The following is a 1,153,433-nucleotide window of genomic DNA, read 5'->3' on the forward strand; positions in this document are numbered from 1 at the left end:
ACCGCACTCCGTGTCGCTACTTCGGCAGAGATTTGGGGATGGGAGCTCGGAACTTGGAAATCTCTCGTTTAAATAATCAGGCCTCCTAAGTAAATGTAGCCTCCTTATCTACACGGCTGCATGCATGGTCCGTTCCCTTAATGAAAACTTTATGAGATATTGTTAACTGCGTTTTGAAATAATTATATATATGTAATTATATATACATGGAAAAATAACAACTAGTTATTCAGGAAGAAGCAAATGGTTTGAAACAAATTAGGAGAACTTTTTTACCTCCTGGCAAAAAAAAAAAACAAAACTGGCCAGTGACTTCACAGATTCCATGGCAGGTCAGAATTAGAATTGGCAAGATTTGTGCATTTCTAATGAGTATTCGCATACATAATGATCATTTTCCTGAGAATTACTCTCTTCTTATTAAATCTGTATGAGAATAAAGCTCGGTCATGGGCTTCCCTGGTGGCGCAGTGGTTGAGAGTCCGCCTGCCGATGCAGGGGACACGGGTTTATGCCCCGGTCCGGGAAGATCCCACATGCCGCAGAGCGGCTAGGCCCGTGAGCCATGGCCGTTGAGCCTGCACGTCCAGAGCCTGTGCTCCGCAACAGGAGAGGCCGCAGCAGTGAGAGGCCCGCGTACCGCAAAAAAAAAAAAAAAAACCTCGGTCATGAGGGTCCTGTTGTCAATCTACTTCCAAAGTTTATTGCATATATGGATAGTTTAAATTTTGTAGCCAATAGCAGAAACTATTTCCCTGACCACGTTAGCAGTAAGAATTGATTCAGTAGAAATACACAGCAATAAAAAATGTCTTATTTAATAATAGTTTGGAGTCATTCTGAGCCTAGTGGAAACCAGACCATCTGGACCGAAGTTTATAAAGGAACTAATACTTCAGAATTCAGCTTGTTGACTTCTTGTCCTTCCTTTCTCAAGGGCAAATTAATTAATAGTTTAAAATCATTTACAAGATTTTGTAATGGGTACATTTTATTAACACTCATAGATTGAGGGTTTTTTCCCTCTTTTCACAATTTTTTGCACCTACAGAAATGAAAAATGGAAGAAACCAGCATATCTCTTCCATTGGATTGAGAAATTTTCTCAATTTGCAATGTAGGATTTAAGGATGTCTTTAATTTTTTTCACTATTTTAATTGTCCTATAGATTTACCATACATTTCCATTGCCATATTCTACCCAAAATTTCATAGAATGAACTTGTATGTTTGGGGTCTAATTTTTTGTCTAAGGTAGCTATTAAGTCTGAAAGTCCTTGAGTCAGCAGCAGCCTTTTCAACTGCACTCTTATGGACCCAGGGCTAAAATAAGTTCAACTCAATTTTTTTTTTTTTTTTTTTTTTGCTGTACGCGGGCCTCTCACTGCTGTGGCCTCCCCCGTTGCGGAGCACAGGCTCCGGACACACAGGCTCCGCGGCCATGGCTCGCGGGCCCAGCCGCTCCGCGGCATGCGGGATCTTCCAGGACCGGGGCACGAACCCGTGTCCCCTGCATCGGCAGGCGGACTCTCAACCACTGCGCCACCAGGGAAGCCCTCAACTCAATTTTTTTTTTTTTTTTTTTTTTTTTTTTTGCAGTACGCGGGCCTCTCACTGTTGTGGCCTCTCCCGTTGCGGAGCACAGGCTCTGGACGCGCAGGCTCAGCGGCCGTGGCTCACAGGCCCAGCCGCTCCACGGCATGTGGGATCTTCCCGGGCCGGGGCACGAACCCGTATCCCCTGCATTGGCAGGCAGACTCTCAACCACTGCGCCACCAGGGAAGCCCAACTCAATTTTTAACACATAAATATTTACTGTCTAAAAAGTGGGAAGAGAGCTGGAGAGCCCAACATAGTATAACATATAGCATAATTGTTTTCGTGATGGTATCACAGTTTCTATTGAGTCTGTATAGATACAAGAATGCATAGAAGAATCAGCCCATTGAAGAGGGGCATACCGACGTCAGATTAGGCATGGTCAATTTCTGCAGACTTCTGCAGATCAGCAGTGCAAAGGAGTTGAGTGGAAATGTTGAAATTTTTCTTAAAATAAGCAAGATGTTTTAGGCAGACATCTTCAGTGCTGCAGCAGCCACGTTATTTTCATCTTCCTAGTTGTTGTCTTCAAAAACTTCTAAACATTGCTTTTCATAGAAATATTCAAAGACCTTTATACTACTATGCTTTTTTTGTTATGCTCACTAGTTTTATTTTTTAGATTCCACATATAAGTGATAACATATAGCATTTGTTATCACTATCTATTGTCAGATTTCTCTATCTGACTTAATTCACTAAGCATAATACCCTCCAAGTCCATCCACGTTCCTGCAAATGGCAAAATTTCATTCTTTTTTATGGCTGAGTAGTATTCCACTGTGTGTGTGTGTGTGTGTGTGTGTGTGCGTATCACGTCTTTATCCATTCATCTGTTAATGGCCACTTAGGTTGCTTCCATATCCTGGCAATTGTACATAGTGCTGCTTTGAACATTGGGGTGCATATATCTTGAATTAGTGTTTTTGTTTTCTTCAGATATATAACCAGTAGTGGGATTGCTGGATCATATGGTAATCCTACTTTTAGTTTGTTGAGGAACCTCCATACTCTTTTCCACAGTGGCTGCACCAATTTACATTCTCATGAACAGCCCTGTGATAGCTTATGTGTATTCACATGTCACGTTCTCTTCCAAATCCCCAGTACCTAGTAGAGTATCAAGTACATGATAGGCTCTCAAAAAGTACTTGACGAATGACTGAAATAAATGAGACTATGGTTCCCTCACTTTCTTCTACTCTGTCCTTAGGCAGGTTACTTAATTTTACTCATCTTTAAAGTGTGTGGAATGATATTCATAAATAAGTTCATTTATTAATTTATAATAAGCTATAATTATCAAAGAGACCAGTTCAGTAATCAATACTTAGCATATGTGATAGATGGCCTCTCATGCATTATAGCTTACCCTGGTAATGATCCCTGCCTCCTGGTTTATGCCCTTGCATAACCCCTTCCACTGACTGTGGGATGGTCTTATTGACTGGCTTTAACACGCAGAATACATCAGAAGCAATGAGATGTCTCTGACAAGATGAGGTTATAAAAAAGACTGGGGCTTCAGTCTTGGATTCTCTCTCTCATCTTCTTGGGTTGCTTACTCTGGGGGAAGCCAGCTAGCATGTCATCAGGCAGCCTTGTAAGTGATTTCAGAAGTGGATCCTCCCCAAGATGAGCTTTGAAATGACTGCAGCCACAGCCAACACTTTGATTGCAGCCTCTTGACAGACCCTGAACCAAAATCCAGCTAAACTGCTCCTGGATTCTTTACTCACAGAAACTATGAGATAATAAATGTTTCTTGTTTCCAACTGCAAAATACTGGTGTAATTTGTTGCACAGTAATAGATAAATAAAACAGCACAGTAATACCTAGAAGATAGCAAGTGCTCATTAATGGGAGCCCTTCCTGGGAATTCTCTGGTGGTCCAGTGGTTAGGAACCCATGCTTTCACTGCTGAGGACCTGGGTTCAATCCCTATTCGGGGAACTAAGATCCCACAAGCCATGTGGCATGGCCAAAAAAAAAAAAAAGGTAGGTCCTCCTTTATTGATTATATCTGGGTTCAGCATGTGATACTTAGCATCCTATAATGCCAAGTTAAATGACAGTGTTTACAGTTGCAGTCAGAGAAAGTATCCAGGAAAAGTGGAGAGACTAACTTGCCTGGTATGTTATTTGTAAACTATCTTTGCTTCAAGAGAATCATTAAAATGTATTTCATATGATGTCTAGGACTTGCTTCAGAATAATACAGTGGGAGCAGGAAGGTGAGTAGGGGTTTAGGTAAAATAAAATTGGACATATGTTGAAGCGGAATGTTTGGTACTTGAGGGTTCCTTATGTTGTTCTCTACTTTTTATGTCTTTTTGAAATTTTCCATATTAAAAAAGTTGTTTTAAGTATTCCATGAAATTGTAAGTTTAGAGTTAAGGGGAATCTTTAGAGATTATCTAGTCTAATTAATTCATTTAATAGATGGGGAAATTTAAGGCCCAGCAAAGTTTATTGACTTACCTAGAGTCTCCCAGTCTCAGTTTTGGTGATTTCATAATTGAGTATTGAGTAGAAACTACAGTTGACACTTGAACAACATGGGTTTGAACTGCGCAGGTCCACTTATACGTGCGTATTTTTCAATAAATGCATGCTACAGTACTACACCATCTGTAGTTGGTTGAATCGTTGGATGTGGAATTGTAGATATGGAGGGCTGACTATAAAGTTATATGCAGATTTTCGACTGCATGAGGGGATTTGCACCCCTAACCCATGTGTTGTTCAGGAGTCAACTGTACTAAATTCATGGCTCTTTATTTTCCCAAACAGAATAACTTGCTCCAGATTTCCTATAATCCACACCTTGTTGACTAACAAGTTACTGGTTCCAGCCCCTCATAATCAGTTTTCAAAAACATAGCCTTTGAAGGCCTGGTGCTTCATACCTGTAGGCACTCTTAGTTATTATTTTAGAAAGAGTTTTTAGTAAGAATGACATCAACAAACACTAGATCTGCTTTATTCATACGATATCTAAATGACTCAGTGTGTTCTGCTCTCCACAGGGAGCCCTAGCACACTCTTCTCTTTGTGCTGCATTCCAGTATCTTATCTGGCTGGGGACTCTGTCTCAACTTTATCAGAACAGGCTCATCTAGAGTCTTTCAGAGTTACTCAGCACATTCTTTATCCAGCTCTCTCCAAACATGGCTGGAGTAGGAGTGGGAAGGACTGACACAAGGCTCTTGGTCAGAGGAGAGTAAGTGTTCCCGAGAACAATGTCCCAACAGATCATAAAGAAGAGTTTAGAGAAACTAAACTCTTAGCAGGGAGAGAGAAACAGAGAAAGATAATGGGCAGAGAGGCTGAACAGGAAGGTAGTCTATATGAATATCTGAGTCAAAAAACCTGCTGCCCATGACTGGCTTTTATGAGCTCCCTACAGTATTTCAAATGGAGGAAATAGTCCTCCACCCTCACTCAGTTTTTCCCCACTGTTGGAAACCAGTGTCTGTGCTAACTTGAATACCACTTTAGCACCTACCAAGTCCAAATATGGCCATCTGCCCTAACTGGCACTGGTCCATATCCATCCATCCAGACATGTTCTTAGTTTCCCAAAGGCCACAGGACTGTCACTTATCCTGAGCTCAACCCTTGTCTATTTCCTCCAAACCCCTTTTTTTCTGGGCCTCAGTTATGATATTCCTCACAACATAGCAAATTGTCCTGAGCACCGATCAAAAAATAGTTATATTCTTTATTTCAAAGATTAATTTTTAAAAACGTTTTATTATAGAAAACAATAAAAACAATAAAATATAAACAAAAATAGCAGTATAATGAACTCTTCTGTATCCATCATCCAGGTTCAACTCATAGTTAATCTTGTTTCATGTGTGCCCTTCTGACTTCTTTCTTTGAGTATTTTGAAGCAAATACTCAACATCTCATTTCATCTGTAAGTATTTCAGCATGTATCTCTAAAAGATAGGACATTTAAAAAACCATACCCACAAGGCCATTCTTGCCATTAAAAATTTTTTAATCAACATTTTATTTTAGTAAATACTTTGTTAATTTTTTTAGTGACAAAGAACCTAGAAATATTGATATTGTGTCCTCTCTCACCCCTTCCCACTCCTTATGGATCTATTCCCTTGGATACAACTCCTGCCCAGAGGGTTTGAGTTTGCTGTACACCTCTTTGATTGGTGAACTAGTGACTAGAATGTTACTAGAATGTTACTGTCCCATTCCCAACTTTTTTCTAGTTTCCTCCATGCTTCAGGGAATATAGGGTAAGGATTCTTTCCTTTCAAGTTTCTTCCCCTAAAGATGGTTCATTAGTCAGTTCAAAAACTCCATAATACATAAGAATCAGAGACTGCCTAAAAATCTCAAAAGTGATACTCTATTTCCAATTTACATTTAATCTGAGTGCAATAGGCAAAATAATGCTTGACATGCCCTCACAAAAAAAAGAATTGGGATCTGATGCTGATACCCTTTAATACCTATTCAAATTTCCCCCTAGTTTTATAGTTCCTTTCACACAGAAAAGGAGAAAATGAACTAAAGTCAATTCTAGAAGCTGTCTCTTAAAGGGATCAATAGAAAACCATTATTTCAACCCCTTCTTGTTCCAGGTTTAAGCTCTTCTTCATCCTTAAGTGATCTCATTCAATTCAATGACATTAATATTATCCGTGTGTTGTTCACTCCCAAATTTACTGCTCTAGCTCTAGTTTTCCCTAAGCTATAGATTCAACCGTCAGACTACCTCCAATGTCTAAATGGCATCTCACACTTTACAGGTCAAAACACAACTCTTAGCTCCCTCCCTGTCTTGCATCTCCCCCCACAAAAAAACTATTCCTTTTTAAGCTACCTCATTTCATTACATGATACCATCATCTCCACTCTTAGCAAATGATGTCCTCCTCAATCACCAGATTCAAAGGTGGATCAGCTGAACTGAAGACATCATTTGGCAAGCTAGAGGAGAAGTGGAGCAGGGGTCAGCACTGGGAGAACTGTCCAGCAGGTTCAGGGCCAGCGCCAGGGAGCCACCCAAGGACCAGCATCTGTAGAGCATTGATTGCCATTCAGTGGTGCACAACATGCAGTCATGTGAAGTTGTTGCCTTAGCTGTGTGTTTGGTGGTTGAGTGGTGTGGTCCTTCCGTTGACAGCAGCCTGCACATAGCTGTGGTTCTTGACTAAGAGAGTGTAAGCCTGTGTCCTGAGACTTGAACCCCTAACCACATTGTCCATGTAAACAACTACCCCTTTTTACATTTTTAGGATACAGGCCAGGGTGACTTGACACCCGCAGGAACAGTGGTAGTACAGAAGGAAAAGCCTTAGCACTAACACTTGGGAGGGACTGGGCAAAGATGAAACTACCACCTCACAGAGAAAACGTGTTAGATAAGCTGTGTTCCGGCATGAGTTACAGTGCTGTTGACCATGTACAATGTTAATGAATCGATGATATTAAATATGGTGTCTTTAAGCAAAAACACACATAAAACAAGGTGATGTGTTGATTGGTTGACACAAATGTTGTGAACAGAGGCTCTCAGAAACCTAACCGTTATTTCCACTAGGAACAATGACTTAGTGTTTGCTAATTCAGTATTCTCTGCCTACCCTATTTAAAACAGCACTCACATTATATCATCTTGCCCTGTTTTCCCCATACTGGTCACTGACATTTATTGTCTGTTTATGTGTTTACTATCTCCCCTACCAGTATGTAAACTCCATAAGTATAGGAACTTTTATTTCATAAAACTTGTATTTTATTTTATTATCCTGGTACCTAGAACAATAGTAATACTCCGTAAATATGTGATGCTGAATCATTCGGATCATTAAGCAGCCCTTTTAGGAATCCGTTCTCTCCACCAATTTTCAGCCTTTATTATGTTTCTGTTCATTTTTCTGTCCTTAGGATTGCTGAAGCCCTAGCGCAGGTAAACCCCAACTGGTCTCACATCTCCAATCCTGCAGATATGCCTGAGCATATCTGAAATCTCTGGGACTCTTATTATCCATATTTCTTCCTTGTGCAATCTATGTAAGAAGGTTCTTTGAGTTGGGTCCAGAGCTTTCAATATGATTGTAAACAATTCTATGATAGCAATAACCATTAACTGACTAATGCCTAAAAGAGAAGAGCAAGTTACCAAATCCTGTCTTAACTGACTTGAATGACATGTTAATTCTCAACTAAATGGTTTTACTGATGACTGCTGTCTTCAAGAATTATTAGAAGGAATTCCCTGGCAATCCAATGGTTAGGACTCCACTGTTGTGGGCCCAGGTTTGATCCCTGTTGGGGGAACTAAGATCCCGCAAGCTGCGCAGTGTAGCCAAAATAATAATAATAATAATAATAATAATAATAGCATTTTGAGCATGTCAAAAGGAAAATTATATTGTGTTTACTTTAGTTGTAAGATTATTTGCTATTTTAATACTCTTTTGATGTGCTAATATCTCCTAACGAGGGTCATTAATTAAGAAAGTAAAAGGAGAAGGCAAGATTCTACAGAAAATTTATATCTATTCCCACTACTCCCCTAAACTTTAGATCCATATTTGCTAGGACTTACTAATCATTCCACATAGATTTCTACAGTCAAATCAAACTCAGTCAAAACTGCATTTGTTGGGAAAGAATAGAGCAGACAGTTAGGCTTTTGAATCCTAGTATTTTTTTAATTGAAGTATAGTTGATTTACAGTGTTTCAGGTGTATAGCAAAGTGATTCAGTTATATATATATATTCTTTTTCAGATTCTTTTACATTATGGGTTTTTACAAGATATTGAATATAGCTCCCTGTGCTATACAATAGGTCCTTGTTGTTTATATACTTTATGTATAGTAATGTGTATCTGTTAATCCCAAATCCTTAATTTATCCCTCCCCCACCTCACCCTCATCCCCGCCTTTGGTACCTTAAGTTTGTTTTCTATGTCTGTAAGTCTATTTCTTTCTTTCTTTCTTTCTTTCTTCTTTTTTTTTTCAGGAAGAAAGAGTCTGTTTAATGACACGGCTGGGTCTGGTTACAAACATCAGAAACTGCAAAAGGAAGACAGGCAGTTACATGGACGGCTGCATGAAGATAGCACAGGAGGGACACAGGTACAGTAGCCACAGCAGCAAAACATCCTTGAGGAAGATACACATGACCATGGGGCACACATGGCGGGTCCCCAGCAACATCGATCTAGATGGGTGGACAGGACCGACTGCCAGCCAGCAGCCAGGAGGGGAAGGGGAGGGAAGGCTCTGGGCGCTCAGAGCTCCAGGATGAGATGTCATCACTGCCCCACTGACAGCACCCTGGATCCCCCTCCCACCGGGGCTGTCTTAGCGGCAAAGGCAGAGCTGGCATTTGAAGTTCCTTGACCATGGCCGCTCCCCCAGTGCAGTCAGCCTGTCCAGAACTCCTGGCCCCCTCTCTCTGTCCTTGGCCATTTGGGGGCAAGTCAGGGAGGCACATTCTTTTGTTGGGGGTAGATGTAGGGAGAGCCAAAGCCTTTTTGCCTGAAGTGGGAAGCAGGAATGTGGGGAGCTGGTCAGAGAGAATGAGCTGGGCTTTGCTGGCAAGATGGGTCACCCCAACCCTGCCCATGCAGGTCCAGGTCCTCTCTGTGCTGATGTGGGACCCTTGTCATCTCTGCCAGAACACTGTTCTCTGCCTGGAAGCAACCAGGACCCCTCAGTGGGCAGAACCGAGGCTTCACACGTGCCTCTGGGCCCTCCGTGAGTCTATTCTTTTTTGTAAATAAGTTCCTAGTATTTTTACTTACTCCCTGGGCAAGTTATTTAATGTCTGTATTTCCTCATGCATAAAATATCCATCTTGCAGAGTCATTTAAGATTAATTATCATTTGCCACAACTATTTATCAAGCATCTACTATAGGCCAGTCACTATGCTAAGAACTTTCATTTGTCTACTACTCCAACCATACAGGTGAATTGTCATTGTGCTGTCTCATGAGATACTGTATGTAAAGCCTCTGTCATAGTGACTGGCGTATACTTGGACGGGGTTGGCAGACTGCAGCCCTTGGGCCAAATCCAGCCTGATGCCTATTTTTATAAGTTAAGTTTTGTTGGAACACAGCCATGCCCATTTGTTTACCCTTTTCTGTGGCTGCTTTTGCACTATAATGGCAGAACTGAAGAGTTGTGACAGAGACCATATGGCCGGCAAAGAGAATATATTTGCTATCTGATCCTTTACAGAAAAAATTCGCCAACTCTTATAGTAGGAGACCAACAAAAGTTACTTGGATGTACCTTTTTTTTGGCTATGCCTTGCAGCATGCGGGATCTTAGTTCCCTGACCAGGGATCAAACCCTGGCCCCCTGCAGTGGAAGCCTGGAGCCCTAACCACTGGACCACCAGGGAAGTCCCCAAGTTTGATGTACTTTTTATCCAAACAGGAGGCCAGAAAAATAAAGCACCCGAGCAGGGCTAGATAGTGGGTCACGAATGACTAGTTCCAAGGGTGAAAAGATTTTTACCAAAAATCTTTTTGGTAAAAAAAGAGTGAGCAGCCTCCAATACAGAGAGTGGCAAGCAACATGCTCACAGAAGAATTAGAATTCTCTGGAGAGAGCCAGGTAGCAAGTACTCAGTGAATAGGTTAAGGATGTAGAACAGAAATCTGTTTATCATGGAAAATCTCAGGAGGCAGAGTGGAAAGATTTGTAAAGGAAGAGCAAGAGCAGTGGTGGCTCTAGAATGTTTATAACAGAAGGAACTTAGGAGTGTCACTGGTTGAAAAAAGTGTCACTTATCCATACCAAAGAATGGGTGTAACTGAAGGAGATCCTAGGAAATCTGAAGCTGTTCCCTAACATCCCATAGGCACTCTCAACCTCTCCACTATTGGGAGGTTGGGAGTGGGAAAGGGAAGCAAAAGTGTGGGCAGCACAAAAAGCCATTACAAAAAGGACTTATATTTTGAAAAGTGACTGAAGATGATGACAGGAATGATAAACATGGTGGTATCATCTGGCTTCACGATTTTCAAAAGGATTCTTATTATACACTTGCTTTAGCTTGGGTGGAAGCTCAGATTGTAGGAGAATCAGTAGCCTGATGAAGACGATGGTCTGACCTGTACACTTTGTAGGCCAGAAGTGAACAAGCCTTACATTAGTCCTTTAACTATAGGTAGTCAGCAATGTTTACCAATCAAGTCGTTTTCATTCTTTAACCTGTTGGAATTACGGCAATCAGAACATCAGATTATAGAAAGGTAATTTGAAATATTTAAGTGGTTAAAAAGAAAAAAGAAAGTGAAACCATACTGTCAGAAGTTCTTAATCTTGTTTTTTAGTATGCTCTTGCTTTTTTTTCTCTTTTTTTTTAAATAGCACCATCTTTTAAAATGCTTTTTTAGTTTCAGAAAAGTGATGTAAAAGGATAATGATTTCTGGAAAGTGTAAAAAATAAACAAGGAACCACCTGCAGTGTTGTTTCAGGGGAGTTCTGACTCATTAATATGTGTTAGAACTATTTTTGCTTACATTTTGAGCCTGATGCATTTTTTAAAAAATATAAATTCTGATGAGTTCTAGAGATGGAAGCCATATAAGAGCTAAATTCCCATAGCTTTTGCTATTGCAGGTAAACTGATCACTGAATCCACCCTAGAATTTCTTTCCATTTGAGATATAGCACAGAGTCCTAGAAGGAAATGAGTCAAGAGTTTTGGGTTTTGAGTACCAGGCATGCCACTACCTACCTAGGCAACCGGAATCAGGTCCTCATCTGAGAAACTCTAAAGCGCCGTGATTCTTCTTCTTTTTAATCAATTCAAGTCATTAATTACATAAACCTAGATGAAATATAGCTTCCCTTTTTGTTTCAGGAAGTAAATATTCGTGGCTTAGATGATTAAACTGGGTTTTGTGTATGAATTAAACAGAATATGGATGTTATGACTGAGTTACATGACTCTTCGGTCTCCAGGAATGTTTTTCATTAGAAGCATGTATCAAATTCTTTGCGTATATTTATAATTTACATCCAAGTGGATTTTTAAGTGTAGAAAAGATTAATTTGCATAAGTTAATATCAATTTTGATTAAAATTTGAATAGCTTTAAAAAACTAGAACATTTATTTAAAATCAATTTAGGGAAACTGTATTTTTTGTTTTTTGACCACGGCATTATACATGAATAAGAACTTGGTAAATAATGATAATTAATTATAATAGCTGCCAGGCAGTTTGATAAGTGCGTTTTATACATTAACTCAGTTAAGACTTACAAGCACCCCATGAAGTAGGTACTGTTATCTCCTCCATTTTATAGATAAGAAATCTGGAATTCAGAGAGATTAAATAACTTGCTCAAGTCCTTGAGCCTAAATTTGATCCCAGGTCTATCTGACTCTGTCTGGCTCATTATCAGTATTGCTTTCCTAGGGAAGAACATTCTCATATGAGGTGGCTAAACACTGGCAGAAGAAATTGACAAGAGATTTGGGGAGAGTTTGGTGCATTTTGTGTGAAAGCAGGGACCTTGAGCAGATTACCTCAAGTGATTCCCATCTATCCCAAAGTTTGTACACCTGGAGCTGCCATTTCTTACTTAAATTTAAAATATTATTTGTTGTAATTTATGTAACAAATGAATATCCATTAATCCTGACATTTGTGTTTTTATTTGCAAGAGAATCCTTAGTATGTCCTTCTGATCTCAGAAGATCATTCAATACAAGCCTATTCAAATAGTACATGCAAACTGCTATCAAAAAAACTAAAACTCTACTTTATTGTAACATAGCTTTTTGCCTTTACAATATGGTCCAAGAATATTACGCCTAAAGCACTTTTGATAACAATATTCCAATCTATTTCATTTGGATTTATGTATCACTTAGTGTTTTTGTATATAAAGGTACTTATCTTTTCTCTTGCAAGTCATTATTAAATAGCAATTTGTTAGTTCCAGGTTACTGAACACAGAGAAAAATTCTAACATTGCATGAGATATACTATAATTTAAAAATTTTCACTGTTAGTTTCAATTAGTCTAAGAAGTGTTTTTTTACCCCCAATTAAATTTCAAGTAATATGCTGAATAGATTTCATTTAATAGTCACTCATGATTCAAAATTATAGTATGTTGGCCAGTATTAATTCATGTTCCCTCAACTTGGGCCTTTAAATAAAGATATGTTTTTAGACATTGACTACAGTATACAAAAGGAAATTGTCAATTAATATATCTGCTTTCTTGAGGTCAGTAGATCACATTAGTGTAATTTAGCCATGGAAACAAGTGTTATAAAAATAGTACAGTAAAATAAAGCAGCTCTATCATGAAACTGAGCCATGTTTGGCTTTTCCATAGAGTTCCAAATCAAGTAAGTCACAATGAGAGATTATTTCCACATAGAAGAGAATTCTCACAAAAGTATTGCATGAAAGAAGAGCTGTGTCTTAAGTGTCTAAGGTATAAGAATTCTGTAGGGAAGTAATTAGGGAAGTGGGTTGAAGGGCCAGGGAATAATTCATGTACAAATCATCAGCACAAAGCATTAACCCTGGACACGGTTTTTGGCCCAAGGCTGGCAGATTACCAAAATTGGTACAAGTGGACTGCAGGGAAGGGTTTGGGAGGAAACATGCCCTAGTGTCTGCTAGAAGCCATCTCGTGATAATAAGGGAAGCCAGTCTCTGATGACAGAGCCAAATTACGTGGGGGAAGAGGAGAGAAATTCACAAGGAAATGGAGCCAGAGTGTGACTGAACTGAACCTAGAGCCCTATCCACCTCTGGACTTCCATTTGTGTGAGTCAGTAAAATTCCTCCTTGCAGCTAAAGCATCTTAAAGGAATTCTTGACATGTTAGGGATCTTTACCACATTTTCATTATATGTGTTGTAAATATTTTCACTTCAGACCATAGATTATCTTTTGTTTACCTATCAGACATTAAAATCTATTTAAAGTTATGAAGATTCAAACAAGTGTGATATCAGTGTTCAACTAGGAAGATGGATCATTGAAACAGAATATTTAACTCAAGAGGGGCTTCACTGGTGGCGCAGTGGTTGAGAGTCCGCCTGCCGATGCAGGGGACACGGGTTCATGCCCCGGTCTGGGAGGATCCCACATGCCACGGAGCGGCTGGGCCTGTGAGCCATGGCCACTGAGCCTGCGCGTCCAGAGCCTGTGCTCCGCAACGGGAGAGGCCACAACAGTGAGAGGCCCGCGTACAGCACACACACACAAAAAAAGTAAAGCCATAAAAATGCTAAAATGAAAAATAAAATAACTTTATAATCCTGGCACAAGAAAGATCTTTCTAGGCCTGATGCAAAAGGTAAAAACCATACAGGAAAAGATATGATTACATTAAAATGTGTTCCATTTTTCTTATTTAACATTTTTGAATTGTGAAAGTAGTATACATTCATTGTGAATTCATTGTAAAACATAAAAACATCAAGCAATACAGAGTTGTATAAAATAAATAGGGTCTCCTTCTTTTCTTCAATCCCTCACTTCATATGTAACTATTTTTAATAATGTGGATTATGTATTTCCAGACCTTTATCAATACATATATACACATATAGTGTGTGTACCTAAATACATAACTTTTTCAAAACAAGAATCATTCTTAGTAATATTTTGCATCTAGTCTTTCTCCCTGAGCACTATATCATGGACATCTTTCTTTGTCAGCATATATAGAGCTACTTTACTGTTTTTAACATCTGCCTTGTATATTCCATTATATGAATGAATGATAATGTATTTAATCAACCACTTACTAATGTATATTTTGGATTTTTCTAGCTTGGGAAACTTCCTTACACAAAAGGTTGTAATAAATACATAAAGGTATACTATTATTAATATAACCAGTTTTTTCAAATCAATAATAAAAATATAAGCAGCACATTTATATAAGAAATAACGTAAAATATGATATTTATATGGGAAAAATGGACAAAAAATGCAGGACAATTCAGATGAATACAAACAGCAAATAAATATATACAAATATATGGCAAATAAATATTTGCATTTACCGGTAATAGGGAAAAACACAAATTAAAACAGTGAGATATTGCCTTTCATCCAGCAGATCAGCAAAGAGGAGTGGGGGGGAAAGGAATTAAAAAAGAGGAAGTAGTGGTGTTGGGAAAAGGGCACTTTTATAAACTAAAAGAGAAGTGTTAATTCGTAGTACTTTTAGCAGGGCAATTTGGCAGTGTTTATTAAATGGCTTAAAACTATGCATAACTTTTATCCAATGAGTCTATTTGCAGAAATTTTAACGAAAAAAGTAAGGCTACATCTTAGTTTTTAGTTAAGGTAATTACAGAATTGTTTAAATCCAATAGTTTAAAAATAATTTAAAATAGTAAATGTTCAACAACTTAATTGTAAAACATCTATGAGATGGACTCCTATGCATCATATTAAGAATCATGTTGAAAATATATTTTTATATGGAAAAGTGCAGGCTAAAAAATAGTATGCACAGATGATTGCTTTTTAAATTAGTGGGAATATCCATATGCATACACATATGCATAGAAAAACACTGCCACTGAGATTGGTGAGGTCATGGAGAATTTATTTTCTTTGATTTGCTTAACTGTATTTTCAATGACCACACATTATAATCATCTAACAAAAGCTTAAAATGTTTAAATGAAGGCTATGTTAAAATATAAGACAATCTATCAGAAGTAGACTGTGAAGGAAACAAAAGCAAACAGAGAACAGCAGGATTGCTATTGGTAAGAGAGGTTTGCTTACTTTTTAAGAGAACAGCAAATGACTCCCCGCCATATAAGGATGTGTTTTTGAGACTATTATCTCTTTATTCTCTTTGAGACTATCATCTCTTTTATACTTTATTCTCAAACCAAGTGAAAAGAGAACAAAGCAATAGGAAGAAACTGGTAAGGGCCTTTCACTGATCTGGACGGTAAGGGGTAGTAAGAAAATTAAACCTCAATTAACTCTTGAAGTAATTTTGTGTAGCAGGAGAATAGTATAGACTTCATTAAGCTGGAGAAAAACCTCATTGAGCTCTTGTTACCAGAGGAATTTTGAGACTAGTTTGGCCTGAAGTGTGGGGACCATCTTGGCAGGAGACCCTTTGTAAGACTTATATTCAGGGTCAATTAGAAAGAAGCCTTCCCACTTGGTCTGGGCGTAAACCAAAATATGATATATTTTGAAATGTGGTAAAAGTATTATATTTAGCTTATGTGTATGCTTTCAGTAAAATCTTGCCTGATAGGGGTATTATCTAAACAGAGTATTTAACAATAGCCCCTCTATGTTTCATATTAGAGAGAAGAGGGCTGTAAAAATATGTTAATCTACCTCTTGGTTAACCATCCCTTCTCGTGAAGTCCAGTTTTTGGATTGTGTGGCCCTAATCAACATAACACCAAACATTATTTATAGCCATGAAGCAAAGGAACAATGACCAGAATGCTGAATTTGAAACCTAAAGCTACATCAAACCCAGCAAAACTATTAAGCACATACATGACTAATGGGCAAGTGCCTTTTGCAAGTTGGGCTGTTATGTTTAGATTTTTGGCTATAGCTTGTTATAACATACAAATGGTAATTCTCTGTTTGATAAATCTATAAGTGATGACCTCTTTCAAGTGCGTCACGCAGTGTTTTCTACCTACAGACATCACAACTGAAAATTAATTCCCAGGACTTCCTCCTCCATATAATAATGTAAACAAATGTAAGGTCTACTAATTTATTTGCTTAACACTGTTTGCTAAATACCTATACTGGCTGATGTAATCCATAATATCCATAACATAGTCAGATGTCAAGGTTGGCTGCCAGATAGGAAACTTTGGCTTCATGAGAGATGAAGGGACCTCATCTCCCTCTAAACTTGCCAGATCCACTCACATAGGCAATTGTTTACATTTTTAACTCTCTTTAGAAAAATATACAGAAGCTTACTATTTGACACCAGTCTTCCTGTACTTTCTTTACAGTCTGAATCTTACTGTTGGCGTTTTTAGCCTTGGCACTGTGATTTATGACTTTAGCTTTGGATTCTGATTTTAGTTTATTTTGGAACCTACCTTTGTCATACTTTTTTCACTTTTGTTCCTTCCTGACCTGGTATCTTAATTCAAATTCCTGAACTTGACACCCTCCACAAGCTCCACCGACACACCTCTTAAACTGAGATATTATTTCCTAAGTCCTAGAGACTAAAACCACAGGGGAAATATTAGCTCAGCTAGAAAAGCATATTTCTTAGTCTCTAGATATCATCTCTTCTTAGGTGGAGGGTCCTCACATAAAAACCAAAATTTGGGGCTTCCCTGGTGGCGCAGTGGCTGGGAGTCTGCCTGCCAATGCAGGGGACGCGGGTTCGTGCCCTGGTCCTGTAAGATCGCGCATGCCGCAGAGCGGCTGGGCCTGTGAGCCATGGCTGCTGAGCCTGCGCGTCTGGAGCCTGTGCTCCGTGACGGGAGAGTACACAGCAGTGAGAGGCCCACGTACCACAAAAAAAAAAACAAACCAAAATTTGTTAATCCAAAAACATTGTGCAAGAATTATCTGTTTGTCCAGGCTTTTCCCCCAGGGGTCAAGAAGAACCTGCTAGACTAGTTGCCATTGCTCAATTAGAAAAGACATTTGGAATACGCACTTGAAACCTGTCTGTCGTTCATTCAACGCTCATCTCCTCATTTACTCTCCCGATACAGACACACTGGCCCGCACAGCTTGTCTGGTTCTCCGTTTATTCGAAGGAACTAAGGTTTCCTTGTACCTTGGCTCTGTTCTGGTGTCATTTCACTGTTAAAAGTCTTCTGATTTTATCACCACCCATCACTCCAGAGAAATTTATATCTGTGAACACGTGAATAATGAAGCATCAGGTACATGGTTACTTGGCATGAATTTGGCTGAATCACTCTTAGCTTATTGTGAGTATATGAATTTAATGCCAATTTGTTTGAATTACAATGTTAAATTATTAATACCCATAACATGGGCCTAGAGCTGTTTGGGTTACTTAATAACTGAATATCTGAGAGTATCACTATAATGCTATCATATTGTAAATGTAAATGTTTTCTTTGGTACAATTTGAGAAAACCTTAAGACCTTAAGTTTCCCACCAGCCTGTCACAAGGCATGAAATTCCACTGGAGGGACCCATTTCTTTAAGTCTTTGAAAGGAACTCAAGACACCTGATAAAATGTATTTGTGTGTGTATGTGTGTGTGCACGCCTGTGTATTTCAAAATTTTAACGATTATCTGGAGACAGTAGGATTATTATTGGTTATTTTTATTTTCATCATATGTTTCCCTATTTTCAAAAATTTCTATATTGAATATGTACACTTTTACTATCAGAAAAAAAAAGCTATAAAAATGCTTATACATCCAAGGATGGTAAAAATCTAAAGCTACTCTCAGCAGGTAGCACCTAATTGAATATGTATTTCTCAAACCTTCTACATTAATGCCAGGTAGCTAGAAACCAGACTCCTTCAGAAATTGGTATAAGATCCCAAAGGAAGTAAATCTTGATATTGATAATGTTCTTGTTTTTAAGTGGAACACATATTCTTATAACACATTCTTTGGTATGTATCAAATGTCACACTAAAATATTTTTAAGTTAAAAAAAATTCTGAAAGGGTCAAATATAAACTTATTTTCCCAGTATTGCCTAGGACTACCATGGCAGGATTCATGCAGACAGACTTCTTTATAGATAATGCTGCTATATAAGTAGCATTTATAAAAATACTTTAGAATGTGTAAGATAGACCCATATTAGGCTAAAGTTTACCCCATTTTATGGTAAAGTTTAAACAATTGAAATTCAACTTAAAGTTGTGATAATAAGCATCATATGATATTTACTCACATCAGATTAATGCTCCTTTTCAATGTCAGGTAAATTGATCCTTGATTTCATGGGAATCCAAGGATTACAGAAGGGGTAGGGCTTTCCTGGTGGCGCAGTGGTTGGGAGTCCGCCTGCCAATGCAGGGGACACGGGTTCGTGCCCCGATCCGGGAAGATCCCACATGCCATGGCCGCTGAGCCTGCGCATCCAGAGCCTGTGCTCCACAAAAAAGAAGGAGTAGTTTCCTCCAAGGGTAGCTAATTGTCTATTGCATTTTCATATATATTCATGGAAAATTTATTTGTCTTCCATTCACTTATTCATCCTTTCATTTACTCATGTATTTCCCACAATGTGCTAGGCATATGCTAAATTTGTGCTAGGGATATTGTGGTGAATAAACCAGACGTGGGCCCTGCCCTCATGGAGTTTATAGTCTGGTGTTTCTGGCATGCCACTCTTACCAATTGTATCTTGGGTTTTTTGTGGGGGTTTTTGAGATATAATTCACGTTTCATAAAATTTATCTTTAAAGTACTGATTGTGTCTTCATTCATTTATTCAACTATTTATTTAGTGCTAGTTACATGTAAGGCAGTGTGTTAGATAAGTGAAATAGATATAGACCCAACCCTCAAGAGTCTTACAGGGAAGATTTACTAGATAGTAAGAATGCTAGAATTCCACTTCTTTATTTACAGTGATTAATCTTTTACCCCCCAGTTTTACTGAGATACTGACATAAGTCACTGCATCAATTTAAGGTGTACAGCATAATGATTTGACTTGCATATACCGTGAAATGATAACCGCAGTAAGTCTAGTTAGCATCTATCATCTCGTATAGATACAATAAAAGGAGAAAGCAAAAAAAAAAAAAGAAAGAAGTTTTTGCTTATGATGAGAACTCTTAGGATTGGTTAATCATATATCATCTTTACCTATCACATACCAGGATTAATTAGAATTAATCTATGCTTATACTGACTTTCCCCAGAATTGATGGATGATTTTCGTCATTTTTGGTATGAAGTTTTCTGTTGTTTTTTTTTTTTTTTTAACTTTTAGCCTTTTCTTTCTTAAGATTGATGGAACTCAGATCCAATAGTTTGAGTGCTCCACAGCTTTCCCTGTCACTAGGTACAGCCAGTATGGTTGATGTCTTTGTGAAGCTAGTACTCCAGCTATACCCAAGCTTTAAGGCACAGTCACCAGGGATCTTATTAAAATTTAGATTGTGATTCAGTAGCTGTGGGTTGGACCTGAGATTCTGCATTTCTAGTAAGTGCACTGGTGCTGCCCACACTGCTCGTCCGTGGACCCCACTTTGAGTACCAAGGACTTAGACCACATTTCTAGGGCTAGATCTGCTGAGCCTCTTCCTCAGGTGTTTCTGTTTGAGGGCTGCCATGTTCCTCATTCAACACAGTCTCTCCCCATCTTGGCAGCACCTTAGCCCCACAATCCCTGCTCCATCTACCACCCCGACCCCACCCCTGCCAACTCCTCAACTGGTTTCTTGTTCTTAGGACTTCAAGTACTTACCTGTCCCACAGCTGTCTGACTAGAGGCCAGTTCCAAGTCTCAGTAGGAACCCCTTTGTTCTGCTTTTCCTTGAGGTGCTGCCACCTGGAAGAGAGGACTGTACCACCTCCCTCCTTTCCTTCCTTCTTCCTGGGAGACGCAGATCCTCTGTTTGTATTTATGGCCCATTAACTACCTTTACCTAAGAGATAAGAAAGATCAATGGAAACCAGCTGCCCTTTGTTCAGACTATATTTCACTGACTTTGATAGAAGCCTTTCCCCTGCTCTCTATTTTCATCCAAAGTTTGCTGTTTATTTTATAGGTTTGGGAAAGGTGGGTATAGCTCAAGCCTTGTTTTGATCTCCGTTGGAAATCCTTAAGCTCTTGAGTGATTGGTAAACATTTCAGAAGCCAATAGCTACTAGACTTTGTGTTAGTTGTTTTAGGGTCACATAAACTTTGAGAATAGGCAGGCGCTTTCAAGTTTTACTTCAACCCCTTCACGTGACAGATAGGAAACAGAAGCCCATGGAGTTTCTGTACCTTACCAAAGACTGGGATGCTGAATCCCCACAACATTTAAATTGTGCTCCGTGGTACTTAGACGTGGCTGTGCTGAGTTGCTTTTGGTTGGAGCAGTGGAGGCAAAGGCTTTCTTCCCTCCATACCTTAACTGAAGGAGCTCTATTTATGATACTTTCATCTGTTCCACATGCTAGACTTCCAGCTGATATCTTATTTGAAGAATGAGTTTTTGTTTTGTTTTTTTTGTTTTTGCGGTAAGCGGGCCTCTCACTGTTGTGGCCTCTCCCGTTGCGGAGCACAGGCTCTGGACCCGCAGGCTCATGGCTCACGGGCCCAGCCGCTCCGCGAAACGTGGGATCTTCCTGGACCGGGGCACGAACACGTGTCCCCTGCATCGGCAGGCGGACTCCCAACCACTGCGCCACGAGGGAAGCCCAAGAATGAGTTTTATATATAAAAAAATCTTAAACCATTTTATTTCACCATGCTGCCTGCAAATTTATCTTAATTCTCAGTCATATCTATTTTCATTTAATTGTAGAGTGTGAGCCAGATCTAAAATTCTACATCTGTAGAAAAGCTAAGGAAAGGAAATCTGACACTTAGAACATTTAAATATAATATTAAATACTCTTTAGTAGTGGAATTTTATGTTAGTCATCAACTCATGCTATGAAACTATAAAATTTACACTTAGAAAGACAGAACTTGCATTACCCCATTCAATCTCCATTATATTTTCATGATACTTTTCCAACCCTTACACTGGAAATTATACATAGCCATTGACTGATTTTCTCTTGAATCTTGTTAAATTTAACAGCTTTATTGAGCTATAATTCATTCACCATATGGTTAAACTTATGCATCAACTTGACTGGGATGAAGGATGCCTGGATAGCTGGCAAAACATTTCTGGGTGTGTCTGTGAGGGTGTTTCTGGAAGAGATTAGCACTGATTCAGTAGGATGAGGAACGTGGGTGGGCATCGCCCAAACCGTTGAGGGCCAGAATAAAACACAAAAGGAGGAAAGGATGAATTCCCTTTGTCTTGAGCTGGGATGTCCAGACTAGGACCTACACCACTGACTCCCCTGATTGTCAGGCCTTCAGACTCAGACTGAATTATACCACTGGCTTTCCTGTTTCTCCAGCTTGCAGACAGCAGATTATGGGACTTCTCAGCCCTTGTGAGCCAATTCCTATAATAAATTGCCTCTTATGTGTATCTTCATATATATCCTATTCTGTTTCTCTGGAAAATGCTGATTAATACACCATATAATTCACCAATACACTCCTTTTATAGGAGTTTAACAGGCAAAATCAACATCTTTTTGCTACTTCTACTACTAAATAATCTTCTCAACGTTTTTTGTCTCACTTCTTCCCACCACCTTATTGTTCTCTAACTACAAAGCACTCACCCAGGGGCTTCCCTGGGACTTCCCTGGTGGTGCAGTGGTTAACAATCCGCCTGCCAATGCAGGGGACACGGGTTTGATCCCTGCTCGGGGAAGATCCCACATGCCGCGGAGCAGCTAAGCCCGTGCGCCACAACTACTGAAGCCCACAAGCCTAGAGACCGTTCTCTGCAGCAAGAAAAGCCACCGCAATGAGAAGCCCGGGCACTGTAATGAAGAGTAGTCCCCACTCACTGCAAATAGACAAAAGCCCGAGTGCAGCAGTGAAGGCTCAACACAGCCAATAAATAAATAAATAAATAAATAAGAGAAAAAAAGCTCTATAAAAGAAAAAAAAAGCACTCACCCACCACCACACCGTTTATTGCATCAACAGACACTGGGTCAATGTCAGTACTTGATCACAGGTGGAAGGTAATCAGACTCACCTGACTGGTGAATTGAAACAATTGCATCTTAAAATCTCCCTCTGTAGACCTCAAATATTTAAGTTTCAGAGGAATGCAACTGGTTCTGAAGGAACAATTTATGGTGGAAAAACCTGTCTCACAACTTGGAATCCTAAGACTATAGAATTTTAGATGTGCACACCAGCCTGCGTTTCAGAAATTATCCAGCTCCTTACAGATGAAGTAATTGAAGCCTAGGAAGACAACATAGTAACTGTGTAACCTTGGGCAATTTACTTATTTTCTCTTGCCTTACTTTTCCGATATATTAAATCGATCTTAGGGTGTGGAGAAAAGGGAACCCTCCTACACTTTTGGTGGAAATATTAATTGATACAGCCACTATGGAGAACAGCATGGAGGTTCCTTAAAAAACTAAAAATAGAGTTGCCATGTGATCCAGCAATCCCACCTCTGGGTATATATCTGGAAAAGACAAAAACTCTAATTTGAAAAGATACACGCTCCCCAATGTTCATAGCAGCACTATTTACAATAGCCAAGACACGGAAGCAACGTAAATGTCCATCAACAGATGAATAGAGGACTTCCCTTGTGGTTCAGTGGTTAAGACTCTGACTTCCAGTGCAGGGGCTGCAGGTTTGATCCCTGGTCAGAGAGCAAAGATCCCACATGCCTGGCAGCCAAAACACCCAAAGCATAAAAAAGAAGCAATATTGTAATAAATTCAATAGAAGACTTTAAAAATGGTCCACATCAAAAAAAATCTTTAAAAAACCCAGATGAATGGATAAAGATGTGGTATATACATATACAATGGAGTATTACTCAGCCATAAAAAGGAATGAAATAATGCCATTTGTAGCAACATGGATGAACTTAGAGATTATGATACCGAGTGAAGTCAGACAGAGGAAGACAAATATATGATAGTACTTATATGTGGAATCTAAAAAAATGATACAAATGAACTTATTTACAAAACAGGAATTGACTCACAGAGATAGAAAACAAATTACAGTTACCAAAGGGAAAGGGGGAGAGGATAAATTAAAAGTATGGATTTAACAGATACACACCACTATGTATAAAAGAGAAACCACAAGGGTTTACTGTATAGCACAGGAAATTATATTCAATATCTTATAATAACCTATAATGGAAAAGAATCTGAAAAAGAATATGTGTGTGTGTGTGTATGTGTGTGTGTATATACCTGAAACATGGTGAATCAACTATACTTCAATTAAAATAAATAAATAAATAAGTAGATCTTAGCAGTACGTATACTGCAGAGGTTTATTGTAGGGAATAAATGAAATAATGCAAGTGAAGAATTTAAAGCAGTGCTTAGCCCAAATATAACATTCAATAAATGTTGTTATGATTATGGATAAAACAATGAACAAGGGGTCCTGAATCTGCTATTAATTGCAATGAACTCAGAAAGTTCCTGAGTTTTCCCCATCTGTGAAATGAGGTTGGACTAAGTCAGTGTTCAAGTTGTGCTGTAGAGGACTGCTAGGGTTTCCCTGAAGGACTGCAGGGGAGAGGATGGAGACCAGCTGGCAGACATTAACACTCACCCTCCTTCAACCAAAACTGCTTAGCTTTCATCTTACTTCTTATATTTTTGTTTTAATAAAAGAGTTCTGCTTAAAAAAATTAATAACTACTTAATGAGATCATCTTTAAGGTTCTTTCAGCTCAAGATTCTATGATTTGGCAACAATCGCATTGTGTTCCCCTGTCGTTCTGGTTTCAAAATAAAGACAAGGGTTTTAAAGTTTTGAGGATAAGATCAACTTATGACTATAGCACAGAGCCAGGACAGAACTCTAGGTTTCCTGACAGTAAGGAAGAGACATGATAATCTCTTGAGGTTAATGCGAAGGAGATACTCAAATGATTAATGCTCAGTAATAGTTATGGACATTCTTGTATCTTTCTTATGGGGAAACAAATTCTTCATTTTTCCTTCTTAGTTTCTTCTTGAATTGTTCAAGGGATACATATTCTTTTGAACAGTGCTGATGACTATCTACTGTTACCATGTTTATTACCCAATCCTTTTCTGGATAACTAAAGATTCAAGTTTGCTGAATTGAACTTTACTGAAGGGCTTCCCTGGTGGCACAGTGGTTAAAAATCTGCCTGCCAATGCAAGGGACATGGGTTCGAGCCCTGGTCTGGGAAGATCCCACATGCCACGGAGCACCTAAGCCTGTGCACCACAACTGCTGAGCCTGCGCTCTAGAGCCCGAGTGCCACAACTACTGAGCCCGCGTGCCACAACTTCTGAGCTCACATGCCACAAATACTGAAGCCCGAGCACCTAGAGCCTGTGCTCTGCAACAAGAGAAGCCACTGCAATGAGAAGCCCGCGCACCGCAATGAAGAGTAGACCCCGGTCGCCACAAGTAGAGAAAGCCAGCGTGCAGCAATGAAGACCCAAAGCAGCCAAAAATAAATAAATAAATAGATATTTTTTTTAAAAAATTAAAATAAAAACTTTACTGAAAAAGAGAAACTTAAGGAGAGATTTCACCATCTTTTTTTTATTTTAAATTTTTATTGGGGTATAGTTGATTTACAATGTTATGTTAGTTTCAGGTGTACAGCAAAGTGAATCTGTTATACATATACATATATCCACTCTTTTTTAGATTCTTTTCCCATACAGGCCATTACAGAGTATTGAGTAGAGCTCCCTGTACTACACAGTACGTTCTTATTAGTTATCTATTTTATATATAGTAGTGTGTATTCACCATCACTTCTATTCAGATTTATTTTTTTAAAAGCTTATTGAGTAGTTATTGCTATACTACTGAAACATCCAGGTGAGGATTTATACATTTCAGATGCAATTCTCTGATAGAGTTCTAACTTTCAAAGACCCTCACCCCAATTTCAAAAGTCTAAGCAAAAAAGAGGTTGTAGGTATATCAAAATATTAAATAAATGAAATTTGTTGGTGTACAATAAGCTTATGATATATTTTCTATTGGATTAATTATTACAATAGTCTTGTTTTCAGACTTTCTCCAGATAAAAAGTGTTTAGATTTACATGTACTAACTGTATCAGATTCTAGTATAAAAATTCCATACTGTTCTTTCTATTTTGCCTTTTCAAGTGTCTTTGAACTAATGTTTCCATTGTATAAAAAAGTTCAAGGGCATTGATTTTCATCAGATGAGAAATGTAACTCCACCCCAATGTTCATAGCAGCACTATTTACAATAATTGAGTGCCCATCAACCCAACTGCCCATCAACAGATTATTGGCTTAAGAAGATGTGGTGTATGTATATATATGTGTATATATATATATATATATATATATATATATATATATATAAAATGGAATATTAGTCATAAAAGAGTGAAATATTGCCATTTACAGCAACATGGACCTAGAGAATATTATGCTTAGTGAAATAAGTCAGACAGAAAAAGATAAATATTATATGGTATCACTTAAATGTGGAATCTAAAAAATAATACAAATGAATTTATTTACAAAACAGAAACAGGGGCTTCCCTGGTGGCGTAGTGGTTAAGAATCCGCCTGCCAATGCAGGGGACATGGGTTCGAGCCATGGTCCGGGAACATCCCACATGCCACGGAGCAACTAAGCCACAACTACTGAGCCTGCACTCCAGAGCCCGCAAGCCAGAACTCCTGAAGCCCAGGCGCCTAGAGCCCATGCTCCGCAACAAGAGAAGCCACCGCAATGAGAAGCCCGCGCACGGCAACGAAGGGTAGCCCCTGCTCACCGCAACTAGAGAAAGCCTGCGTGCAGCAACAAAGACCCAATGCAGCCAAAAATTAAAAAAATTAAATAAATTAAAGAAAAAAACCAAACAGAAACAGACCCACAGACACGGAAAACAAATTTATGGTTACCAAAGGGGAGGGGGGCAGATAAATTAGGAGTATGGGATTAACAGATATACACCACTATATATAAAATAGATAAACAATAGGACCTACTGTATAGCACAGGGAACTATATTCAATATCTTGTAATAACCTTTAAAGGAAAAGAATTTGAAAAAATGCATAACTGAATCACTTTGCTGTATACGTGAATCTAACACAATACTGTAAATCAACTGTACTTCAATTGAAAAAAAAAGAGAGAAAGAAATGTAACTCTAAAAGATATGCAGCTTTCTACTGTGTAATTTTTTTAAATTTTATTATTTATTTATTATTTTTTGGCTGCATTGCATGGCATGCGGGGATCTTAGTTCCCCAACCAGGGATCAAACCCGCATTCTCTGCATTGGAAGTGCGGAGTCTCAACGACTGGACCACCAGGGAAGTTCCTCTACTGTGTAATTTTAATTCTCATGTAGAACACACCGAGTTCAGACTCTGTTACAAGGCATTGCAGTCAACACAACAGATCTGAATGTAAATGAAATAACATGCTTCTGAATTTTCATGAAGATTTTATTAAAGCCTAAATTTCATACCAATATTCTTACATATGCATTATTTTCATATGATGGAAAGTACTGTATATACAATGAAAAGGAAATATTTTGCCTAGCCTTGACTCCTGTCTCTGGGTTCCCCTACCCAGAGATGACAACTAGTCCCAGTTTCTTATCTATCCTTTCAGAGATATTTAATGCATTTTTCTGCTATAAGAAAGCAAAACTTCAATACACATTATTTTATTTGATCCTTACAAAAATTCTGTAAGGTAGGTAGACAGAAGAGGTCTTCTTCCCAATCACAGGAATGAAAATGCAGGCTCAGAGAAGTAAATCAATTATTACAACTCTGTTCTACAACTAATAATTTGATCACATAGTCAGGCCTTTATTAAGCACCTCTTGCATCCAGGCACTGGGCTGAGGGATAGAGATAGGATGCCACGTTCAAATGCATTATACCTCGATGCTGTTTCTATTACTTGGAGTGGTTCTTGAATGCTTCAGTGCACAAGACTGAACGTTTTAAAATTTGGGGGAGGTTTTCATACAATGTAAGCATGATTAATAGAGAAATCTTAATTCATGAGTATAATATACCCAGCACTATTCTGCAAGAGCTGAGGCCAGAGGAAAGAGAAAAGTAAATGTTGGCTTTTCTAACTATAGTATTTGCCTGCCTAGGCATCTGGGTTTTCATTTTAAAGATTTCTTAGGAAACCCCAACTGTTACAAGGAAGTGTCGCTTTTGGTTTAATGTTTATCCTGCTAGTGCACTCCACCCTTAAATGATCTTAGTGACTAATAGGACTGGAACCAGTTCTCACTTACCAGATGCAAATTCCACTTACCAGCTTATTTTTTGTGCCTTCTGCTGATTTGCGGTCATAGGCAAAACTAGACTAAAGAACTTAAGATAAATGAGAATAGGCAACGATGCAGTTGCTCTTTAATTTTGAAATTGGCCTGGCACAGTGGCCTCACCTAAAAGTCATAGGGTCAGTCGGGTCTGTCGATTGGTCTTCTGTTCCCTGACAGAGGGTCCTCCCTGGCCACCCGCAGTGACTCAGAAGGCAGCTGCAGAGAACAGGAAGGCCTGAGACTCATGTGACAAACCATCGGCCTTCACCAGGGCCAACAAAGCAGGTGGGTGTCATCCACCCCCCCCCGGGCCCCCCCCCCACCCCTCAGCTTTATGTTGCATTTCTGGATTTTTTTTTTTTTTTCTGTCTCAAACAGCTCTGAATTTTCTCCTTGACCTAGTTTCATCTGTGGAAAAATTCTGTCCGAAAGGGACTGCTGAGATGTTGTCTGGGCCTGCATCCCCGAAGAAGGCCAACAATCTGTTTGCACACAAAGAATGGAAAAAATGTTTCCATGCTTTAAAGATTGCTGAACACACTCTTTCCAAAATGAATCAATTCCTTCCAGCAGGGATAATTTTCACTAATCGGGAAAACAAAGCTGTCAATATTCAGTAGCCAACCTCTTGATTTCAAAAGAGACCACATGTCCTGATAGTTTTTTGCAGTTTTTCTTGGCCAGGTTTAAGTCATTGTTTCCCAAAGTGTGGCCTGAGGGCCACCTACATTAGAATCATGAAGGTTAAGGAATCATGATTGCTAGAGAAGGATCCAGTAATCCATGATTTTTTAACAAGCACTACAACTCATTTTTATGCATGAAATTAACTCAGCTAAATCAGAGTTCACAAGCCTTCACTGGTAACATCAAATGAGACAGTCCTGGGGAAGAGGGTTGTTAATACTTCCCCTGTTCTTACCTCTCTAATTCCCCCGATCCCTGCCAAAATGCCATTTCTGATAATATTGCATGGTCATTATAGAAGGAAATAGAAGAAAGAAGAGCTAAGAAAGCAGCAGTATTCTCACTCGATTGTGCTGGTGTGAGAATATTTCTGTCGAATTAAGAAAAACCTCATAATCTAAAAGTTGTGAGTTAAATTTTATACCAGGACCTTACTGAGGACTATAGCCTGGGAGACAACCTCTCAGATAGCTCTCAGGAACTGCTCTGAAGTGGTAAGAGAGGAGCCAGGATATTTAGGAGGTTTTTTTTGCTGGGAAAAAAAAAAAACACATGTAGTTGAACATCAAAAGATTACTGCTAATCACAAAGAACAGACATCTCAAGTTAATGATTTTAGTGCTTTTCTATGAATCTATGTATGGGAAGATGCAAGGATCTGGGTTCATTGAAATTATTTCTTAGATATGCATCTTAACTAAGTCCAGTATCCAAAGTACAGAATGCTTCCTGTTTTTCTCTATCCTGAATTCCCCTCAGGGCGCACTGTCCTTGGTAGGTGGCTGAAGTGGCTGATGGCTTGATCCTTGTAGAGCTGGTATGGTAAGCAACATTTTGTGTTTACTGGAATGGCAGACAGCATTCCCTGTCCACAGTTCCCTGGCCTGTGCTGGGAATGTGAGAGGTCAGGCTCCCAAGGTGGCCAAACAGGAGAAAAAGAAGATAGGCAGTGCATCCAGCACTTTGTCTATGTTGTGCCTTTGGCAAGAAGAAGGGCTCCAATGCCAATTCAAGTCCTTTGTAATCCTGGTGTTCTCTAATAAAGCCCCTTAGTCCAGTCAAAGAAAAAGAATGATTTCACAAATGCTTTACAAATAGGCATTTCTAAAAGGACTAATTTTAGAAAGCAAAGGACCAGAATGCTTAAGAATTGTCCACAAAGCCTGTTAAAAATGCAAATCTCCCCTTCTCCCTATTCTAATTAAGTACACAAGGTGTGGGATCTGGGAACCTGCATTTACTAAAGCACCTAAAATGATTCTAATGCAAATTGATCTGGGGGCACATTAGGATATCCCTTGTTTAATTTCCTGGAGCAAAGATAGCCTGGAAAAGAAAGACATTTGCAGTGTCCACAGGAGATTTCATAGCTAGAAAAGCAGTTTTCAAAGTGTGGTCTCGGACCCATGGAGTCTCTGAGAATTTTCAGGAAGTTTGAAAGATCAAAAATGTTTTTATAATAATACAAAGATTTTATTTGCCTTTTTCCTGTGTTGACTTTTGCACCCAGTGTCCAAAATCAATGTTGGGTAAAACTGATGGCCTAGGTAACCTAGTGAATTTACTGATAGAAAACATAGGAAGAATAGCCTAAGGGGAAGGGAAGACTTTGATGTTGGATGTATTGATTTTGAGGTGCCTATTGGACATCCAGATGGAGTTGGTCTGTAGGCATTTATGGATCTGGAGCTCAGCAGAGAGTTCTGAACTAGACATATATGCAATGGATAGTAATTACACTTCTTCTTTACATACACCCTAAGTCTCCTGACTAGGTTAAGTCTCCATGACATTCTCTTTTTGTCCAAGGATACACAGCCAAGGATACACTTATCTGTCTCTGTAACCTTGGGCAAGTTAAAAAAACCTCTCTGTTTCTCAATTTTCTCATCTATAAAATGAGGATAAAGAACTTGTATTATAGGATTGCTGTGAGGATTAAAGAACTTAATAGTGTTAAATGCTAAGAATAGTGCATGGTACACTTGAAAATAAAATACTGAAAATGCAGACTTCTTTTTTCTATTTGGCCATTAGATGTCGCTCAATAACCATGAAGTGTAAGAAACCAGCTGTGCATTATTAAGTTCCTGCTTGGTCCTCCAGGGCCTGCCCCGTCTCACTGTCTGAATCTGCAGTTTGCTTAGTCATGTATTGGTATCTGTGCGTCAGTTGTCTTGCTGTATATAGCCAGAAATCCCCTCAACCATCCAGAAAATGTGTTCTGCAAATGTCCTAATTTTGCCAATTAGGTCAGCATACAATAGTTGAGCCTTTGGTTTATGACATACCAGGATGAAAGCACTCCATGGCAGAATTCCCATTCATCTTTCAAGGTCCTGCTCGAATGCCACCTCCTCTGTGGAGCCTTATCTGACCCTCTTCCTTAACCCAGAGCACTGCAGGAAAATCTCTGTCACGATACTTTTCTATTGTGTTTGTTTACAAATGTCTCCCCAAATTCTAGAAAAGATTCCAAATCTCCTTCTTAATAAAAGAAATGCACACTAAAACTACAAAGAAAAAGCCATTTTCACGTAGGAGATTGGCAGATATCCACAAATTTGATAATATATTTGGTTTAGGGTAACAGGCAATCCCATACATTCTTAGTGGAAGTGTACACTTGTTTATACTTTCTGGAAGACAGTTTGGCAATCTGTCAAAATTTTAAACACAGCAATTCTTTTTCTAGACATTTTTACTAAGGGTGTATAGTACTTGCACACATGCACAAATATCAGTGTAAGGAGATATTCACTGCACAATTGTTTGTGGTAGCAAAAGACTAGAAGTGACCTAAATGTCCATCAACAGGCACTGGTTAAACTGCACATCTTACAGTGAATTACCAAGCAGCTGTTAAAAGAAGGGAGTATGTTTATAGGAACTGATACAAAATTATCTGCAAGATATAGTATTAGAAAATTGCTAGGTGGGGAAAAGTGAAGAAGTTGTAACAGTTAACATTTATTGAGCACTTTATTTATTTGATTTTTTTTTGGCCATGCAGCATGCAGGATCTTAGTTCCCTGACCAGGGATCAAACCCGTGCCCCCTGCACTGGAAGTGCAGAATCTTAACCACTGGACCACCAAGGAAATCCCTGTTAAGCACTTTAAAATGGAGTTTCTCACTTAATCTTCATAGAAAACCTCAGAGGTTGGAACTTATCACCACGTTATAGGTGAGGAAACAGAGCAAAGTTAAATCCTTTGTCCAAATTCTAGCTATTGCTTGGAAGAATTGTTACTTAAACCCCAGCAGCCTGGATTTCAGGGCCCTTGCTCTTAATCAGTATACCACATTTATGTACGGGGGATATATATAGGTGCCATATTTTCTAAAGGCAGGGTGTGTGTATGCGCCACATGGATTCACAACAGCCTGTCAACAGTGACTGCATCTGGCAGGAGAACTGAGGGCCAATGAATCAAGAGTGGAAGGGAGGGCTTCCCTGGTGGCGCAATGGTTGAGAGCCTGCCTGCCGATGCAGGGGACACGGGTTCGTGCCCTGGTCCGGGAGGATCCCACATGCCGTGGAGTGGCTAGGCCCGTGAACCATGGCCGCTGAGCCTGCGCGTCCGGAGCCTGTGCTCCACAACGGGAGAGGCCACAACAGTGAGAAGCCCGCGTACCGCAAAAAAAAAAAAAAAAAAAAAAAGTGGAAGGGAGAGTTTATTCCCATTCTACACAAGTGGTTCTCAGCCTTGGTTGCATATTAAAATCACCTGGAGAACTTCTAAAAATACTGTTCCCTGTGCCCACTTTAGGTCAATTAAGTGAGAAACTGGAAGAAGGGCCCTGTCACTAGCATTGTTTTCAAAGCTTCCCAGGTGATTCTAATGTGAAGTTGGCATTAAGAACCACTTTCTAAACCCTCTTGTACCATTTGAATTTTGTTTAACAATCGCAATTGTTACTTTAAAAAGAACCTCAGGGCTACCCCGGTGGCGCAGTAGTTAAGAATCCGCCTGCCAATGCAGGGTACACGGGTTCAAGCCCTGGTCCAGGAAGATCCCACATGCCGCGGAGCAACTAAGCCCGTGTGCCACAAATACTGAGTCTGTGCTCTAGAGCCCGTAAGCCACAACTACTGAAGCCCGCGCTCCTAGAGCCTGTGCTCTGCAACAAGAGAAGCCACCGCAGTGAGAAGCCCTGGCACCGCAATGAAGAGTAGCCCCTGCTCGCTGCAACTAAAGAAAGCGTGCGCACAGCAAAAATAGACCCAACATAACCAAAAATAAATAAATAAATAAATAAATTTATAAAAACAATCTCACAAGGGAGCACTGTGTTTTATGACACAGATCTCAGGAGAACAGATCTCAGGTTGACACATTTCTTTATTGTGCTAAAAGTTCTCTCTCTAAAAGATGACATATGAGACTGGTTAATTTAGCAAAAACAAAACATGTAGTTTTTGGGAGTTCCCTAGTGGCCTAGTGGTTAGGATTCTGTGGTTTCACTGCTGTGGCCTGGATTCAATCCCTGGTCAGGGAACTGAGATCCCACAACCTACGTGACACAACCAAAAAAAAATTATATATAGTTTTTACCAAAAATCCTTAATATGTATACTTCAGTTGACAGATTAGCTATGACCTGATATAATCTTTGAGTGTATTCTGTTTCCTTATAATAATATGAAAAGCTTTCTGGCCTCATATGACCTTAATACATTGTAGATTTGTGAGCTATATCTGTTTCTTGCTAAAAGAGTGGCCAACGAAATTATTTAAATATATTTTATTTTTACGTTCCTAACATTTTCATTCCTCCCTCCTTCATCATATCACTTCACCACGAAAGCATCTTTGTGACGTCATAGTGCAAAAGAGCTGATATTCCATAACTCTGAGAAGTTAGCAATTTACACATAAAACACTTTCAGAAATGATTTAAGTTCATCACTAACAATTGCGGTCTCTGTTTTATTGACATACAACAGCTAAAGATGGGCTTTCCAGAAAACTCCAGTGAAAGCTTTACTAGGGGTAGAATAGAACACACATCCTGATACCCAGGAGAAGAAAAGTTCATGCCTGTCAATGATTAATAGGTTGTGGGTTAATAGACTGGTAAGACTTGGGATGAGGCGGAGTAACAGTGGCATATGATGCATTTTTGGCTGACTTGAGGAGGGGAAGGGAAACACTGGCCTGAGGGAGGAGGGGTGGTGCTGAGTATGACAGTTGGCAGGTAGGTGATCAAAGGCCCACTTACACTGCCCCAGACGCGTGGGTGTTTCCCCCCAAACCGCATGGTAGGTGACTTCTTGAGCATTGTATAGGCATCCTCTGTCATATTTCTTTCTCCCCTTGGGAAAAAAAAGTCCCAGCATTCACCACCCCCTGTTCCCATCTTTCTTGAGAAGTGCTTTATTTTCTTTTTTGGCTTCGTAGCACAGGTTTCGGGGATCTTAGTTCCCCACTAGGGATTGAACCTGGCCCCGGCAGCGAAAGCTGCCGAGTCCTAACCACCAGACCGCCAGGGAATTCCCAAGGAGTGCTTTAAAATCACTTTTAATTGGTTGTGTATTTCACAACCTGCACAGGGGAACTGAGGCACAGTTAAGAGACTTTCCCACGCCGTAAGTGTTCTGGCTTAGCACCACAGTTCAGTATAGAACGTTGAGTGTAATCCTGGTTTCATAGTGAACTTTGGTTTCGTCAGATGAAGACTGAATTTTATTTAGCCACAAGTGGATTACTTGACCCACTTAATATTTGTTCTCATTTTTACATATTAAAAAAGCCCTTCGGTAAAAGACTCTCATTTGCCTCTCACATGGTCATTGCCGGAAAATGAGAAACTCAATTACATCCTGAAATTCCTTGCTGACTCAACAATAGACCTAAAACAATAGCACGCTAAAATAAAAATAGAATTATGAAAAAAATGCAATGTGAATTTAGCACAGAATACTTATAACCAATTTATTTGTATACATTGCCAGAGCGGCTAGACACTTATTTAAGAAACAGTTATGGAATACCTGGCCTTTCCTTTTTTTTTGGCCACCCCTGGAGGCTTGAGGGATCTTAGTTCCCTGACCACCAGGGATCGAAGCCATGCTTCCTGCAGCAGAAGCACAGACCTCCACGGAATTCCCTCCTTTAATTTTCCTCTTGATTTATAGTTAATAAATATATTTGGATCCTATGCACCCTTTGTGCCAGGCACTATTGTAGGTGCTTATACATCACCTCATTTAAGCTTTCATTTAAGTGGCTTCCCACTTGGATTCCCCTCCTCCTGACTGCCTTTTTCCTTCCTGTAGCCCATGTTTTGCCTGACTCCCACTCCTTTTCTCTATTATTTACTCGGCTGCCATTATTCTTCTCCCTGTTATCCCACTCTGTCCTTGGAAAACCTGCTATTTTTTTCTGTGGCACTCCGATCTTTTTCCTTTTTGCCTGTCTTTCGTATATATTGCTCAATGTGAAGAGCATTCAGTGGAAACACACAAATAGGTTTCCTTAAAATACTTTAAAGTTCTAATTACCACTAACAATGTATGAATTTTTGGTGCTTCACATCCTCACCAGTAGCTATTCTGGTAGGTATGTGGTGGTATCGCATTTGGTTTTAGGTTGTATTTCCCCGATCACTAATGACGTTGAGCATCTTTTCCTGTGCTACTGGCCATTCACTTACCTTCTTTGGTGAAGTGTCCATTCAACTCTTTTGCCCATTATTTTTAAAAGAGTTGGGTTTTTGTTGTTGTTGTTGTTATTCAGTTGTAGGAATTCCTTATATACCGTAGATACCTGACCTTTATCTGATATATATTTTGTTAATATTTTCCCCCAGTGTGTGGCTTACCTCTTCATTTCCTTAAGGGTGACGTTTGACGACCAGAAGTTTTTAATTTTGATGAAGTCTACTTTATAAGGTTTTCTTTTGTGGTCATTGCTTTGTGTGCTTAATCTAAGAAATTTTGCCTAATCCCAAGTCATGAAGACATTTTCATGTTTTCCTCTAAAAGCTTTATGATTTTAGCTTTTACATTTAGGCTTGTGATCCATCTTAAGTTTTGCGTATGCTGCGACCTAAGGGTTAAGATTCATTTTTTTCTTTATGAATATTCAGTTATTTCAGCATAATATATTGAAATAACGTTACTCCTTGGATTGCTTTGGTGCCTTTCTTGAAAATCAAAGGCCATATAAGGATGGGTGACTTATATTTTTAAGTTATCTTTTTGTTATTGATTTTTCGTTTTATCATATTGTGATTTTTTTAATTAATTAATTTTATTTTATTTATTTTTGGCTGCATTGGGTCTTCGTTGCTGTGTGGGCTTCCTCTAGTTGCGGCGAACAAGGCTACTCTTCATTGCAGTGCACGGGCTTCTCATTGCGGTGGCTTCTCTTGTTGTGGAGCACGGGCTCTAGGCATGCAAGCTTCAGTAGTTGTGGCATGCAGGCTCAATAGTTGTGGCTCTCGGGCTCTAGAGCGCAGGCTCAGTAGTTGCGGTGCACGGGCTTAGTTGCTCCATGGCATGTGGGAACTTCCCGGACCAGGGCTTGGACCCATGTCCCCTGCATTGGCAGGTGGATTCTTAACCACTGCACCACCAGGGAAGCCCTTATATTGTGATTTGAGGATCTGGTTTATATAATATAGTAAGCCCCCTACATATGAACAAGTTCCGTTCTGAGAGTGCATTCTTAAGTCCAACAAAGTTAGCCTAGGTATCCACCTAACACAATTGGCTATATAGTACTGAACTGTAATAGGTTTATAATACTTTTCACACAAATAATACATTAAAAACAAACACAAAAAATATAGAAAACATTTTTAATCTTACAGTACAGTACCTTGAAAAGTACAGTAGTACCAGCTACATCACCACTGCTTTTATGCTTGCTCTGGACATCCTGGGCTTGAAATAAAGATACTGTACTACTGTACTCTATACAGTACTGTACAGTACACAAAAGCACAACCATTTGTAGAGGATGCACGCAGGTGACAGTGTACGCCAGACACATGACTAACTTACATTATTGGACATGCGAACACATGTTCGCTCGCATCTTCGAAAGCTCTAAACTTGAAGGCTCATATGTAGGGGACTTACTGTATTGATTTTTTATTTTTGGACACTGTCTTTGGCTTAGTACATTGTCAGTTTTATTAAATGATCCTCCTGTGCTTAAAAAATATAATTTTTCTCTCATTGTTGGTTGCAGAGTTTTATATCAATCGTTTGAATAAGTGTTTTTTGTTGTACAAATTTCACACTCCTGTGGGATGGCAAGAAGGCCAGTGTGTGGTTCAAACGGTAAGAAGAGTAGGAGTTAAGATCAAAGAGGCAGCGGGGTGAGATCATGTCTTAAAGTCTTGGGATTTTATTATAAGTGAGTTGAGTCTTTGAAGGGTTGTGAGCAGAGGATCACACTGATGCTGTGATGAGAATAGCCTAGGAGGGTGTGGAGATGGGGCTTCCATAAGGGACAGGTTAAGAGACTATTGTAGAAGGCTGGGCAAGATAAGCTGATGGGGCTTCCCTGGGGCTTCCCTGGTGGCGCAGTGGTTGAGAGTCCGCCTGCTGATGCAGGGGACGCGGGTTCGTGCCCCGGTCCGGGAAGATCCCACATGCCGCGGAGCGGCTGGCCCCGTGAGCCATGGCCGCTGAGCCTGCGCGTCCGGAGCCTGAAAAAAAAAAAAAAAAGATAAGCTGATGGCTTGGACCAGGGTAGTATGGAAGAAAGAGGTGACAAGGGTCTGGATTCTGGAAATATTTTGAAGATGATGCCAACAGATTTTGTTAATAGTTTAAACGTGGATTGTGAGAAAAAGAGAGGATCCAAGGATGACTCCAAGGGGACTTCCCTGATGGTCCAGTGGTTAAGACTCCACGTTCCCAATGCAGGGAGCCAAGGTGCGATCCCTGGTCAGGGAACTAGGTCCCACATGCTGCAACTAGGAGCCCACATGCTGCAACTAAAAGATCCCACACGTGGCAATGAAGATCCCTCGTGCCACAACTAAGACCAAGCGCAGCTAAATAAATAAATAAATATTTTTTTTTAAAAAAGGATGACTCCAAGATTTTTGGCCTGAACTGTTGGAAAAATAGAGTTACTGATTACTAAGGGGGGGGGGAGGGGAGTACATATATATATATATATATATATATATATATATATATATATATTTGAGCTCCTTACAGGCATAGCCAGGGTCTTCTGTTTCTTTGCCATCTCTCAATAGTGACTTCATGAGCAGAATCCCAACAAATATAATGTTAATAGCTAATATATACCTAGTACTTATGTGCCAGGCATGGTACCACTAAATGTAAATTTAATCATTTGATGTACATTTATAGTTAATCATTTAATCCTTATACAAACCTAGGTGATAGGATCTATTGTTATCCCCACTTATACACAGGGACATTGAGCTCTACAGAAGTTAAATAACTTGTTCAAGGTTGTATAACTAGTAAAAAGGAAAACTGGGATTCTTTTTTTTCCTTTTTGTAAGTTTTCTCCAAATATATATAGTGTCTTACTTTTTGTATACAAACCATTGTTTTAATTTTTGAACATGTGACAGAATCACATAGTTTGCAATTGAAAGAACAAGTTTCTCTTTCGACCTTTTTCTCAGCCATCCACTTCCCTTCCCATAGGCAATCAGTCTTATTAGTTTCTTGAACATTCTTCCAGAGACATTTTACTTCATAAACAAACAGATATAAAGTAGGAAGTATTTTCCTTGTTTTAGTTTTTTCACAAAAGGTACATATTTTATACACTGCTAAAATTTATATATTTTTCCACTTGGATAAGTTTCTACATGGTTATTACCATAATTTATTTAATTAGTCTCCTACTGGTGGACACTTAGTATATTTCTAGTCATTTGTTGTTATAAACAGTGCTGAAATGAATTGCCAGATTCATATGCCATTTGCAGAGGAAGAAATTGGCACTATAACTGAGGTCTATCTGACTTTAAAACTACTTCTACATTGATCTGCCTCCCCATGTCATTGATTGATTTGAGAAGATGATTCTCATTAAGCCCTCTCAATTTTATGAGAATACTTTAGGCCTTTGCCCCTGTGACTCTTGGCTCACAGCCCCAGGTGTAGCCACTCTTAACCTCCTAAGTTCATAAACACTCAATCTCCTCAGGGGATCTTCGCCAAGAACCTCATCTATACTCATATGACCCTGATTATAGACTCTAGAAAATGGGAATAATAAACTCAGAGCACTTGAGACATTTTTTTTCTTTGCTTGTTGGTTTAAGGTAAATGTACTTTGGGAAGTAACCCAGAGGGTAAAAGTGTCTAGGGCAAATGGAAAGCTTTTCTAAAGTGAGAGGATGATCTGACTCTTGCAAAGACTGATTGCATAGTCTATCTTGAGCAGTATATCAGCACATCCTGCGTGACACTTACCACTCATCATTTTTGCCTTGCACAACTTTTCATTGTGTACAGGACGAACTTTGCTCTAGATTTGAATCATTTCCTGTTGAGTGTCCACTACGTGGTGCTAAAAGTTTCACTGGTAGCATAAGATGAACGAAAACCTTAGCAACTCTATCTAGCTCTGAACTTTGGCCTAGTTTGTGTTGCAATAACACATATTCTTCTGTGAACTTTCACCTAGATATGTGATTCCCTGAAACTATTAACAGTACTGCAGTGAGCCTAATAATTTTTTAATATATTGATATTTGAGATCTCTAAATACATCAGAAATATTAGCACATACATTTAAAATTAAAACCGCTCTTCCATCTCAGCCATAGAAAACAGCACTTGCCTATCTTTTTCATCCTGTGGTAATAATGATAATATGTACTGAACCCTTACTACATGCTAGGTATTATTGTCAGCCCTTTAGGGTTACTCACAAGAGGTGGGTTCTATTATGATTATCTCCATTTTATAAAAGCAAGAAAACTGAAGCACAGAGAGGTTAAGTAATTTGCTTAAGGTAATACTGGAGGGCTATTTAATAGGGAAACTGGGATTTCGACCTCCTGCAGCCTGGCTTTGGAGCCCATACTGTTAACCACTATGCCATGAACTTGTTAGGACACAAAGCCCTCCATCTACAGTAAGTCCCCTACATATGAACATTCAAGTTGTGAGCTTTGAAAGATGGGAACGTGCGTTCCATCAACATCAGGCATGAGTGAAACTGCAGCTTGCCCTCCGTCTCCTATTGCTGATGATCCTTCAGCTCCACCATCTCCCACCTCCTCTCCCTCCAGTCAGCAACTCTTCTTGCCTGTTCACTCGATGTGCCCCTGTATGCCAGCTGTTGTACCGTACTACTGTACTTTTCAAGGTACCATACTGGAAGTTTAAAAATATTTTCTTTAGTTCTTGTTTGTTTTTTATGTATGATTTGTGTGAAAAGTATTATAAGCCTATTACAGTACAATACTATATAGCCGACTGTGTTAGTTGGGTACCTAGGCTAACTTTGTTGGACTTACAAACAAATTGGACTTAAGAATGCGCTCTCAGAACGGAACTCGTTCCTATGTAGGGGACTTACTGTATCGTACTACTACTACCATTTCCTACCTGCCCTTCTCGTCTTTCTGTCCTACTTATCACCATCCCTACCCTCCACTGTCTTAGCCAAACACTGGCAAAGCTGAGTTGGAGAACCAGCTGCTAGAACACAGTAACCCAATTTAATGACTGTTGGGCTGCACCCCATAGGCCTACAAGGCCTGTGCTTGCCCAGCTCAAGACTGAAGAAAGAGCCGAGAGTCAGCAACAGAGACATCAGTGGTTTAATGGATGAGGGAGCTTACACGTCTGAAACAAGGTCCTGGAGTGACACCCCACCTTGGGAGGCGCTGGGCAGGCAGGACATGGTGGCATGGTCTTCACTGGGGGTGCAGGATGGGGAATTACCAGTTACAGGGGAATTGACGTCAGGTGGGCTCATTAGTTACCAGGGAAACCAGTAGAGGGGCACGCCCCTCACCGCCCCTCTGATAAGCTATCACCAGCTGGGGCCAGCGATGACAATACGTAGGAAGGTGGGTCATGTGAGTAGGTGTGGGTGAAGCAGGCACTGGTCAGGCAGGCGATGTACAAGGAGCAAGAGAGCAGCCATCTTGACCACACACTCTACCCCTACATACCCTGCACAACCCTTACATCTTGCTCCTCCCCTCTTCTGCGGGGTCAGGTATGCAGGGGGCACTGCAACCAGATACCACAAATTCAGTACAGACAGCAGCAGCCAGAGTATCAAGAATAAGGTGCCTAGTATGTTCAGGACAGTCATTTGCCTGGATATGGGCAAATTTTGGAGTTTACCGAGTCAGTGGAATGGGAGTCAACAGCAGCAGTGCCCTGTCCACCTATAAGGAAGGTAAGGCCACCTCTGTTTTTCACAAACCCAGATCCACCCCCATGAGGTGGGGAAGACCTGGCTTTAAAAGAAATATTCTGGTGGCCTAGCTACCAGACTGACTGTGTTGGTCACAGGATTCTTTAATTTCTTACCCTGTTCAGCAGTATAATCTGACATTTATCAGGGACGTGTTATTGTCAAAAGGTTCTTCCTATGGATCTTCTTGAAGATGAAGCACTTATGCAAAAGCATCAGAGTACAACAATAACTGTCTATAGATGACAAGACTTAAAAGGCACGGTTAAGCACCTGATTACAATGTAATCAATAAAGAAACTTGGTTACAATAACTAGAATTAGGACTGATAATAATCATAACCCTTAAAATCCTTAATCTCTGGCAAAAACCAAGGAGCAAGTAACTGTGCATTTCCTAATTGGAAACTTATGCTTTAGTCTTCCTCTCCTAAGAAGGCTAGGGTAGGTAAACTCAGACCCGCCCAGCAATTAATGTTCCAGTATTTTATCCTATTTGAATTGACCCAGATAGTCGAATTCTCATTTAACTTTGTTTAGTTTCAAGTTACCAAAATCTGGAGAGACTATTTTACATAGACATTCCCCAAACATAATTTATTACATTCCCCAAACATAATTTATTTCTATAGAGTTTACCTAAAAGCTCTCTTTTCTCCTTTACTCTTAGAGATCACATAAGATTATAAAGTTCCAGGGACTTCCCTGGTGGCACAGTGGTTAAGAATCCACCTGCCAATGCGGGGCACATGGGTTTGAGCCCTGGTCTGGGAAGATCCCCCATGCCGTGGAGCAACTAAGCCCGTGCGCCACAACTACTGAGCCTGGGCTCTACAGCCTGAGAGCCACAACTCCAGAAGCCCACACACCTAGAGCCCGTGCTCCGCAACAAGAGAAGCCCACGCATCACAACGAAGAGTAGCCCCCGCTTGCCGCAACTAGAGGAAGCCGGCTTGCAGCGCAGTTCCAGAGAGCCCAGGTAGATCATTTACATCTCAAAGGCATAAGAGAAATACCAATTCCTTCTAGAAAGCCGGCTTAACCAATTACAAAAGGCTCACTTTGATACAATGGCGGAGCCATTAGAGACCATTGTTCTCCAGATCTCTTGGCAGCCCCCATTAAGCAAGGACAGCCACCACAAGGCCCCACAGACTAGTAGACAGCCACCCTGGGATTTCCCCATTAGTTCTGGGATCACCCCTGGAACTTTTGGGCACCACGTGTTAGTGGACGGCCACCCCAGGAATACCCTTGCAACTTTGGGGATTACACCCACCACTTTCGGGCCCCACGTGGCCAGTGGACAGCCACTGCAGGATCACCCCTGCAGCTTTTGGGCAACTTTCAATTCCCTTGCCTATATTTCCCAACATCTTGGTGCTCACGGGAGTTTCCTCAGTCTCCTGGCTGGCTCAACCAGTTGTTGGTCTGCGCCCCACAGGCCTATAAGGCCTATGCTTGCCCAGCTTCAGGACCGAAGAAAGGGCCTGGAGTCAGCAACAGAGACATCAGTGATTTAATGGATGGAGGAGCTTACACTTTTGAAGCCAGCTCCTAGAGCAACACCTTACCATGTGCAATGCAGGGCAGGCAGGACTTGCTGGCAGTCTTTGTTCCTGGGAGCAAATGGCAGATTACCAGTTATAGGGGAATTGATGTCTGGGCTCATTAGTTACCAGGGAAACCAGTAGAGGGGCATGCCCCTCACTGCCCCTTTGATAAGCTATTACTAGCTGGGGCCTGGGGCAAGTACAGGGGCCTGGTCCAGGAATTACCCTGACCCTCAATGTGAGGTAGGTATGAGACAGGAATGGGGCAGGGCACAAATTTTAAAAGAATGACATAGCCCGAGGACATAACATAAACTTGTTAAAACCAACTAGGTCCAAGATGATGGACAATTGACTTCTACTAGACCTTGAGCCTCAGGATATGCTCATTGTAACACATCAGCAGGCTAAATGACACACCCACAGGTACCATGATGGTTCCAAGGCAGACAATAAAAGGTCAAAAAGTGGGCGGTAGCCCAATTCCTAGAAATCCCCACCCCTTCCTCAAAATAGCTGGAATACTGCTCCCACTCATTAGCCTATGAAATTACCCACCCCTATAAAAACTGAAAACCCCATGCCCTCTTGCCTTTTGAGATGGCCCACACTTTGTCTGTGGGGTGAGTTTCTTTCTAAATAAATCCACTCCTTACTTCTCACTTTGTCTCTCACTGAATTCTTTCTGCAATGAGACATTAAGAACCTGAGCTTCATTAAGTTCTGCGACCAGGTGTGTGATCTTAATTAAAAGATGGTGGGTTCAAGTCCCAGTCTGGGTTCTGGTCAGATTCGAGTACTGGCCTGTGGGTTCAACTCCCAATCTGAGTTCTGTGGTTTCAGGTATAGACCAACTTTAGACCAAAGGGCACTTGTTTTCCCATCCCTGCCTTCCTAGAGATTTCATATTTCTTCAGGGTTTCCAAGGGAGCAGACAAAACCTGCTTTTCTTTTCAAAATAGCTATCCTTCATGAATATTTCTTGAATCCTCCATTGATATCTTGCCAATCCATCCTCCTCACTGCTGCCAGAAACCAGAAAATCCTGTTGTAAACTCCTCTTAAGGACTTCCCAACATCATTTTCAGAATAAAGTTTAAACTCCTGAGCTCATCACACTAAACCTTAATGATCTGGTCTCTGTCTCTTTGGCTGCCACTCCCTCACATATACCCTGCATTTCACTCCCTTCCACAACTGCAGTGATTCACCTTTGTTTTAGCTCAGCCCCTTAGCATGTTTTTCAAGGATCTTCCAGATTTCTCTCATTTCCCACCATCTTTCAACATACTCTCTGTCTCAGCCTCTCTAGGCTAAGCTTTCCCAAGTATATCATGCACTTCACTGATGTGGTTCCCTTCACCATCACTTGTTCTTTAAAATCCTGCTCCAATTCGATATTCTTTACTAGAGCTTACTTGCAGCCACCTCCCACCCCACTCCCAGTATGAATGAGCTGCTCCTCCACCTATGTCCTTGGGGCATGATTCTCCGTTAGATCACACTGTATCTTCAATGTCAGATCACACTGTATCTTCAATGTTGTACATTTAGTTGTTTACAATCTTGTCTCCTCCAGTAGGTTGTAGGCTCCTTGAGATTAGTAACTGACATTGTGTTTCATTTCTGTATCCCTTTGCAGGTTCTACTAAAGTACCTGGCACATATATAGTGTTCACTGGAAATGCCCTGAATGGTCTGTTTCTTATGAATAAAAGAAATGCCAGGCAACATTTGCTAAACCATTTGCTGATAAGGTAAGTCAAAGTAACATTTTAATAACTGAAGTGATATTATTCAGGTGTGGCTGTAAGATTCCAGAATGGCACCATCCAGTATGGTAACCATAGCCACATTTGGCTATTTAAATTTAATTAAAAGTAAATAAAATGGGGGCTTCCCTGGTGGCGCAGTGGTTGGGAATCCTCCTGCCAACGCAGGCGACATGGGTTTGAGCCCTGGTCTGGGAAGATCCCACATGCCACAGAGCAGCGAAGCCTGTGGGCCACAGCTGAGCCTGCTCTCTAGAGCCCATGAGCCACAACTACTGAGCCCATGCGCTACAACTACTGAAGCCCACGCGCCTAGAGCCCGTGCTCTGCAACAAGAGAAGCCACCAGAATGAGAAGCCCGCACACTGCAACGAAGACCCAACGCAGCCACAAATAAATAAATTTAAAAATAATAATAATAAATAAATAAAATGCAAACTTCCATTCTTTAGTCACATTATCCACATTTCAAGGGCTGGATAGCCTCATGTGGCTAGTGGCCACTGTATGGTTAGCACTGATATTAGAACATTTCTATCACTGCTAAAAGTTCTATTGGATAGCATTGACCTAGAAAGATCATTGGTACAGACTGATGGAGGTCAAATAAAGTTTATATACCATTAAGAAACTATTCTTGTGAGCATGTTAGAATAACACTGAAAACAACTTCATCTTGAATTATATCTGTTAATGATTTACCTTTGGAATGTTTAACATCTGGACAGTGACTCAGTGATAGTAGAGAAAGAAGAAGAAAGCTTTTAGTAAAACATGTATTAGAAAATTGTTTTGAGGAAGACCTCAGAAATCAGAATGCTGTATTTTAGAAAATTGCTTTGAGGAAGACCTCAGAAATCAGAATGCTGTATTTTTTTTTTTTTTTTTTTTTGCGGTATGCGGGCCTCTCACTGCCGCGGCCCCTCCCGTTGCGGAGCACAGGCTCCAGACGCGCAGGCTCAGCAGCCATGGCTCACGAGCCTAGCCGCTCCGCGGCATGTGGGATCTTCCCGGACCAGGGCACGAACCCGTGTCCCCTGCATCAGCAGGCGGACTCTCAACCACTGCACCACCAGGGAAGCCCGGAATGCTGTATCTTAAAAGCAACGACTGTTAAAAGCAGACCTCCCTAGGCCTTTTCTAAGATACACAGTGTAAAAAAAATAAATAAATAAAAATAAATGAAGATATACAGAGTAAAATATTTATTTATATGTTTATTCATTTAATTATTATTATTTTTTTAGGCCGAGCTGTGCGGCCTATGGGATCTTAGTTCTCTGACCAGGGATCGAATCTGTATTCCCTGCAGTGGGAGTGCGGAGTCTTAACCACTGGACCACCAGGGAAATCCCTTATTTATTTATTTTTAATCTTAGAAATCTGATCCCACCAAAGGCCAACACTTTTTTCGGTTCATCATCTTGACTCTTCAAAAAAGAAATCTCTCAATCAAGAGGTAAAGTAAGTCAATAAATACAATTTCAGACGTGTGCTCAGACAAAATTATTTCTTATAAACCAGTAGCACAGGCAACCCTGGACTTCCAATTCACTCTGAGCTTCTTCTCTCTGTCATGTACAGTGCCTGGAGGAGAAGGAGAAAAGAAAGTAAGAGATTGTCTGTAGATAAGGCATGTAAAAGCTGGGATGGTAAAAGAGTGCTCATTCATTGAGTTGAATGGAAATTTTCCTGTTATGTATGTCAAGTTTAAAAGTAGGATATGGGGACTTCCCTGGCGGTCCAGTGGTTAGGACTCTGCGCTTTCACTGCTGAGGGCCCGGGTTTGATCCCTGGTCGGGGAACTAAGATCCCACATGCCACACAGCGTGGCCAAAAAATGAAAAAGAAAAAAAAGGGGATATGCCTGGGAGTTCCCTGGTGGCCTAGTGGTTAGAATTCTGGGCTCTCACTGCGGTGGTCTGTGTTTAATCCCTGGTTGGGGAACTGAGATCCTGCAAACCACAGCAGGGCAGCCAAAAAAAAAGTTGAAAAAGATTATGCTTCCTATCTCTCAGGGTTTCCAAAAGGTAGAAATGGGACAAATTAGAACACAGTAGATATACCTACATAATATAAGCCTAGTCTGAACAGTCCCTCTCTGAGGGAATTTCTCTTAGAAGTGTTAGAAATTATTTTATAAGCATAAATATACATAAAATATCTCTGGAAGGATACACCAGGAAATAATAGCATTTCCTCCAGGGAAGGGGAACTTCGTGGCTAAAGGACAATAGTAGAAGGGTGACTTTTAGTAAATTATCTTTTGTTTGAATATCAGATTGTATATATGTATTACCTATTCAAAAGTAAATAAAAAACAAACATAGGGGCTTCCCTGGTGGTACAGTGGTTGAGAGTCCGCCTGCCGATGCAGGGGACACGGGATCGTGCCCCGGTCCGGGAGGATCCCGCATGCCACAGAGCGGCTGGGCCTGTGAGCCATGGCTGCTGAGCTTGGGCGTCCAGAGCCTGTGCTCCGCAACGGGAGGGGCCGCGGCAGTGAGAGGCCCACGTACCGCAAAAAAGCAAACAAACAAAACAAACAAACATAGAGCTCTTTGAGTCTAATAGCCTGCCTTTTTCCCAAGTAATAAGTGTAAAATTGCACAACTTGCCGTGCATGGCTCTTAGTTAGAAAAGTCAACGTCCAGCTCCATGAAGTGGGGTTGGACCAGTCCAACAGCAACCAGCCCGCTCAACTTGAGGACATTTTTAGCAATGAGCCAAAGGACCACATTTTCCATTTCTGCTTTCCAGATGGGGCTGAGCTCAGGAAGTAACTAGTTTGGGTAGCCAGAAGACTGAGGGTTTCAGAGGACCCCACAGTGCTGCAGGCTTGCATTAAGTGAGGCAGACATATAGGGAGTGAAGAATTACACCTCACGACAGGGGCATAGTCGTGTGTAAATATTAGTTTACATATTCCACACTTTACAAAGTGTTCATAACTGCCCTAGGAGGTGAGCGGGCATGGATTTTGTCCTATTTTACCTGAAGAGGAAACAAAGTATGGTGGCGGTAAGGTACACCACTCAGATATCTTTCCAACTGCAGGAAGTAATTGACTGAGGGTCCCTGCTGTGTCTGAAATCCATCCATGTATTTGAGCTGAGGCCATGCTTCCCATGGGCTGCTCCCAGCAGGTAATGAGTGCAGCAGTGATATTAAGGCCAGCTCATTCTTTGGGATTCCTCTGATGGCTTGAGGGGTCCCCAGCAGCCTTGCTGAAATTCCCTTAGCATACATTGCACTCTAACATGCTCAGGCCAGCCTTTCTTTCCTCTATTCTTCTCTCCTGGGGAGGCCTGCATCACAGGCTGATGGCTCTCCCAGCCTCTCCTGGCACTCCCATTTTCCCTTAGAGGCATTTCCTGTAAGTTTAAGTTTAATACTGTTTTGGCTTCAAACATATATCTAGGTGGGTGATTCCAGGCTGTGCTTTAAAATTTTTTTTTAATAATGTCTGTATAATCTTTTTATTTTATTAATTTACTTTTTTGTTTTGGCTGCAGCAGCATGTAGGATCTTAGTTCCCCACCCAGGGATCGAACCCATGCCCCCTGCAGTAGAAGTGCAGAGTCTTAACCACTGGGCCACTAGAGAAGTCTCTCCAGGCTGTGCTTCTAATCAATGCACTTTGTTGTCTTTCTTTTCTTTTTTTATTTCAACTTGAGTCATTAGATGGGCACATCCTTCTTCCTACCAGCTTGCTGTCATATTTAATACTTTATTATTAAAAATATTTATGTATATATGATTGCATAGGCTGTAAATGAAAATTATTTTATCATATGAAAAATATGATTGTACTTTATTAAATTATGTAAATTTATAAGATGCAGTTTCACAAAACTTTCTGATTGGTTTATATGCAGACTTTGAGGTTTCTTTAGTTGTTGTTGTCGTCTTTTTAAAATGATTTGTTGAGACTTCCCTGGTGGCGCAGTGGTTAAGAATCTGCCTGCCAATGCAGGGGACACAGGTTCGAGCCCTGGTCCAGGAATATCCCACATGCTGCAGAGCCAGTAAGCCCGTGTGCCACAACTACTGAGCCTGCGCTCTAGAGCCCCTGAGCCACAACTAGGGAGCCCACGTGCCACAACTACTGAAGCCCCCATGCCTAGAGCCCATGCTCCGCAACAAAAGAAGCCACCGCAATGAGAAGCCCGGGCACTGCAATGAAGAGTAGCCCGGGCACTGCAACAAAGAGTAGCCCCCGCTCGCCACAACTAGAGAAAGCCTGCACACAGCAAGGAAGACCCAACACAGCCTAAAATAAATACACTTAAATCTTAGGGAAAAAAAATGATTTGTCTTCTATCGTTCGCCATCTCCAGTATTCATTGCCCTTATTAATACTCTGGGGTTTATTTTACGCTGGCTAGCCTAGAGATTCTCGGAATTTACACAGGCCAGAAGAACTACCTACCATTTGCAGGATGCCCTTATGGTTTGGCAGGGAATATAATAAAACCACAGTTGCTAGTCTAAAGGGGAAGCTGTTTAAGTCTGTTGAAATGGTGTCACCAGGAGAATGGGGACATTGTAAGCTGTGAGCAGGAGCCCATTTAACATGGGGGGTGGGTGAGGAGGCAGAGAAATCAGCAGGCTCTTACTTGGTTCTTCCTGGAGTTGGCTGGCAGCAATCTGGCTGGCTGTTCGCACAAGTTTCCAGGACGCCATCAAGAGTTTATTCTGAATGCACAGAATGTTTCGTCAGAATAATCAGGGCTTCCTTCAGTGTGTGCTTGACTGGGAAAGAAAGCAGGAACCCCTTAGTGGCCAATATTCTGGGAGTGATTGACCCTGGAGTGATGCATGGAAGAAGGGCTACAAAGTAAGGATGGTGGAGAGGATTTTTTTTTTTTTTGGAACGTGGGCCTCTCACTGTTGTTGTGGCCTCTCCCGTTGCGGAGCACAGGCTCCGGATGTGCAGGCTCAGCGGCCATGGCTCACGGGCCCAGCCGCTCCGCGGCATGTGGGATCCTCCCAGACCGGGGCACGAACCCATGTCCCCTGCATCGGCAGGCAGACTCTCAACCACTGCGCCACCAGGGAAGCCCGGTGGAGAGGATTTTGAAGCAACTCGAAAGAATTGAGTCTTGTGGAAGCAACCCCCAGAGGCAGCAGACTGGTGCACTGTAATGCTCACCTCCTGCTCACGTGGCCCTATGGAGACAGGAAGTATGGCTGGAGAGTCGGAGGAGAACCAAAGCCAGAAAGGCCAAAAGAAAGTGAATACTTGAGCAGCAGTACTTGATTTGGTCAAGAAATGAAGAATGTTGTTAAGGAACTGTGTATGTATGTGAGCAGACTGGTGATTAGCAGGAATCAGTACCTTACGTGTGCAAGTGCATGCACAGAGTGAGAGAGAGAGAAGGAACGACACTACCTTGCCTCTTTCCAATAGTCAGAATCCTCAGATATTAACTATATTTAGGTCTCGTCGAGAGTAGGAGGCACGAATTTTCCTTCTGTTGCGTCTGTTACATGGCAGGGCCTCCTTGAATACAGCGTATTGTACTTTGGGCATCATGGAAAATGGGTTCTTGGCTTCCTGGCAGTATGCACTGCTAAGAGCACCCAGAGCTCTTAGCACAAGAGCATGAAAGTTCCTCACCTCACTTCCAGCATTGTTCACCCACACATTTTGAGAGCTCTACCTAACAGTCCAGTTCTAACACATCTTTGACTAAACATGAAGTTTGTTGTTGCCAAGAGTCTATTTAGATTAAACCCCTGTGACCATTAGCCATTTTCTGAGTAGCCTGGGGAATCAAATGTAAACAAAAGGTGGGGGATGAAGACTGGGGTGCAAGGACCTAAAGGGAAACTGCCCGTTCTGACAGGTGAAGACAGTGCCTGCAGACTCAAGAGAAGGAGTCACAGGAAGAGGAAGCCCAGGGGGCTTCTACTCTTTCCAAGATTTATATCTGCACAATTTCCTACCTAATCAGATGATTGGTAAGAAGCTGCCAAATCTTCTCACCGACTCCCACAGATGCTTGGAGATTATATTAGGGCTTCTCAGTGATAGGCAGGACTGTCACAAGAAAACATGAAGCTAGTGATGGTAATGTGTGATCCATCACTAAGGGATGTGCATGCTGCTTTTTGTATATTAACCTTGTATCTTGCAATAATCTGAGCTATAATCACTTATTAGTTCCAGGAATTCTTTTGTCAATTCTTTTAGATTTTCTACATAGACTATCATGTCATCTGTGAATAAAGATGGTTTTATTTCTTCGTTCCCAATCTGTATACCTTTTATCTCCTTTTCTTGTTTTACTGCATTGGTTAAAACTTCCAATACAATGTTGAGAAGGATTGGTGAGAGGGGACATCTTTGTCTTGTACCTGATCTTAGTGGGAAAGCTCAAGTTTCTCACACTACGTATGATGTTTTTGTTTTTAAATTTTCTCTGCTATGCTTTCTGCTTCCAAAGTTGGAACTACAGCTCATTAAACATTTTCAAATGTTGTAATAAATATATAATATGAAAATAGAAGTTTTTTACAATCTTTGCATGACTACCCCAAATTGCCATTGCCAATTATTTGATATGTCTCTCTCAAGATGACATACTTTGTGATTTTGAAGTAGATCATGTCTTTTCTTTTTTCTTTTTCTATGTTCTAGTTTCTGTAACAGTTCTTTTTTTCTTTTTGATTCAATAATTCATTTTTCATTTTTTATTGAAGTATAGTTGATGTACAATATTGTATAAGTTACAGGTGTACAATATAGTGATTCACAATTTTTAAAGGTTATACACCACTTATAGTTATTATAAAATATTGACTATATTCCTTGTGTTGTACAATATACCCTTAGAGTTTATTTTATTCATAATATAGTTTGTACCTCTTAATCCCCTACCCCTATATTGCTTCTCCCCTCTTCTCTCTCCCCACTAGTAATCACTAATTTGTTCTCTGTATCTGTGAGTCTGTTTCTTTTTTCTTTACATTCATTAGTTTGTTGTATTTTTTAGGTTCCACATATAAGTGATACCATACAGAATTTATCTTTCTCTGAAAGATTGTGTCTTAATACACAGTATCTCTGACCAAAAAAAAAAAAAATTGCACCCACTTCAAACTGACATTCCTTGACAGTTTGGGGTATACATAACCAGGCTGTGTGTATGTATGTAAAACAGAGAGACAGCCAGCCAGAATGTGATGAAATTGCCCCTGCTCCATTTCTGGGAAGTGCTCCTGATTTTTATCTTTTATAGGAAACTGTGTTATGAATTAGGTAGCCACATCATTTATTTAACATGAATATGTTAAAATTTAGTTCAGTCACAGAATGCCCTAATCAGAATTATCCCAATGAATAAATAAATGAATGAATAAATGGAATGGTTATGAGCTATGAGCCACATATGTGCTCACCTGTTGGAGAGCTGTCAAGAACATGGTGGCCGAGATGTGATTTCCACCCAAGGATCCCTGAAGTTCTTATGAGCACGTGAGGGAAGGGGCCATGTCTTAGATCCCTAGCAAGGATATCCTGGAGTGATGGCTTGAGGAGAAGTCCTTTTGTAAATGGTTGTTTGGGAACCCACAGTTTTAACTTAGACACCCTCATGGACATGAAACCATGGGCCTTTAGGGATGCACCACCCACCAAGCAGTTCCAGAGATTGGTGCTGGGCAGTTGGGGATACATGTTGCTTGGAAAAGGTAGGTGTAGAGGCCTAAGGGTCCTCTAGGAATGGGTCCTGTGATACTGTAGCTGCCTCTGCTCAGTCTATGCTCCCACATCCACACCCACACTTTTCTAGAACATTTGAGAGAATATGTCTTGGTTTATGAATTAGACTTGTAATTTTGAAACTCCCTAACTGGCCATCTCCAAGGAGCTGTGGGAGTTTCTGACTCAGCTATTGTGTGTAAATGCTCACAGTTGGATTTTCTAGAACAAGTAAGCTGTACTCAGTTACTGGCTTTCTGTAATCAAGTTGCTATGTAAAATTTAGCAATCATTGGTGACTCCTCTGGCTAATTGTTTTGTTTTTGAGCATTAAGTACAACCTAATAAAAAACTTATTTATGAAAAGACCTTTTCTGCCACAAATAATAGATATTCATTTTAGAGAATAGAGGTAAACACTAAAAAAAAATGAGCAGTAATCCTCCTACAAATGATAACTATAACATTTTGGCATATTTTCTTCTAAAATCTTCTTGCTTTAATAAGCTTTCAATAAATAGATATCATATAGTTGTATGAGAAATTTTTCCTTTCTCTTTTTATTTCAACTTAGGGATAACTATGATGTTTTTCTTTTTTCTTCACAGAAATGCTTTATCATCTGTATTTTTCAAAAACATTTGACCATGAATTATTTTTATTCAATCCTGGTGGCAAGCTTGAGGGTTTTAGATATCTGTAATCCTTATCTTCTGTATAAAGACACATAGAGCTGTGATGTTTCTTTATGAAGGTATGAAAATACATTCTGTTAATACAGATTGTGAAGGAGATAATAAATTAGTTTGCTTTGCTTATTTAAATACACATTCTGTCAAATGGTATTCTTTTTTACTTATATTTTTTGAGGAAATTTTTTTTTTTTTTTTTTTTCTTTCTGCGGTATGCGGGCCTCTCACTCTTGTGGCCTCTCCCGTTGCGGAGCACAGGCTCCGGATGCGCAGGCCCAGCGGCCATAGCTCACGGGCCCAGCCGCTCCGCGGCATATGGGATCCTCCCAGACCGGGGCACGAACCCGTATCCCCTGCATCGGCAGGCGGACTCTCAACCACTGCGCCACCAGGGAGGCCCAGGAAATTTGTTTTTAAAAAAGAGCTTTATATTGATCCACAGAGCAAAGTCCTTGGACCTTGATTAGCACTGCTTTAGTTTGATCCTCAAATGGGCTATGACATTTCTAGCCTCTGAATTTCAAACCAAGTTGTTTCTGTATTTCCTCCTTGAGTGTTTGTAAGTATTTTGTCTTCAGAGATATATCTAATCTAAGTCATGTTGCTTAGATTGGAGTCATGTGGGTGACTGGGTAAACAGCCACCCTGCACACACAATTGTAGAATATTTATTTATTTATTTTAGGCCACGCAGTATGTGGGATCTTAGTTCCCTGACAAGGGATCGAACCCATGCCCCCTGCAGTGGAAGCGCAGAAGAGTCTTAACCACTGGACTGCCAGGGAAGTCCCCAATTGCAGAATATTTAATGTTCATGATATATTTAGTGAAAAAAGTAAGCTACACAATAATATTAGTAATATAAACCCACTTTTATGAAAATGAAAGTTAGATAAATACACCTACATAGAAAAAATACAGATCTGTTAAAATAATATCGGGACTATTCCTATCAGTATGGTCTTAAATTTTAGAAGATCAATTCTGAATTCTTGATGAATTTTATAACATTTATAGTATGTGGCTGTGCACGTCTGCTGAACTTTGGATCCTGATGTAACCCTGTCTTTACTTAGTGAAGCTTTTTGGATTTTTCCTTAATGAAATATTAAATCAAATGTGGAACTTTGGTTAATTGGCTCAGAAAAAAGGAATGACTCATACTTGGATGACAAAATGTATCCTGACCTTGAGGGTTTCATTCTGCAGCTCAGAGAGTGGGAGGATTCTCGAAATGGCAGTGACCTTTGTTGGTAAAGTCATGTTTCCCACAATTTCCTCCTCAGTTTTTTGTTGAGTCATTAAGGACTGCTAATATTGGCTCTGTCAAAAGCCAACCTAGAAAAAGCATCTTTGCCAAATCTAATTCCAGAGCTAGAATGTGGAGGTTGACGGTGAATATAATAGCTGTCATTCGCAAAACTTTTGGCTCAGTCATCTTTCCAAAATTAACATACTTACGCAAGAAACAAAAATCACTCCTCTCCTACCCCTACTTCTCACCTTGCCCTCGACCAATAGAGAGCTCAGAGAAATGGAAGGATCAGGCATCTTTTCAAAGATGAAGCCAGGCTCAAAGGACCACTTTCCAAGGGTAGCTGGCCCACAGCTTTTGCCTCCAAGAAAACTGCTGGGGGCTTCCCTGGTGGCGCAGTGGTTGAGAGTCCGCCTGCCAATGCAGGGCACACGGGTTCGAGTCCTGGTCTGGGAAGATCCCACATGCCACGGAGCAGCTGGCCCCGTGAGCCACAATTACTGAGCCTGCGCGTCTGGAGCCTGTGCTCCGCAACAAGAGAGGCCGCAATAGTGAGAGGCCCGCGCACCGCGATGAGGAGTGGCCCCCACTTGCCACAACAAGAGAAAGCCCTCGCACAGAAATGAAGACCCAACACAGCCATAAATAGATAAAAATAAATAAATAAATAAATAATAATTTAAAAAAAAAAAAAAAAAAAAAAAAAGAAAACTGCTGAAGAAGCCATCCCAGGAGAAGGTGCTTGTTTGAAGATCTGTGCCCCAAACAATTTTCATCCACGAAGATGAACAGAAAGACCCACTGGATTAGATAATCAGTAGAATCTCTTCCTGCTCTAAAATTCTAGGGTTATCATCAGGGCTTGGTGGCCCAAAGTTAAAATGACCTATGATACTTAATTCCTGAGAAAGAGCAAAAAAGAAATAAACATTTTATCCACAGGCCTGATGTCTTTTGGGAACTGATCAAGCCTGGGGACTGACACACAGGTAGTGTATGGAAGGCAGTGTGCGCCTGTGTGTCTGCTTGGGGCAGGCTTTCGTAATTTCACAAAGCCTTCTTCCCCATCTACCAAGAACAATTAATTCCTTTCTAGTCCCCTGAGGAAATGCCCCTGATCTTTTTTTTTTTATCCTCTTCCTTTCTTACTACCTCATTCCCTCTTGCTGTTTATTTGAATATTCATTCAACAAACACTTATTGGGGACCTTTGACGTTTATTCTTCAGAGATAGCATGATACAGCTGAAAGGTTGTAGATAGGATCTTTGACTTAACTCTCCCGCTTACAAACCTAATAAGTGGTTTGGACAAGTGACTGAGTCAGAGCACAGAATAGGCATAGCATATCCTTCCTACCTCACAAGAGAATATATTTCATAAATTGTTAAAAACATAGATTTTTAGGGGCTTCCCTGGTGGCGCAGTGGTTGAGAATCTGCCTGCCAATGCAGGGGACACGGGTTCGAGTCCTGGTCTGGGAAGATCCCACATGCCGCGGAGCAACCGGGCCCGTGAGCCACAACTACTGAGCCTGCGTATCTGGAGCCTGTGCTCCGCAACAAGAGAGGCCATGACAGTGAGAGGCCCGCGCACCGCGATGAAGGGTGGGCCCCTGCTCGCCGCAACTAGAGAAAGCCCGCGCACAGCAACAAAGACCCAAAGCAGCCAAAAATAAATTTTTTTAAAAAAAGGACATTGTAAAGCTCTACACAAGGTAAGGTATTGTTATTTTTGGGGGTTAACATAATGCAGCTGGAAGGAACCCTAGATATCATCTAACTCCTTCATCTTACAGGCACTGAGGGTCAAGTGTATTTACTGCCTAAGAGCACACACCAAGTAATAATAAACAGTGTAGACTCTAGAGTCACACATACCTGGTTGCAGGCCCAGTCCTGCTACTCACTAGTGATCTTGGAGCCGAGGGCCTCACGGAAGTGAAGAGCTGAGTAGTACAGAGTTAGTAGAGTTTGCCAGTTGGGCAGGCACTCCAGGCAGAGGCAACAAGGGTTTGTCCAGAGAGAGAGGTCTGTGAGGGAGCGAGCACTGCATGCAGGCAGGGATACAGGAGGATGTAGCTGGAGCATACAGTGCTTTTGTGGAAGGGAAGAAAAAAGGATAAGGGCTGGGGAAGGAGGCAGTTGCCCTACCTCTGGAAGAGGAAACTTCAAGTCAGATTTTCTTTTTCTTGCTATTTTACTATTACTTTGTATCAATCATACACCCAGGTTGAGTTGCTACGAACTCTAAGAAATGTGTCTCTATCAACAGTCTCTCATACTTTGTAGTCCAGGAAGGAAGATCAGGTGGGACCTGGGATATGGCCCGTTCCCTGGAGCCGCTTCTGCTTCCCCTGTGAACAAGGCTCTCTTGGGCAAAAAGGCTCTGGATGTGGTTAGAAAACATTAATAATAGCTACCATTTCCTTGGGTCATTTGTAGAGACGTGGATGGACCTAGAGACTGTCATACAGAGTGAAGTAAATCAGAAAGAGAAAAACAAATATCGTATATTAACGCATATATGTGGAACCTAGAAAAATGGTACAGATGAACCTGTTTGCAGGGCAGAAATAGAGACACAGATGTAGAGAACAAATGTTTGGACACCACGGGGGGAAAGTGGCGGGGGTGGTGGTGGTGGTGGTGGGATGAGTTGGGAGATTGGGATTGACATGTATACACTGATGTGTATAAAATAGATAACTAATAAGAACCTGCTGTATAAAAAAATAAATTAAATAAAATTCAAAAGTTCAAAAAACCCCCAAATAATAGGTACCATTTCCATGTGCCTGGCATTATTCTGTTGAATGTATTGATTCATTTATTCCTCACAAAAACCTTATGAAGTAAGCACCACTATTTTTTTCTCTTCTCAACTTTTCAAAACTTTTAAAAAGAGAAGTATAGCATACATAAAGTGTACAGTTTAATGAACTTTCACAAGAAGAGCAGACACATGTAACTAGCACCCAGAACAAGAAAATTACTCCCACACAAAAGACCCCTTGTGGCCCCAACAAGTTACTAGCCCTCCCCACCCTCAAAAGCAACTACCAAGCCTTACTTCTGACAACAGAGCTTAGTTTGCTTGTTTTGTACAGTATTATTTGTATGCAGCGTCTTTCACTTACATAGCATGTAGTTATAGGTCTGTTCATTCTCTCTCATTGTTGGGTAGTATCCTCAACCTTTTATTATGAAACATTTAAAGCCCCAGAAAAGTTGAAAAACTAGTACATACAGTGAATAACCATATACCCTTTACCTAGAACATAAAGGACTCTTATTATTTCCAGTTTTTTTTTTTAATTTTTTTTTTAAACCCACATTTGTTTATTTATTTATTTTTGGCTATGTTGGTTCTTCACTTCTGTGCGAGGGCTTTCTCTAGTTGTGGCAAGCGGGGGGTCACTCTTCATCGCGGTGCGCGGGCCTCTCACTATCGATGCCTCTTTTGTTGCTGGAGCACAGGCTCCAGATGCGCAGGCTCAGTAGCTGTGGCTCACAGGCCCAGTTGTTCCGCGGCATGTGGGATCTTCCCAGACCAGGGCTCGAACCCGTGTCCCCTGCATTAGCAGGCAGATTCTCAACCACTGCGCCACCAGGGAAGCCCTATTTCCAGTTTTTAAATGAAGGAACTAAGGCAAAGAGCAACTAGGTAACTAGCTCAGGTTATGTCCCTGGGATCTAGTCTCACCTAGCTTGCTACTTAGTCATGACTGTGGGCAAAATCACCTAATGTCTCTGAGACTGTTTCTCATTATTAATATGGGAGTAATAATTCCTATTGCACTGAGTTCCCAGATTGTTGTGAGGCTCAAACAATGAGGAACATATGAAAGTGCTTTGTGAAGAGTAAAGTGGTGTTACTAAAGAAAGTATTTTTAAAAATGTAGGCTCCTGGGCCTCACCCCCTGTAGCTCCTAACTCAGTAGGGCTTGGGTAGGAGACAGAATGTTTAACAAGCACCCTAGGTGATTCTGATGCACTGATCCCGAAACCAACTATGAAAAATCACTTCTGTAAAACAGATTCTCAAACGTTAGAGACTAACAGAATCACCTGGAGGACTTGGGTGTTATTATTGCCACTAGCTCCATGCTGTCCCAGACTCATGAAGATGAAAGAAAAGCAGGTGCAGAATATGGTGTGCTTTATCCTCTGGGGACTTGGAGAGTCTAGACCCCAACATTAGTCTCTGGAGCCTTCTCCTTCTCAGGTATAGAAAAACAGAAGGAAGCTTGCTATCCTTAAAGAGGGCAAGTGACTCACAGGTTTAAAACAAGTAAAAGCATGGAGGCATTTAAGGTGAAAGGGCAAGAGCCTTCTGTTGCAAAATAAGAGACCAGAATAGTGAGAAGTTAAAAAAAAAAAACCCCTCACCATCATCACTCAAATTCCTGTTGTTTTAGATCAGGGTGGTGACATTAACAATAGGCACACTAAACATCTGCATAGAGCACCAACAAAGACAGAACAGCAAAAAGAAGAGAAAAAAATAATTTGATTGCTTAAAGCATTGAAGATGTCAACATAGGAGAAAAAAACCCATACATTTTTGCACTTCCTAACAGTTATTTTATGGTAGTACTGCATTTTGTTTTGAATGACCTGGTGTGTGTAGGGGGGGCGGTGGGAAGACACAGTATTTGGTTTTTCTTGCTGGGGGCCTCCAGATGTCTTCCGTCGTGTACATTTTTTTTTTTTTTTTTTTTAATTATTTATTTATTTATTTATGGCTGTGTTGGGTCTTCGTTTCTGCGCAAGGGCTTTCTCTAGTTGCAGCGAGTGGGGGCCACTCTTCATCGCGGTGCACGGGCCTCTCACTATCATGGCCTCTCTTGTTGCGGAGCACAGGCTCCAGACGTGCAGGCTCAGTAGTTATGGCTCACGGGCCTAGTTGCTCCGCGGCATATGGGATCTTCCCAGGGCTCGAACCCGTATCCCCTGAATTGGCAGGCAGATTCTCAACCACTGCGCCACCAGGGAAGCCCCTCGTGTACATTTTTTAATGGGTCGGTTTGGAGCTTTAAATATGCCCAGTATCTCTGTGCATGCAACATTAGTTACGTAATTAAGGTAAATGCCTTTGAGGGTTTCCCACAGTTCAAACTCTGTAGCTTGACAAAGCCCGCCGCCAGGCTCCTGCGTCCTCCCTACCTCCGCTTGCTCCCAATTCCGGAGGCCGAGGACCCGGCGCCAGTTCCCCCTCGCACCTCCCACCTGTCCTTTCTTGTTTACCTTCCCTGAGAGGGAGCAGGGAGGCCGAGGCCCTCGGCGATGTCATCAGATCCCAGGCCACTCACTCGGGGAGCGGTCCACGGAGCCCCTACCCGGGATGGGGCAGTTGCACAATTTGTTTGCTCACATAATCTGGTTCAAATCCTGAATTTTACACAAGAAGAAACTGGGACTCAGACGTTGATTTGTTTCTTTAAAAAAAAAAAAAAGCCATCTTGCATAGTAATCATAGGCAGCTATCATCCCGGAGTGATTTGGGTTTAAGTCTCGCTGAAACAAACCAACAAACAAAAAAACCAACAAACGGTATTCTCAAAAAAAATCCCTTTTTTTGGAAATTCCGATTCAACTTTAAATCAGACGGATGTTTGAGGAACTGACTGTAAAGTCAAAAGAGCAGCAAAACAGCCATCTCTACACGTCCGTCATCATTTAGAATTTCACAGAACTTTAGAAGTTGTTATAAATAACAGTCCAGACGCCACTGCTTCCATTTTTAAAGATAATTCTATTCTGAGAACTGGTGGAAATCAACAGGTTAGTTATTGTTCGTCTGTCCGAGCGACTTCTCCACTGCCTTTTGCAAAACTACAAACCCAGCATGGGCGCCGGCCATATTTTTGCCCGAGGAACCCCAGCACCCCTGACCCAGGCAGGGCCCCCCCCCGCCACGCCCACCCCGAAAGGGGCCCCCACCCCTGGAGGCGGCCCTGCGGTGGGGGAAGGTGGCGGGACTCGGCCCGCCCTCTGTGGGTAGGGTGTCCGGGAGCCCCCGGTCACGTGGCGCGGGGGCGGGGCGGGGCGTGGTATATAGCCCGGCGCCCGCGGGCCGGGCTTTGTGAACGCCGCGCGGACCCGCTGGACCCACGTCTCTGGGCTGCTGCCGGCTGGTAGGTACGCGCCACCTCTGAGGTCCCGGTCCCTCGCGGCTCGGCCCCCCGCGGGCTCCAGGCTGGACGCTGGCGGCCTCGTGGCGGTTTCCGGGCCCCGGCTGGGAAGGGGATGTCTCCTGGGCTTGCGCTTTCAAACCTCGCTTTTGTTCCTTGATTCAGGCTGCTTTTCTGCCCGCTGCCTTAGTGCGGTTGTAGCTTCTTGGCTTGGTTGCGGGTAACGGTTTCCAGTCGTCCCGAAAAGACATTATTTAAAAGGAAACGCGTGAGAAAATCGTCTTAAAACAGAATTTTGTGGGGTACGCAGTGACAGACGGGCTATTGATGCTGGCGTCTGATTTCCGCCTTTAGCGTGGTTTTAATTTCTTGTAAAAGTGGGACCCTTGGCCGGGGGGTGAACTGATTGGCTCCGAAGTCGTGGGTTTTTAACTTTCCAGTTCTGCTGCTTAGCAGTGAGGCTGTTTTGTGTGTCTGTGGGTCATTGGGGACACTAAATTAACATTTTAAAGCGTCCGGAAAAGTTTCTCATTTCCGCGGAGCACCTCCTTTCTCGTGTGTTTAGTGTCCCCTGAACTAGTTTCAGTTCTTTGACAAGGAAGGAGTAACCACCGCCCCCCACCAAAGTGCTCCATCTTGATCGTCCTGACTGTACAAGATGTCTCCTACTTGGAATATCTCTTTAGTTTGACCATGGATTTTAACTTGGTTAGCATTTTTGTGGACAGATATTTATCTTCAAAAGGCATCTCTAATGTTCTGGTGGGGAAAACATTGAACATTTTAAGTGGGTGACTTTTACACGTGAGCTTTAAAAACCTTCTTTCAGTTTGCCCAGAGGAGAGCTCTGAGAGCCAGAGGGTGGGAAGAAATGCAGACTAAACTTGATCTTGAATTTTGCTCTCCTTGAAATTAGCATTTGCTTCGGTTGGAGAATGAATCTGGGAGTCTTATTACAGTGTCCTGAACCAAGTTTCTCTTCTGCAGATTTCTTCTTTCTCCAGAAGAAAAATGGCATCTGTTGCAGTTGAACCACAGCTGGTATGATTTATAAATAGCAGTTTTTTGATTCCTTTCCCTCCCCAGTGTGTTTTGGAAGTTAAGCCCTCCCTCCTTTTTGGTTGCAGAGTGTGGTGACAAGGGTGGCCAACCTACCCTTGGTGAGCTCCACATATGACCTCGTTTCCTCGGCTTACATCAATACGAAGGATCAGTATCCCTGCTTGAAGTCTGTGTGTGAGATGGCAGAGAAGGGCGTGAAGACCATCACCTCGGTGGCCGTGACAAGTGCTCTGCCAATCATCCAAAAGCTAGAGCCACAAAGTGAGTTTTGATTTCCCCCTCAAAATTTAGCCCTATGTTCGCATCCGGAGTGAGCCCGAAGCTGGCTTGAATATGGTGAATGCCAGTGTTATGCCTTAAGCACGCATCAGGAATCCTCAGCCTTTCCTGAGACACATGCTGCCTTTCTCGAGAAACTGCCAGGTGACCCTCATTGTTACAGAAGGCCTGCTTCATAACAATGGCAGATGTTATGATATTACAAAAAAAATTCCCCCGGAGATGCTTCTCTGTTGGCAAGTGAGATCATATGGGGAAAGAGTGAGTGAACTGAAATAGCTGACTTCCTTGGGACTACACAGTATACGTGAACTGCTTTAAAAATAAATAAATAAATAACATCAGCATACAATTCAGTGGCTTTTAGTATATTCACAGAGTTGGGTAGGCATCACCATAATCAATTTTAGAACATTTTCATCACCCCGGAAAGAAACCTCATACCACTTTCTGTTTGGGGTGATGAAAAAGTCCTGAAAATGATAGTGGTAATGGTTGCACAATATTGTGAATGCACAGTATTGTGAATGCCAGTGAATTGTACACTTATACTCATGCACAGTCACTCCCCGTCCCCCTCCCCCCCACCTTAGGCAACTAGTCATCTACTTTCTGTCTTCATAGATTTGCATATCCTGGACGTGTAATGTAAATTGAATCATAAAATATGTGGTCTTTTGTGACTGGCTAGTTTTCACTTAGCATAATGTTTCCAAGGTTCATCCAAATTGTAGCATCATATCAGTATTTCATTCCTTTTTAATATGGAATAATTTAATATTCTATTGCATGGATATATCATATTCTATTCATCAGTTGATGTTTGGGTTGCTTCTACTTTATGCCTATTATGAATAATGAATGCTACTGTGAACACTTGTGCCCAAGTTTTTGTGTGCACGTATGTTCTGAATTCTCTCGGGTATATACCTAGGAGTGGAATTTTCAATTTCTCCACATTATGAACTACTTTTGAATAAGGGTTTAAATCATTCCCCCGAGTGGTTATGTCGTGGACTTTTAGGATTATAAGAAACCTTTTAGAGATCAGTTTTCCAACTCTGCTACTTCCCAAATGAGTATAGTACTAGTTCTAGGCTTGGTCGTTGTTGGGGGGTGGGGGGAGCTTGGACTAAAATCCGGGTCCTTTTAGGGAGATCCAGGGTGCTGTTAGCATACTGTTTCCTGGTGATAACCCAAAGTACACTGCCACCTACTGAATTAAGTGTAGGTGGGGATTAAACTAGCATGGAGGTGCTAATTTTGAGAGTTTTCGTAATACCTCGTTACCTGAATGAGGGTTCAGGTGAAGCCTGGCTTCTCTTGGCATTAACCTTAGGGGACAGTTGATGAGTAAGAGGCTTCTTGGCCAGCGTCCTACTTGGCCTGTCACTGCCTCTGCTTGCTGCTCACCCCCCTTCCCACACCCATATCCTTATTTCCCTGTCAGTAGAAGAAAGTTGCCAGAAACCTGGCAAGAATCTTCTTTCTGAACTAGAGAAACCAGGCAAAGTATTGCATGGTAAATTAAAATGAACATTTTTGCTGTTTTTTAATAGTAAGAATGAAGGCTCAAGATATATATTCACTCTTACCCAGACTGTTAACATTTTCATCATTTGTGATTCTTCTAGTTGCCGTTGCCAATACCTATGCCTGTAAGGGGCTAGACAGGATTGAGGAGAAACTGCCTATTCTGAATCAGCCAACAAACCAGGTGAGCTTGGGACAAGAGTGCTGAGGCTTGCCACCTGACATTTTTAAGTTTTATCTGTTTAACACAGGCTGTGCAGACCATAAACAGGTAATACTTGTTTGTTCCCTCAACCTTGGATAAATTTTTGAAAGAGTAATGATCACTCCGTTACCTCCTGAACTGTTGTCAGGTTGTCTTAAGAAGCAGAGGTGAACTATCCACCTTTGGGCTGGAATACCTTTAGTCTGATCTCTATTAAATTTGTGGCTTCATCTCTGTAGGTGAAATTGCTTTCTCAAATCACTGATTCCCATATGGTACTGGTTAAATGCAGAGGTGGTAAATAGAGCCTTTTCTCACTTGGTACCTGAGAGCACATCTAGTAGGATGGAGAACTGACACCTCTGCCTGTGTATTGGCTTGGGGCTGTGTGCATAGGGCCAGGTGTGCATGATACCTATACCTATACTTATAGACATGCATGAGGGACTCAGTATAAGCATGTCATTGTGGAAAATGCCATTTTCTCTAGAGTACTCCTTGTGCCTTAATTACTATAGGTTCATCTAGTGTAAAACAAAAATAAAAAAAACCTTGGGCTTCCCTGGTGGCACAGTGGTTAACAATCCACCTGCCAGTGCAGGGGACATGGGTTCAAGCCCTCGTCCGGGAAGATCCCACATGCTGTGGAGCAGCTAAGCCCGTGCGCCACAACTACTGAGCTCGTGTGCCACAACTACTGAAGCCCATGTGCCTAGAGCCCGTGCTCTGCAACAAGAGAAGCCACCGCAATGAGAAGCCCGTGTACTGCAATGAAGAGTAACCCCTGTTTGCCGCAACTAGAGAAAGCCCGCGTGCAGCAACGAAGACCCAATGCAGCCAAAAATAAAATAAATTTTAAAAATAAATTAATTAATTAAGAAAAAAAACTTGACAAATTGACAAATTTTTTATCTGTTTCCCTCATTTGGTCCTCCAACAACCCTTGAGTGGTGGCAAGTAGGGTACTTATACCTGATAAGGAAATTGAGGCTCATCAACTCTCAGTGACTTGTCTAAGACCTACAACTAGAAAGCAAAAGGGCCAGATTCATTCTTTAACTCTTCAACTATACTACCTTAGTTAAGAACTTCACTAGGTTTTTATGCTTCTCACCAGCCAAATGATCTGCCTTTTTCCCTGTAGGTTGTGGCCAATGCCAAAGGAGCTATGACTGGGGCAAAAGATGCTGTGACAACTACTGTGACTGGGGCCAAGGATTCTGTGGCCAGCACAATCACTGGGGTGGTGGACAAGACCAAAGGAACAGTGACTGGCAGTGTGGAGAAGACCAAATCCGTGGTCAGTGGCGGCATTAACATAGTCCTAGGAAGTCGGATGATGCAGCTGGTGAGCAGTGGAGTAGAAAATGCGCTCACCAAATCAGAGCTGCTGGTAGACCAGTACCTCCCTCTCACCAAGGATGAACTAGGTAATTGGATTTTTTTCTTGAAATAATGTTTTACTTTTTTTTTTTTGGTCTGTGCCATGCAGCTTGTGGGATCTCAGTTCCCCGACCAGGGATTGAGCCCGGGCCATGGCAGTAGAAGCCCAGAATCCTAACCACTAGGCCACCAGGGAACTCCCAATGTTGTATATCTTAAAGCAGTCTTTCTAAACAGCTTTACTGAGATATACTTTTATATACCAAAAAAATTCACCTTTTTTCATTCTAAATTTACAGTTACACAACCATCACAATCTAGTTATAGAATTTCTATCACCCCCAAAGATAAAAGATCCTTCATGCCTGTTGGCAGTCTCCATCCCCCCACCACCCCCACTGTCTGAGCAACCACTAACCTTTCTGTCCCTATAGTTTTCCTTCTTAAGGCACTCTTTTTTTTTAAAAAATTTCATTTATTTATTTATTTTTGGCTGTGTTGGGTCTTCGTTGTTGCACGCGGGCTTTATCTAGTTGCGGCGAGCGGGGGCTACTCTTCATTGCGGTGTGCAGGCTTCTCATTGCAGTGGCTTCTCATTGTGGAGCACGGGCTCTAGGCGCGCAGGCTTCAGTAGTTGCGGCACGCGGGCTCAGTCGTTGCGGCTCATGGGCTCTAGAGCACAGGCTCAGTAGTTGTGGCACACGAGCTTAGTTGCTCCGCGGCATGTGGGATCTTCCCGGACCAGGGCTTGAACCCGTGTCCCCTGCATTGGCAGGCGGACTCTCAACCACTGTGCCACCGGGGAAGCCATTAAGGCACTCTTAAGTTTCACACTGAGTTGTACGTAGTAAGTCTTGAAACTTCCGGATAAATTAGCCTAGAGAAATACTTTCTATAAATGGATTGTCCTTAATGGGCTGCTGTATAGAATCATTAAAGATTTAGTGCTCACTATGTGCCAGGTAAGAAGCTCTAGTGGGAAGAGACCTGTGTAGGTGACATGTGTCACATATAGGGATGTGTTCTGGGCTGCTAAGCCCAGCAGCAGACATAAGGCATCTTGGGAATAGGGGTCCATGATTGCTAGATGGGTGAGTGGAATCAACAAAGTCAAGATCCAGGTTAGAGTCCAAGCCTTGTCACTTAGAGCTGTGATCCTGGACTTTTTTTTTTTTTTTTTTTTTTGGTCACTTCTATGTAACTTCAGAAAAAGAAGCCAAAAAAGTGGAAGGATTTGATCCTGTTCAGAAGCCAAGTTATTATATCAGACTGGGATCCCTGTCCACCAAACTCCGCTCATGGGCCTACCAGCAGGCCCTCAGCAGGGTTAAAGAAGCTAAGCAAAGAAGCCAAGAGACCATTTCTCAGCTCCATTCCACTGTCAACCTGGTGAGTACAACTTCCTTTAAAGGTATCTGAAGTGAGTTCATTTATCTCGAGGACTGGGAGTAAACATATCATGAAATCCAAGAATTTTAATCTTACCTTATGAACAATCCAATAGAAAAATGGGCAAAGAGTATACAGAAAACTTGCAGAAAAAAGAAAGTATAAATAGCTGAAATATCAATATATGAAGTGGCGTTAATCTTACTCTGAGGGGTCAAATTACTGATTCTGGTTTTGTCCAATGGCACTGGCAAAGTTAGATGCAGTGGGCGAAGGTGTAGAGAAAGAGCAGTACTTGTTTTTGCACTTCCAGAGGATTCAAGGGGCTCTTATAGGAAAGTTACAGACACACCTATGCCTGGAGCAGCTTTCCTTCTAGAAACCTATCTTACAGATAAGTATATTTGTTCAGAGTTGCAAGAGAGTATAAATAATGCACATCAACTAATAGGGGACAGATTACATTGATACATCACAAAAGACCACTGTGTAGCCGTTAAGGATTGCCAAGTTACGGAACAGTATGTATTGTATGGCCTTTAGAAACCAGTTTATTCTTGGAAGGGGAAGTAGGTGGCTGGCAACAGGGAAGAGGAAGTTCGAGTTCCTTTCTCTTTTGTAATTTTATATTTTACACGTATTAAATTTCAGTTGCCTTGCCTGTGTTAAACTGGAGGTAAATGGGAGACAGTGGTTTAATAATTAAATAAGAGGCAATAAGTACTATGACTGCTTGGTTGACTTACACATATTGATAACAGATAACAATGCTATCAGGGATAGGTCTCCTTAAAAACCAAGAATTTCTGTAAGAGTTGATGTTGGCTGATTTACATCATGGATCTGAGAACAGGCTAACAAGAATGTCTGACTAGTTTGTTCCTTTGTCTTCTTTCAACGTGTTCTAGATTGAATTTGCCAGGAAGAATGTGCATAATGCCAACCAGAAAATTCAAGGTGCTCAGGATAAGCTCTATCTGTCCTGGCTGGAGTGGAAGAGAAGTGTCGGCTATGACGATACAGATGAATCCCACTGTGCTGAGGTGAGACAACTGGGACAGAGTCATCCACTACAGCTTCTGAAGAAGTTCTTACTATTAAGAACTTCTCATTAGAAACTTAGTAATAAGTTTCTTATTATTCCTCTTAGAATACTCTATCAAAAGTTTGAATAGGGCTTCCCTGGTGGCGCAGTGGTTGAGAGTCCGCCTGCCGATGCAGGGGACACAGGTTCGTGCCCCGGTCTGGGAAGATCCCACATGCCGCAGAGCGGCTGGGCCCATGAGCCATGGCCGCTGAGCCTGCGCTTCCGGAGCCTGTGCTCCTCAACGGGAAAGGCCACAACAGTGAGAGGCCCGCGTACCGCAAAAAAAAAAAAGTTTGAACAATACAGTGTACATAGGTTGCCTGTTATGTGACCGAAAAGCAAAAATGTGCAACTTTATCTAACAATTTACAGATAGGCATATTGTCCCTATCAGGGTACAACTAATTGAGAAACACGAGCATTGCCCTTACAATGGCTACAGACTAAGTGAATACAGGCATCTTTACTGTCATAGTGGTTTTTTGATAGCATAAATATAGTTGCTATGAGAATACTACATAGGAGGGGTACTAACTCAACCTTGGAGTGAGGATGGGTGAGTCAGATGGTTTGCTTTAAGAGATGAGTGGTAAGCTGAGACCTAAGGGGTGAATAAACTAGGTGAAAAGGCAATAAGGGGACGAATGTTCCAGACAGAAGAAATAGCATATTGTAGCCCTAGAACGTGGTCCTTTGCATTCCAAAAGCTAGTATGCATTTGCCCTTGAAATCAATATTAACTGTTTGTTCATATCATATCTCACTTGAGGAGAGAATATCTAAGTTGCCCTACTAATATGGAGTGTATTTTCCTTCTGTCCGGTCTCCCCTGTTAGGTTTCTTCAGCTTAAGACCATGAACTTTGAAGACTCAGGCACTAGTTCAAATCCACACTCCAGCTGTTAACTGGGGCATGTTATTTCAACTCTAAGCTTACGTTCATGTTTATGAAATGTGAAATAATACTGCTTCACTCAGGGTTGTTACGAGGATTTTAAAAAGTTAAAAGAATCCACATGTGTGGTGGATGTATAACCAGCTGACTGTAAGTGAACTAATTCATGCATAGGACTGTTGGATCCACTGCTAATTCTTAAACTTGTCTTACTTTCAGCACATAGAGTCACGTACTCTTGCTATTGCCCGAAACCTGACTCAGCAGCTCCAGACCACGTGCCACACCCTCCTGTCCAACATCCAAGGGTTACCACAGAACATCCAAGATCAGGCCAACCATTTGGGGGTGATGGCTGGTGACATCTACTCAGTGTTTCGCAACGTTGCCTCCTTTAAGGAAGTGTCTGACGGCCTCCTCGCTTCCAGCAAGGGGCAGCTGCAGAAAATGAAGGAGTCTTTAGATGATGTGATGGATTATCTTGTTAACAACACACCCCTCAACTGGCTGGTAGGTCCCTTTTATCCTCAGGTGGCTGAGTCTCAGCATGCTCAGGCCCAAGGTACAGCCAGGAGGCCCGGCAGCCTGAGCGCAAAACATATTAAACCTGTCCCTGTTAGCAATGCACAGGGCAGCCAGCCAGATGACACCTCCTCTTACGTTGAAACCTGCTAGACAACTCTGAAGTGGGGAAGCAGCTATCAGAAAAAAAGGTCCTCTATTGTAGTCATTGCCAACTGGATTAAGAGCTTTAAAGTTTCCACTTTAACGGATGAGTTATGTTGTTTACTTGGCTGGAAGGAAAAGAATGATAGACTGTTCAGAGCCTATCCAGAACTCACAAGATGTTCCAGTGCATTTATGGCCTCATTCTGTTGCCACTGTTGCTGTCTGTTTGTATTGAATAAAAACACCTTCATGTGGGCTGTTGTATGAACTGGTGTCTGCTCTGGTTTGGTCTGAGCAGGCCACAGTACTGGTTTGTCTCACAACGCATGCTTGTGCACCGAGTTTTTTATTTTTCATAAAGGAATGCCCCCTTTGAATTCAATAAAATTCACTGCAGAATAGATCAGTTTTATGCTGTGTGTTACATGTGCTTTTAGTGTGGCTTTCTTGGAACTGCTTTGCCTGCATGACAGGGTTATTTATTAATACACATGAATTCAAATGGGCTGTTGGGGAATTTGTAATAACATTGGAAGACTAATGTTAAAAATGGAATGTTTGATAACAGGTTTTAAACAAATTAAAATCTAATGTTCCTATAAGAATTTTTTTAGGTGGTGGTGGTTCCTTTCATTTGCCCATTTACTGGACCCCTGAGAACAGGTTTTTAAACTAGCAGAAGGAGCCACTTATGACTGACTGCCTTATTGAAAAGAAATCAGAGCTGAGAGGAAGCAGTGACTCTTTGCAGCAGTCTCATGTAAAGATAGCAGTATTTCTTGCCAAGGGGCCATCTAACGTGTAAGGAATGAGATTGTTCAGTGTCCAGTCTCAGCTGGACTTAAGGTACCATGTTGTCACATTGGGAGAAATCACTAACCTTAGTTGTGGGTGAGATGCCTTTAGAAGACCACATGAGAATAATTAGAAAAAAAAGACTTTGGGCCCCCTGTAGAAAAGGGTTCTTCCTACCTCCTACCTAGGGTGTCCAGACTTCTAATCCCCTCAGTGTGGGTTAATTATTTAGGAGATATGGATCTCCTCATGACAAAGCTGCAGTATGCCAAACCTTTTCAAAAAAGACAGTCTTAGAACTTGTGAAATAGAGCTACATGCTTCTGCCTGTCCTGCCCTTCAGCAGAACTGAAGTCTAAGTCAAATTTGTCTCCTCTTTCTACCCTGCTTCACCCCTGTCTCCCCATGAAAACAAGGAAGCAGCGTATAACTTTACAAGGACTTGTGTGAATAAACTTATCAAAGCTTACTAAGTTAGAGAACTAAATTTTTTCCCCTTGAGGTAACTCCAGGAATCAGTAAACATGTGAACTCAGTTGGAGGGACTCCCTGAGATACTTGAAGCTAAGGAACCTCTGGTTTCTGGGACAGTGGACTGTCACGATTTATGGGCTTCCAGGGTGGAACCAATCCATGCACTGGCCTGCCCATCCCTAGTGACTGGTTTTTCTAGAGACTATACCTCTTAAAAAAAATTTTTTTTTTTATTAGTCCAAATTGGATGTGATCCTGCTGTCATTTGCCTCAAAACTTCAAGACTGGTATTTTGTGGTTGATTCTAAATGGTTGGAAAATTTATATACTACAGCTGTACACAGACTTTCTTATACTGAACAGAAACCTTTGTGTTTCCCCTTCATAAGAGTTATAGTACCTACTGAATTGCTTATGAAAAAGAGACTGTTCTCAAGGCTGTTCTTCATGAGCAAGACAGAATATAAAGAGACTTCTCTTAGTTTCTAGAAGAATACCACTGCCCTTGGTTTTGTCTGTCTGACTTTGTGTTTTAAGTTTGTGCCTACACGCATTTCATTTTGTTGTCAACATGTCTCAAAATTTGTGGTGTCCTCGCTTTATTGTTGCATAAACTGGCCGTTTTAGTTTAACAAACTTTTTCCCAAAGAGGACAATTATTCAGAGGGGAAAAAAGCTGACTAAGCCTAGCACAGTCTATAATTATGGCAGGTTCTTGAATATTTGGCTACGTGAAGCCTGGCATAGTGTGCCTGAGTGTTCAAGCCTACTTCTTTCCTTTGCATGTAATTATAATGTGAACTTTCTAATTAGTTCTGGGCAAAAAAAGGAACATGGTATATTAGCCGTTAATGTCTTAGCCTTAGTTTTATCATCTGTAAAGTAAAATTAGTGATGTTTTTCAACAGATGGAAGTGAAGTGTTTGAGGATGGGGTGTCTTTCTATTTTGCACTAGTCATGAGGATACCTCCTGTGGGACAGTGACACTTAGTGTCTTTAACTGGCCAGTTTCAGAGTGAGTAGTGAGTATATAATATCAGATCATGATTGGGAAAATATATCTACTTTGATAAGGCATGATAGATATTGAAGGAATAATGAAGTGAAACAGGAAAAACTAAAATTTGGTTTACCTGAGATATCCCTTTTAGAGTATCGTTTAGCTCATGGAGTTGACTGGTGAGGGAAGGAGGAATAAGAAGGATAGATATTTGTGCACAAATCTAAGAAATGGCATCTAAATGATGCCTGGGGGAGCAGGTGGGGGATAGAAAGGAGGGCTCTTGCCAGCCTGACCTTCCTGGGCTCTCGTGGACTGGAGACTGGGCCAGCTGGGCCTCAGTCCTGATCCAGCTCCAGGAGTGATGTAGCACAGAGGCCTGCATGGGTGATGGTCTTGTGAGAGGTCCCTGCCTTATAAACCAAGGTATTTGTTGCTTGTATCTCAAAGGGCAATACATTCATGCTGTAAGTGTCCACCTTCCCAACAGGTATTCTATAATGTAGGATATCCTATCATATTTTCACAGTTGCTATTTAGTAAGGAAAAGATGCTGGATAATTCCACTGTTGGATGTCTAAGTTCCCGGGCTATCCTGTAGCAGCCTACTTCATCTGAAAAATGGAGAAACTGGAAAGGAAGTAGCATTGGACTATTCGCAGAGAAGGAGAAGAATAAGAAGTCATATCAGGCTTGAGGTCAACTTAGGCCAAAGAAAGATGTTTTATTGGTATCTTTCCTGTTCCCCTTGCTTACCTTTTGAGATTCTGATGCCATTCCCTGATGTTTGAGAAGTTACCGATTGCTAGAAGAAATTGTGTCAACTGGACCCTTACTGGGATAGGTTCAGGTCATATTTTTAGGGCTGGTGTGGTTGAGGCCTTCTTGTTCACTATCCAGGGGTTGCTGAGCAGAGGCCGGGTGCTCAAGTGGAAAAGGCAGACTAGGAATATCACACCCTCAATTGATGATAAGGTAGTAAGAGGCAGGCAGCCCATGGCCCTGTTGAATTTGACAGGTGAGATTGCTGATTAACACAACGCATCTTTAGTTAAGATTGTCAGGGGGTTTCCCTGGTGGCGCAGTGGTTGAGGGTCCGCCTGCCGATGCAGGGGACATGGGTTCGTGCCCCAGTCCGGGAAGATCCCACATGCCACGGAGCGGCTAGGCCCGTAAGCCATGGCCGCTGAGCCTGCACGTCCGGAGCCCGTGCTCCGCAACGGGAGAGGCCACAACAGTGACAGGCCCGCGTACCGCAAAAAAAAAAAAAAAAAAAAAAAAGATTGTGAGGAAGGTGGCTAAGTGAAATGATAGGGTGGCAGTGTGAAAGCACAATGTTTGGGGGAGGGGAGACAATTGCCTGGGATTTCTCCTCCATGCTTAACTTGCTTAAACTGGGCCTACAGATTAGAGAGACATGGGATATAATATAATGAAAGGTTTTAAGTCTCACAGAGGAGCCTCGTCTTGTTGTAGAATAGACCTAGTTTGTTTAGCTTGGTACAGATTTTATGAAAGTGCTGTTTGAGAGAGCCATATCATAATATCTATGTTTTTTGGCTAACACTGAAAAAAATGTTTTCTAGAATTTAAGAAAGTGAGGAAGGTAGTAGATAGAGTTGTTAATTGATATTTTACAAGAGTAATGAATAGTTTAAATGGTGCTTTTGTGTAAATGTCAGTGATGAAGAAATGGTTGCCATGTAAATTATCTTTTCATTTCTCTTGGGTATATACCTAGGAGTAGAATTACTAGTGGGTCATATGGTCACTCTATGTTTAATTGTTTGAGGAACTGCCAGACTGTTTTCCAAAGTGGCTGCACCATCTTACTTTCCCACCAGTAGTACATGAGGGTTTTGATTTCTCCATATCCTCACCTACACCTGTTATCTGACTTTTTGATTCTAGCCGACCATTTTTTTTCTTTATTTTTTTCTAGCCAACCATTTAAATTATAACTTAGCATTAATAGGAGTAGATGTTGAATAGTATGAATCAAGCACTTTTCCCTTTTCGTTGTCTACTCTACTCAGGTTAGAGCACAGGACAACTCAGTAAGGAGGTAGCTAATATATCTATCAGACTGACTCCCTTGTATGAAATGGCCCTAGTGAGCTCTCAGCATGGATAAAACCATGCCGTCTGTCAGTGAGCCTTCCTCTGCCCTCTTTGTCTATGCCAGGGCTTATCAACTGGGGACACTGATGAAATGCAGGTTCCTGGGTTCCACCCCTACAGAATCTGGTTGGTAGGTCTGGAGGTAGTACCAGGCATCTGCACTTTAAAAAAGCATCGCTTAAACAAACAAAAAAAAGACATCCTAGGTGATTCTAATGCAGGTGGTCCAACGACCATACTTTCAGAAATGAAGGAAACAGGAAACAAATGATTTTAATCTGAAACAAATATAGGGCTAGGGTTACCAACAGTCCTACTCTTTCCAAACAAGAAATCTGGTGTGGGCTCCATAAAATGTCTTACTTTAAAAAGAGCTGCACAACTTCCCTGGTGCCACAGTGGTTAAGACTCTGCACTCCCAAGGCAGGGGGCCTGGGTTTGATCCCTGGCCAGAGAACTAGATCCCACATGCACGCCACAACTCGCATGCCGCAACTAAGGATCCCACATGCTGCAACTAAGGAGCCCACGTGCTGCAACTAAGGAGCCCGCCTGCCACAACTAAGACCTGACGCAACCAAAATAAGTAAATTAATTAATAAATTAAAAAAAAGGAGCTACTCTTAATTTACTTTAATTAACAAGACCCTTGGGAATTCCCTGGTGGTCCAGTGGTTAGGACTCTGCACTTTCACTGCTGAGCCTGGTCGGGGAGCTAAGATCCCACAAACCATGCGATGTGGCCAAAAAATAATAATAATAAAAACAAAATTTAACAAGACCCTTGGTGTAGACTCCATAAAATGTCATTTTAGAAAGACCTACTCTAATTTAGCTTAATTTAAAAAATTTTGTATTGAAGTATAGTTTACAATATTAGTTTCAGGTGTACAACATAGTGATTCGATGTTTTTGTACATTACACACCATACAAAGTTATTATAAAACATTGACTATATTCCCTGTGATGTACATTATATCCCTGTGAGTTATTTATTTTATAACTGCTAGTTTGTACCTCTTAATCCCCTTCATCCCTCTCTCCTCTGGCAACCACTAGTTTGTTCTCTTTATCTGTGAGCCTGTTTCTGTTTTGTTACATTTGTTCATTTATTTTATAGATTCCACATATAGGTGATATCATACAGTATTTGTCTTTCTCTGTCTGACTTACTTCACTGAGCATAATACCCTCCAGGTCTATCCATGTTGTTGCAGATGGCAAGATTTCATACTTTTTTTTTATGGCTAATATTCCATTGTGTGAGTGTGTGTCTATCCATTCATCTGTTGATGGGCACTTAGGTCGCTTCCATATCTTGGCTATTGTAAATAATGCTGCTATGAACATTGGGGTGCATATATATTTTCATTTTATTCAGATAAATACCCAGAGGTGGAATTTCAGGATGTATGGTAGTTCAATTGTTAATTTAAAATATATATATATATTTATTTATTTGGCCATGTTGGGTCTTAGTTGCAGCAGGCGGGATCTTCCTTGCAGCATGTGGGATCTTTTTAGTTGTGGCATGTAGGATCTAGTTCCCTGACTAGGGATCGAACCTGGCCTGTGCATTGGGAGCAAGAAGTCTTAACCATTGCACCATGAGGAGAGTCACTAATTGTTAATTTTTTGAGTAACCTCCATACTGTTTTCCATAGTGGCTGCACCAGTTTATATTCTCTTCAACAGGGCATGAAGGGTCCCTTTTCTTCACATCCTTGCCAACACTTGTTATTTTTTGTCTTTTTGATGATAACCATTCTGACAGGTGTGAGGTGATACCTCATTGTGTTTTTTTTTTAATAAATTTATTTCTTTTTAATTTATTTTATTTTTGGCTGCACTGGGCCTTCGTTGCTGCCAGTGGGCTTTCTCTAATTGCAGCGAGAGGGGGCTACTCTTCCCCTTGTGGTGCGCAGGCTTCTCATTGTGGTGGCTTCTCTTGTTGCAGATCACAGGCTCTAGGCGTGCGGGCTTCAGTAGTTGTGGCACGCTGGCTCAGTAGTTGTGGTTCCTGGGCTCTAGAGCACAGGCTCAGTAGTTGTGGCGCACGGGCTTAGTTGCTCCGCGGCATGTGGGATCTTCCTGGACCAGGGTTCGAACCCGTGTCCCCTGCATTGACAGGCAGATTCTTAACCACTGCACCAGCAGGGAAGCCCTCTCATTGTGGTTTTGATTTGCATTTCTCTGATGGTTAATGATGTTGAGCACTTTTTCCTATGCCTGTTCGCCATCTGTATGTCTTTGGGAAAATGCCAATTCAGGGCCTCTGCCCATTTCTTAATTGGATTGTTTGGCTTTTTGATATTGAGTTACTGTATGAGTTTTTCCTATATTTTGGATATTAACCCCTTATGGGACATATCATTTGTAAGTATCTTCTCCCATTCAGCAGGTTGCCTTTTCATTTTGTTGAAGGTTTCCTTCACTGTGCAGAAGCTTTTTAGTTTGATTTGGTCCCATTTGTTTATTTTTGCTTTTGTTGTCCTTGCCTGAGGAGACAGATAAAAAATATATATATATTACTGAGACTAATGCCAAGGAGTGTGTATTGCCTATGTTTTCTTCTAGGAGTTTTATGCAAATTAGAAAATGGCACCTTATCCTCAACCCTTGTAGTGCCACCTTCTGGAATATTGTCATAATAAATACAGGAATCAGTGAAGTTTATGAATGAGTGGTGCCCCCTTATGGTTGTATGGTGAACAACCTGCAAAAATTATGCAACTCCCTGGAACCCTGGCATGGTCACTTGGTTTTCTTGAAAAGAATGTCCTTTCAGGGAGGGACTATGGTTATCTCAACAAGCATGTGATTCTGAGTTTGGCCTCAGAATGCCTGATGGGCATTCTCAGCAAGAGACTCCTTACACTCTTTCTTTGATGGTCCAAAGTATTGTTGTTTATGTCAATGGGAAAGGAATTTATCTTATAAATCTGTGAAGTGATTTCTCTTGTGCCACATTTCTAAAAACCCTATGAAGATGATCGGGCACAATCACTACATTTAAAATTAAACTCACCATGGAAACTTGATAGACTACTTGTGGCTACTTCTTAGCTGCTCCACTCTCCCCTATTTCCTTCCCAGCCCCCCAAATAGGTTTTGGTGATGGTCCCGAATAATGAAAATTATATACTCTGATTCATTCTGGATATATGGAAGATGAATTATTCATATGGCTCTCCTAAATCATCTCAAGGACTAGAGCTACTTTTTTTGGTGGTGGTGAGGCTTTTTTCCTAAATCCTAAGTGTGGAATCTCCAATCTTCTGCAAAGAACTCTACTTTAGGCCAGTAGTTACCTGATCTATAGGTGACTTTGGAGGTTTGTGTGTGTGAGAGGGTGGTATTTAAGAAACTGAAGAGAATGAAAGCTGCTATTTATTGAGCACCTTTTACAAGCTAGGCATATACTATCTTTACTCCTCACTTGCAGTGCAATCAATTTGGTATTTTCCTCACTTGACAGGTGAGGAAACTGAGGTTGAAAAGAGGTAAGTGGAAGAGTGGGGATTTAGTCCAATGTCTTACTGATGTCAAAGTGCTTATTTTTTCCATTCTAGCAATCTAGCCACTGATAGGAGAGAACTGCTGCTTGCTTCCTTATTTGGGGTCCAGAAAATCCCTCTCTCTATATCTTCTTGTGTTGTAGCTTCCCGTTCTATTTTACATTTATTAAAAACAGAGTGATAATGGATGTTAAAATACACATTTAATAAAAATAGATCAGAACAGAGAGCTAAGCAAGGTACATCTTTTAACTTAAAAAGACTAAAATTGCAATAATTGACTTGCCTGGCTAATGCCCTGAATCAATTTATATAAGCAATGTTGGCTTTTATGGATGTCAGATTGGGTGTGGATGTCAGATTGGGTATAATCTTTGAAAAGTGAACATTCATGAAGATCTAGAATGTAGTTTGATCTCCCCAAATAGAAAGCTCAGGAATTAATAGTGGAAGTTTTCACCTCAGACCAGACAGTCCTCTGAGCACCTGGGTTCTTATGGAAAAGTGCAATAATGGCCACAGGCAGGTAAGGGGCCCAATAAAAAGCAAGATTCTCACTTCAAGTTTTGTTTTGTTTTTTAACTATTTTTAAAAATTGTGGTAAAATATACATACCATCAAGTGTACCATTTTAGCCATTCTTAAGCATACAGTTCAGTGGCATTAAGTACATTTATAGTGTTGTGCAGCCACCACCACTATCTATTTCCAGAACTTTATTATCATCCCAAGCATAAACCCATTAGACAATAATTCCTCATTTTCCCTTCTATCTGTTTTTCGATGGATATTTTTTGTTGTTGTTACTGTTAATTTTTTTGCCCCTGTCAGGTAATTAGCTAATTTTTCCCTCTGCTATCAAGATTTAGCTTTTAATAACTTGTTATACCTTACTAATTTTCTGCTTCTAATCTTCTGTTGGTTAAGAAATATTACTTGGCTTATCAAAATTGTATGCAAAGTAACAGTTACTAGAACTTCTTATCCCTAAAAGCCTTTCCTATGCAGAGAAGAGCTAGGGCTTTGTGACGACTATTTCAACTATTCAAAGACCTTTCTGCTTCCTTAGTTCCTAGACACTTCCCAAAGGGCTTATAGGATTGGAAATCAAACTTATGGAAGAGAGGAGTATTATTGGTTTTAAGAGAATAATAGACAGACAGATGAATAACCAGAAATGCTTTATAGCTTGTATTTTCAAAAGCTTTCATTTAATTCGTTCTACCACTAGTTGGTTTCCTTTTAAAGAGAAGTTTCCTTAGTGCTTTTATAATATGAGTGAATTGTGGAAATAAGACAATAAACATATTGGAGACAGCATAGTTATGGACAAAGTAAGGTTCATGCACATGCAGTAATTTATGTTTCTAAGAGCTTACGTGGACTTGACAACTCACTTCATTAGTGTTTGTTTTAATATCCAAGATTCTTCTTTTACAGGTACTTGATTTCAGTATCACAGACTTGACATCTGAGGCTGATGAAATTCCAGATATTATAGCTTTGGAAGAGGAGGATGGACCAAGTCATTCACATGCCAATGGCCCTCAGCCTTCTCAGGGCAAAATGTTGAATAACTAATAAGAAAAATCTCCTTTTGCTGAATACACAGTCTATGTCACATTAAATTTCATGTTTGCTCATGTGTTTATTCCTGTGGCTTTGAGGCTTAATCTATTGGGAGTTAATCTCTTTTTTGGCTACTTGGTCTTAATTGCAATGAAACTTTGATTGACCCAAACATCTGTAAAAGAGTCTTGTTCTTCATCATATTTTATTTTATATAATTCTTCAAAGCTTAATCTTTGAAATGCCTATAATAAAAATGGGCTTATAATATTGAATCAGAGTGTTTTTTTAAAAAACTGATATAGTGGACTTTTTTTTTCCTCCCAGGGTTCATTCCTGTTTCTTCTGGTAACAGCATCTTTATGTTTTTTTGGAGGGGTGGTCTCAGTGCATCTGCTAGTCAAGGTCTTTTTGCTTTCCCCTGGCCTAGGGGGTAGGCATATGACTAAAAAATAGGTCACCTGGGAGGAAGCATATCATGATGGGTAAAGGCTCAGACTCTGGATTCTAATCTTGGCTCTTCTACTTTCTAGTTATGTCACTTTAAACAAATAACTTAGTTTCTCTGTACCTCAATTTCCTCATCTGTAAAATAGGATAATAGTAGGTTTGTTATGAAGAATAAATAAACATTTATAAAATCTTAGAGCAATGCCTGGCACAGAACAACATTAAATACATATTAGTTAAATAAATTGTAGAAACAATGGCCAAACCAGTACGGAGGAGCACCCCCAGTGTCCAGATTGTAATTCTTTTTCATTTGTCAGAAAAAGGTATTGTAATACCTTTTCCCACTAAAAGAAATCAGTGCTTCTTGGAGAAATGGCTGATTCCAGGTCTGAGGCAGGAAATGTACAAAATAAGCCTTGAACTTCTTGCTATTTCAGAGAGAAAAGAAGCTGATTTGAAGAGGTTCCCATTAACTAAAGATGGGACAATCTGAACTTCAATAAGGATTAATAATTGCAGTAGATTGAACCCCATCAAATATGAACCCCATCAAAATATAAATATATCTGTATCTATCTATCTATATAAACAACCTAATTGGTCACTTTCAGGGGATGATAGCAAACCAATTATTATCTTGAAAACTGGTAAATAAAATGAAAGAATCGGGACTTCCCTCGTGGTGCAGTGGTTAAGACTCTGCACTCCCAATGCAGGGGGCCCGTGTTCGTTCCTTGGTCCAGGAACTAGATCCCACATGCATGCCACAACTAAGATTTTGCATGCTGCAACTAAGGGTTCGCATGCCACAACTAAGGAGCCCTCGAGCCACAACTAAGGAGCCCACCTGCTGCAACTAAGACCTGATGCAACCAAATAAATAAATAAATAAACAAACAAATATATAAAAAAAGAAAAGATTGGGGCTGGAGGTACAGTTTAAAAAAAATAAAATGAAAGAATCAAGAATTTGTCCTTCTTGGGAATTCCCTGGTGGCCCAGTGGTTAGGACTCTGTACTTCCACTGCAGAGGGTGCAGGTTCCAGGAACTAGGATCCTGCAAGCCGCACGTGGTGTGGCAAAAAAAATTAAAAAAGAATTTATCCTTCTTTATGTCTTCATCACTAGGTAAACAAATAGTAAATGAGGGAAAACCTCTCTCATAAAAGTATTCCTTCTGACAAATGAAAAAGACATGATATCTTAGTCAGTTAGGACTGCTATAACCAATTACCTTAGACTGAGTGGTTTAAACAACAAACATTTATTTCTCACAGTTCTGGAGGCTGGAAATCTGAGATCAGGGTGCCGGCAGAGTCAGGTTTTGGTGAGGGCCCCCTTCTGGGTTGCAGACTTCTCTTTGTATCATCGCATGGTGAAAAGAGCAGAGAGAGGAAGCAAACCCTCTTGTGACTCTTACAGTTCTATGCATGAGGGCTTCACCCTTATTACTGCATCTAATTCTAATTACCTCCCAAAGACCCAACCTTCTAATACCATCACATTGAGCAATAGTGTTTCAACATATGAATTTGGCGGGGGGGACACAAACATTCAGCCCATAACAAATGATAAATGAGAATTTCAACATTTTGCAATCACCTGTGAATAATGGATCTAAGCACTTAGCATTATTGCTTGTCAATGGCATAAACAGAGATATTACATATTTCCTGATGAAAAAGCATATACCAACCATCATCTAATCTTGCCAAAGTGATCATACATGAGTCCAATCAATCCTCTGGATCCAGGTGCCAATTTGAACAAAGTACAGAGGACAGGGACAGTGGAACATGTTGAACTGTACCATGAGGATGCAGTCAGTAAAACCCAGACCAGGGGACATTATTCAGGTCAAATAGCCCTGGTTCTTCAACAGATTAATTGTAAGAAAAAGGGGAGGGGGAATGAGAAAAATGTGTAATTAAATTATATTATTAAAAGCAAACAAAAAGATACATGCACTCCAATGTTTATTGCAACACTATTTACAGTAGCCAGGATATGGAAGCAACCTAAATGTCCATCAACAGAGGAATGGATAAAGAAGATATGGTACATATATACAATGGAATATTACTCAGCCATAAAAAAAGAACAAAATAATGCCCTTTGCAGCAACATGGATGGACCTAGAGATTGTCATACTGAGTGAAGTAAGTCAGATACAGAAAGACAAATATAATATGATATTGCTTATATGTGGTATCTAAAAAGAAGGGTACAAATGCACTTATTTACAAAACAGAAGTAGAATCACGGATGTAGAAAACAAACTTATGGTTACCAGGGGTCGTGGGGAGGGATAAATTGGGGGATTGGGATTGACATATAGACACTACTATATGTAAAACAGATAACTAATAAGAACCCGTTGTACAGCACAGGGAACTCTACTCAATACTCTATAATGGCCTAAATGAGAAAAGAGTTAAAAAAAAGAGTGGCTATATGTATATGTATAACTGAATCACTTTGCTGTACACCTGAAACTAACACAACATTGTAAATCAACTATGCTCCAATAAAAACTTAAAACAAACAAACAAACAAACCCAGGAAAGACTGAAAAAAAAAAGAGGCAAGACCAAAAAAAACAAAAACAAAAGCAAGACTAAACTGTAGTGTCTAGGGAAGCATACTTGGGTGGTCAAACTACAAGACAATGCAAGGAAGTTGTTATTACCGTTTAAATATAAATTTATTTATTTATTTATTTTTGGCTGTGTTGGGTCTTCATTGCTGTGCATGGGCTTTCTCTAGCTGCGGTGAGTAGGGGCTACTCTTCATTGCAGTGTGCGGGCTTCTCATTGTGGTGGCTTCATTTGTTGCGGAGCACGAGCTCTAGGCGCGTGGGCTTCAGTAGTTGTGACGTGCAGGCTTCAGTAGTTGTGGCATACGGGCTCAGTAGTTGTGGCTTGCGGGCTCTAGAGCTCAGGCTCAGTAGTTATGGCGCACGGGCTTTGTTGCTCTGTGGCATGTGGGATCTTCCTGGACCAGGGATCAAACCCGTGTCCCCTTCATTGGCAGGCAGATTCTTAACCACTGCGCCACCAGGGAAGTCCCAGAGGTTATTATTATAAATGTGAGGATGGTGGTTATCTTTTGGGAAAAGAGAGGTTTCTGGAATGGATGGAGAACTTTTATTTCTTGTTCTGGGTGATAGTTATGATGATGTTCACTTATAATGATACATTAAGCTATTTTTAAAAAGTAAATTGGAGTGCCTGGGGTATAAATCTTGAGTGGAGTGGCACAGGGGTCTGCTGTTTCCTGAGCCTTATTATCTGGCCTTTCCGTTCCTTATTGATGCTATTCAGGACCATCCGATCAAACTCCTTCAGAGTCAGTTTTGCTGCTTGCAACCAAAGAACACTAATTGATTCAAGTGGCTTTGGAAAGTTACCACTCGCAGTAAGGTGGATATAGAAACTTTTTGGAGAAGTTTTGCTATGAAGAGAAATGGACTGATAGCTAGAAAAGCATTGGGGTCAAAGGATTTTTTTTTTTAATGATGGAAGATATTACATCATGTTTATATACTGATGGGAAGAACTGATGATGCTGCAGGAGAGAGTAGAGGACAAATGCTGGAGCAAACTCCTTGTGTGTGAGAAAGGGAATACAGTCCATCGAATGTGTGTGAGAGGACTGGTCTTAGGTAGGCACACCCTGATTCACCCGGATTAACGAAAGACAAGGAAGACTATATGGGCAAAGATATAAGCAGGTTGGTAAACTGTTGATGGAGGTTCTTTTTTGGAAGCATCTATCAATTAAGAACAAAGGACATCATTGAGAGTGAGGAGGAAGAAGGGGTATTGGAAGTTTAAAGGAGGGAAGAATATACATGTAACCGAATGGAGAGTGAGATTTGGGGGAAATAGTAGGGTGGAGAGGGCAGGCCTAAGAGTCTACTTCAGTTGTCATGAATTTTGGGTAATGCCAGGCATCATAATTGCATTTAGCTGCTAAGCTGCAGGTACGGAGTAGGCAGAGAATTGATATAATAGCCATTTGGATTCTGCCAGATAAATCTGGCAAAGACAGAAAGGGGCCAGGGTGCTGAGAAGAGTTCGAGGAACTGAGAGGTCAGGGCATTGGAAAGATTACCTACATGGATATTGAAATCATCAAAAATTATTCCAGGAGTAATGTTGGGAGAGACAGAGAATTAAAGGCTAAATCTCAGAATGAGGTCCAGCAACCTGGAGATCTTACACTTGACCTCCACAAGGAAAACTTGTGGGTGATAGCATACTTATCAAATGAGCTGGTGGTTTTAGTGAGGCAATAATTGCCTAAAGTGTTAATGAGAAATAAGTAGGCTATCCACCCCATTTCCAGGTTCTGCTGTATATGGCATGTGGAGGAGAAAGCAGTCATCAATTGACAGGGCTGCAGGGGAAAGATGTATGCGTGGGGGAGAGCCAGATTTCTCAGAGCAAGGAGATGAAAGGAATTCATCACTTGAGGGCAAACAAGATTTTACTAATAATAGATTCCAGGCTCAGAAGTTACGCGACTTGCTCAGGGTTACACATGTAGTGAGAACAGCTGAGGAAATCCAATGCTTTTTCTACTACAGTGAACAGCTTATGTTTTTTTTTTTTTTTTTTTGCTGTGTTGGGTCCTCGTTTCTGCGCGAGGGCTTTCTCTAGTTGTGGCAAGCGGGGGCCACTCTTCATCGCGGTGCGCGGGCCTCTCACTGTCGCGGCCTCTCCCGTTGCGGAGCACAGGCTCTGGACGCGCAGGCCCAGCGGCCATGGCTCACGGGCCCAGCCGCTCCGCGGCATGTGGGATCCTCCCGGACCGGGGCACGAACCCATGTCCCCTGCATCGGCAGGCAGACTCTCAATCACTGCGCCACCAGGGAAGCCCCAGCTTATGTTTTTTATCTGACGTAATAGGCATATACGAGAAAAGGAACCACAAAGATCAGAAAAAAAGGATCAGAAAACGCGAAGCCGCAGGACGCCAGCAAATCCCCGCAATCACGAGGAACTTCGCCAGCCCCGCAATGCCTTGTGGGTCTTGTATGTTCTCTGGGGGTCTTAACCGGAAAAGACCGAGGCAAGGGTGCATTGCATGGCGGGAGACACAGTCCTCTAAAGAAGCCCCTCCTCCACCGGAAGCCGGGCGGGGCCGGCGCAAACCGCTCTTCCGGAAGCGCGGGACGCTTGGTTTGTGGTGACTTCGCTTAGGCCGCTGTGTCGTACTACCGTTGGAGGCTCTGTTTCCCTGAGACTTTGGAGTCTCAGGCCATTTGAGGCATTTGAGGCCATTTGAGGCGAAATGTTTCCGGGCAAGAGAGGATCAGGCGGTGGCAATGGAGGGGCCGCCGCTATCTCGGGCTGCCCGTAGGGAAAAAGCCTGAGGGGCCCTCGCAGTCGTTGGAGCCTGCGCTTTCTCCCTTTGCCGGGCCCTGCCTACTGCGAAGATGAGTTCGGCCTGGTTCCCTTCTTTCGAGAAGGAGCATCTCTGGATGTATCTGCAGGCGCTCGGCTTCGAGCCGGGCTCGGCGACCGTAGCCGGTGGAAAGATCGTGTCGCACACGCACCTCGGAGTGTAAGGAGGCCGGGGCCGGCGGGGCGGGGGAGTCTGAGCTTGGCCGTGCTGGCGTGACCCGCCTTGTTGCGGACCTCGTAGGTTGATGAATTAAGTAGTCGGTTACTGGGGCCCGGCACTGGCTGCCAAGTTCCTACTTCCAGTGGCAGCCAGCCTGGTGGCAGGAGAGTGTCTGTTACGGGACCTTGCCGGGAGCGCTTTGTAGGGGAGTAGAGTTTGCAGTTGGGGCGAAACTGAAGGGGCGGCTTATTCCTGCTTTGGTAGTGAAGCTGGGTGGTCTGTGAAGTCGAGGTAGAGGTGGCGGTTTGGTAACGGAGGGACTCGGGAACGCCTTCCGTAAGGTGCAAACGCCTTTAGGACTCGAGGGAGACTTTCAAGGTAGTTGATCTTTGGTTTATAATTTTCACTAACTGAAATAGCAGGCTGAAGCCTGCCACAGTTAGCAAAAAACTAGTAGAGAGTGGTATTCAGATGAAAAGTAAAAAAAAAGCCCCTTCCTGCTTTGCTACAGATGTTACAGATCTCATCATAAAACTTAATGCTTGGGCTTCCCTGGTGGCGCAGTGGTTGAGAGTCCGCCTGCCGATGCAGGAGACACGGGTTCGTGCCCCTGTCCGGGAAGATCCCACATGCCGCGGAGCGGCTGGGCCCGAGAGCCATGGCCGCTGAGCCTACGCGTCCGGAGCCTGTGCTCCGCTACGGGAGAGGCCACAACAGTGAGAGGTCTGCGTACCGCAAAAAAACAAAACAAAACAAACCAAAAACCTTAATGCTTTGTTTATATTTCTATGTCTTATTAACTTTAGACAGTCTCTATTATCTTGCCCACTATAGGCCAAGGAAAATTTGGGATACATAGGCTATCTCCTGTGCTCAATCTTCTTGAATTTTGTAATTACGTTATTTCCGTTTTTCTTGTGGCAGTATTTAAATAATGTGCTTAGACCTCTGTTTCTTGATGTATCAATCTCAAAAGTATCTCTGGATTCCCCACGATGTAATTTTACAGTGAAGGCCGCTATTCTTTATACGATAATTAGCGCACCTACACTTACCTACCCTCTGCCTTCTCCCTCTTGACTTTTTTCAGCTGTATTAGAACTGTTTTACTGTCAAGGTTTAGAGCTGTAATTAAGTTTTGTTTGGTAACTGTTTGGAAGTTACTACTATTTACATGTAGAAAGATTTTGTCTAGAAGTCGTCTAAAAATTGACAACCAGTGGGTAGCATTTATCAGGTTATGATTATGTATTAATAAATGTGCCACCTATCTCACATGATTTGATGCCCCACCGTATGGCAGAGAAACTTAAAGCTTCTCCCAGGCCTCCACTGAGGTTGGTTCCCATTGCCACTGCATCCTCTCTATTGTTTTGGCAATCTTAGTTTTTCTCTGCTCTGGCTTATTCAATTGCAGTCTTCTATCTGCCTTTGAAAATTAAATAAAATCTGTCAAGTTCTGGTTCAGTGATGACAGTTTTTTTTTTTTTTAACATTGTTATAGATTCACCCCCCCATGTCTTTAGAGTTGTCTCAGTTGGTTAGTGGGAGGGATATACTAAAACATGTCCCCTTTAAAATGCTTTAAGCATGAATGTGGCATCAAATTTACTTCAAAATTTAAAAAATTTTTTGATTCACTTATGTTTACATATGTTAGAATTCATTCTTTTCGGTGTGCAGTTCTATGTGTTTCTAGTTTCTGTGAGCATGTAATTGTGTAGCCACTTTTCTTATAAAGTTAAATGTACATTTAACATATGATCCAGCAATTCCATTCCTAGGCATTTGCCCAAAAGATTTGCATTTTGGAAAAATCATTCTGGTTGCATTACAGAGAATGGATTAGAGGGGGAGTCAGGGCTTTGCAGTTAGGTAGACCTAAACTAAGGAGTCAGTGGGAATGGAAAGGAAAGGTGATTCATTTATTTGTGGGGTTTTTTTGTTTGTTTGTTTGTTTTTTGTTTTTTTTTTTTGCTTGGAAGGTGATTCGCTTTTATTTATTTTGCCAGTGAATGTGTAAGAGCAACAGTATACATACTTTTTGTCATCTATTTAGGAAAAATTTTTAAAGCTGAAGGATAATGTCAAGCCATATTCACTATGAGATATAAACCTAAACAAAATTTCTATTCCAAGGAAAAAAAAATCCAGTCTTCCCAAAGGAAAACTTTGTCTGCTTTCCTTACAGTGAAATGCAAGTATTGCTGAAAACCAGTTTTTAATCCTCCACTTGATACACAGCCTGAAGTGTAATTAGCTATGTTTACAAGAGGGGGTTATTTTGTTAGGGTCCAAGATGTGTCTTTATCACACAGCAATGTGTTTATTTATTTATTTGTTTTTGGCTGCGTTGGGTCTTTGTTGCTGCATGCAGGCTTTCTCTAGTTGCGGCGAGCGGGGGCTACTCTTCGTTGCGGTGTGCGGGCGTCTCATTGCAGTGGCCTCTCTGGTTGCAGAGCGTGGGCTCTAGGCACGCGGGCTTCAGTAGTTGTGGTGCATGGGCTCAGTAGTTGTGGCTCGTGGGCTCTAGAGCACAGGCTCAGTAGTTGTGATGCACAGGCTTAGTTGCTCCGCGGCATGTGGGATCTTCCTGGACCAGGGATCGAACCCGTGTCCCCTGCATTGGCAGGTGGATTCTTTTTTTTTTTTTAATTTATTTATTTATTTATTTTTGGCTGTGTTGGGTCTTCGTTTCTGTGCGAGGGCTTTCTCTAGTTGCGGCGAACGGGGGCCACTCTTCATCGCGGTGCCTGGGCCTCTCACTGTCGCGGCCTTTCTTGTTGCTGGAGCACAGGCTCCAGACGCGCAGGCTCAGTAGTTGTGGCTCACGGGCGTAGTTGCTCCGTGGCATGTGGGATCTTCCCAGACCAGGGCTCGAACCCGTGTCCCCTGCATTGGCAGGCAGATTCTCAACCACTGCGCCACCAGGGAAGCCCCGGCAGGTGGATTCTTAACCACTGTGCCACCAGGGAAGTCCCGCAGTGTGCTTTTTACAAGCAGACTTGTGGACCATGACTAAAGGACATGTACAGATTCCAGTTCAATACATGGCAAGGCATTTAAGGGGCTGCCAATAGAGCTGACTTTTTGATTATTCTAGAAAGTAGAGACTCATCAACGAACACAGTAATCCCACTCTGCAAAGCTGGAGGCTGGCTAAAAGGAGCATTCCCACCAGACTTTCTGTGCCATAGCAAAGGAGATGCACAGTCTGTGGCTGGGTACACTAAGACATTGTTTGACCTACTGTACAACTGTGCACTTCATAACAGGGTAAAATTACAGTAGTAAATTTTCTAACATTTTTCTGAGGTTATATTCCGTAAGCTTAAAATTCAGATGTACTTATTTAAAGCATTCAAAACATTGGGCTCTAAGAATGTTTATGCATAAGGTTAATATCTGCCCTATAGAGATTTATATATTTCTGCACAAATACCTCCAGTTTATCTGAACGCATCTGTTTTGGACCAGCAGCTCCTGGCAGTGGGAGAGGTGGGTTTCCAGAAATCAGCACAGGTGCATTTGGTAAAAGTTTGGCAGGGACCAGGCCCATCCCAGGATGAGGTAAGTAGGGATTAAAAGCCATGGCAGGATTAGCTGCCAGGGATGGAGTCACAGGAAAAGAAGTAAGTGATGACATTTGAGCATTTTGGAGCATAAACTGCATCTGCTGGGTGAACATGGCTGCAGCAGTCTTTTGTTGAATCAGATTGTTCCCTCCATTAATTTCCAGCTGCATTTTTAAATGTGGAGGAGGGTGAAGGTACTTGCAGTTCTCTCTAGCACACCGACCCTTAAGGTCATAAGCAGCACCCTCCATGGAATCAGCCCAGGCTCTACTAGGCCTTCAGTTGCCCGGAGCAAAGCAGAAGGCACTCTCAGCCCCCATTCATTTGTTTATTCAACAGATATTAATTGAACACAGTATTGGACCTGGGTATACAGTGGTGAACAGAGCAAACGTAAACTTTTCCCTTATAAAATTTCAGTCCAGTGGGTGAGCAAACCTTTAACAAATATCTTTTTAAAAATTAGAAGTGTTGAAGAGAACAGGATACTATATGAAAAAAACAGCAGGTTTGAGAGGTGATAAGGAGGTAGGAACTTCATTTGTATTTGTTGAGGAAACATTCCAAGGATAAAAGAGTTGTTTGACAAAAGGATAAGCAGGGGAATTTTTTTTTTTTTTTTTTTTTTTTTGCTGTACGTGGGCCTCTCACTGTTGTGGCCTCTCCCGTTGCGGAGCACAGGCTCCCGCTGCACAGGCTCAGCGGCCATGGCTCACGGGGCCAGCCGCTCCGCGGCATGTGGGATCTTCCCAGACCGGGGCACGAACCCGTGTCCCCTGCATCGGCAGGCGGACTCCCAACCACTGCGCCACCAGGGAAGCCCAAGCATGGGAATTTTAATGTTAACTCTTTTTTTTCCAACTCAAAGCTTATTTCAGGAAAATAGCTTTATGTGTTCATGGGAGTACTCAGATCTATTTGTCATGTCATCTGTATTATGAGGATAATCAAACTGCTTTCTCATGTTGTTGGGATTAGATAAAATACTTCATGTCAAAGCTGCAAGCACAGCTATTAACTTCATATGATTGTGGTGAAGATTAGATGAGGTGCTGCTTGTAAAAGGCTTAATTAAAATAATATCTGATAAATAATAAACTCAATAAATATTTAGCTGTTTTTATTGTCAGAAAATGTTGGTGGGTATCATCATTTTCACCATATCTGAGGCCATAGTTTTCTCTCTACCTAATTAGGCTTTCCTTTTCTTTTTGTAGAATGTTTTCATTGCAGTAAAGCCAAGTTCTACTAGTTTTCTTCTAATTGATCTATATTTTCAGAATGAAAACAAAAACTTGTATGTGTTTAATTGTTTATAAATATATACATGAATCAGAATAATTAATTTGCCTTGACCTCTTGAACAGAATGAAAAATATTAATGGGTCAGACTCTTACACAGCTTTTGATGATGCTTAGTTTTATTAACCTTTTTCTTTTTTTTTTTACTTCTGTTTCTTTTTAAACCATTAGGAACATGTTTGACAAGTTGAACCGTGATGCCTTTCAGATAGTTTCTTATTTTTTGTTTCAAACGCTTGACCAGTCTCTCACTAAAGAAGTTTTCAAGTGAGTAAAAGTTATTTCATTTTCTTTTTGTAGGGGATTTAAAAAGGGATTATGACTTTATATAAGCCAGAATTTCAACTTTGGACTTCAACTATTATTTTGAATGGATGTTATAGAAATTAGGCTTGAGTCTTACAAATATAGTACTTAACCTTTATAAATCTGAGTGATTTTTTTGGTAAAATTATTGTAAATTAAAATAAAAATATAAAAATGTGATTATTCACTAGCCTTGGTTCTAAGTTATTTTGCATGTGATTTGGGTTTCATCTATAAGAAAAAGTGTTCAAATTTGTTTTAATGTTTATATTGTGCCCTCATCCTCTTATATAGTAAGTCCATTGTTTAGGGCATTGTTTTTATTTGTGATAATTTATTTTTAATATTTGCCTTCAATTAAAGTTATGAATGATCAGGAGAACAAGTGTATTTGAAACATATTTTCGAAATCCCTATCATTAAGGTATAGGGCTTCCTCTGCTCAAATAAAAATAGATTTTTATATTTTTTTTCTAGATTATAAACAAAATACAGCTTACTTTAGCCAGTTCAGCAAATACAGAAAAAGTTAAAGAAGGAAGTAAAAATTATTCCTAAACCCAACTAGAGAATATCACTGTTGACATTCCAGCTTTTTTTCTTTGCATACTTAATTTTTTTCTATGAATATAGCATGTAAGTTATGATATAGAAATACAAAAAAAATGGGGCCCTAATCAAATAATTGCCTCAGAATAAAAATTTAGACAAAACATTATAAGGAGAAAGCAATAGGCAGATTTTAAAGTTCATTATTTTTGACTAAAACTGAATTTTTAATAATTTCATATCTTGTTTGTCCACAAAACAGTAGCACCCCTGACTGTAATATAGGTTATCTCTAGCGGTCATGATCCCTTATGCCATTCTTTCTGTGCTTTTCATGTGTAACCATGTGTTTTTCTCTTTTTCCCCAGGCATTATTATCCTAATTTATTTATACTATCTTTATGCATTAGTCCAGTGAATTCATTGGGAGTGTTGTCTTCTTTAGCTGATTTTCAGTAATTTTAATAGTGATTCATCCCTATATTTAACTTATATATTCATTGATTATTTGCACTAAACTGAATTCAACCCTATAGATATTCATAAAGAAAAAGACCTAATTTCTTACAGGTTGGTATTTCTCTTTAGTTGAAATTTATGAACGTTAGCCTTGATTTAGCATTAATATTTCTAGTATAGGAGATAAGTTTGATGTTTTAAAATTTTGCTGAGTTTGCTTTTTTATTCATAATTCTAATTTTTATTTTTGTTTTAAAGACTTTGTTGGCCTCCATTTGACCAAAAAAGTGATACTGAATTCCGAAAACATTGCTGTGAATGGTTAAAAAAGATTTCTGTAAGTATTTTCTTTCTGAAAGATGCAAATGTTTATTAAGAGGTAATTTTTTTTCAGGCTTTATTGAGGTACATTAATTTTTTTAGAGGTGAAATCTTTTTAATGCTTTTATGCTAACAGTATAAGCAAGAAATACTAATCAGGATAATACTTTCTGGTGGTTTTTGGTTGGGATTCTGTATATTTCTGGGAAGCCAGCTTTGTTGGCTAAGTGCATTAGAAATAGATTTTTGAGTTCCTGGGAATTTATATCACAGTTTTTGTTTAAAGAAAAAAATTTTTTTTTACCATAGATTATTTTAGCTTATGTCCCCAAATAGTATCAATAATTGTGGCTTTAAATTTTAATTGCTTTTTGTGACTGAGTCCACCAAGAGTTTAGAGGATTCAAAAATTCAACTTGTGGTTCAAATGGAATAATTCTGGTAAACCCTGTTAGGCTTCAGAACAGTATGATGTAAGTATAAAGGTTGTTGTTGTTAAGGTCTTCAAATCATCTTGTTTCTTTTTTCCATAGGCTGAATGTGGAAGTAGCTTCCCTCAAGTTGTTGGTTCACTATTTCTTTCTCCTGGTGGTCCTAAGTTTATTCATCTGATGTATCACTTTGCAAGATTTGTTGCAATAAATTATATAAAAACCCATTCTAAAAGTAAGTTAAGCTTACAGTAGGAGATTTTTTTGTTTTGATTCTTAAGTTTTTATTATTTTTTATAATTTGTAAATCATTAAGAGATTTTAATAAAGTAAGATAAAAATATTACTTAACCTCAAAAGGCAAATGGTTAATATTTTATTGGAACTGTAGTTTGAAATCCTCTTATAATGAACATAGGTAGCAATACAGATTATTTTCTTATGTTCTAATACAGAGGTTGGGAAACATTTTCTGTGTAAGGCCTGACAGTAAATATTTTATACTTTGTGTACCACATAAGAGTGTCTGTCACATATACCTGTTTGTGAGGTTTTTTTTTTTTTTTTTTTTTTTTGCGGTACGCGGGCCTCTCACTGTTGTGGCCTCTCCCGTTGCGGAGCACAGGCTCCGGACACGCAGGCTCAGCGGCCATGGCTCACGGGCCCAGCCTCTCCGCGGCATGTGGGATCTTCCCGGACCAGGGCACGAACCCGTGTCCCCTGCATCGGTAGGCGGACTCTCAACCACTGCGCCACCAGGGAAGCCCTGTGAGGTTTTTTTAATTTTTATTTTTTGTAATACAATCCCTTAAAAATGTAGAAAGCAGTCCTAGCTTTCTGACCTCAGAAAAAGAGCCAGTGGGCCAGGTTAGACCTGCAGGTTATAGTTTGCCTATAATTCATTGTATTAAATGTTGTGTTGAATTTGTTAGAGATTTATTTTGGCTACTGGCAATGTGTTGGAATACTTTGGTTCACAATCGCTGTTTTAAAGGGATTTGATCTATTTACTAAATTATAGAAACAAAATATTGGATTTTTCAGCTAAGACTTAAAAGAATGCTATTTGTAGCTTACTAAGTATGCTGCTCAGTTTAATTGAGTTATGCTCATAAAACATGGGAGGTAAAAGCTGGAAAAGTTGATGCAATAATATCCCATCTTCCAATTTCTAGAGACAACCATTGCTTACATTTTGGTTTGTTTTCTTTTAGGTGTTTTTGTTTGTTTGTTTTTAATGCACATATATGTTTTAATTATTTTGAATAAATGATAGATTCTCATGATTCAAAAATCAGAAAGTGAAAAGTCTGTCTTCCATCTCTACTTAGTTTCCCTTCCCAGAAGCAACCATTGTAATGAATAATACTAGCAAATGTGTATATATTCTTTTTTTTAAACCCTAAATGGTGACATACATCTGGTTTTGAATCTTGTGTTTTTTATGCAACAGTGTATATTGGAGATCATCCCATGTCAGTTCATAGATCTTCCTTACTCTGTCTCTCTCTTAAGAACTGCATATTTGAATGGATGTGTCATAGTGTATTTAATCACACATTTGTTCTGAAATCAGTTCTGCTGACAGACAGTTGGCTTTGTTCCTAATCTTTTGCTATAAAAATAATGCTACAGTGACAAACTTTATACGTATATCATTTTGTATATGTTCAAGTATATATTGTATGTGTGTGTGTGTATATATATATATATATATATATATGTATATATGCACCCAAACATATACCTTTTTTCCAGTTTATCTTCTGTGCATGATTTTTTAAAACATGTACATGTGATCTTGCTTTATAAGCATTTACATATTTTATTTAATTATTTTAATTAATTAATTAATTAATTAATTTTTTTGCGGTATGCGGGCCTCTCACTGTTGTGGCCTCTCCCGTTGTGGGGCACAGGCTCCGGACACGCAGGCTCAGCAGCTATAGCTCACGGGCCCAGCCGCTCCGCGGCATGTGGGATCTTCCTGGACCGGGGCACGAGCCCGTGTCCCCCGCATCGGCAGGCGGACTCTCAACCACTGCGCCACCAGGGAAGCCCTACATATTTTAAATTTAATGTAACATAAGCATTTTACCAGCTTTTCTGTTAGATGATTTATTCCAGTTACATGTAACCCAAACTATTTTATATGAATTATGTGTATTTGGATTTAGCAAGAGTTTATTGTACATAAGGCTTTTAAGCATGGGTTGTCATTTCTCATTTAAAGCTGTTTCATTCAACATATTCAGTCTCTAGGTGACTTCTACATCCAGCGAACTCATCCCCTGTTAAATATTCAGGAGTTTTGGTTATTTCTTTGCGGGTGATCTAGGACCTGGATTTACAATGTTAAGTATGGTGTGGGGTCACTATTTTCCAGAATATCCATCTTTATTGTATTGAGCCATCTTAAAGTAGGATTTATTACATTTTATTACAGGTGAAAACCTGGACTCTCAAATGTTTAGATGGATTGTTGTCAGGGTCTGCTTTGATCATTAGTAACACAGCCAAGAATTACTTGAGAAATAGAGATTGGTTTTATTTGGTTGTCTTGTCCTGTTGGTCTTACTAGGAAGAAAAGTACGCTGATGGCAGCAATGAAGGTGATGTGATCTCACCTCATCTCTTTTAATTGATTTTCTTCCTTTGTTGTTAAAAGATCAGTTGAGAAGGTGCTTATGTGTAATGATGTATTTGTTCACGGATGTATCACGCTGTGATAATAAGAATTACTTGGGGCACAAGGACTCTGAGAATTTTTAATTATGTAAAATAACTCAACTTCAGGTATCCTTTTTTATTGCCTCCTTTAAAAATAGGTCATCCTTGCTTTTGCTGAAATTAGTTGTATCTTTTTGTGTATGTGGCATGCCAGCTTTTAAGGAGTTGTTAGTTAAATGAGGTTGTTAATCTCTCAATAATCTCACATTTTTATATTTATTAGCTTGTAAGTCTAAGTTTTGTATATTTTATTTGTGTTCTGTGTAGATTCTTCTGTACATTTTACAGAGACATTTAACGTAAAGCCACAAGATTTGCACAAGTGCATTGCCAGATGCCATGTAGCACGTAACAGATTTTTACGAATTTTGCAAAGAGAAGATTGTGTTACCCGAAAATACCAGGAAAATGCACAGTAAGTAATACTTTGATAGTTAGAAAATGTAAATTCCTTTCTTTTTGCACAAATGTCATCAGTATCCCTTTTTTTTAACCCATTGGTGTATGCACTTTATTTTTTAAATTCCATCAGTATTTATTTATTTATTTAATTTATTTTTGACTGCGTTGGGTCTTCGTTGCTGTGCGTGGGCTTTCTCTAGTCGCGGTGAGTGGGGGCTACTCTTCGTTGTGGTATGCGGGCTTCTCATTGCGGTGGCTTTTCTTGTTGTGGAGCACGGGTTCTAGGCGCGCGGGCTTCAGTAGTTGTGGCATGTGGGCTCAGTAGCTGTGGCACACGGGCTTAGTTGCTCCGCGGCATGTGGGGTCATCCCGGACCAGGGCTCGAACCCGTGTCCCCTCCACTGGCAGGCAGATTCTTAACCATTGTGCCACCAGGGAAGTCCCTCATCGGTATTCTCTCAATGGCAATAATTCATGTCTACCTCAAAACCCCCTTGCTGTTATCTTTCCATTTTAAAGCCTGATAACTTCTGAATAAAATGTTTTAAAACTTTAGGCATACTGTAAATGAAAGTTTAGAGAAAAGGAAGATATCATTTTAGTTCAAAAACTCAGTTTCTTTAGGTGCTTTTTCTTTTTTTTTTTTTTTTCTTTTTGTGGTATGCGGGCCTCTCACTGCTGTGGCCTCTCCCGTTGCGGAGCACAGGCTCCGGACGCGCAGGCCCAGCGGCCATGGCTCACGGGCCCAGCCGCTCCGCGGCATATGGGATCCTCCCAGACCGGGGCACGAACCCGTATCCCCTGCATCGGCAGGCGGACTCTCAACCACTGCGCCACCAGGGAGGCCCAGGTGCTTTTTCTTTTAAACATGGAAATAAATTTTTAAGCTGTAATTATAGTGCTCATTCTATTTTGTATCCTTTTTTCTCTTAATATTTCATTCTATAAATTTTTCCATATTGCCATAATGTATTACTTTTAATTTCTACTTAGTGTCTTAGTTGAAGAGGTATTCCATAGTTTCTTTAGCCATTTTATACTGTCTTATATATACATTTATCTATTCAGCACTTTTCTTTTTTGAGTTACTTCTATGTGCTGGATATTGATTATACACTAGGCCTACAGCATTAAACAAGGCAAGCAAGGTTCTTACTCTCTAGACATAAATTGTGTCCAGTTTTTTACAATTATAAACAACTATAGTAAGATAACTTTTTAAATGCTGTTATCTATTCCCAAAGCTACAAAATCCTTTGAAATCTCCTTAAAACTACAATGTTGCCTGTTTTAGGTAACATTTAAAATTATCCCCTAGGTATGTGAGATAAGGATAAGAGAGCAGAGTAGTCTTAAATGACTTCCAACATTTTTGCTTGAAGTCAGAGAGTATATGAGCCAAGAAGTCCTGGTCCATTTCAATAGCCGCCTATATGTTAGACCACTCCTGTAACTCTTAAAGGGAGTCTAGAGTCCCTTTATGACTGGCTGCTGGGTATATTTGGAAGAGTAGTCCTCAGAGGCCTTGAGCAAAGATATGAAATGAGGGAAAATATCAAAGCGGGCTATACTAGTTAGTTGTAATAGATTTACAGTTGTCATTTTGTATGTTTTCTTGCAGATTATCAGTTAAACAAATACAAAGTTTGAGATCAGAATGTATAGGACAGCAAAACGAGATAAAAAAGTAAGTGACTTTTAGAGTTGAAAGTTCCTTGAGATACTAGTTGAGCCTCCTGCATGTTACCGGTAAGGAAACTGAGATTAGTTAAAATAACATATCAATAGCTAGTTGATAATAGGACAAGAACATAATTCTGATTCCTAGTCCAGTTCTTCTAATAAATTATGATAGCTTTGAGCTTGAATTTTATTTTTGCTTTTTTTTTTGTGGTATGCGGGCCTCTCACTGTTGTGGCCTCTCCTGTTGCGGAGCACAGGCTCCAGACACGCAGGCTTAGCGGCCATGGCTCACGGGCCCAGCCGCTCCGCGGCACGCGGGATCTTCCCGGATGGGGGCACGAACCCATGTCCTCTGCATTGGCAGGCGGACTCTCAACCACTGTGCCACCAGGGAAGCCCTATTTTTGCTTTTAATAGGTGGTTGTTAGCAGGTGGGTGTGCAGATTAATTAGCTCTTTGGATGGTATATTACCATATTTTTTTATTGACTAATGAGATTATTTAATTTTTAAATAGAATGGAACCCTATGATGACCAAAGTAATATACAAGAGAAAATTCAAAAGGTGAGACTTTTTTTTGAATTTTATTTTGTTTATTTTTTATACAGCAGGTTCTTATGTATTTTATACATATAGTGTATATATGTCAATCCCGATCTCCCAGTTCATCGCACCCCCCCCCCCATTCCCCCCTTGGTGTCCATATGTTTGTTCTCTACATCTGTGTCTCTATTTCTGCCTTGCATACTGGTTCGTGTGTACCATTTTTCTACATTCCACATATATGCGTTAATGTATGATATTTGTTTTTCTCTTTCTGGCTTACTTCACTCTGTATAAGACAGTCTCTAGGTCCTTCCATGTCTCTACAAATGACCCAATTTCGTTCCTTTTTATGGCTGAGTAATACTCCATTGTACATGTGCACCACATCTTCTTTATCCATTCATCTGTTGATGGGCGTTTAGTTGCTTCCATGACCTGGCTATTGGAAATAGTGCTACAGTGAACATTGGGGTGCATGTGTCTTTTTTTTTTAATTTTTTTTTATTAGTTTCTGCTTTATAACAAAGTGAATCAGTTATACATATACATCTGTTCCCATATCCCTTCCCTCTTGCGTCTCCCTCCCTCCCACCCTCCCTATCCCACCCCTCCAGGCGGTCACACAGCACCGAGCTGATCTCCCTGTGCTATGCGGCTGCTTCCCACTATCTATCTACCTTACGTTTGGTACTGTATATGTGTCCATGCCTCTCTCTCGCTTTGTCACAGCTTACCCTTCCCCCTCCCCATATCCTCAAGTCCATTCTCAAGTAGGTCTGTGTCTTTATTCCCGTTTTACCCCTAGGTTCTTCATGACATTTTTTTTCTTATATTCCATATATATGTGTTAGCATACGGTACTTGTCTTTCTCTTTCTGACTTCACTCTGTATGACAGACTCTAGGCCTATCCACCTCATTACAAATAGCTCAATTTCGTTTCTTTTTATGGCTGAGTAATATTCCATTGTATATAGGTGCCACATCTTCTTTATCCATTCATCCGATGATGGACACTTAGGTTGTTTCCATCTCCAGGCTATTGTGAATAGAGCTGCAATGAACATTTTGGTACATGTCTCTTTTTGAATTATGGTTTTCTCAGGGTATATGCCTAGTAGTGGGATTGCTGGGTCATATGGTAGTTCTATTTGTAGTTTTTTAAGGAACCTCCATACCGTTCTCCATAGTGGCTGTACCAATTCACATTCCCACCAGCAGTGCAAGAGTGTTCCCTTTTCTCCACACCCTCTCCAGCACTTATTGTTTATAGATTTTCTGATGATGCCCATTCTGACTGGTGTGAGATGATACTTCATTGTAGTTTTGATTTACATTTCTCTAATAATTAGTGGTATTGAGCAGCTTTTCATGTGCCTTTTGGCCATCGGTATGTCTTCTTTGGAGAGATGTCTATTTAGGTCTTCTGCCCGTTTTTTAATTGGGTTGTTTGTTTTTTTAATATTGAGCTGCATGAGCTGTATATATATTTTGGAGATTAATCCTTTGTCCATTAATTCGTTTGCAAATATTTTCTCCCATTCTGAGGGTTGTCTTTTCATCTTGTTTGTAGTTTCCTTTGCTGTGCAAAAGCTTTCAAGTTTCATTAGGCCCCATTTGTTTATTTTTGTTTTTATTTCCATTACTCTAGGAGTTGGGTCAGAAAAGATCTTGCTGTGGTTTATGTCAGAGTGTTCTTCCTGTTTTCCTCTAAGAGTTTTATAGTGTCTGGTCTTACATTTAGGTCTTTAATCCATTTTGAGTTTATTTTTGTGTATGGTATTAGGCAGTGTTCTAATTTCATTCTTTTATATGTAGCTGTCCAGTTTTCCCAGCACCGTTTATTGAAGAGACTGTCTTTTCTCCATTGTATATCCTTGCTTCCTTTGTCATAGATTAGTTGACCGTAGGTGAGTGGGTTTATCTATGGGCTTTCTATGCTGTTCCATTGATCGATATTTCTCTTTTTGTGCCAGTACCATATTGTCTTGATTACTGTAACTTTGTAGTATAGTCTGAAGTCAGGGAGCCTGATTCCTCCAGCTCCGTTTTTCGTTTCTCAAGATTGCTTTGGCTATTCGGGGTCTTTTGTGTTTCCATACAAATTGTGAAATTTTTTGTTCTAGTTCTGTGAAAATGCCAGTGGTAGTTTGATAGGGATTGCATTGAATCTGTAGATTGCTGTGGGTAGTAGAGTCATTTTCACAACGTTGATTCTTCCAATCCGAGAACATGGTGTATCTCTTCATCTGTTGGTATCATCTTTGATTTCTTTCATCAGTGTCTTAAAGTTCTCTGAGTACAGGTCTTCTACCTTCTTAGGTAGGTTTATTCCTTGGTATTTTATTCTTTTTGTTGCAGTGGTGAATGGGATTGTTTCCTTAATTTCTCTTTCTGAGAGACAATATTTTTTTTTTTTTTTTTTTTTTTTTTTGCGGTACGCAGGCCTCTCGCTGTTGTGGCCTCTCCCATTGTGGAGCACAGGCTCCGGACGTGCAGGCTTAGTGGCCATGGCTCATGGGCCTAGCTGCTCTGCGGCATGTGGGATCTTCCCGGACCGGGGCACGAACCCGTGTCCCCTGCATCGGCAGGCGGACTCTCAACCACTGTGCCACCAGGGAAGCCCTTAATATCTCTTTGTGATCTTTTGTTGTTAGTGTGTAGCAATGCAAGAGATTTCTGTGCATTAATTTTGTATCCTGCAACTTTACCAAATTCATTGATTAGCTCTAGTAGTTTTCTGGTAGCATCTTTAGGATTTTCTGTGTGTAGTAGTATCATGTCATCTGCAAACAGTGACAGTTTTACTTCTTCTTTTCCAATTTGTATTCTTTTTATTTCTTTTTCTTCTCTGATTGCCGTGGCTAGGATTTCCAAAACTGTGTTGAATAATAGTTGCGAGAGGGGACCTCCTTGTCTTGTTCCTGATCTTAGAGGAAGTGCTTTCAGTTTTTCACCATTGAGAAAGATGTTTGCTGTGGGTTTGTCATATATGGTCTTTATTATGTTGAGGTAGGTTGCCTCTATGCCCACTTCTGGAGAGTTTTTATCATAAATCGGTGTTGAATTTTGTCAAAAGCATTTCTGCATCTATTGAGATGGTCGTATGGTTTTTATTCTTCAATTTGTTAATATGGTGTATCACATTGATTTGTGTATATTGAAGAATCCTTGCATCCCTGGGATAAATCCCACTTGATGTTGGTGTATATGATCTTTTTAACGTGTTACTGGAGTCTGTTTGGTAGTATTTTGCTGAGGATTTTTACATCTGTATTCATCAGTGATATTGCTCAGTAATTTTCTTTTTTTGTAGTATCTCTGTCTGGTTTTGGTATCAGGGTGATGGTGGCTTTGTAGAATGAGTTGGGAGTGTTCTTTCCCTGCAGTTTTTTTGGAAGAGTTTGAGAAGGATGGGTGTTAGTTCTTCTCTAAATGTTTGGTAGAATTCACCTGTGAAGCCATCTGGTCCTGGACTTTTGTTGGAAGATTTTTTTTTTCCGTATGCGGGCCTCTCATTGTCGTGGCCTCTCCTGTTGCGGAGCACAGGCTCCGGATGCGCAGGCTCAGCAGCCATGGCTCACGGGCCCAGCCGCTCCGTGGGTTGTGGGATCTTCCCGGACCGGGGCATGAACCTGTGTCCCCTGCATCGGCAGGCGGATTCTCAACCACTGCGCCACCAGGGAAGCCCCCTGTTGTGTCATTTAAAGCTTGTGTTTCCTTGTTAATTTTCTGTCTGGATGATCTGTCCATTTTATAATTGTTAGCGGTTGCCTTAATGTATTGAGGTGCTTCTGTGTTGGGTGTATATATATATATATTTTTTTTTGTTTTGTTTTTTTTTTTTTTTTTTTTCTTGATTTTTTGCGGTATGTGGGCCTCTCACTGTTGTGGCCTCTCCCGTCGCGGAGCACAGGCTCTGGACGCGCAGGCTCAGCAGCCATGGCTCACGGGCCCAGCCGCTCCGCGGCATGTGGGATCTTCCCAGACCGGGGCACGAACCCGTGTCCCCTGCATCGGCAGGCGGACTCTCAACCACTGCGCCACCAGGGAAGCCCTATATTTTTAATTGTTATGTCTTCTTGGTTGATCCCTTGATCATTATGTGGTGTCCTTCCTTGTCTCTTGTAATATTCTTTATTTTAAAGTTTATTTTATCTGATAGGAGTATTGCTACTCCAGCTTTGTTTTGATTTCCATTTGCATGGAATATCTTGTTTTCATCCCCTCACTTTCAGTCTGTATGTGTCCCTAGGTCTGAAGTGGGTCTCTTGTAGACAGTGTATATATGGGTCTTGTGTTTGTATCCATTTAGCAAGCCTGTGTCTTTTGGTTGGAGCATTTAATCCATTCAAATTTAAGGTAATTATCGATATGTATGCTCCTATTACCATTTTCTTAATTGTTTTTTGTTTGTTTTTGTAGTTCCTTTTCTCCTCTTGTGTTTCCCATTTAGAGAAGTTCCTTTAGCATTTGTTGTAGAGCTGGTTTGGTGGTGCTGAATTCTCATAGCTTTTGCTTGTCTGTAAAGCTTTTGATTTCTTCTTTGAATCTGAGTGAGATCCTTGCTGGGTAGAGTAATGTTGGTTGTAGGTTCTTCTCTTTCATAACTTTAAATATATCGTGCCACTCCCTTCTGGTTTGTAGAGTTTCTGCTGAGAAGTCAGGTGTTAACCTTATGGGAGTTCCCTTGTATGTTATTTGTTGTTTTTCTCTTGTTGCTTTTAATAATTTTTGTTTGTCTTTAATTTTTGTTAATTTCATTACTGTGTGTCTCGGCATGTTTCTTCTTGGGTTTATCCCGCCTGGGACTCTGCGCTTCCTGGACTTAGGTGGCTATTTCCTTTCCCATGTTAGGGAAGTTTTCAACTATAATCTCCAAATATTTTCTCTGGTCCTTTCTCTCTCTCTTCTCCTTCTGGGACCCCTTTAATGTGAATGTTGCTGTGTTTAATGTTGTTCCAGAGGTCTCTTAGGCTGTCTATATTTCTTTTCATTCTTTTTTCTTTATTCTGTTCCACGGCAGTGATTTCCACCATTTTGTCCTCCAGGTCATTTATCCATTCTTCTGCCTCAGTTATTCTGCTATTGATTCCTTCTAGTATATTTTTCTTTTCACTTATTGTATTGTTCATCTCTGTTTGTTCTTTAATTCTTCTAGTTGTTTGCTCTTTAATTCTTCTAGGTCTTTGTTAAACATTTCTTGCATCTTCTTGATCTTTGCCTCCATTCTTTTTCCGAGGTCCTGGATCATCTTCACTGTCACTCTTCTGAATTCTTTTTCTGGAAGGTTGCCTATCTCCACTTCATTTAGTTGTTTTTCTGGGGTTTTATCTTGTTCCTTCATCTGTTCCATCCTCTGCCTTTTCATTTTGTCTGTCTTTCTGTGAATATGGTTTTTGTTTCACAGGCTGCAGGATTGTAGTTCTTTTTGCTTCTGCTGTCTGCCCTCTGGTGGATGAGGCTATCTAAGAGGCTTGTGGAAGCTTCCTGATGGGAGGGACTGGTCAAGACAACTTTTGAAGGGAGCAATTTAATCTTTCTTTTGTGTTATGCAGTGTTTACTTAATTGAACTCATATATCTCTCTTTGTAGCAGTGTTTTGTTTGTTTTTCTTTTTTTTACTCATTATAAGTGATATATGTATAAAAGTATTAACGGGGTGCCTTTAAAAGACTTGAATATAATGGAAAAATTAGCTTATAATCTGTCAGACTAAATATATACAAAAGTAGTTTTAAATTAACCAGTTTAAATTTGGTTAATTTAAAATCTTTCATGGGCTTCCCTGGTGGCGCAGTGGTTGAGAGTCCGCCTGCCGATGCAGGGGACACGGGTTCGTGCCCCTATCCCGGAAGATCCCACATGCCGCGGAGCGGCTGGGCCCGCGAGCCATGGCCGCGGAGCCTGTGTGTCCGGAGCCTGTGCTCCGCAACGGGAGAGGCCACAGCAGTGAGAGGCCCGCGTACAGCAAAAAAAAAAAATAAATAAAATCTTTCATGCCAGTAGGGAAAATTCAGCTTGATTCTAACTTAATCAGTAATATTTATCTAAATAAAATACATTACGTGAAGGCAGATGGTAAGTATGGAAGAACGATGAGAAGTCATGTTGAGGCTGACATGGCAGTAGAGAGGAATCTGGCAGATATAAATGATCTGAGGCTTTCAGAGGTTGGCTTTAACAAATGTGGGTAGGAGTGTTTTCTTAGACCTTTGTGTTTGGATGAAATCTCTCTGAAGCTCTTTGTTCTGATTCTATGGTCACCAAGCTGCTTTGGGATATTAATTTGGCTTTTTAGGCACTTTGTCACTGGAAAAGGTGCGTGCCCTCCTCAGGAAGTAATTATTCATTAATTCAGTGAATATTTATTGATCACCTGCCATTTGCTAGGCATTCTTCTAGATATTATGGACTAGAGCACTAAAGAAAACAGAGTCACTTCCTTTATGGAGCTTCCAGTTTAGTGAATATGAATATTCCTATTGCTGAATGTAGTATCTTTGATTGTAGGCTTAATAGGTTAGGTTGGTATGAAACCCGTTAAGAGTTTTCATAGCAGTCTGTCTTGAGTTTGGGTAATGTTCAGTTTTCCCTGAGTCCAGTCAACTTTGAGCCCTTGAGAAGGTAAACTTTCTAGATTTGAAAAATCTGAGCACCAGATCCTGGATCTTTGTATGTTCACCAAGGAAATGCCATCCTATGAGATCTTTAGGTGGCCAGCCAATGAGTCTTCCGTTGGGGAAACAAGTTTACTTTGTACTGTGAGAAGACCCAGACACTAACACAAATATAATTAGTGTATTTCCCCTCCTCTTTCCCACTTACGTAAATTCTTTTGAGGCATAACATACATATAAAAATGTGCAAAAATCATAAGTGTGAAGCTTGACAAAATTCACAAAGTGGACACATCCATGTAACCAGCATCCAGTTAAAGAAACAGAATGTTACCATCACCCCAGGAGCATTGAGCCCCCTTTCTTTCATGACCATTTCCTTCCAAGAGTAAACACTATCCTCACTTCTTTTTTTGTTTTTGTTTTGTTTTGTTTTTGCGGTACACGGGCCTCTCACTGTTGTGGCCTCTCCCGTTGCGGAGCACAGTCTCCGGACGTGCAGGCTCAGCGGCCATGGCTCACTGGCCCAGCCGCTCGCTCCACAGCATGTGGGATCTTCCCGGACCAGGGCACGAACCTGCGTCCCCTGCATCGGCAGGCAGACTCTCAACCACTGCATCACCAGGGAAGCCCTGTTTGTTTTTTTTTTTTTTTTTTTTTTTTTTTTTTTTTTTTTTTTTTTTTTTGCTGTACGCGGGCCTCTCACTGCTGTGGCCTCTCCCGTTGCGGAGCACAGGCTCCGGACACACAGGCTCCGCGGCCATGGCTCGCGGGCCCAGCCGCTGCGCGGCATGTGGGATCCTCCGGGATAGGGGCACGAACCCGTGTCCCCTGCATCGGCAGGCGGACTCTCAACCACTGCGCCACCAGGGAAGCCCTCTGTTTGTTTTTTAAAAATTAATTTATTTTATTTATTTTTGGCTATATTGGGTCCTCATTGCTGCATGCAGGTTTTCTCTAGTTGCGGCGAGCGGGGGCTACTCTTCGTTGTGATGCGTGGGTGTGGGCTTCTCATTGCGATGGGTTCTCTAGTTGCGGAGCATGGGCTCTAGACACACAGGCTTCAGTAGTTGTGGCATGTGGACTCAGTAGTTGTGGCTTGTGGCCTCCAGAGTGCAGGCTCAGTAGTTGTGGCGCATGGGCTTAGTTGCTCTGCGGCATGTGGCATCTTCCCGGACCAGGGATCGAACCTGTGTCCCCTGCAATGGCAGGCGGATTCTTAACCACTGCACCACCAGGGAAGCCCTATCCTCACTTCCTATGCTGAAGATTAGTTTTGCCCATTCTTGAACTTTGTGTAAATGGGGAGTGTTATAGAATACATTCTTTTGTGTTCGACTTCTTTCACTCATGCTGTTTTATCCATGCTGTTGTATGTGTTCATTCTCATTGCTGTATAATGTTCTATTTTATGATTAAAGGAAAGTATACTTTTTATTCAAGGTAGTTCTTCAGGTTGATTGCAGTTTTTGAGTATTACAAATAGGAGTGCTGTGAAATTCTTATATGTGAATTTAATAAACATAGGTTAATATATCGTTTTCAATATTTTAACTTTTTGAAACTTGAATGACTCTTAAAATTGATGTGTAATGTTTTCATTTTCTCCTGAAGATCTTTTATTTTCCCTGATGGCATCTCAGAATACAGGAAATGCTAATTGCATCTCTATAGTATAAGGTTTAGATATGTTTTGCAAATCATAGTGGGCTAGATTCTCCTGAGAAATTCTTTAGTTTTAAAGTGCCCTTGAAAGTAATATCAGTGCTTTTAGACTGTTAAAATAGTTAGTTTTCTTAACAGAAACCATTCCAGGAATACCTAATTTGTTCCTAGAAATGAGCATCTATTTGTATTTTACATATCTTTATGTATAGATTATATATAGACTTTAATAATTTGTTTGTCTCTGTTTTCGAAGGTTCGGTCTTTGTGGGCTTCAGTGAATGAAACACTCATGGTTTTGGAAAAAGAGAGAGAAGTTGTTAGTTCAGTCCTTAGTGTTGTTAACCAATATACTTTAGATGGAACTAATGTTGCTATCAATATTCCAAGGCTCTTACTTGACAAAATTGAGAAACAAATGTGTCAGGTAAGCATTCGATAATTAAGGGAGCTTTGAGAAAACTCCCTTCACATAATTTTTTTATATATTGTATATTGTTTTTCTCACAACGTTTTTCTGCTGTTTTCAGAATTTACCTTTGTGAATATATCTGGTAAATCTTTCATAAAGATGGGTACTGTTAAAGGTGTTTATATTCACATTTATCAACCTTTATTCATTGTCCATACGTTGTACGGTGCTACATCATATAGTGTAGAGAGTAGAAGGTACTTAGTAGGAAGGTGATATGATACTTAGTTTTTTATAAATTCTCAAAGAGAGCACCAGTGATCTCCTGAATGCTAAATTTCTTTTTAAAAACTCTTCTTTCGTTTTTCATTCATCTTGATGCTATTAAATGTTTTAAAGTGTTTTCTTCCTTTATTTTTTGTGACCTCAGTGTCTTTGCCTTCCTGTGGTGTTTCAGACTGCTGTCTCCAGTTTTCCACTGGTTCCTTTTCCTCTAACTTTTAAATGAACATGTTCCCCATGGTTCCATTAATGGCCCCTTTTCTTTCCCACATTATAAATCCATCTGTATTTTCTTACCCAATTCCATGGCTTCATCAGCCTCCTGTACAATAATATTACCAGATTGGTATTTCCAGTCTCTCCCCTTCAACCCAAACTACATCAAATTATTTCCACTTGCTTATGGGACATTTCCATCTGAATAGCCTACGTTTTTTTTTTCTTAGTAAACTTAAAATTTTTTGAGCATCTCCTATGTGCCAGGTATTATTATAGTGAAGGGGATGTAAAGATAAAATATTGTTGTGACCCTGAAGAGTTTTCACTTTAATAGGTAACATGTCAGGCACTTCAAATTCAGAGTACATAAAAATCAGGATCTGTAAACTCAGATTCCTACAGGGGCTAGGCAGGTAATACTATATAGATGAAGTATGCTAATTATGTGTAACAATAGAGGTAAAGTAGGAAATGATGAGATCTTTGGGGAACTAATTTTGTGTGAAATCTGTGATTTTAAAAATTAGCAGCTAATTCAGATGATTTTAAAACATTGGAACTGTGCAGGCCAAATAAACATGTCTAAGTTTGGAATCAACCTTTAGGGGTCCTTTAATTTGCAACTTTTGGTAAAACATGAATTCATGATCTTTCTTCAAACCTGATCTTTCTCCTCGGTCTTTATTTTGCTTTCCATTTATTTGCATTTCTTTTATTCTAGTTTCAGCTTTTTTGCATGATATAAAAATGTAGCGTGGCGTGTTAATTCTTCCACAGTAGTTTTCTTTGGGCCAGAATTATTTACATAGTTTTATTTTTGGGTAGACATTCGTTCTTTTTTTCCACTCTTTTTTAAGGTAACCTTTTTATATAATAGTGAAAAATGTAAATATATTTTTGTAGCATTTTATTATGTTAACAATCTATAGTTCACCACTTTTTTTTTTTCAGTTGCACATAGGAAATGTTTATGAGGCTGGAAAATTGAATCTCTTAACAGTTATTCAGTTATTAAATGAAGTCTTGAAAGTAATGAAATATGAACATTGTCAGGCTAACCAAGCAAGACTGACAATAGACCTTCACTTCCTTGAAAAAGAGACCAAAATTCAGAGAGAAAGATTGTCAGATCTGAAGCATATGAGGTACACTAGAAAGATCTTCTGTTATTTCTTTGGGGTAGGAGTAGGGTGGTTTTGATAATTTCTCAGCACAACTCTTGTTTAGTTAACAACTCAGTAGCTTTGGCAAACAAGTGTGAAAATTTTACTCGTACTCAAAAACCTTATGTCATCAACTTCTAGAGAGACACATGAAGTAGCAAGGAAAATTAATGTAGTTTTCTTTTGTCTGGAGTATATTATTTGCCCTGAGTGATAATTCTTTATCAAATAATTCTGACTCTTCTCTAGCTTTTCTTTTGTAGGGTCTACTAATAAAACCATGTTTTAGAAAAATTGTTTGTATTGAGCAGGGTGACTGGGAGGTATGGGTTCTCTTTAGAAATGGATAGAGAGTAGGAGTAGAATTTCAACTTGAGTTCAGAACGAGGAAAAAATTGTATGGGGTTGGCCAAAAAGTTCGTTTGCGTAACATCTTAGGGGAACACCCGAACGAACTTTTTGGCCAACCCAATATTTTTAAAGATAAATGGAGTATAGATGTATGATTGCTATTTGGTGTTAAAAGGAAAGAAGGTATTTTAGATTCTGAACTCTCAATGGGAGAGTTTATGCAATTTAGGTGTGCTGAATTGGTTGAACTTACAGTTATACTTTCTGCCCTTTCTCTATGAGCTATAGTATTCTTACTTCAGCACTTTTTCTCAGTGCTTCTTTTTATATATTCATGTTTTGAATGAAGTTCTTTTTTATGCCGTTACAGGTATAAAATAAAAGAAGATCTCACAACTATAAGACATTCTATTGTTGAAAAACAAGAAGAATGGCATAAAAATTGGAAAGAATTTCTCGGCCTGTCTCCTTTCAGTCTAATTAAAGGTTGGACTCCAGTAAGTAATATTGACTTGACTTTTGGAGAGTAGTTAAATCTCTTGCAAACTCTTGATTTATCATGTTACAAATGACCTGGAAATGCTATATGTGTGTATGCTTGTCATCTTTGCATCTGAGCCTAAAGTACAAATATTTTGGTTTCTGTGATTTTTCTAAATACATATTAGAATGTTCTTTAAGCTGCTGTTGTGATATAGTTAATATTTTTAGATTCAGTGAATTGTATTAAAAAGAAAATGAGATCAGGGAGAAGCTGGTGCTGAGGCTCAAGTCGCCTGTGGGGGCTGAGCCCGCTGTCTACCCGTGGCCGCTGCTGGTCTACGACAAACCCCACGATACTGCTCACGAAATCCTCGAGACCATCTGGCTCAAAGATTTGGAAAGAGATAGTTTAGCAGAAAAGGAACACGTGAAGGAGAAATGGAATCTCTTGCATGAATTTCTGGAGACAGAAATAAAGAATCAGTTATGTGACTTGGAAACCAAATTACATAAAGAAGAATTATCAGAGGAGGGCTACCTGGCTCAAGTCAAATCCCCCTTTTTTTTTTTTTGCGGTATGCGGGCCTCTCACTGTTGTGGCTTCTCCCGTTGCAGAGGATAGGCTCTGGACGCGCACGCTCAGCGGCCATGGCTCATGGGCCCAGTCGCTCTGCGGCATGTGGGATCTTCCCGGACTGGGGCAAGAACCTGCGTCCCCTGCATCAGCAGGCGGACTCTCAACCACTGCGCCACCAGGGAAGCCCCAAATCCCTTTTAAATAAAAATTTGTCCTTGGAGAATGGAGCTCATGCTTTCAGTCGGGAAGTGAATGGATGTCTAGAAAACGGGAGCCAGACAAATGGTGAGGACCGCAGAGTGGAAATAGCAGAGAAAAACAAGTCCCCCAGACGTGTTTCCAAACTTTGCATGCTCAGGAGAAGCAAGTCCGATGGAGAAACAAAATCTGAAGTCTCATGTAGCCCCAGGATTACAAGGCAAACTACTAGGCAGATCACCATCACATCTCATTTCACAAGGGGCCCTGCCAAACGGAAGCCTGAGGAAGACCCTGAAAAAGCAAAATCAGATGATTCTGTCGATGAAGAAGAAAAAGACCAGGAGGAAAAGCGACGTAGAGTTATATCCAGAGAACAAGTTGCTGGACCGTTCCCTGCAGAAGAACCGGGAAGAGTAAGACCAGGAACACACATGGAAGAAGAAGAAAGAGATGACAAAGTAAAGCCTGGTCACCTCCAGGAAAAAAATAGACTCAGAAGTCAAACCGAAGGACTAGCACCTAAACAGAAATCTAAGGAGGAGCCAGACAGATGCGAGGCCCGGAGGAGCTCAGGCTGAAATGAATGAAGGAGAAGACAAAGATGAAAAGAGGCACAAAAGTGAACCCAAAGATCTAGCTAGCAAACGGAAACCAGAAGAAAAAGAACCTGAAAGAGTAAAACCACAAGTTTCTGATGAGAAAGATGAGGATGAAAAGGTAACGAACACACATGGTAAACACAACAGCTCGACATGGTAAAGTTCCCCGTCAGAACAAAGGGACCTGGACCGTATCCTCTGGGGGTCTGTGCACGCCTGAAGATGCAGAACATGAAGAACACTCAGTCCCCTGTGCAATCTAACAGCTCTAGTCCACATGTCTCACCCCAAACCCAGGACACTAGACCTACTAGAGCAGGAAGCAAAAATATGGTAGGACTCCTCAGAATGGCTAAGGCTTTGACCAAAGACCAAGCCCCACAATCCCTATGAACACATTGAGAATTTAGTTTGTTGCAAAGCACTGCTCTGAGCTTCACAGCTATGGCGGGAGGCAGGGGGTGGGGTGGGGGGGAGTCTCCATGGGACACACCCCGGCTAGAAGTCCGAGTGGCATTTAATAAGTGACTCAAACAAGGACAATGTGCAGTCAGTCCCCTTTTAATACTCTGATCTCGGTGAAGAGCAAGTCTCACTTTGTTGCCAGTGCATCTCAAACCTTTCTGTGCAGTTGGTTCATCTTTCAACAAAGACAACAGGATTTAGGTCCAGAGTTTTTGGCCGGTAACAGTAAGGATTACATTAAAAAAAAAAAAAAGGAAATTGAGACATTCCGCTTTACTTTAAAGGTACTATTACATTTGAGGCAAAGTTGGAGGGCAAAGTAGCCCTCTTGTTCCTAATATCGTACTCCTTAGTTTATAAATAGTTACAGGATAATTTGTATGTTTTTTAATTCTTTCTTCGTTAGGGGAAAAAAAATCATCCATTCATAGATTTACTTAGTATTGTTACTGTAGTACTGAGTAAAGTGTGTATATTTCAAAATAAAAAATTCTGTGTTTTAAGGCTGTGGATCTTTTACCGCCTATGTCTCCCCTTTCGTTTGATCCTGCCTCAGAAGAAGCATATGCGAAGAGTATTCTTTTGCAGTACCCTGCTTCACTTCCAGGTTGGTTATTTATTTTTTTCTCTTTTAAACTTCCCTGTCATTAATATTTCTCACTATGATAACAGTTCTTTTATAAACTTTCATGTTTTTTCCCCCAGTTATTTACTGTGGTGAAATGCACAAAGCATTTCAGTCATATGAGCCTCAGTTAACATGAGGCTTTTTGTGTCTCCTTTCTTTCAGTTGCACAGCTTTTTAGTTTGCACAATGTTTTCAAGCTTTATCCAAGTTGTAGCATGTATCGATACTTCATTACTTTGTTTGAATACATTCTGTTGTATGATTGAATCGAATTTTGTTGATCTTTTCGTCCTTTGATGGACATTTGGGTTATTTCCGCCATTTGGCTATTATGAGTAATGCTGCTATAAATATTTGTTTACAAGTTTTGTGTAGAAACCCACAATTGTTTAACATGAAAGAATAGTACAGTAATTACCTGAATACTTAACTGTTGCTTGTTTCAACAGTTGAGATTTTTGCTTTAAATGTGTATGTTTGTTTGCTAAACCATGTAAGTCTGAGACCTTAACACTTCACTCTAAGTGTTTCAGCATGCATTCCCATGAAAATAAGGACTTTTTCCTCTTTAATTACCATACTGATATTACACCTAAAATTAATAATGATCTCATTCAGTTTCCTCAAATATCATACCATTATCACACCTAAAAAATTAATTTCTCTACAATATCTAATATCCATTTCATACTCAGTTTCACCAATTGCCTGGTACTTGTGTACAAGAAATTTTTATTGGGTTCAGTAAATGTAAGGTAGATAGGTGGATAAATGAATAAAAAATGTATGAATTATGTTGCCGATCTGGAGCAGGTAATAAGTATAGGTCACAGTTGAGTTTAGGCAGGCCATCGGTCATGGCAGCAGTTAGCGCAGGACTTAGGAAGAAAAAGGATGAACACAGCTAGGATAGGTGATTGGTTTGGGAGTCAGGTGTATGTGGGGAGGACACTAGTTGGGAAAGATCATAGACCAGAGAGCAAGGGTCAAGGATAGGCGCCAGCAGAAGAGTAGACACAAAAGACTGCATAGTTTGATGAATGAAAAAGATCTTCAGATACAGAGCATTGCTTACGATGATAGAATTACTTTGATAGTTCTTGGCATATTTGGTTGCCATTGTGTTCTCACTTCAGCTTGGAAAGGGCCTTTGTACTCTTGGCATACTTAGTTTAGGCCCTGTGAAACCATGAAATTGTTCTCACGTCCATTTGGAGATTTCTATGTCACCTTCAGAGTGAGGGAATATTTGTGTCTGTTTATGAAGTTTAGTTAGAAGTCCATATTTTAAAAGTGTTTGATAGGATCTTTGGGGGTAACCCTTTCCTTCAGACATTGCACAGTTTGTATTCTTGGGATTCCTTTTTTTTTTCTTCCTCTAGAGCCTTGGTCTGGGCTGGGGAACCTCAACATTATTTTATACTTTTTGTAGTAAACCACTTTACTTTGCTTAAAGTAAAAGCTTTTTCCCTCCTATACCTTACATATTACATCTTTCTGGAAGTGATCTTTCTTTTCAGTAGTTTTAAAAAATTATATTTCAGCATTATTAAGTACAGGAATATTATAAATACCTGTTTACTGAACACTTGTCAAATCTTTGCAGTATTTGCTTTAGATTTTTTTTAAAGTACTAGTGTAGTTAACCCTTGAGTATCCACCCTTCCTTGAGTATTCTTTTTTTTTTAATTGCAGTATAGTTGATTTACAATATTATTTTAGTTTCAGGTGTGTAGAGCATAGTGATTTTTTTTAAGATTATATTCCATTATAGGCTATTACATGATATTGGCTATAATTCCCTATGCTATACAATAAATCCTGTTGCTTATCTATGTTATGTATTAAAGTAGTTTGTTAATCTCATACTCCTTTGTCCCTTCCCCTGCTTCCTTCTCCCCTTTGGTAACTGTAAGTTTGCTTTCTGTGTCTGTGAGTCTGTTTCTGTTTCATATATAAATTCATTTGTATTATTTTTTAGGTTTCATATATAAGTGATATAGTATTTGTCTTTCTCTGTCTGACTTATTTCACTAAGCATAATATTCTCTAGGTCCATCCATGTTGCTGCAAATGGCAATATTTCATTCTTGTATGGCTGAGAAATATCCATTGTGTGTGTATGTGTGTATATATATGCCACATCTTCTTAAGCCAGTAATCTGTTGATGGCACTTGCATTGCTTCCATGTCTTGACTATTGTAAATAGTGCTGCCATGAACATTGGAGTGCATGTGATTTTTCAAATTAGAGTTTTCATTTTTTCCGCCCATATACCCAGGAGTGGAATTGCTGGATCATATGGTAGTTATATTTTTAGATTTTTAAGGAACCTCCATACTGTTCTCCATAGTGGCTGCACCAGTTTACATTCCCCCCAACAGTGCAGGAGGGTTCCCTTTTCTCCACATCCTCTCCAGCATTTATTATTTGTAGAATTTTTAATGAGAGCCGTTCTAACAAGTGTGAGGTTGATACCTCATTGTGGTTTTGATTTGCATTTCTCTAATAATTAGTGATGTTGAGCATCTTTTCATGTGCCTGTTGGCTATCTGTATGTCTTCTTTGGAGAAATGTCTATTTAGATCTTCTGCCCGTTTTTTTTTTTTTTTTTTGCGGTACGCGGGCCTCTCACTGTTGTGGCCTCTCCTGTTGCGGAGCACAGGCTCCGGATGCGCAGGCTCAGCGGCCACGGCTCACGGGCCCAGCCGCTCCGCGGCATATGGGATCCTCCCAGACCGGGGCACGAACCCGTATCCCCTGCATCGGCAGGCGGACTCTCAACCACTGAGCCACCAGGGAGGCCCTCTGCCCGTTTTTTTAAAAAATATTTTATTTATTTATTTGATTGCACCGGGTCTTAGTCGCGGCAGGCAGGCTGCTTAGTTGCAGCTCACCGGCTCCTTAGTTGTGGCACGTGTGCTCCTTAGTTGTGGCTGGTGGGGTCCTTAGTTGCAGCTGGTGGGCTCCTTAGTTAGGGCTTGCGGGCTCCTTAGTTGTGGCATGTGAACTTTTAGTTGCAGCATGCATTGATTGGGTTTGTTTTTGCGATATTGATATGTATGAGCTGTTTGTATATTTTGGGTATTAACCCCTTGGCCTTGACCGTTCATTCTACATTTGCAGAGGTAACCACTATCCTAAATCTTAAGTTTATTCTGATGTATGTTTATAAAAATAATTTTACTTTGGATCTAACCATATGTGTACTGTTCTGCCATTCTTAAGTTTATAAATAAAATTTCTCTTATCCCCCAACATGTTCTTAGTAAATTTTTTTTTTTTTTTTTTTTGCGGTACGCGGGCCTCTCACTGCTGTGGCCTCTCCCGTTGTGGAGCACAGGCTCCGGATGCGCAGGCTCAGCCGCCATAGCTCACAGGCCCAGCCGCTCCGCGGCATGTGGGATCTTCCCGAACCGGGGCACGAACCCGTGTCCCCTGCATCGGCAGGCAGACTCTCAACCACTGTGCCACCAGGGAAGCCCTGTAAATGTTTGTTTTTGAACCAGGATCCAAGGAGGGTTCACTCATTGTGTATGGTTGTTTTGTCCTCTTACTGACTTTTATTCTACGATAATGCCCTACCCCTTAAGAAAAAGAAATGACATTGATAGAAATTCTTTTTAACAATTATTGTGTGTGATTTACCAGTTCATTTACTGATTTTTTGGGCCAATATTACTTTTGTTCTATTCCTTCCTTTTGAGAGGTATATCTCGAAGTATATCTTTCACTTCTTTTAGTGACAGACCCTGAATAGTAAGATTTCTTAGTCTTTCTTTGAAAATGTCTTTATTTTTACTTATGAATGATAGTTTGGATTCAAGATCAACACTTTTCCTTGGGACTTTAATAATATGATCTCATTGCTTTCTGCCTTCTTTTGTTTTTGAAACATTTGCTCTTGGTCTAATTGTCGTTCATTTGTAGGTAATTTTTGATCTCTGGTTGCTTTTAAGACTTATTTATTTTTGTATTATGCAGGTTCATTGAGCTGTGTCTAGATGTAGATTTGTTTTTATTTAGCCTGTTTGGAACTTGTGTGTGCTTATTCAGTGTGAAGGCTCGTATCTTTCTTCAATTCTGGAAACTTATTCACTAATATTTCTTGTAATATTACCCCCCTCTCTCATTCTTTTGGTCCTTTTCTTTTATACCTCATATTATTGGGACTTCTAATTCTGTCCCCCATATCTCATAACTTCTCATTCATATTTATAACCTCTTTGTAGCTCTGGACCTGCATTCTGGGTATTTCTTTGTATCTCTCTATGGTTCACTAATTATCTCTTTATTTATGTTTAATCTCCTTTTTGACCTGTCCATTTTAGTATTTAGTTTTCATGAATGTATTTTTTATTTGCTTCTTTTTTCAAAACTGCCCATTCTTTTTCGTGGTGTCATCTTCTTTCATTATGGCCCCTGTTGTTTCTTTTTTGTTGATCATTTTAAATATACTGATTTTTATCTTTATCAATTTTCCCAGTATCTCTTCATTTCAGGTACTTCTCCTGTATGCTCTGCCTGCTGATGTTCTATTGAAATATTAATATTAAAATATTTGAATGAAATCTCAACTTCATTGGGTCCCCCACCTCTGGAGGAGTCCTGTGGGCCCAGGATTGCAGAAGGGTCTCTATAGAGTGGCCAGGAGTCCCAGGGATTTCTTTTGAACTAGACCAGTTAATGTCTTTGGTTTGGGATTCCTAAAACAAGTAGCCAGTATAATTATGGATTTCACACCTCCTTTTGAGTAGGCTAGGTTTTAGCTATCTTTCCTTCCTTTCTTCTATACTTTTTTTTCACCAAGGAGTCCAGGTAGACAGCAGGCTTTCCCTGTCCAGTTGGCAGAATTTTTATAATCCCTTTTCAGAGGCAGAGCAGTCTTTGCAGTGTCTTGTCTTACGGTGGGCTCTCAGATCCCAGCCTGAGAGGCCTGAGATGATGTTTCTTGTTACCATGTAGGCATTTAAATCTCCTGTGTTCAGCCCCTGGAGCCTGCCTCATTGAGCCCTTGTTTCTCAGTTTAAGTTTACCCTGCTTGTTGTGCTTTCCATCTTTGGTTCTGTCATGTGATGATTTTTATTCTTCTGGGCTTTCCTTTTTTCTTACATTTTATTTAGTAGTTGTAGTGTCTTTACGGTAGGAGTCAGTGTCTGCTTTAGTTTCGTTTGCTTTGTAGTGGTGAGTTTAGTTTGTTTTAACCTCCTAAATGCACTATTATGACTGTGCCCTCCTTTGCTATCTTTGCATCTTAAGTTTAGTTTTCATCATTTTTTGCATGTGATTGTGTTCTAACTAGCTACTCTGCCTCCAGTAGTCTATCTGTTCTATATTCCAAATGGCTATCAGTGATCTTCCTGTAATGTAAATATGATCCTTTTCATCTCTTGGTGTAATACCCACCAGTGGCTTTCTATCACCTATCACCTTTGGGAAAGAGAAAAAGGCTCTAGATGCTTTTTCACTTAGCAGCTTTTACCTTACAGACTTTCTTTCATACCAGAACAAATGTGCATGAACTCTGCCTACCACACCACCAGATGGTGTTTAAAGTTGTGCATCATCATTTTTATTTTTTAAAAATCTTTAAATTTAAAACATTTAAAAATTAAAGTATAGTTGATTTACAATGTTTCAGGTGTACAGCAAAGTGATTCAGTGATCTGAAACGGAACATATATATATATGTATACACACATATGTATATTCTTTTTCAATTCTTTAACATTATAGGTTATAACAAGATGTTGACTATATCATCATCATTTTAGTTAATGGTTGTCTACTAAGTTTGTGGTATAGTTGTATTTGTGCTTACTTTTGGAATGTTTTATAAATAACAGTAACTCCATCATAATTAGTAGGTTCAAAAGCATAGGGTATTGAGAATGTTATGAGGTGGCATTATGATGAATTAAAAGGAAAACTTTACATAGTATACACATTGGCTTCTTATACAGTAACACTTTGGACACATGTATAAATAGTGTTTCAGAAGCTAACATGTTGAAAAAAGAGGAGCTCCTGGAATATCAAATCCTTTGAAATACAGCCATGGCTTTTGTCATCAGTTTCATTGCCTATCATGCTTCCACTAGATACACCTTATGCTGTGACTCACGAAACATTCACCTTATTCTCTTAGTACTTTCATGGCTTCTTCATGTGTCCCACTCTGGGCTGGGTGCCTTTCTGCCTCCTTGCATTCTGTGCATACTTGTGTCATAATACTGTAGCAGTATACCATAATTCTGTATGTACTTGTTCATAGTCTTTCCTGTACTGACTCCTTGAAGACAGGTCTCCATTTTAAATTTCTTTTTCCCATTGTTAGTGCAGTAATGACACATAGTTATTAAATGGTATGTTGAAGAATAAATACATAGGTTGACTGATGGTCATAGATGCTGGGCTAAAATATGCTAAGTACTATAACATTTGGGCTGGTTTATGTGGTAATTGCATTATCTGTGTACTTAAACATGAAGCATGGCTATATAATACTTGAGAATTATGGATTGTCCCTTTTTGGGAAACTTTGTGTGAGCTGTCTTTCTAGAAAAGCCTATTGTACATATTCTCCATCACTGTCATGCATACTACTTTATACTTAATAATTGAATAATTGTCTTTTCCTATTAACATTTATTTTATTTTTCTGTTTTCTTCTGTTTAGAAGTTGTAGAACTTCAAGAGATCTCTGAATATTAGAATGTACAAACATAATTAAAGAGTAATTAATTTTTCTATTCCTTTAGATACACATAAGCAACATATCCAGGAAAATGATTGCAGAAGGGCAAGTGATATACTGGAAACTAAATGTGATCTAGCCAACAGGTAAAAGAAATTTGATTTTCATATTGATTTTTTTTCTCTTAATTAATTTTAGTCCCATCTTCAGCCAGCTTTCAAGCTTCTCCACTGTGAGATAGCTCATAACTTTCTTCTCTTAACCAGACAGTGTTTTTCTACTGCGGATGCACGTTTTCAGGAAAGATTCAACATTTCTGATGCAAGGGCATTTTTTTCCTCTATTCTTATCTAAATGTTGGGACTCATGGGGATTATGTAATTTTTGAAGAAAAAGACATATGTGAAAATTATCTAATGCAAGTTTGGGAATTTTTGCCTTTTTGTGTCTGTGAACGTCTTTGAAATCACTTGTGGCTGTTGACTAAATCCAAGAGTTTAGGGACTTCTGAGATGATCTAGTTGGTAGTCTAGTTGGTAGTTTTCAGTCTGTGTTCTGCAGCGCCCTCTGGTGCTGTGGATGAATCAGATTTAACCTGTGACTGTTCCAGCCTTTCCCACTTCAACCTAAGCAGCCTACTCTTTTATCTGTACTATATATAGGGGCTTTATATGCCATTTGATAAAAAGAGTTCTGTACTTAAAAAAAATTTTTTTGGGAAGACTTCTGATTCAATCTAATCCCCAAATTTAGCATATGAAAAAACTGAACCTAGCTAGTTCGTTGTAACTAGGAGTATTCTTTATTTATTGTCTTTTTTCCTCTTTTATCCTATTTATCCCTTAAATAAACTGATGCCAGATTATAAAAGCAGAAATCTCTAAACTAAATGTGAATGTGTTTGTCCCTTATTGAAACTAAACATTATTAAGTAGCAGTCAAACACAGATATGCTAAATAGATTCCTTTATTATTTTGCTTTTTCTGATTAACCTTTGATTTAAATAGTTGATTTTCATTCAGCTTCCCCATGTTAATGAGGCACAGATATGGAAACAAAATATTTAGGATAATTCTAAAAGAAAAATCTAAATTTTAAGTGACTTGAGGCTCCCTTCATTCTGTATACTCTTAATAAGTTATTAAGTTGAAATACCATAACTATTGTCAAAACTTAAATGTGAAATTATGCTATTGGCAGTTTCCTCTGCAAATTTTCTGGTTCATAGGAGGTCAGGACTACTTGTGGGAGAGTTTTATTTTTGTTCTTAGATCTGGGTGTGATGTTGATTTTCTGAGTACCTAAAGAAATAGAATGAAATCTGCAGTGAAGACCTTGTAAAGTGAAATTATAAAGTTATTGGGCTTGCTAATTTTACCCCCTTATCACAATTGTTCTTAAAGCATGCCTCTTAGAGGGAAATAGTTGGTGCTTCCTGATCTCAGTTATGTTTTTGGTCTGTCTTTCCTTGAGAGAGCAGATTAAATATTTTGATTTAAGGTCTCTTGCTGGACTAAAGATTGATGGAGTTAGTAGATTAATTTACAAATCTGATTTTATTTATGAACTCCATTCAACCTCAAGATTCTTTCTTGAAGTAGAATTTTGTACTAAGATGTACTATAAGAATTCTACAGGAGCCAGATGCTCAGCCCCTAAGAATTTAATTCAGATAGAATTCTCTTAATATAGGAAAAAGTTGTATTAAATAATTTGTTTGTTTGTTTGTTTGTTTGTTTTTGCGGTAGGCGGGCCTCTCACTGCTGTGGCCTCTCCCGTTGTGGAGCACAGGCTCCGTACACGCAGGCTCAGCAGCCATGGCTCGTGGGCCCAGCCGCTCCACGGCATGTGGGATCCTCCCAGACCAGGGCACGAACCCGTGTCCCCTGCATCGGCAGGTGGACTCTCAACCACTGCGCCACCAGGGAAGCCCCTGTATTAAATAATTTTGACTTCCACATTTATCCTTTTCTAAGCTCTTGGATCTTTTAACTATCTTTTCATGCTTTATTTTACTTATAGGTTGGGATATTGAAAGGAGGTAGAGGAAGGCTTTTGGTGATGAGGGATAAACGCTTAATGGGAAATGAAAGATTATTACTGCCTAATAGGAGAACAGAAGAGAGGTAAAGAGTTGAGTTACTGGGATATGGAAGTAAACATGTTGCTCAGAATTCTTTACTATAAAAGGTATTTTGTAATAAAATGTTTCATGTGTAATGTGGATAGACTGCACTTAAAGAAATACCCTTTTTTTGGCATGTAGTTCAGGTGTTACACTAAATATTTTATTTGTAGTGGCATCATCTTACATCAATATCAGTGTAGTTAATTGGGAAATTCATATGTGGATATGGTTAATATAATTATGTAGTTAAAAAGCATGAGATGAATTTAGTTTTTAGAGTAAGTGTGTTGTTTGCCTTTTCACATGTGGTTTTCATTCACAAGTACTAAAATATAAGTAGTCTTCTCCATAAATCTCCTGGCTTGGTTTTGATCAGAGTGAGCTCATGGAGGCTGCACCATACTTACAATCAGAATTCAGTGATTGATGATGCCTTTGCTGTACACTATGGGTACTACCTTTCTTTGCAGTGGTTTCTGGAAAGGAGGGTTCCATGATATTTCTAGTGGTGGTGATGCAGTTCGTCTAGACCTTTAACCTCTACAGTTTCTCCTTTACTACATTTCAGAGATAGGGCAGTATGATCTTGCATGCATTCCAAACAAACATCCTTAGTCTTAGAAATTGAATTCTAATCTCATTTTATTATTTCCTTTCTCTTTTTATTATTTCTCTGTTAACTGTAGACATATTATAACAATAACAACAAATGAAAATAAAAAATAATTAGCTACAATTTCGAATTTCCAATAAATCACTTGTCAGATTCTTTCCCAAGTTCTTTTTTAGACTTTATTTCCAATTCCAAAGTCTTGTATTCTAAAATACCAAAATTTCTCAACATTAACATAGCATAAATGCAGTTTTTTTAGTGTGTGTGTATATTTACTTAACATTATATTACCACTTAAAATAGCTTTTTAACGTTTCATTTATTTTTAGACTTTAGGTTTTCCTCAAAATTTTTGCTGCTATAAAAAGCATGTCTTTTTTCTTTTGGTAGTGCTTTTAGGGTTAATTTCCACAGTGGGATCAATACCCTTTTTATCTGGATTTCATGGGCCTCAGTTTTGGCCTGGCAAGTGGGTAGAGAGTATGGACTGAGCCAGGGCTGCTTTGAAGTTGACTTGAATTGAGATATTAACAAGGCTAATAGCATGTTGCCAATTCAGAAATGAGAGAGAGGAGGTATAGAATGTGGTTCCATTTTTCTCTATTATGAGACTCTGCAAGAATGATTCAGATAGAAAAATTTGGTGGCATCTATAGAACCTCATCTTCAAGTGACATTTATTGATCCATCGTGTGGCACTACCAAGCGCCAGGCACTGTGTTAGGACTTGGGAATAGCCTTTGGTAAGACATAGTCCTCATCCTCAAGGAGCTCACCAGTCTTTTGGTGGCATCTTAGTGGCATTGGTCCATAGTTGGCTGACCCTGCTTCAGAGGGCTTTCTGATCATTTTAACTTCAATTTTGGGGAAGAATGTGGATAAAATCACACTAGATAGTAATCATTAATCTTCTGCCTTAGATATCTAGATTATATCCTGTCGAGGCGAAGTTGAAACTTGAGCAATTTCAGTGATTTTGATTTATGTTTGGAAGGTAGATTTCAAGAAGGGCACATTTGAAAAAGTTTGAAAGGCATATTTGCTATTATATAAAATATTTGCAAAGTTGTTAATTTTGTACTTTTCTGTCTATGAACAGAAAGAACAACACTGGCATGCTTGATGTTGAAGGTGGTTTCTGTGGTAATCCTGCCATCATTTTACCTAGAATAGAAAAGCTTTTGGTCAGTGAGCAGACCCAATCCATGATTGAATTTGAAGGTACTTTCAAGATGAAGATAAATAAAGTTATCATTACTTTGAAGGCTTAAAAAATTTAATAACTAATTTTGTAATTATAGTGAAAAGATGCATAAAGTTTTCATGTTTACCAAAAGGGGCAAGAGAATCTAAGAGATTAAGGAATACTATGTGTGGAATGCCGCAAATTCAAATTGAATAACCTTATGACTTTACTGTAAGTGTAATGTATTTGCTATAGAAAATTCAGCATAAGAGAAATTGATTTTGGACCTGAAATACCAAAATAATCTTACAGTCTCGGCTACAGTGCTTCTGTGGTCTGAAGCCTGAGGACATTGTAATAATGTGATTCTAGTTAATTGAATTTGTTTCCTTATTTATTTTTATTTGTTTATTTTTGGCTGCATTGGATCTTCGTTGCTGCGCATGGGCTTTCTCTAGTTGCGGCGAGCGGAGGCTACTCTTTGTTGCGGTGTGCGGGCTTATTGCGGCAGCTTCTCTTGCTGCAGAGCATGGGCTCTAGGCGCAGGGGCTTCAGTAGTTGTGGCACTCGGGCTCAGTAGTTGTGGCTCACAGGCTCTAGAGCGCAGGCTGAGTAGTTGTGGCGCATGGGCTTGGTTGCTCTGCGGCATGTGGGATCTTCCCGGACCAGGGATCAAACCCGTGTCCCCTGCATTGGCAGACGGATTCTTAACCACTGCGCCACCAGGGAAGTCTCTAACTGAATTTGTTTTTACCTTGTACTCAAGTTTTGATTGTTCATCAAGTCATCCAACCCTTGTAAAAAATGCTGTTGACTTAAAATACATAGTGGGTAACGAAAATGTTTGTAATTTGGGAGGCTGATACACAAATTGGGCTGAAGTACTGCTCTAATTGTCACTATACTTCCCTAGAATAATAAACTGCCTTTTGATGACCGGGACGAATTGAGTGAAATCGTAACGGACAGATACGGGGCAGACAGTTTCCTTAGAATATTCAAATACATCAAGTGAATGGAATTCTTTCTTACTCATAACTTGGATTTATTACCTTTTTTTCCTTTTAGCCCTGCTGCTTTCCTGTTGCAGCCCACTTCACCATCAGATAGAAACAGTGTTACACTACTTGAAAAGGTACATTTTAAAACAATTTAAAATTAATTCTGACCATACTCACATATGATAAAATATTCTTTACTTTTGTTGATATCCCAGTTAAATTTCTATTTTCACATTTCCTAGTATGTGCACATTATGTAACATTCCTGTTTACACATTAGTTATTACTTCTAAATGGGAATACTGGAATTTTTTCACTGTGCCAGTGAACATTTAATTTTACAATAATGTTAACCTTTTATAGATTAACATTAACATTAATGAAGATCAGGTACAATTATTAACGTTTTAACATTACATGTCTGTCTTATTCAGGACACGAAGTTGACGACTCCTAGAGAGAAAAATGAAACAGTTTCTAAGAAAACACCAGAATTTGAAGTGGAAGACTCTTCATCATCAAATATTGCAAAGAGTAGTGCATTTGGAGGGTCTCTGCCAGCTAAAAAAAGTGATCCATTCCAAAAAGAGCAAGATCATCTGGTAGAAGAGGTTAGAAAAAGATTGTATTCAGTATACTGAAATGTCATTTTCTAAATGGTGTTGGGGTTATAAGTGAAGTACAGTTAATTATTGATTAGGTGTAATTTGGGAAAGAGGTCACAGACAATAAAAACCATGGTTAAAGCAGAATTGGTCCTCCCCAAAAGTAGAAATAGATATAAAATAAACTTATTTAGTTAAGATTATATCCATGGTTTAGAACCCATGTCCCATTCTATAACTATCCAAAAGTACAAAAATAATACATGTATAATATGTTTGGAATTAACCATTACATAAGTTGTTGGATAAATACACCCAATGATTATACTTATTAAAATACTCTGTGAATGTTATCTGTTGCTTAGCTGAGCTTCCTCTTTTTTTGAATTTTAGAACAAAGACTATACAATATATTATCACTGAGTGAAGGTTTTGCCCTTCTGCTTTTTAAATATTTCAAAAGTGAATAAATACATGATTGTTTATGATCTTGGTTTTCTTAACCAGCTCTGTTCCTTAATACTTTTCTCTGGCAAGTGACCACGTAATACGACTATTGCTGCGTATTACAGAACTCGGTTTATACAAATGAAATGGTCAGGCCATTCTTTTTTTTTTTTTTCTTTTTTTTTTGCGGTACGCGGGCCTCACACTGTTGTGGCCTCTCCGTTGCGGAGCACAGGCTCCGGACGCGCAGGCTCAGCGGCCATGGCTCACGGGCCCAGCCGCTCCGAGGCATGTGGGATCTTCCCGGACCGGGGCACGAACCCGTGTCCCCTGCATTGGCAGGCGGGCTCTCAACCACTGCGCCACCAGGGAAGCCCCAGGCCATTCTTTAATGTTATTTTTATTACATATTTCCCATTGTTTGAATTTGGATAAACAGCCAGAAAATAAATCAGCTGTTTTACATTCCTCAGAGACTGAAAGAAAAGTTTGGTTTAGTGCATATTGATTCAGGTATTGGAGTTCCCTCCTTTATCTTGATCCTGAAAAAATTAATAAATATTGTCCAAATAAGAGAGCTGGCTGTCAGTCATTTTTCTTGTTTGCAACTTGAAGAAGTTGGACCAGTTTCATGGTCTCTAAATATTTTTAAATCTCTAAAGGTCTGTTGTTTCTCTGTATTAGTTGATTGACTTTATACTAAAGAAAAGATGTTTAGTCATTCTTTTTTTTCTTTCCTGATATGGGAGGAAAGGCACATTTTCTGGTTAAAAGAATTTACAGTAGCAGTGGAATGAGATAGGATGGAAGAGGAGAGCCCTAAAATCTCATAAAACTGAAAGTAAAGTGAAATTAATTCTCTTTAATAGTGTTTATGACAAGGAATATTTAGTGTTAGAATTCTAAGAAGCCATCTATTTTCATGGAGGAGGGTGAATTGGAGTCAGTTTGATTATGGTTGTAGGCAGTTTCTTTTTTCAGGATTTCAGGGTGCAGAGATTTTAATTTGCTTGTTTTTTGCTTTCTGGTTTTATTAAAATGTTAATACAGAGTGCTATTTTCATATTGTACACTTTCTTTTCTCTATTTTAGAAATGTATCCCTATGTTTTCACTAATTTATGTCTGATGATGAGGTTTCTGGCAAAGAAGTTTGTTGTCAGAATGTACTCTGTTTATTAGTAGAGGTGTTACCGTGTGGTGGATTATAATTAAGAGGAACCTGCATGCTTTAGAACCAGTCATTTTAGCAGATATGGAATTGTGAAGCTCAAAAGTGTGGCAGATAGTAGTTCAGATCACTGCAGTCAGAACTATATCTAAATCTTTCCAAATGTAAAGATTTCTATCTTTTCTCTCCTGTGTAACAGGATATCTATTTAAGATAAGGGAGGAAACGGGTTTGGGGTTTGATTTCACCTTAATAGGATTTTGTGCCTGGAGAGTCTATATGGAGTGTCTGGGAGCTACATTGTTGAGTTTATTTTTGTGCTTATTGTTCTTATCAGGGCCTTTGTTGCATTCTACCAGTGGGCTTGGTAATTTTTGCTTTACTTTTTCTTTTCTGTTTTAGGTTGCAAGGGCAGTTTTATCTGATTCACCACAGCCTTCTAAAGGAAAAGAAGTAATATTAGAGGAACTAATTGACTCTCTAGTTTCCAACCCGTTCTTAACAAGGAATCAAATTCCCCGAACTCCAGAAAACTTGAGTAAGTTAATAATGTTTTTTGTCACTATTTTCTTTCTTAGACATTACTACTATTAGAACCATGGTCTGACAGATCTTTTGGAAACTCACTTTAAAACTTTTTTCTGTATCTTTCAATTTAGTGGCATTGGCTCTATTTGTTTTCATGTGGGGGACTTTTATTGAAATATCAGCTGTGGGCACTGTCACTTATATGGCATTCCTTCAGCAGTGTTATTTTGTCCTGGAACTATACAATTTTGTTTTTGTTGTTTTACTTGGCTTTTTCTTGGAAAATATTTTAGTTGATCACTTCAGAAATATCCTCCACATCTGATCTGTGATCAACATTTATAGAGTATGGAGGCTGTATTCTTCCAGTCAGCAACCAGCAGCATCAGCCAAAAACTCTGTACAATCTTACTTACCTCTCCCAAGCTAATCAGACTCTCCAGTACTTTGTTCTTACAACCTATATTGTGTGGGCAAAGTTCTGATATTCTTGTCCTCATGTAGGCACATCATCCTGGGTGAGTGATTAAATATAATTTCCATTATGCTACTAGAAATGACATATCCAAAGTTAAATGGATTCAGTTCAGGTTGAACCTAGCCACTGTATAGATTGGTGGTTGGCAAACTACATCTTGCAAACCAAATCAGGCCCACCCTATGTGTTTTTGTACATAAAGTTGCAGTGAACACAACCTTGTTCATTTGTCAGCATATCGTTTATGGCTACTTTCACATTACAGTGACAGAGCTGAGTAGTGACCACAGATAAGATGGCCTGCTAAACCTGAAGTATTACTATCTGGCCCTTTATAGAAAAAGTGTGTGTGTGTGTGTGTGTATGCTGTATATATATAAGTGTGTGTGTGTGTGTGTGTGTGTGTATATATATATATATATATATATATATATATAAATAAATAAGCATGCCAAACCCTGGCCTAGATGGGCAAGAAAATATCTTTTTTTCCATTTATTTATTTATTTGTTTATTTATTTATAAATAACATCTTTATTGGAGTATAATTGCTTTACAATGGTGTGTTAGTTTCTGCTTTATAACAGAGTGAATCAGCTATACATATACATGTATCCCCATATCTCCTCCGTCTTGCGTCTCCCTCCCACCCTCCCTATCCCACCCCTCTAGGTGGTCACAAAGCACCGAGCTGATCTCCCTGTTCTATGCGGCTGCTTCCCACTAGCTATCTATTTTACATTTTATAGTATATATAAGTCTATGCCACTCTCTAACTTCGTCCCAGCTTACGCTTCCCCCTTCCTGTGTCCTCAAGTCCATTCTCTACATCTGCATCTTTATTCCTGTGCTAGGTTTTTTTTTTTTTTTTTAGATTCCATATATATGTGTTAGCATATGGTATTTGATTTTCTCTTTCTGACTTACTTCACTCTGTATGACAGACTCTAGGTCCATCCATCTCACTACAGATAACTCAATTTCATTTCTTTTTATGGCTGAGTAATATTCCATTGCATATATGTGCCACATCTTCTTTATGCATTCATCTGTCGATGGACGCTTAGGTTGCTTCCATGTCCTGGCTATTGTAAATAGAGCTGCAGTGAACATTGTGGTACATGACTCTTTTTGAATTATGGTTAAGAAAATATCTCTTTAATACATGTGATTTGTATGTGCTGTGTGAAAGTATATGCACATTTCAGGAACACCTTTCGTTTTTTGTGTGTGGTCATTTGGAGATGGAATTCTTTCATGTTGTTGGGATTTGGTGTATTGTGGAGACTTGTCATCCAACTGGCATATCTATGAACATGTACTGAGTCAGCAGTTTTATCTTAAGCACTAGAAATGAAATGTTTAATTGCATGTTCTGTTTGGGAACTTATTAATAACTTGTGTTATTTCCCCCTTCATTTAATTAGTAAGTGAAATTAGGAGCTCATGGAGAAAAGCTGTTAAAATAGAAGATAACAGAAGTACAGAACCAATTCAAATGGATACTGAACATAGAGAAGTATTGCCAGAATCCTTACCTGTGGTGCATAATCAAAAAGAGCTTAACGTGGATAGTTTTTTCTCAGCAACCACTGTGTCCGATTCCAGCCTTTCTCCTTTGCCTGAAGAGAAAGTTGTTTCAGATTGCCTCAAGTGTGTGCTTCAGAAACCTGTGGTAACCAGTTGCATAGGTGAACCAACAACACAGAATCTGTCAGATTTGTTAAATAAGGACATAATTTGTAAGCAAGATTTGGAATGTACAGCTTTACAGAACAAGTTTTTAGAAACTAGCCAAATAGAGACATTCTCCCCTGCTGTAGGCAATAGGAGAGATGTGATAGGTAGCAGTGAAGAAGAGTATATTAAAACATCAGACCACTCGAAAGCTTCTTACAAAGATCTTTCCATGCATAAAAGTATGTTATGGAACTCTTTTCAGATATCAAGTGGAATTAGTTCCAGTTTTAAAGATAGTGATTTTGGCATATTATATGAAACTCTTCCAGAAGAAGTTGGTCACTTAAGTCTTAATAGCTCCAGTAGTACAGAGGCCAATTTTAAACTGGAACCAAATAGTCCTATGCACAGTGGCATTTCCCCAGAAGGTGCTGTGGGAGGAAGACAGAATACTCCAGAATCAGACTTTAATTTACAGGCTGCTTGCAGTGGATATGAGGCTCTGCAGAAATCTCTGCCCAAGCAAAGGGAAGAAATTTGCCTCTCTAATTCTGAAACACTTGAAAGACACAAACCAGAATTGAGCCTTACTTCCCAATACATGCAAACTGATGATATGCTTAACTTTTTGGGCACTCATGATTTGCACATTGACTGTACAAAACCATCTTCACGCATGTCCCTTGGTGAAAGAAAACGGTCTCTTTCACCACTAATTAAGTTTTCTCCAGTGGAACAAAGATGGAGGACCACAATACCATGTAGTCTTGGAGAACGTCTACCTAATTTAACAGGTAAGATTTAACTAGATAATGTGCATATTAACCTGCTGAAGTTTTCTCTCACCTTCTCCTAAAAATAGCATGCAGTGAATGTTACATGATCTTTATTGTTAATATGACAAAATATGCTCCTTTTTCCTTCAACTAGGATGAGAAGAGTGAACCCACCATTTTTACGGGTACTTTCAGAATGTCTAGTGATTTTTTTCTTTTTCTTTTTTTTTTTTGCTGTATGCGGGCCTCTCACTGGTTTGGCCTCTCCCGTTGTGGAGCGCAGGCTCCGGACGCGCAGGCTCAGCGGCCATGGCTCACGGGCCCAGCCGCTCTGCGGCATGTGGGATCCTCCCGGACCGGGGCACGAACCCGTGTCCCCTGCCTCGGCAGGCGGACTCTCAACCACTGCGCCACCAGAGAAGCCCCTCTAGTGATTTTTATATAGCTTACAATTGGTATGGGGCAGGGGTAGAAAACAAAACCAAAAACCTGAAACCTATTGCTTTTGTAATACAAACTACTGAAAGTAAACCTTGTCAAAATCTTTTTGGCTAATGGAAGGTGGTTCTAAAGTTGAGAAATGCTATGTTAAATATCATTATAATATAGTGGGACTTCCTGGTAGCACAGTGGTTGAGAATCTGCCTGCCAATGCAGGGGACACAGGTTCGTTCCCTGGTCCAGGAATATCCCACATGCCGCAGAGTAACTAAGCCCATGCACCACAACTACAGAGCCTGCGCTCTAGAGCCCACGAGCCACAGCTACTGAGCCCATGTGCCACAACTACTGAAGCCCATGCACCTAGAGCCTGTGCTCTGCAACAAGAGAAACCACTGCAGTGAGAAAGCCCACACATCGCAATAAGAGTAGCCCCTGCTCGACACAACTAGAGAGAGCCTGTGCGCAGCAACGAAGACCCCACACAGCCAAAAAATAAATAAATAAATAACTAAATTTAAATAAATAAATAAATAATATAGTATCTGTGGTTTCGTTTGAAGTAATTTGATGGGGGTGCAGTGACAAAACAAGGTAGGTCATTGTATTACTTTCCTAGGGCTGCCGTAACGATGTACCACAAACTGGGTGGCTTAAGACAACAGAAATTTTTTGTCTGGAGAAAACAAGTTCTGGAGGCTAGGATTCAGAATCAAGCTGTTGGCATGGCTGTGTTCCCTCTGAAGCCACTAGAGCAGCGGTCCCCAACCTTTTTGGCACCGGGGACCAGTTTCGTGGAAGGCAATTTTTCCATGGTGGGGGGTGGGGAGGTTCAGGTGGTTATGCGAGGGATAGGGAGTGGCAGATGAAGCTTCGCTCGCTCGCCTGCCACTCACCTGCTGTGCGGCCTGGTTCCTAACAGGCTGCGGACTGGTAGTGGTCCACGGCCGGGGGTTGGGGACCCCTGCACTAGAGGATGATCCTTATTGACTCTTCTAGCTTCTGATAACCCCCAGGTGTTCTTTGGCTTGTGGCAGCATAACACATTTCTACCTCCATCTTCACATGGCATTCTCCCCTTGTGTTCTGTGTACCTTCTTATAAGGACATCAGTCCTATAGATTAAGGGCCCATCCTACTCCCATCTTACTTTTTTTTTTTCTTTATTTTTGGCTGAGTTGGGTCTTTGTTGCTGCGCGCGGGCTTTCTCTGGTTGCGGCAAGTGGGGGCTACTTTTTGTTGTGGTGCACGGGCTTCTCGTTGTGGTGGCTTCTCTTGTTGCGGAGCACAGGCTCTATGCGTGCGGGCTTCAGTAGCTGTGGCTCGCGGGCTCTAGAGCGCAGGCTCAGTAGTTGTGGCGCATGGGCTTAGTTGCTCCGTGGCATGTGGGATGTTCCCGGACCAGGGCGCGAACCCATGTCCCCTGCATTGGCAGGCAGATTCTTAACCACTGTGCCACCAGGGAAGTCCGAGAATAATGGTAATTTTATTGCAGTTACATATTTGCATGTGAACTTTTTACTGAAATCTGCTACTACTTGGAATTTGTCCTATTTTTTCTTTATAATGTTTCCTTATCCTTTTTTCTTTTTGAAGTCAATTTTGCAGAAGAAGAAATCTTGAATAAGAGCCTTGATGCAAAAGAATCTCCATCCGATTTGAAAGATGAAGCAGTAGCCCAGTCAACTTAACTATGATCAACTTAAGTTGAAGCAATGTCACAGGATAAAAAATTTGTAATTTAAATACACATTGGAAGTGTAACTTTTTCAGGGTCTAAAAAAGTCCTAAATAATGCTTTTTAGCCTTCTCTACTGATTTTAAGTAAGGAGAGTGTGTTTGGATTTTCTCTCTCTGTATGGATATGGGGTTGAAATGTGAAGTATTTGGAAAGCAAACAAGTTATGAGAAGCCGTTTTGGCTTCTTGCATAATCTTGTAAGCATGAAGTAAATAGCATAGTATTAGGTTAACTAATTCATTATGTTCTAATTTCAGTTAATTAACATAAGGATGAGTAGTTTTTAATGTGTTTTATTAAGTGGTTAACTTAATAGCCATTGGATATACTGATCTTTCTTTCTAGGGAAACAACTTTTATTGTTTCTTTTTACAACATTCTGGTACTAAACAAAAGAAGTGAGGAAAGTAATGCTTTGGGGTATATAATCAAAATGACAAAGTTTAAGTTTGGGAAAGCTCTAAAGAGGCTTAATGATTATTCAGGTAGGTTGATCCTGAAAAATGATGTTTGATGGAATAAAGTGCATGTGATGATAGTGAAGACTGGAGCAGAATGAATTTAGAAAAAAGGAAAAAGGCGGAAAATGACTAGATACTTTTGAGGGACACTAACTATAAATCCATTCAGTGGGTTGTATAGCAGTTTTATATTTAGTCTAATTTAGACTTTGAGAATTTAATTCTAGTTTTTTATTTTAACAGAAAAAATGTAAATTAAAAAATTAGTCTGTTTTTTTTGGAGGGGCAGTGTTTTTGGGGAAGGGAGCTAATTTTTTTTTTAATTTTTAAATTAAAAAAATTTTTTTATTGGAGTATAATTGCTTTACAATGTTGTGTTAGTTTCTGCTGCACAGTGAAGTGAATCAGCTATACTCATACACACATCCCCTCCCTCTTGGACCTCCCCCCCACCCCCCATCCCACCCAACTAGGCCATCACAGAGCACCAAGCTGAGCTCTCTGTGCTATACAGCAGGTTAAGGGAGCTAATTTTGATTGTTACTTTCCTCCTCAAAAACCATCAGTTCCCCACTGCCTACAGAATAGCTTCAGATTAACTTGAGAAAATTGAATTTGTAGTTAAATAACTTGTTCAGTGTTAAACAGCTAGGTCAGTGGTGAAGCTAGGATTTGACCTTATTTTCCTTCCTTAATATACCAACAAGACCTCCTAGAAGTAACTAAAAGGCCAGGATGTAGGATATGGCTGCAGGAGTGGACCTTCTGGACTCTAAATGGGAGTCAGATGTGAGGCCTCTTGTACAGTGTCCTGCCTCATGTAGTTAGACCCCCTGGCCAAGAAAAGGGCTTGTCTTTAGCATCCAAGTGAATACATGCCATTGCCCTGTGTGAACCAGGAGGTTAAGCACACACTGGAAGGGTAATAGCACCTACAGCACCCCTGTGTCTAGCCTCAACTCTTAAGCATCACAGCCTTGTCCAATTTGCCAAGATACTGGCAAGAAGAGGAGAAAAGTTGAAGAGTTCTGGAAGTGGATGGGCTTAATACTTCGTCTTTCTTCACTCATTTTGGCTTACTTTCTCTGTGTTGCTTGTTTGATCCAAGTTTGAAGGCCAGCCTTTTTTTGTGAGAAAAGACAGAAGAAAAGCACAAATAACAACCTTCTTTGCAGTGGAAAAGAAAGAGGAAGAGAAAAGCTTCTCCTAAGGTGCCATATTCTTTTATTAGTTAACAGAACAAATAGGGGCTCTGTAACTGGGAAACTGTCCTCTAGTCTTAAGAAACCTAGTATTGGTAAATCCAAAATTAACATGCTAAGGAGAAGGTATTAGCATCTACAAAGGGCCAGAGCTATTCCTGGATACTTAATATATCATTTAATTCTTATACTTCTGTAAGATACTGATATTGTACCTATTTTACAGGTAATGATACCAAAGCTAGGGAGCTTAAATAAATGACTTGTCTAAGATGGACTTGAGGAATTACCTGGGATAATCTTTAAAAAAACATACTCTGTAGGTCTAAAGTGAGGATTAGAAATCCTCATTTTAAATAGCTTCCGTGGTAATTCTTAGGCTCAATAAAAAGCTTGAGAGCCACTGCTAGGGGATACAGATTCACATTTAGCCCTGGGGTATCTTAAGCTACGTGCACTATTACATTCTGCTTTAGAGATCTTAGCTCTCTGATAAGGAAGCTGAAGTTCACCAATAAGTGTGGGCCCTGAATTAATGGGAATCACAAGACCAAAATATCTTTGGATATTAATAGATTTACAAAAACCACATGGTTGTTGAGTCACACCTGTGATTAGGCTGAGTTTTTGGCATTCTTCCCTGTCCTTTGTATGCCAGTAGTATAAACAAAAGTATATTAAATCTGTGACTTTCACCTAAACCATTTTGATTATGACTCCTCTTCCTTATCCAATATTGCCTGCGTTACCTGCCTTTTGACCTTAAGGGACTGCTTTGACCGTATCACTTTGTTTAAAATTCCATTAATGGTTCATTGTTAATTCCAGAATTGAGTTCAAATTTAAAGGCATATAAGGTCTCCTCCATAGATTCCTCTTTTCCCCCTTCCACTATGATCTCCCCCCCCAGCCTTTCTTTTAACTGAAATGCTTTGGTGGGCATGTGTCTTTAAAAATCTTAATGCACAGTTCTGAAGCTGGAATCCTACCTTCACCTCCCAGCCTTTCAGAGTTATAGTTCGTCCTTTAGGGTTCAGGACAAATCTCACATTCACCTTGAAGTCTTAATCTCTTATCCATGGGACTGTCCCTTCTCTGAAATCTCCTATGGCTTATGTTAACTTTTATTCACTTAGTATTTTTCATGTATTGCTTTTATTGTATTTTTTCATGGTTGTATGTGATTTCTCCAGTTGTATTGATTACATACATACAGACATATACTTACGTAGATATGTGTGTGGGGTGTGTCCACACATACATATACTCCAAGGGCCATAGATCATCCTTAGCAGATACTGAAGTATTGGAAATGTTTTCTTTGCCTCTGTCTGATGGAATTAAAGTAATGGTAAAGAGGGAGGGCTACTTTATTGCTGTAAGAGTACTTTTTCTCATTACATTCACAGCAGAATGTATCTTGTTTTATTCACTATTCTAAGATGGTGTGTAAACTGACTTCTCTGTCAGTTTGAAACTTTAGATAATGCCCCTATGTCCTAATTGTCTTAAATGTTTAAAGACAACAAGCATATAATGTTGCTTAACATGAAAAATGTTATCAAGTGGAATAAAGACTATTTGTTGTTAAAGAAAATCAATTTGGGGGAATTTAATTGAAAACAAAAATACAAGTATTTTGAAACCATTCTTTACCATGTGTTTCTTAACCATGATCTATGGAGTCAATTTTATTTAAATTCTTCAGACCTGTATAAAAGGAAACCCTGTTTTTCCCCTACTCTGAGTATACTAAAATTAAAGAAGATAGGTTTAAGGACATTTTCCTTAATGTAAAGAAAGTATTTGCTAAAGTAAAGTTCTCTTTCACGTTAAGTTGCAGATACATAGTTGATATACCTTTTGCCGTATGCACTGTGAATGTTAAATCCACATGCTGAATTTAAAATATTTGTGAGTCCTCCATGGGACTATCTGTAAATGTTTTACATACTGGTCTTGAAGAAATGTTCAGTATTATACCATCTAGCTCTAGATTTATTAAATGTATTTTAAAATGATTTTTAAAAGTACATATATACCCTCAGAGTTCATTTGGAGTCTATACTAGCTTATTGCCAAAGGCCCTAATTAGACTAGTTTAATAACATATCTGAACAGCTTCTTGTTCTTCATGGGTAGGGATCTTGTCATCCACAGGTGCTGCTATAAAGGATTTAATAAATGTTAAATAACTTTATAAAGGTTTGGAAATTCCCTATCACTTATATTTAACGTCTGTAAATAGAGATGCCTCATTTGTAAAATGAGGTGAGAGGAGTTGATCAGAGGTGTTTTGGCTCTAAGATACTTAGATTTCATTTAAAACAATCTATGAGGCGGCTGAAATAGGGCACTTAGGTCTGTTTTTTGATTTCACTATACCACACTGCCAGTTCAAAATAGGAACCTTAGAATTCTTCCCCAAAAGTATGTAATCTAAGAATCTGATTCAAAATTATCCAATTTCCAGACAAATACAGATGGGAAAGTGATCTTGCCCAAAGCAAAACACTATTTGAGAGAAGCAATTTAACTCCCTGGCTTCAGTTTACTCAATCTATAAAATTGGGGAACTTATATGAAGGAATAATGTACAGCTAAAAAGCTAGGATTTTTATGAACTTTTCTGTCAGTGGAGTTAGTAGTGGCATGTAACGGTTAGGAGATGGGGAGGATCTGCAACTACACTGCCTAGGTTCAGCTGTATAACCTTGTAATAAGGTCATACCAGTTTTCTCATCTATTAACAGATAAATCTACCTCACAGGTTGTGAGGATTAAGTAAGAAAATGCACATCAAGTATTTAAGAATACCTGGGATTTAGTAAGGGCTTAAATACTTAGCTAGGCTTCACATCCAGTAATTTGGGAGTGGGGAGGAAGAATGGCTCAGTGGGTGGTATTGACAGCTGACACATTACTGAGTATGTGCCAGGTACCATTCTAAATGTTTTCCATGTTTTAATTTAATCTTAATCCAATGAAGTAGTGCTATCCTTATCCATATTTTACAAATGAGGAAACAAGCACAGTAAAATTAAGTACCTTGCCCAGTTCACAGAGCCAGTAAGTGAAGGGACTAGAATACTAACTCAGCTCAGGTGGTCTAGCTCCAGAGACCGTTCTCTTAACCACACTGCTACAGTTGCTATGAAACATCGTTAAGATGATGGGAGCCAAGATTACAAAATCAAACTTAGCAGTTAAGCAATACTTGTGGGCAGTCAGAATCTATAGCTTTAATATTAACCACCTTCAAATTATTTCAAATAAGACCATATTTTAAATTGCTAACAGCAAATGTTTATTCATGGTTGAAGCCAAAAAGAATTTATAAATGCATTTTAATACCTTGCTGATAAAATAACATTCCACCTTTGCAACCTTGTAAGGAATACAGGAAGATATTATAAAGGCTTTGACGTGTATATCTATTATAACCAGGTAATCAGAACACACATACACACATACACCACCACCTACTTTAGTGTTAACACCATACCAACTTTTCAGAAAGGCCATCTTGAAAGCTCTACTGGATAGCTGAGTAAATAGCGTCCAAGGCTTGAAGACTGGGGAGAAGGGAAGAAAGGGATGGAAGAAGTAAGCAGCACACATTTCAAAGCCCACTTTTAAGCACACGACATTATGAATATTAAAAGAAAAAGGGGGAAGGCAATTCAGCATTTTCAGAGCGCATTTTGGCAACATTCAACGCATAAGAAGGCTGTGCTTGGGACCATCCACTCTCTCCAGCTTCTCAAAGTGTTTCCTGGCATTGCGAATGTTGATCAGAGTAGCTGCAGAAGGGATCGACGGATCTGACATAACCACCATCACGTACGTGTTTGACGTGAAGATGTCGATGAACGCAGCGAAGTTAGAATTCCTAACTTCCATGCTCTGGAAAGAAGCGGCCAATTTACTGCAGCTCAGCTTGAACTGCTTAATAATGTTGCTGATCTTCTCGAATCGGTGGACGTCACGCTGCTCTTTGCACTGGTAATGGGAAATGACCAAGAACGTCGCCCTCTCGAATAGCAGAACTTCATCGGCCTCAATAATCTGGGCAAAATTCCTGAGGTTCATCTCCAGCTGCTGAACATTGGGAATCAGCTGATAGACAATACTGGACCAGGCTTTGTAGAGCGTTTCATCCCAGATGGATGTTCGAAAACAGGCACACTCCAGCGGGCGAGACAAACGCCTCAGGTCTTCCTCTCGCTCTTTAAAAATCAGGTCACGCTGATCCTCCTGAACCAGATCCATTTTGTGCACCAGGCAGAAGATTTTGGCATCAGGAGAGTTCTGGAGGATGGCTTCCAGACACGACTGGTAATAATGCATGTCCTTTTCCAGTTCGCGGCTCTCCACGTCGAACACGTAAATCAGAACCTCGACATTACGGAAGATGTTGTCTCGCTGGCTGGTGAAGTAATTTTCCATGAAGGTGTCCTGACCGCCACAGTCCCACAGATTCAGCACCAGGTTGCCCAGAAATCGGACGTGGGAGTGCTCCACATCAATGGTGGCACCCAGGCGCCGGGTGTCGCGAGCGATGTAATTGGCAAAGATAATGGACCTCATGCTGGTCTTCCCCGACCCGCTCTTCCCCATCAACAGCACCTTTTTCTTCATGGCTGTATTTGGCATCACCCGCCGGAGCTGCCGCGGACTGGGCCTCAGGGCGCGGCCTAACTGCAGCGCGGTCGGAGGGAGGGAGGGAGGGGCCGGGGCTTGCTGGGGCTCCAACGGCCGGGCCGTGCAGCTGTGCAGCCGGAGAAGCCGAAGGTGCGAGCTCGGGGCTGGGAAGGCGGCGACCGGTGAGCTCTTTCTCGGGGGAGAGCGCTCTAGGGCAGACGGCTGCAGCCGCTACAGCGAAACGCTCGCCTTCCGGAGAGGAGAGTCTCTGCGTCTCCGCTGCCACCCACTTCCGGCGGCGATCTCGCGAGAACCCGCGCTCTCGGCCGTCGCTGCACAACGAGCTTTGATAAACCGCTCTTTTAGCGAAACGCAGCAGGGCCCACCCGAAAGAGAAAATGGAAGGTGAACCCAGGACTCTGGTGTTCTGGTCTCCTATTTAAACGGGGCCTACGGTTGCAAATTGTACGTGTGTTGGCAGTTGGGAGAATGCTGCCATCTCGTGGCCGAAAAAACACCAGCACACCACTACGCGCTTTAAGAGCGCGGTGTGCTGTTGCGTGGTTTTAGGCCTGAGCAGCAGACAGGGAAAAGCCGAAGAAGGCTTAACTTCTCCGCCCAGTTAGGCCTCCTCAGATTCCCTGGTTTACTCAGTACAAGGACAGGGGAGCTAAAAACTGTACAGATGTTCAGAAGTAAGTGATTGCCCATTGCTACACAGCTGAATGGTAGTGAATCCCTCCCGGGAGATATCCTAACTCCCAGTTAGTGCTTTTTCCACTTGGAAGCAAGTTCCTTTCTTACACCTGCTTTCTCGGTAGTCTCAGACTTTGGGATTTATAATCAGAATTACAAAGCTTGAGGAAACTCTAATATAGAACATTGCTTACTACTCACAATAACACTGAATAAATAACCTCATTTTCAAGTGAGTAAATCGAAGCTTACAGGGGTTAGGTAACTCTACCAAGTTACACGTCTATTACATAATGAAATGCAATTTATTTTTAAAATATAAATTGTATATATTTAAGGTGTCCATCATGATTTGATATACACAGTGAAATGATTACGGTCAAGCTAACCTATCTTGTATAGTTACCATTTTTGTGTGTGTATGTGGTGAGAGCACATGAAATCTACTCTCTTAGTGAATTTCCAGTATTCAATACAGTGTTAACTATAGTCATCACGTTGTAGGTTAGATCCCTAGACTTACTTATCCTGCATAACTGCAACTTTGTATCCTTTGACCATTATCTCCCCATTACCCTCACTTTCCCCTACCTGGTAATAACTATTCTCTCTGCTACTATGTATTTGACTTTTTTTAGATTCTACAGATAAGTGAGATCATGCAAGGTTTTCCCTTTCTGTGTCTGGCTTATTTCACTCAGCCTGATGCCTTCCAGTTTCATCCTTGTTGTTGCAAATGGTAGGATCCCTCTTTTAAAGGCTGAATAATATTTCGTTGTATATATAAACCTCCATTTCTACTTTTTTTCTTTTTTTTTCTTTTTTTCTTTTTTTGCCGTACGCGGACCTCTCACTGTTGTGGCCTCTCCCATTGCGGAGCACAGGCTCCGGACGCGCAGGCTCAGCGGCCATGGCTCACGGGCCCAACTGCTCTGCGGCATGTGGGATCTTCCCAGACCGGGGCACGAACCCGCGTCCCCTGCATTGGCAGGTGGACTCTCAGTCACTGTGCCACCAGGGAAGCCCTCTACTTTTTTTAATGTAAAAAAATTTCTTTTGATTTTTTTGTTTAAAACTTAACACATCTTCAGTTTTCTGAGCCAGTAAGAATGTTCTCTAACACCATATTCTACAAGTGGATATTGACATAAATTTTAGCTAAAATATATCAACAGAAGAATTACTGCTATTCCTTAGAAAAGTTGAACATTTTTGGTTTTTATCATTCAGTTTATTTAAATTCTTCTAGTACTTATATTGGATTATGGTGATTTTTCCCCCCCTTTCCCCAGTGTTATTGAGATATACTTGACATATGATATTGTATTAGTTTTAGGTGTACAATGTAATAATTTGATATATGTATATATTGCCAAATGATTACCACAATAAGCTTAGTTAACACCCATCCCCTCACATAGTTACAAGTTTTTTCTTGTGATAATAACTTTTAAGATCTACTCTCTTAGCAAGTTTCAAATATACAATACCGTATTGTTAACTATAGTCACTGTGCTGTACATTACATGCCCAGAACTTATTTATCTTATGACTGGAAGTTTGTACCTTTTGACCACTTTCACCCATTTTTCCAACCTCCTCAAACCCCACCTCTGGCAACCACCAATATGCATCTATGAGTTTGTTTTCTTTAGATTCCACATATAGATGAGATCATATAGGATTTCTCTTTCTGTGTCTGACTTATTTCACTTAGCATAATGCCTTCAAGGTCCGTCCTTGTCGTTGCAAAAGGCAGGATTTCTTTCATTTTTATGGCTGAATTCCCTCTCCTCTCTCTCTGATATTTATTGATATATTGATATCAATCACATTTTCTTTATCCACTCATCCATCAGTGGACACTTGGGTTGATTCCACATCTTGGCTATTGTAAGGAATCCTGCAATGAACATGAGGGTGCAGATATCTTTTTGAGATAGTGATTTCCTTTCCTTTGAATACATACCTAGTAGTGGGATCTCTGGGTCATATGGCAATTCTATTTTCAATTTTTTTGAGGAAGCTCCATACTGTTTTCCATAGTGGCTGCACCTACATTCCCATCAACAGTGTACAAGTGTTCCCTTTTCTCCACATCCTCACCAACATTTGGTATTTGTGGGTTTTTTAAAAAATTTTTATTGGAGTATAGTTGCTTTACAATGTTGTATTAGTTTCTACTGTACAGCAAAGTGAATCAGCTATATGTATACATATATCCCCTCTTTTTTTGGATTTCCTTCCCATTTAGGTTATCTATTTGTGTTTTTTGTTTTTTGGCTGTGTTGGGTCTTAGTTGCTTAGTTGCAGCACGCAGGATCTTTGATGAGACATGAGGCATCTTTCATTGCGGCGTGCTGGTTTTCTCTTCTCTGGTTGTGGTGTGCGGGTTTTCTCTTCTCTAGTTGTGGCGTGTAGGTTTTTTCTCTCTCTAGTTGTGGCCCTCGGGCTCCAGAGCATGTGAGCTCTGTAGTTTGCGGCATGTGGGCTCTCTAGTTGAGGCGTACGGGCTCAGTAGTTGTGGCCCGTGGGCTTAGTTGCCCCGCGGCATGTGGGATCTTAGTTTCCTGACCAGGGATTGAACCCACATCCCCTGCATTGGAAGGCGGATTCTTTACCACTGGACCACCAGGGAAGTCCCTACTTGTTTGTTTGTTTGTTTTTTGATGATAGCCATTGTGAAGTGATATCTTACTGTGGTTTTACTATGCATTTTTCTGATGATTAACGATGTTGAGCATCTTTTCATGTGCCTGTTGGCCATCTGAATGTCTTCGCTGGAAAAATGTCTCTTCAGGTCTTCTGCCCATTTTTATTTTTTATTTTATTTTATTTTTTTTTTTGCGGTACGCGGGCCTCTCACTGTTGTGGCCTCTCTTGTTGTGGAGCACAGGCTCTGGATACGCAGGCTCAGCGGCCATGGCTCACGGGCCCAGCTGCTCCTCGGCATGTGGGATCCTCCTGGACCGGGGCACAAACCCGTGTCCCCTGCCTCAGCAGGCGGACTCTCAACCACTGCGCCACCAGGGAAGCCCATTCTTCCCATTTTTAAACTAGGTTGTTTGTTTTTTTGATGTTGAGTTGTATGAGCTGTTTATATATTTTGGATATTAACCCCTTATCTGTCATATCATTTGCAAATGTTTTCTCCCATTTAATAGGTTGTCTTTTTGTTTTGTTGATGGTTTCCTTTGCTGTGCCAAAGCTTTTGAGCATAATTAGTTTCCATTTGTTTATTTTTGCTTTTATTTCCTTTGCTTTAGGAGGTAGATCCAAAAAAATATTGCTGCAATTTATGTCAAAGAGTGTTCTGCCTATATTTTCTATCTTTTAAAAAATAAGTAAATAAATTTATTTATTTATTTATGCCTGTGTTAGGTCTTTGTTGCTGTGTGCGGGCTTTCTCTAGTTGCAGTGAGCGGGGGCTACTCTTCGCTGTGGTGCGCGGGCTTCTCATTGTCGTGGCTTCTCTTGTTGCAGAGCACAGGCTCTAGGAGCGCAGGCTTCAGTAGTTGTGGCACGTAGGCTCAGTAGTTGTGGCTTGTGGGCTCTAGAGCTCAGGCCCAGTAGTTGTGGTGCATGGGCTTAGTTGCTCCATGGCATGTGGGATCTTCTCAGGCCAGGGCTCAAACCTGTGTCCCTTGCATTGTCAGGCATATTCTTAACCACTGCGCCACCCGGGAAGACCCTGCCTATGTTTTCTTCTAGGAGTTTTATGGTTTCCAGTCTTGCATGTAGGTCTTTAGTCCAGTTTGAGTTTATTTTTGTATATTGTGTTAGAGAATGTTCTAATTTCATTCTTTTACAAGTAGCTGTCCAGTTTTCCTAGCACCACTTATTGAATAGACTATCCTTTCTCTATTGGATTGATATTAATTCTTCTTTTAGTGTTTGGTAGAATTCAGCCGTGAAGTCATCTGGTCCTGGATTTTTCTTTGTTTGGAGGTTTTTGATGACAACTTCAGCCTCCTTATATGTTACTGGTTTGTTCAAGCTTTCTACAATATTTCGTCTTGATTCAGTCTTGGTAGGTTGTATGTTTCTTGGAATTTATCCATTTTTTATAGTTTATCTAATTTGCACACACATAATTGTTCAAAATAGTCCCTTCTGATCCTTTTTATTTCTGAGACATCCATTGTAATGTCTCCTCTTTCATTTCTGATTTTATTTGAGTCTTCTCTCATTTTTCTTACTTGAGCTATGGGCTTGTTGGTTTTAGTTTTTCAAAAAACCCAACTCTTAGTTTTGTTGTTTTTTCCACCTATTCTCTATTTGATTGATTTCTTCTCTGATCTTTATTATTTCTTTTCTTCTGTTAATTTTGGGTTTAGTTTATTCTGCTTTTTTCTAGTTCCTTGAGGTGTAAAGTCTGGTTGTTTATTTGAGATCTTTTTAAAGGTAGGTTTTCATCACTTCGTCCTAAGTCCTCTTAGTCCTGCTTTTGCTGCAGCCCATAAGTTTTGGTACATTGTGTTTTTGCTTTTGTCTCAAGACATTTTTTGGATTCCCTTTTGGTTTCCTGTTTGACCTAGTGATTTATTCAAGAGTGTGTTGTTTAGTTTCCATGTATTTGTGAATGTCCCTGTTTTCTTACTTTATTGATTTCTAGTTTTTCCATTCTGATCAGAAAAGATTCTTGGTATGATTTTGATCTTAAGTTTCTTAAGACTTGTTTTGTGACCTAATGTGATTTATCCTGGAGAATGTTTCTGTGTGCACTTAAGAAGAATGTCTATTCCTCTGCTGTTTGGTGAAAAGTTCTGTATATATCTGTTTGGTTTATAGTGTTGTTCAAGTCCACTGTTTATTGATTTTCTGTCTGGATGTTCTGTCTATTATTGCAAGTGAGGTATTGAAGTCTCATATTATTATTGTATTGCTGTTAATTTCTCCTCTCAGATCTGTCAATTTTTTTTTTTTTTTTTTTTGAGGTACACGGACCTCTCACTGTTGTGGCCTCTCCCGATGCGGAGCACAGGCTCTGGACACGTAGGCTCAGCGGCCATGGCTCACGGGCCCAGCCGCTCCGCAGCATGTGGGATCTTCCTGGACCGGGGCACGAACCCGTGTCCCCTGCATCGGCAGGCGGACTCTCAACCACTGCGCCACCAGGGAAGCCCTGTCAATATTTTTAAAAAATATATTTAGTTGCTCTGATGTTGGATGTGCGTGCATTTATAATTGTTATATTTTCCTGTTGAGTTGACCCTTTCATCATTATGTAGTGACCTTCTTTGTCTCTAGGGACAGTTTTTTGTTTTTTTGGTTTTTTTGGACTGAAAGTCTACTTTGTCTGATAGATGTTTAGCCACTCCTGTTTGTTTTGTTTTGTTTGTTTTGGTTACCATTTTGATGGAATTCCTTTTTCCATCCCTTCACTTTTAGCCTATGTGTGTTCTTGAATTTAAAGTGAGTTTTTTATGTGCAGCATACAGTTGAATCTTGGTTTTCATATTCTTTTAGCTACTCTGTATCTATTTATTGGGGAGTTTAGTCTATTTATATTTAAAGTAATTATTGAGGGCTTCCCTGGTGGTGCAGTTGTTGAGAGTCCGCCTGCCGATGCAGGGGATGCGGGTTCGTGCCCCGGTCCGGGAAGATCCCACATGCCGCGGAGCGGCTGGGCCCATGAGCCGTGGCCGCTGAGCCTGTGCTTCTGGAGCCTGTGCTCCGCAACGGGAGAGGCCACAACAGTGAGAGGCCCGTGTACCGCAAAAAAAAAAAGAAAAAAAAGTAATTATTGATAGTGAAGGATTTACAGTTGCCATTATGTAACTATTTTCTCTTTGTCTTGTAGTTCTTTTGTCCTTCTTTTCTCTCTTGTTATCTTCCTTTGTGTTTTTTTTTGTAGTGTTTCGATTCTTTTCTCTTTTTCTTTTGTGTAACTTCGATAGGCATTAGCTTTGTGATTACAAAGGGCCTACATAAAATATCTTATAGTTTTAACAGTCTAAAATAGACTTAAAATAAGCTGATAAAAACTTAACTTCACTTACGTATAAGAACTCTCCATTTTTACCTCTTCTCCACATTTTATACTATTGATGACATAATTTACCTCAATTAATAGTATGTATCCATTAATATAATTTAGTTATAGTTGTTGAAATGGAAATTTGAACTCATATAGAATAACTGCAGGGTCTACTTGCCTAATAATAGGCCATACTACCCCCGTAAAAATATAACATTGTTCTGTCCTTGGTCTTTAAGTAGATGAATGAATTAGTGTTATTCAGTATCATTCATTCAGAATTTATCAGTGTTTTCAGGATACTGAAGCTTCCTAAGTTAGGATACTCCAGATCCACCATACAGCCCTTTTTAGTGTGCTATACTCTACAAATATAAGTATTCCCTTCTTCCATTCACTTATTCAAATGTCTCATCCTGTCCATATGATACACATCTGTAACTTGCCTTAATGGGGGAAGAAAAAGCCATTGTTTATCATCGTACTATCATTGAGGCAACAACTAGCACCTTGCTTTGTATTCTGGACTAAAACTCATTAAAAACAGTGCTGCTTTTCAGAAAAAAATAAAATAAAAATAAATATTTGAATATTGGGCTTCCCTGATGGCACAGTGGTTAAGAATCCACGTGCCAATGCAGCAGACATGGGTTCGAGCCCCGGTCCGGGAAGATCCCACATGCCGCAGAGTACCTGAGCCCGTGCGCCACAACTACTGAGCCTGTGCTCTAGAGCCTGCAAGCCACAACTACTGAAGCCTGTGCGCCTAGAGCCCATGCTCCACAACAAGAGAAGCCACTGCAATGAGAAGCCCGTGCACTGCAACGAAGAGTAGCCCCTGCTCGCTGCAACTAGAGAAAACATGTGCACAGAAACAAAGACCCAACGCAGCCAAAATTTTTAAAAATAAATAATAATTAAAAAAAAATACCTTGTAATTAAAAAATTTTTTTGAGTATCTAGTATGTGTAGGGCACTATGTTAACATGTGTGCAAGACAGGAAGTTAAAATATCCTCCTTTGCTCTAGTTTATGGAAATAAAACATACAGCAAAATGTCATAATACAAAATAGTGTATGGAAAATCTCATTATATTCAAACTCAATTTCATCTCCTTGGTGACTTCTGTTCTGGGATTCTCAGTGTCTCCTCTACAGGTGAACTGATCTCCTTTCACTATCATTCTGGGATTTCCTTCCCCTTTCTTTTTTTAATTTTTTTTATTTTTGCGGTACACCACGGGCCTCTCACTGTTGTGGCCTCTCCTGTTGCGGAGCACAGGCTCCGGACGCGCAGGCTCAGCAGCCATGGCTCATGGGCCCAGCCGCTCCGTGGCATGTGGGATCTTCCCGGACCGGGGCACAAACCCGTGTCCCCTGCATCGGCAGGCGGACTCTCAACCACTAGGCCACCAGGGAAGCCCTCCTTCACCTTTCTTAAGTACCCTTTTTCCTTGATCCTATCCGTTCCTCATTTTTTACCTTATTCACTCACTTGGTGGAACACATTCTCCAGTAGCTTCCTGATAAAAAGCATGAGAGCAATAAAAGTTTCAAGACATCGCCTTTCTGAAATTGTCTTTATTTTTACTTTGACATTTGGTTGGTTGGAAATAATATTCCCTCAAAGTCTTAGAGGCATTACTCCATTGTCTTTTAGCTTCTAGTAAGTCTGATGCCGTTAATTTGTGTTTGATCTATTTACTATTATTATTATTGATCTATTTTTTCTCTCTTAAAAACTTAGATTTTCTCATTATCTCTGGTGTTCTGAAACTTTGAGCCCCAGTTTGCTTTGTGCTGGGCCTTCTCATGTCCTTTAACTCTGGAAAATGTTCTGGACTTTTTTGATGATACATTTCTTCTGTATTCTCTGTTCTCTCTTATCAACACTCCAGTGATCTGGATATTGGATGTCATGAACTATCCTCTAATGCTTTTATATTCCCTTATTTTCTATTTGTCTTTTTGTTCTGTTTTCCAGGAGATTTTCATCATCTTAATCTTCCATCTCTTCTTTGGAGCTTTAAATTTTGGTATCATATTTTAAATTTCCATAGGCTATTTCTTTTTCTGATTGTTCCGTTACAAATATAAATCATTTTCTTGGACAAAACATCTTTTACTTCTTTGAGGATATTGGTAACATTAAAGAAAGTTTTCATCTCTGTTTAGTCTTGATTTCTTCCAAATTTCTTTTGTTGGTTTGTTTTGTTTTAGTCTGTCTTTTTCACGTTAGAAACTTTCCTCAATTGTCTAGTGATTTTTGGCTGTCTGCTCCTATTTAAATTCATTTAAAGCCTGTGGGTAGCACTGGCAGACTATGAGGTTCATTGGAAAGTCATCTGGCTGAGCCATTTCTTTGAGGAAACTTCTGTTGCCTGCATCTTTAGACTTGTTCTATTTGGCTGCTTTGATTCTTCCAAGATTCTTCTGCTGGGCTGGGATGAATATAAGCCTGATAAATAACACTCTGGTCATTCTAGGAGAAGAAATCCAGGGTCCTAATATTCAGTTTATAGGCAGACTTCACTTAATCCTCCTGTTTTCAGCATGGTACTCCATTCCTCAATGTCCTTGATGTTCCCCCAATTCAGAGACACTCTGGTTTACACTTTCAGGGAGTAAAAACTGATAGTGTTTGGGATTAGTGGGAGAGGAGCAGTTGCCTGGCTATCTGGAATTGGGGAGGGGATCTGTAGGTCTAATTGCTTCATTTTTTAAATTACTGAGGGATAACTGATGTACAATATTATATAAGTTTCAGGTAGACAACATAGTGATTCACAATGTTTAAAGGTTATATTCCATTTATAGTTATTATAAAATAATGGCTATATTCCCTGTGTTGTACCATATATCCTCTAACTGCTTCTTAAACAGGTCTTCAATCAGTCCTTCTGTTTCTAGTGTTTTACTGTCACTGATGCTGCTGAATCTTGAACATTTTGGAGGTTCTGTGGTAAAAATAATTCTTCTTCCCGACTTTCTCTGCTGTTGGCTAAGGATTCAGTTTTCTTGGGTCAGCTAAGTCAGGCACCATTCTTCCTTGTGCTTTTCTGCTTCGCCAAATTTGAAGCTATTATCTCTTATTCTATCTTTGTCCATACCCCGTCCTCCCATTACTCTCATTTTAGTGGGATTTTGGAGAGAGAAAGATAAATCTGTATGTTTAATCTACCACCTTGTTTGGAAATAAGACAAATCTTTACCTAGATTATTCAAAACTAAATAAAAATTTGATAATGACACTGAAGGGGTCTTTTTGCAAGTGATCTTTTTCCTTAAAAAAATCTTTCTTGACTGTACACCTGAAACTAACACATTGTAAATCAACTATACACCAGTGAAATTGAAATATTAAAAAAAACTTTATTGAGGTATAGTCTACCTACCATAATTCATTGTATATAAGGTACATTTCCATTACCACAGCTCATTTTTAGAATATTTCTATCACATCACCCCCCACCAAATTTCTCTTGCTTCTGTTTGTAGTCAGTCTCTACTCCCAACCTGAGACCCAGGAAACTACTGTTTTGCTTTCTGTCTCTATAGATTTTCTTTCTCTAGAAATTTTATGTAAGTGGAATCATATAGTTATTTTGTATCTTCTTTCTCTTAGCATAAGGTTTTTGAGGTTCATCCAAATTGTAACATGTTTCAGTATTCCCTTCATTTTTATTGCTAAATAGTGCCCCATTGTATGAATATATACTACTATAGTTTGTTCATTCACCAGTTGATGGAAATGGGGATTGTTTCCAGTTTTTATGCCATTATGAATAATGCTACCATAAACATTCATATTAAAGTTTTGTATGGACACATGTTTTCATATCTCGGGTAAATACCTATGGATAGAATTACAGTAAGTATATGTTTAACTTTTAAAGAAACTACCAAACTTTTTCATAAGTGGCTGACCCATTTTATACTCCTACCAGCAATGCATGAGAGTTCCACTTTTTTCAGATCCTTGGGAACAATGTTGGTTTATAGCCATTCTAATGGATGTGAGGTAGAGTCTTATTATGGTTATAATTTGCATATCCCTAATGATTATTGATGTCATACATTGTGTTGGGGGTCCTGAAGACCACCCCCCAGGTTCCATGATTTGTTAGGAGGACTCACAGGACTTAGCATGTTGTCATGCTCATGGCTATGATTTACTATAGTAAAAGAACTCATAACAAAAGTAGCAAAGAGAAAAGACACATGGAGGGGGCTTCCCTGGTGGCGCAGTGGTTGAGAGTCTGCCTGCCAATGCAGGGGACACGGGTACGTGCCCCGGTCCGGGAGGATCCCACATGCCGCGGAGCGGCTGGGCCCGTGAGCCATGGCCGCTGGGCCTGCGCGTCCGGAGCCTGTGCTCTGCAACGGGAGAGGCCACAACGGTGAGAGGCCCGCGTACCGCAAAAAAAAAAAAAAAAAAAAAGACACATGGAGTAAAGTCTGGAGGAAGTCAGGTACAGGCTTCTAAAAGTCATTTCCCAGTGGAGTCACACAAAATATACTTAATTCCTCCAGCAACGAGTTGTGACAACACGTGTGAAATGTTGTCTACCGTGAAATCTCATTGGGAACTAAGGGCCCAGGGTTTTTTATTGGGGGCCAGTCATTTAGGCACCATTTACCTACCATGAACCAAAATTTCAGGTTCCTAGAAGGAAAGTAGGTGTTCAGTGTAAACTACATTGTTTACAATTTAGGCACAGTGAGTTATTGTTACTAGGGAATGATGGGAACTCTCCTGAGATCCAAGTTCTTAGCCAAGGGCAATCCTTGCAAGTAGGACTTTCTAAGCATAGCAGTCTCAGGCTTGCTTTGTTAACTCTTTTCTGCACAAGTATATTTTCATGTGCTTATTAAGCATTCATATATTTTCTTAGGTGAAGTATCTCTTTAAATCTTTTGCCCTTTTAAAATTGGGTTGTGTTATTAAGAGTTGTAAGAGTTCTTTGCATATTATGGATATGGTCCTTTATCAGATAAATGATGTGCAAGTATTTCTCTCAGTCTGTACTTATCTTTTTTTATTTTCCTTTATCAACTATTCTTTATTTAATTTTTCACTAAATTATTTTCTTTCTGTTGGCCTTATCACTGACATCAGTTCCAAGTTGCTTCAGTGGTCACTTACATAGTAGCACATTTCTTTTCTTTTTAAAAATTTTATTGGAGGGATTTCCCTGGTGATGCAGTGGTTAAGAATCCACCTGCCAGTGCAGGGGACATGGGTTTGATCCCTCATCCGGGAAGATCCCACGTGCCGCAGAGCAACTAAGCCCGTGCGCCACAACTACTGAGCCTGCACTCTTGAGCTCGTGAGCCACAACTACTGAGCCCACATACCGTGACTACTGAAGCCTGCGTGCCTAGAGCCCGTGCTCTGCAACAAGAGAAGCCACCACAATGGGAAGCCCGTGCACTGCAATGAAGAGTAGCCCCTGCTCCCCGCAACTAGAGAAAGCCTGTGTGCAGCAATGCAGACCCAACACAGCCAAAAATAAATAAATAAACAAATTTATTAAAATAAATAAATAAATAAAATAAAATAAAATAAAAATTTATTGGAGTATAGTTTATTTACAATGTTGTGTTAGTTTCAGGTGTACAGCAAAGTGATTTAGTTATACATGTATATATATTCATTCCTTTTTAGATTCTTTTCTCATATAGGTTATCACAGAATACTGACAAGCATTCCCTATGCTATACAGTAGGTCCTTGTTGGTTATCTTCTTTTTTTTTTTAAGTAGGCACTATCATTTTTTCTTTAATATTTATTTATTTATTTATTATTTGGCTGTGCAGGGTCTTAGTTGTGGCAGGTGGGCTCCTTAGTTGCAGCAGACTCCTCAGTTGCGGCTTGCCAGCTCCTTAGTTGTGGCATGCAAACTCTTGGTTGCAGCATGCATGTGGGATCTAGTTCCCTGACCAGGGATTGAACTCTAGTCCCCTGCATTGGTAGTGCAGAGTCTTAACCACTGCACCACCAGGGAAGTCCTTTGTTATCTATCATATATAGCAGTGTGTGTGTGTGTTCATCCCAAGCTCCTGATTTATCCCTCCCTTCCCCTCCTCCTGCCATGTTTCCCCTTTGGTAACCATAAGTTTGTTTTCAATATCTGTAAATCTGTTTCTGTTCTGTAAACAAGTTCATTTGTTTCTTTTTTTTTTAAAATTAGGTTCCACATACAAGTGATATCATATGATATTTGTCTTTCTCTGTCTGACTTAGTATGATAATTTCTAGGTCCATCCATGTTGCTGCAAATGGCATTATTTCATTCTTTTTTATGGCTGAGTAATATTCCATTGTATATATGTACCACATCTTCCTTGTCCATTCTGCTGTCAATGGACATTTAGGTTGCTACCATGTCCTGGCTATTGTAAATAGTGCTGCAGTGAACATTGGGGTGCATGTATCCTTTAGGATTATGGTTTAGGATTATGCCAAGGAGTGGGATTGCAGGATCCTATGGTAGCTCTATTTTTAGTTTTTTAAGGAACCTCCATACTGTTCTCCATAGTGGTTGTACCTATTTACATTCCCACCAACAATGTAAGAGGGTTCCCTTTTTTCCACACCTTTCCAGCATTTACTGTTTATAGACTTTTTGATGATGGCCATTCTGACTGTTGTGAGGTGATACCTCATTGTAGTTTTGATTTGCATTTTTCTGATAATTAGTGATGTTGAGCATCTTTTCATGTGCTTTTTGGCCATCTGTATGTTTTCTTTGGAGAAATGTCTATTTAGGTCTTCTGCCTATTTTTTGATTGGGTTGTTTGTTTTTTGACATAGAGCTACATGAACTGTTTGTATATTTTGGAGATTAATCCTGTGTTGGTCACTTCATTTGCAAATATTTATTTCCCATTCTGAAGTTTGCCTTTTCATTTTGTTTATGGTTTCCTTTGCTGTGCAGAAGGTTTTAAGTTTAATTAGGTCTCATTTGTTATTTATTTATTTTACTTTCATTATTCTAGGAGGTGGATCAAAAAAGATATTACTGTGATTTATGTCAAAGAGTGTTCTGCTTAAGTTTTCCTCTAAGAGTTTTATAGTATCCAGCCTTACATTTAGGTCTTTGATCCATTTTGAGTTTATTTTTGTGTATGGTGTTAGAGAGTGTTCTGATTTCATTCTTTTACATATAGCTGTCCAGTTTTCCCAGCAACACTTATTGAAGACACTGTCTTCTCTCCATTGTTTATTTGTGTCTCCTTTGTCATAGATTAATTGACCATAGGTGCATGAGTTTCTTTCTGGGCTTTCTATCCTGTTGCATTGATCTATATTTCTGTTTTTGTGCCAATACCATACTGTTTTGATTTCTGTAGCTTTGTAGTATAGTCTGAAGTCAGGGAGTATGAGTCCTCCAGCTCCATTTTTCTTTCTCAGGATTGCTTGTACTTGTCTTTTCATTCTCTTGTCTTTTAAAAAAATTAATTAATTAATTAATTTTTGGCTGCATTGGGTCTTGCTGTGTGCAGGCTTTCTCTAGTTGCAGTGAGTGGGGGCTACTCTTCATTGCAGTGCACAGGCTTCTCATTGCGGTGGCTTCTCTTGTTGTGGAGGACGGGCTCTAGGTGCGCAGGCTTCAGTAGTTGTGGCATGCGGGCTTAGTAGTTTTGGCACACAGGTTTAGTTGCTCTGTGGCATGTGGGATCTTCCTGCATGAGGGATCGAACTCATGTCCCCTGCAATGGCAGGCAGATTCTTAACAACTGTGCCACCAGGGAAGTCCCTTAATAGTGTCTTTTGAAGAGTAAATTATTTTTATAAAGTCCAATATGTCAATTTTTAATTTTTATGGATCATGATTTTGGTGTATGTCTAAGATATCTTTGTCTAACAAAGGTTATAAAGATTTACTTATATGTTTTCTTCTAGAAGTTTTACAGTTTTAGGTTTTCCATTTAAGTTTATGGTGTATTTTGAGTTAATTTTTGTATGAGGTGGTGTGAGTGTTTAAGCTCTTTTTTAAATTTCCTGTATATGGATGTCCAATTATCCCAGTGTCATTTGTTGAAAAGACCATCCTTTCTGCATTGAATTGCCATGACACTTTTTTTGGCATCAATCGACCACAGATGTAAGAGTTTATTTATGGATTCTCCATTCTTTTCCTTGATCTGTATGTCTATCTTTAGCTAATATCATACTGTCTTGATTACTTTAGCTATAATTTTGATACTAAGTTTTGAAATTGGGTGGTTTAAGTTTTTTTTGTTGTTCTTTTTCAGAATTGTCTGGCTATTTTAGGTCCTTTGCCTTTTGTATACATTTTTAGGATCAGCACACCAATTTCTGTAACAGAAAGTTTGCTGGGATTTTGATAGGGATTGCACTGAATCTATAAATCAGTTAGGGGAGAATTGCCTTCTTAACAATATTGAATATTCTGATCCATGCATATGGTATATCTCTCCATTCATTTATATCTTATTTAATTTCTCTCAGAAAGGCTTTGTAGTTTTCACTGTAAAAGTCTTGCACTTAAGGGGTAAATTTATTCCTAGGTGTTGTATTCATTTTTATGCTATTGTGAATTGCATTGTTTTATTAATTTAACTTTTGAATTGTTTGTTGCTAGTATGTAGAAATTCAATCGATTTTGTAATTGATCTTGTCTCCTGCAGCTTTGTTTAACTTTCTTGTTTTTGGTAGTTCTGTGTGTGTGTGTGTGTGTGTGTGTGTGTGTAGAGTTCTTAGGATTTTCTACGTATAGGACCATGTCATCTGTAGATATAGTTTTATTTTTTCCTTCCCAATCTGGATGCCTTTAACTCTTTTTTCTTTTTTTTATTCCACTGGCAAGAACCTCCAGTAGGGTTTTGAATAGAAGTGGTGAGAACAGACATCTTGTTTTGTTTCTCACAGTGGCAGGGAATATTCAGTCTTACTGCTAAGCATGAAGGTAGCTGTAGCTTTTTTGTAAATGCCTTTTATCAGGTTGAGGAAGTTCCCTTCTTTTCCTAATTTCCTGAGGATTTTGTAAAAAAAAAAATCAAGAATGGTTATTGGATTTTGTCAAATGCCTTTCTGAATCATTGAGAAGATCAAGTAGTTTTGTCCTTTATTCTATTGATGTGGTATATTACATTAATTGAGTTTCCAGTGTTAAAACAACCTTGTATTTCTGGTATAAACTCCTCTTGGTCATGGCATACAATCCTTTATATACATTGCTGGTTCAGTTTGCTAATATTTTTTTTTTTTTTTTTGCAGTACGCGGGCCTCTCACTGCTGTGGCCTCTCCCATTGCGGAGCACAGGCACCGGACGCGCAGGCTCAGCGGCCATAGCTCACGGGTCCAGCCGCTCCGCGGCATGTGGGATCTTCCCGGACTGGGGCACGAACCCGTGTTCCCTGCATCGGCGGGCGGACTCTCAACCACTGCGCCACCAGGGAAGCCCAAGTTTGCTAATATTTTTAAAGGATTTTTACATTTATATTTACAAGAGATAGTGGTCTGTAGTTTTCGTGTGACAATTTTGTCTGGCTTTGGAATCAGGGTAATACTGGCCTTGTAGAATTAAGTGGGAAGTGTTCTTAAACTTTCTAAAAGATCATGTGTAGGATTGGTGTTACTTCTTTCTCAAATATTTGATAGAATTCACCAGGTCCCCCTATTTATCCTTCTTGATACTTAACATAGTTCATAATGATACACTTGGGCAATATTTTGGTTACCTGCTTCTCCTTCTATATTAAGTTTCCATGAGGTTCCTGTTCCTTGTCTCTGTCATTCAGCACAGTGTCTGATTCATCATAGGAGATCAATAAATGTTTGTGGAATGAATGGTAGATGCCCAATTTATGTGTCATGATGGGCTAGTCTTCATTTGTGCCAATGAAGTTTAGCAATTCCAAACAATTAAAGATGGTAAAAAAGGCAATGTTTGCTAAAGTGCTTTGTACTCAGAGGAGTAACTATAGATTTTTAACAGTGCTCTACAAAGAGTAGATTTTCTGATGGTATACAGCAGCGAGTTTGGGGGTTGGATGGGTTTTAAGGCCACAGGAAAGAAATTGTATAGCTTCACTGTCAATTTTACAAAAAGATTTTGGGGAAATATTAAAGATGGCCATATTAAGAAGTAAATATAAAATTTTAAGATAAAATACCATTTGCAGTGGTCCCTAAGATCTCCAGCTTACTTCATTCTTTTTCCTGGGAGGAAAAGTTTGGAAAGAAAGATCAAAGTGGGCCTGAATCTCAGCTCTAGCACTCATTAGCTGTGTGATCTTGAGTGAGTTTACCTCCTAGCTTCAGTGTTCTTGTTTGCAATATGGGTAAGACAGATTTATGTCAGTTTTTTTTTTTTTTTTTTTTGCTGTACGCGGGCCTCTCACTGCTGTGGCCTCTCCCGTTGCGGAGCACAGGCTCCGGACACACAGGCTCCGCGGCCATGGCTCGCGGGCCCCGCCGCTCCGCGGCATGTGGGATCTTCCGGGATAGGGGCACAAACCCGTGTCCCCTGCATCGGCAGGCGGACTCTCAACCACTGCGCCACCAGGGAAGCCCTTTATGTCAGTTTTAAGAGATGGACAAGAGAGCTTAAGGGAAAGTATGCAGAAGTGTTTAATGCATAGCAAGTGACAATAAATTCTTCATAGGCAAGGACATTTTGGAACAGGATTAGAGAGTTGTTTATATGAGTTAGGGTAGAGTTGTCTGGAACGAACAAAACATGGGCAGTAATTGTAACAAGGAGGGGGAGGAAAGGTTGTCTTGTCCAGCACCAGCTCTACAAAAGTACCAGTGTTGATGCTATTTTATCCATACCATCTTCATCTTTCAAGATCTCCACCCTCTGTTGAGAGTAGGGATGGGGGAAGTTGGGAGTACCATGGGTTGTTGACAAAGCTGCTATCCACAAGGGCAGTTTGAATGGGGGGGGTGCTTCTCATCCAAGTCTGGGGGCATGAGTGTGACATTTTTCTTCTGGAAGATTCATAGATAATGTTAAGACAGCTGTCAAGAGAAGGCTGGTGTTCATCACTGTAGTTCCTCTGTAAGGCCCATGTGATGTTCTCTGTCAATGGCAAGGGATGGCATGCAGGCTTTTCCTCGGCTTCCAATAGCTCCCCTGTCCATCCTGTCCCCTCAGGTTTCCATCTTCCTCTTTTAGGGCCCTGACCTCCTACTGAGAAGGCAAGGAGCAGCTTCACCCTCCCCTGTTCTTAAGCATGATCAATAAGCTTTGCTCCCCTCTGGATCTCCCTCTTTGACTTTTTAGAGCTGAGGTCAGCAAACTTTCTCTGTAAAATGTCATATAGTAAACATTTTAGCTTTTGTGGGCCAAGAGGCAAAATCAGGAATATTTCTACAAATTTTGTAGACACCGAAACTTGAATTTTATGTGTTTCATGGGTCATGTATTATTCTTTTAACTTTTTTCAACCATTTAAAAATGTAAAAAAAATTCTTAGCTTGCTGGCCATACAAAGACAGGTTGCTGGCTGAATTTGGCCTGTTGCCAATACTTTGCTGATCTCTATTCTAGAGCCTAACATGGAAGAAAAAAATCCAAAAAACTCTGAATATTAAGTGTTCTGCTGTCTAAAATGCCTCTGACTTACTGACTCACTCCTTCACAAAAACTAATGGGAAGAGTGAGGAAGTGTGGGAAAGAAAAACAAGCATAGGATTGTCAATACTTGAAGCTCCCATGTCCCACAATGGGGAAGTCATCATGTTTCATTCCAAACCACCCATCAGAGCAGTCTCCTGAGCTTGCTTTGTGATTCAAATCACCTGGCTTCTTGTTGAAACTAGGGTCCCAGATTGGAGATGTTGATGTCAGTGGTTTCTAGGATCTGTAGTGGTTCTCAGGGTCAGGTGAGCTGAAGAAACACTATAATAGGGGAAGGCTGTTTATAGAGAGGGCAAAATAATCTCCCAAACTGTGCTTCTTAAAGTGTGGCCCCTGGCCTAGCAGCATCGGAGTGGCTCAGAACTTGCTAGGCCCACTGAATCAGAAACTCGGGGGTGGGGTGTGGCAATCTGGCTTTTATCAAGCCAGGTGATTCTGATGCACGTGGAAACTTGAGAACCACTGCCCCGGCATCATTACTATCACCTGGGGCAGTGATTAAGCACCCACCTGAGCAGTCAAGGCCGAGGCGCCCTGAAACTGCTTTGTTCTCAGAGTGCGAGGTCTATGTGAAGAGCTGAAGGCATCGATTTCCACAAGGAAGATCTGGAAATGGATGCCTTTCTATACCAAGGGGCACCATGGATCCTAGAGATAGAAAATGCCACCCAGTGTGATGAGGGTGGGGTTTTCGGCCTTTTTGCCCAAGTGAGCAGGGCGTTTGCTGACTTGTGCACCCACGAGCTTTCCAAAGTCATCACAGTCTTCGCTTTTCCTGAGGTTTCAACAAGGCCCAATGGGGGACCTTTGTCCTGGGCCTGCCAGGCAAGCCGCTGCAAGCTGCCTGACCTCACAGGTGCACCCGTGGCCCCGGTGACGTCACAGAGACCCAGAGGGCCTGGGGCGGGCAGAGGCGGGGCCGGTGCGTGCAGGGGGAGGTCTCCCGGGCCCGCGTGGTCCACGCTCAGTTCTGCTCCCGCGCAAGGCCGGCTCAGGGAAGGAAACAGAAGAGCGGACTTTGAAAAAGCGTCACTTAAGTTTTCTCTGGAGTCAGTATTCAGGATATTTGCCAAGACCCAGGAGACTCGGCGCGCCCCCTGCGAGGCGGCCGGGGTCTAGGAGGCAGCGGCGCGGGATGCTCTGCGCCGGCCTCCAGGCCTCTGCATGGCTCGGGTGAAGAGGAAGTGCATCTGCGACCTGTGCTCCTGCGGGTAAGGCGGCCGCGCCCGCGCCTAGGGCCCAGGAACCTGGAATTTCAGACTCTGAAAGCTAGGCTGACCCTGAGCTTCTTGATCAGGCAGCACCACGGTGGATGCGTCCACTTGTCGGCCTCTTTTAGGCGGCTGCTAACTGTTGTTAGCAGTTAACGCGCGGCATTGAATCAGCCCCGATGAACGTGGCTGTTCTCAGGCCTTCTCTGTTTTCCTTCCCCCCAGAGCTGCGCGGACGTTGAAAATGGGCACAGACCCGCAGTTTGTGCTCCCCTCCCTGCAGCCTAGAGAGTGTCAGACAAAGATAGAAAACCCCCTGGCCAGGTTGGGCCAAGTCTTGCATCTTTTGCTGGTCTCCTTTTGGGGAAGAGGAATCCTTTCGTGTAACTGAGTTTCTCATTCAGAGAAATTCTTACTACTTAGGAGTGTAAGGTATTTCTAAAACTCATGTCCACACTGGTATAGAGTGGAACAAGAGTAAGGAAAGCAAATTATTTTTGCGCTCACTTGTCCTGGCCTTGCCAGGTGTCTCTCCTGGGCCTTGCCTTTATGAACCATGCTTGGGTGAAGCAGGTGGTTCCAGGGAGAAATCATGGGTTTTAGGCAAAGTTCTGCTGCTGACTCCTTTCCTGTATCTCACAATGCTTGAGGTGCTTCTTTCACCTCCTTCTTAGGACACCTAAGAATTGCTGGGCTTGAGGACAGCACAGGAGCAACAGAAAAGAGGGGCGGCTCTGGGGTCCGCCCTCGTGGGCTGTTGTTAATTGTGGGGTCTTGGGCAGGTAACTGAACTTCTCCAGGATTCTCTAAGTAGTTAATGAGATAATGTGTGTGAGACTCCTGCTAATGGGTTGTGCTTAAAATATGTTAGCATCTGGAAAGCTGCAAAAAACGCTTGCTAACTTTGTTACATCAATATTGAAAATGTCATCAGTAGTGGGGAGAATTAAAGGGAACTCTAATAACTGGGTGAGAAATCTTATACATCTCTGGCATCAGTGGGTGGTTCTCAACCTTGGCTGCCCGCTAGAGTCACCTGGGGAGCTTTAAAGTGATACTGGTTTCCCAGGCTGTTAAATCATCCTCTCTGAGGGTGGGCCCCACCAGCAGTCTTTCGGTGATTTCTCCATTTGCCAAGATTGGGAACCACTGAACTAGATCACGTAGAAGCATGGGTCCTGCTTTTTAAGGTTTGTTAGGAGGATCCAGAGCAGTGTTTTAATCTAGGGCTAATTTTCCACACTACTGAGGTAAAACCTCTATGGCTCACCCTCTGCTGGGGCCCTTTACATGCCCTCCTGCCTCTTCTTCTTTTTTTTTTTTTTTTTTTTTTGCGGTACGCGGGCCTCTCACTGCTGTGGCCTCTCCCGTTGCGGAGCACAGGCTTCGGAAGTGCAGGCTCAGCGGCCATGACTCACGGGCCCAGCCGCTCGGTGGCAGGTGGGATCCTCCCGGACCGGGGCACGAACCCGTGTCCCCTGCCTCGGCAGGCGGACTCTCAACCACTGCGCCACCAGGGAAGCCCTATTCTTGAGGTATTGAGTTATTCAGATAGGACTGGGGCTTAATTTGCTCTCTTGTGGACATTGGGATTGAAATATCTGATACAGTCTCCATCTTTGCCCAGTATGCATTCCAGTTAGGAAGCCAGGAATGCTCATTGAAGAGGTACAGAGGGTATGCAGTGAGAAGTCTCCGTCCTATCCCTGTAGTAGGGGACGTTCCTTCTCTGTTTCTCCTTCACCCCTGAAAATGGGCTGTTTCCCACTGGATGCAGAGTCTGTCCATGGGTCTCTTTCCTTCCTCCTCCTCCTGTACCTACCCCTCTACTCTGATTTCAGTCAGGGGTCTCTGGTTTGACTCTCACACCCTCCCTCAGCCCCTCTTCTCTTATTTCAGTCTCATTTCACTTTTCAAAGTGCTTGTTGGTCCATCTGGTTATCTCATCAACCTCAACTTCAACAACCTTCAGATAGTCACCATGTTCCCTTTCTCCAGTATCTGCCCCATTAGTGGTGCCGTCTATTGTCCATTTACCCTGGGTTTATTTATTTATTTATTTTAAAATGAATTTTTATTGGAGTATAGTTGATTTACAATGTGTGTTAGTTTCAGGTATACAGCAAAGTGAATCAGTTATGCATATATCCACTCTTTTTTAGATCCTATTCCCATATACGTCATTACAGAGTATTGAGTAGAGTTCCCTATACTATACAGTAGGTCCTTATTATTTATCTATTTTATATATAGCAGTGTGTATATATCAATCCCAATCTCCCAATTTATCCCTCCCCTTTCCCCCTTGGTAACCATAAGTTTGTTTTCTACATCTGTGACTCTATTTCTGTTTTGTAAACAAGTTCATTTGTACCATTATTTTTTAGATTCCACATATAAGTGATATCATATGATATTTATCTTTGTCTGACCTGCTTCATTCAGTATGACAATCTCTAGGTCCATCCATGTTGCTGCAAATGGCATTGTTTCATTCTTTTTTATGGCTGAGGAATATTCCATTGTATATATGTACCACATCTTCTTTATCCATTCATCTGTCTGTGGTTGCTTACATTTAGGTTGCTTCCATGTCCTGGTTTTTGTAAATAGTTCTGCAATGAACACTGGGGTGCATGTATCTTTTCGAATTATGGTTTTCTCTGGATATATGCCCAGGATTGGGATTGCTGGATCATATGGTAGCTCTATTTTTAGTTTTTTAAGGAACCTCCATACTGTTCTCCATAGTGGTTGTACCAATTTACATTCCCACCAACAGTGTAAGAGGGGTCCCTTTTTTCCACACCTTCTCTAGCATTTACTGTTTGTAGACTTTTTGATGATGGCCATCGTGACTGGTGTGAGGTGATACCTCATTGTAGTTTTAACATTTTTTTTTTTTTGGCTGCATTGGGTCCTTGTTGCTGCGCGCAGGCTTTCTCTAGTTGTGGCGAGTGGAGGCTACTCTTCATTGCGGTGTGCAGGCTTCTCATTGCGGTGGCTTCTTTTGTTGTGGAGCACGGGCTCTATGCACGTGGGCTTCAGTAGTTGCAGCACGTGGGCTCAATAATTGTGGCACATGGGCCCTAGAGCATGCAGGCTTCAGTAGTTGTGGCTTGCGGGCTCTAGAGCGCAGACTCAGTAGTTGTGGTGCATGGGCTTAGTTGCCCCGCGGCACGTGGGATCTTCCCAGACCAGGGATTGAACCCATGTCCCCTGCATTGGCAGGTGGATTCTTAAACACTGCGCCACCAGGGAAGTCCCCCTGATTGTAGTTTTGATTTGCATTTCTCTAATAATTACTGATGGTGAGCATCTTTTCATGTACTTTTTGGCCATCTGTATGTCTTCTTTGGAAAAATGCCTGTCTAGATCTTTTGCCAATTTTTTTCAGTGGTGGTTTGTTTTTTTGATGTTGAACTGCATGAGCTGTTTGTAAATTTTGGAGATTAATTCCTTGTCAGGATTAATTTGCAAATATTTTTTCTCATTCTGTGGGTTGTCTTTTTGTTTTGTTTATGGTTTCCTTTGCTGTGCAAAAGCTTTTGAGTTTAGTTAGGTCCCATTTGTTTATTTTTGTTTTTATTTTCATTACTCTAGGAGGTGGATCAGAAAAGATCTTGCCACGATTTATGTCACAGTGTGTTCTGCCTATGTTTTCCTCTAGGAGTTTTATGGCTTCCGGTCTTACATTTAGGTCTTTAATTCATTTTGAGTTTATTTTTGTATATCATGTTAGAGACTTCTAATTTCATTCTTTTACGTGTAGCTGTCCAGTTTTCCCAGCACCACTTATTGAAGAGACTGTCTTTCTCCGTTGTATATTCTTGCTTCCTTTGTCATAGACTAGGTTACCATAGGTGTGTGAGTTTATCTCTGGACTTTCTATCCTGTTCCATTGATCTATATTTGTTTTAGTGCCAGTACCATACTATCTTGATTACTGTAGCTTTGTAGTATAGTCTGAAGTCAGGGAGCCTGATTCTTCCAGGTCCATTTTTCTTTCTCAAGTTTGCTTTGGCTATTTGGAGTCTTTTGTGTTTCCATATAAAGTGTAAACTTTTTTATTCTAATTCTGTGAAAAATGCTATTGGTAATTTGATAAGGATTGCATTGAATTTGTCAATAACTTTGTGTAGTATAGTCATTTTGACAATATTGATTCTTCCAATCCAAGAACATGGTCTGTCTCTCCATCTGTTTGTGTCATCTTCAGTTTCTTTCATCAGTATCTTATAGTTTTCTGAGTACAGGTCTTTGCCTCCTTAGGTAGGTTTATTCCTAGCTATTTTATTCTTTTTGATGTGATGATAAATGGGGTTATTTCTTTAATTTCTCTTTCTGATCTTTCATTGTTAGTGTATAGGAATGTAAGGGAGTTCTGTGTATTAATTTTGTATCCTGCAACTTTACCAGATTCATTGATGAGCTCTAGTAGTTTTCTGGTAGCATCTTGAGGATTTTCTATGTATAGTATCATGTCATCTGCAAACAGTGACAGTTTTACTTCTTATTTTCCAATTTGAATTCCTTTTATTTCCTTTTCTTCTCTGGTTGCTATGGCTAGGACTTCCAAAACTATGTTGAATAAAAGTGGCTAGGGTGGACATCCTTGTCTTTTTATCCTGGGTTTAAAAATATGAATCATCTCTTATCCTCCACAATCCCCAGTATTCATATCATCTCTAAAGTCTCGAACCATCCTCCTTTGAAATCTATATTGGTTCCTTCCTTTTTATTCTCATTGTTCTCCCCTTGGGTCTCTAATTTTTATGTTTGGAAACTGGTCCTAATGTACTTTTCTAGTTCTCTCCATGACCCCCTTACATAAAACCACTCATACTGGATTGGGCTTCCTGGCATCCCCTAAGCAGAACTTGTGACCCTCCCCGTCTCTGTTCCCCTACCCTTACTGCCCCTTTTCTAAAATGCTTGTGTCCCCTCCTCCTGTTGCATGATCTTTTAAGGCCCCGCATCTGTTGCATGTCTCATTAATCGAGCCCCGTAGCTCCCTATTGGAGAGGGACCCCATTTCTGTTAATGGTTCTAGTTATCTGTCTGCATGCTTTCTCCCCTCTTTGTGTACTCTTGGAAAGCGGAGCCCATGTTTTCTATTTGTGTGTGTGTGCTGTATAATACTAACACACTGTTCTCCATAGAGCAGTGAAAACACATCCTTTTGAATAAATAGATGGATTTTGTTTGTCAAGGTGTTATATTGGAATGGATTAGGGAGGCAGGGTTTACAGCTGTGCTGTCCTGTAGGTTAGCCACTAGCAACATGTGGCAACTTCATCTAAATTGTTTGAAATTCAATAAAATGTACTCAGTCATGTGTGTAGCCACGTTCCAAACACTTAATAGCTACGCACGTGCAGTGACTACTCTATGGCACAGTGCAAATAGGGAGCATTTCCAGCATTGCAGAGTTACACTGGACAACCCTGACCTAGAGTCTCGTTATTTGGAAGGCTTCCTCCTCACCTCCAGTTAAATCTGCTCAGAAATGGGTTGGGAAGGAATGAGAGGAATTATATAGGTGTTCTCTAAGCTTTAGAAGTGGAAGATTTTTTACTTTGCCAGCCTGAGATTATGGGAAAAAGTGATGAGAGATCTGGAGGAAAAGCATGTGTGAAGATGAACACTACTGGTCAGAGGAGAGAGTCTTTCAGTGGGAGAGGGGAGCCTGGGGTTTCTGAGCGAGTCATTTAATCTCCCAGGGCTTCAGTTCCTCCAAGTTTTTAAAATCAGACTTATGGAGGCTCTTGGGACTGCCAGGGAGGGAAGGAAGCCCACATCTCTTTCTTCCTCTTCCACTGCATTTTCCTCCTGAGGCTTTGTTTGAGCAAATAGTTCTTTAATGTCCTTTCAAGTTTAATTTTTTAAAAAAATTATTTATTTTTGGCTGCATTGGGTCTTTGTTGCTGCACAGAGGCTTTCTCTAGTTGTGGCGAGCGGGGCTACTCTTCGTTGTGGTGCGTGGGCTTCTTGTTGCGGTGGCTTCTCTTGTTGCGGAGCACGGGCTCGAGGCACGCAGGCTCAGTAGTTGTGGCTCGCGGGCCCTAGAGCGCAGGCTCAGTAGTTGTGGTGCACGGGCTTAGTTGCTCCGTGGCATGTGGGATCTTCCCAGACCAGGGCTTGAACCCGTGTCCCCTGCATGGGCAGTCGGATTATTAACCACTGCGCCACCAGGGAAGTCCTCAACTTTAATTTTTGACGACTCTGTTCTTGTTACTGGGGAGGCTCAGGATGCACACGGAGAGCTGGATAGGTAGGCTTCCTCTGTGGGAGCAGCTGTCAGAGGCTCGAGGAATGGGCAGCGCTCTTGGAGCCAGTTCTTTCTTTTGGCCACAAGATGGCAGCCTTCTCCCAGCCAACTCTCACTGCCAGATCAGCCTAAAGGGAAAACAACACCGCGTTCTGGGTTTTTCTTCAGCTTAATTTTTTATAGATTTACCTTAAGTTTTATAGAATGAGCAATTAGAGTTTAGGGCCCAGCAGAGCTCAGGAAGTGGTATACCTTGAGAGTAGATCACAGATGACAAAGTGAAGGTGTTGCAAATATCTAAATCTGAAGATTCCAACCCCTCATAAAACTTTTTAATGAGCTTTGCAGGTTTTAAAAAACCAGGCGCATTTTCCTGAATTAAGCTCAAGGCTTTCCATCCACAGCAGCACTCCACTTGACAATCAAGATCTGGCGATCGGTATTATTACCATAAAGTGTTATAATCTCTTTTCAGTGCAATCAATGCCAAGTAAGCAAAAATATTCATGAGTTGTAGAGATACAGTAATGGAACAGTTTAAAAATTGTTTCTAACCATCCTACCACTTAATCATCTTGACACAACAGAGCTACATTGGGGGATTTGAGTGTTTGATTGTAGTCACCCTACTTGTGTATATGAGAAAACAAGATCATCTGAATGTCCCCAGTACTTCCTGTTACTGAAAAAAATGCCACCTTTCACAGTTTTCAGTATTATACTACCTTACATTTCTGTAGTGTTTCGAAAAATTTAAAAGCACTTTCTTATACATTATTATCTTTTGGGATTGGCGGGGGGTGGTCCCTCAACATGGGGAGCATTGCTTAGCTTGGATATTTGATTCCTTGATCTTAGCCTTCATTTTCCCTGGGGATGTTTTCTGTTTACTGAACTGTTCTTGTCCCAGATTACTAAATTTGCAACTGGGGGTGGGGAGGAGGAGGGTTCTGGGGAGGGCTGTAAATAAAATAAATTGCTAATTAGCTTTTTAAAAAATACATAAATTTATTTATTTATTTGGCTGTGTCAGGTCTTCGTTGCTGTGCACAGGCTTTCTCTAGTTGTGGCGAGCGTTGCGGTGCATGCGGGCTTCTCATTGCCGGGGCCACTCCCGTTGCGGAGCATGGGCTCCAGGCATGCAGGCCTTAGTAGTTGAGGCACGCGGGCTTCAGTAGTTGTGGAGCACAGGCTCAGTTGCTCCGCGGCAACGTGGGATCCTCCAGGACCAGGGCTCAAACCCGTCTCCCCTGCATTGGCAGGCGGATTCTCAACCACCGTGCCACCAGGGAAGTCCCGCCTATTAGCTTTTTAAATCTGAAAGGGAGCTTAGCAGTCTCTAGCTCTTATTTTACAGATAAGGAATTTGAAGCATTGAGGTTAATTTTAATATAAAAGAACACATTTTGTTAAGCTTTAGGCACAATTAGGTCAACAATTAAATTTTTTTCATCTTTTACTGTGTATCAGACTCTGCTAGATGGTACAGTTCAGTCTATGATCTGTTTTCAAGTCACACTGGGTAAATTTTGAACGTAGATTATAACGGAAAGGCTCCTGTCCATTTGAGAAATATTACCTGATGTAAAAAAAGAGGTGTAATTCTAAAAGCCTTTTAGTAAAGTAATATAAATAGCAAATCTCTCTCCTGAGATTAAGATGTAGTAACAGTACTTTTTCTGAAATTCTTGTAAAAAAAATTGTGGTTTATCAAGGGATTGATACAGCTTACTTTTATATCTGATTATTTTATGGCTTGCAGTGCACTGTTTTAAAGACTTTGTGCAGTCTTGCAGGAAATTCCAGGACTGGGTAATGTATCATGAAATATTTATGTAGCATTGGTAGTATGTGCAGCATTTCATAAAAAAGGTAGTCCCATAGAGGACTTGCAAATTGTTGAAAAGGATGTGGATTTGGCCTTTTCACAGACCTTGGGGAGGAAGGTGATCTCAGGGGCAGCCATGTATCTGCAACTTAAATCAGTTATGTTAACCAGGGAGGAACTTGTTATTTTAATTTTGGAAAATATTTTCTTCACATCGATGGAAATTTCCTTAACCTTAGATTTTATTTTCTTAGAGTTTCTGTTATAAATTAAGAGGAAGGAAAAAAAATCGAGGAGTTGGTTTGATATTACATGTTTCAAGAAGAATTCTTGTTTTTAATTTAAATAAAATTGACTTCATAAATTCTGATTAAGAAAAAAAGACAAAGAACAGCTTTTAATAGATGCTTGCTGGTGACTTTTTATCTTTAACAGAATCCAGATAGAGAAGCCAGGACAAAAAAAAGAACTTTCACTTTAACACTGAATTATTTTTATTGTAGAACTTATGCACTTGAATGTTATATGCTCATCAAAAATAATGGTATTTTTGTGATATCAGAATTAATATTTGTTTGTATATACCCTTAATCTTACAAAATGAGTATAAGTCAGTATATATAATTAGTCAAATTTCAGATATTAGGAAATTGCTGAGTACAGCTTAGTAGTAATTCAAATTAGTCGTTAAAATGATCTACTCAGTCTTAGAGTTTCTAAGTGGATGAGCTTAGAGAACCCCACTCCAATTCCATTCTGCCCTGGGTAGTTTTAAACACCCTTCCCACCATCGATATTAAAATATCTTAGACTGGCCTTAAGTTCATTTGAGGAGATGACATGTCCCACGGGGGGAAAACATAGCTAAGCTACAAATGAACGAGATGAATATAATAAGTGACGTAGGATTTCAGAGGTGGGACAGATCAGATCACTCTGGGAGGGGGTACCGTGCAAGCTATAGGAAGGGGAAATGATATGCTTGGGGTGGTCAGGAAAGTAAGCTCCAGGGTCAGGCTGCCTGGTTTTGAATCCTGGCTCTGCCGCTTTGTAACTGTGCAAGCTTGTGCAAGTTGAAAACAGGGGTAATAACCATACCTTAGCAGGCGGGGAAAGCTCTGAAGGAAAATGTTATGTTGGTGAGGGCTTGTCTCCACCATCTGCAGGGGCCTGGTGGACAGAGACATGGAGACATCACACCCACGTTGAGGGCTCGGGCCTGAAGCGGGGGATCATACCAGAAGCTCCACGGAGGCAGGTTGCAGGGAGGCCCGTCCGTGCCTCAGAATGTGAGCTCACACAGCAAAGAGAGCCACTGACGGGTTGGAGCAGGCGAACAACAGATAAAGCACTCTTCTCCCCAAAAGAAGTACTTAAAGAAGCAACATTTCCCTCTCTTCTCTTTTTTTCTGTTAAAATAGATGTCCAGTGTCTGAATCAGACCAACGTTAAGCCTGTTATTCAGTTAGATCTCCTGAATGGATTTGTAGTTCATTAATATTTTTTTTAAAAAATGTATAATCTCCACTCTATTCTTGGCATTTAGAAAAATTCAACAAATAATTTATTGGTGAATTTACTATGAGAGCCAGCTGAGTATAGGTGTTAGCACAGATTGTGAAGCCAGACCACCTGGGTTCAAATCCCAGCCTTTCCACTCGCCAGCTGTGTCTCGTTGACCCATCTTACAGCATAGTCTCCTGTGTGCCACAGGGTCCTCATCTGTAAAATGCAGATGACAGCAGAGCCTACTTCATAGGGTTGTTGTGAGGCTTCTGTCCTTATTAAGCAAACAGAACAACGCCTGGCGTCCATCGGAAGGCATAGATAAGTGTTACTATTTAAATATAAATAAGATGCCGGTCTGTGTTCTAGGTCATGAGGTTCTGGGAGGTGTGAACAAGATCTCTGCTCTCATGAAGAGCTTGCACTCTAGGGGAGAGTGTTAATTTTGTTTATTCACTGGTAGGTAGTGAAAAATGCTCTGCAGAGAATGAAAGCAGAGTGATGTGCTGAAGTGCTGGGGGACCTTGATTAAATGTGGAGGATAAGGATGGTCTGCAAAGATTGAATCTGCTCTTGACACAGCTGGGAGGCCCTCTGCCCTTGTAGGGCCATCTGCCCTTGAGTCCAGCAATGATTATACTTCTCAAGTTCCGACTGACATTAACAAACATTAAGGTTGAGTTTCTGTTCAGTTTAGAGCTTTCCAAGTCTTAAATACGATGACCCAAGGATTAAAGGCATCCTCACTGCATAGCATACTCTACCATTCTGTTCTGGAGTTTTCTTTGCGGGCTCGTTCAGAATAACTTTGAAGTATCTGTGATTGTTTCTCTAAAAGGAAACGACAGTGTTTCTAAATGGCTGTCAAGTTAACCACTTAGCCAAATATATCCATGTATTTTAGATATCCAGGATATCCAAAAGCCCCTCTGTTCTTATGTTAACAAATTGAGTTGTAAGGTAAGGAACAAGTTAAATTTCTGCCTGTGCTGGTCAGTTACTTAGTTTAGAAATGTTACCATTTACGTGATTATTTTTAAAAAATCAAAACTTTTCCTCTTAAAGTACCCATTTTCTCTTTCAAGTATATCTCAACTCTGTTCTCCAAATAAAGTCTACATAAATCTGTGAACAAGAGCTCAAGATGAAAAGCAAAGAATTGACTGAATCCCTTGTTTTGTATCCTGCTTCAAATGGGAGGGCAGTGGGTAGTGTTAAGGAAAGAATTTGGGACAGTGAGTCAGAATGTCTACATTCTAGTCCTGGTTTTGATTAATGATAAGGTTTGTGAAGTTGTTCAGGTCCTTTAACATCTTTGGGCTTCTAAAAATCAGTGATCATCAGTTTTGTTTTTTGATAATAGTGTTGTTAAAAAACAAATAGTATTTTTTTAAAAAATAAATTTATTTAATTTTATTTTTGGTTGCTTTGGGTCTTCGTTGCTGTGCACAGGCTTCCTCCAGTTGTGGTGAGCGGGGGCTACTCTTTGTTGTGGTGCATGGGCTTCTCATTGCGGTGGCTTCTCTTGTTGCGGAGCACAGGCTCTAGCTGCACAGGCTTCAGTAGTTGTGGCTCATGGGCTCTAGAGTGCAGCCTCAGTAGTTGTGGCGGACGGGCTTAGTTGCTCCGCAGCATGTGGGATCTTCCCGGACCAGGGCTCGAACCCATGTCCTCTGCATTGGCAGGTGGATTCTTAACCACTGTGCCACCAGGGAAGCCCAGTATTTGTATTTTAATAATAGGGGTATCTCATTGTGGCTCTGATTTGCATTTGCCTGATGTTTTGTGGTGTTGAACATTTTTTCCCATATATCTGTGTCTATTCAAGTCCTAGGCCCATTTTGAAATCAAGTTATTCTTTTTACTATTGAGTTATATGAGTTCCTTAGGTATTTTGGAAGTTACCCCTTATTGGATATATATTTTCTCCCATTCTGTAGGTTGCCTTTTCACACTGTTGGTGGGGAATGCAAAGTGGTGCGGCCATTATGGAAAACAGTATGGTGGGTTCCTCAAAAAAGCAAGAATAGAGCTACCATATGATCCAGCAGTCCCAGTTCTGGGTATTTGTACAAAAGAATTGGTATCAGGATCTTGAAGAGATCTTAGCACTCTCATGTTTTTTTGCAGCACTATTCACAATAGCCAAGATGTGGAAGCAACCTAAATGTCCACTGATGCATGAACGGATAAAGAAGATGTTGTATATATACACAATAAAATATTCTTTAATTTAAAAAAAACCAAGGAAGTGCTGTAATATGTGACAGCATGGATGAACCTCAAGGATGTTATGCTAAGTAAAATAAGCTAGTTACAGAAAGACAAATGTGATTCTACTCATCCTGTTGTCTAAAATAGTCAAATTCATAGAATTAAAGAGTGGAATGGTGGTTTCCAGGGATGAGGGGAGGGGGAAATGGGGAGTTTCTAATCAACACATATAGTTTCAGTTGTATAAGATGAATAAGTTTTAGAAATCTGCTGTACAGCATTGTACCTGTAGTCACCAGTACTGTACTGTGCACTGAAAATTTAGAGGATAGATCTCATGTTAAGTGCTCTTATCACAATAAAACTAAAATAAAAAATTAATGATCTTCAGACAGTGAGGTAGCCCCTATTTTTTTTTTTAAGTAATTAATTTATTTATTTTTGCTGTGCTGGGTCTTCGTTTCTGTGCGAGGGCCTTCTCCAGCTGGGGCAAGCGGGAGCCACTCTTCATCGCGGTGCGCGGGCCTCTCACCATCGCGGCCTCTCCTATTGCGGAGCACAGGCTCCAGACGCGCAGGCTCAGTAGTTGTGGCTCACGGGCCTAGTCGCTCCGCGGCATGTGGGATCCTCCCAGAGCAGGCCTCGAACCTGTGTCCCCTGCATTGGCAGGCAGACTCCCAACCACTGCGCCACCAGGGAAGCCCGTAGCCCCTATTTTTAAAAAATATATATTTATTTGGTTGCACTGGGTCTTAGTTGCGGCAGGCGGGCTCCTTAGTTGCGGCAGACGGGTTCCTTAGTTGCAGCATGAGAACTGTTAGTTGCGGCATGCATGTGGGATCTAGTTCCCTGACCGGGGATCGAACCTGGGCCCCCTGTATTGGGAGAGCGGAGTCTTATCCATTGCACCACCAGAGAAGTCCCAATGCAGTAGTCCCTATTGTCCATAACAGCTTTTTTTTTCTAGGCCCAGAGAATTTCCATCTCAGGGTTCTGAAGGTGTCTGCAGAGGTCTCCTGGGGCCTCTGTTGGTGATCTTGGAGAAGTGAGAGAAAAGTGGAGATGTGTCACAGAGCAGAAGATGGACAGATGTTCTCTTGAGTTTGCCAAAAATTACTCAGTAGCTGCTGAGAATGAATGTCTTTCTCAGGCCTCGTTGTGGCCTAGTGTGATCTTGGGGGCATGTCTTATCTGGCTTCCTCTCAGCACTCTGCACCTCGGCCATGTGTGGCTGCCCAGCCCTTGCTTTACACTGCTTACCATTTCAGGTAACCAAAGAGACTGACTAGCATTCAGTGTACTGTTTCCACATTTCAAGGGGAAGAGGGCCTGGTTGGATCAGCCTGTGTGACCTGGTTCCTCTGGCATCCGGGGTCCTTCCTCTTGGTCCAGTCAGCTGAGCTGTGGGAGTTACATGATAAAAACTGGGCAGTTTGGGGAGGGGGCTGTTTTGTATAAGAGGGAATGGGTAGGAAGAAGAATGATTAGGAGAAATGAATGGCCTCTTGAAGACTCTTGCTGAGATATCCTTGAAGATGAAGTTGGTGAAAGATGGATTGGATGATAGTATAATGAGGTGGATCCCTGGCTCATTGAACAAGCAGGCCCATTAGAGTGTTGACTGATGGCTTTTTGCCTACTTGGAACAATATCACTAGTACCATGCCATAGGACTCCATCGTTAGCTCTGTCAGTTCAACATTTTTATCAAAACTTGGATGAAGACATAGAAGTCATCCTTATCAAATGTGCCGAAAACACAAAATGAGAAGAAGATAGCAAGTGATAGACGACAGAGTCAAGATTCAAACTTATCTTGACAGGCTGGAATGCAGGGCCCAAAACCAAGCTGAGACTTAAACAAGAGTAAATATGAAGTTCTACATTTGGGATGAAAAATCAGTTCTACATATTCATAATGGGAGAGGTTTGTCTTGGCCATAGTTTGTGAAAAGGTCTTGAGGGTTTTACTTAACCACAAGTTTCATATGATCTTGATGGTATGATGTGACTGATAAGAAACATTAACTTCGTTTCATGCTAAATGACGATAAGGTGTCCAAGTCAGCAGATGTAATTACTTCGCTGGACTTGGGCTTGATCAGATTACAACTGAAGGTTGCTTTTCCATTCGGGCACTGTATTTTTAAAAGAATACCAGCAAGTGATCACGAAGGCCAGGTTGTGGGGAATGCATTCTGGAAGTGAGAGAACTTGAACTTGACGAGGTCAGTAGACGGATAGACAGTCAACTAGGCTATATTTTGCAGAGGAGGGCCTGTACTTGTTCTGGGTTGTTCAGAGGGTAGAACTAAGACCACTGAGTGGTCACTTCAGGCAAGCTTATCCGAGGTGAATACAAAGAAAGAAGAATTTTGTAGCAGTTAGAACTGTAGGGACTTGAAGGGGACTGCCTTTTGCCCTTGAGCTGGGCATGTGCCTGTTGGGATGCTGTGGAAAGGATTCCTGCTTGGACAGGAGCTTTGACGAAAGGATCTCTAGGGTCCCTTTCAGCACTGAAAACCCAGATTTCTGGAAGGGGAGCATACCATTTATTTTAATATGATGATTGAACTTGAAAGACTACTGCAGAGGAAAGAACTATGGGTACATGTGATATGAAGAATAAGCTGAGATCCATATGTGCCTGAAAAACCAAGGAAGTTAAGAGGGTTATTATGACGTTTATATTTAATGCATAAAGCACATGTGCAGACTTGAGCCTCCTGTCTCCATCCACTGCTCCTGTTCAACCTGCCTCATTACTTGGTGCCCCTTCTTTTCTGAGAGCCCTTTGATAACCTTCGGATAATGTATAAAGGAGCTTCATTTTTTTGCTTTCATAACTTTCCCTGATTATGTCTACATGTAGAAGTTCATATTTAGGAGGCTTTTGTGGGCTAGCCTGGGACTCTAGCCATCACATGAAGCAATACTTTTGTGGGAAATGTACTTTAAGTCCAACAAGCAGCGTATGGACTTTTGAAACGTATTGCATTGCAATGCTGGAGAGACCCATGCTTCTTTTGTCTTGTGACGATTCACTGCACACCACCTTGGGGCCTTTTCTAAGCTGGGCTGTGGGCTTGAAAGCCCCTCCTTGCTGCCAATGATGGCAGTTCCTGAAATTCTAACACTTCCATGAATCAAGCCTTCCTGTTTCTCTTCTACTGCTCTATTTAGAAATGGATTTTATTAAGGTGCTTTCTTCCCCAAAAGGAATTTGGGGAATCTTAAATAACGTCACATAATGCAGTACCATAGGAAAGAAAAACATGGTAACTAGGTCAAAGTCTTCCATCCTCATAGCGCACTTGGGTGCCTTCTCTGAGTCATTATAGTGTGTGGATTTAGGGTCTCTGTTTTGCTGTCCTTAGCTTCTCAAGCTTCTAGTCCCTGCATAAGGTGTAGGAACTTGGTGTGGCTATCTTTTAATGATGATGCTGGTACTAACGAGAGCTTTTAGGATGGTTATAGTATTCAGAATTCTTGGTTGAAGCAACTTAAATGGACACTGGCTGGTTTAAGCAGGTTTAAACAAATGAAAAGCTGTAGTGCAATGCACAGAATGTTTGGGAAGGGTGGAGAGCCGAGGATGGCAGATGGGAAGGTATAGAAGAGGCCAGAGCCATAGCCCAAGTCATTCTCCAGAGACCATCTGGTGAGGATGCTGCAGGTGTAGCTACTGCCCCTGGACATAGCCCTGGCCCTGCCGATGTCACTCCTCTAGAGCAAATTCTTCACTCTCACCCCACTTTTTATTTATTTATTTTTGCATCACTTGTTCTATATTAAGATTTCCAGGTGGGAGTTTCTGATTTGCTGTGCTTCAGTCATGTGCTCAGGCCTCACTGTGGACTTGGGTATTGGGAGGGGTGTTTTATGTTTTGGTTTCTGGAGGTGGGCACCGCCTCTCACAAGGTGAACATGGTTGGGAGTTCCTTAAAGGAAGGGTTTCGGATGTTAGGCAGTTAAAAAGAGAAATTGCTGAAAATTAATTTGTTTACATTTCTGTACCAACTTAGGAAAATAAAATTAGATCAGGGTTTCTCAGCTTTGGCACATTTTGGTATTTTTGATATGGAGGTCTGTCCCGTGCATGGTAGGATGTTTAGCAGCATTCCTGGCCTCTGGCCGCTAGATGTCGGTGGCAGCCACCCAGGTGTGACAATAAAAAATGCTTTCAGTTATCTCCACATGTTCCCTGGGGGGTAAAATCCGCCTGGTTGAGAATCACTGGGCTAGAGGCATTCTTAAACCACGGATTATGACTTGATAGCCTTGCAATGATGGCTGTATCACAGGAATGGATCTTATACTACTGTCCTTGGAGAGAGACAAAGCTTTCCCCACCTGGTGCCCTTCCCCTGCATGCGAATGTCTGAAATTTCAGTGTTCTTCAACTTAAGTGTACTTAAGATTCCGCTGGAGAGTTCTTTGAAAGACGTGAATTCCTGGGCCCTGACTCTGTATAGTTTGATTCTGTGGGCCTGAGGGTCCAGGAATCTGCAAGTTGTAACAATGAACCCTCGTGATTCCGATGCAGGTGGGCTACGGACCACACGTTAAGAAACACATAGCTCGGGCTTTCCTGGTGGCGCAGTGGTTGGGAGTCTCTCTGCCGATGCAGGGGACAGGGGTTCGAGCCCTGGCCTGGGAAGATCCCACATGCTGTGGAGCAACTAAGCCCGTGCATCACAACTACTAAGCCTGCGCTCTAGAGCCCGTGCTCCACAACAAGAGAAGCCATGACGATGAGAAGCGCGCACTGCAAAGAAGAGTAGCCCCCGCTCGCCGCAACTAGAGAAAGCCCATGTGCAGCAACGAAAGACCCAACACAGCCAAAAATAAAAAAAGAAATAAATAAATAAATTTACAAAAAAGAAACACATAGCTCCTTCGTGGAGTATTGGCCTCAAAAAATAAAAGGCATGTGTTTCTTTAAGGAGAAGAGACATGGTTTTGAGGCTTTCAGATCTTTTCAGTTGTTGATTAAAAAGAAGCAAGGTAAAGATGTAGTCTGTTCTTACAGGAGTTTCTGGCAAGGTTGTTTGGAAGCAGCCTTGACATGTGATGCGGGCACTCATCGCTCTCCATCACCATCAGCGAGAAGTGTCTTCTGTTTGGAGCTCTGACTTGCCTCTCAATCCCCCTTGGGAAAGGACCTTTCACTTTAACCGCCCCCCCCCGCCCCCCCATAAGTATTAGTCAAACCTCGCAGGGAGGTTTTTAATGCTTTCCAGTTCTCGCTGGCCTGTCTAGTGGTCTTGTTCACGGACGCCCTAACCTCCACAGGAGCAGAGTCAGCATCACTGGCTTCATTCCGCCTGTGGAGCCTCCACGGTGGGAGGTCCCCCATTCTAACTGTGGGTGGAGGAGACATCTGGTAATACCTGCGACAGAACTGTGGCCCTCCTGAGCCTCTGCGCTCTTCTCTCAGGAAGCCTTAAATCTGAGCAAGAAGATTCCACCCACAGACACAGCATCTTGCAGTTTTCTACCATGTTTGGGGGGCAGGGTGCTTACTTGAGCTCCTTGGTTCTCTTTTCACTTCCGCTCTGGCTGGGACTAGACACAATGCTATTGCCGACAGCATTTTTTCTAAAACTCAGATCACGTGGCTTTGGTTCAAAGCCTTTGGTAGTTGCCCGTTCAAAGAACCAACTCTCCATCATTCAAGACCCTACCCTGCCTTTCCAGCTATTCCCTACCATGCACCCTGTGTTCCAGGCTCCCCAAGCTGTGCTGACACCCTGTATACTCACTATACTCGGAATGCTAACTATTCTAACACCCTGTTTTCCAGGCTCATTAGACTATTCTATAGACTAGTGTGCAATACCCAGTTCACAAATGGGGAGCTTGCCAAATATTTTTCCTCCAAAAAGGAATTGGTTGCTAAAGTGTGGTATTTCCCAAGTTTTAAGAAGTCTGGACTTTGTTTCTCTTGAAAAAGTAAAAGATGTGACAGTTACCATTGCCCACGTTCCTAAGTGGTGACCATCTTGCTCTTGCCCCAAGCAGGGGCTTGTTCTCTCCATAGTGTCCTTGGATAAAGGGAAGGGGAAGAGCCGTGAAACTTTACCTTCCCATATCCCACAAGAGGGCAATATAATCTCTCAAAAAGTAAAAGTTGCAGAAGCTGCTAGCCTGGCCCTATCACCGTAGTGAAGTTATTTGGGCTCCCACCTGCGCTTTGCATGCTGAATGGGCTTGCAGCAGGCTGTGTGCTCTTCACACTTTCACAAACTCCTTTCCCCTGCAGATCTTAATCAGTTAATCTGAAAGCCAGTTTGAGCTAAGCGTGTGCAAGCAGGGCCTACAGTTAGCTTCGGGAGCTGCCTCTCAGCCTAGGTGGAGGTCGCGGAGGTCTGATGGAGGCTGATGAGGCAGGATTGTTTCTGGGAAAATGCCTGATTCGTGGAGACAGCCTAGCATTTTTCGGCAGTGTTTCTCACTGGCACAGAATCTTGCTTGTCAGCACCCCAAGAGCTGAGCCATCACCCCTGGGCGTGCCTTAACACTAACCAGGCCAATAGAGACCTATGTGTTAACCCAAATGTCTATTTCTCAATTTAGAATGAGATGTATCTGCCGAGGGGGCCTAGAAACTCACTTTTGCTGGTCAGAGTGTACTTTCCTTTTAGAAAAATTAAGAGTAGAAGCCAAAATATAGTTGCCAGGTTGCTTGTCTGCGTTCTGAGCAAGGGGAGTGCTCTGATTTGGTCATTTGGAGGTCCCATTGTGATGTTCTGATGCCCCCACCTGTAGTGAGGGGCTGGCTGCGTGCAGCATCTCTGCCAGGCTTCATTACGGGAGCAGTGCTATGGGTGCCTTCCCATGTTTGCCTCTGACTCAGTCTGCGCCCTGCCCCTATGGTCTGTGCCAGATGTACAAGTCAATAGATAATGCCATAAATTATTAAATTACATTTGCATGTGCCATTTTTTTTTTTTTTTTTTTTGGCGGTACGCGGGCCTCTCACTGTTGTGGCCCCTCCCGCCGCGGAGCACAGGCTCCGGACGCGCAGGCTCAGCGGCCATGGCTCACGGGCCCAGCCGCCCCGCGGCATGTGGGATCTTCCCGGACCGGGGCACAAACCCGTGTCCCCTGCATCTGCAGGCGGACTCCCAACCACTGCACCACCAGGGAAGCCCTGCATGTGCCATTTTTAACTTTAGGTCCTGTTTACATCTTAGCTATTACAGATGATTTTTTTCTTTTTTTGGCCATGCCCTGCGCCATGTGGGATCTTAGTTTCCCGACCAGGGATTGAACCTGCAACCCCGGCAGTGGAAGCGCGGAGTCTTAACCACTGGACCACTAGGGATGTCCCATATTACAAATGATTTTATTAATTTAGGCCTACGTATTTTGGGCGGTGTTAGGGTTGAGGCCCCTTAGCACATTTGAGTGTACCTGAAGATATCGCAAAGGTTTAAGAAAATAAAACTAGCTCTTAACCGTATATGGTGACTTAAGTACAGCTAAGTGAAAACAAAGGTTCCAAATCTTACTTTCTCTATTGGCTTTCTTCTCTTTGCTTGCCTTTGGTTAAAACAACAAAGTGGCTTATCTTTGCCTCATTGTTTCCTCTCATTTCTTTTTTATCCATCCTAAATGCTGGTAATATTTGCAATGGTTTAATAAGAATGTGGAAGTATGGAAAAGTGGGGGAAGAGAAAGAGCATATATGGAATAATTGGGTCTTGGGCTTTTAAAAAACTGGCTGTTAAACTTGTAAATTTTTTTCTGTGTCAGTTTGGGTTGAATAAATAGCCACATGACATTAGGTAAAGTTAATACTGAATTAAAGATATATATATACTAGCCTATGAATCCTATTTTTGCCTTCATTTTCCACTAATTTGCCTTCAGTCAGAAAGGATGTTGACCCAGCCTCGGGTCTTACAGTCTAAGACTTAGTTCTGGACAGGTGAGGGGTGTGAGTGCTGACTGGGAAACATTTCTGGTCATTTTCACTCCTGTGCTCAGTTTAGTTGAGGGGGAATCTCCATAGGCTCCAGGGTGTGTCTCCTTGGGTCCGTTTGTTGCTAAAATCACCCATGGTCCTTGCGCTGTCAATGCAAAGGGAGGAAGAGACACGTGTGTGTTGATGCTGTGACTGTGCCCATCCCTGCCTCCCTCATTAGAGAGGGGACCGTGGCTCGGATGCCTCCTTGGGTAGTTCTAGAGGATTTGCAGAAATAGGACTGTTAAAAAATGAGTTATTTGCTACTGAAGTCCAGTCGGCATGTATTTAAATGCCTTTTGATGCTCTGACCTTTGCTTGAGTTTCATGGCACTATGTAGATAAGTAGAAGATTTAATTCCTATTTCTATAGAGTTTAAAATTTATGCAGTTTCGTCATGTACATAAAACAATGAGAGGGCAATGCAGGATGGCATAGTGTAGTGACTAGGGTAGGGATTCTGGAGTTAGATAGACGTGCATTTATTTATTTATTTATTATAAATAATTAATTAATTAATTTATGTTTGGCTGTGTTGGGTTTTCGTTGCTGCGTGCGGGCTTTCTCTAGTTGCGGCGAGCGGGGGCTACTCTTCGTTGCGGTGCACAGGCTTCTCATTGCGGTGGCTTCTCTTGTTGTGGAGCACGGGCTCTAGGCACGTGAGCTTCAGTAGTTGTGGCACATGGGCTCAGTAGTTGTGAGTCATGGGCTCTGGAGCTCAGGCTCAGTAGCTGTGGCGCACGGGCTTAGTTGCTCCACGGCATGTGGGATCTTCCTGGACCAGGGCTTGAACCCGTGTCCCCTGCATTGGCAGGCGGATTCTTAACCACTGTGCCACCAGGGAAGCTCCCTGCATTTATTTTTAACCTTTCTGTGTCTTAGTTCCTTGATACGGTAAAAATTATATGACATAATGTATGTAGAGCATTTAGCTTAGAGCCTGACATGGTTAAAAGTTCAATATTTGGTAGATAATCATAGTAATTGGGTCTAATAAAATGTTTCTTTATGCCCTTTTATTGAGAAGGGAAGGGTTTTCCATGTTTACTGCTCAGGTAAATCACTTTGAAAGAAAATTTCCTAAAATACTATTATATACCATTTCTATTTCTTTAATAAACTTTTTTTCTGATGACAGAAATATGGACCCATTGATCCTCTCTTAAAAAGTGCCTTGGGCTTCCCTGGTGGTGCAGTGGTTGAGAGTCCGCCTGCTGATGCAGGGGACACGGGTTCGTGCCCCAGTCTGGGAAGTTCCCACATGCCGCGGAGTGGCTGGGCCCGTGAGCCATGGCCGCTGAGCCTGCACGTCCGGAGCCTGTGCTCCACAATGGGAGAGGCCACAACAGTGAGAGGCCCGTGTACTGCAAAAAAAAAAAAAAAAAAAAAAAAGAAAAGATAAAAAAGTGCCTTGTTTGAAGTCAGTGTGCCTGCCTGTAATTGTTTTTTTTTTTTTTTTAATCCCTGTGTTTTAATAAGCTGCTTCTGTTCTGGAGAATCAGCTAACCAAACAATGTATACAAAGGAGTCAAGTAAAGGGCCTGCAGGAGGCCTCATAAGTCAGCTCTGGGAGATCTTCAGTTTTGGGGGTACTCCAATCGCTCCCATCTTCTTGGCCGTGCTCTGAAAGATTGGGGTTTCTAGAAGTGTGGAATGTGGCTACATGGAGTGTTTGTATAGTAGGACCAGAAGTGTAAAGAAACAGTGAGTAACCCCTGCATCATCTTTATTTCCCATCTGAGGTGAGCATGATGGAAAGCCTGATTCATAAGCAGGCAGGAAATGGGGGTTCTAGCCCTCATACTGTCAGGGCTGCCTCTCCACAGAATGCGGCTTTAAATGCCCAAGGAGGTCTTCAGAGCTACTGAGGCACTTTAGACCCTCCTGGGAAGAGTAAGGTGCAGAATGAGTGAAAATGAACTTACTACGTCTCAACTTCATATAAGATTTTTTTTAGGTTAATAATGTTTATTTGTAAACCAACACCCCCCCGACCCCCAAAAACTTTAATGGACTTTGCTTCTTGAAAGAGTGAATATTCTCTTTTGAAGGTGATGGAAATTGCATGAGTAAAGGAAAATCTGACTGGCTTTGGTAATGAAAGAGTGTAAGAAAGTCAGGATTTCTCACAGCTGTTTTAGTAGGCAGAGTGCTTGCACTTGGGGAATAACACCACAAGAAATCTTGATTTTCCCTGATACTTGCTCCATTTTGTTCTGTGTACTCCTCTCCTCACAGATTTAAATACCAAATTGCTTCTCTTACTTCACAGTTTCCACCTGGGGGTCTCAGGAGTTTGCAGAGAGCCAAAAAAGCATCTGCTGTTTCCCCCACGTCTTAGAACTGGGGGCTTCTTTGTGAGCTGTTTATGTCATCATCGCTATATCTCTGGGTATTCCTAGTTGAGTTTTTAGTTTCAGCTGAAGCTGGAATCTCAGAAGTGGTGGGTCTCCTCTCCCCCTGCTTAAAAACCAACATCATCTTGGAGAGTTTTCTGCTGTGATGGTTTGGGGTGACTTAATTTTTGAAAATCCCTTTTGACCTTTCTCATCTCTGCTGGGATTTTTTTTTTCCTTTTCTTTTTTTTAAATTTGGAAGATCTTAAAAAATAAAGATTATTTTTTCCTCTGCAGATACAGAAAATAGCTTTAGTGTCACCTTGTCAGCATGTCTTTTATTCTCTGAACACAGAGAGGAAAAGGACGGGCAATAAAGATAAGATTCAGTTCTGTCTGCCAGAGCTGTGTGGCACTGATTAAAATGAAGCATCTTTGTTTATTTGAAGGTAAAATACGGATTTTTATTTGGAAATAAGTTTGCATGTATGAAATTTGGCCATTTTGACTAAACTGATCCATCAGTTAGCTGGATGATGAATTGCTTTTGATTTGGGGATTAATGAATTTTGGGTCTTGTCATCAGCATTCACCTAGCTGAGGGGCTAAGTTGCATGCGTGCTCAAAAGTGCTTCCAGAGAGCTGGCCTGTCCTTGAAAAGGTCCCCGCAATGGCTAGGGCACACTTCCCTCTCCGCAACTCCCCTTTTTAAACTATTATTGGAAAGATTTTTTTCTTTTTACAGTTTTTTCCCTAGCTTTATTGAAGTATAATTGACAAATAAAACTGAGATATTTAAAATATACATCATGATGGTTTGATATACACTGTGAAAGGATTCCTCCCATCTAGTTAATTAATGTATCCATCACCTCACATATTTATCTTTTTTTTGTAAGAACATTAAGTTCCACTCTTAGCAAATTTCAATTATACAATATAGTGTTATCAACTATAGTCATAATGTTATACATGAGCTCCTCAGACCTTATTCATCTTACAGCTGGAAGTTTGTAAGTTTGTACCTTTTACCAACCTCTCCCTATTTTTCCTACCTCCCGTCCCTGGCAACCACTTTTCTACACTGTTTCGATGAGTTTGACGTTTGACTTCGTTGTTCTACATATAAGTGTTATCACGTACTATTTATCTTTCTCTGCCTGGTGTACTTCCCTGAATATAATGCCTTCAAGGTCCATCCATGTTGTCACAAACGGCAGGGTTTCCTTCTTTCTCATGGCTGAGTAATATTCTACTGTGTATAGATACCACATTTTCTTTGTCCATTCATCGTTTGATGGACACTTAGGTTGTTTCAATGCCTTGGATATTGTGAATAGTGCTGCATTGAATGTGAGCGTGCAGATATCTCTGATATCCCGTTTTCATTTCCTTTGGATGTATAACCAGAAGTGAAATGCTGGATCATATGGTAGGTCTATTTTGAACTTTTTGAGGAACTTCCATGCAGTATTCCATAGCGACTGCACCAATTTACATTCCGTGCTCCCCAACTCCATTTGTCCCATTCTTCACCCTGTGACACCACAGGTGGGCTGAGTGCCATCACAGTAACAGCTTGCCAGGGGGTGAGAGGTCGGACATGAGACGTGGGAAAATGTCTTACAGGTCCCTGTGGTCCTTCTATCACATCCCCTTCCTAGCTCTCCACTGCCCCATCCTTCAGGAGTTCAGTGTCCTGTGGCTGTGCAAAGACCCCCAGTGAGACCCAGGGCTGCCTGCCCCACTGTGTCCCAGGCTCTACCATTACTTCTCCTTTCTTTCCTGACTTTGAAATGCCCTTTTGTTATTTGCAACTTGCATTTTACTTGTTTGATGACTGACTTATGGTTATATTTCCATAAGGACAGTGGCACATAGTAGTCAATGAGTATTTGCATGAATAAATGAATAATTAGTCTACTGATGGAAAGCAATCTGACTATACTAATCCGTCTTAAAATACAAATGACTGCCCCAAATCTTTCATCATTATTATTTCAAGCATTCTAGGGAATTTAGGCTTGAGTTTGCAGCATTTGTACTATTAATTTATTTTTCAGAAATTTAAGATTTAAGAAAAAAATTTTTAAAGGAAATACAGGTTCATGACTAAAAAGTTTAAATAGTCCCCCAGTTCCTTTTACCTAAGGCACCATTGTTTTTGGTTTCTTATGTATCTTTTCTGAGAGTTTCTATAACTATACAAGCATATGTACAAATTGCAGCCTACTTTTTAAATAATATGAGACATAATATGCCCATTTGTTATCCTCTGTTAATGTAAGGCCCTGACCAAATGGGTCACCTGACTCCTTCCCCTCAGCCATTCCCAAATAGGCCATATATTTGTCCTTAAAATTCATCTCATTCAGAATTGTGTTTTAGGGTTAACTTTACCTTTATTTCTTTTTTTAATGTATTTTTTATTCATTTCATTGTTTTTCACCTTACTGTTAATCAAGACTTGAAAAAAATTTTTTAATTAATTAATTATTTTATTTATGTTTGGCTGTGTTGGGTCTTTGTTGCTGTGCGCAGGCTTTCTCTAGTTGCGGCGAGCCGGGGCTACTCTTCGTTGCGGTGCCCGGGCTTCTCATTGCGGTGGCTTCTCTTGTTGCAGAGCACGGGCTCTAGGCGCACGGGCTTCAGTAGTTGTGGCGTGTGGGCTCAGCAGTTGTGGCACACAGGCTTAGTTGCTCCACAGCATGTGGGATCTTCCCGGACCAGAGTTTGAACCCATGTGCCCTGCATTGGCAGGCAGATTCTTAACCACTGCATCACCAGGGAAGTCCGTACCTTTATTTCTTTATACCACTGTAGTATTTAGGACAAGGTTTGACCACAGGTGTTAGAAAATGTGAAATGACAGTGGCTTACACAAGATAAAAGCTTGTTTTTCTTTCCCCTAAGAGAAATCTGGGGTTAATAGGGCAGCTCACAAGGTCAGGGACCCGGGATCTTTCTGTCTTCATGACTTGCCCATTCTAGTGCTTTGCCTCACAATCTAATATGGCTGTTTAACCTCCAGCCATTACATCCATATTCTAGGCAGCAGGAAAGGGTAGTCTCCCTTAACCCCCAAATCATGTACACTTCACAGAAGTGTCATACAAGTCTTTCTAGCTGGTGCAGCTAAAAATTGGGGATTCTGTTATCACAGAAGAAGGGGAATATAGATAATGAGATAGGTAGCTACTAGCATTTTCTGCCACAATCACTCAACTCTTCAAATATAGTGGTGACCATCCCCCCCCCCCAAATTTCTTATTCACCGTGGTCTTTAAAATAACTTGGTGCTTCTTTCAGAAATTTTGATTTGATTTGTGAAAGTAAAGGTCAGTTCAATCTGAAATGGCCATGTCAGATCTATTTAAAAAAAAATGACCAAGTGCTGCATTAGCTCAGTGGACAATTCAGTGTGGTTTTACATTGCAGTTTGGCCTTTTTCGAGTTGATCGTTTACATCAGGTATTGGCGAAGTTTTCCTGTAAAGGACCAGATAGTAAATATTTGGGGCTTTGCAGGCCATGTCCTCTGTGTTGCAACTACTCAATTCTGCCTTTGTAGTATGAAAGCAGCTGTGGACAGTACATAGAAGAATGAGCATGGCAGTGTTCCAGTGAAACTTTATTATTATCACACTGAAATTTAAATCACATATATTTTTCATGTGTCATGAAATATTTGTCTTAATTTATTCAGCTATTTTAAAATGTAAAAATCATTCTTAGCTTACATGCTGTACAAGAACAGGTGGTAAGCCAAATTTGGCCCCAGAGCTATAGTTTGCTGGTTCCTAATTTAGATGATGATTGTTAGAAGTAAGCTCTAAGAAAAGAAAGTAATGTTTTGTTATTCTAAATAGAAGTTGGTCAACTAGAGTGAGATTTAGGAATGGAGCAGAGGGAAGGAGAATCTAAAAATATTTAGAAGAATTGATGAAGTTTTGAGGCCACATATTCTAAAATGCTTAAAAATAGATCACCAGATTAGGAAAATAACCATATTTTAAAGAAATGCATTGTCTTCATTTTTTAGTATGATAAAATATAACAGAATTGACCATTTTAACCAGTTTTTAAATGTGCAATTCAATGACATTAAGTACATTCAAACATTACCACTATCTATATCTAGAAAATTTTCATCATCCCAAACAGAAACTCTGTACCTGTTAAATAATAACTTCCCATTATCCCATCTCCTTAGCCCTTCATAACTTCTATTGTATTTTCTGTTTCTGAGAATTTGCCTATTCTAGGTTCCATATAAGTGGAATCATACACTATTTGTCCTTTTTTATCTGGCTTATTTCACTTAGCATAATGTCCTCAAGGTTCATCCATGTTGTAGCGTGTATCACTATTTCATTCCTTTTAAGGCTGAATAATATTCTATTGTATGTATATGCCACGTTTTGTTTATCCATCTGTTGATGGATAAAGTGGTTGTTTCCACTTCTTGGCTATTGTGAATAATGCTGCTATGAACATTAGTGTGCAAGTATTGTTTGAGTTCCCGCTTTCAATTCCTTAGTGTATATGCCTGGAAGTGGAATTGCTAGATCAAATGGTAATTCTATGTTTACCTTTTTAAGGAGCCTCCATACTGTTTTCCACAGAGGCTGCATTCTTTTTACATTCCCATTAGTAATGCACAAAGGTTCCAATTTGTCCACATCCTCACCAACACTTGTTATTAAAAATTTTTTTTATAATAACCATCTTAATCCATGTGAAGTAGTATCTCATTGGGGTTTAGATTTGCATTTCCTAATGGCTGATGATACTGAGCATCTTTTGATGTGCTTATTGACCATTTGTATAAATCCTTTGCAAGACACCTGTTCAAGTCCTTTGCTGATTTTTTTTTTCTTTCTTTTTTTTTTTTTTTTTTGGCGGTAGGCGGGCCTCTCACTGTTGTGGCCTCTCCCGTTGCGGAGCACAGGCTCCGGACGCGCAGGCCCAGCGGCCGTGGCTCACGGGCCCAGCCGCTCCGCGGCATGTGGGATTTTCCCGGACCGGGGCACGAACCTGTATCCCCTGCATCGGCAGGCGGACTCTCAACCACTGCGCCACCAGGGAAGCCCCTTTGCTGATTTTTTAATTGTGCTTTTCTTTGTTGTTGTTGTAGTTGAGTTGTAGGAGTTCTTTTATATATTTTGGATTTTAATACCTTATCTGATTTTTGATTTGCAAATATTTTCTCTCATTCTGTGGGTTGTCTCTTCACTCTCTTGATAGTATATTTTGATGACAAAAGTTTCTAATTTTGATAAAGTCTAATTTATCTGTTTTTGTTGCTTGTGTTTTTGTGTCATAGCCAAGAAATCATTACTGAATCCAGTGTCACAAATCTTTCCCTCTATGTTTTCTTCTGAGAGTTTTATAGTTTTTATTTTTACAGTTAGGCCTTTATTCCCTTTTCTTTTCTTTTTCTTTCTTTCTTTTTTTTTTTTTTTTTTGCAGTATGCGGGCCTCTCACTGTTTTTGGCGGTAGGCGGGCCTCTCACTGTTGTGGCCTCTCCCGTTGCGGAGCACAGGCTCCAGACGTGCAGGCTCAGCGGCCATGGCTCACGGATCCGGCCGCTCCGTGGCATGTGGGATCTTCCCGGACCGGGGCATGAACCCATGTCCCCTGCAGCGGCAGGCGGACTCTCAACCACTGCGCCACCAGGGAAACCCTTATTCCCTTTTGAGTTAAGTTTTATATATGATGTAATGTAAGTGTCCAACTTCATTCTTTTGCATGTGGATGTCCAGTTTTCTGAGCACCATTTGTTGAAGACTCTATCAATAGTCCTGACACCCTCTGAAACTCATTTGGCTATATATGTGATGGTCTATTTCTGAGTGCTCTATTCTGTTCTGTTGGTCTATATATGTGTTCTTATTGCCAGTACCACACTCTTTTGATTACTGTTGTAGTTTTGTAGAAAGTTTAAAAATCAGGAAGTGTGAGTCTTCCCATTTTATTCTTCTTTTTCAAGATTATTTTGGCTGTTTGGAGTCCCTTGAGATTACATATGATTTTCAGGATGACTTTTTCTATTTTGGCAAAAAATGCCAGGGAATTTGATAGGGATTGCATTGAATCTGCAGATTACTTTTGGTAGTATTTCCATCTTAATAATATTAAAATCTTCCAATCAATGAACATGGAAATGGAAATGTCTTTCCATTTATTTGTGTTGTCTTTGATTTCTTTCAGACAGTTTAGTTTTTAGTGTACAAGTCTTTCACCACCTTTGTTAATTAAATTTATTCCTAAGTGTTTTACTCATTTTGGTGCGATTATAAATGGTAATGGCTTCTTAATTTCCTTTTTGGATTGTCCATTGTTAGTGTACAGAAATTCAACTGATTTTTGTGTTTTTATTTTTTTTTTACCCTGCAACTGTGCTGAATTTACTAGATCTAACAGTAAAAACAATTTTTAAAGTGTTTTTACATATGAGATTATATCATCTGTGAACAGAAATAATTTTACTTCTTTGCAAATTTGGGTACCTTTTATTTCTTTTTCTTGACTAATTCTCTGGCTAGGACTTCTAATACTATATTGAATAGAAGTGGTGAAAGTAGACATCCTGGTCTTTTTCCTGATCTTAGGGCAAAAGCTTTCAATCTTTCACCATTGAGTATCATCTGAGCTATGTGTTTTTAATATATGACCTTTATCATGTTGTGGAAGTTTCCTTCTGTTTCTGTTTTTTTTTTTTTTAAAATCAAGAAAGGATGTTGAATTTTGTGTAAAGCCTTTTCTGTAGACATGCATATTAAAGTATACAAGGGTAATTTCTGAGCTTTACTTTAAAATATTTCAGTAAAGAAAAAAAGGGGTTTGAAGTGTGGCAACATCTGTATAATTGTGGAGAATGGATGATGCTTTGGGAATTTATTAAATGATTATTTCTACTTTTGAGTATGTTTGGAAATTAAACTTTTATTAGGGCACTTATTTTATTGTTTTATATTATTGAATGCCCTTATTTATTAAAATTTCTATTTTAAATTCATTATTTTGATTACTTTTACTTTCTCCTCATTTTAAGGTTTACTGTGTTCTTTTGCAACATCCAGCTATATTATGCTTTTGCCTTTTCCCAAGATAGAAAAAGTATCTGTTTATGTTTTTTCTGTTTGTAAGAGTCTCACTCTTGCTTAAAGTGCTCTTCCTGCCTTTAGAAGTTGGTAAAGTTGATTCTCGTGATCTCTTGGGTATTATGAGTGTGCAGTTTCTAAACCTGAATGACTTGAGGGAGCTTTGAAAAAAGTGTAGATTCTGTAGGATGGATTCATCAGGCCTGGAGTGGGATTGAGTCCCCAGAAATGGTTGTGATGCAGCCAGGTTTGGGAATCATTAAATATGAACAAGACTTCAGGAAGGGCATGGGGGCAACATCCCTTTGTGTTCCCTCCTTCCAGCCTAGAGACTATCTTGCTTTAATGGGAAGAGAGCAGGACTTGGAATCAGAAGTTCCAGTCCAGGCCATAGACCTAGATGACTTTGGTTGAACAGGTAACTTCACTCTCAGAAAAATTAGGAGACTGAACCATGCCAGTGGTGAGCTCCCTGAATGAGTTATTTCATGATGAAACTTTGGCTGATGCCAGCTTCAGCCTGAGAGAGAGATGTTGACCACTAAAAATGAGAGGATTAATGTGGAATAATTCCATGTACCGAAGAAGATGTTTGTGTATTAGGTTGATTAAAGTTTAGACAAATAGCTCAAAAGAAAAACTACAGATTACCAAAGGATTTTTGTTTTTTTGGGTGGGGGGTTGGGGGAAGAAGCTTACTTTATTCATTTATTTTTATATTTACTTATTCATTTAAATCAGCATAAGCGGTAGAAACGTGGCATTCTATAGTTACTTTCTACATTTCAAAAAGAAAAACTCGATCTCTTCTTGGATGGTCTAGTGGAACCACAACCTTGACATATTTAATACATCATAATTAAGCATTATACAAAGAGCTTTTCTTTTGAAGCCTTTAAGAATGTTCAGATATGCCTTGTTAGCTTACTCAAGCCAAATTGGGAGGTCAAAAAGATGCTGGCAGCCTGTCAGATCCTGAGGCCCCCAGGCACTGAGATTAGCCCCAGATCACATCTGAGGGTTAGTGTGCAACTGCTAACAGATTCGTCTTCTAAAACTCCAGGATTCAGAGGGGAAGGGATCTGAGAGGCTTTTGGTACAGCCCTTCCTTTTACAGATGACAGAAATGAGACCTCCAAAGGGACGGCTTTGCTAGAGCCCCCTCATGCTGAGCCCAGTGTTTTCCATTTACTTGGTCTCTGTTAGGGTGGCAGCACCTTCAGAACATAGAACATACTTCCCTGCCGGAAGCCACATCTTTCAGTGGTGACACCCAGAGGTGGCCCCTGTAGTCTTTTGCTTGTTTTGGAGAGATGCAGCGTGACTGCTTTTGTTGTTACAGCACTGGGTGGTCTGCTGGTGAGCACGTAGTATAAATAACAACTAATAAATAATTTTACAGCAGAGGTCCTAAATCTTTCCAGATAGTGCACTGGTGTGTGGCTGTCAAACGCCAGACAGATCCTAAGAAGAGTAACTTTAACCCATCTGTCTTTTATGTACAGGGCACATTATTGTCATAAAATTTTCCTAAGGTTCTAGTGGCTTAAAGGAAAAAATGTACACGTAAAAACACACGTACACAAACACACCCACATATGCATAGGTACCCTAGCTTGCTACATGATCACTTCTCTTTTTAGAAATCACCAATTTTGTACCTTTCTGAATTTTTTTTCTACTTTGGCTACAGGAAATGATTTTATTTCATACTACAGGGGATTTGAGCAGACTTGGTATTTTTGAAATAAAATCCTTCTGATTTTGCATGCTGAACCATACTTTTGCTTTTGTTTTTAGTGTCAGAAATGATAAGTAGATGAATTGGCTTTACTCATTTTGTAGTTTTGTAGCTCTTGAGAACCAGCTCTGAGTCCTGTGCTGTGTAAGACCTTTGGGTTTCCAGATGAGTTGGAGGTTAGGATTCTCGCCTTATTCCCCTCCCTGAAATCTCCAGGCTTCAGCTTCTTCACCTGTAAATTGCGGAGAATACCCATTGCCTAGAGTTATTGTAGGGATTGAGGGTGGTAGCTTCCATGAGAGCCCTGCATCATAGGCCCTCCATCTAAAGCTCTCGACAGGTATTGGCTTTCTTTGCCTTCTAGATGTGTGTCTTACACCTTCTCATGTGGACACCTGCCCGTAGCAAAGCTTGCCCTCTCTTGAAGCCATCCCCAGTTGGAATGAAGTTGTGCTGCTCTGTATTTCCATAGTGCGCTGTACCTTCCGCCCCTCCCATGTGGTCTTGGACGTGATATCTTTCACTGTGGTGATCATGGAGGAGCTCTCTGTGTATCCCCCACCCCCAGCTGAGCCACTGAATGAAGGCTGTCTGAGGACAGAGGCTGAGGCTGACCAAACCCTGCATTTCCTACAGGACATTAATGCATGCTGCCCACTCAGCAGGTGTGATCTCCGATAAGCTCTCAGTGGATTCGTGGGGTGGTTTTTGAAACAAATCAGTAGAATAGTACACGCTCAAGAGGTGGTCCCTGTTTTCCTCGTCCCTGCTGCCTCCTGCTCCCCATATCTCTCTCCAGCCCTCTCGCTTGGAAGGCTCTACTCTGTCACCTGAGTGGGCTTGGCCTCCTCAAGGAGCTCAGGCTTATAGACGAGTGGTTAATCAGAGCCAGCCTGACTACTTAATAGCTGTGTGTTATTGGTAGAATTGTGTCCCCCCAAAGATGTCAGAGTCCTAGCCCCCAGTACCTCAGAATGTGACCTTCTTTGGAAATCAGGCCTTTGCAGAGGTAATCAAGGTCACGGGAGGTCATTAGGGTGGGCCCTAATCCAATATGACTGGTGTCCTTATTAAAAGGGGAAATTTGGACAGAGGCAGACACATACAGAGGGAAGATGATGTGAAGGCACAGAGAGAACATCTAGAAGGCAAGGAATGCTTGAGGCTGCCTGAAACTAGGAGAGAGGTGTGGGACAAACAGGTTCTGCCTCGCAGCCCTCAGAAGGAACCTACCCTGCCACCACCTTGAGTTTGGATTTCTAACCTCTAGAACTGTGGGACAATGCATTTCTGTTGTTTAAGCCACCCAGTGTGTGGTACTTTGTTATGGAGGAAACGAATATATTATGTGAAGCAGTCAAATTTATTAATATTTTCAGCCTTATTTCCTTATCTGTAGAATGGGATGGTGTGACAAATCACACCTATCTCATAGGGTTCTTCTGAGGATTAAATAGTGCCTGGCATTTTGAAAAGACCTTTATTGATGGTGCCCCTTTGCTGTTATTGCATAGATTCGCAGACTTCCTCAGCCCTGGGCCACTTTTGCATTTTTCAGTCCCTTGTTTGCACTTCTTCAGAAGCTGTTGAGCCAGGTCTGGTTTCTGTGGCCATAGATCTAGAAACCTTAATGTAAAGCAAATCATATTTTCCTACGGAAATCTAGTTTAATTAAGGGTTCTATGTCCAGACAATGTGCTCAGTGACAAACAGATAATCTGCAAAACCATCCCATCCTAATAGGTTAGTATGTGTTAATGGGCTGAGGACCCTCTCTGGTAACCATTTTAAGAGGGAGTCTTTGTTAGGTTATACAGTAACCTTTAAGTACCTATTGATTTCCTTACTTTTGCATGCCTGTCATTGTAGGTTATAGGAAGTAGGACCTGGATTATTTGGTGATAGAAGAAAAATTAAAATCTATGAATTAAAATTCTTCTCAGTGTTTGGGAAGCTTTTGGCCTCTGGAATCAGATGTGGGCTTCAGTCGGACACTTGTACCTGTGTGGCCTTGGGCCAGTTACTTTCTGAGCATCTGCTTTCTCTGTAAAACCAAGGTGATGCTACCTGCCCAAGTGGCTGTTTTAAGGTTTAAGGAAGATAACACAGGTAAAGAAACGCCTCTTCTATGTGGTACATCCTACTCACAAACAAAAAAGTTCCTCTCCTCCCCTCTTCCCCGTTCCTCAACTGTCAGTGGCTCAGGTGCTGGTCACTTCAGGCTTGATGTGGAGGTTGCTTTGGGATAGGCTAAGTGTTTATTGTGCCCCTTAAATTATACTCCGGAGAAAGCTACCCACCACCTACATGCTGAGAACCTTTGACTGACATAATTCAGATTCAAAACTTTATTTCAGCATGGTATGAAGTGAATTTGATATTCTTCTTATGGTTCTTTTGGTGATATAACTTTTGAGTTGTTTATTTTTAAAAAAAAGTCTGAAAGGACTAAACATTTGAAGAATGAGGTATCATGATTCAGGGGTGCGTGTGTGCCTGATGGCTAAAAAAGTAAAATTTTCTATAGCTAGTATTCTTTAATTATGAATTGGTCATCTCTAGAAATTAAATGTATATTTTTGAAGTTCTCTAAGATAAATCTGCATTAATAACTATGGCTATTTGAGCACTTGGGGCTCAGATAACATCAATAACCTAAAAATCTCTAAGCTCTTTATAAACATCAGTGCAGACTGTACTAATATCCATATAAAACAGGACTTCTGTTTAAGCTTAATTGAATTAGTCTTTTGGTATTGGATGAGGAGTCTACTCTCTAGTTTCACTTAAAAAGCAATGGGGTAAGGAAAGAAAGAGGCATAGAATGTTAGGTTTTGGCATCGTTTTGTTTTATTAATTTTCTAGTCTCAAAGCCATTCTCAGATGATTCCGTTAAAAGGAGGTGGGATATTTGCCATTTTCCAGGAAAGTAATGATAGATGATAGGAGAGAGAGATTATTCATGCCTTATTATAAACAATATAACTTCATTCTATAACTGCTTTTTGTGCACTTAAAGTCAAATGATCTTACTTCCTTTTAAAAATAAAAAACTTATAAATTCCATAGGGGAAAATTAAGAACAGAGGAAATTTCCAAAGGCTTTAATATCCTCTTTTTCTAATTATTTTCACAAACTATGTTCAGGTAGGACCCTGATATGTGTAGCTATATAATCTGGAAAGCAGTATAAAATGAATCATCATAAAGCAAATCATATTTTCCCACAGGACTCTAGATTGATTGATTGATAGATTGATTTTTGGCACGTGCTTCAGTAGCTGTGGCTCTAGAGCACAGGCTCAGTAGTGGCGCACAGGCTTAGTTGCTCTGCGGCATGTGGGATCTTCCCGGACCAGGTATTGAACCTGTGTCCCCTGCGTCGGCAGGCAGATTCTTAACCACTGCACCACCAGGGAAGTCCCTGAATCTAGCTTTAATTAGGGATTTTATTCCTGACAAAGTGCTCAGCATGGTATAAATCATATATATTGCCACTAATATGTTATAAAAATAAAGATGCAATGATAATACATCGTGTAATAATTTAAATAATATACTCCTAGTTACATACAATGGGCATGCATATAGTATATACACAGATTATCCAAAGGCCCAAGTGCTTTATAAAACATACATTCAGCATATAAAATGCACAGCTCTGCCGTGATTTCATGTATATGAAAGAACTTAACTATAGAGAGCTATACAGATGTAAGCTGACATTTTATTAGCGTTGTGCTTATAGCCTAACATAATACACGTGCAATAAGACATTCCTAAATGTCTAGTTAGGAATATTTTTCTTCTCCTTAGAATTTGGAAGGACATTTGGGGGTTTGGGTGACTCATGAACTAGGTTATATAGGGAAGTTTGAACGGATGCTTTTCTTCTTTTGTTAATATTTCTTACGCTTACATGCTTTGTTTCAAATGTTCTTTTTACGTGTGTTTTGTAGCCTCATTATCACCTTTTGAGAGAAGATACCATTAGCCCGATTTTGAAGAAGAGTGCAGTGATGATCAGAGATGAGTGACACTTTCAGAGTCACTCTGTCACTAGGAAGCTGTAAATCCCACACTAAAACCTGTTCTTTCTGATTCCTCATTCTGTGCCCTTTCAAACACACCATGAGGACCTGACATTTTTCCTTGGGATAAGCAGATGGCATCAAGATTATTTCAGGCATCCTAGAGCAGTGTTCAAACTTGGGGTCACTCTCAAAGGGAACTGTTAGTGTCTGAAAGCGTGGAGTCCTCAGAGAAGACTTCAGCTGTGAGGGTTCAGAGAGTAAGAGACTCTTGAGTCCTTGCTCTCCCTGCTCCCTCCCCCTTCCCCGTAGCATTACTGAATACAGGTGGTCACGGCAGGCTGGGCAGGTGGACAACCTGAGGAAAGTGCATGGAAAGGGGACGCAGGGCCCCATGTCTTTACCTTAGTGTATTAGTCAAGTAATACTAGTCAGTGCTGCAGAAACAAACCCTGTCATCTCATGAGTCGTGACAAAGGTTTATCAAAGTCAGAGGCTCTTTTTTGTGCAGTGACCAAAGGATCAGGGCTGCTGCCATCCTGCAGCTCAGCCATCTTGGAGTTCCTTGTTTCCAGGTTTGAGGGAGAGGAAACACGTGGCTGCCCCTGGATTAAGGGGTGTGGTGTGTGGTCTCAGCTCACGTGCTCTCTCTGTGCTGAGACGATTGCTTCTACAGCAATTGAATCATGATGCTGTCTTCAGTAACATCCTGGTCAATCACCTGAGCTGATTGTACCTGACACTGATGTTGGTGGCTTGTTTTAATAAACATTTAAGGAGTGCTATGTGCAAGGCACTGGGTTGGAAAGCTGACGCAAAGCAGCAGTTCATTCCAAAGAATCACTTGAATTGTGTCATCCAGAAATCATAACTTTTCCACCAGAGCCACTGTTAACCATATGAAGCCTTTGTGCAAATTAGAAACAGGCACCCCTTCCTCAATGTGTTTTACTTCCACCTGTCAGAAAATTGTCATGCTGGGTTTCAGAGCAATACCTTTCAGTAGTGTCTCCTGAAAAACTGTCTAAATTTATAAATTGACAATGTCTCTAAAGTGAACGGTGTCCTCTTAGATGTCACCCTGTCATCCTCGTGCAGTACATAACCTGTACAACTGTGTATAACAGCCTTTGTTCCCCTTGCCTCCTACTATTGAATCTTTTTGAAATTCTACAGATATTTCCAGATAAAAATCTTGAAAATCTTTGTAAACCTGGCGGGATATTATTTTTTGGAAGAAGATGATTTCAGTTCTGTTAGGCCACAGGAAGGCGAAGTCTCTTTGCCATCTTCTGAGACATACATATCCATCTTTAGTCTGATTTGTTATATTTAACTTCCTCAGTTGTTGGTTTCTCTGTTCTTTGACCACTTGCTGCATTTTGAAAATATGGAGTCACCCTGGTACAATAGTCTCTTTTTATTAAAAAAACCTTTTACTCAAATAACTTAGGATTTTAATGAAATATCCAAAGAGTGATAAAATTCTTGCCCGGGGGCTTAAAATTATTGACATCATTAGGAAAATAGATTTTTTGTTGCCTGCATTTGAAATAGACCAACCCAGCAGTCAATGCTATTATTCGTTAAATGAACAAATGAGTGGATACATTGTGAAGGACATTTAGTCTTAACTGTAAGCCATTTGCTTTTGTAAAAAACAAAACAAAACAAAAAAACCCCACAAAACCTGTTTTATGACTGTATATTATCACAGAAGGACCCAAACCTAGAAAAGCCCATTACTATTTCTCTGAGTTAAGGACCCTTGCTAAAAATGCAGGAGCAATCATGTGTGAAGAAAGGATAGTATGTTTAAAAAAATTCCAAGACTGCTCTAATTGCACTTTGATTACTCTCTCTAGGGAGTAATTCTTAGTCCTTTGTAGGAAACTGCACGCAAGTCTGACCATTTGGTTTTGTGAAAATAAACTTCGTTTAATTTATTGACACGTTATATGTACCTGCCAAATCTTCTCATGCTTTTTCCCTGACATGTGTCTTGCCTGATGGAGTCACTGTAAGGCAGTCCATGTATTTTTAAAGAAATTATGTTTTGCTAAGGAATGTATCGAAACTGTTAAACCATTTGCACCTTGTTCTCATTAGTCTTTGGAATGCAGCTGCCGGAACAGAAGGGGCAGGGGAGACAGAGACGGAGAGGTGGCCCCGAATACTCTCACCTCTTCTGGCAGGAGACCCTCTGGGCTCCATTCTGAGCTGCAGGAGCCCAGCTTCTTCCTTGGGCAGCCGTGCCAGGAGGTGCAGTCGGGGAGCCCCATAACCTAAGCCCAAGGCTGCTCTGTTTAGCTAACAAACCAAATAACAAAATGGACCTCACCTCTCTGTGCAGTCCAGCTCCCGTTGTCCCACTGTATGTACAACACTGTATGTAATGAAACTTCCAACATTCGGGTTTCCACTGAAAATACTCGCTAGAGCGAGGCCTGCATTGGTTCTTTAACAGCAGAGAACGCTGAAGAGTGTTCCAAGTCCTGACGATTCTACTTCCTAACATTTCTGCTCTGCACTACTGAGACCCCTGCCTGCTTCAGGATCCCATGAATCGTGTTTTTTTTTTTTTTTTTTTTAAATGCGGTACACGGGCCTCTCACTGCTGTGGCCTCTCCCATGGCGGAGCACAGGCTCCGGACGTGCAGGCTCAGCGGCCATGGCTCACGGGCCCAGCCGCTCCGCAGCATGTGGGATCTTCCCGGACCGGGGCATGAACCCATGTCCCCTGCATCGGCAGGCCGACTCCCAACCACTGCGCCACCAGGGAAGCCCCATGAATCGTGTTTGAACTGGTGCAGGAGCTTCCGAATAGGCCTCCCTGGGCTCTCCAATCCACCCTTTACGTTGTAACCAGAGAGATCTTTGAAAGACACGTGACTTTCTCTTCCCTGCTCAGGACTCATTTGGGGTCCCTGTCACCTCCAGCGTATAATGAAAACTTCTCTGAATGTTGTTCAACTTCTCTGCATGCCCTTCAGGGTGTGGCCTCCGCCGCCTTGTCCAGCCTAGTCTCCTGACCTTTCTCACCTGTCATTCTGTGCTCCAGGAATATAGGACTGATGGTGATTTTGGAAATTTACCTTGCTCTCTCTCACTTCGTACCTTTGCTCTTTCTTCCTTGGATGTCCTCCCTGCGAATGGTCGATCTGGCTAACTCTCCTTCGCCCCATACCACCTCATTTTGGAAGCCCTCCCTGATTTCCTCTCCTGATTTAGGCGCTCAGCATTCTGTGCTCCTTTTGAGCTTTATGTAAACACAGTCATCAAAGCAATTGCCTAGGAGCGTAAATACTTGTGGACTTGGAGCTCCTTGAGGTCAAGGATCATAGCTTTTAATTCATATCTCCATAAACTATCACAAACTGGGTATACAGAAGTTCCATGGATGAATTAAGGAGAGATTACCAAGGTCAGTTTTCAAACGCTGTTCTTTTCAAAGGCGGGTATCTCTAAATCCAGCAAGTTAACCTAGAATGGAATGGCTTTGGTGAAAAAGCTCAGGTATCTTGGTGAAAAATCAGCTGAACTGCCTTTTCATGTCTGTGCTTGTTGCTTTCCCTCCTATGTTATGTTACATACAAAGTGACCTGAAGGAAGGCACTGCTCAGGGTCACCCCCCACTGCGATGGTGACGCTTCTGAAGTCTGCCGATGACTCGGGGTGGTGCAGGACATGTCAGTTCATCGCGCTGCATTTTGTAGTGAAATTTTTTCTCGGTTTCACACTACAGGGCTTATATTTTCTCCAGATTTGGGGACAACTGTATCTTCACTGCTTGGGCATCTTAGTATTGTGGCCTGTGGCCAGTTTTGGCTGAATGGTTTGGTGAGGGCTCTGTCGCCCCATCCTTCAGGCCGCCCTCGGGAATGCAGCCCTGCCTGGCCACAGTGGGGACACAGGGTAACGTGTGAGAGGTCTGAGAGCCTCTGCTGGGATAAGGTTTTCCTCCTCCCGGGTGACAAGGTCCAGCTCCCCCAGCTTCCGGGAGCTGAATGCCTCGGAACTTCAAGAGTGTGGCAAAATGCAGAGCTGTGCAGAGCTGCATTTAGAATCCTGTTTCTGGAACTTACTGCAGGACTTTGGAGAAGTTGCGGAGCCCTTCTGTTTGGTTTTTTATACTTATAAAATAGGGCCCAGGCTCCTTGTGGGTTGCCGTGAGATGAAATGTGATGCGTATTAGGAGTGCAAAAGTTATTACCCCCGGGCTTCCCTGGTGGCGCAGTGGTTGAGAATCTGCCTGCCGATGCAGGGGACATGGGTTCGTGCCCCGGTCCGGGAAGATCCCACATGCTGCGGAGCGGCTGGGCCCGTGAGCCATGGCCGCTGGGCCTGCGCGTCCGGAGCCTGTGCTCCGCAATGGGAGAGGCCACAACAGTGAGAGGCCCGCATACCGCAAAAAAAAAAAAAAAAAAGTTATTACTCCCAGTTGTGCATATCTGTTCTTTCAGTACATTGGAGAAGTCTGTGGAGGCGCAGAAAGGGAGAGTGACTTGGTTCTGCACGCTGGACCAGTGAGATGGCTGTGATGACTAGTATCACACCGGCGCAGGGAGGGTTCCCCGCTGTGTGAGGAGCTTCCATCTGCTCCCTTCTCCAGGGGATCTGCTCGGGGGGCCCCTCTGGAAAGGGTGGAGGGGGCACATTGCCTGAGTTCTAGTTCTGGCTTTGCCCCCCAACCACCTGTATGACCTCTGGTGTGTCACTTGCCCTCCATTTGCCTCAGTTTCCAGACTCCTTTGGAAATCGGTGAGGACCAGCCTCCCTCACCTCCCAGGGTGTTTGTTGACATAAAAGCAAATAATGTAGATGTGCAAGTGTTGTTATGAGAACGCCATGGGGTATCTTATGACTGAGAGTGGGGTGAGTGGGGGGTGGCCTTGTCCTCTCTCTCTCCCTTCCTTCCATGAGCAAGCTATTTAATCATCATAGCCACAAAGAACTAAACTAAGCACGGGGGAGAGGCATTTCTGTTAAAGTGATTGCTCATCGATGTGGTCATATCCGTTTCCAGAGGTTCTGAGGAGAGACTTTGAAGTTGGTTTAACACTTGACACCTGTTCTGCTGTCAGGTGCTGGACTGGGGGCTGGTCAGATCTGAGTTTCACAAGTCCATGAGTCAGTTTATTCCTCAGCTCTTAGATAACGCTCTACAGGACAACCACATTTTAATGGTGAAAATCTCTTGACTGTGTTAAAAATGCAGGTGGAAAAGGCTGGAAGGTAATGTACCAAAACGTTGACTGATGGTTCATACTTGAATTCTCAGTGAGCTTTTCTTTTTTTCTTTCTACCCTTCTTCTGTACTTGGCAACCTTTCAAGAATGAGTTTTGTTGTTTGGAATACAAAAAATATATGCACCTCCTCATGCAAATTGAATGTAATGCTATTTCAGATTAGAAAAATAGGGATTTTGAAAGTTTGTGATCTGTCAGTATACTGAAGAGGCCTAGTGTATCTAGAAAATTCCCAAAGGCAAGCTGGGCCCACCCAGGTGGAGACTTCCCTTGAGCTCAGCACAGGCCCCCCCCTCCGTCCTCTCCCGCAGCTGCTCGGAGCCGGGCCAGTGGCCACAAGTCTCCCCTGCAGGTCAGGCCTTCCTTACAGAGCAGGAAGTTTGGTGAGCATCACATACCAGTTTCAGTGGGTCTGGAGGATTAATGAGCTGCTAAAACTCGCCTTCTTCATCTCCTGAAGCTTCCTTTCGAACGACAGATTCCAAATACAACCTACCACAGCCATGTTCCACCTCCCACTGTACTTCTGATTTGTTTGCTTAAACACACGCTCCCAAGCAGCGCCTCTGTTCCTACTATTGCTTCGGAGAGTTTAAGCCAAAAAAGGTGCCAGAAAACAGCTTTATGAAAGAGCTCGGCAACCTCAGAGCATGAAAATGACTCCAGAATGACCCTGTTTCCAGGTCTCCCTGTCAATTAAACTTTGAAATTAGTCTAAATTGTTAATCCTTACGTGTAAATGCTTGAATCAATCAGAATCAATCAGTTAAAAACCCTGAAATCCTTCCCTTTCTCAAGCAAAACTCCCTTTCTAACCACCTCATTTCAGACTGTTTCTCTGGTGGAGAATTTCCTTGCATTCCCCTAATACAGCCGTTTCTTAACTCCTTACTTTCTCGCTTCCACATTCGAGTTTAGGCCTCATCATGTCACCACCAGATGACTGTAATTGGTCTCCCTGCTTCTGGGCTCTTGTTTCTCTGTACATTTCCACCAGATCAATCCTGCTGGAAAATAGAGTTGATCGGGTCACTTCCAATCCACAGCCTTCATTGAGCTCCCATTGCCCTCACTGAATGGAGCAGGTTGGTGAGCCCTTCCCAGTGCAATTCGCAGCCTCCAGGCCACGCACTCCCGGCAGAGAGTGGCTGTGAACCATCATGCCAAGGGCCTTGTGCCTTCTCCCTGAGCCTTTGCTCAGACACCGCCCTTCACCTTTGCCCACTCATCCCTCACGGGCCACAGCCCGCTCGTTCTCAGCTTGGGTGCTATCTCCTCATGAATTCTGTATTTATTACATACCTTCCTCACTACCCCCATCCCCACCCCCGCCCCCATGAAAGTCAATTTGTTCTTATTTCCTTCCTCTGAGGCCCATTAGCATGCTAGGAAATTGTTCTTCTCTTGCTTTAGCAATGTATGAAACAGTTTGGGGATTCGTCTGCTCAGCTGATTGGAAGATCCATGGAGGGGCCACGGCTACCTCACTCTTTCGGGTTTCTCCACACTCTCTAGCTGAGTGCCTTGAGCCGCCTCTCTTTGTTGAATGTAACTGAATAATGGGATTCAAAAATGACTTTTAATGAGGCATCTAGAATAGATTTAAGAAATATGCTAATTGTTTCTTACCTTCTTTCGTGAAGAGTGGAAAACATTCAGTGCTATCCCATTTTAGTATCGATAGAGTGCTGTGAAATGATAGTTTTGCAGCTACTTAAGATGTTGAGGCCTGGGCATCTTTGCTACTTTCCAACTTGAGTAAACTTTCTCTAAAAAACAGAATAATTTTGGTTCCATGAGAAAATGGGGGCATGGAGGGATAGAGGTGTGTAAGGGTTTTGGCGTTGGCCCAACGTGGGGTCAGATCTTGGCTCTTGAGAAGTTATTGAATCTTTCTGATAGGACTTCAGGTTCTCCATTGGCAAAATGTTGATAATATCTGCCTAAGCTGTTGTGAGGATTGCAGGATGATGGATGGAAGCATCTAGGACAGTGCCTGGCACACAGGCATGCCCAAAGTGCAATAATGGGTTATTATTTTCCTAGCTATTACACATGGTTCAGTTGGAAATTGGGGCATCTGTTAAGTGCAGCTGCAGACTGCAAACCAACTTTACATATTTCAAGAGCTCACCTTGCACAATGGCTTTTATTAAAATGTGAGATTGTTCATAAAGCAGAGGATTACTTGACAGCCGACTCTGAAAATGGGGCTCGAGCTCACACAGAAGGGCCAGGTGTGCTGCTATGCCATGCTGGGCATTTCTTCCTCAGCAGGTGAGCTTTTCAGGCCAGAACAAGCAGATGTGTGGTTTTCTGGGATGAGAAGGCAGGATGGGGTCCTGTTTGCTCTTTTGCAGCGTGTGGCTTCGAAGGGCAGCAGAGTGAAAGGCTGGGCCCTGGAACTGTGCTAATGGAGCTCTCACATGTGCATGGCTTAAAAACAGAACGGTAAAAAATTCATCACTCTGATTGTGTCTCCATGGGGGAAAAGACTAAGAAAGGACCAGAGAAGAGAATGGGGTCAGTTAGATAACTGGTAGTTGAGTACTTATCATGTACTAGGCACTGCTTTTGGGTGCTGAGGGCAGTGAGGGGAGTGGTGGTGCAGAATATAAAGATGATAAGATATAGTCCCTCCTGAGTCTGGGCTTTTTAAAAAAAAATATTTTTTTGAGTCCTGGGCTCTTGAAAATATGGTAAAAGTTTTGGACTTTCTCCAAGGAAGATGTGTACATACACATACCATTTTACATACAATTCCAGGGGGCTCATGGATTCCTTGAAGTTCGTTTAAGGATTCTAAGTTAAGAACCCTTTATTTAGTAATTACAATCTAGTGAAACAACATGAACACGGACATTGGATTCAGAAACACCTGGTTCGAGTTTGGTTCCACCCCCTTGCCAGCTATGTGTCTCACTGAATGAATGATCTTGGATAACTTAACCTTTCTTTTTTTTTTTTTTTTTTTTTTTTTAGAACAAAACTTTATTTACAAAACTGTAACTTGGTCTGTTTTGGTATGACTATTGACAAAATGCCTTTGACTAAAATATTAGTTAAGGTGATACATTGATTTTTAGCTTTTCATAAAACAAGAATCCAAAACTATTCCAGTTTCTTATTTCTGTGTGGCTCTGAATGCAGATAAACAAAACAAAACAAAGCAAAACAAAATTAAAAAAACCTTCCTTATAATGTACAATGGCTTAAGCAAACCACTTCTTTAAATTTTTTCTATTTAAGGGTTAGGACTGAGACTACTCATCTAAAATTTGCTATTCACAGAGAAAGCCCTGGAGAATAGGAAAACTTAAAGATGGAGGTTATCTGGCTTTCATAATACAATATCCGTATGACTTTAGAAGAATGTAAATAAATAATATTAGTAAACAGTATATATTGATAATTTCCTGGCAAATTCATTTATCTAACATCATGCTGAGGAATCAAGAGGATTTCTCCATACATTCACAGTCTTGTTCCATATTAACAGTCATCACCAATATAACATACGATAACCAGTACCCATGGAAACCTAACAGCCTATTTTTACAAGGTCCCTGTTAAGCTTTAATTCCCAGCTGTGCTTCACACATATATACATGCTTATATGCATAGATTTATGCATGGATATAAGCATGGTGATATATGTGTGGATACTAATGCCCCTTATTCGAATGTAAAATTAATACCATCTGGCATCTAGTTGTACGAAAACCATTCCCAGATTGGGAGATAGTTGAGTGACACATGAAAGATTCTTCTACTATCTGAATTTAAGAGTACACCTATACTGGGAAGAGGGATGGAGAGAGGAAGGGTAGAAGTAGAAGCAGAAGTAGAAGAAAAGGACTACATTGGTTCAATAAACTCAGGTAATTAATTTGAGACAGAAAATAAATAAAGCAACAAATGCCCCATTTTTGTTTTCCAAAAAAATAAATCACTGGCAAATCCTTACTAACAATTTTTGAATTGGTCCATTAATATATTTTTTACATCGGAAAAAGTTTAAGTATTATATATATTATAATTCTATTCATCTAATACACTCCTCTGCTGAGATATCTGACATGTCTTCATCTGTACTCTCTTCTACCTCTGGCAAGTTGCCCCAGAGTAGGAAGTTTACACCATTTTAAACATGCGATGTCCTTCAGTTTACATTTGCAAATTTCAGTGAAATAGCATCTTCCAATGAAGTCCACTGCATTGGTAGGAGGGATGTCTGTAGAGAAAAGGTCTATTTCAGTGTCAGCCAGCAAAACAGCCTTCATTCCCCTAGAGCTGAGCACTTGTTTACAGAATTTGCAACACAGGATGGACACGCGCCGGTCATTGAAACTACAGTTGCTCGTAGACATGGCGTCCGGGGAAGGATGAGGTGTGGGATTTTGAAAATAGAGCAATACCCTCCCTAGTTTGATTCTCCCAGGCTAAAAATCAAATTGCGAGGCCTCGATCTTTTCTAAGCCCGAAAATTGAGAAGGAAATGAGTTCTTTTCTGTTTTCCCGTGGGAGGGTAAAAGTAGTATTTATTGAGTAGAAACCGGGGAGAAGCAGCAACCTTGGCTTTCTCTTTAACTTTCGGGGAAGGGAGAGGAGTCTGAAGTGGGGAGGAGGCAGGCTGCAAGGTGCCTCGGGAACTTCTCTAGTTTTCCCTTTCTCCAGTCTGAAGGATCCTCTACTCTTTAGCTCCTGCTCCTTTTGCAATTCCCTTAGCTTCTCCCGTACAGGCTCTTTTATCTAAAGCTTCCCCCTTGAGCCCCTCCCTCGGAGCGCTCCAATTCCTCTCTCGGATCACGGGCTAAGCGTCCCTACCCACGCGTCCTCTTTGGAAATCTTTCTCCTCTCCCCAGGATTCAGAAATCCCCTCAGCTTTTCCCACCGGGCAATCCCGGGTGTTCCTTAATCCTCCCGCGACCCTTCTCCGCTCTGCTCTTTCGCGGGCCGCACGCTTCACTTCTCTCCTGGCAGTTCCCAGCCCTCAGCGTGCGGGCTCTCGCGTCGTTCCTCTCGCGACTCCCTCCCCTCAGCTTTCCCTCGTGCCCCGCGCCGTCCCCTCAAGTCTTTCCCGAGCGGCCGCTCCAGAGCTCGCGGTGGTGCTGGTGGGTCGGGGCAGAGGTCGCTTTGGGGGCTCCGTCGGCGTTGGTGTCTCTGTCACTGAACACGTCGTTTTTTGCTCCCTCTTCCGTTCTCTGCCTTTCCAACCGGCTGTCCGATAACTTAACCTTTCTAAGCCTTAGACATCTCATGTAGATGAGAATAACAGCAGGATCTCATGGGGTTGTAGTGAAGATGAAATAATAAACAAAACGATTAGCACAGTGCCTGGCATGTGGCAAATGCTCAATAAATGTTAACACATAATTATTACTAGTGAGCCTGTTATTAGGGAGCCATGAAAGTACAGCAGGAGATTAATTCCTATTAGCATCTGGGAGGAGAATATGAACCACGGTTTTCAGTGGAGGTCCTTGTTATATGAAAGAAGGTGAAGAACAACATGGTGGGGTTTTTTTTTTTTTCTGTATAAACAACACATTTATGGTAACTGTCTTCTGCCCATTGGTAAAAAAGGGCCACCACAACAGCATTCCATAGGGGTGTTTCTGTGGTTATGTGCTCCATGAAAATGACCTCATTGGAGGGAATAAATCTCGCAATGACTGCTAAATGCAAACAGTGTTATAGTCCATCAGCAATAATGAAGAAAAAGAAGGATAAATGGTAACAGTTATGAGCTTCTGAGGGGTTACCATGAGCCAGGCATTGTGTTAAGTGCCTCACATTTGTGTGGCTTGCAGTGTCCTTTCTGATGAAGCTTGATCACTTAGAAGAGCCGAAGTCAAACATAAAGCACTTTCAGTGGGTGTAGCTGGAAGTCAGCAGGCTGTGTGTGTGTGTGAGTGTGTGTGTGTGCACGTGCACACACGCATGCAGGCTAGCTAAAACAGAGCTTCTTTTTATCAGCCTTCACTCATTTGACTGCTTTCTGAGCCACGAGTTCAAACATTTTGGAATGTGCCTTTTGAACATGAAGGTTTGTAAGATTACAACCACAAGACTCAGAAAGATCCTGAGCTTGGGGGAGAGTTACAATTAACCTCATAAAGAGCGCAGATGAAAGCCGTTCCCATAGTTACAATCAAAGACACTTTAGGCCACTCTTTCCCCAGAGGAAAAGTTGCTTTTTACGGCGTGTTTTAAAGTTTTATTTCAAAAACAGTCAGCATCTTTAAGCAGAATGTAGTATGCTTCCCAGGCTGTCCCTTGCAATGTGTTTCCAGTTTTCTCAATCGTATTACCAAGTTTCTGGATGTGCCATGAGTTGCTACCCTCATCAGATTCGCATTCAGGAGGATTTAGCCTGATGTTCTTGTGCTCGTAGCAAGAACGCTCTCCCAAACCTCCTTGCTCTTTTCATTCCGAGAGGAGAGTTCAGAGGCAGCATTATTATGTGTGAAGAGATTATCTTTATCGTTCTCTCACTTTTCAGTCAAGGAAACCGAGGCCCAGAGAAGAGATGAAAGCCAGTTCTACCCAGTACTCTTGACTACACCCAGCACCCACTGCTCCTAAAACTCAAGAAACCAGTTTCTCACCCACATCCTGGGTTGGAATGCTTCCTCATTGTGTCCTAGGTCTCTGTGCACACAGGGGTTTATCTGTGTGTGTGCATTTTAATTTAAGCGCTTAAACTTATTTACAAAACAGATAAAGAGGGCTTCCCTGGTGGCTCAGTGGTTGAGAGTCCGCCTGCTGATGCGGGGGGCGCGGGTTCGTACCCCGATCTGGGAGGATCCCACGTGCCGCGGAGCGGCTGGGCCCATGAGCCATGGCCGCTGAGCCTGTGCGTCCGGAGCCTGTGCTCCGCAACGGGAGAGGCCACAACAGTGAGAGGCCCACGTACCGCAAAAAAAAAAACAAACAAAAAAAACCAAATAAAGAGTCACAGATGTAGAAAACAAACTTATGGTTACCAAGGGGGGAAAAAGTGGGGGGAGGGATAAATTGGGAGATTGGGACTGACATGTACCCATTACTATCTATAAAATAGATAACTAATAAGAACCTACTGTATAGCACAGGGAACTCTACTCAGTACTCTGTAATGACCTGTATGGGAAAAGAATCTAAAAAAGAGTGGATATATGTATATGTATAACTGATTCACTTTGCTATACAGCAGAAACTAACACAACATTGTAAATCAACCACACTCCAATAAAAATTAAAGAGAAACAAAAAATATAAGTGCTTAAATATCATGTCTTTTTCTAAGATGTAGAAACTGTGACTAGTGCCTTTCAATAATATCCTTTAATTGAGCACCTCAGTGTTGCAGGGAATGACCAATAGTCTGATAGCACCTGATACCTGATAGGTGTTAAGGTACTGCTGTGGTCAGTTTGCAACTATGATTGCGTGGAATTTCAAGGTTAGTGAAACTTACATCTCTCTTGGTCTGCCTGCTTCACTCCTAGTGTAGTCTGTTTTCCTGGGTCTCACTGCCCCCTGAGCACAACCTTCAGCTTGCCTTGGATTTTGTTGTTTGAAGAGCACTTTATATGCTTTCTCCACCATAATATGCCTTCTGACACTGACTAGATGAAAGCTCGGAGTTTGACCAAATCCTGACTTTGTTTGGATGTGCACATTTCCCTTATACATCGCACAGGACTATTGTAGTGACCTTCTCACCTGTCACAGTGCCTGCAGTCTGTTTCTTATTTATTTATTTATTTATTTTGGCTGTGCCACGCAGCATATAGGAGCTTACTTCCATGACCGGGGATCGAACCTGCGACCCCCCGCATTGGAAGGCGGATTCTTTACCACTGGACCCCCAGGGAAGTTCCCTGCAGTCTGTTTCTTGACCAGTCTTTGCTGCTGTGCTGGTTGTGCTCTATTAAGAACAGAGCCAATCTTACCAGCCACCTGTTAAAAACCCTGTAAGTTTCCCCGTTGCCTAGAGCAGGGGCGGCAAACGATTTTATTTCAGATGTCAATTCCAGTTGTTTGGTAGTGGCTGTCTGAAGTGTGGGCTGCCTGAAGTGTCATAAAGTGCCATGATTTGTATTGTCTGACATGTAGGGAGAGGCGCTGATAGCAGACGTGCAGTGTCCTCCCTAGCCAAGAGGGCAAAGTGTCAACTTTGTAAAAAAATTTATTTTATTTATTTAGTTTTGGCTGCGTTGGGTCTTCGTTGCTGCATGCGGACTTTCTCTAGTTGCAGGGAAGGGGGGCTACTCTTCGTTGAGGTGCGCAGGCTTCTCATTGCCATGGCTTCTCTTGTTGCGGAGCACGGTCTCTAGGCGCACAGGCTTCAGTAGTTGTGGTGTGTGGGCTCTAGAGTGCAGGCTCAGTAGTTGTGGCACACGGGCTTAGTTGCTCCGCAGCATGTGGGATCTTCCTGGACCAGGGCTTGAACCCATGTCCCCTGCATTGGCAGGCGGATTCTTAACCACGGCGCCACCAGGTAAGCCCCAAAGTGTCAACTTCTAAACATGGCATGTCAGACACTTCCTGATCTGGTTTCTGCCCACCTATCACTTACCCCTCCCCAGCTGGCTTCCTTCCTCTGTGCACTGCTTCCCCAACACCCCTGCCACCGCACCAACATGACTTTGTATCTGCCGAACTTCTGCCTGAAATCCCTTGCCAGTTGCCTCCCCTTGCTTCTCCATTGCCTTCTCACCCTTCAACATCAACTAAGTATAATGTGGGATCTTCCCGGACCGGGGAACGAACCTGTGTCCCCTGCATCGGCAGGCGGACTCTCAACCACTGCGCCACCAGGGAAGCCCTGAGCCCTGCTTTTTTACTAAGGAGAGGACGTGTCATTTCTTTGAGTCTTAGGCTATTCATGTTGTAAACTGGGAATCATAATACTGTGCCAGGTTGTTGAGTGGTTTAGAAATAGGATTTCTAAAATGTGAGCATACAGTAGTAAGTCCTCAGTAAATGGTGACTATTATTGGTTATCTACTTTAATCTCAATTTTGTGAGGCACAGTAGGAATTAATTTTAAATGCTGTAACTGAAACTCAAATTATTTCCTTAGGGTCATAGATCAAATAAATTACCGAGTTAGAATTTAAACTCAGGTCCTAGTGGCATCAGGGCCTCTTTCTTATATCATGCGTTTTTATAAAAAATGGCAATGGTCTCAAACATACAAAAAAAAGGTAAAAACAGTACAAAGAATTCTGTATCTCCTCCACCTCACTCAGATTTTCCAGGTGTTCATATTTCATCTCCATTTCCACTCACCCTCTTTTTCTCTCTACACGTGCACGTGGCCACACATGACACACATCTTTTTTCTGACATGCTCATCACCACTAGTGTTGCCCCAAACAAGGACCTCTCCTCCTGCATTATCATTGTATAAGCATCCCAACCAGGAGATCAGCATTGATACAACAATACTCACTGTACAGTCTATAGACCCCATTCAGACTTATCCGAGCATTCCAACAATGTCCCCTTTTCCTTTCTGGTCCAGGATCCTATCTAGGAGCATGCATTCTATTTAGTTATCTTACCACATCAGTATCCTTTAACCTGGAAACATTCCTCCGTCTTTTCCCTGTGTCTCATGCCCTTGAAAGACCTTTCATTCTGTAGGACAACCTTTCACTTTGGTCTGTCCATTGGTTTCCTCATAATTAGACTCAGGCCATGCACTGAGATATTCCTGGTGTATCACGTCAAGAGACACATGATGATGACCTGTCTTATCACTGGTGATGTTAACCTTGATCATCTGGTCATGATGGGGTCTGCCAGGTGTCTCCACTGTACAGCTGCCATTTTCCCTTTGTATTTACTTACTATGGTATACGGTATTATACTAATATCCTGTTCCGCATCACAATATCACCCATCAACCTTATCATCCATGGTCGACTCCCACCTGCATGCACCACCACCGTGGTTGCTGAATAGAAATAATCTATTTCCACCATTTCTGCATTTATTACTTGGCTTTCTACTGTAAGAAAGAGGGTTCCCTTCTCCTCCATTTATACATGTATGTTCAGTATAGACTCATGGTTCTATTTTAACCAATGGGTTATAACCTGTTAACTATCATTTTAATCCTCAAATTGTTCCTGATTTGTTTCTTCAAGCTGGCTCTGTCCTCTTGACAGATGCCCATCATTTATTAAGCATTTCCTTATATTCTGACACAGATGTCCCAGGATCATCTTGTATTTTCTCTGCTCCAACTCTGAAATCAACTTTTCTTCAAATTGTTCTGATTCATTTTAGTGGAGGGTGATATTTAGAAACCAAAATTTGATTGCTCACTGTGCTCATTGCTTCTGTATGCACACACACAGTCGTGCATATAAATATGTATATATACACACACACAAATACAGAAAAAATAAATATTTTATCTATTTTTTATTTAAAAACCCATCACTTTACACCAGTACTTCTAATTCCAATCCAACACCTCAGAGGTCTTTCCAGCCTTCTTTCCATGTTCAGAAATCCCTTCTCAGAGTGAGAAACCTGACTCCTTTTATTCTCACTATATTTACTTATTTGTTCAGTGTAACTAATCTTCCTGACTATCTGGCTGCCTCTTCTGTCTGCCACCTCCGTATCTACAGCCTCTTACTGCCTGCTTTCTTGGCCCTTGGGGATGCTGCCACCAATGTCTTCGTAAGGCATAAGGCCTTCTTCTTTTGCCTCCCCCCATTTCTGAATGCTGAGTACCAATGTTAAGAAGTGGAGATAAGAAGTAATGGATATGTGCTTTTAGGCAGGGAATATGTGCTTTCTCTTTTCCCCACCCAACATGGTACATGATATAATAGGAACTTTATGAATGCTGTATGAATGAATGAATAAATGGATCAATGAACAAATGGAAGAGTAAACAAACTTGTACTACTATTGTGCATTGTTTATCTTGTGAATGTTATGTTGGGATTATCAGAGGATGAGAATAGAATAGGTAAGACCAAAGCATCTTCTCTATCCAGGAAGATTTTTGTCTCTTTTCACCCTTGTAAGCAACTTTGGAAGGCTACAGGGGAAAGGGGCAGATACGGGAATACCTGCTCAAGCAGCCAGAGAAGCTAAATGAAACTCTGGAGTCAGTTGACAGATGAGGCCACCAGCTTGTCTTTGTATCCAGCACAGCTCCAGGGGACCCTTTAACCAGGAGGTATAATGATATAATGATGGGAACAAGTGCAAGACACAGTCTGAGCTTTGGCTGCTTCATTTTGTTTGAGATTCGTGTGTGTGTGTGTGTGTGTTTTAGAGCTAATAGAAGGCAACACTCCAGAGTAAATAGTTCTTGTCCCCCTATGTGATTTCTGAGATTCTATTTGGCTTGCAGTATTTCATGACATTTTTGTCCAACTCCATTGGGATGTGCAACTTTACGGCAACCATGTTGACAGTTACTAGACAGTTGCTAGCGTAAAGGTGCTAGTGCTTTAGAATCCTCTCTAGTAGTGTGCAACTGGAAATAAATGTGCATATTAGTTTTGTGAATACTTAAAACCCATTACCATTCCATTAGAGTTTTCACCAATGCTTACATGGTACCTGCATGTACTACATGACAATACATAAAAATGCCTTATTTTGTTAGAATCACTTTGACAACAGATTCTGTTGGGTGACCACTCAAAGTATCCCCATCTGTCTTGCTGTTGCCCACTGTGGTGACCAAAGACACCTGATCCTTGACTTCGCGCTCCCCTTGCTGCTGGGTGTGGCTTATGACCTGATTCCAGTTAGTGAAAAGGTTTATGGGAAGTAGCTTTCACTTTTCCTTTGTCTGGTTGCAGAAGGTTGGGTTCCTGAGTATCTGAGGCTGCTGCCACTGTGTTCTCTCAATGGGCTTTCTCTCCCTGAGTGTTGTCTAGGTTGGGGATGGTCTCTGCCTTCAATCCTGAAGGACTCAAGGTTTAGAGTAGTGTGGGCACCAAGTGGAGAAAAAGAGCTAGGGGAAGAGCAAAGGGGAGAGGATGAGGAAAGGGATGGAGTCTGACGGAAGCTTGGGGGAGGCCCACCCTTGGCACCTCAGGCTTCTTAGAGGTTCAGAGATGGACACCCAGGTCCACTCCCTCGTTCATGCCCTTGTGTGCCTTTTGCACTGAGCTGGTCCTCTAACTGCCCTTTGCAGCCATGGGCTCTGTGCAGCGTGACTCACAACCTGAGGATTTGGGTCTTTTGTAAGCCTTTTGGTCTAAGGGCAGGTTGTTGTAAAGACTGAGATAATACAGATAAAGAGTTAAGAGCTGTGCCTTGTACATAGTCAGTGCTCAATAAATGTTGAGTATTCATATTGTTACCTTTGAAGGTGTACAAATCTACTGGTGTACAGATTTTCTACCTTTATGAAAAGCCAAAGGCCCCATGGAGAAGAGTTTTCATCCAGGTTAATGGAAACGTATGGTGTTTATTTCTTCAGTGGTTTGAGAAGGGAAAGAGGAGGTCACTTTGCAAAGGTGATAGTGAACCAAGAATTTTATTTTTGTGAATCTCATTTTTTTGGTAAAGGGCTGTCTTCTACCAGAAATCAAGAATGGAATTAATAGCCATCGTGTGTGTATATCTGCCTGTTCTCTCCTAACACCTCCTCATTCCCTAGAACTTTGCCAGCATCTGGGAGGTCCAGTAAGAAATGCTCTTTAAATCCTCTGCATTCTTCCAGAAGCCCAAGGGGTTTAACAAGTTCTGATTTTAGCTAAAACATATAAACCTAAAAAGAAAAAAGTACAATTTCTGTAACTTGGTTTTTTATGCCAGAAATCTTTGTGTGTTTGTCAGGTAACAAAGTAAAACTTGAATCTTTTGTTATTGGTTATTGGGCAGTTGATATAAAGCAGGATATTTGTTCAGTGATAAGAGTGGGTTGCCTTTAACATTTTATAAGGTCATGTTTTATCGAAGGAGTGGGTTTTACACTATCAGTATAAAGTTAATATCAGTAAATTTGAATTTCCAGAGCAAAGACTATATTGAAAAAGTACAGTTGGAAAGAGGTAATTTAAAAAATCTCCCTTTAAGCTAAACATCTGAGGAGAAGTAGAGAAAAATCATTAATGAAATCAGAGATCACTTGGATATGATGAATTATGAACACACAGCACAGTGAAGTAATTTCATTCCAGCTGCTCATCTGTGGTCATAATTAAACTGGAAATTCAGCCTCCTGCTTTTTTTGGGGGGGTGGTGATCTCGTAACAGTGACTTCAGTCCCTAAGAATCAAATGCTTGTTTAAAAATATTTCTGGTACTCAAAGGAATAAATTTAGCTCAATAAGGCTATTTTTCTAAAATCATTCCACTCATTGTTTAAATGATTTTTCTTTCACTTTAATGACATTATAGGAGATTTGGCTCAAATTTTGAAAAGCTCCTTAGAGGCAGAGAGAAAAAAAATGTAGATTAGCATTGGTAAATCTTTTTTGATGGAGGATATAACAGTAGTTGAAATTTTGGTATCAGTTGAAATTCCAAAGGTTTCTAGAATTGAAGCAAGCAGCAGTGGGGCACGGGGAATACTCAGTTTATGATGGTTAGGTCAGTAGCTTATGAGCAAGCAGTGGAGAGAATCCTCACAGCTGAAATTAGGCATTGGCTATTAGATTCCGATCTGTTCTGTCTGCGTGTCTTGCTTGGCCCCTTGCTGCTCTGAAGGACAAAAGTACTCCTTTCTGTGGCTGCTTAGGTGGGAAATGATATTGGGTAGGAGGGCTGGGGCTGGGGAGAGGTGATGGGAACCATTTCCTCATTACCCACAGCGTGAGACAGGTCCACATTTAGAGAAGGAAAGGTTCCCAGAAATCTTGACACAGCAAGACCTTGGCATTGAAAACCTAGCATGGAGGCTAAGGTACCTCAGCACCAAGTTTTGGAGCCCAAGGCAATGGAATATCAATAAATACAGTGAAGTGCCTCGTAAATCCTCAGTAATTCACAAGGCCCTCGACAGCTCCCAGGCTTGTCGGTAACTCCGTATAGGACATAAAAAGCATGCTTGTACCCTAGAGACGGGATGCTGGGCTGCTTTTCTGAAGGAGATGGAGCGCAGCTGTGCCTGGAGACCTGCTCTTTGGACCTTTGGCCCCTTGCAAGTTGTTGCCAGTTCACCTGCTGAAACTCAAAGCAGGAATCCTGGGCTGCATTTCATGTGTGTGTGGATGGCTTCAGGGAGGGCATGCACCTCAGCTGATGGCCAGTGTTTTATTTACAGATTCACCAGAACTTCCAGTTCTTTCCCCCAACTTGAAGCTAAGAGAAGAGGACGAGTTCTGTGTGAACTACTGCTTGGGGGTAATTTGACCTCCAAGATGACAGCTCAGGGTAATCCTAGCCAGCCCCTAATCCTTCCAAAGGGGCTATGAAAACAGCACTTGGTTGTTGTTTATGCAAAATAGGGAAGGGGCGTGTTTGGAGGGAGAAATTCTGCAACAGATTAATGCATGTGGAGCAGCTGATGTCAGCTGGCTGGTGGAGATTAACATGGTGTACAGCGCCCCTGTTGTCTTTTTACCTTAATTAATTAGATGAGACATTTAATATGTTGAAACATCAAGCCGAACATCTGGGGTTTTATGGGTAGTGGCGTTTATCCAGCTGTTTACTCTCCCTGCTTTCCGAGGAAGATCCATGCTCATTGGGTCCTGTTCACTCTTAAATTTAGTCAGTTCAGAGGTCACAGGATCTCTAACTCCAAGCCTTTTGATCGTGATTAGAGAAGTGTCTCATCTTCTGAGTGATCAACTTGAATTTTCCTCAGAAAGGAATTTGATATGATGAAAAGAACATCTCAAGGAGTTAGCAAAACTGGCCCTGGCCCAGGTTTTACCACTGATTGTTCTGTGAGATTGAGCGCATCTTGAATGCCCCCTTGGCCTTGTTTCCTTATCTGGGATATTGCGGGAAGGCGAATAATTTCTGCCCTGCTTAGCTCTTAGGGTGGCAGGAAGAAGGAGACCATATGGAAAAGCTCTGTAAACTGTGCGTGTTTTACAAATTGTTCACCCAGCCACCCAAAGCTATTTTAGGAAGCTTGTAGGTGTTCCAGGCATTGTGCTTAGCTGGTTATATAATAGTGAACAAGATTCCCCCCCACCCCCACTCCCCATACCAAGGAGCCCAGTCTGGGCAACAAACAAGCATTTTGTAATATTGTGGGATAAATGCTGTGATAAGAATAATTACAGTGTGCTCGGCAACAACGCAATCTTGGGTTAGGGGTGAGGTGGTGGGTCAAAGACAGTTATTATTTAAAAATAGGGATTAAAGAGGCTTTGGTTTTATTTTTTTTCTTTTTTTGGCAATGCCTGGAAGAGAGCCTTGGGAAGATTTGCTGAGCACAGCTGTTGGGTTTCATCTGAAATGCGCGGGGCACTCACTCGATTTCTTGAGAAGAGAGTGAAACTCTGGTTAAGTATGTGAGGTCGCTGTTTTTTGGCTGGAGGACCCTAAAAGGCCACATGGGAACAAGCCCGGTGCAGCTGACACAGACTTCAGAGTGTGAGAAGGAAAGCTTCCTTTGGTTGCTGGCTCTGCACTTATCATCGGCTTAAATCAAGATCCTGTTTTGTCCCAGGTGGTTGGATTAAAGCCGTGTTGGCCTCGGGGAAACTCTTGCTGAAGCAGATACATGTTTGTTTCATGTAAGCCCTGCCTCTTAGGGATTTGTTTTAACATTTCTTTAATTAAAAAAATTTAAATCTGCAAAAATGAGAATAGTGATGAACCCCCATCAATAATTATCTTCCAGCATCAATAATTATCAAGATTTTGTCACATTTGGTTCATCCATCAATTCCAGGCGTCATGTCATTTCACCCCTACGTACTTCACCGTGCTTCTCTAAATGTGTGGACACTATATTATGTAACCACAATGCCATGATCACATCTACAGAGGATTTTTTAGAAACTTGTTCTTTTTCCTCTCCAACATTTTATTATGAAAAATTTTGAGCAGACTTCCCTGGTGGCGCAGTGGTTAAGAGTCCGCCTGCCAATGCAGGGGACACGGGTTCAAGCCCTGGTCCGGGAAGATCCTACATGCCATCAAGCAACTAAGCCTGTGCACCACAACTACTGAGCCTGAGCTCTAGAGCCTGTGCGCCACAACTACTGAGCCTGTGTGCCACAACTACTGAAGCCCGTGTGCCTAGAGCCCGTGCTCCTCAACAAGAGAAGCCACTGCAGTGAGAAGCCTGTGCACTGCAACGAAGAGTAGCCCCCGCTCACCACAACTAGAGAAAGCCCACGCGCAGCAAAGAAGACCCAACACAGCCAAAAAAAAATAAAAAATAAAAATAAATTTTTTGAGCATATGACAAAGTTGAGAATTTGAAAGTGCATGGCTGTATATCCACTGCCTAGATGCTATCACCCACATCGACACACCTCTCCATCTACTCCTCTCATTATCCCTCCATCCATCTGTCAGTCCATCTCGTTTATGTATTTCAAAGTAAATCACATACATCAGTAAACTTCTCCCCTAAATAGTCTAGCATTCATGTCATTAACAGTTTAATATTGGTTTCCTTTTTCTTTTGAGATAAATTTACAATGACATGCACAGGTCTTGAGGTGTTGGCTGAATTTTGACAAATTCATGTGCCTGTGTAACTCCAATCCCTGTCAAGATGTAGAACCATACCTGCGCCCCAGAAAGTTCCTGCATACTCCTTCCCAATCATTCTCTTCTCTCTCTCTCCTTGTGGTAACCACTGAGCTGATTTTTTTTCTACTATAGGTTAGTTACTACTGTTCCAGAATTTCATATAAATGGAATCGTAAAGTATGCACTCTTGATATTGTTCACTCAACCAAAGTGTTCGTGGGATTCATCCGTGCTGTTATGTGTCTGCTGGTTTGTGGCTACAAGTAGTTTGCTTCTTTTTTTTTTTTTTTTTTTTTGCTGTACGCGGGCCTCTCACTGCTGTGGCCTCTCCCGTTGCGGAGCACAGGCTCCGGACACACAGGCTCCGTGGCCATGGCTCGCGGGCCCAGCCGCTGCGCGGCATGTGGGATCTTCCGGGATAGGGGCACGAACCCGTGTCCCCTGCATCGGCAGGCGGACTCTCAACCACTGCGCCACCAGGGAAGCCCCAGTTTGCTTCTTTTTATTGCTGATTAGTATTCCATTGAATGATGATACCACGATTTATCTATCCTCCCATTGATGGATGCCTGGGCTGTTTCTATTTTTTGGTTATATGAATTAGCTTCTTTGGATATTCTCGTCCAACTCCTTTTTGTGAATGTATGGCTTTTATTTCTTTGGATAAATTCCTAGGGATTGAATTGCTGGGCTGGGAGGTAGGCCAGCATGTAGAAACTGCCATAGCTTTTGCCAAATTGGTTTGGACCATTTTACATCCCTACCAACAGTGAATGACAGTGCTGGTACTCTACTTAGCCAACAGTAGGTTTTGTTAGTCTTTTTAATTTTAGCTGTTCTGGTATGTGTGTAGTGGTATCTCATTGTCATTTAAACTTGTCTTTCCCTGATGACTTATGATGTTAAGCGCTTTTGTATATGTTTATTGTCCATTTGTATATCTTTTTGTGTTTGTTCAGATTTTTGCTTATTTTTGTGTCTTTATTATTGAGTTATAAATGATTTTATATATCCTGGAGACCAGTCCTTTGTTAGGTATCTGTTTTGCAAATATTATTTCCAAATGTATGGCTTGCTTATTTTCTTAAATATATCTTTGATGAGCAGAAGCTTTGACTTTGTCTAACTTAACCAATTCCTTCTTTTATGGTTATTACTTTCTGTGACCTAAGAAATCTTTGCCTTCTACTCTTACAAAGGTCTTTGCCTGTGTTTTCCCCTAAAAACTTGATAATTCTAGCTTGCACATTAAGGTTTGTTGTGATCCAGCTCAAATTATGTATGTGTGTGATTTGAGATTGGGTCAAGGATTTGTTTTTTTAAAACCAATTTCTAAGCTGTGTTTACCTAGGAAGCGCCATGCCACAAGGGTAAACAAATATGAGTCTAGCTGCTGAGTTTTCTTTTTAAACAGTTTGTAGGTGTGCTGCTGGCTCAGGCCACAGTGGACACGACTTAGCCGCATGTGGTACTTGCCCCATTCTTCTTGCCTGCTTTCAGCAATCGAGTATTGAATGCCCACCATGTGCCAGGCTTTCAGCAATCAAGTATTGAATGCCCACCATGTGCCAGGCACGAAGGCAGTGGTACCCAAGACCCGCCTGCCAGGACGTCAGACTGAGCAGGGGGCTGCCAGCATGTGGTGTGAGAATGGGGGGATGAGCAGAGTGACCATGATCTGATGAGGGGTCTGGGAAGTCCTCCTGGCGGGAGGGATTTTTGAGCTGAAATCTGAAGGAGGTGATGGCGGTCAGGTAGGACTAGGGGTCTGGGTAGAGTGTTGTCAGGGCTGGTGGGGAGGAGACGTGCCAAGTTGGAACAGCCCAGGTGACACCTGCCTTCCCTCAGAGGGTTGGTTGTCTAAGAGGTGGAAAGAGAAGGTGCCTTGGGGACTGGCATGGTCCTTTCTGTGTGTCTCTCCAAGACTCAGTGGGGCCATTGCTAAAATGCCTGCCCTATGTCTCCTCAGGATGCCTTGAGCAGTTGCACCTTCTTGAAGAGGTTTCCTCAGTTCATCTATTTTTTTTTTCACCGAAGAAACTCTTCTTCCTTTTGACTGCCAAGGAGGAAGGGACAGGGAGAGCCCCTGGGGTGCTCTTCTGTGGCTCTGAACATACTCTCTGCTGCTCTCTCCAGGCTCTTGGCTTTTCAAAGGACCATTGGCTCTCACTGACTGCCCTCCTGCCCACTCGGCCTGATGGCTGTGCGCCCCCGCTAGAGCTCCTCTCATTGGTGCCTGCCATCCCACAAGGCCCTCGGCCTCACAGTCTGCTGAACCAGAGTATCTTCCCCCAGAGCTTCTGAGCATTGCCACACAAGGTCCTAGTTGGGCCCCTCTCCCTCGGCATCACTACTCCTTGGAAGCAAGTCTGCACTCTTTTCCAGCTGCCCCTTCAACACACTCGCTATAGAGTGCCCTGTGCATGCCTTGAACCTCTTCATTTCATCCGCTTTCTTTCTCTCCATGCTTTAGTGTCCTGCGTCAAGGCCGCCAGACTGGTGCTGCTCAGGTTCCCATCTCTCCTCTCAAATTGTCTCTTGAACCCCGCCCACCTTCCCGCCTTAATCATATCTCCTTTGTAGTCCAGGCTCTGGCTCCAGCAATTGTTTTTGCTCATCAAAGGATCCCTGTCTGCCACTCTGTTCCTCTACCTACAAAGATGATCTGATTTCACTTCTTTTACCCAATACCGCATGATGATAATCACATAGTTTACAATTCTTGTGTATGTCCTGGGTAATTTCTTGAACTCCTGTTGGACTTTTCTTGTTGGTTTTGTCACCAGATTTTTCAGCATGGTCTCTCTCCCCTCCTCCACTTCCTCAGCAGCATCCGTTCCTTGGATCCAGCACAGCCACTCTACTAAAGCTGCTTTCTAGTCACCATATGAGATTTTTCTGAGGCATTTAACTGTTGAACACTTAAAATATTTTATTTGATCTGTCACCGAATTTTCTTCTTTTTGTCAGTTTTTTCCTCCTGAGACTTCTTTATCCTTCTTCCTAAATGTGGTGTTCTTCAAGATTTTGGCCTTGTTTTTATTCCTTTTTTCTCATCTTGGCAACTTTATATTCTTATGGCTTTGTTGTTTCTAGATGTCTTCCAAATGTGTGATTCCTGTAAGTCACCATTTAGGACATTTCCACCAGAATTCCCTCTCTCCCTTTCCTTGCCTTTTGTTGATAGGTTCATTCATATATTTATCACCCATCCCCACTTCCCTAACCCAGCACCCTTGACAGGCATGGCTAATCAATCAAGATGGTCATCCTCACTAAACTTGGCTGTGACCTATGAATTTTTCAATGTGGCTCCCAGGCAGCCACTGCTAGTTGGTACATCAGTTGCATCTATCTGTCATATTTGTACCACATGGCCCTGCTTTCTGTTACCCAGAATCTGGTCCCCTGAAGGATTAATCACCACCAAAAGTTCAGTTTATAATCCCTGCCCGATTTCCTAGCAACGTGGGCAGGATATAAGCTGGAGTTATTCAGAGTTCTCACAATGCAACGTTTCTTTAAAGATCTAGGTAGAAGATGTAGGTAGGGGGAATGTGAGTCGTCTTGTCTTAAGATTGGTGTGAAATATATCTATGTATGTTCAACGGTGGTCTTATTTTGCAGTTCATAAAAGCATTCTCACTTACCCCTTCGCCTCTGGGTATATTCTAAATAGGACGGAACAAAGTTTAGTAAACATTTTAAAAGTTTATAAGCCACTGCAGGTAGATACACATGCACGTTGGGAAAAGCACTGGCTTTGTCCATCCTCAGAGGCTAATTGGGTTGGCTTTGTGAGCTGTTCAGGGAGAAGACCGTTCCAGAGATGTAGGTCCTCCTCTGAGAGGACCCTGCCTCTAGGATCTCAGAGTTCTTGTTACTCCAGACACCCTGAAATCGTTCTAAACCGTCGGCATAGAATGATGACTTTTTGACTTGAGGTTTGGTGATGGTTGGCACCTTCGCCTCTTCTAGACCAAGAATGCATTTTCTGCTCTAAGCGTTTTCCTCCCTCGCATGGCAGCTGTGACAGGTCACAGGCTCCCAACTACCGGACAAAAGGAAAACTGGGCTGCAAATCCTTTAAGAGTCTGCACTTGGAGTTTTAAGTCAGGTTGTAAATGGAAGTCAATTATGTGGGAGGTGGTGTGGGACCTGGGGTGGACGCTGCCGCTGACCAGCTGTGTGACCTTGGCTAGAAGCTTGACGTGCCTCCATCTCAGTGCCCTCACCTGCCTGTTGAAGCTGAAGGGTTGGCTGATCTTGAGGGTCCTTTGAGACCCAGCGTTCCATGTTCTTTGTTTTCCTGGTTGTTACTGTTATGACTTTATCTAATGAGACTGTCTTGTTTAGACAGTAAAGAAAGTTCTGTGGAATGATCAGCATTTTAAAAAGCACTTGGAATTGCATCTGTTTGTTGGTTTATATTAGAATGGTTTTGGGGTCCTCGGGAAAGAGGGGCACATCCTGTCCTGGAAGGCTGAGTGTAGCTAAGGGGACGGGGAAGGGGTAGGTCTAAGAACTGCCTATTAATTCACTGCCCTTAGGTTTAGCAGAGCAGCCAGGAAACAGAGGTGTTTGGTACAGGCTGGCATCCCATTAAGCCACACAGTATATGGCTGTGATTAAGAGCACAGGCTTTGGAACCAGGCAGAAGGCCTGGGGTTCTAGTCCTGACTTCATTACCATCTGGCTCTGTCACCTTGAATGAGATCACATCTCTTAAACCTCAGTCTTCATGTTTGTAAAATGAGGAAAATAAGAGTGCTTCCATCATAGTGTTGCTGTAAGGATTAGTTGGGATGAGATACAGAACTCCTAGCCCATGTGGTGTACAGTAATTGCTCAATAAACATAGCCTCTTAATCAGAGTGCTTGCCTTAGACTGGGCTAGGCATTTTTCCTCTGGTATCTGAGGAAAAAGTCACACAATCGTACTAAATGGTAGAAGTAGTTAGCCACAAATTACAGAGGAGGAAATCAAAGTTCAGAAGAGTTAAATAATGTTCTCCACATTACACAAGCAGTCAGTGACAGAGCTAGGATTGGAAACCACATCTTCCTGCCTCCAAAGTCTCCTTCTGCCATGCCCTCTGCTCCCTGGAGTGGAGAGCCCTCCTCACTGCCCACAGCAGGCTGGGCTCCACAGGGGATTCTAAAAGACCATGAGAGAGGCAAGGCGAGTCACCCATATCCACCGAAAGCTGTTCTGCTTACAAACAGGTTGGGTTCTAAAGAACTACTGGAAGTTCATTTGTTTGAAAAGTTCAAAGTTATATTCTAGTAGCTACTGTTCATGCTGCCTCTTGGTGGCAGGAAGAATTACCATGCTCTCCCCCTGAGGAACAGCTTTGTTTGCAACCATGAAAATTCTTAACCTGAAAATTTATAAGTAGAGGACCATGCAAGGCAGAGCAGAGCAGTAAAGGGTCCTAAAAGAGGTAGGGACACTACACCATGCACAACCAGAGGAGAGAGAGTCATGGCCAGTAACAGGGTACAGTGGGATCATCAGTAGCTTCCTGTGGTGGTGGTGATGGTGGTGATGGTGGTGGTGGAAGTAGCATTCAAGATGGGCCTTGAAGGAAGGGAAACATGTTGGAAAAGTGGAGGTGGCAGGAAAGAGAGCAGCTACAGGGTGCATTCCAGGTGCATAACACTGAAGCTGCGCTCTGGAGTGAGGAGATAATGAAAAAAATCCTCCAACTAATTTTTCATGTCTTTTAATGCCTTTGATTGTGTTACATGAAGGCAGGTCAGAGAGTCTAAGAGGCAAATACCCTCTTTGTCAACAAAAATATTTCTAAGCATCTTTGTCTTTCCTCCATCTGTAGGGGAGCTTCCAGCATCAGGGTGCTTACAGTTCTTTTGTCTGTACCTGCACTTCCCAGTAGGGAATCCACCGCCACATATGGCAGTTGAGCACTTGAAATGTGGTCGTCCTGACATGTGCTGTCAATGTGAGACACACACTGGATTTTGAAGACATAGTAAGAAAGTAAAATATCTCAATTTTTGGTATTGATTACATGTTGAAATGGTATTTTGGATAGATTGGATTAAAAGTAAAATATTAAAATTAAGTTCACCTGTTTTTTACCTTTTTAATGTGGCTACTAGAAAATTTAAAATGACATGTGTGGTTCTCATTCACGGCTTGCCTTCTGTTTCTATTGGATGGTGCTATTCTGGAGGGACTTGTTATATACTTAAAATTCTATCATCCATTCTAGGGTCATCTGAGTCCTAGATGGCTTTGAGCTGGGTGCACCTCAGGAAACATCCTTGGTCACCTCAGGAAACATCCTTGGTCATTCAGTTGTGATGGAGACCTAGGTTCTCTCTATGGCTAGGTTACATACATGGTTCTCTGAGCTTCAGATACTTTCACCTGTGTAGTGGGGACATTAGATCAGATATTTTCCATGGCCCCTTTCAATTAAAAAATTCTATGATTCTAGCTCGGTGTAACTGTTAACTTTTTCTGGGTTCCATTGAAAGGTCTCTACTGCTCCCTTTACTAAATGTCAGAAAAAGTCTGGATTATTTCCTCTTACTTGTGGTCCTTTAGTGATTCTTGGAGTGGAAAGACTTCAGAGTTCTGATAGATTAAGGAAACCTTCTTACTCTCCTTCTCTTCTCTCTGTCTGTTGGCCCATCTTGGCTTGTTTCAGTGTGCTCCTGAGCAAGGTGGCCCACCAGCTCCTTTAAAATGGTACAGGCATCAGAGAGCTGGGAGAAGAGGTCTCTCCTTTCTTTGGTTCATGACTGTTAAGACTGCTTTTGAATACCCCATGCATGGTGATCCCATAAACTTTATTTAGACACTGTCTAGGTCCATAAAAACTGAGAATCTGATCTGTATTTTCCCTTTTGGCTCTACTAATGTTAGAACAAATCAGTCATGTCTTTGTAAATATCTTTCTTTCAGCAGTTCATCCTCTTATACACTGTCCATCTGCTATTAAATAAAATATATCAGGTATTGGGCTAGTTTCCAGAACACAGAAATAGAAGACTTGGTCTTTATCCTTGAGGAACTCCTGGATAAAGGGGTTCCACCTTTAAACTTCACCAACAAGGTGAATACATGGTGCTTTCTGTCTTCAGAGGGACATTCACAGGTGAGGCACAGGTGAGGAAAGAGGGTGGCGCCATGAGCACACTAGGTGATGAAAAGTTGACTTTCAGTTGAGAGTTTTTGATGTTTCAAAGTGAGACAAGGTCTTAGTTAACTACCAACACGTCAAATAAATAAAATCTGCCCTATAAATATATATTATATATAATTCCATTTAATGGAACATCAATGTCTGGATGCAAGTGTGTTGCTATACTGAAATCCCCTCTTATAATACCAGTTGCAATGTAGTTTCTTGACATTTAATTTATTTTTCTTTTGGAATGAGCCTTTACAATATGTTACATTTTAAAAAAGTAACAATATAGAAAGGGGGTTATATAAAAGCAAAGTTTTACTGGCTTAAAAAAGGGCACTAGAGGGCTTCCCTGGTGGCGTAGTGGTTGAGAGTCCGCCTGCCGATGCAGGGGACACGGGTTCGTGCCCCGGTCTGGGAAGATCCCACATGCCGCTGAGCGGCTGGGTCCGTGAGCCATGGCTGCTGAGCCTGCGTGTCTGGAGCCTGTGCTCCGCAACGGGAGAGGCCACAACAGTGAGAGGCCCGTGTACCGCAAAAAAAAAAAAAAGGGCACTAGAGAGGGAAAATACTGTTAGGTCTGTGGAGTCCACTTTATTGAAAGTGCCTGAATCTAAGTTACCCTTAATAAAGTCTTGATTTCTCTCTCAGAGTATGGGTGAATAAAATATATCTGCAGAGGTATTTTTGAGTAACTAGCACTTCTTGGCTTTTGATTTGAGGTTTGTAGGAATCCTAATCTGATACACAAATCTACACATGATATGAAAATAGGGATAAACTTGTTCATATGCAGCTCTACCCATACGAACCATGCAGGTGTTGACCATTTTCCCTGGCGGGGGCAGGTGGCAGGGCGGTGGTTGGAGGTTGAAGAGAGGCACACGGTAATAACAGAGGTAGCAGCAATATTTATGTAGAGGGTTGAACTTATTAACAATGGGAGCAGCACACTAACTGTTGCCTAGAAACCAGCTTTTGATTGGAGCAGTGATGAGTTCTCTGTATGTCTGTTTTTTTCTCTTTTCTCTGATGTGCTGCCCCAGAATACTGTGTTCTTAGTTTCTGTAATCAGAATCAGTTTAGTGTAAAAAAATTTTTTTAAATTCTATGCCATTTCTGGATATAACTAAGTTGGAGATCACTAACGTGGAATTTTGTTGATGTGCTGGTGTCTGATGATTAGAGGTACCCTAGCTGGTTTGCAAGGATTGTATGTGGGTGTTTAAATAATTGATACACTACTTTGTTTTGGACAGCTCAAATAGCTGCCCTTTATTCACCTGTAAGTAGAATAATAAGGTCATTTATTACCATGCATGTAAAATGGAAAAACTCACTATAAATTATAACTTCAAATTATTATCTATCATCTCCCTGCATAATGAGGCATAAAGTTTATTTAATCATTCATTCATATGTTCAGTATTCGTTTAATAAATGTTTATTGAATGCCTACTCTGTGCCAGGCAGGATATGAGAGGTACTAGGGATGTAGCAGTGAACAAGATAGAAAATGGTTCTGAGCTTGATAGATGAGACAAATAATAAGCTCAGCAACCAATGTGCCAATTACAGATAAGAGTAAGTGATGGGAAAGGCATCCACGTGATGAGAGAAACTCTGTTCGAGAGGTGAGGGCACGGAGGGGTGTATTTTAGGTAAAGATGATCAGCGGAAGCCTAAGTGAATTGAGACCTGAAAGAATAAAGGAGCCAGACTTTCAGTGTAAAAATGGTTTCACATAGTCAATGGTGTTTAGTATACTCAGAACTGAGGTGATTCTGCTATGTGTGATGCCACTTGTGTGCGAGGGTGATATTCTGAATTGACCCAGGAACTAATGAGGAAAGACAGTAGCCTGGCCCTAGAGCACAGCCTTGGAGCCCCCATTAGGGCAGGTGTTAAGCCCTTAATTGCTGGGTGATTGGGAGGGAGGGTCTCAGGGGAGGGACTAGGTTGGCACTCAGATGCCTTGGGGGCCACGACCATTCACCTGTTATGGTATGGAAGTATTTCAGTATTTAAACAAGCAGCATGGCACGTGTGATGGCTGGTCATCAGCCATGCTTGTGTGTAATTTTATGGTTCAAGGAACTTTGACCATTAACCAATTGCAGTTACAGGTAATTTAAGAAATTCTGGCCACTTCACATAGTTCAGTAGAGAAAAGGAAGGGTTAAACTGCTGTTTTCAATGCCGGCAGTCATGATTTTGTACTCTGGGTCAGATTTTGAGGAGGTAGCAAACTGAATGTATTCTTCCCAAGAAGGTAACCAACCTAACATTCCTTTTTTTTTTTTTTTTTTTAAATTAGGCGACATCACTGTCCACACCTCCCTACCAAGATTTATGATAAAACAGAGAAACCATGTCTTTTCTCCGAATATACCAAGAACTACCCTCTCTATCACTCTTATCTGCCCAGAGAGTCCTTCAAGCCCAAGCTGGAGTACCAGAAAAGGTGCACGCCAATGGAAGGCCTGACCACATCGAGGTGAGGGCAATAGTGTGAACGTATAAATGCACACCACTAATGGAGTAATGTACAGCATTAACCTAACGTTCAAATTGCATTGACGTGCACTATCAATACATGCTATTAATGCCTGAACGTTAATTTACTGTATCTCTGAAAGAAAATCCTGCATTTATTAGCCTGTTTAGTTTTCCCTAGCCCTCTCTTAAAGAGAAAGGATTCTTGCTTGGGACTGGGGAAGGGGGAGCCGTGGGGTGGGAATTGTAAATTGATCTACATCTAAAGGGTGGGAGGTTAAGTTAAGTATGAAAGGAAAATAATAACTAGAAAGAGGGTGGCTGCTGCAGAAAAAGGAGCTTTGGGCTTCTGCAAAGAAGCTCCAGGTCACCTTGGGTGGTGGTAGTGATGTTGGTCGTGGTGAAAGAGAACTTGAGCTTTTTTGAAATTATGCTATAGAGTTTGAGTTGGGGTCCCCTTGAACATTCTTCAGGAATATGAACAAAGAATATTTCCTTTTACATTACCCTTGGCTTAGCAACTCCGATTCTTTTTTTTTTATTTACATCTTTATTGGAGTATAATTGCTTTGCAATGGTGTGTTAGTTTCTGCTTTATAACAAAGTGAATCAGTGCAACTCTGATTCTTGAGCTCCAGCTCTGTGAGGAGACTGAACCCCGTGGCTCAGCGTGTCAGGCCTGCAGAGGTATCTGTACTATGGGGGTGGGGACACATGATCAGAGGGTTGTTCCACATGTTGCAGGGCTCTAACAGAATCTGCTGTTGACAGCTCAGTTAGTGATCTCCAGGTGATGACCTGTGACTGGTGACCCAGAGGAGTAGAAACATCTTTGAGTCAGTTGGGCAGTGTTTCAGGTTGTAGAGCTTAGTCCCCACATGAGACCTGAGAGCTGGGCACCTTCTCTGCCTCCTAAGTTCCTCATCCCTCAGGGCAGGATTGCTGTGCGGTGGAGGTGAAATTGTTCTACCACGATGCCCGCACATTACAGGTTTGCAACACCTGGTAAAATTTCTTCCTATTGCTTCCCCCTTTGCCTCACAATTTTGTGCTTTTCTGTAAAGGTCCCAGGTGACCCTGGCTAAGGAGAACACCAGTTCATTCAGTTTCCCCCAGGATAGGCCTGGAAATGTCCTCTGTGGGCTGGAGGCATGAAGTATTCCTCCTAAAAGCTGCTGTCTTCTAGATCCAAAGGAAGAAGTCCATGTCTGGGTTATGGGGCAGAAAAGACCCACAATGTGGGCAATGAAGCTCAGGGATTCCTCGGCTTTGTGGGAACCCCTGGACAGGGGCAGCTTGAGAATGAGAGGGAGTCGAGGGTCTTATCTGACTCTTGACTTGAATCAGGTCACCTTTATGCTGAGTAGTTATATTAAATGATTTGAGGTCAGCACAAGGTTTCTGGGTCCTGATTCATGAAAAAAAATGTAATCTATGCAACCTGTGACTTACTAAACAATATAAACCTTAAATTTGCTGCTTCATTTTCCCAGGAAAACAGCGTTCTTTGTTTCTATGAGTCTAAAGACCACAACAAGAGAAGTGGATCATTCTGGAGCATTGCTTTTCATTTTAAGAAACCACAGTCAGTGCTCATGAAAGGAACTAGGCTTATGTATAAGAGACATGTAATTGGTAGGAAAGGATAAGAGCAGTGTTGAGGAATGGATTACAAACATCACGTTCGGTTTCTAGATGCTGGTCTTCACTTCTCTTTGTACCCAGTTTTCAGGAAGTCAAGAGTGCCTTGTGGAATACAGAGTACAGGCCAGCTTCAGATATTGTCCTGGAAATATTTGGATACTTGGAGGGTTGGATGTTGAGGGATGCTTTCTGTTTGTTGCCCACAAGCTCAGGAGAATGAGGACAAACCCTTTCTCTGGAGCAGGCGTCGTGTCCCATCCCCTAGCTCTGAGGCCCCCAGTGGAGCCCCACATGCCCTCCCTCTTCCTGATGGTGCTTTGCAAAACAAAAACTTGCCCTTTGACCTGTCCTAAATTATCCTTGCCTTGTGTCACTTACAACAATAAACATATCACCCAGAAAGTCTCTCTGTCCCTGCCAAGGCCAGAATAACAAAATCATTCATGTTGAGATATGGCCAAAGTGGAAGAATGAAGATACTGAAAGAATTTCCAAAACAACTTATTAATGATTGTAAGAGCCTTAAAAAGAAAAACTGGCAGGATCATGGTTACCATGGGAAGAAAAAAGAACAGAAGTTCTTCTCTCCTCTCTTTTACTTCCTTCCCCAGAAAGAGGACTAAGGGGCAGATGAGCAGAAGGCATCTCTTCTCTCCCCCGTCCCTCAATCTCCTCATTTCTCAGCCCCGTGCCTACCCTGCTGGGCACGTTTTCATAGGCTGAAAAAAAAAACCTGTGCCCCTGTCAGGATGCCTCCTTTTTTTTTTTTTGAGCTTCGGTGGGCTTTTATTGACATAAATTAACAAAAATCGAGATTTTACTAACCATCTTTTCTGAGCTTTATAAACTCAGCAGAGACTCTGGCCCATATCTGAATACATACAGTAAAACTATTCCCCATTGGGAAATGAAGAGTTGCTGTCATCTAGGTTCTCTGCCAGAGGATGCGGGGGAAAGGATGGGTCAGCCTTGTGTCTGCACACCTCTGTGTCTGTGCGGACTGTCATCCTTCTGCCCTTAGAACTCTGATTATTAGAATGTCCGACCCACTTACCTATCTAAAGGCTGACCTGGCTTAGTTTCTGAGTTTGGGGCTGCCACCTGCTGCATGAAAAAGTCATGTGGCCCGTGGCTTGGCTAGGTTTGGCGATTAAGCTCAGACACAAAAAACACCTGGTTTCTGGAAAGGTTATCATCCCAGCATGAGGCATGATTACAGCTGCACACAACTCTTACTGACTGTAAATCTTAGGGATTTACAGCAGGTGCCATGAGGTGAATGCTTGTGCTTTTCAGCCCTTCTTTTTTTTTTTTTTTTTTTTTTTGTGGTACCCGGGCCTCTCACTGTTGTGGCCTCTCCTGTTGCGGAGCACAGGCTCCGGATGCGCAGGCTCAGCGGCCATGGCTCACAGGCCCAGCCGCTCAGCGGCATGTGGGATCTTCCCGGACAGGAGCACGAACCCGTGTCCCCTGCATCGGCAGGCGGACTCTCAACCGCTGTGCCACCAGGGAAGCCCTTTTCAGCCCTTCTTAACGTTGAACTGTTTCTTGCCGCCCTTAGTAATTCTCTCACAGAGGATCTGCCTTTAGTTCGGGTAGACCTGAGATCAGTTTATGAATAAGAGGTTTGTACTTCAAGCCTCTTTTCTCCTTAGGCATGTCACCATGTAAAACAGTTGGGCCCCATTTTGGGACACTATTTTGTTAGCTAAGTGAGATCCCTAAAGATGGGCAAAATGGACAGCCTCAGAAAAAAGAGGTGAGTCTTCAAGATGGTGTTAGACCTTTATTCTTTTTTTTTTTTTTTTTTTTTTTGCGGTATGCGGGCCTCTCACTGTTGTGGCCTCTCCCGTTGCGGAGCACAGGCTCCGGACGCGCAGGCTCAGCGGCCATGGCTCACGGGCCCAGCCGCTCCGCGGCATATGGGATCCTCCCGGACCGGGGCACGAACCCGCATCCCATGCATCGGCAGGCGGACTCTCAACCACTGCGCCACCAGGGAGGCCCTAGACCTTTATTCTTAAAGGGAGAGGGGCTGAGGGTAGGATGAAATGGAGGTGCAGAGGGGGAGGATGGAATCGGGTTCACACTTGATGGGTTTGGCTGCAGGGAAGAGGGCAGAAAGTTGGTGGCACAGATTCCTTCATGTATTGACAAGACTCCTTGGTAAACAGGAGTGTAAGGGGGAAGAGCTAAAAGTGAAAGGGCTTTTGGAAAAGCCAGGAAAGAAGCAAGACGGTAGTAGGCTTGAGTCTTTTCCTACCTATTGAATATTATACATTTCCTGTTCAAATACATATTTCTCTACTCACAGCTATCCCAGTGGAGGTATACTTCCTCACCTCTATAGATTGGACCTGAGAATTAAGACATGCAGTAAAAGGTCGCGGCACTAGACTTGCTTGGGTAGTTTAAGAGCCTTTGATGTGCATCTTTGATTAATTTGGGGGACATTTTGGCCGTTCTTTCTTTAAGTATTTTTTCTGTACCCAAGGCTCTGTTCATTTCTTTCCCCCAATCTTTTTCTCTCTCTATCCTTCATATTGGAGAACTTCTTCTTCTTTTTTTTTTTTTACATCTTTATTGGAGTATAATTGCTTTACAATGGTGTGTTAGTTTCTGCTTTATAACAAAGTGAATCAGTTATACATATACATATGTTCCCATATCTCTTCCCTCTTGCGTCTCCCTCCCTCCCACCCTCCCTATCCCACCACTCTAGGTGGTCACCAAGCACTGAGCTGATCTCCCTGTGCTATGCGGCTGCTTCCCACTAGCTATCTATTTTACGTTTGGTGGTGTATATATGTCCATGCCACTCTCTCACTTTGTCACAGCTTACCCTTCCCCCTCCCCATATCCTCAAGTCCATTCTCTAGTAGGTCTGTGTCTTTATGGAGAGCTTCTGTTCAACCATTTTCAAGTTCGCTGAGCCTTTCTTTCTTCCTCTATTTCCATTCTGCTATTAAGCCCATCCAGTGAGTGTTTTATTTTACATGTTGTGTTTTTCAGTTTTAGAATTTACACGTGGTTCTTTTTATATATAGTTTCTCTTTCTCTTCTGTGATTCCCTGCCTTTTAATTCATTGTGACCTTATTTTCCATTTTGCAACTAAGCATAGTTAAAATAGCTGCTGTATAATCCTTGCCTGCTAGTTGCAACATCTGGGTCGGCTTGGGGTTGGTCTTCGTGATTAACTTTCTTTTCCCTTGAGAATGGGTCACATTTTCTCTGTGTATGTCAAGAAATTTGGATTGATCCTGTACATTGGTTTTTTTTTTGGATTGTGTTCTTTTATTTTTTTTAACAGCTTTATTGGAGTATAATTGCTTTACAATGTTGCGTTAGTTGCTACTGTATAACAAAGTGAATCAGCTATATGCATACATATATCCCCATATCCCCTCCCTCTTGCACCTCCTTCCCACCCTCCCTATCCCACCCCTCTAGGTGGTCACAAAGCACTGAGCTGATATCTCTGTGCTATGCAGCTGCTTCACACTAGCTATCTATTTGACATTTAGTAGTGTATATATGTCCATGCCACTCTTTCACTTTGTCCCAGCTTACCCTTCCCCCTCCCCATGTCCTTACGTCCATTCTCTATGTCTGCGTCTTTATTCCCTTCCTGCCCTTCGGTTCATTAGAACCATTGTTTTTTTTAGATTCCATATATGTATGTTAGCATATGGTGTTTGTTTTTCTCTTTCTGACTTACTTCACTCTGTATGACAGACTCTAGGTCCATCCACCTCACAACAAATAACTCAACTGCGTTTCCTTTTATGGCTGAGTAATATTCCATTGTATATTTGTGCCACATCTTCTTTATCCATTCATCTATGAATGGACACTTAGGTTGCTTCCATGTCCTGGCTACTGTAAATAGTGCTGCGATAAACATTGTGGTACGTATGTCTTTCTGAATTATGATTTTCTCTGGATATATGCCCAGTAGTGGGATTGCTGGGTCATATGGTAGTTTAATTTTTAGTTTTTTAAGGAACCTCCATACTGTTCTCCATAGTGGCTGCATCAATTTATATTCCCACCAGCAGTGCAAGAGGGTTCCCTTCTCTCCACACCCTCTCCAGCATTTATTGTTTGTAGAATTTTTGATGATGGCCATTCTGACCGGTATGAGGTGATACATCATTGTGGTTTTGATTTGCATTTCTCTAATGATTAGTGATGTTGAGCATCCTTTCATGTGTTTGTTGGCAATCTCTATATCTTCTTTGGAGAAATGTCTATTTAGGTCTTCTGCCCATTTTTGGATTGGGTTGTTTGTTTTTTTGATATTGAGCTGCATGAGCTGCTTGTATATTTTGGAGATTAATCCTTTGTCAGTTGCTTTGTTTGCAAATATTTTCTCCCATTCTGAGGGTTGTCTTTTCATCTTGTTTATGGTTTCCTTTGCTGTGCAAAAGCTTTTAAGTTTTATTAGATCCCATTTGTTTATTTTTGCTTCTATTTCCATTTCTCTAGGAGATGGGTCAAAAAGGAATTTGCTGTGATTTATGTCTTTTCTGCCTATGTTTTCCTCTAAGAGTGTTCTGCCTATGTTTTCCTCTAAGAGTTTTATAGTGTCTGGCCTTACATTTAGGTCTTTAATCCATTTTGAGCTTATTTTTGTGTATGGTGTTAGGAATTGTTCTAATTTCATTCTTTTACATGTAGCTGTCCAGTTTTCCCAGCACCACTTATTGAAGAGACTGTCTTTTCTCCATTGTATATTCTTGCCTCCTTTATCAAAGATAAGGTGACCATATGTGCATGGGTTTATCTCTGGGCTTTCTATCCTGTTCCATTGGTCTATATTTCTGTTTTTTGTCCCAGTACCATACTGTTCTGATGACTGTAACTTTGTAGTATAGTCCGAAGCCAGGGAGCCTGATTCCTCCAGCTCCGTTTCTCTTTCTCAAGATTGCTTTGGCTATTCAGGGTCTTTTGTGTTTCCATAAAAATTGTGAAATTTTTTGTTCTAGTTCTGTGAAAAATGCCATTCATAATTTGATAGTGATTACATTGAATCTGACAATTACTTTGGGTAGTAGAGTCATTTTCACAATGTTGATTCTTCCAATCCAAGAACATGGTATATCTCTCCATCTGTTTCTATCATCTTTAATTTATTTCATCAGGGTCTTATAGTTTTCTGCATACAGTTCTTTTGTCTCCTTAGGTAGGTTTATGCCTAGGTATTTAATTCTTTTTGTTGCAATGGTAAATGGGAGTGTTTCCTTAATTTCACATTAAGATTTTCGTTGTTAGTGTGTAAGAATGGAAGAGATTTCTGTGCATTAATTTTGTATCCTGCTACTTTACCAGATTCATTGATTAGCTCTAGTAGTTTTCTGGTAGCATCTTTAGGATTCTATAGGTATAGTATCATGTCATCTGCAAACATAGACAGTTTTACTTCTTTTCCAATTTGGATTTCTTTTATTTCTTTTTATTCTCTGATTGCCGTGGCTAAAACTTTTAAAACTATGTTGAATAATAGTGTTGAGAGTGGGCAACCTTGTCTTGTTCCTGATCTCAGAGGAAATGGTTTCAGTTTTTCACCATTGAGAATGATGTTAGCTGTGGGTTTGTCATATATGGCCTTTACTTTGTTGAGGTAGGTTCCCTCTGTTCTTACTTTCTGGAGAGTTTTTATCATAAATGGGTGTTGAATTTTGTCAAAAGCTTTTTCTGCATCTATTGAGAAGATCATGTGGTTTTTATCCTTCAGTATGCTAATATGGTAAATCACATTGATTGATTTGTGTATATTGAAGAATCCTTGCATTCCTGGGATAAACCCCACTTGATCATGGTGTATCATTCTTTTAATGTGCTGTTGGATTCTTTTTGCTAGTATTTTGTTGAAGATTTTTGCATCTATGTTCATCAGTGATATTGGCCTGTAGTTTTCTTTCTTTGTGACATCATGTCTGGTTTTGGTATCAGGATGATGGTGGCCTTGTAGAATGAGTTTGGGAGTGTTCCTCCCTCTGCTATATTTTGGAAGAGTTTGAGAAGGATAGGTGTTAGGTCTTCTCTAAATGTTTGATAGAATTCCCCTGTAAAGCCATCTGGTCCTGGGCTTTTGTTTGTTGGAAGATTTTTAATCACAGTCTCAATTTCAGTGCTTGTGATTGGTCTGTTTATATTTTCTATTTCTTCCTGGTTCAGTCTTGGAAGGTTGTGCTTCTCTAAGAATTTGTCCATTTCTTCCAGGTTGTCCATTCTATTGGCATATAGTTGCTTGTAGTAATCTCTCATGATCCTTTGTATTTCTGCAGTGTTAGTTGTTACTTCTCATTTTTCATTTCTAATTCTACTGATTTGAATCTTCTCCCTTTTTTTTTCCTGATAAGTCTGGCTAATGCTTTATCAATTTTGTTTATCTTCTCAAAGAACCAGCTTTTAGTTTTATTGATCTTTGCTATCGTTACCTTCATTTCTTTTTCATTTATTTCTGATCTGATCTTTATGATTTCTTTCCTTCTGCTAAGTTTGGGGGTTATTTTGTGCTTCTTTCTCTAATTGCTTTAGGTGTAAAGTTAGGTTGTTTATTTGAGATTTTTCTTGTTTACTTGAGATTTTCTTTTTTGAGGTAGGATTGTATTGCTGTAAACTTCCCTCTTAGAACTGCTCTTGCTGCATCCCACAGGTTTTGGGTTGCTGTGTTTTCATTGTCATTTGTTTCTAGGTATGTTTTGATTTCCTCTTTGATTTCTTCAGTGATCTCTTGGTTATTTAGTAGCATATTGTTTAGCCTCCATGTGGTTGTATTTTTTACAGTTTTTTCCTGTAACCGATATCTAGTCTCATAGTGTTGTGGTCAGAAAAGAGACTTGATAAGATTTCAATTTTCTTAAATTTACTGAGGTTTGATTTGTGACCCAAGATATGATCTATCGTAGAGAATGTTCCATGAGCACTTAAGAAGAAAGTGTATTCTGTTGGTTTTAGATGGAATGTCCTATAAATATCAATTAAGTCCATGTTGTCTAATGTGTCATTGAAAGCTTGTGTTTCCTTATTTATTTTCATTTTGGATGATCTGTCCATTGGTGAAAGTGGGTTGTTAAAGTCCCCTACTATGACTGTGTTACTGTCGATTTCTCCTTTTATGGCTGTTAGCATTTGCCTGTGTATTGAGGTGCTCCTATGTTGGGTGCATAAATATTTACAATTGTTATATCTTCTTTTTAGATTGATCCCTTGATCATTATGTAGTGTCCTTCTTTGTCTCTTCTCATAGTCTTTATTTTAAAGTCTATTTTGTCTGATATGAGAACTGCTACTTCATCTTTCTTTTGATTTCCATTTGCATGGAATATCTTTTTCCAACCCCTCATTTTCAGTCTGTATGTGTCCCTTGGTCTGAAGTGGGTCTCTTGTAGACAGCATATATATGGGTCTTGTTTTTGTATCTGTTCAGTGAGCCTGTGTCTTTTTGTTGGAGCATTTAATCCATTTACATTTAAGGTAATTATAGATATGTATGTTCGTGTTACCATTTTTTAAATTGTTTTGGGTTTGTTTTTATAGGTCTTTTCCTTCTCAGTGTTTCCTGCCTAGAGAAGTTCCTTTAGCATTTGTTGTAAAGCTGGTTTGGTGGTGCTGAACTCTCTTAACTTTTGCTTGTCTGTAAAGGTTTTAATTTCTCTGTCAATCTGAATGAGATCCTTGCTGGGTAGAGTAATCTTGGTTGTAGGTTTTTCCCTTTCATCACATTAAGTATGTCCTGCCTCTCTCTTTGGCTTGCCGAGTGTCTGCTGAACGATCAGCTGTTAACCTTATGGGGATTCCCTTGCGTGTTATTTGTTGCTTTTCCCTTGCTGATTTTGTTATTTTTTCTTTCTATTTAATTTTTGATAGTGTTTTAATATATGTCTTGGCACGTTTCTCCTTGGATTTATCCTGTATGGGATTCTCTGTGCTTACTGGACTTGATTGACTATTTCCTTTCCCATGTTAAGGAAGTTTTCAAGTGTAATCTCTTCAAATGTTTTCTCAGACCCTTTCTTTTTCTCTTCTTCTTCTGGGACCCCTATAATTTGAATGTTAGTGCATTCAGTGTTGTCCCAGAGGTCTCTGAGACTGTCCTCAATTCTTTTCATTCTTTTCTCTTTATTCTGCTCTGTGGCAGTATTTCCACTGTTTTATCTTCCAGGTCACTTATCTGTTCTTCTGCCTCAGTTATTCTGCTATTGATTCCTTCTAGAGAATTCTTAATTTCATTTATTGTGTTGTACATAATTGTTTGTTTGCTCTTTTCGTTCTTCTAGGTCCTTGTTAAACATTTCTTGTATTTTCTCCATTTCCAAGATTTGGACATCTTTCCTCTCATTACTCTGAGTTTTTTTCAGGTAGACTGCCTATTTCCTCTTCATTTGTTTGGTCTGGTAGGTGTTTACCTTGCTCCTTCATCTGCTTCATATTTCTCTGTCTTCTCATTTTGTTTAACTTACTGTGTTTGGGGTCTCCTTTTCTCAGGCTGCAGGTTCATAGTTCCTGTTGTTTTTGTTGGCTGTCCCCTGTGGGTGAGGTTGGTTCAGTGGCTTGTGTAGGCTTCCTGGTGGGGGGCACTGGTGCCTGTGTTCTGGTGAGTGGGGCTGGATCTTGTCTTTCTGGTGGGCAGGACCACTTCCGGTGGTGTGTTTTGGGGTGTCTGTGAACTTAGTATGATTTTAGGCAGCCTCTGTGCTAATGGGTGGGTTTGTGTTCCTGTCTTGCTAGTTGTTTGGCATGGGGAGTCCAGCACTGGAGCTTGCTGACCGCTGGGTGGAGCTGGGTCTTAGTGTTGAGACGGAGATCTCTGGGAGAGCTCTCGCCGATTGATATTACATGGGGCTGTGAGGTCTCTGGTGGTCCAGTGTCCTGGAGTCTGCTCTCCCACATTAGAGGCTCAGGCCTGACACCCGGCCAGAAAACCAAGACCCTGTCAGCCACACGGCTCAGAAGAAAAGGAAGAAACAAAAGGAAGAAAAAAGAAATTAAAAAAATATTAAAAAAAATAAAAGGAAAAAAAAATAGAAGAGAGCAACCAAACCAATAAACAAATCCACCAGTGATAACAAGCACTAAAAACTAAACTAAGATAAATATAAAAATCAGAAACAAATCAGTCGCAGACAGCAAACCCCAAGTCTACAGTTGCTCCCAAAGTCCACCACCTCAATTTTGGGACAATTCGTTGTGTATTAAGGTATTCCACAGATGCAGGGTACATCAAATTGATTGTGGATATTTAATCTGCTGCTCCTGAGGCTGCTGGGAGAAATTTCCCTGTCTCTTCTTTGTTTGCACAGCTCCTGGGGTTCAGCTTTGGTTTTGGCCCCGCCTCTGTGTGTCGGTCGCCCTCAGGCATCTGTTCCCCACCCAGACAGGAGGGGTTAAAGCAGCAGCCGATTAGGGCTCTCTTGCTTTCTCAGGCTGGGGGGAGGGAGGGGTACGGAATGCAGGGTGAGACTGCGGCGGCAGAGGCTGGTGTGACATTGCAACAACCTGAGGCGCACTGTGTGTTCTCCTGGGGAAGTTGTCCCTGGATCTCGGGACCCTGGCAGTGGCGTGCTGCACAGCAGCAGCAGCGTTAGCGTTTCATGCCCGTCTCTGGGGTCTGAGCTGATAGCCGTGGCTCACGACCATCTCTGGAGCTCACTTAGGCGGTGCTCTGCCTTCTGTGGGCGCACGGGGAAGGAATCCCCTCTCCTCACGCACTGCAAAACAGGCAGGTCCAGACTTTTTCCTGGACTCCCTCCCGGCTAGCCGTGGTGCACTAGCCTCCTTCAGACATGTCTTTACGCAGCCAACCCCAGTCCTCTCCCTGGGATATGAGCTCCAAAGCCCAAGCCTCAGCTCCCAGCCCCTGCCCGCCCCGGCGGGGGAGCAGAGAAGCCTCTCAGGCTGGTGAGTGCTGGTCGGCACCGATCCTCTGTGCGGGAATCTCTCCGCTTTGCCCTCTGCACCCCTGTTGCTGTGCTCTCCTCCGTGGCTCTGAAGCTTTCCCCCCTCCACCACCTGCAGTCTCCGCCCGCGAAGGGGCTTCATAGTGTGTGGAAACCTTTCCTCCTTCACAGCTCCCTCCCACTGGTGCAGGTCCCATCCCTATTCTCTTGTCTCTGTTTTTTCTTTTTTCTTTTGCCCTACCCAGGTACGTGGGGAGTTTCTTGCCTTTTGGGAGGTCTGAGTTCTTCTGCCAGTGTTCAGTAGGTGTTCTGTAGGAGTTGTTTCACACGTAGATGTATTTTTGATGTATTTGTGGAGAGGAAGGTGACCTCCATGTCCTCCGCCATCTTGAAGGTCCCCCCAGATTGTGTTTTTGTTGTTAAGTCTTGCATGGCAGTTGCTACATGTTGGCTACTCTGTTCCACAGGTCTTCTTATTCTGGGGTACCAGAGTCAAAGAGAAGCTCCTTTTGGGGACATGCTACTCTTGTGGCAGAAGGCAAACAGCAGAACCTTTTTTTTTCTTTTCCTTTGTGCATCACCTAGTTTCACTTGCTCATGGGGTGCCAAATGCAGAGGCCTCTTGCCAGACCCTTCAGAGTCCCTCCTGCCCTGTGCATTGTTATTGTTATGTTGTGGAGACTCTGGATTAAAAAAAATTTTTTTTATTGGAGTATAGTTGGTTTACAATGTTGTGTTAGTTTCTGCTGTACAGCAAAGTGAATCAGTTACACATATACATGTGTCCACTCTTTTTTAGATTCTTTTACCATAGAGGGCATTACAGAGTGTTGAATAGAGTTCCCTGTGCTATAAAGTAGGTCCTTATTAGTTATCTGTTTTATATATGGTAGCGTGTATATGTCAATCCCAATCTCCCAATTTATCCGTCGCCCCATTCCCCCTTGGTAACCATAAGATGGTTTTCTATGTCTGTGACTCTATTTCTGTTTTATAAATAAGTTCATTTGTACCATTTTTTTTAGATTCCACACATAAGCAATATCATATGATATTTGTCTTTCTCTGTCTGACTTTCTTCACTATAACAATTTCCTAAGTCCATCCATGTTACTTCAGATGGCATTATTTCATTTTTATGGCTGAGTAATATTCCATTGTATATATGTACCACATCTTCTTCATCCATTCCTCTGTTGGACATTTAGGTTGCTTCCATGTCCTGGCTATTATAAATAGTGCTGCAGTGAACACTGGGGTGCATGTAGAGTCTGGATTTTTTTTTACATTCCTCTGTAGATTGTGTTTTTTAAAGCAGGTAGTAAGTTGATTGGACTCAAAATGGAAACTTGGTGTTTTGGGTGCAATTCTAATCTCAGTTCAGTTCTTTATCTTTTTCACAATTGTTTGAAGTCTGTCCCATGCAAGTGAGGTCAGCCAGAGATTTGGGCCCAGTTTATAAACAGAATTTGAGCCTTCCTGTCTCTGGTCTCTCCTTTTCAGGATTCCTTTCTCACTTTCCAACATCTGTGGTTGCCTCAGACTTCATCCTCTGGTTCTTCAGTCAAGAAGGATGGAAGGTTTTCTATTCACATTTTAGCTGCCTTGCCTGGCACAGACTGGAGCCTGCCTTCAGACTGGAAGCACTGAAAAAAAAAAAAAAAAAAAGGAAGCTTAACACAGAGACTCACCCAGTACCATTCCCTTCTTCCACCTGTTGGTTCTGCTCCAGAATTTGCCTATCTTTGTTGCTCTTTAGTGCTCACAGGTAGTTGTTTTCATATTTTGTCCAGAGTTTATATGAAGCAATGACAGATTTTATCCTCAGCTTTAGTGGGGTTTGAGGAGATGAGAGAGTAGAGGAATAGACAGGTACAGTCATCCCTCCATATCTGTGGGTTCCACATCTGTGCATTGAAAATATTTTTTAAAATTCCGGAAAGTTCCCCAAGGCTCACGTTGAATTTTCCATGCCCTAGCAGCTATTTACGTAACATTTACATTGCACTGGGTATTGTAAGTAGAGATGATTTAAAGTATACAACAGGGTGTGCACAGGGTATATGCAAATACTACACCATTTTATGTAAGGGACTTGAGTATCCAGAGATTTTGGTATCTATGGGGGGTCCTGGAAGCAATCCTCCACGGATACTGGATACTGAGGGATGTCCATACTGGAGGTGTATTCTTGGAATCCATCCATCACAGAGAAGATTAGGAGGGCTCAGTGTGTCCTTACCAGGATAAGCGGCACGAATCAAGCCCTGTCAATCAGCCTAGGGATCTTTCTCAGTGTGTTGGAATGGCCTGCCCAACCTGCCTGCAATGACATAACGGTTTCCTTAGAGGGTTCCTGTACCCCGGGAGTTTCAGAATTACATGTGGAAGTAGTGAAATGAAATTAATGGAAAGACAAAGAGCAAAACCCCATAGAAGAGATTAAGAGGACAAATGACAAGGAAGAGTATCAAAGAAGTCAAGGGAGAGAGTATTACAAAAATGAGTTAGAGGATGGATGCCATGAAGATGTGCATAATGATAAAAACCTGGGGACCAGTGACTGGATTTGGAAATAAGGTGGTACTTTGGAGGGCTTGGCTGAAGCAAGGAGTGAGAAGGAGATTTGATAGATGGCGCATGAGTAGGGGGTGAGGAAGGCAAGCCTGTATCTAGACAGCCCTTTCTAGCGGAGAGAAGTGGAGGGGAGAGAACTGGAGGAGAGTGAACTCCAGTGAGGGTTGTTGTTGTTTCCTTTAAAAGTGGGAAAGACTGCAGCATGTTTAAATACTGATAGAGGGAATTCCCGCACTTTTACTACCAAGGGCCTGGGTTCATTCCTTGGTCGGGGAACTAAGATCCCACAAGCTGCATGGCTTGGCCAAAAAACAAACAACCCCCCCCCCCCAAAACGGACAGAAAGCAGCCAGTAGGAGGAAAAGGTGAAACCACTGACGGGCTCCACAGAAGGGGTCCTTGAGAAAGAGGGAGGAGATTTAAGGCAGGGGTGAAGGGATTGGCTTTGGACCAAGAGGAGGAACTCTTTTTTTTTTTTTTTTTAAATTGAAGTATAGTTAATGTACAATATTATATAGGTTACAGGTGTACAATATAGTGATTCACAATTTTTAAAGATTATACTCCATTTATAGTCATTATAAAATCTTAGCTGTATTCCCTGTATTATACAATATATACTTGTAGCTTAAAAAATTTTTTTATTAATTTTTATTGGAGTATAGTTGTTTTACAATGTTGTGTGAGTTTCTACTGTATATCCTTGTAGCTTTTTATGCATAATATTGATAGTTTATACCTCTTAATCCCCTACCGGTATATTGCCCCTCTCTCTTTCCCTCTCCCCACTGGTAACTGATGGTTTGTTCTCTATATCTGTGAGTCTGCTTCTTTTCTGTTGTATTCACTAGTTTGTTGTATTTTTTAGATTCTACTTCCACATGTAAGTGATATCATACAGTATGTCTTTCTCTGTCTTATTTCACTTAGAATAATAGCCTCCAAATCCATCCATGTTGTTGAAAATGACAAAATTTTATTCTTTTATATGTCTGAGTAGTATTCCATTGTGTGTGTGTGCATATATATATATATATATATATATATGCACACACACACACACCACATCTTCTTTATCCATTCATCTGTTAATGGACACTTAGGTTGCTTCCATATCTTGGCAATTGTAAATACTGCTGCTATGAACATTGATGTGCATGTATCTTTTCGAATTCGTGTTTTTATTTCTTTCAAATATATACCCAGGAGTGGAACTGCTAGGTCATATGGTAGTTCTATTTTTAGTTTTTTGAGAAACTTACATACTGTTTTCTACAGTGGCTGCACCAATTTACATTCCCACCAACAGTGTACAAGGGTTCCCTTTTTTCCAAATCCTCTCTGACATTTGTTACTTGTGTTCTTTTTGACGATAGTCATCCTGACAGGTGTGACGTGATATTTCATTGTGGTTTTGATTTGCATTTCCCTGATCATTAGCAGTTTTGAGCATCTCTTTGTGTGCCTGTTGGCCATCTGCATGTCTTCTTTGGAAAAATGTCTATTCAGGTCTCCTACCCATTTTTTAATCAGGCTTTTTGGTTTTTTTTTATGTTATATGAGCTGTTTATATATGTTGGATATTAACCCCCCTTACTGCTCATATCATTTGCAAATATTTTCTCCCATTTCATAGGTTATCTTTTTGTTTTGTTGGTGGTTTCCTTTGCTGTGTAAAAGCTTTTAAGTTTAATTAGGTCCCATGTGTTTATTTTTGTTTTTATTTCCTTTGCTTTAGGAGACAAATCCAAAAAAAATATTGCTACGATTTACATCAAAGAGTATTCTGCCTATGTTTTCTTCTAAGAGTTTTATGGTTTCTGGTCTTACATTTAGGTCTTTAATCCATTTTGAGTTTATTTTTGTATATGGTATTAGAGAATGTTCTAACTTCATTCTTTTACATGTAGCTGTCCAGTTTTCCCAGCACCACTTATTGAAGAGACTGTCTTTTCTTTATTGTATATCCTGGCCTCCTTTGTTGTAGATTAATTGATCATAAGTGCATGGGTTAATTTCCAGGCAGGAACCCTTCTTAAAATGGATTCCATTTAATATGATGAACTCTCTGGGCGTACTCACAAATTCTGAAGTTTGCATAGATAAACATTAAAAATAGATTTAAAAAAAAGTATTGCGTATCCTCTTTATCATGATGAAAATATCCTTTTCCCTCTTCCAGGCTCATGACCCTAGTTAGCTGTTACGTTACAGTTTCTTTCCTTTTGCCAGACTCTTGTCAAATGCCTTTCTTTAATTTTGCCTAATGATGGGAAGTCAAATTGTTATGGCTTCCCAGCAAGTTCTCTTTAACCTTTACTTAACTCAGAGTTTAACTCGGGGCTTTCCGTACTAGATAACTTTTATGGCTATGCACCTAAAAGAAACTTAACATCTTTGACCAATTTTTTTCTTGGTTCATAGTCAGAATGGGCACAGGGACTAGGAAATGTACCACAGGAAGAGAAGGGAGTGTTTTTAAACAAAAAAAAAGCTACTAAATTTGAGCAATTTCTGGGAAGGATAAAATATTTTTCTTTTACGTGAGCTTAAGGGCTATAAGATTATGTGAGGTTGGGGACCTGCAGTTATGTTGTGGTTAATGATAGGTTTCAGTGAATGTTCTGAACATAAAAACATAATGAGAAAACACATAAATTCTGATTAAATTCACCCTTAAGCCACAGTAAATAATTTTGGGTGGAAGAGAAATGAATTAAACTTTAAACTTCTTTCGTCTCTTCAGAGGTAGATCACTACCTCAGTAAATTCAACCCATAAATGTACTTTCATTACAATAACTTAAATTTTTTGTCAGAGAAGGAGATTCAGTTAACAATTTCATTCCCTGAACATGGTTAAGTAAGGATTTTGCTGCATCACATTTTGCTTTTGAGAAACCAGCTTCAGGAAAGTCCATGAATTGGTGAGTTTGGTTGTGGGCATTTATCTGTTCTTTTCTTGTAGCAACAGGAAATGGAGGCATTAAGCACATTTTAGTTGCCAGAGAGCTTGGCAGGCCTTGTAGGAAGGTTCTTGCAGTATCTCTGAGGGGAAGTTGGTTCCCTCAGTAGAAGTAACAGCAGAAGAGAATGTTGTGGCCTGTGTGCAGGGTTCCAGGGTGCGACAGGGCCATGACAGGAAAGCGCTCCTGGCTGCTCTGGGCTTAGGAGGGCTCCACGGGGCAGCTTGGGAATTCAGCTTTGTTTCTCAGTGCCTGCCCCTGGTATCCCCTGGTATCTCCTTTGTTGGAAGCAAAGAGGGCTGAACCCTTGGGTAACCATCAGTGAAGACAAGTTTGTATGGAGCTGTGTGGTCTCAGGCTGCTTTCAACCCCACTCCACCCCTTTGGGGAGTGAGGAGAGCCACCTCCCCTCAGGAGCCCTTCCCTGAGAACAGAGACTTTCTGACGAAAGCCACTTTGCAGTTAACTGGTTTTCAGCCAGGGTTTTCTGGGCATTTCCATTTCTCTCTGAAGCCTAGGGCCTGACGCTTCTAGTTCCCTGCTGCAGTTGGTTTAGCACTGAACAGACACCAGCGTGAGGTCCTTGCACACTAAGAAGGGTAGGAGCATGGAGTTGATTCTTGGGTTCTTGTTTAGCCCATTCCCTCCATCAACCCCGACTTACACAGTCAGCCTCCAGTCGCCTCGGGTCACTCGGCTTCCTCTTGCTGTTTGCCAACATGGGGCCCCCCGAGAAGGCAGCCCAGGCTGCAGGTCCGGGAACTGCTGCTGAGATGTATTTTTAAACCTACCCAGAGGGTATTACAGGGAGTTCAACTGAAGCATCTCCTATTTCCCCCTCTGAGCCCTAGAGAGACTAATTCTCCGGCTTCCTAACTCCCTCCTCCCATCCCAGCAAGCATTTTCAGGCCCCGGTTTGGGTTTATCGACAACCATGTGTATAATTCATGCAAGACAGGTTACAGTGGAGCGTGTTACCTCTGCTAGTCAAGCATGGCTCAGTAATGCTGCTCCACATTTTGTCCAGGAAGTAGGTTTTATTGGTGTTTGGGCCTGATGTCTTCCTGTCCGGAAGCCTTCCCCTTCCCTTGGTGAGGTTGTTTTGGCAAGCGCCATCAGGGAAAACCTACCTTCCTCTTGTCCAGTTGGATAAATGGGTTTCAGGCAAAAACAGGCCATTGTGTAAAGCAGAAGTTCTCGGAGGATGGGGGGGAATGTTTGCTGAAGAGAGTTTGCCCTGAGCGGTGGGAGGCTGAGACTGCCCCGGTAGGCAGTGGGTGCCCAAGCTGAGCCCTGGTGCTGCAGGGTGCTTTGTGGTGGTGGTGCAGTAGCATCTTGGCCTTTTTAGAACTGTGGGATGCTTTGGGAAGAGAGCGCTTCCTAAACTCTTCAGAAAAGGGTGTCTTGCTTTTCCTATCCCATTGTTTTCATATATCCTGAAATAATGGGGGTGCTGATGCCAGAGAGCTGAGAAGTGAAAGGTTCATTGCCTCCATTTATTGGCCTTTTCTACTGGGTTTTCTGTGAGATCGAATAGAGGCAGGAGGTAAGTCTCAGCAGGAGCTCTTGGGAACACAGAGAAGGAGGTGGTGGGACCTGAAAAACAGAAGTTAGCTCCACAGTGAACAGGTTGGGGGAGAGAGGTGGAGAGAGCAGGCACAGGGGAGACCTTCCCAGTGGTCCAGGGTGGCCGAAGTAGAATGTACTTGGGGCATGGGAGAGAGAGGGGGCAGCTGTGGCTGGGGAAGAGGCCGAGGCAGGTCCAGGAAGGCTTATGTACTAGGCTGGAAAGTTGGGTTTGATCTGGAAGATTTTTAAGCTGAGGAGTGAAAGGTGCGATTTTGGTTTTAGAGAGTTGATTTTGACCGCACTATGAGGATGGAAGTAGGAGTGGCGGGAATGATGCAGGAAGCCCAGGGGATGGGTTATCACATGACCCACATGAGAAATGGTCAGGGTCTAAACCGAGGGGGAAAGACGCACCGAGGAGCTGGTGAGGCGGTCACACTTGGGGAATGACTGGACCGTGAAGGTGTCTGACTTGAGAGAGGAGTGAATGGCGGTATCTCTCTCGAAAGTGAGAGAAACAGGAGGAAGAGTGGTTAAGGGATAGAGGAGAGGATGACTTCTCAGCAGGCATTTGTAGAACTGGGTTGAATGGAAACCATGAGCCTTATTCCAAGGCGAGGGCCCCCAAGGTGTGTGCTTCTCTTCCTTACAGGAGAGATTTTGGGCCTCACAGGGTGTTACCGGTGAAGATCCGCCAGCCCGACCCATTTGTCCCAAGCGAAGAGAATATGGATCTGCTCACGACGTATAAACAAGATTACAACCCGTACCCTGTCAGTCGAGTGGACCCCATCAGACCTCGGGACAGGAAATATCCACGTGGGGACAAGATGGAGTGTCTGCCTACTTATAAAGGTGGGAGAGTGCTTGAGGCGCAGGTTGGGGGAAGGATGGGCTGAGCCTGAGTGCTGGCCGGGAAATGGGTGTTATACACACACACCCTCAGTGGGGAGGTTGGGCAGAGTACTTTTTTTTTTTTACATCTTTATTGGAGTATAATTGCTTTACAGTGGTGTGTTAGTTTCTGCTATATGACAAAGTGAATCAGTTATACATATACATATGTCCCCATATCTCTTCCCTCTTGCATCTCCCTCCCTCCCACCCTCCCTATCCCACCACTCTAGGTGGTCACCAAGCACTGAGCTGATCTCCCTGTGCTATGCGGCTGCTTCCCACTAGCTATCTATTTTACGTTTGCTGGTGTATATATGTCCATGCCACTCTCTCACTTCATCCCAGCTTTCCCTTCCCCCTCCCCATGTCCTCAAGTCCATTCTCTACGTCTGTGTCTTTATTCCTGTCCTGCCCCTACATTCTTCAGAACCGTCTTTTTTTTTTTTAGATTCCATATACGTATGTTAGCATATGGTGTTTGTTTTTCTCTTTCTGACTTACTTCACTCTGTATGACAGACTCTAGGTCCATCCACCTCACTACAAATAACTCAATTTCGTTTCTTTTTATGGCTGAATAATATTCCATTGTATATATGTGCCACATCTTCTTTATCCATTCATCTGTCGATGGACACTTAGGTTGCTTCCATGTCCTGGCTATTGTAAATAGTGCTGGGCAGAGTACTTTCTGTGGCCAAATCTGGCCTGCAGCCTATTTCTGTGCAGCTAGAGAGCTAAAAATGCTTTTTAAATTTTTGAATGCTTAAAAAAAATGAGAAAAAGACTATTACTTTAGAACATGTGAATAGTAAGTGAAATTCAAAGTTCAGTGTCATGACTATGTTTTGCTGGAAAACGGCCACACCCATTTGGTTTCTCTGTTATCTATGGCTACATTTGTGCTACAGCAGCAAAGCTGAGGGGCTGAGACAGAGACCATATGACATGCGAGGTCTAACTCATTTAATATCTGGCCGCTTACAGAAAGTATCTGCCAACCCCTGCCTCAGCTTGCCGTTCCCATCCTATATGAGGGAAGCATTTCAAGTTGAAGCTTAGTTGGGTTCCACCACTGACTGATTGGTTCATTAAAAAAATTATGAAAACATAACATACAGAAAAAATGTACAAATACATAATGATACAGACCAGTGAATTTTGAGTAAATACACGTGGAAACAGGATGCAGATCAAGACATATAGCATTGATACTCCCTTCCAGTTACCATTTCCACCCAGGATAGAACGATTATGCTGACTTTTAACTTCATAAATTAGTTTTGCCAGTTTTTTTTTTTTTTTTTTGTGGTACGTGGGCCTCTCACTGTTGTGGCCTCTCCCGTTGCGGAGCACAGGCTCCGGACGTGCAGGCTCAGCGGTCATGGCACACGGGCTTAGTTGCTCCGCGGCATGTGGGATCTTCCCAGACCGGGGCACGAACCCGTGTCCCCTGCATTGGCAGGTGGACTCTCAACCACTGCGCCACCAGGGAAGCCCAGTTTTGCCAGTTTTGAACTTCATTTTAATGGGATGATCGCACTCTTCATTGAGCACCTCCTGCATTCCAGGCATGGTATTGGGAACTGTGAAGGAAGCATAACGACCTGCCCTTGACTTTATAGTCTAGTAGGAGAGAGAGGGTGTGGAGTGGCAGGTGTGGTAGCGCAGGCAGCGTGTTGCTCTCTCCGTGGAGCACGAGCTACAGGGCTGAGACCATGGGAATGGAGGCCCGCTTTGTGACCATTAACTTTGCTGCTTATGATGCACGTGGCTGCCTTAAGAGTATGTGCTAAACTGTTCCTGTCACATGTCTGTGGGTGTCTATGTGATTGTGACGATAATGGCTTTTACTTAGCCATGCCAAACACTTAGCCAAGGGGAGGTGGGGAGGCTTGAGGGGTTGTAGGAATCTTCCTGAAGCCCTTCCAGGAGCTCTAAATCTATTATTCTTTAATTTTTAAATCTATTATTCTTGAAGATTCTGCATTTGGCTGAGCTTCTCTGCTTTTTCTTTCTTCTTCTTTTTTTTTAATGTGTGTGTGTCCTTTTACTTTCTTACCTTCAGTGTCGTCCTCTTCCACTCTTCTGTAGCCGCCTTCTGCCAAGCCACATTCTGGATATTGTCATACCCCTACATGGCTCCACCTTCGTGCCCTCCACCATCAGGTCCTTCTGGCTTGCTCCCCTATTTACACCCACCTTGACAGTCCTTGGCCTCACTGGGATCTCCAGCCCACTGATGCCTCAACCTTCCTTCTCAGCATCAGCCCCGCCTGTGCCTGTCATCACACAGCCTATTCCACGTTATATCACTGCAGCCCGTCTCTTACTCCCTCTCTCTTCTGTCCTGCGGTTGGTTCCTCCTAGCAGCAACCGAACAGTGTCTTCTCCATATCTACACCTGGACATGTGCCTGAGCATCGCTCCGACCTTGTCAGCTCATCTCCATTATCCACAGAATGGAAGCAGAGAGGGCTTTTGCAGATGGCACTCTCACATGACCTCTGCCTAAAGCTCCTTAAGTACTTATTATGGTTCTTAGGATAAAATCCCACACCTTGACCAACTCCTCTGCTTCCTTGCAGGTTTGGTTCCTTCTCCCTGAGCCCCTCTGCTCCGGCCACAGGAACTTCTTTCAGTTCCTTTGCTCTCTTTCTTTTCTGTCTCAGGGCATTTTGCACTGCTCTTCCCTCTTTAGAGAGCAGTCCTCCTGTCTCCTGTCCAGCATCATCCTTCAGCGAGTGGCTTAAGGATCACACCTTCAGGGGGAGTCCCAGACCTTCCCCCATGCCAGACCAAACACACCCTGTTAGGTGCTCTAAGAGTGTCTTGTACTCCCTTGTTTTGTAATTCATCTTGTAATTTTGTTTAACATTGTCTCCTTGGCTAGACTGCAAGCTCCTGGAGGGCAGGGATCTTTTTCTTTGCCTGTTACCCTCAACAAAGCAGGCACCATAGCAGATGTTTTACTAAGGGGTCAGCACAACCAGACACATGGTGGGATGGCACTCAGGCCTCTGCAGGGCTCGTTTGGCTCCCTTTTCATCCAGCGTTTCCAGGAGGGCCAAAAATGGACACTGAGCACCAGGATAAAACAAAGCTGGAGTGAGTGCTTACCTTCACGGGGGAGGGGCAGGGACTTGGTAGGGCTCATCCAACTACCTCCTCTACTTTCCACGTCCTCCCTATGGGCTGCCTGGATTTACACATCTTGGAATAGTTAGAGATTCTTCAGAACAACTGCCTGCTCAGCTCAGTTTTCCTTTCCCGCCTTGAGGTACATGCAAGGAGAGGTCTAGGGGTGAGAAATGCTCCTTGCTTTCCTTAGGGGTTGGCAAGGATGGAGTAGCCTAGAGGTGTTATTTTAAGGAAAATCCCCCCACTTGCTCCCACAAAATACCCCTCAAAATCAACACACAGAAAAAAAAAACAATCTAATACTTAAGTTTTAATCTCTCCTACCTCCAGCTCTCCCATATTCCTCCCCTTCTCCAAACAGTTACATCTCAAATTGCCCTCTGCAAACCAGAGAATAGTATTCCGCTGCTAAAACTGAATCATGGCTGACTTTTCCCTACCGAGAAAGTTAAGATTGAGAAAACCCTATTTTCTTCTCTTTTATTTTTCTTAAACTTCTGGCACCTGTTAACTGCTATCTACTTACACATATTTAATGAATGAATACCAGTGAAGTAGCAACAGGACTCTTCTGAACCAGGCATGCCTAGACCCTTTGGTTTTTTATTTTTTTTTTAATTTATTTTTGTCTGTGTTGGGTCTTCGTTGCCGTGCGTGGGCTTTCTCTAGTTGCGGCGAGCGGGGGCTACTCTTCGCTGGGGTGCACAGGATTCTCATTGTGATGGTTTCTCTTGTGGCGGAGCACAGGCTCTAGGAGCTCGGGCTTCAGTAGTTGCAGCATGTGGGCTCAGTAGTTGTGGCACGCAGGCTCTGTAGTTGTGGTGCATGGGCTTAGTTGCTCTGCAGCATGTGGGATCTTCCTGGCCCAGGGATTGAACTCCTGTCCCCTTCATTGGCAGGCAGATTCTTTTTTTTTTTTTTTTTTTAAATTTTTGGCTGTGTTGGGTCTTTGTTGCTGCACATGGGCTTTCTCTAGTTGCAGTGAGTGCGGGCTACTCTTCGTTGCAGTGTGTGGGCTTCTCATTGCGGTGGCTTCTCTTGTTGTGGAGCACGGGCTCTAGGCGTGTGGGCTTCAGTAGTTGTGGCACACAGGCTTAGTTGCTGTGTGGCATGTGGGATCTTCCCTGACCAGGGATCGAACCCGTGTCCCCTGCATTGGCAGGCAGATTCTTAACCACGATACCACCAGGGAAGTTCCGACCCTTTGGTTTTATTCTGGCTACATATGTACTTGAGGGTGGATTTCATAGTTCTCTGAAATTCAGGTTTAAAAAGAAACAAATCAGTTTGTAGTCAAAGAGAACATATTTGTCATTAGAATTCACCTATAGGTGTCAGTTTGCGACCTATGTGTCTTACTAGTTTTTTGTTTTGTTTTGTTTTGTTTTTTGTTTTTTGAGGTACGCGGGCCTCTCACCGCTGTGGCCTCTCCCGTCGCGGAGCACAGGCTCCAGACGCCCAGGCTCAGCGGCCATGGCTCACGGGCCCAGCCGCTCCGCGGCACACAGGATCCTCCCGGACCGGGGCATGAACCCGCGTCCCCTGCATCGGCAGGCGGACTCTCAACCACTGTGCCACCAGGGAAGCCCTTACTAGTTTTTTGAATAATACTTGCCATATCATATAATCTCAGTGGTTTATTTTTTCCATTACTCCTCTATGATATAGTGGCTTCCAAAACTTGGCCTTGAATGCCAAACATGTACTTACAGTTTTTAGCACAGGAGATGCAGCAACAAAGATGTGTTTAGTGAGGGAATAAATGAACGAATGGTTCTGGATCACTGCTTACAAGGGCTCCAGGTGACACCGTTTGGCATTAGATTTGCACAAATCCCCATCAGGGCTGTTACTCTGTGGGTGCAGGCCAAGAGCAGGAGTGAAGATTAGAGAAGACCCATGACATTTACTCTGCCCTTTGGTTGGTCCTGCACAACCTCATGCATCTTTGAGGGTCCACATCCTTGCCTTATCTCTTGGTTTATCACTCATTTGATGACTTGTTTCTCTTGTGGAAATTTGCTTCCATAAGTCTTTTTTGTAGCAACCTTCATAGTTTTGTGGCCATACATTGATTCTCCTTACAAAGGAGGGGAAAAAAGAAATCAAAGACCAATTAAATATATTAAATATATGTATTTCAATGGGTACATATGTATTATGTCTATATGCTCTGCTTACTATGGTTCCATAGGAAAAGTTTTCAAAGTTTTCTCTTACTACTCTTATGGCCAGCACCTTTACTGGGCTCCAGAAAACCACCAGTAATATATGCTCCAGTAGCATTTGGTTGTAATTTTGGCATTTTCACAACGCTGTGCAATTGGAAAGATTGAGAGTGTAATTAGTTGATACTCAGCTTTAGGCTTAGGTAAGTTTTTTTTTTTTTAAACACATTATTGAATGGAATCTCTTTTAAAGAGGTTCTTGCCAATTATGCATATGACACTCTGGCCCTGAAGGGCTTTTACTGGTGGCTTTTCAGGCATGTGAATAGTTTGTCATGTGTAATTCTGAGGTTTTCAGGGTCCTGTGGAGGTTTTTTGTAATATATGCTGGGTGGAGGAAGTTAGGAGGTTAGATAATAATGTGGTTTCAACTGTATTGTTGGGTATCAGAAATCACATGAGGCAACTTCCAGTTTAGGAACCTGTTTTCTTAACACTTCATCCATCACAGAAGAGGGCCAGAAAACCCTGTCCTACCCACCCCCATGCACCTTGAGGCAGTATGTAGGCATCTACAGGTAGATGCCCCCATTTCAGTGAGGCTTAAAGTCTGAGGGGGAAACATGTGGTTTATATTCAGCGAGATGGTTCCCTCTAAGGCCCCGTAATGCTTTCAAGATGCTGATAGAGCCATTAATGGCTCTTGGAGAAAGATTAGATTTTCAATTAAAATGAAGCCAATTTAAAATAAATAGTTGGTAGTATTATTAGCCTAAAATAAGCTTAAGACTGTGCCTGGGGAGTGGGTATGTCAGGCCTTACAGAGTGGTAGAGTGAGGAGCCTGACAAATTCTCTTCCCAAAAAAGTAACAAAATAATAAAAACCAACCATTTTAGGACTCTGGAAATCAACCAAAGGCATACAACAAATTGAGAACCATTTATTCAAGAAAAACTAGTAAACCTTGTTATGAACAGTGGGGGTGTGTGGTGTTTTATCCTGGGGCTGTTTCCATCACCCGTCCCCCAAGTTCCATCTGTGTGGTAGGTTCTGCCTGGGCAGGCTGGGCTGTGAAAACCAGCAGCTCTGCCGCCCGTGGGGGCTGATTGGAGTAAAGTACATACCCAGGCATTCCAATAAAAAAATAGTGATATTAATGGCAAAATAACCAGGGAAGACAACTTCTGCAGTTAGTCTGAGGTTGCAGTACTACTTGAAGCAAGCAACAGTCCAGTAGAACAGTCAGAAATTTACCAAAGAGATCCAGAGAATGAGACAGACACAGAGTAGGCCTTGATAAACTCATACATATTCTTGGTGGTCTGGAAGAGTGTGCATATGGGCAAGACAGTGTGAAGGCTCAAGAGATCAGAGAATGGGTCTAGTTATTTACTCATCTTTCCTGGCTGAATATGATGCCTAGTGTATGTGCAGAGGAGACAAGAGACAGCCCAGCAGAAAATAAAAGCTGGGGAAGACTTGTTAACTGCCTGATCTTTGACTATATTCTCCAACACACACAGAGATCCATTAGCAAATGGTGAAAGCCTTAGTGGCTTAAGGTGATTAAGTATAAGTTCTGGTTAATCATAGGCTGATTGCTAAACTATGCTGATAGAGGGTGGCTCTTAGGAACCTAGGCTTAAAAATAAAATCAATTAAAAAGAAAAAACTCAGCAAAAACATCAGTGGCCACACATTGCAGGGGAGATAAGACTCTATAGAATTACTGCAGGCAGGTCACTAAACAAACAGCAAAAACTATTCCCAGTGGAAGATCAGAATCCAGGGTTGCTGAGGCATATTGTCCAAAGTGTTGAGTTTTTAACAAAAAAATGATGAGGCATCAAACAAAACAGGGAAGTGTGATCCAGGAAAAAAGCAGTTAATAGAAACTATCTTTGAAGAGGCCCAGATGTTAGACCTAGCAGACAAATATTTCAAAGTAGCTATTATAAATATGTTCAAAGAACAACAGGAAACCATGTTTAAAGAAATAAAGGGAAATATAACAACAATTTCTAATCAAATAGAGAATACTATAAAGGGAAATCCTAAAAATAATTGAATGAAAAGTCTGCAACTGGAAGGACAATAATCAAAATTTAAAAATTCATTAGAGGTGCTTAATAGCAGATTTGAGCCGACAGAAGAAAGAATCCATGAAAATGGAGATCTCAGTAGAGATTATCCAATCTGAAGAATGAGAAAAAATTGAGAAAAATGAACTCAGAGACTTGTGAGATACCATTAAGTGTACCAACAGACAGATAATGGGAGGCCCAGAAGAAGAAGGGGCAGAAAAATAGTTAATTGTCAAAACTGTTAAATTTAATGAAAAGTATTAATCTTCATGTCCAAGAAGCACAATCCAAAGAGAATAAATGCAAAGAGATCCACCCCTATTCACATAACAGTCAAACTGCTGAAAGCCAAAGATTTGGAAAAAAGCAAAAGAGAAACAACTCATCACATACAGGGAAATGACAACAATAACTAACTAACTTCTCATCAGAAACAGTGGTGTGACATACTCCAAGTACTGAAAGGAAAAAAAATCCTGTCAACCAAGAATTCTATAACTATTAAAGATTATGCTACAAAAATGATGGGAAACGAGGCGAGAAAGCGGCGTGGACATATAGACACCACCAAATGTAAAATAACTAGCTAGTGGGAAGCAGCTGCATAGCACAGGGAGATCAGATCAGTGCTTTGTGACCACCTAGAGGGGTGGGATAGGGAGGGCGGGAGGGAGACGCAAGAGGGAGGGGATATATGTATACACATAGCTAATTCACTTTGTTATACAGCAGAAACTAACACACCATTGTAAAGCAATTATAATCCAATAAAGATGTTAAAAAAAATGATGGGAAAATATATTCCCAGATAAACAAAGACTCGGTGAATTTGTAGCTCACTGACTTGTCTTACAAGAAATAATAAAGGAAGTCCTTCAGACTAAAAGAAAATAATACTGAATGTTAACACAAATCCATGCAAAGAATAAAGAGCCCTGATAAAACTACTTATATAGGTAAATATATACTTTTCTCTAAATTAAAAGACAATTACAGAACCAATAATTATAAAACTGTGGGGTTTATTCCAGGAGTGCAAGATTGGTTTAACATCAGTAAATCAATTAATGTAATATACTATATTAATAAAGTAAAAGACAAACCTACATGATTGAAAGCCACAGATAAAGCATTTGACAAGATCTGGTACCCATAAAAGCTCTCAAGAAACTAGAAATAGAAGGAAACTTCCTCAGCCTGATAAAGTGCTTCCACAAAAACCCCTATAGCTAACATCATACTTAATGTGGAAAGACTGAATGCTTTCAGCCTAAGATTGGGAACATCGCTAGGATAGCAGTTCTCACCTCTTTTATTCAACATTGTAGTGGAGGTTCTAGCCAGTGCAGTAATGTAAGAAAAACAAATAAATAAATGCATCTAGATTAGAAAGGAAGAAGTAAATCTGTCTTTATTCTCAGATAAGATAATCCTAAAGAATCCACAAAGTAGGGCTTCCCTGGTGGCGCAGTGGTTGAGAGTCCGCCTGCCGATGCAGGGGACACGGGTTCGTGCCCCAGTCCGGGAGGGTCCCACATGCCGCGGAGTGGCTGGGCCTGTGAGCCATGGCTGCTGAGCCTGCGTGTCCAGAGACTGTGCTCCACAACAGTGAGAGGCTCGCACACCGCAAAAAAAAAAAAAAAAAAAGAATCCACAAAAAAACTACTAGAATGAATTCATCAGTGTGTCAGTGTTGAAGAGCAATATATAAAAATTAGCATTGAAAAAATATATATTAGCATTGAAAATCTGAAAACAAAAGACAGTTTTCATTATAGCCTCAAAATGAATAAAATATTTGTAATAAGTTAAAAAAAATAAATGTAAGACTTGTACACTGAAAAGTACAAAATAGTGCTGAGAGAAATAATATGGAAACACGTAGCGAGAGTCCATGTTCATAGACTGGAAGATTCAATACAGTTAAGATACAGTTCCACCCAAATTTATTTATAGATTTAATGCTATTCCTATAAAAATTCCAGCAGGCTTGTTGTTCTTGTTGTTGCTGAAATTGGCAAAGTGATCCTAAATTTCATATGTGAAAATCAAACCAAAAGAGCTGAAAATTTGTCTTTTTGACAAATGGTGCTGACATATTAGATATCCACATGCAGAAAAGTGAGCTTAGACCTTACTTCACGCCATACTAAAAAATTAACTCAAAAAGTGTTAGAGACCTAAATGTAAAAGGTAAAATTTTAAATCTTTTAGGCTAAGACATAGGGAAAAAACGGAACTTTATGAAAATTCAAAACCTCTGTGTGCTTCAAGAGATACCAGCAAGAAAATGAAATGATAAGTGATAGACTGGGAAAAAATATTTACAAATCACATATCTGCTATTGGACTTGTATCTGGAATATGCAAATAACTCTTATAACTCAAAAATAAGACAAACAACTGTTTTAAAAAATGGGCAAAAGGTTTGAGTAGATATGTTACCAAAAAAAGACACATGAATGGCTAATAAGCACATATAGAGATACTCAACATTTTTAGTCATCAGGGAAATGTAAATTAAAATACACCCACTGCAGAATGTCTATAATTAAAAAACAAACCATAATAACAAGTGTTGAAGATGTGGAGAAATGAGAACCTTCATACATTGCTGGTAGGAAAGTAAACTGGCACACCCACTTTGGAAGAGTTTGCAGTATCCTGAAAAGTTAAACATAGGTTTAACATATAACCTATCAATTCTGCTTCTTGGTATCTATGTAAGAGAAATGAAAAGATATATCCACACAAATACTTGTCTATCAGTGTTCATAGCAGAAATTTTCATAATAGCCAAAAGGTGAAAACAACTCAAATGCCCATCAACTGATGAATGGATAAACAAAATTTGGTATATACATATACTCTAGTACTATTCAACAATAAAAAGGAGTGAACTGATATATGCTATGACAGGGATAAACCTCCATTACATGCTTAGTGAATGAAGCCAATGCAAAACACTACCTATTGTGCAATTCTATTTATAGGAAATGTCCAGAAAAAGGCACATTTATAGAGACCAAGAACTGATTAATGGTTGCCCAGGGATGGGAATGAAGATTGCAGATGGGCTTGATTGATCTTTTTTGGGTTGATGGAAATGTTTTACAAATAGATTTTTAAATTTTATTTTTTTATTGAAGTATAGTTGATTTACAATGTTGTGTTAATTTCTGCTGTACAGCAAGGTGACTCAGTATAACTAGATTTTGATTATAGATAGTTGCACAACTCTGTAGAAGTTATTGAATTGTATATGAAGAATGGTACATTTTATGTTACACAAATTATACCTCAATAAAGCTGTTTAAAGAAAGTGTGCCTGTGGATTCCACTGGTGTTGGCTATATACCTCAAAGACTCCTGGGGAAGCTGCTTTTGTTTTCTTTGTAAAGTTGTAGGCAAGAGAATTCCCTGTGGATTCAGAGTTGGCTAGCCAACACAGTGCCCTTATTCCCTTGGAGTGCCATGTTTGATTTGTGTGGATTATAGAGACTTAATGGCTGTCACTCCACAGATGACCAGGGAGGCCTGGTAGGTCTGGCTGGTGGCCCAGCAGTGGTGGGTTGTGAATCCCCTGTCTCACTGCCCTGCATGCACCTTCCCAGTCACTCTTTGCTGATTCACAGAGGCCACCTTCCCCTTAGAGGAGTGGAACTGTTCTTGGATCAGGGTAAACCAGCGGTTGGACTTCTCTGTTGGAATCGATTCCCTGGATCCTCCCATGGCTGTGGACCCTCTAAAATCCTTGCATGCAGCATTGTGGGTATGATGAGACTCCTATAAATTTGTCTCTTCCACACAGTAGCCCTCAAATACCACAAAGTTGGAACACCAAGCCCTTGGTTGAGGTGGTAGCAGGGATCTACTCTGTTCTTTGTCTCAGGGAACATCTCACTGGAGATTAGCTTGTGGCTTTGGGGCTTCTTGGAATACATGCAGGTTGAGTGACTGGATTTATGAGTGATTACCACTTCTGCCTTATTTTCAGCTGATTATTTACCCTGGAACCAACCAAAACGAGAACTGCTTCGTCTGCCACACAACTACCAGCCAGCGTCAACCAAGTTTGATAGCCGAACCACACACCAGGATGACTACTCCATGAAGGGCCTGGTGAACACCATGAGCTGTAAGCCTCCGGCCGTACTCAAGCTCTGTAACATCCCCCTGGAGGATATGACAAACTACAAGATGAGCTACGTGGCCCACCCCATGGAGAAACGCTATGTGTATGAGCCGGAGAAGTTCAGACCCTGTGAAATCCCCTTTGAAAGCCTTACCACTCACAACGAGTCATACCGGGGCCTGATGGGGGAGCCAGCCAAGAGCTTGAAACCTCCAGCCAGGCCTAGTGTGCTAGACACGCCGTTCTGTAACACCACTGAATTTCGAGATAAGTACCAAGCTTGGCCAACGCCCCAGATGTTCTCCAAAGCTCCCGCCACCTATGTCGCTCCTGAAAAAAAGATGGACCTTCTGACGACAGTGCAGGCCCACTACACGTACCCTAAGGGTGCCCCAGCTCAGTCCTACCGACCGGTGCTCTCGGTCAAGAAGGGTGGCCGCTTTGAAAGCTCCACCACGACCAAAGAGGACTATAAGCAGTGGGCCAGCATGCGGACCAAGCCAGTCAAGCCTATCCCCCAGCTGAACCTTCCCACCGAGCCCTTGGACTGCCTGACCACCACAAGAGCCCACTATGTGCCCTACCCTCCCATCACTACCAAAAGCTGTAAGCCCCCCTGGTCTCGCCCGCGAGGAAATATCCCTGTGGAGGGCCAGACCACATATACCATCAGCTTTACTCCTAAGGAAATGAGCAGGTGCCTGGCTTCATACCCGGAGCCTCCCGGCTACATCTTTGAGGAAACAGATGCTTTGGGGCACAGAATATACAGGCCAGTTTCCCAGACAGGCTCTCAGCGGAGCAGCCGTCTTTGTGTAGGTGATTCAGAAAATCCTAACCAGCAGGAGTTGACAGTGTCATCTTGATTTTTAAAGATTGTAATGTAGGAATTGCACACTACTTTTAAGAGCAGATGATCGAGTTATTCGTTGGACAAAAACAACAACAAAAAAGAATTCCCCAAAGTGAAAAAAAAGAAATCTTCACCATCGTTTCCAGCACACTTGAATAAAATGAGAATCACTTGACTCAAGGAAAATGACATTTAATCACTGGCTAATTAGTCCCCTTAACCCTCCTTCTGCCGTCTTCCCCTCTTGGGTCCTTTACCTTGTGCTCATGGAATCAAAGCTGGTCTCTGAGGGTTTTTTCCCATCCAGATGTATTTTATTAATTTAATCATTGTATTAATTGACATGATTAACCCTTGCCAAGTATGAAGTGCCAAAGAATATAAACTTTACTTTGGGGGGATTGAATCTGCAGGTCTGTGTGTTCACCCCACATGCTGTCTACACAGAGAGCAGGCTGTATTCTTTGCGACCTTCGGGGAGATTTCAGCCTAACTCTCTCATTGCCTCCGCATCCTGGTGGGAGTGCCTTGGGCCTGATCTGGAGTCTTGTTTTGGGTTCTCTCTGCCCAGGGCTGCTGCACAGGGCATCTTTCTACCTCTTCACATCATGGCATATGAGCATGAGCAGTGTTGTCTGAATGGGTGTGGGTCTGGTCATGGGAGTTGGAGGGGTAGAAAGAGGTTCTATGGCAGTCCCAGGAAAGCATGGACCTGCCAGACCTCTCTCACTCCCAAACCAGTGCAGACTCTGAGTCCAGGGAGAGGAGGGGGAAAAAGGGACCCTCGGCAACCAGGCAGTTGGCAGCTGGCCCTTGAGCTGTGAGCTCTTCTAAATGCTCAGAACCTGGAAAAAATGGCCTCAGCTTGGGCTGGTTCCTGGACCTGCTTGTCCTAAAATGACAGCTGTGATCAGAACTCTCACAAGGCTTGACACAGTGGTGAGCTGGATCCTGTCCTGGAGAAAGGGCTGGAGGTTCCTCTTTGGGGCCTAAGGTTTGATCCTAAGGCTAAGTAGTTTGGAGATTTTTTTTTTTTAATTCAGAAGAGTCAAGGAAGGACTTTGTTCAAGAGGGCCCAGGCCAGGATCAGATGGATTCAAGGTCTGGGTGAGCCTCATACAGAGGGATGAAGATTGACACCTGGGATACCCGTCTCTCTTTTGAGTCTGTGGAACCCTAAAATATACTCCATGGTCTCAGGGAACTGGAGAACAATGTGGAGGGGAGAGGGGAAATTCCAGCTCAGTGCCTGTTCATGGGCAAGAAACCTATGTCTCTTATCCAAGTCTGTCTGTCCATGGCTCTCACCTACCTGGCCCAGACATTCAGGTCCCCACCCTTTTCTCCTCACGAGGTTTGCTTCACTGGGTTGAGATCTATATTATTTAATCCTCTTAGTTATATCAGGTCTGGATGCCTGCCCTTATGCAGTAAAGAAGCTCAGAGAGATTATGCAGCTTGCTGAAAGCCACAGAACTTGGAGCACCAAGGCCAGGATTGGAACCCAGGTCTTCTGTTTCAAGATCCAGGGCTCTTCACCCAACACCAGGCACCCCCCATCTGCGGTGGCTCAGATCGCATGGCTCCACAAACCACATCAAACCGCACTGTCTCTGTTTGAACTCCTTTCTGGAGTCCATTAAGCTAAAGGAGACCACTTAGGAGGGTAAGTTTTATTATTTTTGTTTCATTTTCACAAATCCAATATTGGCACTTGATTTGAAAAACCAAATGGTGCTAAAATGCTTATAAAAATGTAGCAATCTCTTAAGTAGCTGCCCCTTGGCCTCTACTATGACTTCCCCAGAGAACAATTGTAAATTATTGGATCTGTTTCTGCTAATATTTTCCTTCAAATTCCTAAATAATATACATATACAGCTGTCTGTTGAATCATCAATTTTATTTTTTTAATTAAAAAAAAGTTTAAAAAATACTTTCTCACTATTTTTATTTATTTATTTTGGCTGCATTGGGTCTTCATGGCTGCATGCGGGCTTTCTCTAGTTGTGGTGAGTGGGCTTCTCATTGGGTGGCGTCTCTTTTTGCAGAGCACGGGGTCTAGGGCGCAGGCTTCAGTAGTTGTGGCTCATGGGCTCAGTAGTTGTGGCTCACGGGCTCTAGAGCACAGGCTTAGTAGTTGTGGTGCACGGGCTTAGTTGCTCTGCGGCACGTGGGATCTTCCCAGACCAGGGATCGAACCCATGTCTCCTTCATTGGCAGGTGGATTCTTAACCCCTGCACCATGAGGGAAGTCCCTGACTCATCCATTTTAGACATTGTCTGTTTTGGTAGATTAGGGATATTAATTCTTTTATATCCCTTCCTTCTCTCCCCTGTCTTCTTAGTATAGTTATATGATAGTGTGTGGTTATATCAAAACTAATAAGCTTTTCTAATGTGTCTGATGAGTAGGAAGGGAAGAAGCTGAAGAAGGATGTGCAGACCTGGCTGATGCAGGAGCACTGAGTCCCCTCGGGGTGAGAAATTTCCTCTGAGCCCTTCCTTTGGGACATTTGGGGTCACCTCCACGGTGACCCCAGGCTAGATGAGCCAGCCAGGGCATCCCTGCCTTGCCTGTCTCTTTAGGACTTAAGGAGTTGGCTCTCCCTCTACTACCTATCCTCCTCCTTATGAAAGTGGTTAATACAAGTAAAAAAAATTCATAAAACACATAAAGAAGGACACAAGTGGCTATTAGGGGTACTAGTGGAACACCATGACTAAGAGTGTGCAAGGCGTGTCCAGCAGACCTGGGCTTGCATCTTGGCCCTTGTCACCCACTAGCTATGGGACCTTGGTCAGATTCTTTAAAATGTGGATAATAGCAATACTGGTCTCATGGTTTTGTGGTTTGGATTGAATGATTGAGTATGTATCAGTCACTTAGGCCTGGCTCACCTTTAATTTATTAAACATAGGTGAGGAGGAGGACGGTGGTGGTGATGGCTGAATTCCGCCTGGCTGAATTTACCTGTGATTTTATTGGTCATTGTTCACAAGTGTGCAGGTAAGGATAACTGCTCATGTTTTAAACTTTGTATATTTTATAAAGTTAAAGTACCTCCTTTTTTTTCATATAGTTAAGTTTACTTTTTAGTTGTTCAGAGGCAGGGTTGCTAACTGTGCTCCCTGGAAATGTCGTTTTAGGAAGTTACTTGGGCCACGAGAAGGGAAAGAGGAAGGTGAGCTGAGCAGATGGGGCCTTGATTCCCCTCCCCTGCTTTGCCATGGCAGCTTCTTGTAATCAGTTCTGTGTATTGGGCCTTCCATATAAGAGTTTGTGGGAGCAAGATTCTTTAGCAGCTGTGAAAACACATGCACATGCGTGCACACACTGCTCTAATACCCCATAGCATCCTATTCAACAAACTCCAATGATGGAAGACTTCAAACACGTTGCCTTCTCTTGAAATACACATTTATAATTTATTTCATGTATTTTTCATTTGTGGGAATGATGTGGGAGCTTAATCACCCTCCAAAGCACAGGGTTTTCAAGGCTTTCACCATGTTATAAAAGAAAAATTTTTAGAGACCAGAAATCAAACACGAAGAAAAGTTATGGCCAAGCAGGGAACCTGCTCCAGTGCAGAATCCAGTATGCTCTGAGGATGAGGCTCTGGAGAAGAAAACAGGTGGAGCTTTTAAAGCTCAAAGATGGCAAACTCTATCCTGCTTAAGGAAGGCGGGGCCTCAGGGTGAGGCTGATTGGCTGGAGATAGTGGGACTAGTTGGTGTGGATACCCTGGGTGGGGTGGATGTGGTCTGCTGGTTTAGCATATGGTGCCCAGGGGCATCTGCTGGGATGTCCCACTCCTGACGATGGTGTCTTCTTGCCTGTGCTTTGTACGGGGCAGCCCTGTGTCAGCAGGCTAGGTGACCAGGGAATCCCTTATCCCCTGGTTCACCTTACAGTGGGGCCACCTGTGTGGATAAAGACCCTGGCACATCACTTGTATTTTTTGAAGATCAGGAACCGTCTTTCGACTTGACCTCCCAATTATGATATAAATACAGCATCAGGAATAGCTTGAAGGATCTCCGTTTTACTGCTTGCTGCATTTTCACAGGGGTCAAAGTCTTTGAAGATAGGCCCCCCTGTTTTGGGTTGGCTTTGAGATCTTATGCCAGGCAGTGTCTAGAGGCTGGGGAAGGTGGGGCCCATTGTCAGTGATTCTTTCAACAATCCCCATTTTTAGCACCGTTTGTCTCTCTGCTTTCTATGGTACCTGCTGTTTCAAATCCTGAGCCCCTACTGGGTTCTGCCTGGCAGACCCGCTCCCTATCAGCCCCAGCGTGCCTGCGGCATTTTTATTCTGGGCTTTGCTCTATGCTCATTCTGCCATCTACCTCCCATCTTCTTCCATTTTCTTGAAAACCCTTGTTCACTGCTGACCCTCCTCCCATCTTCTTCCCTGTGGTATTTCATAATTTCATTACTGCTTTATTACAGTTGAATGGTATGTGTGAGGTAGCGGGAAGGCACTTGCCTGGGCAGAGGGCCCGTTGAAGGTGTTGCCGCACTAATGGACTTCTGTGGGGTCTTCTCTGCTGGAAAGCACACCTGGAGGGTGACTTTTACCGCTGATGGGACTGCCAGGCAAACCTGGGCAGTCCGTGTAGAATAAGTGCCAGGCCAACCAGTGTATGCAGTGATGGGAGCCCTGGATCTTGGGCCACTACCCTCTGAGCCCCAGGCCATTCCCCAAGGCTGTGCAGACGGCATCAGACAGTGCTCTCCCACTCCGTCCTCGGCCCCAGTCACCCTCCTTCCTACCCCTTTCAGACATCACCAGCGATTTCATGGAGGAGGGTCTGGGGGCTCAGAGAGAGCCCTCCACTAAGCGGAAATCACAGCCCAGTTCTGACACCGGGAGCAGCTGTCCCGGCCAGGGCCTTGCTGGGGGTGGCGGGGGAGCAAGCACTCCCTGCTCTGTGTCCAGATGCCTTTTCGTTATAGTCACATGGCCCTGAAAGCGTTTGCAGTAATGTACACGGTTAGAGTAGCTGTCCTCCCCACCCCCTCCATGCTTCTGCCTCTAATGCGGGAGTGAAGCAAACGGCTCCAAGGCAATGGGATCGGCACAACAGAACCTTCCCAGAGGGGTGCACCTTTTTGGGATCTGGTCATTTAGGGCATGAAGATGAGCTGAGCAATCCGTTTCCTCCAGAAGTGCTCTTCAGCTGTGCGGTTGTCAAGAGGAAGTGGGCAGGGCGGGTGAGGGGTGTGTACCAGTCCTAATTGCGGCTTACATGGCCCCCTGGCTCCTGAGGTCTGCCCAGCCATCACCCAGGCCCGCATCTGGTCCTCAGGCCTTGAAGTGAAGTGGAGGACAGGGGCCCTTCTGAGCATAAACACCAGGGATGGGGACAGACAGGGGTGTTTACTTTGGCCGGGCAGGCTCAGAGTTTCCACATGGCTGGCTGAGCAGGTGCTTGGTTCCTCCCCACATTGGGGGTGCACTGGGGGAGCCTTTCAGAACATGTGCTCTGGATTCTGGAAAAGGCATCAGGGCAATGCTAAGCTGGGCTCCTCTTTAAGCTATATCTCTGGGTCACAGGGTTGGATGCCGACATGAGACGTACTGATGGCTTTTCCTTGTCAAGCCTCGAAGTGTGGCAGCAAACCCAGCTTGATGCTAACTGAAAGGATTCAGGAACTTTCCTTTCCTGTGGTTGAATCTAAAACACTGATTTTCTTGGGCTTTTAATGCCCAAGACCAGCCAGCCCGCCTGCACGCCTGCGACCTGCCTATCTCATCAGGACCAAGGCTGTTCTTTCAACGACAAGGGGGAAGCTTGGTTTCTTCCCTGGTGTCCCCAGTACCCCATCCATTTCATGTTATAGGACCATAAAACAGGGGAGCCCACAAATACTCCTTAAACAGGCAAGCAGCTACTTGAGAGTTATAGACAGACAAAATATGTGAAAAATGACTGATATTTGACATCTATGCCAGTGAATGACTTATAAACTAAGAAATGGAATTTTTTTGGACTATAGGCTCTCCTGGGCATAAAAAAAAAACAACAAAACTTTTTCATTTTGAAGTTTCTAAGCAGGGCGCAATGCTTACTATTGACTTGGAGGGGCTCTTTTCTTGGCTGAGCATTGTAACATCTCTTACATTTGGAGGTCAGTTATTTGGAAACTTCAGCTGTCCAAAACTGAGGCAAGAACCTGGAAATAAGCAGCTTTTAAGCTGCCAAAGTCATTGACATGCAATTCATGTATGGAAACTCAGGTACTTTATGCAGCGCTAACTCTCAGCATGTTGGCCCCTGTCCTCCACTTTTTTTTTTTTTTTACACACAAAGTTCCCAAAGAGCTTCTCCTACCTGGTTTACTAGCCCAGAGAAGAGTCAGAGACTCTGCTGCTAGAAGTAGACACATTTAGAACAGAAAGCAGTGACAGCTAATAGCTTGGCAGTGGGACTAGAGGCCAAAAAAACCCCAAAACACCCAATTAGAAAATGCAGAACTCAAAAGTATGGCAGCTCATGAATTATCCCAATATAACACACACACACACACACGTATGTGCATACATATTAAGTCTGGAAAATATACCATAGTTTGTGCTTATGACCCCAATTTAGTAAAAAGAATAAAAAATCATACACATTTTTAAAGTCTGGACAAATGCATCAGTAGTGTTGGATAAATGAATTCCCGTTTATCTCATTTATCCAGAATAATAAGGGAATGGGGATTTGGAGTATTTTAACTTGAGGTTAACCTACAGGTAATATGTATCAGCCAAAGGTCTTTTCTTTGGACTACCAGCCCTGTGATATGGTTATCAAAAATGTTCATTGGACATATAAGTTTGGGAAAGGCTGCATATTAGAGCCTCCTGTTGGAGATGCATGATGCGTATTAATCCTTTGAAAGCTCTGTGAAACACTATAGTAAAGGCACCTTGTTTAACTTTGTATAACCCAGGCTGTGACTCAGCATTCTTTTATTTATTTATTTATTTATTTTTATTTTATTTATTTATTTTTGGCTGCGTTTGGTCTTCGCTGCTGCGTGTGGGCTTTCTCTAGTTGCGGCGAGTGGGGGCCACCCTTCGTTGCGGTGAGCGGGCTTCCCACTGCGGTGGCTTCTCTTGCTGCGGAGCACGGGCCCTAGGCACGAGGACTCAGTAGTTGTGGCACGTGGGCTCAGTCTTTGTGTCTCGCTGGCTCTAGAGCACAGGCTCAGTAGTTGTGGCGCACGGGCCCAGTTGCTCCGTGGCATGTGGGATCCTCCCGGACCAGGGCTTGAACCCGTGTCCCTTGCACTGGCAGGCGGATTCCCAACCGCTGCGCCACCAGGGAAGTCCCGACTCAGCATTCTTGTAAGTGCTCAAATTACAAGTGCTCAAATCAAAAAGGGAATTTGTTGGTTCAGGCAGTTGAACAGCCTAGGGCTTTATCTGTGGGCTTTAGGCACAGCTGGATCCAGGGGCTTGAATGCTGTGATGGGGGCTTGGTCTTCGTTTTTTGGCTTTCTTTTCTTCTTCATTGCCCTCTTAGGCAGGCTCTTCCCATGTGGTAGTTTCCAGCAATTCTAACCTTACAGTATCCTTTTAGCTAAAGGGCTTCTTTCCAGTGGTTCCAGTAAAAATCCCTGAATTGAGTCTGTCTTGCCTGACTGTGTCTCATGCTGGTCCCTGAACTGATGGCCATGGCCAGGGAGATGGAAAATACTCATTGTCCAGGCCAGAATCGGGGTCCACCCCTGGACTGAGCAGTGTGTGTGTGTGGGGTCAATCCCATGTGAACTACACGAACTGTAGGAGGGCTGGGAGTGAGGGGGATGCCCCAAAGAAAACTGGGATATGGTTTCCAGGGAAGGGAGGGATAAATGCCGAGCAGGCAGAAGCAGTAGTTTCCAGCTCCAACAATAGAGTCCTTTTATTGTGCAAAACCTATTGGAACACACATGGAGAAATACTGCCAAGAGCTCATCATAGATTTTTTGTTTTTAAACATCTTTATTGGAGTATAATTGCTTTGCAATGGTGTGTTAGTTTCTGCTTTATAACAAAGTGATTCAGCTATACGTATATCCCCATATCTCCTTCCTCTTGCATCTCCCTCTCTTCATACATTTTTCTCAAAGAAGTTTAGAATGCAATAAAACACGTATGCATGCAAACATGCAATAAAACACATGCAATAAAACATGTACGCAATAAAACACGTACGCATGCAAAGAAAGAAAGGTTGGACCTTTCTTTGATGATGCAGAAACACAGTGGGTCCTGCCATGCCTCAGGGTCCTGCTCACCATCCGTTGAGACTGTTTGGCTTCTTGATAAATGGGAAGTTATGGCACAGCCGGAGTGCAGGGCACAGGGTGCCTGAGAAAGTTCATGCACGGGAGAGTGGACACAAGTGCGTATCTCCTGTGTCGTACTCTATCGAGTTCCCACAGCACCAGCACATACCACCTCACTTTATACATACACAAACCTCTCTGTGTTTGTTATTCTCCTGTCCAGGTGGGGAGTTGAGGCTCAGAGAGGTTAAGCAACTTGGTGAATTACTCACAGGCTTGCTCAGGGCATTGGATGAAAAGATGTATGTAAAACAAACCTTGTGAACAGTGAAGACATTTTTGAATGATGCCATGGATTTGGGGGAAGGGGAGCACTACTAGAGAGAGGCAGGAGGCTCTTGAAGTTGAGAGAAAAGAATGGAATTTGGAAAGCTTTTCAAAGGCTCTGTGGTTTGCAGGTGTGTGGCTTCAGAAATAATAAGGTTGAAAGAACTTTGGGAATGGTAATTGTATGTGTGAGTGATTCGCCACTGTACCTAGTACGGAGTTAGCATTCAGACCTAGTCACTAATTGCTTCTGGACACACACACACACACACACACACACAGAGATACAAAAATGTTGATTAAGTTGCAATAGGGCTTCTTTCCATGATACTTACTTACAAGTGTAATATATAATGAGGAATGATTACATTTAGAGATGAAGGTTATTTGCAGAGATTTTTACATTTTAAGCTTTTGCTCTAAAATAGTTAATCACTTTAGAAAAAGATCCCTTGGGATTTTCCAAGGAAAAAGTTATTTTCATCTTGTGATTTGGTAACATACAGTCACTTCTGCTGTGTATGTTTTATTATAAGCTCTCAAAGGGAGGCTGTGTCCCTGAGATCTGAAGATTGCTGTATCTCTTACCTCTGCTTGCCCGGCTGCCCCAGGGGTCGGTCTGACTTGAGGCTATCACAGTGTCTGTGCAGCCCTTTTCCCAGACTCCTGGGTCAGGCATAGTTCTCGCCATGCCCTTGCCCTGTGGGCACCTCCAGGGGACCCATCCAGATGGCCCTTAGGTGTTCTCCAGCGTCTCCATGGGCTTTCGTTTCCTCTACTCCATCCAATGAATTCCCTGTCTGATGGGTGGTTTCTCAGAAATCTTCCTTTCTCCCTCCACACATCCCATCATATGTGCCTCCGGCCCCTAGATGTGCCTCCCTGCCCCCCACAGTCCCACAGCTGCTGTCTCAGCTCCGTCACCAGGAGGGACAGCACGCCCCGTCTGTCATAGCGCTGACCACCCTCCCTTGTCCCCCTCCCAGCCACCTGTACACACATACATACATAGATTGGTTCATTCCTTCAGAAAGTATTTATTAGGTGCTTCGGGCTATATCAGTAAACAGAGCAGATGCAGATCCTACCCTTCGTGGGGCTTACAGTCTAGTGGGGGAGACAGACGCTCAGTAATAAATAGGTGTACTGTGCAATTCACTAATATATGACTGTATCTAATAGTGTGGGATATATAATAGAAATGCAGTAATACGCACATGATAAATAAAAAGCATCCTGTGTATTGTAAGTTAGAAGGTGATAAGAGCCATGGGAAAAGGAAAAGGTGATCAGGATTAAAGAGGGCCCGGGAGTTCTGGGAGGTGCAGGGTGTCTTGAAGGGAACAGTCGGGGTGGACCTCACTGAGAAGGGGGGACTTGAGAGTCTCAAAGGGAGAGGTGAGGATGTCAGGGAGCAGCTAGCGCAAAGGCCCCGAGGTGGGCACAGTTTGGTCTAGGGGTGTCCAGGGAGCAGTCAGGAGGCCAGTGAGGGCTGTAGAGACCATTGCCAGGAATTTGGCTTTTACTCTAAGGGGAGCCAACTGAGAAGTGCCCAGATCAGGTTTCTATTACAACTGTCACTGTGGTCACCTGACGGCTGCTGTGAGGGGCGGCAGTGGGTAAGGGTAGAGAATCAGGGCTTGGTAGGAGGTTTATTACATAGAGAATGATGCAGGTCCACACCTGGCTGGTAGAAATGGGGGCAATGAGTAGACTACACTGTGTTGCTGATTGGAGGTGGAGTGAGATGAACAGGGAATCAGCATCACTCCAGAACCTTTGGGCTGAGTGCCTGGAAGGATGGAGTTGCCCCCCACTGGGGTCGAGGAGGGCTGGGCTAGGGCATCTGAATGCAGGACCGCCATTCAAGTGGGAAGCGAGGTGCAGTGAGGCCTTTGAAGGGGCTCTGCAGCCCGACAGGCCTGGCACTTCCACTTACCGCTGTGGTCCCAGTGTGGTCCCTGGTAAGGGGTGACTGGAATACCCTAGAATTTCCAGACATGTTTCCTCTTTCTGCCTCTTCTTTCTCCACTACAGCTTTTAGGGAGAAAGGGGTCTTTCCTGAAGTACAGAAGGAAAGATCTTCTGAGTTACCAGGCACCGGGATGGGTCAGGTAATTGTAATTGTGTTGGGTGCTTTGAGGGAGGGGGAGGGCAAGGAGTCACCTTGAAGGGTGGTGATGGCTTCCTTGAGATTGTAAGTATGGTGCTGAGGTGGCACTCCCCTCCCCTCTCCCCTTCCCTCCTCTGTCTCCTCTCCCCCCCCCCCCCACCTCTCCAGCCACAGTTATCCCGATCTTGTCCTTTAGGATCTCTTCGTCCTTCTATCATGTCATGCCGTATAGTCTTCCGTTGGTCATTGTCTTCTTTTTTTTTTTTTTTTTTTTTTTTTTTAAGCGGGGCTGTCACTGTTGTGGCCTCTCCCGCTGCGGAGCACGGGCTCCGGACGCGCAGGCCCAGCGGCCACGGCTCACGGGCCCAGCCGCTCCGCGGCATGTGGGATCCTCCCGGACCGGGGCACGAACCCGTGTCCCCTGCCCCGGCAGGCGGGCTCTCAACCACTGCGCCACCAGGGAAGCCCCCATTGTCTTCTTTATTCCCACCCATCATTATCTTTTCAGCAAAACAAAAGATCGTTTTGGGGGATCCACTCTATTTACAAGAGGAGATGTGGTAAGTAAATCTTACAGCCTCCATATTTGTCCCACCCTGGGTGCCAAGGAAACTCCCAAGGGATGAGTAGGTGGTGGTGGGTATGGCGGTCAGTGTTCCATGGCTCATGGGAAGGTGACAAGGGGAAGGAGGGTGGACCCTGGAGCCTTCAAGGAACTGAGGCCAGTCACCCAGAGAAAGCAGCCAGAGATGAGGCTGGGCTTTTGTGGGGTGCCTCAGGACACCTTAAGGAGTCTGTCCCTTATCCTGACACCAGTAGGAAGGTGGAGAAGGCTTTAAAACAGAGGACTGGTATAACCCATACCGTCTTTTGAGAATATTTCTTTGTGAATGAATTTAAGCCGTTTTGGCTGACCAACACTTTCCAGGTTATCTTGGTAAAATGGGAGCTCCATTAAGAGAGGCTGGAGTTCTGTGTTTCCACCTACACAGCCTCACTCCCTAAGATGGTGTGTTTCAGTGGAAACAATCTCAGACCAAATTCTGGCACAGGCATAAATGCTTGCAAACCGGCCCAGTGCTGCCACATAACCTGCTCTGTGAACTTGAATAAATCCTATCGTTCCAACCCTAGGCACTCTGACAGTTACTCCAAGGTGGATGTTCTTGTGGTAAGATCAGCCAGAAACTTCTCTGGTCAGATCAAGCAAGAGTTGGGTGTGGGGAGTGGGGATACACAGGACCAAGGAGAGCTCTGGACTTGGAGCTGTAGGCTGCTGGGTTTGCTGGATACTTAGATGGTCTGTACAAGGGCAGTGGTGCTTGTGTACCCTTTCCAATCCTGTAATATAGCTAATTTCACTGATGTGTAATTAATGAACTTTGTGTAATTAACAAACCCTCTGGTGCAGATTTAGGTAACGATATTTGAAATGCTTGCAATGGTCACTTTTGGAGGGTAGGTTTATGAATAGGTAATTAAATGTTAGCTAGCTGCCCCCTAGGGTGTAGGTTTTTTTTAAAAAATATTTATTTATTTATTTGGTTGTGCTGGTCTTAGTTGCTGCAGGTGGGCTCCTTAGTTGTAGCTCGCCGGCTCCTTAGTTGCAGCACATGGACTCCTGAGTTGTGGCTCTTGGGCTCCTTAGTTGTGGCACGTGGGCTTCTTAGTTGTGGCATGCATGTGGGATATAGTTCCCTGACCAGGGATCGAACACAGTCCCCCTGCATTGGGAGCATGGAGTCTTATACATTGCATCACCAGGGAAGTCCCAGGGTGTAGGTTTAAGTTAATTTTACACGTATGCATCAGGTTACGTTGATGTATTTGCAGGCAGCGTAACAAGAGCGCTAGCTGCTATATGGGAAGTGGATTGGAGGAGACTGGAGTCCAGTCGGGATACCTCTGCAAAAGCCCCAGTGAGAGCGGATTAGGAATAAAAGGAGCAATCCCTCGCTTGCTGACTGGAAAGAACCAAATGAGGAAGAAAACTGGGCTGGAGATTCCCCCAAACTTGGAGGAGTAGGGCACATTGGCGTTTGTGGTGGGATGTGTCTGCTTTCTTGGTTGGACTCTGAGCTCCTTGGGGGCTCAAAGCAGAGACTAGACTTTCACCCTGTGTCCTCAGGGTCCAGCCTGGGCCTGGCACAGAGTTGGTGCTTAGTTAGAGTTGGTCAAACTCTGAGGGAAAAGAAAGGTATGTGATGGGAAAAGAAATCAGGGAGAAGGAGATAAGATCAGAAGAGACAGAGGACTGCCTGGTGGGGGCGAGTAGAGTGAGGTCCAGTAGGACCAGATGAAGAGGTTGGTGGTTTTCCATCCCAGCTGGGCCCAAGTTGCAAAGGCTAGACCTTCACAAGTGCAAAAAGAGGGGAGGATCTAGGTCATGGGGGTTTGCTCCCAGGTGGTTACCTTGAGTGTCTCCACTCCAGTAGTGGGGAGGTGTGCAGGTGAAGAAATCCAGCTCAGGAGTGGCTGGTCCATGAATCTGGCACCTGCTCTGTGCCCTGGCACTGTGACTTGCTGAGCTCCAGCTGTGGCACAGAGAGCTACCTGGGTGACTGGCGAACAACTTCATCATCCTTCAGCTGACCTCAGCTACGTCATTTCCTGGCCCTTTCATTGTTACTTAAAAAATGGTGGTGGGGATTGGGGGAATAAAACGAAGCCCATGACACACTTCATCACCACACTCCCTTCCTTGACCATTAAACCGTTCCTAGAGTTGCTCACCTGGTAACTAAGTTGTTCACAGCTTGTCTACTATCCTTCATGGGATTTGTAATGAGGTCAACCCTGGTATCACAAAGACCTGGAGGAAGGCTGTTTATGGCATCTTGGAGAGGGAGGGAGCAGGTTTCCCCGGCATGGTTTCTGGTCTGGATGCTGACTGTGCAATCTCTCAGGTCCTCCTAAGCATTCTGCTTAAGCAAACATTATTTATGTTCGGCAGGAGAACCATTCCCCACTGTCTGCTTTCTCTTCACTCACATAAAACTGCACATTTAATGTCTGTTTACACATATATAAACTATATCTTTAGGAGCAGCCTGGGAAATCCTTGGTTGAAGTTGGATTTTGCCTTTGGAAAACAGAGGTGAGTGACATCTGTATATTGTGTTATCAGAAGCGTGACACATGTGGTTGATGGAGACCAGGTGCTTCACAGAATCCATCTGAGTGAAGCTGTAAACCTCTTGTTGACAGAGAAGGTGACAGCTCAGTTCTTATTAGCAGACGCTTCATTAACAATACCTGCCTTCCAAGTTTAGGGGTGGCAACAAACAGTTGAAAACCTTGGGGTGCTGTGAGTAAGAAGCTGAGATTTGGTTGAAGATAACAATCTCTGATCAGCTCACATACAGTTGACCTGTGAAAGCATCTCCAAGTGGACAGGATGGGTGGGTGGGGGAAGATAATAATTTTAGATTAATCTTAAAGGATTGGTAGAATTCATTGGGTATTCACTTCTTTACTATTCACTTCAAGGCTTGCATCAACACTGATATTTTCCTGATTGGCAGTCTATGACATGGGTAGATAACCTTCCCTGATTTAACTCACATTCAGTGCATTCTGAGTCTGAATCCTGAAGTCCTTAAATCACAGTTGGTTCATCAAACAAAATGCGGGACAGGGAGAGAAAAAACCAAGGGGATGTCACCTTATTTTGTTTCCTAATTTATTCTCCCATGGGTTAGCTTGCTAGACAGGTCAGCTTTCATTGGGTTATTTCCCAAAAGCTTCATCCTTCTCTCTACCCCACGATTCCGTTGCTCCTTGTGGATGAATTTGCCTATTTTGGGGAGCCCTGCGGATAGATTATTGAGATCTAACTTGTCTCATTTAAGCTGAGAACCATTAATAAAAATTGGGTTGTTTCCTTTAGGTTTATTTGCAGGATGAGGTGAGAGGATAATACCATGCTGTTTATGAGAAAGCCTACCACTTGGTAAGTGAGATATCCTTCATTTTACCTTTTACTTTACTAGTGTATTTGCTCATGAATGACTATTTCTCCATCTTCTTTTTTTTTTTAAAGTAAATCAAAGGAAATGCGATTTATGTGTACATTTGGGTATTTTGAATTGAGACTATGTTGTACTTTGGGATTATAAAATAATATCTGTCTTGGGAAGTATTTCTGGAAGTTTGGCAGTATTTTGGTGAATGTTTGAGTTTGCTACGTGGATGAATCTGTTTTCTTCCAAGATACAGAGCTTGGTTCACTAATACCTCTCTTGTTTACGCCACTGTCTGGTACTGAACTTTTAAGGAATGACTGATGTGTTTCTCAATTGAAAATGGAAACATAGGTGAGGGTCTCTGAAAGCTGACAATGGGAAGTAACGTGACATAGCAAAGGTTCTGCCAGCCCTGCCCATCATCTCCCCATCTCTCTAAGGTAGCCTGGATGATGATAATAGCAATTAACACTCAGTGAATGTTTCAGTGACATGCCAGGCCCCCTTCTATTTCCTCGACAGGAATGAACCAATTCTTTACAACAGCCCTGTCCCATGAGGTATATCCTCTCTTCAAAGGTGAGGAAGCTGGGACATGAGTGAGCTCTGGTGATTGTTGATCATTCTGGTCTTGATGGGCCCACAGATTTTCTGAGCTCATCTTGTCAAAGTCCTGGAAACTTCTGAGGCCAAGCAGGGCACTCTCGCATGAGGTGTTACAATCCTAGGACTGGCTCATGGTTAAGATTCCAAACTTTTACACTGTGGTTGGTGGCATCTTGGTCAGAATCTCTCCTTTTCCCCTGCTGAGCTTTGTGATTTTGGCTGGAAGATTTTCCATACCTTCTGCCTGAGCCCTTCCCACCCTTTGAGCCTTCCTGGCTTTTCGCTCTGGCGTCTCTGACTCCTTCCCCCACCCCAACCCTCCACGGGGGGTCTCTGTGGAACATTGTTTGGTTGCTGGTATGTGAGTATTTATAGCACTCGCATCTGTCTTTTCTTTAAAGCAAACCCCACAACTCCTTAGAAAATAATTAGAATTTCAAGAAGAGCTTTCTGGCATATTTTTACGCTGTTCAGCAGAGTGTCACGTGCTGGGGTGAGTTGCTGAAAACAGGCTGGAGTTGGACTTTCAGGCTGGGGTCCCCTGGAGCGTATCTCACACAAAGGTCCCTGTGTGGACATCGTCCAGGTCTGGGGACATGCTGCCCTTTCACCAGAGTCTGTTTATAAAGAACTCTACAAGTATGCTTTTGTTTCCTTTGGCACTCTCTAGAGTAGCTTTATTAAATGCTTTAAAAGTAGGGGGAGCTAGGAGCCCTACAATGCTGTGAGAATTGATTTTAAGGGGTGAGAAAGCAACAACTCCATTAAAAGTCTCGCCATTGTCTTCTCCCAACCTCTGAGTGGTAGGAGAGAAAGGTGTCCGCGCCTGGGCGGCCACAGCTGCTCGGCTTGCGCACAGAGGAGCTGAGGCCAGCATAGCGGGTAAGAGCGAGGCTCTGGCTAAAAAGCCAGGCCGCTCAGGTTTGAATTCTGGGTGACCTTGGGCTTCTGTGGGTCTCTGTCTACCCACATGTCAATGGAGATGATCATAGGGTGCATGTGAGGATTGAATGTAGGAATGATCTATAGATAGGAGCCCCGACAAGGGCGCACACCCAGGATTTCAGCACGCAGCCACTGCATGCGGTGCATGCCCTCGGGGGCAGGAAGCCTGACCGGGAGTGAGACCCTTCCTGCTCCGAGTCTACACACCCCCCCCCCGAGATGCCTGCACTTGCTCTTCTTCCTGAAGGTGCCGTGGCTCCCTTCTTCCCACTACAGGCATATACCACGCTTCATTGCGCTTTGCTCTATTGTGGATCGCAGATACTGTGTGTGTTACAAATGGAACGTTTGTGGCAACCCCACCCTGAGCAGGTCTGTTGGCACCAGTTTTCAAACAGCATTTGCTCACTTTGTGTCTTTGTGTCACATTTTGTTAATTCTCACAATATTTCAAAATTTTCATCATTATTACATGCGTTATGGTGATCCGTGATCAGTGATCTTTGATGTTACTACTATGACTTGCTGAAGGCTCAGGTGATCTTTAGCATTTTCTAGCAAAAAAGTAATTTTACTTAAGGTATGTACATTGTTTTTAAAGACATAATGCTATTATACACTTAATAGATGACAGTACAGTGTAAACATAATTTTTATATGCACTGGGAAACCAAAAAATTCGTGGGAGTTCCTTTATTGTGATATTTGCTTTACTGCAGTGGTCTGGAACCAAATCCTCAGTATCTCTGAGGTCTGCTGACACATAGGGTCATAAATGAGATGATTGTCAAAGACAGCACTAAGCCTCAATTTGTGCACATCTAGCTCCTCTGGGAGCTTCCCAGCTTCCCATGCAAAGCTGAAAGCTGCGATTCTTCCATTTTAGCCAAACTCACATAAGTGACTGGGAACCAGCCTCACCCCCCTGCCCAAAACAAGATAGGAAGGCTGAGCTTAATAGAGACTCGGACGACAACATTTAAATAAATAAGCTGTATTATCTGTACAAAAAATATAAATAGAGTTTTGTGTTTTAGAGGAGGAAGTGCCTCCTTCCACATTCTTCAGCAGCCCTAATAATCTTCTGGTGCTGCTGAGTCACAATTCACAGAACAAACAGTAAATGTACATTCATCTCATGCAAGGAGCACGCTGCTGCCCACCCCGAACCTAGGTCCTCCAAGCTCGCTCTGAAACCCACCTCCACCTGCTACAACCCGACACGTGGTGGAGCTGGAGGACACCTGCTACTTAGGAAATGTAAATATTGGCCACTGGTTTTCCGTAGCTATTGAGCTAGATATTATCAACCACATTTGTAGTAGTATGGAATCTGTTTTCCACATTCCATGCATAACTATTGTGTCACAAACGAATCCCTTCTTATTGCCCTGTCATCCTGTGCTAGCTTTTACAATGTATTCTGTACACAGCGAATGGATCCAGAGTTAAACATCAGGTTCTATTAAAAATAGGAACAATACAATAATCACCACTGAGTTTACAGGAACACAACTGCAGGAAGTTAATAAAAAGTCCCCCAAATATTTTGTTTTTTTTTTCTGGAAGACAATGTACAATTATTAATATTGCACTTTTTTATACAGGAAATCCTAATAAATATTCACAAAAGATATACAGACATAGAAAAACATTCTCTTTTATTTTAAATAAACATTACACTGATTTGTAGGAACATGATTTCTTAGAGCCCATTATTGTGGTGAGGAAGAAAGAACTACCTTAACTGTCCATAGCTCACCTGGGGAGGACACAAAGCATAATGTCTCCCCCACTAATTTGTACTTCCAGGCTGGCTAGAAAAGGCAGCCCTGATGTCAGTGGTGGCCCCGGGGTGTGTGACGTTTTGCGAGTCTGTATGTGAGGGGGTGGTTTGGCTGAGGGGTGAGTGACTCCGGCCACCCTGCTCTGCCCCAGCTGCTACTAAATGGTGGCCACTGGGATTGGGGGGGCGCAGGCCAAAATCACTCGTCCCCAAACCACTCTGCTGAGTGAGCACTTTCATTGACAATGAGGCACGATGTCCCAAATTTTCAGTTTTGCCACTTGACTTTGCTGCAGCCATGTTACTGTAGCTGACGGGCATTACTGGAGTCTGTATGCTGCTTTGCCCACTGAGTTAGCAAAACCAATGTATATTAATTCTGGTAGGGTTCATAGTATTTCACTGTGTGGAGGGAATGGGTTGAAAAGCCTTTGAGGAGCTTCTGGGAAGCTTTAGTTATCCTTTGGCTTTGCCTCTGTGCCCCATCGCCCCGGCCTGTTGTCTGAATACAGGGCAGCCGTCACGGTGCCCCGGGGGGGGCTCACGCAAGCCTGCGGTTCCACCAGTGCCCCGGTCGCTCTCATCTGATGGACACTCTGGCAACTTGAATAGTGGGTTGGTTTTTGGCCAGCTGACCCTAGTCCTTGGCCCTCAAGTGGAGCAGTAAAAACCATATAGGCAGGAAACCCAGCCTACTCATGAGCGAAACACCCTGGCCTAGGTCAGCAGTTCGTTCCGGGCTGGGGGATGCTTGATTCGGAGACGCCAGGGGTGGCCTGACTGTGCAGCTAGGCCCCGCCGTCTCACCAGCTCTGCCGTGGGGCCACGGGCAGAGGTCCACTGAGCGGCTCGCTGGGGACCCCTCTCTGCCGCAGGGAGGGCACACCTCCCGCACGCGGCCCGGGCCCCAGGGCTGTGCCTTCCTGGGGGCAGCGGAGCTGAGCCCCGCAGCCTCCCCTGAGCCCCGCAGCCTCCCCTGAGCCTGCACCGGTACACCAGGCACTCGGGCTCGGGGTTCAGAGCCTCGTGTGGTGCCCGCTCGCTCCCCTGTCCCCTTCGCTCCCCCTCTCAGGAACTCGCACAGGCTTCTCCGTGCTTCCGTCCCTTCCTTCCCCACTTCGTTTTCTGCATCGCTGTGCGCTTTAGGCCTACTTGGATTGGCTCCCCTTTACCTCCACCGTGGTTTGAGTTCTCATGGCTCTGCGCCCCCCACTGGAAGAGCTGAGTCCTGGGCTGGGTTCTCAGCATGGATGGTGTCCTCCCTCCCCTGCCTTAACCATCTCCTGCCGGGAGAGATGCTGTTGGCTGTCCGGAGGCAGTACCGACGCTTCACAAACCCTCTGGCACCCTCCCCTTCGGCCTCTCTCTCCCGTCTGCCGTTGGCTCTGGCTCCCTGCTGGCCCCGGGGGGCTGCGCTGGCCTCTTCCCAGGTCTCCCTGGGACCCAGGTTGGGGAGGGAGCTGGCCCTTCCAGGGAGCTCTTCCTGTCTGGCCCGGTCTGCTCTGCAACCTCCGTTAGACCTCGGTCCTTGTCCTTGTCCTGTCCCCTCACTCTGTGCTCCAGCTGACTGAGAGAGAAGGCAACCTGGGGTCCTCGTGTCTGGGGAGGGGGAAGGGCAAGGGAGGAGGTTGATGAGGGTGTGCGTGGTGGAGGGTGGAGAGGGGGAAATAAATAAATAAAACGAAGAAAGCTTAAGTTCTGTCCAAGGGGGTCGCGTGCATCCTCCGTGCTGCCAGGGTAGCGTTCTCCCCGCGTCCTGTCTTCACGCTTTGCCGCAAGTCCCACAGCAGCGAGATTTGAACTGGCTGAGTTGGCAGAGTTTCAGCTGTTTCACCTTCTCACAGTACCTGGTGGTATCTCTGCACTCCACTGGGAAAGGGGACAGAAAGGAGAGGTGAAACGGAGGCTCGGTAACAGCCGTGGCCACCGGGTGCCTCCTGGGGTCTGCCTTGGGCACCAGACGCCCGTGCTGGAGGGGCCACCACTGCCCAGCACCTCTGGGCTGGCCTTGCTCCGGTGGAGCTTGGCCATTTGCTCCCCAGGCTGCCAACCATGGGGGCAGCTCAGGCTGCGGCTGGGGGCCGAATACCGGGGCTCTGCGGCCTTTCCGATAGACCCCTTCCTTCCTGAAGGCGCTCAGGACCGCCTCACCTCCTGGGCAAGGGGGCCTTTTCCCATGGCGTTTGAGTGTCTGACTGATGCTTTTCCTCCTTGAGCTGCTTCCCAGAAGGACTAAATTCTGCTCCACTTCGGGGTGGTGTGCGAGTGAGGACCTGCCTGGTGGCTTCGCCCCCTGTAACACGAGCCTTCCTTTCCCCCGTGAAGCTTCATTTGCTCGTCCTCTCTCCCGAGCCTCTCTACCCCTTCCCCTCGCCGTGCCTACCAGAGCGCCGTGGCGTCCTAGTTCAGTATTGGCACAGGCTGATGGGTCTTTAATACTGGCGTGGATTCGGGCTGTGGACACCTGTGGTTAATATAGTAAGTCTGAACTACTTTCGTGGAACGGTGGTCCTGAGCATGGGGGGCTGACAAAGATGGGTCAGCATCACACGAGAGGACATAGACAATCCCACCCCGTGTAGAAAAAGGACTGGCACTGTTTGCCTACATGGCATCTGCTTAGCGTGGGAAATCTGAGGCTCAGTGTGGCCCTGTTTGTGGGGGAAACTGCACAGCAACACTAAAAAATTCCCTTTTCTTTGCTTCATGCTTTGTCTCCTTCCCTGTGGAGAAGCACCTCCAATTTGTTTTGGGTCCAGAGGAAGAAAAAAATAGATCCTCACCCAATGGGGATACAAATGCTGGTGCTGGGCTAAGGAGGAGGGTCTAGACTTGAGGGAAGAGGGAGTGAATGAGTATCAGATCCCAGGTGTGGCTCTTGCACAGACAGGTGGGTGCCCACGGGGCTGCAAAGGAGGGCGGGGGTCAGCAGGTCCTTGTTCTGTGAGACGCAGAGCCGTGATGGGTGCAGGGTTGGCTGAGCGGGAGGTGCTCTGTGTGCTGCTTGGGTGCAAACAGTGCTTTCTCCCCAAGAGCCATTGTTTAGTTGTCCCCTCTGGGTACCAGCCAAACTACCATCGGTGAGCTGGAGGCTGATTTCACCTAGCACTTGGCCAAAAGCACCTGGCTGTCTCAGGGGCCAGGATGGAGCCCTTGGGCCACACCCAACCATTTCTTGTGGCCTGGACACATGCACGTATATCCTTGCATGCACCTATGCTCGCCTGCATGCACCCATGCACCCTCTGAAAATACACAACTCCAGCCCTAGCTCAGGATCCTTGGGAAAGCTGGTCCACTGCCCTACGCTCAGGCTCAGTTCCGGGGACTGCCTGCTGCACCTGACGCCTCGGGGGGAATCTGCAGAAGGCTCTGTGGGGTTGGAACGTACTGTTTTCACACGGGGTGATGTTGCAGCGCTGCCAGTTGGTGGGCCGGGGCCCCCAGGAGCACAGGTGCTCAGGCACTGCCTTGTTGGTGCGGGCGTGCACGCACTCCACGCGCCGGGACTGGAAGCCGTAGTTGCCGCAGGTCGCCGTGCACAGGGTCCACAGGCTGACCCTCCAGTGTACGCTGCAGGCTTCGGACCAGCAGTTCTGGGTGCTCACGGGCCTGTGGTAGGAGGGTGGCAGGATTAGGGTCTGCCTCTCTGGGGGCTGAATCAGGGGAGCAGATGTGAAAACAGTGCTGGAAACCCCCAAATCTCAGGTATCCCTGAGAACTCCCAGCGCTGCCAGCCCTGGGTTCTGATCTCTGCTCTGTTACTGAACGGCTGTAGGGTCTCAGAAGACCCCTTCCTCTAACTGGGCCTCTGTCTGCTCATGTCTACAATGTCCGTGTCACTGCATGACCTGAGAATGAGCTCTACCAGGGTGGGGGATGGCAGAGCCGCTCTCAGGGCGGGGACCTTAGCAAGGGGGGTGATGAGCCCTCTCCCCAAGGGAAGGAAGGATGACAGAGGCTGGGGGCTGGATAGGCTGAGACCTGGGGACAGGGGTCTCAGCATAGCTTCTACAGGGAGGTGGACAAGAGTGAGAGGCTGGTGGAGCCCTTGGGGTCTGGTGCCCACTTTGTGGACCTGACCTCCTGCCCACCCTGTAGCCAGCATGGGTCTCTTGTGCCATCAGGCCTCCTCAGAGGAACAGCATCCACTGCATTCTCTCTCCATCTCCGAAAGGGGAAAGCCCAGCCTGGCCCATTCAGTAAGCACGAGGCCACCACTGAGCCATCTACCTTTAGGAGGCCAGTGACCTGGGGAGAATGGAGGTGAAAGGGAAGAGTGTCTGACCGCTGGGACCATGGAAGGTTGGAGGGGAAACGTTTACTTACCACCGTCTTTCCGTGCTATTGACACAGGGCCTGGGAAAGGGCAGTCCATGGCTCTCTCTTACCTCGGAAGGGTGCTGCACTGCTCTGATGGTAAGGTGATGCCATCCCGCGTCTGGCAGAAGACCTGTCTGTGCTGCACGGCGAGGCGAGGCCCGACGCAAGGCCCGTTGCACTGGGAAGCAGAAACAGGTGACATACACGTTAGCCAAGTCACAGGACAGGCTGCAATGCCCAGGCTGCGTGGGGCAAAAGATCCTTGTGCAGGAGCTTGTTTGAGGCCCTGAGATCATTTATCTTGCCCCTCTTTACACCAACTTAAAGGATATCCACCAGCACATTTTTGCTTAGTCCACAGTGGGAGGGTTAGCCTTGCTGTGGTCTGAGTATTCTGCTAGCAAATGGCTAATGGCAGTATAGAGCCAGTCAGAGATGTCAGCCCCCTCCCAGAGTAACCATATGGAAGGTTAATCGTGGCATAATGGACTGGGAATGTGGTGGTAAGCTTTAGAGTTGAACACCTCTAAATAAGCCCCCCTTCCCTCCTTCAGTCCAGAGGGTAATTTGGTTTATTGTTTTCTTGCTAAATTCGTCCAAGTAACCAAGTCCATGATTTCTTTCCTTTCTTTGGTTTCATTTTCTCCAGGATAAACCAAGGGTGGCTGAACAAAAGTAGACTTCGGTGTGTATAGTTAGTCCATGCTCCTGGAGATGGTTAAGCTCTCCCCAGGGCTGGCAGAGCCAGACCATCGTGGCAGAAACCGCCACCAACAATGGTGTCTGTAAAATACGAAACATCTGCTATTTGAGTAGGGTAAAGGGACAAACATCCCTTGGAGGTCACTTTAGAACAAGGGCTCTGGAGATGGTTAAGCTCTCCCCAGGGCTGGCAGAGCCAGACCATCCTGGCAGAAACCGCCACCAACAATGGTGTCTGTAAAATACGAAACATCTGCTATTTGAGTAGGGTAAAGGGACAAACATCCCTTGGAGGTCACTTTAGAACAAGGGCTCTTAAACTTGGAAGTACCTGGACTCTTAGGGGTCCACAGGGGAGCTGTTGACCCTTAAAATTATAAGCAGAAATCCTGTTTTGTGTAACATTTTATTTTTTTAGTCTTTGAGCCCTTCACCCATTATTCCCACACCCCACCCCCACCTCTGGCAACACCAATCTGTTCTCTGTATCTATGAGCTTGCTTTTTAAAAAAAAAAAAAAAATTCCACATATAAGAGAGATCATATGGTATTTGTCTCTCTCTGTATGACTTATCTAACTTTGCATAAAGCCCTTGAGGTCCATTCATGTTGTCGCAAATGGCAATATTTCATTCTTTCTGACCGTATATATGTGGGATTATTTATGATCTCTTTGTGTTCATCTTATTTGGAACCCTATGGGCTTCCCTGAGCTGGGTGTCTAGTTCCTTCCCCAGGTTAGGGAATCTTTCAGTATTTCTTCAAACAGGATTTCTGTGCCTTTCTCACTTTCTTTTCCTTCTGGGACCTATATAATGCAAGCCCTTTAGTCTAGCATCACTTTTTTTCCTTCTCTGATTAGGTGAGTTCCACTGCCCTGACTTCTAATTCACTGAGCCCTTGTTTGCTTCATGTAGTCTGTTGTTGGACACCTTAACAATTTTCAGTTAATGTATTCTTCAGCTCTGTGACTTCTATTTGATACTTTTTAATATTTTCTATCATCACTTTGTTGAATTTCTCACTCTGTTCACCCATCTTAATTAATTCATCCATGCTGAATTTCTAAAAGCTCTCAGGTAATGCCAATGTTATTGGTCCATGGACCACACTTTAAAGAGTAGCAAGGCTTGAGGCATTACAAATTACAGGGAACTGCTTGATCTCAAAATCCTTTTAATATAATTTTTTATAAATTTATTTTATTTTTGGCTGCATTGGGTCTTCATTGCTGTGCGCAGGCTTTCTCTAGTTGCGGTGAGCTGGGGCTACTCTTCATTGTGGAGCATGGGCTCTAGGCAGGCGGACTCAGTAGTTGTGGCTTGTGGGCTCTAGAGCACAGGCTCATTAGTTGTGGCGCACAGGCTTAGCTGCTCCGCGGCATGTGGGATCTTCCCGGACCAGGGCTCAAACCTGTGTCCCCTGCATTGGCAGGCGGATTCTTAACCACTGCACCACCAGGTAAGCCCCCCTTTTACTATTTTTGCATTGGTGATATATTGTTGGGATGTGTGATTCAAACTATAGATGCCCACCAAACCTCTTTATTCCACTCCTGTAAGAATGAAAATGATAATAGTTTCTGACAAGAAAATCCTTTTGGAAGAGTGTCACTCAAAGATCTATTCCTTCCTCTTCCTACCTCTTTGAAGTCTTTGAAAACCATGCTGGCTTTAGTCTAAGTAGAACTAAGACCACCTTCTCAGTTCTAACAACCTGGCTTCATGTAATAATTCAACTTTCTTCTTTTAATCCAACATCCATTTATGAGGCACCTGTCTTGGGTAGGGAATGTGTTCCATAAAAGTGTATGTAAAAGAAGGATGGCAAGAACAGCCCTGGAATGTTTGCAGGAGAATTCTATGAGAGGTAGAATTATAAATGTGGCTGTAAAACATGTGCCAGATCATGAGAAATACTGTATGCTGTCTGAGGAGTTTGGATTTTCTTATGAATGCCACTTTGTTGGGGTGGGGGAGGGGAGGCACCTAGAAAGGTTTTTAAGTGGGAGTGTCACGATCAGAGTTACTCTTTAAAAAGATGATTCTGTCAGCAGCACAGTAATTGAATTGGAAAGTGAATAGACTGGAGAAAGTAATCCAGGTAACAAATTTTGCTGAGCAAAATGAACGCACTGGGCCATGGAAATGGAGAGGAGATTCTATGAAAGTATGATTCACATGGCTTCAGTGGTGCTTTGACAGGCATAAAAGACAGGGAGGGAGCTAAGATGAATCTCGGGTTTATGGACTGAACATAAAGGTAAGAATTTGTTTTGAAGATGTTTTGTATGAGATGTTTGTGAAATATCCAAATATATATGTTCATTAAGCAGGTGGATATATAGATCTGTGACTTAAAAGAGAGCTGTGCTAAACAGTATCCATTTGAAAGTCATCAGTAGACCAGTGGTGTCTAGGAGTCATAGGTGGTATAACCCAAGGGGAGGGAAAGCATGAGATGAAAAGGCTTAGGGCAGAACCCTGAGGGACACTGCAGGAAGAGGAGGGAAAAAAGGAATTAAACGGCAGGAAAGGAGAAAAAAAAGAACTTAGAAAATGTATGCACAGAGACCAACAAAGGAGTTTCCAGAAAGGAAAAAGGGTCAGTAGTATCAAAATGTGTCAAAAAGAACAAACAAGATAGAGTGAGAATTGGCAGTACCCAGTGGAACTTGACTTACAGGCTGCACTGGTGACCCTGGGAAGGGCAGTTTCAGTGTGGCAATTGGCACTGAAGTCAAACCAGCAATGAGTAGAGAAACAAATGAGAGTGGAAGAAATAGGCCTCCCGGAGACATATCCTTCCTTCAAGAATTCCCAATTGTGGTCAAAAGACATCAGCAAAATGGCAGACTAGGTAGCTCTAAGTCCTCGTTCACACACAGAAACATCAAAAAGCAACTGGAAACTGGCTGAACTAATCTTACAGGAATGCTGAAAAAGTCAAAGGTCTACAGCAACCTAGCAAGTGCCCAATCAAGAAAAATCTACCTTCAAAACAGTAGGAAAATTTGTGGTATTTTCCCTCATCCTTCCCCAGCATGGCAGTTTTTTTCCCCCCATCTTTATTGGAGTATAATTGCTTTACAATGTTGTGTTAGTTTCTGCTATACAGTAGAGTGAATCAGCCATATGCATACATATGTCCCCATATCCCCTCTCTCCCACCCTCCCTACCCCACCCCTCTAGGTCATCACAAAGCATCGAGCTGATCTTCCTGTGCTATGTAGCAGCTTCCCACTAGCTATCTGTTTTACATTTGTTAGTGTATATATGTCAATGCTATTCTCTCACTTTGTCCTAGCTTCACCTCCGCCCCCCCTCACCCACCCTGCCGTATCCTCAAGTCTGTTCTCTATGTCTGTGTCTTTATTCCTGCCCCTAGGTTCATCAGTACCATTTTTTTAGATTCCATATATATGCGTTGGCATACGGTATTTGTTTTTCTAACTTTGCATGACAGACTCTAGCTCCATCCACCTCACTACAAATAACTAACTCAATTTCGTTCTTTTTTATGGCTGAGTAATATTCCGTTGTATATATGTGCCACATCATCTTTATCCAGTCATCTGTTGATGGACATTTAGGTTGCTTCCATGTCCTGGCTATCATAAATAGTGCTGCAGTGAACACTGTGGTACATGTATGTTTTTGAATTATGGTTTTTCTCAGGGTATATAGCATGGCAGTTTTGGCCTAGAGGCAGCAGTAGCCCATTTTCCTCCCACCATCTGTAGGGAGCAGAGAAGATCCTATTTGCAGTGTGTAATGTTCCATCCTGTTGGTCAGAGGGCTACCTGAAGGACTGGTCTCTGTCTCATCTAACTCAGGTATCAAGTGGAAGCCACTACTTGTGAAAGCTGCAAGGGGACTACAGACACTTGGGGCAGGAGATTATAGATGGAGACATGCAATAGACCACCTAAGGCCCTGGGGACAACCTGGGGTGAGACCATCTTGGAAATTAAGACGTTCAAAAGCAGCCATATACAAAGGGGGATTCTGAAATTCACAAGCAGGCCCAGGCAAGACATATGCTCAGGAAAGATCTGAGAAGACCTTAAGCTTTCGTCTCAGGCTGATCCCGGGGTTCAGAGAACACCCAGTTAAGCAGTGAAGGTGTGCACAGGCACAGAGAAAGTATATTCAAAGACTGGGAGAGATGTCTGTTTTTTTCAGTGCCCAATTTCCAAGAATAAATCATAAGTACTTCAAAGAAACAGGAAATCATGGCCCACTCAAGGAAGAAAGTGAAGTGGCAGAACCAGCTCTAAAGAAGCAGGGCATCAAATGTAAAACAACCATCATAAACATGTTAAAAGATCTAAAGAAAAACATGAATAAAGAACTAAAGGAAATCAGAAAAAATGATATTAACAAAGAGTAATTATAAAAAGAAACTAAACAAATTTTGGAGCTAAAAAATACAATATCTGAGTTGAAAATTTCACTAGCAGAGTTCAACAGCAGGCTTGAGTACACAGAAGAAACAATTAGCAAACCTGAAAACAGGACAATTGAAATTATTGAGTCTAATGAGCTGAAAGAAAAGACATGAAGACAATGGGACAAACATATAGGCATGTAGGAGTCCCAGAAGAAGGAGGGAGAGAGAAAGGGGCAGCGAGATCATTTGAAGAAATAATTGCCAAACATTCCCCAAATTTGATGAAAGATACAAATCTAACAATCCAAAAAGCTCAATGAATTCCACATATAATAAACTCAAAGGGAACCACACTGAGGCACAATATAATGAAATTGTCTTACAAATAAACACAAAGAATCTTGAAATCAACAAGATGGACTCATCAGGTACAAGGGCTCCTCAGAAAGATTAGCAGATGATTTCTCAGCAGAACCCTTGCAGGCCAAAAGGTGGTAGTAGAATTATATCTTTAAAGTGCTGAAAAGAAAAAAACAAAAAAAACCCCTATGTACCTAGAATTCTATATCCAGTGAAACTGTCATTCAGAAATGAGGGTGAACATAAGATATTCGCAGATAAGATGAGAGGGAGTTTATTACCACTATACCTGACTATAAGAAACATGAGAGACCCTCAGGTTAAAATAAAAGGATGCAAGACAGTAACTCCAAGCCATATGAAGATATAAAGATTGCCAGCAAATGTAAATACATGAGCAAATATAAAAATTTGTATTATACTTTTGGTATGTAACTCCACTTTTTATTTTCTACAGGATTTAAATGACAAAATGCATTAAAAATAATTATATATCTGTAAGTGGATATGCAGTGTATAAAGATGTAACTTTTATATTATTAACATATAGGAAAGGGGACAGAGCTCTATAGGAATAGAGTTTGGGTGTGTGGTTGAAGTTAAGTTGCTATAAATTAAAACTAGATTGTTATACCTTTAGAATGTTATATGTAATTCCAAGAGCAACCACAAATTAAATACCTACAGACTATACTCAAAAAAAAAACCCCAAACCAAAACATCAGCTAAACACTAAAGAAGGCAGTAATGAAGGTAATGAGTGGGGGAAGCTATAAGACACCTAAGACAAATAACAGTGGGAAAAGTAAGTCCTTCCTAATCAGTAATTACTTTAAATGTAAATGGAAAAAACAAGCCTCTCCAATCAAAAGGCATAGATTGGCAATCTATCTACAAGAGACTCACTTTATTATTTTTAATGTATTTTAAAAATTGAAGTATACTTGACTTACAATGTTGTGTTTCTGGTATACAGCAAAGTGATTCATATATGTATATATATAATTTTTCATATTCTTTTCCATTATAGGTTATTACAAGATATTGAATATAGTTCCCTGTGCTATACGGTAGGCCCTTCTTGTTTATCTATTTTTAATTGTTTAATTAAAAAAATTTATTTTATATTGGAGTATAGTTGATTGATAATGTTGTGTTAGTTTCAGGTATAAAGAAAGTGATTCAGTTATACATATACCCATTCTTTTCCCATAGGTTATTACAGAATATTGAGTAGAGTTCCCTGTGCTATACAGAAGGTCCTTGTTGGTTATCTATTTTAAATATAGCAGTGTGTACATGTCAATCCCAAACTCCCAATCTATCCCTCCCCCACCCCACCCTTCCCCCCGGGTAACCATAGGTTCGTTTTCTAAGTCTGTGAGTCTATTTCTGTTTAGTAAATAAGTTCATTTGTATCATTTTTAAAGATTCCTCATATAATCAATATCGTATGATATTTGTCTTTCTCTGATTTACTTTACTTAGTATGATAATCTCCAGGTCCATCCATGTTGCTGCAAATGACATTATTTCTTTCTTTTTAATGTCTAAATAATATTCCATTGTAGGTATGTACCACGTCATCTTTATCCATTCCTCTGTTGATGGACATTTAGGTTGCTTCCATGTCTTGGCTATTTTAAGTAGTGCTGCAATGAATATTGGGGTGCATGTATGTTTTTCAGTTACAGTTTTCTCCAGATATATGCCCAGGAGTGGGATTGCAGGATAATATGGTAGTGCTATTTTTAGTTTTTTAAGAAACCCACATACTGTTCTCTATAGTGCTTGTACCAATTTACATTCCCACCAACAGTGTAGGAGGGTTCCCTTTTCTCCACACCCTCTCCAGCATTTATTGTTTCTATACTTTTTGATGATGGCCATTCTGCTGGTGTGAGGTGATATCTCATAGTAGTTTTGGTTTGCATTTCTCTAATAATTAGTGATGTTGAGCATCCTTTCATGTGCCTGTTGGCCATCTGTATGCCTTCTTTGGAGAAATGTCTAATTAGGTCTTCTGCCCATTGTTTGATTGGGTTGTTTGTCTTTTTAAAATATTGAGCCCCATGATCTGTTTGTGTGCTTTGGAGATTAATCCCTGTGGGTTGCATTGTTTGCAAATATTTTCTCCCATCCTGTGGGTTCTCTTTTCATTTTGTTTATGGTTTCCTTTGCTGTACAAAAGTTTTTGAGTTTAATTAGGTCCCATTTGTTTATTTTTGTTTTTATTTTGATTACTCTAGGAGACAGATAGAAAAAGATACTGCTGTGATTTATGTCAGACTGTTCTGCCTGTGTTTTCCTCTAAGGGTTTTATGGTGTCTGGTCTTACATTTAAGTCTTTCCGTTTATTTTTGCGTATAGTGTTAGAGAATCTTCTAATTTCATTCTTTTACATGTAGCTGTCCAGTTTTCCCAGCACAGCTTATTGAAGAGACTGTCTTTTCTACATCGTCTAGTCTTGCCTCCTTTGTCAGATTAATTGACCATAGATGCGTGGGTTTATTTCTGGGCTTTCTTTCCTGTTCCGTGATCTGTATTTCTGTTTTTGTGCCAGTACCATACTGTTTCAATGACTAACTTTCTGGTATGATCTGAAGACAGGAAGCCTGATTCCTCCAGCTCCGTTTTTCTTTCTGAAGATTGCTTTGCCTATTTGGGGTCTCCATACAAATTTTAAGATTTTTTGTTCTAGTTCTGTGAAAAATGCCATTGGTAATTTGATACGGATTGCACTGAATCTGTAGATTGCCTTGGGTAGTATAGTCATTTTGCCAATATTGATTCTTCCAATCCAAGAACGTGGTGTATCTTTCCACCTGTTTGTGTCATCTTTGATTTCCTTCATCAGCATCTTACAGTTTTCAGAGTACTGGTCTTTGGTCTCCTTAGGTAGGTTTATTCCTAAGTAAGTATTTTATTCTTTTTGATGAGATGGTAAATGGGATTGTTTCTTTATTTCTCATTCTGATCTTTCATTGTTAGTGTATAGGAATGCAAGAGATTTCTGTGTATGAATTTTGTATCCTGCAACTTTACCAAATTCATTGATGAGCTCCAATAGTTTTCTGGTAGCATCTTTAGAATTTCCTATATCTAGTATCATGTCATCTGCAAATAGGGACAGTTTTACTTCTTCTTTTCCCATTTGGATTCCTTTTATTTCTTTTTCTTCTCTGATTGCCATAACTAGGACTTCAAGATTATGTTGAATTAAAGTGGCAAGACAGGACATCCTCGTCTTCTTCCTGATCTTACAGGAAATGTTTTCAGTTTTTGACCATTGAGTATGGTGTTAGCTGTGGGTTTGTCATATGTGGTCTTTATTATGTTGAGGTAGGTTACCTCCATGCCCACTTTCTGGAGAGTTTTAATCATAAATAGGTGTTGAATTTTATCAAAAGCTTTTTCTGCATCTATTGAGATGATCATATGGTTTTTTTTATTTCTTCACTTTGTTGATGTGGTGTATCCACTGATTGATTCGCGGATAGTGAAAAAATCCTTGCATCCCTGGGATAAATGTCACTTGATTGCGGTGTACAATCCTTTATTGTTGGATTCAGATTGCTAGTATTTTGGTGAGGTTTTTTGCATCTCTGTTCATCAGTGATATCTGCCTGTAATTTTCTTTCTTTTGTGGTATCTTTGTCTCATTTTGGTATCCTGGTGATGGTGCCCTCATAGAATGAGTGTGGGAGTATTCCTTCCTCTGCAATTTTTTGGAATAGTTTCAGAAGGACAGGTGTTAACTCTTCTCTAAATGTTTGATAGAATTTGCCTGTGAAGCAGTCTGGTCTTGGACTTTTGTTTTGTGGAAGTTTTTAAATCACTGTTTCAATTTCAGCACTTGTGATTGGTCTGATCATCTTTTCTATTTCTTCTACATTGTACATTTTAATGGCATAGAGTTGCTTGTAGTACTCTCTTATGATCCTTTGGATTTCTGTGGTGTCCGTTGTAGCTTCTCCTTTTTCATTTCTAATTTTATTGATTTGAGCCATCTTCCTCTTTTTCTTGATGCATCTGGCTAAAAGTTTATCAATTTTATCTTCTCAAAGAACCAGCTTTTAGTTTCATTGGTCTTTTCTATTGTTTTGTCATCTCTATTTCATTTATTTCTGCTCTGATCTTTATGATTTCTTTCCTTCTACTAACTTTGGGTTTTGTTTGTTCTTCTTTCTCTAGTTGCTTTAGGTGTAAGGTTAGGTTGTTTATATGAGATTTTTCTTATTTCCTGAGGTAGGATTGTCTTGCTGTAAAATTCCCTCTTAGAACTGCTTTTGCCACATTTCATAGGTTTTGGATTGTTAGGGGTTTTTTTGTTTTCATTTGTCTCTAGGTATTTTTTGATTTCCTCTTTGATTTCTTGAGTGATCCATTGGTTGTTTAGTAGCATATCATTTAGCCTCCATGTGTTTGTGTTTTTTTTTTCCTGTAATTGATTTCTAATCTCATAGCATTGTTTCAAAAAAGATGCTTGATATGATTTAAATTTTCTTAAATTGATCACAAACATGATCAAGTTTATAGCAATACAACATACAAGGAAATAATGTCATTTGCAGCAATAATGTCATTTGGAGATTATCAGTCATACTAAGTGAAGTAAATCAGAGAAAGACAAATATCATATGATATTGATTATATGAGGAATCTTTAAAAATGATACAAATGAACTTATTTACTAAACAGAAACAGACTCACAGACTTAGAAAATGAACCTATGGTTATGGGGGGGGGAGGGATAGATTGGGAGTTTGGGATTGACATGTACACACTGCTATATTTAAAATAGATAACCAACAAGGACCTTCTGTATAGCACAGGGAACTCTACTCAATATTCTGTAATAGGGGCTTCCCTGGTGGTGCAGTGGTTGAGAGTCTGCCTGCCAATGCAGGGGACACAGGTTCGAGCCCTGGTCTGGGAGGATCCTGCATGCTGCGGAGCGACTGGCCCCGTGAGCCACAATTACTGAGCCTGTGCTCCACAACAAGAGAGGCCGCGATAGTGAGAGGCCCATGCACCGCGATGAGGAGTGGACCCCACTTGCCACAACTAGAGAAAGCCCTTGCACAGAAACGAAGACCCAACACAGCCATAAATAAATAAATAAAAATTAAAAAAGTATTCACAGCTTTAAAAAAAAAATTCTGTAATAACCTATGGGAAAAGAATGGGTATATGTATAACTGAATCACTTTCTGTATACCTGAAACTAACACATTGTAAATCAACTATACTCCAATATAAAATAAAAAATTAAAAAGAAAGATCTCAAAGTACCTAACTTCAGCCCTTAAGGAACTGAAATAAGAAGGGCAAACTAAACCCAAAGCTAGTAGAAGAAAGGAAATGATAGAGTGGAGATAAGGAATAGAGAAACAGTAGAGAAAATCAGGGAAACCCAAAATTGGTTCTTCCTAAAGATCTACAAAATAGACAACTTCAGCTACATTGACTATGAACAAAATAGAGCACTCAAATTATTAAAATCTGAAATGAAAGTGTCATTACTACTGATTTTATAAATTAAAAAAATATTAAATGAGAGTACTATGAACTGTACACCAATAAATTGGATAACCTAGATGTAATGGACAATTTTCTAGAAACATACAACCCACCAAGACTGAATCATGAAGAAATAAAAATATGACTAGACCTATGAGTGGTAAGGAGATTGAATCAGTAATCAAAGACCTCCCAACAAAGAAAAGCGCTGTACCAGAAAGCCTCACTGGTGAATTCTACCCAACATTAAAAACAATAATTTATACCAATTCTTCTCAAACTCTTCCTGAAATTTGAAGGGGAGGGAACACTAACACTCTCCCTAACTCATCCTGTGAGGCCCGCAGTACCGATACCAAAGCCAGACAAAGCTGCTATGAGAAATGAAAACTAAAGAATAATATCTCTTCTGATTATTGATGATGAAATCCTGAACAAAATACTAGTAAACCAAATTTAGCAGCATAATAAAAGGAATAAATACCAGGAAGAGGTAGGATTTATTTTTGGAATGTAAGGATGTTTCAACATTGAAAATTAATCACTGTAATATACCACATTAGCATAATGAAGGGAAAAAACACATGATCATCTCAACGGATGCAGAAAAAGCACTTGCAAAATTCAACACCCTTTCATGGTAAAAACACTAAAAAAAACTAGGAGTAGAAAGAAACTACTGCTACCTCAGAATAATAAAGACCACATATGAAAAACCCACAACTAACATCATCCTCATTAGTGAAGACTAAAAACTTCTCCCCTAAGATGAGGAACAAGAATGCAGTGTTCAGCATTCTTGGACATAGTATTAGAAGTTCAGAGCAATTAGCCAAGAAAAAAAGGAAAAAAGCCATCCAAGTTGGAAAGGAGAAGAAGCAAAATTATCATCATTCACAGAGATACATTAAAAACCCTTAAAATCCCAATGAATGAACTCGAAGGATACAAAATCAGCATATAAAAATCAGTTGCACTTCTATACATGAATGATGAACAATCTGAAAAGGAAATTAGGAAAACAATTCCATTTATGATAGCACTAAGAAGAATAAAATACCTAGGAATAAACCAAAGAGGCGAAAGACTTGTACATGGAAAACTATAAAAAGAAATTAAAGACACATAGCTGAAACAATCTTGAAAAAAAACCCCAACAAAGTTGGAGGTCTTAAACTTCATGATTTTAAAACTTACTATAAATTCAGAATAGTCAAAACAGTGTAGTTCTAGCATGCAGACAGATATGTGGACCAATGGAATAGAATACAAAGCCTAGAAACAAACTTGCATATATAGTCAGATGAAGTACGCCAAGATCTTTTAATGGGGAAAGGACAGTCTTTTTAACAAATGGTTCTGGCAAAACAATATCCACATGCAAAAGAATTAAGTTGGATCCTTACTTTACACCATATAAAAATTGTCTCAAAATGGATCAAAGATTTAAATGTAAGAGTTAAAAGTATAAAACTGTTTGAAGAAAACAGAGGGGAAGAGCTTCATGTTATCAGATTTGGCAATCATTTCTTGAATATGACACTAAAAGCACAGGCCACAACAAAAAATTAGATAAGCTGAACATCATCATAATTAAAAGCTCTTCTTCATCAATGGACACTACCAAAAGAGTGAAAAGGCAACCTACAGAATGGGAGAAAATATTGTGAATCATAAATCTGATAAAGGATTAGTATTCAGAATATATCAAGAAGTACAACTCAACAACAAACACAAAGCCTTGAATAGACATTTCTCTAAAGAAGATGTATGAATGGGCAATACACACATGAAAGTATGTTCAACATCACTAGTAATTAGGGAAATGCAAGTCAAAACCACAGTGAGATACCACTTCACATTCACTAGGATGTCTACTATCAAAAACCCAGAAAATAACAAGCATTGAAGATGTGGGAAAATTGGAACTTTGGTGCACTGCTGGTGAGAATGTAAAATGATAGAGCTGCTCTATAGAGAACAGTATGGCAGTTCCTCAAAAATTAAACATAGAATGACCATATGATTTAGCAATTCCACTTCTGGGTATATACTCAAAAGAATGAAAGCAGGAACTTGAACAGATACTTATACAAACATGTTCATACTAGCATTATTCATGATAGCCAAAAGATGGAAACAACCCACATGTCCAGTGACAGATGGATGCATAAACAAATGTGATATATACTTATACTGGAATATTATTCAGCCTTAAAAAGGAATGAAATTCTGATACATGCTACAACATGGATGAATCTTGAAAACATTAAAGTGACAGAAGCCAGATACAAAGGGACAAATACTGTATGATTCCACTTACCTAGTGTAGTCAAATTCATAGAAACAAAGTAGAATAGTGGTTACCAGGGACAGGGAGAAAGGGATAATGGGGAATTATTGTTTAATGGGTACAGAGTTTAGTTTGGGATGATGAAAAAGTTTTAAAGATGGATAGTGGTGATAGTACAACAATATGAATGTACTTAACGCCACTGAATTGTACACTTAAAATAGTTAAAATGTTAAATTGTTATGTATATTTTATCACAATAATAGTTTAAAGAAAAGGACTTCCAGTTGTTGGTGTCAAGGGGGCATTTTTACATTTTCCCTAGCCTTTGTGTGTTTGTGAACAACATTGTCACGCTGGATCCTTCAGAGCCTTACTCTTTTATCTTTTCAGTTCACACCTTCTAGAATCACCTGGTCAGACAAAAAGATGTGGTTGGCAAGACTTTGGTATACTTGGCCGTAGCAGGAGGAGCAGTCACTGGCTTTGGACATATTTGCCTGACCTAAGAGGACTGCTTTTACCTTAAATCCTTCTCCTTCAGTGCTTGGTAACCTTCCAGGTTCTTTAAGCATTTGATGAAACCTGGAGCCTCTTGGTAAAAAATGTCAATAAACACAAGATTTGGGATTCCAGTTTAAGATGGTGATACAGGAAAATCCTGAATTCACCTCCTCCCACAGATATGCTGAGTCTACATCTACATATGGAACAATTTCTTCTTAAAAAATCCTAAAGGCTGCCTGAGTGACAACTACACATTAGGCAAACAAGAAGAAAACCACATCAAAGCAAGTAGGAGGGACTGGGACATAAACCCTGCCCCCAGTGAGGTAACCAACAATTGGGAGAAAACTCAAAACCTGGAGCTTCTCCCCAAAGAGCAAAGGGTTCAGACTCCACATTGGGCACCTTAACTTTTGGGACCTGTATCTGAGAGATGAGCCCCCAAACATCTAACTTGGAAAACCAATGGGGCTCATAGCTTACGTCCCAGGACCCAGCTCAGAGACAGCTGATCATACCCAGACTTAAAGTAAAGGAGGCTCACCTGCTTATATTAAAGCCTGAGGGCAGATATCTAATTTAACACACAAATCTAGAAGCCTGCTGGAGCACTCTCCAGGACTGAGGCTTGTGGGCACCATCTTCACACTCTCCTTTTGCCATGTTCCAGAGCACCAGTATCTCCTGGAAGGGAGCTTTCACATGCATTTGGTGCCCCAATCTTTGTGGCTGCTGCCCAGGGAAGGCCTCTTGACTGCCTGGTTCTGGAGGCTAGGGGAGTTTGAATTCTTGGTCCCAAGGAGCTGTAATAATCAATGTCACCCCACAAGGAGCCCATACCCCTGTCTGCTGCCAGGGGACACCACTACATAGCCTGACTCTTGACAGCCAGTGGGGCTTATGCTTGTGGGTCCTACAGGGCTACAACCAATGGAGAAAAGTGTTCTTAAACAGCTATCACCCCTAGGGCTGAGCAAGAGGAAACAGAGCCAGAACCTTGGTATATCTGTGAAGGAGTCTTATTAGCCAGTTATCATGGCTGCAGTCTGAGAGGTAGACTTCTAATTAAACATGCATCTAGGGACTGACTGTAATCCTTTCTAGAGACCTCAGAGGGTAGGCACTAACTTTGCACTCTCTCTCTGCTGTGCTCCAGAGCACATGTTTCCTGGAGGGGAGCTTTACATGCAGCTGGTGCCCTGGTTTTTATGTCTGGTGTACTAGTTTTTGCAGCTGCCACTCCAGGGATGCCCCTTGATTGCCTGGCTCAGGTCATCAGGGGAGCTTGAATTCCCGTATCCCATGGGACTGTGGCAATCAGATAGCTGGTTCTTGGAAGGCTGCCACCCCTAGGGCACTGTGCAGACAGCAGACTGAGGAACATCCCCCAGCCTTTCTGTGGAGGAATCCTCTTTATTTGTACTGGAGCTATGGCCTGAGGGCCAGGCTTCAGGTTTGGCACACATCTATTGGACTACAAAATTACTCTCAAGGAATATAGGCTGTGGATGCTGTCTTTGCACTCTCCCTTGCTCCAGTATCTCTTAGGAAAGAGCTTATACACTCATCTAGACCCCTGATACGTGCAGCTGCCATCCAGGGAATACTACTGATCACTTGGTCAGTGTGAGCTATTAAAAATATAATAGGCTGCTGCAACAAGCACAAAGGTTTGAGAGATGACAAAGAGCTGGGACAGGGTTGAAAGACAATGTTCACCTCCTACATGAGGCCACTCCTTCAAGACTGGGAGAGGTGGTTGTTTCATCTACAGTATGGAAACCAACACAAAGTTAAGCAAAATGAAGAAACAGAAATATGTTCCAAATGAAAGAACAAGATAAAACCTCAGTGTGTGGTGGGGGGCAGGGGAGACCTCAATGAAATAGAGCTAAGGTATTTACCTGAAAAAGAGTTCAAGGTAATGGTCATAAAGATGCTCATAAAACTAGGGAGAAGAATGGATGAACACAATGAGAAATTCAACAAAGAGATAGAAAATATAAAAAAGTACCACAGAAGGCACAGAGCTGAAGAATACAATTACTGAACTGAAAAATACACTAGAGGGGTTCAACAGCAGACTAGATGAAGCAGAAGAAAGCATCAGTCAACTCAAAGACAAGGCAGTAGAACTCACCCAATTAGAGCAGCCCCCCAGCCAAAAAAAAAAAGAATAAAACCCAGTGAAGATAGCTTAAGGAGCTGTGGGACAACATCAAACTCGTTAATATTCAGATCATAGGGGTCACAGAAAAAGAAGATAGAAAGGAGCAGAAAACTTATTTCAAGAAACAATGGCTGAAAACTTCCCTACTCTGGGAAAGAATACAGACATCCAGTTCCAGGAAGCCCAGAGTGTTCCAAATAAAATAAACCCCAAAGAGATATTATAATTAAACACATAATTAAAACATCAAAAGTTAAAGACAAGGAGAGAATCTCAAAAGCAGCAAGAGAGAAACAACTTGTTAGGTATAAGGGAACGCCCATAAGACTACAGCAGATTTTTCAGCAGGATTGGTAGGCTAGAAGGGAGTGGCACAGTATCTTCAAAGTGCTGAAAGAAAAAAACTTCCAATCAAAAATACTCTACCCAGCAAAGTTATCGTTCAGAATTGGAGAGACAGAGAGTCATCGGCAGCATCTAAGCTGAGGTGCTGGCACAGTCGTTTTGCACTAGGAACTCTCATGTTAAGTGCCCGGTGCAGTACCTCCACATGTGGTACCCTATGAGCAAGTGAAACTAGACTAAGCACAAAGGATGAAAAAAGGATAGACTGGTGGTACTCAGCATAGGCCTGCATGATACAGTGCTTTGCAGCCAAGACAGGAAACATCTCCTGGAAATAAAAATACTTGGGGAGAGTATCTTTGTACTGACACTGTTTAAAGCATCACCAGAGGAAGGAACCAAGATGGCGGAGTAGAACGACATGTTCTCCCTCTTGTGAGAATGCCAGAGTCATGGCTAGCTGCTGGACAATCATCGACAGAAGGACACTGGAGCTCACTAGAAAGGGTACCCCTCATCCAAAGACAAAGGAGAAGCCACAATGAGACGGTAGGAGGGGTGCAATCACAGTAAGACCAAATCCCATAACTGCTGGTTCGGTGACTCACAGACTGGAGAACACAGAAGTCCACCCACTGGAGTGAAGGTTCTGAGCCCCACATCAGGCTTCCCAACCTGAGGGTCCGGCAATGGGAGGAGGAAATCCTAGAGAATCAGACTTTGAAGCCTAGTGGGATTTGATTGCAGGACTTTGACAGGACTGGGAGAAAGAGAGACTCCACTCTTGGAGGGCACACACAAAGTAGTGTGCACACTGGGACCCCGGGAAAGGAGCAGTGACCCCAGGGGAGGCTGAGCCAGACCTACCTGCTAGTGTTGGCGGGTCTTCTGCGGAGGCTGGGGGGTGGCTGGGGCTCACTGTGGGGACAAGGACACTGGCAGTGGAGGTTCTGGGGGTGCTCCTTGGTGTGAGCCCTCCCAGAGTCTGTCATTGGCCCCACCAAAGAGCCAGGTAGGCTCCAGTGTTGGGTTGCCTCAGGCCAAACAACCAACAGGGAGGAAACCCAGCCCCACCCATGAGCACTCAAGCAGATTAAAGTTTTACTGAGCTCTGCCCACCAGAGCAACAGTCAGATCTACCCACCGCCAGTCCCTCCCATCAGGAAACATACACAAGCCTCTTAGATAGCCTCATCCACCAGAGGGCAGACAGCAGAAGCAAGAAGAACTATAATCATGCAGCCTGTGGAACAAAAACCACATTCACAGAAAGACAGACAAAATGAAAAGGAAGAGGGCTATGTACCAGATGAAGGAACAAGATAAAACCCCAGAAAAAAACTGAAATGAAGTGGAGATAGGCAACCTTCCAGAAAAAGAATTCAGAATAATGATAGTGAAGATGATCCAGGACCTTGGAAAAAGAATGGAGGCAAAGATTGAGAAGATGCAAGAAATGTTTTACAAAGACTTAGAAGAATTAAATAACAGAGATGAACAATACAATAACTGAAATGAAAACTACACTAGAATGAATCAATAGTAGAATAACTGAGGCAGAAGAATAGATAAGTGACCTGGAAGACAGAATGGTGGAATTCACTGCTGCGGAACAGAATAAAGAAAAAAGAATGAAAAGAAATGAAGACAGCCTAAGAGACCTCTGGGACAACATTAAATGCAACAACATTTGCATTATAGGGGTCCCAGAAGGAGAAGAGAGACAGAAAGGACCAGAGAAAATATTTGAAGAGATTATAGTCAAAAACTTCCCTAACATGGGAAAGGAAATAGCCACCCAAGTCCAGGAAGCACAGCGAGTCCCATACAGGGTAAACCCAAGGAGAAACATGCCGAGACACATAGTAATCAAATTGGCAAAAATTAATGACAAAGAAAAATTATTGAAAGCAGCAAGGGAAAAATGACAAATAACATACAAGGGAACGCCAATAAGGTTAACAGCTGATTTCTCTCAGCAGAAACTCTACAAGCCAGAAGGGAGTGGCATGATATACTTAAAGTGATGAAAGGGAAGAACCTACAACCAAGATTACTCTACCCGGCAAGGATCTCATTCAGATTCGATGGAGAAATCAAAAGCTTTACAGACAAGCAAAAGCTAAGAGAATTCAGCACCACCGAACCAGCCCTACAACAAATGCTAAACGAACTTCTCTAAGTGGGAAACACAAGAGAAGAAAAGGACCTACAAAAACAAACCCGAAACAATTAAGAAAGTGGTCATAGGAACATACATATCGATAATTACCTTAAACGTGAATGGATTAAGTGCTCCAACCAAAAAACACAGGCTTGCTGAATGGATACAAAAACAAGACCCATATATATGCTGTCTACAAGAGACCCACTTCAGACCTAGGGACACATACAGACTGAAAGTGAGGGGATGGAAAAAGATATTCCATGTAAATGAAAATCAGAAGAAAGCTGGAGTAGCAATACACATATCAGATAAAATAGAGTTTAAAATAAAGAATGTAACGAGACAAGGAAGGCCACTACATAATGATCAAGGGATCAATCCAAGAAGAAGATATAACAATTATAAATATATATGCACCCAACATAGGAGCACCTTAATACATAAGGCAACTGCTAACAGCTCTAAAAGAGGAAATCGACAGTAACACAATAAGAGTGGGGGACTTTAACACCTCTCTTACACCAATGGACAGATCATCCAAAATGAAAATAAATATGGAAACAGAAGCTTTAAATGACACAATAGATCAGATAGATTGAATTGATATTTATAGGTCATTCCATCCCAAAACAGCAGATTACATTTTCTACTCAAGTGCACATGGAACATTCTCCAGGAGAGATCACATCTTGGGTTACAAATCAAGCCTTAGTAAATTTAAGAAAATTGAAATCACATCAAGCATCTTTTCAGACCACTACACTATGAGATTAGAAATGAATTACAGGGAAAAAAACCGTAAAAAACACAAACACATGGAGGCTAAACAATATGTTACTAAATAACCAAGAGATCACTGAAGAAATCAAAGAGGAAATCAAAAATTACCTAGAGACAAATGACAATGAAAACATGACAATCCAAAACCTATGGGATGCAGCAAAAGCACTTCTCAGAGGGAGATTATAGCTATACAAGCCTACCTCAAGAAACAAGAAAAATCTCAAATAAACAATCTAACCTTACACCTAAAGGAACTAAAGAAGAATAAACAAAACCCAAAGTTAGCAGAAGGGAAGAAATTATGAAGATCAGAGCAGAAATAAATGAAATAGAAACAAAGAAAACAATAGCAAAAATCAATAAAACTAAAAGCTGGTTCTTTGAGAAGATAAACAAAATTGATAAACCATTAGCCAGACTCATCAAGAAAAAGAGGGAGAGGACTCAAATCCATAAAATAGAAATGAAAAAGGAGAAGTTACAACAGACACTGCAGAAATACAAAGCATCCTAAGAGACTACTACAAGCAACTCTATGCCAATAAAATGGACAACCTGGAAGAAATGGACAAATTCATAGAAAGGTATAACCTTCCAAGACTGAACCAGGAAGAAATAGAAAATATGAACAGACCAATCAAATGTAATGAAATTGAAACTGATTAAATATCTTCCAACAACAAAAAAAAACGTTCAGGACGAGATGGCTTCATAGGTGAATTCTATCAAACATTTAAAGAAGAGCTAACACTCATCCTTCTCAAACTCTTCCAAAAAATTGCAGAGGAAGGAACACTCCCAAACTCATTCTATGAGGCCACCATCACCCTGATACCAAAACCAGACAAAGATACTACAAAAAAAGAAAATTACAGACCAATATCACTGATGAATATAGATGCAAAAATCCTCAACAAAATACTAGCAAACAGAATCCAACAACACATTAAAAGTATCATACACCATGATTAAGTGGAATTTATCCCAGGTGTGCAAGGATTCTTCAATATACACAAATCAATCAATGTGATACACCATATTAACAAATTGAAGAATAAAAACCATATGATCATCTCAACAGATGCAGAAATAGCATTTGATTTTGACAAAATTCAACACCCATTTATAATAAAAAGTCTCCAGAAAGTGGGCATAGAGGGGACCTACCTCAACATGTTAAAGGCCATATACGACAAACCACAGCAAACATCATTCTCAATGGTGAAAAACTGAAAGCATTTCCTCTAAGATCAGGAACGAGACAAGGATGTCCACTCTCACCACTATTATTCAACATAGTTTTGGAAGTCCTAGCCATGGCACTCAGAGAAGAAAAGGAAATAAAAGGAATAGAAATTGGAAAAGAAGAAGTAAAACTGTCACTGTTTGCAGATGACATGATACTGTACATAGAGAATCCTAAAAATGCCACCAGAAAACTACTAGAGCTAATCAATGAATTTGGCAAAGTTGCAGGATACAAAATTAATGCACAGAAATCTCTTGCATTCCTATACAATAAAGATGAAAATGTGAAAGAGAAATTAAGGAAATACTACCATTTACCACTGCAAGAAAAAGAATAAAATACCTATGAATAAACCTACCTAGGGAGACAAAAGACCTGTATGTAGAAAACTATAAGATACTGATGAAAAAAATTAAAGATGATACCAACAGATGGAGAGATATACCATGTTCTTGCAATGGAAGAATCAATATTGTGAAAATGAGTATACTACCCAAAGCAATCTACATATTCAATGCAATCCCTATCAAATTACCAATGGCATTTTTTACAGAACTAGAACAAAAAATCTTAAAATTTGTATGGAGACACAAAAGACCCCGAATAGCCAAAGCAGTCTTGAGCAGAAAAAATAGAGCTGGAGGAATCAGACTCCCTGACTTCAGACTATACTACAAAGCTACAGTAATCAAGACAATATCGTACTGGCACAAAAACAGAAACATAGATCAATGGAACAAGATAGAAAGCCCAGAGATAAACCCATGCACCTATGGTCAACTAATCTGACAAAGAAGGCAAGGATATACAGTGGAGAAAAGACAGTCTCTTCAATAAGTGGTGCTGGGAAAACTGGACAGCTACATGTAAAAGAATGAAATTAGAACACTCTCTAACACCAAACACAAAAATAAACTCAAAATGGATTAGAGACCTAAATGTAAGACCAGACACTATAAAATTCTTGGAGGAAAACATAGGAAGAACATTCTTTGACATAAACCACAGCAAGATCTTTTTTGATCCACCTCCTAGAGTAACGGAAATAAAAACAAAAATAAACAAATGGGACCTAATGAAACTTCAAAGCTTTTGCACAGCAAAGGAAACCATAAACAAGACGAAAAGACAACCCTCAGAATGGGAGAATATATTTGCAAATGAATCAATGGACAAAGCATTAATCTCCAAAATATATAAATAGCTCATGCAGCTCAATATTAAAGAAACAAACAACCCAACCCAAAAATGGGCAGAAGACCTAAATAGACATTTCTCCCAAGAAGACATACTGATGGCCAAGAAGCACATGAAAAGCTGCTCAACATCACTAATTATTAGAGAAATACAAATCAAAACTACAATGAGGTATCACCTCACACCAGTTAGAATGGGCATCATCAGAAAATGTACAAGCAACAAATGCTGGAGAGGGTGTGGAGAAAAGGCAACCCTCTTGCACTGTTGGTGGGAATGTAAACTGATACAGCCACTATGGAGAACAGTATGGAGGTTCCTTTAAAAACTACAAATAGAATTACCATATGATCCAGCAATCCCACTACTGGGCATATACCCAGAGAAAACCATAATTCAAAAAGATACATGCACCCCAATGTTCACTGCAGCAGTATTTACAATAGCCAGGTCATGGAAGCGACCTAAATGCCCATCGACAGACGAATGGTTAAAGGAGATGTGGTACATATATACAATGGAATATTAGCCATAAAAAGGAACGAAATTGGGTCATTTGTTGAGACGTGGATGGATCTAGAGACTGTCATACAGAGTGAAGTAAGTCAAAGAGTAAAACAAATATCATATATTAATGCATGTATGTGGAACCTGGAAAAATGGTACCGATGAACCAGTTTGCAGGGCAGAAATTGAGACACAGATGTAGAGAACAAACGTGTGCACACCAAGGGGGGAAAGCCATGGGGGTGTGGGGATGTTGGTGTGATGAATTGGGCAATTGGGATTGACATGTATACACTGATGTGTTTAAAATTGATGACTAATGAGAACCTACTGTGTAAAAAAGTAATAAATTAAAATTTAAACATTAAAAAATATATAAATAAAGCATCACCAGAAAAAAAAAAAAAACGAATTGGAGAGAGAAAGAGTTTTCCAGATAAGCAGAAGGCAAGGGAGTTATCACTACTGAACCAGCCTTACAAGAAATGTTAAAAGGACTTCTTTAAGCTGAATAGAAAGGGCAATAATTAGTAACAAGAAAAGATAAACCTCAATAGAAAGGTAAATATACAGGACATGTAGTGGATTAATCACTTATAAAGCTAGTATGAAGGTAAGAAGACAAATGTGGTAAAAATATCTATGATTACAATAATTCTTTAAGGATACACAAGATAAAAAAGATATAAAATGTGACATCAGACTCATAAAACATGAGGAAGGGGTAAGAGTAAAAATGTTAAGCTTTAGAATGGTTTAAGTTTACAACAAACTTAAGTTTTTATCAATTTAAAATAGACTGTTAGGGATATACTCTATAATATATAAGCCTCATGGTAACCACAAAGCAAAAATGTAATCACAAAAAATAAAGAAAAGGAATATAAGTATACCACTTAAGAAAGTTATCAAACCACAAAGGAAGAAAGCAGTAGCAGAAGAAAGGAAGAGAGAGGAGTACAAAACAGCCAGAAAGCATTAAGTACATACATACCAATATATCTTTAAAGGTAAATGGACTAAATTCTCAATTCAAAAGACAGAGTAGCTGAATGGATAGAAAAAAACAAGACCCATGTATATGCTGCTTACAAGAGACTCCCTTCAAACGTAAGAACACACAAACTGAAAATGAAGGGATAAAAGATATATAAAAAGATATTTCATGCAAATGGAGCCCAAAAGAAACTGGGGGTAGCTATACTTATGACAGTCTTTGTTTAAAAGTCTAATTTTTCTGGTATAAGAGACAAGGGAACTGCATAATGATAAAGGGGTCAATCCACAAGAGGATATAACATTTGTAAATATTTATGCTCCTGACATAGGAGCACCTAAATATATAAAGCCAAATATTAACAGACCTAAGAGGGAAAATAGACAGCAATATAAAAATAGCAGGGGGCTTTAATACCCCACTTATATCAATGGATAGATCATCCAGAGAATCAATAAAGAAACATCAGCTTTAAACAATATGTTAGACCAGATGAATTTAACAGATATATATAGAACATTCCATCCAACAGCAACAGAACACACAGTCTTCTCAAGTGCACATGGAACACTTCCTAGGATAGATCATATGACAGGCCAAAAAACAAACCTTAATAAATTTAAGATAGAAATGATATCAAGATTCATTTCTGACCTCAATAGTATGAAACTAGAAATTAACTTCAAGAAGAAAACTGGAAAATTTGCAAATATATGATTAAACAACATGCTACTGAACATTCAGTGGGTCAAAAGAGAAATAAAATATTTTGAGACAAATGAAAATGGGAATATTACATACCAAAACTTGTGGGGTACAGCAAAAACAGTTCTGAGAGGGAAGTTCACAGTGATTGATAAATGCCTACCTCAAGAAACAAAAGTCTCAAACAACCTAACTTTACACTTCAAGGAAATAGAAAAAGAAGAAAAAAATGAAGGTCAAAATTAGTAGAAGGGAGAACAATAACAAATTCTAGAGCAGAAATAGAGACTAAAAAGTCAATGGAAAAGATCAATGAAACAAAAAGCTGGTTCTTTGAAAAGAGAAACAAAATTTATAAGCCTTAGCTAGACTCACCAAGCAAAAGAGACAGAGGACTCAAATAAAATCAGAAATGAAAGAGGAACTATAACAACTGACACCACAGAAATACAAGTATCATAGAGACTACTCTGAACAATTATACGCCAACAAATTAGACAACCTAGGAGACATGGATAAATTCCTAGAAACATACAACCTACCCAGACTGAATCACGATGATACAGAAAATCTGAACAGACCAATACAAGTAAGGAGATTGAGTCAGTAATCAAAAACCACCCAACAAGCAAAAGTCCAGGACCAGAGAGCTTCACTTGTGAATTCTACCAAGCATTCAAAGAAGAATTAATATCAATTCTTCTCGAACTCCTCCAAAAAATACAAGAGGAGGGAACTCTTCCAAACTCAATTTATGAGGCAGCATTACCCTGAAACTAAAACCCAGACAAGGGTGATGCAAAAAAGAAAATTACAGGCCAATATCCTTGATGAACATAGATGCAAAAATCCTCAATAAAATATTAGCAAACCAAATTCAACAATATATTAAAAGGATTAAAGACCATGATAAAATGAGATTTGGTCCAGGAATGCAATGACGGTTCAGTATCCACAAAGCAATCAACATGTGATATACCACATTAACAAAATGAAGGATAAAAATCATTTGATCATCTCAATAGGTGGAGAAAAAGCATTTGACAAAATTCAACATCTGTTTATGATAAAAACTCTTAACAAAGTGTATGTAGACAGAATGTACCTTAACATAATAAAGGTCATATATGACAAGTCCACAACTAACATCATACTCAAAAGTGGAAAGCTGAAAGCTTTTCCCCTAAGATCAGGAACAAGACAAGGATGCCCACTCTTGCCACTTTTATTCAACATAGTATTGTCTTTGCAAGAGAAAATAGGCAAGGAAAAAAAAAAGGGCATCCAGACTGGAAGGGAAGAAGTAAAACTCTCACTATTTGCAGATGACATGATACTATTTATAGAAAATCCTAAAGACGCCACCAAAAAAACTGTTAGAACTAATAAATTCAGTAAAGTTGCTAAATACAAAATCAACATACAAAAATCAATTGCATTTCTATACATTAATAACAAACTCTCAGAAAGGGAAATTAAGAAAACAATCCCATTTAAAATTACACCAAAAAGAATAAAATACCCAGGAATAAATTTAATGAAGGAGATGAAAGACCTATACACTGAAGACATTAATGAAAGAAATTGAGGATGACAAAAGTAAATGGAAAGATATTCCATGCTCATAGATTAAAAGAATCAATATTGTTACAATGTCCATAGTACTCAAAGCAGTCTACCGATTCACTAAAATACCTATCAAAATTCCAATGGCATTTTTCACAGAAATAGAATAAACAATCCTAAAATTTGTATGGAATCACAAAAGCCCACAAATAGTCAAAGCAATCTTTAGAAAGGAAACACTGGAGGCATCACTGACTTCAAACTATACTAGTGATACAAAATTATAGTAATCACAGTATAGTTTTGCATAAAAACAGACACACATATATTGAACAGAGTAGCCCAGAAATAAACCCATGCATATATGGTCAATTAGTTTACAACAAAGGAGCCAAGAATATACAGTGGGGAAAGGACAGTCTCCTCAATAAATGTTGGGGAAATGTGACAGTCACATGCAAAAGAAAGAAACTGAACCACTACCTTATACCATACACAAAAATTAACTCAAAATGGATTAAAGACTTGACAGAAGACCTGAAACCAGAAAACTGCTAGAAGAAAACATAGGTGGTAAGCTCCTTGACATTGATTTTAGGGATGATTATTTTTAAAGCAAAAATAAAGAAGCGGAACTATATCAAACTAAAAGCCTTTTGCACAGCAAAGAAAACCTTCAATAAAATGAGAAGGCAACTTATGGAATGGGAGAAAATATTTGCAAATCATATATCTGATAAAGGTTTAATATCTAAAACATACAAAGAACTAATATAACTCAATAGAAAAAAAATCCAATTTAAAAAGGGGCAGAGGATCTGAATAGACATTTTTTTGAAGAAAACGTGCAAATCGCCAACAGGTACCTGAAAAAAATAAGGTACTCAACATCACTAATCATGAGGGAAATGCATATCAAAACCACAGTGAGATATCACCTCACACCTGTTAGGATGGCTATTATCAGAAAGCCAAGAAATAAGTGTTGGTGAGGATGTGGAGAAAAGGGAACCCCTGTGAACTGTTGGTGGGAATGTAAATAGATGCAGCCACTTTGGAAAACAGTATGGAGGGGCCTCAAAAATTAAAAATTAAAAATGAACCAGCAATTCCACTTCTGGGTATTTACCTGAAGAAAATAAAAACACTAATTTGAAAAGATATGTGCACCCCATGTTCATTACAGCATTATTTACAATAGCCAAGGTATGCAGCCAACCTAAGTGTCCATCAATGGATAAATTGATAAAGAAAATGTGATATGTGTATACATATATACACACACACACGTATATAAGTGACGTGTGTGTATATACACACACAGGAATATTAATCAGCAATAAAAATAAATAAAATCTTGCCATTTGTGGCAACACTAATGGACCTGAGGATATCATGCTAAGTAAAATACGCCAGAGAAAGACAGATACCATATGGTCTCATTTATATGTGGAGTCTAAACAAAACCAAAAAAATAGATACAGAGAACAGATTGGTGGTTGTCAGAGTCAGGGGGTAGGTAAAATAGTGAAGGGGATCAAAAGGTACAAGCTTCAAGTTATAAAATAAGTAAGTCATGGAGATGTAATATACAGCATGATGACTATAGTTAATAATACAATATTGCATAATTGGAAGTTAAATAGATCTTAAAAGTTCTCATCAGAAGAAAAAATGTTTTTAGTAACTGTATAGTGAAGGATATTAATTAGACTTATTGTGGTGATCATTTTGAAATATATACAAATATCAAATCATTGTGTTGTACTCCTAAAACTAATATAATGTTATGTGAATTATAAAAATAATTCAATTAAAAATTCAGCATCCAATAGAGGAATCAGGCTCCCTGACTTCAGACTATACTACAAAGCTACAGTAATCAAAACAGTATGGAAGTGGCAGAAAAACAAATATAGATCAATGGAACAGGATAGAAAGCCCAGAAATAAACCCACACACCTATGGTCAATTAATCTATGACAAAGGAGGCAAGACTATACAACGGAGAAAAGCAAGTCTCTTCAATAAGTTGTGCTGGGAAAACTGGACAGCTACATGTCAAAGAATGAAATTAGAACACTCTCTAACACCACACACACAAAATAAACTCAAAATGGATTAACGACTTAAATGTAAAACTGGATACTATAAAACTGCTAGAGGAAAACATAGGCAGAACACTCTTTGACATAAATCACAGCAATATCTTTTTGGATACACCACCTAGAGTAATGGGAATAAAAACAAAAACAAATGGGACTTAGTTAAACTTAAAAGCATTTGCATAGCAAAGGAAACCATAAACAGAATGAAAAGGCAACCTGCGGAATGGGAGAAAATATTTGCAAGTGATGCAACTGACAAGGGATTAATCTCCAAAATATACAAACAGCTCATACAGCTCAATATCAAAAAAAACAACCCAATCAAAAAATGGACAGAAGATCTAAATAGACATTTCTCCAAAGAAGATATACAGATGGCCAAAAGGCACATGAAAGGATGCTCAACATCACTAATTATTAGAGAAGTGCAAATCAAAACTACAATGAGGTATCACCTCACACTAGTCAGAAAGGCCATCATCAAAAAGTCTACAGATAATAAATACTGGAGAGAGTGGAGAAAGAAGAATCCTCCTACAACTGTCAGTGGGAATGTAAATTGATGCAGCCACTATGGAGAACAGTATGGAGGTTCCTTAAAAAACTAAAAATACAGCTACCATATGATCCTGCAATCCCACTCCTGGCCATATATCCGGAGAAAACCATAGTTGGAAAAGATACATGCACCCCAGTGTTCATTGCAGCACTATTTACAATAGCCAAGACCTAGAAGCAACCTAAATGTCTATTGACAGAGGAATGGATCAAGAAGATGTGGTATATTTATCAATGGAATACTACTTAGCCATAAAAAAGAAGGAAATAATGCCATTTGCAGCAACATGGAGGGACCCAGAGGTTGTCATACTGAGTGAAGTAAGCCAGACAGAGAACAACAAATACGATATTGCTTATATGTGGAATCTAAAAAAAATTATACAAATGAACTTATATACAAAACAGAAACAGACCCACAGACATAGAAAAGAAACTTATGGTTACCAAAGGGGAAAGGGGGGGCAGGGATAAATTAGGAGTTTGAGATGAACATAAACATATACTATATATAAAACAGAAAACCAACAAGGACCTACTGTATAGCATAGGGAACTATACTCAATATTTTGTAATAACCTATAAAGGAGAATAATCTGAAAAATATGTATAACTGAATCAGTTTGCTGTACACTTGAAACTAAGTCAACTATATTTCCATTAAAAAAAATTCAGCATCCAAAGCTCTATTCCAGACTTACTAGATGAGAATTTGCATTTGTAACAAGATCCATAGGTGATTCACATTAAAGCTTGAGACAAACTTGCCTAGAGGGTTCTAGAAGAAAGAAGGGGGTGAAGAGTGTTAGAGAGGAAGGAAGGGGGAAAGACCTATTTTTCTGTCTTTTAGGAAAAATTATCACTCAGCATGATCAGTGTGCACGTATATGCCCTTGAGTGACCTCAGTGATACAGTGCAGAAACATCTCCCATGTGTAGCCAGATCTGTTCCCAACTGTAATTTCACAAACTGCCAATAAGCCTTGAGGGCCTAGAAGCAAAGCTGCCTTGGGCGGAATGAGAGCTATCAGAAGTGGGCTTTTCCAGGTAAGAGAAAGATGATATCCCCCAGGCATGGGAGCAAGGGGGAGTTCATGCCTCTTTGATTAAGAAGCACATGTATTAGGTCACTGGAAATAAGGGGAGGGGGTTGGTAGAGGCCCCAAAAAGGAGCCTCTGGCTGAGCATATTGATTTGCCAGTGTTGAGCATTATTCCCAGGCTCACCTGGGACACAAATGGCTTATAAGTTGCAAATGAATTCTGTGGCCACATTTTCCCCAAATAACATTTCATCTTCATTAGAAATGACCACAGTGTATTAACTTAATAGGATGTTCCAAGTGATTGTTTTCCAAAGAACACACTTCAGGGTTGGGATGAGGGAACATGAATGCAGTAATGTGTAGATACCAGTTCTAATAAGTTCAAGTTGCTAACAGCCCCCAAGCATTCAGTCACACTATTTCATAGTTACACAAATAATTTGGAGCTGTGTGGTTGCTTTGGCATGTCCTTGCAGGCCAAGCTTAATGGTATGTTTCAGATACTGACCATTCGGAAATTATGCCTGACCAATCAAAACAGTTGTCCTACCAATTAGCACGGGCCTCTGACAAACCACAACAGTTGTTCCCACATAGTTGGTAGGTACCAGCTGATTATCAGTCCTGGCAGGCAGCTCTTAGATGCTCAGTAGGTCTCCAGTAAGTTTTGAACCCAGTCTTTAGGAAAAACAGAGTATATACAATTATATCATTTCCCTCAAGCACCACACCATATTTTTTTTTTTTTTTTTTTTTGGTGCCAACAACATTCTAAACCAGAGAAGGAGTCAGATGATGAATAGGACAACTATGCTTTGTCTAAATAGAGGCCCTATCTACCTGCACTGGGCAAAACCTAGGCCTCTAATTACAAATGGGAGTTCCTGACTTGTGCTCAGTCCCACCTGGCCCAGAAACAATGACCTGGCCCAGAAATTATGACATCACCACACACTGCACCCTCGGCTGCTTCTGTCATGTCCTGATGTGTGTCACTGCTCAGGTTCGCTCTTCCTAATGAAGAACCTTCAGTTTGTGTTGGTCTTTCTTTTCAGTTATAACTAAAACATAAAATTTCCTCTCCAAATGGAGAGTTACTGTGGTTCCTCCCTCCGTCCAGCTGAGTCCCCATTTCTTCTCTCTCTTGAGTTAACCTGGGACTTTTTTGGTTAACCTCCAACGGGGAATTGAGAAAGGAGTTGCTGGTAGCAGCTAAGCTTCATCTCTTCTTGGCCCGGAACAGTGTTTCTCTACCCTGACTGCACATTAGAATCACTTGGGTGGCTTCTAAAACATGCCCATGTTTAGATCCCTCTCCTGAGCAATTGATTTAGTCACTGGAGAAATTTCTTTAAAAGACCAATGTCTAGCAAAGACACCACCAAAAAGGAAAATTACAGGCCAATATCTTTGATGAATATAGATGCAAAAATTATCAACAAAATATTAGCAAACTGAATCCAGCAACACATGAAAAATATCGTAACACCATGACCGAGTGGGATTCATCCCAAGTTCACAAGGATGGTTCAGCATATGAAATCAATCAATGTGATAACACCACATAAACAAAAGACAAAAAACACATGATCATCTCAATAGATGCAGAAAAACATTTGACAAAATTCAACACCCATTCATGATAAAAAAAAAAAAACTCTTACCAAAGTGGGTATAGAGGGAACATATTTCCAGATAATAAAAGCTATTTATGACAAACCCACAGACAATATAATACTCAGTGGTGAAAAGCTGAAAGCCTTCCTGCTAAAATCTGGAACAAGACAAGGATGCCCACTCTCACTTCTTCTATTCAACATAGTATTGGAAGTCCTAGCCACAGCAATCAGACAAGACAAAGAAATAAAAGGTATCCAAACTGGGGGGGTCTTCCCTGGAAGTCCAGTGGTTAAGACTTCACCTTCCAACGCAGCGGGTGCAGGTTTGATCCCTGGTCAGGAAGCTAAGATCCCATGTGCCTCATGGCCAAAGAACCGAATCATAAAACAGAAGCAATATTGTAACAAAATTCAATAAAGACTTTAAAAGTGGTCCACATCAAAAAAATCTTAAAAATAAAAAGGTATCCAAATTGGAAGGGAAGAGCTAAAACTGTCATTATATGCAGATGATATGATACTATATATAGAAAACCCTAAAGACTCCACACAAAAACTACTAGAACTGATAAATTCAGCAAGGTAGCAGGATACAAGATTAACATACAGAAATCTGTTGCATTTCTTTACACCAACAACAAAATATCAAAGGGAATATAAAAAAAACAATACCTTTTAAAATCGCAACCCCCAAAAGAAAATACTTAGGAATAAACCTCACCAAGGAGGTGAAAGACTTATTCACTGAGACCTATAAAACATTAATAAAGGAAATTAAAGATGACTCAAAGAAATGGAAAGATATCCCATGCACTTGTACTGGAAGAATTAATATTGTTAAAATGGCCATACTACCCAAAGCCATCTACAGATTTAATGAGATCCATATCAAACTACTCATGACATGTTTCACAGAACTAGAACAAATAATACTAAAATTTACATGGTACCATAAAAGACCTAGAATTGCCAAGGCAATTCTGAAGATAAAGAACAAAGCAGGAGGCAAAACCCTCCCAGACTTCAGACAATACCACAAAGCTACAGTAATCAAAACAGCATGGTATTGGCACAAAAACAATGGATCAATGGAACAGCATAGAGAGCCCAGAAATAAGCCCACACACCTAAGGTCAATTAATCTTAGACAAAGGAGGCAAGAATATAGAATGGGAAAAAGACAGTCTCCTTCAGCAAGTGGTGCTGGGAAAGTTGGACAGCTGCATGTAAATGGATGGAGTTAAAACACACCCTCTCACCATACACAAAAACAAACTCAAAATGGCTTAAAGACTTAAAACATAAGACATGATACCATAAAACTCCTAGAAGAGAACATAGGCAAAACATTCTCTGACATAAATTGTACAAATGTTTTCTTAGTTCCGTCTCCCAAGGCAATAGAAGTAAATACAAAAATAAACAAATGGAACCTAATCAAACTCACAAGCCATTGCACAGCAAAGTAAACCATAAACAAGATGAAAAAAACCTACAGAATGGGAGAAAATATTCACAAACACTGTGACCAACAAGGGCTTAATTTCCAAATATACAAACAGCTCATACAACTCAACAACAAAAAACAAACAACCCAATCCAAAAAATGGGCAGAAGACCTAAATAGACCTCTCTCCAAAGAAGAAATATGGATGGCCAATAGGCACATGAAAAGATGCTCAACATCGCTAAATATTAGAGAAATGCAAATAAAAACTACAGTGAGGTACCACCTCACACCAGTCAGAATGGCCATCATTAAAAAGTCTACAAGTAACAAATGCTGGAGAGGGTGTGGAGAAAAGGGAACCCTCTTACACTGTTGGTGGGAATGTAAATTACTACAGCCACTATGGAGAACAGTCTGGAGGTTCCTAAAAAACTAAAAATAGAGCTACAATATGATCTAGCAATCCCAGTCCTGGGCACATATCCAGAGAAAACAATACATGCACCCCAATGTTCACTGCAGCACTATTTACAACAGCCAGGACATGGATGCAACCTAGATGTCCATCAATGGATGAATGGATAAAGAAGATGTGGTACATATATACAGTGGAATATTACTCAGCCATAAAAAAGAATGAAATAATGCCATTTGCAGCAACATGGACGGACCTAGAGATTGTCATACTGAGTGAAGTAAGACAGAGAAAGACAAGTATATGATATCGCTTATTTGTGGAATCTAAAAGAATGGTATAAATGAACTTGTATGCAGAACAGAAATGGAGTCACGGATGTGGAGAACAAACTTGTGGTTACCAGGAGGGAAGGAGGGGGAGGGATAGATTGGAAGATTGGGATTGACATATAGACGCTACTATATATAAAATAGATAACTAATAAGAACCTACTGTATAGCATAGGGAACTCTACTCAATACTATGTAATGAGCTATATGGGAAAAAATCTAAAAAAGAATGGATATATGTATATGTGTAGCTGATTCACTTTGCTGTATAGCAGAAACTGACAAAACATTGTAAATCAACTATACTCCAATAAAAATGAATTTAAAAAAACCCCAAAAGACACATGCACCCCAATGTTCATTGCAGCACTATTCACAATAGCCAAGACATGGAAACAACCCTAATGTCCATTGACAGATGAATGGATAAAGAAAATGTGGTGCATATATACAGTGGAATACTACTGAGCCATAAAAAAGAACGAAATAATGCCATTTGCAGCAACATGGATGCAGCTAGAGATTATCATACTAAGTGAAGTAAGTCAGAAGGAGACAAATATCATATGATATCGCTTATATATGGAATCTAAAAAAATGATAGAAATGAACTTATTTACAAAACAGAAACAGACTCACAGACTTGAAAAACAAACTTATGGCTACCAAAGGGTAAAGAAGGGGGAGGGATAAATTTGGAATTAACAGATACAGACTACTATATATATGAAAGATAAATGACAGGGACCTACTGTATAGCACAGGGAACTCAACTCAATATCTTATAGTAACCTATAATAGAAAAGAATCTGAAAAAGGATAAATATATATGCACAACTGAATCACTTTGCTGTACACCTGAAACATCATTGTAAATCAACTCTACTTCAATAAAACATAAAAATTAAAAAAAAAAGCCCTCTCACCTGGCCCCAGCTGGAGAAGGCCCACTCCACACACAGCTGTTGGTTACAGGCCTGGGTATCGACTGGCCGTTTGGCAAGCTGTGTGCACATGTCATTGGACACAGGAGTGGAGATCCCAGAGGCTTTCAGCTTCTGGCAGGTCACCCGGCGGGTCTGGACACCTCCCCCACAGCTCCGGGTACAGGCGGACCAGGAGGTCACCATCCACCTGGAAAGAGGAAGAAGAGTCAGGGCAAAGAGTCAAGCCTTGAGGAGAGGGACGATGCCATACACTCTCAGAAAAGGAGCCCCATGCACCTTCCTCTTCTCACCACACAGCAGCTAACTGCAGGGCCATGTCTCTTTTCACAGTATGTGCTTGGGGTGGTAGGCTGAAAATCCCCACCCCTCCCCGCCGAGATATCTATATCAAATCCCTGGAACTTATGAATGCGACCTTATTTGGACAAAGGGTGTTTACAGATATAGTTAAAGATTTTGAGATGAGATTGTCCTGCATTACCTGGGTAGGCATTAAATACTATCACTTACCCTTATAAGAGAAAGGCAGAGGGAGATTGGACATAGAAAAGGAGGAGACAGTGTGACCACAGAGGCAGAGGTTGGAGTGATGTGACCACAAGCCAAGGGACACCGGAAGCCACCAGAAGCTGCAAGGGCCGAGGAACTGATTCTCTCCCAGAGCTTTTGGAGGGGGTACAGCCCTGCTGACACCTTGATTTTGGACTTCTGGCCTCCACAACTGTAGGAGAATAGATTTCTCTTGTTTTAAGCAACGATGTTTGTGGTAATTTGCTGTGGCAGCCACAGGAAACAAATACCCTTTGGAAATTGACTAAAGGTGCAATGTGAAAGAGTTTTCTGAAGATCAGTTGCCTTTTCTTAACATTGGCCCCAAAAGCCGTGAGCTTGCACATGACACATTCTGGGAAGACAGTCCTTCAGCTGGTTACGCTGCATTGCAGTTCTGGTACTTCCTAATGGCATCCAAGTGTGGGGCAGAGAAGGGACAGTTTCCCAGGGAAGTCAGATCCAGATCTGGGTCGCTCCCTGACCCTGGAGGCGGTCTGGGTCTCAGTTAAGCCAAGTTCTGTCTGCTTGTACTCACTGTTTTTTCTACCTCGCCTTAACCCACGTCTCATTTGATTTTGTTTAATCCCTCAGAAACCTACGAAGTTCCTTCCAGCTTTCTGGAGCAATTCCCACGCCCATGAGTCACAGTCCATAGGTCTCACACCTCTTAGAGGGCTGTATACGTGGTGACAGTAGTTTTTCTCAGGATGTTAGCTTCCAACTGCAATTCGGGCCCTCAGAAGTGAGACTGACCAGGGCTGGGACAAATGGCTTTCCTCATAAAGCCGAGCTGTAAGCTGGGAAACACTGAAATCCTTGGTCTGTATACAAATGTGGAGGGGTTCTCTTTGGATGTCTGTACCCTGGGCTAATTCTCAAAGAAGAGGTGAAGGGGGTGCAGTTTGGGGAAAAGAATGAGAAAAAATTTGGTGCTTTCCAGCCATTTAATTCCATCTAGAGAAAACATTTTGTTTTACTGCCTGAGAAAAAAATTTATCTAAATGAAGTGGCTGAAACAGCTACCTGGGTCAAAGCAGGACTTCGCAGTGTTATTCAGAAAGCCTACGAGGGCCACACTTGTTTGTGTGCAGAGAAGGGGGCTGACGTGCCCAGGAAGCCTGGTGGGGAAACCAAGCAAAGGTGAGCCTGTGGCCACTTCCTAGTCCAGTGGCGCCACATCTGGCTTTCAGGAGAGGTAAGTAGCAGGGACAGGGAGCAAATTCCTCCTGAATCTGGATCTGTGACTTATTTAATTTGGTGGAACTCCCCTGCTCCGTTAGCCCTGGAGAGAGATGACTGCACAGAGTTCCATCTCGCAGGAGCACAGCCACTTAGGAAACAGGCGGACGGTGGGGGCACTGAAACCCAAGCAGACCCAGCCATTGTTTCATCTGCAGAAATAAATAAGGCTGATTGACTCTGACCATCACCACAGCAAATCAAAAAGTCCCCGGCACGTCCAAGACCTCTTCTTCATTTCACACAGCTTGGCAAGGGCCGTCTTCCAGCCTCTCGTATCCCTGGTGAATGTCAGGCCTGCCTTTCAATCAACTTTTATTTCCAAATATCCATTTCAGCAATTTTTCAGGAGTTGGGGTGGGGGCTTTGAGAAAAGAGAGGTACGGGCTATGTTACAGTTCAGGAAGAGTATAAAAGGACATTAATCATTCCCGTGGAAACCTTCCCGTCAGCAAGTCAAACTGCTGATATTAACAAGTGTGTTTCATATTTCATTGAGGCTCTCCTGGTTTCAGCTGCTTCTTATGACTCAGCTGGCAAAACACAAAGCAGTTGCCTAAGTAGTGGATGAACGTCCCACAGATAGGTAGTAAAGGGGCATTTCAGGACCCAGCCAAGTCTCCCTGGGCTCTGGGCGCCATGCTGGTGCCAACTCCAAGCCCATCCATTATCCCTTTAGCTGCTGCCTGACACTGGGTGGCAGGGGAAGGGTACTGCTCGGTACAGCTGCTCAAAGCTCAAGGCAGATGGAAGAGGCAGAGACTGTGGGTGTCATTCTGAGCTATATAAGGGACCCAAATGCAGAGAATGTATAGTTGGCCCTTGAACAACACGGGTATGAACTGCACAGATCCACTTATACTCGGATTTCTTTCACGAAATACCTACTACAGTACTACACCATTCGTTGCTGCGAAATTGCAGATATGGAGCGCCGACTATCAAGTTATAGGTGGATTTCAGACTGCTCGGGGTCGGCGCCCCTAACGTCTGCATTGTTCAAGGGTCAACTGTAAACCCAAAGTTGAAGCAACTATGGGAAATGGAAATTTATGTCAACTTTAGCAGGATGCAACCCTTTGTAGAAGAGAGGATAATATTTCCTTAACTAAATTGGAGTACTGATGAGCACAGGTATTTACAGCTAGAAGAAAGGGGAGGAGTTGGGGTATAGGCCAACAGTCACCTTCCCCTAAACACTTCAACTGCAAACATGTTTCTTTTCTTACAAACCAACCACAGAGCCAGCTTCTTACTGCAGTATGGGAGCTCTCTCTTGCCAGGGCCTGTGATGCTCCTGGCCCCTGAACAGACCCTGTCAGGCCCTTGGGAAGCCTGGGCAGCCTTTAGCCGGCTGAATAGTGAGGGAAGAAACAGCCAAGGGAGGAGGCTCATCCTGAGGGATGTTTTCTGTGCAGTGGAGAGGCTGGCGGCCCCGGGCCTTACAGGGAAGGACGTCAGGCCCCCTCACCTGCACTTAATATAGCTCTCTCAGTGCTAGACAAGGGCTGGCCATGAACTTGGCTAAAAGTCCAGGCCCATCCTTGGGAGTGGGCGGCCTGAGCCAGCATCTGGCGCACTCACCGGGAAGGGCAGTCTCTCCGGTTGCAGGCGATGGGCTGCACAGCAGGGCGCACCTTCCCTGCGCAGTGAGTGGGGTTGACCTCCGTGCTGTTCAGAAGACACCTCAGGCGGGGCTGCTGAACCCCCCTGTTACCACAGGAGGCTGAGCACGTCGCCAGTCTGTCCACAGACCACCAGTAATCTATCACAGAAGGAGGATCAGAGGTGAAAAGAAGATAGCATCAATGCCCATGTTATTCCTTCAGAGTGGTGGGGTGGGGTGTGGTAGGAATGAGATGCTGTCATGAATGAGGCCCTGCCCTGCGGTAGGCTCCATTCCCCACCAATCTAGGCATGTCACGTGGTCTCCAGGGGCCTCCGCTGGCTCATCCATAAAGTGAGTACAGTAGCCCTTATCTTGTCATGCTACTGTGAGGACTGGATATAAAGAAAGTACAGGGCCTAGCCCAGTGCCTGGCACATGGAACTTCATCAGTGGCTGGAGCTCTCGTATTTTTAAACCTATTTCCTAAAGTACTCTTTCCTTCCATTAGTTTACCAGAAAGTGACTTTATTTTTCAACAAAGAGATATAAAAATATCAGAGGTACTTAACAATCATATTTAAAAGTCTATACTGGAGTTGGACTTTGTATATGTTACAGAAAAACAGCCTGTCCAGAGAGGCTCACTTTTCATGATGACGTCGGTCAGAAAGGCCATTTCTTTGGATTTTCTACTTGGGGGTCTGGGACTGACTGGTAGGAAAGCTGTTAAAAATAACTGGGCTGGTAAATTTTGAGTGCTTATTTGTGCTCAAAAGATTTGTGTGCTACAAATCTTGCAGATAGGCACTGCCTTCTTGTTTTCAGCAGAGAGTGCCTGGCTGGCAAGAAAACGCAACGTTGACTTTCCTGCGTGGAAAGTGAGATGGCGGTGGAGGATGTTTCAGGGGAAAACCTACACACTCAGGAAAATCTCCCCCCTTATGTGCTATTCTGGGATGAACTCTGTCCCTTCCCACGGATACCTCCATTTTAGGGTACGTGCAGTAGAATTTTGCTTTCCCTACAAGTATCACACATAGGCCACAGGTAGAACCAGTCTATGGAAAACTCGAAAGTCTCACGTAGTTTCTATAACAAGGCCAGTTTAGGCTCCTTTCCCACTGTTTTGGGCTCATTCACAACCCTTTCTTGGGGCCGTGAATGCCAGGGCCCACCCAAGGGCTCTCTGACCTGCCCAGGTGCCTGGAAGGTGAACGCATGAGCCACAGAGACTCCTCAGTCTGCTCGTGGACAGGCCACAGGGAAGGTTCCAGGAAAGCACTTGGCATGTGACTGTAGCTGGAGACCCTTCTGGATGATCAGTGGTCCTGGCACCAGCCCTGGTTCTCCGAGGCAGGGGCAGTAACCACGTAGTTCACATCAAGAGGTAATTTTAAACCAGCTCAACAGAGAAAACTTGTATTTTCTTAGTAGGCAACTTTGCGAGTGTGTGTGTGCTCTTTACTAGTTAAACCAGCATAAAGGAAACACATTTGCTTTGCTATATGGCAATATCTCCTTGGTCCTGAGCAGCAGTAACATGATAAGCAGAAGGGCGCATCTATGAAAGCAGCACTGACTTTTCGGGGTTCTGCTGAGATGGGGGTGGTTGGCTTTTCTGAAGAGCCTCACCATATGGCAACATGGTTGGGCTTCCATTTTCATGTTCTAAGAACCACTGGAGATCAGAAATCACTTTGTTCTGCTGGAGAATTAGATTTCCAAGTAGACTCTCTTCTTCAAGAAACAAGCCTGGCACCCAACGCCTGAAGGGTTTCTTACCTTGGATCACTAAAGAGGCCTTCTGTACGAGCATTCCCGCCTCATTCTGAGCAAGGCAGCTGAATTCCCCTTGAGACCCGCCACTAAGATTTGCAACCTTGAGAATCCGTCCAGCTGCCAAGATATGATGCGTCAGTCCTGTGGTATTGGCAACTGGCTGGTCACCATGGAACCAGGTGATATTGGGAGTAGGGTGGCCTTTGATGGGGCAGCCTAGAAGGAGAGGTGAGGAGAAGTAAGCCATGGATAAAGCCAATAAGGACACATTGCTGATGAGCTGTTTGACTGTTTCCATGGGTTTTGAGGCGATACATTTGATGTGGCTTCCCCATGGCATTTTTCTTATGTTTCCCATTCCCAAGCAAATGGGAGATGTTTTTATTCTCTGGATGCTTGGAGGGTGACTGTTACTCATTCAATTAAAGTAAAAATTTCTGGGGAACACAAAGTACCTATTTTTGTCTATGTCCCTGTAATAACTTTAAAAAAATGAAGCAATTAAGATTTACTCATTGGACATTTTCTCAAGTTAATTAGTTCCTATGCCAGTTTTATACTGAAAGAAATCACTTCTTCAAATGCAATGAGTTGGGGGAAGAAACCCCATGTACTATATAGCAATAGTTAGGAATCAAACTTTAATTGGTAAATGTCTAACGTCTGCCTCCATTTTACTCTTTATGTGATTTTCAAGCCAAAAATTTTCAACAGACTAGGAGAACAATTTTAAACACTGATCTCATTTTTCTATAGGTCAAGAACCTTGGCCTTCTGACAGCTCTTCTGACAACCAAGCCTGCATTGGACATGTACAATGTTATACTTATTACATAGTCATTGAGCCTATTTTGATACATTAAAATTCCAAAATATTAAACTGAGATATGGTGTCTACTCAAGCCTTTGTAGCATAGAATTAGTAAAATAAACTGATTGCAACTGTGAGAGAAAACTCATTACCTCTAAATTCGTACTTGTTGAATTTGCTGTTGTGACCCCAGAAACTTAGCTTCCAGAGGAGATTTATTTGGAGGTTTAAAATGCAAGATGAGTCATTCAAAATTAAAGATAGTGGAGGTTTTCTCTCTTCAGTTCAGTTAAGAAATATCTATTTGGTGCCTAGTGTTCTGGGGACAGTAAATCTAGTTAAGACTATCTTCTCTCTTGCAAGGAGATCCCAGCTGGTATGGGATGCAAAAAAGCACACTAATAAAACTGAGATGTAAGGCAGAAGATGAGATCAGTGAGACACACAGATGGTCACCTGCATGGATGTGTGTGCCTATGGATCTGTACAGAGAATGGATTTTCTAACGTTGTTCTGTGTTCTGGGGGCAGCACTATTAGAATTTTTATAGAATGGCAGCGTTAACACAGGAAAGGTCTTTAAGAGATGATCTAGCTTACTGCCAGAGGAGAAAACTGAGGCCCAGAGATGTTAAGAGACCGTTCCAAGATCAAGGGGGGCAGATCCTCTATCTGTCTCACTGTCTTGTGTTCTTTCCCCCATACCTACTGCTTGTCTGGTTAGACACCAACAATTTACTTAGGCATCTTGATACCTCCTTCCTTTGTCTGCGTACTCCCTTCATTCCCTTGCCTTTTTACATTTTCACTGTGGTTGTGTAGGTTGAAGAGGTGGGAACAGACTACTTTGAAGAAGGGCCCTGGAAAAACAATGCTAAATTTGACCCTCAAAATTTCAGTATGGAATATCATGTTATAGGACCCAATTTTTCACTTCTCGCCGTGTGGACTCACTCTGCCATGTAACTTTACAGGGCCGTCCCATGATGGGTGGGCTTTACTTCCCCACCTCCTTACTTTAGGTTTGGCCATGTGACTACTCTGGCCACTAACAAACACTAACAATGAACAATCTGAAAAGGAAATTAAGAAAACAATTCCATTTACATGAGTATCAAAAAGAATAAAATACTTAAGAATAAACTAAACCAAGGAGGCAAAAGACTTGTACACTGAAAACTATAAAACTTTGCCAAAAAAAGAAATTAAAAACATAAATGAATGAAAAGATATCTCACGTTCATGGGTTGCAAGACAATTTTGTTAAGGTGTCAATACTCCCCAAAGCAAACCCAATTCAATCCCTCTCAAAATCCCAATGACTTAAAAAAGTTGTTTTTGCATAAGTAGAAAAATTCATCTTAAAATTCATATGGAATCTCAAGGGACTCTGAATAGCCAAAACAATCTTGAAAAAGAACAGCAAAGTTAGAGGTCTCATACTTCCTGGTTTCAAAACTTATTACAAAGTTACAGTAATCAAAACAGTGTGGAACTGGAATACAGACAGACATGTAGACCAATGGAATAGATAGAGAACCCAGAAATAAGCTCTTATGTATATGGTCAATTTTCAACATGGGTGCCAAGACCATTCAATGTGGAAAGGATAGTCTTTTCAACAGATGGTACTGGGAAAACTGGATTTCTACATGCAAAGAATGATGTTGGATCCTTACATTAAACCGTATACAAAAATTAACTCAAAATGGATTAAGGACCTAAACATAAGAGTTAAAAGAATAAAACTTTCAGAAGAAAACGCAGGGGAAAAGTTTCATAATATTGGATTTGGCAATGATTTCTTGGATATGACACTAAAAGCACAGGTAACAAAAGAAAAAAATTAGATATACTGACATCATCAAAATTAAAAGCTTTTGTGTATCACAGGACACTAACAACAGAGTGAAAAGGCAGCCCACACAATGGGAGAAAATATTTACAAATCATAGATCTGATAAGAGATTAATATCCAGAATATAGAAAAATTCCTACAACTCAACAACAAAAACCACCAACCAATTTAAAAATGAGCAAAACACTCGAATAGACATTTCTCAAAGATATGCAAATGATTAATAAGCACAGGAAAAGATGTCCCACATCACTAATTGTTAGAGAAATGCAAATCAGAACCAATGAGATATCACTTTATACCCATTAAGATGGCTATTATTAAAAGAAAAAAAAAAGAAATTAATGAGTTGGTGAGGATGTGGAAAAATTATAACACTTGTGTATTGTTGGTGGAAATGTAAAATGGTGCAGCAACTGTGGAAAACAATACTGAGGTCCCTAAAAGAAAATTAAACATTGGAATTACTGTATGATCCAGCAACTCTACTTCTGGCTATATACCCAAAAGATCTGAAAGCAGGACTTGAATAGATATTTGTACACCAATGTTTATGACAACATTATTCACGACAGCCAAAAGGTGGAAACAACCCAGAGTTCTATCAATAGATGAATGGATAAACGAAATGTGATAAATATATATGATGACTATTATTCAGCCTTAAAAAGGGAATAAAATTCTGATACATGTGACAACATGGATTAAACTTGAAAACATTAATTTAAGTGAAGGAAGCCAGACACAAAAGGACAAATATTGTATGATTCCCCTTATATGAGATATCTAGAATAGTCAAATTTGTAGAAGCAGAAAATGGAATAGTAATTACCAGGGGCTGGGGGAAGGAGGGAATGGAGTACTATTATTATTTAATGGTATGAGTTTCAGTTTGGGATGAAACATGGATATGTTCTGGACATGGATAGTGTGAAGTTGTACAACAATGAGAATGTAATTAATGCCACTGAACTGTACACTTAAAAATGGTTAAGATAGTAAGTTTCATGTTATGTATATTTTGCCATAATGAGAGAAATGAGGCAAAAGCTGCACTGGGTACCAATTTCAATCCTAGACCTCAAGAAATCTGGTGAGTTTTTGCTTGTGCTCTTATGCCTTTGCCATCACTGAAGAACATGCCTCGACTGGCCTGATGATCTCAAGGGGAGGATTAGAGAAATGTGGAGAACAGCCAAGCCATTCCAGCTAAACCCAGTTTAGATCAGCTGAACTAAGTAAGAGCAGTAAGAATAAATGATTGATGTTTTAGCCACTGAGTCTTGCATTTATTTTAATGCAGAACCTCTTTTTTTTTCAGGGGTGGGGTGAGGTAGCTAACTGATACATTTAGGGAGTAGGGGCTTCCAGAGCTCCTTGAGCCATGGATCCAAGGCTTCCAGTAGGGTGGAGTTTCTACCTGTGTACTAACCCAGCTCTCATCTGACCTGGATCTTCTCACTCAGGTACTCTGAAGGAGCAGGCTCCCCACATGCTTCTGGTGGCATCTAGGCATCTATATGCCATGAGGTCCATGGTGGTGTCACCGTACTCCCATTATGAAGTGGGTGTGAGAATGGCCTTGGGGAGAGGTGTACAGAAATCAGTCCACTGGGGACCTCCAGAGACCAGCAGCACCCACTCCCTCCAGCCCAAAAATGTTGCCTGGAGTCAGACGTGGGTTTCATTTTCTAATAAGAGGCAGGAAAGCTGTACGTTTGTTTAGGCAAATAGCATGATTTCAAAAGTGAAGGTTGAAACAAGTACAGCTTTTCAGACTTACTGAAACAGACAGATATATGTCTTCCTATCACATCTGCTTTAAAGAAAAAGAGGTGCCATATGCTGTTGAGATGCTGGCTCCACGAATCCTTTCATTTGGTCAGTGTGCATGGAGCGTGGTGAGGCTGACTAGATTCCAAATTGAAAAGTAAGAACCTTGCTATTCCCAAGGAAACAGGAGATACTTGGCCAGAGAATCTCTCATATTTAGCTCTAGTCTTTTTTTCCCAACTCCATTAGGGCTGATTTTCTGAGAGAATATTTAGGCAGGAAAAGGACTTGTAGCAGCCACAGGCTATTTTCTATGGCTGATAAAGTTACTTATCTAGGATCCAGAAATCTTAGTCAGCTAAATAAGCAGTACATTTACATAACAATTACATTCAAAATCCTTCCTCTTTCCTGGAATCAGAGGCCAGAGTGAACAGCCAGTATACCTCTCTTAGCCCATCTGGGTCTTGCATCTTGGATATATTTCCAGGGTCTTCTAGCTTGGTGATCCTAGTGAGGCGTGAGGGCTGCCATGGATGTGGAGTTCTTGAAACTCAATCTGAGAAAGACTCTTGAGTAGCAGTGACTAAGACTTTGAGTCTTTGAGAGGCTGCCTTCATAGTAATCCCTCTCACTCTGAAACCTATCGGGGTGAAGATCTGTTCTGTAGAAAGTTTTTAAAGGAAAAGCAGTTTTGTTACTTTCAAATGCAGTTGCACAGATACATGACTCTCAAGGAGAACTCTCGATTTTGATAGGGCTCTTTGGCTTCTGTTTTCTAATCTATAAATGAGAGCTTTAGATTTAATCAATACTTTTCAAATTGATGTTCCTTGGGGCCCTAAAGTTTTGCAGAGGTGTGGGGGAGGAGGGTGGGGAACCTTGATAGGGAATCTGCATAGATGGGGCTTTGGGGTCTCCATTCCCATTTCACTCATAGCAGAATTACATATCAGGCTTCTGCATAAGAAGATTCTTTTATTAGTAACCAGTGAATTAGATAATTTTTAAGGTGCTTTTGGGTTCCAAGGTTTCTTAGCATCATCTCAAATTCATCATTCTCACCCCTTTTCTTCCCAGATAGGGCAAAGTAGACTTAGTCAATCTATATTGTTTAGGTCAATATGTAGTGAAATTGAATTGTGCCAATGAAGGGCTCCTGGAAGAGAAGTTATATATGGAGGTTATTTAGGATTAAGATAAGCAGAGATAGTAGAAGAGGAGGGCAGTCTAGAAGATACAGTATGAACAAAGGTGAAAAGATGAAAAAACTGGTGATGTGTCTTTGAGAAATGACTGGTTGACTTGACTGGAACATGGAGGACATAGATGATTCTGGCATGGTGGGTGAGAGATACAATGGGGAGGATCTTGAAGGCCAGAATCTGGTCTTTTGGGAGCCCCTGCAGGTTTCTGAAGATGAGGGGGTGATCTAGGTTGGCTTTAGAAGAATCAGTAAGGTGGTTCTTTCCAAGATGCACTGGCTTGAGAGAAAGGAGAAGCTAGGATATCAGTTCAGAGGTGACAAGAAATGAGACATATTTGCAAAAGTAGCTCTGACAGGATATGAGGAGGATGGGGGTAGAGACAAAGAAGAGAAGCTAAAGAGACTGGAACACTAGTGGGATTGTTAACAGAAGTAGGTAAATCAGGAAGAGAAGCTATTCCTTATTTCTACCCCTAGAGATGAATAAGTTTAGTTTTAAGCATATTGACTTTAAAGGTTGTGACAGAACCAAAGGATGAAAAAATCCATTGAGATGATAAAGATAAAAATGGAAGTTAGTTAGTGGTAAGAACTGGAGACAGATTTTGGGAACCAGTGTCATAGATTTGTGAAAAGAGGTCAGGTCTCAGGACAAGACAGTGGGAGAATTCAGAATCACATTCAGTGATTGAAGAAGAAATAGGAGGTATTAAAGGGCTCTGTGGGATAGGAGAAAAATTGAGACCATGTGATGTCATGGGACTCCAGAAAGGAAAGGGATTAAACAAACAGGTTGTTAGCAAATAATTGATTTATATAAGAATTTGTGGAATGAATGAGTGGTTTCTTTTTCTTTTTTAATGAAAATAACTAACCAAACATATTCTTTCCACAACCACCCTCCACCCCCTGTGCCCAGGTAATATAAAGGTAAACTTCATTCCAACTCACGTTTGAATGATCAGAAATTTCAAGTTAGTGGAATTGGAAATAAAAGTGTTCTGTATAATCAGAATATACCATTCAATGCTATGTTCACATATTTCTTTATTTAAGAGAGAATTTACCTCTGGGTCTTGAATCTTTAGAATTGTACCAACAACTGTGTTATTAAGAAGATAAAGGATTAAAGAAGAGGGTGAATGAGAATGCTTTAAATGTTGCAAAACAGAAACAGAGTAGATCTTGGCCAGAAAACTCTCAAAACAACTTGACTAGGGATTCTAGCATCCAGTAATGGTGAATAATTAGGTTGGACTAGTCTTAAAATTTAAACAACAGCAACAACAACAACAAAATACACGAAACAACAACTCCTGGAAAGCACTGAAGAGTGACCAAAAGCAATGGCAGAAACAGAAGGGGAGTTGTCCTAGAAACCCAGGAACTGCAACAGGTGTGATTTGCTACCTAGTGGCTTTTTGCCTGAGGAAATTCCTCAATCCCCAGATGGCCCAGATTGCTGGAAAATGTATAGCTTCATTGTCTTGAGATGTCAGAGGACAGTGTCTGGGGGCTGTTAGAATAGCTGGAAAGTTAAGGGGGGGATATCCTTTAAGATAAACCTTAAAATCTATATAAGTCCTGTCCAAATTCTTTTTAGCAGACCCCAGAGGAACCCAGCAAAAGAGCAGCAGCTAGAAGCTGACAATAGAGTGGAGAATTCAGTCAGTGCCCACTGCAGGGAAGACAGAAGTTGGAATTTGAGTCCAGCCAAATTAACTGCCTTTTAGAACAAAACCAAACACTCTTCATAGGAACATAACAGAATCCAAAGTCTCTCTAGTATATCATCTATAATTTTCATTATACTGGGTTGGCCAAAATGTTCGATTGTGTTTTTCCCATTAGATGGCTCTAGTAGCACTTAGCTGTCTTTAACTTCATTCAAAACAAATTTGTTAGATTGTATGTGACAGCTGTCATATCAGCGTGCATTTAAAAAAAGTCTTATCAAAATTGGTGAATTTTTGTGTAGCCATTTTAATATTGAAGATAGAAGAAAAAAGCAACATTTTTGGTATATTTTGTTTTATTATTTCAAGAAAGGTAAAAATGCAACTGAAATGCAAGAAAAGATTTGTGCAGTATATGGAGAAGGTGCTGTGACTGATTGAACATGTCAAAAGTGGTTTGTGAAATTTCATGTTGGAGATTTCTCGCTGGACAATGCTCCACGGTTGGGTGGACCAGTTGAATTTGACAGCGATTAAATAGAGACATGAATAGAGAACAATCAGTGTTATACCATGAGGGAGATAGCCGACATGCTCAAAATATCCAAATCAAGCACTGAAAATCATTTGCACCAGCTTGGTTATGTTTTCGTTTTGATGTTTGGGTTCCACATAAGTTAAGCGGAAAAAAACCTTCTTGACCGTATTTCCGCATGCGATTCTCTGCTGAAATGTAATGAAAACGTTCTATTTTTAAAACAAATTGTGATGGGTGATGAAAAGTGGATGCTGTACAATAATATGGAATGGAAGAGATCATGGGGCAAGCAAAATGAACCACCACCAACCACACCTTCATCCAAAGAAGGTGATGTTGTGTATATGGTGGGATTGGAAGGGAGTCCTCTATTATGAGCTCCTTCTGGAAAACCAAACAATTAATTCCAACAAGTACTGCTCCCAGTTAGACCAAAAGCAGCACTCGATGAAAAGCGTCCAGAATTAGTCAACAGAAAACACACAGTCTTCCATCAGGATAATGCAAGACTGCATATTTTTTGCTGACCAGGCAAAACCTGTTACAGCTTGGCTGGGAAGTTCTGATTCATCCACCATATTCACCAGACATTGCACTTTCGGATTTCAATTTATTTAGGTCTTTACAAAATTCTCTTAATGGAAAAAAATTTCAATTCCCTGGAAGACTGTAAAAGGCACCTGGAACAGTTCTTTGCTCAAAAATATAAAAAGTTTTGGGAAGATGGAATTATGAAGTTGCTTGAAAAATGGCAGAAGGTAGTGGAACAGAAGGGTGAATATATTGTTCAATAAAGTTCTTGGTGAAAATGAAAAATGTGTCTTCTGTTTTTACTTAAAAACTGAAGGCACTTTGTTTGCCAACCCAATACAAGTAAGAAACACTAGATAAGAAAAAAATGTGATCCATACTTAATAGAAACAGCAATCAACAGAAACCAGTCCTGAGATGATGCAAGTGTTGTAATGAATGGACAGTGACTTTAAAGCAGCTATATAAATATGTTTAAGGAGTTAGAGGAAAGTCTACTCATAATAAATGAAAAGATGGAGTATCTCACTAGAGAAGTAGAAACTATGAAAACAAATTCTAGAGCTGAAATGTACAAAAAATGAAATGAAAAATTCACTAGATGGGCCTAACAGAAAATTGGAGATGACAGGAGACAGGGTCAGTGAACTTGAAGATAGTTCAGTAGAAATTATCCAGTGTGAAGAACAGAGGGAAAAAAGACTGAAGGAAAATAAATAGAGCTCCATGGACCTGTGGGAAAAAGTTTAATATATGTGTAATTGGAGCCCAATATGGAAAGAAGAAAATTAGACAGAAACATAGTAGAAGAAATAAAACTATCAAATCTCCCAAATTTTGAGAAAACCATAAAGTTTCAATAAGGTTAACAAACCACCTAGGAACATCATACTCAAAGTGATGAAATTAGCAGATTAAAAAAAAATCTTGAAAGCCATGATGGAGTAATAAGGACTGGGTTTACTCTCTTGCCTTAAATAAGTAGAAAACTGGACAGAAGTGTATGAAATGGCTGTTTTCAGACATTAGATAACAGACAGTAGAGGGCTGTTATTCCTGAAAGAAGAGAAATAGATTAGGTGAGCCTGGTGAATTCTCTGCCTTCCTGCCTGGAGGTACATTCTGAGCTGCAGAGTAGGGAGGATGTATTAGTTTCCTCGGTTGCCAGAACAAAGTACCACAGACTGGTTGACTTAAGTGACAAAAATTTATTGTCTCACAGTTCTGGAGTCTAGAAGTTTGAGATCAAAGTGTCAACAGTGTTAGCTCCTTCTCAGGGCTGTGAGGGACAGTCTGTTTTATCTATTCTAGCTTCTAGTGGTTTCCTGGCAATCATTGGTGTTCCTTGGCTTGTAGATGCATCACTCAAATCTCTGCTTTCATGTTCATATGGAGTTCTTCCTTGAGTGCATGCCTATCTCTGTGTCCAATTTTCTTCTTTTTATAATGACACCAGTAAATTAGATTAGGGACCATCCTAATGACCTCATCTTAACTTGATCATCTGCAAAGACTCTGTTTCCCAATAAGGTCACATTCACAGTTACTGAGGATGAGAGATTTCAGCAACCTTTTGGGGGGACACAATTCAACCCACATCAGAAGACTATCCCAAGCAGAGCATGACAGTCTGGACTAATTAATGAGACAAAGAACAGAGTTCAGTGAGGTTGAGGCAGCCAGAAGTTGAGCAGAATTCTGGAAATGAGGGTGTTATGTAGAAAAAGGGCCCCAGGAATATGCATAAATTCCTCTTGAGTCTTTGCCCAAATGAAGATGTACATGCATAGAGTGAAACTCTACAAGATTGACCAAAGATCAGTCAGGGAGCTGTGAGTTTACTATTTCCCAAAGCTCAAGTAGGGCTAGAAGGGCTTCAAGTTCTGACCAGCCAGAGTGCAACATCCTTGTTCATCATCAGAGGAACTCAGTAGAGACTCCCGAGGAGCCCTAGGGTAAAGGCCACTATAGACCTGCTCTAATCAAACTTAAGAACAAACTTCAAAAAGATCGAATTAAACTTTGAATAACTTAACTGCTTAAGAGAAGAAAATCCAACAATCACTAGAAGAAGACAACAAAATCCAAACACTTAATGATATAAAATTTACATTGTTTAGCTCTCAATCAAATATTACTTGTTAAGTCAAGAAGCAGGAAAATGTGACCCATAACAAAGACAAAAATTGGTCAGTGGAAACATATCTAGAAATGACAGGGATGGTGGAATTAGTAGACAAGGATATTAAAACAGGGTATTAAAAATAAGTTAAATATTTAAAGGAAAACATGTACATAGTAAGAAAGTGAAAGTTATAAAAAGAATCAAATGTACTTCTAAAAATGAAACATACTTTATGAAATGAAAAATTCACTAGATAGGATTAATAGAAGATTAAATACTATAGAAAAAAGATTTGTGATATTAAAGATGTAGTAAATAGAAATTAGCCAGAGTGAAGCAAAGAGAGAAAAAGACAGAAAAAAAAAATCAAGTGGTCAAACATGTTAGCCAAGGATGTGGTTACATGGGTATATCTGCCAAAATTGTCTGGCTAAAATTTGTGCTTTTAATAATTGTAAATTTTACCTAAAAGAGTAATTGAGCAGGTATGGGGGTGGGAAGTAGGTGGAAGTACAAATAAAATAGGAATGGCAGGAAGTTGTTTTTTGAAGCTGGGTGATGAGTGCATGGGGTTCTTTATGCTGCTCTGTTTACTTTGTATATATGTGAAATTACCCATAATAAAAAAGGGAAAAAACATGAAATTATTGATCATCAGAAATGACTCAGTGTCCAAAAAAATTTCTTTTCACATATTCTGTTTATTCAGCTTTATGCTTCTTCTTTAAAATTTTAACAAGTTTTAAAAAATTGCTGTTCCAGCCTGCTATTTGCAGATGTTTCCTCAAATATTTTATAACCTGCTCAACTTAAAAATTCCTGCTGGTAGAATCATTAAAGCAATCCTGAAGCAAAAGAACAAAGCAGGAGGCATAACCCTCCCAGACTTCAGACAATACTGCAAAGCTACAGTAATCAAAACAGCATGGTATTGGCACAAAAACAGACAGATGGATCAATGGAACAGAATAGAGAGCCCAGAAATATATGCACACACCTATGGTCGATTAGTCTCCAACAAAGGAGGCAAGAATATACAACAGGAAAAAAAAACAGTCTCTTTAGCAAGTGCTGTTGGGAAAGTTGGACAGCCACGTGTAAATCAATGAAGTTAGAACACACCCTCTCACCATACACAAAAATAAATTCAAAATGCCTTAAAGACTTAAACATAAGACATGACACCATAAAGCTCTTAGAAGAGAACATAGGCAAAACATTCTCTGACATAAATTGTGCAAATGTTTTCTTAGGTCAGTCTCCCAAGGCAGTAGAAATAAAAACAAAAGTAAACAAATGGTACCTAATCAAACTTACAATCTTTTGCACAGCAAAGGAAACCATAAACAAAATGAAAAGACAACCTACAGAATGGGAGAAAATATTTGCAAAAGATGTGTCCAACAAGGCCCTAATTTCCAAAATATATAAATAGCTCATACAACTCAACAACGAGAAAACAAACAACCCTATCCAAAAATGGTCAGAAGACTCAAATAGACATTTCAGATGGCCAATAGGCACATGAAAAGATGCTCAACAATGCTAACTATTAGAGAATGCAAATCAAAACTACAATGAGGTACCGCCTCACACTGGTCAGAATGGCCATTATTAAAAAGTCTACAAATAACAAATGCTGGAGAGGATGTGGAGAAAAGGGAACCCTCTTACACAGTTGGTGGGAATGTAAGTTGGTGCAGTCACTGTGGAAAACAGTATGGAGGTTCCTCAGAAAGCTAAAAATAGAATTACCACGTGATCTAGCAATCCCACTCCTGGCCATATATCCAGACAAAACTATAATTCAAAAAGATACAGGCACCCCTATGTTCATAGCAGCACTATTCACAATAGCCAAGACATGGAAACAACCTAAATATCCATCGACAGATGAATGGATAAAGAAGATGTGGTACATATATACAATGGAACACTATTCAGCCATGAAAAAGAATGAAATTGCCATTTGCAGCAACATGGATGCAACTAGAGATCACCATACTAAGTGAAGTCAGAAAGAGAAAGACAAATACCATATGATATCACTTATATGTGGAATCTAAAATATGACACAAATGAACCTAGCTATGAAACAGAAACAATCACAGATATAGAGAACAGGCTGGTGGTTGCCAAGGGAGAGGGGCTTGGGGGAGGGATGCAGTGGGAGGTTGGGGGTAGCAGATGTAAGCTTTTATATATGGAATGGATAAACAACAAGGTCCTACTGGATAGCACAGAGAACTATATTCAATATCCTATGATAAACCATAATGGAAAAGAATATTAAAAAAAGAATGTATATATATAGATATATAGATACAGATATAACTGAATCACTTTGCTGTACAGCAGTAATTAACACAACATTGTAAATCAACTATACTTCAATAAAAAAATTCATGCTGATAGGTTCACCTTCATTCATTTAGCTCTGTTGAAGTCAGAGATCACTTTCCCTTGTATTGATACTTGTGTCACCCTTGACTGCAACGACTTTAGTGTGGTTGCTTTGTATGGCAGAAACTGCTAGTTATCCCCTCATATCTGCCCTCTCCTTCTTAGTGTATATGAACCCCTGATTTTTACGTAGGTACATAGCTGCCTGGAATAGAGACATTTCCCATCACCCCTTGAAATAAGCTGTGGGCCATGTGATTCCATTCAGTGACATGAGAGGGAAAGTGATATGTATACCTCCTGGGACATGGCTTTCAAAGAAAAGAACTTGCCTTTCTTCCCCCTTCCTCCATCCTGCCATTGAGAATGTGTATGTGGAGCAAACCACCTGGCTTAAGTGGATGAGGGCAATACTCCAGGATGCAGAGCACTGGGAGTCTAAAACGTTTTCTGCCTGGGTCCCTAGGTGACATGGTAGCTTGCCACACCATGCCTGGAATGTCTTTTTCTGGACTTCTATAAGACAGGAATATATTCCTCTCTTGTTGACTGTTATTTTGGGTCTTTGCTGTAGGTTGCTGAATGTATATCCTAACTATGACAATCCTAAATATTCTTTCCTTACTGAGGCAGCCTCCATCTGCTAGATAGGTTACTGTATTTACCTTCACATCTGGACACTGACCACAGAGAATATATGTGACTACTCATCTTGGATTGAAAATGCTCTTAGGGGACTTCCCTGGAGGTGCAGTGGTTAAGAATCCTCCTGCCAGTGCAGGGGACACAGGTTTGATCCCTGGTCTGGGAAGATCCCACATGCTGAGGAGCAACTAAGCCCATTCACCACAACTAACGAGCCTGCACTCTAGAGCCCGTGAGCCACAACTACTGAGCCCATGAGCAACAACTACTGAGCCTGCATGCCACGACTACTGAGGCCCATGCACCTAGAGCCCGTGCTCCGCAACAAGAGGAGCCACTGTAATGAGAAGCCCGCGCACCGCAACGAAGAGTAGCCCCCGCTCGCTGTAACTAGAGAAAGCCCACGTGCAGCAACGAAGACCCAATGCAGCTAAAAAAAAAGAAAAAAGAAAATGCTCTTAGGAAAGTCTACTTTCAATAGGAAAGGGAAAGTAAAGACCAAAGTAAACTAATTATAACTAAAGTGAATGACCAAAATTGCAGGTCATCTGCCTTTTTCATCACAAATCTGTCTTTCAGTGCTTTTAACTGAACACATAACTTCTTAAAAACTTTCTTTGTACTCAGAATTGGTATCCCCTCAGCACACATGGAGTGCAGGCCCCTGTGCTTTTATGTACATATTTATGTGCATGTCTGTGTGTACACAGTGGCCTCTGAGGCTTGCCAGCAGCAAGAGTCAAAAGAAGGAATCTAACATGAATTCCCACTGTGTATGTTCCCAGTGAATAATTATCCATGTTTCGCTGCTAATGAGAAAACCTGGCTTGTCACAGGGGTTCCTTTCTGTCACGAACATTTCTCATTTGTTAAAGTAAGAGAAGTATCAATCATTCTTTGAAGGTGAGCAATCTCTCTGGGTGACATTTGCAAGGACACCAAAAACTGTGCAAACGCATTCCACACCTCTAGAGAGGCTCGATTATAAACCACACCTCTTCCCCTTTGCTTCCATGAACATATTAACAGTGTTTCCTGCAGGGGCTGGCATCTCTTTTTCTTTTTCCCTCCCAGCTACATGAACACAGACCATTTCCATCCTCCCAAACTCAACGGCCACCCCAGGAAATGGTCCATCACCAGGGAATGATGGTGCTCTCTCTCAGACCTCGGTTAGTACAGGTCTTGGGTTGGGTAGGTGGCTGAGGGGGAAGCAGTGCTTAGGAAGGCGGCTTAGATCATGAGGGTTCTGGCAGCAAAAAGCCCCTATCAACTTTTTTAAAGAATTTTGTTTTATTTATTTTAAATTATTTGTTTTGTTTTTTTCACTGCATTGGGTCTTCATTGTTGTGTGCAGGCTCTTCTCTAGTGGCAGCAAGCAGGGACTACTCTTCGTTGTGGTGCACAGGCTTCTCATTGGGGTGGCTTCTCTTGTTGCAGAGCACAGGCTCTAGGCGCATGGGCTCAGTAGTTGTGGCGCACGGGCTTAGCTGCTCCGCGGCATGTGGGATCTTCCCGGACCAGGGATCGAACCCGTGTCCCCTGCACTGGCAGGTGGATTCTTAACCACTGCGCCACCAGGGAAGTCCTATCAACCATTCTTAACCAGCAAAAGAAAATATTGCCTTTAGACCTCCATTCCTGGGTCCACTGTGGCTCCACAGTGAGCCAGAGCCAGGTGGGATTCACATATGTGTGAGGGTTTTCCTCCTAGTTTCACCTACTTTTTTTTTTTTTTTCAATCACATTAACTGGAGAGGGATAAAACTTTGGAATGGGGGAGATGTGTGCAATAAGAAATCAAATTATATACGAAATTATATATGCTGGGAGTCAGTTTAGCTGTCACCTGCCATGAGTTGACATCCCTGATTAAGTCGGATTGACCTCACTGACTTTCTTCCCCATTGTTTCCTATTTCACATGAGTTTCTGGCACTAAAATAGCCTTGCTCAGGGAAACAGCCTGAGTTCAACAGGTGAGGGAAATAGGGGGATGGAAAACCGGGAGGCCTGGTGGCCCTTGACCTCAACTTCCTTGCACCCTCCATGGAAGAGTTTAAAGGCGGTGGGATAGGGCTGCCTTTGAGTCTCCTGTCTAGAAAGAAGCTCTGAACTCATGATGGTCATTACTCACTGGATATTTCTGTGGAAGGGCCGAAAGTTAGCAGGAATTCTGGTCCTGCTAAAAGATAGGCAAGCAGCTTGATTTGTGGGCTTCTTTGTAGGACAGATCAAGCCAACCCAGGCCTTCACTAACTGCCTGTCACTTATGAGAGTCACACATCCGGAGTTTATTTTCATGAGTTCTTAGCCTTAATGAGCAGAAGGCAAGAGTTCAGACTTGCATATTCACCCTCCTCTTCTCCCTTCTCAGCCAAACAGCTCAGAAAAAGGCAGCTGAGCTTGAGACACTGATTCTGCAGAGCGGAAAATATAAATGGACTGAAATAGGTCCTCAAGGAAGGATGGTTGGAAAATGGGAATACACCACCTAAAAGAGGAGGAGGGAAAAGCAGTGCTCTAGGGATATTCACTTATTTAACTTCTATTTAAAGGAGAAGAAAGCTGTGGCAGATTAGGATGTGCTGTGTAAAAATATTAGAGACGTGGCATTATTACTTCACGAGCTGGCTCCAGGCCTGTCAGCATTTCCATTATAATCCTGTATTTTTTCGTAGAGTTAAAACTTACTATAAAAATGATGTGTGCTGGGATGAAACTTGGCACTTGGTGTAGTCAGTCTGGGAGTCCTTTCCTTAATTTAATTTTGCACAACTGGAAAACGCTCGCTCAGCCATTTAACATGGATGGCAGGATCTCCATGCTGCACGTGGTATAGGGTAGGTATGGCCTCACTCTAAGACAGGTTTGGTGTCCCCATTGGGTGATGGAGCTGGTCTCTCAAGCAGCACTGAATGACTGGGAGCTGGCACCGGGCAGCAGGCTGAGAGACATGATTAATTCATGTCTGAAAAAACTCTGTTCCTCACTCCCCATTTGTCAGCTGGACCCCAGAAGGCTGTGGGAGAAGACAAGTGACTTTAATTTTCACTCTGATTTCTGGGACCTCCCAATAAGCTGGTCAAATAACCAGACCAAGACTATTCCCATGTACATTTGCCCAAAAAAAACTAACATTAAAACATTCCTGGAAAAAAGGAAAAATACGAGCCCATTTTCCATTCCCCAAATGTCTTTTTTACCCCTAGGGCAAGCTTTGGGTTTCCATTGGCAGGGGGCATGCTAATGTCTCCATCTCCCTGGGCATCTGGTGGAAGAACTTGATATATTTCTCAGCATGAAAAGTAGCTCCATCCAGATTTATGACTTGATGAAGGCCTTGCCTTCTCCAAAATGCCTTGCTTATTGCTTGGTCACTGCCCTCATCCATAACTTTAGGACCTGGTTAACTCTCTTAGAGGTAACGGAGGTGAGGTGCCACTTAGGATGTGCATGTACATACAGTTTCATTGGCTGTGAAAATATGACTACGTGGTCTCAGTTAAGAGCCTGGCAGTGCTGAGCCATGTGCTTATCCAGGGTTGCTTGGGCCACCTTGCGGGGAGGGGGCTCTGGGAAACTGCTCCAATTTTGTTAAATTCACAGTACTGTTGATTGGGAATGAAGCTATCTCAAGTGGATAATACACAGAGTTCCCAGGTGTCCTTCTCTGCCAGCAGGCTCTGGGCATAAAACACACCTTTTAAGACACCTCAGCATTTTTAAAAAAAGTTTCAGATTTCTGGGTTTATAAGTCCCTGGTTGAATCTACCCTCAGGCTGCTGGCGGGTGCTACCTGGCCTGTAGGAGGGAAGACAGGGATGAGCAGAGGAGGCCTGGCTACAGGCTGCCTGGGGCTGGGAAGGAGTTTCAATCCACTGATGAGATGGCCTTTGAATGAACCCCAGAACATGGATCATACTTGGGCCATACCATACTTCTGAGGAGGGTTCTAAGTTAGAACTCCCCTCTCTGTGTATGTTTATTGATTATACCCACCAGCACGAGGTTTTGTAAGGAATGAGACTGACAGTTCACCTTTGGTCCAAAATGGCACAGAATTTCAGGACTTTGAAGAAGTGTTCTATATAATCAAGGTGCTACTGCTGTGAGAAGGACAGTTTCAGAGTAAAAGCCGTGGACTCTGTGAATATTCTCTTCCCTGAAGTAATATAACCGACTAACCCCCTCACTCCAGCCAATGGCGAGACAAGCTAGAAAATATCCAGATTAGGTCTGGGGGAAAAAAAACAAAAGCCAGCAGCAGCTCAGAGCCAACATGCTTTCATGAACTCAGCCTAGGTTTGGCTCTGTTTATGGGCCAGAGCCTTTGCAAAAGAAATAACCTGCCCCCCACCCACCAAAAAGAAAAAAAAGAGCCTTTGCTCATGGCCTTGTACACACCCTATTTCAGCTCTCTTCTGTTGAACCAAAGCCACAGAACAGCCGTGGATATGAAGAATGGCTAAGATTCATAGCAGGTATCCTGAGAGGCCTCACTGGGGCACGCCACAGAGTTCAGCGGCAAGTCACAGGAAGAAGCAACTGCTGACAAGGAATTCCAAGGCCTGCAGCCGCGGCTGGGCGAGCGTGGAGACCTCTCCTGAATTTATTATCCCTATATAAGTCTCCTGGGTGTGGAGGCTCCAGAAACTTCTCGACAAAGTAAAGAAAATAATAAACAGTGAAGTGAATAAGGGGGGCGCGGGGTGTGAAGCAGGCGAGCTGAAGTCGGGACACAAGCCATGGAGAGGGAGAGAGCAGCGTGAGGCGAGGTGTCGTTGCCGAGTGTTTGTGAAGGTGCCGCTGGCTAACTCTGCTGGGGTAATCGTATGTTCTGGCGCGCGACGTCTGGCCTCTGGCAGCGGAGCCTGAAGACTGTGTGGTTTGTCAAGGGCCCATAAATAGAGATGTCCTCTGAAAAAGAGGTCAGAAGCCTACCACCCCAAGGGGAAAGGCCACGGCAGCAACGTCACTTGCCTCTAAAAAACAGGGAGAGTAGCTGTCCAAATGCTTCCTCTTTGTCTTGCGGTATTTCTAGGATTGATTTGTTTTGGATCCTAATCCTCTTTGCATTTGGTTCCCAGATCTGCCTCGGTCGTCTATATCCAGAGGCTCCCTTGGAGCATTTAGTGGGCTCCCTGCAGGCTTTAGGGAGAGGTAGTATGGTCCAGACCCTTGGGGCCAATTTTGATCTTTGAAAGAATCATCTGGTTTTTCAGACCCTGAAAGCCAATGCGGTCTCCTTAGGAAACCCCAGGTTCAAGGCCATCTAGGCCCGAGGCAGAACATGTGGTGTTTTTGTTGGGAACAGATCATTTCTTTTTTTTTTTTCTTTTTTTTTTTTTTTTGCGGTACGCGGGCCTCTCACTGTTGTGGCCTCTCCCGTTGCGGAGCACAGGCTCCAGACGCGCAGGCTCAGCGGCCATGGCTCACGGGCCCAGCCGCTCCGCGGCATGTGGGATCTTCCTAGACCGGGGCACAAACCCGTGTCCCCTGCACCGGCAGGCGGACTCTCAACCACTGCGCCACCAGGGAAGCCCCAGATCATTTCTTGATCAAACTTATTCTTTATTGGGCTTCCCCATTCTCCGTATCATTTACACTGGGTAAAGGCAGAGGGTCTAGAAAGGAATACGCATTTTGAAACAGGGACATTTACCTAGTCCCTTGACAAATTACGGAAGTGAGAACTGATGTTCCCACGGAACTTCTCAAAGGCATCCCTAGGACCACAGAGAGATGAAAGCCTCGATGTCCAGGCTTGGGCAGAGCAAGGCCACTCAGTAGAGGGGTGGGGTTACGCAGGACAGACAGTAACCTCACTGGGCACCTCTACCCTGATTTACTCTGTGCAATTAGCATTCCGTGAGAGTTTTGCTCCCAGAGCTTTTTAAAGACTAATGCCGTGAATTTCCCGAAAATAGAGAAGGAGAGACCACTTTTTCCTAAACTAATAAGGTTTTTTCCCTCTAAAATGCATTTTTGGATTCTGGCTTTGAAGGATGTGGCAGGAAAGATAAGGCGCTCACACATTGCTACCTGACTCTTTCTCAAGTAACTTCTCAAAAACAAAGCAGTAGAAAGACTTTTGCCATTGCTGTCGGTAAGGAAGCCTAGAGCAGGAGTGGGCAAACTTTTTTAGTAAAAGGTCAGATAGTAAATATTTTAGACGTTGTGGGCTGTATGGTCTCTGTCACAACTACCCAACTGTGCCATTGTAACTTGAAAGCAGCCATAGACAATACATAAATGAAATGGGTGCGGCTGTGCACAGATAAAGCCTTATTTACAGACAGGTGGTGTCTAGACTTGGCCCAAGGGCCAACCCCTGGTCTAGGATATGAGATCATTAGCGTTTCTGTTCACTGAGAACACAGTGTAGTTAAATCACTAAATGCCTGTGCAAGACATATCTTTACCTCCAGAGACAACTGCCATTTTCATAAGAGAGATAAATCCAATACCTTCTTTGCCACGTAACAGGCTCAATTTGTCTTAAAAAATACCAATGCGTGTTCATTACAAATTAAAAGTCCAGAAAAATATAAAAATTAAAAAAAATCCTAACCACTATGAATGTTGTTCCTTCACATATGTACATATATCACTGGACAGATTGATAAATCTTGGCTAGTCTCATCAATGAATGGAGATATATTATCATCCTTTTAAATAGCTGTTTAAGATTCTGTACATGAAAGTACCAGAACTTTTATTTGGTCAATTCTCTATTTATAAATGATTACATTGTTTCAATTTTTCACCAATATAAACTATGGTATGGTGACTTTTTTTTTTAGTATATACATCTCTGTATCCAAATATCTCCTTAGGTTACATTACTGAAGTTGCATTACTGGGCTAATGAGCATCATTTTAAAATAATGGTACAAAATGTAAAATAGATAGCCAGTGGGAAGCTGCTGCACTGCACAGGGAGATCAGCTCCGTGCTTTGTGACCACCTAGAGGGGTGGGATAGGGAGGGTGGGAGGCTCAAGAGGGAGGGGATACGGGGATATATGTATGCATATAGCTGATTCACTTTGTTGTACAGCAGAAACTGACACAACATTGTAAAGCAATTATACTCTAATAAAGATTAAAAAATATTGGTACAAATAGCCAAGACATGGAAGCAATCTAAATGTCCACCAACAGAGGAATAGATAAAGAAGATGTGGTATATATATAGAATGGAATACTACTCAGCAATAAAAAAGAATGAAATAATGCCATTTACAGCAACATGGATGGACCTAGATATTATCATACTAAGTGAAATAAGTCAAAGACAAATATCATGTGATATCACTCATATGTGGAATCTAATTTTAAAAAAATGATACAAATGAACTTATTTACAAAACAGAAACAGACTGACAGACTTAGAAAACAAACTTATGGTTACCAAAGGGGAAATGTGAGGGGGAGGGATAAATCAGGTGCTTGGGATGAACATAAAGACACTACTATATATAAGACAGATAACCAACAAGGACCTACTGTATAGCACAGGGAACTCTACTCAATATTCTGTGATAACCTATATGAGAAAAGAATCTAAAAAATAATGAATGTATGTATATGTATAACTGAATCACTTTGCTGTACACCTGAAACTAACACAGCATTGTAAATCAACTATACTCCAATAGTTAAAATTAAAAATATAAATAAAAATATTGGTACATATTGCTAAGTTGCCCTCCAGAAATGTTATACTAATTTATGTTTTGGGTAACAATGCATAATAGTACATGTCAACCAATTCTTGGCTATTGTGGTTGGTAGGCAGAATAATGGCCCTTTAAAGATATCCACATCCTAATCCCTGAAACCCATGAATGTTTTACCTTACATGGCAAAAGAGACTTTTCAGATGTGATTAAAATGGATGGTGAAAGAGGTACATGAAAAGATGCTCAACATCGCTAATTATTAGAGAAATGCAAATCAAAACTACAATGAGATATCACCTCACACCAGTCAGAATGACCAACATTAAAAAATCTACCAACAATAAATGCTGGGACTTCCCTGGTGGTCCAGTGGTTAAGAATCTGCCTTCCAATGCAGGGGACACTGGTTCGATCCCTAGTCAGGGAACTAAGATCCCACACACTGCGGGGCAACTAAGCCTGTATACTCTAGAGCCCATGCACCACAACTAGAGAGCCTGCACGCCACAACTACCGAGCTTGCATGCTCTGGAGGCCATGTACCACAACTAGAGAGCCCATGCGCCACAACTACTGAGCCCATGTGCTCTGGAGCCCGCACGCTGCAACAAAGAGCCCGCATGCTGCAGTGAAGATCCTGCATGCTGCAACTAAGACCCAATTCAGCCAAATAAATAAATATTAAAAAAAAACAGTAAATGCCGAAGAGGGTGTGGAGAGAAGGGAACCCTCCTACACTGTTGGTAGAAACATAAATTGGTACAGTCACTGTGGAGAACAGTATGGAGGTTCCTTAAAAGACTAAAAATAGAGCTACCATATGATCCTGCAATCCCACTCCTGGGCATATACCCAGAGAAAAACATGGTCTGAAAGGATACATGCACCCCAATGTTCATTGCAGCACTGTTTACAGTAGCCAAGACATGGAGGCAACATAAATGTCCATTGACAGACAAATGGATAAAGAAGATGTGGTACATATATACAATGCAATATTACTCAGCCATTAAAAAGAATGAAATAATGCCATTTGCATCAACAATGGATGGACCTAGAGACTGTTATAAGTCAGAGAAAGAAAAATATATGATACCACCCATATGTGGAATCTAAAAAAATGATGCAAATGAACTTATTTACAAAACAGAAACAGACACACAGACTTAGAGAGTGAACTTATGGTTACCAGAGAGGAGAGGGATAGTTAGAGAGTTTGGGATTGATATCTACACAGTGCTGTATTTAAAATGGATAACCAACAAGGGCCTACTGTATAGTACAGGGACTCTGCTCAATATTATCTAACAACCTAAAAGGGAAAAGAATTTGAAAAGGAATAGATCCATGTATATGTATAACTGAATCACTTTGCTGTACACCTGAAACTAACACAACACTGTTAATCAACTATGCTCCAATGCAAAATAAAAGAAGATAGGCAACCATCTTCTGTCAAGCATAGTTTAGATGGGTGGGCTCCACATTTTAAAAAAAAGAAAAAAAAGAAAGGATGGTGAAATGGGAGATTATCCTTGATTGTCCAGGTAGGCCCAATATAATCACAAGGGTCCTAACAATTGGGAGAATAGAGGGTCAGAGTCAGAGAGAGATGTGAAGATACCAGCTGTTGGTCTTGAAGATAGAAGAAGGGCGAAAGGATGTAGGTGGCTCTGGAAGCTGGAAAAGGCAAGAAAATGGCTTTCCCCCTAGGGCTTCCAGAAGAAACACACTTGACTGACCTTAACTTTAGCCCAGTAAGACTCCTTTAGACTTCTGACCTCCAGAACTGTAAGAATAAATTTGTGGTGTTTTAAGCCACTAAATTTGTGGTACTTTGTTACAGCAGCAATAGGAAACTCATACAGATTTCATAAATATTTTTCTTTACTAATCTCATATTCAACAAATATCTCATTTTTATTTGCTTCGCTTATTAGTAAGATTGAATCTGTTTTTAACCTTTGATGTATAGCAAATAGTTAATGTTGCTTGGTCATGGATCTCTTTGAGAATCTCAAGAAAGCTGTGATTCTGTCATCAGACAAAAGCACACTTGCACATATACTGGGGGCTTACAGAGTCCCCAGAGCTCATGGACCCCAGGTTATGAACTCCTGAGCTAGAGAACAGGAGGGAAAAGGGTCCTAGTGATAGCACTCTCTCATTCAAAGTCAGAAACATGCAACATGGTAGCATTCTCTGGTAACCTAAGATCTGATGTTGTAAAAAGTGCCTGGCCTAGAGGGTAGCAATCAGGGATCTGGCCAAGCTAAGCCTTCCAGCAACACAGAGTATAAAGGTTGGGCACTGCCCAGCGTCCACTCTTCTTGCTCTCCACCTGTTTCGCTCTTTAGCTTCGGAGCCTAGAGCACTTTGGTTGCTGTTTAGAAATTCTCAAACCAGCACTCTGTGGGGTTAGAGGCAGTGGTGATAGGACATTGGTTATATAGAGATGGCTTGATTAAATAAGTAAATACATTAAGGAGAGTGGGCGCCAGAGAATTACAAATATGGAAAGGGTGAAAATTAGAATAAATACTGTGGTGTTGGAAAGAATTGTAGATACAGGGAAGGACTCACAGGTCCCAATGTATAGATAAATACAGAAATATAGTGTGTTAATGCATGTGTGTATGCATATACATACTTATACACATACATTCTTTACTTCTGTGCACTGAGAGGGCCCATGAGTAGTGACCCTCCAATAGCAATGAACAGACCTGACCTTGAGATCTTGGTTTCTAAATACTTTTCTCCAAGACTGGAACAGGGAAAGTTCAAGGTGGAATATCTTGTTGTGCCAGAAAGTAATGAAGTTCTCAAAGATATGGACATGTCACAGGGTACAGGAGTCATCTTAAAGGGGCTCTCGTTGGCTGAATCTGGGAAATATTTTTTACATCGAACTAATAAAAGGGTAGTAGTAGATTATAACCTATTGGATATGACAGGAATCCGTGAGTCCATGCAGATATAAATAAATAAATGAATACATTGTAAGTTCAGTGAGAAATGAGGTATTTACCATAGTCTCAAAGCACCTCTTCACAAAATACTCATTTCAAGGGAAAAAATAGTAACGTTATGATGGAAAAGCCTGCCAGATACCACCTTAATCAAGCAACTGGAATTAACATCAGCCATAGTGGTACAATGGCAGTCATGGTCATGTGATTGGGGCCAACGAGAAAACAGCATCACTTCTGTGCCGTTCCTGCCAAAGGTGCATAACTTGAATATAATTGTTGAGGAAACATGAGACAAATCCAAATTGAGGAACATGTTTTAAAATAATAGGCCCATAATCTTCAAAATGGTTAAGGTCGTGTAAGTCAAGGGTAGCCTGAGGAACTGTTCCAGACGGAAAAAGACTTAAGAGACATGACAACTAAGTGCAATGTGTAATTAGGGACTGGTTGCTTTTGCTATTAAAGACATTATTGGGACAACTGGCAAAACTTGAAGGAAATATACACTGCTGATGGGGTATCATGTCATCAACTCACTCCCAAATGGATCAGGTAGAAAAAGTTCTTTGTATTACACTTCCAACATTTTTTTTGTAAAGTTGAGATTATTTCAAAATAAAAGTATGGTAATGAAAAAAGAAATTCCTATACCAATCAAGAAATAAAACAACATGGGAAAGGAGTGAGAAAAACCTGCTTTATCCACCAAGATCTCAGGATCTGGAGGATTGGGAAACTGATAACTGTGAGTATTCAAAGCAGCAAAATGGTTGATGGCTCAGAAGATGGGGTTGTTAGAGTTTACATATGTTGAATCAGATTTTAATGAGTTATTTAAAGACTTGAGAAGAAATCGTCAGCATTTGACTAAAGTTATTATGTTACAGACTTTGAGTTGACTGTAGTATTTAATGGCTAGAGAGGACCCATTTTCAGAGGAGAAGCCAGGTGGAGAAAGGAGGGAAAATCCTTCAAAAGCCATGGAACAGAATGTGTTTGTTGGTTTTTTTTAAAAAGCTCATATTTATAGCCCTGTAAAGCCTACTTAACATGTTTTGTTTTACTTCATTTTACCTCTAATTTAACTTTGCATAATATTTTTTTTCACTGCAACACCATTTTAGGACCAATTTTAGTGTGCTTCAAAGAAAAATTTTCAGCACAATCTCTAGGCATTCTCCATCTCCCTGTTAGGCATTTCTGAACTCCCAGTGAGAGTCAGTCTCTGAACTGTGGCTTTCAGCAAAGATCCGAGATGCCGCGAAAATTCATTAAAGTTGAGAACAGCAGGATTACAAGGAGAAGAATTAAGAGGAGGTGCAGCGTTTATTGTGCAGATAGGAACACTGTGGTCATTTTCTTCTGTGCCTAAATTCTTTTTCTGGGCTCAGGAAGCTGGCAGGACAACAGACACACAGTCTCGTGCTGGCTTATCTCTCTCGATAGCATTTCAGAGAGTCACACGTTAGATACAAGGGTCCCTGCCATGTTCCAGAAAGGGCCTTGAATGAATTTTTGGTCTTATCTCCTTGGCAACAAAAGTTATAGGGAGCTCATTATTTCTGAGCAGGCACTGCCAACAGAGAAATGGAGAATTCCATAATCATAATGGATTTTCACATAAAAAGATACTTGACAGAATGATGTTTCTGGAATGAAACTTGTCTTTCTACATACCTCTCAGAGATAAAGTATTAAAGGTGAAGGATAAAAGAGAGTTTGAACTTTCAAACAGATATAGACATATTACTAGGTTATGTTTCTAGAATAAGAGTACAATTACTGTTATCATCATTTTTTCCTTTGGCCTAACCTACCTCTGGTCCAGTCTGCTTTCTAAGATGTGCTTTCATAGGCTAAAGTGGGTAGGGAACAGCAGATGGTCAACAGAATCCTTTTTAAGCTGTATACGTTTTCAAAGACAGTGCAAATCTTTTTCTATTTTCAGGAATGTTACCTGCATGGGGGGTGTCCTAGCTAATGTCCTAGCATGGGGGGTGTCCTGGCTAAGTCTGTCCCAGAATGCTCATGGAAACTTTGAAACAAAAACAAAACTCAGGATGGATAAACAGCAAGGTCATACTGTATAGCACAGGGAACTATATTCAATATTCTGTGACAAACCATAATGAAAAAGAATATGAAAAAGAATATATACACAATATGTGTGTATGTGTATGTATAACTGAGTCACTTTGCTGTACAGAAGAAATTAACACAACATTATAAATCAAATATACTTCACTAAAATTGAAAAACAAAACAAAAAACAAAACTCAGCTCTACCTGTGTGTTCCTTATTGTGATTTTTTTTTTTTTTTTTTTTTGGTACACGGTCCTCTCACTGTGGTGGCCTCTCCTGTTGCAGGCCACAGGCTCTGGACACGCAGGCTCAGCGGCCATAGCTCACGGGACCAGCCGCTCCGCGGCATGTGGTGTCTTCCCAGACCGGGGCACAAACCCGTGCGGACTCTCAACCACTGCACCACCAGGGAAGCCCCCTTGTTGTGATTTTAAGGGTGCTATAATGAGATTCTGGCTCCTTCCCTGGTGTTTTCCCAAGTGGTTAGTCCTATATTTCCATGAGATGAGAGACCCAGCCCAGAAGCTCTGTGATGGTCAAGAAATCATGGATTTCTTGGCACATAGTAGAGGCACTAGAAATATGTGTGGAATTGAACTAGTCTCCAATCTAGATTTTATTCATTTATTCTTGAATAGCTAATACATGACTCAAAATGTAAAGATAACAAAAGCAAATGATGTGAAATTCTCCCTCTCACCCCTCTACCCCAACTTCCTTGTTCCTCTCCTCACAGGCAACCAGCATTCCCAGTTTCTTATGTCTCTGGAAGGTACTTTTTTGACACGGAAAAAGATATTCAAACTGATACCCCGAAGAAAACCATACCTTGCTCTTGTTTTCTTTTCAAGAGCAAAGTACAATTAAATGGGCTGCTTTTTTAAAACTCTGGAGGCCTTAAGGTCTAAGGAAGTCCTAAAGTTAGACTATCAAGGCCAACACCCATGGGCAACAAGGAGAGGAAGTTAAGGGGTGTGTGTGGGTGTGAGAGAGACAGAGAGATGGGAATGACTTCAATACTTTTATCCAGAAGACCAAAAGGTACCGTAAGGCAGAAGCTGGGTAGAAATTCTCCTGCTTCACAAAAGGTAGAAGAAACTGAAGCTAATTATGGTAGGAAGTTAAACAAACTTGACCTCTACAGTATTTGCCAAACTCAACTTTTCCAATTGTTTTCTAAAGATACCAGGGTACAACACATGAAAAGGTGGAAGGCTGCAAACCCCTACAAGTGGCAACAGGTAACTGATTAGAGATGAGACCCTGCCTGAGTTTTGATTCCATTACAGTCATAAATTTGCACGAAAAACCAAGTGAGTCCAGGCATCTGGACTCCACAGGCCAAGCACTGGATATAGGACAGGTCCTTGTCTTCTGTGTTCCAGTGCTCCCTGCCTCCCATGGAGGGATGTCTAATTCACACCTGTGTTCCTTTCTTGGTCTGTCCAATCCCATCTCCTTCATGGTGTTGCCTAGGTCCCATTTCCCCATGAAGTCTACTCAGACGCTGTTTAGTTCTCTGTATTTTATGAGCAACACTCTCCAGGACAGTCAGCATCCTTTCTAAGATCCCTTAAAAAACAACAGTGAAATCTGTATTCCACTGGGTAGCCAAGAGGAGCAAGTAAGGAAACTGCTCTTGGCTAGAAGGGGGCTTCACAAGTGGTTCAGAATTTCCCCCCAAGCTTTGCCTTCTCCTTGGGGTCCCTAGAAATCTGACCTTTGCTGCCATCCTTGCTTCTAGCCCCAGAAATAAGAAAGAGACTAAATTTTATAGAGTGCTTTAGAGTTTACAGTATGTTTTCACACATTTAATCTCATGTGACTCTCAAATCAGTCCTAAGAGACAGGTTATCAACCCCTTTTGGTCATCAGAAAGGAAGATTCATAAAGGTCATATGACTTGACCAGGGTTCATCTCCTGTTCCAAAGTTCATGCTCTTTTCATCCTTTTGGTTCAGGAGTGGGCAAAAGCTCTTTCCTTCTTCTTGTTTATCTGAGATAGGCTGGAGTTGTCAAAGGGAACTTGACTTAAATATGTTAAATTAACTAGCAAATACACAAAGGAAATATAAATAGCATAAAATGGGTCAGTTAAGGAAAAGGTAGGTTGACTGAGGCCTGAATCTAGCTTCTTTATCCCTGCCTCCAGGACCTGGACCCCAAGGGCATTCTTTTTTTTTTTCTTTCTAGCTTTTATTGGGATATAGTCAACATATAACACTGTAGAAGTTTAAGGTGTACAAAGTATTGACTTAATACACTTATTTATTGCAAAATGATGACCACCATAGCGTTAGCTAACACCTCCATCACCTCACATAATTACCAGTTCTTTTTGGTGGTGAGAACATTTAAGATTTACTCTCTCAGTAACTTGCAAGTATATAATACAGTCTCCCAGGGCATTTTTCAGTTTCCTGGTTTCTCTACTTCAAGAAGGGGAGGGCTGGGGCAAGAGCATGTACTGCCAAGATGACGAAGGCTAACATTAACTGAACACTTACTGTGTGCCAAGGCGCTATTCTAAGTGCTTTACATATATTACCTCATTTACTCCTTTCAAAAACCCTGGGGGTATATGCAGTTATTACCTCCACTTTACACTCAAAGGCAGAGAGAACCTCGAGAACTTGCTCGAGGTCATGTAGCTTCTGGCACATGACAGAGCCAGGACTTCTGGCTCCAGAGCCTGTGCTCCCAACCACCATGCTATGCAAGCTCTAATGTGTATGTGCAAGACCCCAACAGACAGCATGGGACAGGTGGAGAGATGGGAATAGAACTTCTAGGAGAGGATGGAAACCTTGGTCCTTTATTATAAATCCACAAAGCTATTCTCCCACCTCATCTACCTCATACTGCTTTCTCACCATTCCGTCTGTGTTGATGTCTTCTAACTAGATAAAGAGTTCCTTGATGTCAGGGGACACACCTCATGCTTCTTTCCTCCTACCCAGAACCTGGCACTTAATGAACCCTTCAATAAGGTACCTGTCTCCTATGTGATTTTCACCCAGTAATTCATACAACAGCAACAAGTTCTGATCCTATAAGGAAGAACTTGTGGCAGATCATAGTGGAGAGGAGAATGGACTTCTTGGTTGGTAGATTCAACAGGGACGTAAGGGACAGAGGCAAGAAATGAACATATATTAGGATCCACTTTAGACCAAGCCCTAAACTGGGCAGGTTGCATACGAGATCTCATGTAACCCTTAGTATAATTCATTCTGTGAGATGGGCATTATTGCTACGGTCTGAATGTTGGTGTCCCCCCAAATTGATATGTTGAAATCTTAATGCCCAATGTGATGGTATTAGGAGGTGGGACCTTTGCTTAAGTCAGAAGGGTGGTGCTCTCATGAGTAGGTTAGTGTTCTTATAAGAAAGACCCCACAGAGATCCCTACCTAGCCCTTCCACCTCGTGAGGATGCAATGAAAACGTGCTGGCTATGAACCAGGAAGAGGGCCTTCACCAGAACGTGACCATGCTGGTACCACAATCCTGAACTTCCAGACTCCAGAAACGTGAGAAACAAATTTCTGCTGTTTATAAGCTACCCAGTCTGTGGCATTTGTTATTGCAGCCTGAACAGGCTAAGACAATTATTTATAAATGAGGAGGCAGATGCTAAGGATTTGAAAATGGGTCTTTAACTGAGGTACCCTCTACTCTGCTCTACAGAGTGCCCTGGGAACCAAGGCAGGAGGTCTTAGGCCCTGATCCTGCCTTCCTTTCTACCATGAGCCTGTGTGGCCTCTGGGCCCTGAGACTGCTGTAAAACGGCCTCTAGCACCACACAGACACAAGGAGGCACAGGACCAGCATGGATATTTTCAAGAGCCGGTTCAGGGTTGAGGAAGGATTTATTAGGGAAAGTATAGAGTTCCTCATTTTCCCACTGATGGACTTTCAGTACCTGTCTATTTCAGGGGCATCCAACTCTTTCACGTCACTCCTGTTAAACATGGTGAGGAGGGCAGATGGGCCTGAGAGTTGTTTCCTGGTGCCAGGAAAGGGCAGGGGCAAGTGTGAGTGAGTTTCTCAAGGTCCCCCGTTCCTGACTATTTGGAGTCTTAAAAGAAGCCTGCGCCTGAATGCTTGCTGTGGCTTGGAACAGTGGCTAGGCAGGGAGATTTACTGCCTTGCTTTTTGTGTCCAACTATTTTAAGGGTCACTTATGCTCTGTTGTCTTTTAAAATTTATGGATGTTCACCCCAGTCCAAAGAACCGCTATACTCCTTCCTGTGGCTTCCTCATAAATGCCCTCTGAAATACCGATTTAATTTTACACTATACGTGCTATAGAGCTTTCTGCCGTTCCCTTGGGGGCTCTATTCACTACTTTGGATTTTATTTAAAAAAAAAAGGACAAGAGTACATAAACATGTGCCATAAACAACCACAAAATGCTGACCCTTTTTCTCAATAGCAAAGCATATTCTCTTTGTGGACAAAGCTATAGGAAATCAAAAGCATTTTCCATGTGACATAAAACCTCAGGCTTCCAATATAAATGAGGAAACAGACGCCAACTCATGTCTCTTTGAAAAGGGTCAGGATAAGTTTTTCTTCTTTCCCTTTCGTCATCAAGTATGCTAGCCTTCTCCTGCATGGTTTTTTTGTTTTGTTTTGTTTTGGTCTTTCCTTGCTACACCTGCAATTTCTGATGGGGTGCCGTCCCCACTGTGGATTAATTTTTACTTAACCTTTGACCATCAGAACTTGCTCTTCCCACAACTCTCTTTAGAGAGGAAGTAGTGATGATCTTAGTCTTCTGAACTATCATGTGAAAAGTGGTTTCCCAACAGATGTGGCCTACAGTACTCATTGACTTTTGCCGTGTGAATTTCCTCCTAACTGGGTTCAGGAAGTGCCCAATCCAGTCTGTACCAGAAGAAGCAGGAAGTGTACAGGGTGGGGTGAGAGTGGAAGTATGTGGGACAGATGATAGAGCTACGATTATAATAGAAATGAGAGATGGAAATGACTCAAGAGAACTTCTAAGCCAAGGCTCTGCTACCTGAGCTCTGTTTCAAATTGCCTGAGAATATCTATGCAGCATCTGCTCTCCCCAGGACCTAGAATCTACCTGGGAGATATGACACAGGTGGGAAATATCTTTAATAATACACGGTATCATAGGTTAAGTGTCTCATCAGTGGTCTCCAGCAGGGGTCGACAAACCATGGCCTGAGTGCCAAGTCCAGCTCTATTTCTGTAAATAAAGTTTTACTGGCCCATGGGCACACCTGTTTGTTTACTTATTGTCTAAGGCTGCTGTACTCTACAAGGGCAGAGTTGAGTCGTTGCAACACATTATGGCCCTCGACGCCTAAAGAATTTCCTATCCATCCCTTTACCAAAAAAATTTGCCCAACCCTAGTCTAGAGCAGGTGCCTTAGGAGGTAGGCAGGGAGAGATCACTCAGGCTGGTTTGTTACAGGAAGGCTGCACAGAAGGGCTTGACTATGCCTTGAAGACTTCTAGGATTTAGTTAGAGAGGAAGGAATGGGAGATAGTATTCCAGGCCAGGAAGGCTCAAGACCATGGCAATTACTAGGGAAAACTTTGACTGGAATGGAGGGTATCTAGTCGGCCCTCTGTATCCACAGTGGAATGGTTCCAGGACCCCCTGCCTAAACTAAAGTCCACGATGCTCAAGTCCCTTATATAAAGGCATAGCATGGTCAGCCCTCCATGTCCTTGGGTTCCCCATCTGGGGATTCAACCAACTGTACATGGAAACTTCAATCTGTCATTGGTTGAATCTGTGGATGTGAAACCAGCAAATAGTGAGGACCACCTATATATTTTTTGAAATAAAAAAGCACATATAAGTGGATCCTGTGCAGTTCAAACCCGTGTTGTTCAAAGGTCAACTGTATTTGAGGCAGGAAAAAGATGGAAGGATGAATACAGAGGCTAAGTCTGGAGAGCACAGAGCCTTGAATGCCAGGCTAAAATATTCTAAATGATAAAACACATCATTTTCCCATACCAGCCTCTACACGGGTAGAAGAGTATAAGGAGGTGACTTTTAAATTCCATTCAAGTTCTGAGAATCAGTTTTAAAAGTAGATGCCTAGCTCCACCCCCAGAGATTCTGTCTGAATTAGTCTCAGGTGAAACATTGTTTTTTATACTTCCCAGGTGACTCTATTGTGCAGTTGGGAACCCCTCCCTAGATGAAGGAAATGGCTAGTGATGTGCCTTCAGAAGCCCAGCTCGGGGCCAGGTAGATGGAGCAGGTGCACAACATATGTGAGTCAAATTGAGCCAGCAATATTGGCTTGTAGCAGAGCCAGCCCGATAAGCCTGGGTTTAACTAGAGTCAGCGCTATAACCGTCAGCTGGCCACATGGTTGTCAATAAAAGAGATCACTTCTGCCAGCCCTTGCTTAAACCTGGAAAAGCCCCTGGTGCTCGATGCAATATTGAGTCTGTTTATATAGTTGGGCATCTACAGATTCTTCTCTCACTGTTATTTTAGCATGAGCACTCACAAGGCCTTACACAATCTTCTCTCAGCCTTGTTATCTCTGATCTTTTCTCTCCAAACACAACCCCAATGACTCTGCTCCCACCATCCCGCACCAGACTCCCTGTAGCTCCTGAACACACGAGGCACGTGCCCGCCTCAAGGACCCTATGCTCGCTTTTCCCCTGCCTGGGATGCTCCTGCCTTCTTTTCCTCCAGGCATACACGAGGCTTATAGCTCACATTCAAATCTCTGCTCCAGGATTACTGTCTCAGTGAGTCCTCACCCCAACATCTAATTGAAATTTGCATCCTCCGTCCCACAGACGCACTATCCATCCTTCGTCCCCTGCTTTATCCTTTCTCATAGCACTTAACACCTTCTAACATACTGTGCCATTTTACTTCACTCTGTTTATTTTCTCTTTTCCTGCTACAGTGTAAGCAGTATGAGAGGAGGGACTTTTATCTATTTTGTTCTCTGATACATCCCCAGAGGGCCTTCAATGGTCCCCAGAACATAGAAGGGACTCAGTAAGTACGTGTTTATTGCATGCTTTTACTCAACCTTTTACTCAACCTTCAGGATTGAGTTTGAAAAGTTTGAAAAGTTTGAAAAGTCCTCTATTAAACCTTTTCGATTTCCCCTGTCCCAAAGAAAGAGACCTCCCTCCTCTCTTCCCTCGGACTTCTGCAACTCTTTAGAGATTTTCTGTCTCTCCTCCTACTTCTGAGCTCCCCCAAGGCTGGGAGGGGGGGCACAGGACATAGCACTGGTGGTGGCTGAACAGGTGTATGTTAAGGGATTGAGCAACAGAAGCTTTGGACTATTCTTCTCCTTGTAGCTACACTTTCTGCAGTTGCACACCTATGTAGCTTTCCATTTTATTCTAACATCTTGACTTGAATGGACCACAATGTATCCTCACCACATAGGAGGTATGTGAATTGCAGTGAGAAAAGCCTAAACAATCAGATGCTTCTGAGAATCTACTGGTTGTGGATTATCTTTCCCTTCCCACATTAATCTATTTACCAAGTCCCGTCCATGTTACGTCCTACACATTCCTGAATTTATTCACTCTTTCTGTTCTCTCCAGCCCTCTAGTCTAAGCCATGGTTATCTCTTCCCTACAATACTGCAACCACTTCCTAAGTGGCGTGCTCCATCTTGTCTCTTCCCCTAGAATCCACCCTCTACATGGTGGTCAGAACAAGCTTTTCAAAACACAAATCAGGGGATGTCTCTCTCCTGCTTTTAAGCCATTCAGAGATTTCCCATCACACTTAGAGCAAAGCGTGAAAGTCTTACCGTGGCTTAGAGGTCGGCAATCTGCTCCCGCTGTCCTCTTTGGCCTCCTCTTAGGCCACTCTCCCCTTAGTTATTCCTGTGACAGTTTCTCAAATGCTTTCAGTTTTCTTGCTTCAAAACCTCTGCTGGTTCCTCTGCCTGGAATGCTCTGGAATTCCTCTGTCTGGAATGCCCTCTATTCACTCAGATAATTTCCACCCGCTCTCCTAACCTCAGCCCAAATATCCCCTCCTCAGAGAAACCTTGCCTAAAGCTCAGATCAGGGGTTCTGTTACAGGCCCCCAATGCCCCCAGTTCTTCCTCTTTTTATCAGAGTCCTCTTCACTTGAATTACTTTCCCCACCAGACTCAAGAGGCGCCAGCTAGAATTCAACTTGGCACATGATAGGCTCTCAACAAATATTTATTGAATAAGTCAATCTATCTGTGAGATTTTGCCTTCTTTAGGCCCCTTACCAAGGCTTTCAACTTTGAGCATTAATATTTATTCAAATGTTTTCTGATATACCCTCCTACCTTGAGGGGTTGACATGTGACCAATGACTGTAAGTTCCACCTTCAACTCCAGACCTGGGTCTCCTGTATTCCAGCCATAGCTGCCTTATCGGCATGATAGGATTTGTAGGCATGGCCTAGTCACAACCTCAGTGATGGGAGACAGGAATACTTTTTCACCTTTTAGCTTGAGATTCTGGTCAACAAGAGCACTGTTGCTCTTAGCAGACATCTGGAACTGCATGTCACCCTAGCCGGGCTCTGTGGTCCTCAGCCCTTCAAACGAGGAGAGGAGAAAATGCCAGAAGGAACCCACCACCACCCGACTGTGGGCCTCGGCCTCAAGGCCTGGCTTCTCTGGGGCTGGAAGGGCTCTGAGAGGCGGAGCTGTTCCCTGTACAGGGCCTGGGGGGAGCATACTGATGCTGTTGAGAGGCGGCTGTGTGTGTTGGCTGTGACCCTCGAGCCCCAGCTGGGGAGAGGGGCTAGGCACAATGACTTCTTTCATGGAAAAATTTTACTCTGCAAACTCAGGTTTGAATGCCTGAATCACTCTCCTCTTGGTAAATCACAAGACACGAGACAACGCTTGTGCAGTTTGGCTCTCTGTGGGGCTAGCATGACATGTCTTTCCAGCAGAGATGCCGCGGGGGGTCCCTCTGACTGGGCATCAGAGCTTACCTACTCACAGAGGACCAAACCTTATATACAGCCTGTAAGACATTCTCACAGGTTCTGGACCTAAAGAAGGTATGAGCAAAGGTACTGAACTGCTTTTCTTAAGCCACATATAATTATGTATTTTGTTACTGAAGACACCTAAGGTCATCTAATTCTGACAAAAATCCAGGGCCTTTATAATAAGATTTTCTCTTTCCTGGCCTTCCTGAGGAAGAAATCTACTCCTCCAAGTTATATTTGTTTTTTTCTTTCAAGCTCTTGTACTTTATGGAGAAAGCCTAACGCAGTGACAGGATAAAGGACAGAGTGACATAGAGTTTGGTCCTCCTCAGAAACAGGAGACGTGAGATCACCACCAGAGACCTTGGCATGCTTTCTACATAATGAGCTGCGTGGACTAGATCAGTGGTCAGCAAATGTTTCCTCTAAAGGGCTCAATAGGAAATATTTTAGGCTTGTGGGCCATATGGTTTCTGTAGCAAGCACTCAGCTCTGGCATTAGGGTATTAAAGCAGCCACAGACAGACAATTCCTAGGTAAATAAATGGCCATGGCTGCATGCCAATAAGACTTTATTTGCAAAAACAACTGGTGAACTAGATTTGGCCCATGGGCCATAGTCTGCCAACCCTAGGAGACATTATTTCTTAAAAGCATCTATGTAATAATCCTAGAACAAGATTATCAAATTTGAGTGTCAGCTTGGTCTAGGAAAATATTTAAAACATACATGTTATAGATATATGTATGTGTGTATATATGTGTATGTGTGTATATATATAGATACACTCATATATATATATACAAACATGTACACACATCTCCTGTGTGTGTGCATATGACATATATATAAGTGTGTTTCTGACCAAGATGGAGTAACTGAATTTTCCCTCCTGACCAAAACAATTAAAAGAAATGAAAAATATGAAGCAATGGTTTTCAAGACACTGGACACTAGGCAATGAAGGGCACTGATCCCTGAGAAATGGGAAATAAACCAAGGTGAGCCCATGTTGCCCTAGCTTAGTGCCTTGAGAGAGTTTCCAGGCTGCAGTATAGGGAAACCAAGTTGGACCTGGTGGATTCCCTCAGTTTAGGAGAAGGAGCTGAAAAGGAATAGATCCTGTTCCCATGAGCCAGCCTGAAAAACCTCATGATTTGTATGGCACTGGGTAGAATGCAGTCTAAAGTGACCAATACATCACTGAAACAGAATAGAGTCTAAAAATATATCCAGACATATAAGGACAACTGATTTTCCACAAAGGTGCAAAGGCAATTCAGTGGAGAAAGAATAATCTTTTCAACACATGGTAGTGGAACAAGTTGGGTATCTGTATGCATAAAATGAACTTCAATGTGTACCTCACATATATAACACCTAACTCAAAATAAATGATACACCTAACTATAAAACCTAAAACAATAAAACTTTTAGAAGAAAATACCTTGAGACCTTGGAGTAGGCAAAGATTTTTAAACACAACACCAAAGCAACCATCTATACAAGAAAAAAATTAATAAGTTGAACTTCATTAAAATTAAAATCTTCTGCTCTTTGAAAGACATTAGAAGACTGAAAAGACAGCCACTGACAGGCACATAATATTGGAATTCATATATCTGATAAAAGACTTGTATCCAATATATAAAAAGAACTCTCAACACTCAATAATAAGTAAACCAAAAACCCAATTAAAAAAAAAGCAGGGCAAAAACTGAACCGACATTTCACCAAAGAAGAAATCAGGGTGGCAAATATGCACATGAAAAGCTCAACACTATGAGTTGTTAGGAAAATACAAATTAAAACCACAACGAGAAACCACTACACACCTAGTAGAATGTCTAAAATTAAAAGGCCAACTATAGTGTGTGTAGGTGAGGATGTGGAGCAACTAGAAATATCAGACACTGCTGGTAGGACTGTAAAGTAGGCAACCACTTTAGAAAACAGTTTGGCTGTTTCTTAAAATGTTAAACATACACTGACCATACGATCCAGCCACTTTACTATCAAGTATTTAATCAAGAGAAATGAAAGCATGTGTCCATACAAAGACTAGCCCGTGAATATGTATAGCAGCTTCATCTGTAATACCAAGAAGTGGGAAATGACCATTCTGTCCTTCCACAGATGAGTGGTTGAACAAGCTGTAGTTTATCTGTACAATGGACACTAAGCAACAATAGAAGGAAATGTGCTATTGATGCAAGTACAATGGGGGTGAATGTCCAAATAATTATCCTGAGTGAAAGAAGCCAAATCTCCCAAAGGTATGATTCCTTTTTTATAACATTCTAGAAATCCAATCTAATCTATACAGACAGCAGATCAGTAGTTACCTGGGATGGGGCAGGGACGTGAAGGAACAATTACAAAGGGGCACAAGGTTACTCTTGGGAATGATGAATATGCTCATTATGTTGATTGTGGTGATGGTTTCATAGGTGCATCCATATATCAAAACATCAAATTTTAGACTTTAAATATGTATAATTTATTGTACATCAGTTATCTCAATAAGATTGTTAAAAAACATATGTCACACCCCAGTGTTCTTAGCAGCGGTATTTACAATAGCCAAGACATGGAAGCAACCTAAGTGTCCATCAACAGAAGAATGGATAAAGAAGATGTTGTATACCTATACAGTGGAATATTACTCAGCCACAAAGAAGAATGAATTTTTGCCATTTGCAACAACATGTATGGACCTGGAGGGCATTATGCTTAGTGAAATGAGTAACACAGAAAAAGACAAATACTGTATGTTATCACTTACAAATAGAACCTAAAAAATAAACAAACAAATGAATATAACAAAACAGAAACAGACTCACGGATATAAAGAACAAACTAGCGGTGACCAATGGGGAGGCAGAGGGGAGGGACAAGATAGGGGTAAGGGATTAAGAGGTACAAACTACTATGTACAGGAGACCTTCAAGATGGCGGAGGAGTAAGAAGTGGAGATCATCCTTCTCCCCACAAATACATCAGAAATACATCTACATGTGGAACAACTCCTACAGAACACCTACTGAATGTTGGCAGAACACCTCAGATTTCCCAAAAGGCAAGAAACTCCCCACGTACCTGGGTAGGGCAAAAGAAAAAAGAATACACAGAGACAAAAGAATAGGGACGGGACCTGCACCTCTGGAAGGGAGCTGTTAAGGAGGAAAGGTTTCCACACAGTAGGAAGCCCCTTCACTGGTGGAGACGGGAAAGCTTCGGAGCCACAGAGGAGAGCACAGAAACAGGGGTACAGAGGGAAAAGCGGAGAGATTCCCGCACAGAGGATCGGTGCCGACCAGCACTCACCAGCCCGAGAGGCTTGTCTGCTCGCCCGCCGGGGCAGGCGGGGGCTGGGAGCTGAGGCTTGGGCTTCGGTCGGAGCGCAGGGAGAGGACTGGGGTTGGCGGCGTGAACACAGCCTGAAGGGGGCTAGTGCGCCACAGCTAGCCGGGAGGGAGTCCGGGAAAATGTCTGGAGCTGCCAAAGAGGCAAGAGACTTTTTCTTCCCTCTTTGTTTCACGGTGCACGAAGAGAGGGGATTAAGAGCGCCGCTTAAAGGAGCTCCAGAGACGGGCGCGAGCCGCAGCTAACAGCGCGGACCCCAGGGACGGACATGAGACGCTAAGGCTGCTGATGCAACCACCAAGAAGCCTGTGAGCGAGCACAGGTCACTCTCCACACCTCCCCTCCTGGGAGCCTGTGCAGCCCGCCACTGCCAGGGTCCCATGATCCAGGGACAACTTCCCCAGGAGAACACATGGCACGCCTCGGGCTGGTGCCACGCCGGCCTCTGCCGCCAGAGGCTCGCCCCGCATCCATACCCCTCCCTCCACCCGGCCTGAGTGAGCCAGAGCCCCCTAATCAGCTGCTTCTTTAACCCCATCCTGTCTGAGCAAAGAACAGACCTACACACAGAGGCAGGGCCAAATCCAAAGCTGAACCCCAGGAGCTCTGCGAACAAAGAAGAGAAAGGGAAGTCTCTCCCAGCAGCCTCAGGAGCAGCGGATTAAGTCTCCACAATCAACTTGATGTGCCCTGCATCTCTGGAGTACCTAAACAGACAACGAATCATCCCAAATTGAGGCAGTGGACTTTGGGAGCAACGATATATATATATTTTTCGCTTTTTCTCTTTTTGTGAGTGTGTATGTGTATGCTTCTGTGTGTGATTTTGTCTGTATAGCTTTGCTTTTACCATTTGTCCTAGGGTTCTGTCTGTATTTTTTTTTTTTTAGTATAGTTTTTAGTGCTTGTTATCATTGGTGGATTTATTTTCTGGTTTGGTTGCTCTCTTCTTTCTTTCTTTCTTTCTTTCTTTTTATTACTACGAACACCCCACTTTCATCAATGGACAGATCATCCAAAATGAAAACAAATAAGGAAACACAAGCTTTAAATGACACATTAAACAAGATGGACTTAACTGATATTTATAGGACATTCCATCCAAAAACAGCAGATTACACTTTCTTCTCAAGTGCTCATGGAACATTCTCCAGGATAGATCATATCTTGGGTCACAAATCAAGCCTCAGTAAATTTAAGAAAATTGAGATCATATCAAGTATCTTTTTGACCAGAATGCTATGAGACTAGATATCAATTACAGGGAAAAAACTATAAAAAATACAAACACATGGAAGCTAAGCAATATGATACTAAATAACCAAGAGATCACTGACGAAATCAGAGGAAATCAAAAAATACATAGAAACAAATGACAATGAAAACACAATGACCCAAAACCAATGGGATGCAGCAAAAGCAGTTCTAAGAGGGAAGTTTATACCAATACAATCCTAACTCAAGAAACAAGAAAAATCTCAAATAAACAACCTAACCTTACACCTAAAGCGATTAGAGAAAGAAGAACAAAAAAACTCCAAAGTTAGCAGAAGGAAAGAAATCATAAAGATCAGATCAAAAGAAATGAAAAAGAAATGAAGGAAACAGTAGCAAAGATCAATAAAACTAAAAGCTGGTTCTTTGAGAAGATAAACAAAATTGATAAACCATTAGCCAGACTCATCAGGAAAAAAAGGAAGAAGACTCAAATCAACAGAATTAGAAATGAAAAAGGAGAAGTAACAACTGACACTGCAGAAATACAAAGGATCATGAGAGATTACTACAAGCAACCGTATGCCAATAAAATGGACAACCTGGAAGAAATGGACGAATTCTTAGAAAAGCACAACCTTCCAAGACTGAACCAGGAAGAAATAGAAAATATAAATACACCAATCACAAGCACTGAAATTGAGACTGTGATTAAAAATCTTCCAACAAACAAAAGCCCAGGACCGGATGGCTTCACAGGTGAATTCTGTCAAACATTTAGAGAAGAGCTAACACCTATCCTTCTCAAACTCTTCCAAAATATAGCAGAGGGAGGAATACTCCCAAACTCGCTCTACAAGGCCACCATCACCCTGATACCAAAACCAGACAAAGATGTCACAAATAAAGAAAACTACAGGCCAATATCACTGATGACCAGAGATGCAAAAATCTTCAACAAAATACTAGCAAACAGAATCCAACAGCACATTAAAAGGATCATACACCATGATCAAGTGGGGTTTATCCCAGGAATGCAAGGATTCTTCAATATATGCAAATCAATCAATGTGATACACCATATTAACAAATTGCAGGAGAAAAACCATATGATCATCTCAATAGATGCAGAAAAAGCTTTCAACAAAATTCAACACCCATTAATGATTAAAAACCCTCCAGGAATTAGGCATAAAGGGAACTTCCCTCAACATAATAAAGGCCATATATGACAAACACACCGCCAACATCGTTCTCAATGGTGAAAAACTGAAACCATTTCCACTAAGATCAGGAACAAGACAAGGTTGTCCACTCTCACCACTATTATTCAACATAGTTTTGGAAGTTTCAGTCATGGCAATCAGAGAAGAAAAAGAAATAAAAGGAATCCAAATTGGAAAAGAAGAAGTAAAGCTGTCATTGTTTGCAGATGACATGGTACTATACATAGAGAATCCTAAAGACGCTACCAGAAAACTACTAGAGCTAATCAATGAATTTGGTAAAGTAGCAGGATACAAAATTAATGCACAAAAATATCTTGCATTCCTATACACTAATGATGAAAAATATGAAAGAGAAATTAAGGAAATACTCCCATTTACCACTGCAACAAAAAGAATAAAATACCTAGGAATAAACTTACCCAAGGAGACAAAAGTCCTGTGTGCAGAAAACTATAAGACACTGATGAAAGAAATTAAAGATGATACAAACAGATAGAGAGATATACCATGCTCTTGGATTGGAAAAATCAACATTGTGAAAATGACTATACCACCCAAAGCAATCTACAGAATCAATGCCATCCCTATCAAACTACCAATGGCATTTTTCACAGACTAGGACAAAAAATTTTACAATTTGTATGGAAGCACAAAAGACCCCAAATAGCCAAAGCAATCTTGAGAAAGAAAAATGGAGCTGGAAGAATCAGGCTCCTTGACTTCAGACTATACTACAAAGCTACAGTAATCAAGACAGTATGGTACTGGAACAAAAAGAGAAATATAGATCAATGGAACAGTATAGAAAGCCCAGAGATAAACCCACGCACACATGGTCTCCTTATTTTTGATAAAGGAGGCAAGACTATACAATGGGAAAAAGACAGTCTCTTCAATAAGTGGTGCTGGGAAAACTGGACAGCTACATGTAAAAGAATGAAATTAGAACACTCCTAATACCATACACAAAAGTAAACTCAAATGGATTAAAGACCTAAATGTATGGCCAGACACTAAAAAGCTCTTAGAGGAAAACGTAGGCAGAACACTCTATGACATAAATCACAATAAGATCCTTCCTGACCCACCACCTAGAGAAATGGAAATAAAAACAAAAATAAACAAATGGGACCTAGTGAAACTTAAAAGCTTTTGCATAGCAAAAGAAACCATAAACAAAATGAAAAGACAACCCTTAGAATGGGAGAAAATATTTGCAAATGAAGCAACTGATAAAGGATTAATCTCCAAAATTTACAAGCAGTTCATGAAGCTCAATATCAAAAAAACAAACAACCCAATCCAAAAATGGACAGAAGACCTAAACAGACATGTCTCCAGCGAAGATATACAGATTGCCAACAAACACATGAAAGAATCCTCAACATCACTAATCATTAGAGAAATGCAAATCAAAACTACAATGAGGTATTACCTCACACCAGTCAGAATGGCCATCATCAAAAATTCTACAAACAATAAATGCTGGAGACGGTGTGGAGAAAACGGAACCCTCTTGCACTGTTGGTGGGAATGTAAACTGATACAGCCACTATGGAGAACAGTATGAAGCTCCCTTAAAAAACTAAACATATAAATACCATATGACCCAGCAATCCCACTACTGGGCATATACCCAGAGAAAACCATAATTCAAAAAGAGTCATGTACCAAAATGTTCACTGCAGCTCTATTTACAATAGCCAGGACATGGAAGCAACCTAAGTGCCCATCGACAGATGAATGGATAAAGAAGATAAGGCACATATATACAATGGAATATTACTCAGCCATAAAAAGAAATGAAATGGAGTTATTTGTAGTGAGGTGGATGGACCTAGAGTCTGTTATACAGAGTGAAGTAAGCCAGAAAGAGAAAAACAAATACCATATGCTAACACATATATATGGAATCAAAAAAAAAAGTACTGATGAACCTAGTGGCAGGGCAGGAATAAAGACGTAGACATAGAGAATGGACTTGAGGACTTGTCGGGGCACGGGATAGGGAGGGGGAAGCTGAGGTGAAGTGAGAGTGGCATGGACGCATATATACTACCAAATGTGAAATAGATAGCTATTGAGGACTTGAAGACATGCGGAGTGGGAAGGGGAATCTGGGACGAAGTGAGAGAGTGGTATGGAAATATATACACTACCAAATGTAAAATAGATAGCTAGTGGGAAGCAGCCACATAGCACAAGGAGATCAGCCTGGTGCTTTGTGACCACCTAGGGGGGTGGGATAGGGAGGGAGATGCAAGAGGGAGGACATATGGGGATGTATGTATATGTATGGCTGATTCACTTTGTTATAAAGCAGAAAGCAACACACCATTGTAAAGCAATTATACTCCAATAAAGATGTTAAACCCCCCCCAAAAACTATGTATAAAACAAATAAGCTACAAAGATATATTGTACAGCACAGAGAAAATAGCCATACAGAGAATATAGTTTATAATAATTTTAGATGGAATATAATCTATAAAAATTTAATCAATATGTTGTACACCTGAAACTAACATTGTAAATCAACTAAACTTCAATTTTAAAAAATTTCTGTCAAATAAATGCAAAAATACCTGAATATGTATTGTATCTTATCAATAAAATAGGATAAATACTTATAAAAAATTAACAAGGAACGTTTCCAGGCAACTCATAAATGAATATAAATGACTGATAAGCATTAAAAACAAAATGACTGAAAATCATCATCGAAGGAATAAAAATAAAAAATGATACCACTTTTTTGTATTATATTTTATCCTATTGTATATTCACCTATTAAAATGGTAAATATAGTAACACTTGGCCATACCTAGTATTGATAATATTTGCGGGAAATGGGAATTCTCATCTTGTGCTGATGGATACATACATGGGTAAAACTTTTTTGGAGGGCAATTTGACGACATACAGCAAAAACCAAAAATATACGAAATTTTGGACACAATAATTCCACTTCTAGAAATTGATTCTAAGTAAACAGGGATGTACACAAGGGTAGAGGAATAAGAATATTCCTCATATCTATGTTTTTATATTTTAAAATTAATTTTTATTGGAGTATAGTTGATTTACAATGTTGTGTTTGTTTCTGCTGTACAGCAAAGTGAATCAGTTATACATACACATATATCCACTCTTTTTTAGATTCTTTTCCCATATAGGTCATTACAGAGTATTGAGTATCTATGCTTTTATATTAGCAAGAGATTTCATGAATTTAAATGTTCGGCATTAGAGAATTGGTTAAATAAGATATGATACCTCCTACTAATGCAGGCATCAAAAATAAAACTGTAGAAAAATATTTAGAGACATGGAAAGATGACTCTTATGTACCATTAAGTGAAAAAAGTTACAAGCAGTACTTAGAGTATGATTTCATTTTAGATAGAAAAATATATAATGTATATATTAATGGCTAGGAAAAAGATATTTGTGCTGGTTACCTCTGGGCCAGGTAATTATAGATCATTTTCATTTCTTCTTTTTGCTTCTATTTTTAATTGCTCTTATAATAAAAACTCCAATAAAACTTATTTTTCAAAAAATATCAATGCTAATGCCCTATAAATGATGCTGTGAGAAATATCCATCTTGGGCCTTAGTGGCCAAAAGAATATTTGACAGAAGGCTGCAAATGGGTTTAGGTGCTGTGGGGAGGCCTGAGATGCTGCTGCTCTGAAAATGGAACCCTGCAGGGTACTGCTTGGCCTTGGAACACCAAAGGTGGTGGCATGGGTGCTGGCCTTGCCCTCCAGAGCAGATGGCGCAGTTTAGGCCTCCCTGCACAAAGAACAACTGGAAAACAAGGACAAAAAATTTAGCATCTGCCTTGCCTGGGACGAGGGATTCAGTTAGGCTGGGTCAACTCTGCATGGACGAGCCTCTACGGGGCATTTTCCATGTCTATGTCATACAGCAAAGAGTGTGAGAGCAGCAAGGGACTCACTTGTCCCAAGTCTTCATTTACAGTTATGGAAAGTGAGGCTCAGATGAGCCCATGCACGTGTCACTCAATGAACATTCCTTCTTGAAAGCTGTAACAGTGGCTTGAAGTGAAAACAATGCTAGACTGTCTGAAAACTAAAACAGCCATTTCTGGGTAGACTCACCTACTGGGACTCTCAACACTCAACCTTTATGGAGAAGAGTTGGTGCTGACATATGGCTTTAAAAACCCCAAATCTCCCTTCTCCCCTTCCTCCCATGAAAGCACGAGAATCAAGGCCCATGAGTTACTGTCCCTGTGCCACAGAACCGTGGAGCTCTTTGAATCTGTTGTGGCCAAGTAGCCTTGTAGATGGGAGAAATACATACACATGAATCTCAACATTTACTGGCTACAGTGGGGCTGGCAAATGGCTTTCATCCTATATATCAGTCGCCAACATGCTTGGTCAGAATGTTAAAATGAATTCCAGTAGCTCCTTGTTGGTTATCTATTTTTTATATAGTAGCGTATATATTTTTTTAATTTATTTTTTTATTGGGGTATAGTTGTTTTAGGGAACTATACTCAATATCTTGCAATAACCTATAATGGAAAAGAATGTAAAAAAATACATATATTTATATATATGTGTAACTGAATCACTTTGCTGTATACCTGAAACTAACACAACACTGTAAAGCAACTGTATTTCAATAAAATTTTTTAACACACACACACACACACACACACACACACACACACCACAAAAGGGTTAAAAAAAATGAATTTCAAGGCAGAGCCTGGGCTGAGTGTCATGATTGATTAGGGGTGTCTTGGCTGTGGAAGGGGTGATTAACAAATATCTTTGCCATATATTTCCATCCTGATCTAGAACATCTGTTACCCTCAGCACAGTGTTTCTTCAGTCAATCTCTCTCACTATTGATTACTCACTCTTATAGAATGTCAGATTAATTCTTTCAAATATTACTTTAACTACATCATCCTCCTACTTAAAAACCCTCTAAAGATACCCCCCATTTCCCACATAGCAAAGCTACCCCCATATCTAATAATCAAGGTCCTCCACAGTTTGATGCTGTTTACCATTCTGAGTTCTAAGCAACCCTCCACAGAATCTCCTCTCTGGCCTCTGGCTTATTTCTTGTACCCAGAGCGCATTCTCTGGTCTGAAAGGGCCACCAGCAGGAGCCAGGGATGGGAGCTGGTCCAAAGGGAGCAAATGGACTAACGGATCAGGATGAGTCACTAGCCAGGGAGGCCCAAGATGGCGGGAGGCTGTTAGAACGCTTCCGGTAAGGGTTGGAGTCACACCTGAGTGGACAAGCTCTGGCTGAGGCTTGCTCCTTGTGAAGGCCTAGTTTCTATCCCAGCTCAGTTGCCTGTCATCAGTTTTAAAGCAGTGGGGTCTTACAGCTGTTTCTGAACAGACACCTGATGCACATCTCACACGTTTTCATCTCCGGGCTCCTGGCATCTTCCTCACCTCGAGGGCCTGTTTCCTTTCCTTTGTGCCTATTTGAAACCCTACCCCCCATCCTTCAGTGCTCAGCATCAAAGCATAACAATGAGGCTCTGGTCTGTCTCCAGTGACCTACTTCTCAGAGTCCTGATACTTGACACCATTCCCTAATTCGTCTCCACGATTCCACATGGATCTCTCCTAGTTCAATGGTGTTGGCAAGACGCTGACATTCACCACTAGAGTCCATTTTGCCCATGCAGTTACATTCAGGGACTTTATGCATACTGCCTCCGTGGTCTACTCAGGTGGAGCGGTCTGGATGTGAACTAGGGCATTAAGGTGTCTCTGAACTGTTAGATTTAAATACCAGTCTAAGGTAACAAAGCACTATAAGCTAGGAATGGAATGCAGCAGCATAAAGCACAATAAATTCTTATTGCCCATGGCAAAAATAAGACAAAATATTATTCCAGAATAAGGGAGAAAGAAAGTAAAGCTATCATGGAAAATATGAGCAGGTCAACTTTTCCAGCACGCTGAATGGCACCTGAGTGACCCAAGAGTTATTGAACTTGAAAATAAACAACTGCTGCACACCCTGCTAGTGACTGGACAATGATAATAATTTATGACAATCTCTCATAGTGACGGGCCTAAAATAAAGTTTACAATGCACATGTTTAATTTGGAATAAATTTACCCTTTATCTGCCAAAACAAACAAAGAAAAAGAAGCAAGTTTAAACTTCTGTGAATTCTGATCAACATGACGTGGAAAAACTCAATGCCAAGTTTGTCACCAGAAACAGCGCTACTTGTTACTGTATCTGTGTTTTATTTTTACCCAGATCAGAAACAGAGAAATCAGAAGCTATTTCCATAGGCCTGTATGCATTCTATGCTAATTTCAGATGTTAACAAAAACTGAAGGTAATCTTTCTGTGCTATAACCCTAAAGATACCAAGCCCTGAGGCCGTATTGTTAAGTTATGACCAGTATGACTGAGAACCCATTGGCTTCCTGTCCCCTGCACGTGGGCGAGGAGAAGAGTAGAGGAAATTTCAACATTGAGCCAAGGACATAATTCTAGCTACTGTGACCAACATTTGGGGCCACATACAGTGAGCATGAAGATTTTCTCCATTTTGTAGGCCTGTTTTTCCCAGGCCTCTGAGGGCAGAGGACTTCTTCTCCACCTTGACCATCTCCAGAGGTCATGCTGGGAATGTAGAGGTTGCTCTGGCATCTCCACGATTCTGGTGTGAGGGGCCCAGGATGTGGATGCCCTTGAACAACTCTCTGCTACAAGAGGGTGCCAGTCACATGGGCAATAACTTGGTGGAGGTTACCAATGACACGACTCCTGGGAAGTTGTACCTGGTGGAGTTACTTAAACACTTGCCTTGAGGAGTCTCTCTGGGTTGGTTTTATGCCCCACCTACTGAAGGAGGTTTAAATAGATTGCCTGGCTTTTGGGAGGTACTGATATTGCAGTTTTCTCCTTGAAAGCTGGTTATAGCTCTAATTTAGGTAAGAAGAGGTAACGGAGGAGTACTGGGATACAGTTGGCAAGGGGTGAGGAGATATAGGAGCTGTTCTGCACTGCTGTATCTTTCTTCAAACTCAGCGCCATCAATCTGACTGAGAGAATCTGGACTGTGGCATCAGCCCAAGAGGATTTAGAAAGGAGCCCCATTAGACTCTGGACAAGCTCAGGTCCAGACTAAGAACTTCAGTCACCTCATATGGAAAGTCAGCCAAGTTTCCACTGGTGAGTCTGGATTCTGTAGGCAATTTAGTGATTTCCTGTTGGCCACCCCCGACTGCTGCTTCCCTCCCACCTGCAAGTAGTCACCCACCCATAAATCCTGTCCAGTCCTGGATCTCTGCCCAATGTTCCAGAGGGCTGGACTCACCAAGGAGAGCGGAATTCCCAGGATCCAGGCCCAGCTGTGTTCCCAGCGGAGACGTCAGCACCGAAGGAAGGTTCGGTCCAGTGGCTGAGAGCAGGGCCCTGATGTCGTCCAACTGCGTGGGGACGTGGGGGGGATCTGTGAGAAGGCAGATGGTGCATCAGGCAGGTTAAAGCATAAAGCCTGTGTTAAGGGGAGAGGGAGAGGCGGCCATGCATATAAGTGTGTCTGTGTGTAAGGCAGGCGTTACTATTGTTACCTTTAACATCATTTTTCCTATAGAGAAGGTGTCCCCATCAAGGTGAGTCTGAATTTCAAATATAATATTTGATGCCTGAAACTGTAAGGTCAGTAATAAGAATCAGGCATGTTGATTTCCGGAGTTCCTTACTGTATGCCACTCTATCCCACAGTACCACTGGGTACTCTATAAATGCATAGTTAAATGAAACTATATTATAAAGGCACTTTAAAAAAGCCAGTGCTTCTTCAGCATTTACTAGATGCCTGTGCTAGTCCTATGCTAAAATATTTTTCATTTAACTCTTATAACAACCTTTAGAGGGAGGTACTTTGTTATTGTCCCCACAGATTGGGATACACCACAGGAATTTCTTATTTCGAAGGATCCTGTGAGTGGCTTTTTTCTAGGAAGAAAAGGGTCCAATTGTGAGGCTGGGAATTTGCTTTGTGATCTGGATTTTTATGCCCAAGTAGGATCAGAGAAGCAGGATAGGGATGATTTATTATTCAAAATCTTATAAGGAGTCAGGGCTGACGTCATCAGGAATCACAGTTAACCAGAGGTAAAAGTGACAAAAAGGGAAGTATAGTGGCTTGCTTATTATTTCCACTGAACAAATAAAGAGGCAAGCACGTGCTGAACCTAGTGGTAGGATGATCCCAGATTCTCCTGGGAAAGAAGCAGAATTCTGTTCCCCTTGTTTCATCTCCTGTAGCACTGCTTCACACTCCAAGGCCAACTCCCACCTTTTTCTCTAGAGCACTTGTTGGAGTGGAAAGAGAAGCAGGAGGGTTGCCCTTGTAATTGATGGTCATTTCAACAGTGTTCAGTGAGGGCCTACTGTGTGCTTGTCACCTTGTTCAGTACTTTTTAGGGGTGGCAAATAAATAAGTCACAGTGGTGCCTGAATCTACTTCAGAAACATGCCTTCTGTCTACTGTGCCTTTGACTGCAAAAGACCATCACATACAGAAAATGGTGATGAGTTTATATATTTATATATATAAATTCAGAATTATAAAGACATTCTATATATATTCTATATAATTTAAAAATATTCTTTATACGGTATAGGGTAAAAACATCGTGATTGGATTCAGGAACTCAATTTGTGCTGTGGCTCTTTCATTCACTAACTTGGGCAAGTCACTTAATCCCTCTAAGCCTTAGTTTCTTCATCTATAAAATGATGAAAAACCTCATCATTTCCAAGGTCTCTTGCTACTCTGATATACCATCATTTTAGGAACTGATAGTGACAGTTTATTCAAACCTAGACTCTTTTCCTCCCATCCTTTTTAATATTCCCTCAAAAATATTGAAATTGAATATTGAGGGAAATGGAATTCCCTCAAGAGTACTGAAGTTGAATAGTCCTTCAAGAATATTAAAATTCAAGAAGTCTTTGCTTATTTATTAAGAGCCAAAAGGGGAGGTTATGTCCCATCTTTAAAACCATTGATCTTTCGGGGCCAAATGTCACACCCTCCTAATGTCCTTACAGCTTCTGTCATAATTTACTTCTTCAGGGCATGTCCAGCTGATCTTCTGAGGGAAACTGTAAATCCCCCAAGGACAGAGGTCACTGCTTGTATTTATCCTAAAGCTCTACATGGGACTCCGAGGCAACACTTAATGAACAGTTATCCCACTTAATGAATAGTTATATGAACACATGAGTGAAAGTCAGCCTCATGACACTTCAAGTCTCCACATTATAGGTTAAGTCACAGGCCTTGGCATGAAACCTCAGCTTTACACATGAAATCCCTCATTTAAAAATTAAGTCACATTTTGGGCTGATTAAAAAAAAGAGAAACACTACTCCTATGTCCACAAAGTACCTAAAGAAAGTAACAAACTTTGATGAATAAACCAAGACTTCTGATTGCAGAAAGCCTTAAAATTAAGAATCTAACTAGTGATTTTTTTTCCCATCCAGTTTGATTAAAATGGGAAGACGTCATGCTCTTCAAACTCCACGTTCACGGTCACACTGCATTAGCACTGGAATGCTGCAGATCTGGCTCCCAGACTGTACACACTTCACTGGTGGAGCTACGGTAGCAGCTACACGTCCTATGCTTTCAGCTCTGTTAGCAGAGGCGACAAGGAAGGGTTATTAGGGAGGAAAAGCCCATGGTAAGCTCCATAACTCAGTGTGGGGCAAGAGTCTCTGGGCCCCAGGCTCCATACGAGCAGCTCAGCCAGATGAAATCCAACACAAAACAAATCACATCCTTCATGGAGCTGATTTTCTGCGGCTTCCTAAGATAACTGGAGGTTTATGCAGCCACTGTTGAGATGAAAACCCATGTGGGCATCTCTGAAATCTGAGTGTGCAGGGGTAGACCCTATGCTTTGGTATATCATCAATCTGGGGTGTGAAAATATAAAGTTTACTTATTTTTCCCCGCAGAAGCCCATAATGTATGTATGTGTATGTATGCGTGGTGTGTAATTATTCATATTTCTCACATTTTCCTTTTTTTTTTTCCCTAAGAATGATGGCTTTCTCTTCCTGAGATAGCCAGCACACATGCTCTAATAATTGCCTTTTTAAAAAAGGAAGACAAAAACAAGCTTCTTTATCCTATCCCACCAATTCCCAGACTCTGTGGGGAAAAGAAGCAGACGGTCCTAATCCAGGGGACAAAAGGGTTGTAGCTTGCACGTGGCTGAGTCCAGCCCTGGGCATCGAGTGTTGATGGTGTCTCAGCAATTGTTGTTATTTATTTATTTGTTTGTTTGTTTGTTTGTTTGCGGTACGCGGGCCTCTCACTGTTGTGGCCTCTCCCGTTGCGGTGCATAGGCTCCGGATGCGCAGGCTCAGCGGCCATGGCTCACGGGCCCAGCCGCTCCACGGCATGTGGGATCTTCCCGGACCGGGGCACGAACCCGCGTCCCATGCATCGGCAGGCAGACTCTCAACCACTGCGCCACCAGGGAAGCCCTGTTGTTATTTTTAAATAACTACTTTATGCCAGGAACTGTCTTAGACTCTTTAATCAGATGTCCTGATGTTTGGGGGTGCTGTAGTCTGAATGTTTGCATCCCCCAAATTCATATGTTGAAATTCTAACTGCTTCAAGGTGATGATATTAGGAGGTAGGGACTTTGGGAGATGATTAGGTCATGACGGTGGAGCCCCCCTGATTGGGGTTAGTGTCCTCATAACAGAGACCCCTGAGAGCTCGCTCATCCCTTCAGCCATAGGAGGGCACAGTAAGAAGCCATTACTCTGCAGCCACATAGAGGGCCTTCACCAGAGCCTGACCATGAGGGCACCTGGATTCTGAACTTCCAGTCTCTAGAATTGTTAGAAACAATCTTCTGTTGCTTATAAGCCACCCAATCTGTGGCTATTTTGCTATAGCAGCCGGAACAGACAAAGACAGGGGGTGTACACGTGTGGACTTTAGGTGGACTAGACTATGAACTTCCTGAAATTTTACAAAAAATTTTGCATTTATGAATTTTTCTCGACAAGGTAATCTACAGTTTTCGTCTGATTCTCCAAGAAGTCCTTAACATAGAAGGAGTTCAAAGTGACTGCTGTACTTCTGTTACCTCTGTTTGCCAACCCCTACCCAAATATGGGCAATCTTCTTCCATAAGTTTCTACACAGAGACTAGCATCTACGGCTTAGCAAGGTTAAGTGACTTGCCCAAGGTTACACAGTGAGTCAGCAGTAGAGCTAGGGTTCTAACTGACGTCTGCTTGGCTTGCTTGGCCCCAAGGTCTGTGTTCTTTCTACTGGGAGGCCCTAAGGTGGGGAGAAGGGAAGGGATATTGATTTTAACTTTATGCACTTAATTGGATCAGGGACAGGAGGAGGTAGAGGGTGGGTCAGACAGTCACCCCCAGTGGGGTCCACAGGGGGCAGCCGGCCTCGAGGTGTTTACCTAGGATCAGTAGCTGGGTGTTCTCAGTCAGCTCCCCGTGCAGATTGGCCGCCCTGCAGGAGTACAGGCCCTGATCCGAGGAGGACACGGCTGTAAGCAGCAAAGAGCCCTCGTGCAGATGGTGAGGGGAGCCCAGTTTGCTTTTATTCCTGAACCAAGTGACTTCAGCTTCAGGCACACCTAGGAGGAAAAAAAATAAACTCATCAGCCAACACATTCAGGTGACCCTGGAGGCATTTATAGCCTCTTGCCAGGGGCCGCCCCAGGGCTGCTCTGCAGGAAGCATGTGCCTGGGCGTCTTCTACTCCCCTTCAGCCAAACTAAATAATGCCTCTGACCTCTCAGCTGTCTTGAGATCTTTTGCCTTTTAAACCTTACACTGATGAGGCAGGAAGAGAGAGGCCGGTTCAAAGAAGAGGAAGGAGGCAGCTGGGAAAAGGGCACTTGGCAGGGTGGAAGGAGTGAACCCAAATTCTTTGGAGAAAACACCTCAGAACTGAATGTGTACACCAGTGCAAATGAATGACTGACAACTACATGAAACAAACCTAACGTTAAATAAGAAAAGCCAGATGTGAAAGAGTACACACAGTACACAGTATGATGTTGTTTCTGAAAGCAGAAAACAAAAATTGGTAACATCAGTACTCTGTTGTCAGCAGTCAGAGTGGGAGGTTCCTCTGAGAGACTGGGATGGACTGGGAGGGGTTGTGACTGAGAGTGGGGACAGGGAACTTGGTTGCTAGTAATCCTCTGTTTTTTGACTTGGAGGCTGGTTTGGTGGGCTTGGGACCTTTATGATATGTGCACTTTTCTGTATAAATATTATATCTCAGTAGAAAGTTAAAAGCTACAAAATGTTGATATATCCATGAACCAGACAAATGAAAGCTGTTAGATCCTTACCAGAGTTGACACTCCATGTAGAAAACAAGCCTGTATTTTTTGAAGCCTAAGTATTTTCTTAGAACAAGAAAAGACTGAACGACCAGCATCACCACAGAAAAAGAAAGACAAAAAGAAAGTGTTCTGCTCTCTCCTCAATCTAAGTTATTGTTGTGAGAGAGAGTGGGGGAGAGTATGCACATCTGAATTGGGATGGGGTTCCTGTCTTTGGAAGTCAGGCTCTATCCTCTAGGAGTGTTATGGACTAAATGTTTGTATCCTTTGTAAATTCATATGTTGAAGTCCTAACCACCATCAGTGTGATGGCATTAGGAGGTGAGGCCTTTGGAGACTGTTAGGTTTAGATGAGATTGTGATGAGGGGGGTGGCCCTTGTGATGGGATTAGTGCCCTTATAAGAAGAGACCCTCTCTTTCTCTCTCTCTCTTTCTCTGTCTTCACCATGTGAGGACACAGCAAGAGATAGCTGTCTGCAAGCCAGGAAGAGAGTCCTGGTCAGGAACTGAACGGGCTGGCACCTTGATCTTGGAATTCCCAGCCTCCAGAACCATGAGAAATAAACTTCTGCTGTTGAAGTCACCCAATGTATGGCATTTTGTTACAGCAGCCTGAGTAGACTAAGACAAAAGAATGGCTTTAATTCCTGAGGAAGTTTCCCTGTGGGTCACATGCTGGTAAGCAGGCCCCAGTTTAGGACAAGCCTTCTGAGATGGTCTGCATAGGAGGCCAAGCTCTGAGTGAGGTGAGAGACAGAAAGTGTGTGGCATTAATTCACATGTCTCCAGGGAGTAGAAAGCTCCATACCTTGCACTGTCTAGCCTGCTGACTCAGCTCACAACGTTTGCTCATAAAACTCTTGGGCATGTATCCAGGGCAGGTTTAGAATGTCAGATCTAGGTAAATAGGGTCAAAGCCAGGAACAGTCAGAGCCAGAGCTTTAGTCCTGTGCTTTCCCTGAGTTGGGGATGGATTTTGCCCTTGGGGCAAGGGCAGTCTTACCCTTCACGGGCAGCCTATTGTTGAAAATGAAGACACCTTCAAGGAGTTACCTGTACCTGTTGCTTGTCCTTGATGAACAAACTTTACCCACAGTCTACTTTGTAACAGCCAGCTCATCAGCCCTCATTGTGACCCCTTGAGCACTTGCTGTTCCTGAACTCCCAGTGTCAGGAAGTGGGGTGGGACGGAAGGGGGGTCTCATATGTTCCCTCACTAACAATGAGCTACCTTGTGTGAATGCACTGGTGTCCTTGCTGGCCTGCTGCCTCAGGTGGAGTTTCCAGTGGTGGAATGGTGGCCGAAGGTGTGTGGCCCAAGTGTTTGGCCAGTCTGTAGGGCTTTTCTCCCTGTTAACGGGGAACAGGAGAGTGACTCTCTGGTCCTCTCTCTTTTGTTGTTGTTCAGATAACCCATAATTCAATGTGAATCACTAGGGACTGGCAGGCTGGCCGGAGAAAGGAGGCAAGGCTGCTGAAAGGGGTGGAGACTTGGATAGTGCAGCCCTGTCCCATCAGGGAGGGGCACACAGTGTGAAACTTAAGGCTCAGGTGCATGAGAGGGGCCAGGCTGGCACTATCTCTAAATACACCTGGAGAAAAGATGCAGGTGAGAGGCAGAAAAGCTGATTTTTCATTGCAGCACCACTAGGGAGAGCAAGAGCATCATGATGCCTAGCCATGCCAGCTTAGACTTTGGTCCCTGAGCTCCATTTTCATGTTGGGGGAAAAAAAAAATTCCATGGCATTCAGGAGAAAGCCTCTGAAAAGTAAGTTGAAGAAAACCCTTCCAGTCATTTCTCTCCTGAAAGTGCAAGGAAAAATGAGCTCCTACAAACCATCTTTTTCAAGTACTCACCCACTTTCCCTCACCATGAACTGATTACACATAGCACTTGTCACTGGCATGTTCCTTGGAGGAGGGCTGTGGGCAGTAAGCACACAATCCCTGATAGGAACTGAGCCTGTTCTAGAGCGAGGAGGCAGAGTAAGAGAACCAGAACCAGTCATCACGTAGCGTGATGACTACGTGAATGGTCGGGGGGCATGTTCTCTCTCCATGACAGTGTCCATGGGCTATGGCGTATATGTCTCCAGAGCCAACACTGTGTTTACAAGGTCAGCTCCTGCAGCAAGTCTTGCTGCTCCCCTATGTGTCATTCACTGGTCAGGGCTTATGTGACTGTAGGGCAGCCAGAGGGGAGACACGGCTGGTGAGAAAGAAGAGGAGGAGGGAGAGAGAGATGACCCAGGGATGGAGCCATTTCTCATGTCTCCAGGAAGTGGGTGTAAGCTTCTTCCTTCATCACTTCATCACTCTTGGCCTCATGCCCCTTTGAAAGCAAGTCTGTTTAACAGGACAAAACAGAGTCTTTGCTAAAAGGGCTGAATTCCTCAGTTGAGAGCAGGAGAGTTCATGGGAGAAATGGACATGTTCAGGATAACGAAGGGTGGAAGGAAGTGACGTCCAGCCTCTGTAAAGCTGGGACCACAGAAGTGACAGCAGTGCCGAGGGAAGCCCCATGATGTAGGAATCATTCTTTAGTACAGAGATTAGCAAACCTCTCTTAGACTCCCTCAAACAGGGCCTGCGTCGAGGATTTGCCAGTGGAGATGGAGTTGCTGGTGTCACATTTTGGGGGATTCCTGCCTGCGATCGTGCGCCTTCAGCAGAGAATGACACCAAAAGGTACTTTGGAATGACAGCCAGTCCTGCCATGACTGGTTCTGTCATATTACAAACAAAGTTGGAACAAGGGGAGAAGAAAAATAAACGATGCACCAGAGATCTCTTTTTTCTTTGTCTCTCAAGAGAGGACAATGATGCTTCAGAAAATATCACCAGCCAGAGTCCCTGGAAAAGGTACCAGATATATATACCTAACAATGATGTTTAGAATACCTAGACATTGGGAATTCACCAAGGTCAGGAGCTATACAAAAATATCCTGAACACATTAGATGGAGAAAGAACATTTACTGAGTATTTGCTATCAGCCAAACATTTAATAAACATATTCACTCATTTTTCACAAAGGTCCTGCGAAGCATTGTTACTAACTCCATTTTACTGATGAGGAAGGTGGACCTGAAGAGATTATGAAATCTGCCTAAAATGACATTAGTTTGGACTCCTGAATGATTACATGGGGACGGAGTCCCTGTACCTCCTCTCCACCTCATGGTCAATCAGTGACCTACAAAGGGCACGTGGGGATCCAAACTCAGATACATTTAACGCTAGGGATCCCCTTCCCAACAAGTACAGGACACCACCTGCCATTATACCAGGCTGCTTCCTTAGAAAAGGTCTGAATTGCAGCACTATTATTTCTGGTATCAAATCCTTAAATATTTCCTGCTTTTGGGATTAACCTTTCTGCTGTAATTGTAACACCAAGATTATTGTTAAGAGAGAACTTTCTAGAATCCATTTGTGCTGGCTTTGCTAGTGCTCCTTAGTCAGGTTGTGGAAGTTTTCTTTTTCCCCCCAAGCCTGTTTTCACGTGACAGCGCATTCTACAGATAGAAATGTCTGAAAAATGACAAAAAATATACTCCACACAGAACAAAGTCCAAAGCTATGCTGCTGACAAGTTAGTTGGATAGGCTCCACACTCTCCCTGGTATGATTTGTGTCCAAAAAAGGAAGGAAAAGGACCTGCATTTACTTTTCCCCCTTTGTGGCATATCTTATCAATAACACAGTGCTCTCCCTGCTGCTTGAAAGGATCAGTAAATGAGTGTAGTCATAATGGGATGTAACTTGATATGATTATGAGGATTAGTGTCTTTAATCTCCACTGAGCTGCCAGGTAGGGTGATGTATAATCATCTTTTTTAAAATCCCAGACAGGATATTCTTGTTAACTAGACCCCTTGTTACACTTGGAAGGCTGCTTGCACCATGGCGACTTGTCAACATCTTGAGGTGGGGCATCCACTGAAAGGTACACCTTGACATGATAAGTTCTAGAAGTTTCTTTGACGGCTTGGTGCAAGACAAGGAAAGGGTACAGTAACTTAAATGTCAGCCTTGGCAATTATTCTAAAGAACCATGTAAGTCTGGAAAGGCTTTCAGCCTTCCACATTTCTTCACACTGACTGTGGCAGACACTGATAGCTGTTTCTTCTTTTTCCTGGGTACCCAGCCTGGCTGTATTTCCCAAGAGCCCTTGTAGCTGTGAGTAGCCATGTGACTAAGAAGGAATGTGAGAAGTAGTAATGTCTGCTACTTCCAGATGTCACCCTTAAAATCTTCTCAACCATCGTCTACACTTTGTTTTTCCCCTCTTCTGGTTGACAGGATAGAGAGAACCTCTGGGGAGACCTTGGAAGGCATGTATTCAAGATAACATAGCCACCAGTGTTCTGTGACGCTGAAGGACTGTGGGGGGCAGATCCCCTCCAGCTGACCAGGACCACTCTTTGGACTCCTAGGTAGGCAGTAATAAACTTCTATTGTGTTTGAGTCATTACACATTTGGGAGTCTACTTGTTACCAGAGTCTAGCCTTCCCTAGCTAATACACTGCCTATCATTGACTCCTCAACTATTTATTTCTACATGACCAGTCCTTACAATTTTATATCCTAAGTCTGCAAAAGCTACCCTTGCTCCAAATTGTACCATAATCTAGGAAAGCATATAAGATCTAGCCCTTGCCTACTATTCCCCACCTCCCAGCCACATGTCACATTACTTTCTTCTCTGCTCTCCATCCTACAGACACACGGGCCACATTTCACTCCTTCAGATGCAACACACTCTTTCTACCTCAGGCACATCCTGTTCCCAATAACTGAAACACTCCCTCCTCCTCCAACCCTTTATCTCCTACTCAGTTTTCTGAATTTTCTTAAATAGAGAACAAGTTTGGGAGTGGTATTAAGGGATTGGATCACTTTTCAAGAAAAAACCTCATCATACTCATTGCTTAATGCTTTTTATGCTTAAGAGTTGGGAAGAATTTGTGAGGCTGAATTTTACATGTTGAAAGCACATGTATGCAAAATGTTATTTAATGAAAAACTGCTAACAACTCAAACATGTAAGGACATGAGTTATTCTAGGTAAATTATGTAATATTCTTAAAATACACTATTATATAGCCATTAAAATTATGTCACAAGAGAGCCATAAAAGCTACTTGTAGTATTAAAGTAAAACTAGTTTTTTCTGCCATTTAGCATTATAGCTGTCGGTATTTTGACTGGAGACTCAGCTCAAGAATGATTTCTTTGTCCAGTAAATTCACAGACCAACAGTTTAATCAAAAGCAGGCTCTTTCCCATCTACATTGAATAAAAATCTTACTTAACAAAAGGCATAATGGCAGAGACACACATTTTAGTTAACCATGATTAATACAAATGGCCCTATGAATAAACATAAAAGCAAAGAACGTAATGTACATGGCCAGGCAAAAACTGGACCTCACAACCTAGGATTTCACCATCAGGTTACCAAGAGTGAGTCTCTGGTTGAAGTCGGGAGACATGGCCTTAGGTGGCATGGAAGAGTTGACCAAAGCTGGTTTGACTGTCTTGGGTTCCCCATGATAAATACTTCTCCACCTGGATTCTGGTTCTCTCGGTCTCCCTCAAATGCCCAATTCCTTGCTTTGCTGCCCTTTGCTTCCCATTCTTTTAGTCCTACCAATCCCAGTGCTCAAGAGGAGACCCAACATGGTCCATCATATCTCCAGTTGGTGTTCCATCTCCAAGGCCCATGTTCCTAGTGATCACATGAGGGGTGATGGTCCTGCACAAAGGACCCTGCCTCTACCACCAGTCTGTGTATAGAGGGGAAACTCATTCATGGGAAGCCCTGTCAGAGATTTTGTCCTACTCCCAATTTCAGAGTATAGGGCCTGAAGGGATTTAGTTCCAGAAGCTTCCACTGATGAGGTTGGATGCACAGGCCAAGGGAAGCTTTACCAAGAAGAAGCTAATGCATGATGACAGAGAGAGATTTATATTTTTGGGTTCCTGGAGCTACCAGAACATTTCAGAGAAAAACCAGACCTGGCTGTTCTTTGGAAACAACATGCTCTAGATGAAGATTCTCCTCCTACTTCTTTTAAAATGGGCTCTCTCTGGCCTTATTAATCACAAGTGGAGGTAAATCTTCCAATGTTGGGGCTGAGATCTAAGATGAAGAAACCCCCAGAGCAGGGGGTGCCAATGCCTGTCCTTTTTGCAGGCAGGGTATGACTGGGGAACCGTGGTTTGGGTGCCACAGGAAGGTATATCTGATGAGGACAGCAATCAGGGGACTGTGGCTGAGCACAAGAGCCATCCATTTTTTCTTTGCACTGTGGGTGTGAAAACCCTTAGGGTAGACAGGCTAGCAGTTCACAGGAAGGGAGAATTGGTAGCTGAGCTTTGTTCCAGTCTCTGTGGGTGTTTTTTATTTTTTAATTGATGGTAGATGCCTTTATAAAGAGCATACTACAACCTGCTCTGGTCCACTACTCCTCCACTTCCCTGTGACTTTTTGGTCCCTTTAGGCCTCTGAGTTTGCAAGGCCTACCCAAGGGCAATGTCTATATCACACTCCTAATAGCATTGGCTGTTTTCATTAACGACTCCTACCCACTTCTGATGTGAGTAAGCTCCAGGTTCCTGTTGGTCTTACCCCTGCCATCCACTCCTGAGCTTTCCACCACCACTACCCTGAGTTCAGGTCCCAGCACCTCTGCTCTAAACTACTATGATGGCTTCTTTTTTTTTTTTTGGATATAAATTTATTTATTTACTTATTTTGGCTGTGTTGGGTCTTTGTTGCTGTGCACGGGTTTTATCTAGTTGCGGCGAGCAGGGGCTACTCTTTGTTGCAGTGCACGGGCTTCTCATTGCGGTGGCTTCTCTTGCTGCAGAGCACTGGCTCTAGGCGCACGGGCTTCAGTAGTTGTGGCACACGGGCTCAGTAGCTGTGGCGCACGGGCTTAGTTGCTCCGCGGCATGTGGGATCTTCCTGGACCGGGGCTCGAACCCGTGCCCCCTGCATTGGCAGGCGGACTCTTAACCACTGTGCCACCAGGGAAGCCCTACTATGATGGCTTCTTAACTGGACTCTCTGTCCCTGTATTTCTTTTCTTCAATCCATTTTATGCACTGCATGGCCCCTTAATGTCACTTTCAATCTGCCTTTGTCTGAACTCCTCATCCAAGCGTTCAAAGTCTCCCATGGCAGAGGTGCAACCCACATTACTAAAGTTTAAGCACCACCACCCTATGTATGTACTCTGGGCTCCGGCCAGACCAAAGCACACGCTGTTCCCCTGAAGTCCTGCAGCTTCCCTACTTCCATGAATTTTCTCACACTCTGTCATCACCCTGGAACACCCTCTGCCCCCATCTTTGCATGCTCACATTCTACCAGTATGCAAGATGGAGATAAAAACCACCTCTTCTCCCTTCATCTGTTCCAGTTTTCCTCCTCTCAACTTCCAGTAGCACTTTCCACTTTCAGAGTGACTGAGGTTCATGCTTGAGTTTTCCTACGAGCCCCAAATCCCTGAGAGTAGAATGTGTACTTATCTTTTCAGCCCCCAACCTAGCACAGGGCTCCATTAATATTTGAACAAATGAATTAACATATGAATGCATTTCTCACCTGCAACTTGGCAGTTAATAGTCACATTCACGCCTCCAACTGTTTTGACGGTGCCTCCTACATCAACGGCGATCGCGGGTTCCTCCGTGTTGATCACAGTCCCTCGGGATGTTTTCACTAGTGGCTTTCCTGAGGGTGAGAAGGAGCGTGACATTTTATTAGATGGTGGCTTTGGGTATTCCCTTGAAACACGAGATGACCAACAATGAACAAGGGACATACCCAGGCTTTTTCCACTGACTGTGTTTTCCTTTGAAAAAACTCTAACTGTATACTATAAAAACCATCCATCCACGCACCTACCTGTCTATAGCTACCATAGAATTGTCACAAAAAGAAACTGAGGAGAGAACATGGTATCCAACAAGTTGGGATGATTTGTGCATCTTATCATTAAACTAACAAATGATCCAATACATTCTGTTTTTATGGGCTTAATTAAATTTTTATTTTGAGATAGTTGTAGATTCACATGCAATTATAAGAAATAACACAGAGCAATCCTGCGTACTCTCTACCCAGTTTCCCCCAACAGTAATATCTTACAAAGCTAGAGTACAATGTCATGACTAGAACACTGACATTGATGATGTTAAGCTACAGAACAACATTTCCATCACTGCAAGGATCCCTTATGCTGCCCCCAGCCCTGCCTTAATCCTCTGGCAACCATTAATCTGTTCTCCATTTCTTATAATTTTGGCATTTCAAGAATGTTATATAAATGGAATCATATGGTATGTAACTTTTTTTGATGGACTTTTTTTCACTCAGAATAATTCTCTGGAGATTCTTCCAGGTTTCACATGGTACCATGGTGGCATGTATCAATAGTTTGCTCCCTTTTATTGCTGAGTAGTATTCGATGGTATGGATGTACCAAGTATGTTCAGCCATTCACATGTTGAAGGACATCTGGGTTGTTTCCACATTTTGGCTATTCAAATAAAGCATCTATATACATTCCTGTACAAGTTTTTGTGTGAACATTTGTCTTCATTTTCTCTGGGATAAATGCCCAGGAGTGTAATTGCTAGGTCATATAGTAGATTTTTAAGGAACTGCTGAACTGTTTTCCAGAATGGCTGTATCATTTTACATTCCCACTAGTAATGTATGAGTAAGTTAGTTTCTCTGCATCCTTGCTAGCATTTGACATTATCATTAGTTTTAATTTTAGCCTTTCTGATAGGTGTGTAGTGACATCTCATTGTGGTTTTTTAAAATTTGCATTTCCCCAATGGCTAATGATATTGAACATCTTTTCATGTGCTTATTTTTCATCTTTATATCTTTGATGAAATGTCTCTTCATGTCCTTTAGCATTTTATAATTGGATTATTTTTTACTATTGAGTTCTGAGAGCTCTTTACATTCTAGATGTAAGTCATTTGTCAGATATGTGGTTTGTAATAAATTTCTCCCAGTCTATAGATTTTTTCCCCTATCTTCTTTAAAAACATTAAAAAAAATTTATTTACTTTTGGCTGTATTGGGTCTTCGTTGCTGTGTGCAGGCTTTCTCTAGCTGTGGCGAGCGGGGGCTACTCTTCGTTGCGGTGCGTGGGCTTCTCATTGCGGTGGCTTCTCTTGTTGCAGAGCCCGGGCTCTAGGCACGCGAGCTTCAGTAGTTGTGGCGCACGGGCTTAGTTGCTCTGGGGCATGTGGGATCTTCCTGGACCAGGGATCGAACCTGTGTCCCCTGAATTGGCAGGCAGATTCTTATCCACTGTACCACCAAGGAAGCCTGTGCGCCACCACGGAAGCCCTCCCCTATCTTCTTAACAGGATCTTCCACAGAGCAAAAGTTTTTAACTTTGATGAAGTCCAATTTATTGAGTTTTCCTTTCGTGGATCATGCTTTTAATGTTAAGTGTAAGATTTACCTAGGCAAGATCCTAAAAATTTTTTCCCTAAAAGTTTCCTAGTTTTACATTTAAGTCTGTGATATATTTTGAGTTAATTTTCGTATAAGGTGTGAGACTTAGGTCAAAGTTTATTTGTTTTTTGCCTATGGATGTCCAATTGCTCCACCACCATTAATTGAACAAGCTATCTTTCTTCCATGGAATTGCTTTTGTGTTTGTCAGCATCAGCTGAGTATATTTTTGCAGCTCTACTTCTGTGTTCTTGTTTCTGTTCCACTGATTTATGTGTCTATCTCTCTACCAATACCACACAGTCTTAATTATTGTAGTTATATAATTAATCTTGAAATTTATTCTTGAGTCTGATTCTTCCCACTTTATTATTCTTTGCTATGCTAGTTTCTTTGCCTTTCTACATAAATGTTAGAATAGTCTTGTCTACAACTATAAAATTTTGCTGGGATTCAGATAGGAAATATACAAACACGTATATCAATTTAGAGAGAATTGACATCTTTACTGTGTTGAGTCTTCCAATCCATGAACATTGTATGTCTATTTATTTAGATCTCCTTTACTTTCTTTCATTAGAGTTTTGTAGTTTCCAGTGTACAAGTCCTGGACATAATTTGTTAGATTTATACCCAATTATTATTTTTTTAAGGGATGGTAAATGATATTGTATTTTCAATTTCAGTGTTCATGTGTTCATTGCTAGTACACAGAAACAGTTGTTTTGTATAGCGTGTTACCTTGCTAAACTTATATATTAGTTTTAGAACTTTGTTTTATAGATTCCTTGGTATTTTCTAAGTAGGTGATCATTTCTTCTGTGAACAGTTTTATTCCTTCCTTTTGATCTATATGCATTTTATTTCCTTTCCTTGGATTGTTTCACTGGATAGAACTTCCATCACTACATTGAACGAAAGTGTTAAAAGTAGGTTTTTAGTACGATGAGTGATTTTTCGGTTGAAACCTGGACATTTTCATATCATTTTATACAACTCTGGACCTTATTTAAATCTGTTTTAGCTGCTGTTCTCTGAAACCACTCAGGTCGGGGAGCAGAGAGATGCTACCTGGTTACTACTCAGTGGAAGTAGAAGTCCAGGTTCTCCACTTGGCTTCCTTTGTGACCCACGTGGGGGGCTCCTCTTAACTGCTGGGCCTGGGTGGAGTTTCTTTTACCCCCCCTGCTCTCCACTGACCCTGCCGTGGGAGAAGCCTTGTTACTGCTGGTGATGAGTGAAAGTCCTAACTCTCCAGGGGGCTTTCTCTACCACCACCCCAGCGGGAAGAGGAAGAGGGACACTCCAGGATGAGGGTAGAAGTCTAGGATCCCCATGTGGTCTCCACATTGTGCCCCTGTGGGGATAAAATCCATCTTCTCTGATGCCACGTCCATGGGGGTGTTGGGGAACCATGTTTCAGTCTGACGAGGAGTCCAGTCTTCCCATTCAGGCTCTGCTGGTGTGGGTGGTGTTTTGAGTAGAGCAGCATTTTCTAGTTTTCTGTCCTGCTAGGTTGCCCCTTTCCTGTTCCTTTGGGTAGAGGAAGCAGGCTTAAGCTGGGACATTTTTTTCTGTTTCTGTTGCATTTCCTGGCAGCCGCCTTCTTCAGCTCCAAGTTTGGGCTTTATGAGGCAGACAAACAAACAGCTCAGAAAACCCAATGAAGTCACAATTGTGTCATTCCTCGGTACCCAAGGTCCCTAGGCAGTCTGTTTTCTCCTCTCTCCTTTTCAGTCTTCTTATGTTTGTTTTATATACAATGTCTGGATTTTAGTTGCATGTACCAGGAGGAATAGGGAAAAAATACATCTATGGCATCTTCCCAGAAGTAGAAGTTCTGTGTACATTACACTTTAATAGACCTTTATCAGCTGGGGATAAAAATACAGCACTTCATGTACATGACCACAAAATACAATGAAAAGATTCATTTACTGAGCACCTTGGGGAAATAAGGGTCCACATGAGATCATTTTCATATACCCAAAGCTTAATTTTTTGTAGGCCAAATGGATTTAATTTAGTTTCAACCATTTTATAGGCAGGACAATCTACAATGGCATTCACACTTCTGTGCCTTCATTAACTGTGAAGAAAACCCTATACTTCAATAAAAATTAAAAAAAAAGAAAATTTCAGGTTGGAATTCTTATTTCAATGGTCAACTAAAAAACAAAACAAAAATAATTTAAGTTCACTTTAGATCACCTAGATAGTCACCTAGTGAGGTGAGTACTGCTGTGTGATGCCATGCCTATGTTTATGCTTCATTATAATCCCATTAGCTAGTATTATTTTAATTAAGGAAGTCAACTAAGAAGAAAAAAATAGAGATGCAGAGAGGGAGTTAAGTGATAAATTATGTATTTGTGCTAAGAGAATGCTAAAAAAGGTCATGGCATGCCTGACCAAAAAGCTTTTCACAATAGGCAAAACAAAAAAAAGAGAGGCTGAGCCATGATCACAGAGCCTCTGCAGTGTGGGCAGAGCCTCAGACATCAGGCCCATGTCCACCATGTCATCTCTGTGGGTCAGCATCAGCTAGCAGATTACATTCGTGTTGATTTCTGGAAATTGATATGGTTTACAGATTACTCTTTCATTGAATCTGTAAATTGGTGTTAGAGTCGCATGAGAGCTATACATCAAAGGAGATTATGCTTAGTTTTATATCTGCATATATATAAGAAGAACAAGGAAATAGAAACAAAGGCAAGCTTTTCAATTTATCAGGCCCAATATAAGGAATCAAGTCTCTTCAACAAAGTCAGACACAGGAAAGAAAGCATTAAGAGAATGACTTATTGTTCATTTCCTTTAGACCTCATCATACCCTTGAGCTTTTGGATTATGGCTCCTGTTCAAGTGATATGGAACAGGAGATCCAGAGCCTCAATGGTAAGCAAGGGGAGCCCTGGTACAAGGGTGAACCTAAGGTCCACTAACACTTTCATGTCAATATGCACTGATGTGGAGGAGTGCCATCTTGTGTTGCCTTTAGAGCAGAGGCCTTTGACCAAACAGGCATTGTCCTGACCTGGAAGGACCAGTAGCTGGAGAGACAGGCAGGGATAGATGAGCAGCCCTAGGAGCAAATCTTGGAAATACATTCCTGTGCACAGTCTGGGCTCTGGCTCACACCTCTTTCGCTCATGTGTGACTTTGGGTAAAATCAAAACCCAATGGGAAAAAATCTGAACGTATGTGCTTGAAAAATATCTTTGGCCCAGTATAAAGGAGATGGAGAGAGGAGCCAGAGGAGATGAAGACTTGTTTTTTGAGCGCAGCCAAGAACAGAGAGCATTGTAAGTAACTTTTTCTCAGGGCCGAAGTCTAGGCCTCTGCTAACAGCAAATTTGTTTTCAACAGCACAATGCCTTCCATTTTAGAAGGATGGCAGAGATGGATCTGCTACCAACCAAATACTTTTCTTCTTCTTCCTAGGCACACAGTCAGGTCATTTACCAGCCTCTCTGTAGTTAGGGATGGGCAAGACAGTGAATTGTAACAAATGAAATGGGAGCAGAAGTCAAGTGTACCACTTCTTGACCCAAACCACAAAAAACCTCTTGTGCAATCATTTGTTTTAGACATTAGGTGAGTGAGAAAAAATCTATAATATTTTAACCACCATATATTTATGGTTTTGTTTGTGAGATAGGCAAACAGAAAAAAGTGCCAAATTAGCAAGGATGCTAATTAATCCATGTTTAATTAACATTTATTGACTCACTGAATGAATGAATCAAACAGGTCTTCTTTCAACTCTTCTAACATTATGAGTCACAAATGGCATTTGAAAATGGTTCTCTGCGATTCTTAGCCATCAAAAATAACAAGAATCTACTGTATAGCATAGGGCACTATATTCAATATCTTGTAATAACTTATAATGGAAGAGAATCTGAAAAAGAATACATACCTATGTATATATGTATAACTGAATCACTTTGCAGTATACCGAAAATACTGCAAATCAACTACACTTCAATAAAAAAATAAAAATTGGAGGGGGGGATCAAGATGGCAGAGGAGGACATGGAACTCACTGACCCCAACAAGTACATCAAAAATACATCTACAAGTGGAACGACTCACACAGAACATCTACTGAACACTGGCAGAAGACCTCAGACTTCCGAAAGGGCAAGAAAACCTCCATGTAACCGGGTAGGACAAAAGAAAAAAGAAAAGGAATTGGGACGGGACTTGCACCCCAGGGAGGAAGCTGTGAAGGAAAAAAGGTTTCTGCTCCCTGGGAAGTCGCCTCACTAGTGGGAAGATCAGCCTGGATGGAGGGGGAGCTTTGGAGGCTCAGAGGACAGCGCAGCAACTGGTTTGAGTTAGGCAAAACAGTGACCTGCACAGATGGTCGGTAACACCGCCCTGTGCTCCCCAGTCTCAGACGCTTGTCCACTGGTGCAGGGGGTGCTGGATGCTGGAGCTTGGGCTTTGGAGGTCAGATTCAGGGAGAGGACTGGGGTTGGCTGCACCGAGACAGCCTGAAGAGGCTGGATTGTGGCAACTGAGGGCATACTTGGAAGAAGCCTTGGCCCACCAGAGAGGCAAGGCACCATTGTTGGGGGGGCACAGGAGGAAAGGGGTGGGACCACCATAGGAGCTTCTTTCTATGTGCACACTCTCAGGCAACAGGACACAGCCTACATTACCTCTGGGGGCAGGCATGAGATGCTGTTGCTATCTTGGGCTCCAGAGGCGGGCACGGGCCGCCACCACCGCTAAGAGTCCCAGGAGTGTGTGCACTGCTGCTGCTGCTACAAGACCCGCGAGCAGGTGCCAAGTTCTGCCTCTGCTGTCCCAGGAGTGTGCGGGGCACTGCTGCCACTACGAGACCCACAAGTAAGTGCCAAGTTGTGGCCCTGCTCTCCCAGGAGTGCATGAGCTGCAGCAGCCACTCTGACACCCACAAGCAGGTGCCAATCTCTGCCCATGCCATCCGGGAAGAGCACATGGGCTATGAGCAGATGGTAATCGCTGCCTCTGTTGCCACTGCCAAGAGACCTGGGAGCATGTGCCAGTAGCTACCCCAGCTGTCCCAGGGGTGTGCGGGCTGCCGGTGGCAGGAGACCCATGAGTGGGCACTGATTGCTGCCCCTACCATCTGAGCGTGCATAGGTGGCTGCACCTGTATGCCCCATATCAAGGGGATAACAGCCAGCACATGCTGAAGAAAGAGGCACCAAGCATCCAAACTAAAAGTGGCCCCTCAATTCTGGACAAGATGGCGGAGTAGAAGGAATTGAGCTCACCCTCTCTCACAAAAACACCAAAATCACAACTAACTGCTGAACAACCACTGACAAAAAAGACTGGAACCTACCAAAAAAGATATTTTACATCCAAAGACAAAGTTGAAGCCACAAAGAGATGGTAGGAGGGGCACTTATCATGATATAGTCAAATCCCATACACGTCAGGGTGCCGGAGGCAACCCACAAAGTGGAAAATAATTACATTGCAGAGGTTCTCCCACATGAGTGAGAGTTCTGAGCTCCACATCAAGCTCCCCAGCCTGAGGGTATGGCATCAGGAGGAAGAGCCCTAAAGCATCTGGCTTTGAAGGCCAGTGGGGCTTGACTGCAGTAGGTCCACAGGAGAGGGGGAAAGAGAGACTCCACTCTTGGAGGGTGCACATAAGATTTCACGTGCACTGGGACTCAGCATAAAGCAGTGACTCCATAGGAGCCTGGGTTAAATCTACCGGCAGTCTTGGAGGGTCATCTGGGGAGGCAGAGGTCGGCTGTGCCTCACTGTGGGGGCAAAGACACTGGTGGTGGAAGGCCCAGTGAATATTCATTGGTGTGAGCTCTCCTGGAGGTCGCCATTTTGGCACTGAGATCTGGCCCCACCCAACAGCCTGCAGGCTCCAGTGCTGGGACGCCTTAGGTCAAGCAACCAACAAGGTGGGAACACAGCCCCAACCATCAGCAGACAGGGTGCCTAAAGTTGTCCTGAGCCACAGCCACCTCTAAACACACCCCTTGATGCAACACTGCGCACCAGAGGGACAAGACCCAACTCCACCCACCAGTGGGTAGGCACCAGTCCCTCTCACCAGGAAGCCTGCATAAGCCCCTGGACAAATCTCACCTACTGGGGGCAGAAAACAGAAGCAAGAGGAACTACAACCCTGCAGCCTGCAAAAAGGAGACGACAAAAGCATAAAGTTAAACAAAATGAGATGGCAGAGAAATATGGTCTGGACGAAGGAACCAGATAAAAACCCAGAAGAACAACTAAGTGAAGTGGAGACAGGCAATCTATCTGAAAAAGCATTCAGAGTTATGATAGTAAAGATGATCCAAGATCTTGGGAAATGAATGGAGGCACAGACTGAGATGATACCAGATATGTTCAGCAAAGAGCTAGAAGACTTAAAGAATAAACAAACAGAGATGAACAATACAATAACTGAAATTAAAAGTACAATAGAAGGAATCAATAGCAGAATAAATGAGGCATAACAATTAAGTGACCTGGAAGACAGAGTGGTGGAAATCACTGCCATGGAACAGAATAAAGAAAATAGAATGAAAGAAATAAGGACAGTCTCAGGGACCACAGACACAACACTAAATGCAACAATGTTCACATTATAGGGGTCCCAAAAAATGAAGACAGAGAAAGGGCCTGAGAAAATATTTGAAGAGATTATAGTCAAAAACTTCCCTAACATGGGAAAGGAAACACTCAAGTCCAGGAAGCACAGAGAGTCCCATACAGGATAAACCCAAGGAGGAACATGCCAAGGCACATATTAACCAAACTAACAAAAATTAAAGACAGAGAAAATATTAAAAGCAACAAGGGAAAAGCAACAAATAACATACAAGGGAATCCCCAGAAGGACATTAGCTGATTTTTCAGTAGAAACTCTGCAGGCCAGAAAGGAGTGGCACCATATATTTAAAGTAATGAAAAGGGAGAACCTACAACCAAGAGTATTCTACCCTGCAAGGCTCTTATTCAGATTCGACGGAGAAATGAAATGCATTACAGACAAGCAAAAGCTAAGAGAACTCAGGACCACCAGAACAGCTTTACAACAAATGCTAAAGGAACTTCTCTAAGCAGAAAAGAAAAGGACACAACTAGAAACAAGAAAATTATGAATGGTAAAGCTCGCCAGTAAAGGCAAACATACAATAGAGGTAGGAAATTATTTACACACAAATATGATATCAGAACCAGCAACTGTGAGAAGAGGAAAGTATAAACACAGGATATTGGAAATGCATTTTAAATGAAGAGACCAGTAACTTAAAACAATCTTGTATAAATATAGACTGCTATATCAAAACCTCATGGTAAACACAAACCAAAAACCTACAATAGATACACAGAAAAAAAGAGAGAAACAATCCAAATAAAACACTAAAGATAGTCATCAAATCACAAGAGAAGAGAACCAAAGAGAAAGGAAAGAAAAAAGACCTGCAAAAACAAAATCAAAACAATTAACATAATGGCAATATGAACGTACATATTGATAATTACCTTAAGTGTAAATGGATTAAATGTTCCAACCAAAAGACATAGACTGGCTGAATGGTTACAAAAACAATATCCACATACATGTTTCTACAAGAGAGCCACTTCAGATCTAGGGACACATACTGACTGAAAGTGAGGGAATGGAAAAAGTTATTCCATGCAAATGGAAATCAAACGAAAGCAGGAGTAGCAATGCTCATAACAGGAAAAATAGACTATAAAATAAAGACTGTTATAAGAGACAAAAAAGGAGAGATGTCTATTTGGATTCACCTTCTAAAGTAATAAAAATAAGAGCAAAAATAAACAAATGGGACCTAATTAAACATAAAAGCTTTTTCAGAGCCAAGGAAACCATAAACAAAACGAAAAGACAACCCAGAATGGGAGAAAATATCAACATTGGCAAATGATGCAACCAACAAGTGATTAATCTCTAAAATATACAAAGAGCTCACACAGCTCTATATCCAAAAAAACCCCATCAAAAAATGGACAGAAGATATAAATAGACATTTTTCCAAAGAACACATACAAATGGCCCAAAAGCCTATGAAAAGATGCACAACATCACTAACTATCAGAAAAATTCAAATCAAAACTACAATGAGGTATCACCTCACACCAGTCAGAATGGTCATCATCAAAAAGTCTACAAACACTAAATGCTGGAGAGGGTGTGGAGAAAAGGAAAACTTCCTACAAGTTGGTGGGAACGTAAATTGGTATAGCCGCTACAGAGAACAATACGGAGGTTCCTATAAAACTAAAAACAGAACTACCATATGATCCAGCAATCCCACTCCTGGGCATGTATCAGGAGAAAACCATAATTTGAAAAGATACATGCACCCCAATGTTCACTGCAGCATTATTTACAATAGCCAAAACATGGAAGCAACCTAAATGTCCATCGACAGAGGAATGGATAAAGAAGACATGGTAGCTGGAGGAACCAAGATGGCGGAGTAGAAGGACATGCTCTCACTCCCCCTTGTGAGAACACCAGAATCACAACCAGCTGCTGGACAATCATTGACAGGAAGACACTGGAACTCACAAAAAAAGATACCCCACATCCAAAGACAAAGGAGAAGCCACAATGAGAGGGCAGGACGGGGGCAATTACAGTAAAATCAAATCCCATAACTGCTGGTTCGGTGACTCACAGACTGGAGAACACTTATACCACAGAAGTCCACCCACTGGAGTGAAGGTTATGAGCCCCACGTCAGGCTTCCCAACCTGGGGGTCCGGCAACACGAGGAGGAATTCCTAGAGAATCAGACTTTGAAGGCAAGTGGGATTTGATTGCAGGACTTCGACAGGACTGGGGGAAACAGAGAATCTACCCTTGGAGGGCACACACAAATTAGTGTGTGCATCGGGACCCAGGGGAAGGAGAAGTGACCCCAGGGGAGACAGAACCAGACCTACCTGCTAGTGTTGTAGGGTCTCCTACAGAGGCGGGGCGGTGGCTGTGACTCACCGTGGGGACAAGGACACTGGCAGCAGAAGTTCTGGGAAGTACTGACTGGCAGGAGCCCTCCTGGAGTCTGTCATTAGCCCCACCAAAGAGCCCAGGTAGGCTCCAGTGTTGGGGTGGCGCAGGCCAAACAACCAACAGGGAGGGTACCCAGCCCCAACCATCAGCAGTCAAGCAGATTAAACTTTTACTGAGCTCTGCCCACCAGAGCAACAGTCAGCTCTACCCACCACCAGTCCCTTCCATCAGGAAACTTGCACAAGCCTCTTAGATAGCCTCATCTATCAGAGAGCAGACAGCAGAAGCAAGAAGAACTACAATCCTGCAGCCTGTGGAAAAAAAACCACATTCACAGAAGGACAGACAAGATGAAAAGGCAGTGAGCTATGTACCAGAAGAAGGAACAAGATAAAACCCCAGAAAAAAAACTAAATGAAGTGGAGATAGGCAACCTTCCAGAAAAAGAATTCAGAATAATGATAATGAAGATGATCCAGGACCTCAGAAAAAGAATGGAGGCAAAGATCGAGAAGATGCAAGAAATGTTTAACAAAGACCTAGAAGAATTAAAGAACAAACAAACAGAGATGAACGAAACAATAACTGAAGTGAAAACTACACTAGAAGGAATCAATAGCAGAATAACTGAAGCAGAAGAACGGATAAGTGACCTGGAAGACAGAATGGTGGAATTCACTGCTGTGGAACAGAATAAAGAAAAAAGAATGAAAAGAAATGAAGACAGCCTAAGAGACCTCTGGGACAACATTAAACGCAGCAACATTCGCATTATAGGGGTCCCAGAAGGAGAAGAGAGAGAGAAAGGACCAGAGAAAATATTTGAAGAGATTATGGTTGAAAACTTCCCTAACATGGGAAAGGAAATAGCCACCCAAGTCCAGGAAGCACAGCGAGTCCCATACAGGGTAAACCCAAGGAGAAACACACTGAGACACATAGTAATCAAATTGGCAAAAATAAAAGACAAAGAAAAATTAGTGAAAGCAGCAAGGGAAAAAAGACAAATAACATACAAGGGAACTCCCATAAGGTTAACAGCTGATTTCTTAGCAGAAACTCTTCAATCCAGAGGGAGTGGCATGATATACTTAAAGTGATGAAAGGGAAGAACCTGCAACCAAGATTACTCTACCCGGCAAGGATCTCATTGAGATTCAATGGAGAAATCAAAAGCTTTACAGACAAGCAAAAGCTAAGAGAATTCAGCACCACCAAAGCAGCCCTACAACAAATGCTAAACGAACTTCTCTAAGTGGGAAACACAAGAGAAGAAAAGGACCTACAAAAACAAACCCGAAACAATTAAGAAAATGGTCATAGGAACATACATATCGATAATTACCTTAAACGTGAATGGATTAAATGCTCCAACCAAAAAACACAGGCTTGCTGAATGGATACAAAAACAAGACCCATCTATATGCTGTCTACAAGAGACCCACTTCAGACCTAGGGACACATACAGACTGAAAGTTAGGGGATGGAAAAAGATATTCCATGCAAATGGAAATCAAAAGAAAGCTGGAGTAACAATACTCATTTCAGATAAAATAGACTTTAAAATAAAGACTATTACAAGAGACAAAGAAGCACACTACATAATGATCAAGGGATCAATCCAAGAAGAAGATATAACAATTATAAATATATATGTACCCAACATAGGAGCACCTCAATACATAAGGCAACTGCTAACAGCTATAAAAGAGGAAATCAACAGTAACACAATAATAGTGGGGGACTTTAACACATCACTTACACCAATGGACAGATCATCCAAAATGAAAACAAATGAGGAAACAGAAGCTTTAAATGACACAATAGACCAGATAGATTTAATTGATATTTATAGTACATTCCATCCAAAAACAGCAGATTACACTTTCTTCTCAAGTGTGCACGGAACATTCTCCAGGATAGATCACATCCTGGGTCACAAATCAAGCCTCAGTAAATTTAGGAAAATTGAAATCATATCAAGCATCTTTTCTGACTACAATGCTAAGAGATTAGAAATGAATTACAGGGAAAAAAACGTAAGAAAAACACAAACACATGGAGGCTAAACAATACGTTACTAAATAACCAAGAGATCACTGAAGAAATCAAAGAGGAAATCAAAAAATACCTAGAGACAAATGACAATGAAAACATGACAATCCACAATCTATGGGTGATCCCGAGGATGGCGGAAGAGTAAGACGCGTAGATGACCTTCCTCACCACAGATACATCAGAAATACATCTACGTGTGTAACTGCTCCTATAGAACACCTACTGAACGCTGGCAGAAGACCTCAGACCTCCCAAAAGGCAAGAAACTCCCCACGTATCTGGGTAGGGCAAAAGAAAAAAGAAAAAACAGAGACAAAAGAATAGGGACAGGACCTGCACCAGTGAGAGGGAGCTGTGAAGGAGGAAAGGTGTCCACACACTAGGAAGGCCCTTCACGGGCAGAGACTGCAGGTGGCGGAGGGGGAAGCTTCTAGCCATGGAGGAGAGCACAGAAACAGGGGTGCGGAGGGCAAAGCGGAGAGATTCCTGCACAGAGGATCGGTGCCGGCCAGCACTCACCAGCCGGAGAGGCTTGTCTGCTCACCCGCCGGGGCGGGCAGGGGCTAGGAGCTGAGGCTCGGGCTTCGGAGGTCGGATCCCAGGGAGAGGACTGGGGTTGGCAGTGTGAACACAGCCTGAAGGGGCTAGTGCACCACAGCTAGCCGGGAGGGAGTCCGGGAAAAAGTCTGGAGCTGCCGAAGAGGCAAGAGACTCTTTCTTGCCTCTGTTTCCTGGTGTGCGAGGAGAGGGGATTAAGAGCGCCACTTAAAGGAGCCCCAGAGATGGGCACGAGCTGTGGCTATCAGCGCTGACCCCAGAGACGGGCATGGGACGCTAAGGCCACTGCTGCAACCACCAAGAAGCCTGTGTGCGAGCACAGGTCATTATCCACACCGCCCCGCCCTGGAGCCTGTGCAGCCCACCACTGCCAGGGTCATGTGATCCAGGGACAACTTCACCGGGAGAATGCATGGTGAGCCTCAGCCTGTACAACGTCACGATGGCCTCTGCCCCCACAGGCTCGCCCCGCATCCGCACCCCTCCTGCCCCCCGGCTTGAGTGAGGCAGAGTCCCCGAATTAGCTACTCCTTTAACCCCGTCCTGTCTGAGCGAAGAACAGATGCGCTCAGGTGATCTACATGCAGAGGCGGGTCCAAAACCAAAGCTGAACCCCGGGACTGTGCAAACAGGGAAGAGAAAGGGAAATTTCTCCCAGCAGCCTCAGGAGCAGTGGATTAAATCTCCACAATCAACTAGATGTACCCTGCATCTGTGGAAAACCTGAATAGACAACAAATCATCCCAAATTGAGGAGGTGGACGTTGGGAGCAAAGATATATATATTTGTTACCCGTTTTCTCTTTTTGTGAGTGTGTATGCTTCTGTGTGTGATTTTGTCTGTATAGCTTTCCTTTTACCATTTGTCCTAGGGTTCTGTGCATCCATTTTTTATTTTTTTTTTTACTTTTCAAAAATTTTTTCTTAATAATTTTTTAATTTAATAACTTTATCTTATTTTATTTTACTTTATTTTATCTTTTTTTCTTTCTCTCTTTCCTTCCTTCCTTCCTCCCTCCCTCCCGCTCTCCCTCTCCCTCTCTCTTTCTTTCTTTCTACTTCTCCCTTTTATTCTGAGCCGTGTGGATGAAAGGCTCTTGGTGCTCCAGCCAGGGGTCAGTGCTGTGCCTCTGAGGTGGGAGAGCCAACTTCAAGACACTAGTCCATAATAGACCTCTCAGCTCCATGTAATATCAAACAGCGAAAATCTCCCAGAGATCTCCATCACAACGCAAAGACCCAGCTTCACTCAACGACCAGCAAGCTACAGTGCTGGACACCCTATGCCAAACAACTAGAAAGACAGGAACACAACCCCATCCATTAGCAAAGAGGCTGCCTAAAATCATAATAAGGCCACAGACACCCCAAAACACACCATCAGAGGTGGATCTGCCCACCAGAAAGACAAGATCCAGCCTCATCCACCAGAACACAGGCACTAGTCCCCTCCACCAGAAAGCCTACACAACCACTGAACCAACCTTAAACACTAGGGACAGACAACAAAAACAACGGGAACTACGAACCTGCAGCCTGTGAAAAGGAGACACCAAACACAGTAAATTAAGCAAAATGAGAAGACAGAAAAACACACAGCAGATGAAAGAGCAAGGTAAAAACCCACCAGACCTAACAAATGAAGAGGAAACAGTCAGTCTACCTGAAAAAGAGTTCAGAATAATGATAGTAAAGATGATCCAAAATCCTGGAAATAGAATAGAGAAAATACAAGAAATGTTTAACAACCTAATAGAAGAACTAAAGAGCAAACAAACAATGATGAACAACACAATAAATGAAATTAAAAATTCTCTAGAAGGGATCAATAGCAGAATAACGGAGGCAGAAGATCGGACAAATGACTTGTAAGATAAAATAGTGGAAATAACTACTGCAGAACAGAATAAAGAAAAAAGAATGAAAAGAACCGAGGACAGTCTCAGAGACCTATGGGACAACATTAAATGCACCAACATTTGAATTATAGGGGCCCCAGAAGAAGAAGAGAAAAAGGAAGGGACTGAGAAAATATTTGAAGAGATTATAGTTGAAAACTTCCCTAATATGGGAAAGGAAATAGTTAATCAAGTCCAGGAAGCACAGAGAGTCCCATACTGGATAAATCCAAGGAGAAACATGTCAAGACACATATTAATCAAACTATCAAAAATTAAATACAAAGAAAACATATTAAAAGCAGCAAGGGAAAAACAACAAATAACACACAAGGGAATCCCCATCAGGTTAACAGCTGATCTCTCAGCAGAAACTCTACAAGCCAGAAGGGAGTGGCAGGACATATTTAAAGTGATGAAGGAGAAAAACCTCCAACCAAGATTACTCTACCCAGCAAGGATCTCATTCAGATTTGATGGAGAAATTAAAACCTTTACAGACAAGCAAAAGCTGAGAGAGTTCAGCACCACCAAACCAGCTTTACAACAAATGCTAAAGGAACTTCTCTAGGCAAGAAACACAACAGAAGGAAAATACCTACAATAACAAACCCAAAACAATTAAGAAAATGGGAATAGGAACATACATATCGATAATTACCTTAAATGTAAATGGACTAAATGCTCCAACCAAAAGACATAGACAGACTGAATGGATACAAAAACAAGACCCGTATATATGCTGTCTACAAGAGACCTGCTTCAGTCCTAGGGAAACATACAGACTGAAAGTGACGGGATAGAAAAAGATATTCCATGCAAATGGAAATCAAAAGAAAGCTGGAGTAGCAATTCCCATATCAGACAAATAGACTTTATAATAAAGACTATTACAGGAGACAAAGAAGGCCACTATATAATGATCAAGGGATCAATCCAAGAAGAAGATATAACAATTGTAAATATCTATGCACCCAACATAGGTGCACCTCAATACACAAGGTAAATACTAACAGCCATAAAAGGGAAAATCGATAGTAACACAATCGTAGTAGGGGACTTTAACACCCAACTTTCACCAATGGGCAGATCATCCAAAATGAAAATAAATAAGGAAACACAAGCTTTAAATGATACATTAAACAAGATGGACTTAATTGATATTTATAGGACATTCCATCCAAAAACAACAGAATACACTTTCTTCTCAAAGTGCTCATGGAACATTCTCCAGGACACATCATATCTTGGGTCACAAATCAAGCCTTGGTAAATTTAACAAAATTGAAATCATATCAAATATCTTTTCTAACCACAATGCTATGAGACTGGATATCAATTACAGGAAAAAGTCTGTAAAAAATACAAACACATGGAGGCTAAACAATACACTACTGAATAACCAAGAGATCACTGTAGAAATCAAAACAGAAATAAAAAAATACCTAGAAACAAATGACAATGAGAGCACGATGACCCAAAACCTATGGGATGCAGCAAAAGCAGTTCTAAGTGGGAAGTTTATAGAAATACAATCCTACCTTAAGAAACAAGAAATATCTCAAATGAACAACCTAACCTTACACCTAAAGCAATTAGAGAAAGAAGAACAAAAAAACTCCAGTTAGCAGGAGGAAACAAATCATAAAGATCAGACCAGAAATAAATGAAAAAGAAATGAAGGAAATAATAGCAAAGATCAATCAAACTAAAAGCTGGTTCTTTGAGAAGATAATAAATAAAGTTGATAAACCATTAGGCAGACTAATCAAGAAAAACAGAGAGAAGACTCAAATCAATAGAATTAGAAAAGAAAAAGGAGCAGTAACAACTGACACTGCAGAAATACAAAACATCATGAGAGATTACTACAAGCAACACTATGCCAATAAAATGGACAACCTGGAAGAAATGGACAAATTCTTAGAAATGCACAACTTTCCGAGACTGAACCAGGAAGAAATAGAAAATATGAACAGACCAATCAAAAGTACTGAAATTGAAACTGTGATTAAAAATCTTCCAACAGGGGCTTCCCTGGTGGCACAGTGGTTGAGAGTCCGCCTGCCGATGCAGGGGACACAGGTTCGTGCCCCGGTCTGGGAAGATCCCACATGCTGCAGAGCAGCTGGGCCAATAAGCCATGGCCGCTGAGCCTCCACGTCCGGAGCCTGTGCTCCACAATAGGAGAGGCCACAACCGTGAGACGCCCGTGTGATGCAAAAAAAAAAAAAAAAAAAAAATCTTCCAATAAACAAGAGCCCAGGACCAGATGGCTTCACAGGCGAATTCTATGAAATATTTACAGAAGAGCTAACACCTATCCTTCTCAAACTCTTCCAAAATATAGCAGAGGGAGGAACACTCCCAAACTCAATCTACAAGGCCACCATCACCCCGAAACCAAAACCAGACAAAGATATCACAAAGAAAGAAAACTACAGGCCAATATCACTGATGAATATAGATGCAAAAATCCTCAACAAAATACTAGCAAACAGAATCTAACAGCACATTAAAAGGATCATACACCATGATCAAGTGGGGATTATCCCAGGAATGCAAGGATTCTTCAATATACACAAATCAATGTGATACACCATATTAACAAATTGAAGGAGAAAAACCATATGATCATCTCAATCGATGCAGAGAAAGCTTTCGACAGAATTCAACACCAACTTATGATAAAAACCCTGCAGAAAGTAGGCATAGAGGGAACTTTCATCAACATAATAAAGGCCATATATGACAAACCCACAGCCAACATCATTCTCAATGGTGAAAAACTGAAACCATTTCCACTAAGATCAGGAACAAGACAAGGTTGCCCACTGACACAACTGTTAATCAACATAGTTTTGGAAGTTTTAGCCACAGCAATCAGAGAAGAAAAAGAAATAAAGGGAATCCAAATCGGAAAAGAAGAAGTAAAGCTGTCACTGTTTGCAGATGACATGATACTATACCTAGAGAATCCTAAAGATGCTACCAGAAAACTAGTAGAGCTAATGAATGAATTTGGTAAAGTAGCAGGATACAAAATTAATGCACAGAATTCTCTTGCATTCCTATACACTAATGATGAAAAATCTGAAAGTGAAATTAAGAAAACACTCCCATTTACCAATGCAACAAAAAGAATAAAATACCTAGGAATAAACCTACCTAAGGAGACAAAAGAGGTGTATGCAGAAAATTATAAGACACTGATGAAAGAAATTAAAGATGACACAAATAGATGGAGAGATATACCATGTTCTTGGGTTGGAAGAATCAACACTGTGAAAATGACTGTACTACCCAAAGCAATCTACAGATTCAATGCAATCCCTATCAAACTACCACTGGCATTTTTCACAGAACTAGAACAAAAAAGTTCACAATTTGTATGGAAAAACAAAAGACCCCAAATAGCCAAAGCAATCTTGAGAAAGAAAAACGGAGCTGGAGGAATCAGGCTCTCATTGACTTCAGACTACACTACAAAGCTACAGTAATCAAGACAGTATGGTATTGGCACAAAAATGGAAAGATAGATTAATGGAACAGGATAGAAAGCCCAGAGATAAACCCACGCACAAATGGTCACTTATCTTTGAAAAAGGAGGCAAGAATATACAGTGGAGAAAAGACAACCTCTTCAATAAGTGGTGCTGGGAAAACTGGACAGCTACATGTAAAAGAATGAAATTAGAACACTCCCTAACACCATACACAAAAATAAACTCAAAATGGATTAAAGACCTAAATGTAAGGCCAGAAACTATCAAACTCTTTGAGGAAAACATAGGCAGAACATTCTATGACATAAATCACAGCAAGATCCTTTTTGACCCACCTCCTAGAGAAATGGAAATAAAAACAAAGATAAACAAATGGGACCTAATGAAACTTCAAAGCTTTTGCACAGCAACGGAAACCATAAACAAGACCAAAAGACAACCCTCAGAATGGGAGAAAATATTTGCAAATGAAGCAACTGAAAAAGGATTATCCAAAATTTACAAGCAACTCATGCAGCTCAATATAAAAAAAACAAACAACCCAATCCAAAAATGGGCAGAAGACCTAAACAGACATTTGTCTAAAGAAGATATACAGATTGCCAAAAAAACACATGAAAGAATGCTCAACACCATTAATCATTAGAGAAATGCAAATCAAAAGTACAATGAGATATCATCTCATAATGGTCAGAATGGCCATCATCAAGAAATCTACGAACAATAAATGCTAGAGATGGTGTGGAGAAAAGGGAACCCTCTTGCACTGTTGGTGGGAACGTAAACTGATACAGCCACTATGGAGAACAGTATGGAGGTTCCTTAAAAATCTACAAATAGAACTACCATACGACCCAGCAATCCCACTACTGTGCATATACACTGAGAAAACCATAATTCAAAAAGAGTCATGTAGTAAAATGTTCATTGCAGCTCTATTATAATAGCCAGTACATGGAAGCAACCTAAGTGTCCATCAACAGATGAATGGATAAAGAAGATGTGGCACATACATACAATGGAATAAAAGCCATAAAAGGAAACGAAATGGAGTTATTTGTAGTGAGGTGGATGGACCTAGAATCTGTCATACAGAGTGAAGTAAGTCAGAAAGAGAAAGACAAATACCATATGCTAAGACATATATATGGAATCCAAGGGGGAAAAATGGTCATGAGGAATGTAGGAGCAAGATGGGAACAAAAACACAGACCTACTAGAGAGTGGACTGGAGGATATGGGGAGGGGGAAGGGTAAGCTGTGACAAAGTGGGAGAGTGGCATGGACATATACACACTACCAAACATAAAATAGATAGCTAGTGGGAAGCAGCTGCACAGCACAAGGAGATCAGCTCAGTGCTTTGTGATCACCTAGAGGGGTGGGATAGGGAGGGTGGGAGGGAGGGAGATGCTAGAAGGAAGAGATATGGGAACATACCTATATGTATAACTGATATACTTTGTTATAAAGCAGAAACTAAAATACCATTGTACAGCAATTATACTCCAATAAAGATGTTAAAAAAAACAAAACAAAACATCATTCTGGGACTTGGCTGGTGGTCCAGTGGCTAAGACTCCACCCTCCCCATACAGGGGGCCCAGGTTCGATCACTGGTCAGGGAATTAGATCCCACATGCTACAACTAAGAGTTTGCATGTTGCAACTAAGACCCAGCACAGCCAAATAAATAAATAATATTTTTTAAAAAAATCATTATTTTCACAAATTGGAAAGAAAAGGATGAATAACTTTCAAAATAATTGCCACTGACAGCCCTTCACACTCAAGAGACTCTGTTAGAAATATATCATGTGGCTCCAAGCATGCTGAAGTTGAAAGAATTGTTTTATTACTAACCTACCTTACTTATAGTCAAGCTCTACCTTGGTGGCTTTGTAATAGTTTCAAAGTCTTCAATATGTTTGTATAAGAAGAAAATGACTGTAAAGCAATTATACTCCAATAAAGATGTTAAAAAAACAACAACCAAAATCTATGGGATGCAGAAAAGCAGTTCTAAGAGGGAAGTTTATAGGTATACAAGCCTACCTCAAGAAACAAGAAAAATCTCAAATAAACAATCTAACATTACACTGAACGGAACTAGAGAAAGAAGAAGAAACAAAACCCAAAGTTAGCAGAAGGAAAGAAATCATAAAGATCAGAGCAGAAATAAATGAAATAGAAACAAAGAAAACAAAAGCAAAGATCAATAAAACTAAAAGCTGGTTCTTTGAGAAGATAAACAAAATTGATAAACCATTAATTAGCTAGACTAATGAAGAAAAAGAGGGAGAGGACTCAAATCAATAAAATTAGAAATGAAAAAGAAGTTACAACAGACACCAGAGAAATACAAAGCATCCTAAGAGACTACTACAAGCAACTCTATGCCAATAAAATGGACAATCTGGAAGAAGTGGACAAATTATTAGAAAGGTATAACCTTCCAAGTCTGAACAAGGGAGAAATAGAAAATGTGAACAGACCAATCATAAGCAATGAAATTGAAACTGTGATTAAAAATCTTCCAACAAACAAAAGTCCAGGACCAGATGGCTTCACAGGTGAATTCTATCAAACATTTAGAGAAGAGCTAACACCCATCCTTCTCAAACTCCTCCCAAAAATTGCAGAGGAAGGAACACTCCCAAACTCATTCTATGAGGCCACCATCACCCTGATACCAAAACTAGACAATGATACTACAAAAAAAGAAAATAACAGACCAATATCACTGATGAATATAGATGCAAAAATCCTCAACAAAACACTAGCAAACAGAATCCAACAACACATTAAAAGGATCATACACCATGATCAAGTGGGATTTATCCCAGGGATGAAAGGATTCTTCAATATATGCAAATCAATCAATGTGATACACCATATTAACAAATTGAAGAATAAAAACTATATGATTATCTCAATAGATGCAGAAAAAGCTTTTGACAAAATTCAACACCAATTTATGATAAAAACTCTCCAGAAAGTGGGCATAGAGGGAACCCACATAATAAAGGCCCTATATGACAAACCCACAGCAAACGTCATTCTCAATGGTGAAAAACTGAAACCATTTCCTCTAAGATCAGGAAAGAGACAAGGATACCCACTCTCACCACTATTATTCAACATAGTTTTGGAAGTCCTAGACATGGTAATCAGAGAAGCAAAAGAAATAAAAGGAATGCAAAGTGGAAAAGAAGAAGTAAAACTGTCACTGTTTGCAGATGACATGATACTATACATAGAGAATCCTAAAGATGCCACAAGAAAACTACTAGAGCTAATCAATGAATTTGGTAAAGTTGTAGGATACAAAATTAATGCACAGAAATCTCTTGCATTCCTATACAGTAATGATGAAAAATCTGAAAGTGAAATTAAGGAAACACTCCCATTTACCATTGCAACAAAAAGAATAAAATACCTAGGAATAAATCCACCTAGGGATACAAAAGGCCTGTATGCAGAAAACTAAGAGACTGATGAAGGGAATTAAAGATGATACCAACAGATGGAGAGATATACCATATTCCTGGATTGGAAGAATCAATATTGTGAAAATGACTCTACTACCCAAAGCAATCTACAGATTCAATGCAATCCCTATCAAATTACCAATGGCATTTTTACAGAACTAGAACAAAAAATCTTTAAATTTGTATGGAGACACAAAAGACTCCAAATAGCCAAAGCAGTCTTGAGGGAAAAAAACGAAGCTGGAGGAATCAGACTCCCTGACTTCAGACTATACTACAAAGCTACAGGAATCAAGACAATATAGTACTGGCACAAAAACAGAAACATGGATCAATGGAACAAAATAGAAAACCCAGAGATAAACCCACACACCTATGGTCAACTAATCTATGACAAAGGAGGCAGGGATATACAATGGAGAAAAGACAGTCTCTTCAATAAGTGGTGCTGGGAAAACTAGACAGTTACATGTAAAAGAATGAAATTAGAACACTCCCTAACACCATACACAAAAGTAAACTCAAAATGGATTTGAGACCTAAATGTAAGATCAGACACTATAAAACTTTTAGAGGAAAACATAGGAAGAACACTCTGTGACATAAATCACAGGAAGACCTTTTTTGATCCATCTCCTACAGTAATGGCAATAAAAACAAAAATAAACAAGTGGGACCTAATGAAACTTCAAAGCTTTTGCACAGCGAAGGAAACCATAAACAAGATGAAAAGACAACCTTCAGAAAGGGAGAACATATTTGCAAATGAATCAACGGACAAAGGATTACTCTCCAAAATATATAAACAGCTCATGCAGCTCAATATTAAAGAAACAAACAACCCCATCTAAAAATGGGCAGAAGACCTAAATAGACATTTGTCCAAAGAAGACATACTGATGGCCAAGAAGCACATGAAAAGCTGGTCAACATCACTAATTATTAGAGAAATGCAAATCAAAACTACAACGAGGTATCACCTCACACCAGTTAGAATGGGCATCATCAGAAAATACACAAACAACAAATGCTGCAGAGGGTGTGGAGAAAAGGGAACCCTCTTGCACTGTTGGTGGGAATGTAAATTGATACAGCCACTATGGAGAACAGTATGGAGGTTCCTTAAAAAACTAAAAATAGAACTGCCATACGACCCAGCAATCCCACTACCGGGCATATACCCAGAGAAAACCATAATTCAAAAAAACGCATGCACCCGAATGTTCATTGCAGCAGTATTTACAATAGCCAGGTCATGGAAGCAACCTAAATGCCCATCGACAGATGAATGGTTAAAGGAGATGTGGTACATATATACAATGGAATATTACTCAGCCATAAAAAGGAACGAAATTGGGCCATTAGTTGAGATGTGGATGGATCTAGAGACTGTCATACAGAGTGAAGTAAGTCAGAAAGAGAAAAACAAATATCATATATTAACACATGTATGTGGAACCTAGAAGAATGGTATAGATGAACCAGTTTTCAGGTCAGAAGTTGAGACACAGATGTAGAGAGCAAACTTATGGACACCAAGGGGGGGGAAGCCACGGGGGGATGGGGATGGTGGTGTGATGAATTGGGTGATTGGGATTGACATGTATACACTGATGTGTATAAAATTAATGAGTAATAAGAACCTGCTGTATAAAAAAATAAATAAAATAAAATCCAAAAATTAGAAAAAAAGAAGACATGGTACATATATACATATATACAATGGAATATTATTCAGCCATAAAAAACAGTGAAATAATGCCATTTACAGTATCATGATTGATCTAGAGATTATCATACTAAGTGAAGTAAGTCAGACAGAGAAAGACAAATATCATCATATGATATCAGTTGCATATGGAATCTTAAAAAAGAAAGATACAAATGAACTTACTTACAAAACAGAAACAGACTCACAGACTTCAAAAACAAACTTATGGTTATCAAAGGGGAAACATGAAGGGGGGAAGCATAAATTAGGTGTTTTGGATTAACATACACACACTATTATATATAAAATAGATAATCAACAAGGACCTATTATATATCACTGAGAACTCTGCTCAATATTCTGTAATAGAGGAGGAGCTTCAAGATGGCGGAAGAGTAAGACGCGGAGATCACCTTCTTCCCCACAGATGCATCAGAAATACATCTACATGTGGAACAGCTCCTACAGAGCACCTACTGAACGCTGGCAGAAGACCTCAGACCTCCCAAAAGGGTTTCATACATGTAGTGGAATATATACCATTGGCTCTCCAATTTCAAGCCTAAAACTACCATCAGCTTTCCTGGATCTCTACCTTGCAGATAGCAGATCATGGGTCTTCTAAGCCTCCATAATAAGTGCAACAAATGGGATGTCAAGAGCTGTGAGAGCAGAGAAGAGACAGGGAAATCTCTCTGTGCAGCCTCGGAGGCAGTGGATTAAAGCTCCATGGTCCGCTTGATGTGCCCTGCGTCTGTGGAGTGCATGAATGGACAGCGAATCATCCCAAATTGAGGAAGTGGACTTTGAGGACAAGATTTAAGATTTTTTCCCCTTTTCCTCTTTTTACAATGAATTATCCCAAATTAAGGAGGTGGACTTTGAGAGCAAGATTTCAGACTTTTTCCCCTTTTCCTCTTTTTACAACGAATTACCCCAAATTGAGGAGGTGGACTTTGAGAGCAAGATTTCCGATTTTTTTCCCCCTGTTCTCTTTTTGTGAATGTGTATGTGTATGCTTCTGTGTGAGATTTTCTCTGTATAGCTTTGCTTCCACCATAGGTCCCAGGGTTCTATCCGTCCGTTTTTTTTTTCTTTTTCAATAATTACTTTTTTATTTTTAATAACGCTACTATATTTTATACTTTATTCTATTTTACTTTATCTTCTCTCTTTCTTGTTTTCCTACCTTCCCTTCCTCCCTCCCTCCCTCCACCCCTTTCTTTCTTTCTTTCTTTCTTTCTTCCCTTCCTCCCTCCCTCCTGTCTTTCTTTCTTTCTTTCCTTCCTCCCTGCTTCCTTTCACTCCTTCTTTTTCTTTCCTTCCTTCCTCACTCCCTCCTTTCTTTCTTTCTTTCCGTCCTCCCTCCCTCCTTTCTTCCTTCCTTCCTTCCTTCCTTCCTTTCTTTCCTTCTTCCTTTCTTTCTCTCTCTCTTTCTTTCTTCTACTAATTCTTTCTTTCTACTTTTTCTCCCTTTTATTCTGAGCCGGGTAGATGAAAGGCTCTTGGTGCTGCAGCCAGGAGTCAGTGCTGTGCCCCTGAAGTGGGAGAGCCAACTTCAGCACACGGGTCCACAAGAGACCTCCCAGCTCCACATAATATCAAGTGGTAAAAATCTCCCAGAGATCTCCATCTCAACACCAGCACCCAGCTTCAGTCAATGACCAGCAAGCTACAGTGCTGGTCACCCTATGCCAAGCAACTAGCAAGGCAGGAACACAACCCCACCCATTAGCAGAGAGGCTGCCTAAAAACATAATAAGGCCACAGGCACCCCAAAACACACCACCAGACGTGGACCTGTCCACCAGAAAGACAAGATCGAGCCTCAACCACCAGATCACAGGCACTAGTCCCCGCCCCCCAGGAAGCCTACACAACCTACTGAAACAACCTTAGCCACAGGGGACAGACACCAAAAACAATGGGAACTACGAACCTTCAGCCTGCAAAAAGGAGACCGCAAACACAGTAAGACAAGCAAAATGAGAAGACAGAAAAACACACAGCAGGTGAAGGAGCAAGATAAAAACCTGCCAGACCCAACAAATGAAGAGGTAATAGGCAGTCTACCTGAAAAAGAAATCAGAATAATGATAGTAAAGATGATTCAATATTCTATTTCCAAGATCCAAAATCTTGGAAATAGAATAGACAACATGCAAGAAACAGTTAACAAGGACCTAGAAGAACTAAAGATGAATCAAGCATCGATTAAAAACACAATAAATGAAATGAAAAATACTCTAGATGGGATCAATAGCAGAATAACTGAGGCAGAAGAACGGATAAGTGAGGTGGAAGATAAAATAGTGGAAATAACTGATGCAGAGCAAAATAAAGAAAAAAGAATGAAAAGAACAGAGGACAGTCTCAGAGACCTCTGGGACAACATTAAATGCACCAACATTCGAATTATAGGGGTTCCAGAAGAAGAAGAGAAAAAGAAAGGGACTGAGAAAATATTTGAAGAGGTTATAGTTGAAAACTTCCCTAATAGGGGAAAGGAAATAGTTACTTAAGTCCAGGAGGCACAGAGAGTCCCATACAGAATAAATCCAAGGAGAAATACGCCAAGACACATATTAATCAAACTGTCAAAAATTAAACACAAAGAAATCATATTAAAAGCAGCAAGGGAAAAACAACAAATAACACACAAGGGAATCCCCATCAGGATAACAGCTGATCTCTCAGCAGAAACTCTACAAGCCAGAAGGGAGTGGCAGGACATAATTAAAGTGATGAAGGAGAAAAACCTGCAACCAAGATTACTCTACCCAGCAAGGATCTCATTCAGATTGGATGGAGAAATTAAAACCTTTACAGACAAGCAAAAGCTGAGAGAGTTCAGCACCACCAAACCAGCTTTACAACAAATGCTAAAGGAACTTCTCTAGGCAAGAAACACAACAGAAGGAAAATACCTACAATAACAAACCCAAAACAATTAAGGAAATGGGAATAGGAACATACATATCCATAATTACCTTAAATGTAAGTGGACTAAATGCTCCCACCAAAAGACACAGATTGGCTGAATGGATACAAAAACAAGACCCATATATATGCTGTCTACAAGAGACCCACTTCAGACCTAGAGACACATACAGATTGAAAGTAAGGGGATGGAAAAAGATATTCCATGCAAATGGAAATCAAAAGAAAGCTGGAGTAGCAATTCTTATATCAGACAAAATAGACTTTAAAATAAAGACTATTAGAAGAGACAAAGAAGGACACTACATAATGATAAAGGGATCGATCCAAGAAGAAGATATAACAGTTGTAAATATTTATGCACCCAACATAGGAGCACCTCAATACATAAGGCAAATACTAACAGCCATAAAAGGGGAAATCGACAGTAACACACTCATAGTAGGGGACTTTAACACCCCACTTTTACCAACGGACAGATCATCCAAAATGAAAATAAATAAGGAAACACAAGCTTTAAATGATACATTAAACAAGATGGACTTAACTGATATTTATAGGACATTCCATCCAAAAACAACAGAATACACATTTTTCTCAAGTGCTCATGGAACATTCTCCAGGATAGATCATATCTTGGGTCACAAATCAAGCCTTGGTAAATTTAAGAAAATTGAAATTGTATCAAGTATCTTTTCTGACCACATTGCTATGAGACTAGACATCAATTACAGGAAAAGATCTGTAAAAAATACAAACACATGGAGGCTAAACAATACACTACTCAATAACGAAGTGATCACTGAAGAAATCAAAGTGGAAATAAAAAAATACCTAGAAACACATGACAATGGAGACACGACGACCCAAAACCTATGGGACGCAGCAAAAGCAGTTCTAAGGGGGAAGTTTATACCAATACAATCCCACCTTAAGAAACAGGAAACATCTCGAGTAAACAACCTGACCCTGCATATAAAGCAATTAGAGAAAGAACAAAAACCCCCCAAAGTTAGCAGAAGGAAAGAAATCATAAAGATCAGATCAGAAATAAATGAAAAAGAAATGAAGGAAACGATAGCAAAGATCAATAAAACTAAAAGCTGGTTCTTTGAGAAGATAAACAAAATTGATAAACCATTAGCCAGACTCAAGAGAAAAACAAAAGGGAGAAGACTCAAATCCATAGAATTAGAAATGAAAAAGGAGAAGTAACAACTGACACTGCAGAAATACAAAAGATCATGAAAGATTACTACAAGAAACTCTATGCCAATAAAATGGACAACCTGGAAGAAATGGACAAATTCTTAGAAATGCACAACCTGCCAAGACTGAATCAGGAAGAAATAGAAAATATGAATAGACCAATCACAAGCACTGAAATTGAAACTGTGATTAAAAATCTTCCAACAAACAAAAGCCCAGGACCAGATGGCTTCGCAGGCGAATTCTATCAAACATTTAGAGAAGAGCTAACACCTATGCTTCTGAAACTCTTCCAAAATATAGCAGAGGGAGGAACACTCCCAAACTCATTCTATGAGGCCACCATCACCTTGATACCAAAACCAGGCAAGGATGTCACAAAGAAAGAAAACTACAGGCCAACATCACTGATGAACATCGATGCAAAAATCCTCAACAAAATACTAGCAAACAGAATCCAACAGCACATTAAAAGGATCATACACCATGATCAAGTGGGGTTTATTCCAGGAATGCAAGGATTCTTCAATATAGGCAAATCAATCAATGTGATACACCATATTAACAAATTGAAGAAGAAAAACCATATGATCATCTCAATAGATGCAGAGAAAGCTTTTGACAAAATTCAACACCCATTTATGATAAAAACCCTGCAGAAAGTAGGCATAGAGGGAACTTTCCTCAACAAAGGCCATATATGACAAACCCACAGCCAACATCGTCCTCAATGGTGAAAAACTGAAACCATTTCCACTAAGATCAGGAACAAGACAAGGTTGCCCACTCTCACCACTCTTATTCAACTTAGTTTTGGAAGTTTTAGCCACAGCAATCAGAGAAGAAAAGGAAATAAAAGGAATCCAAATTGGAAAAGAAGAAGTAAAGCTGTCACATTTGCAGATGACATGATACTATACATAGAGAATCCTAAAGATGCTACCAGAAAACTACTAGAGCTAATCAATGAATTTGGTAAAGTAGCAGGATACAAAATTAATGCACATAAATCTCTGGCATTCCTGTACACTAATGATGAAAAATCTGAAAGTGAAATCAAGAAAACACTCCCATTTACCATTGCAACAAAAAGAATAAAATATCTAGGAATAAACCTACCTAAGGAGACAAAAGAGGTGTATGCAGAAAATTATAAGACACTGATGAAAGAAATTAAAGATGATACAAATAGATAGAGAGATATACCATGCTCCTGGATTGGAAGAATCAATATTGTGAAAATGACTCTACTACCCAAAGCAATCTACAGATTCAATGCAATCCCTATCAAACTACCACTGGCATTTTTCACAGAACTAGAACAAAAACTTTCAAAATTTGTTCGGAAAAACAAAAGACCCCGAATAGCCAAAGCAATCTTGAGAACAAAAAACGGAGCTGGAGGAATCAGGCTCCCTGACTTCAGACTATACTACAAAGCTACAGTAACCAAGACAGTGTGGTACTGGCACAAAAACAGAAAGATAGATCAATGGAACAGGACAGAAAGCCCAGAGATAAACCGACGCACATATGGTCAACTTATCTTTGATAAAGGAGGCAGGAATGTACAGTGGAGAAAGGACAGCCTCTTCAATAAGTGGTGCTGGGAAAACTGGACAGGGATATGTAAAAGTATGAGATTAGATCATTCCCTAACACCATACACAAAAATAAGCTCAAAATGGATTAAAGACCTAAATGTAAGGCCAGAAACTATCAAACTCTTAGAGGAAAACATAGGCAGAACATTCTATGACATAAATCACAGCAAGATCCTTTTGGACCCACCTCCTAGAGAAATGGAAATAAAAACAAAGATAAACAAATGGGACCTAATGAAACTTCAAAGCTTTTGCACAGCAAAGGAAACCATAAACAAGACCAAAAGACAACCCTCAGAATGTGAGAAAATATTTGCCAATGAAGCAACTGACAAAGGATTAATCTTCAAAATTTATAAGCAGCTCATGCAGCTCAACAGCAAAAAAACAAACAAGGCAATCCAAAAATGGGCAGAAGACTTAAATAGGCATTTCTCCAAAGAAGATATACAGACTGCCAACAAACACATGAAAGAATGCTCAACATCATTAATCATTAGAGAAATGCAAATCAAAACTACAATGAGATATCATCTCACACCAGTCAGAATGGCCATCATCAAGAAATCTAGAAACAATAAATGCTGGAGAGGGTGTGGAGAAAAGGGAACACTCTTGCACTGCTGGTGGGAATGTAAACTGATAAAGCCACTATGGAGAACAGTTCGGAGGTTCCTTAAAAAACTACAAATAGAACTACCATATGACCCAGCAATCCCACTACTAGGCATATACCCTGAGAAAACCATAATTCAAAAAGAGACATGTACCAAAATGTTCATTGCAGCTCTATTCACAATAGCCCAGAGATGGAAACAACCTAAGTGTCCATCATCGGATGAATGGATAAAGAAGATGTGGCACATATATACAATGGAATATTACACAGCCATAAAAAGAAACGAAACTGAGCTATTTGTAACGAGGTGGACAGACCTAGAGTCTGTCATACAGAGTGAAGTAAGTCAGAAAGAGAAAGACAAATACCGTATGCTAACACATATATATGGAATTTAAGAAAAAAAATGTCATGAAGAACCTAGGGGTAAAACAGGAATAAAGACACAGACCTACTGAGAATGGACTTGAGGATATGGGGAGGGGGAAGGGTAAGCTGTGACAAAGCGAAAGAGAGGCATGGACATATATACACTACCAAACGTAAGGTAGATAGCTAGTGGGAAGCAGCCACATAGCACAGGGAGATCAGCTCGGTGCTTTGTGACCACCTGGAGGGGTGGGATAGGGAGGGTGGGAGGGAGGGAGACGCAAGAGGGAAGGGATATGGGATCAGATGTATATGTATGACTGATTCACTTTGTTATAAAGCAGAAACTAATAAAGGGAGGTGAAGCACTGAAAAAAAAAATTCTGTAATAACCTGCATGGGAAAAGAATTTGAAAAAGAATGGATATATTCAGTATAACTGAATCACTTTGCAGTACACCAGAAACTAACACAATATTGTAAATCAACTATACTCCAGTATAAAATAAATTAAATTAAAAAAATTGAAAAAAATAGAGAAAAAACTGGATTGTACTTCAAAGTCTTCAGAGGCTCCCTGTTGAGTGAGAGGCAGTCTATTCTAGGAAGTGTGCATGTGCATTCACTCCCAAGGAGAATGAGAAGACTTGTTGAAGGTGACGGGGAAACTGGACAATTTTGGAAACCACGACTGCAGGAGGCAGGTTTGGAGATGACCCAAGCACTCCTGAGAGGATGCAGAAATGGCAAATAGACCTGAGATTATGATTGCAGCTATTGTCAGAGTCTTCCTGGAGTACTGCTCAGGTATGGAATCTGGGTTACGTTCGGGAGGACTGAGCAGCAAAAGTGCATGATAAGTAATGATGCCTGCAGGGGGCATGGGCATGAGAAGCGGTGCCTCCATGGCAGGTGTTCAGACTCCATCCCTCAATAGCTGAGTGGCCTTAGGCAAGTTATTTGGTCTCTCTGTGCCTTGGTTTTCTACCTCTATGGTTGCTGAGAGCAATAAGCACATTAATGCTTGTACAACTGTATGAATGATTCCTTAGCTCAGCATGAAGTTTGAATAAATGTTAGCTATCATCAGCATTATCCTTGCTATGATATATGGAGAAAATGCTCTGAGGAGCAGCATTGGGAACTTCTGATAAACCAAGAAAACTCAAAGAAAGGACAAGTTTAAAGAAAGAAAGAGGAAAAAACAGGAAAGAGGAGAGAGAACAAATCTTTTAGTGAGAAGGAACTCAAGTGCTTCTATTTTGAAGAACTGTGAGGGTTTCAGGCTAAACAAAGAAAAAATTATTTAAATACTCCAGCTTCTCCTGAAACTGGTATCAGTCTCCGGACAGACAGAGCTTCAAGTCACACCAAGGTTGGTCTTGTTGGAGTCCCCAGAAAGTATCTACTTCCAGAGAAGTTGTGAAACAACACATGCCAGGCTGACTTGCTGGTGCCCCCATGACTCTGTTCAAGAAAACTGTAATGAGATCCACAGGAGACCCAAATCTTAATTCAAGAGAAAAGTGAGTAAGATAGTGACGCCCACTAATTAAAATATTTGCATATACAGCAATAAGGTGTTATAAATTTCACATACTTTCACCACCTAAAACTAAACAAATTGTATTTAATCCAGATTTAATCCATGGATAATGCCTTGTAATCAGTGAGAATATGAAAGCAACACCTTAAGAAATGCTAGGCTCTGCTTACACTGCAATTATCATAGGTCTCTCAGAAGGGCCACTGGAGTGAAATCTGTGAAAACTCCCTGAAATGAGAATTCCCAGCTGACAAACTGAAGAACTCATGAGTCAAATGAAGTTTAAGGAACCACAATCAGTATGAACCTATGAAAACTTGTCTTACGAACCTATGAAAACTTTTCTAAAAATACCAACAACATCTTGTACATTTGAAATCAGTAATGATGGATCCTGACTATTAATGGCCAGTTACTATCCCTTGCTGGCCAGAAACTTTTCAGGATGTGGCTACCTGGCAATTTCAACAAAAGTTGCTTTGTTACAGATGACAGTCATATTAAGATGCATGATATTTTCTTTAGCCTGGTTCTCCTTCCAAGTGCCTTTCATATGTTATAGCTCAGGAATTTTTAACTCCTTCCTGTCCTGCTGTCTCTCTTGCAAGGTCTCCTTCACTCCCACTTCCTGCCTCCTGAATCAGTGTTTGACCTTTTAGTCAACTCTACACCCTTTCTCCTCAACAGTCCTCTGATACCTTTCCCCATCATCTGTAATTTTTCCTAGATTTTATTGCAAAAGCTGTCCTTCTTTGCCATCTAGTCTTCTAGTCTCCCAAAGATAAAGGAAGTAAATGATAGAATTTGCAAATGTTAGAATTTCAAGTAAAGGGAGTTTAGAGCTGGTAGTGGTAGGTGGAGATTGCTGTACTTTATTTGTATGTAAGAGATTCATAGAACTTTTAGATCTAAAAAAAGACCCAAGTGTGCATCTATTTAAAACCCCTGTGTTTACAATAAGGACACAAGTTTATAGTTCTAAATCTGCTCTAAGTTTTGTAATGAGGCAAATACTTTCCCTAAAATCTTTCTTACCTATTCTATTGTTACAATAAGTTCCCTTTTTAGGAGTAGTCAAAAAATAAATATTTCTCTCCCATCCAAATCATTACATGGTTTTAGTGTAATCTAATAAAATAAATTATTACACTTTAGTAACACTCTTGACTATACTGGGAAATGAGGTGTAATATATGAGCAGAGAATATAGAAAATGGATGATTTAACCAGAGGGCACTGGTAGCCTCCAGGCTATGTGCAGACCACTGACATGTTTGGTCTGGAAAGAATTTTTTAAAAATTTGATTTAGTTGGGCTTAGTAAAAAAGTGGAGAGAGTAAAAACAAAAGGCATGTGTGTGTGCATGCATGCGTGCGTGCGTGCGTGTGTGTTTTGGTTTGGCTTATATGCAAAAATTGGAAGGTCTACCAACATTAGATTTGTGTTTTCCTTTGACATTAGTAAGATGAAAATGAGCTGTGCCCTTCAGACAGGGTGTGGTAAGCAGAATAATGCACCGCCCCCCCTCCCCCAAAAGCTGTCCACATTCTAATCCTTGGAATCTGTGACTATGTTATACTACATGACAAAAGGGAATTAAAGTTGCAATTCCCTGCAATTAAGGTTGCTAATGAACTGACCTTAAAATAGGGAGATTATCCTAGATGATTTAGGTGGGCCAGTCTAATCACTTGAGCTCTTAAAATTGAAAGAGGGAGACTGAAGAGTTTGTCAGAGAGAGGCAACATGAGAAAGACTCAACCCCCAACTGCTAGCTTTGAAGATGGAGGAAGAGGGCTAAGGAATGCAGCAGCCTCTAGAACCTGGGAATGACACTCAGTTAAAACAGGCACCATAGTCGTAGGTTGCAATGACCTAAATTCTGCCAACAATCCAAATGAACAGGGAAAGCATTTTCTCCTGGAGTTTACAGAAAGGAGTGTACCCTGTTGACACCTTGATTTTATCCTGGTGAGACTGTACTGGACTCTGACCTACAGAACTGTAAGATAACATATTTGTGTTGTTTTAGGACTCTAAGCTTGTGGTAATTTGTTAGGGCAGCAATAAAAAACTAATACACAGGCCATATGTACTGTCTTTATCACCAAAGTTACTATTCCAACAAAGAAGATATATAAACAACTAATAAGCATGTGAAAACATTGTTAGTCACTAGGGAAATGGAAATTAAAATCACAATGAATTATCACTTTACATCCATGAGGATGGCTGTAATTAAAAAAATAGACAGTAACAAGCATTGGTGAGGATGTGGAGAAACTGGAATCCTCATACACTGCTGATGGAAATATAAAATGGGGCAGGTACTTTGGAACATAGTTGACAGTTTCTTAAAAAGTTAAACATACATGTGCCACACATCCAGCAATTCTACTTTTAGGTAGATATACCCAAGAGAAATGAAAACATGTCCACACAAAAACTTGCACATGAATGGTCCCTGCAGCATTATTCATGACAGCCAAAACCTGGAAGCAACCCAAATGTCCATCAACTGACAAATGGAAGATGTGGTATATTCATACCATGGAATATTATTCCACCATGAAAAGGAATGCAGCATACGTGCCACAAAATGTGTGAATCCTGAACATATTATGCTAAGTCCGTAACAAAGGACCATGCATTACTCTATTTATTTGAAGTGTCTAGAATAGGCAGATCTATGAAGACAGAGCATATTAGTAGTTACCTAGGGCTGGAGGAAATGGGGGCATTGGGGAGTGATGGCTAAGAGGTATGGAGTTTATTTGGGGATAATGAAAATGTTCTAAAATTGACTGTGGTGATGGGTGCACATCTCTGAATGTACTAAAAGCCACTGAATTATATACTTTAAATGGTTGACTTGTATAGTATATGAATTATACCTCCATGGAGTTTTTAGCAAACAATAACCTTGGTTTGCTGTGATGGTTACACAACTTAAAAAATTTGCTAAAATATCACTGAATTGAACACTTACAATGGGTGAATACTATGGGGTGTAAATTATACCTCAATAAAGCTGATAAAACAGTTTTAACCAAATTTAACCTTTTCTTGATGAGTCAGTGTCCACAATGTGACTACTAATTAATTATCTTGCACGAAAAAATGAGAAGGACTTGGTATTTCTCCACCTTTGTGATTCTGTTTAGTTGGTGTGCCTTTGGTATCAATATTGCAGGGCCCTTAGGATCTAAGGAAGTTGGTAGGGCTTAGACTGCCCTTTCTTGCACATCCCCAGGCTGCATGGCTTCCTTCTCCTCCCTTGGTTCAATCACCATTCCCTAAAGATATTTTTGCCAACGCCAGCATGTCAGGTTACTCAGGTTACTGCCATTACCTCTTCTGATTATTCAATTGAAGTTGACAACTCCCCAGGACACTAAGGCAGCAAGTGGTGCTGACCTAACTTCTTTTGCATGTTCCACTGCAGAGTCCTAGACGAGGGACCCCATACCCAGTACAGCTGCATGATGTTGCAGCCTCTCCTAGAAACAACAAAGGATATGGTACCCACTACGTGTCCAACCACCCATCCCTCCTTCATTCCATTGGACAGATGTGGGAATTGCTTTTTCAGGATGTGCGATGGGTTAGCCTAGATCATTTGTACTTCCTTGTTTGTTTCCTCTAGTCTACTGGGGAGCAGGGTAAGTTGGATTTTCCTGCTATACTCTCATCCATTTTACCTGAATTCTCTAAAAGCTAGGCCTCTTTAGTGGGCATGCTACACATCTATACATACTGAGGAAAACTTAAGGAACTTGGTTACCTGGTATTGTATTAGACAATGAAGTCCCTTGATGGCAGCTTGAATCAGTCAGTGGCCATTACCCTGTTGCTCAGAGCACCACTAGGAAGACAGCCAAACTTGTGTGCCTTTCCCTCTGATCTAGTATACTGGGACAAACCTTCCTTTGTCGGTCTTTCCTCTTGGTGACAAACCCTTCTCTGAGCCTCTCTATGAAGCAAAATCCTCCTCTGCTTAACAATGGCTGGATGAAAAATTCAGAAATGCCAATTTGAAATGACTTACATTATGAAAAGCTTACACAACTGCTTGTCTTTTATTGCAGTTACTAAATCATGAGGAGGGGGCCGAGAAAGAAGAATTAAAAACAACAACAACTGCCTTTTATTTTTATTTTCCCAGTGAGGTTTCTGTGATCTCTTTATTAGACACAATATGTGTCAGCTATTCAACTCATAAAAACACAGAAAAACATGCCAGGAAGGGAGGAATATTTTCTGTCTCTCTTTTCCTGTGAAAACTTTGGATGAGCTCATCTGGGTTCTCTCCTTTCAATGAAAGATACACTCATCCCTCAGCCCCCATCTTCTTCTCATTTTCCATTGATGATGTCAAGCAGGCCTTACAGTATCTCTTTTGTGATCTTATAAAATCAATGACAACCGAAAACGTTTCCCTTATGGCTATGACCTCATCAATGGCTTACACCTGGACAAGCCTCATCTGCACTGGTGAGTAAAGCTCCCCTCCACTGATCCAGACTGAAGCAATTTACCAGGAAACTACTGCTTTCCTTCAAAACGCTGCCTACACCATTCAGATCTGGAAGCCTTCTGAGCAACTCTGGCTGAGTGCTGAATCTGACTAGTCAAGATGGCTCTCCAATCTTAGTGCCTGTCTTTGCACACACCAGAAACTCTTCTTTACCTGTGTTTATAACCGCACACAAAGTAATCAGTTCTTCAACATGTTAGGCATGTGACATTTTGGTGGCATTCTTATACTCCTCCCTAGCCCCTGCTACCCTCCCCTCTCATTTACCTTCTGAGCAGTGAAACAGGCATCCAATTAAGTCAGTTTAGGACAGAGGGGAATTTTGTGCCACTGGGTCTACATGGCTGTGAGTTTCCAGAACCAGGGAAACGTCAGCCATCTCCACGCTGAGACATACTCGCAAAGTACTCTCAAACCTTTGGGACTTAAAACATAAAATCAACACATACTGATGAGTCTGGAGAGAAGCAAAGGGCTCTAAAGGCAATATCTTAGGCTCAAACAGGGCAGAGCAAGGAAGGTTTGGTGTGTCTAAAACTAAATGGTGTTTATATGTTTAAGCAAAAACTGTGTAGAGAGTACCGATGGACCTACAATGAACCTCAGAAGCAGCACTGACAACACACTCAACTCAGAGGATGGGGCAACTCAACAGGAGAGGTCCACTTATGGGCCAGGGAGGGTTCACCAGACCTCCCTTCCTCTGGCTCATGTGAAATGTTCCTCGTGTAGCCACCTCCCTTGCTCTGGACCCAGGCACTCCAACCGCTTTTCAGATAGCTAATTCAGCTTCCCCCTTGACACTGAGATGCTGAGACATTAGAGTGAGGTGCTCTACAAAGGGTTTGTGAGAGTTCTGGTCTCGGAAAAGGAATTTCCCCTACTGTAAAAATAACCTGGCTTTTGTTTTATCCTCACAATAATAATAAGAGCTAACGAGTATTGAGTGCTTGCTACATGCTAGGCATACTTATAAGCATTTTACATGATGAAGGCATTTAATCTCCACAAGAACCTTCTGAGTCAAACACTATTATTATCACCATATGACAAATAAAGAAACTGAGTCAGAGAGTGTAAAGAAGCTGCTCAGGGTTATGTAGCTTGGATGTGAAAGAGTCAGGATTCAAATCCAGACCATGAGGCTCCAGAGCCTGCAGGCTTAACTGCCATGCTATGCCTGCTCTTGTGAATTACTATGAACAAATTTCCCTGCATCTGGTTGATTCAGGTGCGTAGGCAAGGCCAAAATCCACACATTTCTTATAAAATCATGGATACCTGAGTGCTTGAGCCTCAAGAAAACTCTTGTTTTTCCTTTTGGCCTACATTTATATTGAAGTCAAGGTAAAAAAAACCAAAAAAGAAAAAAAAAAACCAGAAAAAACTGTACAATGTCTTTAAAAGCACAGGAGCACTGAGATTTACCACGAGGTAAATCCTAAGTCCGTACTTGAAAATTTTCAGTGTGAAGACTTACAGTGGAAAATACGTGGAAGCAAAGTTGGGCTAATGTTTTACACATTTTAAAATTGTTTTCAGGATGCGTTTCATTTTAGGAGAGCTAGAGAAAGAAAAGGAAACATGTACTGAGTGTGAACTATGTGCCTGACATTGGGCTAAGGGCTTTTTCACACATGCAATCTTATTTAACCTCACAACAATCCTGTAAAATAGGGTTAATTTCACTCTTACAGCTGAGAACAAAGACTCTTGAGGTTATACACTTTGTTCGAGGCCACACGGTTAATGAACAGTATAACTGGTAATAAGATTTAGAAATGCGCCACATCTATCCCCTGCAAACCGCCGCCCCGCACCCATGTACGTTATATTTAGGTTGTATCTTATACGCCTATGCGGGGTACCTTGGAAGGAGACTGTAACTGTCTCTGCATTCGAGGTAGTCACGCATGCATCTGTTGCCTTCACTAGTCTGTAAGGGTCACGAATCACAAAACTCGGGTCTAACTTGCTGCTCTTCGTCAGTATTATTTGGCAGAGGGTGTGAGTCACGTAAAACGGTAAGTGCAGACGTCGACACCAGGCTAGACAATAATCCCAGGTAAAGACACGAATACAGTCTGAAAGCAGCGTATCCATTTTGGGCCTTACCTTTCAGAGGGACTGTTTGACACATCTGCTAGCAGGGCTGCACAAACCCCGCCCCTGAAGCCCACGGATGCGGCTTCCTGAGCCCTGGGTGTGGTGTGCGTGAACTACTTCATCACTCAGCTCCTTTTCTCCCTTTCCCCCGGTGCCTCTCTGGCTGCTCTCTTTCTTCCCTGGCTTTGAATGTGTTGGCAGCCTCCAATAGCTCCTCTTCAAAGAGCTGAAGACAAGCCTGATGTTACAATTGCTCTGCTTAATTCCAGACAGGTTTCCGTGAATCGTATTAAATTCAGGTGAACAAAGGGTATTTAGTCTGTGACAGAGCTGAACCGTATCTGGATAAATATAAACAAGAGAGTTAATCCTGTAAGAGCCCTACTTGCCAGCAGTTGGAAGGGTGTCAGCAGTGCCCTGGCCAAGGCAGATGGGAGGGGGTAAGGCACAAGAGAATTAACCAGACGGGTGCCGAGCATCTGGACTCTGTATAACAAAGAGGGGCATAAAGATTGTGACTGGAATACATTAGGAGCAAAGCAAATGTTCTATTCACACACACACACAAATAGGCATTAATATCAGTCTGTAATCCACCCCAGGGCCCCTTAGCTCGCCTTATTCTTTGTTGACTTTCATCCTCTCTGCAAAGCGTCCCGCTCAAGGTCCCTTCCCAGATCAGCCGTAGGTCATGGGGTAGATATACTGTTGCTAAACAGATATGCAAGGGAGTAGCATGTGTGACTGGAGAACAGTGTGACAACATAATCCCGGCGTGGACAGATGAGGTCAGTGTGGGGTGATGTCGGCTTTTCTAGCATCTACTGAATCATCTGATGGGAGCGGCAATGGAAAAGAATAAATACAAACACATGCAACACACCGCCACAAAGGCTGCACGGCCCAGATCTGAGGAAAGGGAGCCCGGGTTGGTAGCAGAAGTGGGGAGAAGGAGGAACAATGATCTGGGGGTCAGGAGACCTCAGTTCCCTTTTTCCCTGCCACCAGCTGAGCGGCTATGTGACCTCGGGTTGCCTGGCCTCTGAGAACTGAGGGCTCTGGTCTAGCTGGTATCTAAGGTCTCTTTCAGTTTCAAAGGCAAGGATCTGTCCTATGTAAGAGAGGTTTTATAAGGGTACCTTACTACAAGACCACAACCTTGGGAGACATGGTACTCTGAATCGCAATTTTCTGAAGTTGCTATGTGTAGAATGGTTTGCCTAACCTCTATGGATAAAGGTGAAGTGTAGGCAGGTGTATTAGACCAAGAGGTTGAAATAAACAGTCACAGAGAAGAACACCTGTGCTCCAACCCACAGCCACAGAATTCCAACTACCCAGGTCTTCAAGTCTTCTTTGCAACAGGTGGATGGAGGAGAAATGAAAAGATCATTCAATGATCTTAGGTCATGATTCATGTTCCCCAACAGGCTACTTACTTGTATACATCTCCTTTGCTCATGTTCACTCTGCCTGGAGTATTTCCTGCATCTCTGTTTATCAAAATTCTACTCCAAGTCTAAGACCTCTCAGGTAGAGTGAAACTGCACCCTCTTTGGTTATCAGCACTTATTTCATTCTATCTCATAGTACACTTTATCTCTATTTGATTACAATTACAGATTATAAACTTCCGGAGGCAGGGTATGGATCTCATTTATGTCTGTGTCCCTGGGCCTGCTTGGCACATTGTAGGCACCAGTCAACGGTTTCTGAATTGAACAGGGATTTCCACATTACCTGCTAATGTGACGGCAATGGAGACAGAGTCATATCCCAAGGCATTTGTGGCATTACAAGTGTAGAAACCCACATCAGCTTCCACGGGGGCCAGGATCTGTAAGGAATCATCTGGCTGTAGAAGAATCCTGGAGCAACAGAAAAGAAATGTAGGCCCGGTCAGGTCGGTTGACTCCTTTTTGGCATTGGATATTGGTAAAGCTGGAAGGAACCTCAGGGGTAGTCAGAACCCTGTTTTAACAACAGGCACAAACCAGCCACAGTGACACTCAGGAAACCAGCCTCTCTTGCCACTTTGATGGGTGTGATTCTGTTAGCAAGCCCAAATAAGGAGCTTTTGGATTGCTCATGCAATTTGTTGATTACTTGGACTAAATGCTAACAGTTGGAGCAGGCAGCATATGTGTGCTGAATACACGTAACAGACACAGCGGGGGTGAGAGGAGATGCTAGAACGAATGCTGCAGATGGATTTGGGGAAGGCTTCTTCAGGAAAAGCAAAGTTATAAAGGAGGAGTGGGGCTTGGCTGGATGGTGGAAAGTAGACAGAGCTTCCAGATACAGAGAAAGGCATCTGTTAAGGCTCGGAGGTGGGAGAGAAGCAGCCAAATTGAATACTAACGAGAGGATCTTGATGCACACGTTTGAAGGAAATTGTACGTGTAACTGTATCTCAATTCTATTGTCTTCATTAGTCTGTAAATATCATTGGGCACAGAAATTAGACCTTATTGTTTTATTTCCCACAATGCTTGGCAGAGGGCTCTTTGTAGTGAAGGTGCCAGCAGAATGAAGGTAAAGCCTGCCCTTCAGGGTCATGGTAGAGAAAATTCCAGAATAATCACCACATAGTTCAGATACTTTACCTGAAAAGAATTATAAGAATCAGATTGTGAGTACCTTCCATGAGACTCAGAATCCACTCCTCTCTCAGTCTACTATTTTTTCTTTTCTAGATTCATGCCATTTCTAAGAACTACCTGTGACATGATGGCAGTTAAGCGGATTAATGTCTAATGATGACTTGAAGCTGATGTCTTGATGAGGCTGATGATAACTGGAGTGTGTATGTGGAGGTGGGAATCTAGAAGGGTTGGGTGGAGGAATGGATGGGAACTTCAGAGATCCAGTGTCAGACCTGGCAGGGCCTTAGGTCAATAAATCATTCAATAGCACAGAAATGATTTAGCGGTGGCTTTGGGGTTCCTGTAGTCAGTCATTTCCATCTTTGTGATTATTTCCACCTCTCTGATTTCCAAAGGCTCCAAGAACTGTTCACCTAATATCATGTTAACATCCATCCAGAGGAAGAAAGAAGACAAGGGGTCATTTTTCAGGAAAGGGAAAAAAAATCATGAAAAGGTCAGGGAACTCACAAGACTTAGTGGTGAAATTAAGACTAGGAGTCACATCTCCTGTCCCAGCAGCAGTCTCCCAGCTCTGCTTTTGGCCGTGGACCTCTTGCTTTGCTTTTTCTTACCTCCTCTTGGAGGAAAGGCAGGAGAGAGAAAAAGCAAGGCTTACATCAATCATTCTTCAATTTGGCTATGTATGGGCAGTTCAGATAAAACTGAACTGCCCATACATAGCCATAGCCCATACATAGGGAAGGAAATAGAAAATCTCACCTAAAGGGAAGTTTCTGGATGGTTTGTGTTTGATTCAGTGCCATTCCAGACCATCACTGCTATTACAGGGACAGTCTAGCTTCTGTGGCATTGAACTAGAGCTGCAACTTTGTGGGGGATGACAGAGAGGCTACGAGACATTGTGATAGAACTCATCCACCCATTCATTCACTCATTCACCCATATTAGGTGTTTTCTCTCAAAGTCAACAATTACATACTAACTGCTTAGTTTATTTCAAAGAGCTAATAAGAGAAAGATGATTATATAATTTGCTTATCTTTAGTAAGCCATACAATATTTAAGTAATAATATCACTGTTGTTTTGTAGGAATCTTAATAGATGCATCATAGTATCATTGCTAAATCTTTTCAGGTGTTCAGGCTGTTTTAGATTAAAAAAATGAAACATTGACTTAATGATTTAAATCTTTATGATGTCCCAGGAACATGGATGCCTCCAAAAGAATTTCCAAACGGGAATATTGAAAGCAGGCTTAACCAAATTTCATTAGAACTGACAATTTATGATGACTGAACTTAGTGGATCATTAATCAGTTTTACCATCTTCAAAAGGCAGGGATTAAGAGTTGCTAAATTCCTAAGTCTGTTGGCATAGTTCCTTCCCTATCAGAGCCCTGTCAGAAGGGGTTCTTGAAGTGAACATTTAGAGCACAAGACTAGAAGACAGGTCTTCTGAACTTGATTTAGTTTCTAAGTTTTACCATTGGCAAATCCCTTCTTTTTTCTACATTTCAGCTTATCACGTTCTAAACCCCAGTTGAAGTATGTTTTCTTATCCAGCAGAAGGAACAGTTAAAATGAGGTATATAAGGAAGCTGCAGACCACCTTTTGGTATTTCCAATGACCCTTCTGTTGGTAATGTTGGACACCCTGAATGAAGAATTAAATGTGAGGAAGGACAGGGGATGAAAAGGTTGTGAGGAAGAAAGGGAGAGGGGCTCACGATATGGGCCAATATCCCCCCGCCAGACAATTTATTAGCTCTGTATATTCAGATCATTTTTTCTTCCCGTAGAACTACTGCACCTGCCTGATCTCATGCAGGGAGTTGTAAATCCCACTCCCACACTGGGCCCGACACATGTAACTTTTTTTAGGTGGTGGTTAGCTTTTATAGCTGCAACAGTTCCTCCAGGCACTGGTGCTACTGAGTGAGCCTTGATGCTTCCTGCCCGTACGAAGCCTGGAAAAGAATTCCCACAAAGTTGGTGAAGAGAAGGGGGAGCTCCATCACACTGGGCACAAAGCCATGAGGGTCTGAACTAAGATGGGAATAATGGGAATGGGAAAAAAAGGAATCTAGATCTCAAAATTTAGCATTCATATATTCTTCTATTCTGTAAAATGTATACAAAGATAAAGAAGCTAAAATATTTGCCTTCATAAATCAGTCTTAAATATTGTCTTAAGGTAAAATCTACATGGGACAAAATCTGAATTTCTCATTTATTGTGTATACTTAGAAATTGTTTCTAGTCATAAAACTGAACTCTTGGGGCTTCCCTGGTGGCGCAGTGGTTGAGAGTCCGCCTGCCGATGCAGGGGACACGGGTTCGTGCCCCGGCCCGGGAAGATCCCACATGCCGCGGAGTGGCTGGGCCCGTGAGCCATGGCCGCTGAGCCTGCGCGTCCGCAGCCTGTGCTCCGCAACGGGAGAGGCCACAACAGTGAGAGGCCTGCGTAACGCAAAAAAAAAAAAAAAAAAAAAAAAAAAAAAACTGAACTCTTTAGCTCAAGGAGGTACATAATTATTTGGTGTGCGAGTAGGGATTTGAAATAGGGTTTCTTGTTCCAGTACTTTTTTCCAATCTCTCAGGTCTTTAATATGTCCATAAAATTGGTAGATGGAGTTTGGAGGCTGCCACTAGGGGGAACAATACTTCTGGAGAGGCTTCCCATGCAGGACTCTCTAGGAAACATGACAAGGCAAAGGAAAGTGCTTGCTGGAGACTGAGGTTTGCTTTAGTCTCTCTATCTAGCCTGGCATATACGGAGAGAGATTCCTGGGGTAAAAATCATTTTTTTTTGTATTTCAGGCATCAACTCTATTAATTTAACTTAATTTGTTGGTAGCTGACTTCTGTCAGCTTGAATTTAGGTTTCAAATTTGACAGGCCTGTTTTAGAATGCACAGGCACAGAAACATACTGCTGCTTTCCAAACAAAACCAGAAAGATTTCTCGGGGTTGTTTTGGAATTTATGGAATTAGAGGATGAGGGGATGTGGATTGGGGCATAATTAAGACATACATAGCAAATAGTACTGTGGTCATATTAGGTATATTAATACTCTCTGCTTTTCTCCCATACCCACAATCCCTTTTGGTTTACTAGGCTAAAACTTACTGCTTTATTTCTTTGGTCATTATTTTTAGCTAGAAAATGAAAGCACAGTTTTGCTTTTCTCGTGGCCTTTACTTGTAAGCTTCTTTGTGACAGCTTGTCTTCTCAAGCATTCTACAAATTAAAGACAACTTGAGAGAATACAGATAATTGTTTTAGTTACACAAGTGAAGCCCTTGTTGTCCAAACGAGTAGGATATGGACAGAGTGCTCGTGGGCCAGTCCTACCAAGCACAAGCTCCTTGTGGTGGAATTCTCTCCTCTGCATTTGCAATGCATAGTCAGAAGGTACTCTCATTTGAAAAGGAGGCTGCTCTGGGTGTCTAGAGGAAAGGCTCTAGCAATCCTGTGTGTGGGGTGACATCATGATGCCTTCTAAATCCTTGGCTCCATGGTGACACCACTGTCTTGTACAGGCTCACCTCTCAAAGTCATGTCCACAACCAACCATGTGAAACTGTGGTAGAGGGGAAGGCTTCCTGACTTCAGTCAAGAGACATAGACTCACGTGGTGTTCCTGGGCAAGCCTTTCAGCTCTGCGAGCCTCTAACTTCCTTCTGCAAATTTTTTTTTTGCGGTACACGGGCCTCTCACTGCTGTGGCCTCTCCCGTTGCAGAGCACAGGCTTCGGACACGCAGGCTCAGCGACAATGGCCCACAGGCCCAGCCACTCCGCGGCATGTGGGATCCTCCCGGACCGGGGCACGAACCTGCGTCCCCTGCACCGGCAGGCAGACTCCCAACTACTGCGCCACCAGGGAAGCCCCCTTCTGCAAATTGAGGATAACACCTCAGAGAGTTCTTGTGAGGATCAAATAAAGGAGTGAGCTTACTGTTTCTGAGGACCTATTTCTAAGAAACAGTGTCTTACTGTTTTCTAAGTAAAAAAGTATCAGCTTAAGCATCAGATACATCTAGTAAATTAGTAATTTTTGATGGTACAGGTGTGGGTAACCTACATTACCATCTTGAAAGTCCTCCTTGGAATTTCCAGTTGTCAGAGGAACATTTCAAGCTCTGGACACAGAAATACCCATTTGTTACATCGGCCATGATGTACCATCTCAGGCCTCTCACCCTAACAAATCATTCTTAAACCCATTTTAGGTCTCACCACACGACTAGAACCTAGAAATTATAGGTACATCCTTTCTTTTTAGAACAGTGTCTTCCTCATCTTTTCAAACTTATCTGTCCCACATCCCAACACAAACTTGTCTTTCCATTCAAGATGGCCTCTTTGACTCTCCTTGTCATTAGTTTTGGACAGAGTTCATGTTCTTCCTCCTCCTGTTGGTCCTTCCAAATTCTCCCCGTCCCTTAAGAGTAAGTTCAAGTCCAACCTCCTGTTACCACAGTCCACAAGAATCCCTTCCCTTCCTGATCTTCCAGAGTGGTTTTAAATTGTACTACAAAGCCCTTTCCATTCTACAACATCTCGTTCCTTCAGTTAGATTGTAAATGAATACTTCAAGGGCTGGGACTTCTACTTCTTTCATAGTTCTCTCTTCAGTATTCAGTATAGTGCTGGCATGCTGAATAAATACTTAATAAAGACTTATTTAGTGACCTCCAAAGCAATGGAGCTGAAAATGATCATTTTGACAATATAGCACACTGGATAAGAGCACAGACTCCAGAGTCACGGTGACTGGATCCCAACCCCAGCTGTACCACACAGTAGCTTTGTAACCTTGGACTAGTAATTTACTTCTCAGTGACACAGTTTTCTCATCTATAGAATGAGGAGAATTACTGCACCAACCTAGGGTTGTTGTGAATATGCTACGTGAGTTCGGGTATTTCAAGAACATAGAAAAGTACTTGACATAGTAAATACTACAGAAGTGCAGGTTACTATTATTATTTGGTTGTTGTTGTCGACATCACCATTGCCATCATCATTCACTCTTCATGTCTGAACCTATGTATTCTGGACGTTGTGAGGAGCTGCTTTGACATGGGTAAATGACTGAGAAATGTAGCATTTTCAAGAAAAAAAACATAAGTCAGGGCCATGGCCAGGTGGTAAGGCATTTGCCCTGTGAGAGAGCGGGGCATGGGCCCCCGTGTGTTTACCTTGGTGGCAGCCCTGGGGATGGGAAAGAGGAGGAGAGGACTGAGGCCACATGGCACACTGGGTTGGCAGCTGCCTCAATTCCATTCTTGACTCAGGAATCTTGGAATAAGGACAACTAGTTGTTTCCATAACTGTTTTAACACTATGAACCAACTACTGAAATCTTAGAACACTTAAAAGAAAAAAAGCCAGAATTCTGCGATTGCAAAAAAGTATAGAAATAAGAGTAAAAGAATAAAAATTGGAAAAAAGTGCGCTTAGAAGCGAGTAAGTTAAGGGGTACTGTGCAAAGAACGTCAGCTCCCAACTCCTAGGGGGACATGTTGAGGTCTTTTCCTTACCCTGAAATGCAGATTTGTTTTTGTTTTTTTCTTTTTTCTGCTTAGGGATTCCTAAGATTAGGATAATCAAATCTACCACAAAGGGAGGGTGGGAACAGGTATCTAGTAGACAAGTGGACAAATTTTATACAGTTTTTTATTCTATCATGTTACTAGATTGATATTATCATCGCATTTTAGAGAGGATGCAAAAGCTCAGAGAAGTTAAGTAGCTCGCTCAGCTGGTGCAGGGAATCAGGAATGGGGAATGACCTTTGACCTTTTAAAAAAACTGACTCTATTCAAGCATCCACTGGGGCCTAATAGGAAGGCCTGTGGTTTGGCTTTATTTTGGGTTGGGGGTAAGTTGTGCGAAGATTTGTAGTTACTCAGGGAAATGGACAGTCACTAACAAGAACATTCTGGATTTTAAGCAGCTTGAAGCTGGAGGACAGAAAGAATGCTGTGAGAAGACGTCCTCCGCGAGCAAGCATTTTTTTCCAAAACTAAAAAATATAGTAGCCCAGAGACTTGCAAGGGAGAGCTTTGTCCTGTACAGATATTTTAGGGAACAGATTTGAAGTTCATGAAGAGTTCTGTATCACCATTTGGTGAGGGTAACTTTTTTTTTTAACCTTGGCTGTTTTTAATTTAACTGCAACTAAAAGTTATTTAATGCCGGAAGCTCCATGACTGCTCCAGGTGGAAGTATAGAAAATATTTTTGGAATGGGAAAGGTCACCTAACCACACACTCTTAACACTGCCCTAATACTTTCTGCCAAACCCTTCAGCTTCCTTCTCTTAAGAAAATCATAAAGTCTTGAATTTGCTAATATGAGTAGTTCTATCTGCCTGCTGGGTAATTCATTTCAAACTACAGACCTCTGCATGAAATGACTCTGACTGGATTCCCTGTTTACCTTGAATAGAGATCACCAAACTCCAGTCGGCTGCCACCTGCTTTTGTAAATAAAGTTTTATTGGCATGCGGCCACAGCAGATTAAGAACTTTCTATGGCTGCTTTTACTCTACGTTGGCAGAATTGAGTGGTTGAGGCAGAGACGGGATTGCCTGCAAAGCTAAAATGTTTACTATCCGGCCCTTTACAAGAAAAGTTTGCTGACCCTGACCTAGAACATGGAAGCACTTTCGTTTCTGGTTTGTTTCAGGATCTTCCTCATTTATACGAAAATGTTAACCACTTTTTCAGAACTGCTATTTGCTAGGACCACTTTTCTAGGAAGAATAAATTAACTGCTAGGGGGATCTTTTGAGACCCTCTAGCTCTTCAGAGAGTGGGCAGTGGCTGGTTGTCACTGATTGTCTCTGGTTGTCACTGATGTCCTCTAATGTTCTCTGCTGTCTGATTCATGCTAGTCATTTCTGTGACCTTGCATTGATCTTCTATACTTTTTTTTTTTGGCTAAGCTTATGTATTTACTGGGATGGCTCCTTTTTCTCTGACTTGCTATTCTTACACTTTTCAACAGGGAGAAACATTTGTCCTCCCCATTTCCTTTAGTTCTATAAAGGAAACAAGCCAAACCAAATTGAAACTGGTTTCTTCTTCCCTCCCTAACTGCCCAGCCTCCAGTTTTTATATTATCTACAAACTTGGAAACTGCATTTCATGTGCTTATGAACTTTTACATATAGCATTATTCACAACTGTGGTTCTGAAATTGACCCTGGAGGCATTTTCCATCTGATTCTCTCCTCCATTCTAAGAAGTTTCCATTTGTGGATACTCTGCATTGCCCAAGCTAAAGCCTTCCAAATACTCCTTAATTCATCTCCTACTCAACACCACTTTGGAACACTGTCCAGAGCTTTCTGGGAAGTATAAACACTTAGAACATACCGATTCTCTGTCCTACCAGATCAGAAATGTCAGCAAAAAACTGTCAGTAGAGTATAAGCATCCTCTCCTGTTGTCTGGATTTAGGCTGATAATTCTCAATCACACTGTGTTTTCCTAGACACCTTTCTAGTGCTATTCTTTGAACAACTGCCCAGGGGTTCCTCAAAATAAGAGTAAAACTCCTAATTTTGTGACATCCTGGAAGATGGTGTGTTACACTGGTCTCATCTCTAAGTGACAATTATACTGTCAAATGTGTATCCACTGTGTGCCAGGCACTTTACAGATAATATTTCTGTTCTTCACTCCACTTTTATGCAGGGTGGGTATGATCGTTTTAACTGATGAGAAGACCAAGGTTCAGAGAGGTTAGACTTATGTGGCTACTACGTGGTAGAACTAAGATGCTGTGATTCTAGCCTTCCTGTCCTCCACCACTGTCGACTGTCCCCAGGGTTAACTGATATACCATTAGGTTGCTCCTCTTGACCAAGGGGGTGGGGAAGTGAGGTGGGTGTACCCAGACACACAATAGAAGGAAGGCAGGGACCAGCTTAGGGATTAAAAGGCAGAAACTCCATGGCGTTAGCCTGTTCCCTAGGGTTCCATATAGATGGAATGGCACCTGTGAGCTGCTTCTCCATCCCTAAGAAGGAATCAGTATCTTCTTCCAAGTATCTAGTTTCATATTCTTTGTTATGTTCATCTGCATTCCTTTGAAAAAACCCATAACTTTTAGGAAAGCCTTGTTTAAATGCTTTAAGACTTCTACCAGCTGAGTTATGAGGAGTATGTGACTACCAGCTCACTCTTGGACCAAAGGTGTTGTGTAGCAAGCAGGGACTTCCCTGCCCTATTGTGGGGCTATCAGCAGTGTTTAGATCCTTCTCAGAGGATAGGATCAATCTTCATGCAGCTTTCCTTCCCAGTTTGGTAACCCAGCTCCCTGTGGCAATTTTGGAAAATCTGACTTTTCTGTAAAGAAGTTAGCAGTGTCCTTGCAGGTGTTGTTTCTGGAGTTTGGATTCCGATGTAGGAATACTGAACATATATATTTGTCCATAATGACATGAGCCTCCTGGTATTAGATGTGGGGAAGAGTTATTTACATAGATTCTTCAACTAGGGTTGCCCCCTCTCCAAATGCAAATTCAGCTTTTGCCTGAATCTCAGCTCAAAATGTGGTGAAGAGTAGAAGGGCCCAGGAAGTGTTCAGTATTTATCAGAGTGACCAAAAAGCAAGAAACAGTTCAGCTTCATCTTGTTTGTGGTTGAGCTATCTAAGCACACACATACACAGGCCATCAACAGTGTAAACATACATGGTTAGAGACACAAACACAGATGTGACATTTATAATGTTTATGAGTGCCTATTATGTGCCGAGCACTGTGCATCTTTACAGCTGGGGGTGTATATGTAAAGGCAGAGTGACCAAGAGAAGAAAAGGCTCTCCCTGAAACAGATGTGCCACAATAAAAACAAAAGTCTCACAAATTGGAAGCCAGCTGGCTAGAAGATAGCATGTTAATTTATGCTAGGTTTAGCTGACCCCAATGGCTTCTTTCTAAAATACTGGCAAGCCCATGTATTCAACTAAGGTTAAAATCAATAAAAAGAAACAGGGTCCCTGGAGCCAGACTGAATCTAACATCTCTGTGCTTCAATTTGTAAACACTTGTAAACTTGGGATAGTAACCTCAAGGGTTATTGTAAGAATAAATGGACACCTGTAAAATACTTAGAACAGCTTAGAGCTCAAAGCAAGGGCTCAATAAATGTTAGCGATGATGGTGATGATGAGGAGGATTTATCCCTTGGCCTGGATGTAACGGGAGACAGGATACCATAAGATATCTACTCTCGCACTTATTCACACTATAGCAGTACTTTGCAAATTGTACAGTCTTGTGCCACAGAACCTCGGGGTTCCTGAAACTTCTCAAGGGGAGAACACGTGGGCAAGGTAGAAATGTTAAGTTGGGAGTGGGTACCACTGTGGAACTCCACCATAACTGCACGTTAGAGACTGGAAGTCCAGATTATGCAAAACCATTCAGACTGCTGTCTCCAGCCATTAGGAAACCTCCCTCCTCATCACTGGCATCCACCATTCTTTTCTTCCTTCCTTCATTCATCAGTTCATCATCTGTCTAGTGTCTATTATGTTCTTGCAATTGTGGAGAAAATAAGATACATTCTTAAACATTGGCCTTTGAAGAAGAGTAACATAATCCAGAAGGCAATATAGAAAAACAAATAACTAATTCTAATATACATGGTAGGGCAGAGATAGAGTATTACGCACAGGGTACCATGTGAGTTGCAAAGGGGGCTATCTGACCCAGCCTTGCCGGGAAGGTTTCCAGTCAGGAAGGATAGTATTAGATAGACAAAGTGGGTTGGAAGTTCCCAGGCAAATTTGTAAACAGCAGGTGAGTGGGTACTTTGGAAGGGCAGAGCTCAGTGGGGTGAAGTGAGGGGATTTGGTAAGAGATGAAGCAAGAGAGGCAGGCAGATATCAGATGATAAAAGGCATTGTATATCATGCTAGGGCATTTGGAACTTATCCTCAAGTGCTAGCTGGACATGAAAATAATTTTAAGCCTGGGAGTACCATGGACAATTTTGAAAGAAAGATGCTCTGGCAGTAGCATGTCAAATGATCTGGGGCAGAAGTCACACACTTTTCCTGTAAAGGGACATATAACAAATACTTTAGGCTTTCAGGGCCACCTATGGTCTCTGTTGTATATTCTAGTTTTTATTTGTTTTAATAACCCTTTAAAAACGAAAAGCCAAAACTTGAAAGCTTCTTAGATAGCCTCACCCACCAGAGGGCAGAGAGCAGAAGCAAGAAGAACTACAATCCTGCAGCCTGTGGAACAAAAACCACTTTCACAGAAAGACAGACAAGTGAAAAGGCAGAGGGCTATACACCAGATGAAGGAACAAGATAAAACCCCAGAAAAAAAACTTAACAGAGATAGGCAACCTTCCAGAAAAAGAATTCAGAATAATGATAGTGAAGATGATCCAGGACCTTGGAAAAAGAATGGAGGCAAAGGTCTAGTAGATGCAAGAAATGTTTAGCAAAGACCTAGAAGAATTAAAGAACAAACAAACAGAGATGAACAGTACAATAAGTAAAATGAACACTACACTAGAAGGGAACAATAGCAGAATAACTGAGGCAGAAGAACGGATAAGTGACCTGGAAGACAAAATGGTGGAATTCACTGCTGTGGAACAGAATAAAGAAAAAAGAATGAAAAGAAATGAAGACAGCCTAATAGACCCCTGGGACAACATTAAACGCAACAACATTTGCATTATAGGGGTCCCAGAAGGAGAAGAGAGAGAGAAAGGACCCAAGAAAATATTTCAAGAGATTATAGTCGAAAACTTCCCTAACATGGTAAAGGAAATAGCCACCCAAGTCCAGGAAGCACAGCGAGTCCCATACAGGATAAACCGAAGGAGAAACATGCCGAGACACATAGTAATCAAATTGGCAAAAATTAAAGACAAAGAAAAATTATTGAAAGCAGCAAGGGAAAAACAACAAATAACATACAAGGGAACTCCCATAAGGTTAACAGCTGATTTCTCAGCAGAAACTCTACAGTCCAGAAGGGAGTGGCATGATATACTTAAAGTGATGAAAGGGAAGAACCTACATCCAAGGGCACTCTATCCGGCAAAGATCTCATTCAGATTCAATGGAGAAATCAAAAGCTTTACAGACAAGTGAAAGCTAAGAGAATTCAGCACCACCAAACCAGCTTTACAACAAATGCCAAACGAACTTCTCTAAGTGGAAAACACAAGGAAAGAAAAGGACCTACAAAAACAAACCCAAAACAATTAACAAAATGGTCATAGGAACATACATATCGATAATTACCTTAAACGTTAATGGATTAAATGCTCCAACCAAAAGACACATGCTTGCTGAATGGATACAAAAACAAGACCCATCTATATGCTGTCTACAAGAGACCCACTTCAGACCTAGGAACACATACAGACTGAAAGAGAGGGAATGGAAAAAGATATTCCATGCAAATGTAAATCAAAAGAAAGCTGGAGTAGCTATACTCATATCAGATAAAATAGACTTTAAAATAAAGAATGTTACAAGAGACAAGGACACTACATAATTATCAAGGGATCAATCCAAGAAGAAGATATAACAATTATGAATATATATGCACCCAACATAGGAGCACCTCAATACGTAAGGCAACTGCTAACAGCTATAAAAGAGGAAATCGACAGTAACACAGTAATAGTGGGGAATGTTAACACCTCACTTACACCAATGGACAGATCATCCAAAATGAAATAAATAAGGAAAGAGAAGCTTTAAATGACACAATAGACCAGATAGATTTAATTGATACTTATAGGACATTCCATCCAAAAACAGCAGATTACACTTTCTTCTCAAGTGCGCACGGAACATTCTCCAGGATAGTTCACATTTGGGTCACAAATCAAGCCTCAGTAAATTTAGGAAAATTGAAATCATATCAAGCATCTTTTCTGACCACAACGTTATGAGACTAGAAATGAATTACAGGGAAAAAAACACAAACACATGGAGGCTAAACAATATGTTACTAAATCACCAAGAGATCACTGAAGAAATAAAAAAATACCTAGAGACAAATGACAATGAAAACACGATGATCCCAACTGCTTTTGGGATACAGCAAAAGCAGTTCTAAGAGGGAAGTTTATAGCTATACAAGCCTACCTCAAGAAACAAGAAAAATCTCAAGTAAATGATCTAACCTTACACCTAAAGGAAATAGAGAAAGAAGAACAAACAAAACCCAAAGTTAGCAGAAGGAAGGAAATCATAAACATCAGAGCAGAAATAAATGAAATAGATAAAAGAAAACGATAGCAAAGATCAATAAAACTAAAGGCTGGTTCTTTGAGAAGATAAACAAAATTAATAAACCATTAGCCAGACTCATCAAGAAAAAGAGGGAGAGGACTCAACTCAATAAAATTAGAAATGAAAAAGAAGTTACAACAGACACTGCAGAAATACAAAGCATGCTAAGAGACTATTACAAGCAACTCTTTGCCAATATAATGGACAACCTGGAAGAAATGGACAAATTCTTAAAAGGGATAACCTTCCAAGACTGAACCAGGAAGAAATAGAAAATATGAACAGTCCAATCACAAGTAATGAAATTGAAACTGTGATTAAAAGTCTTCCAACAAACAAAAGTCCAGGACCAACTGGCTTCACATGTGAATTCTATCAAACATTTAGAGAAGAGCTAACACCCATCCTTCTCAAAAAGTTGCAGAGGAAGGAACAGTCCCAAACTCATTCTATGAGGCCACCATCACCCTGATACCAAAATGAGACAAATCTCCTACAAAAAAAGAAAATTACAGACCAATATCACTGATGAATACAGATGCAAAAATCCTCAATAAAATACTAGCAAAAAGAATCCAACAACACATTAAAAGAATCATACACTGTGATCAAGTGGGATTTATCCCAGGGATGCAAGGATTCTTCAATATACGCAAATCAATCAATGTGATACACTATATTAACAAATTGAAGAATAAAAACCATATGATCATCTCAATAGATGCAGAAAAAGTTTTTGATAACATTCAACACCAATTTATGATAAAAACTCTCCAGAAAGTGGGCATAGAGGGAACCTACCTCAACATAATAAAGGCCATATATGACAAACCCACAGTAAACATCATTTTCAATGGTGAAAAAGTGAAATAATTTCCTCTAAGATCAGGAACAAGACCAGGATGTCCACTCTCACTACTATTATTCAACATACTTTTGGAAGTCCTAGCCATGGCGATCAGTGAAGAAAAAGAAATAAAGGGAATCCAAATCAGAAAAGAAGAAGTAAAACTGTCACTGTTTGAAGATGACATGATACTATACATAGAGAATCCTAAAGATGCCACCAGAAAACTACTAGAGCTAATCAATGAATTGGGTAAAGTTGCAGGATACAAAATTAATGCACAGAAATCTCTTGCATTCCTATATCCTAATGATGAAAAATCTGAAAGAGAAATTAAGGAAACACTCCCATTTACCATTGCAACAAAAAGAAGAAAATACCTAGGAATAAACCTACCTAGGGAGACAAAAGACCTGTATGCAGAAAAGTATAAGACACTGATGAAAGAAATTAAAGATGACACCAACAGATGGAGAGATATACCATGTTCTTGGATTGGAAGAATCAATATTGTGAAAATGACTCTACTACCCAAAGCAATCTACAGATTCAATGCAATCCCTATCAAATTACCAAAGGCATCTTTTACAGAACTAGAACAAAAACTCTTAACATTTGTATGGAGACACAAAAGACCCCAAAGAGCCAAAGCAGTCTTGAGGGAAAAAAACGGAGCTGGAGGAATCAGACTCCCTGACTTCAGACTAAACTACAAAGCTACAGTAATCAAGAGAATACGGTACTGGCACAAAAACAGAAACATAGATCAATGGAACAAGATAGAAAGCCCAGAGATAAACCCACGCACCTATGGTCAACTAATCTATGACAAAGGAGGCAAGGATATACAATGGAGAAAAGACAGTCTGTTCAATAGGTGGTGCTGGGAAAACGGGACAGCTACGTGTAAAAGAATGAAACTAGAACACTCCCTAATACCATACACAAAAATAAACTCAAAATGGATTTGAGACCTAAATGTAAGACTGGACAGTATAAAACTCTTAGAAGAAAACATAGGAAGAACACTCTTTGGCATAAATCACAGCAAGATCTTTTTTGATCCACCTCCTAGAGTAATGGAAATAAAAACAAAAATAAACAAGTGGGACCTAATGAAACTTCAAAGCTTTTGCACAGCAAAGGAAACCATAAACAAGACGAAAAGACACCCTCTCAGAATGGGAGAAAATATTTGCAAACGAATTAACGGACAAAGGATTAACATCCAAAATATATAAACAGCTCATGCAGCTCGATATTAAAAAAACAAACAATGCAATGCAAAAATGGTAGGAGCCTAAATAGACATTTCTCCAAGGAAGTCATATGAATGACCAAGAAGCACATGAAAAGCTGCTCAACATCACTAATTATAAGAGAAATGCAAATCAAAACTACAATGAGTTATCACGTCACACCAGTTAGGATGGGCATCATCAGAAAATCTACAAACAACAAATGCTGGAGAGGGTGTGGAGAAAAGGGAACCCTCTTGCACTGTTGGTGGGAATGTAAATTGATACAGCCACTATGGAGAACAGTATGGAGATTCCTTAAAAAACTAAAAATAGAATTACCATATGACCCAGCAATCCCACTACTGGGCATATACCCAGAGAAAACCATAATTCAAAAAGACGCATGCAACCCAATATTCATTGCAGCACTATTTACAATAGCCAGGTCATGGAAGCAACCTAAATGCCCATTGACAGACGAATGGATAAAGAAAATGTGGTACATATATACAATGGAATATTACTCAGCCATAAAAAGAAACGAAATTGGGTCATTTGTACAAACGTGGATGGATCTAGAGATTGTCATACAGAGTGAAGTAAGTGAGAAAGGGAAAAACAAATACTGTATATTAACGCATATATGTGGAAGCTAGAAAAATGGTACAGATGAACCGGTTTGCAGGGCAGAAATTGAGACAGATGTAGAGAAGAAACGTATGGACACCAAGGGGGGAAAGCCGCGGTGGGGTGGTGGTGAGGTGGTGATGAATTGGGCGATTGGGATTGACATGTATACGCTGATGTGTATAAAATGGATGACTAATTAAAAAAATAAAATAAATAAAAAAATTTAGGTTCATCATAAAAAAAATGCAAAAGCCATTCCTTTAATAACACTTTAAATAACCTGGGCTCAAATCCTAGCTCCACCACTTATTAAGTGTGATCAAGTTAATCAAAGAGCTCTGGGATCAATTTCAATGGCTCTTTTAAAAATCCTTTAAAAGCCATTCTTAGTAAGCCCTTTAAAAAAATATAAAGCCACTGGCTGTAATTTGCCAACCCCTGGTCTCGAGAAGGCAAATACAGGGTTAGCAGGCTGCTGCAATCATGCAGAGCTGACAAAGGTAAACCAAGTACAGGCTGTGAGAACAGAGACCAGTGGAGGGTGAAAGAGCCACTGAAGAGCGAGAACAATCTAGAAATACAGGCAGACCTCGTTTTACTGTGCTTCGCTTTCTTGTGCTTTGCAGATACTACATTTTTTAATAAACTGAAGATCTGTGGCAACCCCACGTGGAGTAAGTCTATTGGCGCCATTTTTCCAATAGCATTTGCTTACTTCGTGTCTCTGTGTCACATTTTGGTAATTTTTGCAATGTTTCAAACTTTTTCCTCATTCTTATATTTGTTATGGTGATATATGATCAGTGATCTTTGATGTTACTACTGTGACTTGCTGAAGGCTCAGATGATGGTTAGCATTTTTAGCAAGAAAGTATTTTTAGATTAAAGTATATAGATTGGTTTTTAAGACACAGTGCTATCACATACTTAACAGTCTGACACAGTACAGAGTAAACATAACTTTTATAGGTACTGGGACACACAAAAAAATTGCCTTGCTTTATTGTAATACCTGCTTTATCATGGTGATCTGGAACTGAACCCACAATATCTCCAAGGTATGCCTGTAGTTTGGCTTGGAAAGTTGGATGGATGGGGGTACTCTTTACTGAGATAAGGATTCAGGAGTTTAGTTTTAAAGATATTGAGTTGACCTTTTTGCGGGGCATCTGGGTTAGGATGCCTAGTAGACAACGGTACATCTGAGTCAGAAGAGAGATGTGCTCTGTGCTAGATACAGGAGAATCATCAGCATACAGTGGAGTCCTGGAGCCACAGGATCACTAGTGTATACAGAGTGAGGCTCCTAAGGGGGGTCGCTAAGGGATGGGTAGAGGAAGAGGAATCCAGAGATGCTGAGAAAGAATAACCAGAGAAGTAAGAAGCAAGCCAAGTGTGTGTGGTTTCTAAAGCAGCAAGAAAGTGTTTTTCGGAAGAACGGCTCAGCCTGTGTAGAATGCTGCTGAGAGCTCAGATTAGATAAGGCATGGTTTGAGAGACAACTTTCTTCTTTTTGAACAAACAAGAAGTAACTTTTTTGGGGGGGTGGGGAGCGGGCTTTACCCAAGAGGAGTGTATGTTATATGTTACATGCGGTCTTCGAATGTGAGGTGGGCAAATAGAAGCAACTCCATAATGAACTGAGTGGACATATGAGACAGGATTTAAAAAACTCATAACTAACAACCTTGGAGGGGGGACCAAAAGTAGCCTTCTATACGTGAAATATTTCTAGGTTATAAATTGGCAGTAGAGGGCTACAAGAGTCATGTTTTCAAACCACTCAGGTGCCAGTAATGCACTAGGACCATGGAGTGAGGTCTTCTGGTGGCTTTTGCAGGCAGCAATATGGTGGAACCAGTCAATTACAGATCCACACGAACTACATGGACTCAGCAATGAAAGTAAAGGGAAAACAAGGCAGAGTTCTCTTGTTTTCTCAATCAACTGGCACACAGCCCTGAAAAGCACTGTCTAACTCACCCCTGATGGCTATGCTGCAAAGTCCAGTCCTGCTTCTTTGTTCTCTGGATGAACAAGGTTGCCGCACTTAGTTATCTTAACCTCTAGCCATCTAGAATTTTTCCAGAAAATTGGCAGATTTGGAGTCTGTTAGCTTCCACCATGTCTGCTCCCTCCACACATGGGCACTTGGTGGTCTCTCTCAAATCCCAGGCTCAGGGTGAACTAAATCTAGCCCACGTGCAAGTATGTGGGTTGGTGGGAATCTGGGAAGGAGGCATGGGGATGGGAGAGTGCTTGGAATTCCTAAGTGTTATTCAGGCATGGAGTTCTGTCTGTCTCTACCACATCTTTTAACAGAACAAATAGCAAGTGCCTAATTCGACTCTGAGGTTAAACTTCCCCCATTTTTCTCTCTCAGCTCTTCTAAAAGGTGGTCCTTGAACCACCAATCTCAGAACCACCTGTAGTGCTTGTTAAAATACAAATGACAGAAAGAAGATGTGGTGCATATATACAATGGAATATTACTCAGCCATTAAAAAGAATGAAATAATGCCATTGCAGCAACATGGATGGACCTGGAGATTATCATACTAAGTGAAGTAACTCAGAGAAAGAAATATCATATGATATCGTTTATATGCAGAATGTAAAAAAAAAGACACAAAGGAACTTATTTACAGAACAGAAACAGACTCATAGACTTAGAGAACGAACTTATGGTTACCAGAGGGGAAGGGTGGGGGGTAGGGATAGATTGGGAGTTTGGGATTGACATAAACACACTGATATATTTAAAATAGATAACCAACAAGGAACTACTGTATAGCACAGGGAACTCTGCTCAATAGTCTGTAATAACATAAATGGGAAAATAACTTGAAAAAGAGTAGATACATGTATAGGTATAACTGAATCATTTTGTGGTACACCTGAAACTAACACAACATTGTTAATCAACTATACTTCAATATAAAAAAAAATAAAAAACAACAACGAAAAAATAAAGTTGAGTTTGGATTTAGTGCAAAAAAATGCAAATGATGGGACCCTACTGTAGAAAGAGTTTCTGGGGTAGGGTAGGATGTGGGTGTCTGCATTTCTAACAAGTTCCTGGAAATTATTATGCACACTAAATTTGGGAACCCCTCCTCTATCCCCTTTTTATTTTTTATTATTATTTTTAAAAATTTATTTATTTATTTCTGGCTGCATTGGGTCTTCGTTACTGCGTACGGGCTTTCTCTAGTTGCGGTGAGCGGGGGCTACTCTTCGTTGTGGTGCACCATCTTCTCATTGTGGTGGCTTCTCTTGTTGCGGAGCATGGGCTCTAGGTGCACGGGTTTCAGTAGTTGTGGCTCGCAGGCTCTAGAGCGCAGGCTCAGTAGTTGTGGCGCATGGGGTTAGTTGCTCTGCGGCATGTGGGATCTTCCCAGACTAGGGCTCGAACCTGTGTTCCCTGCACTGGCAGGTGGATTCTTAACCACTGTGCCACCAGGGAATCCCATATCCCCTTTTTAAAGTTTATAAGTTTTAAGAGAAGTATTGTGTTGGAGTTTAAAAAAAACTTGAGGCTCAAGTTACTGTATCCTCTATTAGCCTTTCAGTGTATCTTAGTTTCTGAAGAGCAGGGACCTTTCCTTATTTATGATCTCACTTTCTGGCACCCATCACTGTACCTAATGCCCAACAGATACTTGGGGAGTTGAATGCAAAGGGGCCCTTACAGCCCCCCAGCTTCTACTCACGCTCCTCTGAAATACACTCACCGCAAAGTAGCCAGTGTGCGTCTATAAAAATGGAAATTAGATCATTTGACATTCCTGGTTAATACCCTCCAAAATCTCCCTGTGGTGCTCAGACTAAAACCTCAACTCCTCATCCTGGTCTCTGGTTGCCCCCATGGCCTCATCCCATATCACCTCTACCTTCAGCCTGCCACACTCCAGCCAAATGAGCTTCTTTTGGGTTCTTTCTACACAATAAACTCATTTTCACTTTAGGGGTTTTGCACCGTTTTTCCCTTGCCCAGGAATGCTCTTCCTTCTGATGTTATATTGCTGGACACTGGTCATCATTCAGCTTTTGGCTTCCAGGTCACCTCCTCAGAGTACCCATCTAATGTGGTCACCAGATCATTGCTTATCAAAGCTCTGTTTCATTTTCTGCCCAGCACTTATCACCATCTGATATTTTTGTGTCCATTTCTGTGTTTACTGTCTTGCTCCACACTCACTCATTAATTCATACACTGTTTATTTAGTACCTGTTTCGTGCCAGCTACTCTTTCCAGCACTAGGGACACAGCAGTAAAGAAAGCCTCTACCCTAATGGACAGGCAATCAACGCATAAATACATAATATGTCAGATGACAATAAAATTCTGTGAATAAACTAGAGTTGAAGGGTTAGAGAATGATGCAGAGTGCTCCTTTAGCTAGAATGATCAGGAAAGATCTTTCTGATGTGTGCCAGTTCAGCAGATATCTAAATGTACGCAAAGTGCAAGAGAACACGGACTTCTGTTTCATTCATCACAGTATCCTAGCAAGTAGGTGTATATCTGGCATATGATAGGTAGATTAATAAATATTTATGGAATGAATAAATATGCATACCCCTCTCTTAGCATTTAAACACTGCATTTACTTCTCTGGATTCCAAACTAGACTTTGAGTTGCACTGACAGGAAATGAGTCTCCTTTTCCAACATCCTTCATATCTAACATAGGGTCTGGCTCAGAGTAAGCATGGGAAGGTTTGTGAAATAAAGGAAGAAGTAGGGATTAAGAAGAACCAGTCTGTCATAATACACTTAGGGACATCTTATAAATGACTGCTTAAGAAGTTGACATGTGCTTCTAAGAATGATGTGAATTCATTTTAACTAGTAAGTTATATATCTGATGAGATGCAGTACTATCTGAATTGTTAGTGATTCTTTCTGAAAACCAATTTCTTTCAAATCAAGCTTTGGCATATTTAAAAGCCAAGAAGTAATAGACTTCAGTCATTTTCTTTCTACCTTGACCTATCTTGCTGGCTCAGGCTATTTAGAGTATACTTTAATATATCTGCAACGTCCTACAGACCAATAGCCAGCTGAAGCTTGCAGACTCTTTCAGAAAGATGGATTTGGGCACTAAACAAAAACAGACTAACTGAACTATAACACTGGGCATTTCAGCACTTCTCTGTTTGAAAATTAATAAGCATTTCGGAACCTCTACCAGATGCACTAATGATGACAAGCAATGAAACCCAACACAATAGAGGTCACCAACAACCATAGCAGAGTAGTCCCAATGGAAGTTCTGTGCCTTCTGTGTGCTCTGTACAGATGCATCCATTTTACTTTCTGAAACTCCACTTGGACAACTGCATAGAAAAGTAAGCTCCAGCCATACTTCTAACTGGCTAGCTAAGTAAAATGGAAAAATTATGATGTCAAGGATCAGAAACAGAAATCTCTTATTTTTCCCTACCACGTGCTGTTGACTTGCTTTAAAAAGCTCTGTTGAGGCTAGATCTGGAAGAGTGGCAAGAATTGTAATACTGTTTGCTCATGGCCCCCATGTGCTTTCCTTTTGAACGTTACCCTCCACTGCCACTCTCACCAATGTCCTGGTGACTCAAGACCTAGGATTTGCCCTCTGCTGTCCTAGGCCTACAACTTTTCATATCTTTAGCACCTGGCTGCTATGTTTCTTTTTTTAGCAAGATTCTGTTGAAACTTCTTCATCTTAAAGCCATTAGGCTCTCAATGCCCATTAAGGTGAAAATTAAAAGGCAAAAGTCGTATTTCTAAGCAGTATTTCAAGAATTATTGATATCCTTGAGATTACTAGGCCAAAAAATCGTTCACTGATCAAAGAAGTACTTGGAAAACACTGAATACTATATCATCCACTTGGAAAGTCACAACACATGTTGGACTGCTTAAAGGAGTTAAAACATGGAAAAACCAAAATCATTTTCACCTGGGGGTTAGTTGAATACATTCAAGAATAGTTATCAGCTGTTGAAAAAGGTGATACCCCTACATACTACTCTGAAATGTTTCCTAGACATGTTGTTGAATAAAAATCAAGTCAAACTTCTAACCATGAGTAATTTCCCATTAAAAACACAAATCCTATGTGTGTATGTGTTTTATATATAATACAATAAAATATATAAAAATTCCAAAAGGATGTATACCGAATTATTAAGACTGACAGCCTCTGGGGAATTGGACTGAGGGCATGAAGGAGACTTGCACTTTTACTATACATATGCAGGTATTATTTGAACTGTTTTATAGCCTCTTCATTACTTTTATAATAAAAAAAGAAAAAAATCAAATACTATATTAAAAAAATAGAAGTAAAGTCCAGCAGTAAATACCTCTGTTTAGCTTTAAGCGAGCATGTCTCAAACTCACGTGATTCATGAATCCCTGTTTTGTGGACCACTTGGAAACAACTTGTACGACAAATTTTGAAGTTACTGTGCTCAAGGCTCTCCCCACTCTCCACCAACATATGGGTTTTAACCTTCTGTGACCTTCTACAAATGAGTGAAGGGTGTAGATCAGAGATGGTCTGCTACAACCCCCCTCATTTTTAAAACGAAAGGATTAAGGCCATGGAAATAAAGGGCAAGACCAGCCCGAAGCCCTCAATTCTCATCCAACTCCCTCCACATCTTTCCTGTAGTCACCAGTGACCCATGGGCCCCGATCCTTGGATTTCATAATCTCCAGCACTCAAGGAAGTTGTCAGGACCCCTGAGGAAGCCATGGCCTCAATATTCTCCCTGCGGTTCCGGGCAGAGTCCTAATCATCCCCTCCCCCATCCCCAATGGCCTGTCTTGCTGTACAGCTTTTAGGAGGAAATAGTCACTATGCAAAGGAAGGGAACCTGGAAGAAGCTGGTAGAAAACAGCAGGGATCTTGAGATAACTTGGTATCCCTGGTGAAGTACAGGAAATACATGCAAACATGAACTGAGTCACTCAAAACAGCATGAGCTTGAGTTGGCAGAACTGGGTTTGAATCTGCTCTCTTGGTTCTGTCTTTTACTAGCTATTTAACATTGGTAACTTCCTTAATTATGGTGAGCCTTGGTTTCCTCATCTCTGAAATAGGGATATCAGTTCATATGTTACACCTTACAGTGGACATTAACAGAGATGATGGCTTTGGAAGTTGCTAGCATGGGGGCACAATATCTGGAGTTAGTCAAGAAATGTTAATTCCCATCTTTTCCCTCACACAGCCAGCTGCTACCCCCTTTGATCTCAATAACACCAATCTCGGGCAATAGGCCAGGGGATATGAATGCAACAGTATCTACACTTGAGAAACCGACTGGCTGGTGGAAGGCATGGCATGACTTGGGCACAACAAGTGTGACAGGTACAGTCACAGAGGTGAGTTCCAGAGCAGCATGCACCTGAGCACCAGGGTACCACTTTCAATCAGCGCCCATCATCCTGGGGGTCTGATGCCGGAGGTGTCTCTCTCCCCAGTGGCCTCAAGGGGATTTACTGCAACTTTGGCCCGACCCACAAATTCCTTACAAAGATTTCTGGAAAGAACTGCAGGGATCATAGCAGTTAAGCTGATCAAGGAAAGTATAAGCTGGGGAGGACCAAGAAGTAATCAAGAGGAGAGGTTACCACCATAGGCTCTCAAAACATAGTGCATTCAATCCTTGTCTCCAGTGCTTCTGTGTTGGTGCCTCAGCTTTTTAATTACTGATGTGGTAACAACAGTACTTACCCCGTAGGGTTTTTTTTTTTTTTTTAAAGATTAAACAAGATAATATTACCTTTAAAGCACCAAGCACAGTGTCAAAGAAAAAATACTTAGTATTGTTATTAAAACTATTTGATCTGTAAGTGCTCAGGCTGAGAGGCAATATTATTGACATTTCAAAAGCACAAAAGATGTGGGCAGGATGGACAAAGTCATGTTTGTTCATCAAGTCTCTGAAGAGTAGACAGAACTACTCTTTGGAATCAAATAAACTTGACATTGAGTCCTCAGTCTGGTCCTTACTAAAGTGTGACCTTGGGTGAGCAGCTGAACCTCAATTTTCTATGTGAAACTGGAGGATAATGTCAATCTTGTGGACTGACTGTCAGAAGAACAAATGCAGTAACATATAAATAAACCTGGCACCCTGCCTGGCACAATAAATCCTGCCATCTTTCCTTCCTCACTCAAAGCTACCAAGCCAGTGAAGAGGATTAGCTGAACAATAGTATTTCGAAGTAGATTTAATGAAAAGAGCATGCTCCATGGATTCAGAGAAGATAAAAAGTTAAAATGAGGACTCTGGGCCAGAGGACCTTAAAGGTTCCTCCCTCATCCATGGACTGTGATTCTTCTATTCGCTGCCCATCTTATTTTTGTCACACATTTTGGCTCTGCCACCTAATAAGTGTGATCTTTAGCAAGTTGCTAGACTGGTTTCCTCTTCTGTAAAGGGTGGATAAAGATTATACCTACTTCTTAGGGCTACTGTTAGAAGTCAGTAAGATAAAGCACATAAAGTGTTTACACTTGTCTGGAAGACAGTCACTACTCAATCAATGCCAACTATCTTTGTTGTCAGGGCCACTATAAAGATTAAAGAGGATGTCCATAGGAAGCATGGCATGCTGCTTGGCACATAGGTAGTGTTAAAAATATTGTTATTATTATTACCTCTTCTGTCACTATTGATTTTACATTATGAATGGCCATGGCCCAAAGAAACCAGTAAGTAATATATGCTGTCATCCCAGTAAAGCCACATCAAAACAGAGACACCAAGAGATATTAGAATAATTAATCACAGGTCCGACTGGGAATAAAAGCTTTCTGGAACAAACAGCCTTGTCCAGCCCAGACAGAGGATGGGCTCACCCACAAGGAGCAACAGGTGCTGGCTGCACTCTCTCCCCAGCCCTGGGGGACCACACACACAGAGACAGTATCCTGGTGTATGAGACTTTCAGCGGTTCATCTCACAAAATGGTAATGTAACAATGCCTTGGCCTGGAATGATATTTTTCTGCCAAAAGTTCAAAGCTATCCAGAGAGTATCTCATTAATCTTTGGGATCCTACGGGGATTCGGGTTGGTAGGCATTCTCACTATTACCTTATAAAGATGAGAACATACAGTTTAGAGAAATTAAATACCTAGTCTTTGCTTCAACAGTCTATCAGTGCCAAGAGAGGGTTGAAACCCAGGATGGGAGCAATCCCTGAGGCCCAGTGCTCTAAGCCCGACCCTTGGAAACACCTTAAAGGGAGACTGAATAGGGTGTCTCCCACACAGTGCGGCCCCTTACCCCTCCTTCCCAGACCGGGTAGCTGCAAAGCTCACCTGTCGCTGAACTGCACCTCGTCTCCGTTCCTGGCCCAGCTGATGGTAGGCCTTGGGTTGCCTATGGCTTCGCAGTGCAGAAGCACACTCAGTGTCCCGCTAGCCAGGGCCACAGTCTGCCCGAGGTGGGTGACCACCTCGGAGGCCGAGAGCTGCTGGGCGGCTGAGATTTTGCGCAAGATGATGGGCTTCCGGTGTGGCCGGCGAGAGCTGCCCCCACCCTCCCCAGTGGACGAGGTCCGGAGGGAGCTACTGAAGCCAGACACGTGTTTATGAGGCGGGATGGCCACTGGGGGGATCCCCCGCTCGGACGGCTTGAGGAGCGCGTCCTGGTGCGCGTCCTGGCGGCTGCGGAAGAGCTCCTGGGCCAGCTGGGCCACTAGGTGCTTGCTGTAGACGTCGCGGAGCTCCTCGGGCTGCTGGGAGAGGTTCCGGAGGATGTCGTCCAGGCGCTGCTGCTCGGCCACCATGGTGAAGGGCAGGTGCGGAAGGCCCTGCTCGGCGTTCTGGTCCTCTTCTGAGGATGTGTTCCTTTCTGTGGAGTCCTGGACCTCCCAGGAGGCGAGCAGCTCCCCTGGCCAGCCCCCCTGCTCCAGCAACCGAGAGACCAGGTCATCATAGCGGCTCCCGGCATCAGCAGGGAGGCCCCGCTTCTCGGCCTTGCTGCCATTGGAGAAGATCCCGTTCTGGTGTTTGTGCGTCTGCAGGGCCTCCTTCGGGCGGGCCTTCCTCACCGCAAGGGCGTCTTCCTCGCTCCGCAGGCTCAAGGGCCGGGCCACCAACTTCCGGTTGCCTCCAATGAGCTTAATCACAAACTGCTCCCGGGCCGGGCCGGCCGAGCAGGTGTAGATGCCCACATCAGAGGGCTTGAGGCGGTGGATCTTTAGGTACCCAAACGGGGCCACGGTGACGTGGGCGGAACTGATGAGGTGCTGGCCGTCTTTCTCCCAGGTGATGAGGGGCTTGCGGAAGCGCCGGGTGGGACAGCGTACCACCACTGCGGTCTTGGGGAGCAGGTAGGCGAATCCCCCCACGATGAAGTGCAGCTTCCTCTGCCGGCGGGTCTGGATGTATACCTTCCTTGCTGCTGCGATGTGAGGACTGTGCTTTGTGGATGGCCACCCGGGCCCTGGAATGAAAGAAACGAAAGGGAAGGCAGATGGATGGAGAAAGAGAAGCGGAGAGCGGAGAGAGAGAAGCGGAGAGCAGAGAAAAGGGACAGTGAGGTGCAGCGACAAGAGACAGTGAAAAGGAGAGGGCAAAGAGAAGAGAGACAGGGGGACAAAAGGGAGAAGAGGGAAAGAAAGCGCTTCAGTTTGCTTTGGGCAGGGCCTTCATTTACCACCTTCTGTTTTACGGGAGTAAATGGCTACCAGCTGTGGACCATCAAGCTGCTGCCGCAATGAAACATGGGAAAGCTAATTAGGTGCAGTGGGGCCACCTGCTATCACGCTGCTGGGGTTTTCTACCCCTAGAAGCTGAGATGCAGGGTTCTAGATGGAGGGCGATTCCAGGGGAAAGACAGTTCCTCTCATTAAAAGGACTTAAAAAAGAAAGAAAGAAAAAGAAATCAGCATCATAAAAAGAGGCAGAGGACAAAGAGAAGGAGAATGGATCCCTTTTGGGTCCCGCAGAGCACCAGGGTCCCCGTATACATGGGGAGGAGACCCCAGAAGTGTTACACCTCTAGGGATTAATATTAAACAAAACAAATCTGTTTAGTTTAAAACACCGGAGTGGGTAACATTAGGCTTCATTAGTAACATGCTGACTCCAGCTTCCAGATCTCCATATGCCAGCAAGTGAACTTTGCTCTACCTCCTGCAAACTGTTTTTTCCAGCAGAGAAGAGCATCCTGCCTGGCCACGTGTAATTAAGATTCCTCTCCCATCTCCAGCTGATGCCCTCAGCCTAATGCCCTCAGAGGGCTTTACTGCCAATCTGCCGCTGGTCTTGGGTTCAGGGAAAGCTACTGCTCTTGCCGTCCCCCCATCCCCAGAGCTCTGGCATACTCACTTGCACAGGTGGCCAGCATACAGGGCCTGATGGATGAAGAGAACGGCAGGGGCGGGCACAGGGAGGAATTGACAGTAGCTGAGACACCTGTTTTCAGCACCTTCCGGCAAACAGCACTTCGCGTCTGGGTGCCCTCCCCGCAGCTCGTGGAACACTGGTGGGGAAAAAAGGGCCCAAAGCATGTAAATTCATGTAACTAAAGGCTAATGGGTTTGTGTGGCCTCTGAAACTCACCAAAATAAGGAAGAAGTTGCTTGGAAAAGCAATAGCAACTAAGAGAGATAGAGAAATATTAATTATGTAACAATGTGGGAAGACACATCCATACTATAGGCATATTCTACTCTCAGATTTTCTAGTCTCAGGTCTCCTGTGGACCTTTCACCTATTTTTACTTTTTTATTCTAACATCTTTATTGGAGTATAATTGCATCACAATGCTGTGTTAGTTTCTGCTGTATAACAAAGTGAATCAGCTCTATGTATACATATATACCCCTATCCCCTCCCACTTGCGTATGCCACCCACTAGGTGGTCACAAAGCACCAGGCTGATCTCCCTCTGCTATGTGGCTGCTTCTCACTATCTATTTTACATTTGGTGGTGTATATATGTCAATACTACTCTTTCACTTTGTCCCAGCTTACCCTTCCCTCTCCCCGTGTCTTTAAGTCCATTTTCTATGTCTGCGTCTTTATTCCTGTCTTAACCCTAGGTTCATATACCTATTGTATATGCCCCTAGGAATATACAATATATTCCACTGTATATATGTGCCACATCTTCTTTATCCATTCATCTGTCGATGGACACTTAGGTTGCTTCCGTGTCCTGGCTATTGTAAACAGTGCTACAATGAACATTGTGGTATGTCTCATTTTGAATTATGATTTTCTCAGGGTATATGCCCAGTAGTGGGATTGCTGGGGCATATGTTAGTTCTATTTTTAGTTTTTTCTGAATCTATTGAGATTATCATATGGTTTTTATCCTTCAATATGTTAATATGGTACATCACATTGATTGATTTGCATATATTGAAGAATCCTTGCATTCCTGGGATAAACCCCACTTGATCATGGTGTATGATTCTTTTAATGTGCTGTTGGATTCTGTTTGCTAATATTTTGTTGAGGATTTTTGCATCTATGTTCATCTGTGATACTGGCCTGTAGTTTTCTTTCTTTGTGACATCTTTGTCTGGTTTTGGTTTCAGGGTGATGGTGGCCTCATAGAATGAGTTTGGGAGTGTTCCTCCCTCTGCTACATTTTGGAAGAGTTTGAGAAGGATACGTGTTAGCTCTTCTCTAAATGTTTGATAGAATTCGCCCGTGAAGCCATCTGGTCCTGGGGTCTTGTTTATTGGAACATTTTTAATCACAGTTTCAGTATCAGTGCTTGTGATTGGTCTGTTTATATTTTCTATTTCTTCCTGGTTCAGTCTTGGAAGGTCGTGCTTCTCTAAGAATTTGTCCATTTCTTCCAGGTTGTCCATTTTATTGGCATATAGCTGCTTGTAGTAATGTCTCATGATCCTTTATATTTCTGCATTGTCAGTTGTTACTTCTCCTTTTTCATTTCTAATTCTGTTGATTTCTGTCTTCTCCCTTTTGTTTTTTTCTTGATGAGTCTGGCTAATGGTTTATCAATTTTGTTTATCTTCTCAAAGAACCAGCTTTTAGTTTTATTGATCTTTGCTACTGTTTCCTTCATTTCTTTTTCATTTCTTTCTGATCTGATCTTTATGATTTCTTTCCTTCTGCTAACTTAGGGGTTTTTTTGTTCTTCTTTCTCGAATCGCTTTAGGTGTAAGGTTAGGTTGTTTATTTGAGATTTTTCTTGTTTCTTGAGTTAGGATTGTATAGCTATAAACTTCCCTCTTAGAACTGCTTTTGCTGCATCCCACTGGTTTTGGGTCGTTGTGTTTTTATTGTCACTTGTTTCTATGTATTTTTTGATTTCCTCTGATTTCTTCAGTGATCTCTTGGTTATTTAGTATCATATTGTTTAGCCTCCATGTGTTTGTATTTTTGATAGTTTTTTTCCTGTAATTGATATCTAGTCTCATAGCATTCTGGTTGAAAAGATACTTGATATGATTTCAATTTTCTTAAATTTACCAAGGCTTGACTTGTGACCCAAGATATGATCTATCCTGGAGAATGTTCCATGCGCACTTGAGAAGAAAGTGTATTCTGTTGTTTTTGGATGGAATATCCTATAAATATCAATTAAGTCCATCTTGTTTAATGTGTGATTTAAAGCTGCGTTTCCTTGTTTATTTTCATTTAGGATGATCTGTCCATTGGTGAAAGTGGGGTGTTAAAGTCCCCTACTATGATTGTGTTACTGTCGATTTTCCCTTTTATGGCTGTTAGCATTCGCCTTATATATTGGGGTCCTCCTGTGTTGGGTGCATAACTGTTTACAATTGTTATATGTTCTTCTTGGATTGATCCCTTGATCATTATGTCATGTCCTTCCTTGTATCTTGTAATAGTCTTTATTTTAAAGTCTATTTTTTTATGATATGAGTATTGCTACTCCAGCTTTCTTTTGATTTCCATTTGCATGGAATATCTTTTTCCATCCCCCCACTTTCAGTCTCTATGTGTCCCTAGGTCTGAAGTGGGTCTCTTGTAGACAGCATATATGCGGGTCTTGTTTTTGTATCCATTCAGCCAGTCCATGTCTTTTGGTTGGAGCATTTAATCAATTTACATTTAAGGTAATTATTGATGTGTAGGTTCCTATTACCATTTTCTTAATTGTTTTGGGTTTGTTTTTGTAGGTTTTTTCCTTCTCTTGTGTTTCCTGCCTAGAGAAGTTCCTTTAGCATTTGTTGTAAAGCTGGTTTGGTGGCCAGCTTAACTTTTGCTTGTTTGTAAAGGTTTTAATTTCTCTGTTGAATCTGTATGAGATCCTTGCTGGGTCGAGTAATCTTGGTTGTAGGTTTTTCCCTTTCATCACTTTAAATACGTCCTGCCACTCCCTTCTGGCTTGCAGAGCTTCTGCTGAAAGATCAGCTGTTAACCTTATGGGGATTCCCTTGTATGTTATTTGTTGCTTTTGTCTTGCTGCTTTTAATATTTTTTCTTTGTATTTAATTTTTGATAGTTTGACTAATATGTGTCTTGGAGTGTTTCTCCTTGGATTTATCCTGTATGGGACTCTCTGTGCTTCCTGGACTTGATTGGCAATTTCCTTTCCCATGTTATGGAAGTTTTCAACTATAATCTCTTCAAATATTTTCTCAGATGATTTCTTTTTCTCTTCCTCTTCTGGGACCCCTTTAATTTGAATGTTGGTGCATTTAATGTTGTCCCAGAGGTCTCTGAGACTGTCCTCAATTTTCATTCTTTTTTCTTTTTTCTGCTCTGCAGTAGGTATTTCCACTATTTTATCTTCCAGGTTACTTATCCATTCTTCTGCCTCAGTTATTCTGCTATTGATTCCTTCTAGAGAATTTTAAATTTCTTTTATTGTGTTGTTCATCATTGTTTGCTCTTTAGTTCTTCTAGGTCCTTGTTAAACATTTCTTGTATTTTCTCCATTCTATTTCCAAGATTTTGGATATCTTTACTATCATTACTCTGAATTGTTTTTCAGGTAGACTGCCTATTTCCTCTTCATTTGTTTGGTCTGGTGGGTTTTTACCTTGGTCCTTCATCTGCTTATTTCTGTCTTCTCATTTTGTTTAACTTACTGTATTTGGGGTCTCCTTTTCGCAGGCTGCATGTTCGTATTTCCCATTGTTTTTGGTGTCTCCCCCCAGTGGGTGAGGTTGGTTCAGTGGCTTGTGTAGGCTTCCTGGTGGAGGGGACTGGTGCCTGAGTTCTGGTGGGTGGAGCTGGATCTTGTCCTTCTGGTGGGCAGGGCCACGTCTGGTGGTGTGTTTTGGGGTGTCTGTGAATGTAGTATGATTTTAGGCAGCCTCTCTGCTAATGGGTGGGATTGTGTTCCTGTCTTGCTAGTTGTTTGGCATGGGGTGTCCAGCACTGAAGCTTGCTGGCCATTTGGTGGAGCTGGGTCTTAGTGTTGAGACAGAGATCTCTGGGAGAGCTCTCACCGATTGCTGTTACGTGGGCCTGGGAGGTCTCTGGTGGTCCAATGTCCTGTACTCGGCTCTCCCACCTTGGAGGCTCAGCCCTGACACCAGGCTGGAGCACCAAGACCCTGTCAGCCACATGGCTCTAACATGTTGACCTCCAAATGGCAAAATCCTTTCTTTGTTTGAATAAAGGTGGCCTTCGAGGTCCAGGTTTCAGGGAACTGGCCCAGGGTGGCCATCCCTGGTTTCACATCAACATGATCTCAGGCAGAAACCTCCTTGTTTTTCCATTTTGTCTTTAAGTTACTTGTTGAAACAACTGGCCCGTGGTCCCAAGGACAGTCGCAGCTTTGGCTGGTGGGGGCCCTCCCTCCCACTGGGCTCCCTGTTTTTACTTTTGTGGCCTGGGCTTTAGAGTTAGAGAGTCACAGAGTTCAACTCAGTATTTCACTAGTTGGCAAGTCTCTTAAACTCTCTGAGTCTGTTACCACTTCTTATACTTATTTTGCAAGGCTGGGAATTAAATGAGATAATATATTTTAAAATATCACACATAGAAATGACATTCAGTTAATGCTAATTCCTATCTCCTTCCTTTACAAATAAATTATAATACTTTAATGCCAAGTATCAGATAATTCTTATGCATTTACTTTGTTTGAGGTGGGGCGCTACATGCTATGGGACAAAATGTGCAAGATGGTTCCTAACCTCAAGGCGATGTCATCAAATAATGGGAAGAAATCCAAATGCATTGTTAAAATGAAATAGTATATTAGGGAACATAGAAATCAAAACCCCAATGAAATCCCACTTTATATTCACTAAAATTTCCATAATCCAAAAGACGGACAACAATAATTATTATTATTATAAGTGAGGATGTGGAAAAATTAGAGCCTTCCTGTATTGCTGGTGGGAATGTAAAATAGCACAGCCCTTTTAGAAAGCAAGTTTGATGGTTTTTAAAAAAGTTAAGCATACATTTATCATATGACCCAGCAATTTCAGTCCTAGGTATCTTACCCAATAGAAATGAAAACATACATCCATATAAAGACTTGTATGCTAAGGTTCATAGCAACATGATTCTTAATAGGCAAAAGTGGAAACAACTCAAATATCCCTGATTTGGTGAATGGATAAATGAAATGCGGTATATCTGTATCATGGAATATTTTATTCCACCCTAAGAAGGAATGTTCGATAATGTGCTACAAAATGGATAAACCTTGAAGACATTATGCTAAGTTGAATTTTATAGTATATAAATTATACCTCAATAAAGCTGTTTAAATAATTATATAGTAATAAAAGAATTTAGTAAAAATATAAAACTAAAAGTCAAGTGAAGTATTAAAATATTAATGCTAACAATTGGTGAATGCTTATGGTATACTAGTGATTTCCTGGCCTAATCTGGAAGATCACTGGAGTCTGGATGGGTGTAGAGAACCGGGGATAAGCATGGGAGGCAGGGAAATAACCAGAATCAAGGTAGAAGAGTTCAGTGCACAAGGCCAAGGCAGGCTTGTGGGCAGACCTAAACCAGTTTGACTGAACAGAGGGGCCAAGTGGAGAGTGTCAGGAGCTCAAGAGGTTGTTTGGGGCCAGATGTTGGAGACTTTTAATTTTGACAGAAGGTTTGGAATTGGTCCATAAGGCAATGAGGAGCCATTAAAGGGAAGAGTGAAATGATGAAAGAGGTATTTTGAGAAGGTTAATCTGGCAACAGTGTCTGGGAGGGATGGGAGTAGGAGATGAATGGCAGACAGGGATGTCAGTTAAGAAGGCTGCCATGGTAGTCCAGGCTTGAGATGATAACGGCCTGAACTAGGGTCATGGCAGCATGCCACGTTAACTTGAAGAATGACAGTAGAAACCAAAAAATATTATCTTATGTATCTAAGTTTTATATGCTAGCCCATGGAAATGAACTATTCTATGCAAGGCACTGTGATATCCACCACCCTGAAAGACATTTAAGACGCAAAAAACAGGGATGAGAATCAAGCCCGTTGCTTTTGTTACCTGATGATCATGGATTCCACGATCCCTTATTTTATTGTAAATGACAGCACCGAATCCAGGGATCAGGTGGGATGGGGGTAAAGAGCCTGGAAAGTTTAAAAGCCTGGTCATTTTAGTGCTGCCAAGTAGAAAAATGGAAAAATGGACTGTGTGTCAGAAGACGAGCTTAGGATTTGGGTCAAGTCTAGTTCTTTCTCTAAAATTCTCAATTTCTAAACTTCTCTCAATTTCCACATCTTTAAAACAGGGAAACTATACTCGAGCAGGGATTTTCAGACTGTGTTCTTTAATTATGTTGAACAAGTGATTTAGGGGCTTCTCAGGTGGTCTGGAGACCCAACCACTTGGAGATCCAGGACCCCTACCCAACCTACCCACTACTTCAACCAAAACAGCTCTGATTTGTTCTGTTTTAGATTTCTGGCTTCACAAAAACATTTCAATGGAAAAAAGGGTCTTGTGGCTTTAATTTTTAAAAGAACAACTAGGTTATAGGATCTCCTAAGTTCCTTCTAGCTCGAAAATTGAGTTTAATTTCTTTTATATTTTTGTGAGGGAGGAATTTCCGTAAAAATATGACTTAAAAAATAATGAATAGCCAACTCTTTCAAGAGATGCAAGTGTTTCTTTTAAAGAAAAGAAGTAAGGTCTTTTGAGAGGCCTTTCCTCAGAATAGGATCTGAAAGTAATTTTATTTGAAGTGTTTAAAACTTTGGCTTAATTCTGTCTCTGAGGGATTCTGTGCAGTAACCATGAGATTGCGCCCAGATAGCTGAGGATGAAAAACACCCATAGATCATCCAGGTCTTCCTTTCTCCAAGGGGAGTCATGTGGGGGTGTGTGGAATGCACGTCTCATCCCAGCCAGAGGGGCCAAGGGAAGGGTTGTTGGGATGATAGGGGCAACTGGAAACCCTGTGAACACCCCCAGGAGCACTTTTGTATGGCACCAGCTTGAGTTTAACCTCAGTGAATTGGGGTTAAAATCCCACCATTCCCAGCCCCTTCTCATTGTTTGGAATTTCCATTCATCAGCCCAGATAATGCAGAACCTAGTACCATTCCCTGGATAAGGGCTAACTCTACCTAGTTCCCCAAGTGTAACTTCCACCTCCTAGGAAGACCAGCAAAGCTTGTGGGAGGCCTTGGTCATGATCCTGGGTCCAGCCAGTCAAGTGCTTTCTTTTATTTCCTCTCCTTTTCCCGACAATGAGGAGGGATGGAAGAAAATCATAACAATAGTAAGGGTTAACTTTTACTAGACACAAAGTACTTTATGTGCATCATTTAATTTTTAAGCGTCCCAATAACCATGTTAGCGAACACCATTATCATCTCCAATATTTAGCTAAGCAAACTAAGGCCTAGAAGGGTTAAGTAACTAGCCCAGGTTATATAGCTAGTAAGTGGCGGAGTCAGGATTCAAACCTAAGTTTGCCTGTCTTTGAGTCTGAACTCTTAACTACACGTGATACTGTTCTAAAGGTCTCCTTTACTTAATGGGACCCATGGGATTGCAATGCAGCAGTCTCCTTTCCTTAGTGCCTAATCACAGGGTCCCTCCTTCAGATTTTCTCCATGTTCCATATGCTCAGAGGCCACAAACTCCAGGAAGTTGGGAGGACAGTTCTAATACACACAAGTCCCTTTCTCAGCATCCCACTCATGGAAGACTATCACCGACAGACTTAGAAGAGCAGCGCCTTTTACACGACGCCCCTGGGAGAAATCTTCATCTAGAGTCACTTACTTGGCAAATACATCAGTGCCCTCGTCTGCACTGCTAGTTTTGTTAATGATTTTTCATATATGATACCATACCCCAAATCAACAATCCATGGAAAAATTGTCACTGACATGTTCACACATGCACATACAGATACGCTCATTCCATACATTTAATCTTTTATCCTTCTGAAACAAAATTATTTCTAGAAGATGAAATAATAATCATTGCCCCTTCTGTTCTGAGCCATTTGCGGGGAGCTACCATCAGAAGGCAATTTTACTGCCAAATTACAAAATCTATGGTGATATCGGTTACCTCTCAATTTCAGTGCCCTTTGCAGGCACCGTCTGATGGACCTCTACACGGGTTGACAAAACACGGGGCAAGAATTCTCAGAATGTAGGTTGAAAGTCATGGCATCTTAATTTTCAGAGGCAGCTTTCCCCTCTGTGATGTATTTTAACCAGCAGCAGCTCTGTCCTGTGAGTTGGAAAGACTGCAAAGGAGGCAGTGAGATCACCAAGGCCAGTTCAGATGCCTCTATGCAAGAAAGGAGAGGGGCTCGAATCTGCCTGGGACACAGAGATGTTCACTTCAGGCCTTGTCATTCTGTTCTTGGCTGTATCTGCTTGCGAGGGAGATTTCTCTATGAAAGACACATAGGCCCATGAAGCTGGGGGAGTTGCAGGCAAGTCAAAGAAGGAGGAGAGGCTGAAAACAAGTTGAAGCTGGGTATCAATGAATTAGTTCATGCTAGTGCTCAAGTAGGAAGGATTTAGAGAAGTAGGTTAGTTGGGGGTCTATCACTAACTTACAAGGCAAGTCAGGAACGGTAATGCTGATGCAGCCATCTCCCCAGATGCAGGGCAACGGGGGAAATCAACTTCTCTTGCTGGGAAGCTGTTGATGTTTTGGAGCCAGAAAACTGACAGGAAAGAGGCAGGATTTCCTTGGCCTTCTTTTCCTAATAAATCATGTGCCTCATTCTCCAGTAACTTGGAAGAGAAAAACTAGAGAGGCTTTGCCTTTCCTGAGGAGAGACTAGAAACATCGGGGAGTATGAGATGCAGGGGGGTCAAGAAGGCGGGAGTGAAGGTAGAGGAAGAACCCGGTGTTCTGAGTAGAATCCTGGGCCTGAACAGTACGAAGGAATTAGGCCTGGTTTTGTCCCGCGAAGGGCCCGTTTACAATTCCCTGCTTCTGACTGTTGAGTGAGGGCTGGCTGCTTAACTCCCATCCCTGCAGCCTAGTTAAAATCTAGTTACACAATATGGTATCAGTGCTTACAGAAACTCTGTTCCATGAAGAACTGATTCACTTTGCTGTACACCTGAAACTAACACAAAAGTGTAAATCAACTATGCTCCGATAAAAATTAAAAAAACAAAACTCTGTTCCACAGTGTTAGGAGGATTATTTTGTTCTCCTCTTGCCTTCTGTATCTATAAGCTTGGGTGCCTTCTCCTCCTTATGTCTCTTTTGTTATCTCCTTCCGAGAAGCATACTTACCTCTGTCCAGTCAGAGAGCAGCCACTCGCTGGGACAGTCATCTTTCTTGCAGGCTTGCTGGGAGGCCAGTTTGGGGGCCGAACAGAAGGTCTCTGGAAGCTCCAAGAAGCTGCCATCAGCCATGCGCTGTTTGCAAAGAACCTCGCGCTTCTGGATGCCCCCTCCGCAGGTCCTGGAACACTGGGGAAGGAAGAGAAAGCAGACCCTGCATAGGACAGTAGCACATTTGACTGCTAATTCTTACCTTAGCCTTGGTTTGACTCAAGAGTGAAAAAAGAAAAAAAAATAAAAATAAAAATAGAAAATGAAGAATACCCAGGAACCGGCCCAAAGCATTTTGCTTCCTCTCCTTGAAATGAATTTTGTAGCAAGTTCTACACCCTCTGCTCTTAATCTCAGATATGTAGCTAGAGCACCCAGGAACTTCACGGGCCTTTAAATCTTAGAAAGTTGGTTCTACCTAGGGGCAGGACAGGAATAAAGACACAGATGTAGAAAATGGACTTGAGGACACAGAGAGGGGGAAGGGTAAGCTGGGATGAAGTGAGAGAGTGGCATGGACATATATACACTACCAAACGTAAAATAGATAGCTAGTGGGAAGCAGCCGCATAGCACAGGGAGATCAGCTCGGGGCTTTGTGACCGCCTGGAGGGGTGGGATAGGGAGGGTGGGAGGGAGATGCAAAAGGGAGGGGATATGGGGATATATGTATACGTATAGCTGATTCATTTTGTTATAAAGCAGAAACAAACACACCATTGTAGAGCAATTGTACTCCAATAAAGATGTTAAAAAAAAAAAAAAAGTTCGTTCTAAACTATGATTTGCAGCCACCCAAGACAACTGGTTTAAAAGGTTATATAATAGAAGATTAAACATATTTATGACCCAGTGAAAATAATCTGTGCTGCTTCCAGAATGAACAAGAGAGAGCTGCTGCCACCAGTGTAGATCTGGGAGAATTAACCTGCAGAGAAGGCGGCACGTCCTCTCTCTCTCTAAGTGTAAACATCCACTCTACCCCATTGGAGGGGCGGTAGATTTGAGGCTTGGTTTTCCGAAGGACTCCCTGGAACACGTTTCTTGTAGGACTGGTGTTTTCTTAGGGCGGTGGGAGCAAGACCCATGGAAATTTGGGATACAAGAAAAATCACCTCATTTTAGTGGTTTTCAGCAGGACCCCAAATCAAACACACCATTTACATGTAATTTAATAGTTATCATCCAGTTGCCCGAGGGGGGGCAGGAGGCTGTTATTCCAGGACTTTGTTCCTCCCTTGCAGTAGCAAAGCAGCCCTCCGTTTTTAGCTGGGCACAAGACCTTTTGGCATACAGACTATATTTGCTGACCTCCCTTGAAGGTGCCACGTGACTAAGTGCTGGGCAAAAGGATATAAGTAGAATGTTGTGTGCAGCTTCAAGGAAAAACCCACAAAAAGAAAATGTGGCATTTTCCCCTTCCCGCCTCGTCCTTGCTGGCTGGAATATGAACACGATGTCTAAAATTTAACCTTCCGCCTTGGATAGCGATAGGCAAAAGGAGGGAAGCAGCCTATCTTCCTGGGGGTGAAGCCGACATACCGGCCCTGGATGGCCTGTGTGTGTATAAGAGGAAAACACTTCTCTTTCTTATCTAAGCCACTATGCTTAGTGTCATTTTTAGTCCATCTAACTCTAGCTAGAAAGACAAATACTGTATGAAATCACTTACATGTGGAATCTAAAAAATACAACAAACTAGTGAATGTAACAATAAAGAAGCGGAATCACAGATATGGGGAACAAATGAGTGGTTGTCAGTTGAGGGGGGGAGGGGCAATATAGGGGTGAGGAAGTGGGAGATACAAACTACTGGATATAAGATGGGCTCAGGATGTATTGTACAACAAAGGGAATATAGCCAATGTTTTGTGATGACTAAATGGAAAGTAGCCTTTAAAAATTGTATAAAAATTTTTTTAAAAATGAAAAAAGGAGGCATAGGCACAAATGCTATGAAATAGGGAAAAGAAAAAAAAATCTAACCCTAGCTAATCTATCAACCATGACCACTCTGTTCTGGGGGTGGAAGGGTTTTATTTTAAAACTCTAAGGAGCGCTCTGCTTTCTTCAAGAAGAGTCCCTTTTCTTGAATCTGCTGCCCTTGTGCTTGTTGAGAAATTAGGCCTGGGTATACAGAGGCTGAGTGTTTGTGCTGTAGGAGCTTCTTGTGCTGCAGCAGTGGCCTCTCTGAACTCATGGGGGGTCTGTGCTCAGTTGGCTGGAGTCAGAACTGCAAGGGGGATGTGTACCCAGAGTCAAGGTGAGGATGGTGATATAGTGCTCCTGAGAAGAGTCAGAACGCTGCTGTGGCCCAGCTATCACCCTCTTATTCGGCGGTCCCAATCCTGATGCACTTTATTTATTTATTTCTAAAATTTTATTTAATTAATTATTTTTGGCTGTGTTGGGTCTTCGTTACTGCATGCGGGCTTTCTCTAGTTGCGGAGAGCGGGGGCTACTCTTTGTTGCTGTGGGTCGGCTTCTCCTTGCGGTGGCTTCTCTTGTTGTGGAGCATGGACTCTAGGCACGCAGGCTTCAGTAGTTGTGGCTCACGGGCTCTAGAGCGCAGGCTCAGTAGTTGTGGCACACGGGCTTAGTTGCTCCGCAAGTGGGATCCTCCCGGACCAGGGCTCAACCCGTGTCCTCTGCATTGGCAGGTGGATTCTTAACCACTGCGCCACCAGGGAAGCCCCTGCTGTACTTTAAAACCACCTGGGAGCTTTTAAAAAGTCCTGAGTCCTGGGCCCCATCTCAGATTCATTAAACTCTGGGATATATGTCCCAGACATTAATTTTTTTAATAAAAAAATTTTTTTTAAACCTCCCAGGTAATTCTATGCAAGATTGAGAACCATCTGTCCAAATGAATGCCCCTCCATCATTTCCAATGGGAGTAAAATAAACATGGAGGGGAAAACCTGGGACCCAGAGCAGCCTCTGTTAGAGCCAGTGGTTACGTGGAGTATCTTACAAGGTGTATGGGTGTCCATCCAATTTGAATAAATGCTCCCAATATAAACAGGTAGCTGAATAAGAACAGCATTCAGATTTAAGCATCTTACTGAATGTGGCAATAAGGTAAAATGCAGGTTAATTTTTTCTCTCTTTCAAATTAAGGAGCGGATGAAAATAATTGGTTTTATTTTAAGGGTGACGTTGTAATGTGCTACAGAGTGTGACCACTCACTTAAAATAACAGAGCTGAGTTGTCACTTTGCAGATAGGACCTGATTTAAGGGACAGACCCTCAGATGATTCCCCCCTACACTATGTGGAATTCTGTGCCAACTGTATGACAAAACAGCTGCAAGAAAAGTTAAAAAAAAATCAGCTTATTTTGAAGTTTGACCTACACAGAAAACTTGCAGGAAATTCTCAACACCCAAAGATAAAGTCAGACTCCTGAGAATGTCCTTCAAAGCCCTCACAGTCTGACCTGCATTGAGCTTCTCAGCCACGTTCCTTGCCGGCCTGCTGTGGGCTGGTGCTTTAGCTGCAGTGGACAATCTCCCTTCCCTGGGCCCACAGATGCCTCCTCTGCTCAGGCCTTTGATCACGTTGTTCACTCTGGGAGCAATGCCCTTCACCTCTCTGTCCATCCAGAAACTTCCAAGACATCCTTGAAGGCCCAGCTCACCGGCCACTTCTTCAGGAAAGCCTCTTTTAACCCTCTGCCTCATGGTGTATAAGTCACCTCCCACCCCACCTTGATCTGGAAGGGTACTGCACATCCCGTTAGGGCTGGTTGCTTATGCGCCCGCTATTTTCCTCCACCTCCCTGCATTCACATAGGATTATGTGACTTTTGAGGAAAGGGAACGCATTCATCTTTCTATTCCCCAGTGCCTAGTATAGCATCTGGCAAAGAGTGTACACTTCATAAATGTTTGTTGAACCGATGACTGGATGAACGAAAGAGCCAACAAGCCAGATGCTGAAAAGATGTAAAACAAACATCCAGCTGATGGGCTGAACATCCACCTTTTATCGGACGGTTTTATCATTAGCCAGAAGCCTCTTCTAAGTAAGTCAGCAGTGGGTTTCAGCCAGCTGCAGTGCGTGCTTTGCGGGGTGCTCTGATCCTCCAGGGATGGAGGATCCCTCTGGCTGGGTTAATGTCGTCAGGCATTTGGCTTTTAAACGCTTGTGTCAACTTCACTCAAAAAGTTTCCGTGGTGGTACACTGAGGAAAAGGTGGTTTTCAAAAATTTGTTTAAATTGTAGAAGATGAAATCTCAAATTAGTAAAGGTTCCAAAGTCTATGATGACTTTGTGAACTGGTCAAGGTTACGTGGTGAGGCTGATAGCTCTGACGTGAGAGGCAGAATGCAAAGGAGAAAAGATTTTAAAAGCAGCAGCAAGAGAAATTTAATTAAATGCAATGAAAAATATTTGCTTTATGAATCATCATTGAAAATAATATTGTGGTATGAAGATGTAGATCTCTGGTAATGGGTATTGTTTTAAAATATATTCCATAAACAGAATAAATAACCCCAAAGAGCATTTATATTGCTTAGCCTTGTTGCCATGCATTTTTCATGATATAAGGTCATGGGTTCATTAGTTTTATAAGAAAAGTAAAAACAATACAACATGAGGAACACGTAAAAGTTACGTTTCTATACAAAAATACAATGGCCTGAGTGTCCTGTATTTTTAAGGATTTCCCCATGATCAGCACATTCATAAATTCTGCCTCTTTTGACATTTTTGGTTTCATGCTGACAGTTCAATTCACTGAGAGCTGAGTTCACTTCCTTGGTACCTCGAGTCACACATTGAGCCCAACACAAAGTGATGTCTACATTCTGTTTCTAAGGTCAAGTTGCCAGTTTTAACATGATGTGCTCTGCTTAGCTTCTAACTCATTTCATTCCTTTCTTCATTCGCGCATTCATTCTTTCATCAAACATTTCCTGAGTACTTGCTGAGCGCCAGGCACTGTACTAGGTGCTGGGGACTTAAGACGACTTAAGATGGTGACTACGCCTCAGTCCAGTCACTGCACTTTACCCTAAGGTGTGCTGTGCTGGGGAATTAAGACGACTTAAGATGGTGACTACGCCTCAGTCCAGTCACTGCACTTTACCCTAAGGTGTGATCAGTTTTACAAAAGAGGGAATATAGACGAGAGTGCAACCAAGTCTTTACGGAAAAGATGGGGAAGGCTTTGAAGAAGAAGTGACACAGAAAGGGTTGGCCAAGGAGATAGGAGCGCTGGCAGAGTCAGACCACATGTGTACAGACGGAGAAACACGGCATGTTCACACACCTCCAAGGAGTCCTGAGAAGGCAGAGCTTAGGGTTCATGGGGACGTGTAATTGGGAAAGGTGACTGAGAAGGCGGATGAGTGGCAGACGGTGAAGGGCCTTGGACACAATTGGACATACTCTTAAGACCCTGGGGTGTCATTAAAGGTTTTAAAGTAGGAGGTAACATGATCCAATTTGCAGAAATGATTCAGGTGGCAAAGGAAAATGGGTTCCAAAGAGTACCGCCCTGTGAGATGTGAATAGATGTGCCAGGGAGAAAAGGTTTCATTGTCAAGTAAGTCTAAACGACAGTGCATGCCATACCCCTATTTGGGGGTTCTGAGCACATATTAATATTTTAAAGGCTTGACAGAGGGCCTGTAGTAAAGAACCACTGATACCAGGTTGGGAAACATCAGATCAGAGTTAGGTGAGACAGTACAGGGAGAGCAAGTAAAAGGCTGTTTGTAGCAGTTTGGTTAGTTGTGAACGCTGGAACCAAGGCAGTGGCAGAAGGATGAGAGAGGAAGAGAGCACTGGGGGGTTGGGAAGATACAGGAGGTGGAATCAACAGGACTTGGGTGTTGACTGAGTGCGAAGGACAAACGAGGCTGAGATGGCACCGGTTTCTCGCTGGAGAACAGGCTAGATGGTGGTGTTACCCACAGCACAAGGTCCACGAGGGAAGGCCAGGTCTGCGGGGGAAGGTGGCAGGTAGCTGTGTTATCGAGCTTGACGTTAGACCTGCAGAATTGGAGGTAACTTTGCAATATGTGAGGTTGAGAGGTTCAAAGGGTAACTAGAGAGTGTTTAGTATATAACAGTGGGAAAAACTAAGTCAAACTGAAGGAAGGCTCAGAAAAACAACAAAAAAACCATGAGGACTAGAATCTCACTTACTAAACAAAATTATCAAATAAGAACAGAATTTCTATATGGGCCACTTTGTGAATTAAAATTATCTTGTTAATCTAATATTGATTAAGCTTTCTTAACCCTGGAAGTACAAGGGGTGTACAGTATAGCTTCTGGGCTTAACATTCCTGTTACTTCGTGAAGCATGGGCTAGCATACCCACTAAAATTCAGAGCAATTGTTAAAAAGAATTTTCTGCTAATAAATAAAAACAAAAACACTTCACCTGTGAAATGTGAACTCTGATCTCTGTTTTGCTGACATTTATTTTTTAATTAATTAATTAATTAATTATTTTTTGGCTGCATTGGGTCTTTGTTGCGTGGGTTCCCTCTAGCTGCAGCGAGCGGGGGCTATTCTTTGTTGTGGTGTGCAGGCTTCTCACTGCCGTGGCTTCTGCTGTGGCAGAGCACGGGCTCTAGGCCTGCGGGCTTCAGTAGTTGTGGCACGTGGGCTCAGTAGTTGTGGCTTGAGGGCTCTAGAGCGCAGGCTCAGTAGTAGTGGCGCATGGGCTTAGTTGCTCTGCGGCATGTGGGATCTTCCCCGACCAGGGCTCAAACCTGTGTCCCCTGCATTGGCAGGCGTATTCTTAACCATTGTGCCACCAGGGAAGTCCGACATTTATTGTTGCTTCTAGAGGTAGGATCAAGCATCCATTTCTTTGTGAAATACACTACTAAAAACTAAGATAAATATCCCAATAGATTTTTTTTCCTCCCTGGATACAACATTTTAAATAAAGATGGTCTCTAACTCATGAGGATTTACATTTTAGTCACTGGTATATAACAAAACTGATAACTACATTGACTCTTCCTGCCAGAATTCAGCCCTCTAATCCAGATCAAAGTCATTCTTTTCTGTGTGGTGTGTTTAAATCTAAATGAAAAAATTTAATTCTCAAGTATTTACAGTTATTAAAATTCTCTTTTTTTTCCTAAATATTACCAGCAGGGACTCTTCTCTCATATATCTTTTTACATAGCTAAACTACAGGCATTCTGAATTGTAACCCTGAATAAAAAAAAAAAAAAAGAAAAAAAACGTTTACAGGTAAGTGGCCACATAATCACAGTTTCAAGCAAGGGGGGAAAACAGGGGCTGTGGTGATTGTTTCAGTCTCTATACAGATGTAAGCAATATGTATGTACCGCGGGTGGACACAAACCTGAACATAAAACACAGGCCATATAGAGAAATAGAAATGATGCTTCAGAGTGAACTCTCTCATTCATTTCAGTTTAATCTTTCTTGCATCTTTCTCTTTTTCTCTCATTTCTGTTTTAAAGCTTTTTTTTTTTTTAGAATAAAAACAAATAAGATTGATGCCTACAGAACTCATAAATAGTGGCAAGAGGAGTAGAAGGCAGACTTTTACTTTGTGCTAATGGAGACAAATAGGCTCATCAGCCCACAGTCTACCAGACTGGAGCAGGCTGAGTCATGACCCCAGAGATATCTATGTCCGTATCACTGGAACCTGTGAACATTTGACCTGACATGGTAAAAGGGACTTTGCAGAGGGGATTCAGTTAGACATCTTGAGATGTGGAGATTACCTGGGTTATCAAGGTGGGGCTGATGTAGTCACAATGGTCCTTGTAAGACGATGGCAGGAGGACTGGAGTCAGACAGAGAGGGTATAAAGACAGAATCTGAGGTTGCAGGGAAGTGCTTTGAAGCTGGAGGAAGGGGCCATGAGCCAAGGAAGCCAGAAGCCTCTAGAGGCTGGAAAAGGCAAACAGATCCTCCCCTAGAACTTCTAGAAGGAATGCAAACCTGCCAACACCTTGATTTTAGCCAAGCGAAACTGATTTCAGACTTCTGACCTCCTGAGCTATAAGATAATAAATTCATGTTCTTTTAAGCCACGAGTGTGTGGTATTTGTTATAGCAGCAAGAGGAAACATACACAGATTAACTACCCTGGATAATGCAACAAATACTGAGTTTTATGTAAACTGCTGATTTTTGAGCTGATATCAGATTTCCTCACAATTTAACACTTTAGGGCAAATTGTAAAGAGGTTTTGGGAATGCTGCGCTGCATAGTGGAAAAAAGAATGGATTTTGACTCAAACAGGTCCCTTTTCCATTTACTGGCTATGTGAGCTGGGACAAACACAGCCTCTCTGAGTCTTGTTTCCTCAAAGGATTGCCGTAGGGATTAAAAGATAAACGGAAGAGCAGTAGAATGAACTCTACTAAATAAAGTCTGAATTCATGCTAACCTCACAGTGCTTTAGTTTCCTCATCTGTAAACTGAGGATCAGAGTAGTAACTATCACATCAAGGATAGTGAGGATTAAATGAGTAAAAAATAAAAGTGAGGGCTTCCCTGGTGGCGCAGTGGTTGAGAGTCCGCCTGCCGATGCAGGGGACACGGGTTCGTGCCCCAGTCCGGGAGGATACCACATGCCGCGGAGCGGCTGGGCCCGTGAGCCATGGCCGCTGAGCCTGTGCATCCGGAGCCTGTGCTCCGCAACGGGAGAGGCCGCAACAGTGAGAGGCCCGCGTACCGTAAAAAAAAAAATAAATAAAAAAAATAAAAATAAAAATAAAAGTGAAGTTCCTATAGCTACAAAAGTGAGTCACAGATGAAGACAACAAACTTACTGTTCCCAGGGGATAAGGGGAGGGGGGAGGATAAATTGGGAGATTGGGACTGACATATACACATTACTGTATATGAAATAGATAGCTAATAAGAACTGGCTGTATAGCACAGGGAACTCTACTCAATACTCTGTAATGGCCTATATGGAAAAAGAATCTAAAAATAAAAAAGAGTGGATATATGTATAACTGAGTCACTTTGCTGTACACCTGAAACTAACACAACATTGTAAATCAACTATACTCCAATAAAGTTTTTTAAAAAGTGAGTTAATAAGTGTTACTGGAACCCTGCTATAGATATGAGCATATGTCTAACCTTAACTCCTTCCTTTGTGATCTTTTTAAAAATGATTTTAATCTACTTTTAGATTAGCATTAAAAATATCCTTTCTGGGCTTCCCTGGTGGCGCAGTGGTTAAGAATCTGCCTGCCAATGCAGGGGACACAGGTTCGAGCCCTGGTCCAGGAAGATCCCACATGCCGCGGAGCAGCTAAGCCCATGCGCCACAACTGCTGAGCCTACGCTCTAGAGCCCGCGAGCCACAACTACTGAGCCCACGTGCTACAACTATTGAAGCCCGCGCACCTAGAGCCCGTGCTCCGCAACAAGAGAAGCCACTGCAGTGAGAAGCCTGCACACCGCAACGAAGAGTAGCCCCTGCTCACCGCAACTAGAGAAAGCCCACGCACAGCAGCGAAGACCCAATGCAGCCAAAAATAAATAAATAAAATAGATATATTAAAAAAATCCTTTCTATTTCAAATACAGCAGTGTGTATAATAACCTAAATGGGAAAAGAACTTGAAAAAGAATAGATACATATATATATATAACTGAATCACTTTGCTGTACCCCTGAAACTGACACATTGTTAATCAACTATACTCCAATATAAAATAAAAATTTAAAAAAAGTTCCTAGAACTGCTCTGGATACATCGTAAGTGCTGCTCTTTTTAGAATAAGAAGAAGCTCCTGAAATGTATCAAGTGCTCCATAAATGAACAGGCACACTTGCCATGGACCTTTTCAGCACCATTCTCTATGCTTTACACACCTGCATGGGTGTGGTGGGTTCTCACTGAGACTGGGTTACTGCTGTTACTGACCTGATGGTCTAACTCAGGTGTCATGGGAAAGCAGCAGGTAAGGTGGTATGTGACTGTTAAATGAGCAGCACTGACCGTGAACGCCATGTGGCTGCAGAGCAGGAGGGTAGTAGAGGAGTCCTGGTGGGAGAGGTGGGACTCCTGCTGGCTTTGACAGGCAGAGGGGAGGGGAACTGAGGGTGGGCAGGGAGAAGCATGGGCAGAAGGAATGCACAAGCCGGGATGGGAGAACCACAGTTAAGAGATGGGCAGGGGCAGACGTGCAGAGGGATGAAGGCCTGACTAAGCCATTGGGCTTTATTATATGGCAGTGGAGAGTCACTGAAAAAAATCCTCCAGAAGACTCTCATGATCAAGGTGTCTCAGGCTGACTGATGCATCTATAACAGTGGTTCTCAATCATGGTGCTGTAACACACCAGTTGTGAAAATGATCTCTCGTGAGGTGTATAAAAAGTAATATAATAGATGGACCTAGAGATTATCATATTAAATGGAGGACCTCAGACAGAGAAAGACAAATATCATGTGATATCACTTATATGTGGCATCTAAAAAAGTGGTGCAAATGAACTTATTTACACAACAGAAATAGACTAACAAACATAGAAAACAAACTTATGGTTACTGAAGGGGATGGCAAGGTGGCGGGGGGAGATGAATTAGGAGTTTGAAATTAGCAGATACACACTACTGTATATAAAACAGATAAACAACAAGGACCTATTGTATAGCACAGAGAACTATATTCAATGTCTTGTAATAACCTATAATGGAAAAGAATCTGAAAAAAAAATAAAACTGAATTGTTTGGGCTTCCCTGGTGGCACAGTGGTTGAGAGTCTGCCTGCCGATGCGGGGGACACGGGTTCGTGCCCCGGTCCGGGAGGATCCCACATGCCGCGGAGCGGCTGGGCCCATGAGCCATGGCCGCTGAGCCTGCGCATCTGGAGCCTGTGCTCCGCAACGGGAGAGGCCACAACAGTGAGAGGCCCAAGTACCGCAAAAAAAAAAAAAAAAAAAGTGTAAATCTTGGCTACTTGTTACTTGTCAGGCAAATGCTCTACAAAGGAAAAAGGAGGTTGCATTCTTAGCTGGTAAATGACAATTTACATAATTTATGTTTTTTTCCCCAGAAAGCAAGGCATAGGTAATACGCATGAGGTCAGTGGTAGCCCAATATTCAAAAAGCAAGGAGGGGGAGTTTCTCTCCTCAGGCAGGCCAATGGCCATCAGGTTGTTATCTGTCTTCCTTTAAATGAAGCATTTGATCCACCCTCTTCTTTTCTTTCATGTGAAAAAAGAGCATAAACTGGCTGTTGAAGGATTAGAGACCTCAGCACTATCTCCTGGTACATCCAGGCAGCTAAATGGAAAAGACCATGTAAGTGCACTGCAGGTGCCCTCTCCCAGCAAGGACTGCCAAGGGACCAGAGGGCTGACCAGGCAAATGGATGGTCAACAGCTGATGTCTTGACTAAGTGGCATCCTAGGACAACAGCCAATTAGCTTGGAGACGCTTAAATTACTCCTGACTTATTCCATAAGCATAAACAATGACTTCCTCTCTCCTAATAAGTGGTCAGTAATAGCTGATTTTGCCTAAAAAACTTAACTAAAGAAGTAGGATTCTAGGAAATAATATAAGAAGAATAGTCTATTGTTTCCTCTAGGTTCAGAGAGATTCCTAAAAGTGACCAAGGATTCCTATGCACCAGATGTTTAACAGGGACTTTTCTCTGGAAGATAGAATCCCTGGTGGCTTTCATTTTCTATGTTCTTTATTTCTTATTATGTTTGAATATTTTTCACAATTATTATGCATGGGGTATGAAAAAGATCTTTATGCATTGGGTATGAAAAAGATCTTTTTAAAGGTCCTAATAAAGTATAGTCAGTGGTTCACTGGCTAAACTTCAAAGAGTTTTTACTATTACTTTCCTGATCTGAAAAATGGACTTAAATCCAACTCATCTCAAAGTCTTCTCCCTAATGGAAGGAAATAGAAAAAGTTTTCAAAATAAATTCATGTCTTAACAGGCCCAAGGGCAAAGGAAAGTGGAAGAGTAATTGACTCTTTAGAAATCAACTGTTTCAAACAGAGCCACTGGGCATGGGGTGGCAGTGTTGGCAACAGACCAGAAAAGGTCATGTATATGGATGTGTTGGTCACTGCCATTATTCAGCAGCATGTGTGGCTATTGAAAGAGGTTGGTGTTTCACTGACTTTCACGGTCAATATTATTACCTACAACTATGAAACAAACCTATCAGGAGGATACAAAGTAAAAAATTTCAGGGCTTGTGGGCAGTACTATTGACCTATTCATTCATTTTGTTATTCAATAAACATCTTACCCAGAACTTATTAGGTACTTAATGGCAACACAAACTAATACTACAGGGACTTAGTTTCAACAGTAGAGGTTGATTGGGCTGACCTCATCCTTTCTTAGTGTTATCAGGGGTTAGTGGTGCAGTATGAAGCTGAAGTATAGTTAAAGGTAAAAGTATAAATGCACCAGAAATCAGGAGACCTGGGTTCTGGACCAGGCTCTATGACCTTGGGCAAAACCATATCTAGGACACAGTTATATCATCTGTAACTAAAATGAAGACAATCAAATCTACTTTTCACTGGACTATTGTGAGGATTAACTTCAATTAGGTGTGTCACAATATATATTTCTTAACAGAACATGGTACATAGATGTTCAAAATATATAACATTCTCTTGACTTGCACAAACCATCACACAGTAGCATGGACTTTACAAACCTAGCCATATAGTACATTTAAGCTCAAAAAGGATATATATATATATATATATATATATATATATATATAGTCAAGGTCTGTTTCTAGATGCTTTATACGTTAGTGTGTTGCTCACTCATTACTGTTTGATTCTTTGAGCACTTTGCTAAATCACAGCCCCAAGAAGGGGAAGGGAGAAGGAAGGGGCTCTGCCCACTGGCTGTGAAGAAGCAGAGAGGACGCATGGAAATGGCAGCTCTTTGTCTCGGCACCAAGGCTGTCTTCCTCTCTCCTTCTCAGTTGGATGAACACATGATTTATCATTCTAAGTGGGACACTTCTGAGAGTGAAAAACTGTTTCAGTAAAAGAAGGATGTAAGTCCCCCTCACCTTTCAGGCTTACTTTTTGTGACCTTTGTTGTCACGTTAAAACTACGTCTGATATTCTAATAGGGAGGTAATTGTACAATAAGATTTTATCCAAGTAATCAATCTAAAATCCTGTATTTTTTAAAGACATGCAAAAAGGTTACTTAACTAAAGTTTGATAAATATATATTAATTTTAGAGAGGATCTGAGGATAAAGTAATTGTATTTTTATTATTATAATATATGCTTGAGAATGGGGTCAGCAAACTGTTCTATAAAGGGGCAGAGTAAATGGTTTAGGTTTTGTGGGCCATATGGTCTCTGTCACAACCAAGTGGTTCTGCCCTTATAATGCAGGAACGTCACAAAAAACAGTGGGTGTGGCTATCTTCCAATAAAAGTTTATTTACAATAATTGGTTGTGAACTGGATTTGGCTTTGGGCAACAGTTTGCCAACCCCTGCTTTAAACAATAGTTCCCCATGGATCAGGAAAATTTTAAAAGTCTGTAATTAACTTGACTTCTAACGTTCTATTTTGCTAAGGAATTATGTTTAAAAAAAAAGAAAAGCCATTGCCTGGTATCTTTATCTCTTTGAATTTTAAATAGCAAAAGCTAGAAAAAGCACACATTCAGAAAATGTAGCTTTATGGAAATGTACCCACCACACAGTCCTTATTAAAAAAATTTTTCCTTAGCTCAGTGAAAAGTTTGTCATGAATATCACTGGAGGCGGTACAGTAGAAAGAGCTTGGTAATCATAATGAAAAGATCTGGATTTGAATAAGGTTGGGGGAGTACTAAGCAAGGAGGTATGAGCAGATCTTGAACAGTCCTTTAATGGCACAACACTCTCACAGGGCACTTTCCCTGTCCCGAATCACTGCTGCAAACACAAACTCCAATACTGGGTAACCCCAGAACTCACCGGCTGCCACTGCGCAGGGTACCAGGCTGGGGGGCAGTTGAAGCGGTTACAAGCTTGCACCATGTTGGGCTTGGGCTGGTGACACAGCTCATCAGCCAGGATTACTGTTTCATTCATCTCTCTGGAAAGTAGGTGGGAGCAGGAAACATCTCTGGTCTGCAGGCCAACCCCACAGGTGAGACTACATGGACTCCACTTGCCAATTTCCCACCTGGGAAGAAATCAGAGCCAGAGAGGAAGAGGACACCCTGAGCACTTGTGTAGAGAACAGTTCCCATGACGTCAAATGTTACCTAATGGAGTAAAAACACCTACCTGGGTACTTGGGAAGTTCTAGCACAAGATTGGCTAGGAATTCTATCCCAAACCTAGAACCCATCCTTTCCCTTCATGCTCTAGAATTCATTCAGAATAAACAAAGAGGGTGATAAAATGGAACCTCCAATTTTTACCCACAAAATCACCAAGAATGGTCACAACCATGTCTCTTTTGATGAAACATATAAGCTTCATCAAAATAAGAGGGTATGTTAGATAAGATATAAGTTGAGCACATAGAGGCTTTGGTTACCACATACTGAATAGCGGGTCTAGAAGAAAGCTTTCTGCTAATCTCTCTAGCCCCCATTCTTAGCAAGACTGAAAAATCTGTGCTTGTTTTTCTTTGGCTTCAAAATGAAAGGTTGCCAGTTCCAACTTCCTTCAAGCTTCCATCATAGCATAGAAACGTCTCGGTCTTATGTATGAATATCATCACTGCCTGGGACTGGAGAATGTAACAAAAGTGAGAGTTGCTAAATAGATTACTCTTCTTGAGGAGGAATAAGTGGAGAGAACAGCTCATTACCTAGAAGAGGAAGTCAAACATACAGATGAGTTAAGTGCATGAACTGGCCATTCCAAATGGCCAAGTCTTGACAAGTACATTTAGAGTGACCTAAGGGCCTGTAAAAACAGTCTCACTGCATTTCCCTGTTGATGCAGCCTCCAAAGTGGGAATAATAAAGAAACACCTCAGTTGCTTGGGCTTGGAGTGAGAAGTGTTCTTTATGATCAGTTTTAGAAAGTTCTGTTTACAGCGTGAGACACAAAGATTCTACAAACAGGAGTTAGCCAAGAAAAGCATGGAAAGTAGATCCTTCAGTAGCTAGGCCTGCCTAGCTTTTGTAGCCAGCCCTGAAAATTGGTTTAAAAGTCTCTGGCTTTAATGTTTTTCATCAGGCTGTAAAAGTGAGTGTAGCTTTCTCAATCTTTTCAACTACTCTGATAGGTAATTACCTTTCCAACCCCTATTTCCACAACCTCCTTTCCTACCCTATATTTAAGCCATATCTGTAATGAAGTACTTTGTCATTCTCGATTCATGTCCCCTGGTTTTCTAGCTCTGGCTTTACTGAAGCTGTTACTCCTAATTTGGAATACTTTTGGTCTTTCCCTTGCCCCTCTAAATTTCTTCCATTTCTATATATCCAAATTTAACCCATACTTAAAGGATTGTATCCATATCTGCTCCAGACACTGAATATTTTCTCAGTTGTATTACAGTTATTCAGTCTCTCAAGGACCCTACTAGAATATACACCTCTTGAAGGCAAGGTCCGTGTCTGAGTCAGTTTTGTATCTCTTGCAGGGTTCTTCATAGCTAATGTATATGGTTAATGTCTATGGTTAATACTTTTTTTTAGATAGTTAATGTATATGTTTACTACTAGTTAATGTATATGGTTAATATTTTTTTAAAATAAATGAGCAAATGGAAGGGACCTACCATCATCATGAGCACCTTACACACATTATCTCATTTAATTACTTACAGAACACTGAGTTGGGCTCTACTGATTTTCCCTATTTTAAAGTTGAAGGAATCTGAAAATCCAAGAGGCTGCTTGCCCAAATACCCATAATTAGTAAGTAGTGAATCCAGGATTCAAACTTGGGTGTGTCTGGCTCCAAAGCCTTTGTACCTTCTATTATACAATATCATCTTATCTCCGGAAAATACCTTGAGAACTGTCCTACAAACATTCATAAAATTTTAAATGAATAAAAGAGGAGAGGCTGGGCTGAATATATTTCTTTTAGATCCTTGTATGAATATCTATAAACTTATTTTTAGATCCCTAGCTTGGATAAATTCCAAGCTTCAAAATGTTGTGGGCTATTGGTTTTAAAAATATGTCCACACCAATGAGGCAGAACGGATGCTATGTGACTTCCAAGGCTAGATCAGAAAAAGGATGTAGCTTCCACTTGGCTCTCTCTCTTTGATTGCTCACTGTAAGGGAGGGCAGCCACCATGTCATGAGGACCCTGAGACAATCTGGAGGAAAGTCCACATGCAAAGGAACTGGGGCTGCTCACCAACAGTCAGCACCAACTTGCCAGTGACATGGGTCACTGGCCCCTGCTACCTTGAAAGCAGCTCTGCTGGACCATGTCTGGCCTTCAGATGATTTCAACCTCATGAGACACCCTGAGCCAGAACTGCCTTTCCAAGTTGCTCCCAGATTTCTCACTCATTAAACTGTGAGAGGTAATAAATGTTTATTTTTGTTGTGAACTCCTAGGTGTTGGAGAAATTCCTTATGCAATAATAGACAACTAATACAAGTATATGTTCTCTCCCCCAAACTTGCATATGTTCATCAAAAGACATATATGAGAAGGTTCAAAGAAGCACTATTCCTAATAGCTCAGCTGGGGAACAACCTAAATGTCCATCAACAGTTGAACGGATAGATAATTATGATATATTCATACAAACCTTGACAGAAGAATGAAAATAAACTACTACAACAACAAGCAACATGGCTGAATCTCACAAACATGAAACTGAGTGAACAAAACCACAACTGCAAAATCCATAGTGTGATTTCATTTACATAACACTAAAAAACCAAAACGAATCTACAATGTTAGAAGTGAGGGTGGTGGTTACCCTCGGTGGGTAGTAACTAGAACTAGAGTACGGTGTGGGGAGGGGGAGGGTTTCTGGGATGTTATCTTGATCTGGGTGCTGGATCTGCATTCTCGGTGTGAAAAATCACCAGGCCATATGTGCAGAATTTGTGCACTTTTCTCTATATTTGTCATGCTTCAAAAAAGGATGTTTCCCTCCCTCCCCCCTCCCACTTTCAAGAGAAACACTAAAATATTGTGGGTGTAAGATAGGATCCAACAACTACACCCAATGCTGATGACCACTCTATGGATGTCTCATAAAGGAGCCGCTTGCACAGCGAGTGCTGGCCCGAGGCTGAAACTTGCCCTAATTTCGTCCCTACACCACTGCTGCCCCTACTCCTGCCCTCACCTCTGGCAGAAATTCAGTCACTGGGATCTTGAAGCAGAGGCATCTGGCAGCCATGAGGCCACTTCAGTGCTGCTGGAAAAACTCACAAAACAGACATATCTGCTTACTCATGATAAAGGTACATTGCTTTCTCAAGGGAAGGAGGGTAGCAGAAGCTATCTGTGTATTAAGCACTTTGCTGATTCTGGGTCAAAGTATTTTAATCAATTTAGGCCAAACGAGGGAAAACAGAGAGATGCCCCCGCTGCTCCTCTCCTGCATAGGGGCTTCGATTGTGAGGGCTGGGTCCTGCTGGCTGCCGACAGCCGCCTCCCTGTATTCTGTGCCTTTGGCTGTCGCTGACGGAGGGACTGTAGGCTGGTGGGACTCAGCCTGTGGGCAGGATTAGCTGTAGCTAGCAGCCTGGGAGACACTGACAGGCCTTCCCTGGGATTCTGGGTTCTGGCTTCTCATAAGCCCAGTGCTGAGGAGGACAGGGGCTCTGGACATCAGAGGGCGAGGCTGTTTGTGCTTCCTCCCCCACTTTGTCTGGTTGACTTTAACTCATCTTTTCATCTTCACTGAAAATGTTACTTCCTCAGGGAGGAAGCCCTCAACTGGGTAAAATTTTCCTCTATGATACGGTTCCACGAATACTCTCCATTTGGAAATTCTCAACACACTTGGTTTTTTCTTTTGTTATGTTGTGGTAAGAACACGTACCATGGGATCTACTCTCTTAACAAAATTTTAAGTGTGCAATACTATTGTTGTCTCTAGGTACAGTGTTGTACAGCAAATCTCTAACACTCATCTTGCTTAACTGAAATTTTATGCCTGTTGATTGTAACTCTCCATTTCCCCCTCTCCTGAGCTCCTGGCAACCACCATTCCACTCTTTGATTCTATCAATTTGACTATTTTAGATACCTCATGTAAGTGGTATCATAGTATTTGTCCTTCTGCGACTGGTTTATTTAACTTAGCATAAAGTCTTTAAGGTTCATCCATATTGTTACACATTGCAAAATTTCCTTCCTTTCTAAGGCTGAATAATATTCCATTGAAAGTATACATCACATCTTTATCTATTCATCTGTCCATGGGCATTTAAGCTGTTTCCACATCTTGGAAACAGCTACTGAGAACAGTGAGTGTTACAATGAATCTGAGAATGCTAGTATCCCTTCAAGGTCCTGATTTCAATTCTTTTGGATAAATATCGAGAAGTGGCATTGCAGGATCGTGTGATAGTTTTATTTTTCAATTTTGGAGGAACCACTATACTGTTTTCCACAGTGGCTGCACCATTTTGTACTTCCCCCAACACTGTGCAAGGGTTCCAATTTCTCTACATTCTTGCCAACACTTGCTGTCTTTGGTTTTTTGATGATAGCCATCCTGATGGGTCTGAGATGATATCTCATTGTAGTTTTCGTTTGCATTTCCCTGATGATTGGTGACACTGAGCATTTTTCGTATACTCGTTGGCCACTTGTATGTCTTCTTTAGAACGCACCTGTAATCTGAGTATCCTGCTCGACTATTACCTTGATGAGAGCATGAGGCTGTGCCTCTTTTGGTTTATCACTCGTTATGGGTTTAATTGTATCCCCCCAAAAGATATGTTGGAGTCCTAACCCCCAGTACCTCAGAATGTGACCTCATTTGGAAGTAGGGTCATGGTGGATGTAATCACTTAAGATGAGGTCATCCTAGAGTAGGGTGGGTCCTCAATCCAATATGACACGTACCTCATAAGAAGAGAGAGAGACACCCAGGGAGAATGCCATGTCATGACAGAGACAAAGATGACGGTGATGCATCTACAAGCCAAGGAATGTTGAGGATTGCCGGTAAACTCCAGAAGCTAGAAGAGGCAAGGAAGGATCCTCCCTCACACGTTTCAGGGACCATGGCTCTGCTGACATCATAATTTTGGACTTGATGTTTGCCTCCAGAACTTGGAGAGAATAAATTTCTGTTGTTTTAAGTCACCCCATTTGTAGTAAATACTTTGTTATGGCAGCCCTAGGAAACCAAACTGCAACCTCAGTGCCTAGCACAGTGCCTGGAACATAGCAGATGCTCGGGAAGGACGAGGGGACTCCAGCTGAGTGGAACCTCAGTGACCTGTGTGTGCCCCTTTGGATTCGTCACTTGCCTGGTCAACATCTCAGCTGTGTCCTCTGAACAACCGCCCACCCCAATTTCAAGGTCCCCAAAGCTCTGAACACCACTAGGTTTGCTTCAGTGTGGTGAAAACTATCCGGTAACAAAGCTGGACCTGGATTGACATGATGCCTTGACAGGTCACATCTCACTTGATGTAAATATTTATACATTTTACTGCAGTAATAGTAGCCTGTTGGATTATGGTGTTTTCCGCCCCCGAACTCACTACAGATGTTATACACTTAATGCCTTAGTAATCCTAACGTATTTCTAAAATGCCCCAAATTCTGGATTCCAAAACACATCTGCTCCAATGGTTTTGACTAAAGGATCTGGGTCCTGTATACAGAGAAGAGTAAACATGATCACTATGATTTCTTTTAGCTTCTAGGCTTCAGGTGTTGGCTTCATGGTTGGGCTCATGGCCAAAATGTTAGGGAGACTGGTTCCCCCTGAATTATCTTTCTATACTGTTTTCTTTCTGCTGAACCCTTCTTCTCCACATTCCTGTTTCTTTCTGCCAAAACCTGCTTGCAGGGAAGGCACTAGGAGTCGAGAGATCACAGTGATGCCCTGTAGCTTCAGGCTGGACCTTGCCAAGCTCCTGCAATTGACTCCTGACCAAGGGCAGGCAGGAGACAGGTTACCTCCCACCCTGCAAGGCTGGAATTAGGCTTCCTGCCCTCTGCCCAGCATCATGGGTCCTTGGGTTGGCCTGTCATTATAACTGGATTTTAGATTTTAGGCTTGGTTTCCTGATTTCCCCTTTGTTTTTCTGATGGTACTGGAGTTCTGCCCAAAGTCTGACTTATTGAAACGTGGTCTTGTCACCCTGCCTGTATCGGACCAGTTCTTGGCCTTGGGCATAGCAGAGAGACCCTTCGCCGTGAGCCATAAGCCATGATGTGACCACAACATATCCAGCTGACGTCACGTATTATGGCCAATAACAATAAGAATACTAACATTACCAGTGTTTACAATGAACCAGGTACTGTGCTAGTTGCTTTAAATGAGTTGCCTCCTTTAATCCTCTCCACAGCCCTGTGAGAGAGGTACTGTGATTATTTGCATTTTAACAACAAGGAGTTGAGGCCTGAAGAAGTTAAATGATTAATTAGTCATGGCCTAGAATGCCTCCTGCCAGGCCTCACACTGATGTCAACGCCACCTGCATCACATCAAAGTCCCCCATGACTTGGACATGGGGGTGCTGAGAATGGGGCTGCTCCCTGTGACAGAGGCCAGCAGTGCGGATTTTAGAATCCCCAGCTCTGCATTATCCCAGCAGGACTCAGGGCTAAGCTCCCCCAAGATAGGGGAGACATATCTGAACTTATGTATTACCTACATCGACTCTATGAAGACGGTATTATCAGTTCTCCCATTTTATAGGGCAATACAACAGAGGCTCTGACCAGCTGAGCAACTTGCCCAAACTCACACAGCTAGTAAAAAAAGGAATCAGGATTCAAACCCAGGCAGCCAGGCTACGGCTTCTGAGGGCCAGGATGATGAAGACAACAGTACAAACTAGATCTGAGATGCAAATTTTAGGATCCCTGGTGCTCACAACTTCAGAAAATGACAAATGACAAAATGACAGATCTATTCCTCAGTAATAGAAGCAACCACCACCGAGGCCGCCCAGGGTCATGAACAGTTGTTTTTCAGTGAAGCAGCAGTGGGACTTGGCAGCTGAAGGGCAAAGGCAGAGTGTGGTTCCCCCACGTGCATGTTTGTTTTTTGGGAAGGTGGCTGTCAGAGGTAATTTGGGCAATCAAGGACCCATGGTGGTTGCAGCTTCTTAGCCGCTGGTGTTTGTATTAGCTACACAAAAGGAGGAATTTTTGCCTTCCTTTAGACAAGGGCTCATTATGTGAGCTGCCAAGGGTTTGCTCCCCTACTCTTTCAGAGAGGCCTCCAGCAACTCACTGTTTGTTGCTGGTATAAATGCACATAATTTCTAACGGCAGACTCTCCCCACCGCAAGCTATTATCTGAAGAACCTCCTCTTACCCTGGCTTTTGCGGCAAAGTAGGGTTTGTTTCTCCACTCAAAATTTTAAAATGCAGTTTTTATTGGGAGGCAAAATACCATTATAAATTTCAGTTATTTGTTAGATGCCTTCTTTATACTTGTGTGTAATCCTCCAACTTGACATTTCTGCCCAACATTTCTACCTTGTGATTTTTTTTTAAGGTTCCCCCCAAAATATTTGTTTCCTTTACAATGCCTCTGAGGTCAGGAGGTAGATAGCAATCCGGCAATAATAAATCAGATATCATGGAGCGTGGCCAGCTCCAGAAATCCTAAGGTAGGGCCAAGAGAAACCTCCCTTCACCAGGGACATTATGACCCTGTCCCACTTTAAGGTTCTTGGACGATTATTAGTGGCTCCTCATTTATCTCCACATCTTCCAATCTATCCACAGCCTGAAGCTTCCAAAATGTCAGTCTACAATGTGAATCTGCTCACTTGACTTCCTCTGATTATAAACCTCCATTGGAGTCCGAGCTGGGCTTTCAGGGGAGGGGGTCCAGGGTGTCCAGGGCTCAGTTTTGGTCCAGTGCACCCAGTGGGGGCAAGGTGGTGCTGCCTGGCTGGAGCTGAACTTTTTTTTTTTTTTTACATCTTTATTGGAGTATAATTGCTTTACAATGGTGTGCTAGTTTCTGCTTTATAACAAAGTGAATCAGTTATACATATGCATATGTCCCCATATCTCTTCCCTCTTGCGTCTCCCTCCTACCCTCCCTATCCCACCCCTCTAGGTGGTCACAAAGCACTGAGCTGATCTCCTTGTGCTATGCGGCCGCTTCCCACTAGCTATCTATTTTACGTTTGGTAGTGTATATATGTCCATGCCACTCTCTTGCTTTGTCACAGCTTACCCTTCCCCCTCCCCATATCCTCAAGTCCATTCTCTAGTAGGTCTGTGTCTTTATTCCTGTCTTACGCCTAGGTTCTTTTTTTTTGTTTTTTTGCGGTACGCGGGCCTCTCAATGTTGTGGCCTCTCCTGTTGCGGAGCACAGGCTCTGGACGCGCAGACCCAGCGGCCATGGCCCACGGGCCCAGCCACTCCGCGGCACGTGGGATCCTCCCCTACTGGGGCACGAACCTGCGTCCCCTGCATCGGCAGGCGGACTCTCAACCACCGCGCCACCAGGGAAGCCCACGCCTAGGTTCTTTATGACATTTTTTTTTTCTTAAATTCCGTACATATGTGTTATGGAGCTGAACTTTCTAACTGGCTTTTCCTCCTTCCTTCCCTCTTCTGCTTTGTAGGACCGAACTTTAGCCTGAGGCTTGGTGGGGAGTGGTCCATTGGCATGTGACAGGGCTCACCACGGGCAATGATAACTGGGAACCGAACATTCAGGAAGGAGTGAACAAATACATAAGTACATGAAGGAGAATGGGAGCCAGACTTCTTAGTGTCAGAGAGGAGTTACAGATACAGAAAGTGGGAAGACTAGAATAAACCTGATAAAATTAGACTGGTATTGAAAACAGCGTGAACTCATGATATTTAATAGACAGATACCTAGATAGACAAAGATATATCAATAGCTATACATGAGTGTATACAAATATACAGATGTATATGTTTACAATATTTCCTAGCTCTCTCTGCGAACAGGTCTCGAAGTAATGACCTCTAGGTCTCCTAGTAGTATCAAGCATATCAAGTGCCCAGATCTTGGTTTCTACATATCATTCTTCACTAAGGAACCAGTTCCTGTAAAAAGGGCTCTGGGGCAGGGGCTGGGAAAATGAAAAGTGAGCCTGGAATATCTTATACCAGGAAACTGGGAAGTACTCAAAGAATGATGGGGTATAAATCAGAAGGACACAGGGGCCAGTTTGAAGGGGCTCTCACTGTCCACGTCTGAGACAATTTGACAGTAATGAATTTTAACTCTCTAAGTAGAATAGAAATTCATAAGTAAATAAATAAGAGAAATCTCTACCCAACAGTAGAATGCCTACTAATAAACTAGAAGGAATGATAGAGTTTAGAAAGTCACCATTTGTCAACAATAACAACAACAATGATAATAACACTTGATTCAGGCAAGAATCGTCAACGAATATTGACACTGGTGGGTGAAAGGTTGGTGAGGAATAGGGTATTCACTTAGCCTTAGATTATCTACATAAAATACTTGTTACTTGCTATAAATATGATCAACATACTTATTACTTTTATGGTGGAAAACCTGGCCAACATCATCTTAACCAAGTCATAAGAGTTGCCATCATCAGTAACGAATGGAATGGAACACCTTTCATCATCTCCTGACACAATGCACTAAGAAGTACACAGCATACTTCTGCAGTGCTTTTGTCAAATTTCAAAAATCACGAGGGACCATCAAACAAACCCAAACGGAGGGACATTTTACAAAGTAACTGGCCAGTACTCTTCACAAATGTCCAGGATATGAAAGACAAGAAGAGACTGTCCCAGATGGGAGAAATCTAAGAAGAAATGGAAGACCCTAGGTTGGATGTGGGGCCTATAAAGGGCATTGCTGGGACAACAGGCAACATGTGAATGGAGTCTGTGCATGAGATGGTGATACTGAATTCATGTCGTTTCTTGATGGATGGTAAGTTGCACCGTGGTTATTTATGACAACATTCTTGTTCTTAGGTAATAAACACTGAAGTGTTAAGATGCATGTGGGTATATGCATGTGGGTGTAAGATGCATTTAGGTATATGCATGCATATATCTAAAATTATTCCCAAATGGTCCCAAAATGTTAACAACTATAGAACTGAGGGTCCGAGTATAAGGGAGATCTGTGTACTATTTTGGAGACTTCTCTAAAAACTGAAGTTATTTCGAAATAAAGCTTATAAAAAAACATCCACTGGCTCCCTGTTACCCACAGGCCAATGGTCAAATCCTTGGTTCGCCTGCAATGTGCTTCCCAAAGAAGTTTGAGTATATCTTTCTGGTGTAATCTCTGGTCACCCCATACTCAGCTTTGCTGAGTACCCAGCAGAAGAGGACTGCTCTTCTCTGGCTGGCAGATGCCTCTCCCTCTCAGGTTGGATCCTGAACATCACCTTCCTCTCTGAACACTTTTCCGATGCCCCTCCCACAAGGCAGAGCTAGACCTTTCCCTCTCCAGCACGCTGCTGTGTCTTTCCTTCTAGTGGCATTCTTTTCTTCCCTCAGGCTCATCTTCACCACACTGTAGTTACTTGTCTACTTATTTATCTCTCTCACTAGACCCTAACAGCCCTGACTTACTCAACTTAACATCTCCAGGACCTACTCCAGTGTCGGCACAACAAGGATGCCCAGGGTGGCATCGTGGCCTAACGAAGGAGACCTTTGGCTCTGGAATTGGATTCTCTGTGAATGAACCGTGCCCTGCCACTCTCTAACTGCATAACCTTGGGCAAGTTACTAAACATATTTAAAATAGGAATAATAGCAATACTCCCTTCAAAGGGTTGTTAGGAGGTTTAAGTGAAAACATCTATGTACAGGGCATAAGCACAGTGCCTGGCACAGATTAAGGGCTCTGTAAACATTAGCTAATATGAACTGTTCTTACTGGTTGCTCAGTAAATATTTGTTAAATGTGTGGATGATGATTGTAAGGATAGAGTTTAATGAATAGAGTGAGAATTCTTCCCAGAGTGAGTCAGTCAAAGTACCATAGTTACAGAGACTGAGGGAAAGGACATTTGTGACCTGCCCACATTAACTGAGCATTTACACATACCCTGCTAATAAGCCCTGTGGCAGATACAGAAGTGGGGAATGTGCTCGCTACCTTCAACATGCTTTCAGCAAAGATGGGGAGAACTGACAAACACCCAGGAGACACAGCAAACAATGTTAGATAAGAGGAATGAGCTAATTGCTAAACTATTTGGCTGAAGCATGGACACTGCAGAATTTCAGAAGGCAGGCAGTGTGGTGCTCATACCACTTGCATTTACATGACTGATTGCAAATCACAAAGTCTGTCCATCAACATTATCTCACTTGATCCACCTAACTCAGAAGTAAAGCAAAGCCAGCATCACTACCTCCATCTTACAGATCAGCAAGCTGGGGCTCAGAGAAACCAGTGATTTCCCCAAAGTTGGGAAGGGAAGTCAGGTACCTCCTTCTACCCTGCTAAGTCACTAAGGGTGGAGGATGGAATCATGAAGGGTCCGAGAGGAAGAATAGACAAGTTTAGAAAAATCGTTACACTCCACAGCAGATGGATCTGCTACAAGCTCTGTGCTTTAGAAAGCTGCTTAAAGGGGCCTAGGTAAAATAAAAGATCAAAGGAAATGTTAGACAAATAGACAGTACAAATATATTTGAGGGCCAAAAATCAACCAAAAGCATATAGGATAAACAGCATCGAGAGAATCGGGGCTCTCTATAAAAGAGGAGCTTGCGTGGCTCAGGACACAGGAGATAGAGCCACGCTTCTCTTGGAAGTCAGCCTGCTTGGTACAAGGTTTTGCCTCTATAAAAATGCTTATAATCAAGATTACCAAACACCTGAGGTGGCAAAGCACTTATATCTACTGAAGAACAGTCTGGTGGAAGTGACAACTTCAGCCATGCCAGCTGGTCTCACCTTCTAAATAGTTTCTTTAAAAAAAAAAAAAAATCAAGGTTGCCAACATTGCAAATAACTCCTTGGTGGTTTTTTTGCTTTTTTAAAAAAGAGATTAATGAATAGCTCTTGAAAAAAGGAGCGCTTGCAGCAAGATATACATTTACTCTCTCATTACAAGCATGCCATTTGCTTTAAGCCTACTTCCTTCATAGAGCATGTCAAACAGCAGAAGGGCCTGGAAACTAGGCCCAGTGGTACAGAGCATCTCCAGCCTTCTCTCCCACACCCTCCAACACTTCTCTATGGCATCTGGTTGTCCAAGAAACACCACGTGTCTGCTTACCTACAGGCAGTTTGATTCAATTAAAACTTCTAAGTTCTCCCTCCTATTCTCTGATCGCCCTGTCTTCTGGGTGATAGTACATTAAAATGAGATAGAATTTCTGCTGGCTATTATGATTCAGACAGGATTCCTGAGACACAGGTTAGGAGGGTAGATGATCTGCCAAATCACTTGTGCCCTTTAGAGTTCAGTTGGCTTGCTTAGAATTCTAGGTGGAAATTTCCTATTAAAAATAGTCACAGGCTGGGAAAAACTGGCAGGACAGGTCTTCAGATAGTTAGATACTTTCAGGAGCTGATTTTATGAGCCCAATTCTTGTTATCTCCGCATATCTAGAAAAGCACTAAAATCCTTCATGGTGATGACTGCTCCTCGAGACTAGCAGAAAACTTCTGCAAAAAAAATATGTGCTTGATTGTATGTACTCCCCCTTCACAAAAATCACATATATACTGACCTTCCCCCCTACTTCTTTGGAGCAGTTTCTCAGAGCTATCTGAAATGCTGTCTCCCAGGCTATAGTCCTCATTTTGCCCCAAATAAAACTTGACTCCCCCCGCCCCCCCCCCAAAAAAAAACCATCACAGGGTTGTCCTGCTTGTGGTCAAGATCACAGAAGGAACTGCTTCAATCACAAACACAAGTGTCACCTGGCATTTTTCTTTTTCTCCCTCTAACACCCTCTTGTGGTTATTATTCCAGTTTTCTTTTTGATCTTAATCGATGAGCATCCTCACACTGAAGGTCTAGCACTAAACGAACTCCCTTCCTCTTCCAGAATTAAATCCCCCAAACAGAGATGAGCTTCTCCAGGCTTAACCGTTTGCTGGCTTCCCAACACACCATTTTTTTTTCACATCTGTGAATGTGCTTCCAACCTTTCCTTCCTGGAATGCTCTCCATATTCCCAGCTCCAGGTCTGACTCAAGTCCTTCCTCGGGGAGGGTCTCCCTCGCCATCCTAGCTCCTATCAACTGCATCCTCTTTACAATCCTAATAGATTTACTGTCATTTGGCCCTTGTTTAGATTCTATAACACTGACCATGTAGCTGTTCCAAGCCAAGGCTAGAGTATCTTAATTGACATAATTCTCTTTGCCTAAATGTTTTTCTCTAGTTATCATCCCAAGTAGAATATAAGGCTTTTAAGATTTAGGATCAAGTATTTTGGAGTTCAGAGCATTGTTTGGCATCCATCAAATCAGGCCATAAAGATTGCTATCTCTTTGTTGATTTGCAGGGGGCATTTCTCACTTAAACCCTACAAGCCTAAGAGTTTCTTCCTGTTATGGGTTGATAATGTCCTCCCCAAAAGATATGCTGAAGTCCGAACTCCCAGCACCTCAGAATATGACCATATTTGGAAATAGGGTCTTTTTAGAGATAATCAAGTTAAAATGAGGTCATTAGGGTGGGTCCTAATCCATTATGACTGGTGTCTTTAGAAAAAGGAGACAGACAGGGAAAGTGATCACGGGAAGATGGAGGGTTAGAGAGAGGCATCTACAAGCCAACGAACACCAAAGATTGTTGAAAAACCAGCTGAAACTAGGAAGAGGCAAGGAAGGATCCTTCCCCTACAGATTTCAGAGACAGCATGGCCCTGCTCAGATGATTTAAGACTTTTAGCCTCCAGAACTGTGAGAGAATAAATATCTGCTGTTCTAAGACACCCAGTTTATGGTACTTCATTATGGTAGCCCTAGCAAACCAATACACTCCCTCAAGTTAGTTCTCTTGAGAAGTTTTTAATCCATTTATTTATGTTGTAAATGGAAACCTTTCTGGACATTTATATTCATGGGCTTTCTCTCCAAGTGAAATGCCTGGGAAGTTCAGTCCTTTATGTCAGGATCCACAGATCTGCTTCTATTGATATAATCTCCTGCAAGATTCTGCCTCCTCTTTCCTTTCATCATAATGGCTTTCACAGTCTTGTAGACTAAATTTTTTCTTCCACCCATGTATTTGGCCATTCATATACATATGTGTGCCTATAGCCATGCATTCATTGGATAAAAACCAAGTGTTATGCTGAATGATGGGGATGCAGAGATTTTAAAAAAAAATTCTTGACCTTAAGGGCTTTAGGAGACAACTACAAGATACTGTAATAAGTGCTATTCATTTATTTATTCATTCAACTAGTGTTCATTGAGCCCGTTATGTGGCCAGGCTCTACATGAAGGGACAGAATGGTAAAGGAGAGAAAGACAGACCCTATTCCCATGGGGCTCACAATTTAGTCTATGAGACAGGTAAGCATGAGGTGTAGGGAAGCACAAAAATACAGACTGGGAGTCAAAAGGGAAGTGATAGTCATGGAAGGCTTCCTGGAGTCAGTGATGCCTGGGCTGAGTCTTGAAGGGTGAATAAGAGGTGGCCAGCAAAGGCAGAAGTAAAGAGAAAGTATTCCAGGCAGAGTGAGTTGTTAAGTTGCATTTGGGGAATTCCAGTTTATCTATTTCCATGCTCAGGGCTGGAAAGAATATTGAGTAGAAAGCCTAGTAAATACTTGGAAAATTCTGGTTCTCACTCCCCTCTGTTTTCCTCGATGTCATTATGGTGGGTAAGGGAGCCTGGAAAACAGAGGTGCTGTGGGCAGCCAAACCCCCAATGACCAAGATGACTTAAGCTTACTACAGTTCAAACCCACAGCCCCGAGGACAGTGCTGGGTAGCACACGTCCCATCAGCTGACAGCTGGATGCCCAGCACGATCCCTTTCTGTCCATCCCAAGGGGTACCGGGCTTTGGTGAGAATCCCAACAGGCCCATGGCACAGGGTGACATGGGGCTTTAAGCAGGCCCTCCGCCATGTTTAATCAGACCAGAAATTCATTTCAATCCTGGTTTAGCAGAGGAAAACAAAAGATAGAGCCATTTCCCCTGGAGAGATGTCTCTGTCTCAGTCTCCAGGGTTTGATACGTGAGGAGTCAGGAGAGGAAGCAGCTAACTATGGATGCTGGGTGTGATGAATTGCATCAGTGCTGGGACACACACACACACCCACGCACACACACACTGCTATAGGCAGCACCTGCTCTTTGCCAACCAAGAATGTTTCTATTCACACAGATGTTGTACCCACAGGACGCAGAGAGCAGCAGCCCATGTACTCTCTAGCCCTGAGGGGTGTCTTCTTGAGGAGAAAGAGGAAGGCCGTGCACAATGTTTTCATATTTGACCACATGAAAATGACCTAAAGTTATTTTTCAAGTGAGGTTCAAAGATCTCTTCAAGTAGAATGTACGTTTTACTCTTTGATGTTTTGTTATCTCAGGATTATTATCAGACTGAAGTCTGACTAAATTTAAACCCTCATATTAGGATTTATTTTAGCTTATTAAATCCCTCATTTGTTCTCAATTATCCATGATGCTCATTTATTGCTAGCACTTTTATCGCTGGAACGCTATGTTTAAGCACGCTTGCATCTGAATGGTGCTGATGAATTGCCCTGAATCCCTGAGCGGTGTTCATCAAGCAGGAGACGTGTGTAGGATGTCAGAGGGTCAGACTGACCCAGAACTTTGGATTCCAACAAATCAGGGATGGAATCTACTTCCACCTGTGCTTTCTAACTTTGGGCAAGTTGCCCACTTTGAATGTCAATTTCTTTATATGTAAAATGGGACAGCAACTGTGATAATAGCTTCCAGTAGTTACTGGATGCTTGTTATGTACAAGGTACTGTATAAGAACTTCACATGTACTTACTCATTAATCCTCATGGCAACCTAAGATAGATGGACTATGATTATGTCCTTTTATATATAGGTTAATGAAGTAATGTGACCAAGGTCACACAGCTAGTCAGTAGAGATCCAGGATTCAATCCTAAGTGGTCTCGAGAGTTTTGACTCTGTTCTTACTTTCTACCTTGCAAAGGTGCTGGGAGCAAAATACCACATGGTAGCTGTCATCATTATTACTGTTGTCACTGTTGTTATAATGTTATTTCTCTTGCACAAGAGAGGCCAATAGGAAGAATGGGTCTTCAGGATTCTTTCTTTTTTGGCCTATTTGTGGTTCCTTGAAATGACTGCTATTACTATACCTGAATCACAGCAACTATTTTGGTATTCACTTGTGCTTGCTTTATCCCACACTCACAATAAGTAACAGCTTGGTTTCATGCAGCTCAACGTTCCCCAGGCCACAGAAAACTTTCTAGCTGCCCTCTGATCCTCAGAACACATTGTATATTTTTCTAGTTAAAAAAATGGAAACAGTGGGGGCAACCTGGTAACTAAATTCTGAGTAAGAACAGTGGAATCCATATGACTTCCAAAAAATTGTGGAGAGGATTTCTATCCCATGCCACGTGGAGGTCAACTGAGTTCCTAATTCTGGACCATCATTCATTCATAAATTACTAGAAAAACCCTCATGTTCTATGAATTTTCTCTCTTTTCCTTTCATGTCCCACTTGACTCCATACCCTCTACTCTTCACTCTCAAAGAGTGAGGAATACTTTTCTCATGGATCGATATGCTATCTTTAGAGAGGATCAAAGATTTCTATCTGAGGTAACTGGTATCTTCTTAGCTGTACATAAACTACTCAATTCATTTCTATAGTGTGCATAAGGTAGAGAGAAAGAATAAAAAGTTCTTTCATAGTTTGGTGAGTAAATCCTTTCTTATCCTAGTAAAGAGTACGTTATGGCCACCTTCGACCATCTGGGTCCGCTACACTGTCACCTGATTCCACCTCTTAGTGCAGTTTTAGCACTGGAAAACTCTTATACAGGGCCTATAACCAAGCCCTCTAACAAGTGCCTTACATACATTCACTCATTAATGTGCTCAGAACCCCATTGAGGTAGGTATTATTTCATCCTTACCTTACGGACAAGGAACCAAGGACAGACAGGGGTTGAGTGACTCACTCAAGTACACATAACTGCTAAGTAGCAGAATCAGGATTTGAACTTAGGAAGTCTGGCTCTAGATCCTGCGTTCTGACTCCCTATACGAGTATCTGGAGTCCACCTGTTTACGATAAACACTGAGCTCGAAGTTGGGAAGCATTACTTTTCAGGCTTTTAGTTTGAGCTCTGCTAGCCATGGCTACTTGGGCAAGTCACCTTCGACCTGTCTTCCTTCGCAGATAAGATGAAGGAATATTACATTCTGGGATTCTACAACCCCAGTCACTGAGGGAGACTCATTTGTCAAATTGTTAGATTCTAGACAAGTCTGTCAGCCAAACTCCTCACCACTTTCTGGCGTTTTAGAGTGTAAAGAATGAAGCCCTGCCATCTTTTGGTACTGAAACTACTGATACAGCCGACTGGGAAGTGATGAGAATTTGATGGCCACCAAGCTCTTCATGTGACCATGATGCCTCAGTCCCTGGAAGCGAAAGAATCCAGCTTCCAGTAACTGGTTGGCAAAACTGTCTACAACAAACAAGGATTCCCAATGATTCTTGAGGACGATGCACTCACAGTAAAGTCTCTTGGTCCATCAGCATTATCTGCCATGGACCTGGGCACAGGAATTTGGACTGGAAACCCACCCTGTGCTTCACTGTTTAAACTGGCTTTTCAGGAAGAGAGAGTTCTTTATGAACAAATGGGTGCATTTGATGTTCAGAAAACCCATCCATTTCAGACACTGGTCTGTCCAGAGAGGAGGATTTGGGGCTCCCAAATGCAATAAATAGCAAACAATGAAACAATTATGGGACTGGCATAAATGTTGGTATAGGCTGACATTTAGAGTTTGCCTATGCTCAGAGAGACAATGGACAGGGAATTTTACACATCGGAGGATGAAAAGATGCAGCAAGATGTCATGACCAAGCATGTAAGATTTCAACGCACTACCTTTCTGTGTGTCAAGAGAAAGGAATACAATCCATGGGCCCACTTTCTAGACCTAAATATGCAGCTGCAGCAAGACCGTGTGTGGTGAAAAGTAGTCCACATCATGCCAACCCTGTTCTGCCCAGCAACCCTCCTGGAGAAGTTAAGCATGCAGGGGTGAGCTGGAAAACAGCACTTTTTTTTTCTAGATCAAGGGGAGGTCAATCCAGCGCACAGGTGGTTTCACTTCACTCCACCATGGGTCAGTTATATCGTCAACCTCCATTAAATGAAAGATGAAGTGTGTGACAGTGCCTATTTTCACAGAAGGTGTTTCTAGGTGTGCCTGGGATGGGCCTTCAGAAGGCCCGTGGAAGAGACTAGCAGGTAACGTAGGAGAAAAATGGAAGCTTTCCTGGCCCCCAAACTCTTATCTTACCGTCTGCCCCCGGTTGCAAACAAACAGCCTACCATGAGTGCCAAAAAGGAAAAGCCACAAAATCGAGCTTGACAGTGGGGAGAGTCTTGTGAGGAAGATCTGGCTCCGTTATCAGCTTCTCTCCCACACCATAATTCTGGCATCACTTTCCTCACAAAAAGAGCATTGATAAATGGTATCTGTCTAGTTGTGGTGGATTTTACATCAATAAATACCTTGCTTATAACAGTTTCCTTCTGTGATTTTCCATAGCTTGATGGAGCTAAAATTGTACAAGCTCTGGGCATTGCAGTCTTTGATTTTTGCCAGCTTGCTCATCTGCAGAAGGAGTTGAGGCAGTTGAAGTGTGGTCCTTGGGTGGGAGTGGAGGTGGGGGTGGGATGGGCCATAGACCACCCACAGAGGTTTTGTTAATGCCGTGAAATTTCCCAGTAAATGCGTCAGTGATGCATAAGCTTCATTTTCTATTATTGAGAACTTTAACTCAATTTCTCAAAGAGCATCCCGGATGTATTCAGCAATCTACAGAGTCCTCCCACATACACTTGAGTTGAAAAAAGGAGGAACCCGTGTCTGGCATGTGGGGTTTTGCCAAGGCCAGGGCATACATATCCTTTCTGTTTACTCCTTAAACCTCAAAACAGCTTGTGTGTCAGTTCCCAAACTGAGATTTCCCTGTGATGTTGCTGTTTCTGTGTGCTAAGCCAATCTTGCAATGACATCTGCACAATAAGCAAGTATCTGGAGGACTGATTAGATAGTGGAGCCCTGAAAACCAACCCCCTGGAGTATCTCACAGGGCAAGAGATGAAGAGGTGGCTTAAAAGATGAAATAAAGAGAGAGTAACAATTCAGTGTCTTGTATTTACATAACTCCAAGTTACACAGAACTCGGAGAACTTTGCAAAACTGTGTAATCTGAGAGCTCTTGACCCTGAGTTTGCAGCTGAAGGAGATGGAGGAGATATTAGTGATCCTTCTGTTTTTCAGAGTTTTCTACCATTGCCTGAAGATGCAACACAAATACATTGCCCTACGTTCTCGGTCCCTGTTTTGCATCTCTTGAGCCATCAGAACTCTCTGAGGGCAGCACGGTACCTTGGAGAGGACAGGGAAGTTACAGATAAATGATCGAGTTTCAAGTTCTTGTGTCACTCACAGGGACAGAGATCCAACAAAGCTGGTAGTAAATAACCTGACCTATTTTAAACAGTTGGTAGAGTGGTTATTGCATTACATCATTATGGGACATAAATATGTCAGCTTCCTGTTAATTAATTGAGAGCAACCAGAAATGCTCTTGTAATACAGGGGAATCAAGCACTTTTAGGCTCATCTGGAAGACTGACAGGTGACAGAAAGCAGGACACAAAGCTGTCCCAAGGGCTTCTGAAAAACCTGGATTGGGACTTTAGGGGCACTATCTAAGTAGTATATCAATAATATGTTTGATTAGAATTTTAGGAAAAAATACTTTGACATCTATAAGAACAAGAGACTCACTGAGCTCAGTGATCACCTTCTCTGGGTCACCCTCCCTGATTTGGATTAGGTGACTCATCTCAGTGTTCCCAGAAGACAGTCATCCACATCTCTGCTATGGCCATTGTGATTGTGCATTGTCATGATCTATTTGTGTACTGACCTCCCAATTAGCTGTTAGTGCCTGGCCCCAAGGTCTATGTCCCAGACTTGTTTGTTTCTTCAGGGCCTGCAACACAGCAAGAATTTAATAAATGTGTGCTGAATTGAGCTGGATTTTCCCTTAACCAGCAGAAAATGCTCCCTCTCCCTGGGGGCTAGAGCTTATTGAATGAGATATAGTCAAGGGCCAGGTATTCTTGGCTTAGACTGGACAGCCCCTTCCCTTTGTAACAGAGTTTCTCTCTCCTTCCTTAAGGAAAAATGTTGAGAGCCCCAGTTCCTTAAAGCACATACAAATCCACCCACATCCTCCAACCCAGGCACAACTTCTTACAGAGATATATATTTACGAAAACACACACAAATGACACAGCCAATACCTATTACTATTCACTGAGTGCTTCATGTGTGCTAGGTGCTATATCAAGCACTCAACATACATATCCGCACAACAATTATCCAAGAGTTAAAGACAGAGGATCTGAAGCTCTGAAAAGTTAAACCATCTACTCAAGGCCAGTGAGCGAGTAAAATCCCAGATCTGTACGATTCCCAAGCCCGTGCTCTTAAGGCTAGAATGAAGGCATGGGGATCAGTCACTCATACCTTAGTGTGAATTAGCTTAGGTAGTTCTGTTTTCCTAACTGTTAAGTTGAGCGGAACTGAATGAATTGGTGGCCGGGGTACGGGCAGGGAGAAAAAGCTGAAAGAATTGGGGTCCTGGCACAAGTGGTAGAGAAAGGTCATCTGGGAATTTGGATAGTAAGAGGGCAAGGTGATTAGGATTAAGTCTCTGGGGCAGAGAAGGAAGAGGTACTAGGAAAGAGGTTCTCAGAGAAGAGAGTGGCACGGAAAAGGAGGTAGGGAGCCAGGGTCGCATGGGGGACCCTGCGGAAAGAGAAGTGTGTGTGTGTGTGTGTGTGTGTGTGTAAGAGAGTAATGGTGTTGGTAATTTACAACACACACAGGCCATCAGCTAAGCATAAACTAAGCCAGTGGTTGTTAGCAGTGGCAGAGCAAAGATGCAAAGCTCCAAGGTAGCCACCAATGTCTTCCAGATTCATAAGCCCAGGCTGCATCTCTCTGGAGGACTTAGTATTTCTTTATAAAAATGTTTTCTTAGGAACTGAGTGCTTTACCTAATGACTCAGTGCTGGATTTTAAGAAATCCACTTTAGGTTTATTTGATTTTTCTTTTAGCATGGTTCATTTATTTCCTCTATATTTGGTTTTGCCCTGAGATGTGTATGTTCAAGAGAATTTTTCACTATCCCTTAAGAATTAGCTTTTACCAAGAGTCTAGTTCTACCTTTGGCAATTGAGGTATGAGATGAAAGCTAACTGCTGAAGATAAAGAAAGAAGAGCCTGTAAATTTACCTTTGTTATCTTCACTAGGCTATAAACGACTATGGGGTTAGGAGGACTGGTTCTTTTCACTGTGGTAATTCCCATACGTAGAGCATAGTGCCTAGAATAGGATAGGGGATGGGTGGATAAAGGGATGGGTGGAAGGAGGGAGGAAGGGATGGAGGGATTAGATGGAGAGAGGGATGGAGAAATGGAGGGAGATGATGAGGGAGGAATGGAAGATGTGCAAACATCATGAACAGAGGCAAAGAGTGAAGCATAAGCTCTTTAGTAACAACTTTGGAATTAAACATACTTTGTTCCAAATATGAACCTGCCGCTGGCTAGTTATACGATCCCTCTAAAGACCCAGTTTCCTCAGCTGTAAAGTTAGGACAGGAATAGTAAATCCTCATAAAGCTGTGGGGAAGATTAAACAAAATAATGTATGGGAAGAGATGAACACAGTGCCCGGCATACTGTAAACCCCCAATAAATGGAAGCTATTAGGGAAACCCTACCTTGCTCAGAGATGGCCCATGAAGATGTGTGAGGATGTAGGGGCAAGAGGCCCTTAACTTGTCTGTATCCTGGGCTGGATTTTACTTCATCTTTTCTTTCCTTCTCTCTCCCACAAGTATTTGAGGAGACAACTGGGTAGGAATCACACTATTTATGTAAGCTTTCTGATTTCTCCCTGACCTCTCACAGGCTTTTCCAACCATCAGGACACAGCTGCTCATTTCCAGGACTCATGTCTCACTTGCCCACGGGCCTTATTTCCTTCAATCATGTCACACAGGATATTAACTTTTTAGGAATATTTGGACTCTGACCCCTCTGCTCCCACTTCATTAGTTCATTCCTGTTTTTACAAAACACACCTTATTGGATTAGGTGTTAAAATAAAATCGAATATCCCAACAACTGCTACCTTCTGCAGGCGTGATGGAACCCACGAGCACCAGCTGCTCTGCTTTCTGTTCTAGAACTGCCCAAGAGATGGGGCAAAGGCTGTACAGAAAGCTGCCGTGAAGCTCAGTTCTATCCACGCCCTCCCCATTACTCGGCTCCCACACTAGCTGGTTAAGAAAATGAAGGAATAAACTGCAATGACTGTGAAATAAACATGAAGGTCTTTTTATATCATATGTTGTCCTGAATAGGGAACTAACAGGGATGGCAAACGCTTATATTTTTGAGCATCTGCTCTATGAGGTAGGAACTGGCTGAGTGTTTTTTGAATGTGACCATCCTCACAACCCCTCCTCCCCCTGGTTCAGACAATTATATCTGTTTTACAGTTGAGGACAACTGAGTCTTAGAGAGGTTAAAGGAGCCAATCCAATGCCACAAAGCAAGTAAAGGAGCCAAGATCTATCTGACCTCACGACCCACAATTTCTCCCTAATTCCGGGCCTTCTCCCGATTCCCAGTGGGGCATATTTAGCTCTGGCAATGCCAAGTCTCCTTTGGTTCTTATCCTGAAGTCACCCCAAGTATTGCCAAGATTCCTCTTAGGAAAAATATGGTGTCTGATTAAAAAAAAATCATGCTAAGATGATAATGAACTACCAGAGGCACACCATCAAAGCAAACCATGGCTTTGGTGTTTATCACCATTGCTAATAGTGGAAAAAGTGTCAAGTTCTATGCAACCTGGGGGGAGGGTCCTTTGTGGCTCTTTGAAAGACATGAATAGCGACCTCTGGCCAGCCGGAAAGGCGGCTGTGTCTATCCACTTGGGAACCAGAGTCGACAGCAGTATGTGACAGAGAATGTACCACCTTTCACGGTTCTAATGTAGAGCCAATCGCCTGTGTTTGTGTCTGTCTAGGTCCCTTGGATAGTCACTCCACCAGTAAAACTAGAAGCCCCGCTCAATACGCTATAATGGCCTATATGGGAAAAGAATCTAAAAAAAGTGTGGATATGTGTATATGTGTAACTGATTCACTCTGCTGTACACCTGAAACTAACACAACATGGTAAATCAACTATGCTCCAATAAATATTTTTAAAACAGAATACTTTCAAACTTCAAAAAAAAAAAAATACCCTAGGAGCCCCATGAAAAAGCAGTGAGCATCTGGTGGGTCTGGAAGCTGTGTTAATCCAGTGACAATCACTCTAGGCCTTTTTGTGTCACTAACACAAACACCAAACAAAATTCCTTGCATTCCTGGTAGAGATAATTAGGCACAAAGATGAAGGAAAAAAAAGAAATGGCAAAGACAAGAATAAAGGAAGAACACTGATTCACCACAGGAAAAAGTCCAGTAGTTAGCTGGACTCTGCTTTGTAACAGATCTTTCTGTAAGTGTGGCAGATAACCCAAGAACTTCCTGACCTTGGACTGGCGCCATGAAGGGAATAATATTTCCAGAACGATGAACTGTTTCTGAACAGTATTCCCCCCCCAGGTTACTGAGCTCAAATCAGAGCATTCTCTTTTGCACTCCCTCATTTTTATGTTGCCTAAACATCTCTTTGTCTCTATCTCTTTCTCCAGTCCTTTCCCTACTTCTTTGTTTTCCAAGTTTAAGAAACACAGCAGCAGAGCAGATTTCTAACTCTGAGGTCATAGAAAATCTCTTCATCTCAAATTGCGTGAGGCCTTCTTTCAAAATTTCCAAAGAAGGTATCGGGTACACTTAGGCAGCAATAATTCTCATTTCAAAGCTTTGGCTGAATCATTGCTTGCCTTTAAATCGTTACTTCAGTACGTTAGAAACACTGGATTATAGGGAAAGGCAAAAAAAAAAAAAATAGTAGACAAGATTTACTTTGGGAGTCTCCACTCTACTTCTGCTGATAGATTTGTAAGCTAGAAGGTTTGTGAACTGTAAAACTCCAATGTTTCATCACCATACCCATAGCAGAAAGCTATCTGGTGGTGATATTTCCATCCCCATGGTGCTTATGAGCAATGGGACTGATGACTGGTACAGATATGTCAGCTCTTAAAGCAGTGAAGAATGCAGGAGGTTGTTTAGTTTAATAACTATACTTAGGAGGGTAGTACCCAAGATTAAAAAAATGTAATGGCTTCTCCAGGACCATTCCCCAAACTCTGACTTTACTTGTTTCAGGGAACAAGGTGGACTTGTTCACCCCTGTATCCCCAGCACAATGCCCGGCACAAAGTAGTCGTTCAATAAATATTTGTTCAATGGAGGTTGAATGAAGACAAGTTGTAGTTATAAGGCATTACAGTAAAGAGCACTGTAAAATTCTAAATCCAGGGATGAAGAACATTTTGTATCCTTTTACATATGGACAAACAACATGAAGGGATTCTAAAAATGTTCATCATTTCAGTGTTTCACCATCCTTGCTGACTGAATGCTCTCACCTACACTTTTCTTGTGGAAATATAAGTCTTGTCCCCTGTAGACTTCTCACGGCTTCTTAATTTATAGTCAAAGCCAGTTCCTGTTTTGTGACTTATAGAGGTGCTTTGTCTTGGGGACTTAAATTTGACTCAAGGTATTTTCCTAATATAATTCACCTTTTCTTTCTTTCTTGAAAAGCTTCAGTTCTGTGGATAATTATCATAACCTTCAAGGAACCACAAAATGTCAGAACGGGAAGGGCCTCAGGGATCATCGAGCTGCACCTCTCATTCCTTCCTTTGTGATACCCTTCCTTGGAGCTCTATCCTCCTGCCAGGTGGATGGGCTGAGTCCACATCATACTGGGTTGAATGCGGAGGCATACAAAATGCTAACATACCTAGGACGAGAGGTCTTTATTAACTTCACTGAAAATAGAATGGTGTAGAATACACAGAGCACACTACTTATTTGAGACACTGCATGAGAAAAAGAGCAGATGCCTATAAGACAATAAAAGCTAGCCACTGTTACTACTTTAGCTCTGTTGGATGAGCAGCCAGAGTCATCTTTCTCCAAGCAAATCTGACTGTTCCACTCCCCTGTTTAACTCCCCCTTAATGGCTCTCCGTTGCCTATAGGACGTAAAGTCCAAACAACTTAACTTAGCGTACTGGGCTATCCTGGAGCTGGCCCCTGCCCCCCCTCTAACACTAGCTTCCATTTCTTGTCCTTTCCTTTGTGTCCATGTTTTTCTTTCTGCCTGTAACTTCTCTTCTCTCCCTTCTTCACCTGGGTCACTCCTGCTTATGTGTTATGATTCAGCACAGGCATCACCTCCACCAGGAAGCCTTCCCCTCAGCCTCACACTCCCCCAGAACCTTGTGCTTGCCTCACTCACAGAAGTTACTGTTTTGAAATCTTCCTCCTACAACTGGTAACTCCGTTAGAACAGGTTTTGTCTTCTAGTCATTTCTGAGGACCAAATACAAGCAGACTGCTGTGCATAAAGATGCCCAGTGCATTTTTATGTTTTACTGAATTGAGATGTAAAACACTTTCTGCCATATTTTTTGTTGTGCAGAAGGTTAATTTCAGTCAGTGGTTTGTATAATGACTTTGCCAGGGTCCAGGCAGAATTATGCGGTCTAAAAGGCTGTCCAACCACATCGATGTTAAGAAACAAGGAAAGCTTCCCTCATCAAGTGACATGATGAGAAGGTAGATCCAATCCCTTGATTTTTACCCCAGATTCATGCGACAGCTAAATCTATGCCTGTAACTTCTAATACCAGCAAAGCTCATTTCACAGAGGTCTGTGGTTGATATAACAGGTGATGTGTAACCATGGAGAGGGCTCTCATTAGGAGAAATGAAGATGTAAGCCCCAAGGCAAGCATACATGTGATGTTTACCCTTGTTGATGTCAAAATGCTGCTGGGGACAATTCTGATCACTAGGCCAGCACATTCCTGGGTAGAGAAATAGCAGAGGCTGCCACTGAGCCAATCAGGCCCAGCTGTTAAGGAACAGGTCTTGGCAGGTTCTTCTGTCCATCAGTGGAAGAAAAGAGAGACACAGTATAATTATGCATCTGGATTTACCAAAGAGGATGACAATAGTAGTAGTATTAGATTTCTAAGGACGTCTGAACATGGCCTCCAAATCTGGACTCAATTTCTGTGGACGTCAGTGAGCTTTGGTGTGCTTTTGCTTTGAGCACTTAAAAGTTAGCATGGACAGAGCCAAAAGGCAGCATATGGAAACTTTGGGAACCCAGCAAAAGATAAACCAATATTTAGAGAGCATGTTGAAACAGTAACCCTTAAGACAAGTTGTCAAAGGGGTCGGTTCCTGTAAAGCTTTGAAAGCTCCATCAAGTAAATTAAAACATGGTTGTGTAAAAGGGCAACACCTTCTGCTGTGGCCATTTTAGGCTAATATAAAAGAAAATTAGGAATTGGAAATCATTTGCTGCTAGTCCGCATGGATTTTGTTAGTGTACAATAAAATAGGCATTCTGCAGTTTGCTTTTAAAGCGGAGGCTCTGTGATCTTTAAGACGTTTTTCCTTAACTTTCGCATTTCAGTTGGGATCCTCGAACTTCTTTTATAGTTCTTGCTGGTCCTAGGAACCACCCTAGGTTGGAGAAAAGGGAATGGGATTGGGGTGGGGGACAGAAACCAAGTACTATTCCTGGAATTATGGGCTTCTTTCCCCCCCTTCACTGTTTATCTATTCTGCACCACTCAGCTGTTCTCTGTTGCAGAGAAATAAAAGTTTAGTTTAAAAAGTATGTTAGAACAAAGCTGCAGAAATTGCCTGGAATTTCCTTCATTTTCAGCCATCTGGCTTTCATTGCGTAGTTCTTTCCCCTCCTCCACGTACGTTTACCAAATCTTTTCAACACACGCTGGCCGAGCTATCAAATGTTTATAATTAATAACAGTCAGACTCCTTTTTTTTTTTCTTTTAAGGGAGCACTTTCTGGCTTTCCTTGGCTGCTCATGTCATAGCTATTATAAACCAGGGAGATGGTCAGTAAAGCTTAATTATTAAGACGTAGTTGAATAAAAGAGAAAATTGAATCAAATTTAAGTCCTGAATACAAACTAAAAATATTTCTCACCAAAAATGAAAGGGGAAGGAGAAGAGAATTAATTTTTCTAAGTGTCGACTATGATCCTATTTTAGAGATGAAGAATCTGAGGATCCGAAAAGGTGTATGAACTCTTGAAGGTCACCTAGCTAAATGTGACAGAGCAGGATTTGAACACAGGTCTTAACCTACCTGCGGGTTTTTATTTTGGTGGACTCAGGGATGGGGAAGATGTTTAGCGCATGTTATGAAGGGAAAAATCAAGTTGCCAAACAATATGCATAATCTGATCTCATTTACAAAGGGAAGAAAATCTTATACATTTGTATATGTTCATGTATGTATACAAATGTATGGAAAAAGGTCTGGAAAAGTACCGAACCATTAACAGTGATTTTCTGTGAGGAGAAGAAGGGTGTGGAGCTGTAGAGCGTGGTGGTGAAAGGGGAGAATGTGCCTTTCTTTCTTCACGACTTCTGCTGTGCTTGTGTGTCAAAGAATGAGAATATTCATGTATCACTTGTAGAACTCTAATGCTTAGTTTTTAAATGAGGAACAGGAGGCTGACCACTTTCCTAACGACTGACCTTAGCTCCTTTTTGAATATTTCTTCCCTTACTTGGATCTAACCCACCAGTGAAGGTGGGGAGGGTTGGGGGGCTTCTAGACACAGATTACTCAGAGGGTGGTAAAGGCACCTAAAATAATTTTTCTTCCGTGTACTGATACCTTCTTTGCTCTCAACTTGGATGCAAAATTCTCACAATTGTCAGCTCATAAGCAAAAATGGTCCTAATTTCTTCTGGCCAATGGTAGGCCAGGTTGTTAAGGGATTAATACCTGGCCTCGCTGTACTACCTTCCAATGCTCCCGACAATCAAACCCCTCCCTGGGTGTCCACTCTCCCCTCTGATAAAAGCTTGTCTTCATATTCTTTTTTTTTTTTTTTTTTTTGCGATACGCGGCCCTCTCACTGTTGCGGCCTCTCCCGTTGCGGAGCACAGGCTCCAGACGCGCAGGCTCAGCGGCCATGGCTCACAGGCCTAGTTGCTCCGTGGCATGTGGGATCTTCCCAGACCGGGGCACGAACTGTGTACCCTGCATTGGCAGGCGGACTCTCAACCACTGCGCCACCAGGGAAGCCCTTGTCTTCATATTCTTACTCCGAGGATACTTTGCCATACATGGCTGCTAACATAAAGGGTTATTTATCTTAAGGCTATTTATGTTTTAAATTGATATGTAAAGCCTTAAACATAAAGAAGAGACTCTAATAATAACATTTTCAGCACCATCTGTTGGGTGGGAGAGACAGGATAAGAATGATGGAGGGGAGAGAGCACACTTATTAGGGTCTAAGCATTGCCATGGAAAAAATTTGACCCTAGTCCTTATACTCATTTATTCAATAAGCACTTAATAAGCACCTACTTCGTGTCAGACAGTACGCTAGGTGCTAGGTGGATAGAGAGGAGGATTAAGACATAAAGCTGACAGCAAGGACTTTAAAATCTAGTCCTCTTCCATACAGATGGCCAACAGGCACATGAAAAGATGGTCAATATCACTCATTATAAAATGCAAACCAAAACTACAGTGAGGTACCACCTCACACTGGTCAGAGTGGCCACCATTATAAAGTCTACAAATAATAAATATTGGAGAGGGTGTGGAGAAAAGGGAACCCTCCTACACTGTTGGTGGGAATGTAAATTGGTGCAGCCAGTATGGAGAACAGTCTGGCGGTTCCTTAAAAAACTAAACATAGAGTTACCATATGATCCAGCAATCCCACTCCTGGGCATGTATCTGGAGGAAACTCTAATTCGAAAAGATAGATACACCCCAATGTTCATAGCAGGACTATTTATGATAGCCAAGACATGGAAACAACCTAAATGTCCACTGACAGATGAATGGATAAAGAAGATGTGGTACCTATATACAATGGAATGTTACTTGCCATATAAAAGAATGAAATGATGCTATTTGCAGCAACATGGGTGGACCTAGAGACTATCATACTAAATGAAGCAAGTCAGCCAAAAACAAATATCATATGATATCACCTGTGTGTGGAATCTAAAAAGCGATACAAACAAACTTATTTACAGAACAGAAATAGACTCACAGACATAGAAGACAAACTTATGGATACCAGAGGAGGAATGGGGGGTCGGGGATAAATTGGGAGTTTGGGATTAATATATACACACTACTATATAGAAAATAGAGATACACACTACTATATATAAAATAGATAAACAACAAGGACCTACTGTATAGCACAGGGAACTATACTCAAATCTTGTGATAACCTATAATGGAAAAGACTCTGGAAAAGAATATGTATATGTGTGTGTGTGTGTGTGTGTGTATAATATATATACATAAAACTGAATCATTTTGCTATACACTTGAAACTAACATAACATTGTAAATTGACTATACTTCAATAAAAAATTAAATCTACATTAAAAAAATCTAGTCCTCTCCAATAGACAACTACTTTTTTTTTTTACGTGTCCTAAAAAATGCAAGCAGTCCATGTGCACACACAAATTGGTACAATCAAAATACCTCCTGTTTGAGAACACGGCCTTCCTGCTGTGAACAGCCAGGCATGAGAATATATCTGCCTGAACCTGGTGAAAGTTGGACATGTGCTTCTGATACCAGCTCTGTCAGTCACACAGAGGAAATCAGAAGGTGAGTTTCATCTCAGAAAGATTGCCCAGATAGGACGTTCCCTCTCGCGTCTTTGGTATTCTCTGTGTGATCTGATATCACACACAAGAAGAAAAGCAGCTTCCTTTGGTGTTCAGTAAGACAAATAACTTCCTGGAAAAGCTACTTCTCTTAACCAGTGCCACCTCTTAGAGACATAAGCCCAGTGACCAAGACTCAGAACATCACTTCCGTATATCCCACAGAAAATGCTATGGTTTTTTTTTTTTTTTTTTTTTTTTGGAACACATGGATATCAGCACAAGCCAAGAAACTAAAAGATAGTATACAGAAACCGGCAGCCCATCAGGGAGTACAGGGGGCACTGTAAATGTGCAGGGAACACTGATCCACGAACAATAAGAATTGTGAATTAAAGATTTAAATTAGTCCCAAATGAATAGAAGGTGCTTGGGAAAACGACGCACTGCCATGCCCCTACTAATACATTTTCTCTTTCATACACATCTGACATCAACATTCCAAAGGAGGGATTTTCCCCGATGTCAGACTGGAATATTCCACAGGAGATGCACCTCTATACACTTCTCATTTTTAAGATGAAACTCTGTTTTGGCTCTTGGATGGGAGGTAAAGAGAGTGAGTCATATCAGGCCACTTTGGCCCCCTTTGTTGTTTCAATCAGCATCATTCTACAAACACTCAGCTATGTATAGTTGGCCCAAGAAAACCATGCCTGCGCCCAGTAAGATATCCAGCCTGTCAGTCTGACGGTTCGTTGGTGGACATTAAAGCACTGAGTTGACCTGGAGCAAATGCAATAACGTTAAGTCCAAAAGAGTCCTTGTCCTGGAGACAAGGTTGTAAAAGGTTGTAAATTAAGCTTATCTAATTTAACCGTAATCAGTACTTGGAGGGTGGGAAGTCATGTCTTGTGTCCTATTCCCTCTGCTGCCCTAGGAAGGGAGGGGTTTAGGGGTTTTAAGTCCCAGAAGATGTGCAGTTTGTCCCAGCTACTGACTCCTCGGCCATGCCCCAGCTCATCACAGCATTTGGATGTCATTACACCACTGGAATGTGGTTAGAAAGACCCTCATGCTTGTTTTTAAAGTGACGGTAAATAAGCAGAACAGAAATGGTATCAATCATCAGCACAAAGCAGCAGTAACAGCAGTCTAATGCTCCTGCCTACAGAGCCATGAAGAGTTATGGGATTACTGGAGCAGGACGTGGTGACCTCAGATTATCTCGTGCAGCTAATTTATTTTGCAGATATGGAAACAGAAGGGGCAGACATCTTGCCCAGTGCCACACAGCTGGTGGGTGGCCGAGCTAGGATGAGAGGCCGGGCTTCCTGACCTGCTAGCCAAGGCCCTTGCAGGCTGTCCCTGCTGTATGCCTTCTGCTTCTTCCTATTAAGGAGACTGAAGTCAAATGGAGGGGTTTGGATCCCTTGCCAATGCAGCAAGGTCTTAGACTCACTGATAAACAGTGAGGTCAGGACAGAGATGTGCACAGGGATAGAAAAAGAGGTTTCTCAGGATTCTATGCACTGGATCTAGGTTTTTCTTAGCCCAGCTCTTGACTCTGTTTTACTGGCTATTACTCCCATGGGTGGGGTAGTGCTCCAAGCAGTGGCTGACTGATTTTCTGGTTGCCTTGGAGAATATGGCACTAGTGGCCCTCGTCACTTCTGCATTTGAAGAGGGAAGCCAGGCCCGCCCTTCAGATCAATATACAGAATAACTCTGGTGATGAGCAGGAGAGTGTCACTGTGGGATGGCGCCCTGAGATGATCCCAGGAGGCCTGCAGTCTGTATCCTCTAAGTCCCCGAGAAAGGCATCTAGTTGGCTGAGAAGTAAGGCAAGCAGCATTAGCTTGGCCAGAAAACTATCGTTAATTCCTGTAGGCAACACATTGCTTCTTACATGATACCTTGCAGAAACAGAAGAAATATCCTTCAGAAATAGCAACCCCCTCTGTATGTAGGACATGATCCGGGAACATTCTTCAGCCCATCAGCAGACTTGAAAGTCTGGCTTTGGTTCCTTAAATGTCTCCCCTTTGAAACCAGAATCATAGATGAGATGGTTTAGCTTCTACAGAGACTTGCTCCAAACACGTATATGAAGGAAAGTCTCTCAAAACCCCATAACGTTGCGTAGGCTGAAGCAGTGATTGGATTGATGAACTAAGACTCAAGGTTAGATAATAATGAGACCCAGGCAGGGCTGAACAACGAAATGCTCTAATTGATTTTATGCATGTGGAATGACAGACGCACACCCCCGATCATGCTATAATGAATCCGCATGCTGTGTGCATACAGATTTCATGGTGGGTCAATTATACCACCCAGATCCTTCAGTTCCTGCAATCCACAAGCCAATCTGTTACCAGGGTGGGAGGGCTCGGGGCACAGGCTGAAAGGTGGCAGAGACCATAAAGCCTGTGGTCAGTTCACATTCCCTCCAGGAGAAAGCAGCAGTGGGGCCTGTGCACATACCAGCCACACCACGGGGCTTTGCCTCAGCGCACAGAACATGAGCTTCTGGACCCTGAGCATGACCGCTGGGCTGGAATTCCAAAGCCCTGGTTTCAATTAAATTCAAGTGGATTTGACTAAAAGTTTGAACTGATGCTAATTGGTTTTCAAACCACTGGGTAACAATAAGCGTTCTGGTCTTGCCCATGGACAGATGTACCCTGTTCTGAACATGCCCCTGGGCAGCAGAGCGGCCAGTGTGCCCCTTACCTTGCTGGGCAGGGATCCAAACTGCAGGATTTCAGGAGCTGGGGCGGCCGCTGGCTGGTCACGCACAGGTTCTCATCCGCGGGCTCCCGTGTCTGTTTGTTCAGGCAGATCACCACCGCCTCCTGGACACCTGTGTACAGATCACACTGTCAAGGCCAGAGTGGGCATGTGGGAGGTGAGCAAGTGTAGACAGGGCAGCTGGTGGGAGGTCTCTGCGACTGGGAGGACTCGCTGCGTGTCAGGCAGTTGAAAGTCCGGGGCTGCCCATCTCATCAGGCATCAATCCGTCTGGAGAAAGCACTCAGGAGTCTGTGCCCCTTAAGAAGGGCAACTGCGCCAAAGTGGGGAGGCTGCTCCCAGCACTGCTGAAACGCTTAAAAAGATGCCACCCGGCTATGCAGCCGCCAGTGCTGAAACAGGATAATTTAAAGCAGAAGGAGAGCAGGATGACCAAAGTAATGACCCCAAGACCTTCACCCATTGTATTCTAATCAACAGGAGATGAGGGTATTTGGAAGGCAGGCCCAGAGCTGCGTTTGAATGTCCAGCATTCTGTAAATTGCTGTGCTTCTGGGGCCTTGCATCTAGGGCTTTGCTGGTTTCCTTCTGATTCGGGTTCATTTCTTTAGTGACCTAGAGCAGCTTGGCAAGTTGGAACAAAGAAAGAGAACAAGATGCCTAATGACGAGTGACACCCATGGAAGACAATGTTCCCACTGCCACCCACATGACCCTAACTACAGACCTAGTAAAACAGGAGTTTGAGGAGTGAATGGCATACAGTTACTTGGCGGCTCTTCCAAGGTGGGGTGTAGGATCTCTCATGGAGACTTTCATGGGACAGGGACACATGGTTACATGTGTCCAGATATAATGGACATCCTTGTCTTGTTCCTGATCTTAGAGGAAAAGCTTTCAGTTTTTCACCGTTTTGTAGGATGTTAGCTGTGGGCTTGTCATATACGGCCTTTATTACGTTGAGGTACGTTCCCTCTATACTCACTTTGTTGAGAGTTTTTGTCATGAATGGATCCTTAATTTGGTCAAATGAATTGAATATCATTAAATTAAATTAAATTTAATGTAATATCCAGACATTTCATCCTGCTTCCCAGTCATAAAAGCAGTAGCAAAAATCCTCTGAACATTATTAGCCAAGTATTGAGGCTAGGATCCTGACATGCCCCATTCAATGCTCTCAACAACTCCATGAGGCAAGCACCGCTTTTATCCCCATTTTACAGATAAGGAAACTGAGGCTTAGAAGGGTGAAAAAACTTGCTAAGGTCATACAGTTGATAAATGGTGAAACTGTAGTGGCTGTGCCTTAGCACTGGAGCTTTAATGACTGACAACGTTCACATTCAAAAATACTAAGAGGATGTTATATCTGCTGGAGATCTTCAGGAATAAACTAGACGTTTGTCTGGAATCATCTCAGCAGAATTCAGTTTAAAGAAGAAGAGAGACAGGACATTCCTGATAATTTGCTTTCAGTCTTTCATAGCTATATATATAAAGATATGTACATCTAAAGGTACCTATGTGTTGTTAAATATTTGTATGCAGTTATAGCAGAGTATGTGACAATCCATATAATAGTTTTATATATAAATACACGTACATTTTCTTTTTAAAATTTTCTGCATTGCTTCATCAGATAGTACCTAATATAGTACGACAGACCTATCACTTCTCAGCCCTGTCACTTCCCTCCTCCTATCTACCCTGTGTTTCCCCAAGAAGTTATCACCCCAATCAACAGGCTAGTGTTTTCCGAGGTGATGTTACACTGACTTAGAGAGGTCACTCAGCAAGCCACCATTTAAAAAGTGACTTTTTTTTTTTTTGCGGTACACGGGCCTCTCACTGTTGTGGCCTCTCCCGTTGCGGAGCACAGGCTCCGGACGTGCAGGCTCAGCGGCCATGGCTCACGGGCCTAGCCGCTCCGCTGCATGTGGGATCTTCCCAGACCGGGGCACGAACCCGTGTCCCCTGAATCGGCAGGCGGACTCTCAACCACTGTGCCACCAGGGAAGCCCTAAAAAGTGACATTTTAAAGCCTGAATCAGAATCGCCTTTTTTCCTAGTAAGTCTGACAAATCAAACACTAAAAAAAAAAAAAAAAAAAAATCAGTCACAATATTTTCCCTGTCAGCTTTCTTTTTTCTAAGCCTTTTACGAGCTTCAAAAATTTAATTTAAATATATCACGGCCAGTTCAGGGTGGAGCATTTGAGATTTATGCTAGACATTCAAGATATTCCATCATATTCTGGAATGCTAAGTCCAGGGTGTCCTCCTGGTTTCAGCTGGAGTGATCCACTTGAAATTCATGGTATGATGATATAGGAAAACACTTCACAAGAAACTGTTGATATCTTCATTGATACTTCCCCCTGGAACAGTCTGGCATTATTAAGGTCATGATGACAAGGCGCTAGATGAGGTGAACTGTTCCATACAGAATCCAGAGCTGTGATTCTGTTTGAAATTAAGGTTTCAATTCATTTGCCTGCCTGGTAGTATTCCAGAGATTCTAAATGTTACTCTAAAATAAAATACATTTTGGCTTTAGTCAGCTATTGAAAAGCTTATGAATTCGAGTTGGCAATCCCTGAGGCAGGAAGTGACCACAGGGCTTTTGTCACCTGCCTTACTTGAAAAGGCTTGCTTGGGGCAGGGCATGTATTGGGGGTTTATGAGTAATGTGACCTGTTTCCACTTTGTGAAATCCTTGTTTAGAGAACTGAGGTCCTTTCAGGACTGCATGGAATGGGATTGCAAGGGTTAAAGTTTCTAAAATGACATCAGTAATCTTCTGAGACACATAGAACACATTTACATGACCCCAGCCAATAATCCTAGCTCAGGATAAAAGTCACCTTCGGGTTGGTTAAATGCTGAGATTAAGAAGCATTCTAGAGTTACTACCTTCTAATCTAACGTCTTCTAGAAGGATGCCCTCGGCCTCCGCAACACTGCATTCAGGGTCTGTTGTCATAGCATTCCTAGATGGGGGGCGTGCGGGAGGTTAAGGGCACAGCTCCGTTGTAATGAGGGAGGATCTGGGACCAGCCCTGTGGTCAACACACAAGAAATTTTTGTGGCATTAATGAATGAGATGCCTAAAGGGCAGGGCATTCCAAAGCAAAGCGTGCAATTTGGGCCAAGGGGCGGTGGGAAGGAATGGGGGCCTGGAGGAAGCAACGTGGTGTGAGGGAACAGCCCTGGCATGGGGGTGTGGGAAGCTGGAGAGGGAAGATGTGTGAAGACTTCACCTGTCAGTTCACAGTATACTTGGCTCAGGGCAGTCGGGCCCGGGATGTGAGAAGTTAGCTCATCAAGTCTGTGCTACTTCCCAAATGGGCTAATTTTTGCCCTGAGAAGGACATTTTAAACCAACACAGAACACACGTGTATGTACGGTCCTTTCTGATTCTAAGTTTTCCTTTCTTGACAGAAGCAAAAGGAGAGGACTCATAAGGAAAAGGGAGCAAGATGCACAGAATTTCACCTTTTATACTTGCTGAAATCAATTTCAAGTTTTCCTTCGGTTAGATTTTTTTTCCCCCCTGCGGTATGTGGGCCTCTCACTGTTGGGGCCTCTCCCATTGCGGAGCACAGGCTCTGGACGCACAGGCTCAGTGGCCATGGCTCACGGGCCCAGCCGCTCCGCGGCATGTGGGATCTTCCCGGACCGGGGCACGAACCCGTGTCCCCTGCGTCGGCAGGTGGACTCTCAACCACTGCGCCATCAGGGAAGCCCCTTCGGCTAGATTTTAACGTCGATTTTACCATCTAGGAGGTCAATAAAGCTGTTCAGGTTCAAATCTACTCTCCTTGACTACACCTATCCGTTCACATATGGAAAATTAAAATATAACCAGGAGATGTTAGTGAGACAACAGGACACAGATCTGAACAGGTTAGGCTCACTTTCAATCTTCCAGAAAATGGGATTTTCAGTGTTTATATCTCCCAGAATAGCAAAATTGTTACATGATATTTGATGACAGCTTGGGGAAACGCAGCCACCAACTACAGCCTAAATTACTAACTAGTTCCTTCTGGTTGCTACCTCTGTTAGGTGAAAGGTTACTTTTGTGTCTATCCAATTTCATCTCTTGAGGTTGCAAAAACAATAAAGTTAGCTAGACTGGTCTTATAACCCAAAATTGATTTAAAATCTATGTGTTAATCCTGCAGATTTTTGATTGGCTTCAGCAGGAATGATTAAAAATATCTTCAACCTTGTGGGTTATATTTTAGTGAAAGATCAAAGTTGGTAGTACCATAAAATGTTACTGCCAAACAATGACTTCAAAATATACATATCCCGTATACCAAAATAATTTTTTAGTGTGTCTGGGCATCATATGGACCATGTGACCCGAGCATATTTTCACCACTTTGGAATTTTCAACCTTTAACATTTTAGGCATAGATATATTACCTTGGCACAGTGACACAACTGTAGGTAAGTGTGCACAGTTGTTGACAGTTAAAGACCTAACTGGATGTAAATGATGTACACTTTATGTTATACAAAGATGCTCAGTTCCTACAAGCGGACATCATTTGTGTATGAAATATACAAATCTTATTTCCAGATCAACAGCTTCTGAAAACCTTTTAAATGAAAAACATTCCACATACTCTCTACGCTTTGAATTTTATACCCCTGGTTGATCAGCAGAATGGTTAGAATCTTAAAGATAAAGGTATCTGGTCATTTATATATTCCATTACAGCATCATTTTCCCCATCTGCTCATAAAGTTCAAGGCTTGACTTATAACTGAGAATCATAACTGAGAGATCATAAATAATCTTTTTCAAAGCACATTCATTTTAGACTAAAGATCATGATTGTTCAATTCAGGTGATCATGGAAATTGGGGATAAGATCATGGAAATTGGGGATAAACACACACCATCTGAACTCTAGAGTCATTGGCTATGTTGGAAAGAAGCAACTGTAGCCGCTGCCGTGTCCTTTCCACCTGGCCTCTGAGCTCCTGCTGGGGCTCAGAGATCACCAAAGCTTATTTAACACTTCTCCCTCATTAAGCATGGAAGAAAAGATGTCCTCATTGTGAGTGGAGGGCACCACAGAACATGGATTAGCGGAGTTCCAAGAAACTGTCTTCCAGAATCAGTTGGAAAATTCCAGGTTTTAAAATAATAGGCTCTCCAGGAAAACACTTAAGAACTCCATGGTTTAGAATTGGAAGACTTAGAAACAAAATGAGAACCCCAAGGTCAAGACTATTAAATGCTTACGAAGCGACCTAATGGAGAAAATTGATTTCTCTGCTCGTACTTGTTCCATTCCTTTTCAACTACGCATGAACAATTTGGGCACATGTATTCTGACATTCCCAGTAATGAGAAAAGATGCTTTTATAAAAGAGTTTCCAACATGTCATGGTTTAGAAAACAGTTTGGGGAAATAATTTTAATATAGATATTTTTATACCAATTAAGTAAGAAACGTTGCTGGCAATACAGATCCTTAATGTGACAACAGGGGTTACTGGTAGCCAGTGACAGGGATTTGATGGGAAATCAGCTAGCGTTTCCTCACCTATCAAAATCTCTCTTGGGAGTAGACATGGGAGACAGTGGTGACATGCATCGAATGTATTTTCTACAGTGGTACAAAAGATCGTAATCTTAAAGAATTAATTGTTGATTTAAAATGCCGCCTTCTCCCACTACAGTTCCATTACTAACACCTGAAATAGAAAAATCACTGAATTCATTATCACCATGAACTAGACCTAAGAGAACCAGGTCAATATACACGGAAACATTGAACATTATTTAAATAATATTCATTCAATGAGAAAGCTTCAGGAACTCTCTAAGGGCTTAAAGAAGTGAGGTACGATGGAAAGACCCTTGACAGAGAAATAAACAGCAGGCCTAGTCCCAAATGTCACTCACTAGCTGTGTGATCTTGAAAAAGTCACTCAGCTTCTCTGTATCTCAGTTTTCTCATCTATAAAATGGCAGTGGGGTCAGGATTTAATCTTTAAACTCTTTCCAGTTCTAGGCAACCACAGTGTTATAATCGCCCTTATACACCCTTTCCCTTTGTCAACAGACATTACTTTGGGAATCAGCTGAGTAAATCAGATGGGCTGTACCCTGTCCTTGGGAACAGCAGACCACTTGTCATCTTGGGTCTTGGTTCATACCACATGCACAGAGGCAAGGGCATAGATAAATAAAAGTAAATGTTGAGAGCATTGCCAGGTCAGTGTCAACTTTGTTTCTCAGTCAGATACGCTAAGATATAGTGCAAAATGTCAGAACGACAACTAAAAGTAAAAGCATTACTTGTGATGGCTACTCATAGCTGACAGTCTGAAAGCTGCTCAAGCCCAAAGAGAAATACATCTGTGTTTCATTCAGTCCGCTTTACATTTAGAATGGCTTCCTCCCCCTACTTATCATTCTTGGACTAGAGGCAATCACGTGACACAGCTGCACGCAGAGAGAGAAGTTACAGAAAAAGGACAAGACGGTGGCAAGGATCTGAGCCAGATCCCCCTTTCTTACCTCCTCCACATGACTCGGAGCACTTGGTGAAGCCCTCATACTCCCAGTCGTAGAGCTGGTCAAAATCCTGCAGGCCACCGAAGAGGCCACCTGTCTCTTCTGGGTTAAACTCAGGAACCTCCCCATTGCAGGGTCCTGCGTAGCAGGGGCGCTGCGATGCCGGCTTGGGCCCTTCACATTCGTCAACGGGCAGGTCGGCCACGGACTGAGAGAAAGACAGGAGCACCTGGCACCGGACTATTCGCACCTGGGTCCCCACACCACAGGTGACCGTGCAGGCCGACCAGGCCTCTGGGATGAACCTGCAGTCCGCAAGCAAACAAGAGGACAGGATGAGAAGCCCCAGGCAGGAGACCGCGAGTACTGGGAGGGTCCTCATCCCACCTGCCACCGTGGCCCAGTGCCGTCCCAGGATGTGCTCAGGGCTTAGCCACCCTGTCCTGTGCTGGGCGCTTCGGTGTAGTTCATGAGCTCATTTGCCACTGTTTCTGGATTGGTTTCTTCATGAGTGTCATATGAACCCCCAGCTGGAAGACATTCCACGGACCACCTGCTTTCTCCCTGCTTTGTACCCACAGTGGTAGCTCTTTGGAGCAGGGAATTGGTTTCTTCTCTATCAATCTAAATCCCAGCACTTGTGCCTCCTGCATATGCTAGCTATTCTTCCAGCAGACTAGTACTAAAAACTCTAACAAAATCAGCCCTTAGAAATGTTTAAGGAAGTATTTTTTTGTTTTGTTTTTATTCTGGATTTCAGGTTCTGTAACTTTCTTTGCTTTTCTGCTCAATGTGCTTCCCAAGATTTATTTATATACAGAAAGAGAAAGAGGTTTTTTTGGTTTGTTTTGTAAGTTTCCAAGAACGGAGCAGAGCCTTGTTCCTCACACATTCTTTGAAGTAGTCTGGACTGCAATCCTTTTTATATCCTAGAGAAGAGCCCTGCTACAAATTTAAATCCACAGGCAGGTCACAGTAAACAAGGGGCTCTGCATTCAGAGTTTGTTCAACAGCCTCCAGCGCCTCCCCACCGAGAAAAGCCAGGTTAGGGAGAACTTGGCTTTTCTCTGAGTTTCTCTAGAATGTAGGACAATATCCAAATTCCAGAAAGGCTTTTTTCCTCCCACTAATCAACAATGGCCGTATCTGCAATGACCTTGAGAAGTGCCTAGAGAAAAAAGCCCAGAGGGAACCACTAACATTTTCACGAAGTTAGTATAATAATCTGGAGAAAGGACTTTGGAATTTTTTAAAAAATTTACTTTTCCATGATCCTACTGCTTTTGAACAGGGAGTCATGCTGAGGAGGCATGCAAACCTGGCTCTTTAACCCTGACTTTGGCAGAAAAGGAAAGAAGTGATAAGAAGGTTATAGCATTAAATCCCAGCAAGTGAAAATAGTTCCTATCTAGTTTAGGGAAACTGAAATTCTAACAGGAAACCAATCCAAGTTTTCAAACTGGAAGAAACACAACAAAGATGTGGCCTGGGCCTGAGCCTGGTCTGTGTGCAGAGCAGGGGGATTGGCCCGGAGACCCAGACCCATGGTGTCTGACGCATGGAGGGAGTCCCTTTAAGAAAGGCCTGATGCTTGTTTCCTTTGAAGAGCCATCCCCTAGGGGTGAACGAAGGTCACATACAACCTTGTCAGGAAGGTGCACGAGGGAGGAAGCATCATCCAGAATTATTCCCAAGAAATTCTCATCACAGAGTCACCTCCCTCTTTCTTTTTTGAATTCCTGACCATCTCCTGGCACCTAGAGAACGTGGTAGGGAAAACAGTATCCTAAAAGATTAAAATGTCTTTCCCTCTTTAAATAACACTACCTGTAGCAGTCTTTTAGGAGTATAAAACCAAAATCTGCAATCGAAATAATTTTAACCCTCTTATTACACATTCACATCTATCTGCCTGAGTCCTGGAACAAGGATCATAACAAATACACAAGCACTGAATTTTACAACCCAGGTGTGGACAGAAAGGAAAATACATACCAAACTATTTTATATATAAGAGAAACCCAGAAGCAAATGATAAGTCTGCCAGCTTTGACAATAGTGATGACTAATGCTTGTTTAATAATGTGGTCCTGAATTTTGTTTTCAAATGAAGAAGATGACAAGATCTCAAAAAGAATGGCACCGTATTAGCTTTTCCCATACAGTAAGGATTAGTGTTCTGTCAGCTATAATAGCCCTCTTCAGTGACTATTCCAAGAGACCAAGGCTCAAATAGCTTTTTCGGTAAAGGGCCAGATAGGGAAGATTTTAGTCTTTGTGGGCCATGTTTGTGAATCTTTGTTGTTGCAATAACCTCTGTTTCCATCCTTTTCCTATATACATAAACTTATGACAAGTAGCTAAATTGATTCGTTTATGGATTATCTCCTAGATAAAAAGTGAGTCCCAGATGAAATCTAGAATATAAAGGCTGCACAAATGAAACCCTCAGCTCTCCTTGCCTATATCATGAATCACTTTGCATTTGTTCTCTCTCCAGGACTGGGAAGATACACCAAAAGCACACAAAGTAGAAAAGGGGTGCTACCGAAGCCCCATGAACTCATCGCAATGATTGAGACTTGTTTACTTTAAAGTAGCATCTAAATGAAAAAAGTAAAGAAATATGTGTGTGAGGGTGTGTGTGTGTATTTTTGACTGTCGGGATACTTAGGGTTAATCTACTTTATGTCTCCCAAGTGAGAACCTTATCAAGTGTCAAACAGCCTTACTGGCTTATCTCCCAACCCACTATCCTTAGGTCTTCATCAAGTTCACACCAATTAAGAACAATTTGGTCTTTAAGTGGTGCTGTCTTTTGGCAGCCATCCTAATATCTCTAGTGCATACACTGGATGATATACTATTCTCTCTCACTGAAGGCAGGAGATTGCATTTCAAAAGAAAAATATCTAATAGTGCAAACGGCCAAATGAATAATAACTGTTTTTCATGTGAAACCTTCCCCCATATCCCTAGATCTCCCAACTCTGTATTTACTATCTTGAGCTTTCTGGCCACAAGTGGGAGGAAGCAAGGTCAGTGAGAGGGCAGTCATATGAGCTAGGAGGTTTAACTGCAATGTTTAGAAGACGCATCTTGAGTAGTTCTTGCTGAGTTAGAACCTTTAAAGTGGGACCTTTAAAATCGAGTCAATGTGTCTTTTAAAAATCAGTATAGTGATCATTTTGATGTACAATGTATTACTGAAGTTTAATTTGGGTAATTTACAAATTCTTTTTGTTAGCAGCACTATCGCCAGATGAATGAAGAATGGCTTGGATAAGTGAGTTCTTTCAAAGGTGGGCTTGAGCTTCAGAAATGATTGATATGATTTCTGCATTTAGTTTTCCCATCTCCAGGATAAAACAAACAAACGAACAGAACCCTGGCAAATAAGTAATTTATGTTTCTCTCTGGTCTTCTGTTTGCAGGATTCATTGTTCATTTCACTACCAAAATACTTATCCTTTAATTAGAGGTATTACCACAGTCCCTATTAGGAAATAAAGAGTGATAAACAAATTCACTTGTAAAATCCCAAAGTGGTTTAGTTTATTAGTGGCTATTATGGAGTCAGAAGCATGGACTGAAATAATAAAAACTATTACTTTATTAATATGATGCTAAAGAGAAACAATTCAATCTTGGTTAGTCTCACATTACTGCAGATATCAGCCAGACTTAGCTCTAGTTTTATACACACATGGCCTGATATTTTTTTTCTTTTCTCCTCTTCCTTTCCTCTCTCCTCCTTTCATATGAGTGCTTGTTAAAAAAAAATCACTGGGATTATTCAAAATAAGAGTAGCACAATGTAGTAGCTCTATAGTTGTGTTATTTTGATGCTGTTAGGAGCCTCACCCCATTCTCTAGTTTCAAAATGCAAATTGAAACTTGCAGAAAATCACATTAGAAATACTTAATTTTCATTTAGTTTTCAATCTTATAACATTTGAGTTATAAGTTGATGGGGTTGTGGATTTCTTTTTCCTCTTTCTTTTGGTGATTTTAGGGTGAGGGGAGAGGAGGGAATGAACTGAATAGTGTAGAAAAAAAATTATAAAAACTTAAAAGGGACCCCAAAGATTACTGAATATTCTTTCAGTGCATTGTTCCTATATTATTATAAAATTTTAAAATCTTTCATTGACTGTGAGTTATTTTACAACTTTTAAACTGCAGGAAATTGATCATGAGATTCTTTCCCATAGAAATGAAGATTGTGTCTTGTGGAATGCAATTGGTTGTCCTGTGGATAGATCCATTTTGCATCTACTTATAAATTCATTTCAGTATTCTTATTTGCCTGAATATGTTTGGTTCTTTTAAACTTCCTTTGAGTTGGTTGTAACATATTCCTGGTTTCTTCATTAATTAATGAGGTAAATACAATCTTTTTTGTTTGTTTGTTTTGCGGTACACGGGCCTCTCACTGTTGTGGCCTCTCCCTCTGCGGAGCACAGGCTCCGGACGCGCAGGCTCAGCGGCCATGGCTCACAGGCCCAGCCGCTCCACGGCATGTGGGATCTTCCCGGACCGGGGCACGAACCCGTATCCCCGGCATCGGCAGGCGGACTCTCAACCACTGTGCCACCAGGGAAGCCCTAAATACAATCTTTGACAGATGTTTATTTTATATGCACGTGAGAATCATGATTATTCCCTTTCTAAAATTTTCTCACCTAACCAGTGGCCACAGAGGGATCTGGAGAAGAGTATACTGCAAAAATAAAATACTGTATAAGTAATTCTATACCAAATTAACCAGAAAGTCTTTTACATAAATGTCATTTGGGGACAAAAAAATCATCATACGTCATTGGTAAAAATGGTATTTCATATTACCTCATCTTATTTTTAGTTCAATCTTTCTCTATTCTTTTTCTTTAGTTTTGAAGAGTTGGTTCTTCTCCTGATTCTGGACAATCTTTGAGACAGTAAAATCTTTAGGAAAAGGTGCAGTTACTTAAACCTAGCTGGGCATTTGGGCATTTGGGCATTTGTATCGAAGAGGCATTTGGATCTATGAGAAAAAAATAGTTGCTGCTGGGTGGGAAAGGAACTAGGAGAGGGAAAGGGAAACACATTCTTTCACCTACTTAGTTATTTATTCAATGTCCCTCAATGAAATTAAAAGCAAAGATGTTTAAAAAAAAAATCCTCCAAACTAGTAAACAAACAAAAAACCTTTGGAATGTTACAAAGGGCAGGCAACTCTTTAACTGAATCACTCTAGGAGTTTTAAAGTGACTTACTTATAAAATCCATTATACTAAAAAAAAAAATCCATCATGCTAAGACAAACTTAAAATGATTATTTAAAAATATAGCTAGCTTTGCATTTCATGTTTGTATGAGAAGTAACCACTGGCTTTTCAACACAAAGCTAGACAATTTCATTAATGAATATATACAACTAATTCACTGACATTGGGTTTTTAAATCAAACTTATTTATGAATTCTCTTGTCATTGTAGCAACTAGGGGCTTGGTTTGTGGGAAAAGTGGTTATAAAGGGAGAGTAGGTGACAGTTTAGGGGGTTATATGAATCTATGTCCATGATGAAATTTCAAAGAACTATTAAAAAAATGAAGTACATGAAAAACTTGTGAAATACAAATAAATTCTATAGTTTTAAAAATATATATATATAGCTAAAGCATTAAAGTTTTGAGAGAACACTTATCCAAAATATGCCTCTACATTCACTTAGAACCACACCTAAATCATTCCAAATAAATGGGAATCTAACTTATTGTGAAAGCTCTTTAGTCAAGGATACTTGATCTGAATGTGGAATTATGAAAATATTTCTCAACTGCAGCTGTTAGCTTACAAGTCTCTGGAACTGCAAATAATTCATGCTGGTTATGAAATGCATATTGAAGTCTCCAAGCAAAATTTTGCAAAGGTGCCCAGGACATCAGTCTGCAAAACATCTAATAGCACCACTTTTTTTCATACGTTCCTCACATCCTTAAGTATCACGCCTGAGTTGTGAGGGTCTTCAGCACTGTAAGGTGCCTAGTAGTATAACCAAGAATAGAATGGTTCTAGAAATTAAGATGACAAAACAAATGACAATTTTGGTGCAGTCACCAATACAATTATTTGAAAAAAAAATTCAGTGACTGCCCCGTCTAGTGCTGGACCCAAGGACCCAATTCCATAACATTCTAAGGCAGTCCTGGGACAGCAATATTTAGTGGCATTTTCCAAGTAGTTGACTTCTTTTTCTCATGATAGTGTTGCCCTTTTGGGTTCTTTGAGAGGCAGCTGGCCTTGGCAAGAATGCCTCAGTGGCTTGCTTGCGGAAATGCTCAGTGCTGGAAGTGGGGGAAGAAAGGCTGACTGCATTAAAGAGCACATTTTCCTTTCAAAGAGACTCTGTACTAGAAGGAAATGCTGCAGGAGACCAGAGTTCTCTCCAAGTTCCAACGAGCCAGAGATGACTGGGCTCTTTCAAAGCCTAGGACCTCGTATGTTTGAGTACTCTGTTAAACTCATCTTGTAGGTCTGACCTGGCTTCCTCTAATATGGTTCCAGACAAGATATTAGAAGGATGGGATTTCCCGGGTAGTCCAGTGGTTAAGAATCCAACTAAGCCCGCGTGCTGCAACCACTGAGCCCGTGCACCACAACTAGAGAGCCCATGTGCTGCAACTAGAGAGCCCATGTGCTCTGGAGCCTGTGCACCACAACGAAGAGCCCACGTGCCACAACAAAAGATTCCACGTGCCACAACTAAGACTCAATGCAGCCAAATAAAGAAAGAAAGAAAGAAAGATATTAGAAGGAATCTTACTAAAGGAGGGACCCTCTTGACCATCAGGATGTTGTTCTTCTTTAACAATAAGAGAAAAGCCAGGAAAAAGACAGTTGATAATAAATGTTTGAGTATTGGTCCCACATTGTCTTCTCTTCCTGACAAATCCAGTGCTGAGTCATCTTGTTTCCGGTAGCATCCAGCACACCTGACTGTGCCTTTTTTCTTGAATTACGTTCTCCTTGACTTACATGATACCAAACTTTCCAGGTTTTTGTTTTTCTTTTCTGGTCACTTCCTTCTTGGGCTCCTTTTCTAGATCCTTCTCCTCTCCTCAAACTCTAAATATTGCAGGGCCTGAAGGCTCAGTTTGGTGCGGTCTTCTGATGTGCTCACCAATGATTCTTGGTTTCAAATACCACCAAAGTACAGGCAACTTCTAAGTATTTACCCTCCAGTCTAGACCTTTTTTCTGAGCTTCATATCGAAACTTTTTTTTAAAGTAAGATTTGGGGTAGCAAGCCATTTTACTCTTTGAAAGGAATAAACACTGATTTAACACAATCTATTTATCAAAAAATTATGCAGTGCTTCTTATGTGCCAGCCTCACTTCTAAGTGTTTTATAAATAAATGTTGTTAAATCCTAACAATAACCTGATGAGAAAAGAATTAGTGTTATCTCCATTTAATATACAGATGAGGAAACTGAGATATACGCCACACACCTAGTAAGGTTTCATGTTCTTAACCAGTACACATTGACATCTCTCCTGAGTGGCATTTTCACTTGGATATTTCAAAGGTATCTCCAACTTAAAGTGTCCAAAATGGAACTCTTGATTCCCTTTCTTAGCATCCAATTCCTCTTCCAACCTTCTCCGTCACAGCAAATGATTCAACTGGGTAGCTAATTGCTCACATGAAAAATTAGGAGTTATTCTTGACCCCTCATTTTCCCTAGTTCCTCACTTTGAAACGATTCCCAAATTCTATTAATTCTCCCTCAAAAATATATCTGAAATTCATTTACCTCTCTCCATCTCGACTACTTCCACCTTGATATAATAACAGCAACAACCACAACAATAATAGCTAACATTCACTGATATGTTTTAAGCATTTCTATATATTAGCTCATTATAACACTGTTAGGAGATGGGTACTGTCAGAAACATTGTGAAATGGACAAACAAGATTACTCTAGCAGACTTTCAGGGGCTGTCAAATTCTATGGAAGTGTGAGTCTTTGTCTTCAGCTAGTCTATTTTGCAATTCCATAGAGATGAAAGTTTCTTTGTAGAGAGCTAGTGATGATGTAGATGTTTCTCATTCATAGTGACGGAATTTATTTTTCTGTTCATGTCAATGCAAATAATTTTGTCTGATAGAAAATATAAACTTTTCTAAATCCAATTCACATTAGAACTAGTTTTAACATCTTATTGGTTCTGTCATAATTCATGAGTTAAAAAAAAGTTTGACATGTGCTCATTTTATATTTATAAATCATGATTTTACCTTTCTGAAAATTATATTTTAACAACTTATATATTTAACAAAAATAAATTATATTTTAACAATTATATTTTCATCCCAATTTCTAGATGATAAAATTGAGACACAGATATTCCCAAGGTCATACTGCTAAATAAATGGCAGAGTCAAGATTCAAATCATGGCCATTTACTATAGAATCCATGCTCTTTACCACCTCATTGTCCTGGCTCTAAGGCTGCCATGTAAGCCAGATCATTGATGCTAACATCTGCTCTCTCCTGGACTACCACAATAGCCACTGATCTGTTTTCTTCCTCTGTTAGCTCTTAATAATTCTTTCTTCATGCTGTAGCCAGGGGGCTCTTAAAATGTAAACCTTTTCATTGTTCCTGCTATACCCAGAAACAAAGCCAAACTCCTTACCCAGGTTTATATCATGCCATTTTCCATCTTCATCTCCTACAATTCTCCCCACCCCCAGCCCAGTCACTAGCTTCCAGACACACTAGTCTTCCTTCACTTGCTTAAATGTGTGTAATTCTTTCCTGACTCAGAGTTTTGGCATGTGTGGATCACTCCCTGGATGACCCTCCTCCCTTCTCTCAGCTTAGAATAACTTCCGTTCATCCTACAGGTCTCAGCTGACCTGTCCCTTCTCAAAGAAGACTTCCTTGACTCCCAGACCTTTTGGGGGCCCCTGTCAGACTCTCTGACAGAACCTCTTCATTTTCTTATAACAGCAATCAGTTTTTGATAATCAAGTGTGAATCTTTATGGAATAACTATCTCATTTATTAGACCAAACCTCCATGAAGGTAGAACTTCACGTAATAGGTGCTCAAAAATACATTTTTTTCAAATGAATAAGTGAATGGGTAAATAGGAGGGTAAGGGTTGATGTTATGAGTTGATATTGGGCTTAGTCTTGGCTCCAGAGGTTGAAACCAAGCTAGATAAAGAGGCAATAGCCTAAAACTTCAAAGAAATTAAATCATACTTTTAAGCTCCAGGCATTGGCATGGAAAATCTGAAACCATTTTCCTGTTTTAGAAGTTTCTTATGGTCTGTCAAAAGGTGATTGTGCCCAGATTTAGTAGCTATCATGGGCTTATTTATTTATATTTCTGATAGTTGCCTTTGGGCAGTATGTGCTGGCCTTGATTCATTTTGATGGGGTTTGGGTTGTCATGTAGCTTGAGACAAGTTTAAGTTCTGGGTCTCTCATACTTACGTTAAATCTCAATAAAAATGCTGCTTTATAGAATAAAAGGATTTGGGGCAGCTTTGAGACAGAGGATGCCTTCAGTAATTTATACATGACTCTGGTCTAACACTGCCTTATTATACAACCAGCCACCCAACAGTGAAGACTCTGGAGCATTATGGAATTGTTCCTAGTTTAGAGGAGCCCACTCTTTAAAACTCATTACACACAGAGATTTGGGAAAAAGAGAAGACAGACCCTTAACTGTATGAGCAGATACAAATGGAGCCAAATCACTCTCCATCAATGAAAAATGAGGCTACGACACTCGTTTCAAACCATCTTTCTCTCCGTTGCTTTTCTGACCTATGTGAACGGAACATGGTTTAAAAGTTTGGTTTTCCTTAAGGCTAGTCTGATGATTTAAAAAGCCATATCCCAGGAACTAAAATGCCATTATAGCTTACAATGCTATTAGTGCATTTGGAGTTCTTAGCTTAATAAAAGAATGTAGATTTTAATGCATATTATTTTCTCTGACTTGGATAAAAATCTAAAATATTGTAACCTCAGAATACTTGTCATGAACCATTTCTTCTTCACATGGAGTGGAATTAGTTTATCTTGCAATTTTGTAAAGGTTTCTTTCCCTTAATTCAACAAGTTTGGCAAAGCTTTCCAAAGAAAAGTTCAGTTCATTAAAAATGACCTTAATGGACTTAACATATATTGGTGGTGACAGGGTCCATGCTGTATTTTGGCACACAAGGATCCCATTAATTTGTCTTTGCCACTCTCTAGGGCTCAGCTGAGCAGTAGTTCAGATTTAGTTCTGAAAGTAGCTCCAGATTGAGCATTAAGTGGAGACAGTAGGAGGGGCTGACAAATTTAGAACTTCTTGGTTTGCAAGAAAGGCTTTTCTAATGACTACATAAAAATGGCTCTGTCTGCTCTCTTGAATTTGTTATTGATTTTTCTGTCTCAGTGCATGCTGGGAGCAAGCTTGGGGTATCAACTGGACGTAACTCAGAGTTGAGAGAGGATGCTTTTCCATCCGAGCATTTTCTAAACTTTCCTTATTAATTTTTGCCATTTGCTATAGATTTCTTTTGGTTCAAATAAAGGTAACTAACCCTTGTTCCTTAGGATAAATTCTCGGCTAAATTCAAAGTGTGCTGCTTACAAGTGAGTCTTCAAAGAGCCTCAGAAGTATAGAGGAGACACAGGAAGGTGGTGCTAGCTGGGGAACCACTAGTTGAATTTGGGGTTATTTGGGGTTACTTGTGGTTCTCTCACATGCCACGTGATACAACATGTATGAGGCAGAGATAAGACCTGCCTCCATTTCTCCATTTGTAAATGAGTAATTATTATACAATTTTACTTTCTTAAATATTCTCTAAGAAGATGAATGATGCTGGAAAAGGTCCAATCATAACCACAGTTAACACCTAAACAGAGTTTTCTGCATACCAGGTACTTTACACATAACTTAATCCTCTAAATAGCCTTGTGATATAGATACCATTATGTTCGGTTCTCAAATGAGGAAATTAAGGTCTCTGGGGTTAAATGATTTGTCAGGGTTCCCTGTTACTATTGGGGGATCCATGATTCACACCCAGGAGGTCCGTCCCTGGAGCCCACACTTTTCACCACTGTGCATGCTGCTACCATGAATGTAGATTTGATCAATAGTTAAAGTGCTTTTTACTTTGATTCCAGCGGGGCTATATTCTTGTTTGAGCACACAAATATACAGACTCACCCCCCCCTCACCAACTCACATAGTTGGCAGCCTGATGTACCTGAAAAAAATTTCATATTTTATGAAATTATGTGTGGTTTCAGTAGCATATTTTCAACACCTACCAAGGATCAGTGAGGTACATCTACTGATACAAAATATCTGATCATTTGCTATATAAAAAGATCCAATGATCTTTCCTCAAGTGCTAGTTTTGGAGTCAAAGTCAGATACACAGAAATTCTATCATAATCTGCGAACCCCCAGTTTACACTTATATCCCCCTCAAACCCCTTCAGTGTCTACTACATTCTTCTGTCACTCATTTCTCATATTTGTGCATTTTTACCATGTACTAGCTTAACTATCCTGATATTGTAGCTCAGAGGAACATTGGGTAGTAGAGAGAGTTCGGGAATTCAATAAATAATTCTCCTACACTCCTTGTGAAATCAATAACACAATCGTGCTGGGCGCACCCAAACACCAAATGGCATTTCTTCAAAATGGCTGGCTCCTTTGTTCAATCTGTGGATGACTGGCCAATACTTTGCTCACAATCTTATCATGCCTGTGGTAAGCATGCACTCAAGGTTTCTTGAGGGCAGGGATTATTGGGATACTTTTTACTGTACCTGCACTTGACACAAAGTCCGGCCCAGAGCAGGTGACTTAAGAGTGAATTCAGATTCTTTTATTAGGAGGTGCGAACAATTAGCAGGTCCAGTGTTATTTAAAATACATAATCAGCCAAAGAATTTATACTAAGCATTGTGCAGAGGATATAAGGGACAAGAACGATTTGGGTAGACAGGGAGACCAGAAAGGAAGGAGTTGGAAAGGAGAGAGGTCACGATCGTTATGGGGATAAGGGCTCATTCAGTCTGGCCAGTATGAGGCTTTCACTCTGCCATGTGCCAAATCAAAATTAAATGCTTTTGTGCTTTTTTATCCCGTAACTCTAATGCTATGTTCTGCTTGAACATCCTTTTTGAGGGTTTAATGATCTGCAAATAGTGTTTACATTTCTTGATCTTAGGTGACTCTTAATTCTTAAGAGATATATCTGTTTCTCTCTATATAGAAGATGTTTCTTTTTATGTTCTGTGGCCTGAGGTTCACAAAGAGAATGTACTTGAGGTAACTTGTATGGAGGATATGAACAGCAAAACTATCTGGGTCCATTACCAATGTTTGATTCCCTAAATATCTTTTGGGGGAAAATATAAAATCATGTGTCACACAATTAACAGTCCTAACCACCTTAAAAAAGTATGAATTCACATTCTTAACCACTGAGTTAAGCCATCCACATTCTCAGACAACTTACTGGATATAAATATGGACTAATATAAACATATAGCTTAAATATTATATAAATATTATATATTTAAATACTATTTTCACCAAGGTAAACAAACCATTTAATGACTATAGGATCACGAGACCCTTATTGGCTTTTCTTTCTGTATCTTAATTCCTTGTGGGTTCTGTTCACACAGATGCATGACAGGAATTTCCCTTTGCCTCTTATTGAATCAGCCCCATCACTAAGCTGATGCCATCTGGCATCCAGATATTACCTCTGCCTTCTGCCCACTTGCTTTCCTTCTTCTTCCTTTTTAATATGGCTCACACCAAGGTTATTTATGGTAATACATTTAAGGCTTGGGTGTTGTGTTGCAGCCCCAAGATGTTTTCCTAACCATGCAGTAAAGCTGTTCACGAAAAATCTAATAAGATACGTCAACATTTTTTTTTTTTTAAATTACCAGGTTAGCCTTTATTAATTAATTAATTTATTTTTGCTGTGTTGGATCTTAGTTTCTGTGCTAGAGCTTTCTCTAGTTGTGGCAAGCGGGGGCCACTCTTTATCGCAGTGCGCGGGCCTCTCACTATCGTGGCCTCTCTTGTTGCGGAGCACAGGCTCCAGACGCGCAGGCTCAGTCGTTGTGGCTCACGGGCCTAGTTGCTCCACGGCATGTGGGATCCTCCCAGCCCAGGGCTCGAACCCGTGTCCCCTGCATTAGCAGGCAGATTCTCAACCACTGCACCACCAGGGAAGCCCCAATACGTCAACATTTTTAAAGTGTAAGATCAAGGCACAGAGGACCACCCAATCCCACCTTTGGAAGGACAGCACCATTAGGGATCTCCACCTGGTGTATGCTGCGGTTTGATGGAGGGATGGCTAGTTAAAATGGCGGTGCTGGTCAAGTGTACCCAAGGGAATCACCTGTCTCCCGTCACTTGTTCTGAGCCATCCAAGCACTCCTGGCAACTGAAATCACTCTGGGGTGGACCTGACTTCCCTAGATGCCCAATTAGTCTGACCTTCCTCTCTCTGGGATGACTTGATTCAGAGAACAGAAAGTCTAGAAAGAGAAAGGCAGGACATTGAGAACCCACATGCCATCACCTTCTAGGGCACTGGGTGGCTTGTTAGTGGTTTGAAGGAGTTAAGAAAATGAAAAATTTTCTTCCTATTCCAAGTCAGATTAGGTTTTTCAAGGCCAGCTGATTAACTACAGTAGCAGTAGACAGCTGTCTTGACAGGTCCTAGGAGTCACCATAGTTTCATTTTTGCTCAAGAAATTAAGCTATCAAAGTGGCCATGCTGTGTACTTGGCTTGAAGTGGGCATGCTGTTCATGCATACATCCCAACAAAGACTGAAAGGAAGGTATAAAAGCAGGAGATGCGAAACCAAGTCAGTGATTTCTTCAGCTTCTATCTGATTAATGAGTATAATTGTATGACCACAATGTAGCTCTGATCCCTCACAAAAGTAAAATTTTGAGGGTTTAAAAAATACCTAGAAAGCTATTTCCATATATTTGTTAGTGGAAGCAACCAGCTGGCATTTCAATGATGTGTCCTAAATCTAATTACTCTCATCAGCTGGAGGCAAATTCAAAAACACATAGTTTGAATAACAGCAGAAGAGAATTCTGTCAGTCCCTCTCCCATTTCCCCCTTTCTAGTGGTAGAATGGCACTGCTCTTACCCTCAGAAAAATACAACTCTCCCAGAATCTTATTTTTTTGTACAAGTCTATCTCAAACCATAATTCTTTCCATGTTAATTATGTAGCAGGGATTTCTATGGATTTCTCAGCTGACATCCTTGGAAGCAAGTTCACTTTATTGCTTGAATTTATAAGGTTGCCTGTGCTTGATCAGCTTCACTAGATAAAGCCCCCCATCCCTTAGTCTCAGTTTGGGGCTGGATCTTGTTCACATTGCCCTGATCAATTAAGAGAGACAAAGCTGCTTAAAGATTCTTGACGTAGGTTGTCAGGAAAACCTGATAAAAACATGGGTGTGTATTAAGGCAAATTATGGCCACCAGTGAAAAGTCAGTTTAGAGAGCAGAACTCCCACAAGTGGGTTAAGAAATCATTTTCTGCAGATCAAGAAAATATATTCATCACAATATTCCTACCTTTGTACCATATGAATCAAATACACTGTAAATAAACCAGGTCTTTGCTGAGGAAAAAGCAATGTCTAAAAGCATTTATATATGAAGCTGCAGCTTCATAAGATGAAGCTCATCAATGGTAAGTTCATTACTATCATGTGACCCACTATTGATATTTATTTCAGCTATTCTATGAGACTAATAACTGTATTTGTATCTTCTGCATGGCATTTAGTTTAGCGGAATATGTAACATACTTCTGTTCTATAAAGTTTTAGTTATTTCTCGGCAGTTCAGTTTTCAGTATTTTACTATAGTTTTCTTCTACACATGTCTTAGAGTGGTTGCTTTCAAACATATTTTTGGCTACAGTGATAACCAAAATTTTTTTTCATTTTGGGGTTACCAAAAGAATCTGACATTCAATAATGGTATCTCCATATACTAAAGACTTTAAGCTACTGATTTTCCCATAGTATTTAATGAGACAGGCTGGTGATAATATTTTTATTCTACATAAGGGGAAGTAAATGCTATTTGCTGTTTTATTACAGAACTCTCCATGTTAACTGGAGCCAAAGCAAGAGATAATAGTCCTGGACCACTGTTCTTGCTTCTCTTTTCTGTATTAGTTCAGAAGTGACAACCACAGCTTCTAAACATTACTATTTAAGTTAAGCAATGTGGGTCTCTTTGGTGGGGGGAAGGAAAGACTTGCTGACAGTGTATCATTTTTTCATTATACTATGGAGAGTAATTATAGGTTGTTCCATACATTCAGAAACTAGTCTGTGTGGTTTAAAAAAAGAAAGAATTAAGACCCTGCAAAATTATGTTTTTAAAATTCAAAATCAATTAAAAAAAATAATGTGACACGTAGGACCTTTCCTAGGGTCCAGTGTGGTAAACAGTAAAGTGTATTAAAATGTGGAAACCACATACCTTTCATTACATTATTCTACAGCTGTCACTTATTTCATTTTTGTATAAAAGTAATTATTGTTCTGAGCATAACAGCATACATTTCCTTTACCCAGCACTAGCACTCCAATTACAATCTACTTCAATTGAGATTAATCATGCCAAGATGGCAATTCCATTACACCAAGAGTAAAATTTAATAATCTAATATATGGCTTTAGTTTCAATGGTTAAAACTATGTGTTTACTACTTCAGGGATTTTGTTAAGATTAAAGTTATGCATAATGCATCTTAATCAGAATTTTAGTGGAAAACACTCATCACAAAATATAGTTGAGTGTGGTCTATGTAATGCTTCTGCTGAAGCATTAAACTCTACTTACAGCTTTCATTTGAGAGGTATCTAATAAAGAGAAAGACTTTTAATTATTAGTATAAGGTGTTTTGATCTAATTTAAACTTTGTTATATTATTTAACAGCGGTCATAATGCAATATTACTCGCAGAATTACGCTTTAGACCAAATGACAAAATATAATGTACAGGAGAGCAGAGTTTATTTAGGTAAAATAATACCTATCTGGCTTTAAATGTATTTAATCTAGGAATACGTATAAGGAGTAACCAGCTCCAATTACATGGCATCTTTCCGTGTCTTAAATAGGACTCCTTAGCGGATTCAAGAGTTAATACCCCTCTAAAATGAACTGCTTCCTTCCTCTCCAGCAGCAAGAAGGTCTGTCAAGCCAGTTAATGGCAGGAGAGAAACAGAAAGTTTTAAGCCTTTATATAGTCACATAAAAGTTGCACCGTATCGGGCTTCCCTGGCGGTGCAGTGGTTGAGAGTCCGCCTGCCGATGCAGTGGACATGGGTTCGTGCCCCGGTCCGGGAAGATCCTACATTCCGTGGAGCGGCTGGGTCCGTGAGCCATGGCCGCTGAGCCTGCGCTCCGCAACGGGAAAGGCCACAACAGTGAGAGGCCCGCGTACCGCAAAAAAAAAAAAAAAAAAGAGTTGCACTCCAAAGTTCTGCAGTGGCTAGTTGCTTTTTCTTAAAGCCTTTTCTCAAAGAAGTTGCAAACAAAATGCTGTAGCAACTTTATGATACAGAAATAATCTGTTTTGCTTCTTATCCTTTTAAGTAAGAAATGTGTTACCTTATATATAAACCATTTTTCTGTGAAACCAAGTACCATTTTTTTACAAATGGACTTTGGTCATTTTACCAATCTGTATTTTGGATTTCTTTTTTAATCTCTTGATGTTTAGGGTGTGATTCAGAACACAATCTGTGTTCTGGCAAAACATATCAGATTTAGATTCAAACAGGATGACTCAGAAGAGGTTCTAAATTGCTTTTGAATATATAAATTATAATCTTAATTTATATATTATATTTAGTAAAATTTAAACTACAGGTTGAATTTGGAAACCATTTTGTATCCTGAATGCTATACTGTGAGCTCTTGGAGGGTGGGTAACATAACATGCCTTAGGTACCAATGCATAGCACTGAGCCTAGTACTTGTATTAAATAAATGAATCTAGAAAATCATCAGTCAGAGAAACTGCTTTGGTCATAGATGAAATTCATCAATAAAGTGCTTTCCTGTATTTTTAAAAATGATGTAGCGGAGAGGCCTATCAGTGTATTGCAGTAGAATCAATATACAGTTATTGGTCAATCAATCAACCTAGGTTTGTCTCTCTTCCTTGTTGCCTCTTTTGAAGTATCTGGAAAATCTGTGCCTAGTGGTCTTACAGATTTCATGGCCTTGATCAAACTGAGCCAGTGTGGGACCTTGATCAAGTGGGGCAAAGACCTGATATCCATCTGATACTGATCCCAGCAAGAAAGGGAAAAGAAAAGCTAATAAGCTTCCTTTGACCTCAGATATATTTCCCTTACTCTTTCATTTTTGTGAGGGGCTATACTGCAAAGCTGGGAGATAACGAGTATAAAAAGCTGCCTAGGCTTTCACATCAAATCTGCGCTACATCATCAGATGCAGCCTGGACCTTCTCACCTTTGGCCTCTTGGCAAAAGGAAACAGGAGGTCAGATTTTGGAGAAGAGGGTAGACACTACACTTTCATTTTCTTAGTTCATAACTGAAAAGATTTAGAGAGCAATCATGTTTTGAGAAACACTATGAAACTGATAAATCTCCAATTTGACAGCCCCAAAGCCTCATTCCACCCTTGGTAAGAGGAGTACACTTAGCTCAGAACCCATGAAAGCCACAATCAGCAAGACACTGCTTTCTTTAAACCAATCAGCTTCAAAAGCAGAACAACTCATGGCTGAAAACTTACGAGGGCTCTTCTGACACAGCAGCTCCTTCTTCAAGTTCTTGAGCTTGTTTGTACCATGGTAGCTTGGCCTCTACTGGAAGTTTTTCTGAGAATTAAGTGCATGCACACAAAAGAGAAGAGTTTAGAACCAATTTAGGATTTCAGGGAAATTTCATTTTCTCCTCCCCAGTTCTTGATTTTGTACTACCTAAAAGTTATGATGTCAATAACTGCAAATATGTTTTTAGGTAAATTTCTGCCTATGATGATAGTTATATGAAGAAAATGAAAATCAGATTTTAAAATGTTTAATAACACTAGTCTCTGTGTATATGTCCCCTTTATTATGTTGATTAGCAAAGGAAAGTCTTTTTATTATGAAAATCATAACTCTAGAGCTCAGTATGTGTATAAAGAGTCATTGAAGTATCTTTGATTCTATTTCCTGTTGAAAAGATAGAGCACTATTTACCTTGTAAAAGAAACACAAAGTACAATAGATTCTATTGTGATACTTTCATAAATTCTAACTTGTTTTTCTTTTGCCTTTTGGCTAAGTGTGGTCTGTTCCATACTGTGAAAAACAAACAAAATTGACACTCTGAAATTCACAAAATGTTGCCTTAGACATTTGACTCATTCAATACCAACCCAAGGCTCTATGACAACTGGAATATGATCAACTTAGGGTCCACAACTCGTAATTTGACTTGCTTCAACTATTTATCTAGCTTTGGCCAAACAATTCGGAACAAGCTTCCTAACTACTTCCTAGCAAAAAAATGTGGAGGAGAAAAAGAGAGAGAGAGGTAATAACTGCTCCTACAGAAGTAACTGCCAAGATTCCCATTCTGACATATTTATTAGGGTCATTTATAGGCATATTTGCCTTTACAGTATGAGCCAGTGAAGCTCTATCACCATTTTATAACAAATAATTGTAAAGATGAAAGAAATATGTCTATATACGTGTACACCATAGGATTATATGGCATTTTAATGATGTTTAGAGAGCCAGACTCTACTTAGTTGTGAAAATCCAGATTTTATTCTTTTTTTTTTTATGGACCATTTTTAAAGTCTTTATTGAATTTGTTACAATATTGCTTCTGTTTTATGTTTTGGGTTTTGGCCCCGAGGCATGTGGGATCTTAGTTCCCTGACCAGGGATCGAACCCACACCCCCCACACTGGAAGGCGAAGTCTCAACCACTGGACCACCAGGGAAGTCCCCAGATTTTATTCTTGATAGTTAACCACAAACTGCTTTTCTTTCTCTGAAGTGGCTGGGTAAAGGACGAATGAATAAAGAATGGACTATTTTAAGTTAGGGGCATCACTTATCCTCTATGTCCAACAATTGTTTATGGTCAGAAAACAAAGCCAGTGAGAAATATTGATGTAAAAATGCCAAAGCCAAAAGGATTTGCTAACATTTTGAATCCAGGAAGATGGTTCCGAAAATACACACATCATTTTACAACTAGCCCACCTCCCCCAGATAAATGACTCGGTCAATGAAGCCGTCTATGACAGCTCGAACCATCCCTGTCTTTCAAAAATGAAGAATTCAGCTTGGCACTAATAGTTAGCTTTTAACACTTTACTGTCTTTTTGAACCGAACTCTGTCAGCTGTATCAGTGGCCACTTCTTCCTTTATATATATTTTTAACACCTTTATTGGAGTATAATTGCTTTACAATGGTGTGTTGGTTTCTGCCTTATAACAAAGTGAATCAGCTATACATATACATATATCCCCATATCTCCTCCCTCTTACATCTCCTTCCCACCCTCCCTATCCCACCCCTCTAGGTGGTCACAAAGCACCGAGCTGATCTCCCTGTGCTATGCAGCTGTTACCCACTACCTATCTATTTTACATTTGGTAGTGTATATAAGTCCATGTCACTCTCACTTCGGCCCAGCTTTCCCTTCCCCTTCCGTGTCCTCAAGTCCATTCTCTATGTCTGCGTCTTTATTCCTGTCCTGCCCCTAGGTTCTTCAGAACCTTTTTTTTTTTTTTTTTAGATTCCATATATATGTGTTAGCATACGGCATTTATTTTTCTCTCTCTGACTTACTTCACTCTGTATGACAGACTCTAGGTCCATCCACCTCACTACAAATAACTCAATTTCATTTCTTTTTATGGGTGAGTAATATTCCATTGTATATATGTGCCACATCTTCTTTATCAACTCATCTGTTGATGGACACTCAGGTTGCTTCCATGTCCTGGCTATTGTAAATAGAGCTGCAATGAACATTGTGGTACATGACTCTTTCTGAATTATGGTTTTCTCAGGGTATATGCCCAGTAGTGGGATTGCTGGGTCATATGGTAGTTCTATTTTTAGCTTTTTAAGGAACCTCCATACTGTTCTCCATAGTGGCTGTATCAATTTACATTCCCACCAACAGTGCAAGAGGGTTCCCTTTTCTCCACACCCTCTCCAGCATTTACTGTGTGTAGACTTTTTAATGATGGCCATGCTGACTGGTGTAAGGTGATATATCATTGTAGTTTTGACTTGCATTTCTCTAATAATTAGCGATGATGAGCATATTTTCATGTACCTGTTGGCCACCTGTGTATGTCTTCTTTGGGGAAATGTCTGTTTAAGTCTTCTGCCCATTTTTCGATTGGGTTGTTTGTTTTTTTTGGTATTAAGCTGTATGAGCTGTTTGTGCATTTTGGAAATTAATCCCTTGTAGGTAGCATTGTTTGCAGATATTTTCTCCCAGTCCATAGGTTGTCTTTTTATTTTGTTAATGGTGTCCTTTGCTGTGCGAAAGCTTTTAAATTTGATTAGGTCCCATTTGTTTATTTTCGTTTTTATTTCTATTACTCTAGGAGACAGATCCAAAAAAATATTGCTACTATTTTTGTCAAAGAGTGTTCTGCTTATGTTTTCCTTTAGGAGTTTTAGAGTATCTGGTTTTACATTTAGGTCTTTACTTCATTTTGAGTTTATTTTTGGATTTATTCTAACTTCATTCTTTACACGTAGCTGTCCACTTTTCCCAGCACCACTTATTGAAGAGACTGTCTTTTCTCCATTGTATATTCTTGCCTCCCTTGTCATAGATTAATTGGCCATAACTGTGTGGGTTTATTTCTGGGCTTTCTATCCTGTTCCACTGATCTGTATGTCTATTTTTGTGCTAGTACCATACTCTTTTGATGACTGTAGCTTTGTAGTATAGTCTGAAGTCAGGGAGCCTGATTCCTCCAGCTCCGTTCTTCTTTCTCAAGATTGTTTTGGCTGTTCGAGGTCTTTTGTGTTCCCATACAAATTTTAGAATTTTCTGTTCTAGTTCTGTGAAAAATGCCATTGTTAATTTGATAGGGATTGCATTGAATCTGTGGATTGCCTTTGGCAGTATGGTCATTTTAAGAATATTTATTCTTCCAATCAAGGAACATGGTATATCTTTCCATCTGTTTGTGTTGTTTTTGATTTCTTTTATCAGCATCTTATAGTTTTTGAAGTACAGGTCTTTTGTCTCCTTAGGTAGGTTTATTCCTAGGTATTTTATTCTTTTTGATGTGATGGTAAATGGAATTGTTTCCTTAATTTCTCTTTCTGATATTTTGTTATTAGTGTATATAAATGCAACAGATTTCTATATGTCAATTTTGTATCTAGCGAATTTACCAAATTCATTGATGAGCTCTAGTAGTCTTCTGGTAGTGTCTTTAGGATTTTCTATGTAATGCATCATGTCATCTGCAAACAGTGACAGTTTTACTTCTTCTTTTTCCATTTGGATTCCTTTTATTTCCTTTTCTTCTCTGACTTCCGTGACTAGAACTTCCAAAACTATGTTGAATAAAGCTGGTGAGAGTGGGCATCCTGGTCTTGTTCCTGATCTTTGAGGAAATGCTTTCAGCTTTTCACCATAGAGTATGATGTTAGCTGTGGGCCTGTCATACATAGGCTTTATTATGTTGAGGTATTCCCCCACTATGCCCACTTTCTGATGAGTTTTTATCATAAATGGATGTTGAATTTTATCAAAAGCTTTTTCTGCATCTATTGAGATGACCATATGCTTTCTATTCTTCAATTTGTTAATGTGGTGTATCACATTGATTGATTTGATCTGCAGATACTAAAAAATCCTTGATTCCCTGGGATAATCCCACTTGATCATGGTATATGGTTCTTTTAATGTATTGTTGGATTTGTTTTGCTAGCATTTTGTTGAGGATTTCTGCATCTATGTTAATCAGTGATACTGGTCTGTAATTTTCTTTCTTTGTGATATCTTTGTCTGGTTTTGGTATCAGGCTGATGGTGGCCTCACAGAATGAGTTCAGAAGTGTTCCTTCCTCTGCAATATTTTGGAATAGTTTTAGAAGGATAGGCATTAACTCTTCTCTAAATGTTTGGTAGAATTCACCTGTGAAGCCATCTGGTCCTGAACTTTTGCTTGTTGGGAGTTTTAAAATCACAGTTTCCATTTCAGTACTTGTGATTTGTCTGTTCATATTTTGCACTTCTCCCTGGCTCGGTCTTGGGAGATTGTACCTTTCTAAGAATTTGTCCATTTCTTCTAGATTGTCCACTTTATTGGTGTATAGTTGCTCATAGTGGTCTCTTATGATCCTTTGTATTTCTATGGTGTCAGCTGTAACTTATCCTTTTTCATTTCTGATTTTATTGACTTGGGCCCCCTCCCTTTATTTCTTGATGAGTCTCACAACCTTGTTTTTTTTTTTTAATTTTTTAATTTTATTTATTTTTGGCTGCGTTGGGTCTCGTTGCTGCACGTGGGCTTTCTCTAGTTGCAGAGAGCAGGGACTTCTCTTCGCTGCATGCGCAGGCTTCTCATTGTGCTGGCTTCTCTTGTTGTAGAGCACAGACTCTAGGCACGCAGTCTTCAGTAGTTGTAGCTCACGGGCTCTAGAGCGCAGGCTCAGTAGCTGTGGCGCATGGGCTTAGCTGCTCCACAGCATGTGGGATCTTCCCAGACCAGGGCTTGAACCCGTGTCCCCTGCATTGGCAGGCAGATTCTTAACCACTGCGTCACCAGGGAAGCTGTCACCATGTTGTTTTTAACAGCAAGCAATATGGATAGTAAATCAGACATATATTTCTATAATATCTCCTTTTGAGCAAATATATCTGATATTTTTCAGCAACAGTCTTCTATCAACTTTCTGAACCAGGAGAGAATTATAGCAATACATAGTGCTTAAAAACAATGTGCAAGCAAAACGATTTGAAAGATTTTTAGAAAGAGTTAAGTCCATTCAGTAGAGTCTAAGTTACAAAGAACAGCTATTAAGAACACTTGGGATACTTAATTATATTCCAAGGAGTTGAAAACAGCACTGAATATGTACAACAATGACAAGACTGGTTACAGAGCCCCTGTCAAGTTACCTTTGGGTTTATAGCAGGGAGTGGGTATGATGCATTCCTCTTTTATGTGGGGCTTGGTTTTGGGGCTACAGCCTCCGGTGTGCATTCCCCGATGGTCGATGCAGAGGACCACACGGTACCTGAGGCCCTGGCCACACGTCACTGTGCACTGGAAAGAGAGTGTAAGAGAGGAGACTCATAGGCAAAGCCTTGTTTACTTTTCTTCATTTCCCACCTGAGACTTTTTAAAGGGCTCCTTTTACAGAAGGACTCCTGGTGGCTTTATACCACTTTTTACTAGTCATGGGATCTTTGTTCTATTTGGCAATTTGAGGGTGAAGCTGGCTGAACATTAAATCACTTGCAATTTCTTAGCTTTGGATTAGTCAGTCAGCCTTTCTTAAGCACCCACTGTGTGCAAAGTCCCAAAGCAAGTCGCAAAAAGGAGGAGAAAGTAAATTATAGAGTGTGCCCAATTTTGATTACCAAACTGTATGTCAATTTTATTAGTCACTTTGCTAATGACTATTAGGTCCAAATTATGGGAAATGCCAGCTCCCATGTGGACATTAAAATTTGTTTAACTTCCATCATAGCTAACTTATATTGCTGCATGGCTGATCCAATTGATTATAGTGATGTGGAAAAAAGACGTTGAAAGGAACTGATTCAATGGCCAGATGTAGACAGTACCTCCAGTGGTTCTACATGCCTGGGAGCAAGTCTAGATAGAAAGATGTCACAGCTCTGATCTGCTGCCACAAAGCCACAGGCTACGTGAATAGCCCTTTGCCATCTCTGTGGCTGAGGGCACATCTTTCCATCTCACCCTTCCATCTCCTGTGCCATTTCACACCTTTTTCCACTAGCAGCCAGGAGCCCCCAAATAACATTTTATGCTTAAGCTGCTGCAGTGGCTTCGCTAAGGTCTAGACCGTTTTGGTTTTAATTAATCCCACTTCACCTCCATTCTAATTATGTTACTATCTTCATTTCATCTTTTTTTCAGTGAATAATATACATAGTGTTCATCTTAATCCACTGAAGACACTTTTTGGACATAGACAAAGTAGAAGAAATAAAAAATGAAACCAAACTTTTGGTCTACTGAGCTTGACCATCAGAACAGCATACACAGCTTCAGGCTCAGTCATCGGCCTCAATTATTCTTGACAGACATTTGCCTCCTCTTGCCATTTGAGGGAGTGTTATGGGGAGTGATAGAGGTTTCTTAAAGTAGCTTGAAGAAAGATGTTTGAAAAATATATATATATATATTTTTTCCTACTCATTTACTTTTGGTGGGGCTCGATTTGGGGCAAGCCTACTCTGGGGGCTAAACGGGTAGGCTTCGAGACCCCTCCAGAGGAGAAGTGGGGAGCTGCACAGGGTGGGTGGTGGGGTCATGATGAGGAGAGGGAAGAGTGGACTTACTCTCCTAACGAACAAAGAAAGAAGGCACAGTTACCGGAGACCACTCCTGTGCCAGCCATTTAGGGCAGTCAAAAATGTTGCAGGGCTGCACGATGGGCATCTTAGGGGTGTACATGCATTTCCACTCTTCCACTGAGGTGACATGCCCCTGGATGTCCTCCTCCACACAGGAAACTGCCCGGCTCTGGATGCCCCCCCCACACGAGGAGGAGCACGCGGTCCACGGGGTGGCCTCCCACCTACAGAAGCAAGGGGAGTCATCAGGGCAGACACGCACACTGCCCACCTCCTCAGTGAGCTTTCCCACCAACCCCTTCCCAGTGCCCTTTGGGGCGATCAGGTTCTGAGAGGCTACACTCCAGAGAACCAAAAGCCAGCTCTGGCCTGAAATCTGACGAGTCAGAGAGGATTCGATGCTGGCAAAAGTGCTCTGTAAGCCTCAAAGCTCTACACAAATGTAAGAAATTACTCTTTAAGAGCAGTCTACAAGGATAACTGTGGGGTCTGTAGCCTACTCAAAAGAGGGCTGTTCAGTCCTTCTTCTTTCAGCTTCAGTATAGATTCTGAGTGTGTCTGTATGTGTGTGTGTTTGTGTGTGGGTGTACGGGTATATATAATATTTACATTATTTTATATTTTATAAATATATTTGCATCTATCTAATAGCTATCTATCTAAATATCTATCTCAAGACTAAAATTGGTTAATCAGTTAACACTAATAGTTTGTACCTGGGATAATACTTTTCATTTTCGATGCAATACTTTATTACTTAGCTTCTGGATACTTTTACATGAGAAGCTCAAGAAAGATTCAGGTAAACCAAATACTCTTTCTCCCTTGCTTCTACAGTCATCAACTTTGGGAGTACATGGATTTAGCATAATTCTGATGTTCAAACTGTATCATCATTTGGAGGCAAAATGTTAATATAGGCATTATCTACTTGCTCCCTAGCTGCTAAGGCCGGGGGTACTGACAGTTAGCACTCCCTAAAGAACTCCTGGAATTGTGAAGAAGTTTGGCTCTGGTTCAAAGGCTGATGGCATTGGAATCTACAGATAAAGTAAAGTAAGGGAAAAAATAACAGTATTGTCAATAGCACTTAAGAGAATTTCATTGATTTTTCAGATCTCTACACAGCTCTGGTGCATCTGGGACCAGAGGCTGAGAGATATCTTTGCCCGGTTCTCTTCTCTCTTCCCATAGGTTTAAAGAATGTCGTAGTTTTTAACAATAAAAACATGGGGACTGGGCTTCTTTTTCTTGCATATATAGTCTGCTTGTTGATAAGGACTGCTAAAGATTTAAGATTTCTCTTAGAATTATGAGAGATATCATTGTAATGAGAGAAAAACAAAATGTCACCAAGTTGATCCACTTGAATAGTTAAATGTAAAAATACCACACAGGCATACTGTGGAGATGTGAATTATTCTCTACATGGGACTTCATGTGTATTGTGAGCCTGCTTTCTCTTTTGCAAGAGCCTGGATAATGTGTGTTTCCCAGTTACAGAGAATCTTCCTCCACATTTTCTCTGCACTGTTCAAGTCTAGGCAACAACTGTTATCTCCACTGCCAACAGCCTAAACATGCTGCCAAATACAATATTTTCCTATGCATATTTCCCCAGGAGACACATAAGAAAATGTTATTATGGGGAAACTGAGGTCCTCTGTTTAGCCCTTTCGAGACTCTCTGTTCCCTTTCAAGAGAAGGAAGCAGCTCTGTAGAGAGTTTCTCTTCCAAAGGGTAAGGCCAATTCTCATTTGTCTCCATGTAAATCTCTGGAGAGCTGGAGGTGGATAACAGGTCTGATTCAGACTGAAATTGGGCTGAATGTATACGCACAAATTTGCATTAGACTCGATTTGACAGTGAACTGAGAATATGCTTTGAACGGACATTTAATCTCTTAGAACATTAAGATGCCATAAAAAGAGCACATTTTCTAACTGGTACTCTAACATCCCTAAACTGGACCCTTCTAAAGAGACAGTGATTAATTTCTGTCTCAACACTTGGACCGGATCCATGGTGTAATTTTGTAAACAGTACTAAGTATCCTTTTCAATGTCAGTGATCACAGAAAGACAAATGATTTGAATATTATTCCAAGTATTTATAGTATGGTTCCGGCACTCAACTGTAGTTCTATATGTGAAAAGTTATAATGTGAATCCTTGCATAATAAGAGGATTATGTGGAATTTCAAAGCAAAACATCTCGGTGCTTTAAAGAAAGTATAACAAAAGCTCAGAGAGGGCATCAGTTAGGATATCTTAAAACAGGGACCAGGTAAGTATTGGGAAAAAATATATATCCAAGAATCTTGCCCTGGAAGAATAAGAGATGACTTCATATATTTTAACTCCTTTGGCTTTTAATTTTTAAGTACACAGTGTATTTAGTTTAAGAAATTCTCAAAATTAAGGATTATGTGGAAAAGTTACATATAGTAAGTATAAATTAAAGATTATTCATCAGACTATGTTCTTATATCATATTTAGATATATGTTATAGTCAAAGACTGAAAGCAAGAAAAAAGAATCTAAAAATTCTTTGTTTGTGTTAATGTTGTGTTTTGTATCTACACTTGTGGTCTTAAACCCATTCAAATAATTTCAATAAGTAAAGCCTTCTGCCTTGATCAGTAAGTAGCTACCCTCTGAGAACCATTTTTGAGCCTTAATTCTTCTTAAGAAATGAAAACATATTTGTAGAAATAACTTCCATTTAGTAAGGCTTTATCAATAAAGCAGAATATCTAACTTTAGAATTAGTTTAGTAACAGAAGTGCACAGGGTAAGAAATATAGTCTGTTTATTTGCTAGTTGTCTTTTCCCATTGTGATGCATGGACAGGCCAAAGTGTGCAGAAGACAGGGTGCAAATAAACCTCAAGGAGGTTCATCTCAATCTCTCATTGAGAATATTGAGCTTCAGGCACTTGGGGGAAATCTGAATATATAAGAAATCAAGTTTAACCTAAGACAGGCATTAGTCACACCACAGAAATATAAACAAGAGAGATCATAGATATGAAAGAAACTGAGGAGTGCCATTACAGGAAAAACATCAACTTGATGTTCTCACCCCTGATACCCAACTGTGCCTTTATCTCGAAATACACGGCCTTCACCCAACCAGATACATGCGTCCTATGAATATTTATTTTACAGATACAGGAATTAAAATCAAATAAAATCTTGGTTCAGTTAAATTAATCTTTTTATATTTTCATTCCATTTTTTTTTTCAAGTTTGGTTCTGGATCAAACCAGCAAAAGGATACATCAGTAGCATTCTAAAGTCATTTATTGTCTTTATCAATATAGACATAGGAAAGTGGGAGGGAGCTGATGAATGAAGTAACTCCTTAGTGGAAGAACTTTAAAAAAACCCCAAACAATTATATATAGTATTAATCAAGTACCCCTTTCTATATGCTACCATTAGAATGGTGATAAGTGAGTTCTGGGCCAGTCCCTGGAAGTATTTAAGTAGAGGCTGGATGACAACTCGTATTGGTTTATACATGTGTGTGTGCATGTGTGTCTGTGTATATATATATACATATATAAAATATGTCGGAATACATCAGTAGTAAATACACATATATGCATATTTGTATAAATACATGTGTTCACATATGTGTGGTGAATGGGTGCGATTATTGGGGAAGAATGGGAGAATGAAGCATCACTGGGGAGCTGAACTAAAAGACTTCGAGGTCCTCTTTTTGTATTTCAATTCATTAAGTATTTGAAGATTTTCAATCAAAGATTTGCTTTATTTTACAGTTCAGAATAAAATTATTTTCTGGGCTTTGTTTAGTTTGAAATTGCACAAACCACCGTGGATTATTTCCAATTATTTGTGATCTGATTTACACCTTGGGTTCTAAACAGCAGCTGACTCCCTGAAGTCCAAATGAGCAAAGAGAATAGAGCAAAGGTCTTGCTTAGCACAGTGGTGGCTTCACACCCAAATCTAACTTTTGCTCTCTGGGGAGCTGTTTCCAATGTGGCAGGCGATACACTCAGTAGCTAGAGTATTTTTCAGCTTCTCCAGTTTTCTTATGAATATATTAATAAAGAGAACAAGTTCTTTTAAAAGTTCCTCAATCACTTTAATGACTTTTTCTAGTTTTAAAAAATACCGTACTTTAAAAAAGCAGCATAGTACATGGAATTTTATGTTTTGGGAAAAAAACACACAAAAAACCTCCCCTCCCCATGAAATGTTCTGAACAATAAGGATATGAAAAAACTGCCTTTTTGTATTTAATTATAATTTCTTTGGAACAGAAAAAGGATATTCAAACCCCTATGCAGAGTAATACCACATCTGGAATTCCACATTTGTGGTATTGGGATAATAATTCAGGCAGTGTTTGTTTAACAGTTAGCAACAGTGCTTTAATGACTAGGGTCCTATTGCAGAGGAAACATAAAAAAGGACAAAGGGAGTGAAAGAAAGACATAACATAAACCCATACACTGTATCTAATCATAGTGAATTACTGTGTCCACTGCAATGTAATCTGATCGTATCTTAAGATGGTTTTTGAATGACAAGCTTACGGTCTGAGCAGACCAGTGTTATTCAAAAGCAGAGCTCAGGATGGATTGCAAAACATACTATCTACCATCTTATTTTTACAGAGAAACACAAAATCTATAATATATATATATATATATATATATATGTATAAAAGAAGCAGAAGACTAATTTACTAATTCTAGCATCAGGATGATTGATTTACGTACCGAGGAAGGGGATGGTAGAGGTCATAAGGCATGATCTGCTTGTATCCGTCACTGTTAGGAACAATAATGCCAACCCTCTGAGTAGAAGGTACACACAATAAAATAAACACTAAATGATTACATTATACAATTTTTTTAGACAAATGCAAAGTAACATTAATAAATTGTCTCTAAAAAACAACACTAAAACAGTTCAAAATCTTGACGCTAGCATCTGTTTGAGGATGGGGCAAGTTCTTCGAAAGGGCACCATTTGCTATAATTAGTTCTCTGATCCAGGCAGGAAATACCAGTGGAAAGGGTGGTAGTAAGAAGACTGGGCACCTCATCATTAACTATGACACAATAAGCTTGTAAATGTTCTTTAATCTCCCCAATTATACATCCTATGAGGTCATTATCATCATCATTATTAATGTTACTTCCAGATGCTCACCAAGCAATTTTACAGTTACGGTCTCACTTCTGATGAACGAGAGAGCTATGTATAAGAGTATGTACCTGGGAACTGACAACACTATGTAGCATGCATTAGCAAATAGGTAATGCACCCTTGGCAGATCTGAGGACTTTAGTAAAATCTGGAAAGCAGCCACTTGGTTATTTTATAAAGGGAAGGGGAACTAGTGAATATAGTAGGCAACGATCAACAAAAGCGCATTCCCTACCAAAATAAAGGTAGGGCAGTTAAAATGTGATAATAAAGATGAAAGATCTTTTTTTGTGGTCTATAAAATGTGATATGGCGTTAACTGCTATTATGGTGGTGGTTGTGACTGTTTTGACTGTTGTTAGTATACCTGGTGCTCTGGGGAACCTGTGAGATTTAGAGATAAAGACTAAAGGAGCCATAAGAAATGACATTTTAGGCTGTATGGCTAATGGATTCACAAGAAATGATATTATAGGCTGTGTGGGAGTCCCCAGAGGCCTTTAAGACTCCAATAAAGTACACTAACTACCTCACTGATTTCAAGGAAAGCCTCCAATTGGCAAGACTTTCTTCTTGCTGAGTCCCCTTGTTTGTGGGAGATTTATGACTCAGGAATCTCAGATAAAGGGGCTAATACAACAGACTCTCCATCAAGAGTGGGAGAGAGAGAGAGCTCAGTTCACGGATGTCATGTATTTGCTGCAGCAAGGCATGGTAGGTCATGAACAGAAGACACTTATTTTACCACTGACGAACGATAGCAAGTCCTTCTTTTGAATACTGAAGGAACTCATGTATTCTGTTTTAGGATGAATGGAACTCAGGTATTCCGGGATATTCTGGGATGAATATCCATATTCAATATAAATGTTTGTATTTATATTTAAATAAATACATTAAGACTCACTCTGATCCCATCCTCTGACATAGGATGATACAGTACGTTCTTTTTATATGGCTAGTAAACCTAAGCTTTTGGGTAGAGTGAGCAAGGTATACTGCGGAACAGAAAGATAAAAAATAGCGCTGGCTGGACATCATGCCCGGTAAGGAGGAGAGAGGGAGTAATAAAAAGGGTAGTTCCTGAAGAAATTACTGAAAGGTAAGGGAGAAATGAGAGAAATGAAATTTGAAAGAAAGCGAGAAACAAATCTTTGAATACAGATTTCTCTTCCGAAGAGGTACAAACACTGGAGTAGTAATTTGCTTATTTATCTTACATGACTACATTTTCTTCATTTATTTGTATGACTAAAGGTATTCATTTATATAACTAAACTTTCATGGTGTGTGTATGTGCATTAATCTTCAGTAACGATGTTCATGAAAATGGATGCTGCCTTTTGAGGAAGTTCAAAATCCCATAGCTCTAACAAACACAAGAATGGGATGAATATTAACATTAAACTTTTCTCCCTGTTTTCCAAGACAGAGAAACTTCCTATTCTTTTCTGCCTTCTTTTGACAAGAAATTGGATGTGAAAGGTTAATCCTGTCTTTGGTTAGAATCATGTGATCTCTTTCCAATAATTCTTCTGCCTAGTAATTAAGGAAAATTTCTTTCTAAAAGAACTGTATTTGATAGAATTCCAACCTTCCAAAGTTCTTCTAATAACTTTGGTAGCTAATTAAGGAACACAGACAACTGACTTTGCAGTTATATTTTAGCTAACCCTAGTATCTTCACTCATGCCTACATCCAGACCTAAATGCAGAAATGCATATCGCTGTCTTCGCTCCTGAAAAAATTTATGGCTATGATTTGTCATTCTCAATATTCGAACGAACTGTTACAGATCTCTGCCAACTGATTTATCAGCTGACGATGTTTAAAATGGAGGCAGTAATATTGAAGGAGACAGGCTAGAAGAAAAGAAGGGGAATGAAAGAGGGAGTTACAGAATTCAAGATGTTGGGCTTTGCATTGGACTGATTTAGAAATCATGTTTTTGTTTGAACAAGGAGCTTTAAACCTGGATTCAGCAAAACTATAGCTATATTTGTCTTTCTATGGCATAGGTCATGGTGAAGACTCATAAAATGACTCTATGGCACCTGTGAAAACAGAAAGATATCAAAACAATGGTGCTCTGTCCAGTCCTGTTAATGCATATTCATGTTCATGGGCTCTGCTCTCTCTTGGGGTTCATGCCATGGCCCTGGCCTTTCACCACATTGTCACAGAGGGGCAGGCAACACTGCCTAAACTTAACTCTCCATTGCTTCCTTTTAAGACACTTAATCTTTTTCTTAGGCAAAGTGTATCTATTGAAGAATGATGGAAAAGGACGCCATTTAGGGATTTAAGAAATTGTTTCCATGTTTAGGTCTTCATTTTTATGTGTATGTGCATGCATACATGTTTATGTATGCATTCAGACGTGTCTGAACATACATGCAGTGGGGAAGGAGGCAAAAATAATTTAAAAAAATGATCGCAAAGGGAAATGTAATAAACAGTTGGTTTGGGGGTAAAACTACTCATTCTCCATTGCCTTCACTATTCTGATTGCTCATGTACTTCCTACACTGGGCAATGACTTGATTCCATCTAAAGCCTCTCAAATCAAGGGTTGTGGTGGGAAGAAGAGAAGATGAGGATGAAGAAGGGGTCACTCTGGACTCACGTGATATAAGTAGAAGAAAGACATTGCACATCATCCTCTCAAAGTCCACACCTTGCTGAACTGTCCAATGACAGGAGAATGCTGCCATGTTATGACAAACTCATGGAATAAAATATTATGCAGCATATGAACATGAAGTCTTTTGAACTATTTTTAATGACATGGAAAATGTTCAAATGTAATGTCAACTGAAAAAAACCAATACAAAATAGAATGGACAATGTAATCCACAATACTAAGAAAACTTATGTGCTCATATACCACCTATACAATCATTTTTATAAAGCCTATATATGTGTGTGTATGTGTATACATATGTGTGTGTATGTGTATACATGTGTGTGTGTGTACACATAAATATATTAGAAAAGGACCCAAAACAGTTGTTAGTTCCTGGTGTTTGTATTATGGGTGGGGTTTTTTTGCTTTCTTCTTTTTATATTTCTCTGTTTTCAGGAATTAGAACTTTTAAGTAGAACAAAATTCAAGTCTGAGAAAGCAAAAGACAGAAACATTTGGAAACATGATATAAATGGATGAAATGAGGCTATCCCTTCAATTCCCGTGTGTCACTTAAAGATGACTGAGCCTTTGTCCTGAAATCATGTCAGAAGCTATTATAGAACAATATCCCTGACTTTAAAAATCAAGCCCTCTTCAGGCTCACACTACTCAGGTGTGAAATTTACATATTGTGACATATCTCTCTTTCCAAGAAAAGTCCTAATATAACTAACTTCATGAGCACCTAATTTGCGAGGTTCTGGGTTCTTCTTACAATAGAAACGAATCATAAGGGGTCGCTTTCACGGCTTCAACTGTCCCTTCCAGTGCATCTCTCACGAACTCTTGCCTCTTCTCCAGGGCTGCAGAACCTTATTTCTAACGTCCTGATGGCTGGATGTACTCTCAGTATGTCAAGCTCAGTGGGTCCAGACAATTCATTATCTTCCCCTACAAACTGCTTCTTCTCCTGTGATCACTGTTACTGTTCAGGGCACTGCCATCCTCCCATCCACCCAGGCTGGATACCGTGGGGGCATCGTTGCTGTTCTCTTTCCTGTATTCCCTACAGACAGGAAAGTCTTCCAGTAGTGATGTCTGCCAAATACATCTCTGTGACATGAATTTAGGCCCTCTCGCATCAGTCTCCTAATAGATTTCTCTGCCTGCAGGCATTGTCTCCTCCAATCCAGCCTGCTCACTGCTGTCATAACAACAGATACTTTACTTCCCAATGCAGCCCATAACACCCAATGAAAGTTCTTAATCAAGGGCTACCTCTTCTAAAGCCTGTCCTTATTTTCCCTCTCAACATGTAGCCAGACGCTTCTCTCTTCCTCTTCCAAATACCCATAGCACTAACTCCCCTCATCACTTTTAACTGTATACTATCTTTTAACCATGTATACATTTTCTTTAGGTTAACAATATGGGACAAAATCCATATTGGTTCTTTACTATATCTTTTAACACAGTGCCCTGCACAGAGGCAATTCATTAATAATCAGTCAACGAAATCATGCCATTGATGTGCAGACACAAAAGCAAAGCTACCATCCAGAATGAAAGCAAGCAAACAAACAAGAACAAGGTTAAAAAATCTCCCAAACAAACTGCCACTCACGGTGCACATCTTTAGTCCCACTCCTTGCCTTTTGCTAGCTCCGCCATCTGTATGAGGGGCAGGCTGTTTTAGAGGGTAGTTTGGCTGCTCTGACAAGCAGAGGTGATTGGGTGACCTGGGGCAGAGAAAGGACAGCTTAATGGCAACTGTGCTTCTAAGCTGCTTGGCTAAGCTCTACATCTCTTCCACTGGGCATCTCCCAGAAATAGCCATGACAGTCTTTTAAAGAATCTTCTCTTCCCTGTCTGTCTCATATGTCTTTTCAGGTATCATGCTGCTTTGTAACTGCACAATTCAACTTCCCTCGGGCAGTGTTGTGGTCTAGACTCTCGTTGGCTTTACTTTGCCTTTGCCATGGTACCAAGCACAGAACTTGGCACAAGATTGGTACTCAATAAAAAAATGAATGAAATTGTGGGTGGTGGGGGCAGTTCTGGTACAGAAGAGAGTGATTCATCTTTTCTCAATAACTCCAGGCCAATAGAAACCAATCTCTTCCCAAGCAACTGTTCAGAATGGGGGAGGAGAGAAGTAATAAAAAGTTGGCAGAGACTCAAGCATTTGCTTTCTCATGAGTGGCAGAGCACAAAGGATTATAGCATAATGAGGACAAGGACCCCCTGAGGAGTTGGGAGATGGAAGGTCTGTTCTCCTCTCTGCCAACTCTCTTTCTGTGTGACCTTGAGTGCATTGCATTTGGACCTCTGTGTTGGTCTTCTGCAAAATCTAAGTATTGGATGAAATCAGGAGTTTTAAGATGAAGTAAGAATGGGTGCCTGGAAAACCATCTCATGGAGCTCTATCTTACCTGTCCCCTTCCTAGTGGCTGCTAAGGGCAGAAATCAGAGTTCTGTGGACCACAGATTGAAAACCACTGAACTAGGTAATCATCTCAAAAGCTCTCCTATTTTAAAACTTGATGACTTTACAAAACACCGTAGGTTTCCCTGTCATTTAAAGAGGCAAGCTGGAGATCCAGCAAATGAGGAAATATTCTGTAAATAGGTTACAATTTTTTTTAAAACATAGTAACTGCTAGGCAACATTCATTTATCTTTTAGAAATCAGACCAAAAAAGCCCTGCTTCATTGTCTAGGATTTGAAAACATTTTAAAGATACATATTCATTTTCTGCTATCAAACCAACTACTGGAGAGTTTTTGATCATTTGATCCAAAATATCATAATTTCCTTATATTTATATTTCTGTGGTTAAACATTTCTGATATTAATGAATGCAATTTCTGAACTGCTTTTAAATAAATGGGACTAATATTTCCTTGGGCTTTGTTTAGCTTTTCCTGTACTGTCCCAAGTGATTTGGTCATTGTTTGATTTGAGTAAACGTCAGTATTTACATTTACATGAAAAAGGCATGCGTAACCCAGGTTTGTGGTCAATTCAGAGATCCAGGGCACCAAACTTTGCATTGATATGGTTGGCAGTTCTGTGCTGGCTGTGGAGGTGTATGGTGGGTTTAAACCAGATCTCACAGGTTGCTGCAGGCATCATGCAGAACAAGGGTACCCGTAGGATATGATGACACCAGGGCAGGTGACCTGAGTTTATGTAGCATAGGAGCTGCTCTGGAAGCGGAGGTACTTAGGTCCATGACCCAGCTTTCTCCTGCCTGCCCTGACTTGGTGCAAATCGCATAACTTCTTTGGGCTTCAGTATTTTCATCTGTAAATATAGATGATAATCCCTGTCTTGCTAACCTCCTGGGGAAGGTAAAACTGCATGGAGATAACAGATGTGAAAGCACTGTAGAAACTTCAAACAGCAGTTAACATTGGGCCAGTCATGTTATAGGGTTGGTTCTCAATAACGATAGCTGACTTGCATTGAGCGCTTGGCATCTTGCTGAGAGCTTTACGTGCACCATCTCATGCACTCTCTATAGTTCCTGTCTGACAGGAATACTATACTCATTGGACAGATGGCAAAGCTAAGGCCTAGAGAAATTAAGTAAAGAAGCTACTTAGCTAGTAAAGTCAAACTGAAAAATGGAAGTAAAAAATGAGGATGATGATAATACCTGTCCTATTAACTTACAAGTTAATTAAAAGATTGCATATAATTACACTTTTAAGAAGTTTAAAATGTAATATATGAAGTGATCATTATTATTAGTGCTGAACTGGCTTGGTGGAAGAACAGAACAGTAACTGAGTTAGAGTTGATTGTCTGATACTGTGTGGTAGGTCTATAAACTTGGGAAGGGTATGACCATGTATTCTAAAAAGCATCAGAACTCTGATTTATTTATCTCATCATAAATGCAGGAAAGTGCAAATGGGATTTTACGATGGTATTTTTTGTCCCTTATTCATTAGCTACTTAAAGTAGTAATATTTAAAGGAGGTTGAGCCAAAAGAAGGAAGTTGTTACTTTTCTAAGTAATGTACCTACTTTTATAAAACAAACAGAGCTTCGTGACTAGGAAAACATTTCAGTATACTTTAACTGCCAACTGAGAAAACCATTTTCTAGCCCTTACATTGAGTTCTCCTTTTTTGGAGATGGACATGGCATAAACCCCACGCAGATCGAATGGCAGTGTCTCATAGCTGGTTAAGTGGGGATTTTAGGAGTTGCTAATTACCTTAATTTTTCATGATCATGATTTTTAAAAAATCTGATAAATGTGATTTGCTTTCATGAAGCAATTTCCTAGGAATTTACGTTTCCTATTGTTAAAACAGCAAATAGAGAGCTACCTCGCTAGAAGACCCATATGCAATTTTAGAGTTCCAAGCCCTTTCATGGAGGAGAAAGCTGATTTCTGGAGGGTTTAGGAGTTTCTCTGAAGGAACATCAACATTATCATAACGGTGATCTTAGTCATAATAGCTGCAGCCACTCACATTTATTGAGTGCTTGTTGTGTGTCAGGCACTCTGCTAAGCTCTTTAAATGTATTACACCCTTTATTCCTCATGACAGCTCTACGAAGTAAGTAGCTATTATCCTTACTTTGGAGGATGAAAAAACTGAGGCTTAGTGAGAACAAGTAATTTGCCGAAGGCTACCCAAACCAGTAAGTGACAGAGCCAGGATCCCAAGCCAGGCTATGTTGTTCCAAAGCTCCCCTCCTAAATCACCACGGTATAGTGATAATCACTGTATCACCACTGGACTAGTTGGTCACCAAGTTAGTGTGACTGGGTTTTATAGGTCCACTGTACATACTGTCGCTCACGCTGCAGATTATTTCTCTTGCATTAGGATTTAAGTTGCATTAGGATTCAGTTCTGAGATTTTGTTCACACTTCGGTCCCATGGCCAGGGAGGACTTATGCAATTTGCTGTCAAATTAAATGGAGCCGGACAGAATAAGTCCAGTTGAACTCAGAAGAACTGCCACTTGGGGCATACAAGTTTGGGCATTTGCTTAGGACTGCTGCTCTGAATTCCTTGAGGGAAGGGGGAATCTGGATGTAGTTTCAGCAAAAAACAGATCTGTTTGCTAATGACTGTGACCATGATAGTGTGATGAGTGGGAGCTTTTTTTGCTTCTCCAACCCTTGCCAATTTAAGCCCCCTTCATTACTGCCTTGGAGAGAAAAGCAGAGGTCTGTGCCAAAAACACCCAAAAAAACAAACCAAAAATAACTTGAAAAGGTGGTTCTCTGATCTTCTCACAAACAATGTCTTGCACAATTCCCCCCAGGCAGCCTTAACAGTCTTACCGGTCTCCTAGACTGAGTTATGTAAGGCCAAATGTAGCCTTTTTTCACATTGAAAGACACTCTGAAAACATAAGGTGCTTATTAGCTGAACTAAAACTATGCCTTTTTAGTTGTTGCTGAACCACAGGTATACATTTGGAGGCTTTCTGGCCACATGATAGACTTTACCCTTCATCCAAGAAGCAATGATGACACAAACCATTGCACAAATCACCAGGTACTGCGTTAAAAAAAATAATTTCCCCTCGTGTAAAACAGAAGCCATGATTATAGCATGGCAGGCACAAGGAGGATTTTACATTTGATAAGATTCCAAGTGTCTTAGCTACTATAGTGTTGAATCAATGAAGCAGAAAACATGTTAAACACATCCAGATCTCTGATATCCAGAAGGACCATGCCTCCGGACTTCTGGGTGTGCCCAAGTTGGGACCACCACCAGAACATATACTATACTCTGTATAGGGTGTGTGATGGGACTAGTGATAACATAGCTCTGAGGCACCCGTGACAAATACTCTCAATTTTAGCTAAAAGTTATTAAATTTTAAACTTCACCCTCTCTTCTGTCTCATTATAAGCGTTGTTTTAGCTTCCTTTTTGAGACCGCTTTTGGCCTGGAAACAAAGTATTTTGTCATGTCGTAAAAATAACTGCATAAATGACATCAGTAGAGAGCAATACAGCTTTCTTGGGATGGAACAGCTGGCCACCAGGTAAGCTCACTTGTTGGTCTCGTAGTGAAAGGAACTCAAATTCCTGTCTCAGGAAATGTCGACTTACTACATGTTATGGATATTCAGGCTTGCTTTACAATAGTGGAAACCAAGAATGCTAAGTCATTGAATTCCACGTGTCTATTATATACAGAATGATTTTACCTATGTATGAGCTATAGACAAAACTGGAAAGAGATATAGCAAAAGCATTACCTCTTGTGTTTTCCCTTTTGGGGGCTTCTAGGTTTGGACGCAAAGGTGTTGTTTAATGTCACCATGTCACTCTTGATTTTACTATTAGACAGTTAAATCTGTAGTTAGAAAACAGTTCCTTGGGGGTTTGATTCTGCTGTGTCTGATGAGAGGGCAGACCTATTTTATCGAGTCTCTTCACCTCCTTTTCTCAGACTATCACTTCTTATTTTCCCTTGGAATTCAGGAAGGTTGCTTTGATCCTGGATATGCAAATGAGTTCAGTGAATTTCACAGCAATCCTGAAGTATCTTAACCTCAGACTAGCATATCTACATTTCCTAAAGCAGTTTCCTCTTAAACCTCTTCTACTGCTAAGTCTTAATTTTTACAGCTTTCTTTAATTACCTCTGTAATAAAAAAGCAGCTTCCTGACATTTGCTTCTAACTGATTTTTTGTCTCCTTGTCTCTCTCTTTTTTAATAGCCACCTGTCCCAACATTTATACATGTGCTGTATTAGATGTTTTAAAATAACAGACATAGAAAAAGGATAAATTTCACAAACTTCTTTCATGTAGGATAGGCTTTTGCTTTTGAATAATAAGAAATAGGCCAAAAATATTACTCCAACAGAAAAGATAGGTGAAAATCAGAAGCCAGAAACAAAATGAGTAAATTATTTACTGATTAGAAACGTATTTCTTAAAATTGTTAACAAAATGCTTTCACTTCACAACCGTTTTTCATGGCCGTCTCTTCACTGAAGTTTTTTCTCAGTGGGGGAAAAGCTTTAGGCAGTTGTGGGAAGTGAATTCATCATTTCTCCTAGAAATACACACATAAATTTTCATGGAACTGTGTATAAGACCTTCAAAGTTGCTCTATGGCTGAGTCAACCCATTTGAATTGGGATAATTATGCTTTTTATGCACTGGTCTTCCTGGTATAGATATGGATAAAGATGTATAATAAGTAAAATAATTTTAAACTAGGGTTGAATTGCATGAGTTAGAATTATCTTGGCTAAAAATACCTCATACCCTTAATATTTCCAAAATAAAGAGGTCCAAGCAAAATTTTAACACCTCATTTGGTTTTATACCATATCCAATCTTTAATACATAGTTTTCTGGTGTAATATGAAGCAAAATTGAACTTCACCTGAATTATATATTTATAAAATATCTACTCTTCTGTTTCTTTAATGAAAACCTGTTATTCTGAGTTCACTTTTATCAGCTAGGTAATGTGGCGCCTATGAGTAAATTAATAATAGCAATTTCACATCACCTGTAGAATTTACAATTCCTGAATGTGAGCCAGAAGAGTACAAGAAAACACACTTTAGAAAGGTAACAGCAGAAAACAAAAACCAAAATTGCATTGCCTACAATTCAAAGATAGAGTGATTTTCAGCCACATGGCTCATGTAGTAGTTTACCTATTCAAAGTTTTGTTTTATGAATATATAGTTAATAAACTATGATTTTAAAAATACCATTGAGATGTTTCTCAGAAATCCAAGGGTCTTGGAAAGGATTCTCTATCTTTTGGTCTTCATGATGAGTTTTGTAGGATAAGAGTTTTCATATATCCTCTCTCACGTGTTGAGGATGAATAAGCCAAGTTAATAAAATTACCAGGTAGTGTTGCAAATAAAAAAATATTACACCCATGAAAAGATTCTTGACCTGCACTTCTATGACTACTCATCATCTGAGATATTTCATTCATCAGTCTGATTCTTGATCCTGCAAATAATTGAGGGTCAATTATGGTTTCCCCAAAGCAAACATATGTGAAAGTGTCAAGTGTCTCTTTAAGGCTCCTAACTAAAAAGACCTTTAAAAAAGAATCTGACTATTAGAAATAAGTCCTGCTTTCTCTTCAACAAAGGCTGAGTTTATTTAAATGTGGAAGAACTGTTCTAAGGCTGGTTTTGATTCTGGTTAATTGGTGTGGCCCACCATAGGCTAAAATGGGTCAGCTGTGACCCTGAAATATGGTTGGCTCTGATCATCTCACTGATCAGGTGACAGAGTGAAAATTCAAAGACTCCTGAGAACACTGTTCCATCACGTTTGTTAAGGTCAGAAGCAAGTAACCAGAGTGAAACAAAATCAGAAGAGAAAATGACTCTGCAGAGTGCTTTACCTGCAGCTTTACCAATGGAAAACCTATAGACCCTGAGATGGCATCTTACAGTAGCAAGAGTAAGGGGCATGGGTTCTAATAACACATGACTAGGAATGGACACTGGACAGCAGCACTTATTTATTTTTAATTTCATTTTATTTTTAATGAAACTGTTTTTAAGAAGCTTATTTGAACTTGATCTATGTTTATGGTAAACAAACTGGTAAATGTGACTGACCTGGCTGGACAAGGATCCAAGTTGCACTCCTGAAGCTTGGGCTTGGGTTTGATGTTCTCGGGGTAATAGTGACAGTATTGGTCAGCAACCACTCGGTTACTCCGAAGATCGTAACACTCAGCCGATGTCAGCTGGTAACCTGCAGTATCAAACCATTCAGGCAAATTTCAATGCACACATCAATGCAATATATACCCTTAGGCTTTTTTGGCCATCTCATATTAATGAAAATTCTTCCCCAATGCTCCAGACATTTCCAGGACCAAAGACAGATAAATGGAAGGCTTGTTAATTTTCGCAGGCCTCAAAAACTGTGTTTTTCCACTCAAATTTTAATAATTAAATTATACCATAGGGCTTGAACTACATAAGAGCATAGCTAGATTATAAGACTGTCGTAAGTACTATTCTTATTAATTTCTTTTTTATAATCTAAAAGTCTAACACAGAATTCTGTATCCAAAAAAGGTCATCAGTGTTTATTTACTAACCACCTCATGCAAGGATGCAAAATTGCCTCCCTCGTACCTGGAGCCTCAGTGAGAATAAACTCCCAAATTAAAAAAAATAACCCCCAACACCACTCCTCTTGGTCAGCGGGTGACCATGGGACATGACATAGGATCGGGTACTGCTAGCTGCCTGGAAAATTTTTTTTTTTTTTCTTCTTTGCCTAAATTCAACCTGAATGGGTTAAGCTGAGTAAATGGATGACTAATACCTCAACAGTAGCCATCATAAATCTCAAGTTTCCCTACACAATTAAAAAAATACCTCCCTGGGCTTCCCTGGTGGCGCAGTGGTTGAGAGTCCGCCTGCCGATGCAGGGGACACGGGTTCGTGCCCCTATCCCGGAAGATCCCACATGCCGCGCAGCGGCTGGGCCCGCGAGCCATGCCGCGGAGCCTGTGTGTCCGGAGCCTGTGCTCCGCAACGGGAGAGGCCACAGCAATGAGAGGCCCGCGTACAGCAAAAAAAAAAAAAAAAAAAAAAAAAAAAAAAAATACCTCCCACTGTTCAATTTTTGTTTCAAAGTCCTTTACCATTTCTCTTTAATTCTCTAGCTAATATTTCTTGATTTCCATGCACAAATTTCCACTCTTTAGAGAATCCTCTTTATTTATTTATTTATTTATTTAAAAATAGTGTTGCTGAGTAATACTTAATTCTACTCATAGTATGTTTTACCTTTCCTACCTACCTCTTTCTTGTCCTGTGGATTTCTGGTGGGATGGTGATGAGGACTTAGATTCTTGGGGTGAAAAATAAATGTATATAGAGTATTTTTTAAAAATTAGGCCTTTTGTATCATTCTAACCCTAATCAACTCCAAAATAGATTCCCCATGGGCAGTGGTTGAATATTGTTATTGCTAAATAAGTGTTAGAAAGTCAGATTTAGAGTCATTAAAAGTCCTGCAAAAGATTTTAGGAAATCAGAAGGAGGCTTCTAAACCAGATTTCCTGAATTGAAGCTGTGTTCTCAGACCACCCACAAAAATTAATTGTTCACTAAAGACCTAAAAAAAGATCTTTTAACAATTTTACTGTAAAGATGAAAAGCATGGAAAGTAATGGCTAAGAACACATGTTCCATTTAATTTTTTGTCTTATAAGAAAATCAAAAAGCAAAATGATATTTTACATAAGTAAACATGCTTTTGTTTTTCAATTACATTATACTTAAAGCAGATAATTTGATGACAAGCTAATTATTTTATAAATTTCCAGAAAATAATTTCTACTGAAGGACAGAATTTATCAGGTAGTAAAATGTGGGCACAAGCAGTAAGTAAACACTAAATGTGAGATTATGATTTTTAAAAATTGTAATTTGTCAGCTAAAAATGTGGCTGGGAAGCTCTTCCAGTGTGTGTGAAATGAAAACTTAAAACACAAATGAAATAAAGGACCAAAATGGTCAGATAATTGTGTTTTCTAAAGTTTCACAGGGTATTTGGAGTAGCAATTCTTTACACTTAGCGAAATGCTCAGCTAATTGAATGTGGAACCAGAAACATATAAAGGAATTTAAAGATCATTTCTTCAGCAATTTTCAAACTGTGGTCCATGAAACGTGCGGAAGGCTGGTTTCTACATCTTTCAGGTCTTCACTCTGAACAGTGTTCCTTTATCTGGCTCCCTAGTAAGATTTCCTTGGAAGAAAGCGTTTGATAGCTCAGCACATTTGAGAACTACTGATGGTTCTAATTCTTCACTTAGATGTGAGGAAAATAAAGCCCAAAGAGGTTGGTTTGTATATGAATCTAACATTAATTGCCTTATTATATAGCAAGCCATTATCAACGTCACTGAAATTATATGCCAACAGCAGCTCTATGTGAAACTGACACACAGGCCTATTACTGAATTGCTACTTCTCACAGAACATGTTTTTTACTTAAAAAGAAAAGACAAAAAAAATACTTCCTTAGATTTCTTTTTTCGAAACTGCTTCCTGTGTTAGTCATTAATAGGTGTATCAAAACAACACATTCCCATAAATATCAAAGTAATTGGCACTTTATTTTTAAGCAAAGTAATTTTCCATTCAGCACAGATAGAGCAACTGGAAACACTATTTTACTGAAATGCTTAAAATGTTGAATTAATCGTTATGTAACAACCAAGTGAAAGCACTTATTTTTGACTAAGTGCTTTTAAGGTAAAATTGAACAATGCTCTATAGAACCTCCTTTTCAATGGTTTGTTCACATTATGCAGACACAGGTAACACAGCTGAAGATGAATTATGTCATATATTCTTATTGTTTTATGAAAATTAATGGATAATCATTTGACTCCATTTTGAGGTAATATCCTTCTTTTCTCTTATCAAAATAATATAGTGATACCTATGTGGTTTCTCTTATCAAAATAATATAGTGATACCTATGTGGATTAGCTAAAGTGAGCCAATTAACAGGCTTCCATGAAGCTGGAGCTACAAGTTATTTCATGTGCTCATTTTTAAAGGAATATACATAAAATTTATACCCATTAAATTACCAAAACCTTAAAAAAAGTGATAGTCCACAAATACTGGCTCAGTTAGCAACAAAACTAAAATATTCATAGACTGCTTATTACCCTTCTGGAAAGAATTTTGGTAATATATGCCAATAGCCACAAAATTTCTGAAACTCACTCTTGCGAATTTAGTCCAAGGAAATAATTTGAAAGGAGAAAAATACTTAGGTATTAAGTTATTCATTACATTATAATAGAGGAGTTTAAATGAACAGAATGATCTTCTAGAGGGATATGGTTAAATAAATTCTTATAAAATAATTCATGGAAATTATTCTGTAGCCATTGTAGTAATTATTAATGGTGCGGGGGACCTTTTCCAGTAACACAAAATGCTGTTCGTGTTACAGACATGATGGAGCAGAGATGGGAATTCATTTGGTGACTTTTCAGGAGAGATGTGTTTTAATGTATAAATAAGTCAAGTGGCATTCTTTTTACTGTATGGATGACAAGGTAGAGCTGACAAATAACTGAGCCTAAGTGTATGGTGCAGTGATTTTTTTTTCTGGTAATAAACTGTTTTCTTTAATTAATCTCTGATTCTTCTTGGATACATCATGCTATGTAGAAGGCCTGATAAACACTCTTCACTCAATTCCTTAATAGATAAGTTCATTCAACCAGAGTAGTTTGTTCTCAAATGAATAGAATCACCTCTAGACCAAGCTGTTGCCTGGGTATGACACAGCTTGTCCTGGACTTCCATGAATCCAGGAAAGGAGGAAAGACCATTTCCTCTGATGGGGCTCTACAGACAGAAAACGTTCATGGGGCATCTACACTGAGGTATCTGCCTTATAGGAAGGCTTCAGGATTTGGCCTCACTAGGAAAGAATCTGATGCACCCAGCACTTCCATATGCTGAAGTGACTATTTTTATCACAGCTGAGTCTTCCCTCAGAGACGCCAAGAGCTCCTAGACTAAGTGAGCACCATTACCTCCTCCACAGGTTGCTGAGCAAGGGAAGAAATCCGTCTCCCTCCATCGGTGGATGATAGGCTGATAGAAGATGAACTGGACTGTACTGTCTGCGGGGCCCGAGTTGCGGATCTGCAGGAGACAATGGCAAAGCAGAGGAACTAATGTGACAGAGGGGTGCCCTCTGGGCTCCTTGCAGCTTGGACAAGGACGTGTGGTAGTAATGATGGCCTCAGGCTGTGTCCAGGACAGCACTGGGAGAGAAGGGGCAATGGCAGTATCACCCATCTTACCATCTAACCAGCAAATGGTCCTGGCATAAACCATCACTATCATCACCTTCTCAGTTCTGTTGCCACAGAACAAGGAATGGCAACGTCTCAACTTGTGATGCTAGCAGGACTGTATACCAAGTCACTTATTCCATTCCCTTACCCTCTTTTATTTCCAACCTCTCTGGTATGACAGGTAAAATTATATGGATTTTTCAATGTGGGTTCAGAAATAGACAGCTTGTTCTAAGAAAATTATAAATGCAATACGCTGCAAAAAATTAAAGGTACTGTCATTGGTTAAGAGAAATAAAGAATTAAAGAATTAAATAGCCCTTCCCACTCAGAGACATACTTGGAGATTCCTGGCAATTCAGTGATTCATATATCTTAATGTGCAAAGTTACCAATGGGAAGCTCGCTAAAATGCAAATTCGTGGGTTCCAGCCCAGAGATCCAGGCAATTCAAATGTAGACAGTCCAAAAATCAAATGTTGAAAAACACCAAGTTACATTATAAAAGCATTTACTTCAAATAAAACATGTGTTTATGGAAATTATAGCTCCTTTGTTTTTTAAAAGGGAGGAATGTGAGGCAATAATTCTTTAATAGTTTAAAAGTACAAGATTGAGGAAACAAACTCAACCTGAAAGAGAAGGAAAAGTATCCAACAGGAAAAATGCCTTGCTTTTACAAAGACAGAATGACGTCATACAACATTTAGACAGTTGGGCGAGGGCAAGGCTCGGGCTATTTATTACACTAAAGGAAGTTCCATGGACAATTCCAACTCCATCACAGCAAGTACAGAAGCAACAGTCAGCAGAGTCATGTGGCCTAAGTCTTTGTTAATGTTTTCAAGCCTTAGCACTGTTCCAACTGTCCTTTATCTAGAAGAAATTGATGGATTTGGGCTTCAGATTTTTTTTTAAAAGATAGCCTTTTTTTTTTTTTTTTTTTGCTACTGAGTTTAAAAACTGGATTAAATACCTAGGGTGCAGAGGGAAATAGGAAAACCGAAGAAACAAGGAACAGGTGCTAAACCCTAGCTCAGTTTTTGGCGTTTGGATAAGAATATGAAATGTTCCTCAGAAAATCTGGAAGTGCTGCAAAGGAGAAAGAAGAGAAAAAAGCTACAGAATATCTCATATTATGCTAGGATTCTGACCCACGGAGCATCCAGGTCTTTCCTAATTAGATTAAACAGTGATACAATTCCCTACTTTAAAGCAACAACAGCTGAAGCAATACAGTGTCTTTCACAAAAGGGGAGCATGGCCTACAGATTAATATTTCTCAGTCCTATGTGTCAGATACAGGATATCTAATTGCTTGCTTAGGGAGGTAGTATTAATCATATTCTTTGGAAAGCTGTTTTTTTTTTTTTTTTTTTTTAAGCTCACAAAAGCCGATAGCTCTTTTGGGATGTGTGATTATCATGCTGGAAAGCTATTAGAAGAGGACTCTCATCTGAACACAAGCTCCATAAAAAATAAAAAGACCAGAAAATTTGTTTAGATCTGGAGAGAGAGATTATTTTGCAAAGGTCCCTTTCGGGATGCTAGAAATTAAACTAAGTCCTAAGAAAGCGTGTGTGTGTTGTGGGGGGTGGGGCGGGAATCAAAATGAGGAGGATATAACATCCAAATACTTGGAGAAACCTTGTTCTAGAATATCTACAGTGCCCGGGCTTACCTTCTGGCATGCTTAAAGAGCCAAAAAATGGCAGGTCCTTTTTTGAGCTCCCTGGGAATTACCAATAAAACCACCACATGCCCAAAGAGAAAGGCATGAATGTCAAGGAGTTTTAGCGTCAAGAGGGAGTGTTAGTAAATACCATGTTGAAGGAAAGAATACAAGCAGCTTAGAAAGAATATTGTCCTCAGTGAGTTCAATGAAATGATGCACAATGACCACAAATGCAGGGACTCTATGCCTAGATTTGAAAAGAGATTGGAAAGAACACGGACATCTTATTTCAAACAGATGAAACCAATTATGGTGTATCCAAATCTCTGATCTCATAATCTTGCTTGGTTCCTTCCGCCCTGAAAGCACTCCTGCTTCTCCCTTCTCAATAGTTGCCTTCTTTTAATAAGAACAGCTACAACTACCACAACAACCAGTACTTACTACATTCCTACCGTGTGCAGGGAACATTTTATTTATATTAAATTGAATCTTAAAACTACTTTGCATTATCGTCCACATTTACATTACAATGAAAAAAATGAGGCTCACAGAGGTTAAGTGACTAGCTCAAGGCAACACAGCAAGGAAACAGCAGAGCAGGGATTTGAATGCAGGTCTGCCTGTCTCTAGAGCTGCCATTCTAGGTACTAAGCAATCCTATCAGTGTTGTGAAGCTATAGACATTTATCTTTAGTGGTATCCTTGTAACTCTTCTCAGTATCTTCTTAATTTTACATTAACATTTCAGAGTAGAAAAAATATTAAAAAAAAAAAAAAAGAAGAGGCTAACTGGATGCCTAACTTTGATGGCCTAAATTGTTGCTTACAGAGATGAACCACCGTGTTCCTTTTTCCTGGTTTTATTAATTCTGGGCTGCTGGGACTCTTTTTATCATTAGGTCTGGAGCTTCATAAACCCTAAATCCTCAGACATCAGGTTTTGGTTCTCAAATGTACATTGAAAGCTTCAGTTTGACACATTAGAATTTTGTTTTAGGGAACTAAACCAGCTGGCATATGTAATTTTGACCTCTTCAAGTTAATAAGGAAAAAGAATGTTCCGAACCAAGTTTTTCTTCCTATAATTATAATGGTTCAGTGTTTCTAACTCAATATAATGACTTCTCACATTGAAAGTAAAAGAGAAGACAAAGCTGGTCACTTTCCATAACAGTTGATCACGCTGTCATGGTAGAGAACTGCAGGGCGTACAAATGTGTGCTTGGATAACTGGTAAGTTTAAAGTCCACGTAAAATCAAAGGAATCAAGGAGAGATTTCAAACTCACAAAAGACATCAAGCACACATAGGCTCTTGCAGATGAAGCACTATGAAATGCCACATTTTCCTTCTCAGTGGGGAAAAGGGTAACTTGTGAGCCTTGGGATGTTCGCCAACTAGGTTCCTTTCTCTTTCGAATGTCGTAGAAACTTTCGCCCCAGAAGGACTGGCAGGGGAGCGGGAAGGCAGGGTTCTCTCACCCGCCTCGCCGGCAGTTAAGTTGCTGCTCTGGCATGAGGAGAGGTGGACAAAAGGGAGCTGTGGGCAGACCTACCACTGTGAGTCACTGAGCTGGGACCCCCAGACCCACAATGGTATTCAACTTGGTCACCTGCTCTTAGGGCAGCCAGGGATGTCATGACTTGGGAAGGCTTGGAAATGGTGGAAATAAATCAGTATGCCTGCTAGGGAGGGAATAAAATGGAAAAGAGGGGAATCTGTTTATTAAATGCCTCAGTCTCCTATATTTTAATTTGGGGCTGTTCTGGTGGCAGATGGTGATATAGCAAATCCTCAAAAAAACTGTAAAAATATTTTAAAATGCTTTTGTGGGCTTTGAAGAATATGCAACAATAATCAGATCTTTCTTATTAGCATTTAGGTGGTTACATATACTTAATATTGATACAGTTGTTATTCTCTTGCCTTTCTCTTCCTTATTCTGTAAACTCCACGAAGGCAAGTATCACTTATCTTGCTTATTGCTCTTTCTTCAGCATCATCTACAATGTTTAGCACATAGTAGGTGTCCAAACAACTGAATAAATGAATGCATGAATGAAAAAAACAAATGAATTATTTACTGACCACGGTCCTTTCAAGCACTTTTGGAATTGCAAACTATTATTTGTGACAAATTCTTGGAAGTGTTATCTTTTTATATACATCTTGCAGTTTTCTTGAAGATGTTAATAATCATTTCTTGTTGACAAAATTGATTATGTTGATAAATTTTATGAAAAGACGCAGTATTGTTACAACACAGCCCTCACCCAAAAGTACATTTCACCCTCCTTTGAAGGTTATCTCTTTAGGCAGGATAGTGTAGCGGAAAGGGCTTATAAAAATGCTAGTTATTATTGGAATAAAACCTAGATTTAAATTTTCTACTGTGTTAACAGTTGGAAATGCTAAGATTAGAGGTTATTCAGTAAAAATAATGAAAAAAAAATTGGTAGCACCCAACTTTACTTTTACACTTCCTATAGAGTTTTCTAGTCCTCCTAAAATGCCAGACCTCAATATTGGGAGATACAGCAGTTCAGCTCATAGTCCCTTGGCTCAGGGTTGCATGAGAGATGTTGGTTATGGATTTACTGCCCAAAGCCCTTGCATACGGCAGTAGATCAGGGATGCTTTTTTGGACATAATGAGTGTAATGTTGGCTAAGGAACAAAGAGGTGGAAGCAATGTGTCAGGACGAAGATGCTAGGCAGGGCAAACTAGAGTCTACTGGATATGTTACAGGGAAGAACAAAATCTGACTACATGTTGGATCTGTTTCTTTTACTTTAACCTTTGCTTCCCGTTGCTTTTGCTCACTAAAAGAATACTGCCTGTACATAATGGCCTGCCTCGGGGAACCCTGCCCCTCTGCCTGAATGTTAAACCAAAGTGCCTTTGTTCAGGGAAACATCCTGACCCTGTCTACCTGTGAATGGCTGCAAGAAAGAAGGAATTAACACATCCCCTCCCCGAGGCTGGCCATTCCAGGAGATATTTGCAAAATGTATGTCCTTTTTACTTTACTTCCCCACCTCTTACCCCTCTCTGTTCTATAAAAGAAACTGGCATCCAGACCCCCATAAGATGGTTCTTCAGAGACACTAGTCTGCCATCTTCTCTGTCTGCCGGCCACCTCGTCTCCTGATTTATTGGCCTGTTGTGTGGCGAACAGAGTGAGCTTAGACTCAGTAAGAGAAGGACTGTCTCAGTGCTGCGATGCAGGAGGGCAGAAAAGAAATGAGCAGAGTGGAGCCAGCGGGGCTAGGACTGGGCAGGGGCCTGCCTCTCTCAGCATCACAGAAAGGTGAGGGGTTGGTTCTCTGACTGTGTATCTTAACCCTATAGCTGTTGCACTGGTAGAACAATGTGGGAAGCCCAACAAGAAATGCAGTGTATTGTAATCAGCTCAGTTCTAAACTCTTGGAATCGATTAGCATAAAGGGGCATATATATTGAGGGAATGAAATCACTATTTATTACATGCTTCTTTTTTTCCTATAGTTAATTTAGACTTTTCCACTCTAGAATGTCTGGCTTACAACAATGATTTTCCCTTTGTATGAACAGAGGTTGACCAGTATGGGGTCCATCTAGAGACAGGCTGGGTGGCACAGTGGAATCAACTGGGAATTAAACATTTGCCAAAGCTCAGCCTCCACCAGAGAAAAGAATCGATGATTTCAATCCTACCTGAGATTCACAGGATGCCCAAGTCTCACAAAGTGTGTCTTCATCACATTAGCTTGTAGCAAGTATCTATAGCTTTTACTATCCATTTTAATTTGGCACTTAATGATATGCACCACTATTTCAAAATTTCCTACTCAGTGTTTTATCTGTCAAATGGCATTATGAGCTAGGAGAGGGCAGATACCATATTTCGAAATCAATCTGCCCCTCGCATGAAAGCATCTCCTGAAAGAAGAATATACATGGAAGTTCTATAAACTTACTTGATGAAGTGAACTCTCATAACTTTGCATGTGTGATTTCTGTCCAGGGACCCCTCCTATTGTGTCCCCTTTAATAAAAACAATTCTGGGGGGTGCTGAATTATGTACAGGGTAATGCTCAAGGCTGTCCAGAAAGAAATATGAAGGCATCATCTCTGCCTAATGCCCTAACTTTGCGAATAGAAACCACCAGCTTTCTATTCCTTAGAGTACTTAGGCAAAAATTGGGATAATGCCTATCTTCCTAACCAAATTCCCCAACTATGGAAGTGTAATGCATTTAGAAAATTATCCTCTGTAGGAAATTACTGTTCTCTGATTGTCAGTGCATGAATTGTGAATCAGTGTTCTTAGCTCTGAATACGTTGATGGTTTACTATTATGCTGTGTATTTCTGCTCCTTAGGGTGGCTTAGGTACTCATCAATCACTTTTCTCTCCAGCTAGTATGGCTTTCTTAAATTTTAAAAATGGGCACAAACTGAGTATGTATAATATACCTTAGCTGCTTTCACAAGTAGAGCTAAGTTCAATGTTCTAATAAAGACTGGACTATGACCAAAAAAAACCCTCTTCTAATCTGGGAAGGTCCTTATCTTTCACTGAGTGTGTAGCTTCAGAAAAGATGCATATGGCTTGGTAAGGAAAGAAGAGTACGCTAAGCCAGACAATCATCTAGCCAATAGCTAATCACCCCTAACAATTAATGTGATTATAGGTGTCACAGCCAGGCTATGCCCACCTCTATGTGTCTTATGGCTATACCTGCCAAACTGTTCCTGGGTGTACCACTTGTAAATCAATCAGCCTCTGACTGTCTTCAGAGAAGCAGTTTTCTGCCACTGTGTAGACAGAGTATCATGATAAGTCTGACTGGAAGTTAAAGCATTTGAAAAAGATGGAAAGGAAGTCACTTGGTTCTCTTTGCTTTTATACACACTATCTCATTCAATTCCTTACAAAGGCTCTATGGGGGGAGATTTTATTACCATTTTTCAAATGAGTAAATAGGCTCAAGGAGGTAAAACAACATACTCAAGGTCACACTCCCAGTAAGCAGGAGAATATACAAAATTCTAGAGTGCTTATCCTTTTTACTCTTCTACACTAGCATTGCCAAAAATGTATAGCCAGTGTATGAAGTACAAATTTTTGGAAGACATGCTCCCCTAGGAGGTAAGATGAGCGTTTAGTCCATTTTTAAAGGCGGCCAGAAAAAGAGATTCCAAAAATAATTTTGGAACCAATAGTAATATATAAGAATTCTCACTGTGAGAAAATCTTCCTTACGTGCAAAAAAGTCTTTTCCTTTTAAATAAACAAAAATGGTACTTTGGCAATAAACTTCCAAGGAGATGTTGATAAATGACCATTTTGATTCCTATGTATTTCATTTAGAAAGGAAGTTGTTACTTAAATTAATGTACAATGCAAAAGAGATTATACTTTGAATGACACTGAAAACTGAATTACAAACTATGTGTATAACTTCTAAGCACCTAAATCATGAAAGACGGCAAACAAGCAAATGGTAATCTTTCATTTTCAGCTATTTCCTGGGGAAAATTAAGGGAGAAAATGTTGCTTTATCATAAATCACTGGCAAAAAAGGTAATTTTCTTCTTTTTCCCTGTATCTCCTTACATTATCTGGCTCATTTTCAAGTTTGAGTAAAAGTATTTAAAAATTATATAATCTATTTTAGAATAACTTTACATTTATTTGATCCCGATATTTTCTAATGAAACCTTAATCTCCTCTCATCTGCAACCTGAAGCTAGGTCACCAAAGAGGATATAATGCAAAAGACAGTAAAATGATAGCTCAGCCTGTTTCTGAAAGAAGACATTTACAGGTGCTAAGAATCTAGGAAAGCATCAAAAAGTTCCTCAAAGTTCATTTTTCCTTTAATATGTATATTTATACATAGAAGAAAAAATACCCTCTTAGAAGCAACACAGAATACTAAAAAGAGTTTTGAGCCAGAAGTAGAGACATGATCTTTGGTCCTGGCTTGTCACTGGTGTGAGCTAGGGCACATCACTCAACTTCCCTCAGATTCAGTGTCCTTTCAGGAAGGATAAAGATGTCATATCTGTCCCACTTCAGCAACTGCCATGTGGTAAAAGTCCCTTATTCATCCAGCACTTGTCAGGTTTTTATGGAGATATGAAGACAGATATGATTCTGCCCCTGCCGTTGAGGAACACGGAGAGGGGAGATGTGACAGAAACTGGAATTTGAGGTCAAGTCACAGCATGCTTCTGGAAGGAGAAAGTCCTGAAGTACAAGTAGGAGTTAGTGAAGAAAATGGGGGAAGAAAAGATAAGAGCATCGCAGACAGAGGACACAGCATTACGCAAAGGTAATGCACTATGAGAGCGCAAGATGTTGGGGGGCTTGCCAGTCATTCAGTTGATTGAAACAGGAGAGGAAAAGGCAAAGCTGAGGTTGGAAAGGTAGACAGAATCCAGATTATTGAGAGTAACAGATGCTGGGCTATGGATTTGCATTTTAATCCCAAAGCAATGAGTGGAGGTGAGGGGCAACACAGGAGCATGAATAGGGGAAACTCACTCTGGTTTTTGGAAAACTCACTCTGAAGGTAACATGGACAATGGGTCTGAGGCTGGGAAGCTAATTCAGAGCCCATCACATTAGTTCAGGTGAGAAATTCAAAGACCTAAACTAAGACAGTGGTGGTAAGGATGGAGAAGAAAGAAGAGTCTTCAGAGATGGTATGGAGGTAGAGCTGACAAAGTTTAATGTCTAGCTAGGGGTGTATAGGAGAAGGGAATTGGTGTGAATCAGAGGTTTCTGACTTGGCTGGGTAAATAGTGTATTGTTCCACAAGATAAGAATTAAAGAAGATAAAGTAGGTTTCTGGGGCTAGACAAGTCCAATTTTGGACACCTTGAGCTCACTGTACCTGTGGGTGATGTGCAGAAGGCAGCTGGACATATGAAATGCATTTGACAATTCTGTGAACTGTTCAAATGTGGACGATATTACTTGAAATCAATTCTATATTTTCAGTATGTGTATTAACTCTAGCAAAGTTACCAGGGAAATTAATAAAAGTGGTTTATTCTAAGGGCTTCAAGAAATTGAGGCATCTCTCATTCTTTTACTCTATTTGTTTGTTCAACTGAAATTATTTAACTACCTACCACATCACTTCTATTGGGAACTATCTCTGGTGGTTTGTGGCTTCTTGTTCACGGTCATGTAACTGGCATCTGGACTGGATTAAAGGGGCTACCATGCAGATGGAGACAGAGGACAGACTCTGGAACCCTTCTTCCATGCAGCCTCACTGCCTATCACATTTCCAACATGCATCCTTACTTCCAGCTGCCATGGGGTCATCAAGCCTTAGCTTAAATCAAATGTCCTCTGGCTCCAGATCCCATGATGAGAAATTTATGGAGTCCTGGACACATTACAAGTTCTACAGCTTTACAGCTGAAATCCTTCAGGTCCTTCTGACCTACTGAAGGCAAAAATACGCTTTATTTTTACTGGGATTCCCAAACAGTCTTCTAGTGTGTACATTTTCCCAACAGAACATGTATGTTGCTTCCAGCAATGTGTTTTATATTACCTTGAAGAGTAGGGAAGCTCTGACAGAAGGAAACAACTTGGTATTGCTGCCAGTACAAGAGGGAAAAAAACCTTGCAACTGGAAGCATGATCAAGCCTATGGATCATTAATTAGTCTTTCTCTTTGACAGCAGATACCTTATGTGAGTCAATGACTGTATCCTAAGTTCTTTTAAAAAACAGTTTACATCCCTCAACTAATGATATGTTGGCTTTTTGAGTGAGGTCTTTTTATTAACTTATACACAGACAAATATATATATATATATTTTTTTTTTCCTAGAACCTTAAAATTTTTGCATGTTCTTATAAAGTCTAGGATGTAGCTCAACACCCTTGAATTAAACATTTCCTGGATAACAAGCTTTCCAAATCTATGTCAAAACCTAAAGTCCCTCTCTCTTCAGGGGATTATAAGTAACACCAGTTCAGAGGTAGCTCGAAAACAAGGTACCTAAATGTGCTTACCTTGACAATGAAATCTGCTGTAAGTGGTCCAGCCATTCTCAGTATCTCTTTGTCTGGAAATTTTTGGAAGTCCACACTAGAATTGTCCACAAGAAAGATGCCTGTAGAGCTGAGACTGTTTTCACCTTTAGCCCCCTGGAGGGTTTTGGTTTCCAGATCTACATAATCAAACACATGAAGAAGAGAGAAAGATGTTCCCAGGGCTACCACAGACCACATGCAAGCACATCTCATGCAAAAGAACTATGTCAGGGAGAAGTATTATTCTTTATATGGCTGACATAATTGAAATGTGATAAAAACAAAATACATGGGTACCTCTGGATCACAGAGGAATTTATGCAGCAAATGAAGTTATTTTAAAACTCATTAGCCAAGCATTCAGGGCTCCCTGTCAAGAAATCTTTGATTCCCTGGATGACTTCCTTTGGGTACCTTACTTTACCACAATCCTATTCTTTTGACTAAACCATCTCCCATACATATCTTATTGATTTCAGGCTTTATGGCCCTCCGTCTAGAATACCCTGAAGTTTCCCTTTTGCTCTATGAGGCCCAGGGTGCCTCTCTGAGTTCCTTCAGCACTCATTGTGAGACTTGATAATCATGTATTACTTTGTATTTATTTATACTTTCTGGTTACTTACTGAATTGTGTTATTGCTCAAAATAAAGAAACTATAGTGACTTAAGGACAGGGAACTATCCTCTTTACTTCTCTTGCTTTTTAAAATCCTTTTTATTACTTCATTCAGTCTTATATACATATATGATATTTCACAAGAACTCAAGACAGAGAGAGGAACTTGATTCCTGGAGCATTCCGATCTGAATTTGCCCAATGACAAAGCCTAGGAAGCATCTTTTGTTTTACGAAATCAGAACATGCTGAGGATGAGGGTAATTATGATATATATATTTCAAAGTAGGTTAAGTTCTCATGTGATTTGAGTATTTTAGAATAATTGCCTCCTGAGTGATGAAAGACGGATAGACTAAGTCTAACGATGGTTTGAAAAACTTGCACAAGGACCCTTGGTTTTGGCAGGGGTTCTTTAGCAGAAAGATGGGGTGCCTGGGTAGGGATCTGGGTCTCCTACCCACATTCAATCAGAATGACTCCCCTCTTATGTGTTTTACAGATTGAGGTTTTGGGGTTAAGGACAATTTTAAGGTCTCTGGAGGCACTAAGGTACCTAATGTATTTGCACTAAATTATTCTAGATGTTGTCTACTTCAAGTTCTCTACTAGAAGGAATACCAACAGGTAGAAAATGCTGGTGTCCAATTAAATGCCCATGCCCCTCAGATGAAGTCGTGTAGCCTTTCTCTGGGAGTAGGTCTGGCTTTCCTCCCCTGTCCCAGGGCTGAGAGGACCTCACAGAATAAAAGGCACATCGAGAGAACGCTGGAGTGGGAGAACCACAGTGGTTGTCATCAGAGGAAAGCAGCAGCATCTCTGTATCTCCTTCCTCTAGCCTTCATTCCTCGAGCTGCCTTCCATGTATTTGCACTCATTTGTGGAAGTATCTCCAGGACATAAATTAACTTAGTTTTGGAAAACTCTTGGAGGTCTAAGCCTGAGCATCTGATTCAATTTTATCACCAGGCCTCCCAGAAGTACCTCCCAGGTACTTCTGATTAAAGATGAGCTGGACCTGGACAGATGGTCTACTCTTCTCGTTTGGCCCTCCTTAACTCTTGCTGAGGTTGGTCCCATACTGGGCCAGCTTCTGGGAGTGAAGGGTAAAAGGGTTGCCAGAGAAACAAGGCATCATTTATTTACACATTCATTTTGCTGGGTTATATTCCAAATACAAAAACAAAATAGAAAAAAAAAAAGAAACTTCCTTGGCTATACAAATGTTACCAACAGTATGCCTTTTGAAGGAAAAAGCAGATTCCACTTTGCTTTTAATCATTTATGACTATCATCTGACACTTTACCTATCAAATCCTTAGAGCAATTACACCAAACAAGGCCAATTCTTCAGCTTCTCAGTGATCACCTAATTAGGAAGTCCGGGAGGCTAGACTAATTCATTTATAAAAATGAATTTTCCTCTTACACCTCTTCCCTTGGGTTCTTTCTTTTGCAATGAGGAGTAAGTCACCCACTTGGTGATGCATTAGTCTGGATGTTTTATTTTAGCCTCTCACTGCGCAGAAAAATACTGTTTCTGACTGAGGTTGTTACACCAGCAGTTAATTCTGTCTAATTCTTAAGAGGAAAAACAAATCATTTGAATGGTAACAGTGTACACACATATATCATCCTTTGACACATGAACAATATATTTTTTGGGGATGTTCAGGGTTAGAAAAGCACTTGGATCCATATAAGGTGATTTCTCAGCATCTTTTGACCTTGCCTGAACTGTACTTTACTTATTCCTTTATGTCACATGAACTCTCAAAGCCCACCTTTCCCATGAAATGTACTTATTTCTATTTTTAGAAAGGCTTCTGTAGGCTATCTGAACTTTCACAGGCTCCAACTTGTCTCCCTCCAGTTTGTCTTTTTGGAATGATTTCATTTATAATCCAATTGCCAAAAGATAATGCGTCCCACCTAAATTGGCTTCTTAGGCATGTGTGTGGGAGGGAAGAGAGAGCAGAAGATGATAGATGGCTTTGAAGGAACCTAGGAAAAATCATAGCGGAGGAGATCAGAAATGCTCAAGGGACCAACTGAAGTGAAGTCTTTCAGTGAAAGTGAATTTTGCAGAAAAAGCTAACATATCCTCTCCTGGTTTATAGTCTATAATTTTCTGCTTGTAATTTACAGGTCTACATCTAAACAGCACTACATGGTAATAAAAAAAAGATGTGGCTATGTACTGCTAGCTTGCCATGACTGAAGATCAATTCTTGCACAAACTCTGGTGGGACCATGCTACCATTTGATCTTTGGGGTTACGGTTACCCTTCAATCTTGAATTCCAAAAGCTATCTTCAAGACATTAGAGTCTTGCATTATCTTTACTACATGGGATGCTTAACTAGACCACATGGTTCTCTTCAAATGCCACAGGGTTAAGGCTGTTTGGAGTTTCTGTGTTCCCCTGAATTGATAAAGTAATGGAGCCTAAGAGTAGGGATTAAAAGAGAAAGAATGAAGGAGAGGGAAGGAAGGTTGAAAAGAAGAAGAAAAATGAAAGAGGTGAGGCAAGGAAAAGATTGAGAATGACTGGAGAGGAAGAAGAGAGAGAATGAGAAATAATATTCACAAAATCATAAACATGTGCTTAACTCATGAACACCCTATTGGAAACATCAATTTTGTATCTTTCAGGATGACTGGCTGGAGGTAATTACCACATACGTCTCTGCTGTCTCCTAGGCAACCAAAAGATAAACAGAAGCATTCAAAATACCATATTATGATAGAGGATTAAGATTTGTATTTCTAAATCTTAATCTTTTCTGGGAACAAAAAATAAATAATAACGACTAAAATTACCAATACCCAAAGGACAACAAGTGAGTTTACTTACACAAGTGGTCAGGTCCTTTTAAGACAAGGCGAATATGTCTGCTTCCATAGGGAATAGCAACCACTGTGTCGTCCACTAGAGAGAAATGAAGCAGAGTCTTAAAGCACATAATTTTATACAAAATTACTGATTGTCGCCTATATAAATGCACCAATTTACATACAACCCCAAACGATAATCTTTTAAAAAAGTGTTTACAATGTGAACACCAATATGCGGGAATCAAAATTTCCACTTTCTTCAAAATAAAATATGCTGAAAAAGCCAGTCACTGGATAACTCATGGGGGATCTGGCCTTTGAAAAAATACATGAATTTTGATACATTAAAAATGAATTTGGGCTTCCCTGGTGGCACAGTGGTTGGGAGTCCGCCTGCTGATGCAGGGGGCATGGGTTCGTGCCCCAGTCCGGGAAAATCCCACATGCCACGGAGCGGCTGGGCCCGTGAGCCATGGCCACTGAGTCTGCGTGTCCGGAGTCTGCGCAACGGGAGAGGCCACAACAGTGAGAGGCCTGCGTACCGCAAAAAAAAAAAAAAAGAATTTGGAAGCGTTCATTTCTGATTTTAAAACCCGGTCTTATATCCTCAGATTTCTCTAGACTGGAGCAACTGTGTAGAATTACAAAAAGAAAATAACTTTTAATGCTCAAAGAAGGACTTTATTGTAAAAAAATCCGGATTTCTCTCTAGCAAAGTAACTGTCTTGGATGAGTAGGACAGTTAAGAATAGAAGACAACCTTTGGCCCTGCCAAGACCGCGCCCTGCCCAATTTCAGATACTCAGACTCCAACTTTACTTTCACCTCTGTTGGTGGACCCAAAAGATAGGCATGTCTAAAATATCTTGAGGAGGACTTTCAACATGGTGGAGGAGTAAGATGTATAGAGATCACCTTCCTCCCCACAAATACATCAAAAATACATCTACATGTGGAAAAACTCCTACAGAACACCTACTGAATGTGAGCAGAAGACCTCAGACTTCCCAAAAGGGTCTTGGTGCTCTGACCAGGTGTCAGCTCTGAGCCTCTGAGGTGGGAGAGCTGAGGTCAGGACATTGGATGACCAGAGACCTCCCAGCCCCATGTAATATCCCTCAGTGAGAGCTCTCCCAGAGATCTCTGTCTCAATGCTAAGACGCAGCTCCACTCAATGACCAGCAAGCTCCAGTGCTGGACACCCCATGCCAAACAACTAGCAAGACAGGAACACAACCACACCCATTAGCAGAGAGGCTGCCTAAAATCATAATAACTTCACAGACACCCAAAACACACCACCGAACACGGTCCTGCCCACCAGAAAGACAAGACCCAGCCTCATTTACCAGAACACAGGAACCAGTGCCCTCCACCAGGAAGCCTACACAACCCACTGAACCAACCTTACCTACTGGGGGCAGACACCCCAAACAATGGAAATTATGAACCTGCAGCCTGCAAAAAGGAGACCACAAATAGTAACAGTAAGTTGAGCAAAATAAGAAGACAGAGAAATATGCAGCAGATGAAGGAGCAAAGTAAAACCCACCAGAGCAAACAAATGAAAAGGAAATAGGCAGTCTACCTGAAAGAGAATTCAGAGTAATGATAGTAAAGATGATTCAAAATCTTGGAAAGAGAATGGAGAAAATACAAGAAATGTTTAACAAGGACCTAGAAGAAATAAAGAGCAAACAAACAATGATGAACAACAAAATAAATGAAATTAAAAATTCTCTAGAAGGAATCAAGAGCAGAATAACTAAGGCAGGAGAACGAATAAGTGACCTGGAAGATAAAGAGTGGAAATAACAACCACAGAGCAGAATAAAGAAAAAACAATGAAAAGACTTGAGGGTAGTCTCAGAGACCTCTGGGACAACATTAAACGTACCAACATTCGAATTATAGGGGTTCTAGAGAAGAAGTGAAAAAGAAAGCGTCTGAGAAAATATTTGAAGAGATTATAGTTGAAAACTTCCAAACGGGAAAGGAAATAGCCAATCAAGTCCAGGAAGCACAGAGAGGCCCATACATGATAAATCCAAGGAGAAACATGCCAAGACACATATTAATCAAACTATCAAAAATTAAATACAAAGAAAAATTATTAAAAGCAGCAAGGGAAAAGCAACAAATAACATACAAGGGAATCTTAAGGGGATTCAGCTTAACAGTTGATCTTTCAGCAGAAACTCTGCAAGCCAGAAGGGAGTGGCAGGACGTATTTAAAGTGATGAAAGGGAAAATCCTACAACCAAGATTACTCTACCCAGCAAAGATCTCATTCAGATTTGACAGAGAAATTAAAACCTTTACAGACAAGAAAAAGCTAAGAGAATTCAGCACCACCAAACCAGCTTTACAAGAAATGCTAAATGAACTTCTCTAGGCAGGAAACACAGGAGTGGGGAAAGACCTACAATAACAAACCCAAACAATTGGGAAAATGGTAATAGGAACATATTGATAATTACCTTAAATGTAAATGGATTAAATGCTCCAACCAAAAGACACAGACTGGCTGAATAGATATAAAAACAAGACCCGTATATATGCTGTCTACAAGAGACCCACTGCAGACCCAGGGACACATGCAGACTGAAAGTCAGGGGATGGAAAAAGATATTCCATGCAAATGGAAAATGAAAGAAAGCTGAAGCAGCAATTCCCATATCAAACAAAATAGACTTTAAAATAAAGACTATTACAAGAGACAAAGAACGGCATGACATAATGATCAAGGGATCAACCCAAGAAGAAGATATAACAATTGTAAATATTTATACACTCAACATAGGAGCACCTCAATGCATAAGGCAAATGCTAACAGCCATAAAAGGGGAAATTGACAGTAACACAATCATAGTGGTATTCTTGAACACCCCACTTTCACCAATGGACAGATCATCAATGAAAAAAAATAAGGAAACACAAGCTTTAAATGATACATTAAACAAGATGGACTTAATTGATGTTTATAGGACATTCCATCCAAAAACAGCAGAATACACTATCTTCTCAAGTGCTCATGGAACATTCTCCAGCATAGATCATATCTTGGGTCACAAATCAAGCCTCAGTAAATTTAAGAAAATTGAAATCGCATCAAGTATCTTTTCTGACCACAATGCTATGAGACTAGATATCAATTACAGGAAAAAAATCTCTAAAAAATACAAACACATGGAGGCTAAACAATATGAAACTAAATAACCAAGAGATCACTGAAGAAATCAAAGTGGAAATCAAAACATACCTAGAAACAAATGACAATGAAAACACGATGACGAAAAACCTAAGGGAGGCAGCAAAAGCAGTTCTAAGAGGGAAGTTTATAGCTATACAAGCCTACCTCAAGAAACAAGAAACAAGAAAAATCTGAAATAAACAACCTAACCTTACACCTAAAGCAATTAGAGAAAGAGCAACAAAAAAACACCCCAAAGTCAGCAAAAGGAAAGAAAACATAAAAATCAGATCAGAAGTAAATGAAAAAGAAACGAAGGAAATCATAGCAAAGACCAATAAAACTAAAAGCTGGTTCTTTGAGAAGATAAACAAAATTGATAAACCATTAGCCAGACCCATCAGGAAAAAAAGAGAGAAAACTCAAATCCATAGAATTAGAAATGCAAAAGGAGAAGTAACAACTGACACTGCAGAAATATAAAGGATCATGAGACATTACTACAAGCAACTCTATGCCAATAAAATGGACAACCTGGAAGAAATGGACAAATTCTTAGAAAAGCACAACCTTCTGAGACTGAACCAGGAAGAAATAGGAAATATAAACAGACTAATCACAAGCGCTAAAATTGAAACTGTGATTAAAAATCTTCCAGCAAACAAAAGCCCAGTACCAGAGAGTTTCACAGGCAAATTCTATCAAACATTTAGAGAAGAGCTAACACCTATCCTTCTCAAACTCTTCCAAAATATAGCAGAGGGAGGAACACTCTCAAACTCATTTTACGAGGCCACCATTACCCTAATACCAAAACCAGACAAAGATGTCACAAAAAAAGAAAACTACAACAAATATCACTGATGAACATAGATGCAAAAATCCTCAACAAAATACTAGCAAACAGAATCCAACAGCACATTAAAAGGATCATACACCATGATCAAGTGGGGTTTATCCCAGGAATGCAAGGATTCTTCATCATATGCAAATCAATCAATGTGACACACCATATTAACAAACTGAAGGAGAAAAACCACATGATCATCTCAATAGATGCAGAAAAAGCTTTTGACAAAATTCAACACCCACTTATGATAAAAACCCTCCAGAAAGCAGGCATAGAGGGAACTTACCTGAATATGATAAAGGCCATATATGACAAACCCACAGCCAACATCATTCTCAATGGAAAAACTGAAACCATTTGCACTAAGATCAGGAACAAGACAAGGGTGCTCACTCTCACCACTATTATTCAACATGGTTTTGGAAGTTTTAGCCACAGCAATCAGAGAAGAAAAAGAAATAAAAGGAATCCAAATCAGAAAAAAAAGAAGCAAACCTGTCACTGTTTGCAGATGACATGACACTATACAGAGAGAATCCTAAAGATGCTACCAGAAAACTACTAGAGCTAATCAATGAATTTGGTAGAGTAGCAGGATACAAAATTAATGCACAGAACTCTCTTGCATTCCTATACACTGATGATGAAAAATCTGAAAGAGAAATTAAACACTCCCATTTACCATTGCAACAAAAAGAATAAAATACCCAGGAATAAACCTACCTAAGGAGACAAAAGACCTGTATGCAGAAAAGTATAAGACACTGATGAAAGAAATGAAAGATGATACAAACAGATGGAGAGATATACCATGTCTTTGGATTGGAAGAATCAACATTGTGAAAATGACTATACTACCCAAAGCAATCTACAGATTCAATGCCATCCCTATCAAACCACCACTGGCATTTTTCACAGAACTAGAACAAAAAATTTCACAACCTGTATGGAAACACAAAAGACCCTGAAGAGCCAAAGCAATCTTGAGAAAGAAAAACAGAACTGGAGGAATCAGGCTCCCGGACTTCAGAATATACTACAGAGCTACAGTAATCAAGACAGTATGGTACTGGAACAAGGACACAAATATAGATCAATGGAACAGGATAGAAAGCTTAGAGATAAACTCATGCACATATGGTCACCTTATCTTTAATAAAGGAGGAAGAATACACAATGGAGAAAAGACAGCTCTTCCATTGTGGTGCTGGGAAAACTGGACAGCTAGATGTAAAAGAATGAAATTAGAACACTCCCTAACACCATACACAAAAATAAACTGAAAATGGATTAGAGACCTAAACGTAAGGCCAGACACTATAAAACTCTTAGAAGAAAACACAGGCAGAACACTCTATGACATGAATTACAGCAAGATCTTTTTTGACCTGCCTCCTAGAGAAATGGAAATAAAAATAAACAAATGGGACCTAATGAACGTTAAAACCTTTTGCAAAGCAAAGGGAACCATCAACAAGATGAAAAGACAACCCTCAGAATGGAAGAAAATATTTCCAAAGGAAGCAACTGACAAAGGATTAATCTCCACAATATACAAGCAGCTCATGTAGCTCAATATCAAAAAAAAAAAAAAAAACAACCCAATCCAAAAATAGGCAGAAGACCTAAATAGACACTTCTCCAAAAAAGATATAGAAATTGCCAACAAACACGTGAAAGGATGCTTAACATCACTAATCATTAGAGAAATGCAAATCAAAACTGCAATGAGGTACCACCTCACACCAGTCAGAATGGCCATCATCAAAAAATCTACAAACAATAAATGCTGGAGAGGGTGTGGAGAAAAGGGAACCCTCTTGCACTGTTGGTGGGAATGTAAATTGATACAGCCACTGTGGAGAACAGTATAGATGTTCCTTAAAAAAGTAAAAATAGAACTACCATACGACCCAGCAATCCCTCTACTGGGCATATACGCTGAGAAAACCATAATTTAAAAAGAGTCATGTTCCACAATATTCACTGCAGCTCTATTTACAATAGCCAGGACATGGAAGCAACCTAAGTGTCCATCGACAGATGAATGGATAAAGAAGATGTGGCACATATATACAATGGAATGTTACTCAGCCATAAAAAGAAACGAAATTGAGTTATTTATAGTGAGGCGGGTGGACCTAGAGTCTGTCATACAGAGTGAAGTAAGTCATAAAGAGAAAAACAAATACTGTATGCTAACACATATATATGGAATCTAAAAAAAAAAAAAAAAAAGGTTGTGAAGAATCTAGGGGCAGGACAGGAATAAAGACGCCGATGTTGACAATGGACTTGAGGACACGGGGAGGGTGAAGTGTAAGCTGGGATGAAGTGAGAGAGTGGCATGGACATATATACACTACCAAATGTTAAATAGATAGCTAGTGGGAAGCAGCCACATAGCACAGGGAGATTAGCCTGGTGCTTTGTGACCACGTAGAGGGGTGGGATAGGGAGAATGGGAGAGAGACGCAAGAGGTAGGGGATATGGGGATATATGTATATGTATAGCTGATTCACTTTGTTATACATCAGAAACTAACACAACATTTTAAAGCAATTATTCTCCAATAAAGATGTTAAAAAAAAAGAATAGAAGAGAATATATTTGTATTTTTTAAACTTTCTAGGGCAGAAATCATGCATTCCAGTTCTTTAATATACTTTAAACCAGTGGTCCTTAACCTTTTGGGCACCAAGGACCGGTTTCACGGAAGACAATTTTTCCATGGCTGGGCACTGGGAGGGGAGAAAGGTTTAAGCGGTAATGTGAGCGATGGGAAGTGGCAGATGAAGCTTCGCTCGTTCACCTGCAGCTCACCTCTTGCTGTGAGGCCCAGTTCCTAACAGGACTTGGACTGGTACCAGTCCACGGCCCAGTGGTTGGGGGCCGCTGCTTTACACTATATACATCTAATACTATATATAGTGAATGTCCCATAAATGGTTATGAACATTCCCCTGACACTCCCTCTTTATTTCGAAAATTTTAAAAATTGACTGATTTAGAGATTATTTTGAAAATTATTTAATTTTCATCCTATTTGAAAACTTAGCCATAATTCAGTGGAAGCAGTCCCCAATTCTACATCTGTTAAAAAATTAGAGGTGTATTACACACATCCCAAACACATCACAGGCATTTTTATTTAGAACTCTATTTGTGACAATAATACCTTATATTTACATGGCACTGAAGAGTTTCACTTCTCCTAAAATATACTATTTATTCCTTCACCCCAAACTTGTAACATGGGCAAAGTGGATGCTACCATCCCGATTTTATGATGAGGAAATCAAGCCTCTGAGAAGTATAATGAGTAACCCAAGGTCAAAGAACAGGGGGGTATTCCAGAAGACAAGGGAAAGGCAGTTATTTTTAAACTCACCAGCATATTCAGAAGCTCTGTGGAATTCTCTGCTTCACATATATCTTTCTAATATTATACATTACCATCCTGTCACTGGAAGAATTTCATTTAAATAAAGGAATCCCCAAAGCTAGCCAATTTCTCTGAATCTTGACATTATCATCCTGTCTTTAGGAGAACTTAATTTCAATAAATGAATTTCAGAAGTTCCTTAACTTCTCTGATCCTTAGTTTCTCTGTTTATAAAACAGGGAAAGCAACACCTATTTTATAATATTGTTGTGAACAGATATAGGTATGGCTATAGATATGTATACCATATATAGATGTACAGTGTGGAACACAGTATTTTGTAAATATCATTTTCTCTCTCTATTCCAAGTCTCTTTAAGGATAGGAACTGAAATACCGTTTATTTTGAAGTTTTTAAACGCTCCAAGACCCCTAGCACATAGCCATCTGAATGAGAAATTAGAATCATATGCTCTCAATTCCTTCCCTAAAAGGTTACATTTATCAAGTTTTCTACAATGTTGAATATGCTACACACACTACAGCATTTTAGCTGTTTTTAATGTCAGGCATTGTTAAAGAAAAGGTTGAATTTCGGATAGCTAAGTGTTTGTGGCATAGAAGAACAAAATACGTAAGGGGAATATAGAAAAGGAACAATAAATGTTCAGACTGGGCTCACAGAGCTTTAAATGCCTTGTATAAAGACATGGGTTTTTAAGTTTACAAAAGAAATTCAAAGCAGTTAAGACAATGGGATTTCTAGAAATAGAAAGTCTTTGTTCATCCACAGGTCAAGTAAAGTGCAAGTAGAAGGAAAGCTTTCTGTTTGGCTCTGCAGTGCTCAGCAGTGGGCTTCTGACCCCCACATGGTACAGGCAGCCTCCCTCTTGTTCTGCTGAGAAGTGACTCACATTCCTCAAGTGGGGGCATTAACGCAAGCTTTTGGCTGACACAGTCGCCTTTGTATACTCCCCGGAGGAAGATGGGGAGGAACCTACAAGGTTGTTGAGGGAAGAGGGTAGGATGGAGAGAGCAGGCCAGGCAAGAATGGAATGTCTCCAGATGCCTCTCTGCACTTGCCAAGTCAAAGAGAAATACAGAGAACTTAGGCTGGTGCCAACTTGAACAGTCAGCAGTACACAGCACCAGACGTAGGAAGAGTCACAGCCTATTCTTCTGTGGTTCTATAAAGGGCTAATAGACAACTGGCAGGTCATCAGGCAATCAGCAAATTCATTATTTTTTTCCACAGATTTTTTTGAGTGTCTCCTAGTGTCAGGCTTCATACTAGGTACCACATAATCAGTGACAAAGAAGACAAAGCATCAGCCTTACAAGATGGTTCCTGAAAAAGGGACCTAAGATAAAATATGCAGGGAAATACTACATACTATACCCCAATCATGGAAATTCCAAAGCACATTAATTAATATCTTAAGATCCCTGAAACAAAGAAATCCATTTCACTCTATTTAACTGTGTTCCCAATGTGTTTACCCAGGGAAACATTTTATGTATCATCTTTTCACACCAGCTGATACGTCTCAGAATATACTTTAAGATATGGTGTTCTTCATTTGCCAAACAGCAAGATAGGAAAAAAAATTATTTTTATTTGCTGCATGTTGATAAAAAGCCAGTCTTTGAGCTGTAGATTTATTAATAATTGTCTCATTTGATGATAAATTCTCAATGATTAGAGATGGGTTGGAAGATTCTTCTACTTGCCATTTAATACAGTATCGTGCACAGAGAAGTGTTTAAGACATTGGAGAAGAGGGTATGGATAAAAGGGAACCCTCCTACACTGCTGGTGGGAATGTAAATTAGTGCAGCCACTATGGAGAACAGTATGGAGGTTCCTTAAAAAACTAAGAATAGAGCTACCATATGATCCAGCAATCCCATTCCTGGGCATATATATGGAGAAAACCATAATTCAAAAAGATACATGCACCCCAATGTTCATTGCAGCACTATTTACAATAGCCAAGACATGGAAACAACTTAAATGCCCATCGACAGAGGAATGGATAAAGACGATTCCAATATACAATGGAATATTACACAGCCATAAACAAGAATGAAATAATGCCATTTGCAGCAATATGGATGAAACTAGAGATTATCATATTAAGCGAAGTAAGTCAGATAAACATCATGTAATATCACTTATATGTAGAATCTAAAAAAATATGATACAAATGAACTTATTTACAAAACAGAAATAGACTCACAGACATAGAAAACAAACTTATGGTTACCAAAGGGGGTAGCGGGGGTCGGAGGTGGGGAATAGATAAATTAGGAGTTTGGGATTAACATATATACATTACTATATATAAAATAAACAACAAGGACCTACTGTATAGCACAGGGAGCTATATTCAATATCTTGTAATAACTTATAATGGAAAAGAATCTGAAGAAGAATATGTGTATATGTGTAACTGAATCACTTTGCTGTATGCCTCAAACTAACACAACATTGTAAATTAACTATATTTCAATTTAAAAAATGGTTAAAAAAAGACATTGGAGAATGTGTGAGAAGGCTGGTTTCATCACCCGCCTGTAATTTAGTTGGTATGGCTGGCAAGGCAGGTGGCTACATTCTCTCTCACCGTGTTGAGCATTCCTTGGGTAACCATCCAATAAAGGCACACTGCACTATGTTCAAATGAATCTGTTCTAATCTATTCTGGCTTTGTTGACAGAACCATGATGCCAATCATCAGAATATATTTAAAGGCTATTAATCAACAATTCTGAAAGACCTGCTTCAGAAATTAGATAACCTTTTTCTCAGTTAAATGGACAAGCTTTCCATGGGAATCATAAATTCTGTCATTTCACATATATGGGATACAAAAGCTCTTTCTCAAGAACACTGTCCTCAAGGATTGTACCTAAAATATTTCCTTAAAAAATCTACAGGTGTATATATATTCCACAACTTTCTATAAACATTTTAGATTTGTTTTTTTTTTGACAAGGGGATGGGATGCTCTTTGATTTTATTTTTTTTCGATTTTTTATATAGTCCAGTTTATTAATTTTTTTCTTTTATGGATTTTTTGACTTGAATAATATACATATATATTTTAATACAGCAGGTTCTTGTCATCAGTTTTATATACATCAGTGTATACATGTCAATCCCAATCGCCCAATTCATCACACCCCCTCCCCACTGCTTTCCCCCCATGGTGTCCATATGTTTGTTCTCTACACTTGTGTCTCAATTTCTGCCCTGCAAACTGGTTCATCTGTACCATTTTTCTAGGTTCCACATAGATGTGTTAATATACGATATTTGTTTTTCTCTTTCTGACTTACTTCACTCTATATGACAGTCTCTAGATCCATCCATGTCTCAAGAAATGACTCAATATCCTTCCTTTTTAGGGCTGAGTAATATTCCATTGTACATATGTACCACATCTTCTTTATCCATTCGTCTGTCGATGGGCATTTAGGTTGCTTCCATGACCTGGCTATTGTAAATAGTGCTGCAATGAACATTGGAGTGCATATGTCTTTTTTTTTTTTTGTGGTACACGGGCCTCTCACTGTTGTGGCCTCTCCTGTTGCAGAGCACAGGCTCCAGACGCGCAGGCTTAGTGGCCATGGCTCACGGGCTCAGCCGCTCCGCGGCATGTGGGATCTTCCCAAACCAGGGCACAAACCCGTGACCCCTGCATCGGCAGGCGGACTCTCAACCACTGTGCCACCAGGGAAGCCCCATGTGCCTTTTTTTTTTTTTTTTTTTTTTTTTGCGGTACGTGGGCCCCTCACCGCTGCGGCCTCTCCTGTTGCCAGAGCACAGGCTCCCGATGCACAGGCCCAGCGGCCACGGCTCATGGGCCCAGCCGCTCCGCGGCATGCGGGACCCTCCCGGACCGGTGCACGAACCCACGTCCCCCGCACCGGCAGGCGGACTCCCAACCACTGCGCCACCACGGAACCCCCCATGTGCCTTTTTGAATGATGGTTTTCTCTGGGTATACGCCCAGTACTGGGATTGCTGGATCATATGGTAATTCTATTTTTAGATTTTTAAGGAACCTCCATACTGCTCTCCATAGTGGATGTATCAATTTACATTCCCACCAACAGTGCAAGAAGGTTCCCTTTTCTCCACACCCTCTCCAGCATTAGTTGTTTGTAGATTTTCTGATGATATCCATTCTAACTGGTGTGAGGTGATACCTCACTGTAGTTTTGATTTACATTTCTCTAATAATTAGTGATGTTGAGCAGCATTTCATGTGCTTCTTGGCCATCTGTATGTCTTCTGTGGAGAAATGTCTATTCAGGTCTTCTGCCCATTTTTGGATTGGGTTTTTTTTTTTTAATATTGAGCTACATGAGCTGTTTATATATTTTGGAGATTAATCCTTTGTCTGTTGATTTGTTTGCAAATATTTTCTCCCATTCTGAGGGTTGTCTTTTCGTCTTGTTTATGGTTTCCTTTGTTGTGCAAAAGCTTTGAAGTTTCATTAGGTCCCATTTGTTTATTTTTGTTTTTATTTCCATTACTCTAGGAGGTGGATCAAAAAAGATCTTGCTGTGTTTTATGTCAAAGAATGTTCTTCCTATGTTTTCCTCTAAGAGTTTTACAGTGTCCGGTCTTATATTTAGGTCTTGAATCCATTTTGAGTGTACTTTTGTGTATGGTGTTAGGGAGTGTTCTAATTTCATCCTTTTACACATAGCTGTCCAGTTTTCCCAGCACCACTTATTGAAGAGACTGTCTGTTTTCCATTGTATATCCTTGCCTCCTTTGTCATAGATTAGTTGACCATAGGTGCGTGGGTTTATCTCTGGGCTTTCTATCTTGTTCCATTGATCTATGTTTCTGTTTTTGTGCCAGTACCATATTTTCTTGATTACTTTAGCTTTATAGTATAGTCTGAAGTCAGGGAGTCTGATTCCTCCAGCTCCGTTTTTTTCCCTCAAGACTGCTTTGGCTATTAGGGATCTTTTGTGTCTCCATACAAATTGGTATATTTTTTCTCTTCATGACAACTTTATTACTCTTAAAATATATCCAATAAACTAATGTGAAATTAAGAATTTGAGTCCTTCAAATCCCCCCACCGCATTGTTTATCAGCCTTGCACACTGGAGGATGCATACTGGACAGGCCAAAGAAGGTGCAGCCTCCTCTACAGTTGAGGAACTTCATCCTTACAGTTTCCTAGGCCAAAAACCTTGGAATCACCCTTGACTTCACCTTTACCTCTAATCACTTAGAAAGTCCTACTGTCCCTAGAGTCAACATACTATATTTCATCGATTTTGAGAGCAACAACCTTTCATGTTTTCACATATGTAAAATCAGAATGTGCCTCACAATAAATAGCTTTTATATTCTCTCTCGCAGAGGTAGTAATTCTGTCATCGTTTTCTTTGCCTGCAGAGGTGCCAACCTCCAAACAGGCAATACATCAAACTTGCAAAATGGGTGTCAGCAGCTTGGAAGAAGATGCCAAGACAATAGTTCAACGCGGTATTTAATCTCTTGAAATCCAATGGTTGTGGCGGTTGTAGGGAGAGGAGGAATCAGAGGCATGTAACATTGTTTTTTTATATATATGTGTATATCTGAGTCACTTTGCTGTACAGCAGAGATTGGCACAACCTTGTAAATCCACTATACTTCAATAAAAAAATAAAAGAAGCGCTTAACAACATTCCCAAAGTGGGAGCCCAAAGCAGGCTACATCTACATAATTGCAAACCTGAATCAAGAACCCAATATCAAGACTTCTGCTTCCTGTCAAGATGAAGGGACAGGGCCTAGGCTTAATCTCCTACCCGAAACAATCAAACAGTGAGAAAAAATTATATGAAAGGTGGGCTTTTAAGATGCTGGATATAAAGCAAAGAAGGACAGTGATTCCTGAGATTCAGGAAACATGAGATGAACCCTAACATTGTCTCAGTCTTCTGCCTTGAAAGACCTCCTAGGCCATCCATGGAAGTGGGAACTTGGATAGAGCCCAGCGGATTGCCTGAGTTGAGGAGACAAAGGTAAGGGTCCAGATATCAAAGTGACTAGAGTTTGAAGTACAGGTTACCTCTCTGTGTCCAGAGAGGACAGAAGGACACAGAGACAGCTCTGGAGATTTAAGAGTATTCCCTTTAGGTGTCTAGCAGCATCGACATACTAATCAGTACATGTATGTGAAAAACCAATCTGAGGCCAGGAAAAGAACCACACAAACAGGGCTGCACAAAATAGAACCCACACATAGAGGATGAGAATAGTATTTTATCCAACAGCTAGGCTGGAAAACTTAATAATTCATGGGACACTGAGTACTTAGAAGGGTCTTGTCTCAGCAGCAGGGCACATTTATCACTAATCCAAACATGGCTTAGTCCTGTCTACCAAATTTTAAAACCCCAAAGGATCAAACTGATTCCAAGTAACTTAACTGTTTCTAGAATAAAAATCAGGAATATTTATAGGAATAAAAAAGTATCTAGTCTCCAAGAAGGTAGAATTTGCAATGTCTGAAATCAGGTCAAAAATTACCCAGCATGCAAAGAAATTCCCCAAAATACACCTCATACCTGAAAAGAAAAATCAATCAATTAAAACATAGAAGAGACATTAAAATAGTTACTGTAATTCTATTTCATATGTTGAAAAGGTTAAGTAGAAAAAAAAAATCTCCAAGCCCAGAGAATTTCACTGGTGAATACTGCTAAGCATTTAAAGAAGAAATAACATCAATCCTATATTCTCTTCCACTAGACAAAAGAGAAGGGATCACACTTCCCAACTCATGGTATGAGGTCAGCATCATGCTGATACCAAAACCAGACAAAGATGGTATAAAACAAGGACACTATAGACAACTCTCTCTTATGAACATAGATGTAAAAAAGCAAAAACAATTTACTGGCAAATCAAATCCTGTAATCTATATAAAGAATAATACACTATGACCCAGTAGAGTTTATATCCCAGGAATGCAAGGTTGGTTCTTCATTTGAAAATCATTTAATGTTATCCATTACAATAAAAGTCTAAGGAACTTTCACATGATCATATCAATTGAGGCAGAAAAAGCATTTGACATTAAATTCAACATTAATTCATGATAATAATGCTCAGCAAATTAGGAATAGAAGAGAATTTCCTCAAGGTGATAAAGAGCATCCTCAAAGAATCTACAGCTAACATCATACTTAATGCTAAGAAACTAAATGCATTCCCTCTTAAGATTGGCAGTAAGGTAAGAATATCTACTCTTGCCACTTCTGCTCAACGCCGTATTAGATATCCTTGCCAGTACAGTAAGGTTATAAATAAATAAGTAGTTTACAAATTGAAAGGGAGAAAGTAAAACCATCCTTATTTGTAAACAATGATTGTTTACATAGAAAATTAAAAAACTCTCAGAATAAGTGAGTTTAAGCAAGTTTGCAAAATAGATGGCCAAGAATAAACTAGCAATACGTAACTGGAAACTGAAATACAAAATACGATGCCATTTGTAACAGCTGCAAAATAATGAAAGAGGTATAAATCTAACTAAAATATATGCTGATAACTAATAAAGGCTGATGAAGAAAACAAAGAAGACCTAAATAAATGGATAGACATGAAGTGCTCATAGGTTAATATCTTAACATATTAAAGATGTAAATTCCCTCCAAATTAACCTGTAGAATTAACAAAGTTATAATAACTATCTCACCAAGATTTTTTTGTATAGATAGATAGATAGATAGACAACCTGATTATATGGAAAGTCAAAGGAATTAGTATAGAATAGCTAAAATGACTTTGAAAAGGAGAATAAAGTTAGAAAAATCAAATTACCTGATTTTAAGACATACTTTAAAGCTATAGTAATTAAGACAATGTGGTACTGGTGAAGGGGTCAACACATAGATCAGAATAGAGAGTCCAGAAATAGACCCACACAGAAATGGACAATGAACTTTTGATAGTTTAAAAGGCAATTCAAGGGAGAAAAGATCATCTTTTTGACAAATGGCTGAAAGAATGGGACATTGTTATACAAAAAAATTTCAACCTAAATATAAAACTTATACCTTATATAAAAATTAACTGGGGACGTCTCTGATGGCGCAGTGGTTAAGAATCTGCCTGCCAGTGAAGGGGACATGGGTTCAAGCCCTGGTATGGGAAGATCCCACATGCCGTAGAGCAACTAAGCCTGTGCACCACAACTACTGAGCCTGTGCTCTAGAGCCCGTGCACTGTAACTACTGAGCCTGCGTGCTGCAACTACTGAAGCCCACGTGCCTAGAGCCTGTGCTCCGCAACAAGAGAAGCCACTGCAATGAGAAGCTCATGCACCGCAATGAAGAGTAGCCCCCGTTCTTCATAACTAGAGAAAGCCTGTGCACAGCAGTGAAGACCCAATGCAGGCAAAAAAAAAAAAAAAAAAAAAAATTAACTGAAAATGGGTCATAGATCTAAAGGTAAAATATAAAACTATAACACTTTTAGGAGAAGACACAGGAGAAAACTTTGTGACCTGGGATTAGGCAAGGAGTTCTTAGACATGACATTAAAGGTGCAATCCATGGAAAGAAAAAATGATAAGCTGGTCTCCCTCAAAATTAAAAGCTTTTGCTTTGTGAAAGACAATGTTAGCAATTTTGAAAAAAGAAGGTACCTACTGAGAGAAAATATTTTCAAGTCACATATCTAAGAAAAGACTAGTGCTCAGAACATGTAAATCCTCAAAATTCAAAACAACCTGTTTTAAAAATTGGCAAATGACTTAAATTAGCACTACATCAAAGAGGAAATAAGCACATGTGTGACCAGCAGAATTCCCGGCCCCTCCTCCTGACAAAGATGTCCATATCCTAATCGCCAGAACCTATGAACATGTTATGTTACATGGAAAGGGGGAATTAAGGTTGCTGATGAAATTAAGCTTGCTAATCAGCTCACCTTAAAATAAATAAGAGTATACTAGATTATCTGGGTAGGCCCAATGTAATCACAAGCCTTCTTTAAACTGGAAGAGGGAGGCAGAAGAGGCAATTAGAGTCATAGAAAGATCTGAAGATGCTATGTTGCTGGCTTTGAAGATGCCAAGGTATGCAGATAGCCTCCAGAAGCTGGAAAATCAAAATCAAAGAAAATGGACTCTCCCCTAGAGCCTCCAGAAGAAACACAGTCTTGTTAACACCTTGATTTTAGTTCAGCAGGACCCATTTTAGACTTCTGACTCTCCAGAACTGTAAAATAATTGTGCTGCCTTAAGCTACTAAGTTTGTGTTAATCTGTTACAGCAGCAACTAGAAACTAATACAAACTGAGAAGATGTTCAAAATCATTAGCCATTAGGAAAATGAAAATGAAAACAATGAGGAGATGCCATTATTCACCAATTAAAAATGGCTAAAAAATTGGGCCTCCCTGGTGGCGCAGTGGTTGAGAGTCCGCCTGCCGATGCAGGGGACGCGGGTTCGTGCCCCGGTCTGGGAGGATCCCACATGCCGCGGAGCGGCTGGGCCCGTGAGCCATGGCCGCTGGGCCTGCGCGTCCGGAGCCTGTGCTCCGCAACGGGAGAGGCCACAGCAGTGAGAGGCCCGCGTACCGCAAAAAGAAAAAAAAAAAAAAAAAAAAAAGGCTAAAATAAAAAACACTGACAATATCAAGTGCTGGGAAGAATGCAGAGCAAGTGAAGCTTTCATATATTGCTGGTGGAAATGCAAAATAGTAAAATACTCAGGAAAACAGCCTGGCAGTTTCTTTTTCTTTTAAGATTTTTTTTTTTTTTTAAGATTTTTTTTTTAATGTGGACCATTTTATTTTTGAAGTCTCTACTGAATTTGTTACAGTACTGCAGTATAAAATTTTATACTACAGTATAAAATTCCAGAAAATGAAACCTAATCTATAGTGACAGAAAGAAGATCAGTGGTTGACAGAGGATAGGGGCAGGAGGGAGCAGGAGGGAAGGATTACAAGGGCACCAGAAAACTTTTGGGATGATGAGTATTCATGATCTTGATCATGGTTATGGTTTCACAGGTGTATGTATATGTGAAAACTCACCAAACTTTATACTTTAAATAGCCCGTTTATACCTCAATAAAGCTGTTTAAAAAGAGCCCAGTTCCAACGGATTTTATTTCCTTTGTGGACTCTTTTAAATATGCTGTATCACAAGTAGCCCAATGACGTGTGGAGACTGAGTCCAAAAATGATTAAAGAGAAGTTGAAGTTCGAGAAAAGGTTTTATTTCAATTTCATTTATCAATTTATTAATTCATTTCTTTTATTTTCCTTATCTCTATGCATAAGAGTAACATATGATAAAAAAAATCTAAATCTAAAATAGATCTTTTGGTAGTTCTTTTTTTTCACTGTATATCTTAATTTAACTTAATTATTTTTAATATCTTTATTGGAGTAAAGTAGCAATCCCAGTAGTGGTATTGCTGGGTCATACGGTAGTTCTATTTTTAATTTTTTAAGGAACCTCCAAACTGTTCTCCATACTGCATCAATTTACATTCCCATCAACAGTGCAAGAGGGTTCCCTTTTCTCCACACCCACTCCAGCATTTACTGTGTGTAGATTTTTTGATGATGGCCATTCTGACGGGTGTGAGGTGATACCTCATTGCAGTTTTGATTTGCATTTCTCTAATGATTAGTGATGTTGAGCATCCTTTCATGTGTTTATTGACAATCTGTGTATCTTCTTTGGAGAAATGTCTATTTAGGTCTTCTGCCCATTTTTGGATTGGGTTGTTTGTTTTTTTGATATTGAGCTGCATGAGCTGCTTGTATATTTTGGAGGCTAATCCTTTGTCTGTTGCTTCATTTGCAAATATTTTCTCCCATTCTGAGGGTTGTCTTTTCATCTTGTTGATGGTTTCCTTTGCTGTGCAAAGGCTTTTAAGTTTCACTAGGTCTCATTTGTTTATTTTTGTTTTTATTTCCATTTCTCTAGGAGGTGGGTCAGAAAGGATCTTGCTGTGATTTATGTCATAGAGTGTTCTGCCTGTGTTTTCCTCTAAGAGTTTGATAGTTTCTGGTCTTACATTTAGGTCTTTAATCCATTTTGAGTTTATTTTTGTGCATAGTGTTAGGGAGTGTTCTAATTTCATTCTTTTACATGTAGCTGCCCAGTTTTCCCAGCACCACTTACTGGGCATATACCCTGAGAAAGCCATAATTAAAAAAGAGTCATGCCCCACAATGTTCATTGCAGCTCTATTTACAATAGCCAGGACATGGAAGCAACCTAAGTGTCCATCGACAGATGAATGGATAAAGAAGATGTGGCACATATATACAATGGAATATTACTCAGCCATAAAAAGAAACAAAATTGAGTTATTTGTAGTGAGGTGGATGGACCTACAGTCTGTCATACAGAGTGAAGTAAGTCAGAAAGAGAAAAACAAATACCGTATGCTAACACATATATATGGAATCTAAAAAAAAAGGTTCTGAAGAAACTAGAGGCAGGACAGGAATAAAGATGCAGATGCAGAGAATGGACTTGAGGACAGGGGGAGGGGGAATGGTAAGCTGGGACGAAGTGAGAGAGTGGCATGGACATATATACACTACCAAATGTAAAATAGATAGCTAGTGGGAAGCAGCCAGATAGCACCGGGAGATCAGCTTGGTGCTTTGTGTCTACCTAGAGGGGTGGGATAGGGAGATTGGGAGGGAGATGCAAGAGGGAGGAGATATGGGGATATATGTATATGTATAGCTGATTCACTTTGTTATAGAGCAGAAACTAACACACTATTGTAAAGCAATTATACTCCAATAACAATGTTAAAAAAATAAAAGAAAATAGATCTTTTAATAACTACCAAGTAAAATCCCTGAGTGGTTAGAAGTCATTGTGTCATAATTTCTTAATTTCATTGGAGGCTTTTTTTCTTATTGGTGCATAAAATAATGTCACATCTTTCAATCAATGATGTCTTGGACTCAAAGAGATGCAGTATACCCAGAATGGGATACACTACCATGGTCCAAATCTTTCTCATTCTTGGCCTGGCTTCTTGACTGCTTTTCTTATTTCCACAGTTAGGCTCATGATAGTCTATTCTCAACAGAGCACATGGAGTGATACTCTTAAAAAATGAATCAAATGAAGTCATTCCTCTGCTGTGACTTCTCACCTCATTCAGACTAAAAGCCAAAATCCTTACAAAATCCTACAGTATCTGTGCCATTCTTCACCCCACCTCACAGTCTTCTGACCTTCATCAATTCTTCTAGTCTTCTTTAAACTCTCTTTACTTCAGTCACTTTAAGAAAAATGTCAAGGATGCATCTACCTCAGGACCTTTGCACTTGCTTATCTCTCTGCCTGGAATTTTCTTTCCTCTATCTTGTGCATAGTACCCTACCTGTATCTCCCTCAGATCCTTGCTAAAATGCCATCTTATCAGTGAGTCTTTTCTTCATAACCTATTTAAAATTGCAATCCCCTCCAACACCTTTGGCTGGCAGCCCATCTTTATCTCTGGTTCTTTTCCTTCCCTTTCCTTTTTCCCATGATTCCTACCACCCCATGACACATATATATTTTCTTTATTTATTTCATCCTTTTGTCTGTCCCTAACACCAGTATGAAAATCCCATAAGAAAAATGGATTTTTGTCTGTTTTGCTCTTTCCTGTGTTTCCAGCACCTAAAACAGTTCCTCAGCACATAGCAGGTACCCAAGAAATATTTGTTGTTGAACAAATGAATGAGTGGCTTGTGAATATAGCCTGAGGTCAGGTGCAAGATGGAAATTTCTTTAGAGTTTTGTACTTTCTTTAAAAACATTCATATGTTACGTGTTTTATTATAAACAGCCTTTACCTCAAAATCTTTGAGCCAGAATGATAAACCTGGAATACGTTTACCCATAGCCATTATAAATCAGCATAAGCACAGTCTGAGAAGGAAAGCTAGGTATTAGGAGCTTCACTTTAACTTGATATAAATTAGTTTATCTAGCCCTTGACATTCAAGGGAGACAGAGAGAGCTTTTGGATACCCAGGCATTTTCAAAACATGCAGCTACATTTGAGAAGTTTGCAAAGCTGGAGACATCAGATTGATACCATATAGGCTGACTCTGGGTCTAAGTATATTCTGAGTATACTTGGAGAATACATAATATGGTACAAGCCAATAACATTTGTGAGAAAATGAGCCTTTAATTTTAAAACTCAAAAGTAAGTCAATGTAAGCTAAATTTGATTCTTTTTTTTGCATCGGGTTGGGGAAGTAGAAAAAAGTGACCAGGAGAAACGGAAAGGCTGAACGCTGTCCGTGGACAGTCTTTTCCTTCAAAAGGGGGCAAGTGTGCCTAGGTCCAGCTCTATTTCTGTTTTCTGCACTTGTATTAGGCAATAATAATGTCTTTGAATACAAAGATGGCTTCTTTTTATTCCCCAGCAAATGGCAGCCATTTGATAAGTCTCTCATACTTCTCCTTTTCCTTCTGGCATTTTCCACCATAGTCTTTCTCCAGTCCTATTTTTTCTTTGTTCCCACGAGGCTTGATAACATAAGGGAAAAACTTGAATGTAAGTTCAGAAGAAAATGAGTTCAATGTGGGGAGTGTGAATATAAGGAGTTTGAAAAGAGCGTGTGGCTGGCTTCTAGTAGTTTTTGGCGGAGAGCAGGGGAGAGAGCTGGCAGAACTCCTCCAGGCCTGCACGGGTGGAAAGCTGCTCACCTGGTTCATACACTGGGCCCCGCAGAGCAGCCTAATCTTTCCTGCCTGTGGGTCACCTCACAGTCTGTAAATATAGGGTGGAAGGTTCTTCTGGGGGTGGAGAAAACATAAGTGAGGCATCCTGTTCAGCATCTGCTATAGATTGTGGTGAGATGCGTGCATATGCTGGACTTTACTGATATAAATCATTTTGTCATGAGGCATCATCAGTGCTAAGGTAAATGAATCAATCGCCTTGTGTCATTATGGATCATCATCGGGTTGTGTATTATGTAACCTACCCACTGTTGGTTTGAATAGAGCACTTTTCATTGAGGTATCTATTTGCAGACCTAGAGATGACTTATGGCTCTCAGTTTGCTTTAGCTCCTTCTTTCAGAGCTTCTCCGCCTTTGTTCCAGTGATTCAGGCCCCAAAGGACCCAGATCACCCTTTAAACAGGAGGGTAAGAGGAATATCTATCTGAGCAGAGTGTTTGGGCTTTTCTATGAGGACAGCAAGGCAGGGGACGTGAGAGGGAATAAAGGAAGGAATCTCACCATGAAAACACGCCCCAACGAGCTGCCATACAGCAGTCACTGCACGAATGCCAGTCATCTCTTTCTGTGCCTAACAGAAGTCCCTAGATTCCTAGATAATGAACACTGACTCAATTGTGTGACACAAATGATTAGAATGACCTCGACTCTTCAGTATTCCTTAAAGAGCTCTATAAAAGTGACCGGTCGTTTTTATTTTTTTAATAAATATTATAGGGCTTTAATAGATTCTACACTTTAAAAAAATCACAGTGACCTTTTAAACGTAACTTTTTTCCCCAAATATCCCACCATGACTTCAGAGATTTACAGAACAATTATGCCTCTATCCTTCTCTAGTTTTCATCTTCTAAACTGTTTAATTTTTCATCTAATAGGGGAAGCTACCAATGCATAACCACAGGAAAACAATCTCACCTGAATGTACTACATCAATGTCTAACTTACCTCACCCTTCATCATTCTCTCTGCTCGGGTCTTTTTTTTTCCTTTTCTTCAGAATCACATTTTTACTGCCTGCAGGCGTGGTAGAATGGGGAGAGTTCCCTACGCTGGCGGCTCTGACGTTTCACGTGTTTAAAAGTTCCTAGTCTTTCTTCCTGCCTCCTCTTCTTCCCCAGAGCCTCATCCTTTTGGTGAGCTGCCTTTTCCTGACTTCTCGAAATAGTTCTCCAGCAAACAGTGCCTTTTCTTCTTGACCTACAAGTCCATTTAAAGCCATAAAACCCCCATATGTCAAGTGTTTTCCTCCAGCTAGTCAACAAGTAAAGAGGACAATACCACAGTCAATAAAGACATTCATTCTCATTTCCCAAGCCAGGGGAGACATGTTCAAAGAGGTCCTCATTAAGGACCTATTGGAGCATTCTGGATAAAGGCAAAATTGAGATATTATGCCAAACAAGGTCAAATTATTCTAAAAAATGCACGGCCTTGACTACAAGGGTTGTTTTATTTCTATCTGCATTTGCTGCAGTGCCTAGAACAGTGATTGTCACAGAGAAGCGTGTATGGTAAAATGATCTGGATTCCTGGGTGACTCTGTTGTTGGGTCAGGTATCCTGAGAACATATACCATCTACCCTAGCAGAACCCAGCTGGGTAGATATTTGAAGTACCTTGCCTTGATCCATGTAACTGCTTTACAAATGTCCCGCCATGGAAACAGTCAGCGGGGTTTGGGACAGTCCAGAGGAACAAATAAGTGCTTAAGCTCTGGAATCAGACTCTGGGCTGACATCCTGGCTCTGACATAGTTGTATAACTCTGAGCAAGTTGTATAACTCTGAGCAAGTCACATAATCTGTCTAAGCCTCAGTTATCTCATTCATAACATGGGGATAAACAGTACCTTGCTATAAGGTTGTTATAAGGATTAAATGAGATGATCATGTAAAGTTCCCGGCATGTACATGTATAGCAGGAACACATTTATTCAGCTGCTATAGAGAGATTAGGGCACAACAGTCAATAAATGGCTTCACATGATCACTGCCCAATATTAATTCTGGAGAAACCTGTGATCAGCACTGATCAAAGGTCACTTTGTAAATGAAGACCACGTGATTTCACCGTGGTAGGAGATCATTAGTTCTCATCTTCCCTCTCTCTCTGCTATTCCACCAGACTATGTATCAGTTAGGGGTCGGGATGTGGTCTGTCCTCACACTGGGTAGCAAAGCTCACATGTGCACATAGAGTGTATCTAGATCCAAGTCTAGTTCCCTCCTAATGTGCCTCAAAAGCAAAGGTTTCTCCCTTGGGGTTGCCGTGGGTGACCTGACTTGTCTCACCCAAACTAATCCACAAACCAGGAACATGAATCTCTTCCCACAGTATTGTCAGATTTGTCTTCATTTTGATGGAGGTGTTATTCCCTAGCTGCAGGGAGTTAAGTCAGGGAGAAGGCCCAGAAATTGTCCCATCTCTGGAGTGTCTTACGTTTGGTTGCAGAGAGCTGGGATTTATACTGCCCTCGGACCAGCCTGCAGGTGGACCCATCTCCGTTGCAGACGCCACAGTTATCTTCCTTGATGGTGCTTCCCAGCTGGTGATCGCAGCCAACAATCTAACAAGAAAGAGAGATGTGTAATTCAACCAGGCACCTACTGATATGGACGGAGCCATGGTGAGCTCTATCACCACCAAATCATCCACCTATCATCCTTGAGAAGGCTAAGACATGCTTCCCATGAAGGGGACTGAATTCAGCTGGAATTTGAATCAGGCTAAGAAGGAAAAAATGTAGCGTGGATAAAGACATTTTCATAGTTCAAATATACTGAAATATACAAAGAGAAAGAAAGATGGGAGAGAGGCGGGAAGGAGGGAGGGAGGGAGGAGGAGAAGGTGAGGGAGAGAGGAAGATCCTGAACTATTACCATAATGGAACCTTAATTCAAAAATAATTCCCAATGTCAATAATTATGCTTCACCCAAATCACAAAAAAATACAACTGTGAGATAACTGTAGCAGGAAAGATTTTATGAATAATCTCTATGTTCTATATGTTCCTTAGAATGTAAGATGCATAAGGGTGGGGTTTTGTATTTTGGCTTCATTGATGTATTCCAAGCAACTAGAACAGTGCTTGGAAAATTGGAGGACTTCAACAAATATTTGCTGGGACTTACCTGGTGGTCCAATGGTTAAGACTCCATGCTTCCCCTGCAGGGGGCATGGGTTGCATTCCTGGTCCGGGAAATAAGATCCCACATGCCATGCAGCACAGCCCCCAAAAATATATTTGCTAAATGATAATTAAAAATACTCCCTTTTGGGCTTCCCTGGTGGTGCAGTGGTTGAGAGTCCGCCTGCCGATGCAGGGGACACGGGTTCGTGCCCCGGTCTGGGAAGATCCCACATGCCACGGAGCAGCTGGGCCCATGAGCCATGGCCGCTGAGCCTGCGCGTCCGGAGCCTGTGCTCCGCAACGGGAGAGGCCACAACAGTGAGAGGCCTGCGTAACAACAACAACAAAAAAACAAAACTCCCTTTTCTAGCTAGCACTTCAACTAAGAAAAGAGAAAGAGAATCACAGAATCAGCCAACAGACAAAAACAAGGTCAGTGTGCGTGTGTGTGGTGGAAGAGAGGATTGACACAGAGGGCAGCAGAGATAGCCAACAATGAGTGCCTGCTATTGACTGGCCCTGTCCTGCACCAGGCACAAGACACACATCTCATTCATTCTCAAGACAATCATGGAGGTCATGAAGCTTGCCAAGGTCACTTAGCTAATAAGTAGCCGAGTTCTAAACACATCTAACAAAACATTTGTGCTTCATCCAAATCGGGCTTAACAAAACCACAAGCCTTCATCAATTATGTGGGCGAACTCATTTGTATCCCTCATCTTTTCTTTCCAACATTCAAGTTAAAAAAAATGCAAATCCAAACTAAATCAGGTTGTACCTCTATAGTTCTAGTGAAATCTAATGTCAAAAGACTTATTCTACTCTCAAACTACTTCAACTACTGTCTTTGACAAAATAAAATGAGAAGTGTAGTGACATTTGAAGGGGCTTATCTTCACAATGTCCCCACAATCCATCCTGTCTTTCAAAAGGTTGTTAACATGAACTCTTTTTGAGGCTTGATTTTCATTTTTTGCACCTTCAACTAATAATTGCAAACACATGTTTAGGCAAAAGTATGAAAAATACAACTGTTTACTATTGTGTTATGTATGTGCTATATTTTAAAAATGTGGTAACATGTACCTCTCCCCTAAAAGCACACAGGCATCTTTAAAAATACATAACAAAACAACAACTCTTTCAGCAGCTGTACTTGTTTTAAAATGTAAAGATGTCAGGAAAACATAGTGCCCAAATCTTAAGTGGAGAGTGAAGTTGGTTCCACCTCTGGGCGTTCACTGTGGTCAAGCTGCAATCGGTCTCAATATGTTCAGAAGTTACAGTGAGGCCACTTCAGAATTCACGTCAGCTTTGTCCGTGCAGAGCCCTGCCTGTGCTGGCTTCTTTGACGTCCTTCTCTATAACTGCAGTGAAATTATTTTCAAAATTCTTATCTGTAGATGAACCCACACATGAGCTGAGCAACTCTGCATTCATTCTTATATTCCAAGCACAGTGTGAAATGCAGTGATTGAATCCAACTGTGATTGAAGTCCTGTTATGAGCCAGGCACTCTGCTAGGAGCAATCCAATGGTGAGTTCTAGTACATATGGGTCCACCCTCATGGGACTTAGAGTCTATGTGGTGGAGGCAGATATTACTCAAATCATCACACACATGCAGAATGATAATTAGATGAAAGCTATAAAACACAGATATGGGGTACTCTGAGAGCTTAAAGTATGGGTAGATCTGTTTAAAAGGGCCAGAGAAGGTTTTCCTGAAGAGGAATCTTTTGAGCTGAATTCTGAATGAGGAGTCAGACTTAACTAGATGAAAGGGAGGTGTTGCTGTGAGGCTTACTGCATCTTTTAGTCATGCCTAGATACTAGCTAATTAGAAAGTATGCAAAAACCAAAGCTGGCAAAAAAAAAAAAAAATCGGACTGGATTTCCCAACAAAAGCAGCAATAAACAAGGGGGGTGGGCTACATCAAACTAAAATCTTTATGTCCAGCAAAGGAGACAAAGAAACAAAATGAAAAGACAACCAACTGAATGGGAGAAAATACTTGTAAATCATATATTTGATAAGGGGTTAATATTCAAAATATATTGATATAAAGAACTCATACAACTCAAGAGAAAATAAACCAAACAACCCAATTAAAAAGTGGGCAGAGGACCTGAATAGACATTTTTCCAAAGAAGACATCCAGAGGCCAACAGACACATAAAAAGATGCTCAAGAACATTAATTATCAGGGAAATGCATATCAAAAGCACAATGAGATATCACCTTACACCTGTCAGAATGACTATTATCAAAAACACAACAAATAACAAGTGTTCATGAGGTTGTAGTGAAAAGGGAACACTCCTACCCTGTTGGTGGGAATGTAAATTGGTGCAGCCCCTATGGAAAACAGTATGGAGGTTCCTCAAAAAATTAAAAATAGAACTATCAATATGAACCAGCAATTTCATTTCTGAGTATTTGCCCAAAAGAAACAAAATCACTATCTTGAAAGGATATCTGCACCCCTATTTTCATCACAGCATTATTTTCAGTAGTCAAGACATAGAAACAATCTAAGTGTCAGTTGACAGATGAATGGATAATCTCTATCTACCTACCTACCTACCTACCTACCTATCTGAAAAGAAGAAAATCCTGCTATTTGCAACAATATGGATGGACCTTGAGGGCATTATGCTAAGTGAAATAAGTCAGACAAAGACAAATATCATACAACCTCATGTATATGTGGTACCCAAAAACAAACAAACAACTGATAGATACAGAGAACAGATTGGTGGTTGCCAGAGGTGGAGGTTGAGGCTGGGTGAAATGAGTGAAAGTGGTCAAAAGGTACAAACTTACAGGTACAAAATAAGTAAATCATGGTGATGTAATGTACAGCATGGTGACTATAATTAATAATACTGTATTGTACATTTGAAAGTTGCTAAGAAAGTCAATCTTAAAATTTCTCATCACAAGAAAAAACGATCTGTAACTATGTGTGGTGACGGATATTAACTTGACTTATTGTGGTGATCATTTTACAATATATACAAATATAAAATCATTATTTTGTACACCTAAAACTAATACAATATTATGTCAATTCTATCTCAATAAAAAGATATCAGAAGACTAAAGCATCTGATTGCCTTAGTAGGGTTGAATCCTTTGAGAAAATATGGCAATCTTTTTTTTTTTTTTTTCTTGCGGTACGCGGGCCTCTCACTGTTGTGGCCCTCTCCTGTTGCGGAGCACAGGCTCCGGACACGCAGGCTCAGCGGCCATGGCTCATGGGCCCAGCCGCTCCGCGGCATGTGGGATCTTCCCGGACTGGGGCACAAACCTGTGTCCCCTGCATCGGCAGGCGGACTCCCAACCACTGCGCCACCAGGGAAGGCCTGCAACCTTAACTTAGGCAGTATTCAAAGAATCATTGACTCTACTGTTCTTGTTTGGGGTTGAAGAGAGATGACCTTAATCTTATGAGATACTCAGCTGTGTGGAAGGGCAGTGGGCATGGGAACTCATACTCACAGGTATCTCAAACCTGAGTAGGTTTACTCCTTAAATTAAATAAATTTCAGGTTTTTCAAAGGATTTAACTTTCTCTGTAAAAATTTTAATGGACTCTGATATCTCTAAAGGAGCCAGAAAGGAGATAATCATGAAAATCTCTCTCTAATCCTAAAGATTTCTTTTGGTTCCAAAGCCATTTTAAGAAAAGAATAATCCAGCTTCATAGATCCAAAGTAACAGTCATATTAGGAATAGCTAAATAGAAGGTGACATACTTTAAGGCTAACTTGGCCAGACCACCAACTTAGTGTTCCCAGTGTGGGTTTATGGACCCTAGGATATGAACCAAGTCAGTTCTAACTGGGTTTTGTTTAACTTCAGAATTGAAAAGACAAACATCTCCCTGACACAATAGTTTTTTTTTCTTTCTGTATCAATTCCCTTTTAAAATGCCAAAATATTTTAACTCAATTATTTTTAAGATGTGGAATATTTTATCATCAGATAAAATGTTCTTATTTTGGTCCAAGTGGAAAATTATTTGCAGTTATATCAGGAAAATCATTGTTGACATGTCTCAACCTGTTGAACTTGAAAAACTATTAATTAAAAATCAGTTAAACTATCACTTAAAGAGCTATCATTAATAATAGAGAAAAAATAAACAGAAATACAGAAATGGCTTAGTTGGCAGGTGCAATGCCAGACTCCTCTGTGCCTTTGCACATGATATTATTTCTGCCTGGAGTGCTCTTTCCCAATTCTTTATTTGGCAAACTCCTATTCATCCTTCAAATCCCAAATTAAGTGTCTCCTCCTCAAAAAAGCCTTTTTCAGATTCCAGAATTATGTACTTTAATGGTCAATACTTCCTCAGCCTTTTGTTCATAATTCCATGTAGCAGAGAGTACTAATTGCCACCTAATACCCATCTATCCTATTTTTCTCAGTAACAGAACTCCTATTTTATTTATGGTGGCAATATATCCAGGGAAAAGAACACATTTCTCATTGGCTATGTCACCAAGTTGTAATGGGAGAGTTATGTGGGACTTCTGGGAAGGCTGCTTACAAGAGGCTGACTTAGTTGGGGGGGGGGTCCCTTTTGCCTGCCTGCCTTCTGTTGGCTCCAGTGGCTTTCTTAAAAAATGATAGCCTTGAGAATGGAAGGATGGCTGAGCAGAGAGAGAGAAAGAGCCTGGTTCTGGAACCCCACTTGGACTGGTTACATCTTGACTCTTTTTTGGTTTTTTTTTTTTTTGGTGAGAGAGTAACTCCTTTATGTGCTTAAGCCAATATTATTTTGGGGTTTCTTTTATATATATTCAATTCAAACAGCTGTATAATTTATACTGAGTTTAATCTATTAACATGTCTGTCTCCACAGCAGATCATGGGCTATTTGAGAGCCCTTGTTTTATTACTCTTTCTATTTTGCTGGCTAGCACAATGTTTGGCATTTGTGATGCACAGTGAATGCTGGTGAATCACTGAAACACATAGCACCAAACATAATGGTTTGCTAATAATTCCAGTGTAGGTTACAGATAGGCAACCTTAGACTGCCGTCACTGATGACACACATGTGTACAAAAGTGTGCATATATGTGTGTATGTGTGTTTTCATGTACCTGTGTACACAGAGAAACAGATGTACTATAAATGACAACTAGAAGCCAAACCTAAACCTCTGTCCTGGTACATGAACAAGAACTACTATAAAGAGCTAGTATTTTTAAGACACCCATGTGACCTATGCTCATTATTCTAATAGATTTTTTTTAAATTTATTTTTGCCTGTGTTGGGTCTTCGTTGCTGTGCGAGGGCTCTCTCTAGTTGCAGCGAGCAGGGGCCACTCTTCATCTAGGTGCGCAGGCCTCTCACTATTGCAGCCTCTCTTGTTGTGGAGCACAGGCTCCAGATGCGCAGGCTCAGTAGTTGTGGCTCACGGGCCTAGTTGCTCCGTGGCATGTGGGATCTTCCCAGACCACGGCTCGAACCTGTGTCCCCTGCATTGGCAGGTGGATTCTCAACCACTGCGCCACCAGGGAAGTCCACCTATGCTCATTATTAATGAAATGTTATGGAAGGCAATGTTCAGGTCACTGAGTTCCCAGAACTACCCCGTTCTGGACAAAACATTAAAGCGAGATAATGACCACTCATAACCTTGTTAACTGCATGGAATTTTTTGTAAAGGGTGGAAAACTAACTGAGTATTTTGGCCTAATGCAGCTTATTAATATTCTGCTACTAGGTGTCAGCTCGGTGGTCTAACTTCTTCCCTCTTCCCCATCCAAAATGATTGCACAGTTTTGTTTTGTTTTTTAAAAAACAGACAAAATTTTTGTCCCAGGTGATATAAAAAGTGAGAAGCTCCAAGATGTTTTTGTTGTTGAGACATCATCATCAACTTTTGCTTTTGTGTCTTGAATGTAAGTTTTTTGTATACACATATGTATACATGCATATAGACAGGCAGTTCTTTGTTTCTTGAGGGTAGCACACTCACTTAACACTGTTGATTTTTCTTCATTGTTTTTCAGGATTTACTAAAAAGGGGGCAGGGGAAACCCTCCCTGAACAAAAAACTAGAACTATAACATCCAGTCCAAGTTGGCTCACAGACTTTGAGCATGTCATGCAGATTTTAGGCATCATGCCTACAGTATGTGCTGATAGGGGTTTCTTTCTTCACCTCACATAGCTGATAGCAAGTGAACAAGCAGAACACAAGACTGAAATTCTCTAGACACTGAAATATGTATAATAAAATGTCTTCACCAGGAGCCACAGGAGAAAGAAAGATCACTGGATGGATAATTTGGAGAATGTAAATAAACACAGTCCACAAGCAGATACCATGCCTCAGAATGACATGCTTAGATGGGTTCACACTGGCCACGTTTCAAATGGTTTCCCGTAAGGACCTCAACTTCTAGCATCAAATACTGAGCCAGTGATGTCAAGCTTTTCTTCATCCAACACCATGAGGTAAGAAATTTTTAAATCCCTTTATTTTCAGCACTGGGCAAGACAAATATGGAAAATGAAACTCTGCAAATCTGATCACAGCCACTCTTATTTATAATTATTTAATTCAGCTAGAACTGCATGGGGGAAGACTGTGCTCTTACACACATTATAACTCATTTACTATCTATGTGAATAGGGAAATAGTAGAGCTCCAACCTTATCTTTAAAAGATTTAGACACTGATTGATTTGTTTATGCTTTACCTTTTTATAAAATGATTTATAGCATATACACATGATAAAACACAATAAAACTTTTAAAAAACAAAAGAGAAAATGGGGCAAAGAGAAAAAATAAGGGTCAAAAAGGTGAGTTACAGCCAGAAACGAGAACTACATAAATGCACATTGTTAAGTCCTATACATTTTCTAGATAGGGGTCACAGATCTGGACATGAGCTTCCTAGAAAAGAGGAAAACATGAGCAGTGACAAGGGTCACAGAATCTACTAGATCTTTTAGAAAATGTATAGGATAATGTGCTCCTTACAGTGGACAGTCAATAAATATTTATGTAATGAATTAATGACAAACTGGTTCAGGAGAATCATAATTACTCGAAGTACTGAAATCCTAGATACGTATCTTCTGTGAGTTTTCTGAAAGACAATGCCATGTAACAATGTCTTAAGAACATCTGAGCAAATAAATACAAGAAGTTTCAAAGAACTGGCTTTTCAATAACCACTGATGAATCCTAATGGTCAGGGAACATTTAGTAAAACCAAACCTTAAGAAACCCAAACAAATCATCCAGGTACAGAGCGTTGTGATGGTCTGACTTAATCTAAGGATAGACTTTCCAGCATTTAGAGCTGGGCTGGTACAAATATGGCACATGCGCAGCTATCTTTCCTGCCAGGACCCACAGTGGACATTGCCACCCAACTGTAGCACTATTTGCCACTGAGATTTTATGTGGCCACAGAACCTCTACAATATTGTGATCTAGAAGCCAAATTCATTAGACTATGGCTGTCTTGCAGGGAGACTAAACTAATTTACTACTCCAGAGTCAGAGAAATGAACTGGCTATCTTTTAGACAATTCTCCACAAATATTTCTCTTAAGATGAATGTTTTCTGAAGATATGAATGATTTCAAGTACAGATTATAACACAAGGTTGAGGGAAGATAAACAACCTCCCCAAGGTCACATGGCTGGTAACTAACAAAACCAAAATTCTAACTTGGGATTCCTGACTATAAGTTACAGTAGGATGCCTATGAACCATGGAAAGACACAGGAGTCAATATATAATATGGCAATGGTGATAAGAAGGTTGAATAATCTTATCAAGATCACCACCTCCAGAGCCAGACATACGCGCAGGGGTGAATAGATGGCTTCAAATGTAATGTGACTTGGAAGCATATTTAGGAAGTAAATGGGAAGGTACCACTTCTCATCTATACTTGTGCTCCACATCTCTCTGATATGAGAAAACAGGATCCCCGGTCACTCATAAAGATGTTAATAGTGGCTCATGCACTATGTTTAATATTTCCAAAAGCCTAATGAAAATATCTTTACCTGCCATAAAACCACATAAGGTCCTCCAAACCTCAACCAACTCATTATACAAATAAACTAAATCCTGATCTTTATTGTACTTATTTTAAAATTACACTCAGGTCTTTAAGGCATAAAATGAGAAAACAAATTATTGCTTAATACATGCAGTGTTTTGAGTTGATGGAAACTTACAAAACACAAGGCCCATGTGAAAAAAAAAAATAAAGGGATCCTTTGTGTTAAAAAGTTGGGAACTTGGGCTTGCCAGGTGGTGCAGTGGTTGAGAGTCCGCCTGCCAATGTGGGGGACATGGGTTCGTGCCCCAGTCCGGGAAGATCCCACATGCCGCAGAGCAGCTGGGCCCGTGAGCCATGGCTGCTGAGCCTGCACATCCGGAGTCTGTACTCCGCAATGGGAGAGGCCACAGCAGTGAGAGGCCCGCGTACTGCAAAAAAAAAAAAAAAAAGTTGGGAACCGTTGTTGTGGTCCTTTGTTTGTCGTCCAAATGCCCTTGGGAGGAGTAACACATGAAGCTGTGGATTACGCTTAAATCAAACCAAATCCACTGAGCATAAGGCATTATGCTGGCTGTTATGGTGCTGCGGGGAGTACACATAAATAATAGGCATGGTCCCAATCTAGGGTGAATGGCTTTAATCAGATCATTTCCTCAGAACAGGAGAGAACAGAAAGGGAGTAAGATCACTAAGACTAAAGGTCATAGGGGTACAGAGGAGGAGAGAGACAGAAGGGAAAGCCTAGAAAAGGGAAAGAAAACTATGTGCTTGCTAGATTTAGGTATAATATATATAGTCTCACTTAATTCATTTTTTAAAAATTGAGATATAGTTAACAGTAACATTATATTCATTTCGGGTAACATAATGATTTGTTATTTGTGTATATTGTAAAATGATCTCCCCAAGTCTAGTTAACATCATTTAATTCTTCTAGTAGCCCTGAAAATTAACTAACTTTATGTTTATTTTACAAAAATAAAACTGTACTCAAAGATTCAACAATTTGCCCAAGATCACATTACTAGGAATTGGTATTGCCAGAGTTGAATCAATGAGTGATCCCTCTACTCTATGATGTGTGTTCCTCTTAGGGGTTAGAAGGGCAGTGGAGAGACAGGAAGAAGGAGAATGAACATGTTTCTTTCAGCCATACCTTGTTGCTAAAAGGTAACAAGGGCATTTGAACAACAAACAATGGACTACACCAACAGTTCCCAACTTTTTAACACAAAGGGGTCCTTTATTATTTTTTTTCATATGGGCCTACCGCTATAAGTTTTCATATGGGCCTACCTTAACCTACCGCTATAAGTACTAAAACTAAGCACCAGGCAAAAAGTACAATCTTTTGCATTCAGTAGCTTTGAAAGTATATCTTTAATGGGCAGGATTTCCTTTTTGAGGGAGCAACTGAATTGATTTAAAAAATTAGTTGCTTTTGTTCAGTAGCCACACACACATGCCACAGGGAAATACTGGTAAATACACACAGGTTATTAGGCTAAACGGATGAGGTGTAGCTCTCCTACACTCTAATACACCACAATCTGGAAAAAGTTTATGTGAAGGCATTAACTCCTCCAGGCAAAGATTTTCCAAAGGGAAACTCCTCGTACGTGGCACTCTCCTCTGGGGTTTACCAACCACTGGTAGGACTTCTCAGTTTCCTCCTAGACTCATGAGAGTCCTTACAATGGCCCACAAGGTCCTGTATCAACATACAGATGGCCAATAGGTACATGAAAAGATGCTCATCATCACTAATTATTAGAGAAATGCAAATCAAAACTGCAATGAGGTATCACCTCACACCAGTCAGAAAGGCCATCATTAAAAAGTCTACAAACAATTAATGCTGGAGAGGGTGTGGAGAAAAGGGAATTCTCTTACATGGTTGGTGAGAATTTAAATTGGTGCAGCCACTATGGGAAACAGTATGGAGGTTCCTCAAAAAAACTGAAAATAGAGTTACCATAAAATCCAGCAGTCCCACTCCTGAGCATATACCCAGACAAAACCCTAATTCAAAAAGATACATGTATCCCACTGTTCATAGCAGCACTATTTACAATCACCAGGACATGGAAACAACGTAAATGTCCATCGACAGATGAATGGATAAAGAACATGTGGTACATATATACAACGGAATATTACTCAGCCATAAAAAAGAATGCAATAATGCCATTTGCATGGATGGACCTAGAGATTATCATACTAAGCAAAGTAAGTCAGAAAAAGACAAATACCATATGATATCACTTATATGTGGAATATAAAATAGGACACAAATGAACCTATCTATGAAACAGAAACAGACTCACAAGACATAGAGAACAGACTTGTGGTTGCCAAGGGGCAGGTTGAGTGGGGGAGGGAAGGATTGGAAGTTTGGGATTAGCTGATGCAAACTGGTATATATAGGATGGATAAACAACAAGGTCCTACTATATAGCACAGGGAACTATATTCAATATCCTGTGATAAACCACAATGGAAAAGAATATGAAAAAGAATATATATATATATGTATGCATACCTGAATCACTTTGCTGTACAGCAGAAGTTAACACAACATTGTACGTCAGCTATACTTCAATTAAAAAAAAAAAGGTCCTGTATCATCTAACTGAGTTGCCTCTCTGACCTCATCTCTCTCTGTCTCTCTCCCCTTGCTGTTCTTCAAACATTCCAAGCACTTTCTCTCTTAGGACAGCACTGGTTGCTGCCTCTGACTGGAACATTCTTCCTTAGACACCTCTAGAGCAGTTGTCGTGCCATCTTTAAGTCTTTACTGGAAACCTTCACCTTCTCAATAATGTCTACCCTGACCAGACTATTTAAACCTGTCTCCCTCTCCAGACCCAGGTTCTCTTACCCTGTCCCATTTTTTCTATTTATTCTATGGCACTTATTTTATAATACAATATAATTTATTTATTTATAATAAGTTTATTGCTTATTTTCTATCTCCTACTAGAACGTTAACACCACAAGGTCACAGTGTCTAATGACATAATAAGCAACTAATAAAAGTTTATTGAATGAATGAATGAATGAATTCAGTATATAGGTAAGGCCACAGGTGACAGGCATAGATTGTGGGTTTCAAAGAATTTTCCTCCCTTATATTCTCTGCCGCTAGTTTCAAAGACCAAAAAGAGCTCTCTGTCAAAAAGAAAAAGATCTCTACAGATGTATCATTTTGTAGCACTGTAATCTGAGAGTTTACTTCCACTTGTCACTCTGCCTGCTGTGTCTCTAGTCCTCATCCACTACTCCAGAATGGCTTTGAGCTGAGAATGCTTATTATTTTTGCGTGTCTTCCTCTGACCTCTTTTCCACTAGGCATGGTGCTCAGGGTTTCACGCCCTCTCTCTAACACCAACTCTGGACCCGGAAGCTCACTTTGTACTTGATCTCCTGAGTGTCTGATTCTTGGCTCTTCCTGAGGGATGTGAGCTTGCACAGACCCTGGCCTGACTCTTGCCATTACTCTGTGTGAGCTCTAGCCCTTTGGCTGGTTGTCTGGCTGGAGCCACTGTCCTACTCTACCTACAACCCACCTGCCCCCACCCCCATCAGAGTGTCAGGGCATCAACCTCCTCTGCGGTTAAAGGGGGACCTGTTTTCATTGGAATGAGATTCTGCCCAGGTGTTCTTTTCTTTTCTTTTCTTTTATTTATTTATTTTTTTGCGGTATGTGGGCCTCTCACTGTTGTGGCCTCTCCCGTTGCAGAGCACAGGCTCCGGACGCACAGGCTCAGCGGTCATGGCTCACGGGCCCAGCCGCTCCGCGGCATGTGGGATCTTCCCGGACCGGGGCACGAACCCATGTCCCCCGCATCGGCAGGTGGACTCTCAACCACTGCACCACCAGGGAAGCCCTGGCCAGGTGTTCTTGTAAAGGGAGACAGTTCTACCTTCTTCATTGTCTGAGGTAGAGATATTTTCCTGTGCTCCTAAGAGCTTACTTATCCTCTAGAGCAGTTCTGTGGTACTTATCTCTTTATATTATAAAGTAAATGGAAGAAAGGGGGATGTCGATGTTGGGGGTATGAGACAGCTGATAGGAAGGGCAGTGAATCGATTAGATTGCAAACATTTTTAAGAGTTTTTGCTGTATTGCCTTTCTTGTGATGAAGAATCTAATCCATCTAATGACTGGATAAACAAACACCCTAAAAGGGAAAGAGAACGACTAACTCTTATTTCTAACATTTATTCAATCTTCCAGGTGCTACCGGACTGATTTTACATTTCTCCTTTCTTATTTATTTTGAGGTCTGGGCTGAATTCTTCTGTAAATTTATGGCTAAAAGCATTTGGATTTTTTTTGGCATGTTGGTTTTATTTTTTAATTGAAGTATAATTGATTTACAATGTTGTGTTAGTTTCAGGTGTACAGCAAAGTGATTCAGTTTTATATATATATATATTCTTTTTCAGATTCTTTTCCCTTATAGGTTATTACAAAATATTAAGTATATTTCCTTGTGCTATACAGTGGCATATTGTTTTTAGTTAAATGTGTCTGTCTAGTAGTCTTCAGCAGAAATCCCAAGAATTAACCTAGTATAGACCTTTGTGCATACAGACACTGGAATTCATTCTCAGCATATGGTCAGAGGACTTTTCTTTAGCAGGCTGTCTTCTCCCTCCCCAGCTTCCAAAATTAGGGTGTCTGGAGAATGCGAAACAAAATTATACAAAGGCCTGACCTCTGACCTTGCTTCTGTCTAGAAGACTGTGAAGTACCCAAGAGGGAAAGTGTTGAATTTGGCCTCACTTCACATGGCATTAACTGTAATTCTTTGTGAACTGTGGTGACATCATGGTATACTTTGACATCACTGCTCAGCCTCCCTTCTGCTGCTGGGCACACAGTGCAGAGTTTTTGTTCCAACACAAGAACGCTTTGTTGAGAAGAAAGGATAGCAGCTGGTCTTCTGCCCTGGTACAAATGTGGATCTTACTGGAATGTTCCTGTTCAGGAAGTCACCACAAAGTAGCCATTCTGCTCTGATGACTAGAACTCACAAACATAGCTCTGGAAATTTTAATGAAAATTTACCTCTACGGAGTTCAAAATTCCACCTAGGGCCATAACTCAGCAAAATTCTGCCTACAAAAAAAGCTCCCATTTATATGTCTGGATATGTTACCTGAAGTCAATATTCCAAAAGCAGTAGTATGCTGGCTATATGTGTGTGTCAAGGCTGGAGGTATAGAAAAAGGAACAGTAGGGAGGGATGTATCTGTCTCCCCAAATAGTTCTCCTCCATTATAATTTCTCAAGTGTCTCAGATCCCCCGTCAGGAGGGCTTGTGCCATTCCTTGGTTCTCAAGTCAATTTCTGGTTACTTCCCCAAACATATTACTTTATACCAATTTGAAGCTTTTGGACAGTGCTATTAGTCATCTTCAAAGTCAGTCAAAGATATTCTCAAATGATATATTTATTTCCTTTTCTTTTCCTGGGCTCTCTACTGCCATTTCTGTCTCAGGTAAAGCCTCAGAAAATTGAGCAAAACAGAGTTTATGCAAAAATATCACCTGTAAAATAACTCCACACTTCTGTCCCATGTGGCTCTAATGCCTACATAAGGCAGAAAAGTTTCAGATCAGCTTGAGAAGCTAAAGGTTATTAATCTAAGATTATTCTCAGAGGAGTAAGTCCTAGCCCAAAACATTTGGGTGGGATAGTAAACTTCTTTTATTGAAAAAACGTGTATTTTTTAATTCTGTCAGAACAAATAGAGCCGTTGCAATACTCAGTTCTACCACGAGGCTTCCAGTTGGACAAAGTATTTTTTTCCCTCTGGAACATTACACTTAAGGCCAACCAGACCATACCGTTGCATCTTAGCCTTTTATCCACGCTTTCACTTCCCTGGCCATTTCTTACCCTGGAACATCATTACTTAAACCAAGAATCTACATGTTGTACAGCCTTAAACCATGAAAAAGGCAGCATGACCTTGGTGGGGGGTAAAAAAATGAACTCAACCTGGATGTGACGATTTATTACCAACTGCTTGTAAACATCACATGTTTTTGGTGTGTGATTCAGTTCTCTCCTGAGGACAATCAGATCTACTTTATATTGTTGTAACAATTTGAAGTGATACCTTATATAAAAAGAGGCCAAGCACATAACCACTCTGACCATATATCCTGGGATTTCTGAAAAAATTCTATTTCCAAATCTGTTTTATAGTCCTCACGATTATCAGACCATGTGTCCTAGTCACTTTGGTGGGATACATGGTCAATTATGCAAATAGGAGGTATTTGCTGCTATGTGTGAAAATGTGTCTAAAGCTGTAAAGGGCGACTTTGTGTCTTGAGCACCCGTAGTCTTGTCTCACAGCTCTAGGCACAGGGTCGAGTTTGCAAAAGCTCAGGTCCACTGCAGTGCCTCTGGATTTGACAACAGCACATTTGAAGTAAGGTCACAACCCTTGTCCTGTACGGAAATAGACTCTCCTTTATCAGGCAGAACAGATGGAGCTTCACTGGAGAATGTTTTTTTTTTCCTTTTTAACTTTCCTCTATGCTGGTGAAGTAGTGAATGAAGTAGCAGCAAGCCAGGGAAATGATCTCTGGGAGTTTTAAGGATTCTATTAGCAGTGAAAAAAACCTCTCGGGAACTGCTGTGGGGTAGCAAATCATCTCCTCCGCAGCCCACTCAAATGAGAGGGGAATGCTTAGAATTCTTAAAGTATCCTTCCTTAGATCTCTATTCTAGACCACTAATCTGGAGTTAATTCAGGGCCACTTTCAACTGTGTATAAGCGAGTAACAATCATTAAATGTAAATGTCAATACAAAATAGAGATTTCCCAAAGTCATTCTTCTAAAATCTTAGGGAAAGATATATTCTCGGGGCTGGAGAAATAGCTCAGTCCCGTTTTCTCCATGGGAGCCTGCACGCACATGGATGTGTTGCTATGACAGCTGAACTTAATGAAAGAAAGTGAGTACTCAGCAAACCCATCTTGGCACAGGGAATATTCAAAATCTATTTGTTTTAAAGAGGAAGAAACCTGGAATCTGAAAGTGCAAGCCAAAAACAAATCAGTTAAATTTTTTTAAAAAAAGGAAAAGTAGTCTTTCTGAAACTTGAATTTGAATTGCTTATTAATCAGAATTAGCAATAAACCAATCAAACAGCAGTCACAACGTCCTACAAGAAAAGTGGACTGACTGATTTTTAATGGGCCAAAAAATTTCCTGAGCCAGAAGGAAGGTTAGCTGCTGGATTGGGCTGGAAAAAGGCTGACAATGATCAATTCTGGCCATGCTTTCAAGCTCTAGACTTGTGGGTTTAGGATAAGCAGTAACATTTTGCTGAATCACTGCAATATTGACAATGGCAAAATGAACTGCTGCTTCTTTCATTTTACACAAAAACAAATTCACTTAAAGGCCCCAAGATAAAAAAAAAAAAAAGACTGCATACATTTTTCCCATTCAGAAAGATTAAGAAAATTCCACTAGCCACCCACTCACATACATAAAAATGAATTCGGCTTCTTTCCTAATTGCAGACTTAGTTTAGAAAACTAGCTGAAACCTACAAATTTCAAATCTGACAGAATTCAACACTCAGCAGATGTCTAATTCAAAACTAAAATTAAATTCACATTGAAATCTAGAAATATTTTAAAATTCAGGTTTGTATAATAGTTATAATCAGTTTTTTTTCGGTAGTTTTAAAAAACTACCTAAACAAGTTAACACAGAAAGTTTATATATATGCTATCTTCTAATTGTCCTAAAGGTACCCAAAGGACCTGCCTCAGTGCCCTCACCTTACTGCTTCCTGGTAGACCATGGGCAAAGAAGAGAAGAAAATTTGTGGTTCATGCAACAATCATAATTTGGCTATACTAAACCAAGTAATAGTTCCTCTCCATGTACTGTGTATAAGGCGTGTTATTTGAGATAATTGGTTTATATTTTTAAAATATGCAATATGTCTTTATCAGTACATCTATGTGAATCCAAACAGTAAAGTCCCCAAATTCTGCAAGTCTGGGTCTCTCAAACACCACATTTGTTAGAAAAACATGATTTAACCGCTGATTTTAAGGTTTTCAAGTGTTATTTCAAATGGATTTTTTGCATGGTTTTGACCTAGTCTTCATGTCATTTTTCTACATTAAAATTCCACTATTTAAAGTCGAACTATTTTCTGTAGGTGCAGGTGTGTTACAAGGAATCACTTACTGGGATATATATCAAGGAGTAGATGAAAACATTTGTTAGTATCAGCACGAGGATTTTTTTTTTTGCTGTACACGGACCTCTCACCGTTGTGGTCTCTCCCGTTGTGGAGCACAGGCTCCGGGCACACAGGCTCAGCGGCCATGGCTCACGGGCCCAGCCACTCCGCGGCATGTGGGATCTTCCCGGACCGGGGCATGAACCTGTGTCCCCTGCATCGGTAGGCGGACTCTCAACTACTGTGCCACCAGGGAAGCCCCAGCATGAGGATTTTTATGAATACAGTGCTCCCCAGAACACCTGGGCATTGAGTTCTCAGATGATTTCCAACCTTGAGTTTTGAATTCTTTCTAATGAATGTGTCAAGAGCAAGGACACATGGGTTTTTCTGAGATGACAGCGATTGTGTCAGTGAGGTATGGGCTTCCTGGCTGAAGCCCACAAGGCCTCCTTTTCTGTGGCTAGTGAGTGGCAGTTGCATCTCAGTTGGCAGGAAGGTAGAAAATAAATACCATCGGCCACCATTATTCTGAAGAGTGAGAGATGAGGTAATTGCAGACTGTGGTAATGGATAATTGCTACTTATCAAATCTGATGTCAAGAAGACACAACAATAAATAAATCATGATGGGGAAAGGGATCTTGATTCTTATGAAGCACCAACTATGGGCCAGGTACTATCAGGTGTTTTGCAGGGTTTATGAAGCCTGTAAACAAACTCTGTGACCGCACAGATGGCAAAACCAAAGCAACTTCCTATGCCACCTACCTGGAAAATGGCAGAATTTGGATTTCAATCTCTTTCTTTTTATTTTATAAAAAATTAAAAAAAAATTTTTTTATTGACATATAGTTGATTTACAATATTGTGTTAGTTTCAACCTCTTTCTAACACATTGTTCCTACTACTCTAGGTCGCTTAATATACCAGAGGACTTTTAAGTCAACAGTGTGTATATTCAAAACAGTAGAGTAGCACTACATGTATGCAGCAGCTACTCATGAGAATATTCTGTTCTAAGGGAATGTTTGTACCACTCTACATCAATAATACACCCACCATATATCTCGTATATCAATAATGCTCACTAAGTTTGTTTCTTAGCACTCAGCAAAGGGCACTCGAGGGAGAAAGAAGCTCTTGAAAAGCAGTTTCTTGGGAGACAAAAACTTCCAAAAAGATTCCGAGGTTTTCTCCAATAGTATGAAAAGCAGCCTTCTGCAAACTTATTTTTAAGGCTTGCCTGTAGCTTGGCTTCAGCACTAAGTAAGTTATTACCTTAAACAGTGGGAAAAACATCTCCAGTAGCAGCTGGCAAGACTAAGGAGAAGGAAGAAGGGAGGGGTGAGGAGCGACATTGTGGAAACGCACTGAACTCAGCCCAAAAGCGGCTTACATCTGGGCGGCTTAACTCGGCAGAGACCTCACGATCCCTGCCAGTGGCCAGTGAGGATGACCTCCATGTGAACTTTTGATTTTCACCCCAGGGTCAGGAAGCAGGAGGACACCCAGAATGACACACTGTTGATTCTATAGCAACTGATCTGAACCCTCGGCTCACACAAATAGTACCTGCCTCTGCTTCCCCAGCCAGCCTGGGTCAAGGGCCAAGGCATGAGGCAAGAATACGTTCCAATATGGAAGCATCTTACACTCACCTCTGACCTTCTCTGTCAAAGGTCAAATAAAAACATTTGGAAAACATGGGAACAGAGTATTTTCATATTAGTTTTTATTTGGGAACCTCACATAGTTCCTTGAAGCAGGGAAATCGGCAGTTTTAGCTCCAACAATGTTCAAGATTACAATAAGAGGTGATGCAAGCACAAAATATGGATGATGGGAAGAGTTACATGAGGAACTCACATCCCACATATATCCCTGAAGGCGCAATTCTGTCTCCCGGCCTGAACTCAAAGTGGTCTCCCCCATTTCTGTTCAAATTTTCTAAAGTGAGGGCAGAATTCACTGCTGAATATAATCACGCATTGCTTTCAAATTTATACACTGTCAGGGGACTTCCCTGGTGGTCCAGTGGTTAGGACTCCGTGCTTCCACTGCAGGGGGCACAGGTTCGATCCCTGGCCGGGTAAGTAGGATCCCGCATGCAGTACGGCAGGGCCAAAAAAGAAAAAAAAAATGTATACACTGTGAAGCTTATATTCCTGGACCATGTGCTTATCTGATTGTTCCACAAGTGATCATTTCTTTTGCAATGGGATTAGAACTTTGTTTTAGACACAATTAATTTCTCAATGACAAGGCTAACCTTTGGGTCTAATTAGATGTTAAGAAGAAAAGGCTCCATTTTGTAAGCAGTCATTTAAATTGCAGATGTGGATTCAGTCTGCCAAACAGGTACTCACTATCATAAATCAACACTCCCATCTGTAGCAGACTGCTACACTGCAACACCTCATTGGTATGCAAAGAGGCACAGCTATATTTTTATTTCCTTCTTTCAAGACAGTATCTCACTATTTTCATGGCTCTTCTTTGAGCTTGGGAGCAGCAGAAGGAAAAAACGTAGGGAAGAATAAGGGCTAGAGGAATTCCATGCCCAGGCATTTGTAAATTGCCTAGAGAAGCTGAACACGGTTCAGCATCCTGATCTCCATCACAATGAGCAAGTCCTGTACTCAACACTTTTTATAGGAACAGTATTGTAGGAGCTGTTAAAGGATAAAAGGTTGAAAAAGTCACAGCTCTGCTTTAGAGGGCTTTATAAGCTAGAAGTATAGATGTAAGAGTAGGAGGCAGAGCTGGTGAGAATGAAAAATGGTGCAGTGTGGTGGAAAGCAGTATGGAGATTATTCAAAAAACTAAACATATAATTACCATATGATCCAGCAATTCCAGTTCTGGGTATATATGTAAAAGAAGTGAAAGCTAGGACTTGAACCAATATTTTCAGGCCCATGTTCACAGCAGCATTATTCACAACAGGCAAAAGGTGGAAACAACCCAAGTGTCCATCAACAGATGAACAGATAAACAAAATGTGGTATATGCTGTTAAATTAATTAAACAAAGAGGCCATTAGACTGAGGTGGCTGTACTTCTGTGGCAGACTATGTAGGCAAACAAAACTCTAAGAAAGTAAATGCCTCAACCTTACAAAATCAAAATGCTAAGGACAACCAATCATAGCCAACTAGGCTTTAAACTGTAGCCAATCAAATAATTTCCTTTCTTTGCTCCTGCACTTTTCCCATAGTCTTTCCCTTGGCTCCTATTGGTGGAGTGCTCCAAACCACGTATGGTTTGAAGCTACTTGATTCTTAATCAATAAATGCTCAAATAAACTCTTAACATTTTTTTTTTCAAGAAGAAATAGATAATTTGAACAGACTGATCACTAGAAGTGAAACAGAATCTGTAATTAAAAAAACTCCCTGCCAACAAAAGTCCAGGACTGGATGGCTTCACTTGGGAATTCCACCAAACATACAAAGAAAAACTTATCCAATCCTTCTCAAACTCTTCCACAAGATTGAAGAGGAAGGAACACTCCCAAAGTCATTCTATGAAGCCACCATCACCCTGATACCAAAACCAGACAAAGACATTACCAAAAAAGAAAACTACAGGCCAAGATCTTTGATGAATATAGATGCAAAAATCCTCAACAAAATATTAACAAACTGAATCCAACAACACATAAAAAGGATCATACATCATGATCAAGTTGGATTCATCCCAGGGTCACAAGGATGGTATATGCAAATCAATCAATGTGATACACCACATCAACAACAACAAAAAAGATAAAAAACACAGGATCATCTCAATAGATGCAGAAAAAGCATTTGATAAAATGCAACATCCATTCATGATAAAAACTCTCACCAAAGTGGGTACACAGGGAACATATCTCAACATAATAGAAACTATTTATGACAAACCCATAGCCAACATAATACTCAACAGTGAATATCTGAAAGCCTTCCTGCTAAAATCTGGAACAAGACAAGTATACTCACTCTCACCACTTCTATTCAATATAGTACTGGAAATCCTAGCTACAGCAATCAGACAAGAAACAGAAACAAAAGGTATCCAAATTAGAAGGGAAGAGGTAAAATTGTCATTGTATGCAGATGACATGATACTATATATAGAAAACCCTAAATATTCCACACAAACACTACTAGAACTGATAAATGAATTCAACAAGGTAGCAGGATACAAGAGTAACATACAGAAATCTGTTGTATTTCTTTACACTAATAATGAAATATCAGAAAGGGAAAGTAAAAAAACAATCCCCTTTAAAATTGCATCAAAAAGAATAAAATACTTAGGAATAAACCTGACCAAGGAAGTGAAAGGCTTATATGCTGAGAACCATAAAACACTGGTATAGGAAATTACAGATGATTTAAAGAAAAGATATGCCAATTCTTAGATTGGAAGGTTTAATATTGTTAAAATGTCCATACTATCCAAAGCAGTCTACAGATATAATGTGATGCCTATCAAATTACCCATGGCATTTTTCACAGAACTAGAACAAATAATCCTAAAATTTATGCGAAACCATAAAACACCCAGAATTGCCAAAGCAATCCTGAGGAAAAAGAATAAAGCTGGAGGCATAACTCTCCTAGACTTCAGACAATACTACAAAGCTACAGTAATCAAAACAGCAGGGTGACATTGGCACAGAAACAGACATACGGATCGATGGAACAGAATAGAGAGTCCAGAAATCAACCCACACACCTATAGTCAATTAATCCTCAACAAAGGAGGCAAGAATATACAATGGAGAAAAGACAATCTCTTTGGCAAGTGGTATTGGGAAAGCTGGACAGCTACATGTAAATCAATAAAGTTAGAACACTCTCTCATACCATACACAAAAATAAACTCAAAATGGATTAAAGACTTAAATATAAGACAGGACACCATAAAACTCCTAGAAGAGAACATTCTCTGACATAAATTGTACTGGTGTTTTCTTAGGTCAGCCTCCCAAAGCAATAAAAATAAAAGCAAAAATAAACAGATGGGACCTAACCAAACTTACAAGCTTTTGCACAGCAAAGGAAACCATAAACAAAATGGAAAGGCAACCTACAGACTGGGAGAAAATATCCGCAAATGATGTGACCGACAAGGGCTTAATTTCCAAAATATACAAACAGTTCATATAACTCAATAACAAGAAAACAACAACCCAATCAAAAAATGGGCAGAAGATCTAACTGGACATATCTCCAAAGAAGAAATGTAGATGGCCAACAGGCATGTGAAAAGATGCTCAACATCACTAATTACTAGAGAAATGCAAATCAAAACAACAAGGTATAACCTCACACAGGTCAAAATGACCATCATAAAAAAAAAAAAACATCTACAGGAGAAGACCTTCAAGATGGCAGAGAAGTAAGACATGGAGAACACCTCCCTCCCCACAAATACATCTACATGTGGAAAAACTCCTACAGAACACCTACTGAACATGGGCAGAAGACCTCAGACTTCCCAAAAGGCAAGAAACGCCCCACACCTGGCCGTGTGGCTGACAGGGTCAGGCCTGTGCCTCTGAGGTGGGATAGCTGAGTTCAAGACACTGGTCTAGCAGAGACCTCCTGGATCCACATAATATCAAATGGAAAAAGCTCTCTCAGAGATCTCCATCTCAACACTAAGATGCAGATCCACTCAACGATCAGCAAGCTACAGTGCTAGACACACTATATCAAACAACTAGCAAGACAGGAACACAGCTCCACCCATTAGCATAGAGGCTGCCTAAAATCATAACAAGGTCACAGACACCCCAAAACAAACCACCGGATGCGGTCCTGCCCACCAGAAAGACAAGATCCAGCCTCATCCACCAGAACACAGGCACCAGTCCCCTTCACGAGGAAGCCTACACAACTCACTGAACCAACCATAGCCACTGGGGGCAGACACCAATAACAATGGGAACTACGAACATGCAGCCTGCAAAAAGGAGACCCCAAACACAGTAAGTTAAGCAAAATGAGAAGACAGAGAAACATGCAGCACATGAAGGAGCAAGGTAAAAACCCACCAGACCTAACAAATGAATAGGAAATAGGCAGCCTACTTGAAAAAGAATTCAGAGTAATGATAGTAAAGATGATCCAAAATTTTGGAAATAGAATGGAGAAAATACAAGAAACACTTAACAAGACCTAGAAGGACTAAAGAGCAAACAATGATGAACAACACAATTAATGATATCTAAAATTCACTATAAGGAATCAATAGCAGAATAACTGAGGCAGACGAACGGATAAGTGAGCTGGAAGAGAAAATAGTGGAAATAACTACTGCAGAGCAGAATAAAGAAAAAAGAATGAAAAGAATTGAGGACAGTGTCAGAGACCTCTGGGACAACATTAAATGCACAAACATTCGAATTATATGAGTCTCAGAAGAGGAAGAAAAAAAAGAAAGGGAGTGAGAAAATATATGAAGAGATCATAGATGAAAACTTCCCTAATAGGGGAAAGGAAATAGTCAGTCAAGTCCAGGAAGTGCAGAGAGTCCCATACAGGATAAATCCAAGGGGAAACACGCCAAGACACATACTAATCAAACTATCAAAAATTAAATACAAAGAAGAAATATTAAAAGCATCAAGGGAAAAACAACAAATAACACACAAGGGAATCCCCATAAGGTTAACAGCTGATCTTTCAGCAGAAACTCAGCAAGCCAGAAGGGAGTGGCAGGACATATTTAAAGTGATGAAAGGGAAAAACCTACAACCAAGATTACTCTACCCAGCAAGGATCTGATTCACATTTGATGGAGAAATTAAAAGCTTTACAGACAAGCAAAAGCTGAGAGAGTTCAGCACCACCAAACCAGCTTTACACGTGCTAAAGGAACTTCTCTATGCAGGAAACACAAGACAAGGAAAGACCTACAATAACAGACCTAAAACAATTAAGAAAATGGTAATAGGAACATACATATCGATAACTACCTTAAATGTAAATGGTAAATGCTCCAACCAAAAGACATAGACTGGCTGAATGGATACAAAAACAAGACCCACATATATGCTGTTGACAAGAGACCCACTTCAGACCTAGGGATACATCCAGACTGAAAGTGAGGGGACAGAAAAAGATATTCCATGCAAATGGAAAGCAAAAGAAAGCTGGAGCAGCAATTCTCATAGCAGACAAAATGACCTTAAAATAAAGACAATTACAAGCAACAAAGAAGGACACTACATAATGATCAAGGGATCAATCCAAGAAGATATAACAATTGTAAATATTTATGCACCCAACATAGGAGCTCCTCAATACATAAGGCAAAAGCTAACAGCCATAAAAGGGGAAATCAACAGTAACACAATCAGAGTAGGGGACTTTAACACCCCATGTTCACCAATGGACAGATCATCCAAACTGAAAATAAATAAGGAAGCACAAGTTTTAAATGATACAATAAACAACATGGACTTAATTGATATTTATAGGACATTCCATCCAAAAACAAGAAAATATACTTCTCAAGGGCTCACAGACCATTCTCCAGGATAGATCATATCTTGGGTTACAAATCAAGCCTTGGTAAATTTAAGAAAATTGAAATCGTATCAAGTATCTTTTCCGACAACAACGCTATGAGACCAGATGTCAATTACAGGAAAAAATCTGTAAAAAATACAAACACATGGAGGCTAAACAATATGCTACTAAATAACCAAGAGATCACTGAAGAAATCAAAGGGGAAATCAAAACATACCTAGAAACAAATGACAATGAAAACACGATGACCCAAAACCTATGGGATACAGCAAAAGCAGATCTAAGTGGGAAGCTTATAGCAATACAATCCTACCTCAAGAAACCAGAAACATCTCAAATAAACAACGTAACCTTACACCTAAAGCAATTAGAGAAAGAAGAACAAAAAAACCCAAAGTTAGCAGAAGGAAAGAAATCATAAAGAGCAGATCAGAAATAAATGAGAAAGAAATGAAGGAAACAATAGCAAAGATCAATAAAACTAAAAGCTGGTTCTTTGAGAAGATACACAAAATTGATAAACTATTACAGACTCATCAAGAAAAAAGAGAGAAGACTCAAATCAAAAGAATTAGAAATGAAAAAGGAGAAGTAACAACTGACACTGCAGAAATACAAAGGATCATGAGAGATTACTACAAGCAACTCTATGCCAATAAAATGGACAACCTGGAAGACATGGACAAATTCTTAGAAAAGCACAACATTCCAAGACTGAACGAGGAAGAAACAGAAAATATAAAGAGACCAATCACAAGCATTGAAATTGAAACTGTGATTAAAAATCTTCCAACAAACAAAGCCCAGGACCAGATGGCTTCACAGGCGAATTCTATCAAACATTTAGAGAAGAGCTAACACCTATCCTTCTCAAACTCCTCCAAAACATAGCAGAGGTAGGAACACTCACAAACTCATTCTACAAGGCCACCATCACCCTGATACGAAAACCAGACAAAGATGTCACAAAAAAAGAAAACTACAGGTCAATATCACAGATGAACATAGATGCAAAAATGCTCCACAAAATACTAGCAAACAGAATCCAACAGCACAGTAAGAGGATCATATACCATGATCAAGTGGGCTTTATCCCAGGAATGCAAGGATTCTTCAATATATGCAAATCAATCAACGTGATACACCATATTAACAAAATGAAGAAGAAAAACCATATGATCATCTCAGTAGATGCTGAAAAAGCTTACAACAAAATTCAACACCCACTTATAAAAAAAATCCTCCAAAAAGTAGGCATAGAGGGAACTTACATGAACATAATAAAGGCCATATATGACAAACCCACAGCCAACATCATTCTCAATGGAAAAACTGAAACCATTTGCACTAAGATCAGGAACAAGACAAGGGTGCTCACTCTCACCACTATTATTCAACATGGTTTTGGAAGTTTTAGCCACAGCAATCAGAGAAGAAAAAGAAATAAAAGGAATCCAAATCATAAAATAAGAAGTAAAGTTGTCACTGTTTGCAGATGTCATGATACTATACATAGAGAATCCTAAGACGCTACCAGAAAACTGCTAGAGCTAATCAATGAATTTGGTAGAGTAGCAGGATACAAAATTAATGCACAAAAATATCTTGCATTCCTAGGCACTAATGATGAAAAATGTGAAAGAGAAATTAAGGAAACACTCCCATTTACCATCACAACAAAAAGAATAAAATACCTAGGAATAAACCTACCTAAGGAGACAAAAGACCTGTAGGCAGAAAATTATAAGACACTGATGAAAGAAATGAAAGGTGATACAAACAGATGGAGAGATATACCATGTTCTTGGATTGGAAGAATCAACATTGTGAAAATCACTATACTACTCAAAGCAATCTACAGATTCAGTGTCATCTCTATCAAACTACCACTGGCATTTTTCACAGAAGTAGAGCAAAAAATTTCACAATTTGTATGGAAACACAAAAGACCCCGAATAGCCAAAGCAATCTTGAGAAAGAAAAGTGGAGCTGGAGGAATCAGGCTCCCTGACTTCAGAGTATACTACAAAGCTACAGTAATCAAGACAGTATGGTACTGGCGCAAAAACAGAAATATAGATCAATGGAACAGGATAGAAAGCCCAGAGATAAACCCACACACCTGTGGTCACCTTATTTTTGATAAAGGAGGCAAGAATATACAATGGAGAAAAGACAGTCTCTTCAATAAGTGGTGCTGGGAAAACTGGACAGCTACATGTAAAAGAATGAAATTAGAACACTCCCTAACTCCACAAACAAAAATATATTCAAAATGGATTAAAGACCTAAGTGTAAGGCCAGACACTATAAAACTCTTAGAGGAAAATATAGGCAGAGCACTCTGTGCCATACATCACGAGATCCTTTTTGACCCACCTCCTAGAGAAATGGAAATAAAAACAAAAATAAACAAATGGGACCTAATCAAACTTTAAAGCTTTTTCACAGCAAAGGAGACCAAAAATTGGACAAGAGACAACCCTCAGGATGGGAGAAAATATTTGCAAATGAAGCAACTGACAAAGGATTAATCTACAAAACATGCAAACAGCTCAAGCAGCTCAATATGAAAAAAACACACCACGCAATCCAAAAATGGGCAGAAGACCTAAACAGACATTTCTCCAAAGAAGACATACAGATGGCCAACAAACACATGAAAGGATGCTCAACATCACTAATCATTAGAGAAATGCAAATCAAAACTGCAATGCGGTATCACCTCACACCAGTCCAAATGGCCATCATCAAAAAATCTACAAACAATAAATGCTGGAGAGGGTGTTGGGAAAAGGGAATCCTCTTACAGTGTCCGTGGGAATGTAAATTGATACAGCCACTATGGTGAACAGTATGGAGGTTCCTTAAAAAACTAAAAATAGAACTACCATGTGACCCAGCAATCCCTCTACTGGGCATATACCCTGAGAAAACCATAATTCAAAAAGAGTCATGTACCACAATGTTCATTGCAGCTCTATTTGCAACAGCCAGGACATGGAAGCAACCTAAATGTCCATCAACAGATGAATGGATAAAGAAAATGTGGCACATATATACAATGGAATATTACTCAACCATAAAAGGGAACGAAATTGAGTTATTTATAGTGAGGTGGATGGACCTAGAGACTGTCATACAGAGTGAAGTAAGTCAGAAAGAGTAAAACAAATATGGTATGCTAACACATATATATGGAATCTAAAAAAAAAAAAAAAAAAAGGTCCTGAAGAACCTAGGGGCAGGACAGGAATAAAGATGCAGACATAGTGAATGGACTTGAGGACACGGGGATGGGGAATGGTAAGCTGGGACGAAGTGAGAGAGTGGCATGGAAATATATACACTACCAAATGTAAAATAGCTAGTGGGAAGCAGCCACATAGCACAGGGAGATCAGCTCAGTGCATTGTGACCACCTAGAGGGGTGGGATAGGGAGAGTGCAAGGGAGATGCAAGAGGGAGGAGATATGGGGATATATGTATATGTATACCTGATTCACTTTGTTATAAAGCAGAAACTAACATACCATTGTAAAGAAATCATACTCCAATAAAGATGTTAAAAAAAAAAGGAATGAAATTTTGACCCATTATACAACAGGGATGAACCTTGAAAACATTATGCTAAGTGAAATAAACAAGACACAAAACGACAATTGTTGTTTAATTCCAATTATATGAGGTACCCAAAACAGTCAAATTCAGAGAGACAGAAAGTAGAAAGGTAGTTATCAGGGGCTGAGAGGAGGAGTTATTGTTTAATGGGTATGGAGCTTCAGTGTCAGAAGATGAAAAGGTTCTAGAGCTGGATGATGGTGATGGTTACACAATAATGTATATGTACTTAATGTCAGTGAACTGGATAAAAATAGTTAAAATGATAAATTTTATGTTTATTTTACCACAACAAAAAAAGAATAGGAGGTAGGAAAGCAACAGACATAACTAATTAAAACAAGGAGCACACAGATGTAATGGGGTAAAGACACATATACATACAAGTAAACATATGCTATGATGTTTTTTGTTGTTGTTGATGACTTTAACTTCAGCTCTTCCTATGGCCTCCTTCTATCTGTACATGGACAAAGTCCCATGTGTTTGCATCCCCTGTTCTACCACTGAGCAAGCTTTATATGGACCTAACCACACTACCTTGTGAAGTGCAGTATAGTATAGTGTGGTATAGTTTGGGATGGGATGGGGTAGTGTATCTGCTTTGGAGCCCAATGGATCTGAATTTGAACACAAGCTCTGTTACTTATTGACCTTGTCCATGTTACTGCATCTCTTATGCCTTGGTTTCTTCTTCTGTAAAATGGTACCAGTCAAATCACACCTCCGAAAGCTGTTGTGTGAAGATTCACTGTAAGAAGGTATAGCTCTCAGAGTTCACTAATAGGAGCAGTTTTTATTACTATTAATTACAACAACAAATACAACCATGGAAGTTGAAGAAATGAAAAAGGAAGTGGATGCTAATATGTGTTTTATGTTTTTTGTTTTTTTTGTGTGGTACACGGGCCTCTCACTGTTGTGGCCTCTACCGTTGCGGAGCACAGGCTCTGGACACGCAGGCTCAGTGGCCATGGCTCATGGGCCAAGCCACTCCCCAGCATGTGGGATCTTCCCAGACCGGGGCACGAACCCATGTCCCCCGCATTGGCAGGCGGACTCTCAACCACTGCGCCACCAGGGAAGCCCTAATATGTGTTTTAAAAATTATTCTCTACTGTTCTTTAAAACTCAAATGTGGAACTGTCATTTTACATTAAAAATGATTATTCATTATTCAAATGATGTAATTTGCCCTCTCAAATGTTGCCTGTTGATCTAAGGAAGAAAAATAGGATTATTCAGAATAAGTATCAAAAACTCAGAGAGAATCCACCATCACAAACACGTTGGTTGTGCCCTTAGTCAGCTTTCTAGTCCTGCTGCTTCTCAGTGTCCAACCTACTTATCTCCATGTGCCACACACCTCTCCATGAGGAAGAAAAGTCTTGACAGACCACATCTAGTAACAGATCATCCACGGGAGCATACTCCTTTATCAGTATGGACAACTGAGAATTGTCTGTCTCTATGTGTTTGAATCGGAGAAATAAAAGTGTCTTCTGTACTAGATTTGGGGTACAGATGGGGCTGATTTCTCATTAGTCCAGGAAGGGTTGATGGAAGAGGTGAGCTGTGAGCTGTGAATTAAAGAAAGGCAGCCATACTTTGGAACAATAAAGGCAGGCTGCCAAGTCCCCCACCCCGCTTCCCAAATCGGAAGCAGACTTCGAAGGCAGGTCTGGGGTTAGAAGCTAGGTGGGTCCTGATTCCGGGGCTGGTACTGTGCTAGACACATTCCTTTTGGCTGCAAACCAGAAACTTCTTTCTTACAGCCCCATGAAAATCTTGCTGGAATCCATTAAGACATTGTTTGAACCCTGGTGAACTTTTGGCTGAAGAAGAGAGAAGGCTCATGTTTGCAGCAGAAAGTTCATCTTGTCCTAGCAGAAAAAGAGTTTAGTGTGAACCAAGACAGGGGTCTCCACGGCTGGTCTATCAGTGTTAACTTCTTAGCATTTCCAGCCCATTAGACTCAACCACCAATGGATGGAAGATGCACATTACTGTCCAGGGAACAGAAGAATGATTCAAGGTGTAACTATTCTCCCATAGGCAGTAGCAAAATCATATCCATTTCTTAACCAGGAAGACATTCCTTATGCATGAGTCCACACTGCAGTGCCCTGTTACAATTACTAGTAATCCTAAAGGCGATAGAATGTTAACGTGACTTGCAAAACTATTGCCTTATTAATAAGTTATTTCCCATTACAGAAAAAGACCTGGGTTACTTCTCAAACTGAATCTCTAAACAACTAAAATGCTGGACTGTTAAAAATTCTAAGAGCCTTCTGTCTTTTACCATATTTCACAAAAGCTACGCACACTCAAATCTTCTTTTCTTGTAGATGGAAGCCTGATTTAGATATAAACATATAAGAAAATTAAAAATTACAATAATCACAGTCATGTAGAGCATCCCTAAGACATTCCCAGTGGCCATGGCAGTGTTAGTTGCTCCATCCCCTGGTCATGGCTAATCAGTGCCATAGTAGAGACACCTAGACTAGGCCAGATTGTCTTCCCTGGGAATTTGAAAACTGACTGGAGACAGAAAGAGACAGGATATGGCTGCAGCTAAGTTACCTTTTGCCAGATATACACACGAGTGGCTGAGGACTCAAACCTGCCAGGGTTCCTGTGCTTCCCAAAGCCTGGCCCTCCAGCTTGCTCTATGCTTCTAGTCACCAATAAGTGTTTTTCCTAACAAACAGTTGATGTTCCTGTCACTGATCCCTATGCTTTCAATAATCCTCCCTTTTGAACGTAGGTTGAACACAGTACATTTCTATTGCTTGTAACCAAAAGAATCTTAACATCGAGCATATGTATTTTGCCAGGAGGGGCACTTATTTTCCCACCCTGGGGCTAATTGTAAGATGTATATATTTTCAGTGTTTTTAAAGGGAGAAGGTGAAACCAAAATAATTATTTTAAGGTTTTGAGAAATCTAGAAGAAAAAAATCGAAGTGAAGGAGAATAATGACAAAGAAAAGCAATAGCAAATCTATAATATTCTGGATTTGAAGAGCAGTCGGCTTTAAAGATAGTATATGCCTGGAATGAAGGGAAAGGAAGGTAACATAAGTAAGATATTTCATTCCAAGAATAAGACATTTAAGTTTTTTTCCTTTAAAAAGAACTACCTGCCCAGGTTACAATTTTGTATTTACACATCTTAAGATTTTTAAAAATTTGAGCAGTTGCTCCTTACCTGATATTCAAATGTGTGTTAAAAAGCCTTTCATGTGGCTTCAAACTGACTTAGAATACATTATCACAAGAGTTCCTTTGACCCAGGAGAATGGCTGTGTGCATTAATACCTAGAGCTGTCCCTTAGCTGGAGGATAGGATGTGAGCAGAAGAAACCTCACCAAGTTTTCCTTTTTCTTCTTCCTGAAAGAAACTAGAAAACCAGTGGCCGATAGAATACCCAATTCTTAGCATCCAGTTGTAGATTCTTATAAGCCTGAGATTCAGCAAGGGTTATCTGGGAGGGAGGAGTGATTCTGAGAGGGAGTGTGATAAAATGAAAAGCACAGGCTTTAGAGTCCAACAGACTAAGTTCAAATCCCAGCTAAGCAACTCACAAGCTGTATGACCTTGGACCAGCAAATTAAACTTTTGGGCTATAGAAAGTGTTCCTGTGCAGTTTAAATGGTATGTCAAGTGCTTGGCATAGCGTCTGGCATGATTAGTGCTCAATATATGAGGTGGATTATTTTATTCTTCTTATCATAATTGTGATGATGATTTTGACTCTTTCTCTTTCCTTTGAGAAATATCTAGCCTACGTATACTTTGGGGAAGGGTCAGAAATGCAAACAGCTACAGAGTCCAGGCTAGGTGGGTAACAAAGGAGGCTTGAAAGTGTTGGCACCATCTGGAGGTCTCAGCAACTATTCAGCTCTGTCAAACGGTTGCCATGCTGGAGCGCAGACCAAATGTAGCACATCCGATTTTTTAAAGGCTATGCTGTGAATTGGGATTTTTATTGCAGGTAGTGTATTTAAATCCTGGCAACCAATTCAAATTTCCACAAAACCACACTATGTGTACCAAACAAAAGTTGTCAGTGGGATATATTTGGTTATTCGTTTCCAACATCTGCTTTAGAGCCATGAAAACCATCTGGGGAGAAAAGGAAGAAAACTATACGCCAAATTTTAAGAAGAAACTTGGAGAATACTTGGAAATAGCCTGGACCGACATAGCCTTGATGAAACCATTCTACATATACACTGCCTAAGACAGCGCATTTCAAACAACCGTAAAAATATTTCTCTGGGCTGAAAAAAAAACCACGTGGATGAAGAGACTCAGCTCCTCTGGCTTGGTGGGACCTTGCTCCTTCTAAGCCTTCATCCCCTCAGCACCTGCCATGTATGCCTGTCCCTGGGCCCACCTTGGGGATGGGAAAGTCAGGTGCCAGGAGAGCTGCACCCGCTTCACCACTGAGTGTGTCTTTGCCCTAACTACCCAAATTATATCCTTTACCCAAGCAAAGGGTATCCTTGCTATTCCTATTCAAAAGAAGAAAAAGAAAAAAAAAAACCTTTTATCTCTAGCTCAGGTCATGTAAAATCAAGAATGGAAATGGCTGCACAGACATTATACTGTGTTGCTCAGTAAAAGACTGTTGCCTGGATGGATGAATCAAGAAATTAACCATCTTCCTGCCAATCAACAGTGATACTGAGGCTTCTGCTGTAGAAGCTGAGAGTCATCCAATGGGAGGAATTCCTCCTCCACCAGGGGAATCCCGGAGGACACAGGGAGGACAGCGGTCAAGAAGAGTTGAGAACTTGGGGAAACAAAATACTGGCTACGTCCTTTCATTTTAATGTGACTCTGGCCACTTTTTCCCAAGCTTCCCTACCCCCCTCCCCTTCCTCTGAAATATGTTTTTTTTTTTTTTTAAATCACCCATAATTCGGCTGGCAAAGAATCTAAACTGGTATGCAAGTGCAACTGTAAACTGAAGTGCTCATGGGACTAGCCAGCCACCAGCTCCTGGCCACTGAGTGGTTGCTACAGCTTGCAGGTGCCGTGGGGTTGCAGTTGGCATTTCTGCAGGAATGAACGTGGTGTGCATTAAGTTTTTTAGAATGTTTATTGTTGGCCAAGTTTTCCACTTGTATTTTCTTTTATAGCACAACTATTTTTAAGTGAATAGAGTGTCCTGTGACAATTTGGCCATATAGGAGGGAAATTTAGCTGAGGGAGTGAAATGCACTTAGTAATAGTAAAAAGACTAACAAAATGAATAAATAATCCAAATCAAAAGAAAATACTTTAAACTCTAAAGGTTCTTGAAAAACACACATATGAAAAGCGTTTTCACATAATACAAATTAAAGAGCACTGGATTTGGAGCTGGAAGACTTAGGTTTGAGTCTTCTTGGCTGTGTTACTTGCTAGTTGCGAGACCCTGGGTAAGTCACATGCTATGTGCTCCAATGTTCTGTGCCTTCAGAATTACAATGAGGAGACTCAGTTGGTGATCTCCAAGGTCCTTTTCAAAGCCATTGTTTCATGATTAGCTTTGCAAAGAGATTCAACATATCTCCTGAGGCCTCTGAATATGTCTTGGCCTCTGTGTGCTATTAACCACACAGATAATTTCTCGCCTTTCTCTCTAGACTTCGCAGATTCTTAAGTGTTCTCTTGGATCACAGGTAGTTAGCCCATAGCAATAACACTTTGTTCCTTCTTGATTTGAATTCCCCAGGGGCAGTCCAACTGAAGAGGCAATAGATAGGACGGGGGGTGGGGGGCGGTTATTACACTAATTTTAGGTGCTTGGGTGGATTTTCCTGATGCTGGCAAGCGGCCCTTCCTATGAATGTTCCAAGAGAGTCTCTGGCAACCATGAGTGTGATAAAATTTGGGTAAAGTTATGTTCATGACTCAAAATCTGGAAGGTACCTGATGCTTTAAATTGTTTTTATTAAGGCTTTTGACAATTAAAGTAGCTACAACATAAAAAAAAATTATCCCTTTACCTAACTTGATATTGCCTTCAAATATGCTGATCAGCCAAAGGATAATTACTTACTAATTGCCTTTCATATTTGGATTTAATTTTTAACATTAAAAATAATTATATGAAGTGTCTTAAGATACCCAATTTCAAAAAGGCTTCCTCAATTCTACTTTTAAAGAAATTAAAAACATTTCTTTTAAACTTAAGGCAAAGTTTCAAATCTTTCAAATTTCTGATATACTTAAACCTTGCATTTCAAGTTTTGGGGAATACCAGCATTTTATGGCCCACAAATTGATAACCATATTAATTACAGAGAGAGCTGGAGTAATTAAAATTCTGTCTAAAGATCATCTAATTTACCCATGGAATATCCTGCAGAAGCAAACAATCTCCAGAGCCATTTTCTAATATACAGTTGGGAAAGAAACTACATCACACTGGAATCCTGATTGATATTTATGGCCTTTGGAAACTTAGCATTTTGTGAGTTTAAATCCCAAGAAGGATCTAATGGCTTCAGCAGTGAGAGCTCATCCAGAGAATCTGGTTGATATACTAAGCAAACCAACAGTTATCTTGATGGAGAAAGTTCTGGGTAGATCTGAGCCATCTCCTAAGCCATGGTAAATAAAGAGGAGATTGCAGGAGGCCTCAGATTCTAAATTACTTCTAGCCTAATATCATAAAACAAAAAAGGTGAAACACATAAATGGACTTTGTTTCACAGCCTGAAGGAAATGAGAACAAGGCCCGAGTAAATTAAAAGATAAAAAAGGCATGAATAATTTACATGATTTAGAGACGACGCGTTTGTCAAAAGACAAAAATAGTCAACAGAGAGATTTATTGATTCGTTGATCATTCCATGCAAGAGTCTTAAGTTGAGTAACTCAATATAAAGAAACTAAAGATGAGTAAGTAGAATACAGTCTCTGCCAGTAAGGAGGTCTCAATCTAATGGGCTAGTTGATTAGGAAAATAAATATAAGACAAAGGAAACAAGATGAAAAACGGGTGCAAGAGATAGGAAGGAATATCAGTTCCTCTGTGGAGTCTCGCTGAAGGACTGTGAATGTGAGGGAAGAGGGTGACCTGAGACACAAAACCTTCCTACCTGCCCAGAACTGAATTACAGTGCTCCTCCTAAACGCTCCTCCTACCTGATCCCATTGCATCCTGGACATCCAGCTGCATCCCTAGTATTTAGCATAATGTCTAGCATTAGTAAATGCTCGATAAATATTTACTGAATGAATCAACAGTACTTAATCTCTCTAAGCATCATTTCCCTCCACTATAAAAATGGTTAAAACATAACCACGTGTCGGTTCTCGTGAGAATTAAAGGGGATAACATGTTAAATGCTAACACAGCACAGTGTATGGCAGAGTGCCAGTGCTCAATAAAAATTAGCTCATTATTATTACTAATATTAGGTATCGTTACCTCTATTTTTGATGAGAAATGAGGCTTAATTAACCTACTAAATTAACCCATGATCACACAGAAAGGAAATTTAGAAGTCAGACTTCAAACATGGATCTGCCCCAGTCCCAAACTGAAACTCTTCCTCCCATCTCATGCTGCTGCTGATTATTGTTATTTGGGTTTAAGCCACATCACCCACAGACTGGGAGCTTCTTGAAGACAGGGATGATGACATGTACTTTCATAATCCCAGAGAGCCTAACTCCAGACCACATGGCGGTACTATTTCAAAAACTGAACTTATCTGGATCTCAAACGTAAAATGGAATGATTCAATTGCAAGATGTCAAGTTCCCTTTTCAGTTTCAAAACTGTCTTCTCTGAATTCACTCAATGAATGAAGTACCAGAGTTAATCTATAGTGTACCTAAATGCATAAGGCTTTATTGAGAATTTACTAAAGATCTTCTCAAATCCAAACTTATTCCGCGCACCCCCCGAAGTTGAAAGATGTTCAGCTTTCGGCCTGATATCACTATCCATTCATTTTAACATATTAACGATGTGTTGGTTTCCAAATCACTTTTAATGTGTAGAAATACTTACGGTTCTAAATGACTTCTTGCAACCATAATAAATGAAGGGGACACCCACTTAGACTAATGGGTTAGTCATATTAACTGTGTCAAAGAGTGAGATCAGGTCACTTACAGCTGACACAACCTTTAGATTTAGCGTACAGACTTTTGAATCTTTTTTTTTTTTTTTTTTTTGCATTACGTGGGCTTCTCACTGCTGTGGCCTCTCCCGTTGCGGAGCACAGGCTCTGGATGCACAGGCCCAGCAGCCATGGCTCACGGGCCTAGCCGCTCCGCGGCATGTGGGATCTTCCCGGATCAGGGCACGAACCCGTGTCCCCTGCATCGGCAGGCGGACTCTCAACCACTGCGCCACCAGGGAAGCCCTTGAATCTTTATACTACATTTTTAAAACCTTTTTTTGGAGATATAATTCATATACCCTAAAATTCACCTGTTCGAAGTGTAGAATTCAATGGTTTTAATATGTTCACAGAATTGTGAAAACATCACCAAAATCTGTTTAGCATGCTTTCATCACTCCCAAAAGAAACCCTGTGCCCATCAGCAGTCACCCTCCCACCCCATTCTACTCCAACCCCAGCTCTAGGCGACCACTAATTCACTTTTTGTTTCTACAGATTTGCCTATCCTGGACATTTCATATAAATGGAATTATAGAAAATGTAACCTTTCGTGACTGGCCTATCTCACTTAGCATCATGTTTTGCAGGTTCATTTATGTTATAGCATGTATCAGTATTTCATTCGTTTTTATTGTGGAATAATATTCCATAGTATGATTAGACCACATTTCATTTATCCATTCATTAGTTGATCCACATTTGGGTTGTTTCTGCTTTTTGGCTATTATGAATACTGCTGCTATAAACATCTGAGTATGGTTTTTTTGGTGGACATATGCTTTCATTTCTCTTAGGTATATACATAGGAGTGGAATTGCTGGTTCACACGGTAACTCTATGTTTAACATTTTGAGGAACTGCTAGGCTGTCTTCCAAAGCAGCTGCACCATTCTGTAACAAGAGTCAGGAGCATACCCAGGGCTTCCCTGGTGGCACAGTGGTTGAGAGTCCGCCTGCCGATGCAGGGGACACGGGTTCGTGCCCCGGTCCAGGAAGATCCCACATGCCGCGGAGCAGCTACGCCCGTGAGCCATGGCTGCTGAGCCTGCGCGTCCGGAGCCTGTGCTCTGCAATGGGAGAGGCCACAACAGTGAGAGGCCCATGTACCAAAAAAAAAAAAAAAAAAAAAAGAAAAAGTGTCATACCCACACAAAAAGAATGGCTAGTTGGTGTGAATGTTGTGGTAATTCTCATGGAATCTTCTCATAGGTAATAAGGTGATTCTCCAAAGTTAGAGACAGTAAATGAAGGAAAAATTGGGCACTATTTTTTCTTTAGCTACTAAAACTGAGGCTATGGACTCCTTGAGGGGAGGGCTTGAGTCCTATTCAGTGCTACATACCCCAGGGGATAGCCTAATGCCCAATAGTAAGCATTAAATATTAGCTGAATGAATAAATAGCTTCAAAAAGGTAAGGGTGTGGTAAGGGATATACTTTGCTCAAGGAGAGGTCTGGCCTTTGCCCTTGGCTCCTGGGAGGCAATTTCTAAACTCTTGTCACTGACCAGTAAGAGTATCTTTGCTTGTCTGGGGCCTTGGGCCATGCCAGAGAGTCCAGGTTAACAATGTGATTTATGATGAGGGCTTTGAACCTCATGGTATCAGCTCAACCTCTGGAGGGGCTAGAGACGAAGGTCAGCCATGAGGGTGCTCAACCAAGTCTATGTGATGAAGTCTCAATAAAAACTGTGGATACCAAGGCTTGGGTGAGTTTTCTTGGTTGGCAGTAGTCCGTACATATTGTCACACACTATTGCTGGGAGAAGTAGGTGCCATCCACACCACTCTTCCAGGAGAGGGCAATTGGAAGGTCTGCACTTGAACTCTTCTGGACCCTGCTGTATGTACCTCTTTCCTTGGCTGATTTTAATCAGTGTCCTTTTGTTGTAATAAACTGTAACTGAGTACAACAGTACAACTCAGCTTTCAGTGAGTTCTGTGTGTCCTAGTGAATTATCAAACCTGAGAGTAGTCTTGAGGAGCCCTGAACTTGAAGTTAGTATAAGAAGTGAGGGTAATTTGGGGAAATCCAAACTTTGTAGTTACTAAGAGTGCTGAAACAATATTAAAGATGATTTGGTAAAATTTAGCATATTCATTATTTCTGCAAACAAGTGTCCCAAAGACTCATTCATGAGACAAAGCATCATAGGATGAATCAAGAAAGCTGCCAGATCTTGGTGGAACTTTCACTTAATAGAACACAGAATTCCGAGGCCAGAGTTCTATGACTCAGCTACACATACTCATATCCCTATTAACAAAGGTGCATGCTTACTGATACTCTGCTTCATTATTAAAATATCTTCTCAGAGGAAAGGTGACATATAATAGAAATAATAGGATTTGAGTTGTAGCTTTGCCTTTTTCTAGTTGTATGACCTTCTATGAGCCTAAATCTCCTCATTTATAAGATGGAAATAATACAGATATTCCCCAAAATTGGTACAAGAAGCACATGGTGATATGTGTGGTGCACTCTGAAAACTATACAGCGCGAAAAATAATAACATTTGAAAGTTTTTTTCTAAATTAGATTCACACTGCCTTCATCTACTTCACTGAATCTCTTTGGGAAAACAAAATCCATGATTTTGTCTTTCCCAGTGCACACTGAATTTCAAAGGAAAAATTAAATAGATATAACTTTCAAAAAGTTTTTCTGTGAAAGCTGTAGAAAGAAGAGTTTATGTATCTGTGTGTTTGTGTGTGTGACATATGTTAAACAATAAAACTGTAAAAGTGCTTATTTAAAAAACAACAAAAGAGCACAAAAAATAAAGTTATTATAAAATTTTAAAAAAGAAGGGTTTCTGTCCCACAAATTGAATATCAAGATGAAAAAAGTTCTCATATGGCAAAGAAGTCCTTTCCATGGAGTAGAGATGATACATGAACAAATAAAGGACCCAACTGGGGTGGCAGGAAGGAGATAGTTTGAGATGAATGAATCCCTACGGAGTGTCACTTTCTCTATCTCTTAGCTATTCAAATAGAGAGGATACCTTAAGGAACTACAGTCATTTGACTTCAGTTTTTCCTAAAAGTGACAAATGCTTAAGTTGACTTGTTAACTAACTAGCATGTGATCACAGAAAAGGTTAACCTGACAAATTTTTAATCATACATAAACAGGACAGGGACCATACCAACTTGATGGAATCACACCATTCACTTAAGAAGACGTAAGAGGGAGGAAGAAAGGATATGAATTCACTGAGTGACAATCACATGGCAGCAGTGTGCTATACATACAGTATCTCCTCATCCCTCGTACTGCCCCAAACCAATGCCTGGCCCTTCTCTTATGTTCTACACCCCAGTGAAGAGCAGCAACATGCTTTGCTCAGACTAGAAACCAGAGCATTGTCTTCAACTCTCAATTTTTCTCTCCTATTATATTTCACTAGTCACCAAGTCCAGGGACTCTATCTCCTGATTTGTTTTGAAATTGCCCCTTTTGTTCCCACTACCAATTTTGGGTCCTTTCTAATCCATTGCCCTCAATGCAGATAGAGAACTCTTCCTAAAATACATGTCTCACTTTATCTTGCATCTGCTTGAATTACTTCACTGGCACTCTTTGTCTCTCAATATTACAAACCCCAAGCTTCTTAATATAGTTTATCTAGCTCCTCATGACACAGGTTCTGACAACCTCTCTAGCCCTTTATTTCTTCACTCTCCTTCTTCAATTCTAGGCGCTAGTTAGGTCTTTCCAGCTATCTCTTCCTCGGAGCATTTCTTGATTCCATGTTTGGTCAAATATTCCTTCTACTTATGACAGTCTAAATTTCTCCCACTCTGGCTCCTACAAACTATTCAAAATTATATGTATATATGTACATGTATGTATGTATGTATGTATATGCATATATGAATACGTACTATGTACAAATAAACTGGGATGTGTGCTATTGTGAGTTGCAGTGTGTCCCCCAAAAAAGATATGTTGAAGTTATAACCCCAGTGCCTGTGAGTGTGATCTTATTTGGAAATAGATCTTTGCAGATATAATCAAGTCAAGATGAGGTCATACTCAGGCTTCCCTGGTGGCACAGTGGTTAAGAATCTGCCTGCCAATGCAGGGGACACGAGCTTTGGCAAGCAGATTCGAGCCCTGGTTCGGGAAGATCCCACATGCCAAGGAGCAACTAAGCCCATGCACCACAACTACTGAGCCTGTGCTCTAGAGCCCGTGAGCCACAACTACTGAGCCCGCGTGCCACAACTACTGAAGCCTTTGCTCCTAAAGCCTGTGCTCTGCAACAAGAGAAGCATCGCAATGAGAAGCCCACACACCATGATGAAGAGTAGCTCCTGCTCGACGCAACTAAAGGAAGCCTGTGTATAGCAATGAAGACCCAATGCAGCCAAAAATAAATAAATTAAAAAAAAAAAGATGAGGTCATACTCAATTAGAACTGGCCAGAAGCCAATATCACTGGTGTCCTTATAAGAAGAGAAAACAGAGACGTTGGGAGAAAAATGCCGTGTAAAGACAGAGACATACACAGACCCAGAGGGGAGGAGGCCACGTGAAGATGTAGGCATAGATTGACAGCCACCACTAGAAGTTATGAAGAGGCAAAGAGATATTATCCTCAGAGCCTCAGAGAAAGCATCACTCTGATGATACATTGATTTTGGACTTTTAGCCTCTAGAATTGTGGGAGAATAACTTTCTCTTGTTTCAAGCCACCCAGTAAAGAAAGCTACTATGTAAAGAATTTTGGGCTTTCTTTATCCTGATGGTGATAGAATGCAATTGAAATGATTCAAGCAGATAAGAAATGAAGTCAGATCTGTATTTTAGAAAGGAAACTCCTGTTTTCACTGTAAACTCCTGTTCACAGTTAGGTGAATACAGTATAGGGGTAATAGTATACTTTCCTTTACACTTGGCTCATCTCCCCTTAGAGTGTCAGTTCAGGGAGGGCAGGGACTGTGTTTTTTTCCTGTCCATTCATGTCTTTCCAGGATCTAGCACACTGCTGATTCTTAAGTAAATATTTATTAAACAAACAAACAAACTGAATTTTTCACAATAGCCCTACAAAGGTACCATTCCTGAGGGATGATATTTAACTCTGTAAGCTCAGTACCCACCAGATTATCGGGAGAACAGATAAACAATGTTCAGAAACTAAGTAATTTGTTAAAATTCAACTAGTAGGCAGTAAAGCAGTTCATTTCATCTTTACTGTGTCACGCAAAGGGGAGAAATAGAAAGATGATGCATTAAATCTCTGAAGCAACGCCATGCTTCCATGTGGAATTAGATTACAAAACACAGAGGGAAAAACAGCCAAGTCTGTGTTTCTGACATCACTACCTTTAGAATGCCTGGTAGACATTTGATAGTAGTGACTTAGGTCACAGACAGAGATGAAGAAATAAGCATTCCATTCAATTCATTTCAAACTACTCACCATAGGAATTGTTAAAAACGTAAAGAACTTCTTTGTTAGGGCTGTGGTTCCTTTTAGTGTCACCACAGTATAAACCTCAAAACTCCATGATCCAATTTATTGCTTATTTCTTTATTGTATTATTCATTTTACAGCAACATTACATAAGGCATTACTGGAAAGGAATTCACCTTTTCCTTTTCGAAACGCCCTGTTTTCTGACACAGCACTGTGCAGTACTATAAATATGCAGATTCATTAAAAAAGACTGGCTTATAATTGCACTTTGTCTTTTGATGTATGTATGTTAGGTAACAACTGATGAATTTCATAAATTATGAAAATAAAACACACTTTTCTGTATTCGACTTCAAAATAACCTCAAAATTATTTTTAATGGCAGCACATGTTCTATCTGTAAATTTATGCTACTCTTTTTTTATATTTAAAACAGAAACAGGCTTTGTGCTTTATAACAAATATAAATAGGGTAATTTGGATAATGAAAATAAATGAATAACAGCAGCACTAATAGAGCTGATCCTATTTGCAATGGCTCATTAACTCTGTACAGGACGCAATTCACTGCCCTGGATCAGGAGTTGATAATGGTGCAGCATGGAGCTATTAGCAAAGAACGGTGCAATAGGAAATTAACAGAAGGTCTGTTCATTCGCTGGGAAGTCAGGATCCCCTTTAGCATGTATAACCACTTTAAACCATGCGTTCACAAAGGCCATAAAGAGGGAAAAGTCAAAGAAATAATTTGAGTACTACTCCTACCACAAGCTAGTACTGATCAAGCTCATAGCAAGCACTTCAATGCATTTGATCACTTAACCCTCACGGCAATCCTATCAGGTAGTTCCAGATACTATCCTCATTTTGCAGATAAGGAAACTGAGCCTCAAGGACTTGCTCAAAGTCATACATTAATGAGTGGTGGAGCTTAGATTCAAACCCAGGCATTATGACTCCACAGCATTCAGCTCTTAACTCTCCATGGATGACAAATTGCCTTCCTGGCTCTGCTTTATCCCCAAGTTCATCTAGTCTAGAATGATCATGAGCAAATAAAAATCCCAGTGTTTCTCAGTCTGAGATGTAAGGGGAGACACATCAACACAACTACCCCTTGGGGACAATGCTCAGATTCTAGTGGGGATGTCAAGGGGAGGATGTGGTTGGAAAAGACATTCACTAAACCTATTGTCTCCATGTGTAAATGACAGAATTAAAGCTGGACAAGCTTTTGGCCTGTGGGAGAGGCTGAAGAAATAACACAGGGGGCATAGCTAAAAAATGCTGATAAACAGTGACATTCTCTGACCTCTAGTCTGCCATTAACTAGCTGGAAGATCCTGGGAAAATCGCATAACCTAGCACAGCAATATTTCTCAGGGCTGGACTAGATGATCTCAAAGGTAGTGCTTCCACTCTTAGTCACAATTTCTGTGCTCTGGAGAAAGAACAAAAAATAAGTACAGGGTAGTAACTTTCTCACAAGGCAAACAATATTCAATTTAAAGGTTTGTCCTTCATTCCTTCATTCTGAAATCAGGTTCTTATTGCTTTCTTGTTATTAAAACTTCATTTATGAAACGATGGTGAAAGTACATGATAGAAGGTCTCCTTTTCTTTTTGAATGGTCTTAGCAGAATAAGAAGTAGGTTACTTTATCTCATTCTATAAACTTTTTTGAATTGTTACAGGGTTATGAAGTTCCACACAGGGAACCACTGCATTAATATATTTTGCAATTCAAAATGCTCAGGGTACTCTACTTTTCCACAGCACTTGACAGTTTATTAAGCATTTCACATGAAATATCTCACTTGGTACTCTTGCACTGTGCAAGCTAATCTTATTTTGCAGAGTAAACATAGAATTAGGAAGGGTAAGCAACTTGATCAAGATTACACAGATCATTAAACAAAATCCAGATTGTAATCTGTATCTTGTGACTTTAAATGCTATCTGCTTTCTAATCAGCGAGTGGTTCATAAATCTGGCCAAACACTAGGGTCATAGGGAGAGTGTTTGAAAAACATCAAATGGATAAACTTGAATTTCTGGAGGATGGGCCTAAGAGTCATATCTTTTAAGAGCTCTCCAAGGGATTCTGGAGGGCAGTCAAGTTTGGGGACCAGTACTCAACATCACACTGCCTCTGTCCAGCTAGCCTCACCAGGAAGAATAGAGGCTTTGGAGTCAGAGCTGGGTACTTCTGAGCGAGTCCTATAATATACCTGAGCCTCAGTCCTTCATCTGTGAAATGAGGGTAATGCCACCTAATATGCAAAGTTGTAAATATTTTAAAAAATATACGTAAAGTGCCTAGATATGGTAGTTACTAAAAAATGGAGGATATTTTATTATTATTTTTACTACTACTATTACAGTGAATATACTGCCTAATACGATGCCTAATATTACTGAATAAGGTATCTCTTATAAGTAGCAATGATTCTAAAATTTTCCTGAAGCAAATTCACTACAGATAACCCCCTCATTTATGACTTTTGGAACTGTCTGCAGGTCCCAGTTCCCTCCTCTGTGAAATAGTTATATTTGTAAATTGCTAAGGTATCTAAAAGTCAAAGTCTCCATAATTTTATTTAAGAGTTAAAGCCTCAGATGGTTTTGAGGAAGTGGATTTTAGTTGAGTATTAAACAGGCATAACTGAAGTAACTGGTACTTAAAAATGACAAATCTCTTAGTTACGCTGCCATTTTCTATCAAGGTAAGACTATGTCCAAAGCTAGACATTTGCTTCTCTACAGTTATAATTTATATCTGTCTAGCATCAAAAATATTTGAAGCAGCTTACCAACAAAAAGTGATAATAAGACAACAATGAAGCCAGTAAAAGAGCTGAGAATTCCCCCAAAATGGGGTAGAAATGGAAGAGAAGGGAAAATGGGGCAGAGGAGATGACTTTTTTCAGGAAGCCAGGAGAAGCTCTTTATAAAAACTGAACATTTAAGTTAGTGTTAAGATTTTTGACAGTGTTTTTAAGATTATGACCATATGACTTCTTAATGTTTCTTACCAAAGACCACAAATGCTAATCACCGCTATACAGATGCAACCTAAATAAAGGAACTTTTTTCTAAGTAGGATGGAATTAACATATGTCCACTCTTTCAAGGTAGCAGTGAGTGCTTTTCTTTTGTTGACCAACCTCACTCTTGTTCTTCTGAAAAAGTATATACTGCATTTAAGTATTCCATCGTTATTCCTCTATCATTTTTTTTGTGGATAAGAAAAGTTTTTTAATTGTTTTGATAATGTCAAACTTATTATTGGCAAAGCCAAGTAAATCTTTAGGATTGTTATCCATTTGGGAAAACTTCTATCATATTCCTCTCTCACCTTGCTGTCTTTCTCTCACATTGCTCTCTTTCTGCTCCTTCCCTCCTTTTTAAAAGTCAAGTAGTTTTTAATCATAAAAAAAAGGCCATTATGGTAATGGTAGCAAGGATCTAAAAATGATATCACTTACAAATTCATATTAAGTGGTAGTTTTTGATTCCCTGAGCATGATTGATTTGATTTTTTTTTTTTTCTCACAACTATTCCCCTGCTCTGGTTATATAGTCAAAATGAAAACTCCTTCTTGGTTTTAGACATTGTTTCCTTTCTGCTCCTGCTGTCACTGGCCTGGCCCAAGGTTCATGCTTCTCCTCACCTTGACTGCTCTAAGAGCCTCTTTTTCAGCTGGTCCCTTTGCCTCCAGGGTCCTGTAAGTGGTCCCAGCTCCACTTCAAGCATCCTGCAATTGCAGCTATATTCATCTTTCTAAAGCAGAGCTAGGGTTATGTCTATTCTCCACTAAAACTCTTTCTTGGCCACCCACTGCTGATCATAGTCTTGTCTGCCATTTCAAGACACCATGATTTTCTCCCAAAATACCTCTCTCTCTCCTTACTGAGTACCTGGGGGGTATCCTGCTCTCTGGCCAAACTACTTGTTAGACTCTAAATGCAACCTGAACTCTTCCATCCCTTTACCTTACTATTGCCTCTAACAAGACAAATAAATGAAGAAAAGAATAATAACTAATTACAATTTCTATGTATGTCACCATTCTATTCAGATATTCTCTAATTTACATTTGTCCCCAAATCTAACAGGTCACACTTATAAGAATCTAAGTTGAGGAGGCATGATTATTCTTGCTTCAGTTGCCAAGGTACATGAAGCCAGCTGGCGGGGTTAGTTTAGGAAAAAAAGAGGCCACATTGAATTCCCATGCAGCAGAAACAAATGAAACCTAATTTGCCGGCCAATCTTGTTTATTTTGTTTCATTCATCAGTATAATATAGTACCCATGACTTCGGACTAGATATCAGGGAACCTGAAATTTAAACCCATTTCTTCCATGACCAACCATATAACTTTCAGAAAATCACACAACTTTTCTGGTCCTTGGTTTTTTCTCATTGACAAAATGGAAATCTGTCTTTCTTTGTTCAAACACTACACATACATAAGAAATTATTATTATGTTTATTTGCCATTCCCTACAACATAGTCCCTTTCTGTATATACTTGCTTTACAATTCTCTGTCATTCCCATAGCTTTTGTAGATTCCATAATTACATCTCAACACCACTGAGAGTTCTAGAGAAGGAAGCAAATACCAAGTATCACAAATGATTCAAATATACTGCTTTTAAGGATGTTGATTAGATCACCTCTTAGGCCTTTCCTAGCTTTAAAATAGTAAAATAGTTACAGGTATGTAAACATCACTCCATCCTCCTATCTAAGAAGTGCTTGGACTTGTCACAATTTATTTGTCTCATGATTCTAGACCTCATGAAGGTTTAGTATGTCTGTGTCTCTCTCTCATCTACACAGAGCCTTGTAGGACATCTCATACCTCTTGTAGTCATTCACACTATAGCTATTCCTTTTACATCTGAAAACAGATTTAGCTTTTGAATAAACATGTGAATTTGAAACAACAAATTACTGAAACACATTTTAAGTTTATTCTTATATGGCTAGTTGTGCTATCAGAAATTCTGAAGAGAGAAAAATTTCAACCGATGTCTTCTTGGGAGAGGCAAAGATTCTCAAATTGTCTACTACGTGAAATTTAAAAGTATAATGGTCAAGTATAGCACACAGGAAACCGTAGCAACTGCTTGCTCCAAAAACTAGGCTGGTCATCCTAATCCAAAGCATAGACTTTGAAATCAAGATGGCAAATATATTAACTCTCCCTCACCTTACTAACTCCCCACCTAAAGTAGACATTGAAAAATTGATACCAGAAATCAAATCTCTTTGCTCTTCCTGTTAGAGATTTACCTGGCTGAATTCGACCTAGTTGACACTGCCATGCCTTTTCCTACAATTTGTCTAAATTTTCGGCATAACTGTAGTCATGATAGAGAAGCAACAAGTTCTCGTACAGTGTACGTGGAGATTTTAGAGCCAGTCTCATCGGAGCAATTCTGAAGCTCTAAGTAAACGAAAGTTGATGCCTCTGAATACAGATAAACACACACACACACCCCACATTATTTCAGGGACAACCAAGGTAGAGGTAATTTCAGAGTCTAGTACAAAAGTGATATACAATATTGAAGAATTTTTGTTCTTCTATATTGAAGTGAGACTCAAAGGAAAGAAAAACTCTAGTCCACTTTTCCTTAACATAATACAGCTCTTGTAGCTTTAACTGAAGCTGAACCTCAATTTTCAAATGGGTCATCATTTGTAAACTCTAGAAAAAGTAACACTGATTCAGATAGCAGGACTACACAAAAGCTACTGACACAAAACCCTCTGGAAAAATAGAATGAAAAGAAGCCAGCACTTACTTGGCACAAACCACTGATGCACATATCCAAAGACTCTGTGTAGCAGCGAGTTCCATCTAAGACTTTAGGTGCAAGTTCAACAACTAGGGCTGTTCCTTTGGCCTGGCACTTGAGGGAACATGGGTTGTCAGGGTCGTTAGACACAGGAAGCCATTCATAAAACTGGCCATGGTGCTTGACATCATTATGAGCTGAGCACTGCTGCGCTCGGAAATCACCTGCTTCTGGTGGGCAGTCCTGGAGAAGAAAAAGAGGGAAGGGAGAAGCACAGGTTAGGAGAACAGCCTCAAACAGAAAACTAGAGCAGCTATGTGCTCCAGGTCTTAGGAGACAAAGCAAATGTTCTGTCATTACAGATGGACCCTCCCATAGCATCTGAAAGGTTATATGATTATTTGGCCCTCAGAAGGTAGAGATTTGAGAAGAGTCATCACCTTGAAATATATTTTCTGATAGAAGTGAAATGGGAAAGAAACCAGCTTGAAATAGATCTGATGGATACTAGTTGGGAAAGTAACCACCTTGAAATATATTTTCTCAAAGATGTTTATTTGTCCATGGATTCCCTCCACATTGTAACATCGTTTTTGTTTCCTTGTAATTTAAGTAGAACTGAGTATAGTCACAGGGTTAGTTAAAATTATCACTGTCATTTTCAGTTCTGATACCAAAAGCTATGACAAAATGTTATTTTAGCAACTAGGAGAAAAAAGTTATGATGATTTTGTTCAAAATTTTTTTCTGGGGTTGTTTGTGAGTTTTTTCTAAAACAGTATACTTAGGCTAGACAGTATACAGAATTAAACATAGAGACCAAAATAGAGAAAACAGCATTTACACCTGAATTTCTTTAGCTTCAGGCAGCATGGCTGAATGTTTTGGACTTCCTCCTCAGATGGGAGTTGGATGCAATATGGTGGGTCTCTATGGGCCTACGTTTCCTTGTGTTTAGAACAGAGGCAATGATATTACTCAGCTGTCAAGGTTATAGTGAGAATTTCATGAGCTTTTGTTGGCCAAATACTGGCACAAGGAAGATAGTACATGGTAGCTATTACTGTGATTATTTAATGAAGCCACTGAAGAGAAAGTGTTGTTGGAGAATTAGGAAAGTCTCTGAATTTGAATTTGAAATCACACTGGCTGAGACCAGCAGAAAACAAGAATGTTTTACATGTATATTTTATAAATGGAATTTTAAAATGTAAAACCATAACTAACCATGGCTATTATCTAATAAATGATAAACTTTAGTGAAAACAATTATGATTTAATTTTAAAAAGACAAATATCACCTATCCCTCGGAGAATCTGTTTGATAAGTAGGTCTATTTTATTGTACATGCATTCAGATTAGGATTTATTATGGAAGACTGTAGAATATCCATCTACAACGATGGATATTAATGACAGGGAAGCCTTTCATTAAACTTTTTTATCTTAAATAATGAATTTTCATGTGGCCTTTTAGCAGTTCCTGATTACTACATTATCACTTTTAAGAGTTCTCTTTTACAAGGTTTCTTCCTCTGAAAATCTATTTACATTTAAATAAACATTGTGAGAATAACATTATGCTATTTTATAAAATGAAATGCTGACTCCTCAAATTTCAGTGTTACTATTAAGTAGCATATAAGGCTTTAATATTTCAGAAAGCATTAATTCTTCCTAGGCAAAATGGGTGTAAAAAATTACTTATTTCAGTTGAAATTAAACTAGCTCAAAATACAATATAAATTCTCGGGCTTCCCTGGTGGCGCAGCGGTTGAGAGTCTGCCTGCCGATGCAGGGGACACGGGTTCGTGCCCCGGTCCGGAAAGATCCCACATGCTGTGGAGCGGCTGGGCCCGTGAGCCATGGCCGCTGAGCCTGCGTGTCTGGAGCCTGTGCTCCACAATGGGAGGGACCACAACAGTGAGAGGCCCACGTACCGCAAAAAACAAAAAACAAAAAAACAATATAAATTCTGAAAGGCATTTTATTGTTAGTATCATATATGTTCTCAGAGTGAATAAAATGTAGTACTAAAGGAAAAGAATAAATTTTATTTATTCTTTAAATAAATAAAGTATACATGGGTACCCAACAAGGCTTAAGTGATTTTGAATACTGTCTGAAAAAAATTTAAAGATCATTAAACCAGTCAATAAGTGTGTGTTACACTTTGTTGTGATAGTTAGTTGTTTGTTGTAAGAAATAAAACAAAACTCACAATCTGCAAATCCATGCTATTAATCACAAAACAGGCAAATTGTATGCTGCAACACAAACTATCTGAACTCAAATGTTTAACCCCATCTCCTTGCAGACTATGTGATCCAAGATAAGAACACAAACAAATTTAACATTAATTATTCATGAGCTTATGTTCCAAAGGCAAGACCACAACTTGCCCAGTTTACAAATCCTACCATTCTCCAACTAGACCTCATTTACTAGCTTCTGTCCTGAAATAACCCTGTGATTAACTACAGCCCCAAACTCCACAAGTCTTCTTCCCTAAATTCCCCCATCTGAGAAACTACAGACTGCCAAGGTGCTTCTTCCCCTTGTTTAGCAAGTTTAATAAAACCAGCTTTATATGATTAACACGTTTCCCTGGTGGCCGCTGCATGGGGGCTTCCACAGTTGAACTGATAGTTTAATTAATAATTTTTAAATAAAGTATTTTCAGTTGCATAATACCTGTCATTCCAAGAGTCAGCTGATTACTCAGTAGTACAGAAGAAATACTGAAGTGGACTCAATAAAGCAGAATACTGAGCAAACTGTTTAGAATGGTCCCAAACTTACCTCATAATTACTTTTACCTTCTTTTTCTATAAATAAAAGTGAATCAGCTATAAGGTAATTTCAGGGTCAGGTTGAATCACCTCTGCATTAAGTAAGAAGGATAATATATAATTAAGAGACCTTTGAGTATGAACCTGAGATACTTTTCTGCATTTATCCAATTGCAAGAAAGGAGTGTCAATTACATTTTAAAATTGATGTTACATCATCTTATTACAGACATAAAACTCCTACAGAATCTCTTATGAGTCCCTGCTGTTCAACAAAATGTGTTGAGTCTTCCCACCTTTACTAAAATAAATAAGACTGAAAGTCAGTCAAAAGTAAAATTACTAAAAAGTGAAGCTAAACTATTAAGACTTTTTGGTTTTCTTTTCAGTGACAAAAAAGTAGACATATTTAAACACATCAGAGAGAATCAACAGGCAGACAGATGTTCCTGTTTGCCATTCACCTATATCTACTAGCTCTGAGAACACCTGCTATAGGTTTTATAAACTTTCACAACCGGAGAAATATCTCTGAGAATAATAATGCTTGCGAACACCTTTACTCACTTTTATCACTATGGTCTTTCCTCCTGCCCCTACTTCTGTAGGGGTGGGAATACATATTTTGCTAAATTGAGAATGCACTTAAAACCTGGAGTTCAGAGTTGGAAACTGAACTTGAACCTTCTTAATGTTTGAGTTTATTTGTACTTGGCAAAATGCAACTTCCTGTTTTAAGAAAAAGGACTTAAGAGGACTTATAAAACAGGTTCAGAAAGCTTCTTGGACATCAAATCGCTCTTACAAAATAACATTTTCATGATTTAAGTGTAAATGAATCAGAAACATATGAATCAAATTTCCCTTGAAATACACATGTTTAAAAATTAAGGGAAGAAGGATTTGGCAAACGCTTCTTTTGTTGAACCCAAAACATCTCAAGCATAGTTCAAGACACTCACTGAACTCCTGATGCATCTGGAATCACCCAGCTGCAGGAGTGGAAACTCAAGCAAAGTCATCATAGTTTCTTGTCCCACAAGTATCATAATAATAATTACAATAACTCTTACATGTATAGAGATTCATCATGTACAAAGTTTTTAGTTTTGAATTATAATTTGATGCATGAAACCACTATAGTTCTTGATCCTCCTAAAAGTTAGATTTAGAAACTCATAACCTACCTGCTTTGAAAAATATCTAACATCCTATCCTGGGCATCATCTTTGAAATATCTCATAGGTACTAATGAGGAAGACAAATAAAATTGCTGAAAATTCTCATAGCTATTTGAACTAAACACATCCCCCACCAAGAACCTGGCAAAAAAAAAAATGGTGTGGGAAAGATACTCTGGACTAAAGACCCCCAGCTTTCAGCCAGAAACACTGTCCAGTAGAAACAGAGCAAGAGGGAGCAAAGGAATGCATTTCTTGGCCTTCTGTCTATTTCCAACTAACTGTAATGCCTGACGATTGACAACTCTGTGTCAGGCTACTGAGCTAGGGCTTCCTCACTCTGAAAAAAAAATATTTTATTTAACATAGTCAGATGATCCCATGAATTACTGCCTTTAGCCATTTAATACAATATAATACTTTTTCTCTCCAATTTTAAACCACTCAATCCTAACCGTGTCAGAGTTTTCTTCTTTAAAAGCACAAAAATAAAAGCTGACCTTTAATGTACTCCCATTATAATTCATAAAGTCCGTGGAGTTCTGCCATAAATGAATCCAATTCAAAACATTTTCTGGTTAATTAACTAGCCAGTGGGAAAGATAAGATGGATCCCAGATGTCCCCTGATGATGACAGGTGGATCAGATTACATTGTGGGACAAAAGAGGGTCAAGCTTCCCAGAGTTTACTCACTGGGTGAAATGTAGAAGATTATAATCTCAGCAGCTAAGGGTGGTAGCATCAGAAAGGCTCTTAAAATGGTTCTGAAAAAATACAGATTCAGGGTCAGGAGAAACGTAACTTTTTCTCTTTTTAAAGATGACATTTTCCTCCCTGAGGGATACCCTTCTGCTCTACATCTATCCTTAAATATTCGGTGGTTGGCCTTTTCTCCTAATTTTGCTGTTTCATTGAAATTATTATATGGGTGCCATGGTAGAGATGCCATATTCTGATTCTTTGGTTTTATTTATAAAGTCAATATTAATACCTGATAGTATCAAGAAAATACTGGAAATTATATTTAGGTGACCACTTGGACTGTAGTTACGGAAGAAATCTATCCTTCTCACTGCATTTCCCTCTCTCGTAACTGTTCCTCCAAATTCCGTGTCTCCCCTCCATCCTGTCCTAATTACTCACCCTCCATAAAAACTGCTGTGCAAGAAAACAAAATTATAATTGCTTAATAAGGTGTCTATTCTATCCTCCAGAAATTTGAGGTGGCTACTCCATGATGCAAACATATATGGAAATTTATCAGCTACTTGATGACTTCAGAAAATTTTATTAGTGCTAAGTTTTACCCTCAGAATATTAGGAACCCTCAATGGTCTGATGGTAACATGGGGAAAGATTACCATAAAAGATTCCTGCACAATAAATAGATGGAAGCTCTGAAAAATATGCACCCTAAAGTTCTCAAATCTCAGCACATAAGTAGATGCCTCTTTTATATATTTTGGCTTTACTACTACTTGGCTTTCTGCCTCTTTTATTTGAAGTTAAGCTGAGACTACTAAACAGTAATTATCCACTGATGCAATCCAATCTAATACGATATTTTGTTCTCAGAAACATAATTAATGTTTCAATTTCTATTTCCAACTCAGACTCCCTTCTCCTGAACTCCAGTCTCATATATACAACTGCTTCCTCGCCATCTGGATGTCTAAGATATCACAAACTCATCATGTCCAAAGTTGAATTGCCAATACCCTCTTTCCCCCCCAAAATGTGTTTCCTCTGCAGCCTTTACCATCCCAGTCAATGCCAATTCCATTCTTTTCAGGCCCAAAATCTTAAAGCAGCGGTTCTTACACTTGAGTGTGCATCAGAATCACCCGGAGGGCTTGATCAAAATACCAGATTATTAGGGCCCCATCCTCCAGAGCAGGGGAAACCGTGCCGCACAGCAGGAGGTGAGTAGTGGGCGAGTGAGCAAAGCTTCGTCTGCCACTCCCCATCACTTGCATTACAGCCTGAACCATATCCCTCTGCCCCCAACCCCCATGGAAAAATTGTCTTCCACGAAACTGGCCCCTGGTGTCAAAAAGGTTGGGGACCTCTGCTCCAGAGTTTCTGATTCAGCAGATTTGGGGGGGGGGTAAAGGAATTTGCATTTTTAACAGGTTCCCCAGTGATGCTGATATTGCTGGTTTGGTGACCACACTTTGAGAACCACTGCCTTGGAATGATCCTTGACTTCCACATCCAATCCATCAGGAAATGCTGGTTCTATACACAAAAGTATACAGAATCTGACCACAAACTCAGCCAAGCCACCATCATGTCTTGCCTGCATTATTACAATAGTCTCCTAACTGATCTTCCCTCTTCTACCTTTGCTTTCCAAGAGACTTCTGTCAGAGCAGCCAGAATGACCTTATTAAAGCAGAAAGCAGATTGTATCACATTTCAGCTACAACTCTGCCATGGCTCCTCACTTCACTCAGATTAAAAGCCAAAACCCTCATCACAGACAGAGGTCAAGATTTGGCCCCATCACCTCCTTCTGTCTTCCTTATGCCCTTGGCTCCAGCCACACTGGATTCCCACTACGCCTTGAACACTCCAGGAATACACTTACTTTAGGACACATGCGTTATCTATCCCTTCTGCCTGGAATTTTCTTTGCCCAGATTCCAGGTGGCGAATTAACCTCAACCTCTGTCAAGTCTTGCTCAATTATCACCTCCCCAATGAGACCTACCTTGACTTTTCTATGCAAAATTGCAATTCCCACTACTGATTCCTTTTTATCCTCTCAACTTTTCCTTTTTTCCTTCACACTTAATGACCTTCAAGTACACCACATAATTTACTTATTTATTATGCTTATTTTTGTCTGTGTCCTTCCACTAAAGTATAAGCTCCAGGAGGATGGGGATCTTCGACTATTTGGCTCGCAAGCTATTATATACCAGTATGCAAAAAAAATTTTTTTGAGAATGAATGACTAACACATCAAATACATGAAACAGAAGTCATGTCTTTCATTGTAGAAACTCCTATTCTGTTTTCTTAAAATCTTGCAGGGAATCTAAATCTTGATAGTTTCCTAATCAAGGAATCTTAGAAAATCTTGATGAAATAACTATTTTTTCTTCTTTTCTTGAAATACAGATTTACAAGAATACTTTTCATTTCAGACACTAGGAAAATTGAGTAGGGATTCTTGCCTACTTTCTGAATAGGCAGATTAATGTTTCCTCCAGCATGCAAACAAATTTAATAGGGCAATATTATGAAACATAAAATGTGCTGAAATAATTTATTATTCCATAAATAGACAGTTGTAAATTTTATATAACATTCACTGTTATATGCATGCACTATAAAGCACTAATGTTAAGGTATCAAGCTTTATCCCCAAATTTTGGCCACCTGCTTATACTAACATCAACATCATCATCAAAAGCATTTATTTGTGCAAGACTGCTAGCTGCTATGAAAAATGAAATTAAACATAGTCCCTGCCCTGTCTAGACAGTCTATATGGAGACAATTCTATTATATTTCAAGAGCATAATATTTAAATCTCAAACACATCACTATCAGTGCAAAGAACAGAAAGTGGGGTCGATTTTGGAAGAAGGTGGTGCCACAGCAGGTAAAGGTCACTCTTGTCTCATTCTTCCTCCTATTTGAAAATACCCACAGACTTTCTTGGGACACTATATTTTCACGTATAATATATAAGACATATTTAAGAGTCCTTTGTCTTGTTCCTTTTTTTTCCTGGTATAAAAGATTTACAGATTTTCTTTATTTTCCTTCCAAACCATCAATACTTCTGGAAAGTAAGTGCCTATGAAAATTAATCATTAACCATTTTAACGCCTTACTATGGATCAGGGTCGGGCCCTATAAAATAACAACTTTACAGATTTGTGACCCTGTAAAATAATATGGAACTCTTAAGTTTATTCAAGCTTTGGGTGTGCCCTACTCTGGGCCCACTAAGTGAATGCTGGTTACAGGTATATTAAAGAGCTCTAAACCAGTCCAAATGTGTTTATCCAGGTCCAGACATAAGAGACTCAAAATATATCACACAATAAATCATTAACCCCACCCTACTTACTTGATTAGAGCTTGTTATCTGAAAACAAATGCTCTGCTTGGCTAGGTTTTAATGTCTCCAGGCATTTGAGAGCTGATCTAAGTAAAAACATTTAACACATTTCATTTTAAAAGTTGGTTTTTTTCTCCCCCGTTTGGGTAGCTTTTATTTCAGTGTGTTTCTTTTTTCTCCTTTGAACAATGCAGACTTTTGGAATCCAATTCCCTAGAGGGATTTGTAGGACTGGTTGTTGTTTGTCATATTAGACTGTTAAATTCTCTCCATTTTGAAAATATTCATTCCCTGAGGGCTTTTATCGTTTTTAGTCCCTTTCTCTGAATTAGCTCCAATTTAGCAGTATCTTTTCTTAAATCAGCATTTCTGACTTTTTACTATTTTTTATTATTGTCTAAAATAAATGTTCTCCCCCTCCCCAAATTAACATATTTGAAGTGGTAATTTGTAATCCTTTTTGGAACATGGCATACAATTTCATTTTAAAAGCATTCAAGTCTACAGGGTTTTTTTGTTTGTTTTCAGACTGTATCTACCAAAATATTTGAGCTGGACAGTCAGGTTAGAGGAAGGACTCATATAAGGGAAATATTTTAGCATGTAAATACTTAAGCTGTTACTACTGCTGGGGCCGGCTGCATAACAAGTTCATTATGTTTCTATTTATAAGTGGGAAAGGTAATAAAGCTTGATATATGACAAAGGAGCAAATACGGAGGCTGAAGTTGTCTTCCGGTGCTTACGCCAGCTGCTTAAAGAAAACTGGAAATAGATACCATCCAGAGCAATTCAAAGATAAATACAGTAATCCCCTGTTTTTCCAAAGTTCACTTTACGCCATTTTGCTTTTACGAAAGACCTTATATTAATACCTGCTTTTGCCAACCAAAAGAAATCCGAAGAGGAATTTTGCTTTTACAAAAAGAGGTGAGGGCTTCCCTGGTGGCGCAGTGGTTGAGAGTCCGCCTGCCGATGCAGGGGACACGAGTTCGTGTCCTGGTCCGGGAAGATCCCACATGCCGCGGAGCACCTGGGCCCGTGAGCCATGGCTGCTGAGCCTGCGCGTCCGGAGCCTGTGCTCCGCAACGGGAGAGGCCACAACAGTGAGAGGCCCACGTACAGCAAAAAAAAAAAAAAAAAAAAAAAAAAAAAAAAGAGGTGAAAAGCAAAATAGTGTTCAGTGTTTATTTTGCAGCAGGCCTAGACACCCACCCCAAGCAGGGAAAGTGGCACCACCAAGCTCCTTCCCCAGGAACTACACTCTGCATCTCAGCATCAAGCCTACATTTGAACTGTGTCTGTGCGCATCCGTGCTTTAACTCCATTTATTCTGTGCATCCGTTAGCAAGATGCATCCTAAGGTAATTGCTTCTCTGTTTTATGCCATTTCAACTTAGAAAAGGTTTCATAGGCATGCTCTACTTTCAGATAGGGGAGAAACCTGTACCATGTTAGACAATTCAGAGAAGACCATAGTATTCTCTTCTCTTCTCCATCCCAGTCTATAACAAACTGCCTAGTGTTGCCTGCAAGCTGAACTTCTTTTCGGCTGTCCCTGAATCCTGACAGCTGTCTGTTTTCCTGGCACTGTATCTAATCAATGCTCTTTTTTGGAGGCATGTAATACAGTACCATGAACACCTCTTGAAATACCTCTGTCCTTGAGTACTTGAAATATTTCTGGGCACTCGATAGGTAAGTTTTTTGAAGCAAGCAATTTAAGGTTCCCGAGTTAGTCCCTACAAAGCTGACATCAGGCTGCTATTTGAATTATTATCCAGGCAGTTCACTGAAGTTTATATTAGGAGTGAAGCTGCTTCCCAACTTGGAGAAGGTTCCAGGTCAATGGGTGGAGGAGAAAGATATCTATTCTCCAATCAGTGGAATGGAATAGCGCCTCCTCTCAGCCAGATTCCTCTTTGGATGGTAGATTCTAACCCTGACCACAAATACAAGTCATCCTGGCAAGAGACAGGTTTCCAAAGAGAGGAAATCAGATGTCCTCAGACTGTCCATGGTACCAGTGAAGATTAGCTGAGCCTTTCCTTATAGACTGTGGAGTGAGGGGAAAGAGTAAGATTACCATGGATAAAACGACCAAGAGCTTAATGACTTTCTCTTCCTTCCCTTGTCTCTTTCCCATTTCTAGATCAGAATTCCTATTCCAGACCCCCATGTTCATGATTTACTATATAAACTGACCTTTTAAACGAAGTATTCTCAAGTGGCTGGAAGCTTCATCATGGGTATGGTGACAATACTTTCCACAGCAAATGTTAGAATTCATGCTTGATAAATTTGAGGATACTTATGGCAACACCAGGGAAATCACTGAAAGTGGGATTATCTTAGAAAAATTGGGTAGCCATGGAATCAGAACAAAGCAGAAAGTAAAAGAAGCAGGGTGGGGAGTTTCAGTTCAATTGGTGTCAGGCAGTGGTCCTGGGTAGAAGGGAGACCCCCTCCCCCATAGGTTTGCTGTAGGGTAGAGTAAAAGCTTCCCTTACATAACCAGAGAAAGAGTCCACCCTTCCGTTTACTGTGGTCAAGTGGGACCTAGAAATTGTTTGCTATCTTTCCCCAGTTCCCTTTCTAAATTTCCTTATTTTCTCCATTCCTAGGGGCCGAGGACCTACATGCTGTCACAAATCATACCTCTGCCTTCTCTTTCCACATCCCAAACCTCCTCTTCACCCTGCAGGAGAGGATGGGTCCATCACTGCTCCTTTAATGCTTTTCTTACCAGCTTCCAAATTGGCAGCTATAAATTGGACAGCTGGGCACTCTTTTCAGAACACAGTGAAATGTGTCAGTTCCTAAAAAAACCCCTCAAAAAGTCTATCCCTCTGAAGGATCTCAATATTCACCCTGGCATAAAGGGGACTGGCACTGTCATATGGTGGCTCTGTAGGCAAATGGGACAGAAATGAGTTAGTACCAGTAAAACGTTTCAGTCAGTATTGGCACATAGTAAGCACTCAATAAATGTCAGGTATTATTAATATTACCAACACCATGGAGGGGAACATTATACAGCTCCTGGGGGCTTCAGAGGAGCCTGAGACAGTGCTTGTTTCATCTCGCTTTGCCTTCACCATTGCCTTGCTGCCTCTAGCACTACTTTATTTAGTTGTTTTAATATAATTTTAATTAAAGGGACTTAAATGAATGTCCTAACATATGAGTCTAATCAAATAATATCCTGTGCCAAATTTATTGGGTTATAAGTTTGATGGATGACAACACTCAACTTTGTTTATGTGTGCTCATGCTTCTTAGTTTGTTGATCTTGGACTATGGACATATTTTAAGAAACCAAAAAAGAATTAGAGAACTGTATTTCCTGACCCCTAAAACCCAGTATTTTCAGGTTGTCCTCTGAAGCCTGAAGCACTTCCCCTGAGCCCCAGTCTCATCCTGAAGAGCCCTTGGCTTCCAAGTTGATTTTCCTCTCCTCTTCCCCTAAAACTTCCATTTCCTTCCATGGGCTGTACTAGGGAAGAGGGAAGACGAAAGCAAACTGATTCAAATGATCTACAGTCAGGTTTGGATGAATCACAATGTTTTCTAATTCATCACTCCCAATAGCTATTAATTTCCATGTGTTCACAAAACACGGAGACATTAGCTGAGCACTAGGCTACAGTGAAAAGTCAGATATTCTCCCTGCCTCCATGATGCTCACAATTTAAAGGGGGAAGATAGGTATTGTGACCATAAATCAAGCTTTTATTCTAACGACAGAATTACAGGCAGAATGACAGACAATTCAAAACTGGAGGATAAGTTTTGGACAGACGTCACCTCCCTTCTTAGTTGGTCTCCTTTAAGGCTGAATCTGAAAAAGGAGTGAAGGAAAAGGGCCGCTGAAACTGTTTCTCCCCCAAGTGTCCTCAGTTTTGCAATGGGGTCAGTCTGCTTACTCTCTTCTATATGGTGTGACAATACAACAAATACCGCAGCAGGTTTCTGAAGGGAGCTGACCTAGCTTTGCCTGTTCCATAGCCTCAGATCTCCCCTCTTCTCTCCATCCACCCCACACCTTATATCAGAACAGCTGCCATTCCCTCACTGCTTTGCTGCTCCGGCTTACATTATCCAACATGGCCTCCCTGTATTCACCTGGCTGAGTCCTTCAAGCTTCAGTATCACTTCCTGGTTTCCTTCTACGACAACTTCTTATCCTCAGCCTGAGAGAGGCAGCTCCCTCTGAGATGCCATAGAATCCTATACATACCTTCATCCTTGGACTTAACACACTGTATTATATTCTTGGTTTGCCAAGGGCCTAGTATCAGCCTGGCACAAAATCAATGCTAAATAAATATCTGTCAAGGATTGAATTAAGGGACTTCCATATGCAACAATATATAGAACCAGATATTTTGACAAAGCTTCCCACTACAGAACACCTAAACATTCTACATTCAAGTAAAAATAACATTTAAAAAAATGTTATATGCACAACTGAACTGGCAAGGAAGTTTCCATAGAGATAAAAAATTTGAGAAAGCATAAATTCACAGAGGAAATTGATAGATGTCCAAAAAGGATCTGTTGGTTTCTGGTGGTTTACAACTTTCCATTTTAGTAGGCTATAAGAGCAGGAGACAATGGATAAAGTGTATACATTGCAAGTTGTGGAACAGGATCAGATCCCCTCATAATGCCAAGACCCTAAGCAAAACCCTCAGAGAAAGAGTAAACTAGGAAAAGAAACAAAACACTTAGCTTGTGGAAAAGGCCAAAAAATGTAGATAGTAAAAATATTAGTGGTTTCTGGATATGGAGGAGGGAGCAATGAATAGGCAAAGCACAGAGGATTTTTAGGGCAGTGGAATTATCATATTCTTTATAAAACTACAATGGTGGATACATGTCATACATTTGTCCAAACACATAGAATGTACAACATCAAGAGTGAACTCTAATGCAAACTATGGACTTTAGGTGATAATGATGTGTCAATGTAGGTTCACTGATTGAAATAAATACACCACTCTGGTGGGGAATGTTGATAGTGTGGAAGGCTGTGCATGTGGTGGGCAGGGGGCACATGAGAGATCCGTATTTTCTGATCAGTTTTGCTGTGAATCTAAAGCTGCTGTAAAGTTTATTTTAAAAAATAAAACAGGCCAATATCAACAAACCAAACCAACTCAGCTTCATGAAGGGAAATAATAATGAAACTTGCCTATCTCAGCTTGTCTATGGGTTAAGGATGGGGATAGAATTCTCTTTTAGAATTCCTAACAATGGGACTCATGAGAGTATAGGATACAATTCACACAACACGGACAATGGAAAATTTAGTTTAAAATGGTCTTGATGATCTTGAGAAAGAAAAATGGAACTGGAGGAATCAGGCTCCCAGACTTCAGACTATACTACAGAGCTACAGTAATCAAGACAGTATGGTATTGGCACAAAAAGAGAAACATAGATCAATGGAACAGGAGAGAAAGCCCACAGATAAACCCACACACCTATGGTCACCTAGTCTATGACAAAGGAGGCAAGAATATACAATGGAGAAAAGACAGCCTCTTCAATAAGTGGTGCTGGGAAAACTGGACAGCTACATGTAAAAGAATGAAATTAGAACACTCCCTATCAAAAAAAAAAAAAAAAAACAACCTAGTCAAAAAATGGGTGGAGGGCTTCCCTGGTGGCACAGTGGTTGAGAGTCTGCCTGCCAATGCAGGGGACATGTGTTCGTGCCCCAGTCCGGGAAGATCCCACATGTTGCGGAGCGGCTGGGCCCGTGAGCCATGGCCACTGAGCCTACGTGTCCGGAGCCTGTGCTCCACAATGGGAGAGGCCACAACAGTGAGAGGCCCGTGTACCGAAAAAAAAAAAAAAAAGGGTGGAAGACCTAAATAGATATTTCTCCAAAGAAGACATACAGATGGCCAAGAGGCACATGAAAAGATGCTCAACATCACTAATTATTAGAGAAATGCAAATCAAAACTACAATGAGGTATCACCTCACACCAGTCAGAATGGCCATCATCAAAAAATCTACACACAATAAACTCTGGAGAGGGTGTGGAGAAAAAGGAACCCTCTTGCACTGTTGGTGGGAAAGTAAATGGATATAGCCACTGTGGAGAACAGTATGGAGGTTCCTTAAAAAACTAAAAATAGAACTACCATATGACCCAGCAATCTAACTACTGGGCATATACCCTGAGAAAACCATAATTCCAAAAGATACATGCACCCCAGTGTTCACTGCAGCACTATTTACAATAGCCAGGACATGGAAGCAACCTAAATGTCCATCAACAGAGGAATGGATAAAGAGGATGTGGCACATATATACAATGGAATATTACTCAGCCATAAAAAGGAACGAAACAGTGCCATTTGCAGAGATGTGGATGGACCTAGAAACTGTCATACAGAGTGAAGTAAGTCAGAAAGAGAAAAACAAATAGCGTATATTAACGCATATATGTGGAATCTAGAAAAATGGTACAGATGAACCTGTTTCCAAAGCAGAAATAGAGACACAGACATAGAGAACAAATGTATGGGCACCAAGGGGGGAAAGGGGGGTGGTGGGATGAATTTGGAGACTGGGGTTGACATATAAACACTACTATGTATAAAATAGATACTAATGAGAACCTACTGTATAACACAGGGAACTCTACTGAGTGCTCTGTGGTGACCTAAATGGGAAGGAAATCCAGAAAAGAGGGGATATATGTATACATATAGCTGATTCAGTTCTCTGTACAGCAGAAACTAACACAACATTGTAAAGCAACTACACCCCAATAAATAAAATAAAATAAATAAATAAATAAAATATCATCGTCCTCAAAAGCAAATGTAAATTCTCCCAGAAAGTACATATGTAAATCCAGGCTACAAGAAACTCTCTCTTAAATGCCAACAATCATGAAAGCACATAGAAATATCACAACATATATGAGGAAACAAGGTAACATGAGACAATAGAAACAAGAAAATCAAACTGACAGAAAGTTACCATAGTTAAATTATTAGACACAGGATACAAAATAAGAAAATACAATGTACTTAAGAAAAAATTTTAAAAAGAATGGTGAAAGTATAACCAAAGAAAAGTGTAATCAGATATACTTTAAAAAGAAACAAATAGAACTTAAGTAAATGACAAATATAAATGACATTAGAAATTCGATATGTGGAATAAAAAGCATATTAGTCACAGCAGGGGAGACAAACTGTTAAATGGAAGAAAGAGTTGAACAAATTATACAAAATCCAGGACACAGAGACAAAGATACAGAAAATATGAACAACAGAATAAGAAATATGGATTATATAGAGCAAATCATTTCCTGAGAATTTTCCAGAAATAATTAAAAATACAAATCCCCAGGGTTAGAGGCCAAATGAAAAACAGGATAAATAAGTGATCTGTTCCTACACAAACTATAGCTAACTGAAGAATGCCAATAATAAAGATAAAATCATAAAAGAAGTAAGAGAGAAAAGACAAAGGAAGAAGAATTAGAATGACAGCTGACTTCTCAACAGCTACAGTGGAAATTAGAAGTCAGTGGACGATTATCTTCATGTTGAGAGAAGGTAACTGTCAACCTAGAATTATTTTCACAGCAAAAATAAATTTTAAGAGAAATAAATACAGATATTTTACATAAACAAACACAGAAAACAACTAAGAGAACTTATTTTCACTGAGCCCTCACCAAAATACCTCCGAAAGGATATGCTCCAGATAGAAAAAAATAGAGCCTTGAAGAAGATCTGTGATTTAAGAAAAAATATGGATCAAAGAGCATGGAATATTTTCAAGAATACCTAAATAAACAATGACTATATAAAATAATCTGATAAGATAATAAAGATGAGCTGACTATATAAAGCATTGATTGTATAAAATATTAAATCTGTGAGGTTAATAAAAATAGAGCTAAAACACATGACAACAGAAGCTCATAAGTCTGAAGGAGGGAAACCAGAGTTAAAATGTTCTAAAAGATTTAAATTGTTTGATAGGCAGGTATAGATGCTACTTAACTTTGGTCTTCAAGTATGCACATTAAAATTTAGAGTATCCATAAAAGAATAGCAATTGATGTATAATTTTAAAACCAGCAAAGGGAAAGAGTAATAAGAAAAAAAGAGTCTCAATAGTTCAAAGAAGGCAAGAAAGATTAAAAAACCACTGGAAAAACAGGACAAATAGAGATTACAATGTAAGATGGTAGAAATAAATCCATATTACCAGTAAACACAATGAATGCAAATAAAGCAAAAATCATCAGATTGCAATTAAAAATTTGTTTACATTAGATCCTCATAAACTTAAAGATAGAGAAAGGCTGAAAGTAAAAGAAGAGAAAAAGATGTATGAGACAAACCTAATCAAATGAAAGGTGGATTGGCTATATTAATATCAGATAAAACAGATTTAAAACCAAAAGCATTACTACTGATAGAGATGATCACTACATTATGAATAAAGGTTAAATTCCCCAGGAAGATAAAACTATTTTAAAATATATATCTATCTAATAAGACAGGTTTGAATTATTCCAGACTACAAGGTGAAATTGGCAAATTAACCAATCAAGTATAATAGTTTTAAAATCCTCCTCTCAAGCAGGTTAAAAAAAATAAATTCATTGAAGATGTAGGAGATTTGAAAAACACATTCAAAGTGCTCGACATAAATAGAAGCTTACACCTTCAGATCAAGGAATACATGTTCTCTCCAAAAACACATGAATATTAGGTCATAAAACAAGTCTTAACAAACTTCAAAGAAACAGAACGCAAAGATCATTTTTAAAAACTCACAATGCAGTTGTTAGAGATTAATAAAGAAAGATAATTTTTCAACTGCCATATATTTACAATTTAATAAACAGGCTTGTAAATAATTTATGACTTGAAGGGACCATAATGGAAATTGAAAAATACCTAGAACTGGGGGCTTCCCTGGTGGCGCAGTGGTTGAGAGTCTGCCTGCCGGTGCAGGAGACATGGGTTCGAGCCCTGGTCTGGGAAGATACCACATGCCACGGAGCAACTGGGCCCGTGAGCCACAACTACTGAGCCTGCGCGTCTGGAGCCTGTGCTCCGCAACGAGAGAGGCCGCTGCAGTGAGAGGTCCGCGCACCGCGATGAAGAGTGGCCCCCGCTGGCCGCAACTAGAGAAAGCCCTCGCATAGAAACAAAGACCCAACACAGCAAATCAATCAATCAATCAATCAATAGAAATTCTGTAGAATTATTAAAAAAAAATACCTAGAACTGAATGAAAAATCTCCTTATCACACCATGGGAAGCAACCAAAGCAGTACTTAGTGGAACATTTACATGTGAAAACAAGACAGGCTGAAACTTAATACACTAAGCATCAAACCTAAGGAATTAGAAATAGTACAGTAAAATAAGTCCAAAGAAAGTAGATGAAAGAAAATAATACAAAGACCAATGAAACAGAAAAAACAAAACCATAGACTCAACAAAGCCCAAGGGTGGTTATTTGAAAAGACTAAAAAAATAAACTTCTGACAAACTTTATTCAATGATAAAATTAAGAAAAAAGAAATCCCAAACATACACTATAAGTGATGCAAAAGTGGAGACAGCTACGGATTCAGTCAAAGTTAAAAGATAGTTACAGGGCTTCCCTGGTGGTGCAGTGGTTGGGGGTCTGCCTGCCAATTTGGGGGACATGGGTTCTGGCCCTGCCCTGGGAGGATCCCACATGCCACAGAGCGACTAGGACCGAGCGCCACAACTGCTGAGCCTGTGCCCTAGAGCCCATGAACCACAACTACTGAAGCCTGTGCGCCTAGAGCCCATGATCCGCAACAAGAGGGGCCACCGCACTGCAATGAGGGGTGGCCCCCACTCGCTGAAACTGGGGAAAGCCCACACATGGCAGCGGGGACCGACGCAGCCAAAAAATAAATAAAATAAAAATAAATAAATTTAAAATATATATATAGTTACAGAAAACATATGGCCAACTTTAAGCCAAAAACTTCGAAAACTTAGTCTTAGAAAAAAAATTATTCAAGAGAGAAAGGGAATGATTCAAGAAGAAGCAAAAATAATAACAATAAAAGTAAATATGTACATAGAATTGACTATGTATCAGGCACTGTCCTACATTGTTTATGTATATCCCTTCCTTTAATCCTCACAACAACCCTATGTGGCCCATTTTACAGATCAGTAAACACAGGCACAGTGAGGTTAAATGACTTTCACACAGCTAATAGGTCAAAGTTGAGATTAAACCTAGATAGTTTGGCTCCAAATTTCATTCTTTTGCCCACTATGCTATGTTTTGTATGCCTTTAAAGAAATTCAATCAGTTAATTAAAAAATCGTCCTACAAAAAAAAAAAAAACTCACTCCTGATTTTATAAGCAAAGTTTACTAAACATGCAAGGAACAGACAACTGTATCTAAAATAAACTTTCAAAGGCTAGAAAAAGAGAGAACATTCCCAATTCATTCTATCAAAACCAGATAAGGATTGTGTAAGAAAGAAAATTACTCATAAACATAGAGGCAAAAGTCTTAAACAAAATATTAGCAAACTGAAACCAGATGCTATGCAAAAAAATATACATGACCAAGTTGGGTATATTCCAGAAGTACACCCACAAGATTAGACACAAATTAAAAAGTCATATAATATCAAGCACTCGCAGGGATATGGAACAAAAACGTGTACTATTCTGGTGGGAGTGTGAATTGAAGCAATCACTGTAGAAAACTTTGGCATTACCTTGTGAAGTCTGAACAAGCACTAGCTTGCTTTGTATTTGTTTACTGTCCTTTCTGATTTTTTCTCTAACTTCTATTTAATTGGTAAGATTCTATTTTCTAGTATTTCTTCTTCTAGTTTTGAAACTAGAGATTATATTTCTATTCTTTTAATGGGTATTTTATTTCTTTTTAATATACATTTCAACTTAAATTTTCTAAAACTCTAACTTTATTTTATTTCTATCATTTTCCCAAAGGAAGGAAGGATTTTAATACGTGCTAAACACTGAGATGCTATTAACACACAAACATGAAATAAAAACAAAGCTAATGGTCAACAGTTGGTTTACTGACTGTATTCATTTTCAATTTGCTGCCTTAACAAATTACCATAAACTTAGGTGTTTAAAACACAAATTGATTATCTCACATTTCAGTAAAACAGAAGTCCAGGTACATGGCAGCTCAACTGGGTCCTTGGCTTAGACCTTCTTTCACAAGGTCAAAATCAAGGTGTTGGAAGGGCTAAGTTCCTTTCTAGAGTCTGGAAATGAATCCACTTCCAAGTTCATTTGGGTTGCTGGCCAAATTCTGTTTTATGGGATCGTAGGACAGATACCCCTCTTTCCTTGCTGGCTGTCAGCCAGAGGCCATACATACTTCCGGAGGCCTCTCTCTGGTCCTTGGCTGTCAACCCCTCTACCTCAGAGCAGTAATAAGTAGCACATGAAGTCCTTCTTGTGCTTGGAGTCTCTCTAATTTCTTTTGCTACATCTTTTCTGCCTCCAGTTACAGGAAGTTCTCTGCTTTTAAGGCTTCACATGATTATAATCGGCCTACCTGGATAATCCTGTCTATTTTTCCTGTCTTAAGGTCTATAACCTTAATCACATTGGCAAATTCCTTTTCACTATGTAACATAGTACATATTGACAAATTCCAGGGATTAGGGCATGGATATCTTTGGGAGACCATTCTGCCTACCACACTGACTATAGCTGTCAGGATAGGTTAGCTGATTCTGAAAATACAAACCTTTGGTTTACCAGCACAAAGGTTTATTTTTTACTCATGCAATCTTAGACTCTCCAGAGCAGCTGTTATCTATAGGGTAACTGGGTGACCCAGGCTGAGAGAGGATGTCCAATAGTGCTTCTCAAACTTTAATGTACGGAGGAGTCATCCGGGGATCTTGTTAAAGTGAAGATTCTGATTCTTCAGGCCTGAGACGGAACCTGATTCTCCACTTCTCACACGAGTCCGGCAAATGCTGATGCTGCTGGTCCCCAAACAACCCTTTGAGAAGGAGGGTTTCAGAATACAGTTTCCTTGGTCAGTATTACAAGGGAAGACAGAGCATGGAGACCATCAAAGTGACCTTAAATCGTTTCATCCTGAAAGTAATATGTGGCCAAAGTTATTCATATGGTTATGCTTAGCTTCAAGGGGTTAGAAAAGTTCACTCCTCCCCTATGCTTATTAGAAAAAGAAAACCAGGAATATGAGGGCAGGGCAGCAATGTAACATGTGTGCACAGACAAGACACACTGTCACACCACTTTGGCCTCATCACTGTTTTCTTCTATGCCTACCCGTTTTAGGGTCCAACTTTCTCTTTCTGAACCACATCCTATATTAATTATTTTAGTGAAAGTCTGTGGGTGGTAAACTCTCTTGTCGTTGTACATAAGAACATGTTTTGATTTTGCCTACCTCTTGACTGATAGATGAAAGTACCAAATTCTATGCTGCCAATTATTTTCCAGAACCACTTTGAAGATACTTAGCTCATTACCTTCCGGACTCTTCTGACTGAGAAGCTTCTGCCATTAATCTAATTTTCATTCCTTTGTGGGTCACCTGCTGTTTCTCTGATAGCTTTTAATATTTTCCTCTGATGTTGACTATGCTATGTTTGGGTGTGTATTCTTATTTTTCCTGCTCAGCACATTCACTGCAATTCTAGTCTGAGGACTCTTGTCTTTTTTCCTTTCTGGAATATTCTAAATGTCATTCCCTCCATTCTCTTCTTTGGAAACTCCCTTTACAGGCATGTTGGAAGCTTTTATTCACTGTCTATCTCTCTTAAGGTCTCTTTCATATCATGTTTCTCTGGAATTTTGAGCTGTATTTTGGATAAATTTTTAACTGCTATCTTCAAATTCACTGCTTTTCTCTTTGCAACCAGTCTAGAATTTATCTTATCTCTTGAGATTTTTATTTCAATTATTACATTCTTTTATTGCAAAATTTCTAATAGTTTTTTCTTTATCCATCTATATATTTCTTCATTTCTACCTAGTTTTCCTCTCTCATTTACTGTTAATTTTTAATGGTTACTTCTCAATGAGTTTCTTTTAAACACACAGCCAATTCTTATTACTTGTGGTAGTTACGTTCTATAAAGTTGACACAAACACTGAATTGGTGAATTGTGAACCGCTGCTCCTAGGAGAAATACAGTTCCTGTGTGTTACTGGTCACAACACTTTAGTCAACAGAGCAATAAGTAGCCTTGCATTATGTGTGTTTCTATTTAAAGACATCTTATTTAAAATACATTGATGATTCATTAACATTGAACTCACAGCCAACAGCACTCTGAAAACTGAATAAAGCTTATCTAACAGACTCTTTTCCTCCATAAGCACTTCCCAGCCTTCTTGAGCTTAGAAACACTGGGCAGCAGTTCAGCTGGGGTTATTTTAAACAGTGAAAGCACAAACAAAAAAGCACAAAGATGGGAAACGCTTGGCGCTAAATAGACTAAATAGAAAGGAACACCTGTTTACAGTCCGAGAGCCGAAACAATAAGGCAGCATATCACCTTGTTCCACCTCAGCTGGGAATGTGCTCCTTGGGCAACTCAAAATTTGGGTCCCTCTGTGCACGTCTGCGAATGACTGAGGAGAGATGGACTTCAGAAAACTGGTGAATTCACAATGACTGGAAACCATAAATAATGAGGATCGACTGTACCCATTTTAAAGTTTTTGTCAAACTGTTTCAGATACTTTTATCTGGAGTGAATGTTAATCTTGTTGGCATTCTTGGTACTGTATTTCTTGCACGTGCTTTGGAATTTTTCTTTGTAGGCTTATTTTTAATGGAACAATTTGGCTTTTCTTTTTTTCCTCTTCATCCTTATCTCTTCTAATAGTTTTGTGATTATGTCCACGTGGTTCACACAGCCCCCAGTTCAGAATCTCAATACTTGGATTTTGGGTTTTAATCTGTAACGAGGAAATTGCAAGTCCATCACAGAGCTAAAGTGTAGTTTGGTAGGTGCAGTCCGTGATGTCCAACAGTCTCTTATCAACGTCCACCAGCCTTTCTAGACTCACAGTTTCAGATAAGGCACTCATCCCAAGCAATAGATCATGATACTTTTTAAAAATATTCTTTAATTCTCTCCACAGACATGCCCTCCAAACTCCTGACACAGAGTTCTCTACCTGGCTTTGGTGCCCCTTAGTCTATAAAATAAGTTCGGTCCCTGTTATCCCACAGGAGTTGAACTACTGCTAATCTTTGCTGACTTCCAGTCACGGAGCCAAAAAGGCTTTGATATCAGCCCTGTTCACCATCTTGCATTTGTGCTTCATTTTTGGTCCATGGACATTTTGATCTTGCTTTTGAACCTGGCTATGTCATTGTTTTATCACTTTATGTTTTATCTGACATTGCTGCTTGTTTGGAAATGGAAGGAATAACAGATTGATTAGAAGCCTGCTTAGCTCTTTCCTTATACTTTTTTTTTTTTTTTTTTTTTACAACTTACCTTATTCTACATAGGATTAGAAACATCTGCATTTGTGTCTTTTTGGTCTTCCTGCCTCCAATGTCAACACATTTGAAAATAGAAACTGTCTCATATAAATCTTTTCATCTTCATTTGCTCCCAGCACAATGCCTTGCACACAGTCAAGAAATACCTGTTGAACTAAATTAAGCAGTAGTAGGAAAGTACACATTGGCTTATTATAAGAAACAACCTTCTGGCAATTAGCATTGTACCTAAAATACAGAAGATGGAGAATTTTCTTCCCTAGAAATAATTAGGCAGAATCCAGAAGACCTCTTAGGAGGGATGTTATAAAGTAGGAATTTTCATACTCTGTTTTGTTTGTTTGTTGCAGAATTGTTCTTCCCCTCAAAGAATCTTATTCAGGATGCTAATTAATAAAGCAGATAAAACAGAGCTCTTCCAGATGAAATAGGGGTGATGGACCTAGAAACCCAGCTCTTTAGCCTTCATCTCCCAGCAATGATGTCAAGGTGGCTCCACTGAAAGTTGTAAAAAATTGTTTTACAAACTACAATCCTATAAAGGATTGAGAGGTTTGTCTGAATTACTTCCAATATCTATAACAATCCAAAGCAAATAACTCCCAGCAATATTTTAAAGGAGGAAAAAGAAAAATTTAAAAGTTACAAATGTAGTTATACATTATTTAAAACTGCTGTCTTGGGCTTCCCTGGTGGCGCAGTGGTTGAGAATCTGCCTGCCAATGCAGGGGACACGGGTTCGAGCCCTGGGCTGGGAAGATCCCACATGCCATGGAGCAACTAAGCCCGTGAGCCACAACTACTGAGCCTGCGTGTCTGGAGCCTGTGCTCCGCAACAAGAGAGGCCGCGACAGTGAGAGGCCCGCGCACCGCGATGAAGAGTGGCCCCCGCTTGCCACAACTAGAGAAAGCCCTCGCACAGAAAGGAAGACCCAGCACAGCCATAAATAAATAAATAAATAAATAAATTTATAAAACTGCTGTCTTGGGAGGGAAGGAGGTTTTGTAATGAAAGATAGCTTGGGAAAAGGAGGCTGGTACATTATAGGTTATTGGTGTTGAATGAGTTCTGAAACATATTTGCTCTCTGAGATTCAAAGGAAAAGAATCCGAAAGAATGCCTCTTTACTCTGAAATATGGTGATGACCATATTTCACTCAAAACTCTCAACTGGATTTGGAACCCAAACTAAACACACTTTAAGAACCATCTTTAGCCTTCAGTTCACAGTAAGGTGATAAAGGAAGATACAGCCAAACCTGAAAGATAACCTTTGTAAATTTCAAAATTTCCTCTGAAAAGGAGGAGAATGGTTAAAATGCAAAGGAAAACATATGAAGGAGAAGATTCCTAGAAGGACAATAACATACAAAAGTGAGTTATCTAATGAAATAATGACCCTTGCTCATTGGACTCAGCACAAAGGTCTCTGAGTGATCTCTGGGAGGGAAAAACACGTAGGAGTTTATCTTGCTTGAGTTTCAGCCCATCTTGGTGTGAATTGGAAGATCTGCTGCTGCTTACCATTTCCAGTCTCATGGAGATCAGGCTGAGCATAGACAAGTATTTGCAGGCTTAGCAACCTATGCATGGCAGCTTGTTTAGTTTCATTCCATGAGGCACTCTGCCAGGGGATGAGCTGCAGTAGTAATTTCTTCCTAAGTCACTGTCACATTCCCGCTTCAAGCTTCTATCTGGGTCGCCAGAGACCAGCATATATCTTATGCAATTCAGAAACTGAGACTTGGGAATGTAGATTTTAAGGAGTTTGACTCAATAAATTTATATCTTCTTGACAGGTGGAGAAGTTCAAAGGGGAGGGAATTTGGTATGTTTTCAACAAGCATTTTTGGGTTTGCCTTTTCTATTGTATTTAATTTGCACATTGAAAATCCTTAACAGTTCATATACTTCTAGCCTTGAAGGATGACAATTGCTACAGTAAACTTATTTGACTATCTGTTTTCTTGAAAGGAAAAACATGTTGGAAAAATGTTTGAGCTTTTAAACTCTTTGTATTTCCGTTTTGTTATTTGCTAAATGAGAGTTAGTCTAGATCATCTGTATACCTGATTGTGTTACGGGCTTTGGCATTGTTCAAAACACACAGCCCCACTCCTAGTGTGACCTAGATAAAGTATCTAGTGTGACCTAGATAAAGTATTTCATCTGTTTAAATGGTCACATTCCCTTATCTGTAAAATCAGGGTAATATTCACTTTTCAAGGTGGTGGTGAGAATTGAAAGAATTAGGGAGTGGGAAGTCATTTGTACCATGCCTGGCACATGACAGATACCCAAACTATACTAGTTTCTTTCTAATTCTACCAACCTGTAAGTCTATGACTTTGCCAGGATCCCTTTGAAGTGTATGATCAATGTTCTAGTCTTTTTCAATAAGGAGGATTTGGCACCCAGGGGTTAAAGCTGTTTGCCCAAGGTTGTGGAGTTTGCAGGAAAATGGGGCTCAGAGCAGCTATTCTCAATCTAATAAGTCCTGACACTCTATAAAATGATGAATTCAGCCTTCAATCCTCTTCATCAGTTGACTGATGAAGGATTTTTCTTTCCTCCAAAAGTCTATTAAGCCATTACTGTACCATTAATAATGAGACACACACCTGACCAAGGGTCCAGCTGAACTTTTTCCTCAGAAAGTTTCAATATGGCAATGGATCATGATAATATTGAAGGAAACACATTCTGGGTTGACCAAGTAGGCCTTCTGTTCATACTAACAGCCTTAGGAAAACAGCTGCTTCACACTGTCTATTGATCCTCATGAAAAGAACATGGCTGCTAATATGAGGTCCTTTGATTTCTAGTCAGTCAGCATCCCATGTGTGAACTGGAACTCCGTGTGTGACTCTTCAGTTCAGAAAAGCCAGCTCCTATCACTCAAAGGCCATTTGCAAGTATCTCCAACACTCCTTCTGACTTCTCCATGAGATGATGCTGACTTAGAAAAAACTAATTATGATCAACTTAGGGGAAAAGATCTCCTATGATCTTGGCCATGGCTCACGGGCCCAGCCGCTCCACGGCATGTGGGATCCTCCCGGACCGGGGCACGAACCCGTGTCCCCTGCATCGGCAGGTGGACTCTCAACCGCTGCGCCACCAGAGAAGCCCTGATCTTTTAAGTATACCAGAAGGATGCCAAGGAGCAGAAGTCAGTCGTCTCAATATATTTCTCTTTATATCTTCCCCACCAAATCGGAAGCTCTTTGTATTACCTTGAGTTGTGGAAAAGAGGGAAAGTGTCCTTAGCTGGAGAATTCAGCTGTTCTGGAATAAAGCGTTTAATGCTGTCAGGATGCTGTGAGTGGCTGTTTCACTAGGGCCCTGTGTTCTATAAGACCATCACTTACTTATCTTTGCCAAAGGAAGGTGGAAGAAGGAACTAAAATTTCTTGAGTGTCTCCCATGTATTTATGTGATCTCACTGATTCCTGGAAAGGAAGACTCTAAAGTGACTATTACTCTTGCTTCCATTTCATGCTTGAGGAAACTGAGGCAATGGGAAATCGAAAAGCTGGCTCAACCACAAAGTGAGTGAGTAGCAGAGCCCCAAGCCTGTGTTCTCTCCATGGAGTCGCGCTTATCTCACAGCACTCCTGGTGCATAAAAGGTTGAGGCAATTGTAAACAGCGCTGCAATGAACATTGGGGTGCATGTCTCTTTTGGAATTATGATTTTCTCCAGGTATATGGCCAGGAATGGGATTGCTGGATCCTGTGGTAGTTCTATTTTTATTTTTTAAGGAACCTCCATACTTTGCTGTACACCTGAAACTAACACAACATTGTAAAACAACTAGACTCCAATATAAAGTTAAATTAAATTAAAAAAAAATAAAAGGTTGAGGAAGAGGATAAGAAGCTGAGAACACATTAAGGAGAAAGGAAAAAGAGAGAGACTTAGGAGGGGTCCAATAAAGACATGTCAGAAAAAGCATTTAAAAAGAAAAGAAATGTGTACAGCAGTCAGAAGAAGGCCTAGAGGAGAAGGAAAGCAGAAGGGCCCAACCCACTGGGGAGGAAAAACCCAAAAAACTTGGCTGGCTGCCCGGCAAAGAGCACGGCAGAGAGATCTATATCCACCAGATCCACCAAAGGAAGGAATCTGTGAATCATTAAAAAAAAAATGTTTATTTCTTTATGCCACAAATGATAAAACAGTCAGTCATAAAATAGGAGGGTATTTTTTCCCAGAGTAAAATTACTGCAAATATTTTTAAGCATTATTCTGAATGCTCAGTGTTTCACTCTTGAGAAAGAAATGGTGTGTTTTGAACCAAAATCAATCTCCAGTTATCCCCATGGCATGCTGTATACTTGCATTTAGAAATGAATTCATTTGCACGACGGCCAAATAAAGCTTAGTTAGCATAGGTTGGAGAGGGTCTCTGTCCTCAGAGAAACAATAAAAGTCATTGATCACTTCTTACTTCCTAAAAGTTATTTTCCTTGGTTATCTAACTTCAGCATAAACAGAACTGGGGCCCAAGTCAGGGAAACATGGATTTTTTGAAAATGTGTTCCTTAAAGAACATCCTTTTGTTTCAGCAAAGTCAATCCTTCTCAATGTTAAAAGGGAAAACACACAGACAAACCACAAAGCCCTACAAGTAAAGTCGCATTCTTCATTTGTTCTAGCTTTGTGGTAAGCTGGACTTGTTATGGGGGATATTGATTGGTCCCCTGGGATATGTTTCTGAGAATACACAGCAATTCCAACCAAGTATGTGGCCAAAGAACAGCCAAGCTTTACTGCTGCCAGAGACCTAACTGTCCAGCCTAAGGACTGGGCAGGGTATAGAAAGTCTGTTTTTCTATAGTTCCTCCAAAGGAAGGGGCATTATAATTCTGTAGTTCTGCCAGAGATGAGGTCTGATGTTTTTGTTGTAAAAGACCTGGAACCTGTTACTTAGCAAAATAACCAGAAGTTCCCCATGATACCATACAGTAAGGTTGACTTTCAGAAATTTAAGTGATCGGATTTTCACTTTTTTAAAGTGTATTCTCCTGGAAAGGGTGCTTTGCCATAGAAAGGGGGAAGTTGATTTAAAAAAAAAAAAAAAGGGATTGTAGGAGGGCAGAACCAACATTACTGAGTCAGGCACCAGGCTGAGTGATTTTTAAGCTATTTTCTCATGTAAAACCCCTGTGAGATGCTATATTTTCAGTTTCAAAAATAAATATATATCCAATGACTTTTAAAATACTTTAACCCAACCTCATTTTTGAGATAGTTAAAAATTTATACCAATCACAGAATACACGTTCACTGTAAAAAACCCAAAACTCTACAAAAGTATATAGAATAAAAAAGGAAAATCCCTCTTAAACAGTTCAAATTCTCTCTCTCTGCATTACATACACACATAATCACTGTGATCAATTTGATGTGTGTCCTTCAAGACTTATGATATGCCAGGTACATTTCAATTTAGGGATTTTTTTTTAACTGACTGAGATCATGTTAAAGATATTACTCCACAACTTGCTTTATTTCACACTTACTATGTCTTGGAAGAACTTTATTATAGGTTATTACCTAGAGATCTACCCTATTCTTTTTATTTTATGGGAGTATAATTGCTTTACAATGTTGTGTTAGTTTCTGCTGTACAATGAAGTGAATCAGCTATATGTATACCTATATCCCCTCCCTCCTGGAACTCCTTCCCACCCCCTCCCCCATCCCACCCATCCAGGTCACCACAGAGCACCGAGCTGAGCTTCCTGTGCTTTATAGCAGGTTCCCACCAGCTATCTATTTTCCAGGACATGGAAACAACCTAAATGTCCAATGACAGATGAATGGATAAAGAAGATGTGGTACCCTATTCTTTTTTTTTTTTTTTTTTTCGGTGGTGCGGGCCTCTCACTGTTGTGGCCTCTCCCGTTATGGAGCACAGGACACGTAGGCTCAGCGGCCATGGCTCACGGGCCCAGCTGCTCCACGGCATGTGGGATCTTCCCGGACCGGGGCACGAACCCGTGTCCCCTGCATCGGCAGGCGGACTCTCAACCACTGTGCCACCAGGGAAGCCTGGTACCCTATTATTTTTAATGATTGTATAGTGGCCCATGGTATGGACATACCACAGTGTATTTAATCAGCTCCCACTCCATTTGTTTCCAATTTTTAAACTACCATAAACATCCAATTAACAGACATTCTTGGTACATATATAAGAAGGATATTTTTAAAGGTAGGAAAGCTGAGATTGAAAGGTTAATGAATTTTATTTGAAAGCACATAATTACTAAGTGGCAGGACTCAGAAAAGCCCGTGTTCTTTCTGCTCTTCTTTGATGCTTTTAGTTCTCTGCATATGTGGGATTAAAAATGAAGAGCGTGTCCTTTGAACCACTCTCCCCTCCCCCTCCCCATACATCCTGATGGCCTCTTAGAGTCTGCTCAAATACAAATGCATGTGGGATCTAAAAACCAGGAGAGCCTGGCCCCAATTTTGTCATGTGAATGGATGTATATGAAGGAACAAATGAAGTCCTAATAAAGTTACTTGGAAAAGACATGTCCTACTAGACCTCAGAATGAGAGCACTTTCCTTCTCAGTGAAGATTACAGTATAAGGAAAGTTCCTGCTTTTCAGCTGGATGGATCAGTAGGGAGGGAAGTGTGGGAAGATCTGACAAGAAGCCCATTTCCTGGGTCCACTGCTGGAGAGAGCTGAGTAGTTAGCCTCAGGGAGAACCGCCCAGGAGATCCACAGTGCCCCTGGGAAGCCCCCTCTAGCAGGTGGTGAGTTTTGAATATTTGTTAAGAAGAAATGAACATCTTTCCCTCAGAATTGCTTTACTACTTAGGACACTTCTACTTGAGGTTAAGAACTCCCCCTACTGCCTTTCATAGATCCTAGTCTGGGGTTGACTGGCTCTGGGCCTGGGAGAAGAGGCGCACACACAAAGGGGTAGTCAGAGCAGCCGGCTTTCTGTCAGCCTTCTGGTCCTCTTCCAAGCAATACCTATCAGCCTAAGGGCTAAGAATGCCCCTCACAAAATAACATTTGGGGCTAAGTTCAGATTCTTCAGCACAGATAAATACCTCCTTCCCCACAACATACCTCATACCGCATCTCATAAAATGACCCGGCAGGGCCTAAACCAAGCAGGGCTACTTCAGGTGTCACCATTCGCACATACAACTGGGCCCCGATGTCACCTCAGAAGGAATTTCCTGACAACCTCATATAGAGTAGCCTCCCTCCGTCACTCTCATTACCCTGCTTTATTTCCTTCATTGTCTTTCACTATCTGAAACTGTCATACTTTTCTCTATTTACTTGTTAATCATGCTTTCTCCCACTAGAGTATAAGCTTCATGAGAACAGGGGTCTTCTCTTTCTCTGTCACTATTATACCCCAGGGCCTAGAAAAAGTGTCTGGTACATAGGTCACAGTAGAAATTGCTGAATGAATTCCATTCCCATTTTCCATAACACTTTCTCATTGGAACCAATTTTCTTGAAAGGCTCAGCTCAAGTGTCACTCTATTCAGGATGTCATTCACTCATTCACTATATGTGTTGAATGCCTACCGTGTGATAGAGGTTGCCAAACCTCACCTGTTCACAGTCCTTTTAATGTCTCAGTAATCTTTTTTATGGTACCTTTAGGCAAAGCGGAATACCTTTGGTTCCATTCTTTAAGTAGTTAGGTCCTAAAAACTTAATAGGTATTTGTGTCCTAACAACTTAGTGGCCATTGGAAAAATAACACATGTGACTTGAAAGAAAAATAATATTTTATTTCAATCATAAGTAACCACGTTTTCTTACTGACGGGATGTATTTACCCATTGTGTACTGCACAACTTCTCAAAGTCTGAAATCAGATTGGAAAATGCCACCCTCATTTCCTGTCCCATGTTGATTTTCTGAAAGGACTTGCTTTTTATCAAAGCAAATGTCAACTTTCCAAAGATAAGACATCATATAAAAAAAATACAACATGATGTGGTAGTTTGTACAGTGCCCATCAGATGTCAAGTACTACTGTGTTTCCCTTGAGTATTTAAAACATCCCCCTGCAGCTCTGGGGCCTTGCTGTGCTTCCTGCACACAGTTTCAGAAGCATGGTGTTTACACTTCATGCTAGGCAATGGGTGTACAGCAGTGAGAGAATCAGGCGTGGTCCTTCCGTGACCTCTTAGCATGTTGTGTTTACCTCCACACTGATAGTGTTTATCATACATTAATTCATTATGTGTTTGTGTATTTGTTTTTCCTGCTAGACTCTGGATTTCCCTGAGGACAAGTAGCCCGTCTTTTTATAGATAGCAGCAACTCCTAAAATCCCTAATGCAGATTAAGAGTTGGGTGCTCTATAAATGTTGGTTAAATAAATGAACAAGTGAGCAAGAGAATAAGTGAACAAGTGAACAAATGAATGGCCCTGACACACAGACCCATGTCTAATTTTCAGCTATTAAATAAGGACTTGATTATGAGAAAGTAATCCTCTTCTTGCCAAGAGGCAAGACATGCCTCTTGGCTGGAAAATGGCCCAACATGCAGGCTCACTGACTCCTGAAGTTGTTGTTATTTACTACAGCATCTGTCTAGACTCTAGGGGTATTTCACAGGTCTGAATGTTATTCCAGAAATTTAAAAGAAAATTCTGGCCAAGAAAGGCCTGTAGCAGAATGTTCTTTCCTTCCATGAGTTACTATTTGACTCTTGACATAAAGCACCAAATGTGCCCTGATTTTATGCTGTACAAAGACCTGATGAGAAAAATGAACATGGGGTCAAATGGAAATTGACCTTAGATTGACCATTAATGAACATGTGAGGGACTTTAGGAAAGCCATGAAACTTTACAACCTCAGGGATGAGAATCACTGGTTAAGATGGATGATCAAGGTCTACAGCAAAGACAGGAAACTTTGCTTCTACGGTCCACGTGGGGTCACTTCGATCTGACTCTACTTTATTGCTGGCTGTAAATCTGTTCACTACAGTACTGCCAGTCACTAAACCAACACAGATATCTTCATGGGTCTGCATTTAGATCCAAATCTACTAGAGCCCAGACATAAAATTTTTGAAGAATTACAGAATTTTAGAGCTGGAAGGGATCTTTGAAATCATTTAGTTCAACCCCCTCATTGTTTAGGTGTAGAAACTGAGGCCCCGAAAAGTTATAAACTTGCCTAGGATCATTCTGTCTTCTCTGGCCATTATAGCTGCTGCCTTTGTCTCTTGTCAGAATGCTGCACGTAAGGCATTCCATAGCAACGATGCTGGAGACCATAAAAGTGGATTGTATCAAGTGGCTTAGGAAAAGACATTCTCCCTCTAAAACATAGCTCACATCTTCCCATCAGTGCCTACTTAGTCTAAGCATCCATTAGTGCTCATGAAAACTACTGGAATCGCCTCCTAACTGGCATTTCTGCTTCCACTCTCTTCTTTGTCAACTATCTCTAGAGTGATCCTGCAGCCAAACCTATTTTCTAAAATCGTAAGTCCAACTCTATTTTCCCCTCCTTAAAATTCTCAGTAGTTCCCCTTTGTGCTTAAACTATAACACTTTATGACATCTAGCACGATCTAGCTTCTGTCTACCTGCACTTTTATTTTTTCTTATCTTCTAATACTCTTCCCCTTGCACACTAGTCTTTGATACTGGGCTTTCTTCTTTCTTTGAACACACCACGTTCCTTCACTCTTCAGAGCCTCTGCACTAGCTGTTCCTTCTCTCTGATTCACTCTTCCTTTGGTGTTCCCAGAGCTCATTTCTTCCAGTCATTTAAGTGTCACTCCCCAAGTGGACTTCCCCAACCTTCCAATTTGAAGTCGCCACTGATCACTTAATTCTCTGCAGAGCACTGATCACTACTTGATATTGTTTCCTTTAAGTAACTTGTCTGTCTACTGGTTTGTAATCTTGTTTCCTCCATTAGAATGAAAGCTTCAGGAGAACTAGGCTTTGGTCTTATTCACCAGTATACCCCAGTCCTGAGAACAATTCTTGTGCTCAATTATTCTTGGAATGAATGATGTTTTGTCTCCATGTGCTAAAAATGCTTTTAGTTGTTTCAACCATTCCTCAGAAGACAGAAATCCCTGCCCACTCACCTCACCCCCACTTCTGATTGCTCCCTGAGAGTTTCAGAAGAGATATGGAAATGTGGTTTCCCAACTGTAATCTTGCAAATGTATTTTTTTGAAGAACAGTAAAGTGTTGCAAAATACTGTGATAAAATCCTAATGAAGAACATGAGAGCGCCATCAGCTACCACAGGCATGTTGGCCTAACAGGATGCTAATTGTGGTCACTGTCTCCTAAATCTCAACTCTAGCGAAGATTAAAGACAGTGATGAAGAAACAGTTTGTAAGAAACACAGCATTTCTCTAAACACATTGGAAGTCAATTTTAAATGCGTAATTAAGATCAAGGGGTTCAGATTTGAGGCTCTTTGAATAAACAGGAAGATGAAACCTAAGGAGACCTTTGTGAGGGGCCCCAGGGAAGGTCTGAGACGTAGTGAGCCACTTGACTGGTTTGCCAGGTTCACACCTACTGTTTCTCCCAATGGTATCCTTAACTTTTTCTTTCAGAAAGAGAGAGCCTTGCCACATTCCTAAAAAAGAGAAGCGACAGTCCAATGGGAAAGGTTGGATGAACTATGTCCTTATGAATGAAAATAGCCTACTTGGACCAGCTAGAAATGATGTAAGAAAGGACCATGACTCCGAGAACCATGCAAACATCACGGGAACTTTAACTTTCTTATACTGATACACTCTGTCTATAGAGTGATTAACAATAAAACCTTAAAAGTACATGAGCTGATATTTCAGTCAAGCCAGAAAAATTGGGAATCTAAGGAGATGTTTTCTCCCCCTCTTGTTTTGGGGAACAAGAACCTAAAGAAATGTTGTGTGTAGCAAGTACAAAGAATAGAAATAGACGGTGAATCTCTGGAGGAGAAGTGGTACAGAAGAGCCGTAGGAAGCTGCCCAGGAATTAAGGAGTGACGCTGGAGGCTTATCTAACAAGAGGCCCTCAAGTTTTTCCAAAACAAGCATCTAAAAGGGGAATAATTAAATGAATTGTTCAGAACTTCTTAGTTTGAAAAATTGGAGTGTGATTATGAAAAGATTCTTTCTTATGAAATTTTTCGTTTTTTGACAATGTTGCTTCTGTCGTAGCCAAAAGCCAGAAAAAGAGCACTGAATTACTTGAAGACTCTAGGTTCTCATAAAAAATTCAGTGTCAGTTTGATTCTACAAGCTGTAAAGAGTTGGCTGGTGCTATGGGTTTTAAGTAATGTTAGGTCAGTCTTAGCCTACATCTGTCCATGGAAACACTCATAATGATAGCATGGAAGTTGGGGGCTGTTTATGAAGAGCTTTAAGGAAAGAGCAGGCATACATCTGCTCATGATGCTTTAGGCATTCATCTACTTAGGACAGTTTGGACTCATTCTACTATCCTAAAAGCTAGAAAGAAAAGGAATGGAAGTTAAAGAGATTCTTTAATAACATCATGTGTTTTTTTCATATTTCATGATTCATTTAATTAAAAAAAATTTGCATTGTTTGTTTTTTTGTGGTTTTGGTTTTTTTTTAATTGGAGTATAGTTGATTTACAATGTTGTGTTAGTTTCAGGTATACAGCAAAGTGACTCAGTTATACAGATATATATATATATATATTTTTTTTCATATTCTTTTCCCTTATAGGTTATTACAAAGTCTAGAGTAGAGTAGATTTCCCTGAGCTATACAGTAGGTCCTTGTTGGTTATCTATTTTGTAAATAGTAGTGTGTAAATGTTAATCCCAAATTCCTAATTTATCCCTCCCCTGCCTCCTTTCCCCTTTGGTAACCATAAATTTGTTTTCTATGTCATATGTTTTTAAAACCATGATATTTATATATCACTACAATAAAAGGGATCATAAAGAAAACCAATGAGCTATAGTATATTTACATGAAAATTTTTTCTTACTATTACTCCAACAAACTGTCGATATCATTTTTTAAAAATGTAAAAAGAAGCACTACAGCTATTTGATCTTTTTAATCAATCAACAGTTGAGTGAGGTATGTGTGTGTGGTGAAGAAGACAATGCTATGGGTTGTGTTATGTGGCTTCCAGTGTCCTATATGGAAGTAGGGAAACAAACTAGGCAAAATTTTCTACTGAACAATTACTTCCACTCCCAATTATCAAGGTTACTAGTCCCTTATGCTCTCCCTGGTCAGGCATTTAAAAATATATACTATTCATTCATTTTAGTCTTTCTCATCTCATCTGTATTCTGGCCAGGGGTCACCTCCACTGTCCATTTTCTTTTTTTTTTTTAATTTTTTATTGTAGTTGATTTACAATGTTGTGTTAGTTTCAGGTGTACAGCAAAATGAATCAGTTATAGATATACATATATCCACTCTTTTTTAGATTCTTTTCCCATATAGATTATTTCATAATATTGAGTAGATTTCCCTGCGCTATACAGTAGGGCCTTATTAGTTATCTATTTTATTTATAGTAGTGTGTATATATTAATCCTGATTTCCTAATTTATCCCTCCACCTCCTTTTCGCCTTTCATAACCATAAGTTTGTTTTCTACATCTGTGACTCTATTTCTGTTTTGTAAATAAGTTCATTTGTACCATTTGGATAAAGAAGATGTGGTACATGTACACAATGGAATATTACTCAGCCATAAAAAAGAATGAAATAATGTCATTTGCAGCAACATGGATGGACCTAGAGATTAAGTGAAGTAAGTCAGACAGAGAAAGACAAATATTATATGATATTGCTTATATGTGGAATCCACTCTCCTTTTTTTTTTTTTTTTTTTTTTTTTGTGCATCTCAGTATTGCCAGACTAAGTCCTAACACCCTCCTGACCACATACTCTGTAAGGGCAAGTTCTCTAACCTCAGTTGAACCCTCTCTGCTACTACTAACAGTTCTTTTATTTTGCTTCGCTGGCTTCTACTCAATTTCCCCAGTGGCTATGCTAGGCCTTCATGCTTACTGTCCCAAGTCCAACTTCCCTCCTTCCCTTTCAGCAGAGGACTTAGAAGACTTCTCTATAGAGAAACTTGAGCTTGTTCATCTCGAGTAGCCTCAACTTGTCTCACCTTCAAAAGCTTTCTATATCCTCATCCCTTCTTTCTCAATCTGTGTCTGTTTTTTTTTTAAGAATACAGTGTATGTCTTTTTCCTTTATCAAGAGTCCTTCTCTTCTTGTCACCCAATGTCTACTTTGGGACCTGTGGCATCAGGTATACCCTCACCTGCACATATCATCAATCTCTCCCTCCAGATCAACTCATCTCTTAAGGGGTCTCTTATTTAAACAAACAAACAAAACAACACGCCCTCCCACCCTTCTGTGACTCTACAAATGATGAAGTGTCCCTGTTAACACTTTATAAGAATAACTTAGACCTATTGATTCCATTTCCTCATTAATACACAATTCCCACTGTCATCCTGATTCTATTCCTAATACACTAGAGAAACTGCTCCCCCACTGGCCTTTTTTTTTTTTTTCAGACTTCGACTTTCTGGCAACATTTATCCTACAGAGCATCTTCAAGAATTCTCTCTTATTTCTTCTGCTACCTCTTTCATGATGCTTTTTATGGCTTATCTCTTACTATGTCCTCTTTCTTCCTGAGTACAGACATACACCAAAGTTCCGAGGTTTCCTTCTCCCATTATTCTATTTGCTCTACCTACAAAAAACTACTGCCAAATCTTTAAATTCTGTATTTCTTGCTTTGGGCTTCTGTCTCTTCAGCCCCAATCTCTTTCCTCAGATCAGATCCCCCCCTAACCTAGTTGAATATAACACCTACAAGTCCAGCCTGCATACCAAACTCAACAGTGTCCCTAAATCAAATTTACTATTTTCCTCTCCAAAACCTCCTCTCAATATTCGTGCTTCTGATAATGACATTCACTGTTCTTCCAGAAGATGGGTACTCATTTTGTATTCAACAAATATCTACCTCAGCCATAAAATATTACTCAGCCATAAAAAAGAATGAAAAAATGTCATTTGCAGCAACATGGATGGACCTAGAGATTAAGTGAAGTAAGACAGAGAAAGACAAATATTATATGATATTGCTTCTATGTGGAATCCACTCTCCATTTTTTTGTGTGTGCATCTCAGTATTGCCAGACTAAGTCCTAACACCCTCCTTAATATATGTAAGTCAGCAGTTCTAGGCACTGGGGATGAAGGAGTGGACAAGGTGAATGAGGCTCTATCCTCATGGAGTTTACATTCGAGAGTGGGAAAGCAGAACACCAACAAGTAATCAAATAAGATAAATTCTGGTAGAGACAAGTCCTTTAAAAAAAAAAGTAAAATGTGGTTGATTGACTATTTTGAGGAATGGGGCCAGGCAGTGGGACCACCACATTAGATAAGGTGGTCAAGGAAACCTCTTTGAGGAAATGGTATCTGAGCTGAGATTGGAATAAGGAAGATGCCCATCATGCAAATATCAAAGAAAGAGCTTTTCCAACAGAGGGATCAGGAAGTGCTAGAACTCTAAACATGCATATGCCTCTGTTTCCTTTATTCCCATTTCAACTCATCACTCTCATTTAAATCACTTGTTAAGTTGTGCAGAGTGACCGTAATTTTGATCTCTCCTGTATCTATTTCCTCCTGGTTTCAGCCCTCATTACTTCTTGCTCCCCACCTGTTTCCTGTTCCAGTGCATCCCTCATATCACCACAGAATTAAACTTCCTAAAGTGGAACTCTACAATATCATTCTCTTGCTCCACAATCTCTGGTGACCCTCCATTACTCACTGAATGAATATAAACTCAGAAGCTTAACATTCAAATCTGGTCATTGTGTAACCTCAAAATATCTTTCAATTCTTCTCTTCCATACTGCTAAGCACAATCCTACCCAAATTCATGTTCAGAACACACCTTCAACATTCTTGTCTCCAAAGTTGCCCATTATGTCTCCTCCATTTGGACTGGTTGTCATCCCCTCCCACCCAATCTGAGCCAGTCACAGCACTCCTAGCCTTCTCAGCCCTACCTCAAATCACCTCCTCCTTGAAAGCCCTTCAGATTTCTCTCTGCTTTTAACCCACAAGAACTTTATCCCTTTCTTACTATGTTTGTCATATTTTGCCCTAGGATGTGGATATGTGCACATCTGTCTTCTCTTTCTACATCCATTACTGTAAAACAGATGTTTTAAGACAGTGACCACATGCTATTTATCCTTGTAGTAGTGCTGTGCCTCACACAGTTGGCATTGACTAGTATTTGCTAAACAAATGAATTTGGCAAATCTGAGTTTGATTAACTGATATTTATTTCATGATACCCAAGTGTTTTCCCTTTTATCATTCCTCTTATTTGTTCTCAAGAGACCTGGATGTGAAAAGCCAGAAAGCAGAGAGGAAACAGAGAGAGTCCTTATTCTGAAGTTTCAATCTGGCCAAATAATTAAAAGTTTGTATTGAAGAACATTAAAAATACCTATTTTTTTGATGTGCATAATCCATACACTGTGAAATAAATAACTCTTGCTGAAATACTAATTGGTTGATTTCTGCTCAGGATACGTGAAACTCCTTAGCATTAGTCAGTGCTTAAAAAATACTTTATCACCCGGGCTCCTTGGTGGGGCTAATGGTGGACTCTGGGAGGGCTCATGCCAAGAAGTACTTCCCAGAACTTCTACTGCCAGTGTCCTTGTCCTCACGATGAGACATAACCACCCCCTGCCTCTGCAGGAGACCCTCCAATACTAGCAGGATAGCCTCATCCACCAGAGGGCAGACAGCAGAAGCAAGAAGAATTACAATCCTGCAGCCTGTGGAACAAAAACCACATTCACAGAAAGACAGACGAGATGAAAAGGCAGAGGGCTATGTACCAGATGAAGGAACAAGGTAAAACCAACAAAAAACAACTAAATGAAGTGGAGATAGGCAACCTTCCAGAAAAAGAATTCAGAATAATGATAGTGAAGATGATCCAGGACCGTGGAAAAAAAATAGAGGCAAAGATCGAGAAGATGCAAGAAATGTTTAATAAAGACCTAGACGAATTAAAGAACAAACAAACAGAGATGAACAAAACAACAACTGAAATGAAAACTACACTAGAAGGAATCAATAGCAGAATAACTGAGGCAGAAGAATGGATAAGTGACCTGGAACACAGAATGGTGGAATTCACTGCTATGGAACAGAATAAAGAAAAAAGAATGAAAAGAAATGAAGACAACCTAAGAGACTTTGGGACAACATTAAATTCAACAACATTCACATTACAGGGGTCCCAGAAGGAGAAGAGAGAGAGAAAGAACCAGAGAAAATATTTGAAGAGATTAGAGTCAAAAATTTCCCTAACATGGGAAAGGCAATAGCCACCCAAGTTCAGGAAGCGCAGAGTCCCATACACGATAAACCCAAGGAGAAACACGCCGAGACACATAATAATCAAATTGGCAAAAAATAAAGACAAAGAAAAATTATTGAAACTAGCAAGGGAAAAATGACAAATAACATACAACGGAACTCCCATAAGGTTAACAGCTGATTTCTCAGCAGAAACTCTACAAGCCAGAAGGGAGTGGCATGATATACTTAAAGTGATGAAAGGGAAGAACCTACAACCAAAATTACACTACCTGGCAAGGATCTCATTCAGATTCAATGGAGAAATCAAAAGCTTCACAGACAAGCAAAAGATAAGAGAATTCAGTACCACCAAACCAGCTCTACAACAAATGCTAAAGGAACTTCTCTAACTGGGAAACACAAGGAAGAAAAGGACCTACAAAAACAAACCCAAAACAATTAAGAAAATGGTCATAGGAACATATGTATTGATAATTACCCTAAACGTGAATGGATTAAATGCTCCAACCAAAAGACATAGGCTTGCTGAATGGATACAAAAACAAGACCCATATATATGCTGTCTACAAGAGACCCACTTCAGACCTAGGGACATATACAGACTGAAAGTGAGGGGATGGGAAAAGATATTCCATGCAAATGGAAATCAAAAGAAAGCTGGAGTAGCAATACTCATTTCAGATAAAATAGACTTTAAAATAAAGAATGTTACAAGAGACAAGGAAGGACACTACATAATGATCAAGGGATCAATCCAAGCAGAAGATATGACAATTATAAATATATATGCACTCAACATAGGGGCACCCCAATACATAAGGGAACTGCTAACAGCTATAAAAGAGGAAATCAACAGTAACAAATTACTAGTGGGGGACTTTAACACCTCATTTACACCAATGGACAGATCATCCAAAATGAAAATAAATATGGAAATAGAAGCTTTAAATGACACAATAGACCAATAGATTTAATTGCTATTTATAGGACATTCCATCCAAAAACAGCAGATTACACTTTCTTCTCAAGTGCACACAGAACATTCTCCAGGATAGATCACATCTTGGGTCACAAATCAAGCCTCAGTAAATTTAAGAAAATTGAAATCATATCAAGCATCTTTTCTGACCACAATACTATGAGATTAGAAATCAATTACAGGGAAAAAAACATAAAAAATACAAACACATGGAGGCTAAACAATACGTTACTAAATAACCAAGTGATCACTGAAGAAATCAAAGAGGAAATCAAAAAATACCTAGAGACAAGTGACAATGAAAACACGACGATCCAAAACCTATGGGATGCAGCAAAAGCAGTTCTAAGAGGGAAGTTTGGAGCTTTACAAGCCTACCTCAGAAAACAAGAAAAATCTCAAATAAATAATGTAGGCTCACACCTAAAGGAACTATAGAAAGAACAAACAAAACCCAAAGCTAGCAGAAGGAAAGAAATCATAAAGATCAGAGCAAAAATAAATGAAATAGAAACAAAGAAAACAACAGCAAATATCATTAAAACTAAAAGCTGGTTCTTTGAGATGATAAACAAAATTGATAAACATTAGCCAGTTTCATCAAGAAAAAGAGGGAGAGGACTCAAATCAATAAAATTAGAAGTGAAAAAGGAGAAGTTACAACAGACACCACAGATACAAAGCATCCGAACAGACTACCACAAGGAACTCTATGCCAATAAATTGGACATCCTGGAAGAAATGGACAAATTCTTAGAAAGGTATAACTTTCCAAGACTGAACCAGGAAGAATTAGAAAATATGAACAGACCAATCACAAGTAGTGAAATTGAAACTGTGATTAACAATCTTCCAACAAACAGAAGTCCAGAACCAGATGGCTTCACAGGTGAATTCTATCAAACATTTAGAGAAGAGCTAACACCCACCCTTCTCAAACTCTTCCAAAAAACTGCAGAAGAAGGAACACTCCCAAACTCAATCTATGAGGCCACCATCACCCTGACACCAAAACCAGACAAAGATACTACAAAAAAAGAAAATTACAGACCAATATCACTGATGAATATAGATGCAAAAATCCTCAACAAAATACCAGCAAACAGAATCCGACAACACATTAAAAGGATCATACACCATGATCAAGGGAGATTTTTCCCAGGGATGCAAGGATTCTTCAATATATGCAAATCAATCAATGTAATACACCATATTAACAAATTGAAGAAGAAAAAACATATGATCATCCCAATAGATGCAGAAAAACTGTTTGACAAAATTCAACACCCTTTTATGATAAAAACTCTCCAGAAAGTGGGCATAGAGGGAACGTACCTAAATATAATAAGGACCATATATGACAAACCCACAGCAAACATCATTCTTTTTTTTTTTTTTTTTTTTTTTGGCTGTGTTGGGTCTTCGTTTCTGTGTGAGGGCTTTCTCCAGTTGTGGCAAGCGGGGGCCACTCTTCATCGCGGTGCGCGGGCCTCTCACTATCGCGGCCTCACTTGTTGCGGAGCACAGGCTCCAGACGCGCAGGCTCAGTAGTTGTGGCTCACGGGCCCAGCTGCTCCGCGCCATGTGGGATCTTCCCAAACCAGGGCTCGAACCCGTGTCCCCTGCATTAGCAGGCAGATTCTCAACCACTGCGCCACCAGGGAAGCCCTTAATGGTGAAAAACTGAAAGCATTTCCTCTAAGATCAGGAACAAGACAAGGATGTCCACTCTCACCACTATTATTCAACATAGTTTTGAAGTCCTAGCCACGGCAATCAGAGAAGAAAAAGAAATAAAAGGAATCCAAATTGGAAAAGAAGAAGTAAAACTTTCACTGTTTTCAGATGACATGATACTATACATAGAGAATCTTAAAGATGCTACCAGAAAACTACTAGAGCTAATCAATGAATCTGGTAAAGTAGCAGGATATAAACTTAATGCACAGAAATCTCTTGCATTCCTATACACTAACAACGAAAATCTGAAAGAGAAATTAAGGAAACACTTCCATTTACCATTGCAACAAAAAGAATAAAATACCTAAGAGTATACCTACCTAAGGAGACAAAAGACCTGCATGCAGAAAACTATAGACAATGATGAAAGAAATTAAAGGTGACATAAACAGATGGAGAGATATACCATGTTCTTGGATTGGAAGAATCAATATTGTGAAAATGACAATACTACCCAAAACAATCTACAGATTCAGTGCAATCCCTGTCAAGCTACCAATGGCATTTTTCACAGAAATAGAACAAAACATTTTACAATTTGTATGGAGACACAAAAGTCCCCAAATAGCCAAAGCAGGCTTGAGGGAAAAAAGCGGAGCTGGAGGAATCAGACTCCCCGACTTCAGACTATACTACAAAGCTACAGAAATCAAGACAATATGGTACTGGCACATAAACAGAAATATAGATCAATGGAAAGAGATAGAAAGCTCAGATATAAACCCACACACCCGTGGTCAGCTAATCTATGACAAAGGAGGCAATGATATACAATGGAGAAAAGACAGCCTCTTCAATAAGTGCTGCTGGGAAAACTGGACAGCTACATGTAAAAGAATGAAGTTAGAACACTCTGTAACACTGTACTCAACAAAAAACTCAAAATGGATTAGAGACCTAAATGTAAGACCAGACACTATAAAACTCTTAGAGGAAAACATAGGTGAACACTCTTTGACATAAATCACAGCAAGATCTTTTTTGATCCACCTCCTAGAGTAATAGAAATAAAAACAAAAATAAGCAAATGGGACTTAATGAAACATAAAAGCTTTTGCACAGCAAAGGAAACCATAAACAAGAAGAAAAGACAACCCTGAGAATGGGAGAAAATATTTGCAAATGAATCAACGGACAAAGGATTAATCTCCAAAATATATAAACAGCTCATGCAGCTCAATATTAAAAAAACAAACAACCCAATCCAAAAATGGGCAGAAGACCTAAACAGATATTTTTCCAAAGAAGACATTAAGATGGCTAAGAAGCACATGAAAAGCTGCTCAACATCACTAATTATTAGAGAAATGCAAATCAAAACTACAGTGAGGTATCGCCTCACACCAGTTAGAATGGGCATCATCAGAAAATCTACAAACAACAAATGCTGTAGAGGGTGTGGAGAAAAGGGAACCCCCTTGCACTGTTGGTGGGATACAGCCACTATGGAGAACTGTATGGAGGTTCCTTAAAAAACTAAAAATAGAATTACCATATGACCCAGCAATCCCACTACTGGGCATATACCCTGAGAAAACCATAATTCAAAAAGACACAGGCACCCCAATGTTCACTGCAGCACTATTCACAATAGCCAGGTCATGGAAGGAACCTAAATGCCCACTGACAGATGAATGGATAAAGAAGATGTGGTACATATATACAATGGAATATTACTCAGCCATGAAAAGGAATGAAATTGGGTCATTTGTTAAGACATGGATGCATCTAGAGATTGTCATACAGAGTGAAGTAAGTCAGAAAGAGAAAATCAGATATAGTATATTAACGCATATATGTGGAAGCTAGAAAAATGGTACAGGTGAACTGGTTTGCAGGGCAGAAATTGAGACACAGATGCAGAGAACAAACGTATGGAAACCAAGGGGGAAAGCGTCGGGGGGTGGTAGTGGTGGTGAGATGAATTGGGTGATTGGGATTGACGTGTATACACTGATGTGTATAAAATGGATGACTAATAAGAACCTGCTGTATAAAAAAATAAATTAAATTAAATTAAAAAAATACCTTATCACAATCATAGAACCTTAATACTTACCACATTACTGCATGTTCTATATCGGATATTTCTTCCCTCACAGCTCCTAGAAAAAAAAAACAAAAACTCATTACTACCTATGAAGGGCCCAAAATTTGAACTGTTTTGTTACAAAAACCATTTCCTCTTAGTACCAATATAAAAGCCTCTCTTCTTCTGAGTATGCTCTTAGAGGAATTACTATCAAATGTTAAATTGAGCAGATCTAAAGGAGTTGTATACATAAATTGATTTCTCTATGAGGGTTGAAACTAAGCATTCATTTTTCTTCAAAAGTTGTCAAAGTAAGTACTTATAGTGAGTTCTTATTTAATCAAATAGATTTAATGCAAGGTTTTCTGATAAATATTAATATTAAATGAATCCTCTCTTAATTATCTGTGGTATAAAACTAAAGATAGGTTTCACTAATATGATAGATCTTACTTTTAGAATATGATAAAAATTGGACTTAACATTCAACATGGCTTTTAAAATTACACATCTAAGAATATGAAAGTCATAATTCTTAAAGAATTATCTTCATTTCTAAAGTACATCCTCATTGCGGAGGTTTTAGAAAAGAAAGACGACGCAAAAGAACAAAAATCCCCCATAGCTGTCTCATCTAAAGATAATCACTATTATTTTGATTTATTAATTTCTTTCCGGTGCAGAGGAAATATCATCAATTATACAATTTTATAGCTTGCTTTTTATCCACATAAAAATATTTGGAGGTATTTTTCCACACTACTAAATAACTTTAAAGACATCATTTTGAGAGCTACATACTATTCCATCAAATGATATAACTTGTGTAATCATTCTTCCATTTCTTGTCATTTAAGTAGTTTCTAATTTGGGGTTTGATAAGAGATCGTGTGATAAACCATGTCCATGCATATGTTTTATCCAAGTTTCTGACTATGTCTTTAGGAGAGATAAGTTTCTAGAAGGGGAATTACAGCACTAAAGGGAATGAACTTTTATAAGGCTTTTGATAAATATTGCCAAATTGCATTCCATAAAGGCTGTACCATTGCATTCTCCCACCAGCAATATATGGGAGTTTCCATTTTACTGAACTATTGTGAACAAAAGCAATCAATTTTTTATTAAATGTTCAATGATGACACTTAAGAACAGCAGTACTCTGCTCTTTCAAAATAAGTCACACTTATTAAAAAACAAGTAAAATATGAAATTCTGAGAGAATGATCATACTAATAACTAACAGTTATGGAATTCCAGGTATATTTCTAAGTTTGTTATATGTATTAATTTATTTACTCTTCTCAAGAACACTGGGAGACAGGGTACTATCATTATACCCATTTTACAGAAGAGAAAATGGAAGCTTAGGGAGGTTAAGTAACTTGCCAAAATCACACAACTGTTAAGTAGTAGAGCTGAGATTTGAAACCGAGCCATTCAGAGCTTACACTCATAACCATGATGCTTTACTGCCCCCTAATTCACTTGTTTGTTCAGCACACGCCCATTGAGCTCTTATTATATACTGGGCAATACATTTACTTCTGGGAATACAAAGAAGAATGAGCATGACTTGGTCTTCGCTATTAAGAAAATATTCATATAATTCAGTGTAAAAAATGCTAGATAGTATTTGTGTTAGGTCTCAAGAACATCATCAAAAAGGAAATGTCATCTGAAAATACAATTACACAAAGGCTATCTTAGAGAGATAGAAAGGTCCCAGGCTTGAAGACCTGACTGTAACCAGATTGACTATATTAATATGCACTCAACAGCAGAAAGGAAAAAAAGGCCTGGCCAGAATCATAGAAAAAAAAGGAGGATGGAAGAGATACTAGGTTGCCAGTGCCCTGCCCAGCAATGTCCCAGGCTAAGGGCCAATGAACTTCACGTCCTCCTGATCCCCTTGGCTAGGCTGTTGCTATCACAGTCCAGATGCCTCACACTAACCTAGCTGATGCCAGTGAATTTTTTGCTCATCCCAGAAATATCCCTCATTACAATGCCATGTTGATCAAAGCAATTTGCCAAGAGTGGTCTGTTTTTACATGACTGCTAAGAGGCAGAGGCACTGGTCATGCTGACATGGGAATGGTCCATGTTATGGACAGTTCTACTTTTCACTGTAAGTTAATAAATTGACATTTTAACTTAAAATATTAAGCTCACGGGCCAAGTCATTGCAAGTCCACCTCCAAGAGAAGGATTTGTTCTTGGTGTGATTGCTGAAAAATACCAGGTTTCTGAGTTTAAAAAGATGAGAGCTAGGCCCCAGTTGATGGTAAATTTACAAGGTAATTAATGCTATGACCTGGAGGCCTTTGGTAGCATGCCATGTAGTCATCAGTGTTGGCTGAATGTGATATGTTTTTCAATTTTGAAATTCCTAGTGCATATGTGACATACTGTAGTGGTTAAGAGTACCCAGTTTGAAAGCAGAACCTTCTTTCTGGAATCCTGATTCCTTAGTTTCTATACCTCAGTTTTGTCATCTGTAAAATGGGATAATATTACATATCTCCTGGGATTATTATGAGGAGTAACTGAGTTAATATTTGTGAAGCACTTCAAACAGTGCCTCACACATAGTAAGCATTATATAGACATTTAACAAATAAATTAATTATGTAATAGATGTAAAAATATAATAGATATTAAAAGAGGGTGAAGGATATGTGGAGAAGAAACCATAGGCAAAGGCATAGAGGAATGAAAAGATATGGTGTGTTTGTACATTTTCAAGTGGTTTGGTTGTGCAGTTTTGGGTGTATGAGGGGAACTGAAAGATATATTTAAAAAAAAGCCTTCTAACTGTGAACTTTGCAATAGACAGAGGGGAACCACTGAAGGTTCTAAAACAAAGGAGATCCAATGACTTCTTGCCTTAAAAAAGTGAACTCTGGCATTAATCATGAAGACCTTAAAATGCTATGTTTGCCACCCTCCTTTTATTTTCTTTTCCTAACCTTATCTCCCTTAAAGGAATAATGGAAACACATCGGAATTAGGAGTTTGACAATCTGAGTCATAGACTTTGCTCTTCCCTTTGCATAAGCCTCTTGTCCTCTCAGGGTTTTTGCTTCCTCATCTGTCAACTGGATATCACTGTATATGGAAATGGCAGTGCCTAAAGTTGTGATCACCAACTGCGATAACTCACGAAAGTTCTATCCAAATGTCAATAGGGTTATTAGAGATAATGCTTACTAAAAAAATTAAAAAGCAGAAAAACATCTAGTTCAATAATTTAAATGAGCCTTTTCCCAGATATTTTAAACTATGAATACCTACTACGTATGTTCTAAAAGCATCCTTGAGATGGACATAGAGATTATCAGACTAAGTGAAGTAAGTCAAATAAAGACAAATAGTATATAATAGCACTTATATATGGAATCTAAAAAACTACTATAATTAAACTTATTTACAAAACAGAAACAGACTCACAAATATAGAAAACAAACTTATGGTTACTAAAGGGGAAATGTGGGGGAGGACAAATTAGAATTTGGGATTAACATACACACACTACTATATATAAAATAGATAAACAATAAGGATTTACTGTATAGCACAGGGAACTATATTCAGTAGCTTGTAATAACCTATAATGGAAAAGAATCTGAAAAAGAATACATATATAGATAGATAGACAGATACAGATATATAGATACAGATATCTGAATCACTTTGATGAATGCCTGAAACTAACACAATATTGTAAATCAACTATAGTTCAATAATTTTAAAAAAGCACCCTTGGGTAACAGGAAAAGTAAGCATATAATGTAAAAGGTTGAATAAATGTTTCTCATTTAGCAGAAACAAAACAAAAACAAACGGCGGTGGGGGAGGAGAGGGGTTCCCACACTAGGAGGGGCCCACCCACAGAGTGGGGATTAGCAGGGACAGGGAGAGACCTTCGGGGGATCAGGGGATCAGAGGGGAATGCGGATAGCGTTTCCCCCACCCACCTGGGCCTGGTGAGCCTACTGAGGTCCCAGGCCTGAACCGCCGTCTTCCAGGGCCCCCTCTGGCCATGCTGAGCCTAAGCCACGCCCCCCACCCCACCCCCAGGGCTTTTTCTGGCTGCACAGTTCCTGATCCCCAGCCCCGCCCTCCCTTGCCTACCTGCCCCGACCCCCACCAAGGCCTTTTTGTGGCTTTTTTTTTTTGGCTGTTGTGGTTCTGTTTTGCCTTCTTTTTGTTGTTTCACTTATATATATTTTTTATTTTTCTAATTTTATTGTATTTTTATTCTTTGTTATTGTTCTGCTCCTTTTTGTTTGTTGCCTTTCTTTTTTTTTGTCGTGCTGCGCAGCTTGTGGAATCTTGATTTCCAGGCCAGGGGTCGGGCCTGAGCTCCTGTGGTGGGAGCACAGAGTCCAAACCACTGGATTAACAGAGAACCTCAGACCCCAGGGAATACTGATCAGTGTGAGGTCTCCCAGAGGTCCTCATCAGGGCACCAAGACCCCGCTCTACCCAACTGCCTGCAAACTCCAGTGCTGGATGCCTCAGGCTAAACAAGCAGTAAGACAGGAACACAGCCCCACCCATCAAAAAAATGAGACAACAAAAAAATATGTTACAGATGAAGGAGTAAAGATCAAATACAAGACCAAATAAATGAAGAGGAAATAGGCAACCTATCTGAAAAAGAATTCAGGGTAATGATTGTAAAGATGATCCAAAATCTTGAAAGTAGAATGGAGGCACAGATTGAGAAAATACAAGAAATGATTAACAAGTACCTAGAAGAACTAAAGAACAAACAAACAGTGAGGAACAGCACAATAACTGAAATGAAAAATACACTAGAAGGAATCAATAGCAGAATAACTGAAGCAGAAGAACAAATAAGTGAGCTGGAAGACAGAATGGTGGAAATAACTACTGAGGAGAAGAATAAAGAGAAAAGAGTGAAAAGAAATGATGACAGTCTCAGAGACTTCTGAGACAATATTAAATGCACCAACATTTGAATAATAGGGGCCCCAGAAGAAGAATAGAAAGAGAAAGGGTCTGAGAAAATATTTGAAGAGATTATAGTTGAAAACTTCCCTAACATGAAAAGGGAAATAGCCACCCAAGTCCGTGAACTTCAGAGTCCCAGGCAGGATAAACCCAAGGAAAAACATGCCAAGACACATATTAATCAAACTAACAAAAATTAAATTCAAAGCAAAATATTAAAAGCAGCAAGGTAAAAGCAACAAATAACATAGAAGGGGATCCCCATAAGGTTATCAACTGATTTTTCAGGAGAAACTCTGCAGGCCAGAAGGGAGTGGCAGGACATATTTAAAGTGATGAAAGGAAAAAACCTACAACCAAGATTACTCTACCCAGCAAGGATCTCATTCAGATTCAATGGAGAAATCAAAAGCTTTACAGACAAGCAAAAGCTAAGAGAATTCAGTACCATCAAACCAACTTTACAACAAATGCTAAAGGAACATCTCTAGGCAGGACACACAAGAGAAGAAAAAGAACCACAAAAACAAACCCAAAACAATTAACAAAATGGTAATAGGAACATACATATTGATAATTACCTTTAATGTACATGCATTAAATGCTCCAACCAAAACACAAAGACTGGCTGAATGGATACAAAAACAGGACCTGTCTATACGCTGTCTATAGGAGACCCACTTCAGACCTAGGGACACATACAGGCTAAAAGTGAAGGGATGGAAAAAGATATTCCATGAAAATGGAAATCAAAAGAAAGCTGGAGTAGCAATACTGACATCAGACAAGATAGATTTTAAAATAAAGATTGTTGGGCCTCCCTGGTGGCGCAGTGGTTGAGAGTCCGCCTGCGGATGCAGGGGATACGGGTTCGTGCCCCGGTCTGGGAGGATCCCATATGCCGCGGAGCGGCTGGGCCCGTGAGCCATGGCCGCTGGGCCTGCGCGTCCGGAGCCTGTGCTCCGCAACGGGAGAGGCCACGACAGTGAGAGGCCCGCATACCGCAAAAAGAAAAGAAAAAAAAATAAATAAAGATTGTTACAAGAGACAAAAAAGACACTACATAATGATCAAAGTATCAATCTAAGAAGAAGATAGAACAATAATAAATATTTATACACCCAATATAGGAGCATCTCAATACATAAGGGAAAAGCTAACAGCCATAAAAGGGGAAATCTACAGTAACACAATAAAAGTGGGGAACTTTAACACCGCACTTAAACCAATGGACAGAGCATCCAGATAGAAAATAAATAAGGAAACACAGGCTTTAAATGACACATAAGACCAGATAGATTTAACTGATATTAATGTAAGCATTTAAATGTAAGCATTTTACAGTACTAATTTTGTTCTAAATATGTACAAAGAATAGAAAGAAATATATATACTCTTTTGTTATTATATTTGGGGGGAGGGATACTGGGTAAATTTTTAATTCTCTTTATATTTTTCCATATCTTCACATTTTTCTACAATGAATATAATCAAATAGTGAAGTTTTACAAATAAAAATGGGCTTAGAAAGATCCAGTTCTTGAAAACACACTATTTCTAGTAATGCAGCAAAAGTTAAAATGGCAATACTAAGGAGTTCTGTTTGAGTTCAATCTTTATTTTTGTTAAAAAAGATAATTAATGACTGTATAGTAAGAACAATACTGGGGTTTGCAACAATGTGAGAAAAGCTGGGTGTTTAATATGGAGCTAATCTTAAATTATTTAAGAGACTATACACACATTATAGTGTATCAGATATTCTTTAAATTGACATTTGATTTTTTGTTTCTACTCCTTTTTATAATTTGATGAATTATTTTCCATGAGTTGGTGATTTTTGTTTTTTAATAAAGAAAATGGAAGCTTGAAAAAAATAAATAAATAAAAAATAAACCCATGCACCTATGGTTACCTAATCTATCACAAAGGAGGCAAGACTATACAATGGAGAAAAGACAGTCTCTTCCATAAGTGCTGCTGGGAAAACTGGACAGCTACATGTAAAAGAATGAAATTAGAACACTCCCTAACACCATACATAAAAATAAACTCAAAATGGATTAAATGTAAAGGCCAGACACTATCAAACTCTTAGAGGAAAACATATGAAAAAACACTCTTTGACATAAATCACAGCAAGATCTTTTTTGACCCACCTCTTAGAGTAATGAAAATAAAAACAAAAATAGGCAAATGGAACCTAATGAAACTTAAGAGCTTTTGCACAGCAAAGGAAAGCATAAAGAAGATGAAAAGACAACCCTCAGAATTGGAGAAAATATTTGGACTAATTTCCAAAATATATAAACAGCTAATGCAGCTCAGTATTAAAAAAAACAAACAATCCAATCAAAACATGGGTGGAAGATCTAAATAGACATTTCTCCAAAGAAGACATACAGATGGCCAAGAGGCACATGAAAAGATGCTCAACATCACTAATTATTAGAGAACTGCAAATCAAAACTACAATGAGGTATCACCTCACACTGGTCAGAATGGCCATCATCAGAACATCTACAAACAATAAATGCTGGAGAGAGTGTGGAGAAAAGGGAACCTTCTTGCACTTTTGCTGGGAATGTAAATTGATACAGCCACTATGGAGGTTCCTTATAAAACTAAAAATATAACTACAGTATGACTCAGCAATACAATTACTGGGCATATACCCTGAGAAAACCGTAATTCCCAAAGACACATGCACCTCATTGTTCATTGCAGCACTATTTACAATAGCCAGGCAATTGAAACAACCTAAATGTCCATCGACAGAGGAATGGATAAAGAAGATATGGTACATATATAGAATGGAATATTAGCCATAAAAAAGAACAAAATTGGGTCATTTGTAGAGATGTGGATGGACCTAGAGCCTGTCATACAGAGTGAAGTGTGTCAGAATGAGAAGAACAAATATCATATAATAACTCATATATGTGGAATCTAAAAAAGTGGTACAGATGAACCTATTTTCAGGGCAGTAATAGAGACACAGATATAGAGAACGGACGTGTGGACACAGCGGTGGAAGGGGAGGGTGGGATGAATTGGGAGGTTAGGACTGACATAAATACACTACGACGTGTAAAACAGATAGCTAGTGGGAACCTGCTGTATAGCACACAGAGCTCAGCTCGGTGCTCTGTGATGACCTAGATGGGTGGGATGGGGGAGGGGATGGGAGGGAGGTCCAAGAGGGAGGGGATATACGTATACATATAGCTGATTCACTTCGTTGTACAACAGGAACTAACACAACATTGTAAAGCAGCTATACTCACCACCACCACCACCCACAAAATAAAAGCTGAGGTGGACTTCTGGGGGAGTACCGTCATCCCGAGTCTGTCTGTTACCGCTCATTCGAGATAAGCCTTAAGAAGACTCTCTGATTCCCAGGAAATGTGACTCTTCGTTCCTGCCGTCTACAATTTGATGTCTTCAAAAAAATTTCTATCCCACTCACCAGTCTCCCAATCCCAAAGAATCCAAGTTTATAAGGGCAATCATAAGGCAGACAGGTACACCCTTTCAATTCGCTGTTCCCACACTGATTTGCTGTCCTTCAAATACTGGCACTTTCCAAAACTACAAAATCACCCTCATTTTAGATAAATGTATCATATTCTATATAAAGAAATGTTACTTTCAATCTCAGTTGGACTTTAGCTACTTTTTGATCAGTGGTTCCTGCAGAAATAAAACTATTAAGAAAACAAACACAAAACATAGCAAAGAAAAAAACACTTGCCACCATTTCCAAAGTACATCCTGTAATTGTCTAACACCTAATAGTGATTTGCAAATAATTTAATTCTGCTCCTGAGTTAAGTCTTCCCTTCACTGTATTGTATTACTTTTTGAGTGAGAGCTTATTTAGTTTGAGTGAAATATGATAGTAAAGTGGTAATGTTTGAGTTTGGAAAAGTCCTTGTTATTAAAAGACACTATCAAATTGTGGACAATAATATTAATACTAATGTCTTACTATATATTGAGTGTCTTCTATAGGTATCTGGTCCAGTATTAGGTATTCTGCGCACATTATCTCTAATTTTCCAACAACCGGAAGGCTTTATTATTCCCACTTAATAGGTAAGAAAACTGAGGCTGAGAAAGACTAGGAGGCTGAAAGCCATATACCTACTCAGGAAAGAGAGAACCAGGGATTGGAACCCAGGTGTGTCTAACTCTAAAGCATATACAACAACGATAATAATACAAAAGGAGCAAGATGTACTCAAGACGTGGAAAATCCTAACACTAGATTAAACCTTGGAGGCTGAGCCTGGGGGTTAACTGCACCTTATTTTCCACATCAGTACATAACCTGCTTCTAAATTCTGGTAAAGCCAGTAAGTAAATGACATCTAGATACACAGCGTACATTGGGAACAACTCCAAGAGAACCACACTCGTCAGTAAAATGTAACGTGAAAGAACTTCAGTGCAGAAAAGTTTGTATTTTTTGAAAGTTCAAGTTTGTTAAAGCGGAATGTAAATTTTACTGAAGTAACAAAGTGACTATTCTACCGCAAGGATTTTAATTCTTGCCAAGCATGAATTTCTTCATTGAAGGCATTTATCTAGGCATAAAACCCTCATCTGAGAATTATGCAGTAAAAAATATTTTCTTGTTTTTTAAAAAAATTCTTAAAAAAAACAGTTAACACAAAACAGCTGAAAGATTTTCTTCACATTTTAACAAAATAAAATTCACCTCTGGAAATGAAAACAAACATTAGAAATTTCAGTCCAAAATGGTTTCTGAGGAAAGTTATAGGCCACCAATAACAAAGGATTTAAGTAAATGCATCTGCTCAATGAAAACTATGAAACAGTTACAGGACTATATTTAGTGAGTTAAATATTGTACCAATTAATAAATCAGAAACTGATTCAAGTATAAAAGAACAAAATATAAATAAAAATATATTTCAAACCAAATTTGTACAGAAATTTTCTTATTTATATCAGCTCTTTATTCCTAACCAGTCATTTATTAATTTTGACTTAGTTCCTTTTCTCAAAAAAGGAAATCACCTAAACATCAAGCTATCATTTGTGAATTATTTTAATTCACTTAGAATAATGAGATTAGTATAGGCTTGAAGCATACTTTATTGGTCTCCAATTCACACATAACAAACCATCCAAACTCTTCCAATACTTAACATTCTGATGTTATCTTAGTTTCTATTACCATAATTTAACAACCTTAGAAGAGATGAATTGCCATGGAAAATTAAAAGCTCTCTTTCTAGGCTTTAGCTATTTGTTGGCTTCCCCCCCCCGCACCCCCACCGCTGCTTACATAAATCTTTAAAAGAGGAAGGTATATTCGACTCATCTCTCATTAAGATTAAAAAAGGATCTGGTAAATACATCAATTTAAATTAAAAATTCTTCACATCTCCTCTCTAAGCAAACAGATCCTTCTGGTGACACAACCAGACTCATCCTTGGTGTCAGTGAACCGTTACAAGAAAATCTGATAAAGGTGTATATTAAATGCCAGAGTTGTTAAGGACAATTGCACTTGTGTTAGGCTCATGAAGCTTTGCCTTTGATTTTCAAAAACCAAAGAGTGCTGCTAAGTAAGAACAGGTTACTGTATTTCTTTGTGTACCTCCTGCCTTTCAAATACAGACTCATGGGCAAAGAATTTTGAAGTAAGACAGTCCATCTGCTTATCTCTCTCTCTTTTTTTGGTCATCCAAAAGGACACTCTGAGCTCTTTACAAGAGAACAGACATAAAACCATGTCAGCAATTCACATCAGAAGGACTCTGGGTCCTTTAGACCATGGGTCCCAAAATGATCATGAATTGGACAAGACCAGCAGATTGAGAGCCTCAGCTGGGACTTCACGGAGTACTGGAACACTGTTTTCCTCCTTCACTTCAAGAGAGCTTTTCAGTACTCACGGGAGCCATAGTGCAGGAGGATGTCCTTAAGGAGCCGGTTAAAATACTTCACCATTTCTAGGGCTTTTTACAAAGACCTCAAGAGGAATAACAAATTCTGAGAACACCCAAGAGAACGAAGTGCAAATGCACTGCTGGGCTGCTTTTCACGTGCCACGACATATTATCGTAACAGTTTCTTTTGGGAAACAAAACTTGATACCAATGAACTTGGTCATTAAAAAGGAAGCTATATGAACCTGCAGACATGGTGTGTAAAGCTATCCTCAGATGCTCACTACCCTAATCTGTGCGTCAAACTGGATGCTGAAAACCTAGGGGCTAGAACTGGAGTCCGTTCTGGAGCACCACAGATGGTTAGTGGTGGTCTTGCTTTGCACGGGGAGAAAAGGAGTTAGAAGATATGCCATCCCAGTGCATCTCCTAAGTCCCGAGTTCTCATTTTCCCCTGAACTCTCTCTGTCTCACTCTTGTGCTTAAAAAAGTCATTCTTTAATGCTCTACATTTTATTCCATGTTTAAAATAATTATTTAATTCTAATTTAGAATGTCTTTCATGAGAGTCAAAATGAGCCTTTTTCACGTGGAAACTTTGTGTGGCACTTGGTCCCAACAGGATGAGTCGATTCAGCACTGTCCCTTCTTCAAAAAGTAACTATGTAAAAACAGAGAGTAGAATGGTGATTACCAGGGCCTCGGAGGCATGGGAATTGGGGAGATGTCCTTTAAGGGTATGAACTTGCAACTAGTAGATAAATAAGTCTTGGAGATTTAATGTACAGCCTAGTGATTATAGACAACAAGACTATATTGTAAACTTGAAAGTTGCTGAGAGACTAGATCTCAATTGTTCCCACTACAAAAAAAGAAAGAATAATTATGTGACATGATAGTAGCATTAGCTAATGCTAAAGTGATCATCATATTGCAACATAATACATGGATCAAATCAACTCACATGCCTTACACTTACACAATGTTACATGGTCAATTATATCTCAATAAAAAAGTATCTACACATGACTATGCTTATATTGTATATTCATTATATATCTCTGAATAATTGGAGATGTCCTAGTATGCATCCTTAGTTATTTATTAACATTAATAGATTTGAAGTATTCTTAACAAACATTTAATGAATGTATATTGACTCTGAACATGAATCCCATTCTACCCACACCGATCCCCCCTGAATAGTCACGTGCTCCCAGACAACCACCTATGTCAAATAAGAAATTTACTTACAAGAGTCTACATAACAAATAATATTTAATCTGGTATCACTTGCCTATGAAAAACTGATCTTAAATGTTAAAGGTGTCTTGGACCTTTTTCCTGGTAAACTTCAGTTTTTTTCCATTTAAGGTTAAAGCTCCTTCATTAGACAAAGCCGCCAAAATTCTAGGAGTAATGTATCCCCAACACACATACGACCTCCAGTGGCAAAGTACCTTTGAAACAAGGAGACAGACGTCTTTGGTGCTATGGGACTTACAAATGCAAGGATAAAAAATATCTCCCTTCTTAAGCATTTAGTTGAAAGGTCCCTGAATGTCATATAGGATGCCTATTTGTTTTGCACTGCCTCTTCATGTGATGTATCACGTGGCTCAAACAGATTAGTGCTAAGGGAGAGATTTATTATTTTTTTTCTGGCTAGATAGATATGCAAGCCAAACTATTATGACAACTTGATAAATATAGCTTTTGAAAATGCTTTCTGTTGTAATAATACAGCAAACAACAAGGAGGCATGCGGCCAGGCGTCATCCATCAGTAGGTGAGCTGGCGGGGAACAGACCAGACCCTGGTGTCACACCAGTTCTTCCTGATCTGCTAGGGGCTCTAATGTGGCCTAAGGACCCAAAAGAAGAGTTGGCCTGAAAGCTGAATTTTAAAAGCAATTTTAAAAAGAAGAAGGGGTAACGGAATCCCACACTGAAAAACGGTGCCATAAATGGAGTCCTCGACGTGAAAGTGTTTCTTTGGCATAGGTAACATATTTTTGTAACATTAGTTTTACAATCCAACACTTCTGCTCCATACTAATTTCTCATTATAAAAACATTCTGAATGTTGTGCCAGCTTGGAGACTCTGATTTGTGTATACAGAGAGAGTTACTAAAACTTAATGTGTAGACCAAATTCAGTATAAATGGAAACCACATAGGTTTAGGAAAAACATTCTAAGATGACATCTTCTCTGTTGTTTGATCTTCTCTTGACCATAAGGAACTGTACTTTTACAGATTCCTGAGAGGCAGCTTAGAGGCTGCAGAGCTGTTCAATTATAATATAGATACACATGAGGATACTACAGACTGAATTTTGGAGTTTGGCCTGTGAGTTTCAAATTGGTTTATTTGCTATTATGAGTGTCTGGTATGTTCTAAATTACAACTAGAAAAACCAGTGCCAATTTCTTTTCCCAAACAAGTATGATTTTACATATCTCTGCCTGTTCTTCAAAGACAGACATGCTACAACAAAGCATTGAGTTCTCACAAATATCGGCTAGGGTTATGAAAATGAGGAGGGTGCTCATGTAATCAAAAGAGAAGAAAGCAAGAACAACAACACTGGAAACCACAGTGATCATGACCAGCTTCTAATAAAACCAGAAACTGCCCCGAGCAGACGGCTCAGATAATCTAATGAGACAACATACAACACGCAATCTCAAAGTGAAGATGAGCCCCTGGGCAGGACGTTCTGGTTCACAAATTCTGGTGGAATGTTTTCTGATTTACAGTCACTTCACACATTTATTGAGCATCCAATCGGAACCAGTACTAAGCCAAGGCATTGTGAAAGGTACAAAAATGAGGACTCCCCTGACCCTTCTCAAAGCTATAATTTAGTTGTAAAAAAAATCCACAGGTCCAAATAGAACACATACCAGTATAATGTAGCATCAACAGCTAATGGGCATGGTCTGGATACTCAATATGGAGGTATTAGACAAAGGGACCGACTGATGAGAGACAGAAGTAACTTACAAAGGTGATATCTTAGGAGGGGTGTCCTGTATGGGCCATACAAGTCCCAAGAGGGTAATGGGAGAAAGGAGAATTCAAAACACAAGCTTCCTTCCCTGCTCCTGCTTTCCCAAAGTACGGCAGTAGGTTACTGGCCCCCATAGTCCATTCGGTCAATTCACCCAGCATTGACTGAGTACCTGCTATGCAAAACAGGAAGACATAAAGAAAAGCAAGATAAAACCTGTGCCCATCGTGCTGGCAGTCTAGTGGGGGACAGGGTCTTATAAATAACTATAACACAAGCCAGGCTAGGTAAAAGTGATTAAAAGTGGTGCAAACATAGCGCCTTAGAAATATAGCAAAGTGAGACTAGGGGCCACTGCTGGAGGTTACTTTAAATGACACTGAGGGTTTGTGGGCATGGGCAGTGCGAGGCGTGGTAGGAAGAGGGCTCATCAGGAGAAAAGGCACAGAGCCAGCAGTGTGGCCATCAGCTGAAAGGATCAGGACACAGGCCTGCAGCCACCCAGGATACTTTTCACTTTTAGAAAATGTATTTTTGGTTACTTGCTTTTCTCCTTTGCAGGCCCTCTGTGTGATCTCTGAGCTCCAGTGCCCAGCGAAGCATGGTTTACTGTTAGCATTCCACAAGCATTTATTGAGAAATGCAAGGAAGGAAGGAAGGAAGGAGGGAGGGAAGGAAGGAAGGAAGGAAGGAAGGAAGAACAGAAGGAAATGCTATAAGGATAATTTCAGGTCACAAAGAATTTTTGGCCTCATATTTGCTCTAATTTTTGAACCTGAAACCCAATTAAAATCTTTCTACAATAAACCAAAGATGAAAAGTTTAAAATGAAACTAAATAGCTACCAAAGGAAAGAAACTTTGGCTCTTTTCTATGGACATGTTTATTTTCACATATCTACTCAAAGTTGTATTTGTCACTGCAATGCATTTGTTCCCTCTGAAAGAAGGCGAGGGGTGGGGGCCCTGGGGATTGCTGCCTTTGGCTAGAGATCCATCAGCAGGAAGGACATGTACTTTATAACACATACACACATGCCATAAGATTTGCAAATGATCTTACGTTTGCTCGGGACATGTACTTTATAACACATACACACATGCCATAAGATTTGCAAATGATCTTACGTTTGCTCGGGACATGTACTTTATAACACATACACACATGCCATAAGATTTGCAAATGATCTTACATTTGCTCGGTAGCCAAAAGAGGCAAAGAATGAGAATAAAAACAAATGTGTTTTAGCAACATCAAGTCCAACTTTTCCATCTTCCCCATGAGGAAAATGTGTATTATGAAACCCTAGGACTCTCACAACCTCACCCCATACAGCCCTGAAACTGGGACTTTATAAATTATTTTGGCTAGAGACAAAAGTTCTTCGATCTGCCCGTATCACCCAGATGTCCACTGCAAAGTGAGGGCCTGGAGAATCACAACATTTTTCTTTAAAACCATTCATATTCAGAGCAGTTTTAGACTCCTCTTCCTCTCTAACAGCAAAATGGCTCACACATTCGATTTGGAGTTGAAGGGCGCCTTAGACATTCTTTCAATATAAACATTTATTGAACACCTATTCTGTTCCAGGCACTGTCCACTTGACATCGTAGATAAGCCACCTAAATCCTAGAGAAACTGAGAACCTAATCCTATGTCACACAGCTAGAAAAGAGTGGGGTCAATATTCAAAATTAGTACTTTGATAAAAAAAATAAAAGGGATAATCCACAAAATAGGATAAAGTTTCTATCAGAGGCAATGAAACACACGGTTTTTCTTAAGAGTCAGGTTCCCAAATAGGTGACTGTTTCCCATAGGAAAGGATCTCTATCTTGACTAATGAGTCCTACCCCAAAGCCAAGGTAGAGCTTGGCCCTGAAGCTATTTGAGCTTGGCATGTGTAGTTACGGGCTTCAGCTGATGATCACACATAAATATGATGTTACTTAGTGTTCTGTACTTATTTTTTTCTGTCTCTAGGTAAAGTATCCATTCCCCAATGTATGTTATTCTGGTATCTCTTTTTTTCTCTTAATATCTTGTGTTCTTTTATTTCAATCTCTCTCTCTCTCGCTCTCACAAACACACACGCATGCACACACGCAGGCACACACCCTTTCGTCCCTTTATCCCGCACCCCCCATCCTCAGTGGTTGAAACTAAGCAAAACAGAGTTAGATAAACTCCTCTCTTCTATTGTATTGATACAAACTGGGATCAAACAGATGAAATAAAATTCAAGGAAGTCTTTCTTTTTTTAGGGGGACAGGGATAATGACAGATGTTGAATTGAAGGTGGAAAGTTAAACTCTATGGTTAAGGAATTTAATGAAATTGAGGGGAAGTTGATCTCAGAGAATTTGCATAAACTACCCCAGTCACTGGGAATTAACTTAGTTAGTCACTAACAACCTGGAGGTTTAAAGGGTCATATCTATAAGCTTAATAATGGAATGGAAGAAAATTTCAGAAATCACTAAGTCTATTTGCCACTTTGGGCAAGGTTGATCTTTAGTAATACTAGACAACTGGAGAACTACACAGAAAGGTTATTGCTGTGGCTCACAGGAGTACAGAGGAAATCACTACTGTTATTGTCCTGACATGCTGGTGTCTATGACTTTTCCTCCCACACTGCAGATTAAGTCATTCTATAAAAACCTGAATGAGGAAGTTAAACATAAATCTCTTTATCAGAAAATATCTTCTTTTCTTCATAACCCCAACCTCTAAATTCTCAGAAAGCTGGAGACAAACCTCATCACTTCACTATCATGCCCTCCAATAGAGCAGCAATTCTAACACTGGATACATAGTAAAGTCACTTGGAGAGCTTTTACAAAATTATTGATGGCAGGGCTCCAACCCCAGAGATCCTAATTTAATTGGTCTTCAGTGGAGCCCAGATATTTGTATTTTTTATAAAGCTTTCCAGGTGACTTTGAAGTACAGCCAGGGTTAAGAACCAGCACTACAGATGTATTACCTATTTACAGAACTGGGGGAAATTCTCTTAGTTCTTAAAATATCTTGCAACTATAATCAGTAGAAACTCAATATAATCAGTAGAAACTTAATAATATGATAAATTCCCAACAGCAAATCCTTGTCCCTTGGGCCTTATATCCTTAGTTACACCTAGAAATTTGCCTAATACATAGTAGATGTTCAATAAATATTTATTAAATGAATGCATGAAAACTGAGATTCAGTCTTAAATATCATATGTTTCTGAGAATTTATTCATTTTTTCTAGGTTATCCTATATTTTGGCATATAATGGTTCATAATAGTCTCTATCACCCTTTTAATTTCTGAAGCATCCATTGTAATATCTGCTCTTTCATTTCTGATTTTATTTATTTGCATCTTCTCCCTTTTTTTCCCCTCAGTCTGGCTAAGGTTTTGTCAATTTCATCTTTTCAAAAAACAAACTCTCAGTTTAGTTGATCTTTTTGATTGTTTTTCTATTCACTATTTGATTTATTTTTGCCCTAGTTCTTATTATTTCTTTCCTCTGCTAACTGTGGGCTTGGTTTGTTCTCCTTTTTCTAGTTCAGGCCAATAACAAACAAAAATATTGAAGTGGTAATCTAAAACCTCCCGACAAAGAAAAGCCCAGGACCAGATGGCTTCACAGGTGAATTCTACCAAATATTTTAAAAATAATTAATGTCAATCTTTCTTAAACTCTTCCAAAAAACAGAAGAGGGAATACTTTCAAACTCAGAACCTGAACAAGAAAAACAAAGCTGGAGGCATCACATTTCCTGATTTCAAACTATATTACAAAGTTATAGTAATCAATACACTATGTTACTGGGACAGAAACAGGTATATAGACCAATGGAACAGAATGAAGAGCCTGGAAATATACCTGTGCTTATACAGTCAGCTAATCTTTGACAAGGTGCCAAGAACACACAATGGGGAAAAGATAGTCTCTTCAATAAATGGTATTAGGAAAACTGGATAGCCACATACAGAAGAATTAAACTGTACCCTTATCTCACACTAAGTACCAAAAATTAACTCAAAATAGATGAAAGACTTAAATATAAGTCTTTAAACTGTAAAACTACTAGAAGAAAACACAGGAAAAAGCGCCTTGACACTGGTCTTAGCAACAATTCTTTGGTCATGACAGCAAAAGCACAGGCAACTAAGACAAAATTTGACAAGTGAAGTTGCATCAAGCTAAAAAGCTTCTGTACAGCAAAGGAAACAATCAACAGAGTGAAAAGCCAACCTACCTAGTGGAAGAAAATATTTGCAAACCATATGTCTGACAAGGGGTTAATGTCCAAAATATATTTAAAAAAAACTCATATAACTCAAGAGTAAAAAAAAATCCCAAATAACCCAATTTAAAAAATGGCCAGAGGACCTGGATAGACATTTCTCAAAAAAAGACATACAAGTGGCCAAAAGATACGTGAAAAGATGTTCACCATCACTACCATCAGGGAAATGCAAATCAAAACCACAAGGAGATATCACTCACATCTGTTAGAATGGTTATCATCAAAAAGATAAGTGGGAGAGGATGTAGAGAAGAGGGAGACTTATGCACTGGTGATAGAAATGTAAATTTGTAAAGGCATTATGAAAAGCAGTATGGGGATTCCTCAAAAAATTAAAAATAACTAGTATATGACACAGCAATTTCACTACTGGGTATACACCCAAAGGAAATGAAATCTAGATCTCGAATAGGTATATACCTGTGTTCATTGTAGCATCATTCATAACATAGCCAAGATATGAAAACAACTTAAAGGTCCCTTGATGAATGAATGGATAAAGAAAATGTGGTATGTACATACAATGGGGTATTATTTAGTCTTAACAAAATGGGAATCCTGCCATTTGTGACAACATAGATGAACCTGAAGGACATCATGCTGAGTGAAATAAGCCAGACACAGAGAGACAAATACTGAATGATCTTGCTTACATGTGGGATCTAAAATAGTAAAACTCATAGAAGCAGAGAGCAGAATAGTGGTTGCCAGGTGCAGAGGAGGGGGCGGAAATGAGGAAATGTTGGCAAAAGGGGACAATGTTTCAGTTATGCAAGATGAATGAGTTCTGAAGAACTCCTAAAGTACAGCATGGTAATGACAGTTAACAATGCTGTATTGCATACTTGAAATTTGCTAAGAACATAGATCTTAAATCTTCTCAACACACACACACACACACACACACACACACACACTAACTATGGAGATGGGACAGATATGTTACTTAGCTTTATTGTGGTGATCTTTTCACAATGTATACATTTATCAAAACATCAAGTTGTACACCTTAAATATATATTATTTTACATGTCAAAGATACCTCAATAAAGTAGTTTAAAAAAAAGAAAACTGAGTAGAAATAAAAAAAACTTCAGAAAAGCTATTAAACAAACCAAATAAGGAATTTTTAAATAAACAGAAAAAGACAGCCAAGAGTTACAGATTCCCAATATGGCTAGTAAAGGTTATGGACACTAAACACATTTCCACCATCTTTTATTTCAACAAACAGGTTTATGGGACAAACCAGGCCATAAATTGGTCCCAAACATTCAGTCATTGGTCTTAGTGTTTTTTCCTCCTGAAAGGACATCAGATCTTGGAACAAAACATCCCTCTAAGATATATGACCTGGAATATTAGAAGTCCTGGTAATACATTTAGAATAGGCTTTGACCCAAAAAGTTAAAGGAAGGCAACTGCAAACTCTTAAACATATATCCCAAAATGTGAACTCTCCTCTAACACAATGAAAAGATCACCTCATATAAATGACATGACTAGTCAGACTCATTCTGAAATTGTATATCTTTCTGTTAAACAAACCTCAAACATTTCCAAGGAAAACAAGGCTGATAACACACAACATCTGATGAAGAATAACAGATAAATCTTGCTTTGGGGCTCACTTGTGCTGAAGTCTTAAAACCTCTTAAGTCTTGTGAACCTTAATTGGATGTTATGACAGAGATGAGGTGACTTTAAAAGAAAAAACATCTGTTTAAGAAGCCAAATCTTGGGCTCCCCTGGTGGCGCAGTGGTTGAGAGTCCGCCTGCCGATGCAGGGGACACGGGTTTGTGCCCCGGTCCGGGAGGATCGCACATGCCACGAAGTGGCTGGGCCCGTGAGCCGTGGCCGCTGAGCCTGCGCATCCGGAGCCTGGGCTCCGCAACGGGAGAGGCCACAGCGGTGAGAGGCCCACATATAGCAAAAAAAAAAAAAAAAAAAAAAAGAAGCCAAATCTTAACATTAAAAATTTCCTTTTGGTATTTATTATTATACACCAAATCTTAAAATTAAAATATTTCTTTCAGTATTTATTGTTATGCAGTACATAAATTATTTGCTAACTAAAGCTTATATTCATGTAAGTATCAATATTATTATGGGAGAAAAATTGTATTTGCAATTAAAAAAAATCAGAGGAGTTAGCTTATTTTCCCTTAGCACAATTATTATGAAATGACAAGTTTGAATGATCTTCCCCATTCCTGTGAGATAATCTTCTTTGGGATATTTATTTTAATTTTTTTGCACTTATATTGACTACATTCTGGCAGCCACATCCCTTTGGAATAATATCACAATCTTAATTTTTTTAGGCACCTCTATAGTGTGATGATTTTTATCTCTTGTTCATCTAATAATTTTGTTCAACTCAATAAATTTTTATTCAACTCAAGAATTCAATTCAAAATTTATTAACTTTTTACAATGTTTTCATCCTTTATAGGTATGCCTCTTTTTCTTTGTTATTTGGATATCTATGAAGTCAACAAGTATTTCATTTAATCAGTTAGGATTTAACAAAATATTCGTACTGTTAATGTATTAAATACCTATTGCATTAATTTATTAATCCATAGTATTAATTAGTCCAGAGATTAACTTGGCATTTCAGAAAGTGAAAAAAGGTCATAAAAGACCTTTAAATCTTCTTCAGCCACCAATGCAAAGGCTGACACTACATTTAAAAGTATCAGCTGACTCACTCACTACTATCTTTTTTTTTTCCTAAAAGATATCTGCACCACCATGTTCAGTGCAGCATTATTATTTTTTTAACATCTTTATTGGAGTATATTTGCTTTACAATGGTGTGTTAGTTTCTGCTGTATAACAAAGTGAATCAGCTATACATATACATATATCCCCATATCTCCTCCCTCTCACATCTCCCTCCCTATCCCACACCTCTAGGTGGTCACAAAGCACGGAGCTGATCTCCCTGTGCTATGCGGCTGCTTCCCACTAGCTATCTATTTTACATTTGATAGTATATATAAGTCCATGCCACTCTCTCACTTTGTCCCAGCTTACTCGTCCCCCTCCCTGTGTCCTCAAGTCCATTCTCTATGTCTGCGTCTTTATTCCTGTCCTGCCCCTCGGTTCTTCAGAACCATTTTCTTTTTTTTTAGATTCCACATATATGTGTTAGCATACGGTATTTGTTTTTCTCCTTCTGACTTACTTCACTCTGTATGACAGACTCTAGGTCCATCCACCTCACTACAAATAACTCAATTTCGTTTCTTTTTATGTCAGAGTAAATGAGCTGCAGTTTACACCTTTGACCTTGATCTTGGCACAGACCTAATATAGGGGTACATGTGATGTTAGACACATTATTCTTAAGTACCTTACACATCTGGAACTCCTTTCAGGCAAAAAGCTAAATGACCTGGCTGAAGACAAACCTAGAGCTCTCAGAGACACACCTTTAGTATCAATTTTTTTAAAAATATGCTTAAGTCATTTAGGTTGCAGAAGGATCATTTCCACTAAACAACACACCATACGAGGTCAACCAGACAAATGAATTTGCTAAAAGTATGATTTCAGAGTATTTAGTGGGAGAGGTGGAAAACTGGAGAGAGAAGAAGCAGCTTCTCAAGGTAGTTGGTACATTGTTTAATTCATGTGTAATAAAACAAATGACCATCATAAAGTACAAGTAGGTAGAGTCTGTTTTTTAATTAAAAAAAATAAAAGCAGACATTATATACCACTTGGTGATTAGCAACAATTGCATTATTAGAGTTACTCAATGAAACCTAATGGAATCTTACAGAAACTAGCAAAAGTTGTAGAAAAAATTTTATACAGTGCCTTCCTTTATTGCTCAAATCAAATTTGCAGCAAAATAATCAATGTTGCAATATCAGAAACTGGGAAAATCAAGCACTGCTTACTTTCTGTGAGCCTAGAAAAAAGACAGGGGAGAAGCCAAAGAAAGGATTCTGCTCAGTATCTCCCTGGGTCAGGGCTGTTTTCCCAGCACTAAGTACTGCCAGTTGAGAATGAAGGATTTTATATTTAATGCTTGTTTATATTTTCACTGTGCTTTGTCTCCACTGATTTTTTTTTTTCTCCAAAAGATCACTCAGAGAAGATGTTCTATACTCAGGGAATTAACCAAGCCTCCTCCAAGCTCCCAATCCATCAGGGAACATACTTAACTCCAGAAGTTGAGCCACTGTCATCTATTCCATAAAATCTGACTATTTTAGCTTCTATTACAGTTCTATCATATTGGGAATAGAATAATTATTATCTGATATCAGACCTAAATGTGACCTATGAGATCATATCACCAGGGCTAGAAAATGGGCCTGGCAGGTTAACTCGGCAGGTGGATGGGAGTTACTTGGGCTGAATTGGAATGCTGACCATTACATTACAACGCACATTCTAGTTACCCGCTGGGCCTCTAAAGACATATACATTCATAACCTCTGACCTTTCCCAAGAGTTATAAGGTGACTAAATTGAATTTGGATGCCTAAATATGGAGTGGAGAGATGAGAGAAAACTCATTAAGTCCATTAACCATTAGAAATGAATTGCCACAGAAGACCATCCATGGTAGATTGCCAAAATGGTCCCAATTCTTTACCTGCCCTACATCGCATGGCTTTCCTTGTAACATTTTTGCTCTCGCACATTGACTTTGAACTTAGCTAGGTAACTTACTTTGGCCAATGTACATCTTTAAAAAAAATTAAGACAGGACTATTTATCTGCACCCGACATATATTTTGACATCATTCTTCAACAGGGCTTGTGTTGTGAAGTGACTTTATGCTGAACTGTACTGATTCTGGTTCTCTTGAGAAAAACAACACATAGTTTGATTCAGCTGTGCAGTCGCTTCTTTTATTATTTCTTTATGTTCTTACCAGATCTGGAAATGCCATCTGTTTGAAGATTTTTTTCTTTTTCTTCAAATCCCTAAAGAATAGGTGGTCCACTTCTCTCCCCATTCTTTTTTTACTTCCTATCCACACCAGTATGAGTTTACTGAATGTGTTTTTTCAATATTTGAGTCAAATAGAGACATATATACATTCATAATTTTAGAATTTACATTCTACTTTTTCAGTTCATTATAAGTAGATGACAGCCCTGACCCCAGTAGATGACACTGATACCTCCCATAGTATCTTAATAAAATCCTAACGACTGAAGCCTTAATTTACTAGGTGACAAAAAATGGTAGTTTTGAATATCACAGGACATCAATATTTGATGATTTGCCAGATGACAGACTTTCACTTGTGGTTTTAATTCATTCCTGAAGTTGTTTCTCACTCAGTACAAGGTTTTCACAATGTAACATTCACATCACTGAGCCATTGTGAAAGTTCCCATACATTTCTTACCAGCTTTGTGAGAGACACGTTTTGGCTCATCCCTACAGAATATTCAAGCATGCTTACTTGGGCAAACTACATAATAGGAACATTCCAAATTTGTACCTTTTGGCTTTACCGATGTGTGTTTATTATAAGTTATGCCCCAAAGTGCTATCACCATGTAGCATCATGTAGTACAGATTTAGGAAGTTTTTGATATCCATGATTAAGAGAACAGGTGAATCATTAGGATGAAAGGTCTATTCTTTCTTATCGGTTCACAGATCTGGTTTGATATGAAGCTGGCCTCCAATGAAGACAGACAAACTTGCTAGTGGATTCAACCAACAGACTGATCTTCAGTGTAGACCCAAACACCAGAATGGCTAAATACCAGAATTGATCTGGTATCTTTCAAGATATGCCCTTTGGCCATTTTCCCCCTGGGTATGTTATTTCTACTGGGGCCTCTCTGGAACCAAAACGATATCTAGTTATCAATGGATTCAGTGAGGAAACATCTATTGAGCTCTTAATATCTCTCAGACCCTGCGCAGGCCTGGGGGATATGGAAAAAAGTAAGACCTGGACCCTGATTTCAAGAAATTCTCACTCTTATTAGAATAAGTTGACATTTTCCTGAAGCTGTATCTCACCACTTTCTGCTGTTCATGAAAAGTCTAGAAGAATCAGCAGATGCATAATCTTTCCTTCTTCTGTTTCATGTTTTATTTATAATATATAGTAATTTTGATCAAACCTCTTCCTTGCCACATATAACACTTTCCACTGTTGAATAAAATCTTTCCTTAAAAAAAGATTACCATAGTACTTTGTATTTTATAGTTTGGAGAAAAATCTAGTCATAGACCACACAGTTGAAGAATCAGTTTTGAATTAATACTATTATTCTAAGTAAAGAGTTTCCATTCTAATACCTCCAGCCTTTTCCTTTCAGCTTAGAACTGTTAGCCACTCTTACTTCCCCTTTCATCATCTCTCCCAGTGTTCATGCCCCAATTTCCATGGCAGTTTCTATTCTTCCCAATCTCATAATATGTAAAACTCATCATTCAGGAAACTGAATGACCTTGGGGAACTTCTGGCCATTATAACATCTAAAGAAACCAAATCAATATATTCTTCATTTGCAAACTACTTGGTAACATTGGAATCCAACATAATATGCTATTAATGTTAACGTTAATATTTTTGTTATTATTGTCACCATAATTAAGATGGTACCAAAAGTATAATATATCATGGAGCTATAGATGCTAGATCCATTTCTAATAATAAATTTTCCTTCCAGTTCTAACATGAAAACAGATAAGAAAATTTGCTTGGTGAATGAAATAAATTCTACATTGCTTATCATATAAGAGTATCTAACTACTTAGTTGGAGATGGTCATATTTAATTCTTTGGACCTTCCTTTCATTCCTTCATCTGGATTTGTGTGCAACAAAATGCTCTGCATGTCTCCAAAAGTATGCCTCCAACCTGCTCCCTCAGGGCCTTGCAAAAGCCCCAGGCTGTGGGTTCAGGACTTACTTGCTGCTGAGGCAGCGCCTCAGCGAGTAGGAGGCCCCTCCACCGCAGGTGCGTGAGCACTCACTCCACGGGCCCCAGGCGTCCCACAGGCCGTCCCGGTCCTCCTCAGAGCGTGCGGTCCTGGAGCTCTGTGAGGAACGAGAGGATGGTCAGTATGAGTCCTCAGTGAACGTGGAAATGTGCGTCCTAAAGTGTGGATGGTCTGTGTGTCTGTATATGATGGCCTTGCTGAGGATGAAGATGGGCTCAGATTCTCAGATTCTTTCCAACTTAATACTGTGCATATGTTTAGGGAGAGGGATATTTGAGTTCAAGGACCCTGGGCTGTGACTGAAAAGAGCAAGGGACTGCATTTATGGGAATGAACAGAAAAAGGTGGTCAGAAATAAGAATCTGGGTCAGAGGAAGATAGATTGCACTGAAGTCACAGTTTTGCCCAGGGTTCATGAGTCTACTCTTTTGTTGCTTTGTGAAGAGAGAAGCTGCACTCAGAGATGTTTCTGCTCTGAGGAGATTGACATGTGCATACCAGCACTGCTTTCCAAAATTTAACATTTTATACAACTGACTTTTTTTTTAAGTGAAGCAGCATCATTCCTAGTTTTCAGATGTGTTAATGAGAATAATTGCATGAAGTAACTTCAGTAATGCAAGGATTGGCTCCAGACAGACAGATTTGCTTGTTATTGACAGACTTCCTAGTGAAATCTGCATTTACTGTAAGGAAAATTGTTATGTGTAGGTCTCCATGTAGTGCTTCACATTTCTTAGAAGAGTTAAAGAGAAAATTTGTGCCAGTTACATAATAGAATAATAATAATAGTTAATAGAACAGGTTCTGTTAGAAACTTCCTGGGTTTGGACATGGATTCTGTTTTTTAAGTAATTATATGTCCTTGTACAAATAACTTACCACCTCTTTACGCTTCAATTTCCCTTTCTATAAAATGGGGATAATATTATAACCATGACACTACATCCACATGTGTGCATGCACACCCTCCCCCCCGCCACACACACACACTGTAGAAAGACTAGTTATACAAACTAACCTTAGGACTAGTTTCAGAGTAAATCACAAATAAATATTACCTATAATTATTATGTTATTATAAATTGAGAAAGTGTCACATATGTACGTTCACAGTTGTATTAGTCTGCTCATGTTGCTGTAACAAAATACCAGCCTGGGTGTTTTAAACAATAAAAATTTATTTTTCCACAGCTTTGGAGTCAAAGTCCGAGACCAGGATGCCAGCATGGTTGGCTCCCAGTGAAGACTTTCCCTTTGGGTTGCAGATGGCTTCTTTGTCACTATGTGGTAACATGACCTCTACTTTATGTGAGTAAGAGAGGGAGAGCAAGCTCACTGGTGTCTCTTGTTAGAAGGGCACTAATCTCATCATAAGGGCCCCACCCTCACCACCTCATCTAACCCTAATTATCTCCTAAAGGCTCCATCTTCAAATAACATCACATTGGGCAGGAGGGCTTCAACATATGAATTTGGGGGGGATACAACTCAGCCCATGGCAAGAGTTCTACAAATAGCTAGTGTAAACTGTGGCCAAGTTACTTTACTGAATAAACCAAGGGATACCCATATAGTAAAGGTGGTATTGCTTCATGTCAATAACATACACATGACAAATGATAAAATTTCAAAACTATTTATATTTGGAAAAAGCAAACTGTAAAGAAAATGTGCATGATAGGCAATATGACGGTTCATCTTCAGTTTTTTCTCTAAGGAGAGAGCATAGGCAGTGTATAATACTGGAAGAGCATGGAATACAGAGGTGACATGAGGCTAACCTCTTATAAAGCATTGTGAGAACTTGAGATGATGCAAGTAAAATGACCAGCATATAGTAGGCTCTATAAATGGTAGCTCTTAAAGACTTTCTCACGCCCTATCTAGTTATACTCAAGGCTATATCATCCAATTAGGAGGAGCTCCTGAAAAAGAAAAGCACTAGAAAACTATTCATTTTGCAGTAATGGGATTCTTTATAAATATGTTGCTATGGGGCTCATTTGTCAAATTGATTACTCCTTGGAACTTTTACTGCCTGTATAAATGGAGCCACAAACCTGGCCTTAGAGTATTATATCAAGGATTGTCTAGCTGGTGTATGCTATATTTAGAGTCCTAAATAATTTGAAATGAGCAGTAGGATAGATAATGGTTAGAAGTAGAGATTACAGACGTACTCAGCCTGGAGTGGAATATTGGCTCCAGAACCTCCCAGCTGTGATGTTCTTGTGCTTCACTTTTCTTATCATAGAATGGAGATAATAAAACTATCTACATCACTGAGACATTGTGAGGATTAAAATAGTTAATATATAAAAAGCACATAAGACAGAAATAATCCAAGTGTCCATGGGGGAATGAATGGATAAACAAAATACATACAATGTATTTTGTATAGTCATACAATGGAATAGTCATACAATATAGTCATATAATGGAATATTATTCAGCCTTAAAAAGAAAGGAAATTCTGACACATGCTACAACACGGATAAACCAAGGACATTATGCTAAGTGAAGTAAGCTAGATACAAAAGGATGAATGTTATATGATTTCACTTACAGGAGGTACCTAGAGTAGTCAAATTCATAAAGACAGAAAGTCGAATGGTGGTTGCTAGGGGTTGGGGGGGATGGGGAGTTATTGTTTAATGGATACAGAATTTCAATTTGGTAAGAAGAAAATAATTCTGGAGATCGATGGTGGTGATGGCCGCATAACAATGTGAATGTATTTACTGCCACTGAACTGTACACTTAAAAATGAGTAAGAGTGTATATTTTATGTTATATATACCATGCCACAATAAAAACAAATACATATGCACATTTTAAAAAGCTCATAGGGCCTAAATAATAAATACTATGTAAGCATTTGATGCTATTATTAACATTATTATTTAATATTACTTATTAACATCATGGGTAGTGGTGTTTTTTTTTTTTTTCTGCTGAGCTTAGTTGAAACACTGCCCTATGTAAGGTTCATCTTTCTTAAAACCCTGACTTTCCCACAGCAGAACCTTCCAGTCTCCTGCCACATGACCCTGACCTGACGATATGACCTGCCAGGAGCTTGAGGTTCCTATAAAATGCAGCATTGAATAGGAAACAGAAATACATTGGTTACCCCCAAACCTGTCCTTTCTAAAGGAAGTATTTACTGAGCTCCAAAGCCTGGTTTTTAGGGTTAATAAAACCAATCTCTAATCACAGCAATACGGGGTATTCTGTTTCCAAGCTTAATACGCTAGTGAGGGAGAAAAGACCCTTTGCCATTTATATATATATACTGAGTCTCTTGCTCAGCCAGTAAATTCATTCCTCATATTTTAAAAAAGTTTATTGTGCACCTCCTGGCTCCCATTTTGTTTGCTCTGTGTGACTGGAAGATGGTTCTGTTGAGAGAGTATTTGCCTGATGCAGTAATTATTTCCGTGACACTCATGCATTGTACAATGCAATTTCCCTTATTTTATTAAAATTCAATCTGACTGAGATGAAAACCGGCATCACAAACGCTAGCCTGCATGAAGTAATTAAACTAAGCAAGATGAGTGATTACAAATTATGATACTATCCAATTACTACAACTGAAAAAAATAATTCCACATGCGGCATTCACATGTGAACTCTACTTCCATGTGAGGTAAGAACACCAGAATGACAAATCCTGCAGCAGTTTCTCTCTGGCAGCTCTCTGGATAAGATATTTAGGAAATAATGTATGGCTGAGATTTGGTTTTTCTAGAGAAGCAAATTGTTTCAAACTCTGTGCTAAAGTTGCTTGATATTTCTCACGTGCCATGCCTGGAGAGGCACTAAAATGGCTCTAAGGTGAGGGTTCACTGACTAAACATCTTACCTCATCACCAGTTACAAGTTTCCACACAACTAGACATATTAGGCACCCACATTTCTCTGAAGGACATTGCACACTAGCCCAGAAGAAAGTCATGGACCTATTCTTTAAACTGGAACAAACTCCAACTTTTCTTTTAACCAGCAGAATAAACATAATTCATTTCAACTGAATTCATGTTTAATGTTAGAGAAAGTAATTTTCCTCCTCTTTAACTGTGCCAGATTTTTACATCTATAACCTGAAATGACATTTCAGCAAAGCCTTGCAGGTCATTTAAGATGTAGAAGCATTTGCTTATTACAGTTGTTAAGAGGGCCTTCATTATAAATAACTTTCGTGCTTAGTCCAGGTGGGACTCATGTTTATTACTCTCTTATTGTGGAATGTGCATTCCACTTCACTTCACAGTAGCATTTTTCAAAAAGTGTAAACTTTAACTTGCATCTAGGAAGAAAAACGGAAGCAGAAGAAAACAGGAATAGATAATGAGTTGCCTAGAGGCAATGCTGACTGCTTCTGAAACCAAAATTCTAAGCTTCCCCATTACATCCCAACCAATGTTTCTTGATTTGATTTCCATCACATAAACCTAATATTTTAATGTCAATATCTCAGAAACAAGGTCATGAATGTTATAAAAACACAGTGATCAAGAGATTATTCCTGACCACTGCCAGAAATTTCAGCAACAGTGTCAGGTGAGACGATGGTCTTTAGCTACTAATTGACAGAGAACTAAAGTGCAACCATTAAATTCTGTATGTAAGCCAAGGTTCCACCAACAGGAGATTTATCAGAAAAGGTCAAGACTGCATCTGATATTAAACTTGAGGGGAAAGCCCATTATAAATTTCCTTCTTAGTATAGCACTTATTTTTTTCTATAGTCACTGGCTGGGTTAGAATGGATAACTGACACCTCCTTTTAGTTGACATTTCAGAAATCTAGTGAACACTGAGAGGAGAAAGGCCTGAGTCTTGGTTCTATAATCCTATGAAAATCAAATAATTCCCTTGAATTATTCAATTTAGAAAAAGTCTAGCTATTTCTAGATCTTTGGTGCCACATGATGACCTTTGAATATAGCACTGATGATGACTCCTAAATCAACTACAGTTGACCCTTTAAAACTTGGGGGTGAAGGGTGCTGACCTGCACTCAATTGAAAATCTAGGGTAACGTATGGCCGTCCCTCTCTACCCACAGCTCCTCCATATCCACAGGCCACGTAGAGCTACAGTCTTTACTATTGAAAAAATCTGATATAAGTGGAGGCACTTCAAACCTGAGTTGTTTATGGGTCAACTGTGGTTTCTTGTTAGAAAATTCAGCCATCAACTTCTCAGTTTACATCCACCCTTGCTCCTGGTCAGTCAAGTGACTCTAAGCCTCAGTCCATGCCAACTGCATGGAATATAGACTGTGGCCGAATCACTGTATACCTCCTAGGAATATTCGAAGAAGATTAGAAGAGCTTCTCTAAATCCATCAACCTCAGAATGGTGTCATTTTCTCGCCATTACTGCTTATCTAAACGTGGTTTTCATCTGATCATTTTGTGGTTAATTTCAGAGGCAACTGCAGCAACCAAGTCTCAGGTGAACAGCTTTAAGTCTGACAGCTACAAGTAGTTAACACAGAGTAATCACATGAAGCAATAGTTTCCCTGCACCTCACAGCCCAATAGACATTTAACCTCAGAATGACCTCCTATGTACCTCCTTAGCCAGAACCCTTTTCCACTGGAACCTGAACAGGTTATCAAAGACTTAGGAAAGATGTTGTAGGACGAACCACAAATTAGCAATAAGAAGACAGAGTTATATCTACTCGGAGATACATACACAGAGTATTTGGAAAATAGTTTTTCCAAATGTTGTAACAAGAGGTCAAGTTATACAGAACAAAATGAAAACAAAAGTAGGTTTTGAGAAAATGGATGATAGGTTTTTGTAGAATTGAAGTCATAGCAAATGAAGTTATCTTATAAGCAAAGTGTTTTTCAGACATCAACAGATCCTCAAAAGTAGCAAAATGGGTAATGGTATGAATGGAAGAGCGGTTCTTACTCTTTCAAAATCAGCAAGGAATTTTTCCTCTTCTCCCAGACAGACAGCATTTAGCTTAAGTCATCTGGACCTGTGTACGTGCCTGTACTAAATGGATGTCACACACCTCGAAATTAAAAAGGGGGGGAGCAACTCCTCCAGTGATGAGAGAACCATTTGTCCTGTGGTGTGCCCATGCAATGTGGAGAAATCTATACACAGGAACATCCCATCTGTGTACCAAGCTTTGGAAACGAATCTGCAGACTTCATTTTTAGCTTCCCTACATCAGGTCCCTATAAATCTTACCTAATCCTTGGCTTCTTTAAGAACTTGGAATACGGGTTCTGCCGCCAAATGTACATAGTAGGAGTTGTGATGTTCTGCTCCTGAGAGCTTACAGACGTTAAGCAGTAACTGGGCTCTTGTAAAAGTCCATTAGCTTTTTGATGTACTTTCTTAAAGAGCAGGGTGTGTGGATGGATACTGAGGCATGCGCCTTCCCAGATATTTGCTGCTGGCTTTGCCGAGGAAATTTGGATCATCTGGTTCTTATCACAGCTGCACTGCTGGGGGATATGATGAGCTGCCAGTGACACAGTACACAGTCTTTCAGAGGCCACTACGTGAAGCCTGTCCCTTGCTACTGAGGAGAAAAGTCAGTTCTGTAACAGGGTGGAAAAGCTATCTAGGCCACAGCAGGACTTTTGGGTACCTCTTCTCCTTTTCTTTTTGCTGTGTCCATGAATGCACACACAGGTGCCCCTTTCACGTTGCTGTTAGGGCAGCTAGCTGTGCCTAAACCTAGGAGGTGGGTGGTGAGGGGAAAATGCTGGGGTTTATTAAGTACCTATGTGCCAGGAAGTATGCTAGAATTTACATGGATGATCGTATTTAATCCTCAAGATGAGCCATGTCAGGTAGGAGAAGTTTTTCCTATTTTACCAATAAGAAGATTGAGGCTCAGAGAGGTTGAACACTTTGCATCAAGGTACAGGAGAAAGAGCACAGGCTTGGGGGTGGGACAGACCTTCCTAGTCATATGTTAGTAAACTTGATGAGAGCCCTTTGTTGGATCTCTTTGAGCCTAGGTTTCACCATCTGTGAAATGGGGATATTAATGCTTCTCTTCCTAGGGTGATGGTGAAGATTAACTGGGAAATCATATGTAAGGTGCCTAGTGTAGTTTCTAGCATGTTGGTGTTAATGATTTCATCTCTCCACTCAGGTCACGAACATCTGTCCCCATGCCCCACTCCCCTCTCCCCTTGCCAAGTCACACAGCTAGTACCTGGTGGGACCACGTTGGGTTTTTTTTTTTTTTTAACATCTTTATTGGAGTATAATTGCTTTACAGTGTTGTGTTAGTTTCTGCTTCTAACAAGATGAATCAGCTATATGCATACGTATATCCCCATATCCCCTCCCTCTTGCATCTCCCTCACACCCTCCTTATCTCACCCCTCTAGGTGGTCGCAAAACATCGAGCTGATCTCCCTATGCCATGCAGCTGCTTCCTACTAGCTATCTATTTGACATTTGGTAGTGTATATATGTCAATGATACTCTCTCACTTCTTCCCAGCTTACACTTCCCCCTCCCCATGTCCTCAAGAACATTCTCAACATCTGCATCTTTATTCCTGTCCTGCCCCTAGGTTCATCAGAACCAATTTTTGTTTTGAGATTCCATATATATTTGTTAGCATATGGTATGTGTTTTTCTCTTTCTGACTTATTTCACTCTGTATGACAGACTCTAGGTTCATCCACCTCACTACAAATAACTCAACTTTGTTTCTTTTTATGGCTGAGTAATATTCCATTGTATAAATGTGCCACATCTTCTTTAACCATTAATCTGTCAGTGAACACTTAGGTTGCTTCCATGTCCTGGCTACTGTAAATAGGGCTGCAATGAACATTGTGGTACCTGACTCTTTTTGAACTATGGTTTTCTCAGGGTATATGCCCAGTAGTGGGATTGCTGGGTCATATGATAGTTCTATTTTTAGTTTTTTAAGGAACCTCCATACTGTTCTCCATAGTGGCTGTATCAATTTACATTCCCACCAACAGTGCAAGAGGGTTCCCTTTTCTCCACACACTTTCCAGCATTTATTGTTTGTAGATTTTTTGATGATGGCCATTCTGACTGGTGTGAGGTGATGCCTCATTGTAGTTTTGATTTGCATTTCTCTAATGATTAGTGATGTTGAGCAACCTTTCATGAGTTTGTTGGCAATCTGTATATCTTCTTTGGAGAAATGTCTATTTAGGTTTTCTGCCCATTTTTGGATGGGGTTGTTTATTTTTTTGATATTGAGCTTCATGAGCTGCTTGTAAATTTTGGAGATTAATCCTTTGTCAGTTGCTTCATTTGCAAATACTTTTTCCCATTCTGAGGGTTGTCTTTTTGTCTTGTTTATGGTTTCCTTTGCTGTGCAAAAGCTTCTAAGTTTCACTAGGTCCCATTTATTTTTGTTTTATTTCCAGTTCTCTAGGAGGTGGGTCAAAAAGGATCTTGCTGTGATTTATGTCACAGAGTGTTCTGCCTATGTTTTCCTCTAAGAGTTTGATAGTGTCTGGCCTTACATTTAGGTCTTTAATCCATTTTGAGTTTATTTTTGTGAATGGTGTTAGGGAGTGTTCTAATTTCATTCTTTTACATGTAGCTGTCCAGTTTTCCCAGCAGCACTTATTGAAGAGGCTGTCTTTTCTCCACTGTATATTTTTGCCTCCTTTATCAAGATAAGTTGACAGAGTCAAGATGGTGTATGAGGAGGATGTGGAATTCATGTCTCCCCACAACTAAGGCACCTACCAGGCACAGGTGGGGGACCATGCACACCTAAGGGGATGGGAGGAACCCCCAGAGACTGGTGATCTCTCCTTTTGGCTTGTTCCCCCCCACCCTTTTCTTTCTTTTTTTTTTCTGTTGTGGTTTTATTTTACTTTGTTGCAGTTGTTTCAATTATAGCTTTATTTTTCTAATTTTATTTTATTTTTTATTCTTTGATATTGTACTGCCCCTTTTTTTCTTTCTTTCTTTTTTTTTTTTTTAATAATCACGAAGCTTGTGGGATCTTGGTTCCCAGGCCAGAGGTCAGGCCCCAGCTCCTGTGGTGGGAGCTCCAAGTCCAAACTGCTGGACTAACAGAGAACCTCAGACCCCAGGGAATATCACTTGGAGTGAGGCCTCCCGGAGGGCCTCAACTCAGCACCAAGACCCAGCTCTATCCAACTGCCTGCAAACTCCAGTGCAGGACGTCTCAGGCCAAACAACCAGTAAGACAGGAATACAACACCACCCATCAAAAAGAAAAAAAAAAAAAAAAGAAATGTCAAAAAAATATGTTACAGATGAAGGAGCAAGGTAAAAACCTACAAGACCAAATAAATGAAGATGAAATAGACAAACTACCTGAAAAGAATTCAGAGTAATTATAGTAAAGATGATCCAAAATCTCAGAAACAGAATGGAGAAAATACAAGAAACATTTAACAAGGATCTAGAAGAACTAACGAGCAAACAAACAGTGATGAACAACACAATTACTGAAATTAAAAATACTCTAGAAGGAATAAATAACAGAATAACTGAGGTAGAAGAACAGATAAGTGAGCTGGAAGATAAAATGGTGGAAATAACTGCCAGGGAGCAGAATAAAGAAAAAAGAATGAAAAGAATTGAGGACAGTCTCAGAGACCTCTGGGACAACATTAAACGCACCAACATTCGAATTACAGAGGTCCCAGAACAAGAAGAGGAAAAGAAAGGGTCTGAGAAAATATTTGAAGAGATTATAGTCAAAAACTTTCCTAACATGGGAAAGGAAATAGTTAATCAAGTCCAGGAAGCACAGAGAGTACCATACAGGATAAACCCAAAGAGAAATACGCCGAGACACATATTAATCAAACTATCAAAAATTAAATACAGGGCTTCCCTGGTGGCGCAGTGGTTGAGAGTCCGCCTGCCGATGCAGGGGATACGGGTTCGTGCCCCGGTCTGGGAGGATCCCACATGCCGCGGAGCGGCTGGGCCCGTGAGCCATGGCCGCTGAGCCTGTGCGTCCGGAGCCTGTGCTCCGCAACGGGAGGGGCCACAACAGGGGGAGGCCCGCGTACCATAAAAAAAAAAAAAAAAAAAAAAAAAAAAAAAATTAAATACAAAGGAAAAATATTAAAAGCAGCAAGGGAAAAGCAACAAATAACATACAAGGGAATCCCCATAAGGTTAACAGCTGATATTTCAGCAGAAACTCTACAAGCCAGAAGGGAATGGCAGGACATAATTAAAGTGATGAAGGAGAAAAACCTGCAACCAAGATTACTCTACCCAGCAAGGATCTCATTCAGATTTGATGGAGAAATTAAAACCTTTACAGACAAGCAAAAGCTGAGAGAGTTCAACACCACCAAACCAGCTTTACAACAAATGCTAAAGGAACTTCTCTAGGCAAGAAACACAACAGAAGGAAAAGACCTACAATAACGAACCCAAAACAATTAAGAAAATGGGAATAGGAACATACATATCGATAATTACCTTAAATGTAAATGGACTAAATGCTCCCACCAAAAGACACAGATTGGCTGAATGGATACAAAAACAAGACCCATATATATGCTGTCTACAAGAGACCCACTTCAGACCTAGAGACACATACAGACTGAAAGTAAGGGGATGGAAAAAGATATTCCATGCACATGGAAACCAAAAGGAAGCTGGAGGAGCAATTCTCATATCAGACAAAATAGACTTTAAAATAAAGACTACTAGAAGAGACAAAGAAGGACACTACATAATGATCAAGGGATCGATCCAAGAAGAAGATATAACAATTTTAAATATTTATGCACCAAACATAGGAGCACCTCAATACATAAGGCAAATACTAACAGCCATAAAAGGAGAAATCGACAGTAACACAATCATAGTAGGGGACTTTAACACCCCACTTTCACCAATGGACAGATCATCCAAAATGAAAATAAATAAGGAAACACAAGCTTTAAATGATACATTAAACAAGATGGACTTAATTGATATTTATAGGACATTTCATCCAAAAACAACAGAATACACATTTTTCTCAAGTGCTCATGGAACATTCTCCAGGATAGGTCATATCTTGGGTCACAAATCAAGCCTTGGTAAATTTAAGAAAATTGAAATTGTATCAAGTATCTTTTCCGACCACAATGCTATGAGACTAGATATCAATTACAGGAAAAGAGCTGTAAAAAATACAAACACATGGAGGCTAAACAATACACTACTTAATAACAAAGTGATCACTGAAGAAATCAAAGGGGAAATTAAAAAATACCTAGAAACAAATGACAGTGGAGACACGACGACCCAAAACCTATGGGATGCAGCAAAAGCAGTTCTAAGAGGGAAGTTTATAGCAATACAATCCCACCTTAAGAAACAGGAAACATCTCGAATAAACAACCTAACCTTGCACCTAAAGCAATTAGAGAAAGAAGAACAAAAACATCCCAAAGTTAGCAGAAGGAAAGAAATCATAAAAATCAGATCAGAAATAAATGAAAAAGAAATGAAGGAAACGATAGCAAAGATCAATAAAGCTGGTTCTTTGAGAAGATAAACAAAATTGATAAACCATTAGCCAGACTCATCAAGAAAAAAAGGGAGAAGACTCAAATCAATAGAATTAGAAATGAAAAAGGAGAAGTAACAACTGACACTGCAGAAATACAAAAGATCATGAGAGATTACTACAAGCAACTCTATGCCAATAAAATGGACAACCTGGAAGAAATGGACAAATTCTTAGAAATGCACAACCTACTGAGACTGAATCAGGAAGAAATAGAAAATATGAACAGACCAATCACAAGCACTGAAATTGAAACTGAGATAAAAAATCTTCCAACAAACAAAAGCCCAGGACAAGATGGCTTCACAGGCGAATTCTATCAAGCATTTAGAGAAGAGCTAACACCTATCCTTCTCAAACTCTTCCAAAATATAGCAGAGGGAGGAACACTCCCAAACTCATTCTACGAGGCCACCAGAACCTTGATACCAAAACCAGACAAGGATGTCACAAAGAAAGAAAACTACAGGCCAATATCACTGATGAACATAGATGCAAAAATCCTCAACAAAATACTAGCAAACAGAATCCAACAACACATTAAAAGGATCATACACCATGATCAAGTGGGGTTTATTCCAGGAATGAAAGGATTCTTCAATATACGCATATCAATCAATGTGATACACCATATTAACAAACTGAAGGAGAAAAACCATATGATCATCTCAATAGATGCAGAGAAAGCTTTCGACAAAATTCAACACCCATTTATGATAAAAACCCTGCAGAAAGTAGGCATAGAGGGAACTTTCCTCAACATAATAAAGGCCATATATGACAAACCCACAGCCAGCATCATCCTCAATGGTGAAAAACTGAAACCATTTCCACTAAGATCAGGAACAAGACAAGGTTGCCCAGTATCACCACTCTTATTCAACATAGTTTTGGAAGTTTTAGCCACAGCAATCAGAGAAGAAAAGGAAATAAAAGGAATCCAAATCGGAAAAGAAGAAGTAAAGCTGTCACTGTTTGCAGATGACATGATACTATACATAGAGAATCCTTAAGATGCTACCAGAAAACTAATAGAGCTAATCAATGAATTTGGTAAAGTTGCAGGATACAAAATTAATGCACAGAAATCCCTGGCATTCCTATATACTAATGATGAAAAATCTGAAAGTGAAATCAAGAAAACACTCCCATTTACCATTGCAACAAAAAGAATAAAATATCTAGGAATAAACCTACCTAAGGAGACAAAAGACCTGTATGCAGAAAATTATAAGACACTGATGAAAGAAATTAAAGATGATACAAATAGATGGAGAGATGTACCATGTTCTTGGATTGGAAGAATCAACATTGTGAAAATGACTCTACTACCCAAAGCAGTCTACAGATTCAATGCAATCCCTATCAAACTACCACTGGCATTTTTCACAGAACTAGAGCAAAAAATTTCACAATTTGTATGGAAACACAAGAGACCCCAAATAGCCAAAGCAATCTTGAGAACAAAAAATGGAGCTGGAGGAATCAAGCTCCCTGACTTCAGACTATACTACAAAGCTACAGTAATCAAGACAGTATGGTACTGGCACAAAAACAGAAAGATAGATCAATGGAACAGGATAGAAAGCCCAGAGATAAACCCACGGACATATGGTCACCTTATCTTTGATAAAGGACGCAGGAATGTACAGTGGAGAAAGGACAGTCTCTTCAATAAGTGGTGCTGGGAAAACTGGATAGGGACATGTAAAAGTATGAGATTAGATCACTCCCTAACACCATACACAAAAATAAGCTCAAAATGGATTAAAGACCTAAATGTAAGGCCAGACACTATCAAACTCTTAGAGGAAAACATAGGCAGAACACTCTATGACATAAATCACAGCAAGATCCTTTTTGACCCACCTCCTAGAGAAATGGAAATAAAGACAAAAATAAACACATGGGACCTAATGAAACTTAAAAGCTTTTGCACAGCAAAGGAAACCATAAACAAGACCAAAAGACAACCCTCAGAATGGGAGAAAATATTTGTAAATGAAGCAACTGACAAAGGATTAATCTCCAAAATTTATAAGCAGCTCATGCAGCTCAATAACAAAAAAACAAACAACCCAATCCAAAAAATGGCAGACGACCTAAATAGACATTTCTCCACAGAAGATATACAGACTGCCAACAAACACATGAAAGGATGCTCAACATCTTTGCTCATTAGAGAAATGCAAATCAAAACTACAATGAGATATCATCTCACACCAGTCAGAATGGCCATCATCAAAAAATCTAGAAACAATAAATGCTGGAGAGGGTGTGGAAAAAAGGGAACACTCTTGCACTGCTGGTGGGAATGTGAATTGGTCCAGCCACTATGGAGAACGGTATGGAGGTTCCTTAAAAAACTACAAATAGAACTACCATATGACCCAGCAATCCCACTACTGGGCATATACCCTGAGAAAACCATAATTCAAAAAGAGACATGTACCAAAATGTTCATAGCAGCCCTATTTACAATAGCCCGCAGATGGAAACAACCTAAGTGTCCATCATCAGATGAATGGGTAAAGAAGATGTGGCACATATATACAATGGAATATTACTCAGCCATAAAAAGAAATGAAATTGAGCTATTTGTAATGAGGTGGATGGACCTAGAGTCTGTCATACAGAGTGAAGTAAGTCAGAAAGAGAAAGACAAATACTGTATGCTGACACATATATATGGAATTTAAGAAAAAAATGTCATGAAGAACATAGGGGTAAGACAGGAATAAAGACACAGACCTACTAGAGAATGGACTTGAGGATATGGGGAGGGGGAAGGGTAAGCTGTGACAAAGTGAAAGAGTGGCATGGACATATATACACTACCAAACGTAAGGTAGATAGCTAGTGGGAAGCAGCCGCATAGCACAGGGAGATCAGCTCGGTGCTTTGTGACCGCCTGGAGGGGTGGGATAGGGAGGGTGGGAGGGAGACGCAAAAGGGAGGGGATATGGGAACATATGTATATGTATAACTGATTAAATTTGTTATAAAGCAAAAAAAAATTAAATACAAAGGAAAAATATTAAAAGCAGCAAGGGAAAAGCAACAAATAACATACAAGGGAATCCCCATAAGGTTAACAGCTGATCTTTCAGCAGAAACTCTGCAAGCCACAAGGGACTGGCAGGACATATTTAAAGTGATGAAAGAGAAAAACCTACAACCAAGATTACTCTACCCAGCAAGGATCTCATTCAGATTTGAAGGAGAAATTAAAGCCTTTACAGAAAAGCAAAAGTTAAGAGAATTCAGCACCACCAAACCAGCTTTACAACAAATGCTAAAGGAACTTCTCTAGGCAGGAAACACAAGAGAAGGAAAAGACCTACAAGAACAAACCCAAAACAATTAAGAAAATGGTAATAGGAACATATATATCAATAATTTCCTTAAATGTAAATGGATTAAATGCTCCAACCAAAAGACATAGACTGGATGAATGGATACAAAAACAAGACTTGTACATATGTTGTCTACAAGAGACCCACTTCAGACCTAGAGACACATCCAGACTGAAAGTGAGGGGATGGAAAAAGATATTCCATGCAAATGAAAATCAAAAGAAAGCTGGAGTAGCAATTCTAATATCAGACAAAATAGACTTTAAAATAAAGACTATTACAAGAGACAAAGAAGGACACTACATAATGACCAAGAAGAAGATATGACAATTGTAAATATTTATGCACCCAACATAGGAGCACCTCAATACACAATGCAAATCCTAACAGCCATAAAAGGGGAAATCGACAGTAACACAATCATAGTAGGGGAATTTAACACCCCACTTTGACCAAGGGACCAGGTTTTATACTCATAATCTGACCATCTTTTGTGCTGCCTGGCTTCCAATTTTGACCTTCCTTTCCATTTAGACAGCATTTTATCCATACACAGTTATCTTTTTAATAGAATGACAAGCGCTACTATTGTTGCTTTTCTTGTGAAAAATGATTTTGTCCTCAGCATCCTTTCTCAATCTAGGAATAACAACTTGGAGATGGAATTAAGACAGCTTCATTACTTTTTAGGAAATGAAAGCCTGCCTCTGCTCAGTGTCAAATACTTCAGGAAGATTTTCATTTCAGAACGCGGGTACTTGATTTGTTTGTATTCCATCCAAGGCCCAGGCTGGATTACATCTCATCTCGGAAACTGCTGAGAAACCTCTGGGCATTTTGGAAGGGTCAACCAGAACACAATTTCACAGCCAGCTGAATTCAAATCAATAATTGTTGATATGAGCAGAGATTAGTATTCAGGAAATTTGTGACTGATCATGGAGTATTTTGAGCCAGTTTATCTCAAGGAAAGGCCTAGTAAAATATTCTGTCACTGTCAGTTTCTACTACTTTAAAAGCATAAACTTCACAAACAGAAAGACTCTGCTTTGTTGTAACGCTGATAGAATATTAACATAAATACTACTATACATTTCTTTTTCTGAGAGAGATTTCAAGCAAGCTTGGATGAAAATCTATATATATATATATATATGTATGTTTATGTGTATACATATACATATATGTATGTAGATTATGTATATACACATATACATATGTGAGTATATATATATGTGTGTGTGTATATATATTTATATATAAATATATATAAATCTTCCAGACACACTCTCTGAGAGAGTCTGGAAGATTTAAAGAGATTTTCTACTAGAAAGAGCCTGTCAGTCTGGTTTTCTTTTTTCCACTGTAATAATTTTCTTTTTAATAACAACTGTAGCAGCCAAACTCCTAAACCTAGGGGCCGCTCAATTAGGAATAGAAGGCTGAAACTGGTAATTCCATTTCTTTTACAAAAGAAAATTGGACAATAGGAGAATTGTATGCTGTAGAAACTGCACTCATTTAAAAAAAAATCATCTATTCCCTTGTTTGCACTGACCGTCATTACTTCCATGGCCTTTGCACTGTATGGATATTTTGAAGCCATTCTTCTATTTCTCCTCAAGTGTGAAACTTAAGCCATTTACCTGGAGCTCTAAAACTGAAGCTCCTCTTCCTGTTTGCTGTTTTTTCTAAGAAAGAAAAAATCTCCAGTGGAAAATAATCTATAGGCCAAGCACCAAGGAAAACAGTGACGAGTCATCTCCTGGGGCATCCACACCCCTCCACTCCCCAAAACAGCCATATTTGAAAAACCCCCTCAAATGAAATTCCTTCTTCTGCTCTTTTTGTGAATTCCTGACTTCCTGGTGAGCCAGTTAGAAGTTTCAGTTTCCGTTTCCATCTCATCTAACCCGAGCTCTGTCCAAACTGCAACTCCCATCAGCCATACTTTCTGCAGCACAGGCATATTTTGCTGCAATGCATTTACAAAACATCTGTAGAACTAATGAAACATCAGAGGCTCTGGAAAGCACATGTTGGGGTTTGGAATCAATGGAGAAAGAATTCCTGACAGAGAAAACGCTCACTTTGTGATTCCTTGAGAAAACTGGAAAGTTAATAATTAATATGGTTTACAGTTTGCTGAACAAAAACCCCAAACTGCAATTGATAATAGAGAAGCTGGAAGAAATGACTAGTTCACTTCACACCACAATCAAGCCTTTGGTTTTAGGAGAACTTTCCTAACTCTTCTTTGGTTGACCATGGTGCCATCTAAGCCAAGAAAAAAATTGCTGAAATGGTTCTGAATGAACTTCCGGAGGACTTTGGGTGTGTAATTTACGTTCCTTTCCAACGCTCATGATCGGGTCCTTTCTCTCTCAAGTGCCATTCAGATACTGCGGGATGAATGTTTGGAATCGAAATCTAAAACATTCTCTCTGATGCAATATTATATTTTCTTCTTTCCTACATTCTTTTTTCTACTTTCGCTCACATTAAATTCCCTTTACCCAGAAAAAGTATTAGAATGATAAGCGCTTACTATCTCAATATTTTAATTTGCAATCATTTGATGTTGCATCAATGCATTATCAATTTGCAAGGATACATGAAACCGAAAACAAGACTTTGTAGCTCTTTAGGGTGATCATTTTACATAACAATGATCTTCCCAGTTAGACTGTAAACTTGCTGAAGGCAGGAATTATGCTTTCTACTTGTGAACTACCTACTATTGGCATTGCAAAAATTCCTATGCATGCCATTTAGAAGAAAATGTAAAAGATGTGGACAAATATTTAAGAGAGGGTGAAAGGCTTCGCAAGTATGTTTTGTTTTAAATCTTAGATTACTCATTTACTTGTCATCTGTTTCTTAAAAACATACATAGGATATGCAATAAGCACAGGAGTGGGGGTGGGAAGCGGGGAGGGAGGGGGGAGAGAGAGAGAGAGGGAGGCAAATATCTAGTTACTTAAAATTTCCAAGTGGTTTCAAGTTCTGGGACTTTATTCTTTTCTTCAGTTCAAATGCATACCACCACCCACCCTCCTCCACACTAGGAGATAAATTTTGTCAAAACACTGAACCTATGACTCAGATCCATTTTTAAAAGCAACAGTTCTCTCAATTACCATATCTCTGTATCTTCAACAGACAACATTCTCTCTAGTTTTAACCTGTAACTGTAGCTATAGGTAGCAGCTTGAATAATTGGAACAGTTTCACGAGTTTTGCAGGTCGGCAGTAAATCATTTTGAGGGTCTACTTATGGTCCTGATGATCCTTTTCCATCATTAAAGTAAAGCAAACAAACCCGGCGTCCCAGCAATCCAGAAGCACCGTAATTGCTTAATGTAGATTCACGCCAATCATCAGCAGATTTCCTTCACATCTATACCTGACTCAACACTCAAGGACAACACTCAACATGGGCCAGGAAGCCTTGCAAGCAAGGCATAGGTGGTAACCAGCAAGTTAACTTGCTGCCTTTTTTTTTTTTTTTTTTTTTTTTTTGCGGTACGCAGGCCTCTCACTGTTGTGGCCTCTCTCGTTGCGGAGCACAGGCTCCGGACACACAGGCTCAGCGGCCATGGCTCATGGGCCCAGCCGCTCCACGGCATGTGGGATCTTCCCGGACCGGGGCACGAACCCGCATCCCCTGCATCGGCAGGCGGACTCTCAACCACTGCGCCACCAGGGAAGCCCTAACTTGCTGCTTTGAAATGACTGTCTCCCATCCATGTGTACCAATTTCAACAGCTCCCTATTCGATTCTCAGCATCTCCCAGTAGGTATCAGCAGAGCTCACTACCACAGATCCCTCTGCCTCTTGGCTTATGGAAGAACCTGTTGCTTTCTCATGGATCTTAAATTCTAATCCCACATGCTTATGTTTCCTTTATAATCTACCGAGGAAGTGAGATAAACAACAACAACAAAATATCTGACTGCTCAACATTCTCTGCATTTAATCAGATACCAAGTCTCATCACTTCCACTTCTGAAATGTCTCTCTTCCCCTCCCACCCTCTCCATCCCGACTTGCACTGCCTTAATTCTGGTTCCAGCATTTCATGCCTGGCGTTCTGCAATAGGCTTCCCATCTGATTTTTTGACCTCAGCCTCTCCACCCACCAGTCTGTCCTCCACACTGCTGCCAGTTACCTTTCTAGAATGCAGAGCTAAAGTTCACTCCCTAAGGGGGTTCTGTGGTTCCACTGCCTGCCTAGAGCTGGTGGTGTCAGTAATAGATTCCAGATGGGCTGTGAGGAGTCAGAAACTGTATGCAACATTTTTGGTGTATGTGTGTTATTATCAAGCTTCTGGAAAGAGGATTCATAGCTTTCATCACATTCTCCAAAAAAGGTTAAGAACCACCGAGTATAAGATAAAGTCCAAATTATTAGAGTGGCATACAACACTCTTCCTAACTTGACCCTAAATCAACGTTCTAGACTCATTTCTGTCGCTCCTGGTCACTCACATCCTCGACACTCCAGTGACAGGGCACTGCTGCTCCGTCAGACAAGCTGCTTGGGCACCTCTGATATTCTGTTCATGAGCCTACTGTTGCCTAGATTGCCTTCCTCTCCGTGTTCCTTGCATCCTTTTCTTTCTTCGACTTGTGTACTTCTGCTCCTGCAGCTCCCACGCCATCTTCTAGTGCAATGTTCTCTAATCTCCAGGTAGAACCAATCACTGCCTCTCCTGTGTACTCTGAACATATTGCTAGGACTTGATACACATGGCTATTTTAGCATTTGTCAGCCACTGTACTGTAGTTACTTATTTATACATCTATCCCAAAGAATGGACCGTGTGTTTCTTAAGGGCCATGACAAAGATGAACATGCCTTTGTACCCCCAGTGCCTCGTAGAACACCGGACATGTAATCGGTCTCAGTGCATATTCATTGAATGAATAATTAACACAAGGCAGGCCAGGACAAGTTGCAGTTGAGTGTCTAATTCATAACTGATGTCAGCTTTCACTCTCATTTATACATATTCAGATTCTCTGAAGACAGAGGGGGGAAATATATATGCAGAAACTGCAGATAAGTAAGGGAATGGAAGAGGAAAAAAATTAATCTGACACATGGAAGAAAAAGATGATCACATTTCTGCTTCACATGTCTTTTTATGCCAACTTGAAATTTACCCAAAATGTTAAAAGCTGATTAACCTGTCACATCTTGCCTTAATTTAGCCTAATTCAAATCCTAGATGCTTATCTGCCAAAGAATCCTCATCACTGAGTAAACAATAGTCAGTCCTTCCCCAACACCTGGGAAGTAGCACTTTGTGGAGATGAGTGTGCTGGGTTGAGGAGGGAACAAGGATGGGTAGGTGAGGGAGTCCTGACTTGATCTAAGGCATCGGCCTCTACCAATAGAAAAGTAAAAAAAGATGACTTAAATTGTAGTATCATTAATTAAATTGTATTGTCATTAAATTGTATTGTCATTAATTAAATTGTATTTTCATTAATTAAATTGTATTTTCATTAAATTGTGTCAAAGGGAATTCCCTTTGACACCCCTAATTTCTAAAACAGGGCTTGATACAGAGATCAATGTTCAATGGATGTGTAGTGTTTAACTGACTTTTTTGTGAGCAATTTTAATTTTACAATGTATCACAGAACAGATACGGATAGTACTGATGGCAAAACTTCTAAAGAGGGACACAGGTTGGGGGTCAGGACTTGGTCATTGTGGGATTTGGGGCCAGATACTTTCTGAAACACCCCTAGCCATAAATATGTCTACAATTCTAAATGAGCCTATCTCATTTAAGCATAGTTACAAATAAATTTTCTAACTTGGCGATGAGACATTAAAACACTTGCTCAGTTTAACTCAGGATTGCTATAAAAATTGCTTAAAAAATAAAAGTTCTAAAATATGAAAATGTTGACAGTACTAAATTGCTAAATGAAATTCAAGTAGAGATGATCCTACGGCTCCAGCTGTAAGAATCGTTTCATTAAAAGTAATTCTTGGGCTTCCCTGGTGGCGCAGTGGTTGAGAATCTACCTGCCAATGAAGGGAACATGGGTTCAGGCCCTGGTCTGGGAGGATCCCACATGCCGTGGAGCAACTAGGCCTGTGAGCCACAACGACTGAGCCTGCGCGTCTGGAGCCTGTGCTCCACAACAAGAGAGGCCGCGACAGTGAGAGACCCACGCACCGCGATGAAGAGTGGCCCCTGCTTGCCACAACTAGAGAAAGCCCTTGCACAGAAACGAAGACCCAACACAGCCAAAAAAAAAATAAATAAATAAATAAAAATTCTTGAAACAAAGAATCTCTAATGGGGACTCCTTTACAATACAATTATCAGCATCCAGAACCTCTGTCAAATCATTGTGACTCCCGAATAATAAAAAAAAAATGCTAAACTATACACTGTATTTTTGTTGATAAATGTGTATTATTTAATTATTTAAAAATCACTAAGTACTGGTAAGCAAAAATTTCCCAAATGATGAGATAAAAGTTAGCTTTATATGATGGTTTTCAGTTTCTCTATTGACTTATTTCCTATCCAGGTGGTAAAGAATAATGCTTTTTCATTTTATGCTGTTTCTACTAATGGCTATATCAGTAATTTTCATGACATAATTTATTTTGTATCAAAATAGAAACTGCTATTGTGGTTCTCTACGAGTATAACTTCTAGTGGTTATTTAAAAAGATATTCTGATTTCTAGATATATTTTCAACATATTATTAAGTCCTTTATCAGTAACAGTTGAGAGTCAGTAACCTTCATACAGCTTTCGTTGTCTTAACTACAGCAATTAGGGCAGATGTTCCCTAGTGAAACGATGCTGTCTTTCATAAATAGCCTACAATTTTTCTTTAATATTGTAGGGAGTAGACTGTAGAATAAGTCCCTTATTTTAAATCACTGCAAGAAAGACTTTGGTTTTCTAAAAGGACTTGTCTTTCTCAGTCAATTATAGTTTGTCATTATTTGTAAACAATACTGATCTACTTAAATTGAGATGGAATATAATACTGGTGATTAAAGACATCTATACCAGTTGTCTCTTTCTATCTCCCAGACAAATTCATGAAAAGTATTTGCATTTCTGAGCTGGCTAAATTCCCTGTACTGTTAGCATTTTGAAATCATAGTTGAAAAATATCAGTCAGTATTGTATACATGGGAAGTAACGCAGTCTTTCATTTGTAAATTAAATGACAATGTCTAGGAGCCATTAGTGAAACCTTTTATAAATGTTTATTAGCATATGAAACATAATATGGTTTTTGTGATTCTCGTGAGCACTTCTCTGACCCTCAATGCTTGATAAAGTAGAAGCAAATACAGTTTCCCTGAGAATTCATAAAACTTAATTTTTGCTTTCAATGTTGCAAGCATTTTGAGTCTGTCATCGTTTTGTTTTCAGCAAGAGGAATTCTTTTTCCTTCAGCGTCATTCAATGTTATTTAATGGTAGGGATAACATTTGTATGCATTGCATTAATCATGGTTAGCAATGTGAAAAGTTAATAGGCTGATGCTTCATGTAATGTTATAATCACTAAAATGCCTCAGGAATATATTAAAATGGATCTTGGCCACAGACAATATCAAGATTGCCGAGATGCACCACAGGCATCTTTTTTAAAGCCTGTTTTGTAATAAGCAGAGAAAGTGAAGGTGCTAAATCATGGTTTACTACCCCATTGGCCTCACAGCCTGTCTCTGGTGCTGGGCCTCAGAAATCAATTTCACACACGGCTGCTATCAGCATTCTTTGAGCTATTAAGACGAGAGCACTTTCTCCTCTTTTTATTAAAACAAGCTCACTTTTATCTCACGGCTCCAGCTTTGTGCTTTCCTGCCTTTACTTTCCACTTTGTTAGTGGTAAGCGTTAAATTGTCTTCTGCCTCCTTTCCTTTCACTTCTAAACTTCTTGAAAGGCTAATCCATGCCCACGGCACCGACTTCCTCAATACTCCCAATTTCTTTAACGCTTCGTCATCTGCCTTCTGCCCTGCCACTTGAGTGATGTGGCTCCTCTGAAATTCATCAGAAGCCTGTAACTCACCACATCCGAGGACCTTCCCTCAGACCTTCCTGTGGGACGTGATCCCCTGGCTTTGCTGGCAGTGACTCCTGGCCGGTTCCTCCCATGCCTTTTCTTACTCATCCTGACTAGTAAATGCCGGAATCCTCAAGATTCTTTCCTTGGGCCCCTGCTCTTCTTTCTACCCTCCTGTTAATCTCACCCACTCTCCCTTGCCTGCACTCTTCTCTTTTTAGATGAGAGACAAAAACATCTCTACCCCTTGGGCTTCCCTGGTGGCACAGTGGTTGGGAGTCCGCCTGCCGATGCGGGGGACACGGCTTCGTGCCCCGGTCTGGGAGGATCCTACGTGCCGCGGAGCGGCTGGGCCTGTGAGCTGTGGCCGCTGGGTGCTGTGCGCCCGGAGCCTGTGCTCCGCAACGGGAGAGGCCACAATGGGGAGAGGCCTGCGTACCGCAAAAAAAAAAAAAAATCTCTACCCCGATCTCCAGGTTTCTGTTTTGACTCAACTGGACGCCTCCGTAGTACCTTAAACTCAACATGTCCAAAACCAAACTCAATATTTGGGTCTCCAATCCTTCCTTTAGCAGTCCTTCCTCTTAACCCAGTTACAGATATATAAACATTTCTATAAAACATTTCCCCTACCTTCAGCCTCTCCATTCTCCACCTCAACCCAGCCTACCCATCCGTCCACACACATATACCCAAACAATTACCTGTACTAGATATTTTACTTTGGTGATGTACCTCCTTCCTGTTCCCTCTTTTCCATTCCAGCTGCCAGCACCCTAAATCAGATTCTTCTTACTGTCATCTATATAGTACACAATTGGTACCTCAGTCTGCTTCCAGTCTGGCAGATCGGTTCCCCTGCAGCACGGCTCTCCGTGTGTCAGCACAGCCAAAGACAAGGTTGGAATGGTGGTCTGGGAGAGGGCCTTGAGTCTCAGCTGAGGGATTGCTCATTAAGTAGACTGAAAGCTGAAGCCAATGAAGGCTTTTGAGCAGGGCATGGTATGATGGGAGTATTACAGTTTTCAAAGTGCTTACACGTATTTGTTTGATCCTTATAATATCCCTATAGCAGGCATAGCAGGTTTATGGGCATTTTAGAAAAAAAGAGACTATTAAGGCTGGCAGATAGAGAGTGCTATAAAAAGGATAAGAGAGAAATCCACCTTACAACCACTTCTCCAACAGGTAAGAGGACTTTAGAATCTCTTTATGTCTAACTAAGTAAGTGGGATAAGGAGAGATAAGAGTCAGTCAGTCATCTGGACAGGAATTAAACTTAGCTGTTTGAGGAAAGCTGGGGAACATAAGACTGGATACTTAATCTATAACAGTGGCCATCCAGAAAAAGAAAGTAAAGAAAATAAAAGATTATATGACTGGTATATGCAGAAGACTGGATACCCTCAGAGTATCTGTTTTTTTTTTTATTTCTTCAAATCAGGCTCAGAAAGGTTCTAATTTCTATCTTGTACAAAATGTGCATGGTTCCTATTTCTGAATAAAAAAATTATGCATTCAAATGGCTGATAGATTAGACTTCAGATTACACTACATCCTATAAACTGGAAGAGTTCCAGGTCTCTTTGTGCATGCTACCTAACATAATAGGAAAATCATCTTCCCATTATACATCATAATCCTCCCTTTCTCTTTTTCTTTGTCTCTCCCTCACATACACACACGTATTTACAATTTACAAAGTTTATTCACATCAACTGTATGAGTTATTGGAACTGGTATAGCATCTCTATTTTAGGGAAGAGGGTCTCCTAAGTTTTTTTTGGGTTTTTTTTTTTTTGAGGTGGAGAGGGTTCTATAAAATATCTTCAAATAAGAGACAAATCCCCTAACAGGTGAGAAGTGTTTAGAATCTTTTAAATATGCAGTTGGATCAATGGCTGTCAACTCTGACTGCATACTCAAATTACCTGGGAACTCAAGAAAAATTGCCCATGTCTGAGCCCTACCTCAGACCACCTGAATCTGAATCTCTTGTGGGAGGGAGCCTGGAGGCTGCCCAGACATTTTCAGTTCTCAGTTCCTACAGTGATTTGGATGCAGGAGAGGGTTGGAACCCTGAATTAGGCAAGCGTTTACAAGTGAACTCACAGTGTGACTTTTTTGAACCTACCTTTATCCTTATTCTGTTTTATACTCCCTGGTTTCAACAGACTCCAGACCTCCCCCTGCTCATTGAAAAGGAATCTTGGTTTTTATTCTCAGTCCTTTTCTCTGAGATAACACGGTAGACTCGAGTTACCAAACAAAGCCGTCAGCTGCCCTGAATCCAGGAAAAGATGAGATTGGTTTCTGGGAATGAGATAGAAAATTTCAGCCTTGTAGGAAGGGAGTAATGAAACCTTCTGATGTTTATTGGGCACTTGCTACATGTGTTAGGTATTGGGCTAAGTAGGTTGCATGGCTCATTTGATTAAATTTCACAATAATCCTTTGAGGTAGATGCTGTTGTTGGTCCCTGTTTTGCAGATAAGGAAACTGAGACACAGAAAATAATAGGAAGGTTACACTGGTGGAGCCAGGATTTGAGTCCAGGCAGTCGGGCTCAAGAATTCCTGCTCTCAACAACTACTCCAGTGAGTCTCAAACTCGTGTTTATCAGGATCACCTGGAGAGCTAAAAACAAGTACACAGAGGCCCAGGCACGTTGAAGTAAGCAAGAGCATCCTGGGCCTTCATAATTTTAATAGGTGCTCAGCTGATTCTGATATTGACCAAAGATCGGCAGCTACCACATTATACTATATTGCTTACAGGTGAAAAAACTGAGGCACATTTAGATTAAGAAGAAAAGAGATCTTCGGTAAGGGGGCTTTGACCTTTTTATGGGACAGAAGTAAGTTGAGCTCAAGGTACAAACTCTCAGTGTCTCAGACTGGCAAGCAAAGACAGGAGCCATCTGCATCAGAGGATTGTGAACCGGAGGAGAGGGTCGGGGGTCCATAATCCTATTTCTGTAACTGAATCTCAAGCTTTGCTCCCATCATTTAGACATTGGAAAGACCCTGGTACACCATTCCACCGAATCCAAGATGACACAGATCGAAGTCACATTATTTTATGTACCATTAATAATAAAAAAAAGAGCCACCCATTAAACAGTGACCTGCTGTCAATTATAAGATGCATCAAAGTTTCTAAAATCAGAAAAGTTATGTATCTTAGGATCCATGAAATACGGTACAAGCAGTGAACTCTAAAGAATTTGGTTCTGAAACCGTGGAAATCATTCAGCAAGTTGGGGAGGCTCCTGCTGACAGTCCAAGTAACATAGTTCCAACAACAGGGAAAATAGTCTGTACTGCATATTTTAATATAATTTGTTTGCTATAAGAATTGAGTACGTGTACACTAAAAGTAGAGGAATTCATGCCACCTTTTAGGTTTTAGTACTCAGTTTTCCTGTCTATACAAGGATGTGGTAGGGCTTATCTGAGATGACATATAGAAACAAGTAGCACAGTACCTAGCACATAGGAAGACACTAAAAATCACATTTTCCCCCTTTGCTAAGTCTGACGAGATTTCTGTGTTGTTTGCAGTCAAGTTGGGGGAAGAAGGAAGGAAAGGAAAAGTAGTAAATGTCCAAAATTAGAATGAAAGTCAGAAGGACCATACGTTTTAAAACATAAATACCTGTTTGATGCTGTTCCAAAGTAAGTCTACTTTATGAGGTGAGGCCAAGTTATAATCAATTCTGTACTAATGCTGAGTAAATTGGAGACTATTCCTAATTAGGAGAAGAAGAAATGATATACCCACAGGATTCCAATGACTGATTAAAAATCTGATGCCTTAGCAACTGGATTCATAAAGAAAAAATATAAAGAATATAATTATGTGACATTTAACTCACACTTTCTTTAATAAAACTTGTGGGTTATTTTTTTTCAGCCACATTATGCTTTTAGTACAAAATGATGAATTGATGAATTTCAGATATGGCTTGAATTTTTTCTGAAGACCACAATTACTATTCCATCAGAGCAGCTAACTTAAATTTAGACACTGAACGCAGCATCTTTTACTGGAGTTTCAGTTGCTTTCAAAGGGAACTCCGCATGTGGAGCCCATTTTAGATAATGTGGAGCACTGCAAGAATTAGGGCAAAGATATTTGCTGGCTTCCCGTGGAAAGATTCATGACTGTGACATGAATAAGAGTTGAATAAAGCACTGTCTGGTGAGAAAACAGATAAATAACCACAAGTGGGAAAACTGCCGTCTCTGAGGACGATAATCACCCCAAAGTACAAAAATGACTCCCCACGATGGCCTCTGTGTTACATTAGGTCATACAGCTTTCCAAAAAGTGCAGGACTGCTCCTTTGAAATAGCCTCTATGTATTTGGAAAGGTTCACTGAGAGTGAATAAAGGGTTAAGTCACAGCAGTGTGGCAATCTCTTCAGAAAGGTTGAGCCTGAATTCTCTCTTTCCTGAGAGAATGACAGAAAGTTCTTCAGGTTTTAAAGATTGAGACATTTGTTACTTCAGAAGGCCTTTTATAATTTAGTAAAAAAAAAAAAAAAAAATCTCTGACTGTAGGGAAGGGATTGAACAGGGAAGCCTTGAATAAAATGATTCACTCCTTCGTGCATTCCTTCTGCATACAATTGAGCACCTACTCAGTGCCACGGTACAGGCTGTCTGCTGAGCAGGGGGACCTAAAGAACACACAGCTGGTGCTATAAGAGCCTCTGAGCCCAAAGGACCACAGGGCTTTTTCCTGCAAGTGACTATGTAGCCATATAGGTGGATTTTTCCCCCTCTTTTCCATCACTGGGGCTGCTGCCGTCTTCATGGCTTCTCACTATCAGTGGTGTCATAATCAAATGGCCTTCCAGCCTCCATTCTCGGGGTCTCTCCACTCTGTGCGGCCAACACAGCTGTCTTTCTAAAACACAAACTTGGGCCAAAGCTCCCAGGCATGGCATGCCAGGCCCTGCAGGAGCTGTTATGCTCTGGCCACTGGGATTCACTCACGGCTCCTTGGACTCAACTTTTTTCCTTCTTCTGTGCCTCTGCCCGTGCAGGTCCCTCTTCCTAATGCCCTCTTTCCCTCTCTTGTCTACCTGGTGAACCTCCATTGATCTCCTAAGGCTCACTTTAGATGTTCCATCTTTTAAGTCACGCTCACTGATCCACCTAGAGGCCGAGTGATTCTCTGCCTAGCACAGAGCCTGGGGCACTGCAGCAAATAAATGCCAAATTCCTTCTCTCATTTTCTTCCTTGTGCTGCTGTGGCATCTTATATCCTCCACTCAGCCTCAGTCTGTGTTACCTTTTTTTAAAAAATAAATTTACTTATTTTATTTATTTATTTTTGGCTGCATTTGGTCTTCCTTGCTGCGCACGGGCTTTTTCTTGTTGCGGCGAGCGGGGGCTACTCTTCGTTGTGGTGCGTGGGCTTCTCATTGCGGTGGCTTCTCTTGTTGTGGAGCATGGGCTCTAGGCACGCGGGCTTCAGTAGTTGTGGCTCGCGGGCTCTAGAGTGCAGGCTCAGTACTTGTGGTGCACGGGCTTAGTTGCTCTGTGGCATGTGGGATCTTCCCAGACTAGGGCTCGAACCCGTGTCCCCTGCATTGCAGGCGGATCCTTAACCACTGTGCCACCAGGGAAGCCCTGTGTTATCTTTTTAAAACTTTGTTTAGAATCTGTGAGTGTCCTCGGGGGCGGGGCTGTGTCTCGTTCATCTCTGTGTCCCAGGGAAATTGTCTGGCTTAGAGCAGGTCAGTCTAACAAGGTTTTTCACTGATATGAAGAATTAAGGAGAGCAATAAGGTCCCTGGTTAATTTTCCATAGAGCTAAATATGTTTAGTTTCTCTTCTGAAATTATATACTTGAAACTTTGGGCTTATTCAAATAACCTTTCATTTCTTGCACCGCTGGTGAAACAAAATGGCATTGTTGGGACAAGAGTGAACCCTGCCTGTGTTCAAAGCTGCACTCCGCCACTACTAGCTGAGTAACCTAACGCAAGTTATATAATTTCTCTGTGTCTCAGTTTCCTCATCTGTAAAATGGGAAAAATAATTATAACTAATTCCTCGGGTTGTTAGGACAATTAGATAACTTAATGTATGTAAAGTATATCTCACATTGAAGCAAGCACTGTATAGTATTAACTATTATTACTTCACTTATGAAACAGGTGATAGAACTTTATTTTATTAATGTCCTTACCTAATAAAATTAAAACATTAAAAACTTTGTTTTCCATACTTCCTGCCTACCTGCAAACACAATCTTATTTCTTTTTGAAATTTTAACGGTCTATGACATCCAAGGTCTGGGAATCACTTCTTTCAATTATCTAGAACTCTAAAATGGACATAAAGGACTGGGTTTGAGTCCCAGCACCGCCAAACTGAAGTTAGCGAAGTTAGCAAATTTAGCAAACTACCAGGGGTAAGAATGCCTGCCTTGGATTAAGGCAGGTTAGGACTGGTCATAGGGACATGGCAGAGGTGTTGGAAAATCAGAACCCCTCCTAGCAGAGAACTGAGAACATGCTGACTGGTTGCCAGGTGATGCTCAAAGATTTCTAAAGGTCCTTCAGACTAATGGTTTCCCCAGAACAAGCTAAACCTTTTGAGGAAAAACCTACTGTAATTAGTGCTCTATATGCTGTTGACTGGTCTTTTATTCACTTGAATGAGGGGCTGGTGTAAAGGTTTCCCTGCTTGAGCATATTTCTAAGATGGAAAAGGCAGGTGTTTATGTATCAAATAAACAGAGACCAAGTAATACACTCATTAAGCTTTGGTTTCAGTATGACTAAAAAAGAGGATTCCAGCAAAAAAGAAAAAAAAAAGGCACAGCTCAAAGAAGTGACCTTAAATATAAATCTTTAGAGTTTTAGAGTTTTTCTAACACATTCTTTCTGGAATCACTATAAATAATGAATTAATGTGTCTATTTCTTTAGGCAGAGACGCCCTTACACAAGCAATAGTTAAGTATACAGTTTAAAGAAAATTGTATCATGATAGCAACATAAAACCAATGGAACGTACTAGCCAATTACTGCCTGTCCTCCCCACTGCCGATCTCAAATCCTTTCTGATGTTACATGTAGAAAGATCCATCTTTGGAACCATGTCTGTTTTGTTCAACACAGTATACCCTGTACCCTGCACAGGGCCTGATATACAGCAGGCTCTCAATGAATATACTATTTTGCACTGGGGGATGGGAAGGAAGCTAACACTTCTTGGAGACCTACTATGTGCAAGGTCCCCCATGAAGTCTTTTTCACATATACATCACCATTTAGTATTTTACATTCACACTGTTCATTTATATGGAAAGCAATAGGAATGAAGTTTATTGATATGTTGTAGGTCTAGGGCAAGACATAAACTTTATAGACTTCAGTCCCCTCTTCTTGCCAGGTCACCCCAATGTTTATAAACCAACAATGATCCTCGACTTTTAACTCAAGATGATTTTCCATCAGCTTCATTGCTTCCTCTGTTTCCACTGCATGTGACATTTCAATATTTCAACCTTTCTCTACCAAGGCCGCTCGGCTGACTCTTACACAAAGGTCCTCAGGGGCCATAGAGTATAACAGAAAGAGAATGAACTCCTTCTCAAAGGAGTATGGACTCAAAGGAAAGAGATCCAGATTCCAGGCTCTGGATCCTGCCTACTAGGTGTTCCTGGCAAATACGTCTCCAATCTCTTTGCAAACATTTATATGTTAAATTCAATTATCTGTGAAATTAAAGGGCTGGAATAAGTGATAAATTCATTTATTCAAACAATAAACTTATATTGAACATTTTCTGTAAATCAAACTCTTTGTCTGGTGCTGGGGATATAAAGATATCTAAGACAAAATAAAACCAAAGTCCTGCCTTCAGAGAGATCCCAGTCAACTGAGGTCACATTTTATGCTACCTCAAAGATTCTTTTTAATTCGAAAGCACAATAAATCTATGTCCTGGGAATCCAAATGTCAATTAAACTCACTCTGTAACAGTAATTTCAAAGCATGTTTGCTATCTTAGACCAGGTACAAGCCCCAAAGTAAAAGTGTATGGCACCTGGTCTGGATGACAAATGGTTATAATAACTGTAATAAAAAAACAGACTATTTCTAAAAAGCTTTCTTCTAAATCTCACTGCAGCACCTAAACAGTAGGAGTTCCTATTGTTTTCATTACCCTTTTTCATTTTGGGTTCTATTGATGAAGTACAATATTTGAACAATACTCTGGCAGACTTCAAATGGTGAAGTGGGCTGAGAAATCAGACACCCTACCATACTTTACTAAGGGAACAAAGTGAGGTATATTTATTTTATTGGACAGTTTGAATTTATTATAGGTTGCTCATAATTTCCTGTCTCATTTCTTTAGTGCTCTTGGAATTTATGTCAGGATGTCTTAGGTTATCACTCTCCTTCCCTCCATTGTCCTAACATTTATGCCAACAGACTGAACTGACTTAGAGAAAGTCCCCGGACGAAAATTGAAGGGGAAAATACCCAAAACTTTAGTTGGAGAAGGGCAGAACCTTTGGAAAAAAATCTGAAAAAGCAATGAAGATGAAAATGGAAACTCTGTGAAAGTTAATGTAGTGTAGAATTGGCGAACATACCACTTATTCCTTTAAACAAATAGAAGAAAGAACCCGCTTATGAGGTGCACCCAAATAATTCACAGGTGGTGAAACCATTAGAGTCCTGCAATTTCTTGCTTCAGAAGTGGAATAAGTCTCCAGTATTATAAATGGCGTATGCTCACATGCGTGACTTCTCTGCTATTCCCTTTCTCTGAACTATCCCCCGCTTCCATGCACAAGGCCTTCTGGGTTTTTTTGTAATTAACTTATTTTAATAAGAACTTTAGATAAAAATCTAGTGAGGTAGGGAGATTCAACCTACTATACTAATTGCACTTACAGAATTATAATTCCAAATGGAATATGCTTATTTTCTGCCTGGATTTTGGTTATTATAAAATAAACACAATGGAGTAGAAACTACATAAGATTGAAGTCTGCCATCATGATGCCCCAATGATAGTGGGCAGATGAAAACTCCCTAGATATTGGTCACACACAGTTTATGATAATTCTCGCAATGATAAATATTTGCTTTGAGAAAAGTTTTTTCCCAAAGAACTTATCTTAACTAAGACACTGTTATAGTGTCTTGTGCTGCACGAACTGATATTCTGAACTATAGAAATTGGAAAAAAATTTAATGTTTGAAGTCAAATACTGACTGATAATATCCATGAAGATAATACACTGATAATCTGTGGGAAGCCATAATTTACATTTACACATGGATGAGAGGATTAAACCGCCAGTATCTAAGCAGGAGGGGAAGAGCAAAATGAGCCACCTTGTGGGGTAATTGAAAGTGATTATATACATCACAAAACTATTCCCTACAGAAGAGTTTTTTAAAAATTAAAAAAAAAAAAAGGACAACAGAATGTCCAACAACCATCCAAGCTCCTCATTGCAAGGACTGTGCCTTAAATGATCTTCCATGGAGCTTGGCTCTGTGTTGGGTATACAGCTGGTGACAGATAAGAGATTTTCACATGAATGAAAGCAATCACTTGTAATTTTATAGTACTTTGGAGTTGACAAAACACTTCAACATCTAATGCTGCGTTTTCCTCTCAAGGTATCCTGGAGAGTTAGGAGAGATGGACAATCGTGCATGGATGAAGAGACAATAGCTTCGGTGAGTTATGTGACTGGGCCACGATCATAGGGCTGGAATCAGTGTTAGAGCCCAGATGGCCACACTCTAAAACCAGGGCTCTTTCCTGACACCTGGACACCTCCTAGAAAAATGTATCAAAGATGGTTGAGACTAGATATACACAAGAAGTGTGTCTTACTTTATGTTTTGTTTGTGTGTGTGTGTGTGTGTGTGTACATGTGTGTGTGAGTCAGTTCCCCTCTCTGTCACTTGTTCACTCCTTTATTTTCTGACATCTCTGGAGCTGCATTGGTGTTGTGCCTCAGTTTCTGCTTCTTGGTATCCTTTTCTGTTTTCTTTGCCTTCCCCTTGGGTCTGTGTGGTTCTATGTCCTTGGCCAGGTTGTGTGGTCCTGTTCTGCTCCATGAGATTCCAACTGTTTACCACAGACCTGCCTTTTCCACCCCCCTTATTTCTTACTGCTCCACCCACTCCTGGATTTTGTTTGAAAAAAGGACTTGGACCCATTTTCCCATTTTTCCACATACCTGCAAGTACTTAGAGAATTCTAGGTATACAATAAGTTGCAAAACACAAAGACTAAACCACCATTAGGGTGACATGGCATGTCCTTATTTTAATTTTCTCGTATAATAAATGGAAAGTGGTATTGGTACTTACTTATAAGCATTCATTTCATCTAAATGTGAAGCAATGTTATTTAAAAAGGTTTTCAGTATGACAAAGAACACCTTCCCGCAACTATCAGTGTTTTAACACAACGAGGGTTTATTGCTTGCTCGTGGTTAAACGAATGTTCACAAATGTAATTCTGTGAGACTGGCTGGCATGGCAGTGTGGGGCTCTGCTCCATGTAGCCATTCAGGGATGAGGTCTTCCATTTGGTGGCTTGACTATTTTCTAGAGTCTTGAAGTTCTTTACTGGATTCTCTGCATCCAACAGGTATATAAAGAGAGAGTTCTTGTTTACTTGGAGGATTATGTGGGAGATGTCAGGTCTAGAAGTGCCATATGTCACTTCTAATGACATTCCATTGACCAGAACTCAATCATACTGCACCAACTAATTACAGAGAAAACTGCGAAATAAAGTTTACCTTTGTGCCCAGTAGTCAAAAGAAATGAATTTTTGGTGAATCTACAACATTATCTCTGCTATAATGAGAAACTTTCCAATTTTATAAAACTGTGGCTAATATAAGTATCATTTTCTTCCTGAGGACAAATTTTGTAAAAGGAAAAAAATACTTGAGAACTACATGGATTTAAAAAAAGATATGAAACATGCAAAATTCATTCTAATTAACAATGGCAAAAAGGATCGTCATTCAATTGTTTTTCATTGTGTGGAGAGAAAGAATAACAGAGTATGTATCTTCTCTTTTGAATGTATTAGGCTTATTGATTTGGTCTTACTAAAACCAGAATTGGTGAAATGCTTCACATGTGAAATGGATGTTCACATGTTCCCCTTGCTACTTGTGCTTTACCCTTTTCTTATATTTTCTTACCAAGTCATTCATATTCATCCATTTATTCATTCATTCAACAACATTTACTGAGACCAGGCATTCTGATAAAGGTAGGAGAAACAAGTCACTCCCTCTGCTGTCACCCACAACCTTGTTGACTAGACAAAAACCTAAGTACAGTATGAGAAATAAATACAAGGAAGCACAAGAACTAGAAGAAATTACATTTAAAAATATTGTCAAGAATACAGTGAATTATGTATGCCTCTGACAATTACTAAATACTGACTACACACTGGTGGAATTTAGGGTGGGGTAGTCAAATAAAAATTACGGTTTTTCTTCAAATAAAGGTTACAATAGTTACTGAGATAAGATATATTTCTATGACTGGAAGAGAGACTATTAACAAGTATAGGAAACTATTCAAACTGATTTATAAATACTGAGCTTCTGGAAATACAACCAACAAAAAGCCAGAGGTCACTGTTGTCTGCAGACTACTACCATTGGGACATCTAGACACAGCCAGAAAACGTCTAACTGCTCTACATGCTGGGTACTCCCAGTTAGCAAAGTCCCTGGGAGAAGAAACCAGAACAGTTAAGCTTTATTCAACGTAGTTTTTAATCTTGAAGTTCAGGAATTGGGGAGATTTAGTCATTTATTTTTGAGATCATGGAAAGAAGGGGTTGATAGCAACAGCATACCCAGTTAGCAGGCAGGTTCCCCACACAGCTGTGCTGGCCTATTTCAATTAGGATCCTTTTGGGCTTACATCACCTCTGCTATGCCAGTTCTAAGCCGCTCATGAGCGGTCCTGCCAATCAAGCCAAAATTCAACCACATGGTATGGATTTTATGACGCAGAGAGAAGATGACATGAACTTGTCTCATTCTGGTGAAAACACAAAGTTTGAAGCCAGCTCTCTAGATGAAGAAAATTAGTAAAAACAGCAAGACTCTCAAACTTGATTTAGACACATTTTCCTGTGATTATCTCAACACCCTTCACCAGTAGGTTATTCATGATGAGTCAAGGAATGCTCTCACTCAGGAAGAGACTATGGTCCTCTTGCTACAAAGAGGTCACTTCTGGGTCACTCTACTCAGGAGACCACGAGAAACAGTAGAATATGCACAAGGAGGGAAGTGTAGAATGAAACTTACATAATTAGACCTGGAACCTAAAATAGACAAATTAAAAGCAGAGCTGTCACTTGACCACAAAAATGAGATATATATGTGAAGTCAGAATACCCCGAACATGTGGAGAATTAGAGAATCATGTGAGTCTCTTTACATCCTTTGCTCTCTGAATTTAGTTCACAAATGGTTACGATGCCTGTATATACAACACATTCTATCGGGTACTGGGGGACATGCAGAAATTCACAGGACTCTGTATTTTTTCCTGAATGAGTTCAAGATTATATTTTGATTAAGCCATAATAAAGGGGAGAACCAAAATACAAAACCGTGTTTCATGCAAACATAAATCCTGTGCAAAATGTACCAACAAACTGGGTTAAAAAAGGAGTAGCAAGGACAGGGGTTAACCACACTTCACTGATTAAAATTGCACATTGTTATAAAGATATAAGAATGAACTCTGTGCATTCCTAAGTTTGAATAATAGCCTACCATGTGGTCTGCTAGAGATTTGCTTTCCATTTTATTCATACATATTGGTAAAGGGGAACCAACATGTATTAACACTCCTATAAATGTACAAACACATGTATTTATTCATTCTTTCTTTCAAAAGTCTTTAATATATCCACAGAGTCTTTCAAGGAAAAACTTGCCTGGTGTAACAGGATTCTTTTGTAGTTCACTAGTGACTACTATTGGACGTACTTCCCTCAACTTATATGAAGCCATAGAACTGGTTCACATGAAAATAATAACGGGGGCCAGAAAGTCGTCCTGAAACAGACTGAAATGCCAAAAACAGGAGAAAATAAAAATGTAGCTGACCATGTCTAGACAAAAAAGTCACAAAAACATGAAGTAAATAAAGTTTAAAGAAATGCCTCACTACGTTCTCCAGATTTACATGAAATATCCTTAAGCTTGACTTAAAGACAATGTAGGCATAAGAGTAAGAAATAGACGTAAACAGTTATAGAAAGGTGTTTGTGCATGCACATGGACGGAGACACACACACACTTATTGGAGCAGGCCACAGTCTGCTGTAAATAAGGGATTTAACATTCATTCCACAAGTTAATGGTGCTTCTCGCCATCCAAGATAGATCCACTTAGATAATAGTGGAGGAGAGTGCCAGAGCGACCAAAGGAATGGGCTATTGTGTCTGACTAGTTTCCATGTATAAATTAGTACAGAGAAGAAAAAGAAATTCAACAGAAAAACACATGTACTTTATTATAATTCTGAGTGCTACCCTTGCAACTGCCACAATAGCAGGCGAAACAGCTTAAAACCACTTAAAAGAAACAAAAAGCAAATGCAAATTTGATTAAATGCTTTTCTGACAAGAAGTGATTTGACTTCAAGTTTGGATGGACACATATGTCAATGGCCGGTCATGGTTTTTGCCACATTCCTTTTGAGCTAAACAATTGGGACAAAGGAGGGAGAAGGGAAAAGGGGAGCAGGGTGGGGAGATGGGGAAGGTTGGGTTATGTGGCTTACTTTGACCTGAATATCAGAATAAAATCTCTTGCTCAGCACTACTGTCCTACTGTGTCCAGAGTAAAAAAAAGAAGTCTATGATGTTTGAGCTTTGCATGAAAATGTGGGTGGTGACCAAAAATAGATATAAAAGACACAGGGACTTCATTGTCTCAGGAGCAATGCTCCAGTGGGAAAGGGTTTTGGTAAAACTGAGGGTGAACAGCATACAATATTTGTATACACTCAAGAACCAAGTCATGATACAGACGATTCTGCTATCAGTGATATGAAGGCTGTTTTGAAGTAGAAACTGGACTTTGCCACGAAACAAACAGGCTGTTTTCCTAGCAAGTAAAAAGGAATCTTTAAAAATTGCTTAAATTAATTCTAAGAGTAGACAGACTCTTATAATGTATAAAACAATTATAGGAAAAACAAGCCACCCAGTTCAATTTCCTGATCCAGACAAAAGGTTGAGCTGAAAATGTCACACTTCCGGTTCTAAGTCAACTACTGATCAGGCTACAGGCCACTTTCTCCTGGGCCAATAATTTACTTTTGGCTCAAAAGCTAAATGGGACAGTGAATGACAAGTGTGACAAGTGCCCTTAATGTTGCACACATCTTTATTGGCCAAGATGAGGCAAAAAGCCTAAATACCTCCAACAAAGACTACAGACCAACCTGTGTCATTGCTTCCATCATGGCTAAACATTTTACAACCACAGTACAAAGCAAACAAGTCATTTTCTCTCCATTATTTCACCTTTGAGTTCAAATATAAGCTTATTTCCTTATCTGTAGAATGGGTTTAAAGATGCCTTATTTGCAAGGTTATCGTGAGGATTCACTGTAATGCTTTTCAAACAACTGGCCTCGTGTTTGACACATTCAGACATGCAATACATGGCAGGTACTACTAACGCTGTTATTACTCTGCACAGGGGTGTATCTTGGCACTCACCAGGCAGTTCTTTCTTTTCTAGCCTAACTCTCAGAATCCAAATTCATTTAAATACAGGTATAAAGCAAACCTGGGTCTTATTTTCTTTTATCCTCATAATACAATTATTGTCATTTAAACAAAATGCTTTATGTTTCAAATCTGAAATAAGCAAACACTCCTTTTTATCCATATAAGCGTCATTATATGTTCAAATACATATATGAGTATTCAAGATATCAAAGAGAAATATAATGCAATATACCAAGTGGGTAGCAAAACAATCTATTCCTGAATGGAAAAGTTTTTCCAAAGTATAATGAGATCATACTTCATTATGAAGATACCAGAAAAGTACTATGTACTGGTAATTTGCTTCATGATGTAATTAAATGCGAAAATAACCCCTGCTTTTAAAAAAATACAAAGAGGGAAAGACGAGGCAAACCAATGGCGTGTATATAAGTAACACGTCCCATATGGAAAAAATGAGACACCTTTCATAAATCGCTTGTCCCACTAGTCATAAAGCACACCTAAACATTCTGCTCTTTATATTCCTCAGAACAGCTAAAAACGTACAGTCCATTCATGCTGAAAGTTCAGTTTGCATTTAAATTTCTATGAGAACTTGAAAATATACTTCTATATTTACAGCTTTTGCAATGCAGCATTATGACTTCTTGGCTACAATGATGCAAATCAGAAGTGGAATTGTTAACATATTTAATCACTCTCTGATGATGAGCCTTCTTGGAGTTTTAAAATTTGTGCTTAAATAGCTTGCTCCCCTTGTTCAAAATTATAGTGCAGATCAAATTTGTCAGAGTCTAATCAGGAAAAACATCCCTTCATCTTCGACGAATCAATGCAATCTATACGTGCGTTGCATTTTTCCCTTTTTCCCTTCTTGCCTGGTTACCTTCTGAGGAAGGGCTGGCTCTCCATAAACGCAACAGGGAGAGCTACAAGCACGTTTGTTTGGACTCAGTGTGTGCAAATTTTGGAATCAAACCTTCAGATGAGGTTTACGAAGCTGCCTGCCCAGAACACTCTGGTTTTAAAAAAATGTGCATTGCTATTAATATTTTGAGTGTAGATTTTTTTTTGGACAGTAAAGGTTCATTTTCTGCCCATAAAACCAAGTATGAGTCACAACGGAACATTTACTTCGAGTCAAAAATGCAGTGTGTGCTGACGTTCCAGAGCAGAGCATCTTATCACTGTGACTGTGGAAAGAAGCTGAACAGAAAGTCAGCACTTTCTTCTTCTTCAAAAGCACATATGAGATCAAAGACCATAATCCTCAATTCATGAATACTAGCATTAACTTGTATCTGCAGATGACTTGCCGTAATTATGAGCTATAATCTGGGTTGGCCACAGAGAGGCTTTCATTCCCTCTTTTACCTGTTTCCCTAGCACATGTGCACCGAGGAAGGAGGACCCATAAAAGGTAGTGGGGGAAAGCCCCTCACAGCCCATCCTTCAAAAATATTCCAGGAACACTTCAGTGAGTGAGTTTGATTTCAGGACATCTGTTACCTAAATTCCAAGCATGCACACCACCATTTATACAGCCCTCAGCTCACAAACTCCATGCAGTATGTCCCAAAGTTCATGTCTCAGTACGTCTCAGTATTCCTAGTTACCTCTAACTAATCCCACAAAGTCTTGCAGACTGTATTTTGCTTGGGAAGTTGGGGTTAAAATTCTGCAAGAAGCCGTTGTTTTTTTTTTTTAATCATGTAAATTATTTTACCTGGCGTTTGAAGAGAAAGATATACACAGGCACACACACTCACATACACACACGTACACACCACCACAACAGCACCCAGACTAAATGGCCATCACGATGTATTGAAATGAAAAGGCATTTACCAGGAGCAGGAAAGCCAGAAAGAGGAGCGGTGTGCCAGGAGTTGCCCGACGGCAGCATTCCATGCTTGGATCCTTGCCGGAATCCGAATCGGACACTGAATAAGCTGCTAAGTGCTCCTCTGCCTGCTGTCACATCCAGTACTGGTGCTAACGCTCCAGTCCTGCCTATCCGCTTCCATCAGCCCCGCTCACATTTCCTGACTGAGGGGTGGGTGGGTGGGTGGATGGGTGGGGGGTAAGCTGAATGGAATCTCTCTCGGAGCCGGCAGCCAGCCAATCAGGCTCCTGCTAATCAGACATGCTGAATAACAAAGCCAGGGGGACAGAGAAAGTGTAACAGTGCGAGCGAGAAAGGGAGGAAAGGACGAAAAAGAAAGGAGAGCGGAGGAGCGCGCGCAGCAGAACCAGAAGAGAAATGCAAACGATGCAGAATTGCAAAAGATGAAGCAGAGCCCTGTGCTGTTAACTAACCTGGTTAGTTCTTTGTGAGATACATTTCTATTTGCCGTTTGCTTGTGCTGGTGCCTGTTGCTTTGTAAAGTACAGTAGCTCCCTGTGACTCTGTATTGTTCCATTCAGGAGAGAAACTTAATCCCTGTCAATATATAACATATGCCATAAAGGGAAAGAACCACAGACAAAAACTGACTTAATGTGCCCTTTAAACGTGTTCTGTACAACTGCTTTATGCCTCTTCCATAAAGTTCCTCTTTATTTTCCCCCCTGACTTAGAAAAGGGAGACTGTATAAAATTGTGAAAGTTCCTCACTAAGCCTAAATAGAGGCATAAGTTACTTTGTGTAGTAATGACTTGATTTGAAGGAGAAGAATAAAAGCAGGTTACTTCTTTGTAAAGTGACAATTTAAAATAGCCCAGGTTTACTAAAGCTCAAGGCACAATTAGAAATTTAGATCCCCTGTTTAAAAAGAAGCCCTTAGCAAAGCCTCTTGAGATGTGTGGGGCTGAAATTCGGGGCTGAGGAACAGCCTGGTCTTGACGCAGTGCCAACTCTCAACTATCGGCTTTAGCAGGAGGGAAAGAAAGGGTGAATTAATTCCTCAGTTAATCCCTAAACCTTCTAACCAACAGTTTCAGCCTTCTCCTTATCCACGTCCTTTATCAGAGCTGCTATAATACGCAGAAAAGGCTGGAGGGAGTTTTACCTCCTTTTCCTTCTACTGTTGCAAGAGGTTGGACGAGGAGATGACCATCCCCATCCAGTCCAGCCCTGGAGGAAGTACTGATGACCAGTGAAATGATGACGGGGCCAGGCCAGCAACAGCAAAGAGAAGGTCAGGAAGCTTCTGAGTCTGGTTAAACCACCAGCAAGCAAGATTGAATTCTAATAGAGGGGATTTTATTATAGTTTTAGAAAAGCATCAAGTGTCAAACAAGGATGTCTTTCACCTTATCTGTTAAGGAAATCATTGAACTTTTGAAAGAATGAAATAGCGAAATTGGCCTTACATTTCCATAGGGGTGTCACCAGAAAATTCTTCCTTTGTAGATCTCCTGGTAGCCCAGAAATATACAGGGTGAAGGTAGAAGACATTTAGAATTAAGGTTCTTTCCTTTCATTGGTAAAAAAAAAATACTGACAAGAGGCATGAAACGCTCAAATATGGAAAACCTGATCAAGCCATAACAGGCATGTGAATACAGGCAGGTCTGCTTCTATACATACCTGCAGTGCTGCTTCTCAAAAAGGTGGAGAAAAGCAGGTTGTTCAACTTCAGGTTACGTACTTCATATGGAATATCAATGAAAGACAGAAGAGCTTTAAAAATCCCATTTTCAACCTATTAGGAAAGTCAGGGCATATAAGGATCCACCTTTTCCCCCACCTAGAAAGATGGATAGTACAAATCCACAACAAAGAGGTCCTATTCTTAAAGTATGCTTTTCCCATTCAGAAAGATTAGTTTTACAAATCTCTCAAAAACTAGGTAATGCTCACAAGCTAAAGAGTATTCATGAGGAGATGTAAAAATGCTTGACTGGCATTATCTGAAATCCTCATCATATTAAAAATGGCTTGATTCAAATAAACTTTCACTCATAAGCTGGGTTATATATCTCTCTTTTACACACTGGAACTTTCTGCTATGGGTTTTCTTCTTCTATCAGTGGCATTAGCTAAAGAGTTTCAACTCGTTCTAAAAAATGGAATATTTTATCTAATACCACTTCCTCCCTCTTCACACATAAACATCATTCATCAGGAGGACCCAAAGGGAAGAACAGGTGGTGGGAAAAGGAAGAGTAGCAAGAATGATTATGATACAGTACCATTTGTAGCAGAATAGATAACAAATTGCCATGGTCAGAGAATCATCGGTAGCCGCTTCTATGCTAGTCTAGATTCCTTCCTGCTTTGGAAATAATCACTGGCTAGATATTTTGAGTCAGAGGTTTCTGCCTTGGAGGCTTGATGAACATGTCAATATCCAGCAAGATAGTCACCTTAATGAAGTCACTGAATAGTATATTTTTAATTCAAGCCCTCAGCCATATGTTGAATGCTCAGAGGACGCCTGCCACAATGTGTCAAGCTTCTGGTCCCTTTGTGAGTAGCGTTTCCCTTCCAGAGAAATGAGGAAAAGGAACTGTACAGTCAAGCATTATACCCTGCAGTGCAAACTCCCTGCTGGCTGTAATTTCAGAAAAAGAAGAACAGAATCAAGTTGCGTTATGGTGATTGGGGTAAGTTTGGGCGATGAGCTAATTCTGATAAATTTCCAACGTTTATGCACTCTCCTTAAAGTTTACAAAATGATTTTATACCCACAATCTCATTTGACTTTTTTGACTACTTGCGAAGTTGGCTAAGTACTCACCCAGTTTTCTATATTTGGAAACTGAGGCTCAGAAAAGTTAAGTGACTTACCTTGGGCCTCACTGGTTAGAAATGGCCTTTGAATAGGGTCTTCTGACTCTAAATCACTTTCATCTCACATACATATAAGTAAATATATATGTATATATGTATGTACATGTAGGTATGTATGTGTATACATGTGTGTGTGTATGCAGATGTTGACAGTGGTGTCCTACTGGTTGGAGGGGGATGTTTACAGTAAAGGCAAAAGAACAGAAGGCAGGCTACCCAGGTTTTATGGTGGGTATATGTTACCTGACAATGGAAAGTATCTTATTTTAGTCTACAACTCCTTTGTCTCCCATCTTTGTTGTTTCTAAAACCGTTTTCAGTGCCAAGGAAAAATAATATAAAAGCCTAGGTAATCGAGATCCATACTAGCAGCAGCCTGGGAAGGGCCTCTTAGGGCATCTGAGAAGGGCGTTGGCCACGTTCCTTTTTTCCTCTCCAGGTATCTAAATGAAAGCCGTCTGCCAGTGTCTGAGCACCGGCAGCTGCTGCCGCAGCAGCAGTGGTGGCGGCCCCAGCTGCTGTAATACTGGTTACGGGTCCCCTGCACAATATATTAGGTGAAATGAAAGCAGAAGCAAGAGAGAGAGTATCAGAGCTGTCTGAAGCATCATTCCAAATGGTATGGATTTAACAATACTTAATTTAAAAAACACCAGCTTGGACAGGAACAAGCTGTTAACATTCAGTGTGCTTTATGGCAGGAAAGAGTGAGCTCAACTCTCGGAATTTCTCTCCCCGGGGACAGGGCCTTACAGTGTTCACTCCAGAGCCACTTGTCTCTTCCTGAGGCTGGGCCTTCTCGCTTGGCCCTCTAGTTGCAGTGACTGTTGTCAAGACAGGGCAGAGGGTCTTCTGGAAAGAACTCAGGGGTGGGAAGTGATGGCGAGCTGGGTAGGGCCTCATCTCCCCTCTTGAAGGAGGTGGCTATAGCAGCACCCAAGTCTTACTATCCTCACGGGCATGTGTGGAAGTGGTTTGATTTCCCTGGCTAATTCTGAAAATTAAAGAGAGAAGAAACAGAGTGAGGATGAATGAGATCAAGCTACTGGAAGCCGACTGCTAGTCTCAGGAGCTGAGCTGGAATTTGAGCAGGGGTCTGTACGATTCACCTAATAGCCATTTAACACCCAAGCAACTGGAGCATTCGTTACCATTTTCAAATCATCTTTCACACGTGACCTAATGTGATATGAACAGAAACTCTACCAGGTAGAGAAGGATTACTATCCTCAATTTATAGATGGGGAAACTGGTGCCCTTCTTGATAAGTGGGTTCATCATAGTTACTTATTAGCAGGTGGGAAATTGGAGCTCTATCTAAGGTTGTTTGACTTTCCCTTGGACAACCCTCTGAGAAGTTGATGAAAACAGCTACATTTATTGAGAGTCTCCCACATGCCAGGCACTGTTCTAAGTACTTTCTATTTATTATTTCACGTAATCCTCACAAAAACCCTATGAATAGGTACACATTATCCTCATATGGATGTTATTTCAGGTAGATTAGCTGTCAACATTCATCATCCAGTGCCTTCTGGAAACGCAGAGGCCTGAAACCTAGAAACTACATTCCCCAGACTCCCTTGCAGTTAGCATACTGGATGCAATTTTTTTAAAAAAGGCAAAACATCTATACAATTTGAGGAGAAACCAGAGTATATGGCTGCAATTTAGATCTGGCCACTCGGAAGCACTCCCGTTAAGATTTGGAAGGCGGCAGTGAGGCAGAGACCACGCTTTGCTCTCTGTACTTGTAAAAATGGCTACAGAGCAATGTGGCTTGCCTGCAACCATGCTAATCGGTCATTACTTTTGTGGGTGTCCAGAGGCAGGCCCGGGACATGCAGTTTTTTAGCTGGATCAGAGAAGGGGGTGTGCAGCCCCTGCATTTCCACTGAGCAGGTGACTTCCTGGCTATGGAAGAGGCAGCAGCTCCCTTGGTAATCTTCAACTGCACAGTAGCACGAGAAACTTCAGAAAGCTCAAACTAGTCTTTTTCACTGACAATTCCAATTTTCTGTGAGTTAACTAATACCTTATAACACTTCCTGCTTAAATTAGCAAGAGTAAATTCTGTTCTCTTTACAGAAACCTTGACCGATTCTTTACCAGAGGAGAAAACTGAGGCATGGAGAATTAAATTACTCGTCAAGATCATATACCCAGAGAGGGGAAGGCCCAAGATCTGAACCCAGGTCATCTGTGTTCATAACCACTAGACAGCACTGCCTCTTTGTAGAGCAAAGGGCCACAGGAGTTCAGAGAAGGGAGAGGTCATTGCTGGTCTGAGGACTCAGTGAGGAGTAAGAATCCAAATGGAAAAAAATGGAAATTGAAAAGACCTTGAGATCTATGGAGACTTTTAGGGATGCAAAGAAAAAGGGAAAGGCTGTGCAAGTGAAGAGAACACAGTAAACAGAGAGAAAGCAGGGACATAGGAGACCCATGCTTGACTCACGCTGACCCACTATTTTAGGCTGCTTATAGGGTAAAGATACGTCTTTTAAATTCTTTGTCCGATAGTCTCAGATCCCATACTCAGTGATCTCCCCCTATGAAGTGTCTAGCACTGCATGTGACATATGGAAGGCACGCAACAAAATTTAAAATTTGATTTGACTCATCTCTCGCTTCCTGAAGCACTGGGAGCCTCTGCTTACCTCTCTTCCTATTGTCTACAAGGCTTAATTCAGGGCTTCTCACACTGTAGGGACTTGGTTAGAATCTGTGACCCTGGCCAGCAGCAGAGAAGAACTCTGGTGGCTGCTTTGTGGAGGGGAAAGAACCCAGATTTTGGAGCCAGATGGTCCCAGCTGTCCTAGTTACTACCAGCAGGGCTCTAAGGAAATAAATTGCTGAAAGTCCCTGAACCTGCTTTTTTGTTTGTTTGGTTTTTGTTTTAAGCTGTTAAGTGATGAGACTACCTGTTCAGGACTGCAGGGCTGTTGTGGGCAGTGGAGCGAGGGGTTTGCAGAGTCTGGCTCAGAGCTTGGTACTAAATAAGAAATCGATAAATCTTTACCAAGTTAGGTGGTGGCTATATGAGTACCCATTGTACATGTCTTTCAACTATTCTGTGTGCTTGAAAATTCTAATAAAATTCTGGGATAAAATCATTATCATAATTTAGATTCTAATTCTAGGATACCCTCCTCCCTGGAAAAAATAAATAAATAAACAAGCAAGCAAACTGATTAACAGAGCACTGAACTGCATTGGGAGGATAGAATTATTCATCACCTTCAAACTGGTGGTTCTTGTTCTTCCTTTTTCTACATTGCTGGGGTTACATCATGGATCTCAGAGACTTGTTATTGAATTAGAGTCAACAAAACACTTATTAAGCACCTATTGTGTGCAAGGCATGATAAATAGAGAATTCTGGCAACAGACAAACTGTCTTTCATAGCCTTTTTGACATAGAGAGACATCAGTTTAATCTTTAAGGTTTGAATTATGGTTGTAATTGTCACATATTAAACCCAAGTGTAATATATAAATCCAAGGCCCTTGATTCTTAGTTCAGTACTATTTCCATGACATCATCCTCTACAGATAAAATAATTATCCCAGAGCCAGACAAGAGGTGAAGGGGTGTGAACAGATTTATAGACAATATAGAGACAGCAGGATTAAAATGCAAAAGCCAAATTCCTCAGCCTGGCATTCAAGGACCTCCCTGATCTGTTTCCTGTCCCAGGATAATAGAAAGTCATGCTCCAGACCAATTGAAATACCTGATTTACTCCAATACTCCAAATCCTCCCACTTCTGTATATTTGTTCATCCCGTCCCTTCTGCCTGGAAGATCCTTCCTCCCACCTCTGCTTCTCTAAAAATCCTTTTTATTCTTTAAGGTGTAGACAATGTCAGCTCCTCCACAAAGCCTTGTACATAATGGGCGTTAGATAAATATTTGTTAAATTAATACAGGCATTAATTAACATATGCTATGTCTACAGATACAGTAGCAGGAAAAAAGAAAAAGAAGAGGAAGAAAAGCAAGCAGAATTACAAAAGAAAAGAAAATATAGTCTCTAAAATCTAAGGGAAAATGTAGATGACATTTGAAATAAAATTTGAATTTCAGAGCAGCAATTAAACTATGGAAAATCATAGAACTCTTCCTCTAAAATAAAACAGATCATTGTGCAGCCTTCAATTTTATTCCTATTATATGGCTTGCTGACACCACCTAGATGCATAGTTTCTCTGTTAAGTTACAAAGATTATCTCCTATCACAATGATAAATACTGTCAAAGAAATATCCAAAACTATCATATAGTGAAATACAAAAAAGAGCCTCTAACTGAAAATAATTTATAATACAGTTTATTTTTTAAGTTTCTGAAAAGGACATGAGGTTTGTGGGCAAAACTGGATGTTTTATCTTTCCTACTTGAAAATGTGGTAGGCCTTTCTTTGGAAGACTTTCATGAGGAATATGGAACTTGGTAAGCATGGCCAAAGGAGAAAAAAAAAAAAAAAGGATAACAACATAGAGAATTGAATACAAGCCAACATCAACAAAAACATGACTAAAATGCAGGTGTCCTGAGGGGAAAATAAGAGGTGTGATTGGCAGAAGCAGGTAAAAGAGTTCAGAGATTTATCTTTTTCACATGTGCATTTCCTAGAAGTTAAAATCTAATATTGGTTTCCCAGCACAGAAACTAGTAGTTGTGGAAAGTATAGGGTTCCAAGGCTAAAGGGGAAAAACGCCCCTCCTTAGACATGATTGTAGAGTGGAAGCCAATCACAAAAGCCTTTGGGAGCAGCTGGAAGGGACACAAGTCCTAGCCTGGAGGTATGTTTGCATGTAAGGCCAGAGAGCGAAGGAGGGAAATTTGCTACATGTCACTTGACAATACTCTGAGGAGTAATGCCAGTGGGGGCACATCTAGGATGTAAAAATAAAGAGGCAGCAAGGTCCAAGGTACACGACTATGCAGGTTTTGTCACGGTCTGCTCTAGAGAGGTACATTATAATCAAAATGGTCACACAGTCCTAGTTTGGGGTTTTGGTGTTTGGTTACATGTCTTTCCTTTGCCCCCCCCAGCTCTCCTTCTGTGCCCCCCTCACTTTCTATCAGTTGGACTGGGATAGAAACACTCTTGTCGGGGACTTCCCTAGTGGAGCAGCGGTTAAGAATCTGCCTTCCAATGCAGGGACACGGGTTCGAGCCCTGGTCCAGGAAGATCCCACATGCCGCGGAGCAACTAAGCCCGTGTGCCACAACTACTGAGCCTGCGCTCTAGAGCCCGCAAGCCACAACTACTGAAGCCCGCGTACCTAGAGCCCGTGCTCCACAACAAGAGAAGCCACTGCAATGGGAAGCCCGCACACCACAACAAAGAGTAGCCCCTGCTCGCCGCAACTAGAGAAAGCCCGCGCGCAGCAACAAATGGATTAAGAAGATGTGGCACATATATACAATGGAATATTACTCAGCCATAAAAAGAAACGAAATTGAGTTATTTTTAGTGAGGTGGATGGACCTAGAGTCTGTCATACAGAGTGAAGTAAGTCAGAAAGAGAAAAACAAATACTGTATGCTAACACATATATATGGAATCTAAGAAAAAAAATAAAAATAAAAAAGGTCATGAAGTACCTAGAGGTAAGACAGGAATAAAGACACAGACCTACTAGAGAATGGACTTGAGGATATGGGGAGGGGGAAGGGTAAGCTGTGACAAAGCAAGAGAGTGGCATGGACAATATATATACTACCAAACGTAAAATAGATAGCTAGTGGGAAGCAGTCGCATAGCACAGGGAGATCAGCTAGGTGGTTTGTGACCACCTAGAGGGGTGGGATAGGGAGGGTGGGAGGGAGGGAGACGCAAGAGGGAAGAGATATGGGAACATATGTATATGTATAACTGATTCACTTTGTTATAAAGCAGAAACTAACACACCATTGTAAAGCAATTATACTCCAATAAAGATATTAAAAAAAAAAAGACCAAACACAGGCAAAAATAAATAAATTTTAAAAAATAAATTAAAAAAAAAAGAAATGCTCTTGTCAGTAGCATTGTAAATAGAATGGCTTTGTAAGCAGAATGTTTACTGTAATCATATGCATTTACTTCCGCTCTCATCATCTTGGTTTTTAAACTCTAGCCTGTATTTTATTTTATTTTTTTATTAAAAAAAATTTTTTTTGTGGTACGTGGGCCTCTCACTGTTGTGGCCTCTGCCGTTGCAGAGCACAGGCTCCGGACGCACAGGCTCAGCGGCCGTGGCTCACAGGCCCAGCTGCTCCACGGCATGTGGGATCTTCCCGGACCGGGGCACGAACCCATGTCCCCTGCATCGGCAGGCAGACTCTCAACCACTGCGCCACCAGGAAAGCTCCTCTAGCCTGTATTTTAAAGGAAAGAATATTTTAAATAACCTATTTGTGGCAGAAATATTAAATAATATCTGTCATTCTTTTTCTGCTTTGGTAATGAATACACAGTACCACCCAGAAAAGAGACATTTCCGTGCGCCTCTTGCAGCCATGTGTGACTATGTGACAACATTCTCATTAAGGAGATGTAAATGGAGGTCTTGGGTACAAGTCCAAGTAATGTCCTTAAAGAAAAGAGCATTTCCTCCTTCACTCTTTCCTCCCTTTTGTGGTTGGAATGATGAAGTGAAGGCTGGAGCAGCCACCTTGGACTGAGATAAACTTATGTGGATGTGATGCCCCCAGAGAAAGGGTCCTGACAGCCTGACACTCTGGAATATCACAGTGCTCCTGGATTGCCTACCTCCAGACTTCTATGAGAGAATGTGTTTAATACAACAGGTACGTTTTAACACAACTTATGGAGGGTAGGACTTTGCAAAACTATCAAACAAATAGAGGCCAAGCTATACAGTATAGTCCTCTGTCAGCTTAGACCATCAGAAAGCTACAAGCCTGGCCCATTTCATACTGGTCTCTTTCAGAACTGCCTTAACAGTTCTCTGAATAAACATTATGCCCCTGGATTTGACTAACGGCTAACATAGAAGTGTGTATATGTGAAATGCTCTTGTGATCTTGTAAAATTATCTAGGACAGTTTTGCCTATATAGCTCAATTATATAAGAATTCCCATGGCAAATTCTCAGCACATAATGGTCAAGTACAAAAAGCATGTCTTTGACAGGCTGGTATGTTTTATCTTTTAGTTAATGAGAGCAATGTAACTCCCTGAGTTTCCATCTTTGCTTAAGCTACTAGGAAGCTCAGAATAAAAATTTGGGCTTGGGGCTAAATCTTTCCTCAGCCTATGGTTTTATCTTTTTTTCTTGATTTTCACATTTTAAAAAATCTCATGTAAGTGGCTTGGGTTTTGTTTTGCACTGCAATTTTATTCTAAACAACTTTTCAATGTGTTTGGGAGCTGGCTATGCACCACTCTGAAGGAGATGGTGGAATAAGAGAGTGATTTTGTGATGATGAAAACACTGTTTTTCCTTATCCTTATGGGGACTAAACTCATTTTTGTTACCATCATGATTTATTAAGCTTTCCAAGCCTATTCTACCCTTGCTAAGGTTTACATTTTGCTATCTTTAGTTATTTGGAGGAACTTTACAGTTATTTAAGAAAACTTATTTGAACTGTATTATTCTTTCTTATATGTTACTTCCATTGGTATAATGCCATTCAAATGGAAAAATTAGTTTCCCCCAAATCAAATTTAATATCTTAGTAGAATTCATAGAACAATACTACACTTTCATTTGTAGAGGTTCTATTAATCAAATTTTAGACTTAGCTGAAGTGATTTTCTACTATTACAGATGATGCATATGGGGGAGAGGTTGGCAATGTCCCAAGTCACCTGATTTACTGGACAATTACTATTTCCATCTGGTTCTAGTTGACTCAGTTACTCAGAGCCTCAAATTAGTGAAGCTTGGGGTCATGAGGGCACTCTTGCCATACACTATACAAATATACTACTTGTCTCAAGGAGGCTAGGAGAAAGTTAATGAATCAATTCCAAATCATCACTACAATTAAAAGAAAGAACAACAACAACAAACTACTCAAACTAGACTGTAAGCCTTGAAAGCAATGTCTGTGTGGTGTTTGTTCATTCCCAACCTTTGGCACAGCTATCTGGCACACAGTAGGAGTCGAATAAACATTTGCTGAATATATGAATTAAAAAAGCACAAGTTTGATTCCTCAAAAAATTAAACATAGAATTACTGTATGATCCAGCAATTCTAATTCTGGATATATACCCAAAACAAATGAAAACAGAGACTCAAACAGATATATGTATACCCATGTTCACAGCAGTGTTATTCACAACAGGTAAAATGTAGAAGCAACCCAAGTGTCTGTTGCTAGATGAATGGATAACTGAAATGTGCTTTTCACCACATTTACATATATACATAGAATTTACATACAATGGGATATTATTCCACCTTACAAATGAAGTTTGACACATGCTACAAAATGGATGAACCTTGAAGACATGACTGATTCCACTTATATGAGGTACCTAGAGTGGTCAAATTCACAGAGACAAGTAGATTGGGGGTTGCTGGGAGCTGGTGGTAGGGAGGAAGTGGAAAATTAATGTTTAATGGGTATAGAGTTTCAGTTGGGGAAGGTTAGAAAAATTCTGGAGATGGATGGTGGTGATGGTCACACAATAATTTGAATGTACTTAATGCCACAGGGCTGTGCTCTTAAAAAATGGCTAAAATGGTGAATTTTAGGTGATGCATATTTACAATAAAAATTTTTAAGGAAGAGAAAAAAGAATACAAAAGAAATATTAATTTACTTGTGTAAAAGCAATCCCAATGAAAGCTCTGATATGAACTCCTAATCCTTATAACTGGGACTAGGTGTGACCATGGATATGTTGAACCCTGCCTGATGACTAAATTTCCTATAGGTTAAGAAAATAAAGCGAGCACAAGCTTTACCAAAGCTACATCAAAAATGCCACCCTCACTCAAAAGGAAAGCAAATATTAGGGAAGTATTTCTCTGGACTGAGTTTTCACACATGTAGATTAGATTTGGTTCTCTCAGTTTAAATGTAAACGAGGCTGGACTCCCAGGGCCTGTGCACTCCCAGGGCCTTTGCACTCCTCCTGTTGTCTCTCGAACGTTCTCCCTCTCATTCTTCTCTGATTCAACTCCAAGGGTTCCTCACTTTCATCTTAAAAGTTCCTCAGAGAGGCCTTCTTAGATCTGTCAATCTAAATTGGCTTTTCCTGTTGTTTGTTTTCAATGCTTCTGGCACAGGACCTATTACAGTTCACAGTTATTATTCATTTGTATTTATATTTATTTGTGTGATCACAATTTTAACGTCTCTCTCTCCCTTATTAGATTGTAAGCTTCATAAGGGCAGGAACCATGCCGGTCTTGTCAACCACCACATCCTAGTATCTAGTACAGGGTTGAGCACATAAGTAAGTGTTCAATAAGTTCTTGTTGAATAAATAAATTTATTTCTAAACAAAAGTCTTCAAAGGCATTGGTGCCACTCGATTTCTTAAGCTGAGTAATGGATAATAGGCACTTTTTAAATACTTTATACACATATACATGTATTAATTTATATCTATATTATGTATACCTTAAACATACACAGACTTTTTATATATGTGTGCATTTATAAATTTACTTTATTTTATTTATTTCTTTATCTTTACATTTATTTCCCAACTATTAATCAATGGGCCAAGGAAGTTGAGTGTTATTTCCTTGTGTCTACTCCCTTCCCTGCCTGCTATCTCAAAGACCATTATTGTGGTTCAGCATCTTATTCTAGTTCTCCCTTCTCCCAGTCCTGAGGTCTGTGTTTGACAGGTTAAGACAAGTAGCTCATTGCTTTGCAAATGAATGCAATTTCATTTCTTCTTTCATTCTGGGATACCAGTTTAATAATGATACTGGTTGGGTAGATTAATAAAAAGGCAAGGGAAATTCCTCTACTTCTACCTTATATATGGACAAAAATGATGTACTGAGCATGTCTATTAGTAATGATATAAGAACCAAAATGATACAGTTTGCTCTCCAAATCAAAGAGAAAAAGATGATGCACATTAAATATTTTTATCATAATAATATTTTTTGATATAGGTTAAGATCTGATATTAAACAAAATTTGATTCTGATATTTACTAAAATCTGCACATTTGTGTATTATGTTTCTTAGAAATAAGATTTATTTTGCTTATTCATTATGCCACTTTTTTTGGAAACACAATATTCCCTTTGAGGATGAAGTATATGAAGACTTGTTTTAAAAGTTATACTTACTAAAAATTAGATTGGAAACAAGTATTTAATTTTCCTTGTAGAATGACAATGTATGATATCTTTAAATGGCCAATATTACCACTCATAGGCCAATATAATGTTTTTAGGAAAAGTTGGCAAAAGCAATTTATGGTGCCATTTGCTTTAGGATTCTATAATTATTTCTCCTTCTTTTGGAGGGTGATTTCCATTGAAACGTGAGTTTGCTCATCAGAGACAAGGATGTCATCCACCATGTGTGTTATAGCCGAATAGGTCTGCTGTTTAGACTTCAAAGTGTTATCCTGGAGACTTCTGTGGTTGATCCAAAGTAGTATTTTCACAGGTCTGTTCAAGGAAGAGCTTACTTTTGCAAAGAATGAAAGCCATGGAAAGAAGCTGGGGGTAGCGATGGTACCCCGGTGTAAAACCTGCATGTATACCTAGTAAAATTTGGAAATTGAATTCATTCTGCTTCCTATTTCATTTTACCCCCTATTAAATCAAAGTATGACACAGGCATCACAAAATCTGCCATAAATAATTCTTCACAACCGTCTGCTTCACTTTGAGTGCCCTGGACTCTCTCCAGCCATAAAACATGGATCTACTTTTACCACTAAAGAGGATAGTTCCCCCTCGGTTAGGGCTGAAGAAGTTGAAACTAAAAAGGAGCTTGTTGTCGAAGCAGTTACTCTGCGTGCCACATCTTATACAACAAACAAACAGGGGTTTCACCGTGGAGCTAGGCAAGTCCTTGAAAATCTTGACAAGATTTACAAATAAGACACGGTGTTTATTTATTACTTTAAAAACTTTCCATTGTGCTCTCCTTGGTAATGTAATATGATGTATATTTTTGCCAAGAATAGGGTGTGGTTGCTCCGTGGCTTAGCCGATCATGAAATGTCATGCTTAAGACTTGAGTCAGAACATCAAAACAATGCAACTCTGGAAGGAGAGTGCCAACAGTCTTCCCACTTCTGCTAGATTCAACTCTATTCGAGTTGGGAGCATTAGAAGGTTTTCTCGTTACTATGTCTAGTCATGACTCCAAAAATATTCTCGGCAAAGCTGGAATTTGGTACTTGCTTGCTTGTGCATTATGAGGATATCTTCTCCCCCTGTAGCCTGATATCCTCCCACATTCCTTCTATTCCCCTCTTCCATCCTTGATTCTTTGTCAATTATTGCTGGTTAATAGCATCATTCTTGCAGGGGTTAAAATCAAATGGGGAGAATCATACTTAGGGATTGCTCTTCAAAACACCCAGCAATGTGGGCTAACAAGCTCACAACTTTTTAGATAACCCAATGAATCCAACTTCTTAAACATTCATCTCCTTAGTTCTGTTGGAGATTTGGGAATCAATTGTTTTCTTTTTTAATTTGACATAGTTCAATACTTTCCCAAGGAATCTGATGAACTAAGCCAGATTGCGGGGTGAGGTTCTCTACTCATCATAGGCCCTCGTGGTATGTAAGTTCCCTGAGTGCAGAGACTTGGTTTTTCCCATTCACTTCTGTAACTTCAGGGTCTAGAATAGTGCTTGACAGAGCTAAGGTAGTCAGTAAATATTTATTGAATTAATGAATAAAATAACTAGTGAGGTAGGGTTCAAAGTACAGCAGAGGACTTGAAGTCAAAAGGTCTAGGTCCATGCCAAGAAACTAGAGCAAATATGTCCAATAAAACACTAATAAAGTCTGTCCAATGAAATACAAAGGACACATTGTTTATGATGTCTGATTTCCTGGATAACATAATGTGTAATATAAAAAACAAGCATTTTATATTTCACGATAATATAAGCTGCTTGAAAGCAGATATTACATTCTCAAATAATATTTGATAAATGTCTAAATAATGGAAAATCCATGCCCACAAGACTATTGTCTCAAGCAGAAGAGTGTAAGGCTTCTACAATTCAGTTATTATTTCTAGTATTTCTATAATACTAAACAACTTAGTCCTGTGTTACTTCTTAAAACATAAAAATTCTGTTTGTTTAAAATATATCTCCACATGGCAGCAAATAACTGTTTTTTAAAATATTGTTGATAAGGGAAAAAGACTCATGCTCTGAACTCCTCAGAATCGGCATGGGAATATTTTTGTCATAAAATCAAAGGGCTGGACTAGATTTGCTAAAGTCTCTTCCAGCTCTAAAATTTTATGACTCTGGATCAAAAAAAAAAAAATTCACCCATGGGGAAGTAGTGTCTTTGTAACTCACTCAGAATTTTCATTGTCATTGGACAGATACTCCTCACGATTCAGCATATTCTGGCTCAAGTCTTGTTCACAGTATGTTAAGCCTCAATAAAGTTTTTATCTTTTAAGGATGCTCTGGAAATCTTGTGAATAAGCTGAGGAGAGCCTATCATGAACCATAACTGAGTTTGAGAATTGATGCCCCAATAAAAGAAGACACCAAATGTCATGAAAGGTTAAGGCCAAACTATGTAAAGTGATCAGATCTCATGTTCAGCCCTCTGCAGAATGGTTGAAGCATTATTTTTCAACTGGGGGTAGTGATTCACTAATAAGTCATGACATCAATTTAGTGTAACAACCAGCATTAAATATAAAGGGAAAAAAATAAGTCGTTCAGAGTAGAGTAGAAAATATTGAGTGTATCCCCTATAGTAAGGGTAATTATTATTTGGTGAAACTTATTTCAGGGGTGTGTGTGTGTATGTGTGTGTGTGTGTGTGTGTTTCAGTGTAGGTGTATGCATACTAGGTCACCAGGTAATATGTATTTCTTCCTGTAGGACACATTCAAAAAAGTTTGAAAACTATTGGTTTAAATGGAAACAGCCTTTTAAAGTCTCTTCAAATGCTATAATTACTTCTGTTAAATCCTGAAGATCTCATGGGCATCCTTCGCAATCACAGAAAAGAGGTAGGGTTTGAATAGAAAGGCTTCTTTCCTCAGAGGAAAGAAGTACCACACTAACCCACTGATTTTGAACACCAGAAGCCTAGGTCTCTGACCAACCTCTTCCATCTAATGGATCTGACTGGAGACACAAGTGCATCCCCTCTTTTGTCCCTGGTGGACGATGGATGTTGGCTACGCCTGAGTATAATTAAGCCTGAGTTAAAACAGAGTACAGGCCAGCCAAAGGATTTTTTTTTTTTTGCGGTACGCGGGCCTCTCACTGTTGTGGCCTCTCCCGTTGCAGAGCACAGGCCCCGGACGCGCAAGCTCAGCGGCCATGGCTCATGGGCCCAGCCGCTCTGTGGCATGTGAGATCTTCCCGGACCGGGGCACGAACCTGTGTCCCCTGCATCGGCAGGCAGACTCCCAACCACTGCACCACCAGGGAAGCCCCCAGAAATGTCTATTTTAAATGGATCCATTAGGTACTAAGGGAAGGGCCTCCACTTACCATCGTACAAGCTGTAAACGATGCCCCTGGAGTTCTGGAAATGGCACGCCTGAAGAGCGCAGCTTGCAACCTTGGTGGCCTGGTAAAGAGATATCATGTATCCCAAAAGGAAAATCTAGTTGACCAAGCAATCAAGAGTACCACAGATGAAATTTGCAGCAACGTGTTAGTGCAGGATTTCCAACATGGCAGGAAAAGTGTGCACCCACCCAGCTCAGGATAGTGGGTTTGTTAAGCATGAAGGCCTCTTAGGTAAAACTTTGCTACTGTCTGAGGAATAGTTATAGGCTCAATAATCTCAGAGGAGTATGGAAAACTTGAAGACTATTCAGAGGAAGTCAACAAAGATGATTAAGAATTGAATAATAGGGCCTCTGAGAAAAGGTATAGCCAAACTGGAATTACTTAGCTGAGATTATTTATCTTGGTGAAGACACATCCAAGGTGTGGCTTAATATGGCCTTCAAGAATATGAAAGGTAATTGTGACTAACTGTTCTTTATGACCTTTATGAAGAGAACAAGTTGAAATGGGAGGGCTTTTAGCTAGAGACAAGAATTTTTAGATTATAAACTATCCAAAACAGAGTGAGTTACCTAGCAAGGATTTTGGGTCTCTTTCTTTACAATAGGGGCTATTTCAACCCCTTCCACATGGATGGGTTTGGTGATCCTTGCCAAGTTCAATGTAAAATGTTGTGGGTATATGTATACACATGTACATTTTTTTTTTCTGGGAAGAGGATTGGTAACTTTTATTAGATTGGGTCCATGCCTAAAAATGCTTTAAAAAAATCGATTATATTCTCATCTGCTTGGATCAGTTGAAGAACACTTTGTCTGAAGAAGGAGAGTAGGCTAGATGCCCTTTCAGGTTTGCGTAGCATCTTATAAGCTGCTTAGGAGACTTGGAGACCTGCATGCATGGCTGCTCTAAATTTTTTTTTTTAATTAATAGTTTAATGTTTGGTTTTTTAAATTACCTTTAAGTGAAAAATGCATTTAGGAATATATATAGGGATACTTGTCATAAAACTGGAGAGTAAGTGGTACTTCTCAGGAATAGTACCAACTTAAAAAAAGTTTGCAACATAGGAACAAATGGGAGAATGGTATTCTGTGGAATATTTAAAACATATGGTTTTTGTTTGTATTTCTTCCAAATGTTTGAGAAAAGTGAACAACTTGTACCTGTATACAATCGTGACTATGAATTCACTATTTTGTTTTAACAAAAAATGTATTTATAAGCAAGCAGTAAAACACTGAAAGAAATCATAATGTTAATAAGTAGGAGGCTATCAGGTTCCATATTAAATTTCTCATACCTAAAGCTTACTTTGCAAAGAACAGTCATTTTAACTTGATGGATTAAACAGTTTTCGATATAGCATAAATGTCAGAGATCCACAAGAAGTGATTAACAAAAATCCTAATCAATCAGGGATAGAGATAATATCCACACACACCCATCCCTATGAATTATGCAAACAGGAAAAATGGCAGCATCACTGAAACAGGTGAAACGCAAAATTCTACTTTGTTCTCACCTCCATGTTTGAAGCAATAATAAAAGGTAGAAAGTTTATGAGGCCTAAAAAAACTCACGTGTGTCTTTGAAGTACATGTGGTTGATTTTGCATACATTTGCCATCATTTTTTATTTGATCATCAGTAATCATTTCTTTGTATAAAATAATTATTTTATGAAACAACGAAATCTTAAATTCTCATTCGTTCTGGCTCCATTATGTAAAATAATGGGGAATAATATACAAACTAGTAGAAAAACCGAGAATCAGAAATAATGAGAGAGAAGATGGGATTAGAACTCTCTTCTCTGGATTCTTGGTCTGGGAGCACAAAGTGTGAGCCTGAGTTGACAGAGTAACAGCAGAGAATGATAGGTACATATACTCCTAGGGCATATTTGACACATTTGCAGCAAACCTTTGGCCTCCATCCTTTTCAGACTTAAAGGAGAGTTGCATGCAATAAAACAACAAGTTCAGATACAGTAAATTAATAACACATGGAGCTGAAAATTGTAAGGTTTCATTTCTGGGGTAGCTAGATAAACAGATATACTTACACAAGAGCTGTTTGAGTCATACAAATTTTAAGCTAGTACTTATGGAAGTGGCAACAAGCTTTTCTGAAAGCTGCTTGAATAATGGTTTTAGTAACATAACTCCTTTTTCCTACCCATTCACATCACCATAACGCAGGTACACATAAAGAAGCTCATTTAGACAGTATTTCATTTTACAGGCATAAAATCAATTGGAAATTACAGATATAAAACCATCTCTAAACTGATGAGCTAGGTTAAAAAGATATATACATATTGGGGGGGGTAAATTGGAAGATTGGGATTGACATATACAGGCTACTATATATAAAATAGATAACTAATAAGAACCTGCTATACAGCACAGTGAAAACTCAGTACTCTGTGGTGACCTATATGGAAAAAGAATCTAAAAAAGAGTGGATATATGTATATGTATAACTGATTCATTTTGCTGTACACCTGAAACTAACACAACACTGTAAATCAGCTATACTCCAATAAAAATTAATTTAAAAAATAAACTAAAAATTAAAAAAAATAAAATAAAATATGCAAAAAAGAGATACATATATACATATATATATATATGTATATATATATATAAAATGACAGTAAATTATCATATGTGGTTCTCATACTATAAAAATTGATGCACTACTGTGATCTTCATACTGAGGCACCTAAAGCCTTTGCAAGGAATACACAAACATGATTGTTTTAAGGGGAAGAATTTCCATATTCTTAACTTCTATATAGACTTTTTTCCTAAAAGTGAACTGGGGGACAATGCACATGCAGTTGTGGTGTTCTGATGGTTTTCTATCCCTGTTTCCATTTTTAAAGCACTCCAGCTTTTCAAAGGTACCTGAAACTCACGTTGCTGTATTACCCCAGGGTGTAAAACTAGGGGCACTGAACAAAAGAATGATTCAAAATACTGGTGTCAGTGAAGCCTCATTTAATTAAGGCATCATCAACACACAGTAGAGTTCCTGTCTTTCCCTGCTTTATGCAGTTTTCGGTAAAGACAAAGCATGGTTTAGGAACAGAATATCTGGGTCTGTTTAAAGCTATTCTGAATGCAGATGTACTGCAGAGTGGGCAATGGGAGTGACAACAACTTTCATTCAACCGTTGTTGCCTCTTCCAGTCTGGTAAGGAATATTAATGGGGCATCGACTTATTTTATCCAGGTCACAGGAAGCTCTTTACTGTATACATATATACATGTATCTATGTATGAATGAATGAATATATGTATGAATCTGTCTTCTTAGAATTAAAAAGTCATATCATTTTCATGCAGCTAAGTATTAACATATCCATTTTCACTGAAAATGAAGTTAGATATTTTCTGACTTTGCTGATTAAGTTACATGGCAAATATTTTTTCCCATTGAGTGAGTTAAATCTGCAGCTACAAAATGTTTTTTTTTTTTTTTTTTTTTTTTTTTTTCTTTTTTTTTTTTGCGGTATGCGGGCCTCTCACTGTTGTGGCCTCTCCCGTTGCGGAGCACAGGCTCCGGATGCGCAGGCCCAGCGGCCATGGCTCACGGGCCCAGCCGCTCCGCGGCATATGGGATCCTCCCAGACCGGGGCACGAACCCGTATCCCCTGCATTGGCAGGCGGACTCTCAACCACTGCGCCACCAGGGAGGCCCTACAAAATGTTTTGATTTGTGTTTTATTAAACATCAGGTTTATTGAGGTATGATTTGTATCCAGTAACATCCACCCGTTTTAGGTATACAATTCTATGAGTTTTGACAAATATATACAGTTGTCTAATCACCAAGATAATCAAGATATAGATTTCCATCACCTCATGTAGTTCCCTTTGTAGTTAATCCTCACCCTACTTTTTATCACTAAAAATACATTCATTGTATGAATGTACGATAATTTGTTTATCCGTTCACTGTTCGATGACCATTTGGGTTGTTTCCAGTTTTTAGTGATTATGAATAAAGCTGCTACAAATATTCCTGTACATATAATTGCCTGTATATATATATATATATATATATATATATATATATATATATATTCATTTCTCTTGTAAATGCCTTAGAGTGGGATGGCTGGGTTTTATGGTAAGTGTGTATTTAACTTAATATAAGCAACTGCCAAAATGCTTTCTGAAATGGCAGTCCCATTTTGCATTCCCACAATATAAGAGTTTCAGTTTCTCTGTATCCTTGTAGCATTTGATATGGTCAAATTTTAAAATGTTAGTTATTCTGCTGGGTTTTAACTAATAGATCACTATAGTGTTTTTTCCCTTTATTTTTATTCTATTTATTTATTTTTAACATCTTTATTGGAATATAATTGCTTTACAATAGTGTGTTAGTCTCTGCTTTACTTTTTCTATTTTTATTTATTTTAATTTTTAAATTAAATTAAATGTATTTTTTATACAGCAGGTTCCTTTAGTCATCAATTTTATACACATCAGTGTATACATGTCAATCCCAATCGCCCAATTCATCACACCACCACCACCACCCCCCAACCCCCGGCTTTCCCCCTTTGGTATCCATACGTTTGTTCTCTACTTCTGTGTCTCGACTTCTGCCCTGCAAACCGGTTCCTCTGTACCATTTTTCTAGGTTCCACATATATATATTAATATACGATACTTGTTTTTCTCTTTCTGACTTACTTTACTCTGTATGACATTCTCTAGGTCCACCCACATCTCTATAGATGACCCAATTTCGTTCCTTTTTATGGCTGAGTAATACTCCATTGTATATATATACCACATCTTCTTTATCCATTCGTCTGTTGATGGGCATTTAGGTTGCTTCCATGACCTGGCTATTGTAAATAGTGCTGCAATGAACATTGGGGTGCATGTGTCTTTTTGAATTATGGTTTTCTCTGGGTATATGCCCAGTACTGGGATCGCTGGATCATATGGTAATTCTATTTTTAGTTTTTTAAGGAACTTCCATACTGTTCTCCATAGTGGCTGTATCAATTTACATTCCCACCAACAGTGCAAGAGGGTTCCCTTTTCTCCATACGCTCTCCAGGATTTGTTGTTTGTAGATTTTCTGATGATGCCCATTCTAACTGGTGTGAGGTGATACCTCACTGTAGTTTTCATTTGCATTACTCTAATGTGATGTTGAGCAGCTTTTCATGTGCTTCTTGGCCATCTGTATGTCTTCTTTGGAGAAATGTCTATTTAGGTCTTCTGCACATTTTTGGATTGGGTTGTTGGTTTTTTTAATATTGAGCTGCATGAGCTGTTTATATATTTTGGAGATTAAACCTTTGTCCATTGATTCATTTGCAAATATTTTCTCCCATTCTGAGGGTTCTCTTTTCATCTTGTTTATGGTTTCCTTTGCTGTGCCAAAGCTTTGAAGTTTCATTAGGTCCCATTTGTTTATTTTTGTTTTTATTTCCATTACTCTAGGAGGTGGATCAAAAAAGATCTTCCTGTGATTTATGTCAAAGAGTGTTCTTCCTATGTTTTCCTCTAAGAGTTTTACAGTGTCCAGTCTTATATTTAGGTCTCGAATCCATTCTGAGTTTATTTTTGTGTATGGTGTTAGGGAGTGTTCTAATTTCATTCCTTTACATGTAGCTGTCCAGTTTTCCTGGCACCACTTATTGAAGAGGCTGTCTTTTCTCCATTGTATATCATTGCCTTCTTTGTCGTAGATTAGTTGACCATAGGTGCATGGGTTTATCTCTGGGCTTTCTATCTTGTTCCATTGATCTATGTTTCTGTTTATGCGCCAGTACCATATTGTCTTGATTACTGTAGCTTTCAAATATAGTCTGAAGTCAGGGAGTCTGCTTCCTCCAGCTCTGTTTTTTTCCCTCAAGATTGCTTTGGCTATTTGGGATCTTCTGTGTCTCCATACAAATTTTAAGATTTTTTGTTCTAGTTCCGTAAAAAATGCCATTGGTAATTTGATAGGGATTGCATTGAATCTGTAGATTGCTTTGGGTAGTAGAGTCATTTTCACAATATTGATTCTTCCAATCCAAGAACATGGTATATCTCTCCATCTGTTGGTATCATCTTTAATTTCTTTCATCAGTGTCTTATAGTTTTCTGCATACAGGTCTTTTATCTCCCTAGGTAGGTTTATTCCTAGGTATTTTATTCTTTTTGTTGCAATGGTAAATGGGAGTGTTTCCTTAATTTCTCTTTCAGATTTTTCATCATTAGTGTATAGGAATGCAAGAGATTTCTGTACATTAATTTTATATCCTGTCAGTTTACCAAATTCATTGAGTAGCTCTAGTAGTTTTCTGGTAGCATCTTTGGGATTCTCTATGTATAGTATCATGTCATCTGAAAACAGTGACAGCTTTACTTCTTTTCTGATTTGGATTCCTTTTATTTCTTTTTCTTCTCTGATTGATGTGGCTAAAACTTCCAAAACTATGTTGAATAACAGTGGTGAGAGTGGACATCCTTGTCTTGTTCCTGATTTTAGTGGAAATGGTTTCAGTTGTTCACCACTGGTAACAAGATTGGCTGTGGGTTTGTCATATATGGCCTTTATTATGTTGAGGTAAGTTCCCTCTATGCCTACTTTCTAGAGAGTTTTTATCGTAAATGGTGTTGAATTTTGTCGAAAGCTTTTTCTGCATGTATTGAGATGATCATATGGTTTTTCTCCTTCAATTTGTTAATATGGTTTATCACATTGATTGATTTGCGTATGTTGAAGAATCCTTGCATTCCTGGGATAAACCCCACTTGATCATTTTATATGATCCTTTTAATGTGTTGTTGTATTCTGTTTGCTAGTATTTTGTTGAGGAGTTTTGCATCTATGTTCATCAGTGATATTGGCCTGTAGTTTTCTTTCTTTGTGACATCTTTGTCTGGTTTTGGTATCAGGGTGATGGTGGCCTCATAGAATGAGTTTGGGAGTGTTCCCCTCTCTGCTATATTTTGCAAGAGTTTGAGAAGGATAGGTGTTAGCTCTTCTCTAAATGTTTGATAGTATTTGCCTGTGAATCCATCTGGTTCTGGGCTTTTGTTTGTTGGAAGATTTTTAATCACAATTTCAATTTCAGTGTTTGTGATTGGTGTATTTATATTTTCTATTTCTTCCTGGTTCAGTCTCTGGAGGTTGTGTTTTTCTAAGAATTTGTCCATTTCTTCCAGGTTGTCCATTTTATTGGCATGTAGTTGCTTGTAGTAATCTCTCATGATCCTTTGTATTTCTGCAGTGTCAGTTGTTACTTCTGCTTTTTCATTTCTAATTCTGTTGATTTGAGTCTTCTACCTTTTTTTCTTTATGAGTACTATAGCTTTAATATGCATTTCCCCAATGACAAATGATACTGAACAATTTTTCTTGTGACAGTTTGCCACTTTTCTCTATTCTCTGGTGAAATGTCTGTTTAGATCGTTTGTCCAATTTTGGCTGGTTGTTTGTGTTTTTATTACCACATTGTGAGAGGTTCTTATATACTCTGGACATAAGTTCTATATCAGATATGTGTTTTGCAATTCTGAGGTTTTGATAAAAAGTCCATTTAAAACATGGGATGTGATAATACCATTTTATCAAAACATACTGTAAGGGCAAAGGTACATAGTACGTTGACTATATTTCAATTTTCCTAATTCTTCCTGAATATATTAAATTAAACAAGGTGTCTCTAAGAGAAAGAGCAATAAGTATGATTAATTATCATGTGATAAGTCTCGGTAAAGCAGAAACAGAGAAGGTAAGTGGCTCTAATGATTCTGTACAAATCATCTTGCTGGTCAAGCCATTTATATTTCTTTGCTTTCAAGTGATATAATTAAGCTGTTAGTTGATAAACTATTAAACATAAATTTTGATGGGTAATCACTAAGTGATTTTTGGCATATAACTCAGAAAGAGTTGAAAGAGTTGAGTTATATTATAACAAAATTCCTTCCTTCAATCTCCAAATTCATTCTTTATATGTAATTGATGTTCTTTAGCATTTATATGAATAAACATGAACATTAGAAATAGGATTTATGAGTAACCCTGTCTCATTTTGGTAATAAATAATGTTTATCCACTGACAGATGGGCTACTTATGAAAAAAGAAAGCCTCGTATATTTTATCTAGAGAATTAGTTTTAATGAAGCATATTACTTATCAAAATCTGTATTATGTATGTTATTACTTGAGTGTTGATAATAACTGAAACAATATCATCACCCAGAAAAACTTTTCTCAAACCTAGAGACTTATGAACATAGAAAATTTAACAAAAATTAAATTTCATTTTATACACGTATTTCTTTTTTGCATATTTTTTCTTTTGTTGGTGATCATAATTTTGATTCTTTTTTATTTTGAAATATTAAAGGGGAAAATTTTCAATCATAAATACATTAAGATAATATGAGTTCAAAGAGAAAAGAGAACAAAATAAACATCCAGTACATATTTGTAATGCTTAATTATGAGCATCTAACTGGTATAGTGTTAAGCTTCCAGTAGAAACAGCTAGAATTGTCAATTTCATAATTCTCTAGATATTATATCTTTTGCAACTATTTTAACTTATAATGACAAATTTTAAATATTAACTTAAAAATATGCCTCTCGTAGACAATTTTTCTAAATTCTTTTAGGGAGTTTGAAAGTAAAAATTTTGAAAGGTAGGTCATGGCCTTTATAATTCTTTCCCTTTTCTCCCTGGTAGTTGTGACATTGGCCCTGATCTCATTGTTCCAGTTTTTAAGCTTCTTAGTTTGCCATTACAATAGCAATAATGTTCCCTGCACACCGAGTGGATGACAAGCTCATCCAGCATCCTTCCCATGTTGGCTGGCAGCAGACCTCTAGCCATCAGTGCCAAGCTCCTTTCTCCAGGGCTCAGCCTTGACATTCTTCCGTGCAACTCAACAAAAGCATCATAAAAGAACAAAACACCCAGAGTGATTCTTAACTGAGTATTCAGAACTTTATAAAAGGATTTATTATTGAGGCTTGAGGTTTTGTTTATTAATTGGTTTTTGTTCTCTCTTGTTTTCTGGTCAAACAAATACTTTGTGCAGGAGAAGGAGAGGGAGAGGGAAAGGGGGAGGGGGCAGAGAGAGAGAGAGAGCGCGCGAGTGAGTGTGCGCCTGGAAAACTTCTTGTTTTGTTGGAGTCCTGAAAAGTGTTTTCCAAAATTTTCAAAGCTTGGGACAGAAACTTATAAGCCAAGCTGATCTGCTCACATCTCACAAATGCACAGCCCTGTGTACTTGACACCTGCGATTTTTTTATACATCAAAATTTGGGCTCTTCTGCATTCAAAGAGCTCCAGCCATCAGGCCTCTGAGGGCCGTGCCCGTGGAGAAGGGAAGCAAACTCATTTGGCAGACTCTTAGGAGGAAGGTACTCTACTTCAAGAAAGAATGAACAGAATGATGTCCAGGGAGGGTCTAGCAAAGTGTCCCACGAGAACACATCTACCCCCGTGTCCTGCTTAACTCCCCAAACACATAGTTAAAACTGTAGGACATTTTGTTTTGCATCAGGTGAAACAACAGCCTGATTCCCCTATTAATGACCCTTAAGACAGTGCCATTGCTTTTCTTTCTTTCATGGGCTCTGTTTTTTCCCCTTTCTTTTAAATACCAAACTGAGGTCTGTGTGGCTCCCCCCTCCCCTCTTCCCCCTAGGTTTGGCGCTCGTTTTCCCCGTTATTCCAATGAGTAATGACACCAAGGGCATGGAGCCAATCCTACCCGCTTTTTACACTTTCTTCTTTCTACAAAATAAAAGAGACCCAAAGCAAACACAACATGCTGCAACTTTCAGCTTCAGGGATCGTGACTAATTTCTAAGCTCTCTGTGCTCTGTAGTAGAATCTGGCTGTCATTTGACATTTGGCTTTTTTTCACAGAGCCCTTGAACAAACTTTATTTACAGTGCACACTGACTTTTATTACTACATAATACAGAAAATATTTGCTTCATTATGAAGCCAACTTTTGATTTTTGTTCCTTGTGGTAAACAAAGTTCAAAATACTCTCTACTACCATTGTTCCAAACTAGTCACAAACTATGTAAACAATCAGCAGAGTGATTGTGTGGCCCAGATCTTGTGACTGCCTCACCTCCCTTTCCAGGAAAAGGAAAATTTTGTTTAAAAAAATGAAGTTCAGGTCAATTTTAAATTTTCAAGCAACTTTTGCCCCTCAGGACTGCCTCTTAGTCAATTCTGGTGGTTGCCTTTTATGGGAAGTCACCTCACAATGAAGTCTTTTCAAGGTACTTTTGGAACTAAACCTCTTTGGATAAAGTCCAAGGTAGGCCTAATTCTGCTCTAAGACAAACACTATTGCCCCAAACATCAAGTGCTAATATGTTAGGTAATACCTAGGTAAGAACATAAGTTGTTAGAAATATATGAGTGTACTCAGATGCATTTTATCTATATTTAGATATACTGTACTGGCTTTGCTGATTCCATTTAGTTCTAGAACCAACCTGCCTTGTGTACCTTAATTGGCTTTAAAAGATTGTCCAGACTTGAAATGGACCCATTTGGCTAACTTTATGGTTTAGTTTCTGCATATGCACATTACAATGAACATGTCCGTCCAGACTGCCTGCATCTGAATCCTTGCTCTTTGACGTTTTGTGATTAATACTTTATGAAATTTGGTAGACTTTTTTGACTGATTTTTAAATCCCACCTATAAACCCTGTACCAGTTTATTTTACCAGAAAAATAAACCCAGAGTAGAAGAATATTTTTAGTTCCTATCGTTAAAGGCTTTCAGAAAATCATGTATGCCAGCACGAACCCAGACTAATATTTATATCAACATTTCTCCCCCTGAACATACCTTCCCACTGATAATTTGGGAGTAAGATTTAGCTTCTGTCTTAGACTTAAGCCCACATCTAGAGTTTCTGGAACTTCGATCCTAACAGAACACTTTAGAGTTGGCTTTTTCCTTTCTCTGCTTTATAGGACATTTATAAAACTTCTGCCTTCCTGCGAATGGTGCTCACACAGTTGCACTAATGTCAGTGCTGTACAATAAGGAAAAATCTTGGTTTCTGTGATCAGATCTGGAATCAAACCCTGGCTCTACTATTTCCTGGATGCATGATCTTGAGCAAATTACTAATCCTCCCAAACCACACTTTCTTTTATAATAAGGAAAATAATACCATAAGGAAAATATCATAAGGTTACTAAAAGAATTCAATGTAATAATATGTAAAAAGCACCCAACCCAGTATAGTGTGTATAGTTAACACTGGCTCCTTATTTTTCCAGTATATTGTTCTGATTATTCTGATAAGAGTAATTTTTTTAATGTAGTTTAAAAAAAATATTGGACTTCCTATGTAGATGCAGAAAAAGACAATCAAAGACGCTATATGAAAAATGCAAACAATTTTCAAGATGTCTCCAAACAAGTAGTTTGTCAAATACTGTCAGTATTTTGTATACGAGTCTTGGTTAGTATTTTCTGCTTTGGTATCCCTTTGGTAAACTCTTTGTTTAGAGAGAATCTCCTAAGTCTTCAGTTTCCCCTTCAATAAAACAGAATGACAGAACTTTGAAACCTTAGAATAAAACAAATACCAAAGATTACTATTGACTGCCTATTTCGTAAATAACGGAATGTTGAAGAGCTATTTTACATATAGGTACTGTGATTAAAGGGAAAGCACAAGGACATCATTTTTATATTTAGGAATTTAGATGAACTTTGAGGGTTCGACATTCAATTCATTTTTGTATATTGAATCATGGTCAAAGCATTTATTATCCATGATCTTAATTTTTTTCTCCTAAGGATTAAACATATATTTGATGCTTAATAGTAGTGACAGATTGGTGAGCTTTGGAACCAAAGTTTTTACTTTTAGGGACGACTGAACTGAGCCAGTGAAGAGAAACTGGTTATCACTGCCAGAACAATCCCATAGGAACTTCAAACTTGAGAAGGACCCTTTCCCACCAAGGACAATGAGTATACACATTTATTTGACTGAAGAATAGCACAGTGTTTATGAATTGGACTTTGAAATATAAATGGCTGGGTTTGGATCCTGGAACCAGAATATTCTATTTAATCTTAGGCAAGTTACCTGAACTCTCTGAATTTCAGTTTTCTCACCAATAAAATGGAGCTAATCATAGTACCTACCCTACTGGATTACTGTGAGAAAATTAAATAAGACATGTAAAGGATGTAGAGAAGTATCTGGCACAAAGAAAGAGCTCAGTGTTAGTGGTTGCTGATGTTATTAGTCCCTTGGTAAAATTCACAGACTTTTTATTTTACTTGGTAGAAGGCAAGACATTAAATATAGCATTTTTGCATTTGGATGAAAATTTTAAGGATGGTTGCCTACCCTCATCACTGAGTACCATCCTTTGGCTCTCACTTCACTCGCACTACCATTACCACCTGCAGCTGTTCTCCTTTTTTCCAGTTATTTAAAGTAAAGCAAAAACAAGACCAAAAGACAACCCTCAGAATGGGAGAAAATATTTGCAAATGAAGCAACAGACAAAGGATTAATCTCCAAAATTTATAAGCAGCTCATGCAGCTCAATAGCAAAAAAACAAACAACCCAATCCAAAAATGGGCAGAAGACCTAAATAGACATTTCTCCACAGAAGATATACAGACTGCCAACAAACACATGAAAGGATGCTCAACATCTTTACTCATTAGAGAAATGCAAATCAAAACTACAATGAGATATCATCTCACACCAGTCAGAATGGCCATCATCAAAAAATCTAGAAACAATAAATGCTGGAGAGGGTGTGGAAAAAAGGGAACACTCTTGCACTGCTGGTGGGAATGTGAATTGGTACAGCCACTATGGAGAACGGTATGGAGGTTCCTTAAAAAACTACAAATAGAACTACCATATGACCCAGCAATCCCACTACTGGGCATATACCCTGAGAAAACCATAATTCAAAAAGAGACATGTACCAAAATGTTCATAGCAGCCCTATTTACAATAGCCCGCAGATGGAAACAACCTAAGTGTCCATCATCGGATGAATGGGTAAAGAAGATGTGGCACATATATACAATGGAATATTACTCAGCCATAAAAAGAAATGAAATTGAGCTATTTGTAATGAGGTGGATGGACCTAGAGTCTGTCATACAGAGTGAAGTAAGTCAGAAAGAGAAAGACAAATACTGTATGCTGACACATATATATGGAATTTAAGAAAAAAAAATGTCATGAAGAACATAGGGGTAAGACAGGAATAAAGACACAGACCTACTAGAGAATGGACTTGAGGATATGGGGAGGGGGAAGGGTAAGCTGTGACAAAGTGAAAGAGTGGCATGGACATATATACACTACCAAACGTAAGGTAGATAGCTAGTGGGAAGCAGCCGCATAGCACAGGGAGATCAGCTCGGTGCTTTGTAACCGCCTGGAGGGGTGGGATAGGGAGGGTGGGAGGGAGACGCAAAAGGGAGGGGATATGGGAACATATGTATATGTATAACTGATTAAAAAAATAAATAAATAAAAATTAAAAAAATTAAAAAATTAGAAAAAATAAAAATAAATAAAGTAAAGCAAAAGACAGAACCCTGCTTTCGAGGAGTGAATATTCTTTCAACAGAGAAAAGGTACACACAGGTGAAAAACCGGGAATCTGAAGGCTAGTCCTCAAAGCTTACTTTTTTATCCTTCAAAGCTAAAAATCAAAATAGTGAAGACTGGTAGAATTTTACATATACTTAATATGCATTTTTTTCTTTTGTTCTCAGGTAAGCCAATGTTGGAGGAGCATAGATTTTGGAATCAGAAAGACCTGAGTTCAAATCCCATCTCCACCACTGAGCAGCTACATGAACTTGGGAAAGTTCATTGGTCTCTCTGAACTCCTACTTTTTCGTCCGTAAAAGGGAAATATTACCTGTTAGCTCAAAAGATCAAGGTGAGGATTAAATGAAATGGCATGTGCAAAGCACTCAGCACATGCCATCAGTTCCTGATCCTTAGTAGGTTCTCAATTTTCCTTCCCCATTAACTGCATAAACTAACAACATGAAGATTCTAGGAATTCTCTAAAACCATGAAGCCATTCTCCTGTATTCTTGATACCATGGTAAATCCTTGCAAGCTTTCTGTTGTCCATTTTATCCTCCAAGTAAAGTGGCTTCTGGACACACCCCCTTATCAATACCAAGAGCATTCCGATAGTAGAGGCCACACAATTGTTCATCTTACCTAAATTTAAAAATAATCTACACCTCTGCCATTAAAACACAAAATGACCTCCCTCCTTTTCACAACCACTTGTTTTTACTCAACAATCAATTAATGAAAAAGGGGTCTTTACACTTTAGATCCACTTCTGCTTGTGGCATATATAAACGATCTATTCAAATGGCTGCTGGCAATATTAAAAAAATCTACATAAAGAGAAAGTCGTAGCTTTTTTCCTCTAGGATACCAGCTTACCTCCCTCTGATGATATGGAGCTGTGAAGCATCCACACTGAATTCATGATTTGGGCCGCAAGCATACAGCAGAGCTCCCCATACCCTTATTGAGAAACTAAAAATCAGTACACATCTATGCTGAAAAAGAAGTGCAAATTCACCAGATCTTTGATTCACCCCCAAGCTGGTTTGTGAAGTCATTTTCTCTCCCATAATCGCCAGCCTTCATCTGCTTACAAACATTCCCTCCCCTCCACCTTCCAACTTTGAACGAGTTCTATACTTATAACCTCCATGGCTGATTAAGGAGCAAAAGATAAAACCCTGGAAAGAATATCTCACTGGCTTTGCCTTTCAATCTACTTTTAAGAAGGTTCAGTTTTCTTTTGCAGATAATTCTTTAACGTTTACACAGCCCTGGTATTCATTATACACTGAAGGAGAAAGACAAAAGTAATGATCCTCAGCTAGATCATAAAAGGTTGTCAGCTCATCAGTGACTTCCTATGATGTCATCAGCAACAAGAAAGCTAGAACAGTTAAGCTCCAAAAAAAAATGAAGATGAAATTACAACTTTAGGATTGACTCGGTTACATGGCTGAGTATGTACATCAGAGCTGAATTTAATATATGTTTCCTCATCCCTATAAAATACATCAAAGGCCAGATTTTCAAAGCCCCGCATGGCTGGCCATTTGGAAAGAGGTATATCCAGGCCCCCAAAGCCTTCATTTTAAGCAGATGGAAGTGGCAACTGCAAGGTTTGAAAGTGCAAGCTCAGGCTTGTAAAGACACTGCTTAACACCAGCATTGACTAGGGAGCGGCTGGCACGGAGAGAGCCGGAACTGCCGTTCAGTTCAGTAAAACCAGGTACTGTGCTGACTTGCGGCAGGTAGCAGAAGGCTGAGTAGAAACTCATTTCCTATTTGCTTTTCCCTAGCCGGGCTCTCTCCTGGAGTACAGCACAGACCAAATGACTGGCAGGCCACTAGATGGCGCCCTCTTGTACTCCCAAGTTAATATGTGATGGCAAAGCCACCTGTCAGAAGCTCTATCTCATTAAAAAGTTTAAACGGAAAAGAACAAAGTGTCAGGTTCTCCTCCTTATCACAGCAGCTGGAGGTAAATTATTAAATCCGTTTTGGACTCCTGTGGTTAAGCTTCTCCTCTGGCACTGTAGAAACAAATATCTAGTGCATTTGGGGGATTTAATAAATTTTAAAGAAAAAAACTAAACTGAGGACCCAGGTTTATTTGTTTGAATTTTTCCTTTTTGGGAAGGGCACAAAACATACATCCAACTGAGCTGCTAATGTCTGGAGCCATTTGAAAAGGCAGTGTCTCCCAATTTTGAATTTCAATAACTTCCTCTGAAAATCTGCATAGAAGACATGAATTAAACCTTTAATAAACACTTGGCAAAATTTCAGAGAATAGCATATTTTATTTGTTTTCTCTCTCTCATATTTTCCTCAAACTTAGGACATATTACTACAGGAAGATTGAAGCTGAAGGTCTGCTATGTAGATAAAAATACACATTTATTATGCATCCTAGGCTACTTTGAGGTATAACATTCCATTTAAAATTTAAACCAAGCTCTTGGATATAATGGTTCTTTTAGAATAAGGCTCTAGCTTACGTCTTCAGAGGATATTTTGAGTCTTGGGTATGAAGGGTGTTAAAGAAGTGGCGACTTTTAATATGCAAGGCCACAATGAAAATCCCACAGCTATTTTCCTATAGCCAAAACTGTATTTACAATTGGTGTGTGTATATCAGCATAATAGCCATTATTGTCCAGCCATTCCAACGTAGCCATTTACTGGATTTGGTTGGCTTGGCATCAAAATTTATTATATTTTTTGCCTTTTAAATATTTGTATACTTGTGCAGCACCAAAAACTTAGTTAAAAATTGAACTGAGGACCTTTTGTTCCAGGCAACATAGCTCAAAACTTTATGTTCAACCATTTGGAGAAACTGCATTTCAAATGTTATCCCTCCCAGGCTGAGATCATTACTTTCTAAGCCTCTTGGGACACACATATCTAAAGGTTTTTTTGGTCTTCTTAACATCTCCTATTATAGAAAAAAATGGATTCCTTTTACAAACTTAGCAGGTCTTTGAAGAGGCATCATGCCATTCTTCATCTTCTGACATTACACATGAGGCTTTAGCTTGTTTGTATTTTCTGTAGTCAATTCTTTTCTTTCCCTGCAAGTCCATGGTGAATTTCCCAGATCTTCTATCTCCAGCAGAAGGAAAACGCTGGCTCTGAAATCCTGTAGAGCAGCCTTGTGACTAAGATCTAATATTTGCCAGCCCACACGAATCTCTCTCTAGTCTGGGTTTCCCCACAGAACACATCAGCTATTAGAAGAATGAATGGAGTCAGCATTTTCTTTTCTTTTTAAAAATCGAGACATAATTCACATACTACAAAATCCACTCTTTTAAAGTATGCAATTCAGTCGTTTTGACTACGCTCACAAAGTTGTGCAACCATCACCACCACCTAATTCCAGAACATTTCCATCACCCCAAAAGAAACCCCATATCCATGAGCAGTCAGTCCCCATTCCTCCCTACCCCCAGCCCCTGACACTGATTAATCTACTTTTTGTCTCCTTGGACTTGCTTATTCTAGACATTAAATATAAATTGAATCATACAATACGTTGCCTTTTATGTCTGGCTTCTTTCACTTAGCATAATGTTCTCAGGGTTCATCCATGTTGTAGCATAATCAATATGTTACATCCCTTTTTATGGCTGAATAACATTCCGACATTTCCTCTTCCGATTGCCCATGATAAATTATTGCTCATCTTGGGTAAGTTGCTAATTTGGGTCTTTGAATAGCCTTTGAGGAGAAATTATGCTACATGCAAAAATATTAAGAGCTCAATGAAATAAATTTTGAAGTCAAGAAGTTCCTGGTATCTGGTAAATTAAAGTGAAACAAAATTTCTTTTGATTTTCCCCTCTCCTGCTTTCACTTCTCAATAATGATTGTTGGAAAAAAAACTTTTCACTGGAAAAATCTTCAAACTATGATCATCTCTTCCAGATGATATGCAAAATATTAAATTTGTGACAATTTTTAAGAAAGCCTACTTATAAAATAAGAAATATTTGACTTTGAATTGAAGAGATATACATTTGAAACAGTCTATTATTGACTAAAGTGTCATTTTTATTCATCCAAAATTTTAACCTAAAATATGTTTCATGAATTAACTCTGTTAGACTGATCACTGTATCCTAATTCTCAGCATGGTGTTTGGCCCAGAATAGGTGTTTGTTGAGTGAATGGATAGGTGCATGAGTGGATGGATGGATATTGATTCAGAAATCAAACTGTCTCCTTTTCTAACACTAAGTAATCTTTAGAGATCATATAGGATACATTCTGTCATGGTTTGCACATTTTTGTTAAGTAGTACTATACACAAAATACAAAGCTAAAGTGAATTTAGGAAAAACATACTACTGCTAACACTTGTAGACTTGCTGAAGCAAGGACTTGATTATTTATCAGAGACAGTTATATAAATGATATATAGTCAACTATGTATATACTGCTTTATAATTTTAAAAAGAAGAGTAACATGTACATCTGTACGTTCTTTGATGAGAGAGGGAAATGCAAACTCATGTTTTGCAAATGTAGTAAGTGCCAGGCGCTGGGAATGTGGAAAGTGTAGAGCAGCAGTGGGAAGGTGGAAGGAAGAAGACATGTTCTTTGCCCCTCTAATAATTTACCCTCCTAGGGGGAGGAAGAGTCTGCTGTTCCACCACTGCAGAATGGTTTATATGCAACTGGTGAAGGAACGATGTCAGAATCATAAGGAGGTTTGCTGGCTGATACACGATTCCTCCACCCCTTGCAGGACACGGGTGCACACCGCCCTGGGCCAGCTGGGGAGGACTGTGGTGCTGTGCCCTGTGCCTCGCACTCCCTCTTCTTCTTCTCAGCTATCAGCCACGTGCTCTGCTGGCAAGTGTTTGTGGCTGGTTCTCCCATCTTGGTGCGTTTTGTTTTTTCCTCCATTTACTCAGCAGTTCTCCCCTTCTATTAAGCGACTTTTACTTTTTGTTTGAGTGGTAAAGTCCTATATTTCTAGCGGTATTTGCTAGGAATCTAATACACCCTTTAACCGGTGCTAGTGCTTTTACAGGTTATTGCTTTTGTGGGCGTTCTGCTCCCAGTGTTCCACGAGTGTTTAATGGCCTGCCCTGATCTAATTTTCTTATAAATCCTACTAGTTTTAGTGCATATTTCCCAGGATGCAAGGCTTTTCAGAAAGGCCTACCACACAGTAGTAGAACTGCTTGGATATGTAAAAGCATAACGCCAAGTATAATGGGCTACATAAGAATATAATAAGAAAATTCTAAGCAGGATCTGCAGTGGTTAGCTGGCCAATGCTATAGAGAAGATATCTGAGGATTTGGGGGAAAATTAAAAATTGAATACAAATAGCAACTTACTGAATTGTATGAAGCCGTGTAGTGAAATAAGAGCCTATGCTCAAACCACACCGGGGGTCAAAGGGACTTTCTTATTATACGACCTAGGGGACACAGATCACCCTCTACATCTCCATTTAATTATCTATCAAATGACAGGACTGCATGAAGATGAAATGTGATGGTAATGTAATGTGCTTAGCACACTGCCTGGCATTCATTCAATGAGACGTGATGAAGCGTCTGGGAGCCAGGGGACTCAGGATACAGTTGCAAACAAAGTACAATGTGAGTATTCAATTTTTTAAAAAAAATGGTTACTATGATGGTGTTTCTCATTTCCTTATATCTGCCATATATTTCTAAAAACAATCTCTTCAGTAAGGAATAACAATGAGCAAATCCAGTTGTTAGGAAGTTATGTAGTCTTTACTGCATTGCTGGAACACATCAGTAAAGGAAAATGAAGCCAAAGGCACCAGGGGTGACCCTGTTGTCTAAGGGACATGGGACTTGCCAATGCTGGATATACAAGTCCCCGGCAGGGCGGTGGGTCATGACCTAGGCAAGAAGACTCTAATGTTTCTTAATATGCTTCTAGAATGCAATGCACAGGGAGCTTCCAGAAGGAACTTTGCAGATTACCAATATTGAATTATTTAAAAAGAATAAGGAAGAAAAAGACCTGACACCCCCTCATCACGCACAGCAGGGCAGTGTGTATAGATGGGGGAAGGACTACAATGGTTCTGGAAGGGAGCCCTGGCGGCTGTGTCCGCCGGGGAGCTGGGGACCTCGCACATTTGGTGAAATGTACATTTGATGAAATGAACAGATCGTATTCAGAATGCAAAGGCGGGGGCGGGGCTCGGAGAGAGGGGCTGCCCAGCGTATCCAGACTCTCTCTGCTCCGGCTTGTCTGCGTAAGCCGAGCGCAGGGTCCTTGCTGGCTGCCGAGGAGCTGGCGCCGGGCAAGGGACTTGCAGCCAACAACAGCAAATGGTGGCGGCGGGGAGGAAGCCTGCGGTGCTGCAGCCCCCTCTAGGGTAACATTCAGGAGTGCAAGAAGAGAGCCGACGCAAGAGGGCAGCTCGGAAGGGACAGGCTTGAAACCTGAGCTAGGGGACGGGTGGCGGGGGAGACGAGGAGGCAGCCAGCCGTGGTTCCAAAATACTGCAGTCAGGTCCTGCTGACACCAAAGCAAAAACATCCCTCACCACCCAAGGGGCTGGAGGCTGAGTTCAACTGCTGGGGGTGGGGGGCCTCCCTGGTGGTGTTGGGGTCCCTGCCAGAGATCAAAAGGCGAGCTTGCTACACTTGAAGCAGAGCTTGGCATATGCACTTCTCAGAGAGGGGCTCTGTTTTCACCAGAAGTTATCTCTCTTGCCCACTTCTTTCCTTCTCTGGCCACGATTAAGACCAGAAATGTGCAATGAACGCTTTCCTGTCGCATAAGACCAATGAAGAGAACTTATATTCTGCTTGATGTTATCTGGCCTGATGTGGAGAAATAAACAAGACACAGCATATCGCCACCAGGCACATGGTGGCAAGAGTCCCCACTGCCCCTCATCAACTTGGGGGTGACCTTGCCTCTCTCTTGCCTATCCCAGCGGGCAGCCTGGATTAGCAAGCAGGGCTGTATAAGTGCCCAGGGAATCGTGCCTGATCTTGGCATTGAGAGTGTATCAGTGTTAACAGCTGGGTGCATACGTCATGCTCAATAAGGATTTAGAGGCAACATGTGGTCTCAGATTAGCGCAGATAGCAGGCTTGCTAAGGCTGGGCAGCTCCAAAGGTCACGTGACCCCCTGGGATTAATACTGCCATTTAATGAAATGCCTTGCTTATCACTGTTCTGGGCCAAAGGCTTTGTTTCTGACTGAGAAGCAATCACTTCCAAATATAACATGATCTAGTGTGTGGGTTGCCTTCCTAAACTCTCAGGAGTTGCCTCTGTACATCAGACTCTTGAGGGTCAGTTAGCTAGGAATAAGTACTCAAGGGGAATTCAGAAAGGGAGGGAGACAACAGGAAAGGCAGATCAGGAAAGGACTTTTGTGACATCCTAAGGAGTTTAGACTTGACCTCGCAGCAGTGAGAAGGCAGTTAAAGGATTTTAAACTTTGTACGAAACAGAGGTGTAGACTGCAGGATGTCATGACTGGAAGAAGAGGCCCCACTGAGAGAAATGGGAGTGAGGAATGAGGGTCTGAACCTAAGTGTTAGCAGCAGAAACTGAGGGAAGGGAAGGATGCAAGAGATATTAAGGAGGTAACATTTACAGGCCATGGTGACTATTTGGAAGTGGGACATGAGGGGAAAGAGAAGAACATGTCTGGCTCTAGAAATCCAGCTGCATGGGTGCTGGTGCCATTAAAAAAGATGGGGACTTAAGAAGTAGGTTTGCAAGAGTGTTGGAGCGGAGGTAGTGAGTTCAGTTTTGATGTGCAGAGTGTGAGGTCTGCATAGCAGCGAATGGCCCTCAATGGGAATCCCTCTCAGCCACAGGGAAGCGCCTTGCCAAACATCACAACCCTCCCAGATGGTGGCCTGTCGCCAATGACTGGCTGATGCCTGGATACAAAGGCCCAGCCCCCTGGCTTCAATTTGGGACAACTCTGAAGGGTTATTCCTGCTCTAGAGCTCCCCTTAGGCTTAGCTACAGCATCCTTGTGGGTCAGCTTTTCCCTCTACCCACGCCTGTCTTCTCTCTTCCTTACAGGTGTATTTCCCAAGGGTCCTCCCCAACAAACCTTCTGCAGGTAACTCTCTACCCCCCAGTCTGTTTCCAGGGACACTGTACAAGAGTGTGGTTAGAGAAAAGGGATTCCATGAGGATGGCTCAGAAAATAGAAGAGATATGGTTCTGAAAACTAACAGAAGAGGAGGTTTCTGGGAGCAGACAGGAGTCAGTAGTATTGAACACCACAGAGTGGTGTAGAGTAAACTAAGGGCGGATAAGTGCGTGCTGAACAGCCAGGAGGTGGGCCATGGATACCCTTGGCAAGGGCAGTGTAAAGGAGCAATAGTGTAGAAGACACGTGGCAGCGGGTTGAAGCCTCAATGAGCAACATGGGCAAGGGGAGAAGGTCAGGGTAGACTGATGTCTGAAGAAGCTTGTCTGTAGAGATAAAGAGAGACCAGGTGGTGGATGTTAGGGAAGGATCCAAGATCAAGGCCCCCGTGAAAAGAACCGACTGAGGCAAAGTAGCCAATAGAAAGAAAGCGGATGATACTGCTGGGGAAAGAGCGGAGCACGAAGGTAGTGCTGTACTTGAGGAGGAGGGTAGGATGCATCCGGGCTATGTCTTTCTGCCACACCAGCAGCAAGGAGGTGTGGAGGAGGGAGGTGAGCATGGCTGTCCACTATCTCTACATCAATCCTTGTCTGAGCACTTATAGTCTTGCACAGTCTTCTTCAACTTCTGTTTCTGTCCTTGTGTCCCACTAATCTCCTTCAGGCTGGCAACCCTCAAACCAACCCAGACCACTGCAAACCCTCCAAGGTCCTCCCAGTTCTATTGCCAATGGACCTCTTCTTCCCATTTCCTTAGCCTGCCCTTCTGGATTCACCCAGGGTTATGTGTTTTTAAACTTCTGCCTGTTCTTTAAAGTAGAAGGTGAAATACTCTCTAACACGTTCCTCTTTTGTCTCTGTCCTGGCCTCAGTGACCACTGCTCAGGTCTATGAAGTGGACCTGAGAAGTGAAGTTCACTTCCGCTTCTGCCTAGCACACTCTCCCTCAGAGCCCTTCCCTGGACTGTGGATGGATGGATCAGATGCCCACTGCCAAGCCCCATTATACAGTCAAAGAGCAGTGCTTTCCTCCATAACACATATCACATTGGCACTTATGTATTTGGGTGAATATCTGACTAAGCCTGGTTTCCCCATTAGACCATAACTTTGTAAAGTCACGAACTCATCATGGAGTAGCTCCTGGCACATGTTTTGGTTGGATAAATAAATGAATACTTGCTATAATCTCCCTTAGAGTTATTTCACTTATGAAAAGCCTAAACAAGATACAAATTCCTTAAGGACAGAAACCAGGCATTTTCATCTTCTTATTTCCTAAATGTCTAGTACAGATCCATGTACCTGATAGTTACTCAAAATACCTTAGCTGAGTGAGAATCAACAGTTTTTAAACTACACTTGAAAAAAAATCATTAGACCCTGTGATGATGGAGCTGACTGGTAAGGGGAATTGCTGTGCACTGGTTTCTGAGATCCCTGCATGGCCCTCTCAGGCATTCATACATACCCAAATATGCATTTAGCATCTATCATGTACCAGAAGTTGTGCCAGGTGCTGGGGATACAGTGGTGGGCAAAACCAGGTGTGGCCCCTGTCCTCATGAGGTTTCCAGTCTACTAGTGGACTCAGACACCAGTCAAAAGTCATGCAAACAGATGATAAATTCCAACTCATTATGAAGACACAAAAGCTGAATACCTGGGCTTCCCTGGTGGCACAGTGGTTGAGAGTCCGCCTGCCGATGCAGGGGACACGGGTTCATGCCCCAGTCTGGGAAAATCCCACATGCTGCGGAGCGGCTGGGCCCGTGAGCCATGGCCGCTGAGGCTGTGCGTCCAGAGCCTGTGCTCCGCAAAGGGAGAGGCCACAACAGTGAGAGGTCCGCGTACCACAAAAAAAAAAAAAAAAAAAAAAAAGCTGAATACCTAATGGAGTGATGGTAGTACACCATGGCAGGGTACAGAGAGGCAGGTAGAGCCAGACCTTGCAGGGCCAGCGGGTCATGTTGAGAATGTAGACTTGGTCCTCCGAGCAAAGGGTTACCATTTGAGGCAGGGTAGGAGAAGCACTAACCAACTGCATTTCCAAAGTAGACATCCCTCACAGAATATTTGGCTACTCCCTCAATCTACAGGAACTGGCCAGGAACGCCATCAGATCACCATGTCTTCTTTTCATTAAAACCTTTATCAGTAATGAACATTTTCTTTCCTTTTTCTAATTTTCTGTTCTCCTCTGTCCCAGCCTCCTCCTGCAGTAGAATGTAGGCTTCATGAAGGCCAGGAATTTTGTTCTCCCTTGTTCTTTACTGTGGAATGTGTGGAATTGCTCCTGGCATGTAACAGGTGTCCATAACATTTTGCCAACATTGAATTTTAATTTCTGTCATTGGAAGGTTGCACGGAAGGGACATGTTGCTGGGCTTCTGGGAATAATATTTCTTCTTTACCAATTTAGCAGAGTCTCCTAGTTCTTCCATGAAAATGGGCTTACAGGACCTTGCCCAAAGGTTTTATGATATTAAACTCTCTTAAATAAGGGAATTTTGAAGACTTCTTAATAGCTCTGTCTTTATGGGACCAAGAGTGGGGCTAAATGTAAATGTGCACCCCTCTCCATGATTATTTTTTTCTAAGCTACTAAAGGTATGATCTACCAACTACTTTTCCTGAGATGGAAATGTTACATAAAGGGTTCAGCGTTTCCTTGCCAGACAACTTGTTATAACCAACATGTGTGAAACACTAAAATTTATAGTTTCTAACATTTCCTTGGGTGGTGGAATGATATGAGAATTGCAATTAACACCCCCCTAACAGCAAAGCATTATGTGGACACATTTATTTGCTTTTTAATTGTAGTCTGCATGGTAAGGGTTTATAAGGGCCTACTCAACTATTCCCATTCTGCATGATTTGTGCTTTGCTTTCCACTCCTTTTTAAAACAAAATTGACAAGAGGTTTGTTGCTTAAAAAAATCTATCCAAAATTATTTTAAAGATTTAAAATAGTGTATACGTCCACAGTAGATGAGAAAGATGAAAGTGTTTTCTTCTAATCCTGCTGTCTACTAAACAGTGTTGCATAGTATAAGTAAACGCAAACAGAAACTAAATTTTCCAGCACAGTTAAGGCTTTAAAAGCTAAGTCAAAATAGGAAGCAAAGAAGGTAGGGACTCCTAGTCCTTTGTGAGCATGTAGAAAAATCAAGCAGTAATCACTAGCATCCAGCATGGCTTCATTAAGGACAAGTGGTATTAAAGGCATCCTATTTTTTTTTAATCTAAGTAATACTACACTGATTAGGAGATCAAAGGAATGGCATAACAGAATCATGAGCACTAATGTTTATGTAGTTAGGACATGGTAATTTATAGACTATCTTCATGTATATTATTATAGTTGCTCTTTAAAATCATTGTATGTGTAACAGGCCAGATAATAATAATTCTCATTATTATTATAAATAATAACTTATAAGTGGAAAGAAAGTGGAAACAAAGACTAAAAATGATTATTTGAGACTCACAGCAAGCAAGTACTAGAATCTGGGTCTACTTAGTCTAGCGTGCTCCTTTCTATTATACAACAGTGCTTGATTTTAGCAAAGCATTTGATAATCTTTGGTGATATACAATGGGAAAGAGAGAACAATATGAACCACATGAGATTCTAACTGAACAGATGGCGGAAAACCTGTACATTCAATTCAACACACATTTATTGAGCAATTACTATGTACTGGGCTCCCTGCTATGTCTAGTGAAACTAGTAAATTAATTCCAGTATAAAGAGTGAGGTGAAAGATGTGGTTATCTTTGGCATTTTCATCAGTGATTTGATTAAAGACATGGAAGATATTTTTTTATGTAATCTGTGCTTAGCACCTAGCTCAGATGAGTAGTTTAAAAGAATTTTGAGGAACTAAAATAACAGACCAAAGTTAATGAGCTGACCTTCTTACAGGGATCTATTTGTTAGAATCTGAATTTAGATTAAAAGGGAAAATCGAAGAGACCATGTTTTGCCATTCATTGTTCATGAGGAAGTGGGTGGATTATTAGTTTTTCTATAAACTCAGTAAAAGTCAGCAGGGTCATGTGACTGGTGGGAAAAGCGTGCAATTTTATGCCACACGAATAAAACTAAAACTCCAGCCTATAAAGACAATAATTCTGCTTATCAGCATCGATTTGATCATGTTAGTATTGTGCTCAGTTCTGGGCATAACATTTTTGGGATGTTGATCATCTGCCCATTTGGGTGGGTAAGGGTTGGCCATGGGAAGAAAAGGTGGAGGAACTGGGGCTATTAAATTGAAGCAGGGAAGACACTGGAGCAACTGAGAGATTTTCTTCAAGGTGGAAGAAGGTGAAGACATCCTTTATGGCTCCGTATGGCAGAAATAGGACCCGTGGGTGGAAATTTAAGAAAGGCATATTTGGACTCCACGTCAGGGAGAATGTTTCAACATTTGGAGCTGTCATTAGGGGATGGGTTATCTCGAAAAGTGGTGTGTTTCCCATCCCTGGAAAATTTCAGACAGAGGCTGGATGACCATCTGCCAAGGAATGCGGCAGAGAGGATTCCAGCTTTGAGTGGGAGTTTGGACTAATGACCTCTAATGTTGCTTCCAACTCTAAGATTTGGAGTTTCTAGTATAGTGTCCTATGCACAAATCCTTATGCCCTGTGAAATTTGTTCTAAATCTCTGGAATCTGGGTCTTTGAACATCTCAAAGGATGTTCATAATTGTCTTTGAATATACATGCACGGGGCCTGGTATTTTCTGTAAACATCTTTGCAGGAAGCAGTTTCCCACACAACTAATTGGCTGTAAGGCAATTTTGTCATAAAAGATAAAATAACTGGTTGACCGGTTGGGTTGACAGTTTCAAACAGGTTTTATATTATATAAATCTTAGGCCTCATAATGGTCCATACAGTGACCAGTAGATGTGGCGGTCTTAAAATAGTGGATGATGTAAACTACATATAGTGACGATAGAAAGTACGGTGATAAGAAAATTTACTGGAAGTAAGAAATAAGAGAATGTAAGACCAGATGGCATACTATACTAGAAAATGATAACGTATCAGTTTGCAAATCCTTTGGTGAGCACAGTGACCCTGCCCACCTGTCAAAACTAAAAGTTTATTAAGCTATGGCAAATATAAAAGAGGCGGTTAATCATTCACGACAGTCTTCAAGAGGTTTAGCTATCCATTCTTTAGCTAATTTAGATACAACAGCTTGTTCTGTATTGCCATTTTTACTAAATTTATCACTCAATACTAGAAGGCAAAGGAAGAAGCAAGATCATCCCAGCCCCCCAAAAGAAATAGTTCTGTGATTCATGATGAGTATAAGTTTCTTGAAAATGGTGATTTTTGTTTTGTCTTGTCTTGCTATTTGATGGTGGAGAACATGATGTGGATAGAATTTTGTTATCTGGCACAGAATCAGACTTAGATAATTTGGTGAAATATAAGGACTAGGCACATGGTGGAACATGTAAATGTATTAGTTCAGATATGTACTAACAGTTATATAGGTTACATATATTGATAAGAAATACCAGCGTCCCTTGTCTGTTCTATTTCCAGGGAAACATGAAGAGACTTACAGAAAGGTTTTTTTTTTTTAATATCATAAAGAACTTACATTAGACTCTGAATCCTTAGTGACTGACTTTGATAAAGGGAGTATCATTGCTCTAAGATATACTCAAATACAACTATAACTGTGAATCTACATACATTTTAAATGTATTTAAATTTCTTTTCTGTACTTTCATTTTTCACAATAAAAGCTACTTAAACTTCTGTTATTAATTTTTCATGTTCCATCATGTCCTTTTCAGCGACCTACTTTTATTTTATTTTCGTTATTTTATCTTTTAATGGCATAATGAGCCACGTCGATACTCTTTTAGCTTCTTCCACAAATGGGGTATTTTATGTGATTTGTTTCTGACAGCGCCAGGCTCTTGAAAGTCATCTAAGCAGCACTCACATGTGTTCGTATTCTGGACTTATAAATTCAACACCTCAACAAATAAAAACACCTCTGGGGCATTTCTGAAACTGAGCTAAGTCTATCTTGACTGAAATCTCCTTTTTCGCTATTGTCCAGTAGGGGCTGGTGGCACAGGTGTGGCACATGTGTACACCCAGTAGGGTGCAGGTTACAACTGTTCTGCATACCTGGACACACAGTCTGTGTGGTATTCAGTGATTAGTGCATCCACCTGGAGAGCTTGGCACCATTTCCCCACAGTCTCTGTGGGGACCTAAACTATGTAAATGTCACGTGACTCATTTGGTCTCCTATTATATGTCTCTATAGATAATTTATGGCTAAATCACTACAGGGCTCATTATTTTAACCCACCCCTTGCCCCAACTAAAAGTACTTATAAGTAGTATTGGTTAGTAGTACAAGTGGCCTCAACTTCTTTCTCCTCTTACTCAAGTTCATTCAGCAAACTTATATTTCCTCTTTTGAGAAGCACAATTTTCTTTCCAGCTGAAGGGGTGTAAGCCTGGTACAAGGGGTTTTCTGGGGACTAGGGCAGCTGACAGAGGATGGACTGGCCTTGCCTCAGTATCCCTGGTAGAGAGGAGCTCACAGAGCTGCTTCTAGATCTGTGATGCTTGGCAGTTGGGGAAAGAGTAGAGGTCAGTGGGATGGGACTGCAGGTGTCACATTAAACTCATTTACATGTGTCCATCTAAAGTATATTTTAGTTTTCTACCCACAGCTAGAACATCTTCAAATTCTGTACAAACACACACCTGGAGAAAGGTTAGAACCAGCTCAATTCCAAGTCCCTAAGGTTTATTGGAACATTCCTTTGGATTGGTGACTTCTAACATAAGCGTTGCAGAGAGGAAGAAAGGCTGAACTTGGCATGAGAAGGAGACCTCAGGCAAATATACCCTAGGAAGCCATTGTGGGTTCACAGAAAAATAACAGTATTGATGAAGGCTTGCAATAACACCTGCTTACCGATACTTTAGCATTGTGCTTTCAAAGCATTATCTGCAGCCCAGCAGCAAGGACACATCACCTGGTGATTGTTAAGAAGGCAGCATATCAGGCCCCACTCCAGACCTTCTGAATCAGTCTGTTCAACAAGACCCTCCCATGAGGCCCATGTGTATAAAATGTTAAGAAGTCCTGCTTTAAAACTTACTACGCCACCAGGGAAGACGCCCTGTTGCTTTTTTTTTTTTTTTTTTTACAATTTTTATTGGAGTATAATAGCTTCACAATGGTGTATTAGTTTCTGCTTTATAACAAAGTGAATCAGTTAGAGAGTCCGCCTGACGATGCAGGGGACACGGGTTCGTGCCCCCGGCCGGGAAGATCCCACATGCCGCGGAGTGGCTGGGCCCGTGCGCCATGGCCGCTGAGCCTGCACGTCCGGAGCCTCTGCTCCGCAACGGGAGAGGCCACAACAGTGAGAGGCCCGCGTACCGCAAAAAAAAAAAAAAAAAAAAAGCAACAGGGACTTCTCTGGTGGCCCAGTGGTGGCCCAGTGGTTAAGACTCTATGCTCCCAATGCAGGGGGCATGGGTTCGATCCCTAGTCGGAGAACTAAGATCCCACATGCCACATGGTGCAGCCAAAAAAAAAAAAAAAAAAGCAATAGAAATTTACCGTAGTGAGATACCACTTCACACCTACTAGGATTGCTATAATCAAAAAAGTGGAAAATAACAAGTGATGGCAAGATATAGAGAAATCAGAACCTTCATGCATTGCTAGTGGGAACGTAAAATGGTAGAGCCACTGTAGCTTCTCAAAGAGTTAAACATACAACTACCATATGACTCAGCAATTCCACTCCTAAGCATATACACAAAAGAATTGAAACGAAGGACTTGAACAGATATCTGTATGCCAATGTTAAGAGCAGCACTATTCACAGTAGCCAAAAGGTGGAAACAAACCAAATGTCCATCCATAGAAGAACAGCTAAACAAAACACGGTATAGACATACAATGGAATATTGTTCAGCCATAAGAAGGAATGAAACTTTGATATATGCTGTACCATGAATGGACTTTGAAAAGATTATGCTTATCGAACTAAGCCAGACACAAAAAGCCACATATTTTATGATTTCACTTCTATGAAATATCCAGAATAGGCAGATCAGTAGACCTAGAGGGCAGTTTAGTGGTTGCCAAGGACTAAGATGAGGGGTATAGAGTGTGATTGCTTATGAGGACAGAGTTTCTGTCCGGGGTGATGGGAACTAGATAATGCTGATGGTCGCACAACATTATAAATGTACTAAGTGGCACTGAATTTTACACTTTAAAATGGTTTAAATGATAAATTTTGTTATTTTTATCACAATATAACATTTAAAAGTTTATAGAAAAAAACTTACTACGATCAGATCAATAGAAAGTTAAAGTGAAATGAAATTTCACTTAATGGAAAACAAAAACAAAAACCTTTGTTTTAAAAGCAGAAACTAAACTTTTAGACCCCCTCCCCCGAAAGGGGAATGATGAATTAGTAAGAGACCTGTTTAAGCCTAATGAATAAAATTAATGACGTTCTGCATTTGAAATTAATGTTAATCTTTTTTCTAGGGTAAAGGGACTTCTGAAAGCATTGTTCTGGGTGATTCAACTATAATTTAATTAGTGACTGGAGAAGCAATGGAGTAAAAATTTCACTTTAACTTAAAAACACTCCTTTATTTCACCTCTCCAATTTTCTGCTCACCCTAGCACACCAACTCATGAGTCACATCAAGATCCCAACACCAGTCAGAAACCTAAAGCATTTTTTGGGGAGATATCGTGACAAGTCACTTTTTTTTCCCCCTTAACCGCACAGAGCTCTTTTGCAATCACAATAAGGTTTTGCAAAAACATGGAGTGAAAGCTGTAAAAGTTATGAAGTCATTTTTAGATTGATTAAAGGGTTATGAATTCCAAGCAAAGAGAGTAATGTTTCCAAAAATAGTGTGGCTGACCTAGTGGCAAAGAATATGCCATTATGAAGTGCAAAATTTACAGATGCAAATACGCCTGTGTGTGTATGTGTATTTATGTGAGAACATAAACTCTAAAAATCTTATGAACTAATGAAAATAGCAATGGCTGGTGGGGTTTGCAAAAATGCTATAATTCAGACACACACCATTAAAAAACTCATTGATAAATCATTGGAACTCATAGCTGACTTTTGATTTATTCTTGCGCCGACTGTAGTTGTGACTCCAGGGAGATGTTTATATGCCGACAGTTTCAGTGAGGAGCGGCAGCAATAGCTAATCTGCTCAGTTTTTGAACTCTAAGAGTTATGCTTTGAATTAAAGAAGATTTATGGAGGGAGCAATGGCTTTTTATGGATTACATGCTAAAGATCAGAATGAGTAAGAAAGAAGACATTCAAAAGAACTGAGGCTTTTTATTTATACACATTAAAGAAAAATACAGTTGAAATGGTCAAAAGTCATGTATATTGCCTCACTTTTATATACAACATAATTTGCCTTCTCCTGTTTACATGCTACTGTTTGATTGTGTTCTGACTTATGATGTCTTGCAATTGTTGTATATGTATGATTTTTTTTTTCTGCAAACAGAGATCCTTGCAACCTTTTCTGTTCCCTTTAGTGCCAAGTACAATGCCAGGTACATAACAGATTTTATAAAAGCCGATTGAATTTTGTGGAAAAATTATATAATGATCTAAAATTGCTTTACCATGCCTGGATGACTAAGATCTTAATATAAAAGTTAAACCCTCAAGAAATAACACCGTTTGGGGAGGGGGCAGGGGAGGTGGAGGAGGAGTGTGGCAAACTGCCTGACAGCTCCAGCATTGCAATACTTTGCAACATTAGACATCAAAGACCTGGACCAGGCACAAAAGAAGGATGGGGACTCTGTTCTCTGCCACGTACTAAGTGCAAACCATATCTACTTTAACTCAGTCATGGGGAAATAAGTGGGGATCGAGTGAGTTTCATCATCTCTGAATTCACTTTGAATGGCACGGCAGGCCCTGCCCCTGCTTTAGAATAAAGACCCAACACTTAGCCACAAGCTTAAGCAAAACTTTTGAGCTAATTGAAAGGTTTTGAAAATGTAACCTGCAGGGCTTTGTGCTTGCCTTTTGAAGCTTCAAGCCTCAAGGCAGGTCCTGGGCTCCTGCCTGAGCATGAACAACTCTAAAGATGTTAAGAGAGCAAGAGAAGAATGAGGACAAAGCTAGTCAGCTTCTCTAGTTCAAGTTAAAGTGCACTAAAAGAAGGGCTGTAAGGCAATAGGCATAAAACTGTTCAGATTTTTTAAATGTTCTATTTCTCTTTACCATATACTGTCTTATTACCTCTATCATTGAATATTCACTCGTTAACTTTTATTATTTGCTTTGATATAAAAGTAACCTCACTAATATTTTAGCAACATACACCTATAAAATAGCCAGATTACCTGTTTTTGCTGCCTATCAAATTGCTTTCATCTCCCAAATACAGAATGATTCATGGAAAAATCTATTGAAAGTGTATTTAACTGAGTATATCCCTATTCAGCAGTTTAGCGAGTCAATTAATACAAATACAAACTGGAAGCTTACTAACCAAAGCTGATAATTACTAAATCTGTTCTTAATTAATGAAGAGTTGTGTGTACTGGGTTTTAGTTAGATTTATTTAATTCCAAGTTTTCCCAGTTTGCTTTAAAATATGTCTTAGATGACTAGACAAGCAGGTGGAAAAAGCCATTTGGGAACAATAATCACCGAAGCTTCAATATAGCTATTCTGCTTAAAATGTTTCAAGAGAGCTGTAATTTCAAAGTAAGGCTTTATATGAGATACATACATCAACTGATAAAAAATGTTTCCAAGGTACAACAATTCTCCAAGCCTAGTAATAAAACCTTTTATAATATTGACCTGATTCATTAAGGAATAGCCTCTTTGGAAAAAATAAAGAGGTAAATTGTTCCCTATTCTTCATTTGGTTAAGGGCTATAGATGCTAATTTCAGACTAACAGCATAGCAATTTAGAAAGTGTGCAGGTTTTGGATTCTGGCCCAAGTGTGAGTCCAGCTTGTGTTACCTTGGGCAAGTAGAAATGTCTCTGGGTCTCCGTTTCCTCACAGGAGACAGCATGACCTGAGTTTGAGTGTGGGACCTCCCTGGGATCAGAGCTTGGTACCTGCACTAACTCTATGACCATTGGCAGATTACCTAAATTCTCATCATTTGAGATGTTATTAGCTCAGAAGCAGAAAATGTGTTTAAAATGCATAGAAACTCCTAACCATGGTAAGCAATCGATAAATAATAGCTATTATTAGTAACTAACTTCATAATTATGATTGCCACCAGGAAGCCAAGCAGCTGAGTCTCAAAATGCAAAAGAAATACTGAATTCCTTACTCCTTTGACAATGGTCTTTTCTTATATCTAGTGAATTATTTGCCAATCTAATTTAAGAGAAGTTGAAAATGCAGGTATCCCTTCAGGCAGGGGAAGTAACTTGAATGCAACAGAAAAAGGTGCTATTAACATGTTTTCTACTACCCCAGTCCTCTGCTGTCTGGGTCATGGAGATTTCCTGGGTGTGGCATATAGCTGGCCAGTGGACTGACCCCTTGGCAAGGATTCTTCCTCCCACCACTGGGTTTTTGTTCTTGACCAAGTAGTGCCATGAATCAGGCTATCTCATCTGATCTATTTATGATTCTGAGAAACTTAGTGGTCAGTGCCCCTCCGCCAAAGAATTCTAATTAGAATTTCTGTAGCTACATCTTTGATGCAATAAACTGAGTATATTAGGGGAAAAAATAGACATACCCCACGCTCAATGTTGAGCTCTCTCAGATGGGTAAGAATTTTTCTGGGAAATTTTTCATTGAAGGTCTCCTCTTCCAGCAATAACACTTTCCCCCCAACTCCTTTATTATTTAGAATCTCTAAAGTTTTCTTTTTTAATCGACACATAAGTATTGCTGTGAAGCTAAAAACTACACTCAACCAGTGTCAGGGCCATAGTGAAATAAGAAGTTGGCTTTTTTTTTTCTTCCAAATTCTCACAGGCATTGGAAGCTCTCTTGGATACTTTAGCAACGTTTGGGGATTAATACATTTTTGGTGCTTGGCTAAGGGTCTATTTTTGGGCGGCATGTTGGAAAAGAGAATTCTTAGAGAGGGTAGCAAATCTGGTTAAGGGATGGCTGTGATAAGACTGAATGTGCGTGTTTAGTACACATCTTGCCCAGGTTGTTCCACTCTACTATGGGAACTCCTGTAATGCCAATCATTTTACAATTCCCTTTTTTAGGTGAGAGAAAGCGAGAGAGTTAGTAAATGCCCATGTGAACCCCTAGAGCAACACTGTAATGCAGATATTATCAGTTCCCAATGTCAGCCCCCATCCCTCCTCTTGGTGCTTTCAGTGGTGTTTGAAAAGTGTACTTCAGGCCTTTAACACAATGGACTATTACTCAGCCGTAAGAAAGAATGAAATTCTGCCATTCGAGCAACGTGGATGGACCTAGAGAATGTTATGCTTAAGGAAATCAGAGTAAGACAAATACTGTACTATATCACTTGTGGAAACTAAAAAATAAACAAACAAATGTATAATATATAGTAAAACAGAAACAGACTCACAGATGTAGAGAACAAACTAGTGGTCTCCAGTCGGGGGGACTGGGGAGCGGGGAGACAGGTGTATGGGATTAAGAGATACAAACTACTATGTATAAAATAGATAAGCAACAAGGATTGACTGTATAGCACAGGGAATTATAGTCTTATAATAACTTTTAAAGGAGAATAATCTGTAAAAATACTGAATCGCTATGCTGTACACCTGAAACTAATATTGTAAACCAACTACAGTTCAATTAAAAAAAAAAAAAACCTTTAGTAGTTCAGCCTTGTTTTCAGGCAGTTGCCAATATCCAAATTATAGGTGGTCAACTGCCTTCTGAGGGGATATTTGCATAAAAGGTTATCTGAAGACTAATGTATTTTGAATGATGGAGGATGGTGGAACTTCAAACATCACGACAGTGCATTAGAGTATGGTGGGTCAGAAAAGGCTGGCTCCAGAACACCCCACAAAAACTTAAGATTCTGCTTGAAAGTAAAGCCCCCTAGGAAATACATGAGACAAGGTAGGTGCCTCTGAGTGGCTCAACCAAAACCACCACCAGAAAGACAATCTAAAGCACCTCTTTCTGGATCAGAAGTGAGTTAATCATCTTAGTTCTTTGAAATAAACAGGAAAATGTGGGTAGGGCTTTCCTCCCTTCATATATGCTTAGTATTTTGGTTCTTCTATTTTTCTAACTTTAATATTCATTATTCAATGTTATCAAATGTCATCATTTCTGTGCAAACTTTTCTGGGGAATTACCTTTTCTGGAGAAATCCCTCACAGTAATTGTTTCACTTCTCTTGTGAGCTTATTAAATTAAGTCTTGACTTAAGGTGGTGTCCACTCCTTGTTGCCTCGCTAGGCCATGAGCACTGTCATGGGGACTGTCCAAGACCCATCTCTCCAGTCCCCCAGTTTAGCACAGCACTTAGTGTCGAGAACTCACTGAATGAGTTGCTGGGCGTGGCATGAATCTTCTCATAGCATGAGTTCAACAGGGCAGTTGCCTTCGGCCTCACTTACTTGTGCTTTGATCTGCTGGAAGGGTCATTAGAGAGTCTTGGAAACTGAAAGTCATTAATAGCTCAGCTTCGTGTTCCCTCCCTCACCATTAAGCAAGGCCGGATCTAAAACATCCCAGACGGGGGTGGGCGGGGGTAAGGGGGTGGGGAATTGATCTTATTTTAGGAGACATTCAGAGATACAAATGAAGTAAGACTTTCTTTGAGGTTTAAATTTAGCATATCTTTGCAGAACTAGCTCAAATGTTGTCATGTTGAGCTACCTTTGTGCCCTTTACTCAGAAACATTATCTACATACCAAAACCGTACCCATTAGCCAGTGGGGTAAAGACGTGGAGGATAGATGCTATTAAGGGATATGTTTATCTTAACCTTATCCTGGAAAACTGCAGATACGAAATTTAGGACTGAAGATATGAATACATTTTAAAGCTTTAAATTCTTTTAACAGGTCATGGAAACCATCCCATATTGTAAATAAGATGTGGATTGCTTACTCATTTTGCAAGAAGACTTCGTTTCAACAGCCAATCTTCTATAATGAAGCTCAGGAAAATGTGTCTTCCCTTTCCTCTGTTCTCCAAAAGCACATCCTTGTACCTCATCAAGCATAATGCCATTTTTATTTTGTTTCATAAGTGTTTATCATCTTGTCAATTGGGACTATATTGTTCTCAAGGAACTGCATCCCTCTAAGTGCCTAGTACAGTGTCTAGTACAGATTCTCCATTAAGTACCTCTAACAGATTCTCCATTAAGTTTTGTTGAATGAATAAATAATGTATTCATGTAAGCTACTTCTCTCTCAAGAAATGTCAAATAAAGAGCAAGATTGAGTGTGTGTGTTTACATGTTTAATAATTAATGGGGCTGGGGGTAAGGATCTAAGGGGATATCAATCGGACCAGAGACTATAGGGTAATCAATTCTTTGTTGGCATCTCTCTCTTTTTTTTTTTTAATGAAAGCTTCTTTCTTTCTTTCTTTCTTTCTTTCTTTCTTTCTTTCTTTCTGGCTGTGTTGGGTCTCTGTTTCTGTGAGAGGGCTTTCTCTAGTTGCGGCGAGCGGGGGCCACTCTTCATCGCGGTGCGCAGGCCTCTCACTATCGCGGCCTCTCTTGTTGCGGAGCACAACCTCCAGACGCGCAGGCTCAGTAGTTGTGGCTCACAGGCCTAGTTACTCCGCGGCATGTGGGATCTTCCCAGACCAGTGCTCGAACCCGTGTCCCCTGTATTGGCAGGCAGATTCTCAACCACTGAGCCACCAGGGAAGCCCTGTTGGCATCTCTTAAAATGCACATTTCCTACACAAGTGACCTATGCCATACAACAAGTTTAAAGCCCTCTTTCTTAGTTTCTGGTTAATTTATGATTTTTTCCATTATTTTCTAAAACATACATAGAAATAAAATCCAGTTTAAATTGTCCAGAAAGTAATTTCTCTCTCTGAAGCAATAAAACATTTTTAGGCTCAAAGCTAGGTTAGTTCCTACACCTGTAATCCCTGGGGGCCTTTGGGTCACTAGCAAAAGGACTTGGAAAATTTAATTAAAGAGATTTCCAGGAAGGGTAAAGGAATTAAAGCAATTGGCCACCACAACATGAAGGAGTTTTTATATCCTACACAAAAGGTCTTACAACACAGGACACACCAAAATCTGAAAGACACAAAGGGGGATCTTCCAGAAGATTCTACAATGAACACTATTTAATAATTTAGTGCTACTGGCAACCCTGAGAAAGAACATTAGGGGGCAAGGTATTCTATTTGGTCACTCAATGACATTTAAGTATTCTTTGCTCTGTTTAAGACACTGTCATAGTGTTAGGGATGCAAAAATAAGCAAAATAAAGTCTTTATCCACATGGAGGTTATCTTTAGGAAAGATAAACAGGAAAGCAACGAGCTACTGAACAATATGATAAGGGCTTGTGATAGAGGCCATACCAGACACTATAGGAACAGAGAGGAAGAAAGCTCCACATCCTTTGATGAACACATGGGCAGGCTTCCCAGGACATGCCTCGGTTGTATCTTTCACGAAGATCAGACAAGGAAAGATATTCTTTGTAGTAGGGCAAGATGGGAAATGACCCAGAGGAACAAGGGGCACACTGCATGTGAGGAACAAGGAGTCAGAGTAGCTGGAGCATGGTATACATGTGGATGAGAAATGAGGTTCAGGGAAGCAGTGGCAAGATCATGGCTTATATTATTAAAAAGAGGGATGACAGGGCTTCCCTGGTGGCACAGTGGCTGGGAGTCTGCCTTCCAATGCAGGGGACGCGGGTTCGAGCCCTGGTCTGGGAAGCCCACATGCTGTGGAGCAACTGGGCCCGTGAGCCACAACTACTGAGCCTGCGCATCTGGAGCTTGTGCTCTGCAACAAGAGAGGCCGTGATAGTGAGAGTCCCATGCACCGCGATGAAGAGTGGCTCCCGCTTGCCACAACTAGAGAAAGCCCTCGCACAGAAACAAAGACCCAACACAGCCATAAATAAATAAATAAAATTTAAAAATCTATTAAAAAAAAAGAGGGGTGATAAAGAAACCACATAAATACAACAAGGAGGATGTGTCTGAATGCCATAGTAACATGGCTTAACATTATTCAGAGAGAAGTCAACGTACATTTCCTGATCTAGAAGAAGGGAATTCAGTGATGTATGTGAAGAACTCACAAGGGATGCCAGATAATAAGATCAGAGAGACAGAGAGAGACTGTTGTGACGTGACTGAAAACTTTAGGGACCTCACCAAAACTCAGAAAATGGCAGATATCCTAAATGCACTTTCCAGTGGTTAAGGCTGCTTGTGTGTGTATAAGATTTCATTCAATAGCCAGAATATACTGCACTTTTAACTAAAGAAAACCACCAGGGAGAGTTTATAGGAGACGAGGGAGAAATGAAATGGAGATGAGCCGGATGCAGTTGTAAGTTGTCAATTTTATGACATTGTTTAACAGATATAAGCAGTATAACATTTAAATGGCTGCCATTATTTTACTTAGTTCTGTATCACAAAGCTATCACCAGTTCCAGCCTTCAGATAATTAATACTAAAACTACTGTTAGCATTATATAGCAAATTCTGATGAAAGAAACATCTTGCAAATATTACAATCTTAAATCCTTGACCATTTATAATAGTCTACTTCCATAATAAAGTAATATCCCATTGGTAAATAGAGTATTGCATTTGAGTATCTGTGCAATGCCTGTAATAACTGCCATTTATTGAACACCTATTTTATTACACACTTCATCTGTATTATTGCAAAATTCTTACAAGTTATTATGATTCTATTCTTAAAAGTGAGAAAATCAGCTCTGAGAGGTTAAGAAAGTTGTCCAATATCACACAGCTAGTAAGTGGTAGAGCCAGGATGCAAAACTAGGACTGCAAAGTTCATGCTCTTTCTGCTATCAACGGCAATCTATACTTACAATATTAAATGTGTCTATGTAAGTTGGTGTGGAAAACAGTGTGGAGGTTCCTCAGAAAACTAAAAGTAGAATTACCATACGATCCAGCAATCTCACTCCTGGGCATATTCCCGGACAAAATTATAATTCAAAAGATACATGCACCCCTATGTTCATTGCAGCACTATTCACAATAGCCAAAACATGGAAACGACCTAAATGTCCACTGACAGATAAATGGATCAAGAAGATGTGGTACATATAGACAACGGAATACTACTCAGCCATAAAAGAGAATGAAATAATGCCATTTGTAGTAACATGGATGAAACTAGAGATTATCATACTAAGTGAGGTAAGTCAGAAAGAGAAAGACAAATACCATATGATATCACTTATATGTGGAATTAAAACATGGCACAAGTGAACCTATCTACAAAATAGAAACAGACATAGAGAACAGACTTGTGGTTGCCGAGGGGGAGGAGGCTGGGGGAGGGAAGGACTGGGAGTTTGGGATTATCAGATGTAAATTATTATATAGAGGATGGATAAACAACAAGTTTATCAGTCCTCCTGTATAGCACAGGGAACTATATTCAATATCCTGTGATAAACAGTGATGGAAAAGAATATTAAAAAAAGAATGTCTCTATGTGTATAACTGAGTCACTTTGCTGTAGAGCAGAGATTGGCACAACATTGTAAATCAACTCTATTTCAATTAAAAAAATTAAAAATAAAAAAATTTTAAAAATACTAAAATAAATGTGTCTACATAAAATAGCTATAGCCTCATTTCCCACCCAGCCCAGCCCAAAGGTGGATAGAAATTGGAGAGAAGGCCAGGGAAGGAATTCTGGTGATATGTGACCTCTCTCTCTGCATTTCCTCTTCTAGGTGTTCATCTTTTGGTAATGCTTCCGCTTTCACCTTTGCTGATAAGGTCCCAGTCGCCAGCATGACCTCTTCCTCAGCTTCTGTTTACCCTCCTGTTCTTACCTACTGCTGCCATTCTTTCTCCCTTGATCTAGGTAGACACCGATGATTATGCCCAGTACATTTTCTTATAGAACCCAGACACAACCTCAAATTACCACTCAACCCAGAGCTCCAAGCAGCCATTACCACTCAAACTGGAGTTGGCATTTGAGATGAGAGTTGTCTTTCTGAAGTTAGTTCTTTCTTCTGAAGCACCTTAAGGAATGCTCCATTACAAGTAACTCAAAAGAGTTTCACTGCTCCCTCCATTCAGCAAACTGTAAAGAACTTTCTGTGTGTTGGTTGTGAATGCCTCATCCTTTCTCTCAAATCCTCACCCACTCAACATGTCTACTACTTTCAATGATACCAGCAGAGTATGGAAAGAATATATACCAAATAACCTAGGTGAGTGGATGCAGCTCCCTTACTTCCTCACAGAGGCATGCCCCAAATTGGGAGGTCCTGACAGCCAAAGGAGAAGAAGAAACCCACCAAGTCAGAGAAACTCAAAGCTGTGGGCTTGTTGCCTTTCTTACCTGGACAGGAGGGGAAGACAAGTTAGTGCCCAGGAGTCTATCCTACCACTCATGTACAAGTGATTCCATGCCTGACCCACATACTTCTAATGCTAATCTTGAGTTACAGTGATCTGGTCATAGCCAATATACAACTCTAGTTCAAGTCCTTATCATCTCACATACGGATAACTGTAATTTTCCAGGTCATCCTGTAATTGTCATAGGTTAAGCATTCAATATTTATTAATGAATGAAACACATGGACGTGTAGTCAAATGATTAGTCTTGAAACACTACTTCTGTTCCTTGCCCCCAAATTAATGGTTTTACAGCAAGTAGTTCAGATTTTATCACTTAGAATTTAAGTCTTAACAATCTTGATCCAACTTACTCATGATATTCCTTCTTCTGTTCCTCCTTAGTTCTCAGTTCCAATGAGCACAGTTTCTTTAGTCTCCTCCCTACCTCCTCTTCCTGCTCTCTGCACCTCTACCCACACATGATGAATCTTTCCTTGAACTATAAAGACCATCTCCCACCCCTTGGGAAGGTCTACCTGTGCCACCTGTGTGCTGCATCTGACCCACTCATTTTGGAAGAGAAATAAAAATGCTATTGCCTCATTCTTTGAATCATGCATATTTCTTACAGTAAGCATAGCTGTGATATTAGTCATTTATTTTTTATAACAGCTTTATTGAGGTATATTGACATATTATACATTTTAAATCAATTTTGTAATTTTTTTGCTGCTACCCAAAGATGTTTGCAATAAATTGTTGCATTATAAAATTATAAAATAACCTATATTTTATGAACCCATTTTGTAAAGAATGTGTATACTGTATATAGGGGGAAATCTATTAACAGTGGTTACCTCTCAGTGGTAGATTTTAGTTACTCTTTAATTTTTATTTTTTAAAAAACCTGATGCTTTGAATTATCATACAGCAAAAATGACTTTTTGATATATAGTTCTATGAATTTTAATACACGTATAGATTTGTATAGCCAGCATCACATTAAAGATCCAAAACAATTTCTTCATCCCCCAAAAGTCCTTCGTTCTATCCATTTATGGTCAAATTCCACCCCTTACTCCTAACCTCTGGTAACCACTGATCTGTTCTCCAATACAATAATTTTGTGGGTTTTTTTTAAAGAATATCAAATGAATGGGATCACAGATTGTAACTTTTTGAGACTGGCTCTTTAACGCAGCATAATGCCTTCGATGTCAATCAAAGTTGTTGCATGAATCAGTAGTTTGTCTCTTTTTATTGCTGAGGAGTGTTCCATGGTACACATGTACCACAGTTTGTTAATCCACCCCTCTGTTAAATGTATCTTGGGTAATTTGGGGCAATTATGAATAGAGCTGCTATAAATATTCCAGTCCGGGTTTTTGTGCAAATGTAAGTTTTTATTTCATTGACGTAAATACCCAGGAGTGGAATTGCTAGGTTATAGGATAAGGATATTTATAAGAGCAACACAGTATTTTCATTTTGATTAAGTCCATTTATTAACCCTTTTAAAAACAGATTGTGCTTTAGTATCATGTCTAAAAACTCTGCCTAGTCCTAGGTCACAGGGATTTTCTCCTTTGTTTTCTTTTAATATTTTATAGTTTTACAATTTACAGTTAGATATATCATCTATTTTGAGACAATTTTTATATAAGGTATAAGATTGAGGTTGAGGTGGCTTTTTTTGCATATAAATGTCAAACTTTTTCAACAGAATATGCTGAAAAGAGTATTCTTTCTCCGTTGAATTGCTTTGTAACTCAAAAATCAATTGGCCATATTAGTATGGGTCTATTTCTGTACTTTGTATTCTGTTCCACTGATCTACATGTCTCTCTCTTTGTCAACCCACAGTGTCTTGATTGCTGCAGATTTATAGTAAGCATTCAAACCAACTAATGTAATTTTTCCAATTATTTTTTTTCCAAATTTTTTCAGTTGTTCTGATTCCCTTGCCTTTATACATACATTTTAGAATCAGCTTGCCTTTATATCCAAACAATTCTCCTTGGATTATTACTGGAAACGCATAAAAACTATAAATCAATTTGGGGAGAAATAACATCTTTACTATGCTAAGTATTCCCGTCCATGAACAAGGTATGCTTCTCCATCTACTTAAGTCTTATTTGATTTTATTCATCAGCATTTTTTAGTATTTTTGCAAACAGATGCTGTACCTGTTCTATCAGATTCAACCGCATTTCGTTTTCACACTTTATCTTTATTATTAAAAATATTACTGGTTTTTAATTTCAATTTCCAATTTTACATGACTGGTATATAGAAATACTATTAATTTTTGTGTGATCATCTTGTATCCCGTGACCTTGCTAAGCTCACTTAAACTTTTAGGAGTTTTTAAAATAGATTCTTTGGGATTGTCTTCATAGATGATTATAACCATACCTCCTGCAAAAAGAAATAGCTTTACTGCTTCCTTTACAGTATGTATTGTATGTTTCAAAATTTCTTCTCACTTTATTTCACTGGCTAGGACTGCCAGTACAATGAGGAATAAAAGGGGTGATAATATATAGCCTTGTCTTATTCCCAATGTTAGGGAGAAAAGATTCAGCCTTTCACATTAAGTATAATATTACCTGTAGGGTTTTTGAAGATGCCCCTTATTATGTAGAAGTTCCCTTTTATTTCTAGTTGGTTAAGAGATTCTATCATGAATGATGTGGCATTTTGTTGAATTTTTTTCTGTATCAATTGATAGTCTATAAATAGTTCTTTAAACTATTAAGGTGGTGGATTATTCTGACCAATTTTTAGAAAAGGATAATGTATCAGCTTTGCATTTCCAGGTTAAGCTGTACTTGACTGTATTGTATTATTCTTTTTCTATTTTTTGAATTTCATTCGAATGCTTAATAGAAGCTGTTGATGTTGAAAAAATACAGAAATAAATTAATCTATTATCTGCATATAATGAAGGAATTCTCGTTTATTGAAAGATTATGTTTCCTCTACAGTTAACTCTTTAGAACCAATCAATAGGGAGAATATTCTATATATTCCAGATGTTGATAAATGCATTAATCAGCATATTTTATGTGACATCTCAGATTTAGTTTCTTTGAAGCATAAACCTCTTTTGAAGAATTAGAATTTAAAACTGATGAAGTGATAGAGTTTTATGATACAAGCTTTAGAGACTTTATTGCACTCACACTTAAATAGTCGACTGCTGAGAAAATATCTTTTGTAGAACCAATTAAAAATGCCAGCTGTATCCAGCACCTCACTGCCCTTGATCAACTGGCAACTCCTTTTGCTTTACTGCCACTCACTATAATACTCCAACAATTCAGATTCTATAATTTTACAAAATATTTAGTACTTTAGACAGAATTATGCCATTTTTTAACCAGTACTTAAGAAACTGAAAATTTAGCCAGGATATCATACTGTGGCCAATCTTCCATTTTAAAGCTCTGTTGGAAATCCCATAAACATGTCTTGAATAATTCTACCATGATGGAAAGCAAGAAAAACGGGACAGGAAGTTGTGTGAGGAAAGAGACTTTACAACCAATACTTTGAAGCTACAACAATTCAACAATAAAAGGGAATGAAGACTTAGGCTCTGGGGTAATTGAAACTTTTTCGTCCATCTTTCCCTCACTTAGAATAAAATCATAAGTCAATATATTGTACCAGATGTGCTGAGATAACTCTCCCTATGGAAAACATCTAAAAATGCTATAGAAAATGTTAAAAATTACTTATTTACTTTAAATCACAGTTGAGCTGGTGGTAAACTAATTATTAAAGAGATAGAATCAGTAGATAGATATGTTTTCACAGAGAAACCACCATCCTGAAAAGGATTAGAAGATAAATACACTCAATATTTAAGGAAAAAACAACTCCACCCTTATACAAATTCTTTCCAAGTATAGAAAAAAAAAGAGAAATCACTCCTTAAATTTTCTGTGTGGCTACTAAATCATGACAAAACAAGACAGTGTTTGTGTAGAAGATCAATCTCATTCTTGAACACAGATGCAAAAATCCTATACAAAGTATTAACAAACCTTACCCAATAAAAAGAACCAAAGTTCTTGAAGAAATGGCTAAGTACACATCTCATGAAGGAAATAAAAAAGGTTAGTCTGGGAAATCTTGTGTCAGAAAGGAAGGAGGCTCTTAAAGATCAATAGAATCATGTCAAAAGGGCATAGGATAAAATATGAAGGGGATCCCACTGGTATAATATGAGACAATTTGAGAAGAGAAACACTAACTCTATTGTACTAAAATACATCAAAAATATAAAATTCAGGAGATTGGTTCAAGATGGTGGAGTAGAGGATGTGTGCTCACTCCCTCTTGTAGTAGCACTGGAATCACAACTAACTGCTGAGCAATCATTGACAGGAAGACACTGGAGCTCACCAAAGAGGAGGCCCCACAACCAAAGCCAGAGGAGAGGCCACAGTGGGACGGTAGGAGGGGTGCAATCACAATAAAATTGAGTCCCATAACCGAAGGGTGTGTGACTCACAAACTGGAGAGCAATTATACCACAGAAGTCCACCCACTGGAGTGAGGGATCTGGGCTCCATGTCGGGCTTCCCAACCTGGGGGTCTGGAAACAGGAGGAGGAAGTCCCAGAGAGTCAGACTTTGAAGGCTGGCAGGATTTGATTGCAGGACTTCAATGGGACTGGGGGAAACAGAGACTCCACTCTTGGAGGGCACGCACAGTGTAGTGTGTGCATTGGGACCCAGGGGGAAGGAGCGGTGAACCCAAGGGAGAATGAACCAGACCTACCTGCTAGGGTTGGAGGGTCTCCTGCAGAGGCAGGAGGTGGCTGTGGCTCTCTGTGAGGACAAGGAAACTGGCAGCAGAAGTTCTGGGAAGTACTCCTTGGGGTGAGCCCTCCCAGAGTCTGCCATTAGTCCCACCAAAGAGCTGGGTAGGCTCCAGTGTTGGGTCGCCTCAGGCCAAATAACCAAGAGGGAGAGAACCCAACCACACCCATCATCAGACAAGCAGACTAAAGTTTTACTGAGCTCTGCCACCAACCAGAGCAACACCCAGCTCTACCCACCACCAGTACCTCCCATCAGGAAGCTTGCACAAGCCTCTTGGATAGCCTCATTCACCAGAGGGCAGAAAGCAGAAGCAAGAAGAACTACAATCCTGCAGCCTGCGGAACGCAAACCACAATCACAGAAAGATACACAAAATGAAAAGGCAGATGACTATGTACCAGATGAAGGAACAAGATAAACCCCCAGAAAAACAACCAAATGAAGTGGAAATAGGCAACCTTCCAGAAAAAGAATTCAGAATAATGATAGTGAAGATGATCCAGGACCTCGGAAAAATAATGGAGGCAAAGAATGAGAAGATGAAAGAAATATCCAACAAAGACCTAGAAGAATTAAAGAACAAAGAACTAGAAGAATTAAAGAAAACACAGATGAACAATACAATAAGTGAAATGAAAAATACACTAGAAGGAATCAATAGCAGAATAACTGAGGCAGAAGAACGGATAAGTGAGCTGGAGGACAGAATGGTGGAATTCACTGCGGCAGAACAGAATAAAGAAAAAAACATGAAAAGTAATGAAGACAGCCCAAGAGACCTCTGGGACAACATTAAACACACAAACATTCGCATTATAGGGGTCCCAAAAGGAGAAGAGAGAAAGGACCCGAGAAAATATTTGAAGAGATTATAGTCGAAAATTTTCCTAACGTGGGAGAGGAAATAGCTACTCAAGTCCAGGAAGTGCAGAGAGTCCCAGGCAGGATAAACCCAAGGAAAAACACACAGAGACACATAGTAATCAAATTGACAAAAATTAAAGACAAAGAAAAATTATTAAAAGCAACAAGGGAAAAACAACAAATAACATACAAGGGAACTCCCATGAGGTTAACAGCTGATTTCTCAGCAGAAACTCTACAAGCCAGAAGGAAGTGGCACGATATAGTTAAAGTGATGAAAGGGGAGAAACTACAACCAAGATTGCTCTACCCAGCAAGGATCTCATTCAGATTCGACAGAGAAATCAAAAGCTTTACAGACAAGCAAAAGCTAAGAGAATTCAGCACCACCAAACAAGCTCTACAACAAATGTTAAAGGAACTTCTCTAAGTGGGAAATGCAAGAGAAGAAAAGGACCTACAAAACCAAACCAAAAACAATTAAGAAAATGGTCATAGGAACATACATATTGATAATTACCTTAAATGTGAATGGATTAAATGCTCCAACCAAAAGACATAGGCTTGCTGAATGGATACAAAAACAAGACCCATATATATGCTGTCTACAAGAGAGCCAATTCAGACCTGGGGACACATAAAGATTGAAAGTGAAGTGATGGAAAAAGATATTCCATGCAAATGGAAATCAAAAGAAAGCTGGAGCAGCAATACTCATCAGATAAAATAGACTATAAAATAAAGAATGTTACAAGAGACAAGTAAGGACACCACATAATGATCAAGGGACCAAACCAAGAAGAAGATATAACAATTATAAATACATATGCACCCAACATAGGAGCACCTCAATACATAAGGCAAATGCTAACAACTATAAAAGAGGAAATTGACAGTAACACAATAATAGTGGGGGACTTTAACATCTCAATTACACCAATGGAAAGATCATCCAGACAGAAAAGTAATAAGGAAACACAAGTTTTAAATGACACAATAGACCAGACAGATTTAATTGATATTTGTATGACATTCCACCCGAAAGTGGTAGTTCTTCTCAAGTGCACACGGAACATTCTCCAGAATAGATCACATCTTTGGTCACAAATCAAGCCTCAGTAAATTCAAGAAAATTGAATTCATATCAAACATCTTTTCTGGCCACAATGCTATGAGATTAGAAATAAATTACAGGGAAGAAAAGGTAAAAAGCATAAATATATGGAGACTAAACAATATGTTACTAAAAAGCCAAGAGACCACTGAAGAAATCAAAGAGGAAATAAAAAAATACCTAGAGACAAATGACAATGAAAACACCATGATCCAAAACCTATGGGATACAGTAGAAGCAGTTCTAAGAGGAAAGTTTATAGCAATACAATCCTACCTCAAGAAACAAGAAAAATCTCAAATAAACAATCTAACCTTACACCTAAAGGAGTCAGAGAAAGAAGAACAAACAAAACCCAAAGTTAGTAGAAGGAAAGAAATCATAAAGATCAGAGCAGAAATAAATGAAATAGAAACCACGAAAACAATAGCAAAGATCAATAAAACTAAAAGTTGTTCTTTGAGAAGATAAACAAAATTGATAAATCTTTAGCCAGACTCATCAAGAAAAAGAGGGAGAGGACTCAAATCAATAAAATTAGAAATGAAAAAGGAGAAGTAATAATGTACACCACAGAAATACAAAGCATCATAAGTGATTACTACAAGCAACTCTATGCCAATAAAATGGACAACCTGGAAGAAATGGAAAAATTCTTAGAAAGGGATAACCTTCCAAGACTGAACCAGGAAGAAATAGAAAATATGAACAGACCAAACACAAGTAATAAAATTGAAATGGTGATTAAAAATCTTCCAACAAACAGAAGTCCAGTGCCAGATGGCTTCACAGGTGAATTCTATCAAACATTTAGAGAAGAGCTAACATCCATCCTTCTTAAACTCTTCCAAAAACATGCAGAGGAAGGAACACTCCCAAGCTCATTCTACAAGGCCACCATCACCCTGATACCAAAACCAGGCAAAGATGTAAAAAAAAAAAAGAAAATTATAGACCAATATCACTGATGAACATAGATGCAAAAATACTCAACAAAACACTATCAAACAGAATCCAACAACACATTAAAAGGTTCATACACTATGATCAAGTGGGATTTTTCCCAGGAATGCAAGGATTCTTTAATATATGCTAATCAATCAATGTGATATACCATACTGACAAATTGAAGAATAAAAACCATATGATCATCTCAATAGATGCAGAAAAAGCTTTTGAAAAAATTCAACAGCCATTTATGATACAAACCCTCCAGAAAGTGGGCACAGAGGGAACCTACCTCAACATAATAAAGGCCATATATGACAAACCCACAGCAAACATCATTCTCAATGATGAAAAACTGAAAGCATTTCCTCTAAGATCAGGAACAAGACAAGGATGTCCACTCTTGCTACTATTATTCAACATAGAGTTTTGGAACTCCTGTCCACAGCAATCAGAGAAGAAAAGAAATAAAAGGAATACAAATTGGAAAAGAAGAAGTAAAACTGTCACTATGTGCAGATGACATGATACCATACATACAGAATACTAAAGATGCTACGAGAAAACTACTAGAGCTAATCAGTGAATTCGGTAAAGTTGCAGGATACAAAATTAATGCACAGAAATCTCTTGATTCCTATATACTAATGATGAAAAATCTGAAAGAGAAATTAAGGAAACACTCCCATTTACCATTGCAACAAAAAGAATAAAATACCTAGGAATAAACCTACCTATGGAGACAAAAGACCTGTATGCAGAAAACTGTAAGACACTGATGAAAGAAATTGAAGATGATACAAACAGATGGAGAGTTTTACCATGTTCTTGGATTGGAAGAATCAATATTGTGAAAACGACTATACTATCCAAAGCTATCTACAGATTCAGTGCAATCCCTATCAAATTACCAATGGCATTTTTTACAGAACTAGAACAAAAAAATCTTAAAATTTGCATGGAGACACAAAAGACCCCAAATAGCTAAAGCAATCTTGAGGGGAGACTCCCTGACTTCAGACTATACTACAAAGCTACAGTAATCAAGACAATACGGTACTGGCACAAAAATAGAAATATAGATCAATGGAACAGGATAGAAAGCCCAGAGATAAACCCACGCACCTATGGTCAACTAATCTATGACAAAGGAGGCAAGGATATACAATGGAGAAAAGACAGCCTCTTCAATAAGTGGTGCTGGGAAAACTGGACAGCTACATGTAAAAGAATGAAATTAGAACACTCCCTAATACCATACACAAAAATAAACTCAAAATGGATTAGAGACCTAAATGTAAGATTGGATATTATAAAACTCTTAGAGGAAAACATAGGAAGAACACTCTTTGATATAAATCACAGCAAGGTCTTTTTTGACCCACCTCCTAGAGTAATGGAAATAAAAACAAAAATAAACAAATGGGACCTAATGAAACTTAAAAGCTTTTGCACAGCAAAGGAAACTATAAACAAGACGAAAAGAGAACCCTCAGAATGGGAGACAATATTTGCAAGTGAATCAATGGACAAAGGATTATTCTCCAAAGTATATAAACAGCTCATTCAGCTCAATATTAAAAAAAGAAACAACTCAATCAAAAAATGGGAGGAAGATCTAAATAGACTTTTCTCCAAAGAAGACATACATTTGGCCAAGAGGTACATGAAAAGGTGTTCAACATCACTAATTATTAGTGAAATGCAAATCAAAACTACAATGAGATATCACTTCACACCAGTTACATGGGCATCATCAGAAAATCTACAAACAACAAATGCTGGAGAGGGTGTGGAGACAAGGGAACCCTCTTGCACTATTGGTGGGAATGTAAATTGATACAGCCACTATGGAGAATGGTATGGAGGTTCCTTAAAAAAAACTAAAAATAAAATTACCATATGACCCAGCAATCCCACTACTGGGCATATACCCAGAGAAAACCATAATTCAAAAAGACACATGCACCCCAGTGATCATTGCAGCACTATTTACAATAGCCGGGTCATGGAAGCAACGTAAATGCCCATCGACAGACGAATGGATAAAGAAGATATGGTATATATATACAATGGAATATGACTCAGCCATAAAAAGGAACGAAACTGGGTCATTTGTAGAGATGTGGATGGACCTAGAGACTGTCATACAGAGTGAAGTAAGTCAGAAAGAGAAAAACAAATATCATATATTAACACATATATGTGGATCTTAGAAAAATGGTACAGATGAACTGGTTTTCAGGGCAGAAATTGAGACACAGATGTAGAGAAGAAACATATGGACACCAAGGGGGGAAAGTGGCGGGTGGTGGGGGTGGTGGTGTGATGAATTGGGAGATTGGGATTGACATGTATACACTGATGTGTATAAAATTGATGACTAATAAGGACCTGCTGTATAAAAAATAATAAAATAAATTTCAAAATAATAAAATAAAATCAGAAAACCATAATGACACTAAAAACACCAAAACAAAAACAGAACCATCTTATTGGTCATCAATTGTGGTTGCTAGGACAAAAACTTGTAGTGTGAAAATTGAAAAATAAAAGGAAAGAATAAAGCATTTATCCCGATTTTTCTGTATGGACTCTATTTTATTGTACCTAAAAAGTTGATGAGACAGTTCTATGAAAAAGACTTCAGTTAATAAATGCAAAATTAATGATACAATTAGATCATCATTATTTTACAAGACCAAATGAAATAATACATGCAGGCAATAATCGCAGATGCTACAATCATTAGGTAAATGATGATGAGAAAATCTGCAGTGGATGAATTAGGCTGACCCCACCTGAGTCCACCGATCAATCTGAACATCACTAAGTGTGGGACAATTGGCTATTTTGTTCCTCACAATGTAATGCAATAGGAAGGACACAGCACCACTATGAAGTATTCCTGCCTAAAAAACTATATCTAAATTCAATAATGTTTCTAAATCTGAATTTCAGTTAACAGGAAAAGTGGAGCCTAGAAAAGTAAGTGAAATGACACCATGAAGAATGTGTCAATCGGCCAAACCCAAAGTGTAGAATGTTCTGGAACAAATAATCTAAATTTCTCAACAAATCAATGTGTTGAAAAAGAGGGACCATGTGTGTGTGTGTGTGTGTGTGTGTGTTTGTGGGGGGAGCTGTTATAGAATAAAGGAGACTTAGACATAATCATGATGTGCAATTTGCAATGTATGGATCTCATTTAGGTAATGAGTTGGAAGGGAACAAAATAATGTATAAGGATACCTTTGAGAGTCTCCTGGCAATACGGATATAAAATAGGTATTAGATTATACTAAGGAATTCCTATTAATTCTGCTGGATGCAGTACTGGAATGGTTGCTGCGTATTTTAACAATACCTTTATCAGTTAACGATGCATACTGAACTACTTATGGGTGAAATGACATGATGCCTAAGATTTGTTTTTAAAGAATCCACCCTAAAAAAAATTGGGGTTGAGAGAGGGATGGATAAAGCAAGAAGAGGAAGATGTTGATAATTTTTGAAGCTAGGTGATGATAGCATTGAGATGTATATTACTATTCTGTCTCTTTCAGTGTATATTTGAACATTCCAATAACAAATCCAGAAAGTACAAAAAGATAGTATATTATAATCAAGGTGAATTGATTTAAAATTTTTAAGGTCTGTTTCACATTAGAAAATCTACCAATGTAATTTAATGCATGAGTAGATGAAAAGATTTAGGGATCCCATTAGATCCAGGAAATATCATTTAATAAAGTCAACAACCATCCATACTAACACACTTTAGGGATAGAAGAAAAGGTGTTTAATGTCATGAAGCGCAGCTAAACAATGCATATAACTATTAAACTCATTACTGAAATATTTAAAAAATTACATTTAAACTCAGGAAGAAGACAAGGATATCTGTTTTCAGTATTCTATTACAATGCATGTCCTAGCCACTACAATTTGAAAAGAGTAAAAGAAGCATGATACAGAAATTGGAAAGAAAGAAAGAAATTCTCATTATTTATGTGTGTATGTTATCTATGTCTATTTAGAAAACCCCAAAATTGGCTACCACAGGTACTGAGAGTACTGGAAAGGAACATGTTCAGACTAGAAATACTTCAGGGAATTGGTAATAAAAAAACTTTACCCCTATATCATAAACATTTTCTTGTTTCAATGACTGCATAACATGCAAATGGGAGCACTGGATTAGACTTGCAATTTTTAAATTACGTTTGTAGGTCTTAGGCAAGTCCCTCATTTCTCTGGCTCTTAGTTTTCTCATCTGTAAAATAAACTATGGATTACCTGATCATTAGGATCTCTTAATAGTTCTCATATCATGTGACCTTCATTAGTTAAAAGAGCAATTAAAAATGTATATTTTATGTGTATCATAGCAAACTGGTAGAACTGTAAAAGTGTTTTATTTCTCATTTAAACTTATTATATGTGACGCTTTATTATATGATACTCTTGAAAGGCTTAGGTACAGCTTGCACAATTAGTTACAAGCTGAATCACGGTAGGCTATATGTTTTGCAAATCCTTGTTTCCCCTTGTGCCTAGCAGATTGTCTGACAACATATGATGCCCAATGAATACCTGTTGAAATAAAATGTAGAAAGCTTTGTGGATGATAATGGGGATAGTTGTGATGTTAGAAAGTTGAAGGTGGATACATGAGGCGCACATCTAGGAAAGGATAGAACACAATTATGTTTCAATAATTGTTTTTATAATTTTTTCTTTGGTGTCTGCCTCCCCCGTTAGACTAAGTTCTAGTGCATCAGGGATCGAATTTGTCTTGCCCACAATGTAGCACCAGGACCTAGTGCAGTGACTGATACATAGTGGATGCTGAATATACTTCTTAAATGACAGGATGTACAGCTATCTGTCGCAGTTTCAACTTCAAGAAAATTATCCATGTTTCCTGACTTTATTTATTTATTTGTTTGTTTGTTTGTTTTTTTTTTTTTTTCTTTTTTGCGGTATGCGGGCCTCTCACTCTTGTGGCCTCTCCCGTTGCGGAGCACAGGCTCCGGATGCGCAGGCCCAGCGGCCATGGCTCACGGGCCCAGCCGCTCCGCGGCATATGGGATCCTCCCAGACCGGGGCACGAACCCGTATCCCCTGCATCGGCAGGCGGACTCTCAACCACTGCGCCACCAGGGAGGCCCTGTTTGTTTGTTTGTTTGCGGTTCGCGGGCCTCTTACTGCTGTGGCCTCTCCCGTTGCAGAGCACAAGCTCCGGACGCGCAAGCTCAGTGGCCATGGCTCATGGGCCCAGCTGCTCCGTGTCATGTGGGATCTTCCTGAACCGGGGCACGAACCCGTGTCCCCTGCATCGGCAGGCGGACTCTCAACCACTGCGCCACCAGGGAAGCCCCCTGAATTTATTTTAAAGCCATATCCTGTTATAAACACACTCACGTTTTATTGATTAAACCATCAAAAGATATTTTGTAGGAATTCAATAAGAAAAATCTAAATTATGTAGATACATATGCTATATATAAACATAAAAACGTGTTCCAGTTTTTCAATTTGGTCTGAAATGTCCCCAGCAATAGTTTTGTCTTCTCCGGTTACAGCCCTATACAGTTCTCTCTTTTCATGGTCTAGCTGCTGGAAATAAGCATCAACATTCCCTAGTAAGCTTGGAACCTTGATCCTTCTTCTCTGACCCCATCTTGCTCTTTCTATTCTCAGCTAACAGGGAGCAAGTACTTATTATTGTCGCTTTCAGACTTGCTATCCACACCTCAAAACATCAAGATAATGCTTGTTGATCTCTTCCTTGATCCTCACTCAGGTTATTAAGGATCTCGGGGGTTTTTTAATCCGTTAGATACATTTAAGACTTTTTCTTGCTTGATCTCTCAGTTGTGCTTGATCTCACTGTTGCCATTCCCTTCTTCAAATTCTCTCCCCCATTACTTTCTAAAACATGAACATGACTCTCGTCTGGTTTTCCATCTACTTCTCTGGCTGCTTCTTCTCATTCTGTGTCTCATTATCATCTTTTATCCTTCTGAAACCATCCTTAGCTCTCATCTCTCATTCCATCCTGGATTCCATCACTTCCTATATGATGATACCTCCTAAATATATCTTGCCAGTTCACATCATTTTTCCTCAGCTCCAGATTATAAATGTGCCATGTTTCCTCATGCCTTTGTGTCTGCACACATTCTCTTCCTTCTCCCTGGATCAATTCCCACTGCTTGTTCATTGGGCAAAATGTCACATATCCTTCAATTAGCCCCAATGCTTATTTCCACTGTATCACTTTACAACTTCCCCATCAGGTCTGAGTTCTTTGCATTTCCTGTGCTTTGAATCCACTTTAATTAAAGCAATTATCTCATTGTTTAAATGTTTGTATCTGACCTCTACTGGATGGCAAAGTGCAGTAGAGATGGGTTTCAATTTCTACTTTCATAGTTCCAGTACTTAGGACAATGCTTGATACCTTTTAGGACCTCAATAAATATGTTTGTTGGGGGAATAAATAAATCTCTTGTAGTTGTTTTAAAACTGCTTCTCACATTCATTCTCAAAGTCAATTCTCACAGCCTCCCCAAGAAGTAGATACGATTATTAAGACCCCTATTTTACAAATGAGGAAAAACAGCACTTTCCCATGAGTACATATTTATTAAATGGCAGACAAAGGACATGAACCCAAATCTTCACTCTGTCTACAGGGTTCTAGTCACTGGACTGGGGCAAAACACAATTGGGCAGCTTGAGTAGAATACAACAGATACTGATGTTAACAGCTTTTGCTTCTCTGAATCAGTTAAAGGCTACTGATTAATAGAAACAGATGAGTTGTTTTTCATGGAAGAAGGAAAAATTCCTTATAGCAATGAGCCCTGTCATTTTACTTCTACTTTCATAGCAAGTTCTTTGAACAGGGTATTCTTCACCAAAGGTTACATGATTTCTCTCCCTGATCATGCTTTCAGAAATGGAAAATGGGACTGCTCTTTAGACCTAAACCTTCTTGAGTTGGCAAAGAAAAGATGTGTTGGGGAGAATATCTAAAACATGAGCAGATTGTTTTCAATCTGCATGTCTTGCCAATTTGATAATGGATATATAATTTGTTCAAGACTTAACATTCCCAACAAGAGCTAAACAACCAGGTTTAAAGATATTTATGATAAATTAGTTGGGTAACTTTTCTGTAACATTCTCTGCTCATAATCCTTTAGAGGAAGCAGAAACATTTTCCAAAAGCAGCTGTTTTTCAAAAAGAAATAGGGCCAAACCAAGCTATTCAGGGCCATGAAATTGTCAGATGAGGAGGAATACCCATGAGATTACATTAACTGACACAAGTGTTATTTTGCCTCGTTCTTTCTCTTTTTTTAGTCTCTTTTATCTAAGCATAATACACGGTTTTGTAAAATTTTAACCACTACCAGAAATGATTTGCAAATTAACTGGTATGACTATGCTAGTTTTCTTTTTTCTTTAATATATTTATTGGAGTATAATTGTTTTACAATGGTGTGTTAGTTTCTGCTCTATAACAAAGTGAATCAGCTATACGTACACATATATCCCCATATCCCCTACCTCTTGCGTCTCCCTCCCACCCTCCCTATCCCACCCCTCTAGGTGGTCACAAAGCACCGAGCTGATCTCCTAGTGTTATGCAGCTGCTTCCCACTAGCTATCTATTTTACATTTGGAAGTGTATATATGTCCATGCCACTCTCTCACTTCGTCCCAGCTTACCATTCCCCCTCCCCGTGTCCTCAAGTCCATTCTCTATGTCTGCGTCTTTATTCCTGTCCCGCCCCTAGGTTCATCAGACCTTTTTTTTTTTTTCAGATTTCATACATATGTGTTAGCATATGGTGTTTGTTTTTCTCTTTCTGACTTAACTTCACTCTGTATGACAGACTCTAGGTCCATCCACCTCACTACAAATAACTCAATTTTATTCCCTTTTATCATTGAGTAATATTCCATTGTATATATGTGCCAAATCCTCTTTATCCATTCATCTGTCGATAGACACTTAGGTTGCTTCCATGTCCTGGCTATTGTAAATAGAGCTGCAATGAACATTGTGGTACATGACTCTTTTTGAATTATGGTTTTCTCAGGGTATATGCCCAGTAGTGGGATTGCTGGGTCATATGGTAGTTCTATATTTAGTTTTTTAAGGAACCTCCATACTGTTCTCCATAGTGGCTGTATCAGTTTACATTCCCATCAACAGTGCAAGAGGGTTCCTTTTTCTCCACACCCTCTCCAGCATTTACTGTTTCTAGATATTTTTTGATGATGGCCATTCTGACTGGTGTGAGATGATACCTCATTGCAGTTTTGACTTGCATTTCTCTAATGATTAGTGATGTTGAGCATCCTTTCATGTGTTTATTGACAATCTGTATATCTTCTTTGGAGAAGTGTCTATTTAGGTCTTCTGCCCATTTTTGGATTGGGTTGTTTGTTTTTTTGATATTGAGCTGCATGAGCTGCTTATAAATTTTGGAGATTAATCCTTTGTCTGTTGCTTCATTTGCAAATATTTTCTCCCATTCTGAGGGTTGTCTTTTCATCTTGTTTATGGTTTCCTTTGCTGTGCAAAAGCTTTTAAGTTTCACTAGGTCCCATTTGTTTATTTTTGTTTTAATTTCCATTTCTCTAGGAGGTGGGTCAAAAAGGATCTTGCTGTGATTTATGTCATAGAGTGTTCTACCTATGTTTTCCTGTAAGAGTCACTATGTTAGTGTTAAATAAAATTGAGCCATATGTAACTCTTTTTTCCACCCTTCTATTTTTCCAAGTTTTCCCCTTTCTTCTCTCCAAAGAGAACACTTGGAGGACCATGAGGGTGGCATGGCCTTTTCCCCTCATCTGAGAAGGATCCTCCCCTCTCATCTCATCTCTTGTTTGGCCTGAGTGGAATTGGCAATCCCAGCACACAGGGTGGCCCAAGGCCAAATCTGTAAAGTTAATTCTGGAATTTAAACTGTACATGTTCACAGAGGTTTGGAAAAGTGCCCCTGTCATCTGCTGCCTGACCATCCTGTGTCATCATTATCATTTTCCATTTCCAGCCTCTCAAGAGATTCAGAGTTTGGAAACATCTTAGGGGCTACCTATCAAGCAAGTGGAGAAAAAACAGATGTGTTGAGGGTGAGGAACAGATGCTTAAGGGCAGTGAATAGAAGGTGTTTGCTGTAGCTGACATGATTGGAAAGTCAAGGGATTCTTTCCCTTCGGAAAAAAAAAAATGATCTGCTTTGCTGTACTGTGCTTTGCAGATACTGCATTTTTTTTTTTTTTTTTTTACAAATTGAAGGTTTGTACAACCCTGCATCGAGCAAGTCTATCAGCACCATTTTTTCCAACAGCATTGGCTCACTTCATGTCTCTGTGTCACATTTCAGTAATTCTACAAATAGTTCAAATTTTTTCATTATTATATTTGCTATGGTGATCTGTGATCAGTAATCTTGGATGTCACTTCTACGACTCACTGAAGGCTCAGATGATAGCATTTTTCAGCTATAAGTATTTTTTAATTAAGGGAGATTTTTTTCAGACATAATGCTTTTGTACACTTACTAGACTATGGCACAGTGCAAACATAAATTTTATGTGCACCGGGGAAATAAAAAAATTTGTGCAACTCGCCTTTATTGCAATATTTGTTTTATGGCAGCAGTCTGGAACGGAACCTGCAATATCTCAGAGGCTTGCCTCTAGTTGGAACTGGTACCATAAGGAAAAGATGCAGCTACTCAAGTTGAACCTTAAACCCTATCTCATGAGGCTGGACAGAGGCAAACACTAGAGGTACTTAGGGGCTGGAGTGGAAGCTGAGCTCTGGAAAGAGAGGAAGAGGGAGAAAAGAAAGTTGCTGGCCAGAGTTAAGGCAGACTAAATCCAGGGACCAAAGGGAGGGAGACTGAAAGACGAATCAAAGATGGGGAGTAGGGTACATGGAGCAATGGGAGATAATCAGGAAAAAGGGAAAATGGAATCAAGACATGAGTGACGGTTTTCCTTTCCAGGGAGCCAGGAATGCTGAAAACACCTAGTTTGTTGAGCTTCTGTAATGGGAGGCTTTGCGACTCTCAATGGGGGCACCTAGGAATCTAACAGAAATCCCACTGATGAGCTTAAATGGAAATTTACTGTTTTGTCCTCCACAAGGCCCAATGCTAGGGTCCTGACAGGAGAGGTGATGAGAGAGGAGAAAAAGTGATTAAGATACTCTGACTATTTGTTGAAAGACGCTTAGGTGGATTGAGAGAAATGTAGCTGAAAAGGAAAGCCTGGGTGAATTCATCATCTGGCCATTCTGAAAGAGATCAAGATTAACAGACCACCTCCTCAGAGGCTGACATGAGCCTGGTGAACAAAACCCTGATATGATTTAGATCTGCGTTCCTGTGGGTTCAAAGCAGCTAGAAACCCATTAAATCTGCATTCTTTGAGCTATGGGAGAATGAGGCTTTTTAGATTCAAATATTCATAAAATCCTTTACAACTATTAACTGCCATGATTATACTGCATTGTTTGGTGGTACAAAAGGAAAAAGGCTTTGAAATATTCAAGAGTTCATCATACTAATTAAAAAGTGAAGGGTGAGGCAACAAGATAAAATGTTTCTATAAAATGTAATGATTTTAGAAATGCATAAACTCATCTCAGATACTCGATATAAAAGTTAGTTGATTTAGATTTAGAGAAGCTAGATCGTGGTAGAGTAGAACAGATTCTTGAAAAAAGTTCTCTGAGAAAAGACAGAATAAATAATCTTCCCCTTATGAAAATTATATAGCATTATTTTATTATAAGCCATAAAATGATGGAACTGGAGGCCATAACCTCATCATTATTTCTTTCTATTGATCTTCCCATGTGGAGCTACATTTGAGAAATTCCTTGGAAGTTTATTTTTACATGAAAGACTCATTCATATATTACAACTGTTCTTCCCTCCCTCCCTAAAGAACAAAGACACACTTAAAGTTAATACATGTAAAAAGACATAATAAAATATTAATTTAAAATCTTTTTGAGTGACATAATAAATGTTCTTAAACTTCAGATAAAGAAAGTAAAATGTCCGAAGCAGCTCAAGGGCAAGGTTGTGTCAACTGACTAGAAAACAGAAATCTGAGGTAGAGGGGACGGTATAGTAAGGAGAAATGAACTGTACCTAATACAGATCTCTATGTCCATTAAATCAATGTCATTAGAATGCTAAAGTCATGAGCTCATCAATTTATTTATTCACCACTCAGGCATTAAACCCATTTTTAGTGATAGCTTTCAGTGTATTAGGCTCTGTGCTAGGTGCTGCTGAGATACAGACATTGGGCAAGGTCTCTTCCCTAGGGGATTTAGCTCAAAATAAGGAGTTTGAGCTTCACTCCATCCTAAGGAGTGAAAAGCTGAACAAATCAACAACTCTTCTCAGATCCATAATAGAACAGTCACATGGCAAACTGCAATCCCCCAAATTGGAGAGACAGACAGGTGGATACAGAGTATCACAGCTTAGTGGGACAGATATCCACAAGCAGAAACATCCGTGGGAACCAATGTCAGGGTAGGAGAACCTACCCTGTAAATAAACTGTAATTGATGAATTGCTAGAGGCTCTGTGTGAACAACTCTGAGACTAAAAAATCTCCAAGAAGACCTAGGGCACTCTCCATACTTTAGTGAGTTTTACCTCTCAGAGCTTAATCAGGTTCTCACAGTAAATAGCAGAGAAAAATCTCTTCATGCTTTGGCAGGGGGAGAGGAAAAGGAACCATTTTGAAATACACCTGAACATTCTGTTCTTCTTAACAATGTCTGTCCTTAGGAGAAATTATTTAACCAGAGCCTAATCTGCCAGGGTTTTAGCAAAACTTAACTGACCTGGAGGAAGGGAAATACCCAGCTCCAGCCCACTCTAGCCATCCTGTCCCATGAGGTGGGGGAGGTCTGAGAAGCACACGTGAAGTTCACAATCCAGAGGCGCAAGCTCACTAAAAGACTGAGACCTAATCTGAGGACTATGAATGCTTCCTCTCCCCTACATCTTACTACCACATTACTAAAGGCCTATGTAGAGTAGTTCCTTTTATCCAGTGCAACATATCTACCTTCTAACAAAAAATTACAAGATATACTAAAAGACAAAAAACACAGTGTGAAGATATAGAGCAAGTTTCAGAACGAGACCAGATATGGCAGGGATACTGGAATTGTGAGACCATGAATTTAAAACAACTATGACTGATGTGCTAAGATCTATAATTGAAAAAAGTACATAGCATGCAAGAAAAGATGGGAAATGTAGGCAGAGAGAAGGAAATTCTAAGAAAGAATAAAAGATAAATGCTGGAGATCAAAGACACTAAAACAAAAATATAGGATAACTTGAATGGGCTTATTACTAGACTGGACATAGCTCAGCAAAGAATCTTTGAACTTGAGGACATCACAGTAGAAACTGCCAAAACTGAAAAGCAAAGGAAAATAAGAATGAAAAAAATGGAATAAAATATCTGTTAACTGTGGGACAACTATAAAAGATGTAACATGGAAATACCAGAAGAAGAAGGAGGAAAAGGAAGAGAAGCAATATGACTGAGCAAAATGATGACTGAGAATTTCCCCAAATTAGTATCAGACACCAAACCACAGAACCAGGAAGAAGCTCAGAGAACATCAGGCAAGATAAATGTGAAAAAACAAAAACAAAAACAACACAAGACAAACATAAGAACTATACCTCTATACCTAGGCATATCATTTACATTGCAGAGAAACAAATATCAAGGAAAAATCCTGAAAAAAGCCAGAGGGAATAAAAGCACCTTATCTATAAAGCAGCAAGGATAAGAATTATATCAGACTTCTCCTCAGTCAGTGCAATCAAGGAGAGAGTTAACTATTTAGTATTAATTTATTTTTTATTGAAGTACAGTTAATTTTAAATGTGTTAATTTCAGGTGTACAGCAAAGTGATTCAGTTACATATATATATATATATATATATATATATATATATATATATATATATAAAATAGATTATTTTTCAGATGATTTTTCCATATAGGTTATTACAAAATATTGAGTATAGCTTCCTCTGTTATACAGTAGGTCTTTGTTGTTTGCCTATTTTATATATAGTAGTGTGTACATGTTACTCCCAAATTCCTAATCTATCCCTCTTCCCCACCTTTCCCCTTTGGTAACCACAAGTTTGCTTTCTATGTCTCTGAGTCTGTTTCTGTTTTGTAAATAGGTTCATTTGTATCATTTTTTTTTAGATTCCACATATAAGTGACATCATGATATTTGTCTCTTTCTCTGACTTCACTTAGTATAATAATCTCTAGGTCCATCCATGTTGCTGTAAATGGCATTATTTCATTCTTTTTTATGACTGAGTAGTATTCCATTGTATATATATACCACATCTTCTTTATCCATTCATCAGTCGATGGAGTGAAATATTTAAAGTGTTGAGAGAAAAAAGCACTCACTAGAATATCGTATCCTGAAAAGTTACCCTTCAAAAGTGAAGGAGAAATAAAGACTTTCTCAGACAAACAAAATTTGAGGCAATTTTTGAAGTTCTTCAGAGAGAAGGAAAAGATATAGGTCAGAAGCTCAGTGTGGTACTGGTAAAAAAAATAAACAAATAGTTCAATGGAAAAGAAGAGAGAACTCAGAAATAGACTCACATAAATACAGTCAACTCATCTTTGACAAAGGAGCAAAGGCAGTAAAATGGAGCAAAGACAGTCTCTGCAACAAATGGTGCTGGAACAACTGGACATCCACATGCAAAAATATGAATCTAATTATAGATCTTATACCCTTCACAAAAATTAACTCAAAATGAATTACAGACCTGAATGTAAAATGCAAAATTATTAAACTAGTAGAAGATAACATAGGGGAAAATCTAGATAACCTTGGGTGTAGGGATGGTTTTTTAGATATGACACCAAATTCATGATCTATGAAAGAAAGAACTGATAGACTGGACTTCATTAAAATTTAAAACTTCTGCTCTGTGAAAGACATAGTGAAGAGAATGAAAAGACAAGCCACGGAAATGGAAGGAAATATTTGCAAAAGACATATTTCATAAAGGACTGTTATCCAAAATATACAAAGAACTCTTAAAACTCAACAATAAGCATATGAATAATCAATTAAAAAACCACCCAAAGACCTTATCAGACACCTCACCAAAGAAGTTATACAGATGGAAAATAAGTATATGAAAAGATGCTTCATATAATATGTCATTAGGGAAATGCAAATTAAAACAACAATATAATACCACTACATACCTACTAGAATGGTCCCAATCCAAAACACTGAAAACACTAAATGCTGATGAGAATGTGGAGTAACATAAACTATCATTTACTGTTGGTGGGAACCCAAAATGGTACAGCCACTTTAGAAGTCAGTTTGGCAGCGTCTTACAAAACTAAACATATTCTTACCATACAATCTAATAATCATGCTCCTTGGTATTTACTCAAAGGAGCTAAACTTATTTCTACACAAAAACCTGCACATGGATTTTTATACCAGATTTATTCATACTGTCAAAACTTGGGAGCAACTAAGATGTCGTTCAGTAGGTGAGCAGATAAACTGTGATATATCCAAACAATGGAATATTATTCAGTACCAAAAACAAATGAACTTGAAAAGATGTGGTCAAATGTAAATGCATATTATTAAGTGAAATAACTTGATCTTAAAAGGCTACCTACTGTATGATTACAACTATATAACATTCTGGAAAAGGCAAAGCTATGAAGACAGTAAAACAATCAGTGTTGCCAGGGGCTAGGGAGTGACAGGAATGAGTAGGCAGAGCACAGAGGATTTTTAGGGCAATGAAACTATTCTGTATGATAGTATAATGGTGAATATATGTCATTAGACATTTGTCCAAACCCGGAGACTGTACAACACCAAGAGTGAACCTAAATATAAACTATGGACTCTGGATGATAATGATGTATAAATGTAGGTTTATCAGTTGTGACTCTGGTGGTGGATGTTGGTAATGGGGGTGGCTAAGCATGTGTTGGGGCAGAGGGCACATGGGAGATTTTTATACTTTCTCCTTAATTTTGCTGTGAATCTAAAACTGCTCTAAAAAATAAAGTCTACTATAAAAATCTTTTTAAAGATTATTGCAAGGGAGTGTGATGAATGAGCAGCTGTTAGGCTGAACTTAATAGCATTAGCTTTGGAATCCATTAGATCAACTCAGGCTAAAATCACAGCTCTGCTCCTTACTACTTACTACCAGTGTCATCTTGGGCCAGTTCATTGACCTCGCAAAGCCCCAGCTTCCTCACCTGTAAAACGGGTAAATTAATGAAGCCAATCTCATAACATTTTGTGAGGATTAAATGAAAGAACGCATATCAAGTACAGAAACTAGCAACCAGTAACTGTCTAATTGTTATTGGCATTAGCAATAACAATCCTGCTGGTGATTATAGCCCAATAGCAGATTCAGAATCTCTAATTCAGACTGTTGGGTAGAGTCTGAGGTCAGGATAGGCTTTCTGGAAGGGGTGTTACCTGAGCTGAATGATGAAGGACAGAAAGGTGTTTCAGGAGGGAGTAACCAAAAGATGCAAAGACCTAGGGACAAGGAAGTGCATGGCACGTTTAATGGACTGAAAGATATTAAGAATGGCTCAAGAAAGTTTGAAAGCGAGGGCTGAAAGGTATCACAGGGATACCAAGAAATCTGAACTTTATCCTGAGATCCTAAATAGAGGAAGGACAAGAAGAGATCAGTGATTTAGAGAGATGATTTAAGTAGTCATTTTTTAAAATTTAGACCAGAAATGAGGGAGGTAAAATGGGTTGGCAGAGTGCTGATGCCTTAATTCATCATGAAATGTTGAGAGCCACGTCAATGATAGTGGCAGTGAAATGGAGAGAAGTGGGTGGATTTGAGAAATCTTTAAACTCAGAATTGATAAATTTTATTAACCAATTAAGTGTGACAGGCAATATATAAGTTAAGTTTAAAGGGGTTCTTTATTGTCATGGGCAGTTGGTATGGACGAAAAGTGGTGGCATTCACTGTGAAAATAAATAATGGAACAAAGGCAGATCTGGAATAAGTCTGGTTTTAGACAAATGGATCTTCTGGATAGTTTCATGGGAAGCTCAGAGGAGGATGATCTGAGGGGGATGCAGAAATTTGGGAGATGACCTACAGGAATGAGAAGACTGAGAAGAAAATAAACTTTCACATATCGCCAGATAGCTCACAATAATACCGTTTTCATTCAGAGATAACCAACTCTGCAAGATGACAAATCCTACATTATAAATGTACATGTCATATTTAAATATTTATTTGTCCTAGAAATGCCAGTCATGGGTCCTACTTCTCCCCAAACCCCTTTATGTGAGAATGATCTTCTCATACTTTGCATTAAAGGGAAACCCCCCAGAAGCACATCTGAGATCAGGGGAGCCAGGTTCCTCTTCCTGAACACATTCTCCCAAAGTGCTGTATTCATAAGCATTTTAAAGGTACTCTTATCAATATTCTGATGAAAAGGATTCACTGTGATGGAAAGACTGTGAGAAACTTAGTAATCAAGAGGTGGTATTCCTTTAAATGTAATCTCCCCACCATTAAGCAAGAGTGGTGATCTCATCATCCAGCTGGCCTAGTTCCTTGACTCACTTTCCTGCCTTCTTAATGTTAGAACCTGGTGTTGCCTCAGGGCAGTCCTCTTCAGAGCAGGTAATACTGTCCCCTACTCTCCCCTACCCTGTGGTTATAGGCACCTATTCTAGGCATTGGTACTTAAACCAAAAGCAACCACTCCTAGAGGGAAAACAAAAAGTAAGCAGTGAGAGATTAAGCTGAAAGGCCACAGTAAAAGAAGTTAGAAGGTAGAACTGGGCTCCATGGGAGTCAAGAGAAACTATGAGTAAGAGGAAGGCACAGAATAGAAAAAGGTATAGTGTGGATAGAAAAAGCCCATGTCCGTTGGAGAGAAGAGAAAAATGGAACTCAGAGGTAAAAGTTAATGAAGTTTAAGCTTCAGACTCCTTGACTGCATGAATACTTTCCAAGACCCTGGGAGGGGCCCTACCAATGTGTTGTATGAGCACAATTGGTACAATAAGATTGCAGAAATAAAATATTTCAACCACAACTGGTTAAGCCTGCTGTCTCTCTTCACTTCAATTCTGCCTTCATTATACTTTATCTCTGGTCAAGCTTCCCTGGAGTGATCAAGAGCGTTTTTGAGATCCAGCTAAGGGGAAGTTGAAACTAGGGTAGATTAGTTTGTACTTAGGGAGGTGTATGTATGTTGTTTACAGTTTGCTTATTGCTAGTTGTTCTGGTATATGAATGGCTTCCAGGAATACTCCAACTACCCACTATGTTGACTCGCCCAGTGTCATGACACAAAGTATAGGGCCAGAGGTCCTATTGAAATTTACCCTGATGTAAGGGGCACTTAACACCAGAAGTTTGTGGATAATGAGTAGAAACAAGTTTTGAAATGTATGGAACTAGAATCTGGTCTGTGGAAAAATTTTCCATTCACTAGACATATAGAATTTTAAGTTGAGGATTTGGATTTGACACCAAGTCAAAATGGAAATTCACTCCTGTAAGAAACATATTCTATATATAATTATAAACAATCATACATTTTTACGGGGAGTACAAAATCAAACTTATTTGAATTCCTGTGTCTGGAAGACACAAACTTACCGTAGTTCTACAAACAGCAAGTATTCTATAAGAGCATATTATGAAAGAAACTCGATAAAGGTTTTCCAAATTGGACAACAATCCTAAAAGCTTGAATGGTATTGCCAATGTTGAGAACTGAAGTTAAAAGAAGCTTTTAAAAATATCAGTAAAATTGTTCTGATTAACCAACCATACTGGAGGAAAGACTGAATTATGTTGCTATGCTTGCTATAAAAAATTATTATTACCAATTCGTTGAAATATTTACAATAGGATGATCAAAGAATATACAGCTCACACATTCAGGAAAAAGTTTTCTAGAGGTATGTCAATAATTTAAAATATTATTTCTTTGTCACAGAAAAAAATGCCATAACATAAAGGCTTTGAAAAAGAGGGAGTTGCTAGGGTTAGATTTGAGTACAAGAACATAGTGAAAAACACCATCTTGAGCAACAATAGCTAAAACACACATTCCGAGTAAAGCACTGTTATTGATCACCACTACCTTACAGTGCTACAGTGCATCTAATTAGGTTTTCTGGTTGTTGTTATTGTGAACAGAGACCCCTCCCCAAGTTACTTTCTATAATCAGGGAGTTTATTTTAAGAACCTATGTGGACTGGAACTGAAACTAGAAATCTGTCAGGAACCAAGACAACCCCAGAAAACCTTGGTTTCTCGGTCACAGAGCAAGCCAGCTCCATGACTATGGCTTATTTAAATTTTCTTTTTTATGCTTTTCTATAATCTTTCATGATAAAATACATTATTTAGTAAAGCTATGGCACAGTGTATTCTAAAATGAGAACTTACACATATTAGGTCCATTGCTAAAGTGGATAATGGAACTATAGAAATTTACAGTCTCCTTCAATCTTTAAGTTCATGAATTGTCTCAGGGCAAAGAAAAGACTGCTGTGCTTTCTTTAGTTCTTGCTCTACAAATGTGTGTGACACTTGGCACCAAACAGATGTGAGTCCAACCACAAGCTTATAGGCTCCCCAGTAGCCTGGAACGTACTAGATCCATCTCTGCAACTCCTGGAGGGAACAGCGGTCTAGCATGTAAGTGCTACGTAGTGAATGTTTGTTGAATTGAACTTTCCTACCATGACACCTCTCTGACATATTATCTTAAGGTTCTGGCCCTGGTGATGGCCATCATTTCATCATTTGACATTTCCCATCTGCTCTACCACTTGAGTCTCATTCTTTAGCATCTAACATGATGACTGACATATAATAGATACTCACTGAGTATTTGTTGAAAGAATAAGCAGATGAAGGAATGAACGCTTTATTGATTAAGGGGGCTTGATTTCTTTATCCCCATGGCATATCAAATTAGATCACTCCCTTACCTAAAACCCTTCAGCGGATTCCCATTAAAACTCGTCCGTCTGATCTGTCTTCTCCTTATATCTGTAATCACTGCTAATAGAGTCAAAATGAATAATAACAATCTAGATCAGCACCTTAAACTGTGTAACATGAAGAAGAATAGATTTTATGTGAAAGACATGGGTTCATGGTAAAATGGCTGTGAAATTTTGACTAGGTTTCCTTACAACAGGGCTTCTCAGAACATTTAATATTCAATTGTGTATCGTGACTTCTTAAAAGGGGAACAGAGTGTGCAGAATTTTCCAGATTTAATTCATGTTAATCACTGGACTAACGTTCCAGAGTAAAAAACCCTGATCCAGATCAAAGTAGAGAAAAATCTGCATATGTCTAGTATTTGATAAATACGAAAGTTTCCAAGTCATTCTTAGTGTAAAGAGGAATATCTTAAGTTATTTTAACTGAATATGACCTCATACTTCTATTTTATAATAATGACATTATTTTGTCTGACACCATGGGAGGATATATTGGTCAGTAACAAAGTAATTCAACCACACATAAGTCACATGAAACATCAGGGTATTTCTTGAGGGTCAACCATTCAATGTAAATGAGAAGTTTGATCCCACTTAATTTGAGAAATTTAGTGAGATGATGGTCTTTTGTGTACCTGATGGAAAGAGAGTGTTGAAAACCAATACCACAAAGCCAGCTGTTAGACTGAATATATTTTTTACTGTCATTTTATATCTGACAATTGCATTTTGATGTACATTGCCTTACAATAAGACAATACTGCATTGCTACAGAGGCCTTTAAAATGTACGCACCTCATTTGGACATTAGCCTCTAAAATGTTCCATCTTGGTGGAGGCTGGGAGCAAACATCAATTTGAACCAGAGAGGTTTTTCCAGTGATAAATGACCTTAAAACATCTGGAAATCCAGTTTGGAATAGAACAATGAGGTATATATGCTTATCTAAACCTTTTAGAAATTAAGAAAAGACAGGCAAACCCTATAAACACCAACCTCAGTTTAAATTAATCCCCTTCATTGATTCTAAAACAAACTTCTTTTTCTGACACATTTCAACATCTCTGAAATTGAGATATGTCTTATAATCCAATAGTGATTTACAATCACTTTTGTGAATTCAGACTGCAAAGCTGTGTTTGTACTGGATTTTGGCTCAAATAATCAGGGGAGGCTTTTGTTTTTTCCTTCCTCCAGCCAGTGCTAATATTGAGAAATGCATTTTCTGGCTTTTTCTACATGGTGGTTTTGTTTCTTTGTTTGTTTTTTCATTTACTCATATAGTAAGGATGTAGCCCTCATGTGCAATAAGCTTTTTTATACTATTAGATTCTCTTAGATTATAGACTATATTAAATTCCTTGTCCTGAGCTTTTTTCTTCTGTGGATGCACATAAAACAGTGGTGCATTTTTTCATCAAGGCATTATGGATTTAAGAAATATAATAGTTATAAAGCTCAGAGAATTTGCCCCTTTCTCCTCCTGGAAAGAGTAATACAAAAAGGCAGGATTCCCTTTTGGGGTGATAATATCATATTGAAAAGGAAGCAGAGTGCTCTCTACTCAGGCTAAGTTCATAACTTCATAGACTATTGGGAAATCATTCAAGAATACCACTTACAGATAAAAGAGTGGGGAGAGAGAAGAAATAAATATCGGAAATAAACCCAAACCCAGTGGTAATGTCTAATCTATGCAAATGAGTTGAAAAATAAGAGATCCCAGGATCACAGTAAATGGCATGGGGTGAGAATAAAAATAATTAACAGGGACTCTGTTAAGAGTCAGATCAATATTTAGATTCAAAGAGGCATAGTGCAAATAGAATCAATACATGCATTTCTTAGGAGCCCTCTTCAGGAGTGTGCTGAGTTCTGATGCCTACAAGCTTAAAAATGACAAAATGAACAAAAGAGGATTTGAAAATTGCCAGAAAGTGATTAAACCTTGCCAACTAATATCATCATGGCAAAACAAAGGTACAGTCTTGTGTAGGGGGAACAATTTTTAAGTAGATAAAGGCTTATATTCTATTTTCACTGAACAATGTTAACATAAGACCAAAAACTGCAGCATCAGAGACTTAGTTTTTAAAGAGTAACAGCAAAGTTCCTCTATCTAAGCCAGAATCTAATTTTGGGTAAGGTTTGTCCCAGGACTCACCCAGACATTCAAGGATTCAGTCAACCTCCTGACTACTTCCATATTGAGCTACATTTTCTCAGCCATGGGCACCAACCGTCTTAGCATCACCTGGGACTGTGCTAAGGCAGAAACACCTGAGAAGCAGGCCACCAGCTTAATGAGAAGGACAGGAGTGCTTTCAAGACTGAGCAAAGTACAATCCTGCCTGCCTCATGGGTTGCATGAGAAGACCTATGAAAGATTTTCTCAGAGACAAGATCCAGCCTTATGAGTCCTCAGCCTCAATCATCTAACTCAAATGTCGATTAGCATCAAAGGTTTCCTTCTCGAGAAAGGCCAGTATGAAAGGGAGTCACTTCAGGAACATCTGGAGAGCAGAACAGCATATTGGGATCTTGCATTTCCTCTTTGATGTACACATCACCTCCGCAGAGAAATGGCACATTAGTAAATTTTAGTTTAGCTTTTAGCATACCATGCATCCAACAGGCATCTGCATCACAGACCCGAAGAAGCTAAAATGTGTCCCACTTAAACCAGGCTGAATCAAGATCAGTTAAACTACCCTTCCCACCATTGCTCAGTTCCAAATTCACAGGCTCAGAGCCCTTTGCTCACTCACAGTTGAGCCGTACAGGTCCGGATGAATCCAATTCAGGATGTAATTTGGCCTAGGACTGCTCCAGAAACTACAGAATTTCTTCTGCATTGACTCTCCCATTTATTTAATATTTATTCAATAGTGCCAAATTCAAATAAAGTACCCTGCTAGAAAATGGGTCAGTTTCCATCATGTCACTTAAAGTACAAATTTTAAAGTCTTCCTTTTGAGAGAAAATAGGTATAATCCACTAGTCATGTTGCTAAATGATCTCATTCCTCAATGGGTGAGATTTCCAAAAAAATGCATGGGAAATTTTTTTTTAAACAGGAATTTTAGAAGTCCATTTATCATTTATTTATTTATTTAACATCTTTACTGCAGTATAATTGCTTTACAATGTTGTGTTAGTTTCTGCTGTATAACAAAGTGAATCAGCTATACATATACATATATCCCCATATCCCCTCCCTTTTGTGTCTCCCTCCCACCCTCCCTATTCCACCCCTCTAGGTGGACACAAAGCACCGAGCTGATCTCCCTGTGCTATGCAGCTGCTTCCCACTAGCTATCTGTTTTACGTTTGGTAGTGTATATATGTCCATGCCCCTCTCTCACTTCGTCCCAGCTTACCCTTCCCCCTCCCCATGTCCTCAAGTCCATTCTCTATGTCTGCATCTTTATTCCTGTCCTGTCCCTAGGTTCTTCAGAACCATTTTTTTTTAAGATTCCATATATATGTGTTAGCATATGGTATTTGTTTTTCTCTTTCTGACTTACTTCACTCTGTATGACAGACTAGGTCCATCCACCTCACTACAAATAACTCAAATTTTGTTTCTTTTTACAGCTGAGTAATATTCCATTGTATATATGTGCCACATCTTCTTTATCCATTCATCTGTCGATAGGCATTTAGGTTTCTTCCATGTCCTGGCTATTGTAAATAGAGCTGCAATGAACATTGTGGTACATGACTCTTTTTGAATTATGGTTTTCTCAGGGTATATGCCCAGAAGTGGGATTGCTGGGTCGTATGGTAGTTCTATATTTAGTTTTTTAAGGAACCTCCATACTGTTCTCCATAGTGGCTGTATCAATTTACATTCCCACCAATAGTGCAAGAGGGTCCCCTTTTCTCTACACCCTCTCCAGCATTTATTGTTTGTAGATTTTTTGATGATGGCCATTCTGACCGGTGTGAGGTGATACCTCATTGTAGTTTTGATTTGCATTTCTCTAATGATTAGTGATGTTGAGCATCCTTTCAAAAGCATGGAAATTTAATGCTATCCTGAATTGCTACACCCTTCAGGTCAAGATCTGGCCTATCAACAAGCAGTACTCATGGTTTTCATTTTTTTTAATCTCTAGTGGAAAAAGCAGGATTTAAAGCCTCCACTGGTTGAACATATACCTCCTTCTTAAAACCTAAGTAAATTCAGTCTGGCTTTCTGTGAGTACTGTTTGGAAATGCAGTTTACAAATCTTACTTTTCCATGACATAATACAGGAAAACTGAAATAATACTCACACACCTGGAAATGGCTTAAGGATAAAGCAGGAGTGAAAGGGGGGCAAGAGAAAACTCCCTGACAGACTTGCCCTGAAAAATGCACTATTTACCAAGTTGGTACATCAAAACTTAGACTAAGTGATAGACAGAATTTTTTAAAACCAAGGTTTCCCAAAGTCTTTGTGAGTTACTCTTTGCGACAAATGCTGCCTCTATAACACTTTATAAAACAACCAAAGTCAGCAGACACAGGTCTAAGTCCTTTCAGCTTGCAGATACTTTTCCCACAGCTCTATTTATAACTTAATGTAATAGGAAGTTCTCTTTTGGCAAAAGAGCTGATTAAGTGTTCCATTTAACACTGTAATGGAAACAATGCTTTCTTTTGCTTCAGACTTGCTGTTCTCATATTGTCTCATGCTGTTGAAAATGGAGATTTAGTAACTATTTTCTGTGTTGGTGTGCGTTTGTGATGAGTGTAATCTGGAGACACTGAATGAATAATTAAATTCATGTTGAATTTCTAATCACTTTCTTTTACCTACCCTCAAGGCCATTATTTTAGCCTGCTGTCTTTGCAGCTTGAGTATATAAAATGGATTTTCTGTGGTAAGTTTAAAGCAGAATAGTTTATCACAAATTTCTCTCTCTCACAGAATGATCCCCTTTGTTTATATTTCTATCTTTGTTGATCTGATCTGACATCTATAATGTCAGGGATATTATATCCATTCAACAAATAACATGTGAAAAGAAAAAAGGGACTTACTGAGGTGTGGGACCAAAAAGGAATGCTATGAATAGATTCTGCTATTGGAGTCAGGAAGAGTCCAGGCACATGGACTTTAAAAGAATTTACTCTTTTTACCAGTCAATGTGAGGAATTAAAATAATGCAACCCCAGATGATTTTGATTGCTCAACTGTCCATCCAATTATTCCACATTCCTACCCTTTTAAAAAATTATTTTGTCCCAGTTGTACTTTTAAAGCTGAAAAAAGCATCTGTTAGAACTAATAAATGAACTCAGCAAAGTTGCAGGTAACAATTAACATACGAAACCTGTCACATTTCTATACACTAATGATAGATTTTCAGAAAGAGAAATTAAGGAAACAATTCCATTTACAACTGCATTAAAAATAAAAAACTTGGGAATAAATTTAACCAAGAAGGTGAAAGACCTGTACTCTGAAAACTCTAAGACATTGATGAAAGAAATTGAAGAAGACACAAATAAATGAAAAGAAAGACTGTGTTCATGGATTGGAAGAAGTAACATTGTTAAACTGTCCATACTACCCAAAGCAATTCACAGATTCAATGCAATCTCTATCAACCTACCAATGGCATTTCCCACAGAATTAGAATAAATAATCCTAAAATTTGTATGGTACTGTGAAAGACCCTGAATAGCCAAAGCAATTTTGAGAAAGAAGAACAAAGTTGGAGGTATCATGCTCCCTAATTTCAAACTACACTACAAAGCTATAGTAATCAAAACAGTATGGTACTGGCACAAAAACAGACACATAGATCAATGGAACAGAAGCGAGAGCCCAGAAATAAACCCCTACATATATTGCCAATTCATCTATGACCAAGGAGGTAAGAATATACAATGGGGAAAAGACCGTCTCTTCAATAAATGATGTTGGAAAAACTGGATAGTTACTTCCAAAGGAATGAAAGTACAACACTATCTTACATCATATACAAAAGTAAACTCAAAATGGATTAAAGACTCAAATGTAAAGCCTGAAACCATAAAACTGCTGGAAGAAAACATAGGCAGTATTCTCCTTGACATAACTCTTAGTGATATTTTTTTGGATCTGACACTAGAGACAAGGCCAACAAAAGCAAAAACAAACAAATGAGACTACATTAAACTAAAAACTTACTGCATAGCAAAGAAAACCATCAACAGAATAAAAAGGCAAACTAATGAATGGGAGAAGATATTTGCAGAAAAGTTTTTTAAAATAACCTACTACTCTGTTCTTTTTACCAGTACTGCAAATCTGGGTTAGTGCCACCTTACAAACTACATGCTGCTAATAGCAACATGTTGGCAGCATTAAGTGTTTTCACACATACATTACATCATTTTGGTCCTCACAACAACACTGTAAGGTAGTGGGACTGGTATTAATAATTATATTTGTTATTGATAAACTGAGACTCAGATAATTTAGGTGATTTGCCCAAAGTAAGCTAGGAAGTAGTTGATCCAGGACTTGAACCAAAAATCATTTGAGTCTTTAGTGAGTGTCTTTTCTGCTGAACCATACTCCATTTCTAATCAAAGGTTCTTTTTAGGAACTAAAGAACATTGGTTTTTAAGACAAAAATGTACTCCCAAACATTGATTTTGGAAGAGGCATGAAGTATTAAGCATGTGAGTAATTCCTGTGCCAATAAATATGATGGCCAGAGAAGCCCATATTTCAGTTATTTAAATGCTTTTAATATGTTTTTTTTTAATTAAAAAATATGGTTGTCTCACAGAAAATGTCCCAACTTTCTTATCTAAGCCATCTAAGAATGACTTTTCTTTCTGGAAATTTGAGTAAAATCCTGTTAGTATTTAAGTTTGGGAAGGAATTAAAATATTTCTAAGAAAAAAGTTCTGGTTTTATTAAAGGAAAATAGACCTGGAGGGTTTTTTTTTTTTTTTTGATAACTGGATTTTATTTTTTTTTAAATTTTTAACAACCTTATTGGAGTATAATTGCTTTACAATGGTGTGTTAGTTTCTGCTGTATAACAAAGTGAATCAGCTATACATATACATATATCCCCATATCCCCTCCCTCTTGCATCTCCCTCCCACCCTCCCTATCCCACCCCTCTAGGGGGACACAAAACACCAAGCTGACCTCCCTGTGCTATGCAGCTGCTTCCCACTAGCTACCTATTTTACATTTGATAGTGTATATATGTCCATGCCACTCTCTCACTTCATCCCAGCTAACCCATCCCCCTCCCTGTGTCCTCAAGTCCATTCTCTACATATGCATCTTTATTCCTGTCCTGCCCCTAGGTTCTTCAGAGCCTTTTCTGTTTGTTTGTTTTGGTCCCATATATATGTGTTGTTTGCAAACGGTATTTGTTTTTCTCTTTCTGACTTATTTCACTCTGTATGACAGACTCTAGGTCCATCCATCTCACTACAAATAACTCAATTGCGTTTCTTTTTATGGCTGAGTAATATTCCATTGTATATATGTGCCACATCTTCTTTATCCATTCATCTGTCGATGGACACTTAGGCTGCTTCCATGTCCTAGCTCTTGTAAATAGAGCTGCAGTGAACATTGTGGTACATGACTCTTTCTGAATTAAGGTTTTCTCAGGGTATATGCTCAGTAGTGGGATTGCTGAGTTGTACGGTAGTTCTATTTTTAGATTTTTAAGGAACCTTCATACTGTTCTCCATAGTGGCTGTATCAATTTACATTCCCACCAACAGTGCAAGAGGGTTCCCTTTTGCCTACACCTTCTCCAGCATTTACTGTTTGTAGATTTTTTTTTTTTTTTTTTTGGTACGCGGGCCTCTCACTGTTGTGGCCTCTCCCATTGTGGAGCACAGGCTCTGGACGTGCAGGCTCAGCGGCCATGGCTCATGGGCCTAGCCTCTCCGCGGCATGTGGGATCTTCCCGGACCGGGGCACGAACCCATGTCCCCTGAATCGGCAGGCAGACTCTCAACCTCTGCACCACCAGGGAAGCCCTGTTTGTACATTGTTTGATGATGGCCATTCTGACTGGTGTGAGGTGATACCTCGTTGTAGTTTTGATATGCATTTATCTAATGATTAGTGATGTTGAGCATCCTTACAAGTGTTTGTTGGCAATCTAGATATTTTCTTTGGAGAAATGTCTACTTAGGTCTTCTGCCCATTTTTGTATTGGGTTGATTGTTTTTTTGATATTGAGCTGCATGAGCTGCTTTTGTATTTTGGAAATTAATCCTTTGTCAGTTGCTTTGTTTGCAAATATTTTCTCCCATTCTGAGGGTTGTCTTTTCATCTTGTTTATGATTTCCTTTCCTGTGCAAAAACTTTTAAGTTTCATTAGGTCCTATTTGTTTATTTTTGTTTGTATTTCCATTTCTCTAGGAGGTGGGTCAAAAAGGATCTTGCTGTGATGTATGGCACAGAGTGCTCTGCATATGTTTTCCTCTAAGAGTTTGATAGTGTCTGGCCTTACATTAGGTCTTTAATCCATTTTGAGTTTTTGTGTATGATGTTAGGGAGTGTTCTAATTTCATTCTTTTACATGTAGCTGTCCAGTTTTCCCAGCAGCATAAATTGAAGAGGTTGTCTTTTCTCCATTGTATACTCCTGCCTCCTTTATCAAAGATAAGGTGACCATATGTGTGTGGGTTTATCTCTGGGATTTCTATTCTGTTCCATTGATCTATATTTCTGTTTTTGTGCCAATACCATACTGTCTTGATTACTGTAGCTTTGTAGTATAGTCTGAAGTCCAGGAGCCTGATTCCTCCAGCTCTGTTTTTCTTTCTCAAGATTGCTTTGGCTATTCGGGGTCTTTTGTGTTTCCATACAAATTGTGAAATTTTTTGTTCTAGTTCTGTGAAAAATGCCATTGGTAGTTTGACAGGGATTGCACTGAATCTGTAGATTGTTCTTTCTTCCAATCCAAGAACGTGGTATATCTCTCCATCTGATTGTATCATCTTTAATTTCTTTCCTCAGTGTCTTATGGTTTTCTGCATACAGGTCTTTTGTCTCCTTAGGTAGGTTTATTCCTAGGTATTTTATTCTTTTTGTTGCAGCGGTAAATGCGAGTGTTTCCTTAATTTCTCTTTCAGAACTTTCATCATTAGTGTATAGGAATGTGAACCATTTCTGTGCATTAATTTTATATCCTGCTACTTTACTAAATCCATTAATTAGCTCTAGTAGTTTTCTCGTAGCATCTTTAGGATGCTCTATGTATAGTATCATGTCATCTGCAAACAGTGACACTTTTGCTTTTTCTTTTCTGATTTGGATTCCTTTTATTTGTTTTTCTTCTCTGATTGCTGTGGCTAAAACTTCCAAAGCTATGTTGAATAATAGAGGTGAGAGTGCGCAACCTTATCTTGTTCCTGATCTTAGTGGAAATGGTTTCAGTTTTTCACCACTGAGAATGACGTTGGCTGTGGGTTTGTCATATTTGGCCTTTATTATATTGAGGTAAGTTACCTCCTTGCCTACTTTCTGGAGGGTTTTTATCATAAATGGGTGTTGAATTTTGTCAAAAGCTTTTTCTGCATCTATTGAGATGATCATATGGTTTCTCTCCTTCAATTTGTTAATATGGTTTATCACATTGATTGATTTGTGTATGTTGAAGAATCCTTGCATTCCTGGGATAAACCTCACTTGATCATGGTGTATGATCCTTTTAATGTGCTGTTGGATTCTGTTTGCTAGTATTTTGTTGAGGATTTTTGCATCTATGTTCATCAGTGATATTGGCCTGTAGTTTTCTTTTTTGTGACATCTTTGGTTTTGGTATCAGGGTGACGGTGGCCTCGTAGAATGAGTTTGGGAGTGTTCCTCCCTCTGCTATATTTTGGAAGAGTTTGAGAAGGATAGGTGTTAGCTCTTCTCTAAATGTTTGATAGAATTTGCCTGTGAATCCATCTGGTTCTGGGCTTTTGTTTGTTGGGAGATTTTTAATCACAGTTTCAATTTCAGTGCTTGTGATTGGTCTGTTCATATTTTCTATTTCTTCCTGGTTCAGTCTTGGAAGGTTGTGCTTTTCTAAGAATTTGCCCATTTCTTCCAGGTTGTCCATTTTATTGGCATATAGTTGCTTGTAGTGATCTCTCATGATCCTTTTATTTTTGCAGTGTCAGTTGTTACTTTTCCTTTTTCATTTCTGATTCTCTTAATTTGAGTCTTCTTGCTTTTTTTCTTGATGACTCTGGCTAATGGTTTATCAATTTTGTTTATCTTCTCAAAGAACCAGCTTTTAGTTTTATTGATCTTTGCTATTGTTCCCTTCATTTCTTTTTCATTTATTTCTGATCTGACCTTTATGATTTCTTTCCTTCTGCTAACTTTGGGTTTTTTTTGTTCTTCTTTCTTTAATTCCTTTACGTATAAGGTTAGGTTGTTTATTTGAGATGCTTCTTGTTTCTTGAGGTAGACTTGTATTGCTGTAAACTCTCCTCTTAGAACTCCTTTTGTTGCATCCCATAGGTTTTGGGTCATCGTGTTTTCATTGTCATTTGTTTCTAGGTATTTTTTGATTTCCTCTTTGCTTTCTTCAGTGTTCTCTTGGTTATTAAGTAGTATATTGTTTAGCCTCCATGTGTTTGTATTTTGTACAGATATGTTCCTGTAATTGATATCTCGTCTCACAGCCTTGACATCAGAAAAGTTACCTGATAAGATTTCAATTTTCTTAAATTTAGCAAGGCTTGGTTTGTGACCCAAGACGTGCTCTCTCCTGGAGAAGGTTCCATGAGCACCTGTGAAGAAAGTGTATTTTGTTGCTTTTGGATGGAATATCTTATAAATATCAATTAAGTCCATCTTGTTTAATGTATTATTTAAAGCTTTAGTTTCCTTATTTATTTTCATTTTGGATGATCTGTCCATTGGTGAAAGTAGGCTGTTATAGTCCCCTACTATGATTGAGTTACTGTTAATTTCCCCTTTTATGGCTGTTAGTATTTGCCTTATGTATTGAGGTGCTCCTGTGTTGGGTGCATAAATATTTACAATTGTTATAACTTCTTCTTGGATTGATCCCTTCATCATTATGTAGTGTCCTTCTTTGTCTCTTCTAATAGTCTTTATTTTAAGGTCTATTTTGTCTGCTATGAGAATTGCTGCTTCAGCTTTCTTTTGATTTCCATTTGCATGGAATATCTTTTTCCATCCCCTCACTTTCAGTCTGGATGTGTCTCTAGGTCTGAAGTGGGTCTCTTGTAGACAGCATATACATGGGTCTTGTTCTTGTATCCATTCAGCCAGTCTATATCTTTTGGTTGGAGCATTTAATCCATTTACATTTAAGGTAATTATCGATATGTATGTTCCTATTACCATTTTCTTAACTGTTTTGAGTTTGTTTTTGTAGGTCGTTTCTTTCTCTTGTTTTTCATGCCTAGAGAAGTTCCTTTAGCATTTGTTGTAAAGCTGATTTGGTGGTGTTGAATTCTCTTAACTTTTGCTTATCTGTAAAGGTTTTAATTTCTCTGTCGAATTTGAATAAGATCCTTGCTGGGTAGAGTAATCTTGGTTGTAGGTTTTTCTCTTTCATCACTTTAAATATGTCCTGCCATTCCCTCTGGCTTGCAGAGTTTCTGCTGAAAGATCAGCTGTTAACCATATGGGGATTCTCTCGTATGTTAATTATTGCTTTTCCCTTGCTGCTTTTAATATTTTTTTCTTTGTATATAGTTTTTGATAGTTTGATTAATATGTGTCTTGCCGTGTTTCTCCTTGGATTTATCATGTATGGGACTCTCTGCGCTTCCTGGACTTGATTGACTATTTCCTTTCCCATGTTAGGGAAGTTTTCTAATAATCTCTTCAAATGTTTTCTCAGACCCTTTTTTTTTCTCTTCTTCTTCTGGGACCCCTATAATTCGAAAGTTGGTGCATTTAATGTTGTTCCAGAGGTCTCTGAGACTGTCCTCAATTCTTTTCATTCTTTTTCCTTTATTCTGGTCTGTGGTAGTTATTTCCACTATTTTATCTTCCATGTCACTTATCCATTCTTCTGTCTCAGTTAGTTAGCTATTGATTCCTTCTAGAGAATTTTTAATTTCATTTATTGCATTGTTTATCATTGTTTGTTTGCTCTTTAGTTCTCCTAGGTCCTTGTTAAACATTTCTTGTATTTTCTCCAATGTATTTCCAAGATTTTAGATCATCTTTACTATCATTGCTCTGAATTCTTTTTCAGGTAGACTGCCTAATTCCTCTCCATTTGTTTGGTGGGTTTTTACCTTGCTCCTTCATCTGCTGTTTGTTTCTGTCTTCTCATTTTGCTTAACTTACTGTGTTTGGGGGTCTCCTTTTCACAGGCTGTATGTTCATAATTCCCATTTTTTGTGTGTGTCTGCCCCCAGTGGGTGTGGCTGGTTCAGTGGGTTGTGTAAACTTCCTGGTGGAGGGGACTAGTGCCTGTGTTCTAGTGGATGAGGCTGGATCTTGTCTTTCTGGTGGGCAGGACCACGTCTGGTGGTGTGTTTTGGGGTGTCTGTGACTTTATTATGATTTTAGGCAGCCTCTCTGCTAATGGGTAGGGTTGTGTTCCTGTCTTGTTAGTTGTTTGGCATGGGGTGTCCAGCACTGGAGCTTGCTGTTCGTTGAGTGGAGCTGGGTCTTAGTGTTGAGATGGAGATCTCTGGGAGAGCTTTCGCCGTTAGATACTGTGTGGAGCCAGGAGGTCTCTGGTAGACCAATGTCCTGAACTCAGCTCTCCCACCTCAGAGGCACAGGCCTGAATGGCTGGAGCACCAAGACCCTGTCAGTCACAGGGTGGTATTTTTGTTGGTAGTGGAGATGGCAGCAGTTTGTTTTGGTTTCATTTGGGGTTTCATTGTTGTGTTTAATTTCTAATGCAAAGCTTATGAGTTGCTTTCACAGCCTGGTTCCAACTTCTATGACCACTCATCAGTTCTTCACAGGAAATTCTCTGGGCGCTGGTGGCGGCGGCCCCGCGCTCCTCCACGCCACCACCAGAGCTCCTCCACGCCTCTCCGGGTGCTGGTGGTGGCGGTCCCACGCTCCTCCATGCCTCTCTTTATCTGCCTCCAGTAGCCCCGCACCGCCGCAGCCTCCCCCCAGTGTCTCCACCGAGTCTCCGCCTCCCTCCGCCACCTCCACCCTAGATCTGGAGTTTTAAACTTCTTTCTTAACGTCCATAAAGTTAAAGTTTCTAGTAAAACTGGTATGATGAAAGATTTCAGTGGCCAGTTTTAGCATGGCCACGATGAAGCTCTTTCTATTTGTCTTGTGAGGGTACCTTGATTAAGGTTTCATGAACATAACAGTGATGTGTGAAAGAAAGAAACATCTTGTTAGAGGTGCCCCGAGTTTACACCCAACTGTAAACACAATGTTGACATTGAATCATGCAAAAATAATGAGCAAGAATAATTTCTCATAGGAAGTCAAGAAAACCATACTCTGGATCTCTGCTGGAAAAAAAAACAAGGAAGCAAAAAGACCAACCACACTCTGTAACGTCTTGCTTAGTACTAACAATTTTAACCAGAGATTGTAGAGTAAATGAATACAATATAATCTACAACATTTAGCAAACTATGGCAACAAGAATTTAATTCCCAGTAAAATAATTTGTCTCTAGTAATTTTGAAGAACTATGTTGAAAAGATTTTTTAAATCTGAAAGGGCAAAGAAAGTAGATTTTAAAATATCAGAGTTTTGACAAGGAAAAGGTGTGAAAAAGTAAGTCTAAATATCAAAAGTTCCCACCATGTTTGAGATCCAACAAAATAAATGAGATCCTCACCAACAGGGCAGAGTTTTACTGTGATTAATTAGAAATGGTGTGGATCCACAGGAGACCCAGCTTTCTCGTGCCTGCCAGGAAGAAGGGCTTGTGTAGATTACTCATCTTACAGCCAAAGCAATCGTTTTCACTAGATGACCCCAACATCTAGCCTATAGTTAACAACTATGAACAAATTAACACCCCCAGTTATCTCAACATACATTATGAAACCCTGTTTATCTTGGAGAGCTCCCTTAGACAGGCTTACTTACATTAGTAAAGGTTAAAGTTCTGTGCGTGTTTCACTGTGAATCTTTAAAGGTTTTTTCTATGTTTATCTGTGTGCTGAAGTGAACCCCAGGTTGATTCCTTAGAAAACATTCGAACTGAACACAGATATCTTGGTTTTCCTCCATGGGGAAGAGAGTAAGATTCCTCCTTAGGTATTCCGGTTGGGAGTTTGTCAACAATTGTGAGAGGATGTTGGCCAGACCCCTCGCAGCTGATTGTTACAGCCTGTGGCTCCACACTGTCACTAACAGTCAGAACAGCCTGGGCTCCAGATGCTGGCCATAGGGTAAACAGTCTCATGCTGACTGCCTGGTGGCACCCAAGCAAAGGCCGTCCGAGAAAAAGTAAGTTTAGGTTGGCTGAAGGACAGTCCAACAAATCAGATCACTTTAGGACTCAATACCACAGACCACCTTTGTTGATTTATGAAGCCACTTGTCTACCCTGGAAATGCCTGTGCATCTCATAGCAGAATTTTCTGTGCTAATTGTTGAGATTATTGTGCCCAACATTTCAGGGCTTCATGACTACCCAGAAAAAAATTTTTTTTTTCCAGTTTCTGTGTCAGAAATGGTATATTTCCCTGAGTGATTTCCTTTACTCTTATGGACACTATGAATCATATAATGATCTCCCCCAACCCCCTGTGCATTCACTGCTAGGGAGTCTAGAGCAGCCTCCAAGACTTAGGATCCAGGACACTGTTGGAGACATGAGAATTATGAAGCTCAAGATTCCTAAGAACTACAATGCAATTCAGACTTGGCTGAACCAAGTCCCAGTGAAATAATTTCAGTAATTAGAATGTAGAATAACTATTTTGATAGGACAGTAAACTAGATGAGCAGCTTCCTTACATTCCTCAGTACATACTGGACACCTCTGGAAATATACTTGATGCTCAATTCAAGTTTTTAATTTGGTGACTGGATTGAAATTGAGTTATGTACATTAACCAGTTTACATCTCCTAGAAGATACAATAGAAAGCAATTCTTAAAAAAATTTATTGACATGACCAGTATAGAGCCCTGAAGATATCTTTAGACTTCAGTAATTAAGCAAATAATTTAAAACTCTGTTCATTTTCTTAAAAAAAATAAAAGGAGAAGTAGAAGTACAAGTGACTGGGGTAAAAAATAAATCTAAGGTATTTGTATTGCTTGGGAAAAGTGTAGAAATATTAATTTTTAAACTTATTGGAATCAAATATGTGTTAAAATTTAATGTTACTCAACAAAAAATTGAAATAAAATATTTAACTTCCAAATCGGTAGAGGGGGGAGAAAGGAGAATAGTGAAAATACAGAAAAAGTGCAGAATACACTACAATTCAAAATAAAATGCCACAATGTGAAGAAGAAATACTGAATTGGATCCTATTATGAGCTAAGCATCTAAGAAATAAAAGCAATTTCAGATAGAGTTAGGCAAAATTACTGAAAGAGCTCAGGGGAGCAACTATCAAGAAAAAAATAAAAGGAAAAGAGAGGCCCCTTATTAAACAAGGAAAATCTAAAGATTCTCTGAAGGGAGATAAATATTTTAAAATTTTGCATGAGGAAGTCTGATAGCAAATTTGTGGGGAGGCACACTGCTAGCATGGAATGGAGAAATAATTCTGAACCTTAGTATCTCAACGTCTTTAATGTGATATAGTTCCCAGTTATGCCTGGCTCCAGTAATTACCTCACCACTAACTGGTACGGTGGAGAAATCATGACTCATGGAAGGCTGAAAAGCTGAACCATGTGGAATGGAAGGTTCAACACTCAGCAATTTGTCATTTTGTTGCCATTATTTTGCAGTGGTAGAAATGGTGATCATTTTCCATGAACCAACACCGTATTTTCAACTTTGTTTAAAAGAATATTTTTCAGCACTCTTTATCAAACAGTTATTTTAGACAGTGAATCCTAAAAGACTCTTCCTACAACAAAGAGGGAAGCAGTTAGAACTAAAATAATAATATTTTGCTGATTTAAAAAAAATAATAGCTAAGCACAGATATCATGAATTAATGGTTTTGGATATTTATTTTATTATACACTCTTTGACTTCCCTGGTATTTATGTACTGCCATAAAATTATTATTATCATTTTAGTGGGGAATAGAAAGGATGCAGGTGGGGGGAAAGCTACTTGAGAAACAGGAGGGAGTAACTGACATTCTCACATCATTTAAAACAAATCCTGCCACCAGTTGCCTATAACTCCCTACACCATGTGTTGCTAGTTTGGGACTATAAATGTGACAAGTATTAAGTGAAATGTCAGCCAGATACTATTGGAGGAGGGAAAACCACAATTCATCATGTATCAAGGAATTAAAATTTAATTTTTGCTTTTTAAAAAGAGGGCTGAAATTTTAAAGGTGGATAATTATTCTTTTCATTGTTGAAGTTAAAATTTCACATTTGTTTTACAGCTAACATTACTAAAAACTTTTGGGACTCCTGTATGGACACAGTATTGGAAAAGGAAGAGCTAGAAAGAAGCTTTATTCTTTATTATTACATACTCTTCAAAGTCAATGTAAATCAACATAAAATATTTATAAAATCATTATAACAAAGGTGTTATTCAAAGTAAATTCAAGGACTAACATAAAAGTAAGGCAAAATATTTCAAGCCTGTAGAAAATAAATTCCTCATTACTTACAGAGGAGACACTTAATCATTTCACCATAGAATGAGTCATACCATTCCTGCCCTCAACTGATGTCTGAAAACGCTACATCTTGGAGGCTAATGTGGGAATCTGGATAGATGATAAAGCCAGAGGCCCAGAGAATGGTCCAAGAAATGCAGGCAAGAGGTCAATTCTTTGGAAGAATTTAGGTGGAAAAGCTGTTGGGTCATATTTTCTGTGGTGGGTAAAAGAGAAAAATTGCTCAGAATCTCCATAACAGCAACACTTCAATCCCTTTCCCCTCCAACTTTTGCCAGCAGGCTGTCCCCATTTGACTGTGTGCTACTAGGGGGCAGGACTTATGTCTGTATTCCTGGTGAGTCTGGCACAATAGGAGGAGATCAACGAAAGTTTATCACTGAGTAGACAAAAATACTTGGAGATAAAGTCCCAAAGCATAGATTTAGAAGATGTACCTAAAGGTGGTTCTTTGCAAAATGTTTACAAGGAGTGTAGGAAGGGAATGGGAGATGGTAGAGTAGATAAGGAAAGAATAACGTGACCCAAGAGATGTGTAAGCAGAATCAGGAGAACTCAGTAAGCAGAATATTTCAGGAATAAAGAAATGGTCAAGAGTGACAAATGCAGCAGAAATGTCAAAGAGAGGGAGAAGTGGAAAACATAATCCTATTGGGTTTGACCTGAGGGACTACAGAGATCAAGGCAGTTCAGTGGATGGCAGCTGCAGTCATGAGAAAGGAAAGATGTCACAGTGGTGAGGGCAAAATGAGGGTGTCCTCATTCTCGATGAATATGAGGGCGTTTGTGGAGTCAAATCTCTCCATATGAGATTTCTTGGGATGAGAGAGATGAGGACGTCAAAGGAGGAAGGAGGTGACATGTGCTGAGCGTCATCTACCATGATCAGCATTTGGTAATGCAAAGTCTCACTACTCAGAGTGTGGTCCACAGGGCAGCGGCCTCAGTGTTCCTTGGCAATTCAGTAGAAACACAGAATCTACAGCCTGATCTAGATATCCAGACCTACTGAAACAGACTCTGCATCTAACTAGACCTCAGGCGATTCACATGCACACTCAAGTTTGAGGAACACTGTTTGAAATTTACATTAAAAGGAGTATGATATTCTTCATCCCTCCATACCAGAACTTGGCCTCATCACAAACCTTCAAGTTCCCACCTGGTGCGAACAATAACTACTTTACACATGTCACTTCCACTTGGGGCAGTGTCTTTCAGTTTAAAAGTCGTTCTGGGGCAAGTATGTCATTCCTTCAAGATTCAACTTCTGTCAAATGGGACAATCAGGGCAGTTCCACCATCTCAGAAATCTCACATCTATTATTTATTGCTCAGTGACAAACGACCCTGAAACACAGTGGCTTAAAAATAACTATCACTTGTGAAAAATTTCTGATGATTCTCTGGATCAGCTGGACAGTGTGTGGTCTAGGCTGGCTTGACTGATCTCTGTGGTCAGCTGATGGCTGCAAGGTCTCTCCTGGGCCCCACTTTTGCCAATGAAAGTCAGAATTTCAAGGCCTTAAACACGTACTTAATGTAGAAGAGTCTTTGTTCTAGGGGGATCATGACCTCTTATCAGCCCTTACCCACCACTCCCTCTACAGCCCAAAGCAGCTCATACAGAAAGCTGCTGGAAGAGTGAGGGGAAGACGAGGGATAGAAGAAAGTCTGGGAAAGAGCGACATTTTTTAATGTTTAAAAATACCCATTGGGGCTTCCCTGGTGGCGCAGTTGTTGAGAGTCCGCCTGCTGATGCCGGGGACACGGGTTCGTGCCCCGGTCTGGGAAGATCCCACATGCCGCAGAGCGGCTGGGGCCGTGAGCCATGGCCGCTGAGCCTGCGCGTCAGGAGCCTGTGCTCCGCAGCGGGAGAGGCCACAGCGGTGAGAGGCCCGCGTGCCACAAAAAAAAAAAAAAAAATTCCATTGTATTTATAACTTAAGACATCTTATTTAATACACACCCCCGCAAAACTCTACCACCCTGTACTATAGATATTAACAGATGAGGGAAGTTCATCTCAGTGTATTTAAGGAACTTCCCACAGGGACACTATGTATATGGCGGGGCCCGGAATGGAACCTAGTCTAGCTGTCCCTTTCTACCTCAGGTAAGGAAATGTCTAAGGAGAGAACACAGTGTTACTATTCTGTAGTCACCCTCAGCTATGTTCTAAAGTTGGATGTTCTATTTCAGTGTATGCCTGTGGCCATTTTCACACGCTCCTTCCATGTACTGGTCATCCTTCTATTTGGCATCTGACTCTTCTTTGGAAATCCATCCTAAAAAGAGGTCCAGCCTAGAGAGCTGTGCTACAATGAGCATTGTTCAACACAACTTAGACCTCTGTTAGTGGGAATCTCTTCCCAGTGGGTGTTCCGCAGGGCTGGGTGGTAATTTCAAGGAAACCACAAGAAGTACACTGTGATGTTGTTCCTAATCCACTCTCACACATATTCAGGATGTATCCTTGAAGCACTGGTCTCCTTCCTGACATTAACATATCCCTAAACAGGCTCTGGGTTTTATGGCTCCTTTGTTTCTTTGGAGATACTGGTATTTCTTTCCTTTCTGTACTATAAGATTCCAAGTGCCTGGACAGGTTCTCCAAAACAAACATTCCTCCCACTCTTCCCAATCTAAAGCAGTTTTCACTATTAAAAAAGGAAAAAAAAAAAGTCATCTTACCACAGTTGAAAGGGAAAGTGGCTAAATTTAGACGTAAGTTTTGGAGTCATCTCTCCTGCCAGGATTTCAGCAAAATTAAAATTTCCAAACAGTTCTGCACTAGAAAGTCACATACATAACCAACAAGGACCTAATGTATAGCACAGGGAACTCTACTCAATATTTTGTAATAACCTATAAAAGAATCTGAAAAAGAATAGATATATATGTATGTATAACTGGAATCACTGTGCTGTACACCTGAAACTAACACACCATTGTAAATCAACTATACTTCAATTTTTTAAAAAAACAAATAAAAGAATGTATTAAATAATAAAAATTGGAAAAAAATGAAAAAAAGAAAGTCTCATGTGATACGACTGGGATATGTGGCAGGAGGCTTGGCAACTGGCAATATAAGCCTCCCTGGAGTCGGGGCAGGAAGATAGCTTCTTCACCAGCTTCTTAAACACTTAACCCTCTCTGAACTTGAGCTGTTCTTTTCTATTTGCCAGCCTAGAAAACACATTCATGATCATGAAATGTTCTTAGTTTTAAAAGCCAGTCCTTTTCCAAGCCACTTTGCAAGGAAGAGAAAACTACCTGCCACCTGTCAAATGTCTCCAGCGGCAGGTTGAGTATCTAAGCAATCACTAAAGGAATCTGGTTGATCGCCTTTGTATGCCAGCAGTCATTGGAAAAGCAGAAATCCTCAGGAAGGAGCCGAGATAGAGCACAGGAAAAAATATTTCCTTGAGCTGTCTAGAAAGAGTATTTTATTGGTTATGGAAGGGAAAAAGGAAACATCTAAAATCACTACACTTCAAATAAAAGGTGCAAACACTAGTGTTTTTTCTTTCATCCTTCAGCTATCTTTAAAATGATTCTCACTGATGATGGTGAAATACTTCACCGGGAGAATATGAAGAGTCAAACTCTGATTCTCTCCTCTCCTGCTCTAAATAAGCTCTCAGTGATATATAGTTTTTAAAATGGGGTCAGTTTTCTTTTTCTTCTTTACAGAGTCAGTGACACAATGGCCCTTCATCAAGTGTGAATTCCAGATTTCTGCAGACATTTCATTAAAAGAAATTTTTCATTCTCCATGAGAGAGAAGAACATTCTTCCTTTTCCAGGTGAAGCCTTTTGCCCTCTCCACCCACTATCACCCAGCAACGTGGGATTATACCGCTGAGAGACAGCGTGCAGTGGACAGTCCAGGATTCAATATGGCTCTACTCCAAACAGGCGTGTGATCCTGGGTAGGAAGCTTAACTTTTCCAAGCCTCAGCTTCACAATTTGTAAAACAGGACTAATAATATCTGCCTCAAAGAGTTGCTCAAAAAACTAAACATAAAATATCCAGAAAAGTACCTGGCACAATGTAGGTACTCAATAATTGGTAGCTATGGTTAATACTACTATAATACCTTATGAAAACAGATACAAAAAGCTACTAATTTTTCACAGCAGAAACAAAGTATGTCTTTAAACTTGAGGGAAAAGATGAATAAATGAATGGATAAACCAACACAACAATTTATTGATTAGCCTACACACCTTTTCTATCTTTTTCACATATTAAAACCACTTCTTTAAAGGTCTAATTTGCCTTGGGTCAGCGGGTGGCATGAAGGCCAAGCTCTAGAAAGAGTTTAAGCACTTGAAGATCAGTGTAAGCTTTCATTATTTTAATCCAATGTACGAATATTACAGTTCATTTCAGTTATTTTCACCCATTCAGATGCATTCCACTTGCATGATTTCAGCCAGGAAGAGAACTGAAAGATCTAGAGAAATTAAGAGAAAACTAAATAAATACTAAAATATGTCAGCACGCCTTGTGGGACAAAGGAGCTGGACTAGCAGGAACCACCTGCTATCCACATGGGTTTTCCATCAAGTCTGATGGGAGGGTCTATAGCTGTTTCAGAATAAAGGGTTCTCCTTGGTGGAGATGACCCACTCCTCTCACCGTATTTTGTAATGGCTCATGTGCATGTGCCTGTGGCATGGATTTGCCTGAAGCACTGGAATAAGTGAGAAAAATAAGATGGACAGAAATGGAGGTAAATTCAGCTATAATGAGAAAAACATGAAAATTCATTTTTTAAAAAATTAAGCACTAATATATAAAATGTGAACTCTCCAGACTGACTGAGTCATTTGGAAGTTTATTCACAAAAATGTGCACTTTCTTCTTTCCCCAAGTTTTTTATTAAACTGCTCTTTGCTTCAGTTAAAAAGAAGCAAACTTTTATGTTCTTTTCCCAGAAGGGATGACCAGAAGAGTAAAGTCAACAAGTAAAAAAAAATTTATAACTGAAAACAACTGGTAGGGCTATTGGTGTGGTATGGAGGTAATAGAAAATCCAAATTTGCTTTATAGTATCCATTTAAAGTACTATACACATTCCTTTATTTTCTCATTCCCTTATTTTTATTTACACCTTTACATCAGATCTTCTATTCATTTTGTTTCTCTCTCATTTATTGTATATTCTCTTTCTGTTTAATAAATTGTGTATTCATTCTAAACCTTTCAGTTTCTCATTTAGTGAATTTCTTACAATTCTCTGTCTTCCGTAATCCTTCTTCCCTCATGTTCTTTCTAAGTTCTTATACTAACAAAGTCAAGTGAAAAGAGAAGCTTAGGGGGCTTCCCTGGTGGCGCAGTGGTTGAAAGTCCGCCTGCCGATGCAGGGGGCATGGGTTCGTGCCCTGGTCTGGGAGGATCCCACATGCCGCGGAGCTGCTGGGCCCATGAGCCATGGCCACTGGGCCTGCGCATCCAGAGCCTGTGCTCCTCAGTGGGAGGGGCCGCAACAGTGGGAGGGCCGCATACCACAAAAAAGAAAGAAAAAGAAAAAAAAGAGAAGCTTAGGGAATTAATAAAATGGAGGAAAGGCTGTTACAAAAATAAATAGTGAGAAATCTTAAAATAGATATAATGGATGAAGAATAAGAACATAGGAGGAAAAGGAAACAGCAAAGATAGAAAGAGCATGAGAAAAAAGAGAAAGTAGGAAAAGGGTCAACATTTCTATCTTAACAGCCCCCAGGTACTCCCCAAACTCAGCTACCCCATTCAGTGTGTGCTTTATTTCTTTATGCCCATGGAATGGGAAAACAGGAAAGGGGACTTGAATGAAAGCACTTAATCCCCAATGGGATGATGGAGTAAAGGAAATGGCCCAAGGATGCAAATATGGGAAGTGCTGCCCATGTCCTAATTTCCTTATTCACATTTACACCTCTTTGTAGTAGTCGTGCCTTTTATTTTTTGTCCCATGACACAGTTTGTCTTTTCTTATCTTAATCCCATATTCATCATGTTCTTATCTTCTCACCTCTTAGAAATCTATTTTGGCCTTTCCCTGTTCTTGAACTTTTAAGGCAGCCTGTAAATTCTCTGGCAGCCGTATCAGCTGTCTCTCCCATGTTAGCCACGACTGTCCTGGCATTCCAGCTCTTCCTCACCAAGCATCTCACCTCACCGACCACCATGCTTACACTCAGAAGATGACCCTGCCTCTTTCTTCATAGAAAAAAACTATCAGTGTTGGTCAGGAGCTCCCTAAAGTTCCTGACACTCACATGAGCATCTGCTACCTCACTTACTTCTGTGATCATACACTTGATCTGTAGCCCAATGCTAATCTGTAGCCCAACGCTAATTCTTTCACCTGGACTCTCAATCCCATCCTTTCCAAGGACCCTGCTTCATCAATTATTTTCACCCCCAATCCTATCTTGATCCCACTTGCCTTTGTAATGCTAAATATGTATATATACGTATACATAAACACACACACACACACACACACACACACACATATATGGGATAGGTCAAAGAAGGATGTTAAATTAATTAAACAAGGAGGCCATTAGACTGAGGTGGCGCTAATGCTTTGGTGACCTACACAAGCAAACCAAAACCTAAGCCTGTAAATGCCTAAAGATTAAGAAATTGAAACCCAAGGACAACCAATCACAGCCAACCAGACTTTAGGCTACAGCCAATCAAATTTCCTTTCTTTGCTTCCACACTTTCTCTAACTCCTTCCCCTGGCTCCTGTTAGTGGAGCATGCTTAACCCCTTTGGTTTGGCATTGCCTGATGTGAATAGAGTTTTACCCCAATAAACTCTTTATAAAAAGTTTAGTAGGTTTTAGTTTACCTTTCAACAATGATATGACCAGAGAGGAAGAGGAAGGAAAGAACTTAATGAATAAGATGAAGGTAATGTACCTAATAAAGAAGCAGGGTCGGGTAAAGGGGAGAGAAGGAAGAGGGAGGAAAAGTCTCAAGTGGGGAGGTAAAGGAGGAAAGAGGTTTGTTCTGAAGAGGATTAGGAGTGAGAAATGGGATTGTGCCAGGGGATCTGATGTGGATCTTTTCTTGCTCACTCTCATTATACTTTTGAAAAAAATAGCTCATAAGAGTTACCATTTATCATGTGTTTACTATGTGCCAGACACCTGAGCTTCACATACATTATTTCCTTTAGTCCTCAAATAACAATCCTTGCATTTGAATGTGGTTAAAGCCTTATTTCCTAGTCCAAAGGCAGAACTAAAAGCAGGTCCTTCTCCTTTCATGTAGTGGCCTTACAGATATTGCTGAGCCAGCAGATAGGAATAAACAAAAGCCATCTTTATTGCCTCCCCCCTCCACTTTTTTACTCAGAAGAAAAAGAAAGGGAAGAAAGAAGGTGCTTTCTCCCAGGGAAATGACGTCATGCTCTCATCACTCAGGGAGTCACTGCAGATTGAGGACCAACGTGCTGGTGAGAGGACCCACAGCAGCCTCCAGGGTACTAAGAAATATCTTGTCCACCTCATTTCATGAGCACAGGAATGGAATTCACAGCTGTGCTGTCCATGCATACCTTGGTATGGAATAGATTGGAAGTTTTGATCTCCAAATGCTCCCTTGGTTCTAGAAGATCCCCTGTTGGCAATGCCAAGGAGGCTAACAGAATACTATCACAGAGGACAATGAGGGCCCAAGAATCAGCTGGTAGATTTCTGATGCCTCTGCTGACTCCCAAGGCAAAGCCAAACCACCAAAGTTAAACCACTCAGATACTATTTGGGGAAGAAAAGGATTAGAGAATATCTGAAAGGAGATGGCTAGAAGATTATCAGGCAAGTTTAAGTTTCCCCATGATCCATCCAGCAGAGTAGGGGACTTAAGATCAAAATTAATTTTATAAAATGATGCTACATTTTCTTTGCATGTATGTATTAGGCTAAATTCCAGACTCCACAGGAAAAATGGAAAGCTCTTTAGCTAATGCTTAGTCTAAATTTTTTTTTTTTTTTGGCTGCAGGCTGCATTGGGCCTTCATTGCTGTGTGTGGGCTTTCTCTAGTTGCGGCCAGCGGGGGCTACTCTTCGTTGTGGTGTGGGTGCACGGGCTTCTCATTGTGGTGGCTTCTCTTGTTGTGGAGCACGGGCTCTAGGTGCGCAGGCCTCAGTAGTTGTGGCTCAGGGGCTTAGTTGCTCCGTGGCATGTGGGACCTGCACTGGCAGGCGGATTCTTAACCACTGCGCCACCAGGGAAGTCCCTAGAGTAACTTCTTAATCCATGGCAGCTGAGACAGTTAATTCAGAAGTCATTTTGTGTCATAATGATTAATGATCAAATTTTTTTAGAATGGGGAGGCTCAATTAAAGGTCATTGCATCCTAGAGTTGAATGGGAAGGAATTCTAGAAATAATCCCATTTAATTCTATAATTTAAAAATCTCAGCAGCAAGTTCCAGAAGAGAAAGGATTCCCTGAGGATCATGCGCGTAGCTTTCTTCAGGCCCTTTCTGATCACTTAGTAATCACAACATGCCCAGGGAAAATGTGATTTATCCTACGCTTCCCTGCCCTCCCCATCCTCCACCTCGTCCAAGCATTGTGAGTGAGTGGAACCATCGGCAGCTTGCTGCTTCGTCCCATTCTTGCTACTTTTTCTATGGTTACGATTTTATTATGATTTGTCCCATATTTCAATCTGGAATCAGGAAGTGGTTGTGTGTACAGAAAGCATATATTTTAGAGAGGCCCACATGTAACCAAACCCTTCAATACTGTATTATATCTATAATAGATGGAAGCAAGCCTTCAATTAAGAGCCAAGCCAAAAGACCCTGATGATACAGCTTAGTGATTATGTGTTTTCATAGTGTTGGTGGACATACATTAAATCTAGGAAAATGAGACTTGTGAAATTTGGAATCAGGGTGTGTGGTAATGGAAAGGGTCCTGGACTAGGGGTCTGAAGATGTCTGTTCAAGTCCACTACTAAGACCTTGGGCCAGCCTGCATCCTCTCTTTCTCCCTCAGTTTTTTCTCAGTTATAAAATGTAGATGATTCCTGCTCTACTTCTCCTAAGGTGATCATGGCAATCAAACTAGATACTTACTTTAAAGGGTTTTGTAAACTGTAACAGCTAATCAAATATGCAATGCTAGTATTCCAGAAGAGTCTAGTCATGGCATGATATTCATCCTTCTAATCATCCATTAGTGTCCTTCCCTAGGCATCTTTTCTCCTGCTTTAAACCTTGGTGATGACATTTAGTGATTTTCTTTCCTTTTTTTTGGCTGCGTTGGGTCTTTCTTGCTGCGCGCAGGCTCCCTCTAGTTGTGGTGAGCAGGGGCCACTCTTCGTTACGGTGCACGGGCTTCTCACTGTGGTGGCTTCTCTTGTTGTGGAGCACGGGCTCTAGGTGCGCGGGCTTCAGTAGTTGTGGCTCGCAGCCTCTAGAGCGCAGGGTCAGCAGCTGTGGCACACAGGCTTAGTTGCTCAGCAGCATGTGGGATCCTCCAGGACCAGGGCTCGAACCCCTGTCCCCTGCATTGGCAAGCGGATTCTGAACCACTGCACCACCAGGGAAGCCTGGTGATTTAGTGATTTTCTTGCTGGCGCTATTTAGTCCTGAGAGCTGCCATTTCGAAGTTAGTTTCCAGGTTATTTTATTATGCATTCCCTCTTGTTTTAGATGCTGTGTGGCAGACACACCTTATTTTGCTACTTCTAAGCTCCTAGCTTTTGGTCTCTAAATCAAGTGGGGAAGTGCAGTTAGAGGATTCCCTATGGACTTTTAAGTTGTTTTGTCATCCAGGCCTATTATTACACTGATTAAAAATTCCCATTGTCTATAATGTATAGATATTTGGCCTGTCTTGGAATTACCTGGAACATCATTCCCATTGTGGTGCTTGTTGGTGAGAACAGATCATGCATATTCAGAGATCTAATACCAGAGCTGAGCCCAGAGCCCTTGAGGGGAAAGGGCTTTATTTACATAACATATCTACCTTTCAAGTTCTAAGTTTCATCAGAACTGCATCTGGCTCCAGAGAGAGAGTCTAAACTGAATAAGATTTGCCTTCCTACATCTTAATGCCCACATTTGTGATTGTGAAAAACACTTTCGAAATTCAGGACATCATACAAGAAACATTGATACATTTTATAGTGCCATGTATTTTGCGGTTCTAAAAATCTGTTTAATATAATTTCACTATCCTTTTGTGTTTAACAATGTATGTTTAAAGAACTATATAAACCTATCACAATAATCAAACTATTATGCTTTAGCAAACATATATTTATAAAGCAAATATAAATACCCAGTAAACCTAAGAGTAACAACTCAGATAATATCAGATTCCACTAAAAAGAAAAACTTCCCTCTTGCGCCTAGTGTATTTTTAAGGTTTGGCCATATATGCAGTTTGCAATGTGATATAAGTTTCTGATGTACCCCACCCTTATTAAAATACCAATTGCAGGAGAAAGACATTTGGTGTATAGTCATAAAGTATTATTCTAATGATGGAATGCATGATAGCTATGCTGAGTTTTATATCAAAAAACAAACCTAAGTTGAGATCTTTTAACAAGGTCAGTGTGGATAATGCACATACACATACATGACTCAAAATACAAAGCATCAGAACATGAAAAAAATTTCTATGAGCACTGCAAAATCAAGGACCTTATTCGATCTGAGATGTGCATTGCTTAAAGCAAGAAATCACTCGCTAAATTTAGAAAAGTTGTTATCCAAGTGTAGCAAATAAAATAGAATCAGACATAAAAGTCAACCAAGAATTCCTATAAGAGGCATTTACTTTCTTAAGCAATGGCTTTCAGTGTAGCATCTTATATCAATCAGAATACATGCCAATGTTTGAAAATGGCTCTATCTAGAATATTTACATCTGAATATCTCCCTGAACTCACATTCTAATTTTATGAGGTGACGTAATCACTTGAGATTACAGTACCTCAATTTATCCATCTAAAAGACAAAACAAAATAAAACAAAAACCCCAAGAGCAGTATCCTTTGTCTCCATCTACATCCAATTAGTTAGAAAATTGTGCCTGGCTCATAGTGGCTGAATTCAATGTAAAAGTGTTGTGCTCTCTTTTAAATAAAGATGTTCTATAAACACATATAAACACAACTTATTTACATTTGAAATACACACACACACACACACACACACACACATCCCCAAAGAGGAAATACTGCTTAGATATGCAGTAATAATAAATAAAGTAAAAGCTATAGCAATTTTTCTCATTAACCTTATCAATGTGAGTATCAGCTGCTGTCATTTCTTGAGCCTTTAGCAAGTATGAGGTACCATGCTAAGTGCTTTGCATGGATTGCATCATTTAATACAACAACCCCACAACATAGATACAGTTATTATACCCATTTTACAGATGAGAAAAGTAAGGTTTAGTGAGGCTAATCACCTTGCTCAAGATCTCATGAATAGTAAGTGGTAGAGGTGAGATTGCCATGGCAGTCTGACTCAAGGGCCCAAGCTCCTACCTAGTGAATAGAGTATGAACTTTACCCCAAATGTGAACCCTCCTTTAAAAAACACTAAACTTAGCAACTCCTTTTTCTATGTAAACTATAGTTAATTGATCAGCTTCTAAATTATCCTACAATATTACACAGTTCTAGCTCCTCTCATCATATTACCATATTTAAACATTTTTTTCTTTTCTAACTGAAGAACGGTAACTCCAGAATGGAATACTTGTCTTGGGTATAAACAAAGTTAACCAAGAATCAAAGGACAAAGAATACATATTAGCTTGAATCATTAGTGAAATATTGTTTTGCGCTTTTCCTACAAAAATTTGGACCAAATAGTAGCACCTTAAGGTCTCAGTAGTAATTTTTTTTCTATCCTACTTGAAGTCTACAATTTTATTATATCTGTACTCATTGAATGTTACTGAAATGATCATAGCACGGCTTATATACTGATCTTTACTGCAATTTTATTGTATCTGTACTCTGTGAATGCTACTGAAATGATCATAGCATGGCTCATGTACTAATCTTTAACAGAATCAAACACATTTATCATCCAGAATTTCTCCTTCCATCCACAGACCTGGTCTCACCACAGAAGGCAGCTCATGTATATAAAGACAAACTTCAGAGGCAGCTGATTGATTCTGCACTTCAATCCTGCCTCCGCCACCTAAGAGATGTGAGACACTGGGCAAATCTCTTAGTTTCTCTGAGACTCAATTTCCTTTTGTATAAAATGGTGATAATAAAATCTAAATAAAATATGTAGTAAAATGGTCACACTGCCATATGTTGTGCTCATGCCACAAGTACAAGTTCCATTGCTCTTTCTCCTAGTCATGGACTGTGGGCACCTCTACAAGGACACACCCTTTGTGCCACAGCAGACAGCAGGGTAGTGGTTCATTAAATTATTGTTTTAAGGTATGATCGTTAGAGATCAAGAAACAGACTCAGATGTTAAGGCTTTGGCAAAGTTTCATAGCTACTAAATGGCAACCTAGAGCTGGGAACCCAGGTAGGTATTTTTTTCATGCCAAAGTCCATTTCTCCCCATTATGCTTTGCCATCGCTCTGAAAAAAATTCTTGTCTTCTGTTATCTGAAAGATAAACCTATCCAAAATACTAGAATTCCAAGAGCTAAATAATTATGGTTCATTATAAATGGACAAACTTGAACTTCATGCATTCCTGGGGACTCTGTCTCTTTTAAACAAAATTCTATGCTTATATGTGTTATAAATCAATTATTTCTCAGTTTTTTGGCTGTCACCTCTGTCAGTTTGGACATTGGTAGAAACCTTTAAATAAGCAGGTTACGCTGGTCAGTGAAGAGAGAGTTTTTCTGAGTAGAATGAACAGAGGGTTAAAGAGGGAAATGTCAAAAAGCAAGGGCTGCTTACATGAGGAAATGTTACCATTTTTATATTCACTGAATTTAGGGAGGGAAAATGTATTTGCCTACACCTGAATCAGACAAAGGAATAGGAGTTAATTATTGATTTTCATATTTTTTTCCACTCTAAATGGGTGTTGATTTAAGAGACACCATCTTTTTAAAAACGAAACTTGCTTTTTTTTTTTTTTTGGAGGAGAAACTACTATGCCACCATAAAAGTATGTGCTAATTATGTGCTTTCAACCTTCTGAAGAGCTAGAATATGAAAAACCTGTGTCTCAGAAATAAGGAAAGTACATAATGATACTCAGAAATGTACATGTAAAGGAGGATTATGATATATGGGACTAATGAGGAAAGGAAACAGAAATAGGATGAATATAATGGAATATGATGACATGGAGCATGGTGATGACTTCAGTTATGTATATATAAGCAGTTGATAGAAGTTTGATTTTTTCTTACCATGAAAACTTATGCTGCAAACACAAAAAGAAAGGCTGTAACCTGTATAACTCTGATCTGCCTTGTTTCCTGCTTGGTTGCATTCAAAGAAACTCCACTCTGGCATCCAAAAATAAATAAAAAGTAGATTACATCATTATTAGTATCTCTCAAGAAAATGCCAAAGGGAAAGTATACTCAAAATATGCAGCAATACTCTAGATCGACCCGCGTTTTCTCTCTGACTCTTATCTGTTCCATTTCAAGACCTCCAAATTCTTCCTCTACCTCAGCAGAAATCCTGGTTCTTTTGCCTCTTTCTTCTAATTCCTATTTGCTTTTGCTTATTATTGTGAAACTACCATGCATCCAAAGAATGTATACAACGTACATGTATGATGAATAAAGTTTGAAAAATAAACACCTCTGTACCTCCACTCAGGCTTAGAGGCTTCTCCAAGATTTTCCTCCACTATACTGAATTTTGTATTAATAAATCCATTGTTTTTGTTGCACGCATCTCTAAATAATGTGCTGCTTTTGAAATTTATATTAATAGAAACATACTCAATACAGTTTTCTATGACTTGCTTTTTGTCCTCAATGTTTTTGATATATAACCATGTTCATAAGCATAACTATAATTCATTAATTTTTAGGGCCTCCATTCAATAAATACACTACACTTTACTTATCTGTCTACTGTTGATGGAAATTTTAGGTTGATTCCAGTTTGGAGCTATTAAAAAAATTGCTGCTATTGATATTTTGTACATATTTCCTGGGGGCATATGCCAGTGCCTTTCTAGAGTATATATATGGATCATATAATAAGGGCACGCTATTCTGTACCTGATAATTTCAATATCTGTAGGTTTTTGAGGGTCTGTTTGTATAGTTTTCTGTTTTTGCTTATTATACTTCATAAAGACATACATGGGTTTAAGAAGTTTGATTGTGAACTCCTATTTCTTGGAGTTTTCTCTCTAGGAATTCTGTAAGGTCAGAGACTAAATTTTATTGTTTGAGAGAGAATTTGGGCTTGCTTCTACTCTGAGTCATTATCAGCATGGACCACTCTAATTCAAATTGTCACTTGAGTTTTTATTTGGGGCCCTACACTTGTGTTTGTGAGTAGACATCTTAGATTCTCCCCTTTCTTTTTTCTTTTTTTAAATAGGTCTCTATTGGAGTATAATTGCTTCACAATACTGTGTTAGTTTCTGTTGTACAACAAAGTGAATCAGCCATAGGCATACATATATCCCCATATCCCCTCCCTCTTGAGCCTCCCTCCCAACCTCCCTATCCCACCCCTCTAGGTCATTGCAAAGCACCGAGCTGATCTCCCTGTGCTATGAGGTTGCTTCCCACTAGCTATTTTACATTCTGTATATTTTATTTATATACGTCAATGCTACTCTCTCTTCGCCCCAGCTTCCCCCTCTCACCTCATGCCCTCAAGTTCATTCTCTATGTCTACCTCTTTATTCCTGCCCTGCCACTAGGTTCATCAGTACCATTGTTTTGTTTTGTTTTGTTTCCTCCCAATTCTATTCAGAGTCAAGGCAAAGACAAGGAGAATTAAGGTGCCCCTTTACCAAGTGGTTTTTCCCATGGAGGCTACTGCTATTTGGGTAAGGGGGGGGTGGTCCCAGATTTAAGAAGGAGTCTCTACTCCATCTCCTGCTCTTTTCTGGCCCTTAGGCTTTGTCTCTTATTCGAGTAAGTATATCACCATCAGGACTTGCCAGATGGCTCCAGCCCATGTTTTCCTCTCGGGATTCACACTTTTTCTTCATTTTAAGAATTTCTTTTAATTTATAGCTCAGATATGCTTTAATAATGTGATTTTAATATTTTAGTCAGGTTCTTCAGGTGTTCTGTATCTAGGATGTTTAGACCACCATATTGCTAGCAACTATGGCTCTTTTTCTATTTCTGGTGGTTTTAATCCTGCTACTTCTCCAACTATGGTTTCCAGAGGACACCTCTGCATTCTCTTTATCTTGCTTTTTAAATTTCTTCACCACGGCCTTCTTTAATTTTCCTTTCTCGTTTGCTCTTGAACCAATGCAGCTAGGTATTACTTAGAGCTGTAACGTGTTAGAAAGGAGGAATTGTCAGCTCTGATTTTCTCCTTCCTCAAGCATTAATCAGAAGAACTTTGTTATGCATTACCTTACCTATAATACAGGCTCACCACAAGTACCGTTGCAATATTTTAAAGATCACCTGTAGTACTTGCAGCTATGTGCCTATCTATGTTAAGTGGTTCACTAGCACTGCTTACTAAAAACATGAAGAATTATCTCTTCCTATTTTATGAATGAATACATCAAACCACAAACACTTAAGTAATTTAATTTAAGGTCACACAGCTTGGAAGAGGCAAATCAAAACTGAATGTTAATCTGACTTCTAAGCCTAGGGTCTTTCTATGTTGCCTCCCAAAGAATTCATTAATTCCTATATATGTTGATCAGTTTATAACAAGCCAATAAGAAATTAGATTGCCTACACAGCTGAGTTTATGACTGTTTCTTTAGGACAGACCTCAGAAGAATCCCATTAGCTATCGCCACCAGTTTGTTGGGGGGTTCCTGAGTGGTGAGCTGGTGGGAGTGGTGTGAGCCCCTCAGTTAATACTTCATCTAGATGGGAAGGGTGCTGATTTTCCTGGGGAAGATGGCTAGAGCTCCCACTCAACAAACTGCCTTGCGATATTCTTGATGGGCTATTCCCAACATCAGCTGCTTTGTCTCCAATATCACTTTCAAGTATGAGGCTGAAGAGAGAGGAAGTTCTCTTATCAATCTCTGCACCCCTGGCTAGCTTGTGTCCTTTTGTTCTTAATTAGAAAGACAATCTGTTTAATCACCATGCCAGAGTTTCTTGGAGTAAGAGCTGAAATGGCAACATTATGCTTATTTGGGTTATTGTCCTTTGGCTACTTGTTGGATTTCTTTGCTCACATTAATCAACAGTTTGTTGGTTTTCAGTAAGTTTTAATTAGTGATAATGCAATAACTGCGGGCTATTTTAGGTTATGTCCTACTACCAACAAACTCTAGTCCCGGTATTTTTGTAAATTTAGCCACTAATATGGGACTCATTCAGAAAAAGAAATACCAATTTATCAACAGCAGAACTTCCAGGGTGGATTCACCTTGCCACCCAGACTTAACTAATGAATGACACTGGATGGACTCCTACAGCCCAGTCCCTGATTATGGATTATGATTATTTCTGCAGGAATCAAATTATTTAGTCTTATACACAGTGATCTTGCCAGTAAAAAGCCTACTCCTTAAGAATTAGAACACAAAGGAACATTTTGCTGTTCAGCATACTTCTCTCCAAATAATTAAAACAAATCCAAGTTGAATAAATGGAATGTGAGAGGAATGGACTATGGAAAGAAAAAGTTAATTGCTAGAATTTTCATTTCCTGAGTTGGCCTATGTTCAATCAAACAATTATTGTGCATTACTGCAATACTAGAAATATTTGAGATTTCTAGAGATTCATAATGTTTTTGTTCCAACTTATTAGGCACCTCATCAAGTCTGTGAATTTTTTCCCTAACTACCTTCTAAACTGATTTTGCATCCTTCCCTATATTCCAGGGTTAGGGGAGTAGAAAATTTTCATGGATCTTAACTCACTTGTGCCAAGTGTAGCTGGGAGAAAATCTATATGCCCATTAGTGTTGGAATTATCAACACGCTTTGTCTGAATGAAGATTCTAAGAGTGAGGAACTTCAAATGGTAAGCACAGTTGATGTCCAGTATCCATTTATCACTGGAGTCTTTGTAATTGACAATACTTCTACCCCATCCCTTTCCATAGGTAACACAACCTTGACCTGAGAGAACTGCTCCCTCTAGGCACAAGAAATGTTTTATTCTCCACTTCAGCCCCAAACAGAGGGCTTCTCCTAAGCAGGGATTGGAAATTATGCCAAATTATACATAATTGTGCATGATGAATTTGTAATGCAGGCTAAAACTTGCTGGAAACTCAGCTGAAACCACCAAAATCACTGAATTGGGTTTGGTTGGAGGCCAATTCTTTATTCGCTAAGCTACAAAGTCTCTAGAGCTTTTATTTGCTCACAAAAATATCTGAATCCAGTATTAGAATCTTTGTCTGCACGAAAACTAAATCAGTTTGATGTTGCTTTTCAGTTATGCTCCTTGAAGTACTCTAGGGGATTAAAAATTGGAAAACAGAAGTGGCTTTGGAGTAGAACACAGACTACTCTAGATACTAAAAAATTGAATTTTCCTTTTTATTTGTTTCAAGGAGCAACACATCATTAAGTTCAAATCATTTCAAGGGAGGAACTTAAATGTTTCCCACTAAAGCCTGCAGCCACAAAGACATTTATCGAAAAATAATTTCCAATTTCAAAAGGAATCATATAAATATTAAATGGAATGTTCAGTGAAAAAACTCTTGGTGAAAAATTGATACTATATCAAGTGAAAAAATACTAAAAGGAAATACACCAACATTTTAATAGTGGTTATTTTGGGAGTAGACTGATTATAGATGATTTCTCTATTCTTTTCTCTATTTTCTGAGTTTTCTATAATGCAACTTTAATATTATTTATAATAGAAAAATGCCTTTATTGGAAAAGAACCCTAGATACTTTACAGATGGTTTTGTTTCTTCTCATGCCATTCACATACTGCTATAAATGTAAACCTGTTGACAGTATGACTTGCATAGGCCCCCAAATTCAGAGAAAATAATACCATCTTGTATTTTATGTAACTCCTGCACTCCAAAGGCCCAAACACAGGTTTAAGAAGCCTCCTTTCATGATTCCGATCACTTTTTTCTGAGATACGTTTTTTACCAATTATTAACTCCTGACGTTTACTCAGATGCGGATTTATTTATTTGGTGGCACAGAAAACAAAATATGGGAAATTTAAAATTAGATACTTTTTTAATCCATTTTTCCAAGGAAAAATAAAAAGATTAGAATTGTGCTCAAGACTTGCTAGTAACAGAACACAGGAAGGGAGACCCACCTCCTACCATTCAAATCCACGTATTAATCAGTGGGTATTCATATGTATTGTCTAACTTTTTCATGTCAGATGTTAGATTTTTCAAAACATATTCATAAGGTACAATGTTTCTGAATAGTAGTGCTACTGGCATTTGGAACGAGCTAGTCCTTTGGTATGTGGGACTGTCCCACACTTCAGAGTGTTGAGTGTCCCTGTTTCTGCACCCTGAGTTAGCAGGGATGCCCTCTCCCAGTCATTGGGATAATGAAAATCTTCCCACCAACTTACAGTTGCCTCCCTTTGCCCATCATTAATATAGAGTATCTTACTTATTTACACTAGAACATGCAGTCATTAGTGCACATACCATTAGTTCCATCTCTCAGAAGAAATGAAGATGAATGAGTTTAAAAATCTTGCTCAGACTTCTATATACTTAGGAAATGACAGAACCAAAACTGGAACCCAGGTTTCTGACTTCCTACAACCCAGTACGTAGAAACCATGACAGGGAAGCTGCTCAGGGATCGGGGAGGACAGGGCATCTCCTAGGAAAGCTACACCGGACACTGAGCCCTCCATGGATGGGCAGGGCCTGGGAAACCACATTCTGGCTTCCCCTCACAGGGAATAACAGCAATAATAAAAGTTACTATTCACTGAGCACTAATTAAGCGCTAGACACTTTGCTAGATGCGTTCATCTTAATCCTCACAATAATTTTGGAGGATTTATATTATTATGATGATTGCTTTAGAGCTAAGGAAACTGAGGCCTAGAGAGGTTAAGTAACTTTTTCAAGGTTATATAGCAAGACTTGAGCCCAGGCGTATCTAATATCAAAGTAGGGTGTGTGTGCGCATGTGTGTGTTTGTGTGTGTGTGCACACACACGCATGTGTGGTAGGGGGTAGATATTAACACTGCTGGGTGGAGACTTTTGGTATAAGGCCAGTACTTTAATGGGAAACACCGTTAGATTAAAAATAGTATGAATTATGCTTAATCCATATCATACATGATCTAAATGGCTGAATGCACAGAGAAGATAGAAAAAGACCTGAAAACACAATTCTGGTGCCTAAGAAAGCAAAGTGTGTAGTCACCTCCCTGATGAAAAGCTGTGAACACTGGCAAGGATCCTGATTCAAGTATCTCTCTGGTGAGTAAAATACCATTACTAGTAAACATTTTCCTTACTCTTTGTTCTTTAATGTGGAACTATCTCTAGGGGAGAAAAAAGCACATTGTTGAAAAATAAATCACCAGTGAATGATTTAATCACATAACTGTTCATCAAAGATAATGGTAGGCCAAACATCCTCAGAACAGCATTGGATTCCGGGTGCAGAGGAATGGAAGAGATGGGGGACGAGGAATCAGGAAGGTCCCACGTGAAGGGAAGGAGATATTTTCACATACAAAACTCCTTAACATCTGAGTCCAGGATGAGCCTTAATTTGTACTAGAAAAGTCACTGCAGCCCAGTGGGTGTGTGTATGTGTTGGTACGTGTGCCATATAACTGTATATAGTATTATAAAAATGAAATAATGATTGAGTTGAAATTTACCAAAGTTTATTGGTTAAGAGCATGACAGTATAACTGATTGTGACATGTACTCTAAAAACAGGGAGAGGGATCAAATTTCCACAGAAATTTAATAACTACACCCCCCCCCGCTGTGACTCTAAAAGTCTGCTTTAGACAAGGACAACAATCTCTACTACTTAACACATGATATTGGGAATCAAATTATTAATGATTCTAATTGAAAGCATGTTCACACAAAACTTACACATGGATGTTCACAGGAGCGTTAGTCATAATAGTCAGACAAGGAAACAACTCAAATGTCCATCAAATGATGAATGGAGAAACAAATGTAGTATATGCATACAAGGGAGTATTATTCAGGCATAAAATGGAATGAAGTATATGATATATCATATAACATGGATAACCTTGAAGTCATTATGCTACGTGAAAGAAGCTAGACACTAAAAGCCATGTATTATATGATTCCACTTATATGAAATGTCCAGACTAGGCAAACCCACGGAGACAGAAAGTAGGTTAGTAGTTGCCAGGGGATGGGGGAGGGGAGGAATTGAAAGGGACTGCTTAATGGTTATAGGGTTTCTTTTGGGGTGATGAAAATGCTTTGGAAGTAGTGGTGATGGTTATGCAACATTTTGAATATACTAAAAACTACTGAACTTTACACTTATCATGGTGAGTTTTATGTGAATTTTATCTCTATTAAAAAACTACCAAGAAATGGTCCTGACTTTCCCATGGAGGGAACAAGTAACGGGAAACCCATTGAAGCCAACTATCATTTCCTCCATATTTTATTCTTCAACATGTAGGAAAAACAGTTCTGAGGTTAACTAGCATTCACTAAGCTCTTCCATACACCAAACACTGTAATGTGCCTCATATATTTCTCATTTAATTCTCACAACAACCCCAAATGGGCTACTGGTAACCTTACTGTACAGATGAGAAGACTGCCTAACTGATATGACTAAGGTCATACATATGTCTAGCAAATGGAAGAGGGAAGATTTGATCTATTTAGGTCTATTTAGTCCAAAGCCTAATACTCTCATTCACAATTCTATCCCTTGGAAAACAGCGTGAGAAGGAGCTTTAGACTGAGCAACAATGAAATAAAATATATTCTTCTTTGGAGTCTAATCCATTATGGCGAAGGGGGGGCAGGGCGGGTAGGGAGTAGAATAGCATGATAATTCTACCAAAATAATAAACTTAGAGATGAAGATTTCAAGATCGCAATGAATGAGAACTCTTCTTCATTTTCATGTTTTCCTATTCGAGGTTATGGAAAAACAAATGAAATATATATTCTACCTTGGAGCTGGCAATACTTATACAATTGTGCTTTTGGCATTATATTTGACTCTACTTAGGAAAAAATACATAACTGAAGGATAAAATTCAGATGAAGAAAGAGAATTAGATTCAGATTCTGAAATGTTATCCTTATGGAAACTTGAAATAGTGAAAAAATGAGGACTGTCACAGGAACACTTAAAGCTAATCTCTGGTTACAAAATACCCCAAAGAACTCTAGGAAGCATTTTAGATATTCTTGGATTAGAAAAACCCTGATCTAGAACTACTTGCCCTCTGGGAATCCATGGATATGGGCATGGGAACTCAATCCTTATCCTTTTTCAATTTTCTGTTCAAGTAAACTGGAGTTTGTTAATACTACCTCTACCAAAGAAGTTACCAATGGTGGATCTTAACATATTTTTAATTAAAGTCTTAATCAAAACTTTCAGTTTTTTCCAACAGGATTCTTCTGAATTAACTGAGAAAAAAAAAAAACAAAAAAAAAAACATCGCCCTGGTGGCCCTGCTTATATTTTCAGTCAAGAGCATCCAAAGGTGAGATTTCTGATTAGGGCATATAATCTGGGGCCCTTTCTATTAAAACACATCCCCTTATACATTTCAGACACTCAATACCTTTTTGTAAATTTGGAGAGAAAAATGCCCTGGTATGGCTGACACGTATATAGGCTGGGGAGATGGGGACAATGACAAATTTAAAGTCCCTCAGCTTTGATAACATTGTTTAATATCTGTTCAAAGAGCTCCATGTAAATGTTACTAAGAAACTGTTACAAGAATCACCAGGGCAAGCTGTGCTGGGGGTGGTGGATATTTAAAGTCAAAGTAGAACTCAGCACAGATGTCTGCAATGTGTCTAGTATGTGAAAACTTTTATGATTTTTGGAACATAAATTAATGGGATACAGATATTTTCCTTTTCTATGAGGCCAATTAGTAGCTTGTAGTAAATTCTTCACCCTCTCAGATCCACTCCTGCTACCTTATCTCTCTGAAGATAGAGCTTATTCCTTACCTCCTGATACATGTCAACTTTACTGATTCATTTTAACACTTTCTAAAAGGAGTGCAAAGCAGAATATGGAAGTTTTTTTCAAGGGAAATAGATATTGAGTAGACGCATGAAAATTTTAGGGTAGAGATAATATAATTTGTTTTAGTAAGACTCATTACTTAGCATAGTCAGGGAAAATCAAAGAAATTAAGCCTGATCCAAACAACCCTTTTAAAGTCTGGTGCTACAAGGTGAGCTGACAGTGGAAACTAACATTTACTGAATCAGCTCAGGGCCACATCCCCTTTTTAAGAATGTTCATAGACTGGTCTAAAATAAAATGGAGTTTTGGATATTGTACTACAAAAATATATCAAAATAGCTTTAGAAACATACTCTCGTTTATATTTGAAAAGAGATTTTATGATATTAGGAATTTTTCTTGCTATGGAATGACAAATGAGATGGATGAAAACACCACCTCCAGTTTTCAAGCCAGCTTAATGTTCTACTGGCACTCCTAAAATATACATATTGAGAAATCCTTAGTCATTTGATTAACCTGTTTTACATTTTTCATAAAAATTAAAGAGTATACTTTACATTACACCTTTCTACCATTAAAAATTGCTTCTAGAAGTTTAAGGATTTTCAAATGACTGCTGTTTGGTTCATTTTTATGACACTACCTGAGAAAGATGGCGAAGTGCTATGACATTACAAAGAAAGAAGCAATCCCAAAGAGGTGAAACAGCAGGATCCAAAGGCCTCATCAGTGAGGGTCTCCCAGGCCTGACCTCTAAACCAGGGATTTCCAAACTCAGTCTTCCTGGAGCTCCATGGAACCCAGCAGGGACAGTGGGGCAATATCAAGGTACTTTGTCTCTTTCCATAGTCTAAATATCTACTTAAAACCCATAACCACGTTAGACACACACCACTTCCCACCTCCTACATCTGTATTGCCTCCTCTTAGCACTAATATCACTTTTTATCCTCCATATTCCTCTTTAAAAATGGAGAGAGGAATAATGAAACACTGAATCTACTATACACCAATGATTGTGTCAGGAGAAATGAATTCTCATTTAAAATAAAAAAGAAGGGACTACTGATCATAGCAGCAAAGTATCTGAAATATTTCTCCATAAGAAGACATAAATTTACTTATGGAATCTGTGGTTAGTAGTTGTTGAAGAACCTAACAACCAAGTGCATATAAAATAACCAGAGATATGGATAAAGATGTATGTATACTAATTATTTATTTGTATTGTCAAAACCTCTATATCTAAAAGTATATCAGTAGAGGATTTGTTAGTTAAACTATGGTATATCCATACAAGGGAACCCTATACAACTATTTTAAAAGGTGATGTAGATATTTATTTATAACAGGAACAGATGTGCATGATTTATTTATTGTGGAAGGAAAACTGTGTAGAATATGATCCTATTCTAGCAAAAAAGAGAAATTAATATTTATAGTTATATACAGGTATAGAAAAAAGTCTGGAAGGATATACACTAAACTATTAGCAGTGATTTCTATCTTTGTGAGGTTACATTATGACTCTTTTTCAATATTTCTTTATATTTGACTGTATCTTCTAAGTTTTTCTGCAATAGGCATATATTACTTTTTTTTTTTTTTTTTTTCTTTTCTTTTTGCGGTATGTGGGCCTCTCACTGCTGTGGCCTCTCCCGTTGTGGAGCACAGGCTCCGGACGCGCAGGCCCAGCGGCCATGGCTCACGGGCCCAGCCGCTCCGCGGCATATGGGATCCTCCCAGACCGGGGCACGAACCCGTATCCCCTGCATCGGCAGGCGGACTCTCAACCACCGCGCCACCAGGGAGGCCCTACTTTTATAATCAGGAGAAATAAAAAGGCTATTCTGATTTTGGAGGAAAAGGCAATTGAATTTTATACGTACACACACACACATGTACACACACACACACACAAATATGGCAACCACTGGTTTATGCCTTATAACCTGTGAAAATAGAAGCCATGGCTATACTTTCAATTGCCCCCAATGAAGCAATATAAGAATTTTAAGCCTGTCCTTAGCAGCTAAATTTAACCCATGAAATATTTGAATCCAAAGTCAGATCAGTGATAGCTTTATGACCAAGGGAAAGTTTGCCCATTTCATCCTAACCTAATTTGGTGGATTAAGCCAAGAAACATCTCCTTATCCTCAATAAACAATTGGGGATGTCCATGAATTTACCTAAAACTTATATAAAGCTATCAATCCTGTTCACTTGGAGGTAAATTCCTCACATGAAGGTATGTTAGGTCTTCAGATCTGCTCCAGGTTTGGTCACTGAAGAGAAAGAATACAAGTTCAGGATTAAGGTTGATTTTACTTTAGTTTAAATGAGTGAAGAAAAACGACATACTTAGGGGCTTCCCTCGTGGCGCAGTGCTTGAGAGTCTGCCTGCCGATGCTAGGGGACGCGGGTTCATGCCCCGGTCCGGGAGGATCCCACATGCTGCGGAGCGGCTGGGCCCGTGAGCCATGGCCGCTGGGCCTGCGCGTCCGGAACCTGTGCCCCGCGATGGGAGAGGCCACAGCAGTGAGAGGCCCGTGTACAGCAAAAAAAAAAAAAAAAAAAGTACATACTTGGAACCATGTCTGGTACAATCCAAGAGCTAGATACATATTAACTACTGTACTACTACTACTATTTTTACATCTGAGATAAAGAAGCACTGCAAAGGATATCCATGAGATAAGAGTAAAAATGAATTGAGTTCCTTGGTGTCTCCCTGTTCCCTTGTTACAGGCATGCCTGATATTATGTGGTCAAGGATGGCTACATGGAGTGAGATATGACTGCATCAGAGGAACCCAGAATGGAGGACTTACTTTTCTGGGAGTGCCTGGTGGACACATCATGCTAACACTCAAGGGTCTATACTACTACCATGTACAGAATTTTCAGCTTGCCATATTTTATTTCTCACTGCATTAAGGGCCAATGGTGGGCTTGTTCATAGCCTAGCAAATGTATATATTTGCTTTGGTATATATAGAATATCTCTGGGAGATAGTCATAAGAAATAAGATATCCAACAGAGGTTGTATCCTGCTAAGGAAATTAGGTGACAGGGGAATAGGGTGGAAGCTGACACTTTTTCCTATTTACCCTTTGTTACTTTTATATTTTGTATCCTGTGCATATATTACTAATCAAAAAGATAATTAAAACTTTTGATGGCTTCCTATAGGGAATACATTGAAACTGCTTGATATGGAGTACATTTTTAGATGTGGTTGGTAAATAGAATAATATATTACCAGAGTACAAAGGCAGAGGGACACAAACACTTAGGAAGTTATCCTAAGTACTGGGATACAGAAAAAATTTAAACATAATCCCTAACCTGAAAAAGTTGACAGTCCAAAAGGAAGGCAGACACTGTACCAGTTATATACCATGTGATGAGGTCCATAACAGGGCAGAGCAGATGAGGAAATCACCTGACTTGGCATATGCTCTCTGGATATTGATCTGGGAGATGGGTAGAAGGGAGAACTAGAACAATGTCCTCATACAGTATTTATAAGGCATTTCAAAATCTTACAGTATCTACCTTTGAACCATTTCTCCTACATTGTAAAATCTGCAATCTTGTAAATTTCACTGTGCATGTCCTCTTCCAAACACTTCTTATAATATTAAAAGAAATTGCTGTTAACATCAGTCGCTATAGTATGCTATTTGTCTCTCTACTCAAAGATGCACTAAAGATAATAACATAGAAAATATAACTCTATTTTTAAATAAGAATTTAAAAGAAAGAATAAATATATTTTATAGGTTTAAAACTTGAGATGAAAGAAAAAAAGTATTTTGGGTCTTGTTTTCTTATCCATTCAGCCACTCTATATCATTTGATTGAAGAGTTTAATCTATTTACGTTTCAAGTAATTATTGAAAAGGTTAGTTTCTTTACCAAATGGTTTTGGGAACACTGGATATTCACATGCAAAAAGAAGAAAACTGGACCTTTTTCTTACACCACACACAAAAATCAACTCCAAATGCATTAAAGACTTAAATATGAGACCTGAAACTGTAAAACTCCTAGAAGAAAAAACAGGGGGAAAGTTTCATGACACTGGTCTTGGCAATGATTTCACGGGTCTGTCACCAAAAGCACAAGCAATACAGCAAGAATAAATAAGTGGGATTACAGCAAACTAAAAAACTTCTGCACAGCATGGGAAACAATCAACAGAGTATAGAGTTAACCTATGGAATGGGAGAAAGTATTTGCAAACCATATATCTGATGAGGGTTTTAATTTCCAAAATTTATTTTATTTTATAGTATTTTATAAAATATATTTAAATCTCTAAAACATATAAGGAACTCCTATAACTCAACAACAAAAAACTAATAAACTGCTTAAAAATGGACTAAGAACTTGAATAGACATTTCTCCAAAGAAGACATACAAATGGCCAATGGGTATATGAAAAGATGCTCAATGTCACTAATCATCAGAAGTGCAAATCAAAACCACAATGTCATCTCACACCTGTCAGGACGTCTATTATCAAAAAGCAAAACACAAGTGTTGGCGAGGATGTGGAAAAACTGGAACCCTTGCATGCTGTTGGTGGGAATGCAAAATGGTGCAACTGCTATGGAAAACTGTATGGAGCTTCCTCAAAAAAATTAAAAATAAACTGCCATGTGATCCAGCAATTCCACTCCTGGGTATTTATCTAAAAGAACTGAAATCAAGATCTTGAAGAGATACTAGCACTCCCATATCACAATAGCCAAGATGTAGAAACAACTTAAATGTCCACAGACATATGAATGGATAAAGAAAATGTTGCATGTATATCTATATACATATACATACACACACACAAAATGGAATATTTACTATTCAGCCTTAAAAATGAAGAAAATTCTGCAATAACCAACAACATGGGTAAACCTTAAGGACACAATGCTAAGTAAAATAAGCCAGTCACAGAAAGACGGCATGATTCCACCTACATGAAATAACTAAGCCAAATTCGTAGACTCAAAGAGTGGAATGGTGGTTGCCAGGGGCTGCGGGAGGGGGGGAGTGAGGAGTTACTAATCAACCAGCAGCAAGTTTCAGTTAAGCAAGATGAATAAGTTTTAAAGATCTGCTGTTCGACAGTGTACCTATAGACAACAGTAATGTTTTATACATTATTGTTCAAAAGTTGTTATAAGAATAGATCTCATGTTAAGTGTTCTTACCATAATAATAAGAAAAAAAGTTGTTAAATCTTACCAAGTACACAGGTGCTAGGACAAGAAATCCCATCTATTACTTTTCATAGCTCTCAAAGGAGCTACAAAATACAGAGTGATTATAATTAAACAACTAGGTCATCCTTGATATTTGAAAACATTATCTCTGGCCCCTAACTGCCAAGTGAAATATAAAAGAATATTTACATAAATTTTTTTCTCTAAAAAATTGCTCTAATTTTCTTGTGACGAAGTTACCCTACACTACATTGGTCGCTTTAAAGAATGTGGTGTCAGGAAGATCAGCACACATATTTTTAATGGACAATTAATACAGAAACTGTTCTTCTTCAGAGGATTTAACTGAGCCACAGATGAAATAAGTCTGATCCAGTATATCCATGGCAAGTCTAGAACTAGAAGGAGCTGATAAGGAGGAAGGTCAAGTTTAAGCTTTCCGGGAGGTCTGACCTCTGTTTCAGCCAGACTTCTTTCCCCTTTTGGTCTAAACTTACTAAGTATTTGTAATTATATTTAAAAAGTATAATGTGCTATTACATGCCAACACTCCCTTGCCCCTGCTTGAGAACAGGTATTAAGTGTACCTTCTCTCATCACATTCCCCAATACTATTAGACTCAAACACTAATGATAAAAATGAGTTCTTATTTATGTGTTCCTCCTCTAGTCAAAGATATGACTCATCAAGCCTTGCAAGCAAATCATTAAAACTTTATGAAAACCATTACCATGCAGCTTAAGCACCTTTGGCAAACTGTTTTGTTTTTTTTTTTAAAAAAAGAAGAGGCTTGGACCACACATAGATTTTTTATGGTCTTTCAGCTTGAAAGTTATTTTTTTGTCCTCCCAAGAAACCTGACCTGCTTTAAATCTTCCTCTGCCAGGTGATGTAGTGTCTTGCATCACCTTATTAATCTAGATGCAAGGCATTTGTTTCAATCTGTGTTTAGGCAGGCTGCTTATTATTTAATGTCTTTTTTCAATTTAGTTATTTCAAGGTAATGTGGATACAAACTGACTAAGAAGTCCCATCCCATGCAAGATACAACTTGTTTCTCTATTGCTAAAAGGCACATACAAGAAATTTAATTTCATATATACACACCTACAGTATGGTGCTCTTCCAGTGCTCCTCAGACAAAATTCTATGAAGTCCTCACCACCTTTTCTCCTTATAGAAAATGTTGAGACTATCACAGACTGCATTTTGCCTTGAGACTCATAAAGTTTTCCAGCCAATTCCACAAAAGAGTGAGGTGGAAAACTGTTCCCTCTAATTCACTCATGTCTCTAATAATGTGACATCTCTGTCTGGCCAAAATAAAACATACATCCTCTTCAGGTGAAGGAAAAGTGGAAATTCCAGAATTTACCATTTTGTTATGATGATTTCCAGTGTGAGATAATTAACGCCAAAACAAACTCTCCAGAGCTTCCTTTATTTCTACAAATCCATATGTGGAATCAAGAACACTCTCAACTTTCCGTTCTGGCAAGTGTCTTGTATTTCTAGACTTAAACTCCTGGGTTTTTGAAGAAATAAGTTTTCTCCCTGTTCCTCTCCTTTCTCAATAGGCAACCAATTTACCTTGACATTTATTTCAGGCTGGGGTGCAGGCTGGTGGGGAGGCAGGGGGGAAGAAATGGCTTTGCATTTTCTTAATGGGATTTCTTCCTACTTGCTGATGTTTTTCATTGGGACGAAATTCCTCAAAGTATACAATTTCTTCCCTTCCCTTCTCTTCCTTTCCCCATCCCTCCCCCTCTCCCCTCCCCCTCCCCTCCCTCCCTCCCCTCCCTCCCTCCCCTCCCCCTCCCCTCCCTCCCTCCCCTCCCTCCCTCCCCTCCCCCTCCCCTCCCTCCCTCCCCTCCCCCCTCCCCTCCCTTCCCTTCCCTTCCCTTCCCTTCCCTTTCTTCCCTTGTCTTTCACAGTAGCAGACCTCTCTTCAGGCACCTGAAAGAATAAAGCCATATTGTTCCAAGGTGGGCAGCCTGGCTTCCACTGAGCAGGTCTGGTCCACAGCAGCAGCATGAACAGTGTTCTGTGGTTCTTACACACCTGGGGACCAGGTGGGGATGTATCAAAATAAACTAGGAGAGGAGAGTGTGTGATGGACCATTTGCCACACTAGTTAAAACTCTTTTCAAATCTGCTCCTCTCTTCCAACTCCTTGGAGGTCTTTTCCATTTGGGTTGTGCTGGGGCCCAGGTTGCCACAGGTTGCTATAGCACGTGCAGTGGGCTTTTTTTGTCTTCAGAGGTCTAGGCTCAAAGGAAGTTAGAAAGATTCCCTCAGATTAAATTTGGGCCCAGTGTCCTTGTGAAAGCTAAATGCACCGAGGAGGTTGTGGGCAGCCATTCTCCCCTTTAAGTCAGTCCCGTGAGTGGCTCATGGTCTGCAGTTCTCTGCAGAATCTGTGCCCCAGGGCAGGCTGACCCAGGAATAACTGAATTTTACCACAAATATATTCCAAACTGAAGGTAACAGGTAAATGTGTTGCTGGGTTTGATTTTTCTGAAGCTGGTAGAGGAAACTAGAAAAGTGTACCAAATCATCACTCTCTACTTTCCTCTAAGACAGAGGCCTCCTTTGGGGACCTCCTATGCACCAGGGAGTTGCATTTACACCTTACTAAATCCAGGCAAAAATACCGGAGGGTCACCCTTCTCACTTAACAAAATAGGTAACCAAGGCTCAGCCAGGGTTAAGGACACAAGTTCAGCCTTCTAGAAAGACAGAGAGGTGGGATCTGAATACAGAGCTTCTGACAACTGAACTTATGATGTTCTTTGTCAGCTATAGCTACCTGTATCCTCTGGGCACTTGTTTAAATAAATCCATAAACTGTGATGAACAGGATGTGGCTGTCCAAGTTTAAAGTTCTTTTGTGATGTGCTCTCATTGTTTTTCAAGTTGCCTATGGAGACAAGAGCCATTAATCATGTGTGTCTCATTTACTTAGGACAACTGTCAGACACAGTCAGCATGCTGGTTAAGAGGGCTGATTCCAGAGACATATTTCTTGCATTTAAACCCTGCCTCCGCCACTGGTAAATGTAGGACTTTAGCAAATAATTTAACCTCTCTGTGCTTAGCTATCCTCAACAGTGGAAAACAGGTACAATAGTAGTACTTACCAAACAAGGACATTACAAGGATTAAATGAGATAATAGATGCAAGGATTTAGTAGAATGACTGGCAAACAATACTTGCTTAATAAGATGGTTATTCTTTTACAGAGCTGTTATAATAATCATAGCTATAATATTGTGAATTTTATATAGCTATAAAATAATTATTTTATAGTAATTACATTAAAATAGCCTTATAGCTTTATAGCTGTAAAATAATTATTTTATAATAATTACATTAAAAATAGTCTTATAGCTTTATACAGAGTGGCTTGGATGGAGAGAAGAGAAGGACCTGGGTTCTTGCCTTGGCTCTGCAGCATTTGGGTCACATGATACCAGGAGAGGCATCCTTTTTTTTTTTTTTTTTTTTGCGATATGTGGGCCTCTCACTGTTGTGGCCTTTCCCGTTGCGGAGTACAGGCTCTGGACACACAGGCTCAACGGCCATGGCTCACAGGCCCAGCCGCTCCGCGGCATGTGGTATCCTCCCGGACTGGGGCACGAACCCGTGTCCCCTGCATCGGCAGGCGGACTCTCAACCACTGCGCCACCAGGGAAGCCCCAGAGGCATCCTCTTTTATCTCAGTTTTTTCAAGTGTTAAATGAAATAATCTCTTGATATGATTTCCAGATCTTTCTAAGGATATGCAACTTAATGTGTCCATGATATAGAGAATTTGTTTGCTATGTAGCAAGCATTATACTTTACATGCATCTACTCACTTAAATGTTACAAAAACGTTCCCATTTTACAGGTGACGTCAGTGAGGTTGACTTAGAGGTATTAAGCAACTTGCCCGCCATCCTAAGTTCCCAAGTGGCAGTGCTGGAAGTGTGTTCAGGTCTGACTGACTCCGTGTGCAGATTCTAATCATTGTGATCTGCTCCCAATCTGTTCAGCTAGGGACCCATTAATAAAATAACAATGGTCTCTGTTTTAACCATCCGAGTAAGTAAAAGTCCATTATAAACAGAAAATCAGTTCCTTATTAGCCACAATGGCCATTTTCACTCCTAAAGAGATTAATAAGTGTGAGAAGCTCAATTTAAATCTACAACTGGCCAGAGATTAAACTAACACAGGTCTGTTTTGGAAGGAAGCTTTTAAAAGCCAGAACTCAACTTTTCATGTTAACGGGACTCAAGCTTTCAATGCTTTCCTTTCTCCTTCCCTTTAACTACATTCAACTTTGTATTTTTCATCTTGTTTTTGGAGTCTTTCCAAGTCACCTCTGTTAAGAAACACAAGGCCCTTGGCACTGAACTTTTGGGAATGTGCCCACATCTGCCTCTGGATGTCTGCTTGCCTACCTTTGATGCTGCATTCAACACCTAAGTTAAAACAAAGCAGGGCTTGAAACAAAAAGTTACTCAGAGTATGGTGGATCCAGCTCACCAATCAGTGGCCTCAGTGATAAATATCATGAGCAAAAGAGGCCTGAAAACCCCCAAATAGTTCAATATTTCAAGGCAGGGCCAACCGACTTTCATTTAGTGGAGGAAAAAGAGCACTGCTACATTACAGAGGAAGAAAGGAATAAATGACAGTGACAGCCATGCTGATTCATTGTTTTCTTAAATAATTCTGAAACATCCTAGAACAATGTTGCTGTCACATAGATCCTTCCCAGAGTTAAAGAGGCTTTGTTCCTATGCATATATGTACTTTTATTTATAAGGTTTTCATTTTGACGTGATAACTCCAATTTCAAATGTGAAATTCTACTTCGCTTTAGTTCTTTAGAATCAAATATGTCATTCATCATCTTGGTGGTCCCAGTAAACTGCCCTGGAATTCTCATCCCAGTTTTCAATAGTAACGCATCCATCCATATGGTAACAATATTACCGCAACCAAATTCCTGCTACCAGAGACATCAAATAGTTCAACTTCAGCCCCACACCCAAGGATATTTTCATGTCTCTAAGAAGGAAATTTCAATCTCTAAATCATCAGGATAGAATAAATATGATATAAACTAAAGTAATATGTTCTATTGAATGTACCCTATTGTCCCTTTAGAAGAGAGGAGTAACCACTTATATATATGACAGAAAAGGCAGAAGAGACTGGGGTGTGTTTCTGTTTCACACAAGATGACCCTCTACAAAGCTGGGAAGAATTGAGTCAAAAAACCACTGCAGCTGAAAAGCAGGCTGCTGCAGCAAGGGCTCGGCCTGTTTGCCTCTGAACAATGGCATTCTTATTCTAGGATCCTGAAGGGAGAGGGAGAGGTCTGAGATGAGGAGTTACTTCTACCTACCGGAAAATGAATGGAGGTAGAAGAATGTGCCTGGGTCCACAGGTCCTGACAGATCATCTCCAGTCTCGAGCTCTGTCACTGTCGGCTTGAGTCCTTCAGTACATCAGCAGTAGCAAGGTGTGACAGTGAGAAAGACTCAGGTAGGAACCAGGTAGCCTCAGTTCTTTCCCTGTCCTCTTGTTAATTAGCTAGATGACTTCAAGAAAATCTAAAGTTTTCCAGGCTTCGGTTTCCTCATTCAAAAAGAAGGGAATCCATATCGCCAACATCTAAGGTCACTTTCATTTCTAAACTTTCTGCTGGGTGCATTTAATCAAGCGGGACTTTTTCTACACACTAAGCTGAATCTGAGCAAATAACAGTAGCTACCATTTCCTAAATGCTATCTGTTCCAGGCACTGTGCTAGAGCTTTCCCCGTATGATCTCTAACCTCCCAAAGCCTTCTCAGGTCAATATGATTCCCATTTTACAGATGAGAAAACTCTAAATTGCTTAAAGACACTCAGCTAGTAAGTGGCAGGCCTGGGGTGGAACCCAAAGGATCCTGCTCCAAAAGCTCAGGTTCTTTTGCTGCCACACAATGGTCACTGTCCAACCTCGCTCTGAGGGAGCCATTGCTTGAGTACTGGTAATGTTGACACTCCAGGTCCTCAACAGACTATCCATATACAGTGTCCAGGAACATGAAGAACCACAAATGGGGACAAACTCATCTATAAAGTGAAGTAACAATAGGATTGCTTCTTAAATGCAAGACTTAAGATTTGTTAAGTGCTTAGATCAGTATGTAGCACACAGTAACATAACAACTACAGATGTGTTTGTTATATTAGTTCAAAGAAATAAGAACCTCCAAGAAGTAGAAGACTAATGGATGTTTAGTCTTAAAGGGCCAGAGGGGAGCAACAGATTGGAAGGGATTGGAATCTGGGAATGGGGCAGGAGCAGACAGCTACAATAGGAGTAAAGTGGGAGGGCCAGGCCGACTGCCATCTAGTAGTCTGAAGTCCCTCGCTTGTTTGTGTTGTTTTTTTGTTGTTGTTGTTTTTTGTGGGTTTTTTTTTTTTTTGTATTTTGGTTTTTTTTGCTGGACATATTGTACAAGGATTGGTCTCCTTACTCTCTTCCTCATCACTGACTTGGGGTCTCACCTGCCACTTGGGTTTAAGGATGGTCAGGGGCCAATTCTGCAGCTCAGGGTTCTGTGTAGTGACAATGGAACCTGCAAAGTGGAACCCAATGGTAGCTGCCACGGAAGCAGTTCCTCTCACCTCTGAGATGCACGTTCATTAACTTGAGTGTCTTCCTGATTTAGGCAGCAGTCAATATGCTGTCTGACCTGTGAATACTCTTGACAGGGACCTGGATCCATAGGGAGAACTAGGTCAGAGTGAAGTCGTTCATAAGGAAAGTACTGCACTGTCTCTGGGTGATCAGACTCAACTCCAAAGGATGGGAGAGGAAGGTCTGAGTCACCTGGCTACTTTCATCATATCTGTCAGAAGCCAGGACCATGCCTTTGAGTTTAGTAGAGACATGTCCACCAGGCCTCAGAACAGGCCCTCCAGAGAACTCTGCTTAAATGGCTCCATCAGAATGACTAGAGAGTTTCCAAACTCTCCTGCTGAGCTTCCTCCCGAACCCCCTGGGCTCTGAACTCATTCAAGTCTTAGTCGTTAGTTTTCAAGTATGTGATGTGGTCAGACTTGGCACCTGCTGCTATTCGTGTCGTTCCCACCCCTACATCACTGTTGTTCATTTACCCAGCCTTGTGGATCCACTTACCCCTTCTCTAGGATTGTAACTTGTTACTTCTGTATAGTGTTAATGGCCAAAGGGAACTCTGGGCTTCAACTCCCCATTCCCTATCACCCCAGGTACTCAGGATGGGTTCCTTTTGTGTGGAATGCCAAAGTTTCTTCTATCATGATTACCAACAAAACCTATTTGTGAATCTCACGTGTATATTATGCATCTAAAAGGTTCCAAGTTTAAAAGACGCATATAGACTTGGTTCCGAAGATGTCAATAGAAATAATTAAAATGTTACAAAGAGCAGGGCTTCCCTGGTGGCGCTGTGATTGAGAGTCCACCTGCCGATGCAGGGGACATGAGTTCAAGCCCCGGTCCGGGAGGATCCCACATGCCGTGGAGTGGCTGGGCCCATGAGCCATGGCTGCTGGGCCTGTGTGTCCGGAGCCTGTGCTCCGCAGCGGGAGAGGCCACAACAGTGAGAGGCCCGCATACAGCAAAAAAAAAAAAAAAAAGAAAGAAAAAAAAGAAAAGTTACAAAGAGCAAAAATCAGGAAAAGTTAGATTATCCCTTTGAGGATCTAAAGAGTTACTATGAGAAGGAAGCAGGGAATAAATTAAAAATAAATCAACTGGAGCTTAAGGTATTTTGGTTAAAAGAATTTCAGCATTGGGGGGGGATCCTAAATTTCAGTGATTAAGACATTTTCCATTCTCTTGACAAGGAGAGTAGGTTCTAGATTGCATAGACATTCTTTGAGACTATTATTCAATGTTTCCTTGAAATAGATGAAGTAATTCTGGGGAAAAAATGGATGGTTTAGTACTCTGTACTAAAGATGAAGACATAAAGTTGGATTCCAGCAAGAGACATTCTACTGGACTTCAAGAGACACTTTCTTACAAGGAATTATGAACCTTGTTTCCCAAGAGAGCAAGTATGCCTATCACAATCTTCAGAGGTAATGCTGTTTTAGTAACACACTGAGTTTGGAGTACCTGCATGAGAGTCAAGGGCTCAGTAAATGGATTGTTTTTCAAACATAAATGCCCAGGGATCCTGGGCTAGATCAAATGTATCACAGTTTTTACATCTTCTAAGACAAATTCTAAGAAGCTTAAGGATCTCAGATGGTGTTACCTATTTACTACTGTAAAAAGCTTAGAAATAAACTTTCATCTCCTCCTTCTTTAGCCCAACTGTTTACCTGTGGCAGAGACATGTCAGAAGGTAAAAATCCAAGGGAGGATTTAGAATTAAGGACTATTTTAGTTCCATTGCACCGAATACCAATGACACCAATATATTCTTTGGGAGTAATCAATCAGGATTATTATGTATTCCCTTGGTTTACCAAGAAAGGTTGATTTTAAGCCAAGCTGGCTCCTGCTGGATGAGTGCTTCTAATTGATACTCACTTCATTGATCTCTGCTAGGCTCAGATGGAGGAGCGGGAACTTCATTTATAGATATTAACATGCAAAGGAGAGAGGGAGAAGGAAAGCAAAGAAGTAAGGTTTAAAATCAGGTTTGAAAAATGAAAGGGGGCAGAAACATTCTTTAAAAATGTAAGAGGGGGAAGCTTTCCTAAAAGAGAACTAAAATCCATGAGACCTACAAAACCATCCACTTAGCTGATATACATATTAAAGAAGAAACTTTAAAAAAAGAAAAAAATAAACATTCAGTCTAGGGAGAATTATGTTCACTCCCATTAAATTGAAAGTGTAGCTTGTTACCTGTACTCCAGTGGCCTTATTAAGGGAACTATTGATAAGCTAGGGCTTGTTGGTAGTGAAAAGTTAAGAGATAAGAAGCTTGGGATGGAATCTTCCTTGAATCCAGTTCCTTTTCAGCTCAGGACAGGAAGAGATATGGTCCTCAGTCGATATTAGATACAGTACTGGGGGTAGAAAATCCTGAGCTCTGCCTTTCTCAGTCCTGGACTTTCTGTATGTCAAGGCTTGAGCCAATTTTAAGTATTTTAACTTAATGCAAATGAAGGCTCAGGAAAAAAACATTCAGGACACACATTTTCAAAGGTCTCAACTTCTCCAAACATGTACAATCACTTGGGAAAGAGAACAGTTAGGCAGGAGTGGCCCTGTTTGCCACCTCCTTACCCCACAAAATATCTTACTAAACCATAATCAGGTTTAAAGGTTAAAAGGTAAAGCCTAAAAGTTTAAAGTATATACACATAATTTAAGTAAAAAGTGATAGTGTTTTCTAATATGAATATCTAAAGTAGAGAGATGCAGCTAAAATGAGATGAGCTACAAAAACTAATGGATCCTCCTCATGGTCCCTTGTACCATACTAATCTGATTCTTCTTTGCCATTTCTATAGCCCAAATGGTTACTACCATTTGAGGTGATACATGTGAATAGTGTCTGAAACTTACTAAACCAACATAAAAGTCATGAAATAAGAATTAAAGGAAATGATCTATGAACTGCTTGAACAGTTACAAAAATTGTTCAAAGGAAGATCAAAGAAAAAAATTCTAATTTTCCCAGATTGTAATTAACTTGTAATTTCACTGGGCCTGTGCCTTACCTTCTCTCTCCTTTACATTGGAGACTAGACCTACCTATCTATACTGGGGTAAAAAGACTTCCATAGGAATGGAAGGAATGGGAACAGGATTGGGCTTGGGAGCAAGGGGGAAAGTATGATAGAATGAAATTTTCCCTAAATAGGAACTGAAATGGTCAATTTTGTATTTCAGACAGATTATCCTGACTGCAGTGTTGGAACAGACCATAAGCACAGCAGACAGGTTAGAAGACTAGTAGTTAATCATTTGAGAGACAGTGGGAGTCTGGTCTGGGTTAATGACAGCAGAGGCAGTGGATATGGAGAAAAAAGTAGACAGATTTGAGAGACAGGTAAGTAGATTTGACAGAACTTGGTGAATACTTGGGTTATTGGAAACATAAGGAAGAGGAAGAGGGTTTAAAAAGGTAAGAGAAGACTATGAGTCCAGCTTGGGATGTGAGTTTGGAATATGCCTCAAAGTTGGATTTGAGTTTGGATTTGTAATTCAGGATCAGTATCTGGGTTAAATATATAGATTCAAGAATAATAAGCACATAGATACTATTTAAAGGCTTGATAAAATCGACCCAAGTGTACACAGTGAGAAGAGAAGGTAGCATATGACAGAATGTGAGAAATGTCAGAAATGTCAGAAATGAGCAAAGAAAAAGGTATCTGTCAATAAAATGAGAAAAAAGCAACCAGAAAACCAGAATAAAGCCAAAAAATTAGTGGTGTTGGAAAAGCCTCACCTAACCTTAAAAGGTAAAAATATAAAGCTTCTAGTAACACCATAGAAAAAAATCTTCAGTGTCTTTACAGTTTGAAGTAGGCAAATCTGGTCCAATATTTACATCAACTTGCAAGTATGGTCAAATGACTTCACCTATCTATGAAGATAGATCTCAGGCTACATTAAAAATTAAAAATGCTACCACATAAAAAACTGAATCACTGTATAGCACAGGGAACTATATTTAGTATCTTGTAATAAACTATAATGGAATAAAATTTTTAAAAAGACTATAGATACATACATATATACAGATATAACTGAACCACTTTGCTGTACACCTGAAACCAACACAATATTGGAAATCAACTATATGTCAGTAAAATAAATAAATAAAAAATATAAGACTGCATCGTGTGCAGAATTCGATATCAGCCACATGGTTCGGGTTTTAAATAGTCAGCCATGCAGATAACTTCTTGAATATTATACACTTTCACATTGGCAACTCTAGAGCAATCTTATTACTTTAAAAAAATTGAAATACGTAAGTATCTTTATTGAGTAACTTCAAATATCCAGACCATTAAAAATAATTTCAGCTTAGATCTTTTCATCAGTGCACAAGGCTGCTAGGTCTTTGGGCAGAAAAATTGGTGCCTATGGTAAAAAAAAAAAAAAAAAAATGTGAATGTGAAATTACGACTTCCTCCTAAAAGCAAAATCTTTCAAGGTCATCATTAATCCTTCCAAGCAGCTTAAAGTTTCCTATAGCGTGTCTTACAGACAAAAATACCTTTCCCAAGGCAACTCTAAGTTTTTTGCTAGGTCCAGCTACCTGGAACACAAACTCTTTAGGCATTTCACTAGAATTTATTTAAACTCTACAGCATACGTTTTGGTATAAAGTTTAGGTAAATTGTTAAATTCCAGGTAATTGTGCTATACGCAGTGTAATAAAACCTGAACTTGTTTACTCATATGAGACTATGCCTCAGAGACTTGCTTCAGAGCCCCTCCCATTAATGCCAGCTTGATTACTCTCCTCTATAAACTACACATCTATAGTCAATTAAGTCATTCCTACAGATGCTAAAATTAGGGCACCTGAATTTTCTTTTCTCTTTGTGGAAAAACTTCAATAACTTCCCAAATTCAATTCAGCAAGGCTTCAAATCTTCAACTGTCCTATTACTTTATGAAAGTCTGAAGGTACTAAAAATAAACTTTTAAAATACGGTAGTAACTCCAAATACTTTTAAAGTCTAACAGTATTGATATACTTTTAATATCACTTCATATAGATGTGGCATAAATAGTTCAGATTTTCATTTTTGAAGGTTTGTTTTTGGAATACATGATTCTAAAATGGGAAAGCTATGAGGTTATATAATGGTGATAGTGAAGAGTAAGATTGTCTTGAATTGGGCCTTACAATGTATGAAGTACCTAGAAGGGGGAACAGAATCTGCTCTCCTTATTATGGGGTCATCTATGCTCAGAAAATTTGGTTACATTCACCAAAACCACAGAAGACCTCTGTATAGATTACAAAATGTGGCAACTCCATTACGAAGACTGGAATACACTGCCTTCCCAGTTTGGAACTAATCAATGGCCAGTAGTACATTGTTAGTAAATATAGAACCAGAGAAAAAAGAGTTTAATACCTGCTTAGAATATTTTCACTGTGCTGTAGTAGCTTGTCTTAAGCCAACAACTTCAGGAACATTTTCAATACAAAAGACAAACATGTAGATAGGAGGCCCCTTTCCCGTTTGAATTGGAGCCCTATGGATAAGATGAATATTTCTTTTTTCCATAGGTCTGTTATGGCAATCAGCCCTTTGATTGTCATTACATCGAGATGCTGACATATTTCACAATGTATTATTCAACATTCAGCTTAAGGGATCTAAATTATCAAGAGCTTTTATAATATATTATATATAAATAATTCTTTGAGAACTATAGATGGTTATGTGCATGCGGATTTGTCTTGGGTAATGGAACAACAGAAAATATTCTGAATAGAGAACTGGAGTGGTAGCTTTAAATAAGAATAAAGGAGAATAAATTAAAAATAAATTAAAAATAAATCAGAGGGAAGTCATTGAATTCTATTGGATTTCTGTTTTTTCCAAGCCTCAGTCTTGTGACCTAAATTGATAAGACTCTAATTTGTTAAAGATTGTTCTGTCTACCATATAAATTTGGAAGAAATGCAAAAATTAGCTAGATGAATTGGCTTATTTAGAAAATGATTTGTAAGTATGTTAAATGTTAAAAAAAATATTGTCTGTATAATACCACTATTAGGACTAAGAACTTCAAATTTACAAACTAGCTAATGATGTAATTTCAGAATTAAAGTAGAAATAGCAACACTTTAAACAGGCAGGAGAGAAATAATTTTCTGTATAATTTTTTTATGATTCACAAAGTAATACGCAAGGACTAAATCTGTGTGTGCTTGTGTGTGTACGTGTGTGTGTGTGTGTGTACATGTGTACAAGCATTTGTGAAGGAGATGATAGCTCACAAGCATCCTTCCTGAGGGATCTCCAGCAAAAGACTGCATGGAGCCTAAGTCAGGGCTTTACAATACAAATTTGTACTGTGCTTAGAAAATGAACGCCATGGCACTTCTGGGACCAGAGATAGACTGTTTAGGCACATTCCCCTCCATTTCCTTATATTTTATTTCATGAAATGCCCACGAACACTCTAAGAAGTGGGTATCGTTATCCCCCCACCTTTTTCTTTTTTAAGAATGATTTGAGAGCTTAAATCAGCTTGCCCAAGGCTTCAAGGGAGAGTAGGTTACAGATCTGGGTTTGAACCTAGATTGGTTTCACTTCAAAGCCTAGGAAATCTCCACCCTACCACTGTCTCCACTGGGATGGTTATGAAGTTAGTTGATTCTTAGAGTGAAGACCTCCCATCTAGGATCTGCCCAGATCCTGTGTATATCCTGCTGGCTTGGTCAGGACTAACCTGGAGTTGGAGTCCCAAGGGTATGAGTTAAGAATATCACCTGTCATATTAAAAGCAATAGTGCCTCTAAATAGTCCCAATAAAATTACCCAAATAAGAACTTTTTTTTGAACACCAGGCAAAACTGTCTCCTCTGATGAATTGCTGTCTTTGTTTTTTCTTATAATGAAAGCTACATAGAATGGAATTTTCCAAGGAATTTCCTTGGCCAAAAATTATACTCCGTTACAGTAACTAGGTTAGAATATTTGGTCCCTGGTTCCTTATCTTTTCTCTCTACTATCATTTTTACAAGCTTACGGCAATTGTCTTATTTGGAAAGCTGTCTCAAATCATCTTTGTAAGAATAGCATGTTATAATTAGATGGCAACAGTAAAAAAATAAATCACACCTGAAGCCATTAAAAATCCTTAGTAAACAGATCCCTTCCTTAATAATATTTGATATAAATTTCCTGGCATTCTGTCCACAAATAATTATATTCTGAGATGGAAAAGAGAAAGGAAGATACGGGAAAATAATGTATTATTGAACTTCTGCTAGGTGCCAACTACAGTTGGCTGCTTCATGTACATAATCCCATTTTATTCCTCACACCTTCACAGATAATGAAAGAGACTCTAGTATTAGCTAAGCCCAAGCAACTCGTCAGTGCCAGAGTTGGGATTTTAAATTCAGGTCTGTCTGGTTCCTAAGCTTATGCTCTTTTCACTCTGTCAGCAGCTTCCTGATAGAGTCATGCTGAACTCAGGTATTCCAATGGCCCAGAGCATAAAATGCCTTTCAACTTTGCTTATGGAAATAACTGTACAGGCTCTAATTTAAAGTAACTTTACTTACGAATATGTAGTCCTCAGCAAACTCTGCTCATGCTGAATGTCCATATTGCAGCAATTTATTTATTTATTTATTTATTTGAAAAAGAAAAACTGGACTGGTACTTATCAAAAAAGATAGCAAGAGAGAGTAAAACTCATAATATGTGACAGCATGGGGCATGCAGTTTTTCCTGCTACTTGTTTTTGAAGAACTTCAGAACCAGCATATCTATTTATACATAATATACTGACTTAAAATATAAAACCGTGAAAACTTTATAGGGCTCCCACCCTTTTCCCTAGATATTTTGTAAAGTGTGTGTTTACACCTAGGTAGGATACGTGAGCTGGATAGGATCCAATCATGAGTATAAAGATACAGTGAGGAGTGTGCCTTTTGTAGTTATATAATATATTGAATTTGGGCTTATGCTAGAGGGATTGTTCCTTGCCTCTAGCTCCTGAATTTACTACAGCTGCCAAGCACTTCCAAAACCTCGCAGTCTCAATCCCAGGCCTGGAGAAATTCCACAGCACTGGGAGATCAAATTTCGCATCAATATTTTGGTGGGCTCCTTGCCAATGTCTTATCAAGGAAAAATATAATTATAGGCGAGACTGCAGCAAGCTGATTCTATAATATTCTCCCCTCCTGTCTCAGCTGCTAAAATATAATGTAATAAAAGTGATATAAGATACTGCATCTGCCCTTTCCATAATTCTATTTTCATTTTAGTTCCATGACTGGATTGAGGAAGACTCCAAGCCATGCCAGAGCTACTGATGCTTAGCTCCTAAAACTCTAACATTTAATTTAGGAAAGTTATATCTTAAAATGGAACTCATGATAGAAAGAAAAGATGGCAGTAGGGGAGAAAATCTGGGGTCTTGTAGCAAATGGGGCTTTCTTGATTTCCTTCCTAGGACTGCTTTAATGAATAGTTCAGCTTCTACATCATAGCTAAAATTAGCAGAGGGACCCCAATAATTCATTCATATTGTTTATGGGTCCTTGGGGGCATATTCTTTATTACCATGTGTAGCACATTAAAACACCAAGCCATGGTTTAGGGCTCAGTTCTATTGTTCATTCAGATTAAATATGCCAAGCTTTTACCCATGGCAGACCCTGGAGGAAGGCATGATTTGATCCGTGGTATTTTAGAAACCATAAGCTAACACAATGAGGTTAAATGATACTTAGAGTCGTTATTTTATTTTATTTTATTTTTATTTTTATTGTTTTTTATTTTTTGCGGTACGCGGGCCTCTCACTGTTATGGCCTCTCCCATTGCAGAGCACAGGCTCCAGACGCACAGGCTCAGCGGCCATGGCTCACGGGGCCAGCCGCTCCGCGGCATGTGGGATCCTCCCGGACTGGGGCACGAACCCGTGTCCCCTGCATCGGCAGGCGGACTCTCAACCACTGCACCACCAGGGAAGCCCCGTTATTTTATTTTTATGTTTTCCAGCCTTATTGAGATAAAATTGCCATGTAACGTTATGTAAGTTTAAGGTGTACAGCGTAATGATTTGTAGAGGATATGTCTATTTTGCAAAAAGACAACCACAATAAGGTTAGTTAACATATCCATTATCAGGGTCATTATTTTAAAATTCAGACTTTTTATGGCTGCTTACCAGTTATAGGCCCAAGTCCAGATGCTTTTGTATAGCATTAAAGACATTTCTACCATCTTGCCCCACTCCAACATTCTTCCTTAGCCTTATCTCTCATTCCTCTCCATGATTATTTTGTTCTATCTAGCCACATTCTTTCTCACAGTCCCTTCAAATGACTCCTGCATTCTCATACCTTTGTCACCTTGTCATGCTGTTTACTTTTATCTTTTATGCACCTTTCCTTCTGTCTCTGCCTGTAAAACCTGCTTGAAAAATATGCCCTGACTGTGCCATCCCCAATTCAGACTGAACTCAGGTTCATAATCACCTCCTATTTCCCCCACTTCCCCTTCCTCATTTACATGAGTGCCTTTGGACAAGATCATGCCTATCCATCTCCCTATACCGAGCATCTGGGAAGACACCGGCATGCAACTAGTGCTCAACAAATATTGGTTAATCAGTGATTTTACTAATCTGTTTCCAGGAAGGCCATGTGTTTCTTAAAATACAGTCCCTAACGATTTGCTTGCTTAGGGCTACACCTAAGGGTTGAATTTCTTTACAACTGGGATTTACCTTGCCTGCAGGGAGTCACTAGATATTGGATTCCGTAAAAAGAGTTCAGATCCCAGATTCACCACTTTCAACTGTGTGAATTTGGGATAATAGTCCACCTGTCTATAAAATGGAAAAAATATTTGCCTTGCAGAAATATTATAGGGGTAAAATACCTCGCACACTCTTGGTACTCAACAAAGGAACCAGTAGGATTCATCCCTGGGATGATAACATTAGGTCTCTAGCACCCACACAGAAAGCAGGACCCCAAGGGGATAGAATGAGGGACACTGGTTTTCACTGGGAAACCAAGAAGCTACTGATGGAGTGTGGAACACTAACTGGGAAGGTACACCTGGACTGTGGGGCTGCAAGGGTGACTGAAGGGCCGGGAAGGTTAACGAGATACAGGGAGTGGCGCGGCCACAGGCAGGAAAGGGAGAAGTAGAAGGAGGGTAACCTAGGAAAGCTAAGAGTCCTAATACCTGATTCCTGGATAGCTCAGGATTCGAAAAATACCAGCCAGCATTTATTGAAGACTACTCTGTCAAGTGATTTATAAACTCTCTCTCTGGTCCTCAAAAATACTCTCCAAAGCAGGCATGATTTGCCTCTGCTTAGAGATGAAGAAAATGAAGCCCAGGAAGGTTATGTAACTTGCCCAAGGAGACATGTTAGTATGGGATGTTATCTGAATTCAAACTCAGATGTTATTCTCTGAAAAGCCACGTTCCTTGCACCATGCCAGACTGCCTCCTAAAACCAATCAAACAGCTAACTGCTCCAGCCGCCATCATGATCTCCTTCTGTTAACTGACCAAATACAGCGTTCTATTTCTGAGTTAAATTTTTACATTAAAAAGGGGATTTCGTGTACATTAAGTCTCATTTCAACATGTGAGAAAGGCCAGGTCAGTATTTAACCCTGTTATACAAATAAGAAAGCAAGACTCAGTAACTAAGTGCCTAAGAATTACATGTGACATAAAAGTCTACTCACTAAGACACAAGTTTATATATTGACACAACTAAACTGTAAACTCCAAGAGGTCATGGTCTGAGCCTGTCTGTTCACCACTGTACCCCCTGCCCACAGCCAGTCTTGGCAAAAAGGAAGCAAAGAACAGTAAGGCTTCCAAATTAATGAATGTATACATAAACAAGGAAATGAATAAATGAATGAATGAAGAACACATTCAAGGGAAAGGCACAAAGCTTTGGATTGAGCCAGACCCTTGGGTATAGGATTAGATGAATATTTCTGATAAAGACAGGCTACTGCCTATTTCAATGAGGGATTTTAAGCACTGCCTTCATTTTGAGTGCTTTATTGCCCTCTGAGAAAAATAAGTAAATAAATGAGTTACTTTATAACACTTAAAAGTATAAGTTCTACATACTTGTAGCAGACACATTTTAAGGGACTGCTTGGGCCACAATCCATTCTCTGGGAAATGGTTTCTTTTCCTCCCTTTGTACCCATGACATTTCTCAGTAAACTTAATACTTGAACAAGTTTGAGGGGTTTCTATTTCTTGCAAGGAGCTTTGACTAGACAATTATCCATGCTAAAATATAGGCTGTAACTATAGGACAGAACAGAGAGACGACTGAAAGCCTAAGGGCATCCACAGACTGGGGACACATTGCCATTTCTAGGGGGATATCTGTGTCCTGTATCCTTCAGGGTCAAATGACTTTCTGGAGTTGCTCTATTAACGTTTGCGTGAATCCTGACATACCCTTCCAGAAAATTTACAATTGTAAAAATTATTCATCATCTATGTGTTCAGCTAGCCAGTGATACTAGTCAATGTTGACCATTATTTTAGGTACAAATGATACTAAGATAAGATGCAATACAGTGGAGGAATTAACACATGAGTTTTAGAGACAGACTGCCTGTTTTCCTATCCCAGATCTGCCACATATTCCTTCTGGGTATGTTTCTTAAATTCTTCATGCCTCAATTTCCTCATCTGAAACACAGAGTAATACCTATGTTATCAGGTTAGTAGGGGGACTAAGTGAGTTAATATATAAAAAGGACTTGAAATTAAAAATGATACTCAGTATACAGTAAGAGCTTAATAAATGTTGGTTATTAAGTCACCATCCATGTTCTCAGGATCACAGAGTAGAGAAAGAGAGACAAATAGAAAAATAACTGATTATAACACATTGTGATCAGAGTTATAACAGATATCTCTGATGGTTAAACATATACATTTATAGTAAGAGAGTTCACTATAGACTGCTGAGATGAGACACATGTGTGCTCTCCAAGGGAGTGAAAACTAACAAATTGGTTAACTAATTTAACCTGACACCCAGGGAAGCCCTTGTTAAAAATAAGATTTGATTTTTCCTAAGTATTCAGTTTGCTTCTCAAATTTTGCAGGATCATCTTAATCAATGATGATCTTTTGCACATTTAATGACTTGTTACACCTCTTTCACAGACGTGTTCTGTTATTTGAGTCTCATACTGTTACTTAATTCAAGTTTTCTAGCGTGTATATTTTATCCTTACAACTAGATCCTAAGTGACTTTAAAATAGGAAAATCATCTTAAATAACTTGGAACTCCCACAATCTAAAACCATGCTAAAAATACTTGTTGAATAAATGAATAAGAAGCCAAGTTCATTAGATTGATAAGCAAGTTATATTTCTTCCTCACAGGTATTTTACGAGTCGGATTGCTTTGAACTCAAAACATACCTCTTTTCCCTTACCTATTAATCTCTGGGTCAGGACCTTTTGTAGTGATTTTTCTTTTCTTTTCTTTTTTTTTTTAAATTAGGTAAAGATTTACTGATATTTCTTGGAGTGCATTTATTTTAGATTTGTTTAATCAAAGTAAATTGAAGATGTTGTTAAGACAGTGTGGGGCTCCACTACAAGAAAAGTTCAAAAACTGGCTTTAACCATCTCAGATAATCAGGGTCATTACTTTTTTAAATCTAAAGTTAGAGAGCAGGGACTATAGTGCCTATGGAACTACTAACCCTCCTTTATGGATTTTCATATTTTAAAATGTTGTTCTCTATACCTATTGAAGCTAATACTACATTAGCATTATATTATAATAGTCTACATTTAACTATACAAAAGCTTACAGTTTTTTGATTGCATAATCATTAGCCCAAAGGCACTCATATCAACAGACTATAATCCATTTGCCTAACAAAAAGGAACATTAATATGTTGAAGCAAGAATTGGGAACTTGAGGTGTAACTGTTGCCTCTTTCTGCCTCATTCTGTGGCTTTGGAAACCCCTGACCGCCTTCTGTTCCTTAGTATGTGCATCTGTGAAATAGGAAGACAATTTCTAATGTATTGCTACTTTCCATAGATAAAGGGGAAACAACACATACATGGGCTGATTGCCTTTCAGCTCTACAGAGGAAAGAACCCAAATTCCCTTGCTTTGAGTTGGAGGGTCAATTTCTAAATCCCCAAAATAAAAAGAGAAGTATGTCCACAGGGTCTGACTCTACATGGAGTCATGAACAGGTCTCTTCAGTTCACTCTTTGGAGCACGTCAGTTCAGTCAAGAAAAACACAATCACACTGACATCATGCCAAACACCCGTAAGTCTAATTCCATTTATGTTTCAGTTAATTTTGTAAAACGCCATACCAGAAGAGCATAGGGTTTTGCCCAGTCACTTATTACAGAAACAGGAGTGTCACTGCTGTTTAGAAAGAAGCTTCATATAATTAAAAATGACCTACTGTGAAACTCAATAAAAGTGGAAGATCAGTAATTTGAGGTTTTTATCAGCTTTTGCTAAGTTCTCTCTACTTCAAACCAAAAAACCATTTCCTCATTTGCTAAAAGGGTCTTGAATATATTTGTTGGATCTTTTTTATTCCTTTTTATTGGCAAAAATAGGGCTTTTCAAAAAAAATTTAACTGGCTTGAATGTTTTGTTCGTGGTTGACTTTGCATTTAAATCAGTTGTAAGCAACAGGTCATATTTCACTTAAATAATGGCAGGTAGCCCTATATTAGAGACATTGTTACATAAAAGTTCCACAGAAGGAAAAATGCATTCTGGGAAATAATGAACTACCACAAAGAGGTCAAGTATGTGGAAAGTGGAGCTCTGATCTGCAAAACATTTCAATAGCCTTCATTCATTTACCAAGGTGGAGGGGATGACTGGGGCCATGCAGGGCCAATGTGCAGGGCCAACACATTCCTCAGGAGAAATATGCTAACACTTAAATGCTTCTAAATCAATTTTTAATTAACATAGAAGATGCCTGATTTAATTAAATATCCAATATATAAGATGTATTCTATTAGAGTAAGGAAAATCTAAAGCACACTATGACCATTTTTATCTAGCAACCAATCTCAAATTATTGCTCCCTTTTTTTTTGAGGTTAAAAAATTACATGCAGGAAAAGCACACACATCTTTAGTGCATAACTGGATGAGTTTTGATAAAAGAAGTCATCCATATAATCATCACCCCAATTGATACAAATTTCTATCACCCCAGAAAATTCCCCTGTGCCTCCTTCTGGTTAAGCCTCCCCTCAGAGGTAACCACTGTTGATTTCTATCATTATACATAAGATTTGCCTATTTTTGCACATCATAGAACTAGTTGGTATCTGACTTCCTTCACTCAACATAATACCCGAGATTTATCCATATTGTTGTAATAGTGGTTCTTCTTTAAATTGCTAAGTAGTATTGCCTTGCACGAATATATCACAATTAGGTTCTCCATTCTACTACTGATGGACGTTTGGGGTGATTCCAAAATTAGTCAAGCTTGAATAAAGCTGGTGTGAACATTCCTGTGTATGCCTTTTTGTCGATATTATGTTTTCATTCCTCTTGGGTGAATACACAGAAGTAGGATTACTGGGCCATAGGTTATGTGTATGTTTGATTTTATAAGAAACTGTCAAACCTTTTCCAAAATGGTTGTACCAGTTCACACAATCATTATCAAAAGATGATGATTCTGGTTGCCCCACATTCTTGCCAACTCTTGGTGTTGTCAAAATCTTTAATTTTATCCATTCTACTGAATGTATAGTAAATTTTATATGGTTGTAATTTGCATTTTCTTCAAGAATAATGATGCTGAGAACTTTGTTTATTGGCCACTTGTAGATCTTGCTCTGTGAAGTGTCTGTTCAAGTCTTTTTGTCCATTACAAATATTGAGTTGCCCCTTATTGATTTGAGGGAGGTCTCCAGTATGTGGCTTGCTTTTACGTTTTCTTAATAGTACCTTTTGATGAGGATGAATTCTAAATTTTGATATAGTTTGTTATTTCTTTTTACATTTAATACCGTTTGTGTCTACTCTAAGAAATTTTTGCCTACTTCAGGCTATAGGGACCCTCAAGATTTTCTTCTATGCTGTTACTAGAAGCTTTATATTTTTACCTTTTAAGGTTAGATCTATTATTCATTTTGAATTACATTCTGTGTGTAGTGTGAGGCAGTAATCAATGTTCATTTTTTTCCCCTTATATTCATCCAGGTGTTCCAGTATACCTATTAAAAAGACTTTCCTTTCCCCACTGCACTGCCTTGGTAATTCTGTCAAAGGTCCATATTTATGTGGGTCTATTTCTGGTTTCAATTTTGTTTCATTCATCTAGTTGTTTATCCTTGTACAGACACCACACTGTCTTTATTATTGTGGCCTTATTGTAAGTCTTGAAATCAGGTAGTGTGAGTCCTGTTTAATCTTGTTCTTCTTTTTCAAAATTCTTTTGGCTCTTCTGGGTCCTTTGCACTTTTACATAAATTTAAGAATCAGCATGACAATATCTACAAAGAAGCCTGCTGCAATTTTAAATGGCATTGCATTGAATCTATAAGTCAAATTGGGGAGAACTGGCATCTTTAGCAATACTGAATCTTCCAATCCAGGCACATGGCATATCTTTTCATTTATTTAAGCCTTATTTGATTTCTCTGAGATATGCATGTGGTTTTGCACATATCTTCTTAAATGTATTCCTTATGTATTTCATATGTTTAATGCTATCATAAAAAGTATTTTTGAAGTTCAATTTCCAATTGTTTGTTATTAGTATATAGAAATACAATTGATGTTTGTCTATTGAATTTGTATCCTGTGACCTTGTTAAATTCACTTATTAGTTATAATAAGTGTTTTGTATATCTTTAGGATAAACAACTATGTTGTCTATGAATAGAGTTTTACTTTTTCCTTTCCAATTCTTTTATCTTTTTTTTTTTTTTTGTCTTATTGTACTCAGTAGGTCACATAGTAAAATACTGTATATAGAGGTGCAGACATCTTGATTTAGGTGCAGATCCCTGATCTAAGGGAAAAAGTATTTAATATTTCATCATTAATAATGACACTAATTCTAGTTTCTTATAGGTGTCATTTATCATATTAAGGATGTTCCCTTCTCCTTCTAATGTGCTGAAAGTTTTTATCATGAATGGGTATTGTATTTTGTCAAATGGTTTTTATGGATCTATTGAACTAATTATACAATTTTTCTCTTTTATTCTATTATTGTGGTGTATTACAGTAATTGATTTTAAATATCCAAACATGTATTACTGGAAATAAATTATATGCTGATATTGCATTAATCTTTTTGTATATTACTGGATTTGATATGCTAATACATCATTACAGAATTTTACACCAATATGTGTGAGATATATTTTTACATATTTTCCTTTTCTTATAATGTCTTTTTTTCAGGTATTGGTGACAGAGTTAATGCTGGTCTTAAAACAAATTACCACATATCCTCTCTTCTATTTTCTGAAAGATTTTTATGGAAGATTGATATTATTTTTTTTAATTATTTTATTTATTTTATTTATTTATTATTTATTTTTTTATTATTTTTTTTAAACATTTGATACAATTTCCCAGTGAAAAGAAATGGGCCTGGAAGGTTGTTTTGTAGGAATGACTAGAAGTAAAGCTATTCAGACTTTCTATTTCTTCTTGTGACATATTTGAGAGCTGTATTAATTTATGCATTTCATCAAAGTTGTTGAATTTACTGGCATATCATTTTGATAGTATTCTCTTTTACTCTTTTAATGTCTTTAGGATCTCTAATATACCTCTTTTTCATGTTTGTCTTATTGATCTTCTTTTAAAATTTTTATTGGAGAATAGTTGCTTTACAATGTTGTGTTAGTTTCTACTGTACAGCAAAGTGAATCAGCTATATGTATACATATATCCCCTTTTTTGGATTTCCTTCCCATTTAGGTCACCACAGAGCATTGAGTTCCCTGTGCTATACAGTAGGTTCTCATTAGTTATCTATTTTATACATAGTAGTGTATATATGTCAATCCCAGTCTCCCAATTCATCCCACTCCCCATTCCCCGCTTGGTATCCATAAGTTTGTTCTCTACATCTGTGTCTCTATTTCTACTTTGCAAATACATTCATCTATACCATTTTTCTAGATTCCACATATAAGCAATATTATATGATATTTGTTTTTCTCTTTCTGACTTACTTCACTCTGTATGACAGACTCTAGGTCTGTCCACGTCTCTGCAAATGGCACTGTTTCATTCCTTTTTATGGCTGAGTAATATTCCATTGTATATGTGTACCACATCTTCTTTATCCATTCCTCTGTTGTTGGACATTTAGGTTGTTTTTATGTCCTGGCTATTGTAAACAGTGCTGCAATGAACATTGGGGTGCATGTGTCTTTTTGAATTATGGTTTTCTCTGGGTATATGCCCAGGAGTGGAACTGCTGGGTCACACGGTAGTTCTATTTTTAGTTTTTTGACGCACCTCCATACTGTTCTCCATAGTGGCTATATCAATTTACATTCCCACCAACAGTGCAAGAGGGTTCCGTTTTCTCCACACCCTCTCCAGCATTTTATTGTTTGTAGATTTTTTGATGATTGCCATTCTGATTAGTGTGAGGTGGTATCTCATTGTAGTTTTGATTTGCATTTCTCAAATAATTAGTGATGTTGAGCATTTTTTCATGTGTCTCTTGGCCATCTGTAATGTCTTTGGAGAAATGTCTATTAGGTCTTCCACCCATTTTTTGATACTATACCTCTTTTATTCCTAGTATTGGTAATTTGTGTTTTCACTCTCTCTTGAGTTTTTTTTCTTAATCAGCATGGCTAAGGATTTATCAATATTAACAATCTTTTTATTAAACCAGATTTTACTTTGTTAACAATTTTTCTATATCACTGATTTCTGCTCTTATTTTCATTATTTTCCTCTATCTACTTATTTTGGGTAAATTTATGCTTTCTCTTCTAGAATCTTAAGGTAGAAACTTAGCTGATTGATTTTAAACATTTCCTCCTCTTTAATACAATTTAAATCTATAAATTTACCTCTAAGCACTGTTTTAGCTTCATTCCACAAATTCTGTCAATGTTTTCTTTTTATTATCATTTAGTTTGAAATAATTTCTAATTTCTCTTGTGATGTCTTCTTTGACTTATGGATTATTTTAAAATGTGCTGAATTTTCAAGTATTTGGGTATTTTTTACATATCTTATTATTGTTCATTTCTAGTTTAGTTCCATCATCACCAGAAAACATACATTGTAACATTTTAATCTTTTGAAATTGACTGAGAATTATTTAATGAGATGGCATATGGTTTATCTTTGTAACTATTCCATCTGTACCTGGAAAGAATGTATATCCTGAGGTTGTTGGATGTATGCTCTACAAATGTTAATCAGGTCAAGGTGGTTGATAGTGTTGATCAAATCTTGCATATTCTTGCTGACTTTTTTGTCTAGTTATTCTATGAAATATTAAGAGAAAGCTTTTTAAAACTTTAACCATGTTTGTAGTTCTATCTATTTCTCCCTTTAGTGTATCAGTTTTTGCTTCATGTATTGTTAAGCTTGTTTGCTAGGTTCATCTACATTTATGATCTCTTGTCATTAATTTTTAAATTATTATATAATATCTTTATCTCTGGTAATCTTTTTTCTTAAAGTCTACCTTGTATGACATTAATAGAGCCACACCAATTTTCTTATGCTTACTGCTTGCGTAGCATATCTTTTATCCTTTTACTTAAAACTTACCTGTGGCTTTATATTTAAAGTGTGTCTCTTGTAGACAGCATAAAATTTAGCATAACTATTTTTTTTAGAGAAGTTTTAGGTTCACAGCAAAATTGAGCTGAAGTTACAGAGATATCACACACACTCCCTCCCCCAACACATGCATAGCTTACCCCATTATCAGCATCCCCCCTCAGAGTGGTACATGTGTTACAATTCTTAAAGCTACATTAGTGTTGCTTTTTATTCATTCTGTCAGTCTGGATTTATTCAACTAACATTTAAAGTAATTATTGCTACAGTTTATTTATATCCACCATTTTGTTATTTATTTTCTCTTTGTTCCACCTCTTTTTTATATTTCTGTCCCATCTTCTTGCCTTCTTTCAGATACTATTTTTGTTTTTTTAGTATGCCATTTAAATTTCTCTAAAGACTTTTTATCTGTTCTACATACACTCCCTTAAATCATCAGTCTACCTAGATACGTTAATGTTGTATTATTTTACATGACATACTATAAATATTTTGCAAATACTACATATAATTACATTAACCTCTCCCATATTCTGTGATAATCTTTTATATATTTTCTGCTGACTTATTTTTTTTCCACTGACTTATAAACTCTCTAATTTTGGAATTTTGCATCAAAATCAGTTACTTTTTAAAGAAAATAATCTTTGTATTTATGTACTTATTTGCCATTTCTAGTGTTCTTCATTTCTTCCTCTAGATCTGGAATTTCATCTGGTGTCATTTCCCTTCATCTTGAAGAACTTTTTTTAGCATTTCTTATTGAATTGGTCTGTTGGCATCAAATTCTCTCAGCTTTCATTTATCTGAAAATATGGTTATTTCACTTTCATTTATAAAATATATTTTTGTTGGATACAGAATTATACGTGGACTTGTTTTCCTTTAAAGGAAACTTGAAAAGTTTCAAGTCCTATAAAGGACTTTAAAGATATTTACGTATTTTCTTCAGTATCAATTTTAATGCTACCAGAAAATTTATTACAAACAGTGGCTTAAAACAACATATATTTATTTCACAGTTCCTTAGGTCAGAAGTTCAAGTACAGCATGGATTAGCTGTTCCTCTGCTTACTGACTCACAAGACTGAAAGCAAGGCATTGACACAGCTTCACTCCCTCCGGAGGCTTTTGGGGAGAATCTGTTTCCTTGTGCATTCAGATCATTGGACTATTCAATTCCCTATAGTTGTAGGACCAGGGTCCTTTGTTTCCTTGCTGGCTGTCAGTTGAGGGCAGTTCTCAGCTCCTAGAAGCCTCTGCATTCCTTGGTTGGTAGCCCCTTTACTCCCCCTTCAAAGCCAGCAACAGTGGGATTTTAAGTCCTCCCACACATCAAGTCTCCTTTGTCTCTTCTCCTTTATTTCTCTGACTCCACCTGGAAAAACCCTGATTTTAGGGGTTCATGTGATTAGATTGGGCTCACCTGGATAATCCAGGCTATTCTCTCCTTCTCAAGGCCCACACCCTAAATCAATGTCCGCAAAGTCCCATTTGCCATGTAAGGTAACATATTCAAAGGTTCTGGTTATCAGCATGTGAACATCATGGGGTAAGGTTTCTTATTCTGCCAACCACAGCTTCCACTCTGGTGGAAACTGAGCTTTCAATAGTTGTTCTCAATATAGAAGGGTAGATCTCAACAAATACACTTCTCTTTTTTTTAAGGGTCAAATCCTCTCCAGCTTCTGCCAGCTTTTTCTCTCTTTCCACTGTGTTCAAAATTGGATTTTTAAAAAATATTTGTTGAGATTTATATAGTTAGCTTTGGGAGACTCAACTACTACCAGAACTGGAAATTCCTTCTTCCCTTGACTTGGTTTTAAAGTGAGAAAAATACTAAATTGCTATAATTCATAGTAGTGAAATTAATGATAATAGGGTGATTAACATTATTTTATATTTAAAGAAATCCACTCCAAAGATCAGTAGACTATTAGACTGTCGTATAATTAGAATATAAAATTGAAAGGAACTTATCCATGATTAAGAATAGAATAAGCTTAAATCCCAGCTCTATCATTATTAACTGTGTGACCAAAGGCACAAAACTTATATTCCTTGATCCTGTTCCTTTAGCTGTAAAGTGTTGATAATAAAGCTATGGATATATGCATTAAATAAGATTATACTCAGTAAAAGCACTCAGCATAGAGTGAGGCATATAATATCCTTTAAATAAGAGTTGGCTGAATCTGAATCACTCCTAAAATTATGGCCTAAAAACAGAATTTTTAAAAACAATTTTCAACTACAGGGAACATGGTCTCTAAAGAATCTCTGGAGAATCAGAACCTCTAGATCACTTTTTCAAATCACATATGCCCCTTGGAGGTCTGACACAACACTGCAGGGAGAGACACAATCCTCTCCCCTGGTCAGGAACCAGTGGTTCAGATCAATTTAGGAATGTGTAGCAGGCAGCTAAAAGTGTTCTTAAAGCAGTTATTCCTCTAAATAAATGTTTCTCAAACTTCAGTGTATATGAAAATCACCTGAGACAGAGATGGCTGGGAATAGTTCTGAGTTTCTGATTCAGTAAGTATGCTGTGGGGCCCAAGGATGTGCATTTCTAACATGTCCCCAAGTGATCCTGATGTTGCTGATCCATGTAAGGACCACATTTTGAGAACTATTGCTTTAGAAATTATTTGAGAATGAGAAAAGAAAGCAGGTGTGTCTATTCATAAGGCACATTTTGGGGCCACTGTCTAAAAGCACTGTTGGGTATGGATGAACTATCACTTAGTCTAGAGGCAGTGATGTTGAAGAACATGAAGTGAACTCACCAGTGCAAATGAGCGTAACATCAAAATTGACATTGGCCTTGACATATCACTGACTACATGCTTTGCGTTGTGAGATGTGCTTTACATCGATCATCTCATCTAAACCTCACAACAACCCCATGAGGTGTCCGTTCTACACAGAAGGAAACAGAGGCTCAAAGAGACTAAATTACATGTCCAATGCCCAGGGCTTGTGAACAGCAGAGCTGGGTCTGCCCTCTGCTCTACTGCAGGAGGCAACACAGAAAACAAAAAGAGTTCTACTCACTCCTTCCAAAGCCCAAAGCCAACTGCATCCTGTTCTCCAGGCACTGGGATTCAGAGAAAATTCAGACCTGCTGTCTGTCTTCAAGAAAATTCACCTCCTCATAGGAGCAACTAAAGTCCACAATGATTGCAAATGTTGTGTGGACTGTTTGGATGCTATGGCTGATTCTGAGGAGGTGGAAGAGTGCTTCACCCTGCCTGGGGGTGGAGTTGTAAGGGATTCTTCTTTCCTGAAGAGGGATCAGTCTGGGTGCTGAAGTAATTAGTCTGGGAAAGCAGGGGGCTAAAGGCCTTCTAACAGGCTTTCAGCCAAACCCTGGCTACACATGAGAAATACCTGGGGAGGCTTTTAAGAAATACAGTTGTCTGCGTTTACCTTGACCAGCTGAATCCGAATCTCTGGGAGTATGACCTAGAGATCAATATATTTTTTTTTTTTTTGCGGTACGCGGGCCTCCTCTCATTGTTGTGGCCTCTCCCGTTGTGGAGTACAGGCTCCGGACCCGCAGGCTCAGCGGCCATGGCTCACGGGCCCAGCCGCTCCGTGGCATGTGGGATCTTCCCAGACCGGGGCACGAAACCGCGTCCCCTGCATCGGCAGGTGGACTCTCAACCACCGTGCCACCAGGGAAGCCCTCCAGACCAATTCTTAACTGGCTATGATGTTCATCAGTTCAGATCTGGGGCAACATTGAAGGTACAGATCCATAATGAACAAGCAAGGAGGAGAGCTGGGTTGGGTCTGAAGTAAGGGGAAGACCAGGAGCTACCACTGTGAAAGCTTCTACTATTTCCAGGCACAGCGATAGCTACCATACTTGTTACCTCGTGTCATTTGATACTCTGGCTCAATAAACACACCAACAGGATAATTGATTCCACTGGCTCTGGAAGAAGAGAATAATAAAACCATACCATTCTGAAGGTTTATGCTTCTTAAGTGTATATTTCCTTATGTACAAAAGAAACATTTTCCTGAATCTTTCTTATAAAAGTAATTTACAGGGCTTCCCTGGTGGTGCAGTGGTTGAGAGTCCGCCTGCCGATGCAGGGGACGCGGGTTCGTGCCCCGGTCTGGGAAGATCCCACATGCCGCGGAGCGGCTGGGCCCGTGAGCCATGGCTGCTGAGCCTGCGCATCCGGAGCCTGTGCTCCGCAGTGGGAGAGGCCACAACAGTGAGAGGCCCGTGTACCGCAAAAAAAAAAAAAAAAAAAAAAAAAAAAAAATTTACAGTAAAACTTCACTAATTAAGACTCATGAGAAAGCAACTTTGGATTAATGCAAATATGAATTACAGAACAGTCCTAAAATCCGTACAAGTAAAAGAGATAAGACGTTTTGGAAATCATACTATTCATTAGAAAAAAGATTTATAATTAGCCTACTAAAGAGTCCTCCAAGAAAAGCTTAGGCCCTTGTGTTACAAAGCTTACCTACATTAATAGCACCAAATGTGTTTGGAAATAGTTTATTTTCTCAATGTAGGTAAATAACCTTCTTGTATTTTTTATAATTGTGGGTTTTTCGAGAAAATCCTTTGCTTCACTGATAGTAAAAGATAAATTTGAGCCTGTGTCCTTTGGGAAGGATTACTGATTCCAAATATCAATTGAGGTTTTGCTATCTTAGTATCACACAACAACCAACCCTGGACATAGTACAGAGGAAATAAAATGGACATTTCCAATGTTCAGGGGCTCACAAGGCTTTTTTTTTTTTTTTTTTTTTTAAAGTAGCCTTTACAAAATTCTGCTTCTTGAGGCCCCTCAGGGCTTGCTGGGGGTAGGGGTGGGAATGGGAGAAGTTGGCCAAGTTCCTGACCCCTTCCTTCCCACCTTCACATCAAAGAAGCCCAGGTTCATGTTGCTTCACAGACAAATTGGGTTCCGTGTGAGAATAAGTTTGAACCAAGTATTCCATAACAGAAAAAAAAAGTTTGAAAGCCACTGTTACAACAGTGACAGACAAGTAGAGGACATCTAGACAGGAAAATAAAAATACTAAACTGATACTTAAATAGACCCTGAAAGATTTACATCGCCTGCTGGCCAAGGTTAAATGCATTTTATTGGTGTGGAGCAATGTAGCTGTCTAAATGGGTAGACAGCTGTGGGAAGGGAGCTGTCACCTCCCCACAGATCTACCCCAGAAGGCTCCGCAGAGGAAGAAAGACCAAAGGCTGGAGGAGGAAAGGAAGCGAGCTTAGTAGGGGGCGGAAGAGGACGGCTGGATATTCCAAGCCCAAGTGAAACTTGCAAATGGACTCCACCATGATGAAAAAGTGAAATCTTGCTGCTAAATCCATTTATGGTCATAAAAATGTCACCCTTCTTCTCATTAGACAGGATTGTTCTTTATTCTCTTTGGTTTCAAATGTCAGTTACTTCACAGTCTTATTAATGCCTTCCCCCCCAAGGAAAACATTTTTATTTATTTATTTATATTATTTTTTTAATGAAGTATAGTTGCTGTACAATACTATATAAGTTACAGATGTAAAATACAGTGATTCACAATTTGTAAAGGTTATATTCCCTTTATGGTTATCATAAAATATTGGCTATATTCCCTGTGTTATACACTATATTACTGTAGTTTATTTTATACCTAATAGTTTGTACCTCTTACTCCCCTACCCCTATATTAGTCCTCCTCCCTTCCGTCTCCCTACATTCACTGTATCTGTGAGTCTGCTTCTTTTTTGTTATATTCACTAGTTTTTGTTGTATTATTTAGATTCCACATATATCTGATATCATACAGTATTTGTCTTTTCCTATCTGACTTATTTCACTTAACATAATGCCCACCAAATCCATCCATGTTGCTGAAAATGGCAAAATTTCATTCTTTATTATAGGTTAATAGTATGCCATTGTATGTATGTGTGTATATATATATATATATATATACCACATCTTCTTTATCTATTCATCTGTTGATGAACACTTGGGTTGCTTCCTCGTCTTGGCTATTGTAAATAATGCTGCTATGAACATTGGGGTACATGTGTCTTTTCAAATTAGTGTTTTTGTTTTATTTGGATACACACCCAGGAGTGAGACTGCTGGGTCATATGGTAGTTTATTTTTAGTTTTTTGGGAAACCTCCATATTATTTTCCACAGTGGCTGCACCAATTTATATTCCCACCAACAGTGTATGAGGGTTCCCTTTTCTCCACATCCTAGTCGACACTTGTTATTTGTGTTCTTTTTGATGGTAGCCATTCTGACAGGTGTGAGATGATACCTCATTATGGTTTTTATTTTCATTTCCCTGATGATTAGTGATGCTGAGAATCTTTCTATGTGCCTGTTGGCCATCTGCATTTTCTCTTTGGAAAAATGTCTATTCAGTTCTTCTGCCCTTTTTTTTAATCGGGTTGTTTTTTGATATTGAGTTGTATGAGCTGTTTATATATGTTGGATATTAGCCCCTTATGGGTCATATGACTTGCAAATATTTTCTCCCATTCAGCAGGGTGTCTTTTCATTTTGTTGATGGTTTCCTCTGCTGTGCAAAAGCTTTTAAGTTTAATTAGGTCTGATTTGTTTATTTTTGCTTCTATTTCCCTTGCTTTGGGGGACAGATCCAAAAAATATTGCTACAATTTATTGTGATTGATGTCAAGAAGGATTCTGCCTATGTTTTTCCTCTAGGAGCTTTATGGTTTCTAGTCTTCCAAGTAGGTCTTTAATCCATTTTGAGTTTATTTTTGTATATGTGTTAGAGAATGCTCTGATTTCATTTTATTACTGCCTTTCTTGAGCTCTCTATTCCTCTCCTGACCTTCCTTCTCCTTGTTGTTCCCTTTCTCTCAGGGCTCCCTTGAGCCCTCAGCTGGATATTTCAGCAAGTATGGAGAGAAATCTACTCAGGGTGACTCTGCTGACCTTCATGGTAGCTACAGAAGCCCCTGGAAGGTGAAAGCATCAGGGCTGAGCTGAGTGGAATACACCATACCTGCGTGTGCTGCAAAAAGGAATGACCAATGCTCCCCATTCTCTGTGGAGCAGCCCAAGTAGAGGAGGCTGGGGTCGGGGGTAGGGGAGGCAGGTGTTAGGGAAAGAAGCCCTGCATCATTCCCTGGTGGAGGCTGCAGGGTCAGAGAAGCTCTGCCTCCTGAAAGGAGTGACAGCTTGGAGACAGGTCTCTAAGGTAAGCAATTCCACCCAGGCAACTGGGCAACTCTCCCAAAAGAAGAAAGAAACAGAGTTTCTTTATCTTCAGTTTTTTACTTTGTACACGAACACTCCATGATCTTTTCTTGATTCCTTTACATGTCAAAGCTGTTATCCAGCATCTACTTCATTATTTTCTTTAAGTAAGAGCCTACTGACTCCCTGGACAATGCCAGACACTTCCCATACTCTATCCTTTTCAATTGTTTGAATATATTTGATGAATGGAAAAGACAAAAGCGTGAGTTTCTATGAATCCTTCCTTATGTATTAAATCACCTTGTTAATAATTGAACTTGCTATCATGGGAATGATATTCAGATAATTTCATGCCCAAGATATCTCATTAACTCAAATCTATTTTCTTAATGTACATTACACACACTCATTCCAAAAGTGGAAGCCAAAATACAAAAATCTTTGGTGGGCTGTTAACATTAAAGATTAAATGGCCTTTTTTCAAAGAATATTCTTTCATTATAAACATTGCAAGTATAGGTTTTAAAAGATGCCTAAGGGGCTTCCCTGGTGGCACAGTGGTTGAGAATCTGCCGGCCAATGCAGGGGACACGGGTTCGAGCCCTGGTCTGGGAAGATCCCACATGCCGCGGAGCAACTAGGCCCGTGAGCCACAACTACTGAGCCTGCGCGTCTGGAGCCTGTGCTCCGCAACAAGAGAGGCCGCGATAGTGAGAGGCCCGCACACCGCGATGAAGAGTGGCCCCCGCTTGCCACAACTAGAGAAAGCCCTCGCACAGAAACGAAGACCCAATAGAGCCCTAAATAAATAAATTAAAAAAAAAAAGATGCCTAAAAATCTAAGCCATCACTAATTATTAGTAAGAAACTTGATACAAGGCATTAAAAGACAATATGAGTAACTGGTTATTAGACTATTATATATGCAATTAACTCTTATCAGCCTCAACCAAGAAAACCAAATCATATTAAAATCAACCAGTAAATATTTATAGCATACCGGCTATTTATCTGTTTAGATAATCTGTTTACATATTTATATATTTTCTGTTTAGCACGAGAACATTAGGAGTCTGGACCCTCAAATACTTTACAGTTTTATTACAGAGGCAAGACCTAAACATATGGAAAAAAAGGAGAAATAAGTCACTATTCAGATATCTAAATAGAAACCCATATAATGAAGGGCTAAGTGATATGGCTCTCAAATTTTTTGTGCTCAAACATGATAAAAATATATATATAAAATACATTCATCAGTCACTGTGGCAATGACTCAAGACAACAGGGCCTTGATGGGGTGGGATGGAGAGTATTATCTTGGAAAAGTATCAATGACTCATTTGTGTGGTGTAATAACAGTCCCCACCAGCAGGGTGAGCTCTCTCCGCCTTTGCCCAAACCCTATCCTCCTCATGGAGAGTTCCTGGAATGGCTCAAGGACAACAGGAACTCAGAAAAGGTAAAGGTCACATAATATCAGAACTTATGACAAGCTTTAATGGAATAGAACTTCCACTGAAATTTTAAAGATGGTACAGCCTCAACTCTTTGGAAATGAATACAATGCTTCATACTTTTCCTTTGGAATATAATCTGAGGCCTCTACGATCATGTGTCTGGAGTTTAGAGGATTTACCAATAGCATAGAACAAGAGTCTATTCCCACATATGTGGAATATGAAACAGTTAAATTTAAATAATTTTTATATTTATAAAAATAAAGCATGCACACCATTTAAAAAGACAAAAAGGGCTCAAAGATTTGTAACCAAACTAGCAAACAATAGTGCAGTTTCCCTTCATCCTCCAATCCCCCTAAATAAGGCAATCGGTTTATCTTAGTAATCTCTTCTGCTATTTGCTCTATTTTTCTAAATTATAAGTATGTTTTGAACTTTTGCTATATCTTGATTCATCAAATCAAAGTAATATATATTCACTTCTGATCATGTTAGTTGAGGGTTTCAGTTTTTTACACTTCTCATTACTTCTAATAAACTGCATTTCATCAATTCTAAGTTGAACTGTTTTCATACATTTTAGTATCTCTGAAATTGATAGGCACTTTGTAATGAATGTGTCATACATTCTTTTTTCTTCCTTACAGGTACCTATGATTAATGGCCCATCTTACAAAGGTAACTTGGATTGATAAAATAATTTTGTATTATATCCATATTCCATGCTTCATTATTATGACTACAAAATTAGTGTGTACTGTGGAGCTAAGTAGTGACTTGATTACATTTTTTCTTCTATAATTTTTCACCTACACTGAAATAATTGTCCAATTTTTTTTAACCTATACCTAATTTATCCTGAACATCTATAAAATGCCTATCAATATAATTTCCTACATGGCCCCAAACTATCAAGTAATCCTTAGTTTAATATTTTTGTACATTTCCCTCTGGAACCCTGTACACTTTACTGTCATCTGGGCTGGGCGCTCTAGGTTTGGATTCAGCTGTCATCCTGGGACTTTTCTCGCCTTCATCTTAAAAGTTTCCTTTGCCTTTCTCCTGTATTGAGTCATCTGCTCACAGGATCTCATGTCTTGTTTTGTGGTCCACACCCACTAATAGCTCCATTAGAAATCATTTTCACTTAGACTTTTGAAGGCATTGTTCCACTGTTTTCTAGTTTCTAATATTGCTGATGAGAAGATGGATATAATTCTGATTCCTAGTTCTCTGGAATATTGTAAGATTGCCCCAATTTCCCTGAGATTTTGAAATTTCACCAGTTAGTATGCTTTGGTGTGGATCTTCTTTTTTTTCATTTTACAGGCTCTAGATTTGTGTTACTCTCTGGCTCTTATCGGCCTGGCCCTTCATCCCTATTTTTGCAGCTTCCAGTCAGTCACCTGTGACCCTTGAAGATTCTCACACCAACGCTCTGCTTCATCACTCAGGTTTGGCAGCCTCAGCTTTCAGCCAATTTTGACGCAAGCTAAGAATTGCGTGTTTGAAAATAGTGAGTGTGTACCCCGGTCCCATGACTGTCTTCCCCAGAGACAACATGGCAGGACTCAGAACTGAGCCAGTGTCTTCACTTCTGTCTCTGAGATTCCTCTTCTCATTTGTGGCAGTCAGAACTCCTAAGTTCAATCCTAAGCAACAGCAGAGACTATTAATACCTTTATCTACTCAGCAACATTAACTGCCATTTCAACTGATGATAGTAGTCGTTGTTTTATGGCATTTGTTTAAAACCTAACTAATTTGAGACATACCAGATGATTTTTACCAAGTTCTTTTCCCAACCAATGGAGAAGATACAGACTGACACACTGAGGAGGAAAAAGCTCAAATGTATACAGTAAAAACTACATGAAGAGGCAGAATAGTGTGGTGGCTCAGAGGCCAGGCACTGTCTTCAAATTTCCTCGGTTTGAGTTCTGTTTCTCACGTTTACTAGCTGCAGGATATTATGAAATTCACCTAACTCCTTTCAGCCTCAGCTTCCTCACCTGCCAAATGCTGGTAATAACAGTGCTTATATCATGCAGTTATTGTAAGGACTAAATGAGCTAAGTATCCATGTTGCCTAGCAGAAATGGCAGCTATTACTATTGTCCTCGGCTGGCACTAGTTCTGTGACTGAGCAAGGTGCTTACCCCAAGTCTTGTTTTTCATTTGGAAAATGAGAATACTTAGAATGCTTGCTTCATAGGGTGATTTTGAAGAACAAATGGTTAAATGATATTAAAGTACTGCTCAGTACCTGCACACTAAGTACTTAAGAAAAGTTAGTTAGCTACACACACACATGCTACTCTTTATCAAATACTTTGAGCGGACCTACCCAGGCCAGAGACAGTACCTCTGAGTCAAAATTCAGTGCCCTGTGCCCCATGGTTACTGCTACTGGATTCAGAGTAGCTCCACCCACCTTTTATTTTGGACATGAGCCCTTCTGTCACCTGATTTATTTTCCTGGCATCCCTTTCAATTAAAAAAGAAGAATCTGTCCTCTCGATGACTCATGGGCTGTATTTCTTTATTTTTCCACTGCACCAGCCTTTGGCTCTCTTGGCATTTGGTCTCTCCTTTCCTGCATGTAAGTACCTGCTCTTCTCCATGCTCTTACTTTAATTCTAGCCTCCCTAGAGTTTCCTTTTCATTCTAAATTTTATTTATTTATTTAGTGTTATGCGGGCCTCTCACTGTTGTGGCCTCTCCCGTTGCGGAGCACAGGCTCCGGACGCTCAGGCTCAGCGGCCATGGCTCACGGGCCCAGCCGCTCCGCGGCATGTGGGATCCTCCCAGACCGGGGCACGAACCCGCGTCCCCTGCATCGGCAGGCGGACTCTCAACCACTGCGCCACCAGGGAGGCCTCCTTTTCATTCTAATCACTGCCTTCATCCCACTTGTTTAAGCCACTTTCTTCCCTCCCCTGGGAATATATCCCAGCACCAAGAACCTGCGCCTGGTTGTAGCAGACTCCAATTGAGAAATGATGGGTTAGCTGAATGCAGACTAATTCAAACCTGCAGGTCTCTTTTTATGATGCTACTTTATCATCCCACGTTAAAGAAAAAGGTAAAAGAGGAAGTGGAACTGAATGATAAATGCTGCCAGTAAAACAATAGCATCAAGTCCCCTGCTCCAAAAGGATACCAAATGACCCCCAAAAGACTTTTACTGAGGTTCAAAGAGTTCCCATTTCTGAAATACTAGGTACAATATTTTTTAACAGAGTAAATGGAGCCCAAGAGATAGTAAGTCTTTTAAACACTTCTCTCCCTTCCCCTTCAGTTAAGAGAAGCCAACTTAATATATTTTTCTTCCAATTGAGCCCAGGGGACCCCATTCACTACTGTGGGGCTATAGAAGGTATTTGGGAGTCTAACCAACAGCAGAAGACAGATGGCAGGCTCTGCGGCAATCACAGGTTCATCTGAGGGGTGCTTATGAAGCCCGTGCCCTCTTCCAGAGTCTTCTGACACACATCCCTTTTGAATTTGACCCCTTTCATTTTCGTGTGGCAACTTGCAGCTCATGATGCCTTGGGGCTAGTTATAATAAGTTCATGTCCGAGATTACACATCTGATATTTATAAAAACACAAATACTCCAGACCTTTCTCTAGGCAGGAAATGACAAATCTTTGGTAAGCTATTTTCAGGACTTAAAAAGAAGAGGAAAAAGAAAGAAGTTGGTGATGAACTAACCATTGAGAGTACAACGATGTTGCCTTACTGCATATTGAAACCAGTCCCTTCTAACAAAAATGCCAAAAGCCATTATCTGTACAATTTAATACTGTGCAGTAAGTCCTTGGCAATCCCCAGTAATCTGCAGCATTACATAGTACTGCACCGGACGGGACATGAGATAATACGGGATGACTTAATTAGACCTGGGGATGCCGGCATATCGTGACTCTATAAGTCCAACTTCGTTATTTCTCAATGACTTCCAGTTGGAAAATATGATCTCAGGTGATAACATTTCCTTAACTTTTATGTATCTCCTTTTATTACATCAGAGGATCGTGGTGGTGCTGGAGGTGGTGGCCAGTGGCAATTCTGGTATGTTTTCTTTTAAAAAGTACTCAACTTTAGCGTTTGCCAGAAAGCATTATTTAAACCTCTGAGATACAAAGTCCTCCAAAGCAATGCCGCATTTTTAGTGTTAAAAGCACAGATTTTTAATCACGTTTACCTCTAGTATGAATGGGAGAAACAAAGACAGAGCTTCACTGTGATATCTTGGTATGTGATCACCTTTTGTAAAATGCTTAGTCTTGGCTCTGTGAAGCCAAGCTATTCAGAACCAGCTATTTCAGCAAAAGGTTTTAAGTTGACAAAATACATGACTAAGAACCATAATTCCTTGTGCTATTACTTTAAAAAAAACAATTTAATTCTTTATTTCTATTTTTATTTTGAAGATTTCAAACATATAGAAAAGTTGAAAGAATAATGTATCATTACATTAAGATTTTTCCATCTGCACTTTATTTAAATGTATATGCATCCATGTATTGATATGTATCAAACATGTAAATATGTATTAAACACCATTATCACATCTAACGCAAATGACAATAATTCCCTAATTTCATCTACTATCTAGCTCATAATAAATTTTTCTTAATTGTTATCCAAATATTTGTTGGTTTGTTTTGACATAGCTTGTTTATTTGAACCAGAATCCAATCAAAGTTCACATTTGCTTTTGGTTGCTATGTTCCTATAGTTTCTTTTAATTTAGAACAGTCCTCACAGATGTTTGGTTAATTTGTTTGGTTTTTAAAGATCTTGACTTTCTCAAGACAGTGACATTAGTGACATTGAGTACAATCATTTAATTAAGGTATAATGGACTGATCTCCCCAAGCTAAGTACATTTCCGCTTTTTGTTATTACATTTAAAAATCTGTATCTATTTTGATTATTAATTATTAAATTAATTATTTAAATTATTAATATATTGTGTATAAATCATTACCAATTTATCTTGCTCAAGAATTTTTAACCTCATATCCATGGATAAGCTTGGAGGATGTACATGAAATCTTTAAAATTGCTTGCAAAGTGTTATGTATATACTTATGCCTAGGGAATATGAAATTCATGCAATTTTCAAAGGGGATAAAGACACAAAAGTGACTAAGAACAATAATTGCAGGTCAGTGTCTTCATCCTTGAATTATATTGTAATGCCACCCATATTGCCGCCTCCTTACTCTGGCAAGTTGATGCTCCCTACACTGACTGGAACCTCTCAATAAAGCTAATGATTTACTGACATGTGGACTCACTGTCACAATTAATGAACTCATCACTTTGGGACCATAAAGCTATACGACCCGTTCCTATTATGACCATGATATATACTAAAACATATAGGTTGATACTTTACAAAGACATTTTAAAAGCTTTATTGAAACAGCAACATGGCGCGCAGGTGTAGCAAGGGGAAATAGGAGGAGGGAGTCCCTGAGAGGAGGGGAGACGGGAGAGGGAGGGGCAGCCAAATACTGTGATCTAGGCTGATCTCAGTAGTGATCAAAGGAAGGGAGACGTAGAGAAGGCAGAAGAAGGAAGGGGAAAAGGGGAGGAGGGAAGAGAAGGGCACAGAAATCTATCAAATACAAGCAAGTGAGAAGCAGCATGGCAGGCCTTCTCCTCTTACAACCCATGTGGATCCCCATAAAACACTTGCTTGGTCAACCTCCTCTTATCATTAGTCTTCCATTGGGTCTTATTTATTATCATGTGACTTTACTGTGCAAAGTTCTGCTCTTGGGGTGTGGGAGAAGGGGGTGCAGGGTTCAGTTCAGATCCCCCTCTGGATCCCACTGAATGTTCCTGGGCTGGCTCACTGGAAAGGCCTCAAACGTTCCCACAGGCTTCTCTCCTCCCAGTAAGTCCAAGATGGGCCCAGCCTTCCAGTAGGTACCACCAGGAGAGCCACCACCAGACTACGCGTCTCCTGTATGCAAATGTGGAGAAAGGCGACCTCTTCAGGGCAGATGAATTGGACGAAGGAACCCACCCTGGGCAGACAGTCCCACTGGTTCTCAGTTTGGCCACCAGAGCCTGGCAGGATCTTGGCTCTCCTCACCCTGGTGGCTGGGCACCATTACACCATTACTGTTACTTTAGCCTACCAAGCAAAAGACCCCAATAAGTAGATTCAGGGAAAACAATTCAAGGAAGAACTTCTCTTTCCTCTGTTTCCAACATTAGAGGAAACCTGAAGAATCCAGGCTTATAAACACACTCCTGCTAAGTATCCCACTCCACTAATAAAGTGGAGTCTTTTTAACTTTAAGAAAAAACACTGGGATTCAGACGATTTGGGGTGTGAAATTTCATGTTGGCCATTACAGGTATTTCATTTATATTGGTTCATTTATCCCCAATAATGCCTCTGTGTTTTATAATGAAAACCTCAGCACAGGAACTCTTTCTGTTTGCCCATGCAGCTGGGTAACAACTTAGATTCATGGTTCTGAGTCTGGTAACTGATTTTTCCTATTAGCTTTAGGAAATATTTTCCCTGTTATTTCAAGTTTAGCACAGTTTGATGTGGCTATTACAGTATATCAGCCCCTCCTCCACTCTACCCCCAACCCATTTTTGGCTGATTAGAAGCACCGTATTCCTTATTTAGTACTTGCAAATCTTTCAGTTGTAGGGTCTATATATGTAACTCATGCAGTGTCTAGAACTAAGACCCACTCTTTGGGCAGAAGGTAATGCATCCTGACAGTAACTAGTTAAGCAGGAACTATTTTCCTTCCTGTATGGGGCCAGGGCCCGTATTACAATCCTGCAGAGGGGAAGAATGACCAAAGACCACATGAGGTTCTCAGAACCTGATTTTCCCCACGATTCCTCACTTGCTCACTCTGGCACAGCCTGAGACAAACCGTGAGGACAGCAGAGTTCATCTTCTTAGCCACCAAGCTCTTTATGTGTGACTTTCAGTGTTTTCCTCTGAGCCAGGAACCTGGGGTCCCCTTGTTAACAGGAGCCCCATTGCACTGGGCTGGCCCAGGCAACTTCCTTTTTAAGATGATGGCTGCCTGTCTAATCAGTTAACGTGGTTTTACAATTAACTAGTCTCTAGTTAAATACATCTGCCTCCACTGTGGTAGATACTACAGGTTTTCTAGACTAGGAGACTGTAAACTACAGCCTGTGGACCAAGTCCAGCTTATAGCTTGTTTTTTGTTTTTTAATAAAGTTTTGTTGGGACACCTGTATATTACAAACTGTGGCTGCTTATATATTACAGTGTGATGATTAGGATGAGTAGTTGTGTCAGAGACTGTATCATACGGCCTATAAACCCTGAAATATCTACTTTCTTGCCTTTTACAGAAAAAATTTGCCAACCAACCCTGATCAATATAACAGCTATTCCTTTCTTCCTTTTTGATGTACAGAACCCAAGGCATCTGGCATTTTGTTACTTACAATTGATTCCATCCTCACTGGTATATCCTCCTTATGAATATATCTGGGTACTGCCTGCCATATCCCAACTCAAAGGAGTGATTCCAGTGGTAGAAACTATAGGCAACTTCTAAGGCTGACGTGATAACATGATAACCTGCTGCCTGCTGGCTATGCACACCTGTGAACCTCTCCACTGTGAGTGTGATCTGGCCCCAGTTTCTGAATGTCATTTGCATTCACATAGACTAAGAATCCATGGGATAGTTATTTCCTGTTTTCATCTTTTTGCAGAATGATGAAGTGGGAGACATTGACTCTGGGGTCAGAAAGACCTGAATTGTATTCCAGGCTCAATAACTTTCTGGCTGTGTGACTTTTGGCTAGTTATTAACCTCTCTGGGGCACAGTCTGCTCATCCCTAAAGAAAGTGCTCAGTATATAATTGTGCCATGTTTGAGGAAGGATGTGAAAAAGGAAGGTATCCACTTTTTACAAAGTTTCTGAGAGATAAAAATGAGTTGTTAGGAGGAAATGTCTGGCACTTAGTACTCCCTCAATAAATACTCTTTCTTCTTTTCCCAGCTGGTTATACTCTAATCCTGACACCTCCAATTCCTCAATAACTATGACTGGCCTTGAATCCTGAAGACTGAGAACTTGCCTGCTACCCTGGTTTCCTATTAACTGCTTTGCTTACCATTTGATCATACTGCTCTGCACCCTATTTATTTCAGGGAATTCTAGCTTCCAAGATGGCAAGCTGGGCCAGACCTCTGCTGATCACCTGCTGTTCACGTGCTCTAGCACTGCCCGGGATATGAACTTCATCTGAACTTTCTAATTAATGGTTCTTGGAGAGTTATCTGAAGCTTCCTTTAGGGACTGATCATCCAAATCCAGATCTTTCTTGGGATTAATATCCCATTTATCAAATGACTAGTTCCTCACTTGGATAATGTTCCAGTGCCCACTACTAGCTTGAACCAGCCTGTTCCAAGCCCTGCTTCTGAGTCGCAGTCCTACTGTTCTCTTCCAGTTTCCCCGGGCCCACAACCTACCCCACACAATTCTTATTATCTTATGTATACGATTCTTGAAATATGGATGTGAGATCTTGTAATGATCAACATTTATTGGCTGTAAAGAGTAAAGGCATATCCTTGTATGAAGGGGCAGAATCTCACCTAAAAGATAAAGTCATTCTTAGTATCTACAGGTATGTGTTTTGGATTATGGAAGATAATTTAAAGAGATTCCCTTGAAGATGGAAGTGTCTGTGTGTCTGTGTATGTCAGAGGATGGGGGAGGTTGTCTTTTGGCTTTGAGCCTAATAGTAGCAAGAATCCAGTAGACAGCTCCTCAGTTGTGGGTATAAAGACAGGAAACAAAGAGTCCACATAAGGTGCTTATGAGATGGTTCAAGCTCCTTGGGGCTGGAGTAGATATTTCAAGATAGCGGGTTGGGAAAGCCAGTCCCTAGGATCCACACTCACTGCTATACCTTCACATAGAGCAGTGTCTGGCATATTATAGGTGCTTAAAAAATATTTGTTGAGCAAATGAATGAATGACAGCATAACAGCCTCTAGTTTTTAAGCTGGCTTCTGCTACCTGAGGAACAGATAGCACAAGGGTCTTGATATGGAAGGGTCTTGACTTGTTCAGGTATAAATACGAAATCAATTTTCATTTTCCAGTAATTACTCCCAGTGGGTATAGAGCTTTATTCCAGTTCTCAGAGTTTAATCTGTTTCATTTTAGAACTTGAGTCTCATATTTAATTCCAAGCTCTGTTCTTCTCCTCTTGCTCACTTCCCCTACAGCCCTGGCTAGATGACTTGGGGTAAAATCTGATCTCTCATCCAATTCACAAATCAACTTTTGACCCCATGCTCTTATTACCCTATGATGGAGTAGGATGAAGGGAAAACACTGCCTGTGGTGACTTCGTTGTTATCATTTCTGGGTCTAACACTGAATGGCACAGGATCTACGTATGTGGCTGACTTCTGAATCCTAATTCTTTGTGTGGGGTACATGCGTTAGTTTTGGGAGAAGATCCTATTGTGGTCTTTTGCTCCACAGTCCCTTTATGAGAGATCCATCTTAGGCTTGAGCTCTTCCTTACCCTATCTCAAGCCTCTACCATGGCTAGTAGCTTGGGAAGGGGGATGGCAGGGAAAGAGATTCTTACAAGATGGCTCAAGCACAGCCATCTTCTCTGGTGTCCCTATGATCTATGGTGAACTCAGCCTCAACACATCAAACTGTGTGAATGCAGGACTCCTCTTGGCTGTCATTTACCACAGTTTTGCCATCTTGCTCTTGCTACTTTCTCCACCCTGCTGCAGCACCAGGCAAACCCAGTTCTCTGGCAGAGCAACTTTCGAGAAAGAGATCAACTCTACTCCCTGACACAATAGGCAAATCAAGCAGTGATTCTATTTAAATGTATGACTTAATGAGATCTAAGCACCACAGGGCTCATCATGGAACTAGTGATACCACCATTTTCCTTTATACTTAAAGTCATGTTCATTATAGAAAATAAAATGAAATATAGGGCTTCCCTGGTGGCGCAGTGGTTAAGAATTCACCTGCCATTGCAGGGTACACAGGTTCGAGCCCTGGTCCGGGAAGATCCCACATGCCGCGGAGCAACTAAGCCTGTGCGCCACAACTACTGAGCCTGTGCTCTAGAGCCCGCGAGCCACAACTACTGAGCTTGCGTGCTACAACTACTGAAGCCCACGTGCCTAGAGCCCGTGCTCTGCAACAAGAGAAGCCACCGCAATGAGAAGCCCGTGCACCGCAACGAAGAGTAGCCCCTGCTCGCTGCAACTAGAGAAAGCCCGCGAGCAGCAACAAAGACCCCACGCAGCCAAAAATAAATTAAAAAAAAATGAAATATAGGTAAAGAACAACAGCAAAAATCACCTATAAACTCAGTATCTAGAATAACCTTTGATATATGGACTTCCAGATTGTTTTTACAATGTATCTATATGAAATTTTAGAAGTAGCAGAATGGTGGAACTATATTGCTATATTGCTTTGTGCCCTGCTTTGCTCATATAGTAATAAAAACACATCTACTACTCTATACCATTACTTATGCTGGCAACATGGCATTTCATTTTATAGATACACCGAAAACCTTATTGTAGAACATTTGGGTTCTGTCCAACTTTCCACTGTTACAAATATTGCTTTAGTAAGTATGTCTGTACTTGTAATTTTGGTCCCATTTCTAATTATTCTTTAGGATAATTCTTGGAAATACAATAGCTAGGTCAAAGGATGTTTACAATTTAAAGTTTGGATCAAAGGGTATCCATCTTTGTAAGGCTATAGCCAAAACACCCTTCAGAAAGTGTGTCAAAATTTTGTACAGCAGTTCCTCTTACCTACATTCTCATCCAAGAGTAGGTATTTTTTTCTTTTTCTTTTTTGTTTAGTGAGTATCTAAGAATAGCAAGGAAAGGATAAGCTTATTTTACTTTGCTTTATAAAGTAGGTGTTAAGTCCAGCCTCTGGGAATGGTCAGTGCAATGAACCTGGGCAATTTCTCTTGGGGGAAAACAAGTATAAAACTGGATAAGATTATTCAATACAGCTATTTTAGGGAGCGGAAATAGACAAAAGTTGGCAACAGTTTGAAAAGTGTTTATTCATGAAAAATGGCTACTATATTTGATTAAAAACTGTGAATTTATAGCCTTCTTGCTTGTGAGTGTTTCCATCCCCTTCAAGCTTGGGTGGGAAAAATCTACAGCTTTACCAGTTGAAGATGATGGACTTGAGTTGGAGCAGGGGACAGAGTAGCTAGAAATTTAAGGGAGAAGGGATTTTAGAAGTGAAAGAACTATAGAAGTGTTGTGATGATAAATTCTCCATACACCCCTGTATGAGGGCTAACCCATACATGCCTGACAAAAGGACACATACGAATATGCTCTGTCATTATGTCCTTGACCCCCACACAGCTTAACAGCAACAATGGAACCTTTACTGGCTTGACTATCTTAATATAGCCTATGCCCAATTATTGGCTGGTTAGCCATTAAATTACATAAGTGCAAGGGAGATGCTTAGGAAGTCATACTAAAAACAAGAAGCAGGAAAGAAAGAAACTGAGCAGAGATACCAGCAGCTGCATATCATGAAGGTGACAGATTTCATTCAGACATATTTCAGTCCAGGAAATTTAATTACCTACAAAGCAAAACAAAACCACTAGCTCCCTCCTAATAAAAAATGAAATTCAGAACTGATAAAGCATATTACCTACAATGTCCCCATTTCAACCAAAAATAACTAGATATTCAAAGAAAACATAAAGAATGATTCATAGTCACTGAATAATATACTCAATAGAAACTGACTTCAAGCTGGTCCACATGTTGGATTTAGCAAAAACTTTAAAGCAGCTATTATAAATATGTTTAAAAACTTAAAGAAAATTATGCCCAAATAATCAAAGAAAACATATACTATTACTAAGTAAATGCAGAGAATGCCAACAAAAAAATAGAAACTATAGAAATAATCTAAAAGAAACCATAAACATGAACCTAAATCAGCTTGACAGATTTGAGAAGAAATAAGAATCAGTAAACTTGAAGACAGAGCAATAGAAAGTATTCAAGTTGAAGAATGCAGAGAAAAAATATTAAAGAAAATGAACATGGAACTGAGGTATTTCAACATGTATGTCATTGGAATCTCAAAAAGAGAAGAGATATAAAAGGGGGCAGAAAAATATTTAAAGAAATAATATCTAAAACTTATCAAGTTTGTTATATTAACTACTGTTAACTAAATTAACTAATTAAATTAACCAATATTAATTAACTCATTAACTTAATTCATGTTAACTAAGATGCTCAAAAGACCCCCAAGTAGGATAAATTAAAGAAAGACACACTTAGTTTGACATCTCAGTTAAAATGCTGAAAGCAAAAATTACAAAAAAACTCTTGAAAGTATCAAGGGAAGAACAACATATCGTACACAAGGAGTAATGACATGACTAACAGCTTACTCTTTATCAGACACAAGAGGCCACAAGATATTGTATTACATAATTAAAGTGCTTAAGAATAAAACAAGTGTTAACCAGGAATTCTATATCCATTGAATGTATCCTAGAAAGAAGAAGGTGAAATATAGACATTTTGAGATAAGAGAATTTGTCACTAGCAGACCTATGTTATAAGAAATGCTGAAGGGATTTCTCTAAATGGAAGAAAATGACAACAGATTATAACTTAGATTCACAAGTAAGAATGAAGAACCACAGAAATGGGGTGTGCAGGTGTGTACATATGTATACGTATATGTATGTGTATATTATTTTCTTCTTTTAATTACTTTAAAACATATATTGCTGTTTAAGCTAATAATTGTAACACTGTACTTTTGGATTTATGACTTATATAGATGTAATTTAAAAAACACAAAATAAGAGAAAGAGCTATACTGATACACAGTTCCTATATTTTAATGTAAGTCAGTTAATTTCAAGCAGATTGTGATAAGTGAAGGATGTGAATTGTAATCTCTATAAGCAATTGTTAGGACAAATAGAAAGTAAATGAAACTACAGAAGATTAAAAAATTCTATAAATCATCTGACCTGACTGACGTCTATAGAAAGCTCCAGATAATAACAAATAGATACATTTTGTAAGTACCTATAGAAAATTCTCTTCATTTTATGACTACCATAGACCATATGTTAGGTCATAAAATAAGCCTGAATATATTTCAAAGATCTGGAATTATGTTCTCCAATAACAACAGAATTTAATTAGAAATAAATGACAGAAATAAATCTGGAAAATTTCCACATATTCCCACAATTCAAAGTAACCCACGGGTCAAAGAAGAAATAAGAAAATATATTAAATTGACATAAAACAAAATATCAAATCGAAATTTGTGGGATTCAGCTAAAGCCATGCCTATGGGGAAATTTACTGCTTTAAATGCTTATATTACAAAATCTCAAGGAATCCAACAAAAACCTACTAGAATTATACAATGAATTTAGCAAGGTCATCATATTTCTAGTCAGTAGCAAAGACCAATCTGATAATAACATTTAAAAATACATTAATAGGGCTTCCCTGGTGGCGCAGTGGTTGAGAGTCCGCCTGCCGATGCAGGGGAAACGGGTTCGTGCCCCGGTCTGGGAAGATCCCACATGCCGCGGAATGGCTGGGCCCGTGAGCCATGGCCACTGGGCCTGTGCATCTGGAGCCTGTGCTCTGCAATGGGAGAGGCCACAACAGTGAGAGGCCCACATACCGTAAAAAAAAAAAAAAAAAAAAAAAAAAAATACATTAATAATACCATCAAACAAAACACTTAGAAATAAATTTAATAAATGATATACAAGACCCAAACACTAAAATCTACTAATCATTGATGAGATAAATTAAAGAAGACTTAAACAAATAAAAAGATATACTAGGTTCATAGATGGGAAGACAATATTGTTCAGATGGCAATTTTTGCCACACTGTCCTACAGATATAATGCAATCCCAGTATGAATCCAATAGGTTTTTTGTGTGTGTAGAAATGGACAAGCTGGCTATAAAATTCAGAAGACTAGAATAGTCAAAATAATTAAAAAAAAAGAAGAACAGAGTCAGGGGACTTACACTACCTGATTTAAAGATTTACTATAAAGCTACTATAATCAAGTCAGTGTGGTTTTAGAATAAGAACTTACACATAGATCAAGGGAACAAAAATTAAGGTCAAGAAATAGACTCATATTTGATTTGATATATGAAATGTTTATTGAGAAAGGTGCCAAGTAATTTAATGTTGACAGGATAGTCTTTTTAATTAATGCTGCCGGCATAATTGTATTTTTTGTTTGTTTGTTTTTTGTTTGTTTTTTGTTATTGTTTTTGTTTTTTGCGGTACATGGGCCACTCACTGTTGTGGTCTCTCCCGTTGCAGAGCACAGGCTCCAGATGCGCAGGCTCAGCAGCCATGGCTCATGGGCCCAGCCGCTCCGCGGCATGTGGGATCTTCCCAGACCGGGACACGAACCCGTGTCCCCTGCATCGGCAGGTGGACTCTCAACCACTGTGCCACCAGGGAAGCCCCATAACTGTATTTTTATATGGGAAAAAAGGTAAACTTCAATCTTTACCGCATACCATAAACATTAACTTGAAATGGATAAGAGGCCCAAACCCAACTGCTAAAAATCACAAAACTTCTAAAAGAAAAGACAGAAAAACTCTTAGAGACTGTGAGTTAGGCAAAGATTGCTTAGGACACAAAAATAAATGAACCATGAAAGAAAAAATATTTATATATTGGACTTCAAACAGAAAATTTTGCTCATCAAAAACTATCATTAATAAAATGAAAAGGCAAACCATATATTGGAAGAAAACATCTGCTAAATATCTATCTTACAAAGAATTATTTTCTAAAATATATAAAAGTTTTATAACTCAATAATAAAAACACAAATACCCAATAAAAAAGGAGTCAGAGGATAGATCTGAAAAAACAACTCACCAAAGAAAAAACACAAATGGCCAATAAGCACAGTGAGATATCAGTACATACGCACCAGAAAAGCTCAAAGAAAAAGACTTACTGAGCATGTGATCGAGTTGGAACTCTCATACATTGTTGATGGAAATGAAAAATAGGCATGCCCCCTGGAAAGCAGTTTAGCAGCTCAACATAAAGTTAAACATAAACTTATCATAAAACCTAGTAATCGTACTCTGAGGTATTTATCCAAGAGAAATCAAAACATGCCTACATAAAGACCTGTACACAAATATATACAACAGTTCTATTAATAATAGTCCCAAACTGGAAACAGCAGCAAACGTCTGTGACTCATGAATGGATTAACAAATACTGGTACAACCATGCAATGGAATACTACTCAGGAATAATCAAATCAAATCAAATCAAATAATGGATTATTGATATATGAAAGAATATGGATGACCCTCAAAAATATCATGCTATGTGAAAGAAGTCAGATATAGAAATAATGAAATAACAGAAATTATACAGCATCTGATTTTATTTAAAATTCTACAAAAGGCAAATCTATAGTGACAGAAGGATCAGTAGTTGCCTGCGGCGGGGGTGGAAACAATTGCCAATAAAACAAGATAACTTTTTATGGTGATGGAATCATTCTGAAACTTGATTGTGGTTGGTGGTAGTTGGATAACTACATGTATTTACCCAAATTAATAGAACTGTACACTTAAATTGAATTAAGTTTATTGTATGTAAATTATGCATCAATAAAACTGTTAAGTAAAGGGTATGAAACTATGCAGGAGTGCTGTGAACAACAGTTTTTGTAAACAGCTATAAAGCAGTATGCACAATAATGGGAATAAGTGAACAAGCTCTCTCTCACCCTCATTTCATCGCTTTTAAACTTCATTACTAGAGGCAACGACTAAGGGGGCTTTTGAAACTAGTTTTTACTCTTTCTCTAAATATTCCCAACTGAATAATAGTGGTTCCTTCATCTAAAATACCAAATACAAATTCTGCCCAGATGGACAAAAGATGTATTGTCTTCAAACCACTCGGTTGGCTCTCTTCTACTTAACTTTACTTCAGATATCCAAGTTTAAAAGCAACCAGATGAAGTTTTATGGAATTTTGTAAAGAGAGAGGGAAAAAGAAGACAACGATGAAGAAGAAATAATGAAAACAACTTTTGCTCATGGGAGGAAATTTGCTGTGCCAACTTTTAGTTCAGAATGATCTTTCATTGGCTACATTCCAAATTCCTCAAAGTACAGGCTTATAATGGAAGTGCTGACACAATCTCAAATGTAGCGCTGCGAACAGGATGATATAATAAATGGTGGGTAAATCTACTTACTATCTTTTATGATAGTCTCCTTCCTTTGCAACAATTCAACTCATTTTAGTTTCTGTTGTTACTGTAGAATTATGTGAGAAAAGTGACTGAAGATCACGTCTTTTCCACACTCTGTTTCTCTGCACTCATTATATAAAAATTAACCTTGGTGTGGAAGATTTTCAGACTTTTTTCTCCCTACATTGGCATAATAAGATCTTTTATGTATTTTGTTTGTATCAAGTACAAACTTTCTTTTCATTTCACCCATTCCTGTTGTCTTATTAAATAACTCAAACACTGTGGGATTCTTTTTAAACTACTAGTTCCTTCCATGAAGATATCATCAATTTCTGTAACTGAAAAGAATCTAGATTAATAATTGTTACTTATTTGGGTGAAAGAAATATTAGCTCAGTTTTCACATGTGTGCTTTTGTACTCTATATTTCCTGCTATATGAAGAATCACACAACTAAACAATGCTGCATTATTACCATATGTTAATCTGAAACTTAATGCGTAGAAGGAAAGAGCACTAGATAGCAAGTATATTTTAAAAAATGACTCAAATAAACCATGTCTAGAGAGATTGTTAATGATTCAAGCCTTTCCATAACATACTTGAAATAATTGGACTAAACTGCATGGAAGAAAATTCACAGTTCTTACTTTAGCAATGCATGTGCGAGATATTTAAACCTTTCATTTAAAGTTTCTTTTCCATGGCTTCATCTGGGATTCATCCTCCGAATTATTTAAGCCTAAATGTTAAATAGGTCTTTCAAATTATGATTTGCATGTGTGCACACAAGGGGCATGACTTACATTGTTGTAAGAAGCATACGTGAGAATTTCCTGAATTTAGAGCATATAAAAATCTCTAAGGGTCTTTCTGCACAGTTGACAATGATTAAGATCTGGTACGATAAACGTAGACATTTGATACTCAACCGTGGAGGACTGATCACTCACAATTGGGTAACAGGATGTGGAGCCTTCACATGACATCTTGTCCATTGAAATGTAGGTCCCATCCAAGGAACTGGATGGGGTTTACCACATGGCTGGCACTGTGGGTAGAATGAATCTGGTTTCAACTTTCAGGTGGGATCAACACATAAAACTTGCCCTCCTAATGGTACACAATTGACATTCTCACTGGTAGAATAAAAATGATGCCAAGAACTAAATTAGCTGAAAATTTTTCTCTCAAATTTGGAAGATGACTGTAGTCAGGGGGCCTGTATAGCCAAAATTACTAGAGATGCCTGCACTGCTCTTGACTAATTTTCTACTTCTTTGCTCATAAATAAATGTCTTAATTTTTGTAGGAAAGTAAAAGGCTCAGTGACTGCTATATCACTTCTGGGATATAACATTAAAAGTGTTCTACTATGAAGGTCGATGTTACAGTGAAGTGTATGTCCTGAACCATTCTTCCCCCTGTAATCATCTTCCTATAGGCAAAAGGATAAGTGTGTCTATTTCCAGTATCCTAATTCCACTTATTATTTTAGAAATTTTATTCTTCTCTCCCTCCTTTACATTATAATTTAGACAAATGATGCCTTCACTCATTAAAAATAATGTAACAGGGGCTTCCTTGGTGGTGCAGTGGTTAGGAATCTGCCTGCCAATGCAGGGGACACGGGTTCAAGCCCTGGTCCAGGAAGATCCCACATGCCATGAAGCAACTAAGCCCGTGTGCCACAACTACTGAGCCCGCGTGCCTAGAGCCTGTGCTCTGCAACAAGAGAAGCCGCTGCAGTGAGAAGCCCGCGCAACACAAGGAAGAGTAGCCCCTGCTCACTGCAACTAGTGAAAGCCCGCGCACAGCAACGAAGACCCAATGCAGCCAAAAATAAAACAAAACAAAACTAATGTAACAATGTGACTGCTCTCACTAGGCAGTATATGAGACAGTACAAAGACTGGTACAGATTCTAATTGCTATGAGCTCAAAGAAAGGAATGATATCTTTAGTGGTAAGAGAAAGCATAATGGAGGAGATGGGACTTGAGTGTGAAATGGATAGAAAAGGAGCAGATAGATCAAAGAGAGATAAGGGTCTAGGACGATCTTAGTAATGTCTAGGAAAACCATTTTCTGGGGAGGAGTGGATGGGGGTTCAACACTCAGGGAATATGTGTGCCTTCTCCATGTATAAGTCCTACAGTTTTAAAATGACTCTTAAAGGATACCTTCAACTGCACAGATCCTAAACTTTTAGCATTAATAGAAAATGGGAACAAATCTGCCATTTTACAATGACCTTTGTTTGGGACATTTTAATTTACCTCCTGTATTTGTTAAAGTGAGGTGAGATCATGGAACAGATAAACCATCAAAATTTCATTAACTTAACACAATAAACATTTCTGTCTTGCTCACAATACAGACTAATGTAGATGCTACAAGTTGGGTGGCCTTCTACACACCAACCACCTGATCATTCTGAAACTCAGGCTCCTTCCTTCCTTCTTGCAGTCCCACCCCTTTCTAGGGTCTTATGACTCCTCTTCATTCAGAAAGAGACCATGGAGAAAATACATCTGCCTCTTCAGCATTTCCCAGCATGACATGTGTCACTTCCACTCATATGTCCTATGTCCTTTGGCTACAACCAGTCACAGTGTCCTAATTAGATGCAAGGAGGCTGGAAAATGTAGTCCCTATCTGGATAGGGACTACTACCCCATGACAACTCAACATTGGGGAAGGGAAATATGAAACTTTGATAGTCAGCTACCTGTTCCTGCCACACCTCTAGAAATGTGTGTGTGTGTGTGTGTGTGTGTGTATATATATATATATATTAGGTCACTATGTCTCAATGATCTTGCATTTTTGGAAAAATTTCCAGTAAAGCAATAGGTCAACTGGATTATGATAGAAATATTAATAAGGCTTACCTAGGAATCATTCTTAGAGTACTACTCATATTTCTCAGCTGGCATTCATTCCATTCAATTATCACCCTAAAAAGAACTTATCAGAAATTCAGCTCCTCAGCAAAGTCTTTCTGGCTCTAGGGAAGGATAGTAAGATAATTCTGCCTTTGTAGATTTTGGTATTCTAGTTGAATTGTCTCATTAGAAGTCCCTCTGGCCTCTTACAGAAAGTAGCCTTGTACAGACAGCACCTAATAATAAATCTCCCCAAAGCTGCTTTTCCTAAATCCTGGTCCCTGAGATGTCACCATACAGAGCTAGTTGCTCATCCATAAGAAAGCAGGATAAATCTAAATAAGCAGTTAGGACACACAAACAAAATAATAAAATATGAAGAGGAAACAATCTCTCCATGGAGTTTCCCACATTGGTTTGTGGTAACACATTTGTTTCTAGTTCTGGGGAAAGTTTACAGTATGGCTTTGAACAGCACCCAAACAAAACTACAAGGGGCTTGTCCATACTCTTTTCCAAGGCAATGACCCTTTAGGGTTCACCATGTTTTTCAAGTAGGTCAGTTATAAAATGAAAAGAGCCATTTTTGCAAAACCAATTAGTGGCCAAGATGATTATGCTCTAATTGTTCCTATATTTTAAAGGAAATCCATTGCCAAATTTATCAATAATGAGACAACACTGATCCGTTCTTAGAAAACCATTATATATTCTCCTTTTGGTGTTTTTTACTGGCATTCAATTGTCGGGTATTTTTATTTGATGTTTTATGTACTTTCATAGATCTCCAAGTTTCAAGTTTATTAGAAAGACTTACAGAGAAGGTCTCAAGAAATCCATGCATAGGGATCCTACAGTGTTATTCCTTCATTTGGTACATGTTTATTGAGCACTTATGACGTAGAGGCACCAGGCTAAATTCTTTAAAGGATATAAAAGTAAATTGACCCCCCCCAAGGAGTTTATAATATAGCTGGAGAGAGGTGATATTCATATAACTATAAAGCAAGAGTCTACACATTTTATTGGGCATGATATCATATCGCATCACCTAGTTCCATAGACTAGACTAGTTTCCAATATGAATCCAAGAAGGATTATTATTCTGTGTTCTATAAACGTTTACCAAAAACATTTTAACACATATCTAATTTTTTTTGTATAGCTATGTAACAGTATAGACTGACTAGGATATACCCAACACTTTATATAGACTCTCAGAACTCTAAGAAATACTATTCTGTAGGCAACAATCTTCTTTCTATAGGACCCTTTGAAGTTTTAATGTTACTGAAATTTTAGCTTATTGAGGGATATATGTTCATTTCTGAAGGATTTTGATATTCAATTTTATATGCCATAGGAGAAAAAGAACATAAAAAACCCAGTGAGGTATCACCAAATAGCCTTATTTTCCAATGTCATGAATAGACAAAAGATCTTACTAGCAAGGGAATCACCATGTGCTGTACAGAAAGAACCTATTGCAGCTTTCCTTCTTTTGAAAGTACACACTGACAATGAGCCAGTCTGTCAGCTGAAAAGGTATTTGGTGATTTAGAGAGGACTCCACTGCCCTTCTCTCTTCCGCTTTCCCTCTGGCCAACCCACACTCCTGGAAGAAAGGAAAAACATACTCCTCAGGGCCTAGAGAAATGAATGGAGGCATTGTCAGCCCAGAGAGGACAGGAATGCTTCACACACTGATCATCATCTTCTCGTCAATGTCCACTCCTCTCTCTTCGCCCAAATATTTTTAAATGACTAATATCTGACCAAATGACATAAAAGAACGATTCTGAAATCTTATCAAGCATATTTTTGTGGAGCTACTGTGATTTGTAATTTAAAACTGAGTAATTAAATCAAAGTAGAAAGAAACTAGCAAGAAGGGAAAATAAGTCACTGATCTTGGGACTAATACCAAAAGGAGGTTATTGTGTGCATGAGTTATATGCTATTACAATAAATACAGGTACCAGTGACCCCCAACCCCAGACTCTTGAATATAGCTGACAGGAAAAGAGGTATCAAAATAAATACAATGACCAAAAGCATCTAGTACAAAGCATTCCAAATGTTGAGTATAAGATTCAACTTCCAAAGCTTCTGATAAAAGACACATAATTTAACGTGGCAAATTAAACCAATAGAAGGTTCACATCTTCCTGGCTTTTTAAAAATTTAATCGAACAATACATATTTCCTATTTAAATGAATTTTAGTTCTCAGTACAATACTTGCATTTTTAAAATTTGACCATTTATTTTGTAAAATACAACTTAGAAACTGCTATATCAAAATGTTTAAAACTGATTCTAGAGTTTACTTCGAAAGAGATGCGTGAGATTATGAAAAGCGAGAACCCAGGGTAAGAAGACTTCTAAGGAAACTTTCATTCAAAAAGGAATATATGCATCAAAGACTCTGCAAGAAAATAGCTTGGCTTCTGGAATCAGTGTCCTACTTTTCTAAGATTAAGACTTTTTTTTAAGGGGTAGATAGATAGCCCTTGAGTAAGCTGAGAAAAGCTTAAGTGCTTATAATGCATAAGTTAATTTCCTACTACTTTTCTGAAATTAAAAATTTAAAATATACTTATAAAGATAGTTTAGGAATCTAGTTCTTTATATCTAGAACATTTACAGATTGAATAGATTGAATTTTGTCTATTCTTTCTTTACTTTTCATAGAGTGCTTGCCCCTTAACTAAGAACTTCTGTGGGTTGAATACAATGACAGGTTCATTTCTGTAAGCCATGCGCTGAAGCATGGGTAATGCACAAATTTTACATTTCCTGCCATTTGTCCTCTCTTCTGGTGGCAAGAAAAACGTGTTTCTGATAAATTTCTGAGTATGAACAAATCTGAATTCAATTTGGTCATTTGCAAGACTCAGGTCTTGTGTTTACCAGCTCTCTCACCTGTAAGAACTATAAAAGATAAAAGCTCAAAACGTTACCCTTTAAATACCATCTGGAACTGAGCTTGGCTGAAACCCATACTATGAGGTAAGAAATCACTGCATGACTGACTATACTGCCTCCAAAAATAGTCCCCAAATGACACTGCACCTAACTTGGCCTTGGGAGTCCAGACATGATTCAAAATAGCGCCAATGCCCCTGGGAGAAGAGTATCATAAGGGATGTCTGTAAAGTCCTGCATGGTAGGCCTGTTAGATGTCACTGCAATTCTTTAGGCAAAGCACACAGAAGTCAGATCAAATGAAGCAGTAGCAAGATACTGCGACCTGTAATCCATCCTGTACCTGAGCAAGCTCCTCCTTGCTGTGCACAGTGTCTGCAGGGGAGAAGCTGACGAGGTTAGAGGCAATCCAATTCCAAAGTTGAGGACCCAGGAGTATTCATCTCAAGGATACTGGGCCTGGAGCGTGATCACAATGTGGCAAGCCCAAGCCTCATCAACTGTATTTCACTTGTCCAGAGAAAGGTTTAAGGAAAAAAATGAACCAATGATGCAAGGCACAGAAATGGAAAAATTCCAAAGAGTCAGAGGTTGGTCATGTTTACTCAGTCATGGCCAACAAGGTTAATCATTATAGCCCCTGAAGTGAAACGATCATCTTAGTGAAGAAGATGGATGCAAGTCATCCTCCCTGAGGGTGACCCCCTTAGAGACACCTGGATTCCTCTGTTCTGGCTTTATATCTATAAAAGCTCAATAAACACATAAAACTTCTTATTCTAGTTTCAGCTTTCCCAGAGCTCATCCACAGGGAGAGAGTGCCTGACCCTTACCTGACAGTTTATATGACACCAGGAAATCATGAAGTGTCATCTTTGATTATGAATGGATATCCATATTCACCTCTGTCTACTTAAATCAGTTTGATTAGTAAGTCTCATTCAGTTCTCTTGGATGATTGACTCTGGATTACCCAACACAGTTATTTTTAAACTGAGGACGAGACCCTGGTCCACAGTGACTTCGCTCAGGTGATGGCCTCCTAGATGAGACCCATCCCCTTTGCTACAACATCCTTCTTAGCAAACCACAATTCACCCAGGTAGAAAAGTTATGCTAGAAAAGAAACACAAATAAGAAAATGATCAATGTTTTCTAGGCAAAGGCAAGGCAATTAGAAGCACACAATCAGAGAAAGCAGTGGTTCCTGCTGTCCTGCTAAATATTAGGGATATTAATATTATAAGGGATATCAATGCCTAATAAAAATAATGCTACAAACCAGGATGTACTTTCTAAAATTTTAACATTTTAAAAATTATTAAATTTGTATATTTTTGCTTTAAATTTTAGTTATTTTATTTTAAATTTAAAATGTTCCATTTTAATGTCAAAAATATCACTCTAAAAACTGAGCTCTCTAGTGTTCTTATTGGCAGGTCTAACCTTCACAGTCTGGGTTTTCATTCTGGATGATGGGTATGGTTCAGGTAACATCATCTGTCCTGTGCCATATCTACAAATTTATAATAAGTTGCAGTTCAACCCAATTTTCCCATAATTTCATTTCCTTAAACATTTAAGCATCCTCCTTCCTTTTAGAATTGTATACCATGTGTGTGAAAATATTCTATTTTAGATGATTTTAAAAGGCAGTTTTGCAAAAATTTCTCAATGCTTATATAAAGACAATAGATATCATAGTCTGTTTTAAAAATGAAGAGTAAAAAATTCTTATCTTTGCAGACTGTCAAATGAACATAGCATGTTCACAGGGTGGACAACATGCTGAGTATTTTACTGTAGCTTATTTATTCAGTCATTCAACAGATATTTTCCTAGAACCTATTAGTGTGAGGGAACAAAACAGACAAAAAATCCCCGACTTTGTGTAGTGGGAGAAAGAGAAAATAAAGGATGGGTAAGTAAAATAAAAAGTATGCTAGGAATAAGTACTCAAGGGAAGAAATGAAGCAGGAAGAGGGATATAAAGCTTTGGTGCTGGGGTGGGGGCAGTATTGACATTCAGATTAGCTGATCAGGGCAGGCCTCATCAGGAAGCTAAGTCTTTAGTAAAGACCTGAATGAGTTGAGGATCAAGATGAACTGTGCAGATACCTGGCAGAAGAGCATCTGGAAACCCAATCCAAAAATGGGCAGAAGACCTAAATAGATATTTCTCCAAAAAGACATACAGATGGCTAACAAACACATGAAAAGATGCTCAACATCACTAATTATTAGACAAATGCAAATCAAAACTACAGTGAGGTATCACCTCATACCAGTCAGAATGACCATCATCAAAAAATCTACAAACAATAAATGCTGGAGGGGATGTGGAGAAAAGGGAACCCTCTTGAACTGTTGGTGGGAATGTAAATTGACACAGCTACTATGCAGAACAGTATGGAGAGTCCTTAAAAAACTAAAAGTACAACTACCATATGACCCAGCAATCCCACTCCTGGGCATATACCCAGAGAAAACCATAATTTAAAAAGACACGCACCCCAGTGTTCATTGCAGCACTATCGGCAACAGCCAGGACATGGAAGCAACCTAAATGTCCACTGACAGATGAATGGATAAACAAGATGTGGTACATATATACAATGGAATATTACTCAGCTGTAAAAAGGAACGAAACAGTGCCATTTGCAGACATGGATAGACCTAGAGACTGTCATACAGAGTGAAGTAAGTCGGAAAGAGAAAAACAAGTATCATATAATATCTCTTATACATGTAATCTAGAAAAAATGGTATAGACGACCTTATTTAAAAAGGAGAAATAGAGATACAGACGTAGAGAACAAATGTATGGATACCAAGGGGGAAGGGGGGTGGGATGAATTGGGAGATTGAGATTGACATATATACACTATTGATACTATGTATAAAATAGATAACTAATGAGAACCTACTCTATAGCACAGGGAACTCTACCCAATGCTCTGTGGTGACCTAAATGAGAAGGAAATCCAAAAAAGAGAGGATATATGTATACATATACCTGATTCACTTTGCTGTACAGCGGAAACTAACACAATATTGTAAAGCAACTGTACTCCAATAAAAAAAAAATTCAAATGTGAAACTCAAAAAAAAAAAGAAGAGCATCTGGAGAAAGGCCCCAAGGTAGGACATGCCTGGCAAAGTCAAGGAACAGGAGGAGGCCAGTGTATCTAGAGCCTAGGTCAGTGTTTCTCAAACTGGGTTCCTTGATCCCTAGAATTCTAAAGTGTCTTTTGTTAGCATTTTTACTCAAAGATTATGAGAAAAATACTACAATAGTGGCTACCTCTGATACCAGCATAAACAGTGACTGAGTACTTACAAGCCAGGCAGTGTGCTAAGCACTTTGCCTTACTTAACCCTTACAGCAACTTTGTAAAGCAAGTTACTATTATTAAAATATACTGTTATTATAACCATTTAACAGAGAGAGGGAAGGTTTGGCAAAATAAAGTCATTTGTCCAAGGCTACACCGTGGGTAATACAGTCAGAATTTATATCTCAGAATTTAAATTTGAATCTCAATCCAGTGCCGCCAATACAAATCAATATCCTGTACTTCAGAGTGTGTGTGTGTGTGTGTAAAAGAGAGAGATTTCAAAAATTTGCCTACTTCTCTACCATTTGTATGCCAAAACCAACTTTGATATGTCTGTTCACTAATCATCAGGAAATAACATGTAATAAACATTAAGTCAAATGCCCATCAATGGGTGAATACATATTTAAAAATGTGGAATATACATACAATGGAATATTATTCAGTCAGGAAATTTTGCAGTATGTGACAACATGGATGAACTTTGAGGACATTATGTTAAGTGAAATAAGCAAGTCACAGAAGGACAAATACTGCATGACTCCACTTACGTTGAAGTAACTAAAAGAGTCAAATTTATAGAATCAAAGAGTGGATTGCTGGTTGCCAAGGCCTATGGGGAAGGGACATGGGGAATTACTAATCAATGGGCATAAAGTTTCAGTTAAATAAGATGAATAAACTCCAGAGATCTGCTCCACAACCTTGTGCCTATGGTCAACAATACTGTTATACACTTAAAAATTTAAGAGAGAAGATGTCATGTTAAGTGTTCTTACCACAATAAAACACATTTTTTTAATGTTAATAAATAATTTTATTTATTTGAAAATTTAAAAAATTACTAACATTAAAAATATCCTCAAACACATTATCCTTAAATTTTAAGTAGAAATTCACCATGTCACTCAGGCACCATACTTTCTAATGTCCTTCCTTTCACTCCTGTTGGCTAAGGAAATGAGGAGTCATTCGGCTCCCTCTGGGGCCTTGGAAGGGGGTTTCTTAGACCATGCTCCTGGCTTCCGAATGCCTCCACCTCTTGTCTGTGGTCATCACTTCCCACCCCTACAGGCTCTTCTTTTGGATGACACACCTCTTCAGCTGAGAGCTCTCCTATACCGCGCCAAGGAATTTAGACTTGGTAGGAACGACAGTGTTTTAATGAGGACTGATAGATGATCAGAGGTTTTAGAATAGTAACTCTGGAGGCAAGGTGGAAGATGAATTCAAGTCTGCAGAGAATGGAGCTTAGAGATAAATTTAGAGAAATCTCAGGCAAGAAATGATGAGATCCTGAAATACAGATGCCGGGAGGCTTGGGCTGCCATAACAAAATACCACAGACTGGGTGGCTTAAACAACAGACATTTATTTCCTCGCAGTTCTAGAGGCCAGAAGTCCACGATCAAGGTGCCAGCAAATTTGGTTTTTGGTGAGAGCTCTCTTCCTGCCTTGCATGTGGCCACCATCTCACTGTGTGCTCACATGGCCTTTCTTCCATGTGTGCCTGGGGTGGGGGATGGGAAAGAAGGGCGGGGAGAAAGCACTCTCTCTGATGTCTCTTCCTATAAGGACACTAATCCTATCAGAGCAGGGACTTACCCTTATGACCTCATTTAACCTTAATAAATTTCTTAGAGTCCCCATCTCCAAATACAACCACACAGGGGTTAGGGCTTCACCATATGAGGGGATGGGGTTTGGGGGCATCACCATTCAGTCCATAACAGTATCTGGGATTTTGGTTTTGGAACTTGAGTTCAGGCTGGAATGTGAGAATGTCAACCTATAAATGAGAACTGAACCAATCACTGTTGATGAGATTACTGAAGAACACTGCAGAAAGAGTAGTGCCGAGGGGTTCTACAGCTCCAGGTGATGCCAACATTGAAGAAGCACATGCAGGAAGCAGCAGGAGCCAGGAAATTAAGGAAACAAACAAACAGAAAGGTAAAGGTACGATCAGGCAGGGGGAATACTAAGACATTCAAGGAGAGAATGACTGGAGATTGAATAATGTTAAAACCCCTTCTCTGAGTAGTATGTGCAGTGAGAAATACCCATTAAATCTAGTACCAAATGTGTTATTAGTAACCTGCATCCCTTAAACACAACATGTGCTATCACACGCCTATAGTTTCTTTATTGAGCAATCATTTACAAGCTTCTCATGTGCCAACCACCGTGCTAGGGGCAGTGATGAAAAACATAAATAACATATGCCTTCCAGGGTCTTAATAGTGAAACACTTACTTTACTGCTGTCAGAAAGCTCTGAGCTACAAGTCCTGGGCACACAGGTACAGTGCTTGTACCCAGTCTCCTTGGTCTAACTATTCTGGCCCAGCCTAATTCATTAATCAAATGTGTAACAGGCTGTTATGTATATTTTCACTTCCTAGTTCCAAATTTTGCTCTTAACCTGCTCAGATATCCTTTCAGTGTGGCTCCCAGGTGTACCCGGGTTGAAAGCACGCTCTCTATAGTCACGTGAATAATCCATATGGTCTCTTGCTCCCCTACTTGCAGAACTTGACCAGAACCAGTTTATCTTTTGAGCCCACATACCCCAGTGATCCCTCTTGGGTTTCCTTTATCCTGTTTGAAATATTCCTGGTGGACTTGATATTTGTACATCAGTATCTAGCTCTTGTTGGTGTCATATGAGAATCTCTGGCTTGTACCAAATCATCCCATTCCTCCCTCAGTTCTCAGATTCTCTACTCACTCGCCCAGAAGCTTCCGTATTTCATCACATAAATCATCACCTTCAAGAGTAAGAGAAACTCACTGGCAGTCTATCCATTGAACGGGTCTTGTAGAATATGCTTTCTTTGGCCAACACAGTGTTGTAAATTTAAAACAACTAGTTTCTCACATTTAAAAATCAGGATTTTTTTACATTAAAAAAAAAATCTGGATTTCGATGTTCTCTTGAAAAATCAGACAATCTGACTACAATCTTGCCTGCCAAGCACTGGTTAGTGCCATGGGCCCTGCAGCCTTTACTAGGATCATAGGTGTTCTGGTGTGCCACAGTCTCCACCGCTCCTAACACACACACCCCAGCTCCTTTGTACTCCACAGGTCACTGCTCTCATTTCATTTCTTATCGGGCTCTTCAAATATTTGGATTTATGACCCTCCCTCTGGAAAGACACATCTACAAGGAAGCTGTAGGGTTCGCTCAACTATATCTGTCATGCAACTCTTTAGTTGAATTCTCACTTTTTATAAATTCTGGCATGTCTAAAATGACCATCTATATTATAATTGTATCTTTCAAGCCAGATGAGAAATTCACATATTTTGCTGAGGATGAGTTTTAGAGGTTTTATGTTGAAGACTCATTAACACCTGCTTCTTTCATGGAGCACTCTCATTTACCGATTATCAGCAAACTGTTTTATTATCACCTGTTGAAGGCTATTTTTTCCATGCTCTGAGTTCCATTCTTGATGTTATTTAGGCTGCTTCCAAAAAATATATAATATATGAATGCCAGTGAAAGCAGCTTTCTTTATGCTTTTGGTAAATGTGTGTTCTGTTTTTACTGCAGTGTAGCCCTCTAGGAGGGCTGAGACAGCTGCTATTCAGACTGTAGCTACCTATTGACAAATGGCAGACTTTGGTCTACAGCACTGTTAATCCAGCACCTTGAACTGGCAAAGGTTAGAAGACTGTTCCACCGTAAATCTCCCCAGAACCAAATATTTACTTGAAAAACATATGTGCCGAATTCTAGAATAAATAGAGAGAGGGTGATGTGGCCACAGGTGAAAGGTCTGAAACTCAGAATGCACATGTTGTGTCCTGAGATGTGTCTCTAGCTTCCTGTGGGATTTCAGGAAAATCACTTAACTTCCCTAAATTCAGGTGCAGAGTGGAAATGTTATTATTTATCTGCCGTACATTGTACAGTCATGCTCGATCTTTGCAAAGCCTTGGATGTGGCATCATGCAAAAGGAATCCCATGACAGTCTAAGGATCTTCAAATATGCCAAGCAAAATGGAACACAAAAGGGTTCTCTCCAGAAACCAAAGGTCTATTTTCCTGGAGAAATTCAAGATCAGGGATGACATGTGTCCTGTGGCCATGTAAATGGGCTTCTTCCTACTCCTGTGTTGCTGGACAGGCTGCCACTGTTCTCTCACTTTCTATTCTAGTCAAATATCAGGTCTTTCTATCTTCTCCCCCCAGCCGCCCCCACTTAATAAGAAACACATTCTCTTTTCTTAGGACACACACCTCCCCCCCAAAAAAGAAAGAAAGAAAGAAAAAAATACATTTAAGTAGAACAGCAGAATCTCTACCTACATACAACTTGCTAAATATATAGAGCAGAAAATAGCCAGAGCTGAGAGAAAGGGAAAAAAAAGAAGAGTGTTTTAACAGTAAAGTAAAACCACAACTAATGACTTCAGGAGACAGGAGCTAGGTGGACAAGCAAAGCATTACAGTTTTAAATATATGGGATTTGGCTTCACATCCCCAGTAAGTGGCCTGGCACCAATTCAAATAGGCTGGTCTGGCACGCTAGCGCCTCTAAGAGGGACCACACTGGCGGATGGAAACGACCACAAAAGCCACAGAGAAAGTGCAGGCTTCCAAAGGCAACAAGGAAGCAAGCCGACTGGCAGCAAAAGCAATGCCAAGGCCCCGACATCAGCAGGGAGGGGCCAACCTCACCAAGTTGGATTTTCTCTCTCATTAGGCTGGGTTGGATGACAATCAGCCCAATTGGTGGGGGGATGGGCAGTGATTGATCAGGTACCATGGAAGGTCCTGGGCCCAGGTAGCCCAAGAGCTGATGACAAAGCAGAGAATGTCACAGAGGAGGAGAAGAGGATATTCTCCCTTCTGCATACCATATTGCGAAAAGCTGAGAGAGTTGTGTTTGTGAAATATTTCTGTGTACTAAAAAGAAGGCAATAATCTTTATGGGCTTCTAGTTCTGGAAAATATTTTGCGATACAAACAGTTGTTTTTCATGCCATTGAAGGCTGCCAAATGATTTGGTACTTGAAACATTCTTGCTTTGAGCTGCATGAAAGAGTAAGGAATCTAGTTCAGTGGGTGGAAGACTCAGCAGGGGGCTTTAATTGGCCAGTCACCATTTTTAGCATCTATGCTGATGTCTACACAATACCAGCATTGCTAGCTGGAAAACTGAAATGGAATTAAAGCTTTTCCCTAGGCTAAATCATACATAATAGTGTGACTATTTGCCCAGAATTGGCTGATTCCTTTGATGGCCTAACTGCCAGACTCAGTTTTCTCAATTTTAAGATATGGATAAAAACTAATTTCCAAGATTTCTGGGGGGCAGGGAGAATCAACAGATTATTCCCAACTCTTTTAATGAGTTAAAAATGCCAAGCAGTTACCAAAGATGCCCGTTCTCTCAGTGACTAGAAAACAATCATAATTATGAACTTGCTTTGCTAATGGTTCTGCTTTTCTTTTTTTTTTTTAAACTGAGTAGACCAGCATGGATAAAAAATGATAATAACACTTGTAACACTTCCTACTCTAAGCACCTCAGATATTTTTTCATCTTATAAAACCATACAGGTTAGGTATTATTAGACCCCCATTCACAGAGAAAACTAGACTTTGCCACATTTGGGAATCAGAAAGGACATGGTGGCAGAAACCCAGTGAGCTGAAGATGGTGTGATGGAGAAGAAGTAGGGAAAAGAGGTATGGCTGTGCTCACTCAGCTTTGCAACCTGCATTACAGGAGCACACTGAGTTTGTGATGCTAGTTGAGCAACTTAAATAGAGATGGGGAGTAGGCAGTTTGGCTATTGGGACTCATTTTCTTCCCGAAGTTTGGGCTGAAACCATGACTTCAGTAAGCATATGGATGGTATTTTAAGCCATGGTGAGGGGATGAAATTGCCCCTGAAGTAAATGTAAAGAGAAGAGGGCATAACATTGAACCAGGAGAAATGTGCAGAAACAGAAGCTAGCAAGGAAGACACAGTGAAAAACAGGTAACTTTACTGGAAGCCAAGGACAGAGAATATTTCAAGAATGGAATCACCCATTGTGTTGACCCTTTTGGTAGTTTTGATGAGACAAGGACTGAGACGTGGTCACTGGACTTAGTGAGATGAAGGTCATTGCTGACCTGGGCCATGGTAACTCCACTGGATGATCAGGAGAGAAACCAGATTAGAAGAGTTAAAGGCTCCATAAAAATGAAGGAAGTATGGATGGCAAGTGAAGATGCCTGGTCGTGAAGGGGAGGAAAAAGATGGGAAACAAGCAAGTGGGTGGAGGCACAGGAAAGATTTCCAGGCTTTGCTGGTCTGTTTATTTGGAGAGCGATCTGAGCAGACTTAAGTGCTGTTGGAAGAATCCAAGAGCCAGGAAGGGACTGATGTTGGGAGAGGATCACCCGGGGTCCAGGTCCTAAAGAAGGTGTGGAGGTCCAGGCTCCACACAAGCGTTTTTGCCTTTGCCCGGTGGGACCTCTGCTTCGGATGGCAAGAGGCGAGGATGGGCAGATGAAGGGAAGAACAGAGAATCCCCCCAGAGCTGCAGATGGAAAGCTCTTTTGACAAATCTCTCCCTGCATTTCCCAGCCCTGTTCCTTCGCTTGGATATGTGGCACAGAAGCCACATCCCCCATGGTGTTCTTTGGTTCTTTTGTTGCCTCCAGCTTATTTTCTCTCAATTCTTTCAGATAAATACTCATCTACCTCACTTGGCATAACAGCATACTGTAATTTTTTCTTAGGTATACAATTTGGGAAAGGAACTCCTTGCATTTTAAAACATTGTGGTAAAATATACATAATATAAAATTTGCAATTTTAGCCATTTTCAAGCATACCATTCAATGACATTAAGTACACTCATTCACAGGGCTGTGTAACCATCCCCACTATTTATTTTCAGAAATTTTCATCACCCCAAACAGAAACTGTACCCATTAAAAAGTAACTTGCCCTCCCCTGCCCCACCAGCCCTGGTAACCAGCATTCTACTTTCTGTCTCTCTGTCTCTCTGAATTTGGCTAATGTAGGTACCTCATATAAGTGCAATCATAAATATTTGTCCTTTCTTATATGGTTTATTTTATTTAGCATGTTTTCAAAACTTATCCATACTGTAGCATGTATCAGAATTTCATTTCTTTTTATGGCCAAATAATAGTTCATTGTATGGATATACCACATTTTGTATATTTATATATCTGTTGATGGACACTGGCTTGTTTCCACCTTTTGGTCATTGTAAATGATGCTGCCATAGCATGGATGTACAGCTATCTGTTTGAATGCCTGCTTCCAGTTCTTTTGGGTATATATCTAGGAGAGGAACAGTTAGATCCTATGCTAATTTTATGTTTAACTTTTTGAGAAACTGCTAAATTATTTTCCATAGTAGCTGTACCACTTTATATTCCTACCAGCAATGACTGAAGGTTCCAATTTCTCCATATTCTCACCAAAACTTATTTTCGGTTATTATTATTTTTTATTATTATTTTGGATAATAGCCATTATAATAAATGTGAAGGTGTATTTCATTGTGGTTTTGATTTGCATTTCTCTAATGACTAAAGATGTTGAGCATCTTTTCACATGCTTCTTGGCCATTTGTATATCTTCTTTGGATGACTGTCTATTGAAGTCCATTGCCCATTTTTGAATTGAGTGTTTTGGTTTTATTTGTGGAACTCTTTGTCTTTTGTATTATCTTTTCAGATTCCCTTTAGTCCACAGTAAGGTACTCTTGATAAACGAATGAATTAAAAAATGTTTTTTTTCCGAGATGATATGAAAACTTTCAAATATTCAGAAAAGTGGAAAGAATTACACTGTGAACATCCCTATACCCAATGAGGTGTAATTCTTCCCACTTAACATTTTATTATATTTGACTAACTTCATACCTATCTATCATCTATCCAACCTTCTACCTGTCTATCAGTCAAGCTTATTCTGTGGGTACATTTCAAAAATAAGTTATAGATATCAAGAAATAATTTTTTAATGAATAAAAAATGCAGTCTCATAAAACGTATAAGCAAGGTTGAGGCAGGGATACAGCTGTCTCTGGGACTTCTCTGGCAGATAAAGTATAAGAGCAGAAGAGGGTTAAAAGTCAGTGGGGGGTTAGCTCCTTTACTTTGAACATGCCTTAATGAGATTTCTTGGGAAAATGAATCAAAGAAAATATTCCCAGGGAATAAGTAGTGCTGACAGGGGGATGTCACCATCATAGCATCCGGGCTGTATATTACTATGGTTGCTGGGCAACACTGCCGGCTCATCTGGTGCATGTGTAAGCAATGAATCCTGGGGCTAGAAGTAAAAGTGCCTGAGGCTAGTAGCTTCCAGAATTAGCTCAAAGCCTCTCTCTACTCCCACTGAAATGACTTTCTGGTCTTCCCCACTGGCTTGTTAACTCCTTGGAAGTCAGGGACCATGTTCTATCCCTTTCTATATCCATCTCTTTTTTTATTACACCACCCACCACCTAGAATAGTGTTTTAGACAGAGAAGGTCTACACTGAACTTTTGGAAACCCTTCAAGCACCAACATACTCTAAACTTAGGGCCCATTAGACCTTGCACTTAGCTTCTTTTCCTGTATTCACATCCTACCTCTGAGGAACTCTTGGAAATCCTGTCAAGGTCTCAAGGGTCCAAGTTGTTCCTCCGTGTTATAACCAATCTATCATCTGCCTAGCATCTTCCATCTTCATCAGGTTCTTCACGTTCAGGTAAACCTCTCAGCCTGCATGATGCCCTTTGGCCTTGTCCCAACTCAACAAAAACCTTGTCTCAGCTCAAGGCCAAGTTTGAGGTACCATGGAAGCTGAGGAAGGCTGGAAGGGACAGCACCTTCAGTACAGAGGTACAGAATGTAGACAATGCTCAGAGAAATATAGTGTCGCCAGGGAAGTTTTAAGAAATGGAATCACATGATAAGAGCGTGAAAAATCATACTTTGGTGTTGGAAGAGTATTTTAGGATAGAGAACAAGAAAGACTGGCAAAGAAAATGTTACAGTCATCCAGACATGAAAAATCAAACACAGGGCCCTTTGATGAAGTCAAAGTCAGTGGCATCTGACAAACAAGACCGCAAGCGGATTTAGAAACAGATTACAATCTCTCCTCAGTTTTGTTGTCAAAAAGACTCCACAGGTCTTCTGGCAAATAGAGTAAATGGTAAAGCTTATGAAGGGCCTGCTGGAGATCAAGAAAGAGGCAGGGAGGTGGGAGCAAGTGGGCAGGGAGACGGTAGCATTTTGACAGGACGATGAATTGCATCCAAATAAATAAGATTTAATAACAGGGTATGAAAAGACAAAGTCCTCATTTTCACCTGTCCCTGGATTTGCACACTAGATATTTCCTTTAGAGAGGAAACCACAGTATTTATGATTGGTTCATATTTCACACCTGTATTCATACATATCCTGTAATGTAAAAGGTCTATTTCTTATTACATAGGAAATGCTAAATGCACTGGGGATTCACAGAAAAGCTCAAAGCTTTTCTAGGAGAAGTTCACATAAGTAGTTGGTCACAGGAGTACAGCCTAAAAAACAAAGCCTTCTTTCTGACTCTGCAGAAATTAAGTACCGACATGTGAAACCTGCTGAGAGTTTCATCTGTTTTTACTCTGAAAGCCTCATTCTTTTTGTCTAAGTATGTGCATGCACACATCATGCTTAAAGACGCTCACGAACGCTGACATGCCCAGCACAGGGTAGAGAATGTAGCAGCGCCCCCTAGTGCTCGCTGAGTCCAGTTGCAGTCCAGGAATGTATAAAGTATGGGACCCTTCGATTCTTATCCCTAGACAGACAGAACACCCAAACCCAAAAGCTTGGATTTGTTAACATTATAATTCCTAACCCAACTTCAAGCAATATGAAGTTCTGTTAAAAGTAAAAATGAATACAAATCAGAAATAGGAACTTTCAGTCAAACATTTTAATTAGCAATTTTTACAATTGCAATGCAGATGAACGCAATGTTACTTGCACATCTAGTAAGCAACACTTGGAATACAGGAACAATGTACACCTATGGGTTATCAGGTGAAGGTGAGTTGGCTTTCAAAAACTGGGTCCCTGGTGCCACTGACTAATCTGATTTTTGCTCTAGGTAATGTGATACATTTAGCTCCTTTATATCAGATTTAAATTTATTAAAGAGTAAATTAGTAGAGAAGATCAAGCTTTCCCCTTCTTGTCACATAGCTAGCTAACATTATATCTTCCAAGTGTTTTTTTTTTTAAATAATGAGGCATCTTGGTAGATTTAAAAATGCTGCTCTCACATTTCCCTTCTTATACTTCCTCCTTATTATAAGTCTATTAATCAGAGTGTCAAATGTAGGTCCATAGTTATGGCTGTTTAAGATATTAGTAAAAGAAAAGCTGACTACCTCTCAAAGAATGTTCATGTCCCAATAATAATAATGATGATGATAACTAACATACTAGTTATTAGGAGTTTTAGAAATGATCTCATAACAAACCAGTGAGGTGGGCAGACGCTCCCACGTTTTATAGGGGAGGAAGGAAACAAAGTCTAAGGCCACACAGCTCAAGGGAGTGGTTGAGGAAAGATTCAAACCCAGAAAATCTGACTCCATCGCTCAAGCTCTGAATCACTCTGGAATATTCTGTCCCCCACATGCAGACTCTAGAACATAGAACCTACAGGGGAAGGTGATACAGATGGGTGGGCACATGAATCGGCATGTCATTTTGTTGCCAAGGACCCAAGATGGGAATGGTGACACGTTTGAGAATTTGTGTACAAACAGTGACCTTGAAAATCGGGTATCATTATGCATTACTGGTGTTTGCCTCATTCTATCACCTCTGAACTACAGCTGTGACCCCCTACAATGCTCTTTTGAGATGAGGTTCTCTCCTGAGGTTACTTAATGTGAGATTTAAGGTGAGGTTATTTAAGGGGAGATCTCTGTGGAAATGTAGGGGCTGCTCCTACCACTTAGCATTTCTTAAAGCATAAAATCAGGGTAAAATGAAAATCTTGAACAGTAGTTCTGGCTAGAAACAAGGGGCCAGCTAAATCCATGCTGAGAATACTGGAGCCCTGACTCCAGAAAGGCTTGACAGCCTCTGAAAATAGGCATTTTCTCTCAATTTCCTGCAGAGCAACCAGAGATGATGGCCCAGATCATTGAGAATACACTTGATTTTTCTTTGTAAGCCTCTTCTGTGCTTGGGATTTAGAAAGTAATTAATGACAGTTCCTAGCATAATGGAGAAAGTGAGAGTTTCGCTCTAACTTTAGACAAGAAATAAAAGCTTAGCTTTTTATATTATCTTTGATAAAATTAGATAGCTAGTTTTATTTATTTTCTTTTACTTTCTTGTTATTTATTACTAAAGTAATACATGGTCATTGTTACCAGTAAAATCATCAAAAGATGTACAAAGGAAAAGTGAGTTACATCCATCTACCCAGAGTTCCCTTTATTCCCTGAGGTAACCCATGTTAACATTCGATGTCCGTCCTTCTGCTACTTTCTCTATACCCAGACAGACACACTCATATACAGACATACGCAAGATCTCATGTTTTATAAATAAAATGTCCTATACATATTGTTCTGCAACTTGGTTTCCTCACTCATCATTATACCATAGACACCTGTCCAAGCTGACCGATATCAACAAAAGATTCTTTTAAAATAGCTGCACAATATTTCCTAGTATGGATATGCCATAATTAATTCTAATATTTCCGTGTTGGTGAAAATTGATTTTCTTTCCAGTTTAGAGAGCTGGGAGACACTGAGGCAACTGACCTGTAACATACATCTTTATCCCCTGGTGCTTGCTTTCAAGAGACTCTCCAAAGTTGGACAGCTTAGTCAAAGCATGTGCATAAGTGTATTTTACATTTTATTTCATATTGCAAGATCTTCCAAAAATGATAACAACTGGCTATCCAACTGGTAATGTGTAAGACTGCCCGATTCTTAATATTCTTACCAGCAATGCATACTTTTATTCTTTAAGTTTTCCGAATGTGGTGAATTTAAAAATATCTCATTTTGTATTTAATTTGCACTTCTTCTATGACAGGTAAATGAGGTTGAGCATATTCTTGTCTATAGGCTATTTGAATTCCACATCCATATTCTTTGCTTGTTTTTCTATTGGGTTATATGTCTTTTTAAAAAACGCTAAACATTCTTTTAATATTAGGGATATTAGCCCTTTGCTTTTCATATGCACTGGAACTTTTCTCCCAGTCTCTCATTTTTCTTTTTTCTTTCTATAATATCTTTTACCATCCAATTAAAAACGTTACACAGTTTAATGTATTTTTTTCTTTGGGCTTCATGGTTTCCTGTCTTGCTAGGGAAGTTTTTCTAACATTTTCATTATTTCATATTTTATATTTATACCTTTAATTGATCTGGAATTCATTTTGTAAAATGGATTGGTATTTAGTGTTTGTTTTCTCCTATGTTGGATGTTCAAGTATGTCAGCAATGCTATCCAATTTTCTGTTTAGCTGAACCAAACTTTTCTCACTGGACTGAAATGCCATGTTTGTCAAATGTAATTTCTTAGGTATCTTTGCATCTATTTCTGGACATTTACTATGCAGCATTAACGTCTCTGTCTATGCCTTTGCCAGTTCTATTCTGCTTGGTTTTCAGTAGTTTTATAGAAACATTTGACATCCAGTAAGATAAGTTTCTTCACACTGTTCTTCTCCCATCAATTTCTTGGCTCTTCTCACACGCTTTTTCTTATATGTGAGCCTTGAAATTATTTTATGCAGTCCCTTTGCACAGTCAAACAAAACAAAGGCCCACTGATGGTCTACTAGAAAATGAATTCAACTTACGTAATAATTTTAAAAGGGTAAGCACTTATAAAAACGTCCTGCCATACAGGAATGTCCATTGTTAGTAACTGTGATTTCTGTCTGGAAGACTGTTTTTTTCACACTCTATGGAGTTTAGAAAGTTACTAGGAAAGGTTGAAATATACATCCTCTTTCAGGACTCAATAAACCTCTCTAGTCTAGAGATTCAAAATGTTCTTTAGCTCAGGAAAACTTTTTTTTCTATTATTAATTATTTCTCCAACTTCTATCCTCGTTTTTCGATCCAGAATTTTTTCTATTATTGCACGTTATGTCTCTAAATATGTTCTCCCAGTCTCCTGTTTTCTCATGACTTTAATTTCTCTGGGCCTTCACTCCATGTTGGGGTATTTCTGCTTTTTGATCCTCTACATCACTAATTCAGTTCTCTCCATTAATCATTCTCCTAATCAGGTTATTTATTAATTTTTTTAGTTTTAGAATTTAATTTGGTGCCCGAATTACATCTTCCTGCTGCTTCCCTGCCATTTTGATTAAGGTTCTCTCCTGTTTCTCCCATTAGTTGAACTTCCTCGAGACCTGCTGTCCTAAGATTGTCACATGCTCTCAAGATCACATTTCTGTTTAGTGAGTTGTCATGATTCTCTCCTGACCAGGATTTTGTGCTTCTTTAGGACTCACGGAGCTCAGGTTTTTAAAGTCTCTTGAGAAGTGACAAACCAGCCAGGAGTGGCAGACGAGAGCTTCTCCCCCTACCATCTACCAGTAAATCAGTTCACAAACTGTTAGTATTCTGGGGGGTCTGGGTTGGGGGGCATGTGCAGAATTGCCACTCTTCTCCCCAGAGAAGGCACCCCCTTTTCCATTCGCAAGGCCTGGGAACACTTCTGCTTTCCAGGGGGAAGTCACCGCTGGTATTAACAACCAGGTCACGTGGAGCAATTGGGTAGGTGAGACTCCTGCTTGAGGGGAGGGGATCCCTAGGGTTCAGAAGGTAGTTTCTAAGGGTGGGTCTTTGCCTTGGAAAAGGACAACCTTTTCTTCTTCCTCAGGCTCTCACTGGCCACCAGGAACAATCATTCTCTACCTGCTTAGTCTCTGGGGATCCCAAGAGAACCACAGCCTCATAGGTGCCCTCCAGCCCCTCCTGAAAAGGGAAGCAGGAAGAGGTGTTCCATCGTTTCCTCCCATGATCCATGATTAGATCTGGAGAGAGCCAACAGTAGACATCTGTGCTACTGTCAGACAGTTATCTTCCAATCACAGAGAATCAGACTGATATTTTATGTAGGCTAAGCTGGGGACATTTTTCTACTTCGTCACTATTTCACACTTCTGAACAGAGGGACAGGAGATTGGATAGTAAGTGTTTAGCATAGATAAATATGGGTATGCCATCATTACTGGTAGGAAGTATATATTTTTGAGAAGCCTCACGGTATATGATTCCATCAGGGAATATATCAGGGATTCCAAACAGCTCAGCAACTTCCCCAGAGAGGAACCCTTTCTGACCGTGACTCACATCTTCGTCAATCACCAAGTCCAGGCCAACCTCTCTGGCCTGAAGGATTCCTTCCAAAGAATATTTCAGTCTAATAGTTTCTGAGTCATGCCTTTTGGTTTTGGCTTTTGGTGAAGGTAACATGAGGAGCCTTGAGACCTATGTATCCTTAGGGTTTTCAAAAATATCATGTTTGATTATTCTTGATTCACAGTGCCTTAGCGATGCCACATAAGAATTTCCATTAAATATGAAATCTTCTAACCAGGCATGAAACATTAGCAGAAGGCCAAAGTAGCCTAAAATTTTTTTAACCTTGTTGTGTTAAAAAAGAATATAAAGCAAATATAGCAAAATGATGAGACTGGTTAAATTTAGGGCTGTCACACTGGTGTTTGTGACATCCCTCACTATACTATTCTGTAGGTTTGAAGTATTTTGTATTAAATTCAAAAGACTCTTATTGACAGAAGTGACAATTTTCGGGAGATTCAGGTAACAAGCTGAGAATTAAACAGTGAAAAATGCATTGATCAGCTGTTAATTTCCACTTGGTGATTCTAGAATGTGAGTTTGTGATGTGAGCAAATGGGAGTGTTTTTTACAGTGTCCTACCTATACTCCATCATTTTTATTTTTTGCTGAGGACTTGCTCTTCTGACCTCAGGATTAAGGAAACAACCACGTAGTTGGGTTCCTTGTTCCCTGTCTGAAGGTGAAGGAGGTAAAGTAAGGCCCTTTACCACAACAGACCTCTCCATTCCTTACAATAGCCAAGCTTCTTTTTAATAGTCCATTATCTCTCAATCCATATTGAAACTATGCAAAACCCGATGATGTCAATGCCCAGACTATGTACATCAAGGTGACACATTCATGATTTTTCCTTGCTGTGTGTCACACTGCACTGTATTTTCTTTGTTCAAATGTTGAGACTTATACAACAATTTAGGAAAAAATACAGACACATAACACATTGTTAGCATATTTTTCAGTGAGAGACAGGGAGATATTCAAAAAGAGAGAGAGAGAAACTGCAGGGGAGAGAGCGAGAATGAATATGAATCTCTTTGCTGACAAGGCACACTGACCAAAGCAGGGTTATGAGACCCCCTAATGGAGGATGTTTTTGCTGCAGCTCAGGAATCTAACAGAATTTTAAAAGAATCCAAGCCCTGTAGTAGCTCTGAAATCTTCTGACTGTGGTATTTACATACTATTACATACATACTATTTACATACTACCACTTCATTTTCTTTCCTGTCCTTTTATTTGAGTAATGAGTCTAATTGCCACTAATTCCTTTTTTTTATACTAAAGGTCATCATTGTCAGGGACTCAAGGCATTACATAATGTTCAGACTTAGCATTTCTGAATATAAGACAGAATAGTGTTTTGGAAACTGCCCCGAGGCCCCTGGACTGGTTGGATACCCCTTGGCTTACCGGTTCCTTGCAGCAGGCTGGAATAGCCAGTGTGGGAAGCCAAGCTTTTTACATACTACACAATCCACGGTGCAGCATCGTTGATTCTGCCTGACACTGCTTTCAGAAAGAAGGGATGGGGTACATGCTAGCCTCTGCCCTCCCAGCTGTTAGAATTATAGCTTCCGTATTACACTATCATCCATAGTGGGCAGTGTGAGTGCTCAGATTCACTACTTTTGAAAATATTGAAATTAGAGTACCTAGAGATTTTCAAAGTTGCAGCCCTCAAATTACAAGACAATCAGCTTTGGAATATCATTCCCAGTCCATAGAGAAAGAAAATAAAATTACTACCTGGTCTGACAGGTCAAGTTACCCTCTGGACAAAATTCACCATCCCCTTCCTTTTTTTAGCATAAAATCTGAATTTCTTACCAAGCCAGCAAGGCCCTATAGGGTCACCCTTCTCACACTTGCCTGTTTCATCTTTTATCCTGCCCGGCCCCTCCTATCCTCCCTACCATCTCCTAGGTTTCCTCAGCGCCTGTGCTGTCCATCCTCATGGTTCCTTCCCTCCTTCTTCAGGCCTCTGCTCAGTCATCACCTTACCAGGGAGACCTTCCCAGACTACCGAATTAATACCGTCATCTGCCATCACGCTCTGAACTTCACTTGCTCAATTTCCAGTTGAGCACTTCCCACCAAAAGAGCTTCAGGGGTTTCCTTCTCTTACTTGTGCTTTCTGTCAATGTAAACTCTACAGGAGAGAGGATTCAGAGAGTCCTGCTGTATCCCCAACACCTAGAACATCCGCGCTCAATATGCATTTGTTAAAGACATGAGTGAAATATTGTTGAAAAAAATGAATAAATGACACTTTCTTCCTGCTTCTTCAAAACTAAAGCAAACAACATAATGATTACATCCCGCTTCTCAGAAGTCTTATACTGAGAAGCGGGATGTAATAATATCACACTTAGTAACTAGCTGTCAATACTACTGTTGCGGGACTTCCCTCGTGGTCCAGTGGTAAAGAATCCGCCTTACAGTGCAGGGGACGCAGGTTTGATCCCTGGTCAGGAAACTAAGATCCCACATACCGCGGGGTAACTAAGCCCGCGGGCCATAACTACTGAGCTCATGCGCCTCAACTAGAGCCTGCGTGCTGCAAACTACAGAGCCCATGCACTCTGGAGCCTGCATGCCACAACTAGAGATGCACATCACAACCAGGGAGAAGCTCACGCACCACCATGAAGAGCCCGTGCGCCTCAATGAAAGATCACGCATGCCTCAATGACTCCCATGTGCTGCAACTAAGACCTGAGGTAGCCAAAAAAAAAAAAAAAAAACCTAAATTAAAAAAATACTACTGTTGCTCTTACTAGTTACTATTAATATTAGAACTCGGGATGATAATCCATATTATATTTCATTACTTGTGAATAAAACGCTATACAATTCATCTCGTGCCTCCAGCATTCTTTACATTTGTTAATACAGCCGTTCTTAACCTTTTTGTTGTCTTGTATCTCTTTGGGAATCTGATCCAATCCGATTAAATCTACTGGATCCTATACCCAGAAAAATGCATACAAGCCTAAATTTTCTAGAAAATTGACAGGTTCATGAACCCTCCTAAGTGTAACCAAACCAAAGGTAAAATGTTTCTGTTATTGAGCTTTAGAAAAAGCTAGGTATGCAATGTCTTGCAGAGTTACCAATTAGAGTGTCTTTTCTCCACAACAGTATATTCATTAAACTGGTCCTACTGAATTACTCATTCATTTTCTGGAAATACTTATTTAATTTTAATGTGGGTTGATGGTGGCAACAGTGGTGTTGGTAGTGGTTCGTATGTATATATGTGTGTATGTGAGTGTATGTGTGTGTGTGTTTCCATAGGACTCATTAAAAAGTAGTGGGGGGAACTTGGTTTGCGTATCAGTTATGTCGCTTTGCAGCTGTTTGACTGCAGGCATGTAATTTAATTTCTCTGATTCATTTTCCTTATCTTTAAAAGGAGGGAAATAGGATATACCTTAGAGCACTGTTATAAAAACACAATAAGAAGACATAGGTGAAGTCTCTTTGGTACTGTGTACCTGACCTAGGTAAGCACACAACAAATAATTATTATAATCCTGTTTAGATACCATTTTTTTGTCTGATGTTCTCATCTCCCTCTTACTTGGGTACCCTTAGACCAATGTACTAGATGAACATATTTTAAAAATCATTTTGATTTTCCACACAGTAATACACATTGGCCTTTTGACGACTTTTCTAAAAATAGAACTAGTTCAGAATCTATTGCAGTTCACCCAGAATGAAAGATTAAATCACTGTTGGATTATAAGGAGACATTAACATAATTATTCTTCAAAATGGCAATATATTTGCTGCATACCATCAGCATCATCAAGCACGGGTAGAAATTACATTACTCTAAATATACACCAGATGGCTCTAGGGTGACATGGTTATTAAAAAAGTAAGAGTCTTGATTGTTTATAGATTCCCCAAGGGCAAAATCTGTGTCTAATCTGTGTCTGTAGCTTACCCACAGCAACCAACTGAGGGATACAAGAGTGAAATGTATTTTAATTGATGGTAATAGCAACAATTCGGCATTCTTTTCGGAACTACAGTCTCTGCTAATTTGTCTAAAAAGATTTGAAGATTTCAAAGTAGACAAAAAAAGGGTGACACTCGGGTTTCTAAGGTGAGGGCTAGTTGATGTCAGAGGACAAGAAAGAAATGACATTTTGCTTGTAGATGCTCAATTTAAAAACTCAGAGTGGTATACTCTTCTGCTACTCAAAATACTGTCTGAGTAAAAACTTCAGGCCATATTCCTTTGCCCTTTTATTTTACTCCTTCAGTGAAAAAAGTTAAAAATGAAAGTAAATAATACTTGTTTAAAGAAGGTTGTGTTCTTACGTGTGCCAGGTACCGTTCTAGGTCCTGGGGACTCAATGGAGAACAAAATAGACATGGGCCGCCCTCATGGGATTACAGTGTTCATTCCCCTGCAGAGGAGGGGGTGGGAGGGAGAAAGGGATTAGTGAAATGAAGGTTTTGCTTTTTCATTTCCTTTTAATGAGATTTCTTTCCCTTTAATCTGACTTGCAGTCATGCATATATATATATATATATATATATATATATATATATATATATACAACTGCAACACAATAAGTGATTTAAATAAGCAGATAAATTCTTCCTTTAAAATTCAACCAACCAAGCAAACATTGGACCAAGTTCCTTTGTAAATATCCTTGGTTGTATAAGTTCCTCCAAACCATTTAAATGATCACTTACTGAATTTCTTTAACCTTCTAGCAAAAGGTAGATACTGCAGAGCTCATGAGCCTGAGACTCTGCAATCAGTGCTTGGGGTCAGTTTTGTTTCTTGGCTGTCAAAGTTTGAATGAGCTGCTTATGCGGGCACTATACCAATTCTGGAACAAACTGTTACACAGATAACTTAAAGCTGAGCCTGTGGGACCTTACTCACTTCTCCCACCTGGACTTCCCAGCTGAGGCAGCAGTTATATCCTGACACATTTTTTCTCATCCCCATAATTCCTGGCTTCCTAGTTGTGAACTCCAGATTCTGTATTAACCTACGGTGACTTTAGTGCTGCTCTAGACCTGCATTGCCCAGTAAGGCAGCCATAAGCCACATGTGGCTACAGAGCATTGGAAATGTGACTAGCCTAAATGCAGATGTGTTATAAATACAAAATATACACTGGAAGTCTAAGACTTTGACAAAAAGATTATAAAATATCTCATTAATACTTTTAAAATATTGATTAAATGTCAAAATAATATTTTTAATATACTAGGTTAAATGAAAATCTATTCAAATTCATTTTACTTGTTTCTTTTTAAAAACATATCAACTAGAAAATTTTAAATTACATATGTGGCTTGCATTATATCTCCATTGGACAGTACTATGCTAGGCTCCTTTAATGATGTTTTGGATTTCAGGTTTCCATATCGTTTAAGGCTGTTTGCTTCCCTTGCAGGAAGCAGGAATTCACCTGATCTCCACTTTTCACCCCCACCCTGATGGTCAGGCTCTTTGCCAGACACAAGGACTCCATTTCAGAACTTCTAAATGAAATGCAAATGAAAAGTAATATGCAGCATTATTTTGTAATAATTGTTTTTGACAGTCCAGTCCAATGCCATCATGCCAGAAACTATGCGAGGCACTGCGTAGACTACAAAGAAGCCAGGTAGGGCTTAGGTGCAGTTCCCATCAGCAATGAGCTTCCAGGCAAGTGGAAGGGGAAGGGCATGATTCAATAGGGAGATGAGTTCCCAGGCTGATGTGGTTCTTACACACCATCCCATTCATCACCACTGCTTGTTTGCATCAGAAAGTTACAATGCACCACAGGGATTTAGAAATGAGAGAAAACCCAGATAGGTGGGGAAATCGGGAAAAGTCTCATGACAGGAATAACAAATGAGCTCATGCTTGAAGGCTGGGGTGGAAGAGTGAAGGATCAAGTATTTTCGGTAAAGAGGAAGAGGGCAGGGAGGTGTAGAGAATGTTTGGGGAAGAATGAGTCATTGAGTTTGGCTGCAGCAGAGGGGCCAAAAGGCTGGAGAGGTAGTGAAGGTTGGGAGTGAGAATGTGGAAACACTGGATTCTGGGCTGGATTCTTACCGTGGTGGACAATGGGAGCCACCACAGCTGTGCTTTAGGGAGAACAATCATAATGTTGTACAGTTGAAGTGAAATGAGGGAGAGGCTAGAAGTGAAGAGGCCAATGACAAAAGTCTTGAAATAATCTATGCCAGGGATCTGTCATTCTCCCTTCCATACTCCTGGTACATACTGCCAGCTGACCATGGCATTCTTTCCCAGATGCAACCTCTGGATTCTTCTCAACAATGTTGTGGGAAGCTATACGTTGGCATATGGAAGAAAACTGATTCTCTATGCTTTATTTAGCAAACATGTTAGGACCCTTAATTAGGGTGGTAGCAATGTTGGCAGAAGAGGAAAAATACAAAATCATCTCAGATGTTGAATATATACCTCTGGCATCTCATTGGAGGGAGGGAATATGGTTGCACTGAGCATTCTTGCCTTCCTAACTAAGATAATATTTGTGCCACAGATAGAAACAGAGATGCCTCTAAAGACTATGGTCTTCCCATCAAAGATGATGAGTTTCATTGTAGGCATGTTGCATATGAAGCAGCGTTAGATCATTTAGAAAGAAAAGCCCAGGAAGTTTTGGGATGTGCAGGCCTGGGGCTATGGACAGAGGATGGGTCAGAAGGTCTTGACTGGAGAGTCCTCTACCCAGAAGTCAGAGATGAAAACACGGGCTTACCTGGGAAGGTGTGAGAAGAGAATTTCAGAGCATGCCTACGTTTGTGTGCAGGATGAAGGGATGCGTATAGTGCACATATGATCAGAGAGGCCCAGAGAGTACAAAACTAATGGAGTTCCCTAGGGAATGAGGAAGGAAAGAGAATTTTAAGGAGATTCTTTGTTTTAAAGGTCAGAATAAGTAGAGGTGGTAAAATGACAATCACATTTGTTCACTGGGGGATCACTGATCATCTTTGAGAGGGTCCTCAGTGTTAGAGATGGTGAAGATGGAAGCAAGTCTACAGTGGAGTGAGCTGATGAATAAGGGCATAAAAGCATTGAGCACAGCAAAAGAGAGTAGAAGAAGGAACACTATTTTGAAAAAATTCCAAGAGAGAAGGGATGCATTTTGACTTCCGTAGGCTATACAAGACTTGAAATGGGTATATTCATAGGCTGAAAGGAAGGCTCTGATGCAAAGGGCAAGATTAATATAACCTGGAAAAGGTATCATGGATGGAACAAAACCCAGGAAGCTTAAGGAAATGTGATCAAGGGCACAGGTGGGGTGAAATTAGGAGAGGCCTGACCTTCTGAGCCATTAGTGAAGAAAGAGAGAGAAAATAAAGACACAGGAATATTTAGCAACTCAGGAAAGGTAAAGAACTCATCATTAGTCACTACATAAGTTGGGGAACCATGATTCTAGTCCAGGCCCACCTGGCTCCAAAGCCCACGCTGGTGGCCAGTACCCTGAGTCCTTAGAGGGTTAAATTGTATCCTCCATCACAGAGCCTGGCAGACAGAAAGGGGCTGAATGTTTGCTGAACATATGAATTAATGAATGACCAAATCACTGTGACTATCAATTATTACTGTACCATACCTTAGATGTACAAGTTATAAGACCATGGGCAACATGTTTATTCATCACTGAAAATATCATTCTCTAATGTTCTCTCATTCCAGCAACATACAATGCTGGCCATTCAGACCGGTTCAAGGCTCCACCCAATTCAGGCTGCCAGGTGGAAAAGCCTGAGTGGATACACAGCCATTGGTCAACCATGAGCCCCCGAACACAGTGGAGTCAAGAGACTGGCAGGCACAAGCAGGTAGGACATAGGCTCCAAAGTGGGGAGGAAGGCAGACTAGTTCACTGCACTTTTTTAGAATGCACCTGATATTAAACTATTGTCTGCAATACTAAGTAACAACTTAGAGTGAAAAAAGGTTCAACATTCATTCAACACGTCTACCGTCTATCCTTCGCCACTGTATTTTATTTTGCCACTTATTTCAGTATCAGTAACCACCCACATTTTCATGCCAACAATACTGTTATACAGCTCTCAAAGGGAGGAGTGGTGAAAATGCATATATATGTCTTAAAAACTGGTTTAAACACTGCTTCGTTAAAACCAGAGAAAAAAAGGCTTCTCTTCAATTCTTCTCCCAAATATTTTCTGTTTACAAAAAAATATTGAAATCAAACATTTATTTTACTCACAATAAAAACAACAAAATTCACTGCCAGTAAAAAAATTCCTTAGTAGTTACTGCATTAAGCATAAGGAATAAAAATCATTTGCAACATTTCTACAGGTAAGAACAGACAAGTGTACATGGGGCCCATTCTATTGCTCTACAACTCAGTCTGACTTTGATATCTTGATGTCTTTCTCTCTCTTGATCTGTTTCTCTTCCGTACTGCTCCCAATCCTAATCTCACTTTGTACAAGACAGTGAGTTGGAAAAAGCCTTACCAACACTAGCACTTTACTGTAAATCAGTTTAATGATACCCACTAGTATTGTTGCATTTTTAACATCTGATAAAAGGAGACAAATGCTGGGAATGACTCTCTCTAATGGAAATAACTCTTATACCTAAGTTGAGGATATAATAGAAAAAAGAGGCCATATCTGGTCCTCTTAAAATCTTACTCCTGGGATTACCACTTGCTCCATTAGAGCTTAAGGCAGCCTTAGCCAACTTTATTATCACTGCTTGGCTTCTCTGGAGAAGCTACTCATCTATTAAAAAACACTAGCATTATTACCAATTTATGATCAATGTTCTAAATGTTCCCCTATATTCAATCAGAACATTCCGCTATGTCCCCTTTACGTTAGAATACTGAGGTTTATCCCTATGTAAAGTTATCTCTATCGAGATTTTAAAAGTCAACTGTGTTAAAGTTCCAGTAAATTAAAAAAAAAAAACCCGAAGTGTTCCTTATTTATCTCATACTATTTGACCAGTTCTGGAACACAAACAAGTTATCAGGAAACAATCTTGATACAGCAAATTTATCTGGAACAAATGTTTTCCATTCATTTGAGGGAACCACAACTTTTCTCCAAATAGTGGCTTCTCACTGGAAACTTCTAGCCCTGATCATCTCTACACGATTTTTAAGGGGCTTTTGGCCTTTTTTCCTTGTTTCTCTTCACTAGAGTTATATCATTGTCCTTCTTTGACTCCTTCCTTCTTTCTGTAATATTAGAGAAGGGCTGGGAAAGAGAAGTACCCATTTTTGGGTACCCGTTACAAATCACGCACTGTTTTGATTAATCTCATCTAACATTCCTAACAATCCTATTCTAACCCCATTTTACAGATGGAGAAACACACTCAGATTAACAGTTAGAGGGCAGAGGCAAGATTTGCACCCAGGTCTAGCCCTAAAGCCCAGGCCTTCTACCTGTACTCAGCTACCTGCAAAGTAGGGTGGTTCAGACTGCGCATTTTCCTGCTCCCAAAGGTGCTGTGGGATGAATGAGCCACTTGCTCATTCACTGCAGACAATAGAAAATGGAAGTGTAATGACAAGGTCCTAATTCATTTTCCTCTCTTTTGCAATTTCAAAATTATATGCGACCACCTTGAACATCTCAGGGAATTTCCACACAATCCCAATATTCATTCATTTAAAATCTCTTAAAGAAAACAGTGCGGCAATTATTTCTGTGGAGAGCTGTAGTCAACACCTCTTAGGCCTCTGAATTTAAATCAGAATTGTAGATGAAAAGTGGCTTTCTTCAGAGAAATATTTAGAACCCAGATAAAAAGTGCATCGTTCTTCAGGGAAGCCTCTAGAGGCCGATACAGTGTGAGTAATGGCCAAACCGGGGGATTCTATCTCCTTCCCACATATGTTCCAGTGTGACTGGCTCATGGGCTAGTACATTTGAAGATTTGAAGAATAAATGAAAAAAAAAAAAAAGACTTTTAGCAGAACAATTACATTTAATTTTCCTTTGTATTAACCAAAGGATGCATCAAATACAGAGTTTAAACTAAAAAATTTTAACAAGGGAACAAAGAATGTTAAGTAGTGATGCTCTGTGTAAAATGGAATAGAACGATTTATTAGGGTGACAGAATCTTTTCAGTGCAGCAGGGTGCTACAAAACGGATTCAGTGTTTCCTTAGCTTTTTGTAAATACCCACTTTTCATTTCTCTCACATAGAAGTCAATCAAATGTATGTATCTCAGAGGCAGTCTGTATTAGGTTTCTGTACAAGAGGACATTTTAGACTTATTAGATTTATACAGTGATTTTCCTCTGAAGAGCTCAAAGTGTCTCATCCAAAACACTTATATAAAGAATACCAAATGCTTCTCAAAATGCCAAAAGCGACTCAGGTAAACAGTAGAGCATGAAACATGAGAACAGTGAGAAAATAAGAGCAGACATGTAGATGCAAATAGATCTAAAAATGCCAACGTGGAGTACATCAATCCTTTCTGCACACAGTGCCCCACGTCTGTAAACACCACTGTCATGCGGTCACTCCTGACCTAGTAAACAGATGTGCCAAACCAGATCACTCCACTTGGGGATGTGGTGGTACAGGGCAAACAGTGCTAATTCCAGGGATGCTAGTGGGCAGGCGACCCTTCCCCGACGGTGGAGGGCTCATGATCTGCTGAGCAAGACACACCTCCTGACACATGACATCTTTCTGGATATCTTGGGGGTATAGGGTCAAAGATTATCAAAAAGTGATATTTTTTTGTTAACTGGATCTGCCTTCACTTGGAGATACAAAAGTGTTAATAAATATTAGGCAGTTTAAAAATACATAGGGCAACTATATATAAAATAGATAACCAACAAGGACCTACTGTACAGCACAGGGAACTTTACTCAATATATTATAATAACCTATAATGGAAGAGAATGTAAAAAAAGAATATATATGTTTATATATCTAATATATATATGTATGTATAACTGAATCACTTTGCTATACACCTGAAACACAACTTTGTAAATCAACTCTATGTCAATAAAAAATTTAAAAAATAATTTTAAAAAATACATAGGACAAGATCCAGTCTCTGAAAGAGGGATAATCTGTGTGAAGATTCAGCCCCTCACACTGGAATAAAATATGACAAACTGAACAACATCTGATTACTTCTGAAATTCTAAAGGCACATAACTCAAAGTTTTCTGAACCATATCCTTTATGACTCTTAAAGATAAAAGATGTGTTACATTGTGGGAAACTGAATAGCACTGGAATGTCAAGAATATCCATTGTCTGCATTGTATTGCATTTTCCAAAAGAATATATGTGAATGAGATGTATATTTTTCTTTAGAGTCTCCTGGAAATATATCAAAGCTTTAATTTAATTCCTGTGCTTCTGAGATAAATTAACCAAAGAGATCTAATCTTGGCTGTATGAATAGGTATTAGATTTAGTAGACAGACTTGTAGCTTATCTTTTTTTTAGCAACCTAAAAGTAACAACTGGATGGAATTTCTACCCAACTTTGATGAAAAGTGCAAATGCACATTTTCCATCATTATCACAGGAAAGGGAAGTAGGTCTGCTAAGGATGAAATAGCATTTGATGTGAAGAGTATGAGCCTTTTCATTCAGAGATATTTAACTGGGTCCTGGAATCTGACGTGTACAGATGTAGTTAAGACACAAGAGTGTGAGTGGCATAGTTAAAACACCACTGATCAATTTGGGGAGAGGGTACTGATTATTTGGAATTTAAATAGAAAGGCATCAATCACTACGGGAGCTTCCCAAAAACATCACTTCTGCTAGAATCTGAAAACATCAAAGTGAGAGATCCTGGACTTCTTTTCTAAGAGTAGAAACCTGGCAAATGTACCATCTCCCCCATGAATGTACTTTTTCCTTAATTTCTAGAAATGTGGTCATGAACAACAAATGCTAAAAGGAAAGGAAGAAAGAACTCAAAGCTGAAGACTTCACCAAAGGCAGGGAGAAATTCCCAGCAGGAGGATGGCAAGTCTTCTGGGCCTTCAGCTTGGCCTTTCTATTCTGTCCTGGGCTCTGCAAAGTGGGAAACAGAAGGCAGAGTGAGGGGACAGCGCCACCCCTGAAAAATGGACAGAGTCCCACTGCCTGGAGCTGACAACTGTGTAACTGTGGGCAAATTACACAACGTCTCCTCACATATAAAACGGAAATATTAATACTCCATATGGGATTATTTCAAGGTAATCATTTAGCCCAATGCCGGGTACTTGGCAAGTACTCAATCTTTTGTTAATTACCAGATCTAATACCTTTGTAGGTATAACATGTCAGCCCCAGAAGCACATGAAGGAAATCCAAGACAATGAAAATATGCCTCATGAGAAGGACTAGTAACTTTACAGTGGAGAAACTTGGCAAACACCACTGCAGCCAAGGGATTAAGGTAGACATCATCAACGATAAGTCTTGTTGACAGTAGGTACCCTTGATATGATGTTCTGAGGAAAGCACTTCCCTCCCAAGAACCCTAACACCAGTCTAATCAGGATAAAAACACCAGACAAACCCAAATTGCAGAAATTCTACAAAATGCCTGTCCAGTACTCCTCAACACTGTCAAGGTCATGAAAAACAAGGAAAGTCTGAGACTCTGTCACAGTCAAGAGGAGCCTAAGGAGACGTGATGACTATATATCATGTGGGATTCTGGATGGGATTCCGGACCAGAAAAAAGATACCAGGGGAAAACTAGTGAAACCTGAATAGAACTTAGAATTTAATTAACAATAATAATGGACCAATGCTGGTTCCTTATTTGTGACAAATGTACCATAGCAATGTAAGATGTTAACCAGAGAGGAATCTGTGTGGGGTATATGGGAACTCTCTCTACTAACTCTGCAATGTTTTCATAAATCTAAAACTGTTCTAAAACAAAATATTTATTTAAAAATAGGCTCCATAGAAAATTTGGTACTTGACCTATTGTGGCATATATCTGAACTCTTAATAAAAGGCTAGGAAGTGCAATGATGAGATTGCCTGAGAACAAATCTGTTTCTAAATCATCCACAGGCAGATATTTTGTAATGTGCTGTATTAAATGAATAAATATACTGCTATGTTCTTAAGTACTCATCCTAGTTGAATGCCCATCTAGATAATTCTAGCTCAGTTAAGTGTCAATCCAACAAGAACAATTGTCAATCTTGGTGGGGTGGAAACGGAGTGGATTTTGGAGCCAGGCAAACTGGGATTCAAGTCTTGGCCCTGACACTTACACTATTACCATTTAGGAAAAGACAGGTCCACCACCCTGATTTTCAGTTTCTGTGTCTATTAAACAGGTTTACTCATCTCTCAATGTTCTGGGCAGTATTAAGCAACATATGTACAGTATCTAGCATTGCAGATGCTCGAGAAATATCCATTTCCTCCCCTTCCATTTCTATTTTCAGCGGCTACCATCTGACTGCCTCTCTGACATCTCTGCCTGGATATCTCCCATATATCTCAAACTTAACAGGTTTCAAAGTAAACTCCTGACTCATCCTACACCCTCTCACACACTCCTTCCCCTGCCAACACGTTTTTCTCCGAGACTTTACCAGTTCTGTAAGTGGCACAACCAGCCCACCTGACACCCAGTTTCTCAAGCCACAAGTGTAGGAGTCGTCCTTGATTCCTTCCTTTTTCTCACTCTCACCCTCCACATCCAATCCTTCAGCAAGTCCTCTCCATTCCATCTGCAAGATATTTCTCAAATCTGACCACTTCTCTCCATCTGCCTTGCCTCCACCTCTGTTTCATGTAATTAATGCCTTTACAGGTCTCTTCAATCACCTCTGCTCCTTGCAAGCAATTTTCCACATACTGGACAGAGGGCAGTTTGAAAAACATTCATCAGGGCACGTCAGCCCCATTCTTAACAGATTTCAAGGACTTTTCATAATTTTCAGAATAAAGTCAAATCCCTGCACCATGGCACCTCACTCTTCCCAATGGCCACCTAGTGCCACTTGGACCATTCTCAACCTCCCGTGCTCTCCCCTCTGTTGGGAGTGCTATTCCCCAGGCACCTCCCATAACTGGCTGCTTCTTAGCCTCTAGAGATTGACAGCTTCTCTCATCATCTGTTCCAATAAGATTTTTTAAGGGTTGTCTACCTCTCTCTCATTGTTCCTGGTTCATTTTCTTCACAGCAGTTTTCACGTTTTATAATGCTTTTATCTCTTTGTTTGTTTGCTGTTTGTTTCACCACACAATTTTGCAAGCTTCTAGAGGGAGGAGAAGGAGCATTTTTATTCACTGATATAAGCCCAGTGCCTAGAAAACTGCCTGGCATACAGCAGGTGCCCAATTTATTGACTGACTGAATGAATGAATGAATGAATCGGTAAGTAACGTATCTTTCAATTCTACTAAAAATCACCACAAAAATGTAGACTTATAGCATGATCCCAATTTTATGTAAATAAAATATATGAGAAATACATGTAAATAAAAATGACAAAATTTACCAAAATATTTATGGTTATTACCTTTTACTGATGGAGTTCAAGTTTATTTTAATTTTGTTTCTTATATTTTTGTACTTTACAATATCTCTAGCATTAATGAGTATTACCTACATGCTAGGGAAGAAATTTTATTTTATGTTAAATTATAGAATAATGAACTCGTGATAAGAAGTATAAGGTGCTTTCTGGGTAAGTCAGTCTTTTTTTGTACTGAAATCTAAGGAGATTCTTGTTATTTTATTCTGTAAAATATATGGTTTCTGCAGTCTGAAGTTCTTGCTTTAATTTCAGCACTGACTCACTCTGTGTTAGACAAACAGAAACCTTGAAGAGTTTCCTTGGATGAGAAATAGAGATGATGATAAAAATGCCTGCCCTACCTTTGTCTTTGGTGAACTATAGGGTACCAAAAAAATGTAGTTGTTTTAATTCTCCTCTAGTCTAGCCTGTATGCTACCAAAACATTTCAGAAGAGATGAAAATATTCTGTTTATAAATATATTAATACACTGAAATATGAAAGCAGCTTTTCTCCACAACCAGCATGGCTTTTCTATCAGTTACTATGTACTATTGAGCAAGATGCTACTTCTCTAAATAAAGATGCCCCTCCCCCAAATAGGTTAATAATGACACTGCTGTCAAGTAAATTCAGAAAGAAAGAGGTTTGGTGACCCAAACATCCTCTTTGGTAGGATGATTCAGAGTGGAGATAGGAGGAATGTGAATGAATCAAACCCTAGAGTTCTGACTACAAGTATCTATTTCACCCAATTCATTCAAAGAACAAATATTGAGATTCAGCTATGCGGTAGGTACTTTTCTGGGTCCTGCATAAACACCAGTGAAAAAAAGAACAGACAAACATAACACCTTCGTGGAATCAACAAGATAACTGAGTAGATTACATGGAAGTGATAAATGGAGAAATATAAAGCAAGTTGCAGCCCAGGGTAGGAAGTTGTGATTTAAATACGGTGGCCAGAGAGAGTCTTACCAAAAAGATGACTCACCAAAGAAGATTTGAATTGGGCAAGGGAGCAAACTATGCAGATATCTGGGGAAGAATAGTCCAAGTAGAAGGAACTTTGCAGCAAGTATAAAGGACCAGGGAGGATATTTTAGGGAATAACAAAGAAACCAGTGTGGCTTGAGCAGAGTGAGCTGGGGAAGAACAGAAGGAGAGAAAAGGTTAGGGAGGAAATAAGAGATTGGCTCCTACAGGGCCTTATAGCCACTGTTTCAACTTCAGCTTTTACTTTGAGTCTAATGGAGAGCCAAGAGTGACATGAACCGACTTGTGTTTTGTTTTGTTTTGCAGTACGCGGGCCTCTCACTGTTGTGGCCTCTCCCGTTGCGGAGCACAGGCTCCAGACGCGCAGGCTCAGTGGCCACAGCTCACGGGCCCAGCCGCTCCGTGGCATGTGGGATCTTCCTGGACCGGGGCACGAACCCGTGTCCCCTGCATCAACAGGTGGACTCTCAACCACTGCGCCACCAGGGAAGCCCCCAACTTGTGTTTTGATAACGTTACTGTTACACTCAGGCTCCTGCATTGAGAACAAGCTTTAGGGGTAAGGGTGAGTGTGGAAGTATGGAAACCAGTTAAGAGACTCTTGTCTCCTGGCAGAGGTGATAACGGCTGAGACCAAAGTGGTAGTTGTTCTGGTTATGATGGCAAGATTTAGGATATATTTTAAAGGTAAAACAATAGGATGTGCCATAGGCCTGGCCAAGAAGAATCAAAGATAACTGGAAGATTTTTGGCCTAAGTAACTGGAAGGATAGAGTAGCCACACACTGGCATGGTGAGAAGATCAGGAGTTTAGTTCAGTTTAGTTGGAGATCCCTAACAGATATCCAAATGGGGCTATCAGGTAGGCAGTAGATATACCAGTCTGGAGATCAGGGGAGGGATTCAGAGCAGAGTGAAATTTTAGGAGTCTCAGTGCATTAACTATACTTAAAGCCATGAGACTGGCTAAGATCCCAAGTGCATGAGTGTAGACAAAGAAAAAAATCCAAGTTCTGAGCCCTGAAGATAAGGAGGAACAAGGAGAGAAAATTCAGAAGGAACAACCAGAGATGTAGGAGGAAAAGCAAAAGAATGTGTGACTGGAAGCCAAGTGCAAAAGGATTCCAAGGAGGACGGATTATTGGTCAACTGGTCAAATGCTATCACTAGGCAAGGGTAGGGTGGAAGTATGGAAACCAGTTAGGTTTCTAGGTCATCGAACATGTGGACCCAAAACTGGCCATTGGGTTTAACAATGTGAAAATCACTGGTGACCTTAACGTGGATAGTTTTGGTGGAATGGTTGGGGTGAAAGCCTGACTAAAATGAGATTAAGGAAGAGAGGAGTAGAAATGGAAATAGCGAGTATAGAACATGTTTGAAAGGTCTGGTATCAAGGAGTACAGAGAAGTAAACAGCAGGTGTGTGTGTGGGGGGGCAATGGAAGTTTCCAAGTAGTTCCCCTAAAGGAGAAGAAGCAAAATTTCCTGGGAATTACAAAAAGGACATCAAGGTAGATCTAGTCTGGAATGCTGGGAAGCTCAGTGCAAGAAAGCGCCACCCAGTCTGATGAGGAGGCATAAGAAAAGAAGTAAGAAGGTGATGAATGGCATCTTGTTTGACAATACAAAAATGTCCCAAAGGGGGAGTGTTAGACACAAATGTGTCTAACAGATTGGTGAATTTCATCAACAAAGAAAATCATGCATGTGACGAAATGAAGGATGAAAACTGTATGATCATCTCAATAGATGCAGAAAAAGCACTTGACAAAATTCAGCACTTTTTCATGATTAAAAACTCTCAACAAATTAGGAACAGAAGGAGGTCGCCTCAACAGATTAGTAAATTTCAGCCTTTCAAATCTTATTTACTACAAAATATATTCCCTGTCACTGGAAGGACGTAATTTTAGCTTCTAGCCTAAAAAGTTATGACAAAAAGCTATCATGAGTTCAGTAATCCTTTTATTTCAAGTTTGTATTTTATTAATCATAATACTATTTGAAAAAAAGTAGAGCACATATGTTTGAGACACTGCGTTATCTTTCCAGATAACATTTGGTATGCATGTGACTCCAAGGATCCCTCTTGCAATAATTCCTCCCTAGATTTTAGGAAGGTGGATTTCATGGTACATCTCTCCTCTCTCTTCAGTCTCATTCATATGTTCCATAATATTTACTGAGCACCCACTGTGTGCCAGGACCCTACCCATCTCCTTTTCCCATTGGATTCTATGTTTCAGTCACATAGGGCAGTTCTCCAAGTATGAGGTTCTCTCTCTGGCTTGCAGATCTTATTCACATTATTCCTCAGTCTAGGAGGCCCTTTCTCTACTCTTCTCCCAGTCAGCTTCCAACTGTCACTGTGGACTTTATGGAGACATCACCATCTCTGGAAAGTTTTACTTGGGATGACAGAACTTGTCCTTGTCATGGAGAAGGGAAGTGTCACGCAAGGCAACAAGGGACTCTGGTCTCCATCATTTACTCCTTCCCAAGGCCCTGGAGTTAGTTCTGATCCTTCTATCTTTGTGTGCCCATAAGCAACCTTTCTAGAGTTTAAGATCCAGAGCACATTAAGCCTTAAGATCTGGAAGACTTTCCAAAGATGGATAACAATGAAGAATATTATAAGTGCTTTAGGATGAATATAAAGCAGATAATGAGGTCAAAAGGTACAAACTTTCAGTTGTAAAATAAAAGTCCTGGGGATATAATGTCAGCATGATGACTGTAGTTAATAATACTGTATTGTATATTTAAAAGTTGCTAAGAGAGTAGATCTTAAAAGTTCTCATCACAAGCAAAAATATTTTGTAACGGATGTTAACTAGACTTATTGTGGTGATCAATGCAAAATATATACAAGTAATGAATCATTACGCCTGAAACTAATATAATATTATTTGTCAATTACATCTCAATAAAAATAAAGAAAGAAGATAAGGGATTCAAGAAGGCTTGGGGGGAAACTGACGTTTGCCTGGGAAATCGACAATTGCGCTTTTAAGTGAGGATTAAATGAGATGATAACTTTGGGACACTTTGCTAAGCACTGGCATCTAATAGGTATGTCACAAATGATAGCTCTAATGGTGGTGATGATGATGGTAACCACTGCAAACTGGCTTGGGAGGCAGTGGTGAATTTAAACACAAAAGGCACATCACAAAGATGGAAGGAAGGATACATAAGCAAGGATGAATATATAAAACAGACATCAATCTATAAACACATAAGAATTGTTAAGACTTGCACAAATGTGCTAAGAACACTCAAAAGTTTTTATTTCTTATGCTGAGATTAAAAAGTAACTCAGTGAAGAGGCAAAAGGTTGCTGTTTTAAGCAGATGATTTAATCTTAAGGGAAGCAGAGGAAAAAAAAGTGGAACTACTCATGCCAATCATACAGCTGTTTCCTGAGAGAGGTATACGAATGGAAGAAGTAGGATTTAGCTTTGTATGAGAACACATTTTCAAACAGGACAAGAACACTTGGGTTTTGCCTTGGTCAGAGGTGGTGATGGGGGTGGGTGGGATGAGATTTTTGGTAAATAATGGGGGGGTCTTCAGTCCCACCATTTCCACCTTCTCAAGAGTCTAGAGTTCTGATCCTTCTATACCGATGTGTCCACAGCCAAGCATTATAAAGTTTGGGGTCCAGGATACACAGGAATCATCATCAAACTTTAAGATCTGGAAGACTTTCCTCTTACTTCAACCGGCCAACAAGTGCTAAAGCCAATATCCTCTCTCTAAGGAAGAAAAGTTACGGTGTCCTCCACTGACATTTTGAGTAACTTCTGCCTAGAAACACTGTTACTCAATCCACAGTATTTAGGTGGAGTTTGACTATTGGATTTTCAGTTGTGTTATTGGTTACAGAGTTACTTGTAACCTGGGCTGGAGGAGCTAACTCCTTATGTAATACATTTCTATGTTAAAATGGAAAAATATATTCTGAATTCCAAACAACTGACCTTACTATGCTTTGAGGAACTTACTTAAGAAGCATGACTTGAGTACCTTATACAGACCAGACTCTATGGAGAAAGGAAGGAAAGAAGGAAGGGAGGGAGGAAGGGAGGACAGAAGGAAAGGAGGGAGGGAGGGAGGAAAGGAAGGGAGGGAGGAAGGAAGAAGAGGGAGGGAGGGAGGGAGGAAGGAAAGGAGAGAGGGAGGGAAGAAAGGAAGGGAGGGAGGGAGGGAGGGAGGGAGGAAAAAAGGGAGGAGGGAAGGGAGAAAGGAAGAATATCCACAAAGAGTACCAACCACACATTTTTCTTCTCCTTCTGAAACAATTATGATATATTGCATTATAATACATCCATATAGAACACTACAGGAAACAAGGAGATGAAATGATCAGTGTTACCTGGGGTGTTAGGGAAGATTTCAAAGAGATTTTCAAGTTAAATCTTCAATAGGCAGCAAAGAACCTAAGAGTATTCATACATTCCTGCATGAAAAAGACAGAGGTTTGGGGTATGGACATTTTTTTGCTGTCCAATCAGGGAATAGATGGCCACCTTACATAGGGTTGGGCCTAGTATGCAAGTGAGGTGTGTGCTTAAAAATAATTTGGAACACGACTTATTTCTAGGGTAATAACTGTCTGCACACTAATATATATGATGGGCTTGCCTCCAGTGAGTTTACAATCTACAGACAACATAAGAGGAACACCCTGAATGTACCTCTACTACAGCATTATCACATGATAGTCTAATAATTATCTGTTTTCCTATCTTTCTGCTCCCATTAAGATAAGAATCCATTGAGGGTTGGGTGTCTGATTTTTCTTGCACTCCACAGTCTTGTATAGAGCCTGACACATAGTACGTACTCAATAAATAATTACTGAGTTAAAAATGGATAACAATGCAGAACATAATTGATTTAGGAAGAATGTAAAACAGATGAGAGATTAGAAAAGATGAGGGATAAACAGCCATTTGGGCTTGGAAGTATGGGTACTGTTTTATTACAAAAAACTGGAGTAGTTAAGTCTGGATACATCTTGTAGGTAAAGAGAACAACAGTGATGAAATCAAAGAAGCAGGAAAGGTATGTAAGGGACAGTGACAAATCTAATCAGGTTGGAATTTAATGTACACAAACAAGGATGCACTGTACCTTTCACGGGGCCTAGGCATTGCATTTGTGAACCCCTTTCTCCACTAAAACACATTAAAAACTATATTTTATAACTGTGTCAGTGTAAAGCTAAATATATTCAGGCTAGAATCATGATTATTATTCATTACTATCATCATATTCATTTTTCTCTTTCGATTTTAAAATACATTAGATTTAAAACATTTTCATGAACCCCTAAAAGTAGCTCAGGCAATAAGCAGTGTAAGTTGGCCTTATGGATAAATGGAGAAGGAGGAGATAAATCTAGAAAGACAGATCAAAGCTGAATGAGGGGCTTCCCTGGTGGCACCATGGTTGACAGTCCGCCTGCTGATGCAGGGGACACGGGTTCGTGCCCCAGTCCGGGAAGATCCCACATGCCGCGGAGCGGCTGGGCCCGTGAGCCATGGCCGCTGAGCCTGTGCGTCCAGAGCCTGTGCTCCGCGATGGGAGAGGCCACAACAGTGAGAGGCCCGCGTACCGCAAAAAAAAAAAAAAAAAAAGCTGAATGAGGAGAGCCTCAAATGCCATGCTAAGGTCAAAAGAAGGCAAGTAAAGACATAAGTAGGTGAGTGACATGATTAGAGCCATGGGAAGAAAGGATAGACATGAAAATATCTAGAATGACATGGAAAGTTCTGGAAACAAAAGGACTAACTAGGATATGATTGCAATCATCCAGGAAAAATGTAAAAGACCCTTAGCTGGGAGAGAGTATGAAGAGGATGAACAGAAGAGTTGTAAAGGAAATAGAACCTGCAAGAATTGAAGCCAGATTGAGTGGGTAGAGGAAGGGTGGAAGCTCTGGAAATAATTGTCGTTTCGAACCAGCGTGACCAGAAGAATGGCAAGCCCAGGACAGGGAAGGCAAGAGGATGAGTGTATGTGATGGAAATGGTCTGCTAGGATGAACGGTACAAATATATTTCCATGATCAGAAAAACTATTAAACACATGAACCATAAGGTTGCCTTAAAAATGATACCCTCTTTAGCTCTCTACTACTACTTTGACCTCTCCACCACTCTTTTATAAAAGGCAGGTGCAACTAAAGAAAACAGCTATGTGCCTACCACAAACCTTTACTCTCAAAAAGGTGAATTTTACTATAAAGTCAGCACCCACATATCTGGTGTAGCAAATAATTAGAAAAAGACAGAAAGAAGATTAATCAGACATAAACAGAACCAAAATAGATGCCTCCAATTCAAAAAGACTTTTGTTACTTTAATGTATTCTTCAGGCAAGAATAAAGCAAGATAAGTATCTAGAGATTTTCATTAAACTATGCAAAATAATAATTATTCTATAAATGATCATAGTTAATTTAACTTGCCTAGGAGCCAAACTCATTTTTTCTTTTCTGCATTAATTATCCTCAGCATTATTAAAAGTGTTTCCAACTGAAGCAATATTTCTACTGAGCTAATATTGTAAGAATTCAGTAATTAGAATAACTGAGGATCATCTGAATGGGTCATAGTTCAGCATTTTAAAATATTTTTTAAATGTTTTTATTGCTTTCAAATACAAAGAATAATTCAAACTGTGCTAATAAGGAATTGCCCAGTAGATGGTTTTTAGCAAAGCTACATCTAATGGATAAATATATACTTTTTGCAAACACTAAGTTTTTAAAATGCTTACATTATTGCCATTATGGAGATAATTGTCAGGACAAGGTAAATTTTTGCCTAGAATAATCTTATATATATAAATATACACACACACACATATATAATGACCTAATGGGATCTCCACAAATGACGTTTTATTTTATGTCTCTGCTTCTAAACTAAATTAACAACCTGTACAGCAAAGTGTCCTTTGCTTTTCAACCAGGTCTACAGAAATTCAGTGCCTTGTTTTTGGGGAGGGCATTTAGTAGGCCACACTCACCATCTGGACCAGCCTGAAAGCAGGGGGGGGAAAAAACACGGAAGGCTTTTGTGACATCAGAATGTCACAAAGTCCATGGATTTAATCTTCCCTCAGATCCTATTAACTTTTAACTTAGGTTTACTTCTAACAAGCTTACTTAACAGGTTTCCTATCCCAGAGCAATTAGAAGCAGCAAATGAGTAGTTTACAGCAACAGTTTTATGCACTTTAAAAAGATCATAAACTGAGAAAAAACTTGATGTATGAAGATGTTCATAATAAGGTATTTGCAACAGTAAAAAATCGGGGAAAAAAATCAACCCCTTCCCAAAAAGGAAACTAAATTGCAGAACACCAATATGACAGAATTCTATACATTTGTTAAAATAATTATATTGTAACAGTCTTACATCACATGTTGTTAAATGAAAACAGTAGGTTATAAGACTGTCAGTATGGTAAAACATCAACTATATCCAGTGTCTAACAGTAGGAATGTTAACTATGTATGTACTTTACTCTCACCTATGGTAATAGTATTATAATAAGAAAAACAATATGCAAATGAGGCGATACTTGGAGGAATGGCCCCTGTGTCCTAGGTAGCCTATTTAGGGCAAGATCTGAGAAGTTCACATACACTGCAAAGAATGATGTAATAAAGCTGGAGAATTTGAATTAAACGTAAAAATACTTTCAAGTCTGCCAGCATGAGGGTCTACTCTTGATTTAATTTTTTTTATCCCCACTGACTGATAAATTCTATGACAATAATAAATAATGCAGTTGTTTAACTGAGTTGTTCTACCTGTTTTTTCATCAGTATTACTTTCTGGGAAGAACCATGGTTTCAGGAAGGGAAGAGGCTCCACCTGCTGGTGCCCTTTGTCACTTGTTGGGAGCTCTGAGTAATCTCTTCAGCCTGCTGGGTAAAGTACCCTCCTTTCCCTTTTCATGGCCCAAGAGGTCAATCATACGTACATGGGGCACACATAGACAAAAAGGTTACAGGAAATCATCCGAGTATAAATGGTGATGGAATTTCAAGGGCTACCTCTTTTCTTCTTTTCAAAATGTGTTATAAATAGAATACAAAGCTATCTTTAACATATACATGGGGAAAATTTGGTAAATTTTAGAGTCAGAGGGTAAGTGGGGTATTCCTATAGATAGGTACACCCACAAGCACCGAGAGCATTTTATTTAGATCAAAATTCATAGAAATCTGGGACAATATAATGTAGTTTACATAAATAAATCAACCATGAGAATACTCTTTATCCAACTGTCATTTATTGTGCTACTACTATATGCTACGTGCCTCACTGTATTTGATGCAATACAATAACTGTTATTTACATCGATAACCAAGTATTAACAAAAAAAGATCGAACAATATTTAGTAATTCTATTTAAGAGGGTAGGGATTTCCCTCCCCAACAATTTGGTGGACATGATGTTCAGAGATATCCTCGATGTTCAGAGATATCCTCCTAGTACAGCAAACATAACCAGAAACTTCAGAAAGCACAAATTAAGGGGGAGTAAGTGAGTTCTGAGGCTGGTATTTACTACGCAGGTAACTGCTAACAACCTTGAGCCTGTGTGTGTGTTGTTGTTGTTGTTGTTTGTTTTTTGAGCTATTCATTCTGGTAACAGAGGGCCAAGCCAGAGGCCCAAGGGAAATAAACTGAAGAACCGGAGAACCTCACATATCTCTGGTTCTCTAGAGTTTGCTCAGCAGATGAACCAGGAAAAAACCCTGACTTCTCAGAGGAGTGGGTGGGGTATGTTTCAGTCTCAGCCTTGTCTCTGGAAAAGTGGGAAAAGAAAAAAAGAAAGGACACAGTTTTTAGTCATATTGGTTTAGAACCTGGATTAATAATACCTCTGTGGTAACAAAAAAATGAATACAAAAGAGTCCTGGGTTGGCAATGCTCACAGATGCCTAGCAGAAGCAAACATAAAACCTCTGTGGAGGAACGTACTTTAAACCTAGGTTTCAAAACATTCGCACAGATAAATTCAAAAGAAAATGAACTCACAATGGAAAAAAAAATCACTGAATTTATGAGGCAACAAACCACCATGAGTAAGAGTCAGCAGAAGCAACATGTATACAATTAGAGTTAGATACACTGCATATATTAGAATTTTCAGGTACAAAGTATAAAACAGGCATGTTTAATATATTTAAAGGAATGAAATATTGATAAAATTCTTGAATGTATTAAGTAGCAAGATACTTTCAGAATTGACCAAGCATATTTGAAAAATAACCAAATAGAACTTCTACCGAGGAAAGTGTAAAAAGTATAACTATTTAAATTTAAAACTCCAATTACAGATTAAAGAGCAAATTATACACTGTTGAGGACAGAATTAATGAACTGAAATAGAGATATTAAATCAAAGGCTCAAAAAGAAACAAAAATACAGTAAAAAAAGCTTGGAAAATAGAATGAAAAGTTCTGACCTATAAACTCACAGTTCTTAAAGGAACCTAGAGATATTGGGGAATAGGCAGTTTTTGAAACTATATTGACTGAAAATTTTCCAAAATTGATTAAAAAAAACCCACCAGGGCTTCCCTGGTGGCGCAGTGGTTGAGAGTCCGCCTGCCGATGCAGGGGACACGGGTTCGTGCCCCGGTCTGGGAAGATCCCACATGCCGCAGAGCGGCTAGGCCCGTGAGCCATGGCCTCTGAGCCTGTGCGTCCGGAGCCTGTGCTCCGCAAGGGGAGAGGCCACAACAGTGAGAGGCCCGCCTACCGCAAAAAAAAAAAAAATAAATAAATAAAAAAAAAAAAAAAAAAAAAAAACCCCACCAATCTTCAAATTTTGGAAGTTCAAAAAAATCCCACAAAGAATGAATAAAAATGAAATCTATACTGAGATATAGCACAGAGATTACAAAGCAACCACAATAAAGAAAGACTTAGAAACAGAGGGAAAAGGCAGTGTTTTTGTTTTGTTTTTGTTTTGTTTTGTTTTTTTGTTTTTTGCGGTACGCAGGCCTCTCACTGTTGTGGCCTCTCCCGTTGCGGAGCACAGGCTCCGGACGCGCAGGCTCAGCGGCCATGGCTCACGGGCCCAGCCACTCCACGGCATGTGGGATCTTCCCGAACTGGGGCACAAACCCGTGTCCCCTGAATTGGCAGGCGGACTCTCAACCACTGCACCACCAGGGAAGCCCGTGACAGATTATTTTTAAGGGAACTACAATTAAACCAGCAGCTGTATTCTCAATAACCACTATGGGAGATAAAGCACATTGTAGTAAATCCTGGAGAGGACAGAGAGAAAATAAACTGGCAACGTACATTCTCTACCAAGGAAAACTACTTTTTAAGAGTCAGGGTGAAACAAGGATCTTTGCAGGCAAACAAATAAGGAAAGTATTTATTTCCTACATATTTTCAATACATGAAATCCTGAACTATTTCATGAAAAAGGAAAATGATCCCAGAATTCAGAGTTAAGAGGAAAGAAGGAATGGCAAGAAAAAAATTGGTACATGAGTAAACTGAAACACTGACTGTATTATATAATACTACTAATAACTAATTCATGGAGTAAAAATAAAATCAGGGCTTCCCTGGTGGCGCAGTGGTTGAGAGTCCGCCTGCCGATGCAGGGGACACGGGTTCGTGCCCCTATCCCGGAAGATCCCACATGCCGCGGAGCGGCTGGGCCCGCGAGCCATGGCCACGGAGCCTGTGTGTCCGGAGCCTGTGCTCCGCAACGGGAGAGGCCACAGCAGTGAGAGGCCCGCGTACAGCAAAAAAATAAATAAATAAATAAATAAATAAATAAATAAATAAAATAAAATCAAAATAGAACTAAGATACCAGACAAAAGCAGCAAACAAAGTGGGAGACAGTGACTGGAGGGAAAGCATTCCAAATGGCCTTGTTTCTGAGATGATTAAAGATATTAACTTTAGACCTTGTGAAATTAATTTTGCATAATTTCCAAGATATCTAAAAAATGAATAGAGACTTTAAGTTCCAAACTATTGAAGGAAGACACAGAATTAGGCAAATGAGAAGATAAGAAAGTATGATAAAAGATAACATAAAGTAGCAGAAAAAATAGAAATTATAAATGAATCAAAATGACAATAACAGTAATATAAGTAGACTAATTAAACTTAAAAAAAGAAAAAGCAAAACTAAAATTAACTATATGCTATATATGAGACACATCTAAAATATAGGAAACAAAATGCTGCAAGTTAAAGGATAGTATAATTTAACAGGAAAATACTGCTAAAATAAATCATAGATAGCTATTTTAAAGGGAACTAAAACAGACTTCAAGGCAACATCATTACTGGAAGTAAAGAGAGTAGAGGATATTTATATAAGTTTTAAGATACAATTCTAAACTTCCATGCATTTAATACTATAGCCCGAAATATAAAAGGCAAACATTGAACATATCATGAAGAAAATTATAAATTTTTCATCATGGTGAGATTCTAACACACCTGAAAAACTGATAAAGTAGACAAAAATAAAACAACAAGGATATAGATATGAAAACAGTACCAACAATAAAATAACAATCTGAAGGACATATATAGAACATAACTGACCATGTGCTAGGCCAAAAACAAAAAGATAACTTACATATGTTTGGAAATTTATAAACACACTTCTAAATGAGAAGTTGTGATGGAAATTAGAGAATACTTAGAATTAAATGATAATAAACATGTGGAATGTAGCATAAAAGTATTAAAGGGAAATCTATACACTTAACTCTTATATTAAAAAAAAGATAAACCTAAAAACAAATGCACTAAGCACTCAACCTACTGTGGTATAGTGAGATATTTTTTAAAAAGAAAATGGAAAAAGTAGGTTAAAATATGTGAAAGATAAATAAGACATATCAAAACCCATCTAATAGAGTCCTAGAATAAGAGAATAAAAGGAATGGGGAAGACAATATTTGAACACATAATGGCTCAGATTTCCCCAGAATTGAAGAAAATTATGGAATCCTCATTCATACACAATGAATCCCAAACAGATTAAATAAAAATGAATTTATACCTGGTCAAGTTGTTGTATTTGGCAATAGCAATAATTTTGTCCAACTAGGGACATTCAAAAACAGTGCAAAACTGAATGACTAAATAGTGAGACAATTGAAATTAAGAGGAAAGCATCATATTCACTTAGATTTTCTTTAAAGGAGTATGCATGTTTAAAATTTAAGATTGAAGTAGAATGTATAGCTAAAAAACAACAGAAAAGAGGATAAGGAAAAGCTCATCCATACAATAGCAGATAAGAGAGGAGAAATGCATAAAAAATAGAGAGTACAAAGTAAGATGGAAAAAAATAAATCAAAATATGTTAGTATTCACAGACATAATCCAACTAAGTTCACCAGTTAAAGAATGAGATTCTCCATACTTGATTTAAAAACAGTTAAAAAAAAATCCAACATGATGTCTAGAAAAAATACACATAAAGTATTGAAAATTACCTAAGAGATGAATCTTACTAATTAAAAAGCTATTATAGATATATTAATACCACAAAATATAGAATTTAAGGAAAAGATTTATCAGGATAATGAAGGTCACTACATAGTGGTGGAAAAGAACAATTCACCATGAAGCTAAAAAATTCTGAGCCTCTCTGTACTTAAAAATAGATCCTAAATATAAAGAACAAAAGAGTCTCATGAAAAGAAATCAATAAATCCATTGTCATAAAGGAAAATCTTATCATATTTCACCAAAAATGGATTGATCAAGCAGGTGAAAAATTAATAAAGATATAGAAGATTTGATCTTGACAAATTAAGAGTGATACAAAACATTTTAACCTGACAAATGCTCATAAAATAGACATTTAATGGTACAATAATAAAAGGATTTCCATTAAAATAACAAATAAGACCAATATGACTGGTGGCCCTAATCGATGAAATAAAAATGGATGAATTAAATTACAAAAAGAAAGATCAAAAAGGATGATATAAAACTGTCCAGACTTTCAGACATCATGCTTATATACATAGAAAATCCAGGCAACTGTATAGAAGAAAAACTAATAGAGTTTAACAAGATTGCTAGATACAAGATCAGTATAACCAATATCAATTGTGTTCCTATTCACCAGCAAACAAAATATTTAATTTAAAAAATTTTGTATAATGACACTACAAAGTATAAATAACATTGGCATAAAGTTAACAAAGTATTCAAAGTCATTATAGGAAAATTAGGAAACTTTAATAAAAGATGTAAAATTATTTTAACTGCACATATATGCTAGCTTGATAGGAGGATAAAATATCATGAAGATATCAATTATCCATATATTAATCTATAAATCTCATGCTATACTAATTCCAACAGGGTTTTTGTTTTGTTTTGTTTTGTTTTGTTTTAACAGAACTTGAAAAGCCAAGTGTAATACACATTCAACAGTTAGAGATGAGACAAGTTTGAGAAGGGTAATATAGCAGGACTCAATAAACCTGTAGCAATTACAACAATGTAAAATACTGGCACAACTATAAACCAACAGAGTAATGGAACTAAATAGAGAAATATACTCTGATTTTTGACAGATGTAGCATTACAAATTTACATGGATAAGAAGATGGGAAAGTTGGTAATTCACATTAGAAAAGATAAAATTAAATCTTTATATCAAATTATTCATTAAATAAATACTAGATTAATTGAACTTCTAAATGTAAAAATCAATACTTTAAAGTTTTGGAAGAAAATAAAGGAGCATATCTTTATGAGCCAAAATAGATAAAGGTTTTAAACAAGACAGAAAAGCACAAATCATAATGGAAAAGATTGACAAACTGAATCCATTAACATTAAAAACATTTGTATAGCCAAATTCTACAAAGACAAAAATAAAAAATAAGCCACAGCTTACAAGAAGATACCTTCATATACGGACAAATGATTAGTGTCCAGAATATAGAGAGTGCATGCAAATCAGTAAGATAAAGACAATCAACCTAATAAAAAAAAACAAGCGAAAGATTCAATGTGCAATCAACAACAAAAAACCCAGAAATGGTCAATAAACATATATAATGATTCCCAACATCATTTTTAATCAGAGAGTCTTTATAGCTGCACTTTTTATTTCATGTCATTCTGTAACATTTGAACCTTTTTTAAAAATTGAAGGAATGATTAATTTTATCATAAAGATTAACAATCAATATATTTGTGACAGAAAAAGCTTTACATTAAATTAGCAGCCAAATAGTATGGATTTAATATCCAAAATTAAATGAAATACCTTTTTCAATGGTGACGCCAGAAAAAATCATGTATGTGATTATAAAAGGGTACTGATATTTGGTAGGACTTGTATTTTCTGTAGAGTTGGACATGTCAGAAAAAATGAGAGCAAATATCTAGTATAAGATTTGTATCTTCAGCCTATGATTCAGTTTATGATCATGACTAATTGTAAGACAGCTGTAGCTGGGGGGATTTTTAAAAAGCATTTGTTTTCCACTTATACTAAGCAAGCATTTTGAAAATGTCAGGAAAGAGTCAAGTTAAACTTTTTAATTTTTCATCTCTCTTTAAAATAGATTCCTTCTCCCACTTCAATACTAACAGTTCATTATGATTTAACTTGTTGATTGATAAAAAGACATTCAAGTTCGAGTCATTAGCAATTATGCCCCCCTGAAGTTGAAGGTCTCCACATGCTTCTCAACATTGCATGTACTTAGGGTACAGGGGAAAAAAACTTCCCTGAGTCTAAATCAAAAGGAAGCCTTTTGTGGTGAAGAATTCAGCCATCAGCCTCACTTTTCTGGTGAAGCTGGCATCCAGCCTGACTAAGATCAAGAGGCACAATGACCCAAGTTTCAGGTACACATGGCCCTTGGAAATAACACAAGAGATGATGTGTCAAGAGAGAAAGAGTTGAATGCATATGAACCCAAACTACATTTTAGATGTCATGAGTCATGTCCACGATGATCCACACAACTCCTCAGAGATATGTGATGTTAAGAAATAAGGAGATGAGATCAACTGACTAGGTCTTTGGAAAGAAGAAAGCCATAGGATCCTCCACTGGTTCCAGAAAGCAGGAAAGAAAATACAAGATCCCAAGATTTGTGAAGTGAGAGGCGGGCAGGGAGGAGAGTGAGGGTAGTGCTACTTCCCTAGAGCTTCAGGAAGCATTTGCATGAGAGTGCACAGGATGAGGAACCACGGTGATCTTAGAAACAACACATGAGCAAAACAATGAACTTCTCTGAGCCTCAGTTTCCTCATCAAAACTTCACAGGGTTGTTATGAAAAATAAATGGTATAAAGATACATGTGAAAGCACTAATTTTTCTAATTGAAAAAACAGACAATGTGACAAAGATGCCTCTCAGGATGGTAATAACTGGCCCCTTCTCTCTTCCTTTAAGGCTGAGATTAAGTGACATTTCCCTGGAGAGTCTTCTCTGATCACCTACCTAGAGTAAGTGTCTGTTATTCTCTACCTGGCCTTTTAGTAATTGTTTTCCTCATAGCCCTATCTCAGTGCTCAACAATCTAATGAGGTGGTGCTATCAATACTCCCCTTTTACAGATGAGAAAGCTGAGTCCAAGAAAAGTTTAGGCCACACAGCAAGTACAGAATAAAGCCAGGATTTGAACCCAGTCAGTGTGGCTCCAGTGTCCTTGCTTTTAACTACCATGCTATATTCCCTGATCTAGAATTTGAATTAAAAAATGGAAACTGACAAAACAAAACAAAAATATTATTATCTGGCTTCATCATTCACCAAGAGGATGGGTTTTAAACAAGAAGGGAGTTTAAAACCCAAGAAGGGAGTAGAAAAAGACTAAAGGAAAAAGGAAATGAATTATGAAATGGTTGTCTTCTTGGAATAAAACCAAAAAAAAATTTTAAAGGAGGGCATGCAGGATTATCATCTGAGGGTGTAAGTAAGTAAGTGTTGTTGCTGCGTGCCCAAATCAGCCTGGGGAAGTGCTGGCTTGTCCTGGCTTCCCTGTTTTGGCTCAGGGACTTACCTGTCAGAGTGAGTATGATGTTGCCGCCAACCTTCCAAATGCCCTGGTGTTTGCTTCTCTCATGCTTATGCTAAATTCTTCTCCTGTTAATACTCTTATATGTTTTCCTTTTGGAGACATTCGTGCAAGTGTAAAAGAATTAGTTGTGATGAAAGCCACCCGATCAATAGCTTTAACAACGTGGCAGAGTTTTTACTTCCAGCCCTATCTGCAAATTACTTAAAATGAAATACTATATGACTACACTTCATGCTGTGTTCCAATCTCAGATTAAAGCCAACCTTTTCCTCCAAAACAGGACATGCCTGAGGGTGTGTAATGAGTCCTAAAAAGGAACAACAGAAGTTGGATCTCATTTTCTCACTTAGCACAAGCCTAGTAATTTTTTTTTGATGTAGTTGCATTGAGGATCCTTTTATTAGAGACACACCTTGATTCAAGTAATCAACGGAACAAATATAAATTAAGATGTTTTACCAGGAACTGTGGTGTTCTAAGAGGCACTATCCCAGGACTTTACCACTGTGCTCATGATGGAGTCTCTCTCTTAATCAGGAAGAAGGGAATTCACAACCCTGAACTTCCAGTGAATTGACAAAACTTGCCTGTGGTGTCTGTCTTGCTGTTGTGGCCAATGTTTTATCTGTAATCAGAATGCTCTGTGGGGACAGCAGGCATGGGTGGCCCTGCTTTGGGGTCATGCTCAGAAGCTCCCTCTGCAGGTCAGCTCTAGCATTTACAACAGCAGGACCAAGGGAAAAAATGGGGGCTCTCACACCATGAACCTAACTGGTTCAAAGGTTCTAAGTCAAGCTAATAAACCAGTAAAATATTCTACCTCCCCACCGTGATAAATAAACCTCCATGACAACATAATTGAACAAGTGTAAAACTATGTGTTTTGGGTTTTTTTTAATGAATGCTAGTCAGTGAGACATCAAAGATGACTAATGTTCATTAGTATTGTGTATGTCTTAGGGTTCTGTTGGGCCAACAATGTTTAGATGAGTCATAAATACATATATAACTCAGAGATATTCTTTATTCCATAAAATTTCATTTTCCTGGCTTCCATTTTTGTAAAATAAATATGTTATCATAGTTAAGATTTTCACATAGATTTTCTTATATTGACAGTAACGTTAAATTAGATCATCTTTCTTGAGTCATGGTAGTTCTTATATTCGTTTTGTTAATTTTAATTTAGATAAATTTCTTTCTGCTGAGACAATAACTTGGAATTGTCAATAATATTTTTAACGTAAATCAAATTTTTAAATGCCCCATTAGTTTTATACATTGCTTTAATGTTCAAACACTGTAATAAAATCACATATGATAATTTTTCATTTTTGTGGAAAATATAACAATAATTTAATCTCATCATTCAAACCACCATCGCATTTTCAACTTCCATTATCTCTTAAAGCAAGATCTAGATCCGTAAAGCATTTAGGTTCTCTTCTTTCAAATTTTTCAATGCTATTATAAAGAAAACCAAAGCCAGCAGTAGGTTTATCAATTTGTTAAAATCTTCTTGCAATTAAGACTATCCTTTGATCCATGGTAGCCAGAAAATAACGGTGATACAAATTAGTTTCAGGACTACTCATACATAATGAGTAAGCTGCTTCCCAGTTTATTTTTATTCAGTAAAATCATTTCCTAAATAAAATATTTTTAAGTCCTTTACAAATGGAGTAAACAAACTTTTATATTTCTGGGTTCTTACAAAATAAAACTTCTGCAAGTGTTATGAATAGCAAGCAAGAGTTCACACTAAATAATTACGGGTACCAAACATTCAAAATTACTTTCTGCAAAAGGCCATGATTAACTCTTCATTTATGCATCTTTTGTGATGTCCCATAACTGTTCGGTGTATCTTTCAAAAATTTAATCTAAATATTTTAATAACATTGAGTCGGCATTATCAGCCATCCGGCACAGTGGTTATAAGGTCAGTTTTGGTATTTGTTTCATCAAGATGTTTCATATTTGAACAGATCCAAAAAACGGTGTATAATCTCTGTATTGTTCCAAAGGGTGTCATTGCTATGAGTGCATTAGAAGCTACACTTTCTAATAACAAATATCCTAAATAATTTCATACAAGCTACTTGCAAATAAATCGTATTTGACTTTGGAGCATCTTTTATGATAACTCATGGTATAATTACACTCCTCGTTATTTTTCATATAAAAAAGCAAAATGAAAATCTACTCTGTGAATATGATTCTGGGTAGAATGATGTACATAATAGAGAAATATGGTTGTTAGAAAGAGAAGAAGGAGATGTGAGGTGATAATTTGACCATGAAAAACTAGCTTACAGTCACATTAAGAGCTAACCATGTATCTTGTAATATTACCTACAAACAGTAAATAAATGTAAAATTTTAAATTACAATTAAAATTCTTGGGAAACAGATTCTATTTTTTAGGTATCCCAGGTACAACATCCTCTAACCTTGGTGTCCCCATATGTAAATACTACCCTGAAAACCTTTAAGTTCCTGCAGACACGTAAGACTGTTTAACTCATAAGAATTTTTTAAAAGTGGGCAGAGAATACCCAAATTTCCTAGTTACAGCTATGGAGTAGCAGAAAAGAAAAAAGACCCTTATGCTTTATTGTCAAATCACTGGATCCAAGAGTTCCAACCTCAATCTCCTTTTCAGCGTCTTTTCACTAGAGCAAAAGCTTCAGCTCTTGCGGAACTCTGAGGGAAAGTAACACTAGAGGGCGCTAGGAGTTTGCAACTTAAAGGCTGCTCTGCCAGCAACACCCAGCGTTGTACCTGACAGATATCAGTTCTAATTCAGTCCCTGAAAAAGACCCTTAACCATCAGGGCTCCAACGAAACAATATTATGAACCTATAAATGTGTTTTGCTTGAACTCGAAGAGAGAACAAGAATCTCCTTGGCTCTAGCAGATAGTCTACAGTCTATCATGCAAGCAGGTGAAAAAGATATTAAACAGATTCCAAAGAGAGCAAAAAGGCAAGAGCAGAGCTTGTAACTTACAGTTTCTTTCGGTCAAGTGCAGATTAGTAAATTTTTGGCGCGTGTAAAAGTGTGTATGAGTGTGTATGAGAATTTCTGCCAAAATATCAGTCATTTACCTTTAAAAACATGTACAAATGGTCAAGTACTGCATTATTTTAACTCAGACTGAGTTGAACTTTCATAATACTGCTAACATAAATATAGAAGATTCCATTATAATAACATCCCTAAGGGCAAGTAATCTGCATTTAGGACCATGAGCTGTAAATTTTATTTAAAAAAAAAAGGCAAAATGGAAATATGACTTTCAGATATTCTGTCCCAAATCTTTTTAGTGTTATGACTGATGTAAAAACCTGTTTTTTAAGCTGAAAAATGTCTCACCTGGTGTCATTCATTGCCTGACTGGTGTCATTCGTTTCCTGACTGCCTAAGGGCCATTGTTCATACCACAAAAGTAAAACTTGCTTTAGAGCCAGAAGTTGTCTTGCCTTTGGATGGAAGACAAACTACATATTAGAGGAAATGTATAATTTAGTAGCTTCTTATACTTTTGATATGTACACGTTTTTTAAAAGGACTAACATTAATTTACATAGTTATTTGCAATTGCATATAAAATTACAAAGGGAAGATTGTACCGGTGATTACAATAACAACTTTTTAAATTATACTTGAGCCTGATCAATCCAGTCTCCTTCAAGACCAGCAGATTGAACCTGGTGTTTGACAAAACTGATGGGTAAGATATTTCTATGAAGTTTTTTTTGTTTGGTCGGTCAACACAAGCTAGTTACAAATACCTTCACCAAACATGACCTATACAAAGTTTAAAATATTGGGCACACTTGGAATTTAGTCACATCACATAAGGAACACTGGTTCAGGAGTTCAAAAAAAAATCATCGTCTCAATATACACAGAAATGCTGTCCTAAAGGTAAAGGGTGAAAATTATTATTAATAATGTTTCCTTATTCTTGCCCTGAACCTTACTTCCTGCCCAACATCAGACTGATATGATTTTTGAATCATTCATTCATTCACCAACAATATTTGCAGTTACCCTGTTAAGAAGTGGACAGTGGCTCAGCTCACTTCTATATTTTTAAGCTCCCACACCTATTTTCAAAAATGAAGAAATGGAAAAAGAATAATGCCAAAACTGTGGTACACTTTAAGTCTTTACATCTCATAAATTAAAATCACAAAGTCACAGTACAACTATGCTATTTGTAGGATAATTACAGAATAGTGTATGCAACAGTTAGTTTATAGTACCCTACCGGCTATACGATATAGTAAAAGGACACAGATCTACAGTTATATAATGAATATCTTTCAGTTCTCTTAGTGTATCCTTGTGTATAGAAGTTCATAGTTGATGATGATATTATTTGAAGCCTTTTGAGCATGTGAGGGCTGGACCAAGGGGCCTTCATCCCACCCCACTCTCCCATGATAGTGGGAAGTAGCTTTGATTCTTGTCCTCACAAATCGTGAATTCCTAGCAGGGAGACAACTTTCCCAAAGGCATTTAGGGTACAGGACTGAGGCGGCTCTGAGGGCCATAATTATTACAATAGGGCAGAACAAGCATCAGAGAGGGAGCCCCAGTCTTGCTGGGAGAGTCTTCTGAACTGAAACTGGAAGGATGGGATATGAGTTATCCAGTGGAATGATAATGACACGTAGAGAGGGTCCAGGAGGCTGCGAGGGCATGCCCAAACACACAGGCATTTGAATAAACATGGAATACTTGGGAACTGAAGTTAAAGTTAAAGGAGGGTCCTGAAAAAGGAAAGTATATCTATATATACACACACACACACACACACACACACACATACGTATATATGTGTAACTGAATCCTTTGCTGTACACCTGAAACTAACACAACATTGTAAATTAACTATACTTCAATTTTTTAAATGGCTAAAAAACATAAAAGAGGATATAAATAAATGAAAGGAAAAACCATGTACTTTATAGATTTGAATACTTGACATAAATAAAGATGTTCATGATTCCCCCTGCAAAAAAGTTAAAGGAAGGTCTTTTCAGCATCAAGGTTAGATTTTTGGTCTCAAGTCCAGAATTGTTGATATGTACCTGAATGTTCAGTTTGGAAATCCAGGCTGGACATTCACAAAAAACGATCAGGAGATTCTCAGCCCCAAAACCAGAGGGTTTTTTTTTGTTTGTTTGCTGTGTTTTTAATAAGACATCCTATGACAGAGATACTGAAGCTACTAAATAAATAAAACATTTGTTTGAGAACAGTGGTTTTCACATTTGAAATGGCTACCCATTTGGCTTATGAAATCCATTTTGTGGGTCTTGAGGCTAGCATTTTTAGAATAAGATATAATAGGAAAAAACCAAAACAGAAAGAAAATATCTGAGAATATCCCACATATTAAGAATGTTATTTCATGAAATATCTATTTCATTTTGTGTATGTGGGTAGCGGGGGAGCAACGTATTTCTTACTATTTGGGTGGTCATGGCCACAAAATTTTTGAAAAAAATGCTGACATAGAAGTTAACCAAAAAAGCTACTGAATTAGAAAGTTGAAGACATTTTACAAATGCAGAGATACTGGTGACATGAAAATTTCAGTGCTTTGGAGAAAAAGAGATAGAAGACGAACTAAAGAGGATTTAAAAATTTGGGACCATCAAACAGTATTCCAGGGTTTCAGCCTATAGTATTGATTCAACTAGCATCCATTTGTGAAACTGGGATGTCTTCCTCTGTCTGCCCAGCTAACTCTGGCACATCCTACAAATGGCTTAAACATCTCTCCCTCAGATCTTCCTTCCTGCTCCTCTTGTTACAATCTCTCATTCTGCTTTCCACCTTTCCTTTATAGCACTTATCACAATTATATATTCATTTGTGTTTATCTAATGTTTCTCTCTTGGTTTCTAAATGAACTTTAAACTCAGAGGTCAGGTTTTACTTCTGGTGTTGATTGCTACATAATGCCTGCAAGGCATTCAATTCTCATTTAAGGACCAGAGAGGCAGGAGAAATTGTGAAAAATTTTAGATGGGCAAAAAGACTATGGGGTGTCCTGTCTAGCTCACCCTTCTGTGTTTTCTGAGAAGTTCACTGCCTGTATTATTTTTTATTCTGTATTTTGTAGAAAACTGATAATAATGCAAATGATTCTCATCCATGGAAACGCAAGGCGTTTTGGTGAATATGCAATTGATTAATACCCATGGATACTGACTAGTTTTGCATTAGTAACAAGTTCATCTCAGCATTCCTAATTGCCTATATAGGTGTATTCTTTGAGTTTTCTTTTTAAACCAGTTGTAAAATGTTCACATTCCTCTCATTAACTAATAAGTTATATAAAATCTTTGATATGTGTTCATTTTATTTGTATGAGTCATGATTTTATCTTTAAAAAATTATATCCTAATGGGAGGGGGAAAAGGAAGAAAGAAAGAAAATGGAGCCTTGGCTAGCAGGAAAGAACATGTGCCCATGGCTGAGGACTGGTGTGACCCAGTTGTGGTTATATTAAGAGAAAGAGTCTGATGAAACGAAGAGAAGGAAGGCATCAGAAAGAAGGCTCATTTGATAAGCTTAACCAGAGACAGCAATGTAGCACTCTTAGAAAGGAGAGTTTATTTTAAACAGAGACATAAACCTAAATATAACACGTGAAAACCAATACCTGTTCCTTCCATATATTCTATACTGGCAAGGCTTTCCATTTTTAGAATCTACAGCCTAGAAGATTCCATATATTCTATACTGGCAAGGCTTTCCATTTTTAGAATCTACAGCCTAGAGGACCTGAAACAGCTTCAGAGACAATTCAGAAGAAAGTTCTATTTTTTTTCCATTGTCCACCTGCAAGCTGGCATATGTCCTATGTAGTTCCCATCAAAGTCACCTACTAACAAAATGAACTAATTATCCATTATGATATGTCACTCAAATAGAACACAGAGGAAGTCCTGCAGCGAAAAGTCAGTATTATCTAGCAAAAAGCAATTGGAAATGTATTTAAATGAGCAAGGGTATCTTTCACTAAGAAAAAAATGGCATCAGTAAAGCTAAAACTTGCTTATCTTCAACATCACCAACCTATTAATTAGAATGGCTAAGATCCTTAAATTGAATTCAGGTGGTTTATTTCAATTCAAAAATTAAGTTAATCAGAGCTTCCCTATAGCTTTATAAAATTAAATTCCATTTACTAAATCTGGACTCAGAGTCTGAGCAGAATTTGGTTTTGGTTCCATGGTCTAAATATTTATAATAGGTCTCAAATGAGTGTTCACATAACTCTGAGTAATAGGTACTGATTCTACAACAAAAAGGCATTATGCTACACATTCCAGCAGTAACATAAAATGCATAAATGTGCCATATTCAGCAGAACAATTGTGAAGGTTCTACCCATGATATAATGCATCATAATAAACCCAAGTGGTTTCTTGCAGTCATCACAATCAAGATTGTCTGGCACGAATTTTATATGCATTTCCATTGCAAAGGTTTTTTTCAACTGTAAGCAAACATAACGTTTCAAAAGGCAAAAAAAAGCAACTTGTACAATGTTCCTACAAGTTCATACAACACAGACTTGAATCTGCAACAGGCACAGACACACATGCATACATCCTGGCATAATATAAACCTAAATTACAAGCAATAAGCAATGCTTTCCTTTAGATAGCATTTCACAATTCACAAAACATCTCTGAGTACATCATCTTCTTCACACTTTTGTAAAGTCATTCACTGTTATCATCCCCATTTTATAGATGAAGAAATCAAGGTTAGAAGTCTGGTTTGTGGCCACAGAACTGAAAAGAGGCAAGGTCAGATACTAATCAAGGTCTTCTGTTTCCAATTTTCATGTTTCATCCTCTAAACATAACTCATCCAGGTAAAACAAAAATCATTATGACATGCTGTTCACTGATGCAATGAAAACAATTCATACTGCCTGGATTAAAGTCCCAGCTCCACCACTTATTAGCTATGTGTTTCTAGCCAAGTTACTTAACCTCTCTGTGCCTATTTCCCCAGCTCTAAACTTGGGATAACAGTATCACCTGTCTTAAGCACTGTAACAAGAATTAAAATATTTATGAAGCACTTAAAACAGTGTCTGACACCTAGAAAATAAAATATAGTTCTTCAAATTTCAGCAAACCAAAGTTAACACATGCACCCTGAGTGCCTGGTTCACTGCCTGGACACCTGCTGACTGTCATGTATGTGATGATCCATGGGTTGAAGGTGCAGTAAGATGGAGCTTCCAGCATTGATGCCCACATTCTCCCCAGGAATCCTTCCCTGAGGGGTTGGGGAGCTCCCTTCTCCACACTTACTGAGCAATTTCATAGTGTCCTATCCAAAGACATGGAGGAACTCTGCCACTTGGGACTCAGAGCCTCTTTCTAGCCTTGGGTAATATACAGTATATTTCGAGCAGTTACGCTCTTTTCTATTTTAATTTGTTGCAGACAATAGCCACTGCCTCTTATTGAGCAACTACTAGATGTAAAACACTCTGTTAGCTGTTTTCAGCCATTCTGTACTCCTTACAAAGTATGCACCATTACCTCCATTTAAAAAGTGAGACTCGGGCTTCCCTGGTGGCGCAGTGGTTAAGAATCCACCTGCCAATGCAGGGGACATGGGTTCGAGCCCTGGTCCGGGAAGATCCCACATGCTACAGAGCAACTAAGCCCATGAGCCACAACTACTGAGACTGAGCTCTAGAGCCCACGAGCCACAACTACTGAGCCTACGTGCCACAACTACTGAAGCCTGTGTGCCTAGATCCCGTGCTCCACAACAAGAGAAGCCACTGCAGTAAGAAGCCCGTGCACCACAAACGAAGAGTAGTCCTGCTCGCCGCAACTAGAGAAAGCCCGTGCACAGCAATGAAGACCCAACGCAGCCAAAAAATAAATAAAATAAAATTTAAAAATAAATATAAATAAATAAAAAGTGAGACTCTAAGGAGTTAGTTTACCCAAAGACACAGCAAGTTGTAAAACCCACATTTAGCTGGCTCACAGGTGCTGTCTGACTCCAAAAGCTCTGCCCTTGACATCATACAGTGTTTCCTCCAAGGGCCAAATCATGCAATATTCATGTGTCCTATCTTGTTTTATATTAGAATAAAACCAAATTGATCCTATTTTGTTTTATGCTCTGCACTGTTTCACAAGGACCTGAAATTCCTTACATAAACATATGAACTAAATAACCATTTTCTGAGAGGATGAAAAACAGAAAAGAGAAAACAGAGTGGAAACTGGAAAAAAAAAGTTAGCCTATGAAACTCATGAGATAAAGGCGGGTGAAAATGGCTAGCACCGGACCGTGATTCAACTTCCCATCAGCACTGAAGCGTTAACTCCTTTCCCTCTACTGAGGGAGAAGCATGAAACATTAAGATTATGTAGGGCCCCGGCGGAGGGTGTGTCTAAGCACACATTAGGTACTGTTGAATACAGCAGTGTTGAACCATTCGAAAACCACCATTAATTAGCCAAGCAAACCTGACTTCTAATTTCAATTTGACCATTAACTATCTGGGTGATTTTAAGCTAGTTTTTTTACCTGTAAAATAGTATTTATCTCACAAGGTGATTCAGAGCACTGAACGAGTGACTGTACTGTAAGGGATACTGTCTGACAAATAACATAATAAGAACTCAATAATTGATACGTAGGTATTAGGACAACATTCTTGTAATCTCTTCCTCCTTTTCTCCTCTTCTTTTTTGCTCTCTCTCCCTCCCACCTTCTTCCTTCCCCTTCCTTTTACTTCCCTTCCTTTTCTGGCTGGTCACCTAGAGAATTTATTTCAATTCCATCTAGGTCTAGAGATTTCTAAGTACTTTAGGGATCAGCTCTAAAGCACTATCTAAGAGAGCCAAGTACTAGCTAAGGAAAAGCGAGGGTGTGAAATAAGTAAATATGGCTTCTGGTATAAGGAATTCATATTCTTCACAAAGGATGGACAAATATATATATTTTACTGCCTACCAGCCGAGGATATGAGACTGGATGAAGAAGCTTAAAGAAATAGGCACTGGTAAATAGGTCATTTGGGACATGATATGGTGAAGGAAGGGCTAGAAATCTACAGAGGATATTTCAGGAGCATGTAGATAAGAGGGACCACATACAATAATAAAAAATTATAATAACACACTTAAAGTCAAAAGAAAACAAAAAGGGGTTTTTGTTTGTTTGTTTTTACTGAGAGCTTCATTAAAGAGAAGTAGCTGGAGAAAGAAGGGAAGATAGGAGGAAAGAGGTAGGAGGAAAGGGCAATCCAGGATCGTGTGCAGCAAACACACTCCAGGACCCTCAACTCCCTGGACTCCATATCAAGCACCTACAGGGCACTGAGAAAGTAAATCAAATACATACTATACACTTTACACGGGCAAATGCCTCACATCAAAGAAGATGGCAGCAGTCAAGGAGTAAAAGTATATCAGCTTCTAATGGACCCTTTCCTGGCCAGAGGTTCCAACTTTTGGCTTCTGCAATGAAAAGATGATCCTTGCTGAACAAGATATCACAACAAATGCTGGGAAGTTTCCAGGTAAAAATTTGAGAACTTGGCTTTTGTGAAGAACCTTCTTGATACCAAATGTCACAAGACTAAGATTTCAGAAGAGAATTCTAGTATTTATTTGCTCCAGAGTATGTGAATGAATTCACAGGGATGAAGAGCATGGATTATGGGGGAAGCACAGGCTTTGGAACCAGAGAGACCTGGGTCTGCTTTTCCCCTGTGGGACCTTGACCATGGCTCCTGGCCGCTTTGTGCCTCAGATTTCTCAAGGTTGACATGAGAATTAAGCCCAGTAACTGTAAATCATCTAAAAGAGATGAAATATAAGAGACACTAGAACATTTTTCTGTGGCTAACTCAAACAGAAAGGGAGATCATAATCCATTATTGAAAATAATAAAAATAAAAGATGTTTGTTTTGGAAATACAACTTCTGAGAACTGTAAAATCATATCCTAAGAAGTTACTGTGGACTTTCATTTTTACCTTGCTTAGTTCTGAGATCAATTAAACTGGTAAGTCGTATTTCTAAGAGCATTATACTATATATATATAATTATTACAGATGCTTAAAATCTTTTGATGGCTTTTTAATTGTTTTAAAAGAGTAAAATCAGTGTTTACATGCCACCCCAAGCAATAATTCTGTCAGATCCCCTTAAAACAGGGCTGAGCTTGATCCCTCCTTGGAAGCGAACCCTGCAACGAGATGCAAGGTGTGCACACAACTCCTAACTCATGTTGGTGGCTCCACTGTGGATTGGGTTCCACCCTCTGCAGTCTGTGGGAACCTTACAAAAGATGAGTTTGGTAAAACTGTGCCTGTGGCACTTTGCCTGTTTGAATGCCCAATTCTAACATCAACCCAATCATACTCATTCCTCCTCACCAGGGCCACAAGAGACAGTGCATTAAAATGAACATAGATGCTCTTGCAAGCTTATTCTAGAACAAACAAACAAGTCTGAACAGAGAGAGCCTCTCAAACCCTACACTGAAGTTATCATCCAGGGCAATCAGATTGCTGGCTTTGGAAATGATTTGCTGTACCGCAGCCAGTAGAGTTTCCTCCCTTGTAAATTTCATGCTGAACAATAGAAGGTTTCTGGCAAATCAATCTTCAGAGGTTCAGAGGGGTCTATCTGGAAGCATTATGGTATGATGGTGGGTTAGGAGTCTGTGTACATCTACTTGCTCAGCATGGAAGTCACTAGATTTCTCAGTTTTCTCAAGTGCATATTGTATCTGAGACACAGGGTTATTTAATGAATGCCTGAGAAAATTCCAAAGAGAAGTTAACCTGCAGTGGACACTAAAGAGTGTTATTAATATTGCTACAGGTTCTTATGAAAAGAATCAGAGATAATACTTAGTGCCCAGCTCAAGACGACAGAATCTCAGATGCTCCTGCTAACATCTATGAAATAATTCAGTAAGTTACACTGCTGCTTCCTCTCTATCTCTCTGGCCTCTGCTACTCCCTGACCCCTCTCAAAAAAATCAGTTCTCACTGTTTTATTTTTTGTTTTTTTCACATCTTTATTGGAGTATTATTGCTTTACAATGGTATGTTAGTTTCTGCTGTATAACAAAGTGAATCAGCTATACATATACATATATCCCCATATATCCTCCCTCTTGCATCTCCCTCCCACCCTCCCTATCCCACCGCTCTAGGTAGAAACAAAGCACCGAGTTGATCTCCCTGTGCTATGCAGCTGCTTCCCACTAGCTATCAATTTTACATTTGGTAGTGTATATATGTCCATGCCAGTCTCTCACTTCATCCCAGCTTACCCTTCCCCCTCCCTGTGTCCTCAATTCCATTCTCTATGTCTGCATCTTTATTCTTGTCCTGCCCCTAGGTCCTACAGAACCATTATTGCTTTTTCTTTTTTTTAGATTCCATATATATGTGTTAGCATACGGTATTTGTTTTTCTCTTTCTGACTTACTTCACTCTGTTTGACAGTCTCTAGGTCCATCCACATCGCTACAAATAACTTAATTTCGTTTCTTTTTATGGCTGAGTAATATTCCATTGTATATATGTGCCACATCTTCTTTATCCACTCACCTGTTGATGGACACTTAGGTTGTTTCCATGTCCTGGGTATTGGAAATAGAGCTTCAATGAACACTGTAGTACATGACTCTTTTTGAATTATGGTTTTCTCAGGGTATATGCCCAGTAGTGGGATTGCTGGGTCATACGGTAGTTCTATTCTTAGTTTTCTGAGAAACCTGCATACTGTTCTCCATAGTGGCTATATCAATTTACATTCCCACAAACAGTGCAAGAGGGTTCCCTTTTCTCCACACCCTCTCCAGTATTTATTGTTTGTAGATTTTTTGATGATGGCCATTCTGACTGGTGTGAGGTGATACCTCATTATGGTTTTCATTTGCACTTTTCTAATAATTAGTGATGTTGAGCATCCTTTCATGTGTTTGTTGGCAATCTTTATATCTTCTTGGAGAAATGTCTATTTAGGTATCTGCCCATTTTTGGATTGGGTTGTTTGTTTTTTTGATATTGAGCTGCATGAGCTGCTTGTAAATTTTGGAGATTAATCCTTTGTCAGTTGATTCAATTACAAATATGTTCTCCCATTCTGAGGGTTGTCTTTTCATCTTATGGTTTCCTTGCTGTGCAAAAGCTTTTAAGTTTCATGAGGTCCCATTTGTTTATTTTTGTTTTTATTTCCATTTCTCTAGGAGGTGGGACAAAAAGGATCTTGCTGTGATTTATGTCATAGAGTGTTCTGCCTAGGCTTCCCTCTAAGAGTTTGATAGTATCTGGCCTTACATTTAGGTCTTTAATATATTTTGAGATTATTTTTATGTATGCTGTTAGGGAGTGTTCTAATTTCATTCTTTTACACATAGCTATCCAGTTTTCCTGGCACCACTTATTGAAGAGACTGTCTTTTCTCCATTATATATTCTTACCTCCTTTGTCAAAGATAAGGTGAGCATATGTGCGTGGGTTTACCTCTAGGATTTCTATCCTGTTCCATTGATTTATATATCTCTCTTTGTGCTAGTACCATATTGTCTTGATTACTGTAGCTTTGTAGTATAGTCTGAAGTCAAGGAGGCTGATTCTCCAAACTCCATTTTTCTTCCTCAAGATTGCTTTGGTTATTCAGGGTCTGTTGTGTTTCCATATAAATTGTAAAATTTTTTGTTCTAGTTCTGTGAAAAATGCCATTGGTAGTTTGATAGGGATTGAACTGAATCTGTAGATTGCTTTGGATAGTATAGTCATTTTCACAATGTTGATTCTTCTAATCCAAGAACATGGTATATCTCTCCATCTGTTTCTATCATCTTTAATTTCTTTCCTCAGTGTCTTATAGTTTTCTGCATACAGGTCTTTTGTCTCCTTAGGTAGGTTTATTCCGAGGTATATTATTCTTTTTGTTACAATGGTAAATGGGAGTGTTTCTTCTATTTCTATTTCAGATTTTTCATCATTAGTGTTTAGGAATGCAAGAAATTTCTGTGCATTAATTTTGTAGCCTGCTACTCTACCAAATTCATTGACTAGCTCTAGTAGTTTTCTGGTAGCATGTTTAGGATTCTCTACATATAGCATCATGTCATCTGCAAACAGTGACAGTTTTACTTCCATGTTTCCAATTTGGATTCCTTTTATTTCATTTTCTTCTCTGATTGCTGTGGCTAAAACTTTCAAAACTATGTTGAATAATAGTGGTGAGAGTGGGCAACCTTGTCTCATTCCTGATCTTAGTGGAAATGGTTTCAGTTTTTCACCATTGAGAACAATGTTGGCTGTGGGTTTGTCATATATGGCCTTTATTATGTTGAGGTAAGTTCCCTCTATGCCTACTTTCTGGAGGGTTTTTATCATAAATGGATGTTGAATTTTGTCAAAAGCTTTTTCTGCATCTATTGAGATGATCACATGTTTTTTCTCCTTAAATTTGTTAATATGGTGTATCACATTGATTGAGTATATTGAGGAATCCTTGCATTTCTGTGATAACCCCCAATTGATCATGTGCTGTTGGATTCTTTTGCGAGCTAGCATTCTGTTGAGGATTTTTGCCTCTATGTTCATCAGTAATATTGGCCTGTAGTTTTCATTTTTTGTGGCATCTTTGTCTGGTTTTGGTATCAGGGTGATTAGTTTTTACATATTCAAATTCCTGATCTGTTCCCTTAAATTCCTGCTCTGATCTCAACAAAACAAGATGAAAAGTTTTTGAGTCCACTGCTCCTTCTAAGGACAGGATATTGTATAGTCTATAGTGGGGATGATGGGGGCAGAGAAAAAGTGAAAGAGGAATAGTCTTAGTAACCTTTCAAAATGTTTGGCAAAATCCAAGTTGACTTTGAATATTAATGAGAAAATATCAAGAGAATACATGAAAATGGCTAAAAAATGAATAATGATGAAAGCAACTTAGCATAACGAACCATGCTCCCCCTAATCAGAGATAACATCATCTGACACAGTAGACATATTGGAAGGTTCATGCCTAAATCATCAAATTTATCGCTCAAGGAGATTCCCAAATAGATACAGCCAAGCATTTCCTTAATAAAGCCAATGTGCTGAATTCATTTCTGGACCAAATTTCACTCTCTGTGGGAAATCAACTTCTTTCCTCAAACTCTGAAACACTGTTTGATAAACTGTCTATGCTTTCAGTTTTTTTAAAAAACACGTCATCCTAAGTTATAGGACATCAAGCGACATAACTTAATTTTCAGAGGGATACAATCAGGAATTTTTCCAGATTGAATATTTCATAGCTTGATAACGTTTCTCAGTGTTGAAAAAGATCAGCAGAGATGAAGACTAGAACTCCAGCATCAGAGGTAGCATAATTGTGTTTTTAATTCATGTAAATTATGTGGGTCTGAGGGTCACTGTGTTTATCTCTGGAGAATAAGAAAAGTACATTTAAAGAAGACATCATAACTGTTCATCCTTATTAGTATTCTATTTTATTTACCTTCTTATTCAATTGCTAGGATCACATAAATAAGAGGAAAAGGGGATATGAAATTTTTTATATGCATTAGACTAAGTTTTCAACATAAAGATAATTCATTTAGAAAGTATGCCCTGAAGCAGTACTCTATTAATTTACATTTATGTATATGTTGCATTGTTACCCTGAAAATCAAAATCATGAGAGGTATGCTATCTGAGTGAACAATTATTGTAGCATAGCAACCAAAGTCAGGTGCTGTGTGCAAAACCCATGTTTGCTGCTGCTATCTTCAATGATAGTACAGAGCAAGAAAAGTATTATATATGGGCTTATTATCCTTGGTATAACTTTTAGGGGGTTTTGATCATTATTGCTCAGGATACTTTCCCTGGATAAAATTAATAGTTATTATAACATATGTAAATACTAACCAATATTTCAAGGACATCTATAGACTCTTTGGGGGGAGGAATTAAAGAGATTTTGACCATTGAAGAAACTGAGGCTAAACATACACTGTTTTTGCAATTAGATTTAGTAAAACCATCTCTGAATCACTCATGCAGAATATTTTCCATACTCTCAGATTTCTGTGTCCCTGCCCTACTAGGTTGCTTTTCCTAAAATTTTATCAAGGAATCTCCAAGGAGGCCCATCTACTCAGCTTGGTTGGCTTCAGTGGCCAGGTTTCTAAAACTGAGCATAAATTCATCTATTCCATTGATATCTCTGAGCTTAGTTTCCCAGAACTCCAATTTAAAGGAACTCTTCTTCTATAATGAGGCAAAGAATAAAATAACACACATGCACATACATATACACACCTTCAAATGCAAGTAAACTCACGTTATTTCTTAAATTATTCACATCAGTAGCTCATCTACTTCCCAGCCAACTGGATTAGTTTAGAGAAACTGGCTTGAGAGGGGGTGTGTGGAAAAGGAATGTAAATCTAGAGAACTCTAACTTCATGCACGATGTGCCTGAACTAAAGCTCTATGCTGTAGATGAGTGACAAAGTCCCTGGGATTTGAGTTTTATTACAAAACTTCCACCCAGAGCATGTTACATTCAATGTCCTCAAATGCACAAATGTATTCAACTGGTCCTAAACGGAAAATGGAAAGTGATATATGACTTGTTTTTTCTTCTAAGCTTTAAAAAACATGGTTTTAACTTTTCATGGGGCAATGTCCATCAGCTAAATTAGTTTCCAAGAATAAAGAGAGAAAGGTATGGAGAAAATCACTTTTTCTGGACATCTAATTAACAATTTATTAAACATCTTACCAAATGAACACATGACTTCCATTTTAGCAAAGAAAATAGAAATAACTTAAAATGGCATTGAAATAAACAAGTTTTCAAGTGTGAAGCTAATGCCTGACGCCCCTTACAAATACAGCTTATGGCTCATGGCATGTGCTTGTACATAAATTGTCTTACAGTGATGGATTCAACTATCAAACAAAGATCAACAAGTACCAGTTCTTTTGATATTATAAGGCCAAAGAAAACACCAATAAGAGCAATGTCTCCATGCGAATGCATCATTACTTCTTCAGAACCATTTATTAAACTTTCAGCCATGTCCTTAGAAGTAGCATGAGACTTGGAATCAGATAACTTATGTTTGTTTCCAGTCCTGCCACTTACTAGCACGTCACTCAGGCCCTTGGCCCTAGCTCCTCATCCATAAAAAGAGGCTATGCAGACCCGATTTTAAGGTTGCCAGGAGGATGAAATGAAATCATGAAAGCACCTAGCACACAGCGTGGCACATAGAAGGTCCTCCCAAAGGCAGTCTTGATCGTTACCACCAAAGACAAGGCTATACAGAAGGACAGAGCTGGAGACGTCACCCCGTGGACACTCGAATGCTGGAACAGACAGAACGCTGTCTGTTCTAACAGAAAGGACTAGACACAGTCTACTGGAGGGTAGAACCACTTCACCGGTTAAGAACTGGTAAATTCAAGTGTGCTGGCTATATATTTTACTCCTGCTGGACATTGGTGGCTAAATCTCCCATACCTCCAAAAATAAAATAAAATAATATAAATAATAACAGGCACATAACATAGGGCAGGCACAGTATTAAGTATTTGTATGTATTATTTAATTTAACCCTCATAATTTATAGGTACTATTATTTTAAAAAGGACTAACTGGTTACTAGGCTTCCGTGCATTCTTAACTTGGACATTATGAAGAGGTAGCAATGTCATTTTTTGCTAAGCCAATAATTCCTGAGAAGATTAAGCTCATGGTTCCTTCATTCCGTAGTATTAAGTACTTGAATCATCTGACTCCCCTATTAAGTGAATCATAAGAAATGAGGACTTGGCAGGAAGTAAATGGAGTCCAAACTGGAGAACTTGGGGGTAAGGGAAGTATGAGTGGGCAGCATGGCATGGGGGGTAGAGGAGGGGAGAGGGAAGAAGCAGCACTCGGGAAGTGCTGCCTTTCCTTGGCCCTTTTGGCTCAGGTGCTGGGGTTCTGCCACCATCACTTTTGCACAATCCTTGACACTTGGGCCATGAGTTATGTACACTGCCAGGGCTGGTGGAAATGCATGGAGAAGAAAGAAGATGGGGACAGTGGCCTATGCAGCAGGAGAAGTGAGATTATTGCTCCTCAGGACTCTCTGATCCCCTTGGACCGATGCTGTCCATTCCTTCGTCAGGCGCCATCCACTCACGGTACGGGGATAGGTGGGGTGAGAAAGCAAGACATCTCAACATTATTACCAGGCCAAGTAGGGGGACCGGTGGAAGGGACCATAAGATGCGTGGGGTCAGAGGGAGAGAAAAGTGCCTTTGAGGCGGCACTTGTGACTTTTGCTAATTTTCTATTCTGTTCATCTCCTTCTATGATAACCACTTGTTCCCCAGCCAACATTGGGAATCTCTTCTCTAGTGGAACTTCTTTTCTACCTTTAACTATGTTCATATTTCTTATTTAATGAAAAATCATCTGACTCTGCCACTCCTTTTCTATCATGGTTTATTCTGCTTTTTTCCCCGGACTAAGGAGAAATCTAAGGTCACTACTTCAGTACCTAAGTTCAAAAGAATGGTCTTTTTTCTTCCCACATCCCTCACCTCTTAGCACCTTATTTTTTTCCCAACTACAATTAAACTCTTGCTCCAATTGTCCTCTTTACTAGGTTTATCAATGAAAACTTTCTAGCCAAACCCAATAGCTCTTCTCTGCTGTAATTCTGGCAGCTGTTATGGTCCAGAGTAATGAGTAGCCACTGAATACAATTAAATGCAGTGTACTGAGTGAGAAGGACAACATGAGGAATTATTAAGCAGATACTTCGTCCTCGTGGAAAAAAATGTGATAAAAGTTAAGTGAGTGCAAACAATTTTAATACAGGGATTGAAATAGTACTGGGCTGGGAGGAAAAGGAAAGGTACATTTAGTCCTCCCCCAAGAAATCCCATACTGGGGGCTCAGTCAATTGTAGGAAAATTGTGTGAGTTGCCATGCAAGAGGGCTGGCCAAAGAGACAGGCCTGTTCCTTCTCTCTTGATATGCATGGCAAATTGTGATTTTCCTTCTCCTTCCATTTCTCCATTAACTCTTCTATTTTCTTGGCCCCCCTTCCTTTTAGTTCCTCACATTTACATTTGGACATTATAGCAATACCTGAAATCTAACAGGTGAAAAAGAAAAAAAGGAAAAGGAGTGGGCATAGGAGAGGGGAGAAGGCCTTTATCCAAGGCAAAGAAGGCTTTCCTTGCAGTGACATCACTGGTGAAGGCACCATCAACTCCCTTGTTTCTCCGCAAACTGGAACCCTTCATAATACTCCTTTCATCCTGCATATTCTGTGTCACTGGGTCCCCTTGCTTTGTCTGCCATAACATTGTTTCTATATGATTGTTTCCCAGTTTCCTAACCCACTTGAGATTAGGTTGCTACAAATTCCTAGTTATCTTTCTTAATCTCACAACTGATCAGATCATCCTTTAAAAGCCATCCTTTTAAACCATTTAAAATCATTCTCATCTTATAGTGACTTGACAAATATACAGTGACTCTTGAGGTTCAAATACGACCTGGAAAATAGTTTGAATCTGTTGGGAATATGTTCTGAGAGGAATAGAAAACCTGAACGATAGTAGCTTTATTGATTTTGCCCAACAAAAAAAACCTTGGAGGACTTCCCTGGTGGTGCAGTGGTTAAGAATCTGCCTGCCAAGGCAGGGGACACAGGTTCGAGCCCTGGTCTGGGAAGATCCCACATGCCGCAGAGCAACTAAGCCCGTGTGCCACAACTACTGAGCCTGCGTTCTAGAGCCCATGAGCCACAACTAATGAGCCCACATGCCACAACTTCTGAAGCCTGTGAGCCACAACTACTGAACCCACATGCCACAACCACTGAAGCCTGCAAGCCACAACTACTGAGCCTGCGTGCCACAACTACTGAAGCCGGCGCACCTAGAGCCGATACTCTGCAACAAGAGAAGCCACTACAATGAGAAGCCTGCGCACCTCAGCGAAGACCCAATGCAAAGAAAAATAAATAAATAAAATTTATTTTTTAAATCATTAAAAAAAAAAACCTTGGAGAAGGAAATACAGATCTGGTACAATGACTCAGTGGCCACTGGCCCCTTTAATTTCTTCAGCACTTTTAATCTAAATAGTCATTATACCCTTCATGTCTGTGGTTAGATAATTCTTGTGTATATTACACATAAAATTAAAATAGGAAGTATATAAAGCAGGAATAATCTACTTTTAAAGTTTGTGTTTAGTGCAGTACTCAAGGTAAGAGGTACGCAATAAATACATGTTGAATAATAAAACCTTCTAGGAATAGGGTTATATAAATATTCTAAGTTGGTCAAGCATTTCCTCCTTCCTTTGAAGCCATGCATTGAGTGTTTCTATGTTTTTACATTTTCTTCTGTATCAATTCTTCTTCAGAACATACTCTAAATATTTCCTCAGTCTGGTAAAAACGTAGCACTGAACATCTGTGAAGGGGTTCATAAATTATAGTGAGAGGAATCTAGAAGCGTCTTCTCCAAGAACCAAAGGTCACTCTCATTTACCACTGGAGAATATTATAGCTTCCAAAATCTTATTTCTTTTCTCCAAAAATCATTGTGAAATTAAATCACAAGAGGGTTCTGCAAGTTTAATGTTCTCTTCAACATTGGACACACATGGCAGGATGAATTTCTGGGCACCACCTCCCATGAAATGTTTACTTTGTATTACATTTGATCTGTTAATAATCACAATTCACACAGTTAACTTGATAACATTTCTTTAGTACATTTGAAGAAACTGAAATTTAAAGTTTTTGCCCAGATCAGAGAACAGCTTAATTTGAAATTGTGCCTTCTTGAGATGTTCCAATTAACAGCATTTTCAATAACAAAGTTTGAGGAATCAGATCTTTCAGGAACACCATTATTGATTTATTAAAATATAGAAGAAAGAAGCAGAATAAGTCATTGTAAGAATAGAGAGGGCAGCAACCAAGAATACATGTATTCCTGTTAGAAAAGTTAAACAATTACTTTTAAGCACAAAGACAGTAAGATGAGAAAATAAAATGACCATTAAAAATATACCACTTTCAGGAAAGACTAAACCATCAATATCAAATATCATGATTCCGGTACAGTTTCCTTCACCACAAATAGATATTAACTGCATTTATCACGGGGCCAGTTATACAATTAAGACTAAAATAACAATAAAGTTTCCATTGCAAGATCCTACGATTTCCTTTGATAACTCTCTTCTTTCGAATGTTGTATTATAACTTCAAGAAATGTAGAGAGAGAATAAGAGCTGAATAAAATACTTCAAGGAATAAAGACAAGTCTCTGGAATAATAAGCTTCACAAGGCCCTCTAAGAATTGATGCCAGTTGCCACAATTATTTGCAGTCCTTACGTGACATCTTAATAAGCAGGCCTGTAGATTCATAGAAGCTGGGTCTCTGTGCTGGGAACTGCATTTTAAGCTGATAATTAGATTCAGGGAAGAAGCCTTCCTGCCAAGCCTGGAGACCTTAAGAAGTTTTTTTTTTTTTTGAATTCAGGGTTCTGATGCTCAGCTTAGAGGCCTCTCTCTGATCCCAGGTAACAGGCTACTTTCTCCAGACTGTGGGCTCAATCTGCTAGGCTCCCTGACTGAGGTTTCTGCCTCCAGGGATTGAGGAAAACCGAGGCCTAGTATGGGTGTGTTCTCTGTTGCCAGAGAAACCACCAATCTCCAAGCCATGGTGTCTGGGCCTCCTAGTAAAAGCAGGCCTGTCCTCCTCAGCCCCTTGGGTGGGGAGGCCTGATAAGAGCAGGGCCTCTGGAGACCTGAGGCATACTCAACAGAAGCTCCTAGTAGTAATTTTCTGAGAGTGCATGGGAGGGAGGGACAAGCACACAAGCTAACTTCTTTTTCCCCTCACCCCCATCTGTCAGGCCAGATGACTGTCTGGCAGGCAGCCACCCAGGCAAAATATCAAGGCCCGTTCATAAGCATTCCTCACGGAACCCACTCCCCAACTGGCATCTTCCAGCAGAAATATATGACCAAAATATTTCTTTTGGAGTCCTCTCCTGTTCCCTTTACCACTGTAAAAATTATTATAAGAGGATAATTTTCATCTGCTTATTTGTAACATCATCCCAGATTTCATGTGGAAATTTGGATTGTTTTGACACCTGCAGGCAGGTTAATAAGAAAAATGAGTAGGCTCATTTGCCCTAGGGGTGTGTCAGAGCAAAACCCACCAGTACTCTGGAATGGCAAAGACATAGCGCCACTTGGTGGTGGGTGGTCAGAACTGTTCTTTCCAGACTTGCCATGAACACTGATGAGAAGAAGGCACAGTTTGTTAAACCAAAGAGATGGGTTTTAAACGGAATAAAATAAATTTATTTTAAAAAATTAACACGCCATAAAAATTCTTTTGGTCAAATTTCAAAGAACAATTGTAATTCTTCAGCAGGACCCCAAGGATTTATTTAATGGGTTCAAATCCGGAGATGGCTGTCGCTTAGACTCAGGGCCAGAAATTAATTCTTATGTAAATAGCTGAATTCTCTCCCTATTCAAGGACAATCAATAAAAGCCTGGCTTGAAATCTGGTTGAAATAGTCACTCTAATTAACAAAATAAAGGATAAAATTCAGACAAGCATAATAACAGCCCTCTGTTTAAAGTACTACAGTGTGCTGGTCACAATGACAGCTCCTAATCTCCCCCACTGAAAAGTGACTTCCATGGAATAAAGTCAGCTTAGATGGATTTTCCATTTAAATGGTCAAGGATTAAAAGGAGTTGGTTAGACAAGCGTAACTCATTCACATAACATCGCACTTAAAATACACACACACATCATGATATCCTTACGAAAATAAGCTGTCTTCTTATTCACTGGAATTTAAAAGCAAGAGCAGACACTAAACCATTTTGATTAATATATGACATAGTTTGAAGTCTATTCATTCCCGTAAATTTCTGAGCTTCTGTGACTATTGTATCACACTATGCAATTTGCAGGGCTGGATCCCCTCAGAGGTTACTTCTATAAAAACATACACTTCATTCGAAACCTGACCCAGCGCATTCCTGTTCTAGATAGATTCATTATGACAACCTTTAATTGGGCACCCTGCCAAAATGCAGCCAGTTAAACAGGGCTGTTTAAATGCAACACATAGACTAATATGCTTATTTGACTTACTTGTTGAAAATGATTTATTGAATAATAGTTGATAGAGAGTACAAAACTTTTCAAAGGGCAGTTCTCCCAGAGTTGAAAAGTCCACAAAACTGGGCTGCATAAAAGAAGGAATTTGAGAAGTATAAAAAAAATTCTGTACCTTCCCAACAGTCCTGTAATAGAGTAGAAGCCATGTATAATTCTGGGAACTTAAAGAGTTAATTCCTAAGAGAAAATATTTCCTATGAGGCTTTTACTCTGTACAGTTGAGGAACCTATGGGCACAGAGAATGAGAAGGGCATACATATTTCAAACTATATCATATCCCTAACTTTTAAATTAATTTTTAAAGTAAAACTGGGGGAAAAAGGTATTCAATCTTGCCCTCTGGAGTAGTATAAAGACTCCTTAGGTTCACAGGATCTGGCTTGATATAAAGATTTATATTTGGTTGATGGTTATCTTGAGAAAAATCTTATATAGACATCTCCTAGCCTCCCATAGAGCAAGCTTAGATCAACTGGGAACTTTGCTGCTTTGCAAATTACAATGGCAAAATTTACTTACTAAATATGCTTTGAAAGCTAATGAAATTATAGCACATAAAATTTCAATATAGCTATTCACAGCCATTTGAAGAGCAATTTCCTCTATGATCTCCCTCAGAACAATGCTCTTGTGCCTCCCACTCTCCCACCTCTGGTGGAGGTAATACACAGTTGAGCCTGGCAAGTCCTGAGTGGAACTAATTCCTTCCTCTTAACGCCTGTCTCCAATTAGCTGGTGAGAAATAGAAATGATTTACTTAAGATACGGCTTTTCCCACTTAAGCCTATTATCATTCTCATCCAAGCATCACTCAGCCACTAATTGCCTTGGGAAGCTGTACTGTGCAGTGGTAAAGAGCCCAAACTTGCTAACATAGTGAGCTAAGCAAGTTACTTAATCTTCCTACACCTCAGTTTCCTCACCTGTCAAACAATGTTCATTTCTGCTTCAAATTCTTATCGTGAATATTGAATGAAAAAAACATGCTAACAAGATTTAGGGCTGCCTGACTCATAACAGTGTCCAATGAATTAAGCATCATCATGTAAACAGGTGAGTAAACAGATAAACAAATAACTACAAAACAATGAAATAAAGAAATCATAAAAGGTATGTATAAGACACAGTGAAAGCACCAAGGAGGGTTAACCCATGAATCACCTCTACAATATCCCTGAATCTGTCAGAATAGCTTTGGCAACAAAGTATTCCCTACCTCATGGGACAGCTCTAATTCCTGCACTATTTTCCCTTAAAAATAAGGTGTAAAAGTCTCTATGATAAAATAAATAAATAAATAAAAGCACACAGCATTGTAAACCAACTATACTTCAATTTAAAATTAATAAATAAAAGCAAAAAAAAATCTCTAAAAGTTGTCCTTCATTGATTTTTACCCATTTGTCCCCTTTCTTATCCAGTAAAAGTCAAATTCATCTTCTACATGACAGCTATTTGGAAGATAGTTACCATGTTCCCAGACAACAAACAACTTCTCATCTAAGGTCACTAGTGTAGTTCATATTTTCATGGACCAATGAGAAAACAAAACTGACAAGCCAAATGGAAAGACTCCATAGGCTTCAATTTCCTAAGAAGTGTTAAGTACCAATGCCAACCAATTCCTAATGATGCTGGCACCTGCAGTTAAGAGGACACCTGAAGGATGCTCTGACTTCAGTAGCCAAGTAACATATTAGAGACTTTACATGGGATGGGGTAGGGGAGGCAGAGAAGGTAGTAGGAATGCCAACTATTTATCATCACTATTAAACAGGCTGTGAGCTCTCCTAGGTCTTTTTTATTTTTCAAGTTTGGGATCACAGTTTGTTCATCCTGTGCTCCCCTGCACCTAGCTGCAACGATGAATGGTTTTTTTTATCATACATTTTACACACTCTACAGTATCCACCAGAATCTCAAATTCTTAAATTTCTGTAACATAAGCAATAGATATCACAGAAAATGTATAAATGACATTTTAAAATATTTATTGAAGCATAGGATAAATACACTGCCTAATTATACACAATATATTCTTATTTCTTTCATAATGACAAACAAGATAAATTATATCTATGAGTTAGCAAATGAGGTCCCTCTCAGCTGTGAGAATGATTGTTCATCTTCCTTCCTTCTTTCTTTCCTATTGCTATACTTATTGGATAATTGTAAATTACAAAATTATTATTTGATCCTTGCTACAAGTGAAAAAACTCCAGATATATTTTTTAAAGTTAATAAATTCTAACTTTTCTCATACACTTGAGAAACCAAATAATCTAGCTGCTTCTTTCATGTTTCTCTATGCTCCTATGAATGAATACACATATTTAAATTTCTTTTTCTTTTCCTTTACTTTTGATCCAAAACAGAGACCATGTTATATACATTTTTGGGCAAGCTTATTCTTTTATTTATTATTATTATATTTAGATATTTAAACCCTTTACATCACTAAATAAATAACTTAAAGAACAAATAATCCCCAACATGAATGCATGGCCAGGTTGTATTTAAACTTTAGTTCTTTGATTAGATCTAATATAGTTTTTCACAGAGTATCAATACTTTAAATGTGAGTTAATTAGCTTCAGGGTTCCAGGGACAAGGAGAAAAGCCATGTTTTTACCATCTTCTATGAGGAATGGACTCCACTAAGAGGAGTTACTAGAAACAGGCTGATGACAACGGCTTCCTGTTTACCTAGAACTCTGCATGGACAGAAAGCAGTTAGGCTTGAGGTTGAGTTGCTCATCACTCCAACGTGAGTCAGTAACTCGGAACATGACATAACAGTTGCTGATGAAAAGGCAGCATGGTGGCTCAGAAGCATCTTTGCTCTCAAGAGATGACTACTGCTGCTTATAATATTGCAACAAAATTGTCCTACAAACAGTCTGTCAAAGGGGTTGATGGTGCATAGTCTACCTCTATGGTAGAGAATATTATCCCCATTTTACAACTGCTAAAACTAAATCTCAGGTGACATGACTAGTAGGTGTTTGAGCTGGAACTAGATTACAGGGCTTCATTATCTGCAGAATCCAGAGCATTTCCAATATTTACTCACATGACCCCTTCTTACTCCAAATCTCATGGGATGCAGAGAAGACTATGAAAAAATCACCTCAAGCAGATTTATGGCATGGTTATAAAAATATGCTTGAACTTTGGGTCTTTTTAATAAGAAACAGATGGTGGTTGTTGTTTCTCTTACTAGCTCTTCCATAGACCAAGGCAACTCTCTCCCTCCTGTACCCTGTAAGCCAAAGGAAAAACCAACCTACAGCCCGCCACCATATCAGCCATTCTTCATTGCTTCCAATTCCAGGTACCTTTCCTGCTCAGAAACAGAGGCCAAACTGTCCACAGGTTACATGGACAAGTAATACTTGAATTTTTAGCTCAAGTATTTATTCATAACTTAAAATTCTCACTTCAGATTCTATAAGCATTCTGACATATCACATTGTGAGAAAGGCATATGCAACTCTGATAATAAACATTTATTTTATGATCTCTTTGAATTAATCCTAGAATAAATATCAAATTCTCAAATAATTCCAAGATCTCTGGTCGAACATATCCAATGCTACATCAATGATTATGAAATTTTTTCATGACTGTTATTACATAGGCCTCTAAATTCTTGCACAGAATATATTTTACATGATATACCCTCTTCTTGTGGATTCAGAGTGATAACTATGAATACCATTTACTGTTCAGTTATGCCTTCAGAGATTATTCTGGTGTATAAAGCTACTGGTTTCTGAGATAACTTGGTTCAGACAGTTATGTGATATTTTTGAGCTCATATCTTTTGTTCTTGTATCTCGTATCTTTTATGTTTTCATATCTTTTGTTTTCTTACCTGTCAGTTACTGTCTCTTCTCTTGTTGCAATCAAAACCTGTTTCATGTAGCAATACCTCTCTTTTATAGCTTAAGAAACAAATTGTGTTAGCTTGCTATGCTGCATAACAACTACCACAAACTTAAAGGCTGAAAACAATACACATTCATTATCTCACGGTTTCTGTGGGTCAGAGGTCTGGGTATGGCTTAGCTGGGTCCTCTGCAAGGCTGCAAAGTACCAGTCAGGGCTGGCTTCTCATCTGGTGGCTCATTTGGGGAAGGGTCCACTTCTGGGCTTATAGGTTGTTAGCAGAATTCATTTCCTCTGTCTATAGGACTAATGATGGCTTGTTTCTTCAAAGCCAGCAAGAAGGAGAGCAAGACTCTCAAGTAAGTCTTCTAGCAAGATGGAATCTTATGTAACATAATCACAGGAATAACATCTTATCGCTTTTGCCATGTTCTACTGGTTAGAAACAAGTCACTGGTCCTGCCCAAATTCAAGGGAAAGGAATTATACAAGGCCATAAACACCAGGAGTTAGGGAACATGGAGGTTACTTTAAAATCTGACAACCACACCAATTAATCCACTTAAAATCAAACGCAAAGTTAGAATAATACACTCAAAACAAGAGACCAAGGGGCCTTTGTGAGTCAACTATAACTATTTTTAGGACATCCATTTTACTTATTTTCCGATTTTTGACCATGTTCTGGATAGTCCAGGCTATTCAGTGTGTGATTTTTACATATCTGGATGCTTTTTCAAGGAATAACTTTCAAAGAATAACAGTGTTGCCTCCTATTTTCTTTCTTCTCTAGATAGGTTGTGGAAATGCTGGCCAATTCACTGGCATTCCTACATTAAAACAGCTTGTTATTAAGTAGGTTGAGTCTGTCTCTGGTGACTGCTCAGTCACTAAAGACTGCCTAAGAACCATAGTTGATCAGGACCAGGCATTTGCTGTTATGAAATTCCCAAGATACTAGGCAAAGTAAAAGTAGGAATCTTCCTTCTCTGACTCCTGAAAAATAGGAAGATTATGCTCTTAGGCTCTGTGCTGTTTGACTACCAATGAAATATTTTGATACTGGTAGGTAAGGATTAAAAAGTCCTTGTAAAGATTCTGTGTAGGAAATCCTTGAAAAATCCTACATAAATGAACAAAATTGACATCTCCTTCACCATACCCACCAGTCTGGAACTTGTTTAAATTAGTTTCTTCTTCCAGGAATTAAAAGGTCAGATCCCTATGCCTTCTTTGGTACCATGGGTAGAGCTCATAGGCATCAAATTTAATGTGCATAACTCTTTTAGGCCAAAGTTGCTATCAGACTTTAAATTTTTTTCTGAGCAGTTATTTGGAGGACAAGAAATGTATGCAGTGGAATGAACTTTGGAATTCATTCAAAGAAAATCAAATGCTTGTCACTTCTGTCAGCATTTTTCACATTTAGGAATTATTTGTTGGATGATGAAATAATCTCTCCCTCTTTTAGACAACACTGGGGAACAAGGCAACAGGGCAAGTTTATTCTAATTCCAAATCCTATCTGTAAAACAATATCTCTTATTTTAAATCGCAGTTAAAATGTTTTTTTCCCTAGTCATGGTATTTAATTACCTTGTGCTCATTAGAACTATAAAATTTAATTCCACAGTGCAAATTCAAAATAGTAGAGAGTTTAGCAGTACAAGAACCTTCAAATCAACTGGAACAATGAAATTATGCCCAAAGTCACCCAATCTGTAAATAAAATCTGGCTAATTCATTTTTATATAATTATGGAATGTTGCACATAAGTTAGTGCAGTGGAATAATCATTTGAAATATTAACTGATTTTTTTCATTTGCTCCACAAGATATGGGGGTGGCCATTAATCCCATGTAAAAGAGTATCAGACCACGACAGAACAAAGATGTTGAATTCCTGAGTTCTAAATTCAAATGCTGAAGTTCAGGTTAAAAATCCAATATTTGATAGTAGATGTGATCTAGTATACCATTTTTTCCCCATGCATCCTTCTCCTAACTACCTCCACATGATGAGACCCTTCTATGGAAGCTGAGGAGGTAGAGTATGGAGAGAATTCAAGACAGTGAGACAAGTCTGGAAATGGGATGTCCTTCTCACACACCAGAAAGAGTCTTGCTTGGGACAAAGGGCAGCACGTACCCCTACTTTAAGTGTGGGGATCTTATAGAAGAAAAGACGTTGCCCACTTTGTCTCAGAGGAAGGGGATGTCAGGCATCCGAGAAAAGTCCTCATGTCACCCTGGTGGCCAGAGTAGAAATGGTGGTATGACGTACATATCGAGGGATGAAAGAGGCAACTCACATGTCCAAACCCTCAACTCTGGTTTCATTTGGCTCTAGAGTAGCATCTAAAATATCCTATGGATTCCAGAGGGACTCAGGGATTATCAGAGAAAGAGAAAATGGTGGCCTGTCTGCCAGAATGTTTATCGTTGATAATGCTTAGTTAGATGGACAAGACCTGGACAGTTCCCACCAGGAATGTGAAGGGTGAGGCTGTTCCTGGGCAGGGAGGTAGTAGCAAGGATCCAGAGCTCAGTCAGCACTGGCAGGAGGTCCAGGCTGCCTTTCCCTCCACCACAAGTTTTCTTTTGAGTGGCCATAAACCTCATCTATACCAAGAACCAGTGGGATGAGTAACACCTTGAGTGAGAGGCCAGGTTAGAACCATATACCATGCACCTTTCGCCTCTTCTCTGTGGTGTTATTTATACATGCTTCTCAGATAACGGGGATGGGTGCGCATACAACAGACAAACAATTGTGCACCCAAATTACTAACTCAGACTAAATTTACCTGCAAGGGACTAAATTAACTTCCTGCATCAGACCAAACAGAGTGGTGTGAGAAAAATTAAATTTGATTACAAAAAGAACCGAAGTTACTCTTTTGCACACCTGAGTGTGGGACTCACATTTATACCCACCACATCTGTATTTGAGTAGGCACAATTATAAATTCTGAAATACTTTTAAAAATGTGCCAGAACCATTCTATTTCTTTGGAGATAATGGATATTCCTTAAAGAAGCCAGGTAAAACCACTAAAACCATCCTTTTATTATATCTCTGTTGAGATCATATGTCCCTATATGTGATTTTGGGTTTTGAAATTAAGATATCTGAACAATTTTTGTCCTAATGTTTGCCCTAAGATAGTCACAGAATAAGTCAAATGATGGTATGGAATCAGATATGCCATAAATACAAAAACATCCACTATTCATAGTATAAGGCAGCACCTGTCTAAAGAAAACACTCAGTCAAATTTATACTTCTATGAATATGTAAATTTCCCCAAGTTTTGATGTGTTCAGCCCACCCATGTACCCTGATTACATACAAAAGAGCTCCACATACATACATTTTGAAAGAGAATATTTCTGCTCCAAGGTAGGACTGCCCAAGCTTTGAACTGCCTTGAAAAGTAAATGTGAAAAAAATAAATCTTCAGATTCACATGTATTATTTAATTATAGCAATAAGAGTGCAATAAACATCTGTACCCTAAATGGTCAGAAAACTGCAAACAACTTCAATTTTAAAAGAAAATGCTATGCCTGTCAAAAGTAAGCCATGCACTTACCAGGACCATAACGGATCATCTGGAAGAAAAAAGTGAAAGAAATTTGTCTTATTGGATCAGGTGAGGTTTGATAAAGGAAGTATGTGCTTTAAATATCTAATTAAAAGCAAGGCTGGCACAGCAGGTCACCTTCCTCAGCTGTGTGTGTGTGTGCACGTGCGCGTGTGTACATGCATGTGGCTTGATAATTGATCTCACGTTCCTAATTACTCCAGGAGAGCATTTTAGTATGAAAATGAATAAGGCAATCCTGAGACAGATGCCGTCCAGTCCTGCTTCATGAAATCACTTGAATAACTATCATCACATATAATTTTTATATTATAAAAATCACAAAATCCGTAAAAGATGATGACTTCTTTCTCCAAATCAGAGAGCTCACTTTTGACAGCAAGAGAAAGCCTTTCAGTGTAGTGTAGCAGTTAAGAGGATGGAGCATGGACCCGTACTACTGGATCTGAAACAAGGCTCTACTCCATACAAAGGGTGTGACCTTGGCAAGTTAGTTAACCAACAGGGGCCTCAGTTTTCTCATAAGATTATCTTGGTATTATCTAAAATGTTTGCTATTATTATTCTCATATACATAACAAATATAGCCAGTATCTGAGAGATGATAAATGTTTGCTGTCGCTACACTCATAGCCATCACCATCAGCACCAAATGCTCCACAGTTCAGCCAGTTATCCTGCATTTTCCTTCCACTACAGCATCAGGCAGAGAGTCCTGTTGTGGGGGGCAGCTGTCCTTATAGAAAAGAGAACTACTGAGACATGCTGTGATAGCCTTTGCTGTCTCTTTTGAGCTACCCTCCTAACATTCTGGGAAATATAGATTTTTACATCTGCGTCCTCTCCTCTTAGACGGAAACTTATAGACTACAAATTTTTGTAATTGAGTTGTAACGCATGTACTATAAAATTCACCATTTTAAAGTATATAGTTCCGTGGTTCTTAGTATTTTGTGCAACCATCACCACTAATGCCAAAACAATTTAATCATCCTCCAAAATACAAAAGCCACTGGGAAATGAATTCCACATTCAGTATGCAAACTGTGGTAATTTATTACAATTATTGTTTCACCTAGTATCTCACTGTGGGTGAAAATCTTAGCTGCTCACTTCAGAATTTATTGTCCCTTCTTCCTTAAACTTCCTTAAAACATGGCTGCACTGTGTAAAGACTGCATGGCTCAGATTCCCCTGCACCTAGGCATGGCTGTGTAACTAAGCCCTTACCAGTGAGCTATTAAAGGAAATACTAAGTGGCAGCTTCTGGGAAACCCCTTGTGAGCCCGCTGGTTTATGCCTTTTTCTTCATTAGCACCTTATTGTTTGTCCCTTCCTCCCTCTCATTGCCTAGAATGAGCATAATGGCAGGAGCTCTGGTAGCCATTTAGCATCACAACGTACCCAACACAAGGGGAGTCAGAGGCTAGAAGGATTTAGGAGAAAAACAGAATGAGCCTGGGTCCCTAGTAACTTTGATCATAATGGATCTGAAATTTCTCTCTCTAGAAAATTTCTCTTACATAAGAGAGAAGCAAATATCTCTATTTGGGGAGCTTTCAGTCACATACAGTAAATTTGCTACTAAATGACACAACCTTTTAGCCATATTCCCATCAGGGTCATACATTTTGAGGTGCCAAGAAGGTAGAGTACTTGAAAAGCTAAAGCCAAGTTTTTTTTGCTCTTCATAAGAATTAAACCAAATTGGAGTTCAGCACAGGACACCATAGTTTTCAGCAACTTATTTAGCTTAGCCTCCTGCATATATTCTCCATACACTCACTAATTCATACTTTGGGGCCTGTGTAATACATGAAGATCAATAGTCCCCATAGAAACTTGGAATACTAACCAACAATGGTAAGTGGTCTACTAAATTGTACTTTCAAACTGGAGGCAAGCAGACATTTGAACACACATAATCCACACTTGAACCCATTGAAGGGCAACGGAGTATGCAAAGCCACAACTCTATGTGGGAATCTAACTGCAAACTACAATAAAATAAGGTCCACCTGAAATGCTGTATTTTCAGCAGCTCCTTTGAATCTGCTTCATATATGTATAATCAGGTTCAACCTTTAAAAAAATAAATGAAGTGCTATTTCTGAAGACTTTCTTATTAAAAGGATGAGGTATCCTAAAGTGATACCTATAATCTAAGCATTCTGCCATTACTCTGGTGAGCTTACCTAAAAACAAAACATTTCAACAGAATTAAAATGTCACTATTCTAAACTCCTAGAGAGCCAGGACAGTTCAACTTATCTTTATATCCCCTGGTAGCACCTAGACTAGTGTGTTGAATATAGTAGGTGCTGAGATGAATCAGTATTCTTCATATGTACATTGTTTTATGATCATTTAAGTAACAGATCAGTTTTGCAACCTTGGCTAAATTCCTTTTCTTTTTCATTTCTTCATCTGTTGGGGGTGGGTAGGGATCACCCCCTTCCTAGGATTAATGAGATATGTATGCAAAGTGCCTTAGGCAGCATCTGGTGCAGAAGAGGTAGACAATAAATGATAGCTGGTATTCTCATTGCTGCAGTTATTGATATTTTCATTGTTATTATGTCATTATTACTCTGCTTAAAATTCTATTCTGTGTGCTGGACAAAGTAATGTAAAACATAGTCCTTGCTTGAAAGATTTCCAGGGCAGATGGTCTGTATGTATGAAAAGATAAATGAGGATGCAAAGTAGGAGAGATGCTACAACAAATGGACAACGTTCTTGGAACAGGATCCCAGAATTCATTCCTAGTCTGATTTTTTTGACTCCCTTGTGCCCCACTGCACTTCTGGCCAACCCTCACTTCCCTTTTTCCCCTCGTCCCTTCTTAGTTCCTCCACCATAACTTAATCTCTGAGATCTCACGATTTCCTGCTTCTTTTCCCAGACTTGCACTCAGATTCTCCTCTTGGCAGATCATCCCTGCAGATTAAGAGTCTAGTAATGGACTGCCCTGAAGCTTGAGCTAAGGACTCTCCACATCTGTATAGGGTCCTCTGGGCAGCCTGAGAAGACAGGGCACTGGCTGGTTCCATGAGCTAGGACAGTGAGTGCTATAGGAGAGTTCAGAGGGAATGCTTCCTGGAGAAGGGGAGAGTAGGGTTGGGTTAATAAAGGAAGGTCTAGTGAAAAGGGGAGGAGGACTTGCTAGGTAAAAGATGCCCTGTGAGCAAAACACTGAACTGATCATTTGATACAGGAACAAAGTGTGGTCTGAACAAGCTGGAGTGAAGAAAATCTAAGTGGATGTCATCAGAAACAAGGTTAGAGTTAAGCAGGGGCCACAGTAAGGGGTTTTGACATTAAACTGTGTTTGAGGAGCTTGACTTTCCCAAAAGAGATAATTAGCTTTGACATACAAGTACACATTGTGTGAAGGGCAAAGTGGAGCTTTAGGAATATTATGTTGTTAAAGGTACATGGAGAATGAATGGCAGCCAGTTGTTTGTGAAGAATTGAAGGAAAGCGAGTCTACTGTAGGTGGGAAGACCGGACTCCAGAAACACATAATTGGTTTTGGCATAAAAAATGACTTGAATAGAGATCAAAAGAGGTTCATCAAACAGCAACTGTAAGGAATTTGAAGTTTCCATTAAATATCTAATTTGAAACACAGTATCCAAGGCTGCAGAATCATTCAGAACATGTTTATTGTAAAGGTCACGAAGAACTAAATAATGCCATTTGCAGCAACATGAATACAACCAGAGATTATCATACTGAGTGAAGTAAGTCAGAAAGAGAAAGACAAATACCATATGATATCACTTATATGTGGAATCTAAAATATGACACAAATGAATCTATCTATGAAACGGAAACATAATCAAGGACATAGAGAACAGACTGGTGGTTGCCAAGGGGGAGGGAATTAAGGGAGGGATGGAGTGGGAGGTTGGGGTTAGCAGATGTAAGCCTCTATATACAGAATGGATAAACAACAAGGTTCTACTGTATGGCACAGAGAACTATACTCAGTATCCTCTGATAAACCATAATGGAAAAGAATATAAAAAAAGAATATATATATGTATAATAGCTGAATCAGTTTGCCATACAGCAGTAATTAACACAACATTGTAATCAACTATACTTCAGTAAAAAATAAGTAAATAAAATAAATGTCAGGAAAACAAGGTTCAGAAAGTACATGACTTGCCTGAAGCCTCACAGCCAGTTGGAAATAAAACCTCAACCCAACAAAACAACCACTCCTTAAGTTTTGTCTCTATAAGCGATACTTATACATCAAATTCCACATTTTTAGTTTTGGTAAAACAATTTCATTGTAGATAATGGTATTTTCTTTTAGCAAAAGTTACATATATATACTTAAGTAATACAGACCTTTATTCTTTCTTTTAGTAGTCATTCTCCTGTTTGTAAACGTCAAGTTAAAATCAAATAAGATAACACAAAGGAATACTAAAATGTGCCCCTTTTCTAAACTTTTCACTGAGTAATTATGCTGCTTTTTAATTGAAGTATAGTTGCTGTACAATATTATATAAGCCACAGGTGTACAATATAGGGATTCACAATTTTTAAAAGTTTTACTCCATTTATAGTTATTGTAAAATATTGGCTATATCCCACATGTTGTACAATATATCCTTATAGCTTATTTTATACCTAATAGTTTGTACCTCTTAATTCCCTACCTATATATTGTCCCCCCTCCTTCCCTCTCCCTATTGGCAACCACTAGTTTGTTCTTTATATCTGTGAGTCTGCTTTTTTTTATGTTCAGTAGTTTGTTGTATTTTTTAGATTCCACATATTAGTGATATCACACAGTATTTGTCTTTCTCTGTCTGACTTATTTCACTTAGCATAATGCCCTTCAAGTCTGTCCACATTGCTGCAAATGGCAAAATTTCATTCTTTTTTATGGCTGAGTAGTATGCCATTGTATATATATACCACATCTTCTTTATCCATTCATCTGTTGATGGACATTTAGGTTGCTTCCATGTCCTGGCTACTGTAAATAGTGCTGCAATGAACATTGGGGTGCATGTATCTTTTCGAATTAGTGTTTTTGTTTTTTTCAAATATATACCCAGGAGTGGAATTGCTGGGTCATGTAGTAGTTCTATATAGTTCTATTTTTAGCTTTTTAAATAAAAATATGACATTATTCTTCTTACCTAAAAATTACTATTAACAAAGGCAAAATGGTATATGGAATTTTAAAATCAACATTTAGAGATTACATCTAATCAATAATATGCTAGTAAATAATGTTGTTTTAATGTTTTGCTTCAATTATCCAACCTAATTAAAATCTGTTTAAAAGCCTACATTTCTACCTGCCCTGAAATAGAATCTACTCTAAAAAAATCCCACATCTCTCCATATTAGAAAAATTTAAAAATAACCTCTAAGAGGATGTGCTACATCAAAGGGACATCTTGCCCCTACCCACAACCCACAGTATCCTCCCATATTTTCTTAAATTCCGGTGAAAGAATTTGGACTCTTAGTCACATGATTCCATTAGGCTGTCCTCTAACCTCTCAGAAAGTTCTCAGCACCTCTCTATGCAGATATCTGGCCAAATGACCTTGTCCAGCTGCCAGAGGAGTCAGTAACCATTCCTCTCTAGTTGCCTTCAACTACTGATGGACCTCCATGCAAAACTAAGTCATAAATGGCATATTAAAGATAGGCATTTAAATTCATCACACGGGCTGATAGTTTGAGCACTACCTTATAAACAACTAAGGAACTCCTTCGAAAGTGATTTGTCTTTCCATGAGATAAATTAGCTCTTTATATTAAGGAAGCAATAAATTATTCTTTGGTTCCCCAAGTGATTTTCTGAGGTATAATTTAAATCACAGCCCATAGAGTTAGTTTAAGCTTATTAGGAAAGTTCCAAAGTTAAGCAGCAAATAGTCAGCTCCTCACATTTATAACTTTTACTAGAGATATTTGATATTTATTTCAAAGTATGCTAGTTTACTTTAGGATAACTATAAGTGGAGACTACCTCAGGAATTTGAATACTAGCTTAGAGGAATAAAGTTGAATTCATGCCTAGAATAGTTTATTAAATATTGAAATTTCACCATTCTGGCAAAGTTTTTTGGAGAAGGACCTTACAGTATGAAACCTGAAAATGTGCTCAAAAAGAGTCCTAAAATTCACATGTGTTATTTATGTATTTCTAACTGATGTTAAAATTTTTAAAGAGAATTATGTTTTTTATTTGAGAGGTTGTTTGATCTTAAAAATCTGCTGGCATGGGAGTTAGGATTTTTAGTGTTTCACATTTTATTACTTTCGGTGCCTTTTAGATAATTAATCTTGTTATCTATTTGTCGTTTGGAGTTAACAACAGAATCCTAGCAAATGGAGGACATCTCAGCAGCTAGGAACTGTATAAGCTGTACGTAAATTAGAACTGGATATAGAAAAAAATTTTTTTTCTTAAGTGATAATGTTTTTTTCAGTTAATTCCAAAGGTCAAGTGTGAAAAAGTAGTCCCTCTCCTTAAATACTGAGATTCATCATCTTGACATTATTTACCAGAGGTGCAGTTCATGAACTGATAGGAGGTCTCATGATCTTATGGTCTGTTGTCCTACATTTGACTACTCCTTAATTATATTGTGAGGCAAAAATGTGAATAGTGTATATATTAAATCTTGGGCACTGAGGTTTGTCATTTTATGCCTCAAAGATTTGTCAGTTCAACCACTGCTAATAAAAATAGCATTTGTTTTGTGCTGATTACTTGCCAAATATTATCCTGAAAGTTTTATTATGCATGTATTTAAAGACACTTGAACCATAAAAACTGCAATGAATAATAAAGTAAACTGTTCTGTAAACCAATAGCCACTTAAACATATATTACCATTTACCATATAGTTTTAAATAAAATATTATAGACATTATAAACTTAAAGTGAACAATGCACATCTTCCCAATCCAATTCCCCTTCTTTTCTCTCTGTCCAGAGGGCAACCAACATTACAAGGTTGCAGCATATTTTTCCCACCTCTGTTTTTATATATAAACATTTTCTCTAAATAATATTTAATAAATAGTTATGTGATATTAAAATTGATATAAATGGTATCATATTACACAATGGTATCATCTTCCCCCTCAACATTATATTTTTGATATTTATACTAATGCATTTCAATCTAGTTATCCATTTGAATTGCTTTGATAGCATTTTATTATAAGAATAAACCACAAGTTATTTATCCATTTACCTTCAGATGGATATTTAAGATTTTCTATCAACCTTAGGCTATAACATTCAATACTGCATTAAACATATGTGTAAGTGTTTCTCCAGAGTAGATTCCTAAAGGGAGATTGGTGAGATGTAGCACATGCTCATATTCAACTTTAGAGACATTGGAAAGTTACTCTTTAAAGTAGTAAGACCAATTTATACCCCAACAGCAAAGTAGGAGTATTTCTAATTACTTCTTTCTCACTGACAACTGCCTTTGTCAGTTCTTTTAATTTTTTGCCAATCTGATGGGCATCAAATGCCATGTCCTTGTTATTTTACATTGTAAATCCCTGATGATTAGTAAGACTGAACATATCTTTAATGAGTATTAGCTGTCCGTGTCTCTTTCTGATGACCTTTTTTCCCCCGACTGGACTGTTTGTCTTTTTGAACATAATTTCTAGGAGTTCTTTATATATTATAGATATTATTTTTTGCCAGTTATATACATTGCAAAAAACGTCTTCCAGCTTGTATCTTATCTTTTTACTTTTTACTTTTTGAAGTTTTTAGACATTAAATGTTTAATGATATATTAAATTTTAATGTAATTTAAAGCATCAATATTTTCCTTCACAGGTTGGGCTATTTACATCTTAAGAGAATCTTCCCAACTGTGAGGTCATAAACAAATTCTTCTCTTTTTTTTTGAATTTTTGAATTTTATTTTATTTATTTTTTTATACAACAGGTTCTTATTGGTTATCCATTTTATGCATATTAGTGTATATATGTCAATCCCAATCTCCCAATTCATCACCCCCCCACCATTTTCCCCCCTTGGGGTCCATACTTTTTTTCTCTACATCTGTGTCTCTATTTCTGCCCTGCAGAAAAACTGAAAAATAAAAAGTTTTTCAAATGCAATGTCAAAGTCAATTCATGCCAAAAAAACCCTAGCTGAGGAGGAGTTAAGCAAGTAACATTTAAAGGTCAAAAATGACCCCCCAAATTAAGCTTTTAGGTGAAAGAGTTCCACAAACAATTTGTAAGTAAGGCTGTTCTGGTTTTCAAAAGTTATTTGAAAGGATAAAGAAAGAATATGAGCAAAGAAAATTTAAACACCTAAAAAGAGGATGGCAATAATTTTACCCAGAAGTATGACAAGGTGTTTCCCACAGTTAATGCTACCTCTGTCCAAAATGTTAGACATATTGGGGATAAATTTGTTACTTCCACAACGACAAATTTCTAGTAGGCAAACATCCCCAAATTCACATACCCTGGCTTGAAAGGACCATATGTAAAATAATCCCAAACAGTTTATCACCTCATTAAAAACTGAAGTCTTTCATACCATTTTAGCAATAATCACTTTGTATTTAGAAGGATTTTCATTTATAAGACTCTTTTCATGCATAGTCTGTGATAGAATCCTGTAAGTGTTTTCAACATAAAAATGTTAACCATAGGGCAATAGAGAATAGTCATGGTGGGCTTTTTCCATCAACAGACACTTAACACAACTAAGCATTTATCATATGCAAGAGCAAGGGAAGATGCTAAGGAGGTGAGAATCTACATGGATCCTGGCCTCAGGGAACAGAACTACTAATCTGGTAAGGGAGGTAAAATATGTGCATAAATGTCATTGGGCTACTAGGGAGGATCTACGTGAAAGCGGGTACAACTGTACAGATAATGTTGCGCAACCATTTTTCCTCTCTCACCCACCTGCCTTTGTGAAGTGGTTTTTGTGACCCATACCAGGAAATTTTCTTGTTCATGACTCTACCATTCTGCTTCCTCCCAATGTAGCAGAAACATACAAAAGAGGCACAAAAGGAATTTCACTTTTCTGGCTATGAATAATACATGTAACAACTCATGTTTGAACTTTTTCCTTTAGACAAACACAGAGATTATGGTGATTCATCCTTTCATGTCTATTTGGAAAACAAAGTGACACTTTAAAAGTTTGATAGCCTGTGGGCCAAATGAAGTTCTCAGATAGAGAGACACACCCTCCAAAGAAACTGTTAGAACGTCATAAACTTATTAGAAGGCTGAACTACCTTCTTGTATTCAGGAAGCTTTGCTCTTTCCTTTTCCCTCACATTTTCTTGTACAGTTCCAGGTCTGACTCTCTGTGTTGGTCGGTAATTTCTCTTTCGGTTTAAATGCTTCCACCCACTCAGTTACTTGCGACCTCAGTAGGTTTGAGAAAATTCTGCAGCATGCAGGTTTTCTGTTTTCTTTTGTAATACGTTTATTTATTTATTATTTTTGGCTGCATTGGGTCTTCGTTGCTGAGCACAGGCTTTTTCTAGTTGCGGCGAGCAGGGGCTACTCTTCGTTGCACGGACTTCTCATTGTGGTGGCTTCTCTTGTTGCGAAGCATGGGCTCTAGGTGTGTGGGCTTCAGTAGTTGCAGCACGCAGGCTCAGTAGTTGCGGCTCATGGGCTCTAGAGCCAGGCTCAGTAGTTGTGGTGCATGGGCTTAGTTGCTCCACAACATGTGGGATCTTCCCAGACCAGGGCTTGAACCCGTGTCCCCTGCATTGGCAGGTGGATGCTTAACCACTGCACTACCAGGGAAGCCCAGCAATTTTTATTATGATGTAAATTAATGTAATACTTTGTAATAATAATGGTCGGAACACCCTTCAATGCTTGCCAAGTGACAAAAATTATTTTTAGTGGCACCACTTTGATAATTCCATTATGTTCATAATTAGTTCATATTATTCAATTTCCTTTATGGTATAAATTATGTAATAATTAGACTTGCTCATGAAGTTTGCATATAGTATCTCATAGCAGCACTTTCCAGGACTTTGCATAAACCAAATCCAAAATGAGCTAACCTACTTCAGATACTGAATAACATCAAATGGGACAAAATTAAAATATAATTAAAAGATACCATTCATTTAAGAAGTAATAAAACTTCAGTGGCAATGCATGTGTCCCACAGTAGATCACCAAAACTTCCTTGAGCAAACAATGAAAGTTTAAAAGGCAGTCTCTGCATTTTCAGAGCTTAAAATATATATATATAAAATATATAATATATATATATAATATGTACATTATATATATATTACATATATTAAATATATATATATATAATATTTATTATAAGAAGCATTTGAAAATTAATTATAGTACCCTTGGGAAACTTCAGTACCGCTCCTACCCACGGACACTGTCAGACAGGCTGGGACCTGGGACCCTTTGCTGCAGTGCTTGCACCTGGACAAAAGCCTCCTCAAGCAACAAAATACAAAGAAACTATAAGGGACTGAAAATAACCACGTACTTGTGCAGTTGGGGCAAATTCTGGACAATGAGATACAAAGAGACCAAAAACCTCAGCTGCCACTTCTGAAGAGCCTGGAGCAAAAGCAGGGGGTTGGGAACAAAAGCAAAGTACTACGCACGCCCCCTGCACTCAACACCACCTAAGGGGTGGGGAAACCACCTAAGCTACGCCTCTGGCCCAACCCCTGGACACACCCCCACCCATACCCCCTACCCCATATAAGGAACCAGCTCGCCCCACCCTCGGCGAGCAAGCTAGCAAGGGAACCCGTTGCTTGTTCTCACTTCCCTCTGCTGCAGCAGGGGCCCCAGTATAGCCTTGCCTAAATTTCTTATCTGGCCTCTGATCAATTTCTATTGATTAAGGAGGCCAAGAACACTGGCTGGTAACAGCTGGGGCACAAGCTCTGAAAAGGATGTGAATGTCCATCATAGAGAAGGTGGAAATGACAAAAACAGTAAGAAGTAGCCTGTGAGTGGCTACTGAGAAAGCTAATTTACTCAGTGTCTGGAAGAGAAGTTTATGAGATAAAGATGCCAAAACACCTTCTTGAGAGAGGGCTGTAAGAAGGCAGGGTAGAGGAGGTATATTTGCTTTGGAGGTATACTAAGGCATTATTTTCTGGGATCCTCCCATTTTACAATTGGACAAGGAATCCACTGGTTTGTTGTGCATACAGCATCCTCTAATTTCAATGTACTTCTGAGTACAAGGTCATCACCACGAAGAGCCACATTTAGAACTTTTAGAAATTATCCATCCAATTCTCACACCAAGTACAAATTACAAATCACAGCTTGATTTGCAAGTAGAGCGGGATCTATATCTTGACATCTCCAACTCTACTACTTGTTTTCATTTGAGAGCTCATTTTCTAGACTTTCATTTTTCTTCTAAAACCACAACCAGAGAAACAAACTTTCATAAAATAAATACGACTAATACTTTGAAGTAAAAATATCCACAAAGAAGCCAGGATTGGAAGACGGTGGCATTTCCACTGACCCATACAACAATTTGGGCTTTACATATAAATCTCCTTTTTTCTTCACTCATTTAAATTATTACCATTTCACATTCAGACTCGCTGGCAAAACATCAGTTATTTTAATGTGAATTCTCCACATGCTGCCCCAAACAAACTTTACCACTCGAGTAAAATGTCTGAAGGTTGCCAGACACAGGAAAAGTTAGAAAGTTGCCCCATACAGTCTGTCCACTGCCCTATCACTCTGCTTCCCTCCCCTGCTAATAGATATGAGAAAATACTATCCAAACCTCTTCAGATTTGCCAAAACCAACCACCAACACAAGGCAGAATTAGCAACTGAACTTCTATGTTTCTAAGAATAAATAGAAGAGGCACTGTACCGGGTCTTCAGTTTTGTGACTATTCAAGAGGTCAGACAGGAAATCTTCATGAAGGCTCTCTCTTCGAATCAGTGTAAATTCCCGCAGGAAAACAGCCCCTTGGCTTTGGTCTCCACATACCTAGAGAGATAAGAGAGCCGAATTAAGCCTTCAGACTGATCCGGGAGGGAGGGGGCGCTGAGGAATTAATGTCTCAGAGTTGTAGAAACCTCTTGGATTCATTTCAAGTCTGATTAGAGCAATCAAAAATGACACACAGAAATACATATTAATGTGAGAGCCACTAGAAAATTCTGGCATGTGGCTCATTGGATGGATGCCAGGAAAGTCTCCTGCTAAGTTGGCACATCTTAATTGACTGGTGTACAATGTCAAAATTCAGTGATTATAAGTTGTCTTCGAGGCCACGTCCAGCGTGGTCAGGCTCCTAGACTTATTCCATTGGAATATCCATGTGTATGCATCACATAGGGGTCTTGGATCCACAGGGATCCACCTCTGGTCCTATGGATCTGAGCCTCTAGGTGGATCCTGTCATCCTGTTACACATCTACCAGATAAGGAGGAGCTGGCCTGCACCTGCATCTGACTTCCTGAGTTATTCCAGGGCTTTAGAACCAGCTGCACTTGAGCTACTCTAGAGGGAGGCACTGGAGAATTTTTATCTAGAGCTTATCATGTACCAGGTTCTTTACACGTGTTATCTTGCACCAGCCCCAGGAGGTGTCTGTTATTAGCCACGCTTTACAAATGAGGAACTGGAGGTGAAAGGGTTTCAGGAATTTGCCGAGTTAGTAAGTGTTGAAATCAGCACTCAAATACAGGTCTGAATCTAAAACCCTTTTCTGTTCACTGTCTCATTTTGCCACTGAGCTACTCAAACCTCCTCTGGTGAAGAACAAATTGTTCAGTAAATCCTAGAAATGCAAAGAATAATCTCTTCACCCATGCCTCCTACCACCTCTCTCTCTGAGCCTCAGTTTACTCACCATAAAACAGGAAAGATAACAGTATTATTGGATCGCTGAGAAGATAGGAGATAATATATCTTAAGTACTTCATATAGTGACTTGCATATTATAAACATTCAATAAATAACATCCATTATTGCCATTTGCAGCAGCATGGATGGACCTAGAGATTATCATACTAAGGGGAGTAAGTCAGACAGAGAAAGACAAATATTGTATGATATCACTTATATGTAGAATCTAAATGTGACACAAATGAACATATCTACAAAACAGAAATGGACTCACAGATATAGAGAATAGACACGTGGTTGCCAAGGGGTAGGGGTGTCGTGGAGGGAAGGACTGGGAGTTTGGGATTAGCAGATGCAAACTATTATATATAGGACGGATAAACAACAAGGTCCTACTGTATAGCACAGGGAACTGTATTCAATATCCTGTGATAAACCATAATGGTAAAGAATATAAAAAAGAATATATGTACAACTGTGTCACTGTGCTGTGCAGCAGAAATTAAGCACAGCAATGTAAATTAAAAAAATAACAGTCATTACTATCATCATAAGCACATTCTGCTCAAGGAACAAATAAAAACCTAAGCTTTTAACATACATGAAGTTCTTTGACTATATATATATATATATATATATATATATATATATGTTTTTTTGTTTTGGTTTTTTTTTTTGGTACGCGGGCCTCTCACTGCTGTGGCCTATCCCCTTGCGGAGCACAGGCTCCGGACACACAGGTTCAGCGGCCGTGGCTCATGGGCCCAGCTGCTCCGCGGCATGTGGGATCTTCCTGGACCGGGGCACGAACCCGTGTCCCCTGCATCGGCAGACGGACTCTCAACCACTGCTCCACCAGGGAAGTCCCTTTGACCATATTTATAATATCTATAATGAATACTACAATAGGTATTATATTATCTCCATATTATCTTCATATTAGTTTAACTTTTTAACTTTTATATATTTTGAATTTTATACCTTTTTTTTTTTTTTTTTTTTTTTTTGCGGTATGCGGGCCTCTCACTGTCGCGGCCTCTCCCGTTGCGGAGCACAGGCTCCGGACGCGCAGGCCCAGCGGCCACGGCTCACGGGCCCAGCCGCTCCGCGGCACATGGGATCCTCCCAGACCGGGGCACGAACCCGCATCCCCCGCATCCGCAGGCGGACTCTCAACCACTGCGCCACCAGGGAGGCCCATGAATTTTATACCTTTTTATGGTATTGGTAATATTGGTAAGGAATATATGGGTGTTCATCATATTAATTTCATCATATCCTTCCTGAATGTCTGCAATAGTTCATAATAAATTAAAATAATTTAAAACCTGTAGTCTTTTGGATAGTATAATTTTCTATAATTTATATATAAATGGCCTCTGTTGTTATACAGTACAGTCAGTATCATTGTGGGGGACAGAATCTTGGGCCCTTCACTCCCTAGTGTCATGTCTGTGAATATATTGCTTAACATGGCAAAGGGACTTTGCAGATATAATTAAGTTTATTTGTTAACTTCAAAAAAGGGTTAGTATCCTGGATTTTTCAGACAGGCCCAATGTAATCATAGGAGGCCTTAAAAACAGAGCTTTGTCTGGGCTGAGGGCAGAAGAGGAAGTCAGGGAGATTCAAAGGGTGATAAGGACTTGACCCGCCACTACTGGCTTGAAGATGGAGGGGGCCATGTGGGAAGCATGAGAAAATGAGTTCTACAACCATGAAGGAGCTTGGAAGATGACCCTTGCCCTAGAGAAATACATCTTTGGCCAACACCTTGATTTTAACCCAGTGAGACTACGAGCAGAGAATCCAGCCATGCCTTGCCAGACTTCTGACCTACAGAAATTGTGAGGTAATACTTCTGTATTGTTTCCAGTCATCAAATCTGTGGTAATTCATTATGGCAGTAAGAGAAATCTGATAGAATCATCAAGAGGCAGGGTGCAATGAAAGGTTATCTTATTTCCTCTCCCACATTGCTTTGTAAGAATTAACCAGTATGATACAAGTAGAGGTAGAATTGCAAGATTAATTCTTGGAAATGTATCCTTCCAGCTAACCTAATGCCTATTACATTTAAATTTAATTTCTCTTAGTTCTTTTCTCATCAGGGTCAACCATTCCTTGAGTCTACAGTTAAATATACATCACAACCCATTTGTCTATGTAACTTCCCTGCTCAGAAGCTTGCAGGATTCCCCACCTCCTGCTGGGTACATTCCAAATTCATGCACTTGGTATTCAGGACCACTCACAGCTCTTCAAGTTCTAGATATGGACTAGCTGCACTCCTGCAACTCTACTTCTGGAAAAGATCAAGACCCAAATTTAAAGTAATCTAGAATTGATGTGTTTTTACTCTCTTGTTTTCAAAAAGACTAATGTATGCTGATCACTACTGAACTCATATTTTACAAATTATTTCTCCAAAAATTGTAGGCTATTTTTAATCTAACTCTATTATTCAAAATGGTGGCCATCTTTAGTCATGCAATGCCATAGTTTTTAAAAGCTACAATCAGAAGAGAAGACTAATAAACTTCAGTGCACTTTCTTTGTGAGAACTTTTGTGCCTGTGGAAAACACGTTTCTTTCTGTTAAACTGATTAAAGTAATAGACAAAAATGACTCAAATATCCTCTAAAAGAGGCAGTGGGCTGTCAGATAAAAAGACAGAATACTCACTAACACTACAAAACTGAAGGGCAATCAGCAAACACCTTGTGCATTTGATTTATATTTTAATTCTCAATCATAACTGTGTATTTGTTTTAGAAAGTTTCTGCCTATTTATTTTCCCCAAGAATGTTGACATTTTATAAGTCACACAATTCTCACCAAGATGCTCAACTTATCAAATACTTTTATGTATTTGATTTTATTTATGTACCAAGGCAGTAGGTCTTCATTAAACTAAAATTCAATTTAATCCTGGAAACAGATAAGCATATATAAGTTAGATGAATGTAATTACAACCACTTTACCCCTATAGATATTGTGTGCATATCTGTTTTTAATTTAATTTCTATCCATGACTGCTATTACTAATTAGACAATTTAAACTACCCGAATTAATTTGGTCAATTTTAAGTTAGTTTTGAATATCTGTATCTATCAACCATGGACAATAATAATTATATTTTGTGTGTTTTACAAACACTATTACAATGAAGGAGATACATAAATATATAAAGGTATATAAACATATAAATCTTAAACTTCTATTTCAAGCTGATTTTTAGAATTATTATTTAAATCCAGAGTAGTCCTTTATCTTACTGATTCTTTTATTCATTCATGTGTACACACACTTACTCAAGTATTATCATGTATCAGGAGCTCCATGACTATAGCACATATTTGACTATAGCACATATTTGACTATAGCACATATTTTCCTTTCAGGGCATAGCCATTCGAATGAGTACATGGATGTGGCAGAGATGACTAGATGTTCCCCAAAGCCACCATCTTCTCATCATCTCCGGCACACACCTAGAGTACATTTCCAAGCCTCCTTTGCAGATAAGGTGGTTGAGACTGAGTTTTAGCTGGTGGAAGTGATGGGTGATATCACCAGGCCTGGCCCATAAAAATCTCCCCCTTTCCCTCCTCCAGGCTCTTTTGCCTCAAGTCTGTTTGGAATGGAGAGAGCCTCAGGAAAACCTTGGAGTCCATTGTTAAAGGTCACAGAGGCTCCATTAGCTGGTTCCCTGAAAGACTGCATGCAAGAAGCCCACCCCATGATCTGTTCACTTACCTAATACTGTAACATGAGAGGGAAGAGGAGGGGGAAAAACAGGGATAGGAGACTAAGAGATACAAACCACTACATGTAAAATAAACAAACAATAAGGATATCTTGTACAGCTCGGAGAAATATAGCCATTATTTTATAGTAACTTTAAATGGAGTATAGTCTATGGAAGTATTGAATTGCCATGTAGTACACCCAAAACTAATATAGTATTGAAAATAAACTATAATTCAATAAAAATGGAAAGTAAAAAAAAGAAAAAGAAATTAACAATTTTCCATGTTTGAACCACTATCCATTTTAGAGACTATTTCTTACTGCAGTTAAGCTACCTTAATTAATAAAATGAAAAATCTAGGTGAGCAAAGGATGCCATGAGAATATAGAGCAAGGGCAATTCCCTCTCCCGGGAAGGAATTTGAAAGACTTTAAAGTGAGGTTAAAGGAAGAGTGGGAATTTACTAGCTGAACAAGGGGAATGGGAGTGGGGAAGGGAAGATTCTTGTTCCAGGAAGAGGGAACAGTCTGGGAAAAGGCATGGAGGCTTGAGATATCTAATTCTGTTTGGTATGTTTTAAGTCATGTAGCATGACAGGAGCATGAGGTACATGAGAGCAAGTGATGGGAACAGAACGTGTACAGTGGGCAGGGGCCAGATCATGAATCATGGTCACTGACAGACTTAAGCAGCCAGTGTCTTGCTTGGACTTATGAGTTTGGAAGTGTGTGCAGGTGGCCCTGAGGAGGTAAGACTAGAGATGAGGTGACCAGTTTCAGATCATTGCAGTTATTCAGATGAGAATTTATGAAGACCCAAGGAGCTGGTGGGGAAGGAAGGAAATGATCATAAGATTTGGTGGCCAACTGAATGCAGGGGATAAGTCTCAGGTTCTGCCTATATTTTCAGTCTGGATTTGAGCAGAAGAGCAGAGTGGATAGTAGCACCTTCAAGAAAATAGAAAACAGAGGAGGAAAAGCAAGTATATGGGTTAGATTAGGAATCTGATTCCAGAGAAGCGGAGAATGAGGTGCCTTGGGGAAAGAAAGCAGAGTTCTGTGCCTAGGAAAGAAACTTGTCTGGAGGTGATATGGAAGTGTTGGCATCATGTGGGGAGTAGATGATGGTTGGCATGGATGAGCTTGCCAAGAGAAAGTATGGAGAATGAGAAGATATGAGAGCTAAGAACCCTGGGAGCACTGATATTTAACATGGAACATGGTTCCATCTCCAATGGTCCATTTATGCCAACAGAAAATATCAACAAGGAGAACTCAAACTTTAACAGATTTTCATCATTTTAGGCTTCCTTTTATTGGTTTTCTATGAAAATACACTGATGACAGCACTACATCCAACTTATTACAAATATTTAGTTCCTTGAGAACAGAGAATATGGCTCATTGATCTATCAATCCCAGCCCCTGAATTCAACTAAATGTTGAAAGAAATTTGAAAATTTCCAGGAGAACTAAGACTTTAAAAATTCTGTTTCTGATGGTCAGACCAGGTTTCCTGATTTGGGGTTTGGAAAATATGGTTACTTTACATTTGATATGTCAAAACTCCCCTTGCAGTTATAAGGTAGTTAGCATATCATAAAAATGCATCAAAACTGGCACCCCATGGCATTTTATGGTTCAACAGTGTTAGTTTCACAGATGGGAAAACAGAAATGTGAGAAGTTGTAGAATGTTGTACGTGGCCAGGGGCTATGTTAGGATTAAGGACCAGAGACAGTGTCTCTTAAAAACTCAAATCTCTACTAGATTCGAACCCAGTTATTTGTCCAGAGGAATAGGGCAAGAAACTATCATTACTAAGATACCTATCTGTTTCTATAGGATTTCTAGACTCATAAGGACTGCTCCTCAGGAAGCATGAAGATTGCCATGTGCTAGAATTTGTACTGTATGATGAAGACTGCTTCTCCAATTGCAGTCTGATTTCCTGCTTCAAACAGTGACTCTCTTTCTGCCCGTTGGCACACCAAAGTACTCCTTAGAGAATCCAGGAATGTAGAAATACCAGCTCCCAAAAGAGAATCTCATTAGATCCAGGAAAGCATGGAAGCAATTTATTGTTGTAGTATATGTTGTCTCTATATACCTTACAGAGCTTTTAGGGAGGGACACAGGTAAATACAGGAAACAAGGGAGTTTTCAAATAACTCTGTCTTCTCTACCCCATTAGAGGGAAAAAGAAGATAAAGGTAACTTAAAACAAAAGTCACTGAATAATAAGAAAAGTTCTTGCATTTGGCTTTTGGACAGAGTCAGAAACTATGTCTATGATAACTTTCACCTTCTACTTCAAGTTTGCACCCATCACAACCTGGCACCAGATGTCCTCCTTGGCTTGACCTGCCTTTCAGTGGATGCAGAGAATACCGGTTAGTATTCTGACTTGTCTGTTCACCCGTGCACGTTTTGTTGTAAGAAAAGATAACCCCACCCCCGCCTTAGAATTTCCTACTTCTTACAAGTTTGCTCTGTGAGTTGTGACTAGAATTTGGAAAGTTACAATTCAGAGCAACTGGTTCACAGTTTGGACTTCTACATCATTAAGGAAGAGTCATCATCTCTATAGAAACTGTAATGTTGATGATGGGAGTGGATTAAGACCAGAGCTTTTAAGCGGCTATAATGTTCTTATAACTCCAGGAGAGGCAGCCATTTCCTTCCAGGCTGAGAGAAAGGGATGTAGAAATAACAGAAGTTTAAACATACAAACATGCCCTCACATTATCATTTTATTGTTCTTCTTTCTTCATTTAGTTTTTCTGTGAAAACGTAAATGTAGCCAAGCTTTCGTCCCATGGGTAGGATTTAGGTTACAGTATTACTTATAAAGCACAGCACTGAAAACCACACTGTTAATTTTTTTTTCCTACCAAAAGGATTTTGCAAAGCATATTTATGCCCATATTCTGGTTCATAGTTTACTAAGAATTAAGATAGTGAAGCTGTAAGTTCTGTTCAGATCAGAATAATAATTGAAACAACTTAAGTAACTGGCCACTGTGTTATCTGAATACACACCTATATTTAAATACCAGTGGGTAGTGAAATGATTGGGTCAGGTTTATGAGTTCTTGGCAAAAGGGGGTCACTCAGTGTTTTACTGAATACTGAATAGAAAGTTTTCTTGGAGCCAAAAAAATCTCCAGCTCCAGTTCTGAGAGTTGCTGCTAAGTAACAGGGAGAAATAATGAGACGTTACATGGACCCAATGAAAGGTCCCCAATGTAGCCATGCCACCCAATATCATTACCATCTGATCCCCAAAATCAAAGCTACTCAGAGGCCAAGGGAAGAAGGAGAAAATCTGTTCCCAATGTGAAAAGATAAGTAACTTCTGGTTTGAAGGAAACTGAGCCAAAGGATGAATAAAGGATGAATATCCTATCAAGCCCTTAAAATATTGATATATTTAGCTTAGGCCAAAAATGCAAATAGCCCCAGATGAAATTTCAGGATTAAATCAACTAAGAAGTAGATTTGAAATAAAAATATAGATCTTTTCAACTTGATTAAAGATCCTGACATTAGGTAACAAACTGAGTTTGCCTGATATAAGTAAATTCTATTTGGCAATGAACAAGGGTCCCTGATTTTTGGGAGGAAATCAATCACTTGACAGCCTGTCTCTGGCTATTCTAATGGACTCAAACGCTATGGAAAAAAAATCCAATCTACTCTCAGTGGTCCCTTTCCATTAATCCCAATAACCTCATTCCTGATTGGAATATTCAAATATTGTAAGATGGGGAAATGAGTGAAGAGTAATTCAATTGTAAAAGATAGGAAAACATTATCAGCATATAATCTCACTAAAGACATTTCCTCATTAAAACGCAGAAGGAGAAGTATTTCAGAGGTATATGAGCATATGCACCATAATACTTATAAATGTCTCCAAACTCATAGTCACCCACCAGACGAGGCTCAACCAGCTTATAATGCTTGAGAATCAGCAATTCTGTCTGCACACATTCACAGATTTGTACAGAGAGCGGGGAGGCAGTGTCACTGAAGAACCCGCTTTCATTGTTGAAAGGGTCCACTGAGAAAACCATATGCTTAACTTTGAAAGTATTTTCAGTGGTTGTGTTGTGGAGTGACTAAGTCTTTGTAGACAGAGACTTCACAATGCCCCTAGACCTATATTCATACCTACTTCTACAGCCGGTTTGTCTGGGAAAATCAAGTCTTAAAGTACCTTCAGGTGTCCCAGTTAATGGCTGCCAACTATGCAAGCTGATTAGCAGCGTTATACTCCCTGAAGCAAAGGCTAAACATGATCTCAAGAAGACCGGTGGGGGGGAGTTAATAAAAACATTCTTATAACCATATTTAAGCCACTGACATTTATATATACCTGGTGTTTGGAGCTGAAATCCATTTTAGTATTCTGTTTGTTCTTCTACCAACTTTAATTATTATTTCTAAGGATTGTAAAGATAATTGCTAAAAGGTTAAAGCAGAAAGAAGTGAGATGGGACATGCTGGTCCAAAATGTTCAGCTGGGCCTCATAATTCTTGGTACAGATGTTCCTACTTAGTTCAGGTCTGATTTAGAGAAAGAGCTATAATATGGTTTGAGACAAGGTGACCAGATGTAGTTGAATTTAAAGATCTGCCCCAGAATGTCAATGAAAAGAAACTCTATTACCCTAGCAAACCTTTACAGGAGGGGGGAAAAAAGTTATGCTTAAAAAATAATCTACTTTATCTTTAAGGTAGATGGATATCTACCTTGACTAGACAAGGATTCCTTTACAAAAAAAATAAGTAAAACAAACAAACAATGTAGAGAAGTTTACCCTCACAGCACTAGTGGGTAAAGAAAAAGTAAAGAAAAGGTAACACCAGGAATTCCATCAGAGGGTATGTACTGTGTGTAATATGGGCTTGATCTATAGCTAAGCTGTGGCATTTCCATCACTTGTCAGAAATATGGTTGCTGAAATGAAAGTGCTAAGAACTTAAAGACCATCTTCACCAAGCTCTTATCTTTTCAGATGAGGAAATAAATCGCCTTCATAAGTATAGGGAAGAGAAAATATGTGGGTTTTGAGACATCTCCTTTGGCATATGTAAGATGGAAAAACAGCCAAGTAACTCAAGAAACTTAAATAACTTCCCCAAAATATAAAGCCAACTCTCTTCTCCCTGATTTTTCTCAAACATTTTAAGACCATCCTACTCCATTCCTGTCAAAAGGGGAACAGAGTACAATTTCCAGAATTCAAAAGACACTAGGCTTCAGAACACTGATAAGAGCTGTGACTCAGATCTACACTTAAATAATGAAAGAACACATGAAACAGAAAAGGTGGAATCCTCTGTGCTCTGCTCCTAGGTGAATGGGCATGTTATTGTCACATCTCCTAATGACACAGAGAAACAGGCATAGTCTTCAAGTTGTGCACCTGTGTGTGTGTGTATGCATTAAATTTGACATGTAAAATGAAACCCTCACTCATGCCAAGAATTCAGGGAGAGAGTTGAGCAGCTAGAGGAGGATTTTAAGAAAAAAAGGGAAGAACATAAAGATGACTATGTACACATGCAGTGGTAGACATCAACTTTTTTCATTGTTTACTTAGCAAATGTTTATATAGATCAACCTTATTACCCAGGTTTTTCTAAAGAGAGTTGCTTAGCTAAGAGGAATATGAAGTCAGGGTACCATTCGTATTCTGAACCAAGATGAAGGTATTAATTAGGGCAGGAGTGTCTTTCTTCCCCCTTGCTTACTATTTACATTAGCTCTTTTGAGGCCATAAAGATGTGCCACTCAGATCCCTTGCTGCAGAGCTTAATGGACAAACGACCCCAGATGCTGTCCTCTGAATTCACATCCTTGCTGCCCACTGGTGCTCCCAGCCAATGACTGTGCACAGCAGAGATACCAAAGCAAGTCCACTCCTGAGAGATGCAGAGCCCGGCTGACAGGTGACCTCTGCTCAAAGACACCCCACTGTCTGGCCAAACCTTTCTTAGCATTGCACTATGGTCGGAGACTCTTCCTATTGAACCTGTGAGTCTTGTCTCTCCTTCACTAGGGATAGTCCAAGTTACAGACTGATGGCTTTTCTGACCTCCTCTGCCTTCTTCACCTTTTTCACCAATAAATCTCTTGTTTCCTCATCCTGTGTTGGCACCTGCTCTGGACCTAAACTAAAACAGCTTTTCTTCTTTTGACCCAAGTACTACTGGACTGGACCTAATATTTCCAATTCACCACCCCTATCTGTATAAAAAAGGCCACCCAGTCTCCATGATGCTAAAGAAATGCTGGGAACACTTCTCTCTGCTCTCTTTACACTGAAGTCTCAGTTAATTTTCTACAAAACTGAGAAATAATGATCAGAACTGGTGCATGAGAAACAGCTCTGATTTTGATCCCTGATCCTTACCCAGAATGTCTTTACCTGGCTCCAAGTTCACTCCTTTTCTAGCATTCTTCACCCTAGCCCTGAAATGCATATGTACAGCAGATACCCATAGTTGGTTCAACGACTTTAATTACAGACAAAAAAGATCAAGGTAATAAACTAAATTATTTTGTGGGCAAGTAAGTTTTTATTGTTTCACAAACTTGAGAAGCTTCTCTTTTCCCTGGCTAGAAGTCTCACCAACATGTGCCATATTACAGAGAAGAAAAAATAGGACAGCTTGGACCCATGCAAATTTATTCCCCATTAAAAAAAATATTCAAAGCACAATTCTCTGGATAGTGCTTTAATGGTATCCTTAGCGTAACTCAGATATATTTCAGTTCACCATACCCTCTCACCACTGCAAACACATACCCCATGGCCCGGTCTCTGAAAAATGTAAACTCAAAAAATTGGGAGAATTTATATCACTATTTATATTGTATACGTAACTGAAAGAATTTCAAATATTTACTCTGTACCTCAAGAAAATACACAAGAAATGGGGAGGTTTATACTTAATGCATAGCAAGCATTCTTAAATGTCCACTCTTTCCTCCTCACCCATTTTTGTCTTTCTCAATGTACTCCACACCGATGGCAGCTGCTTCCTCAAAACGTTTTTGTCTCTCGACTCCCAAGTTATTTCTGAAATTCAGTCCATGTATTTCTTGGGGAAAGAGAAGTGGAATTCTGAATATATTTGTCTATTATGACTTTACCATTCTTTTATATTAAAAAGATTTTGTTCCTTTTAAAGAAGTATGCTCTTTGTAAGGAAATGAAAGTACTTGATAGGCACATGTATGCATATTTATGTATGAATGTATATGTGTGTGTAAGTGTGTGTGTGAGCAGCAGAGATCCCAGTGTGACACTAAATTGTGAGACCTAGGCATGTCTGATAGATGATGGGTCTATCTCAGTGAGGGATGGAGAAGCCTCTTGAGAGAGAGTTCATCTCAGCTTGGTCTAGTCCCAGAGCCTTGGATATCAAAGAAATAAAGAACAATTCTATATTCAGCAAAGTGAGTATTACTCAGATTTCATTCAGTGAAGGGAGTCTTTAAGTGAAAAACAAAAAACAGGCATGGTGCAAAAAACTCCTCTAATAGAGCATAGAAATCTGTTTTTCCATTTCACCAGGTGGAAGCTCTGGCTCCCTCAAGTCTTGGAGTATCAGTTATATGGACCAGCAAGAGTGCCCAGCAAGGACAATGGCTACACCAGGGGAGACAAAAGCACCTGCAGGGCTTCCCTGGTGGCGCAGTGGTTGAGAGTCCGCCTGCCGATGCAGGGGACACGGGTTCGTGCCCCGGTCTGGGAGGATCCCACATGCCGCGGAGCGGTTGGGCCCGTGAGCCATGGCCGTTGGGCCTGCGCGTCCGGAGCCTGTGCTCCGCAACGGGAGAGGCCACAACAGTGAGAGGCCCGCATACAGCAAAAAAAAAAAAAAAAAAAAGCACCTGCAGAGGGGGCAGGGATAGCCAGGAGGAAAGGGGGGTTAGTGGCAGGAAATGGATCAGCGGTGAACACTGCAGGCAGCCATGTGGTGCTTCCACCAAGCATCCCAGGCACAGAGGCCTTGGCAGTGGACATCACCATGAGGGCTGGAACAGGAGAGGTAGCTAACAGGACTTATTTGTAGGTCCACCTCATGAAAGCATCCCAAAAGGAGAAGAAGAAGGGCTTGCAAAGACCTGAAAGGCCTACAGTGAAAGGTAGGGCAAAAGTAAGCCATGTATGTCATGTAAGCTACTGATATTCATGTGAATCCTTTCCATTCTTCCCTGCATTTGACCAAGTACTTTTTAGTCTCAAAATGTCCCCGTGAGACTATCATCTCTGTGGATGAGAACCACCTCTGCCTTGTGCGCCACTTCATTCTAAAATCCAGCAGTGCCTGGCAGAGAGTTGAGTTCTATAAATATCTGAGTAGTAAATTAATGAACATCTTTTTTTGTTCTCGGTTACTAATTTCAGAATTTTTAGAGCTTGAAAGAGGCTTAGAAATCATCCAATCTAGCTCCCTCTGGAGCCCAGAGAGAAATTGACTGACTTTCCCAAGAACATAGATTCCACGTGTCAAAGTCCAGACTAAAATGTAGATTTCTGGACGCCAGTCCCGTGTCCTCTCCACCCCATGGCTCCAGTGTCCCTCCCATTTGGGTTGTCTCCCGCAATAGTTGGCAAGTACAGGATGTGGATGACATGGAATCATAACTGACTACAAGCTCAATCAATCAACAGTGAAATGTGGTTAATTTAAATTGGGTCTGTGGTTAAAAATACAGTGTAGGAAACAAAACATAGGATAGCTGTCTTCTACTCCATGTCCAACTAACCATTTACATGGGGTACAGAGTTAGTTATTAGATCCCAAACATAAGAAGGACAACTGATAAACCAACAATTCCTAAAGAAGGAAAATACGATCGTGACTGTCTGGAAAGCCTATGACAATCAGTTGAATTAATTAAGGGCATTTTGCCTGACAAAGGGAAGGAGAAGATTAGAGAACTGTCATTAAGTCTTGAAGGGCCCCTTCCAAGACAGAGGAAACTTACTTGCCTTGGTCTTCCTCACACCATTCCTGACCTTCATTTCCTTCTCACCCACCTGCTCCTTACATTCTGAATTCTATAGTCACTGCTTTGCTCTCTCCAAGCTCATCAAGGTTTGGGCTTTCACCCATCTGTCCTCAGTCACCATCCGTAATGACCATATGCTCTCTCTTGAAAGTCTTTCCCCCCTTGGTTTCTATAATGTTTTCAAATGATCTTAACTCTCTGGCCATTCCTTTGGTTTCTCATTTGGTAGCTCCTTCTACACCTCCCACCCACTAACCACAGGTGGTCCCAGGGCTATGTCCATGGGCATCTTTTCTTCTCTCTTTTTTTTCTTTCCCTGGGATTTTTATTAGTGCTCAGAAAGTCAGCCACCTCTTCTGGACAGGTGATTCCCAAACCCATACATGGAACCATGGCTCTTACATGAGCACATCCTGCATTTCCTGTATCCGTAATTTAAACTTTGCCATGTCCTCTGCCTAGAATGCCTCCCTTTCATCTCCTTGTACCGAAATTGCATCAGTCCTTAAAGACTGCTTCTTCTCTGCATCTTCCCCATACCCTCTAAGAATATGTAATTTCTCCTCCACTGCATCCACAGAGGTTCTGCTCTTCTAATTGAGATCTGGAGTCTTGGGACCTGGATGTCTTAGCTCACCACTTCCCTGCTATATAAATTGGGTAAATTGCTTAAACTAAGTCTTAGGTCCCTCATATGTAAATGGAAGAGAACATTACTACTTACCTTACATAGTCATTGCAATGATTACATTAGCTAACATACGAAAAGTGATTTGTAAACTCAAGTGCTATACAGAGTTTGGTAGTATCATTACAACAACCAGGGAGTTTTTTGACAGTATAAGCTAGCAGAGTATGTCCAGTCAAATAAATTAGTATTTCCATCTTCACTGACTCACTTGGCTGGGAAAACATGTGGACATTCCAATGTAAACAGCATTGGGGAGGGGGTGTAGGAGACACATGTCATAATTTATTGAGATATGGGTCCTGGCACCTCATTTTTAAACAAAAAAGAGCACAGCACATTATTACTTCTCTAATGGCACATATTTTCATCTCTCTTGTGGTCATTTGGGAACTTGTCTTACCTCTGTAAAGATATCAAGGTCAGAGACCCTGACCTACTGATCATCCTGGAAGGCCATGAACAACACCTTAAACTTAGTAAATGCACAATATTTGTTGAATTGAATGAAAATAAATTTGGCACCTCTGCTTTCAAGAAAGTGGAATTTAGCCATAACTTATCCTGATAAAATAGAGTTTTCAAACAATTAAATATGGTGTCTTGATAATGAAATTGGCTACTTAGTAGGTAATAAAGACTCTGACACTGTAAGCTTTCACTCAGGATCTGAAGAAAGCATTTAGATGAATTCTGAGAGTCTTTCTAACTCTGAGAGTCTGTGGGTTAATTAGCTAAAATTATTTCCATTATTTCCGCTGTCATTCCCCACCTCCTTTATAATAGGAGACATAGAACATACGTTCAGCGATTGGTGGAAACATTTACCCTGATGAGGCTGATGCTGGGGTCCAGCAACCACATTTCCAGTAGCAAGATTCTACAGATTATAACCCAATGTCCTTTTAAAGGCCCCCAAAGCCTTTTTTTTTTTTTTTGGTCCTCTACTCGCTTCTGCACCCTCTTCTCCAACCCTTTCTTTCTTTGCTTTTAATGTTCCAGCAACACTGAATGGCTTGTGGCTCTCCAGATACACTATGATTATCAGCTCCTCTCCTCTATGCCTACACGCTTTCAGTTCCACCTGCTTTGCATGCCCATCTATAGAAGTCTACTGGTTCACTCTTACTGAACTCAATTCTATCTTGACAAGTTTGTCTCCACACCAGACAATGAGCTCCCTGAGAGAAGAGTCTGGTTCATTTCAAGGTCCTCACCTAATAGAGTATCCTGGCCCAGAGAAGCTAGTCTCCAAAGTTTGGTGAATCAGTCCACAACCTATTTGTCTACAGCACAAGACACTTAAAAATTCCCACCACTCTTTAAAAACTTCCTAGTGGAGTGCTAAAAGTCAAAACAAATACTAAAGTGGGAGTAGATGAGGAAAAAAAACCTATAATGTAAGCACATATTGCACGTAGAGTTAGACCCTGTCTTCCACTTGATCAACTGGAATTTAAGCAAATTTATCACTAATAAAAATATTTTCATGTTTTTCAAATTGCTTCACCAAACTCTTGCATTTAAATGTGCCTCCCGAGCATATTACTAAATGTGTTAAATGTATCACCCATTACAAAATGGATAATAATGAAGGATTAGCCACTGAGTCATTTGAGGGTCCTGCTTATTAATATTTACAGCCTCATTGCCTGGAACCTAATCATCAACTGTTATCAATACCCTGGGAAAAGCAAAAACTAAATAAAATAAAATCGACATTTATTTATTATTAAAGGTAAGATTCCTTAGAGTGTTATGATTTGTCCTTCTTGTCTTTCCTAGACACAACTCATGGATGCTTTCATGTTTTGCTTACTCTTTATAAATGTTGCATATTTTAATTATATTTTTGCAGATTCCCATCTGACTCAACTTTAGTATGTGATCTTGACTTTAAGAGACATTTCTGTTTTATAGATACCAAATAAATTCCTGTACCCTATTCATCATTTTTTTTTCTGTCAGTGAAGTGTAGGTGACTGAATGTTAAATAAACATTCTTTTTCAAATTCACACCAAAAATAGGATGTTCCATTTGTTTATACTATGTAAACATGAAAAAAAATGTGAGTTTTTCCTTTGGTTTCAAAAAGCCCACTCTGTTCACTTCCAAAACTATATTTTTTAAACTCTAAAAGTCTGTCATGTTTTCCATTGTTAAAACATTATTCTGTTTCTAAGGTTTTTAAGCCTTCTTTACATTTGTGAAGGAGCTTTTGGTCCTTTATTACCTTATTTTATTTCAACAAATATTGATTTAGCTTCTGCTATGTTGTAAGTTCTGTGCTAGGTGCTGGAGGGGGTGGACACAAAAATAAATATGGTCCCTGGCCTTCACGATCTTACAGTCTAGTAGGAGAAAGAGAATGATAGGTATGTACCATAGTAGGTAGGTGTACTTCATTGGTTTTGATTTCTATTTCCTTAAGTTGTAGTAGTAACAAAATGTCAAAATGCCCAAAACACAGTGATATCTGCTACATGGAGATACAAGCTCCATGCCTTGGATCTGTAGAAAATAGTGGAATAGAATGTTCTAAGTATAATGACATGTGCTCTGAGAACTACAAACCATTCATGTTCACTTCCAAGCTTGCTAATGTGAATCCCTGAAGTTCAACTGATGAATGGAAGAGTGTCTAAATAACAATTTCTTAGGTTGTCTTGGTCTTTTGGAGCAATCTCAGGGATGGATCAATCAACAAATAGCACTGAGCCTCCACTCTGTGTGCAAGAGTCTATAAAAAGTCCTACTCCACTTGCTGGGTGGCTGTGAAAATAAGATGAATAAAAGGTCAAGCACATCTACTCCTTGGGTATTATCGCCAGTGTCAACAACACCTAAGAAGAGGTATTTCCCAATAATTACAGCCATTCTACAATAATGCAGATAGACCGGCTGAAACTTGGTCCTAAGCAACCAATGGACTGCTAGAAAGCAAGATTATGGGCCAACAGGTGCTGAATGATGAGCCATCTTACCTCCTCAACATACCACCTACCATCTTTCTTGTTCTGGTTACTCAGCCTTTTTTTTTTTCCTGATTAATTGAAACACAATCTCTTTTTACCAATCTGTAGTCATTACTTTCTTCAAGACCATTTATTGGATTCCTAACTTATATTAGGAATTGGTCTAAACATTCTAAGAATCTTTTCAAATTCTCATAAGTCAAATTAAGCACTATTATTTTTATTCAATAGTTGATGAAACTGTTTCAGAGAGGTTACATAAATTGCCCAATAGTAGAGCTGAGATTTGAAACCAGGACTATGTTTTCTTAGAAATTAAGGTATAATATTTACTTAAATAAATATTCCTGAGCACATAAGTACATGAAGAACACTGTGCTAAAAGCTGTAAATAATTCAAAGATAACATCCTTACCCTCAAAGAGAATCTAAAAGGAGAAAGGGGAATAGGGAGGTGTTAATCACTTAGAAACGTGGAATAGAATGAATTTGCTTTATCACCATAAAAAGCTACATAATAAATTTTGTGTTTAATATATATAACGTATAAATACATTCTTAAAAATTGTTTTCAATAATATAGAAGCATATGGAGACTATAAAATGAAAATCTACTAAATCCTTGAATCCCGTATCTTCTTTATAAGGGCACACTACCAAGCTCACTGAAGACCAAAACATTCAACAAATAGTTTTTGAGCAGACGCTTTGCAGATGGCATGTGCTTAAAAAATATTTGTTCTTCATGTAATGTACCTATCGTTAAAGTATCATACAGAACACACCACCTTAAAATATCCCAGTGCTTCACCATTAAACCCTCCTCTGTCCTCCTAAACCCCTGGCAACCACTAATCTGTCTACTGTCTTTATAGTTTTGCCTTTTGGAGAATGTCATGAAATTGGAATCATACAACATGTAGTCTTTTCACATTGGCTTCTTTCTCTTAGCAATATGCATTTGAGATTCATCGATGTTTTTGCATGACTTGATAGCTCATTTCTTCTTATTGCTGAATAGTTCTCCATTCACCTAATTCCGTACACCAGATTAGTGGCTTCCAAGTTTTGATGATCATGAATAAAGCTGCTTTAAACATTCACCAGCAGGGTTTTCAAATGTGGATGTACATTTTCAAATAGATTGGGTAAATACCTAGGAGCATGATTGCTGGGTCATACAGTAAGGCTCTATTTAGCTTTGAAAGAAACTGCCAAAGAGTCGATCTTTCAAATTGCTGTAATAGTTTTCATTCCCGCTTGAATGAATGAGTTCCTGTTGCTTTGCTTCCTCCTCAGCAACTGGTACTGTCAGGTTTGGGGATTTCAGTCATTCTAACAGGTGTGTAGTGGTAACACTGGTTTTAACGCATCTTTTTCCAATGACAAATAATGTTGAATACCTTTTCATATGCTTATTTCCTTCTGCATATCTTCTTTGGTGAGTTGTCTATTCAGAGCTCTTGCCCATAAGTCCTTTATCAGATATGTGTTTTGCAAATGTTTTGTCCCAGTTTGTGGCCATTTTTTAAATTGAAGTATAGTTGATTTACAATATTGTGTTAGTTTCAGGTGTACAGCACAGTGATTCATATATATATATACACACACACACACACACATGCACACATTACTATATAGCACATGGAATTATATTCCCTGTGTTGGTTATCTATATAGTAGTGTGTATATGTTAATCTCAACCTCCTAATTTATCCCTCCCTACCCCTTTCCCCTTTGGTAACCCTAAGTTTGTTTTCTATGACTGTGGGACTGTTTTGTAAATAAGTTCATTTGTATCTTTATTTTTAGATTCCACATATAAGTGATATCATACGATATTTGTCTCTTTGTCTGATGTAGTTCACTTAGTATGATAATCTCTAGGCCCATCCATGTTGCTGCAAATGGCACTATTTCATTCTTTTTTATGGCTAATGTTCTATTATGTATGTGTGTGTATATATATATATATATATATATATATATATATATATATATGCACACCACATCTTCTTTATAGCCATTCCTCTGTCGATGGACATTTAGGTTGCTTCTTCTTAGGAGTTTCTTTTGCAGAGCTGAAGCTTTTAACTTTAATAAAGGTCAGCTTATCAACTTTCTCTTTCATGGATTATGCTTTTTGTGTTTTATCTAAAAACTCATTACCAAATACAAGGTCACATAGATTTTCTTGTATGTTTTAATCTAGAAGTTGTATAGTTTTGCATTTTACATTTAGGCCCATGATTCATTTTTGAGTTAATTTTTGCAAAAGATGTATGGTCTGTGTCTGGGGTCTTTTTTTTTTTTTTTTACATATGGACATCCAATTGTTCTAGCACCCTAATAGTGCAATTTAATGTCAGAAGAATGAATGGAATCTTTAGGTTATATGTGCTTAGTGATGGATTAATAAATAAAACTAACATGATGATAAAAATGCCTTTGAGTTTGTAAAGTATTAGGAGTTGTCAACATGAGCCTTTTACAAAGAAACTGAGGCTCAGTAGATGTAGTAATTGACTAAAGTCAACCACTACATGGTCCTTGGAGAACTAAGAACAAATGGTGGTCACAGGTGTTTAGTACCTATGGAGCATTATTCAAGAAGATTCAGCTGTTGTTGTTACTATACCTTTATGGTGTCTTTCTTTTGGCTTCTGAAGTCTTTTCTGTCTTCAGCAGTCCACTTTTAACACACACATATACCACTGAGAGTCGTTTCACTTCTTTAGTTAGAATTCCCAGGTTGTACCTAAATAGCATACATAGCATTGTAGACCCTCAGCCGGAATGAGGCGCCTCTCCTCCCCAACTCAAACAGCAGCCCTCACAGCCTTTGTGGGGACTCTATTATCTATCGGTTTGCTACTTCCTGAGACAGCCTGCTGACAGCTCCAGATATTAGCAGGGAGGGATATCTTCATCATCATACTGAGTCAGAGTTCATTTCCCTGTAACACCACCAAAGTCCCATCGTTTTTAATCAAACAGAACATCCTCAGCCTGGTATCGTGAAAGGAGCACTGACTAAATGAAAGATGCTGAGGTACCAATCCGGGCCAGGCATTTCATTCTCGTAAGTCTTAAGTCTTTCATTTAAGAGAAAGTTTTCAAATTCCCTGCTTCTAAAAAAAAACTCATAAGTTGGCAAGAATTAGTTTCTGTTGTTGTTTTGTTTTTGTTTTTAGATTTTTAAAAATAGAAGCATAGTTGATTTACAATGCTGTGCTAGTTTTAGGTGTGATTCAGTTATACATACATCTGTATCTATTTTTCTCAGATTCTTTTCCCTTATAGGTTATTACAAAATACTGAGTATAGTTCCCTGTGCTATACAGTAGGTCCTTGTTGGTTATCTATTTTGTACACACTACTATATATAAAATAGATAACCAACAAAAATTAGTTATTAATTCAACTAAAAACAAAAGTAAATAATGAGAAAGCACACTGGGAGTAAGAAAAGAGTAGGAAGGGTGAAAGGGGCATTGAAATAGGAGAAAGATGGTTTAAATAGCCAACTTTGCACAGGTTCAGCCATAAAGAAACAGACAATATTATGACATGTTAAGTGGCTTCCACAGCCTTTACAGAAATGCCATTCTCAAAATTTGTCTCTGTCATAAGTTCTAGCTCTCAAAGGCAGGAAGAGCACAGATCCAAATAACAGCCTTTCCCCAGGGAATGTTTTACTCAGTTGTTAAATGTTCCCACCAGAAATCTTTCTGAAAGTCCTGAAACATATTTCATCTGCCCTTCCCCATTTTCCTACAGAAACAAAATTAACTGTTCCCTCATTGGCAGTTCCCTCACTTCTTTTAAAACTTTGTGAATGAAATGTGGCTTTGTGCGGATTATTTTCATTCCTCTAACATCCATAATGAAAGAGTCTGCTTCATGGATTCATTGAAAGAATTATTGAAGCTCCAGTTCAGCCCTTCGTTATTGCCAGGGATAAAAGAAACAAAAGGTGATTTGCACTGGAGAATGTGCAGCCTGAAGTGTCCGTTAAACAAACCCAGCAGCAAGCATCCTCCAGGCAGGAACAGGGACTCTTTTATGAAGCATGCACACGCCTCCACTTGACCCATGGGCTTTGGACAAGGGAGAACGGCAGTATGATTCCATCGGACCGAGCGACAAAAACCCAGGCTTGGAAAAACACAAAGGCACATGGCAGCTCTGAGATTCGCTGCTAAGCAACATTGCCTCCCCCTTCCCCAGCCCTTACCCCCTCCCACCGCCATAAAAAATAAAGTGAAAGTTACTGACTGTGGGAAAGGAAGATGCACTCAGGTTGGAGAGAAGCTGCAAACCCGCTCTTTAAAATCCTTCCATTAGAGCCAGCTGACCCAAGCTCATATGTAATTGCTAAGTGAAGGAGAAGGAAACTTGCTTCAGGGGCCCCCAGGGGGTCCCTCTGAGCACACCCCTTACAGGGAACATGCCAAATGTGAGTATTACAATGATGAGTGCATCCTTGTGGCTCTAGCTCCATTCTCCTCGATGGCAGCGGGGAGACGGCGTGGTGGTTAAAACTTCTGATCCCAACTCCAGTCAGCCCTACTTTATCCAGGCTCAGTGCTGTCCAGTCAAGGTTGAAGTGAGACTGCCCCCTATGGACCACCATCATTCTCACCCCATCTAGTATTTACCAAGTTCTTTTGGACTCCAGAACCCAAACTAATGCTTCATGGACCCTAGCTCATTTAATCTTCAAAATCATACCAAAAAGGTAACATTACTCACCTGATTTTATAGACCAGAAAACTGATGCTCAGAAAGATTAGGGTAAAAACTGGCTGGGGTAGGATCTGAACTCATGCCTACCTCATTCTGAACTCTGTAGGTTTTCACACTTTTATATACTAGCTATAACACATGCACATGGCCTTGGTCACTTGTTAGGAGGCTGGCTTTGCGATGTGACCCTGCTGTCGTTTCCTGTTGAAGGCCACCCTCTTTTTAGAGAGGCAGTACAGTGTTGTAGATGAGTGTAGAGATGCCACACTTTCTTGTTTCAAACCCTAGCCCTATCTCTCGCTAGCTGAGCAACTTTGGCAAGTCATTTCTCTTCTCTGTGTCTCAGTTTCCTCAGCCACACCTACTTTGTAAGTTGTTTATGAGGCTGGGATGGATCACTAAATGTAACACTATCAGGGGGCACTTGGCATGTAGAAGGCCACTCGTGAAATCTTCTCCATTATTGTTTGCCTCATAGGAGTCTGAGGAAGACGGGACACGTAGCGAAACATAGAAACACACTCCTGATGCTCATGATTTGCTGAGAGGGAAACATAATGTACTACAAATCAGCAAAGATTTTACAGAGAAAGTTGGAAAACACCAGCATCAGCTCTGAGTCCTGTCATGTCATTACTTTTAAGGTCTGATGGCTCTGAGCTGTGCTTGTGGACAGGGCCAATCGATTTGAAGTCAGCCAATCGCCTTGCCAATTTTCTTTTAATGTTGTTAAAACATCTGTTAGTCAAGAACTATTATACAAGAGGTGGAGAAGAGTTCTTGAGAACAAGAGGTTAAGTAACTTGCTCAGAGGTTAAATCAATAGTGAGACTAAACACAACCCATAATTCCCAATCCTCAATCCTCTCCTCTTCCTCTCGAGTCATGCCTTTCTTTTGACTGCATTCCTGGCTATATTTGGGAAGTCATTCACTCTTCCAATCATGGGGGAAAAAATAAACCTTTCACATAAAAATATACCTGTTGAGTCAAGATGAACCAAAAGCAAGTCACACCAGTTTGTTATTTTTTTTTTAACATAGCCAAGATAAATGTGCATGCAGCCTCACAAACATTACCAGTTTGGCTTTCTAACTTAGTACTTCCTCCCCCTGTCCCCGCTCAACTCCCCACCAAACAAAAATTGTGATGAATACGGTTGCTCAGAACCACGCTTGAGGACCCAAACTGCTTCTCAAGGTTATATAAAGAACCATTGCAAGGGAAGTTTAACTAGGGTTGGGTCATTTGTTAACACCCCAGATTATGGTTGTGTCAGCAGCAAGTGAGGCAGAAAACGACTCTAGCCATCTGCTGGCGTGAGGGCTGGACTCGGTCATAAAACAACACCCTAACTCTAGCTTCAGTCTAGAAGAGGGAGAAGTGTTACTTTCTATAATGCGGCCAACCCAACATTTCACCATGGGTTTGCCCTTGCCATGGAGATCACTGCAGTTCCAGACCAGAGAGAACATAACACAAGAGGCCTATTCTAAGGGCCGCACTCATCCTTCCAGACACACTTCAGCTTAGACACCAGAGGTCCAAAACCCTCACCTAAGCCTACCCTTCAGCTTCTACAGTGGGGACTTGGAACATGCACCCTCCATGAAGATCAAAGATGGGTAACGGGAGTTATAGGCAAGAAAGGTTTTGGGTTTTTTTTTTGTTTTTTTTTTTTAAGTTTTAAAGAAAACAGAGCATGTCATTAGGGTAAAAGAGCCTAGCTCAATTTCACTGTTTCCTGACCACTCACTTTTTCTTTGTCATTTGGCAGCAAAGACAATGACAGTAAGAAACTTGAAGAAATCACAGTGGGGGACAGAAACATGGGCGGTGCTTGGCATCCGATGTCCTCATGTATCCAGCAAGTTGTGTGTGTGGAGGAGGGAATAAAAGCAACAGTCCTCTCCAGATTCATTCTATAACTCAACTGTGGAAGACATTACAGGCAGGAGAAAAAGAGCCTGGAGCCCTTGGTCCTATAGCTATAGGAAGCGTCCTCTGTGTCCTCTACCCAACAAAGTGAGCTATTTATTGAGTCTGCTTACTCTTTAGGAGTCATGCTGGGTGACATCAACACATTGTTTCATTTAAACCTGGCCAAAGCCCTGAGAAATATGATTACCCTCTTTTCTAAGTAGAAGACGGCTCCTCAGAAAGGTTAAGACCCTCGCCTACAGCTGCACAGCCATTTGTGGGGATGTAGCATCTGGCCAATCTCCTAAGTTTGAAGTAGTAGTAGCTCCTTGCTCATTAACACCTGCTGGAGAAAGTGACAGTGACAGAGGTCAACGGGGATGTCTGATGGGTGAAGATGCTGCTGGGCGGCTGTCGTGAGGAATTTGCCAACAATGCACGGTCAAGAAGTACTTCTCCAATCCAGTGAGAGGTGTCTCCAACAAGAGAAGGCCACCAACCTGGAGATGGAGAGCTACCTGGAGGACGGGTCTGCCACACCTGTGTAGCTGGGTGGCCGGGCGCCACTGTGTTGCCTCTAGCTGGCTACTTGGAGTGGACGGAGAGGTCTATCATTTTCTCCAATGGTGGGAACTGGTGTTTGTTTCAACTGTTTTAATTTCACGGCTCGTGAGTCTGTCCCAGCACTGGTCCCGTGTTCTGGGGGGCAGTACAGCATGTCAACGGAGTCCAGAGCTGATTTGTTAGAACCTTCTTTCCCAACCTAGAGATCCCTGGAATGTAAAGGCACTGATGTCCCAGGGGGCTGTGTTCCCTGTACCTGATGAGAAATCCAAACCTTCCTCATCTGCTCTTTCACTGGCCTTCCGTTCTCAGTGAGCTCAGCATCACTGAGCTGGGGTCCAGGAGGTGGAAGTCTGCGTACCTGTGAGCTCTGTGAGGTCAGGAACCTGCTCTGACTCCTTCATGCTGCCAGCACCTGGCATAGTGTTGGGCAAAAAACAGTCACTCAGTGAAAATTTGTGAATGTCTAAGTGAAATTGTATTCTGACTCTAGGGTGCTGACTCACATGATAGATTTAAATATATAAGTGGTTTTCACTCCTTTATTCAGAGCTCACCATATAATATATGGACACAAAAAATGCATAGATGAGTGAACATTACCGGAAGTGAACCTCCTTTTGAATGTGTTCCAAGTTAGCCCAATTGTGAATGGCTCTTTTCTATTCAGTATAAGCTAATTATTCTGGGACCTTTTCTCCTTTAATACTTTTTGGGACACGATTTTGATGGTGTGCAAAAAATAGTTAACTGCTATCCTTCAAAAAGCCTGCTTACAAAGTTGGTCCTTGGCTGGCATCTGGGAAGGTGGATTTGCAGGGGGAGCAGGGGCGGGTGGGGGTGGTTCCCACCATTCCCAGAACTTAGTGAGTGGAGTGGCTCACTGGGCCTTGGCTGTTTGTACCAAACAATGTGATTTATGCTGAACACCTGCTTTCCTTCTGAGAGGCTGGAATTCTGGAATGTGCTAGGGAGAGGGTGCCTACATGACCAGCCCCTGAACCCCAAATCCTTTGGTGCTGCGTATCTACTGGGCTTTCCTGGTGGACAATATCTCATACATTTTCACAACTTGTTGCTGGAAGAATTCAGTTCATTCTATGTGGCTCCATTAGGAAAGAAGACTCTTGGAAGCTTGCTTCTGGTTTCCTCTGGACTTTGCCACATACACCTTTTACCTTTGATTTTACTTTGTATCATAGCTGTGAGTATGACCACATATTGAGTCCTGTGATTTCTAGCAAATCACTGAACATGAGAATGGTCTTAGGGACCCCCAACACAGAAGATGAAGGAAAAAAAGCTTTTCTGAAATCTTAGAAACTTTTCCTGTTTCAACTGTATTCCTTTTAGGGCCTCAGCTCTTTTTATGTTGTACTTTGGTCATTTTTGTCCAAGCCTAACTTCCCTACAAGGTCATTAATTCCGTAAGAGTAAGCCAGGGTTTGATTCAGCTTTGTATCATCCGGTCCAGTGCCTTATACAAAGAATATACCTAGTAAATAGTTTGTACTTGACTGGGTGAATGTCACTTAGCTATTTCTTTCAATTACAATCCCTGGCTCAAAATACTGTATACTTTTGGGCTTCCCTGGTGGCACAGTGGTTGAGAGTCTGCCTGCCGATGCAGGGGACAAGGGTTCGTGCCCCGGTCCGGGAAGATCCCACATGCCGCAGAGCAGCTAAGCCCGTGAGCCATGGCCGCTGAGCCTGCGCATCCAGAGCCTGTTGCTCTGCAACGGGAGAGGCCACAAAAGTGAGAGGCCCGCGTACCGCAAAAAAAAATAAATAAATATTGTATACTTTTATTTGACCTGTTTGGAAGTGAGATCATTAGCATCCCCTAACTTCCAGAGCTTCTAATAATTCCATAAGTCTCTGAAGATAAAGTTATGACCTTTTGTGATTGGCTGATTATCATAAGAAACCAATAAGGAGGAATCAGATTTCAATTTAGGGGAAGAAATGCAGGATATATTTTGGAAATTTCTTAATGAAGAATTCAAATGTCAAATTTCAAACTTCACTAGCCCCGTATCAGTGGGAAAAATTGTGATTTCATGTGTATAGCTTGTATTGACTCATGAAGTTTATGAGATTAAAGTATTACACACACGGCAATCACATAGGATGGCCATTTTTACCATTTTGTACAAGGGTTATGTAACATAGCATATAGTTAGTATCTTAATTCATCACTTCCTGGCCACCTTAAAGTTGGATGGAACTTGTTTTGGGAGGATTCTCATCTAGAGTGATTTGAAAACTCTTCTGTGGATTTGCAAGGGATTTTTCAGAATAGGAAAATCAGAAGAGGATGGACTATAACAGAAGAAAGCTGGCTCCCTTTTTCTTCGACTCTGCTCTCTATCATTTACTTGGGAAGCTTTCCTGCACCACAAAGGAAAACACTCTTGATTTTTAAAAAAATCTTCTGACAAGCAATGTCATTTGTTCTGCTTTAAGCTTTGGGGGACCTTGTAGAATCAGGTGCATACACCACCCCAGTGTTCCCTCTGCTGCCTTGGGAGGGGAAGGAGAGAATCTAATACTGGCTTATGGAATAGAATATGCTGCCTCAATATTGAACACATAAACCAGGCTGATGAAAGTTTGCCCTTCAACATTGCATTTAGAATGAAAATATTATAAGTCCAAGGTTTGCTGAATCAATCAGTGAGTTGGTTGGTCACAAGACCATAAAATGTTAGAGCATCATATTCTGCCCTTTTTATTCCAAGGGAAAGAAATGAGATTTAGACATGTGAGATGATTTCCCCCAAGGTCTCATAGTTCTTTAGTGACAGATATCAGAATAGGATCCATGTATCCAGATGTCTTCTCGTCAGTGTCTTCTAAGTCTTCCTAGATATGCACATGTACACACATGTACTCTCAGCTACTCACACACCCATCGTCAATGGGGACATACAAGAGGCTCATGGCTATGGTACAATCCATTCAAGGCAATGTTATTTAGGTCTTGACAATTTAACCACTCCAGATAAGATCTACTTTAAACTAAATAATCTCATTGGAAGGCTAGTGCTCCAGCATGAGTTAATAAATATGCTACAAAAAGCACAACTCCACCCTCCTTTTTTCTCCAGGACTCCTAGAACTGGCTTGCTGTGTCTCTACAGTGCTTCCTTTCTCATCCAGGTATTTTGAGAACACTTATAATACATGAACACTTGTTTTCAAAGTTGGTTTTCCATAGGTAGAACAGCACAGCAGAAGCTATGGTTCATCTTAGTAGCCAGACCCCATGGTAGCACACCACCTTTAGCACTGGAGGCTCCTAATTGTGTTAAAAATTGCAAGTAACTCATTTTGAAATGCAAATAACACTAACCTAGAGCCTTCTCATGTTCATTATTCCCTAAACTTAGCATACCCAGCCTTAAAAGTGTTAGCTGCTGGCGATGTGGGTAAAGAAGACATAATCAGGGAGATATCTATCCAGAAAAAACATTTGCAAGATATATACATAAACACAACTTGGTTTTAACTTAAGAAAGTTCTAAAACTATAATAATTACAACTACACAAGTCTTTCCAATTTACAAAGCAATGTGAATACATATTACCTCATTTAATTGAATAGTTTTGACAATATTCCCATTAGGCAAGTTCTATCAACTCATCTTATAGACAAGGAAAATGAGGTTCAAGCATGTAAATTGGTTGCCTGAGAACACGTAGCCAGCATGTGGCACAATAGGGTCCCACACTCAACTCTGCAGGATTTCAAAACCCAGAGCCAAAGGTTGTGTATGTCAGGACTTCTCAATTCTTGGTCCAGCTGTCCAGTAAGTGATCCCTACCTTGAGAAGTCCTCCTCCCAACTAGAACAATCCTCCCTGTCTGCATTCACTTGTTTGAATCTTAGGCCAAGGGCACCTCTCTTTTGAATGTTTCACTCCCCACATTTGGAAAAAGTTATTGCTCTCCACCAATGGAATTCTTAGAGCCCTAGAATAATGTGCTTGAAAATGCAACTTCTGGTTACTAAAAGGGCCCCTGAATTATAAAATAGATAGTGAAACACAATACAGAACTCTACCATTATAGAAATTCCAACATTTCAGGTGGGAATTCTTAACAATTATTTTTCTTCCACAGGGTTTTATTTTATACATTGTTTTAGCTTTCTCCAACATCATTATATATATCCCGGTGGAAAAATTTCATCTATTGCAGAGCCAGAAAGTGTTTTCTTAAAAATTCCATCACGCACTCTATTACCAGAATGCAACTACAGAAAGACTTACACGTCAAGAAATTTAAGATTGACCACTGGGACTAATGGAGCTTGGGCTTTCAATATTAGCCTATCAGAAAACTATAAAAACAAACAAATAAACAAACAAACAAAAATACCTTAAAAGATCCCCATGTCTTTTTCAAAGATGACTGCTGAAGGCCCAAGACTTTGACCAGTCCCAATTTAGCATGAATAAAAGTATAAAGACCCACACTTCTCTTTCTATAAATATTATAATTATTTCAACAATAAAATTCCTTTTTCACTTGTCTTCAAACTTAATTTATTTTCTATTTAAAATGATGGACTCTGCCAAGAAAATAGAAGGAAAACCTAGGATTAGACTGAGCTTCTCCAGCAACAACAGATATTCTTCCAGAAGCCTGGGATGCCATCATTGTCTGTAGAAATTGTAGCCTCATCCTTGACTCATCCCTCACTGGCCTCCCCCTCTCCATCCCATCCAATCAGTTCTCTTTTTCTTCGGAGTTTCTCACAGACATGTTGCATTAACCCCTTCCCTTTCCTCCACACTCACTCTGCCTCAATTAGAGCTTCTCCCTATTTTACCTTAAGTATTACTCAGCTTCCCCACCCATCTCCATCTCCCTCCCTCCAACCTCACCTCCTTTAAGCCACGCCTCCACACTTCAGCCCCCCTGGACCTTTTTCAAATGCAGCCCTTTTCTTTCACTACCCTGTTTAAATATGCCAATGGCTGCCAGTTACTACAGTTCTCACTTCTTGCCACAGTGTATGGGGCCAACCATACTACAACTTGGGGCTGCTGCCCAATATCTGCTCTTTGGCTTCACAGCCTTTGATCTCAGAGCCTCCTGCTTGGAATGCCATCCCTTCCCTTTTTTCTTTTTCTTCTTCTTTTTTTTTTTTTTTTTTTTGCAGTACGCGGGCCTCTCACTGTTGTGCCCTCTCCCATTGCGGAGCACAGGCTCCGAATGCGCAGGCCCAGCAGCCATGGCTCACAGGCCCAGCCGCTCCACGGCATGTGGGATCTTCCCGGACCGGGGCATGAACCCGTGTCCCCTGCATCAGCAGACGGACTCTCAACCACTGCACCACCAGGAAAGCTCCCCTTTTTTCTTTTGTAGAGACAATGTAAAGTTTCACTTAACTGATAGCCCTTCTGCAAAGCCTTTGCTGACTTCCTCAAACAGAGATACTCCTTCTCTCCCCTGTGCCACATTGGCGCAATTCTCTCATCCACCTCAAATAAAGCACTTCACCTGTGCGCTCTGGTTGACCAAGCTGTCTCTCCTAACATACCACCATGTCAGGGGCTGTTTCCAGAATTCATGTTATATCCCTATTACCAACATACCTTTTGGGGCTTTTTTTAAATTTTTTATTGGCGTATAGTTGATTTACAATGCTGTGTTAGTTTCTGCTGTACAGCAAAGTGAATCAGTTATACATATATATATATATCTCCACTCTTTTTTAGATTCTTTTCTCATGTAGGTCATTACAGAGCATTGAGTTCCCTATGCTATACAGTAGGTCCTTATTAGTTATCTATCAATATTTTATATATAGTAGTGTACATATGTTGTATTATTCAGCCACAAAAAGGAATGAAATAATGCCATTTGTAGCAACACAGATGGACCCAGAGACCATCATACTGAGTGAAGTCAGAAAGACAAAGATCACATGATACCGCTTGTACGTGGAATCTTAAAAAATGGTACAAATGAACGTATTTACAGAACAGAAATAGAGTTACAGATGTAAAAAACAAACTTATGGTTACCAGGGGGGAATGGGGGAAGGGATAAATTGGGAGATTGGGATTGACATACACCAACATACCTCTTGAATATAGTGTTTTTAGAGAATGCCACTTCCTCTTGCCTAAATGCCCCTTGTTGATGTGCATTATCTAACCCAGTGCTTCTGAAATGCTGTGTTGACTGCCTACATCAGAATCACTTGGGAAACGTATTAAAAATAAAGATTTCCAAGGAATACCCTTTGAGAGTCTGATTAAGGAGGTCAGAGGTCTGCCTTGGCAATCATTTTCAGAATTGCTCCTGGGTGATTCTGATGTGCAGCCAGATTTGGGAAACACTGTGCCACTTACCTGACTTACTGAGTCTTGTAAATGCTCTCCCTACCTTCTTCCCCATCAGTATTATACGGCTGAAAGGGAGGCAGTGTAGGGCACAGGGTATGGAGTAAGACAGTCTGAATCTTGGTTCTGTGCATTCTAACTATGAGACTATGTGAGCAAAGAAATGAACTAATCTGTGCCTTGGATTTCTCACTTTTTAAATTTATTTTATTGAAATAGAGTTAATTTACAATGTTGTGTTTCAAGTGTACAAAAAAGTGACTCAATTATACATATACATATATATTCCTTTTCAGAGTCTTTTCTGTTATATATTATTACAAGATATTGAGTGTAGTTCCCTGTGCTATACAGTAGTCCTTGTTATTTACCTGTTTCATATATAGTAGTGTGTATATGTTAATCCCAAACTCCTAATTTATCTCTCATTTTAATTTTTTTATAATTTATTTTTTATCTCTCATTTTAAATGAGAGGAATGCTATGCCTCTCGGGGGTTATTTGTGAAAGGCATCCTATAAAAGCCCTTAGTATACAGCATCTCATGAACAAAGGGCTCAATATGAGCTGTGATGATGACATTGGCCCTCATTAGGAAGACAGCACTGCATGTCCAGAGTTAGAGAGGGAGAGTGGAAGTCATAAGAAAACAGCATATCCTTAAAATTTTAAGGATAAACATGGTGACCCTTTGCAAATGTACTGTATCATCATACTTTGCAGGTAACCTTTTAAAAATGTACTAATTTGCACAAGGCTTGCCTGCTCTCCTTTGGTGAGTATCACCAGGGCTCCTTTTCCAACTGAATGTCTGAGCCTTCTCTTCTGATATGTATATAATGTGTGTGTGTGTCTGGTCTTATATTCCACAATAGTTGGCTCTCCTGATAGTCTCATGATGTAACATTTTCTGTAAAATCTAACAAAGGGCTACACAATACAGGAGCTAGAAGTGACAAGGGCAGTGATGACAGTGGTGGGAGAGGAGAGGAGGTTGCAGAGGCAAGGAGGCAGAGAAGAGGCCCAAAGAAGAGAAAGCAGGAGAACCGTATTGTCACCATGTCCCAGCAGCAAGAGTCCCCTGCCCTCATATACTGTTAGATTGCAGAAAACTCAAGGCTCAAGTAAACACACATGAATACCCTGCAGAGGATCCACATGAGAAGTTGAAACTTAACAGCCTAGATAAAACTGAAATACATCTGACATTTTTATAAGCAATGATTAAGTGCTTTCTTTGCCCCTCAGTGGAAAAAAAAAAACAATTAAGATGCTGTTAATAAGCAATGCATTCTTTAAACTGTAGTTCGTTATTTAAATATTCACTATTCTGTTTTCAAATTAAGTTTATTTCAGCCATGTCACTGATAGCAAACTTCAAATATCTGATTGCTTTTATTGTTTTAATGAGATTCTCACTGGTGAGCACTGCCCACCTTCTTTTTATACAATAAAGTTCCTAGTAAGTAATTTCTTTCAAAGACATTTAAAATTTGAGTCTCTGGTCTTATATTCTGCAACACTTGCTTTCCTGATAATCTCATGAATCTTATTAAGCACTGTGTTGAAGTTTATCCTTGAAAATGTGATCTGAATGTATAATTTGTATGACGTGCTCTGTTACAAGTCAATTCTGACCTATTTGTCTCTTGTACTGTTTTACTCTCCTCACTGAACCAAAGCAAATTCCATATATGGAGTTGCGCATTCAGGTCAGCTTTAAGTCAAATGTTTATAATTAGCAGTAGTGAAATATCTCATTTAACCAGAAAATAAACAGAGGTCGAATGTGCCCCCAGGTGAAAACCAGTTGTTACTAATGATGACAGAAGGCAAAGCAAGAACAGCATTGATTCCTCTGTCCAGACATGACTTTTCTCTAAGTGAAGAGACCAGCGTAATTAACCAGATGGACTATCACTGCGATTCTGTATTGACAATGCCTTTCCCACAGTTTTTTTTTTTAATTAGTTTCTGCTTTATAACAAAGTAAATCAGTCATACATATACATCTGTTCCCACATCCTTTCCCTCTTGCGTCTCCCTCCCTCCCACCCTCCCTATCCCACCCCTCCAGGCGGTCACAAAGTACCGAGCTGATCTCCCTGTCCTATGCGGCTGCTTCCCACTATCTATTTTGAAGGTGTATCTGTGGATGTTTAGTCACCCTAGCTATCCCCAGTAAATCTCCCTATGTTGGCTGATGGCCTTGCTGTCACTGCTAAAAGAGCTGTCTGTCTCCCCAGCAAACCCTGCCATTCTGTTTCCTATTTTGAAGATCAAAGTATCATTTCAGACGCTTGGGCTTCATTTCTCCAGTGAGTTCATTTCCCTGTATTCTATAATGACTTTGGTAAATCTCAGGCTGTTTGTTTACTTTAAGGAAAAAAACCACCTCACCCACTGGCAAGTTTTGAGTACATTACATAGTAATGTAGTAAAGTACTTCTTCAGTGTCAAATGTGTGGTTAAGTGAAATGTTTAGTACTATGGGAAGAATCTGTAAATGTCAAACATTAGGATGATTAGCACTTAACTCATCTTAACAAATTATATAACTGCACTTTTTACAGGGCCCTGAGAGACATTACACTCTGAGGGCCTCTTTCTGACAGCAAAGTTCATTTCAGCTCCATCCCACCATTTGTCAATAACCAGAATTGAATCTGAAGCCACAATAGGATAATGGGTGTGCTCCCAAGACATCAGCTTAATGATATTAATAATCAAATGGTACCCACCCCATGCAGCAACAACTCATGAGCCCCTGTAGAAGTTCAAATAAGTAGCATCACACTGGACGTCCCTGTCAGTTCTTGCATTCAGAGCACTCACAAATCTTTACACTAAAACCTTTCAGATCAGAGTCCTATTTCCTTTCACAATGGATACTTACTTCCACATGTGGAGTTCCTATTAGATGATCAGAATTGCATTGTGCCAAATTAGGATTGCAAAGATCTGGTTTAATGGGAGTTTATTTCAAATAATGGCTTGCAAATGTAGGTTACTGAAAGAATTACACGTCCCATTTTCATTTCATTCCCATTTCATTCAACAATACAATATTGTTACTGTTACTCCATCTTCTCCCAACACTTCCCAATGTGCCACCTTGCCCACGAACGCCTTTTTATGAATAGATGAGAAAATTATGTATTTGTTGAATCAGATCCAAAGAGACGTAATATTGCATCGTGGCTATGGCCATGTTCTCAATTCTAGTTGACTACTGAAATCACTTATTTGTTTATTTGCTTATGTTTTTTAATGTTATAGGTATCTCTTACGCTAGCTCCATCATAACCTTCCTTATGTACAATGTTTACAGATTCACAGGTAATTCTGATCCACAGCTAGGATTGAGAACCCTAGCTGGGTTTGAATGCAGGTTCCACCATTTCTTGGTTGCATGACTTTGAACAAGTTATACTGCTTCTGGCTCTCATCCCAGACCAATGGAATTAAAAGCTCAAGGGATAAAGCCTAAATATGGGTCATTTTTAATAGCACCCCAAGTGATTTTAATGTGTAACCGGGATTGAAAATCACTAGTATAATACTTTGTTGTTGGATCTGTAAAATACAGGTATGAAAAGTATGAAATACTTTATGAAAAGGGTTGGCCCAGTCCCATGCCGACACAGCTCAATAATGCTGGTGGGTACAGTTGTTAAGGCAGAAGACAGAGAAAGAGCAGTGATGAGAGCTGGCCTGGCCATCTGGAGCTGGAGCAAAGCGGACTGAGGTGGCCCCTTACCACTGATCTCAGTGACCACCTCACTGCATCAGAGGAGATACAGGCTACCCAGGGCCCCCTGGGAGAGAATCAGAACCCCAGCTCTGTACTCCTGTGCAAGTTCCTGAACCGGTCTGAATTTCAGAGGTACATAAAATAAATAGGTTACAACCATCATAGAAAAGAATGTATATTTGTGTGTGTGTTGGGCGTGGCGACAGGCAGGCCACCAACCTGACATATATGATATGCAACAAAAATGGTGGGAAATTGGTGTTTGGTGGGGAATGGGACTGTGAGCCTTACAGTTTCTGAGCAGAGAGTGAAAGGAAAAAAAGTATAATAAGTAGATTCACTTCGAAGTAATGTATGTGATGGATGAGAAGTTGGAGTTGCCAGAGGCAAAGAAACCAGCTAGGAAAGTATAATGTAATCCAGGAGTAGGGCCATGAAGGCCTGGTGAGTACATGGTCTAACCCATCTGGGCTCTAGCTGCCTTATATGAGCTGTCAAAGGGTTGTGGTAGATGATCTCGAAGAATTTATTTAGCTCTGATATTCTAAGATACTCTGACACGCCATTTAGAGTAGACGTAAAGAAAGAGTTTAATGGAAACAGTTTCAGTGGGGGATGATGGAAAAGCTATGGAGATGAATAGTGGTGATGGTTGCAGATAATGTGGATGTACTTCATGCCAATGAATCATATACTTTAAAAGGGTTAAAATAATAAATTTGTGTCATGTATATTTTAACACACACACAGAATAGACAGGAGGAAATAAACACAAACACACAAGGTCTTTTAAAAGAAAAATATGGAAGAATGGATGACTGAAAGGATGTAGGTGAAAAACAATAGATCAAAACAGACCATGGAGGGCCTTCCCTGGTGGCGCAGTGGTTAAGAATCCACCTGCCAATGCAGGGGACATGGGTTCGATCCCTGGTCTGGGAAGATCCCACATGCCGCAGAGCAACTAAGCCCGTGCGCCACAACTACTGAGCCTGTGCTCTAGAGCCCACGAGCCACAACTACTGAAGCTCACGCACCACAACTACTAAAGTCTGCATGCCTGGAACCCGTGCTCTGCAACAAGAGAAGCCACTGCAATGAGAAGCCCGTGCACCGCAATGAGGAGTAGCCCTAACTTGCCACAACTAGAGAAAGCCCGTGCGCAGCAACGAAGACCCAATGTAGGCAAAAATAAATAAATAAAAATTTTGAAAAACAGACCATGGGGACTTAGGCCTGGGTGCCTGGGGACAGCACTTCTGGAAAATGGGGAGCGAAGTAGGGTATCTTGTTAGGTGGGTAAGATCATGATTGTAATGGTGGACAATTTGCAGTTTAGGGCTGGAAGTCCACATAAGGAAAAATGACTGTTCTTTAACAGATGGAAATGCAGCCCAGAACTTGAGTGACAATCAGCAGTGATGCTATAGATTCAGAAATGATAGCCGATGTTACCAAATGGAAGCCTAGGGTTCTTCCTTATGAAGAACTTACTATGATCATCTGATCTCACCTGTTCTTTTTTACAGATGGCAACACCAAGCCTTATGGAAGGGGGGTGGCTCAGACAAGGGCACCCAGGGGTGAATGAGGCTTTTTGAACCTCAACCCTTTCCCCTTCATTTTATTTATCCAGCAGTGATCACCCCAAATTTGGTAAAAACATAAACTCCTTGAGAAAGATGATTGAGGGAAAGGATGAGAGAGGTGATGGTTACTCTAAAGAATGGCCATCACCAACAGGTCCAGGGAGGAAGAAGAAATGAGAGGCCCTAGAGGGTCTATCATTAGGACACAGGAGAGAGAACTGCAAGAAGAACGTGAACCTGGAAGCTCAAAATGAAAGCTCAGAAAAGAACCTCCTGCCTCATTTCCATTAACCCTCTGAGTCACTTGATGTCTGTATTGCACACCATTGTCCTTCTCCAAAAATCCTTCATAAACAGTAACCACATCTCTGCCACAGGATCCCTCAGCACTCACATAATCTTTACTACAATAATACTGTGGCCGTGACTTTGGAGATTCCAGCTTTACTTAAAACAGTATTATTCAGAGACAAATTTCCCATAGAAATATTTGTATAACTTTGGGTGTTATTCCCAGAGAGTCCCCAAATGACTTACTACACCATAAAACATGGGGAGAACAGTTAACATAACTTATCAAAATTTCCCTAAATAACTTAGTAAAAATAATTAAGACCCAAAGATAATCAGTGACACCAAGACTTAAGGTACAGTGATGTTACAGAAAGAACACAGGATTTGGAGCCAAATAAACCCTTTCTCAGGGATAGCAAGACTCCAGGCCAAACTCCCTTTCTAAGACATTTTCTACTTCTGTGATTGGTTAATATCTTGGGGACACTGGTTTCTTTCAGTTCTTAACATGCTCTCGAGGCTTTCAGGCCACCCAGGTGTTAGTTTCTGATGGAACTGATTAAAATCAGGAGCCAGGAATGGCAACCACTTTTCAAGAAAGTGCAGAAAAGTGGATGATAGAGACATATACTGCCAAACCACAGGGGGCTGCCCTTGCTTGCACTGCTTCTGCTCATGTTCTAAGGTTGTTGTAGAGAAACTGATTATTCATTGGATCCTAAGGGCACTGGAACAGACTACTGTCTGTTGGGGAAAAAAAAAAAGTGTTCCTTATGTGTCCAGTGATAATGCTGGGTTTTATATCATATTTAGTAGTCTGTATTCCTAATTTTCACTAAATGCCTTAATAACATATTTTCCTATCCATCTAAAATACTTCATCAGTGTCCCTAAAAAACTTGCTAGCTTCTCTCTGTAACAATAATTGTGAAACAGAGGAAATCTTGCCATCAGGCTGATTAAAGTCTTGACCCTCATCTGACAATGGAATGAACATTCTATTCCAGCCTGATTCCATCCAGGAGGGCATGATGAATATGTATATACAACTGGTCAGGATTTCACAAGAAATGTTATCATGACAACTGGTTATAAGGATTAAGGAAATGAAAGCTGGAAAATAAGAGAATGTAGTAGTAGCACTTGTGAAATAATTTATGTTTATTCTTGAAATGTTTTATTTTTATTTATTTTTATTTTTTTAATATTCATTTTTATTGAAATATAATTGACTTAAAATACTATATTAATTTCAAAATACCTAGGTATAAACCTACCTAAGGAGGCAAAAGACCTGTACTCCAAAAACTATAGGACACTGATGAAAGAAATTGAAGATGATACAAACAGATGGAAAGATATACCATGTTCTTGGATTGGAAGAATCAATATTGTGAAAATGACAATACTACCCAAGGCAATCTACAGATTCAATGCAATCCCTATCAAATTACCAATGGCATTTTTCACAGAACTAGAACAAAAAGTTTTTCAATCTGTATGGAAACACAAAAGATCCTGAATAACCAAAGCAAATCTTGAGAAAGGAAAACGAAGTTGGAGGAATCAGGCTCCCTGGCTTCAGACTATACTACAAAGCTACAATCATCAAAGCAGTATGATACCAGCACAAAAACAGAAATATAGAACAATGGCACAGGATACAAATCCCAGAAGTAGACCTATCCCCTTATGGTCAATTAATTTATGACAAAGGAGGCAAGAATATACAATAGAGAAAAGATATTCCCTTCAATAAGTGGTGCTGGGAAAACTGGACATCTACATGTAAAAGAATGAAATTAGAACATTCTCTAACACCATACACAAAAATAAACTCAAAATGGGTTGAAATATTTTCTTTCTCCATTTCAAGAAGATATCCAGCAAGCAAAAGCTGCTTGATGGCCATGGTGCTTCCTACCCTCCCAGAAAAGGTGACACCAGGTAAAGATACAGCTGAGTAGGCTGAGGGAGGCCTGTGGGACAAGGAGAGAGACAAATTGTAGAGGTTGTTGTGATGGTGAGAATTTAGCAGGAGGCTGGCAGTTCCACAGGAGGCGGGGCCCTACACTCCTCTCTTTCTGATCCAGTGCCCTGTGGTGGGATGGGGGTGCCTGCAAGGACACACCTTGTTGCCAAAGACCCCAGTGGGCAGGACCTAAAGAGGCCAACATGGACTGACAATGGGCAATTCAGAGTAAGAAATGTGGACAAGAACCAGTTACTGGACACATCTCCCTAGATCAAAATTCCCTTTCTCTCCTGACCTCAAACTACTACCTGTGGCCTGGGTAGCACACACCAGCTAATGGCTACTTTAGCCATTTTGCAGTTCTGACTCAGAATTACAGAATCTCAGGGTTGAAAGGAATTCAATAGTCATCCATCTTTTTCATAAAAACCTGGTATTATATGTTCATCCAAAAGAACGGATGCTTTTCTGTTTATGATGTGCTTAATATTTTGTTATTTTATTATAAATATGATTAACTAAATAAAAACATAAAAGTTTAAGAAACTTATCCATCCTTATGTCTTATTTGTTATGGACCCATTCCTCATCTACATATTGATACAGAAGAAAGATATGCACCTGCAGAAAAGGAATGAGACTGAAAAGATAATGAGGAAATATATGAGGCAAAAAGAGAAAGTCTCTTCTGAGTGTCTTGTGTTCTTCCGGGAACCCTGTGTCCAGTCCCAACTCTGCCCCCACCAAACTATGTGACCTAGGATGAGCTCTTGTTCCCCTCTGGACTGCTATGTTCTCATCTTTAAAAAGGATGCAGTCCAAAGATGCTTACAAATTCTCCTCCAGCTCTAGCAGTCTCTGATTCTGCACCTCACCTCTGTGATAAGATAATATGAACTTCCTGGAAACGCATTTACTTGAAAGAGGCTTTTAGGATTTCACAATTTAATACCAGTAAGAACTGCATTCAGAGGGAAAGATATATTTAGCAGGTGGGTCTTTTGTCTCCTTTCATCATAACATTATGCTAGGCTAACCAGAGTTTATTCTTCCCTGGACATAGATATAAAACAGATTATACCACTGGTAAAATAATGTGTTGTTAAAATGAGAAATTTTTGCGCATTATTTGGATAAAACAAAGAGGAGACATAATCTTAATGTATTTGTGGTCAGTCTTATAAAAGACTTCATAGATTGTCTCCATGTTTTTATGAATAATGAATGCAAAATATTGCTTCTTCCTTTTAAAAGGAAATAATGTACTTTGGTGTTCTTTCAATAAGACCCACAAAAGCCTCCTATGCTTACCTTCTGCTGTTAGTTGTTATGGTTATCTGTATGTTAGCGTTATTCTATAGCTTAAATACTTTCTTATTTATTTGCTGGGCCAGTATAGAAAAGGGAGAATAGGAATTGGGATGGGGAGGGGGGACGAGAGGGGAAGACAGAGAGAGAGAGATCTTTAATTTATGTTTACAGTTGAAGTGCTAAATTTGTGGAATCTTAGTGATGCCCTATTTCATTAAAGACGGTGATTCATGTACCACATTCAATATTTTAGTTCAAATTGTACAACTTGAGGCTGTTTCCACTAACACAGAAGACATCCAGAAATACTATCATTGGTGCTATGTTAATAAATGCAAATCTCATTACCCTAGGAGGACACTGATAGCTTAAGAAGAAATAGAAAGCAATATTCTGATTTTCCATGATCACATCCCATGAGAATCATAGTCTAATAGAATGCTCCTCAAATTTAACTTGTACTTGAGACTTTATATGCTTATGTCTTTCTACCTAACTCAAACTCTCCCATGATACAAACTACTTGACAACTTTATGTGACTAGTGATCTGATAGACCAAAAATGTACGTAAAACTCAGCAACAATTGGGCAACTTGTCATCTGTACGTGAAAAACATCTAAAATTGGTCATCGACTGAAGCCCTAATCTACTTGCACATGCCTCTTCTAAACAAAAATAAAGGTCCAATCTTCAAATACTTCATTGCCACCCTATTGCCATAGAAACATGAGGGAAACAGATGTAAGACTCCTGCTGTGTGAGTGAAAAAAAGAAAATCAGATGCTGTGGGCTTGGAGGCTTTGCTGTAGACAGCCCTTCCGGGATGGTGGTGAGTTTCTGGTGACCATTTCCACTCTCTGTATTGAGTGAAACTGACATGCACCTCTCCTCTCTCCCCACCCAGCCCCAAGGTCGCTAACCTTCTCAGCGCTGACAGCAAGGACTCCTTAAAAGAAGGATGACAAAATGTGAAAACTTTCCATGTGCAGCATGCCAAACGCCTAAACTGAAAGTATGACTTTTCAAGCCCACCAAGCTAGAGGAACATTTTGGCTCTGGTGAAAATGTATTCTCCTTCTATTAAAGCGTGGGTGTGTGTGTGGGGGTGGGGGGGTGTATGTGCGTACGCACATGCACCTGTGCACGTACCCCACACACACTCACACACTCCATTAGTTAAAAACCCCCTTTCATTTTTTTCCCAACCCACTTCCACTCCATTCACACACACCCACAACCATTTTAACATTGCTATTACATCAGAAAATGCTGTTTGTAGTAAAGTACAATGCATCTGGTGGCCTAGATAGTGAATCACAAAGGGATTTCCTTATGCTATGAAGGAAAATAGTTTTATCACCTGCTCTTCCTGAGACAGGCTGGAACCTGGGACCCTTTGTTGTAGTGCTGCAATGCTTGCAACTGGACACACCTCTCTTCGAGCAACAAAATATAAAGAAACTATAAGGGACTAAAAATAACTGTATGCATGCACAGTTGGGGCAAATTATGGACAACAACATACAAAAAGACCAAAAAACCCAGCTTCCACTTCTGAAGAGCCGGGAGCAAAAAACACGGTGTCAGGAGCAAAAGCAGGGTGCTGTGCATACCGCCTGAACCTCAACACCATCAAAGGGGAAGGCAAAACACTTAAGGCACGCCTCTGGCCTGACCCCTGGACACACCCCTATCCTCATCCCATATAAGGAACCAGCTCCCCCCCGCCCCCCGCTAAGGGAGCGAGCAAGGGCACCTGTTACTTGTTTTCACTCCCTCCTGCAGCAGCAGGGGCCCCAATAAACCCACACCTGAGTTTCTGGCCTCTTATCAATTTCTGTTGATTGGGGAGGGCCAGGAACCCTGGTCGGTATCATTCCTATTAGCAGCATAGGCTTCTCTTCAGGTCTAAATAGTCTGGTTGTCTCCACATGCCTTCCCACTAGGTCACCCTGCTTGGCACAAAACCCTCACCGCTATGCCATGTGTCACACATTATTAACAGTGTGTTCTAGTTACCCACAGAAATGTTGTCTATACAACCCGTATCTACCACCCTGCTGGCTGCCCTGCATTCTGGTGGACACACAGCTTAGAAGGTCAGCCTTGTCACTCCTCCTTCCCCACCCAGGTTGGCAAAGGCACTCTGGTTGCGATCATGCAGGCTGCTGTCAACAAACTGAAATAACTCAAACTGAAATAACTCATATAGGAAGCTCCCTCTCTCTTCCCACATTGCAACTATTTGTCGTAATCTGGGTTTTCAACACGTTGTGTTTACATCCAGAGGCCTAACTATAGACACATTTTTCAAAGATTCACAGATAACTCATTAAGACCCATGGAGAGTTGTTTGGATAGCTGCTTACTATTAGATTTACCCAAATCATGAGTTCACCCAATCTTCTTCCATTTCTATGTTATTCTGCCAAACTGCTGTCACTTTAAGTTTTCTAAAATATTATAATGATAGGTTGAAATTAAATAGGCTCAAGTAACATCAGCTGATTTCATTCCCCAAGTGTTTATTGAATGGCTGCTACAAATGGTGGGTACTTGGCTGTGTGTGGTAGATACGGCAATAACAGGGGAGACAGACAAGTAAAAAGATGCTACAGTACAGTGTGATAAAGATGATGTCAGAGGAGCTTTGGAAGCATATAGAAGGGTATTAAGCCCCATATGGAAAGCTCCAAGGGGATTTCCAAGAAGAAGGTAATGTTAAAACTAAATCTAAAAGCGACCTGGCTATATAGAGGGAAGAGTGATAGAAGCAGTGATAAAAAAGGGGTTTGTGGGGAGATTCTGGGTTGCTTGATCTGGGTGGTGGTGGTTATGTGAGTGGAGTGTGTTCACTTTGCTTTAATTCATCACACTTACAGTTACGATTTGTGCCCTTTTCTGAAATTAAGAAGAACATTTTTAAAAGATCAGTGGGGTATCTTATGTAATTTAACAATGATCAGAACCTTATGAAATAGTTATATTGATAATAATCTCCATGTTGTACATGAGGAAACTGAGATTCATTCACCATTCAACAAATACTTACTGAATGTGGGTGATATATTGGGCTCTGTGACAGTGCTGGGCTTTGGTGGTGAGCAAATCAGGCAAGGTCGCTGCTGGTGTGAGGCTCACAATCTAGTTGTAACTGAATAATTTGTCCCAGGTCACACTTAAAAGACAGAGCCAGATTCAGAACTAACTGTGCCTCATTCACAGCCCCTGCCCTTTCTAGCACACTGCACATGGCCAGATTTAACATTTTTCTTATAATCCTTGGAAGCCACTGAAGACACTTCAGTAGCAGAAAAACATGATCACATATACAGTTTAGAATAACCACTGGTAACAGTGTGGAGAAAACATTCAATAGAGAAAAGCCCCTTACATTGGTGGACAATTGCTTTTCAACAAAGGTACCATGACAATTAAATGGGGTAAGAACAGGCTTTTCAACAAATGGTGGTGGGGCAACTGGATATCCATATGCAAAAGAATGAACTTGGACTCCTGCCTTATCATACGGAAATTTTAGCTCAAAATGGATCAAAGACCTAACCTATAAAACTCTTGGAAGAAAACACAGGTGTAAATTTTCATGACCTTGGATTAGGCAATGACTTAGATATGATAACAAAAGCACAAGCAACCAAAGAAATAACGAAGTTGCACTTCCATTAACATTTTTTTTTAACAGCAAAAGAAGGAACCTCCTCTAAGAATGTGAAACATTTTTCTTTCCAATACCAAACGTGGTGAATGAGTCCCTCCAACAGATTAATGAGAAAGAAGAAAGTTCTATTTCGTATCTTGAGTTCAACAGTGCTTCTGGCATTAGTCACTAGGAATTCTTAATATATTCAAAGGAGAGAATATTTAGAGAGAGAATTTAGGACCAGAAAACTATTTTCTGAAGCCATTAGGAAATGTTTGTATCGCGAAGGAGTCAAGTATGCCTTGCCTTAAAATGCTTTCTTTTTTTTTTTTTGCCTCTGAAATAACATATCTGAAGCACTCAGAAATTCTCTTTAACTTATTACCATTTTAAAAGGCCTGTTCAAGTATGACCTTAATTTTATGTATGTTTATGTGTGTGTATCTATGCCACCCATATACTGTATCACATACATCAGGCATATTCATTTGGACTTCATCAAAGTTAGAAATGTTTGTATAGAGGATATTATCAACAAAGTGAAAGCACAACCCACAGAATAAAAGAAAATATTTGCAAATCGTATATCTGATAAGGGCCTAGTATCCATATGATCCATATAATTTATATAAAAAATTATTACAACTTCATAATAAAAAGGCAAATAAAATTGGGCAAAAGATTTGAGTAGACATTTTTTCCAATGAAAAATACAAATGGCGCATAAGCACATGAAAAGATGCTCAACAACATTTATCGTTAGGGAAATGCAAATGCAAATCAAAACCACAACGAGATACAACTTCGTACTCAGTAGAATGGCTAAAATTTTTTAAAAGCAGGCAATAATATGACAGTAATTACACTTCTAGTTATATACATAAAAGAAATAAAAACCTATGTCCATACCAAAATTTGCACATGACTGTTCATAGAATTATGATTCATAGTAGCAGAAAATGGTAACAACTCATGAATGGATATAAAAAATATCCACACAATGGTATGCTATTCAGCCATTAAAAAAAGAAGTATTGATTCATGGTATAATATGGATGAACCTTGAAAACATTATGCTAAGTGAAAGGAAGCTGACACAAAAGATTACATGTCATAAGATTCTACTAATATGAAATGTTCAGAATAGGCAAATCTACAGAGGTAGAAAGTAGGTTAGTGGTTACTTAGGGCTGGGGGAGGAAGGAATGGGGAATGACTGCTAATTGGTATGGGGTTTCTTTCTGAGGTGACTAAAATGTTCTAGAAACTTCTAAGGGGGTGATGGTTGTAAACACTGGGTGCAAAGTCAGTTTGGCAGTGTACAGTTGGCAGGAAATGGTCACCCAGAAACTCGCCACAGTTTCGGAAGTTGTGTCTACATGGTAAAAATATGCTATCATTTTAATTTTCTTCCTCATAGCAGGAGTCTTGCACATTTCCCTCTTGTGTGATATGTGTATATATGTCATCCGTATACTGTACATATATATGAGGCATACCATAGAAAAACACTGTAAGGAACAGGTCAAAATATTAATAGAAGTTATCTCTTTTTAAAGTAGCTATCTTTCAGTGGGATTTTAAATAACTTTTATATTTCCTTATAGTTTTTTTGTTATTTCTCAAATGTTCTGCAGTGAATTTGTATTACTTTTGTAATCAGAGAAAAATACAGTTTAATGGTTTGTTTAATAAGCTGCAGGCTGCATAATTGCTTTTACTTCAAGGTCTCCCCTCTAGGGCCTGACCCTGTACGGAAATAGTGGGTAGGTATTAATCCCTGTGCCAACAAGACTAATACCAATTCATTAATACCACAAAAACAAATTAGTTTGAGCTTTTTGTATGCACAACTGTCACGGTACTTCAAGCTGTCTTATAAAAAATGGAATCATTTCAAACACATGGCTGAATTTTACACACAGCCTTTTTCTTTATGTAGAATTGTCTGTATTTGTTTTCGGCAAGGGAAAAAGAAAGTCCCTGATGACATTCTGCAAATACCAGTTGATGATTTTCAAAACTATTTCTTTTTCCTTGAGCCAACTGTATCCATTGCAAGTCTATTCCCATCTGCCATCAATAAAAACAACCTTATCTCAAAACATGGTTTTTTGAAATGTCATTGCAGTACTCCACCTATTTTCTTGTAAGGAGGGATAAAAAAAGCTTTGGTTGACTTCCATATTCTTGAAAGCCAGACTGTATTTCTGTGTAGAGTGTGTGTAGGAAAGGAGTCAGGGTTGGGGGGAGGGGCAGAGAGAATAGAGAGCTTTAGTACCAAATACTAATTTAATAGGTAATTTTGTAAGTTCCATTCCATTATTAATTTTCAAGACATACTAGGTTTTATGATTGAAAAAGTTTAAAATATATTCTATACTGGTGTTTCTCAAACTTAATGTGCATAAGAATTATCTGAGGGTTTGGTTAAAATGTAAATTCTGATTCAGTAAATCTGAGAAGGGCTAATAGTCTGCATTTCTAATATGTGTGTTTTTGTGTGTGTGTGTGCACAAACAGTAATAGTATGCATACACAGATAAAATTATGATGTTTAATGATGAAAACATACTTTTAGATATAACTTTTGTCATTTTATTTTCAATTCAGACTATTCTAAGGCTATAGCCTTATTCCTTATTTATAAAAAGGAAATATAAGTTCCTCTTAAAAAGTTAAATATAGCTGTGGTCGCCAGCCTTCAAGATGGCCTACCAATGATCCCTGCCTCTGGTACTTACATCTCCTGTGTCACCTCCCATATTACACTAGAGTTGGTGTGTGATCAGTAGAATTGAGCCAAACTAATGCTATGTCACTTCTGAGATTAGGTTATAGCAAACGCTGTGGCTTCCCTCTTGGGCTTTCCTGCATGCTCTCTGGATCACTCACTCTGGGGGAAGCAGCTGCCATGGTATAAGCTGTCCTATGAAAGGCTCACATGGTGAGGAACTGAGATCTCCTGCCAACAGCCATGTGAGTGAACTTGGAAGGTGATCCTTCAGCCCAGTCAACTTTTCAGATGACTACAGCCCCAGTATGTATCTTGGCTACAACCTCAGAGAGAATCGGATCCAGAATCACCCAGCTAAGCTAGTCCTGGGTTCTTGACCCTCAGAAACACTGACTTCAAAAAAGTGTGTTGTTTGAAGCTGCCAAGTTTATGAGTATATATATAGCAATAGATAAAAAACACGTGCGCAAAAATGATATATGTAGTAATGAATCCACAGAAAGTTGGTCTGTTTCTCAACAGAACCCATGAACTTTTCCTAATAGGATTTTTTGACCTCCCACAGTTAAAAGAACACACAGTATAATGGTCTAGGTTGTCTTATCAATCTCTTTCTGTCTCTGTCCACAGGCCAGTGATGGAAGAAGGGGAGACTGAAGCCAGCCACCCCCATGCACGCATGCCCTAAACTCCAAACCCCGGGGTGTTATCATCTTACATTCCCCCAATTCAGCAGCCTGGCATGGACTCCTCCAAAAACCAAACTGTGACTTACAGTAGTAGAAAGTAGCACACTGCCTTATCTGTGTCCCTCCCTTGGCATGCTACATTACAATCTTGTTAAAGATATTTGGAGAGGCAAGAACCCATTCTTAGGTACAAATAATAATGTCTAGCCTATGTTGAAAGTAAGAATATCATGATTACAAATACTGTTCACTGAAATAATAGTAAATGTATACATAATGTTTACCATTACTGTGCTGACCCGTTTTTATAGATTAACTCATGTCATTCTAACAAATCCAAGAAGGAAGTGCAGCAAATATTCTTATCTTACAAATGAAGAAGTTGAAGGCTATGTCACTTGCTCAAAGTCACTCAGCCAGTTATGGGATGGGGCCAGTCTGGCTCCAGAGCCTATACGCTACACTGATCCTCATAAATACCAAATCTGTTTACAATAGTAAAATACTATTAATTCAAAAACCAAGGAACTGGCAAAGTGAAAGTGGCATGCTTTGTACTATTTATACTTTTCCTTTAAGAAATACATGGACTCAGAGACCTTCAAGACGGCAGAGGAATAAGACGTGGAGATCACCTTCCCCCCCACAAATATATCAGAAATACAGCCACATGTGAAACAACTCCTACAGAACACCTACTGAACGCTGGCAGAAGACCTCACACTTCCCAAAAGGCAAGAAACTCCCCAAGTATCTGGGTAGAGCAAAAGAATAAAGAAAAAAACAGAAACAAAAGAATAGGGATGGGACCTGCACCAGTGGGAGGGAGCCGTGAAGGAGGAAAGGTTTCCACACACTAGGAAGCCCCTTCACTGGCGGAGACAGGGGGTGGGTGGGGGGGAAGCTTCTGAGCCACAGAGGACAGTGCAGCAACAGGGGTGCGGAGGGCAAAGCGGGGAGATTCCCCCACTGAGGATCAGGGCCGACCAGCACTCACCAGCCTGAGAGGCTTGTCTGCTCACCAGCCTAGGCGGGCAGGGGCTGGGAGCTGAGGCTCAGGCTTCGGAGTTCAAATCCCAGGGAGAGGACAGGGGTTTGCTCTGTGAACACAGCCTGAAGGGGGCTAGTGTGCCACAGCTAGCCAGGAGGGAGAAACCAGAGATGGGCATGAGATGCTAAGGCTGCTGTTGCAGCCACCAAGAAGCCTGTGTGCAAGCACTGGTCACCATCCACACTCCCCTTTCAGGAGCCTGTGCAGCTCACCACTGCCAGGGTCCCATGGTCCAGGGACAACTTTCCAAGGAGAACACATGGCACGCCTTGGGCTAGTGCAACGTCACACCAGCCTCTGCTGCCACAGGCTTGCCTCACATTCCGTACCCTTCCCTCCTCCCTGGCCTGAGTGAGCCAGAGACCCCTAATCAGCTGCTACTTTAACCCCATCCTGCCTGGGCGGGACCAGACACCCTCAGGCGACCTACACGCAGAGGTGGGGCCAAATCCAAAGCTGAACCCAGGAGCTGTGCAAACAAAGAAGAGAAAGGGAAATTTCTCCCAGCAGTCTAATGAGCAGCAGATTAAATCTCCACAATCAACTTGATGTACCCTGCATTTATGGAATACCTGAATAGACAAAAATCATCCCAAATTTGAGGCGGTGGACTTTGGGAGCAACTGTACACAGTGGTTTGCTTTCTGCATCTAATTTGTTTCTGGTTTTATGATTATCTTAGTTTAGTAGTTAGAGTTTATCATCAATATTAGATTTGTTAATTCATTTGGTTGCTCTCATGTTTTTTTTTATATAGATATATATATTTTTTCCTTTTTATATTTTTGTGAGTGTGTATGTGTATGCTTCTTTGTGTGATTTTGTCTGTATAGCTTTGCTTTTACCACTTGTCCTAGGGTTCTGTCTGTCCATTTTTATTTTTTTTAGTATAGTTTTCAGCACTTGTGATTTGGTGGATTTGTTATTTAGTTTGCTTGGTCTCTTCTTTCTTTCTTTCTTTTGTTCCCTTTTTTATTATTTTTTATTTTGTTTCTAATAATTTAAAAATTTTTATTTTAATAACTATTTTATTTTATTTTATTTATTTCTATTTACTTTTTTTCTCCTTTTTCTTCTGAGCTGGGTGGCTGACAGGTTCTTCGTGCTATGGCGGGGTGTCAGGCCTGTGCCTCTGAGGTGGGAGAGCCGAGTTCAGGACATTTGTCCACCAGAGACCTCCCGGCTCCACGTAATATCAAATGGTGAATGCTTTCCCAGAGATCTCCATCTCAATGCTAAGACCCACCTCCACTCAATAACCAGCAAGCTACAGTGTTGGAAACCCTATGCCAAACAACTATCAAGACAGGAAGACAACCCCACCCATTAGCAAAGAGGCTGCGTAAAATCAAAATGTGGTCAAACACACAGGAAAACACACCACTGGACGTGGCCTGCCCACCAGAAAGACAAGATCCAGCCCCACCCACTGCAACACAAGCACCAACCACTCCACCAGGAAGCCTACACAACCCACGGAACCAACCTTAGGCACTGGGGGCAGACACCAAAATCAATGGGAACTATGAACCTGCAGCCTGTGAAAAGGAGACCCCAAACACAGTAAGTAAAGCAAAATGAGAAGAAAGACAAACACATAGCAAATGAAGGAGCAAGGTAAAAATCCACCACACCAAACAAATGAAGAAGTAATAATCAGTCTACCTGAAAAAGAATTGAGAGTAATGATAGTAAAGATGAATCCAAAATCTTGGAAAAGAATGGAGAAAATACAAGAAACGTTTAACAAGGACCCAGAAGAACTAAAGAGCAAACAAACAATGATGAACAACACAATAAATGAAATTAAAACTTCTCTAGAAGGGATCAATAGCAGAATAAGTGAGGCAGAAGAACGGATAAGTGACCTGGAAGATAAAATAGTGGAATTAACTAGCACACAGCAGAATAAAGTAAAAAGAATGAAAAGAACTGAGGACGGTCTCAGAGACCTGTGGGACAACATTAAATGCACCAACGTTCAAAGTATAGGGGTCCCAGAAGAAGAAGAGGAAAAGAAAGGGACTGAGAAAATATTTGAAGAGACTATAGTTGAAATCTTCCCTAATATGGAAAAGGAAATAGTCAATCAAGTCCAGGAAGCACAGAGAGTCCCATACAGGATAAATTCAAGGAGAAACACAACAAGACACATATTAATCAAACTATCAAAAATTAAATACAAAGAAAAATATTAAAAGCAGCAAGGGAAAAACAACAAATAACATACAAGGGAATCCCCATAAGGTTAACAGCTGATCTTTCAGCAGAAACTCTGCAAGCCAGAAGGGACTGGCAGGACATATTTAAAGTGATGAAAGGGAAAAACCTACTACCAAGATTAGTCTAACCAGCAAGGATCTCATTCAGATTTGATGGAGTAATTAAAACATTTACAGACAAGCAAAAGTTAAGAGAATTCAGCACCACCAAACCAGCTTTACAACAAGTGGTAAAACAATTTCGCTAGGCAGGAAACACAAGAGAAGGAAAAGAACTACAATAATAAATACAAAACAATTAAGAAAATGGTAATAGGAACATACATATCAATAACTACCTTAAATGTAAATGGATTAAATGCTCCAACCAAAAGACATAGATTGGATAAATGGATACAAAAAGAAGGCCCGTATACATGCTATCTATAAGACAACCACTTCAGACCTAGGGACACATGCAGACTGAAAGTAAGGGGATGGAAAAAGATATCCATGCAAATGGAAATCAAAAGAGAGATGGAGGGCTTCCGTGGTAGCGCAGTGGTTGAGAGTCTGCCTGCCAATGCAGGGGACACAGGTTCGTGCCCTGGTCCAGGAAGATCCCGTATGCCGAGGAGTGGCTAGGCCCGTGAGCTGTGGCCACTGAGCCTGCACTCCACAATGGGAGAGGCAAAAACAGTGAGAGGCCCGCATACCGCAAAAAAAAAATAAAATAAAATTAAGAGAGCTGGAGTAGCAATTCTCATTTCAGACAAAATAGACTTTAAAATAAAGACTATTACAAGAGACAAAGAAGGACACTACATAATGATCAAGGAATCAATCCAAGAAGAAGATATAACAATTGTAAATATTTATGCACCCAACATAGAAGCACTTAAATACATAAGGCAAATGCTAACAGCCATAAAAGGGGAAATTGACAGCAGCACAATCATAGTAGGGGACTTTAACACCCCACTTACACCAATTGACAGATCAACCAAAATGAAAATAAATAAGGAAACTCAAGCTTTAAATGATACACTAAACAAGATGGACTTAATTGATATTTATAGGACATTCCATCCCAAAACAACGGAATACACTTTATTCGCAAGTGCTCACGGAACCTTCTCCAGGATAGATCATATCTTGGGTCACAAATCAAGCCTTGGTAAATTTAAGAAAACTGAAATTGTATCGAGTCTTTTCTGACCACAATGCTATGAGACTAGATATCAACTGCAAGGAAAAAATATGTAAAAAATACAATCACATGGAGAATAAACCATACACTACTAAATAACCAAGAGATCACTGAAGAAATCAAAGGTGAAATCAAAAAATACCTAGAAACAAATGACAATGAAAACACGATGACCCAAAACCTATTGGATGCAGCAAAAGCAGTTCTAAGAGGGAAGTTTATAGCAATACAATCCTACCTCAAGAAACAAGAGACATCTCAAATAAACAACCTAACCCTACAACTAAAGCAAATAGAGAAAGAAGAACAAAAAAAAAAAAACCCAAAGTTAGCAGAAGGAAAGAAATCATAAAAATCAGATCAGAAATAAATGAAAAAGAAATGAAGGAAATAACAGCAAAGATCAATAAAACTAAAAGCTGGTTCTTTGAGAAGATAAATAAAATTGATAAACCATTACCCAGACTCATCAAGAAAAAAAGGGAGAAGACTCAAATCAACAGAAATAGAAATGAAAAACGAGAAGTAACAACTGACACTGCAGAAATACAAAGGCTCATGAGAGATTACTACAATCAACTATATGCCAATAAAATGGACAACCTGGAAGAAGTGGACAAATTCTTAGAAAGGTATAACCTTCCAAGACTGAACCAGGAAGAAACAGAAAATATAAACAGACCAATCACAAGCACTGAAATTGGGACTGTGATTAAAAACGTTCCAACAAACAAAAGCCAAGGACCAGATGGCTTCAAAGGTGAATTCTATCAAACATTTAGAGAAGACCTAACACCTATAGTTCTCAAACTCTTCCAAAATATAGCAGAGGGAGGAACACTCCCAAATTCATTCTATGAGGCCACCATCACCCTGATATCAAAACGAGACAAAGATGTCACAAAGAGAAAACTACAGGCCAATATCACTGATGAACATAGATGCAAAAATCCTCAACAAAGTACTAGCAAACAGAATTTAACAGCACATTAGAGGATCATACACCATGATCAAGTGGGGATTATCCCAGGAATGCAAGGATTCTTCAATACATGCAAATCAATGTGATAAACCATATTAAGAAACTGAAGGATAAAAACCATATGATCATCTCAATAGATGCAGTAAAAGCTTTCAACAAAGTTCAACACTCATTTATGATAAAAACCCTCCAGAAAAGAGGCATAGAGGGAACTTAACATAATAAACGCCATGTATGACAAAACCACAGCCAACATCATTCTCAATGGTGAAAAACTGAAACCATTTCCTCTAATATCATGAACAAGACAAGATTTTCCATTCTCATCGCTATTATTCAACATATTTTTGGAAGTTTTAGCTGCAGCAGTCAGAGAAGAAAAAGAAATAAAAGAAATCCAAATCGGAAAAGAAGAAGTAAAACTGTCACTGTTTGCAGATAACATGATAGCATGCATAGAGAATCCTAAAGAAGCTATCAGAAAACTACTAGAGCTAAGTAATGAATTTTTTAAAGTAGCAGGATACAAAGTTAATGCACAGAAATCTCCTGCATTCCTATACACTAATGATGAAAAATATGAAAGAGAAATTACGGGAACACTCCCATTTACCATTGCAACAAAAAGAATAAAATACCTAGGAATAAACCTACGTAAGGAGACAAAAGACCTGTATGCAGAAAATCATAAGACTGATGAAGAAATTAAAGATGATACCAACAGACGGAGAGATATACCATGTTCTTCGATTGGAAGAATCAACATTGTGAAAATGACTATACTACCCAAAGCAATCTACAGATTCAATGAAATCCCTATCAAACTACCAATGTCATTTTTCACAGAACTAGAACAGAAAATTTCACAATTGTATAGAAACACAAAAGACCCTGAATAGCCAAATAAATCTTGAGAAAGAAAAACGGAGATGGAGGAATCAGGTTCCCAGACTTCAGACTATACTACAAAGCTACAGTAATCAAGAGAGTATGGTACTGGCACAAAAACAGAAATATAGATCACTGGAACAGTATAGAAAGCCCAGAGATAAACCCACGCACATATGGTCACCTTATTTTTTTATTTTTTATTTTTTTTTTAGCGGTACGCGGGCCTCTCACTGTTGTGGCCTCTCCCGTTGCGGAGCACAGGCTCCGGACGCACAGGCTCAGCGGCCATGGCTCATGGGCCCAGCCGCTCCGCGGCATGTGGGATCTTCCCGGACCAGGGCATGAACCCGTGTCCCCTGCATCGGCAGGCGGACTCTCAGCCACTGTGCCACCAGGGAAGCCCTGGTCACCTTATTTTTGATAAAGGAGGCAAGAATATACAATGGAGAGAAGATAACCTCTTAAATAAGTGGTGCTGGGAAAACTGGACAGCTACATGTAAAAGAATGTGATTAGAATACTCCCTAACACCATACACACACATAAACTCAAAATGGATTAAAGACCTAAATGTAAGGCCAGACACTATAAAACTTAGAGGAAAACATAGGCAGAACACTCTATGACATAAATCACAGCAAGATCCTTTTTGACCCACCTCCTAGAGAAATGGAAATAAAAACAAAAATAAATAAATGGACCTAATGAATAAAAGCTTTTGCATAACAAAGGAAACCATAAACAAGACGAAAAGTCAACCCTCAGAATGGGAGAAAATATTTGCAAATGAAGCAACTGACAAAGGATTAATCTCCACAATTTACAAGCAGCTCATGCAGCTCAAAATCAAAAAAACAAACAACCTAATCCAAAAATGGGCAGAAGACCTAAACAGACATTTCTGCAAAGAAGATATACAGATTGCCAACAAATACATGAAAGGATGCTGAACATCACTAATCATTAGAGAAATGCAAATCAAAACTACAACGAGGTATCTCCTCACACCAGTCAGAGTGGCCATCATCAAAAAATCTACAAACAATAAATGCTGGAGAGGGTGTGGAGAGAAGGGAACCCTCTTGCACTGTTGCTGGGAATGTAAATTGGTACAGCCACCATGGAGAATAGTATGGAGGTTCCTTAAAGAACTAAAAATAGGATTACCATATGACCCAGCAATCCCACTACTGGGCATATACCCTGAGAAAACCATAATTCAAAAAGAGTCATGTACCCCAATGTTCATTGCAGTGCTATTTACAATAGCCAGGATGTGGAAGCAACCTAAGTGTCCATCGACAGATGATTGGATAAAGAAGATGTGGCACATATATACAATGGAATATTACTCAGCCATAAAAAGAAACGAAATTGAGTTATTTGTAGTGATGTGGATGGACCTAGAGTCTGTCATACAGAGTGAAGTAAGTCAGAAAGAGAAAATCAAATACTGTATGCTAACACATACATATGGAATCTTAAAAAAAAATTGTTCTGAAGAACCTAGGGGCAGGACAGGAATAAAGACACAGACATAGAGAATGGACTTGAGGACATGGGGAAAGGGAAGGGTAAGATCAGATGAAGTGAGAGAGTGGCATGGACATATATACACTACCATATGTAAAATAAATAGCTAGTGGGAAGCAGCCGCATAGCACAGGGAGATCAGCTTGGTGCTTTGTGACCACCTAGAGGGGTCGGATAGGGAGGGTAGGAGGGAGACTCAAGTGGGAAGAGATATGGGGATATATGTATATGTATAGCTGATTCACTTTTTTATAAAGCAGAAACTAACACACCATTGTAAAGCAATTATACTCTAATAAAGATGTTAAAAATAAAAGAAAGGAAATGCACTAATTCTAGACAGCTTGGGAACAGTAGTACCTTTAAATAAACTACAGTTTCCAATGAAGACTCATTAGCTTAGACGGGCTTGTGACGAATCGCCTCCACTCTGTGTCAAACCGACAGGGCAGATGACACTGCAGCTTTTTATGTCCCACCTAATCCTAACTGCTGAGTATGGAGAGACAAAATTGTCCCGTCTGCATTTGCGATTTTAACACTTGGCCATGCTGTTTCTATGTTTGTCTTTGTTTTCTGCCTCTTCGTTCCAAAGTTTTCTCCCTCTCCCCCATTAAAGGCCATCTCAGACTGAAAGCTGGCCGGTCCACTGCTCTAAGCATACCAATTGGATCATGAGTAATGACCGGGCACTTTCATTTAGGGATGTTTCTAACAACAGGATTGAGTCCAGCTGCCATGTGTTGCCTAAACTGAACATTCAAACAAGGTGGAAAACACTAGATCTGTGTCCTTGGTTACTGGAAGCTTCAAGGACTGTTTATTGTTCAGCATCTTAAATCAAAATAGAAGGAGATTTCACACTGTTTCCAGGGTACGTCTCCTTAGGCAAGGAGCAAATCTGTTCTTTAATAAGAATCATTGAGTGAACCAGACTTGTTGCGCATCAGCTCCGTTTTCAAATAGCAGCAATAGTTCTTTTTTATTTTAATCAAGAGGCAAGTGATCTTTTTTGACTCTAGTTATAGAAAGACAATTGAGGACACTCACGATGACAAATCCAGCCCTACCTGCCAGATGTTTCTCTAGGAGTTTATTTTTGTGTTTTAGATAATGATGCATTCACGATGGATTTAATTAAAATGGTGGATGCTATTTTTAGGACTGTATTTCAAATAGGTATGTTCAATGGAAGTTTAAAGAATGTGAAGCTTTAAATAGTCCAGCGTTAAAGCAAAACGTATAGTATAAATTTGTAAACCTCTTGTGGCTAACCATGGAGGAGTGGAGAAGCAAGGCAGCCTGGGATAATTCCGTTAGAGAGGTCCAATGCAATACACATTTTTAAATTAATCCTTTTGTTTGTTTTTTTATTCAGCAAATATTTATTGTGTATCTACTCTGTGTCAGATGTTATTCTAGACACTTGGGATTTTTCAGTGAATGAAGCAGACAAAGATTCATGCTCCTGAAGAATATACTTTCTACTTGGGAGACACAGATACTAAATGATCAATTGTAATAAGTAAATTCTACCATTTGTCAATTGACAAGTGCTGTGGGAAAAGAAAAGGGGAAAGGGAGTTGGAAGTAAGGAAAGACCTATCTTAAACAAGATGGTCAGGATGAACCTAATTCTGGAAGTGACATTTCAGGTAAGATTTTAAAAAGGTGGAAGGAATATCCAGGAGAAGAGCTTTCTAGCAGTGGAAACAGCCGAAGTAAGGGTCCAAGGCAGGAGCGGGTCTGACGGGGGAGCCAGGGTGACTGGCATGGAGAAGCCAGAATGGAAGTAGTTGGAGAAGAGATAATGGGTGCTGTTCATTCTGAAAGGGAACCTACTACAGGGTTTTTAGCAGAGAAGTGACATTTGTCAGCATATTTTTACTCGATAACTTTGGTTGCCATAGAGGGATAAGAGGAGAAACAGAGAGACCATTAGCAGACTAGTGTAATCTGAGTAAAGATGGTGGTTCAAAACAGGTGGGAGCATGAGGTAAAGTAAGGATTGAATGGATGTTGGACATATTCTGAAAGTAGAGCCAGGATTTGTTGCTAGACTGGATGAGGGGTGGGAGAAAAAGAGAGAAGTCAAGATGCCTCTGAAGTTTTAGGCTTCAGCAATTTGAAGAACAGAATTCCCTTCAGTTAAGATGGGGAAGGCTGCAGGTAAAAAGGATGTTTGTTTTAGACATCTTAAACTTGAGATTATCAATTAGAAATCCAAGTGGAGATACTGAATAGACAGTGGGGTACCAGAGTCTAAGGAGAGAAGTCTGGACTGGAGATAGGATATTTTAATAAAAATGGCCTATTGTTTTGGCTACTATATGAGACATTTACAATGTAAAGCACAAGACCCATCCATAATGAGCCAAAAGACTTTTGGGAGAACTACTATTGGCTATAAAGAATCAATAGGGAATCTCCACGATAATAGATGAAGAACCCTATTTCCAAGTAATTTGTCAATCAAACAGACAGAATGTTATTAAAAAAATTAAAAACCCAGCAACCAAGAGTCTTTGTCACAAACACAGTTTTTTTCCACTTTTCAGAAATAATTAACATATACCACTATATAAGTGTAAGGTATACAGCACGATGGTTTGACTTACATGCATTGTGAAATGATTACCACAAAAGCTTCAGCTATCAGGCATCTTCTCAAATAAATACAATAAAAAGAAAAGAAAGAAGAAAAAAGGAAAAAAATATTCTCCTGTGATGAGAGCCCTTAGTTTATGTATCACCCAACAGTGTTAACTGTAATCACTCTGGTGTTCATTATGTTGCTAGAACTTACATATCTCATAGCTGGAAGTTTGTAGCTTTTGACAACCATCCTCCAGTGCTACCTTCCCCATGCCCCACTTCTGGTATAACCACAAGTCTGATCTCTTTTTCTATGAGTTGTTGTTGTTTTAGATTCCACATATGAGATCATACTGTATTCGTCTTTCATTGTTTGACTTATTTCACACAGCATAATGCCCTCAAGGTTTATCCATGTTGTTACAAACAATAGGGTTTCTAGAATTTCCTTGTTTTTTAATGGCTGAATAATATTCTATTGTATGTATATATATATATATACACACACACCACAACTTCTTTATCAATTCAATAGGAAGGACACTTAGGTTATTTCCAGGTCTTAGCTATTAGAAATAATGCTGCTGGGTGCAGATATCTTTTCAAGTCACTGCAAAACAAAAATCTTGTTCAAAATAGTCCAACATAACAGGTGCAAATATAGTGATTTTGTTTTAAAAAATGTATGTCTCAAGAGAAAAGTCCTTTGTAGAAGGTATTTACACATATTTCCTCTCATTTTCGGCTTCTCACAATTTCTTGAAACTACTGATTGTCTGAGGACAGTCTGTGAGAACCACGTAGTCCATAAATTGTTCATAAATGTTTGCATTCACAGTTTATACAATGGGAATCATTCCTATTTATAATCTTTCAACATATGCTGAAGACCTCAGAACAGAAAAGAAAACCAACACCACACCACACTGTAAGGTGACCAATGTTGTGTCTCTGCTTCGCTCCACAATACCAGAGGACAGTTTTACAAGACACAATGTAGTAAAACTAGAATCAAGAAGAAGCTGTCATGTGGGAAAGTCATTCTGGGTATTATTAGAGATAATAGGTACAGACTCTTAAAAGGAAATGTTGTTTCCTTTGCTTTCTTTTATGAGGCACAACATACATGGTGGCTAAAAGCATAGACGCTGGAGCCAGGATTCCTAATTCGAAATCCCAGCTCAATCCCAGCTGTGTGAGCATGAGCATGCTACGTAACCTCTCTGTGTCACACCACCACTGTGTATAAAATGAGAATAATCACAGTACCCACCTCCTAAGGGGTGTCAAGAACATTAAATGAGTTACTATTTATAAAGCCATTAGAAAAGTGCTAGAAACATAGTAAAACCTACAGAAGTGTTTGGTAAGTAAAGAAAATCCTGATTTTTCTCTTAAAGCATACCTCCTTCTGTTTTACTTCTGCCACTGGCGCATGTTTTTCATATTGTTATAACTTTTCAGAAACTGATGGCAGCAGTTAAATATATTTGAGTTTTATTCCCATAATTGTAGACTCGTTCTTCTCAAAAGCTCATCTCTGAGATAGTTTCTGAGGCATGCCGGGTCTCCCTGCCTGCCTTCCAGAAATTGCCTGCAGCATGCCTGGTGGGTTTCCAAGTTCTCTCCAGTCAGCCAAGTAAGGTTTAGCGTGATTTTTCATCACCTTGACGTCAGTGAGAAATATCACTAAATTAATGCAAAAAAGATGTTCAATAGGATTTCATGAATAACTCAAAGCCCACTGCAAATACAAGATTGTCTGTGATGTTTTGAATTGATGGAAATCCGTCTAGGGATTTCCAGCAATTCATAAACCAATTTCAGCTGACCGATTTAAAGCTTCGTTTTTTAAAACCTGGCTTGTCAGAAGGAGAGTACAGTCTTTTCCAGGCAAACACCCCAAATTGATTCAATTATCATTGACATCTAATGAATTCACTGCAGGTATCAGCGCAAGTCCCTTATGGAGAAAGTTGACCACAGCAGCTTATGTCCAAACACTCTTGACTTACCTTAAAACATGACCAAGGAAAGAATTGTCTCCACCTCATTAGGCCTGCCTACACTGATTTCCAACTCCCACATTCCCTCCAGCCTTCACTGCTGTCTTTGGACATGGTTTTTCCTGCATGTGCAAAAGTCATTCCCCTTGTACTCCAAGCTTGAGAACTTTCTCCCACTTGTTTCTTGTAGGCTGCCAATATCCATGAGCAAGGGATTTAACATGAATCTTCTTTTTATTCTTGATATTTTGAGCTCCAGACGCTCTTGTAACACTTATTTCTTCATACATGAGCAATATCAAAAGCAAGGAATTTAGGTCTCAAAAATACTTCCGCGAACATTCTTTATGGGGGTAACTTTTTGAATTTTCAAATTTTACTGTGGTTTTCACTCAGGTTTCCATTCCACCTTCCTTCTTTCCTTTTTTTAGCATGATTGCTTCTTAAGGCTTGCCCATTCTTGTATCAGGGTAGGTAGCTGCAGCCTCCAGAAAGCATGGCTCATTCAAAATTTCCTCATATAATATCTGCAGCACAAACCTGTCAGGTCAAACAAATTCTCTAGAATCGATTCATCTAGTTTGGTTAACCTGTTTGGTTTTCATAGTTTGCCCATAGCTGTTTCTTCTGACCCTGGGATAATATTTGAGTTGAATGGCCAACCTGCATCATTTCATTAAAACCAACAATTTCCAATGTAAAATCAACCCAATGAATATCTTTTAGTCTTTGTGTTGCTTGATCTCTCAGTGGCATATGACCCAAGGAAAGCCCTTTTTTTGATCTCCTAAGTTTCCACATTTTTCCTGATATCTCTCTCACTTCTCTTGATGGTCATTATTGGTCTTAAAGGATTGCAAGCTCCCATTCCATTCCCTGTAGTTATGACACTTGTCTTCTGTTTCTCTGTTCACTCAACTGATTGATCCTAGCTCCATCACTCACTGGCTGTGTGACTTTGAGAAATTTATTTAACTTCTTTGCACCTAAGTTTCCCCATGGACAAAGTGGAATAACAGTACCTACCGCCTAAGGTTGTTGTGTTAGATACTGAGTTAATATTTAGTATCTTAATTGATAAGTATAGTGATTAAACATTAAATAGAGCTAATTGATACCTACAATTCTTAATAATAAGTATACTTAACAATTAAATAGAGTTAATATTTATAAGCATGCAGAACAGTGATTGGCATAGAGTAAGAACTATTTAACTATTTATTTTTTCTTTCATTAACTCCCATAGCTTCAAATCACCACGTGTGATGACTGGTAGTAATGACTCTCCAGACCTGCATTTCCAACCAGGATCTCTCTCTCTCTCTAGAACCCAGATATCCTCACCTGGAGGCCCCATGGGTATCATGAGATCTGTTAACCCTCAAATACGATTTGCTTACCTGCTCTGTCTAAAGAACTGGCACCACCCAGCTCATTCCAGGACACTGACCTTGACTCTCTTTTCCACCTCAACCTACACATCTCACCATACATCTGGTTAATCCACTTTTCTAGACCTAATTGGAACCCATCCTTCTATCTCCAGCCTTGCCCAATCTCATCTACCCGCCTCACTGCAGAGGAGAAAACTTAGAATTTTCTTTCTACAAAGTAATCAGATAGAGCTCCACCCAAAATCCTATGATGCCCTACCAATGCTACTACCACTGTCATTACTCAGAGAGAGTCCAAACGCTTAGCATAGCATACCACGTCTTCCCGCCTGACCTATCTATTGTCTTTCATCTCTGTTTTTCCAGGCAACAGTCACCTTCTATAATCCCGTCATATCTAAGTGACTTGTTTTCCAAAGTATACCATCATTGCTCAGAAAACTCAGGCTAAGTACATACTACCCCACTTCCTAATCCTCATAACTTTCTAGCTAACCCTTTATCCTTTTAGAGTTGGTTGGAGGGAAAGCTCTGAATTAGAACATGAGCAATTCAGCTTCATTACTGATTGACGGACCTTACAAGTGATTGTATCCTTCTAAACCTCAGTGTTTCCTCTGTCAAAGAAGCATTATCCATTCGACAAATATGTGTTAAGGTCTTATATGCCAGTCCTGTGGTAGACTCCAGAAATATAGCACTGAATAGATGATACCTCTGCTTTCATTAGGTTTACAGTGTAGGGAGGGATATTGACTTTGAGCTTGTAAATTGCCCGCAAATCTCTACCAAAAGAAATAACTAGTCTGTGTTCTGCCACTGTCTCCTCTTACTGCACCTACTCCTATTACAGCTCAAATTGCTATATTGCAACTCCTGGTTTTCTGTGTGCTTTAGCTTAGGTTTCTCCCAGAAGAAATGATGAGACAAGAACCTGGGTGCAGGTGATTTATTTGGGGAATGATCTCAGGAAGCACAGATGAGGAAAAGGGAGACAAGAAAGGGAAGAAACCCAGTAAGGGGCATTTTAATGAGCAGAGGGCAACTGGGTCTCAATGCCTCTGAAATCTGGCTGAGAAATTATATATCTCAGAACCATCACACCAGATGGTATGGGAGCCGGAGCACCTCATCTCTATTAACAAAACGTGACTCCTTGGGGACATTAACTCCATTGTACTTCCAGCTTGTACTTGCATGTGGGTCAATTCAGGTGGACCAAGGCAAGAATGGCAGGACCTCAATAACAACTCCTACACTATCCAGTTCCCTTACCAGCCTGAGCACTGCAAGAAGTGTACAGTACCCATCCTCCTATTCATAGGACTTACCAGAATTCCCTCTCAGTCTGTGTACCAAACGAATGGACGAACCTCCACAACATAAAATAAATACTCTCAAAGATTCTTGTTGCTCTGCAACACTGAAGGCTAAAAGGGCCCAGGGGAAGAGGCATCTATTGGGGAACAGTTTTCTTGGTAAAATACCAGATATGAAATTCATTGATAAGATGCCTAAAAAGATTTCTTTTTTTCTTTCTAACCAGTGACCACTGTTATGGAGTGACTGTTAGGGTCCTCCATTGCCCCAGATTGATATGTTGAAGCCTCAACCCCCAATGTCACTGTATTTGGAGATAGGGCCTTTATGGAGGTAATTAAAGTTAAATGAGGACATAAACGTGAGGGGCTCTGATGTAAAAGGATTAGTGTCCTTAAAAGAATAGACACCAGAGAGTGCTCTATGGCTCCCTTGTTCTCTCTCTCCACCATGTGAGGACACAGTAAGAAGGCAGCTGTCTGCAAGCCAGAAAAAGTCCTCACCAGAAACCAACCTTGCCATACCTTGATCTTGGACTTTCCAGACTCCAGAACTATGAGGAATAAATTTCTGTTGTTGAAGCCACCTAGCCTATGGTATTTTGTTATGGCAGCCTGAGCAGACTAAGACAACCACATTGGAAAACATGAATGGTAATGGTGAGGTGGGTTCACCAATGATATCAGGAAAGAGTTGCATGGAAATAGCCAGTGACTTGATATCCATGCCCCTGTGAAGTCCCTGACCCCAAATTCTTTCTTTAAACAAGGCTGTATTTAACTACAGAAGCCCCTGAACACACAAGACTGCCTGTAGAAAAGAGACATAAGTTTTATGTTGATCAGTCTAGAACCATTCAGAAATTTCTTGTTCAGATTTTTAAATCAATCATGAACTTTCAGAGATAAATATTTGTCGACAATGATAGGTTTGCGCAGTTTGCTTTTGTGGCGTAAAATCACTTCCCATTTCATAGGCACATAAAGTAAGCATATAAAATGGTTAAAAAGACTTCTTGGACATCAAATAACTCATACAAAACACACTGATGAGTTAAGTGTAAATAAATGAGAAACACATGGATAAAATTTTCCTTAAATACATAAAGCTTTAGACATTAAGTGAAAAAAGGGACTGACAAAACACATCTGGGGTTTTGCCCACTGCAAAAATTATTTTCAGTTTTGGATATTAAGACAAATTACAATTCAATGTGTCTAGCTTGAGTATAAGCTCTTGATTTATAAAATAATGCTTGTCATATAATGATTGGGAAGATAGTATAGACAAACATTTATGAGAACTCAGCCCTGACCTAAGATGGAGAAAATTCTTCACTCATTTAGAAGCAAAAAGGTCAATTTTCTTGCTGTTATTTTTAGCAAGGGAAGCTTACAGCAACATATTTCTGTACTTGACGCTGAAGAATAAACACATGGAAAGAGCATCAATGTAGAGAATGAAATTGTTGCTACTTTTTTTACATCAACTAAAACCAGATTATAGTTCAGAGGTAGATGAGAGGCATATTTGCTTCATTTAAATTTGTCAAACAAAGCTGATCAAAAACTAAGTTTTAATTTCCCCCCATATCAACTGATGCATATAATGTGAGGGAAGGGTTGGGTTAACTTACACTGTTCATGTGCAGCCAGATTCAGTTTGCCCCTTAATCGTCACCTACAAGTGGACATAGCAAAGTAAGATCAAAAGATAATTGTGCTCTGGGTCCTAGCTAAGTGACTTTTGTGTAAACTGGTAGCTTTTCCTAGTAAGTACAAAGGGCCTATTTCCATTTAGCCTGGGGCGTCCTCACGCCTGAGCTGAAGTTCTGTGGTTGCCATAAAAAAAAAAAAAGGCCACTGACAATTCCATCCCACCAGTATTTCTCCTGCAGAAGACACACAATGGATGACAGGCTCAACTCTGGACCGATAAAAGCTTCTGGCTTAGGATGTCCCGGTTGGGAGTTGTAGCTGTTACAAAGGACAATGCAAAAGAAGGAAGTCCCAGGAAATCATCTATCTTCAGGCTTCATCCCTTGAACTGACGATCTTGAATTTAGTCCTAGACCCTTGTGGCCTGAATTCTCAGAGATTCTCTAAATCTCCCTAGCCCTATACCTTCCCTACCAATAGCATTCTCTGAGCCATAGCTCTCAGAACCATGTCCTTCTTAATGATACACTGACTGACCTGGAATCACTGTCAACTGGAGAAAAATGAATGATCAGGGATAAGCCTTGATCAGCCATAAGATGCCTGAGAGCTGAGAACAAGATACTCTATAGCCAACAGCTCTCAGATCCAGGTCAGAAACAAACAATACATGACTGTGGAAAATATTCAGAGAAATGGAGCCCTTGGACACCAGTGAGGAGAAAACAATTCAAGGATAACTGAGTAACTGAAAGTAGTCTTTGGGGAAAGAAAAAAGTTAAAACATTGATGAATAAAGAAAAGGCATCTGGAAGTAAATTGAAAACTTCCAGAAAAGATTCACCATTCTAGATGCCATAAAGAGCATTCAGATTCATGGAAAGAGGTCAGATATTAGCACATCATCTGCCTTGAGTGGCTGGGCATGGAGAGCAGTCCCTCCTTCTTTCATCTAGGTCACCCTCTCTTTCTTTCATGAAATAAATTAATTTACACAGAGCAGCAAAAGGTGACACTGCTAATGAAAGGAAATATGGTATCAGTCTGTCATGCTCTCTGCTTTGGTTTTACAGGCAGGGGCAAGAGGCAGCAGCAGTGTAATGATAAGTCACTCCCACGTACATTCAAAGGGCTGTGGGCACTGCACAATTGTAAGAGCATTACCATGCTGCAAACAGTTAAGAATTCTGAAGGACCTGGAGTTCACAGTGCTGAAGGATTAGGCTATTTTTTTTCTTTTCTTTTTTTCCCCCACTACTCTTTATTGTTTTATTGAAGCATAGTTGATATACAATATTATTGGGTTGGCCAAAAAGTTCATTCGGGTTTTTCCATGACCTCTTCCAGAATGACCTGAACGGACTTTTTGGCCAACCAATACATTAGTTTCAGGTGTAAAGTATAATAATTCAAAATTTTATAGATTATACTCCATTTAAAGTTATTATAAGAGAATGGCTGTATTTCCCTGTGCTGTGCAATATATCCTTGTTGCTTATTTATTTTACATCTAGTAGTTTGTGTCACTTTTTTAAAAATTTATATATATATATATTTTTATTGAAGTATAGTTGATTTACAATATTGTGTTAGTTTCATTAGCTAATCACTGTTAGCACAGTGATTCATTTATACACATAGATAGATAGATCGATAGATAGATAGACAGACAGATAGATAGATTCTTTTTCAGATTCTTTTCCCATTTAGGTTATTACAGAGTATTGAGTAGAGTTCCCTGTGCTATACAGTAGGTCCTTGTTGGTTATCTATTTTATATAGAGTAATGTGTATATATTAATCCCAACCTCCTAAAGAGGCTACGTTTTATTGTTACATCATGAATCTGTTTGTTTCAGGGACTCCAAGTTCTAAGACAAAGATGTCCTTTTATTCATACCCTTTGAATTTTTAAGACATGGTCAAGAGATCACAGGGCTCTGCCTTAAATTTATGCTCAGGAAAGAGGGAACACATGAGTCCTAAGCTGAAGTTGGATTATATGCAGCAGGAGGGTGATTCATTGCCTGGGCATCTACCTTCTTCAGAATGTCCCCAAAGTGGCCAAGCATATGATCTAAGGAAGGCCTGTGGTCAACTGTGCCCCAGGCTAATGTGCACAGAATCAAACTCTTCCTGAATGACCTGCTGTATAGGAGAAAACATCTGAATATTCCTGAGTGATCCCTGGCAGTGCCTTATAGAACACCAGGGCCCCTCTAGCGGAAGTGGGGACACAAAGAGGGTACAAGAATAGGAACAAACAGATACAAATGTAAAGGAGGAATATTATCAGGAGAATTTATTTCTTCCAACAAACTGCAAATTAGGTGAGAGATGGAAATTTTTCCCCCAAAATGTGTATTAAATAAGTCCTAAACTTGTAGTATCTACACATGCAGTTGAAAAGAGTCTTTCATGAAACATTGTCTTAGGTCATTTTATGAACCTGATGGTGGGTTGTGAAAAGACTGTAGCATTGACTAAGGCCTATCAATTCATTATGGCTCCAAACTTTTAATAATTGTATACCACTATCAGGGAAAGCAATAAAATGTATCCCCTCTCCCCCTTGTACACACCGGCGCTTTCACGGGAAACTTCTGGTGAATTTAAACTGCAAATGCATCCCTATAATATTTATTTTAGTACTGAAAAGAGTTTCACTTCAATATATAAAGAATTATACAATTAAAAAGAAAAAAATTTAGATAACACTCTCCTCCAATGTTCATAACAGGGGATATTAAGTGGTTCATCCCAGTGATTGAGTTTCACTTACCTATGTTCAAGTAGATTATAAGCGTAAAATTAAAAACAGCTCTAAATACCGTCTTTGATATTGAGGGTGCAGTGTTGTGTTTTCTTTAAATAAATGCAAGAAACTAGAATAGAACTCCAGGTGCTCTGTAACCTCCTAATTACTAATGACAAACCACTACTTTTCATTGTAACATTCTCCATGATCTGGCCTCCCAAAATCTTTAAAATCACCATTCTCAAAACTCTTGTCTTTAAGAGTTAACATGAATACTTTTTTTGCCCACTTCTCTCAAATTTAAGATTCTTGGGCCTTGGAAGAATGTAAACACCACAGAGTCTTTCTTCAAAAGAGGCTTTAGCTCTGGAAATTCTCTGCTCTAGTCTATAACAACCTCCCTTCTAAAACCACGAGGTGTAAAGCCACTCGCTATACGCTTTAGAGACAGGGTTCTTTCAGGCACCATTTTGTTCTATTTGCCCACCAGAAATCAGCAATGGTGCAGTGGCAGGGAACTGCACTAGAGGCTCGGCACTGTGGGTGAGAAGAACTGGTCTATCCAAGACTTACTCCATACTCAGCATGTAACACCTGGTGGTGTAATGTTCTAATCCATCGTGGTTATGTACCTGCCTTCCACAGTTAAAGTCTTCCGGTATGCAGTTGACATCATGTTCACAATGATGATTTAATGTTTAGGGGAAAAGGCAGCATATGAAACACAGTCTAAACCTCAGGTATTTTTCTGGTCCAAAGCTCAAGGAAATGAGTCTTTGTTTTTTGTTTTGTTCATTTATTTTTCTTGCTGAAATTATTTTCAAATCTCCAAAGTGTTATTTCTTTTTTCTTTTTGAGTCTATATTCTTCTTAAGACCCAGAGTTTAGCTGCAAAAATCATGTTATTTCCATAACCGTCTAGAACTTCAGTGCTTTTAGCCCAACGTACTGCCATGCTCGGCACAATTTCAAAACATCATTCTCGTTTAACAGTTTCTCTCACTGTGGATTTCCACACAGGAAGTTTTGTTTCAGCTTCATGCATGCGAGGAAATACTTCTACTACAGGAGTTAGAGGTAAATTCTAGCACTAATACAATTAAAAATCTGTGTTAAGATCCTTGAAATTGCAAAACTTATATATTTCCTGGACCCAGTCAATGTAAAACTGCTAGATTGGGAGCCATCCAGCTCACAGATCATGAAGGAGAATGAGAACTATTATAGCCTTATATGTGGATTAATTCTACCTCCAACTCACAAAAGGAATTTACATATCTATCTTAAGTATCTAATCCAGCCTCTCTATACCCCTAGGACACGTGTGGCACTGCAGGTATACAAGAAAGATTAGATGTGGGGTTAATAAAAAAAGATAGAATAGGAGATTAGAAGAATAAGGAATATCAGAAGAATTGCAAAAAAAGTCAAATTCTATTCCCAAATGACTGGAAGAAGTTGCATTACAAAATCCCAAACCTATGTAGTCTACAACCTATTCTTGTTAATTTGTCAAGTAAGTTTTGATGTGGGTATTACTGTATCTTTTTGAAATTTCCTCCCTTTAAAAAATGACAAAATACAGTCTATTTGATTATGTTTAGATTGGACATCAGGCCCATTCTTATTATCTAAACTTAGACCATTTTTCTTGTCGGCTAGAATCTCATCCCAAAGATCAAATATACAATTGTTGCTACTTGCAAGCTGCTGTTGCAAAAAACTAAACAAGCAAAGGTGAGGGTGGCATTTTCAATGTCAGGAAGAGATTATGTGGATTCCATTTTAATTTGTCTACACTCTGTCTTTTTGATCACAGGTAATTGTGAATTGGCTCTAGTTCAAAGCCAGAAGAACAGAGATCTTAAACTCATGCAGTCTTTACAAGAGTCACAATAGTATGCCCTGCTTATTTGGACCTTTTCTCCTTAGCACAATAAGTGTACGCTAAGCATAGTTGAAACTTGTCCTGAAAAACTCATAGCCTCAGGGGTTCCATTGAGAAATGCTGTGTGGGCAAACAAAGCTCTCTCTTTACAGCTTTACAAATGATAGGTTTTCACTTTATAAGATGTTTTCACTGCATTCTTAAAGCATCTGCTGATGCAAAACAGCATGGGCCAGGCATCTCAGTTTAGCATTGTATGTGAAAACAAATGTCTATTCATGGGAGCCTCACTCTCTCTCCGAGTTAGCTGCTTTCATTGAGAAGCTGGGAGAACAGGATGTAAAGTAAGGGGGGCTAAAGTGAGATGCCAGCCTTCAGCAGTGTGCTTCTACTCCCCTTCAAGCATATCCCTCTCATCACTGGCCCACCTAGCAACAGACTGGAGAACTTAGAATGAGCATTGCACGAAGCTCCCAGGGAAGAAATGAGGTGCTGAGAGTCACCCTAGTTCAAAGATAACAAATTTCTAGTACTGTACTAAAAAAAAATTATGGTTACCAAAGGGGAAAGGGGGCGGGGAGGGATAAATTGGGAATTTGGGATTAATGGATACCCACTACTGTATATAAAATAAACAAACAAGGACCTACTCTATAGCATAGGCAACTATATTCATATCTCGTAATGACCTATAACGGAAAAGAATCTGAAAAAGAACATATATACGTATGTATGTATGTATAACTGAATCACTTTGCTGTATACCTGAAACACTGTAAATCAACTATACTTCAATTTTAAAAAAAGAAATATGTGTACAGAAAATAAATCAAGAAACTCCTGACTAACGTTGTAGAATTGAGCATACGTTCAGTTACAGAAGGGAGCATCCAACTGCTCTAACTAAAACTGTCCTGCAGCCAATTTGTTTGATGATCTTCCCTAATTTTTAGAAACCTGTCATGGTCCAGAGGGCCCGTGTTTTTTTGTTCTACTCTCCAGGGAGGAATAGTTGACTAATATGTCAGTATGGTTTTCCCAAAGGGAAAAATGACTATGCCGTATAGTTCTTAAATAGAACTATGCCTATGTATACATTCTAATGGGTTGTATCTTTCTGCAACACCTTTTCCATGGAAACAGCCCATGTCCTTTATTGCATTTGGCATTATGGGTGAAGTCTGCTAAGAACTCCCTGGGAGGCCAGTTTATTTTCTGCTTTCTTGTTGCTATGTGATTTCTCCAGTACACTGACATTCTTTCAAATACCATATTCTTCTCTCTCATCCAGAACCCTGTAAAAATTAAGAAGATAGTGTCTTATAAAAAGAAGGGCTTAAAAATACTCTAACACAAACAGTAAGGTGATTTTAATTTTGCAATATTAAATGAAATAAAATGTGTAGCTTGGAAGGCTGTCAAAACATAACAGAGATTCTGCTTTTCCTTCTCTTTCCAGGACATTCCATCAAGATGCTGTCAGTGTGAATAGATGAAGCCAAATCTTGATTATCCACAGAGATCAGGTCATGGACAATTAACACTCCAAGATCATAGGCTCACAGAAAGTTAGAGCTAGAAGGGAGGTCAGAGAGCATTTAGTCCAATTTATTTGGTTTACAGGTGAGACAACCGAGGTCAGAGAGGTTAAGTGTCTTGAACAAATTCACACACCTAATAAGGGGTAGAGCCTAGAACAGAACTGAGTTTCTGACTTACCCTTTATATCTCTCTTTCTACTGTCTCCCACGTATTCTTTTTACAGGCTTTATTTTTATTTATTTATGTTTTTTAAGGTACAACCCTGACCTCTTTCCCCCAAACTAAAGTTCTTAGGGGCACAGGTGCTGAGTAAACCCTAACTCACTCTTTTAAGTCTGATTTGCCTTACTTTGCCCCTGTTCATCCTTAGTTTGGAGCATCATGGAAGTGATAAAATGACAAATAGGCACAGGAGGATAAAGCAAGCATGCAGCACTAGTGATTCACAAGTGGAATTTGCAAGGGATGAATAATTACTTCTGGCAGTCCAATTAAAGAGGTGGTCCAATACCCCGACTGTGGTCACACGCAGGTATAGGAAGCACATGTGGTAGTTGAAAGAGGGCAGATCAGGGCAAAATTCAAAATGGAGATGATGGAGACTCCAGTTTCCAGCACTAAGCACTGTAGAATCAAGCCAAAGGCTTTGTCTTTAGGATGGAGTTGCTCATCCCTGAGTTCATCCTTCCATTTGAGTGAAAAGTTTATCAGTGGCAGGAAAGTTTCTAGTAACTAAGGAAAAAGGAGAAGGATAATTACAGCACTGCCAGTGCTGTTATCACATATGGATCCGTGAGATCATTGAAAAGGGAAGTGGCAATATGGGAATTGAGAAATAGGGTTCACAGTTCTGTCAAGAGCTGTGTGACCTGCAGAGAGAAATAAACCTTCCCGGGCTTCAGTTTCCCACAAAATGAAGAGAAGGAATAGTTAGTTTCCCAAAGCATATTCTAAATAACATGAGTGCCACAAGATGTTAATTTACTGAATGAACATTCACACACATGCGCATACACACATTCATAAACACATATACATGATCAAATAAGTTTGAAAAACTCTGGGTTATAAAAAGCCAAACTGGCTTATCACTAGGAAAATCCCAGAGCCTTCAACAGACTAATATTCATGTGTATCTGCAAGGTGAGAAGTGCAGTATGCAGCAATGCCCTCAGAAATTCTTATTTACAGGCCATTTATGGGACTAGTGCTCTACAGAGCATATATTCAGAACACTGACCAAGAAGATATCTAATGCCCCTTCCAGCCCTTAAATTCTTATATACAATTCCATGGAATGTAGGTTGAAGGATCTAAATTTTATTTCCAAAAGAAAATGCCCACATCACATACAACATTGCTCTTTTTATAACAGGCACACAGATGCTACTATAAATGTGTAGTGATAGATACTTTACAGCTGGTAAGCCTAAAATATACATTCTCACACTTAAAAACTGTCGATCAAGCAGAGAATATAATCCTGTAATGCCTACTTGCCATAGGAATCTAAGATGGTCTTGTATCTATTTTTCAGAATTTCATAGTGCCAGCCTGAGGAGATTATTTCTTAAAATACATTCCTGTTCTTGACATCATAAAAATCCTCAGAAAAGACTATCACCTCTTGAGAGAACATAGTTATAAATTTCCAACTCTGATTTTCAAAATATATGTAGCATATGAGCTTAAACATCTTACATTTTACTGCAAATTGTCCCTAAAATTATCGGTTAGCCTAGTACTAAGCATATAAAATATTTACAATGAAAAGCCCAGGTGTCTTTAATTTTCAATGAAAAAAATGTGTTTTCCTGACCTTTCACAATCTAATTTGTTACATATCATTAAAGATCTCTTTATCCTGGAAAGTTTTGGCAACTCTGCTTATTATGAAACGGCCCACGAATATAGAGAAACCATTTCCCACTCGACACTCTACTTTTCAGACAACAGACATCAATGTAGCATGTGTATATATGTGTAAGGAGAAGAGAATACTAAGACTCAACGGCATGAGTTCAAATTTAAACAAAAACAACCAGCTTTGTTATAATCAAGTCAAAGGTATCATAACTGGGGGCCCCTTACCTCTGTACTCTCTCCTCTCTGACCCATCCTCTCCAGAGAATCATCTTCTAGCTCTGATCACATAAATCTATTATTTGGAAACTTCTGAAGGATCCCTTTATCTACAAGATTAAGTGAAGATTCCTCTATCTGCCATTCATCACTTCGTAATATGTATAAGCTTTTTAGGCTAATTCTCACAACTTCTTTATACATGTCATATATTCCAGTCAACTTGGTCTATTTGGTGTTGCCTGAGTACAGCCTATGCTTTTTGCCTTCGTACCTTTGTTCAAGAAAGCCTTCTGGCTGAGTGGCCCACTATGTTCTTTCTTCATTCCCCACTTCCATATCATGTTGGTCAAAACTGTATTCATCATCCAAGACATTGCTCATTTCTAAGTCTTGCATTAACCACTCTGTCTCTTTCATGTAAGTGTGACAGCTAACTGAACCCATAACCCCTTCCCATCTTGAACACTTTTTTGAAGTATTTACTATCTGCCATGATTGTATATGACACGTAGGAAAAAGACCATGATATATACAATGTCTTTATCTCAGATACTTGGTAAATAATACTTTCAGAAATAAATGAACTTTAAGATTTTTTGTATCAAATAGAGTACATAAACAAACACTTTTTAAATAGATCTTTATTGGAGTATAATTACTTCACAATACTGTGTTAATTTCTGTTGCACACCAAAGCGAATCACCCATATGCATACACATGTCCCCATATCCCCTCCCTCTTGAGCCTCCCTCCCATCCTCCCTGTCTCATGGAGCTCCTCATCTCAGCACCAAGACCCAGCTCTACCCAGTAATATACAAACCCCAGTGTTGGAAGCCTCAGACCAAACAACCAGTAAGACAGGAACACAATCCCACTCATAAAAAAAAATTAAAAATGAGACGGCAAAAAGATACATGTACCACAATGTTCATTGCAGCACTATTTACAATAGCCAGGACATGGAACCAACCTAAATGTCCATTGACAGATGAATGCACAAACACTTTTAAAAAAACAATGTGTGTGGAGACCTTCAAGATTGTAGAGGAATAACATGTGGAGATCAACTTTCAAACCACAAAAACATCACAAATACATCTACATGTGGAACAACTCCTACAGAACACCTACTGAATGCTGGCAGAAGACTTCAGACCTCCCAAAAGGCAAGAAACTTCCCACGTACATGGGTAGGGCAAAATAAAAAGAAAAAACAGAGACAAAAGAATAGGGATGGGACCTCAACTTCTGGGAGGGAGCTGTGAAGGAGGAAAAGTTTCCACACACTAGGAAGCCCCTGCACTGAGACTGGGGGTGGTGGGGGGGAAGCTTCAGAGCCACGGAGGAGAGCGCAGCAACAGGGGTGCAGAGGGCAAAGCGGAGAGATTCCCACACAGAAGATCAGTACCGACCAGCACTCATCAGCCCGAGAGGCTTGTCTGTTCACCCGCCAGGGCAGTTGGAGGCTGGAGCTGAGGCTCAGGATTTGAAGGTCAGACGCCAGGGAGAGGACTGGGGTTGGCTATGTGAACACAACCTCAAGGGTGCTAGTGTACCACAGCCAGCCAGGAGGGAGTCCAGGAAAAAGTCTGGACCTGCCTAAGAGGCAAGAGACCATGGTTTTGGGGTGCACGAAGATGGGGGATTCAGAGCACCGCCTAAACAAGCTCCAGAGATGGGCACAAGCCGCACCTATCAGTGCAGACAACAGAGATGGGCATGAGACACTGAGGGTGATGCTGCAGCCACCAAAAACCCTGTGTGCAAGCACAGGTCACTCTCCACACATCCCCTCCCAGGAGGCTGTGCAGCCCACCACTGCCAGGGTCCCGTGAGCTGGGGACAACTTCCCCGGGAGAACACACGGCACCCCTCAGGCTGTTGCAACGTCATGCTGGCCTCTGCTGCCACAGACTCGCCCCACATTCCATACCCCTCCCACTCCCTGGCCTCAGTGAGCGAGAGCCCCCTAATCAGCTGCTCCTTTAACCCTGTCCTGTCTGAGGGAAGAACAGACCCCCTCAGTCGACCTACATGCAAAGGCAGGTCCAAACCCAAAGCTGAATGCCAGGAGCTGTGTGAACAAAGAAGAGAAAGGGAAATCTCTCCCAGCAGCCTCAGGAGTGGTGGATTATATCTCCACAATCAACTTGATGTACCCAGCATCTCTGGAATACCTGAACAGACAATGAATCATCCCAAAATTGAGGCAGTGGAATTTGGGAGCAACTGCAGACTTGGGTTTGCTGTCTGCGACTGATTTGTTTCTGGTTTTATGTTTATCTTAGTTTAGTATTTAGAGTTTATTATCTTTGGGAGATTTGTTTATTGATTTGGCTGCTGTCTTCCTTTTCTTTTTTTAATATATAGATCTACAGATTTTTTCCTTTTCATCTTTTTGTCAGTCTGTATGTGTATGCTTCTTTGTGTGATTCTGTCTGTATAGCTTTGCTTTTACCATTTGTCCTACGGTTCTATCCATCCGTTTTGTTTTTTAGTATAGTTTTTACTGCCTGTTATCATCATTGGATTTGTTTTTTGGCTTGGCTGCTCTCTTCTTTCTTCTTTTTTTTCTTTCCTTATTACTTTATTAATTGTTTTTTATTTTTTATAATTTTTTTATTTTAATAACTTTTTATTTTATTTTACTTTATTATTACCTTTCTTCCTTCCACCCTTCCACCCTTCCTCCCTTCCTACCTTCCTCCCTCCCTCCTTCTCTCTCTCTCTCTCTTTTTCTTTCTTTTTCTTTCTTTCTTTTTTCTCCCTTTTATACTGAACTGTGTGCCTGACAGGGTCTTGGTGCTCCAGCCGGGTATCAGGCCTGTGCCTCTGAGGTGGGAGAGGAGACTTCAGGACATTGGCCCACCAGAGACCTCCCAGCTCCACATAATACCAAACGGCGAAAGCTCTCCCAGATCTCCATCTCAACGCTAAGCCCCAGCCCCGCTCAATGACCAGCGAGTTATAGTGATGGACAGCCTATGACAAACAACTAGTAAGACAGGAACACAACACCAGCCATTAGCAGAGAGGCTGCCTAAAATCAGAATACAGTCAAACACACCCGAAAACACACCTCCGAATGCGGTCTTGCCCACCAGAAAGACAACATCCAACCTCATCCACCAAAACACAGGCACCAGTCCCTTCCACCAGGAAGACTACACAACCCACTGAACCAACCTTAGCCACTGGAGGCAGACACCAAAAACAATGGGAACTACGAACCAGCAGCCTGTGAAAAGGAGACCCCAAACACAGTAAGGTAAGCAAAATGAGAAGACAGAGAAACACACAGCAGATGAAGGAGAAAGGTAAAAACCCAACAGACCAAACAAAAGAAGAGGAAAAAGGCAGTCTACCTGAAAAAAAATTCAGAGTAATGACAGTAAAGATGATCCAAAATCTTGGAAATAGAATGGAGAAAATAGAAGAAACATTTAATAACGTTTAATAAGGACCTAGGAGAACTATAGAGCAAACAAACAATGATGAACAACACAATAAATGAAATTAAAAATTCTCTAGAAGGAATTAATAGCAGAATAACTGAGGCAGAAGAACAGATAAGTGACCTGGAAGGTAAAATATTGGAAATAACTACCACAGAGCAGAATAAAGAAAAAAGAATGAAAAGAATTGAGGACAGCCTCAGAGACCTCAGTAAACGCACCAACATTCTAATTATAGGGGTGCCAGAAGAAGAAGAGAAAACAAAAGGGACTGAGAAAATATTTGAAGAGATTATAGTTGAAAACTTTCCTAATATCAGAAAGGAAACAGTCAATCAAGTCCAGGAAGCACAGAGAGTCCCATGCAGGAAAAATCCAAGGAGAAACACAACAAGACACATATTAATCAAACTATCAAAAATTAAATGTAAACAAAAAATATTGAAAGCAGCAAGGGAAAAACAACAAATAACATACAAGGGAATCCCCATAAGGTTAACAGCTGATCTTTCAGCAGAAACTCTGCAAGCCAGAATGGAGTGGCAGGACATATTTAAAGTGATGAAAGGGAAAAACCTACAACCAAGATTATTATACCCAGGATCTCATTCAGATTTGACGGAGATATTAATACATTTACAGACAAGCAAAAGCTAAGAGAATTCAGCACCACCAAACCAGCTTTACAACAAATGCTAAAGGAACTTCTATAGGCAAGAAACACAAGAGAAGGAAAAGACCTATAATAACAAACCCAAAACAATTAAGAAAATGGTAATAGGAACATACATATCGGTAACTACCTTAAATGTAAATGGATTAAATACTTCAACCAAAAGACACAGACTGGCTGAATGGATACAAAAACAAGACCTGTATATATGCTCTCTACAAGAGACACACTTCAGACCTAGGGACACATACAGACTGAAAGTGAGTGGGTGGAAAACGATATTCCATGCAAATAGAAATCAAAAGAAAGGTGGAGTAGTGATTCTCATATCAGACAAAACAGACTTTAAAACAAAGACTATTACAAGAGACAAAGAAGGACACTACATAATGATCAAGGGATCAACCCAAGAAGAAGATATAACAATTGTAAATATTTATGCACCCAACATAGGAGCACCTCAATATATAAGGCAAATGCTAACAGGCATAAAAGGGGAAATTGACAGTAGCACAATCATAGTAGGGACTTTAACACTACACTTTCACCAATGGACAGATCAACCAAAATGAAAATAAATAAGGAAACACAACATTTAAATGATACATTAAACAAGATGGACTTAATTGATATTTATAGGACATTCCATCCAAAACAACAGAATACACTTTCTTCTCAAGTGGTCATGCAACATTATCCAGGACACATCATATCCTGGGTCACAAATCAAGTCTTGGTAAATTTAAGAAAATTGAAATCGTATCAACTATCTTTTCCGACCAGAACGCTATGAGACTAGATTTCGATTACAGTAAAAAATCTGTAAAAAATACAAACACATGGAGGCTGAACAATACACTACTAAATAACCAAGAAATCAAAGAGGAAATCAAAAAATACCTAGAAACAAATGACAACAAAAACACGATGAAATAAAATCTATGGGATGCAGCAAAAGCAGTCTAAGGGGGAAGTTTATAGTAATACAATCCTACCTCAAGAAATAAGAAACACCTCAAATAAACAACCGAACTTTACACCTAAAGCAATTACAGAAAGAAGGACAAAAAAAAAAAACAACCCAAAGTTAGCAGAAGGAAAGAAATCATAGAGATCAGATCAGAAATAAATGAAAAAGAAATGAAGGAAACAATAGCAAAGATCAATAAAACTAAAAGCTGGTTCTTTGAGACGATAAACAAAATTGATAAACCATTACCCAGACTCATGAAGGAAAAAAGGGAGAAGACTCAAATCAATAGAATTACAAATGAAAAAGGAGAAGTAACAACTGACACTGCAGAAATAAAAAGGATCAAGAGAGATTACTACAAGCAACTCTATGGCAAAAAAAAAATGGACAAATTCTTAGAAAAGCACAACCTTCCGAGACTGAACCAGGAAGAAATAGAAAATATAAACAGACCAATCACAAGCACTGAAATTGAAACTCTGATTAAAAATCTCCCAACAAACAAAAGCCCAGGACCAGATGGCTGCACAGGCGGATTCTATCAAACATTTAGAGAAGAGCTAACAACTATCCTTCTCAAACTCTTCCAAAATAGAGCAGAGGGAGGAACACTCCCAAACTCATTCTACAAGGCCACCGTCACCCTGATACTAAAACCAGACAAAGCTGTCACAAAGAAAGAAAACTACAGGCCAATATCACTGATGAACATAGATGCAAAAATCCTCATCAAAATACTAACAAACAGAATCTAACAGCACATTAAAAGGATCATACACCATGATCAAGTGGGGTTTAACCCAGGAATGCAAGGAGTCTTCAATATACACAAATCAATCAATGTGATACACCATATTAACAAACTGAAGGATAAAAACCATATGATCATCTCAGTACATGCAGAAAAAGCTTTTTACAAAATTCAACACTCATTTATGATAAAAACCCTGCAGAAAGTAGGCACAGAGGGAACTGACCTCAACATAATAAAGGCCGTATATGACAAACCCACAGCCAACATCATTCTCAATGGTGAAAAACTAAAACCATTTCCTCTATGATCAGGAACAAGACAAGGTTGTCCACTCTTATCACTATTATTCAACATAGTTTTGGAAGTTTTTGCCACAGCAATCAGAGAGGAAAAAGAAATAAAAGGAATACAAATCAGAAAAAATGAATTAAAGCTGTCACTGTCTGCAGATGACATGATAGTATACATAGAGAATCCTAAAGATGCTACCAGAAAACTACTAGAGCTAATCAATGAATTTGGTAAGTAATTGACAAAGGATTAATCTCCAAATTTACAAGCAGCTCAAACCACTCAATATCAAAAAAACAAAAACCCAATCCAAAACTGGGCAGAAGACATAAATAGACATTTCTCCAAATAAGATATACAGATTGCCAACAAACACATGAAAGGACGCTCAACATCACTAATCATTAGAGAAATGCAAATCAAAGCGACAATGAGTGGCTTCCCTGGTGGCGCAGTGTTTGAGAGTCTGCATGCTGATGCAGGGGACATGGGTTCATGCCCTGGTCCGGGAAGATCCCACATGCCGTGGAGTGGCTAGGCCCATGAGCCATGGCTGCTGAGCCTGTGCATCTGGAGTCTGTGCTCCACAACGGGAGAGGCCACAACAGTGAGAGGCCTGCGTATGGCAAAAAAAATAAAAGAAGCTACAATGAGGTATCACCTCACACCAGTCAGAATGGCCATCATCAAAAAATCTACAAACAATAAATGCTGGAGAGGGTGTGGAGTAAAGGGAACCCTCTTGCACTGTTGATGGGAATGTAAATTGATACAGCCACTATAGAGAACAGTATGGAAGTTCCTTAAAGAAACTAAAAATAGGACTACCATATGACCCAGCAATCCCACTACTGGGCATATACCATGAGAAAACCATGATTCAAAGAGTCATGTACCACAATGTTCACTGCAGCTCTATTTACAACAGCCAGGACATGGAAGCAACCTAAGTGTCCATCAACAGATGATTGGATAAAGAAGATGTGGCACATATATACCATGGAATATTACTCAGCCATAAAAAGAAATGAAATTGAGTTATTTGTAGCGAGGTGGATGGACCTAGAGTCTGTCATACAGAGTGAAGTAAGTCAGAAAGAGAAAAACAAATACTGTATGCTAACACATATATATGGAATCTTAAAAAAAAAAAGAAATAGAAAAAAGAAGGATCTGAAGAACCTGGGGGCGGGACAGTAATAAAGATGCAGACGTAGAGAATGGACTTGAGGACATGGGGAGGGGGAAGGGCAAGCTGGGATGAAGTGAGAAAGTGGCATGGACTTATATACACTACCAAATGTAAAATAGATAGCTAGTGGGTAGCAGCTGCATAGCACAGGGAGATCAGCTTGGTGCTCTGTGACCACCTAGAGGGGTGGGATAGGGAGGGTGGGAGGGAGAAGCAAGAGGGAGAAGATATGGGGATATATGTATATGTATACCTGATTCACTTTGTAATAAAGGAGAAACTAACACACCATTGTAAAGCAATAATACTGCAATAAAGATGTTAAAAAAACAGTCTATGTGTGAAAAGGTCAAGTTAAGTTGGAAGGTGGCAAATTACATTCTTCAGGATAGAATGGCATAACTTTGAGAAGTTTCTCTAGTATATATTTAAAAAATGGTATGTTTAAGTAACATCTTTCCCAAAAGGCACTCAATGAAAAATCCAAAAGAAACATAAAAATATTCTACCACATCTTTTGAGGTTAAATGGAAATTTCTGTCCCTGCACTAAATACAGTAAGTTTTGCTTATGTGCTTCTGCCCTCTCATCACCACTATCTAACTTCTATAAAGAATCAACATCATTGTGAGACAAGGCACCTCATCCTCTGACCTAGAGTCAAGATGTAGAGCTCTTCATAGCAGCACAAGAGCTAAGGGCTATAGTTCTTCCATTCTTTTATTGATTAGGTGGATTCTCAACTATACCTTCTTACTTGAACATAGTGCATGCATTTGCTCCAACCTATAATAAATATCTGCCTTGCCTTATCTCTGTCATCTCTTAGACCCCCATCCTCTGCCCTTACATCCAAGTTCAGAGTGATCCTTCTTCCCAGGACCTATACTGAACCAGACTAGGAGCCCTTAGAAGTAGCTCAACCAGCACATATTTTGATGGGATTGTGCTACCTAGGGCAAGTGGTTTAACAAGCTTTCCAAGAAACACAGTCCACATTTAATGCATTTCTCGTATTTGATTTGTTAGGGTTCATTTTTAAATAAAAGGACTCTACAGGAATTCTAGAAAGATGGCAGAAACCATGGTAGACTTAAAAAGACAATGCATCTAGATGAATGGATGGATGGAAGGAAGGGAAGGAGGGAGGAGAAAAGAAACCACACGGACATCATATACAACAGAAGTACATGACAAGGTATGCCCATGAGTCCCCAACTACAAGCAGATGAGTACAAGCCACCAACGGTATAAAAACAAACAAACAAACAAACAAAAAACACTGGCATGGCATTAGCGTTTGTGTGAAAGATAGCAGAGAGAAAAAACGGGATATATGAAACACCAGAGAAGGGAAGAATCCCCAGAATCTCCAAATATCCAACAGGTATTTACTGTAAAAGATGGCAGGCCCATTTCAGAACTGAAGCTGAACAGAGAAAGGTTTGACTAATCTAATAATAGGCTAGTACAAGGGGTCCATGAGAAGGTAGGAGAGGCTGGCCCCCATGAGCGTTCAATACTAAGCAGCCAGGACTCCCTTCCAGGAAAGCGCCCCACACGGAAAAGAAATTAGAATGGAATGGACTCAAAATTGAGCAAGGAAAGGAAAACAAAGATGAAGGGAAGAAAAGGTAAAGAAAAAAGTGGAGGAGAGAAGTAGTCAGGAAATTTCAGAAAGCAAGCTGTCATCTTTTATTGTTTTAGATTAAGCATCTTTCAGTATGTTTCCTGGCCTTCTTAACTGCAAGTCTATCCCTTATGTACTTTTTTCTTCTTTTCTTCCTACTTCAGAGGAAGAAATTTCCCTTAATTTCCTCATGCTTCCTTTGCTTCTCATTTATCTTCTCTTTTTAGCATCTTCAATTTTCTTGTCTTCGCAAAGTTTTTTCTTCCTGGCTTTCAAACATAATCAAATTATAATTATCTTGGAATAAAATACTTTATTCAACTCTATCATTCATGTCAACACCTCCTTTGTTCTCTCCAACCCTAAACTTGCCAAATGAGTGTTTCACATCCGCTACTGTCACCTCCTCTAATCCAGGATACTCAGCCCTAGTTTTACTAACTTGTTTTATGTCTTCTTAAATACCACTGCCATCTCTTTTTAGTCACAGTTGTCTCAACTCCCAAAGCATCATCCCATTTCTCTTATCGACTGTAAGACTACCTTCTTTCTTTCTCAAGCTTATTTTTTCTTCTTTTACCGAAAGTGTGGATTTTCAGCATTTCCCGGTTTTGGACCTTTGTTCTTTTCCTTTGGAGACCTCATCCATCCCAAACATTTCAGCTATTATCTCTATGTGTAAACAACTCCCAAATCAGTTTCACTAGTCTTGATGTCTCATTTAAATTCCAGTCTTTCACTTGTACTTTTGCCATATTTTTAATAACACATAAAAAACTACACAAGATGGAGCTCTGTGAAGTCAGAAAAACTACCATGATGCTCTTTCTAAAAGCTCAGGGAAAGAAATTTCACATAAAAATAAGTAACATAGAAATATTGAGGTCAACTCCCATGCAAATTACTGAGAACAAAAAAGGATGAAAGAGCTGAATGACACTCCTGCAGACAAAGAAAACATGCCTGAAAAACATATCCACAAGAGAACAGTTTAAAACTTTAAAATTCTATTTCACTAACTAGGTTATCTATTTAACTAGGCTAAAGCACATTAAGAAGATGATACAATACACAAAGGATAACATAGCTCAGAATTAGAAAAGCTCATAAATGAAATGACTGCATTAGAAAATAATTAAAAATATAAGAAAAATTATATCAGAAAAGAAACTAAATTAGGAGGAACACAAAAACATATGATCATAGAAGACAATGCCTTGATACAAATGGAAGGTGAAAAGGAGGAAACTTTAAAATTGAAGAAGGAAGAAATTAACAGGTTTCAAGAGCAAGTGACAAAGATTAAAAGTTAAGCAAAGAAAATCTAAAATGCAGATAAAATGAGTCCATGAAGAAAACCACAAGAGAATGGAAAAATACTAAAACTATATTGTTTAAAGAAGTTCCTGAAATTAAAGGAAAATATGTAAGCTTCCTATTGATAAAATATACCCCATATTGGAGAATATCAACCTCCAGAATAACCAAAACCAAGACATATCCTAGTAAAGTTACCAGACTTTAAGTTAAAAAAAAAAATCCATTTGGCATCAAAGCAAAAACAATCAGTGACTTAAATGGGAAAGGAAATTAGATTGTCATCAGACTTTTTCAAGGGCAACACATTATGCCAGAAATGGAGTAACACAGTTAAATATTCAAGGGCAGAAAATGTGAGCCAAAGATTTCATATCCAGCAAAACTGACTTCCCAAATATAAAGAGCACACACAGAAAAATTGTTGTCAACATGCAAGAACTCATGGAATGGACTTCTACTTCCAGATATGATGGAATAAATGAATTAATCCTCCCACCATAAATGATAAAACTGAACAAAATATATAAGGAAACTATTTTCAAACATTAATATACAGACAGCATAAAACTGTAATCCCTGAAAGAAAAGGCTCACAATGTAAGCCCCAGAATTGACCAGACTCTGTATAGGGACATTTGTCAATTCCCTGTTACAGTTCAGTGATCTGTAGTCCCAGCTGAGCACTGTGGTCCTGCAGAGATTAGAAGGCATGGATCACAGTTCAAGATATGTGAATTGGCTGGAATCTGCAGAGCAGAACACCAGAGACGAGAGAGGCACAAAGAAAGTGCCCAGAATTCTGTGAATGTTGGGGGAGGGGGCAGGGGAAGTTTCCCTCTTGAATTCTTAGCCAAGGGCTAGACTGTGCATGAGAGAGAAACTATATGAGGCTTGCCCAGGAAAGTACACCAGGGTAGACCCTATGCTGAATCCTAAAATAAGGCTTAATGCATTCTTTGATCACAACAGAATTAAATTAGAAATCAATAAAAATAAGGCAACTAGAAAATGTTCAAATGACTGGAAATTAAATAACAAACTTCTACCATGGATCAAAGAAGAATTCACAAGGAACACTTGAAAATATTTCAAATTTAATGGAAATGGAAAATATCAAGACTTATGAGACATAGCTATAAAAGTGTATAGAAAAAATGCTACTTCAAATATTATACTTGGGGCTTCCCTGGTGGCGCAGTGGTTGAGAGTCCACCTGCCAATGCAGGGGACACGGGTTCGTGCCCCGCCGGTCTGGGAAGATCCCACATGCCGTGGAGCCGCTGGGCCCGTGAGCCATGGCCGCTGAGCCTGCGCGTCCAGAGCCTGTGATCCGCAGCGGGAGAGGCCACAACGGAGAGAGGCCCGCATACCGCAAAAAAAAAAAAAAAAAAAAAAAAAAAAATTATACTTGTATTAGGAAAGAAAGTTTAAAGTAAATGATTTCTGTGTTCATTTTTAAGATCCTACCTTAAAAAGCTGGCAAGTAAACTTAAAGAGAAGAGTATGACCAAAATAAGAAGAAAAGAAATAATAAAGAGCTGAATTGAGCGAATGAAATGGAAAACAATGGAGAACTTAAAAAAACAAAAGTGGACTATTTGAAAATATTAACAAAATTAATGAACCCTAGCAAGATTAATCAAAAAAGAGAGAAAACACAAAATACATAGAAAATATCAAGAGCCCTACCTACTAAAGAAATTGAATTCATCTTTAAAGGACTCCCCCCCACCAAAACTCCAGGTCCAGATTATTTCACTGTGAATTTGATCAAATACTTAAGTCTCATATAAACTCTTCCAGAAAACAGAGAAGGGGATGCATCCCAACAAACTTTATGAGTGTAGGGAAACCTCATACCAAAACTAGAAAAGGATATTTAAAAAATGAAAATTTATAGACCAATATCTCTAAGAACATCAATGCAAAAACTCTTCAAAAAATTAGCAAATAGTATTCATCTACATATAAAAAGGATAATACATCATGACCAAATGAGATTCGTCTCAAGAATGCACAAATTAAAATAATTAAAATTAATTAAGATAATTCACCATATTATCAGAATACAAAACAGTAGCCTCAACAGTTCCAGAGGAACAAATATAACAAAATTCAATGCCTATTTATGAAAAATATCTCAGCACACTAGGAATAGACAGAAACTTCCTCTAGCTTGATAAATTGACAGAGAAAACAACTCATATCATACTCGATGAAACACTGCTTTCCCCTAAGGTAAAGAACAAAGCAAGAATATCTACTCTCCCCATTAATATTCAATATTGTACTCTGGAGGTTATAACCAATGCAATAGAGCAAGATACAGAAATAAAAGGCTCATAGATAGGAAAAGAAGTTGTTAAACTGTCACTGTTCACAGATAACATCATTGTCTGTAAAAATAACACTAAGGAATCTGTAAAAATAAACTCTTAGATTTAGTAAGTTAATTCAGCAAGGCTGCCTATACAAGGTCAAAATACACAAATCAACTGCATGTCTCTAGACTAGCAACAACATCTGGAAAATTCTATTTAAAACACAATACCATTTATGATAGTATCAAAAAAGATTAAAAAATCAGGAATAACTTTATCAAAAGATATCCAAGTTCTACACTAAGAACTACAAAATAATGCCAAGAGAAATTAAAGAAGATCTAAGTCAAAGAACAAACATATCATGTTCATTAACTGGAAAACGCCAAAGTGTTAAGACTTCCTTTTCCTCTAAATTGATCAACAGAGTCAGTACAATCCAAATTATAATTTCATCACGTGTTTTGCATAAACTGATAAGCTGATTCTAAACCTCATATGAATATTAAAATGCCTTAGAACAGTTAAAATAATCTTGAAAAGGGAAGAACAAAGTTGGAAGACTTACACTACTTGGTTTCAAGACTTACTCTAAGATTATATTAATCAAGTCAGTTTGGTATTAGAATAAAAATAAACATATAAATAAATAGGACAAGATAAATTCCAGAAACAACCACACAATTTTTGAGAAAGGCAAAAATATAATTCAATAGGAGACTGGGTTATTTTCTCAATAAATTCAGTAAAAAAAAAATGGATACCAATTCTGGAGAAGAAATAAACCTTGACCTTTACTTTATATCATATATAAAAATTAATTCAAAATGGATCAAAGACCTAAAGCTAAAAGCTGAAACTATAAATTTTCTGGAAAAAGTATCGGAGAAATTCTTCACCACTTTGGAGGAGGGAAAGATTTCTCAGTACACAAAGAAAGCACTAATCATAATAGAAAAAAAAGATAAACTATAAAAAATTTATTTGATGAAGGACTTGTATCCAGAATATGTAAAGAACTCCTACTATTAAGTAATAGGAAGACAAAAACTAATTTTAAAAATCTGTAAAGACTCACAAGAGAAGATATATGAATGGTAAATACTCATGTGTAAAGATGCTCAATATCATTAAGCAGGAAAATGCCACAATGAGGTACCACAACATACTCATTAGATTGACTAAAATTTGAAAGACAGACCATTTGAAATGTTAGCAACTTTTATACATTTCTAGGAGTACACAAGGGTACAATTACTTTGAAAAATAGTCTGGAAGTTTCTTATAAAGTTAAATACACAGTTATTATGTGACCCAGCAATACCATTCCTAAATATTTACCCAAGAGAAAGGAAAATATACAGCTACCAAGATACTGTACACTAAAATTCACAGCAGTGTTTATCATAATAGCCAAAAACTAGAAAAAACACAGACATATGTCAACCGGTGAATGGACTAACAAAATTTGACACATGCCTACAATATAATGCTATATAGTAATACTGATACACACAATGTTCAAAAATGTTATGTTGTGCCAAGGAAGCCAGACCCAAAAGAGTGCAGATCACACAGTTCCATTTACATGAAACTCTAGAAAAGACAAATCTAATCTAGAGTGACAGAGATCACTGTTTGCTTGCAGTAGAGATAGGTAACTGACTCGGAAGGTAAACAGGGAATACTTTTTTTGATAATGGAAATGCTGTATATCCTGACAGTGTATCTGATACAAAGGTATTTACACTTGTCAAAACTCATCAAAATGTATACTTGAATGGATGCCATTTATTATATGTACACTATATTCCAACAAAATGGACTGAAAAACATGCTGAGTAAAAGAAGCTGACACAGAAGGAGTACAGACCATATTATTTTATTTATATAAACTTCTAGAACTGGTCAAATTAATCTCTAGTGATAGAAATCAGATCAGTCGTTGGAGCAGGGATAAGAAGGAATTAATTGGAAAGTGGAATGTAGAGAGTTTCTGGAGTAACAAAAATGTTCTAACCTTCATTTGGGTGGTGAATTTACAATATATACATTTGTCAAAACTCATTAAAGTGAATTCTTAATGGGTGTATTTTATATAAATCATACTTCAGTAAAAGATGATTTTAAAAAATCTTAGAAACTATTTCTCCCATGAGCAAGAGAGGACTCAAATAAATATAATTTTAAAAGGAATAAGAAAATATTACAACTGAAATCACAGAAATACAAACAATCATAATAGACTACTATGAACAATTGTGCACCAACATATTGGATAACCTAGAAGAAATAAATTAATTCCTAGAAACATACAATATAATAGGACTGAATCATGAAGAAATAGAAAATCTGAAGAGACCAGTAATGAGTAAGACTGAATCAGTAATCAAAAAATTCCATGAAAGAAAAGCCCAGGACCAGATGGTGAATTCTACCAAACTTCCAAAGAAGAATTAATGCCAATCGTTCTCAAACTCTTCCCCAAAATTGAAAAAGATGGAGGATTCCCAAACTCATTTTACAAGGCCAGCATTACTCCAATACCAAAGGCACATAAGGATACTGCAAGAAAAGAAAACTATAAGCCAATATCTCCGATTAATACAGATATAGAAATTCTCAACAAAATGCTAGCAAACCCAATTTAACAGCACATTAAAAGGATCATGCAGTATGATCAAGTGAGATTTATCCCTAGGATGCAATGGTGATTCAATATACACAAATCAATATGTGATACACCACAGTAATGGAATGAAAGATAAAAATCATATGATCATCTCAATAGATGAAGAAAATGCATTGGACAAAATTTACCATCCTTTCACAATTAAAAATTCTCAACAAATTGTGTATAGAAGGAATGTACCTCAACATATTAAGGCCATATATGACAAACCCACAGGTAACATTACACTCAATGGTAAAAGGTTGAAAACTTTTCCTCTAAGATCAGAAACTAGAAGAGAAGGCCAACTCTTGCCACTTTTATTCAACATAGTACTGGAAGTCCTAGCCAGAGCAATTAGGCAAGAAAAAGAAATAAAAGACATCTGAATCATAAAGGAAGAAATAACACTGTAACTATTTGCAGATGATATAATATTATATATAGAAAACATTAAGACTCAACCAAAAAATTGTTTAATAAACAAATCCATAAAGTTGCAGGATACAAGATCAACATACAAAAATCAGGTGCCTTTCTATACAGTAACAACAAACTATCTGAAAAAAGAAATTAAGAAAATAATCTCATTCATAATAGCACCAAAAAAAGAATAAAATACCTAGGAATAAATGTAACCAAAGAGATGAAAGAAATGCATACTGAAAACTGTAAGATATTGATGAAAGAAATTGAGAAAAACACAAATAAATAGAAACTTTGTACTCATGAATTGAAGAATATTGTTAAAATTTCTATACTACTCAAGGCTATCTGTATATTCAATGTAATGCCTATCAAAATTCCAACAACATTTTTCAAATTAACAGAAAAAACAATCCTAAAATTCATACAGAACCACAAAAGTCCCCAAATAGCCAAAGCAATCTCGAGAAAGAACAAAGCTAACTATATTACTGGGCTATAGTGATCAAAACAGTGTTCAACTGGCATTGAAAAAAAAGGACACATAGACTAGGAACAGAATCAAGAGTTCAGAAATAAAAGCCCATATATATGGTCAACAAATATTTGATAAGGGAACAAAGAATATTCAATGAGAAAACTGAATAGTCACATGTGAAAGAATGAAATTGGACCTCTGTCTTACACCACTCAGAGAAGTTAACCCAAAATGGATTAAAGACTTAAATGTAATACCTGGAACTACAAAACTCCTAGAAGAAAACATAGAGGAAAAGCTCCTTGACATTGGTCTTGAGAACAATTTTTTGGATATGGCACCAAAAGCACAAGCAACACAAGAAACACAAGTGAAAATAAACAAGTGGGATTATATCAAACTAAAACACTCCTGCATATCAAAAGAAACAATCAACAAAATGAAAAGGCAACCTGTGGAATGGGAGAGAATATTTGCAAATCACATATCTGATAAGAGGTTAACATCCAAAGTATACAAGGAACTCATGCAACTCAACAGCAAAAAAAATAACAACCAAAAAATGGACAAAGGACTTGAATAGACATTTTTTTCCTAAGAAGATATATAAATGGCCAACAGGTCACAGTCAACATCACTAAGTATATGGGAAATGTAAATCAAGACCACAATGAGATGTCACCTCATACCCATTAGAATAGCTATTTTTAACAAGCCAAGCAATAAGAAGTGTTGGCAAGGATGTAGAGAAAAGGGAACACTTGTACACAGTTGGTGGGAATGTAAATTGGTGCAGCCACTATGAAACTGAGTATGAAGGTTCCTCAAATAATTCAAAATAGAACTATCATATGATTCAACAATCCCTCTTACGGGTATATATGTAAAAGAAATTCACTCACTATCTTAAAGAGGTATCTGCACCCTCATGTTCATTGTTGCATTATTTACAACAGCCAAGGTATGAAACAACCTAAATGCCCATCAGAGATGAAAAGATAAAGAAAATGTAGTATGTATATATAATAGAATATTATTCAGCCACAAAAAGAAGGAACTACTACCATTTATGACAATATGGATGGACCTGAGGGCATTACATTAAGTGCAATAAGTCAGAGAAAGACAAATACTGTATGATCACACTTATACATGTAATCTAAAAAAGCCATACTCATAGAAACAGAGAGTAGAATTGGATTGCCAGGGGCTGGGGAGTGGAAGAAATGAAGAGATATTGGTCAAAGGGTACAAGCTGCCAGTTATAAGATAAATAGTTCTAGGGATATAATGTATAGCAGGATAATTACAGTTAACAATACTGTATTATATACTTGAAATTTGCTTAGAGAGTAGAACTTAAATGTTCTCACCACACACACACAAAGAAAAAGGTAATTATGTGGGGTGACAGAGATGTTAACTAACATTATTGTGGTAATCATTTCATAATATACACATATATCAAATCATCATGTTGTGCACCTTAAATTTAGGCAATGTTCATAATGTTGTATGTCAGTTATATCTCAATGAAGATGGAAAAAAATTAGGCAGGTGGACAAAAAAATCAAATAAAATATATAGGTGATAGGTGTATGGGGGAAGAAGGAAGGAAGTAGGCAGAGAACTGTAATACCAAGATCATAACTAATCAGCTCACACATGGTAGTATATTTGGTGGTCAGGGACATGGTGATGGAGTCAGATAAAGCTGTCTCATCTCAGCCTGTCACCTACTGGCTGAGTGATCATAGAATAGAGATCTAATCTCTCTGGGTTTTAATTTCTTCATCTGTAAAATTGAAATATGTTTTTTAAAAGCGTTTTGAAAAATACTTCCGATTTTTGTATCACAGTGAGTGGTATTTAATAGACAAATCAAAAATGGCAGCTATTATTACTCAATAGGTTTTCCTGGCCTCCTATTTCTAACTTCTAAATTTTACTCTGGGTAAATTATCCAAGAAAACTACTGTCTCAATGATTTCCCAGTATCTGAAAAAGTGAAATACTCTATCAACTTCCAAACTTAGAATTCTACCTCAGACCTTCTTACTTTTCCAGTACCCTCCATGACTTGTAATTACCTACCTTTTTCCCTTCCTCTTGGAGTTGCCCCATTGCACAATGACCTTCCCATATTTCTCTCCCTAGTGAATCTCATCATTCATTAGCCTCACTCTCCCTATTTTAAACCTGGTTCTAATTCCACCTTCTCCAAGAAGCCCTCTGTGACCTCTTGCTCACTGAAAAGTGATTTCTCTTCCAAGACCAAAGCTCACATACTATACTCTTCGCAAAGTCTTATGATACCATTTCCAGGGATGGCTGAAAGCTTTAGACATGCCTGTTTCTCAGTTCCTAAAGAATTTGATTAGATTTTTATAATTTTATTTGTCACTAGAGAACTCTAAGTAACAATATTTACATTTTTCTTATTTCCTCTTAGTCTACTGAAATAAGGAGCAGAAACTTAGAAAAATGAGATCTAATACAAATTTTATAAACCTAAAGGAACAGTTGAAACTGATTAATTTTTAGAACTATTTCCAGTGCTGCTTTGTGACATCTGAATTTGAACATCCCTTCTTAATCTTCAGCTACTGAAGGGAACAAAATATATTCTGCTCAGAACTGCACTGCAACTACAATTTTAAATCAGATATCTGTTAGTCAATTAGTTCAAGCAACGAAAGAGCTAATTGAATGAGATAACACAAGATAAAGAAAATATAGAACAGATTTTACAAAGAAAATTTTCTGATTTTTAATCTGCTCCTTAGAAAAATACTACAGAATTTATTCTTTAGTATCTTTCTTCTAAATGGCATAATTTCTCCTTTGGCGTTTACCAAAAAAAAAAAAAAATCAGTTACAGAACCTAATTCTTCTGTGCTTGTCAGCTACTACAGCTATGCAGTTCCATTATGAATGGTCATTAGCTGCCAATCTCAGCATTATTACCACGAAGCCTCTATAAACCCTGTCCCATTGGTCAGTCTTAAAAAATGGCACAGCTGCAAAACAATGTCAGTTATGATTCAGCCCTAATTTTCCCTGTCAACAGCCTTGTTCAACTTCCCAGATATTCCTACTTGTTGCCAAGTCCATTTTGTAAACGAAATCTGCCTTTTGAAAACCACCATATGAATATGTCAACAGGTCATGAAATATTTTCATTACAAATCTTAAAGAAAAACTTAGCTCTAAAGAAACAGTTTGGAAAACGTCTATTTCATTAAGTGCAAGTGTGAAATCTTGATGGAAAACATTTATTTTGGCAACTTGCTATTCTGTTGGTGGCCCCAAAGTATCCTGACCAGACTATCTTTGTGGGAGGTGGAATTGGGGGGATTCTAGAGCAAATGAAAAATTCCTTACTAGGAGCCCCTTGGCTGAGCACTGAGGAAAGACTGAGAAAATCCAAAGTGCAAATGCCAGGCATAAAAGCTTATTCTAAAAGCTCCAATGTCAGTAGAGTTATTTCTCAATTATCCACATTAAGAAAAAAGAAGTAGTGGTATGGAGCAAAGGTGGCAGATAATCCCCAAATTATCTGTGTTTGACTTTGGAACATACATGTGTACACATACACACACACACACGCACATTTCTCTTACTCAACTCTGTTTAAGCGGTTTTCTCTGCCTGGGAAGACTTGCCACTGTAGTTTGTCTGATAAGGTCCACTCATCCTTTATGACCAGATACAAATGTCACTTCCTCTATGAAGCCTTCCCTGCCTTCCCCAGGGAAATAATCAATATCTATCTCTCTCTTTCCTGTGCTTTCACAGCCTTGGGCGCCTACATGTATTATGCCTACATGGCATATGTTCTGTTGAACTGTAATTGTTCCTTTATGTGTTGCTCTTCCCCAACTGTCCTATGAGATCCATGGGGTAAGGCCAATGTTTTATTCATCTAATGATCCCTAAGAGGCAAACCTCGAGCATACACAATGCCCAGTAAACACTTTTGGATGACTATTCTCCTAGGTAATCCCAACTTGATAGGGGAATAGGTATCAAAAAAATATCTACTGATGAAAAAAAATATGAGGTGAAATATCAAATTGGGATTCGAAACTGACACAGACTATTCCCAAAGAACTCAATCAGGAGAGAACTTCATGAGATTTCTTAAAATAAAGTTTTTATTGCACCTTTATGATTTTTTTTGACCTCTCCAGCATTCACTATTCACACACCTCACAGTGTTCTGTGAGCTTTGTTTTTCATTTATAGTTTTAGATACAAGTACTACCTCTGTACTAATGGATGAAGCCGTGCCTTAATAATCATAACGCTCCTTGACTTTTTTCATAGCAGGTTGTGTTTACAAATTACTGTTAGTCACACTGTTCTATAAGCTTATTGTGGCAGCGATCCTCATTTGCAAATGAGAAAACTGAGAATCGAGAAAATTAAGTGACTTGGACTAAGTTTGCACATCTAATAAATGACAAAGCCGGGATCAGGACCAAAATATCTTTGACTCTGTAATGTCTCAAACAAGAGTGTCCTAAACACTGTCTGATGATGCTATAGCTTATTCTTGCAGTACAAGGAAGATACTTATTTCACAGAGGAAAACCTCAGGATGAGAGAAGTTAAATGGTGCATTCAAAGATCTTAGAGAAGCACAACCAGAGACAGGGGTAGAAGTCAAGTCCCTACACAGGTTTATTAATTCAAAGACTCATCCCCTTGATGTCCTTTTTTAAAAATATGGATGATAATTTACTATCATCACACTTCAGCATGACTCTGCAAAACACAGATACAACAACAGGATAGGTAAGATACCATTTCGATGTTATAGGAGCAACCTTTCTTTTTTATTACTTTAAAAAATTTTTGGCTGCGTGGGGTCTTCATTGCTTTGTGCGGGCTTTCTCTAGTTGCAGTGAGCAGGGGCTATTCTTCGTTGCGGAGCACAGGCTCTAGGTGCGCAGGCTTCGGTAGTTGTGGCTCGCGGGCTCTAGAGCGCAGGCTCAGCAGTTGTGGCGCACAGGCTTAGTTGCTCCCTGGCATGTGGGATCTTCCCGGACCAGGGCTTGAACCCGTGTCCACTGCATTGGCAGGGGGATTCTTAACCACTGTGCCACCAGGGAATTCCGTAGAAGCAACCATTTTTAAAGTGAAAAATTATGTCTGATACCAAAGAAATTAAAAATAAAAATGGTGCAGTGGAGTGCATGGTTGGCAATCAATGATATTCAACAAGTGACTGGCCATTTTGATGTTAGGTACATACACACACAGAGTGCTATCAACTTAACAAGAGATTCTCTCCAACTGGAAAGAAAAGCTTCATGGAGAAGGCAGCTGTGAGCAGAATCAGAAAGGGTAGGGAAGAGAGGGATGTGACATGAAGAGCTCTCCAGGTATATATAAGCAGAGAAAGAGAAGGGTGGGGTCGTTATGAAGAACAGCAGGAAAAACATCTTCACATCCCAGAGATATGAAGAAAAGAAGGTAGAGATAAAGTTGGAAAGGGTTTTAACTTCCAAGCTAAAGTGGAGTGGAGTAGGCTTTATTTTATAAGGAATCTTTTCATAATGGTTAAATATATGTAATGTAAAATTTACCATTTTAACCATTTTTTTTTTAGTGTATAGTTCTGTGGCATTAAGTACGTTCACATTTTTGGGCAACCATCACCACCATCCATCTCCAGAATCCTCTTCACCTTTCCCAGCTGAAACTCTGTACCCATTAAACATTAACTCCAGCCCTTGGAAACCACCATTCTACTCTCTGGCTCAATGAATTTGACTGTTCCAGGTAGGTACCTCATATATGTGAAATCATATGAGATTTGTCCTTTTGTGACTGGCTTATTTCACTTAGCATAATGTCTTCAAGGTATATTTATGTTATAGCCTGAGCCAGAATTTCTTTCCTTCTTAAGGTTGAATAATGTTCCATCATATGTATACACCATATTTTGTTTATCCATTCATCCATCAGTGGACACCTGAGTTGATTCCACCTTTTGGCTATTGTGAATAATGCTGCTATGAAGATGGGTGTATAAATATTTGAGCCTGCTTTCAGCTCTTTGGGGTATATTCCCAGAAGTGGATTGCTAGGTCATATGGTAATCTTATGTCTAATTTTTTGATGAACCACCACATCATTTTCCAAAGTAGCTGTACCATTTTACATTACCTTAAATTTTCTATCATGAAATGCAAGTCTAAAACTACAGAGAAACATGGATCTAGATCTATTGGTAAGAAAGTATGTTTTATGGAAACATATGTAAATTTTTTTTAATTTATGAGACTTCAGGCTGATTTGTAGAACTGACAACTTTCCTATTGTTCCAATTTAATTGACCCAGAATTTCTCGTTAAAAACTAGCTAAACACATGGATAGTTCCAATCTATAGTTTGTCAATTCAAAAACTATCCATGCATAAAACTTAATTACTTTAAATTTGGAAAGTTAATTTTCTTCTATAAAATATACCCTATGTTAAGTATATTTTGCTCAAACTTCCAAAAGATTGTGCTTTGAGATGAAATTAAGCATGAAAAATTTCTGGCTGACAGCCCTTTTTTAATCTTAAAGTATTCAGGGAAGGAGTGAAAAGAAGGTTATAACTGAAATTAACTATAGTTGTGATAAATGAGAAAAATAAAAGCAAAAAAATAAAGTTTATATCAATAAAACAAAGTAGCTATCTAACCCAAGTCAAACAAAGCCAGGATTAAATGTCTAATAGCAAAATTAACTCAACCTCATAAGAATTTTGATTGGGAGATGGCTTTACAAAAACAGAGTTGATTGTGGAGCTATGTAATTGGCCAATGTTTGTGTTTTCTTAAAATTAGAAGCAATCAGCAATTTCAGGTCATCAAAATTTTAGGTTTTGAATATAGAAAACATAAAAAGCATAAATATTCACTGTTTTCAAAGTCCTTGAACTCAAATAAAAAAGATAAAGCTAATACATGAAAAATTAAAAGACAGTCATTCCTAATTAAGGGCCAAGGCTCAGCTTTTTATAGAAATTGTCATAAGCAGCATTTTAATCAACTATAACCATCCTTGTCATATAAAATCACTTAAAAGCTTTCTAAAGTACAATTAACCAAAGCACCACAGTTAACCAATCACTTAAGATTGTATTTAATATGCTGTGTATCAGAGTGTGCAGCACACATTCTTGTCTTACTGCTTAATAATATGCTTTATTTTTATGGCAATAAATCAGAATGTGGAAGAATGTAGTTCTCATAGTCATGGAATTCAGAAAGGCAGCATTAGGAAGATTCTCATCTAACTTTTAAAGAGATTTAGGATTATGTGATGGCTCTTAAGAAGTTGATTTGGGCTGTTTATTTTGCTCTTTTTTTCATTATAAATTCTCTGGTACCAAGCACAGGCAAGAGAATTCAAGTCATTGGTCATTCTGTTTTATTTAAGGTTAGGCTCTATCCCTTCAAACTACAACTGCAACTCTCAAATGCTTGAAGGCTTCACTCCCCTATCTGGTGGTCCCTATCTCTGGGGATGTCTGCTCTTCCTTCAGTCAGGCTCCATCTGATGCCCGCTTTGTTCCGTAACAAAGACACCTTCTGCCTAGTCAATCCCCATAGATGACCAACAGGCACGTCAAACTTATGCCAAAAAAATAAAATTTCTGAATTCCACCCCCCGCAAAAAAAATGCTTCTCACATATTCTTCCTCCATCTTGGTAAATGACAATTTGCTGAGAGCAACAGTCCTGGAGCCCTCATGACTCTCTTCTTCCTCTCACAGCTCACACCCAATCTGACGGCTGGTTTCACTGATTCTACTTTCAAAATATCTCTATAATCTGACCATTTCTTACCACCACCACTGCCACTGCCCTGGTCTGAGCCACTGTCCCCTCTTGCCTGCATTACACAAACAATCTATGATGTGCCACCTCTGCTTCCTTCCTTGATCTTGTTCTCATCATTCTCCAAACAGCAGCCAGAGTGAGCCTTCTAATAGCCAACCAGTCAGTCAACACATATATAATGTTTATTGGGTATCAGGCACTGTACAACATGCTTTACTTACATTAAGTCATTTCATCATCACAACTCTATGTAGGAGGAACTATGATCATCCCTATTTACAAAGGAGAAGATAGAGATCCAGAAAGGTTAAGTACTGTGCCCAGGGTCACACAGCTGGTAAGTGGCAAAGCTGGGATTCAAACCCAGGCAGTCTGCGCATTAATACCTTTATTGTCTCCAGAGGACTCTCATATTATTCAGAGTAAAAACAAAGTCTACAAGGTCCTATATAATCTGGCCCTCTCTCAACATGTCTCCTATTAATTTCCTCTCTCACTCCTCTCTGGTCTCACTACCCCCTTGCTCTTTCTCAAACACACCAGCAGGCTCCCAGCTCAGCATATGGACACTTGCTATTTCCCCAGATTTGAACACACTTCCTCCAGATACCCACATGGTCTGCTCACATGTCAGATGATTAGTAGAGACTCACCTAACAGCCCTATTTAAAATCATGGTCCTCCATGGGGCTTCCCTGGTGGTGCAGTGGTTAAGAATCCACCTGCCAATGCAGGGGACTCAGGTTCAAGCCCCAGTCAGGGAAGATCCCACATGCCTCTGAGCAACTAAGCCCGTGCGTCACAACTACTGAGCCTGTGCTCTAGAGCCTGGGAGACAAAACAACTGAGCCTGTGCACCACAACTACTGAAGCCCATGTGCCTAGAGCCAGTGCTCCACAAAACAAACCACCGCAATGAGACGCCTGAACACTGCATTGAAGAGTAGCCCCTGCTCGCTGCAATTAGAGAAAGCCCACGCCCAGCAGCAAAGACCCAACACAGCCAAAAATAAATAAATTAATTAATTTTTAAAAAAAGATTTAAAATAAAATAAAATAAAATCATGGTCCTCTTCTCCCTTCACTCCCTATGCCCCCTTTGCCTGCTTTATTTTTATCCCCAACACTTAGCATCACCTGACAAGATATACATTTTAAGTTGTATATTTCTGCCTCACCCCACTGCAATGTAAGTTACATGAAGGTAAGGATTTTTGTCTGTTTTGTTCACTCATTGCCTCCAACACCTAGAATAGTGTCTGGCACTTGGCGGCGGGGGAGAGAGTGAGAGGCGGGGGAGGGAGGGAGGGAGAGAGAGAGAGAGAAAGAAGGAAGGAAGGAAGGAAGGAAAGAGAGAAAGAGGGAGAGGGAGAGAGGGAAAGAGAGAGAGAAAGAGAGAGAAAGAGAGAGAGAGAGAGAAAGAAAGGGAGGAAGGAAGGGAGGGAGGGAGGGAGAAAGAAAGAGAAAGAAAAGGAAGGAAGGAAAGAGAGGGAGGGAGGGAGGAAGAGAGAGAGAAAGGAGGGAGAAGTCAGGGAGAAAGAGAGCTTGAACTGTATGTTGTAATTGATCCGTTTTTTTCCAATGAGTCTATGAATAAACACTAATGAGAAGCTAAGAGAATTCCATTAAAACCTCCTGATCTGACTCCCAAGAGTGGACACCCCACTCACCTAATCTGTAATCCCAAGATAAGAGCCTTGGGTTTAGCTAAGGCAAAGAATTGGAGCTCACTCCAGGAGGTCACATGGGAAGTAGGGAACCTTGTTTACAATGGGAAAGGAAAAGAGAGAAGTCCTCTCCTTCTTACTAATCAGAAGCAAGCATTTTTCCATTGTGAATACATTAATAGGCCTCCCTTAATTTTCAGAATGCTTTATTTCATCTTGACTTAATCCTATCCAGAATTCACTGAGTGCAGAGAATGCAGGACTACCATCTTGGTCTAGTTCTCTGGAAGTGAGAATTGGGGTAAAGAGTTTTCTAAGGTAGTAAACACTAAAAAAAGAAGAAATAACCCAATGTTTAGGGCTAGAGCAAGCAAGAATGTCATGTTGGGAGCAGGCATAAGCTACCTTTAGTATCAGGAATAATATTTACAAGTTATGCAGAATATCCAGAAACACTGTTTAAAATGAATGTCTTATGGGCAAGGTTACTCGCACAATTCTGAAGAGCAGGTACAAAACAGCAAATTGTCCCTCATAAAGAGCCCTAGTTGCACCAGGTTTAGGATTAGAATTCCAGATGACTGCAGGTCTGTCTTTCATATAACTCTTAAGTGCTCTGAGATTTTCAGAGCTTTACACAAGTGAGGGTTTAAGCCTGAAATTACCTACAGCATTTGAACCTAGCCAAAGGCTAAATACAAACATTAAAACCAGACAAAGATTTTTCTTGGGTGTATGTATGTATGTATGTATGTATGTATGCATGCCATAGTCAAGCTTATGGGCATTTTTATCCAGAAAAGCCTAGTCTCACTGGCACTGAAAGATTTCCTCACACAATAACTTTCTTCTTCAATGACTTTAGCCAATTGTAGATGAATACCGTGAGGCATTATTTCAGACTTAGAGTTCTAACCTTGAGACTTGAACTTACACAAGAAAAATCTGCTTTTAAAGTGCCTGAACCTACACTTACCAGTGCTTTCCTAATTCTCATAAGTTCCTTAGACTATCAGCATTTCAGGGGTCCTAAAGACCTCACATACTGACTTGAGTAGTAGTCAAATTTAAAGATACAAAACTTCATGTTTGGCCCCCAATCCTTAAAAAAAAAAAAAGAGGTTTTTTTTTTATTGGTCTCAAGTCCTATATTTCATGGGTCTGTAACATTACTGCAGTGAAGACATGATTTTAATTTCTCCATTTTCAACCCTTATCTAATACTATTTTGCTTAGTAATTAATTGTATCAGAGTTCCAGTTCATGGCAATATAAGTTTTTTTTATTATTAATGCACATTTGTTATTAATATGGGAAGCTGGATAGTAGTTAGGGAGACAGATTTATTGTCAGATACTCCTGGTTTAGATTCTCTGTTTTGCCACTTTCTGTGTGATCGTGGACAAGTAACTTTAACTTCTTGAATTCTCAGATATACCATCTATGAAATGGGCATCACAATAATATTTACCTATTAGAATTTTCACAATTAAATGAAATCATGGGTGTAAAGAGTGTATACACCTAAATTATGATACTGCCTGTAAGTTCATAGGCTCTTCTCCTTCTCCATCACCTCCTCCTCTTCCTTTTCCCCATCATCATCATCTTAGTGTTAATAATCAGTGAGAATTATAATTTTTAAAATTATGATGTTCATTTGGAGGACCAGTAATTGATCCAGTTTAAACTGGAAAGATAGATTGAACTTAAACCAGGAAATTTCAAGACTGACAGCAGTGTGGCTCTCCCTGCCTTAGGGCACCTGGTAATATAAGCTGTGACACATCATTTCCACGGACAGTTGGTCACACTCGTTTTCACTTCTAATTATGGACTTTCCTACCCTCCTTATCACAACCTTCTCACGTCCTTAGTCATTTAAGGATTTTTAGATAATGGAGGCCAGACACTCTTCCTTGGTCCCTTAAGTTCTTCTACTTCTTCCTTCTCTACTTCCTCCTTTTCTCAGCTTCTCCTTCCTCTGTCAGCTCCTTCACATCAGCTAGCAGAGGGCTGTCAGGGGAACAAGTCCAACCTCCGTTTGAGTCTACAGTAGGAGGTCGTCTAGAGCCAGGCAGGCTAGAGATGCAGGGACTTGTGGACAGCTTTGAGGGCCATCTGGCTTGGGGAGGCTTAAAGAGAGGACAAGTGAAGAATAGTATTTGCCTTAGGTGTCCTTAAAGAAGGGATTAATCTAGGTTAAACAGAAGTAAGCAAAATGCAAATCTCCCCCTTAATTTACATTTTCTACTCCTTCAAAACTTAACATGGGCACATACTTAGTTTCACCCTCTTTATCCTCTTTATGTTATTTGACAACATAAAGGTATTACTATGCCCTTATATAAGCCTGCTGTCCTAAAGAATGTGATTCAATTTTCAACATTAAAAATCATTACAGTTGAAAATATGCTTACTGACATTTTGTTTTGTTAAAAAAATACTTCAACAGATGTATACCAAAAGAATGATTCATATCATAAAAAAGCAAAAGCCGTTTAATACATATTAAGCTACCAATTTATAACCTGTATCATATAATAAAGACTTTTCAATAATCTCAACCTTGTACTTATGCTGTAAGCACATATAGAGAGTTTATCTAGAGTGTACCCGTGACAAAGCATACCCTTGTATTTTCACAGATATATAGCTTTTCTCCATTGTATGAAAACAATTGGTTAAAATAATACAGATAGCACTTATATATGCTTGCATCATAATCTTTAAAAAACTGAACTCTTAAAATTACATCAAAAATGCAAATAAACAAGAATTGGGGATTCTACTTTAGCTCTTCAGTTTGTTGAGGTAATAACATGATGACAAAGTCATTTTCTCATTTTTAACGTTCTATTTCCTGATTTAAAATTCTTCGAGAATATGAGCTTTACCAAATGACAAAAGCACTGGATCTATGAAAGTATAGAAAAATGTGTCATTCAGATAGATTGATTTTTAAAAGTATTGCTCTGATCCACCTGCATACAATTTTCATGAAGGCTTATTAAATGTTTACTAGGACTCCTGAGTATTCCTGTGCGCAAGGTCAGTTGTGGGATGGTGAACTATTCTTAAAGATAGGGAATGTTTTATAAAGTGAGAGTAATACAAGACAGAAAAACAATGGGAAAGAATTATTTGTGTTACAAGCTTAAAAGAATTCTTTTTCACAATAAAGCATAACTAAATGTGGAAAAAATAGTAATAAATATATCAGGGGGCATACATCTGTAAGCTCTAGATTGGCTGGCATCTCGGTTGTCTTCAGAATTAAAACAGCAGTTTTCCACTCTGAGACCACATTAACTCTCTGCCTACTAATTCTGATAGACTAGACTTCCCAAAGTCCTCCACAACTCAAAGTTGCAAGCTGAAGAAATATTAACAAGCTGTACAATGTTCCCTTTTTTCCAGAAGAATGACCAATTCAAGATACCCAGTAGTCTTTCCCTTGAAGACACAACTAGAAATATTTTTTAGTTTTTAATTTTTTAGTTTTAATATCATATCACCAGATAAATCATTAACATAAAAATACTGACTCACAAATATATAAAATATTAATAAATATTTTTAAATTCCAGTTAAAATATTTTAGGGCTGACATTGTAAGAGTTTTTTTAAACTCAAAATACAAACTGTACTAATCTACATGGGCATTGCTGTGTCCAAAGGGAAAGATGACAGGGTGATTCTAGAGTGGATATGGATGGTACACAACTTGGGACCAGAAGATCTACATTCAGGTCCAATCCTACCATTGGGGCAAATTAATGTTTCTGGGCCTCAGTATCCAAATTGTAAAAAGGATAATATAAAGCATAACACACAGAGTGGTTATCCCTATAAAATGATGACTTGACTTGATTACAAAAGTGCTTTGTAAGCTGCTCTTTCAAAGTAGTGTTCTGGCATTCAGGGTTACGTGACTTGTTCCAGATCACACAGCCAGTTACTTGTAGAAATCTGGTTTCCTGGCTGTTGTCTGCACCCTTTTTACTACAGTGTACCTTTGTCCCTTGTATTATATACCTATTATCAGAAAAAAGGATTAATCATAATTCATAGTGCATAATAGCATCTTAAAATTTTGTTTCAGAGGCATTTTGTATGTATCCTTCCAGCTTGCCCTTTTTACTTCTGCATCATGCCTCCCCTTCTGTCTTAAAAAAACAACAACAAAAAACAAACAAAAAAACACTGCTCCTTTAAGCCTCTCACCATCCAAATACTTTACCCTCCACCCCATATCTCTTTGATGTTTCTACCAACATATGGTCACTACTCCCACTCTACTCAGGGCTTTAACTTCTGGTTTATTCTTCTCACCTGTGCTCAACCCAGTCAGAAATCATAGAACTAGAACATCCTGAACGTGAACCATCCATCACTCTGGTTTCTCATCACTTGACTAACAATCATCTTTTCCTCCATTCTACCTCTGCCGTGCCCTCCTGTGGTCCTCCTTTGACTCTTGCTGTCATCAGTAAACAATCTACTCTAACCACCATTTCCTCTCTGTCCAGCTCATCTGGTCTAGTACTTCCACTACAAAATTCTTCAACTTCATTGTGACATTCAATCCATCCACTTCCTCACTATCCATCAGTCCTCTCCTGTTTTCAGTTATTGTTATGGGCCAGCTAGGATTCTAAGATCCTTTGATAAAATCATCCCTTCAGGAACACATCCAACCCTCGTGTGCCTATACTATTTGTCTGAAAAAAACTAAATCTGGATACTCTCTATCATGGTGTTCCTCAGATATGTACCAAGATTCACTTAAAATAGTATGCAAACAAATTGAAAGGCTATTACATTGGAACTTTGAAGTACCAGGAAATGATAGAAATGAAATTCCAATGTTAACCAGAATGCACATCTTCAAATACAAGAGTAGGGAATTCTCTGGTGGTCCAATGGTTAGGATTTGGTGCTTTCACTTCAGGGGCCCAGGTTCAATCCCTGGTTGGGGAACTAAGACCCCGCAAGCCACGTGCAGTCTGGCCAAAAAGACAAACAAACAAATACAAGAGTATAAATGATTCCAGAACATTTTAAAACTCCTCCTCTCTGAGGATGGTAATAAAAGACTCAAGATGCATTTTCAGAAGAGGAGGATTTGTTTGGTGGGAACTGCCAGAACGCTGAGCCTAGTACCCATCACAAAGGAAGGGGTGTCTAGGGATATCCACCCCCTCAAGTCAACACTAGTGAGGGCTGCTTCTATGGGACCACTCAGAACACAATAATCCACACCTATGGATGGAAGCTCAGTGGACAAAGGTTCTCATCCCTGTCTTGGAAAGATTGAGGACAAAAGACAGGAGCTGATAAACTGCTTCGATGTGGGAGCCACAGAAAGGTGGCTGAATGGAATCTACTACCCTGTAATTTACCAGAGCAAAGGAAGCATTGTTGTTCCTTGAGGCCCAAGATGAGCCACAAAGGAAAGTGCCAGACTTGAAGCCTTTTTGGCTTGTGGGTGTGAGGACCAACTGGGAAGGTAATGGGATTCCCAAAGAGAATATGTGTGGACTGGACTTCTGGAAAACTAGAAGCTGAGAGAGAAGTTGGCCAGAGGAATGGAATATGCCTACATCACAGGAGTTGCCATTGGAGGGGCTTAGAATGGGGAATCTAGGAAAATCCACAGAAGTACTCAGAAAATATATGCCAAGCCCCAAAATTATCTATCCATTTTAGACAACTGCATCTGTGAAGCAGAGCAGAAATCCTTGGTACAGTCTTTTCTCTCTTTCGCTGAGCACCAGCCCTGGATAAGCCAGAAAGTCAAGGTCAACACAACTCTGGTTGTGAGGACAAAGGAGGTGTGGGGAGAAAGGAAATCTTCCCTTTGGATGAAGATTGAAGGCTGAAATACTGATGAGTAAGTAGAACTGAACATTCTCATTTCTGAATCTAGAGTGTTTTTCAACCTACTACACCTGTAGGACCTTCTGTTCCCTAGGAAACATAGGGATTATCCAAAGTTTTCAATCTGTGACAGAGAGAAAACTTTTCCTACTGCATAACCATAAAAGGGATAATGGGAGAGAAAAATGAAAAATAGAAAGAATTAAAAATTGTGTTCTTATTCTATGTCATGAGTCATACTTTTAACTATATTGATTATACTGGTTTCATGTTAATTCCATTTTCACAAGCCCTGAATGAGCTCTCAGCCTAGCCCAGCAATGCTACTATTTTTATTTCTCTAGTAGGCTTGCTTTCCCACTATTCTCCTATTTGACTGTTTTATATCTTCATTCTTGGTTCAAACCTCCTACCTTTCTCCCTTCCTACTGCCTCACCTTTAGATGATGAGTATATCCCATACTTCAGTGAGATGCCAGAAACTCCAAAATGGTGAGGCCCAAACTTCTCACCCACAAAATTGCCTAAATCAGCCTCATTTTCTCCCGTTACATCCCCAAGACACTCCTCTGTAGAAGGCTAATCCCTCTGCATCTCTTTTCTCCCCCCGGGTTTATCCTCTGCTCTGCTCAGCAGACTCTCCCTCCTACTCACTCTATCAGCATACACACGTTTTAAGGCTTTTTTAAAGAGCAGTTTTGGGTTTACAATAAAATTGAGAGTAAGGTGTAGAGATTTCCTATAGACCCACTGCCCCTACTCACATATAGCCTCTCCCGTTATTGACATGACTCACCAGAATGGTACATTTTTACCAAGGATGAACCTACATTGAAACATCATGATCACCCAAAGTCCATAGTTCACCTTAGGGTTCTCTCTTGGTGCTGTACATTCTATGGGTTCGGCCTAATGTATAACGACATATATCTATCATTACAATATCGTGTGGAACAATTTCACGACCCTAACAATCCTCTGTGCTCTGCCTATTCATCTCACCCGCTCTACCTCACAACCACTGAAATTTACTGTCTCCACAGTTTTGCCTTTTCCAGAATGTCATATAGTTGGAGTAATACAGTATGTAGCCTCTTCAGATAGGTTTCTTTCACCTAGCAATATGCATTTAAGGTCCCTCCAAGTCTTTCCATGGCTTGATAGCTCATTTCTTTTTATTGCTGAATAATATTTCATTGTCTGGATGTACCACAGTTTACTTATCCATTTACCTCCTTAAAGTCAATACACATTTAAAAATCTTCCTTGGGTTCCACACTCATTCTCAGCTATTTTTCCACTTCTTGGCTTTTCTTCACGAGTCATCTTTTCATGTAAGTAGCATTTGCTTGATAGCTACACTTCTCCACCTCCCATTCACTCCTCAGTCACTCCACTGTGGCTTCTGACCACCATTGCCATCCTTGAAACTGCTCAACAAGGTCACTGGTGACTTCACACTGTTAAACCCAAGGGGCTTTATTTTCCGCCATAGGACTCATTATTTCCATATCACCATTCCCTATCTTACTCTTGACCTCTATGATGTCACTCTCTTCTAGTTTTCCTCACTCCCTGGCTGCTGCTTCTCCATCTCCTTTGCAACCTCCTCCTCTTCTTCTTGGCCTATTAATGTAGGAGGGTTCAGGACCTGCCTCTGAAGCTTCCTACCTCTGTTCTCTGCCCTCTCTTTCTCTCCATGGCTTTAAATGCAATCTGTGTATTGACAAATACCATATTTTTATTTCCAGCCCAAATTTCTCCTTGGAAATTCAGAGTTTTATATCCAACTTCTCACCTTATACCTCCATTTGGATATTTCAGAGGCATGTGAAATTCCACTTGTCCACAATAGACCACTAAAGCTCCACCCTCCTCCACCTTTCAGACTGCTTCTCTTTCATACTTTCCCTCTTAGTAATGTCAAGACATTTAAATATACCAGGAACCTAGGAGTCATTCTGTGTTCCTCCCTTTTCTTCATCTCCCATAGCCAATCTATCAACTGTAATTCCAAGCAAATCTTGGCTACTCACCTCCACTGCTGCCACCAGCAAATGGTGCACCTGGACTAGCACAAAGCCCTCTTCTTTACTCAGTTTTCCTCCTATCCTCCACCAAACCACATTCCCCAGGTTATCAAAAGTGATGTTCCAACAATGTATATATTATCCCCAACACCTCTACACACACATAAAAGTTCTCAATTCACTCAACAAAATTCTTTCTCCACCAAGGCATTAACTCCAAATCTTTGCTCACGTGATGCAGCCATACTGGCCAACGTTAGTTTCCTGTACATGCCATTAAGAGGCCTTGAAATGTTCTGTTGCCTCTGGCGGGAACACACTTCAATGCACACATATCTAAACACAGGCTGCTTGTGATTCTTTTTCAAGACTCAGCCTGATGCTCAGCTCCTTAGAGAGGCCTTTCCTGATCACCTCATCAGGCGCTATTTTTTCTCAGTGTCCTCACCACCGCTGTCAGTGCACTCACAACCACTTGTAACCATGCATGCATTTGACAACTTATCTTTTTCTACATACTTTAGGCTCCTTAAAGCTATGAGCCATGTCAGTGTTGTTAACCTGTGTCTACCTAACAAGGGGGACCATACCTGGCCTACAGGAGGATCTCTATGGTATGTGCAGAGTAATGTATTCACCCAGTAATGCATCAACATGGCCATGACTGAAATTCCATAAAACATTTCAGTTACTCCCTATGTTGAGCAATGATTTTATTAGGGTTCAGCTATCCACAAAAAGAAAGGGAACAAAATAAAAAGCCAAACCACAGGAACAGACCTTTGTCTTGAAGGATCTGAGGAAGTCACAATTATTAAAGCCAAGTTGTGTTGGGAAATGAAACAGGACCTAAAAAAAGAAAACTTAATACCCTTGTTCTTGAATCGGATATTCAACCTGAAGTGATCTTTAAATTGTGCAATTTTTAAAGTTGTTCTTTAGTTAGGTCAATTTGTTTGTGTAGACACAACACTATCTCCTTTGGAGTTCAGATGGATTGGATGACAGTTGGGGGTACATAGGATTTCATTAATAGCTTATCAATAAATATTTAGCCAGCATCTTTTATATGCACAGGCTGCCCTCAGCAGGAACCTCCCTGTATTGCTCAGCCCTCAGCTTGGAAATACCCCAAAGGCTGGGTCAGCTCTAAGGAGCTGTGGTCACATGGCCCTTTCAGAGCAGGCTCAGGGCCAACATTGTTACTCTTTTTCCCTAATTCATTTTCTGGTGTTGGCTATGGTTTTACCTCTTCTTCCTCTAGAAATCAAACTGTATTCCTTCTTGGATAAATCAATGCAGTCAGCTAGGGTATATGCCAAAAGTAAATGATTTTGGTGTGTTGTGAAGTAATGTAGTTGACTTTTATAAAGCTTTTATGTTGAAACTGACTTCTTCAAACTATACATGTTAAACTTGTTTTATGACACAGTAATCAAACTGCAGTTTCAAAAGGGAGGGGTGGGGGGAATGAGTCCTTAGAATTCTGAGTGGCTCCCACATGGGTTAAACTGCCATGGCTTTTCTTGCTTCAAATAAAGCTTTTGGACATTGACTGTAACCTCAGATTAGGTGCTTGATTTTTAAAAATGCATATAAGTGTTACCATACATACTTCTAGGAGTCTTAATAACTTTAATAGCAGCTATTGCAATATTTGCATTAGAATAAGTAAGAAATGATACAAATGTCAATTACCATTATAGAAAGAAATTTGTATCAAGGCTCAGGGAAAATAGTTCATTTTTCCCTCACAAAACTTTTATAAAGGAAAGAAGGAAGGAAGGAAGGAAGGAAAGAAGGAAGGGAGGGAGGGAGGGAGGGAGAGATGGAGGGAGGGAGAGATGGAGGGAGGGAGAGATGGAGGGATGGAAGAAGGGAGAAAAGGGGGGGAGAGGGAGGGGAGAGGAGGGAGGGAATTGAGGAATGTACACTCATTTTAAATAAATTTGTTCTGCCTGGCTGAATAGCATCCCTCACTGAAGATGGAAAACACAAAGTGGAGAAATGGATAAATTTGCCAAATAAAAATATGGTCAAAGTGAGAGGCACAAGAGACCTTACAGAAGAAGGAAGCTATTGCCACACTTGCATGTGTCCTGTGTAAACACAGCAGACCCACACAGAACCTGAGGGATCTCTGAGATTCATGCAATGTAAGCTGCAGAGCGGGGACTTCCTGAGCTCGCCTCCCCGCACCACTCCAGGGATGAACGCAAGAGCACCCAGCTCATCAGGGTCAAGTGCAGTGCAGGAGACAGAAAGCCAACAGCTCCCCTCCCCCACCCTCACAACTGCGGAGCCCTCTCCACCTGAGAACAGACTACATTCTCTTTGTTTCTCTGTTCAAGTCACATCTACTTTTTTGCGCGCATCTCCATCCCAATCATTGCATCCTTTGGCAGCACAAGGACATCCTGAATGGTGCTTCCTGCATTGTGTTTATAGTTCTGTAAAAGGAAATAATCCCAGAAGCTCCAAACGACATTTGTTAAGCCGAAGGAAAGCCCGAGTCACCTGCCATTAGAGCCAATGTGCCGTGGATCAGCTGGAGGCACCTTGGACCTGCACCAGAGCCAAGGGACTTGGATTTTCAATCTCTTGTCCCCAGTGCTCCAAGTATAAGGAATTCTGAAATGCTTCAAGAAATGAGAAATGATCCTAAAAACTTACACCATTCACTGAAAAATAAAGAAATCTTCTTCCTCCTGTACCTCACCCTCTTTAATACAAGAAATTCCAAATTTTATGAGCCAGGCATACTGGCGATCTTTTGTGCAAATCCAGGTCTTAGAGAATTAACCTAAAATAGGGCCAGAGGATTCTGATGTAGAATTCTCAGTCCTCAAGTATATCCTGAAGTTATATCTAAGACTACCTTATTCATCAAAGGATGACACCCAGGCCCCAGAAGCTAGGTGACTTCCTTGTGCTCACTCACTTAGTGGGAACCAGAACCCATTGTTTTTAATTCCTTGCCAGGGCTCCTTCAAGTACATCACATGTGGTCTCTCATCCCAGTACAGCTCCATGGGTATCAAAATTGCATGTATGTTTTTACAATGTAGCAGCATGCTTTAGTGAAATCATGGGTAAAAGTATTCCTATTTTCGCTCTGGAAAGAGAGCATTCTGATTCTTCAGAACTGCACTGCTTCTGGATATACACGATGGCCCTGTCCAAAGGCCTTCACCAATCCCTCAATTGCAAATACCGCTGTGGCATCTAATATCCTCTGCAAATGTGTAAGATACAAATGAAAAAAACATGTGACCCCTTTAGATCCTAATGGTTCTATAAATATATGCAGATTGATTTACAGAGCAGCGCTTCACAAGAGTACATGTGACCAAGTGGAAGGCAGCAAAACCAGTTGAGTTGTAGAAGCTCAACAGGCCGGGTGCCTGCCAGGACTGAATCACTCATCTTCATAACGGCCCTCTCCACACAGTGCACACAATGCAGGTTATGAATTGCTGTATATCAAAGACTTTGGGGGTTACTTTGAAGAGCTGACAGTAGGTATATTCAATCCATAAATTCCAAGGAGTCCTGGCATTTGGAAGAACGGAAAACACGTGGAGACAGGCAGGAGGTGCCTGTTCTGTGCCTCTTAAGATGGCATGAACTTCAGTGCACTTCGCTGATGAAGTTAACCATGACTGTGATGAGAATTCTGTTAATCTACCCAAAGGGAAATGATCTCCATCCACATCACCTTCATTATGTCACTTCCTGAACAAGAAACAAACATTGAACTGAACAGCACACAAAATATCCTTAATGCTGCCCCTAAGCCGCAAATGGATAACAGATACAATCTTTACTAGTAAGGAAAAATATCACTTTGTCTTTGGAAAAGAGAAGGGATATTATATAAGCCAGAGAATGGTTTTGTATGTCCGTCCCTGTTAGAGCGAAGTGGGGGACAGCACTATTCATCACCCTTCTCAGCCTTCAGTAGGCACTGAAAATTGTCAGCCTAATAGCTACCAACCCTCCAAAGAGATGTGGACCTTCCACAAATGTCCTGATAAAAAATACAGGTGGTCTAAGAATTTTTTTTTCCTGTTTGAGCAATGCTGACTCTCAGATACCTGCTGATGACCAATCTTTGGCAATAGCAATGTTAAAGGCACATTATTTATAAGGAAGAAAACAATGTTCTCTACTTTAAGAACAAAAACAAAACACACTATAGCTGAGTTCCTACACACAGGTCACAAAGAATACTAGCAAAATGTGTGAGTTTTGAAGAAGGGGTCAAGACCTTCAGGACTTAACTCCTCAAATATAAATCCACGAACCTGTACAAAATGTGGACAAATGACCTAACACTGGAACATGCTTCAGGCTTGGGTTGTTCTACTGTGACTCACATTGGAGGGTCACACTTATTCGATTCCTGTTTTTGCCCCTCCAGCAATATGATTCTGACATGAAATCACACTTTGCATAACAGTAGTGAGAAATAGAAAAACCACCAGTTGCCACTGAAAGAAATGAAAAATACTCAGAGAGGCCTTCCATCAGTCCCATTTTTTGCCTTTGCAACTATCATTTCCATGAAAAACAAGAAAAAATGACACATTCAGTCCAAAAGTGGGATCCCCAAGGCCCATGGTTTTGGGACCACCTGGAAAACGCAAGCTTGGCCACATGAAGGGCAATGTTCTTGTTCACACAGTTGCCAGAAGAGCTAAGAGGCTTAGGAAGTTTCTGGCACTGTCAACGGCTTGGAACTGTTATGCTTGTTCTATATTAAAACAGAACTCAGAGTCCTTTTTCTCAAATGTGGATTAAGTTGAGGATCGTGTTCTAGCAAGGGACACATAGGAAGTGAGGCTGATGAATCTCATCACATAGCACCCCTCCCCAGATCTCTCCAGCACTGATGTCCAACCTCCCCAAATCGACTCATCCTGGAACACATAGTACATCAAATAATTCACTGGCTGCGCTCTGAGGAATGGGTACATGCTTACGACAGTTACCTCCTTCCTTTGAGGAAATGCGCTGATACAGGGAAAGTTCTCAATAGAAATTTTTCACTTGCGCTCTGCTAGGTGTATGGATAAGAGCAGAATGTCATTGACAAATGCCATTTCACTTGGACCTGCCACTAGCTTTATCATCATCGCCCGCTGAGGATATTAGCATTCCTCGCATGTTTCTCATGTTCTAATAATTTACAAAGTAGTTTTCATATTTGAGAATCTGTAAAAATAATATAACCACTTCCTCATCTTTTAACTGAATCCTGAACTACAGTTCACTTAACTATTTATTTCTTCATCACGGAGATCCTTTTGGTTAAGGCAGGAATCCCTGTCATTCCAAATATCTGGACAGAATAAGAAACACACACACACACAGGTGTGCACGTGCACAAACACACACACACACACACACATTCTCTCTCTTCTCCTTGTTATCTAAACAAAGCCTAAAGGGCTCACATGGATACTCTCTGGAGTGACCAAATCTTCGAATATTTTAGACCAGAAAACATCTAGTAACAAACAACAAACTGCAGCTCTACATCCTGCTCACTTGTGTTCATGGGATTATCATCCACTTGAGTACATGTCATTCTCCACAAAAACTCTGTCTCAGGAAACTGGTCTTAAAACCATAAACCTTCACTACAGTCTTCTCTCCATTCTGTTCTCTTCCTCTTTTATTAAAAATAAACGTAATCTTGGGCCTGATTCAGATCCTTAGTCCCTCGGCCCCTCCTCTCTCCCATTGCTATGCTGTTCTTCGTGTCCTGTCTAGCTCAGGTTCTCCAGCTCTGGTCTGACTCTGATCCTGAATCAACCCATCACCTTCCTCTCTTGCCCCTGGACCTAGGCTGATGCTGAAGAAAGGCCTCTCCCGTGTGTCTGAGGCCAGCAGCTGTACAGAGTACCTGATCCCCAGGGTGGGGTTGGAGGTGGGGATGGAGTCCTCCTATTCTGCTCAGCACCTCATCACCCATCCCCACAACCATCCTTCCCATCTAGTCCCACCCCTTCACTCGCCATTCCATGGCTTCCTGTTTAGCTCTAAGACCCCTCTATCTCCTGAGGGGCTTTGCTTCATCATCCTCTCTCATGATTTTATCTTCAAATTCTCCCACTCCATTGGCTCATTTAGCTTCGCTTAGAAGGGTACCAAATTCTTCCCCTTCTTAAAATTAAAAAAAAAGACAAATTTGATGTCCACAACACTTGCTTAAAGTTACATCCTCCACTTTCTACCATTCATCCATTCATTCATGCATTCCTACTCCTATCTCCCTCTCTCCTTTCCTTAATATTCCCTCTCCAAATAAAGTTCTTGAAAAACTGTGTAAGAGCCTATCATCTCTATTCTTTTTCTTGTAATTTTTCAACCCCGCTATGCTTCTATGTAAGCATCTTCTCTGAATAGTTTCCTAGACCAAGTCCGACAAGCTTTTCCCAGAGTTGTCCTTTCTGTAGAATGACTAGTGATCCACTCCTCCTTGACACTCTCTCCTCTCTTGACTTCATTAGACCAGGCTCTCCAATTTTGATCTTTTTTACTGCTCTTCTGACTTTTCACATGTTCATATTTCTCTGAATTCAGTCCTCTTCCCTAGTCTCTTTTCACTCCACAGTGTGCTTGGATTTTCCCATTCATATGCAGTCTCATGTCTAAGCTGAACACTGATGACTGTGCTCAGTGGTCCACTCTAGATGCCATGCAGACATCTCCAATCAATACATATAAACCTGAACTCCTTACCTTCCCCAAACTGGCTCTGTCTGTATTCTTTATCACTGTGAAGGGCACTGCCTCCTCTCATCACTCAGATCAGACACTAAAGACTCAACTCTAGATTCCTACACTCTCCCTTCCCACGTCCAATCACTCACCAAAGAGATTTTCCCTTTCTCTTCCCCACCTTTCTATGGATCCCCTTCTCTTCCCCACTAATGCCATGGTTACAGTCTAGAGCCTCCTGATCTTTCGCATGGACTACTATGGTGATTTCAACTCCATGTCTGCATTCTGGTCATTGCCTCATTTCTACCCAGTCCACCCTACACATATGAACAGCTGCTAAAGATAAAATCAATAATATCAGAGTACTGATTTAAAAAATACTTCATCAACCAAAGGCTAAAGCCCAGATTAGTGGATAAGATTGTATTTCAATGTTTTTAAAACTGTAAATTGTGACCGATTAGTGGATTTTAAAATCGATTTAGTGAGTTTCAACCACGAACCAAGAATATGAAATAGAATAGGATAGACAATACCAGAGTGTATTACCAAGTAGAAGGGTAAACTTGTGAACATTTCTGTTTCAGTTTTTGCAAGTTTCTGTGTATGTATAGATAGACCTGAGATAGATAGATAGATAGGGCAGTGTAATATGTGTTTTATACTGGGAGGTTGCAGAAAATATTTCTAAATCTCCTGCTCTATGGTAGTCTGATCCATCAATACTTCTCCAGCTTCATCTCCCATCACTTGCCTCACTTCTTCAAGAACTTTATATCCTAGACCAGGGCATTCCAACAGAAATAGAATGCAAACCACCAATGTAAGCCATGTATGTATTTAAATTTTTCTGGTAACCACCTTAATAAAAGTAAAACAAAATAGCTGAAATTAGTTTAAATGGTACAGTTTCTTTAACTCAACACATTTAAAATATTATCATTTCAACATCCGATAAATAAAAAAACTATACTGAGATATATTCTGTTTTGTATTGTCCTTGAAATCTTATGTGTATGTTACATTTAATGCATATCATTTTTTACAATTTTTTTTAAATTGATTTATTTAATTTTTGGCTGCACTGGGTCTTTGTTGCTGTGCACGGGCTTTCTCTAGTTGTGGTGAGAAGGGGCTACACTTCATTGCGGTGTGTGGGCTTCTCATTGTGGTGGCTTCTCTTGTGGCAGAGCAGGGGCTCTAGGCACGTGGGCTCAGTAATTGTGGCGCATGGGCTCTAGAGCACAGGCTCAGTAGTTGTGGTGCACAGGCTTAGTTGCTCCATGGCATGTAGGATCTTCCCGGACCAAGGCTTGGACCCATGTACCCTGCATTGGCAGGCAGATTCTTAATCACTGCCCCACCAGGGAAGTCCCTTAATGCATATCTTAATTCAGATACCACATTTCAAGTGCTCAATAGTCACCTATGGTTACTGAATAACCACTCAACATATGATAGTTATAGACATGTAGTTAACTACCTAAACAATTTATTCTTCCTTACACCTTCATGTCTTCTCACATACTGTTCCCTGTGCTTAGGATCCCCTTCAATTTTGTTCTTTTGTTTTTAAATCACCTGGTAATTCCTACTCATCTTTTTAGATTTACATCAAGGGCAACATCCACTGGAAACTTCACTGATCCACAAGGCCAAGCTAGACACTCTCCTCTAGGATCCTACAGCAAAATGCTCCTAAGGCAATACTACACCGCACTGGAATCGTTCTTTTCTTCAATACATGCTGCCTTTCCTAGTTAAGAGTGTGAGCTTCCTGCAGGCAAAAAAGGTTCTTAGAACTTAGCACAGTTACTACCACACAGAGGGTGCTCAGTGAAAACTTGTTGAGTGTATTAAAATGTCTAGATTCACAACATGGAAAACATAGAAGGATCCAGGGGGACACACAGTGAGTCACGGCTTGAGCTGAGAGCCTCGGTGCCCAGGACTGAGATGTTTGCACTTCTACGTAATAAACCTGCATCATGGGCTTTACTATCTGGGGCAACTTACATTCTTACTAATGAGAAGAGTTGTAACATTCATAAAGCAGCTACTTCTGCAAGTCTGTGTGTCAGCCCTTTACCAATTCGCAGAAGATGCTGCCTCTGGCAACATACTCCACCCACCACGCCTCAAGGCAGGGCCAGACCAAACCACTTCAGATGATTATTATTAAAACTTCTAGGAAAAAAAAAAAAAACCAACCCCGCATAGTCCTCCATTCAAATTATTAAAAAATCCGTCTTTTGCAAAGCTTTTCTTACCTACCCTAAATCCTTCGCACCACACACTGTCAGCCCACCTCCTCCTGTTTGGATCTCAGGAGAGCTACAGAAGAGCGTACCATGAGACTCTAAAGAAGAACCCTCTTATGCTTCAATAACAGCATTAAATCACCCTTAAGGCTTCTCTTTTCCAGGGTAAACAATCCAAATTTCTTTAGCCTTCCTCCATAGATCTTCTTTTACAAGCTTTTAATCACCGCTGTGGCACGCCTCCAGACTAGGCTCTCCAAGTTCCTACAACCTATTGCTGTTGTAAACCCTAGTGCTGCCGACAGCTCTGAGTGTGACTTCAGCCTTACTAGTAACAATATCCCCTTCGTACTGTGTCATGGCCTCAAGAAAACTTGAATCAGCATGATGGTAATTCTCAGAGTCAGGAATTTGTTATGTTTAACTTAAACTGCCTCCTGCTTTTATTTCTAAAATATGACAATGGGATGACAATGATTATGGTTTCAATATAGTTGTGTGGCATTTCACGCATTCATATTTCTCATCTCACATTACGGCCAAGGGCCATCTGGGATGAACAACAGCAGTAGTCACATCAGCTAATGCTTTTGAATGTTTACAGCACGCCAGGTATTAACGTTATAATTCTATGCATTAACGTTTTAAATAAAACAAATGAAGTAGACGCTATTATTATTACTGCCACCTTACCAATGAGAAAATAGGCACAAGAAGATTAAGGTACTTGACCAAAGTTACATGGATAGTAAGTGTTAGAGCTGAGATCATAATACAAAGAGTCTGCCTTACTCTTAGCCACTTTGGTTTCTAATCTAACAGTGTGTTTACTGAAGCCGCTGCTACTATCCTTATTTTGACCTCACAGCCATATTTTTTTAATCTCTCCAGGATTTGCTTCTGTAATTAAAGGAATAAGCACCAGCAAAATATTTCAACAAAACACCTCATGAGAATAGCAGTCACTAACTACCCCAAAATATAGGAACAATATTTCAGTAAAGTGCTAGTCTTCTAATAATCATATGCATCCTAGAAATACAGGCACCTATTATGTAAAGATATCAACTATTTATTTTCAAAAGTTTGGAGTATAGATACATAAAATAATAGATAAAATCATTATTTTAGGTATCTTAAAGCCACCTTAAAATTAACCAGATTTAAATAATTCTCCCTTCTGAATCTTAAGGTCATGAACATTTGTAACTGTCTTTCCCTTAACTCAGAATGAGTTATCTGATGATCCTTGATGCTAGCATCCCAGCAATATGAGAAATATACACCCAGTAACTTGATTAGCACTGTTTCAGTTTCCATGCTGAAATCCTTTCTTCATCAGAAAACAGGATTTCCCAAGATGTGGGGTCCCTTGCCACTGACTATACACAGGATTTTAGCTCAATTTGCTTTGCAGAGCATGTGAGATGATTTGAAGGAATACAGTGTCACTAAATTAAATGATATAACACAGTCACAAGCTTATTTCTTTCCTCATCTCTTTGAATCATTCTGCTCCAGTGAAGGAGAAAGGGTCATTGTGGTGGTCCTATTTATTTAACTTCTTGAGCACTTGATAATCTCCCATTTAATGAAAAGTGAATAGACCACAAGCACAGAGACTTGGACAGACAATAGTACATAACAGCATTTAATTACATTGTTTTATTTTCTTTCTGTGCATTTTTACAGTTACCTTTGATCTACGGCCTGTAGTACTGACTTTCCATTTCTGTTACTGATATGAAGTGTACTTTTAAATGAACTGAATTATAAAGTCAGCTGATTTAATGAAATAAATTATAATAGTACATGAAAAAATGGCAATAATTATAAAGCAGGCATACAAATGACTGAACTTGGAGAAGGGAACAATGAAACATCATGGCTTAGCCCACTGTAATTAAGATGAAAACCTAAATCCTTAAAGACAGTCTCCTTACTCTGTGATCAGAAATGGCCAGCAAAGACAATAGCTATTCCATCTCTGTGTACAGGAAATTCTTGCAGGCACATCTTAACAGAGATGGGAATGATGGGAATCTGTCCCTCTGGGTAACACACATGAGTCAATACAGTGTACAGAGCCAGTCTTCATGTTCTGGAGTTAACTGTGAACAAGGTTTTATAGAAATTTACTTTCCCAGCTGCAGAGAAGCTCTTGGAATTTGAAATTGTTTTTCCCCAAGGTACTGAATCGCTTCAAACATATTTACTAAAAATCTGCATCTTTATCAACCCTCTCCTTGTTCCCAGATTTATTCTGAACCCACAAAGCAAAATCTATAGCAAATATTGTTTTATAAATCAATCTCTGAATACCAGTGTGATTCTGCTGGGAATGAGCTACAATCCTATTCGGTATTTCATTCCAACTTCATGACCCAAAGGTATCTCCAGAAAATATTAGCCTACCTGTCTATAAAATTTTCAAAAACATATATGTAATATGAAATTAAGCACTTACAAACCTCAAAAACAGGTATGAATCTATAAGTTAAAAAGAAGCAAATAATGAGGAGATTGGGATTGACATATACTAATATGCCAAAAATGGATAATAAGAACCTGTTTTATATAAAAAAAATAAAATTTAAAAAAACCAAAAAGAAGCAAATAAGCCAATGAGATTTCACAGAAATCTAGTCATTGATCATCAATTTTAAGCTACGTGTAATTATTCTTTTATTGACCCATATATTCATTCATGAATGTTTACAGTATTAGATTTATGCTATAGGGCATATAAAAAGGGAAGAGAATCCCTGCTATTAAAGAATTAATACATATTAATATATCTGTATTAATATACTGGATTCTTAAAAGTGAATATAGAAATGATGGATTAAAGACGTGGTAGGAGGACTTTGACTTTATGTTCTTACAGAGAGGCCTTTGGAATTAATTCTGATGAAATGGGAATCCTAACTTGTGAACAGTCAAAGAAACAGCCAGAAAGTTCATCTAAGCCTGACTTCTCAAATTCCAAGTGTCTCTAGAATGCTACTGGAAACTGACAACTGGAGAGACTGAGAATCATCTGGGATGGAGCAGATTAACATTTTGCAGCCTCCCCCCTGCACGTCCCTACAGGTTACATTGATCATTCCGTTGTATGCACCAAGTCCCAAACACACATCCCCTTCTCCTTGGCTCTTTTGAATTAAGAATCCCATCCAGCTGCACGTTCCCAGGAGGGGAAGCTCGAGACAGCTCAGTGCACTTTCTAGATCTACAGCTTGCTCATTTCAGAAAGTGGGTTTCCATATGGAATTACAGCAGAAGCATCTGTGTTTACCAATTTTTTTTTTAACTTTGTAAAAGGGAGGGGATTGATACAAATATACATAACTGAAGAGAGCGAAGGAGGCAGTGGAGGGATAAAATAGGAGTCCTGCCATCACTGATTCAGAACCAGGATGGAAACTGGAGCCCTGGCTCTGGTGTAGGACACCCACTCGTAAAGGAGGTGCAGAGCCAAACGTCTCTGCAAGAGCCAGAGGCGGAAGCTGCGAGAAGAAGGTGTTTCGTGACAGCCAAATCACTCAGCCCCAAAACTCTACGCAAGGGCAGATACTCGAAAGATGATTCTGGTTTACTTTTCCCATTTTTTCATCTAAATGGAAGAAACCAAAGCATACGTCTGTGTGCAGTATCCACAAGCTCTTATCTGTGGCACAATGACTGAGGAGTACTGTCCTGTCCTGGGTGATGGCCTCACCTCTGACGTGTCCCACTCAACCCGGCTCTTCCCCGGTACTGGCTTCACTACCACAAAAGAGCCCTGAATTATGCCCGTTTTGAACACTTCATGTCCCTGCGGCCTCCTCCAGGACTGAAAATGAATATTTTACAAACATGTTTAGATAAAAGAGAAAATAGATTTAAGCTATTCGGTTCAGAATATAATATTTTCCTCCTTAACTAAAGGCTGCCGTTAGTTAACTATTCTAAGATAAAAGGGTGGACACACCAATTTATTTTTAAAATATGCAATCTTACGTAATAGGAATAGAGTATATTACTTGAATTTATTTAATAAAGTGATTTTTTCTTGGCATATCGTGCTATGCAAAATAGTTTCTTTTCAACAACCTAAGGAACAAAATGAAACTAAATTTGAGGAAATTAACAAAACCAAGGAGGAAATAATGTTATTAAGTATCTGTTAATGGAAGGTTTCATCAAAGTCTCTGGTCACAAATCACAGGAAAATATTGAAAAATATTTTTAAATGGAATTTTAAAAAGCATTAGAATTATTTTTTCAGTGCCCACAGACTGAATGAATAAAATACAATTATTCAATGGGGTACTATAAATTTCTAGAATCTTGTGTAATTCCTTAATTCCAAACGTCTATATTGTGACACTTCTTCTTACAGACTATTCAAAATCTTCTTCTTCTTCTTATAAATTTCTGATTTTTGCCTTTAACTCACTTACAATTAAGGGTAGATGGCTTATAACACATTAGATAGCTTACGCATGGTAAATGTTTAATTAGTATTTACTGAATAAAAGGATAATTGATTACTGAACAATGTCCCTCATATATTTATTCTATTCTATTCTATTTATTATATATTATACCTATTATGTTATGTTATTTATTAAATAACATTACAGCAGCATTCAAATACATGCTGCGATATTCTGCAATGTTTTTCATTGCAGAATTTTCATGTTCAGTATTTTTTCATGTTCAGTAACTTGATAATTTTAACTCAGTGTTAAACTCTGATTTGTCTTTATCTGAAAAGACTCACATAAAATGAACATATTCTGGGCTTCCCTGGTGGTGCAGTGGTTGAGAGTCTGCCTGCCGATGCAGGGGACACTGGTTCATGCCCCGGTCCGGGAGGATCCCACATGCCGCGGAGCGGCTGGTCCCGTGAGCAATGGCCACTGAGCCTGCGCGTCCGGAGCCTGTGCTTCACAACGGGAGAGGCCACAACAGTGAGAGGCCCACTTACCGCAAAAAAAAAAAAAAAAAAAAAGAACATATTCTCTGACATGCACACATAAGTCAACCATGACACTTTTCATTAGGAAGAAAATGTTATAAACCTAAAATGTTCCAGAAATTAAGTCCTTAGGTTGAAATATCCAGAAAATAAAGATAACCTGTTTTATGTTCTTCTAAATTACCAGCTTCTCTCTAGGCCAACCTCAGCTGTGTCTCTTTCAGGAACCTATGTGGTTCATAAAATACCCGTTCTTCCTGTTTTTATAAATCCACCATTGAGCATTGACGGTGCCCCTAAAGTGGTGACTGGTAGGGCTGTGTGTAGCTTGCAGCTGGGCCCACCTCGCCACACTATAACTTGGACTTGTAGATCCTATATCCCGGTAAATGACAAAGCAACCACTTAAAGATTTTCCTGGGCTCCAGATTCTGTACACAAATGACTGGTCATTCTTCTACTGAAAACTGCAGACGCCACTGCATAATTGAAAGTATTTCTATTATCAGAGACTCTGAAACTCTTAATGCATTTTGCCTATTGTGTAGACTCAACTAGACTGACCACAAACTGAACTCTTTGAAATACAAGAAAGAATGACTTATAAGAGACAGGGAACTGAACTATCTGTTTTCAGATAATATGATATCAGCCTCCAACAAATTCATTTCAAAGAGTATTGAACGCAATGAGCACAGCACATACAGCACAATTCCAGCTTCTATGGAAATGCCTAACCTGACTCTCACTGAGGAAAAACAAGATTGGGTCACATGAAGCAGTCTGGGCCCAGTTCCAGTCCACATGTAAGGAAGCAGCACACTAATATTTTATATGTTTGTAGTTTACGGGGAAATCTCACATCTATTATCCTTGTTTGATCTCCACAGAACTTGTGTGAAATAGTCAAGGAAAGGGTTAGGAGTACCAATTTCCATAGGAATAAAAACAACTTACCATGATTTGTGGTGGAAGCAAATAAATATTACAAGACATCAAAAAAAATGAGAAATCAATGGGAAACAAAGGAAGGCTACATGAAAGAACAATCTACTCAATTTTAACTACCCAAGCATTTCATAAATGCTTTCATAGCCCCTCTTTTGCACACAGTAGTTGCTAATGCTACCATCAGAGATGCTAAGTGGCAGGTCAAGGGTCACAAAACTAGTTTATAAGTGCAACTATTTAGATTTGATCAAGACTGTCTGATGATAAGTCATGTTCTTTCTTGTATTACTCTCACTTCCTGGGTTGGAAGGTACAGAATGTGGATTTTTTGAAATGCCCCCAGAATGGAAGAAGAATACTCAGGATACATGACACTAAAACCCTCATCGCAAAAGAGTCTGAGTCACAGTTAGAATCATTATTACTATTAACAGGCAGAATACTTCTCTAGTTCAGTTTGAGTCACTTTCTTAGTTAGGTGACACTGTACCTGTTTAACATCTGTGGTAAAAAATAAATAAATAAATAAAAAGGAGGGAAAAAAAACATTTTCTGGTCCAGCAAGGACAAGCCCCAAAGTTAATAAGTAAGGTAATGTTCCTATCTGCTAAGTGTGGGAAAAGGCTGGCAATGGGATTCTAGGACCTGATAATTTCTACAAGTTGGGGTGAGAGTGGTGAGAAGAATTAGTAAGTTAACCTGACTCAAATAAGTAGGGTAGACATGTCAGAGCGAAAGTAAAAGGAGGCGTTTTTTAAGGAGACAAATACAAGAAGCAATAAATGATAGGCATTTGTTTCTTTGCCAAATTTCTATAGGCAGCTTACTAAAGCAGCTTTGTGTTCAGTCTTGCCCAACATGTCAGAAGCTGAAACTGGTAATAAAGATAATCACAGAGACTTTGACCCTCCATGGACAGAAGCCAGACTCATCCATTTGAAATGAAGAAAACAAAATATTGCAGGTGGCTTAGCCCATAGGGTCATTTTACAGATTATCTGAGTTACTTACAACAGTAAACGAACAGACTTGCAACATACATTGACGTGAGCCCACAAATGGAAAGTCTTTGTAAACACAAACATTTGACCCATGCTGAAGAAAGGATTAAACATATACTCTAAAAGTGAAAGCAAGTGCAAAGAATATATGGTATGCTACCACTTACATTTTCAAAAATACGTGTGTGTGTGTGTGTGTGTGTGTGTGTATAAGCATAAACCAACTCTGAAAAGATACCTGTGTCACAGTCAATAGTGGTTAATTCCAAGGAGCTAAACTGAGTGGCTGGTGATCAACAAAAGAAAGGAGACATCATTATATTCTACTTTGCACCTCTTAAATTTTGTGCTATGTGACTGTATTACTTATTCAAAAAAATAAAATTGAAGGTTGTTCAAAGAAGGGTTTGTTGAGGACTTTCGAGTTAGGAGAAAAAAATGCACATAAAGAGAACCTAAAATGGTACCAAAGTAAGATTTATAATACAGGCTGAGAAATCAAGCCAAATTCTGTATTTTTATTTAATTTCAAACCGTAATGTTTCAAAATTTAATGAGGTGAGGTAGAAATTCACTTTTATAGCTTAGAAAGTATAAAAATACGGGATACACAAACATCCCTGGGTAAGATTTTACAAGGTCAAGAGCAGTCATTTAAGAGTAAACCTTGTTGTACTTGCTTTTATACACAGTCCTTGAACTACTGTCGTGTGTCTGTGTGTGTAAAAGAGTATCCACTTCTTTATCAGTGTCTGAGAAAAACTTCCATGTTTCACTAAAGCCTATCAAAATTGTACCATAAACTGTATTATAATATATGTCATGTGTATCAAAATATTACTAGGCTTGAATATGCTTGCTTCCATAACATCATTTTCTCCACTATATTAAGAGATGGCAATTTTATACACATTTCAAAATTTTACAAAATATATGACAGAAAATTAGTACCATAAGTGACTCAACAAAACAAAAGATATTCAGTTTAGTTGATTCTACCATCACTTCCTGAGCATCCTCAGGACCCCAGTTGCTGTCCCAGCATTGAGAGGTGCAAAGGTGGCGGCCTGCACTCTATCTTTGCAAGGAGCTAATGGTCCAGTGGGAAAATTAACTTACTCAGGGGAGAGTATGTGATAAGTGTTACCTATGATAGCAAGAGTTTGTTTTGGTGACACCCTCCAAGGCAATGAAGCACAGAATTTAATGGAAAACTGGGGACATCTGAGAAAGAAGGAAGAAAAGGAGGGCAAAATAGTGGACAGGGACCAAGTAGCAGAGGTTAATCTTAAGTAAACATTAAACACCGGTGTTCCTTAGGCTTAAATAAGAACATGCTTTTATCACTGGCAAAGTTCATCCCAAAGCTAAAATGCAGGAATCTCCATAAAATTTGCAAGTATTGCAAACTTTCAACTTGGAAGCTCATGTGGGGCTGGAGGAGTAATTTGTTAGAAATTTAAAACTGGCAGTTACATCTGCGGTTTCTTTTGCTGGAATTGTTCTTGTAAAAGATTTATGGGAGGAAAACCTTCCTCCTTGGCTTATTCATAAAATAAAATGGTGTAGGAATACAATAGATATACAGACAAAGATGTTTTAATATGGTCTCTGTGCATTCGCAACATAAGGACAAAGCAAGTTCTCTGTTTTGGAAAGAATTAATGAGACCCATTTCATGGGTCAAAGGTGTGGGATTTTACATTGTTTTCCTTATGTGAGCAATGCCAGTATTTATACTGTATCAGTGAAAGTCCATTCATCTCCAATTCCTCATTTATAGTTATATTCATTGAAAAAGGAGCATGTTCATAATATTCACAATGTTGGTGCATTACATTCTGAAATGTAACAAATGGCACACATACCAATGAGATGTAATGTTTTCTTTCCAATGATTAATCTTATGATTGGACAATGGCAAAAGTAAATAGGGCCATTATATATTAGCCAAAGATTCCCAGGAAGCTACTGTGCCCATTTAGTCTCTTCTCTTTGTATAAATGTTATTTTCATGTACCCACAAGATAGACTCATCTGTCATCTCATCAAGGGATAGGAGGGTTTATCTCCTGCTCTTAATTAAGGTGATTGTACTCAGACCCTAATTAAGTAGAAAAAAAAAGATTATTACAGATTACTGTTCTAAACACCCTTGCATCCTTTCATCTATTCTTTCATTCATCTACTCTTCCAAGCTATCCATTCTCTTACCCATCCATCTGGCAAATATCTATTTAGATACTTCTATGTACCATACTCTGTTGGGTACTGAAGACACAATGATGAACACGGAAGCAGGTTTCCCTGCCCTTGTAACTTATGTCCTAGCCAGGGAGATGATGAAAAACAACCATCTAGATGTCCATGCATTCACAGTAGAGATAAGTGCTCTCAAGAAGAAATACACAGGCAATTAAGATGGATAATATGGGGGATCTAAACAAGCCTAGGGGTTCAAAGAAGATGGCCTTTGAACTTTGAAGGAGTGACATTAAAACCCAATCCTCTGGACCTAGAGATTATCATACTAAGTGAATAAGTCAGACAGAGAAAGACAAATATCATATGATATTACTTACATATGGACTCTAAAATATAGTATAAATGAACTGATTTATAAAACAGGATCACCTAGAAAACAAACTATGATTACCAAAGGGAAAAGGGGATACATTGGGAGTCGGGGATTAACAGATGCATACTACCATGTATAAAACAGATGAAACAACACGGATTTACTGTACAGCACAGGGAACTATACTCAATATCTTGTAATAAACTAGGATGGAAACAAATGGAAAAAAGAAGATGAGAGATAGATACATATGTATTTTTAAAACCGAGTTACTTTGCTGTACACCTGATACTAACACAATATTGTAAATCCACTATTCTTCAATTTAAAAAAAAGTGCAATCCTCAAGAGTGAGGAAGAATTCAGCAGATAAGAGTGGCTTGGAAGACCATCAGGGGCAGAGGGAGCAACATGTGTAAAGGCTCTGAGGCAGAGAGGGGCTTGGTGCTTTCAGCAGGTGGGGCTGGTGCCCAAAGTACACAGCTGGAAGTGGCAAGACATGATTTTTGGACCAGGCCTAGATGACGTAGGAGCTATAGCCCATAGTCAGGACACAATCCAATTTTCATTTTAAAAAGATCTCTCAAACTGTTCTTCCAGGGAATTAAGACTCTGAATTTGCTGATATGAGTTCTCCCCTTTTTTCAATATTTGAGTCACAAACACCCCCCAGCTGGGATAAGAAACTTTGCAAATCCACCTGTAACCAACTTTCCCTGGGTCTTCACAGGCATTTTAGGAATATATTGGGAGAACAGAAAAATCCTTGCCCTTTTTAGAAAACATATTCATTTCCTTACCCATGATGTTTGTAAAACCATTACTGAAACTAGCACCACATAACCAATTTCCCAAAAATGAGTTAGTAAAGAAACAGTTAAGTTTCCCATTATGGTATTTCTGAAAGATTTCCCATCATGGAGGGAAAAATCATCTGATACAATACTGCACATCGATTCCATGCACAGGAAGACTAAGTGCAGAGTAATTCTTTATGAGGAGAATGCAAAGCCTGTGGTCTCTAATAGCCCTCAGAAAGACTGCATTTCCAGAGAGGCTACTAATCACCTACTGGGGGGTCTGGGTCAGGGCATAGGGGAGGCCTCTGTTTGAACAAATGTGGAAGTTCTCCTCCACACAGACAATGTGAAGCCCACCTGGATGTTTCCAGATGCCCCTTAAAGCTGTTCCATAGCGAGAGATTCCTGGTTGATGAAAGGGAGAATCAGACACAGCAAAAAGTGATGGAGTGACTGTCTAGGTTAGGCTCCAGTCTTCAAAGAAGCCTCTATAGGGAGACAAATGAAATGTGGAGAAGAGGAACTGAAGAAAGGGCAGAAGGTGACAGTGAGGGCAACCAGGCTGAGCAGAAACCCAGAGGGGGTTCCTTTGTGGGGTCCAGAGAGCAGACAGTTCCCTGCTGAAGAGCTACCTGGAGGGTCTTCGAGATTAGACGGGTGTTTGTGCACTTCAAATTCCTCCTCTTGGCCAGCTACCATGCTCTGAACTGCTTGCCATGTTGAGATTTGTAGTTTTCAACTATCTAAGTCTCTTTTTATTGCCTCTCCTTTTGCTCCTTACCTCCCACAAAAAAGAGGTCTTGCCAACAATGAACCCGCTCCCTGTGTGCTGTTTATACTGAGTCCATGTGAGGAAGCACCAACAGGTCCCCCTCTGAAGGTAGAATGACTCATCTGCCCTCCACAGTGGAGCCACAGGGAACATTAACCTCTAAGCTGCTGCTGTGGGCAGTCCTAATGGAGCCCACACTCAACAGCAAGGATGTGAAGCAAGCCCTGGTCCAGGCTGTCACACACTAAAGGAATGCAAGCCTGCTTCCATATTTGTGACAGCAGACATCCAGATCCCCTCATTGAAAATCTCCCCCCTCCAGAGCAGCATTTTACAACTTGGAAAAACTGTTCTGTGTTTTGGTTTTTTTTTCTTTTAAGTATAAGAGACTGCTTTATGGTATTAATATCTTAGGAGAAGGGCCAAGGAGGAGAAAAGGTTTTTGCTTTTGCTGAAAGGAAAAAAAAATGTCACCCCTCCTGAATACCCACCTGTTCCAAAGGCCCCTTTCTCCTTAGAAGGTGAAACATAGCTGATCATAGGTGAGTTCTTCTGCCATGATGAGCTGGTCAATAGCTCAGGCAGGAAAATTTTCCAGAAAATGTTTGTTGCAGTAGTAGCATTTCAGATTAATGAGTATATTTTAAAACTCTTTAAGAACTAAACATTAAAGTATAGATAACATTTGATTACTCTCACAAAGACTTCCAGCCTATATTTTGAATATTAGACCTTGTCAGCATGGCAAAAGTATGACTTGGACTCGTAAAATCTAGGAAATTTAAAACCAAAGCCAAATTATACTCCAATAAAGATGTTAAAAAAAAAAAAAGTTTACAAAAATAAATAAATAAAACCAAAGCCAGAGCTCCATCCTAATTTACCTCATCATACTTCTCTATTGTTAATATTCTAAACTGCCAGAGGCATGTGTGGATCCCTTGATTTTATACACGGCACTCTCCAAGACACAACACACCGGCGATTAGGTGACATAGAGATGAAGCCTGCATCCAGGATTCCTTGTGGTTGTAACTTAGAAAGACTGGAATTTTAGAAGGGAACTCTAGGAAAGCAAAACCACTTTGGTCTTTATATATACTTTAAACATTTTATGTATAGATACTCAAGTAGGTCTTAGGGGCTTATTTAGAGCTTATAGAAGGGTTTTTAGGCAAGTCGTTACAGTTTCCATGAGAAAACTTTAATCCTCAAGAGGACAACGAGCCTCGCCCTACTTTTACTCACTTCCTTTGATTGGGGTGTGGCAGCACTTACCACATGGAGGAAAGGTACTGCAAGTACCATGATTATAAACAAATGCTTTGAAAACAGAACCAATAAAACCAGGCTGTGACTGTGAGGCCCAAAGTCTTACATTTTGCAACTTGGTTTATAAGAAGAGTTACATAACTGCTTTCATGACACTAAGAATAGGTGTGAAAAGCACTTTGTTACTACTTGAATATTTTGGTTGAGATACCAAGTGCGGTCATTTTACCCAGGTTTTTAGGAAAACTGCTCAGCAGAGACAGCCGCAGTCCATCCACAGCATGCAGGATGCTGCATCCGAGCCCTGGGACAGAGAGACAGGCCACCCCGTGCTGACTCTTCTTCCCTCGGTGCGGTGCCTTGCACACCAGAAATCCACTCCCTTCTCACCAGCGATGCCAGGTGGGACCAGGCACATGCCCTCATGTCAGAATCAATGTCCTTCCGAATTTTGTATGAAGTTCTAAGTAAGCCGTTGGACCAATTCAGTTACTTCTTCCTCAGAAGGATTTGGTTTTTAAAAAATGCTTCTTTAAGTAAAAGGAAGCAATGAAAAAATGTCATGTATTACAAAGCATCCCTTCTCCACCCCCACTACCACCAGGACAATGTCAATTTCTAATTTTAACCTCATCCTGCCAAGCATCTGAATATATATGGAACTATCTAGATAATGAAAAGACAACTGTGATAGAAAAGGTTTTCTTAAATATTATCCATGTGTGTGCAGCCCCAAATCTTTTACCTAATAGCTGACAGACAGACACTGGTGAGTCAAAGTCCCTTATCTGTAAATTGGACATAACACTGCAAGGGTGGTTGGAATAACTCAATGAGAAAGCATGTGCTAGCATAATAGCACCTAACAAGAAAGATTCAATAAATACTAGTTCCACTCCCAACATACTTAGACTACATAGGTATAGCATAAAACATGGAAGGCTGTGATCCAATGTATTAACTGAGGTTATGTCTTGGAGGTAGGATTGCATGTAATTTATTCCTTGGGCTTTTTCATAGTCTCAATTTTCTACAGTGTGTTTGTATGTGTATGTGTTTGTGCATGTACACATATACTGTATATACACATACATATATAAGATATTTCTATGTCTATGTCTAGATATCTTGTGTAATCAGAAAAATATGCCAGATAAAAGATGTGGACAAATAATTTCTCTTAGAAATAAGTAAGTATCTGTGTCCTTTTATGTCTGGAGCTGTACAGGCTATTAAAACACTGTGAATAAAGTGTTATGCCACATTCTACACTTTTACACTATCAGAACGTTGACCTGACCAAAATGTCATAAATAGTGAAAGCTGAACACCAACAGTTAAAAAAAAAAAAAAAAGATACGTTCACTTCAAAAAACACGGTCTGGAGATAAAATGATGGATATGGGGAAGATGACGGAAGAGTAAGACGTGGAGATCACCTTCCTCCCCACAGATACACCAGAAATACAGCTACACGTGGAACAACTCCTACAGAACACCTACTGAATGCTGGCAGAAGACCTCACACCTCCCAAAAGGTAAGAAACTCCCCATGTACCTGGGTAGGGCAAAGCGGAGAGATTCCCACACAGAGGATCGGTGCCAACAGGCACTCACCAGCCCGAGAGGCTTGTCTGCTTGCCCGCCGGGGCGGGCGGCGCTGGGAGCTGAGGCTCGGGCTTCAGTCGGAGCGCAGGGAGAGGACTGGGGCTGGCGGCGTGAACACAGCCTGAAGGGGATAATGCGCCACAACTAGCCGGGAGGGAGTCCGGGAAAAAGTCTGGACCTGCCGAAGAGGCAAGAGACTTTTTCTTCCCTCTTTGTTTCCTGGTGCACGAGGAGAGGGGATTAAGAGCGCTGCTTAAAAGAGCTCCACAGACGGGCGTGAGCCGCTACTGAAAGCGAGGACCCCAGAGACGGGCGTGGGACGATGGGGCTGCTGCCGCTGCCACGAGGCCTGTGTGCGAGCGCAGGTCACTGTCCACGCACCGCTTCCGGGGAGCCTGTGCAGCCCGTCACTGCCGGGGTCCCCGGGATCCAGGGACGGCTTCCCTGGGAGAACGCATGGCGCGCCTCGGCCTGCTGCAACGTCATGCCGCCCTCTTCCGCCGCAGGCTCGCCCCGCACTCCGTGCCCCTCCCTCCCCCCCGGCCTGAGTGAGCCAGAGTCCCCGAAGAGGCTGCTCCTTTAACCCTGTCCTGTCTGAGCGAAGAACAGACGCCCTCCGGCGACCTACACAGAGAGGCGGGGCCAAATCCAAAGCTGAGACCCGGGAGCTGTGAGAACAAAAAGAGAAAGGGAAATCTCTCCCAGCAGCCTCAGAAGCAGCGGATTAAAGCTCCACAATCGACTTGATGTACCCTGCATCTGTGGAATACATGAATAGACAACGAATAATCCCAAATTGAGGAGCCAGGAGTCAGTGCTGTGCCTCTGAGGTGGGAGAGCCAACTTCAGGACCCTGGTCCACAAGAGACCTCCAAGCTCCACATAATATCAAACGGTGAAAATCTTCCAGAGATCTCCATCTCAACACCAGCACCCAGCTTCACTCAACGACCAGCAAGATACAGTGCTGGACACCCTATGCCAAACAACTAGCAAGACAGGAACACAACGCCACCCATTAGCAGAGAGGCTGCCTAAAATCATAAAAAGTCCACAGACACCCCAAAACACACCACCAGACGTGGACCTGCCCACCAGAAAGACAAGATCCAGCCTCATCCACCACAATACAGGCACTAGTCCCCTCCACCAGGAAGCCTACACAACCCACTGAACCAGCCTTAGCCACTGGGGACAGACACAAAAAACAACGGGAACTATGAACCTGCAGCCTGCAAAAAGGAGACCCCAAACACAGTAAGATAAGCAAAATGAGACGACAGAAAAACACACAGCAGGAGAAGGAGCAAGATAAAAACCCACCAGACCTAACAAATGAAGAGGAAATAGGCAGTCTACCTGAAAAAGAATTCAGAATAATGATAGTAAAGATGATCCAAAATCTTGGAAATAGAATAGACAAAATGCAAGAAACAGTTAACAAGGACCTAGAAGAACTAAAGATGAATCAAGCAACAATTAAAAACACAATAAGTGAAATGAAAAATACTCTAGGTGTGATCAATAGCAGAATAACTGAGGCAGAAGAATGGATAGGTGATGTGGAAGATAAAATAGTGGAAATAACTACTGCAGAGCAGAAGAAAGAAAAAAGAATGAAAAGGGCTGAGGACAGTCTCAGAGACCTCTGGGACAACATTAAATGCACCAACATTCGAATTATAGGAGTTCCAGAAGAAGAGAAAAAGAAAGGGACTGAGAAAATATTTGAAGAGATTATAGTTGAAAACTTCCCTAATAGGGGAAAGGAAATAGTCAGTGAAGTCCAGGAGGCACAGAGAGTCCCATACAGAATAAATCCAAGGAGAAATACGCCAAGACACATATTAATCAAACTGTCAAAAATTAAATACAAAGAAAACATATTAAAAGCAGCAAGGGAAAAATAACAAATAACACACAAGGGAATCCCCATCAGGTTAACAGCTGATCTTTCAGCAGAAACTCTGCAAGCCATAAGGGAGTGGCAGTACATATTTCAAGTGATGAAGGAGAAAAACCTGCAACCAAGATTACCCTACCCAGCAAGGATCTCATTCATATTTGATGGAGAAATTAAAATGTTTACAGACAAGCAAAAGCTGAGAGAGCTCAGCACCACCAAACCAGCTTTACAACAAATGCTAAAGGAACTTCTCTAGGCAAGAAACACAACAGAAGGAAAAGACCTACAATAACGAACCCAAAACAATTAAGAAAATGGGAATAGGAACACACATATCAATAATTACCTTAAATGTAAATGGACTAAATGCTCCCACCAAAAGACAAAGATTGGCTGAATGGATACAAAAACAAGACCCATATATATGCTGTCTACAAGAGACCCACTTCAGATCTAGAGACACATACAGACTGAAAGTAAGGGGATGGAAAAAGATATTCCATGAAAATGGAAACCAAAAGAAAGCTGGAGTAGCAATTCTCATATCAGACAAAATAGACTTTAAAATAAAGACTACTAGAAGAGACAAAGAAGGACACTACATAATGATCAAGGGATCGATCCAAGAAGAAGATATAACAATTGTAAATATTTATGCACCCAACATAGGAGCACCTCAATACATAAGGCAAATACTAACAGCCATAAAAGGGGAAATCAACAGTAACACATTCATACTAGGGGACTTTAACACCCCACTTTCACCAATGGACAGATCATCCAAAATGAAAATAAATAAGGAAACACAAGCT

General features: G+C 39.9%; 6 protein-coding genes and 1 long non-coding RNA gene across 14 annotated transcripts; 4 read left to right on the plus strand and 3 right to left on the minus strand.

Annotated features, from left to right (window-relative positions):
- The first annotated feature begins 59,825 nt into the window (after positions 1-59,825).
- PLIN2 (perilipin 2) lies at positions 59,826-78,144 on the plus strand. 4 transcript variants are annotated; one of them, XM_081237848.1, is made up of 9 exons: positions 59,826-59,891; positions 60,876-60,929; positions 61,016-61,211; positions 62,864-62,946; positions 64,112-64,397; positions 65,558-65,739; positions 66,648-66,782; positions 67,941-68,231; positions 77,741-78,144. In XM_081237848.1, the coding sequence occupies exons 2-9, from the start codon at positions 60,900-60,902 to the stop codon at positions 77,879-77,881; spliced, it is 1,344 nt and encodes a 447-aa protein (XP_081093974.1). In that variant the 5' UTR covers positions 59,826-59,891; positions 60,876-60,899; the 3' UTR covers positions 77,882-78,144. The 4 variants fall into 4 exon arrangements, with proteins under 4 accessions (XP_081093974.1, XP_081093975.1, XP_081093972.1 ...); XM_081237849.1 differs by lacking the exon at positions 77,741-78,144 and adding an exon at positions 71,190-71,547; XM_081237846.1 differs by lacking the exon at positions 77,741-78,144 and having other exon boundaries at positions 67,941-68,995.
- Positions 78,145-83,494: 5,350 nt separating this feature from the next.
- Positions 83,495-129,897, plus strand: HAUS6 (HAUS augmin like complex subunit 6). Of its 3 annotated transcripts, XM_081238320.1 has the most exons (18): positions 83,804-83,893; positions 87,374-87,463; positions 88,942-89,037; positions 90,343-90,421; positions 90,939-91,071; positions 93,834-93,981; positions 95,590-95,655; positions 96,168-96,216; positions 104,739-104,909; positions 106,347-106,540; positions 107,280-107,406; positions 109,739-109,841; positions 116,625-116,706; positions 121,557-121,623; positions 121,924-122,100; positions 124,114-124,249; positions 126,145-127,191; positions 129,211-129,897. In XM_081238320.1, exons 2-18 carry the CDS (start codon positions 87,459-87,461, stop codon positions 129,303-129,305), a joined length of 2,775 nt encoding a protein of 924 aa, XP_081094446.1. In that variant the 5' UTR covers positions 83,804-83,893; positions 87,374-87,458; the 3' UTR covers positions 129,306-129,897. The 3 variants fall into 3 exon arrangements, with proteins under 3 accessions (XP_081094444.1, XP_081094445.1, XP_081094446.1); XM_081238318.1 differs by lacking the exon at positions 87,374-87,463 and having other exon boundaries at positions 83,495-83,893; XM_081238319.1 differs by lacking the exons at positions 87,374-87,463; positions 95,590-95,655 and having other exon boundaries at positions 83,495-83,893.
- A 4,403-nt stretch (positions 129,898-134,300) lies between these two features.
- RRAGA (Ras related GTP binding A) lies at positions 134,301-135,961 on the minus strand. The gene has a single exon (XM_081238321.1). It carries the CDS (start codon positions 135,671-135,673, stop codon positions 134,732-134,734), a length of 942 nt encoding a protein of 313 aa, XP_081094447.1. The 5' UTR covers positions 135,674-135,961; the 3' UTR covers positions 134,301-134,731.
- Positions 135,962-155,105: 19,144 nt separating this feature from the next.
- Positions 155,106-253,675, plus strand: SAXO1 (stabilizer of axonemal microtubules 1; the record flags this gene model as incomplete). The annotated part of the gene is made up of 4 exons (XM_081237915.1): positions 155,106-155,167; positions 221,545-221,724; positions 241,037-241,239; positions 252,672-253,675. The coding sequence occupies exons 1-4, from the start codon at positions 155,121-155,123 to the stop codon at positions 253,673-253,675; spliced, it is 1,434 nt and encodes a 477-aa protein (XP_081094041.1). The 5' UTR covers positions 155,106-155,120.
- Positions 199,352-200,180, minus strand: LOC308618652 (protein FAM72A-like). The gene has a single exon (XM_081236801.1). The coding sequence runs from the start codon at positions 199,791-199,793 to the stop codon at positions 199,509-199,511; it is 285 nt and encodes a 94-aa protein (XP_081092927.1). The 5' UTR covers positions 199,794-200,180; the 3' UTR covers positions 199,352-199,508.
- Positions 253,676-272,639: 18,964 nt separating the features above from the next.
- ADAMTSL1 (ADAMTS like 1) lies at positions 272,640-745,610 on the minus strand. Of its 3 annotated transcripts, XM_081238317.1 has the most exons (30): positions 745,428-745,610; positions 705,769-705,896; positions 680,649-680,694; positions 636,859-637,095; positions 589,324-589,450; positions 565,710-565,784; positions 562,214-562,371; positions 552,240-552,351; positions 548,269-548,407; positions 536,604-536,654; positions 531,864-532,068; positions 530,417-530,564; positions 525,041-525,125; positions 507,165-507,466; positions 500,597-500,726; positions 467,570-467,780; positions 453,571-453,750; positions 444,251-444,404; positions 442,235-443,363; positions 417,021-417,148; positions 376,229-376,357; positions 367,707-367,886; positions 363,560-363,694; positions 315,120-315,332; positions 313,313-313,493; positions 309,917-310,124; positions 276,068-276,177; positions 275,068-275,288; positions 274,060-274,140; positions 273,464-273,545 (listed from the first exon to the last, which is right to left on the minus strand). In XM_081238317.1, the coding sequence occupies exons 1-29, from the start codon at positions 745,488-745,490 to the stop codon at positions 274,109-274,111; spliced, it is 5,217 nt and encodes a 1,738-aa protein (XP_081094443.1). In that variant the 5' UTR covers positions 745,491-745,610; the 3' UTR covers positions 273,464-273,545; positions 274,060-274,108. The 3 variants fall into 3 exon arrangements, with proteins under 3 accessions (XP_081094441.1, XP_081094442.1, XP_081094443.1); XM_081238315.1 differs by lacking the exon at positions 274,060-274,140 and having other exon boundaries at positions 272,640-273,545; positions 745,428-745,609; XM_081238316.1 differs by lacking the exons at positions 274,060-274,140; positions 536,604-536,654 and having other exon boundaries at positions 272,640-273,545; positions 745,428-745,609.
- Positions 745,611-745,724: 114 nt separating this feature from the next.
- LOC308619480 lies at positions 745,725-783,727 on the plus strand. Its single transcript, XR_014016191.1, has 5 exons — positions 745,725-745,901; positions 747,930-748,131; positions 775,804-775,973; positions 781,120-781,248; positions 783,686-783,727. It is a non-coding gene; the product is annotated as an uncharacterized lncRNA (long non-coding RNA).
- Positions 783,728-1,153,433: the final 369,706 nt, after the last annotated feature.

The sequence above is a fragment of the Mesoplodon bidens genome (assembly GCF_964165515.1).
Source record: "Mesoplodon bidens genome assembly, chromosome: 6".
Classification (NCBI taxonomy): domain Eukaryota; kingdom Metazoa; phylum Chordata; class Mammalia; order Artiodactyla; family Ziphiidae; genus Mesoplodon; species Mesoplodon bidens.

Coding starts and splice junctions, on each gene's coding strand:
- HAUS6 (XM_081238318.1), top strand. CDS start 83,766: ATGAGTTCGGCCTGGTTCCCTTCTTTCGAGAAGGAGCATCTCTGGATG. Junction 95,656..96,167: donor CAGCAAAACGAGATAAAAAA/GTAAGTGACTTT, acceptor ATTTTTAAATAG/AATGGAACCCTATGATGACC. Junction 127,192..129,210: donor ACGTCTACCTAATTTAACAG/GTAAGATTTAAC, acceptor TTCTTTTTGAAG/TCAATTTTGCAGAAGAAGAA.
- PLIN2 (XM_081237846.1), top strand. CDS start 60,900: ATGGCATCTGTTGCAGTTGAACCACAGCTG. Junction 60,930..61,015: donor TTGCAGTTGAACCACAGCTG/GTATGATTTATA, acceptor TTTTGGTTGCAG/AGTGTGGTGACAAGGGTGGC. Junction 65,740..66,647: donor TCCATTCCACTGTCAACCTG/GTGAGTACAACT, acceptor AACGTGTTCTAG/ATTGAATTTGCCAGGAAGAA.
- LOC308618652 (XM_081236801.1), bottom strand. CDS start 199,793: ATGTCTACGAGCAACTGTAGTTTCAATGACCGGCGCGTGTCCATCCTG.
- ADAMTSL1 (XM_081238315.1), bottom strand. CDS start 745,490: ATGGAATGCTGCCGTCGGGCAACTCCTGGCACACCGCTCCTCTTTCTG. Junction 562,372..565,709: donor AAAAGGACCTGACCACTTGT/GTAAGTAAACTC, acceptor TTGATTATGTAG/ATCTGGAAACCAAAACCCTC. Junction 367,887..376,228: donor TATTAACTGCCAAGTTGCAG/GTGAGAAATGCA, acceptor TTTTCCTCCTAG/GTGTGCCTGAAGCTGAAGTC.
- RRAGA (XM_081238321.1), bottom strand. CDS start 135,673: ATGCCAAATACAGCCATGAAGAAAAAGGTGCTGTTGATGGGGAAGAGC.